This window comes from Oncorhynchus mykiss, chromosome 27 (genome assembly GCF_057628025.1).
Source record: "Oncorhynchus mykiss isolate SJ-2025 chromosome 27, ASM5762802v1, whole genome shotgun sequence".
NCBI classification, from domain to species: domain Eukaryota; kingdom Metazoa; phylum Chordata; class Actinopteri; order Salmoniformes; family Salmonidae; genus Oncorhynchus; species Oncorhynchus mykiss.
Window position 1 is genome coordinate 12,645,001 of NC_143048.1, and position 997,500 is coordinate 13,642,500.

The 997,500-nt window shown below is 43.0% G+C and overlaps 21 protein-coding genes, 1 long non-coding RNA gene and 3 pseudogenes across 51 annotated transcripts in view; 11 read left to right on the top strand and 14 right to left on the bottom strand.

The window, feature by feature from the left end:
* Positions 1 to 48,623: 48,623 nt before the first annotated feature.
* LOC110507545 (limbic system associated membrane protein) lies at positions 48,624 to 515,322 on the top strand. Of its 2 annotated transcripts, XM_021587595.3 has the most exons (8): positions 48,624 to 48,905; positions 366,841 to 366,919; positions 465,813 to 466,045; positions 487,618 to 487,743; positions 500,989 to 501,120; positions 501,275 to 501,395; positions 511,879 to 512,027; positions 512,383 to 515,322. In XM_021587595.3, exons 1-8 carry the CDS (start codon positions 48,842 to 48,844, stop codon positions 512,478 to 512,480), a joined length of 1,002 nt encoding a protein of 333 aa, XP_021443270.1. In that variant the 5' UTR covers positions 48,624 to 48,841; the 3' UTR covers positions 512,481 to 515,322. The 2 variants fall into 2 exon arrangements, with proteins under 2 accessions (XP_021443270.1, XP_021443268.1); XM_021587593.3 differs by lacking the exon at positions 48,624 to 48,905 and having other exon boundaries at positions 366,248 to 366,919.
* Positions 515,323 to 517,022: 1,700 nt separating this feature from the next.
* LOC110507546 (uncharacterized) lies at positions 517,023 to 527,547 on the bottom strand. 3 transcript variants are annotated; one of them, XM_090224484.1, is made up of 5 exons: positions 527,125 to 527,471; positions 522,403 to 522,470; positions 521,840 to 521,930; positions 521,041 to 521,659; positions 517,023 to 517,863 (listed from the first exon to the last, which is right to left on the bottom strand). In XM_090224484.1, the coding sequence occupies exons 1-5, from the start codon at positions 527,152 to 527,154 to the stop codon at positions 517,781 to 517,783; spliced, it is 891 nt and encodes a 296-aa protein (XP_090080610.1). In that variant the 5' UTR covers positions 527,155 to 527,471; the 3' UTR covers positions 517,023 to 517,780. The 3 variants fall into 3 exon arrangements, with proteins under 3 accessions (XP_090080610.1, XP_090080609.1, XP_021443275.3); XM_090224483.1 differs by having other exon boundaries at positions 521,840 to 521,933; XM_021587600.3 differs by lacking the exons at positions 521,840 to 521,930; positions 522,403 to 522,470 and having other exon boundaries at positions 527,125 to 527,547.
* Positions 527,548 to 529,150: 1,603 nt separating this feature from the next.
* On the bottom strand, positions 529,151 to 542,783 carry LOC110507547 (myelin protein zero-like protein 3). The gene is made up of 6 exons (XM_021587601.3): positions 542,331 to 542,783; positions 538,588 to 538,754; positions 536,459 to 536,672; positions 535,777 to 535,933; positions 535,315 to 535,384; positions 529,151 to 529,903 (listed from the first exon to the last, which is right to left on the bottom strand). Exons 1-6 carry the CDS (start codon positions 542,473 to 542,475, stop codon positions 529,823 to 529,825), a joined length of 834 nt encoding a protein of 277 aa, XP_021443276.3. The 5' UTR covers positions 542,476 to 542,783; the 3' UTR covers positions 529,151 to 529,822.
* Positions 542,784 to 550,685: 7,902 nt separating this feature from the next.
* LOC110507548 (myelin protein zero-like protein 2) lies at positions 550,686 to 573,821 on the bottom strand. Its single transcript, XM_036965218.2, has 5 exons — positions 573,587 to 573,821; positions 554,312 to 554,481; positions 553,760 to 553,970; positions 553,228 to 553,396; positions 550,686 to 551,929 (listed from the first exon to the last, which is right to left on the bottom strand). Exons 1-5 carry the CDS (start codon positions 573,639 to 573,641, stop codon positions 551,773 to 551,775), a joined length of 762 nt encoding a protein of 253 aa, XP_036821113.2. The 5' UTR covers positions 573,642 to 573,821; the 3' UTR covers positions 550,686 to 551,772.
* Positions 573,822 to 576,124: 2,303 nt separating this feature from the next.
* cd3e (CD3 epsilon subunit of T-cell receptor complex) lies at positions 576,125 to 580,077 on the top strand. Its single transcript, XM_090224485.1, has 5 exons — positions 576,125 to 576,498; positions 577,413 to 577,625; positions 577,862 to 577,999; positions 578,268 to 578,323; positions 578,674 to 580,077. The coding sequence occupies exons 1-5, from the start codon at positions 576,429 to 576,431 to the stop codon at positions 578,728 to 578,730; spliced, it is 534 nt and encodes a 177-aa protein (XP_090080611.1). The 5' UTR covers positions 576,125 to 576,428; the 3' UTR covers positions 578,731 to 580,077.
* Positions 580,078 to 580,707: 630 nt separating this feature from the next.
* LOC110507549 (uncharacterized) lies at positions 580,708 to 582,379 on the bottom strand. The gene is made up of 2 exons (XR_005040078.2): positions 582,081 to 582,379; positions 580,708 to 581,827 (listed from the first exon to the last, which is right to left on the bottom strand). It is a non-coding gene; the product is annotated as an uncharacterized LOC110507549 (long non-coding RNA).
* An 18,091-nt stretch (positions 582,380 to 600,470) lies between these two features.
* Positions 600,471 to 605,190, bottom strand: LOC110507550 (transmembrane protein 25-like; annotated as a pseudogene). Its single transcript, XR_016492655.1, has 9 exons — positions 605,017 to 605,190; positions 603,323 to 603,420; positions 602,766 to 603,139; positions 602,230 to 602,523; positions 601,948 to 602,061; positions 601,808 to 601,841; positions 601,252 to 601,355; positions 600,983 to 601,063; positions 600,471 to 600,724 (listed from the first exon to the last, which is right to left on the bottom strand). The product of XR_016492655.1 is annotated as a transmembrane protein 25-like (transcript).
* Positions 605,191 to 605,797: 607 nt separating this feature from the next.
* On the bottom strand, positions 605,798 to 661,983 carry LOC110507071 (serine/threonine-protein kinase SIK3 homolog). Of its 2 annotated transcripts, XM_036965866.2 has the most exons (25): positions 661,661 to 661,983; positions 643,799 to 643,915; positions 643,526 to 643,589; positions 643,077 to 643,238; positions 642,819 to 642,943; positions 642,361 to 642,484; positions 640,579 to 640,697; positions 640,315 to 640,425; positions 640,069 to 640,203; positions 636,579 to 636,656; positions 635,789 to 635,898; positions 635,513 to 635,669; positions 635,276 to 635,425; positions 628,467 to 628,540; positions 627,842 to 627,976; positions 626,533 to 626,674; positions 613,386 to 613,505; positions 612,938 to 612,996; positions 612,599 to 612,702; positions 612,075 to 612,417; positions 610,031 to 610,731; positions 609,673 to 609,839; positions 609,267 to 609,396; positions 608,709 to 608,835; positions 605,798 to 608,119 (listed from the first exon to the last, which is right to left on the bottom strand). In XM_036965866.2, the coding sequence occupies exons 1-24, from the start codon at positions 661,943 to 661,945 to the stop codon at positions 608,714 to 608,716; spliced, it is 3,834 nt and encodes a 1,277-aa protein (XP_036821761.2). In that variant the 5' UTR covers positions 661,946 to 661,983; the 3' UTR covers positions 605,798 to 608,119; positions 608,709 to 608,713. The 2 variants fall into 2 exon arrangements, with proteins under 2 accessions (XP_036821761.2, XP_036821764.2); XM_036965869.2 differs by lacking the exon at positions 627,842 to 627,976.
* An 11,126-nt stretch (positions 661,984 to 673,109) lies between these two features.
* On the top strand, positions 673,110 to 695,021 carry LOC110507553 (SID1 transmembrane family member 2). 3 transcript variants are annotated; one of them, XM_021587606.3, is made up of 26 exons: positions 673,124 to 673,906; positions 674,285 to 674,409; positions 677,113 to 677,277; positions 677,624 to 677,669; positions 678,144 to 678,245; positions 679,900 to 679,983; positions 680,127 to 680,292; positions 680,460 to 680,553; positions 680,668 to 680,726; positions 681,691 to 681,738; positions 682,121 to 682,195; positions 682,412 to 682,474; positions 682,884 to 683,002; positions 683,171 to 683,244; positions 683,460 to 683,526; positions 683,731 to 683,804; positions 683,907 to 684,030; positions 687,174 to 687,291; positions 687,542 to 687,678; positions 689,030 to 689,138; positions 689,388 to 689,464; positions 690,049 to 690,095; positions 691,339 to 691,444; positions 692,800 to 692,910; positions 693,371 to 693,484; positions 693,662 to 695,021. In XM_021587606.3, the coding sequence occupies exons 1-26, from the start codon at positions 673,685 to 673,687 to the stop codon at positions 693,722 to 693,724; spliced, it is 2,589 nt and encodes an 862-aa protein (XP_021443281.3). In that variant the 5' UTR covers positions 673,124 to 673,684; the 3' UTR covers positions 693,725 to 695,021. The 3 variants fall into 3 exon arrangements, with proteins under 3 accessions (XP_021443284.3, XP_021443281.3, XP_090080619.1); XM_021587609.3 differs by lacking the exon at positions 682,412 to 682,474 and having other exon boundaries at positions 673,110 to 673,906; XM_090224493.1 differs by lacking the exons at positions 673,124 to 673,906; positions 674,285 to 674,409; positions 677,113 to 677,277; ... (4 more) ...; positions 680,460 to 680,553; positions 680,668 to 680,726 and adding an exon at positions 680,824 to 680,994.
* On the bottom strand, positions 694,902 to 717,102 carry LOC110507552 (uncharacterized). 12 transcript variants are annotated; one of them, XM_090224487.1, is made up of 29 exons: positions 716,863 to 717,095; positions 715,405 to 715,494; positions 715,014 to 715,125; positions 714,133 to 714,364; positions 712,454 to 712,597; positions 712,198 to 712,314; positions 710,540 to 710,617; positions 710,155 to 710,259; positions 707,505 to 709,322; positions 706,220 to 706,273; positions 706,033 to 706,110; positions 705,697 to 705,770; positions 705,018 to 705,458; positions 704,688 to 704,819; positions 704,171 to 704,366; positions 703,863 to 703,946; positions 703,584 to 703,706; positions 703,301 to 703,444; positions 703,124 to 703,207; positions 702,917 to 702,985; positions 702,584 to 702,843; positions 698,456 to 698,620; positions 698,124 to 698,322; positions 697,831 to 697,938; positions 696,853 to 696,967; positions 696,321 to 696,620; positions 696,087 to 696,159; positions 695,866 to 695,988; positions 694,902 to 695,767 (listed from the first exon to the last, which is right to left on the bottom strand). In XM_090224487.1, exons 2-29 carry the CDS (start codon positions 715,487 to 715,489, stop codon positions 695,671 to 695,673), a joined length of 5,610 nt encoding a protein of 1,869 aa, XP_090080613.1. In that variant the 5' UTR covers positions 715,490 to 715,494; positions 716,863 to 717,095; the 3' UTR covers positions 694,902 to 695,670. The 12 variants fall into 12 exon arrangements, with proteins under 12 accessions (XP_090080613.1, XP_090080614.1, XP_090080612.1 ...); XM_090224488.1 differs by having other exon boundaries at positions 698,130 to 698,322; positions 706,220 to 706,276; XM_090224486.1 differs by having other exon boundaries at positions 706,220 to 706,276.
* Positions 717,103 to 734,889: 17,787 nt separating this feature from the next.
* On the top strand, positions 734,890 to 737,421 carry apoa-i-1 (apolipoprotein A-I-1). The gene is given in 4 exon segments (NM_001124247.1): positions 734,890 to 734,915; positions 735,739 to 735,790; positions 735,987 to 736,131; positions 736,472 to 737,421. Coding segments are annotated over 3 exon segments (789 nt in total). The 5' UTR covers positions 734,890 to 734,915; positions 735,739 to 735,747; the 3' UTR covers positions 737,073 to 737,421.
* A 2,747-nt stretch (positions 737,422 to 740,168) lies between these two features.
* LOC110507554 (T-box transcription factor TBX1) lies at positions 740,169 to 744,753 on the top strand. The gene is made up of 6 exons (XM_021587610.3): positions 740,169 to 740,270; positions 740,598 to 740,769; positions 740,965 to 741,120; positions 743,653 to 743,720; positions 744,197 to 744,315; positions 744,500 to 744,753. Exons 1-6 carry the CDS (start codon positions 740,173 to 740,175, stop codon positions 744,652 to 744,654), a joined length of 768 nt encoding a protein of 255 aa, XP_021443285.3. The 5' UTR covers positions 740,169 to 740,172; the 3' UTR covers positions 744,655 to 744,753.
* A 296-nt stretch (positions 744,754 to 745,049) lies between these two features.
* LOC110507072 (beta-secretase 1-like) lies at positions 745,050 to 761,180 on the top strand. Its single transcript, XM_036965555.2, has 9 exons — positions 745,050 to 746,061; positions 750,619 to 750,707; positions 750,987 to 751,203; positions 751,518 to 751,655; positions 753,396 to 753,530; positions 753,869 to 753,970; positions 754,220 to 754,369; positions 754,876 to 755,047; positions 758,523 to 761,180. Exons 1-9 carry the CDS (start codon positions 745,747 to 745,749, stop codon positions 758,765 to 758,767), a joined length of 1,563 nt encoding a protein of 520 aa, XP_036821450.1. The 5' UTR covers positions 745,050 to 745,746; the 3' UTR covers positions 758,768 to 761,180.
* A 3,984-nt stretch (positions 761,181 to 765,164) lies between these two features.
* Positions 765,165 to 786,894, top strand: pcsk7 (proprotein convertase subtilisin/kexin type 7). The gene is made up of 16 exons (XM_021587611.3): positions 765,165 to 765,316; positions 766,569 to 767,042; positions 767,317 to 767,451; positions 767,845 to 768,010; positions 771,929 to 772,019; positions 772,254 to 772,308; positions 773,866 to 774,004; positions 774,091 to 774,191; positions 777,125 to 777,292; positions 778,168 to 778,272; positions 778,464 to 778,566; positions 780,912 to 781,068; positions 783,532 to 783,626; positions 783,751 to 783,844; positions 784,022 to 784,139; positions 784,222 to 786,894. Exons 2-16 carry the CDS (start codon positions 766,629 to 766,631, stop codon positions 784,456 to 784,458), a joined length of 2,178 nt encoding a protein of 725 aa, XP_021443286.3. The 5' UTR covers positions 765,165 to 765,316; positions 766,569 to 766,628; the 3' UTR covers positions 784,459 to 786,894.
* Positions 786,895 to 787,171: 277 nt separating this feature from the next.
* LOC110507556 (transgelin) lies at positions 787,172 to 792,635 on the bottom strand. Of its 2 annotated transcripts, XM_021587612.3 has the most exons (6): positions 792,571 to 792,635; positions 789,723 to 789,765; positions 788,638 to 788,832; positions 788,172 to 788,343; positions 787,908 to 788,010; positions 787,172 to 787,766 (listed from the first exon to the last, which is right to left on the bottom strand). In XM_021587612.3, the coding sequence occupies exons 2-6, from the start codon at positions 789,732 to 789,734 to the stop codon at positions 787,628 to 787,630; spliced, it is 621 nt and encodes a 206-aa protein (XP_021443287.1). In that variant the 5' UTR covers positions 789,735 to 789,765; positions 792,571 to 792,635; the 3' UTR covers positions 787,172 to 787,627. The 2 variants fall into 2 exon arrangements, with proteins under 2 accessions (XP_021443287.1, XP_021443289.1); XM_021587614.3 differs by lacking the exon at positions 789,723 to 789,765.
* A 20,385-nt stretch (positions 792,636 to 813,020) lies between these two features.
* On the bottom strand, positions 813,021 to 816,935 carry ftr86 (finTRIM family, member 86). Of its 3 annotated transcripts, none has more exons than XM_021587616.3 (9): positions 816,340 to 816,924; positions 816,110 to 816,205; positions 815,680 to 815,913; positions 815,409 to 815,568; positions 815,152 to 815,250; positions 815,008 to 815,043; positions 814,375 to 814,440; positions 814,013 to 814,215; positions 813,021 to 813,601 (listed from the first exon to the last, which is right to left on the bottom strand). In XM_021587616.3, the coding sequence occupies exons 1-9, from the start codon at positions 816,847 to 816,849 to the stop codon at positions 813,266 to 813,268; spliced, it is 1,740 nt and encodes a 579-aa protein (XP_021443291.2). In that variant the 5' UTR covers positions 816,850 to 816,924; the 3' UTR covers positions 813,021 to 813,265. The 3 variants fall into 3 exon arrangements, with proteins under 3 accessions (XP_021443291.2, XP_090080621.1, XP_021443292.1); XM_090224495.1 differs by having other exon boundaries at positions 816,084 to 816,205; positions 816,340 to 816,914; XM_021587617.3 differs by lacking the exon at positions 815,008 to 815,043 and having other exon boundaries at positions 816,340 to 816,935.
* A 10,754-nt stretch (positions 816,936 to 827,689) lies between these two features.
* nudt8 (nudix (nucleoside diphosphate linked moiety X)-type motif 8) lies at positions 827,690 to 831,308 on the top strand. 6 transcript variants are annotated; one of them, XM_021587624.3, is made up of 5 exons: positions 827,690 to 828,156; positions 829,007 to 829,906; positions 830,098 to 830,230; positions 830,428 to 830,505; positions 830,624 to 831,308. In XM_021587624.3, exons 2-5 carry the CDS (start codon positions 829,008 to 829,010, stop codon positions 830,807 to 830,809), a joined length of 1,296 nt encoding a protein of 431 aa, XP_021443299.2. In that variant the 5' UTR covers positions 827,690 to 828,156; position 829,007; the 3' UTR covers positions 830,810 to 831,308. The 6 variants fall into 6 exon arrangements, with proteins under 6 accessions (XP_021443299.2, XP_021443295.2, XP_021443297.2 ...); XM_021587620.3 differs by having other exon boundaries at positions 828,110 to 828,603; XM_021587622.3 differs by having other exon boundaries at positions 828,133 to 828,272.
* A 139-nt stretch (positions 831,309 to 831,447) lies between these two features.
* LOC110507558 (membrane frizzled-related protein) lies at positions 831,448 to 840,204 on the bottom strand. Its single transcript, XM_090224497.1, has 13 exons — positions 839,645 to 840,204; positions 839,403 to 839,520; positions 838,906 to 839,037; positions 838,378 to 838,542; positions 837,987 to 838,206; positions 837,499 to 837,629; positions 835,607 to 835,732; positions 835,282 to 835,358; positions 834,981 to 835,129; positions 834,493 to 834,623; positions 834,057 to 834,191; positions 832,325 to 832,452; positions 831,448 to 831,943 (listed from the first exon to the last, which is right to left on the bottom strand). The coding sequence occupies exons 1-13, from the start codon at positions 839,729 to 839,731 to the stop codon at positions 831,719 to 831,721; spliced, it is 1,824 nt and encodes a 607-aa protein (XP_090080623.1). The 5' UTR covers positions 839,732 to 840,204; the 3' UTR covers positions 831,448 to 831,718.
* Positions 840,205 to 840,759: 555 nt separating this feature from the next.
* Positions 840,760 to 851,838, top strand: si:ch1073-280e3.1 (complement factor B/C2-B). The gene is given in 18 exon segments (NM_001124201.1): positions 840,760 to 840,858; positions 842,352 to 842,600; positions 842,744 to 842,929; positions 844,492 to 844,665; positions 844,827 to 844,931; positions 845,057 to 845,190; positions 845,405 to 845,555; positions 845,725 to 845,856; positions 845,962 to 846,066; positions 846,658 to 846,795; positions 846,964 to 847,079; positions 847,198 to 847,327; positions 847,548 to 847,701; positions 847,918 to 847,994; positions 848,565 to 848,671; positions 849,401 to 849,533; positions 849,667 to 849,716; positions 851,509 to 851,838. Coding segments are annotated over 18 exon segments (2,364 nt in total). The 5' UTR covers positions 840,760 to 840,800; the 3' UTR covers positions 851,674 to 851,838.
* Positions 851,839 to 851,945: 107 nt separating this feature from the next.
* LOC110507073 (bifunctional polynucleotide phosphatase/kinase-like) lies at positions 851,946 to 857,110 on the bottom strand (annotated as a pseudogene). The gene is made up of 9 exons (XR_016492419.1): positions 857,038 to 857,110; positions 856,672 to 856,703; positions 856,257 to 856,623; positions 855,796 to 856,062; positions 853,324 to 854,621; positions 853,130 to 853,241; positions 852,943 to 853,030; positions 852,610 to 852,676; positions 851,946 to 852,278 (listed from the first exon to the last, which is right to left on the bottom strand). The product of XR_016492419.1 is annotated as a bifunctional polynucleotide phosphatase/kinase-like (transcript).
* LOC110507560 (TRPM8 channel-associated factor homolog) lies at positions 856,843 to 865,744 on the top strand. Of its 2 annotated transcripts, XM_021587625.3 has the most exons (9): positions 856,843 to 857,199; positions 859,909 to 860,022; positions 860,236 to 860,888; positions 861,165 to 862,156; positions 862,426 to 862,520; positions 862,654 to 862,867; positions 863,838 to 864,074; positions 864,570 to 864,907; positions 865,119 to 865,744. In XM_021587625.3, the coding sequence occupies exons 3-9, from the start codon at positions 860,260 to 860,262 to the stop codon at positions 865,359 to 865,361; spliced, it is 2,748 nt and encodes a 915-aa protein (XP_021443300.2). In that variant the 5' UTR covers positions 856,843 to 857,199; positions 859,909 to 860,022; positions 860,236 to 860,259; the 3' UTR covers positions 865,362 to 865,744. The 2 variants fall into 2 exon arrangements, with proteins under 2 accessions (XP_021443300.2, XP_090080624.1); XM_090224498.1 differs by lacking the exon at positions 856,843 to 857,199 and having other exon boundaries at positions 859,762 to 860,022.
* A 1,876-nt stretch (positions 865,745 to 867,620) lies between these two features.
* LOC110507262 (endonuclease domain-containing 1 protein-like) lies at positions 867,621 to 868,791 on the bottom strand (annotated as a pseudogene).
* A 5,256-nt stretch (positions 868,792 to 874,047) lies between these two features.
* On the bottom strand, positions 874,048 to 942,631 carry LOC110507074 (zinc finger protein neuro-d4-like). The gene is made up of 12 exons (XM_036965272.2): positions 942,585 to 942,631; positions 921,956 to 921,985; positions 920,369 to 920,529; positions 905,455 to 905,562; positions 904,962 to 905,089; positions 894,776 to 894,871; positions 890,983 to 891,061; positions 890,379 to 890,510; positions 879,279 to 879,398; positions 878,989 to 879,101; positions 877,948 to 878,029; positions 874,048 to 877,591 (listed from the first exon to the last, which is right to left on the bottom strand). The coding sequence occupies exons 1-12, from the start codon at positions 942,614 to 942,616 to the stop codon at positions 877,521 to 877,523; spliced, it is 1,152 nt and encodes a 383-aa protein (XP_036821167.2). The 5' UTR covers positions 942,617 to 942,631; the 3' UTR covers positions 874,048 to 877,520.
* Positions 942,632 to 949,259: 6,628 nt separating this feature from the next.
* Positions 949,260 to 960,028, top strand: LOC110507563 (zinc finger FYVE domain-containing protein 1). Its single transcript, XM_021587629.3, has 11 exons — positions 949,260 to 949,461; positions 952,350 to 952,854; positions 953,255 to 953,475; positions 953,699 to 953,805; positions 954,488 to 954,596; positions 954,851 to 954,948; positions 955,192 to 955,309; positions 955,669 to 955,839; positions 956,135 to 956,324; positions 956,817 to 956,915; positions 957,173 to 960,028. Exons 1-11 carry the CDS (start codon positions 949,342 to 949,344, stop codon positions 957,403 to 957,405), a joined length of 1,971 nt encoding a protein of 656 aa, XP_021443304.1. The 5' UTR covers positions 949,260 to 949,341; the 3' UTR covers positions 957,406 to 960,028.
* A 13,749-nt stretch (positions 960,029 to 973,777) lies between these two features.
* LOC110507564 (numb-like protein) overlaps positions 973,778 to 997,500 on the bottom strand; it is a 62,004-nt gene continuing 38,281 nt past the window's right edge. For both annotated transcript variants that reach the window (XM_021587630.3, XM_036964704.2), the window contains exons 2-9: positions 993,505 to 993,655; positions 988,396 to 988,470; positions 984,501 to 984,575; positions 981,194 to 981,334; positions 980,580 to 980,787; positions 979,631 to 979,894; positions 977,659 to 977,838; positions 973,778 to 977,107 (exon numbers count right to left, since the gene is read on the bottom strand). In XM_021587630.3, the coding sequence (XP_021443305.1) occupies positions 976,200 to 977,107; positions 977,659 to 977,838; positions 979,631 to 979,894; positions 980,580 to 980,787; positions 981,194 to 981,334; positions 984,501 to 984,575; positions 988,396 to 988,470; positions 993,505 to 993,630 (1,977 nt within the window). In that variant the 5' untranslated portion in view covers positions 993,631 to 993,655 and the 3' untranslated portion in view covers positions 973,778 to 976,199. The remainder of the gene's footprint in view (positions 977,108 to 977,658; positions 977,839 to 979,630; positions 979,895 to 980,579; positions 980,788 to 981,193; positions 981,335 to 984,500; positions 984,576 to 988,395; positions 988,471 to 993,504; positions 993,656 to 997,500) is intronic.

Below are 997,500 nucleotides of genomic sequence, written 5' to 3' on the forward strand. Positions count from 1 at the left end.
ATTTGTTGATATAAAGTGGAACATACGACAGTCTTTGTGATAGCACTATTATGCATTCTGCTGCATAAACATGAAAGCAGATTATGGGTATTGAGTTTATATGGCGTCTTTCCTGAGAACTGCTTAACATAGAAGACCATACAACCATCATATTTCAAACATAGTGGTTGCAGCATCATTTCAGCCCTGCATAAGTACCATATAAAGTATTCCGATCCCTTGACGTTTTCCACATTTTGTTACCTTACAGCCTTTTTCTAAAATGGTTTAGATGAAATGGTTTACCTCCCCCCTCTACACACAATACCCCATAATGACAAAGCAAAACCAGTTTTGGGATTTGTTTTGCACATTTATAAAATATAAAAAACAGAAATACTGTATTTACATAAGAATTCAGACCCTTTACTATGAGACTCAAAATTGAACTCAGGTGCATCATGTTTCCATTGTTCATCCTTGAGCTGTTTCTTCAACTTGATTGGAGTCCCCCTGTAGAAAATTAAATTGATTGGACACACACCTGTCTATATAAGGTAAGGCCTGTCTATACAAGCCATGGGGTCAAAGGAATTGTCCGTAGAGCTCTGAGACATGATTGTGTTGAGGCACAGATCTGGGGAAGGGTACCAAAAACATTCTACAGCACTGAAGTTCCCCAAGAACACAGTCGCCTCCATCATACTTAAAATTAAGAATTTTAGAACCACCAAGACTCTTCCTAGGGCCAAACTGAGCAATCAGGTTAGAAGGGCATTGGTCAGGGAGATGACCAAGAATCTGATGGTCACTCTGACAGAGCTCCAGAGTTCATTTTTGGAGATGGGTAAACCTTCCAGAAGGACAACTATCTCTGCAGCACTCCACCAATCAGGCATTTATGGTAGAGTGACCAGATGGAAACCACTCCCTAGTAAAAGGCAAATGACAGCCCGCTTGGAGTTTGCCAAAAGGCATCTAAAGACTCTCAGACCATGAGAAACAAGATTCTCTGATGATGAAACCAAGATTGAACTCTTTGGCCTGAATGCAAAGTGTCACATCTGGAGGAAACATGGCACCATGCCTAAGGTGAAGCATGGTGGTGGCAGAATTATGCTGAATTATGCTAGGGAAACTAGTCAGGATCGAGGTAAAGATGAACGGAGAAAAGTACAGAGAGATCCTTGATAAAAACCTGCTCCAGAACACTCAGAACCTCAGACTGGGGCCTTCCAACAGGACAACGACCCTAAGCACACAGCCAGGGCAACGCAGGAGTGGCTTTGGGACAAGTCTCTGAATGTCCTTGAGTGGCCCAGCCAGAGCCCGGGCTTGAACCCGATCGAACATCTCTGGAGAGACCTGAAAATAGCTGTGCAGCAACGCGCCACATCCATTCTGATAGAGCTTGATAGGATCTGCAGAGAAGAATGGGAGAAACTCCCCAAATACAGGTGTGCCAAGCTTGTATCGTCATACCCAAGAAGACTCTGTGCTGTAATCGCTGCCAAAGGTGCTTCAACAAAGTACTGAATAAATGGTCTGAATACTTATGTAAATGTATCATCTCAACGAAAAAAAATCGTACATTTGCAAAAAATCTAAAAACATGTTTTTTCTTTGTCATTATGGGGTATTGTGTGTAGATTGATGAGGGGCCTTATTCTAAAATTGATAAAATTGTAATGTCACAAAATGTGGAAAAAGTCAAGGGGTCTGAAAACTTTCAGAGGAAAACAGTTAAGTTATATAACACCTGAATTAGTTGCCTTTGTATCATCCTTTTGTTTTGCTACATAGTCAGTAAAAATGGCTTTTTTTTATATTATTGCTATCGTTGTAAACATGAATACAGTTGATGTTCATTCCTCCTCCCGGTAGGTCGGGTTTACACAAATCTGTTTAATTGTGGATACCGTAATATTTACATTTTAACATACATCCATCAAAGGAAAAGGTGGACTTGAAACAACTCGTAATGTGTTTCCATACCATCTGTTCAATATTTCCAACAGGAACTCATTACAACCTGAGACCAGGTCATCAGCAGACAAATAGAAACTTGTCACTCATAAATCACAGCAGAACTGGCTTCTGCCCACTTTTCTCTACCACAATTACATATCGACATGTTTCATAATTACTCACAGTATTGACCATTTTGTCACATCAATTTTAGTTCAAGAGACATTTGATCAGTGTATTGTGTTATATTGACTCCCGCTGCGTTAGATTTAACTGTGACTTGACTTTGCAGTAAATCACAGTGCCAGGGTGCCATTAAACCGGCTCAAATGGGTGGCAAACTGTTAACGAGATGAAAGACAGATCTAATCAGAGCTGTGGCTGCCAGTGACAGACTACTACAGTGTCCAGTCACAGGGACCAGGCAGAACAGAGCAGTAACCATCAACACCAACAATAGCTGGAGATTTTTAATCAGCACTTCCCGCTCTTTATGGCGGCAGTTTATTTGGGGTGACAGGTGCTATTCAGTTAACGTGGACGCCATTATGGCGGATGTCGCCGGGCTTACTGCACTCCAGAGGGCACTTAAACGGAAGTCGGAGATAGAACCGCAGTTCATAAAACTCATCATCTGTGGTATTAGTGTCTGTCTGTCTGTCTGTCTGTGTGCGCACGTACGCATGGCCCTGGCTGGCTGGCGCTGGAAGGAATACAATCACACAGACACCATGCACACCTCTTCCACAGGGGCTACTAATGGTACCACTATACACCCCAAAATCTGTCTCCTTCAAACATTGTTTACAGTTTTTCTCAGTCGCTTTGGTGCATTTTTCACATCATCCCTAACGTGCAAAATAATAAGTGCATTTCTCAGAACAATTTGTACAAACTGCAATATACAATAGATATGTTTCTAAAGTTAGTCAGTCACTAAAAATCCATAGTACATCTCTCAAAAGTAAATATTCATGCCAATGATCATGTCAGTGTCATCAGAATGATAAGTCATCAAGTCATTGTTCACGAACAAGGTCGTCAAAATGTTTAGGCATATTGTCAATATAACTGTGTACTTTGACAGTATTACCTGATGTAAACTTAGGCTACAGTTTGAATGACAGTTACTGTATTGAAAATGCACAAGGCTGCACTTCTATGGCATATATCAATTTCAACAGTACTATTTACAGTGCCTTGCGAAAGTATTCGGCCCCCTTGAACTCTGCGACCTTTTGCCACATTTCAGGCTTCAAACAAAGATATAAAACTGTATTTTTTGTGAAGAATCAACAACAAGTGGGACACAATCATGAAGTGGAACGACATTTATTGGATATTTCGAACTTTTTTAACAAATCAAAAACTGAAAAATTGGGCGTGCTAAATTATTCAGCCCCTTTACTTTCAGTGCAGCAAACTCTCTCCAGAAGTTCAGTGAGGATCTCTGAATGATCCAATGTTGACCTAAATGACTAATGATGATAAATACAATCCACCTGTGTGTAATCAAGTCTCCGTATAAATGCACCTGCACTGTGATAGTCTCAGAGGTCCGTTAAAAGCGCAGAGAGCATCATGAAGAACAAGTAACACACCAGGCAGGTCCGAGATACTGTTGTGAAGAAGTTTAAAGCCGGATTTGGATGCAAAAAGATTTCCCAAGCTTTAAACCTCCCAAGGAGCACTGTGCAAGCGATAATATTGAAATGGAAGGAGTATCAGACCACTGCAAATCTACCAAGACCTGGCCGTCCCTCTAAACTTTCAGCTCATACAAGGAGAAGACTGATCAGAGATGCAGCCAAGAGGCCCATGATCACTCTGGATGAACTGCAGAGATCTACAGCTGAGGTGGGAGACTCTGTCCATAGGACAACAATCAGTCGTATATTGCACAAATCTGGCCTTTATGGAAGAGTGGCAAGAAGAAAGCCATTTCTTAAAGATATCCATAAAAAGTGTAGTTTAAAGTTTGCCACAAGCCACCTGGGAGACACACCAAACATGTGGAAGAAGGTGCTCTGGTCAGATGAAACCAAAATTGAACTTTTTGGCAACAATGCCAAACGTTATGTTTGGCGTAAAAGCAACACAGCTGAACACACCATCCCCACTGTCAAACATGGTGGTGGCAGCATCATGGTTTGGGCCTGCTTTTCTTCAGCAGGGACAGGGAAGATGGTTAAAATTGATGGGAAGATGGATGGAGCCAAATACAGGACCATTCTGGAAGAAAACCTGATGGAGTCTGCAAAAGACCTGAGACTGGGACGGAGATTTGTCTTCCAACAAGACAATGATCCAAAATATAAAGCAAAATCTACAATGGAATGGTTCAAAAAGAAACATATCCAGGTGTTAGAATGGCCAAGTCAAAGTCCAGACCTGAATCCAATCGAGAATCTGTGGAAAGAACTGAAAACTGCTGTTCACAAATGCTCTCCATCCAACCTCACTGAGCTCGAGCTGTTTTGCAAGGAGGAATGGGAAAAAATGTCAGTCTCTCGATGTGCAAAACTGATAGAGACATACTCCAAGCGACTTACAGCTGTAATCGCAGCAAAAGGTGGCGCTACAAAGTATTAACTTAAGGGGGCTGAATAATTTTGCACGCCCAATTTTTCAGTTTTTGATTTGTTAAAAAAGTTTGAAATATCCAATAAATGTCGTTCCACTTCATGATTGTGTCCCACTTGTTGTTGATTCTTCACAAAAAATACAGTTTTATATCTTTATGTTTGAAGCCTGAAATGTGGCAAAAGGTCGCAAAGTTCAAGGGGGCCGAATACTTTCGCAAGGCACTGTACATATTACTGTATGTGGGTTATTGATTGAAAGTGACTGGACAAACCAAGGGGCACAAAGGAAAAAAAAACTACATTAGAAAGAAACACAGGAAACCACCCCTAAGGCACAACTTTGCCCACAGCACTGTTGTGCTGTCTCTACACATCCAGACGTTCCTGTCTGTCGGCCCACATATTCTCATCCACATCACACCGGATATTTTCCCTTCCAATGCAATGTGGAAAGAATCTTTTGGAATGCCTTATCCATCCTCTGCAGGCGTCTACTGTGATGTCCTCACATGCTGCATCCATTGCAGCCAGCAGGGTCATCTGTGTGTGTGGGGCTGACGATCGTACACCTTCCACCTCCATGCTGAAAGTAACTCCTCAATTGGGTTAAGGAATGGTGTATAAGGTGGGAGGAATTCTATGAACATCCTCAGGTGGGTCACAAACCATTGCCTTATGATGTTTGATCGATGGAAACTCACATTATCACAAATGACCACATACTTTGGCAAATCCTCTCTAAACAGACCCCTCTCATCATCAGGGATGAGAGCCCCGTAGAGAGTCTCTAAAAAGTTGAGTAGATGCTGGGTGTTGTATGGCCCTATAAGGGGGATATGGGTTAGGACACCATGCTCCGAAATAGCAGCACACATGGTGATATTTCCTCCCCGTTGGCCTTGCAAATCCAGAGTAGCTCTGTGACCGATGATATTCCGACCCCGCCTTCTGCATTTGGTCAGGTTGAAGCCAGCCTCATCCACGTATACAAAGTTGTGAGAGGGTTCACTTGATTCCAACTCCATTATACGCTATATCCCAGAACACACAGTTGAATTTGCTTTGGTAAGGAAGAGTGACATAAAATGTACATATATTGCATGTTCCTTCCACAGCAATGGAAATGTGTGCAGTTTATGCTTTATGTATCACTATAAAATGTTGCTGTAAAGTATTTACATAGATATATGTTTTACCTGTACATATATGTTTTATCTTAGCTCCTTAACTCTGTCCTCATTCCTTTGGAATGGTACACGGTACAGCTGTTTCATACTCATCTGGTTTCTATGCAGCACCCTGTCTATGGTTGAGATGCTAACCGTATGGATGTTTTCAAAGACATCATTGTCTTCTATAATGGTCCTTTGTATTTCCCTGAGTCTCATGGCATTGTTTGCTCGGACCATGGTCCAAATAGCCTCCTCCTGTTGAGGTGTGAAAAGGCGTCCTCTGCCATCGGTTTGAGGTAATCTTGCAGTCCTATGTGGGGAAAAATGCAGTGATGCATCGCACACTTTCACATAGACAAAAACTATGTGAACACACATTTTACTGTAAAACATACAGGTGGATGCATGTAAGGTGCAGTATGTATCTGTATAGAGTATATTTCTGTATGCTGTGAAATACAAGTGGACTACTGTAATATGAAGCATTGTAGGAAGTATACAGTATACTGGTTATATACAGTAACAGTGCACTGTACATTGGTGGACATACCTGTTCTCCCTTCGAAACGTTTGAACAATTGAGGACACGGTTGATCTCCCAATATTCGGCTGCACCCTTCGACCCGCCTCAGCCATTGTAAGGCCATGATTGACAACATGGTCTACAATAGTGGCCCTTATGTCATCAGATATGCGCCTATGTCCTCTTCTGCCTCTTCCTCTGTTTTGCCTTCCACCACGCATCCTTGCTCCTCTTCTTCCTCCTCTTGGCTGTTGACCCTGTTCGTTTCCTGGTCCATCCATTATTGGAAAATTGCAACTCTGTGTTGTGGTCTGTCTATATATGCTTGCCAATTGATTCTTCATGAGATGCACCTTTGAGCAATTTAGACAACTGGTTGATTGTTGGTTGAACTAACACTTTACATTCCTTCCTGAGTGAGGGTCAATTTCCCCTGCACGATTCATCAATTCACATTTTTGTACAAAAGGTCTAATAGAAATGTGTAAAACTATGCTTGACAGTTTATGACAAATAGTTCAACAATTTTGCATGTAATGGCTTATGCAAGGAACTAATGCCTAGATGTTTTGAGGGGTAAGACTATTCAACAGAGAACCATCTACTATATTTTGATCAACATGACATGAGCAATTGATAATGTGGAAAAAAGCTGACACTTGTACATTATCAATTGCAATTTGTTCAAAGGAATAAGAAATTGCTTTAATGATGTGCACAAGTGACTAGATCATTTGGAATTTGTACAAATAGTATCAAGAAGTGCACTTTTGATCTAAGAAATGCACCAAAGCGACTGAGAAAAACTGTTAAAAAAAAGAGTAGCAGCTGCTTTCGCAACAGCGTTTGGGGATCCTAATAAAATTCCCCCCAAAATAAAAATATATATTTTTATGATCAAGTGATTGGCTGAGGTAATTAGTGTGCTTGACATGCTGAAAGTTGAGTCCGGATTGGTCTGACATGTAGCGCGCATCTTCACAATTGTGTGCATACAGTGGGGCAAAAAAGTATTTAGTCAGCCACCAATTGTGCAAGTTCTCCCACTTAAAAATATGAGAGAGGCCTGTAATTTTTATCGTAAGTACACTTCAACTATGACAGACAAAATGAGAAAAAAAATCCAGAAAATCACATTGTAGGATTTTTAATGAATTTATTTGCAAATTATGGTGGAAAATAAGTATTTGGTCACCTACATACAAGCAAGATTTCTGGCTCTCACAGACCTGTAACTTCTTCTTTAAGAGGCTCCTCTGTCCTCCACTCGTTACCTGTATTAATTTCACCTGTTTGAACTTTTTATCAGTATAAAAGACACCTGTCCACAACCTCAAACAGTCACACTCCAAACTCCACTATGGCCAAGACCAAAGAGCTGTCAAAGGACACCAGAAACAAAATTGTAGACCTGCACCAGGCTGGGAAGACTGAATCTGCAATAGGTAAGCAGCTTGGTTTGAAGAAATCAACTGTGGGAGCAATTATTAGGAAATGAAAGACATACAAGACCACTGATAATCTCCCTCGATCTGGGGCTCCACGCAATATCTCAAAATGATCACAAGAACAGTGAGCAAAAGTCTCAGAACCACACGGGGGGACCTAGTGAATGACCTGCAGAGAGCTGGGACCAAAGTAACAAAGCCTACCATCAGTAACACACTACACCGCCAGGGACTCAAATCCTGCAGTACCTGACGTGTCCCCCTGCTTAAGCCAGTACATGTCCAGGCCCATCTGAAGTTTGCTAGAGAGCATTTGGATGATCCAGAAGAAGATTGGGAGAATGTCATATGGTCAGATGAAACCAAAATATAACTTTTTGGTAAAAACTCAACTCGTCGTGTTTGGAGGACAAAGAATGCTGAGTTGCATCCAAAGAACACCATACCTACTGTGAAGCATGGGGGTGGAAACATCATGCTTTGGGGCTGTTTTTCTGCAAAGGGACAAGGACGACTGATCCGTGTAAAGGAAAGAATGAATGGGGCCATGTATCGTGAGATTTTGAGTGAAAACCTCCTTCCATCAGCAAGCGCATTGAAGATGAAACGTGGCTGGGTCTTTCAGCATGACAATGATCCCAAACACATCACCCGGGCAACGAAGGAGTGGCTTCGTAAGAAGCATTTCAAGGTCCTGGAGTGGCCTAGCCAGTCTCCAGATCTCAACCCCATAGAAAATCTTTGGAGGGAGTTGAAAGTCTGTGTTGCCCAGCAACAGCCCCAAAACATCACTGCTCTAGAGGAGATCTGCATGGAGGAATGGGCCGAAATACCAGCAACAGTGTGTGAAAACCTTGTGAAGACTTACAGAAAACGTTTGACCTCTGTCATTGCCAACAAAGGGTATATAACAAAGTATTGAGATAAACTTTTGTTATTGACCAAATACTTATTTTCCACCATAGTTTGCAAATAAATTCATTAAAAATCCTACAATATGATTTTCTGGATTTTTTTTCTTCTAATTTTGTCTGTCATAGCTGAAGTGTACCTATGATGAAAATAGGTACAGGCCTTTCTCATCTTTTTAAGGGGGAGAACTTGCACAATTGGTGACTGACTAAATACGTTTTTGCCCCACTGTATAAACAAAAATGGTTTAACAAATGAGATGCCACTGTCTTTATTTCATCATTAATATCAGACAATCCTCAGTCTGTCAGATTCATCACTAAGAATGTCTTGACAATTCACCATTAATCCCTCAGTACTTGACTAGTGTCTTGATACAGTCATTGCATTCCGTTGTGGATCTGTGCCATGGAATTATTATGTGACCATGTCAGCTTGTGTTAAGTGCAGTCTGGTGTTTTAGGATGTTCTAATGAAATAAATTACCTTGGCATTTGCGAGAGACACTTCATCAATGGGCTTACTGTAATTTGAGAGACATGGTGTGATAAGTAGTTTACTGCCCCCCTTCCTTTCACTGGTTGTCTGGTGGAAAGTATTGGAAGGAAGGAGATGAGAGAACGGTGATTGTGCAACTGCAACATACTATTTATTTTAGACACCAAATCATTCCTCCCATGATGTAGGAGAGAGTGTCTGTTATGAGTGCCTTTCCTCTCTCTCTTTCCCGCTCTCACCTCCCTCCCCCTCCCTCACCTCTCTATCCCTCCTTCTCGCTCTATTTTCTCATTCTCATTCTCATCACAGTCTCATGACAGTTTTTAGTGAGGGTTTTGCTGTCTCTCTGTAGCAGTGATGGTTGGATTTATTGTTGTGGTAGTTGCCCACTCTCCTCTTTCTTTAGTGGATGCTACAGAGTGGGTTTTTATGCTGAGTTTCTCCTCCATCCTCCATGATGCTGAGCGAGTGTTCATTACTCACACAGTGTTGCCCTGAGGACATTTCAGCAATGCTGCTCTCCTCCTCCCAGGAAGCCAGTGCTTTAGCAGTCTTTGGTCTGAAACACTGGCTGGACTGGAGCTGGAGGAGCACCTCCCAGGTATTCCAGGACAATAATCCACTGCTGTTGTCAGACAGATGCCCAAATTACAGATAGGCTAAAGGTGGCCTGGTCTTTTATCTGGACAGTCACAACAGGGACAATTAATATCAGGGACTGTGAGGAATATTAATACTTTAGTTGTGCAGTGTTTAACATTAAATCAGGCTTATTCATTTTTAAGTAGTCATACTAATGTGAGATAGATGTGACATGTGTAATTCCTGCAATCAATATGCAGAAGTCTCTTTCAACTAAAAGTACAGAATTCTAAAGAACTCTAAATGTTTTTTAGAGTTGTATATTTTACTGTTTGTGCTCTATTTTAATACTCTGAGACTGGGTTTATTTCTTCCGGCCTTTTCAAGAATTGTCTGGACTTACTGCAGAATAGAACTCTGACCAACGTAGGACTTTTGTTAAGCACTGTTAACCTCCATTGATGTACTTTTATTTGAGCATTGAAATGACTCCCTGTCTGATACATAGAAAAGGAGATATTTGAGAGCTGTCAATGTGAACTGGGATATTTTCTAGTCATGTGTTTATTGGCGCTTGTGATAGTGAGACTGGGACCAAATCTGCATTGGTCCTATGTGGCCATTCAGGCTTGGCAATTGGACCAGCCTTGCAATGCCAAATGAATCAGGCCTGGCATAGAAACCACTCTTGGCATGGGAAAGTTCCTATCAACCTCCATTCTAAGGGGTGAAATCAACTCATTATTTGTACAGACGACTGCTCAGTTTTAGCAGTGATGGGGAATTAGTTATCCAGAATGTTTACATTAACTTTAAAAAATTTAACAATTATTGTTTATTTATTTTTTGCATGTCTTAGACAGTTTCAAGATACAACACATACAAACATATACAATTCAATACGGGGTAAACAAACAAAATATAAAAACGTTTAAAAAAAAACTCCATATCAATAAAAAATGAACAAAACTGATTAAAGACATACAGTATGTTTCAGTGTTTCCAGAAAATTCAATCCGTCTATTCAAATTTCATTCTCAAAGGCTACCAACCCAGAGCCACATAAGAAAACAGGAAAATGGCAGCGCATGCTAATGCTATCTCCCATCCGTAAGACCCAACATTGTTGTTAAATTAGCTCTTACAAGTGGGAGATGTGACCAATTGACCAGAGTTTTGGGCTTGGCCCCACGCAGTCTGGCAGTGGATCTTTCCAGCTGAGCAATGTCCAACTAAACAGAATCTCCAAAGGATTCAAACCAACTACTTAGAATAGATTTTTGTTTTGCCTACTGTTATTGCTGCCATAGCAATCTGCCTCTCTTGATAAGATAACAAAATGCTAGGTCTACAACTCAGCAGGAGGAGGGATGGGATAACAAGTAGGCTCCTGCCAAGAGTAACATTTCAAATATTAACAACATAAACCCAAAGAGGCTTCACCATTACACAGCTCTAAAACATATGCATATAATTGCCCACCTCAGATTGGGTGCATTTATTACGAGTCACTATCCACAAGCTTAATCTTGAACTTTCGCTCTAGGGTAAAATAAAACCTTTGAGCAAATTTGAAATTAATACAGTTATGGGTGAGCCTCTTAGAAGAGGTACAAATATTGCCCATATCGTGGTCCAATCCCATTCAAACCCTGCACTTTGTCGGTCCTGTTCCCAGGGAGAGAATATGTGTTGTGATAATTGCATTGCTTGCTCTATGACCTGTTAGTTCATACTGTATGCCTTACGAATGGGATCTATAGGCCTAAGGCTGAAACAATAAGAAGACACAGTGGCAGAATAACTTGAACCACACCTTTGTTTCATCACAAAACCAAAGATCAACCTCTGTCCAGTGAAGTCCAAAAAGCATATTGCATTTAACAAACAGTTACATGACCTATAGCATGGCCAAGCAAGTTAATGTTTGTGACATTTTTGGACCACTAAACAACTATTGATTTAGAACCACAGAGAGTTACTGCAAAACGCAAAGAAAACAGGAGCTGCCTCCACTATTCCAGCACCATTTCAACTTCAACATTTCAACATCATCAAATCACCTCTGCTTAGTCTAATACAGTGACAGCTGTAGTCCAATCGGTGTAAGTAAAATATGATGTGGCTGTCCATGGTCCTGATTTCTCTCTCTCTGTGTGTGTGTGAGTGTGTGTGTGTGTGTGTGTGTGTGTGTGTGTGTGTGTGTGTGTGTGTCGACTCCTCCTACTTGTAGAGACACTCCAATGCCATCCTCCTGCCTTTCATGTTGACGAAATGATCTATCAGTCTGTTATACAGTACAGCTTTTATGTTTTGTTGTCCTAGGCTACCTGGCTAAAATGCTTGCTTGCTAGCCTAACTTCCATTCATGGGTAACGTTAGCTACTTAACATTAGCCTTCTACATCTAGCTACATATTGATCTTCCATCCTCTCAGGCCAGGGGCACAATATATGAATTTATGATTGGATAAAAACCGGCATTATTGTCATTGGCCAGTACGGAGAATTAAGTTTAAAAATTGCTCGATGCAATGTGATTTGAGTGAAGCCAAATCCAAACTGGCTTACCTTGACATTTTTGGGGGGATGCATCAGGATCATTCCCAGTTGATTTTTTTGGGAAAGCCTGACTTCCCTTGGCATCCATGAATACAGACCACTTCACAGGTGCACCTTGTGCTGGGACAATAAAAGGCCACTCTGAAATGTGCAGTTCAGTCACAAAACACAATGCCACAGATATCTCAAGTTTTGAGGGAGCGTGCAATTGGAATGCTAACTGCAGGAATGTCCACCAGAGCTGTTTCCAAATCATTTATGTAAATTTAATTTCTCTTCTGCTTCGTATTAGATAATTTGGCAGTATGTCCAACCGACTTTAGAACCGCAGACCACATGTAACCACACCAGCCCAGGACCAGCCTCCACATCTGGCTTCTTCACCTGCAGGATTATCTGGGACCAGCCACCCGGATAGCTGATGAAACTGTGGGTTTGCACAACTGAAGAATTTCTGCACAAACTGTAACCATCTCAGGGAAGCTCAACCGCGTGCTCATCGTCCTCACCAGGATCTTGACCTGACTGCAGTTCGGCGTCGAAACTAACAGTGGGCAAATGCTCACCTTCGATGGCCACTGGAGAAGTGTGCTCTTCGGAAAAATCACAGTTTCAACTGTACAGGGCAGATGGCAGACAAGACATCTTGTCTGCCGAGAGGTTTGCTGATGTCAACGTTGTGAACAGAGTGCCCCATGGTGGCGGCGTTGTTATGGTATGAGGAAGCATAAGCTACGGAGAATGAACACAATTGCATTTTATTGATGGCAATTTGAATGCACAGAGATACCGTGATGAAATTCTGAGGCCCATTGTCATGCCATTCATCCTCCACCATCACCTCATGTTTCAGCATGATAAAGCACGTCCCCATGTCGCAAGGATCTGTACACAATTCCTGGAGGCTGAACATTTTCCAGTTCTTTCATGGCCTGCATACTCACCAGACATGTCACCCATTGAGCAGTTTTGAATGCTCTGGATCGACGTGTACGACAGCGTGTTCCAGTTCCCACCAATATCCAGCAACTTCTCACAGACATTGAAGAGGAGTGGGACAACATTCTACAGGCCACAATCAACAGCCTGATCAACTCTATACGAAGGAGATGTGTCACGCTGCATGAGGCAAATGGTGGTCACACCAGATACTGACTGGTTTTCTGATCCACACCCCTACCTTTTTTTTTAAAGGTATCTGTGGCCAACATATGCATATACGTATTCCCAGTCATGTGAAATCCATAGATTAGGGCCTAATGTCAGCTACAGTAGCTAACATAGCATCCCTCTGTTTGAGCAGTGTGTTTGACAATGCTAAACTAGCTATCTGCATTTGCTAACTAAGTAAGTGAAACTGAAAGTGAAAATAAATCTCTCTCTCTTACTTCTTAATTTTGTAAGAAAATAATTTGTTTGAAACTGTTCACTGTTGTTTTTCTCTCACATTTCATGCACAGCAGTGCTAGCTAACTGTATCTTATGCTTTCAGTACTATATTCATTCTCTGATCCTTTGATTGGGTGGACAACATGTCGTTTCATGCTGCAAGAGCTCTGATAGGTTGGAGGACGTCCTCCGGAAGTTGTCATTATTATTGTGAAAGTCTATGGAAGGGTATGAGAACCATGTGCCTCTTAGGTTTTGTCTTGAAGTCAATGTACCCAGAGGAGAACGGAAGCTAGCTGTCCTCCGGCTACAACATGGTACTACCCTACAGAGTGCTTTTGAGGCTACTGTAGAAGATTGCAAAATAGAATGTTTTAATCAATTATTTGTTGAATTGTTATTATACTTAGTATATTTTTTATCTAAATAGCATAACTTTTTCCCCTTCCTCCTCTGAGGAGCCTCCACTGCTCCACTCGCTTCCAGTCAAAGCTTGAATTCACTGCAAGACCATGTTACTTGCCTACGAAGCAGCAAGATGAACTGAACCTCCCTACTTTCAGGTTACGCTCAAACCCTACACCCCAACCCGAGCACTCTGTTCTGCCACCTCTGGTCACTTGGCCCTCACACCCCAGCTCTTCTCTGTCCTGGCACCCCAATGCTGGAACCAGCTTCCCCCTAAAGCTAGGACAGCAGAGTCCCTGCCCATCTTCCGAAAACATCTGAAAACCTAACTCTTCAAAGATAATCTTAAATAATCCCACAGCATCCCCCCGTTATACTTCAGTATTACCACAATTACATTACACTTGGTGTTAAAATGCAATTATCAAAGGATCTCCTAACTTCAATAATGGTGCATCACTTCTGTATACTTAGGGTATGTAAGACCTTTAAACAGGTTAACATTCGCAAGGCCACAGGGCCAGACGGAATACCAGGAAGCGTACTTGGAGAATGTGGTAACTAGCTGGCATGTGTCCTCACTGACATTTTCAACCTATCTCTGACCCGGTCTGTAATACCAACTTGCTTCAAGCAGACCACCATAGTCATGGTAACCAAGAATGCCAAGGTAACCTGCCTATATGACTATCACCCCGAGGCACTCCCATCTATAGCCATGAAAAGGGTCATCATGGCTCAGATCAACACCCTAAACCCAGACATCCTGGATCCACTCCAATTCGCAAAACCACCCCAACAGATCCAATGACGACGCAATCTCTATTGCACACCACACTGCCCTCATCCACCTGGACAAAAGGAGAATGCTGTTCATTGACTACAGCTCAGCGTAGTCAATGAACCCCTCCAAGCTTGTAACCAAGCTCAGGACTTTGGGACTGAACACTTCCCTCTGCAACTTGATCCCCCCAGGCGGTGAGGGTAGGCAAGAACACATCCGCCTTGCTGACCATCAACACTGGGGCCCCTCTGGGGTGTGTGCTTAGTCCCCTCCTGTACTCCTTGTTCACCAACGACTGCGAGGTCGCACACGACTCCAACACCATCATCAAGTTTGCTGACAACACGACGGTGGTAGGATTGACAACTATCAAATCAAATTGTATTGGTCACATACACATGGTTAGCAGATGTTAATGCGAGTGTAGCGAAATGCTTGTGCTTCTAGTTCCGACCGTGCAGTTATATCTGACAAGTAATCTAACAATTTCACAACAACTACCTTATACACACAAGTGTAAAGGAATGAATAATAATATGTAAATATAAATATATGGATGAGCAATGACAGAGCAGCATAGGCAAGATGCAGTAGATGGTATAGAGTATAGTATATACATATGAGATGAGTAATGTAGGGTATGTAAACATTATATAAAGTGGCATTGTTAAACTATTGTTAGTTATTCAAGTGGCTAGAGATTTAAATCAGTATGTTGGGAGCAGCCACTCAATGTTTGATTTGATTTGATTTGGCTGTTTAACAGTCTGAGGGCCTTGAGATAGAAGCTGTTTTCAGTCTTTCGGTCCCTGCTTTGATGCACCTGTACTGACCTCACCTTCTGGATGATAACGGGGTGAACAGGCAGTGGCTCGGGTGATTGTTGACCTTGATGATCTTTTTGGCCTTCCTGTGACATCGGGTGGTGTAGGTGCCCTGGAGGACAGGTATTTTGCTCCTGGTGATGCATTGTGCAGACCTCACTACCCTCTGGAGAGCCTTATGGTTGTGGGCGGAGCAGTTGCCGTACCAGGCAGTGATACAGCCCGACAGGATGCTCTCGATTGTGCATCTGTAAAAGTCTGTGAGTGTTTTCAATGACAAGCCGAATTTATTCAGCCTCCTGAGGTTGAAGAGGCGCTGCTGCGCCTTCATCACCACTCTGTCTGTGTGGGTGGACCATTTCAGTTTGTCCGTGATGTGTACGCCGAGGAACTGAAAACTTTCAACCTTCTCCACTACTGTCCCGTCGATGTGGATAGGGGGTGCTCCCTCTGCTGTTTCCTGAAGTCCACGATCATTTCCTTTGTTTTGTTGACGTTGAGTGTGAGGTTATTTTCCTGACACCACACTCCGAGGGCCCTCACCTCCTGTAGTCCATCTCGTAATTTTTGGTAATCAAGCCTACCACAATCATCTGCAAACTTGATGATTGAGTGGAGGCTTGCATTGCCACGCATTCATGGGTGAACAGGGAGTACAGGAGAGGGCTGAGAATGCACCCTTGTGGGCCGGCAGCCTTGCGAGGGTTAACACGTTTCAATGTTTTACTCACGTTTTCCGCGGTGAACGAGAGCCAGCAGGTTTTGGTAGTGGGCCGTGTCAGTGGCAGTGTATTGTCCTCAAAGCAAGCAAATAGTTGTTTAGTTTGTCTGGGAGAAAGACGTCAGTGACCGCGACGGCTCTGGTTTTCTTTTTGTAATCCGTGATTGACTGTAGACCCTGCCACATATGATGCAGCCTATAGGGAGGAGGTCATAGACCTGGTGGTGTGATGCCAGGTCAATAACCTCTCCCTCAACATCAGCAAGACAAATGAGCTTATGGACTCATGGACTACAGGAAATGGAGTGGTGAGCACGGGCAGTGGAGTGGCTCAAGAGCTTCAAGGTGTCCGCATCACTAAGGAATTAACATGGTCCACACACACCTGCACAGTTGTGAAGAGGGCAGGACAGTCCCTTTCCCCCTCAGGAGGCTGAAAATATGTGTTAAGGGCCCTCAGGTCCTCAAAATTCCTACAGCTGCACCATTGAGAGCATCTTGACTGGCTGGGCTCCCTGCCATCCAGGCCATCTACACCAGGCGGTGTCAGAGGAAGGCCCCAAAAATTGTCCAAGAATCCAGCTACCATAGACTGCTCTCTGGTAAGCGAAACCAGTCTATAACCAACTGGACCCTGAACAGCTTCTACCCACAAGCAATAAGACGTCTAAACAAGACTGCTAAAAAGCTAATCAAATGGCTACCCGGACTACCTGCAATGACCCTTTTTTGCGTTTAACTCTCTTGCTCTGACTCTGTGCACACACACTGGACTCTACCGACACACTCACCCATACTTACACTGATACCCCAACCCACAGATACACACACACACACACACACACACACACACACACACACACACACACACACACACACACACACACACACTCACACACACACTTTCACATACGCCACTGCTACTGTCTATTATCTACCCTTTAGACTGGACACTTTAACCCTCCCTATACAGTGTGTACAGTTGAAGTCGGAAGTTTACATACACTTAGGTTGGAGTCATTAAAACTCATTTTTCAACCATTCCACAAATTTCTTGTTAACAAACTATAGTTTTGGCAAGTCATTTGGGACATCTACTTTGTGCATGACACAAGTCATTTTTTCAACAATTGTTTACAGACAGATTATTTAACTTATAATTCACTGTATCACAATTCCAGTGGGTCAGATGTTTACATACACTAAGTTGACTGTGCCTTTAAACAGCTTGGAAAAGTCCAGAAAATGATGTCATGGCTTTAGAAGCTTCTGATAGGCTAATTGACATAATTTGAGTCAATTGGAGGTGTACCTGTGGATGTATTTCAAGGCCTACCTTCAAACTCAGTGCCTCTTTGCTTGACATCATGGGAAAAACAAAAGAAATCAGCCGAGACCTCAGAAAAAAAAGTGTAGACCTCCACAAGTCTGGTTCATCCTTGGGAGCAATTTCCAAATGCCTGAAGGTACCACGTTCATCTGTACAAACAATAGTACGCAAGTAAAACACCATGGGACCATGCATCATCATACCGCTCAGGAAGGAGACGTGTTCTGTCTCCTAGAGATGAACGTACATTGGTGCAAAAAGTGCAAATCAATCTCATAACAACAGCAAAGGACCTTGTGAAGATGCTCGGGGAAACCGGTACTAAAGTGTCTATATCCACAGTAAAACGAGTCCTATATCGACCTAACCTGAAAGGCCGCTCAGCAAGGAAGAAGCCACGGCTCCAAAACTGCCATAAAAAAGCCAGACTACGGTTTGCAACTGCACATGGAGACAAAGACCATACTTTTTGGAGAAATGTCCTCTGGTCTGATGAAACAAAAATAGAACTGTTGGGCCGTAATGACCATCGTTATGTTTGGAGGAAAAAGGGGGAGGCTTGCAAGCCGAGGAACACCATTCCAACCGTGAAGGACGAGGGTGGCAGCATCATGTTGTGGGGGTGCTTTGCTGCAGGAGGGACTGGTGCACTTCACAAAATAGATGGCATCATGAGGTAGGAAAATTATGTGGATATATTGAAGCAACATCTCAAGATATCAGTCAGAAAGTTAAAGCTTGGTCGCAAATGGGTCTTCCAAATGGACTTCCAAAGTTGTGGCAAAATGGCTTAAGGACAACAAAGTCAAGGTATTGGAGTGGCCATCACAAAGCCCTGACCTCAATGCTATAGAAAATTTGTGGGCAGAACTGAAAGCGTGTGCGAGCAAGGAGGCCTACAAACCTGACTCAGTTACACCAGCTCTGTCAGGAGGAATGGGCCAAAATTCACCCAACTGATTGTGGGAAGCTTGTGGAAGGCTACCCGAAACATTTGATCCAAGTTAAACAACTTAAAGGCAATGCTACCAAATACTAATTGAGTGTATGTAAACTTCTGACCCACTGGGAATGTGCTGAAAGAAATAAAAGCTGAAATAAATCATTTTCTCTACTATTATTCTGACATTTCACTTTCTTAAAATAAAGTGGTGTCCCTAACTGACCTAAGACGTGGAATTTTTACTATGATTAAATGTCAGGAATTGTGAAAAATTGAGTTTAAATGTATTTGGCTCAGGTGTATGTAAACTTCCGACTTCAACTGTCCATAGCTTCCTCGATTACATCATACCTCTGCACATCGACTCAGTAGTGGTACTCCTTGTATATATCATGTTCTTTCTACTCCTTATTGTTATTCACTGTGCAATTGTTTCCTCATCACTATTTCCTTTTTTTTATTTCATTTTGTATCTTCAACGCTGTATTGTTGGTAAAGGACCCGTAAGTAGTAGTTTCACGTTTAGTCTGCACCTGTTGTTTACGAAGCATGTGATTTGATTCTAAATGCAATACTTCAACAACCCATTGGAAGGCAGAGCATACTTACTGATCCATGCCCCATCCAAACTCCTTGAAGAGCTATTATAAACTATTTCCTCCTCTTCAAAGCTGCTCTTCCAAAATAATAATATATAGTCACTATCCAATATGAGCCGGTTGGACAAAAAAAGCAACTAAATCAAACACATTAAATAATTACAAATTAATATCGATCTGCAATAATTTTGAATAAGTAAGTTAATACACTGTGATACAACAGTGATATTGGTAATTAAAATGGACCCATATGCTTTTTGGATGTTAATGGATTTCTTGGTTTGAATGGTTGTTGCTGATGGATTTAGATTAGCTAAGTACGTACTCTGCAGTTAGTTTGAGTAATGAACTATGTTTGTATATTGGTGCAATGTTCAATTAGCACATTTTAATCACAAAAATCCTCAAGGTGTTGCTCGCCATATACTACAGTATATACTACGTCCTTAGTGTTTTTCTATTTCCCTCCTCCAAAGTAATCCTGTGAGGAATGTTTTGTAACAGAGGCACTAGCTCTGTTGTGTTAAGAGAAATTGAGATTGGTATTAGTGAATTTGCACTTGGAGACAAGCGGTGTGCACTTTTGTGGGGGGGGTATGTGGTAAAAAATATTGGGGTTTAACAACCTTCTCTCCAGAACTTGGATAGCATGAATCAACTAAATGTTTAAACACTACATATTGTCAACCTCCACATTGGGTCATGTCTCTAAAAGGGTTGGTTATAGCTGTGTTTTTATCCTTGATCTCCCTGCTCTCTCCTTCTTTACCCTGCTAGATGTCTTTACAGCCAGGAATGACAATCGTTAGTATATATGTTAAGCTCCTGCCACTGTTGATCACTGCAGAAACCTTTTAACTGTATTAAACTGTCAGAGCAAGGCCATGCTTTATGCCCGGCCTTGGACATACAGCGTTTTACATGAGATGCCATCAATGTGGCCTTATACCGCTGCTATAAATGAGATGCTGATGGGACACTGAATATGGGGCTTTTCTACATTGGCTGGAGAAGACCCATTTTCTGTAGATCTCATAGTGTATCATAGCATCTTTTAAATATATAGCTCAGGATTTACAAGTGAATGACAGACAGACATTCTTGATATTTTCAAAAGGCACAAAATAGTTTTTGCTTATCAATGTTGATCCATAACAACGTTTCTAATGTTGAATGTACTTTCTCAAAACTCCAAAGGCCCTTTTGAATAGCATTTCCATGTATTCCTTTTTCCTGTAGAATAGTTAGGTTTGGGTAAAATATACATTTCTTCCATCCTGAGGACATTGGAGAGCGATGTCTGAATTCAAACAAATGGCAAACTCTTTTTCAGCTGTTCTCCTAAATGCTAATTGCAGTATAACATTAAACATTTCTTGAAAAACATTAGAATAACTTTTCCTTCAATGGACATATTTTGTATTATAATACTGTGTATTACCACATGGGAAGTCAAAATATGCCCAACTCCTAATGCCTTTTTATAGTAATGTAATTGGTGCTATGTTGACAGTGGAACATTGCCATATTCCCAAACCACTACCCAAAAGCGACACACCCAATTGTTATCCATCACATGATCTCAAAGGCAAATGGGTAACCAGGGACAAGGTGAGCCAATCAGAGGGCCTCTGGTTTCAATTTGAATGCCAGTGGTTCTCTCAGGAAAGCACTTGAACATCCATTACATGCCCAAATCCGAATTGATTTCTGCTAGCAGCAGTGGTGTGACTACAGAACACCCAGCACATAATAGCCGGCCCAGAGCTATGGTTTCATTTTTATTTTCCTGCCTGGCTGTCTCGCTGTCTGGGTGTCTACTATTGACCCATTTATGCCTTTCTTATTCATGACTTGGGAAGGCTGACTGTGGAAGTGATTGGTGATGCAGGGGAAAAAGAATTGGCCTCTAAATTAAATGGTCATATACTGTAAGAATGCACTCTCTGAAATCCTTGTTTATATTTTTGTTCACTGCAGTTTTAAAACGGCAAGATATTATCTCTGCCTCATGGTAACATTTGTAGAAATGCAGGACAATTAACTTTTAGAGTTGCACATTTTCCTCTCCACTGCCAAGAAAAATGGTTTGTCCGATTGGTGGGGGGCCTCCCAACCAAATCGTGCTTAGTGCCCCCAAAATGCTAGAAACGAGCCTCCTACTCTTCTTTAACTCAATTTGATCAACTGTTCATTACCTTGTGCCTGCTCTATGAATATGGGTTCTAGCTGCATTCATTCACTGATGTGGTACACTATTCTGTATTGAAAAATCAGTGGAGCAGAATGAGCACTTTGGAATTACTCTTCTTGAACTAACTCTTGCAATTCTCTCTCCCTCTCTGTCTTGTTTCTTCCCCTTAGCCTGGTTGCTTCTCAGTCCAGGCAGGAGAAGAGACGACAAACCCTTATAGTCTAAGAGCATGGTGACAGGAAACACGTTTCTGTGACTTCAATTGAAACAGGGAGCCAAAATGACCGCCTTGTAGCGTTCTCTGTGTATTGGGGCGTTGAATGAGCCTCATCCCTCTGGAGAGCCGTATGAAACGGTCTAACTGTAGGAGCTGCTGCATGCGACCGTTGCTGAGACCAGAGGCGATGTTATGCACAGTGTCCATGTATAATAGGAGAAAAACACTCATTAGTCAAAATGCTCTCCACAGAGTCGGAAATAATCAACAGTGGGGGCCATGTGACCGAGCCCACTGGGCAGCATCACTGAAAATAGACAAAGGAATGTTTTATGGAGGACACAGAATAAGAGTTGCAAATGAAACTGGAGCTCCAACATTCATTAGGCGTTGTCCAGACTTGACAGTTCATGAGCTTTTGTATTATGATCATGCAGTTCTGATCATGAAATTCCGAACACTTCATGCGCCTAGACTTATATTTAAATGTGTCCGCCATGTGCGCATTGTGCCCGGATTCCCTTTTCCCACGCTATATTCAAATGCCAGTATGCATTCTGCAACGCTGGAATAAGCAAAACATGATAACACAACAACAACTTGATGGCAGTAGCGAACTAATGTAGCTAACTAGCCAGCCCACCTCTGTAGCAAGCCAGCAAGCTACCAAGCAAAGCTAAAGGGTTTGCAAACAGGTTACCATAACGTAACTCTAGCCAAACAAAAAAATATAAATATTAGTTAGCTGGCTAGCATTTATGAGGTCGGCAAACATGTTCCTCACACACTAGGAATGTATTTTCTCCGACATTATAATGCAAAGATGCCTCTCACACCCAAAAGACACACGTTTTCTGGAGACTTGTGGGCGGACTCTATGTGCTTTCAGTAGCCTGATTGCATCCAGATTGAGGAGAAATCCGCACAATGCATCCCTTACCCTTCTGAGGTGGTCAGCCAGATCTGAACAGAATCCGACCACAATCCGACTTTTATGCGTCTAGACCGGTCTTTTCAATACGATCTTCGTACTCTGATAGCAGAAGTTGCATGTAAGTGTCAAGTGTAGACACAGCCTTAGTGTTATGCTCCAACTGCTGTGTGTCTCCGAGAGGAAGATGCAAAGGATCCACTTTTCAGGGTCGGCACATATGCTGAATGTATAAGTATGATTCTAGGTCGTGTTTCTCAGGCTGTAAAAGTTCCTAGTTCCTAGTTATTCTAAAGTACATTTGTTTAACCATTTAACCAAGCCTTTTGTGTTTATTGTTAAGGTTGCTATATTAGCAATGCATTTCACAGACATGGTACAATGATGAAGAGGAGGATCTAGAGCTCCATTAGTTAGACAAGAGACTTACAGCCACTGTCAACCCAAAGGCAGCTGAATCTTACTTTTAGGGCATCGAGGTAAAGCATTTTGTTGCCTTTTAAGTCTCAGACTGACAATTAGTAAAGTGATTTAATATTAATTCACAAGCTGTTTAAATTAGGTCATGCACCTTCAATCTGAATCTTTAATTGTAAACAGGAAGTGGACGACTGCCATCTTGAAATGATGAAATATATGTGTTGGATTTTACACAATGATTGAATGCTCCTTTGATAGCGGGTGAAAGATTATGAAATGAAAGAAAGAGTGGGTTTCAAAAGAAAGTAAGCTCCCGCTTGAGGTGGATGATGTGTTGAGAGAGAAAAATAATCATTACATCTGGAGCAACAGAAGTCAGTGAGATAAAAGAGAAGCTGTCTCCTGGCTGTTTTTAAAATGGCAGGCTCATGAAAGCCTTGTCTCTCGAAAAAGACTGGGTACAAAACATGCACAATGACATGCACTTCCTTGACAACAAACAAAACCTTGATTTTTCAGTGAAGGTGTATTATATGTTTTTGATTTGGAAACCTGTGATTGCTTGCAATGCCCAGTGGGGTTTCTAGGTTTTTACTCAGAGTTAGGCAGCCAAACAACGCTCCTGTAATGCAGACATATATTGAGTGTACAAAACATTAGGAACATGACAGACTGACCAGGTGAAAGCTATGATCCCTCATTGATGTCATTTGTTAAATCCACTTCAATCAGTTAAAGAAGGATATTTTAGTCTTGACAATTGAGACATGGATTGTGTATGTGAACCATTCAGAGGGTGAATGGGCAAGAACTCCTTTCAGCGCCATTGTATTATGTATAAAGTCCTGTGTCCTTGATACATGTGCATAAATGGGAAGTAGATTCATAAATGGACAGCAGTTCATCCCGGCGTTGTATTGAAGGCCTACTTGTAGGTCTAAAATCTATTCTAATAGCTATTCAAGATGTCTGTGGGTTTCTGCTCATCTGTGACGTTTGAATACATCACAACTCACAAGTGGTCTACTCTGGCTTGATCTCAGCTAGCTACTGGAGCATATGAGTGCCAAGGAGAGGTGCTTCTTTATACACAGTCTACTCCAGAAGCTTTAAAGCCTAATAATAAATAAATAACTTATTTGAAAAGCAGCGGCTGACCTGTTGAGTCAGTATTGTTTCATATTGCCACGAGTCAGTGTTCCATAATGAGGACTAATAACAAGCCAATACATAGACAAAGGAGTTATTCACAAGCTCTTCTGGCTGTAGAAATTATAATGGTGGAACAAAAGGTGAAATATCTGTCCTTTCTCACACCAGATGAGTTGCAAATGAATTTGAAGGTCATATCACATTCAACTTTAACCAGTTGAATGTGGACACAAATATAATACTTTTTGTTGTAAAATTATTTTGTGAAAGATTTTACTAGAATATGCAAATTTGGCAATATCTAAGTAAATATTTGCATATTTGCACATCGCCCAAATAGCATTTTCTGGAAACTGGATGCCTAAATATATGGTTTCATTTTGTTAAGACCCTCAGGGACCAGACTTGTTCAGAGCAGAGTGTGGATAAGTACTTATTTAATCTTTCTACCTGTAAAACACTAAAGACACTTACAGAAAATGCATTTTTGACAGATTTTTCCAAAGAAAATGTTATCTAGAATAAAAAAGTGTACAATCTACAATTCCCTCTGGCCAAGTCTGGAGAATACAGTATATCTAAGGAAAACCACACAACATTTTGTGACTGCAGATGCTTCTGAAGCGGAGAAATATAATTTGGCGTGTGGGATGAGTGACTTTCGGGAAATGGCAGTTAAAGACAAGTACACTGAATATAGACTACCAAACGCCAAACGCCTATTTAAACCCAATCACCATCTCTTCAAAGTAAGTTACTGAATATAGTTCAGTTTGTAACACTCTCTATGAAATGTTTTTTTTAATGATGTATGATTAAATGTGGTGCGCCATAAAACAATGGATTTATGACCATTTGAATGTGGTTCAAATTCATGACAACTTTATGGCGTTAGTAGGCTATGATAAACATAATAAAAAACAAATGTACATCAAGGTTTACATTCTTATGTTTACTTTTTGATATACTGAATATTAAGGGACCAAAATACCTACAAATCTCAAAATTGATAAGTAGATGCTAAAATATAATTTCAGCCTGTGGTGCCTCGCCTTAACCAGAGAAGTCCTTTCAGTGTAGAGCTGTAGAACATTGTGGAACTTTCAATAAATGCTTTAAAGAGATCAATGGAATGATTGTTGAGAGTTTTCCACTTAATAACTAAATAGATTAACTAAGTTAATCCTCCTCCTGTCCTCCTCCCTCTCTCTCCTCACCCTCCTCTTCCTCCTGTCCTTTTCCCCCTACTCATTTGCTCCTCCTCCCCTCCTCTCCTCCTTACCTCCTCTCCTCCCATCCTTCTGCTTTTCCCCTTCCTCCGCCTATTCCCCCCTGCGCTCCTCCCGTCCTCCTCCTGCTTCCCCCTGCTCCTCCTACTCATGCCCCCCTCCCATTCCTCCTGTCCTCCCCCTACTCCTGCCCCCCTCCCGTTCCTCCTCCTACTCATGCCCCCCTCCCATTCCTCCTGTCCTCTTACTCATGCCCCCCTCCCATTCCTCCTGTCCTCCCCCTACTCCTGCCCCCCTCCCATTCCTCCTCATGCCCCCCCCTCCCATTCCTCCTCATGCCCCCCTCCCATTCCTCCTGTCCTCCTCCTGCCCCCTTCCCATTCCTCCTGCCACTAGATAACAACCACTGGAAGTGATAGGAGCATGTGTGTATGATTTTCCAAATAACAACAAACCTAATAGTGAGTTGATTTCAGTTGATTTGCTCATAAAATTGGCAATTGCACACATGCCCCTATCACTCCAATTGATGTTTAGATAACGGTTTGTAGTGACTGTTTAGAGAAATTCGAGCCAGGGTTAGGATGGCCTTGAAAGGGATTTCAGTGAAAACAAGCCACACAGTCAAGTGGGTCTGGACACGCCATCCGCAACCTGAATTGTTTTGATGATTTAACTATTCCTTACCTAATTCAATATGCTCTTAACCTGTTAGGAGCAGCCAGTGATCGTTATCCCCACCTCCCAGCGTCTAAAAATGAAATACTATATACACATGGTTAGTATTGACTTAGGAGTACTCACACGTTGTAGAATCGGTAAACCTCAAAGTGCCTCTGAGAGGCCCCACACATTATGTTATAAACCTGACTGGAAAATATTGGTTTCCCATTGTGTGGTGAACCAAAGCTAATTACCTTAAGAATAATTGCCATACTTATTCTGGAATTATGATTTATGGAGCGCTCTGCCAATAGATTACCGACAACAACCAAAATTATTCCATTCATCAAGAGAATAACATCATTTACATAAGCTTCCATATTAACAGGCTGTTGTTAAGTCAGCATACTGAGTGAAGGAAGGTCCATACCTGTCCGACATATCAGATAGCCTGAGAATGAACTGCAGGAGAGCGGAGAACAAGTTCAGCCAGGAGATGTTGAAGGTGAACAAATGTGGGGGTGCAGGGGCTGGTAATCATGGCAGAGCATCTGAGGAACACGACAGGCTCCAGAGTAAACCTGGTGACAAGCGCCATCCCCAGTTAGTCCCCATAGACAGCCTGCTAATTAACGCTAGCTCGCGCGTGTGTGTGTTTGTTCGCCATCTCACAGCCTATACATCCACAAATATCCTTTCAGATCTATCCCTTCTCTCATGTACAATGCCATGACCCAAACACATGTATGCTCACACAATCTCCCCTGCGCTCATGGACAAACACACAAAAGCCTCACACATCTGTCACTCTGGGATCTATCACCATCGGTCAGCCTTGACACTGTTGTTTACTGAGAGGAGACCTGAAACAAACCTGCCAGGATCCCAGGGAGGATTTTAACAGCCATCCATTAAAACCAGGAGTCTTCCAGAAGAGGGACACAGGCGATTAGCACGTCAGACGGTGCCCAGGCATGACTGTTGACACTGTCAGAAGAGAGATGCTCAGTGGTGGCGGGTGGCGGGTGGCGTTCCCTCTATGTGTGGTTAAAGCGGGTACGTTTCAGGAAGTCACATTGAGCGCTTGATGTAGGCAGTGACACGTTCGGCCTTCATCAAATATGGGTGACTTGAGGAAGGGGCTGGTGATGTGCTTGTCTGTTATCATTAGTGACTTGACTCTGGTGGCACCTTCTCCCACATACAGAGGGAGAATGACATCTGGCCTGTCTATTTGAGCCTCATTGTGTGTCTGTGATAAACACACAGCTAACATGAACACAACAAATCAACCTTGTCATTGACAGGAGGACCAAGCCCCGGGGCTTGTGTTTACATCCTTACAAACTCAAACACTACATGATCAAAAGAATGTGGACACCTTCTCGTCAAACATCTAAACATTCTAAAATCATGGGCATTAACATGGAGTTGGTCCCCCCCTTTGCTGCTATAACAGCCTCCTTCTGGGAAGACTTTTCACTAGATGTTGGAACATTGCTGCAGGGACTTGCTTCCATTCAGCCACAAGAGCATCAGTGAGATAAGGCACTGACGTAGGGCGATTAGCCCTGGCCTGCAGTCGTTTTTCCAATTCATCACAGATTTGAAAACACAGGATCGTCTAGAATGTCATTGTATGCTGTAGCGTTAAGATTTTCCTTCACTGGAACTAAGGGCCCGGCCCGAATGATGAAAAACAGCCGCATTCCATTAGTCCTCCTTCACCAAACTTTACAATTGGCACTATGCATTGGGGCAGGTAGCATTCTCCTGTCATCCGCCAAACCCAGATTTTTCTATCGGACTGCCAGATGGTGAAGCGTGATTGATCACTCCAGAGAACACGTTTCCACTGCTCTAGAGTCCCATGGCGGCAAGCTTTACACCACTCCAGCCAACTGTAGGCGTTAAGCACTGTGATCTTAGGCTTGTGTGTGGCAAAAATAACCATGGCTAATATCACCGCGGCAGTGTGGGGAGACTGGAGAGACAGTCTTGTGACGGTGGAGAGGTGAAAATCTCCTCTCCCTCTCCCCTCTCTCTGAGCGGCCCATGGTTTATGAGGTGTGACGAGGCAGACTAGGTCAGTATTAGGGTCATTTTCAGCTACTAAGCTACTACATCCCAGGGCCTCAACAGCCATGCAGAGGGTAACTAGTTCAATCATGGGTATATGCTGGCTGCCAGAGTAGCCTCATGCACAAATCAACATGGGCAAGAATGTTGCTCAGGCTATTACAGCCCCACACAACAGTCATAAATTCAACCTGCTTGCTGTGGCATGTTGCAGAGTTAAGCTGTATCATCCAGTCCATGATATACTGCTTCTCTGGCGAATGGCGATGATGCCACTGGTCCAGGCTTAACGCACTGACTGGTTGCACAAGTCCCTGTTTGAAATGTGAGGTGGACTGTGTTTGGGAGTTTATTCAGGGAGTGTCTGAATAATGTGGGTTGATATGTATAATGTGCACAGTGATTGGGCAGTCTTGATGCGTCAATCATGGTTGAATTATAAATAGCCAATGAGATGTTAAACACCAATAGTTCTGGGTAAATTTGTTACATACGATTCAGTCAATGTATGAGTCAATGTATGAGTAATTAAACGACAGGTCTATTGTCTTCCAGCAAAAAGTAATTCAATTGATTGATAATCTTTATCTCTGGCTGTGGAATTTTGTGAAATGTTTCAGTAGTGTGTTATCATAATCTACCTTTACCCCATTTAAGTAGTCCTGTTTGACTTGAGGGATCAGATTTCTTTGGGAAAGGGGAAGCTGAAATACGAAGTAAGGAGCTCGCAGACCAGCTGACTGCACGGATTACACAGATGGCTCGTTGCTCTTGCCATAAAATATCTAATTGAAAATCTTGACTGTTGGGGAGTGTGACACCTTGAGACACAACGGAGCTGTTTGAAATTGGACTGCAGACTTCTGGTGACTGCTTTGTAAGGAAGGATTGGATTCCACTGAAAGGTACACGGAGGACTATACTTAAATAACTCTCAAGGCAGTTGAACAACAGCTTCGCGTCAATGCATTTATAAGGTCTCTCCATTGGAACAGGCAGACACACTTTTATCACAATATTTTTATTTAACTAGGCAATTAAGAACAAATTCTTATTTTCAACGATGGCCTAACTGCCTTGTTCAGGGGCAGATGACAGATTTTGAACTTACCAGCTCAGGGATTTGATCTTGCAACCTTGCTGTTAGTCCAATGCTCTAACCACTAGGCTACCTGCCACCCCATGATATGCCCCGAAAAGGGTACCCGTTGTCACACAGTGATTGTAACATTTTACATAAATGTAAAAACTAGTAAGGAATAATGTTATTGATTACAATATTGTAGCCTTAATAAAATGAATGACAACAATTAACTAAAGTTGCTCATTAATCGTCCTTCCGAGACCCTCTGGTATCCTACGGCCTTACAATAACAGTGCTGACAGTAGTACAGTACTCTCTGTCAAAAACTACCTTTGTGCCTATCAGAATGAGCTGAAGTCCTTTAGGTATCAGTCATAGCACTACCCTGGATGCATCGAGACTAGAATTGTTATTTATTTTTTCCCACATTTATTTGTCTACCAGACAATGTCCCTGTTGTTGTCCCCAGGTTCCCCTTGTGTTCAAAGGAACTCAGACGGAGAGGGTTGAGCAGGTTGTTAACCTGAGAGCCGAGGTCGAAAAAGTCCATCTGAAGTCTGTCTGAGATGAAATGGAACGGAGTAAAATTAGATGGGTTGAGCAAATTCAGCGCAGGAATGAACAAGACAATAGTTTCGGTGAGATTGCCTCTGTGAGACGTCACTAGAACTATTCCAAACTGTGAAACGAGGACCTTTGGAATAATTCTGTTGCGTGTTCACAGAGATTTGAATTGCAGATGACCATTACATGGAAGACTAGTTACTTAACAATTCATCATATATCTACCGCTGCGGAATGAAATGGCACCTCTCCCTATATACTGTAGTCAGATTAAATTCCCGAAACAGATCAATTGGTTGATATGGTTTATTACATTTTACAAGATCAGTAATGAGGCGGTTAAGTTGACTTTTATCTGTCTAAGAGAAACAAAATAATTAAAAGTGACATGCAATCATGTAGATATCACTACAATAACGACAAGTAGCTCTTAGCCAACATGGCATTGTTAATGTCAAATAGTGATATTTAACCATTGTAGTTATGTCACCTGCGTTGACATCACTTATGGTGAGATACTACTTTTGTCAGAATAAAATTGCGATAGACTGTTCAAAGGGAGAGAGTTCGAAGGGAGACACTCCATAGGATTCTATCTTGACAGTTAGCATTGTCAAAGGGTTAAATCATAACAGCTACGGAGAAAAACACAGTTGACCATGTCTGCCCATGGACTTTTAGTCTGCCCACCTCTTCGCCTCTGGACGTGACCTATAGCTATAGTCAATCTGCCCTGGGTCCCACACTATCCATGCCCCTGCAATCCAATCCCAACTTCCCACAGAGGAATCTGAAGTGAAACTTCATTCAGTCAAAAAACAAAATCACAGCTGTTGGCTCACACCGATTGGTCACTTCATCTCCCACATAGCGATCCTCGGCATCCATTTTCTTTCATTGTGTCATTAAATACAATCCACCCTATACCCATTGCTTTTCTCTCTAACATTCCGCTCTCCATACCACTGTTCTTATCCGTATTTTTTTAAACTGCACTGTCGGTTAGGGGCTCGTAAGTGGGCATTTCACTGTAAGGTCTACTACACCTGTTATATTCGGCGCATGTGACTAATAAAATTAGAATTGAACTGTTGGCTCATTTATTTTGCCTTCACTCTCCCTTAGCTAATGTCCTTCGCCTACGTTACCAGTATGTTTTATACTTCAAGGTTCTTTATCACACCTATTCAAAATAACTCAAGTAATGTATGACAATGTATGTCAATTTTCTTTTCATTTCTATTACTCATAGCGTGTGTTGGTGGATGAAATAACACATCCTGAGGCCAGCCAACTCTTAGAGAGGGGAGCTAATTACGGTAGCTTGAGATATAGTGTGTGCGGGTGTGTGCAGGCACACTCCTGTATATGTTTGTGTGTGTGCGCGTGCAGTGCAGTGCGTGTGTGTGTGTGAAACATTATCTCTCCACCATCTCCAAACAACACCTTTTGCTTATTATAATCCTCCTGCCAAGCTGCCCAACTGAGCTCTCTTCAGATAAACAGGGTGGCGACTGGAGAGGCCTGTTCAAGCTCAATGTCTGTGTCACAGAAGCCCACACTCGTATTCTGATGAAGACTTATGCAATGCAAATCATATTCAAATAAGCCCAAAAGTTGGCTATTTCATGTTTGTCTCCCTTTGCTTTTCTATATTTTAATGTTTAATTCATTATGCTTTCATATTTGTCTAATCAAATCCTCTAAGTAAATGACTAAAAACATCCTCAGTGTCCTTGTCCTTCCTAGCGAGAGGAAAGCAATATAGCTATTCGTCAGTCAGAGAGATATTCCACTTATATGATACAAGACAAATGGGCCGTCCAACATTTGTCGGTGTTGTTCACATGTCTAGCCCAGTAAATGCTATGATTCACTGTCTTGCTTTGAATTTGTCTTTCCCTCCAAATTTACGAGAGGAGACTGCATTTCTTTGTAGGCTTTTTCCAAGAAAAACACAGGCACTACATAATATCGCCATCTATACATTTTTCATGAATATGGAATGTATCATCATTTAGATAGAACACGCAATCTGTAAAATTAACTCTCCAAATGTGAGGCTATATTAGTGACGCTTTATGTGTTTATGTCATGGTGTTGGAGTTATGCTCGTTAAATTATGTCTGCAAAACAAGATTATACTGTTTTAGATAAGACTCCCTGTACAAAATGTATCAAGTACAATCTTACAGATCCTGTCTGAGGTTCAGTGTTTTTTCCACTGAGGGGCAGGCACATAGCTCCTGTAAATTGCTCTATTTAACGGCTTTCTCATTTAAATGCACCAGACAGCAAACAGCAGGTTTTCAGAATGGTTTGTTTAGAATCCAGACACACCGAGGTCTTTACTTTTCACTGTAAAAACAACACAGACCACATGGAGGCTTTTTTACCACCACCTTTTCATCAGAAATAGACAACTACTATACTTGTAAAACCTATTTACTTCACATTCTTCTTTTTATTAGACTTCACATTCAGCCCAGTGGAAATGACAGATATACAGAGGGTACACAATTGAAGTTGAGAAGCTTTCCTCCCTGAGGAAAATAATTCTAACTTATATTAACTTCCTAAAGTCTACTTGATTACCTTCAACCCCTGACTGACCTGGGAGAAATCATGTCTTCGATAGAGCTAGAATCCAACTCTGAGGGGAAGATCTCAGTCACAGACACAACCAGTACAGGTACATCTGTCTATCTCTATCTTGTCTGTCAAGTCCACCACATTACAGAGAGCTTAATCTCAGCGTTAGAGAGGTGATTTGGGCCAGGCCAGTGACCCATGTCTTCATTCGTTGGACTGACTTCTATACAGGCCCATTGTGCCTGGCACTTCCAATCAGTAAAACAGCTGTGTGGGACAATCCTATCTCTGGGTTGTATGGGAGCCACTCCAGTGCAATTCATTTCCTGTTTGTGTTCACCTTGTTTCTTTCCTTCGATGGTAATTCCTATATACACTACTACATCCTTGTACCACTTGAAGACAGGATTGTGTAGAGGATATATTTGTGAGATCTTTACATTGCATGAATCCTCGTGTAGGTAACATTATATTCCAATCCGCATCCAACATACAATACATCTCTAAATCAAGAAACAGAAATTGAAAAGATTGGCTTGCTTTCACATCCAGCTGTAGGTCATGATGAGATGTTACCAGAGAAAAGAGACTGAGCAATCAGGGAAAAGGGCCTTGGTCAGGGAGGTGATCAAGAACCCGATGGTCACTCTGGCAGAGCTCCAGAGTTCCTCTGTGGAGATGGGAGAACCTTCCAGAAGGACAACCATCTCTGCAGCACTCCACCAATCAAGCCTTTAGGGTAGAGTGGCCCAACGGAAGCCACTCCTCAGTAAAAGGTATATGAGAAATGAGAAACAAGATTCTCTGGCCTGATGAAACCAAGATTGAACTTGTTGGCCTGAATGCCAAGCGTCAGGTCTGGAAGAAACCTGGCACCATCCCCACTGTGAAGCATGGTGGTGGCAGCATCATGATGTGGGGCTGTTTTTCAGTGGCAAGGGCTGGGAGACTAGTCAGGATCGAGGGACAGATGAACGGAGCAAAGTACAAAGAGATCCTTTATGAAAACCTGCTCCAGAGCGCTCAGGACCTCAGACTGGGGCGAAGGTTCCCCTTCCAACAGGACAACAACCTAAGTGCACAGCCAAGACAATGCAGGAGTGGCTTTGGGAAAAAATCCTTGAGTGGCCCAGCCAGAGCCCGGACTTGAACCCGATCGAACATCTCTGGAGAGACCTGAAAAAAGCTGTTCAGTGCCCCATCTATCCTGACAGAGCTTGAGAAGATCTGCAGAGAGGAATGGGAGAAGATACCCAAATACAGGTGTGCCAAGCTTATAGTGTCATACCCAAGAAGGCTCGAGGCTGTAATTGCTGCCAAAGGTGCTTCAACAAAGTTCCTGAGTAATGGGTCTGAATACTTATGTAAATGTGCTATTTCAGTTTTTAATGTTTAATCAATTTGCAAAACTTCTAAAAACCTGATTTGCGTTGTCATTATGGGGTATTGTCTGTCGATTGATGAGGGGAAAAAACAATTGAATCAATTTTAGAATAACGCTGTAATGTAACAAAATGTGGAAAAAGTCAAAGTGTCTGAATACTTTCCCGAATGCTCTGTATGTCTATGATGGTTAAATACTGAGCACTTCATCTGACTGACAGTAAATAATGGAAGGTCTCTGAGACGTTGTTTTTATGTTAAGACTGTAAAAAGCTGGAATTATAAGCATTGTTATTGACTGACACAGACACAAGTCACAAACATACAATCAATCACTCCTCACAAAAAGATACAATGACACTGAAGGATTTTTCATAAAGTTTTTGTGGATCAAGATGACCAGTTCCAGGAGGTCTGGTTTCTGATTGAAGCCCACCATTGATCAATATACTGTGGCACAGTCAGTGTAATTGTGTTACTCTATATTGGTGCTGCAATGTATTGTGTACAGACAAATACCAGAAGTAATATCTTTTGATGACCAAAGTATAGAGTATGAAATAAAACATTAAAAAATCATCATGGTTGAAATGAGTCTCCCTCTGGGCTTTTTTTTCTTCAAATACCAATGCTTTCTTTGATATGTTGTTCACTGCTGTAGCCAACAGACATTATTTTCTTCATTTCTTTTTTTTGTCTGTTCAAAAATAAGTTGGATCTAAAGATGTAAGTCTGCCTTCTCAGTCTCTGTCTCTCTTGTTCCTCTGCCAGGGCTGAGTGTTCCTCTTCAGGCTGGGCTCCCTAGTTTCCATTTCTTGTTTTTTTTTTATTTGTATGCTTCTCCTGTTGGCCAGCCATGCATTTTCCCTTCTTTGGTCTCATTCGCACATCTGCACAAATGAAATAAGATGAGGTATAGAGTTTCAGTTCTCAGCTGCCAATTCCTGAGATGGAGTCATGTACACAATACGTCACAGATTCCATTTCAAAACCTTTTAGTATTGGGTTTGTGATGTTCCACTGATAGAGAGTGATTGTATTGAGAAAAAATATATATAACATCATGTTAGCTATGCAATGTCAACAAAGTAAAGTGATATGACATAGTTTTTAAATGGTAACCATTCTTATTCCACAGTATATCTTTCAGGAACAGCTACATTTGTATGTGCAACATTTTAGACTGATCCGATGAACCATTGAATTTCTGCTCAAAATGTTGTTTCAAGACTGCTCAAATGTGCCTAATTGGTTTATTAATAGGTTTTCAAGTTCATGACTGTGCACTCTCCTCAAGCAATAGCATGGCATGCTTGCATTGTAATAGCTACTGTAATTTGGACAGTGCAGTTAGATTAACAATAATTTAAGCTTTCTACCAATATCAGATATGTCCTGGGAAATGTTCTTGTTACTTACAACCTCATGCTAATCACATTAGCCTACGTTAGCACAACCGTCCCACGGGGACCGATCCTGTAGAGCAGTGGTTCCCAAACTTTTTATAGTCCCGTACCCCTTCAATATTTCAACCTCCAGCTGCGTACCCCCTCTAGCACCAGGGTCAGCGCACTCTCAAAGGTTGTTTTTTGCCATCATTGTAAGACACTATACGATACATTTATTAAACATAAGAAATAGTGTGAGTTTTTCTCACAACCCGGCTCGTGGGAAGTGACAAAGAGCTTTTATAGGACCAGGGCACAAATGATAATATAGTAATAATCAATAGTTTTTCTCTTTATTTAGCCATCTTACATATAAAACCTTATTTGTTCATCAAAAGGTGTGAATAACTCACCACAGGTTAATGAGAAGGGTGTGCTTGAAAGGATGCACGTAACTCTGCAATGTTGGGTGTATTGGAAAGAGTCTCAGTCTTAAATCATTTTCCACACACAGTCTGTGCCTGTATTTAGTTCATGCTAGTGAGGGCAGAGAATCCACTCTCACATAGGTACGTGGTTGCAAAGGGTATTAGTGTCTTAGCAGTGCGATTTTCCAAGGCAGGATACTCTGAAATCTCTCAGTGGCTTCTAATTAAATTATATTTTCACTGAATCCCTTGTTGCAATTTCAATTAGGCTCTCTTGTTCAGATATTGGAAAGTGGACTGGAGGCAGAGCATGAAAGGGATAACGAATCCAGTTGTTTGTGTCATCCATTTCAGGGTAGTACCTGTGTAATTAAGTACCCAACTCACTCAGGTGCTTCACTATATCACATTTTACATTGTCCGTAAGCTTGAGTTCATTTGCACACAAAAAATCATACAATGATGGATAAACCTGTGTGTTGTCCTTGTTAATGCAAACAGAGAAGTGCTCCAACTTCTTAATCATAGCCTCAATTTGTCTTGCAAATTTAATATAAATCAAATCAAATCAAATTGTATTTGTCACATACACATGGTTAGCAGATGTTAATGCGAGTGTAGCGAAATGCTTGTGCTTCTAGTTCCGACAATGCAGTAATAACCAACAAGTAATCTAGCTAACAATTCCAAAACTACTACCTTATAGACACAAGTGTAAGTGGATAAAGAATATGTACAAGATATATGAATGAGTGATGGTACAGAGCGGCATAGGCAAGATACAGTAGATGGTATTGAGTACAGTATATACATATGAGATGAGTATGTAAACAAAGTGGCATAGTTAAAGTGGCTAGTGATACACGTATTACATAACGATGCAGTAGATGATATAGAGTACAGTATATACATATACATATGAGATGAATAATGTAGGGTATGTAAACATTATATTAGGTAGCATTGTTTAAAGTGGCTAGTGATATATTTTACATCATTTCCCATCAATTCCCATTATTAAAGTGGCTGGAGTTGAGTCAGTGTGTTGGCAGCAGCCACTCAATGTTAGTGGTGGCTGTTTAACAGTCTGATGGCCTTGAGATAGAAGCTGTTTTTCAGGCTCTCGTTCCCAGCTTTGATGCACCTGTACTGACCTCGCCTTCTGGGTGATAGTGGGGTGAACAGGCAGTGGCTCGGGTGGTTGTTGTCCTTGATGATCTTTATGGCCTTCCTGTGACATCGGGTGGTGTAGGTGTCCTGGAGGGCAGGTAGTTTTCCCCCAGTGATGCGTTGTGCAGACCTCACTACCCTCTGGAGAGCCTTACGGTTGTGGGCGGAGCAGTTGCCGTACCAGGCGGTGATACAGCCCGACAGGATGCTCTCGATTGTGCATCTGTAGAAGTTTGTGTGTGCTTTTGGTGACAAGCCGAATTTCTTCAGCCTCCTGAGGTTGAAGAGGCGCTGCTGCGCCTTCTTCACGATGCTGTCTATGTGGGTGGGCCAATTCAGTTGGTCTGTGATGTATACGCCGAGGAACTTAAAACGTACTACCCTCTCCACTACTGTTCCATCAATGTGGATAGGGGGGTGTTCCCTCTGCTGTTTCCTGAAGTCCACAATCATCTCCTTAGTTTTGTTGACGTTGAGTGTGAGGTTATTTTCCTGACACCACACTCCGAGGGCCCTCACCTCCTCCCTGTAGGCCGTCTCGTCGTTGTTGGTAATCAAGCCTACCACTGTTGTGTCGTCCGCAAACTTGATGATTGAGTTGGAGGCGTACGTGGCCACGCAGTCGTGGGTGAACAGGGAGTACAGGAGAGGGCTCAGAACGCACCCTTGTGGGGCCCCAGTGTTGAGGATCAGCGGGGTGGAGATGATGTTGTTGCCTACCCTCACCACCTGGGGGTGGCAGAGTCCAAGTAATCCTAAATTCAGATCATTCAGGCGAGAAAAAGCATCACCCAGATAGGCCAATCGTGTGAGAAACTCGTCATCATGCAAGCGGTCAGACATGTGAAAATTATGGTCAGTGAAGAAAACGTTAAGTTCGTCTCCAAATTTTAAAAAAATGTCAATACGTTGCCCCTTGATAACCAGCGCACTTCTGTATGTTGTAAAAGCGTTACATGGTCGCTGCCCATAATATTGCATGGTGCAGAAAATACACAAGAGTTCAGGGGCCTTGCTTTAACAAAGTTAACCATTTTCACTGTAGTGTCCAAAACATCTTTCAAGCTGTCAGGCATTCCCTTGGCAGCAACAGCCTCTCGATGGATGCTGCAGTGTACCCAAGTGGCGTTGGGGGCAACTGCTTGCACCTGCGTTACCACTCCACTATGTCTCCCTGTCATGGCTTTTGCGCCATAAGTACAGATACCAACACATATTGACCACCAAAGTCCATTCGATGTCACAAAGCTGTCCAGTACTTTAAAAATATCCTGTCCTGTTGTTCTGGTTTCCAGTGGTTTGCAGAAGAGGATGTCTTTCTTAATTGACCCCCCATAAATATAACGGACATATACCAGAAGCTGTGCCAGGCCCGCCACGTCTGTTGACTCATCCAGCTGTAATGCATAGAATTCACTGGCTTGTATGCAAATCAGTAATTGTTTCAAAACATCTCCTGCCATGTCACTGATGCGTCATGCAAAAGTGTTGTTTGATGAAGGCATTGTCTGTGTTGTTTTTTTGGCCTTTTCCCCCAGCATTGTCCTAGCCATATCTGCGGCAGCAGGAAGTCCTCCACCATAGTATGGGGCTTGCCTGTAGAGAGACATCTTGTGCGGAAGGCCGCCTGCAGAAATAATACTTGGATTGCTCCTTATCAACTCTGCCAAAGGCTCCGCTCCCAACAAGTAGAGCAGGGGGGACTGCGAGCATCCTTGTCTTGTGCCACGTCCTAAAGGGAATCTGTCAGAATTCAGACCATTAGTAGTCACCATGGCATTTGGATGAGAAAATAGAGATGAATTAATCAATTGAATAAAGTTTTGGCCTATGTTGAACTTTTCTAAGACTGAGAACAGAAAGGTCCACTCCATCCTGTCGAACGCCTTCTCCGCATCCAGTGAAGCCAACAGGACAGGGGTCTTCTGTGCGTTTACTTGATCAAAAATATTAAAAAATGTTGGTGAATGTTATCAGAAGAGTACCTGTCTCTAATAAATCCAGTTTGGTCCGCTTTTTTTTTTATTTTGGGAAGAAGAGTGTTTAGTCTTTTGACCAGCAATTTGGTAATTATTTTGTAGTCGAAATCCAACAAACAGGATAGAGGGTCCTTGTCTTTTTTGAGCAACACTGTAATGCGGGCTGTGTATGTGAAACAGATGTGAAATGGTTAGCTAGTTAGCAGTGGTGCGCGCTAATAGCGTTTCAATCAGTGACATCACTAGCTCTGAGACCTTGAAGTAGTTGTTCCCCTTGCTCTGCAAGAGCTGTGGCTTTTGTGGCACGATGGGTAACGATGCTTTGAGGGTGGCTGTTGTTGATGTGTGCAGAGGGTTCCTGGCTCAAGCCCAGGTAGGGGCGAGGAGAGGGATGGAAGCTATACTGTTACATACGTACAATCTGGGGAACGTCAGTTTTTGCTAAAATTATCCAGCATAGTCATGAAAATAGGGGTAAGCTGGGGCCAAAAAGCGTTTGTCTGGGCTTGGGGACTTGTTAGGTGGCATGGAGGTAATTGACTCTTGGACCGCCTCGGGAGTGAAAGGGGAGTTGAGATCTTCTTGGTTGGTCTCTGACGGTTTTGGTAGCGAGATCCCTCTAGGAAGGAATGGAGTTCTGCAGCTGTTTGTTTTCTCTCAGAAGAATATAATTTGCAGTAAAAATCATGTAAAAATTTGCAGTAAAAAAATCTAAAATCACACGTGACATCATCATCTGCTGTTCGGATGTCTGCTTTAAAAAAAATTGTTATGCAAGCAATCTGCTAGGCCGATGGTATTTCTGTTTAGAAAAGAAAACTTCACTTTACTCACCCAAGTATAGTCCACGTTTAGTTTGGCTGCTTTAAGTTGACACCAAGAGGCGAACTCTGGGGATTGTTTATGTACTTTTTTTGCAGCGTTCCAGCTCCCTCTCAAGATTTAACCTATGTGCTTCCATAGCTTTTTTCTTAGAGAAAGCATATGCAATTAGATGACCTCTTGGTGTGGCTTTGGCAGCGTCCCACATTGTGGCCGGAGAAACAGGAGAGTCTTTGTTGTCTTGTGTGTAGTTGTCTATCCATGTCGTAACCATTGTATGGAACGCTTTGTTTTTGATAACATGGAGGTGTTGAATTTCCAGCTCTTTGACCTTGGAATGTTTTTACAGAGGTCGAAGTGGAGGTTGACAAAGGCGTTATCTGAAAGTGCAATGGGTCCAATTGTACAAGTGGCAGAATTTATGAAAATCTTTGGGGAAAAAATTTAATCTATACTAGAATAAGTTTTATGGACATTGTAGTAGTATGCATAGTCCATAGATGAGCTATTAGCCTCTCTCCAGATATCTGCCAGTCCCTTAGTAAGAGCGTTCAAAATCTTTGTCAATTCAGGGTTTGTGGTGGGGACTTGAGATGATTTGTCCAGAGTTGAGTTGAGGGTACAATTAAAATCTCCAGCCAGCACTCCAAAGGAAACACAATGCTCATTGAACAGGGTTAGCATTTTCAACTTGAAAGCAGGAGTATCAGTGTTAGGGTCATATATGTTTAAGATAGTAATTGGGGACCCATACACGAACCCAGTTATTAGAATAAGTCTCCCCTCTGGATCAGATATGTTTTTGTCAATTATGAATGGAACATGCTTATGGATAAGTATGGCTGTGCATCTATTGCTTGATTTGAAAGATGAGAAATACACCTGTCCCACCCAAGCTCTGCGGAGTTTGGCAAGTTCGGCATCACAGAGGTGTCTCTCTTGTAATAGTGCAATGTCTGCTTCTTCCTTTTTGAGAGAACATCGTATCCTTTCCCATTTTATTGCATGACCAAGCCCATGGCAGTTCCATGTCAGTAGATTTAAGGTACTAGTCATCGGACGGTAATCAAACTCTAGTGCAAGTCATCTCTAGGTGGATAATGGTTACACCCCGCATTAATCTTAATTAATTAATTAATCTTGTTGTTGATGTCAGTCAAGGCATATTCCAGGGTTGTCACCTTGCCCTCTATCGCACTGAGCTGAGAGTTAATGACATCTAGTTTGATGTTGAGTTTTGTACTTTTGGATCTCGGCTCAGAAAAGATGTCTTCGACAGAGGACGAGGTTGGCAGTTGTTGGGCCTCGGGAAGGGACGGGTCCTCTTGCTCATGGCTAATGGAGCTAGTTTTTTCTGAAGCTACATGTTTCTTTTGAGGCTTTTTCCGCAGCTATCGCTTGAGTCCGGGTAAAAATGTCACATGTAATGTCGCCTTTTGTAACCGCCATGGCATTTCTGACTAAAGCTAATGGGGTTTAACTTGAAGCGGAGAAAAGATTAAGAATTGGAAATGACTTGTGCGGAGCTCTCAGTTCATGTGGCCATCTCATTCAAGGGTCACGTGATCCCGGCAGCAATAAGATTAAAAAAAAAAACATCTGAACAGTCGATGCTATTCTTTGCGTGTATTAGCCAACAGGGAAGAAACCTGTGGGCTTTACAATGGATAGCTGGCTAAACTCACAACTGGACAGGACTTATTCTTCTGTCCCAATTTTAACCTGATTCAAGCAGTACTTCTGATACAATTATCATCTATCATCCTCTGCAGATCAAGACAGGTTCAGGTTAACACTTTCACTCTCTCTCTCTTTCCGACGAGGGGCTGAAGCCCAATCTGGAGGAAACTAAAGTGATCCAGTCCAGTGTCCAACCACTGAGGACAGCGGTAGTCTCAATGCATCCTGGCAATGATGAATTACCTGTCCTAATGCATCCCACTCTCACAGTCAAATGCATCTCCAACTCTACAACCAACCCTAGGATCATGGCTTCAGATAAACATAAATGTTTTCTGTTTCAAAAGCTTTGTCTAATGGCGATGTTAAACATAATTAGCTCAAAAGGATTTCAAAAGCAGGGGAATGAGGGTTTTGACAAAGCTTGGCTTTATGCTACAGACACAGTGTTAGCTACTGTGAAATGATTAGCGAAAAACATGCTGCACAAACATAAACATGACATTGCTATGGTAAAATAGATGGCTGCCTTTTTGCTAGAATGTTGGAATTCAGACTTGAAGAATCTTGGCTAGAGAGAAATGACTAGAGAAAAACATGCTACACATCACACATGACATTGCTATGGTAAAATGGATGGCTGCCTTTTTGCTAGAATGTAGGAATTCACACTCGAAGAATCTTTCACATCTCACATGTAATTGCTACAGCTGCCTTTTTGCTAGTAGCAAGCCCATCCCCATGTCTGTTATGAGTGATGGGTTTTACACTGAGGACATACTGTTGCTTTTGACAAGAGGTTTAGTGTTAAAAGTCACACCCATGAATCTTATGTTTATGTTCCTCTTTCCTCTTACACTGCAAGCACACCTCTTTGAGCAGTGTGCATATGCTCTCTCAATCAGATACAAAGTCGACTAATGAATTGTTAATGAAAGTATATTTCCCAGGCCAGGCATCATTTACAAGACCTGTTCTTTGAATCTGTATTCTGCCTCAAAGAGAAATGTGGCATTTCGTTGGTCATGTATCTTGCACCTTCTTGGCAATATACAGAATTCATAATACAAGAGATATTTTTAGATCCTTGTTTGATATGTGGTTTAGACTGTACTGTCTTATCACCTTGTCATGGTAAACTGGTAGTACTTATGAATCACAAAACTTTACTGTACGTCCCTGTACGTGCCTACCAAACGTTTTTCCATAAATGTGGTAACAACTCCCCTGTCCTCCAACCGTAAGCAGTGAGTTTAGCAGTACTTTGGTTAAATTACTTTCTCTCTAATGACCTGCTTTCCACATCAACTCAGACCGCCACTGTAGCTCAGTGGAAAAGAGCAGATGATTGATTTAGATAAGACACATTGTGCTTCTCCATACTGCCTTATTGCCACAGCAAACACCCTTTGTGTCTTGGAACCACGGTGAATTGGTTACATTTGTGTAGGTTCAGTCACAGCAGAATAACTGTCACTGTCTAACTGTCCCACATCTTCCGGGCTCCAACTGAATTTACAAGCAAACTCTAAATATTGTCTGTATTTACAGTGTACGTCCTTGAGAGTGTATTTCTAAACGTTGAAGTATTGCCACGCCCTGACCGTAGATTGCTTTGTATGTTTCTATTTTTAGTTTGGTCAGGGTGTGATGTGGGTGGGTATTCTATGTTGTATGTCTAGGTGTTGTGTTTCTATGTTTAGGCCTGGTATGGTTCCCAATCAGAGGCAGCTGGTTATCATTGTCTCTGATAAAGGTAAAATAAAAAAATCAGAGACAACGATAACCAGCTGCCTCTGATTGGGAACCATACCAGGCCTAAACATAGAAACGCTGCACCTTGGTCCTCTTCACCTTCTTCAACCCACGACAGTCGTTACAGAACTACCCACCACTACCGGACCAAGCAGTGTGGTAACCAGGAGCAGAGGGTTCTGGTCTCCTGGACATGGGAAGAGATTTTAGACGGTAAGGAACCCTGGGCACAGGCTGGGGAATATCGCCGCCCCAGGGAGGAGCATTTTTGTCATTTAGCAGACGCTTTTATCCAGAGCGACTTATAGGAGAAATTAAGGTTAAATGCCTTGCTTAATGGCGCCATCAACATATTTTTCCCTCAGTTGGCTCTGAGATTCAAACCAGAAACTTTTCGGTCACTGGCCCAATCCTCTTAACCACAAGGCTACCTGCTGCCCTGAAGAACACTGCGATGCAGCGTCTTAGACCGCTGCGGTACTTGGGAGGGCAGATGTCAGAGAGAATTTATAAAGTGAACTTTTGTGAAATGTGGAAAATGAAGCCGAGATCCTCTAGGCCTACTGTTCCTCCCTAAGACCTCATGAGAGGCCATCTTGGCCATGTTCTGTTATGATCTCCACCCGGCACAGCCAGAAGAGGACTGGCCACCCCTCAGAGCCTGGTTTCTCTTTAGGTTTCTTCCTAGCTTTTGGCCTTTCTAGGGAGTTTTTCCTAGCCACCGTGCTTCTACACCTGCATTGCTTGCTGTTTGGGGTTTTAGGCTGGGTTTCTGTACAGCACTTTGAGATATCAGCTGATGTAAGAAGGGCTATATAAATACCTTTGATTTGATGAGAGGAAAACTTTGCAACATTTGAGCATTGATCATTCAAATCACAAGCTAAAGTAAAAAATGTAAAGTAGCACAATATGACTACATAACAATAACGAGGCTATATATACATGGGGTACCGGTACTGAGTCAGTGTGCCGGGGTACAGCTTAGTCGAGGTAGTTTGTACATGTAGGTTGGGGTAAAATGATTCCCTCTATATTTGTTTCAATTGGATAATTGGATGGATTTTGATTTCCTACGGGTACTGTATGTAACACACTAATGAATCACACTACTATTGGGTACTACAGAACAATTTGGATGCCCTGGCCCCTGGGTGCTACGAGCCTGATCCCAGATCTGTTTGTGCTATCATGTCAACTCTTTGCCATGCCAAACATGGGTACCAGTATGATAGCACAAACATATATGGGACCGGGCTAATGGCACTCACAGTATCTATATTGTTCAGTAGTACCTAAAATTAGTGTGATACATTTGGTGTTGTGTACTGCATCCAAACTTAGTATGACAAGGAGTGGCAAGGAGTGGCATGATGTCACAAACAAACAGGTACCCAGGCTAGGATGCCATTTCATGTCAATTCTAACCTAAATATCTGTTTCCTGCAGTATAATTTGATAGCAAACTGTGTAGTTTATGTCAATCAAAGCATCGCAATTCATTATGAATATGACACATTTGTGACAACAATATTGAATGTGAATTGGAGATGGCCCACTAGCATCGACAAATATAATACTGTATATGGTAAAGTGGGAGTTGAGACACTATATAGAGATTGGCAGAGGAAATCTAAATTAGGAATGAATTTAGCTCCAGGCCAAAGGGTTTTTTAATAAAACATACACATTAGAATTGGAAATACCATCGGATATTCACCAAACTGAATTGGGATTAGATGCTCCTGAGAGTCTGTCTCATTTCTTCATCTGTAGTCACCTTAGCTTCTGAATGCTGTTTTCAGTCAAAAGACTATCAGGGGTAAGTATTGTACTGTATGTGTCCTGGCTAAATGTTGTTAATATTCTAATTGTGATCCATAACCTGTCAGAAAGAGTGTTCTGACATGATGGTAATTGGGGGGAACATTTAGTAATGTAGATTTGGACAGAATAACTGGATAGAATCATTTGTTGGCCAATTTAATTCATTCATTGGGGCCTTTCATTCGTTTAGAGTTCATAAAAATGTAGCTGTAGACTCAAAACAAAAGTGTTGTCCAGAAATACCTTCAAGACACACACACACACACACACACACACACACACACACACACACACACACACACATTACTCGAAGATGAATATGTGGGGCGGCCAACCCGAAAGATCTCAGAGAAGCATAGTCAGTGAAAAAGTCTTAAAATAAATGGTCTTTAAGAAAAAAGCCCTTAATCCTCTTTTGAGTGTTCCTTTAGGTAGGCTCACTATGGCCATCGAATTCTAATCTGTACCTTTTGAAGCCAGTTCCACTATTTTTTTTTTTATTCTTCCCCTCTAATCCGGGATTTAGACCTGGGACACCAGGTGTGTACAATTAATTATCAGGTAGAACAGAAAACCAGCTATACTCTGGACCTCCAGGGTAAGATCTGAGTACCCCTGCACTATGAGTGGTCTCCCACAATTCCAAGCACTTTGTTCACACAACCTCAAATAGTTGCCACTCAAATTGCATTTACGTGTTAGTCACACTGAGCATGTCTGTATTGTTGTGAATGAAAGAAATGTGGAGGGACAAAAAAGTTCATAATTGAATTGGGCTCCAGCCATGAAAAATGCAAACCACGATAGGAATATCCGTAGACTCTTTAGGATTTTGTGTCTGACAATTTCAGATGGAGCTAATACTTTTTCAATGGCAGTCATCCATTGACAATGGGATGATTTCCAACAAAAAAACACACAAATGGGTTGTCTTTTGACAGATGCAGCTCGTCTACACTTGTCCATCTGTGTTTATACAGCTCGGTGTGTCCACGGCCTTAGGGGTAATTGTGGTAGGGGATAGCAAATATTGTCCTGCGTTTTTGAGATTGTCCCCATCATGACAGATTATTTTTAGTTCTCAAGGTTTGGGTATTTCGATTACAGTTTTCAAAATTTGCTTTCTTCCAAACAACAGTACATACGATATAAAAAAAACTGTGACAGTAGCTTTTTAAAACTGGCACTATATTAGCCCAAGATGTACTCTTAAGGACCTTACCGTTACTTCTGAATCCTTGAGAGTCTATTGACACACCTGTGTGTGAATCTAAGTAACATAATATAAAAATCCCCATCAAAATTTTAAACTAGAGATATCTGGGGCTTTTCATGGGCTGCGTCTCAATCCACCTTATCCACCTATGTCAGCCTTCTGCATGTGTGGTGGAAGGTGCTGAGCTACAGCGGTGTTTGTCAGACTATGAGACATCCTGAAAATCAGTCTTCTCACGAAAACGTCTGTAGCGTCCGAATGGTTTGGCCTGAAATCGGTAACGCTGATGTGCCAACTTCCTTTCCTAGCGTCCGAACGGTTTGTCCTGAAGTCTGTAACACTGATGTGCCAACTTCTGTCTGTAGCGTCCGAACGGTTTGTCCTGAAGTCTGTAACACTGATGTGCCAACTTCTGTCTGTAGCGTCCGAATGGTTTGTCCTGAAGTCTGTAACACTGATGTGCCAACTTCTGTCTGTAGCGTCTGAACGGTTTGGCCTGAAGTCTGTAACGTTGATGTGCCAACTTCTGTCTGTAGCGTCCGAATGGTTTGGTCTGAAGTCTGTAACGCTGATGTGCCAACTTCTGTCTGTAGCGTCTGAACGGTTTGGCCTGAAGTCTGTAACGTTGATGTGCCAACTTCTGTCTGTAGCGTCTGAACGGTTTGGCCTGAAGTCTGTAACGCTGATGTGCCAACTTCTGTCTGTAGCGTCCGAACAAACTAATATGTCCCCACTGTGGAAAGCGGAGACACTCACGAACAGGATGGTGTTCTGCATTTTGTTCTATGACCCTCACAAATGCCATGGTACTCGTTTGAAGGTAACCATACAAACGAATGGAAGGATGGAGGTAGTTTTGTGCCAACAAAAATGAGGGGTCAAATATGTGTCCCAAAAGATATATGTACTGTATTTCCTGAGCTTTCTTATATTTCCTAGTTAAAGAATAGACACCTTATCCCTTCTAATTTATTTTTTCACTTTCTTTTTTTGCCATTTATAAAAATAAATAAATGTCAATACATTTCTATGGGCTATAGAAGCCCTCAACAGCAAGCTGTGGTGACCTCATGGTTGTTCACTGCGACCTGCATGTCTTCAATTAAATATCCCAATGAAATGACAAAGTCATAGAGAGAGCCTACACATGAGAGGTTTTGTTGAAATAAATCATTTGCACTGACAACTGAGAACATTATGACAACTGACTGCAATCCTTGGCCAGTTGGTCTTACAGTACATGCTGCTCGTAAATACAATCTAATGGGATGGTGTCTAAACTGCAGGGATCTCATTGAGTACTATATCAGACAGTAACTTAAATACTATTCAGCTTTGAATGTGATTGGTGTAGACACAAGGGTTCTCTAGCAGAACATTTCATAATGAAAAGCTTGTGGTTCACATGGTGGTGGAGAACAGGTGGAGAACAAGGGTAATTCAATATTCAATAAGGTGTGTTAAACATCACATCCAGACATCCTCATGAGCCACTTTGTTTTTCTTTTCAATTGTTGAAGCTATAATGTCTTTGGCATTCATACTTAACAAATGACTAAGATCTGAGCATAATTCAATTCAGCAACACCAGTCATGTAGCTCACCAGGGCTTACAAGAGGAGACTGAGCTTTAGAAGCAGGAATACAATGGCATGTTCAGGCAGCATCTGCTTTCATTGCTATCACAATCAAATCTAGTACGATTCAGTAAGAAAAAACAATGCTTTATCACAAAAAATACAGGGTTGCCACACTGAATGAATTTGCAGGTTTTGTCTGTATTAGCCTTGATGTCAGTTGTGGACATGTAAAACAGTAGATGAGAGGACAGTGTTTGGCTGGCAGAGAGAGGAATAGAGTGTCTTTACCAACAGCCCGCACCCACCTTGCCTGCAGACTGAATGAAGCTCTCTTACCACATGTCACTATTAGTATTCCATAGATTTCCATGCTGCTATCTTCAAGAGAGGTCCTCTGCCAAGCCTCACCTCTGGTAGGGACACACCTCATGCGGTACAGAGGACCTTTGTCATTGGTTTACAGAGGGTAGCCAAAGGTTGCACCTCTCTTGAGGACTGCTGCGTGGCTGTGGAGGTGTTGAAGGGTTCATAGTACGTAGCTAGAGAGATCTCTTTCAACCAGCATGGGTTCTGGGACTTTATTTAGGAAATAATGGTATTGTTATCACAGATTGCATATCACATTTAATGAGAGAATCAATCTGGATTAAGTTGCTGAAATAACTGTAATTGTGTGCATTTGTCCTGATTTTTTTATTGGTTTTATAGTAGCCTATGCATCAGAGAGATCTGAAGGTTATGGCTGGAGTAGCTACAGTGGTGTTAACAGGGAATATAGATAATGGAAGCATGTACATGGATATAGACAGTGAGAAACACAATCATTAGAATATGTCAGATGTGAAATAAATGTTTTAGAATGCTATTCTAGATGACAGGCTGTCGATCCATAAAGCTTGCTGAAATATCAATTCCATTGCACAATTAACACAGTTGGAACAAAGGCCGGACGGTTACTCAGCCGTGCAGCGTGAGTCCTTATCCTCATCAATAATCAGAAGACGATGTCCAACTGGTGTTTTTCTAGGTACTTGCTTATCCACTAGGTGGCAGTGACGACCGGGACAGGCACGTGCTGAAGTGATTGCAAAAAGGATGCGTTTAGCGCTCGAGCACTTGAGTTGTAGTTATAGTGCTCTGCAGCATTAGGACACAGCGTTGGTGCTATACGCCCTCTGAGCATAATATCTACCAAAAAACGATACTGCCTGCTCACGAAATTATTGCAAGAGAGGAAAGGTTTTGGAGCTGACTAGGACAACATGAATTCCTTCTGGATATACACAATTTGGATACCAGGGTTCTTTTTCTTCTTTGGATTTCAAGGTACGGGTTGTGTTCTAGTTCATTTTTTATATAATTGTGTTGCTTTAGATTACCAGTCACATTCCTCTTCTCAGTTTGGAGTTACAGAGGAATTATTTGTATGTACCTACGCCTGCCGAGCCGCTGCTTTTGCAGCGTTGATCGGCTGGCTACCTCTGGTGTCTTCTACGACTTATTATTTAGCCCCTATATTTATTACGTTCTTCCTTGCCTATATATTGCTCTTAGATTGACATAACTAGCGTACGGATGCTTTTGCATCTTTGATCGGCTGGCTACCTCTGGTGTCTTCTACGACTTATTTATCCCCTATATTAATGACGTACATCGTTGCCTATCCATTGCTCTTCGATTGACACAACTACTGTATATACGCACACGTATAGAAGTAGGCTTCACTTACACACACGCAGAGGAGAATATATTGAAAAGTACTCTTGGAGATGACACCAACACGATTCAAAGTGTGTGTGGAGGGGGGGGGGGGGGGGGGCGGCATTCAGTGGCGAGAGTTCATAGGACATTGCTATAGCCACCAGTTATTAAATTATTTCTGAAGTGACTTGTCTGTGATGTCCCTGCCGAGTTTGAATCATGTCGCTATATTGTTCTGTGCCCCCCTTTGTGGTTATAGAACGGATGACACTCATCATGTCTGGCTTATTTTAGTAGCTTTCGAAGATGTCACTGCAGCCTACTAAACTTTCTACTTTGTTGGGAGATCTCACTGTAGGATCAGACAGGTAACAAGCTTGGCTAAAGTACCTTATGCCTGATGCCCTCATGGCAGCATCCCACTACTAACACTAATATAGCAAATTTGAGGGTTGGCATGCACAGGATTTGAACCAACTACCTTTTGGTTCTCAGTCCAACCCCTTTTGTATGCGGTTGCCAAGAGGTTCAGTGTTCTTTTGGGTGTTCCTGATGATGACCATGTACCCAAGGACCCCTGTGTGCAGACTTATTCTAATTTGGTAAAGGATTTCCATTGTGACATGACTATTGAAGTAGTTTGTTACTTGTCTGATTCTAAAGGAGTTGTGTGTGCATTTATGGTGAGCTGTGAAATCCAGCACAGTAGTCAATAAACAACTCAATGGGGCTTAATTAGGAAATGGCTTTGAATGAAACCACAACCTCCAGGTCAACAACACTAGGGGCTTCCAGCTCTAACTTATGTTAATGTCTAATATATTCTCTATGAAATGCAATGCATGATTTAGCCTTATCATGACAGCAGAATGTGTGTTATAGACAACTGCCAGGGGATGTCGTATGAGGTCTTCCTAATATACACTAGCAGGGCTTTTTATTTAGGAGCCACAGTGCACCTAGAAAAATGTAAGATTCTAACTTTAATATCTCAAATATTTTTCATTGTGCTCCTATATTTCTTTGTGTGCGACTCCATTTTTCAACTTGTAAAAGTCAGGAGAGCCCTGCCAAGGTCTATTTACATGGAACCACAGCAGGAGAGACACAGCAGCATTTTCACTTTGATCTCCAACAGAACCCTCCCTGTATGCTTAACCAGTCTGGCCATGTCTCACGCCTAGGGGCGGTGTCACAGGTTGGTGGCCTCGACCATGTCTGGTCCTCCTCGCTGGCCCACTTTTCCTCTTCATCTAACTTTAAATTACCCTTGTTGTATTAACATAATGCTCATATGTTAAATGAATTGGTGTAGGCAGGGCAGCATGCTGCTCTAAATGCCCACTGTTAATTTATCTTTAGAGATGGAGCCTCTTCTGAGTGCAGTACAGCCAACATGGTTAACTAGTAATGAAACTGCACCATAGATCACTATTGAAGTCAGGAGAATGTAAAGTATTTAGTATGGCTGCTTCATATTGCACATGTACTGTATTTGCTCTTCATAGAGCACATGTACTGTATTTTCTCTTCATAGAGCACATGTACTGTACTTTCTCTTCATAGAGCACATGTACTGTATTTTCTCTTCATAGAGCACATGTACTGTACTTTCTCTTCATAGAGCACATGTACTGTACTTTCTCTTCATAGAGCACATGTACTGTATTTTCTCTTCATAGAGCACATGTACTGTATTTGCTCTTCATAGAGCACATGTACTGTTTTTGCTCTTCATAGAGCACATGTACTGTATTTTCTCTTCATAGAGCACATGTACTGTATTTGCTCTTCATAGAGCACATGTACTGTATTTTCTCTTCATAGAGTACATGTACTGTATTTGCTCTTCATAGAGTACATGTACTGTATTTGCTCTTCATAGAGCACATGTACTGTATTTTCTCTTCATAGAGCACATGTACTGTATTTTCTCTTCATAGAGCACATGTACTGTATTTGCTCTTCACAGAGCACATGTACTGTATTTTCTCTTCATAGAGCACATGTACTGTATTTTCTCTTCATAGAGCACATGTACTGTATTTGCTCTTCATAGAGCACATGTACTGTATTTTCTCTTCATAGAGCACATGTACTGTACTTTCTCTTAATAGAGCACATGTATTTGCTCTTCATAGAGCACATGTACTGTATTTGTTCCTTATAAAGCACATGTACTGTATTTTCTCTTCATAGAGCACATGTACTGTATTTGCCCTTCATAGAGCACATGTACTGTACTTTCTCTTCATAGAGCACATGTATTTGCTCTTCATAGAGCACATGTACTGTATTTGTTCCTTATAAAGCACATGTACTGTATTTTCTCTTCATAGAGCACATGTACTGTATTTTCTCTTCATAGAGCACATGTACTGTATTTTCTCTTCATAGAGCACATGTACTGTATTTGCTCTTCATAGAGCACATGTACTGTATTTGCTCTTCATAGAGCACATGTACTGTATTTGCTCTTCATAGAGCACATGTACTGTATTTGCTCTTCATAGAGCACATGTACTGTATTTGCTCTTCATAGAGCACATGTACTGTATTTGCTCTTCATAGAGCACATGTACTGTATTTGCTCTTCATAGAGCACATGTACTGTATTTGCTCTTCATAGAGCACATGTACTGTATTTGCTCTTTATAGAGCACATGTACTGTATTTTCTCTTTATAGAGCACATGTACTGTATTTTCTCTTCATAGAGCACATGTACTGTATGTTCTCTTCATAGAGCATATGTACTGTATTTGCTCTTCATAGAGAACATGTACTGTATTTGCTCTTCATAGAGCACATGTACTGTATTTTCTCTTCATAGAGCACATGTACTGTACTTTCTCTTAATAGAGCACATGTATTTGCTCTTCATAGAGCACATGTACTGTATTTGTTCCTTATAAAGCACATGTACTGTATTTTCTCTTCATAGAGCACATGTACTGTATTTGCCCTTCATAGAGCACATGTACTGTCCTTTCTCTTCATAGAGCACATGTATTTGCTCTTCATAGAGCACATGTACTGTATTTGTTCCTTATAAAGCACATGTACTGTATTTTCTCTTCATAGAGCACATGTACTGTATTTTCTCTTCATAGAGCACATGTACTGTATTTTCTCTTCATAGAGCACATGTACTGTATTTGCTCTTCATAGAGCACATGTACTGTATTTGCTCTTCATAGAGCACATGTACTGTATTTGCTCTTCATAGAGCACATGTACTGTATTTGCTCTTCATAGAGCACATGTACTGTATTTGCTCTTCATAGAGCACATGTACTGTATTTGCTCTTCATAGAGCACATGTACTGTATTTGCTCTTCATAGAGCACATGTACTGTATTTGCTCTTTATAGAGCACATGTACTGTATTTGCTCTTTATAGAGCACATGTACTGTATTTTCTCTTCATAGAGCACATGTACTGTATGTTCTCTTCATAGAGCATATGTACTGTATTTGCTCTTCATAGAGAACATGTACTGTATTTGCTCTTCATAGAGCACATGTACTGTATTTCCTCCTTATAGAGCACATGCACTGTTTTTGCTCTTCATAGATCACATGTACTGTATTTCCTCCTTATATAGCACATGTACTGTATTGTTCCCTTACATACTGTATGTTGAAAAAAGACATGACTTTGCAGTTGAAATAAGAGGAAGAAAACAGCAGTCTGGCTTTGTGCCTTCCATTTTCTTTGGTTTTTGGTTCATCCTTTTCTGATGGGAAGAATTAGGAACCTTGAGGTACAGAGTTGTTTAATGGTGTTGATGCTGTTAAACTTTTCTGAGGAAAAATGACTTTTGTCAATTATCCAGAGATGGCATAGCAGATATGGAGTTGGATAACTGTGGATAGAATTTTATTTATTTCCTATTTTTCCGGTAATACAAATAATTGCCTTTCATGTGGTGATCAATTCACACTAGGTTCCTGGGAGGAAAACGATTGTGAAATATGCTTTTTCTAAGGAAAATAGTGACCTCGCCTCGAAACAAGTGAAATTATCCTTCGATAAAGACAGAGTATGCTAGATTCTGTAATCTGGAATGGCTTCTGGGATTAACCCCAATACAGCGTTGGATGGAGAACTCAGAAACATTACCCCATACCCATTAAATAAACCTTCAGAATATCAGGCACACAGGGGGTACACACACATTCAGAAGTGAATTGGAAAGAGAGTTAAACAGTCCGAATAATTAATGCAATCAGAAGATTTGTATTGATGCTCTCTCTCGCCTGGCCTTTCACTGGAGTCTGTGTTGATCTCTCTTTGGGGACTCATGCTTTTCCCCCTCACGAGAGACCACAGACTCCCCCTATTGAAACAGATCCAACTGAATTGACTTGTGTGTTTTTTGGGGGTCTTCCTAAATTCCAACCATGTCTCTCTGTGGTTGGTTGTAGGCAGGATGTGGTGGGGTTCCTCTGAGATGATATGAGCTGGGGAATTATGTAAATACTGTACTGTGGCCACAGGGAGAGAGGGAGGGAGGGAGAGAGGGAAACAGAGACAGGGCTGAGTTGGGTCTGGAATAAAACACAATAGAGCAGAATCGCAGCAATAAACTGTAATTCTTTATACTCCCCCCGCGCCACCTCGATTACGGCTTCTTTAATGTCCGCAACACTCCACTTCTCAGAGCCCCATCCAAGGAAAATTGCAATTATCTCTGTGTACCCTGTACAAGTCTTCTGGTGCCTGTGATCCTCTGGTAGTTTGGGGTGAAACACGGATCGCTAACCATAAACGTGGTCTGTTGGTAAGGCTTCTCTCCTCATCCCTTCAGGTCAATGTGCTCAGTGTGGTTGTTGTTGGTTTTCCAGAGCACAGGCTTGCCTCTATAAGAATATTTTGAAGATACATACACAACGCAGAGGACGAGAGTACTAAAAACAAAATAGAGTATTAATAGTCAATAGAGAATTGTCAATGTAAATAGTTGGTCTTCAGTTCAACAGCTGTTTAGATTCTGTGGAATGTCAGTCCTGAACTCAGAGCTACGTGTGCCACGTTTTCATTGTTCTGTACATTGAGTCTGGAGCAGGATACTTGTTATTTGGCCATTGGCCCAGTTGTACTGCAAGGACATCTGATTGGTTAACCCCAGGCTAGGGTGGGGGATTATAAATAGTATCCTGTTTCTTTGTTCTGTGGAGAAAATCTGAGGGCAGGGAGAATGAACATCAACCATCTACCTCCCAGCATCACGTCTATGATTTGTCCTTTTCAAATAAATCTATTTTTCTCTCCCTGATTTGCTTTTCATTTTTTGTGTTGTTGAAGAATAACATCGACTGCTAACACCTCCATTGAGCAGCTTACGCTAAACTCTCTTCAATACCTCCAGTGGGCACAGGAGAAGAATCTGCTGTATACCTTCTTAGGCTTTATGTCCCCAGACCTGTGTAATATATGATAGGGTTGACTGCATTTAGTTCTCTTACTAACACATTTTATTGTTATCACTTTGCATTTATCTGATATTTCCTTCACAAAGTGAAAGCATGCGTGGCGGATGCAGTGGCGACATGATTTGCAGAGGCCTTTTATAAACTCCACGAGTCCATCTTCTGGCAGTTCGCGTATCTTTGTTGTTGATTCAAGTGATGCATTTCTAATCAACATCCATACAAAATCCCTTTCTAAGTGTAAACTCTAATTAGATTTCAGTATCATCATAACCAATAAGCTTTCAGGAAGACTAGCTGTATCTCTCTACTCTACGGAGTACTCATATTCCAAGTAGAATCACAACAACTATCATGCAGGTTGGAATCCACATACTTTATTCTCTTACAAGAGAAACTGACGTATGCATCACGGCTGAAGTTGGAGAATGGAAAAGCTGTACGAATGTGTAGAGGGCAGACAAAATACAGTATACCCCTATGCAAAAATCAAATCAATTTATCTTCATAATTCAGCAGATCTATACTGTACTACTTATGTTTATAGAAAGTATTCTAATAACTATATGAAGATAAAATGAGGAGACTCTTATTAGTATTATTATTCCTCTGCCTTCCAGTCCCTGACATTATGTTATCTCTGTTTCTGAATCTCATCTTGAAGTCCAACTTCAGAGGTTTTACTTCCTTTCATAGTGATTCAAATCCAGGATCATCTTCTTGCTTGTATAGAAGTAGTGTACCACTGTTGTAATGAAGCAAGCAGTACTCCTTCTGTGCCTGTCTTGAACAAGCCCGTCTGATCCTGATTACTGACCTCTATAACCGGCCTACTCAGCCACCCGTCTGCATTTTTCATCAACCCAATGCTAATTGCAGTTGTTTCCCAGCTGTTTGCTGTCTGGCTGGATTAGGATGTTGTTGGTGTGTGTTACATGCACACGGGCACTTTAGGTTTTATCAGGGGAAAGGACATATGTGACTCGTTTCAGGAAACTATGTCGCAAGTCACGACTTCACAGGAGAGGCGTTTGAAGGTCTATTTAAATGTTTTTATCCCCCCCAAAATTTGGGCAGAAATGCCTTCTTGAACGTTTGAACTTTTTTTCTAAAGAAATAACGTTAGCCATGGAGAACTGAAAATGTGTTGTTACTGCTCTCAATAAAATTGCTGTCCTGAATTTATCAGGCGCTATCGACAAAGTTCAGTGGGAAAAAGTTGTGAAGGACTTCTTTCAGGAGCACGATCGTACCATGCTGGCTCTCTCTGACTCTGAAAATGAATCAGACGATGTGAACCAGAGTGACTTGACACAATGGCCAAGCAAGCTGTACAAACAAAACGGAAACGACACAGGACGTCTTATTTAATAAAAGGGGTTGCAGTCTGCCGTGAAGCGTTCATCCATGTATACGGGTAAGAGTCTAGCTGCCGTTTCAGATATTATACGTTTCTAATTTTGTCAGAAAGTTGTTTTCATTGCAAGTTCATTGCAAGTTAGTTAGCTAGCTGACGTTAGATGGCTGGCTCGCTAGCTAACATTACTTGTATGATCTGTGGAGTAACATTGTCTCAGAAAGCCATTTGCATTGCTAGTTGTAGCCTAATGTTAGCTAGCTAACTAGCTCCCATTGAACCTATTTGGTTAACTTTAGCTAGCTATGACAATCTGTTTGTATTGCTAGTACTCTATAGATTGCGATTATGGTTAATTGTTTAGCTAGCGAGCTATATGTCTAAACAAAAGACTCCACTTCGCCAGATGATTACATGACCCATCAAGTTAACCAGGTGTGTCTGACGGTGATTACGGCTATCTATGGTATAATAATGCTAAAATACTTGTATCTGGAATTTGTCTTTCAGCATCAGTAGAACACACCTGAATCTCCTCCACCAGGCATACAAGGAGAATGGTCTAATGCCTCCCATCAAAAAGAGAGCTGGCCCAAGCAAGCACTTGTTCAACGTGATCAGTCTGTCTACCAGAAGATGGTTGCTGACTGCAAGACCACCTGTCAAGACCTGCAGTTGTCTCTTGGGGCCCCTACTGAACCAGAAACCAAAGACATCAAGATGCATTACAGCTCCTTTATACTGATTAAGGACATACACTTCCGTTCAAAAGTTTGGGGTCACTTAGAAATGTCCTTGTTTTTAAAAGAAAAGCAATTTTTTGGTCCATTAAAATAACATCAAATTGATCAGAAATACAGTGTAGACATTGTTAGTATTGTAAATGACTATTGTAGCTTGAAACAACTGGTTTGTTATGGAATATCTACGTAGGCATACAGAGAGGCCCATTATCAGCATCCATCACTCCTGTGTTCCAATGGCAAGTTGTGTTAGCTAATCCAAGCTTATCATTTTAAAAGGATAATTGATCATTAGAAAACCCTTTTGCAATTATGTTAGCACAGCTGAAAACTGTTGGTCAATTAAAGAAGCAATAAAACTGTCCTTCTTTAGACTAGTTGAGTATCTGGAGCATCAGCACTTGTGCGTTTGATTACAGGCTCAAAATGGCCAGAAACAAAGACCTTTCTTATGAAACTCATCAGTCTATGCTTGTTCTGAGAAATTAAGGCTATTCCATGTGAGAAATTGCCAAGAAACGTAATATCTCGTACAACACTGTGTACTTCTCCCTTCACAGAACAGTGCAAACTGTCTCTAACCAGAAGAGAAAGAGGAGTGGGAGGCCCCAGTGCACAACTGAGCAAGAGGAAGAGGATATTAGAGTGTCAAGTTTCAGAAACAGTCACCTCAAAAGTCCTCAACTGGCAGCTTCATTAAATAGTACCCACAAAACACCAGTCTCAATGTCAACAGTGAAGAGGCGACTCCGGGATGCTGGCCTTCTAGGTGCACTATCCTTCCGACCCTATGCAACCAGGTCCCATCTACTTTTTAACTCGTCGCAAGGCTGGCTTGTTTGGTGTCTGCTGTGAAGGAATACCACAACAAGTCAACTACCTGATTGATGAAGCCATGTCATCCAGCAAAGGCAGGAGCATATTCCTCAACTACATCCACCATTTCTTCACCAACTACGGAGTTGGGGAAACATGTGTGGACCTGAGTTGTGATAACTGCAGTGGCCAGAAAAATAACATGTTTGTGCTCTGGTATTGTGCCTGGTGGACCATGCACAAACTCCACCATGGTCTGGACCTTCACTTCCTGATCACAGGCCGCACCAAGTTTGCCTCCGACTGGTGCTTCGACCTCATCAAGCCTCGCTTCAGAAAGACCAGAGTGAACACTTTGTCTGAGATTGTCAGGTTTGTGAAGGACAGCACTGTGACAGGGGTCAACATCCCACAGCTGGTTGGATTAGGGGATGGTACTGTGCTGGTAGAAAGCTATGGCTGGCAACAACACTTGTCTCTGTACTTCAGGCCGCTGCCACAGGTCAAGCAGTACCAGCACTTCAGGTGAATATAATTTCCATTGTATGAAGTTATTCTTATCTCAACTTGGGAGGTGAATTGATGTCATGCAAGGTTATAATGTATTCTCATTTGTTTTGTTATTTCCTGTTTTAGAGCTTCAATGCTCTGGAGCCTGTTGTTGTTGTCTCCAAGGAGTGTTCAGACTCAGCTGCTGTGTAACACTGACATCCTTCCTCCCATAGATGGTCTGCCTGTACAAGCAGCACCTGGACTGGACACAGCTAGACAAACTTATATTTTTGAGAAGACCAGGGAATTTTGCGACGAAGAGGCTATGGACATCATATGCCCTGCACCAAAGTCAAGGGCAGGTCAGAAACAGGCTCTCCGAATATATATATATATTCCCTTGCCTTGTGTCTGCTTTTATCCAATGTAAAAAATATAAATCACATTTTGCTACATAAGACCGAATCAAGGCGGTCAGTCACATATTTTGGGACATACAGTATGTTTCTGTTTGGTGCCTGGAGTAATATGTACCTAGCCTTTGTTTTCCCAGTCCTCTCTACAACACCTGGCATACATAATTATGTGCTTCAGGTACTCCAGAATAGGCTCGGAAACATAATATTATTATTTTCTCTCGATTTATAAAAAATTATACAAAATGTTAGGGTGTGGTGAACCTTGAAGGAAAGCAATTTGTCTCATGTTCCATTTAATATCCACCGCCATCCTTCTCTGGAATCCAGACCCTTACCTGTTTTCCCAAAGCTCCGTAATTAAGATTGACTTTATAATTGTGAATGGATCTGTTTCAGACCACGATTTCCCTCGTAATAGACTATAAGAAACAACCATTGACTGACAGTGCTGTCTTGGTGAGTGTTCTGTTTCACAATATTTAGACTCTGAGCTTTGGAGAATTGTTATAAACCTACAGCTTTTAGTTTTAGCTCTATTTCCAGTTTTTCCACCAGCCAGACAGCATGTTGGTTTGACATGCGTGGAACAGGGAGTGTTTTCTATTTATTGTTTATCGGGATGCCGAACCTATCCTCCAGAGATTTGAGATTTAATATGAGGAAATTTCACTTTGTAATTTTAATTAGTACATTTTTCGCTTTTGAGTTCAGTCGTAGGAAAACTGGTTGTAAAGCTCTGTTTTCCTCAAACATTATCTTGTTTCCAGTCCGATAATGAATCAACAAATCACAGTGCACTAATGGAATTCGATTACTATTGCTTAGAGGAAAGTGGGACACACAATGACTGCCATTGTAGAGGTACCTGGGCTGTGTGGTAAGCTGGTCCACACATTGAAGTGAGACATTAAAAATGGATCGGTAACGGTTTTCTTCTGGTGAAAGAGAGGCGGACCAAAATGCAGCGTGGTTAGTTTTGTACATCTTCAATCAAGATGAAAGTACAACAATCTACAAAACAAGAAACGTGAAAAAACCGAAACAGTCCTATCTGGTGCCACAAAGACAGGAACAATCACCCACAAAACCCAACACCAAACAGGCTACCTAAATATGGTTCCCAATCCCAACGACTAACACCTGCCTCTGATTGAGAACCAGATCAGGCCAAACATAGAACTAGACAAACTAGACATGTAACATAGAATGCCCACTCAGATCACACCCTGACCAAACAAAACATAATAACATACAAAGCAAACTATGGTCAGGGTGTGATAGGATCTCTGATAAAGAAGTCATGTGACGGCTAAACCTCAGTACCTGTATACATCCAATCATAGAATAAAGTCTGAGTTAAGAAGATATTTATCTCTGCCTGTTTTTTGAGTGTGCCAACTTGTTTACCAGGACTTAGTCCTTTTTGTGAAGTTTTTCTTGCGTAAGCTCTATCACTGGATGATTCTCATTGTTGTTGAGCACCCCTCCTATTTCCCTTGTTTGTTGAAGTTCAGAGGCCTACCTGGACTATAAGAAATGTACAGTTACACACAGAAGAAGATAATTATGTTTGCCAAAATACATCTAGGTACTACACAGCACCTGTAACGGCATCATATATTTTTTTTGCTCAGGTGTCTTAATACTGTATCAATTAATGAAACAATGTTATTTTTCATGGTAATTTACCATCCCATGATCCCTTTGTGATGTCGGCTAATTAACTGAAGATAAATTATTGACAATGTTAAGGAGTGAAGAGAACAGCGGGTTTAGATGTACGGTACGTGTGTTTGTGTTTACCAATCATACGTCAACAGGAATATCTATATATATCCAGAAGGTGTGACTTTAGATATCTACAGTCTTCCAAACAAGGTAGTTTATCAAAGTAGCACAATATGAGGTAACAGAGCAGTATGTCTGAGAAGGATCAAGAATCTGTGAGATGTATTACTGTATAACAAGTGCATAAACACATCTGGTAGAGTACTGTTGTTAGAGCGCTCAAGGACAGACATTCTTCTTCTGATAATACTTATGGGCTGTTCATCTCTCTTTCTTTCTTAATCAGTATGCTGACACGGTGATCCTTTTAAGAACTGCAACGTCAGTCTGTGTCATTGCATTTGGCAGTCTGTTCTTAATTTCTTCATTATGACAGCCACTAGTAACACATTCAAGATGTATTATATTTCCCAGGCATGACTGCTTCGGTCCTGCTCCTGCTCATTCCTACAGGGAGCGAGGAGAGGGAGCAGAGAGCTGGCAGCAGCAACACGGGAGGAATCCTTAATTGGTTTGTGAGGAAATTCTGGGTGAGCTTGGATGACATCGTGCCCAGCATTCCTCCTTCAGGAGCCAAAATGAGCCTGAGAAAGGGAAAGAGAGAGACTTGAAAAGGCATTTGGAACCACATCCAAAATAAAGAAGTAGCCCAGTTTTTCTTCTTCCTCCCCCAGTTATCACAGCAATCTTAATGAGGCTTCCACCCCATGTAGGGTCAGCTGTTACATTCGCTTTCCCTTTCATCCTGTATTTTTGCCACTGCTTTGCAGTGCCTCAATGAGCAATGTGCATCTACTAAGAAAGAACACCTTTGGCGGCTTGAGTACTCCAAGCTCCCGTTCTCAAAATATACAAGCATCTTACCCCAGAGTGGTTGGTGGGGTTTTATTACTAGAGGCACTGACTTTGAAAAATAATTGAAGCCTTGCACTTAGGGTGACGGTATGAAACAAGCATTAAGATTTTAAATATGCTTGCTTCTGAAAGTGTTATTAGCCTTCAAGTTCTTGCCTCCTTTTGTTTACTCAATTTCAAATACATTTTGAAAGGATTGAGGAACAAGGACAGTGGAAGCAAGGATTTGACAGCTAGTAACGTTTTCAGACAGCCATAGTTTCTCTTATGATGTGCTTGGCTTTTACCATGAGCCCTTATGGTTGGGTAAAAGACAAAGCATTGTGCATTAGCGGTCATTCATTTGAGCACCAGCATTGACATTTTTTTTTTGTTGTCAGTTGAAGCATGTTTCTACCATTATTAAAAGGGTAAATTCATACCACATAACAAAAAGCATGTTCTAAAGACTCTCGTGTCTTTGTTATGTATACTGTATGTCCAGAGAAATAGAAAAGACAATCTATCACATTTAATCATGCTATCTTTCCCACATCTACCACTTCGTCTTCTTGCTGGTCAAGCTTGCTTTGGTGATCAAACATGTCTCGCTGATATTGTTTTAAATGAGATTTGCATTTTCGCAGATGCCCCTTACATTTCCAGAAATAATAAACAAATGTGTCACCATGAGCCAGCACGAATTCAGTCTTGAATAATTTACTGACTTGTTTATGGGAAACTCTCAGTAGCAACCCTGGGCTTTGAATTGTTAATCAACATGAGAATCTGAGACTAATGCGACTCCATCATGATCTATAATTAGGATTTTGTCACTTTTAGCAGCCAAATTAGCATCATGTTTTCCCGGGAAGCATTCATTTGACTGTAGAGATTTGAAATTGGTAGATTATCAGATGATGAATATGCCGCAAGCAGCGATGACAGTGAACCAGTCGATATGCTTTAATATGAAGGCCAGCATCGCCGAGTCGCCTCTTCACTGTTGACGTTGAGACTGGGGTTTTGCGGGTACTATTTAATGATGCTGCCAGTTGAGGACTTGTGAGGCGCCTGTTTCTCAAACTAGACACTTTAATGTACCTGTCCTCTTGCTCAGTTGTGCACCGGGGCCTCCCACTCCTCTTTCTCTTCTGGTTAGAGCCCGTTTGCTCTGTTCTGTGAAGGCTACTTCTCGTACACAGCATAGCCTTCATTTCTCAGAACAAGCATAGATTGATGAGTTTCAGAAGAAAGGTCTTTGTTTCTGGCCATTTTGAACCTGTAATCGAACCCACAAATGCTGACGCTCCAGATATTCAACTAGTCTAAAGAAGGCCAGTTTTATTGCTTCGTTAATAAGCACAACAGTTTTCAGCTGTGCTAACATAATTGCAGAAGGGTTTTCTAAATCAAAAACCAGAACATTTCTAAGTGACCCCAAACTTTTGAACGGTAGTGTATATTTGATAGTGATACTTGCAAAATAACTATTGTAGATGAAGCATTTGTTAGCTTGTTTGCTAACGCTCATTGATGAAGAGACATTTTACAGGGTTTTTAAAGTATAATGCATTTGATTTGCGATCATGACACAAACATTATATTAAGGACATTCATAGGAGCCTTAAAATCTCATTCTAATAAGCAACATGTAAATAGCCCCTTTTTTTGTTGACGTTCTATAAGAACTCCCCTGAGTTCTGCCACCAACTTGTGAGCATCGTCCTCGTGCATCAATGTTTGCAAACACAGAAAGGGGCCTATTGCAGGGCTATTTGGTTTAGACTTGCTGTCTCTCTCACACACATTTGTTGATTTGGAGTGAGTGTTTTTGAACCCAGTGTGGCATCCTGGTGCATCCAAAATAAAATCAAAATATTGGAGAGGATACCTCTCATCAATGACGAAAGGTGTTCCGTAGCCCTGTGTCCATCGCATTGACGAGAGCCACACTGGCTTTATGCAAACCCGGAAAGACTACATTCATAGGTGGGTAAAGTGGCCGACCACGCTCTGGGAGGGTGGATTGGGGGAAGGAAGTGAGGGGACTTTGCCAGGCATCGATCACACACACAGCCAAGTGAGACCCCAGAAACAGAAGGAATCTCAATCTGTGGGATGGTGTGTTTGTTTACTTTTACTTCACAAATGTCCTTGGCTCATTCTGGTGCTTGGGGTCCCCTGTAGTGCTGGCATTCTATTGTGTGAAAGCAAAGCAGTTGAGGGCAGAATTCCTTTCACCAGGAGACACACAACACTGTGGCAAAGCTGCACTGTTTTGTCCTTGAACTCCTGCAGTAACTCTTGACACGTTGGCTCGGGTCGGTCCAACTAGGGAGAGGGCCGACCTATGGATGAAGCTTTGTTTATGTTTGGGTCTATGTATAAAAAAAAGTGGAACCACAAATAAACTGTTTGCAGTGGCAGCAACCTCTGAATAGCATAGAGCCACATTCACATAATATTACTAAAAATATTTATATTCATGAAATCACAAGTGCAATATTGCAAAACACAGCTTAGCCTTTTGTTAACTTCTTGGATATAGGGGGCGCTATTTAAATTTTTGGATGAAAAACATTCCCGTTTTAAACAAGATATTTTGTCACGAAAATATATTGTCTGTGAGTGCCACAGAACTGATGTTACAGAAAAAACCCAGATAAAAATCCAATCAGGAAGTGCCGCATTTTTTGAAACCGCCTCATGGCAATGACTCCTTATAATGGCTGTGAAGGAGCAAGGAGTCAGCTTACGTTTTCCACATTTTCCCCAAGGTGTCTGCAGAATTGTGACGTATTTGTAGGCAAATCATTGGAAGATTGACCATAAGAGACTACATCTACCAGGTGGTCGCTTGGTGTCCTCCGTCGCAATTATTGCGTAATCTCCAGCTGCAGTATTTTTCCGTTTGCTTCTGATGAGAAGGCAACTGCCACCACTGATAGATTATCGAATAGATATGTGAAAAACACCTTGAGGATTGATTCTAAACAACGTTTGCCATGTTTCTGTCGATATTATGGAGCTAATTTGGAAAAAAGTTTGGCGTTGTAAGTGACTGCATTTTCCGGTGTTTTTCTTAGCCAAACGTGATGAACAAAACGGAGCTACTTCATCTACACAAATAATATTTTTGGAAAAAATGAACATTTGCTATCTAACTAAGAGTCTCGTCATTGAAAACATCCGAAGTTCTTCAAAGGTAAATTATTTTATTTGAATGCTTTTCTTGTTTTTGTGAAAATGTTGCCTGCTGAATGCTAGGCTTAATGCTATGCTAGGCTATCAATACTCTTACACAAATGCTTGTGTAGCTTTGGTTGAAAAGCATATTTTGAAAATCTGAGATGACAGTGTTGTTAACAAAAGGCTAAGCTTGTGTTTGAATATATTTATTTCATTTCATTTGCGATTTTCATGAATAGGAAACGTTGCGTTATGGTAATGAGCTTGAGGCTATGATTACGCTCAAGGATACGGGATTGCTCGACGCTAGAGGTCAATCCACCTGTCGTCTCAGATTTTGAAAATATGTTTTACAGCGAAAGCAATCCAAGCGTTTGTGTAAGTTAATCGATCGCCCGACAAAACATTATGTACACTTAGCATTAAGTAGCTTGGTCACAAATCAGAAAAGCAATCAAATTAATCGCTAACCTTTGATGATCTTCGGATGTTTTCACTCACGAGACTCCCAGTTACACAATAAATGTTCCTTTTGTTCCATAAAGATTATTTTTATATCCAAAATGTTTGGCGAGTTATGTTCAGAAATCCACAGGAAAGAGCGGTCACGACAACGCAGAAGAAAATTCCAAATAATATCCGTAATGTCCACAGAAACATGTCAAACGTTTTTTATAATCAATCCTCAGGTTGTTTTTAAAATATATAATCGATAATATATCAACTGCAAATGTCTTTATCAGTGGGAGAGGGAAAGGCAATGGCTGTCCGAACTCTGTTGCGCGAGCAAAACTCATGTGACCACCTGATGTGATGTTATCTTTCTGGCTCATTTTTCAAAATAAAAGCCTGAAACTATGTCTGAAGACTGTTGACACCTTGAGGAAGCTATCCCTTTAAATGGCGCAAAGGGAGGCTATGGAACATGGAGTTTTCAAAATAGAAGCCACTTCCTGGTTTGATTTTTCTCAGAGTTTCGCCTGCAATATCAGTTCTGTTATACTCACAGACAATATTTTGACAGTTTTGGAAACTTTAGAGTGTTTTCTATCCTAATCTGTCAATTATATGCATATTCTAGCATCTGGTCCTGAGAAATAGGCTGTTTACTTTGGGAACATTATTTTTCCAAACATAAAAATAGTGCCCCTTAGCTTCAAGAGGTTAAAGTATTCAGACCCTTTGACTTTTTCCACATTTTGTTACAGCCTTGTTCTAAAATGGATTAAATCTCTTTTTTTTACACATCAATAAACACACAATACCCCATAATGACAAAGCAAAAACAGGTTTTTAGAAATATTTCCAAAGTTATTAAAAGTTTAAAAAAATATATGAAATGTTAATGTGATAAGTATTCAAGCCCTTTACTCAGTACTTTGTTGAAGCACCTTTGGCAACGAGTCTTCTTGGGTATGACGCTGCAAGCTTGTCACACCTGTACTTGGGGAGTTTCTCCCATTCTTCTCTGCAGATCCTCTCAAGCTCTGTCAGGTTGGATGGGGAACGTCACTGCACAGCAGTCTCAGGTCTCGCCAGAGATACAGTGCCTTGCGAAAGTATTCGGCCCCCTTGAACCTTGCGACCTTTTGCCACATTTCAGGCTTCAAACATAAAGATATAAAACTGTAATTTTTTGTGACGAATCAACAACAAGTGGGACACAATCATGAAGTGGAATGACATTTATTGGATATTTCAAACTTTTTTAACAAATCAAAAACTGAAAAATTGGGCGTGCAAAATTATTCAGCCCCTTTACTTTCAGTGCAGCAAACTCTCTCCAGAAGTTCAGTGAGGATCTCTGAATGATCCAATGTTGACCTAAATGACTAATGATGATAAATACAATCCACCTGTGTGTAATCAAGTCTCCGTATAAATGCACCTGCACTGTGATAGTCTCAGAGGTTCGTTAAAAGCGCAGAGAGCATCATGAAGAACAAGGAACACACCAGGCAGGCCCGAGATACTGTTGTGAAGAAGTTTAAAGCCGGATTTGGATACAAAAATATTTCCCAAGCTTTAAACATCCCAAGGAGCACTGTGCAAGCGATAATATTGAAATGGAAGGAGTATCAGACCACTGCAAATCTACCAAGGCCTGGCCGTCCCTCTAAACTTTCAGCTCATACAAGGAGAAGACTGATCAGAGATGCAGCCAAGAGGCCCATGATCACTCTGGATGAACTGCAGAGATCTACAGCTGAGGTGGGAGACTCTGTCCATAGGACAACAATCAGTCGCATATTGCACAAATCTGGCCATTATGGAAGAGTGGCAAGAAGAAAGCCATTTCTTAAAGATATCCATAAAAAGTGTCATTTAAAGTTTGCCACAAGCCACCTGGGAGACACACCAAACATGTGGAAGAAGGTGCTCTGGTCAGATGAAACCAAAATTGAACTTTTTGGCAACAATGCAAAACGTTATGTTTGGCGTAAAAGCAACACACCATCCCCACTGTCAAACATGGTGGTGGCAGCATCATGGTTTGGGCCTGCTTTTCTTCAGCAGGGACAGGGAAGATGGTTAAAATTGATGGGAAGATGGATGGAGCCAAATACAGGACCATTCTGGAAGAAAACCTGATGGAGTCTGCAAAAGACCTGAGACTGGGACGGAGATTTGTCTTCCAACAAGACAATGATCCAAAACATAAAGCAAAATCTACAATGGAATGGTTCAAAAATAAACATATCCAGGTGTTAGAATGGCCAAGTCAAAGTCCAGACCTGAATCCAATCGAGAATCTGTGGAAAGAACTGAAAACTGCTGTTCACAAATGCTCTCCATCCAACCTCACTGAGCTTGAGCTGTTTTGCAAGGAGGAATGGGAAAAAATTTCAGTCTCTCGATGTGCAAAACTGAGAGACATACCCCAAGCGACTTACAGCTGTAATCGCAGCAAAAGGTGGCGCTACAAAGTATTAACTTAAGGGGGCTGAATAATTTTGCACGTCCAATTTTTCAGTTTTTGATTTGTTAAAAAAGTTTGAAATATCCAATAAATGTTGTTCCACTTCATGATTGTGTCCCACTTGTTGTTGATTCTTCACAAAAAAATACAGTTTTATATCTTTATGTTTGAAGCCTGAAATGTGGCAAAAGGTCGCAAAGTTCAAGGGGGCTGAATACTTTCGCAAGGCACTGTATTTGATCAAGTCCAGGCTCTGGCTGGGCCACTCAAGGACATTGTCCTGAAGCCACTCCTGCATTGTCTTGGCTGTGTGCTTAGGGTCGTTGTCCTGTTTGAAGGTGAACCTTTGCCCCAGTCTGAGGTCCTGAGTGTTCTGGAGCAGGTTTTCATCAAGGATTTCTCTGTACTTTGCGCCGTTCATATTTCCCTCGATCCTGACTAGTCTCCCAGTCCCTGCCGCTGAAAAACATCCCCACAGCATGATGCTGCCACCACCATGCTTCACAATAGGGATGGTGCCAGGTTTCCTCCAGATGTAACTCTTGGCATTGAGGCCAAAGACTTCAATTTTGGTTTCATCAGACCTGAGAATCTTGTTTCTCATGACTGTCTTGTGCCTTTTACTGAGGTGTGGCTTCCGTATGGCCACTCTACCATAAAGTCAGAGATGGTTGTCAACTGTCAACTGTAGGACCCTTTCTATAGACAGGTGTCGTGACATGACTATCATTAATCTGATGACTGTTATTTATCAAATCAATTAACTACTTTTAATTGTTACTCGATTTAAATTAATCATGTAACAATTTACTCATTAGGAATTTGGGAAAAAAAAGTTGTTTAACAAGTTACTATCTCCTGACTTAAACTCTCAAGATATATAGATATTTCTTCCATCAATAAGTCACTTATTAATCATTACCTCATCAGTCTCATTCTGAATGTTGCATACTCCCTGATATCTGCAAGAACCCTAACCTTATTGATGAATCAGCAATACGCAAATTGGCTTAATTAGTGATTTACTAACTAACTAAATAATAACACAGAATACATAAGCACACACATGCACAGGGTATACGTTATTGATTAGACATAATACAATGTTAAAACAGGTCCCTAGTGGACTAACAACCGAATGCCTGATTGGTTATGAAAGGGAGGGATCAGTACAAAGATAGGGAAATGGAGAGAAAGAGATTTTTATTTAACCTTTATTTAACTAGGCAAGTCAGTTAAGAACAAGTTCTTATTTTCCATGACAGCCTAGTGGGTTAACTGTCTGTTCAGGGGGAGAATGACAGATTTGTACCTTGTCAGCTCGGGGATTTGAACTTGCAACCTTTCAGTTACTAGTGCAACGCTCTAACCACTAGGCTACCCTGCCGCCCCATTTACCCTATCGTTGTTACATTTGGAACCTACGCTCAAAGGAATAATAATACTTTTCACATGAACCACCACTCATTCGGATAAGAAATGCAATATATATATTTATGGGTCTTTCTCTGCTGTCTCTGTTGAAACCAATCGATCCCTTTATGGGGAGTGGCTTGATGTAAGGCTCTGTGACCTCTGGTGGACAACCAATGTGCTTAGTTGTAGAGCTTCTCTGGTAATGACGTATTTGTTAGAGTAGGTACTTCAGATGTACCAGCGGTTGTCTGAGATGGGACGTCTTCCTTCCCCCCTCGTGTCTTTAGTCAAAGTTCTAGGACCCCTTTTACATGCACAGCTGCAGACTGTGAATGTTCTGGTCTAGTCTTTATCTTCTTCACTTATCTTGAGTTTCAGAGTTTCTAACCATTTCAACATGTAGTCACCGCTCCTCACTTTCTGGTCTGGTAGTTTCAACCCTTCGTAATGTCCGGCTCACTGTATGTCTACTTGGTCTAATTTCGTTACCAAGGCTTTTATCCTAGGGTAAAAAGGGGGCATTCCATCACGCCGACACAATCTCTGTGCTCACTTTGGCGTGGTTACTGACTGGGCACAAATTTATATGAAAAACAATTATCTCATTTAGAAGGCTAAAATCACATTGGTATTGTCATAAAAGTATTTCCATGTTTAATCATATATTTCATACAACATTTAGATGTAAAGTTGATACATAGAATGTGTACACTTTCAGAGTTACTTTGTTATGCCATCCTTAATGACATCACAAAATAATAAACAATATGACATGATTATTCTTTAGAACCCCACCGACCATTCTTAACATTTGGATGTCAAGAATAATGTTCCAATGTTTCCCTTTTATTGACGTCAACGTTTTGTGGTAAAGAGTCTGTGGAACAAAGAAGTTTCAGTCTTCCCATACTAGAGAGCAAAAGGGAGAGTTTCTGCAAACTATTTATGACCGGCTGTTAAGTCATAAAACCGTCCCAACTCCCACCTCTCCTCTCCTTGTGGGAGCGAGGGGGGTCTGGCTATCTGTCGGCCATTGCCAAGCTGATTTGACACCTTTGATCCTCACCAAGGAGAGAGAGTCATGAAACAGGTGTGTGTGCCTTTCCAAATCATGTCCAATGAATTTAATTTACCACAAGTGGACTCCAATCAAGTTGTAGAAACATCTCAAGGGTGATAAATGGAAACAGGATGCACCTGAGCTCAATTTCGAATTTCATAGCAAAGGGTCTGTTTTATTTTTTATACATTTGCCAACATGTCGAAAATCCTGTTTTTGCTTTGACATTATGGGGTGTTATGTGTAGATTGATGAGAACATTAAAAAATATATATATTTTAGAATAAGGCTGTAATGTAACAAAATGTGGAGAAGGGGGTCTGATTACTTTCCGAATGCACTGTAGATGACGTTTGGTAAATGTTCTTGAAACATACCATTCAAGAGTTAAGGCCCTTGACATGTAAAGGGTGAATTTCCTTGTCAGTGTCTCGCACTGAAGACCTAGATAATATCCAGTGTTAAGAACATGGTGCCTATTGCTATAACTAACCAGAACAACCACATGGTTATAATGATTCACGTTTTTGGCTTCTACAACAGCGACAGTGGTTTGTTACAGACTTAATAGTATTCCAATCCTTTTAGAAGGGCCTCGCTGGCCGCACCTACTTCGTATCTTTGCCGTGTTGGCTTGCATATGATTTGTATTTACAGTCCAAAGCACATATTGTGGGGCCAATGGCCTTTTAGCTTCCGAAGTGGATGTCTTTAATAATTGTTTTATTGTTCACTTGACCGTTGCCACATTGCTGTCCTGGCGTGATGAATCTGTAAAAGTTGCGGAGCACAGATGATTTGTGCTGTTAGGCAGCTCTCTAGAATATCTGGACAGGCTGATAGCAGGGTATGAAATACGTTTTGGCCCATCCAGCTGTACTTTGCATCTGAATACATGCTAAAGCCGGTGTTGCTACCCTGGGGTGGGTATTGTGGGATTCTGTATTGTTGATTTTTAAACTGCTACTCTATAGTCAATGTTCCTGTATTAAGTGCCTAAATGTCACACTGCCTTTGAGTGTCATTGTACTAAGGAAAAATCAGTAATTGGGATTTTCCAATTACCTATGCAGAAGATAGTGTATAATATGTGCTTCAGTCCCAGGCATGTTTGAGGTAGACAGGAGCATCTGTTGATGCCGAGAAGGAGACTTTTCACTGTGACAGACAGTTGGGTATGGGCCCCCGCTGGGATTGGGGCTCAGGCATTAACCCCCTGTCTCCCTCCCATCCATTGAGGCTGCACGCACACGGGCACACACACAGCTTAGCTGTTAGGCCTTCTGTCAGTAGAGAGGAGGGTCCGATCACTGAGAGCGAGGCAATGATGTGCTGTCAGATAATATACGGGTTTGTTAGCCAGCCTCCTGCAAGACTGCGTGTCACATCATAACAGATGCACGCTGTCAAAGTGCTTAATGATGCCTGCTTTTCCCTTGTCGTTGCATCATGCCGTGCTCTTAATATGCTGTAAATGCACCTGACAACAAACTGACAAACTCTGTTGATTTGGATCTGGGGGTTAGTTGCCACAAACCCCCATGACACAAGGATTTCCTTCACAGCAAACTATGTACATTTAAGTAATTATGGATTTACCCTTGTGCCAATAATATCAAGCAAAAGTGTAGTATTTAATCCAATATTGAAAAGGATTAGAATATAGGCTACTATATAGTTATTTTTTTATATCACTTTCCCAAACCTGTATCAATACATCATAACATTAACTAAAGCTTGTTTTCAGATCTTTGCTATTTTCTCATGAATTCCATTTGACAGTAGCTAGAAAACACTTGGTCAACAAACAGGCTATGCTGCATTGATACTGATCATTTCTTGCAATGTTTATTATATATTTTTACCCCTTTTTCTTCGCAATTGGTAGTTACAATCTTGTATCATCGTTGTAACTCCCCTACAGACTCGGGAGGTCAAGAGCAGTGCATCCTCCGAAACACAACACAACCCAGCCAAGCCAAGCCGCAATGCCCACTTAACCTAATATGTCAGAGGAAACACCGCGCAACCGTGTCAGCATGCACTTGTGCCACCCCGCCACAGAGTTGCTAGTGCCCGATGGGACAAGGACATCCCTGCCGCCCAAACCCTCCCCTAACCCAGACGAAGCCTGGCCAATTGTGTGCCACCCAATGGGTCTGCTGTTCACAGCAGAGCCTAGACTCGAACCCAAAATCTCTAGTGGTACAGCTAGCACGGTGATGCAGTGCCTTAAACCACTGCGCCACTCGGGAGGCCCTATTTATTTTTTTTGCAATGTTAAAAGCTTACAGGAACTGCAGAGAGAATCTCAGACATTTCAAGTGGCATCACATTTCATTGAAGTTGTTGGCTGGGTGGCTCTCTGGCACTTTCAATATCACATTCTTCATGTTTCTCCAAATATATTAAGGATTATATTTCAATGAGACACACAATTCTGGTCACTGGTCTTTTTGAAAGGTGTTAGGGAAAACACATGATTTTCTCAAGCTTAGCAGGCAGTTGGTTGTATCATTACTTAGCACCGTTTTTATATGAACCACTAATATAGTCACCTTAGCTGACATATTAATGATGTTTACTCACGGTAAAATGTTCTATAGAAATGGTCCTCTGTAGCTCAGTTGGTAGAGCAGCATTTCTCAAACTCAATCCTCGGGACCCCAAGGGGTGAATGTTTTTGTTTTTTGCCCTAGCACTACACAGCTGATTCAAATAATCAAAGCTTGATGATGAGTTGGTTATGTGAATCAGCTGTGTAGTGCTAGGGCAAAAACAAAAACGTTCACCCCCTGGGGTCCCGAGGACCGAGCTTGGGAAACACTGTGGTAGAGCATGGTGCTTGCAACCCAAGGATAGTGGGTTCGATTATCAGGACCACCCACATGTAAAATATATGCATGCATGACTGTAAATCGCTTTGGATGAAAGCATCTGCTAAATGGCATATATTATTATATAAGACACTTACGGTGACATTTTACCTACATTAAATGTTGCTATATAATGACATATTACCAGTTTCAGTGTAATTACTGTATCACCACCACTGGTATATTGGAGGGTAAACACCTATATTCACCGCGAAACGGAGAACCAGCGTTTTCCCACCTAATTTGTACCACTACATCACTGATCTCTACATGTAAAACATCTGGAGACTTGCCTTTCAAGTCCTCTGAGATTGACTATCTGTGTAGTTTTCTGTTTTGCTGTGTTAATGTTCTGTTTTCATTCTCTAAATGAGATGAACACGGTCTGAGATCAAAAGTGAGCGGCAATGGATGTCTGCAAATAAACATCAAGATAATCAAGACACTATTTTAAGGCAGACAAAGTTCCTTTTCGATGGAAAAACGAGTTGTTTTGTTCCTAAAAGTTTCACAGGGTTAGTGGTGCTCTTCAGAGGTAATGACTACACACAAACAGACGGTAATAACAACAGATAAACAGACATTAAAGTGATGCTCTTAACTGACTCACATGTGCTATTGAATTGGGGATTTTCATCATGGGACTGTGGCAGACGCCAAACTTTGGGGATGATGTGAAGGGGTGATGACAAAAGCATTTAATAACACTTAAATTACACCTTCATCAGCTTTACAAAAGCCCTCAGATTTCTTATTCTGATATGAGCACTCTAGATGAGAAAGTGACAATGTTGTTTTGTTGTTAAAAATACAGATTGGAGATGTTTGAAACCATTAAACTATGCTCATAGGAGACAAGGTAAAGTTGGTAGACCTACACGCATTCCTAGATTAATAAGTGGCACTGCTTCATCTTATAGTACATTGCAAGTGTCTTCTATCTACAGTATAGTGCTTGTTGTGTGAGATCTGTTCAGATATTCCCCCTGGTTTATCAGAATGTAGTCTCAGATACACACAGGCACAGAAAAGCCGACAAACTGCCTGATATTGCTGCTGTTTGTTCATTATCACAGCCCTGTAACCTTGAGTAAAGCTGTGTAAACTCCAGTGGCCGTCAGTGCCGTTTAAGATGAGGACTATTTTTTTTTTCATGAGCATGGCTTTTTTAATTATTTCACCATAATGGATGACTGTCACTCATATTCCTTTCACCCAGTTCAATGCAACAGCGATAGGTTTAGGCTACAAAATTATTCCTATACCCATCATGAGGTTGCTACAACCTAGCCTATGAAGGAAAGTTTACAACTTAGGTGCACGCAGGTCGAGATAAATATTTTACGTGACAGTGACATATTCATTATCTCCTTGCACACACTTGCCTGCATCTATCATTAGTCCAATAGTTGCAAACGAGAGTTTCTATTGGAACATTTTATTCTATTTGCATCGGTTTAAGAAACGTTTTTCCACAGAATGGGCGGAATGAATACACCTCTGATCACACGTAAACACAGTTCACTTTCATAGCAGCCACGTGTGTATTCCTTCAATGCACATCACATCATCTGTATGCGATCAGGCAAAAAAACTTCCCAAGCCAAACCACATCATAACCACTACGCACAGCCTACATTGTTGTCACCATATTAGCTAAAGTAACGTCAGAGTCAACATAGCTAAGATCACTAACACCTTAGTAAACCTGCTACACTCATGCAATAATGTTAGTGTATAGTCAGTAAGCAGTTTATCACATGCCCCGGTGGCAATAAATTAGTTAAACCAAAAGCTTACCTTGACTTGAAACTCATAACCAGCTAGCTAACATAACATCCCTCTATTTGGGCAGGGTGTTTGAGTAGGCTAAACTAGCTAGCTGCATTTGCTAGCTAAGGGAAACTTTACAAAAAATAACAATCTCTCTCTTGCTTCTCCATTTTGGAAGAAATTAATTTGTTCAAAGCTGTTCAACTATTGTCTTTCTGTCTCTTTGAGTCAACTACTTCCATCACATGTTATGCAATGCAGTGGTAGCTAGCTGTAGCATATGCTTTCAATTCATTCTCTGATCCTTTGATTGGATGGACAACACTACCCTATAGAGTGCTGTTGAGGCTACTATTGCAAAATAGGGTGTTTTAATCAATTATTTGGTGATGTGATTGTATTTAGTTTTATCTAAAAAGGATAACTTTTTAAATGTAAAAAAAAAAATGTTTTTATTACATTTACTAAGGAGGATGCTCCTCCCCTTCCTCCTCTGAGGAGCCTCCACTGGTAAACTCCCTTGAATATTAAAACAGGGGGATGATGTCGATATACTGTATACAGACACAAACAAAGAAATGCCTCTGTAAAAAATGAAGCACTGAGCAGAGGTGAAGAACTTGAAATGGCAAACACATCCTGCTCTGTAAATAATACACAGTGACAGAGCAGTACTGAATACTGCTGAACCACGGTTTTCAGGGAAATACTGTTGTCGATATTGCTTGAATAATGACTGGTAATTATTACAATACATTTGACATATTAATGTTGTATTTATCTAATCCCCTACTTATTGGCTGACAGGAATCATTGGTTCTCAATAGCATAACGTAAAATCACATTGTCAAGTTGAACGGTGGGCCCCTCCTGTTAAATGTCTTTGTCTTCGGGAGAGTGGTTCATTTGTATAATATGCCCATGGTGAAATGAAGATGTTAGGGAATGGAAGTGTTTTGCTGTTGAAATGGCGTATGGTAAGTCAATTTGATGGAGTAGTTGAGATGTGGCATGTGTGGGTGTATGCCTCTGCATACAGATCCTCTCCTCATTCTCTATCCCCAGCTAACTAGCTTAGCGCACAACCTGTAACAGCTGATTGCATTTCAGGGAGTGCTAAATTGCAGGGAGATCCGATAGCTCCAATCAACTGGCTGAAAGAGCCCCCCACACAGTGGCATACTGTGTCAGAGCTCTATGTTGCTGTCAATTAACTGATATTGTGTGGAGGACATATCAAAACTTGTTGGAGTTTGGTGAAACATAGAAAACACTCCATAGTACTAATACAGTATACAAACAGACATAATAAAATAGAATGATTTGCTATAGATATACTGACTGTAATAGTGTTTCCTCAGCTGCAAATGGTATCAGCTGTTTGTCTGTATTCTTCTCTTCGTAAGTGAGAGTCGGCACTTCCTTTCTTCCTTTAAGTGTGTGTCTATGTGGGATTGCAGCCACTGTCCCTATTAGCATAAGAAATTAATGACAGTAAATTTGGAAAACCTGTCTGGATGCTTCCTTAGGAGGCCATTTCCTCAATTTCAAATGTAACGTCCTGTAAACACAACAGCGTCCACAGAGAGAACCCCAAATGTGACTTGTTTCAGGAAACTAGGTAGGCGTCACTACTTCACAGGAGCGCCATTGAATGTAAACTTTACGTTTTGATAAAAAAAAATGGATTGTGTCTTAACCTCTCTGATCTTCCAAACCCGGATCCGGTATCGTGACTACAGCCTCAAGCTCATTACCATAACGCAACGTTAACTATTCATGAAAATCGCAAATGAAATGAAATAAATATGCTAGCTCTCAAGCTTAGCCTTTTGTTAACAACACTGTCATCTCAGATTTTCAAAATATGCTTCTCAACCATTGCAAAACAAGCATTTGTGTAACAGTATTGATGGCTAACGTAGCATTTAGCATTAGCATTCAGCTGGCAACATTTACACAAAAAAACAGAAAAGCATTCAAATAAAATCATTTACCTTTGAAGAACTTCAGATGTTTTCAATGAGGAGACTCTCAGATAGCAAATGTTCAGTTTTTCCTGAAAGATTATTTGTTTAGGACAAATCGCTCCGTTTTCTGCGTCACGTTTAGCTATGAAAAAAACCCTGTATCCAGGATTGTGTAAATCTATCAGCAAGCTCATTAGCATAACACAACGTTAACTATTCATGAAAATCGCAAATGAAATGAAATAAATATGCCATCTCTCAAGCTTAGCCTTTTGTAAACAACACTGTCATCTCAGATTTTCAAAATATGCTTCTCACCCATAGGAAAACAATCATTTGTGTAAAAGTAGCTAGCTAGCGTTAGCATTTAGCGTTAGCATTTAGCGTTAGCATTTAGCGTTAGCATTTAGCGTTAGCATTTAGCGTTAGCATTAGCGTTAGCATCCAGCACGCAACATTAACAAAAACATAAAAGCCTTCAAATAAAATCATTTACCTTTGAAGAACTTCTGATGTTTTCAATGAGGATACTCTCAGTTAGATAGCAGATGCTCAGTTTTTCCAAAAAGATTCCTTGTGTATTAGAAATAGCTCCGTTTTATACATCACATTTGGCTACCAAAAAAAATCCCAAAATTCAGTCCTCAAAACGCGAACTTTTTTCCAAATTAACTCCATAATATCGACTGAAAACATGGCAAACGTTGTTTAGAATCAATCATCAAGGTGTTTTTCACATATCTCTTCATTGATACATCGTTCTTGGACACATGGTTTCTCCCCTATATCAAATGGATAGGTACGAGCAGCTGGCAATTGCGCACCGAATTCCACGCAGGACACCAGGCGGACACTTGGAAAATGTAGTCTCTTATGGTCAATCTTCCAATGATATGCCTACAAATACGTCACAATGCTGCTAAGACCTTGGGCGAACGACAGAAAGTGTAGGCTCATTCCTTGCGCAATCACAGCCATATAAGGAGACAATGGAAAACAGAGCTTCAGAAATTCTGCTAATTCCTGGTTGATGCATCATCTTGGTTTCGCCTGTAGAATGAGTTCTGGGGCACTTACAGACAAAATCTTTGCAGATTCTGAAACTTCAGAGTGTTTTCTTTCCAAAACTGTCAAGAATATGCATAGTCGAGCATCTTTTCGTGACAAAATATCGCGCTTAAAACGGGAACGTTTTTTATCCAAAAATTAAATAGCGCCCCTAGAGATCTAACAGGTTAATAAGCAACTTGTATGCCATCTGTAAATATGAATAAAATTGTTAAATTACGAGCCTAGTTGGTTTAGCCACAGAAAAAGCCAGCAACCTCCCGCAAGCCATGATTGGCTGAGAAAATTAGTGTGCTTGACATGCTGAAAGTTGAGTCCGGATTGGTCTGACATGTAGCACGCATCTGTCAATAATATGAACTGGTCAGAATGTGTAAGTAATCCTTTCTAACAGCTTTTTGAAAGATATCACATAGTAGGAGTATATAAGTGTTGCTCTCCACTTTCTGGAGGACTGAGTTTTGAAATCAGTGGAATTAGAGTGTGATAGCTAAAGAGATGGAGAACATTCTGGCGTTTGATTGCAAATAAGCAGACAGAGTCGAAAAGAGAACACACAGAAGGCTGTGTATAAAACACCTATCTACCGATTACAACTTCAAACTAAAGGCAACCATGGCATCCGTGAGAGAAAGGGAGAAGATATTACACATTTCTAATTCTGTCAGAAAGTAATTTTCATTTCAAGTTAAAGTGTACTGTTAGATAGCTAGCCTTTTATGGAGGTGGTCCCTGTACAGGGACCGCTCAGCGGAAATTTCAGAACGCCACCTATAGTACTTTACTTAGTACTCGTTAAATCTCAAACTTTCATAAAAATACACATGCAAGGTACTGAATTAAAGCTACACTCGTTGTGAATCTAGCCACCAAGTCAGATTTGTAAAATGCTTTTCGGCGAAAGCATGAGAAGCTATTATCTGATAGCATGCACCCCCCAAAATACCAGCACGACTCGTAAACAACAGATTTTGCGGTAGCCGGCGCTACCCAAAACGCAGAAATAAAATATAAAACATTCATTACCTTGGACGAGCTTCTTTGTTGGCACTCCTATATGTCCCATAAACATCAAAATTGGGTATTTTTCCCGATTTAAATCCGTCATTGTATACCCAAAATGTCATTTGCTGAAGGCCAGTCTGATGCTGCAAAAAGTCAATTTACAAGACGCAACGTCACTTTTTAAAATTACAAAAGTCGCCTATAAACTTTTACAAATCACTTCAAACGACGTTTCTAAACCAACTTTAGGTATTAATAAACGTTAATGATGTATCAAATTGATCACGGGGCGATCTGTATTCGATAGCAGCAAGTCTGGAAAACATCGTCCATTTTTTCAGTTTCACAACATACTGTGGTGCGCCTCAAGAAGGGAGGGGTCTATTCGTGTTGTAACCAAGGATAAATGATTCTGATATTGATAGCAATGGTGACATCGTGTGGAAGCTGTAGGCGTTTACAGGGGATTCGCATATATTTTCTCTCGTCTTAAACAATTTATTGAATGGCGGACAAATATATATATATTTTTTTGGTAAACAGTTTTACCTGGGATTTTTACTCCTAAACACGTTTTGTTATAGCCACAGACCCGATTTAACCAGTTTTAGAAACTTCAGAGTGTTTTCTATCCACACATACTTATCATATGCATATACTATATTCCTGGCATGAGTAGCAGGACTTTGAAATGTTGCGCGATTTTTAACAAAAAGCTGCGAAAATTCGCATCATCCATAACAGGCTAGCTAACATTAGCTGGCTGGCTAGGTAGCTAACAATTTCTGTATTTAATGTGTAGTAATATTATTCGTATCTCAGAGCCATTTGCATTGCTAGTTATAGCCTGTTAGCTAGCTAACATTGAACCTGATTGGTTAGTTACCTGCAAATTCATGCAGTGTAGTAACGTTATGAGTTGGGATTATTGGTCATTTTTTAGCTAGCTAGCTAGCTAGCTACAAGTCTAAACAAAAGACACCACTATTTCAATAGAATGTTTGTGATGTCACTGCGACAACTGTCGGTAGATGTACAGTAGCTGGTCAATTCGAATAACTGAAGAATATACGAACCCTCAACACCCGTTGAATATAGCCGGTGTAAGTAAACGTAAGCAAAAAAAGCTGAATTAAATTGAAGGCATCAGCACAGTTGCAGTCACCAACGCTCTGGACAACATAAAAACTGCCTAACTAGCTCTGCTAGGACAAGTAAAATGGTCAGAGTGAGATGTTCTCTCATTTGTGTCTGGAAGTAGCTAGCAAGCTAGCCAACGTTAGCCAGTTAGCTTGGGTGCTTGACTGCAAGGTCAGAACGCTCGGATCAACCCTACTCCTCGGCCCAGAGCATCCAGTGTGTTCTGAGAGCGAAAGTCTCTGAATTTACGAACTGACAATCTGACACCGCACACTCTGGCACTCCAGATTTAATTTACAAACACACAACCGTAGTATAAGACAGCCTTTAGTCTTTAAATATTTGGTTGTTTAATACATAGCCTCACATGTGTATCCTTAAAGAAATAGGTGGGGCTTAAGCTTAAGAGGGTGTGAACGATGCTGAATGGGTGTAGACAAAGAAGAGCTCTCTAGTAGTTACCAAAACATTCAAGGGCATTTTCTCAAAAGTGATTTTTATCAACTTTCAAAGCAGAATTACTTTCCCATTGTTCCTCAACTGTAGTGTATGATATACCATTTTCTAGCTCGGAGTCTACTTTTATTCAATGTAAAAAACACAATAAATATTTTCTACTTAAGACTGAATCGAGCCGGTCGGTCACAAATTAATTTAGACAAATCCAAATAGAACTCTTATATGACTATAGAGATTGTAAAACATTTGTTTTATTAAACAGTACTACCCACAAATAGATAGGGCCAGGAGTTTAGTTTAATCCAGGACTTGATAAGACCAGGGGCTTACTGAATGTAGGACCTGACTAGGAACATTTGATACTTGGGGTCTAGAGTTTTTCCTGGTGTGACCACATTATTCAGGAAAAACCTTTGGCCCAAACTATTTGTAATATCAAGATGTTTAAATACGAGTGGAGATGTACCCTTCTGACTTCTGAGATGTACCCTTCCTACAAATTGTAATCTGTGCCATTGTTTCCCAGGTATCTATAGTAACACTGGCATCAACACCATTGATAATGACTCTTAATATTGTAGCCAGCAAAGGTCTGTTCAGTCATTAGTCATGGTTAGTGCTGGATTTCCATCACTGGTATAATGTAAGATGCTGAGGGATAAAAGGAGCTTTGTAGGAATCTGTATGTGTGGGAGTGAGATGACCTGATGTGCCCTGTGGATTCAGGCTTGGGTGTGGCTTGGTCTGGCGGTAAGATAGCATGATATCACAAATGATTGGTTTAATTGTCCGTGTCTCAACCTTTTAAACTTGACTAAGCTCTGTGTCAGCTCCTCTGTGGAATAAGTTTGCACTGTGTGCTCACTTCATACGACTAAATAATGAAAAGAGGATATATTTCAAGTTAATTTGTTGTTTAGTCAGTAATTTAGCAGAGCAATATGAGGGCCTGATTATTTTACCCAGAAAATTGCCTTTTGTCTTGGATAGGTTCCTTACTGTCACAATCGTGTGCATAGGTGGCAGGGAAGTCAGGCGCAGGATAATTAAACTTGGTCAAATGGAGTAATTTAATAAAACAAAACATACATTTTGATTAAATTTTTTTAATGTGCCTTAATAAGCAACTTGTATGCCATCTGTAAATATGAATACAATTGTTAAATTACGAGCCTAGTTGGTTTAGCCACGGAAAAAGCCAGCAACCTTCCCGCAAGCCAGGATTGGCTGAGGTAATTAGTGTGCTTGACATGCTGAAAGTTGAGTCCGGATTGGTCTGACATGTAACGCGCATCTTCACAATCATGTGCATACAGTGGGGCAAAAAAGTATTTAGTCAGCCACCAATTGTGCAAGTTCTCCCACTTAAAAAGATGAGAGAGGCCTGTAATTTTCATCATAGGTACACTTCAACTATGACAGACAAATTGGGATTTGTGGGATTTTTAATGAATTTATTAGCAAATTATGGTGGAAAATAAGTATTTGGTCAATAACAAAAGTTTATCTCAATACTTTGTTATATACCCTTTGTTGGCAATGACAGAGATCAAACGTTTTCTGTAAGTCTTCACAAGGTTTTCACACACTGTTGCTGGTATTTTGGCCCATTCCTCCATGCAGATCTCCTCTAGAGCAGTGATGTTTTGGGGCTGTTGCTGGGCAACACGGACTTTCAACTCCATCCAAATATTTTCTATGCGGTTGAGACCTGGAGACTGGCTAGGCCACTCCAGGACCTTGAAATGCTTCTTACGAAGTCACTCCTTCGGTGCCCGGGCGGTATGTTTGGGATCATTGTCATGCTGAAAGACCCAGCCACGTTTCGTCTTCAATGCGCTTGCTGATGGAAGGAGGTTTTCACTCAAAATCTCACAATACATGGCCCCATTCATTCTTTCCTTTACACGGATCAGTCGTCCTGGTCCCTTTGCAGAAAACAGCCCCAAAGCATGATGTTTCCACCCCCATGCTTCACAGTAGGTATGGTGTTCTTTGGATGCAACTCAGCATTCTTTGTCCTCCAAACAGGACGAGTTGAGTTTTTACCAAAAAGTTATATTTTGGTTTCATCTGACCATATGACATTCTCCCAGTCTTCTTCTGGATCATCCAAATGCTCTCTAGCAAACTTTAGACGGGCCTGGACATGTACTGGCTTAAGCAGGGGGACACATCTGGCACTGCAGGATTTGAGTCCCTGGCGGCGTAGTGTGTTACTGATGGTAGGCTTTGTTACTTTGGTCCCAGCTCTCTGCAGGTCATTCACTAGGTCCCCCGTGTGGTTCTGGGATTTTTGCTCACCGTTCTTGTGATCCTTTTGACCCCACGTGGTGAGATCTTTTGTGGAGCCCCAGATCGAGGGAGATTATCAGTGGTCTTGTATGTCTTCCATTTCCTAATAATTGCTCCCACAGTTGATTTCTTCAAACCAAGCTGCTTACCTATTGCAGATTTAGTCTTCCCAGCCTGGTGCAGGTCTACAATTTGGTTTCTGGTGTCCTTTGACAGCTCTTTGGTCTTGGCCATAGTGGAGTTTGGAGTGTGACTGTTTGAGGTTGTGGACAGGTGTCTTTTATACTGATAACAAGTTCAAACAGGTGCCACTAATACAGGTAACGAGTGGAGGACAGAGGAGCAACTTAAAGAAGAAGTTACAGGTCTGTGATAGCCAGAAATCTTGCTTGTATACACAACAGGTAGTGAATGGGATTGAAACCAGGTGTGTAGGAAGACAAGACAAAACCAATGGAAAATGACAAATGGATCAATGATGGCTAGAAGACCGGTGACGTCGACCGCCGAGCACCACCCGAACAAGGAGAGGCATCGATTGTGATTGTGCAGTTACAAATTGTAGGTTTATACCACCCATCACATTGTTTTTATTGCAAATTGTTTTACATCACCACTGGGTGCTTGTAGATTCTACCTCTCACATTAAACCAGTCACATTAGGGTCATAAAGGACCATTAATGACACAGGAGCAAGGACCTACTTGTCTCTGCACTACCATCAGAAATAATGAGTGTGCATGTGGAACTCACACACTTAAAGACGGGGTAACAATATTCTCCTCGACTTGCAGTATGTGTGTGTCTGTAAGTGTATGTGTGTTTGTGCCCGCGTACATGCTTGTGTATGTGTTTCCTCTGGCCAGACTGCTCCACTAACGCCTGTGCTGAGTCTCAAACTGTACAGTGCTGGAAGGCAGGACTCCTGACATGGCAGGCCTGATTGCCTTTCTACCCCATCGATCCTCTATTTCTCCTCTCTCTCCATCCCCTACTATTACCTGGTGCTGGGGGAATTAATGGGCCACTATGACATTGTTTGGTTAGAGCCCCAAAGTGTGGCTGTAAGTCCCGCACTGTGACAAATTGACTTCCTGCGGAACCTGTTGTTATGTTACGTATCAACAGACAAAGCTCACAAACACTTTCATCCCACCGCCAGCCTGTCTGTCTGACTGACTCTGTCTGATCACACTGTGGCTTGGTGTTGCACCTGAGTTTGTGAAGCAACAGAGCTGCAGGGTCAGAGGATGTACCCGTGGTGACACAGTACTACTGTGACCTCACAATGACCTTCCTGTCATGCCCTAATGCCAGGATTGTAAACTCGTATTACCATGCTACTGTGACTCAGTGATATTGAATTCAATTCGAAGACATTTATTAGATTGGAAAGATGATGTTTTCCAGACTGTTTGCCAAACTGATGATCAAACCGAGCCAATCTGAGCTGAGCTGTACTGGGCTGGCCTAGTGCTTACGCTTCCACCTTACTTGCTGGAACCATGCTGGAAAGGATAATATGAGAAGAAAATATCCAAGCCAGCACAATATGGTTTGGGTCGGCCCTATAGTGTGAATAAGTCATAGCTTTTCTGCTGTGGTGGTGGAACACAACCTTGGTTCGTCCTCAAGAGGCTAATAGAAGAAATGTTCTTAGATCATATTACCAGGCTAGAAAACAACTTGTCCTCATTGCCAGTATGCTTCAGCTAGGTTTTCATGTTTGTGGCTGTGGCAGCGTATGGTCTCTTGAGATAAGAGTCAATTAACCTGATAGCTGACAACTTAAGGTTTATAATAACAAAGACAGTGTGTCATGGACCACATTGAAAGGTTCTCAAATTGAAGTGACTGTATATTTTCCCATTTATCAAGAGGTTGTGTTTATTTACTTGCTCGGTAATGAAATGTATTGACTTGAATTGGAATTAATTCATTAATATCCATTTAGAATCTCAATATTTCACTTGAAAGTTCATAATGGAAATGTACAAGTTTTCACCCTTATCACCGTTCAGAGCACAATTGAAAGGATTTATGTTCAGCTCAACAAGACGCCTGAGCGTCACTTGACTTCACTAATGTTTCCGATCCAGTGGAATCGATTCTGACGCGGGTTGATTGGCTGCGTTTCACAGGGTCATTCCTATGTCCTGGTGATTTCTGGAGTAAGGCACTGATTAAAAGGGATAGAACTCTTTCATTGAGTCGTGTTTGAGGGTGCAACACGCCACTTAGTTAAGCTACTGATAAACTTGACCGTTTGTTGTGTTTCCGGGTTAAATTGATTTAAATAGTTTTTAAAAAATGTTGTATTGGCAGAGCATATGCCCTTACCTAGGGCTTACGTTTGAATAAATTATGATTTTTTTCAGCCGGATATTTAATAAAGCAATTAGGGTGAGTACCTTGCTCCTGGGCACAACAGCAGGGTTCCACCTGAGCCTGAGATCAGCAGCCTTCTGATCACACACCTTCACACCACTGCTGGCATGACACACTCACACACACTCACAAGCAAATATACAGCTTCTCCAAAACAGCTATGCAACTCCAGTAATGTTGCACATTTTCAGTTCACCTCATACTCACCTTTGAGGGTGACTGACTCACACAACCCACTGTAATTGTTTTTTTGTATGACAATTCAATTGTGTCTATCCTTGTTTTCTGGTGTTGCCAATACTCAATGAACCGGACAAAGGATATCTTGAACCACTGTTAAATGTAATCAAGGCTCAATGGGATATACTGCTGTAATGACAACAGTCATTTCTTTGTTTCCAAAAGTATGCTAATGAATTTCACAGGACTCATGCTAATGATTTAGCAGGGAAATGGTGCTAATAGCTAACACCAGTTGAGACAGTTAACACCCACCTGGGAAAAGCAGCATATCCATTGGAGCTGATCGTGTCTACATTTCCAGATAATTTGTTTTGGGTAATGTTAGTCACATTGGTGCTTTTCTTATATTTTACATTTTAGGAATTAATCCTTCACAGTCCACTGAGAACACGAGGAAAGTTTTAATTTCCCATTTCTAAAAATGTAAATTGCATCTGTGCATTGGAATACTCTCAGATCAGGTTGACTAAAATACAGGTAACTGCCAAAATTAATGGAAACCCCAACATAAAGTGTCTTAGTAGAGCGTTGGGCCCACACGAGTTGGCTTAACAGCCTTAATGTGTCTTGCCATAGATTCCACAAGTGTCTGGAACTCCATGGGAAATTCCATCATTTGGTGTTTTGCTGGTGTAGCAAAACGCTGTATGAGGCGCCACTCTAGAATCTCCCGTAAGTGTTCAATTGGGTTGAGATCTGGTGACACACACACACACACACACACTTTAAAACCTCTATGCTCCTTTGAGACCCTTTGTTTAATGTTTAAAGTCACTGAGATCTCGTCATTCTGGTCATGGTAGAGCTAGGTGATATAACGTTTTTTTTTTTTTATTTTAAACTTATGGGCGATTCACAACATCTCATTTTTAAAAATGTTTTCTCTAAATAAGCTTTGTTGTACAATTTAAAGGTAAAATACACAGCATTCAAACAGTCAGCAATAGTCTAATGAAGTTTTACCCTAGGATAAATATATATATTTTTTTTTATTTCACCTTTATTTAACCAGGTAGGCCAGATGGGAACCAGTTCTCATTTACAACTGTGACTTGGCCAAGATAAAGCAAAGTAGTGCAACACAAACAACACAGTTACACATGGAATAAGTAAACGTACAGTCAATAACACAAAAGAAAAGTCTATATACAGTGTGTGCAAATGAAGATTAGGGAGGTAAGGCAATAAAAGTGCAAGTAGAGATACTGGGGTGCAAAGGAGAAAAATAAAATAATAACAGAATGGGGATGAGGTAGTTTGGGGGCTAATTACAGATGGGCTATGTACAGGTGCTATGATCTGTAAGCTGCTCTGACAGCTGATGCTTGAAGTTAGTGAGTGAGATATGAGTCTCCAAATATAAGTCTTCCACAACCATAAGATCCACTAATGTAATCATTTAATTATTTTATCAAACTAGTTTAACCTGCTTTTTTGCAAAACACATAAAGCAGGGCAGGGTGTCAACCACGCTCCTTGACCACAAACAAAAACTATAACCTTGTGAAAATGTTGCTCCTCTCATTTAGATTGCATGCCATGCTCTAAAGACTTGCCACAGAAGATGTCCCCTCGGAATAGGAAATGATTTGTGACAGACAGCTATGGATTAACGTGTGTTCCGCAGGTGGCCTAACTATATGTTCTATGGCAGGGAGATGAGTCGGCGACCTCTGTCCAAAGTCCTAAAGCTAGCTAGACCCTACTGATTCACACCAGCCTCATGGCAGACCATGTTTCTGTGTGTGGACATGTTTTACAATAGCCCTTTGACAATGTCTACTCCTGTCACCTTTCCTTTCATTTACACCATGTGAACACATGTCAATGTTCCATAGTCCTGTGTGTTGACATGTTTATCATTGCCTCTGTCATCTTTCCTCTCCTGCACAGTGATAACATTGTCTATGTTCCACAGTCATTCATGTCAGTCCAGGTTCATAAGGGTGGTCAGGATTTCTACAGGGTTGTGCTACTGCCTGCTTACACACCAACTCACTCACTCTACCAATGAACCAAGGTCATCTGGCTGGGTGGCCACACTCCTGACTGTGGTTATGTCTATCGATTGTCAGGTATTAGCTTTACTAATGTAGACTAGGAGGTGTACAGAATTCATATTAGGAAATGTTCACCCTTCACCTGTTCAGGAGGAATGAGTGTTCCTAATATGGATTCAGTACAGCTGAGAATCTTAGTAGTGTGAGAATGAGCAAGTATCTTGGCTTCTCCAATCCCCTATGAGTAGTCGTTCTCTGACTGTGTATAATGTAAAGTAATACCTCACGCCGATCACTTCTGACACTTGACGAGACGTATTAGCTGATCCATTGTAAAAATGATATTCCAGAGCAACATGTCTGATGCTCTACATTACGTTTGTAGATCTACATTATTTTTGTAGATATTTTATGCAGTGGCTGTGTGAGAGGTGAAATCCCCCTACAGCACACATATGCCACATGAAATGCCATTTTAATCAGTCAGTCAGTCACACTCACCAACCGCCCTGCCTCTCACTGCTAATAACTAAATGTTATGGAGCTCTACTGAACCACCCCGGCCTATTCTGTAGTGTAACCCACAGTTCAGCTGTGGATGCATTTTGAATGAAGGATTTTCCTAATGGGCTGCTGGATGTGAATATTTCATGGCTGAGTTGGGTGGCCTGGATCTCTGTGTAGTCTGAACCACAGAAAAACATTAGGCCCAAGCCTGAGCAAATGACTGACCAAGATTACAGTAATACCTGTGTGGCTAGAGCTAAATGCATCTACAGTCTAGTCTATAAATCACTATCGAACACCTATTTATAAAGCATTACTCATACTGTAACTGGTTGAAATCGTCTGCAGTACTTGATTCTTTCTCTCACAACAGCATTGTTAATTCCTAGCAGGGGAAAGTTCAGATGGAATAACATAATTATTTTCTTTGTTAATTTCCCATCTCAGTTTTTCTACCAGAGGTACTGCCTCAGACATGAAACAAATTAATTAATAACATAACTTTTTTTTATTGAACCTTTATTTAACTAGGCAAGTAGGTTAAGAACAAGTTCTTATTTACAATGACGACCTACACCGGCCAAACCGGGACGACGCTGGGCCAATTTGAACCAGGGTGTCTGTAGTGACGCCTCTAGCACTGAGATGTTCCTTAGACCGCTGCCGCACTCGGGAGCACATGAGAAAGTTACAGCCATTTTATAATCCAGACATGAAAATAAGTTCTCCCAGTCAAGGCTGACATTAAACCAGCCGATTGTACCACTGTCATACCCCCTCCTCCATCTATAAAGATAAATCTCACTCATCTATTTGTGGAGATTGAAGTGTGGGCTAGGCCTTGTGAACGCTGTGTGGTTGGAATGGTGTTTTGGATAAACTCGGAGCTAGAGATTTATATATACATCAAATCAAATTGTATTTGTCACATGCGCTGAATACAACAGGTGTAGTGCTTTACAGTGTAATTTACAGTGTAATGTAGTACCTTACAGTGTAATGCTTACTTACAAGCCCTTAACCAACAATGCAGTTTTTAGAAAATATCAACAGCAACAAAAACTAAGAGATAAGAAAAACAAATGATTAAAGAGCAGCAATAAATAACAACAGCGGGGCTATATACAGGGTGTACCGGTGTCGAGGTAATTGAGGTAATATATACATGTAGGTAGAGTTATTAAAGTGACTATGCATAGACAGTAACAGAGAGTAGAAGCAGTGTAGATGAGGGGGGGGGGGGGGGGCAATACACATTGTCTGGGTAGCCATTTGATTAGCTGTTCAGGAGTCTTATGGCTTGGGGGTAGAAGCTGTTTAGAAGCCTCTTAGACTTGGCGCTCCGATACCGCTTGCCATGCGGTAGCAGAGAGGACAGTCTATGACTAGGATGGCTGGAGTCTTTGACAATTTTTAGGGCCTTCCTCTGACACCGCCTGGTATAGAGGTCCTGGATGGCAGGAAGCTTGGCCTCAGTGATGTACTGGGCCTTACGCACTACCCTCTGTAGTGCCTTGCAGTCGGAGGTCGAGCAGTTGCCATACCAGGCAGTGATGCAACCCATCAGGATGCTCTCGATGGTGCAGCTGTAAAACCTTTTGAGAATCTGAGGACCCATGACAAATCTTTTCAGTCTCCTGAGGGGGAATAGGTTTTGTCGGGCCCTCTTTACGACTGTCTTGGTGTGCTTGGAACATATTAGTTTGTTAGTGATGTGGATACCAAGGAACTTGAAGCTCTCCACCTGCTCCACAACAGCACGATCAATGAGAATGGGGGCGTGCTTTGTCCTCCTTTTCCTGTAGCCCACAATCATCTCCTTTGTCTTGATCACGTTGAGGGAGAGGTTGTTGTCATTGCACCACACGGTCAATTCTTTGACCTTCTTACTATAAGACTTACTTACTTACTGTCTCATCGTTGTTGGTGAGCAGGCCTACCACTGTTGTGTCATCAACAATGATGATGTTGGAGTCGTGCCTGGCTGTGCAGTCATGAGTGAACAGGGAGTACAGGAGAGGACGGAGCACGCACCCCTGAGGGGCCCCTGTGTTGAGGATCAGCGTGGTGGATGTGTTGTGACCTACCCTCACCACCCAAGGGCGGCCCATCAGGAAGTCCAAGCTCCAGTTGCAGAGGGAGGTATTTAGTCCCAGGGTTCTTAGCTTAGTGATGAGCGCTGAACTGTAGTCAATTAATAGCATTCTGACATAGGTGTTCCTTTTGTCCAGGTGGGAAAGGGCAGTGTGGAGTGCAATAGAGAGAACATCGTCTGTGGATCTGTTGGTGCTGTATGCAAATTGGAGTGGGTCTAGGGTTTCTGGGATAATGGTGTTGATTTGAGCCATGATCAGCCTTTCAAAGCATTTCATGGCTACAGACGTGAGTGCTACGGGTTGGTCATTTAGGCAGGTTGCCTTAGTGTTCATGGGTACAGGGACTATGGTGGTCTGCTTGAAACATGTTTGTATTCCAGACAGACAGGGAGGGGTTGTGAGTGAAGCCACTTACCAGCGTATGCCATCTGGCCCTGCAGCCATGTGAATGTTGACTTGTTTAAAGGTCTTGCTCACATCGGCTGCGTAGAGCGTGATCACTCAGTCATCCGGAACAGCTGATGCTCTCCTGCATGTTTCAGTGTTACATTAAAGCGTCGAAGCGTGCATCAAAGTTATTTAGCTCGTCTGGTAGGCTCGTGTCACTGGGCAGCTCGCAGCTGTGCTTCCCTTTGTAGTCTGTAATAGTTTGCAAGCCCTGCCACCTTCGATGAGCGTTGGAGCCGTTGTAGTATGATTCGATCGTAGTCCTGTATTGATGCTTTGCCTGTTTGATGGTTCGTCTGAGGGCGTAGAGGGATTTCTTATAAGCTTCCAGGTTAGAGTCCTGCTTCTTGAATGCAGCAGCTCTACCCTTTAGCTCAGTGTGAATGTTGACTGTTATCCATGGCTTCTGGTTGGGGTATGTACGTACGATGTCCTCAATGCACTTATTGATAAAGCCAGTGACTGATGTGGTGTGCTCCTCAACGCCATCGGAAGAATCCCGGAACATATTCCAGTTTGTTCTTGATTCTTTCTCTCACAACAGCATTGTTAATGCCTAATACATATAATACACTACAGTTGAGGAACAATGGGAAAGTAATTTTGCTTTGAAAGTTGATAAACAGCTCACTCTGAACATTTTACTTTTCCTAGCAGAGCTGGTTAGGCTGTTTTTAAGTTATACAGAGCGTTGGTAGCTGCAACTGTGCCGCTGGCAACAGTTGAATTACGCTTTTTTGGCAACGTTTACTGACCCTGGCCATATTCAATGGGTGTTGAGGGTTTGTAAATTTGACAGTCATTTTGCGCTCTGGTACTCTCAGACGAGACTGCTCTGAAATCAGAGTAGATAGCCAGAGGGAATTTAACAGCTATGTCTATCGACAGTTGTCGCAGTGACATCTTAAACATTCTATTGAATTGGTTATTTTCATAGTGGAGTCTTTTGTTTAAACATGTAGCTTGCTAGCCAAACAATAAACCATAAGTTAGGCTATAATTAGCTGTGCAAATGGCTCTGATGAATAATATTACGACACAGATCATACAAGTAACGTTAGCCAGCTAGCTAGCAGTACACTGTAACTTGAAATGAAAACGACTTTCTGACAAAATTAGAAACATTTAATATCTGAAAATCTTACATGGATGGACGTTTCTCCCTCTGTGTCACGGATGCCATGGTTGCCCTTAGTTTGAAGATGTAATCTGGAGACAGGTGTTTTATTCAACAGCCTTCTGTGTGTTCTCTATTCGACTCCCTCTGCATATTTGCAATCAAACTGTAACGGTGTTCGTCTATAGGAGGAGAAGAAGCGGACCAAAGCGCAGCGTGGTGGTTACTCATGTTCTTTAATTAATGGAAACTGAACGATACATGAAATAACTTAACTCTACAAAAACAACAAACGGAACGTGAAAACCTATACAGCCTATCCTGTGAAAACAAACACAGTGACAGGAACAATCACCCACAAACAAACAGTGAAACCCAGGCTACCTAAGTATGATTCTCAATCAGAGACAACTAATGACACCTGCCTCTGATTGAGAACCATACTAGGCCGAAAACATAGAACTGACCCAAAACATAGAAAAACGAACATAGACTGCCCACCCAACTCACGCCCTGACCATACTAAATAAATACAAAAAACAAAGGAAATAGAGGTCAGAACGTGACAGTACCCCCCCCCAAAGGTGCGGACTCCGGCCGCAAAACCTTGACCTATAGGGGAGGGTCTGGGTGGGCGTCTGTCCGCGGTGGCGGCTCTGGCGCGGGACGCGGACCCCACTTCGCCATTGTCTTAGTCCGCCGTATTGTCCGCCTCCGTGGCTTACTCCCCATGCCCACCCCTCTCAATGACCCCACTGGACAGAGGGGCTGCTTGGGACAGAGGGGCAGCTCGGGACAGAGGTGAAGCAGCAGCTCGGGACAGAGGGGCAGCTGCTCGGGACAGAGGGGCAGCTGCTCGGGACAGAGGGACAGCTGCTCGGGACAGAGGGACAGCTGCTCGGGACAGAGGGACAGCTGCTCGGGACAGAGGGACAGCTGCTCCGGGCGGAGGGGCTCTAGCGGCCCCTGGCTGACTGGCGGCACTGGCGGCCCCTGGCTGACTGGCGGCACTGGCGGCCCCTGGTTGACTGGCGGCACTGGCGGCCCCTGGCTGACGGGCGGCACTGGCGGCCCCTGGTTGACTGGCGGCACTGGCGGCCCCTGGCTGACGGGCGGCACTGGCGGCCCCTGGCTGACGGGCGGCACTGGCGGCCCCTGGCTGACGGGCGGCATTGGCGGCTCCTGGCAGACGGGCGGCACTGGCGGCGCTGGGCAGACGGGCGGCACTGGCGGCGCTGGGCAGACGGGCGGCACTGGCGGCGCTGGGCAGACGGGCGGCGCTGGCGGCGCTGGGCAGACGGGCGGCGCTGGCGGCGTTGGGCAGACGGGCGGCGCTGGCGGCGCTGGGCAGACGGGCGGCGCTGGGCAGACGGGCGGCGCTGGGCAGACGGGAGGCTCCGGCAGAGGCGCCGGACAGGCGGGAGGCTCCGGCAGAGGCGCCGGACAGGCGGGAGGCTCCGGCAGAGGCGCCGGACAGGCGGGAGGCTCCGGCAGAGGCGCCGGACAGGCGGGAGGCTCCGGCAGAGGCGCCGGACAGGCGGGAGGCTCCGGCAGAGGCGCCGGACAGGCGGGAGGCTCCGGCAGAGGCGCCGGACAGGCGGGAGGCTCCGGCCGAGGCGCCGGACAGGCGGGAGGCTCCGGCAGAGGCGCCGGACAGGCGGGAGGCTCCGGCAGCGGCGCCGGACAGGCGGGAGGCTCCGGCAGAGGCGCCGGACAGGCGGGAGGCTCCGGCAGAGGCGCCGGACAGGCGGGAGGCTCCGGCAGAGGCGCCGGACAGGCGGGAGGCTCCGGCAGAGGCGCCGGACAAGAGGAAGGCTCTGGACGGATGGGCCGGAGAGACAGCCTGGTACGGGGAGCTGCCACCGGAGGGCTGGGGTGTGGAGGTGGTGACGGATAGACCGGGCCGTGCAGGCGCACTGGAGCTCTTGAGCACCGAGCCTGCCCAACCTTACCCGGTTGAATGGTCCCGGTCGCCCTGCCAGTGCGGCGAGGTGGAATAGCCCGCACTGGGCTATGCAGGCGAACCGGGGACACCGTGCGCAAGGCTGGTGCCATGTAAGCCGGCCCAAGGAGACGCACTGGAGACCAGATGCGTAGAGCCGGCTTCATGGCACTTGGCTCGATGCCCACTCTAGCCCGGCCGATACGCGGAGCTGGAATGTACCGCACCGGGCTGTGCACCCGCACTGGGGACACCGTGCGCTCCACAGCATAACACGGTGCCTGCCCGGTCTCTCTAGCCCCCCGGTAACCACAGGAAGTTGGCTCAGGTCTCCTACCTGGCGTAGCCATACTCCCTGTTAGCCCCCCCCCAAGAAATTTTTGGGGCTGACTCCCGGGCTTCCATCCACGACGCCGCGCTGCCTCCTCATACCAGCGCCTCTCCGCTTTCGCCGCCTCCCGTTCTTCCTTGGGGCGGCGATACTCTCCTGGCTGAGCCCAAGGTCCTTTACCGTCTAGTTCGTCCTCCCATGTCCAATCCTCCTCGCGCTGCTCCTGCTGCTGCTTTCTCCTTTGCCCATTACCACACCGCTTGGTCCTGTTGTGGTGGGTGATTCTGTAACGGTGTTCGTCTATAGGAGGAGAAGAAGCGGACCAAAGCGCAGCGTGGTGGTTACTCATGTTCTTTAATTAATGGAAACTGAACGATACATGAAATAACTTAACTCTACAAAAACAACAAACGGAACGTGAAAACCTATACAGCCTATCCTGTGAAAACAAACACAGTGACAGGAACAATCACCCACAAACAAACAGTGAAACCCAGGCTACCTAAGTATGATTCTCAATCAGAGACAACTAATGACACCTGCCTCTGATTGAGAACCATACTAGGCCGAAAACATAGAACTGACCCAAAACATAGAAAAACGAACATAGACTGCCCACCCAACTCACGCCCTGACCATACTAAATAAATACAAAAAACAAAGGAAATAGAGGTCAGAACGTGACACAAACGGCAGAATTTTCTCCATCTCCTTAGTTTACGTACTCTAATTCCACTGATTTCAAAATATGGAGAGCAACACTTTTGCAGTTCTACTACAGTACGTGATATATAAAATAAAAATCTGTGTTAGACAGGATTACCTACACCTATTGACCAGCTCATATTATAAGCCCGCTACATGGGAGACCAATCCAAACTCATCTCTCGACATGTCCGGTCCACCCAATCATGGCTCGCAGGAAAGTTGCTGGCTTTTTCCGTGGCTAAACCAATTAGGCTCGTAATTTAACACTTTATTTCTTATTTACAGATGGCATACACGTTTGTTATTAATAGCTCTTAAGGATCGTACCCTTTTTTTTTCTAAATTTTCGCCTAAAATGGCATACCCAAATCTAACTGCCTGTCGCTCAGGACCTGAAGCAAGGATATGCATGTTCTTGATACCATTTGAAAGGAAACACTTTGAAGTTTGTGGAAATGTGAAATTAATGTAAGATAATTTAACACATTAGATCGGATAAAAGATAATACAAATATAAAAAAATATGACATATTTGAAATGCAAGAGAAAGGCCATACTTTCAGATAAGAGTCTAGTTGTAATTTAGATCTTCGCCACCAGATGGTAGCAGTTTGTGTGCAAAGTTTCAGACTGATCCATTGAATAATTACATTACTGCACAATATGTTGAATCAAGTCTGCCAGGAGTTTGCCCAAATGTGCTGAATTGGTCAGTTGATATATTTTCAGGTACATAACTATAGAGAACATACACAAATGCCATGGTAATAACAAATGTAAGTTTATACACTCCCAGGAATGTCATACATGATGGATCATTAGCCTATACACTAACTTTCACACATCTAGATGGCTGGGTGGGGTGTGTGTGGAGCCAGAGACAGCAGTGGGGTCAAACTGTAGACCCCAGTTCCTACATTTGAACATAAAAATATATTTTTTCAAACAAAACTATGCTACATTTTATCTCAGGGACGAATCAGAGCAAGATTACTGAATGTAAGTACATTATTTACCTTCAGAGATGAATGTATCAAACCAGTTGCCGTGATAAATGTGTTTTGTTGTTGTGCACTCTCCTCAAACAATAGCACAGTATTTTTTCACTGTAATAGCTACTGTTAATTGGACACTGCAGTTAGATTAACAGGAATTTAAGCTTTCTGCCCATGTCTATGTCGCGGGAAGTTAGCTGTTGTATACAACGTCATTCTAGTCACATTAGCGCATGTTAGCAACAACCTCCTGTGAAGTAGTGATGCACAGCATACGACTAGTTTCCTGAAACGAGTCACATATAAATACAAGCTTAGGCCACTCCAATGTTATTGTCTATAAAATAACAGTTAAAAAGTGAAATCACATTTATAGGCCCTAGGTAAAAATACAAATGTGTATGTATTGCTGTGATAAAACTACTCTTTCGTAATGGCAGCTGCTTTGTTTCCACCTATTTTAGAGTTTTGAAAAGCTGTAGTGTAACCTTCTTGGGACTTTGCTTGTTGGCTGAGTTTAAGAGCAACACATTCCAGAGTAAAGTTTCCACCACAAACAGTCTGAGGGGAGATGTTCCCACAAGGCCTAGTACAGAGGGCTGTTTGAGAATAGCCAAGAGGCAACATGACTGTATGCTGGTGTCAGGTTCAGAAAGCACAGCTCTGTATCATCACTCCATCTCCCTTATAAGGCCACCTACCTATTACTAGGAACTCCACTGAATCTTACTAACAGACTAAAACAATGCCTGGTGGGAGATTGATGGTTATTGTCAGCTGCATGGGAAAGAAAAGTAAGTCTTTGCTTTAGAGTTCAATCCGTTTTTGTCTGCGTCATTTAATGTCACCACATGTAATTAGCCCTCTCTTAAAGTAATGTCCATAATTTGTCAGTTGAATTGGTATCCATGTGCACTGACTTAATTAACACACATTTGCATTTTGGCAGAACTTGTCCATACCGCGCACCATGCGTATGCTCCAGGTGTTTCTTGAGTCAAAAGTAATTTGCTCGGTTCTCACTTTAAGCTCAATGTCCATAACGTCTCCAACATTTATTATGTAGATTTAAGTTTAGTCCCCATATGCCGCGCCCATGCTTCCTCTGCCCGTAATATGTTGAAACATTTGAATCCTAAGGAATTTGACCTTCAACAGATTGTGATGCATAATGCATGGCTGAACAACAGAGAAGACATTTAAACAGCTCCAGGTAGACCCTGAGTCACACACTCACAAAACTGCATTTTTAAGCCAACGATTTAAAAGGTCCCAGTATTTTTACTCACTGTTCAATGACCTTTACGAGAACGGCTCCAGGCCGAATTTAGTCATACGTGCAATATGTATCTCTTGACACGCGTGATAATTTGAGGAAGCGTCAAAACCAAATTATAAGAGCAAACCATTATATTTTTGACCTTTGGGCCTTCAAAAAAACAGCATAAGTCAAACAACAAATTGTGCTTTAGTCCCCATCCTTTGTTTTCATGATGGTTACTCTCCCAACTTAGAGTGCAGTACTTTTCCTTAAATGGATGGATTACAAGGGTTTTGGTACCATGGTGAACTGTTAATGCTTTTCAGGAAGTTTTAATTATATAATATGGTTTGTTTTACTCCCCTTGCATGGAAGCAGATTCATGACTAAACAAATAAAATAATTGAAATAGAATGACTTACTGAAATGCATATTGAAGGGTAATGTAAATGCAATCAGGGTCCACCGGTATTGTAAGCCTAAACAGGAACTGTGATGCATCCGAGGCCTAACTTTATTAGAGCACACAATCCCATGACCAGAGGAAAATGTTACTGTGAAAATGAGTTAGAAAATAAATTGATGTATTCTAATGTTCTACACCAAGTTGGGTAAATCCCAGAAGCAACAATCAGTGTTTGAATATGAATTCATAAAGCCCTTTCAGCATGCCCATGTTGTTTGAAGATGATCGCACAGGAACAAATATACTATTTTGTTAGTAGATTCATGTTCTTCCACTAACAATTCTGCAAAGATTTGATGCCTGTGTTTTCAGCCTTTAGTAACTCTGAAGCAGATACCTCTTACTGTACTTGTTGGTCTGACGATGTAACCTGATGCTGTGAACTAATGGAGTCCATTTAGGAAGGAAGTCCTAAAATGGACACCTTATGGTAATTCCATTAATACTTGCAAGGTCAGCACTGAAACCTATACAAATGACTGTAAATGTGAGGGAAAGGTCTTTATTGACTCATAAAAGGCTACTCTTTACTACTCCTTCAGAGTCCATTTCCGTTTTCAAAAACCATTCAATTATCCATTTGTATAGTAAGAGCTTTTAGATTGAATTAGGCTTCGCTGGTGAAACGCAACCCTAAAAACCCTTCAGATCAATTCTAGGTATATGTTATTTTCCCAGTGTATGTAACAGCTGCTGTTCTGTAAATGGCAGCAGTCACTTAATGCATAGTTATGCAAACGTTAATAAATACATGCATAAATGATCGATAGACGTGTAGTGTTTTTTCAGGAAGCCCTGACATCTGTAGCACACAGGACTAATGGCATGCTTGGCAGGTACAGCATCGTGGGGGATAAAGACCCATTAAAGGATGTGGGTAATAATTAGCGTGGTGGAGGCCGGCCTGACCAAAAGCGGGGAACTCTGCCTAAATTATGATTTGTTGTGGCAAAAGTATCATTTGCGTCAGTATTTAGATGTGCTGAAGTTGGCTGCCTGTGCCTACGAGCCGCTTTAAAGGCGCATGATGACTCTGTTAGGAGAGATGATGAGGGGGGCTGCAGCGGTGCAGTATGGGGCCTGGTCGGCCCACACAAGCCAGGCTCCTTCTGACGTTCACTGATTTTGAAGAGGTGAGGAGTCAGGACATCCTTTGCTACTCCCCTTCATTGATGACACACGTGCACACACACAGTTTGTAGTAGTAGGCTCATTATCATGTTAGTTATTTTTCCTCTGTCTGTGAAATATATTTCAGAGAATGTCACTCTCGTGATTTACATCAACGGCACCCAACAGCCTCCTCAGTGCTTACTTTGATCTGACAGGATCTCCTAGTAAAGCGGGAAAGGTTGCTCGTCTGGTAATTTGGGTGACACTCTGTAAATTACATCTGAAGATAAAATCTCTTGCTTGTTGTTGTCAAAGGCGTTTGGACCAGCGTGTGTTACAGAATTCTAATTTCTAACAATATTGTTTGCCTACCTGTAGCCATAGATACCCCTTTGACTCCTCGTATACCAACTAAATATAAAAAAAATTTAAAAATTCATAGCAACGACTATTCTTCTCAGCATATGGGTAGGTTCATTGTTCAGCCCAGTCCTTTTCTCGTGGCCGGTGCAGCAAGCAGCTAATGCAGTAAACCTGAGAACTCACCCATTGATTCCTATCTCATTAGTTTGTGATGGAGGCTGATGTAATTGTGTGGAGTCCCTCTTTAACTGCATTTACGTTTGAAGTGCAGTAAGCAGTGTTTAAGGCAGTGATAGATTTCATCTTTGCAGTTTTCAGATGTTCTGTTGTTCCCTCTCTCTCTCTCTCAGCTTCCTCTGTAGAGAATAGAATAGAGGTGGTGAGTGAGCTTCACATTTCAAATCATCCCAATGGCTCACAATGGCTGATAGAGCTGTGGCATGACGTTTTTAAAGCAAAACAAAGAGACAGGCTTATACTAGGCTCATTGAATAGTGCTGGTGTGACAATAGGTATGGGTGGCCTCATAGCTACAGTGCTGACACATGCCTGGTATTATTTAAACCAAGGCGAGTTCTGGAATATTTTGCTTACGGAGTGTCTGGTGCCCATAAGTAATTTGGTGAATTGTTTGTGTTTTTGTTGTCAGAATAAATTGTCTGTACTATAGTATACTTGAAGAAGAATATTTTATGGTGCATTGTCATTTTCAGATCACATTTCTGCTTTTGAACTATGTATAACTGTCAACGATTAACATCATCTCAATGCCGAGATTTGCCTTTGCTTGAATTGCATAAACATTTAAAAATGAAACTGGAAAAGAGAAAAAAAAGAGTCTCGATAGGATAGGGTATTATCTTGAAATATCCTTGTATTTTCCCCACTGTCATTGGAGCCTGGGGGAGCTGGTGACAATGAGGAAGAAGGCCTACATGTCAAACCTACATTTACCTATACTATAGTAAAAATCTGCCACTTACCTAGGTTTTGTATATGATCCAACATGTTGGGGAGGAGTAGACTTGCACTCAAGCTGCTTCAAACGGAAAACACACACTCATCCCATCCCTACTCCATACACACACACACACACATCTGCCCACTCCCTTTCCTCTTGTTACTGCTATCTAGAATAATTGGGGAACACTTGTGAATGGGAAAGCAGATAAACATTGTTGTTCAATGCTAGCTAATTACTAGTGTTGCCTCAAGACAGAACCCTGGGATGCATTCCTCTCTAATTCCTTCTCAAATTGGCATTGTCTGAATATTGCTTTTTTTTTTAGGAGAAAATACAGTCAAAATTAGAATATGTGTTAGCCTCCATTGCAGAGCATATTGTTGTTAGCCAGGGGAAATGTTCTGCTCCTTCGTCGATGGATAATACAGTGAAACTTTCCATTTCTGGGTCTGTACTGTGTCTTGTTACACTACAGCTATCCATTTGTACAGTAATTGACTCGCTCTCAGTCACTCACTCACCGTTCGTAAGCCCTCATGCATGTGTGCACGCACATAGACACACATCAAGTTTTTGATAGGCTGATCACACTCTCTTACCCCAGCAGGACTGATGTGCCCATGGGGTTCTACTTGTTTCTCGACTGAAGTTACAGTATGTAATGCTAGGAACTATGTAAGTTCAGTGAGAATTGGTTCAATAGTGTTCAGCACAGGGCTCGCATCACAACATGCCATAACTAATTCCAGTATATGTATTCAATCCCTAATTTAAAACATTAAAACAAATGTCTCATTGCATTTAACAACTGATGTTTCGAATGGTTTCTCAACCGCCTCCGGAGGTGGTCATCCGCAGCCAATCACGATCAGACACTTGAACAGAAACCTCCGACCTCACTGTCTGAGCGATTTGAAATAATATGTCATTTTACTGGTGTCGACGGGGTCAGATGGTTTCTCATTCTATTCAGTCCTGTATTGCGGCGACACAGCCCTGTGAGCTTCTGTACAAAAGGCTTTATCAGTAGCTCCTGGCCCAGAGCTCCTCACATTGAGAGGGCAAGTCAGTAAGGTCAGAGGAGTCAAGCAAACTCTGAAGTTAACATGATTACTGGTGACATGGTTAGTAAGGCTGAAATGTTTTCTCCCTGGTCGCATGTTGTTTTGGCCTCTTTTCTCCTGCAAGTGCATCTCCAGTGCTTCTTCCTGGAAGGCCTCATCCAGTTTGTATAGGCTTTGAAATGATATCTTGACTTGGTGTGTTCAGGAATAAACAGAGTTCTCCTTGATTCACGCAAGGTTTTTGTCATTGCCACATCATTTTCACATTGAATTGTGTATAGGTGTCACTTTAATAGAGACATTGCTTATCAGTTGTGGCTTCATGTGCTTCAATTTCACGTAGATATTAGCCTGGTATTTACCTTTGCTTTTATTTAACACATTAGAATAAGTCGCCATGTAATTACTCCAGAAATTGGCCTTGTCAAATGTGATAACAGACCAGACATTTTCCCTAAAAAGCTGTCAAACAAAGATTTTGCCAGCTTCTATGGCACCTCGAAGCGCTATACTGCATGTTTCCTAATTTATTTTGTCAGGGAACTCAGTCGTTCGGTTCTTTCCACTTATCAATCTACAATGTCTGAAATCTTTATCTGAATCTTTGTGTTTGTTTTGTTTTGAAATTTTTGGGAACACCTAGCAAAATATAGGAAAGGTGTGATGACTGGATGCTTGGAAAAAGCTTTCACACGTGTGTGTGTGTGTGGAGAGAATGTATAGCAGTGGCGGTCAATGCCATTGAAGATGAGGGAGGATGATATTTGTGTTGTTGTTGAGCATGGCCTTATTTCTATTACTGCATATTGGGATGACTGTCATTCATATTCCATTCATATACCCATCATGAGGTGGCTACAAGCTAGCCTATGAATGAAAGTTCACAATGTAGGTGCACACCGGTCGAGAGAGAAATTTGAGGTGACAGACAGTGACATATGATATATGTTTACTGTTGGTACATCCAGCATGCATACTGATGTTTCTAAAGGTGCATAATGATGCTGACTTTTCTCCTCATTACACTCTTTATAACCTACCTGCAGCTGTTTGTAGCTGAGTGTTTATATTTCATATGACTACATTTGATCCACCGTTTTTTAATTAGCTTCCTTTTGCAGAGGATATAGAATGATCTGGTTATTAATTAGTTCACTATATGTTTATTTGTAATTGATTCAATTATCTGCTAATGAATGACTGGGCATACAACTAATTCAAATAATAATAGTTTTTCATATCTCTGAATTACTCTCCATTCATTGTACCAGGTGAAATACAAGAGCCTTTTATGGATAATAATTTGGGTACACAACTTCTTTTTTCTTTTTGGCAGCTGTTACAACAGCTTTTGTTTCCGAGGTCACTGAGACGCTACAGCAGGATGTCAATCTCTAGTGACACTGAAGGTGACCATATTCCAGAAAAGGGCCAAATCTCCACATGACCAAAAACAAACTCTTTACAGTAGCTGAATTTGTATTCTGTCAGTGTGAGTTTAAACCATTTTACATAATCCATTATACAGTATGTTGAAATTAAATGAACAGTCGGAAATGCATATTATGGAGAAATCCTGGCAGGAAACAAAATGTACTGTTTATAAAGCATTCCTGGTTGTCCATGTCATTTCAACACTGAAGAAATCTTGGTAGGAAAATATATACTGTTAAAGTAGCCGTGTGGGTTTGTACTGTTTTCATTGTAAAGTTTATCTCCAGAAAATAGCAAGATCTCTGCCTTTCTGTTTATTTGAGTACAGGTCACAGAGCTTTGTACTACTGATGCTGTTACATTACTGGAACGGCTGTTGAATTATTATAACATGCATCCCTATAGTATTTCAGAGTCATGTAAAAAAAAAAAAATCCAGTTGTCTGTGTACAAATTCAATGGAGATTGTAGCAAACACGATCTTTGAACATCCACCAATATTTATTTTCATTTATATTTCACTCCCCACTGTATACCACCTACTCCATATGACAACACTCTATTAAGGTCAGCGATTATATACATTTCACCAATCGGTCTTATGTAGCAACATTTGAAATTGTGTTATTTATATTGGATAAAAGTAGAGACATGGAACTAGTGTCACTCTCTGACCATTATTTGCGTTGTTTGTTTCTATGTTTTGTTTGGTCAGGGTGTGATATGAGTGGGCATTCTATGTTGCATGTCTAGTTAGTCTGTTTCTATGTGTTTTGGCCTGATATGGTTCTCAATCAGTGGCAGGTGTTTGTCGTTGTCTCTGATTGGGAACCATATTTAGGTAGCCTGTTTTGTATTGTGGTTTGTGGGTTATTGTCTATGTTATACGTTAGCACAGTGTTTCGTTAGCAGTCACGGTCGTCTTGTTAGTTTGTTAGTTTGTTAGTTTGTTAGTTTGTTAGTTTGTTAGTTTGTTAGTTTGTTAGTTTGTTAGTTTGTTAGTTTGTTAGTTTGTTAGTTTGTTAGTTTGTTAGTTTGTTAGTTTGTTAGTTTGTTAGTTTGTTAGTTTGTTAGTTTGTTAGTTTGTTAGTTTGTTTTAGTGTACTTCGTGTTTTTTTTCGTCTTGAATTAAAGTATGCATTTACACCACGCTGTGCTTTGGTCTACTCAATACGACGATCGTGACAACTAGAACATTCTATATCATAGACTGCAGTTGAGGAACAATGGGAAAGAAATTCTGCCGTGAAAGTTGATAGCCCCACTTTTGAGAAAATGTCCCTTGAATATTTGGTACACCTACTGGAGAGCTCTTTGTCTACACCCATTCAGCATCGTTCACACCCTCTTAAGCAATCTCTTTAAAGACTTGTGAAGCCATGTGGTAAACACACGCTGTAACAAATGAAATCTAAGTTTATTCCACAGGATACAGAAGGTGTAAACGGTACAGTGAAGTGGTTACTTGCATAGTAGCAATACCAAAAACATAGTGCCCTGAATAAAATATTTTAACATGATTAGATGATGCTTACCCGCCACACTTGTCTAAATTGATGGGTCATGTGAATGAAATGCGATAACCACCCCCCAGCAACATCTAGCTAATTGAACGGGTCACTATTATCTAGACATTTTACACAGGTTCATGAAATACAATAGATGGCCGTAATCACCCTGAGACACACCTGGCTAATTTGATGGTTTGTGTAATAATCAGGCCTGAAGAGGAGTCTTTTGTTTAGACATGTAGCTAGCTAGGTAAACAATGAACCGACATAATCCCAACTCATACTACTACCAATACAAACATTGTTATAGTTGTATTCCAATAATATTACTACACAGATCATACATGTAATGTTAGCGATTGTTTTCCTTCTTTTTTGAGGGGGTAGATCAGCTTTAATATTGCAGATAGATTATAGCTTCCATCAATGTAATTGTCTGCATAATTTCCAATCCCCCACATATTTTTGGGGTTTTATATATATATATTTACACATACACATACCCACTTATATAAATACATATACACATACAGTGGAAGTCGGATGTTTACATACACTTAGGTTGGAGTCATTAACTTCTTGCGTCGAGCAATCCCGTATCCGGGAGCGTAATCATAGCCTCAAGCTCATTACCATAACGCAACGTTAACTATTCATGAAAATCGCAAATGAAATGAAATAAATATATTCACTCACAAGTTTAGCCTTTTGTTAACCTTTCTGATCTCCCCATCCCGGATCCGGGATCGTGAATACAGATTCAAGCTCATTACCATAACGCAACGTTAACTCTTCATGAAAATCGCAAATGAAATGAAATAAATATGCTAGCTCTCAAGCTTAGCCTTTTGTTAACAACACTGTCATCTCAGATTTTCAAAATATGCTTCTCAACCATTGCAAAACAAGCATTTGTGTAACAGTATTGATGGCTAACGTAGCATTTAGCATTAGCATTCAGCTGGCAACATTTACACAAAAAAACAGAAAAGCATTCAAATAAAATCATTTACCTTTGAAGAACTTCAGATGTTTTCAATGAGGAGACTCTCAGATAGCAAATGTTCAGTTTTTCCTGAAAGATTATTTGTTTAGGACAAATCGCTCCGTTTTCTGCGTCACGTTTAGCTATGAAAAAAACCCTGTATCCAGGATTGTGTAAATCTATCAGCAAGCTCATTAGCATAACACAACGTTAACTATTCATGAAAATCGCAAATGAAATGAAATAAATATGCCATCTCTCAAGCTTAGCCTTTTGTAAACAACACTGTCATCTCAGATTTTCAAAATATGCTTCTCAACCATAGGAAAACAATCATTTGTGTAAAAGTAGCTAGCTAGCGTTAGCATTTAGCGTTAGCATTTAGCGTTAGCATTAGCGTTAGCATCCAGCACGCAATATTTCAACAAAAACATAAAAGCCTTCAAATAAAATAATTTACCTTTGAAGAACTTCTGATGTTTTCAATGAGGATACTCTCAGTTAGATAGCAGATGCTCAGTTTTTCCAAAAAGATTCTTTGTGTATTAGAAATAGCTCCGTTTTATACATCACATTTGGGTACCAAAAAAAATCCAAAAATTCAGTCCTCAAAACGCGAACTTTTTTCCAAATTAACTCCATAATATCGACTGAAAACATGGCAAACGTTGTTTAGAATCAATCATCAAGGTGTTTTTCACATATCTCTTCATTGATACATCGTTCTTGGACACATGGTTTCTCCCCTATATCAAATGGAAAAGTACGAGCAGCTGGCAATTGCGCACCGAATTCCACGCAGGACACCAGGCGGACACTTGGAAAATGTAGTCTCTTATGGTCAATCTTCCAATGATATGCCTACAAATACGTCACAATGCTGCTAAGACCTTGGGCGAACGACAGAAAGTGTAGGCTCATTCCTTGCGCAATCACAGCCATATAAGGAGACAATGGAAAACAGAGCTTCAGAAATTCTGCTAATTCCTGGTTGATGCATCATCTTGGTTTCGCCTGTAGAATGAGTTCTGGGGCACTTACAGACAAAATCTTTGCAGATTCTGAAACTTCAGAGTGTTTTCTTTCCAAAACTGTCCAAAAAGAATATGCATAGTCGAGCATCTTTTCGTGACAAAATATCGCGCTTAAAACGGGAACGTTTTTTATCCAAAAATGAAATAGCGCCCCTAGAGATCTAACACTGTCATCTCAGATTTTCAAAATATGCTTTTCAAGCATTTGTGTAATTGATAGCTAGCATAGTATTAAGCCTAGCATTCAGCAGGCAACATTTTCACAAAAACAAGAAAAGCATTCAAATAAAATAATTTACCTTTGAAGAGCTTCGGATGTTTTCAATGAGGAGACTCTCAGTTAGATAGCAAATGTTCATTTTTTCCAAAACTATTATTTGTGTAGGAGAAATCGCTCCATTTTGTTCATCACGTTTGGCTAAGAAAACCCCCCGAAAATTCAGTCATTACAACGCTGAACTGTTTTCCAAATGAACTCCATAATATCGACAGAAACATGGCAAACGTTGTTTAGAATCAATCCTCAAGGTGTTTTTCACATATCTATTCGATGATAAATCATTCGTGGCAGTTGGGTTTCTCCTTGGAAGCAAACGGAAAAATACACGCAGCTGGAGATTACGCAATAATTGCGACGGAGGACACCAAGAGAGCACCTGGTAGATGTAATGTAAAATGGTCTATCTTCCAATGATATGCCTACAAATACGTCACAATGCTGCAGACACCTTGGGGAAACGACAGAAAGTGTAAGCTCATTCCTGTTCCATTCACAGCCATATAAGGAGACATTGGAACACAGCGCCTTCAAAATCTGGGGCACTTCCTGTTTGAAATTTCATCTTGGTTTCGCCTGTAGCATCAGTTCTGTGGCACTCACAGACAATATCTTTGCAGTTTTGGAAACGTCAGAGTGTTTTCTTTCCAAAGCTGTCAATTATATGCATAGTCGAGCATCTTTTCGTGACAAAATATCTTGTTTAAAACCTCTTCATCCTACCCCCTCCTTTTTCGAACATTCTGTTAAAAATCGCGCAACATTTCAGCGTCCTGCTACTCATGCCAGGAATATAGTATATGCATATGATTAGTATGTGTGGATAGAAAACACTCTGAAGTTTCTAAAACTGGTTAAATCACAGCTGTGACTATAACAGAACGTGTGTTTCATCGAAAAGCGCAAGAAAAACTGGTCACTGAAAGCTGAAAAAAGTATCCATGCGCCACTTTCATGTATTGTTTAAAGGACACCAAATGTAATATGGACACGGATGCAATTCCTACAGCTTCCACACGATGTCGCCAAAAACGTCATTTTCATTGACAAAAATCCTTTGAGACGTGACCAATTGATTCCTCATTCCATCCAGCCTACAACAATCGATTTTGGAAGATTGAAAAATGGACATTGTTTTCTTGAGTAGCTGCTATTGAATACAGATCGCCCAGTGATCAATTTGATCGCTTATTAACGTTTACAAATACCTAAAGTTGGGTTACAAAAGTAGTTTGAAGTGTTTTGTCAAAGAATATAGGCAACTTATATAATTTTTAAAAATGACGTTGCGTGTTGGAAGAGAGCTTTTTTCCTGAAGCAGACAGGCTATACAAATTGATATTTTGGGCATACATGGACGAATTTAATCGGGAAAAATATCAATTTGTGATGTTTATGGGACATATAGGAGTGCCAACAAAGAATATCATCAAAGGTAATGAATGTTTTATATTTTATTTCTGCGTTTTTGTGTAGCGCCGGCTACGCTAATTATTTTGTTTACGTCCCCTTCAGGTATATTGGGGTGTTGCATGCTATCAGATAATAGCTTCTCATGCTTTTGCCGAAAAGCATTTTAAAAATCTGACTTGTTGGCTAGATTCACAACGAGTGTAGCTTTAATTCAATACCCTGCATGTGTATTTTAATGAACGTTTGAGTTTTAACGAGTACATTTAGCATTTAGCGTAGCGCATTTGCATTTCCAGGTGCCTAGTTGAGACGTCTGCGTCTCAAGTAGGATCAAGAGGTTAAAACGGGAACGTTTTTCATCCAAAAATTAAAAGAGCGCCCCCTATATCGAAGAAGTTAAAACTTGTTTTTCAACCACTCCACAAATTTCTTGTTAACAAATTAGAGTTTTGGCAAATTTGTTAGGACATCTACTTTGTGCATGACACAAGTAATTTTTTCAACAATTGTTTACAGACAGATTATTTCACTTATAATTTACTGTATCACAATTCCAGTAGGTCAGATGTTTATATACACTAAGTTGACTGTGCCTTTAAAAAGCTCGGAAAATTCCAGAAAAGGATGTTATGGCTTTAGAAGCTTCTGATAGGCTAATTGACATCATTTGAGTCAATTGGAGGTGTACCTGTGGATGTATTTCAAGGCCTACCTTCAAACTCAGTGCCTCTTTGCTTGACATCATAGGAAAATCAAAAGAAATCAGCCAAGACCTCAGAAAAAAAATTGTAGACCTCCACAAGTCTGGTTCATCCTTGGGAGCAATTTCCAAATGCCTGAAGGTTGCATGTTCATCTGAACAAACAATAGTATGCAAGTATAAACACCATAGGACCATGCAGCCGTCATACCACTCAGGAAGGAGACGTGTTCTGTCTCCTAGAGATGAACGTGCTTTGCTGCGAAAAGTGCAAATCAATCCCTGAACAACAGCACAAGACCTTGTGAAGACACTTACAAAAGTGTCAATATCCACAGTAAAACGAGTCCTATATCGACATAACCTGAAAGGCCGCTCAGCAAGCATGACGCTCCAAAACCGCCATAACAAAGCAAGACTACGGTTTGCAACTGCACATGGGGACAAAGATTGTAATTTTTTGAGAAATGTCCTCTGGTCTGATGAATCAAAAATAGAACTGTTTGGCCATAATGACCATTGTTATGTTTGGAGGAAAAAGGTGGAGACTTGCAAGCCGAAGAACACCATCTCAACCGTGAAGCACGGCGGTGGCAGCATCATGTAGTGGGGGTGCTTTGCTGCAGGAGGGACTGGTGTACTTCACAATATAGATGGCATCATGTGGGAGGAACATGGTGTGGATATATTGAAGCAACATCTCAAGACATCAGTCTGGAAGTTAAAGCTTGGTCGCAAATGGTTCATCCAAATGGACAATGACCCCAAGCATACTTCCAAAGTGGTGGCAAAATGGCTTAAGGACAACAAAGTCAAGGTATTGGAGTGGCCATCACAAAGCCCTGACCTCAATCCTATAGAAAATGTGTGGGTAGAACTGAAAAAGCATGTGCGAGCAAGGAGGCCTACAAACCTGACTCAGTTACACTAGCTCTGTCCGGAGGAATGGGCCAAAATTCACCCAACTTATTGTGGGAAGCTTGTGGAAGGCCACCCGAAACATTTGACCAAGTTAAACAATTTAAAGGCTATGCTACTAAATGCTAATTGAGCGTATGTAAACTTCTGACCCATTGGGAATGTGATGAAAGAAATAAAAGCTGTTATTATTCTGACATTTCACATTCTTAAAATAAAGTGGTGATCCTAACTGACCTACGACAGGGAATATTTACTAGGATTAAATGTCAGGAATTGAGTGTAAATGTATTTGGCTAAGATCTATGTAAACTTCCGACTTCAACTGTATTTATTTAATTGCTATTATTATAATTTTTTAAATATATATTGCCCTTTATTATTTCTCGCAAACCCTACCACCCCTCCCCTAATTGAAGTAAATGAAAAAATGACAACATTTAGGCTTCTACTTCCAGTTTATGCATACTATATACATTTTACGGGCACAATCAATTTTACAATCATTATATTTAGTTTGTTTTTAGTCCTGGTCTTCCTCTATTTCTGATGTCCATCCATTCTATTTGCCATATGTTTTTTATGTATTTTTTAACTAAGCTATTTCACAAAAGTTCTGAACCTATATACAATTTACCGCCACAGTATCTTTTACATTCGCTATCTTGTTGTTATTATTCCCGCCCATCAACTCCATTCAACCCCTCCCATCTGTCTCTTAACACCATCCATTATGGATTTCTATTTTCCATATATTTTTCAACTGTGCTGTGATGCTTCACAAAAGTTCTGAACCTTTCTATTCTCATAGTTTCTACAGATCGTAAATTAAAGGTACATTTCTTTTGCTACAAGTATTGTTATATTATTGATCGATTGACTATGACTTTTCAAATCACCCAGTATTGCTATCTGCAGCGTAAGCTGCAGGTAAATGTTTCAATTCTTCAGCCATTCCTGGACCTGTGACCAAAAACGAGCTACGTGTGGACATTACCAAAATAGTTGATCTAATGACTCTGCCTCCTCTCAGCAAAATCTGAAGAGCTGGGAAGGTTGTATCCCAGATATATATAACATTCTATTGGTTGCATTAATTTTGTATAATAATTTAAATTGAAAAATTAGATGTTTTGAATCCGGCATAGTTTTGCGTGTCAATTCATAAACCGACATTTGCTAACTAACATTACACATTAACTTACAATAAAAACAGTTTTCTAACAAAATGTGAAACTTATATCTGAAAATGTAGCTAGACCGTATACATGGATGAACGCTTCACGGCAGACTGGAACCATTTAACTCTGTTTTGTTTGTAGCTACATCATGTTTGGCCAGTGTTGTTTTACGTCTCTCCAGTTCACACTGACCGTGGCGTGTGCAGAAATTAGCCCATCACTTATACCAATCGATCTGTCGATTGCGCCTGCTAAAGTCAGGGCATCAATGTTGTTGAGAAAAGTAGCAAAACCCAACATTATATCGTCAAAAATGGCACCGTGGAAAGGACTGTCAACACATACTGAACAGCTCACGTTATAGACAGAAGCATGCTTCATGGCAGACCAATCCAAACCTCCGGCATGTCCAGCCAATCCCTTATCTCAGCCAATCATGGCTAGCAGGAAGTTTCCTGCCATTTTCCATGGCTTAACCAATTAGGCTTGTAATTTTAACAATTGTATTCATATTTATGGATGGAATACAAGTTTGTTATTAAGGCACTTAAAAGTTCACATGTTCCAGAAGGCATTTCTGCCAAAAATGCATCCCGAGTTGCGCATCAGTCTAAGGCACTGCATCGCAGTGCTTGAGGCGTCACTACAGACCGGGGTTCGATCCCAGGCTGTGCCTCGTGGTTCTCCTGGCCGAGTTTCTTGAAACGAGTCACATTTCTTCATTGGTGTGTTCCCCTAACGATGTGTTCTCTAAGCTCCACAACACGTTGTGAGTAACGATGGGTCATGAGCAGCAGTGACTGTGGCCCAATTCCTGGAAAGTAGAACCTGTCCTCTAACCATCTTGGCCCCACCACTAGCTGTGCGCTAGTGGTGAGCAAGGACATAATTGGATGCTGGGAACTTGGCATTAAGAGAGTGGGGTGATTAAGCTGAATGTGAGACACTGAACAAGTTGTCTGTCCAAAACTGCCTTTGTTCCTCACAGTATGTCCCTGCTGGTTTGGAGACAGGCACACAAACAGACTGCTTGTCATTCCCTAGATCTACAGCCAGTACATTTGTGTAGCAGAGGAGACATGAGGTATTAAAACTAAATGGCTCAGAGAGAATGTGTCTGCTGCCACAGAATGTCTGTTGTCTCCTTGATGAACAGATTAACTTTTAGGTCCACAAAAAGAGATGCGTGTGCAAATATTGAACTGGAAACATTTTCACGCTGGGAGAAATTTTACAGCATGATGTCACAATCAGAGCGATTGGGAACTAGTTCACACTGGATTTTTACATGTCAGCCTGCAGTATTCTCTGGACCTATAGCCAATCAGGTGTCAGACCTGAGCTTTTCAAGGCTGTGAAGCCTTTTATTCCTCCTACACAGTAACCTCAGCAGAAGATAGACATCAACTGAGTCATGGCGCCAATGTAACTAACTGGGTAACCTAAAGGTGTTGTGTTATACATGGCTAGTGTTGAAATTGCTGTTGTTGATAACTGTTTTGACGACTAGAAAAGTCCATTCAAAAGCACCATATTATTGTGAAGGCACAATAATTAGATAGATTAGGGAAAGCATCAAGTAGAATACGTTCATCAATCCACTAGTTCTCTATTTTATTATTTTCATCTATAATAAATGAATTCAATTTGGATAACATAATGCACTGACAGCTCTGCATTGATCAGTCTTTTGTGCTGCCTTCCACAGGCAAACGATTCAATACAGTCTACAAATGTCATCAATGAACATTTGACATCTTGGCCATGTTCTATTATACTCTCCACCCGGCATAGCCAGGAGAGGACTGGCCACCCCTCATAGCCAGGTTCCTCTCTAGGTTTCTTCCTATGTTCCTGCCTTTCTAGGGAGTTTTTCCTAGCCACGGTGCTTCTACAACTGCATTGCTTGCTCTTTGGGGTTTTAGTCTGGGTTTCTGTATGGCACTTTGTGACATCACCTGATGTAAGAAGGGCTTTATAAATACATTTTATTGAACATTAAATAATGTTGGAGCATAATGGCTGCTGGAGCCATATAGGCTTCTTCATCTATTGCCAGGGCTTGGGGGATAATAAAGTTGTTGTTTTTTCCACGAGGAAGCTGCAAAAGGACCAGGAAGTGCCTGTGGAGACTGTGATGTCATTACAGAGTGACAGTCAGGCTTTTTTTGAACGGGGATATGAGGGACCACTGGGCCTGTCCCCAAATGTCCCCAATGCCACCACCTGGGCCCAGGTCTATGTGACAGATGGAGTGACAGATGTCTCTCAGCAGCTCACAGGTGACGGCTAGAAGCCTAATGGGCTCCTCTCCTCCATCCTCCACACAACGTCATTCTGCCGGGGAACACAGACACAGCAATTCAAGGACATGTTGTGCTGTGCACCACGTGTCACTGCCAAGGGTAGGTATTAGGGAATGGGAATGTGTCTAAGATGCATCATTATTACCGTGCATTCTGTCTGTATTCACCCAAGGCAGTGCTTTGATTCCATATTGGCCTCAGTGGTTTGAATGAGAGCATATTTTGGATTTGCCTTTTGACTGATCTTTTTCCATTGAATTGGGAGGTAATAAGATTATTTCCCAATTTGGATAACATAATGCACTGACAGCTCTGCATTGATCAGTCTTTTGTGCTGCCTTCCACAGGCAAACGATTCAATACAGTCTACAAATGTTCACAAAGTGCATAAAACACAAAACCCAATCCCAATGGAAATGAGATGGCTGATTGGCCACTCAGACTGACCTGAATGCTATCACTGTTAGATAACTAATAACTGAACATTTCTGCCCCTCTGTCTTTTCCGTTCCCCTCTTCAACTTGTAATGACACATTCTGATTAGGCGCCATGAACGATTAAACAAAGAAATGGCGATTCTTTTCACTGCATAAAATGGTGCAATTTGTTATTTGTGAAAAAAGGAAGATCAGCTTGTGTTAATAAAGTCCCGATTATTGTTACTCATTACCATTGGATATATGTAATCGTGAGCTCATTAATGTCCCATCAAATTACACAACACGGCTAAATCCTCCACATGGAAAAGGAAAGGTTTCTCGTAAGAGCAGTGCTTTAATTTGATTGTAATGGTTTTAATTGAGAGAATATTAATAACCCCCTTCTACCTCTCTCTGCATCGGGAGGCCAAATTAGAAGTTGTGCTCTTGTTGGAGGAAGTCAAATCTGATTGATTAATTGTTGCAGGCAGTGCTGATGAGCAGGGAGAGAACGGTGCCTGCCTGAGACCCATAGCTAATTTACAAGACTTGGGAAACCCCACTGCTCCCATACTCTCACAATCTGCTGGCTGGGGCTGGGAGGAAGAAGACAATCATTTGTGACAAGCTGTCTTTGGCTTGCAACTGTTTTTTCAGGAGAACGTGGGTGGAACCTACACATGTACATCTCCTTGACGCTCCTGAAGTTAGATGGTTAATTCCCCAACTTGGAGATGTCAGAGCTAGTCTGCATAAAGTTCCGGGATTCTTCCAATGGCATTGAGGAATACAAAACATCCGTCATTGGCTTCGTCAATAAGTGCATTGAGGAAGTCGACCCCACAGTGACCGTACGTACAGTGCCTTACGAAAGTATTTGGCCCCCTTGAACTTTGCGACCTTTTGCCACATTTCAGGCTTCAAACATAAAGATATAAAACTGTATTTTTTACACAATCATGAAGTGGAACGACATTTATTGGATATTTCAAACTTTTTTAACAAATCAAAAACTGAAAAATTGGCCTCTAATTCAAATGTGTAGCCTATATTTAGTGTGTATATTTTGGGATTGCCAAATTAATCGTAACCCGAGAAATCTCATTCTACAGTGCATTCTGAAAGTATTCAGACCCCTTGACTTTTTCCACATCTTGTTACATTACAGCCTTATTCAAAAATGGATAAACAATTTCCCTCATCAGTCTACATACAATACCCCATAATGACAAAGCGTTAACTGTTTTTTAGACATTTTTGCAAATGCATAAAAAAATAAAACAGAAATACCTTATTTACATAAGTATTCAGACCCTTTGCTCTGAGACTCGAAACTGAGCTCAGGAAAATCTTGTTTCCATTGATCTTCCTTGAAATGTGTCTACAACTTAATTGGAGTCCACCTGTGGTAAATTCAGTTGATTGGACATGATTTGGAAAGGCACACACCTGTCTATATAAGGTCCCCCGGTTGACAGTGCATGTCAGAGCAAAAACCAAGCCATGAGGTCGAAGGTATTGTCTGTAAAGATTTGAGACAGGATTGTGTCGAGGCACAGATCTGAGGAGGGGTACCAAAATATTTCTGCAACATTGAAAGTTCATCCGTTCATCTCCTCTGTGTTTCACAAAGACACGGTGGTTGGAACAAAAAATGTGGACTCATCAGACCAAAAGACAGATTTCCACCGGTCTAATGTCCGTTGCTCGTGTTTCTTGGACCAAGCAAGTCTCTTTTTATTATCGGTGTCCTTTAGTAGTGGTTTCTTTGCAGCAATTCAACCGTGAAAGCCTGATTCACGCAGTCTCCTCTGAACAGTTGATGTTGAGATTTCTGTTACTTTAATTTATTTGGGCTGCCATTTCTGAGGCTGGTAACTCCAATGAACTTATCCTCTGCAGCAGAGGGGTATTCCTTTCCTGTGGTGGTCCCCATGAGAGCCAGTTTCATTATAGCGTTTGATGGTTTTTGGGACTGCGTTTGAAATTTCTTGAAAAGTTCCATATTGACTGACCTTCATATCTTTAAGTAATGATGGACTGTCATTTCTCTTTGTTTATTTGAGCTGTTCTTGCCATAGAATGGACTTGGTCTTTTATCAAAGAGGGCTAACTTCTGTATTTCACCCCTACCTTGTCACAACACAACTGATTGGAAGGATCTGTATTGTAATGTACTTCCATCGCCTCTCAAAAATGTAATTATAGCGTTTTATTCTCTCTTGAAATGATTGCCCTTATAAAGAAATGAGTTGATGTGATTTAAGTTGTCTGGCTTTGTAAAGAAGTCGTGTTATTCACCAGCTCCAGAGCCAGGTGGTTTTGAATTCAAGGCTAAATTGTTCCCACACTGAATATTGGTGCGGAACTTCAACCATGCATTTGCTCATGTGACAATTGTTCAGTTTTACATGATCATCACACCAGCATGCTCTTCATTAGTTTCATAAAGAAAGGTGGAGACGTAATCTCTCATTACAGTGCTTCTTAGCCCTTTTCTAATAGAACAGTTTAGATTGACCAAAGATGTCTTTTATAATTGGAAACCCTAGAAGAGCATTATTCCTTACTTTACCATGTCTGGCTAAAGCAACACATTTATTTCTATGCTTGTTTTCATGGGTTTCTAACTTTTGTTAGACTAAAGTGAAGTAATTGACACTAATTAAATCACTATTTTAGTTTACATGCACTGCATCATTCCTGTTGGGATAGTATTTGCCAATGTGGTGTATAAAGAAATCAAGCACTGTTTGCATCAATTATAAGCACGTCATGAAAGCATCTGGTAGACGTTCCCAATCAATACGCTCGATGGAGGTCATTTGTATTTGTATTTAAAGTGCAATCATTGTAACACTAGGGACAGATATTTTTGCACCACTGATTTCAAACTACAGCTCTGCTACTCTTGAACAAGGTTTCAGAAACACTTTTCATGAGTAATCCTTTACATGTTCAAACACATGCTGAAGTGAATGAAGAGTTGCACTCTTCACCTAAAAGGCCAGGGTGCATTTTGGTTTAAAGTACATTTGCAGTTTAATGATTTAATACAATCAAACATTTTTTCCATATAGTATCATAAACCAAAACTCTATTTGTAGATGAGAAAGACACAGATCTCCTTCAGTTTCTATAAACACAAAGATCTAATACAGTATAGGCTATCCAATGTCCATTGAAAAATGCCTGAGAAACTAAGATGGCCTCTGGCTCTAGTGAGCAAAACATAAAAAGATAAAGAAAATCTAACTGTCAGGTAACACAGAAAATACATTAGTTGTATAGTTTGTAGTCCTTTTATAACATCAATTCATGCAAATGTAACTTCGTAGTGGGAGTCAGTATGGTAAATGGCCATCTGACTAGCAAGGGTAGCTCTTTGGATCTTCAGATGAGGATATGGCCGAAATTGCCTCAGGGAAATATTCCTGTGTAGATGTACCAGAAATCTACTCTACCATAAAGAGACATGATGGTAGAATCTATTCAGCCATTAAACCTCCTCTGTGCATGTTCTGTTCAAATGCATTCACATAATGGTTCCTACAAAAACATATTCATGCTTTGTATTTGTTTTTAATGACAGACCCAGCGTTCTCACATACAGTGCATTCGGAAAGTATTCAGACCCCTTGACTTTTTCGAAATGTTGTTACGTTACAGCCTTATTCTAAAACTGATTAAATATATTTTTTCCCTCACAATACCCCATAATGAAAAAGCAAAAACTATTTTTTAGATTTCTTTGCAAATGTATTAAAAATAATAAACGGAAATATTACAAGTATTCAGACCCTTTACTCAGTACTTTTTTGAAGCACCTTTGGCAGCGATTACAGCCTTGAGTCTACTTGGGTATGACGCTACAAGCTTGGCACACCTTTATGTTGGGAGTTTCTCCCATTCTTCTCTGCAGATCCTCTCAAGCCCTGTAAAGTTGGATGGGGAGCTTTGCTGCACAGCTATTTTCAGGTCTCGCCAGAGATGTTCGATCAGGTTCAAGTCTGGGCTCTGGCCGAGCCACTCAAGGACATTCAGAAACATGTCCCAAAGCCACTACTTCATTGTCATGGCTGTGTGTGTTAAGCATCATTGTCCTGTTGGAAGGTGAACCTTCGCCCCAGTCTGAGGTCCTGAGTGCTTCATCAAAGATCTCGATGTACTTTGCTATGTTCTTCTTTCCCTCGATCCTGACTATTCTCCAAGTCCCTGCCACTAAAACACATGGTGCCAGGTCTCCTCCAGACGTGACGCTTGGCATTCAGGCTGAAGAGCTCAATCTTTGTTTCATCAGACCAGGGAATCTTCATCTGAGAGTATATTAGTTGCCTTTCGGCAACTCCAAGCGGGCTATCATGTGCTTTTTACTGAGGAGTGGCTTCAGTCTGGCCACTCTACCATAAAGTCCTGATTGGTGGAGCGCTGCAGAGATGGTTGTCCTTCTGGAAGGTTGTAACCTCTTCAAAGAAAAACTCTGGAGCTCTGTCAGAGTGACCATCGGTTTCTGGGTAACCTCCCTGACCAAAGCCCTTCTCATCCTATTGCTCAGTTTGGCCGGGCGGCCAGCTCTAGGAAGAGTCTTGGTGGTTCCAAACTTCTTCCGTTTAAGAATGATGGAGGCCACTGTGTTCTTGGGGACCTTCAATGCTGCAGAAATGTTTTTGTACCCTTCCCCAGATCTGTGCTTTGACACAATCCTGTCTCGGAGCTCTACGGACAATTCCTTCAACCTCGTGGCTTGGTTTTTGCTCTGACACGTGCACTGTCAACTGTGGGATCTTATATAGACAGTATTTTCAATAGACAGTGTGTCTTTTCAAATCATGTCCAATCAATTGAATTTACCACAGGTATTGTGTGTAGATCAATGATTAATTGTTTTTTTTAATACATTTTAGAATAAGGCTGCAATGTAACAAAATGTGGGAAAAGTTGAGGGTTCTGAATACTTTCCGAATGCACTGTAAAACAGTAGCCCACTATTCCAATCACATTTCTGCTTACTCAAGGTCAGTTTGTTGTTGTACATTCAATTAGAATTTTAAAGCATAATAAAGAATGAATTTGTTTCTGACATTTGATTAAAAAAAACAGTTGCTACTGTAAGCCAGTCAATTTTATATCCAAGCAAGTAGTAATTCAATTAAATGTGTGTGCTAGAGCTGGACGATATGGACAAAATTTTCCCTGCTCTACTATGTACCCATTCTGAAGTGCTGTCCCAGACTTTTCTGTTGAGGTCAAACTTCTTTCAACCCACACGTCTAGTTCTAAAAAAACAGTGTCTCTCCCCCCCCCCCACACACACACACACACACACACACACACATATACAAACACACAGTGGACGGCCCCTGCCCCTCGCGCCTTGACACTGAATGTTTCTTCCCTTCCCAGGACTTGACCTCCTCACAACATGTCCTGTCTCGTAACTGTCGTATTTGTCATCCCACGTTATTTCGTTAAACTCTTGTCTTCTTTTCCCTGTCACTGTCAGTTGAGTAAGCAAAGGATTAAAGCAGGAATTACACAAGGCGTTTGCTTACATTTGTGCATTCAGAGCCTGCTAAAAATAATTGGGTCCTTTCTAATACACATGAATGGGAGCCAAAGTACTCAGCTTGGCTTCTAAGATTCAAATTGGTTTACTGCTGCAAGAATATACCTGCAACGAGATCACCCTGATGTCAACATTACTTTTTCTACGTGATTAGTACATCAAAGAACAGAAGGTGATTAAGTTAGAGAAACAAGTGCTTAAAGCAGTCACATTGTTGAAGTTTTAAATAGATACAGCCCTACTGTATTAATAACTATTGTAGTGGATGAGAATACACTCCGTTTTTAGAAGAATGCATGTATGAAAGGACGACATTTGCCTCATTAAGTTTGCGACACAGAGCAATTAGCAGCAGTGGTGAGAGTACTGTAGGCCCTCTCAGGCGGGGAGTCTGTATAGCTTTCTCTTTGAAAACCTGTTTAAAGCCTACAGAGAGCTCAGAGATCATCTTATTGTGCTCAGCTCCGAAAACCCACTGGATCAGCCTGGAAAATATATTGTGCATTAAATGTTTTTTTTATAGATGAGAATCTTTCTAAATAATTGTGGTCTGTGTTCTGCAGTCTATATTGATTGTCATATTTTACGGGGAAACATTTTTGGAAAAATAAATGTTTGTTTCTGTTTTTTTCGGGGGGGGGTTGCATTTCTCAGATCAAAAGGGACCTCAGTAGCTTGAAGAGGAGTGCTGTAGCTTAGACACAATATTATGAAATGCTTTTTGAAAGGGACTTGTCATTCTCTAGCCATGTGCTGTACTGAGACAAACACCTACCGACTAGAGATGCAAACAGAAGAGCAAAATTAACAGTCGTTTGTAGCTTGGCATTTGCACTTCAGAGGTGTCTGTAGTAAGGACATTACGTCAACAAACAACCCATTGACTTTCCTAATGTACCTTATTCCTCTGTAAGACCTTATACAGAGAGGACTTGTCAGTATCCATAATCAGTTCTTGGAACCAGCCCATGACATCACTCCTCAATATATTATTTATTATACTGTGTATTATATTGTATTTGTTACAATACTATGTTGAACATGGAATCTAGGCTGTGAGGACACAGACCAAGTTGACCAAGAATAGAACTACAGTCAAAACCCCTCCACACTTGCCATACCAAATAGTGACATACTGAAGTGCACTTTCTTCTTTATATGCACCGGTCTCTATGGCAGCAGCTGTGTAGTTTGGAGCCAAGCAATGGCCTCTTTTTCCTAATTACGAGCAGAATTAGGATGTGCTGCTCTCGGCTTTCAAACAGCTCTAGTGTTAAGAAAAACGTTTCTTTCAGATCCGTTGAACTGGATATTAGAGCGTTTTCAATCACCTTTGAGATGTTATTGTTCGTGTGAAATTACACATAATGGTGTTGTGATCAATATCTCTGCACCTTGACTGCACTACTGCTCCGTGCTTAAGTAGACCACTGAGCATTAAGGCTTGTAGTTGTGTGGAGTGGCTTGTCACAAATGCTTGTTGGCACAGTTGCCTGAAAGAGACCAAGTGCAATTAGGGTATAGTCTTGAGAATTGTCGATGTTATCATTATTAGTGCAGGAAAACAGAAACACAGAGGGGTCAATATTGTTTTTTTATTCCACTTTCCTTTACTTCAGAAGATACCTTTTGAAAGCCTCTGTTTCTCCTCACTTCCTTGCTCTTGACCATCTGCTCAGGAGTGAAAATGTCACGATGGCAGGACCAGCAGGGGAGATGCCAGGCGGTCTTTGAGTTTCTGTGTTCTCTGACAGTTCTGTACAGCAGGGGAGCCCTAACAGACAACCTCATATTTACTACAACAACATACAACTCTCATCTTTGTCATATACTGCCAGCTGACTGTTTTTCCAATATAGAAGTAAAGAATATCTGTATGGATGACTGGACTAGTTTTCTTAATAATGAAAAAACAATGCATTGTCCAAGAACTAATGTGTGTTTTAATGAAGGAACTCCCCCATGACAAATACGACTTGAAATAGTGTTCCTAAAGGCAGTGGTGCTATTTTCATAGCATTGGTGCCAGTTTATTCCTGCTTTGTAGGATGAACCATTGTCTCAATAACTGATGGAACGTTGTCTCATAATAAGTCTAATGTTCCTGTTGACAGACTGTTGACATGAGGACTATTTCCAGACTGTCAGGCAAGGCAACGATGTTCAATCCAGAAACAGTAGGGCATACCAGATTTATAATATCTGTTACCCAACCTCTCCTAGTATAGTATGGTAGGGCCTATAGTCTGTCCAGAATGAAAGTATCCAGTATCTGACTAATCTTGCATAAGAAAAGCTATTTGGTTTATTTCAATAAGAAATGGGTGGACATATGTTACTCCAGATCTAGTCCTCCTCTCCTCTTCAAGGGCAGTCATGCTCTAAGTCAGTGGTTCCCATCCAGGGGTACTTGGCCTATCCACAGCAGGTACTTGAAAAGACTCAGGAGTCCACAGGGTTACTGGTAAAATGCACATGAGGGGGTACTTCAGGGGTACTCAGGGCAGAGCAACAATCAGTTGGTGGTACAATAACCCATAAAGGTTGTGAACCACTGCTCTAAGTAAACTTGGGATGGCCACTGCTGCTTCCTGAAGTTAAGAGTGATGTATTTAGGCTGTTATTGGCCCAGTTAAATGATGGAATGCTCTATTCCACCCAGTTCCATCTGAATATCTATTAGCTGAAGTTCAATGAATAACACAGAGGGGTGTTTTTTCATCTCAATAGGTTACATAAGGATTCATCTAGGTGGGTTCACTGAACTTTCAGAACGTTGTATTGGTTCCATACTGCTCTCACACACCAAACATGCCAATATCCATTTATATGAATAGTTATAATAACAGGTTGGGATACTATCTAATGCTAATGGACAGTATTCAATTGCAGGGGAATAATTGTTATACTTTGTTGCGTTAGAGTTGTTTAATTATTGGTATTATAATTGCTGTTTGATGAAAAGCCACTCAGTGGGGCTACTGCAGGAAGCGCTTCACAGCGTCGGGGATTTATAATTCCGCTCAATGGAATAAAAGCGGGAGTTGGTATTTGGGATTGCTCATGGTAAATTTGTGGGGAGAATCAAATCAGATTTATTTGTCACATGCGCTGAATACATCAGGTAGTTATAGTGAAATGCTTGCTTACAAGCCCTGAACCAACAATGCAGTTTTAAGAAAAATACCTTAAAAAAAAGGAAGAGATAAGAATAACATATAATTAAAGAGCAGCAGTAAATAACAATAGCGGGGCTATATACAGGGGGTACCGGTACAGTGTCAATGTGTGGAGGCACCGATGTCGAGGTAATATATACATATAGATAGAGTTATTCAAATTACTATGCATTGATAATAGCAAAGTAGCAGCAGCGTAGAGGGGGAGGGGGGGGGGGGTAACCATTTGATTAGCTGTTCAGGAGGCCTTTTGCTTGGGGATAGAACCTGTTTAGAAGCCTCTTGGACCTAGACTTGGCACTCCGATACCACTTGCTGTGCGGTAGCAGAGAGAAGAGTCTTTGACTAGGGTGGCTGGAAGCTTGGCCCCGGTGATGTATTGGGCCGTAAGCACTACCCTCTGTAGTGCCTTGCAGTCAAAGGCCGAACAGTTGCCATAACAGGCAGTGATGCAACCCGTCAGGATGCTCTCAATGGTGCAGCTGTAACACTTTTTGAGGATCTGAGGACCCATGCCAAGTCTCCTGAGGGGGAATAGGTTTTGTCGTGCCCTCTTCACGACTGTCTTGGTGTGCTTGGAGAAGCCCCTGAATCAGTGTGGAGAGAGAAGGTTAGTCTGAAATGGCACCCTATTCCTGCTTTTTATGAGGGGCCATAAGGGCCTTCTCTAGGTTGGGGGCAGCATTTGGAATTTTGGATGAAAAGCGTGCCCAAATTAAACTGCCTTCGACTCAGGCCCAGAAGACTGGATATGCATATAATTAGTAGATTTGGATAGAAAACACTAAAGTTTGCAAAACTGTTAAAATAATGTCTGTGAGTATAACAGAACGGATTTGTCAGGCGAAAACCTGAGAAAAATCCATTCAGGAAGTAGGATTTTGTTTTGTTTTGTAGTATTCTATTCAATGCCATTACATTACAATGACTTAGGACTCAAATTGCAGTTTCTATTGCCTTCCACTAGATGTCAACAGTCTTTAGAAATTGTTTCAGGCTTGTATTCTGAAAAATGAAGGAGTAAGAGCCGTCTGAATGAGTGGACCCTGCCGTGTCACACAGCTTTTTCATGTGCCCGACCGAGAGAGTGCCTTCCTTGTTTACCTTTTATATTGACGACATTATTGTCCGGTTGAAATATTATCGATTATTTAGGCTAAAAACAACCTGAGGATTGAATATAAACATCGTTTGACATGTTTCTATGAACTTTACGGATACAATTTGGATTATTTTGTCTGCCTATTGTGACTGCGTTTGAGCCTGTGGATTACTGAAGAAAACGTGCGGATATAAAGAGACTTTATCGAACAAAAGGAACATATATTGAATAAATTAATGTATTCTGAGTGCAATCATATGAAGATCATCAAAGGTAAGGGATTAATTGTATCTCTATGTCTGACTTGTGTAACTCTTCTATGTGGCTGGTTACTGTTTGTAATGATTTGTCTGCTGGGCTATGTTCTCAAATAATTGTAAGGTATGCTTTCGCCGTAAAGCATTTTTGAAATCTGGACACTTGGTTTCATAAGAAGTTAATCCTTAAACCTATGTAAAATAGTTGTAGTATTTCTGTATTTGAATTTGGCGCTCTGCAATCTCACTGGATGTTGGCCAGGCTAGCGTCCCACATACCCTAGAGAGGTTTTAAGACAGGCCAGGTCACAAACACACAACATCGTGGCCTCGAAAAAACAAAAACAAAAAGAGATCTAGCAAGCTGCTGCAATCCAACAAGCGCTGTGTGGGATTTATCATGTTAAATGTATCCAAACAATGGGCCAAGTCCTAACTTGAGAACTGCATGTGTAATAAGAACTTTGCATAAATCAGGCGTTGATCTTGTGTTAGGATTGTCCTCAGTGTGCTGTGGATTTAGAGGGTGATAAAGTGTAGGGAAATTTAACAAGACCACCATCTGGATATCAACATGAGGGAACTATTAGCCCTGGTACAGGAGAGTGCCTTATCCATCACTGCCATATGCAGTAGCTTCATCTCTGCACTGCCTGGAACTGACTCTGTGCTTCCAATCAATAGCCCTCCTCCCAATGATGGATACTCCATCACAGCGCTCCCGGACGCTTCATAGATTCACATATTACCTGTCGGTCCACGACCTGCCACTCACGTGTCCGTTTTACTGACAGCTGACTCACAGCTCTCTATCTCTTCATGGAATTGAAGGAGATCTTCCAGTGGAGTTTGTGTGAGTGTGGTGAGATTTAAAATTACAGAGGTGTACTGAAAAGTATTTATGCATGGGCAGGATCTGATTTCACTGTTTCTTCTATTCCAGTAGTTCTTCTCCCTTAGTTGTTTTCTTTTGTAACGACAGTTCTGTCATGTTGATATCCAGATGGTGGTCTTGTCTTGTTAAATTTCCCTCCACTTTATCATCCTCTAAATCCACAGCACACTGAGCACAATCCTAACACAAGATCAACGCCTGATTCATGCAAAGTTCTAATTACACATGCAGTTCTCAAGTTAGGACTTGCCCATTGTTTGGATTCATTAAACATGATAAATCCCACACAGTGCTTGTTGGCTTGCAGCAGCTTGCTAGATCGCTTTTTGTTTTAGTTTTTTCGAGGCCACGACGTTGTGTGTTTGTGACATGGCCTGTTTCCTTACATAACCTGTTTGTGCTCTGAGCTATGCCACACAGTATTCGCTAATTACTGTACGTTTGAAACACACTTCCATCACATCATCGTGACCATGTAATTACATTTGACCTTTGAACTACCTTTGAGCAGGAAATTAGTTTGCATACATACTCATCCATGGTAGTGAATGGAGAGGCAGAATGTGTTGAGGTGCCCATCTCTTCCTCAGTGGTTCACTCCATCAGTCGTATTGATATCAAGGATCGATAAGACTGCTTCAAAACTTGCTTTCCTTGTCCTTCCAAGTACATGAGAAGGACTGTATGTCCTGTTCTGAAATTCAAATGTGTCCTTGTGTGCTAATTTATTTCTGGAACACACTTCTTGATCACATGACCAAGTCCACCCATATGGCAAGGGACTTCCTAATATGGATGTAGTATACCCACCAAGCTGGCTAAGACTTCCTAATATGGATGTTGTATACCCACCAAGCTGGCTAAGACTTCCTAATATGGATGTTGTATACCCACCAAGCTGGCTAAGACTTCCTAATATGGATGTTGTATACCCACCAAGCTGGCTAAGACTTCGTAATATGGATGTTGTATACCCACCAAGCTGGCTAAGACTTCCTAATCTGGATGCTGTATACCCACCAAGCTGGCTAAGACTTCCTAATCTGGATGCTGTATACCCACCAAGCTGGCTAAGACTTCCTAATATGGATGTTCTGTACACGCCAAGCTGGCTAACAGAAGGTCATTCTGAGTTTTAATAGTGTGCATTGTCTCTGGAAAGGAAGGCCACACACTGGCGATCAAAGTTCCTCTTCTCACTAATAGACCACTTTGTAGAAGGGGTTTGCTCTGCTTTGTTGGGCAAGGATAATGGTGTTTGACATAGTGTCTTCCTGTGGCTGCTGTGTCTTCTTTGGTCAGGTGATGCACTTCACAGGAGTTTAGGATTCTGGAAATAATGTCCCGATTTTGAGCTGCAATGACAAAGCCATTAAGCATGCCTGACACAGAACACCTACACTGGGGCTTCGTCTCTGGGAATAGCGGGCCAAAATTAGCATAGTGAATTAATTTAAAGTACAGCTTTAGCCCGTCTCCTCACTCCAAACCTCCAACTTTCTTTCTTTAATATGTCACCTGATTGCAAAATTAGCACGGACCACAAATCCTTACAGGATGATGATTCATCATGGCATCGCTTTCACCCATGATTCTTTCATTTAGGTATATCTTAGCTATATATTGAAGCAGTTTTGTGCATATCCATACGGTATGCTTGAATAACCTCCAAGGTAAACAGAAGTTAATTGCAGTGTGTATAATGTGAGGTACATAATTTATATCGACTATACTATACCTTAGGCCAATACCATATTATGTGTTTGTAATGCTATTATTAGTCTTACTGGTCAGGAATGACCAGTAAGAAGTCTTAATATCCTTTTAGTTATCCATTATTCAAATGTGTGTGTCTGCTATTTAGGTATCGGCATGCAGTATAGTCAGTGTTTTTGTATGTTGTTTAGAATGTACTGTTTGAGTTTAGCGCCAATTGAAAGGGCGTCCAATGAGATTATGAGGGGAGGCAGGTAGCCTACTGGTTAGAGCGTTGGGCCAGTAACCGAAAGGTTGCTGGATCAAATCCCTGAGATGACGAGGTAAAAATCTGTCGTCCTGCCCCTGAACAAGGCAGTTAACCCACTGGTCCCCTGTAGGCAGTCATTATAAATAAGAAAGTGTTCTTAACTGACTTGCCTAGTTCAATTAAAAAAACATCAGACCGTGGAGACTTGATTAGCTTCTGTAACTCTCTCTCACAGGTATAGTAATCAGAACACTGTCTCCCCCAACTAGTGCAATTATATAATTAATATGTACTTTTTGCCCATTTGGATTTTGGCAATGACATGTCCGTACCTCCTATGATATACTGTGTGTTTGTTCATCTTGCAGCCCCACTGCAGTGTTTTATTTCATCCACTGTAGAATTTGAATCCTAAGAAGAACATTAACGTTTCATTTTGAAATATGTTGTTTTTGATGTTAAACTGATAATGAGCACTTTGCAATGCGGATGATCACAATGTTCTTAGTTTTTTTAATCAAATACGTGTTTGTAACACAATATTGTCTTTAATTGGATTATTTGTGTTTTTCTCCCCCTTTCTTCTTAATTACTGTTACTTTGTTATTAACATTCCTTTGGAAAAGGCTGATAGGTACACCCCATAGAAAATTGTTAAAATGAAGAAAAATTATTGAAACTGAAATATCATAAAAGTTTCCACCCCCTTGACTAAATACTTAGTGGAAGCACCTTTGGCAGCCATTACAGCTGTGAATCATTTTCATTAAGATTCTACCAAATTTGCAGTTTGCACAACATATCCATAGTTTTTGTCAAAATTGCTCAGGCTCAGTACATTTTTTGGGGGATCATTAATGGGCAGCGATATTTAGGACTGAGACTAGACCACTCAGGAACACTAAAGACCTCTTGGAAAGCCATGCTGGTGTACCTTTTGCAAACAAATGTGTGTAATTGTCCCGCCAAAAAGAAAACCCAGGGTTAGGTTTTCAGATGACTGTGGGATTTGCCTGAGATTTTCTCCTTTCATAGGATCAAAATAAATAACAAACTCCCCAGTCCCTGACAAGCATACCCATAACATGATGCTGCCACCACAATACATTGCATTCACTTCGTGCTACTGGCCTGTATGAAAGTGAAAAGAAATGAGCCTGTGTTTAAAAAAAAAAACACTCCAAATCATCCATTCTGTTTGAAACAACGCTGTTAAGTAATACTGCAAGACAACACCACAAATAAATGAACTTTTTGGCCTATCTTAAAGACCACAGGGTTGTGTCGAACACAACACAGAGTTAAACCCTTTGTATTTTCAAATATTGTGGTGGCAACATCATGTTATGGGTATACTTGTCATCAGAAGATATTAGCTGTGTTTTGTTTATGGGAACTCAAGGCAAATTAGCCAAAGGGGTAATTTTGGTCAGATGTCTCACATTCTCTTGAGGCCTGTGACCTCATCCATAGATACATTTTTTACCAGGACAGTTCACTGTTCGTCGCATGCCAGCTCGTCTTGCTTAGCTTTTTTTGTTCATAAGAGAGAATAGATACAGTACAATGGTTCTTTCTTTAAAAGTTTTGAGCTTATGCCTCGACCGTTAGTGGTAGATGGTTACAGATTGTGGTAAATTGCGTCATTCTGTCATCACAAATGCCTGTTCTTCCAACATTCCGTCTCCTTCCTAGGGTACTGCATTTCCACCTCTGGGGTGGAGATGGAGAGTGACCGCATTTCAGCCGTGCGTAATTGGCCGACTCCCACCTCGGTAAAGGAGGTGCAGCGGTTTCTAGTGTTTGCCAATTACTACTGGAGGTTTATCTGGGGTTTTGATCAGGTAGCGGCTCCCATTACCTCACTGCTGAAATGGGGACCGGTGCGGCTGCAGTGGTCGGCTGAGGCGACAGGGCCTTTGGTCACCTGAGGGCTCTGTTTACCTCAGCTCCCGTGCTGGCCCATCCGGATCCTTCTTTGGTGTTCATAATGGAGGTGGACGCATCCGAGGCTGGGATAGGAGCCGTGCTCCCTCAGTGCTCGGGTACGCCACCGGAGCTCCGCCCTTCTGCCTTCTTCTCGGGGAAGCTCAGCCCGGCGGAGCGAAACTATGACGTGGGGGACCAGGAGCTTTTGGCTGTCGTCAAGGCTCTGATGGCATGGAGACATGGGCTAGACACCCTTTTCTCATCTGGACTGACTACCGCAACCTGGAGTACATCCGGGCAGCGAGGACAACTGAACCCTCGCCAGGCAAGGTGGGCCATGTTTTTCACTCGTTTTGTTTTCACCCTTTCGTACAGACCAGGTTCCCAGAACGTGAAGGCAGACGCACTGTCCAGGCTGTATGACACAGAGGAGCGGCCCACGGATCCCACCCCCATACTCCCGGCCTCCTGCCTGGTGGCACCGGTAGTGTGGGAGCTGGACGCGGACATTGAGCAGGCGTTACGTGCAGAGCCCGCTCCCCTCCAGTGTCCCACTGGGCGTCTGTATGTTCCGTCTGCTGTCCATGACCGGCTGATCTATTGGGCCCACACGTCACCTTCCTCTGGTCACCCAGGCATCGGTCGGACGGTGCGCTGTCTGAGTGGGAAGTACTGGTGGCCCACTTTGGCTAAGGACATGAGGGCTTATGTTTCCTCTTGCTCGGTGTGTGCACAATTTAAGGCTCCTAGGCACTTGCCCAGAGGTAAGTTACACCCCTTACCCGTTCCACAATGGCCATGGTCGCACCTGTCGATCGATTTCCTGACCGATCTCCCCCATCACAGGGAAACACCATGATCCTGGTTGTTGTGGATCGTTTGTCTAAGTCCTGCCGTCTCCTTCCTCTGCCTGGTTTCCCATACGGCCCTACAGACTGCGGAGGCCTTGTTTACTCACGTCTTCCGGCACTACGGGGTGCCTGAGGATATAGTGTCTGCTCAGGGTCCCCAGTTCACTTCGAGGGTCTGGAGGACTTTCATGAAACGTTTGAGGGTCTCGATCAGCCTTACCTCGGGTTTTCACCCTGACAGTAATGGGCAGGTGGTTAGAGTTAACCAGGATGTGGGTAGGTTTCTGCGGTCTTATTGCCAGGACGGTTAGGGGAGTGGGCGGCATTCGTGCCCTGAGCAGAGATAGCCCAGAACTCACTTCGCCACTCCTCCACTAACCTCTCCCCCTTCCAGTGCGTACTTAGGCCTACAGCTCCATGTCATTTCAATAGCTTAGCTTCTCTGCCCTCTGGTGGTTAAACTAGCACTAACTAACTTTGATGGCAACAATGGCTGACAGTTAAATAACATGCCATAGAATTCTGTGGCACCCCGCAAGCTGTGCTGCAGTACACCACGTCTTTTAAAGGAAGAACCACTGTACATGAGGTCATATGCTTCCAGGGTATTTTCTTGTCTGTGTCTTGCTGCCATTGAAGGAAAGTCATGAACCGATTTAATTGATTTGTTGTGCAAGAGTGAACGTCTTCTAGGATGGGAGTGAACATGACACTGCTGTCTATGGAATTTCTTAAGCCAAGTTCTCCTCCCTCTCCTCTGTTGCCAAGATGAACTCTGTGTCATCCCACTTAAACATTGAAAAAAATAATTGAGTAAGATATGCAAATAAATTCCACCATTATAATCCAATTATATTTTTGTCAATGATGGATTATAAACAAATGTCTCTGGGTGCACTTTGAGATATTAATTTGTGTAATCCTAAAACGAAATTAAGCTTTTTTCAAACATGATCTCATTACAAAGAGGAAGTGAAATGAAAAGTAGTAGGAAAAGGAAAAGCGCTGGGTTAATTTCTCTGTATTGCCTCCAGATAGTATTTGTATGGCAACTGGCAATGGGGTTTTGTCCTATGCACGGAGGACCTCAAAGTTTTTTACAACGCCACACATCCAAAAGACTGCCACAAATGCTATCTCGATCCATTTCGAACCTAACGAATTACCACAAGGGTTTCTCTACTTTTCTCATTTAAACAAGTTGGCTTATAAATGTCAATCAGAATGAAGGAGAAAAGCTTTGACAAATGAGGGACAACTTGATTGTGAGGCTGAAGGATGTAATGAAGGTGTGCATTCATCTATCATCTGAGATAAACTGCAGAGAGACACAATAACAAATGTAACTCCGAACCTGGTGATGGAGTTGTCTAATTTCGTAGGCACATAAATTACCAGGCAGGGGACTTTCACTTTGGAAAGAAGAGTTATTCTAATACCTCACATGGTCTGCTTTGAGTCCAGCGCGGCAGCATATTGACGATCCCAATACACTTTCCACTGGTGTGGGTTTTTAAAAGTAAAGCAGTAGGAGCCCTGGATTTATTCAGACTATTGCTAATACTGCTACCTGTAATGCCGTATAGGATAAGATGAAATTAACATGATTGACCATATGTAGTAGCCTTGTAGGCCTACATACAAGGCTACTACAGTATATCAAAAAATTATAAATAGCTTCAATTTACTTTTTACTCACTAAGTATGTACTGCATAGACACTTCAGTACAGTCTGTGAATGTGTGTACCGGTTCAACAAACTACTATTTGAAAGCCGTCGTTGCCTAAGGGCAGAAGCTAGTTTTCAGAAACAAGTGCTTAGAATTGGAGGGGTATGCAACTGTATATATACATTTTGGGGGGAATAGACTGAAAAGTTGCCCATAGCAAAGCTGTCTCACATCCATCATTTTCATGGCAGTTTGTATCAGATGGGCAATTTGAGAACTTAACTTAACTGAAGTTGCCAAGCCAAACCAAACTTTGCATCATGTTTACCGTCTCTGCAAGTACATTGGAAAGGGTCCAGCAAGTTGTTTACATCTTAGATATCGCTCAAGGCAGGTCATAACTATTGTAGTCAGTGCAACAGGTCTACAAGTTTTTCAGGAACCAGTGTAATGATGACTTTTCTATAGCGTTGAGACAGGACAGTATGTAAATATTCAGACATCTGGTAAATCGGGCACCAGGCATCAGGGTCATGGCCTTATCTATACTTAAAAACTTGATTGACACATTTTTATCAGTGTCCAATAAACTTCACAGTCATCAGCATGTCAACTGAATTGCAACATTTTCAGTGACAGCTGTCGTATCTGCTGATATGTTACTGGGATTCATGTTGGTGAATGCTTTCATTGAGTCTCTGAGTTCATTTTGGGGGAAATACTGTATGTCTGCATTCTCTTATGGTGTTTCTTTATCTCCTAATGTTTTCTCTTATTTGTGTCACGTATACGATTTACACACAGGCAATCCAAATTGCAGCTTGCTGTGGTTCATTTCCACCAAGATGCAACTCAGGTAGCCTACTTTTGGTGTGCATTGTAATGGTTGGAAATTTCACACTTGATATTTTTTTTGTTTGTATTTTTCCTCCAATTTCAATCTCATTGCCTGCAACTCCTGAACGGGCTCGGGAGAGGCGAAGGTGAAGTCATGCATCCATCGAAACATGACCCACCTAGCCGCACACCTAATCTAAGGATTGGACCCTTTTTTTAAATGTTTGCCTAAAATTACATACCCAAATCTAACTGCCTGTATGTAGCTCAGGACCTGAAGCAAGGATATGCTTGATACCATTTGAAAGGAAACACTTTGAGGTTTGTATAAATGTGAAATTAATGTAGGACAATATAATATTAGATCTGGTCAAATATAATAAAAAAAAAGAGAGAAAGTCCATAATGTATTATTCCAGCCCAGGGACAATTTAGATTGTGGCCACTAGATGGCAGCAGTGTATGTGCAATGTTTTAGACCGATCCAACAAACCATTGCATATCTGTTCAAAATGTTGTATCAAGACTGCCCAAATGTGCCTAATTGGTTTATAAATACATTTTCAAGTTCATAATTGTGCACTCTTCGAACAATAGCATGGTATTCTTTCACTTTAATAGCTATGGTAAATTGGACAGTGCGGTTAGATTAACAAGAATGTAAGCTTTCTGTCCATATCAGATATGTCTATGTCCTGGGATTTTTTTGTTGTTGTTACTTACAACCTCATGCTAATCACATTAGCCTACGTTAGCTCAACCGTCCCATGGGGGGGACACCAATCTGTAGAGGTTAACACCCGCCAGCTTAACCCGGAAGCCAGCCGCCGTGTCGGAGGAAACACTGTTCAACTAGCGACCGGGGTCAGCCTGCAGGCACAAGGAATCGCTAGAGAGCAATGAGCCAAGGAAAGCCCCTCCGGCCAACCCCCCCCCCCCCAACCCAGACAACGCTGGGCCAATTGTGCGCTGTCTTATGGGGCGCCTATGGGACTAAAAAAGGCTTCTAAAGATTTTAATTGTCACTGGTGTAGAAAGGAGTAGGCAGGAGGCAGTCACAGGTTAAGAACTACTGCATTTTTTAAAAGTATAATAGATCAAAGCGGGACGAAACCCAACCGCTGTTGTGCTCAAAATATATCTTCCTAAACAAAAAGGCACAGGGCGACTCCAAAGTGCAAAATATAAAGCACTCAGGACATAGTATTCCTCTCAGGAAAACAAGTAACATTTACAGTGACCGACAAAGACAAATGGCAGAGGGAGTATATATACAGTGATAGAGTGGGGATTGAAACCAGGTGTGTGTAATGATGACGAGACAAGTCCGGGGATGATGAGTGAAGGGCGTGTGCCAGCAGTAGGTTCGGCAGCAGCTAGAAGGCCGGCGACCCCCGAACTGGACAGGAGGGAGAGCCAAAGCGAAGGCTAGTGTGACAGTAATTTCCACTTTACACTTTGATTTGTCGTAACAGAAATTGTATGAACCCCTACAAAAATGTCCATTAATTATAATCACATACTAATTCACATTTGCTGTTGCTGCAGAATTATTTTCCTGCTGTTGCAAACTGGCTCAAATTACAATCCTGCATCTGTAGCTGTGTGCAACCTCCACAGGGCTTTTTCTCCTACTTCATTAGTTTTCCCCACATGAAGCGTGGATTAGAGTGGAGTTTGGCTGGCACAGGGGCTGAGGTCCAGACTACAGGTGTGAATACTCTCCTATTTATTTATTTATTTTATTTAACCTTTATTTAACCAGAAGGGCTCATTGACATTTAAAATCTATTTTTCAAGAGCGTCCTGGCCAAGATAGGCAGCACCAAGTCATTACAAAAATTACAGACAAACAACATGAAAAACTACAAGTAATCTAGTAAAAACCATAGAATTCACAAGAGTATAACAAAATCAAAAACAGGTCAGGGAATCAGTCTCAAAATCCTTCATCAGTGATTTAAAAATGCCAATCGGGACAAGTTCTTCCAGTTTAAAAGTATTTTGTAAGGTGTTCCAAGACGATTGCACAGAGTACATAAAAGCCCTTTTACCAAATTCAGTTCGGACATTTGGAACAGTTAACCGGATAAAGTCCTATGGCATGATAAAGAGCCTGTATGGTAAACAGATTACAATAGTCCTATAATGGGCCTGTGCTAATCTCCAGGGGGTAGATGAGTTGTAGTTCCAGCATCAGGCCTGCATGTCAAAACCATGACAAAAGAACCTTTGTGCGGAAGACGACCACACATACAAAATGATCCATAAAGTGCAGTAATTATAGAAGGATCGATAGTGGTGGAATGAATGGTTGTATTTGTTGAAACTGCACTGTCGGTTAGGGGCTCATAACTAAGTACTGTATGGTCTACTACACCTGTTGTATTCGGCGCATGTGACTAATACAATTTGATTTGATTTAATAAAGTCAGTAAAAATAGCGCATTTGCCTGTTGGCAGCACACATTTCATCTAGCATATGCAATACTTTGGTAGACATATTTCAAGGCAATGGGGCTGATGGCAAGAAAATAAGGTTTATTCGAGCATTCCGTAAAAATGTGTATCATTAGTCCACAGGCAAAACAGAGTAGCATGGAAAATATATATTTTTTAAATCGAGAATTTAAAAAATGCTGTTAGTCAACCCAACATCCAGGACTGTTATCAAATTACCAACCTCTCCTGCCTGCAGTCAATGAGCCTGCTTTTAATAGCATTGGTGAAGTTGCTAATAATTTATTCACCAACACTTTTATTAGAGTCCCCGAACAGGCATGCATGAATCAGCAATTATTTAGTTTCCATTTGTCCAACTGATAGTGCTGTCAACACATCTGCAAAAGCCTTTCACTGTTGGGACATCAGTGACGACACATTAACATAACAGATTTGTTTGGCTCCATGTTTTCTTGACTGCCTCATTTCCTCCGGTTCTGGATGAGGCGGCTTCCTTTTGTGTGAGCCTTGAGGTTATTTACTCTTGTGAAATACAAGTCAACCCTTTTAGACAGCCCTCCTGGCTATGGGAGTGTAATCAATAAGGCTATTACACCAGAAAACTGTACAACATTATTAAATTCTCCTGCTCTCTCTGTGTTCTCTCTGGGCCACAAAGCTTTATGTATGGGCTCTGTCCCCTTGCCTTTTCTCCAAAACATGAAATACACACTACCCAGGCTCCCTGATGAACACATCCTGGGTGAACGCTGTTTTGCTCAGCAACTCACTGGGAAGTACAAACGTGTCAGCTGCCAAACTCGGGCTCGCATGGGTGACTGAGCGGGCACCATTCTAGTTGCGCAGTCATGTAAGCCATGTTGTCTTTGGTCCCATGACCCCAGTCAGCCAGGAAACACGCAGATGAACATCTTTACCAGCGCAGGTGTTGATTCCTTTTGAAATCCTATCAAGCTGGTGGTTGTATTTGTCTCCACAATTGCAGATCTTGTCCCAGATTACCCTATTCCTTCATTTGTGGTGTGTGTCCTTCATTGTTATTGCAGAAATTAATGTCTCAGAAATATAGCGATTCACAGGGTTTTTGTGCGCCACTAAATGTCAAAATGGTTTATAAAGAATAGTGTCAAAATGAATGCCGCTAATGTGATCATTCATCTCCCAATACTCCGAGGGCATCAATGTAACACAGATAGAAATGGCAACCCTGATCACAGGCAGACAGATCATATAAATCATATCATACATTTATGATTTCATCTTTCAAATCTACTCTGTACTGGTATGCATTCGGGGAGTTTTTAACCATTCTTTATGATATCTGTAGACTCCGACTGAGCAGCATACCTCCCAACCTTATTAACTAGCCCTGCATTTTCAAATATACAACAATCTGAAGTGTTTGTTGACCTGTATAACAAGCTAAACCATTAGTGTCTGTCAATCAGCAAGTCTTCAGCATGGCCCTGCCCTTCCTGCTGCTTGGACATCCTGCGTGTGTCAGTGGCCATACCAGTAAAAAATATCTGGATTACCACCGAGCATAACCAGAATACGAATGAACCCTGAAAACAGCAGGTCTACAATACTGTACAAGTGTTGCATTATTTAGCATCCCTGTACACCGTTTTCTAGTTTACATTTCACATTTTAGTCATTTAGCAGACGCTCTTATCCTCTTTCTCATTTTTCCAGACAAATAGTTAAGACATACTGTAGTGCAGTAAGCAATAATCGTAGCTTGTGTTGTGTATCATTGAATTATGCTTGACATACTGCAGAGAAGTGATTATTTATCTCAGAGCATTAGTAGCATATACCAGGGAAGGTTCCTCAGGAGGGTTGGCAGAGTCAATCTAGAATATCCAAGTCCGTGTGTTTTCACATCTGCATTAATAAGAGGTAACCATGCTGCTCTACGTCTTCCTTTGTATACAGTACACAAATCCTGGCTTGCTAAGTATTCCCACTCTCTGTGAAGGCAGTTCTGATTTAATGAGACTGGTTGTGTTGTTTGGATAATGGAACTAGGGTAATCTACAGTTACAGTCTAACTCAATTTTTTTAAATTAATGTTTCTTATTTATGCAAACTACTAGGCATCATGAACTTCTAGATGTTCCTTGATGTTGTATCTGGTTTGCTCCTACAGACAGTGAGTCACGTGGCCGTGGCTTGCTGTAAAAAGCAGGCAGATGTTAGAATGGGCAAAACGAGTGACCTAAGTGGCTTTGGGCGTGGTAAGATTGTCGGTGCCAGGCACACCGGTTCCGGTATTTTAGAAACTACCGGCCCCCTGAGCTTTTCAAGCACGAAACTGTCTAGGGTTTACGGAGAAGCAGTCCTTTGGGAGAAAACAGCTCGTTATTGAGAGAGATTGAAGGAGAATGGCAAGAATCATGCAAGCGAACAGACTGGCCACAAATGACGGTTCAGTACAACAGGGGTGTGAAGAACTCGTCGGTCCATGTCACGGATGGGCTATTGCAGCAGACGGCTGGCTACACCAGGTTTCTCTCCTGTCAGCTAAAAACAAGAAGAAGGGACTCCAGTGGGCACTCGATCACCAACACTGGATAATTGAGTGGAAAAACATTGCCTTGTCCGACGAATCCCGGTCCTGTTGCTTTTTTGAAATCTGACACAGCGGTTGCATTAAGTAGAAGTGGATCTAAAATTCCATGCATAACACTTGCATCTTTTAGCAATGTTTATTATGAGTATTTCTGTAATTTGATGTGGCTCTCTGCAAAATCACCGGATGTTTTGGAACTACTGAACGTAACACGCCAATGTAAACTGAGATTTTTGGATATAAATATGAACTTTATCAAACAAAACATACATGTATTGTGTAACATGAAGTCCTATCAGTGTCATCTGATGAAGATCATCAAAGGTTAGTGATTCATTTTATCTCTATTTCTGCTGTTTGTGACTCCTCTCTTTGGCTGGAAAAATGGCTGTGTTTTTCTGTGACTAGGTACTGACCTAACATAATCATTTGGTGTTCTTTCGTCGTAAAGCCTTTTTGAAATGGGAAACTGTGGCTGGATTTACAGCAAGTTTATCTTTAAAATGGTGTGAAATACTTGTATGTTTGCGGAATTATTTATTTTTATTATGGGATTTCTGTTGTTTTGAATTTGGCGCCCTGCACTTTCACTGGCTGTTGTTGAGGTGGGACACTTGCGTCCCGAATATCCCAGAGAGGTTAATTCATCAATCAAGTACAAGGGTGGAGCGAAAACCCACAGACACTCGGCCCTCCGTGGAATGAGCTTGACACGTGCTTTATAACTACTCTCCATTGGTATGCAAGGTGATTCTGGTCGATTTTTTTCATTAAAGGGACACTTCGGGAATTTGACAATGAGACCCTTTATCTACTTGCCTAGAGTCAGATGAACTCTTGGACACCATTTTTATGTCTCTGCATCCAGTATGAAGGAAGTTAGATATAGTTTTGCGAGCCAATGGTAACTAGTGATCGCGCAAGGACTGGAAGTCTATGGTATCTACTAGCATAGACTTCCAGTCATTGTGCTAAAGCTAGTTAGCAACATTATTTAAACTGCACGCACAGACATGAAATTTGTATCCACAAGTTCATTGCCAAAATCCTAAAGTATCCCTTTAAGCCTCTCAAGGTTGACAAATGCTTTTGAAATGTTCTTCTGCTATGTGTTGATCTTTTCTAACACATGGCATGTCCTGTTTTCTCAATATAACCTCAGGGCCAGTTGTTTTCTAAACTCTGTGTTGCTTCACTTCTCTTATTGTCTTGTAAACAATAGATCGTTTTTTTAGGTGTGAATTCTTTGTAGACAGATATGCAGAATGGCTTTTACTGATGGATAAGGTTGTTCATCTAATGTTGACGGAACCAAGCCATTCACATGACTTTAAGCAGTAGATTGGCTTACTTTTTGACCCTCAGGAGTTTATCCAAGTGCATACATATGTAAACAACGAAAGAGCATGCAGAAATCATTAGAGCCACCAGAGATAAGTCGGTGTTTGAAACAGTCAAGTTTTCAAATAACAAAAGCCATGATGGTATCTTACCTTGAAGTGGAATGTGTCTTTGGATATCTTTCACAGTGGGGATCAATGGTTTGGGAAACAAAGGAGAGGGAGAAATGCAGGAGTGTGATAACTTGATTGGTTTCCCTGGTCAATCATATGGCATATGAGAAACACATTTGTTGCATGGAGCGTTTAGTCGTTTTGACGAGCCATGGAATAATTGTCCCCCAGCAGGCCTCGTAAGAGCTTTCCCCATCTCCACATTTGGTATTTTTCTCAATCCGACTGTAAATAGTGCCTGCCCACTCAATACACAATAGCCTCTCCGGCTCAGCTGCGGTGATCTGACATTTACAGAGAGAAAGGAAGCCTGTGTCCATGGATTCCCAGCTTTGTCACTGATCCCTGGAACGACGCTCTGAGGATGCCCTCTTAGAACAATACATAGAAATGTGTAATGATGAAGGGAATGGAGATGGACCGTTCTCTCTTCTCTGCTACTGCCTGGGCTACTGTAGCTCAGGAACTCGAGATATCTCTGAGATTGGCTGCATTCAACAGGGTCTTCTTCTGCCAGAGTCTTACCATAGCCGGCAGACAGGGTAGGGATGTTGGTTTAGACTTGACCACACACACTTGTCAAGTCAGCTCTTTTGGCTTTGACAAGGGATGCTTGGATTCTGAAGCATACTTAGGTCACGTTGGCATTAAGACTGATTCCATTTTGAACTTTGTTGGACATTAAATGGTTCAGTCATAAATAATTTGAATTTAACTGGATTATTCAAATAGTTAGTCAGGCCGACACATTCACGCCAGCCCAGAACCTCAGAATCCGGCTTCTTCACCTGCGGCATCATCTGAGACCAACCACACGGACAGCTGATGAAACTGTGGGTTTGCACAACCAAAGAATTTCTGCACCAACTGTCAGAAACCGTCTCAGAGAAGCTCATCTGCATGCTGGTCGTCCTCACCAGGGTCAAATCAAGTTGCACCGAATACATGTGTAGACCTTACTTACAATGCTGTTCAAGAAATAGAGTTAAAAAAAATATTTACTAAATAAACTGAAGTTGCATTTCTTTTTAAAGTAGCACAATAAAATAACAATAACGAGGCTATATACAGGTGGTACTGGTACCGAGTCAAGCAGCAGTGTAAAAACAAGGGGGGGGGGGGGGTCAATGTAAAAAGCCTGGGTGGCTATTTGATTAATTGTTCAGCAGTCTTATGGCTTGGGGAGAGAAGCTGTTAAGGAGCCTTTTGGACCTAGACTTGCCGTGGGTAGCAGAGTGAACAGTCTATGACTTGGGTGACTGGAGTCTGACAATTCTTTGGGCCATCCTCTGACACCACCTAGTTTATAGGTCCTGGATGGCAGGAAGCTTGGCCCCAGTGACTCACTGGGTAATATGCACTACTCTCTGTAGCGCCTTATGGTTGGATGCCGAGCAGTTGCCTTACCAGGCCGTGATGCAACCGGTCAGGATACTCTCAATGGTGCAGCTGTAGACATTTTTGAGGATCTAGGGACCCATGTCAAATCTTTTCAGTCTCTTTAGGGGGAAAAGGTGTTGTCAAGCCCTCTTCACGACCGTCTTGTTGTGTTTGGACCATGATAGTTTGTTGGTGATGTGGACCCCAAGGAACTTAAAACTGTCGACACGCTCCACTACAGCCCCGTTGATGTGAATGGGGGTGTGTTCGGCCCTCCCTTTCCTGTAGTCCACAATCAGCTCCATGTTGAGGGAGAGGTTGTTGTCCTGGCACCAAACTGCCAGGTCTGTGACCTGCCTATACGCTGTCTCATCGTTGTCGGTGATCAGGCCTACCACTGTTGTGTCGTCAGCAAACTTAACGGCCCAGTACAGCACCGGGTCCAAGCTTCCTACCATCCAGGACCTCTATACCAAGCGTTGTCAGAGGAAGGCCTTAAAAATTGTCAGTCTCCAGCCACCCTAGTCATAGACTGTTCTCTCTGCTACCGCAAGGCAAGCTGTACCAGAGTGCCAAGTCTAGGTCCAAGAGGCTTCTAAACAGCTTCTACCCCAAGCCATATGACTCCTGAACAGCTAATCAAATGGCTACCCAGACTATTTGCATTGCCCCCCCTCCCCTTCTACCTACATGTACGTATTACCTCATTTACCTCAACTAACCTGTACCCCACACATTGACTCTGTACCGTTAACCCCTGTATATAGCCCCGCTATTGTTATTTACTGCTGCTCTTTAATTATTTGTAAGTAAGGACTTGTAAGTAAGCATTTCACTGTTGTATTCAACGCATGTGGCAAATAAAAATGTATTTGAGTCTTGCTTGACCACGCAGTCGTGGGTGAACAGTGAGTACAGCAGGGGACTAAGCACACACTCCTGAGGAACCCCCGTGTTGAGGATCAGCGTGGCAGATGTGATGTTGCTTAACCGTACCACCTGGGGGGCGGCCCGTCAGGAGGTCCAGGATCCAGTGGCAGAGGAAGGTGTTTAGTTGCAGGGTACTTAGCTTAGTGAAGAGCCTTGCTGACACTATGGTATTGAACGCTGAGCTGTAGTCAATGAATAGCATTCTCACATAGGTGTTCCTTTTGTTCAGGTGGGAAAGGGAAGTATGGAGTGCAATTGATATTGTGTCATCTGTGGATCTGTTGAGGAGGTATGCAAATTAGAGTGGGTCTAGGGTTTCTGGGATGATGGTGTTGATGTGAACCATGAGCAGCCTTTCAGTGCATGGCTACCGACATGAGGTCGGTAGTAATTTAGACAGGTTACATTCACTTTCTTGGGCACAGGGACTATGGTGGTCTGCTTGAAACATGTTGGTATTACAGACTCTGTGACTCGGTGAAGACACTTGCCAGTTGTCCGCACATGCTCTGAGTACACGTCCTGATAATCCATCTGGCCCCGTGGCCTTGTGAAAGTTGACCTGTTTAAAGGTCTTGCTCACATCTGTTACGGAGAGATCATTTTATCATGATCATTTTATTTTATAAGCACCCGGGTTAGTGTTCCGCTCCTTGAAAGTGGCAGCTCGTGCCTTTAGCTCAGTGCGGATGTTGCCTGTAATACATGGCTTCTGCTTGGGATATGGACGTACGGTCACTGTGGGGACGACGTCGTCAATGCACTTATTGATGAAGCCAGTGACTGAGATGGTATACTCCTCAATGCCATTGGAAGAATCCTGAAACATATTCCATTCTGTGCTAGCAAAACAGTCCTGTAGTGTAGCATTCGACCACCTGACCACGTCCGTATTGAGCTAGTCACTGGTACTTCCTGCTTTAGTTTTAGCTTGAAGGGAATCAGGAGGATAGAATTATGGTCAGATTTGCCGAATGGAGGGCAAGGGAGAGCTTTGTATGCATCTCTGAGTTTTTTTCCCTCTGGTTGCACATATGAGTTTAAATTTGCCTGCATTAAAGTCCCCGGCCATTAGGAGCACCACTTCTGGATGAGTATTTTCTTGTTTGTTTATGGCCTGATACAGCTCGTTGAGTGCGGTCTTAGTGCCAGCATCGGTTTGTGATTGTAAATAGATGGCTACAGAAAAAATATATGAAAACTCTCTTGGTAGATAGTGTGGTCTACAGCTTATCATGATGTACTCTACCTTTAGACACTACCTCGAGAGGGGGGGCACCATGACCAAGTTTTGGAATTCCTGTTCTAGGATACCACTTCACAATTAATGCATTCTAATACTGTTTCGATTATTAAATGGATTGTGTGAGATTCTGTCTCTGCGTGCAATATGAACGATGTTAGAGGTAGTTTTGCAAGCCAATTCTAACTAGCGCTAGCGCAATGTCTGGAAGTCTACAGGTGCCGCTAGCATACCTCTGACTTCCTTCATACTGCACTCCGAGACATAAAAATGGGATCCATGGTTCAACTGACTCTGGGAAACGGAATTGACAGAATCTCACACATGTTAATTATTAGGATTTCGATAATCAGATGGATTATTTAGCACAAGTTCACTAATCAACAAATTTTACTAGATATGATAATTTGATTTTGACTATAGTTTTGTGTAACGGCAACAACTGATACGTTAAAGAAACATCTGTAGACTGTTTGGTTTTAAATCCACTACCTCCACTGGATAGTGTGGGGTCATCTTATGTCATACTTTGGAGGACCATGGGGACTTGTTTTGACACATTGTAGCAGCCCCTGCTCAACCTTACAGTACTTGTACATCTCAAGTCCTTATACTGTCTATGTCCTTTAATAGTCCATTTATAAATAAGTGTTGCATGATAATGCCTCTGTGAATTGTGGTTCCAGCATGCTCTGCTACGGCAGTTATCGCAGTTGCATCAATCAAAAGTAACACTTCAAACTTCTGAATGTAGCATAAAAGGAGGGAGCGTATGCATAGCTTCAGCTGTTCTAGCATTTAAGAGATGAATGCTGTATATCTGAAATACATTTCTTATGAGTCATGTTTCTCATTGAATTAATTTGATCAGCAAAGGCGTATGCAATGCCATGCAGGTTGTTTCATGTCTTCCATCCCATGGGAGTATTTATACTTCATGTGGTCAGTCCCCTTGGCCTTTTACAGACCCCCACTACATAGTCTCATCGCTGGTAAATAGGGTTCATTAACCTGAATGAAAATGAATAGTGTTTTGGGCCCTGTAAACAAATGTTGTTTCCTCAATCTTTCCTAGCCTTCCAAAGACAAGAAATCACTAACCCGCTGCACTTTTGTAAATTGCTTTCTCCATCTGCAGACCCATTTCCCTATGACAATCAGACCAGTCAGCTCGCCCTATTTACACCAATAGTTAACTAGAAATGTAAAAACAAGTTAGAGCGAATGCAGGGAAGTGAACGTCTGAGATCTGTCTGTCAAATAACCTAGCTGTCTGCCTCGTAATTTCACAGTAATTGAATGTCATTGTTTTGAACAGTTCTCCTCTAATTTCCGTTAGTCCTTTTGAAATACTCTCTTCTCAGTAGAAAATTTCCATTTAAAAGCTCTGCATCACCGTCTGTGATAAACAGTATTTTTAGTATTAGATTATGTCCATGAATAGGCTCACTGTATGAATGGACACATTGACTCAGCCAGCTTGACTCTACCCAATCAATACATCAGTCTCAATATACAGTACCAGTCAAAAGTTTGGACAGACCTACTCATTCAAGGGTTTTTCTTTATTTTTACTATTTTCTACATTGTAGAATAATAGTGAAGATATCAAAAGTATTAAATAACACATATGGAATCATGTAGTAACCATTTTTTTTAACATATCAAAATATATATAATATTTGAGATTATTCACAGTATCCACCCTTTGCCTTCATTACAGCTTTGCATACTCTTGGCATTCTCTCGATCAGCTTCATGAGGAATGCTTTTCCAACAGTCTTGAAGGAGTTCCCACATATGCTGAGCATTTGTTTGCTGCTTTTCCTTTACTCTGCGATCCAACTCATCCCAAACCATCTCAATTGGGTTGAGGTCAGGGGATTGTGGAGGGCAGGTTATCTGATGCAGCACTCCATTTCTCTCCTTGGTCAAATAGCCCTTACACAACCTGGAGGAGTGTTTTTGGTCATTGACTTGTTGAAAAACAAATCATAATCCCAATAAGCGCAAACCAGATGGGATGGCGTATCACTGCAGAATGCTGTGGTAGCCATGCTGGTTAAGTGTGCCTTGAATTCTAAATATATCACTGACAGTGTCACCAGCAAAGCAACTCCCACCATCACCACCTCCTCCATGCTTCTTAGTGAGAACCACACATTTGGAGATCATCCGTTCACCAACTCTGCGTCTCACAAATACACAGCAGTTGGAACCAAAAATCTCAAATTTGGACTCATCGGACTAAAGGACAAATTTCCACTGGTCTAATGTCCATTGCTCGTGTTTCTTGGCCCAAGCAAGTCTCTTCTTATTTTTTGGTCCTTTAGTAGTGGTTAGTGGTTTCTTTGCAGCAAACATGGAGGCCTGATTCACACAGTCTCCTCTGAACAGTTGATGTTGAAATGTGCAGTTAACTCTAAGGAACTTATCCTTTGCATCAGAGATAACTCGGGGTCTGGTTTTCATGTGGTGTTTCATGTGGTTGAGAGTATACCAAGAGTGTGCAAAGGTGTCAAGGCAAAGAGTTGCTACTTTGAAGAATCTCAAATAATAAATATATTTTGATTTGTTGAACCCTTTTTTGGTTACTACATCATTCCATATGTGTTATTTCTTAGTTTTGATTTCTTCAGTATTATTCTACATTGTAAAAAATAGTAAGAATAAGGAAAGAGTAGGTGTGTCCAAACTTTTAACTGGTACTGTACATGTAGAGAGGGCTACATCATAAACTGGAATATTTTAACTGATGATAATTGTTATGATGACTGTCTGCCTGAAACACACAGCAACACGTATGTGTTGTTTTCCTCCATAAAATTGCCTCTATTTTCCCCAGCATCGGGTGTTCAGCACTGCAGTAATCTTGTCACGGCTTTCTTCCTGGGAAGGAGAGGCAGACCAAAACGCAGCGTGGTTATAGTTCATGGTTCTTTAATAAGAAAACTCAAACATGAACAAACTACAAAACAATAAACGTGAAAACCGTAACAGTCTTAACTGGTGCAATAAAACACAAAGACAGGAAACAATCACCCACAAAATACCCAAAGAATATGGCTGCCTAAATATGGTTCCCAATCAGAGACAGCAATAAACACCTGCCTCTGATTGAGAACCAATCTAGGCAACCATAGACTTATCTAGACAACTAAACTGAACACAACCCCATAAATCTTCAAAAAACCCTAGACAAGACAAAACACATAAATCACCCATATCACACCCTGGCCTAACCAAAATAATAAAGAAAACAAAGATAACTAAGGCCAGGGTGTGACAAATCTCTTATTTTGTATTGTCTTGAATTTATTCTAAAAGAGATTGAACTGTTTCTGGGAACACTCAAGCATAATGATCAGCCAGTTTGACCTCATATTCTATGCTGTTGTAATCTAGTTGTTGGCATACAGTATGCTCACTCAAATTGCCTGCCCAATGAAATTAAATACAAATTAAGCAAAAGTGCACAATGCCAAACCACTTATTTACTGACTTACTTCCATCATATCAAAGGAAAACATTACATTCAGTATCACCATTTCAAAACAGGAAAATATATATTCCTTCCTATCGATTTAGAATGTCCGAAATGTTTCAGATAGTCTGAAGTTGGTATATACACTGATTGTACAAAACATTAAAAACACCTGCTATTTCCATGACATAGACTGAGCAGATGAATCCAGGTGAAAGCTATGATCCCTTATTGATGTCACCAGTTAAATCCTCTTCAATATATGTAGATGAAGGGTAGGAGACAGGTTAAATAAGTTTTTTTAAAGCCTTGAGACAATTGAAACATGGAATGTGTATGTGTGCCATTCAGAGGGAGAATGGGCCAGACAAAATATTTAAGTGCCTCTGAACAGTAGGTGCCAGTCGCACCCGTTTGAGTGAGTGTGTCAAGAACTTCCACAGGCAACAGTTTGCAATGTGTATCAAGAAGGTATGTATGAATGTATTAAGGTTCCGACACCTTGTAGAATGCCCTAAAGAATTCAGTCTGTTCTGGACTAAAGGGGGGTCCGACCCGTTGAGTGTATATGGTGTGAGTGTACAAACCATTATGATATTCCTAATATTGAGATGCATACACTTTTTTTCAGCACAGCCTCAATTTGTTGGGGAATGGACTATACGAGATGTCGAATGAATTACACAGGGATGCTGGCCCATGTTGACTCCAATGCTTCCTACAGTTGTATCAAGTTGGCTGGATGTCCTTTGTGTGGTGGACCATTCTAGATACTCATGGGAAACTGTTGAGTGTGAAAAGTCCAGCAGCTTTTCCGTTCTTGACACAAACCAGTGAGCCTGGCATCAACTACCATATGCCATTCAAAGGCACTTACAGTTGAAATCGGTAGTTCACATACACCTTAGCCAAATACTTTAAACTCAGTTTTTCACAATTCCTGACATTTAATCCTAATAAAAATTCCATGTCTTAGGTCAGTTAGGATCACCACTTTATTTTAAGAATGTGAAATATCAGAATAATAGTAGAGAGAATGATTTATTTGAGCATTTATTTATTTCATCACATTCCCAGTGAGTCAGAAGTTTACATACACTCAATTAGTATTTGGTAGTATTGCCTTTAAATTGTTTAACTTGGGTCAAACGTTCCGGGTAGCCTTCCACAAGCTTCCCACAATAAGTTGGGTGAATTTTGGCCCCTTCCTCCTGACAGAGCTGGTGTAACTGAGTCAGGTTTGTAGACCTCCTTGCTCGCACACGCTTTTTCAGTTCTGCCCAAAAATCTTCTATAGGATTGAGGTCAGGGCTTTGTGATGGCCACTCCAATACCTTGACTTTGTCTTTAAGCCATTTTCCCACAACTTTGGAAGTATGCTTGGGGTCATTGTCCATTTGTAAGACCCATTAGCGACCAAGCTTTAACTTCCTGACTGATGTCTTGAGATGTTGCTTCAATATATCCACATAATTTTCCCTTTCATGATGCCATTTTTTTGTGAAGTGCACCAGTCCCTCCTGCAGCAAAGCACCCCCGCAACATGATGCAGCCACCGCCGTGCTTCACGGTTGGAATGGTGTTCTTCGGCTTGCAATCCTTCCCCTTTTTCCTCCAAACATAATGATGGTCATTATGGCCAAACAGTTCTATTTTTGTTTCATCAGACCAGAGGACATTTCTCCAAAAAGTACGATCTTTGTCCCCATGTGCAGTTGCAAACCGTAGTCTGGCTTTTTTTTATGGCGGTTTTGGAGCAGTGGCTTCTTCTTTGCTGAGCAGCCTTTCGGGTTATGTCGATATAGGACTCGTTTTTACTGTGGATATAGACACTTTTGTACCTATTTCCTCCAGCATCTTCACAAGGTCCTTTGCTGTTGTTCTGGGAATGATTTGCACTTTTCGCAACAAAGTGCGTTCATCTCTAGGAGACAGAACGTGTCTCCTTCCTGAGCGGTATGAAGGCTGTGTGGCCCCATGGTGTATATACTTGCGTACTATTGTTTGTACAGATGAACGTGGTACCTTCAGCCGTTTGGAAATTGCTCCCAAGGATGAACCAGACTTGTGGAGTTCTATAAAAAATGTCTGAGGTCTTGGCTGATTTCATTTGATTTTCCCATGATGTCAAGCAAAGGGGCACTGAGTTTGAAGGTATGCCTTGAAATACATCCACAGGTACACCTCCAATTGACTCAAATGATGTTAATTAGCTTATCAGACGCTTCTAATGCCATGACATAATTTTCTGGAATTTTCCAAGCTGTTTAAAGGCACAGTTAACTTAGTCTATGTAAACTTCTGACCCACTGGAATTGTGATACAGTGAAATAATCTGTCTGGAAACGGAAACACTTGTTGGAAAAAAGACTTGTGTCATGCACAAAGTAAATGTCCTAACTGACTTCCCAAAACTAAAGTTTGTTATTAACAAGAATTTTGTGGAGTGGGTGAAAAACCAGTTCTAATTACTCCAACTTAATGAACTCCGACTTCAACTGTAAATATTTTGTCTTGCCCATTCACCCTCTGAATGACACACATATACAAAATCCATGTCTCAATTCACTAAAGGCTTAAAAATGCTTCTTTAACATATATCTCCCCCCTTCATCTAAACTGACTGAAGTGGATTTAACAAGTGAAATCAACAAGAGATTATAGATTTCACCTGAATTCACCTGGTAGGTCGGGGGTGGTCCGTCGGCTGTTTGTTCTCTTGGGTGTACTGCTACATCACTCTCTCATCAATACTTTTCAATCCCGCATTATCATTTGTAGCATGGTCCCGGAGATACATAATAAACGACTCTGCTTTTGTTTGGGTGAATTTATTGTGTTTTCTGATATCAAACTTGAACTTGCTGTGGAACTGTTTTCCTGGTGTGATAGGTGGATAATAAGCCACCAAATGCATCGTTTCCAGGTTGTCAGTGTGGTGGTCTTATTGAAAATCACAGATCTTAATGGAATACTGAAGTGTGAAACACAAATAGAACATTTGAAATAGAAGGGTTTGTTCTGCCACTAGATTTGCATTTGATTTACGAAAGCTTAGTTATATATTTATATCAGGAGAAAGGGATCTGTAGTCATGTTGTGAAAATAATGTGGTTGGGACATCGTCACTCCACTCAATTTGTTCCCCACGACCTCATTTACATTTGGCTCCCCATGATTTGAGTACAGAGCCGGGTTTTAATGCATTACACTGACAGGCTAAAAAAAAACAGGAGCTTGAACAGGAAGAGGAAGACGTTGCCTCATAACAAATATATTAATCAGCACACACTTTGAGGAGGAGCTTGCATTTTGGCGGCGGAACAGTCTCTTTGTGTTGTTGCTCTTTTACATTCGTTCAGGTTTCGGAGGTGTTTCAGGCATCCCAGGTCACTGTCTCCTGTGTCTGTTACTATTAGCAGTCAGAACATCAACCCTGTTTCTGACAATGGATAGATGAACATGGAAGGGAGGGGGGAGAAGAAATGTCCAGGATACCTGCCAGCCAAAGTCATTTGAAATCCAAATGAAGGTCCAAAATAAAGATGCCTTCTGGAAACCATTGATTTCTGCCTAAGATTGTCAAAGAATCAATGCTGGGTTTGAATAATGGAATGGCTTGAAATGGATAGGGGACGCTCCAGCTCTCTTACAAATGTATGTAGATTATGTAGCTCACATATAGAGGCACTCTCTCCTCAAAGGACTCAGCATACATTTTGGAGGAGAGCTTGGTCTATAGCTTGGGTTTAGAGCCTTGTGGATATCTGAACATACAATATTTGGGTTTGAAAGAGGCAATTATTCTATGCTTCCCCTCCTGTTATATTGTGGTTGTTTGGTTTGTATTTTTCATCTCCCTCTGTCTGGTGTATCATCCCTCCACATTTCTATTAGATGTTGGGTAGAATTTTGAACAGTATGTGTTCTTCAAACCTACATGTTATACATGTGTGTGTGTATAATTTGCGTGTTGTTAAACACTTTTGGACGTTGTCCTCTGTAACAGATGCTTGAGGCCAAGGTTCCCAGAAACGTATTGCTTTTAATGGATTAAATTCTGGGCTTTTAGCATTATTCTTGAGATAAAATGGTTCAATACAGGCACATCTAATCTAAATTAGAATAACAGCATTTATACCTGAATCAATTTGTAGAAAGGTTTACGGCCTCCTCTTGGGCTCTCAGGAATTATTAAGCCCCTCCACGCTGCTGTTTTCTTGCAACGCTAAATTGAGGACTATAAATTCATATGGGCTCACTACATTGACAAAAGCATTTTGTAAATGGCTGATGCCTTTGCTCTCCTACTTTGTCTGTGTAAAGGTTACACAGTACAGCAGTGGCACCATTGTGTGTATCGGGCTTACTTTATATTTGGCTGAGTGATTTCAGGTTGTAAGGTTGAGATTTGTTGGGGTGTTGGCAATATCGATGAAATATGAAGTATTTTTTTCTCAACGTGCTTGCCAAACAGATATTGAGAACCACTGTGACATGTATTCTTTAACTTTCACTGAAGCAATGAAGGTTAAAGTTGAATTCAATGGCTCAATGTCACACTGTTTTGTAAGTGTTTGACCTTGAAATATAGGTTTTTGTTGGTCGCTGAATATACATACCATATTTACGAAATGTGTATGCAGGTAAATGTATCTTTTTGAAAAAAAAACTACATTTATATATATTTTTTTATTTTAATAATCTTTTTAATATTTACTCAGTGAATTGCCTTTTAAGGGCACAATTACTAAATGTACCATGTTATTTTCTTGTATATTCTACTTTATGATAGCATTATGATGTATTTTAACATGTTCAACTGAAACAGATTTCAGGTTGATGTTCAGATTACAGTATACCTTTTCCACTTCTGTTAAGTTACAGCCTTATTCTAAAATTGATTAAATCGTTTTTTCCCCCTCATCAGTCTACACACAATATCCCATAATGACAAAGCAAAAACATGTGTTAAAAAACAGAAATATCATATTTACATAAGTATTCAGAACCTTTACTCAGTACTTTGTTGAAGCACCCTTTGCAGTGATTACAGCCTCAAGTCTTTTTGGGTATTAATCTACAAGCTTGGCACATCTGTATTTGGGGAGTTTCTCCCATTCTTCTCTGCAGATCCTCTCAAGCTCTGCCAGGTTGGATTGGGAGCATCGCTGCACAGAAATGTTCAGGTCTCTCCAGAGATGATTGATCAAGTCCTGGCTCTGGCTGGGCCACTCAAGGACATTCAGAGACTTGTCCCGAAGCTACTCCTGCATGGTCTTGGCTATGTGCTTAGGGTCGTTGTCCTGTTGGAAGGTGGACCTTCACCCCAGTCTCAGGTCCCAAGTGCTCTGGAGCAGGTTTTCATCAATGATTTCTCTGTACTTGATGCCGTTCATCTTTCCCTAGATCGTGACTAGCCTCCCAGTCCCTGCCCCTGAAACATTTCCCCAGAGCATGATGCTGCCACCACCATGCTTCAACGTAGGGATGCTGCCAGTTTCCTCTGGATGTGAAGCTTGGCATTCAGCCAACGAGTCCAATCTTGGTTTCATCTGACCAGAAAATATTTAGGTGCTTTTTGGCAAACTCCAAAGGGGGTTGTCATGTACCTTTTACTGAGAAGTGCCTTCCATCTGGCCACTCTACTATAAAGGCCTGATTGGTGAAGTGCTGTAGAGATGGTTGTCCTTCTGGGAGGTTCTACCATCTCCACAGAGGAACTCTGGAGTTCTGTCAGAGTGACCATCGGGTTCTTAGTCACCTCCCTGACCAAGGCCCTTCTCCCCCGATTGCTCAGTTTGCCCGGACTTCAAGCTCTAGGTTGAGTCTTAGTGGTTCCAAACTAATTTTAACAATGATTGAGGCCACTGTGTTCTTAGGGACCTTCAATGCTGCAGACATTTTTTGGTACCCTTCCCCAGATCGTTGCCTCAACACAATCCTGTCTCGGAGCTCTACGGACAGTTCCGTCGACCTCATGGCCTGGTTTTTGACATGCACTGTCAACTGTGGGACCTCATGATCAATCAATTGAATTTACCACAGGTGGACTCCAAGTTGTAGAAGAATCTCAAAAATACTTCACTTATTCATTATGGGGTATTGTGTGTAGATTGATGAGGAAATTATTTTATTTAATACATTTTTGAATAGGGCTGTAACGTAACAACGTGGAAAAAGTCAAGGGGTCAGAATACTTTCGAATGCACTGTAAATCCTTGTTTAAAGGTTTTAGTCCTTATGTAGTACATTGACAACATTTACAGTTCCTCGTGTTTTCACATTGTAAATTAATGCATCGCCTCCAGTGTACCTATAGTGTGACAAGCTGAAAGATTTACTTGATTCACTGTTTCAGTGCAGCATCATTTATGTTTGTCTACCTTGTTCTTGTTCTAGGTAAGTGGGAGAGCTCTTTAAACCTGTGTGTGTGCCAGAGGGGAAACGGAGGAACATTATCCTCCTGGGTGTTCAGGGACTTCAGAAGAGACACAGTAAGACAACAGCTCCTCGCTGTACTCAGCACTCAGCATTACATGATGTTCCTGCTCTTCTGCTTCTCTCTCCTGTATACCTCACACAAAGAGGAACATGTTATTTGAACATTGCATTTGAATCTGTTTAATTAGGACTTTGAGTCACATTGGAATGATTTGGGAAAATCTAACATGCTATTGATAGTCATGCTTGATGGGGTACTAGGGGCGGACACCTAGTTTGAGATCCTATTTTGGTAGATTGATGATATTTTACCTTTGATGATAGATAGGGATAACATTACCTAAAGTACATATACAGTACTATAGTTACTCATGCATAGTATGCATATTATCACTCTGAACTTGTAATTAACTTGAACCAGAAACTTTTACTTTAAACTAGGAACTTTTATTTTGGTCAATGTCCAAGTAATACTCAAGACGATTTTGTGTAGAGGGGCACCTTTCCTTATTCTAGGCACTGTGGTGGTCATAGTATGCACTGGAGCCCAGAGGATTGCTCTATTTTGCTAAGTAGACCTTCTTTAGCGGGATTGCCATGGGCGTCAGACGTCAGGGGTTTGTGTTAAATAAAATGGTTCTAGGCCTTGTCTTTGACTCAGGTGTCCGCTTCTATTATGTCACCCGTACAAGGATGTATGACGTGTGGCTCAGGACGATGAGGCTGGCCTCTTTTCCCCAGGAATATTTGCTAAAAGCAGGTGACACATGGACTTCTGCTAGCCTCTGAGGCACAACAGTGACCGATTGAAGTTAGAGGATGTGACTGAAATGTCAGTTCTGAGATGAAGACATACAGTGGGGAGAACAAGTATTTGATACACTGCCGATTTTGCAGGTTTTCCTACTTACAAAGCATGTAGAGGTCTGTCATTTTTATCATATGTACACTTCAACTGTGAGAGAAGGAATCTAAAACTAAAATCCAGAAAATCACATTGTATGATTTTTAAGTAATTTATTGCAAATTGCATGACATAAGTATTTGATACATCAGAAAAGCAGAACTTAATATTTGGTACAGAAACCTTTGTTTCCAATTACAGAGATCATAAAGTTTCCTGTAGTTCTTGACCAGGTTTGCACACACTGCAGCAGGGATTTTGGCCCACTCCTCCATACAGACCTTCTCCAGATCCTTCAGGTTTCGGGGCTGTCGCTGGGCAATGTGGACTTTTAGCTCCCTCCAAAGATTTTCTATTGGGTTCAGGTCTGAAGACTGGCTAGGCCACTCCAGGACCTTGAGATGCTTCTTACGGAGCCACTCCTTAGTTGCCCTGGCTGTGTGTTTCGGGTCGTTGTCATGCTGGAAGACCCAGCCACGACCCATCTTCAATGCTCTTACTGAGGGAAGGAGGTTGTTGGCCAAGATCTCGCAATACATGGCCCCATCCATCCTCCCCTCAATATGGTGCAGTCGTCCTGTCCCCTTTGCAGAAAAGCATCCCCAAAGAATGATGTTTCCACCTCCATGCTTCACGGTTGGGATGGTGTTCTTGGGGTTGTACTCATCCTTCTTCTTCCTCCAAACACGGCGAGTGGAGTTTAGACCAAAAAGCTCTATTTTTGTCTCATCAGACCACATGACCTTCTCCCATTCCTCCTCTGGATCATCCAGATGGTCATTAGCAAACTTCAGACGGGCCTGGACATGCGCTGGCTTGAGCAGGGGGACCTTGCGTGCGCTGCAGGATTTTAATCCATGAAGATGTAGTGCGTTACTAATGGTTTTCTTTGAGACTGTGGTCCCAGCTCTCTTCAGGTCATTGACCAGGTCCTGCCGTGTAGTTCTGGGCTGATCCCTCACCTTCCTCATGATCATTGATACCCCACGAGGTGAGATCTTGCATGGAGCCCCAGACCAAGGGTGATTGAATAATTGCACCAACAGTTGTTGCCTTCTCACCAAGCTGCTTGCCTATTGTCCTGTAGCTCATCCTAGCCTTGTGCAGGTCTACAATTTTATCCCTGATGTCCTTACACAGCTCTCTGGTCTTGGCCATTTTGGAGAAGTTGGAGTCTGTTTGATTGAGTGTGTGGACTGGTGTATTTTATACAGGTAACGAGTTCAAACAGGTGCAGTTAATACAGGTAATGAGTGGAGAACGGGAGGGCTTCTTAAAGAAAAACGAACAGGTCTGTGAGAGCCGGAATTCTTACTGGTTGGTAGGTGATCAAATACTTATGTCATGCAATAAAATGCAAATTAATAACTTAAAAATCATACAATGTGATTTTCTGGATTTTTGTTTTAGATTCCGTCTCTCACAGTTGAAGTGTACCTACGATAAAAATTACAGACCTCTACATGCTTTGTAAGTAGGAAAACCTGCAAAATTGGCAGTGTATCAAATACTTGTTCTCCTCCACTGTACCTCTTGTGACCGAGAAAGAAAACAGTTGTGAAATGGTGCCTGTAGGTTTTCATTGTAATTTAGGCGTCACCAATATGTAGCCAACAACAGTCATAAAGCTGACATAGGCAATAACTAATACAGTATGTCAGCCAAGGTGACATACAGTACCTTCAGAAAGTATTCACACCCCTTGACTTTTTCCACATTTTGTTGTGTTACAGCCTGAATTTAAAATGGATTAAATTGAGATTTTATGTCACTGGCCTAAACACAATAACCCATCATCTCAAAGTGGAATTGTTATTTTATTGTGTTTTTTTACAAATTAATTAAAGATGAAAAGCTGAAGTGTCCTGAGTCAGTAAGTATTCAACCCTTTGTTATGGCAAGCATAAATAACTATTAGAGTAAAAATGTGCTTAACAAATCATAATAAGTTGCATGGACTCACTTTGTTTGCAATAATAGTGTATAACATGAATTGTTAATGACCACCTCATCTCTGTACCCCACACATACAATTATCTGTAAGGTCCCTCAGTCGAGCAGTCAATTTCAAACACAGATTCAACCACAAAGACCAGGGATGTTTTCCAATGCCTCGCAAAGAAGGCCACCTATTGATAGATGGGTAAAAAATAAAAAGCAGACAGTGAATATCTCTTTGAGCACTATTAATGACACTATAGATGGTGTATCAATACACCCAGTCACTGCAATGATACAGGCATCCTTCCTAACTCAGTTGCTGGAGAGTAAGGAAACCGCTCAGGGAGTTCACCATGAGGCCAATAAAACAGTTAGAGTTTCATGCCTGTGACAGGAGAAAACTGAGGATGGATCAACAACATTATAGTTACTCCACAATACTAAGCTAAATGAACGAGTGAAAATAAGGAAGCCTGTACAGAATATAAATATTCCAAAACATGCATCCTGTTTGCAATAAAGTAAAACTGCAATAAATGTGGCAAAGAAATGATATTTTATGCACTAAATACTAAGCATTATGTTTGGGGCAAATCCAACACAACACATCACTGGTTACCACTCTTCATATTTCCAAGCAGGGTTTAGGCTACTTCATGTTATTGGTATGCTTGTCAAGGACTAGGATAAAAAGTACCGGCAAAATCCTAGAGGAAAACCTGGTACAGTCTGCTTTCCAACACACTAGAAGATGGATTCACCTTTCAGCAGTTCAATAACCTAAAACACAAGGCCAAATATACCCTGGTGTTGCTTACCAAGGCGACTTTGAATGTTCCTGAGTGGCCTAATTACAATATTGACTTAAATTGGCTTGAATATCTATGGCAAGACTTGAAAATGGCTGTGTAGCAAAATATATCCATTTAATCTCACTTTGTAACACAACAAAATGTGGACAAAGTTAATGGGTGTGAATAATGTCTGATGGCCCTGTATAAATGCAATGGTTAAATGTCACTTTTGACATTTTCTAATGACACCATGTTGCACCACGTAAAGATTACACTAAAACTGCAATGCAAGGATGCCTCTGTATGGCCTGTTGTGATGTGTTGTTGTCTGTTGAAACAATCCATGTATTTTGTTTAACCCCCTCCCATGAAGCAGGACCAATTACTATACCTCATTAAATCCTTTAGAAATGACTTAAGCATAAAGCATTAATAAACTAACTGGTACCATGTGACCATCAATCAAATATAATACATTATTGATTTGTTTCATATTCATAAGGATGATGACTATATTTATCACTTTGATCGAAGTTAACTTAAAGTGGTTTTGTCAGGTCAACTGTGGTGGGATGGTCAAGTTATCGTTCCCTTGGGGTGACATCTTCTGTCTGCCAAACAACTTAATTTCACATAGACGTCAGGGTCATTTATATGAAACAAATTTGGAGGAATACAGCAGTTTGCAGTTGCATTACATTCATCCAATGATCCAATGCACCAATTTCACATAGTTGTATTCAGATCTAAAGTAAATAATTGCTACCATCTCATGGACTTTATTGCTAAAAGGACAGGATTCCTGCTGCAAGTATTACACTGCCTATTTTGTCCACGTCAGCGCAGTGTAGTGGACGGAAGATGTCGCCCCAGCTGCTTAATTTACAGTAAGCATGGATGAAGGACTAGATACTTATTCCTCTAAGGTTTTCCTGGCTGGTGTGTTACGGCTCCATGGTTCCCTGTGGCTAGAGTCTCTGAGCCTACTCCTTTTCTTTCTTTCATTCTTTCAAAACTGTGCATTTTAGAGTAGCCTTTTATTGTCACCAGCACAAGGTGCACCTGTGTAATGATCATGCTGTTTAATCAGCTTCTTGATATGCCACAACTGTCAAGTGGATTATTTTGTGGCAATGGAGAAACCAATTTGTGCACACATTTTGAGAGAAATACACTTTTTACACATTTCTGTGATTTCTTTTGCGTTTATATTTTTGTTCAGTATATGCAGTGTGTTGGTTAGGTAACTAAACATGCTCCTGGTTTCCTCTCTGACTAAGTCTGTGTGTTGCAGTCTGCTGTGTGGGAGCTAGCCATCTCATCACACAGTGTGACTGTAAGCCTTGCAGGTGCCCATCAATCTTGGCTGACTGCAGAGCTTGTCCTACTAATCATTCTCTCTCCCTGTGCCTGGTATGACAGTGGGTTATGTGCTGCTGGTGCTAGTCTCCCCCACTCTAGGCTCCCTGACTGGGACTGAGACAACTGTAGTGTACCACCTGAATCAGAGATGAAATAGCCATACCCATCTGTCACTAGCAGCCCCAGCACTCCCCTACACCACCTAGGGGATTGAGAAGACTAGACAGGGTCCTTTGTTCTCCGGAGGGTTGCCCCACTCAGGCTCCATCTGCAGCACTCTACGACCTGGCTCATACAATGATATCATGGGTCTGAGAGGCTAGTTAGCTATAATCCCATGCTGGACAATGGAGCAAGTATTTTACAAAGACGTTCGTGGTCCTCTCTCAGCCATGTCAGGGCAATCAGAGCATGTCTCTCTTCTGTTATCAGCTATGGAGAAGGTGACCAGGTGGATGGTGGACTCAGTGCCTGTAAAACAAGCTACACAACAGTAAATGTGTGTTTGGGCCAGACTTTGATAATCCCTCTGAAAGAGAAAATACAACCCTGTTGGTGTGAGTAAACAGTTTTCTGAGGAGCTGGACTCTAACCCTGATGCTTTACGAAATCCCGCTATGCCCCCGATGAACCATCAAACAGGCAAAGCGTCAATACAGGACTAAGATTGAGTCGTACTACACCGGCTCCGACGCTCGTCGGATGTGGCAGAGCAACATTGAAGCATGCAGGAGAGCACCAGATGTTCTGGACAACTGTGTGATCACACACTCCGTAGTCAATGTGAGTTAAACTTTTAAATAGGTCAACATTCACAAGCAGACAGATTACCAGGACTTGTACTCCGAGCATGCGCTGACCACCTGGCAAGGGTATTCACTAACATTTTCAATCTGTCCCTGACCAAGTCTGTAATACCAACATGTTCCAAGCAGACCACCACAGTCCCTGTGCCCAAAAACACCAAGGTAACCTGCCTAAATGACTACCAACCCGTAGCACTCACGTCTGTAGCGACGAAATGCTTTGAAAGGCTGGTCATGGCTCAAATCAACACCGTTATCCCAGAAACCCTAGACCCACTCCAATTTGCATACCGCTCTAACAGATCCACAGATGATGCAATCTCTATTGCACTCCACATTGCCGTTTCCCACCTGGACGAAAGGAACACCTATGTGAGAATGCTATTAATTAACTACAGCTCAGCATTCAACACCGTTGTGCCCTCAAAGCTTATCATTAAGCTAAGGACCCTGGGAGTAAACACTTCCCTCTGAAACTGGATCTTGGACTTCCTGACGGCCTCCCCCAGGTGGTAAGGGTAGGTAACTACACATCCGCCATGCTGATATTCAACACAGGGGCCCCTCAGGGCAGCATGCTCAGTCCCCTCCTGTACTCCCTGTTCACCGATGACTGCATGGCCAAGCAAGACTCCAACACCATCATTAAGTTTGCCAACGACACAACAGTGGTAGGCCTGATCACCGACAATGATGAGACATCCTATAAGGAGGAGGTCAGAGATCTAGCAGTTTGGTGCAAGGATGACAACCTCTCCCTCAACGTGATCAAGACAAAGGAGATGATTGGGGACTACAGGAAAAGGAGGGCCGAGCACGCCCCCATTCCCATCGACAGGGCTGTAGTGGAGCAGGTTGAGAGCTTCAAGCTCCTTGGTGTCCACATCGCCAATAAACTATCGTAGTCCAAACACACCAAGATAGTCATGAAGATGGTATGACAATGCCTATTCCCCCTCAGGAGACTGAAAAGATTTAGCATGGGTTCCCAGGTCCTCAAAAAGTTATACAGCTGCACCATTGAGAGCATCCTGACTGGTTGCATTTCCACCTGGTATGACAACTGCTCAGCCTTTGACTGCAAGGCACTACTGAGGGTGTTAGGGTAGTGCGTAAAGCCCTGTACATCACTGGGGCCAAGCTTCCAAGTCTTGGTCTAAAAGGCTTCTTAACAGCTTCTACCCCCAAACCATAAGACTTCTGAACAGCTAATCAAATGGCTACCCGGTCTATTTGCATTGACACTCACTGTTTATGATCTATGCATAGTCACTATACCCATACCTACATGTACAAATGACTTCGACTAACCTGTACCCCGGCGCATTGACTCATTAGCAGTACTCCCTGTATATCCTTATTGTTATTTTATTGTGTTCGTTTTTATTTAATTTTTTACTTTAGTTTATTTAGTAAATACTTTCTTAACCCTGTTTCTTGAACTGCATTGTTGGTTAAGGGCTTGTAAGTAAGAATGTTGTATGCGACGCAGGTGACAAATACAATTTAATCTAATTTGATTAGACCAGAGAACAATCCATGCCCCAAAGCCAGAGAAACGTTGTTTCAAGGTGAACTGCTATGTCTATAGCGATTGCTATTCCAAGGTTGATTGTTTTACTTTCTCTAAAGACACGTTGCTTTGTGCGTGTTCTTATCGCTAATTAAATGGATCCCAAGCAACACCAGGTAATTCAATATTTTAAAATGTTATTCCTTGTCAGGTCTACAGAGACACAGAGAGAGAGCTTTGGGCAGTAGTCCTCATTAAAATATCAACAGGAAGGGATATGCTACATGATGTTCAAATCAAACCAGGGGTTCAGGGACAAAGCCATGTGAATACATCTATCATGTAATTGATTATTTTGTTTAGATTACTCCTTATTATATTCATCTCCAATAGGTTGAGATTTTGGTCAAAATTTTATAAACTGGACAAAACTGTACTGCTGAAAATCTGCTTCGATTGATACTTGGCCTTGCATTATTTAAAAGCTCTTTCAATAATTTACCAACTCAGCAAATGATATATGCACTATACACTAACTTACTTATGAGAGGTATCCATTGGATGGCTACCTCAGGATAGATCACCGATGCTGTATTGCAATCGGGTGCAGAAATCAGTGGGCCCTTTACTGTTGTCTGGACCTTGTTGAATATTCATGAGGGTGAGGCAGTCATCCTCGCTGAGCACTAGTATGAATATTCGTGAGGGACATTTTTCACTGTTTCAAATGAAACGATTACATCTTTGAAAATGGGTAACAATTGCATTTTGTCAAGTAGAATTCAGGTTCCCATGTGTCATATTTGGCAACCGATGTCAATTCTTTATGTAAATGAATGCCCTTTTGGTTTAGCTTTTTAGGGCTGTACTTTTGTTTTTGAGAGCATTTATGGCCTTTAAACATTACAACACTGAAAATCAAACATGATACTAACATGAAATCAACTCATGTTTTTCCAAACTACTGTAGCCTGACTACTTAACTATGTGCCACAGTACATTACCAGTGTGTTTGATATTCAGCATTCATAGTTATCCATATTGTTGAAAGGTCAATGTTACTACTGAAATTGCATGGTTACCATGAATGTGAATTCAACATATAGTCGAAGAAAATAACAAATCCCTCTCCCTACACAGTAAAGAGGTTAAGGTTTCCAGCAGAGAACTTATCCCATTCTTCTCACCTACCTACTGAGGTCATATATTTGGTGATATATGAATAATCTTTGCACCAGTAAGGGCCTCGGCAGACTACGATGGGTTTTCACAGTGTCAATGTGGGCGAACACTTCACAATGTAAACTAATGTACTCTTCTGTACTTGCTGCAGGTCAAAGCGACAGCAAAACGTTCACCATCGCACTAATGAGCATGAATGTCCTAATTGACTACTTAGACCTAAGGCCGATTCCACGCCAGCAGGAAAGGAAAATGAAAATAACAATCTCAGATTGTTCTGGCAATTCTCACATATAAACATTTGACATGCTTGATGTTCGACATTCTTAATTGGTATCTTAGTTAGATGTTCGACATTAAAATTGGTATCACAAATGTATTTTGTTTTTAAATCGTGATGAAAGTGGCCATTTTAGTCCCTTTTGAGACCTATATATGCCTCCTCTAAGACCGTATGATCTGTGAACCGTACATGATACAGACAACATCTTGGTGCCATTATACTCCTTATTTTGTGCTCTAACATATGGAGTATGTCTGGATTCTGAAATACAAATGTTGACATACATTTATTCAATGTTAAAAATATTTATATGAATATCTCAATACTATCCTTTTTGATTTAGCTTATTTTTCGACATTGGTTGAAACAATATACTCTTTAAACGCATCACATTTCCAGGGTGGCTCTCTGGTACTTTGAATGATATGACCCATTTTATACATAGACATTGACATATTAACCAACCAGAGCCCTAATTTAGAATTGCACATTCAACAAATCACCTGCAGAGGGAGTTCCCTTTGTAATCAAATGTTCCATTCACTGTCCATTCACTGTGTTGGTAGTTCCTACACATCACCATCTATATTCAAAGAAAACAGGCTTTTTATTGGCTTAGTTTATGAGCAAATGGGCAGCATCATGCTCATTTCAGTCCTCTAGAATGCAAATGTTGTCTTCCTAGTAGGACTCTGAAATAATGTGGTGTGGACATGTGTGCGCATCCGTTTCAGCTTGTTTCGGGAGTCAAGCAAGGGTCAACTCCAAACCACAGGAGTCAGAGTCGACTCCAAAAGTCCTGGAGTGTGCACCACTTGCTTGGAGTGACTGATGGTTTGGCTAGCTAAACTAGCAAGTATGTTACCACGGCAAACACTGTAGCTCTCTAGTGAACTTGCTAGCTACTTCAGTGGATGTTGAACACATTTCTACTGGCAAATGTGTTAAATTATAGCCATGGTATAGAAGGGATAATCAACTCGGGGCTCTATGCGTTCTATTAAAAATAGTACAACTCTGTGGAATGTCTGTTGCCTTCCGCTAGCGCGTCATTGAACACACGTTCCACATTGTGTATTATTTTCCATCTAACGCATAGCCCCTCGTTGATTATAATTTACATAAAGCATTACAAAGCCACATGTGCTCAGTTCTAGTACGATTTTAAGCAGAATATGTCGTTATGCTTCATTTTTAAGAAAATCTTGAAGTGAATGTTTGCTATTAAACCGACAATGTGTGCACTGTTGCTAACAACAGTTGTAAAAATGGCTGTACTATGAACATTGTGTTAAATATGTTGGGTAACATGGGAATTGGGGAGCTTTGGGGAGCTTTGTGGCTGACCTACAGTAGTTAAGCAGGCTTTCTTAGCATGACTTTCTGCCCCTTACAGAGGAATCCTAGCTATTGTATCTTTGTCTAACTCACACATGCCAATGCAGCTTCTACCCCTCAAAGCCATGGCTTTCAAAACTTTTGTATGGTGAGGTGTACACAACACAAGCCAGAGTAAACAACACAGACCTTCCAACCGTCCGTTCGTCTGTGACAAGGTAGCACGTCCGTGAACAAGTCGGGGTTGCGTAGCCGCTGGCAGAAACTGGAGCAGCATCACGACAAAGTGGACTGAGGATGGGGACAGCCAGGAGTCCTCAAACCAGGTAGTCCTCACGCATTGCCCTAGGGCTCAGGTCCTCCTGGAGGGGAGAGAGAGAAAGATGGGAGAATTAGAGGGAACATACATAAGACCACACCGAACACCAGATAAGACAGAATAATTCCACCAGATAAGACAGACTGACCTTAGACCCCCGGCACATAGACTATTGCAGCATAGGAACTGGAGACTGAGATATGGGGGATGGGGGGACACTGTGGTCCCGTCTGACGATACATCCCCCACACGCCCAGATGGATATCAACAGACCACCAACTAACTACCCTGAGACAAGGCAAAGTATAGCCCACAAAGATCTCCCCCACCACACAAGCCCGAGGGCGTACAAAACCAGACAGGGAGATCACGTCAGTGACTCAACCCATTCAAGTCGAGGTAAGTGAAAAAACCACAGGAGTGCCTGGCAAGACGTGATGCACTCCTAGGGACGGCATGGGAGATCACTAGCAAACTAGTGACTCAGCCTCCGTAACAGGGTCAGAGGCAGAGAATCCCAGTGGAGAGAGGGGAGCCGACCTGGCAGAGACAGAAAAGGTGGTTCGTCACTCCAGTGCCTTGCCGTTTACCTTCGCACTCCTGGGTCAGACTACACTCAATTGTAGGACCTACTGAAAAGATGAGTCTTCAGTAAAGATTTAAAGGTTGATGAGTGACTTATCTTTTCTTATCCTATTTCTGATTGCTGATTTGATTATTTTTGGCCCATTATTTAGTATTTTATCCGTGGTTTGTGTCATTTGAATACCACAACACCCCAATGTTAGGTAGCAATAGCCCACAAAAAGAGAATAATACAACAATGAAAACAGCTTGGAGTGGCCTAAATCCATTTTCATATTGCTACCTAAGTCTGTAGAAAACAAATGTAATCTATTTTCCATTTTACAGTACCAGTCAAAAGTTTGGACACACCTACTCATTCAAGGGTTTTTCTTTATTTTTTACTATTTTCTACATTGTAGAATAATAGTGAAAACATCAACAATATGAAATAACACATGTAATCATGTAGTAACCAAAAAGTGTTTAACTAAGATACATATTTTAGATTTTAGATTCTTCAAAGTAGCCAACCTTTGCCTTGATGACAGCTTTGTACACTCTTGGCATTCTCTCAACCAGCTTCACTTGGAATGCTTTTCCTACAGTCTTGAAGGAGTTCCCACATATGCTGAGCACTTATTGGCTGCTTTTCCTTTACTCTGCGGTCCAACTCATCCCAAACAATCTCAATTGGGTTGAAGTTGGGTGATTATGGAGGCCATGTCATCTGAGGCAACACTCCATCACTCTCCTTCTTAGTCATATAGCCCTTACACAGTCTGGATGTATGTTGGGTCATTGTCCTGTTTAAAAACAAATGATAGTCCCACTAAGCACAAACCAGATGGGATGGCGTATCGCTGCAGAATGCTGTGTTAGCCATGCTGATTTAGTGTGCCTTGAATTCTAAATATATCACCGACAGTGTCATCAGCAAAACACCCCCGCACCATTGCTCCTGTTTCTTGGCCCAATCAAGTCTCTTCTTCATATTGGTGTCCTCATGTAGGGGTTTCTTTGCAGCAATTCGACCATGAAGGCCTGATTCACGCAGTCACCTCTGAACAGTTGATGTTGAGCTCTGTGAACTATTTATTTGGGCTGCAATTTCTGAGTCTGATAACTCTAAGGAACTTATCCTCTGCATTAGAGGTAATTCTGGGTCTTGTTTTCCTGTGGTGGTCCTAATGAGAGCCAGTTTCATCATAGTGCTTGATGGTTTTTGCGACTGCACTTGAAGAAACTTTCAAAGTTCTTGACATTTTCAGGATTGACTGACCTTCAAATAGTATACCACCCCTACCATGTCACAGCACAACTGATTGGCTGCAACACATTAAGCAGGAAAGAAATTCCACAAATGAACTTTTAACAAGGCACACCTGTTAATTGAAATGCATTCCAGGTGACTACCTCATGGAGCTGGTTGAGAGAATGCCAAGAGTGTGCAAAGCTGTCATCAAGGCAAATTGTGGCTACTTTGAAGAATCTCAAATATAAAATATATTTTGATTTGTTTAACTTCTTACGGATCATTGGGACACAGAGCGCGAAATTCAAATCGCAGAAATTGTAATATTAAACATTCATGAATATACAAGTGTTAGACATCAGTTAAAAGCTTATCTTCTTGTTAATCCAGCCGCTTTGCCAGATTTCAAAAAGGCTTTACGGTGAAATCACACCATGCGATTATTTGTGGATAGCGCCCACAATAGCATTACATACATTTCCAACCAAGCAGAGGTGTCACGAAAGTCAGAAATAGCAATAAAATAAATAATTTACCTTTGAAGATCTTCATCTGGTTGCAATCACAAGGGTCCCAGCTACATAACAAATGGTCCTTTTGTTCGATAAAAAAAAGTATGTTTCATTGGCGCTCTTGACTCAGTAATCCACCGGTTTCCCTCGTTCAAAAATGCATACAAATGATTCCCATAAGTTACCAATAAACTTCTTCCAAACATATCATACAACATTCCTAATCAATCCTCAGGTACCCTAATATGTAAATAAACAATCAAATGTAAGACAGAGAATACCGGAGACCATTAACGGAGATAAATAACTAAGTGCACGCCCTCACCGGAACGCGCAACGTACACTACAGCCAAAATGGGAGCCACTTAGAAAAACTACAAATTCTAGATAATTTTTCTAAAAACAAGCTTGAAACTCTTTCTAAAGACTGTTGACATCTAGTGGAAGCCCTAGGAACTGCAATCTGGGAGGTCTTCGTTTTATATTCCCATTCGCAACCATTGTAATCAGTGGTGAGCTGGAAAAAAATTCTGGATGGATTGTCCTCGGGTTTTCACCTGCCATATCAGTTCTGTTATACTCACAGACATTATTTTTACAATTTTGGAAACTTTAGAGTGTTTCCGATCCAATACTTCCAATTACATGCATATCCTATCTGGGCCTGAGTAACAGGCAGTTTACTTTGGGTACCTCATTCATCCAAAGTTCCGAATACTGCCCCCTAGCCCGAAGAAGTTAACACTTTTTTGGTTACTGCATGATTCCATGTGTGTTATTTCATAGTTTTGATGTCTCCACTATTATCCTACAAAGTAGAAAATAGTTTAAAAAATTAGTGAATGAGGTGTGTCAATTTTTGACTGGTACTGTATATACTGTAGGTTTTCACTTTTGCAATTTGTGATTTGTAACAAACTGAGGACACAGGCTTACTCAGAGAGAATGCTACCTGGAGTGTGTTTTGGGCCCGTTGACCCCTGCATACAGAACTGTGGACCACATAAACACTTAATTAGGGCCTCCAACTGGAGCTGTGTGTTGTGCGGGACCAGGGAGTGAGGCAGGAAGGAAGCACACAATGTCAAAGGGAACAGTGTTGCTTTGAAAAATGAATAAAGGTGGGTCATTACCACAGCTCCTAAGAGGACTCAGTGGAGGATAAGTGCAGAAAAATAATAAAAACACTTTTCATATTGTGTCTGAGCGATACAGTCTAATTACTGGGTGACATTTACAGTATATACTGTTAGACTGAGAAGATATATTTGACATGATTATGTGACATGTTACCATCCTTCCTTCTCATGTGACATCAATAAACCAGACTGTTTATATATTTCAATTGCTGGGTTTATTGTCCTTGTCAGTTTATGCAGTCATGCCCAAAAGTTTTGAGAATGACACAATTATGAATTTTCACAAAGTCTGCTGCCTCAGTTTCTATGTTGGAGAATTGCATATACTCCAGAATGTTATGAAGAGTGATCAGATGAATGGCAATTAATTGCAAAGTCACTCTTTGCCATTCAAATGAACTGAATCCCAAGAAAACATTTCAACTGCATTTCAGCCCTGCCACAAAAGGACCAGCTGACATCATGTCAGTGATTCTCTCGTTAACACAGGTGTGAGTGTTGACGAGGACAAGGCTGGAGATTAGTCTGTCATGCAGATTGAGTTTGAATAACAGACTGGAAGCTTCAAAAGGAGGGTGGTGCTTGAAATCATTGTTCTTCCTCTGTCAATCATGGTTACCTGCAAGGAAACACGTGCCGTCATCATTGCTTTGCACAAAAAGGGATTCACAGGCAACGATATTGCTGCCAGTAAGATTGCACCTAAATCAACCATTTATCGGATCATCAAGAGCTTCAAGGAGAGCGGTTCAATTGTTGTGAAGAAGGCTTCAGGGCACCCAAGAAACTCCAGCAAGCGCCAGGACCGTCTCCTAAAGTTAATTCAGCTGCAGCATCGGGGCACCACCAGTACAGAGCTTGCTCAGGAATGGCAGCAGGCAAGTGTGAGTGCATCTGCACGCACAGTGAGGCGAAGACTTTTAGAGGATGGCCTGGTGTCAAGAAGGGCAGCAAAGAAGCCAAAACATCAGGGACAGACTGATATTTTGCAACAGGTACTGGGATTGGACTGCTGAGGACTGAGGTAAAGTAATTTCCTCTGATGAATCCCCTTTCCGACTGTATGGGGCATCCGGAAAAAGCTTGAAGACAAGATGAGCGCTAACATCAATCCTGTGTCATGCCGACAGTAAGTCGGTTAGGACATCTACTTTGTGCATGACACAAGTAATTTTTCCAACAATTGTTTCCAGACAGATTATTTCACTTATACTCCCCTGTATCACAATTCCAGTGGGTCAGAAGTTTACATTCACTAAGTTGACTGTGGCTTTAAACAGCTTGGAAAATCCCAGAAAATTATGTCATGGCTTTAGAAGCTTCTGATAGGCTAACTGACATCATTTGAGTCAATTGGAGGTGTAGCTGTGTATGTCTTTCAAGGCTTACCTTCATACTCAGTGCCTCTTTGCTTGACATCATGGAATTATCAAAAGAAATCAGCCAAGACCTCAGAAAAAAATTGTAGACCTACACAAGTCTGGTTCATCCTTGGGAGCAATTTCAAAATGCCTGAAGGTTCCACATTAATCTGTACAAACAATAGTATAAACACCATGAGACCACGCAGCCGTCAAACCGCTCAGGAAGGAGACGCGTTCTGTCTCCTAGAGATGAACGTACTTTGGTGCGATATATGCAAATCAATCCCAGAACACCACAAAGGAGAAGCCACTGCTCCAAAACCGCCATAAAAAAGCCAGACTACGGTTTGCAACTACACATGGGGACAAAGATCATACTTTTTGGAGAAATGTTCCCCTGGTCTGATGAAACAAAAATAGAGCTCTTTGGCCATAGTGACCATTTTTATGTTTGGAGGAAAAAGGGGAAGGCTTGCAAGCCGAAGAACACCATCCCAACCGTGAAGCACGGGGGTGGCAGCATTATTTTGTGGGGCTGCAGGAGGGACTGGTGCACTTCACAATATAGATGGCATCACGAGGGAGAAAAATTATGTGTATATATTGAAGCAACATCTCAAGACATCAGTCAGGAAGTTAAAGCTTGGTCGCAAATGGGTCTTCCAAATGGACAATAACCACAAGCATACTTCCAAAGTTGTGGCAAAAATGGCTTAGGACAACAAAGTCAGTCACAAAGCCCTGACCTCAATCCTATAGAAAATGTGTGGGACTGAAAAAGCTTGTGCGAGCATGGAGGCCTACAAACCTGACTCAGCTACACCAGATCGTCAGGAGGAATGGGCCAAAATTCACCCAACTTTTTATGGGAAGCTTGTGGAAGGCTACCCGGAACGTTTGACCCAAGTTAAACAATCTAAAGGGAATGCTGCCAAATACTATTTGAGTGTATGTAAACTTCTGACCCACTGGGAATGTGATGAAAGAAATAAAACCTGAAGTAAATCAATCTCTCTACCATTATTCTTACATTTCACATTCTTAAAATAAAGTGGTGATCCTAACTGACGTATGACAGGGAATTTTTATTAGGATTAAATGTCAGGAAATGTGAAAAACTGAGTTTAAATGTAGTTGGCTAAGGTGTATGTAAACTTCCGACTTCCGACCATAGGTTAGCTGGGTCTCTGAAAAAAGTCCTGAATATGTAAATCTGTGATTGGATCCAAATCCACTTTGATACTTTTCCATCTTACAATCTCACAAGTCTTACAAGCTCACAATTCTATTTAATCACTATTGCACTTGACTGCTGGTTGAACCCACTTCTACAAGGCGTTGCACTTACTGTGACCACACTGGCCCTTATATCATCAAATGGTGACTGTGACTTCAATTCAACCTGAACTTTAAAAGCCAAACTTGAAATAATATATACAGTACTAGTCAAAAGTTCACACACCTCTCATTCCAGGATTTTTCTCTATTTTTACAATTTTTTTACATTGTAGAATAATAGTGAAGACATTAAAACTATTAAATAACACATATAGAATCATGCAGTAACCAAAAAAAAAAGTGTTAAACTAATCAAGTATATTTTAGGTTTTAGATTTTTCAATGTAGCCACCCTTTGCCATGATGACAGATTTTCACACTCTTGGCATTCTCTAAAAAAACTTAATGCAGTAGTCACCTGGAATGCATTTCAATTAACAGGTATGCCATATTGAAAGTTAATTTATGGAATTTCTTTCCTTACTGTGTTTGAGCCAATCATTTGTAGGGTAGGGGTGGTGTACAGTACAGAATATAGCCCTATTTTGTAAAAGTGCATATTATGACAAGAACAGCTGAAATAAGCAAAGAGAAGCAACATAAAGGTCAGTGGGAAATTTGGAAATGTGGAAAATGTCAAGAACTTTGAAAGTTTCTTCAAGTGCAGTCGCATAAACCATCAAGCACTGTAAGGAGGCGCACAATTGGCCCAGTGTCGTCTGGCTTTCGCCGGGGTAGGCCGTCATAGTAAATAATAATTTGTTATTTAACTGTCTTGCCTAGTTACTAATGGACCTCAATAAGAAGAAGAAACTTGCTTGGGCCAATGGACATCCAAGCCAGCCAAACCCTCCCCTAACACGGACGACGCTGGGCCAATTGTGTGCCACCTCATGGGTCTCATGATCGCTGTAACAAAGCCCGGGATCGAACCCAGATCGGAAGTGACGCCGCTACCACTGAGATGCAGTGACTTATACCGCTACGCCACTCAGGAGGCCCTGAAATTACTTTTTTGAACTAAAGTTAGTTAGCGCAACAATGTAAAAATAACCTGCAATACAAAACAGGATATTTAAATACACCAAGCGTTGTAAATTTGATACAAACATAATATAGTCTAAAAGATTACCAGACAACAACACACAAATATTGTGCAATTCCATTACATGCCTAGAATTTCAAAAGTGCACCAATTTGCTTCTATTTTTATAATTTGATTTCCCTAAGGAGCACGAGCCGATGTGCTTGAACCTCTAGCCAGTAGTACATTACGTGACCGACCACCTCGATTCGATCTTACGTAGCAACAGTTGAAGTAGAGACTCAGAGCCTGAAAATGGTATATCGTACACCGCAGTTTAGTAACAATGGGAATGTAATTCTGCTTTGAAAGTTGATCAACTTGTGACCCCAGTTTTGAGAAAATGGTCCTTGAATATTTTGGTACACCTACTGGAGAGCTCTTCTTTGTCTACACCCATTCAGCATTGTTCACACCCTCTTAAGACTTGGCCCCACCCATCTCTTTAAGGATTGACATGTGAGGCCATGTGCTAAACAGTAGTTTAGTAAACAACCAAAGATTTCAAGACTAAAAGTAGTAGCCTATAATAAAGAAAAACACCAGGTATAAATACACTTTATCTAGTCCTTGGCTTATATCCACTTGTCTAAATTGATGCGTTATGTGAAGGAAATGCTATAACCACCCCCCAGCCACATCTATACTGAACAAAAATACAAACGCAACATGCAATGATTTCAAAGATTTTACTGAGTTACACTACATAGAAGGAAATCAGTCAATTGAAATAAATGAATTAGGCCATAAACTAAAGGACTGTTTTGCAAGCACAGACTGGATGTTCCGGGATTCCTCTGGTGGCCTTGAGGAGTACACCACATCAGTTATTGGCTTCATAAGTAAGTGCATTGATGACGTCGTCCCCACAATGACCGTACGTACATACCCCAACCAGAAGCCATGAATTACAGGCAACATCCGCACTGAGCTAAAGGCATGAGCTGCTGCTTTGAAGGAGTGGGACTCTAACCTAGCAGCTTATAAGAAGTCCCGCTATGCCCTCCGACGGACCATCAAACAGGAAAAGCGTTAATACAGGACTAAGATTGAATCGTACTACACGGGTTATGACGGTCATTGGATGTGGCAGGGCTTGCAAACCATTACAGACTACAAAGGGAAGCACAGCCTCGAGCTGCCCAGTGACACAAGCCTACAAGATGAGCTAAACTCCTTCTATGCTCGCTTCGAGGCAAATAACACTTAAACATGCATGAGAGCACTGTTCTGGAAGAATGTGTGATCACGCTCTGCACAGCCAATGTGAGTAAGACCTTTAACCTCTCTGGGATATGTGGGACGCTAGCTGGTCAAAAGCCAGGGAAAATGCAGAGCGCCAATTTCAAATAAATTACTATAAAAATCAAACTTTCATTAAATCACACATGCAAGATAACAAATTAAAGCTACACTTGTTGTGAATCCAGCCAACATGTCAGATTTCAAAAAGGCTTTTCGGCGAAAGCAAACGATGCTATTATCTGAGGATAGCACCTCCGTAAACAAAGAGAGAGAAGCATATTTCAACCCTGCAGGCGCGACACAAAACGCAGAAATAAAAATATAATTCATGCCTTACCTTTGACGAGCTTATTTTGTTGGCACTCCAATATCTCCCATAAACATCACAAATGGTCCTTTTGTTCGAATCATTCCGTCAATATATATCCAAAATATTCAATCAATTATTAGTTTCCAACTTTTATTTTACCTTTATTTAACCAGGCAAGTCAGTTAAGAACAAATTCTTATTTTCAATGACGGCCTAGGAACAGTGGGTTAACTGCCTGTTCAGGGGCAGAACGACAGATTTGTACCTTGTCAGCTCGGGGGTTTGAACCTGCAACCTTCTGGTTACTAGTCCAACGCTCCAACCACTAGGCTACCCTTGCACAACCTGACTACAAAATATCTCAAAAGTTACCTGTAAACTTTGCCAAAACATTTCAAACTACTTTTGTAATACAACTTTAGGTATTTTTTTACGAAAATAATCGATAAAATTGAAGACGGGATGATCTGTGTTCAATACAGGAGGAAAACAAACTGTAGGATGCCTCTATCTAACAGTACACTTAAAGTTACCCTCATTCAAGTTGGCCGTACTTCTTCATTACACAAAGGAAAAACCTCAACCAATTTCTAAAGACTGGTGACATCCAGTGGAAGCGGTAGGAACTGCAAGAAGGACCATTAGAAATCTGGATTCCCAATAAGACCTGATTTGAAAAGAGAGTGACCTCAAAAAAAGAAATCTGAATCGTTTGTCCTCGGGGTTTCGCCTGCTAAATCAGTTCTGTTATACTCACAGACATGATTCAAACAGTTTTAGAAACTTCAGTGTTTTCTATCCAAATCTACTAATAATATGCATATCTTATCTTCTGGGGATGAGAAGCAGGCAGTTGAATTTGGGCATGCATTTCATCCAGACGTGAAAATACTGCCCCCTGTCACGAAGAAGTTAAACAGGTCAACATTCACAAGGCCGCAGGGCCAGACGGATTACCAGGACGTGTACTGCGTGCATGCGCTGACCAACTGGCAAGTGTCTTCACTGACATTATCAACCTCTCCTTGTCCGAGGCCCTAATACCAACATGGTTTAACAGACCACCATAGTGCCTGTACCCAAGAACACTAAGGTAACTTGCCTAAATGACTACCGACCCGTAGCCCTCACATCTGTAGCCATGAAGTGCTTTGAAAGGCTGGTCATGGCTCACATCAACACCATTATCCCAGAAACCCAAGACCCACTCCAATTTGCATACCGCCCCAACATATCCACAGATGATGCAATCTCTATTGCACTCCACACTGACCCTTTCCCACCGGCATGTCCAGCCCATCCATTATCTCAGACAATCATGGATAGCGGGAAGGTTCCTGGCTTTTTCTGTGGCTTACGGATGGAGAACAAGTTTGTTATTAAGGCACATGAAAGTTCACATGTTCCAGAAGGCATTTCTGCCCAAAAATGCATTTTGATAAAAAATACATGTTTACGTTGAAATGCCTCTCCTGTGAAGTAGTGACGGACGACATGCGCCTAGTTTCCTCAAATTAGTCACCTATTTCTTAGCCTCCTAAACTCTTTGTAGGGATATTAATCTCTAGGGTGACCGTGAACAGTGGTTGGAGCTGGAGCCTAGGCTGGTGTCAACTGTGAGAATTACATCCAAGTCATATTTAACAAAAAGAGAAGTGTGAAGTGCTCATCTCATTAAATTCAGTTTTTCCATAAATCATCCTCGCTAGTGGTGGAATAAGATATAGCGACCCTGCCACCAGAATGATCCGTTTTTGATGTCAAAGGAAGGTACACTGAACTCCAGATTAATGGCAGTGATATCAGCTTTAACTCCCCCTCATTGGGGAACATTGGACGTCCACTTGAAAGTGTTTGTAGCAGAACCACTGCTTCTGTACGTGGCCCTGCTCATGAATTTCTCTGTAATCTAGAGTGAGCTGGTTTATCTGGTGGAGTGATTTAGCGTCATGTGATTTAGATTCACAGTTGGAATCTTTATGTCTCAGATGAGATAAAAATATCCCCTGAGCTACATGTCAGAGAGTGGTACTGTGGCTAATTGTTGATCATGAATAGTGTTTTCCGGTTATCTGCATTAGTAATTATAAGGATTTTCTCAACAAAGTCTTGATAATGATATGGTTGCTAGTCCCTTAAACTATATTGTTCATTGCATACCTCTGTATCATCCCTGACTGTTTGATTATGCTCTCTCTCTCTGCCAACTTGGAATAGGCTAGCCGTCAGTAGTGGAGGAGTGAGAGAGAGACTCTGAGAAATAGGCTACATCATAAGCCTACGGGAGTAAGGCCAATCGTTTTCATTTCATGAAGTTTTTCCATTGAAAACTAGTGGGCAGCTGTAATAAAAATCTAGTTCTGCTCTTTTTAGAGAGATTTGGCACTTTTATTAATTACTTTCATTGATTACCCAGCATCAAGCACTGTAGAGTGGAGTGAGCTAGCATTGAATATGTTGCAATGGATCAGGTGCATGGTCCATAACAAATGATTGAATGAATGCAGTTAGTTTATTTTTCGGACCTTCTATAGAATGGGCCTCATTGGATTACATACAGTTTCATGGTCAATTGCGTAGAGTTCTCCATTAAAAAAAAGTACAATTACTTTCCATGTTCCATGCTGTCAATCAAAAATATTATTACACTTTGATGTTCCTAATAAGGGAACATGGGACATAAGGGAATATGGCATGATACATCTGATGCTACAGTGATGCATGTACTGACCATCCATGAGATCAAAAATGTAGGTGTTTGGAAATTGTATTGTTTACTAACATTGTAGTAAAACAAGCTTATGGGTTTTGATTGAATACAACAGTTATATTCTTCAATATTCAATGGGTATATATCATTAATTTTTAAAGTCCAAAAGTTGATGTGCCAATCCCGGATTGCCCCTTTTTAAATATTTAAATTTGTAAAAATATCTATTAGTTTTAGATGATCCACTATTGTCAACAGGGTAACGATTAATATCAAGCCTATCGTCTGGAGATAAACGATATTTTGCTGTTGTGTATGTAGCCATGTTGCTGTTGTGTGCTTACAAAAATATAACATTGCTATTGTGAAAAATGACTTGTCTTTTGGCTTTGATGGATCATTATTTACAAAGTCACTGGCCGCTTTCCCCCTGGCAAATATCCTTAAGGAGCGTCCTATAGATCACTTTTAACTACTCCCTCCCGTGTAGCCAATAATCCTTCACTGCATGGAGCCCTCTCTCGTTAATAAGTACCTCCAAGGTGGAAGGTGCTTGGTGTACAGGACTGCATCAGTGCAATAATCTAGCAGTAGGACAGGAGTACATTCATATGGGCTTGGTTTGGAACATGAATGAGGTTACAGTTTGATAGGTGCATGCCAATGTAAAGGTCATTCAACATGCTGCTTTGCAAGGTCTTAAAGGCTATTTAATTTAACGAAAATCTACAATTCATAATGTTGTCCCTACCTTGTAATCTCTGAACAAGATTGCATTAACATCTCAGATGGTCACGAGAATACTTAAATATTGTTGGTTTTTGTGTTTTTTGCTGCCAAGTTTGCATTTAGCTACAGGCTCCCATAGTGGCCAGTAAGAGGGTGTGTGTGGCAGTAAGAGGGTGTGTGTGGCAGTAAGAGGGTGTGTGTCCCAGCCTCGCGCTTCAAAATCAAAATGTTCCTTTAGTATTTTTAGCTTTTTTAAAGCTGCTTTAAAGTCAATCACATGAAACTTGCCCAGTACACAAGTCAATGTTGTAACATTTGCAAGTGATTTAAGCTATATAGGCAGATATTCAACAATGGTAGCCACTGGTGTTTTGATATTGACCCTCAAAATCATATTTAGTTACACACTGTAGTATCCCAATGAAATATGAATGCATTGTGTGCGCTCTGTGGCTTTAGCAGCCCACAGCCACTAAAACAGTCTTATTGATATGAATATTGCAGAATCCCAGACTAGATACACCATTTATTGCTTCAGTCAGTATGGGAACTATGCTGCTGTGGCTATAAGGTTACCCTAATGGCCATGGAGAATTAATGTCTCCATATTCAAAGGAAATCTAAAAGAAATCAATGCATTTCAACCGTTAACACCCGAGCCAGCTATTAATCTTCCAGTGCACGTTAAAATGTCTTGAATTTATGCAGACAAGCTGTACCAGATCCAGATGATTGGATTTGACACAAGCTGCAAGGGGAATGGTAGATAAGGGCCATTAAAAGACGTCAACTGCAGCTCTCTGTTGTTCTGTAAAAGAGAGTAATCACCAGGGCTATACAGTATAGTCACATTTCAGTGACTAGCCAAGAGAGAGAGCCATGAGCTACAAGGGACCTCGGTTGGACGCCTGTATCTGAAAGATGTCCACCCAGAATAAAGATGTTGAACAATTCAAATCAGAGGCAAGGTTACATAATTTCATCGGCCTTTGATTACTCTCTTAGCATGCAAGTAATTAACTTTCCAATCATGACTGGTTTATTATTATTTATTTGGCTTTATAAAATCTAATCCTGGCCATAAACTGTTTTACCCATAAACCCGTACATTGGATCACTTGAAGACATGAGCTCGGTGCTTGAAGTAAATCACAAAGCAACATTTTTGTAATCAAATCAAATTGTATTTGTCACATGCGCCGAATACAACAGGTGTAGGTAGACCTTACAGTGAAATGCTTACTTACAAGCCCTTAACCAACAATACCATTTTAAGAAAAATACCTAACCATGAATGTTCTCGGAGATTAAACAGGGTTCAATCTTGTGAGTGCCAAAGGGTTTTCTTCAGTTTGACTTGCATCAGCTTTGCATGAGAAAGGGCAGGTCTTTGGCAGATCTGAGGTGAGTGACGGGAGTTAAAAGGAGTGAAAACCTGAAATGAAACAGCCCAGCAATTATAAATCACAGGTGTGGCTTGTGGGGTGTTATATTGTATACTGTATATGGATATTATCCACCGTTTTTCATACTCTGAATAGCCATATTTCTGAACGGTATTAGACAATCACGATTCAGTCGAAAGCACTACAAGCCCGTCTTGCTATTATTCTTAACTAATGGTCTGGCTTTCTTTTTTCCTGCAGGGAACATAATACATTCAGCCATTAGCTAGTGGAGCACCTGTCATCCAGACCTAGCAAATAGAGCTCTGTAGACTGAGATTGGTATAGGCTGGAGCATACAATTAGGAATTAGAATACTAGAATGGAAAAAGCTCTGTAGACTGAGATTAGTTAAGGCTGGAGCACCTCTTCACATTTTACATCTTTATCAAGTTTCCCCTAAAACACCTCCTGATCTGATCTTCTCCCTTTCCTCCACTCCAGTCCAGTTATCCCCCTCTCACTGTCTCTCCAGAGTGGGCCTTGTAATGCACATTGCAATGTGTCATTTTTCACACAATGCAATGTGTTACACCCTGGGAGATGCAGCATGCCCATCTCCAAAATCTACCATATGTCCCGGCGTGACTTACGCCACGGAGTTGATATTTGCTATGATTCAGGCTGTCCCCAAAATACACATTCTCCCTTAAAGGGAAAACAAAGGTGGATATCTGGTGAACCCAAACTAGGTCACATCTGGTTCTATTCGTTAGATATGACCTGTAGCGATTTTAACATGTAAATATTGGTGGGGGGCCCCAACACAACACTAAACAATACATTAATTGCACTATAACGGTGACAAACTGTGCCCACATAAAGCTGTCTCAACAGCAGAGTCCCAACTCCTTACCACTGCTACACCTGGTTATCAGCGGAGCCTTGTCTGGCAGCGAAACAGTTCATTCAGCCTCATTTACTCCCTTTAAAAAATACATAGGTCATATGGCTGACTTGCTTAAAATGTGGTTCCTTCAGACAATTGAGATGTACAAACTATGGCATAAGTGGACGACGAGCGGATAAGAGGCAATCCATAATTTTGATTAAGACATTAATGAGCGAGTTAGGATGGACGTAGTCAATATAACTATTTGTTCAGTACTTTTGAAATGTACAACGGCAGAATTCAGAACATGGGCCATTCTTACAGTATTCTCCCTGTACACCAAGTCAGAACCGTAGGATAAATAAAGGAGGCATATAAGCATACAATGAAAGCTCTTACAATATTCAATGATGACCTTTCTATAAAACAGGCTACAGGCTACATGTACACCACCAACAACTAACAGCTTACAAAACAACATACTTAGTATTACTTTCTTAGCTACAGTATACATTTCTCCCTGGCATATTACATAATTTATGCAGCCTCATACAAGACCTTTTTGGACTCTTGTTGTGCTGTGCTCACTTGAATAGGATGGTGGCGTGGCGGTCCTTCATGGGCAAATTTTCTCATCAAACTTTGTCATCAAAGTCTGGCAATCTCTGGATTTATGGTGCTTTCAAGACAACTGGGAACTCTGAAAAAACAAGGTTGAATCATGATGAAGTCAGTGATCTTCAGGTCTGAGCTCTAGAAAGAGGCCCGAGTTCCCGACTTGCAATTCTGAGTTGGATGACCGTTCAAAACTTATTTTCCAGTTGTCTTGAATGCACTGTAGTCAGATTTCCCAGTTCAGAGTGTTGAGCACGCTCCGCATTTTCCACTGGCTGCCCTACCACCACAGAAAGCACTGAGCTACAGTAGGCTGAAACGCCTGCATTTTGGAACTGCCTTACTCAAGAAAGCAAAAAAGAGACTAAATGTGAATGCTGCTTTATTAGCTCAATGTTTTTTTTTACATTGTTTGCAAACTGATATGTGAAACGTATTAATGCCAAAATAGCATGCTAAACAGGTGGGACCCAAAACAGCTGGTTCCCCACTTGCCCTGAATGACGGGTCGCCACTGGATATGACACAAGATACAAAGGCATGTGACACTGAAGCATAGTCCCAGGCCATGCATACTGAGCAAGAAATATGGTAGCCTTGGCTGTTGCCATGCAGGCATTATTATTTAACGAAGCTGGTGATCATTGATAGGTTGGATATATTCTCTTTTCACAAATAGTAACCCAAATGTGCTGGGCTTTGCTTATGGGCATCCACCTAGTTTCTGGGCCACTTAACCATGCATGACCCCAAATTAATCTAACTCACATCTGAAGATTTCCCTTTCCGTGTGGGGTGCCATTCTCCTCCTTTGTGTCTTTTTTTGTTGTTGCACAGATCCAAATGACATTTTGTAATTATAAAAGCACATTATTCAAATGTGTTCATAAATATTTATTGTGAGATGCGAGTGAGGGAGCGGTATTCTACTGCACTCCTGCCCCCTTGGTCATAGAAATTATGCAATACAAAATCTGAATAGCAACTATTTTGCAGAGAGTCAGGGAGTTGAGCTGAAAACGGGTCAGAAATGGAGAGGGGCCAGAAGCCAGGGGTTGGTTGTGCTTGAAGCATTGCTGGCCTAAGTCACAAGTGGGCTGGTTCACTAGCCTGCTCAACTCATGGGTGCCATGGCTCCTGGGTTGGAGTCCAGGCCCTCTCTCTCCCTCTCTGTTCTGCTTGATGCCTGTGTTAAAGCTTCTCTTTTGGCCGTCATCAGATCCAGAATATCTGCCGGTCTGGGTGGAGTCACAAGACAGCTTCACCATATGGTATTTTTTGTACTCCCTGTAAGAGAGTGAATTACCACTTCCTCCAGTGGTTAGAAACAGTTTGTGTTTGTTTCTATTGTCTTGGACACTAAAGGCCGTTTTAAATGATATAATCATATGAATTCTCATCCTATACACTGATGTTTGGAGTAGTGTCTGATTGGATCTATTTGTACAGTCACATGATAATAAATAGGTTTTTAGATCATACATCCCATTTGTGACTCGTTTCAGGAAACTAGGCGTATGTTGCGCTTCACTACTTAATAGGAGAGCCATTTGAACGTAACATTTATCAACATGCGTTTTTTTGGCAGAACCTTCTGGAACATGTGCATTGATAACAAACTTGTATGCCATCTATAAATACGAATAAAATTATGAAATTACAAGCGTAGTTGGTTTAGCCACAGAAAAAGCCAGGAACCTTCCCGCTAGCCATGATTGGCTGAGCTAATGGATGGGCTGGACATGCTGAGAGATGAGTTCGGATTAGTCTGCCATGTAGCATGCTTCTGTCTTTAACATGAGTTGCTCAGTATGTGTAGGTAATATTTTTTAATGCTGCTTTTTTGAAAGATATCACAAAGAACTGCAAAAGTGTTGCTAATGCTCTCCACTTTCGGGAGGACTGAGTTTTAAAATCAGTGTAATGCCTAGTGGAAGCAGAGTATGATAGCTAAAGAGATGGAGAAAATTATGGCGTTTGATTGCAAATATGCAGACTGAGTCAATAAGAGAACACACAGAAGGCTGTTGTATAAAACACCTGTCTACAGATTATATCTTCAAACTAAGGCAACCATGGCATCTGTGACAGAGAGGGAGAAGCGTCCATCCATTTATACAGGTAAGATAGTCGAGCTCACTACATTTTCAGATATTACACTCTTTCTAATTTTGTCAGAAAGTTGTTTTCATTTCAAGTTAAAGTGTACTGTTAACTAGCTAGCTAACATTAGCTAGCTGGCTGGCTCACTAGCTAATGTTACTTGTATGATCTTGTATAGTAATATTATTTGTATCTTAGAGCCATTTGCATTGCTAATTATAGCCTAATGCTAGCTAACATTGAACCTGGTCGGTTAGCTTCTTGCAGATTCATGCAGGGTAGTAACGTTATGAGTTGAGATTATGGTTCATTGTTTAGCTAGCTAGCTACATTTCTAAACAAAATACTCCACTATGCAAGTATCCATTTCAATAGAATGTTCATAATTTCACTGCGACAACAGTTGATAGACGTAGGTGGTAAATTCGCTCTGGCTATCTACTCTGATTTCAGAGCACTCTCGTCTGAGTGTAACAGAGCGCAAAATAACTGACGAATTTACGAATGCTCAACACCCGTTGAATATGGCCGGTGTCAGTAAACATTGGCAAAAAAAGTGTAATTAAATTGTTGCCATCAGCACAGTTGCAGTCACCAATGCTCTGGATAACATAAAAACAGCCTAACCAGCTCTGCTAAGGTGAGTAAAATGGTCAGAGTGAGCTGTTCCCTCATTTGTGTCTGGAAGTAGCTAGCAAGCTAGCCAACGTTAGCCAGTTAGCTTGGGTGCTTGACTGCTGTTGTTAGGTCAGAACGCTTGGATCAACCCTACTCCTCGGCCAGCGCGTCCAGTGTGCGCTCTGAACGCTCCGAGATCGAAAGGCTTTGAATTGATGAACGGACAATCTGACAGCGCTGTGAGTTTACGAACGCCCAGACCACACTCTGAGCACACTCTGGCACTCCAGATTGAATTTACGAACACACCCGTAGTATAAACCAGCCTTTGGTTGTTTAATATATGGCCTCACATGTCAATCCTTAAAGAGATGGGTGGGGCTAAGGCTTAATATGGTGTGAACAATGCTGAATGGGTGTAGACAAAGAAGAGCTCTCCAGTAAGTGTACCAAACTATTCAAGGGCCATTTTCTCAAAAGTGAGGTTACAAGTTTATCAACTTTCAAAGCAGAATTACTTTCCCATTGTTCCTCAACTGTACTGTATTATATACATTTTTTTTTAGCTCTTTATCCAATGTGAAAAACACCATTTCAAATTTTGATACATAAGACTGAATCGAGCTGGTTGGTCACATTTGGTGACTGTATAAAACATTATAATCTGAATCAAATAGAGTTTGGTTAATTGACCATTATTTCTTAATACAATGATGGCAAATTGAATAATGATAATAATATATTTCAAGAAAATGGTTCTATTCCATCAAATCCTTACTACTGTTGCCACACTGATTTCAGGCAGAGCTGTCACTGTGTTAATGTGACGAACATACTGTGGGTGTTTGGATAGGGAAGCAGCGTATTGTTTGGGCTCCCATTTCAGTATCCTAACAGCCCTTTAAAAAGTGTTATGACTACTTACCATAAATGTTCACATACAGCAGAAAGTGCTGTTGCATTTGCTGTTCCAAGATGGACCAGTTTTAAAATGAAATGCCATTTAACTTTACCAGTACATCATTTGTGTGCACTCTGAGAAACAGTAGTGATTTAAAAGATAATATTGATCGGTGTCCTTAAGACTCATTATCAATCCGTATTTCAGTTTTCTCCCTTTCCCTATGAGTTTGACACGTTTAGCATTTTAAAAAGTTTTATATTTTTCTGTGCGTGTACCATCCGTGTTCGGGGATAGGTTTCATAGCGTAGACGCCTTGTGAAGCAAACTAAAAAAGTATGAAACAAAATCATGAGGGGCTGATCCCAGTGAGGGGCTTTGCTATTTTGTTCACTTTGCTATTTTGTTAATAACTCAATAGTGACAGGGAAGCTGATGCACTGACACAGGAAACAGGAGGGATCCATAATATTCCCCACCTCAGAGCTCACAGCTCTATCTCTGGCTCAACTCACAGAGCAGTGCAACATGCGCCAGCCAAGCTATTCACCTATGAAGACAGAGTTCTTGGTGCCAGGTTGGCTTCTACCGCCTAACATCCTCTCTATGCCAGCCTGTTATTCATCTTATGGGACAGATTGTTGTTGCATGTGCCATGCCACCCCGGCACCTCCCTTTTAGGGCTTGTGTGGCAATGCCAGCCTGGTTATTTTTCCTTGGGCAGCCCAGCCTGCTCTTGTATGCCAGTTGTGTTGTTCGTCCCCTCTGACAGTGTTCTGTGCGGCTGATAGCTCGCATCTGGCACTGTCAATTGTCCTGCTGCTGGACGTCAGCGTCTCTGCTGTGTGCCAATTAACTCTCCACTCTCTTCACCACAGTCTCATATCCATCCCCCAGAACCACCTGTGACCCTCTGGCAGGCGCCTACCCAACAACAGAGCCACTGGCACTCTTATGATTACTAGAATAGAACATTTCCTAGTTCTACCACTGTCATTGTGCCTGGTGTATTTCGGCCTTGCTCCCAGTCACATGGGAACTAAGAAATACGCAAAAATGCTTAGCAGATAATTGTTATTATAAACTGGGTGGTTTGAGCCCTGAATGCTGATTGGCTGACAGCCGTGGTATATCAGACCGGTATACAACGGGTATGACAACATTTATTTTTATGACTAAGGGCTGTATCCAGGCACTCTGCATTGTGTCGTGCACCAGCCCTTAGCTGTGGTATATTGGCCAAATACCACACCCCCTCGGGGCTTTTTGCTTAATTATAATAAGGCATTTAATTTTTTTGGGAATCATCCCTAAATCTAAAAATAGGCAATGTATAAATCCCCTACTGTCCACAAAATTCTAGTTATGGGGGGGGGGGGGGGGGGGGGGGGGGGGGAATTGTTGGCTGTCCCTGCTCCAAAACTTGTTCTTCATCTTCCAATTTGTTTTCATCACTTTTATTTCCATGACTGATCAAAACGTGTTTTCATGGCTCTCTCTTGTCCCTCTATAGCAGACATATTGTGAACAAAAACAATTCTAAATCAAATTGCAATAAAATCACAGTATCGAATCGCAATAGATATAGAATCGTTAGAATCATGAGAATCGCAATTCAAATCGTATCGGCACCTACAGTAAGTAGGTAATCCCAGCCCTACAAAATACTGTAGTTTAAAACATTGATTCCTCTATCTTTTGCTTCGGCATAACATGTGAACCCTGGGGCTAATATGAGCTATAATTGAACCAAACACAACACAGGAAAGTGTGGCTTCCCTCCCACAATAATTTCCAGCAGCACTTGTATTTATCCAAGGCAGCAGCTACTCTTCCTGGGGTCGGGTAAAATTAAGGCAGTTATATAATTTTTTTAACATTACAATGTAGTGCATATGTTATCATGTGTGTGTATTATCGTTTCTTTGGCATCATTAAACTGAAGACTTCTGTTTAGTTTATCAAATCAATTCGCTGTAATCATTATTACATGATTAACTAATCAGGTAGATGTAATTAACTAGGAAGTCGGGGCACCGATGAAAACATTCAGATTACAAAGTTATAATTTCCCTAATATAACTTTCAGATATTTTAATATCTCATCAATTAGTCTTCTAATTAATTAATTATTCTTTACCACACGTTAGTCTCATTCCAAACGTCGTAAATTGTTGGTTATCTGCACGAACCCCATCTTCACTATGAGTCATCCATATATCAATTGTCTCAATCATTTATTTACTAACTAAATAATCACAGAAATGCACAAACTAACAGACAGTAGATATAGTTACAAGGAAATGATAGCGGAGTTTCCTTAGTGGGATAAACCGGTATCGCGGCTTGGTGGACAAAAGGGAAGGGGAAGTCGACTGAGATAAAAGACACTACAAAGTTGATAATTATAACAATTGAAATGCTAATCCTTTGCACATGAACGCTCTCTCGTTCAGGAATAATTGCAATCCATATATATATTTACGCTCAGTGTGTCTGATCTCTGTTCTCTGTTGGAAAGTTTGTTTCTGTTGGAGAGTTTGTCCGCCCTCTCTCTCTCTCTCTGCCGTGGTTAGAATGGATAGTTCAGAATAACATTCAGCAATGTTTTATAGAATAGATGTTTCGGCGGTTGTCGGGCCTCGCGTTCCCGAGTACATCATTTCTAGCTGCAGACTAGTAATTAGTATCAAAGATGTGTTCTTATTCTGTCAGTTCGATAGTCTCAGAGTTTAACCACATGGTGTGGTTAAGAATTCAGCAATGGGCTCATACCTTAGCCCACTCTATACTGAAAAGTATGGTCTCTACTCAAACCTTAGCCCTCTTGTAATTGAGAGAAGCATGGTCTGAAGATAAATTCCCAAGGTGGGGGTTATATTCGGAAGAGCAGAAAGGGGCTGTCCCACGATGCCAGATCAATGTCTGTGCTCATGGGTCGGGCCTATGATTTCGTTAAACTCCAAAGGGAATTGGAGTTTCCTTCATTAAACAGTTTAAAATCTCATTACATAATTTCACAAGTAGTTTAATCTTTACTCATTCATTTTATACAACAATTAGATGCAAGCCTCACAACTGAGGCTCTTGTATAAACAGGGTTATGATAATGTGGCTGTATTGTCTCTCATGAGTTTCACAAAATTGTACCAAACGGACAGGTTCGTAGCTGGCAACTTCACCGACCTTTTATACATTCTGCAGAACATTAATATTGTTCTGTACTCAAGTTCTGTGAGGTGGAAGAAGTTCCTTTGTTCTCTCTATGAAAACTCACTCTATACTGTCTGGCCATGAGGAAGAATCTCCTCCAGAAATGTATGACCTGCCTAACAGAGCCTGGTGTAGAGGGAAGAGAGAGAGGGGGATGGTGCAGAGAGAGGGGGATAGTGCTCTCTGTACCCAAAGAGGGCAATGTCATGACATTATGCATGTGTCTGTGCTTATGTTTGTGTTGCTTCACAGTCCCCACTGTTCCATAAGGTGTATTTTATGTTTTAAAAATCTGATTCTACTGCTTGCATGAGTTACAGTTGAAGTCGGAAGTTTACATACACCTTAGCCAAATACATTTAAACTCAGTTTTTCACAATTCCTGACATTTAATCCAAATAACAATTCCCTGTTTTAGGATAGCCACTTTATTTTAAGAATGTGAAATGTCAGAATAATAGAAGAAATAATGATTTATTTAAGCTTTTATTTCTTTCATCACATTCCCAATGGGTCAGAAGTTTACATACACTCAATAAGTATTTGGTAGCATTGCCTTTAAATTGTTTAACTTGGGTAAATCTTTTTGGGTAGCCTTCCACAAGCTTCCCACAATAAGTTGAGTGAATTTTGGCCCATTCCTCCTGACAGAGCTGGTGTAACCGAATCAGGTTTGTAGGCCTCCTTCCTCTCACACGCTTTTTCAGTTCTGCCCACAAATGTTCTATGGGATTGAGGTCAGGGCTTTGTGATGGCCACTCCAATACCTTGACTTTGTTGTCCTTAAGCCATCTTGCCACAACTTTGGAAGTATGCTTGGGGTCATTGTCCATTTGGAAGACCCATTTGCGACCAAACTTTAACTTCCTGACTGCTGTCTTGAGATGTTGCTTCAATATATCCACGTAATTTTCCTACCTCATGATGCCATCTATTTTGTGAAGTGCACCAGTCCCTCCTGCAGCAAAGCACCCCCACAACGTGATGCTGCCACCCCTGTGCTTCACGGTTGAGATGGTGTTCTTCGGCTTGCAAGCCTTCCCCTTTTTCCTCCAAACATAACGATGGTCATTATGGCAAACAGTTCTATTTTTGTTTCATCAGACCAGAGGACATTTCTCCAAAAAGTACGGTCTTTGTCCCCATGTGCAGTTGCAAACCGTAGCCTGGCTTTTTTATGGCGGTTTTGGAGCAGTGGCTTTTTCCTTGCTGAGGTTATGTCGATATAGGACTGGTTTTACTGTGGATATAGATACTTTTGTATCTGTTTCCTCCAGCAACTGTCCCAAGGTCCTTTGTGTTGTTCTGGGATTGATTTGCACTTTCCGCACCAGAAGTGTGTTCTTCTCTAGGAGACGGAACGCGTCTCCTTCCTGAGCGGTATGATGGCTGCGTGGTCCCCTGGTGTTTATACTTGCGTACTATTGTTTGTACAGATGAACGTGGTACCTTCAGCCGTTTGGAAATTGCTCCCAAGGATGAACCAGACTTGTGGAGGTCTACAATTTTTTTTCTTAGCTCTTGTCTGATATCTTTTGATTTTCCCATGATGTCAGGTAAAGAGGCACTGAGTTTGAAGGTAGGCCTTGAAATACATCCACAGGTACACCTCCAATTGACTCAAATTATGTCAATTCGCCTATTGGAAGCTTCTAAAGCCATGACATCATTTTCTGGAAATTTTCAAGCTGTTTAAAGGCACAGTCAACTTAGTGTATGTAAGTGTCTGACCCACTGGAATTGTGTACAATGAATTATAAGTTAACTAATCTGTCTGTAAACTATTGTTGAAAAAATTACTTCACAAAGTAGATGTCCCAACCGACTTGCCAAAACTATAGTTTGTTAACAAGAAAATTGTGGAGTGGTTGAAAAACAAGTTTTAATGACTCCAACCTAAGTGTATGTAAACCTCCGACTTCAACTATACCTGATTTGGAATAGAGTTCCATGTAGTCATGGCTCTATGGAGTACTGTGTGCCTCCCATAGTCTGTTCTGGACATGGGGACTGTGAAGAGACTTCTGATGGCATGTCTTGTGGGGTATGCATGGGTGTCTGAGCTGTGTGCTAGTCATTTAAACAGACAGCTCGGTGCTTTCAACGTGTACAAGTAATGATGAATCTCTCCTCTACTTTGAGCCACATGTATATTATTCATGTTTGCTCTCTGTATACATCTAAGGGCCAGCCGTACTGTCCTGTTCTGAGCCAATTGCAATTTTCCTAAATCCCTCTGAGTGGCACCTGACCACATAGTAGTCCAGGTGCAACAAAACTAGAGCCTGTAGGACCTGCCTTGTTGATAATGCAGTTAACAAGATGGAGCAGATCTTTGTTATGGACAGACTTCTCCCCATCTTAGCTACTGTTGTATCAATATATTTTGACCACGACAGTTTTCAATCCAGGGTTACTCCAAGTAGTTTATTCACCTCAATTTGCTCAATTTCCACATTTTTTATTACAATATTTAGTTGAGATTTAGGGTTTAGTGAATGATTTGTCCTAAATACAATGCTTTTAGTTTGTGAAATATTTAGGACTAATTCATTCCTTGCCACCCATTCTGAAACTAACTGCAGCTCTTTGTCAAGTGTTGCAGTCATTTCAGTTGCTGTAGTAGATAACTTGTATAGTGTTGAGTCATCCGAAAACAGACACACTGTCTTTACTCAAAGCCAGTGGCATGTCATTAGTAAAGATTTAAATAAGTAAGGGGCCTGGACAACTGCCCCGTGGAATTCCTGATTCTACCTGGATTATGTTGGAGAGGCTTCCATTAACCTTTTATAACTAGGGGGTAGTATTTTAATTTTTGGATAAAACGGGATATATTTTAAACGGGATATTTTGTCACGACAAGATGCTCGACTATGCATATAATTGACAGCTTTGGATAGAAAACACTCTGACGTTTCCAAAACTGCAAAGATATTGTCTGTGAGTGCAACAGAAATTATGTTACAGGCGAAACCCAGATAAAAATCCAATCAGGAAGTGCAGCATTTTTTTAAACCGCCTCATGCCAATGACTCCTTATATGGCTGTGAATGAGCTACGAATGAGCTTACATTTTCTACGTATTCCCCAAGGTGTCTACAGCATTGTGACGTATTTTTGCGCATTTATGTTGAAGAATAGTCGTAAGGGACCACATTTAGCAAGCGGTCACATGATGGCTCCGGCAGAAAATCTTGCGTAAAGTACACAAGTAGCCATTTTTCCAATCGCTTCTTATGAGAAACCAATTGTCCCGGCGGATATATTATCGAATATATATGTGAGAAACACCTTGAGGATTGATTCTAAACAACGTTTGCCATGTTTCTGTCGATATTATGGAGCTAATTAGTTAGCCTTTTTTCCCAAAATGTAATTGAAGGTGCTCCAATGCTTTTCACTATCATTATTTATATAATTTATCTTTCTTTCATTGTGTATTTTCTTCTTTTTTTATTCACTTTAGTCACATGATTTCTCAATTTGCAGTACATTTGGTTGTGTAGCCAGACTTATTTGCCATTCCTTTTGCCTCATCCCTCTCAACCATACAATTTTTTAAATTCCTCATAAATCCACAAGGATTGAACAGTTTTTACAGTCATTTTCTTAATAGGTGCGTGCTTATTAGTAAGTGGGATAGGCAATTTCATAAATGTGTCAAGTGCTGTGTCTGTTTGCTTCTCATTACACCATGGATCAACAAATATTCTTTACATCAACAACATAGGAATCACTACAAAACCTATTGTATGACCTCTAATAAACTGTATTAGGCCCAGCCTTGGGTACTTTGGTTTTCCTATATATGGCTACTATATTGTGATCACTACATCCGATGGATCTGGATACTGATTTCAAGCACATTTCTGCAGCATTAGTAAAGATGTGACTAACCTGGTAGGTTGACTGATAACCTGAACCAGGTTGCAGGCACTAGTTACAGTTTTAAGATTTTATTGAGTGGGCAGCTTGATGAAAGCAGGTCAATATTTCAATCACCCAAAAATATACCTCCCTTTCAGACGTTATCCATATACTGATTGTTATCACTTGGTGGTCTATAGCAGCTTCCCACCAGAATGGGCTTTAGGTGAGGCAGATGAACCTGTAGCCATATTACTTCAATAGTATTTAAGATGAGATCCTCTCTAATCTTTACAGGGATGTGGTTCTGAATATAAACAGCAACACCTCCACCAATGTCATTTCTGTCTTTTCTGTAGATGTTATAAGCTTGGTATTGCTACCACTGTATATTCAAAGGTATTGTCTAAGGGAGTTTCAGAGATAATGTCATCTGTTACTAGCATGTTATTAAAATCATGATTTTTGTTTCTTAAGCTACGTACATATGTTAACGTGGGCTATTTTGAAAACTTTTCTGGGATGCATGCCTGTTTTCATTGCTTTACTGGGAAGCTTAGCAGAAGCTAAGTGAGCTGCATACAGTGAGCTGCATACAGTGGACTTACTACTAGGGCACACCGCCTCAATGCTAACAGCATAAATTTGATTCATAGACATATGATTGCTGCATACAGTAGCTGTAGGATCAGCAGAGGCATACAGGGCTATTAGAGGGACATAAATTAGGTTACTTACATGGTGTCTACCAAAGCCCTTGGTATAATGTACATTTACTAAAGCATCTAAGCTGGGCTTGGGTCATTGATAAGTCATTATCTCAACGCAGCCTTATAATGCTGTGAAAGGATCTAGGAACCCAAATGATTTGGGTGGATCCCATCTTCCTTAAAAAAATGTGCTTTGTTTCCAAAAGGTGTCGAAATTGTCAACAAAAATTAAACCCATTAAGCTGCAATAATCACATAGCCAGTTGTGAAGAGAAAGAATCCTGCTAAAGCATTCAATGCCACGATTCAGAGAGGGCACAGGGCAGATATGATGGGTCTTTTATTAGTGTCAATCAGCTCATTGAATTCTATTTTCAACTGTTCAAATCAAATTGTATTGGTCACATACGTGTGTTTAGCAGATGCTATTGCGGATGTAGCGAAATGCTTGTTCAGGGCTGCCCTTCATAATGTCATTAAATCCCACATGGACTACGATAGAATCGATGTCCATATCCTGGCGTAGTACATTCGGGAGCAGCTTAGTAAAGTAATTTACTTGAGCTCCGGGATAGGACACCAGGAACAGTCACATTTCTTGCCAAGGAGCTGCCCAATATCACGGATGGCGAGAAGGATGAGGAAATCCGCCCACTCCCACGCTTCACAGTATGGTGCAGGCCTCCGACAGATGGAGAAACCCCGCTCGATCCAGAGCAGGGATGGAAGGTTGCCGACGTCGACTTCGAAATCATAGGGGAATGAGTAGGAGCAGGCTCAGCGGCCGCAGACACAGGGATCCTCAGCGGCGAAGGTACAGGAAGATCACGCTCCAGGGAGGCAAAACTATTCGCTGTTTGTATCTGCTCCAGGCCTCTCGTTGGAGGTGTATGCTGCTTTGAGGCAGGCCGCTGTCTTTGGCTTCCAAGGTTCGTGACATGCGACCATCATTGATTGCCATGCTCCTCTTGCTTTGCTCCTTCGACTCAGATGGGGGAGGAGAGGCATGAAAATGAAAAAGGCAAATGAACGGCCAGTCGGATAACGACAAATGACAAGACGGAGATGCATCCAACATGCGCGAACGCAGTCCAGCCACCGGAAAAGTTTCAGTTTCTTACGTAGGCTGGCTACCTGCTTGATCAAGGAAGCCACCTCAAGCCTATATTCCCCGGCAAGCAAATAATTGCCGCATTGGAATTCTGAGTGGTCCAGTTTGTCCCAAAAACAAAGCGTAGTAGATACAGCGCTGGAACCGTTCATTTACCTCTCCAGACAAAGAGGGCGCCATTGGAAAACTCATCTGGACTAACTTCGTTAGCTTGATGGCTAACATTATTAGCTTAGCTAGGTTAGTAGCTCTTTCAAGCAGACTTTAACCTGTCAGTTAAGCAGGATTCCGGGACAAGAAGTAACGGTCCTAGCTGTTAAAAGCTGACCGCGACGCAGAATACATGCAAATAACGAGTTTGGTATTTATGTTTAACAAAGTTTGGTTATGTTTTATTTAAAATAACAAACCGTTTCCAGTATACAGTGTTCAGCTGCACACTCTGATGACGTCAGATATTCCACCCAATTTCTCAGAAAGAGAACAGCTTTGATCAGGTGAAATTAACACATTTCCTCTGGGAATCAATAACCACTGTTAATCAAATGACAACCCTGGAAAGTAATGGGTTTAGCAGGACTCTGGGGTAAAGGCGAGAGTGCGCTGACGTTAGGTCCTATCCTGATGCCTCCGATAATCTAATCTCTGGAATACCCTGATTTGAACAGTGGTTTCCTGACATTTTCACTGAACATCCTCGGGGGTGCATAGCATTTAGTATGTATTTGGGTTTCATGGGAAATTATAGAAAATTATAATGATCTAAAGCAAAATATCAGATCTGACTCTTATGACCAAAAAAAAGACTAATTTAGTCTAAAAGCTGATCACACTCACTGCTTCCAGAGATCCAAAACTAACAGCAAAGTAAAGCATTTCAGCTAGTTTTTTATCCAGCTCAGTGTCCTTCTAGCATTGCATCAGCTGTGACAGGGCTATAATTGACTATATGAGCAGACTAATCTTCCTGGTATTGTGGCTCTGAGGAAAAGAGAAAGAAAAGCTAGTGGTAGTAATTAATGGAGGGGTTCCAAGCCTGTCTTGGCAGAAAAAAAGCTATTTGAAACACAATTAAAAAGGTAGACAGCGTTGAATGAGTAATATTGGCATCAATAGTAGCCATTGAGTCTTAATCCTGATTACGATGTGGAAACTGTGTTCTGAATGAGTTGCGTTGATCTGGAGATGCTCTGGTGTTCAGGACTAATAATTTCACAGAGACTCAGACTTCGATAATGGTAAAACAGTGGACTGGGCATTGTTCACTAGTGTTAGTCATATGGCCAATAATCATGTTGTATTTTCATTTATAAAATATAGCATTTAGAGGTGCAAAGGAAATCCATTCTTACAATTCAAAAATCTGCTGAAATGTGTGTTTGAGGACATTAGACCAGGAATACTGTTCTTCCTGTACACAGCATCTATAGTGGTACAAATACAGTACCAGTCAAAAGTTTGGACACACCAACTCATTCCAAGATTTTTCTTTATTTTGACTATTTTCTACATTGTAGAATAATGAACTATGACATAACACATATGGAATCATGTAGTGAGCAAAAAAGTGTTAAACAAAACCAAATATACATATTTTTTATGCCTTGTTTTAAAGTTAATTTGGGGAATTTCTTTCCTTCTTAATGCATTTGATCCAATCAGTTGTGTTGTGACAAGGTAGGAGTGGTATACAGAAGATAGCCCTATTTGTTAAAAGACCAAGTCCATACTTTGGCAGTAAAAAGATCAGTAAGCCGGTCAATGACAGTCACTTAGACGCCTCTCTCCCAGTACACTGGATTTCCTCAATTCCCTTACCATCTGGGTCCTTGTGGGGCCTGATCTTTTGAGGGATGTTGTGTCTTTATTCAGTAAGCCAGTCAATGACAGTCACTTAGGCGCCTCTCTCACAGTACACTGGATTTCCTCAATTCCCTTACCATCTGGGTCCTTGTGGGGCCTGATCTTTTGAGGGATGTTGTGTCTTTATTCAGTAAGCCAGTCAATGACAGTCACTTAGACGCCTCTCTCACAGTACACTGGATTTCCTCAATTCCCTTACCATCTGGGTCCTTGTGGGGCCTGATCTTTTGAGGGATGTTGTGTCTTTATTCAGTAAGCCAGTCAATGACAGTCACTTAGACGCCTCTCTCACAGTACACTGGATTTCCTCAATTCCCTTACCATCTGGGTCCTTGTGGGGCCTGATCTTTTGAGGGATGTTGTGTCTTTATTCAGTAAGCCTGTCAATGACAGTCACTTAGACGCCTCTCTCACAGTGCACTGCTTCCTCTGTCTTTTTTAGCAGATTTGGAGTTGAGCGGCCATCAACCATTTTATTTAGCGCTCACAGATGGCTATTTTATTTGTCGCTCTTTGAGGGGGTGTATCACGTTGTTGTTGATCTAAGGGATTGTGTACTGTGCACAGAGCGTGGAAATACAGTCTTAGACAAAACCATCCTTCAGGATATTTCATTGTTTTATCCTTTGATCTGAAAATGGGACTGTGTTTCTCTCTCCAACCAACACGTACAGTACATCAGTGAACCAGTAATGATTATTTAAATAGGTTTAAATTGTTGTGCCCAAATGGAAGTCGTTTTCTGTCCGACTTTTCTTAAAATACGCTTAAAGGGGTTTTCTTTATCACCCTCTGTGACGTGGTTTAATGCTATTTATTTGTGGGATAGGCTTTTGTTGTGGGTGGGAGGAAGAAAGAGAGAGAGAGAGAGAGCGCACAACTGCGCAGTAGTTGAACATAGCCTGTTAAGTTCACAATGGCATGTTTCTCCAGCACTTTGTATCCAGACTAATCGTAGGGATGTCTCTAAAATAGGTTACTAAACCACACTATGCAATTACGTCTGCAGACGTATAGATAGATTAGTGTTTATACCCCTAAGTGGATAAATGCTAGAGGAATTAGCTTGAATAAATCATTTATTTCCCTGCAAACATCATACAGGTAATTCTGTAATTCCACAAGGTCAATCATCACTAAGATTGATGTTAATGTACTGTATCTTCAGACATTGCCAAACATAATTCTCTACTGAACAACACACCTTGCCCCCCAGAAGAGGCTGTATCTGCAGATATTACACTAATTAGATTACTGGAAAAACCTATGATGTATATTAGTTGATATGCTCTGTGCATTCACATTGCCTACAGACCATTATGAATTGCAGTATAGTTTCACCCAGAGAAAGAGTAATAACTTTCCTGTACATTGTTAGGCCTTGGAAAGGTCAGAACATCTCTCTTTCTAGTCCAGTCATAATAGGCGGAAAATCTGGGTGTGTGCCACTGTCCCTAACCAAGTTAATGAATATCCTTTTTTTCCTGTGTTGTACTGGACATCCATGACAATGGATTACGCTACAGTTTCATCAAGCCATCTAATGAATAACAAATCCATCAAGCTATCCGCCATTATACTCATTTTGAAAGCGATTGCACGTCTTTGTTTGGGGGACGTTCCCTCTAATGAATAGCTTACACAATGCACACACCCATCGTGGTGCACCGAGAGGTTGAGTTCCTGTTGTTCCTCTTTAGGAGGAAGAAGCGTGTGTTTTGGGGGATTCGATTTAAGGTGTGTCTGATGTGTCAACTGTTGACGTACCTTTGATTGTGTCTAAGCTCCTTCTAAGGTCTTGGCAGTGTTACAGTCCCACTGCCTGTATTGACAGCAACCCGAGCAGCAGAAGATTATAGGGCCCACATCTCACACTGGGTCTCATTAGGGAGGAGGCGTTCTCCCGGCTTGATGTTTCCTGTCACCGCTGAGCCTGTGTGTCTGTCTCTCTCTCGGCAGGCAGACAGACAGACAGGAAATTAACTAGATAACACTTCCTCTTCCTCAGACTGAGAGAGGGAGAGTTAGAATGTCTCTGAGGGGACCGGGGGAAGCTGATTCTCTAGTTCAGTTCAGCACACTTCAGCACATGCTGTTTCTTCACGTTCTCCTGACAAAGAACGAGAGAGGCTGAATGTCCCTCGTTTAAGAGGAAGGTAAGTCTACAGGCTCCCAATGGTGTGGATAGTCACTGTCTTAACAAGGGGGAACTTCACATTTATACTTGAGATGGATGCACTTAGTTGAACTGAAATAGTGAATGTGACAAATTCTGTGGAAATTAAACACATCCTGATGTGCAATAAAGAAATAACTATTAATTTGTTAAAGGTACCTGAACATGAAGCAGTGACTCCTGTAGCGAGCACAGTCAGAAAGGAAGCAGGTGTTGACCGACTCCCTCATAGTCTTTCATTCTATCAATTAGTGAAAATTAGTGAAAATTCATCCAATACTTTTTTTTGCCTGTACATTACTGAAATAATTTTTTACACGAGCAATTCAAGACACAGCTCAGTTTTATTACACAAATTCCTCTATATCCACCAAGTGTGCAGCAAACATAAACCATTTCGATTACATTGGTTTTGTTAGTACGGTAAGCATAAATGTTAAATGTCTCAAAATGGATTTAACAAAAATCCCAGCACTGGCTAGGTCCTGCATGGGCAGGGTAATATGGCTTTCTCTGTGCTGTTATTCACGTTGTTTTGTTCAACAAAAAGCCATACAAATTGCTGCCAAAATAATTTGGGTAATCTTATTTCACAATGCTAGATAGGCATAGAATTCACAATCCATGTTAATCCATCAGCACCTCTAATACTGCATGAAGAAGTGGCTGTAGCAAAGGGAACGGAATTATAGCAACCTCCTGGAGGTCCAAATGATATTGGTTGTATACAATGTGACACTAAAGAAATGCACAGAGATATTTTCCTGAGTCTCATTTCCATTTTATTGAACAGCAGGTAATGCATGACGTGTTGCCTTAAGAATTAGCATATAAATAACGGCAGTGCTTATCAAGCCTCTTTAAAAAGACCACAGCACAGAGAAAAGAGTTGGCTTTCTATTAATGTAGTGGTTTTCCTTCATTCCCTTACCATCTGGGTCCTTATGGGGCCTGATCTTTTGAGGGATGTTGTGTTGGCGACAGGTGTTGATAGAATCTCTTACCATTGAACTGGGCAGCCAGATCATGCGATTTAATGCACTCAACCCCCACCCTCCTAAATTCAACTAGATTAGCAGAGCTCTACAAAGTTAAGGGGAGAGGCCGAGTGCCAATCACCGGGTCTTTAACTCCCATTTCCCTCCAGTTCACACAGTCCACCCCATCAAAATGATCCGGAACAACGTTATTTACGTTTCCAAAACGGAGAGGGTGAAAAAATGTACCTTGCTTGATAATTATGTGGGACAACAATCCAGTGGTAGACATGTTTCGCTGCTTTCAGCATTAAAGCCCCCATCCAATTGATAGTTGAGTGTATAAACGACATCCCAGTGAATGAACGCTTCCACGGACCGAGGTCCTCAGTGAAACTCACAGGGCTTGCCAGGGCATTGATATGCATACAACAGCCAAGCACAGAGAGATGAGAAAGAAAGATCAAAAGCTTTTCAATAAAGGTGCTCATGTAGATGGATATAATATGACTTATTATTCAGGCAGCAGTTCATCCCATCCAAAGTCACCTCTGGCTCTCCTCTTTCCGATGCTTTTATGAGGAGCACAATTACCCTAATTAAGCATTTACAGATGGATCTGTAAATGCGGTGTGTCAAGGTAGAGTTACTTAGTATGCTATTAGAAAAACTTTTCACTGGGCTAATTGAGTTATGTCGCTGTTATATCTCAAATAGCTAATGCAGTTGTTTTTTTTCAAGCACGTTGGTAATTTGAATGCTGGCGGTTCCTGTTATTAAGATACACCTACAGTTCACAACTGCTACTAATTTGTATAAGAAAAGCAGATCTCAGTGGTTGAGGGCGCTGTACTGCAGCGCCAGCTGTGCCACCAGAGACTCTGGGTTCGCGCCCAGGCTCTGTCTTAACCGGCCGCGACCAGGAGGTCCGTGGGGCGACGCACAATTGGCCTAGCGTCGTCCGGGTTAGGGAGGGTTTGGCCGGTAGGGATATCCTTGTCTCATCGCGCACCAGCGACTCCTGTGGCGGGCCGGGCGCACTGCGCGCTAACCAAGGTTGCCATGTGCACGGTGTTTCCTCCGACACATTGAAGCGGCTGGCTTCCGGGTTGGATGCGCGCTGTGTTAAGAAGCAGTGCGGCTTGGTTGGGTTGTGTATCGGAGGACGCAACCTTCGTCTCTCCCGAGCCCATACGGGAGTTGTAGCGATGAGACAAGATAGTAGCTACTAAACAATTGGATACCACGAAATTGGGGAGAAAAAGGGGTAAAATTCAACAAAAAAAAAGAAAAAAAAGAAAAGCAGGTCTGAATTATAGAGAGGCATTACATTGGCATCATAACCTTGGGAGAGTGAATTGTTGTCTTGTCCCTCCTGAAACACTGCACTGTCATAATATGTTTTTATGCATGCACTCTGATATTCAAATCATATGTATTTTAAAGCGTGCACCAGAATTCTCTTGGTCACACTGAATTCCCCTAATCATTTCCTAGATGTGTACAGTGACTCAATAACCTTGATGCTTTCTGCGCCTCCTCAGTAGAAGTCAGCCAGAAAAAGAGAAGGGAAAGAAGACCTTGTCCTGAATGCTGATCATGATGACCATGCTCTTCATCAAATCATGTTGGAAATCACATCTCAAATCTGCAGGCGTTCTCTCTCATCTGTGAGGACAGTGTGGTGTTAGACAAGGGTGCCCTCTCACTGTTTCTGATTTAATGGAAGATAGTACAAATAATCATCCATGGTCTCTCAGCCCTGGCAGCCCTCAGATGATGACTAATCAACAGCTGCAGCACCTTCGGTCCTACCTCTGATTGTAGCCAACCATGATTCAGGGTTATTCTATTTTATTCTATTGACCGAATGATCACCTCTGTTCAGTTGGCTGGCCTGCACAAAACATATGTTTCCACCATTTGAATTGTTTGGCCCTGCACACATTCCCAGGGCTGTTTGTGTTAATGGTAAAAATCCTCTTTGTTATGACTGAACAGAACCCCATGAAAACATCAACACTAACTAGATTGTCTTCATGCAATGGTTTCACCTACACATAAAATAGTATCTGGCATTGGGCTCACTATAGGAGATTCCATTGTATTTACTAAGTTAGAGAACATGACTTGAGGTCACGTCTGTCCTTTCAAAGTTCTCCAGTATTTCTGTTTTGCTCTATTTTCTTTACGGTTTTTAAAAGAGCCATACTCATTTCTGTTTTAATGATTGCATCCTTCAATTAATTTAATTTCACCTTCAAAAGGTTCACATATAAAACACATATGAAACAAAACCTTGGTTAACTACCCTACCTCAGACATTTTACTGAACGCTTCCTGGGCTGGCCTCATTCCACATGCCAGAAGAAAATATGAATTTATTGTAAAGGGGTACCTAAGTGGGGCTAGTAAATTACGAGTATTGATCATATTGACAGTCGGTTTGGATGTTTGGCTGATACTGTTTAGCAGTCTGGAAAATGTTGTTTCTGTCCCCTGCCTAACCCTTTTGTAACACTCTGTGACAGACTGATCCCCTGGGGACTTGGGTTCATCAATGGCTCCACAGTCAAATAGAATAGAGTGCTTTTGTGGTAATATTGGGCCCCATTATTATCCTACAAGTTCATGCTGGTTTCCAGTTTAAGTCGTTCTACTGACGATCATAATGGACAGTTTAGGCATGGACTTACTCCATCCTGGTGTGGGAGATATGTTAGTCACAGAGATATAAACAGTTTAATGATTATATTGGAATATTTAACAGCTACATGTTCCCTTGCATAGTGCTACTGACATGTTGCCAAGCATCAGTACCACAAATAGCAGGCTGAGAAATAATCCTTTGAAGGTTCTGACCTAATACGGGCAGGAAAATCCACCTAATAAGAGTTATGGTGACGACGATGAATCCTGCCTTATCTTAATAAGAATAAAGAAGCAATTTCTCAAAGTGAAAGTGGCAAAGTCATAATGCATTTCCTTCCCATAATTACCATACAAATATAGACTTCTTCCACACTTCTTTGAGGTGTATAAGGCTTCACATGCTATGTGACCTCCAGATGAAAGAATGTGTTGTCGTTTGAGGTGCAATGTGCTGGACCTAAAATCCATCCAAAACCCAATTTCCCTTACTACAAGGGTGTGCTCAGCTGTGCTGCTACAAACCTTGAGAATAAAGGCTACTTTTTCATTGCATGAAATAGGCCCACATCTTTCGCTCAGAAATATTCCCCTTATGTGTGTTCATTCAACAAAAAAATCTCTGAAATGTCATTGCCCAACTGCATGGGAATATACATTTAAAAAACTATTGGCAGAGTGAATTCGCTGAATTGAATTCAACAGCTGTTCTTTAAAGTGCATCATCCGTCCTGTTTCAAGAGTATTTGGGAAGCTATTTGCCTGCTTTTTCCAAGTGAGTCTAGAGTGGCCAGAAATGTTGATTCCTGGAAGAAAGTCTGCTCTCACATTTTTTTTCTATAAATCTTGTTAAAGATGTTAAGTCACTGGGAGCTACTGTCAGTTCTATTTCTACTGGCCAGAGTTGCCAACATTGAATTATATTGGAAATGTAGGGCTGCACTTCCGTATTTCAAAGACTGTTATTCATATTGGAATCAATTATGGCCAATTGAAGCAGTCAGAGGTCATTATGGGTAACATGACGTTATGGAGCTGCATGGGAAAGACTGCATTACACAGCATATTGTATGTGTGAGTGTGGGTGAGGGATAGGGGGAACTCAAGCCAACCAAGACATAACCTGTAACAAAATATCTGGTTTATTGGCATATCAAACAATGTAGCGAAGCTTTATATATTATTCAATGTCTTTGACCTTACATGTCTTGGTGGAAGTTATCTGGGCTGAATACCGTACCATCTGACCCTAGGAGATTGTCCACTATACCTCCTGAGACTAATACTTGAGGGAATGTTCACAAATCAACCATATTGAATAAGGGTTAGGTCTAATCATCAGCTGAATGCAAAAAACTGATTGTATACAGTGTTTTATTGATTATTTGAATAAAAGCCACGTGAATTCCTATTCAGCATTGCTGGCCCTGCTTTATCCAGACACCCTGTGGATTCTTCATAGATGCATCAACGAGTAACTAGTAACAGAAGCTGACTAACCTCTTGCATCAAGATTCAGGAAAGAAAAACACTCCTTTATCCACGCCATTATACTGAGAACCATTTTATTTTTGCAAACCCTCCCTATATCCCAAAAGACTGCATCCAACCATTTTGTTTTTTACCAACCTGGAAATGCATAACTGTTCTGCCATTCTCTCGCCTAATGCAGCATTGTTAAGTGTACAAGACGCCCAAGAAATCAATCATCAATAAATGTCATAACCTGCAAGTCCCACATGGAGTGAAAAGCACCAGGATGCTTCATCGGATGCTGGGCTTTGAATTTCCTTCTCTACCTCCTACTGTCTTCTACAGAACACTGGATTCTTTAGGAATCCATGTCTCCTATTCAACTGTGAACTAAGAGCACTAAGTGGAAAACTGTACTAGTTCTTTAAGGACAGCAAGATCAAAGTATGTTTAGCACCACGATACTCAAGCCACCTGAAATATCCGACTTTGGCAAAGTTTTCCAATGTGTTGCAATGCTTTGGATAATATTTGTGACAAGAATATCCCTATGAACCGTACTGTTTTACCAGTAGTTATGTAACTTCCATTACCTATAGAATCTTCTGGACAGTGGTGCTGAAGTGCTGAGTACTGAATCTATCTACGGTGCACAATGTCGGACTGGCCTACCATATACAGTTGAAGTCGGAGGTTTACATACACTTAGGGTGGAGTCATTAAAACTTGTTTTTCAACCACTCCACAGATTTCTTGTTAACAAACTATAGTTTTGGCAAGTCGGTTAGTACTTCTACTTTGTGCATGACACAAGTAATTTTTCCAACAATTGTTTACAGACAGATTATTTCCCTTGTACTTCACTGTATCACAATTCGAGTCAGAAGTTTACATACACTAAGTTGACTGTGCCTTTAAACAGCTTGGAAAATTCCAGAAAATGATGTCATGGCTTTAGAAGCTTCATATAGGCTAAATGACATCATTTGAGTCAATTGGAGGTGTACCTGTGGATGTATTTCAAGGCCTACCTTCAAACTCAGTGCCTCTTTGCTTGACATCATGGGAAAATCAAAAGAAATCAAGACCTCAGACAAAAAATTGGAGACCCCCACAATCTGGTTCATCCTTGGGAGCAATTTCCAAACGGCTGAAGGTACTACGTTCACCTGTACAAACAATAGTACGCAAGTATAAACACCATGGGACCACGTAGCCGTCATATCGCTCAGGAAGGAGACGGGTTCTGTGTATTATTGTACTTCCGGCGCCGACAGAGATGGTCGCCTCGCTTCGCGTTTCTAGGAAACTATGCAGTGTTTTGTTTTTTTTACGTGTTATTTCTTGCATTGGTACCCCAGGTCATCTTAGGTTTCATTACATACAGAGAACTACTGAATATAAGAGCAACGTCAACTCACCATCAGTACGACCAGGAATATGACTTTCGCGAAGTGGATCCTTTGTTCTGCCTTCCACCCAGGACAACAGAATGGATCCCAGCCTGCGACCCAAAACAACGACGTCGTAAAAGAGGCAAACGAAGCAGTCTTCTGGTCAGGCTCCGGAGACGGGCACATCGCGCACCACTCCCTAGCATACTACTCGCCAATGTCCAGTCTCTTGACAACAAGGTTGATGAAATCCGAGCAAGGGTAGCATTCCAGAGAGACATCAGAGACTGTAACGTTCTTTGCTTCTCGGAAACATGGCTCATTCGAGAGACGCTAACGGAATCGGTGCAGCCAGCTGGTTTCTTCACGCAACAAACAAACATCTTTCTGGTAAGAAGAGGGGCGGGGGTGTATGCCTTATGATTAACGAGACATGGTGTGATCACAACAACATACAGGAACTCAAGTCCTTCTGTTCACCTGACTTAGAATTCCTCACAATCAAATGTTGACCGCATTATCTACCAAGGGAATTCTCTTCGATTATAATCACAGCCGTATATATTCCCCCCCAAGCAGACACATCGATGGCCCTGAACGAACTTTATTTGACTCTTTGCAAACTGGAAACCACATATCCTGAGGCTGCATTCATTGTAGCTGGGGATTTTAACAAGGCTAATCTGAAAACAAGACTCCCTAAATTGTATCAGCATATCGATTGCGCAACCAAGGCTGGTAAAACCTTGGATCATTGCTATTCTAACTTCCGCGACGCATATAAGGCTCTCCCCCGCCCTCCTTTCGGAAAAGCTGACTACGACTCCATTTTGTTGCTCCCTGCCTACAGACAGAAACTTAAACAAGATGCTCCCACGCTCAGGTCTGTTCAACGCTGGTCCGACCAATCTGATTCCACGCTTCAAGACTGCTTCGATCACGTGGACTGGGATATGGAAGCATTGCTTCCAACAACAACAACATTGACGAATACGCTGATTCAGTGAGCGAGTTCATTAGAAAGTGCATTGACGATGTCATTCCCATAGCAACGATTAAAACATTCCCAAACCAGAAACCGTGGATTGATGGCAGCATTCGCGTGAAACTTAAAGCGCGAACCACTGCTTTTAACCAGGGCAAGGTGACCGGAAACATGACCGAATACAAACAGTGTAGCTATTCCCTGCGCAAGGCAATCAAACAAGCTAAGCGTCAGTATAGAGACAAAGTAGAGTCACAATTAAACGGCTCAGACACAAGAGGTATGTGGCAGGGTCTACAGTCAATCACGGATTACAAAACGAAAACCAGCCCTGTGACGGACCCGGATGTTTTGCACCCAGGCAGACTAAATAACTTATTTGCCCGCTTTGAGGACAATACAGTGCCACTGACACGACCCGCTACCAAAACCTGCGGACTCTCCTTCACTGCAGACGAGGTGAGTAAGACATTTAAACGTGTTAACCCTCGCAAGGCTGCAGGCCCAGACGGCATCCCCAGCCGCGTCCTCAGAGCATGCGCAGACCAGCTGGCTGGTGTGTTTAAGGACATATTCAATCAATCCTTATCCCAGTCTGCTGTTCCCACATGCTTCAAGAGGGCCACAATTGTCCTTGTTCCCAAGAAAGCTAAGGTAACTGAGCTAAACGACTACCGCCCCGTAGCCATATCACCTCCCCCCTTCCTGACACCCTAGACCCACTCCAATTTGCTTACCGCCCAAATAGGTCCACAGACGATGCAATCGCAACCACACTGCACACTGCCCTAACCCATCTGGACAAGAGGAATACCTATGTGAGAATGCTGTTCATCGACTACAGCTCAGCATTTAACACCATAGTACCCTCCAAACTCGTCATCAAGCTCGAGACCCTGGGTCTCGACCCCGCCCTCTGCAACTGGGTACTGGACTTCCTGACGGGCCGCTCCCAGGTGGTGAGGGTAGGTAACAACATCTCCACCCCACTGATCCTCAACACTGGGGCCCCACAAGGGTGCCTTCTGAGCCCTCTCCTGTACTCCCTGTTCACCCACGACTGCGTGGCCATGCACGCCTCCAACTCAATCATCAAGTTTGCGGACGACACTACAGTGGTAGGCTTGATTACCAACAACGACGAGACGGCCTACAGGGAGGAGGTGAGGGCCCTCGGAGTGTGGTGTCAGAAAAATAACCTCACACTCAACGTCAACAAAGCAAAGGAGATGATTGTGGACTTCAGGAAACAGCAGAGGGAGCACCCCCCTATCCACATCGACGGGACAGTAGTGGAGAGGGTAGTAAGTTTTAAGTTCCTCGGCGTACACATCACGGACAAACTGAAATGGTCCACCCACACAGCAGCGCCTCTTCAACCTCAGGTGGCTGAAGAAATTCAGCTTGTCACCAAAAGCACTCACAAACTTCTACAGATGCACAATCGAGAGCATCCTGTCGGGCTGTATCACCGCTTGGTACGGCAACTGCTCCGCCCACAACCGTAAGCCTCTCCAGAGGGTAGTGAGGTCTGCACAACGCATCACCGGGAGCAAACTACCTGCCCTCCAGGACACCTACACCACCCGATGTCACAGGAAGGCCATAAAGATCATCAAGGACAACAACCACCCGAGCCACTGCCTGTTCACCCCGCTATCATCCAGAAGGCGAGGTCAGTACAGGTGCATCAAAGCAGGGACCGAGAGACTGAAAAACAGCTTCTATCTCAAGGCCATCAGACTGTTAAACAGCCACCACTAACATTGAGTGGCTGCTGCCAACACACTGACTTAACTCCAGCCACTTTAATAATGGAAATTGATGTAAAAGTATATCACTAGCCACTTTAAACAATGCTACTTAATATAATGTTTACATACCCTACATTACTCATCTCATATGTATATGTATATACCGTACTCAATATCATCTACTGCATCTTTATGTAGTACATGTATCACTAGCCACTTTAAACTATGCCACTTTGTTTACATACCCTACATTACTCATCTCATATGTGTATACTGTACTCAATACCATCTACTGCATCTTGCCTATGCCGTTCTGTACCATCACTCATTCAAATATCTTTAAGTACATATTCTTTATCCCTTTACACTTGTGTGTATAAGGTAGTAGTTTTGGAATTGTTAGGTTAGATTACTCGTTGGTTATTACTGCATTGTCGGAACTAGAAGCACAAGCATTTCGCTACACTTGCATTAACATCTGCTAACCATGTGTATGTGACAAATAAAATTGATTTGATTTTGAGATTAACGTACTTTGGTGCGAAAAGTGCAAATCAATCCCAGAACAACAGCAAAGGACCTTGTGAAGATGCTGTAGGGAACAGGTACAGAAGTATCTATATCCACAGTAAAACAAGTCCTATATCGACATAACTTGAAAGGCCGCTCAGCAAGGAAGAAGCCACTGCTCCAAAACCGCCATAAAAATCCAGACTACAGTTTGCAACTGCACATGGGGACAAAGATCGTACTTTTTGGAGAAATGTCCTCTGGTCTGATGAAACAAAAATAGAACTGTTTGGCCATAATGACGTGGCAGCATCATGTTGTGGGGGTGCTTTGCTGCAGGAGAGACTGGTGCGCTTCACAAAATAGATGGCATCATGAGGTAGGAAAATTATGTGGATATATTGAAGCAACATCTCAAGATGTCCATCAGGAAGTTAAAGCTTGGTCGCAAATGGGTCTTCCAAATGGACAATGACCCCAAGCATACTTCCAAAGTTGTGGCAAAATTGCTTAAAGACAAGAAAGTCAAGGTATTGGAGTGGCCATCACAAAGCCCTGACCTCAATCCTATAGAAAATGTGTGGGCAGAAATGAAAAAGCGTGTGCGAGCAAGGAGACCTACAAACCTGACTGAGTTACACCAGCTCTGTCAGGAGGAATGGGCCAAAATTCACCCAACTTATTGTGGGAAGCTTGTGGAAGGCTACCTGAAATGTTTGACCCAAGTTAAACAATGCTACGAAGGCAATGCTACCAAACCCTAATTGAGTGTATGTAAACTTCTGACCCACTGAGAAAGAAATAAAGAAATATAAGCTGAAATAAATAATTTTCTCTACTCTTATTCTGACATTTCACATTCTTAAAATAAAGTGGTGATCCTAACTGACCTAAGACAGGGAATTTTTACTTGGATTAAATGTCAGGAATTGTGAAAAACTGAGGTTAAATGCATTTGGCTAAGGTGCATGTAAATTTCTGACTTTGACTGTATCACACACTGCACTCCTTCACACAGATGTGCATGTGCACCCACACAGAAATCTGCATCTACTGAATCATTTATCATGCTTTTTTGTATCAGAAAACTCACATTTTCCCTGTGTGCTTACCACAAGTATGACCTTCTCTTTACTGAAAGGGTGCCAACATTTAAGTACACCAGATGTGTTCTCAGTGGGAACGTCCTCCTCTTCAATCCATAAAAAGTTCCTCTCACTGATTGCCTAAATGTGAGGAGATGGAGCTGTCAAAGTATTACATGAGATAGGGGGATTATGACCAACTGTGATAGATAAGGCAGCGTATTAAGTGATGTATCACTACTGGAATATCAGGGGAAGGTGTCCCTTCCAAAGCACGTGCCGTGTCTGTTGTGGGTTTCGATTCCCATGGGGGACCAGTATTTTAAAAAGTAATGTATCCACTCACTTCTGTAAGTCCTTCTGGATAACAGTGTCTGCAAAAAAAATGTAGAAAGAAAAAAGTGCCAGTTGGATTAATTAAGTATGTCATTGCAGCAAATGTTTTGATGGCACTGTTTTCCCTGAGGACCTCAAAGTCTGTCACATTATCCCAGCTATGAGCAGAAGGACACAAAAGGGTAGTGATCAGTCGCATGATGGTGATGCAGACCTCATAGCAGCTGAAAACAGACATTGTCCTGTTAGCTGTCAAGTGTAGATTCAAAAGATGCTGATCGGACTAAAAGGACCCCTTCAGTGTCACTGATCATGGAGATGCAGGGGATATCGAAAAAAAAAACTATTCTTAGAATGTTGCGTCACTTGCTGGATGCTGGTAAAGGCCTAAACATTCACTAATTACAGGCATTATACATTCAATACAGGGCAGGTTTTTAATGATTTGTTCACCGTTTCCTGATGAATACCCTCAGTCAGTGCTGCAAACTGTTAATTTCACACAGAAATATGTCATCTGGGCTAACTCAGTCAAAACAGACTATATTGAAGCATCAACATTGTTTGCTATCCCTGTTGACATAAGAGGTGCGACCACCTAGGCAAATGCATTAGCAATGAACTTTAAAAAAAATCTGAATTACTTGGCTACTGTAGTAGTTTACACATCAGCAATGCTGATGTAATTTTGTTTTTCCGTATATATATGAATCAGATTTTGTCTTTATAAGACATTCTTTGTCCTGGAAAATTGCAATTCAATTGAATAAGAGGAAGTGAGAGGAAAGAAAATAAAGTCTGACCCTAAAGGCTGGCACCAAGGCTAAGAAACTCCTTCACTGGATAAAGTTTTTTACTTATCTTTCCAGTTGTTATGAAAAGGCATTCAAACATTAACCAATCCACAGTCTGCTCCACCAGCGTTTCTCTCACTTCTCTTAAACTCATATCACATTTATGGAAGGCTTCCAGTGGTGTAAAATACTTAAGTAGTACTTTAAAGTATTTTTACTTCAGTATTTTTTTTTGTATCTGTACTTTACTTTACTTTTTATATTTTGCACAACTTTTACATTTACTTGACTACATTCCTAAAGAAAACAATGTACATTTAATTCCATGCATTTTCCCTACACCCAAAAGTACTTGTACATTTTGAATGCTTAGCAGGACAGGAAAATGGTCCAATTCACACACTTATCAAGAGAACATCCCAGGGTATCTCTACTGGCTCTAATCTGACGGACTGAACCCAAATGATTTGTTTTTAAATTATGTCTGAGTTTTGGAGTGTGCCCGTTAATTAAAAAAATTGACCAATTTCCAATTGATACTTAAGTATAGCAATTACATTTGCTTTTGATACTTAAGTATATTTAAAACCATATACTTTTACTCAAGCAGTATTTTACTGGGTGACTTTCACTTTTACTCAAGTATGACAATTGGGTACCACTGGAGGAGTCCAATTGCACTGAAATGTTTAGATCATTATGTAACTAATTAAGTGTAAAACCTGGTTCAACCAACTCTGTGTGGTAATCAAAACTGATTAGATGTATTGTACATTTTAAACCCTTAGTAGAGTGTTTCCAATAAAATGCCAATGTCCTTTGCCATGCCTTCCCAACAATTACCAAGAGAGTGGATTTAACACAGGCTGATCTCATCCAATTTTCACTTACATAAAGCCTGAACAGAGAATCAATTATTCTCTAATGTTGAGAACAGCATGGTGACAAATGGGCTCCAAATTGGTACACAACTCCTGGACGAACGCTGCCGGTGGAATGGCCTGTAAGTGTATCTAATAAGCGGCACACATCAAGAACACCTGCAACACCAGGCCTTCGTGGCATACTAATGAATCTGCCGCTTCCACACAGAACCGGTTCCCCAGATCTCCAAGTCCAACCGTACAAATGTCAATGGTGGGAAAAAGGTCCTAATCTGCCATCATGTGGTGAAAGGTTTGATCAGTGGAATGGAAAAGCTTTTTGTGGACGAATCGGACTGCATTAACTCTCGGCCTCTTCATCACTCATGCACTAATATGGTTATTCATGAGGGTGGTTTTGAATGAGGCAGCATGGTTCTCTCAGGCTACACAAGACACTGGGAAATACTATTCCACTTGTGGAGTGGATCTTTTTAAAAGATGGAAGTCCCCACAATTAAGGATGGTTGCCTTCATAATTGAGGCACAAAAATGGGGGTGAGACACTACGTGCTTGTGTGTGAGTACGATCTTAGTGAGATCCGGAGAAACTTGTTTGGGAGGCCCAGTCTTAGCAGCAGCAGCCTTTCCAATGCGCCTTTCCAATCTCCCCACAGACTCCCAGAGCTTTTGACTTACACTAACAATACATAGAGCAAACAAAGTCCAATTACTTATTCATCTACAATATTGTGTGTGTGTGTGTGTGTGTGTGTGTGTCCAACTAAAGTTTAATATACCAGAGAGTGCACAGTGCATTTCACGCACGTGTGTGCATATGGGTCACTCTGTCATTCTTCAGCTCTGAGAGCCTATCTGACAGAAGAGATGGGGAGCAAATGGAAATGCATTTATAACCATATGCTCCTTAGATTTTTGTTTTGCTGAGAAACTTTCTCCGACAACAAAAATAAATTCATGTTTAAAAGTGAACAGACCCCTTGACTTTTTTCCACATTTGTTACATTACAGCCTTATTCTAAATTGTTTTTGTTTTTGTATTTGTATTAAATTGTTTTTCCCTCATCAATCTACACACAAAACCACATAATGACCAAACAAAAACATTTTTTGTTGTTGTTGCAAAATCATAAAATAAAAAAAACGGAAATATATTACATTTACATAACTATTCAGACCCTTCCTTACTATTTTGTTGAAGCACCTTTGGCAGTGATTACAGCCTCGAGTCTTCTTGGGTATGACGCTACAAGCTTGGCACACCTGTATTTGGGGATTTTCTCTCATTCTTCTCTGCAGATCCTCTCAAGCTCTGTCAGATTGAATGGGGAGCGTCACTGCATAGCTATTTTCAGGTCTCTCCTGAGATGTTCGATCGGGTTCAAGTCCGGGCTCTGGCTTGGCCATTCAAGGACATTCAGAGACTTGTCCCGAAGCCCCTCCTATGTTGTCTTGGCTGTGTGCATAGGGTCGTTGTCCTGTTGGAAGTTAAACCTTCGCTCCAGTCTGAGGTCCTGAGCGCTCTGGAGCAGGTTTTCATCAAGGATCTCTCTGTACTTTGCTCCGTTCATCTTTCCCTCAAACCTGACCAGTCTCCTTGTCTCTGCCGCTGAAAAACATCCTCACAGCATGATGTTGCCACCACCATGCTTCACTGTAGGGATGGTATTGGCCAGGTAATGAGCAGTGCCTGGTTTCCTCCAGACGTGACACTTGGCATTCAGGCTGAAGAGCTCAATCTTTGTTTCATCAGACCAGGGAATCTTGTAGAAGTCCTTGGAATTTTCGATTGGTCTGATGTACTAAACTGTGATAATGTTGATCAAGCTTGGTATCTTTTGAAAGACATATTTCTGTCTGCACTCGATTCTTTGTCTCCGATGAAAAATTCTAATCAAACAGATGTCAAGGAAATAGATCTCTTCCAAGATCTTAGACCTCATAAGGAAAATGGATCGCTACCTGGCCACCTTGAAAAGGACAAATCTACAACAAGATTGTGATGGTTATATTAATTGTAGATAACAGGAAAGATTTTTTTTAAATGGATAAGGCCAAAATCCCAACATTACATGGATGCTGTTAATGACAGCTTACATTAGCCTCGTAAACTGTGGAACATTTTAAGACATTTTAAGACAATAACTGCCCATAAGGTAAAATCCTATATTATTGGCCTGGATATTGTTGATGTTTTATGTTATGAACAGGCAAAGGTTGCAAATTACTTCAACACATTTTTTTTGCCACTAGAGCCTCATCTCTGGCTATGAGGTTACCGACCTGCTCTGGACACTATGGCCAGTCTTTCATTAACAACTTTTACCATAGCAAAGGTATCACAAACAACTTTTTTGAGCTGGGTTGGTTAACATTCCTGAAAGATTCATAAAAGGTAATGCCTGTGTCACTGCTAAAATGATAACGCATATTGCAAACCTTTCGATTAGTAGTGGTAAATTCCCCAATGATCTCAAAACAGCCAGGGTGGTTCCGCTCCACAATAAGAGCAATAAAACAGATGTTGGAAAGAACAGGCTTGTGTTGATCCTCAGCACCTTATCAAAGTTGTTGAGAGAGTAATTATTCATCAACTTGAGGGATACAGTACCTTGTTCTTTTTAATGAACTCCAATCTGGCTTTAGAACAGATAATTCCACTGATACCGTATCCACCTTTTTTGACCACATCAAGCTGGAAAGTGAGAAGGGGAACTATACAGATATGGTCATGTTAGACTTGCAGGAAGCTGTTGACACTGTGGACTATGATATTGTCCTGCTGAAACTGAAATGCATGAGTCTAAATGATGTAGCATTGAATTGGTTTAGATCTTATCTGACCAACAGAACAGAAGTATGTAATGTTGGTGATGTTCTGTCAGAGGCCCCCAACAAATATCCTGTGGAGTACCGCAGGGATACATTTTAGGGCCTCTCTTATTTCTTATATAAGTCAATGATATACCAGATACAGTAAAGTGCGAACTCCTGCTTTATGCTGATGACTCCAGCCAGGCTGTGTCATTACCGTGACCGGGAGTCCCATAGGGCGGCACAAAGTTGGCCCAGCGTCGTCCGGGTTAGGGGAGGGTTTGGCCGGGGGGTTTTACTTGGCTTATCACACTCTAGCGACTCCTTGCGGTGGGTCGGGTGCCTGCAGGCTGACTTCGGTCGTCAGTTGAACAGTGTTTCTTCCGACACATTGGTGTAGCTGGCGTCCGGGTAAAGCGAGTGGAGGTTAAGAAGCGTGGTTGGCGGGTCATATTTCGGTGGGTGCATGACTCGACCTTCGCCTCTCCCGAGCCCGTTGGCAAGTTGCAGCAATGAGACAAAATTGTCGCTACATTTGGGGAAAACTGAATAGATTTTGTTTAGAACAAAACGTAGATTGCTTAGGGCTGACAAGTTAAAGGTAAACTGTGCAGACAAAGAAATCTAACCTAAGACAAGTGTAATTTATGTTGGCATGTCCCTAGATCAATCCCTTTCTGAAGATCTAATTCCTGCTAAAATCCTTTCTAAAATGGCAAACAAACTCAAATTAGTATTTCATAACAATAGATATTTTAACATCAAAGTTAGGAAACTGCTTGTCTCAACCTTGAGTCAGTGTCATTTTCATTATGCCTGCTCTGCTTGGTATAGTGGGCAATCAAAAAAGCAGAAAAGGGGAATGCAAGTCATGCAAAATAATGTTATCAGGTATATGCTGAATGTCCCCCCCAGGACCACATAGGGGTACAGGAGTTCCGGGAGGTGGGCTTGTTGCCTTTGGAGTCCAGAGTGGATCAACTTAAACTCAATCATATGTTTGACATCTTAATGATTGTGCCCCAGGAAAAACCACGTTGATATGGTCTATGACCAACACAGTTACAAAACCAAAGCTAGTGTTATGTCTTGTAAAATCCCAAGAGTAATCAGTACTGCGAGGAGCGCGTTTTTCTATACAGGCATTTGTCTATGGAATAGCCTCCCCTTGTTGCAATATCACAAACTGAGATGGCTGTTTCACCATTAAGGATTTCAGCTTTAAGGTCTGATATTCAGCCTAAAAAAAATGTGATGGCTGTTTAACTTTTAACCCACAGTTTCATAGGATAAACATATTTAAGTTCTGCTATTTCTCCTTTGACTAGGAAAAGACTGTCTATAATTTCACCAATTTGACAATGCTTGCAATGATTTTTAGCTTTAGTAACCTTGTATACTCGCTGTATAGACTTTAGTGTATGTATAGCCTGACACCTGATCATTAGTGAAGTATTTTACTCCATAACAGCAACCAACTACATCTCAATATACTATAAACATGTTCAAAAGTAGACAAAAGTACTTCAGTCTATGTCAATAAACTGGTTAGATGTTTCATGCTCTGATTTTATGGAGAATTTAGAGGGTCAATGAGGTCCAAAGATGTCCTATGTCATTACTCAATCATGAACTGAAGTCAGACTATCATCACTGAGCAAGACCTATGGTCGTCAGCCCACACTTTGAACAGACCCCTGTTGATTTGTCAACATAACCCTTTGTTTTTCAGGACAAGGAACATAGATCCACATTAAAACCCCTCTTTGTTTTGAAGTTAACTTTGCTATCAGTGTCACATAATCACTAATCTGAAAACCCCTACTTGAGGTGCCCAGAGGAAATAGGCAGTAAATCAGGAAAACAAACAACAGGTTGGATGACTGTTTGATTAAGATAGTTTCCCCCTAGTGTGAGATCTAAGAAGGTCAAGGAGTTGCTTTGCAGTGCTGCTGAGTAGAACCAGAGCAACCGTAGCGTCACAGTTAAAAAGGTTCACAGGAGAGCTCATTATTATGGGGTAAAAAGAGACTAGCAGTGCTGGGATTATCAACCATAGACCCCTATAGATAGATGGGTGGAGCAATGGACAATTGAGGAAAGGTATGGTGAAGACCATATACTGTAGAGACAGTTTGGCTTTGGTACAATCTCAGCAGTGGTCATTAACTATAAACAACAACAAACAGATGATATCATGGCATGACAACAATAGTCATAGGATTTGGCTAAAGCACATACCTACAGATCTGGGACAGAGGTGGCTTTAACAAAATGTGCTGGACTAAAACATTTTTGTTTATAATTTTGTTTATCATTATGAGCCAGAGTCTATGAGCCAGAGTCTAATTACAATCAATTCACATTTAATTTGTGTTTCTGACAATTTACCATGAGAGGAGGAAGAATTAAGTATATTGCATATTATGTTTCATTTAGGGCTGTCACTGACTAAAACAACATATCGGTTGACCAATCAAATGTTTAAACTTATTTTTCCATATATAGACAGACACCCTCTGTGTTTGAAGAAAATCCACTACATATGCACTGAGCTTGCTTAGCACACTGTTTGATGAAATAATTAAGACACACAAATGACTCAGAAATAGCCCGAAGGTCACACTGTGTAAAACCATTTTTACACAGAGTGCCTGTGTGACTGGCGCACATTGTCTCTCTCTCCTCCCTACTGCAGCGAAAAGGCACCACAACACAACAAGTGTTTATCACTCTGTCCATGCTGAAGCTGTTATCGAAACCCCTAATTTGCTTACGGAAGACATCCCCTATTCCCTCAACCCTTGCTCTCTTTATGTGAAACATGTAAGCATCGCATGCATGTGACCAATAGGGCCTGACCTATAGCCTAACATAATCACATCAATAAATTGGTTATAACAAACTCCAAACACAGTAATATCGACAGCAAAATGGATGCGGAGGACATGAAAAGAAACTCGAACCGCCGACTGTTTACTGGTTGCTCAGGAAGGAAAGGGGAAGTCAGATCTGTGAAAGACATTTGACGTACTTGTGGAAACTACTGGAGATCAAGAAAAAGGAGGGCATAGGAGCAAGCGTTGCATGAGTACTATGTGTTAGGCTGATGTTTTGAGTATTCCTATATTTCTGTTATTACGGTGCTATCACTCTGCTATTAGTACACCTGCGTGGGAGTCTCACTGTTGATGGACCAGTCCTGAGTGTGATGGCAACCATGTATTGTGGAAATACGGTTTAGCAAAGGTTTTTAAACCGAAACCTAGTCGTTGTGTCATTTTAAGTTAACATTGGTAGCAAAGGATGGCTAATGACTACAATTATGCCAGCTCGCTACGACGAGAAGAGGTCATATGAAAGTTGGAAATATTTACTTGGAATCTGGACACGTGTTACTAATCTGGACAAGAAAAAGCAAGCATTTTTGGTGGTGTTATCGCTCAAGGGAAAAGCGAGAGATACAGCACTGGAAATATCCGTTGAGGATTTGAAGGATGCCGGTATGGGAACTTTGATCAGAGTGCTGGATACTGTACTTACGAGGCATATTCAAACTTTGACAGTGTTACTAGAGACATTTCGGTTGTAATGACGGACTACATAATTGATTTCGGACAGAGGTACAATAGGATGCGCAACTTACGAGATTATTCTCCCGGATGCAGTGTTAGCCCTTCAAGTTGCTAGATGCTGCCTGTCTGGATGGTAGGGAGACTGCTTGTACTGTGCTGACTTCAGCTTCAATGAAGTTGGTACTAAAACAAATTGGGGGTGAAAAGACGTCTGTCGTGCCAATCACAAGTGAGTGATGCAGCATATTACACTGAGCAGCTGAGAAAATGTGCCGACAAGTCACGTTCTCAAGACAAGCAGACGAGGGTGCCATTGCTCAGCACAAAACCAAAGCCACTGGACAGGTATGGAAGGAGATCAAAATGTGCTATTGGTCAAAGCAGTTACCATTGGGTTAGACTGTCCTCATACAAATTAACAAGATAAACTAACAGAGGAAAATGTAAATACAGAGAGCAGTGTAACATTAAACTGTTTCAAACAAATCTGCTTCCGATACTGAGCTCTTTATAGTCCTTAGGATCTGCTGTGATTGATACTGCATGTACACACACAGTGTGTGGTGCAAAATGTCTTGACAGCTGTGCTTATAAACTAAAAATGAAATACAAAATATGATTGACACACCAAGCAACAGATTTTTCACATTTGGAGATGGGAGAGTCATCTATTCTACCAAGAGAGTCAAGATACCAGCAAAAATAAGTCAGACTAAGTGTCACATTGAAACAGAGGTGGTCCCTGCAGATATCCCCTTACTATTAAGCAAAGCTTACCTCAAGAAGGCTGAGCTGCACTAGACAAAAAGTGACAGGGCAGTGATGTTTAAACAACCAGTGACCTATGAACTTACTACCTCAGGCCACTATTGTGTAAACATTTTAGACAAAGACATCACACAGAGCCCATGAAAAAATGAGATTCTGACGGACACAGAGCACATGGAAATTCTGACAGTCCCAGAGAACATAACCACAGAGGAAAACCACAAACTATTGTTAAAACTTCACAAACAGTTTGGACATGCTACAGTTCTGGGAATAATGATAATGATGATGAGAGTATTTCCATTAAACGGCAGATAGATAACAGTTGTGAGGCATGCCAGAAATAGAGCAAACCTAAGCCCAGACTAGCTGTTGGTTTGCCACTGGCTTCCAACTACAATGAAACAGTGGCTGTAGATCTACATGAGCTAAGACCAAGGGTGTGGTACCTTCACATAATCAACCACTTCACACGCTTGAGGGCTGGAAGCATTGTGAATACAAAAAACACTTCATTCATTCCTGGATAAGTGATATGGCCCGCCCCAGAAATTGTACAGTGACAATGGAGGAGAATTCAATAATAATGAAATAAGAGAAATGGCTGAGAAGTTCAACATGGAAGTCAAAACAACTGCAGCATACAGTCCATGGAGTAATGGACCTCTGGAGAGACATAATCAAACACTCACAGAGATTATGCTGAAAGTGAAGCAAGACAATGGATGTGACAGGAAAACAGCCCTAGATAGGGCTTTGATGGCGAAAAACTCAATGCACAATGTTCATGGCTACAGCCCATACCAACTAGTGTTCGGGCAGAACCCTAATCTTCCCTCAGTACTGGTTGACCAGCCACCAGCACTAGAAGGGACCAGTGTGAGTGCATGGGTGGGACAGCACCTTTCAGCACTACATGCAGTGAGACAAGCGTTCACTGAAGCAGAGTGCTCAGAGAGAATTCACAGGGCTCTGCGTAAACCGCTTCGACCCACCGATGAGAAGTACGAGACTGGAAACAAAGAGGCACCATTGTCAGGGTACATCACTCAAGATTGCTGAATGTAAATAATCAACCAGATGGAGGGACTGTTGCTGAGAATCAGCCTCCTAATGAAAATGTCAAAAAGGACACATTAACAAACACAAACCTACCAGATGTCTAATCGAATGATATGTACACTGAAACTGACACAGGAAATGGAGCAGAGACCTTCAACCATGACACAGGTAATACTGTTCAGTGTTCAAATGAAGAAAACATTCAACAACAGCCACATGTGTTAAGACAACATGGTTGTTCCAATCTGAAAACTGGACAAACTGTTAAATATATGACAGAGACAGTGGTATTCCACACACAGCAACCGTCATTGGACGAGCAGGAAAAGCCGAAGTAAAACAGCAGAACTGGTACAATTTGAAGTACTCGGAACCAGCTACACTTTCTGGTACAACAGGGTCAGTTTGTAGATAATCTCAGAATTGAACCATTGGGAAAACATAATGACATTCAAAATGATGATGTACTTGAAACAAAGGACGTGTTGTTTGACTCAGCTAAACTATATGAGCTCAGTAATTGGAGGAAAAATTGGGTGTTTGAGGAAGTCAAAGACATTGACCAAAAATGTGTCTCAACAAGGTGGGTGTATACCCTTAAAGAATCCTTACCTGGAATAGTGCCAAAAGCACATCTAGTGGCTAGAGGTTTTGAGGAGCTGGCTGCTAAAGAACTCCCAAAAGACTCAATGACATGCACCTCAGAGTCACTCAGATTGCTGCTGACAGTGAACTGCCAGAAGTAATTGAAACTTCATTCCATAGACATCAAATCTGCATTTCTGCAGGGAACAGAGCTGTCAAGGAATATTCACATATGACCTCTGCCTGAAGCTAAGAGCGAAGGAACACTGTGGAAACTAAAAAAGTGTGTGTATGTCCTGGAAGATGCATCACTACTGGTACAACAAATCAAGGCAACAATGCTGAGTACAGGTGGAAAAATGTCACACATGGATCTTGCAGTCTTCTATCGGCTTGATCAAGACAGCAATGTGACTGGAGTACTTTCCTGTCATGTTGATGACTTCATCTGTGGTGGCTCACAGACCTTTGCTTCAACTGTGATTCCACACCTCAAAGCTGTTTTTCCAAGTTGGCCGAAAGGAGCATGATAGTTTTTGTTATGTTGGCATAAAGTTTATTACAGTTGACGGAACAATACTGATGCAACAGGAAAGCCATATCAAGAATCTTCAACCCATCCACATGGATTCTTCAAGAGCCGTATAAGGAATTCCCCTCTGTGTGGAATTGAAGCTGATCAATTGAGGTCAAAGATAGGTCAAATTATATTGCTTGCTAGACAGAGTAGACCTGAGTAGACTTACAAGCGCTTAATCAACAATGCAGTTTTAAGAAAATACCTAAAAAAAAGTAAGAGATAAGAATAACAGATGGCTAAAGATCAGCAGTAAATAACAACACCGGGGGGTATATACAAGGGGTACCGGTACAGAGTCAATGTGCGGTGTCGAGGTAATATGTACATGTAGGTAGAGTTATTAAAGCGACTATGCATAGATAAACAGAGAGTAGCAGCAGCGTTCCAGGGGGGAGGGGGGACAATGCAAATAGTCTGGGTAGCCATTTGATTAGCTGTTCAGGAGTCTTATGGCTTGCGGGTAGAAGCTATTTAGGAGCCTCTTCGACCTAGACAAGGCGCTCCAGTACCGCTTGCCGTGCAGCAGCAGAGAGAACAGTCTATGACTTGGGTGGCCAGAGTCTTGACCATTTTTAGGGCCTCCCTCTGACACTGCCTGGTATAGAGGTGCTGGATGGCAGGAAGCTTGGCCCTGGTGATGTACTGGGCCGTACGCACTACCCTATGTAGTGCCTTGCAGTCGAAGGCCGAACAGTTGCCATACCAGGCAGTGATGCAACCAATCAGGATGCTCTCGAATGTGGAGCTGTAAAACCTTTTGAGGATCTGAAGACCCATGCCAAATCTTTTCAGTTTCCTGAGGGGGAATAGGTTTTGTCGTGCCCTCTTCACGATTGTCTTGGTGTGCTTGGACCATGTTAGTTTGTTGGTGATGTGAACACCAAGGAACTTGAAGCTCTCAACCTGCTCCAATACAGCCCCGTCAATGAGAATGAGGGCGTGCACGGTCTTCGTTCTCCTGTAGTCCACAGTCATCTCCTTTGTCTTGATCACGTTGAGGGAGAGGTTGTTGTCCTTGCACTACATGGTCAGGACTCTGACCTCCTCCCTATAGGCTGTCTCATCGTTTTCGGTGATCAGGCCTGTTCTGTCATCAGCAAACTTAATGATGGTGTTGGAGTCGTGCCTGGCCGTGCAGTCATGAGTGAACAGGGTGTACAGGAGCGGACTGAGCACGCACCCCTAAGGGACCCTCGTGTTGAGGATCAGCATGGCGGATGTGTTGTTACCTACCCTCACCACCTGGGGGCGGCCCGTCAGAAAGTCCAGGATGCAGTTGCAGAGGGAGCTGTTTACTCCCAGGGTCCTTAACTTAGTGATGAGCTTTGAGGTCACTATGGTGTTGAACGCTGAGCTGTAGTCAATGAATAGCATTGTCACATAGGTGTTCCTTTTGTCCAGGTGGGAAAGGGCAGTGTGGAGTGCAATAGAGATTGCATCATCTGTGGATCTGTTGGTGTGGTATGCAAATTGGAATGGGTCTAGGGTTTCTCGGATAATGGTGTTGATGTGAGCCATGACCAGCCTTTCAAAGTATTTCATGGCTACAGACGTCAGTGCTACAGGTCGGTAGTCATTTAGGCAGGTTACCTTAGTGTTCTTGGGCACAGGGACTATGGTGGTCTGCTTGAAAGATGTTGGTACTCAGACAGGGAGAGGTTGAACATGTCAGTGAAAACACTTGCCAGTTGGTCAGAACATGCTCGAAGTACACGTCCTGGTAATCCGTCTGGCCCTGCAGCCTTGTGAATGTTGACCTGTTTAAAGTTCTTACTCACATCGGCTGCAGAGAGTGTGATCGCACAGTCGTCCAGAATAGCTGATGCTCTCATGCATGTTTCAGTGTTACTTGCGGCGAAGCGAGCAGAGACGTTATTTAGCTCATCTGGTAGACGCGTGTTACTGGGCAGCTCTCGGCTGTGCTTCCCTTTGTAGTCTGAAATAGTTTGCAGGCCCTGCCACATCCGATGAACATCAGAGCCGGTGTAGTATGATTCGATCTTAGTCCTGTATTGATGCTTTACCTGTTTGATGGTTCGTCAGAGGGCATAGCGGGATTTCTTATAAGCGTCCGGGTTGGAGTCCCGCTCCTTGAAGCGGCAGCTCTACCCTTTACCTCAGTGTGAATGTTGCCAGTAATCAATGGCTTCTGGTTGGGGATTGTACAGTTGAAGTTGGAAGTTTACATACACCTTAGCCAAATACATTTAAACTCAGTTTTTCACAAATCCTGACATTTAATCCTAGTAAATATTCCCTGTCTTAGGTCAGTTAGGATCACCACTTTATTTTAAGAATGTGGAATGTCAAAATACGAGTAGACAGAATTATTTATTTATTTAATCACATTCCCAGTGGGTCAGTAGTTTACATACACTCAATTAGTATTTGGTAGCATTGTCTTTAAATTGTTTAACTTGGGTCAAACGTTTCAGGTAGCCTTCTACAAGCTTCTCACAATAAGTTGGGTGAATTTTGGCCCATTCCTCCTGACAAGAGCTGTTGAAACTGAGTTAGGTTTGTAGGCCTCCTTGCTCGCACACGCTTATTCAGTTCTGCCCACACATTTTCTATAGGATTGAGGTCAGGGCTTTGTAATGGCCACTCCAATAACTTGACTTTGTTGTCCATAAGCCATTTTGCCACAACTTTGGAAGTAAGCCTTGGGTCATTTTCCATTTGGAAGACCCATTTGCGACCAAGCTTTAACTTCCTGACTGTCGTCTTGAGATGTTGCTTCAATATATCTACATCATTTTCATGCCTCATGATGCCATCTATTTTGTGCACCAGTCCCTCCTGCAGCAAAGCACCCCCACAACATGATGCTGCCACCCATGTGCTTCACGGTTGGGATGGTGTTCTTCAGCTTGCAAGCATCCCCCTTTTTCCTCCAAACATAACGAAGGTCATTATGGCCATTATTTTTGTTTCATCAGACCAGAGGATATTTCTCCAAAAAGTACGATCTTTGTACCCATATGCAATTGCAAACCGTAGCCTGGCTTTTCTATAATGGTTTGGAGCAGTGGCTTCTTCCTTGCCGAGAGGCCTTTCAGGTTATGTCGATATAGGACTTGTTTTACTGTGGATATAGATATTTTTTTAAGTGTTTACTCCAGCATCTTCACAAGGTTCTTTGCTGTTGATCTGGGACTGATTTACACTTTTCGCACCAAAGTACTTTCATCTCTTGAAGACAGAACGTATCTCCCGAGGAGTATGATGGCTGCGTGGTCCCATGGTGTTTATACTTGCGTACTATTGTTTGTACAGATGAACGTGGTACCTTTTGGCATTTAGAAATTGCTCCCAAGGATGAACCAGACTTTTATTGTCCATATAGGATTTTTTTTTCTGAGGTCTTGGCTGATTTCTTTTGACTTTCCCATGATGTCAAGCAAAGAGGCACTGAGTTTGAAGGTAGGCCTTGAAATTGATCCACAGGTACTCCTCCAATTGACTCAAATTATGTAAATTAGCCTATCAGACTCTTCTAAAGCCATGACATATTTTTCTGGAATTTCCCAAGCTGTTTAAAGGCACAGTCAACTTAGTTTACGTCAACTTCTGATCCACTGGAATTGTGATACAGTGAATTATAAGTGAACTAATCTGTCTGTAAACAATTTTTGGAAAAATTACTTGTGTCATGCACAAAGTAGATGTCCTAACTAACTTGCCAAAACTATAGTTTGTTAACAATAAATGTGTGTAGTTGTTGAAAAACAAGTTTTAATGATTCCAGCCTAAGTGTATGTAAACTTCCGACTTCAGCTGTAGGTACAGTCATTGTGGAGATGACGTCCTCGATGATTTTATTGATAAAGCCAGTGACTGATATGGTGTACTTCTCAATGCCATCGGAAGAATCCCGGAACATATTTCAGTCTGTGCTAGCAAAACAGTCCTGCAGCTTAGCATCTGCTTCATCTGACCACTTTTTAATTGACCGTATCACTGGTGCTTCCTGCTTTTATTTTTGCTTCTAAGCAGTTTTCAGGAGGATAGGACTATGGTCAGATTTGCCAAATGGAGGGCGAGGGAGTGCTTTGTACTCGTCTCTGTGTGTGGAGTAAAGGTGGTCTACATTTTATTCCCCTCTACATTAAAGCCCCCGGCTAGTAGGAGCACCGCCTCTGGATGAGCATTTTCCTGTTTGCTTATGGCGGTATACAGCTCATTGAGTGCATTTTAGTGCCAGCATTGGTCTATGGTGGTATGTTGACAACTACAAAAAATACAGATGAAAACTCTCTAGGTAGATAGTGTGGTCTACAGCTTATCATGAGATACTCTACCTCTGGTGAGCAAAACCTTGAGACTTCCTTAGATATCGTGCACCAGCTGTTGTTCACATATATGCATAGACCCTCACCCCGTGTCTTACCAGAGGCTGCTGTTCTGTCCTGACAATAGAGTGTATAACCCGCCAGCTGTATGTTTTTAATGTTGTCGTTCAGCCACAACTCTGTGAAACATAAGATATTACAGTTTTTTAATGTCCCGTTGGTAGGATAAATGTGCTTTCAGTACATCATGTCCCATTAATTTTCCAGCGATTGAACATTGGCTAGCAGCATGGAAGGCAAGGTCAGATTAGCCACTCTTCGCCTGATGCTCACAAGGCACCCTGATCTCTTTCCGCAAAGTCTCCGTTTCCTTCTCCAGCGAATAACGTGGATCTGGGCCTGGTCGGGTGTCTGTATTATATCCCTCCCTTCCGACTTATTGAATAAGAACTCTCTTTCCAGTTTGAGGTGAGCAATCGCAGTTCTGATGTCCAGAAGCTCTTTTTGGTCATAAGAGACGGTAGCAGCAACATTATGTACAAAACAAGTTACGAACAACGCAAAAAAACAAACAAAATAGCATGGTTGGTTAAGAGCCAATATGATGGCAGTCTTCCCTTCCGGCGCCATCACTTTAAAGTGACTCAAAAGTTTCAGCATGTTGGAAAAGATGACTCTCTGAAACTAGTTGTCTTCAGTGATGCTTCCCTAGGGAACCTTAAAGATGGAGGCACACAAGGTGGACATCTAATCGTGTTAATGGGTGAAGAAGGAAGATTCTCACCTATCTGTTGGCAGTCAAAACGGATCAGAAGAGTTGTTCGAAGCACACTTGCAGGGGAAACCCTTGCTCTTGCGGATGGAATTGACAATGCCATCTTTCTGGCAACTCTGTTCTCAGAGCTTATCACTGGTGAGACAAACGGCACATTCTACCTTTAGTTTGTGTCACTGACAACTACTCCTTACTTGACTCTGTCAAGTCAACCAAGTCTGTCACCCAGAAAATACTTTCTTGAGATTAGCAGCATCAAGGAATTTATTCAAGCACAGGGAATCCAGCGGATTCTGTGGTCGGCCACAAAGAAACAGCTGGCTGACTGTCTGACTAAAAATGGAGGATCAGGTCTTGTGCTCCTAAAAAAAAAGAAGGAAAGTAATGGGAAGTGGCAGTTTGAGTCATACAAATAAAGCTTTGTCACACAGCGCATTTGTCATTTTTTTTATGATGTATTTTTGTCTTTAAAGAAGAGTGGGAGTTTCTGTTATTAGTACTCCTGCGTAGGAGTTTCACTGTTGATGGACTTGGCCTGAGTGCAATGGCAACCATGTATTGTGGAAATACCTTTTAGTGAACGTTGAACTGGAACCTAGTCGTTGTGTCATTTTAAGTTAATGTTATGTGTGCCAAACTATTGCCGATATATTACAATATAATTTTTTTCTGACCATTTGGAACAGTGTAAAAAACACTAATAAATAAACAGGTGTACCAGATACATAAAGCCTTTATTACAGCAGACTAAAAACAGTTGCATGCATTCGTGAATTGCTGTTTATTTATTGTTAAGGATAATTATTCAAAGGTTGCTTTGTTATTTCATTTTTAAAATAATGTCTTGATTGCATTTCAAAGCATGAATGTCTCCTATGCTGTGTCATGGCATGAATGAATAATTGATGGATACAGTAGCCTATCGAAATATAGTAAGTAAGTTACGGTATTAAGACTTAACAGGACATTCCCTTAGTCCTACAGCTCGATGGTGGTTATACAAGGCTACTAAACAAAGACCAATAATGATAACGACATGAGTATCATGATGACCATAATAATAATTGTAATAATAACAATAAGAGGGAGATCAATAAAAATGAGGGTATAGGAGCGAGAGCTGCATGCATATTATGTGTGACAAATAGATTACAATATTTTTCTGGCTGTTTGGAACAGTGTGAACACTGAATAAATTATACCAGTCTGTTCTAACATAAACAAATTGGAAAGACTTTGTTACGGCATAGCAAATATTAAAAACAGCCGAATCTGTGAAAATGCCTTATCCAACATTTTACCGTTGCATGTGGCTTGATGCTTACGCATTCAGTGGTCTTTTAAACAAACACTCAAACAGGCCACAGAAGAAAGGTCAGTATAATTTCTGTAGATATGTATGAATAATTTATAAAGCCGGGCACATTTTACAGTTAGGCTACCTAAATAAATTGGGATTTCCGCGCTCCTCAATTTTCTTAGACAATTAGTCTAAGGCAAGGGCTTTTTCCTCGTCTCTGCTGCTCCTGCCCCCACCACATTGTTCTCAATCCCAATGTGATGGTTAACTTTGCTATTATGCACATAGCAACATAGATAAAGGTGCCAATTCTACAGTGCACTGACGATTATGTCACAGAACCGCGGACGGCAACCGTATCCAACGCGGGAGAAAGCGCATTGTTGTAAAGTAATATTATATTTATTAGTCTTGTCCCACTATAGTTTTGGCATGTCGGTTAGGACATCTACTTTGTGCATGACAAGTCATTTTTCCAACAATTGTATACAGACAGATTATTTCACTTATAATTCACTGTATCACAATTCCAGTGGGTCAGAAGTTTACATAACTAAGTTACTATGCCTTTATACAGCCTGGAAAATTCCAAAAAGTAATGTCATGGCTTTAGAAACGTCTGATAGGCTAATTGACATCATTTGAGTCAAATGGAGGTGTACCTGTTCAAGTATTTCAAGGCCTACCTTCAAACTCAGTGCCTCTTTGCTTGGCATCATGGGAAAATCAAAAGAAATCATCCAAGACCTCAGAAGAAAAATGTAGACCGCCACAAGTCTGGCTCATCCTTGGGAGCAATTTCCAAATCGCTGAAGGTACCACGTTCATCTGTACAAACAATAGTACTCAAGTATAAACACCATGGGACCACGCAGCCCTCATACCGCTCAGGAAGGAAACGCGTTCTGTCTCCTAGAGATTAACGTGCTTTGGTGCGAAAAGTGCAAATCAATCCCAGAACAACAGCAAAGGACCTTGTGAAGATGCTGGAGGAAACAGTTACAAAGGTATCTATGTATATCCACAGTGGAACGAGTAATGTATCGACATAACCTGAAAGGCCGCTCAGCAAGGAAGAAGCCACTGCTCCAAAACCGCCATAAAAAAGCCAGACTACGGTTTGCAACTGCACATGGGGACAAAGATCATACTTTTTGGAGAAATGTCCTCTGGTCTGATGAAACAAAATAGAACTGCTCGCCATAATAACCATCGTTATGTTTGGAGGAAAAAGGGGGAGGCTTGCAAGCCGAAGAACACCATCCCAACCGTGAAGCACGGTGGTGGCAGCATCATGTTATTAGGGGTGCTTTGCTGCAGGAGGGACTGGTGCAATTAATAAAATAGATGGCACCATGAGGCAGAAAAATGATGTGCATATGTTGATGTCACGCCCTGATGTCACGGTCGTCCTCCTCTTCATCTGAAGAGGAGAGGCGAAAAGGATCAGAGGACCAATATGCGGCGTGGTAAGTGTCCATGGTAAATCTTTAATCAAGAAAGTACTGAACACTGAAAACTATACCAAAACCAGTAAACAAAATAACAACCGTGAAGCTAATGCGAGCTGCGCTGAAACAAGCCATCAACATAGACAATCACCCACAAACAAACAGTGCAACCCAGGCTACCTAAGTATGATTCTCAATCAGAGACAACTAATGACACCTGCCTCTGATTGAGAACCACACTAGGCCGAAAGATAGAAATGCCCCAAAACATAGAAAAACAAACATAGACTGCCCACCCAACTCACGCCCTGACCATACTAAATAAATACAAAACAAAGGAAATAAAGGTCAGAACGTGACACCTGACCTTAGAGATCCTTATTATTCTCTATGTTTGGTTAGGTTAGGGTGTGACTCGGGTGGGAAAATCTATGTTTTCTATTTCTTTGTGTTTTTGGCTGAGTATGGTTCCCAATCAGAGGCAGCTGTCTGTCGTTGTCTCTGATTGGGGATCATATATACATACGTAGGTTGACATTTTCCTTTTGGGTTTTGGTGGGATCTTTTTTTCAGTATAGTTTATTTTGCCTTACAGAACTGTACACTTTCATTTTTGTCTTTGTTATTTTGCTTTGGTGTCATCAATAAAAAGAACGATGTACGCCTACCACGCTGCACCTTGGTCCGGTCATTCCACAAACGAGAGCCGTAACAGTTGAAGCAACATCTCAAGACGCGGGCAGGAATTTAAAGCTTGGTCACAAATGGTTCTTCCAAATGGACAATGACCCGAATCATACTTCCAAAGGACAACAATGTCAAGGTATTGGAGTGGCCATCACAAAGCCCTAACCTCAATCCTATAGAAGATTTGTGGGCAGAACTGAAAAAGCGTGTGCGAGCAAGGAGGCCTACAAACCTGACTCAGTTAAACCAGCTCTGTCAGGAGGAATGGGCCAAAATTCACCCAACTTATTGTGGGAAGCTTGTGGAAGTCTACTTTGACCCAAGTTAAACAATTTAAAGGCAATGCTACCAAATGCTAATTGAGTTTATGTAAACTGGGAATGTGATGAAAGAAATAAAAGCTGAAAGAAATCATTCTCTCTACTATTATTCTGACATTTCACATTCTTAAAATAAATTGGTGATCCTAACTGACCAAAAACAGAGAATTTTTACTATGATTAAATGTCAGGCATTGTGAAAAACTGAGTTTAACTGTATGAATACCTAACACAGAAAATATTTTGGAGTGCTGAAATAATAATTAAAAATATATTTCTCTAAGAGTAGGAGCATTCTACACCATCTGCAATTATTTTGAGACTGAGAGCAATATTAGTACATCTGAATGAAACTCTGGTATTTACATGGCTCAGGGGTGAACTCAAATGGATGCCACACATTGTTTATCAATCCTTGGGCAACCAGGAGATAATCCAGTAGGTCACATAAATTAATATGCAATATTCACACTATAGGCCTCTTATAAGCCACAATGAGTACAGCTACTACTGCCCGCAATTCAATTCCGTCCGCTTCCAAGAGAAAAATAATCATAAATTATATTACAACAGCCAAGACCATGTAAGTACATCTCACAGATTGACTATCTAGCCTAAAAAGTGTGTAACAGCATTGGAAGAGATAAACATGTTTTTTCCAACAAATAGTGACCTGTAAGAAAGAATTATTGAAAAATGTGTGAAGAAACTAATTCGACAGGATCCCTCCAGCATTGAAACCACTTGGCTATTGAGTCCATTTAGGCGACACAAAGTATTAGGTTTCTGTCTCTTACTAATTTTTATATCACCAGAGAAAACAGATAATTTACAAACGGCTTTATGTCAGAAGGAATAATGGGCGTTAATTTGCTGCCAAAATTAGATCGTTGCATTGTCAGTGTAATAAATTGAGTGTAATTGTTGAGTAGATGGGGTTAGCACCAAGCTCATTGGTTCCCTTTTCAATGTTTTAATGCAGTAAACCATGGCCACACTTTCAGATCTGCTGACACAATTGTGCCCAAAAAGTATGGCATCCTTAAAAAATACAGCTTTGTGAAACGGAAATAATTTCCACAAACAACTCCATTTGGGAGAGACGTATGCCTTGACAGGAGAAGAGAGCCTGTATTTTATGCAGTGGACTGTGAAATGTGGCGGGCTACACAGCCGTATCTAGTGACATGGCTTTTCCTGGGCCAACAAATAGATAGAGTTATTTTAATTACTCAGCTGCAGTGGTGGAAAAAGTACTGCATTTTCATACTTCAGGAAAAGTAGACACCATAATAGAAATTAACTTAAGTAGAAGTGAATGTCACCCAGTAAAATACTACTTGTGTAAAAGTCTAAAGGTATTTGGTTTTAAATATACTTAAGTATTGAAAGTAAATGTAATTGCTAAAATATACTTATGTATCAAAAGTACAAATCATTTCAAATTCCTTATATTAAGCAAACCAGACGGCACCATTTTTTTTCTTTTTTTTGTATTTACGGATAGCCAGAAGCACAGTCTAAAACTCAGACATCATTTACAAACCAAGCATGTGTGTGTTTAGTGAGTCCACCAGATCAGAGGCCGTAGGGATGACCAAGGATGTTCTCTTGATACGTGCGTAAACTGGACCATTTTCCTGTTCTGCTAAGCATTCAAAATGTAACAAGTACTTTTGGGTGTCAGGGAAAATGTATACTTGTCAACTGATTGATCTGTCTGTGCAATTGTCATGCCAGACCCTGACGATGTAGGCTCGTTATACTATCACCTTAACCTAAACTATTCCAGATCCACACCACCCACAGTCCCTGCTGTGCTCCAAAACTCTTTGATGGAACTTAAACTGGAGTACAATGTCATAAATAGTGAAATAGTCCTAATTAGTATCAACATCAATGGGTGTTTCTGTTGATTAACTAAATGATATACGTGGATGATAACTGGCAACAAAGTCAACTTCTAAGTTGTTGCTCAATATTGGACACAGCATTGTCCAATGCTTACATTAATAGACCACCCATACAGTATGCTGATCAAGGTGAAGAATAAAAGAAGGAAGGAACATGTCATGCATTGTATATGAGGAGTATAACTCTGATGTACAGTACCAGTCAAAGGTTTGGACACACCTACTCATTCCAGGGTTTTTATTTATTTTTAATATTTTCTACACTGTAGAATAATAGTGAAGACATCAAAACTATGAAATATATGAAATAACACACATGGAATCATGTAGTAACTAAAAAAGTGTTAAACAAATCAAAATATATTTTATATTTGAGATTCAACAAAGTAGCCACCCTTGGCCTTGATGACAGCTTTGCACACTCTTGGCATTCTCTCAACCTGCTTCATGAGGAATGCTTTTCCAACAATCTTGAAGGAGTTCCCACATATGCTGAGCACTTGTTTTCTGCTTTTCCTTCACTCGGTGGTCCAACTCATCCCAAACCATCTCAATTGGGCTGAGGTCGGGTGATTGTGGAGGCCAGGTCATCTGATGCAGCACTCCATCACTCTCCTTCTTGGTCAAATAGCACTTAAACCTCCTGGAGGTGTGTTGGGTCATTGTCCTGTTGAAAAACAAATTATATCGAATTCTATGATAGAATAGAATTCTATGATAGCCATGCTGGTTAAGTGTGCCTTGAATTCTAGATAAATCACTGACAGTGTCACCAGCAAAGCACCATCACACTACCTCCTCCATGCTTCACAGTTGGAACCACACATGCAGAGATCATCTGTTCACCTACTATGCGTCTCAACAAAATCTAAAATTTGGACTCATCAGACCAAAGGACAGATTTCCACCGGTCTAATGTCCATTGCTCGTGTTTCTTGACTCAAGCAAGTCTCTTCTTATTATTTGTGTCCTTTAGTAGTGGTTTCTTTGTGTAACGGATGTGAAACGGCTAGCTTAGTTAGCGGTGCGCGCTAAGTAGCGTTTCAATCGGTGACGTCACTTGCTCTGAGACCTTAAAGTAGTAGTTCCCCTTGCTCTGCAAGGGCCGTGGCTTTTGTGGAGCGATGGGTAACGATGCTTCGTGGGTGTCAGTTGTTGATGTGTGCAGAAGGTCCCTGGTTTGCGCCCGGGTATGGGCGAGGGGACGGTTTAAATTTATACTGTTACATTGATGCTGTTGACCCGGATAACTGGTTGCTGCAGAAAAGGAGGAAGGTCAAAAGGGGGGTGAGTGTAACGGATGTGAAACGGCTAGCTTAGTTAGCGGTGCGGGCTAAGTAGCGTTTCAATCGGTGACGTCACTTGCTCTGAGACCTTGAAGTAGTAGTTCCCCTTGCTCTGCAAGGGCTGTGGCTTTTGTGGAGCGATGGGTAACGATGCTTCATGGGTGTCAGTTGTTGATGTGTGCAGAAGGTCCCTGGTTCGCGCCCGGGTATGGGCGAGGGGACGGTTTAAATTTATACTGTTACATTTGCAGCAGTCTCATTTGACTGTTGATTTTGAGATTGGTGTCCTTTAGTAGTGGTTTCTTTGACGTAGTCTCATTTGACTGTTGATTTTGAGATTGGTGTCCTTTAGTAGTGGTTTCTTTGACGTAGTCTCATTTGAACTGTTGATTTTGAGATCTGTCTGTTACTTGAAATCTGTGAATCATTGTGTCCAAACTTTTGACTGGTACTGTAATATGAATATCCACTCATGATCACTACTGTACAGTAAGTCCACATCCACATTGGAAATGCCCTGTACCATTGGGTGAGCAAGAACAAAATGTGCTCCCTGCTAGCACAAGGTTGAGTTTCCTTTCTTTTGTGTGATCTGTAACTAGACATCACATTGTTTTCATAGTTCCTTAGCCGTCACACAGAGACTGAGAATAAAGGGATGACAACCTGAGATACAGTAGGCTTGTAGTCATTAACTTGTCACCCCTTACACACTTAACATTGCCAACAGCCATTGCCTTGTGTGGAGTCACTTTGATAAAATCTTGTTATTTTCCTCTCTAACTTGATTTAATTTCCATCCATGTTTCACCCTAATACCACACAACTACAGTTCAGAACACTGTCACAAAAGTCATTATTTTGAATTGACCTTAGGTTGTTTTACAGGTGGGAAAAAAGCACAGCCTCAATTTCTGCTGTGTGCCAAGTCGATTCCGGAAGGTAGAGGTGAAATTGCGGTGTTTATCTCCTCTGTACAGCTCAAGGTTTATCTGCTGCTTTCTGAGAAGTGAAAAGATGGTGAAGGGAAGAGAGAGAATTCACGATCATCGAAGATATTGGTTCTGCTCAGAGGAAGAACTAAGGAAGTTCATTGGCCATCAAACACCACTTCCAGCAGACTGAAAAATCCAAACAGTTTTTTCTAAATGGTCTCCAAAGTCTTAACCATGCTGAACCTTACTTAGCTTCACAGGAGACCTGGCGGGATTGTATGGTATTTGTTCAAATTTGCAAACCTACTGTATATTGGAGATGCAATTTATGTCATTCATCACATAACATATTAAATGTGTTTAGTTCTATCAGAGAACAGAATAGACAACTGTGTTGCAATAACTGGAGTGGCTTTTCTACTCTGAGTATACCAAACATTCGGACAGGGATCATCAACTAGATTCAGTATCAGGCGGATTTCTTTCTGTAGTGAATGGTCGGGAGCCGGAACATAATTACAAATCATTTGTAGACTGCAATTTGACCGCAAGAATCCCAAACGGATATAATATTTGACTAAAACATAATCATTTCAAACCTTGCTTGTATTTGAAAACGATCACGTGTCTCTCTATGATTTGTGGGAATTTCCAAAATTAAAATCACTTAGAGCTGATTTCCTGGTGTTTTTATGATCTTTAATGTCCAAAAAAATAAAATAAATAAGAATAAACGTTTTTCTTATTTGCTCTGAAAACTTAAGGTGCCAAATAAAACTACCCTGCATTAGGAACACCACCCCCCGTTTGCCCTCAGAACAGCCTCAATTAAATGGGGAATGGACTTGACAAGGTTTTGAAATCATTCCATAGGGATGCTGGCCCATGTTGGCTCAAATGCTTCCCACAGTTGTGTCAAGTTGGCTGGATGTCCATTCTTGATAGACACAGGAAACGGTTTATTTTTTAAATTGTGTTGCATTGCATTTATTTATCCCTCGTGAAGATGTTGCCTTGGATTTACTTTAAGCAAGTTTCCTCTCTGTTTTATTTCATCTTCTCCCTGAGCTGGTTTAGTTGAATGGTGTGTAGCCATTATGAAAAAAGTCAAATTTGTATTCCTGTAGCGTTGTAAACGGTAATCAATACTAACATTGGTGTGGTTTAAAAGCCTCTATTTCTCTAGGTTGATCAGCATTAGCTTGTGAAAATGAAACCACTAGGACTGTTCAGTTGGACCCACATAGGGTGAAGTCAATGGCCCATATAATGGTGCTTGTAAAAAACTGATAGTAATGGTGTTTTTTCCAAACTAGTTGGCGTCCCTATGAGTACTCTGTACTGTGAATGCAACAAACACAATCATTACTACCCAACTGCAAGTTAAATGGAAGACATGGGCTAGGAGGGTGATTTGAGTTCTGACTAAAGGATGTTCTATTCTGAGGACACAAACTGCTCTGGCGTTGGTCAGATGAGGGCCAGGTGTAGTGAGAACATGGTTCTAGTTGGATCCCCACTAGGATGAACACAGTCTAATCTACAGCGCTGGAGAAACATTCTCTCTACCTCCTATATAAAGGGAGCTCAATCTGTTTCTCCTTATCACCCCGGGCCGAAAACAATCAATCTATGATCGCTTGGAGCCAAATCGATTTCCAGAAGAACTCTTCAAAAAGCAGAAGTTATTGGCAACTTCCCACTTTAAAAAAATAATTGTATTGGTATTCTTAAAGCTGAAATGTGCATAAGGTGAAACAGTGCCACAGGTCTCCCCAGGCGCATTTGTTGTTGTTTTTGTCATGTTTTCGATGGGGCAGAGGAGCATTGTCCCGACTCCCGCCGAAGTCGGTCCCTTTCCTTGTTCGGGCGGCGTTCGGCGGTCGACGTCACCGGTCTTCTAGCCATCGCCGCTCCACCTTTCATTTTCCATTTGTTTTGTTTTCCCACACACCTGGTTTACATCCCCTCATTACTCTACATGTATATTATCCTCTGTTCCCCTCATGGCTGTGTGTGGTATTGTTCGTTCGTTACGTGTGTGACGCTACAGGCTGGTTTTGCGCCAGGTATTGTTGTAAGCCGCGGTTTTGTTATTTTATACCTATTTGTGTTTTTTCCCTTGGGCCTGTGTGTTGTGATGCAGTTGCGTCCGGCAGTTTTCCTCTGCCTGATTAAAGTGTGCCTGTTCACTCATCTCTGCTCTCCTGCACCTGACTTCCTTCGACCAGTTGCGCACACTCTGACAAAGCATCCTGCATCGTGGGGGGAAAAATCATAGAGTAGCAGAGTATGCACTATCGCGTGTGCAATGATGTACAAATATGTTTGAGGGACAAAAGTAGTGTTCATTGTTTGAGGTAAAATCTTTGTTACAAACGGATGTGGCAGGTTCACCACTACGGATTCCAGCTTCAACCCATGCAACATTTCCTCTCTGAACACTAAGAATAAGGTCTGATTAATTTGAATGAGGATGCATGTTCTGATAGTTACATTTGTATGACACTACCCTTTAGATGCAGTGTTTCAGACTACTGGTTTATGTGGGCTGCTGGTAGATTTGCCAAACATAATTGGGCTTGAGGAGACTGAATCATAACAGGTTGAGCACGGCTGGAACACTGTTGTTTGGCCTTTACTGCTGTAGCTCAGCGACAGCTGATGCCTGGGTTGTGGTTAGAAATGGCTTTATCTGAGTCAGCAGAGAATTATGGCGGTTTTGTGGGTCACAATGCAAAACATTTTAGGAACCACTGGTGTAACTCATTCAGATTGATCACTCAAATAGGGTGATCAAATAGGGTGATTCTATCATCATAGAATTATGGATGGTTAATTATGGTAATTAACCATCCATGCCGCATGTACTAACCACTATTCAATTCGTACTTGTACAGTAGTAGGGGCTCACTGCAGAAGGCCTCTTAGATGGTTGGCATACTCTCTCTCTCTACTTGGGTTTTTCATGTGACGCCACTAAGTAGACCAAAAACCATCAGTGTCACCTAAATGACACATTCAGCTCCACACACTGTTCATTCTTGACTTCATGGAAATAGGTTTTCAGAATTATAGAGTGGATTTCAGAAACAGAAATACAAGTTTTGTGGGAAGAAATGTCTTGACAGTTTGGTGAAACATTTATTCATTTATTCATGAGGAAAGAAAGGACACCTTTTATCATTTTTAGACACAGGGAGAATCTTTGTAGTCACTGAGAATCTTTGTTGTTTCTGCACCTGGCACAGATTATTGCTATGATGACTTGTTTGTCTTTGCTTTTACCATGCGCTCGGGTGAATTACGGCAGGGGTTGTAGGTTACTTGGGTAATGTACTTTCTATTTATTAGTTTTCAGTCCGATACGTTTAAGAAGTCTTTGTTATTAATTTTGGACTAATACATTCAGTCACATCGGGATTGATACTTGCTAGCGTATTGTGAAAACAAGTTCAAGATAATTCAAAGTTACTTGTTAACCTTCAACACAAACAAAAGGTTTATTCAGACTGTTTTATGAATGACATGTGGTCTCATATTGGTGTACTCTACAGCTTTATTTAATCTCAGTCTAATAACATGGCTACCCCAGGGCTCAGTTGGATTAAATCTATTTTGACGTACTCAACGAGCATTTACAGTCCAATTCCACCTGGGGAAAACTACACCGCACAGCCCGCAGCATGTAGTTACACACATATTGTAAATTAATTATATTCAACTAATTTCACATTTTGATGGTGAAAGTGGGTGCATGTTTATCATTGTAATCCTGGCGTCTTATTTTCAGTCTGAAGAGTGTTTCTAAATTGGTGTTCTGAGGGTCTGCTCTTGAATGTACATTTTTAGATTCCTTTTATTCTCCCTCTTTCTCTCTTTTTCTGAAGAAGGTAGCCATTTCCTCTCATTAAAATCAATTAATCTGGAGAAATCAGCTGGGGTGTTTTCCTGTAGTTCAAATGGATGATTTTTTCCATTATTTCCACAATTACGTTAGCAGTTATGAATCATTTATCAATTATACGTACTGTGTGTGTGTGTGTGTGTGTGTTTTTTGTGTGTGTGTGTGTGTGTGTGTGTGTGTGTGTGCGTGTGTGTACTCAGGTGAATGCTTTGACCTTCAGTGTTGTTGTTTGTCAAATATATTTACTTGTAGGAAACGATCATTGAATAAACACTGTGAGATTATTATGCCACGAGCACTTTTCATACGTCTCCCTGTATTCCATTTGGGGCTGGGATTGTAATAGTCAAAATGGCATGACACAAAGGCACATTCTGTGGAGAACACATGAGGAGACAGGATATTACAGCCCCTCAGTTATATTTAATAGATACAGTTATATAATATAAACAGTTATATAATAGATACAGTTCTATTTAATAGATACAGTTATATAATAGATACAATTATATTGAATACATACAGTTATATTTAATAGATACAGTTATATAATAGATACAATTATATTTAATAGATACAGTTATAATTAATAGATACAGTTATATAATAGATACAGTTATATTTAATTGATACAGTGATATAGTAGATACAGTACATTGAGTCCTTAATGCCTTATCTTATGCTGATCCACCCGGTGATGCTGTCAGTGGAAATGTGCCAATCACCTCTCGTTCAGCCTTTGGTCGCTCGTTTGCACAGTGTGATACATGAAGCAAATAGAACGACAAGTTAAACTCTACATCCCTGATGATTGGTTATCAGAAAATGACATGTCTAATGAACAAACACAAAGTGAATTGCCAAATATACATAGAAGAACCCTTCATGTAGACATCAAAGTATTGTGACCAATAGTTTGTAACCAAATGACTGTTGTGAATGCTACAGGAATGGTGCATTGTTGTTAAGTTGAGGCAGAAGACTTTAGACTACTGTCTTGTCAGTTGCGTTAGTGTATAAACCCTCCCAGGCTCCAAGGGGTCCCCTGGGGAAAGCCTTTAGCACAGATACTGCCTCTGAGCAGTGAGTTGGAGATAAACCTACACTGTGGGGCTCACAAATGGATTCGGCAACAATTTTTCAAGAACCCAGGGGCTGTCAGCAATGGTTACTAATGAGTTTGAACTAACATTTATTTCTTCTGTCTTGCGAGTGACAGAAAATTGAACAAGAAAAACCCTCACCAGGCAAAAAAACACATGGTATGTGTACATTTGCAATTGGATTGTCATATTTTTCTCCTTGTTTGGTTGCAGAAAAAAACTCAAACCTTTACAGTATACAGGCCTACACTATCGCTCAACTGAATCAAGAGGAATGAATTTAGTCTCTGTTTTGTCTTTCTTTCTTGCCAGCAAACTGTCTTGGAGGATGGCTGATTAGCCTCTTCCCACAGTTAAAGATTTGGCTTGCTCTAAGGAATATACATTTATTACACATCATTCTTATTTTACCACTCATTTTATGGGGTATATCCATATTTATGTGCACATTATTTATCAACTTTCCACACTCAGTTTCACAAAAATTAATTTGCCAGTGATAAACCACCAAAATAAAAATATAATTAAATTGCCTCTGTCTTGCTATCCCTCTCATATTGTTATCAGTGACTATTATTATAATTATCCCTTTCCAGTAACACAGAGGAGTTTGTGCATTTGACAGCTTGTAGTTAGGGCCAAATATGTGGTCCTGAAACATTGAAGGAGATGCACTGCACATTTCTCAACCTTCGGTTGCTACAATAATTACTTTATTCCAATATACGTATGTGAGTGAAAATCTGGTGAGCCTCAACAATAACAACAATGTTGAATCCTGAAAGGATGCGATGATGCTGATGGTCTTTATGTTCGGGAAATCCAATCCACTTGTTAGTCAGCATGCCATAATCCACCAGCTTGTTGCTCGGCACTGCAGCACAGACAGAAGCCCTTGTGCTTCGAGCTGTATGAGGATTCTTTGCATGAGACCTCACACAAACTTTCATTCACGGTCTGATGAAAGGCTGGCGCACAGCCTAGCTTGCACATTTCTGAACGTGTCATCAAATATGTATATTTCATTACTAAGAGATTTGTTCAGCTGATACTCCTGTCATGGAAAAAGCACATATGATGATTTCAATTTTTGAAACATTTAAAACCACTCGGTCATACACAGGTGCAGTCATCCATTGCAGACACTCAAAACAACTGGTACTGTTTTTTAAAATAAATCCTACCACAATCTGCTCTGACCAGAACAACAGCACCTATTTATAGACAAAAAAACACATTGTTAGTTCATTACTCATGGTTGTGCTTGTAAAATTAGTTGGCGCTTAACCATGGTCACATAAAAAGACAGAATGACTTAGTGTACTTTATACAGGTACTCAAATAACTACTCAATTAATTTTGTATAAGTGTGCAGACATGTGTAAACAATCATTAGTGGGTTTGATTGTCCAGAGATACAACCTCTCTTATCATCACCCAGTGCCTGGGCTTACCTCCGCTGTACCCGCACCCCACCATACCCCTGTCTGCGCATTATGCCCTGAATATATTCTACCATGCCCAGAAATCTGCTCCTTTTATTCTCTATCCCCAACGCTCTAGGCGACCAGTTTTGATAGCCTTTAGCCGCACCCTCATATTACTCCTCCTCTGTTCCGCGGGTGATGTGGAGGTAAACCCAGGCCCTGCATGTCCCCAGGCACCCTCATTTGTTGACTTCTGTGATCGAAAAAGCCTTGGTTTCATGCATGTCAACATCAGAAGCCTCCTCCATAAGTTTGTTTTACTCACTGCTTTAGCACACTGCTAATGTCTGATGTCCTTGCCGTGTCTGAATCCTGGCTCAGGAAGGCCACCAAAAATTCTGAGATTTCCATACCCAACTATAACATTTTCCGTCAAGATAGAACTGCCAAAGGGGGAGGAGTTGCAGTCTACTGCAGAGATAGCCTGCAAAGTAATGTCATACTTTCCAGGTCCATACCCAAACAGTTCGACCTACTAATTTTAAGAATTACTCTCTCCAGAAATAAGTCTCTCACTGTTGCCGCCTGCTACCGACCCCTCTCAGCTCCCAGCTGTGCCCTGGACACCATTTGTGAATTGATCGCCCCCCATCTAGCTTCAGAATTTGTTCTGTTAGGTGACCTAAACTGGGATATGCTTAATACCCCGGCAGTCCTACAATCTAAGCTAGATGCCCTCAATCTCACACAAATCATCAAGGAACCCACCAGGTACAACCCTAAATCTGTAAACAAGGGCACCCTCATAGACGTCATCCTGACCAACTGGCCCTCCAAATACACCTCCACTGTCTTCAACCAGGATCACTGCCTCATTGCCTGTATCCGCTACGTATCCGCAGTCAAACGACCACCCCTCATCACTGTCAAACGCTCCCTAAAACACTTCTGTGAGCAGGCCTTTCTAATTGACCTGGCCCGGGTATCCTGGAAGGAAATTGACCTCATTCCGTCAGTTGAGGATGCCTGGTCATTCTTTAAAAGTAACTTCCTCACCATTTTAGATAAGCATGCTCCGTTCAAAAAATGCAGAACTAAGAACAGATATTGCCCTTGGTTCACTCCAGACCTGACTGCCCTCGACCAGCACAAAAACATCTTGTGGCGGACTGCAATAGCATCGAATAGTCCCCGCGATATGCAACTGTTCAGGGAAGTCAGGAACCAATACACGCAGTCAAAGGCCAGCTTCTTCATGCAGAAATTTGCATCCTGTAGCTCTAACTCCAAAAAGTTCTGGGACACTGTGAAGTCCATGGAGAACAAGAGCACCTCCTCCCAGCTCCCCACTGCACTGAGGCTAGGTAACACGGTCACCACCGATAAATCCATGATTATCAAAAACTTCAACAAGCATTTCTCAACGGCTGGCCATGCCTTCCTCCTGGCTACTCCAACCTCGGCCAACAGCTCCGCCCCCCCGCAGCTACTCACCCAAGCCTCTCCAGGTTCTCCTTTACCCAAATCCAGATAGCAGATGTTCTGAAAGAGCTGCAAAGCCTGGACCCGTACAAATCAGCTGGGCTTGACAATCTGGACCCTCTATTTCTGAAACTATCCGCCATTGTCGCAACCCCTATTACCAGCCTGTTCAACCTCTCTTTCATATCATCTGAGATCCCCAAGGATTGGAAAGATGCCGCAGTCATCCCCCTCTTCAAAGGGGGAGACACCTTGGACCCAAACTGTTACAGACCTATATCCATCCTGCCCTGCCTATCTAAGGTCTTCGAAAGCCAAGTCAACAAACAGGTCACTGACCATCTCGAATCCCACCGTACCTTCTCCGCTGTGCAATCTGGTTTCTGAGCCGGTCACGGGTGCACCCCAGCCACGCTCAAGGTACTAAACGATATCATAAACGCCATCGATAAAAGACAGTACTGTGCAGCCGTCTTCATCGACCTTGCCAAGGCTTTCGACTCTGTCAATCACCATATTCTTATCGGCAGACTCAGTAGCCTCGATTTTTCTGATGACTGCCTTGCCTGGTTCACCAACTACTTTGCAGACAGAGTTCAGTGTGTCAAATCGGAGGGCATGCTGTCCGGTCCTCTGGCAGTCTCTGTGGGGGTGCCACAGGGTTCAATTCTCGGGCCGACTATTTTCTCTGTATATATCAATGATGTTGCTCTTGCTGTGGGTGATTCCCTGATCCACCTCTACGCAGACGACACCATTCTGTATACTTCCGGCACGTCCTTGGACACTGTGCTATCTAACCTCCAAACGAGCTTCAATGCCATACAACACTCCTTCCGTGGCCTCCAACTGCTCCTAAACGCTAGTAAAACCAAATGCATGCTTTTCAACCGTTCGCTGCCTGCACCCGCACGCCCGACTAGCATCACCACCCTGGATGGTTCCGACCTAGAATATGTGGACATCTATAAGTACCTAGGTGTCTGGCTAGACTGTAAACTCTCCTTCCAGACTCATATCAAACATCTCCAATCTAAAATCAAATCTAGAGTCCGCTTCCTATTCCGCAACAAAGCCTCCTTCACTCACGCCGCCAAACTTACCCTAGTAAAACTGACTATCCTACAATCCTACCGATCCTATCCTATCGACTTCGGCGATGTCATCTACAAAATAGCTTCCAACACTCTACTCAGCAAACTGGATGCAGTTTATCACAGTGCCATCCGTTTTGTTACTAAAGCACCTTATACCACCCACCACTGCGACCTGTATGCTCTAGTCGGCTGGCCCTCGCTACATATTCGTCGCCAGACCCACTGGCTCCAGGTCATCTACAAGTCCATGCTAGGTAAAGCTCCGCCTTATCTCAGTTCACTGGTCACGATGGCAACACCCACCCGTAGCACGTGCTCCAGCAGGTGTATCTCACTGATCATCCCTAAAGCCAACAACTCATTTGGCCGCCTTTCGTTCCAGTTCTCTGCTACCTGTGACTGGAACGAATTGCAAAAATCGCTGAAGTTGGAGACTTTTATCTCCCTCACCAATTTCAAACATCTGCTATCTGAGCAGCTATCCGATCGCTGCAGCTGTACATAGTCTATCGGTAAATAGCCCACCCAATTTTACCTACCTCATCCCCATACTGTTTATATTTATTTACTTTTCTGATCTTTTGCACACCAATATCTCCTCCTGTACATGACCATCTGATCATTTATCACTCCAGTGTTAATCTGCAAAATTTGTATTATTCGCCTACCTCCTCATGCCTTTTGCACACAATGTATATAGACTCTCTTTTTTTCCCACTGTGTTATTGACTTGTTAATTGTTTACTCCATGTGTAACTCTGTGTTGTCTGTTCACACTGCTATGCTTTATCTTGGCCAGGTCGCAGTTTTAAAATGAGAACTTGTTCTCAACTAGCCTACCTGGTTAAATAAAGGTGAAATAAAAATAAAAAAATCCAGCTGCTGACTGCTAGTTTGGAATACCTTTTCCATTGAGCATTCTTTAGGTCTTTGGCGTACAAAGTGAGACATATTATTGTGGCCTTTATCAGATATCACAATACATTCAAACCAAAGGCATTGCCTTACTCCCACTTTTGGAATCAATGCAGCATGAAATGAGGTTACGTCTCACTCCATCCCTTCAGGTTTGATGTTTCAGCCATACATCGTGGAACATAAAACCCCTGTGAGGTCTTCTAAGGTGTGACAGAGATGAAACAGGAGGATAGGAGGATAACACAGAAGAGATTACAGCAAATGTGTTGGGCTGCTTCAAAAGGCTGGGCTAAAGCACACTGATGGCTGGTCAGAGAGACATGGGACACTTAAGCCCAGAATTCACAAGTAGTTCTGAAGGAACGTTTCCCTAAATCAGGGGTGGGCATCTCCAGTCCTCGAGGGCCTGTTTTGTTGTTACTCTTTTTCTCCATCTCTAGCAGACACAGCTGATTAATCAAATTGCATTCTAAACTGAAGATCATAATTCGTTGATTATTGGAGTCGGGTGTGTTAGCTGGGGCAAAACTGTGACACCAATCAGGCCCTCAAGGACTGGAATTGCCCACCCCTGCCCTAAACACTGGTCTAAGATTATCTTTAACCGCCGTAGCCCCAAACCTGCCTATTTGTGTAATTATTCTACCAACCAGTCTTTTGAGGGGTTTGCACAGTGGGAATGTGAACATCCTCCAAGTGTTTTTTATTTTATTTAATATTTATTTAACTAGGCAAGTCAGTTAAGAACAAATTCTTATTTATAATGACAGTGGGTTAACTGCCTTGTTCAGGGGCAGAATTACAGATTTTTACCTTGTCAGCTCAGGGATTTGACCCAGGAACCTTTCGGTTACTGGCCCAACACTCTAACCACTAGGAAAAGAGATGAATATAGAGAGGGACCAGCTCTGTTTGACAAGAGTCTCAATCTAGTACAGCACCCTCATGGTCATGAACAAAAGACTTTACACATAGACTGAAATGCTGTCATAGTCTAAATTCAGCAACTGTATACTGAAGGGGTGCCAGCTTGCTGACATAAAATATGTTTGTTCCAAAATACTGTCAGTTGAAAGTTAGCTTTTTTTCTGTATAATTTGGTCAAAATAAGGAAGGAATTTTGGACATGGCTTGTCTAAACGTTAAAGAGAGCATTGTTTTGTAACTCCTTTGTATATGCTTGCACATTTTTTGATTCCCATTGTCTGCCTGTTGTTTGTATTCAAAATGGCGAGCCCTTGTTCATTGGAGTTTGCAGAAAACATAATTTATCAGAAAAGTGTCTCTTAAGGGCTTGTCCCTGGTGCCTGATCCACTAATTCCCTTCCAACATTACCAATGAATTAGGAGTCTAAGAGCTATAAATTGCATACTGATCAGAAAATTGACATCTTTGAACAGTTGACAGCAGGCGTGGGAGCACTTTCACTAATGAGTTATCAAAATAGTTTTCTCCAGCTTCTCTCTAAGATAATCCACTGCTTTTTATCAGTGTTTTATATTTTGTCTTGAATTGTATCAGATAAGACCTCAATTAAACTTTAATGTCATAAGTGGAGGGGGTTGTCCTCACACGGGGCACCGTGTAATGTAGAGGATTGTTCGGCAAAAGCAATACATCTTATAACTACAATTGAGAGGAGTATCACAGTGTTATAATGCTGATGTCGACAACTATAGCAACAGTTTATTCACTATAGCATGCTGTGGGTTTGTGTTCTTGAGTCAATCACTGTCAGAGATGATCATAAGATGTTTTTGACTCACTTCACAGCTATAATAAGAATGAGGATGTAATTCAAGATTGGGTTGTAACCTAAATTATTTTCCAATCGTTTCATTCTGAACAGAACCATTATTTTTTTCATTCCGTTCCACTGTTCCGACCAGCAAAATATAGTTCTGAACCGGTTCGAACCCCAAATAAGTAACAGTTTATATCGTTCCTTCCTATTCATTTTGAAACCTCTGAAACTGATTTTAGTTTTTACATTTAGCTCGACATTAAATTACTTCACCAATCACTGCGGATAGAGCAGCTTGCAATGGAGTGGGGAAAAGCTATAATTGTTTACATGCAAGTATAGGGTGCGAGATGCAACTCAAATTTTGCGGGTGGGGATAAAGCGACAGAGGGTGGTGTAGGAGGCTTGCTTTGACAAGCTGGCCATCTTGTTATGACATTATCTGAATTAGACCCACATAGTTTTTCCATACGTAGGACGGGCTTCAATAGAGGCACTTTTAATATTTTTGAACTTCAGAGAGTTGGTTTATTTTTGGACCAAAAATAGCTAGCTAGCTTGCGAGCTAACGAGCTTGTGTGTGCAGAGCAGAACCAGAATGAAAAATACAAATGTTTTACATTTTTGTAGTTAATATAGCCAATGTGAAACGTGACAACTATATTATCCTCAACTAGCGTTTAGAAAGTTAATCCATTTACTCATTAAAAATCTCTCTCCCTAATTAACGTCAGCAGTAGGCTAGTAGACTACGCTTCGGAAGGGGAGGGGCAGGTAGCCTACATGCACACACATTGGCAAAGATTGTCAGCTGGCAGGCAGACACTGGAATGATATTGAGGGCTTTGCCTTTAAAATAACTGTTCTGTTCCAGAGTAGTATAGATCACATTCGGTCCTGGTTTTGATTAGTTATTTTCCCGGTTTTCGGTTCTGTTCCCTGAACTGGTTCCAACCCCTGTTCAATACGATTCATTATAGCAACAGATTTAAACAAATTACAGCTATTTTGGGAGTTATCCATTTGATTACCATGACATATAAAGACTGGACTGAATAACTCACAGAACAACAAAAAATACCTTGTTTTTTTTTTTTTTCAAACTGATGCATACAGTTGTCAGAGATGTGTCACTCAACCTTTCTTAACCCTGTCTCGCTCTCGCTGAAAAACGTTCACCTTTTCAAGATTTAGCCATTAAGTATGTGTAATTACCTTTGAGAGCAGGAGGTGAACATTCTTTCATCCATGGCAGTTCTGTTGACGTGCTTGACAGCAATTTAATTTTACGATGCTGACCTCATGTCACTCCACCGAAACCGGACTGATGCATGACCCCTTAGTCAAAGAAGTCAGGAGTTTTGTTGGCCAATGAAACGTTGCCAGAGCTTCACTCTAAATGCAAATGGGACTACTAGCCTCTTTTTACGTGGCAGCACTGACCGTTTATGACTGGCAGAAGTAATGTTCTGCTGAAACTGTAGTTTCTCTGGCTAATATCTTCATGTACCCCTTCAATCAAATGTGGTACCGAGCTGTCCGTACTTGCTCTTAAGCTCAACATAGCACCCAATGGATCTCTTTGTTAAATGAATCTGATGGAAACTATTACTTTCAAAACAGATTTGTACATACATTTACATTACACTTTAGTTATGTCTGGCAAACTGAGGTCCGCCTGAATACACTGTCATTTAACGGCTTCTGGTCAATTACTGAGTAAAATTGTAGATTCTAAACATGAATAGGTTTCAGGTTAGGATGACTTTTTAACTCGTAGGATTCATTAGAACAATTGTTTGCGAAGTCATTTCATATATTTTGACGTTGTCGGACTTGACGCTTAGCATCGTTCTTCTATTATCAGGTTTGGCAAAATGACAAGTACAGTCCTTTCAGCTGCATGATACATAGGTATATAAAAGAGAATGTAAAGGCCGATGACATTTTGATTAACAGTGCATGTGGCCTCTCAAGGAAGCTAATGGGTCTGTCTCTAAACTGACAAAGTATCCCTCCCCCTGTAGAGAAAGGCGATTTGGAATATGAACTATGAAATGAATGCTCAGTCTGCTCTTTCTATGAGGTATAATAGGAAGTGTCTGACATTATGTAATATCTGACAAGATTCAAATCAAGTTTAATATGCCAACGCATTTTCACCTCAAGTGTCCTAGGAAAAACATAAAAGTTACTAAAAATACCTTTTTAGTGTCCTAAACAGCAGACTTGTCTTCTTAGCTGTATTTTAACTGTCATACACCAGCCTGGATACATTTCCTCTTCAAATAGGATGTCAACTCAGTTTTGAGATCCTTGTTGCTTTTTGCAATAATAATCAAAAATATTTTTTATTGCACTGAAGGCCAGAAGGTGATTTGACAGATAATTGATGTTCTCTGAGGGAATATAGCTTTATAGACGTTCAACAGTGATATCTGAAACTAATTATGCCACAAATGGAGAGCTGTTGTCAAGGACATATACTGTACTGTATGTGTCACCTTTCACTACCAACTTGTGGAATGTGAAATCGAGAGAAGTGAGAGAGAATTTGTCAAAAGTAATTAGACAGTTTATGGACAGGTGCAAAGCTAATGCATCTCTCATATTGTTCTCCTGTTTAAAATAAATGGAAAACATGATGTTGAACAATTTGGTTCAAATCACACTAATAATGTATGACTGTGTGATCTTCACCACCTAATGCCACTTCCGTTTCTTTGTCTTTTCTTTCAGGTAAGTCAGTGCTGCTAACAACCTTCAAGGAGAAGACAGTGAGGAATGGCTTTTCTGTCGTTTAGGGGCGGAAGCCTCTTTAAAACTCTCAATGGCTTCCTATCCATCAAAAGGTGAACGTTGATAGTGAGTTACTGTCGGTCGTAACATCCTTGCTGAGACACGTTTCCTGATTTGAACCTCCATGCTCCTCTCTGTTAAGATCCACTCTTTCCTGTATGTGTTGCCTGTGGCTACAGTTGTACCTGTGTATCTGCCATCAATAGGGTTGGAGAGCAGATGTAATCACAGCATTATTCCTCCTCTGTGCTGTCACACACCAACACAAAACACCTTGACTTGATTAGCATTATTCACCCCTCAATAGGTTTCTTGTCATTTATTTGTGTTTGCCTGCAGAGGTATGCTTATGCCGATAGCAGCAAGGAGGATGTGAGGGATGTAGGCCCACATCAGGTGTAGTTTCACTTGTTTTTGTGTATATGATGACCCAGTTGTTCATCGGTTGTATGCTCTTTTTATTACCCTCTAGTAGAATTAAGTAAAATAAAAAAATATATGGAACCTTTATTTAACTAGGCAAATCAGTTAAGAACAGATTCTTATTTACAATGGCGGCCTACCAAAAGGCCTCCTGCGGGGAAGAGGGTCTGGGATTTAAATAAATACAATATAACTATAGGACAAAACACACATCACAACAAGAGAGACAACACAACAATACATTAAGAGAAACCTAAGACAACAAAATATCAAGGTGACAACACAGCATGGTAGCAACACAACATAGTAGCAGCACAAGACATGGTACAAACATTATTGGGCACAGACAACAGCACACACAGCAAGAAGGTAGAGACAACAATACATCACACAAAGCAGCCACAGCTGTCAGTAAGTGTCCATGATTGAGTCTTAGAATGAATTAACTGCACTTCTGTTTTCATGTGCTGGTGTTTGATGGCCTTATAGCCCACTCACTGAGACTCCTGTGTGTGTGCGTGCGTGCACGCTATGGCCCCAGAGTAGGATCAATGGCCCCATAGCTCACCCTGTTAACACTGAGCTGTAGTTGCTGTTGGGTTGTAGTCCCTGTGATGCGTTGTGGCTGTAGCAGGGAAGCGTTCCAGCTGACTAACGTAGATAAGCAGTTAGAAACTGACTGCCGCTAGTCTTATCTGTACCCTTGAGGATCGTGTTCATCTTGTGATTTAAACACTTCGGCTATTCTTCTTCTTAGATTTGAACGTGTTGAAGTATCTTCCCCCTCAATCTCCTCTCCTATTAAGCAAATGCAAATTCAATTAAGCACTCTCAATGTTACTCAGTGTGTTAACCAACGGTCAATGAGGGCCTGTACATTTGTCTGTATTATAACAACATTATATGCCATTTACCAGACATTTTTTTCCAAAGTGACTTACAGTCATGTGTGTATACATTTTACGTACTGGTGGTCCTGGGAATCAAACCCACCATCCTGGTGTTACAAGCACCATGCTCTACCGACTGAGCTACAGAGAACCACATCTGTATAAGTAGAACATGGCAAACGCACCATGCATTGGTTATTATTGGTCATGCAGTGGATTGAATATTTCAATGCTCCTCTGTTAGCTTCTGTCTGATTTCCTTGGATTTTCAGCACATAACAATTCCACAAATAGAATAGCTAATAGAATTGCTAAAGCCTGGGAAGGCAGTTGTGCTACCACCACCCCTATAGTTATGATGCGCAGGTCATGAACTGAGCAAACTGTTCTGAATATTGTTAATTCCTCTGAGAAATATAAGGCCTATTACAACCTCATTGCAAGAACCATCGATTAGAAATGCAGGTTTAGTTGCTTAAATCCCATCTGATAAAAAAGGCATGTGCAAAATCGAGTATAATGATTAGCCTCATATACATTGTCTACTGGTATCGTTTTTGGGGAGAAGAAATAGCTGAACAGTATGTAAACAATGTACGAGTTAAGCTTTTCTCTGCATCAGATGCACAATATCAAGGGGTGCATTGCAAATGCCCTTAAGGCTAATGCCATCATACTGTAGGCCAGTGGTTCCCAAAATCCAGTCCTCAAATACCCCCAACAGTACAGTTTTATTATAGCCCTGGACAAACGCACCTGATTCAACTTGTTAACTAATCAGTTGTGTTTGTCCGGGGCTATAACAAAAATGTGTGCTGTTGGGGGTACTCAAGGACTGGAGTTGGGAACCACTGCTGTAGGCCTAATGGCGTTACATGCCATTATCAGCTACAAAATGGGTTCACATGGCTGATATCCTGAAAAAAGTGTGACAATCAAATAAAACTAATTGTAGAACTTATGACTGAACAAACAGGTAATGTTCATTGGAGAATACAATAGAGAAACACAGACAAAGCAGGATTGTGATCTGTGATTAATCAACACCATGACTAGTTCATCTTGAAAAAGTGTACATGTAAGCTAACTCATGGAAAGGTTTGACATTTTAGAAACAAGTAGGCTGTAGTTACTAAAGCAGAATTTCAGAAGAACAAAAAAGTCAATCCCAGAGCTGGCCAACCTCATTCCACCGATCCCGGATCTACTGGGTGAGCAGACTTCTGTTCCAGCCCAGCAATAGTGCACTTGACTATTAACTAATTTGTTGTGATACATTGAATCAGGATTGTTAGTGCAGGGTTGGAACAAACGTGTGCACACCCAGCACTGCCTTGTTCAGGGGCAGAATGACAGATTTTTACCTTATCAGCTCAGGGATTTGATCTAGCAACCTTTTGGTTACTGGCCTAACGCGTTAACCACTAGGCCATAACAACACTGCATATTATATTGCTATATGTCTCTGTCCTCAGTTTTTGTCGCTAAGGACTGGAACTGGAGACTCTTTTCAAAATGTTCTCCGACAAATGTCCCTGCCCTATCCAGAGTAGGCTGCTCTCCCTTCTCTGACTGCTGGAAGTGCTAGCTAATCCTTTCACCCTGTTCCATTGCTCTTAGTTAGCTACAAATGAATTTAGAGTTACAAAGATTGTAACGGTTTTCTTGGTGAGAAGGAGAGTCGGACCAAAATGCAGCGTGTAGATTGCGATCCATGTTTTAATAAACAAACGTAAAACACGAATCAATACAAACACTACAAAATAAAGAACGTAATGAACGTAACGAAAACCTAAACAGCCCTATCTGGTGAAAACACATAGACAGGAACAATCACCCACCAACACACAGTGAAACCCAGGCTACCTAAATATGGTTCCCAATCAGAGACAATGACGAACACCTGCCTCTGATTGAGAACCATATCAGGCCGAACATAGAACTAGACAAACTAGACATGTAACATAGAATGCCCACTCAGATCACACCCTGACCAACCACAACATAGAAATATACAAAGTAAACTATGGTCAGGGTGTGACAAAGATAAATATATCAAGATAACTAACTAGCTAGCTAACTAGCGAACATTACATTAGCAGCTCATTTGAGTTAGCTTGCACACTAAGTATCTGTAGCAAGCTAGCTAGCTAATAATATATTAATTTTGATAATTTTCTCAATATATTTACTTATTTGAATAGGTTCTCCCACTGCCTCAGTTTTCTGTGCCCTTAGAAAAATCAAATAAGGGGCACTTTCCTGAAGTTTCCGGTGGTAGCATAACGCAGCCAACCGTGTGGACGATTGGAGGACTTTCACCAGAGTGACTGGTCTTCCAACATGGCACCTGGTGCGATTGATAGGTGATTTGTGACGCAACTACAAGCCCTCTATGCTCTTCAAGAAGTAATGATATTTCAACCAAATCATTTACATTTATTTAACAATCCCTTGAAAAGGGCACGCAGTTGTCAATGGTTTTTGCAGAGCTGCGGGTCTCCTTGCCCCCCAGTTGGCAAATCGAATACTCAGCACCTTATTGTGACATTTTATTGATCAAGATCTAAGGGCACTGCAGGGACAGAGGTGTTGTTATGACAACCAGCTACATTCAGCTGCACTTTCCAGACGTTCTATCTGAAACATTTACAGCTAAAACCCAACTGAAGTCCCCGAGTTCCACTTGGGGTTTCAGTTTATCTTTCGTATGCGATATAATATGATATCATGGAAGTTCAGACACTTAAGGCTTATTTAATATGGGATGGATTAATATTCATTCCTGTCACGTGTAGCAATGACTGCCGTACAGTATGAATGTGTTTTAAGGGGTATGATTGTGTGAATCCAACCCTACACCCTGTTCAAGGAATCAAGGAATGATGTAGGCCTTTTGAAGCATTACTGTCTGCTGATATGATATCATTCATGCTCGTACAGCTACAGTTATCATTCATAATCTGGTCGTGGTATATTATCTTATCTAGCCACAGTGGACACCCCTGCTGCACTCCATACTCAGCCTGTATGGGTTGCAGTTTGGAGGCATCACATCAAATAGACATTAGAGTGAATGTAGAATGACTGGGGCCCAGTCTAGGGCTCTCTGAGGACTTGTTTATCACACAGGGCTGAGGAGGATCTCATGGCACTCTGGCTTATCATGGCAGAAGGAGAGGAGAGCTGTCACAAAGCCAGAACTGCTAGGCCCAGAGAGCAGAGAGAGAAACGGCAGCTCCGGGTCAGCCTGGCTCCAATGACGGACGCACCTTATCTGCTTTTCCTCAATAGCTACTACATCAGTTTAGACAGCCCTCTGAAAGTACTTCCATTGTTGTCTTCAGATGTAAGGAACAGCCTCTACAGGGGCTTTGTCATAAAATATTCTATAATATTAGCCAGACAGATTCAGCGAAGGGAACACTGAACTCCTCTGGTAAGTGACTTCAATAGGTAGAGGAATTCTTGACATGACAGACAGGAAATGACAACAACATTATTACTGTGTGAGTGTCACATTTTTTTCACTATGAGAAAAACTATTATATTTTGTTTGCAATTGGCAGGAGGATTAGATCAAAAAGCCTTGGAGATGGGATGATACAAACATTATTTTTTTCTCTATTGAAGAGAATAGCTTTCCAAGGCCCTATATATCGGTAAGAGATAAAAATCCATTAATCTCGCTAACAAAGGCAAATAAAGTTTGATGTTTGGGTAGAATTTAGAGCAGTGTTGAATCAGATTATCAGTTAAAGTGTGAAAGTACACATTATCTCTTTGCCCAAAGACAGCCAAGGCTTAATCTCAGATCTGTGAAGCAGGTTTTAAAATTAGGCTATGCTTGTTATGTCTCCCACATCCACCTTTGCATGCTGAGCTTCCCATGGGAAAAGTGGGTCAACAATCTGTCAATCAAGAGCGCTTCTAAAGAAGAGACGCTCACAGCTTTTTGTATCGATGGAGATCTAAGGCAAACGCAGATGTCGTCTGACACCTCCAAATCCAAGGTACACTTGAAGTTGAAAAGAGAGAGATAAGGGTAAAGGTATACAGAACAAAACTTATGAGATAAAAAGTCTAGTGTCAGGAAAAGGTTAATGTCATGCTTTGTTATCTGGCCATCACCAGAAGCAGAATAGAGCTGGTTACACTAGACACACTCTCTGTTCTCCCAGAGTCATCATGTAGTATCATGTTTCACTGCTCCCTTCCACCCAGAGAGGAACATTAGTGTTTGGACAGAAAACTCCCCTAAATCCACCATGATTGCCTTTCTCCAACAGGAAACATGGCTGATGCCAAATCAGTTATACTCCCTCACAGTACCAAACAATACCCTTCCATTATTAACAGGTCTTACGGCTCATGCCCAGAAGTAGATATAAAATCGCATTGTTAGGAGTTCATCCATGAGAATGATTAATAAAACGCTCCAAAAGAAGATGCACATGCTGGAGTTTATGATATCAATATGTGGTCTTTTGCTCAAGGGTACGTGGAATATTTCATATCCAGAAAACTCACAATCTCTCTGCTATATTGAGATTCACGGTAGTTCCAAAGCCACTGTATCCTTCATAATAGTCACTGGTAATGGCTATGACAGTGAGCTGGTCCTCAAAATAGAAGAGCTTGTGATATAATGACTGCTGATGCACAGGTGACATTCTTCTTGTGACTTGATTCCTACAATGCCCTCTAGAACCTGTAATGCAGAATAGCCTCACAGTCAAGCATACATTTCAGCTAGCCAAAATGGAGCCAAGTACAAAAAGTGGAGGTGATAGATAGATTCCTGTAATGGACACTACTAAGTGATGTCAGACCGTTGCAAAGATTTTGGTCGGCTATTGTGGGGCTCCAAGATACAGACGTGTGTGTGTGTGACCTGCCTCACTATAAGATGACTTGTGTGTCTCTTCTCTCTCAATAGGATGTGATTGGTGGGATGGCTGGAAGAGAGGGAACATTTCTCTGACAGTTGAACAGTGAAACCACGGTTTATTAAAGGATTGCCAGTTTGTTTCTTCTGTCTAATACAATGTACCCTCGTATGAGTGAACATGTCTTGAACAGTTGGCACTTGGGCTAGGGCATTGACGTTTTTCTACTTGTGTTCACAATCTGTACGATTAATCAATATGAGATATGCCTTCATTAATGTACAGTGCATTCGGAAAGCATTAAGACCCCTTCACTTTTTCCACGTTTTAATACGTTACAGCCTTAGAAAAAAAGGTTTTTTTTTTTCATCATTTAGCAAAATGTACATTTACATACTTATTCAGAACCTTTACTTTGTTGAAGCACCTTCGGCAGTGTCATGACGTTGGCCTGGGGGTAGGTTTATGACAGTCATAAACACCTCTTCCCCCCTTTTTCCTCTCTCTTCCCTACTGATGTTACATTTGCAAACACCTTGGTTAACATAGAGATTCTGGGAACATCAGAAGGTGGGAGGAAATTAACTATATTCTGGTAATCCGACCAAATTGAACATATGCGGTGGTACTTAATGAATATGATGTCAGTTCGGTTGTCATCTGAGACATTCTCGTCAATGATAAGATCACATAAACTCTACAGTGGAAAGTCTACACATCAGAGTTATCGGATTCACATGGAATTGTTGTTAAATTTAAATGTTTGAATATGAAATTATTCGTGATGGGATGAAATGTGAGATTTGGGTTTTCATAAGGTTAGGGCTATGCTCAATCAGTGGCCCGCCCCTGTGAAGGGACATGGGCTATAAAACTTTTCAAACACGCCCTCCTCTCCCTTCCTATATAAAGCATTGACGATAATGTAACCTCCTGTTCCGAGGATGTGAGGACGACGGTCCGATGTCAGAATGGTTCAGATAATAACTACAGAACAAAGCCAACATCAGTGTGAGCTTTGGTTGCGAATGGTATGAACTTTGAACTCTTATTCACTACAGAAATTATACCTCCTAGCCGTTGAGTTAGCAACAGCAGCTGCAAACGCAGGTTAGGAAGGAACAGACAGAGTATCCCGTCTACCACACAACGACGTTACTGCAACGTATCCAATTTACCAGCAGAGACATTCTTCAAAGGACAAAGGACTCGGTTTGGCAACACGGCCTTCCATCTACCACCAACCTACTGAAGCGCAGCTCAGAGTAAATATTTATTGCATTTTCCTTTTCCAAATGGGCGGTAATATTTATGATAGCACAGCTTCGCACTTTTTTCCTCAGTCTTCCCGCTAGGTCTTTATTAAGAGTATATTCGAAAGATAACAGCTCTATAAATATTATTTCATGGTGCCCCGACTCTCTAGTTAATTACATTTACATGATTAGCTCAATCAGGTAATATTAATTATGGAGAAATTATTTTATTGAATAGCATGTCATATCACTTAATCCGGCATAGCCAAAGACACGACAGCAGCGATTACAGCCTCGAGTCTTCTTGGGTATGACGCTACACGCTTGGAACATCTGTATTTGGGGAGTTTCTCCCACACTTCTCTGCAGATCCTCTCAAGCTCTGTTGGAATGTGAAGCTTTGCCTCAGTCTGAGGTCCTGAGCCATGTTTCACCGTAGGGATGGTGACTGGTTTCTTCCAGACGTGACGCTTCACATTCAGGCCAAAGAGTTCAATCTTGATTTCATCAGACCAGAGAATCTTGTTTCTCTTGGAATGAGAGTCCTTTAGGTGCCTTTTGGCTAACTCCAAGCGGCCTGTCATGTGCCTTTTACTGAGGAGTGGCTTCCATGTGGTCACTTTACCATAACGACCTGATTGGTGGAGTGCTGCAGAAATGGTTGTCCTTCTGGAAGGTTGTCCCATCTCCACAGAGGAACACTGGAGCTCTGTCAGAGTGACCATCGGGTTCTTGGCCCTTCTCACCCGATTGCTCAGTTTGGCTGGGCGGCAAGCTCTAGGAAGATCTTGGTGTTTCCAAATGTATTCCATTTAAGAATGGTGGAGGCCACTGTGTTCCTGGGCACCTTCAATGCTGCAGAAATGTTTTGGTACCCTTTCCCAGGTCTGTGCCTCAAGACAATCCTGTCTCGGAGCTCTACGAACAATTGAATCCATTTTAGAATGGCTCTACGAACAAAATGTAATACCTTTAATATATTTTATTTAATACCTTTTAGAATAAACCTGTAACATAACAACATGTAGAAAAAGTAAAGGGGTCTTAATACTTTCCGAATGCACTGTAAAGCTTCTCTTTACTTTGAGATCAATCATCTTGAAGGTTTATTTCATTTGGAATAATGAAAACCCTTATTAAAACCTTAGAGGGACTTTTCATAATAACCAGTGCATCAGATACCATTAGGGGTCTACAGTAGGAGATGACTGCCAATTTATGGGCTCTTAACAAATTGTGCTATTTTGTGTGTTTTTTTGCGTTATTTGTAACTTATTTTGTACACAATCTTTCTGCCACAGTCTCTTATGACTGAAAAGAGCTTATGGATATCAGGACAGCGATTACTCAACTCGTACTGGACAAAGATTTTTTCTTTAACGAGTCGGACGCAAAATATTTACTTCAGGCAGGTAATCTGCCTATACCATCAGTCCTATTAGCCAACGTACGTACAATCATCGGATAACAAAATAGATTAGCTACGATCACGAATATCCTACCAACAGGACATTAAAAACTGTAATAGCTTATTTTTCCCAGAGTCGTGGCTGAACAACGGCACAGATAAAATACAGCTGGCAGGTTTTACGCTACATCAGCATGATAGAACAGCTGCCTCCGGTAAGACAATGGGTGGTGGTCTATGTATATTTGTAAACAACAGCTGGTGCACAAAATCTAATATTAATGAAGTCTCAAGGTTTTGCTCGCCTGAGGTAGAGTATCTCATGATAAGCTGTAGACCACACTATTTACCAAGAGTGTTTTCATCTATATTTTTCGAAGCTGTCTATTTCCCAACACAGACCGATGCTGGCAATTAGTGTGCACTCAATGAGATGTATAAGGCCATAAGCAAAAACAGAAAACGCACATCCAGAGGCGGCGCTCCTCATGGCCGGGGACTTTAATGCAGGGAAACTTAAATCCGTTTAACCTAATTTCTACCAGCATGTTAAACTCTAGACAACCTTTACTCTACACACAGAGATGCGTACAAAGCTCTCCCTCACCCTCTAGTTCGCAAATCTGACCATAATTATATCCTCCTGATTCCTGCTTACAAGCAAAAACTAAAGCAGGAAGCACCAGTGACTCGGTCAATAAAGAAGTGGTCAGATGATGCAGATGCTAAGCTACAGGACTGTTTTGCTAGCACAGACTGGAATATGTTCCGGGATTCTTCCGATGGCTTGAGAAGTACACCACATCAGTCACTGGCTTCATCAATAAGTGCATCGATGACGTCGTCCCCACAGTGACCATACGTACATACACCAACCAGAAGCCATAGATTACAGGCAAGATCCGCTCTGAGCTAAAGGGTAGAGCTGCTGCTTTCAAGGAGCGGGACTCTAACCCAGACGCTTATAAGATATCCCGCTATGCCCTCCGACGAACCATCAAACAGGCAAAGCAGATTGAATCATACTACACTGGCTCCGACACTCGTCGGATGTGGCAGGGCTTGCAATCTTTTACAGACTACAAAGGGGAGGACAGCCTCGAGCTGCCCAGTGACACGAGCCTACCAGATGAGCTTAATTACTTCTATGCTCACTTCGAGGCAAGCAACACTGAAGCATCCATAAGAGCATCAGCTGTTCCGTAGCCGATGTGAGTAAGACCTTTAAACAGGTCAACGTTCACAAGGCCGCAGGGCCAGACGGATTACCAGGATGTGTACTCCGAGCATCCGATGACCAACTGACAAGTGTCTTCACTGGAATTTTCAACATGTCCCTGACAGATTCTGTAATACCAACATGTTTCAAGCAGACCAGCATAGTCCCTGTGCCCAAGAACACTAAGGTAACCTGCCAAAATGACTACCGACCCGTAGCATTCACGTCTTTGGCCATGAAATGCTTTGAAAGGCTGGTCATGGCACATCAACACCATTATCCCAGAAACCCTAGGTAACAACACATCTGCTACACTGATCTTCACCACAGGGGCCCCTCAAGGGTGCATTCTCAGTCCCCTCCTGTACTCCCTGTTCACCCATGACTGCATGGCCAGGCAAGACTCCAACACCAGGGCATCCCGGGTGGCGCAGTGGTTAAGGGCGCTGTACTGCAGCGGCAGCTGTGCCACCAGAGACTCTGGCTTCGCGCCCAGACTCTGTCGTAACCGGCCACGACCGGGAGGTCCGTGGGGCGACGCACAACTGGCCTAACGTCGTCCGGGTTGGCCGGTAGGGATATCCTTGTCTCATCGCGCACCAGAGACTCCTGTGGCGGGCTGGGCACAGTGCGCGCTAACCAAGGTTGTCAGGTGCATGGTGTTTCCTCCAACACATTGGTGTGGCTGGCTTCCGGGTTGGATGCACTCTGTCTTAAGAAGCGGTAGGCCTGATCACCGACAATGATGAGACAGCTTATAGGGAGGAGAGACCTGGCCATGTGGTTCCAGGATAACAACCTCTCCCTCAACATGATAAAGACAAAGGAGATGATTGTAGTCACTTTAACTCTACTTACATGCACATAATACCTCAATTACCTCAACTAACCTGTGCCCCCCCGCACATTGACTCTGTAGCTATATATAGGGAAATGGAAAGGGAGATACCTAGTCAGTTGTACAACTGAATGCCTTCAACTGAAATGTGTCTTCAGTATTTAACCCAACCCCTCTGAATTAGAGAAGTGCCGGGGGCTGCCTTAATCGACATCCACGTCTTTGGCGCACGGGGAACAGTGGGTTAACTGCCTTGCTCAATAGATCCATATAGCCTCGCTACTATTTATTTTTATTTATCTATTTTTTTTACTTAACACTTATTTTTCTTACAACTGCATTGTTGGTTAGGGCTTGTAAGTTAGCATTGCACAGTAAGGTCTAAACTTGTTGTATTCGGCTCATTATGACAATTTATTTTTTATTTGATTTGTAAGTTACCAAATGACTGTAGAGTGCACAGTCCTTTAAGTCCTAGTGGTAGAACTAGTCTGCAGTAACCCCAGTAACTGTTGAATGTATAATATAGCAGAAACTAGCGTGATTGTTGAAGCAGATTAGTCATACAGCTCCACCAGCCTGTTTTCTGTGTAAATCAGCCCTGCCGGTTGGAGAGCATTTATCCCCTCCTGTTCCGGGTCTGTAATAAGCACAACACATTGTCAATTTCACAGGCGTGACACAGTGCCCTTTGATTAGTGCCTTGGCACACTTTGCATTTGAAGCAGGAATGTCTTTGTTTAATCCCGCTGTTTGAGGGAGTTTATGGGGACTTGTATGATAGAACATGAAATATTAAGCATTGTTTAATCTCTTCTGAGTCTGTTATTTGATAGGAGCTCTATCACTCAGTTGTCATTTCAAGTGTTTGGTCTATAAAATGTTTATAACAATTTTCTATTTAAAACATCACCAAGAATCTGGGCACTACCTTTCAACCTAGAAGAGTTCTATGTTTTTCTTGAAAAACAACCCCAAAAGAGAGATTCTCTACTCCTGTCTCTTTTTCCCCCCAGAAATCCCATTAACGCTGGAAGATAGTGACTTTTGAAGTCCAATAAATAAACCTCACAGAGCACAAATGTGACCCACCATCTCGATTTGGTCTTATGTAGCAACTTTTGAAACTGTGTTTTTTACATCGGATAAGAGAGTAGAGACTCAGAGCTACAAAATGGTATATAATACACTGCAGTTGAAGAACAATGGGAAAGTAATTCAGCTTTGAAAAATGATAAACACTTATCCCCACTTTTGAGAAAATGGCCCTTGAATATTTTGGTACAGCTACTGGAGAGCTCTTTGTCTACACCTATTCAGCATCGTTCACACCCTCTTAAGCCTTAGCCCCACCTATCTCTTTACAATAAGGAACAACTCCAGGTAAAATACACTTCATCTAGTCCTTCGCCTATATCCAAATCTGACTTTGAAAGTGTCCAGATAAAAATATTGTATTAATATTTTATAATTACTACAAAATGCTTACCCAGACTCTTGTATAAATTGATGGGTCATGTGAAATACATGCTATAACCGGTCGGTAGGGATCTCCTTGTCTCATCGCGCACCAGCGACTCCTGTGGCGGGCCGGGCGCAGTGCACGCTAGCCAAGGTTGCCACGTGCACGGTGTAGCCTCCGACACATTGGTGCGGCTGGCTTCCGGGTTGAATGCGCGCTGTGTTAAGAAGCAGTACGGCTGGTTGGGTTGTGTATCGGAGGACGCATGACATTCAGCCTTTGTCTCTCCCGAGCCCGTACGGGAGTTGTAGCAATGAGACAATATAGTAGCTACTACAACAATTGGATACCATGCAATTGGGGAGAAAAACGGGTAAAATTCAAAAAAAAAAAAAAAAAAGTCCAATACAGCAAATGAAAGATAAACATCTTGTTAATCTACCCATCGTGTCCGATTTAAAAAATGCTTTACAGCGAAAGCACAACATATGTTAGGTCATAGCCAAGTCAAAAAAACACAGCCATTTTTCCATCCAAAGATAGGAGTCACAAAAAGCAGAAATATAGATCAAATTAATCACTAACCTTTGATGATCTTCATCAGATGACACTCATAGGACATCATGTTACACAGTACATGTATGTTTTGTTCGATAATGTGCATATTTATTTCCAAAAATCTCAGTTTACATTGACGCGTTACGTGCAATAATGTTTTGATTCCAAAACATAAGGTGATTTTGCAGAAATACTCATAATAAACATTGATAAAAGATACAAGTGTTATTCACCGAATTAAAGATAGACTTCTCCCTAATGCCAGCGCTGTGTCAGATTTCAAAAAAACTTTACGGAAAAAGCATAATCTTAGAACGGCGCTCAGAGCCCAATCCAGCCAGAGAAATATCTGCAATTTTTGAGTCAACAGAAGTTAGAAATAACACTATAAATATTCACTTACCTTTGATGACCTTCATCAGAAGGCACTCCCAGGAGTCCCAGTCTGACAATAAATGACTGATTGGTTCCATAAAGTCCATCATTTATGTCCAAATAGCCACTTGTTGTTAGCGTGTTCAGCCCAGTAATCCATCTTCATGAGGCACGAGCACTTCGTCCAGACAAAAACTCGAAAAGTTCCATTACAGGTCGTAGAAACAAGTCAAACAATGTATGGAATCAATCTTTAGGATGTCTTTAACATAAAACATCAGTAAGCTTCCAACCGGAGAATTCCTATGTCTGAAAAAAAGCACTGGAACAAGAGCTAACTCTGTCGGGAGCGCACGTCACGAGCCTGAGACACTCTCCCAGACCACTGACTCAAACAGGTCTCATGAGCCCCTCCTTTATAGTAGAATCCTCATTCAAGTTTCTAAAGACGGTTGACATCTAGTGGAAGCCGTAGGAAGTGCAACTTGACTCCATAGACACTGTGATTTCGGTAGGCCAAACAAACCTCAGATATCCCACTTCCTGGTGGGATTTTTCTCAGGTTTTTGCATGCCATATGAGTTATGTTATATTCACAGACATCGTTCAAATGGTTTTAGAAACTTCAGAGTGTTTTCTATCCAATACTAATAATAATATGCATATATTAGCATCTGGGACAGAGTAGGAAGCAGTTCACTCTGGGCACGCTATTCATCCAAATGTGAAAATGCTGCCCCCTATCCCAAAATGGCTAACTCATCTCTCGGGATGTTTAACCCATCCATTATCTCAGGAAATCTTGGCCAGCGGGAAACTTCCTGTCTTTTTCTGTGGCTAAACCAACTAGACTGGTAATTTAGCAGGTGTATGCGTATTTACAGATGGAACACACGTTTATTATTAAGGCACATGAAAGTTCACATGTTCCAGATGGCATTTCAGGCAACAAAAAAAACGCATTTTGATTTAAAAAAAATGACTTTCACAAAGCTCTCCTGTGAAGTAGTGACGTGCGACATACGCCTAGCTCAGGGGTGGGCAATTCCAGTCCTCAAGGGTCTGATTGGTGTCACTGTTTTGCCCCAGCCCCAGCTAACACACCTAATCATGATCTTCAGTTTAGAATGCAATTTGATTAATCAGCTGTGTCTGCTAGGCCCTTGAGGACTGGAGATGCCCACCCCTGGTCTAGCTTCTTGAAACGGGTCTCAAATGTTATCTGGATGCAGACCTGGCTTTGAGACTCCAATAAAACCTCACAGAGCACAAATGCTAGCTAGGGCCCTGCCGGTGTCAGAGTAATCACACTGTTCCACTTGTGTGAATATTCTGCAGGTTGTCTGACATAGATTATTAACCAGTCCCTCCAGGATTTGGCTAAAAATAATTGTGATTTCTGCTGTCAAAAATGCTTCATTTTGCGGCAGCTTTTCTGAAATTCTGCAATACATTTATTTTGCGATGTTTTTTTTCACGTTACTTTCATATAAAGCTATATAAAGTCATATGTGCTCAGTTTTAGGATGATTTTAAGCAGAATACATACTACAAAAATGATTAGAAACATCTAAAGTGCTCACTTTTGTTTCTTTTTCTGAACTCACACTCTCTCTCAGAACCCCCCCCCCCCCCCCCCCAAATAGATGCAAAGCTGATCAATCATTTTCAAATTGAGGATCGATATTGTCTTCAAAATACTTGATTGTTCTTTTTTTCTCAAGGGGTCTTGAGGGAGATAAAGAACAGAAACATAAAAATATAGTATTGTGGTTGATATGCACTTTTATAACAGTATTACCATTTCAAAAAAATCCTGAAAGATTATTTGTGATTCGTATTAAGTTTTACAGAGAGTTTAAAACGGCAAAACAGACAAATTGCACTCAGCGCTTTGAGCAGCGCTCTCCATAGTCAGACTGGGGAGAGCAGTGTGTCGACCACCCTACTAAAGCCAAGGTTCTGGAGTAAAAGTTTGAGTGAAACACCACTCAAGTTGATTCTTTCAGCACTTGCCACAGTTTTCCCTGCTACCACTGTTCTGACATTCTCATATGCTTTGCTGATTCGAAGTGACTGCTGATTGTCGACTTTCTCTTGTTTCCAAAAACATTTGGTCATTGTTTTGCACGGTCTTTAGCTGTTATATTTGATGGCAAATGAGATTGATTTATGTTCATTGTACTGCCTGTCAGCCATCAACCATCACCCATCATTTTCGCACTTGAATACGCTGACAGGCCAGGGGGAAAAAACTTTCCATAGTAACAGTGCAGTAATTGGTCAAAATTACGAACCCACTTTTTATTGGACCCTTTTATGCACTAAAGGTGTGGTGATTGGTTAAAATTGTGAGCTCTCGCATAATATGCGCTGATTGGTTGATTTTGCATTGAAATATGCGATCACAGAATCTTGGAGGGACTGATTAACCTAACTTGTGTTCGAAGATGAGACGTTTCTCTGCATTCTGGAAGTGGCTACAGTTTCAGGGTAAAGATAGCCAGTATATTTATTCATTATATTCAAGCAATTGTGCTAAAAAGGGGGTTTCACACACAATATAGATTGTGTATGATGTATGCACCATGCTCAGGATGTTAACGAGAGCACCTGGCAAAAGAAAATGGATGCTCTTCATTATGAATTCCAGTCAGATCGTTGCATGTTTTTCTGTATTGATTGAAATAAGTATGGTAAATCCGATGGTGGTAAAGTGAATAACCTCCATCCTACTTTGGCCCAACCTCATTCCTGCAATGTGTTTAGCATCCCCATCAGAGTGCATGTTGAATTATGTAGGACAGGATTCACTGTTGTCCAGTATTTCATCACACTGATTGTTTAGGGTTAACCCAGCAAGAGGGTGTGTGGGACTCAGTAGGGTAGCTACTTCTTTGTGTTCTTGGCAGGCAAAGAGATCAATCCTCAAAGGTGATTTTCTCCATTGCTTCACAAAAGCGGTCTCCTCACTTCTCCCAATAGCGGTTTTCTCGCTCCCCGCTGATCAGTGTCCTATGAAGGCACTTGAGCGTAGAGATTTGCCATGATGAGTACAATGTTCCCTGGACAACTGCTCTCACAGCATGACACACGTTACATGACACACACGGTATAGTACACCTGAGCTGCTGCTATAACTCAACATCAACAAATCAAAGGAGATGATTGTAGACTTCAGGAAACAGCAGAGGGAGCACCCCCCTATCCACATCTACGGGACAGCAGTTGAGAAGGTGGAAAGTTTTAAGTTCCTCGGCGTAAACATCACGGACAAACTGAAATGGTCCACCCACACAGACATTGTGGTGAAGAAGACACAACAGTACCTCTTCAACCTCAGGAGGCTGAAGAAATTTGACTTGTCACCTAAAACCCTCACAAACTTCTACAGATGCACAATTGAGAGCATCCTGTCAGGCTGTATCACCACCTGGTACGACAACCGCCCACAACAGCAAGGCTCTCCAGAGGGTGGTGCGGTCTGCACAACACATCACCGGGGGCACACTACCTGGCCTCCAGGACACGTACAGATCCCGATGTCACAGAAAGGTCAAAAAGATCATCAAGGACAACAACCACCCGAGTCACTGCCCGTTCACCCTGCTACCATTTAGAAGGTGAGGTGAGGTGCATCAAAACTGGGGCCGAGAGACTGAAAAACATCTTCTATCTCAAGTCCATCAGACTGTTAAACAGCAATCACTAGCACAGTGTGGCTGCTGCCTACATTGAGTCTCGAATTCATTGGCCACTTTAATAAATGGATCACTAGTCACTTTAACAATGCCATTTTAATAATGTTTACATATCTTGCATTACTCATCTCATATGTATATACTGTATTTTATACCATCTATTGCATCTTGCCTATGCTGCTCGGTCATCGTTCATCCATACATTTATATGTACATCTGTGTCATAGCACAGAGCGTCATAGGCAAGATGCAATAGATGGTATAAAATACAGTACATATATTTGTTTTGATGCACCTGACCTCGCCTTGTAAATGGTAGCGGGGTGAACAGGCAGTGGCTCGGGTGGTTGTTGTCCTTGATGATCTCATCCATATATTTATTTGTATATATTCCTATTCCATTCCTTACTTTGATTTGTGTGTATTAGGTAGTTGTTGAGAAATTGTTAGATTACATGTTAGATATTGCTGTACTGTCGTAACTAGAAGCGCAAGCATTTTGCTACAATCGCAATAACCTCTGCTAACCATGTGTATGTGACCAATAAAATTTGATTTGATTTGATTTAACCACCTACTGTATGAGAGTGTACGCTAGTATTTTCACAGGGTTCACATTTGATCGTTCAGAGTGTGTGAGAACTGCTTGATCCAGGTGGCTGTGATTTTTTTCTAATACATCACTCACTTGGATCTCTGCCAGGGGAAATGTGGTTGGCTTTGGTTTTGTTCCCTCTGTAATCTGTAATGATTTATAGCCCTGAATCATATTGAATATTTGAAAATGTGCAAGTTGATTAGAAGTGTTTGTTTGAGACCTAGGTTTTAGCATGTGATGCTTTCCAAACCCACTGAAAGTTGGAGGCTGTGTGTTCCATTGTCTGACAGTAAAAGATTAACTGGTTTGTTTTCCTCTCTGATTGACTTGGGTAGTGTCTGTTTTGTTGGAGAGGTTTTTGATGAGTGTTTGTCCCCAGATTTGATGCAGAAATGGTTCCGAAGTGCTTGTACATACCCTTCAAACTTCAATTGGTATTCTCAATCACGCTAAACCCAAACCGGAATAGTCTATTTGAAGGACATACTCAAGTGGAAAGCCAGCACTCAGTTGAACCATTCCACTGGATGTTGTTCAAGAATCAGATATGTACTCTCTCCTGCTTATTTAGACTGTTAACACTTTTTCCCGTCACTATTTCACAGTCCAGACTGTTTGCCATGATCTGCATATGCAAAACCCACCAGGTTTAGTAAATAGATCACTAACCTCTAACACACATTATTCTGTAGAGTTGACATGGCACCCATAGTCGCAAGTAATGATGGAGAAAAGACAACTCTTCATAGACCTTGAACCTATTGAAGCCTTTGCAGATTGTGTAATTGTGTAATTCTCCTTGATGTGAACCAACTCTGAGGGTTCTGGTGTGACTGGAGAATATCATGATAAATTAACTGGCCAATGATACATCATCATGTTTGATTTGACTCATCCAATGGGAGAGGGGAAAGTCTGAGGTAATATGAGGGATTTGAGCAGAATCAAAATGTAATATGTATAGCCACTTTTGTTAAGGTCATACTGTATAGTGCCTTCAAAAGTATTCAGACCCCTTGACTTTTGTTAGGTTACAGCCTTATTCTAAAATGTATTAAATTGTTTTTGTCCTCATCAATATACAGTGCCTTGCGAAAGTATTCGGCCCCCTTGAACTTTGCGACCTTTTGCCACATTTCAGGCTTCAAACATAAAGATATAAAACTGTATTTTTTTGTGAAGAATCAACAACAAGTGGGACACAATCATGAAGTGGAACGACATTTATTGGATATTTCAAACTTTTTTAACAAATCAAAAACTGGAAAATTGGGCCTGCAAAATTATTCAGCCCCTTTACTTTCAGTGCAGCAAACTCTCTCCGGAAGTTCAGTGAGGATCTCTGAATGATCCAATGTTGACCTAAATGACTAATGATGATAAATACAATCCACCTGTGTGTAATCAAGTCTCCGTATAAATGCACCTGCACTGCGATAGTCTCAGAGGTCCGTTAAAAGCGCAGAGAGCATCATGAAGAACAAGGAACACACCAGGCAGGTCCGAGATACTGTTGTGAAGAAGTTTAAAGCCGGATTTGGATACAAAAATATTTCCCAAGCTTTAAACATCCCAAGGAGCACTGTGCAAGCGATAATATTGAAATGGAAGGAGTATCAGACCACTGCAAATCTACCAAGACCTGGCCGTCCCTCTAAACTTTCAGCTCATACAAGGAGAAGACTGATCAGAGATGCAGCCAAGAGGCCCATGATCACTCTGGATGAACTGCAGAGATCTACAGCTGAGGTGGGAGACTCTGTCCATAGGACAACAATCAGTCGTATATTGCACAAATCTGGCCTTTATGGAAGAGTGGCAAGAAGAAAGCCATTTCTTAAAGATATCCATAAAAAGTGTAGTTTAAAGTTTGCCACAAGCCACCTGGGAGACACACCAAACATGTGGAAGAAGGTGCTCTGGTCAGATGAAACGAAAATTGAACTTTTTGGCAACAATGCAAACGTTATGTTTGGCGTAAAAGCAACACAGCTCATCACCCTGAACACACCATCCCCACTGTCAAACATGGTGGTGGCAGCATCATGGTTTGGGCCTGCTTTTCTTCAGCAGGGACAGGGAAGATGGTTAAAATTGATGGGAAGATGGATGGAGCCAAATACAGGACCATTCTGGAAGAAAACCTGATGGAGTCTGCAAAAGACCTGAGACTGGGACGGAGATTTGTCTTCCAACAAGACAATGATCCAAAACATAAAGCAAAATCTACAATGGAATGGTTCAAAAATAAACATATCCAGGTGTTAGAATGGCCAAGTCAAAGTCCAGACCTGAATCCAATCGAGAATCTGTGGAAAGAACTGAAAACTGCTGTTCACAAATGCTCTCCATCCAACCTCACTGAGCTCGAGCTGTTTTGCAAGGAGGAATGGGAAAAAATGTCAGTCTCTCGATGTGCAAAACTGATAGAGACATACCCCAAGCGACTTACAGCTGTAATCGCAGCAAAAGGTGGCGCTACAAAGTATTAACTTAAGCATAATTTTGCACGGCCAATTTTTCAGTTTTTGATTTGTTAAAAAAGTTTGAAATATCCAATAAATGTCGTTCCACTTCATGATTGTGTCCCACTTGTTGTTGATTCTTCACAAAAAAATACAGTTTTATATCTTTATTTTTGAAGCCTGAAATGTGGCAAAAGGTCGCAAAGTTCAAGGGGGCCGAATACTTTCGCATGGCACTGTACACACATAATACCCCATAATGACAAGCAAAAACAGGTCAAACAAAAGGAAATATCACATTTACATAAGTATTCAGACCCTTTACTCAGTACATTGTTGAAGCACCTTTGGCAGCGATTACAGCCTCGAGTCTTCTTCTTCTTGAGTATGACGCTACAAGCTTGTCACACCTGAATTTGCGGAGTTTCTCCCATTCTTCTCTACAGATCCTCTTATGCAATGTCAGGTTGGATGGGGAGCGTTGCTGCACAGCTATTTTCAGGTCTCTCCAGAGATTTTCGATGGGTTCAAGTCCGGGCTCTGGCTGGCCCACTCAAGAACATTCAGAGACTTGTCCCAAAGCCACTCCTGCATTGTTTTGGCTGTGTGCTTAGGGTTGTTGTTCTGTTGGAAGGTGAACCTTCGCCCCAGTCTGAGGTCCTGAGCGCTCTGGAGCAGGTTTTCATCTGTACTTTGCTCCGTTCATCTTTCCCTCAATCCTGACTAGTCCCCCGTCCAGTGCAACAGGTATACACTGATTGTAGCACTCCATAAGGGACAGTATACTTGTAAATCCTATCAACCGATAGAGATAATTAATCATTTGAATTCTCATTTGTCATAACGCTCCTGTGACGATCTGAAGGATCAGGTTACAGTGGGTCCGCTCTATGGCGGTCATAAAATACGCCCGCCTCTATGCTCTGAAGTGTTTGAGATTGGAATGTAAACTGTGGAACACAGAGAGACCATTGGACTTCAAAATGTTGAATAATGAACCTTTTCACATGTGAGTTCCAAATATCTCTGATGGTCGCCCCCAGCATGAGTTGTTTTATGCACGTGATGTCAGAATGCACTTACTGTTCCAAAATGTGATTATTACGTAACAGGACAGTTAACACGCGCTGCCTGCTAATTATCTATAGGCTATGTTTCAAATAGTCAATTTCAAGTAATTTTTTAACAAGTTATTTTTTCCAATAACAGTTTTAATTGAGGTGTGTTCCACCTCATTAATTCACATAGAAGTAATCCATTTCAGCGTTGCAGACAAGTTCTTCACGCATGTTTGTGCAGATCAAGTATGCATATACAGTGGGGCAAAAAAGTATTTAGTCAGCCACCAATTGTGCAAGTTCTCCCTCTGAAAAAGATGAGAGAGGCTTGTAATTTTCATCATAGGTACACTTCAACTATGACAGACAAAATAAGAAAAATAAATCCAGAAAATCACATTGTAGGATTTTTTTATGAATTTATTTGCAAATTATGGTGGAAAATAAGTATTTGGTCAATAACAAAAGTTTATCTCAATACTTTGTTATATACCCTTTGTTGGCAATGACAGAGGTCAAACGTTTTCTGTAAGTCTTCACAAGGTTTTCACACACTGTTGCTGGTATTTTGGCCCATTCCTCCATGCAGATCTCCTCTAGAGCAGTGATGTTTTGGGGCTGTTGCTGGGCAACACGGACTTTCAACTCCTTCCAAAGATTTTCTATGGGGTTGAGATCTGGAGACTGGCTAGGCCACTCCAGGACCTTGAAATGCTTCTTACGAAGCCACTCCTTTGTTGCCCGGGCGCTGTGTTTGGGATCATTATCATGCTGAAAGACCCAGCCACGTTTCATCTTCAATGCCCTTGCTGATGGAAGGAGGTTTTCACTCAAAATCTCACGATACATGGCTCCATTCATTCTTTCCTTTACACGGATCATTCGTCCTGGTCCCTTGGCAGAAAAACATCCCCAAAGCATGATGTTTCCACCCCCATGCTTCACAGTAGGTATGGTGTTCTTTGGATGCAACTCAGCATTCTTTGTCCTCCAAACACGACGAGTTGAGTTTTTACCAAAAAGTTATATTTTGGTTTCATCTGACCATATGACATTCTCCCAATCTTATTCTGGATCATCCAGATGCTCTCTAGCAAACTTCAGACGGGCCTGGACATGTACTGGCCTAAGCAGGGGGACACGTCTGGCACTGCAGGATTTGAGTCCCTGGCGGCGTAGTGTGTTACTGATGGTAGGCTTTGTTACTTTGGTCCCAGCTCTCTGCAGGTCATGTGTGGTTCTGGGATTTTTGCTCACCGTTCTTGTGATCATTTTTACCCCACGGGGTGAGATCTTGCGTGGAGCCCCAGATCAAGGGAGATTATCAGTGGTCTTGTATGTCTTCCATTTCCTAATAATTGCTCCCACAGTTGATTTCTTCAAATCAAGCTGCTTACCTATTGCAAATTCAGTCTTCCCAGCCTGGTGCAGGTCTACAATTTTGTTTCTGGTGTCCTTTGACAGCTCTTTGGTCTTGGCCATAGTGGAGTTTGGAGTGTGACTGTTTGAGGTTGTGGACAGGTGTATTTTATACTGATAACAAGTTCAAACAGGTGCCATTAATACAGATAACGAGTGGAGGACAGAGGAGCCTCTTAAAGAAGAAGTTACAGGTCTGTGAGAGCCAGAAATCTTGCTTGTTTGTAGGTGACCAAATACTTATTTTCCACCATAATGTGCAAATAAATTCATTAAAAATCCTACAATGTGATTTTCTGAAATGTTTTTATTCTAATTTTGTCTGTCATAGTTGAAGTGTACCTATGATGAACATTACAGGCTCCCTCATCTTTTTATGTGGGAGAACTTGCACAATTGGTGGCTAACTAAATACTTTTTTGTATAGAATTGCAAGAGTTTGAACATTTTATTGATGGTGCACACTTTGCCTTCCTCGTTGTTTTCCTTACACATAATAACTTTGGACGTGTGCGTTCCTATCAAAGTAAGTTATTTATTTTCTGTATATTGTGTTGTTGTTTCTACTGTAGGCACATACAGTATATATGTATGTATATACAGTGGGGAGAACAAATATTTGATACACTGCCAATTTTGCAGGTTTTCCTACTTACAAAGCATGTAGAGGTCTGTAATTTTTATCATAGGTACACTTCAACTGTGAGAGACGGAATCTAAAACAAAAATCCAGAGAATCACATTGTATGATTTTTAAGTAATTAATTTGTATTTTATTGCATGACATAAGCATTTGATACATGAGAAAAGCAGAACTATTTGGTACAGAAACCTTTGTTTGCAATTACAGAGATCATATGTTTCCTATAGTTCTTGACCAGGTTTGCACACACTGCAGCAGGGATTTTGGCCCGCTCCGCCATACAGACCTTCTCCAGATCCTTCACGTTTCGGGGCTGTCGCTGGGCAATACGGACTTTCAGCTCCCTCCAAAGATTTTCTATTGGGTTCAGGTCTGGAGACTGGCTAGGCACTCAAGGACCTTGAGATGCTTCTTACGGAGCCACTCCTTAGTTGCCCTGGCTGTGTGTTTCGGGTCGTTGTCATGCTGGAAGACCCAGCCATGACCCATCTTCAATGCTCTTACTGAGGGAAGGAGGTTGTTGGCCAAGATCTCGCGATACATGGCCCCATCCATCCTCCCCTCAATACGGTGCAGTTGTCCTGTCCCCTTTGCAGAAAAGCATGCCCAGAGAATGATGTTTCCACCTCCATGCTTCACAGTTGGGATGGTGTTCTTGGGGTTGTACTCATCCTTCTTCTTCCTCCAAACACGGCGAGTGGAGTTTAGACCAAAAAGCTCTATTTTTGTCTCATCAGACCACATGACCTTCTCCCATTCCTCCGCTGGATCATCCAGATGGACATTGGCAAACTTCAGACGGGCCTGGACATGCGCTGGCTTGAGCAGGGGGACCTTGTGTGCGCTGCAGGATTTTAATCCATGACGGCGTAGTGTGTTACTAATGGTTTTCTTTGAGACTGTGGTTCCAGCTCTCTTCAGGTCATTGACCAGGTCCTGCCGTGTAGTTCTGGGCTGATCCTTCACCTTCCTCATGATCATTGATGCCCCACGAGGTGAGATCTTGCATAAAGCCGCAGACCGAGGGTGATTGACCATCATCTTGAACTTCTTCCATTTTCTAATAATTGCGCCAACAGTTGTTGCCTTCTCACCAAGCTGCTTGCCTATTGTTCTGTAGCCCATCCTAGCCTTGTGCAGGTCTACAATTTTATCCCTGATGTCCTTCCACAGCTCTCTGGTCTTGGCCATTGTGGAGAGGTTGGAGTCTCTTTGATTGAGTGTGTGGACAGGTGTCTTTTATACAGGTAACGAGTTCAAACAGGTGCAGTTAATACAGGTAATGAGTGGAAAACAGGCGGGCTTCTTAAAGAAAAATTAACAAGTCTGTGAGAGCTGGAAGTCTTACTGGTTGTTAGGTGATCAAATACTTATGTCATGCAATGAAATGCAAATGAATTACTTAATAATCATACAATGTGATTTTCTGGATTTTTGTTTTAGATTCCGTCTCTCACAGTTGAAGTGTACCTATGATATAAAAAAAAAAATGAAAAACTGCAAAATCGGCAGTGTATCAAATACTTGTTCTCCCCACTGTATGTATGGAGCATAATGTATTTACAATTTTACTCACATGTTTTCAATTACTGGTGACAAATAATGCATTTCAATTATTGCATATATTGTAATGGACACCTATGATGTGTGTAAAATACTTTTTTGAAGGTTGTACTGCTTATAATGACCTACGCTATTTGCCAGCTATGTGTGGCGCCATGTTTGTTGACATTATCCAATGCATTCTGGGTGTCACATAATCTGCAGACCAAAGATGTTATATTGAGGTGAAGGAATGATCGTAGACGACACACCAAACTCATCTTGTCTCCTCTTATTGTCTTTGGTTGATGCCAAAAAAACAACCATGGCGGCACGCACAAACTACCCATCGTCAGATTACTTTAGATTTCTAGAAAGTGTTTCACTCAATTATTTAGATCAATGGTGAGCTCATCCGTGATGTGATTAATTATGAATAGTAATTCCTGTTAGCTAATTCATGTTGTACTTTCTGTCAGCCGATAGTTATAAAAATTTGACCGCTTGTGTTATGTCAATCTTGCCTCAGTTAGCGCTACGACAAATGTAGCCTACATTTTTCCGGTTTGGATGATTGTTTTATGCTGTAGCTACTTCTGTGAATGTCTGAACATATGCAATGTTCACAATCTGAACAAATAAACTGCTCACATTCTGGACATACCTTTGTAAGGACTGTGTTTGTGCAAAATGTTCCGGAAAAAAAGTTTGGCCAGATCAAATGCTGATTGTTGCGTCATTTGAACCTGGACGTTCTAAATATGCGTTCTAATTACACCGGATTGATCATACTCTACAGAGACCACTGTAGAATGATCACACCCGTGTGTTGTGTTGGTACGTGTGAAAAGGTTAAACAATATTTATATTTTTGAGAATGTGAGAGTGGTCCGTGGACACTTAAGGGACAGTCATGACGAGTGTGTTTCATTTTGGTGATCTCATGAAGGACAGGAAACAATCATTACTGTGCCTTTGGTTGTGTACACTCATTAATTATGGGGTCTACATCTAAATATTGTGAAACGTATTGTGAATATTGTGAATGAGAGTTGTAGCGATGAGACAAGATAGTAACGACTAACAATTGGATACCACGAAATTGGGGAGAAAAGGGGGTAAAATAAAAAATATATATAAAAAAGACAGGAAACTATTTGTGAAGAGATGTAATGTGATGTTAACCTTCTAAATGAGAAAATATGGGTTTTCGTATAAAGTTAACCAAATCAGTGGCCACACCCACGTGAGCATAGACATTATGTCGGCTCCTGATGAAATTTACATTATAGAACCAGAAAATATAGAACCAGAAAATATGGAGCTGTTGCTACATGTTGGAATGGTTAAGGAATCTACAAACTGAAGTCAAACAACCGTCCCGACATTGAAATGGCTACCACTCTATAGGCCCAGGAGACCAGACAGCGTGTGGTGTTGGCTACACAGCTGAAAATGGTTCAACTCTGAGACTATCGATCACTCCAGAATAAGAGCATATCCTAGACGTAGACTTACTAGTCTGCAGCTGGAAATTACGTAAGTCTAGTACAAGAATACCGACAACCGCAGAAGTATATATTCTGTGCAACGACCATATCCTGACGCATCCATGACAACAGACACTATCCAGAGCCACTGAGAAAGCTACAACCACGAAAGACATTATGACTTCTGAGAAAGTTAACCAGACTCTCTGATGAACTGACTCTCCAGCAGACGGACTTGCGATTCCAACAGAGAAGACTACAACGACAATTGGGCATAAATACAGTATATACATTGCAATTATTTTCAAATGAGCGGCAAAAATGATGTGCAAAGGATTAGCATTTCAATGAATATAATGATCAACTGCGTGTAGTGAATCCATTTTGTCTTCCCCACTCTATCTGTCCCCACCCCTTTCCATTGTCTACCAAGCCGTCATACCGGTTTAGCCGACTAGGGTCTTATCAGTGTTAGTAACCAATAATTATATTGTTTGTTTATGTATTTCTGTGATTTGTTTAGTTAGTTAGTAAATAAATAATTAAGTCAATTTGTATATTGCTGATTCATTATGGAGACTAGGGTTCGTGCAGATATCCAAGGGTTTGCGACATTCAGATATGAGACTGATGAGGTAATAATATATTAATGATGAGAACGACTAATCGATAAGATATAAAAAAAATATCTGAAGAGTCAATTCGGGAACTAGAGACTATAAACATTTTCCCGTGGTGCCCCGACTTCCTAGTTAATTAAAGTTTACATGATTAGTTTAATCACAAAATAATAATTACACATAGAGAATTGATTTGATAAAATAACATTGTTCACATTTAATGATAGTCACAGACATGACACATCCATCTTTGTGCTACTCTTTCAAGGATACACTCCAGGTGAAATGTAATGCAACACCTTTGCTGTTTCCAATGCTTTAGTTGTGAACCTGTTCTTCAATAGGAATAAATGCATATGGAAGCAGTTGGATTGAAACTTGGTTACAGTGCATCTCAAGTTTCAAGATGTATTGTCATGTGCACAAGTACAGTGAATCGTTTTTCTTGCATGCTCTTTCCCAACAATACAGTAATCAATATCTGTAGTAAAAATATTATACTATAAAATAAAGTAAAGTAGAACAAAAAAAACACGAGAAATAGAAATAAGAACATGAGAAAGCAGTGTTGGGAGTAGTGAACTATATATAGTAATAGTTTTTTTATTTATTTATTTCACCTTTATTTAACCAGGTAGGCTAGTTGAGAACAAGTTCTCATTTGCAACTGCGACCTGGCCAAGATAAAGCATAGCAGTATGAGCAGACAACACAGAGTTACACATGGAGTAAACAATTAACAAGTCAATAACACAGTAGAAAACAAAGGGGGAGTCTATATACAATGTGTGCAAAAGGCATGAGGTAGGCGAATAATTACAATTTTGCAGATTAACACTGGAGTGATAAATGATCAGATGGTCATGTACAGGTAGAGATATTGGTGTGCAAAATAGCAGAAAAATAAATAAATAAAAACAGTATGGGGATGAGGTAGGTGAAAATGGGTGGGCTATTTACCAATAGACTATGTACAGCTGCAGCGATCGGTTAGCTGCTCAGATAGCTGATGTTTGAAGTTGGTGAGGGAGATAAGTCTCCAACTTCAGCAACTGGTAATTGAACTACATTTTGCAGTAGCAAATCCCTGCATCGTTGGGAGGGGCTCGTAAGCAAGCATTTCACAATGAAGTGTACGCAAGTTGTATTCGGCGCATGTGACAAATACAATTTTATTTGTTTTGAAGAATCCTTTGTTTCTCCATGAGAGGATCATTTGCAATGTATTTTTCCAGATCACCAATGAGTTTGTTATTAAGGCACATGAAAGTTTACATGTTCAAGAAGGCATTTCCGTCTTATGCCTCACTTGAGAGAGCTTCCTGTTGCACTGAATTGATCTCGAGGTCCATCCCATTATTGATAACATTTCGACCTGGTCAAGCTGCACCCCCTTATCAGATCTTTTCAAGACTTAGACAAGACCTCTCTGCTCCCTAGAGATCCCGATCTTAGATATTTTTTTGTGTCTCTCGGGCTCAGTGGCAATACATCTCTCTCACGCCTAAGGAACTCTACTCTGATTGTAGACAAGAAATGCTAAACAACAGAATCTGACAGAATATTTGCAATCTAAACACATTTGAACACAAAGCAAAAGGGGCTATGATTTATATTTTTGCTCTTTTAGGGTTTCTATCAAAACATAGAGGTATTTCTAGTTTTAGTGTAGCTATTATGCATGGCATAGTGTGATACGGGGATGTGGAATTAGATATACACTGGAACATACTACAATCTTTCTGATAGCAGTATTGTGCATTCTGCTGCATAAACATGAAAGCCGATTATGTGTATTGAGTTCAAATGGCGTCTTTCCCGAGAACTGCTTAACATAGAAGACCATACAACCATCATATTTCAAACATAGTGGTTGCAGCATCATTTCATCCTGCCATAAGTACCATGTAAATGTATTAATATATGTAAGCCCAGTGTGTTTTCTAGTGACCCTTTTATCCTGGCCTGAAATCACAATGACTGATAAACACAACTGCGTCTTCATCTCATTCATATGGATCAGCTAGTTTCAAACAGCTCATTAAAGCTGTCTGTAGACAGAGGGCTACTCTAGTGAGAGCCTCCATGGAAAATGGAATAACTAAAGCAGATATTTACACAGGGATATTGAGACGTTTTCCCACCCCCTCAGACACATTATCAGACATGTGTAAGTAGGTTTTCAATTGAGCCTATCCTGTATAGATGGCATTTGAGTGTGTTTGTGAAATTAGGCTATTTCAACACTATGATGCCAAGAGGAGAGCGAGAATGGCATAGTCCTTTGATTGTTGCACGTGTCCCATTTCACAGAGCAAGTCAGTGCTCCTCAAACGTTGGTCAGTACAATCAAAGGTAAAGAATGGACCGATTCTGAGTATTTTTGAAACTGAGGAGAAAGTACTCTCAATCTTAGAATATATGATATATATTTGATATGACAAGCATGCCGGAGTCGCCTCTTTACTGTTGTATACTGTTGATACTGGTGTTTTGCGGATACTATTTAACGAAGCTGCCAGTTGAGGACTTGTGAGGCATTTGTTTCTCAAACTAGACACTCTAATGTACTTGTCCTCTTTCTCAGTTGTGTACTGGGGCCTCCCACTCCTCTTTCTATTCTAGTTAGAGCCAGTTTACTCTGTTCTGTCAGCGCAGAGCGCTGTTCAATTGTGTTATATTGACTCCTGCTGCGTTGGATTTAACCGTGACTTAATTTTGCAGTAAATCACAGTGGCAGGGTTGCATTGAACAGGCTCCTTCCTATAGGTGGAAAACTATGTTCAACGACTACAGTGTTCAGTCACAGGGACCAGGCAGACCAAGATCCATCAACACCAACAATAGAGTACCACAGTATGAGTCATAATTCCCATAAAACCTAGCGGTCAAACAGGGAAATGGTTCCAATCGTTTTTCCACCATTGATAGAGACGAATATATTGATAAAAGTCACCTTATCCTAGAGTGATTTACACAGCTATCAAAACGTCACACCAGGGTATGACTGCACTAAACACAGCCCTAATTTTAAGTGTTTCCAAAATCCAAATCCCCCATGTGAAAAATGAATGGTGGAAAAACAATTGGAACCATTTCCCTCTTTGACCGCTAGGTTTTATGGGTATTATGACACCTCCACTGTGGGGCTCTATAGCTGGAGAATTTTAATCAGCACTTCCCCCTCTTTATGGTGCTGTTTTATTTGAGGTGACAGGTGCTATTCTGTTCATGTGGGCACCATAATGGCGGCTGTCGCTTTGGTGACTGCACTTCAGAGGTCACTTAAAGGGAAGTCAAAGCTAGAACCGCAGTTCATAAACCTTATCATCTGTGTCAACATTGTGTGTGTGTGTGTGTGTGTGTGTGTGTGTGTGTGTGTGTGTGTGTGTGTGTGTGTGTGTGTGTGTGTGTGCAACAAATGAGATACACAGTCTTATTTCATCATTAATATCAGACAATCCTCAGTCTGTCAGTTTCATCACTGAGAATGTCTCTTGACAATTCACCATTAATCCCTCAGTACTTGACTAGTGTCTTGATACAGTCATTCCATTCCGTTGTGGATTTATGCCATGAAATTATTATGTGACCATGTCAGCTTGTGCTAAGTGCAGTCTGGTGTTTTAGGATGTTCTAATGAAATAAATTACCTTGGCATTTGAGAGAGACACTTCACCAATGGGTTTACTGTAATTTGAGAGACATGGTGTAATAAGTAGTTTATTGCCCCCCTTCCTTTTCACTGTTTGTCTGGTGGAAAGTTCTAGATGGAAGGAGGCGAGAGAATGGTGAGTGTGCAAATGCAACATACTATTTATTTTAGACACCAAATCGTTCCTCCCATGATGTCGGAGAGAGTGTCTGTTATGAATGCCTTTCCTCTCTCTCTCCCCCTCTCTCCCTCCCCTCTCTCTCCCTCCCTCCCCTCCCTCCCCTCTCTCTCCCTCTCTCCCCCTCCCTCCCCTCCCTCCCCTCTCTCTCCCTCCTTCCCTCTATTTCTTTCCTTCCCGCTCTTTTAAAAAAAAGTCTCAGGACAGTTTTTAGTGGGTTTTTCTTTCTCTCTGTGGCATTGTTGGCTGGATTTATTTAGTGGTAGATGTAACTTGCCCACTCTCCTCTCTCTCTTCTCTTTCTTTAGTGGATGCTACAGAGTGGGTTTTTATGCTGAGTTTCTCCTCCATCCTCCATGATGCTGAGCGAGTGTTCATTACTCACACAGTGTTGCCCTGAGGACATTTCAGCAATGCTGCTCTCCTCCTCCCAGGAAGCCAGTGCTTCAGCAGTCTTTGGGTCTGAAACACTGGCTGGACTGGAGCTGGAGGATCCCCTCCCAGGTATTCCAGGACAATAATCCGCTGCTGTTGTCAGACAGATGCCCAGATTACAGATAGGCTAAAGGTGGCCTGGTCTTTTATCTGGACAGTCACAACAGATGCCATTTATATCAGGGACTGTGAGGAATATTGATACTTTAGTTGTGCAGTGTTTAACATTAAATCAGACTTATTCATTTTTCCATTAATGTGAGACAGATGTGAAATGTGCAATGCCTGCAACCAGTGTGCAGAAGTCTCTTTCAATTAAAAGCACAAAATTCATGTTTTTTAGAGCTGTATATTTGACTGTTTGTGCTGTATTTTCATTCTCTGAGACTGGGTTTATTTCTTCAAGCCTTTTCATAAATTGTCTCTGACCAACGTATGGCTTTTGTTAAGCACTATTAACCTATTGCCTTACATATATTTGAGCATTGAAATGGTTTCTTTTTTCAAATAACTTTCCTTGTATCCTAAGAAGAAACTGTGATTACGCCCCCTCTACCATGACTCACTCACTGTCTGATACATAGAAAAGGAGATATTTGAGAGCTGTCAATGTGAACAGGGATATTTTCTAGTCATATGTTTAGTAGCACGTGTGAAATTGAGACTGGGACCAAATCAGCATTGGTCCTGTGAGGCCTTTCAGGCTTGGCAATTGGACAAGCCTTGCTATGCCAAATGAATCAGGTCTGGCATAGAAGCTACGCTTGGCATGAGAAAGTTCCTATCAACCTTCATTCCAAGGAGAGGAATCAACTCAATAGTTTGTACACAGGACTGCTCAGTTTTAGCAGCGATAAGGAATTAGTTATCCAGAATATTTACATCAAGTGTCAATTTGATAAAATGATGTAATGTAATCGTTCATTTGGTGCTGTCTTCATTTTTGAGGGAATCCTGTACGTTGGCCTGCTCCATTCTGGACCATTGAATCTTGGTACACAGGGAACAACATTTTTTTGATCATGACGAAGATGATGATGATTACATGTGTGGTGATATGATTGTGCAATTTATGTCAATGTGTTTGATGGATAATAACGAGCGGATGGGATGGCATTAAATGAGAGACTGCCCTTGCGCCATTGTTGCATGGGGACAGAACAGGTCAAGCTAATCGAAAGGGAAATGTTAAGGGGTGACGAAGCCCCCATTACAGCCCACATGGTCCTGTAATTACAGCTCTGTCATGCCATCTGCCTCCTGCTTTCCCCCATTCATCTTATTTTGTCAATTTACAGATTTTCGTCATACTGTCCTTCTTTCATTCCGTGATTTAATAGCAAATGTCCATGGAAGCTGCTAGCTAAATATGTTAATGAGTGCAAATGAAACCAGTAAATTGCAAAGACAGGCAATCCAGCTCGTGAAGTTATACATATACACTAATGGTCAAAAGTTTTAGAACACCTACTCATTCATGGGTTTTTCTTTATTTTTTTTTTACTATTTTCTACATTGTAGAACAATAGTGAAGACATCAAAACTATGAAAGAACACATATAGAATCATGTAGTAACCCAAAAAAAGTGTTTAACAAATCAAAGTATATTTCAAATAGCCACCTTTGCCTTGATGACAGCTGCGCACAATCTTGGCATTCTCTCAACCAGCTTCATGAGGTCGTCACCTGGAATGCATTTCAATTAACAGGTGTGCCTTCTTAAAAGTTAATTTGTGGAATTTCTTTCCTTCTTAATGCATTCGAGCCAATCAGTTGTGTTGTGACAATTTAGGGGATACAGAAGATAGCCCTATTTGGCCATAATATGTCAAGAACAGCTCAAATAAGCAAAGAGAAACGACAATCCATCATTACTTTCAGACATGAAGATCAGTCAATACAGAATATTTCAAGAACTTTGAAAGTTTCTTCAAGTGCAGTCACAAAAACCATCAGGCAGTATGATGAAACTGGCTCCCATGAGGACCACCACAGGAATGGAAGACCCAGAGCAAAGAAACCACTACTAAAGGACACCAATAATAAGAAGAGACTTGCTTGGGCCAAGAAACATGAGCAATGGACATTAGACCGGTGGTAACTTGTCCTTGTGTCTTTGTGAGACGCGGTGTGGGTGAGCGGATGATCTCCGCATGTGTATTTTCCACCGTAAAGCATGGAGGAGGAGGTCTTATGGTGTGGGGGTGCTTTGCCTGTGACCCTGTCTCTGATTTTGCAGCAATACGCCATGCCATTTGGTTTGGGCTTCGTGGGACTATCATTTGTTTTTCAACAGGCCAATGACCCAACACACCTCCAGGCTAGGTAAGGGCTATTTGACCAAGAAGGAGAGTGATGGGAGTACTGCATCAGATGACCTGGCCTCCACAATCCCCCAACCTCAATCAAATTGAGAGGGTTTGGGATGAGTCGGAACAGGATGAGTTTGTTCTTAACTGACTTACCTTGTTAAATAAAAGGTCATATTTTTTTTTTAAAGGAGCTGGTTGAGAGAATACCAAGAGTGTGCAAGCTGTCATCAAGGCAAAGGGTGGCTATTTGAAGAATCTCAAATATATTTGGATTTGTTTCTGTCACGCTGTTTGTAATAATGATCGGACCAAGGCGCAGCGTGAGTATAGTTCCACATCTTTAATTACAAAGTGAAACTGGAAACAAAATAACAAAACTTACAAAGACCCGTGACAACGTAGTGATCAAACACACTAACACAAACAATATCCCATAACCCACAGGTGGAAAAAATGCTACTTAAGTATGATCCCCAATTAGAGACAACGATAGCCAGCTGCCTCTAATTGGGAATCATACCAAAAACTCCAACATAGAAAAAACAACCTAGAACCCCACATAGAAAATGTAAACTAGACTAACCCCCCTAGTCACGCCCTGACCTACTCTACAATAGAAAATAAAGGCTTTCTATGGTCAGGACGTGACAGTATCACACCTTTTTTGGTTACTACATGATTCCATACTGTATGATTACACTGTATGTGTTCTTTCATAGTTTTGATGTCTTCACTATTATTCTACAATGTAGAAAATAGTAAGATCAAGAAAAACCCTTGAATGAGTAGGTGTTCTAAAATTTTTGACCGTTAGTGTGTAGCTAGGAGCAACCTAATGTCATTTTTGGTGAGTTTGGTCATTTACAAGCGAATGTGAATGAGAGACATTATGCAAATGAACAAAGTTTTGATGCATGCTTGTCCGCTCTGAACCAGCATGTGAGCACGCTGTGTCTGTCTGGAGTCGCTAGGGCAAAGGGCCTGCCTCCTTTGCTTGGAGAAGATGGGGGAGGAGCATGTGGGCAGTGGTTGTAAACATAACTCACCCAATGGGCTTTGACTGCTCAAACCCTGTATAGCTAATATAGCTGGCTATATTATTTCTATGATCATTAGAAACGATTGCCGTGCATCGTTTTAGCAAAAAAATACCTTGTCTTTTCATTTGTAAGCTCATTTACTTGTGTGGTTGCCAGCAAAATAGCTTTGCACATCTGTTGTCATCTGATGATAATGAAGCCAAATGTATTGCACTAATGTATTTTCTAAAAAGGAAAACAATAGTTGCACGTCCCTGATCACTCTATTGAAGCATAAAAAACACTGTTGACTTTCAATGGAAAACGAGACTCCTGTCAATACACAGCTGAAATTAGCTGCTCCCGCTTTCAGTCATTGTGCTATTTACAAACAAACACGTGACTGGCTCAACTATTTTGGGAACTATAGTAAGCTTCATGATGTAAAGGTGAATGTAGAACGTGATCTGCTTTATCTCCTAAGGTACTGCACAAGTTGACTGCAGGTATTTACTTCAAATGTAGCTACAAATACTACAATGTATTGAAAAACATAGTTTCAACGGTATTGACGGTATTGAAAAACCATCCCTTGGCTATTTCCAAATACCCCGGTATACTGTATATACGGTATACCGCCCAAGCCTATTTTTTTATTGTCTTTGATCTCCTCTCTGAAGGGTAGTGAGGGGAAGAGTCTGGGAACAAGCCATGCCTCCATCTTTGTTGGTGTGTGTGGCTCTTCCTGTATTTCAGACACAGTACATCAGACTCTGTGCTCACATGAGCACTTTCACACTGAAATATTGATCTTTCCTAATCATTGAATGTGATTGAATTATTGAACATGGTTGGAGTCTGAATAGTAAAACATTAGTCCGGGGGAAAGATAGGATGGATAAAGCCATCTTTACAATAAAAGCCAGATCTCATGGGAGTCCCAGGAATGAAGCTCACCAAAGTCAAGCCAAAGTTAATGACAGTCGTCACGACTTCAACTTCCAATTACCTCAGTGGCACGAGAAAGCATCACATGACATATTAGTCGGAATGTACTGCGCTGGGAATGGATTACCTTTAATGTTGCTTATGTGGCTGTATATTTGCCAGCAATAGCATATGGTTTGTCTTTTTGATGGATGGCCTTTGTCGTGTTCTGCTCCTGCTCGCTATGTAGCTCAAACTACACAGAGTAGATGCATTCGCTTGGCAAGCACCCACCATACTTAGATCCATAGAGGATAGAAGAATATCTCGAACAGAAAGGCTGAGCTTGTGATGAGAGACCAGCCGTTCATGACAGTTCAGACATGGCCATGACACTCATTGACGGGTACAGTAGGCTTGGCAGCACACTCAGGATCATAGGGCCTCTTGACAGCGCAGACAATGCATAGACGACATGTGTATTGCAATCACACTGGGAGAATGGACATGGATCGAGCAGCCATGGACAACAGACATGACACTTTAAGAACTATCAAGAATGCAGGAGAAGAAAAACACACAGAACAGATGACACAAACATGACTTGTTCACAGGGAGTTTTCTGGATACAAGCAAATCTTTAGCTATATATAAAGAAAAAACGGAAACAGACAATATATTATGAGATTTAAGATACATTGATACATATTAAGAACTTAACGGGAAGCCCAGGATGCTGTGCTGTTGATCCTCTGGGATGTAAAATAATTTCATGTTTTCATTCCCAGGGTTGGTTATGCAACAGTAAAATAGTCTTATCAAAGAAGTCCATCAAGCAGTGTAGAGCAGCTGTTGAGTCACCAAATCCCAGGTACAGGCTGGATGCCCTTATATGTGGTTTATTGCTTTCCATTTCCTGTGCTGCGCCACAATGATAGGAAATGCCACGTCTCCCTGTATATTTTTACAAAAGCTGTCAATATTTTTTTTACATATATCTCCAAAGAATTCAACCTAGATGGGTCACGACGTGTCATGAGACTACTGTCACGATCTCAGTCTTCCAATGTCTATTTGTCAAGCTAGATATTTGTATCAATGGGACACTATAGCCTTGTTCACATAGCCTTAATGCTCAAATCAGTTTTGTTTTTCAAATCCATTTTGGAATACTGACTGTCCAAACAGTGACCAAATCAGATTTGTTGTGTTCAGACATCAGTCATTTGCTGAATACCTACACTACCATTCAAAAGTTTGGGGTTACTTATAAATGTCCTAACATCAATTTGATCAGAAATACAGTGTCGACATTGTTAATGTTGTAAATGACTATTGTAGCTGGAAACGGCAGATGTTTTTTATGGAATATATACATAGGCGTACAGAGGCCCATTATCAGCAACCATCACTCCTGTGTTCCAATGGCACGTTGTGTTACCTAATCCAAGTTTATAATTGTAAAAGGATAATTGATCATTAGAAAACCCTTTCGCAATTATGTTAGCACAGCTGAAAATTGTTGTTCTGATTAAAGAAGCAGTAAAACTGTCCTTCTTTAGACTAGTTGAATATCTGGAGCATCAGCATTTGTGGGTTCGATTACAGGCTCAAAATGGCCAGAAACAAATACTTTTTTCTAGTACTCGTCAGTCTATTCTTGTTCTGAGAAATGAAGGCTATTCCATGTGGGAAATTGCCAAGAAACTGAAGATCTCGTACAACGCTGTACTTCTCCCTTCACAGACCAGCGCAAACTGGCTCTAACCAGAATAGAAAAAGGAGTGGGAGGCCTTGGTGCACAACTGAGCAAGAGGTCAAGTACATTAGAGTGTCTAGTTTTAGAAACTCACAAGTCCTCAACTGGTGGCTTCATTAAATAGAGACATTAAATAGTACCCGCAAAACAGTGAAGAGGCGACTCCGGGATTCTGGCCTTCTAGGCAGAGTTGCAAAGAAAAAGCCATATCTCAGACTGGCCAATAAAAATAAAAGATTAAGATGGGCAAAAGAACACAGAGGACAGAGGAACTCTGCCTAGAAGGCCAGCATCCCGGAGTCGCCTCTTCACTGTTTTGCGGGTACTAAAAATATGCTTTTCTTTCAAAAGCAAGGACATTTCTAAGTGACCCCAAACTTTTGAACGGTAATGTATGTAAGAATGCTGTTCATTGACTCCAGCTCAGCCTTCAACAGCATAGTACCTGAAAAAGAGTGCCACCTACTGGTGGTGGACACCGATAGAGGTGCCGGTTTAGATATAGGTGCAACTTTCCCACCAGTAAGAGGATGGAAATTACCAGTAAGAGACACATTTATTGCCACACTCAAGACATGCACACACAAACACACAGCAAACAGGAAGTGGACTAGGTGGAAGTGAAATTGATAGTGATAGTGGTATTATGGTTAAAGACACACTAAACACCCGTCAGGTAGACCAGAATAATGACTGTCTATGTTAACAGTAACCAAGCTCATCATTAAGCTCGGGGGCCTGGGTCTGAACCCCGCCCTGTGCAGCTGGGTCCTGGACTTCCTGACAGGTGGTGAAGGTAGGCAATAACACCTCCACTACGCTGATCCTCAACACAGGGGCCCCACAAGGGTGCTTGTTCAGCCGCCTCCTGTACTCCCTGTTCACCCAACTCAATCATCAAGTTTGCAGATGACACAACAGATGTAGGCCTGATTACCAGCAAAGACGAGGAAGCCTCCAGGGAGGAGGTGAGGGCCCTGGCGCAGGGATGCCAGGAAATAATCTCTCCCTCAATGTCAACAAAATGAAGGAGCTGATCTTGGACTTCAGGAGACAGCAGAGGGAGCATGCCCCCATCCACATCGACGGGGTCGCAGTGGAGAAGGTGAAAAGCTTCTAGTTCCTTGGCGTACACGTCACTGACGATCTGAAATAGTCCACCCACACAGACAGTGTGATGAAGGCGCAACAGCGCCTCTTCAACCTCAGGAAGCTGAAGAAAGAACCTCAAACTTTTACAGATGCACCATTGACAGGATTCTGTCGGGCTGTATCACCGCCTGGTACGGCAACGGCACAGTCCGTAACCACAGGGCTCTCCAGAGGGTGGTGCGTTCTACCCAACGCATCACTGGGGTACACTGCCTGCCCTCCAGGACATCTACAGCACCAGGTGTCACAGAAGGCAAAAAAGATCATCAAGGACCTCAGCCACCTGAGCCACGGCCTGTTCACCCCACTACCATCCAGAAGGCGAGATCAGTAAAGGAGCATCAAAGCTGGGACTGAGAGACAGAAGAACAGCTTCTATCTCTAGGCAGACTGTTCAACAGTCACCACTAGCCGGCCTCCACCCAATACCCTGCCCTGAACTTTAGTCACTGTCACTAGCCGGCTACCACACGGTTACTCAACCCTGCACCTTAGAGGCTGCTGCCTATAGACATAGACATGGAACAAGGGTCACTTTAATAATGGAACACTGTTTTTCCCACATCATATGCAGATACTGTATTCTAGTCAAGGCCTATAATTTTTAACTATTGCTGTACTTATACTATTCCTTCACATATACTACATATTCTATCCATATACAGCCCATAATGTCTGTACATCCAATCATATATAAACTGAACAAAAATATAAATGCAACAATTTCAAAGATTTTACTGAGTTACAGTTCATATAAGGAAATACATCAGTTGAAATAAATGATTTAGGCCCTAATCTACGGATTTCACATGACTGGGCAGGGGCACAGCCTGGGAGGGCATAGGCCCACTCACTTGAGAGCCAGGCCCACCCACTGGGGATCCAGGCCCAGCCCATCAGAATATTATTACAGACAGAAATACTCAGTTTCAACAGAGGACACATGAATACCTTTAGACAGACAGACAGATGCAAGGCGTTGATTTGAGCATGTGGACTGGAGTCAGGGAGTTGTGTATTCCTCATTCTTGTAGATAACTAATTTCTTGTTGCAGTTTTAAGGTAGCATCATGTTGATGGGGGATTGATCTGTTTTTGTGGTTGTTGTTGACAGCTTAATATTTTACTTGAGATATCTATAGAGACCAACAAACTCTATGAAAACCTGGCTGCTGTATATACACACTGTTTGTCCACATACCCATGGACCCAGAGTCTATAATGTCCTTTATTGTCATTAATTTTTATATTTAGTAGAAATTATGTTGTGTGCAATTAAAGGGGGTGTCCATCTGCTGCTTGCAGCTGTCCAGCTTTTACTGAGTGTTCAGACTCTAGTACGGATCAGGAATGAACTTAACTCTGCTGTTGAGGGACACACACTGAAATCTGTCACCCAAATTTTCATGCCGATTCTGAGTTACTAGTAGATTGTGAATATATCTCATCTCATATCAAGCACATCACGTCACTATTAGAGACTGAGTATGGAGAATGCATTAGTTCTCATGAGTATGCAGCCTATCCTACTCTGTCTAAGATATACTGCATACAACATACTGTATAATAGAATAGAGTCATTGCATGAGAGAATTTGACAAAACAGTGTTGTATTGTGGGGTGATTTCTTATTAGATATACTGATAGATATGAAGAAATCAATGCTGTTCTTTGTGAATCGCCACCCAGCATTTCTCTCCCTGGACAGTACTTAATGAACCATAATGTGACAATGTTTACCCAAAATTCCATCCCTCTGTAGATGTCATAGTCCATGCCTGCATGCCACATCTCGGCTGCTTCCCAAATGGAATCCCATTTCCTATATAGTGCACTGGTCAAAAGTAGTGCACATCATAGGAAAAACCCTATTTCCTGTGTAGTGCACTACTTTTGACCAGTGCACTACATAGGGAATGGGATTCCATGTGGGACAAAGCCCTAGATAAACTAGTGACTTTACCCTAATGGAAATTGTTGAGGTCCTGATTATTGAGTTGATAAACCATGCTCTGATTTAAGGTGAACTTTAGCTCCCTCGCTGAACATTCCACATTCCCAGTGTGTTCCAATGGGTTGAGATGGGAGGCGGAGGACACCTTCTCGTCAATTTCCAACTTCAGCGTCGGTTAATTCACGCTGATCACAACTGCATCATGGAGGGGCCTGTATGGATTAAATGTCATTAGTTAAATGGGATGTGATCGGGATGGATACAGGAAGTAATTGAAATGACACATACGCTGTGCTTTTTTTATCCATCACCGGAGCCATCAGACTGAACCCACTTCTCAGAGCAATATGTCCACGGTCAGCCACAGACCATGTAATATCCCCGCTGTAACGTTACATAGCAGAGACTGAGTACCACTTTGAACGTTAAAAATGTTCATTCTTGTAATGAATGATGAGTAATTGCTACTGCCGTTATGACATTGGTTTATGAAAGTGCTTATTGAAAAGTGGAGGCAACCATAATGTCTGAGCATAGACAGGATAACATTTTCAAATTATTTTGTAAATGCATTAGGATGTGGTATATTTTTATGTTATAGCATGGAGACATATGTATGCGCACACACAGGCACACACACACATTTCAGTGTTATTTCAGACTGATTAGGGGAAATCAGTGTATTTTCCTATTTCCTTTTTTGAAAAGTAAGACAGCACTGCCCTCCAGTGGAACAGACATTGCTGTGCAGAAATCCCATGATTCATTGTACTAGAATTTACACAGAACATCCCTCAATTATACAGTATGCAACTTTTAGTAATGACTTGGGGAGATGTTTAATCTAGATAGATTTATGTATGTACGCTCAAGGGATGTGTCTAGAGCGGGTTCTGAGTCAGTTACCATAATGATAGTGAGTGATACAGCTGATACTTGACCATACTGTTCCCAGGCCGTCATTGAAAATAAGAATTTGTTCTTAACTGACTTGCCTGGTTAAATAAAGGTAAAAAAAAATAAATAAAAAAAAAAAATGTAAAGGAGCACTGTGAAACACTGTAGTGGAAATGTTAGTGAGACAAGAACTATTTGGATTCGATTCATAATTTATCTGATACGGTGTTTGAATTTAGATCTGCAACGTACCGTATGTCCTTGTCTTTATAACTTTAGTGAGGTGAAACGTAACCCTTTGAGCATTTGCCTTACATGAATTTTGAAAGTGTTTTATCAGTTGACACATACTCAAGATAACCAAGGTTATTTTTCCTCTGGCGGGGTTACTATGAAGTTGCTAAGTGACATGGTAAAGTGTGGGTGGATCGGGGAGAATCAAGAACAGTCGAACTCCGCTCAACTGCACGCCAAAACATTTAGTATGCATCAACAAACACAAAGCCTCCCCCCAGCAGTCTCTGTAATAGTGCAGAGTCGCTAAACACCATAATATGATGTTGAACAAATTACCAATATTGGCACATACAAGACTCACTCACTCTGTAATAGGATTACTTGGAAAATATAGGCCGGGATTCAATTCAAGGTGCATTATTAAGCAGTGCACTATAACATACTTACGCTTGAGCTGACATACGCAGTGCGATCTACAGTGGTGGAAAAAGTACCCAATTGTCATACTTGGGTAAAAGTCACCCAGTAAATACTACTTGAGTAAAAGTATTTGGTTTATCAAATAGTATCAAAAGTAAATTGAATTGCTAAAATATACAGTGTACAGTAAATATACAGTAAAATCTGCACACAGTACCCCATATTACTTATGTAAATGTCATATTTCATTTTTTTATTATGAATTAGCAAAAAATGTCTAAAAAACTGTTATGCTTTGTCATTATGGTCTATTGTGTGTAGATTGATGAGAGAAAAAAAGTATTTAATCCATTTTAGAATCAAGTTGTAACGTAACAAAATGTGGAATAAGTGAAGGGGTCTGAATACTTTCCGAATGCACTGTACTTAAGTATCAAAAGTATACATAATTTCACATTCCTTATATTAAGCAAACCAGATGGCATGATATTCTTGTTTTTTTTTATTTAGCCAGTGTACACTCCAACGTCATTTACAAATTAAACATTTGTATTTAGTGAGTCCACCAGATCAGAGGCAGTAGGGATGACTAGGGATGTTCTCTCTTTATGTGTATGAATTGGACAGTTTTCCTTTTCCTGCTAAGCATTTGAAATGTAACAAATACTTTTGGGTGTCAGGGAAAATGTATGGAGTAAAAAGTACATAATAAGTAAAAGTAAAAGTAAAAAATATATATAAATAGTAAAGTAAAGTACAGCTACCCAAAAAAACTACTTAAGTAATACTTAAGTAGATGGAGCTGACAGACATGGCAGCTCTAATTCTAGTTCCTAAGCAACTTTGCAGTATTTTCTGTGTGATTTCTTACATTATTAGCCCAGAACGTTTTTTGTGTTATTGCATACAGCCGGGAAATAATTTTGGGATATCAGAGTGGCGGTAACTCACCAGCATTACGACCAGGTATATGACTTTCCCGAATTGGATCCCAGGGCAATTGAACTTATCCCAGAGGCTGTTCCAAGACGCCACCGGCAGAGAAGAGGTATTCAGAGTGGACTTCTACTCCGACTCAGGAGGTATGCACACCATCCACTGCTTCAGAGTATATTACTCGCTAATGTTCAGTCTCTGGATAAAAAATTAGATGAGCTAAGGCCGAGGATCTCCTTCCAGAGAGACATCAATGACTATAACATACTCTGTTTCACGGAATTATGGCTCTCTTGGGATATACTGTCCCCATACATACAGCCAGATGGGTTCTCAGTTCATCATGCGGACAGGAATAAAGAACTCTCCAGAAAGAAGAAAGGCGGTGGTGTATGTTTTATGATTAACTACTCATTATGTGAATGTCCTTTTTTCCCACCCAACCTAGAATACCTCACAATCAAATGCCTCCCAAAATAATGATCTTCGGTTATAGTCAAAGCCGTGTATATTCCCCCTCAAGCCGATACCACGACGGCCCTCAAGGTACTACACTGGACTTTATGCCAGCTGGAAACCACAAATCCTGACGCCACATTTATTGTAGCTGGGGGTTTTAACAAAGCAAATTTGAGGAAAACACTACCATAGTTCTATCAACACATTGACTGTAGTACTCGCTTAGGAAAAACACTAGAAAACTGCTACTCAACTTTTCGAGATGCCTAACGGTCTTCCGCCGTTCTCCCTTCTGCAAATTAGATCATGACTCCAATTTGCTCCTCCCTTCCTATAGGCAGAAACTCAAACAGGAAGTACCTGTGCTAAGGTCTATTCATCGCTGGTCTGACCAATCGGAATCCATGCTTCAAGATTGTTTTGATCATGCAGACTGGGTTATGTTCTGCGTAGCCTCTGAGAATAATATTGGCATATACACGGACACTGTGACTGAGTTCATCAGGATGTGTATAGGGGAGGTTGTTCCCATGGTGACTATAAAACCTACCCAAACCAGAAACCGTGGATAAATGGCAGCATTCGCCAAAACTGAAAGCGCGAACCACCACTTTTAACCATGGCAAGGTGACTGGGAATATGGTCGAATACAAACAGTGTAGTTTTTCCCCCGTAAGGCAATCAAACAGTACAAACGTCAGTACACAAGACGTATGTGGCAGGGTCTACAGACAATCACGGATTACAAAGGGAAAACCAGCCACGTCACACACAGTGACATCTTGCTCCCAGACAAGCTAAACACCTTCTTCGCCCACTTTGAGGATAACTCAGTGCCACCAAAGCAGCCCGCTCCCAAGGACTGTGGGCTCTCGTTCTCCGTGGCCGACGTGAGTAAGACATTTAAGATGGCAAGGCTGCCAGCCCAGACGGCATCCCTAGCCACATATTCAATCTATCCCTATCCCAGTCTGCTGTCCCCACTTGCTTCAAGATATCCACCATTATTCTTGTACCCAAGAAAGAAAAGATAACTAAACTAAATGACTATCGCCCTGTTGCACTCACTTCTGTCATCATGAATTGCTTTGAGAGGCTAGTTAAGGATCATATCACCTCTACCTTACCTGACACGCTAGACCCACTTCAATTTGCTTACCGCCCCAATAGATCCACAGACGATGCAATCACCATCGCACTGCACACTGCCCTATCCCATCTGCATAAGAGGAATACCTATGTCAGAATGATGTTGATTGACAATAGCTCAGCCTTCAACACTATAGTACCCTCCAAGCTCATCATTAAGCTCGGGCCATGGGTCTGAACCCCACCCTGTGCAACTGCATCCTGGACTTCCTGATAGGCCACCGCCAGGTGGTGATGGTAGGAAACAACACCTCCACTTCTCTCAGCCCCCCTCCTGTACTCCCTGCATGGCCACATGCCTCCAACTCAATCATCAAGTTTGCAGACGTCACAACAGTAGGAGGCCTGATTAACAACAATGATAGTCAGCCTACAGACAGGCGATAAGGGCCCTGGTGGATTGGTGCTAGGAAAAAACCTCTCCCTCAACGTCAACAAAGCAAAGGAGCTGATCGTGGACTTCAGGAAACAGCAGAGGGAGCACGCCCTATCCATATCGATGGGACCACAGCGCAGAAGGTGGAACTCTTCAAGTTTCTTGGCGTACACATTACTGACTATTTGAAATGGTCCACCCACACAGACAGTGTGGTGAAGAAGGCGCAACAGCGCCTCTTCAACCTCAGGAGGCTGAAGAAATTTGTCTTGGCCGCTAAGACCCTCACAAACTTACAGATGCACAATTGAGAGCATCCTGTCAGCTTTATCACCCCCTGGTACGGCAACCGCAGGGCTGTCCAGAGGGTGGTGCAGTCTGACCTAAGGATCACCTGGGGCACACTGCCTGCCTTCCAGGACACCTACAGAACCTGATGTCACAGGAGGGCCAAAAAGATCACCAAGTACATCAACCACCCGAGCCACGGTCTGTTCACCCCGCTATCATCCAGAAAGCGAGGTCAGTACAGGTGCATCAAAGCTGGGACCGAAAGACTGAAAAATAGCTTCTATCTCAAGGTCAACACTCAAGGTCAAATTTAAATCAAATCAAATTGCATTTGTCACATGCGCAGTGAAATGCTTACTTACAAGCCCTTAACCAACAATGCAGTTTTTAGAAAATACCCCCCAAAAAGTAAGAGATAAGATTAAGAAATAATTAAGGAGCAGCAGTAAATAACAATAGGAGACTATATACAGGGGGTACCGGTACAGAGTCAATGTGCGGTGGCACCGGTTTTGAAGTAACTGAGGTAATATGTACATGTAGGTAGAGTTAAAGTGACTATGTATAAATTATAACAGAGAGTAGCAGCAGAGTAGGAGAGGAGGGAGGGGCAATGCAAATAGTCTGGGTAGCTGTTTGATTAACTGTTCAGGAGTCTTATGGCTTGGGGGTAGAAGCTGCTTAGAAGCCTCTTGGACCTAGACTTGGCGCTCCAGTACTGCTTGCCGTGCGGTAGCAGAGAGAACAGTCTATGACTAGGGTGGCTGGAGTCTTTGACAACTTTTATGGCCTTCCTCTGACACCGCCTGGTATAGAGGACCTGGATGGCAGGAAGCCATTGTTAATTTTTAAATAGCCATCACTAGCCGGCTGCCACCCAGTTACTCAACCCTGCACCTTAGAGGCTGCTGCCCTATAAACATAGACATGGAATCACTGGCCATTTTAATAATGGAACACTAGTCACTTTAATAATGTTTACATACTGCTTTACTAATCTAATATGTAGAAACTGTATTCTATTCTACTGTATTTAGTCAATACCACTCCAACATTGCTCGTCCTAATATTTATATATTTCTTAATTTCATTTTATTTTTTGAAGGTGCATTGTTGGCTGTCTAGTGCACTGATCTATAACACGCAGTGGGTTGAATCCTGGCCTTCATGTTCTACAGGAACCAAAGCATCCCAACTCATCATGGTTATTAGACAGTTAGTTCTCTAGCAGTTAGTTACAAATGACAAAAAATGTCATGACCACACTAGTCATTACCAAGTGAAAATAGGTTGTGTTTATGTAGCACCCAATGGAGTTATACATAGCCTATCACATTGCAATGTGAACCTTTGTGGGATGATTTAAACTCACGTACTGTATTGCTATGGCAGCAGGAATTTGGGAGAAAAATAAATGTGTGCGTGCATGTGTGTAGGCAGGCAACAGACAGACCTGGACCCACTGTGTTGGTTTACCTTGCTGCGGCACATCTGAGTTGTGAGTTCGCACACACTCTCCTCATTAGGCCCCCCGTTCATCAGTCTGCTGTGAAATTGCACACGACCAAGGCAGCCTGTGTCTCTCTCATGCCGTTACCGTGGCAACCACAGCCTCATCCAGTAACAGGAAGAAAGGGCCCTCTCAGGATTCACAGGCGGCCTGACGTTGTCGGGAAAAGAAACAGGCTTGCATAGGAAAGAAAGGATTCTTCTCAATTACACGTCCCTTTGTGTTGGAAATGAACAGTAGATGAGAAAAAAAGAGTCACATGCCTTAGAATATACAGTTAGAATATACAGTATTATTGTTGTAATTACTGACAGGAATGATGTGTGACCGCTTGGATAGCTAATAAGAGGTTTATTTATCCTTTGATAAAACCAGATTAGTTTTCATGCGTTTCACTGTATGTGGGTTTCCAACAGTTGTATGGCTCTTGAACAAACCAATTCAATTTTGGGGTTCATTTCGACATTCCTCGCAAGCTGCTTGCCTATGTACGCTGTACCCATTTGACTTATCTCTATTCGAGTAACAGATGTCCCTTCAATACTGCATCTGCACTGACAACTCTTCATTCATTGAATTGGACTCTCTCGTTCTCAAATTGCCCCAATGTGTGAAACTAAATGCAGGTACTGTATGGTACCACAGGAGCGCCAAGGCTCGCTTAGCAGATGGGGAGGCATAGTGTTTTTTTATTAATTCCACTCAGACCGTGCTGGCACTGGCAGCAAACAGTCATTTCAAATATGGCCATCTCTCAAGAAATAGGTTGGCAACATATGTTTTGATATTTGGACGTAGGTGATTGGCCAAGTGATTAAATAATTAAACCAATAAAGCATCTGCAGATGAATCTGTGGATTGACGCAACTACTGCACACACTGAGCTAATTTAATTAAATGTAATTTCGCAACAAACACATGTATGCACGCATGCACACACACACACACACATGCACACTGAGGTGTTAACCGAAGTAGTTCCAACACACCACCCAAGCTGTTCTTCTCACGTCACAAAACCACACCTATCCTTAGAATACATCATAAACATGTTAACCTTTAGTGTGGTTTCCCTTTATCTGTAATTTGTTTTAAATTGGGGCCTAGGGGCTGCCTTTTGCTAACATAAAACACCACTGTCAAGTTAGGCCTATTCTAGAGTATGTTTCATGTGGAAACGTTTCCCTATTAATATCTGTGAGAGGGAGCCACTTATTCGAGTAAGTAAACAGTGTGAAAAAAGGTTGCAGCAGTCAGAACTACCTCTGTAAGAACATATTATATTAAACCATGACTGTATTTCTACTCCACTCTCCACAAAGCTCGATTCCTTGTTGGCTGCAAACGCAAAACATGCTCCTGGAAGCTTATAGCGGCATAATGCACCGTCTCTTTTGCCGAAAGTTAACAAAATTGCTACCTATTTGACAGTTTTCCACTTGGGGTAGGAAAACAATATAATTCTACTACCTCGTTGTATGTGCCACTAATAGGAATCTATTCAAATCAAGGAGGTCCTTTTGTCTGTTACTGCTACTGTTACATTTAAACAACCTTAAGACCGCTTGAAAACAGACTCGAGCGAGTTCCTGGGTTTGTGTTGTCGGAAGTTACAACACTGTAACTGGATCATTCTGGAGATGTCTCAGAGAGCGGTGAGTAGCACAGGTACCAAGTCTGAATGTTCTGGGATTAAAACACACTGTTCAGAGTGTGGAAGGAGAGTGAGAGTGCCTGACACTGACGGACACTGAAACCGTACATGAGGTGGGGGAAAACTGCCAACTCTCTCCGTTTGAATATTATGCAGCCTTGGCCTACCTGCATTTTGGAGGATAGTCTTTTGCTACCTATTTGACAGTAACACTTGACAGATTCAGGTGTTGGCCCCTACAATAGTATATATAAGACAGTCATTCAGAATGAGCTATACTCTTAATTGGACTCAGATCAAGCATCCATCTACAGTGTATCCTTTTCAAAGTGACTTGTATGTTGATTGAGGAGAGAAACTTTCAGAAGCTTTAGAAATTTGAATTGTAAGACTCCTGGCGGCCACCAGATGTCCCTGTTACACTGGACACAGTCACCTTCTGAGCTGCTCGTCTTGTATGAAGCCATGCAATCGAATGATAACAAACCTGGTATGATAACCTGAATGTACTGTTGTAGTCCACTATACATCTGTGTAAAGCTAATTAATCACAAACAACAACTTGACCAAGTAAGGCAGAGAAAATCTGATCATATGTCTAGATTGTACTTTTTAGCATAGTCTTTTCTCTATTCTGATGTTCTAGTGTGGTGTAGTCTTTCCGCAATTCTGATGTTCTAGCGTGGTGTAGTCCTTCTGTCACGTTCGTCGTATGAATCGGACCAAGGCGCAGCGTGGTATAAGTACATTCTTTATTATTATAAGAATGAACACTGAACAAACTAACCAAAATAACAAAACGACACGTGAAGCTATACAAATGAGTGCTGACAGGCAACTACACGTAGACAAGAACCCACAAACACCAAAGGGAAATGGCTACCTAAATATGATCCCCAATCAGAGACAACGATAAACACCTGCCTCTGAATGGGAACCATATCAGGCCACCATAAACATACAAATACCTAGACCTACAAAACTCTAGACATACAAAAACCCCTAGACAATCCAAAACTAGCGTATCCAACCTAGTCACACCCTGACCTAACCTAATATAAAGAAAACAGAGATATCTCAGATCAGGGCGTGACAGTACCCCCCCCCCCCCAAAGGTGCGGACTCCCGGCCGCAAAACCTGAACCTATAGGGGAGGGTCTGGGTGGGCATCTACCCTTGGTGGTGGCTCTAGTTCTGGACACCGCCCCCCTCTTCACGCTGATCCCCCCGCCTTTGTAGAACCGGACCGTGGATCATCGCCGGAGGCTCTGGACTGGGAACCATTGACGGAGGCCCAGGACTGGGGACCGTCACTGGGGATCGCCGCTGGAGGCTCCGGACTGGGGATCGCCGCTGGAGGCCTCGGACTGGGAACCATCTCAGGAGACCCCGGACTGGGGACCGTCGCTGGAGACCCCGGACAGGCGACCGTTGCTGGAGACCCCGGACGGGCGACCGTCGCTGGAGACCCCGGACTGGGGATCGTCGCTGGAGGTTCCGGACTGGGGATCGTCGCTGGGGATCGGCGCTGGAGGCTCCGGACTGGGGATCGTCACTGGGGATCGCCGCTGGAGGCTCTGGACTGGGGATCGCCGCTGGAGGCTCCAAACTGGGGTTCGCCGCTGGAGGCCTCGGACTGGGAACCATCTGGGGATCGGCGCTGGAGGCTCCGGACTGGGGATCGTCACTGGGGATCGCCGCTGGAGGCTCTGGACTGGGGATCGCCGCTGGAGGCTCCGAACTGGGGATCGCCGCTGGAGGCCTCGGACTGGGAACCATCTGGGGATCGTCGCTGGAGGCTCCGGACTGGGGATCGTCACTGGGGATCGCCGCTGGAGGCTCTGGACTGGGGATCGCCGCTGGAGACCCCGGACTGGGGATCGTCGCTGGAGGCCCCGGACTGTGTACCCCCCCCAAAACATTTTTTTATTGGGGCTGCCTCTCGGGCTTCCGTGCTAACTGCGTCCCCTCGTATCGTCGCTGTTCCTCCTGCGCTATCTGCCAATATTTCCTCCCGCGTCCAGGATCCTTTTACTGTCCAAAATCTCGTCCCATGTCCATGATGTCTGCTCCTCCTGAACACGCTGCTTGGTCCCTTTATGGTGGTTTCTTCTGTCACGTTCGTCGTATGAATCGGACCAAGGCGCAGCGTTCTATGCGTACATTCTTTATTATTATAAGAATGAACACTGAACAAACTAACCAAAATAACAAAACGACACGTGAAGCTATGCAAATGAGTGCTGACAGGCAACTACACATAGACAAGAACCCACAAACACCAAAGGGAAATGGCTACCTAAATATGATCCCCAATCAGAGACAACGATAAACAGCTGCCTCTGATTGGGAACCATATCAGGCCACCATAAACATACAAATACCTAGACCTACAATACTCTAGACATACAAAAACCCCTAGACAATCCAAAAACTAGCGTATCCACCCTAGTCACACCCTGACCTAACCAAAATATAAAGAAAACAGAGATATCTCAGGTCAGGGCGTGACACCTTCCTCTATTCTGATGTTCTAGTGTGGTGTAGTCCTTCCTCTATTATGATGTTATATCATGGTGTAGTCCTTCCTCTATTCTGATGTTCTAGCATGGTGTTGTCTTTCCTCTATTCTGATGTTCTAGCATGGTGTAGTCCTTCCTCTATTCTGATGCTCTATCATGCTGTAGTCCTTCCTCTATTCTGATGTTCTAGCGTGGTGTAGTCATTTCTCTATTTTGATGTTCTATCATGGTGTAGTCCTTTCTCTATCATGATGTTATATCATGGTGTAGTCCTTCCTCTATTCTGATGTTCTATCATGGTGTAGTCCTTCCTCTATTCTGATGTTCTAGCGTGGTGTAGTCATTTCTCTATTATGATGTTCTATCATGGTGTAGTCCTTTCTCTATTATGATGTTCTAAGGATGATTCATAAACATTGCTGTTACTTTTAGTTCAGAGAGATTGGACATTAATAGAGAAATATTAAATGAGCTTAACTGATGCCAACCTAATTTGTTCACTGCGAGGATTTACTTTCAAGGTGCACTCCCTACAACAATAAAGAAAGCACCTGGTCAATTCACTGGTGTTATGATTGAAGACCCTTCATTGTTTCAACAAAAAGTCTGTGCATTGCTGTTCCACATGTTGGACCTAGATTTATGCCTGAACAACATACTGAGCTTCTCCATGCTAGTTGCTAGCATTATGCTATCATGTGGAATTCATAAGGCTAAATAATCTCTTGTGGTTATCACATATGCATAGCACGTTGCCTGCTCTGTCAGGCGCTCCGTTTACTGCCGACTGCAAACTATCACCACACAACAGCAATGCAAGCCATTCCAAAAATAGAACTTAAGCTGTATGCTGTTCATTGGGACAAAGCAAATCTGATGAATAGCAGATAGCCGAATTAAACACTGGGCTTATCGCCTCCATATGCTCAGCTTCTCTGTTTAACGTGACATTTTGCAGCTACTTATTACATGACATCCTTGCAAACCACAGGTTTCCAGTTGCCGTTGAAAGAATACCACACAATGGCTGTCTCTCTGGTTTCGGTGCATCTGCTACTTTAGAGAGCAGATGTCAAGGAGTGACTGTAAATTAGTTAAAGTTCGATAAGTGCCACTATCACTAGCATATTTCCAAAATTGGGACAAATAGACAAACTAACGTTACAGTATCACTCAGCTGTAGAGAATTCTTCAAGCTCCCACATACGTCTTGTTGTTTTTCTGTGAACTACTCTGTTGAGACTTAAGTCTGGAGCATGATGACCAGAAAGTAATACTGAATGTTTGTGTTCCAATTTCCATTGTTTTGTATCTATTTTGGACCAAGCTTGAGACTCCTAGCGGGGGTAGAATACACAACATTTTTGGCCAGAATATCAGAGCTGCTCTCACTTGAAATCATAGTTGTGGTCATTAAAACATAGGCACAGAATAGGTAAAAGTAACAGTGAACATACCCACTTCCATATACCCACAGAGATAACTTGGTACTTTTCAACTCACTGCTCATCTTGTTGGCACCAAGTAAAGTTGAAAGGAAGAGGTTTGTGTTTGAAGGCTCAACACATAAAGAGAAATGTCGATCAAGTTGGCTGACTTCATCTTGATGTCAGTTAACCATATGTTAGGTTCAGTGGATGACTAAGTTGAGCTTGACAGGCATGCTCATTGGCATCAGCTATCATGTTTGGACTGGAGAGGTGCTAAAACATCAGAGAACATGAGAGGGTTTTTCCTTAAACTATGATAACAGGTGTTACAGTCCCTGAAAGTCAAGAATGAAAGACCTGACACCCCATTGAAATCAAACTCTCACTGAGTTAACTGAAAAGTACCCAGCTGTTCACTGTATAATATGGTAGTTGAGCTTTCCTTTGGAGTCAGTTGTTCTTGAACCATTTTAGCTTCTGTTTAATTTTAAATTATAAGGTTTCGGTAGCCTCCAGCATTTGTTTGATTGTGAGAAATTAATGTCAGTGAAAAACCGTGTGTGACCTCAGCCATCATATTCAGGATGCAAGGATGCAAATGTATTTTCTGGCACTGGAACAGAAAGAATGTTCCATCATATTAATAGTATGGCTCTGGGCATTTGTAGATAAACCAAAGTTTACCGTTTATTTTGTTAATTTTCACAAATGCTTGAAGTAGAGACCGTATCCTTAGTTTATGAAATTAAGGGGTAATTCTAAAAAATAATCTTTATATCATAATTCTAATCTGTTATTAAGCCTCTTCAAATGTGTCAATCCATCTCTCATAAACTCTGACAAACATGCAAAGTAGCCTAGGTGAGTGTTTAGATTGACCTTAACACACGGACATTTAATCCGTTCTCCTTTTTTTCATCCCCAAACCAAAAGAGAGAGAACTGATCCTAGGTCAATGCCATACAATGCCCAAATCAGTCCATGTTTGGATTTGTGAAATATCCTTCAGCAATGTCATGACAAAGAGCTTAATCCAGCTTAAGTCTAATAATTCATGATTTTATGAGCGTCCTTGTCACACGCTGAAGTGATGATGAGAAAAACTGGAGGACATTCGTAGTTCATGCCTAGATAGCATGAGGGGAAAACAATTACTTGACATTTGATCAAATGGAGGCCAAGGAAGGGTTAAGGAAGTACAAGGCAAGGAAACAACAAGAACCCTTAAGAAACGGTGTGCGGCATCATCCTTCCTGTGTGAGCGCACTCAACAATTGTTTTGCTGCAAAGATTATTTTGGGATTCTTATTCCCTTTGTCTGAAAAGAGCACAATACTGTCGTACAGTAGCAAATTAACCTCCTCATTTTAACCCTCGAGTGGTTACATTGGCAAATTACCAGGAATAAAGATTATTTTATGTGGAACTTTTGGGTTTTTCAGAAGTTACAGTATTTAACAGAAGTTACAGTGTAATTCACGGCAGTCAGTAGGCGTTAAGGGTGTACGGTTCTCAGGGACTCTAACTGTAGACTTCTCCCTCTTCACACAGAGTTTTAATCCGCTGTTGGGTAAATTGACTGAGAGGATCATTTGCCTGCACTATTGACAGATACGTGAACTGCTTGCTCAAACTCTCTCTCCCCTCAGTGGCAGACCAAATGCATTATGCAATTAGTATGTAAAGAAGCCAAATTAGAGGAGTTGTGTGTGTTCCTTTCAAATTATTAGTCAAGATCCACACAGATTCAGTCATCACGGAATATCGATGTTCTGTCTTTTCTCTGTGTTCTCTCTCTTCCTGATCTGCACGTACTGAAGGTGTAGCATTGCTGTATTTTCACAAAAAAGGACTTTGATATTCGCTAATTATAACACCACCACAACTGTATTTTGGTGTGTGAACTATCTTTGCTGAAGTAGCAATTCTTTTTTGGGGGATTATTGCATTTAATTTGCATCATCCTTTTTAAAAGGGAAGATTTACATAATAATTTGCATCATTAAAATTACTTGATAAAAATAGACCTAACTTCTTTATTTAGTGGTGGATGCAGACACTGTCCACTACCAGAAACTACTGGTATTTTTTCAATTGAAAATATGCCATCAAGTTAAGCAGTTTTTTGCAACAGTAACATCCGTATATCTGGTAACATATCCCAGGTTTCATGTTACAGTATCTATCATAGAACCCAGAGGAAGCCTCAAAGAAGCTGTTAAGTAGACCAAACAACAGAAACCAGCCATGCCACTCTCTGTGTCTGCATCTAACACCAGGGGGCAAATTGTTCTCCTCACGGCACTGTGTCAGGTATGGACGCTGTCGATGACTGTCGACTTAACAAGCTGTTCTCTGGACAATCAGTAATAACAGTGCTGGTGCTTCAGGCAGTGCTGCTACATACTGTTTATATTTTCCTCTCCTGGCATATCCTCTCCTTTAAGACTTAAGCATGAACAAGCAATTTGCAGAGGGGTGGACTTATGTTGAAATAAGGCAAGGCTAGCCTCTGGGTACCACCTGTGTACTTGTTGTGTTGTGTGTTCAGGGTTTTTTAAATGGTAGAAGCATACTTTATAGAATAGATTGGGTGAGGGATAATATAGTGCCTTCGGAAAATATTCAGACCCCTTGACTTTTTCCACATTTTGTTACCTTACAGTCTTATTATAAAATGAATTCAATGAAATAAATCCTCAGCAATCTAAAAAACATAAATACCTTATTTACATAAGTATTCAGCCCCTTTGCTATGAAACTCAAAATTGAGCTCAGGTGCATCCTGTTTCCATTGATCATCCTTGAGATGTTTCTACAACTTGATTGGAGTCCACCTGTGGTAAATTCTATTAATTGAACATGATTTGGAAAGGCACACAACTGTCTATATAAAGTCCCACAGTGCATGTCAGAGCAAAATCCAAGCCATGAAGTCGAAGGAATTGCCCGTAGAGCTCCGAGACATGATTGTGTCGAGGCACAGGTCTGGGGAAGGATACCAAAAAAAATGTCTGCACCATTGAAGATCCCCAAGAACCTCCAAATTTCTTAGATGGAAGATGTTTAAAACCACCAAGACTCTTCCTAAACTTGCCGCACGGCCAAACTGAGTAATCGTGGGAGAAGGGTCTTGGTCAGGTAAGTGACCAAGAACCTGCTGGTCACTCTGACAGAGCTCTAGAGTTCCTCTGTGGATATGGGAGAACCTTCCAGAAGGACAACCATCTCTGCAGCACTCCAGCCAATCAGGCATTTATGGTAAAGTGGCTAGATGCAAGCCACTCCTCATTTAAGGGCAGTCATGACTGCCCACTTGGAGTTTGCCAAAAAGGCACCTAAAGACTCTCAGACCATGAGGAACAAGATTGTCTGGTCTGATAAAACCAAGAAAGAACACATCTGGAGGAAACCTGCCACTGTCCCTACGGTAAAGCATGGTGGTGGCAGCATCATGCTGTGGGGATGTTTTTCAGCAGCAGGGACTGGGAGACTAGTCAGGATTGAGGCAAAGATGAAGGGAGCAAATCTCCACAGAGAGATCCTTGATGAAAATCTGCTCCAGAGAGCTCAGGACCTCAAGCTGGGGAAAAGGTTCACCTTCCAACAGGACAAGTACCCTAAGCACACAGCCAAGACAACGCAGGATTGGCTTCTAGACAAGTCTCTGAATGTCCTTAAGTGGCCCAGCCAGAACCCGGACTTGAACCCGATCGAACATCTCTGGAAAGACCTGAAAAAAAGCTGTGCAGCAACACTCCCCATCCAACCTGACAGAGCTTGAGAGGAGAAGAGAGGAGAAACTCCCCAAATACAGGTGTGCCAAGCTTGTAGCGTCATACCCAAAAAGACAATGATGTAATCACTGCCAAAGGTGCTTCTACAAAGTACTGAGTAAAGGGTCTGAATACTTATGTAAATGTGATATTTCTGTTTTTAATTTTTTATGTGTAAAAAAAAGATTTTGTTTTGTCATTATGGGGTATTATGTGTAGATTGATGAGGAAAACAAACGATTTCATACATTTTTGAATAAGGCTGTAACGTGTGGAAAAAGTCAAGGGGTCTGAATACTTTCCGAACGCACTATATACAGTTTAAGGAGGAGTCGAGGAGATGTGTAAAGTTGTGGCTAGAATCTAGCTGCTGGATGAAGCCGCTAGTGACCATGGCTGTGACATTTCAAAAGTTTGGTCACACTTGGAAACCGATTTAATTTCATGTTTTGGAAGACACTTTGTGTGAAGCTGAAGAACTAGGACACCATTATGGTTCTACTTCACAGCTCTGGTCAATCTCCTAGGATCAGGAGAGGGCAGAAATGTGGTATTTTATAGCATTTGAGCTCAGGTTTTCCACTGGTTATTCCTTGGCTTAAGGCCTGGCTCAGGTGGGTGATCCTCAGGAGTCATTTTAGAGTTGGCCGTTTCAGCAGCAGTGTTTGCGATATACAGTATTTCACAGAAGTGAGTACACCCGTCACATTTTTGTAAATATTTGAGTATATCTTTTCAAGTGACAACACTGAAGATATGACACTTTGCCACAATGTAAGGTAGTGAGTGTACAGCTTGTATAACAGTGTAAATTTGCTGTCCCCTCAAAATAACTCAATACACAGCCATTAATGTCTAAACCGCTGGCAACAAAAGTGAGTACACCCTTAAGTGAAAATGTCCAAATTGGGCCCAAAGTGTCAATATTTTGTGTGGCCACCATAATTTTCCAGCACCTCCTTCATCCTCTCGGGCATGGAGTTCACCACAGCTTCACAGGTTGCCACTGGAGTCCTCTTGCACTCCTCCATGACGACATCACAGAGCTGTTGGATGTTAGAGACCTTGCACTCCTCCACCTTCCGTTTGAGGATGACCCACAGATGCTCAATAGGGTTTAGGTCTGGAGACATGCTTGGCCAGTTCATCACCTTTACCCTCAGCTTCTTTAGCAAGGCAGTGGTCGTCTTGGAGGTGTGTTTGGGGTCGTTATCATGTTGGAATACTGCCCTGCGGCCCAGTCTCCGAAGGGAGGGGATCATGCTTTGCTTCAGTATGTCACAGTACATGTTGGCATTCATGGTTCCCTCAATGAACTGTATCTCCCCAGTGCCAGCAGCACTCATGCAGCCCCAGACCATGACACTCCCACCACCATGCTTGTAGGCAAGACACCTTTGTAGGCAAGACACATTTTTCTTTGTACTCCTCACCTGGTTGCCGCCACACACGCGTGACACCATCTGAACCAAATAAGTTTATCTTGGTCTCATCAGACTACAGGACATGGTTCCAGTAATCCATGTCCTTAGTCTGCTTGTCTTCAGCAAAATGTTTGCAGGCTTTCTTGTGCATCATCTTTAGAAGAGGCTACCTTCTGGGACGACAGCCATGCAGACCCATTTGATGCACCGTGCTGCAGTTCAGTTTCAGGGTCTTGGCAGTCCTCTTTGGGCCCAATTTGTACATTTTCACTTAGGGGTGTACTCACTTTTGTTTCCAGCGGTTTAGACATTAATGGCTGTGTGTTGAGTAATTTTGAGGGGAAAGCAAATTTACACTGTTATACAAGCTGTACACTCACTACTTTACATTGTAGCAAAGTGACATTTCTTCAGTGTTGTCACATGAAAAGATATACTCAAATATTTACAAAAATATGAGGGGCGTACTCACTTTTGTGAAATACTTTATATGTTTCAGATACTAGCTATAATTCGCAAGGTTGACTTATTTTTTATTTTTTGTTGAAAGAGGCCAAAGCTAAGGCCCTGATAGGATTGGCCCGTTCAGCCTCTGGTCTGTTATGAGGTGGAGGGGCTGTAGCTGTTGGCAAACATTGGCAGCTGATTGAAACCAGAGAGCAGACTCTCACTCCCTTTCAGTCCTGGCCTCTGTGTTCACTGGTATCCAGAACGGCCAGTACACACACAGATTGGCTACAGAAGAGAGAGATGGTGATGGGGTACAACCGCTGTCGAGGACGCACTACATGCCCTCTCTGTTCTGGCACATCATCTGCCTCTGCCTTTTATGGGGCCTGATAGGAGAGGCAGACTGACCTGGTGCAACCTCCACGCGGGGCTACAAGCGTCCAATTTCTGTCAGCTGTCATTCACCCTCCCCGGGCGAAAAAGCTGCTCATTTCTCAGAGGAAGAACAATCTCTCTTTTCTATCTGGAGCCAATCTCTCTTTTCTTTTTCCTTTCAATTCCCTTTTCGTCATTTGGAATTTCTCTCTCTCAGATGGGAGAGAAATATTCAGGCCATGTTGGCTGGACGTGGAGAAGTAGCTGGAACTTTGATCTGGACTGTCGGACGAGATGGCCTCTGGGTACAAGAGGGCCCTCAAGAGGAAGGGGAGGGCAACAAGCCCTGGATAAGATCACATGGAATGGTTGTTCCGTTAGACATATCAAGGAAATGCATTCTGACAGTTATACAAAGGAAGGGAAGGATAAAAACTAGAGCCACGCACATCACACATCAACAAAAACACAGGGCTGTTGCTTTGATGTATTCTACAGGTAACTGACAAAATAATTATATTGAAAGCAGGTGCATCCACATATGTGGGTTCCTGAGTTAAATAAGCAATTAATATCCCATCATGCTTAGGGTCAAGTATAAAAATGCTAATTTAACCGATCAAGTATAAAAATGCTGGGCAGGCCATTATTTTGGCTGTAATGGCTACAGTATACCCCCATAGGATGACAATGCCCCCATCCACAGGGCACGAGTGGTCACTGAATGGTTTGAGGAACATGAAAACAATGTAAACCATATGCCATGGACGTCTCAGTCACTAGATCTCAACCCATTTGAACACTTATGGGAGACTCTGGAGCGGCACCTGAGGCATCGTTTCCACCACCATCAACAAAACACTAAATTATGGAATATCTTGTGGAAGAATGGTGTCGCATCCTTCCAATAGAGTTCCAGACACTCGTAGAATCAATGCCAAGGTGCTTTGAACCTGTTCTGGCTCATGGTGGTCCAACGCCCTACTAAGACACTTTAAGTTGGCGTTTCCTTTATTTTATTTATTATTATTTTTTATTTGTTTTATTTTGTTGGCGCTCTCTTAGTGGTGCAGCGGTCTAAGGCACTGCAGTCCCTGGTTCGAATCCAGGCTGCATTACTTCCGGCCGAGATTGGGAGTCCCATAGGTCGGCGCACAATTGGCCCAGTGTCGTCCGGGTTTGGCCGGGGAAGGCCGTCATTGTAAATAAGAATTTGTTCTCAACTGACTTGCCTAGTTAGATAAAGGTTAAATAAAAAATAAAACATCATTATTTAAAAACCTGTAGCTACATGGCAAAGCACAATTGAATATTATTGCTTTTCTGGTGTTGCTACAACTGCATCTGACGTAACGTCTGGGCAAAAGATGATGTTGAGATAATTAATACTACTCAATTATGAGTAATTATACATGGACTATATTAAAATAATGTAACGTCAGTAAATAAACACAAAGAATACTGTAAGTTAGATCCTAAAAAATTAAAGGATTTACCAAATCGTAAGAGATAATTTAACCGATTTTCTGAATCGCAGGTAATCTTATGAGTCAACCCTCTTAATAATAAAACATGTATTTTATATAACATGGTACACTGACTTATATAAGAGGGCAGATGTGTTTAGACGTGAATTAGGGATTTGTGCAGATGTTGCTGATTGCAGGTGCTGGGGAATAAGCCCCTGTTCCCTGCAAACTAAGAGCTTTGGACACATGGCCTCATTATAGCAGTGCAAATGCCTTTGGGTGTACATAGACCAAGGATAGGGCCAAGCTTTTAACAAGCTCTGACACCACTTCTCAAATGATGTCCATCATCTAACTGACTCGTCCCTATCGGTTTCTTAACCAAGGGCCTTGATATGGTTAAGAACTGAGGACTTTTCAGACATGAAGGGAAAATAGTGCTAATAGGGTTAGCAGCTCCGTGTCAGAAGACTTGGCTGGTGGTATGGTGGTGGTTATATTTGATCATTTGTTTTATTGATCTATTGTAATAGCTATCAAATACTATTTACCATTTTAATATCTAAAAAAGATACTCACTCAGCTATAGCTAATCAAGCCCGACGTGAAGCTACACAGAAATACATGTTTACTTACTGCAGGTATTTCCTGCTAGTGCACACCTGGTATTGCCTGTTACCCTTTTCGTCCATTCTCCAGCTATCGAAAGAGATCAGCTCCTTCTAACTTTCAGTAATATCACAGCATTTGAGTAGAGCAGCTAGAGCAGTGGTGGCTGGTGGGCGGGCATTTCAGACGGGCTCATTGCAATGGCTCGAATGGAATCAGCGGAATGGTATGTGTTTAATACCGTCCCATTCATTCCATTCCACCCATTACAAGGAGCCCGTCCTCCTCTATCTCTGCCCACCAGCCTCTCTGAGACACACACAGCCAGACTCCGCTCCCTCTTTCTGTTTCTCAGGTGAGGAGTGGATTAGCATCAGTTCCACGTCCTTCATCTCCTCACTCATTAGGCGGAATAAGCGCGAGGCACCTTGGGTCAGAGGCTAGTAAATGAGGACTGGACATCCATCCATTTTTTCCATTTTACTTTTTGTTATTCCAATCACTCTCTTCTGAAAAGATGCATATAGAGCTTGTGTCCACACACTGCCATGTGTAGTATGAACATTCACAACCATTAGTCCATTAGCGATGTTGGATTAGCTATTCCAAGCATTTGTTCAAATTAGCAACATGTTTATTTTGTCATCCTTGTCGATATAAAGATTGCCTAATGAGACTCGATGTGGCATGGATGATTACGGTACTGTATACAGTGCTAGTACCACAGACACTGCACTCGTGTGTGCTGATGCAATGCCCCTCGTTTATTAACAAGGTCAACATACAACGGATGTAATAATTCAATATAAACGGTCTCTTATTAACCCCATGAATTGAATTACCAATGCCAGCCATTCCAAAAAGCCATTTTAATGACAAATCACCTCACAGTGTAATTGATGACTGGACAGCTATTGCCCACTCCTGCCATCTTTAATATTTTGTTAAGGCAATTTAATGTCTGCAGATCTGGCTTTAATATTATTGAAGTTAATGGGCCGTAGGATAAGAACAGCTTGCAATAGTGTACCAACTCTGATATAATTCTGCTCAGTCGCATTCTGTTCTCCTAGCTACCTTTAATAACTTATTTGTGCTGTCAAAGTTGTTTTGTTTTTAGAAATAGACTATCCATTTTGAGTTCTATGTTTGTTATTCAACCAATTCTTTTTAAATCGGGCCTGAAAACGTAGTCACAAGGTGAACACATTTCATGGAGAAGGTTTGTTAATGTTCAAATAACATTTTAATAATAGAAAGATGTAGTCTAGAAACATATTACTTTCTCTGAGTAGATGACAGAGTACGGGTCACCAGAGACGTTGCACAACTGTCAAATCAAATATGATTGAAATAGCAATACATACTGTGTTGTAATGTTTACTGTAACCATAAAAGTACTACAAGTAAGGTATTGTTATATTTTTATATCTCTCTCTTTCGATCTCTCTCTCTATCTCGCTCTCTCTCTGACAATTACTGATATTCCCAATCATGGGTGCTTGATGACTAACAGTCAGCCAGTCTTTTCCAGAGGAAGTGTCAGTACTGTCTGTGAGTCAGAGTAATGCATTTCTCCTTCTGTCATCGGCCTCCCTCTCAGTCCCTCCACTCTGGAATTGATGCTTTCTCCATTAGCGTTTGGGGAGTAGCAGGCCTTAGATCACCAGCCTAGCTCACCAACAGCCAGATAAATCCCCTGAGCATCTCCCTAAAGACTGTCTTTAACACCTTGATGATCCCCCAAGTTCTCCTAAATGGGAGAGGAGTCTGTGAGTGTCCCCTGAATGGCCACCTTTTATTAAATGAAATGGCATAAACGTGGCCGGAGGGGAGGATTAATGCTACCTCGTATCTCCTTCTCTCTGTCTGCGCTCATCTGTTTTGGTCGCTATTGTCTTTATTGAAAGATTGAAACTCAAGAGTGATATTCCTTATTTCAGTCTTCTAGCTAGTGACCCAACCGAATGCAGTCAGACGCAATACAGAGCTGTCAGTTTTCATCAACGTGATGTGAATCCTTCTCTATTTTTTCAAATCGCTTTCTTAAGAAAATGTCATTTATTTTCATTTTATTTTTTGTGTTTAAAATGGAAAGTGAGACTTCAGTGGGTTTTCAGAGAAGGGAGAGTCGATACAGATCCACTGTAAAAAAAAAAAATGGTAGATAGGTCTTAAATTACAATTAATTGTCGCCGATTGTTAGGTACAACCTAAGCACAACTGCTTTGCTTTGGTCCTTGTTAAAAGTGCTCTCTACAGATTTCTCTTGTTTTTTATTTTTCATAGATTAGTTGCAGGCAAAACACAGTTTAATCTCTATGACATTTGTAGCCACATGGCACTCAAAGAGTATAACGGAGGAGCATGTCCTCAGCGAGGAAGGCCCACATTTTCAATGTCTTTTTGAAGGCAGACACGATGGACAACTGAAAATTAAACACCTCTGTCAGGAGGAAGTTGAACTGAGAACAGAACGATCCTAGCCTGCCTCAGATTTCAATCTCTATGCTAATTCTAGCAAGTGAAGATTCATGCAGGATTGTTACCCTAAGTTTGCACACGTAAGTGACATAAATGTGTCTCCAATCACTAGTAACTATGGGAACAAGCTCCATATTAAAGCATAGCTCTCATTCATTTGGAGAAGAAGCCTCTGGTTTTATTGGTATGGAGATGATCTTCCTCAATCTAAGTGTTATTTATTGTTTTGTTTTTTTGGAGGGCTCTGTTTTAGTATGTCGTAATTCACTGGCTCGGCGGGGATACGCTGTATATTGCATGGGCAATGCTTGTTTAAACCATGTGTCAGTAAAATCAAGCCTTAATCTTCATCATCATACTCAGAAGGTTGAGCAGCCCTGGCAGAGTTACCAATATGGTAAGCATGGATGCTGATTGTTCCTGAGGACTTGGGCCTTTTCTTGACATACAGACAGACGGGCAGACAGACAGACAACCAACCAAGAGTTTGAAGACAGAACTTGCCCATGTTGAGAGTATTATATTGTATCATGATTTATTCATTGGAATATTGGAGAGCAGCGTGTATCTGGAGGATACAGGTAACACATGGTGGGGCAGTAACCAGCATGCAGCCATGAGTAGTCTCACCAACAGCATGCATCATACCATATTTGGTTGTACTATTTCATGTGCAATACTACATTGACTGCGTGTGATCAGAGCCATGGAAACGTCACAGACTCATCCCCCATGTGGGTTAAAATCACACTATGGCCACCCATCAAAAATAACCTACATTTACATATGGTTTACATGTGCATTTCACACTATTTTTTTTTATCGTCAATAAACCTATGTAGCTGGAGTTATTGTCATCTTGGCCCATATTTGATACACATTTGGCATTAGAGAAAGTCTCTTAACATAGTGTTCTACAATAGTTAGACCCATTTAAATCCGCTTTGATTTACACGGCTGTATCACTTGGTGAGACAGTGGGGGTTCTGTTTTGAGCTTTATTATGTCAGAGCCAAATCACGCTTATCTACTGGGGATCAATGACTCCTGAGAGAGAGAAAATGTAATATGAAGAGCTGGTTCGCTGTCTAATCTCCTAAACCAACAATTCATTAGAAAATAATGAGGAAAAAAATGCGAACTGCATAAAAATATTATGTTGCATTTCTGACTAATGATTTTGTGAATTCCGTTTGCTTAGAAAAATGTATTTAGTCAACTCGCTACGTTGTGTGCCAACAATAACAATCTTCATGACTTAGAATAGTCTACTGGTGCCCAATATTTCAACCCCTCACCCTGCTATTTTAGATTATTATTACAGTCAAACGCTTACAATTTATTTCTGTTTAAGAGTTAATGTGAATCCCAATGACATGAAGAAATGGGCAACAATGCCCCCCCCCATTTTAGGATTTTGATTAAGGTGTGGGAAATGGGAGGTCTCAAAGGGTAATTACTATGGAGGTGTTGAGTGCAATTCTGTAAAACGCTTTCTCATCGCAGCATTTCTCTGCTGCATTTCCTTTGAGATCTTAGGAGGTGGGAGTCGGGACAGACAGACAGACAGACAGACAGACAGACAGACAGACAGATTAGAATATGGGCTCAGCTCTGCTCCTGCTGAGTCCTGCTTTTAACATCCCAAGTTCAGCTGTGCTCATGAAGCTGTATGTCTCTCTCCACTGGGTTCCGGCACCAGCACAGCACAACCCCATGAAAATGGAACCCTGATTGTCTCACGAATTGACAAAGTACCGTGGCCCGTTTTTGAGCTGCCCCTCTTTCTCGCTTTCTGTCAGAGTGTATCACTCATTCACACCTCCTTCTGTCACATGCGTGAAAGGCTTTCACATGCTGCAATAGAGCCTATACAACCTTGAAGATGACAATCATGGGCTTTAGAGATGTGGAGTCTTGACCTGTATGAATCAGTGTAGAGTTATACTTTTGTTACATGCTGGATCCCTGTATTATTATTGAGAACAGTCATACTGAATTGCCTTTCGATGATACACTATCTCATGTCACTGGGTTACTGTAGGTTTTGAAGGGTTGCATTTTATAGGGTTTTACAAAGTCAGAAACCTATAGTGATGTACTGTTTGTCCAGACGTAGTTTGGCGTGGTTTTGTTGTTTCATCTGCTAAGTGTGAACAGTAGGCCAGTGTTATTACATTCACTACTCCAGGCTTAATGTGGTCAGGTTTTATCGCTGTCTAAAATTGGATTACATTACTGTTTTGATCTTAAATGTCAGTCTACTACTGTTACAACAAAAAGTGCACCTTCCCAATTGTATTGGCATAGAAGGTCATTTTGTTAGTCAAATCAAGATAAGAGGGCAGTGTTGAATGTATCCTCTATTGATGTTACAAAATCTATAGATCGAGATAAGGTGTTTCAGTCAGGGAAGCATGAAATAGAATACCAGGACTTATGTTGCTTCACCTGGACATATTTAGAAAGTCTGATATTTGATATACAAAAAACATCAGGAAAATCTACATATGAGAGGAATTGGGATATTTTTTTTATTTTTTTTTTACCTTTATTTAACCAGGCCAGTTAAGAACAAATTCTTATTTTCAATGACGGCCTGGGAACAGTGGGTTAACTGCCTGTTCAGGGGCAGAACGACAGTACCTTGTCAGCTCGGGGGTTTGAACTCGCAACCTTCCGGTTACTAGTCGGTTACAACACTCTAACACTCTAACCACTAGGCTACCCTGCCTTAAATTAACCCAGTACTATGCATATGCTATGCCCGAACTTGTGTAACGCTGGTCATTTTAAAGCCCCCATGTAGTCTTTTTAATTTTATTTTCAAATCATCACTTTGTCTCATAAATCACTGTGTAATAATTTATTTTCCTGAGCCTTCTTGGGGCTCTGAAATGCTCACTCTGATCGAGTCGGCATTAGGAAACAAAATTGAATATGAAATTAAATATTTACATATACAGCCTGATTGGCTGATATAATTGTCTAGAGCCTGCCCCCTCACCCCTTCAAAAAAACAACAACAAAGGCATATGGTATTCAACCTGTCAGTTGGAGCTGGAGTTGGACCCTGAACGCACTAACTTCCACAGGTGTGGAGGCTACTTTGTTTTGTAATCAATTAATTGCATTTGTTATATCATTGTTGGATTGCTCACCAGAAGATGCAGAACCAGATCAGCCGGTTTGCGTGGTGGACCATCCTGGCCTATACCCTGTCTGCCTACTATTCATTGCAGAATGGCATGATTATCTAAAGAGCAGACTATAGACCTCTGCGTCTGAGGCCAAACACAGTGAGCAATACTAAGTAGACTTAGTATTACTTGCTGTGTTAGGCCTCTGAGACGCAATTGCCCATGGTATAATCTTCAGTATCTTCAAAGTCTATTTCATCATTTAGCAAAATAGACTTTGTGATGATACTCGAGATTAAAACTTACTTACATTTTTCTAATGAGTAAACACTTGCATTCTGTTGTTGAAAGTAAATAAGAAAGCAAACTGCAATGAAAGGTTGTTACAACAAAAAGTGCAGTGGAGTGAGTCGAGAGCTTCAGGTTCCTCGGGGTCCAAATCACTAAGGTCTTAAAATGGTACACACACACAAACTCACACACACATAACATGCACGCACATTCATACTGACTCTACACACACGTACACACAACCTTGATTTACGCTGCTGCTACTCTGTTTATCAAATATCCTGATGCCTAGACACCTTACCCCTATACATATCTCCTGTCTCTCCAGTATCCCTGCACATCGTGTTCTTGTTTATTTAAATTCCTCGTGTGTTTTTGTTCTACCATATGTTATTTTTAGTACTACAGTACATTGATTACGGCATTGTAGGATTTAGAGCTTGCAAGAAAGGCATTTCACTGCACTTGTGCACATGACATTAAATCTGGAAACGTGTTACCGTGCTTCCACATCTGCATTGCTCGCTGTTTGGGGTTTTAAGCTGTGTTTCTGTATAGCACTTTGTGACATCGGCTGATGTAAAAAGGGCTTTATAAATACATTTGATTTTATTTGTAAAAGGTGCTTTTATTCTGATCTTTACAAAATAACAGCAGTTTTAGTGACTGATGGTACTTTTCTAAAATTATTTTCTTACCCAGATAGTAAATTAAACATATATCTGCACCAAACCAAATGACAGAAAGCATTGAGTCTTTACATATGATAAGGACAGACATATACAAGTAATATAATATTAATAAAACAATAACTTTATTGAAAGAATAAGTTTAGGGGAATGCATTGTCTCATTCAAACCTGATAACACAGAACAAGTTACATCACTTGATGTTAAAATGGCACCGGAGAAAAAGGCAGACGTTTTACGTGTCCCCAACCGATTGTGTTTTTATGTTAGTTTATTTGCGTTGTTTATAACACGTCTTTTTACTTATTTTGTACATAATGTTGCTGCTACCGTCTCTTATGACCGAAAATAACTTCTGGACACCAGGACTGCGATTACTCACCACGGACTGGCAGAATCCTTTTTTTCTTCTTTAACGAGTCTGTCGAGCCCGACGCGAACGATATACTGCTTTCTCAGGAACAGGCCCAGATCCTGATTTGCGTGAAGAGGAGGCGGAGAAAAAGGGGCCAAAGGGCGGGCTGCCTTCTGAGAATTTGTAGGTGATGGAATAAACACCCACTTCCTTCCATTCTGCTAGCAAACGTGCAATCTTTGGAGAATGAAATCGATGACCTACGTGCAAGATTAAACTACCAACAGGACATTCAAAACTGTAATATCTTATGCTTCGCGGAGTCGTGGCTGAACGACGACACTATCAACATACAGCTGGCTGGTTATGCGCTGTACTGGCAGGATAGAACAGCGGCGTCTGGTAAGACAAAGGGCGGCGGACTATGTATTTTTGTAAATAACAGCTGGTGCACGATATGTAAGGAAGTCTCGAGCTATTGCTCGCCTGAGGTAGAGTATCTCATGATAAGCTGTAGACAACACTATCTACCTATATTTTCATCTGTATTTTTTTGTAGCTGTTTACATACCACCACAGTCAGAGGCTGTGGGTAGTGCGAACGGCCCATTACATCACTGGGGCCAAGCTTCCTGCCATCTAGGACCTCCATACCAGGCGGTGTCAAAGGAAACCCCTAAAAATTGTCAAAGACTCCAGCCACACTAGTCATAGACTGTTCTCTCTGCTACAGCACGGCAAGCGGTACCAGAGCGCCAAGTCTAGGTCCAAGAGGCTTCTAAACAGCTTCTACCCCCAAGCCATAAGACTCCTGAACACCTAATAAAATGGCTACCCAGACTATTTGCTCTTTACACCGCTGCTACTCTCTGTTGTTATCATCTATGCCTAGTCACTTTAAAACTCTACCTATATGCACAGATTACCTCAACTAACCGGTGCCCCCTCATATTAACTCTGTACCGGTACCCCCCTGTATATAGTCTCGCTATTGTTATTTTACTGCTGCTCTTTAATTACTTGTTACTTTGATTTCATATCCGTATTTTTTGTCAACTGCATTGTTGGTTAGGGGCTCGTAAGTAAGCATTTCACTTTAAGGTCTCCTACACCTGTTGTATTCGGCACATGTGACTAATACAATTTTATTTGATTAGACTATCATAAGCATAACATCATACACAATCGCTTGCCCTTGTATTCAGGTGTCGCACAAGCAAACCACGTCATATTCTCTTTTCTATCTTTCCTGTAACAAAGCCAGCAATTTCTAGAGTCGTCCTCAAGTACATTGAAGTGTCACTCTTTCTGTTCTGACAATCAGCCAAATGTCAGCTTGTTCTTTGATCTGTTTGTGCTACATAGCCAACTCCTATGTTTAACATATCATGACAACTATCATACATTAGGCATTAGCCAGACCAGACTAGAGGGATCTGGGACCAGACTATCGCACCACCAGATTGGTATGTACAGCAGCCACCTCCAGCATAAACCTAGAAGGGTTAAGGGGGAACCAGTCCAGCTGCTTTTCTGCCAGTGGATGTTCATCTATGTGTGTGTGTGTGTGTGTGTGTCTGTCTGTCTCATACTCTTCATCCTGGTCTTCAAGTAGCTTCTCATCAAAAGCATCTTCCTCCAGGAAGTCCATGACCTCATGGTCCTCCTCATCCTGCAGGCCTTTCTCAGCGATGACCCTTTAGCACATCAGAAATGGGATCTTGAATGGAAGGGAATTGTGTAGCTACAAGTTATCAGCCTGTTGGCAAGGTGACAAAGTTCCATTTTATAATCCTAAGGTTTTCACAGTCACATTTGAGAAAATGTAACATAACGTAATATCTGATAGTCTATAACTGAAATAATAATCATAATATAATATTAATAAATAATAATTAGAATATTTATAATAATATTATCATATCTGCCTGTAGCCAAGTCAAACAAGCTAGACCTCCAGCCTGAGCTTTCATAATTCATATGATCTATCATAATGGTTATCATTCATTCTTGCATTCCAGCCAGAAGGCTTACTATTATTTAGGAAGCATATCACAGAAAAACATACATCAAAGATACAGTGGGGAGAACAAGTATTTGATACACTGCCGATTTTGCAGGTTTTCCTACTTACAAAGCATGTAGAGGTCTGTCATTTTTATCTTAGGTACACTTCAACTGTGAGAGATGGAATCTAAAATCCAGAAAATCACATTGTATGATTTTTAAGTAATTCATTTGCATTTTATTGCATGACATAAGTATTTGATACATCAGAAAAGCAGAACTTAATATTTGATACAGAAACCTTTGTTTGCAATTACAGAGATCATAAAGTTTCCTGTAGTTCTTAACCAGGTTTACACACACTGCAGCAGGGATTTTGGCCCACTCCTCCATACAGACCTTCAGGTTTCGGGGTTGTCGCTGGGCAATACGGACTTTCAGCTCCCTCCTAAGATTTTCTATCGGGTTCAGGTCTGGAGACTGGCTAGGCCACTCCAGGACCTTGAGATGCTTCTTGCGGAGCCACTCCTTAGTTGCCCTGGCTGTGTGTTTCGGGTCATTGTCATGCTGGAAGACCCAGCCACGACCCATCTTCAATGCTCTTACTGAGGGAAGGAGGTTGTTGGCCAAGATCTCGCGATACATGGCCCCATCCATCCTCCGCTCAATACGGTGCAGTTGTCCTGTCCCCTTTGCAGAAAAGCATCCCCAGAGAATGATGTTTCCACCTCCATGCTTCACAGTTGGGATGGTGTTCTTGGGGTTGTACTTATCCTTCTTCTTCCTCCAAACACAGCGAGTGGAGTTTAGACCAAAAAGCTATATTTTTGTCTCATCAGACCACATGACCATCTCCCAATCCTCCTCTGGATCATCCAGATGGTAATTGGCAAACTTCAGACGGGCCTGGACATGTGTTGGCTTCAGCAGGGGGACCTTGCGTGCACTGCAGGATTTTAATCCATGACGGCGTAGTGTGTTACTAATGGTTTTCTTTGAGACTGTGGTCCCAGCTCTCTTCAGGTCATTGACCAGGTCCTGCCGTGTAGTTCTGGGCTGATCCCTCACCTTCCTCATGATCATTGATGCCCCACGAGGTGAGATCTTGCATGGAGCCCCAGACCGAGGGTGATTGACCATCATCTTGAACTTCTTCCATTTTCTAATAATTGTATCAACAGTTGTTGCCTTCTCACCAAGCTGCTTGCCTATTGTCCTGTAGCTCATCCTAGCCTTGTGCAGGTCTACAATTTTATCCATGATGTCCTTACACAGCTCTCTGGTCTTGGCCATTTTGGAGAAGTTGGAGTCTGTTTGATTGAGTGTGTGGACAGGTGTCTTTTATACAGGTAACGAGTTCAAACAGGTGCAGTTAATACAGGTATTGAGTTGAGAACAGGAGGGATTCTTAAAGAAAAACTAACAGGTCTGTGATAGCCGGAATTCTTACTGGTGATCAAATACTTATGTCATGCAATAAAATGCAAATGAATTACTTAAAAATCATACAATGTGATTTTCTGGATTTTTTTAGATTCCGTCTCTCACAGTTGAAGTGTACCTATGATAAAAATGACAGACCTCTACACGCTTTGTAAGTTGGAAAAACTACAAAATCGGCAGTGTATCAAATACTTGTTATCTCCACTGTATGTATAACTAACACAAGAAAGTTAATCTGTGTCGTTTAAAGTGGGAGCAAATGAAACAGAATGGGCAGAGCAAGCAAGGAGGTGGGTAAAAGAGAAGCATGAGCTAGCGATATCCTATTGGAGCGTTGTAGCAGGGAATGCCGCCTCTGAAGTGCATGTGAGAACAAACTCAATTCGATCTTGCAATTTTTTAAAACTTTGGCAAAGCGTCAAATCTATAAAACTTAGAATGCAGTGTTCGTAACAGATTGTAGTTTTGGGAACAGAAACCTTTATTGAGATGTTTCATCGATGATAGAATTTGCGGCCCAGTTTCACCTAGTTCCGTCTTCTAACACTACCCGCGACTGGACTTCCTCTCACTGCCATATTTGGTGGTGAAAACATTCTAAATGGATGCTTCAGCTTTATAACCCCTGTGACGTGTCTGGGTTACCCCTTCTGTCTGTGCATACAACTAATGAGATAACTAGTCAGCTAATAATAATAATATTAATAATTATGGATGCACGATATATCGGTGAACATACCGGAATCGCTATTAGCTATTAGCTAAAAAAGCTATTAGCTAAAAATGCCAACATTGCTATCAACCCGATGTCTAGTTTAACGCCAATGTTCAAAACCGATGTCAAAGCTGTCATGCATGCCTAAATAACGTAATAGCATGACGTAATGACGCCACGTAAGATGTTGCGCTACACGTGCAACACAGCATTCCTAACCTAGCCCACAATGTCTGGTGTGTGGATCAAACAGTCATTTGAAAGAGTATTTGCACGTGCAAGCCACTGCAAACAAGCAAACATGGAGCTTGTTTGGTTGTATGAGCTGAGCTGGTTGTATTGGTGCTACCTAGTTACCAAGCTAAAGCTAGCTTGCGACCCCAGAAATTGCAGTCAAACATATAATGCTTTTATTACCAACGGGGTGTTGGTAATAAAAGCATTATATGTTTGACTGCAATTTCTGGGGTCGCAAGCTAGCTTTAGCTTGGTAACTAGGTAGCACCAATACAACCAGCCTGAAAACAATGACCAGTAGAAACTCATTTTCACTATTCTTAGCAATGATTTAGGAATCCTTGTAAGTATTTGCTAGGTAGCCATTTGTTGTTCGCCTATTGAAATTGAACTCCAGTTCATGAAAATAAATAGCTAGCCAGCTACTTAGCCCTGTTGCCCAACGCTAACGTTATAAGCAGCCAGATAGCTTCATCTAGCTAGTGAGGTTCGACCTGACCGGGGTATGTGTTGTGAAGCTAGCCACAATAAGGATTAGGCACAATAGTGGAATTTGCAGTTTGCCTTCAAAATAAAAGTACCTCTTTGAAAGTGATGCAGAAGGTTACAATTGGTGCTATATTTAGACTAGATAATGTTAAACAAGGTTGGAATGTGAAGCAATGAAATGGGATATCAGTCTGTGGTGTACACCCACAGAACACGACTGTGAAGAGTTTATACAAATTAGCATTGTAGCTCTTATTGCGGGACTGTGACTGTGTGAAATCACCTCCCCAGTCAGCCAATTTTGTGTATTGACATTCATATTGCACTGTACAGCTTTACCTAAGGATTGGGGATCAATGAAATGTGGTAACAGTCTACTCAATACCCAAGATATTTCTTCCCAACGGTTTGTGCCCGTAGGTGACGTTGTTGCCGGTAATGTCTGGTGAGGACCTGCCTTACAACAGGCCTGCAAGCCCTCAGTCCAGCCTCTCTCAGCCTATTGCGGACAGTCTGAGCACTGATGGAGTGATTGTGCGTTACTGGTGTAACTCGGGCAGTTGTTGCCATCCTGTACCTAGGTGTGATGTTCGGATGTACCGATCCTGTGCAGGTGTTGTTACACGTGGTCTGCCACTGTGAGGATGATCAGCTGTCTGTCCTGTCTCCCTGTAGCGCTGTCTTAGGCGTATAACAGTACAGACATTGCAATTTTTTGCCCTGGCCACATCTGCAGTCCTCATGCCTCCTTGCAGCATGCCTAAGGCACGTTCACACAGATGAGCAGGGACCCTGGGCGTCTTTCTTTTGGTGTTTTTCAGAGTCAGTAGAAAGGCCTCTTCAGTGTCCTAAGTTTTCATAACTGTGACCTTAATTGCCTACCGTCTGTAAAATGTTAGTGTCTTAACCATTTTTGCTGAGTTTATTTGTATTCATTTGCATCACTGTCAATGCCATACTTTTATTTTGAAACTATTGTGGCTAATCCTTATTGTGGCTAGCTTCACATAGATGGGTCCGACCACCATTAATCAAATAAGAACTGTCTTATAAATTAGGGTTATTTTAGATAATGACACCTAGCTATAGAGTTAGCTAGCTAACTGTAGCTACTGAAACATATGTCATTTTGCTATGTTTTCGGGGAAGAACATTGTTTGCATCCATGAGCTAGCTAACTTTTTTATGACCACCACTGTAGGTGCGCGAGGCAACTTTACTAGCATAGGTACCGATGAATCGTTGTGACATATGAAATATGAGTGATAGTGTAATCAATGTGTAATAACTACTTTAAAAATAAATTCATGCGTTAAATTATTATGTGTTGTGCAGTCATATTCATGTCCTGATTTGTCAACAATCTTATTTGACACGTCAAATAGTGTTATTTGACTTGTATCTTTTTTAACATGCAAAGACCCAAACGGCGTTCCACAGAAATCCTGGTTGAGAATGAAACGACTGAACAAATTAACAATGAAACAGCACAGCACGGCAAGTAAGTGAAAGAAATAGGTTTTGTTTATGTTTTACTGGTAATGGGAACATACGTAAATGCCAACAAAATAACTTTTTGGTCAGTGTGGTGTGTGTGTGTGTGTGTGTGTGTGTGTGTGTGTGTGTGTGTGTGTGTGTGTGTGTATGTAACCTTAACTAGGCAAGTCAGTTAAGAACAAATTCTTATTTACAATGACGGCCTACCCCGGCCAAACCCAGACGATGCAGGGCCAGTTGTGCGCTGCCCTATGGGACTCCCAATTACTCCCAATTATCCCAATTTCCGGTTGTGATACAGCCTGGATTCGAACTAGGGACTGTAGTGACGCCTCTTTCACTGAGATGCAGTGCCTTAGACCGCTGCGTCCATGTGTGTGTGTTAACTTTTTAACTGCACTAGAATGCTTAAAAGGCCTATAAAAATATTTGTCGGTTATCGGTGTCGGTTTATTTGGCATGGACAACATCGGATATCAGTATCGGCCGAAAATGTCATATCGGTGCATCACTAATCATAATAACAACCCTCTCTCTTCTGGCTGCCAGGCTAGTAGCTACTAATCCAATCACAAGCCAATTTGTTTTAAGTCTAACAACTAATGACAAATACTGTCAACAGGCTACTACTATTAGTTACCTCACAGACTTTAATAGCTAGCAATCTAGCTAACATTATCTAAGGAGATGCTATAGTGTCCTGAAAATACGATGACATTGCTAAAGTAGGAAACAATTTTGCCATCATTATCATTGTCAAATATACTTCAGAGGGATGGCAATTGCCATAGCTCTAAAAGTTAGTCAAAAATAGCTAGCTAGCAATGCTAACCGTAGCTAGCTAAAATCCAGTCCTGTCCCTCAATCTTAGCTAGCTAGCCAAAGTTATACTCCATCTAAAGTAGATCTTAAAACATCACAATGTTGACATAAGGTTTTAGAAATGTCATAATTTTCCCAAGTCACTATAATGCGCTTTTGACTAAATCTCCATCAGCAGATGGCGGCTTATTGAATGCCATTGAGCAGCAATTAGAACGTTCATTCAGGCATCAGTCCTCAATTCAATATTCAAAACAATATTGTGATAAAGCATATAACCCATGAATAGCATGTCCTTTACTTATAATAGAAAACTAACTATAGACAGACACTTCATGAATGGTTGCTGCTGCTGACGATTTCAAGTTCCATGCAACGCTTGATGGAGCTGCTGGGAATTATACATGTGTACCTAGCCTTATTTACAATGTAGTCCGGGGCAAAGTGTGCTGTGCTGGAGGTTCGACTGAACTTCTCTGACAGTTGATTATGAAAAAGAAATCAAAGCCAAATCAGACTGATTATTCACTGCTGCATTTGGGCAGCACCAACACCAAAACTAGGACGGGAATATGATAATAAATGAATGTTAATTGGTCTATTATAATCAGATCACCAGGTGACGTTATGTGGCTGGCCAAATTTGCAGCCGAACGAACAGGCTGAAATTCCATTTTGTTCTCTCCAAATAGCTCTTACACAAAAAGGGCATTATCATTTCACAATTTCAGAGTGTTAATTCAACCTGAAATATCTGAAGAAAAACTATGTGTCACACCCTGGTCAAAGTATTTTGTGTTTATCTTTATTTATTTGGTCAGGCCAGGGTGTGGCATGGGTTTTTGTATGTGGTGTGTATTTATGGGGATTGTAGCTAGTGGGGTGTTCTAGCTAAGTCTATGGCTGTCTGAAGTGGTTCTCAATCAGAGGCAGGTGTTTATCGTTGTCTCTGATTGGGAACCATATTTAGGCAGCCATATTCTTTGAGTTTGTCGTGGGTGATTGTCCTTTGTGTCCTTAGTGTTAGTTTGCACCAGTTTAGGCTGTTTCGGTTTTCATTACGTTTATTATTTTGCACTGTTTGTATTTAGATTCGTGTTGCTATAGTCACAATAAACATGGATCGTAATCTACACGCCGCATTTTGGTCCGACTCTCCTTCTCACGAAGAAAACCGTTACAGAATCACCCACCACAAAAGGACCAAGCAGCGTGTCAACAGGCAGGAGCAGCGCGAGGAGACGCGCAATAAGGATTTCTGGACATGGGAGGAAATCCTCGACGGGAGAGGACCCTGGGCTAAACCAGGGGAGTGTAGCCGCCCAAAGGTGCAGCGGGAGAAGAAACAACAGGAGCAGCCCAAAGAGGAGTACAGTATGGAGTATACGACTTGGGAGGAGATCGACAGGTGGGCGGCCGACCCAGGGAGAGTGCCGGAGCCCGCCTGGGATTCGATGGAGCAGTGCGCGGAAGGTTATCAGAGAATGGAGTTGGCGAAGCAGGCACGGCGGCGCGGAAGGAAGCCCGAGAGGCAGCCCCAAAAATTTCTTGGGGGGGGGCTAACAGGGAGTATGGCTATGCCAGGTAGGAGACCTGGGCAGACTCCCTGTGCTTACCGGGGGGCTAGAGAGACCGGACAGGCACCGTGTTATGCAGTGGTGCGCACGGTGTCTCCAGTGCGGGTGCATAGCCCGGTGCGGTATATTCCAGCTCCGCGTGTCGGCCGGGCTAGATTGAGCGTCGAGCCTAATGCCATGAAGCCGGCTCTACGCAGCTGGTCCCCAGTGCGTCTCCTTGGGCCGGCTTACATGGCACCAGCCTTGCGCTCGGTGTCTCCGGTTCGCCTGCATAGCCCAGTGCGGGCTATTCCACCTCGCCGCACTGGCAGGGCGACCGTGAGCATTCAACCAGGTAAGGTTGGGCAGGCTCGGTGCTCAAGAGCTCCAGTGCGCCTGCACGGTCCGGTTTTTCCAGTACCACCTCCACACCCCAGCCCTCCGGTAGCAGCTCCCCGCACCAGGCTTCCTGTGCGTGTCCTCGGCCCAGTACCACCAGTGCCAGCACCACGCATCAGGCCTACAGTGCGCCTCGCCTGTCCAGCGCTGTCGGAGCCCTCCTCCTCTCCAGCGCTGTCGGAGTCTCCCGCCTGTTTAGCGCTGTTAAAGCCTTCCTTCTCTACAGCGCTGCCGGAGTCTCCCGCCTGTTCAGAACTGCCAGTTAGCATAGAACTGCCAGTTAGCATAGAGCTGCCAGTTAGCATAGAGCTGCCAGTTAGCATAGAGCTGCCAGTTAGCATAGAGCTGCCAGTTAGCTTAGAGCTGCCAGTTAGCTTAGAGCTGCCAGTTAGCAAGGAGCTGCCAGTCTGCATGGAGCTGCCAGTCTGCATGGAGCTGCCAGTCTGCATGGAGCTGCCAGTCTGCATAGAGCTGCCAGTCTGCATGGAGCTGCCAGTCTGCAAGGAGCCGCCAGAGCTGCCTGTCTGCAGGATGCCGCCAAAGCTGCCAGTCTGCAAGGAGCCGCCAGAGCTGCCAGTCTGCAAGGAGCCGCCAGAGCTGCCAGTTAGCATGGAGCAGCCAGGGCCGCCAGTCAGCATGGAGCAGCCAGGGCCGCCAGTCAGCATGGAGCAGCCAGGGCCGCCAGTCAGCATGGAGCAGCCAGGGCCGCCAGTCAGCATGGAGCAGCCAGGGCCGCCAGTCAGCATGGAGCAGCCAGTCAGCATGGAGCAGCCAGTCAGCATGGAGCAGCCAGAGCAGCCAGTCAGCATGGAGCAGCCAGAGCTGCCAGTCAGCATGGAGCAGCCAGTCAGCATGGAGCAGCCAGAGCTGCCAGTCAGCATGGAGCAGCCAGTCAGCATGGAGCAGCCAGAGCTACCAGTCATCATGGAGCAGCCAGTCAGCATGGAGCAGCCAGAGCTGCCAGTCGACCAGACTCTTCCAGAGCTGCCAGTCGACCAGACTCTTCCAGAGCTGCCAGTCGACCAGACTCTTCCAGAGCTGCCAGTCGACCAGACTCTTCCAGATCTGCCAGTCGACCAGACTCTTCCAGATCTGCCAGTCGACCAGACTCTTCCAGATCTGCCAGTCGACCAGACTCTTCCAGATCTGCCAGTCGACCAGACTCTTCCAGATCTGCCAGTCGACCAGACTCTTCCAGATCTGCCAGTCGACCAGACTCTTCCAGATCTGCCAGTCGACCAGACTCTTCCAGATCTGCCAGTCAGCCAGGATCTGCCGAAACCACCAGCCAGCCAGGTAGATTCATCAACCTGCCTGAGCTTCCTCTCACTCCTGAGCTTCCTCTCACTCCTGAGCTTCCCCTCAGTCCCGAGCTGCCTCAGTCCCGAGCTGCCCCTCAGTCCCGATCTGCTCCTCAGTCCAGTGGGGTTCTGGGTGAGGACTACTAGGCCATGGTCGGCGGCGAGGGTGGACTATCCAGGGACGCGAGGAGAAGGGACTAAGACATTGATTGAGTGGGGTCCACGTCCCGCGCCGGAGCCGCCACCATGGACAGACGCCCACCCGGACCCTCCCTATTGTTTTGAGGTGCGTTCGGGAGTCCGCACCTTAGGGGGGGGGTTCTGTCACACCCTGGTCAAAGTATTTTGTGTTTATCTTTATTTATTTGGTCAGGCCAGGGTGTGGCATGGGTTTTTGTATGTGGTGTGTATTTATGGGGATTGTAGCTAGTGGGGTGTTCTAGCTAAGTCTATGGCTGTCTGAAGTGGTTCTCAATCAGAGGCAGGTGTTTATCGTTGTCTCTGATTGGGAACCATATTTAGGCAGCCATATTCTTTGAGTTTGTCGTGGGTGATTGTCCTTTGTGTCCTTAGTGTTAGTTTGCACCAGTTTAGGCTGTTTCGGTTTTCATTACGTTTATTATTTTGCACTGTTTGTATTTAGATTCGTGTTGCTATAGTCACAATAAACATGGATCGTAATCTACACGCCGCATTTTGGTCCGACTCTCCTTCTCACGAAGAAAACCGTTACACTATGTATACAGTTGAAGTTTACATACACCTTAGCCAAATACATCTAAACTCAGTTTTTCACAATTCCTGAAATGTAATCCTAGTAAAAATTCCCGGGCTTAGGTCAGTTAGGATCGCCACTTCATTTTAAGAATGTGAAGTGTCAGAATAATAGTTGAGAGAATGATTTATTTCAGCTTTTATTTCTTTCATCACATTCCCAGTGGGTCAGAAGTCTACATACACTCAATTAGTATTTGGTAGCATTGACTTTATATTGTATAACTTGGGTCAAACGTTTCGGGTAGCCTTCCACAAGCTTCCCACAATATGTTGGGTGAATTTTGGTCCATTCCTCCTGACAGAGCTGGTGTAACTGAGTCAGGATGTAGGCCTCCTTGCTCGCACACGCTTTTTCAGTTCTGCCCACAAATTTGCTATAGGATTGAGGTCAGGGCTTTGTGATGGCCATGTCAATACCTTGACTTTGTTGTCCTTACACCATTTTGCGACAACATTGAAAGTATGCTTGGGGTCAGTGTCTATTTGGAAGACCCATTTACGACCAAGCTTTAACATCCTGACTGATGTCTTGAGATGTTGCTTCAATATATCCACATAATTTTCCTAACTCATGATGCCATCTATTTTGTGAAGTGCTCCAGTGCCTCCTGCAGCAAAGCACCCCCACAACATGATGCTGCCACCCCCGTGCTTCATGGTTGGGATGGTGTTCTTCGGCTTGCAAGCCTCCCCCTTTTTCCTCCAAACATAACGATGGTCATTATGGCAAACAGTTCTGTTTCATCAGACCAGAGGACATTTCTCCAAATAGTATGATCTTTGTCCCCATGTGCAGTTGCAAACCATAGTCTGGCTTTTTTATGCCGGTATTGGAGCAGTGGCTTCTTCCTTGCTGAGCGGCCTTAGAGGTTATGTCGATATAGAACTCTTTTTACTGTGAATTTAGGTACTTTTGTAAGTGTTTTCTCCAGCGTCTTCACAATGTCCTTTGCTGTTGTTCTGAGATTGATTTGCACTTTTCGCACCAAAGTACGTTCATCTCTAGGAGACAGAACGTATCTCCTAGCAGAGCCTCATGGTGTTTATACTTGCGTACGAATGTTTGTACAGATGAACGTGGTACCTTCAGACGTTTGGAAATTGCTCTCAAAGATGAACCAGACTTGTGGAGGTCTACAATTTCTTTTCGGAGGTCTTGGCCTATTTCTTTTGATTTTCTCATGATGTCAAGCAAAGAGGCACTGAGTTGACTCAAATTTTCTGGAATTTTCCAAGCCGTTTAAAACCTGCTGTGACTAGGGGGCAGTATTTTCATTTTTGGAGAAAAAAAAACGTTCTCGTAGTAAACGGGATATTTTGTCAGGACAAGATGCTAGAATATGCATATAATTGACAGTTTAGGATAGAAAACACTCTAAAGTTTCCAAAACTGTAAAAAAAGTGTTTCTGTGTGTACAGAACTGATGTTGCAGGCGAAAGCCTGAGAAAAATCCAATCCGGAAGTGCCCCATGTTTTGAAAGCGCTGCGTTCCAATGAGTCCCTATTGAGCAGTGAATGGGCTATCAACCAGATTATTCTTTCTCCGAATTCCCGAAGGTGTCTACAGCATTGTGACGTAGTTTTACGCATTTATGTTGAAGAATACCCGTAAGCGGCTACATTGCGCAAGTGGTCACCTGATGCTGCCAGAGAGATTCTTGCGTAAAATACAGAGGTAGCCATTACTCCAATCGGTCCTACTGAAAAACTAATTGTCCCGATTGATATATTATCGAATAGATATTTAAAAAACACCTTGAGGATTGATTATAAACAACGTTTGCCATGTTTCTGTCGATATTATGGAGCTAATTTGGAATATATTTCGCCGTTTTCGTGACTGCAATTTCCGGGCGATTTCTCAGCCAAACGTGAAGAACAAACGGAGCTATTTTGCCTACAAAAATAATATTTTTGGAAAAAATGAACATTTGCTATCTAACTGAGAGTCTCGTGAGTGAAACCATCCGAAGCTCATCAAAGGTAAACGATTTAATTTGATTGCTTTTCTGATTTCCGTGACCAAGTTGCCTGCTGCCAGCTGGACAAAATGCTATGCTAGGCTATTGATAAACTTACACAAATGCTTGTCTAGCTTTGGCTGTAAAGCATATTTTGAAAATCTGAGATGACAGGGTGATTAACAAAACGCCAAACTGTGTCTCAATATATTTCATTTGTGATTTTCATGAATAGGAATATTTTCTAGGGATATTTATGTCTAATGCTAATTAGTGTCAGGCGATGATTACGCTCCCGCATGCGGGATGGGGAGTCACTAGAGGCTTTAGGCACAGTCCCCTTAGTGTATGTAAACTTCTGACCCACTGGAATTGTGATACAGTGAATGATAAGTGAAATAATCTGTCTGTAAACAATTGTTTGAATAATTACTTTTCATGCACAAAGTAGATGTCCTAACTGACTTGCCAACACTATAGTTTGTTAACAAGAAATTTGTGGAGTGGTTGAAAAATTAGTTTTAATGACTCCAACCTAAGTGTTTGTAAACTTCCGACTTCAACTGTATATGCACTACCATTCAAAAGTTTGGGGTCAACTAGAAATGTCCTTATTTTTTAAAGAAAATGTAAAGAATTGTACATTAAAATAACATCAAATTGATCAGAAATGCAGTGTAGACATTGTTAATGTTGTGACTATTGTACCTGGAAACGGCAGATTTGCTGGCATTCTAGGAAGAGTTCCTCTGTCCAGTGTCTGTGTTCTTTTCCCCATCTTAATCTTTTATTTTTATTGGCCAGCCTGAGATATGGCTTTTTTTCTTCAACTCTGCCTAGAAGGCCAGCATCTTGGAGTTGCCTCTTCACTGTTGACATTGAGTCTGGTGTTTTGCGGGTACTATTTAATGAAGCTGCCAGTTTCTCAAACTTGACACTCTAATGTACTTGTCCTCTTGCTCAGTTGTGCACCGGGACCTCCCACTCCTCTTTCTATTCTGGTTAGAGACAGTTTGTTCTGTTCTATGAAGGGAGTAGTACACAGCGTTGAACGAGATCTTCAGTTTCTTGGCAATTTCTCGCATGGAATAGCCTACATTTCTTAGAACAAGAATAGACTAACAAGAAGAAAGTTATTTGTTTCTAACTATTTTGAGCCTGTAATCAAACCCACAAATGCTGATGCTCCAGATACTCAACTCGTCTTAATCAGAACAGCAGTTTTCAGCTGTGCTAACATAATTGCCAAATGATTTTCTAATGATCAATTAGCCTTTTAAAATGATAAACATGGATTAGCTAACACAGGGTAGCCTAGTGGTTAGAGTGTTGGACTAGTAACCGGAAGGTTGCAAGTTCAAACCCCTGAGCTGACAAGGTACAAATCTGTCGTTTTGCCCCTGAACAGGCAGTTAACCCACTGTTCCTAGGCCGTCATTGAAAATAAGAATTTGTTCTTAACTGACTTGCCTAGTTAAATAAAGGTAAAAAATATATATATATATATTTTTCGATTGGAACACAGGAGTGATGGTTGCTGATAATGAGCCTCTGTATGCCTATGTAGATATTCCATTAAAAATCAGCTGTTTCCAGCTACCATAGTCATTTACAACATTAACAATGTCTACACTGTATTTCTGATCAATTTGATGTTATTTTAATGGACAAAAAAATGTGCTTTTCTTTAAAAAACAAGGACATTTCTAAGTGACCCCAAACCTTTGAACGGTAGGGTATATATATATATCATTTTTAACTGCACTGCCCCTTTAAGCACTATGTAAGAAACAGTCAATATATGGGTAGCATGTACCTGGCTCAGCCTGTAGTATGTCCATGGCTCTCCCACTCCTGGTTAGATCAATAATGCAACAAGAAGGAAATGAATGTGCCAATACCTCACTCACTATGCTTTAGGCCTATGACCTATGCTGGCTAAGCCAAGGCTGCCTGCTATTGCCTACTCACTTTGGAGGCCACATTTAAATTTCATGTAATTGGCCCCATAGCTTGGGTAGGATTAATTTCATTACACAATGTCACTCTAATAAAAGCCTAGTAATGTAAACAGGGCAAATTCACCCTTCAAGGTTTGTAGAGGAATTGCTGAATTAAGCACTGCCCTTTAAATGAGACCACAACAATCAATTTAAGCTGCCTATAAAACAAATCGGTCTAAGCGGAAATACGGCCCAATAACAAGGGACCTTAGATACCAAGGTAACATAAAACATAGTTTAAATACCCAAGGTTAATCAAATGTGTCAGGGTTAGGTCAAACCTTTGAGGGGGATAATTGGGAGCGTGGATTTGTGATAAAGTAGGCTTTTAATCTTTTCCAACTCTTTAATATAATCCAGAAATCCTCATGCGTTTGCAAAGAAGTTTGAGGTGTCTTGGAAATTAAATGCAAATGTTCTCAATTTACAGTGGTGGTCAAGGTCAGTGCTAACTAAATCCCTCAGTGCCGGAGCAGAGGAAAATATTAATGATTTGCGTTTGAAGGGATACTTTCTGCTAATATATATTTAACAGCATATGATGTTATCTAAATGTTTTTGAAACATGTTGGCCATGGAAAACACAACTTACGCTTGTATGCAAAGCATAGGCAATTAGCAAACAAATAAGTGGGTTAAAGACATCCTACCATTTAACCATGCAATTACCATGTAACTGAATTGCAAGGAGCGTAATTATGTATCATTACAATGTACCATAATTACAGGTAAGTAACGTGAGGTCCCTGTTGTTCATATACTGTACATTGAGTAACAATTCACTTTCCTCTAACCACCGAAGGTTGAATTGCTCAAATAAACTCCATCAGTAGGCTCTGCATTTCAGGAATCACAATCACAAGTACCCCTGGTGCACTGTTAACTTATTTTGTTGCCATTGCCCTCATTGGTTTTCATGTGTTTGACACTAGAGCTTGTCCGAATGTGTTGAACACAAGCTTGGTTAGCGACAGTTTAGTTGCCCCAAATTCTGGGGAGGGGCTTAGCTAAGGGTCAGTTGTTCTCAAGCTACTGAACCATTATCACCTGACATTCAATGCATTCCATTACAGTAGAACTCTTTACCACAGGATGTTATGGGGACACAATGAAACCTTAATGGAATCCTATGACATGCACCACGCCGGATAAACGGATTAGTCTTCACATGTATCACCCATCACTCACTGCCGTTGTTCCTAACCCAGCAGGCTGCAGAGCCAATATGACAACATTTCCCAACTTTCCATGAAGAGTGAAATATTTACAATTTTGTCTTCTTGGGGGGAGGCTCTCATGCCCCCTCCTCGCTTGTTCTTTGGGTACCTGATTAGCCAGTAAGGGAGTGTGCCTGCAATAGTATGATAGCATCCGTCTCTCCTTGCATTCCCTGCTTTGAACAAAGGGAGGTTTGGAGTAGAAGAGAGCTGGCTGCTCTCTGTTTGAGACTAGCACTCGGCAGGAAGGGGCTCAGACTGGCAGCTGTCTCCTTTGTCTGCTGCTATCTCCTGTGCAAAAAGATTTACACCCACTGACATCAAATGCAGAACACTATCAGCGAGGAGAAACATCAGGCATTAGGCAAAATATATTCGCTGCCATCAGAATTGGATAGGAGGGTTTTGAGTCCTAAATCTGGGAATAGGATTCAGCTGGGGCTGGGGGAGAGTGGCACCATGGTCTGCCAACCTTTTACTTCAGAATGACCTCACTTCCTCTAAGGACGTCAATTGAGTAGCAGGGAATGATTGGCATTAGAAAGGTAAAGGCATAAAGGGTTGTTTTCCATTATGTGCAGAAAACAAGCTACTGTACCAAAATACCTGTTTAGAAAAAAAAAAAAAAACAAGACTCATTTGGGATGGCTTTTTTCTTTAATTATGTGCCTCTTTCCAAGCAATTTAACTGTTTCAAATTTTGAAGTGCCAGGTTCCACAAAGGATATTCTACGGCATTTAACACGAACAGCCTTTCTTCTTTTTTCTCCACTTCTACTCACTCTCTTCCTCCTCTTGCACTTTTTCTTATCGCCCAAGGATAGACCTCTCTCCTCTTCTCTGTTTTCTCTGAGCTCTCTTCCAGTGTGTTCTATATAGCCTCTCTTCTCTTTCATCTTCCCTTTACACACTGCCTTTTCTCTCTCACACAACATCCTCACATCATTATATGGGATCCAGTGCTAGAGAGCTAGAGTTTCTGCGTCTGTCTAGAGATGATGCTTTTGGGGCTTGTGTCTGTACAATGACTGGGGGGGGGATTGGATGCTACATCCAGGACATTGCTATGATGGGAAAGACTGAATTTTCTCAGAAAGGCCTGGTTAGTTCAGTTGTGTGGCTCAGTGACGTTGGTATGGACTCAACAGTGGCATTAAAGGTTCTGCTTGCTGTATGTATTGCCTAACACACACGTGACCATTAGGGCTGAGAATTGCCAGGGACCTCACGATACGGTATTATCACAATACTTAGGTTCCGACTCGATATGTGTTGCGATTCTCACAATTCTATAAGCATTGTGATTCTCACGATTCTATAAGCATTGTGATTCTCACGATTCTGTATGTATTGCGATTCGACACTGCGATTTCATTGTGATTTGATGTTCCAAAAATATTGCTCACTATATTTCTGCTGCAGAGAGACGAGGGCATTAGAAAACAAGCTTTGATCATTCAAGGAAATAAAAGTACTGAAAACATGTTGGTTCACGATTTCCAAATAATATAGAGAACAGCTATAGGACGAAAAATAGCACAGACAAGCACATCCATAGACACACACATTGCAGAATCCACAGGTTTGTTTCAAATTCACACTCAACCTCGTTCACTTACCAAGCTCAAGAGGAGGATGTAAAAATATCAAAAAGACGATCTACAGTAACAGTGAGACCTATATCTTCAAAGACATGTTAAAGAATCCCTGCTATCTCTCCTCCTGGTGCCCAAGAAGCCAGATGGGGTTTTAATGCTGATGGTGTGTCGTGCAGCACAATAAACAGGACAAGCAAACACAAGCTGAAAAACATCTGGGGAAGTTGGAAAGCAATACCATGGGGAGATACTGACCAACAAACACACAGACATATGGATAGGGCAAGGGCACCGCTGTCCACTAGAGCAAAATAATGATTGATGTCACTGCATGGCGAAAAACAATCTGTGCATCTCAATTCACAGGAGTGCCATGGCCAAATAGCAACTCTGAGATAATTTCATTATCAATGACATTAGAATTATCCAGCCAGCTTTAATTTGAACCACCCCCTCTCTAAGAGACTATTACTGAACATCCATTGCCTTATATTATATTACAGTAGGACGATACCACTGCAATTTTGATACTGCACTTGATATGTTATTGAACAGTTCATCTTGAAAACAGGATTGGCAGTAATGTTTCAGAGCAGCTATGTTTTCACAGGTCAAGAAAGGGTGAGCAGTGTAATGAAATCAAGTTCTGAAAATTGTTAATGTTATTCAGCAACCTGTGACATTGCCGCTAAATACTAGGTTGTTGTCATTTTTATAACACGTAGCGCTATTAAATTCAAGCCCCAAGTGTTAGAGATGTATGTCCATTCATTAGCTACAAGGTTAGAGAACAACAACTCATTGAGCGAGGGGTTTGTAGAGCAGAGGAATGAGCTCCATGCATTGTACATAGTGTTGCTTTATCCCTCTGTTCGCGCTATCTATGGATACATTATAGTCTTTAGACCTAATGAGGATGGGTCCTTTACAGGCATTTCCTGATGATTCAGCTATTGTCAGTTGGAGACAGCACTGGTTGTAGAAAAAATAATTGAATCATTTGTGTTGTGGTGTGGGGCTTAGCACTGGGAGCTCACTGAATTGCAATCCAAAGACCTTTGTGCACTCCAAAATGAAGCTACTGTACAACTCTGATTACAAATAAAGACATGGCGGATAGTGATACTGTATAATGTTCTTTACACTGCAGATATTGTGTTGCACTACTTGATGATACATTGTGAACAAGTATGGGATTAATTCATCTAATTCATTTTAGTATTAATATTGGTTGACATCGGTGAAAACATATTTGATTAAAAGTGTTTACAGCAATTGATCCCAACATTATTTCCATGTGGACAAATGCATCATGTTTGCCCTTTAGCCATAAAAAAAAAAAAGTGATGTTGTTGTGAATGTCTGGTAGGCTATTCACGCATATATTATTGAGTATGCACACTTTTTCCTGTTCTTATTATTTATCTAGCCAGGTTATAGCTTTCCCACACAGCATTAACTATGCTGCTCTCAGTAACCACAAATGGGGCCTGACTTGTTTTTGCCTCTAATCAATCTGCCATTCAATCAGTATATCGACTGGTGTTTGATAGAGTACCACCCAAAGTCCCGATGTGGCTGAACAGTGCTGTAATGCTGATTTGATTACAGAAAGTATATGGAAACTAAAAACAGACAGGTGTAGAGGGGGAAAAAACAGACAGGTGCATAAGGACAATTCGGAGTTGATGGGTTTGACATACAGTACCAGTCAAAAGTTTGGACACACCTACTCATCCCAGGCTTTTTCTTTATGTGAAGACGTCAAAACTATGTAATAAGTTTAAACAAATCAAAATATATTTGAGATTCTTCAAAGTAGCCACCCTTTGTCTTGATGACAGCTTTGCACACTCTTGGCATTCTCTCAACCAGCTTCATGAGGTATTGTAGTCACCTGGAATTAATTGGGGAGTCCCATAGGGCGGTGTACAATTGGCCCAGCGCTGTCCGGGTTTGGCCGGTGTAGGCCGTCATTGTAAATAAAAATGTGTTCTTAACTGACTTGCCTAGTTAAGTAAAGGTTAAATTTAAAAAATATTTTAAAAATCCAGGTGAAGCTGGTTGAGAGAATGCCAAGAGAGTGCAAAGCTGTCATCAAGGCAAAGGGTGGCTACTTTGAAGAATCTCAAATATATTTAGATTTGTTTATGATTCCATATGTGTTATTTCATAGTTTTGATGTCTTCACTATTATTCCACAATGTAGAGAATAGTAAAAATAAAGAAAACCCCTAGAATGAGTAGGTGTGTCCAAACTTTTGACTGGTACTGTATATTACTTAAACAACGGATCTACAAATACGGAGAGGTGAAAGGATGGGAGGAAAACTCTAAATAAATCCTGAAAGACTGAAAACAATGCATTCATTCATTCACATGCATGAGTCCATTTGAAGACTTGGAGAGAGAAAAATCCAAATGAATTGTGTTTCATTGTCATTACTTGAGCCGACCCAAAATGTATTTTTACTAGTCCTATAAAAGTCGCCATATAATCCCTCTTCCTACAATATGTGAGTGTTTGTATTTTACATTGTGCACAAACAAGAATACATGCTTCTTCTGACTGTGGCGCTTCTGACTGTTTAACAGCCAACATGAAAGCAGCCTACTAATGATCTAGCTGTGAGTACAAACGCTCATGTCTGTTTTTGACATTCTGCAGGCAGGCTTGGCATCAGCTGTAAGGCTGAGATTATGCACTGGAACATGGGCTGGCTGTGTTATCATCAGCACTGTATTGTTCCCAGTAAAAGCATATGCATAGTAAAGGAACAGCAAGTCCAGTGGGCACGCTTTAGGGCATACTCTGCATATGCATGTTGTCTTCTCTTCGCTCCACTTTCACAATTCCCAACACCACCCCTCCTCAACTTCCTTCCTTTCGACTAAATGTATAAAAAAAAGAAAAAAAAAGAAAGGAAAGTTGAACGAACGCACTGGTGGCATGTTGCATAAGCATTTCATCTCAGCGGCCTCCTCCTAGAGGTTTTTTCACATAAAAGTGTAAGGCCGACAGAATGTTCAAAGTGTTCAAGATCAAAGGGAGCACTGTTTTTGACTGACTGGGGGATTGGATCAGGGGTTATACTGTGTCAGACCAGATCACATTTTTTGCTCTCTGATTCATTTCTATGGAGTCTTCTGGCCTACAACGCTGGTAGAAAATCACACACTGGTGGCTATTCTAATCAGCTTTGCCTGTGCTCAAAACTTAATTTTCAAATTGATGATAAATGATAAATCAAAGGTTTATTCGATGAATGCGTTGAAAAGAGCCCACGTCCTTGAGGATATACTTATATATTTTACATCCTAGTTGGCCTTGTTAGACAGAGCACAATGGGGAAGTTAAAAATTCAATTAGATTTCATTTGGTTCTCATGGCACTTTTCAAAACCCCCATTTTTACAAGTTTAAAGGGATAGCTCTTATTGTATTGATTGTATTGTATTGATACTGGGTAAGTAATCTATAGTGTGTCAGCCACCAAATATGCTAGACTTATCCACACTTAGAATTAGCTTTTTTTTGTGTAAATCAATGGGAGTGGTGGGACACCTCTAATGCATCCAATAATAAACACTATTTCACTTCAAACCCGGTGAAACGGTCCCTTTAGGCAACACTCAGAGGTACAAAGTCCCTTGAAATGACATTCAAGGAAGTGACTCTGGCATGGGCCGTGCATAAGTTGGTTAGACGGGCAGAGTCATCGTTTTTCTATTTGTTATTGTATAGTCATTAGAACTTAACTTTTGGGATGACCAAGACTTTCAACATAACTGAGCCTTATGGATTGATCCCCACGGTCAAACGATTGTGATGCTATTGAAGAGATTGTTAATGACTGGCTTACAGTAGGCTCTATAGCTTCCCAGAATCCATCAGAGAAGTGCTTCGAGTCATACCCTCGCACACTGCTCTTGCAATATCTGTACACCGTGAGAATATTGCGATAGTGATAGTCACTTCTCGACTTCCTCGACGGCCAGGAGGAAGACGCCACACAGCCACACAGCCAGGGATGGGAAATAATTAGCCACGATTATTCATCTAGTTTCCCCATTGAAGTGTCACTGTCTGATACATCATATCTAGACCACTGAGAGACTGATGTCCCATGGAGCCCTAATCAAGGCAGACTCGTTAAAGATGGAGACTGCGAGGAGTGGGCGTGCGTAGCCGAGTCTGGCTCTGTCAATCAGTACAATCACAACACTGCAAGTTGGAAACTTAGGGATGTCATCATAGGACACCGGTTCATTAGGGATGTCAAATATAGAGATACTGTGTGTCTCAGGAGACAACTGAGCTGTCACTCAGATTCAACCAAGCCACACATTTGTTTCTGGAAGATCTAAACAAATCTGTCGACTTTGAAGCCACTGTGTTGCCTGTCCCATAAGGTCCTTTTTATAGTCCCGTACCCCTTCAAACATTCAACCTCCAGCTGCGTACCCCCTCTAGCACCAGGGTCAGCACACTCTCAAATGTTGTTTTTTGCCATCATTGTAAACCTGCCACACACACACACTATACAATACATTTATTAAACATAAGAATGAGTGTGAGTTTGTCACAACCTGGCTCGTGGGAAGTGACAAAGAGCTCTTATAGGATCAGGGTACAAGTAATAATATAATAATAATCAATAATTTTGCTCTTTATTTAACCATCTTACATATAAAACCTTATTTGTTCATCTAAAATTGTGAATAACTCAGCACAGGTCAATGAGAAGGGTGTGCTTGAAAGGATGCACATAACTCTGCAATGTTGGATTGTTTTGAAGAGAATCTCGGTCTTAAATAATTTTCCACACACAGTCTGTGCCTGTATTTAGTGTTCATGCTAGTGAGGGCCGAGAATCCACTCTCACATACAGTGGGTACGTGGTTGCAAAGGGCATTAGTGTACTAACAGCGCATTTTGCCAAGGCAGGATACTCTGAGCACTGCCCAATCCAGAAATCTGGCAGTGGCTTCTGAATAAATTCAATTTTCACAGAACCGCTTGTTGCAATTTCGATGAGGCCCTCTTGTTCAGATATTGGAAAGTGGACTGGAGGCAGGCCATGAAAGGGATAACGAATCCAGTTGTTTGTGTCATCCATTTCGGGAAAGTACCTGTGTAATTGCGTACCCAACTCACTCAGGTGCTTCGCTATATCACATTTTACATTGTCCGTAAGCTTCAGTTCATTTGCACACAAAAAGAGAAGAGCTCCAACTTCTTAATCATAGCCTCAATTTTGTCCCACACATTGAATATAGTTTCTGAGAGTCCCTGTAATCCTAGATTCAGATCATACAGGGGGAAAAAAACATCACCCAGACAGGCCAGTCGTGTGAGAAACTCATCATCATGCAACCGGTCAGAAAAGTGAAAATTTTGGTCAGTAAAGAAAACTTTAAGTTTGTCTCTCAATTTTTTAAAACGTGTCAATACTTTGCCCCTTGATAACCAGCACACTTCTGTACGTTATGAAAGCGTTACATGGTCGCTGCCCATAACATTGCATAGTGCAGAAAATACACGAGAGTACAGGGACCTTGCTTTAACGAAGTTAACCATTTTCACTGTAGTGTCCAAAATATCTTTCAAGCTGTCCGGCATTCCCTTGGCAGCTAGAGCCTCTCGGTGAATGCTGCAATGTACTCAAGTGTTGTCGGGAACAACTGCTTGCACGCGCGTTACCCTGTCATAGCTTTTGCGCCATCAGTACAGATACCAACATGAGCAGCAGCTACATTTGGCTACATAGACCGTTAGTGGAATTCCCACGAGAGAGTAATGTGGTTAATGTGATTGGATGTTAATTATTTGACTAGGCTACCTGTATTTGACATTGTGTTGTTATTTTGCTGAACACTAGATGGTATAATTTATTTTTGACAGTGAAACGAGGCTACTCATGCGAGAGAAAAAAACTCACCCAAATGTATAGCCCCATTGGAAAGTATAAATGGACTGTTTGAAAATGTGAAAAAATTTAAAATAAAAATGATTTGGCGTACCCCAGTTTGAGAATACCTGCTCTAAGACATCGCTGAGCGGAGGCAAACTAGTTAACGCACTGTCTTGAAATCTAAGGGTCAATTGTCTCTCAGAGGAACCAGCTATCAGTTAGCTGATGGCTCGGAGTATGTTGTGAGCATCAAATTGACTCCCGGAGCATGTTGCTAAACCAATACAAACTAAATGTTTCATACATAGGCAACATTTTCTGTTAATCATCTCTCTATAATCCATTAGGAATGTGTTTATAATGCTGCATTTCATCCCAAAACATTAAGAACACTTCTCTTTCCACGACAGACTGACCAGGTGAATCCAGGTGAAAGCTATGACCCCTTATTGATGTCACTTTTTATATGCACTTCAGTCAGTGTGGATGAAGGGGAGGAGACAGGTTAAATAATGATTTTTAAGCCTTGAGACAATTGAGATATGGATTGTGTATGTGTGCTATTCAGAGGGTGAATGGGCAAGACAAAAAATGTTAGTGCCTTTGAACGGGATAGTAGGGGCCAGGCACACTGGTTTGTGTCAAGAACTGCAACGCTGCTAGATTTTTAACGCTCAACAGTTTCCCGTGTGTATCAAGAATGGTCCACCACCCAAAGGACATCCAGAGAACTTGACACAACTGTGGGAAGCATTGGAATCAACACACTTTTGCCAACTTGTAGAGTCCATGCCCTGGCAAATTGAGGATGTTCTGAAGGCAAAAGGGGGTGCAACTCAATATTACTAAGGTGTTCACAATGTTTGGTATACTCAGTGTACATGCATTCATAAATACATTTGTAAAACACATGTATGCTTTACACACAGGCAGGCACCTGACTCCTTACCATAAATGCATGAATACAAGTCCTTCAAAGAGAGTGCTACTCTGGTAAATCATTTATTGACAGCATGGCTTACACAATTTCTATCATTATCTGATCCAATGAACATGACTAAATGACCTGTTGGACAATTGTCAAATCTGCAGTTTATGGGGCAGTTTATTGGACACACTCACACACACACGCATACACAGACATACACACACTCACACACACACGCATACACAGACATACACACACTCACACACACACGCATACACAGACATACACACACACACACACACACACACATACACAGACATACACACACACATACACAGACACACACACACGCATACACAGACATACACACACTCATACGCAGACACACACACACGCATACACAGACATACACACACTCAAACTAGCATGTCAGGGAAATTACAAGGTCTTTCCTCTACCTGTATACATTTGACATTTTAAGAACATCGTGAGAGACTTTCCCCCCTCAAATACTGTCCTCCAGGGGGTTCCGAAGTGGTGTCCTAAAAAAACGGGAGCACTCTTCAATGCAAGGTGCAGCTCCCCGGGTCATGCTAATATAGAGCTGGCTAATCCAGCGGGGAGAGAAGTGTGGATGTCAATCTGAGCTCTGCGTGTCCCCAGGCCCTTCCAAAGCACAGTTCCGCCACTTTCAAATGCAAAAAGCGTAGTCCTACTGTAGCACTGATGCTGCCTTTTCAGATACTAACTTTTTAAGAGGGGGGGAGAAAGAAGCCCAGAAAGTCTGGCATTCGGCAAACTGGCGATGCACTGACCAGCTGCCAGCCAAGCCTAGATCTCATGGGCGGACATTAATAAATGAGATCCGGCTCTCGAACTCAGAGGTCTGCATGTGAAACCAGAATTGGAGTGTATCAAATGGGAGGGTGGCCAATTGGAAGCATGAAGAGAGTCTGAAATACATGCAAATCTGAAATCAAAGAGTTATCGTCAGAAAGCAATGTTGTTTTTGATCAACAATAGCCAGGGATGTTGCTCCATATTAATTTATTGCTAGCCTAGTTTCATTGCATCTTAACTTTTGACACAGTTCACAAAGCAGGTGCTGCTAAGCTTCATCATATCAAGGCTTCAAGTCATGTACTTGGGGTATGAATGCAGTTTCTACCGTAATATCTCCTCTTATTGTAAGCTGGTTTCAGAGTTTCCCTGGATAATGATATGAGAGATTATAACCAGCCAGGCAAAATCACAAGTAGGCCTACTCTGTCTATCACTACAATCAATACTAGCCCACTTGCACCTAAGCAGTGAGTAAAGTATATTTAAATATATTGAATATAACCATACATTTGTCCAAATTTGCCCTTCCAATTCTCTACTACCATTGTTGAGCATTTGTGGCCTAAAAAGATTCATTGGGAATTTAACCTTTTTTTGCTAATTTAGTTTGTGTGTACTATGTGAAATACAATTGTAATGTTAGACATTGACTAATATTCATGTTATGCACAATTTCTACTGTTATCCCATAAATTAGGGCCGTGAATTCAGAATGAGACAATTACAAATGTATTACATTTTTATTTAGCCGACATACAAACACGCCAGGAGAGGGATTTAGTAAAATAACATTTTAAAGTTAGACACATTGGAACAAGAGGCATATTTATGCCTTTTTTATTTAGTATTTTATTTAACCTTTATTTAACCAGGTAGGCCAGTTGAGAACAAGTTCTCATTTACAACTGCGACCTGGTCAAGATAAAGCAAAGCAGTGCGACAAAAAACACAGAGTTACACATAGGATCAACAAAAGTACAGTCAATAACGCAATAGAAAAATCAATATACAGTGTGTGCAAATGGAGTAAGGAAGTAAGGCAATACATAGGCCATAGTAGCAAAGTAATTACAATTTAGAGAATTAACACTGAATTGCTAGATTTGCAGATGATGTGCAAATCGAAATACTGGTGTGCAAAAGAGCAAAAAAGTAAATAAAAACAATATGGGGATGGGGTAGGTAGTTGGGTGGGCTATTTACAGATGGGCTATGTACAGCTGCAGTGATCGGAATGCTGCTCAGATAGCTGATGCTTAAAGTTAGTGAGGGAGATAAGTCTCAGCTTAAGCTATTTTTGCAATTTGTTCCAATCATTGGCAGCAGAGAACTGGAAGGAAAGGCAGCCAAAGTGGGTGTAGGCTTTGGGGATGACCAGTGAGATATACCTGCTGGAGCGCATGCTACAGGTGTGTGTTGTTATGGTGACCAGTGAGCTGAGATAAGGCGGAGCTTGACCTAGCAAAGACTTATAGATGACCTGGAGCCAGTGAGTTTGGCGACGAATATGTAGCGAGGGCCAGCCGTCGAGAGCATACAGGTCGCAGTGGTGGGTGGTATATGGGGCTTTGGTGATAAAACGGATGGCACTGTGATAGACTGCATCCAGTTTGCTGAGTAGAGTGTTGGAGGCTATTTGGTAAATGACATCGCCGAAGTCAAGGATCGGAAGGATAGTCAGTTTTACGAGGGTATGTTTGGCAGCTTGAGTGAAGGAGGCTTTGTTGCGAAATAAGAAGCCGATTCTAGATTTCATTTTGGATTGGAGATGCTTAGTATGAGTATGGAAGGAGAGTTTACAGTCTAGCCAGACACCCAGGTATTTGTAGTTGTCCACATATTCTAAGTCAGATCCGTCCAGAGTAGTGATGCTAGTCAGGCGGGCAGGTGCGGTCAGCGATTGGTTGAAGAGCATGCATTTAGTTTTGCTAGCGTTTTAAGAGCAATTGGAGGCCACGGAAGGAGTGTTGTATGGCATTGAAGCTCGTTTGGAGGTTAGTTAACCCAGTGTCCAAAGAAGGGCCAGATGTATACAGAATGGTGTCGTCTGCATAGAGCTGGATCAAGGAATCACCCGCAGCAAAAGCGACATCATTGATATATACAGAGGAAAGAGTCGGCCCGAGAATTGAACCCTGTGGTACCCCCATAGAGACTGCCAGAGGTCCGGACAAAAGGCCCTCCGATTTGACACACTGAACTCTATCTGAGATGTAGTTGGTGAACCAGGCGAGGCAGTCATTTGAGAAGAAGCCAAGGCTGTTGAGTCTGCCGATAAGAATACGGTGATTGACATAGTCGAAAGCCTTGGCCAGGTTGATGAAGACGGCTGCACAGTACTGTCTTTTATCGATGGCGGTTGTGATATCGTTTAGTACCTTGAGCATGGCTGAGGTGCACCCGTGACCAGCTCGAAAACCAGATTGCACAGCGGAGAAAGTACGTTGGATTCGGAATGTTCAGTGATCTGTTTGTTAACTTGGCTTTCGAAGACTTTAGAAAAGGCATGGCAGGATGGAAATAGGTCTGTAACAGTTTGGGTCTGGAGTGTCTCCCTCTTTGAAGAGGGGGATGACAGCGGCAGCTTTCCAAACTTTGGGAATCTCGGCCGATACGAAATAGAGGTTGAACAGACTAGTAATAGAGGTTGCAACAATGGTGGCAGATCATTTTAGAAGGATAAGGTCCAGATTTTCTAGCCCAGCTGATTTGCACGGGTCCAGGTTTTGCAACTCTTTCAGAACATCTGCTATCTGGATTTGGGTGAAGGAGAAGATGGGGAGACTTGGGCAAGTAGCTGTGAGGGGTGTGGAGCTGTTGGCCGGAGTTGGGGAAGCCAGGAGGAAAGCATGGTCAGCCGTAGAGAAATGCTTATTGAAATTCTCTATTATCGTGGATTTATCGGTGGTGACAATGTTTCCTAGCCTCAGTGCACTGGGCAGCTGGGAGGAGGTGCTCTTATTCTCCATGGACTTTACAGTGTCCCAGAACATTTTGGAGTTAGAGCTACAGGATGCAAATTTCTGTTTGAAAAAGATAGCCTTTGCTTTCCTAACTGACTGTGGGTATTGGTTCCTGACTTCCCTGAAAAGTTGCATATCGTGGGGACTATTCGATGCTTGTGCAGTACGCCACAGGATGTTTTTGTGCTGGTCAAGGGCAGTCAGGTCTGGAGTGAACCAAGGGCTATATCTGTTCTTAATTATACATTTTTTGAAAGGGGCATGCTTATTTAAGGTGGTGAGGAAATTACTTTTAAAGAACACCCAGGCATTCTCAACTGACGGGATGAGGTCAATATCCTTCCAGGAAGCCCGGCAAGGTCGATTAGAAAGGCCTGCTCGCAGAAGTGTTTTAGGGAGCATTTGACAGTGATGAGGGGTGGTCGTTTGACCGCGGACCCATCGCGGATACAGGCAATGAGGCAGTGATCACTGAGATCCTATTTGAAAACAGCAGAGGTGTATTTGGAAGGAAAGTTTGTCAGGATAATGTCTATGAGGGTGCCCATGTTTACGGATTTAGGGTTGAGATTTAGGGTTGAGATTGAGGGCATCTAGCTTAGATTGTAGGACGGCCGGAGTGTTAAGCATATCCCAGTTTTAGTCACCAAACAGAACGAACTCTGAAGATAGATGGGGGGCAATCAATTCACATATGGTGTCCAGGGCACAACTGGGAGCTGAAGGGGGTCTATAACAGGCGGCAACAGTGAGAGACTTATTTCTGGGGAGATTTTTTTTATTTATTAGAAGCTCGAACTGTTTGGGCATAGACCTAGAGAGTATGTCTTATCTGTGTTCTTTCTCCACTTTCACCCTGCCTGCGTTGGAAGTAGTTGAGGAAATCTGGCCTCACTGGTTAAGTACAGTACAATCTCTGCCCCCATTAAGGTAACTGGATGCATGCTAATTACTCCAAGTGAATTGCACCTCTAGGCAACAGTACAGCTGCATCATGGGCGTCATGGGAAGCCATGTGATACAATAGCATGAGCTGAAACATTTGCTGCTAATGCTCTTTGTGCTTTATTTCCCTTTATTTTTCACTATAAAGAAGAAAAGGACAACATCTGCTTCATCCAGATTTGTATGTATTTTTATTTATTTTTTACCACGATCGGATGATTTGGTTACATTTCAAATTGAGTGAATTACTACCTTATGATTAGCCTTAATGTATTATCATGCCACATTCAGTATTGAGTCTTTAAAAGTCAATGCAATACAAAATGACAAAAAACAATGTTTGTTTTTTAAAGTATGTACTGTACTGAATTGTGTAGCCAAGACACTCTGACAAACCATAACTATGTAAATCTGTCTTCAAAATGTATGGTATGTACAGTTGGGCAAAAAAAGTATTTAGTCAGCCACCAATTGTGCAAGTTCTCCCACTTAAAAAGATGAGAGGCCTGTAATTTTCATCATAGGTATACTTCAACTATGACGGACAAAATGAGAAAAAAAATATATTTGCAAATTATGGTGGAAAATAAGTATTTGGTCACCTACAAACAAGCAAGATTTCTGGCTCTCACAGACCCGTAACTTCTTCTTTAAGAGGCTCCTCTGTCCTCCACACGTTACCTGTATTAATGGCACCTGTTTGAACTTGTTATCAGTATAAAAGACACCTGTCCACAACCTCAAACAGTCACACTCCAAACTTCACTATGGCCAAGACCAAAGAACTGTCAAAGGACACCAGAAACAAAATTGTAGACCTGCACCAGGCTGGGAAGACCGAATCTGCAATAGGTAAGCAGCTTGGTTTGAAGAATCAACTGTGGGAGCAATTATTAGGAAATGGAAGACATACAAGACCACTGATAATCTCCCTCGATCTGGGGCTCCACGCAAGATCTCACCCCGTGGGGTCAAAATTATCACAAGAACGGTGAGCAAAAATCCCAGAACCACACGGGGGGACCTAGTGAATGACCTGAAGAGAGCTGGGACCAAAGTAACAAAGCCTACCATCAGTAACACACTACGCCGCCGGGGACTCAAATCCTGCAGTGCCAGACGTGTCCCCCTGCTTAAGCCAGTACATATCCAGACCCGTCTGAAGTTTGCTAGAGAGCATTTGGATGATCCAGAAGAAGATTGGGAGAATTTCATATGGTCAGATGAAACCAAAATATAACTTTTTGGTAAGAACTCAAATCGTCGTGTTTGGAGGACAAAGAATGCTGAGTTGCATCCAAAGAACACCATACCTACTGTGAAGCATGGGGATGGAAGCACCATGCTTTGGGGCTGTTTTTCTGCAAAGGGACCAGGACGACTGATCCGTGTAAAGGAAAGAATGGATGGGGCCATGTATTATGAGATTTTGAGTGAAAACCTCCTTCCATCAGCAAGGGCATTGAAGATGAAACGTGGCTGGGTCTTTCAGCATGACAATGATCCCAAACACACCGCCCGGGCAATGAAGGAGTGGCTTCGTAAGAAGCATTTCAAGGTCCTGGAGTGGCCTAGCCAATCTCCAGATCTCAACCCCATAGAAAATCTTTGGAGGGAGTTGAAAGTCCGTGTTGCCCAGCAACAGCCCCAAAACATCACTGCTCTAAAGGAGATCTGTATGGAGGAATGGGCCAAAATACCAGCAACAGTGTGTGAAAACCTTGTGAAGACTTACAGAAAACGTTTGACCTCTGTCATTGCCAACAAAGGGTATATAACAAAGTATTGAGATCAACTTTTGTTATTGACCAAATACTTATTTTCCACCATAATTTGCAAATAAATTCATAAAAATCCTACAATGTCATTTTCTGGATTTTTTTTCTTAATTTTGTCTGTCATAGTTGAAGTGTACCTATGATGAAAATTACAGGCCTCTCTCATCTTTTTAAGTGGAAGAATTTGCACAATTGGTGGCTGACTAAATCATTTTTTGTCCCACTGTAGTTGAATGGAGAAATATGGAATTGTGGCCGCTCGTATGACATTAGACAACTTGTTACACTGTTATTCCACAGACACAGCAATAGAACAGTGTCTATTATCAGAACAAGTCCAATGTAATAGCTTCCCAAAGTGCCCCATAGAACACTTAAGTTGTGTTTTACCTGCATAACACAGATCCCAACACAAACAAATATATTCTGCTTTGCAAAGTTCAAGTGGGTTGTTTTGTTACTTCACATGTCTTACCATTTCTGCATACAGTGTCTCATTTAGGAGCACTGAACATTTGTTCACCATTTTGTATGATGGAATCCTAATTAACCGGTGTAGGACATAAAACTTGGAGGAAAAAAAAACATAATTCATACAGTCAAGAAGTACAGTATTGGGCCCTGCAACACATGTGGTGATTATTCATGAAACGCTTTGCATGCTTTGCCTGTATTTGTTGTGCAAGACTGCACTTAAGTTAATGAGATTTCTGCAAAGATTAGCGGGGAGCTTTTGAATATAATAGCCTGGAGCCTCTTCAGTGAAGTTTGGGCAATGTACTCATTATTTTTCAATCTACTCATCCATACTTATAGCGCTGACACTGCTGTGACAATTAAAACATTAGGATGTAGTCCCGCTGTAACCTCATTACCTGCTTTTAAAATGGGATCACTTACAGCATGCTTCATGACAGTGAATTATGACTTAGCCCTATTTCGCACCAGAGCATACCGTATTGATCCTCTGACCTGGAATAATACCACCAATGTACAGGAATATGCCTAGCAGACATTTAAAGCATTTGTACCCACATTTTGAAATGAATCCACCCTGAACTCTAGGTTAGTAACTATTGTACTAGGGATCTCTTTTTGTCCGATTGGCGAGATCATATGACGTTGGAACGTGTGTGTCGGAAAACTTTTCAGTTGGTATTACGATGCGGAAGATGTTGAGTGACTTTGGGGTGGCTTTTTATTGGGACTCTCTCTCTCTCTCTCTTTGTTCATAAACTACATTCTCTCAGGTCATTCTAATTCCTTGGCTTGTTTATGCTCGGTGTTTCATTGACAAAGCATCAAATAAGCAACATCATAAAGCTCAGCTTCCATGTTGGAGGTTCTGTTGGAGGAAATAAGATACTTTGTTAGGGTATATGTACAGTCGTGGCCAAACGTTTTGAGAATGACACAAATGTTCATTTCCACAACGTTTGCTGCTTCTGTGTCTTTAGGTATTTTTTGTCAGATGTTACTATGGAATACTGAAGAATAATTACAAGCATTTCATAAGTGTCAAAGGCTTTCATTGACAATTACATGAAGTTGATGCAAAGAGTCAATATTTGCAGTGTTGAGCCTTCTTTTTCAAGACCTCTGCATTCCGCCCTGGCATGCTGTCAATTAACTTCTGGGCCACATCCTGACTGATGGCAGCCCATTCTTGCATACTCAATGCTTGGAGTTTGTCAGAATTTGTGCATTTTTGTTTGTCCACCCGCCTCTTGAGGAATGACAACAAGTTCTCAATGGGATTAAGGTCTGGGGTGATTCCTGGCTATGGACCCAAAATATCTATGTTTTGTTCCCCGAGCAACTTAGTTATCAGTTTTGCCTTATGGAAAGGAGCTCCATCATGCTGGAAAAGGCATTGTTCGTCACCAAACTGTTCCTGGATGGCTGGGAGAAGTTGCTCTCGAAGGATGTGTTGGTACCATTCTTTATTCATGGCTGTGTTCTTAGGGAAATTGTGAGTGAGCCCACTCCCTTGGCTGAGAAGCAACCCCACACATGAATGGTCTTAGGATGCTTTACTGTTGGCATGACACAGGACTGATGGCAGCGCTCACCTTGTCTTCTCCGAACAAGCTTTTTTCCGGATGCTCCAAACAATCGGAAAGGGGATTCATCAGAGAAAATGACTTTACCCCAGTCCTCAGCAGTCCAATCCCTGTACCTTTTGCAGAATATCAGTTTGTTCCTGATGATTTTCCTGGAGAGAAGTTGCTTCTTTGCTGCCCTTCTTGACACCAGGCCATCCTCCAAAAGTCATTGCCTCACTGTGTGTGCAGATGCACTCACACCTGCCTGCTGCCATTCCTGAGCAAGCTCTGTACTGGTGGTGCCCCTATCCCGCAGCTGAATCAACTTTAGGAGACGGTTCTGGCGCTTGCTGGACTTTCTTGGGTGCCCTGAAGCCTTCTTCACAACAATTGAACCGCCCTCCTTGATGTTCTTGATGATCCGATAAATGGTTGATTTAGGTACAATCTTACTGGCAGCAATATCCTTGCCGGTGAAGCACTTTTTGTGCAAAGCAATGATGATAGCTAGTGTTTCCTTGCAGGTAATCATGGTTGACAGAGGAAGAGCCCCGCCCTCCTTTTGAAGCTTCCAGTCTGTTATTCAAACTCAATCAGCATGACAGAGTGATCTCCAGCCTTGTCCTCGTCAACACTCACACCTGTGTTAAAGAGAGAATCACTGACGTGATGTCAGCTGGTCCTTTTGTGGCAGGGCTGAAATGCTGTGGAAATGTTTTCTTGGGATTCAGATCATTTGCATGGCAAAGAGGGACTTTGCAATTATTTGCAATTCATCTGATCACTCTTCATAACATTCTGGAGTATATGCAAATTGCCATCATACCATCTGAGGTAGCAGACTTTGTGAAAATTATTATTTGTGTAATTCTCAAAACTTTTGGCCACTACTGTACAGTGCTTACGGAAAATATTCAGACCCCTTGACTTTTTCCACATTTTGTTAGGTTACAGCCTTATTCTAAAGTAGATTAAATCGGTTTCCCCAATCAGCAATCTACACACACACACACACACCATACCCCAAAATGACAAAGGCAAAAATAGTTTTTAGAAATGTTTGCTAATTTACTAAATATAAAAAACTGAAATATCACATTTACATAAGTAAGTAGTCAGATAATTTACTCAGTACTTTGTTGAAGCACCTTCGGCAGCAATTACAGCCGTAAGTCTTCTTGACCCCTACCCTATTGAAGCCTTTGCAGATTGTGTAATTCTCCTTGATGTGAACCAACTCTGAGGGTTCTGGTGTGACTGGAGAATATCATGATAAATGGACTGGCCAATGATACATCATGTTTGATTTGACTCATCCAATGGGAGAGCGGAAAGTCTGAGGTAATATGAGGGATTTGACCACAATGAAAATGTAGTATTGCATATTTATAGCCACTTTTATTAAGGACATACTGTATAGTGCCTTTGGAAAGTATTCAGACCCCTGACTTTTGTTAGGTTACAGCCTTATTCTAAAATGTATTAAATTGTTTTTTTCCTCATCAATATACACACACAATACCCCATAATGACAAAGCAAAAACAGGTTAAAAAAAAGGAAATATCACATTTACATAAGTATTCAGACCCTTTACTCAGTACTTTGTTGAAGCACCATTGGCAGCGATTACAGCCTCTAGTCTTCTTGGGTATGACGCTACAAGCTTGGCACACCTGTATTTGGGGAGTTTCTCCCATTCTTCTCTGCAGATCCTCTCAAGCTTTGTCAGGTTGGATGGGGAGTGTTGCTGCACAGCTATTTTCAGGTCTCTCCAGAGATGTTCGATCGGTTTCAAGTCCGGGCTCTGGCTGGGCCACTTAGGGACATTTAGATTCTTCTCCCAAAGCCACTCCTGCGTCGTCTTGGCTATGTGCTTAGGGTCGTTGTCCTTTTGGAAGGTGAACCTTGACCCCAGTCTGAGGTGCTGAGCACTTTGGAACAGGTTTTCATCAAGAATCTCTCTGTATTTTGCTCTGGTCATCTTTGCCTGACTAGTCTCCCAGTCCCTGCCGCTGAAAAACATCCCCACAGCATAATGCTGCCACCATCATACTTCATCGTAGCAATGGTACCAGGTTTCCTCCAGATGTGACGCTTGGCATTCAGGCTAAAGAGTTCAATCATGGTTTCATCAGTCCAGAGAATCTTGTTTCGCATGGTCTGAGAGTCGTTAGGTGCCTTTCGGAAAACTCCAAGTGGGCTGTCATGTGCCTTTTACTGAGGAGTGGCTTCCATCTGGTCACTCTACCTTAAAGGCCTGATTGATGGAGTGCTGCAGAGATGGTTGTCCTTCTGGAAGTTTCTCCCATCTCCACAGCGGAACTCTAGAGCTCTGTCAGAGTGATCATCGGGTCCTTGGTCACCAAGACCCTTCTCCCCCGATTGCCCAGATTGGCTGGGCGGCTAGCTCGAGGACGACTCTTGGTGGTTCCAAACTACTTCCATTTAAGAATGATAGAGACCACTGTTTTCTTGGGGACCTGCAATTTTGCAAAAACATTTTTGGTACCCTTCCCCAGATCTGTCCCTCGACAAAATCTTGTCTCGGAGCTCTACAGACAAGTCATTCGACCTGATGGCTTGTTTTTTTCTCTGACATGCACTGCCAACTGTGGGACCTTATATAGACATGTGTGTGCCTTTGCAAATCACCTGTTTTCCCTTTGTCATTATGGAGTATTGTGTGTAGATTTTTAAAATCCATTTTAGAATAAGTCTGTAACGTAACAAAATGTGTAACAAGTCAAGGTGTCTGAATACTTTCCAAAGGCACTGTACACTTGAAAAAGAAAAGGAGACAGGAGCTCAGATGCAATAATTTAATAACCTAATAACCAACATTTCGACAGTGTAAGATATACAATACCAGTCAAAAGTTTGGACACACCTACACATTCCCGGGTTTTTCTTTATTTTTACCATTTTCTACATTGTAGAATAATAGTAAAGACATCAAAACTATGAAATAACACATATGGAATCATGTAGTAACCAAAAAAAGTGTTAATCAAATCTAAATATATTTTATATTTGAGATTCTTCAAAGTAGCCACCCTTTGCATTGATGACAGCTTTGCACACTCTTGGCATTCTCTCAACCAGCTTCACCTGGAATGCTTTTCCTGCAGTCTTGAAGGAGTTCCCACATATGCTGAGCACTTGTTGGCTGTTTGTATTCACTCTGCGGGCCAACTCATTTTAAACCATCTCAATTGGGTTGAAGTCCGGTGATTGTGGAGGCCAGGTCATCTGATGCAGCCCTCCATCACTCTCCTTGGTCAAATAGCCCTTACACAGCCTGGAGGTGTGTTTTGGTTCATTGTCCTGTTGAAAACAAAATGATAGTCCCACTAAGCGTAAACCAGATGGTATTGCGTATCATTGCAGAATGCTGTGGTAGCCATGCTGGTTAAGTATGCCTTGAATTCTAAGTAAATCACAGACAGTGTCACCAGCAAAGCACCCCCCACACCATCACACCTCCTGCTCCATGCTTCACGGTGGGAACCATGCATGCAGGGAGCACCCATTCATCTACTCTGCGTCTCACAAAGACACAGCGTTTGAAACCAAAAATGTAACATTGGGAAATCTTGGCCCAAGCAAGTCTCTTCTTATTGGTGTCCTTTAGAAGTGGTTTCTTTGCAGCAATTCGGCCATGAAGGCTTGATTCACACAGTCTCCTCAGAACAATGCACCTGAAGAAACTTTCCAAACATGCATTTCAGTTGACTACCTCATGATGCTGGGTGAGAGAATGCCAAGAGTGTGCCAAGCTGTCATCAAGGCAAAGGGTGGCTACTTGGAAGAATATCAAATCTAAAATACATTTATTTGTTTAACACTTTTTTGTTACTACATGATTCCATATGTGTTATTTCAAAGTTTTGATGTGTTCACTATTATTCTACAATGTAGAAAATGGTAAAAATAAAACCCTTGAATGAGTAGGTCTGTCCAAACTTTGGACTGGTACTGTATTTACAATCACATTTTAAGAAGCAGACTAAAGATAATAATTTTAAGCCAAATATTGATGCCATACATTCATACCTTCCTTTCAATTTAGTCTGAGAGCACCTTGGGGAGAACTCTAAAAATCAGTTTAATTGGAAAGTCTTTGTGTTTGCCAAGTGGCATTTGTTTTCCATACAAAGCACTTCCAATGACTTACATTTTTGGGATTGTGTAAAATAACAAGTCATTATTTTGAGGATGGATCACATTTACATACATGCCGTGCCAGGATATCCGAGTCTTTTCATGGTCTTTGTAATGTCTGCCTGATCTTAGTACTTCACAGGGCGTGCTATTAAAGTACCTTGGATAGCAAGGCCATATACCATAGTGAAGTATGTTAGAAAAATATCAGAACTAAAACACAAGATTGTGGTTGGTCAGCGTGAGGTAGAGTTTGTTGAAGTTGTCAAACCACAGAGGGAAATTCACATTGGTCAAAATGTGGAGGAAATCAAGTGACCACATCTCAGTGTAGTTGAATCTTCCTATAGCCTAATCACAGGCGATATAGAAAAACTCCCTCGCCTCTTAACTAACATTGTGAAGTGGAGGAATCGTCAGAAGCAGCTGTGAAGAGTCTAGCGGGGAGACAGGCCTGTGCCCTCCAACATGCCCGCTCCACTGCCTCTTGATTTGTCTCCTGAATAACCAGAGCTGAACCAGAGCTTCAGGTTACCGGCAAGGATGGATTACCATGTCAGAGTCTGACAGACTGTCGAGGTGGAGGAGAAAACAACCCCCCTGGTCCTCGTTAGGGTGATCTGTGTTCCCATGCTCCACCATGCCCCCTGTGACTCCTGCTTCCTCCCCTGGGTATCCACACCCTGACTGGGTGTAGTAGCCAGATGTGGTTTGTCTCCATCTGGTCCATTCCAGAGGGTAAGTGTCCTGAGTTTACAATGAGAGCTGGATGGGTAGCCACGCTTGCAGCATACTGGAGGGTGATATCACATAGATATTTAGAAATGGGAGTGACAGGCAATGAATGAGAACATTTGAATAATGGTAATCTACAGATGAGAGGCAAACGAGAGAGTGAGAGTGGCCATACTATAATTCGGTAGAATTCTTACTTCAGATGCACATGAAACTCACATGCTTGGGTCAGTTATGGGATATTAGAAAAATTCCAGTAATAATGATTTTGCAACTTTCTGATTGTCAGCCTATATCTCTACCCTTAGAACACTATAATATTGTGAAATTCAAGCTATATTCTGAATATATCTTTGAACATTGCATTTTGATATGACTTGAAAAATACAACTTTTGCTGACATGGTTAAGACTGCTAAGAAATTGCTTGTTGCATGGCATTGATGATTATTTTTTGCGTGAAAACAACTTCAATGAATTGTATAACTTTTCAGAATAATTTGATGATAGAGGGGAATTAATAAAATATGAGCGATGTACCAGCGAACCCTTAGTAGAAGAAAAACAACTTTACAAGCAATTAAACTATCAAGAACCTCTTGCGAGATATCTTATCAATTCAAAACTTCAATTTTTCAACTTCAAGCTCTAGGAAGAGTCTTGGTGGTTCCAAACTTTTTCAATTTAAGAATGATGGAGGCCACTGTGTTCTTGGGGACCTTCAATGCGGCAGAAATGTTTTGGTACCCTTCCCCAGACCTGTGCCTCGACACAATCCTGTCTCGGAGCTCTACGGACAATTCCTTCGACCTCATGGCTTGGTTTGTGCTCTGACGTGCACTGTCAACTTTGGGACTTTATATAGACGTGTGTGTGTGCCTTTCCAAATCATGTCCAATCAATTGAATTTACCACAGGTGGGCTCCAATCAAGTTGTAGAAACATCTCAAGGATGATCAATGGAAACAGGATGCACCTGAGCTCAATTTTGAGTCTCGTAGGAAAGGGTCCGAATACTTATGTAAATAAGGTATTTCTGTCTTTTATTCGTAATAAATATGCAACTAAAAAAAAAATGTGTTTTTGCTTTGTCATTATGGGGTATTGTGTGTAGATTGCTGAGGACATTTTTTTATTTTAATCCATTTTACAACATGGGGCGGCAGGGTAGCCTAGTGGTTAGAGCGTTGGACTAGTAACCGGAAGGTTGCGAGTTCAAACCCCCGAGCTGACAAGGTACAAATCTGTCGTTCTGCCCCTGAACAGGCAGTTAACCCACTGTTCCCAAGCCGTCATTGAAAATAAGAATTTGTTCTTAACTGACTTGCCTGGTTAAATAAAGGTAAAAAATAAGGCTGTAAGGTAACAAAATGTCGAAAAAGTCTAGGGTTATGAAAACTTTCCGAGGGCACTGTACATTTAGGAGAAACGAATTACTACATATATGGGGAAATGTGAACGCGCTAAACAATTTATAAGGGTCAGCTTCATCACAGTCTCTACAAGGCCTGACTTTACCTAATATCTGGACTCTTCATCTGTTTTTGTCTCATCTTTCTCTCCTCCTCTTCACACATCGCTCATGTTCTCATTTTCCTCCCGCTCTCATTTGTTCGCCTCCCTCTTATGTTTCTCTCTCTCTGCTCTCTCTCTCTCCTCTCTTCATTCTCACTGATTGCCATCTCTATCCCAGGTTTCAGTGCCTTCTGTTCCTTGTCATTTCATTCCCCTTTTTCACCTGGACTGCACTCTTGTTGTTCTCATTTTGTCCCCTCTCTCCTCTTGTGTTGTGTTTAGGGTTGCAAAGCCACTGGTAATTTAGCAAAGTTACCGGAATCTTCATTAATTTGGGTAATTAACAGGAAATCTATGGTTAATCTAACTTTGGGAATTTATACTTGAAAAACTTTTACAAAATTGTTTAAATGTATAGTATTAATTTATTATGTGTCCATATTGTCCATGAGTTTCTAGGAAATAGACCACATGGGTCAACAGAAAATAGCCTAATTAATGAAAAAAGCATATAAATCAACAATGCCGTTATTTTCAATCAACTCTGCAACTCTTCCAACTGTTGACTTTTTTTTCACAACAAATACATATTGACATATATTTTTTAATACGTTTGTAAAGGATATTTCATGCTGAAACCCTCATATTAAACACAAATGGTATTCACTATGGTTTATATTTAGGAGTTTTTTTTACAGCTTTGTTTTTATTTAACACTTGATAAGGCAACAGATGGCCAGAGATGATTAAGAACATCTGTGACAATCTGAATTACCCAAAAGGGCCACTAGATGTCTTGTGATAGATTACATAAAATCCTTGAAAGATACCAACCTTCTGGTAGTTTACTGGTAATCTTTGAAAGTTTCCAGTAACATACTTTGCAATCCTAGTTGTTATTCACAACCAAACCCGATATAGGTCGGCAGGGCGCCTAGCGGTTAAGGGCATTAGGCCAGTAACTGAAAGGTCGCTGGTTTGAATCACTGAATCGGCAAGTTGGAAAAATCTGCCATTTTGAGCAAGGCACCGTGGATGTTGATTAAGGCAGCCCGCGCACCTCTCTGATTCAGAGGGGTTTAGTTCAATGAGGAAAACACATTTTGGTGGAATCATTCAGTTGTGCAACTGACTAGGTATCCCCTTTCCCTTCCCTACACAGGTTTTTAGGCAGGTGCATCAGTTATTTTTGGAAATGTATTCAGTATGATAGTACACAAACCCCCTTCATTGGCCATGGGTGGAGCTGAGAATAGAATGTAGGATTCAATTGAGGTTGCTTAGTATGTTGTATCATGCTATTTTTATTTTGTCTGTATAATGGCAAGGAAAGCGAAGGGTGGATGTGATTGTAAATAACATGCTTTGAGGTAGGCAGACTCTTGGGTAATTGGAGATGGTGCTGATAAGTGTTCCTAGTTGTGTGATGGAGAGGTCTAAACGTTTCATGTGAGGCCATTTTTATGTAAATTACTTGTTTTAAGCATTCAGACAGTGTATTATTACTCTGAAATTGTCCAGTAATTTATGGTAGATGTAAGGCTAACGTTGTAATGAAATTCTACCCCCATGTCAGTCGTATTAATCAGTATAGCCAGAGGACTTACAGCTCTGACAACTCGTGTCAGGCATCCCCCTACATCTGATGATGCACCTCCACCAAGACAACAAGTAAGTTATATTTGACATTTCTGACAACGGTGGGAGAACTGTGAATACGACTCAAAAAATCATGAATATCCCACATATTTGAGGGTTGGTAGTAGAGCAAAAATAAGAAATTCCATCTCCAATGGGGTAACAAAATGATATTCTAGTTGTTGATGGCTCCCCTTCACCAAATAAAGGAAGATGTGCTTCAGTAAAAAAAAAAAAAGAAGAGACAGAGTGACAAGACTTGTTTCTCATAAGAAAACAAAAAGTACTGTATCTGCACTGAACAGTTCAGTGTTGTTGATCTTTTTCAGTGCTTTTTAGACATACAGTATTTGCATACACAATATCGGTGCTCAAGAAGTATGAGACACCTCTGGGAGTTGTATAAAATGTCCCTAATATAAAAATAGACAAAGGTGTCATTTATATTTGATAACAGGCTGATCCTTATCCCTTTAAAATATGAAAGCCAGTATTTTCACGTCATGTTAATATATTTTCTTTAACAATGTGTAACAGATTTTCATAAAAGCCAAAGCAGTGTTTCACGCAATAGAAAAATGGAAGTAGAAATGTGTGACGTTTGTGATTATTAAAGTGCTGGTTGTAATTTTTTGGAAACGAGAAAGCAAGACTCATCTGGGAGAACTTTTTAAATAGGCCAAGTTTTAGGGTGTCATGAATCCGTGCTGTGATTAGTCTACTCGCGGTTGAATGCTTTTAAGTGTCATTACCTCAAGACAAGGGCTCATGGAGAGTTTTGTTTCTAAAACAGTTACAAAAGATTTGTTGTTCAAAAGTGGCCGTTCTGGGTGAAACTTACTACATAAGGTCTTTGGTTACATTGTATGGTGATCCTGTTTTACCAGTCTGTCATTGTCACATGGCACTGCTTTTGGGGTAATATGATCCTTTCATTACCTAAAATAAAATGTACCATCCTCAAAGATAGAACTACCATTTATGGTGCATGCAATCACCATGAACATAGACATGTTGCATTTTGTGTCATTGTATCGTTATTGACGAAGACCAGGCCAAAAGCTTATCCTGTCTGATACTGAACATGGCAACATAACAAAAAAGCATTCTTCATTAAGTTAAAATGCCTATAGGTCCTCCTTGGGTTTTTTCTTAACCAAAGAGCACCTTTATTCTACAAGGATCCACCGGTATTGTATCCTGTTGCTTTTATTTTTCAAGGTGTTTCATTAGACGGCAATCCTAAAAGTTTTTATTTATTAGAAAGGGTCTATACTATGCCATTTCTGGAGTCAATATTTTATTTAAACATACTTTTGCGGTAGATTTGTAGTATTACACTTCAATATTCTAGCGACCATGTGTTGATAAGCGCAGATATTGACTCAATTGAGTATGCTTTCGTTGATGCAGCTGATGGACCTGCGGTCCAGGTTAAGGGTTCGCCGACCACTTACGGACAAGCTCACTCTCCCTGCCTGTTTCCATTACAATATGGTTTGGTATCACATTTGATTTGAGATGGTGCTCTTCTAATGGCCTGTGTGCTGTGACTGACTTTCTTTGAGCCTTTGTTTTTGTTCTTTCATTTTTTTCGACTTCAAATGAGAGGCTCAGAAATTGGATAGGCACGGTTGTCTCTCTGAAATAAGGGAATAGAGAACACCTAACAATCCTCCCCTGCCTTTCAGCCCGTTAACTTTGTAATTAGTCCTCTGTGAAAACTCTGGAACATTAAATACTATCTCAGAGGATATATTCACATTTGAAAACGGATTTAATTGAGGGCTGACTATGGTTGTATTATGATTTAAGATGGACATTAGAAACGCAGAATTTACACATAAAAGAAAGTCGAGATTGCTTTGATGTTTTAGACTTGACTAACAAGGGAATCCTCCGATAAACATTTGCTATGCTGTTTCAAACAACATTTTGACTGTGTTCTTGTGCTTTATCTGGTCCCGTTTGAACACATTCCAAATGACATGACATTATGCTTTATTAAAAAGAAGGTCATGAAAATATCTCAGCCCAATGGAAATAATGGAATGCTCTTTGGTATTTAACTGGGGCTGATATGGTTCATATTTTAAATCGGATTCATAGACCCAGAACACGGCTAATAGCCACGAATCCAAGGACTACAGAACGTTGTTTGTTCAAAGGCCATCCCATTTTTATTTATCCTTTATTTAACAAGGCAAGTCAGTTAAGAACAAATTCTTATTTACAATGACGCCTCCACCGGCCACGCTGGGCCAATTGTGCGCTGCCCTATGGGACTCCCAATCACTGTCGGTTGTAATATAGCCTGGATTCGAATCAGGGTGTCTGTAGTGATGCCTCAAGCATCACTGCAGACTGCTGCGCAACTCGGGAGCCCATGACTTAACATTAATTATTTCAAACAGACCTAGCTACTGTAAGGATCTGTAGAGCAGTGATGCACCAACATATCTACGCCAGACGACAAGGACAAAGGGACTACACACCAAACCCCATTTTACCGGCCAGAGAGCACAAAGAGAGAGGGCCAGAAGGGTACAAGCAGGCTCCCTTCCGCCTTTGCCTTCTCTCACGCCTCCCATCTACTTCAAAGCTTCTCCTATCAGCAACAAGGGCGGCAGGTTTGAAGCAAATCACACTCAGACTTGAGACAGATTCAGCTGGGTCCCGATAAATACTGAGGATGACTGTGGCTCAGTCAAGGAGCTTCTCCATTGGAAAGCACAAAGTGCCTCAAAAACTCTTATTTTCTCAAGGAAACAATGTAAACAGACTGAAAATGACATGGTTACAAGTGTTGAGATTTGTGTATAATAAGACCTTGTATTTTAGTTATGATACTGTATATTATCCTGACAATTAACAGGTATTACGCTCCAAGGAAATGTATGTTATTTGGTATCTGTAGGACCACACAGTCTTCACACAGACGATGGAATACGTTATGAGCCCTGGAACCTTTCCCTCACCCAAGAGGCCTCAACTCTTCCTGGTTCCAGGACTATAAACTGAATGTATGAACACCACTCCTAGTGTTCAGACTGGCTACCAGCCCTGGAAGCTTAATGAACTACAAAACAATCCATGGATGCCCCACATGGGGACGTTGCGGAACTCTACTTGGACTTCTTAAATATTTTGCTTTGCGTGCATGGAGAGTTCTCTGAAGATTGTTGGTTCCAGACAAATACCCTTAAGAGAGCAATGATGTATATAAAGCCTGGATTGCTAATGCTATGTACTGGCCATTGAGAGGCTTTGAATCCACCGGTCGGCCATATTGGCACTCCCCAGTAGGAGCAGTCCTCCATAGGAATGAATGGCTGTGTAAGGGCTATTTGACCAAGAAGGAGAGTGATTAGGTGCTGCATCAGATGACTTGGCCTTCACAATCATCTGACCTCAACCCAATTGAGATGGTTTAAAATGAGTTGGACCGGAGAGTGAAGGAAAAGCAGCCAACAGGTGCTCGGCATGTGGGAACTTCAAGACTGTGGAAAAGCATTCCAGGTGAAGCTGGTTGAGGGAATGCCAAAAGTGTGCAAAGCTGTCATCGAGGCAAAGGGTGGCTACTTTGTAGAATCTCAAATATAAAATAGATTTTGATTTGTTTAACACTTTTTTGGTTACTACATGATTCCACGTGTTATTTCATAGTTTTGATGTCTTCACTATTATTCTACAATATACAACATAGTTTTAAAAGATAAAGAAAAACCCTGGAAATGAGTAGGTGTGTCTAAACTTTTGACTGGTAGTGTAAATCATTTTAGGAGAGATGTCCAGCTCATTCATCATCTTTTTCCTGATTTGAATGTGGGCGTGTACCTATTACTTTTATTACTAGGTTGTTTGTTTCCTAGAAATACCGGTTTCTGGTTGTTTTAGGACTTGCAAATAATTGTATTGCTTTTAGACAAACTCCCCTTATCCTTTTCCTTCCCTCTTCTTGTCCCGATTCTATACATTTTGCCATCCCAATCTCCATTATTCATTCATGCTGTACATTCACCCCTGGTTATTTCTAAGTAAATCTTCTTTGTTTTTTGAAATAGCTACTGTCGCCAACAATGCATTGCTTTGTAATTTAAATAACTTAATTGCCTTCATGTGACAAAGGTTTTTTATTCATCATTTGTTTGCCAGCGGAAACAAAACGCAAGCTCCTCTCTCCCCTGCCCAAAGCACATAAAATGTAACACTGAACATGATGGTGTCATACAATATTGATGGAAATCCATTTTAAAGCCGGAAATAATGCATCAAGGTGGTGATATGTGAGACAGAGGAATTTTGTTGCTAGTATGATGCTTTCAGACAGCAAAGTGGTCTCAACCCGACAGTGTTGCAATGACTCCAATAAGATTGTGATAAAGTGAGAGCGGGTTTAGGCCCAGCTGTTACAGACCACCACTCTAGGAGATTGCGATCATGTAAGACAGACCACAGAGCTCCTCCTCCCTAAGACTGACAGGGATTTTAGGACAGTGAGACAGCGATTCTGCAAGTTGATTTGAGACTGCTCTGAGACTGATTGTTCGAGGTAAATCGAGAGAGAAAAAAATGGACAGAGTGAGACTGACTCTGTAAGACAGATGCTGTGAGGCTCATGAGGGATAGTGGTTCTTCAAGACGGAGTTGATGTCTGAAAGCCAGCCACTGTAGTTGTAGAAGGTCTGAGACACCTCAGCGTTATGTAACCGTGAGGAAAATATTCTGTGGGACATACGTAGTTGTTCCATGAGACGGCTACAACCCTGTGATTCTACAAGGCGGAGCAGTGGCAACCCTATGAGAGTGCTGAGTGGTAGTTGTAGGACCTGTGAAATAGTAATGATACCACAGTGCAAACTGAGGTGTCCTTGCCCTTGGCTGAGCTCGCATGGTGCAGCTACAGCAGATGGAGGAGCTGCTCTGACTGCGCTGTGCACCCCAGGACTCACCGCTGGCTGGTGTCAGCGCGCCTTGCTCTGGGTCATTATGCATGAGGCCTGAGTAATAACACGGTGATGGATTATAGGTCACCTCCGCTCCCTTCTGACCTTCCCTTCCCGTCCCTCCTTCCATCACGCACCGGTCCATTTCCAACAGGGTGCAGAACAGAAGCACCCAGCTCTGGCTGAGGACAGACAGAGCAATTAGCGCTGTAGGAGGGGCTGCAGGTTCTCCTTAGGTCAAGAGTCACATAATCCATCCAGCTACTCCAGCGGTAAACAATCTATGCGTAAACTATTGGATTAGCATACAGTATTGTAGTTACTACGGGTGTCTGTGCATAGAGGTGGTGTAGATGAAAATGGATCAGTCTAGAGTCTAACATATAGCAAATGGGTGGAAGATAATGCTGTCTCCTCCTAGCATTAGCTGTACCATAAGCTTAGATGTCCTGCTCTATCGTAGGGAACAATAGTAGATTCCACTCTTGGCGTAATGGCTGTATGATAATTGAATGCTATGATAATTCAAATTAATTCAATTTCCTCTTATTAGCTGACACAGTGAAAGGGGGTGTACATTTCTTAAGACTGTGTGTGTACTCATTGGCTATTAGGGAGTTCTCCTCCCTGGTCCCCTCAAATTATTCTGCTGATCTCTCCTTCGCACTGCAACAACATTTGTTGCATGGATTCGATTCAAACGTGAAAAATATAAGTTAAAGCAAACGTTCCATGTGTAAAGAAATCGGTGGGGATGGCAGTTCGTGTTCTGTACTTTTATATGGTATACTAATTAGAACATTTTTAATAATGCAGATTTTGGCTGGGGACCTGGAGATAGGACTTTGGGGCTTCTGTCTCCAGAGATCCCAGGACGTTCAGTCTTTATTAAGGGACTCTATCCATTTATATGGAGAAGCACTGCATAATTCATCTGGGGCTGGAAGAGTCCACTTTCTACTTTCTACTGACTTTCTACTGTTTTCATGAGAATGAGTGCGCATGTTGTTTGCTTTGCTGTGTGATCTGTGTATATACAATGTGCAGTTGTTTGTTGTTATTAATTTACTCCTTTGTTAAATGTGTTGGTGGCCCACGTTACAGTGTGGCTTTAAAGGTCTCCATATTTGTGGTCATAGAGCTGAGAACCAATTCTCATGTGTGGTTTAACCCATCTTTACTGTTCATTCATGGATTAAATCCCCCTTGGCTCTTACTAAACAGCCACTCTAACCATAGTGCTATTTGCTTGATTTTGAGCGTTTAACTCAGCCAGTGTTCCATTTTCACCACGCATATGTAATAATCAATGCATTAGCCCATCAAACTAATGTGTACATCCATTAAAGTGACTTAGTAGCTGAATGGTACAATGTTTCCCTCTCATTAAAATACAACAATTCATAATCTGCATTTTAATGCACTTCTGTCTGGGCACGCATGATGAACATGTTCATCTATAATTCTAATCAGGTGCTAAAAGATCACCCCTAGGACTAGATCCTCAACCAGCCTGTAAACGGGAATGTTGACCAGGAGTTAAGCATCAGAGAATCATTCAAAATGTTTCCCTGGGGCTACATAAGGATTGATACATGATACTACCTAGCCTGATGTTTGTCAGCAAATCCCTACAAGAAGGTATCCTTTTGGAGGACATGCTTGGCCTAAATTCAAATGTACATCCCGAGGGATTTGTTTTCCACCAGATTGACCTTTTGCAGATCAACAATCAAAACAAAAACAAAATAAACCCATTTTCCTGTGAAACCTTCACGTCTCATGCGGTGGTATGTTTTTGTTGTGGTTTCAGAGATTTGCCTTCAAGTCATCCACTATTCCCATGCCCATATAGTGGAAGAGGCCACATAGAAAAGTAAGAACTGAAAGCACCAACAACTCACGAAGCTGAACATTAAATAGAGGCAAAAAACGAAACAAACGGATACATTAAAAGTGGTCAAAACAGTAAAATGAACAATTGTTGTTGATCGAAACGGATATCCAAGCTGCCAAAATAGGGTGTATAAGATATACTGTGAGGTAGATAGTGCAAGGTACAGTGGGTGCTCAGATTTTTATAGCTTGATTTGGTCGCAATGTTTATCTTAATGTCTGTACTGAAACTCGGTGAGTCTAGTGATAGCACACAGTGTCTGCATTGGCTGTTTGTGGCATTGAGTCTAACAAGTAATAGCTATTTGCAGTATACAAAACATAAACAATCAACGAAACCTGTATGATAGTATGTGTACTGTACAGTATGTCAACACCTTCGTCGACACCTCAGTGTTCAGTTGCTTTTCTCCTTGTGCTTTCGCATTCAATACAATATTTTTCTATGGCTCTATCTATTTGGTACGCCTCTATGTGGACAGCCTGTGTGTGAAATGAATAGCAAAAGAATGACCTGAGGGTTGGATATTAACTCTTTGGAGAAGATAATGTTGCTGCTACAGTATGTGAGGCGATCATCTCCGGCGGGATACATAGAGCTAAGACTCTGAGAAAGGTCAAACTCCCACCGTCTCGCCTTCAGAATTACCTTCTCCAACCATCGACCGTAATGTCAGGATCCCCATTTGCATGGAGATTGACCCATATCAGATGTTTTTGATTCCCTTTGATCACAGAATACATTGTTGGAACAGTGATGTAAGAATTCACAAGTCTTTTGGCCTTGTCTTGGAGAATGTTGTGCACTGTGGATTTGGCTCTCGGTTGCATGTGAGTTATCATTTCAGCAATTGTACCATATGCACGATCTAGTCATCTGTATGTTCATATATCAGAGAATGTGGAGTGTTTTCACACCTCAGTCCCTGTTCACCTCACAAACCGTACATAATGTCTGAGGATTTTAACCTTGTGTAAGATTGTAGCATGGATTTTCTGCACGGAATAAAGGGCTTGGAGAAAAACATCTTGTGTGAAAACAAAAATGAAAGCATATGCTTATTACTGTAGCATTCACTTCTGAGTTGTGTTTTCGCATTGTGATCAACTTTATGAAGGTAAATATCTTTGGCCACCTAGCTACAGTTGAAGTCAGAAGATTACATACGCCTTAGCCAAATACATTTAACCTCTGTTTTTCACAATTCCTGACATTTAATCGGAGTAGAAATTCCCTGTTTTACGTCAGTTAGGATCACCACTTCATTTTAAGAATGTGAAATGTCAGAATAATAGAGAAAATTATTTATTTCAGATTTTATTTCTTTCATCACATTCCCAGTAGGTCAGAAGTTTACATACACTCAATTAGTATTTGGTAGCATTGCCTTTAAATTGTTTAACTTGGGTCAAACGTTTTGGGTGGCCTTCCACAAGCTTCCCACAATAAGATGGGTGAATTTTGGCCCATTCCTCCTGACAGAGCTGGTGTAACTGAGTCAGGTTTACAGGCCTCCTTGCTCGCACACGCTTTTTCAGTTCTGCCCACACATTTTCTATAGGATTGAGGTCAGGGCTTTGTGATGGCCATGTCAATACCTTGACTTTGTTGTCTTTAAGCCATTTTGCCACAACTTTGGAAGTATGCTTGGGGCCATTGTCCATTTGGAAGACCCATTTGCGACCAAGCTTTAACTTCCTGACTGATGTCTTGAGATGTTGCTTCAAAATATCCACAATTTTCCTAACTCATGATGCCATCTATTTTGTAAAGTGCACCAATCCCTCCTGCAGCAAAGTACCCCCATAACATGATGCTGCCACCCCCGTGCTTCACGGTCGGATGGTGTTCTTCGGCTTGAAAGTCTCCCCCTTTTTCCTCCAAACACAACAATGGCCAAACAGTTCTATTTTTGTTTCATCAGACCAGAGGACATTTCTCCAAAAAGTACGATCCTTGTCCCCATGTGCAGTTGCAAACCATAGTCTAGCTTTTTTATGGCGGTTTTGGAGCAGTGGCTTCTTCATTGTTGAGCGGCCTTTGAGGTTATGTCGATATAGGACTTGTTTTACTGTGGATATAGATACTTTTGTACCTGTTTCCTCCAGCATCTTCACAAGGTCCTTTGCTGTTGTTCTGGGATTGATTTCCACTTTTTGCACCAAAGTACATTCATCTCTCGGAGACAGAACGCTTCTCCTTCCTGAGCGATATGACGGCTGCGTGGTCCCATGGTGTTTATACTTGCGTACTATTGTTTGTACAGATGAACATGGTACCTTCAGCGATTTGGAAATTGCTCCCAAGGATGATCCAGACTTGTGGAGGTCTACCATTTTTTTCTGAGGTGATTTCTTTTGATTTTTCCATGATGTCAAGCAAAGAGGCACTGAGTTTGAAGGTAGGCCTTGAAATAGATCCACAGATACAGCTCCAATTGACTCAAATGATGTCAATTAGCCTATCAGAAGCTTCTAAAGCCATGACATCATTTTCTGGAATTTTCCAAGCTGTTTAATGGCACAGTCAACTTAGTGTATGTAAACATCTGACCCACTGGAATTGTAAAACAGTGAATTATAAGTGACTTTGTCTGTAAACATATGTTGGAAAAATGACTTGTGTCATGCACAAAGTAGATGTCCTAACCGACTTGCCAAAACTATAGTTTGTTGACAAGAAATTTGTGGAGTGGTTGAAAAAAAATAGTTTTAATGACTCCAACCTATGTGTATGTAAAATTCTGACTTCAACTGTATGTCGACCAAGTTGTTTTTTTTGTTGTTGTTTATTCCATGTGTGACGCAATCTATTTGTGGTGGAACAATGATAGCTTTTGCCAAGCCAAATATTTAAGGAATGTCTGTTACCAGAGAACACATTGGTGTGACTGATGTTTTGGATCCAAACACTGCACACACAATATGATTATTTAGTTTATCTGGCTTGGCTTGTAATCAATCTATATGGCTGGGAATGAAAACAAACTTGCTCGCCGTGCGTTTGAATATCAGTTTGGACATTATCAGCACTGACGTCAGCATAAAGATCTCATGACTCACTGGACAGAATTTGATGACAGAGGAAACGTCACCAAATAGGCAGAGATTTACACTAACAGCAAACCACACTTTTGCTGATTTCCAAATGTATTCCTAGCCCATACTTCCTACGCATTCCTGTAGATCTGAAACAATTGGATAGGTGTAAATAATGTGCCAAAAAATCCCACCCATCATTTTACACCTGATCCTGAACCTGATCAATCTGATACTTTCAGCAATATCCTACGGTAGTGCCAAGGTAGTTGATTTGGAATTCAGTACTAGTTGAGGCCCTGACAAGGTTTCTCCCTCATCAGAAACCCTAAAAGGAGGTCAATCACCACTTTGAGAACAACATTGCCATTCTCTTTTGTCTTTGCTGCCAGCTTTAGTTTTGCTGACACACGGCTCATCAGGCCAAGGTGTAATTCAATGTGTTCCTCCTGTGATATATTGCTGAGTGCGGGTACCGTATCCTTTTTCCTGCATATCATGCATTTCGCTGCCAGGAGCTCGGGTATGACGGGAATGTCAAGGTAAATTATGCATCCACTCTTTTTTCCCCACAAAGAGAATGGAATTAATCAGAACACACTGTAGGTGGGCGTGTTTGTTAATGTTCCCTTTTCCCTTTTGACACGGGCCATAGTATGTTAGTTAATAGCGTGATCTCATGGGTGAGAATGCCTCATTGATCACCCAAATTTTAGTAATAGTCATAGAACCATTGGTTTTCATAACCAGGTTACCCTACACAGTTCATGAAGAATCATGCCTGGCAGAGTTCAATAATGATGAACCCTTTTTTACCTGAAATTGCTTCTCCAATATTTATGAGTTTGTGATTTTGGAGAGGGGGATTGTTTAATGAGGGAATAACAGACACTCTTTGGTCAGCTTGGCAGGCTTTAAATGGGCCTCAATCAGGCATATTGTCACGTTCTGACCTTAGTTCCTTTGTTTTGTCTTTGTTTTAGTATGGTCAGGGCGTGAGTTGGGGTGGGACAGTTCTTTTTTTTCTATGATTTGGGATTTCTGTGTTTGGCCTGGTATGGTTCTCAATCAGAGGCAGCTGTCAATTGTTGTCCCTGATTGAGAACCATACCTTGGTAGCCTGTTTTCACCTTTGAGTTGTGGGTGATTATTTTCTGTTTTGTGCTATCACCGTACAGGACTGTTTCGTTTCGTTCGTTGTCGCTTTATTGTTTTGTTCTTTAGTGTTCTGAGTTATAATAAATATCATGAACACTTACCACGCTGCGCATTGGTCCTCCGATGCTTCCTACTACTCCTCCTCCTCGTCGTCAGGAGGAAGACAACCGTTAAAAATATTGGTGCACCTCATTTCAGGTTCTACATTTGAATCTCATTCAATGTTCTCTCAATACAGTTCACTCACTCAGTGTTCTCTCACTACATTCTCCTCTTAGGCAATAACAGTTTGGTCAAAGACAGAGGAACAACTTTCTCCAGACATGTGGAGCAAATTGCAATAGTCATGACAAATCTTCACAATGCTGCATGTTATGAGTAAGCATAAATATGCTAAATAGGTGAGTAGGATTACGGTTGTTTTTCTCTAAAATGCTATCCTTCATGCATGTGGACTTATAACTATTCATACTTGTTACGACTTCTACAAATGGTCCGGTGGAGGAGTCAAACGCAGAGAGCAGGTAATATCGTACGTGAATCTATTTATTCCAACGACAGCGGAGACATGGACATGCCAACACTAGGGCGTAAGAAACCACCCGTCCAAAATACACAGGACTAAAACTGTCCGGAAAATAATGAGAATACACTTATACACCAACACCAAAATAACAGAGAACAAGCCCGCACAAATACCCAGCGGGCCTAGTGCCCTTAAATAGCCTACAAACAAACACTACCTCAAAACAGGTGTACCCAATTAAACCCAATAAACAGAAACAAACGGAAAGGGAGTCGATGGTAGCTAATAGGCCGGCGAAGACGAGCGCCGAGCGCCGCCCGAACAGAAAGAGGCACCATCTTCGGCGAGATCCGTGACAATACTGTACCTTTAACATCCAAATTCACTAGCTAGTACTATTAATACTGTGTTACCATGTGACTTGCATAACACAGCATGTAGTTCCCAACATGCAACAGGGTTTTCCAGTGTTTCAAAATACCCCTCTGGTATCCCCTGAGCTTGGAGCTGCCCAATAGCAGGGTACTAGGTCTGTCAGGCTTCTTTCCGTCAGCAGTGTACAGTATGTGGGGAAGAGCGGGGTGGGCTGAGTGGGTTTCTCTAGTCTAGTGTGTGGACGAGGGAAGGGTGATCGGACAGGAGCAGTGGAGTATCACTGACCATTTGTTCAGGCTCGGCAATAGGTGAACAGTAATCATATCATATGTTGACGGTATGGTGGGTAAATAAGGAGGAAAGAAAGGGAGGAGGGGCGTTTTCTCTCCCTGTCTTCTCTGTGTTCTTGGTGCTCAGTCACGTAACTGTACTGCAGTAGGATAATGCGAATGCAGTAGGATAATGTACAGACTGAGGGAGGAAGAGAGAGGGGGTGTAGCTCTAAATGATCTTGGCCATGTATCAGTGGAAAGCCTATGACAATGAGCATAATGTTTAAATGGTATATTTAGGACCAGGTTAAGTTAAGTTAAATGTTTTGCACTGGTACAAAATATGTATCAATCATTTTCCGAGGAGTACAAGAGCAAAGCTAGAACATGAAAGTCAGTGAGTGAATCACAAAGATTATTGTCACTTTAATGTTTCATTAATTATCTTAATATTAATGTGTTATTGATCTACTTTAATGTTGTATCCTTATTCACATGCTTAATTAATCTGGCCCAGCATTTGAATAGAAGAGTTTATCCATACTTAAAATCAATGGGCCTTAGTATGCATAGAGCTTGGCAGTGTGCAAACTATTATGTCTCTAAAATGGCAAAAACTTCTCAGTTACTTTTCAAAATGGAAGATGGAGTTTGACATTTTGTTCTAAGGAGCATGAGGATGATCCACAGCGGAAAGCATTTTAGTGCTCCCTCTAATGCACTAATATTAGCACTTCCATGAACTGTCCCATATTAATTATGCTCAAATGCTCCAATCTCTCACAGATGCAGTTCCATTCTGGACTAATCTCACACTGAAGCCTCATTGCACCATGCTGCTGATGATAAAACTGAGAAGCCAAGTGTGTTTTAGTGCCATACTTTACAATTTATTTGAACCACAGACGGTTCCTGTAGGCCAGGGTTCCCCAATCGGTGGCCTGCAGGCTGAAATTGGCCCGCAGGCTAAATTTGGCCCGCGTGTGATTTTATTTGGCCCCCCATGTTCTGAGTAATTTTTTATTGCATTTTTTTTTAAGTTGGACATAAAATACTGTAAAAACACCAGCAAATCAGCTTCAATTGATTTTAATTTGGGAAATCTGTTTGGGCTTCTTGTGGTCAATTTGCAGTCTACAAATGATTTATAATTACGTTCCGGCTCCCTGACCATCCGCTCAAGAAGAAAAAAAAATTGTCAGACAGCTGAATCTAGTTGATGATCCCTGCTGTAGGCTACATTGGCAGTCAACAAAGGATTACATTTGATCATTAATCATAATAACAAATAGTGGTGTTTATTCAGGATATAAACCCAGGTTCAATGTCGCAGATGAAGACGCCATGCGGTGAATGCTGATGCTTTTGACTCTTTTTCCCACTGTGATCAATTGTGCAATACTGTATGATTTCACTTAACAATTAATTAAACTGTGGAGTGATTGAACATAAGGACACAGCCTATTAAATCTGTTTCCTGATTAGCAAGAAAGAAGAAAAAAAAAAACTTATTGGTTGGCACATTGGGGTTGGCACATTTACATTTCTGATGAAGTTGAAGGCATGCCCTTGCATCTCTTGCCCTTGCTCCAGTGACAGCCAAAGTGATTATAATTACCATCCTTGTCAAAATCAAAGCCAATGTGTCTAGACACAGTTTTATGATGACAGATTGGGCATGACCCTATAAACAATAAACAACTCTACCCATCAGCTCTTTCATCTTAAGTGACTTTATCCAAGCTAAATGTGATGAGCGTATTCACTGTTCACTGTTGAATATGTTCCTGTAGCCTTTTAAGAAATATATTAGCTTACAAAATAGAACACGTAAATAATATTTTGAGACAACAAAAAATCTAACATAAGCTACATCAAGTCCTTACAGTGAAATGCTTACTTTACAAGCCCTTAATGCTTTAAAGAAGTTTAAGAAGAAAAAAAAGTGTTAAGTAAAAAAAACAGATAAGTAAAAAATAGAAAAGAAAAGTAACAAATCATTAAACAGAGGCAGTAAAAAGCAACTGTGAAGCTACTGTATAAACAGGGGGTACTGGTATAGAGTCAATGTGCGGGGGCACCGGTTAGTCGAGGTAATTAAGGTAATAAGTACATGTAGGTAGAGTTAAAGTGACTATGCATAGATAATAAACAGAGAGTAGCAGCAGCGTAAAAGAGGGGTCTGGGTAGCCCTTTGATTAGCTGTTTAGGAGTCTTATGGCTTGGGGGGGGGGGTAGAAGATGTTAAGAAGCCGTTTGGCATTCAGACCCCTATATGGCACAGTTCTGTTGGTGTCAGCAGTAGGATGGTAACCTCCAGAGGTGAATTGAGGTGACATTAGACAAGCAAGGATGTTGTGCACCTTGTCACCTTACCTTACCTGGCTATACTGCATACCGCTCGACAAGGTCTTCAGTGTTGAGCAATTAAGCTCCATAGCTGGGCTATACTGGTGGCCCTACAGTCATCTTGAAATACCTGAAATAGGCTATATGGGATCATAGAAATAGAATGACAGAATTATAATAGAATTATCATTCTATTTCTATGTATGAGGGAAAGCCAGCACAATGCATTCAATACTGTGGGTTTTTACAGCTGAAAAGCCTGCCGCACACATTTTATATATATATATATATATATATATATATATATATATATATTATATCAACCAATTAAAATGTGAACCTGTAAGCCCATAAATATGATTTAATTAACTAAATGTTCCTTCTAATTTATTTGGGTTACGTCATGACCATGTTGGCATGTAGTCTTAACTGTGGACCTAGAACAACAAGCGAGGCATTTACTTAGACACATAGCCAATGACTTTCCTCTCCTCTCAGCTGCCGACCGCAGTTGTGTCTAGTAGAAAGGGACCTCAGCTGGTGCTGTTGTCGTGACAACCAAAAAAGGCGCATCAGACTCTCGTGAAGGGGGCAGCAGTGCGATGTATAAGCGGGGGTGGGGTAATCGGGTAGAGAGAGCTCTAGAGTGAGAGGCGCTGGTGACTGGAGAGGACTGAATTTCCTCCCCACCTCTAAAGAACTCTGCTGCCTGTCTATCGCAGCCTTTACGCGGGAGCTGAAAGCACAGTGGAATACAGGGCTTTCAGAGAGGGTTTACGGAATATATGTTTTCCTACAAGCCATTTTGCTTTCGTTGTTTCAACGCGTATTTATCTTCCTCAACATCATAGAAACCCCTGGTCACACTTTGTCGTGGAGTAGGTTATTGCCAAGGGTCGGAGCGCCACTTCAATTCCCTTTTATAAGTCCAAACACTTTCTCTGGGATCTCTGCGCGCCCAGTTCGAAATGCTGGTCGGAAGGAGACCGTGTTGGAGGCAATTGCAGGCTTCTTTTTTCAGACTCCTGTGTCTTATTCCTACAGGGTTCCCCGTCCGAAGTGTGGATATGCAGCGAGCGACCGACAACATTACTATCCGCCAGGGTGATACAGCGGTTATCAGGTAAGGTCCCTGTCCAACTTTCCATTCATCCGCAGCCTCCAAGTCATGCTGAGTTTTGTATGCAAAGCATAGAACCAGCATGGAATGAAATGATCAATGATACAATTGACACATTCGCTAATGTGTAGGCTACTGATTGATGCCCAATGTTCTCATTTAAAATATTGAAATGTCACATGGGGTGTTTTACATTAAATAGGACATCAACTAAGTTAAATACTCATCAGTAGGGTATGATAAATGTAGTGATAAAAATATGCATATTTTTTGAAAGTGTGGATTTCAAGATACTTATTTTCATTTTGATCTGATATGCGATTTGATGTTGCTCCGTAGCCTGGTTTATTATGTAGGCTATGCCACAGTCACATTAATTAACATCCCCAAACTGCAAAATAATGATGTAGCCTAATTTAAACGACATTGCCCTGGTATTTATTGGAAATCACTGAAAACGTTAAGTGTGTCATAGAATTGCCCCAAAATGATGTCCGGGAAGCGGCAGATTATAGGAGGCTACTCTTTTCAATGGGGGAGAGTACAGGCAAGTGCTGCGTGGGGTAGCCTACAATACATAACGATGCAGTTTGATTTCCGAATTGCACAACAGCCCATATTACCCGGTTATGAAAAATAAGTCCAAAGCGCTTCACTGTGAATGAAATCCATATTTTCTTTGTGCCAATTACGTCGGGAGTAGATTTAGCCTTATACTTAATCACCTCCCAGACAATGCAAGCTGTCAATTTAAGGCTATTATGTTATTGTTGGACACAGATGTCATTAGTCACGTGGTCACAGCCATGTGTTTTTGGACTGGCAGGTCAGTGAGGGGCTATGATTACCCCTCCCCCTCCCCAAAACTAATTATGCAGGACACAACAACAATATTTCTCTCTTTAACTCACTCTCCCTCACACACACCTGCTGATTTTTTTTTACCGCTGAATTGAAAAGTATGCTCATGTAGAGTTTATTTGTGGCACAGCCTACATGGTTAAGAATGAACCATAATGACTGAAATGTCTGAAAACATAGCTAGGAATTTTGCTTTATTGATGTTATGTATGATATTTTTCTTTTTGTGTAATGTTAAATGAGAGCAATCTGATCTTAATAAAGCAATGTTAGGTTTTATACCCATTGTGAGGTGCATGCATTGCACCAGACAGAGACAAAGAGAGTATTGTTTTATATTCGCTGACTGCAGTAGATGGGTTGTCTATGGAGTTTGGGAATCATTGACCCAGACACGCCCCTACTGGGCTGTATTGCCTTACAGTGCCTCTGCATGCCAAGCTGTAATATATATATCAACACACATACTACATGACCAAAAGTATGTGGACACCTGCTCGTCAAACATCTAATTCCAAAACCATTACCATTAATATGGAGTTGGTCCCCCCTTTGCTGCTATAACAGGCTCCACTCTTCTGGGAAGGCTTTCCGCTAGATGTTGGAACATTGCTGCGAGGACTTGCTTCCATTCAGCCACAAGAGAATTAGTGAGGTCGGGCACTGATGTTGGGCGATTAGGCCTGTCTCGCAGTCAGGGTTGAGGTCAGGGCTCTGTGCAGGCCAGTCAAGTTCTTCCATACCAAACTCAGACTCTTTCTGTATGTACCTTTCTGTGTGCACAAGGGCATTGTCATGCTGAAACAGAAAAGGGCCTTTCCCAAACTGTTGTCACAAAGTTGGATGCACAGAATTGTCTAGAATGTCATTGTATGCTGTAGAGTTAAGATTTCCCTTCACTGGAACTAAGGAGCCCGAACCTCCTCCACCAAACTTTACAGATGGCACTATGAATTGGGACAGGAAGCGTTCTCCTGGCATCTACCAAACCCAGATTCGTCCGTCGGACTGCCAGATGGTGAAGCGTGATTCATCACTCCAGAAAACGCGTTTCCACTACTCCAGAGTCCAATGTCAGCAAGCTTTATAACACTCCAGCCGACGCTTGGCATTGCGCATGGTGATCTTACAATTGTATGCGGCTGCTCGGCCATGGAAACCTTTTTCAGGAAGCTTCCGATGAACAGTTCACGTTGCTCAGTTTGGAATGCGTTAGTGAGTGTTGCAAACGAGGAAAGACCATTTTTACGCGCTACCTGCTTCAGCACTCGGTGGTCCCGTTCTGTGAGCCTTTATGGCCTACCACCTCGCGGCTGAGTCGGTGTTGCTCCTCGACGTTTCCACTTCACACTAACAGCATTTAAAGTTGACCGGGGCAGCTGTCGCAGGGCAGAAATTTGACGGGAGGGTGGCATCCTATGATAGTACCACGTTGAAAGTCACTGAGCTCTTCTGTAATGCCATTTTACTGCCAGTGTTTGTCTATTGTATGGCTGTGTGCTCAATTCTATACACCTGTATAAAATGTGGCTGGAAGCCAAATCCACTAATTTGAAGGCGTGTCCACATACTTTTGTAAGTATATTGTATCAATTCACTGTAAATGTTCTCCTACATAAGACTGTATCGGAGCACACCATCATGTTCTAATGGCAAATCACATTCAGATATTATATTGAAGACATGAATTCAATAATTATCTAGCGTCTTTAGACCTGAACATTTATATCACACTACCATTTAATTAATTGTCGCACTTGTCGTCTGTAAGGAGTGAGGGATTGTACAGATTAACGTCATCATCTGACGCAACATAAGACCTGTTGAAAGTTACAAAAAGAGTGACCAACATTTAACTTTCAGTTTAGAGAACGGTATACTTGATCCTCTCATGGTGATGCAGTAGTGCAGCAATGGGAATATCTAAAAACCTGTGGTAGCCTATATTGTTAACCTGTAGGTCAAAAGGTGTGCTGATCACTCTGGTGTTGTCACAGCCAGGCCCAGCAGGTTTAGGAGCTATAATCCACTTACTGGATTTCCTCTCACTAATCACTTCCATCAATTCAATTACTTGATCATCAAGTCAATCAAATTCCAACGTGGTTACTTTTAAAGGCTCACCAATTGATATCCATTTAAAAATCCAGTCAATCAGTTTACTCAGTGCATTCATTTCCTTCAATTAAGAGTGAGTTTAGCCGTCACCTGGCCTGTACAGTAATATATGTTCTACTCAGTGCCTAGTTGTTTCCTTCCATACAGTGTCACTCAGTGAGCCTAATATTAAAACATGATCCCTGAAGTTGCATTCGTGAACATAAGTTGACTTTTTAACAGTTAACTCAGTCAATGACTACACAACAAACTGCAGTTGTGTGCCCAGTAGCCCGACCGAACAACATGCATTTTTCACTCCCCAGTTTCAACAGACAAATCGGATAAAAAAATATGTATAAAAGAACAAGGGCCACTGAGAGAACTTTCAGGGGGGGCCCCAGGGTAGTCATTTGTTGCATGAGAAAGTGTAGCCAATGTGATTCCATAAGCTGGTTTTGCTGTGCTGTTGGGATATCCGTGGCCTAGAGAAATAATATAGCCTTGACTCCATTACCGATGCCTGCGGCTTAGTTATGACATTACAGGCATAGGTGGAGCTGAACCCGTAAAGAAACAATTTTTGTTACACAGTAGCTGTGGTGTACTAGTAACAATGTTCCTAAGATGACAAAGAAAAAGGGCCTTATAACACATGCAAGTAAAGTTACCAAAATAATTGTCCTTTTTCAGCATCAACACTTTGATATTGATTAAAATAAAGGATTTGTAAAGGTTATTTTAACCTCATTTGCTTGGCTAGTTAATCTGTTAAACCCTAAGATTGTTTAAGTCAGTCTCGTATACAAGAGATGAGATTCACATGACATGAATGCGTTAGTACAGCAGTCTATGTTGACGCATTCTTTAGATTAAGTACTGTAGAAGTCCACTGTGGCTTAGAATCATGCAGATTACGTTTTATTGACGTCTTTGGCTGACATTTGACTTAATACCAGTTGAACATTTTCTTCTCTGCGTGCTTCAACTAAATTCAGATCCCAAACGTCTTGTTACATCCCCAAACATTTAGATTGCAGTGAAAGTGTCCCACATACTGAACTACTTCGAGATTGATACCACCTCAACAACCCAAATGAATCCTTCTCAGTCACAGAGTATCACGGCTGGATCTCAAAGTTATTTTGTATCCCTTTGCAGCATTTCTGTGTCACAATGCTTTACTTTTTAATTGCTTTTTCACTAGTTGGCAGTCCATGGCCTGCAGGGTGCGTTCTGATGTGGGAGAAGCGCAGATAATTGACAATTGCTTATTAAAGCATTAATGACACAGACACTGGGATTGCTCTCCTCCGGGTCAATTATCATTGATTTGACAATATCCGCTCCCTTTCGTGGTATTTGGGTGGAGATCATTGCGGGCTTGTGTTTTGCCCTTAGGCCCGGATGTCAGACACCCGAATATCCCTTTTCAATTAAAGTATGAAAGGCTCAGTGCGTTTGAAACCTGCTAGGTTCAGATATCAAGACCTGTGAAACAGGTTCTCATAGAGATGTAGCGACATAGCAGGCCCTGTGTAGCATTTTAAAGCTACAATTTGGGATCTGGGAATCCTTATAATGGTCATTTCAATTATTCATATGTACATATAAAAAGGTTACATTTCACCAGCCTCATCCCTCAGTTGTATACCAAAATGTGGCGGGCTGGCTGTTTTGTTCTTTTTAGAATCCCAAACAATAGCTTTAATATGGCCCCGTATGCATCGGATCAGGATCAGACTGGAATACATTGTGGTTTGATGGCTAATGTGGCCTTGAAAGGATGGTGCAATGTTATCTAGGGAATTACTATCTCCTTATAGTTCAGCTCACGTTTGAAGGAAATCTCATTTTATTTGACATTTTCCTGTAACATTTGTTGTCAAAACAAGATTTTTCTTCTCTGCTGTATAGTTGTACAGAAGTTGACATACACTTAGGTTGGAGTCATTAAATATCATTTAAAAAATTGATTTAGTTTTGGCCAATCAGTTAGGACATCTACTTTGTGCATGACACAAGTAATTTTTCCAACAATTGTTTACAGACAGATTATTTCACTTATAATTCACTGTATCACAATTCCAGTGGGTCAGAAGTTTACATACACTAAGTTGACTGTGCCTTTAAACAACTTGGAAAAATCCAGAAAATTATTTCATGGCTTTAGAAGATACTGATAGGCTAATTGACATCATTTGAGTCAATTGGAGGTGTACCTGTGGATGTATTTCAAGACCTACCTTCAGACTCAGTGCCTCTTTGCTTGACATCATGGGAAAATTAAAAGAAATCAGCCAAGACCTCAGAAAAAAATCCTATATCGACATAACCTGAAACGCCACTCAGCAATGAAGATGACGCCGACAAAAACAACAAACACTACAAACAAACCGTGAAGCTAAAGGCAATGTGCCCTAAACAAAGTCAACTTCCCACAAAGAAAGGAGGGAAAACGGGCTACCTAAGTATGGTTCCCAATCAGAGACAACGATAGATAGCTGTCCCTGATTGAGAACCATACCCGGCCAAAACATAGAAATACAAAAATCATAGATAACAAAACATAGAATGCCCACCCCAAATCACACCCTGACCAAACCAAATAGAGACATAAAAAGGCTCTAAGGTCAGGCCGTGACAGGAAGGGAATATTTACTCTGATTAAATGTCAGGAATTGTGAAAAATGTAGTTTAAATGTATTTGGCTAAGGTGTATGTAAACTTCCAACTTCTTCAACTGTAAGTGTGTCAGTGTCTGGAATATGGTCTATCTACAGTATGTCAGACATTCCATCTTTTGAGGATGAAACCAGATAAATGATGCCTACTCAATACTGGTTCCATGTAATTTGGGGCATAGTTTCAAGTGTATGGAAGGATGGAACACTTTTCAGCTCATTTAATAGTATTTGTTTTCAAGGCTACTGAAACACACCCAAACCTCTCCAGTATAAGTGTTGGAATGTCGTCAATTCTCATTATAATGAGCAGGCCGTTTTATTTTAAGTTTATCTACTTTTTGGTTTGTGGTGGGATTTACAAAGAGATTGCCTCTGAGTGTTGAAGGATTTTACAACAGAGAATTATTCAAGTGTTGATTACAATACTAGCTGCTATTGATCCCAGCAGAAAATGAATGGCTTCGCTAACTGTTGACTCACAGATCCCGATCCAAATCCAAACCTCACAGTTAAGAGATTATGACCATTTGCATAATTCCACTACCGAAAATGCATTTTCATTGTTCTCTTTAAGAACTGCACATTGATAATTTACTGTAAATACCAGACTGATTATCCTGTCTGTTCTCTGTGTGGGTCACTTTTCACACATTTTGTCAAGTCCAAAAGATCCACTAAATCTATTAGAGTAATGTGGTTGTGTTATTATGACCATATAAATCACCCATTACCTCTAACAATTGCCACGTCATTGACTCCAAACATGGATTTTCAATTTGGAAGAGCAGTTATTGATAAGTAGTTCGTTAGCATACTCAGAAGGAGGGCACTTACTGTAAGTGTTCGTCTCCAGTACTGTAATGTTCATAGGGGCTTAACACTCTACCAGGAATCCTTGGCAAGTAACCCACAGAGGACATCACTGCGTGCCATAGATGGGATAGATGATAGAAAATAAACAAAATCTGAACACATTTACATAATTCAGTTATGAGACATGAATGGCTCTTGTGTCCTGATTTGAAAAATGTGAATTCAATGACTTTGAATAGGTGAAATGGTTTTTGTGTTCCTGTTATTTCAAGATCCTATTGTAGAAATATTTATCTTAAATAACAAATGGGGGTCAAGTTAAACTTTTTTGGTACTATTAGTAATGTTTTGCAACTATTACTATGATTATACATGCCGCAACCATATCACAAGCATTGTCACATTTTAAATAGGAAAAAACATTGGCTGGAACATAAGGAGAGAAACCGTGCTACACAATTTCACATGTCCCCCCCCCCCCCGAAGGACCGCTATCTCTCAACAAGTCATCCGACTGAGTGCAGGTTTTTTACAGTTTAGAGCCTCCCAAGGGCTTTTAGCATCTCTCACAGTGCTGTCCAGTGCTGCTCTGATGGGGTAGTGACCTGATTCAAAGCCGGGGAGACCAGGGACAGACAGCATTAGTACAATCACCACATAATCCTCTCTGCTTCTGCCCTGGCAGAGCCAGGATTTTCAAATCAATTTCATTTTCACCCATGATGCGGTTACAGTTTGAAAAGATGTGCGGCTGCCAGCTTCGTCATTATCTCCCTGTCCCATTTTGTTTTGAGGTTGAAGGGAGGGGTAGCGTAGTGGGGGATGGGGGTGTTTGGTTGGACATCTCCCCAATTTGAAGTTTCGCCGACAGTTGAGACATTTCTGCGTCATTGAGATTGAACCATCTGAGAGCCTTCTGTTTGTGTCACATGCTGAACTGGAGTTGAAGCGGTCGAAGGCTGTGCACGTTGTGTAGTTGTTATTGTGAAGATGACATTATTTTTGACTAGGCTGGCCGATCTTCGTGTTGGTGCTCTCACCTGGATAGATGTCTACTCTAAAGGCATTTTAGAGGTTACTGGGGCAGTTTTTTGCTTGACAGTTAGGCATTTATTTGGCTCAGGCCTAGTTTGTTTTCTCTGTCCTCAAACTTTCTCTCAGCTTCCCAGAATTCCCTGAGCTCCCTTCAGCCTGGTGATGTGTCAAAATCACTGTGCATATTAACATATCTATCAGGTTTTTATATCGTCATACCGTCCTTCTCTCATCCCAGGATTTACGGTATTACCGGCTTAGTACACAAGGGGGTGCCAAAAAAAGCCTGAAAAATCCCATTGAGTGTCGATTATGAGAAAGCTATCAGAATTAGCACATGTAATAGCGAATTTCCATGGAGTTTGCTAGCTAAATATGCTAACAAGCGCAAATGAAAATAAATGAATTGCAAAGACAGGAAATCAAGCTCCTAAAGTTATGCATATATAGGTAGTAGCTAACCAATATAATTTTTGGGGAGTTTGGACATTTACAAGCGAATGTGAGCTAGGGACGTTGTGCAAATGAAGAAAGTTTTGACACATGCTTGTCTGAAGGAAGAACAGTACTGGCTCTGAAGCAGCATGTGTACAGACTGTGTCTGTCTGGAGTTGCTAGGAAAACGGGCCTGCCTGTTCTGCTTGGAGAAAATGGGGGAGGAGCTGAAGGGCCGAGAACATTAAGGAGAAAAAACGCAACAAAATCAAGCAGTGGCAGCTGTACAAATAACTCATCCAAAGGGCTTTGACTTCTCAAACAGAGCAGAAAGTAAACGCCTTGTCACCTTATTGGTTCAGCCACTTGCTTAGATAACTAGAAAGTTAAACTTAGGGGTCACGTTAATGCAGAAATCTGTGTTTTTCACACAGGATTTTTATTTTGAGAATGCATAAATCTCTTGCTGCGTTTTGTAAGAGCAGATCTAAAATGCTTCTTGTAATTTCTGCTCAACATCAGTCAAATGTTGTGCTTCTGTTGCACTCCTCCACTCGGATAAGAATTCATGAACGGGCATTCCATGAAAAGACGGCGCTCTTACTGGTGTGTAGCTACTTTTCTCCGGGTACTTTTCTGGGTGTAGCCAGCCTACTTTTCTCAGGTAAAAATGAAATATTAACTTTAAACAAAACATTAGGAAATGTAGCCGGCTACATTCTTTCTATGCTAAACATTAGAAATATGATGGCCATGCATTGTTTTTGCAAAAAAAAGACCTTGCTTTTCATTGTAAGCTAATTTATTCGTGTGGCTGCCAGCCAAATAGTGATGCACTTCTGTTGTCATCTGATGAAAATTAAGCTATTTTCTGCCGAATGTGTTGCACTCATGAATTATCTGTAAAGGAAAACAATAGTTGCACATCCCTGATCTTTCTATTTGAGTTTTTTTTTAAACACAATTGACTCTCAATATAAAACGCGACCCCTGTCAATACAAAGCTGGACCTGCTCCCGCTTTCTCCCATTGTGCCATTTACAAACAAATACGTGACTGACTCAACTGTTCTGGGGAACTATAGTAAGCTTCATGATGTAAAACAATGTGACAGGTGAAATGAAGAACGTGATCTGCTTTATCTCCTAAGGTACTGCACAAGTTGACTGCAGTAGCTACAAATATTACAATTTATTGAAAAACTTTAAAGAAATGGTTTCAACGGTATTTACGGTATTGAAAAACCATTCCTTGGCTATTTCAAAATTGCCCGGTATACAGTATACCGGCCAAGCCTAATCTCTATCATTACACCAGCATCCAACCTCCTGAACAGTCCAGAAAGAAGGCAACCTGCAAGTGTTTGTGATCACACCAATTACTCTAACAGTACACAATACAAAATGGTTAGCTTTGTTCAAATATCATTTCATTAGGGATGTGCATCTTTCCTTTCATGAATGATTCGATACGTATTTAGATGCATGGGCACCAATCCGATACAGAAACGATATATTTTGAGTTTGAAACGATTCGGTGCCATTTGGTTTGATTAGGGGAACGAATTGATGCGGTGACCTTTTTTGTTGTTGCATGAACACATTCATTTTCCATTTTAAATTCATATCTGCAGCTGATAGGAGCTCAGGAGCTGAGCCTCTTTGAGCTGGATCTGTCTGAGATGAGTGGCTCTCTGGTAGTGTGTGTGTGTGTGTGTGTGTGTGTGTGTGTGTGTGTGTGTGTGTGTGTGTGTGTGTGTGTGTGTGTGTGTGTGTGAGGGGTGTCAATGGTGTGTATAGGCACCTGAGCTGAGCCATTGGGCAAACTGTGCCTCTACAGTACCACCCCACTATCAGATTAGGGGTGGGAAGAAATGTATGCTTTTTGTCACTCCACCATTTATCTGAAATCTAGTAGTACAATGTCAATATTTACATTTAGAAATGTTTATCCCCGTCTTGAAAGCGAATGGTTTAGACCGTTTGGAATTTCACGAAGAGGTTCTCTACCAAAACTATTTCTTATGGTGAACTTGAATCTAAATCAAATCTGAATGATTGAAAACCGCAATCAGCAGTTGGATGTGAGTTGCGTCCACTCTTGTAGGCTATTGTGAAAGCCATTTTACAAGCATCTGAATGCTGAAGGTGCCAGATGAACAAATAGCCTATTAGAACAGGAATCGGCCTACCTCTCGTTGGCGCAAGAAGCTGTGTCTCGTGCACTCTGCACGACCCATTTACATTGTGACATATTTCATTACGCCGTACGTCAACTTCATGCAAGCTCGTTCCGCTACTGGATGTACAGTACAGAATAGCGTTTCACAACGTAAGACAAAATGGAGGAGAGCCTAGTCTCTCGTCAGAGATCGCATTTACAAAATATGACCTTTTCATTCGTTGTTTCTGTTGATAATAAAACATGTTTTGTTTAGTTATTTTTTCCTCAACTTGTTTGTATAACTTTCTAGCAAGTCAAGCTGTATTACAGAGCAGCTAGCTAGCTAAAAGCTTTGCTTTGGCTGTACTGTAGCTAGCGACCTCCACCTAATAATTATTATCAAAAACAAACATCATTACCATCACAATCCAACTAAAACAGGAGGCAACAGTCAAAGTATAATTGGCTTAACAACCAATGTGTATTTTTTTTTTACATACTTGTACTATTAAAATAGCACTTACTTAATGGGTAATTGTTTGCAAGTGGCTAGCTATCCCATAAACCCATCTTCGAAAACCACATTTTCATCTTCTGTGGTTTGGTAACTTTTTTTTCTTTGATGGACTCTGACTGGAGAGTTTGGAAGACGTTCAAAGTATCCGGCGTCCAGCCCACACCAGAGCCTTCTTACTGTAAGGGGGTGTTGGGTTTCCACTCCGTTGTGGATGGTCCCCATTCAAATGAATGACATCCGATGCAATGTAACAGAGTGCTTATGATGAGGCAGTCATACTCGGTTACATGCATCAAGTTTGATAGGCTACTGAACTGAAGGAGAGGACACATCAATTCAGTCACAACAGATAAGAGGTATTTTCAGAATAAAACAATATGAGTAAAAAACTTAAGTGGATCAGCGATTCCTAACGTTTAAATTGGTATTCTGACCGATGCATGCATGCTAAATTTGGATCAGTTTGGTCTCCCACAGACCGATGCACTCATATCTTAATCATTTTAACCAGGCACTGATCCGTATCGGTGAATCATTACATCCCTACAATGAATTTATCGTCTTAATTATGTTACCCATGTTGGTACAGGGGATTTGTCATTGTATTATTTTCTTAAAGAATCAGTTCACATTAGATGTATTTAATCCTTTGTACAGCATATGTAATTTGTCTGTCAGTGTCCACTGGTAAAGAGCTGTTTCGACTCCACACATGCAGCAGGCTTTCGCTCTTAGTCACTCACGTAGTTTACTTTACTAAGGATTTTGGTCGAGAAGTGGGTTGTCCCAATTTTACAATCATTCAAAGTCGATGTTAACCAATAGAGACTATAGTCTGATCAGGAATCCACTCAATTGTGGGAGAAGACAAAAACATTTTTTTTTTAAAGCCATTCAGAAGGCAACTAAAATTATTGAAGAGGAGTTTCTTTCTGTAGAGAATTTGTAGTTTAAAGATCCTAAACACTGAGAGGGTTTTGTTCTTTACAGAGGATCCGATAGTATCAAAGTAAAGAATCAGATTCATATCTGATAGCACCCTTGGTATTATTTTTGGTTACCATTGGTTACAGGGCAGGTGTATTTAGTATACATCCATTTAGATTCAAAGCAGATTGAAGCGTTACATAGAGGGAATGTTCTCATAAGTGACTTATTGTTTACTTCATATTTGTCACGTCTGCTCCCGCTCTCCCCCCTCCCCGGGCACTTGAGGGCGCCAGGCTGCCCTGCATCACGCACTCCTATCATCCATTACGCACACCTGCCTTGCCTCGTCATGCGCATCAGCAATATTGGACTGACCTGGACTCACTCATCACCTGTTATTACTCCCCCTATATTTCTCAGTCCCCCAGCTCTGTATTGATTGTTTTTTGCCTGTGTTATCTGTTTGCTGATGTTGTTACTGTCTCGTTCCATGTCCGTTCTATATGAAATGTTTTACTCCCCGTACCTGCTTCGTCTCTCCAGCGTCATCACGTGACAGAATACAGAAGCCAACATACGAAGCATCGGGGAGTACTGGCGTTCCTGTTGGTATGGTGGCATCGGCTCTGGGTCGCCATCGATGGAACCGGGGGTGCCTAGCCAGCTCGTCGGGCTTCCACGCCCTAGCTAGCTCGAGAGGTTTCCTTGCCCCGGTTGGCTCGGTTGGCGCCCATCCCACGTCGGGCCTCAGCCGGATCGTCAGTTCTTGTTCGCCCAGCCGGTCCAGGAGTTTTTTTGTTTGTTTTTTGTCGGGGTGGATTACATCGCCAATGGAACCAGGGATGCCTAAGCCAGCCTGTCGGGCTTTCGTTCCCTGGCTGGCTCGAGAGGTTTCCTTGCCTCGGCGGCTTCCCATCCCACGCCACACTCCACCAGATCTCCGGGATCCTTCTCTGCAGCGGGATCGACAGGCATCTTGCCTCAGCCGGATTTTCGGGCTTCCATGCCTCAGCCGGCTCGCCAGGCTCTCACGCTCCTGCCGGTTCGTTGGACACCCCAACTGGCTTGCCCAGCGCCCACTTACAGTTAAAGTGGGTGAATTGTTACATAGGAATTATAAACACAGGAGATACATTTATGAGGACAAAAGCACCTCACTAGCCTCAAAATGCAAATTTTTCAAATCAAATTTTATTAGTCACATGTGCCGAATACAACAGGTACTTACAGTGAAATGCTTACTTACGAGCCCATTACGAACAGTGCAGTTTCAAAAAATACGGATAAGAATAAGAGATAAAAGTAACATGTAATTAAAAAACTTCTTGATACTACCCATCCCGCATGCGGGAGCATAACGTAGCCTCAAACTAATTAGCATAACGCAGCAGATATAAATCTCCCTAGAAAATGTTCCTATTCATGAAAATCACAAATGAAATATATTGAGACACAGCTTAGCCTTTTGTTAATCACACTGTCATCTCAGATTTTTAAAATGTGCTTTACGGCCAACGCTAGACAAGCATTTGTGTAAGTTTATCATGGCCTAATGCTATGGCTAGCCTCTGCTAGCATCAGGCAACATTTTCACGAAAATAAGAAAAGCAATCAAATTAAATCATTTACTTTTGAAGAACTTCGGATGTTTTCACTCAGGAGACTCCCAGTTAGATAGCAAATGTTCCTTTTTTCCAAAAATATTATTTTTGTAGGCCGAAATAGCTCCCGTTCGTCACGTTTGGCTGAGAAATCGACACTACAACGCCAAACTTTTTCCCAAATTAGCCCCATAATATCGACAGAAACATGGCAAACGTTGTTTAGAATCAATCCTCAAGGTGTTTTTCACATAACAATTCGATAATATATCCATCGGGGCAATTGGTTTCTCATAAGAAGCGATTGGAAAAATGGCTACTTGTGTACTTTACGCAAGATTTTCTGCGGGAGCCACCATGTGACCACTTGCTAAATGTGGTCCCTTACGGCTAATCTTCAACATAAATGCGTAAAAAGACATCAGTTCTGTTGCACTCACAGACAATATCTTTGCAGTTTTGGAAACGTCAGAGTGTTTTCTATCCAAAGCTGTCAATTATATGCATAGTCGAGCATCTTGTCGTGACAAAATATCCCGAACGTTTTTTATCCAAAAATGAAAATACTGCCCCCTAGTTATAAAATGTTATTAAAGAGCAGCATTAAAAAATAACAATATATACAGGGGGGTGCCGGTACAGAGTCAATGTGCGGGGGCACCGGTTATTTGAGGTAGTATGTACATGTCGATAGAGTTAATTAAAGTGACTATGCATAGATGACAACAGAGAATGGCAGTGGTGTGGAGAGGGGGGGGGGGGGGGGGGGCAATGCAAATAATCTGGGTAGCCATTTGACTAGATGTTCAGGAGTCTTATGGCTTGGGGGTAGCTGTTTAGAAGCCTCTTGGACCTAGACTTGGCGCTCCGGTACCGCTTGCCTTGTGGTAGCAGAGAGAACAGTATGACTAGGGTGGCTGGAGTGTTTGACAATATTTAGGGCCTTCCTCTGACACCGCATGGTATAGAGGTTCTGGATGGCAGGAAGCTTGGCCCCAGTGATGTACTGGGCCGTTCGCACTGCCCTCTATAGTGCCTTGTGGTAGGTGGCCGAGCAGTTGCTATATCAGGCAGTGATACAACCAGTCAGGATGCTCTCAATGGTGCAGCTGTAGAACCTTTTGAGGATCTGAGGACCCATGACAAATCTTTTCAGTCTCCTGAGGGGGAATAGCTTTTGTCGTGCCCGCTTCACAACTGTCATGGTGTGCTTGGACCATGTTAGTTTGTTGGTGATGTGGACACCAAGGAACTTGAAGCTGTCAACCTGCTCCACTACAGCCCTGTCGATAAGAATGGGGGCGTGCACAATCATCTCCTTTGTCTTGATCACATTGAGGGAGAGGTTGTTGTCCTTGCACCACATGGCCAGGTCTCTGACCTCCTCCCTATAAGCTGTCTTGTTGTTGTCGGTGATCAGGCCTACCACTGATGTGTCATTGGCAAATTGAATGATGGTGTTGGAGTCATGCATGGCCGTGCAGTCATGAGTGAACAGGGAGTACAGGAGGTGCATGCTCAGCCCCCTCCTGTACTCCCTGTTCACTCATGACTGCACGGCCATGCATGACTCGGACCCCTGTGTTGAGGATCAGCGTGGCGGATGTGTTGTTACCTACCCTTACCACCTGGGGGCAGCCCGTCAGGAAGTGCAAGATCCAGTTGCAGAGGGAGGTGTTTGAATATCTTTAAAAGTATAAGCATCAAGGGCTAAGCTCATACACATTTATGACAAGATAAACATCTAACCGAAAGTATGTGCGGCTGTTGTTGGCACTAACCTGGTCTTAGCCCTAGGTTTCTATTATAAAAATATGTAGTGAATCTGCATCTAGCGGTGGATAACCATTGCTAGAAGTAGGACTGTTGTAAACTGGCAGTCATAGCAAGTAGCCTGATTAAGACTGAAGGATTGCTGGATACAGTCAAGGTGGAGAAGTTAGTGTCGCAGAGCATGTTTGCTGGTCCTTCCCAAGAGAGAGGTTTGAACCTATAAATAAAAATGACTGCCTATGTCTGTCTAACCATTGATTCACATCAAAATTTGACACTCAGTTTGCTAGTGACCTCCTTGAGAAGCTATTTTCTGTGCCCAGAAAGATGTCTTCAGAGCAATGCTGTCTTGCCTAGATGCCCTGTGTTTCTCTTGCCATGCCTCAGCCCTCTAAAATACCCTGCTGGTGGCAGTACCCCACACCACAGGTGACATCACAGAATGTTGACTTGCACAAGAGGTATGACTGATTTAACATCACCCTGTGTTCAAAGCCACTTAAGCCTCATTGACTAAAGAACGCTGGAGTTCTCTTGGTTCACATGCTGCTTGTATTTGATGGATTCTCGCCCCAAAGGACTTTGGGTAGCATTTGTCTCTGTCAATTCGCCCGTAAAACGCAGGAGCTAAGAAATATTGCAGGTTTGATAACCATGGACCTTTAATTCATACAAGGTATCTATCTGAAAGCACATTAGGTCAAGTGTTCTCGACGCTGGGAAGCTCCCTGAGATCTGATTAAAAGATGATAAGTTGGTTCCATTACTATATGGATGTTCATATGCTCCAATGTGTTCAGGTGCTTTGTCTTGTGCTATTGGGGGGGAAACAAACTGTGCCTTCTTCTGTGCCTTCTATGGAAGTATTGAACCTAATCAGTAGTTTTTTACAAGGATAAACTATGTTCTTTTACAGTGACAGTCTCTACTCTGACTTCACCACAGATCACAATGTTTGTTTTCCTATTACTTCTGTCATTACTTCGATGACACGGACTGCAAATGGAAATGACTGAAGCTTGTGCTAAATATTGTGCATTATAACAAATATCTGCATTATATCATGTCTGCAGTGAGTGGATGTTGGTGCCACTAGGCCCCAGGGAGTCCAGAGACCTCTGTCTTTAGCTCAGTGGTCCAATTTAGTTGTCTGCACTTTCGGTGTACACTGTTCTTCAGCGCCATTTTAGAGGATTAATCACTTCAGTTCAGCTCACTTCAGTGTATTTACTTGGCCAGCTCCCGTACTCCTTTACACTAGGGTATTTCAAAGGCCACGGAGAGGACAGAACAAGTCCCCTACTTCAATCAAATAGTGAGAGGGCCGTAGAAAAGAGCTCCTTTGATAGCTCTTTTGTTATGGCCTAAGTATTTACGGCCCTATGTGCTATTTTATGTAACGGGGTTTGCAGAGATTGTGTGAGGCTGAGAAAATGTTTGCACAGTGTGACAAATCGCATCCCGATTGGTGAAGATTGTGAAATAAAAATGATGAAAAGTACAAGATGCTCTTTCATTGCTTGGGTACATAAAGTCTAGGAAGTATCATTTCAAGTTGTTTTCCTATTTTAACACTCCCTTTTTAAAATGCAGAGTTATGATGATTTCACCTCACCATCTCATAGTTGCTATCAAATGAAATGTGACAGTATGTTAAAATACAGTGACAGTCATATACTGCAACCATGTGGGAACAGTCTCACAGGTCAATCAAACCTATTTTAGTGATGTTGGTAACATATGCACAGACAGCCTCAACACAGTCTCACTGTCTGATCTGAGATGATGATGATGATGATGATGATGATGATCAGCACTTTCATTTCCAACAAACCATTTTGGAGGGATTAGCCTTGAAGGGACATCAGTGCGGGGGAGGTGAAGGGGGGAGGTTGTTGGGGAGCTGTCAAGCCAAGCTCTTTCCTTTTATGGCTGCAGTCCTAGACCCAGATTATCACTAATCTCATTTTCTTTCATTTGACCTCAGTCCAGGGTCAAATGTAGCTAGCGGTTAGCCTGCGAACATCCTCACAATCGGTCAGAACTATGAAGAGTCAGGAAAAGGAGCTGTTTTGTGGTTGTAAGTAAAACAGAGGCTTGGAGGGGTTTTGTTGCCAGAGTGCGTCCATCATGCATGTATTAACTCGTGATTAGCAGGTCGATAGTAAATAGTCTCTTGGACCTGCATAGCTTCACTGATTTCCAGCTGGTAATGATGTCTTAACATCCGACTATGTGATGAAAGGTAGGATTTCATCTAAGGCCCCAGGAGACAGATGCTATTTCACAGAATGTTTTGGGTGGAATTCTCTGGTTGGTTCCAGTTGTCTACTATCACTGATACAATACCTTCGAGTGGGGACTCTTCACAGCCTTAGAAAATCAAACATTTTGTTTCATGGGAATAACAAAGTACTCCTGTGTAAATCTCTCCGAACATAATAAACCACGTTAGCTAGTACGTATGCATCATACTACAGCCTGAGTAGGTAGCCAGCTTTAGTGTTTCATGTCTAGCCTTAGATTGATTCATAATTCATCCTTAATGGATTTAGCTCCTAATTCAGAGAGAGAGAGCTCTTCCAACTGAATTTAACTTATCTTATTTAAGTAAAGCCTATGGGTTGTTTATCCGGATCAAGCCCTACTTTTTAAATAAAAATAACTTGTCTTAGAGGTGTTTGTTTTTCACTTGCACAAGACATTGCAAGTCTGCCAAACATAAAACAACATTTCCTGTCTCCGCTCTTATCTCTAATTTCAGTCTTCTAATCCACCATATGGAGCTCGCTGAATTGAGTGATAAACGTTCTGCTTGTATGCTTTGGAAGGAGACGGAGGGAGAGATCACAGGATACGCAAAACAAAACCAAATCAACAGTGGAACAAACAGGGGAAAACCTGAGGGACATTGTTGAGATGTGGCTTCTGCTTCTAAAGTATCGCACAAGGGTTGACTAATAGGCGTGTACAAAACTATCTCGCAGAAGCCACGCCGAGTTTGTAGTTGTGTTTGTGTTGGTACTAGTAGTAGTAGCTGTGTGTGTGTGCAATGTGTGTGTGTTATGGGACACTATTAAACACCGTGTTCTCTGTTTTTGAGTCACTGTCTCAACAACCGTTGACTACAATTGAAAATCCCATCAGGGATGGTGAAGAACAAATGATGGAGGAAAACATTTGCTGCACAGAAACTAAAAATAGCTTAAGCTCTAACTCACAATGAATAGAAAGTTTCCATTGCCAAATGTGAAGAGCGCCTCTTCCAGGTGCAGTGCGGACATATTGAACATATGTGGAACTATTAATACAAATGATTATTTCATGACATTGTGTTTGTATACAGTGATTTTATATCCTATAATAAATAAAACAATTCAAAAGATATAAATATAGCCGATTCACCCTTTTGGACTACAAACAAACCACTTTGCAATATGATCCAGCTTCACATCACATCTAGATCATATTGAATCCCCAAAAATTGCTGGGATGATGTTGACGAGAGGAAATATTGATTGCCTCGCTGAAAATGTCACTCTGTTCTCCAGGCCGTGCATTCTGCAGATGTGCCGTTGGTGTTCTGTTTCACACTCTCTCTCCTCTCATTTCCCACTGTCAGATTCTCTTCTTCTACCCTCCTCTTTTCTCTGGAGAGCCCCCTGCTTCTCCCTAATTGACTGTTATTGCCAGCCTTCCAAACCAACTCTTCAAGGGCAGACCAGGGAGAGGAAGGCCCTCCTTAAGCTCTCAAATGGCTCCAATTGTACATCCATGAATGGAATCTGTACAAGAGTCCATAATTGTAATCAGTCTCAAAAGCAGCCATATCTAAAGCAGGATATGTGCCTCAGCCACCCTACTGCTAAACAGAATGGGAGCTGTCCAATTAAGCCACTTCAGCCTTGCAAAACAAAATGGCAGGCTGGCAAACGCTTAACCAGTAATTTATGGGGATGGACTAGTGCACCAACACACATGGAAAGACAGCTCTTTGGGTCTGTTATTATATGCTAGTGTTACTGGTAATTTTCTAGCATTATCATACTGCAATTTCCTCCATTTCTGAGATGATAATGTTTGCGAAGAGTCTTTGAAGTTATAACAGCCATTTTGGAACTCATAGTCACCCTCTTCGTCCGTAGTTATGAAGAAGCGATGTGGAAGAAAATGGATAAAATCCTGATAACAGGTGGATGGCTAACTTCTGGCTACAAGTTTAAGAGGGTTACTCAGTACTGTATGTCTTATGTTAGGAAAAAAAGCAATTATTTTAAGAAGTGGTAAAAAAACAAGCAACTACTGTATATCCAGATTCCTTCTTAAGTTAAACAAAGCTTTTAGGTAGGATCTATTGTTATACTGTACTCTCCTTAGTTTATGCTTCTACAAGGATGCACTACTCACTTGGTTCTCCAAATGCACTCTCAGGAAATAACTGCCAGGTTTCAGAAACCTATTTAAATGCCCATTTCCCCTGTTTATTCATGGCTTGCTCATAGGCAGCTTATGAGGAGCTGTGGCCTCTATGTCAATCTCCCTAATCTATTTAAGCACTATACACATAATGTTGTATGCATTTCTTTAGCAATGTGACCACCTATGGGTTTGAAGTGTGTGCCTCTTCAGATTTCCACCCGGATGGCCTAAACCGAGGGATTTGGTCAGCAGAACCAATGTGTCCAAGATGGAATTGAACCAAGGCGGCGTGACTGGAAATCTATCTGTGGTTTTGAAAACATCTAGGTCACGTAGACGAGTATCCAGTTATCTGGACTATCATGCATAATGGGTATAGATAACCCGCTGATTAGGCCCAAAGTAGCCGGAGATTAAAGCAGATCAATCCAAATCAGCTGGAAAATTGGCATACTCCAATGGTGAAGTGACAACAACAAAAAAGCATGGGGCTGACCATAGATTTGACCATAGATTTGATTAGCCAAATGCCTCCTGCTGCAATAATAACACCCCAACCCAGAGATGAACCTGCAGAGGATGCCAGGACATAAATCTGTGTTTCTGGGATGATGCCTTCCCTGAGTTGTATCCGTGTGTGTTTGAAGTACACTTCCCTTACAGGCTCTAGAATGGGCAAAACTGTGAAGGGTATTGTTCTTTAAAATAAATCCCCATTTTATTCCTTGCAGCTTTCAACCTTAATATGTTTGGCGGTGTGTTTTGTGGTGATATACAGTTGTAATTTAGCCAAAGCTTCAACAGCGTTGGAGAAGAGAACAACAGGCCCCTGCACTATGGGAACAACCGCGTCACAGCACTGGGAGGTTCAGCAGTCAGTCGACTGACTTCATACACCCACCCACGTGTGTGCGTAATCGAGAGGGAACGGGGAGAGAATAGTGTGAAAAGTGCCCAGTGCTTTGGTTAAGGTTGGTAAAAGGCTTTGACTCCTATGCTGTGTATAATAGAGGGAGGAAGAGAATGCTGATTCTGCTGTAACCCAGTGGTGCAGCAACCCTGGCCTGGCATTTTGCTGACCTACATGTTAGAACATATTGGACTGTGTTTATAATATTGTGTCTCTTCCTTTCTCACTGTGTGTGTGTGTGTGTGTGTGTGTGTGTGTGTGTGTGTGTGTGTGTGTGTGTGTGTGTGTGTGTGTGTGTGTGTGTGTGTGTGTCATTTTGTATTCATGTGGTTGTGTGGCTATAGTTCTATAGTATGTGGTTCCCATGATATTTCTGTTTAGTGTGCTTGTCACTGTATGCACCATGAAACCTGAGACTTGGAATGAATTATGTTGTCAACTGCCTTTTTGATTTATCCCAATTACTGTAGGAATGCAGTGCTCGGTTCAGTTTGAGTGGAACAATGGGTTTGTTTACGCTATGGATCTTCAGCGCTAAAGTTTGGGTGGATAGCAGTCATTAATCTAGGTCCACTAAATCCAGTCCACAAAGACACCAGTGGCGCTGTGGAAATAGATCATAGAGAGCGTGGTGTTACTGCTGCTGTGAAAAGTCATTACGACTGGCCTAGATATTCACGTTTTCACCCCTCTCCTCCCCCTTCACCAAGTACCACACACAGCACCCGATTTACACTGTACCATCGTTTCATCTGTTAATGCCACGATAAATGAGCACTTCCTTTGCATTTTATATTGTACGTAATGAAACGGTAATGGGACGGGCGGTGTAAAAATTATCTGTGGTACAGTAGTTCCTCGGGTTGTGAAATATGTTGTTTATCTACATAATTGCCTTGGCACGCTGTGGAGATATCGGCTGAAACACACATTACTAGTGAGAAAGTGCTGAAGCAGGAGATGGCGAGATGCAGTAACTGCCTCCTAGTTCCAGGTCTATGATGAGGGGAGAGGCAGGCAAGCTGTGTCAAAACACCACTAGTGACTATTATCAGGATGACAGCTGAAGCACACCGACTCCCTCTCCTCTGCTCCGCCAGGTTATCCCTTCCCCAAAGGAGAGAGAGAACGTTCAGCCATCTTCGCTTATCCTCCCTCAGAATCCCTCTGCCTACGTTACAAACCTGACTATAACTAAGCCTAGGGTAAAGTTTGAATTATAAACGGATTAGCCTCTGCGGCGACAAATTAAAAGCGAGTGCGAGGCAGGATAGCTGCAAAGGCGCAGAACTGTGCTCAAGGTACGGTATGATTAAAAAACATTAGCTTTGTCTTCCCAACATAGACTTCAGTGAGAAGGATCCAGTCTGTTCTCATCGGGACATCGTCGTAGGCTAATGAGGATTCTGGGGGGTTGCAGGCTGCAGCAGAAGAGCTGTCAGCGCCCACCAGCTATGAAACGTCTAAAATATGTAGCGTTGAAAGATTACGCTGAGATCATATTTATTTGATATTCTGTTAAAGATGCACTAAGAAGGGTTCAGATAACATAACTGCATTTCCTGTGTGAAGCATGCGTGTTAAGTCTTCTGATTCCACTGACCAATTATAAAAGGCCCTGAGAGGAAGGACTAATTGACACAAAGAGATATTAGGATGTGTTTGTCCCATATTTGTTTGACAAAAATGCAACATGTTTGTCAGTCATATCATTTCCACTTCAATTTGCATGTAATCACAATGAGTGAAAACCACATAAGATATCGGGCACTTTCCTGAGTTGGAGAATGTATGGCCATTATGTTCATATTGAACCAGCTTGTTATAATAACACCCACCTACGGTAATTGCAGCACCATACTGCCAACATCTCCAGAACCACAGTGGGCTTGCTAGAATTGACTTGAAATCATATTGCATCCTTTTGTACTTAAACAATTGAAATGAAGAACAAGGACAAAAATGTGAAAATGCTAAATGTGTCCTTAGCTGAACTGAGACCAAACCGTCATCATTTTGTATGTTTTTTTTTATGGCACCTATTCTGCTTTATAACAACTATAATTCCCCATGGAGTGTCAGCCCAATTAGCATCCGCCATCCATTGTAAATACACAGCTTTTCCCTTTCATTCTCTGCCTGTCTTACATGATCCCTTTGATTGACTTTGGTGGCCCGCTGGCTCGTCTCCAACAGAAACACAATTTTAAATGTACATGACACAAAGGGGTATTTTTTAAAAGCAATGTTTACAGGAAAAGGAAGGGGAAAAAACACTTTAAAGAATGGCCCCTCAATGCATTTAGCATTGAGAAAGCATGGAATAATTAGTTGTTGCTGTGTAGTACAGAAGAAAAGTAAGAATACAGAAACATTTTTTAAACCGTAGCCTTATCAGGGTCAGAAAACTGACATGGTTCCCAACTAGGTCTTTCTAGATCCCTGATTGGCCTTCTCTTGTATATGCAGTGCATAATGAACACGAATGACCTCTATGACTCTAGCCCTGACTACTGTCTTTTAGTTAAGAATGAGAATTGAATGCTTGTATTGGTACATTTTATGTCGGCATTTGGATGAGTATATGTTAAAATTGTACAGGCATCCATTAGTCTTCCTTTTCAGACTGACGCAAGCAGCTTTGGGGCTAATAACATGTCCAACATCAATTGACTGGACTTGGTACTATCCATTACTTCTACTAAACTGAAAGAGGCACAAACTGTACAGCCTGAGTGATCTTTCCCGGGACCCAACTCTGTTTGCTATGAGTAATCAGTTCAAAACACAACAATAATTAACACAAAACAGTGGATTTGCCCAGGTACACCCATTTTGACCGCCCCTACTGTAGCCACTGGGCTCATAGTGCTCATGCAGAGGATAAGGATACATACTGTAAATGTGTTTGGAGGTTAAGGGCTTCGTTCTTCCTCTCAGGAGAGAGTTCTGCCACCTCCAAAAGAGTATATGTCTTTTTGTAAGAACTTTACCAATTCATATTTTCAGTGACAGGACATTTTCTGCATTAAAAAAATGAAATTCAGGGATTCTTAATCATTTCTCCAATTCTGTTGTAACAGAAGCTAACCGTTAAGTATGTCTGCTGTATCTCAGTTTAGTCTTTTCACAAGTAGGCTGTTTTAGCATATGGCAGCACTGTATATTCTGGCAGCACTGTAACTCATCAGGGATGAGTTGAATTACTTTGGTGGACAAGGTGTGTTAGAGGAACCTAATAAGCACGTTCAATCCTTTGAATGGGTGTATTTAGTTGAGAGATGATTAAGTATTACCTGCTCTGACTCACAGCGTCATTATGGTAGTCATGTACTAGAATGATTCTATCATTGTAATGAAACGTCTCATTATGGCGACCTCTCCTCGATATGATCTATATTCCTGGATAAATTGGTATTCTCTCCATTCTCTGATTACCTCCTGGTCTTAGAAGAGTAGGACTTCTCAGACGATGACAATGTTGGTTATCACTGTCGCAGTTACAGACGGTCTCCACATAAAGCCACGTCCATTGTGTGAGTTTGAATCTTGTGACCTCTCCCCAGTTTTCCTGTCTTCGGTCTAGTATTGCTTTTATGTACAGAAGGGAAATGTGAACGTATTGATTTCACTTTTATTGCCTCATAACAGGGGCTCCTAGAATGTTGTGTATTTGTTTTTCACTAATGCTCAGTCAAGCTGTGGCCAGTGTTACTATTAACCCTATAGGTGCTGATACACTCAGACGTCTAAAGGGGGGAGACAGGTCATATATAGTGGGTAGACGGGTCATATGTAGTGGGGAGACAGGTCATGTTTCCAATTCCAGCCATCTCAGTGGTGTTCGAGAGAGAAAATATCTACATAGTGATGCTGTGTTTGTTTACATCTCTCTCTCTCTCTCTCTCTTTAGCTCTCTCAATCCTTCTCTGATGAATTAAAAGCCCAGTATATCCAGCTTTTTGAATGAAATAACTAATAAACAGATTTTCATCAATTCTAAACAAACTCTAGAGAATAACATAGAGATGCAAAGAAGGGAGAGGTGGGATAAAAAGGTCTGTGTCTTTGCACATGCCATACTGATGTTCTGAGCCCTCTTCATACATCTATATAGTGCTAATGGGGCCCAGACAAAGAGTTCCCTCACAGGAAAAATACAGTGATTCAATTCATTTTTTTTATTTGCACAGTCCTTTAGTTTAAGGGCCATTCATGATGTTTTAAATAGTTGTCCGATCTAAAGTACGGTGCACATTTTAGGACACCCTCAGCCACAGTGTCAAATGTAGTGGGATTCGTCAGTGTTAGTCTGGATGATAGTCATGTATTATGTATGATAGTCAGGGGGGGCATTCATTATAGCTACATTCATGTCAGAAATAGGCCATGTTTATGCCGATATCATAACTCCTTTATATACACTGCCCCTCAAACGCGGTGACACCACCCGCCCCCTCATTTAGATTTATAAGAGGGACTGAAGGGAATAGGATTATGACTATATATCACACGGCATTTCATGCTATTCCATGACAAAAATATATGTCATAATCAATGACAAAAAAGCTTGCGACAAAGGCTTGCATATGAAATCGAACACAGATCATTTTTAATGGGGTGTTGAGGGAATATAGAAGTACTGGAATAATGTACAGCCTGCATTAGAATAAAGTACAGCCTCACTAGAATAAAGTACAGCCCACGTTAGAGTAAAGTACAGCCCTCACTAGAATAAGTACAGCCCACACTAGAATAAAGTACAGCCCTCACTAGAATAAAGTACAGCCCACGTTAGAGTAAAGTACAGCCCTCACTAGAATAAAGTACTGCCCACACTAGAATAAAGTACAGCCCTCACTAGAATAAAGTACAGCCCTCACTAGAATAAAGTACAGCCCTCACTAGAATAAAGTACAGCCCTCACTAGAATAAAGTACAGCCCTCACTAGAATAAAGTACAGCCCACTTTAGAGTAAAGTACATCCCTCACTAGAATAAAGTACTGCCCACACTAGAATAAAGTACAGCCCTCACTAGAATAAAGTACAGCCCTCACTAGAATAAAGTACAGCCCTCACTAGAATAAAGTACAGCCCTCACTAGAATAAAGTACAGCCCTCACTAGAATAAAGTATAGCCCACACTAGAATAAAGTACAGCCCACACTAGAATAAAGTACAGCCCATACTAGAATAAAGTACAGCCCTCACTAGAATAAAGTACAGCCCTCACTAGAATAAAGTACAGCCCTAACTAGAATAAAGTACAGCTCTCACTAGAATAAAGTACAGCCCACACTAGAATAAAGTACAGCTCTCACTAGAATAAAGTACAGCCCACACTAGAATAAAGTACAGCCCACACTAGAATAAAGTACAGCCCTCACTAGAATAAAGTACAGCTCTCACTAGAATAAAGTACAGCCCACACTAGAATAAAGTACAGCCCTCACTAGAATAAAATACAGCCCACGTTAGAGTAAAGTACAGCCCACACTAGAATAAAATACAGCCCACGTTAGAGTAAAGTACAGCCCTCACTAGAATAAAATACAGCCCACGTTAGAGTAAAGTACAGCCCACACTAGAATAAAGTACAGCCCTCACTAGAATAAAATACAGCCCTCACTAGAATAAAGTACAGCCCACACTAGAATAAAGTACAGCCCTCACTAGAATAAAGTACAGCCCACACTAGAATAAAATACAGCCCTCACTAGAATAAAGTACAGCCCACACTAGAATAAAGTACAGCCCTCACTAGAATAAAGTACAGCCCACACTAGAATAAAGTACAGCCCACACTAGAATAAAATACAGCCCTCACTAGAATAAAGTACAGCCCACACTAGAATAAAGTACAGCCCACACTAGAATAAAATACAGCCCTCACTAGAATAAAGTACAGCCCACACTAGAATAAAGTACAGCCCACACTAGAATAAAGTACAGCCCACACTAGAATAAAGTATAGCCCACACTAGAATAAAGTACAGCCTACACTAGAATAAAGTACAGCCCTCACTAGAATAAAATACAGCCCTCACTAGAATAAAATACAGCCCTCACTAGAATAAAGTACAGCCCTCACTAGAATAAAGTACAGCCCTCACTAGAATAAAGTACAGCCCTCACTAGAATAAAGTACAGCCCTCACTAGAATAAAGTACAGCCTACACTAGAATAAAGTACAGCCCTCACTAGAATAAAATACAGCCCTCACTAGAATAAAATACAGCCCTCACTAGAATAAAGTACAGCCCTCACTAGAATAAAGTACAGCCCTCACTAGAATAAAGTACAGCCCTCACTAGAATAAAATACAGCCCTCACTAGAATAAAGTACAGCCCTCACTAGAATAAAGTACAGCCCTCACTAGAATAAAATACAGCCCACGTTAGAGTAAAGTACAGCCCTCACTAGAATAAAGTACAGCCCACACTAGAATAAAGTACAGCCCACACTAGAATAAAGTACAGCCCTCACTAGAATAAAATACAGCCCTCACTAGAATAAAGTACAGCCCACACTAGAATAAAGTACAGCCCTCACTAGAATAAAGTACAGCCCACACTAGAATAAAGTACAGCCCTCACTAGAATAAAATACAGCCCACACTAGAATAAAGTACAGCCCGCACAACGGAAAGCTCCAACACTTACCCTTCATTGACTAGTGTTTGCTAGCGAAGTCCACCACATCCTTGTAAACTACCTACACATATACTTTCATAACAGATCTAATGATGATGTAAATCCAGAGATTCTTCAGAGACTGGGAGACAGGTTTCCCAATTAGCTGTGCTTAGAAAAACCACTCTCTACACTCTATGCATTACATTGTCACGCAGCAGCGAGCCATGAGTCAGAGAAGGGAGAGATTTGCTGTGGCAGCTCTTCCGAGTCGAGAGGCCAATGAACATGTGTGTCGTGCACCACTTGAAGTGCAAAAGGCAAGAGAACCAGGACACCTTCATGAGAGGGGGAAGGGTAATAATTATTATGCACACGTTATACTGGATTACCCTCTCCAAGAGGGGATAATCATCCCTCCCCTCCAAGAGAGGTTCATCATACTCCCCCCCCCTTTGTCTGTAATTGGGCCACTCCTTCTCACATCTTGTCCGGAGAGAATACCCACAATCTGTGCTCACGAGCTATTTGGGCCCAATTTGCATTATGCACACACACTTAACACGTCATTTGTAGCAATTTGTTACCTGTTTATATGTAAATCACTATTCCAATTAGAGGAAAGTAGCGTGCTTGTGCAAGCTGTCAATACCGGCAGGAGTCCTGAGGGGACGGACTCAAGTTATGTCTTCATCCTGCCAATAGACACATCATGTTATGCTACACAGTATATTCTGCTGGTGTTGAGCTGGTGGACGAGTATAGAGAGACACAGCATCCAGCTAGTTGACACTTGGTATTGGAGACAGCATAGAAGGCGAAAGTGGCACTCATTGAAGACAAACGTTTTGTCTCTTTCATTTTTCTGTCCCAATTGGATACATAGACACAATTACAGTCTACTTTTACAAATCCTTAATACCATACGGCCAGATATCATGGAAGGCAGCAATTATGCATTTCTGCAGATTATCCCTGACATACAGTAATTCTTTTGGGTCATTATCAGGACTGACGGGAGTTTTCAGTGATCAATCTTAACCACCCTCTTTAATTTCCCACGGTCAGCGCCTCCATCCGGCTTGCCCTTGTCGCTTGACTGCACCAGCCAATTACAAAACGTAACTATGTCAGCTTATTACACGACAGGCTGGGGCCCGTATTGACACTCTCGGATTCGCTGGAGCCTCCAACCTCAGGCACAATTAATTACAACCATGCTCTTCTTAAGTGTGTGAAAGAGTAGAAATATACCTGTTGTTGTTTTTTTCTACATTTCTCGTGTCGACTATGTAAATTAATTTATCTCCTGTCGGAAACACAAGCTGGTGGCACTCAGGGTAGAACAGAACAAGCGAACTGGTGGATTTCAGAAGACAAGACCCTTATGTTGAGAGACGTACAGATCGTTAACCCGCAGGCAAACCATTCTAGCAAAATAGGACACCCCTCTGAGAGAGAGAGAGTCCTGGAAACACAATCATGAGGATATTATTGATCAAATGGTGTCTGTGACATGCACTACAGCTCGGCTGGTGGGGTCATCTGCCTAGCTGGTGGACTAGGTCAACACATTGGCTGACCTTATTACAGATGTAGGATCGTAATTTGATTTACATTTGGTCATTTAGCAGACACTCTTATCCAGAGAAAAGCAGGAAATGCATTTTTAAAAAGGCTTCTAAAGTTAGTCATTTCCACTCTGAAACTTCCGACATGATTTTCCCTAAAAATGTGTCAACTCCAACAAGAATGTCCATTAATTACAGTGCATTCGGAAAGTATTTAGACCCCTTGACTTTTTCCACATTTTGTTACGTTGCAGCCTTATATTAAAATTGATTCAGTAAAACATTTTCTTCATCAATCTACACACAATACCCGATAATGAGAAAGCAAAGGCCTCCCGGGTGGCGCAGTGGTTAAGCTGCAGTGCCAGCTGTGCCACCAGAGACTCCAGGCTCTGTCGTAACCGGCCACGACCGGGAGGTCTGTGGGGCGATGCACAATTGGCCTAGCGTCATCCAGGTTAGGGAGGGGCACCAGCAACTCCTGTGGCGGGCCGTGCGCAGTGCGTGCTAACTAAGGTGCACGGTGTTTCCTCTGACACATTGTTGCGGCTGGCTTCCGGGTTGGATGTGTGCTGTGTTAAGAAGCAGTGGTGTATTGGAGTGACTTTCAACCTTTGTCTCTCCCGAGCCCATATGGGAGTTGTAGCGATGAGACAAGATAGTCTCATCAAAATGAGAAACAGGTTCATTTTTTATTGCAAATTTATACAAAATAGCATCACAACTCTGGACGGCTCTGCCTTAGAATATGTGGACAATTACAAATACCTAGGTGTCTGGTTAGACTGTAAACTCTCCTTCCAGACTCACATTAAGCATCTCTAATCCAAAATTAAATCTAGAATTGGCTTCCTATTTTGCAACAAAGCATCATTCACTCATGCTGCCAAACATACCCTCGTAAAACTAACCATCCTACCGATCCTTGACTTCGGCTATGTCATTTACAAAATAGCCTCCAACTCAGCAAATTGGATGCAGTCTATCACAGTGCCATCCATTTTGTCACCAAAGCCCCATATATTACCCACCACTGCGACCTGTATGCTCTCGTTGGCTGGCTGGCTCCAGGTCATCTATAAGTCTTTGCTAGGTAAAGCCCCGCCTTATCTCAGCTCACTGGTCACCATAGCAGCACCCACTCGTAGCATGCACTCCAGCAGGTATATTTCACTGGTCACCCCCAAAGCCTATTCCTACTTTTGCCACCTTTCCTTCCAGTTCTCTGTTGCCAATGACTGGAACCAATTGCAAAAATCACTGAAGCTGGAGACTCATGTCTCCCTCACTAACTTTAAACATCAGCTGTCAGAGCAGCTCACAGATCATCTGTAAATAGCCCATCCAACTACCTCCTCCCCATATTGTTTTTTTGTTTTTTTTGCTCCTTTGCACCCCAGTATCTCAAATCAAATCAAATCAAATGTATTTATATAGCCCTTCGTACATCAGCTGATATCTCAAAGTGCTGTATAGAAACCCAGCCTAAAACCCCAAACAGCAAGCAATGCAGGTGTAGAAGCACAGTGGCTAGGAAAAACTACTTAGAAAGGCCAAAACCTAGGAAGAAACCTAGAGAGGAACCAGGCTATGTGGGGTGGCCAGTCCTCTTCTGGCTGTGCCGGGTGGAGATTATAACAGAACATGGCCAAGATGTTCAAATGTTCATAAATGACCAGCATGGTCGAATAATAATAAGGCAGAACAATTGAAACTGGAGCAGCAGCACGGCCAGGTGGACTGGGGACAGCAAGGAGTCATGTCAGGTAGTCCTGGGGCATGGTCCTAGGGCTCAGGTCCTCCGAGAGAGAGAAAGAAAGAGAGAAGGAAAGAATTAGAGAACGCACACTTAGATTCACACAGGACACCGAATAGGACAGGAGAAGTACTCCAGATATAACAAACCGATCCTAGCCCCCCGACACATAAACTACTGCAGCATAAATACTGGAGGCTGAGACTCTATCTCTACTTGCACATTCATCTTCTGCACATCTATCACTCCAGTGTTTAATTGCTAAATTGTAATTACTTCGCCACTACGGCCTATTTATTGCCTTACCGCCCTAATCTTACCTCATTTGCTCACACTGTATATAGATTTTTTTCTATTGTGTTATTGACTGTACGTTTGTTTACTCTGTGTTGTTGTTTGTGTCGCACTGCTTTGCTTTATCTTGGCCAAGTAGCAGTTGTAAATGAGAACTTGTTCTCAACTGGCCTACCTGGTTAAATAAAGGTGAAATAAAAAAATATTTAAAAAATCAGTGGGCTAATGGTATGCACTTACTTAGGGCAATCATTTGACACACATTGTTATGCATACTTTTAATGATGTCGTGTTACAATCTTGGTCACTTTTTCATATTTTTCCTTCTTTGGTGTCATTATTCCATCCTGAATGAGATAGCATTGGGGACCAATTTGTCCAGGTCATTTTGTCGACCAAAAGAGGAGTGGAGTCCTCCTGTCATCCTCTTTTCTGCAAACGTTTCCTTTCTTGGAAAAGAAGTCGAATCGGAAAGACGGCCTGTCTTTAACAGCTAGGGAAGCAGCCCTGAATAAAAGGAAGTGAACGAAGTGTGGCTGGCTCGGAGAGGAAGCCTTTAGATGCGGACAGATACCGCAGCTCGCTCCCCACAGTGGAACGTTTATCCAGTGACCTCCAAGAAGTTCTCGCAGACAAGTGGCACAATGGATGCTGCCGGATGGAATTGCTTGTAGCTACACAATGTGTCACACATTATATTATTATTCTATTATTCTTCCTTAAAAAGAACACCCTTAGTTTGGTACTGTTTTCGAAATGCAGTGGTGGACAATGAGGAACATCATGAGAAAAGACTCCTCAAGGACAAACTTGACATGGTCTCCTGCTTTGGCTACACAACTACACATGTATCGCAAGTAATGACGTCCCCGGTGAGATGGTTATGCAGGATCGGGTGTTATGTAGCCTACAGTGCATTTCCAACTTTCCCACAGGTCTGAAATGGCCTGGCCTTGTCGCTGAACTAGACAGCTATCTCAATTAATGTGGGTAAACATTCTTCCCTCTCTCTGTGTCTTCTGTGGCCCCTCCTGAGAGCTTCGTCTCCCTCGCCCGCCTGGCCCTGTGTGACAGACCATGAGGGATGGCGCTGCACGGCCACTATGACAGAGGGAAAGAAATGGCCTTATTAGGCCCATTAAGGACGAGGCTAAGTGGAGCCACGCTGTCTGACTGGGCAGGAACCAAGTCATTAAACCCAGTTGTCAGAACAATTAAATAAGAGGACATATCGATGAGGGAAAATTTGGGTTGGCCGTCTCTGTCTGACATAAGAAATACCCACTGCTTTTTTGTCTCGTCATCAGCCTGAGGAGAACTGATAGCTTTCTATGTTGTACATTTTCAATAAAATGATCATACTGGGAAACTGTCGATGACTTTGGACATTTTCCACATTGCACATGCATGACATTTACCAACACTTTAAACTTCAATAAGTGTTCACCACCTTCCTATGGATGTTGCACAAACAGAGGTTTTGAAATACCAGTTTACCAGTTAAAGTATTGTGAGTAACAGTCTTTCTGGGCGCAGCAGCAGTCTAAGGCACAGCATCTCAGTGCAGAGGTGTTACTACAGACCCTGGTTCAATTCCAGGCTGTATCACAACCGGCCTTGATTGAGAGTCCCATAGGGTGGTGCACAATTGGCCTAGCATCGTCCGGGTTAGGGTTTGGCCGGGGTAGGCCGTCATTGTAAATAAGAAGTGACTTGCCAACTAAATAAAAGTCAAATAAATTAAACATTCAATTGCATCTAAACACGGATGTAGTCACTTTGAGCTTTCGCTCTAAAGGGAATAACTGCTACAATTTAGCTATATGGACTTTGTGTCATTCTAAGTTGACCTCTTTCATGTCTGTCCATACCAAGCTGCAGATCCCAGATCCCATACTCCTACTGGCATCCTTTTTCCTCTTTAGTATGTTGAGATCTCTATTCCCAGCAGTCAGATTGTAGTCACCACTCAAAGCACTGAGTAAAATAAAGCAAAACATATCAATATCGCCTCTAAAAATAGCTACATGTCTGCTGATGTGTGTGTGTGTGTGTGTGTGTGTGTGTGTGTGTGTGTGTGTGTGTGTGTGTGTGTGTATAACTGGAGTACTTTAAGAGGTATGCAATTATAACCTTTTAAGATACATTTCACAGAGTGTGAAGTTTGATCTTCTGTCGTGTAATCAGTGCCGACATGATTATAGGATGGAGGACCCAACGTTAGATTCTCAGAGAAGAGACTGCAATGTAGCTATTAGGAAGGCTTGACTGCGGATGAGTTAGTGAATTAATTTATTCATTTGCAAGGAATGAAGGGAATGTGTCTGCACAAATAGGAATGGCTTCAGCTCATTGGTAGGAACGTGAATGGCTCTAGAGGCACAAAGCCCGCACTGTTGTGGAATTCGCTGTGGAATGACAGATATGACAGCTCTGCTTCTAGCTCCTAAGCAACTTTGCAGTATTTCGTTTTTTTGTGTATTATTTCTTACATTATTAGCCCAGAACTATTTTTGTTACTACATACATAGTCCGACTCAGGACTAGAAGACTAGAACAGTGTAGTTATTCCCTCAAACAGGCAGAATGTCACTACAGAGACAAAGTGGAGTAAATTTAACGGCTCAGACACGTGGCAAAGAGAAAACCAGCCACGTCACGGACACCGACGTCTTGCTTCCGGACAAGCTAAACACCTTCTTCGCCCTCTTTGAGGATAACACAGTGCCACTGACGTGGCCCACTACCACAGCAGTGAGATCGGACAAAAACATTGACTGTTACTACAATGGCCATAAGGTTAACCCTTTCAGACTTGCCTAGTGCTCCATAATGAAAGGGGTAACCAACTTCACATTTATAGACACAAGAGTTTATGTAAAGAGATCTGAATATCTGCAGCACTCTTTAATGCACGTTTTACACCTTGGGTCCCAAGTAACAGAGCTGCGTGCTCATGCTCAGCTTAGGTGTGCACAGGAAGGTTAAGTAGCCTTGAGGCACTTTCAGTATCTGACTGGTTAGCTGAGATTCACTGAAGATGTTTCATAAGAGTGCATGGAGTGTAGCTCTACTATTACCTGCTTTCAGAGCAGTTCTTTAAAAACATGCTAATGATTTAATGGATGTTCCAGGGAAAGGAATTGTTGACCGATCCTTCAATTGCTTCTCCGACATGAATATGGCACCCAAGAAGATTGTACCACTCTCCATGGAGGGATTTACTCAATACGAATGTATAGTTAAATTCAAGATGATACAGAGGATATTTTATTTTATGGCTGCAACACATCATTCTTCGTATTCAGTAACAATAGCTTCCTTTGAGGGATGTTGCAGTCAGAAAGACGAGCCTAATATACAGTGCACTCAGAAAGTATTCAGACACCTTGACTTTTTCCACATTTTGTTATGTTACAGCCTTATTCTAAAATTTATTAAATAGTTTTTTTCCCTCATCAATATACACACATTACCTCATGATGACAAAGAAAAAATGGTTTTCAGAATGTTTGCAAATGTATTAAAAACTGATATCACATTTACAAAAGTATTCAGACCCTTTACTCAATAGTTTGTTGAAGCACCTTTGGCAGTGATTACAACCTCGATTCTTGGGTATGATGCTACAAGCTTGGCACACCTGTATTTGGGGAGTTTCTCCCATTTTTCTCTGCATATCCTCTCAAGCTCTGTCAGGTTGGATGGGGAGCGTTGCTGCACAGATATTTTCAGGTCTCTCCAGAGATGTTCGATCGGGCTCTGGCTAGACCACTCACTCAAGGACATTCAAATACTTGTCCCGAAGCCACTCCTGCGTTGTCTTGGCTGTGTGCTTGGGGTTGTTGTCCTGTTGGAAGGTGAATCTTCATCCCAGTCTGAGGTCCTGCGTGCTCTGGAGCAGGTTTTCATCAAAGATCTCTCAATACTTTCATCTTTCCCTTGATCCTGACTAGTCTCCCAGTCCCTGCTGCTGAAAAACATCCCCACAGCATGATGCCGCCACCACCATGCTTCGCCGTAGGGATGGTACCAGGTTATAGGGCAGTGCCATTCACAAAATTTTGTCAGCCAGTGATTTTCAAGCAAATAACAGTCCGTCTCACGTTAATTGACCGTTAATTAACACATTTAGCATCTCCTGGCTTCCACACATAGCCTACAAGCCACTGATGCAGACCTTTGGAACATCTACATAGCCTACACCATCATAATAAATCCATTATTTATTTTAGACAGGTCTAAAGAAGTATGATGTGAGAAAATGTAGTCTATTTCAAAAGAAGCGAATAACATGATCTGAGTTGACCTTAGGCAGGGTAGCCTAGTGGTTAGAGCATTGGACTAGTAACCGAAAGGTTGCAAGTTCAAATCCCCGTGCTGACAAGGTACAAAATCTGTCGTTCTGCCCCTGAACAGGCAGTTAACCCACTGTTCCTAGGCCTTCATTGAAAATAAGAATTTGTTCTTAACTGACTTGCCTAGTAAAAATAAAGGTAAAATAAAATTTAAAAAATTATCAGCGCTGCAATGCGCACATGCCAGTAGGCTATAAGCGGTAATGTTCCATTAGTTGGAAAACACCATTATCAAAAGTGACCGCAAATGCAATTATGCATGTAATGCTTCAATTATAAAGGTGCTTTTTTTGTGGTGAAAATGATCTTCCCCAAACTTGAAACTTACCCGCTGCTTAAGTATGCCAGTTAGGCTCCAAACCCATTGTAAAGCAGATTAATGTGCTTCATTTTAAGAAGTTATTTCACCACTTTAGTTGTGATACAAACCTTATCGAAACATATAGGCCTATGGGCTAGGCTACATGGGGTGTGCACCTATGATTTGAAAAGGTTTCTATGCTGAGCATCATTCACAAGTGATAATATATCATTCAAGTGATGGGCTAATATTGTCACCCATCAGACTATTCTTAATTTAATCTTGTCTTTACATATACTAAATAATAAATGTGTGAAATTTGTTTTGATTTAGAATGGACAATTTTCCCGTGGTTCATTTTCACGCCAGCCAGGTAAGCTGTTGTAAAGAACAGTAATGTGCTTAATATTAGGAAAGTTGAGAAATAAATATAGGAGTATTAATTTAGTAGGCCTAGCCTATAGAAATCTGATGGGATCCTTCTGTTTTTAAAAGAGGACATCACTCTGTTATGTCACACAACTGCAGAGCCTATAGAAATGTTGCTCAACATGAGCTCATGGGCTCTCATGAAGTGTTTGATTAGATTTTCGATTACATTTGCATTGATGTCAGAGTGATTGGAGGGACAATAGATTGCTGAGTACCAGGCAGTTAGCAAGTTTTGTAGGCTACTAATGACCATGAGCAGCATCAGAGCTTGGAGAAGCCTAATTACCGTGACTAAACGGTCACATTGGGAATTTGACTGCCTTCGTGACTCTTGATCGGCAGTGTGGCGGTATTACTGTCACTGCAACAGCCCTATGCTTGGCATTCAGGCCAAAGAGTTCAATCTTGGTTTCATCAGACCAGAGAATCTTGTTTCTCATGGTCTGAGAGTATTAGGTGCCTTTTGGCAAACTTTAAGCGGGCTGTCATGTGTATTTTACTGAGGAATGGCTTCCGTCTGGCCACTCTTCCATAAAGGCCTGATTGGTGGAGTGCTGCAGAGATGGTTGTCCTTATGGAAGGTTCTCCCATCTCCACAGAGGAACTCTGGAGATCTGTTAGGGTGACCATCGGGTTGTTGGTCACCTCTTTCTCCCCCCAATTGCTCAGTTTGGCCAGGCTGCCAGCTCTAGGAAGAGTCTTCTTGGTTCCAAACTTCTTCCATTTAAGAATTATGGAGGCCACTGTGTACCCTTCCCCAGATCTGTGCCTCGACACAATCCTGTCTCAGAGCTTTATGGACAATTCCTTCGACCTCGTGGCTTGGTTTTTGCTGTGGGACTTTATATAGACAGGGGAGTGCCTTTCTAAATCATGTCCAATCAATTGAATTTATCACAGGTGGACTCCAATCAAGTTATAGAAACATCTCAAGGATGATCAATGGAACAGGATGCACCTGAGCTCAATTCCGAGTCTCATTTCTGTTTTTTATTTTGAATACTTTGGCAAACATTTCTGAAAACCCGCTTTCACGTTGTCATTATGGGGTATTGTGTGTAGATTGAGAAGGGTTAGGGTTAGGGTTAGTATTTAAGACATCAGAATAAGGCTGTAACGTAACAAAATGTGGAAAAAGTCAAGGGGCCTGAATAGTTTCCAAATGCACTGTAGGTTCAACAGGGATTCACGGTCAGTCACACAGTGACTGTATTTATGGTTGTGTAGGCGCCTCTAACCATCTTTTCTGTAATATCAGTCAATCTTACAGAAATGTTTCCGGCAAGTTGTCTTTCTATTGAGAAAATGTTCAGGACCTCAATGCCAGATACTATTATACATTAACCATTATGTTCTTCTACCTGTATGGTTTTTAAATCTGACGTTTGATGACACTGTTTAAACACACGTTCACATCAATAACCCCACTATTCCAAACTCAGATGCAAACTCTGGTTGAGTATTTCGATTTTCTCAGATAATCACAAATGTTCCCCTACAGACGGATGCCATTTGATTATAATGTATCTATACCTATGTGCTCTCGTGTTGATGTCCATTGGATATTATTGCCTTATCATTTGCCGTTATTGATCCATAGCTTACAGGGGGCAAATTCATTCAAGCAGTTTGTGGTTCTTCCCAGGAATAATTGTGTGAGCTCAGCAAAGTGTGAGGTTTAACTGTAATTGCAATAGTAACACAGCTGCTCACCTCTGTGTTAGAAAACCAAGGTGTGAATGTGAGAATTTCAGTCATGGCTGCTATATACTGGGGGTAGAAGAGGAGATAGACAGGTAGCTGATGTGTTGGTGGTGGAGAATGTTAGAGGGCAACAACACAATCAAAACAGCCATTCAAAAACCCCTATGCTGTTTTACTGTTAATGTAGCTGTCAAACTTCAGCATGACAGCTCACCACTAAATATAATATGCAGCTATATCGTTTTCAACAACACATTGGCCCAGTATACAGAATATACATTTGTTATGGTTCTGCATTGGCCAACACGCTGGGAATATACCGTAGGTAGATATATGCACAGACAGATTGATGTTAAGTGATGTTGAAATCAGGGAACAAGTTGGCACATTTTCTTGGGACCTCATCGCAGGCGGATAAAATAATATTCTGCTTTGCAATAATCACAGCCATTTCAGCATGAAAACCCTCCACCTGAGAATGGCCTTGTATGTGAAGAATAAAAATAAAACACCTATGTCCTTGAAGGACAGTTTGTTTACCAACCCCAGCTACCTGGATAATAGCTTGGGTGCTATGCAGGCATAGCAGCAGGTCGAACCATGAAAAAGCAGCACCAACTCAACTTCTTGTAATGTTAGCGACATACTGTAATAGAACCAGTGGTTATTGATTACTAAGCAGAGTTCAAAATATTTTGAGTGTCAAAAGAATCCAAATAATGTCATTGAAATGTAGAGGCTGTGGGTTAGTGCACGATTTGGTTTTGTTATAAGAAAACAACAGACTGGTCTCATAGACTAGAAGTTACATATTAAACGTACATCCAGGACAGTCCAATTAGTATGATATGTTACGTCTGGTATGGTGACATAAGATATAGCGCAAATGTCTAGCAACCCAAATGTTGCATGTTTGAATATCATCATGGACAACTTTAGCATTTTAGTTAATTAGCAACTTTGCAACTACTTACAACTTTGTAGCTTCAATGCAACTGCTTAGCATGTTAGCTAATCCTTTTCCCAACCCTAACCCTTTAACCTAACCCCTAAACTTAACCCTAACCCTGAACCCTAATTCTAACCCCTAGCCTAGCTAATGTTAGCCACTTAGAAAATGTTAGCCACAACAAATTGGAACTTGTAACATATCATACAATTAGCAAATGCATAGCATATTGTATATTTTGCATGTTCATAAGATAATGTACGAATTGCAATTCATAACATGTAATACGAATTGTAAATCGTAACATATCAAATGAAATGTATGATGGACATCCACAAATTGATACATACCATATGAAACATATCATACTAAATGGAGTGCCTCAGATTTATGTATAGATTAATATGAAATGCTCTAAAACCACATTGGAAAATAAACGAGGTCAATATGTTGAGATGTTTGTTATATTTTAGTAAAATATATGTTTATAATTTGATGAAAAAAAGGATTTAATTTATCTGGGAGCACAGAATCTGAGGTTCTTTTATATTGGTGCGGTCTTGTTCAGTTACTCCTCCAAATCTACAGAGCCTTCAGAGAGTGTTCACACCCCTTGACTCTTTCCACGTTTTGTTGTGTTACAGCCTGCATTGAAATGTGTCACTGGCCTAAACACATTACCCCATAATGTCAAAATGGAATTATGTTTGTCGAAATGTTTACAAATGAATTAAAAAATGAAAAGTTGAATCATCTTGAGTCAATAAGTATTCAAATCTTTTGTTATGGCAAACCTAAGTGAGTTCAGGTGTAAAAATGTGCTTAACAAGTCACATAATAAGTTGCATGGACTCATTCTGTGTGCAATAATATTGTTTAACATGAATGTTGAATGACTACCTCATCTCTGTAGCCCACACATACAATTATGTTCAAGGTCCTTTAGTCGAGCAGTGAATTTCAAAAACAGATTCAACCAAAGACCAGGGATGTTTTCCAATGCCTCGCAAAGAAGGGCACCTATTGGGAGATGGGTTTAAAAAAAAGCAGACATTGAATATCCCTTTGAGCATGGTGAACTTATTAATTACACTTTGGATGATGTATCAATACACCCAGTCACTACAAAGATAAAGGCGTCCTTCCTAACTCAGTTGCCAGAGTTAGGAAGGATTTCACCATCAGGGATTTCACCATGAGGCCAATGGCGACTTTAAAACAGTTTTAATGGCTGTGATAGGAGAAAACTGAGGATGGATCAACAACATTGTAGTTACTCCACAACACTAACCTAATTGACAGAGTGAAAATAATGAAGCCTGTACAGAATACAAATATTCCAAAACATGCATCCAGTTTGCAACAAGGCACAAAGTAATACTGCTTAAAATGTGGCAAAGCAAATCCCGTTTTTGTTTTGAATACAAAGTGTTATGTTTGGGGCAAATCCAATACAACACATTACTGACTACCACTCTCCATATTTTCAAGCATAGTGGTGGCTGCATCATGTTATGGGTATGCTTGTAATCATTATTAAGGACTAGGGAGTTTTTCAGGATAAAAATAAACAGACAAAATCCTAGAGGAAAACCTGGTTCAGTCTGCTTTCCACCATACACTGGGAGATGAATTCACCTTTCAGCAGGACAATAACCCAAAACAAAAGGCCAAATCTACACTGGAGTTGCTTACTAAAAAGACAATGAATGTTCCTGAGTGGCTGCGTTACAGTTTTGACCAAAATCTACTTGAAAATCTATGGCAAGACCGGAAAATTGTTGTCTTGCAATGATCAACAACCAATTTGACAGAGCTTGAATAATTTTGAAAAGAATCAAGTGCAAATGTTGCACAATCCAGGTTTGAAAAGCTCTTAGAGACTTACCTAAAAAAGACTCAACTGTAACCCCTGCCAAATGTGCTTCTACAAAGTATTAACTTAGGGGTGTTGTAGAATAATAGTGAAGACAAAAACTATGAAATAACACATATGGTAGTAACCAGAAAAGTGTTTAACAAATCAAATATATTTGATATTTGAGATTCTTATCCACCCTTTGCCTTGATGACAACTTTGCACACTCTTGACATTCCCTCAACCAGCTTCATTCACCTGGAATGCATTTCAATTAAGATTTGTTAAAAGATCATTTGTGGAATTGGTTTCCTTCTAAATCCATTTTATCCAATCAGTTGTGTTGTGACGGGTGGTATACAGAATATAGCCCTATTTGATAAAATACCAAATCCATATTATGGCAACAACAGCTCAAATAAGCAAAGAGAAATAACCGTCCATCATTCATTTAAGGGTTAGGGTTAGAAGGTCATTTTAAAAAAGACCGGTGGAAAAATGTCCTTGGTCTGATGAGTCCAAATGTGAGATTATTGGTTCCAACCACTGTGTCATTGTGAGACGCAGATTAGGTGATCGGATGATCTCCGCACGTGTGGTTCCCACCGTGAAGCATGGAGGTGGAGGTATGATGGTGTGGGGTTGCTTTGCTGGTGACACTATCTGGGATTTATTTAGTATTCAAGACACACTTAACCAGCATGACTACTACAGCATTCTGCAGCGATACGCCATCCCATCTGGTTTGCACTTAGTGGGACTATCATCAACAGGACAATGACCCAACACACCTCCAGGCTGTGTAAGGGCTATTTGACCAAGAAGTAGGGAAATGGAGTGCTGCATCAGATGACCTGGCCTCCACAATCACCCGACTTCAACCCAAATTAGATGGTTTGGGATAAATTGGACCGCAGAGTGAAGGAAAAGCAGCCAACAAGTGCTCAGCATATGTGGAAACTCCTTCAAGACTGTTGGAAAAGCATTCCAGACGAAGCTGGTTAAGAGAATGCCAAGAGTGTACAAAGCTGTCAAGGCAAAGGACGGCTACTTTGAAGAATCTCAAATCTCAAATCTATTTTGATTTGTTTTACACTTTTTTGGTTACTACATGATTTCATATGTGTTATTTCATCGTTTTGATGACTGTTATTCTACTAGCAAAATGCTTGAATGAGAAAGTGTGTCCAAACTTTTGAATGGTACTGTAAATAAATGAAATGTTTCTGTATTTTATATTCAATGAATTGCTAAAATGTCTAAAAACATGTTTTCGCTTTGTCATTATGGGGTATTGGTTGTGGATGGGTGTGAAAAAAATACATGTAATCCATTTTGAATTCAGGCTGTTACACAACAAAATGTGGAATAAGTCAAGGGGTGGGAATACTTTCTGAAGGCAACTGTATAGTAAATTGTATCAATTGGCAAGGTGAAAAACAATTATCCTCAGAGATATTCCAGTCTCCCTTTTACACTTTCGTAGTCGACTGTTCATATTTCATTCTATGCAGCAGGTTCTAATAAGGTCTTGTTTTTCCAGCTCTTCCCTGGATTCTTCAGGTGGAAAAGATTCAAACCATCTCAAGGATGAATCACTGTTTCCTTCTTTCATCACACAAGTCATTGATGCCGAGCGCTAGAAAAACAATGCTAAGGCCTAAGAAGATGGAAGCGCTGTAGCTGCTCATCACACTCCCATTGTTCAAAGTGTGTATAATTCCCTTTTCAAACAGTAGGCAATGAGAAAAAGAAAACAGCTTTGCTTATCTCAATTCTCGACACATAGGCAGATCACTTACACTGGAGAAACGGATCCCCTCCCCTCGTTATTTTGCTATTGTTTGCGTTACAATGTTTTCCGTCTCAAATTATTCCTTGTTTATCTTAAGTGCTAAATTGATAGCTCTTATGAGATTGTGGAGGGAGAGGGAAATACAGCCCGATGCTAATTGTTCTCTTCTTAAGCAGCTGTAGTTTAACAAACCTCCAAAGTGCTTTGTAATGAGATGCATGGCAAAGGAGAACGATGTAATTCCGTCGAGTCTCGTTTATTATTTGTGCTTTTTATCGAAGGATTATCACGCGTTAGGATGAATATACTCCTAACTCACTGCTGTGATTGTCAATCAATATAATCTTCAGTGGTCTCTGTAAACATTTCTTGTATCAGATGACATGGACAACAGAAAATGGTGGGGTATTGATGGTTATGATAGCCATTGTAAAAGACAAGGCAAACAGAGATTCCGGTATACAACTAACATATCTAATAATATGATAGGAATTTGAGTTCACAATGGAAAGAGACTGTAGCAGGACTTTGGAACGGTAAATCTAGATTCACCTTATGAATTTGCAAAATATACAATATGCTATGCATTTGCTAATTGTATGATATGTTACAACTTCCAATTTGTGGTTGATGTCTTGAGGACCTGGAACAATTACAGACACCAGAAAGCAAACTATGTGCATTTCTTAAAGTTACTGTAGGTCATATCTCGCCTGTTCCCCAGTCAAGGCAGCAGTTAATTGTTTGAGATGACACTATGGATAGAGAAAGACACACGGATATTTTTGTACTTTTAGCCAGTCGTTGAAATCGATTGTTCTGCTTTGCTAATTCCCTAAGGAGCCATTTGCGCTGCCTCTTTGCTCTCGGCTCCAAACCAATCGCTGATGAACTGTTCTCAGTGCCCTGAGTTTGATCATTGTCAAACAGCCAGAAATGTACAGCGGCTAATAGCCAAGGAGGTCCTGAGGTGAATATAATATATTCGCTGTGTGCTTGTGAGACAGAGTGGATAGGCCTATGAATTTCAATATATGTGTACTGCTTGTGCACATTGCACATGCCATCAAGCGTGTGTGCGTATTCAATAACATTACGTAAAGTGCCTCGTGGGTAATTCTAAATTAGAACATTAAAACTGTCAGCCGGGCTCAGCGGCCTGTGCTTTTTTGCTCCTGGGGGGCTTTTTGAGGCATTTGATCTCCTGATGGTTGGTGGGAGACGAGCGCTCAGCCCTCCCTTTCACTAATGATCATGAAGGGTCCTCACACACAGGGATTAAGGTGTTTAGCCTGGTCAAGACAGGCAAACACCCTCCTACTCAGCATGGAGGAGATCACCCTGAGTGGGAGAAAAAAAATGGAAAGAGGGAGAGGTGGGATAGAGCGATAGGAAGGAAGATAGAGAAAAGGGAGGAAGACTAGCTTCCTTGTATGTAACACATGTCAGAGAGTCGGTCAGGCGAGGGTGTGCATTATGCATGCAATATGCTTTTCTGTAGTCATTGATTATGTCAGTGGAGCACTTCCTGTGTGAGTGATGCAGAGGTGGTGTGTGTGTGTGTGTGTGTGTGTGTGTGTGTGTGTGTGTGTGTGTGTGTGTGTGTGTGTGTGTGTGTGGTGTGTGTCTGTGTGAGCGGTGAGCACAGCTCCTGTGGTGGGGTTTGTGTTCCTCTGTGAAATTTCAATTAGTAATAACTTTATTGCTCATAGCTCCCTTGAGACGGTAATCAATCTCTGTCTTCAATAAAGACAGGCCTGTTTGTCAAGGAGCTTTGCACCCTCTGGGTTTGGTGGATGCCCAGGTGATGGACTTCACTATTACCCTACCAAAGATGGTGGGCTGATACATCAAAATCCATAATCCTTTTATTTAATCATTTATTTTTTGTCCTTGAAGGTCCAACATTGAAATAGAGAGACACAGAGTGAAAGCCTCAGTGTTTACAGGATTCAAACCCTGAAGTACTCATCATGTTGGATTCAGTCAGTCTGCTTTTTGTAACAGTGAAAATGATTATGTGAGCATGGCTTTTGACTGGATTTTACATTTCAGGTTGAGTGGTTCAATGCAGTTCGCTACAGTTGATCTAATCCACAGCTAAAAGGTCGGCACACCTGACTGGAAAACGCATGCCATTTAAATTGTTTCTGTATGAAGGAACATTTGTATCCTCGAACTCTTAACCTTTCGAGAACACGTTACTGTAACAATTATCATAACGGCCTCCATAATACATGAATTATGGAGCGTCTCCATTTAACCCAGCATATACTTTACATATAAATCCATAACATAATCAAAAGGCATTCTCTTTATACAATCTAATAATCCATTTCTACTTTTTTAAAGGGGCTTATTGTAGAACAGAATGTACTGGGGCTCAGCGTTGACCTGTCTTTCAAAATGGAGGACACACACACACCATCCTCATCTGGTCTTGTCTAGTCAGGCCACATGTTTACTTAAATACCCTGTGCTCCGTCCTCCACTGACACACCTCTGTTTTGTTTGTTGGTGCGCGCGTGTGTGTACATGAGCGAGAGAGAGAGGAACATAGAGAGAGTAATACGAGAGAGAGAGAGAGAGAGAGACAGATACAGGGAGTAGGCGGGGCGGGTTGTTTACAGGTTTGCCCAGGCGTTGTGGGTGTCAGAGGCTCAGTTCAGCCCTCTATGTCCCATGTAAAGACACACAGTGACACCCTGGTCTTCTCTGCACTGCCCTTTGACAAAGGTAAACAGTGCAGAGGCCCCGTGCATTGATCTCCTTGTCTCTCATTGAGAGTACGGCATCACACAACAGCATTCTATTTGTGGAACTGTCCGCGCCTCAGGTTGGGCGAGGAACATAAGTCATTTACAGGAGATTTTATCTGCTCAACCATAGAGTTCTCTGAAATGACTAAGAATAGCATTCACTTGGGTCAGTGTTAATGGATGAGCTCTCAGGTATGGTGACAGCAATACCAATTATCTTCCGACTTCAACAGCCGCCAAATCAAACAATGAGAAATTGTAAACAGGGGAGGCTGGATAACGGTAATCCACCCCAGTAAGAAAATAAAGAGAAAGTAAAGGATATTAAGCATGTCAGAATGCCTTTGCTCACATTTCCTCTCCTCTTAACCCAGGGATAGGGTGGAATGTAAAACAGGCCCCAACACTTTCTCTGTGTTTGTGTGTGTGTGTGGCATTTCAGGGACTCTGGATGCTCTATTGACTGTTGGAAGAGGGTTATGTTTTATAAAACAGAGGGGAGGATTATTAGTGTCAGAGGGGTTGGGTGATCCTGCTGTCAGTGTAGTTCCTCTCCTTCCTGTCCTCTTCTGTCCTCTCCTCTCCTACCACTCCCTCATTTTACTCCACTCTCCATCCTACACTCTCCCTCTCTTCCTCTCCTCCTTCTCTTCTACTTTTCACACCCCCTCTTTCCCAATCCCACCCTCCGCTTCCTCCTCTCGTTTCTCTATGGGGTAAGACTGTAGATAAGCCCGGGGTAGCTGATAGGACCAGTGCGTGGGACCGTCGATTATAGAGTCCACAGAGGGATGGGTAGGGAGCATCAGCAGGAAGGACCTGAGCACTGAGGTAAGCGGTCTACTGCAATGCCTGAACCACTACTTCCTTTGCTACCCAAAGAGAGAAAAATCCCCTGATACTAACATCTGGCCTGCAGGCGATTATTGGCGAACACACCGTACTATTCCGTTGTCCCCATCAGAACACTTCCAAACATGGTGTTTCCTGGTATTTCCCCCGCCCCTGCGTGAGGTTTGATTTCACTGGAAAGGTTTAACCATGATGGTAAAGCGCAGGGTAGCTATTTTAGGGTTCATCGTCAATGTATTGATTTCTTCATATTTTTCTCTCCAATGACGTGGAGTCGAGTTGTCAGACTGGTTGATTGGAGAGAGTTGGGGAGTATGTGGGGGGTGCAGCGGCGGGGTGGTTGATGTTTGAGAACAGCGCATCATTATTCCATGTAGCATAAAAGTGGAACATGTGGCAGTTCAGATCCCTGATTGTCATAAGCTTACAGGATACCACATTGCAAGTCTGATTTAGAGTGGCATCTAGAAAGTGAAACTCTGGCTTCTTGCGGGTTGTCAATGTTCTCGCTTCATCTGCACCCGTATTCACTGAGAGAGAGGAGAATGCTGTCTCCGAGATGAACACTGTCAGATTGCCTGCAGATTTAAACAGCTTTCCAATCCCGAGGTAGAATTGAAACAATATGATGGTCAAATGGTAGGTTAGTGGGGTGTCCTGTGAAGACATAACTAATCGAACAAGATCGTAAAAAATCATATGGAATATAATCACATGTCCTCTCCAGCCAGTAAAAACCCACATATGATGTGTATTAATGCCTGAAACGATCTACAATTTAAATCGTGTGCCAAGTAGATGTTCAACTTAATGAAAGACAAGGAAGATAGCAATTGACAGTGCAGAGACTGAAGCCAAACTATTAGAAGCTAATTTAACACACAAATAAAGAGCATTATTCAAACAATCTCTCAATTTTATTGGCAAACATTACAGTAGGCATGGATCCATACTGGAACTGTGCTGTGCTACATAGCAGGACTGCTTTCGAAGTGTGCCAGTAGTTTTTGTGTAATTTTTGAAGGAATTGTCTTCCGAGCTGTAACTCACAAACAAAGGATATGCCTGGGGACCTTTCATTCTGGCTGCAATATGCAGGGTTCTAAATGGAATTAACCCTGCAGGAATATCAGACATAATTAAATGTCTGGTGTGCTTATTCCTTCTCCCCACAATGCTCATTAACCTTAGGCATTCAATATGTCAGCCAAACTAACCTTTTCATACGTCCGTCTTTTGGAAATGTTTACTCACACTGAAAGAGCTCAACCAGCCCTGGCGTAATAATTTATGCACCAACAGACCTGTTTTTTGGGTGGACGGTGTTTTAACATGTTCTGGTGAGAGTAATTTATTGTAAATGCAGAGCCCGCTCACACGGATGACCTTATGAAAACAACACGGTCTATTACCTCCCGTTGGGCCGTGAGCTTTAGTTATGCCTGCATGCATGTTGACACCCCTGTGTTATGGTTGTATGTTGCATTGTGCATTCTAATGTGGTTTGAGCTGACAATCCCTTTTTAAGGTGAGTTTCCTTGATATGAAGTGAAAAGAATATTAGTGTCATGAATGACACTTTAAATATTACCGCTGTTTAAGCATACACAGTAAATGTTCTTAAAAGTATTCAATTACTCCTTTTTTCATTACCGCAATGTTATTTTCATTCTTCACTAATGTAATGAAACTACTACTAATAAAAAGACAAACTAACTATTAAAAAGCCACTCTACCTGAGTTTAGATGAATTCCGACTCACTGTTCATCATTAAAAAAAAACAATAAATTATCACCACAATACCCCCTCTCTCTTGTTAAGTGTAATTCACTAATGTTTTAATGTAAACAGGCCATAGACCTGTCACAGCTAGAGTTGAAGTCAGAAGTTTACATACACCTCAGACAACTACATTCAAACTCAGTTTTTCACCATTCCTAACATGTAATCCCAGTAAAAATGCCCTGTTTTAGGTCAGTTAAAATCGCCACTTTATTTTAAGAATGTGAAATGTCAGAATAATAGTAGAGAGAATGATTTATTTCAGCTTTTATTTCTTTCATCACATGCAGTGTTCTAAATGGATCAGAAGTTTACATACACTCAATTAGTATTTGGTAACATTGTCTTTAAATTGTTTAACTTGGGTCAAACATTTTGGGTAGCCTTCCACAAGCTTCCCACAATAAGTTGGGTGAATTTTGACATATTCCTCCTGACAGAGCTGGTGTAACTGAGTCAGGTTTGTTGGCCTCCTTGCTCGCACACGTTTTTTAAATTCTGCCCACAGATTTTCTATGGGATTGAGGTCAGGGCATTCCAATACCTTGACTTTGTTGTCCTTAAGCCATTTTGCCACAACTTTGGAAGTATGCTTGGGGTCATTGTCCATTTGGAAGAACCATTTGCGACCAAGCTTTAACTTCCTGACTGATGTCTTGAGATGTTGCTTCAATATATCCGCATAATTTTCCTATCTCATGATGCCATCTATTTTGTGAAGTGCACCAGTCCCTCCTGCAGCAAAGCACACCCACAACATGATGCTGCCACCCCCGTGCTTCACGGTTGGGATGGTGTTCTTCGGCTTGCAAGCATCCCCATTTTTCCTCCAAACATAACGATGGTCATTATGGACAAACAGTTCTATTTTTAATTCATCAGACCAGAGGACATTTCTCCAAAAAGTACGGTCTTTGTCCCCATGTGCAGTTGAAAACCGTAGTCTGGATTTTTTATGGCGGTTTTGTAGCAGTGGATTCTTCCTTGTTGAGTGGGCTTTCAAGTTATGTTGATATTGGTTTTTACTGTGGATATAGATACTTTTGTACCTGTTTCCTACAGCATATTCACATGGTCCTTTGCTATTGTTCTGGGATTGATATTTTCTACCAGATATCTGGTATCTTTAGGTGTTTGGAAATTGCTCCCAAGGATGAACCAGACTTGTGGAGGTGTAAAAAAAAAAAAAGATTTATTTTGATTTTCCCATGATGTCAAGCAAAGATGCACTGAGTTTGAAGGTAGGGCTTGAAATACATCCACAGGTACACCTCCAATTGACTCAAAGTATGTCAATTAGCCTATCAGATGCTTCTGAAGCCATGACATCATTTTCTGGAATATTCCAAGCTGTTTAAAGGCACAGTCAACTTAGTGTATGTAAACTTCTGACCCACTGGAATTGTGATACAGTGAATTATAAGTGAAATAATCTGTCTGTAAACAATTGTTGTAAAAATTACTTGTGTCATGCACAAAGTAGACGTCCTAACCGACTTGCCAAAACTATAATTTGTTAACAAGACATTTGTGTAGTGGTTGAAAAACTAGTTTTAATGACTCCAATGTAAGTGTATGTAAACTTCTGACTTCAACTGTACCTGTTGGGCCGTGCTTCTGGCATCTTCTTCTAGGTAACTAGCCACAAGTAGAGCTATATGATGTGGTTATTCGATTGGGAGTAAGCATTTTAGTCATTAATTTAAGAACTCTGGGCTGTTTATGATGGCGTTATAACTCACAAATAGTGACTAATGGTCGTTGAGGCAGAGTGCACCCCGGATCTGCCGGTCGTCTCTGACCTTGCCCAAGGATACCTACCGCTCCTGAGGCTTTTAGCCTCCCAATCAATACTCTGCCATTTACCTTGAGACAGGCTCCATGTAGCACAGTAGCATGACAAGTATGTCCAATGAAACAGATTTCACCTCGCAGATACCAGGAAATCAGCGACAGAGAATCACTGCTGGGCCCTGAAGATGAGATGTGAATGAGTGAAAGGTTAAAGCTATTGACGAAAGCATTCAGGAAATGTGAGCTATACCACAGAGAAGTCATCTGTCGGCTGGGGCTGTTCATCATATTGTGGTGTCGTGGCCCTAGGAAATAAGTCTCTTATCATGGTTAATATTCCTTATCTTTTTGTTAGGGGTGCGCACATTCACACCATTTAATTCACCAGGGTCCTCCTGATGATGTCACTAGGGTAACTGATATAGCAGCTGATGACTGGGAGGTGTGTGTGTCTGTCTTTTTGTCTGTGTGTTTTTACGCACCTCTGTGTAAACTAATATTGTGTTGCGCTCCAAAACATTGCATGCTGTCGTCCAGGGGTACTCAACTACTATTTGAGAAGGTCTAAATTTCCTAGGTGGCGAAAGCCTGGATGGATATGATAATTTATTGGAGCTGTGGGACAGAGTAGTAACAAACCTAGTCGTCTACGACTTAGGAAACATGTTGTTATATAAAATCTACATCAATACATGAAATGAGAGAATAAGAATGTGAATTCATTGCAGCTTCTTTATTTTGAATGTTAACATGTGCATCATTGCATCAACATTGCCGAAGAACAAAAGTGGTTGCATAATTGTCTATACAAAACGTGCACTGTGAACCATTACAGTAGGAACTCAGGAATGACATGTTTTTTTTTTTTATAAAATAAAGTGCATGTTTTCTGGAGAACAAAGGAGAGTTGAACCAAAATAATCATCTGAATGCACAGAAAGTCACTGTGGGCCATACAATATTAATGTATAAGTCACTGTGGGCCATACAATATTAATGTATAAGTCACTCTAGGCCTTGCCCTTGCATCAATTAAATAAATGTTTTGACACTTTTTGGCACCTGCCAATGAATTGAACTTTGGCACAAATGGTGTGAGAGCAACGCTGAGACACTGGTGCAAGTGTTCAATGGAAAGCTCCAATTTCTTCTGGAAAGCCCGGACTGCTGTTATCATATCACACACTGTGTTGTCCCACCCCTGCAGCTTAACACACAGTCGATTAAGGTGTGATGTAATGTTTGTCAAAAACGCAACTGTTTCCATCTTCTCCTCATCTTCCAAAAACTCTGAAAACCGAGTTGCCTTGTCACTCTTTTGCTCTGATAAGAAAGCTTTGATTCTCTCCAGAATGGCCCAGAAGTGTTCCAAAACCCCGCCTTTGCTGAGCCATCTGACATTGTTGTGCAGTCGTAAGTCATCAAAACAGGCATTGGCCTCTATCAGAAAGCCTTGTAGCAGGCGGTGTTGTAGGGATGATGTTGCTCTCAACAAGATCAGTTTCATCATCGTCATGACCTCAGAATACTATTTTCCCAGACTGATGGACGATGCAGTGATATGTCAGGTCAGGGTGGTCCTCTTTCAAACGTGCAACCAGTCCCCTCCCTCTTCCTATCATGGCTGGAGTTCCATCTTCTTAGCATCCCTTTTAATGGTCTCATGGATATCCTCTCTTCATGTGTGCACTTCTAGATTTGTTAAGCCTAACAGCTCCTCACAGAAGTCCTTCTTTGTTTCATTATACAATCTGACAAACACCCGAAGCTGGGCATTATCCGTGTTATCTGTGATTCATCCACAGATAATGAAATGCGTGAATGACCTCATCAAGTTAAATCTTCAGATAATATTTCAGTTCTCCTCATTGCTGTGGGATCGGACGTCTTTTTATTTACCTTCAAGCGAGGTGTCAACAACTTCACACATGCATTCTTTCACCGTCTCAGCGTCAGAAAATGTTGTTCGACTGTCAGGGAATTGACAATGACTTTGGTGGACCTCTCATATTGGGATTTGAGTTGGTTCATCTTGTTTGTTCTCCCCTCCGTGTTCAGGTGATACGTCTGATCGAAATTGCTATGCTTCGTGTCATAATGGAGTTTAACATTGGCACTTTTCACGAGGGCTACGGACTCGCTGCATATCAGACACATTGATTTTGTGCTAGTTGCGAGGAGAATTAATATATACTTATCTGTTCACTCGTCTATGAATATACGGTTTTCAGCGTCCATTTTGTTCCTTTCAAGCCATAATAAAAAAGATACTGCCAACTAAGCTCATATCTGTGATATTAACAGTTGAACTACAGTTTAATCTTTCTGTTTCTTTCTGCCTGCTTATCCCACTGTATTTGCAGATATTTGCAATGATGTGATTGGGTAAGACACGGCCTCTTGTATTTGCGTATAATCATGCAATTGGATTAGACAGGGCACTAGTAGAGGTGGGCGTTGCTTCGAGAGAGAAAGAGAGGTTGCTGAGTTAGAGAGGCCGCTGTGTCAGGTTGATTTTTGAAAGCTGTCTAAAAATAATTGATTGACTTTAATATAACAAAATGTGATGTTGTCCGGTCTGTATTGACATGTCTCTGGGTCCGGACACGGACTGCGGTCCGCCTGTTGAGTTTGGCTGCTGTCGTCCAAGCCATTGGAAGGACTTATACTTATCCAGCCACATGTGACCCCGAAATGAACTCTGGGAAATCATCAAGGACTTCAATCATGCTGGCTTGAGGTTTCTGTGTTTTCATGCACCTTTGTGAAAAAGTGTCAAATACTGGGATAAACTGCTGCTCTATCCACACGCTACAGGCCACCGCTGTGGCCCTCTCAATGCATTTCAAATTGTAGCCCGACAGCACTCTTGTCGTTGGTTTTTGATTGTGGAGAGGCTCTTCTTCGTCGTGTTTCCATAATATGCCTACACAATACAAAAAATAAGGAACAATGGCCATTCAACCCCTCTTTTGAGCCCATTTGTACCGTGAGACAATCATAAGCAATATGTTTGAATGTAATTGCTAACAGCCTCTGCTCTGTCATACAGAAAACACTCAAGTCTAAGGGCGTAGGAATACAGTCCATTATCCCTAAAAGCCACAGCTACGTCATATCGACCCACTGAAAACTGTCCAAGCAGTCATCCTATCTGATATTTTAATTTGCAAAAATTATACAAAAATGTCTAGTCTAACAATGTCTCTTCTGTCTTTTCTCTGTTTATATTCTTGGCTGTTCGCCTTGTGTCCATCCGTGGTCATGTAACTCCACCCACCTCTGATTAAACCAATCACAGGTAAGGAAACCCCACTCAGCTATCACATAGTCGAGTTGCATGTGTCAATGAACATTCAAGCTAGATACATCACCAGGCTTATTTCCACTGTATTTATACACAGCGGTTTAATTTCATACTAATGTGTCCTAATCTATTGTCACACCCTTAGATCACATTTCCTATTGGGAGATTTAAGTGTTCTCAACGAGACAGATTACAGACATTTCTCTGATGAAAAAATAATTGTAGCTTCCATCTGTCCAAAATTCCACTTGGTGTATATCTAAATTGAGACCAGGGGAGATTTGAAAGCACGGCGAAAAGTTATCCTATGGTATGTGTCAAACTATTCCAAGGTGCTCCTCTGAATTGCAAGTGATTGATACGTATTGAAATGACCTTGCTAACCCAAACATAGATTGAGAGTTGTGGAACTTTTTGCACAACCTTGCTATTGTGCTTTCCTCTTGCTTGTCTTAGCAAGCAGGATGGAGCTTCACTGAGTCATAAGGTACAGTATTCTCATTAGCAACCAAACACCTGATATAGCCCCTGGCTCTTAGCCATCCTTTCCAAGGATTGCATTAACACTAGTCTGCACAGGGACAATTTACCATGATTATCATCATGATTTGCACATTACTTACAGACATTTTTTTCCTCTTGAGGTCAACCTTGTGGGTATTTGCATCAGATAAATCTTCTTGACACACCCATCCCGGTAGCGGGATCATTTTCATCAACACCCATTGAATTGCATTGCGCCAAATTCAAATTAAATTACTAAACATATTTAATTTTCATGAAATCACGAGTGCAACATAGCAAAACACAGCTTAGCTTGTTGTTAATCCACCTGGCGTGTCAGATTTCAATTCCAGCTTTTCGGCGAAAGCATAACAAGCGTTTATGTAAGAACATCTCTTCCAGTAGACAAAATATTACAAACACCTAGCAGCCAAGTAGATTGGTCACGAAAGTCAGAAAAGCAATAAATTAAATCGCTTACCTTTGATGATCTTTGGATGTTTTCACTCACGAGACTCCCAGTTACACAATAAATGTTCCTTTTGTTCCATAAAGATGATTTTTATATCCAAAATACCTCCATTTGTTTGGCGCGTTATATATTCAGAAATCCACAGGCTCGAGCGGTCACGACATTGCAGACGAAAATTCCAAATAGTATCCGTAATGTCCATAGAAACATGTCAAACGTTTTTTATAATCAATCCTCAGGTTGTTTTTAAAATATATAATCGATAATATATCAACCGGGACTGTCACTTTTTCAATAGGAGAGGGAGAGACAATGGCTGCCCCACTCTGTTGCGCAAGCAAAACTCATGCGAACACCCAGCTATCCACTGATGAGATGTTATCTTTCTCGCTCATTTTTCAAAATAAAAGCCTGAAACTATGTCTAAAGACTGTTGACACCTTGAGGAAGTGATAGGAAAAGGAATCTGGTTGATATCCCTTTAACTGGAGCGAAGGCAGGCTATGGAACATGGAGCTTTCAAAATAGAAGCCACTTCCTGGTTTGATTTTCCTCAGGATTTCGCCTGCAATATCAGTTCTGTTATACTCACAGACAATATTTTGACAGTTTTGGAAACGTTAGAGTGTTTTCTATCCTAACCTGACAATTATATGCATATTCTCATTTCTGGGCCTGAGAAATAGGCCGTTTCAAATGGGTACGTTTTTTAGCCAAAAACGATAATCCTGCACCCTACACTCAACAGGATAACTGATGAGAGTAGGACCTCTCTTTCACATGGCTGTGAAACAATGGCCAATTGATTGTGTTTCTACCAAATCAGTGCATTTGTAGCAGGATAACAGCCAGACAAACTGCATCTATTTTAATAGGGAGCCATTCTTTTTGTGAATTACCACAGGACTACTGTAGCAGCTTCCCCTTCAATGAATGATTAAGATAAATATCTTATCAAAGAGATATGCCTAGGTTTTGAAAATTGCAATAATATAATATGTACTCCCGAAGTCTTCACTTGAACGTTAGGGCAAAATGTACATTTCCGTCAAAATAGACATAGCCAAACAATAACTGGTAATGCTGCATAGTTTTTGAAACGTCTTGAACTCACCTTTCTGGTAATAATAGTTATAAATTGCTGAGGTGTGCTCACTTTTGAGGACACAAGCTAAAGTACAGTGCATTCAGAAACTATTCAGACCCTTTACTCAGTACTTTGTTGAAGCACCTTTGAGTCTTCTTGGGTAGGACGCTACAAGCTTGGCACATCTGTGTTTGGGGAGTTTCTCCCATTCTTCTCTGTAGACCCTCGAGCTCTGTCAGGTTGGATCGGGAGCGTCGCTGCACAGCTATTTTCAGGTCTCTCCAGAGATGTTAGATTGGGTTCAAGTCCGGTCTCTGGCTGGGCCACTCAAGGACATTCAGAGACTTGTTTCCGAAGCCACTCCTGCGTTGTCTTGGCTGTGGGCTTAGGGTCGTTGTCCTGTTGAAAGGTGAACCTTCGCCCCAGTCTGAGGTCCAGAGCGCTCTGGAGCAGGTTTTCATCAAGGATCTGTCTGTACAGGCCTTTTGAGTGGTGCTTCAGACCTGGGTTTGATCTCAGGATGTGTCACAGCAGGCCGTGACTGGGAGACCCATGAGGTGGCGCACAATTGGCCCAGTGTCATCCGGCTTAGTGGAGGGGATGGCCTGCCGGGATTTCCTTGTCCCATTGCGCTCAAGTGACTCCTTGTGGTGACACGTTGGTGCGGCTGGCTTCCCGGTTAAACGAGCGGTGTGTCAAGAAGCAGCGCGGTTTGTCAGGGTCATGTTTCGGAGGACACATGGCTTTCGACCTTCGCCTCTCCCGAATCCGTAGGGGAGTTGCAGCGATGTGACAAGACTGTAACTACCAATTGGATATCATGAAATTGGGCAGAAAAAGGGGTAAAAGTACAAAATAAAATATAAATATTTTTAAAAGGATCTGTCTGTACTGCTCTGTTCATATTTCCTCAGATTCTGACTAGTCTCCCAGTCCCTGCCACTGAAAAACATCACCACAGCATGATGCTACCACCACCATGCTTCACCGTGGGGATGGTGCCAGGTTTCCTCCAGACGTGACACTTGGCATTCAGGCCCAAGTGTTCAATCTTGGTTTCATCAGACCAGAGAATCTTGTTTCTCATGGTCTGAGATACCTTTAGATGCCTTATGGCAAACTCCAAGCGGGCTGTGATGTGCCTTTAATTGAGGCTTTGCTTCCGTCTGGCCACTCTACCATAAAGGCCTGATTGGTGGTGTGCTGCAGAGATGGTTGTCCTTCTGGAAGGTTCTCCCATCTCCACAGTGGAACTGGAGCTCTGTCAGAGTGACCATTGGGTTCTTGGTCACCTCCGTGACCAAGGCCCTCTTTGTGGTTCCAAAATTCTTCCATTTAATAATAATGAAGGCCACTGTGTTATTGGGGACTTTCAATGCTGCAGAAATGTTTTGGTACCCTTCCCCAGATCATTGCCTCAAAACAATCCTGTCTTGGAGCTCTATGGACAATTCCTTCGAGCTCATGCCTTGGTTTTTGCTCTGACATGCACTGTCAACTGTGGGACATTATATAGACAGGTGTGTACCTTTCCAAATAATGTCCAGTTAATTGAATTTACAACAGGTGGACCCCAATCAAGTTGTAGAAACATCTCAAGAATGATCAATGGAAACACCTGAGCTCAATTTTGAGACCCATAGCAAAGGGTCTGAATACGTATGTAAATAAGGTATTTATGTTTTAATTTTTAAGACATTTACAAATCATTATGAGGTATTGTGTGGAGATTGATGAGGAAAAATGTAGTTTAATCAATTTTAGAATAAGTCGTCAACGTAACAAAATGTAGAGAGAGTCATGGGGTCTGAATACTTCAGAATGCACTGTACAAATATTATGAAAAATCATGTGGGGCAGTAGGGCTTGAAACTATTGAAATGCTTTCTAAATAATCAAATAATAAATGACGTACTATACGATTTCACCTTTCTTATAACTATAAAATAAAAATGATCATACTTAATGACAATACAATATTGATACCACTTCATGTAACTGACGACAGAGACTTTTCTGCCAAATGTCCACTGAGCAATGCAGAGACACCATTCAAATGTGTGCTGACTCATTACAACATCAGCTTTACGCACCAAGTGATTTCGTATTACTGTCACCAGGAGAAAGTGGTCTTGTTTCAATGCTACACAATAATTTTGTATTTTTTCCTATTGATAGCTATACATCAATCTGAGAACATCACAGCGAGATGAATTGTTGCCTCCGCTAGGCTCTCTCGTTTCATTTAAGCAATTGCAAGCTCAGCTACGATGTCCAAAGGCACAGGAAATCGTTCCTTTGTCTGGATAGGCCAGAAAATGTGATGTCTTTCCCTATGCAAATATACGATTTCCTGTGTCTGTAAACCTCACAGCTGCACTTTCAATAGTGCATATGATTCAGAACAACCAGTGGTTTTAGGGAGTGTCAAGCAATTGATGTTGCGCTGTACACAGAAATATTGATTGAAACCTGTCCAGAACCTTTCTAATTCCCCTATTCCTCCACCTCAATATTAATCACAGTGCAGTTATTATTTTCCATGTTATAGCCTAAGTTGTGTAATTTAAATAAAATGAGAGAGGAAGAGGCAAACTTTAGGCTACTTGGTTCATTTGCGCTGGAAATGAAACATGCGCATCACGGTTATTTTTTCCTGCCCCCTTCTCTCTCCCTGCCTGGTGCGTATTCATTACGCCAATTCTGTTGCAAAACATTTGTTAAACAGAAGCAAACGGAACGAAACTGGGAGGGACATTTGTCCAATAGAAACTCTTGTTTTAGTTGCAAATGTTCAGTTTTGAAACTGTTTGGACTAATGATTACACCCCTGCTCTTTCTCTTTGCTAATGATGGAAATGTGTGTTCATGTCTTCAGTCTGTTTCATTAAGAATAACCTAGCCTATTAATTGATGATAGGCCCTGCTTTACTGAAGTTGCGAGACAATGCATGCCAATAAATTGCAAGATACAGCATTCCATTGCGAGATACAGATTTTGATTGCAAATTATCTTAGTGCACTGTTATGTCTATACTGTGCCCCTCCCCCCTCTCTCTCTGTCCCTGGCTAGCTCACTATGAAAAATGCTAGTGTTTGTGTTTTCGGAAGTACGGCAACTAATCAGTCTCCTCTGTTTCAAAAATACTGAATCTTAGGAATCTTGACACTTAGAAACGGGAGTCAACACCGGGAGTCAACGTGCAAGTTGAGCTGAGGAATCAATTATGTTGACTCTCCACCACTACATCATCATCGTTAACAGTTGGGAAAATGACAGCAGCAAAGTCTAGTTTTTCAAAACATTGATAAGTTAAATGAGGAGGAAATGCACACTGCTTCATGGAATTTAGGTAAATGAATGGTAGTACAGGTGCAATGCTTAACCATCTGAATGGATGCACTGTGAGACAAAAATCATTGCTGCATTTTATGAATCTTATTTTTAATGGAAAAAACGAAAAATGTCCATTTAATGTCCATTAAAAAATAAAAAATAAATCAATTTGTCACATCACTACTCTAAACGCTTTGCATGTATCTCTGTTCAGTTATTCAAATGCAGCTGGTTATTGTAACGGCTTTCATCAGAAGAAGAGGAATCGTCAGACCAAAATGCAGCGGGATACGTGTTCATCTTTATTATAAGGAACTGAACACTGAATACAAAAATAACAAAAGGAAAACCCGAAACAGTCCTGCAAGGTGAAACAAACACTAAACAGAAACACAACTACCCACACCTAAAAGTGGAAAAACAGGCTACCTAAGTGTGATTCCCAATCAGAGACAACGATAGACAGCTGTCCCTGATTGAGAACCATACCCGGCCGAAACATAGCAATACCAAAATCTAGACATACAAACATAGAATGCCCACCCAAATCACACCCTGACCAAACAAAAATAGAAACATACAAAGCAATCTATGGTCAAGGCGTGACAGTACCCCTCCCCCCCAAAGGTGCGGACTCCGGCCGCAAAACCTGAACCTATAGGGGAGAGTCTGGGTGGGCATTACTCCGCGGTGGCGGCTCTGGTGAGGGACGTGGACCCCACTCCACTTCTGGCTTGGCCCACTTCGGTAATGCATGTAGAGCGGGAACTCTCACCGCCGACCTCGGACTGGAGGACGCCACTGGACTGATGGTCGTGTCTGGAGTGAGTGGCACCTCTGGATTGAAGGGTGCCTCTAGCGCCTCTGGACTGAAGAGCACCTCTGGACTGAAGAGCGCCTCTGGACGGAAGAGCGCCTCTGGACGGAAGAGCGCCTCTGGACGGAAGAGCGCCTCTGGACTGAAGAGCAGCTCCGGACAGGAGGGAGACTCTGGCAGCTCTGGACAGGAGGGAGGGTCTGGCAGCTCTGGACAGGAGGGAGGGTCTGGCAGCTCTGGCAGCTCCAGACAGGAGGGAGATTCTGGCAGCTCCAGACAGGAGGGAGATTCTGGCAGCTCCAGACAGGAGGGAGATTCTGGCAGCTCCATGAGTCCAACACTTTTTGCTCACAGTTACCCCGTTGCTTGGTCCGTTTGTGGTGGGTAGTTCTATAACGGCTTTCATCGGAAGAAGAGGAATCGTCAGACCAAAATGCAGCGGGATACGTGTTCATCTTTATTATAAGGAACTGAACACTGAATACAAAAATAACAAAAGGAAAACCCGAAACAGTCCTGCAAGGTGAAACAAACACTAAACAGAAACACAACTACCCACACCTAAAAGTGGAAAAACAGGCTACCTAAGTGTGATTCCCAATCAGAGACAACGATAGACAGCTGTCCCTGATTGAGAACCAAAGCAATCTACGGTCAGGGCGTGACAGTCATGTTGAACATTCGCTCATACATTTTAAATGTGGCACTTCACCTTGCTTAACTGCATGTTTTGCCTTCATATTTGTTTTGCTCATAAATCATCATTGCTTCTTCCAGTGGTCTACCACTGTGCTTTCAGCTTTAATTGCTGTTATCATCAATGCCAAAATACTACTGTATATTTACAGTGCATTTCATTTCTCTGACCCCCCTCTGACCCCCCTCTGTTGCACCCTTGCATGCTCCCTGTGTGCTCCGGTCCCACTGTATGAGTGTGTTCTGGGGAAAATGGAAACGCCATGTTGGATGAGGAGGCTGTTCTGCTCATTTAGATAAGGGAGCGGCTTACGCGGGACATGAAAAAGGTTATATGGCGGGACCAGTGTATCAAACTCCCCGGCTGCTTTAGTACACCTCGCCCATGGATTTAGTGGTATTTCTGGGAGACTTCTGTGGGAAACTGGGAGTAATCCTATTTGTAAACATCACAGGTATATAGCTTGAACCGCAGTCAGCCAAAGCGAACAAGTCTTGGGAATGTGTGAAGAACACACAGCCCTCAGGTTCTCTGTGATATTGCCTCACCTGGACAGAGTTGCTATACTTTTCCTTCATTCAAATTGCACCTGGGAAACACAAAATATACGTGACGTTATTTTTTTACATTTATTTTTACCCCTTTTTCTCCCCAATTTCGTGGTATCCAATTGTTAGTTGCTACTATCTTGTCTCATCGCTACAACTCCCGCACGGGCTCGGGAGAGACGAAGGTCGAAAGTTATGCGTCCTCCGATACACAACCCAACCAAGCCGCACTGCTTCTTAACACAGCGCGCATCCAACCCGGAAGCCAGCCGCATCAATGTGTCGGAGGAAACACTGTGCACCTGGCAATCTTGGTTAGCGCGCACTGCGCCCAGCCCGCCACAGGAGTCGCTGGTGCGCGAAGAGACAAGGATATCCCTACCGGCCAAACCCTCCCTAACCCGGACGACGCTAGGCCAATTGTGCATCGCCCCACGGACCTCCCGGTCGCAGCCGGTTACGACAGAGCCTGGGCGCGAAGCCAGAGTCTCTGGTGGCACAGCTGGCCACCCAGGAGGCCTATATACGTGACTTTCTATCCCTAAACCTAAGTCAAATGCAAACATTTCATCTGCCTTCTAAAGTGCACTGTTCTAACTTTCTAATAGGGTAGATACATTTTTTTCACCCATCATACTACATACATGTAATAAAACAACAATCATATCTGCTATATAAACGCCCAATGAAACGGAAAAGAGTCGCTAGGATTTACTATGGGGTGGTATCATACTGTACACCTTAGAATGAACTGTCATGAAACTAACAAAGACGAGATATCTGTATGCATCTCCTGTAGTGACAGTGTCACGCTCTGACCTTAGATATCTCTGTTTTCTTTATTTTTTGGTTAGGTCAGGGTGTGACGAGGGTGGGTATGCTAGTGTTTGTATTGTCTAGGGTTTTTGTATGTCTAGGGGTTTTTGTAGGTCTAGGGGTTTTTGTAGGTCTAGGTAATATGTATGTCAATGGTGGCCTGATATGGTTCCCAATCAGAGGCAGCTGTTTGTCGTTGTCTCTGATTGGGGATCATATTTAGGTAGCCATTTTCCCTTTTGTGTTTGTGGGTCCTTGGTCCGATCATGACGACGAACGTAACACAGAGGAATCTACAGTGGGGTCGGAAATGATTGACACCCTTGATAAAGATGAGCAAAAATGACTGTATGAAATAAATAATCAAAAACGTAGCTATATTGGTGGGGGTAAAAATTATGATTGGAGAAACAATTGGGAGGGATCTTATGCCATTCCTCTATATAGAATCTTTCCAGACAATGTTCCCTCTAAACTGTGCACGGGCGCGCAGCTCCCTGCAACTGCCACGCAGAATAAATATCAGTGCGCGCAGAGAAGCATTGAACTTCACTCAAGTTTTCCCCGTTAGTTAACATTATTAACGTTCCACTTTAATGTGGGAATTGCGATCGAATCAATGCAATATTAGCCACTTTCAATACAACATACCGAAACATCAAACTATGCACGATTTATTATGCAAAACTAACTATGCAAGAGATTTGATGTATATGCAGAACACATCTGAGTAGGATTTTATTGCATTGACACGCAGGACCCTTACTCTACACAGACTGGTGCGCCATAACCAATCAGAGCTGCAGTAGGCCTACTGTATATGCAAATAGACCATTGCCATATATCAATCGGTGCCATTCACTTTGAATTGGACTGTGTATACAGCATCAGCGGTTGTGGGTAGATGCGCATGTTTTGAGATCAAAGTGAGAGCTACATGTAGCAACATTTGTTCATATCCTTTGCTAGTTAGTGAGGTATTAGCCCTAAAGGCTGAACTATAGAACAGCTATTTCCATGTTAAAATGTTATGGGATGCATTTTCTCCATTGTTTTTGATGATGGTAAGCCACTCCGGTAGGCCTACATTATGATCAAATAGCCGCAGTGTCCTAATTGACTACTGTTAAGACTAACCTGAAGCAGGCCTCGGTTTCACAGTAAATGCGAGCCGGAAGTTGCACAGAATTTGCACACAGCAAATGCCGTTGACCTTAACAAGTGCCCCAGCACCAGTGGAAGCACCACCATATTTTACAGTTATGAGTTACTTTTCTGCATGTCTCTCTCTTTCTCTCACTCTATTTCTCTCTCTCTCATTCTTTCTGTCTCTCTCTTTCTTTCTCCCTCTCTCACTCTTTCTGTCTGTCTCTGTCTCCACCCTCCACCAAGTCAGCTCATATACATACCCTGGTGGAGTAGACGACTGGTAATCCTCCTGATGTCTCATCTAAAAGCTCCCTCTTTCTTTCTCGTTTTCTTATGTCCACTCAACCAATTAATCATCTCTCTCTGCCTCTTTCTTTCCCTTGTTCTCTCTCTCTCTTGTTTTTGTTCCCGTTTACTCTCTCTCGCCCCCTCACTCTCTCTTACTTCCTTTTCTCTGTCTCACACATCTGGACCTTCTCTTTCTTTCCCTTGGTGGATCAGGTGTGCTGGCTGACCATGTGAACCCTATTCGTGCTCCCCTCTGTTTGGTCACAATGGTGCATCTCACGTTGCTTCAAAACAGCACGGGGCTTAGAAAGTCCCAGGTACTGTTTTCCCCTGAATCTTCCGTAATAAAATCAAGTCGTGAAGGTTGAATATTGAATCTAATTTGGACATTTATATTCCACTATATTTTGCTCAGGTTGACCCCAACTCTCGCACCTCATCACCCCACACCCCTCATGGAAATGATTTTCGTGACACAAGGGATGGTCATTCTCTTACTCATTACTCCCATTTAATGATCAAATCGTATTAAAATATATATCAAGGGATTTTCACTGCAATTGTGGTCCTGAATGCTTGGTCTCTCCTGAGGAACAGATCTAATCATTAAGAAACATATCGGAGCCACTTACAGACTTAACCAAAGACGCTTTTGAAGGAGCAGCTATATTTTTACTTATTCATTTGACTTTATGGAAGAAAAATGTATTGTGCTGTGAAAATGACTAGAGATTAGAACTGATTAAAGAGGGTAATCAGTTAACATAAGCTTCATCCAGTTCAACATTCCTCCTAATTACAACCAGTCAACTGGAGCGCAGCCTCGTTTCTCCTAAGCTCACATTTGGGTTTCTTTCAGCATTTCCTTATGCCTTAAACTTGCATATCAATATGATATGTAAACTACTTTCACGGGGGACAGATGGAATGAATTATTTTATTTTCTTTCTGATGAGGCTATATAAACGTCTCTTCATGCCAATTATTTACGACCGGGAGACATGGTAATGGCGAGTTTTTCTCCGGGATAAAAACTGTGGGTCACTTAGAAACCTGTTGTCATCTTCGTAGCGTTCCCATTTTCATTTCATGTTCAAAAAGTTGTTTAAAAGTTTGAAATAGCCTACCTGATTGAATCTCTGTGTTTGAGTTAAGCTAGTAAAGAACAAGACAGAGTACAGATGTGCAAAGTACAATCCGTGTTTTTTCTTCATATAGCTGCTCTGGATCAAAGTGTAACACGCAATAACCCCTAGAGGACACATTTATGGTGTACAAACATGACTGATTTATTGTCGTTGTTATTCCTGGATCTTCAGACCATTAATTATTGATTGAATATTATCATATAGACCTACTATATCTTGTGGAAGAAGAAGAATTATGTATATCAAGGGATAAGACAACCACATTCCACACAAGTCACAAAGTAAGGCCTGAATTTGACATCTCCCTTTCCTAGTTGAAGTACTGAGGAAGCCTACATGAATAATGCAAAAGTGAAAAGTATGGTAGAGAGGTGAGAAGGGTCTGAACCTGTGTACAGATATGGTGGTGAATGGAATGCATCTCTGTTTTTCCCCTTAAGATACCCTCAGTCATTCCACTACATTCAGGAACACACAATGGCGAAACCCTGGAGGCAGACACAAGGTGCCGGATGATGTTATCGCCAGCAGCTCCTAAGAGAAATGTACAGTGAAGGACTTAGGCTATGAGTTTGAAGTATCCATGCAGTTAAAGTGGTTAAGTACTTCAGTCACCATTCAGGTGTCAAGGCTCTGTGCCGGGCATATCTGATCCCTGTTGACGGATGTGTTTCTGTTCCAAGGAGAGGTGACAATTACCTTGACAAAGGATGGTCAAGCGCAAAGTAATGATCCACATTTTTCACAGTAGGTAATAGAGGGGGAAAATGTAGGCAAAAAGCCATTATGGTGTAGGAGTGGCTATGTGTGGGGTGGGGGGCGGGGTAATTTAGATGCAACCAATAAATACACAAAGTCCATGAATACGTTTAGCACTCCTAAAATACATTTTAGAAAATAGATACTTACATTTTGCTCCTCCATGACTGGCAGAGTGACTATTATTTGACAGGTTGGAAATTCTAAAAGATTGTCCGGCCCTGCAGGGGACAAGCTGGCCCAGCATGTTTCTAGTTAATAGATGTCAACAATGCCTCACTATTGATTCTCCAAGGGACCTACAGTACAGCTACTGCCTCTGGCTCTGCTGTGCTGTTCCCACACATAGCCACAACATCAAGTTGGGTCTGCAGTAGGTCTAGAGCAAGGTTTTAATGGCATGTCTTTTTTTTTGGGGGGGGGGGGGGGTCATAGACCAAGATTTTACTTTCCTGACAAAGTAATGCGTCATATTTCCTACCTATGCCCCATTTGTTTGCTATGCTCACAGTAAGATTTTTAAAATGTTGTGTTCATTGGACATGATCCATTTAAACCATGTTATCTAGCAAAGTAATTCCAAAAATCTATTCTACACTGTGTGTTTCATAGTAGACTGGTTGAAGTGTTTAATTGAGAGTGGGTAAATAGCTAAAATTGCCATTAGCCCCTGCTGTAACTAGCAGCCTGTGAAATGGACTGTATTTCACGGCATTTCCACTAAGCGACGTGAAGGAAATAATATTGAGCCTTTTTCACTGAGTCAAAAACGTTTGAAATTTCATAATTTCTCCTGCCACTTAAATTTCTTCATGGCTCAACAACTTTGATCACGAAGAAGCCAGATCAGGTGCAGTGTTGCCACGTGCCAACGGGAAAGCTTTTTTGTCCTTGGCTTGGTGTTTCAAGCTTTCAAATGATGGGACTAAATGCAACAAAAATCAAACTCTTGGGGATAGGCGCCAATGAATAACACTAGGCCCCGCTCAGTGCTCTGAATAACTAAAAGTTCATTAAGGAAGTAGACTGGGGACAGATGGAACTCCAGTTTGTCTGTTTTGGCTTATAATGAGGTTGTACTATAGGGGAGCTTAGCTGCAGATTTCTCCCAAACTTCAGGGTTTTGGGGGCTCCTCTCTGCTTTCCAGACTGAAGCAGGGTTTTTTTTGTTCCTGCTGGTGTTAAATGATTATGGGTTTTAAAATTCTAGAAAAAAATAAAGGCTTATTCCTACTTTGTCTGTTTACCTGCATTTAGCAATGAACAGCAAGCTAATTAAACAGGATCCGTCTTGCTTTTAGAGCGGAGTGTGTACTTACAAATCCATTGTTGGGAGGAAAAATACCTTATTGTCAGAGAGCAATATAAATTGCCATAGTATGCAGTGTTTCCATAGCAACAAACCAATTTCACTATTCATAGCAAAGAATAATGTTGTGAATGTGTTGTTAGTGTCAGGTCTTATCATATTTTCCTGAATGGCTTTTCATACAAGTTTCATAAATCCCCATAGCGAGCAGAATTCTGATGAATAGTCAAAAAAAAAGAAGTCACCATAATAACAAGTATAACATAAATAATGAACTGTTTTACCCCTCTTAATAAAACCTCCTGGCTGTACTAGTTTGCATGTTTTACCAGTCTGTTTCTCGTCAATGTCCTTTGAACAGGAACACATTGTTACAATTAACTTCTCTTTGCCACACAGGTACATTTTACTCATGTTAATGTGAGGACTTAATTTATGAAGACATCTCTTTAAACAAATATATATATTTAACCTTTATTTGACTAGGCAAGACAGTTAAGAACAAATTCCTATTTACAATGACGGCCTACCCCGGCCAAACCCTAACCTGGACGACGCTGGGCCAATTGTGCGCCGCCCTATGGGACTCCCAATCACGGCCGGTTGTGATACAGCCTGGAATCAAACCAAATCAAATCAAATCAAATCAAATTTTATTTGTCACATACACATGGTTAGCAGATGTTAATGCGAGTGTAGCGAAATGCTTGTGCTTCTAGTTCCGACAATGCAGTAATAACAAGTAATCTAACTAACAATTCCAAAACTACTGTCTTGTACACAGTGTAAGGGGATAAAGAATATGTACATAAGGATATATGAATGAGTGATGGTACAGAGCAGCATAGGCAAGATACAGTAGATGGTATCGGGTACAGTATGTACAATGAGATGAGTATGTAAACAAAGTGGCATAGTATAGTATAAAGTGGCTAGTGATACATGTATTACATAAGGATACCGTCGATGATATAGAGTACAGTATATACGTATGCGTATGAGATGAATAATGTAGGGTAAGTAACATTTATATAAGGTAGCATTGTTTAAAGTGGCTAGTGATATATTTACATCATTTCCCATCAATTCCCATTATTAAAGTGGCTGGAGTTGAGTCAGTGTCAGTGTGTTGGCAGCAGCCACTCAGTGTTAGTGGTGGCTGTTTAACAGTCTGATGGCCTTGAGATAGAAGCTGTTTTTCAGTCTCTCGGTCCCAGCTTTGATGCACCTGTACTGACCTCGCCTTCTGGATGATAGCGGGGTGAACAGGCAGTGGCTCGGGTGGTTGATGTCCTTGATGATCTTTATGGCCTTCCTGTGACATCGGGTGGTGTAGGTGTCCTGGAGGGCAGGTAGTTTGCCCCCGGTGATGCGTTGTGCAGACCTCACTACCCTCTGGAGAGCCTTACGGTTGAGGGCGGTGCAGTTGCCATACCAGGCGGTGATACAGCCCGCCAGGATGCTCTCGATTGTGCATCTGTAGAAGTTTGTGAGTGCTTTTGGTGACAAGCCGAATTTCTTCAGCCTCCTGAGGTTGAAGAGGCGCTGCTGCGCCTTCTTCACGATGCTGACTGTGTGAGTGGACCAATTCAGTTTGTCTGTGATGTGTATGCCGAGGAACTTAAAACTTGCTACCCTCTCCACTACTGTTCCATCGATGTGGATAGGGGGGTGTTCCCTCTGCTGTTTCCTGAAGTCCACAATCATCTCCTTAGTTTTGTTGACGTTGAGTGTGAGGTTGTTTTCCTGACACCACACTCCGAGGGCCCTCACCTCCTCCCTGTAGGCCGTCTCATCGTTGTTGGTAATCAAGCCTACCACTGTTGTGTCGTCCGCAAACTTGATGATTGAGTTGGAGGCGTGCGTGGCCACGCAGTCGTGGGTGAACAGGGAGTACAGGAGAGGGCTCAGAACGCAACCTTGTGGGGCCCCAGTGTTGAGGATCAGCGGGGAGGAGATGTTGTTGCCTACCCTCACCACCTGGGGGCGGCCCGTCAGGAAGTCCAGTACCCAGTTGCACAGGGCGGGGTCGAGACCCAGGGTCTCGAGCTTGATGACGAGCTTGGAGGGTACTATGGTGTTGAATGCCGAGCTGTAGTCGATGAACAGCATTCTCACATAGGTATTCCTCTTGTCCAGATGGGTTAGGGCAGTGTGCAGTGTGGTTGAGATTGCATCGTCTGTGGACCTATTTGGGCGGTAAGCAAATTGGAGTGGGTCTAGGGTGTCAGGTAGGGTGGAGGTGATATGGTCCTTGACTAGTCTCTCAAAGCACTTCATGATGACGGATGTGAGTGCTACGGGGCGGTAGTCATTTAGCTCAGTTACCTTAGCTTTCTTGGGAACAGGAACAATGGTGGCCCTCTTGAAGCATGTGGGAACAGCAGACTGGTATAGGGATTGATTGAATATGTCCGTAAACACACCGGCCAGCTGGTCTGCGCATGCTCTGAGGGCGCGGCTGGGGATGCCATCTGGGCCTGCAGCCTTGCGAGGGTTAACACGTTTAAATGTCTTACTCACCTCGGCTGCAGTGAAGGAGAGACCGCATGTTTTCGTTGCAGGCCGTGTCAGTGGCACTGTATTGTCCTCAAAGCGGGCAAAAAAGTTATTTAGTCTGCCTGGGAGCAAGACATCCTGGTCCGTGACTGGGCTGGGTTTCTTCCTGTAGTCCGTGATTGACTGTAGACCCTGCCACATGCCTCTTGTGTCTGAGCCGTTGAATTGAGATTCTACTTTGTCTCTGTACTGGCGCTTAGCTTGTTTGATAGCCTTGCGGAGGGAATAGCTGCACTGTTTGTATTCGGTCATGTTACCAGACACCTTGCCCTGATTAAAAGCAGTGGTTCGCGCTTTCAGTTTCACACGAATGCTGCCATCAATCCACGGTTTCTGGTTAGGGAATGTTTTAATCGTTGCTATGGGAACGACATCTTCAACGCACGTTCTAATGAACTCGCACACCGAATCAGCGTATTCGTCAATGTTGTTATCTGACGCAATACGAAACATCTCCCAGTCCACGTGATGGAAGCAGTCTTGGAGTGTGGAGTCAGCTTGGTTGGACCAGCGTTGGACAGACCTCAGCGTGGGAGCCTCTTGTTTTAGTTTCTGTCTGTAGGCAGGGATCAACAAAATGGAGTCGTGGTCAGCTTTTCCGAAAGGGGGGCGGGGCAGGGCCTTATATGCGTCGCGGAAGTTAGAGTAACAATGGTCCAAGGTCTTTCCTCCCCTGGTTGCGCAATCGATATGCTGATAAAATTTGGGGAGTCTTGTTTTCAGATTAGCCTTGTTAAAATCCCCAGCTACAATGAATGCAGCCTCCGGGTAAATTTTTCCAGTTTGCAGAGAGTTAAATAAAGTTTGTTCAGAGCCATCGATGTGTCTGCTTGGGGGGGGATATATACGGCTGTGATTATAATCGAAGAGAATTCTCTTGGTAGATAATGCGGTCTACATTTGATTGTGAGGAATTCTAAATCAGGTGAACAGAAGGATTTGAGTTCCTGTATGTTTCTTTCGTCGCACCATGTCACGTTAGTCATAAGGCATACGCCCCCGCCCCTCTTTTTACCAGAAATATGTTTTTTCCTGTCTGCGCGATGCGTGGAGAAACCTGTTGGCTGCACCGCTTCGGATTGCGTCTCTCCAGTAAGCCACGTTTCCGTGAAGCAAAGAACGTTACAGTCTCTGATGTCCCTCTGGAATGCTACCCTTGCTCGGATTTCATCAACCTTGTTGTCAAGAGACTGGACATTGGCAAGAAGAATGCTAGGGAGTGGTGCGCGCTGTGCCCGTCTCCGGAGTCTGACCAGAAGACCGCCTCGTTTCCCTCTCTTTCGGAGTCGTTTTTTTGGGTCGCTGCATAGGATCCACTCCGTTGTCCTGTTTGTAAGGCAGAACACAGGATCCGCGTCGCGAAAAACATATTCTTGGTCGTACTGATGGTGAGTTGATGCTGATCTTATATTCAGTAGTTCTTCTCGACTGTATGTAATGAAACCTAAGATGACCTGGGGTACTAATGTAAGAAATAACACGTAAAAAAACAAAAAACTGCATAGTTTCCTAGGAACGCGAAGCGAGGCGGCCATCTCTGTCGGCGCCGGAAGCTTGGAGGGGTCTGTAGTGACGCCTCAGACCGCCTCAGTGACGTCTGTAGTGACACCTTAGACCGCTGTGCCACTCGGGAGTCCCTAATCAATATTGTGCCTTGATCAAAATGGGTGGCCTATTGTCTGCAAAGGTTTCGACGTCAGTCAGTAAAATAATGCTGGTAAACTGACTTGGAAGGCTGAGAATGAGGATGAATCCATCTCAAATCAAATTTTATTTGTCACATGCTTACCAGCAATGCAGTTCAAGAAATAGAGTTAAGAAAATATTTATTAAATAAACTAAAGTAGCATTTTTTATATCAAGTAACACAAGGAAATAACAATACTGAGGCTATATACAGGGGGGTACTGGTACCGAGTCAATGTGCGGCGGTACAGGTTAGTCAAGGTCATTTGTACATGTAGGTAGGAGTAAAGTGACTATGCATAGATAATAAACAGCGAGTAGCAGCAGTGTAAAAACAAATGGGGGTCAATGTAAATTGTCCGGGTGGCCATTTGATTAATTGTTCAGTAGTCTTATGGCTTGGGGGTATAAGCTGTTAAGGAACCTTTTGGACCTAGACTTGGAGCTCCGGTAGTGCTTGCCGTGCGGTAGCAGAGAGAACAGTCTATGACTTGGGTGACCGGAGTCTTTGAGAATTTTTTGGGCCTTCCTCTGACACCACCTAGTATATAGGTCTTGGATGGCAGGAAGCTTGGCCCCAGTGATGTACTGGGCCGTATGCACTGACCTATGTTGCGCCTTACTGTCGGATGCCGAGCAGTTGCCATACCAGTTGATGATGCAACCAGTCAGGATGCTCTCTTACCATATGTGAGAATCCCTAACTAAAGGATGAGGGTTGAAAATGTTTTGTGGATATTGAACTTGATTGACAGTAAACCTTACACTTGGCTTCATCCACTCTTCTAGCAGGCATGTCACGGATGTTCATATGGCCAAGCCTGGTCGTCTGCTGTTTGTGCTCGAGAAAACTTAATGTCATACATGTTTGGCATGACAACAAACCCGACAGAACTTGGCTAAAGCACAATCAGATGTGTGTGAACAGGCTACATATGTCCTGATCTCACATGTCTTTTCCTAGAGACTATCTACTTCCTTTCCAATAGATGTCACCTTCGATACATATGAACTGCGTAGAACTGATCCAGTTCCAGGAAACCCAGTGACTTAACACTTCGGTCACTTCATTTGTGTGTTTTAAATGGTCAGGAGGTTGACTGTTAGAGTGCTGCATGTGCTCGTAAATGCAGCAGGGCAATTGGTGCCTGCTGGCATTTTCTTGTCTGTCAGGGAGCCACCAGACAACCAGCCAGCCCTGGGTAATTATCTGCAGTCTTTCTGCCCGGAGTAGCAGGGAATCAAACTCTGGGAACTGCTAGTACTCTGTGGTAATGTTTCCACACACACACACACACACACACACACACACACACACACACACACACACACACACACACACACACACACACACACACACACACACACATAGGTACACACACTGATACTCTCCCCACGTCCACACTTCCACTCAGTGTTGACTATTACTGTGAGATTGATGTGCGGTGCCCGTGAACAGGGCCGGTCAGTCCTTGACTGTACAGAGTAGCAAAGAAACACATAACAGAGAACTCTAATAGAGAGGGGCAGTTTGGATCAGGGGCGCAACTTTGGTTTTAGAAGTGAAGGGGGACTAACTTAAAAATTAAAAAAATTCATAACATTTAAACGGTCTGATAAACAATCTGTATAGCCTGCCAGATCGCACCATTTATCGGATCATCAAGAACTTCAAGGAGAGCAGTTCAATTGTTGTGAAGAATGCTTCAGGGCGCCCAAGAAAGTCCAGCAAGCGCCAGGACCGTCTCCTAAAGTTGAATCAGCTGTGGGATCGGGGCACCACCAGTACAGAGCTTGCTCAGGAATGGCAGCAGGCAGGTGTGAGTGCATCTGCACGCACAGTGAGGCAAAGACTTTTGGAGGATGGCCTGGTGTCAAGAAGAGCAGCAAAGAAGCCACTTCTCTCCAGGAAAAACATCAGGGACAGACTTATATTCTGCAAAAGGTACAGGGATTGGACTGCTGAGGACTGGGGTAAAGTCATTTTCTATGATGAATCCGCTTTCCGATTGTTTGGGGCATCCGGAAAAAAGCTTGTCCGGAGAAGACAAGGTGAGCGCTACCATCAGTCCTGTGTCATGCCAACAGTAAAGCATCCTGAGACCATTCATGTGTGGGGTTGCTTCTCAGCCAAGGGAGTGGGCTCACTCACAATCTTTCCTAAGAATACAGCCATGAATAAAGAATGGTACCAACACATCCTCCAAGAGCAACTTCTCTCAACCATCCAGGAACAGTTTGGTGACGAACAATGCCTTTTCCAGCATGATGGAGCTCCTTGCCATAAGGCAAAACTGATAACTAAGTTGCTCGGGGAACAAAACATAGATTTTTCGGGTCCATGGCCAGGAAATTCCCCAGACCTTAATCCCATTGAGAACTTGTTGTCAATCCTCAAGAGACAAACAAAAACCCACAAATTCTGACAAACTCCAAGTATTGACTATGCATGAATGGTTTGCCATGTGGCCCAGAAGTAAATTGACAGCATGCCAGGGTGGATTGCAGAGGTCTTGAAAAATAAATGTCGACACTGCAAATATTGACTCTTTGCATCAACTTCATGTAATTGTCAATAAAAGCCTATGACACTTATGAAATGCTTGTAATTATACTTCAGTATTCCATAGTAGCATCTGACAAAAATATCTAAAGGCACCGAAGCAGCAAACTTTGTGGAAATTAATATTTGTGTCATTCTCAAAACTTTTGGCCACGACTGTATGATCTACTTTACTATAGCCGTGTGATGTTGAAGCATTTCAACGCAGCTAGGATCTTACAATACTGTACCTAATGACATTGTATGATTTACATTTACCATCTCAAACCATGAAATTAGTTTGAATAGAAATGTGTTATTTGTTAGTGAAGGGAGGAGTGGCATGATGTTGTTTCTGAAGATTTGAAGGATATGGATGGAGAGTTTGCTGCTGGGCATGTTTAACATTCTCGCTGTTTTTTTGCCTCCTGAGAGGTGCATTTCAATAGAATGGGTCATTTTACACATTGATGCAGTGAGTAGGCTAGTCTGTAGTCTGCTGAAACGAGTCCATGTCATCCTTTTCTCTCACATTAAATTCACGAAAGCAAGAATTACTTAGCTAGCTGTGACTGAAAGCAGAGTAAATTTGTACCATCAGAAAAAAAGTGAAAAAAGCTGATGTTAGCGGGAGGGAGGTTTTAATATCAATGCTTGCCAATTTGATTACAGAACTCAATCAATCAGCCCAGTTTTATTATGTATATCACAGTCTGTCACAGAGCACTTTGCAAGTTGTATTAGATTGTAGTGAGAGGGTGGCAGCAAAGCATTCATTATGGACCATGGTGCCGGAACTTGGGAGAGAAATGGAAAGCTATTCAATTGGAGTTAATTAAAGCCATTTTAGTAATTTGCAGTTGTGGGTGGATAAGTGCAAACCTAAAAGTAGTTAATACTGCACGTAAACACACACACACACACACACACACACACACACAAACAATACACTGATTTCACAGCTGGATTCTGACCTGAGAACTTTGAGACAATTACAGTCCAAGACTCAAATAATAATTATATCCCTGCTGAATGTCATGCATTTAGCATATTTTGCGATACATTTGTCCTTCAATCATATGACCAGCACAATACAATGGTACACAATTGCTGAGCTGGATCCACCCAGGACAACCGAGCAGCTGTGTGTGCCCACACAGAAATCAATTTTCCAGCTATTAGGCTCCCACCCAGTCAGCTGCATTTTGTTGTTGATCATGAGGACTTGATGCACCTCCACTAATTAAAACTAACACACAATGCAAGATTCTACCCTCTGCATGCCCTTAAATGGCAGCTAATGACTTAGGGTATTTTCACATTTGGTCCCTTTCAGACAACGTGTGTGAACAGTGCAGTTCGCTGATTTTTTTGTGCAATGTGAACACTCCATATCAAGAGTTGGTCTGAGTTTGGTTCGCTTGAATTCTGTGGTCCGGTTCCCTTTTTTAGGACAATGTAAACGCAAAGCTCCTCAGGCTCGCCTCTCATTATTCCCTCCCCACACACTAGACTACTGCAACACTGTTTCCCCTGCCATAACCCCTCACACTAGACTACTACAACACTGTTTCCCCTGCCATAACCCCTCACACTAGACTACTACAACACTGTTTCCCCTGACATAAACCCCTCACACTAGACTACTGCAACACTGTTTCCCCTGACATAACCCCTCACACTAGACTACTGCCACACTGTTTCCCCTGACATAACCCCTCACACTAGACTACTGCAACACTGTTTCCCCTGACATAACCCCTCACACTAGACTACTGCAATACTGCTTCCCCTGACATAACCCCTCACACTAGACTACTGCAACACTGTTTCCCCTGACATAACCCCTCACACTAGACTACTGCAACACTGTTTCCCCTGACATAACCCCTCACACTAGACTACTGCCACACTGTTTCCCCTGACATAAGCCCTCACACTAGACTACTACAACCCTGACATAACCCCTCACACTAGACTACTACCACACTGTTTCCCCTGACATAACCCCTCACACTAGACTACTGTAACACCGTTAGCCCTGACATAAGCCCTCACACTAGATTACTGCTTCCCCTGACATAACCCCTCACACTAGACTACTGCAACACTGATTCCCCTGCCATAACCCCTCACACTAGACTACTACAACACTGTTTCCCCTGCCATAACCCCTCACACTAGACTACTACAAAACTGTTTCCCCTGACATAACCCCTCACACTAGACTACTGTAACACTGTTCCCCTGACATAACCCCTCACACTAGACTACTGCTTCCCCTGACATAACTCCTCAAACTAGACTACTGCAACACTGTTTCCCCTGCCATAACCCCTCACACTAGACTACTGCAACACTGTTTCCCCTGACATAACCCCTCACACTAGACTACTGCAACACTGTTTCCCCTGCCATAACCCCTCACACTAGACTACTGCAATACTGTTTCCCCTGACATAACCCCTCACACTAGACTACTGCAACACTGTTTCCCCTGCCATAACCCCTCACACTAGACTACTGCAACACTGCTTCCCCTGACATAACCCCTCACACTAGACTACTGACATAACCCCTCACACTAGACTACTGACATAACCCCTCACACTAGACTACTGACATAACCCCTCACACTAGACTACTACAACACTGTTTCCCCTGCCATAACCCCTCACACTAGACTACTGACATAACCCCTCACACTAGACTACTGCAACACTGTTTCCCCTGACATAACCCCTCACACTAGACTACTGCAACACTGTTTCCCCTGACATAACCCCTCACACTAGACTACTGCAACACTGTTTCCCCTGCTATAACCCCTCACACTAGACTACTACAACACTGTTTCCCCTGACATAAGCCAATCACACTAGACTACTACAACACTGTTTCCCCTGCCATAAGCCCCTCACACTAGACTACTACAACACTGTTTCCCCTGACATAAACCCCTCACACTAGACTACTACAACACTGTTTCCCCTGCCATAACCCCTCACACTAGACTACCACAACACTGTTTCCCCTGACATAACCCCTCACACCAGACTACTGCAATACTGTTTCCCCTGCCATAAGCCCTCACACTAGACTACTGCAACACTGTTTCCCCTGCCATAAGCCCCTCACACTAGACTACTACAACGCTGTTTCCCCTCACATAACCCCTCACACTAGACTACTGCAACACTGTTTCCCCTGACATCACCCCTCACACTAGATTACTACAACACTGTTTCCCCTGCCATAACCCCTCACACTAGACTACTACAACACTGTTTCCCCTGCCATAACCCCTCACACTAGACTACTACAACACTGTTTCCCCTGCCATAACCCCTCACACTAGACTACTACAACACTATTTCCCCTGACATAACCCCTCACACTAGACTACTGCAACACTGTTTCCCCTGCCATAAGCCCTCACACTAGACTACTGCAACACTGTTTCCCCTGACATAAGCCCTCACACTAGACTACTACAACCCTGACATAACCCCTCACACTAGACTACTACAACACTGTTTCCCCTGACATAACCCCTTACTCTAGACTACTGTAACACCGTTTCCCCTGACATAAGCCCTCACACTAGACTACTGCTTCCCCTGACATAACCCCTCACACTAGACTACTGCAACACTGTTTCCCCTGCCATAACCCCTCACACTAGACTACTACAACACTGTTTCCCCTGCCATAACCCCTCACACTAGACTACTGCAACACTGTTTCCCCTGCCATAACCCCTCACACTAGACTACTGTAACACTGTTCCCCTGACAGAACCCCTCACACTAGACTACTGCTTCCCCTGACATAACCCCTCAAACTAGACTACTGCAACACTGTTTCCCCTGACATAACCCCTCACACTAGACTACTGCAACACTGTTTCCCCTGCCATAAGCCCCTCACACTAGACTACTACAACGCTGTTTCCCCTCACATAACCCCTCACACTAGACTACTGCAACACTGTTTCCCCTGACATCACCCCTCACACTAGATTACTACAACACTGTTTCCCCTGCCATAACCCCTCACACTAGACTACTACAACACTGTTTCCCCTGCCATAACCCCTCACACTAGACTACTACAACACTGTTTCCCCTGCCATAACCCCTCACACTAGACTACTACAACACTATTTCCCCTGACATAACCCCTCACACTAGACTACTGCAACACTGTTTCCCCTGACATAAGCCCTCACACTAGACTACTACAACCCTGACATAACCCCTCACACTAGACTACTACAACACTGTTTCCCCTGACATAACCCCTTACTCTAGACTACTGTAACACCGTTTCCCCTGACATAAGCCCTCACACTAGACTACTGCTTCCCCTGACATAACCCCTCACACTAGACTACTGCAACACTGTTTCCCCTGCCATAACCCCTCACACTAGACTACTACAACACTGTTTCCCCTGCCATAACCCCTCACACTAGACTACTACAACACTGTTTCCCCTGCCATAACCCCTCACACTAGACTACTGTAACACTGTTCCCCTGACATAACCCCTCACACTAGACTACTGTAACACTGTTCCCCTGACAGAACCCCTCACACTAGACTACTGCTTCCCCTGACATAACCCCTCAAACTAGACTACTGCAACACTGTTTCCCCTGACATAACCCCTCACACTAGACTACTGCAACACTGTTTCCCCTGCCATAACCCCTCACACTAGACTACTGCAACACAGTTTCCCCTGACATAACCCCTCACACTAGACTACTGCAATACTGTTTCCCCTGCCATAACCCCTCACACTAGACTACTGCAACACTGCTTCCCCTGACATAACCCCTCACACTAGACTACTGACATAACCCCTCACACTAGACTACTGACATAACCCCTCACACTAGACTACTGACATAACCCCTCACACTAGACTACTACAACACTGTTTCCCCTGCCATAACCCCTCACACTAGACTACTGACATAACCCCTCACACTAGACTACTGCAACACTGTTTCCCCTGCCATAACCCCTCACACTAGACTACTGCAACACTGTTTCCCCTGCTATAACCCCTCACACTAGACTACTACAACACTGTTTCCCCTGCTATAACCCCTCACACTAGACTAGTACAACACTGTTTCCCCTGACATAACCCCTCACACTAGACTACTACAACACTGTTTCCCGTGCTATAACCCCTCACACTAGACTACTACAACACTGTTTCCCCTGCTATAAGCCCTCACACTAGACTACTGCAATACTGTTTCCCCTGACATAAACCCTCACATTGGTGCCACAAAAGAGAGAAGACAATGATGCGCAGGTTTGCGGGAAAAAATTGTGCTGTTTTTGGATATTGATTAGCGATTGTCAAGGACGCACAGAAATTCCAAAATGTGTGGTTTTTAGTTCAGATTATTTGTTTGCAATATGTGATCTATAGGCTAAGAGAGCTTCATAAGCTGTTTATTGATTGTGGGGTTTGAATAGTGTGAGAAAATACACTATATATACAAAGTATGTAGACACCCCTTCAAATTAGTGGATGTGGCTATTTCAGTCCATTGCTGACAGGTGTATAAAATTGAGCACACAGCCATGCATTCTCCATAGCCAAACATTGGCAGTAGAATGGCCTTACTGAAGAGCTCAGTGCCTTTCAACGTGGCACTGTCATAGGATGTCACCTTTCCAACAAGTCAGTTCGTCAGATTTCTGCCCTACTAGAGCTGCCCCGGTCAACTGTAAGTGTTGTTATTATGAAGTAGAACCGTCTAAGAGCAACAACGGCTCAGCTGCGAAGTGGTAGGCCACACAAGCTCCCAGAACAGGACCACAGGTGCTGTCCTCGGTTGCAAAACTCACTACCAAGATCCAAACTTCCTCTGGAAACAATGTCTGTACAAGAACTGTTAGTCGGGAGCTTCACGAAATGGGTTTCCATGGCTGAGCAGCCGCACACAAGCCTAAGATCATCATGCGCAATGCCAAGCACCGGCTGGAGTGGTGTAAAGCTCGCCGCCATTGGACTCTGGAGCACTGAAGTGATGAATCACGCTTCACCATCTGCCAGGAGAATCCGACCTGCCCCAATGCATAGTGCCAGGCGAGCCAGGCCTAATCACCCAACATCAGTTCCCAACCTCACTAATGCTCTTGTGGCTGAATGGAAGAATGTCCCCGCAGTAATGTTCCAACATCTAGTGGAAAGCCTTTCCCTGAAGACTGGAGGCTGTTATAGCATCAAAGGGGGGACCAACTCAATATTAATGCCCATGATTTTGGAATGAGATGTTCGACGAGTAGGTGTCCACATACTTTTGGTCATGTAGTGTATAGTTGTTAAGAATCACATGGGGTACAACGTCTATTGTAGCTCTTAAAGGGGCAGTAGCCTAACTTAGGTGTACCATTCTCAATTGCAGCATTATTTGTTATGCAGTTATTCTATTGCAATTTCTCTGTTACCAATCAAATGTACATATTAATAGTATCTTCTGATTGCAATTATTAAGTCTCAGATTTGAACTACATGCAATCTATTAGCTTCCACAATGTAAGTAGGAATATCGAGCTGTCTGACAACACATTCTTATTGAATGGCTTGTCATTTTGTAAAAACCCAGAGTTCATGTTGGAAAATATATATATATTTTAACTAGGCAAGTCAGTTAAGAACAAATTCTTATTTTCAATGACGGCCTAGGTTAACTGCCTTGTTCAGGGGCAGAACAACCACTTTTTACCTTGTCAGCTGGGGGATTCAATCTTGCCACGATTCAGTTACTAGTCCAACACTCTAACCACTAGGCTACCTGCCACCCCTCTTGGTTCCTTTCTAAACATAACAATGTGAATGCAAAGAAGACTCGGACCACAAAATAGTTGGAAGTAAACTGGCAAAAGATTTTAGTCCTCATTCAAAGGCCAGGGCAGTGTGAATACAAAGACAACTGAATTCTTTTGTTTGTTTTTTACCCCAGAGTTCACTTTAAAGAACTTGGCGGGCCACGGCCTGGCTTTGCATTGCTACCTCACTTTATTGGATCGAGCTGCTTCCCATTGTGTAGCAGCGGCTCCTCTTCCTTGCTAACGTCATTTAGCCGCCGGCAATCTCATTAGCTTGAGTGTATCAATGGGTGTCCGTGACTGTGTCCTCAGGTGGCTGTTGTTTGGAGGCTGAGCGAGCTTGTTGATAAAGGGACATAATATTGAAAAATCATAGTTTCATATGCTGTTTCCCCCCAGTGCTTGAATTGTGACGGTTAACACTGGTACAAAATACCAGCAACTCAAATGTTACATTTTTTGAGTACCACAACCTTTTTTGGCACTAAAATATGAAAGTTATGATTCCTCCATTTGGTATGGGCCACAGTGGAGAGTTGACGTTCTTGTAGTTAGCATGCCGTCTGGAAACATTTCACTGGGGAGACCCACAGTAGTGTCAACATAGAGGGATCAGAGCCCCAACAGTGGATCTAAAGTGATCCGTCTTATCTGAAGGGGATGGGCAGCGACAGCCAGAGAATTTTATTAGTCTCTCCCTCCACCGGTCTGCTTTGTGTAGATGGCAAACCACATCAACTGGCCTGTTGCCAGAGGTAACAAATAATTTTGTAACCAAAAGAAAAGTGAGGAAAAGATTTCCACCAAGATTAAATAAAATAAAATAATAAAAAAAATTGTGGGTAAGAGACGTTTACAACAAGCTGACAAATACCCTGTAGTTTGGTGGCTTTGTTCATTTTCGTGTTTCCTGTCTTGTGAATGCGGGGCCTGTTATTGGTGGGAGGGACGGCTGGCTGCCAAAGCCTGTCAGGACCCTGGCAGAGTGATATTTTAAATTCTTCACATTTTGCGAATTGAGCTCCTTTATCCGACATGTAATGGTCATTTGGTCACTTGACAGGCGTATGAGAGGGTAGAAGTTCACTCCAGTGCTTGATTCCCATATGCCCCCTATGAAAGTTCACGACACTTGCTTTGTGGCTAAAGGAATGATGTGGAAGCTGTTTGACTGCGAGAAATGAATTGTTTTGACGTTTTGAGGGTGGGTGGCACGCGCCTGACAGAAGCTGCAATGCCAGCAGGCCCAGATAATTGAAACACTTGCCTGCATTGGAGGAATGCGAGGGCCCTTGCAGTTTGTCTGTGTGGCATATGTTTATACAGTTTTGATGTACATTTGTGATCTTTGCTGGGTACTGAATACAGCTTGTAATAATGAATACCAGCTTATAATGAGACCATTCCACATCTTGTCAGGCATTTCCCTGCTGTGGTATAATGTAGCTCATTGATTGCAGGAGGTTGCTTCAGATCAGACTCGGTAATAGGCAGCTGTCTGGAACCCAAAGACAAAAATGGACCATTAGATTGTTGGGGGAACACTTTATGACATTGACCATAAACATTTATCTGTTGACCAAATAAGTCAAGTTTGTCCTATACTTTCACAGTTATTTGTACTAGAGCAAGCAACGTCAAGGAGAATACTCATTTGTCATGGCCACATACTTTTACCACAGCTGCTATTACTTTAACCTTTACCTCAGGGGTTGTCCCACGTTTTGCTGAGTGTCTAGCTAACATAATTATTCGGCAACACTGCAGGGTCTACATGAGCTCAATTGATTGCTCTTTTACTGCTTTGGTGCCACAAGTCATCCCCATCACTTCCAAGCCATCTGTAACAGGGGGCTTTTAAAACATCTATTTGCTATCTCTCAGACAGAGGAAAAAGGAGTAGCCGAGCAGCTAATGAAGCAGTAATTATGTTCAATGTGCAAGTGCTATTAAACTCATACAGTATAAATGACTAGCATGTTCTTATCCATTTCATCCTCTGCCCTGAGCAGCAAAACAGGGAGATAAAATGATCTAGCTGGATAGGTAGCATGTCAACAGTAAGGTGACCTGTGGAAATTGTGCGGTTTGTGTCTTACATCTACACTTACAGTGTAACAAGCTTCAGTCCATTCATATGGTAGCTATATATTTTGTAGAGAGGGGCGTGGTGAGACAAGATCTGTAGCCTCTCAAAACTTCTGGTTTTCCCAGTAAATTATCAAACGGAGATGAAACATGCCACGAGAGCTTCCTGCCTTGGAAATGTGCTTCACACAGCGTTGAGTGGATTGCATGATATTGGAGATCCATTTTAAGTGTCAGCAACCCCCCCTCCCCATCTCTCTCTCTCTCTCTCTCTCTCTCTCTCTCTCTCTCTCTTTCGCACCCTCACTGGCCTGGGAACTCCAGCTGATCTTTAAGTTGCTGTATGTGCTCAAAGAGAACTAGCAACCTACGAAACTGTCAAGTGATTTGCCTTGGATGGCACGTTCTCTCAGTGGGCTACCGCCATTTCCTCCAGGTCGTCTCCTGGGGACACCCTGCCCCTGCATGCACCTCTGCCAAAAGCTGCATCTGTGTGTGACTCTGCTGATCTGTGCTCAATCACTGCTTTTTATTTGTGTGCCTTGCTGAGTTATTGAAATACTTTTATTGTGTGCGTGCGTGTGCGCTTATATGTGCGTGGATGCGTCAGTCTGTGCGCGTGCCCGTTTTCTTGCTTGCTTCATTGCACGTGTGTGTGCATGCTTGCGGATCTGCCCATTGCTATATGGCTACCTGCCCAAACTCTATTGCTGTTCTATTTCGGCTAGAGCGGGGACGACAGAGTTAAGTTATACCGTCTGTCAGTGAGTGTTTTGATGAATAATAGAAGTGTCTTAGTGCTGTGGTGAATGAGAAATGTGTTTGGGTCAGTGTTGCTGTGCTGAGGGTGAGGTGTGTTTCCTGTCAGTAGCTGTACTGATGGCACTGTTTGTGCCAGTGCTATTCCGGCGCTAGTCTGAAGTTCTGGAGAGGCTGCTTTCAGCACAGACTCTCTGCTTTGAGACACATTGCCGCATATTCAGACGTGTGTGTTTGTGTGTGTGTGTGTGTGTGTAGTGAGGGGTTAGGTGTGCGTTGGGGGAAGAGGTGTGAAATTGAACAGATGTTTCCCCTCCACCACCTGACATCCACTCCCATCCTCCCATTACATCATAATGCTTAGCTACTGCTGTGGTTTCATGGGCCAGCAACTGCAGGCAGGAAGTTATGGGAGTCTGTTGGAGTCTTGTGGGGCTCGCTCCTGGTGTTCTGGACTTCATTTATTTGTGTAATTAAACCAGTAAAGCGTTGAGCGCTCCACAGAACCAAAGTCCCTCTGCGGTATGAGGTAGGTTCTCATTTCGATGAAAGAAAGCAACACATTTTGATCTTGAGTGCCACTTTTTATGGAGAGTGCTACTGCACTGCATTTTTGTTTTCATTAATGTCAGTTTGGAAAATCATCAAAGGTGATTTTCTTCTTGCTCTCTTCTTCCCAGCTCTTTTTCATCCCACCCCAAATGCCTTTCTCTCCATCATGTCACCTGTGTGCTTTTGTTTATCATTCAGGACTTCCAGGGAAACTCTACTCTCAAAGGCGAGGTTTAGACACCTTTGTTTTGTCTCTCACTGTCAGTCTGCTAAGGATAGTTCACTCATTTGAATCCTCGTGAATAGATACCAAAGTCACATTCTTCTCGCTCGTATTGCTTCTGTAGCTCATATGAAAGGGTGCCTGTGACCACCTGCCATCCTCTCAACTGTCAATAAAGGAAGAGGAACACTCAAATCCCTAATGAGATTAGAATGGGCAGATGCCAGCCCTAGGAAGCTGGGCTGGATTGATATGGATGAGCTACAGAGGCAAGCACTTTGTTGCCCGTCCTCTGTGGTTGTCGATGTGATCATGACCAGAGTACGTTACTGCACTGTAAACAGAGAGCCATACCAGAACACAGCCGAACCACACAGTGATTATAATATTTAATAGTGTTCAACAGGAAAGCCGTCCAGTGTACGTTACGCAGCCGCATCAGTCTGCGGCTGCAGTCTACATGTTTTGAATGTGCCTGTCTCTCTCATTGTGAAGCTGAGCAGCTCCCCACACAGGGGTGCCTTGTCTGGCCTTACAACGCCCAGTGCACTGGAGCTAATTCAACATTTAACTGACTGCTGTTTTCCCCCCTATCACTGGGAGGAGGCCGCTCACTGCCAATACGAAAGATTATCAAGACGTGTTCTTTCTCCTTGCATTTGGCGAGCGGCGGGCTGCCATACCCAAAGCAGAGGATGCTAATGCTAATTGTGAGTCATCTGCAGTTCTCATTTGCACCAGCCCCAAGGACATGTGAGAGATTGGCCCTGAAAAAGCGTCTCCCCTTGTCATCCCTGCGCAGAGTGATAACACTTCAGCCCCATTTCTCACCAGCCTCTTTTCACTGGCAAACATTAAGTTGTTTTACCTGCAGCGTCGTTTTCTTCTCGGCAGTGAAAGAGAAATGATACACAGGCCGCGACAAAATGAAAGGCATCTCTCACGCCCCATGACTGACAGCAACAAACCCATTTAAATGCATTGAAAGTATGCACAGCGATTGTGGTCGCTTCGAATCCATTGGTTTCTTTCTCCACGTAGGAGTTACCGCGTCGGATACACAAAGAGAGACAGTGTTTTGAACCAACCAGGATTTCATGCTTGGAAGCTGGTCGCCTTCTCTGTTAATGCTTTAATCTGTGCAAAATAACTAAATGAAATCCCGCTGTCTTCCTGCATTGTTTGCTTTAAAAGTGGCAGCAAACAACAACCTCTGATGCAGTTCAAGTACAGTCTGGCCAGAAGGATGTTGGGGGGGGGCTGTAAATTCAGAAAAGGCTTCTGAGTTATTCATGTTGTTGTCTGAGTGGGTGGGATTCTTCTATTTTAACAGTGGCTTCCCCTTAAGTCAAATCTAATGTGGATTTTGGATGGCCCGTGGTGAGGGAAGACATAGATAGCACTGCTGTGTTTTCAGAGTCCAGAGGGTACATCTGTACGATAATAACAACCATGAGGAGGGAGAGGAAGGGATTCACTCACTACTGTAAGTCGCTCTGGATAAGAGCGTCTGGCAAATTACTAAAATGTAAATGGAAGGATGAGTCAAGAAGACAAGATGGCTTTATCAAGCCAGCAGAGAACATTAAGCTTTATCGTGAGACATCTGGGGCTGTTAAAGAATGTAACGTACATACATTAAGTAAATTAACTTTGAGGCCAGTCTGGGCTATGAACAATGTGTTAACAATCCTAGTTATAGCAAGTGTTTGGATAGTAGCTTCTCAGTGATAATGAACATTAGATGTGCCCATCTTCGCCAGTCATGTTTTCAGTCAGTCGTCCAGCCTGTACTGTATGTAGGTGATTGTACTTCTACTTTGTGATTGGCTCAGAGCATTTAACTTGATTAATCAACACTTTAGCCTAAACTCAGTGGCAGTGGTAATGAAAATACTGTAACCTTTAGAAGGTTCCTAAGCACCCAGACTCAGAAGCACCTAGCTATCCACATGGTAGTGGCAATACAGTATATTACCAGATTGAGACACGCATACCAGAATAGACCAGAATAATTTGCTATATTGGTCTGTAATTACATTTGAAGTGTAATAATTTCATATTAGTCATAGCTCATACATGTAGTATGAGAAGTAGAGGAATGAGCTGTTTTATATCAGCTCTATAAACTGTGGTTGCCAGGTGTGAATGAGGGAGTCTTGCAAGAGGTTTTAGGGAAGTGGGTGAGGATGTGAAGTCCATCAAAAGCCTTACCCAGAATGCAAAGAGAAGTACACTGAAGTCTTTCTCAGACTGTAACTGAAGCGGCTAAATATAACACAATTACAGTTAGACATTTTGGTTCTACTTGTTGGAAAAACACTAAATAAGCAAGTATAGGGCAACCATCACATTTGTATGTAAATAATTCTCCCTCTGTCTTTGTCACGAGATTAGTGACAACCCCATTGCTCTGGGAAGCTTCTAGGAAGTGTCCTTGGGCACGCCTGGGGCCCTTTCATTCATTCTGGAGACCTACACCACTTAATTCCTCTCGTACATGCTGAATAACATCAGTGTAAACATGCTTGCTTCTCCTCCCGCATCTTGCAAGGCAAAGGGATGCCTTTTGAACTCAGAGATGCTGAGATGAGCCTCAACGTGATAAAAACCTGATGAGTTTTGTGGTTTTTTTGCCATTTGATTTGTGGCCAAGGAATATGGCATGCAAATCCTTGTGAATGACATCATGGCACTGTAGAACATTCATATTATTACCTTAATTGGGAGTTTTCACAAAATGTTCTAAGATAATTAGATTGTAAATGTAATGTTATTAACAAAGCCACACCTAATTCTTGTATTTCCTTTCCTCACTAAAATATCTTGTTTCGCAAACTTACACCAACTCATCGCTTGCTGAATTATCATTTTCCAAGCCATTCCCTATCCAACTCCTGCATGAGGGCCACATAAAGCGTGGCAGGTGGTTAGACTGTTGGGCCAATATCCGAAAGGTCGCTGATTGGAATACCTGAGCCGACAAGGTGGAAAATCTGCCGGCACTGTACTACTATGGAGGCACTGTACTACTATGGAGGCACTGTACTACTATGGAGGCGCTGTACTACTATGGAGGTAATGTACTACTATGGAGGCACTGTACTACTATGGAGGCGCTGTACTACTATGGAGGCACTGTACTACTATGGAGGCACTGTACTACTATGGAAGCGCTGTACTACTATGGAGGCACTGTACTACTATGGAAGCGCTGTACTACTATGGAGGCACTGTACTACTATGGAAGCGCTGTACTACTATGGAGGCACTGTACTACTATGGAGGCACTGTACTACTATGGAGGCGCTGTACTACTATGGAGGCACTGTACTACTATGGAGGCACTGTACTACTATGGAGGCACTGTACTACTATGGAGGCACTGTACTACTATGGAGGCACTGTACTACTATGGAGGCGCTGTACTACTATGGAGGCACTGTACCACTATGGAGGCACTATACTACTATGGAGGCACTGCACTACTATGGAAGCGCTGTACTACTATGGAGGCACTGTACTACTATGGAGGTGCTGTACTACTATGGAGGTGCTGTACTACTATGGAGGCGCTGTACTACTATGGAGGTGCTGTACTACTATGGAGGCGCTGTACTACTATGGAGGTGCTGTACTACTATGGAGGTGCTGTACTACTATGGAGGCGCTGTACTACTATGGAGGTGCTGTACTACTATGGAGGTGCTGTACTACTATGGAGGCGCTGTACTACTATGGAGGTGCTGTACTACTATGGAGGCGCTGTACTACTATGGAGGCGCTGTACTACTATGGAGGTGCTGTACTACTATGGAGGCGCTGTACTACTATGGAGGTGCTGTACTACTATGGAGGCGCTGTACTACTATGGAGGCACTGTACTACTATGGCTGACCCTGTAAAACAGCACAATTCACTGCACCTATCCGGTGTATGTGACAATACAACATATTTATCTATTTACATTTTTGTGGTGTATCTCTCTCAGGCTTTCCACCTGGCAAACGGTCTCCACGATGGCTTTATCAAACATGGCTACGCCGCTGGATGCTTCATTAGCCTGTGGCCTAAATGCTGAAGCCGTCCAGCTGCCACCGCGATCCAGGCTAGTAGGCTGGGTAATCAGCTCTGGACGCTCTGCCTCGCCTTAGAGGACGCAGCCACTCGCTGCCTGGCGCCTCATACACAACAGTCTCCCATTAATAATGTAGCAAGAGAGAAGGGCTGACAGAAACCTTTGCAGCCTCTCAAACTAGTTCAAACGCAAGCGCCGGCAACACGGGGAATAGGTGCCGGTGTCAGTCACCTCAGAGAAGGCTCACTGGGATAATTGCTAGCCTCTCCTCCTCTCTCCTGGTAGAAAACATTGCTATTTGTAATTACTTTGGAAACAAGTAAAGTTAAAGGGGGGGGGGGGGGGGGGGTGGCGAGGCCCCCCCTGGAGGATTAGGTGTCGCGTTGATGATAAGTCCAATTCCCACTGTTCTTAGTGAGAAGATTGGGCTGATCAGCCCAGTGCCTGAGATCCCTGCTACTGACTTCAATGCACCTTGCCAGGGGTCTCCATTCAAAGCCCCAGCACCGAAGTGCAAACTGACATCTAAAGTAACCATTCATCGATTTAGGCACAGCACCTCGAAAATAATGGATTCTTATATCTCTTAGATACTGATCGGCGAGTGGCAACTTTGGGCTGTATTGATGTTGGAAATGGGGCTATATTTATTCATAGTTTTCTTATCACCTAAAGTGAATGGGGGAACAAGGCAGAGGTACAGAGGTACTTACCAGTGGCAGTTTAAGGATGAGAATCTAGGCTCATAGACATGCTGCTTTGAAATGTAGTCAGCAGCAATGAAGAGATCTAATATTCCAGCCAGGACTGAACTGATCCCAAGACTGCTGACCGTAGCTGCTAGAGGAGTCAACAGGGGGCGGGTTCCAAATGAGAGGTGATTTGTCATATTTAGATCATTGTTACTCTCCACCCCACCACACAGCCTCCAGGTTCTCAGCTGCACCTGGAATATGAACCATTATGGCCCACTGGTTGTTAACTTTTTTGGAGATCCGTTCAACATGACTGTATGCAAATTTCGCAGGAGTCGGACATTTTCCATAGGAGATCCAGACTAATTTTCAAAATAAAATGTTGACCATAAGGGGGTTAACATAATATCAGAATTCTTAAACACGGTATCTCCCATTCATTTTGGCAGGGAGTTATGTCCGTTTTGCTGTGTGGACAGTGTGCCAGCTATTATTGTCCATTCTTAATATAAGATTCATCAAACGCTGCTTATCTCGCTCTGAAAAAGTAGAGAGAACAAAAGAGTTAGAAGTCACCGGTTCTAGGAGTTTCTAAAAGAACAATATTTTAACCTGTGAAGTCCTTGTCTCTCTGCCACAGTTTCCCCTCCTGTTGACACATAAAGCACGGTACTGTCATGGTGATTAACGGCTCTCTTTGCGCTGGACTCGGCGGTAGAAGTGTTTTAAATTGCGCTCCCGAATCCATCATAGAGCTGTTTGAGAGTTCTCTGAACCCCAAGTTCACCTTCAAACTACTGTCCCTCACATCACCCTCCCACACTGTCCCTCAGAGGATCAGAACACACCCCCACAGCTGCTCCTGTACACACTGAAACCACCAGCACACACACACACACACACACACACACACACACACACATGAACGAAGGAAAGCACGTACGTACGCGCACACACACATCATCAGAACGGTCACAGGTCCTACACACACAGTCCCTCTCATCACCAACCCATGTCATGACTATTACACAGTAATTTTTCGATCCCACTCTCACGTCTCCCACCCACCCACACACACACACACACACACACACACACACACACACACACACACACACCAGCTCTCTAATACAATGTCTCTCAAATTACACAGGCTACACAAAGAACTGGCACTTACATGATTCACCAGAAATGTGTATTTCAGGACTTTATATTGTATCTGTGCTGAGATATATTTTTCTGTCTACCACTCATGATTGAAAAAAGTGAAATTAAGCAGAATCTTTGTGGTCAAACCTCAGGGGTATTCCAAACCAAAATAGCTAGATAAAATAAAATATCACATTGTCTACGGGGAGGGAAATTATAGATTGGTGCCGTTAGCATCAAAACTGTGAAATAAAACACATGGAATCATGTAGTTACCAAAAAAGTGTTAAACAATTCAAAATAGATTTGAGATTTTAGATTCTTCAAAGTTGCCAACCTTTGCCTTGATGACAGCTTTGCACACTCTTGGTATCCTCTCAACCAGCTTTATGAGGAATGCTTTTCCAATAGTCTTGAAGGAGTTCCCACATATGCTGAGCACTTGTTGGCTGCTTTTCCTTCACTCTACGGTCCAACTCATCCCAAACCATCTCAATTGGGTTGAGGTCGGATGAATGTGGAGGCCAGGTCATCTGATACAGCATCCATCACTCTCCTTCTTGGTCAAATAGCCCTTACACATCCTGGAGGTGTGTGCTGGGTCATTGTCCTGTTGAGAAACAAATGATAGTCCCACTAAGCACAAACCAGATGGGATGGTGTATCGCTTCAGAATGCTGTGGTAGCAATAATGGTTAAGTGTGCCTTGAATTCTAAATAAATCAGACAGTGTCACCAGCAAAGCACCTCCACAACATCACACCTCCTCCTCCATGCAGAGATCATACGTTCACCTACTCTGCGTCTCACAAAGACACAGCGGTTGGAACCAAAACATCTCTAATTTGGACTCATCAGACCAAAGGACAGATTTTCACCGGTCTAATGTCCATTGCTCGCGTTGCTTAGCCCAAGCAAGTATCTTATTATTATTTGTGTCCTTTACTAGTGGTTTCTTTGCAGCAATGAAGGCCTGATTCATGCAATCTCCTCTGAACAGTTGATGTTGAAATGTGTCTGTTACTGAACTCTGTGAAGCATTTATTTGTGCTGCAATTTCTGAGGCTGGTAACTCTAATGAACGTATCCTCTGCAGCAGAGGTAACTCTGGGTCATCCTTTCCTGTGGCGATCTTCATGAGAGCCATTTTCATCATAGCGCTTGATGGGTTTTGCGACTGCACTTGAAGAAACTTCCAAAGTTCTTGACATTTTCCACATGGACTGACATTCATGTCTTAAAGTAATGATGGACTGTCGTTTCTCTTTGCTTATTTGAGCTGTTCTTGCCATAATATGGACTTGGTCTTTTACCAAATAGGGCTATCTTCTGTGTACCACCCTTACAACACAACTGATTGACTCAAACGCATTACAGTTTTTTTACAATCACTTTGGCACTAATTTCAGAACATAGTGGTCATTTTTCAAAACTCTAGACACAAATACAGGCTGTCCAATGTTCAAAACATTGCATTATGAATTCATATCTTTAAAGAAACCTTACACTTGCAGAATCATTGGTTCAAATAACTCATTTATCATGTAATACCATAGTAACATTCATTTAGATCACCCACACACAAGATACCGATAGTTTCACTGTGTAGTTGTTCGTACAATCATTAAATATTGTAGTACAAAATATGTGATACATGTTTCAATATGCTACTACATGTAAATACATCACTGTAAAAGGACTAGTAGAGAGAATATTACAGACACTGGAATCATTGAACAAAATCTGAAATGTATTGATAAAATATTACAAAATCACAACATAGGTTTCTTGGAATCAAATCAAAACTAAGCTACCAAAAAAGAAAAAAACTACAGTAAAACATCAACTGCAGTGTTCCTCACCTGGCTTACTGTAAAAAGCCAAACAAAGGGTTGATTACTGTACTTCTTTATTTCCCGCAACCCTGTCTTGTGGATTTGGCCATAGGTTCTCATCCACAGCAATGGATGTTATCATTAGCAAACATCTTGGGAAGAATCTTCGGGAATGGCGAATCCAGGCCTGACACTAGTCTGCCTTGATGTCATTGCATGCACCATCCATGGCCTGGAGAAGGGCGGCTTGTTCGTGAGGGCGCCTATATCATATACCTTCCACCTCCATGTGGAGAAAAATTCCTCAATCGGGTTAAGGACAGGAGAGTATGGGGGTAAGTACAGGGTGGTAAAACTGTGGTTGGGCCTGAAACCATGCTTGCACCATTTGAGCATGGTGGAGCCTGACATTATCCCACACAATTACATAGGTCATGCCATCAGCTCTACAGACCTGATTTAGCTCATCAAGGAAAGTTACATTCGAACAGCGAATCATGTGGCTGCCTGCAACTCAATATATAGAGTATATAGAGTAGAGAGCTTTAGATGTTGTTCGACCAAACATTAGAACAGGCAAGATGAGTAATCTAAGCCAGTTTGACCGTGGTCTGATTGTTGATGCCACACATGGTGATTCCAGCATCTCAGAAACAGCTGCCCTCCTGGGATTTTAACGCACTACAATCTCTAGAGTTTACAGAGAATGGTGCGATTAACAAAACACACTCAGTGAGCGGCATTTCTGTGGGCAAAAACACAGGTCAGAGGAGAATGTCCAGACTCATTCAAGCTAACAGAAAGGCCACACATGCTCAAATAACAGCTGTTTAAAACAGTGGTGTGCAGAAGGGCATCTCTTACTGTAACGCACAACACCATGAATAATTCAGGCTGTTGTGGAGGCAAAAGGGGGTCCTACCCAGTACTCGGTAGGTGTACCTAATAAAGTGTACAATAATGTCAAATCTGAAAACATGGTCTGGAAAAGTGGTACATGGAACCATGGAAACAGTGTCTGATAAAGAATGATGATGAAATATTACATCCATAGATAATATATTCCAATTGGTTCGGTAATTGGTGTCAGTGGATCTCGTTATCCTGAAACTTTCATGATCTAAACATGGAATATAGTTAGATCATTGTAATTAAATGAATAGACAGTCATCTCAGATGTAATGTGTGAATTGCATTTTGAAATGGTAATACTTTGATGTTAAGTTGTGTTATTTTGAACAGGTGATTTTAGTTCAATGAACTGATATTAGCTTTATGTGTATTGTATCCAAGCAATTGGAAAAAGTGTTAGAGTTTTGAAAAATGTGCATTTTGATCATCGGTTGTGAGGTTTGTGTCTCGAGTTTTGAAAAATGACATCAAGGTTCCGAAATTAGTGCCAAAGTGATTATAAAAAAACTGTAAGAAGGAAAGATATTCCAAAAATGTACTTTTAACAAGGCACACCTGTTAATTGAAATGCCTTCCAGGGGACTAGCTCATGAAGCTAGTTGAGAGAATGCCAAGAGTGTGCAAAGCTGTCGTCAAGGCAAAGGGTGGCTACTTTGAAGAATCTCAAATATAATATATGTTTAACACTTTCTTGGTTACTACATGATTCCATATGTGTTATTTCATAGTTTTGATATCTTCACTATTATTCTACAATGTAGAAAATACTAAAAATAAAGAATGAGTAGGTGTGTCCAAACTTACTGATTTACAAATGTTTCAGGGTTTTCACACTCTGCACTTTAGATACCTTTAAAAGGTGAGGACCTTCATGGGTTATGAAAGAAGAATTCACTACAAAACAGTTCTGAGATCTGGGATGGGAAAACATTGATGCTCAATATTTCAGAAGTGTGCTTTGCGCAGATAGGTCACGAGTGTAAACGAGGCCTACTTTTAGCATAATAACAGACAATCCTTCAACTCATCAACCCAACACTGTAATATCTTGCTGATGTTGTCAATTCTTCATATTCTCAAACTGCATTTTCTGCTAACATGATTATTCCCCAATCTCAAATTCAGTGAAATTCCACTCTTGCGGGAGATCATGTGTATGCTATTATTAATATACATTGGTTTAAAAAGTTGCTGTAAATGATCTTTCAGATATGGTTTAGACACATGTCTGATACAATCTGTTACCGTAGAAACAATCTCAACCTGTTCTGGATGTAAAAACAGTTACCCAAAACACCAGCGGCCTGTCTCAATTGATAACTGTGTTTGTTCCGGTCCTGGTTCACCTTGTTGTTAATTCATATGGTGTAATGGTGTCTGCAAGAAACCTCTTGGTTGTGTCTGTAATGTATGGTCCATCTCTACACCCCTCCACTCCAGAGCCAGAGCTAGCGAGACAATAGTGGGCGAATCCTCATTCTTCCCCCTCCAAGTGCGTTTAGGTTTAAGGATTCTTTCCTGAGTGAACAAGGTTCTTATAAGAGGCGACAGGAGCATGTGGCCAGCGTAAAGCGATTACCAGTTTCCCCCGTCACTTTAAAGTGATATGCCGCATGTTCCAAAGTCAATTCCCAGCTACCTGTGACAGCAAGAAATTGGCAACGCTGAGGCCCACAAAATGGGTTTTTCACTTGAAATGAGCGAGTGCTTCAACGCCAGCTGTCAACTGAAATAAAAATCAGCAACTTCAGAGTAATTTAAGTGGTTGCTCTCTCAGTAATCATCTGGGTGACTGGTAGGTTTGTCTTGAGGCAATCTGTTGTAGTGTGTTGGGTGGCATCTGTCCTGAGAAACTCACTTCCTCCTTGTCTAACTTGGAATATTTGCAGGAAGACAGATTTACACCCAGGAAAATTTTACTGCGAGCGTCGACACCTTTGTGATTAATTATCAGCCTGATAAAATTGCATTTATTCCGTTGTGTGTATTATTTTGTGGCAGCCATGCATTTCACGGCGTTATTAATATTCCTTGTGCTTTCCACTCTTTCATAGTGAGAGAAAGCATGAATTCAAGCACGGAAAACCACTTCTTCTTGCAGTCACACACCAGGACCGTCTTGGCGTTATCTCATGGAACAGTGCCACACCACCCCTTCCATTGCCCTCCTCAGACAGAAAGCAATTAATGGAATATCTGTAAGCTTGTATATACCGTGGCTGAAATAGTGTGGGTATATAATGTACAGCTGGATGGATCATTCATTTTCCAACCACGCTCATTATTTCTCCCAATCTATCCACCTTTCAGATATGGAGATGAGGCATTTTGAGGGATGCCAGATGTGTCCTTTAAACATCGACTGTAGAGCACACTTTTATCCAGACCATAGCCAGGCTTTCGCTTACGACAAATTTAGCTCCGGTTTCTCCACTTTTTCATACCAGCCATCTTTCTTTGTTCACCTCAGTCTGTCAGGGCTGCGATGTGTGACTCACAGTAATGTCGTACTTTACAAATAATCACTTTAACTGACCATGTTTAGTTTTTTACGTACCTGACATATTGTTTCATGTTTTTCAGTTAAAGATATAGCCTGTAAAAAAAAACTGAAATGCTTTGAATATGGAAAGTGTATAATCATAGCACTTATAACTTAATCATAAAGTAACATCAATAACACAGGATGTAGAACTCTGCATAAACCATGTAACCATTAGGCTAATGTACGCATGTTAAATTAGTTCATGCATGCACACACAATTATGGAGATATTGGGAGCACTATAACATTTAATGTATTAATAATTCTTTACTTATTAATCAAGGTAGCTCTCTGCCTTGGACCTAAAGACCACTGCATTAACACAAATAAATAACACAACACTGTTGTCGGGCAGAACAGACTACTGTGTCTTGTTGCAATTGTCTACATAGGTAACAAACAATCCAACCTTGTACTGCATGTTTTACTGCTGGTGTCAAGACTGTGTACAGTAAGGACATTTATCACAAATGAAACTTAGTGGACCTTCAAACTTGAGAACTGTTGTACACTTCTCTTGGGCTTTGATTGGCCAGCGCCAGGACTGGCTGGCTGAGAGTAGAGAGAAACCTTAGCCATTGTCCGGACTGGGAGGAGAATAGCCTTTTATTTGGATAACACTCGATGTGGGGTATTTCCACTTGTGGACCAAGATGAGGGAATGAATAAAACACCCACTTTAGTTTTTTTTTTTTTTACAGCTGACACAGACTGACCAAACAGCAACCCCAAGGTTGAAGGAAACGGTCGCTTTAGATATTAAAGGTGCACTATGCTGGAATCGCTCCGCCATTTCCTGGTTGTTAAAATTCTAATAGTTCGCCTAATTTCAGTTTACGTGACTAAACAAGCAAGTATAGTGTAGAGAATCATTGTACCATCTAAACCGCTGTGAAATATATTTTCCATAACCAAAATATTGTATTTTCAGCTGTTTGAAGTCGGTGTACAAAACCAAAAGCAAAAGATGCAAGAACGAAGCTCAAGAATGGGAAGCATAGAAATAGCGCACACAGAACAGATCTACCGCTTCTTAGACGTGCTTTCAATGAGAATGACAGATCTATCACTAGCATGTCTGGGAATTGGGTTGGATCGCCCAAAAAGTTACATAATACAGCTTTAAGATACATTTTTATCTTGCATAAGCCTATCAATTCATCTTGGAGTGTATTCATAAAAACCTCAGGTGCACCTCACAACCTCTTCAGAGCGCTCAGAATGTGGAGAAGATGGCCATTGTAGTTGCCAACCTCTCAACTTTCCAGACAAGTAATACTGTAAGTAAGCAATTTCAACAGTACCACTCATACCAAGACTTGAGTGGTCTTCTTATTCAAGATGACAGGTGCCTTGTCAAGTCTTGGTAATTAGAGGCCTCTGTGCCAGGGCAATCTAACCTTTAGCCCTCCCTCAAAGCCACAAGCAGCAGAGAGAGTGCTACTGCAAAGGCCTCATAGGGACCTGTGCTAATGGAGCCACAGCCAGTGATATGTAGAGTGAATACTAATCATTCACAGTAGCATACTCCAATACCCTTGCTGTCCAGAAGCCTTACCTCCTTTGCTGTTACATTCTCTTCCTCAGAGTACAGTATTAACATGTCCTCAATTGTTTTTCCCTATGGATCATACCGAGGGCGTTTTACAGCAAATTATTTTCTAATGTATATAATGCTTTATTTACGGTGAGGGAAGAGGTTACTCATCTCAGGTTTATCCTCTGTTATGGAGGCACAATGTGCAGAGAGCGCATCTCAGGAGGTTTAATCGAAGCAGGATGCCCTTGCCTTACATCCCCTTGACTAGGATTCTCAGAGGTATCATCTATCTCACAGTTGTTATACTCAAGCAATCTTTTCTCACCTCCACAACTGGTTTTGCAAGACAGATAAACCAGCAGTCACTGTACTATGAGGATGCATCTCAAAATAATAATCTCCTAGTTGACTGATTATTCAGACAGTGATGTATGTGAACCAGGAGAGCAAGAAAAGGTGCATGATGGGGAAATGTTCCAATGTTTTGTGGCTATTTAAAGGCTTTGTTGTGGGAAAATGCCCAAAGACAAAGGAGAGGGTCTCAATCTTTCCAGATGCATTTATGTCACAAGCACACAGCTTCTTCCTCTGGGGGCTGTTCTGAGTGAATCATGTTGAACAGAAAGCGCTAAGTGTTCTGGGAAAAAGTAATTCAAAGGAGGCACCAAAAGGTGAAAGGAGCATCCTCAGGTAACCAGCAGCCTCCAATCTTTTTGTTCCTTTTTTCTCTCCACATTTCTCCCTTTTCTTCAGTGTACAACATGTGTGTTCTGTTGCCACTGTGGGTTTTATTTCCTTGTACAGTTAGTTATGTTTGTTGTATTTGTAGCATCTAGGATAGATTGATTTCCCGCAGGTTTCACCCTATGGGCTAGATTCGGATCCAGGGGGCATTGGGTCCCCCCCCCCCCCCCCCTAATGATATCAATTCCTTTTAAGTCTATAAATAAAAGGAGACTTTTTCTCACCCTCATCATCTTTCTTTTAAATGCATCATTACACTCGGTGGATTTCATAAGCAACCTTCAAAAACATCACACTTTCCTTTTGAATCAAAGCAATTAATGTGACCCTCACAATAAAACACAATTTTACAAGAACAATAATGATTTGTGTTTCAACCCACTTTGCTTAATTTAGTCGTCTGCATCGATTCAACAGTATGCCAGTAGTTCCTAGCGTCGGTAATATTAACAGAATTTTCTTAATGGCAGACATGTGAAATGAATTAGTAGGTTGATTATTATGTACACTATACACAAACATGGCTAATTAATCACCTGCTTGTTTATGAACGTGTGAAATCATTAGTCCTCTAAAGACGTTTTTATCTGGCATCCGATGTGGTGCCGTCTGCTCTGTTCTTTTACCTACCAAGGGCTTTTCTATTCCTCCTCGGTTTTAAGCGAATGCACTGTTCCCTCTAAGCCATGTCCTTGGAGAATACCGACCACCTTCCCGGAAATACACTTAACCTGCTCCCCAGAACGTATCTGGGGCGAGGAAATGCTGTAAGGGGAAAAGATATGACCTGGTTTTGCCTTTTTCCTCTGTGTGCCACGTGCAAACAGAAAGACTTGTTAAAGGAACAGCCCCCCTCACAAACTAAAGTAGAAAGGTAGTTAGCCCATGACCTGCCGACATAATTCTCCATTCTTTTAATCAAAACAGTGTTACGGGGGGTATGGTCAGGTTTATTGATTGCGAGAGAGAGAGCAGGTGTGATTATGTAAGTGAGCTGGTTGTTTTTTCAGTGTTTTTCGTATCCTGCCTGTAGTGCAGCTGTGCCTCCCAGCACCCCCTCACACCCCCTCAGCATGGTTCAGTTCTGCTGGGGGAAGTATGTAGTACAGGGGGAGTAGCTGTCTGCCAGAGCGTGGCACCTCTCCCCTCTCATTAGAGTCTCCCACTCTGCATCTGCTGCCTGTACTGGGAGCTGTGGACTTCCCCCACAGCGAACCCTGCAGCATGGCCGCGGCCCAGCTCAGCTCAGTAGCACAGGCATCCGTCAAACCCACCAGACCCCTGTCATCCTGCCTGCCTCACCACCTGCCTGCTGCTCGCCAAAACAGGGGTTGCTTAGAGACAGGGAGGGAGGGAGGGAGGCAGGAGCCACATGCCTTCTAGGCCAGCAGCTTATTAGTTTGAACAGGAAAAAGGTTTGGCTGGCGCCCTGCATGCAGTGGCCAGGGAGCGTTGGGGGCCTGCGGAGGGTTTGTGAAGCGCGATGAGGAAACTACTGTGCTCCTGCTGTAGTTCTGCTCACCTGACGGGGAGTCCAGGGTGTTTCTGATTGGAGGGCAGAGGGTTAGAACGGGTTCCTATTGGCTGATAAAGGCGTTGGAAAAAGCTTTATTTAAGAGACATGTACAGTATCTCAGATGTCATGAAGTGATGTCATGGCTATTGGGTATTATTAGGGTTATTTGTGCAGTTTGTTTTGGAATGGGTTATATTCCAAAAAAAGCGTCTCAGAGTAGCAGTGTTGGTCTAGGATCAGGTCCCTTCTGACAAAACTGGTCCTAGATCAGCATCCTTACTCTGAGACGTTTTACAAATACGGGCCGTTATTAAGATGGTGACCCTCCCCGATTGCTGATAAACCACCTCTCCTACAATAGGAAAGGCCACAGTAGTGACTACTGCATGTGAGAATCTCTCAGGGTCATTGTGAAACAACTTCTGCTCCCCGACTAATTCACTTTCTGTTTTGAATACACCCGATATACTGTGTCGAGCGGCTGAGTTTTCAATTTGCATTTCTGGCGTATGTCTGCCATGTTATATTATGCATGATATCCATTCTCATCGATTCAGACGTCCCCTTACATTTATTCATTAAGCAGGCGCTCTAACACACAGTCGTAGACGTCATACCTATACACGGCGTAATGCTCTGACAGCATGCAACAAGCCGAGGTAAACAAGAGGATACCGATGTCCTTTTGAATCAAGAGGAGAACCATCACTGTTCACCTACATATAGCTGTGGTCCTCTGTAGCTCAGTTGGTAGAGCATGGTGCTCTACCAACTGAGGATAGTGGGTTTGATTCCTGGGGCCACCCATATGAAAAAATGTATGCACGCATGACTGTAAGTCGCTTTGGATAAAAACATTTGCTTAATGGCATATATTATACATTTATCAGAAGAGAGAGCAAAGCAGGAAGAACTGGAGAGATAGGAACGAGCTTAAAGGGATATTGTCAGATCTACTTCCCCAGAGTCAGATGAACTTGTGCGTGTAGTTTGAAGAAAGTTGCTAACTAACGCTTACGCAGTTGCTAACTAGCGTTAGAGCAATGACTGGAAGTCTCTGGGTATCTGCTAGCATGTTCTCAGCTATCCCTCAGAGATGCCTCAGATTAGGAGGAGTAATTTTCATTCCAATAATTCATATTTTGTTTATCTTTGGTCACTACATATAGACTGCCTATATACAATAGACCTACATAGATTTGAATATTAATTTCACGCGGTTCTGACGCATAATTCTTTTCAAATCGACCTGATTCGTAACTTGGTTAATTTCCTCTCTCTTTTCTCCTTCCAGGTGTTACGTGGATGATAAGGTGTCCAAAGTTGCCTGGCTCAACCGATCCAACATCATCTTCGCTGGGGAGGACAAGTGGTCGCTGGACCCGCGTGTGGACCTGGTGAACAAGGGCCAGCTGGAGTACAGCCTTCGCATCCAGAAAGTGGATGTGTACGACGAGGGCTCCTACACATGCTCCATCCAGACCAAACAGCAGTCCAAGACCTCTAATGTCCATCTCATTGTCCAAGGTAGGCACTAGCACAATTAACCAATCAATCAACCAACCAATCAATCAACCAATCAATCAATCCAAAAAGTGTATTTTACAGTAAAAGTTTACAGTAACCTGGCCATTGTTAGGTTCGGAATAAACAGAGTAAAAACTGAAACGGACGACTCGAAAAAGCTTTAACCAAGTTTACTCACTGTGTCATACAGCTGCAAAGACAACATACAAGCCACACAAGTCCATCTTTCTACCTTCAGGCCCCTGTAGCCCCCCTCCCAGTAGTGTCTTCTCTTTTCACCTGTTCCACATTCCACATCCCTTCCACATCCCTTCCACATCCCTTCCACATCCCTCATGGTCCTGGTTCCTCAGAAACGGGTCTACCTTATCAAGAACTGAAATTAGACTGTCGCCCGTTGCCTCCCTCCTTAGGAACATTCATATTCAACAGTAGCATATTTGAACAGAAATGACCTTTCTGCACTTCCCCTTTTCTCACTCAGTAACTTTCCATATCACTAAGTGACTTTCCACCCAACTAGTTCCTCTTGACCCTTTCTTGACCCCTAACATGTGCATTCCTTATGCATGTAAAGTAATCAATACGTTCTAGTATGGTAACCATGTGCATGGCTGCTTGTCTCAAGACTGACAGCCCACCATCGTCCTCCGTCAACCAGCAGCCCACCTATAGGTCTCTGTAATCTCATTGTCTTCCATATTATCTGGACAGCTGACAGGGAGTTCTCTTTAGCTGTCAAGAACTCCTTATCAACTGTCCACACAGTATGCCCGGCAGAATGTAGATCTGAGGCCCTCACTGTGAGGTCTTGTTTCTTGCCGTTTCCCCTGAAGCAATTTCCAGTAGTTCTTTATCTTTATCTTGGTACACTTGCGCTGCACATCAAACCTGAAGCTGAAATTCAAGTTAACCCATTAACGTTGATTAGTATGTGCTATAATGTGTTTGTTTGTGCAATAATAGTTTGTGCATTAATAGTTTGTGCATTAATTGTGTCTATTTTTTGTCTTAACATCCCCATTGATGGCAGCACCACCCCCTATTGGAAATTCATCTCAGACAAATAGTGATTAGGGATGGAAATTATCCTAAAATAGCATTTTACCACACAAAAGCTACAGGAGAACGCCGTCACATAGCGATTAACTGGTCTATTAATAGCACTAAAAGTTCAATACATGAATTGATGCTTGTGCCGTGTTCTAAGTGGATCTGTGCCAGCAAATTCTTCCCTGTTACCAGAATCCCATTGGGTTCTATTAGACACTGCTTGATCATTGGTATTTCTCATATAGTCTTCCTGTGTTTCCATTTATCTGCACATATTTCATGACTTTGACATTTAGAGCTAAACATTGATTCTACATTGTATTTCGTTCTTCTTTACTTTTTTCTCTCCAATAGTCCTACTGTAGACTTCAACTGTTATGTGGATATGGGCTGACATTAGCCTGGTCCCAGATCTGTTTATGCTGTCTTGCCAACTCCCATGGTGATTTTTATAACAATGTGACAGCTTACTTCTTCCTATGTGAAGCATTTAATTAATTTCCTCTCCCCCCCATGCTGAAACTATGGCTTCATATTGAAAGCCCATATCACATCCCACTGTGTTAGTAATAGTAGAATTCAGATTGGCGATAGGAGAAAGTCACACCGTCATCACATCATTCAATTATCCAACACCCATTTACTGCTGAATCCCAACATTTTTTTGCACATAGCTTAAGGGGGAATGTCTGCCTGGATGAAGTGGGTGTGGTTTCCCTTCCAACGACACAAACAAGAAAATCCAAAAGCTGAGTAAAAAAAAAGTGGTATGAAACGGTATGAACATTTCTCCAACCGCAGCAGCAACGCCGCCTCTGCCTGCTAGTTAGCTATCAGAGACCATGCTCATGTCACCGCAGCTGACACAATGTCTGCAAGCAGGGACACCAGTGTAATTGGAAAACAAATGATCAGACAAAGTACATTTTCTGTGAATAATAAAGCCATGGATTTGCAGCACGCTTCTAGGCATCGGTGCTTTAAAGACAGGGTCATTGCACATGATATGAATCATAATATGGCGATTTTCCCAACCCTTTCGCTTTTGATTTTGAGGCAACCCGAGCTAGCCGTTGACGTGGAGCCATTGAAAATCTGTGTGACTAGGATACCCCGACACCATTGGTTGACTTTGGTGTTTGCTGAGCATATGACAGTGTGTCAAGAGCAATTTGTGCATTAGTGTATGCTGGTCATGTGCCAAATGTTTGAGACCATTGAAATCTGTCAATAAAATAGATCCCGTGATGCCTCCTATTGCAGCAGGCAGCAGTAATCTGTTTTTTTGTGCAGCAAACAGCACTGCTTTGTCAGCATTTTTTTTTTTTTATCAGAATTGATTTTGGTCGCTTATAAATTAATGTCAGCATTTTTCATTCTTTGTTAAGAAATCAAAATCATTTAAATTAGAGTGCCGAGCAGCAACGCGGGGTCTTAGCAGACAAGCACACAGATCCACCGTGCAGTGAGTAGAGATACTACTATAAACTCCTACTTGTTTACCGAATAAGTCCGATCCGAGATTTTAACTACTTTGTGTTTGCTTTAGCGTCGCCGTATGTATATCCGTATGTATATCCGTATGTATATCCGTCAGCAACCTTCACCTGGGTTTCCTCAGCTGTCTTTCAATGCATGAGGTTTGGCTATTTAGTTCATGATTAGGATGAAGTCCACATGCCACATTTTGAGTCAATCAAAGTGGCAGTTAATGAAAGGAATTCTTTCTTTCTTTTTTTCTTTCCCCTTTATTTAACCAGGTAGGCCAGTTGAGAACAAGTTCTCATTTACAACTGCGACCGGAATTGATTGACATTCAATTTATTTGGTCATACAAATAGCTGTCGAGCTAATTCCAATTTCGTGTTCATAGCGATAGATAAGTGTAGTTTCACCTCAATCATCGTCATAGAGGATCTCCATAGTGATTCCTTTATCTCCGATCAATACAGAGGTGATCCACAATGGCTTTGTCCACATTTAGCCCTGAATCACAATGGTGTGGTATTTAACGGGGTGAACCGAGGCACTTACTAAGGAGATGGTGAAGGCAGTGTGCCACTCTAAAGAGCGGGTGGGGGGTGTAAAGCAGTTCTACTTTGAAGTCTGCACAAGGAGGAGGAACTGACCTTTACCAATTATCATGGGACAGTCGGAACCTTTTAGTGGTCCTTCAGGAAGCCATCTCCCCCACCCACCTTTCCTTGCTGAAAGGCTCCTTATTGCCAAGGCCATTGTCAGACATATTGTGTTACTAGTCTGTCTTTTTGGTGGCGGCTTTAACACTTCCGCTACCAAGTGGATCGGTGGCTGTTCCCCGCCGCCAGTCCACCCCCCTGGAGAAGAATGGCTGTCTTCTCCTTGCCCATTATTTCAGCGACTGTATGGGAGGAAGAGAACGCGACACACTACACAACTGCAGATATTGTCTGTCGCCTTTGAACCCCTTAACGAAACGGACTCCTTGATGTTTTAATGAAAGAAACTATTTAGTATTCCGTTTCTCTTTGGCTGACTTGGCTGAAATCAAGGGGGAAAAAGGCATCTCCTTTAATCTTTTTTATGCTCGGTAGAAGAGGCACCTCATGCATTTAAATGGGGCCATCCCGCGGACACACGTGACTTCAGACACATCAATAGGGCTTCAGGTGTAGGGCTGCCATGTTTCAGAGGATAAGTACAGGCCCGTCCCATCATTCCTGGAGAGCCTCTCCTTTTTCCACTTTTCAAGACTGTAATATAGATGGCCAACCTCTTTAGATGTTATGTATGGAAAATGGAGTGCTGTCCTGGCCACATGCTCTCTGTCTCACCTGGCAACTGGTCTAACAATATCCTCTCCCCAGCTATGCTTTAATAGGGTCCTTTCACCTATGTCAGGCTGTCTCGGCCCTACAACAGTCCTCAGGTCAGCAGTATGCTCATTTTGGGCACTCTGCCACTCAACACAGGTCGTTCACACTGTTAGGGCCTTGCTCTCACTCTTATCGTCAACTGTGAAAGAGCTGGCCAATGGTCCAATTTCAGGACTGAAAAGACTTAGACCCCAGAACTGTGAATGTCTTGTCCTATCAATCATTCACTCCTACAACCCAATAGTAGCTTTTGTTGAAGGGATCGGTGCTATTGTTGGATTAGTTGACTGATTCTGCTCATTCAGACACACATCTCCCTTCAGCCCATCATATGCACTTTGAGGTTATTTTTGTATAATCAAAAGATCTATATTATTAATATTATTACCACTACAGACAATTCACTTTATTTGAAATGAACAAAATAATGATTATCCTATGAGAGCTTAAAGGCGTTGTGCAGTCAAAAACACACACACACACATATTCAGTGGCAAGAGAAAAGTATGTGAGCCCTTTGGAAATACCTGTATTTCTGCATAAATTGGTCAGAAAATTTGATCTGATCTTCATCTAGGTCTCAACAACAGACAAGCACAGTCTGCTTAAGCTAATAACACACAAACAATTATGTTTTCATGTCTTTATTGAACACACCGTGTAAACATTCACAATGCAGGGTGGGAAAAGTATGTGAACCCTTGGATTTAATAACTGGTTGACCCTCCTTTGGCAGCAATAACCTTAACCAAACGTTTTCTGTAGTTGTGGATCAGACCTGCACAACGGTCAGGAGGAAATTTGGACCCTTCCGCTTTACAAAACTGTTTCAGTTCAGCAATATTCTTGGGATGTCTGGTGTGAACTGCTCTCTTGAGGTCATGTCACAGCATCTCAACCCAGTTGAGGTCAGGACTCTGACCGGGCTACTCCAGAAGGTTTATTTTCTTCTGTTGAAACCATTCTGTTGTTGATTTACTTCTGTGTTTTGGGTCGTTGTCCTGTTGCATCACCAAACTTCTGTTGAGCTTCAATTGGCGGACAGATAACCTAACATTCTCCTGCAAAATGTCTTGATAAACTTGGGAATTCATTTTTCCGCCGATGATAGCAACCTGTCCAGGCCCTGAGGTAGCAAAGCAGCCTCAAACCATGATGCTCCCTCCTCCATACTTTACAGTTGGGATGAGGTTTTGATGTTGGTATGCTGTGCCATTTTTTCTCCACAAATAGTGTTGTGTGTTCCTTCCAAACACCTCAACTGTAGTTTCATCTTTCCACTGAATAATTTTCCAATAGCGCTGTGGTGTCCTCCCATGAACATCATTCATGTTTAGTGTTTTACGTATCATAGACTCGTCAACAGAGACGTTAGCATGTTCCAGAGATTTCTGTAAATCTTTCGCTGACACTCTAGGATTCGTCTGGACCTCATTGAGCTTTCTGCTCTGTGATCTTTGCTGGATGGCCACTCCTAGGGAAAGGAGCAACAGGGCTGAACTTTCTCCATTTATAGACAATTTGTCTTACCATGGACTGATGAACATCAAGGCTTTTAGAGATACTTGGTAACCCTTTCCAGCTTTATGCAAGTCAACAATTCTTAATCTTAGGTCTTCTGAGATCTCTTTTGTTCAAGGCATGGTTCACATCAGGCAATGCTTCTTTTGAATAGCAAACTCACATTTTGTGGGTGTTTTTACAGGGCAGGGCAGCTCTAACCAACATCTCCAATCTCGTCTCATTGTTTGGACTCCAGGTTAGTTGAGTCCTGACTCCAATTAGCTTTTGGAGAAGTCATTAGCCTAGGGGTTCACATAGTTTTTCCTAACCTACACTGTGAATGTTTAAATGATGTATTCAATATAGACAAGAAAAATACAATCATTTGTATGTTATTAGTTTAAGCACACTATGTTTGTCTATTGTTGAGACTTAGATGAAGATCAGACCAAGTTTGATGACCAATCCAGGTAATTCCAAAGGGTTCACATACTTTTTTTTTGCCACTGTATGTACAGTTGAAGTCGGAAGTTTACGTACACCTTAGCCAAATACATTTAAACTCAGTTTTTCACAATTCCTGACATTTAATCCTAGTAAATATTCCCTGTCTTAGGTCAGTTAGGATCACCAGTTTATTTTAAGAATGTGAAATGTCAGAATAATAGTAGAGAGAATGATTTATTTCAGCTTTTATTTATTTCATCACATTCCCAGTGGTTCAGATGTTTACATACACTCAATTAGTATTTGGTAGCATTGCCTTTAAATTGGTTAACTTGGGTCAAACGTTTTGGGTAGCCTTCCACAAGCTTCCCACAATAAATTGGGTGAATTTTGGCCCATTCCTCCTGACAGAGCTGGTGTAACGGAGTCAGGTTTGTAGGCCTCCTTGCACGCACACACTTTTTCATTTCTGCCCACACATTTTCTATGGGATTGAGGTCAGTCCTTTGTGATGGCCACTCCAATACCTTGACTTTGTTGTCCTTAAGCCATTTTGCCACAACTTTGGAAGTATGCTTGGGGTCATTGTCCATTAGGAAGACCCATTTGCGACCAAGCTTTAACTTTCTGACTGATGTCTTGAGGTGTTGCTTCAATGATACCATCTATTTTGTGAAGGGCACCAGTCCCTCCTGCAGCAAAGCACCCCCACAACATGATGCTGCCACCCCCGTGCTTCACGGTTGGGATGGTGTTCTTCGGCTTGCAAGCCTCACCCTTTTTCCTCCAAACATAACTATGGTCATTATGGCCAAACAGTTCTATTTTTGTTTCATCAGACCAGAGGACATTTCCCCAAAAAGTACAATCTTTGTCCCCTGCACCTGGGTGGTTTTGGAGCAGTGGCTTCTTCCTTGCTGAGCGGCCTTTCAGGTTATGTCGATATAGGACTCGATTTACTGTGGATATAGATACTTTTGGATCTGTTTCCTCCAGCATCTTCACAAGGCCCTTTGCTGTTGTTCTGGGATTGATTTGCACTTTTCACACCAAAGTACGTTCATCTCTAGGAGACAGAACGCGTCTCCTTCCTGAGCAGTATGACGGCTGCATGGTCCCATGGTGTTTATACTTGCATACTATTGTTTGTACAGATGAACGTGGTACCTTCAGGCGTTTAGAAATTGCACCCAAGGATGAACCAGACTTGTGGAGGTCTCCAATTTTTTTGCAGGTCTTGGCTGATTTCTTTTGATTTTCCCATGATGTCATGCAAAGAGGCACTGAGTTTGAAGGTAGGACTTGAAATACATCCACAGGTACACCTCCAATTGACTCAAATGATGTCAATTAGCCTATCAGAAGCTTCTAAAGCCATGGCATAATTTTCTGGAATTGTCCAAGCTGTTTAAAGGCACAGTCAACTTAGTGTATGTAAACTTCTGACCCACTGGAATTGTGATACAGTGAAATAATCTGTCTGTAAACAATTGTTGGAAAAACTGTATACAGTACCTGTAAAAAGTTTGGACACACCTTCTCATTCAAGGGTTTTTCTATACTTTTACTATTTTTTACATTGCAGAATAATGGTGGTCATCAAAACTATGAAATACCACACATATATATATATATATATATATATATATATATATATATATATATATACAGTGCCTTGCGAAAGTATTCGGCACCCTTGAACTTTGCGACCTTTTGCCACATTTCAGGCTTCAAACATAAAGATAGAAAACTGTATTTTTTTGTGAAGAATCAACAACAAGTAGGACACAATCATGAAGTGGAACGACATTTATTGGATATTTCAAACTTTTTTAACAAATCAAAAACTGAAAAATTGGGCGTGCAAAATTATTCAGCCCCCTTAAGTTAATACTTTGTAGCGCCACCTTTTGCTGCGATTACAGCTGTAAGTCGCTTGGGGTATGTCTCTATCAGTTTTGCACATCGAGAGACTGCCATTTTTTCCCATTCCTCCTTGCAAAACAGCTCAAGCTCAGTGAGGTTGGATGGAGAGCATTTGTGAACAGCAGTTTTCAGTTCTTTCCACAGATTCTCGATTGGATTCAGGTCTGGACTTTGACTTGGCCATTCTAACACCTGGATATGTTTATTTTTGAACCATTCCATTGTAGATTTTGCTTTATGTTTTGGATCATTGTCTTGTTGGAAGACAAATCTCCGTCCCAGTCTCAGGTCTTTTGCAGACTCCATCAGGTTTTCTTCCAGAATGGTCCTGTATTTGGCTCCATCCATCTTCCCATCAATTTTAACCATCTTCCCTGTCCCTGCTGAAGAAAAGCAGGCCCAAACCATGATGCTGCCACCACCATGTTTGACAGTGGGGATGGTGTGTTCAGGGTGATGAGCTGTGTTGCTTTTACGCCAAACATAACGTTTTGCATTGTTGCCAAAAAGTGCAATTTTGGTTTCATCTGACCAGAGCACCTTCTTCCACATGTTTGGTGTGTCTCCCAGGTGGCTTGTGGCAAACTTTAAACAACACTTTTTATGGATATCTTTAAGAAATGGCTTTCTTCTTGCCACTCTTCCATAAAGGCCAGATTTGTGCAATATACGACTGATTGTTGTCCTATGGACAGAGTCTCCCACCTCAGCTGTAGATCTCTGCAGTTCATGCAGAGTGATCATGGGCCTCTTGGCTGCATCTCTGATCAGTCTTCTCCTTGTATGAGCTGAAAGTTTAGAGGGACGGCCCGGTCTTGGTAAATTTGCATTGGTCTGATACTCCTTCCATTTCAATATTATCGCTTGCACAGTGCTCCTTGGGATGTTTAAAGTTTGGGAAATGTTTTTGTATCCAAATCCGGCTTTAAACTTCTTCACAACAGTATCTCGGACCTGCCTGGTGTGTTCCTTGTTCTTCATGATGCTCTCTGCGCTTTTAACGGACCTCTGAGACTATCACAGTGCAGGTGCATTTATACGGAGACTTGATTACACACAGGTGGATTGTATTTATCATCATTAGTCATTTAGGTCAACATTGGATCATTCGGAGATCCTCACTGAACTTCTGGAGAGAGTTTGCTGCACTGAAAGTAAAGGGGTTGAATAATTTTGCACGCCCAATTTTTCAGTTTTTGATTTGTTAAAAAAGTTTGAAATATCCAATAAATGTCGTTCCACTTCATGATTGTGTCCCACTTGTTGTTGATTCTTCACAAAAAAATACAGTTTTATATCTTTATGTTTGAAGCCTGAAATGTGGCAAAAGGTCGCAAAGTTCAAGGGGGCCGAATACTTTTGCAAGGCACTGTATATATATATCCACACTATGAGGTTTGAATAATACTGTGAAATTGTGAAAATTATAATAATGCCCTTTTAGTTTAAGAGCTGTTTAAAAAAACTGCCTGACATTTCAGTTTCTGTATCACCAGGCGGTTAATTGGTAAATAGAGCAATAAGAGAGGGAAAGGGGAAACCTCATCAGTTGTACAACTGAATGCCTTCAACGGAAATGTGTCTTCCGCATTTAACCCAACACGAGAGTTCCAAACCTCTCTGCCAATAACAGCTAGTTTTCAGTTTTTCCCTCCCTACTCAGACCACTCCCAGTCCTAGCAAAATTATTGCTTGAGAAATTGCTCTTTGCTACGAAGCTATTTAGTTTATTTTTTAACAATTTTCATTGAAAACAATCACACTGAAGGTACTTCATTGTTATGATTTGATATTGAGATAAAAACAGATGCATTAGATTTTTAACATCCATTGGTGGTTACGTGCCAAGCATAGTTGTCACTCCGAAATAGGGTAGCACCTGTCATTAAGGATGTTGTTTTGTTGACAGCACAAAATGTTGAATAGATCACCTTTTTTTTAACTTCACTTTGTTTTGACATTCACTTTTGCACTCATAACCACACACACAAAATGGGGTTAAGTGACGAATGCTAATGATCAGTTATGAAAGCTTATAGTTTGAACATTTTTATTGCACTAATGCTGAAGGATAATAATTTGATCTATCTTTTGTTGCGGAGAATGCTCATGCACTTGTACAATGCAAACTTGTACTGTGTTTGAGTTTTAAAAAGGCTTCTAAAGTTTGTCATTTCCACTTTAAAATTTCAGACTTGATTTGCCCTAACTGAAAATGTATCAACCCCCCCCCCCCCCCCCCAAAAAAAAATCCCTTAATTAAAATCCACATAATAATTCACATTTCCTGTTGCTGCACTTTTATTTCCTGCTGTAGCAAACTGGCTCAAATTAAGATCCTACAGCTGTAGATTATTATCAGAAAATAGCCTGTTGACTAGCATCCAACGCATATCTAAATATAGTAGAAAAGAGAGCTTAGACTCAGCAATGGCACCTGTTATTAGTTTGTGTTTCATTGGCATGTTAGGCGTTTTCTAATAAATGTGTTAGTTGACTGCACAGACTAAAATAGTTCTACGTTCTCCAGCTGTCTAGAGGGCCATTTTGTTTGGCCATAAAACTGATATAGCATTTCCACACTAAGTCCTCAAGACGTGTGTTCACTATACATTCCCCTATTATATCCTGTAGGCTACAGTACACTTCTTTGGCTGCTCTGAACACTGAGTCTGACACATTAACACAATGTGTCGAGTGTATATCTACAAACTCCTTCTGGAATATACATTGAGTGTACAAAACATTAGGACATGGTCTTTCCATGACATAGACTGGCCAGGTGAATCCAGGTGAAAGCTATTATCCCTTATTCAATCCACTTCAGTCAGTGTAGATGAAGGGCAGGAGACAGGTTAAAGAAGGATTTTTAAGCCTCAAGTCAATTATGACTGATTATGATTGTGTATGTGTGCCATTCAGAGAGTGAATGGGCAAGACAAAAGATTTACAGTAAGTGCCTTTGAACGGGGTGCGGTAGTAGGTGCCAGGCGCACCGGTTTGAGTGTGTGAAGAACTGCAAGGCTGCCAGGTTTTTCACGCTCAACAGTTCCCTGAGTGTATCAAGAATGGTCCACCCTCCAAAGGACATCCCGCCAACATGACACAATGTTTGTAAGCATTGAAGTCAACATGGGCCAGCATCCCCGTGGAACGCTTTCGACACCTTGTAGAGTCCATGCCCCGACGAATTGAGACCGTTCTGGGGGTGGGGGTGGGGGGGGGGGGGGGACAACTCAATATTAGAGAGAGAAAATGCATGTTAAAGGTTTTCCAGAAGTTGTTGTTCTGCCAATATTGTAGACATTTGAGATAATATGTTGTTACTTTAGGTTTTATGAGAAATGTTACAGAGAATTCAGTAATGATTATGAGTCATTAGAGGCCTCAGTCTCTCTCTTTCTCCATCTCTCTCCCACTCCCTTTCTCTCTGTAGATATAGACAATCATCATTGTACTTGGTTATTCTGCCATTAGGTGCAGTATGTTAGGAAACTGTCTCTGCATTTATGATATTACAGTCTTTTATGGTTTATACATAGATGTGTGAGTGCTGTTGTTAACAACACACAACTAGCTATAATTACAATACTATACCTCAACAGATGATGTACAATTATTAAATGGAGAGGCTTTCAATGTATTGGTTAGTTATTAAGTGTACTGGTACATATTGTGTCCGTGCTTGTTATTTCTTCTTTCAGCTGAAAAGCTATTCAAGTGCACCACTTGGCAGTGGTGTAAAGTACTTAAGTAAAAAATACTTTAAAGTACTACTTACGTCATTTTTTGGGGTATATTTACTTTACTATTTATATTTTTGCCAACTTTTCCTTTTACTTCACTACATTCCCAAAGAAAATAATGTACTTTTTACTCCATACATTTTCCCTGACACCCAAAAGTACTAGTTACTTGTTGACAGGAAAATGGTTGAATTCACACACGTATCAAGAGAACATCCCTGGTCATCCCTTGTTCTTCTGATCTGGTGGACTCACTTAGCACAAATGCTTTGTTTGTAAATTATGTTGGAGTGTTGGAGTGTGCCCCTGGTTATCTGTCAATAAAAAAGATTGTGCCGTCTGGTTTGCTTACAATAAGGAACTTGAAATGGTTTATACTTTTTCTTTTACTTTTGATACTTAAGGACATTTTATCAATTCCATTTACTTTAGATACTTAAGTATATTTAAAACCAAATACTTTTATACTTATACTCAAGTAGTATTTTAACGGGTGACTTTCACTTTTACTTGAGTCATTTTCTATTAAGGTATCTTTACTTTTACTCAAGTATGAAAATTAAGTACTTTTTCCGCCACTGCCACTTGGTAAGTACATGTATGTATGCCTAAGGCATTACAGAGAGGAGTAGGCTAATCCATCCTTACTGAAGGCAGTCGACCAAAACAGCAGACAGATTTGACACTGGGAGGTTTTCAGATACAGTGAGATATCTCCCTGGTCTCCCCACTACCACAGCTGTTCAGTACTAGCAGTCAGAGTATATGAAGCTCAAGCCAGGCTAATAGCCTGGATAGAAACATCAGTCACTCAGTCAATGCCATTGGGTCTGGTTGATTCTTGTTCAGATTGCTTCTCGTTACATCAAGTTGAAATGGAAATAGAAGAGAACCGCATACTAACCAAGAACTGCATTGTTCTTGTTTGATAATCAAGTGCAACTTGGAGTCTGGTGGTCCAATCAGTCCTACTTTAACAGTGTTTATGTAGTCTTTCTGTACAGATTGCTGCCATAGCTTTCTCATTTCTTATTCAGAGAATTGGAACATCCATTTTGCTATTTTATTTGACCACACAGTAAAAAAAATACATGTTTTTGCTGTTATGTAAATATAACAATGTACGTTGGCATGAAATAAAACATGTTTTAAACTCACCGGTGGTCTCTTACCAGATGTAAGCACAAACCAAACACAACAACAAAACTGTTTGATAGGCATGTGATATTCAGTTGAACCTAAGGCAAAGGAAAGGAATGCTTACATTGATAACATTGTTGCACGGGTTCCTTAGTGTAATCCCATAAATCCAAAAATGGATGTAGCAACTACAGATTGCCCTTTTTAAATCTATCTAAAGTGTGCAAGTTTGAGCATGTGTCCATTAGCATGAATTAAATTGAGCAATTAAAGCCTGAACTTTTATTCCAATAGGCTGGGATCCGCACTATGCAGCTGTTGCAAGAGCTCATTTTTCACTGGTCACTGGTTTCAAAAACAATGATTGTTAGGCCGTTTAAACTTCCTCAATTCAACCATTATTGGGTTCAAATACACATGTAGATTTGTGAACAGCCATCCACAACAACCACAATCTGTAAGGCACAAATAGCTAAATGAGAGAGCAGAAGTGTGATTCACATCAATGCGCTATTTAGATATCAATAATAAGTGATATCCGTAATGCCATAGACGACACCACTGCTGTCATCCTTACCTCCCAAGCGTTCAAATTGGATAATCTTTGGATGCCGGCAGCAGTCGCACCATTGGAAGACATAGCTTGGACTGTAGCCTACAAAAGCCTATTCCTGCTCTTTTCCTGAGATCCATCAAACACATTTGGTGTGTCATCATAGTGGTCTCTGACTTGTGGTCAGACTCGCTCAGGTGGAACAAACTTAAACTTGCGCCTTTTTTCAATGCTGATTTGAATGTCATTGAGAAAACAGAAGTGTCAAATATTATTTTACGCAAACATCCTTTCTGAATTTAAAAGTAATCCTCAAAGTAATCATCTAGTTTTTCAAACATTAATGTAATCTGATTACAATTTTGCAGGTAACGTAACAGATTACAGTTGCAGGTTTTTTTTGTAATCCGTTACTCCCCAACCCTAGCTATCAATCAGACTAAATTGAATAAAGTACCTTGATCCCGTTGCTTGTTTAATCCAAATGACTGTAAAGTACAGGGTTTCAAAGGGCTTGTCTCTGGAGAGACAAGTTAATAGTCTTTCCCTCCCATCCCAGCCTGCACTTTACCTAATCCAACATTATTACACAGAACGGAGAGCAATCAAGGGAAATTGATTACCTGCTCTGATTGCTGGTTTGACTGCCAGAATCTGCGTTCTTGGTGCTTTTAGCTATAGAAATGTTTTGCCAAAGGGGCAGGTGAGCATGGCTTCAATCAGGACATGGGGCTAGATTCAATCAGATTCCTGCTAGCCGACACACTGCAGTGCTGTTTTTATGACAGTTTTATAGGTGGAACTGCGTTAGAGCTGTGAAATCCACAAACGGGTGCAGGCATTATAGCCTACCTATTGTGGCTATTTCATTGGCTGCACAGATTTGCATTGGTAAGAAATCGAACACTGGAATGTGTGATGTAATCTACATCTCAATTAGGCTGATAGAATTCCTCATTATTTTATTTAATGATTTTCAGTTTGAGGGTATTTATTTATGTATAGCCTACACTTTCTCGTTCTTAACTTCTAACGCGAGTGGGATGGTTGTGGCTTCGTGGCAATGACCACACGAGTGTCCACTCATAGACGTGAGAGCTCCAACGAAGCGTTGTCCACTCACAGATGTGAGAGCTCCAACGGGTTAGTGCTGAACTGATTGAATCTAAACCATGGTTTGTTATAGGAATCTATAACACAGTTTATCTATAGTTTTCACTTGAGGGGGGTTGGATGGAGGATTGTTTGTGAGCGTGGCCATTTACGATAATTTGTCAGTTCACATTGACCAATAAGATTACATGATGATTAGCTTATATTTATAGCCTCAATTGAACTTGGATTGCACTTGAGTTTGTAAGGTGTCCTCCTATTCTTATTGGCATATTTTCCATAGGTTATTAATTAAGACAATTGATCCGAATAGTCAATGCTAACTGTAGCTGTTTGCTAGTTCTAGGGAAATAGCTGTCCTGCTCCAGAAATACACTACATATACAAAAGTATGTGGACACCCCTTCAAATTACTGGATTAATTTATTTCAGCCAAACCCATTGCTGACAGGTGTACAAAATCGAGCACACAGCCATGCAATCTCCATAGACAAACATTGGCAGTAGAATGGCCTTACTGAAGAGCCTTTCAATGTGACTTTCAATGTGGCACTGTCATAGGATGCCACCTTTCCAACAAGTCAATTCGTCAAATTTCTGCCCTGCTAGTGCAGCCCCGGGCAACTGTAAGTGCTGTTATTGTGAAGTGGAAACGTCTAGGAGCAAGAATGGCTCAGCCGTGAAGTGGTAGGCCACACAAGCTCACAGAACGTGACCTCTGAGTGCTGAAGCACGTAGCGCATAAAAATTGTCTGTCCTCGGTTGCATCACTCACTATCGAGTACCAAACTGCCTCTGGAGGAACATCAGAACATGAACTGTTTATCGGGAGCTTCATGAAATTGGTTTCCATGTCTGAGCAGCCCCACACAAGCCTAAGATCACCAGGGGTAATGTCAAGCGCCAGCTGGAGTGGTGTAAAGCTCACTACCATTGGAGCACTGGAAACGGGTTCTTTGGAGTCATGAATCACGCTTCACCATCTGGAAGTCCAACGGATGAATCTGGGTTTGGCGGATGCCAGGAGAACGCTACCTGCCCCAATGCATAGTGCCAACCGTCAAGTTTTGTGGAGGAGGATTAATGGTCTGGGGCTGTTTATCATGGTTCGGACTGGGCCCTTAGTTACAGTGAAGGGAAATCTTAAAGTTACAGCATACAATGACATTCTAGACGATTCTGTGCTTCCAACATTGTGGCAACCGTTTGGGGAAGGCCCATTCCTATTTCAGCATGACAATGCCCCCGTGCACAAAATGGTTTGTCGAGATCGGAAATGGTTTGTCGAGATTGGTGTAGAAGAACTTGACTGGCCTGCACAGAGCTCTGCCCTCAACCCCATTGAACACCTTAGGGATGAATTCGAACTCCGACTGCGAGCCAGTCCTAATCGCCCAACATCAGTGTCCGAGCTCACTCATGCTCATGTGGCTGAATGGAAGCAAGTCCACGCAGCAATGTTCCAACATCTAATGGAAAGCCTTCCCAGAAGAACAGAGGCTGTTTTAGCAGCAAAGGGGGGACCAACTCCATGTTAATGCTCATGATTGTGGAACAAGATATTCAACGAGCAAGTGTCCACATACTTTTGGTCATGTATTGTAACTTTTTAAGTCATACAGATAAGGGATGAACAAAAGCACTGCTTTACAGAAAGTTCCATGAGTTTGCTGGAGGACTGAGAGCTCAAGAGAGCAGGAAGGAGTGTTAAACCCAAGTTCCTCTAAAAAGGAAAGGTCACCACCAAGAATTTCTCCTCCAGCCAGCTGTTGTCATCTCCTCTCTTTGTTTTCTTATCATCTCATTCCGTTTTATAAGGTATTAAATCATGATATGTGTTGAATACAAATTGAATCTGGGGGTTTTGGCACGCCGTCCTGAACGATGCGGATGATCGCCAAGGATAAAAGTACACATTGCCTTGAACTGGCAGTACATTTATTCAAGTTTACTTGAGATAAGAATTATAGCTTGTAGAATTTGTAAAGAGCAACAATTTTTCACGAGTTGAAGTCCTGCTCATTGGGCGCCAATGCATTTCTCTCTGCTGGGGCTTCGGTTGGCTTGTTAGAAATAATGCCGCTACCTTTTCCCTTCCCATTGTTTTCTCCTTTCAACACAAACACCAATTATTTGTTTGTATGATTTACGAGTCTCTGCCCTTGTGGAAACCTCTCCGCCCTCCACTGGAACATCTCTAAAGGAAAAAAGTTACATTTGAATTAATCGGGGATTTGTCCTCAAGAAGACCTTTATCTGGCCAGCAGGAAGTGCCTCCAAATGTCTCTCCACATCCACTCAAAGCCTTGATCAAAAGTGCCTCCAATGGGTATCAGTCCATTTGACGTCCTCGCTCCCCTTTGAAGGTTCAGAGAGAGCTTTAGTTTAGATCATGGAGTGCTGCTGGCGATGATTATGTTGGTGGAGCAGCTACGAGCAGCAGCTCCAGCGGTTCTGCCAGAAGTGCACAATGAAAGGGGCCGAGGCACCCACTGCTCGGTGGCTCTGTGCACCGCAGTATCCGGTTAAAAGTGTGCCATCTCTTTCAGCTCCACAGTGGCAGCCGCTGCAGAAAAAAAACGCACCCCGAGGTCTCTGATCAGACATGTTGGCGTCGCGTTCTTGTTTGTTATTATGAGGAAACTGGCAAACTCCAGAGTTTGTTCATATTTAGTGAAATACTGATTTGTCATAGTGGTAACTCACATTGACACCATGAAGAATTCAAAGGGGCTAGGATCAATGAGTCATAGGCTTATGAGCATTGAAAATGTAAGCGTATGCTTACAAAAACAGACAAACTAACGATGAATCAGATCACAAGGCTCTACTTCCCTGCAACAATATTTTTCTATTGACAGAATCTGTTAGGAGGATTTTTTTAAATGAACAGTTTGGTTAATTGTGTCTGTTCTTTTTACTTTTCAATGCTGCCTTACTCAAGCAGACTCACAATGACAGTGTTCAAGAGCATACTCATGTTTGTATGTGTCATGTCCTCTGGGCTTTTGAAAGAGGAGTGTAGGCTTTATGCATAAACACTTTGACCGCAAAAGTCCCAATCCTGAAGACGCCCACTAAATTGATGGTTGCCTCTCCTTTAAAGACCTTGAATGGACAAGATTGCCTGGCTGTCATTCTCACTGTTTCCGCAGTAACAGATTGCCTCTTTGGGTCAAGGTTTGGGGAGGCACCCAGCCGCCAGTCATGAGCTTGTTTGAGGTGATTTTATTACATTTCAGAGGTGTCACAACATTCAGGAGGTTGTTCTGTGTCATCTGAAAGGTTCCCGGTTGAATGACCTTTTTGCACATCGAGGAAAGTAATTGGCAGCTAGTGCTAAAAGCAGAACTCAGTGCTGCGAGCGCTTTCCGCTGATTATGCTTTAATGATTCAAATTACGGAAACATAATTGCCTCGACAACACTTGGGCCTGTAACATCAGCGGTCCAAATGTCATGTCTGAACGTGGTAGGATGCCGTGGGTGGAGAGACAGAAGGAGCGATCCGCAGAGGTCAGTTGGTATGGTAGTAGAGTCATTCAAAGAGCTCTGAATTACTGGTGTTCAAGGAAATATAAACATCTCTGTTTTAACCGGTTGTAACGTTATACCTCACTGTGATTTGTTATTGATTTGACTATGGAGTACGTCCAAGTGTGGTGCTCTACTTGATAGCAGACTAACCCAGACTAACCCAAAGGCTGTTTCGACTGATCGTATACGAAAAGGACTTTCACAAAAAAAACTGCTACTAGGAAAAATAACCGATAGAAGGATATTAGTTTGTAGGAAGGTCAACGTTCCTGGCATGATGCGCCTGTATTTACATGAATAGCAAGTATACTGAACAAAAATATAAACACAACATGCAAAGATTTTACTGAGTTACAGTTCATATAAGGAAATCAGTCAATTGAAATACATGCATTAGGCCCTAATCTATGGATTTCCCATGACTGGGAATACAGATATGCATCTGTTAAAATGAATAGACCTCATAATAGGCCAATTGTGTTCGTTGTCCATAGCTTATGCCTGCCCATACCATAACCCCACCGCCACCATGTTCACAACTTTGCCATCAGTAAACCGCTCACCCACACAATGCCATGCACGTGGCATGCAGTTGTGAGGCCGGCTGTACCTACTGCCAAATTCTCTAAAATGACTTTGTAGGCGACTTATGGTAGAGAAATGAACATGACATTATCTGGCAACAGCTCTGGTGGACATTCCTGCAGTCAGCTTGCCAATTGCACGCTCCCTCAAAACTTGAGACATCTGTGGTTGTGTGGCAAAACTGCACACTTTAGAGTTGCCCTTTATTGTTCCCAGCACAAGGTGCACCGGTGTAATGATTATGCTGTTTAATCAGCTTCTTGATATGCCACACCTGGATTATCTTGGCAAAGGAGAAATGCTCACTAACAGGGATGTAAACAAATTTGTTCCCAAATTTTTTGAGAAATAAGCTTTTTGTGTGTATGGAACATTTATTGAATCTTTTAATTCAGCCCGTGAAACATGGGACCGACACTTTACATGTTGCATTTATATTTTTGTTCAATGTTAGTTTGAGACATTATACAATGCAGGTGTGAGACATTTTTGGCTGGGAATACCTGTTGTTGTCATCCTCTCTCTTTCAACTGGAAGGCTCATTTCATGCATAGTACCTTGAAATGGTTGTACGTGCGTGCATGCATGTGCCAGGCAGAGTGCGATAGTGAGAATCTTAATCGGCTACCAAGCTAATTCTGTTCTATTTTCTGTGTGTGTGTCTCTCTCTCTCTCTCTGTCCACCATTTTCAGCTAAAGATGAGTCATAGCTAGATTAAAAGACTGTGGCTTGAAAGTAAACACATTGATCAGGACATCTGTGACACTGGCGGTACGGCTGGGTTTCTTTACACTTCTCTGAGGTTAACCATTCTGGGACTTTGATCATCGCTACCTCCCTGGGTGGTTTGGCTCGTCAGGAATCCAGGAAAAGCCTGAAGCTGACTGTCAGGTTATATTATCACATGGATTTGTGATACAACAAGCTTCTTCTAATTATGTTGTAGTTTCTCATGCTTCCAAGGCTTTGAAGTTGTATTATCAAAGTTGAAGCATAGGTCAATGTATTTGCGTGATACGTTTGCATTTGCGTGATGCATCTGTTTTCCACTTTTTCTAGGATCACTTGGTCTTTGGGATATAATAAGCTGACACAAAATGTGACTATGTTGACGAGGTTGGAAAGAAAAAATATTTACAATCATTTGAAGAAATTTGAAAATGCTCAAATAAAAAAATGTGGGAAAGAAATGTTAAAAGGTGATACTACTTTTCTCAGCCTGTAGATGAAATCATTGGTGTGTTTCTTGAAAGGCAAAATAAATGTTTTGGCAGAAGCTAAAGCTACGATTTGATCCCATTTAACCAGGAACAGCAAATTATTTCTCTAGGCTTCGTGTGTCAGATCGACCTCACACAATCCCTTGTACGTCGCTTTAGAATCCTGGGCAGCCAGGGAAAGAGTTTTTCAAAGAACTGCCCCTTTCAAATATTGTTCCTTGAAGGCTGACCCATGACTAAGATTGCAATCCTTGCTGGGAGCTATAGCCACTATGTTGAAATGGTTTAGAGTTTAGACTCTTTATTCATTTGACTCATGAACCGCCTCGACTATTTCTGTTTAGAACGTGACAGGGTCATCTGTCTGGGAGCTGTTGTTTTCTCTCAAACTAATTTTTATTTGTGCGACTGGCCTGGTTTGGATTAATGCTCGGGTTCTCATTCAGCCAATCAGACCGTTGATATTTCCAGCCCGCTTCTTTGAGAAAAAGCTATTGGATTCCCTGTCACTTCAATCCTTCCCTTATCGAAAAGCACATCTTCACTTTCTGTGGTCATTTGACTCATGCAATAACTCTGTATGGCTTCATTTAATGTTGTTTGGCAATAAAATAGCTATGTTGTCAGATGTCATTAAAGGGACAGGCTGTACTGGCCAAAGAGAGGGAATCTAGAGAAGAGTATAAAGCATCAGCTAAGGGACGTTGCATGGTCAGTATCAGTATAAAAACAGACCTTTTGGGGGGGAAATCCAGAGGCACACTGATGTATTGATTATTCTTCTGTCATATTTGACAACAAATAGAACATGTTTTCCATGTTGTCAAGTATCAAACTGCATGGCAACTACAAGTTTGACTCACCTTGACGACAACACGTCTTATTTTAGGTGACATGGGAATGCGATAGAACATATATATTATACCTGAGAGTGGTATATGGACATATGCAGTATATGTGCATTTGTAAGCGTTGAGCTACTTGTTCAACTTCTACAATGAAATGCTTCTGTATGACTCTCTGTGTACTTTGGCCCCATTCATCATTTACAAGTCATTGATCAATAGTTTCTAGCAAAGATATGCGTATACAACACCTCGCCTCCATCCACCCACAGTTTTGAAATTCACAATGATGTCTGTATGCCCTCTCTGTGCACTCAGATTGATTACAATTGAATTGCTGACCAATGAGAAAATGGAGTGCACCTCGCTTTCTTAATTTGTCAGAGCAGTTTTATCTGAGTAATACGTTCCCTGTTTTATTTGTTTAGGTGCGGAGTAAATCAGAATTGAGAGGTAGAAGGCCGATTAAACATTACATTCAGATGACAAACGTTCGGCTTTCTTTGAACATCAGTCAAAGTCATGCACCTAGCGTTTCAGTTAATTGAATCTTTTGGTGGGTAATGGATTGGGTTGAGGTACAGAAACTCTTTTCCATTTGAAGTTGCTTCTCGACTTCCCTTGTCTTGTTGAATTAACATTGCAATACTTTTGAATTCAAACTTTTGCATTCAACTATACTTAAAAAATGGACATATAGCCTCTTCCACAGCGACAAGTGTATTGTAAAGAATTATGTTCACGCCACAGCCGTTTGCGTAATGTTGTTGATAATTGCTCATGTCTACATTTGACATGTAGACACAATTTAGTAGTATGTGAGTATTTCATAAACCATATACTTCATTCAATGTAATACTACACTGTGGTTCCTATTCTTGCCTTCGAAAGGAAGACTCGAGCCCTACCAATGAAAATGCTTCTACTGATATTAGAAAAATGCATGTCTGTTTTTACAGCCACTATATCTGCTTTAGATGAAATGCTACTCTCTCCATGTTTTTACTATTACATTAATAAACAATGACCAACGGCACTTTCTCTTGCAGTTCCGGCAAACATTTACAAAGTTTCGGAAGACATCACTGTGAACGAAGGCAGCAATGTGACATTGAGTTGTCTAGCCAATGGGAGGCCAGATCCATCAATCACCTGGCGACTGCTCAATCCATCAGGTAAGAGCCAATAAGCACCCAGCAGCATCTGACTCTTATCAAAGGCCAGCATTTTGTCATTGTTGCTTATCACCGTATATCTGTGTTCTCAGACATGAAGGGGAGGGATGGGGTTAAGAGTTGGGCGAGGGTTCCTGTGTTCAAAATGAAACGGGGTATTCGTCCTTGTTTCTCCGTGTTTTAGGATTATTCTATGTGCAATCCTCCAGTCAATTCTTTAGGTTACGTTTATTTCAGGTATACCGGATGCTTATTATTTCTGAGAGAGATAGAGGGAGAGCGAAAGGAAGAAAGAGAAAGATAGTAGACTTGAAGAGAGGGAGAGTAATGATGTCCCGTTGCTTAATGTTGTTGTCTCCCTGTGGATGTGGTCAACACGGTTCGTTTGCCTCGTTCCCCAAAGATAGTGATCATCTCATTGAGTTGTGCATGCCTGAAGAACACCTGTACATTCCTGAGACACACCTGCAGCTTCTCGCACTCCCCTTTCATTCAAACACAGAACTGGATGATTTGACAATGCAATTTCTTTCGAGTGAAAGCCCTCTAACGGATTGCAATAATGAAACCAATATGTTGTTGTGGTTGCTCTAAATCGAACCATTACAGCCAATTATCCCAGGAATTTTATTTTCCAATACTCCATTTTGAAATGTTAATGTTTTGCTATCAAACTGCAGCTCAAACCTTTGTAGTGCATACATTTTTTCAAACTTTTAGTGTAGCAATGTATAGCCATTGATTATTTAAGAAGATAACTTATAAATGCCTAATGAGCTGAGGTTAACCGTTGGACCCTTTTAGAACCCCAAAATATAAGCTTGTCTTTCTCCATTGTTTGTCAACAAGGTATTTTGTAAGCAAACACTTTATAGCTTCAAAGCCTGGTTAAAGCTATCATTTTGATCTCGTTTGACGGCTCTGTCTATGATTTTGATAGTGGTTACAAGCAGATCATTATTTTTAGCGTTGGAATGTTTGCGTCTAATAAAAAAGCAGACGCAATGGAAAAGTAGAAAAACACGCAGTCCCCACTTTTCCATCAGAGTCAAGATTGATGTTATTCTTTCAGACTTGTCAGATTGACAGAGGAGTGTGTAACGGTCTGAGTGAAGTGGGTGAGGAGTCAGGCGCAGGAAGCAGAGAGTTCAGGGGAGTGCTATTTTAATGCACTGAATAAACGCTGAACATAAGCCAACCCTCACAAAAACACAGGGCGTACCGAACAAACAAATGCCCCAAACAGGGGGACTTAAACTGTCCAGGGAAAACCCACAAAATGGGAAACCACAAAACCCAATAGACGTGCACACAAGTACACCAAACAGACGATCACAATAATTAATCCCGCACAAGGAACCCTGCGGGCCGGCTGACTAATAAAGCCTACTACCTAACTCAAAACAGGTGCACACAATCAACACATAAGGAGGGGGAGGAAATAATCAGTAGCAGCTAGTAGGCCGGCGACGACGACCGCCGAGCGCCACCCGAACGGGAAGGGGAGTGTCCTTCGGTCGGAGTCGTGACAGTACCCCCCCCTTGACGCGTGGCTCCCGCAGCGCGCCGACACCGGCCTCGAGGTCGACCCGGAGGACGAGGCGCAGGGCGATCCGGATGGAGGCGATGGAAATCCCTCAACATTGACGGATCCAAAATGTCCCTGGTGGGTACCCAGCACCTCTCCTCCGGACCGTACCCCTCCCAGTCCACGAGGTACTGCAGGCCCCTCACCCGGCGTCTCGAGTCCAGAATGGCCCGTATCGTATACGCCGGGGACCCCTCGATGTCCAGAGGGGGAGGAGGGACCTCCAGCACCTCACCGTCCTGTAGGGGACCAGCTACCACCGGCCTGAGGAGAGACACATGAAACGAGGGGTTAATACGATAATAGGAAGGGAGTTGTAATCGATAACACACCTCGTTTATTCTCCTCAGGACTTTGAACGGCCCTACACACTGCGGCCCAAGCTTCCGGCAGGGCACGCGGAGGGGTAGGTTTCGGGTCGAGAGCCAGACCCTGTCCCCTGGTACAAACACGGGGGCCTCACTGCGGTGGCGGTCAGCACTCCTTTTCTGCCGTCCACTAGCCTGTTGAAGGGATTCCTGGACGGCCCTCCAGGTTTCTTTGGAGCGCTGCACCCATTCCTCCACCGCAGGAGCCTCGGTCTGGCTCGGATGCCACGGTGCCAGGACCGGCTGGTACCCCAACACACACTGAAAGGGGGACACATTAGTAGAGGAGTGGCGTAATGAGTTCTGGGCCATTTCCGCCCAGGGGATGTATCTCGCCCACTCCCCTGGCCGGTCCTGGCAGTACGACCGCAGAAACCTACCCACCTCCTGGTTTACTCTCTCCACCTGCCCATTACTTTCAGGGTGATAACCGGAGGTCAGGCTGACCGAGATCCCCAGACGCTCCATGAACGCCCTCCATACTCGGGACGTGAACTGGGGACCCCGATCAGAAACGATGTCCTCCGGCACCCCGTAGTGCCGGAAGACATGGGTGAATAATGCCTCCGCAGTCTGTAGGGCTGTTGGGATACCGGGCAACGGGAGGAGACGGCAGGACTTAGAGAACCGATCCACAATCACCAGAACCGTGGTGTTGCCCTGAGACAGGGGAAGGTCGGTCAGGAAATCTACGGATAGATGTGACCATGGCCGTTGTGGAACGGGGAGGGGTTGTAACTTCCCTCTAGGAAGGTGCCTAGGAGCCTTACTCTGGGCGCATACCGAACAGGAGGAGACATAAACCTTAACGTCCCTAGCCAAGGTAGGCCACCAATACCTCCCCCGAAGGCTCCCTACTGTCCTCCTCACCCCAGGGTGACCCGAGGAGGGTAGGACGTGAGCCCACCGAATCAGTTGGTCCCGAACACCAAGCGGCACGTACCTCCGCCCCGCCGGACACTGAGGAGGCGCTGGTTCAGCCCGTAACGCCCGCTCGATGTCCGAGTCCACCTCCCACACCACCGGTGCCATCAGCTTTGAGGCCGGAAGGATGGGAGTAGGTTCGGTGGACCTATCCTCCGTGTCGTAAAAGCGGGACAGTGCGTCCGCCTTCACGTTCTGGGAGCCTGGTCTATATGATAAAGTGAACCGGAATCGGGTGAAGAACATGGCCCACCTTGCCTGCCGCGGGTTCAGTCTCCTAGCTGCCCGAATATACTCCAGATTTTGGTGGTCGGTCCAGATGAGAAAGGGGTGCTTAGCCCCCTCAAGCCAGTGTCTCCACACCTTCAGAGCCCTGACCACCGCTAACAACTCCCGGTCCCCCACATCATAGTTACGCTCCGCTGGGCTGAGCTTACTCGAGAAGAAAGCGCAGGGGCGGAGTTTTGGTGGCGTACCCGAGCGCTGTGATAGCACGGCACCCACCCCAGCCTCGGACGCGTCCACCTCCACTATGAATGCTAGAGAGGGGTCCGGATGCGCCAACACAGGTGCATCCGTGAACAGCACCTTCAACCTGTTGAAAGCTCTGTCCGCCTCTGCTGACCACTGCAACCGCACCGGGCCCCCCTTTAGCAGTGAGGTAATTGGAGCCGCTACCTGGCCAAAACCCCGGATAAACCTCCGGTAGTAGTTGGAAAAACCCAAAAACCGCTGCACCTCTTTTACCGTGGTTGGAGTCGGCCAATTACGCACGGCCTTACTGCGGTCACCCTCCATCTCCACCCCCGAGGTGGAAATGCGATAACCCAGAAAGGAGACGGCTCGTTTGGAGAACACACACTTCTCAGCCTTGACGTAGAGGTCATGCTCCAGCAGTCTACCAAGCACCTTGCGTACCAGAGACACATGCGCGGCGTGAGTGGCTGAGTAGATCAGAATGTCATCGATATAAACAACCACTCCCTGCCCGTGCAGGTCCCTGAGAATATCGTCTACAAAGGATTGAAAAATGGCTGGAGCATTTTTTAACCCATACGGCATGACGCAGTACTCATAGTGGCCCGATGTGGTACTAAATGCGGTTTTCCACTCGTCTCCCTTCCGAATACGCACCAGGCTATACGCGCTCCTGAGATCCAATTTTGTGAAGAACTGCGCTCCCTGAAAGGATTCCACTGCCGTAGCAATGAGAGGTAGTGGGTAGCTGAACCCCACTGTGATGGCATTTAGACCTCTATAATCAATACAAGGACGCAAACCTCCCTCCTTTTTCTTCACAAAAAAGAAACTCGAGGAGACGGGTGAAATGGAGGACCGAATGTACCCCTGTCCCAGAGACTCCGTGATATATGTCTCCATAGCCAACGTCTCCTCTTGGGACAATGGGTACACGTGACTCTTGGGAAGCGCAGCGTTTACCTGGAGATCTATCGCACAATCTCTTCCCGGTCGATGTGGTGGTAATTTAGTCGCCTTCTTTTTACTAAAAGCGATTGCCAAATCGGCATACTCGGGGGGAATGCACACTGTGGGACCCTGATCTGGACTTTCCACCGAGGTGGCACCGACGGAAACTCCCAGACACCTTCCAGAACACTCCTCTGACCACCCCTTGAGAACCCCCTGTCTCCACAAAATTTTAGGATTGTGCCGGGCCAGCCAGGGAATCCCCAACACCACTGGAAACGCAGGCGAATCAATAATATAGAGACTGATACGCTCCCTATGGTTCCCCTGCGTTACCATGTCCAGTGGGATTGTGGTCTCCCTGACCACCCCTGACCCTAATGGCCGGCTATCTAGGGAGTGCACGGGAAAGGGAGAATCTATCGGCACAAGCGGAACACCTAATTTAATAGCTAGTCCGCGATCCATAAAGTTCCCAGCTGCGCCTGAATCGACTAGCGCCCTATGCTGGGAAGAGGGGAAAAATTTAAGGAAAAAAATCAAGACAAACATGTGACCAACAGGGGGTTCTGGGTGAGTTTGGTGCTGACTCACCTGGGGTGATCGAGAAATGTTCCGCCTACCATCTCGACTCCCAGACGGACCCCCCCAGCACCGATCGGCCGTGTGTCCTCTCCGACCACAGTTGGTGCAGAGGGAGCCTCCTCCTCCGGTACCCCTCGGCAAAGCCCCTCCCAACTCCATCGTAACAGGAGTGGAGGTGCTGGGTGGTGGAACACACAGGACCCTCTCCGAACGCCCGCGGGCAGCCAGCAGATTGTCCAGTCGGATGGACATGTCAATTAGCTCATCCAAGGAAAGAGCGGTGTCCCGACACGCTAGCTCCCTGCGGACGTCCTCCCGGAGACTACACCTGTAGTGGTCGATAAGGGCCCTGTCGTTCCACCCGGATCCTGCTGCCAAGGTACGGAACTCCAACGCGTAATCCTGGGCGCTCCTTTTCTCCTGCCGGAGATGGAATAGTCGTTCTCCCGCCGCTCGGCCATCTGGAGGATGGTCAAACACGGCGCGGAAACGGCGAGAAAACTCGGGGTAGTGCTCCTTCGCTGAGTCTGGGCCGTTCCAAACTGCATTTGCCCACTCCAGAGCACGACCCGTGAGGCAGGAGATGAGGACATTCACCCTCTCCGCTCCCGAGGGAGTAGGTCTGACGGTGGCCAGGTACAGTTCTAGCTGGAGTAAGAACCCCTGGCACCCTGCTGCCGCTCCATCATAGACCCTTGGAAGCGTAAGACGGAGGGTGCTGGAGTCGGGAGATGGGGAGTCCTGAGGAGGGGGGGCCGAAGGTGGAGAGAGGGGGGCCGAAGGTGGAGAGAGGAGACCGCTTCTCTCCCATCGGTCCATTCTCTCCATCACCAGATCCATCGCCGTTCCGATCCGATGGAGAACGGTGGTGTGATGTAGAACCCTCTCTTCCATCGATGGGAGGGGAGTGGCTGTTGCTCCTGCTGACTCCATTCCAGGCGGTGCGGGATTCTGTAACGGTCTGAGTGAAGTGGGTGAGGAGTCAGGCGCAGGAAGCAGAGAGTTCAGGGGAGTGCTATTTTAATGCACTGAATAAACGCTGAACATAAGCCAACCCTCACAAAAACACAGGGCGTACCGAACAAACAAATGCCCCAAACAGGGGGACTTAAACTGTCCAGGGAAAACCCACAAAATGGGAAACCACAAAACCCAATAGACGTGCACACAAGTACACCAAACAGACGATCACAATAATTAATCCCGCACAAGGAACCCTGCGGGCCGGCTGACTAATAAAGCCTACTACCTAACTCAAAACAGGTGCACACAATCAACACATAAGGAGGGGGAGGAAATAATCAGTAGCAGCTAGTAGGCCGGCGACGACGACCGCCGAGCGCCACCCGAACGGGAAGGGGAGTGTCCTTCGGTCGGAGTCGTGACAGAGTGCCTCTTCATTATTCTAGCAGAGTATAACAGAGAGCACAATTGAAACGTAACATGACTTAAAATGATGTATTGGATGAAAGAACTGTCATTTTCTATTTCAGCTCTCCCTGCATGGTCTGGGATCGCCACTATTCGCTTCCCAGAGTTACAGACAGAAACCATGACATTAGTCTGTTGTCTCCCTCCCAAATTCTAGCCCCTATTTTCCTTCCTGAAAAGATGCAGATACAGGGAAAATGCAGGCTTAGCAAAAGTATGTGCTATTTATTCAGATATTTTAGAGATTTCCACGTTGTACACACATTGGGATTGGAAGTAAGAAAGTGTCAGCTATTGCATTTTATGCCAATAGTTGTATTCATTGAGGACGTGGGATGTTGTTGTCCCTGATATTGACTGGGACGCAGAACATTGCCGGGCTTACTGTGTGTGGGGATGTGATCAATAGAGCAAGGCGTACAGCGTCCGTTCTCTCTGGGCCTGTGCTCTGCCTCAGTGTGTCTCCACCCCACCCAATGTTTATTTCTGAAGTGTATCTGTAAAGGTCAGAGGCGGGGGGCGGAGGGCACCACACTGAGAATGCTGCGAAGAAAGTGGAACTCTTGGTAAAGCAAGGAATCTTTCAGTGCACGCTTCCCAGGCCACCAAAATGGAAGTCAGACAAGTATGAAATATACATGCCCTTTGGTGCTCTTCATATTACACGCTTTAGGCTATGGGAAGCCACTCACAGACATCAGTGGTACATGGCTTTTTGAGGGAAAAAGCTATGTTTTTGAGGGGTATGTTTAAGTATGCGAATAAGAGATCTCATTAAATGTGTGATCACTCACATCATTGGATAATTCAAGAGCTGAGCGCAGTTAATTCATGTTAAATTATGCATTTGATGTTCCCGCCCCTGGTATAATGCCTTTTGGCACTCATTTAATGCTGCAGGGGTATAGCCAGGATCAACCTCCGCTCTACTGATGAGAACTCACACACCTGGACAAGCAGGGATGATGGCTCGCCCCTCCCAACATCCAGACTTATTCTTGCACATTAATTATTCTTGCAAATCCCTTTACATCTTGTGGTGTACTTTGTTGAGAAAAAAATGTACTTGATACGATTGGGATGTGTTGTTGTCTCACCTAGCTATCTTAAGATGAATGCACTAATTTCATGTCACTCTTGATAAGAGTGTCTGCTAAATGACTAGAATGTCAAATGTACTGCACATTAGTAGACATCTAGTCAAACCAATTAACCATTATGCTCAGACAGGGATGTTAAAATCAGACTAGATTCAAATGTATTCTAAAACAACATCCTAGCTGTTAAATAAGGGTGTTCTCCCCATACTACTCTGAAACCAGCCATGCTCCAGGGTGGACTAGCCATAGGGCAAATACCAGATGGGCTGGTCCATCTTTAACACAGTGTGCTGTATTAATAGTTGCTGTTTTTTAACAAGATTATAATTATTTGGATAATCATGTGAGACTCGGGCCGGTGTGGCGGCCTTGAGGGAAACAATGGGCCGGGTGTTAGAGATGCCCGGATCTATTTCTGGTCAAAGTCTGTCCCTGCCATTCTCTGTACTATGAGTGACTTGGACTAGGTCTCAACAATACACCACTCATCCCTGTCCAGCACTGCTCAGCGTGCTACACACTCCAGTCCCCACCTCTGTCAGCCCTGAGATTAAAGTAGAGAACTTCCCAGAACTAGCCACACAATCCCAAGGTCCCTGACTTGCATGTTCATGGAGGGCTCACTGCTCCTCTGTGCTCAGTGCAGGAAACAGGCAGTGCCTTGCTGACATTCTCCAGGCTGTCCCTGAGAAGGCTGTGAACTGTGAGATGTGACAGGCCCTTGTCAGGGTGGCTCAGGTTCAGCCCTGGCAGCGGGTGTGACACATGTAGAGGGCTGCTCGTGGGAGGGGATTAAGTGCTCTCCCCAGGGATCAGAGACAGAGAGAGAGCGCCTCATCTGGCACTGCAGCTGATCCCGGACCTGTCCACTGTCACTGAAGGTTTATCCCGTCCACACACACACACACACACCATTAGCACCACCCAGCCACACTCAGTAAAAAGAGGCACACTTGTTGTTGTGTGACTCTCTCCCATCATCACTCTCAGCTCCCCCCCAGGCCTTTGTGACCACAATGTGGTGCATCATGGGATGTGCTAAGGGTGATGTGACCTGAGTGTCCTTGGTCAACACAAAGAGCGTGTCCCAAGGCCACCCTATTTGACCAATCCATAAAGACTCAGGAAATTAGAAGCCATGCTGGAATAATGTGTAGTCTATGATTCAATAAAATAGATTTGTTTATCTGATGCGCTGGTCAGCGTGATACGGCAAGCCTGCACTAATGGGAATGATATCTGTAAAATAGTTTTGAGCTTTTAGGTTTTTATCTAAGAGTGGTCTTTCACTGAGGTGAAAATGTTTCCCTAAAGACCTCCGTATATGTAAGCATGTGGTTGTTTTCATTTAGGTTGGCCCTCTAACTGCTGATGTGACCAACATAATGATCGAGATGGGGTGGTGCTTCAGCTCAGTCACTTGTTCATTATCTTCCCACTAAGAGTCTTAAAGAACAGGCTGGGGTAATTATGTATTGACCCCTCATCATCGAAATCAGACAATGGCCCGACAAAAAGATTGACTCCATGGGTTTGGGAAAGATAAAGCCGAGCGTTTGCCATTTGACAACACTTGGAAAGTAGCGGCGACAAAAGAAAATAAATGTTGCAGAGCCATTTTGGACCCTTCTCCCCAAGTTCTCCTCAAATCAACTGCTTAGCATAAATTACTATTCACAAAATAAATCTAACATTTCGCATAGTGGTAAATGATGCTCATGAATAATGCATGGTCATGCAAATGAGCATTTCGTTGCCAACTGCAGTTGCGCTGCAACCTGATGCTGAGTCTCTCCTCACTGGTGGTTTGTGCTTTGCTCACTATAGTGTCTCAAATCTTCCTTCTAATTCCCTTATGACAGGTCTGTCCAAAACACTGGCTCGCCAACAGACGCTCGCACACACACACACACACAAACACACACACAGTTGAACTACCCTGTTCAAGGGAACATGTCATCAGAAGTATAAGGGCTCTTTTGGCTAGGTGGGCATTCCGTGCTGCAGTACGAGGCTCAAACGTGAGTGGAATTTCTGTGATTCCATGCTAATGTGACCAGGATTAGAGTTGACCTACCCAGTCCCATCTGATTCATTCTGAGAGGAGTTATATGCTGCTGCAGGCTCTCAGCTCCCTCCTGGCAGGGGACTCTGTGTGTGTGTGTGTGTCTGGGGGAGTGGTTGGGAGGTGGTAGTGGATTGGGGGACACAGGAGGTTGGTGGCACCTTAATTGGGGAGGATGGCTCATAGTAATGGCTTGAACGGAATAAACGGAATGGTCTCAAACACATGGATGTGTTTGAATCCGTTCCGGTAATGCCATTCCAGTCATTATTATGAGCTGTCTTCCCCTCAGTAACCCTCTGTGGTTGGAAGCTCCCTCCTTCTCTGTTGTGCCTTCACCATAATGTCGTTGCTTTCCCAAGAATTGAAGGCATTTCAATTGTTGAGACAATCCCAATACGGTTCAATGCAAGTAACCTTTCACCACACATTTATGAGTGTGAGGCTCACGGACCACTGCACTGTTATGTTGCTCCCCAATCCTGGTGCTAGATAGCTCTAGGGTCGTACGCCTCTTATTCGGGACTAGAATTTGTTGGAAGATAATTATATGCCTTGTCTTTCATTGTTGCTGGTGCACAGGCAACATGATAAATTCAAAGCATGGCACAAGCAAAATTGAGCTTTTCATCAAAGTTGAATTTTAAGTGCCATTTTCGTAGAGAGGTTTTTCAGTTCCGTTTTCATAATAAACACCGTTCATCATAAATGGGGGAGAGTCATGAAGTGGAAATGGTTTATTTAATTGTCATAGCTTGTCATGCGTTTGCGGCTTAGCAAGATAGATCGGGGCTGATCGAAAGTACATCCGGGCACAAAGCAAGTTCGAGACGTGCGGTGCTGAATGTCTTGGACCTTAAACGTTTTGCCTGTATTCACAATAAGCAGAAGTGAAGGGGGATGTTTAGCAATGCTAGGCAGAGCTAGCTGCTCAACGGGATGGTCTTGGACACCTCTCCTAGGGGTCTGTCTGCATCAAGGCAACATCATTGGCTTTGTTTTTAACTGAGTGAGCCCAGGACTTTAGGGGTAGAATGGTAGATAACACCTATTCATGTCTTAAACTTGTATACCCAGTCAGAACAGGATACAGGCATAGACGCACACTCTCTCGCACACGCACACCTGTCTTCCGTTTTCTACAGTTCACACACAGCCACGAACAAAAGCATACACACCCACGCAAACTATCGATGTCTGTGATTTGGGATTCCTCTCTTTCTTTCCCACTCGAGCTGATTTATTGCTCCGACATTCTAAGATGATTATGTGAAATAAGAAATGTGCACTCCATGCTCTCCCACCTCATTGGGCTTCTCGCTCACTCACTGGATTAGCATAGAGTTGTATGGCTGTGCCATCATGGGATTTTGAATGTGCTCCAAATCAATCACTTTTCCATTCCCCATGGGGCCCATGGAAAGCAGTGACATATGCCTGCTGAATCCACACAGAGATAGAATAGCTATAGAAACAGGTTCTTTCCTGGTGAAGGTAAGCCTACTTCTCATCGTTACTTTGTTTCGGAGAGTTAATACTTGAAGTGTATGTAAAGAGGTTCATGTTTATCAAGAGGCTGCTCAAGCCTCCTGGGCGACATTTTTTTATCCAATAGAGTAATGAATTAAACAAAAACAATCGGGTCATATTCATAACACAGTTGTTTCTGGACCCTGCTGTGTTATTTACTTAATATTTCCAGTTCGCTTGTAGTAAATACGTTTCATTATTCTAATCATTTTGGTCACACTTTATTTGGATAGCCTGTAGATCTGTAGATGGAAATCTGCTTGCTAAGGTTACAGTCAGGGTTAGGTTTAGAATAAGGGTAAGGGTTAAGGTTAGGGTTGAGGTTAGAGCTTGGGTAAGGGTTAGTAGATAGTATACATTTTACTGATAGTCCATCTGTAGTTGCTCTACAGACTATCTAAACAAAGTGTTACCTAGATAGATTCTGTGAGTAAGCTACAGTATTGTAGATTGTAGCCAAGCCATCTTCTTCTTCTTCTTCTCTCTCTCTCTATCCTCTCAAGAAATATATATTCAGGTGAAGTCCAACTGCCTTAACGATAAAACGATCAAGCAGCCACAATACATTTCCATGGCAACTGATTTCAAATCCTACTTCTCCAATCATGGCATCCTTTGTCCGCGATGAGCGTGTTTGACATGGCTGCTGTGGTCATGCTAGGAGGACCCTTTGATCTGATTTCTCTTTTCATAAGCATTGAACTACACAAGACAATAATACCAACCAGAGAAACAGAGGCGTAGCCGTAGAGATCCTTCTAAATGACCAATAAATGATCAGTGTTCTAGTTCTATGGGTGTAGCAGAGAAAGAGCTTGATACATTGGGCATGCAGCTGTGAATGCTGCTGCGTTGCAGTTCGAGACTTGAAGTTGAGGTTGTTAGGTATGTTTACTGAGACCACATTTCGGATTTAGCCACCAACAAATCTAGGAGAATAACTTGAGTCTCTAATTGGAGAAATGTGATATGTCAATTGTTGTCTTTTTGTTGTGTTATTTAAGACAAGGTAGGTGTGTGTTGTTAGGTTCTAAATAAACAGAGTTAAAACTCACGGACGATTAGTGAAGCTCAAACCAGGTTTATTCACCCAGTGGGTCACACAGCTGCATAAAGACCAAAACATATTTACACCAGCACTTGTATTTAAACCTTTGTCCTATGCGGAGTCTCCTCCTTTCACATCTGGACAGCCAATGCATCTCTGTTGCTAGACAGGACTTTAGTGATGCCTGTTCTTTCTCGTGCCATCTGACCTGACCTCGGCCCAAATTCCTCACTCCTCCCCAACTCACGGCTGTCCTGTTGACTTGTATCAAGTTTCCATAGGATACCTGATGTCTAACAATAACATGTTCTGGCAGAATGTAAACGTTCTGCATTCCCCTCTCTCCCTCGGTGACATGGATGAGAATATTTCATCTTTTTACGTTTAGAAGTCAGAACCCATCAGTGTTCACAAAGCAAATAAATTGTTTTGGAACAGCCTTCCACATTCAAGTTCCAGAGTTGTTACTTAATTTCACAGGGTAGAAGACCTTGCTCCCTGAGTGTCAGCTCAGTTGAGGCGTGCCCATTGTTTTATTTAGTCGGGTTCGGTGGCATTTGGAGGTTTAGCTGGGGGTTTTTTTCAGACACTGTCTCTGTCTTCTACACATTTGAGGGGGTTGGGAAAAACATGTTGGTTATAAGGTTAAATATGTCTCAGGAGTCTTCATGCATTCACTGCAGGCTATTGTTCCTGTCAATCAATATCCATTTAGCAATGCCAAGAGAAATGTTGATACAGTACATTTGTGAACAGCTTTAGTCAATGTTACCCCGTGGTACCTTCGTCAATGCTATCCCATGGCACTGTATGTAGCAATTGGACCGGTATCTAATCACTCCAAGACAGCACTGCGGAGTCAGCTTCTTATCCACAAGCTTGGCATTCTCCTCATCCTGATCACACCTAGATCTGTCCATATTCTGAGTAGATAGGCTAAACGAGAGAAACTCGGGAGACATACGTGACTAATTAAGGGAACTGCTGTCTCAGGTTTGTCTATTTGATGCTCCATTTGATACAAACATTTGGTCCGACATTACTCCGGCTCATTGGAAGTATCAGAGATGCATTGAACAGTGTTCTGCTTTACCTGGAAGCTATTCTGTTCTCCCTTTGTCCTCCATTCACCCTCTCTCTCTCTCTCTCTCTCTCTCTCTCTCTGTGTCTCCCCACAGCCGATTCTCTAGATGGGGAGGAGTACCTGGATATATCGGGGATCATGAGGAACCAGGCGGGCCGCTACGAATGCAAAGCCAGCAATGACGTGGCCACACCGGATGTCAAATACGTCAATGTTGTCGTCAACTGTAGGTTCATTTTGGGGGGTGACTCCTGTTTCTCCTGGCCTTACATTTTTTTTTTTACAACACCCAGTTGCTTGTCTTTCATTACTTGATGATTGGTTTTATGCAGAGAGGGAAATAATATAACCAAGATGAACTATTGTGATTGGATCCTCAGATCCTCCCGCCATCAAGAATGCCAAGAGCTCTGAAACCCAGGTGGGCCGAATGGGGGTTCTTCAGTGTGACGCGGCCGCAGTGCCCAAACCAGAGTTTGAGTGGTACAGAGATGACAAGAGGTAAGCATTATGATGTTGTTTAGTACATATCCTTTCGTCCTAATGGGGGAAGAACCTGCTCTATCATCAAAGGAGGCTGGTGGGAGAAGCTATAGGAGGATGAGCACATTGTTATGGCTGGAATGGAATAAATGGAATGGTATCAAACATATGGAAACCACGTTTGACTCCGTTCCATTTATTCCATTCCAGCCATTACAATGAACACGTACTTCTATAGCTCCTCCCACCAGACTCCTCTGCCTATCATGTGAAAATGTAAAAGTTGTCTAGGGAACCATTTTCGCACCTGTGACAGAGAGGACACTTTCATAGAGGAGAACTGTAGGTGGACATTTGTATGTGATCATATTCCAACTAAGCAATGACAGCCATGTTCCTTTCTCTTAGCACTAGTCGTGTAATAACCTCTGAGATTGCTTCACTGTAACATATTCAGTGGCTATGCAAAGCAGAAAAGTAATTTATGGTGATATTCATGAAAATAAAATAACACACACTAAACAGTCTTTGTAAGCTCTAAGTCAAGTCGATGATTTTGATTTAAAAAAAATTGTAAACTGAGGAGCAAAAGTAGTCTAGATACTAGAATTGATGATGGTTCAGATATTTCAAATGTTCAGTAGCATGATCTGATAACAACGGATCAGAGGTGATTTGGTCAAGTGTGAAACGCTCTATCTGGAAAGTGATCCTTGATTACGATACGGATTTGGAAATCTTTAACACAACTATTGGGGGGGCAGGTATCCTAGTGGTTAGAGCATTGGACTAGTAACCGAGAGGTTGCAAGATCAAATCCCTGAGCTGACAAGGTAAAAATCTGTTGTTCTGCCCCTGAACAAGGCAGTTAACCCACTGTTCCTTGGCCGTCATTGAAAATAAGAATTTGTTCTTAACTGACTACCCTGGTGAAATAAAAAAAAGAAAAATTAATTATCATCCCAATTTTTTTTTTTACAAATGCAGAACATACATTTACTGCACAGTTTTATCAGACACCCCCGAAGACGAATCCTGTGTAGGTCTTACGCCTGTTATCAATGTCAATTTTTTATTTATTTAATAAATCATTTTGGCTGTAACCCTCCAAATTGTCATTCATTCATACATTTTATTAATTTTCATATGTACTAGGAGACTAAGTGTTTTATTTCTTGGGCTTCAGGAATGTGACTGAAAAAGTGCCCAGGTCTTGAAAACTAACAAATTAAACTGATTGAAAGTATTAGGAGTATATCGGCAAACAAAGGCCGCGGTCAAGGCTACGACAGCGCCAGTGCAATGTGTGGCGCTTACTCAGGTGTTCAAAAGCGCGTATCAGACCCGAGAGCCTTAGGTAGTTCTTTATGATTTTTAGTTTAGAAAACCATCTCTCCGTAGAAGTGACAGTTACAGGGATGGATAAAAATAGCTTGATTGCCGTAGCAACATCAGGGAAACTGGACAGAAGCCGGGAGTGGTGCTTCAAATGCATCAGTTCAGCAACATCTTTAATTCAGCCTCTCATTCGCCTTAATTCCCGGCCTCAACACCTTACGGAAAGAGATTAACTATAAAGGAAGCTCTGGGGGCAGGTTGTCTGGATGCTGGACAGCTAAAACATTGGTAGATGCGAACAGGTTATCATATTTAGCAGACAACAGTTCTTGAATTTTAGTTCATACTGGTGAACTGTCGTTTGAGTTGTGTGGTTGCAATATCAACAGTCCCTTATCTCTGGTATATGTATATTGGCATTCATCATTCAAGACTAAATTGTGTGCAGTGCGATGGACACCTGCTCTTTCATTGACATAGACTGACCAGGTGGAAGCTATGATACCTTATTGATATCACTTGTTAAATCTACTTCAATCAGTGTAGATGAAGGGGAGACAGGTTAAAGAATGATTTTTAAGCCTTGAGACAATTGATACATGGATTGTGCATGTGGGTGAATGTTGAAGACAAAAGATTTAAGTGCCTTTGAAAGGGGTGTGGTAGTAGGTGCCAGGCTCATCGGTTCGTGTCCAGAACTGCAATGCTGCTGGGCTTTTCATGCCCAACAGTTTCCCATGTGTATCAAGAATGGTACACCACCCAAAGGACATCCAGCCAGCTTGACACAACTGTGGGAAGCATTGGAGTCTCGACCCCGCCCTGTGCAACTGGGTCCTGGACTTTCTGACGGGCCGCCCCCAGGTGGTGAAGGTAGGAAACAACATCTCCACCCCGCTGATCCTCAACACTGGGGCCCCACAAGGGTGTGTCCTCAGCCCTCTCCTGTACTCCCTTTTCACCCATGACTGCGTGGCCATGCACGCTTCCAACTCAATCATCAAGATTGCAGATGACACTACAGTGGTAGGCTAGTTTACCAACAACAACGAGACGGTAAGGGCCCTCGGAGTATGCTGTCAGGAAAATAACCTCTCACTTAACGTCAACAAAACAAAGGAGATGATCGTGGACTTCAGGACCCCCCCCATTCCACATCGACAGGACAGTAGTGGAGAATGTGGAAAGTTTTAAGTTCCTCATCACGTACACATCACGGACAAACTGAAATGGTCCACCCGCACAGACAGCGTGGTGAAGAACAGGAGGCCACCTCAGGAGGCTGAAGAAATTTGGCTCGTCATCTAAAACACTCACAAACTTTTCCAGATGCACAATCGAGAGCATCCTGTTGGGATGTATCACCGCCCTCAACCGCAAGACTCTCCAGAGGGTAGTGCAGTCTGCACAACACATCACCGGGGGCAAACTGCCTGCCCTCCAGGACACCTACAGCACCCGATGTCACAGGAAGGTCAAAAAGATCATTAAGGAGAACAACCACCCAAGCCACTGCTTGTTCACCCCACTATCATCCAGAAGGCGAGGTCAGTACAGGTGCATCAAAGCTGGGACCGAGAGACTGAAAAACAGCTTCTATCTCAAGGCCATCAGATTGTTAAACAGCCATCACTAACATAGAGAGGCTGCTGCCAACATACAGACTCGAAATCTCTGGCCACTTAAATGAACAGACTTAATAAAGGTACCACTAGTCACTTTAAATAACGCCACTTTAATAATGTTTACATATCCTACATTACTCATCTCATGTATATACTGTATTCTATACCATCTACTGCATCTTGCCTATGCCGCACAGCCATCGCTCATCCATATATTTATATGTACATATTCTTATTCATCCCTTTACATTTGTGTGTGTTTGTGTGTGTAAGGTAGTTGTTGTGAATTTGTCAGATTACTTGTTAGATTTTACTGCATAGTCGGAACTAGAAGCACAAGCATTTCGCTACACTTGCATTAACATCTTGCTAACCATGTGTATGTGACCAATAAAATTTGATTTGATTTGAGTCTACATGGGCCAGCATCCCTGTGGAACGCTTTTGACATCTTGTAGAGTCAATGACCCAACAAACTGAGCCTGTACCGAGGGAGTAAAGGGTTTGCAACTCAATATTAGGAAGGTGTTCTTCATGTTTTGTGCACTTTGTCTTTCCTGAGACATTGTGCATTATACACTATCTGGAGTGGCAATACTCAGTATAGAACACAGTCGGGCCATAACATGGACCTACAGGCCATGGTGAAAACACACGAGACACTCAAGTTGGATATACAGTGCCTTGCGAAAGTATTCTGCCCCCTTGAACTTTGCGACCTTTTGCCACATTTCAGGCTTCAAACATAAAGATATAAAACTGTATTTTTTTGTGAAGAATCAACAACAAGTGGGACACAATCATGAAGTGGAACGACATTTATTGGATATTTCAAACTTTTTTAACAAATCAAAAACTGAAAAATTGGGCGTGCAAAATTATTCAGCCCCTTTACTTTCAGTGCAGCAAACTCTCTCCAGAAGTTCAGTGAGGATCTCTGAATGATCCAATGTTGACCTAAATGACTAATGATGATAAATACAATCCACCTGTGTGTAATCAAGTCTCCGTATAAATGCACCTGCACTGTGATAGTCTCAGAGGTCCGTTAAAAGCGCAGAGAGCATCATGAAGAACAAGGAACACACCAGGCAGGTCCGAGATACTGTTGTGAAGAAGTTTAAAGCCGGATTTGGATACAAAAAGATTTCCCAAGCTTTAAACATCCCAAGGAGCAAGCGATAATATTGAAATGGAAGGGGTTTCAGACCACTGCAAATCTACCAAGACCTGGCCATCCCTCTAAACTTTCAGCTCATACAAGGAGAAGACTGATCAGAGATGCAGCCAAGAGGCCCATGATCACTCTGGATGAACTGCAGAGATCTACAGCTGAGGTGGGAGACTCTGTCCATAGGACAACAATCAGTCGTATATTGCACAAATCTGGCCTTTATGGAAGAGTGGCAAGAAGAAAGCAATTTCTTAAAGATATCCATAAAAGGTGTTGTTTAAAGTTTGCCACAAGCCACCTGGGAGACACACCAAACATGTGGAAGAAGGTGCTCTGGTCAGATGAAACCAAAATTGAACTTTTTGGCAACAATGCAAAACGTTATGTTTGGCGTAAAAGCAACATAGCTGAACACACCATCCCCACTGTCAAACATGGTGGTGGCAGCATCATGGTTTGGGCCTGCTTTTCTTCAGCAGGGACAGGGAAGATGGTTAAAATTGATGGGAAGATGGATGGAGCCAAATACAGGACCATTCTGGAAAAAAACCTGATGGAGCCTGCAAAAGTCCTGAGACTGGGATGGAGATTTGTCTTCCAATAAGACAATGATCCAAAACATAAAGCAAAATCTACAATGGAATGGTTCAAAAAGAAACATATCCAGGTGTTAGAATGGCCAAGTCAAAGTCCAGACCTGAATCCAATCGAGAATCTATGGAAAGAACTGAAAACTGCTGTTCACAAATGCTCTCCATCCAACCTCACTGAGCTCGAGCTGTTTTGCAAGGAGGAATGGGAAAAAAATTCAGTCTCTCGATGTGCAAAACTGATAGCGACATACCCCAAGCGACTTGCAGCTGTAATCGCAGCAAAAGGTGGCGCTACAAAGTATTAACTTAAGGGGGCTGAATAATTTTGCACGCCCAATTTTTCAGTTTTTGATTTGTTAAAAAAGTTTGAAATATCCAATAAATGTCGTTCCACTTCATGATTGTGTCCCACTTGTTGTCGATTCTTCACAAAAAAATACAGTTTTATATCTTTATGTTTGAAGCCTGAAATGTGGCAAAAGGTCGCAAAGTTCAAGGGGGCCGAATACTTTCGCAAGGCACTGTAATTTGATTTAGGCCTAATTTAATTTTCCTTGAATATTGCAGCCCATTTGTGTAGGCTATTTGCCAGACAAAACCCGCTGAGTTCAACAAAAAATAGTAGCTGAAATTATCCTCAAACCGACAACGTTTTCCCCCATTGTTAGGCTATTTGATGTGTAATTTTGATTAAAAGTTTATAAATAGCACCTAGATCGCACCTAACTCGCAGCTATAGATAATAGACTGCATAATGAAACAATTGTTTTGAGGGGGGACTTATAAGGTCCCTCAAGGTCCTAAACTATATCTTAACCGCCATCGATAAGAAACATTACTGTGCAGCCGTATTCATTGATCTGGCCAAGGCTTTCAACTCTGTCAATCACCACATCCTCATCGGCAGACTCGACAGCCTTGGTTTCTCAAATGATTGCCTTGCCTGGTTCACCAACTACTTCTCTGATAGAGTTCAGTGTGTCAAATTGGAGGGTCTGCTGTCCGGACCTCTGGCAGTCTCTATGGGGGTGCCACAGGGTTCAATTCTTGGACCGATTCTCTTCTATGTATACATCAATGATGTCGCTCTTGCTGCTGGTGAGTCTCTGATCCACCTCTACGCAGACGACACCATTCTGTATACTTCTGGCCCTTCTTTGGACACTGTGTTAACAACCCTCCAGGCAAGCTTTAATGCCATACAACTCTCCTTCTGTGGCCTCCAATTGTTCTTAAATACAAGTAAAACTAAATGCATGCTCTTCAACCGATCGCTGCCTGCACCTGCCCGCCTGACTTAGAATACGTGGACAACTACAAATACCTAGGTGTCTGGTTAGACTGTAAAATCTCCTTCCAGACCCACGTCAAACATCTCCAATCCAAAGTTAAATCTAGAATTGGCTTCCTATTTCGCAACAAAGCATCCTTCACTCATGCTGCCAAACATACCCTTGTAAAACTGACCATCCCACCAATCCTCGACTTTGGCGATGTCATTTACAAAATAGCCTCCAATACCCTACTCAACAAATTGGATGCAGTCTATCACAGTGCAATCCGTTTTGTCCCCAAAGCCCCATATACTACCCACCATTGCGACCTGTACGCTCTCGTTGGCTGGCCCTTGCTTCATACTCGTCGCCAAACCCACTGGCTCCATGTCATCTACAAGACCCTGCTAGGTAAAGTCCCCCCTTATCTCAGCTCGCTGGTCACCATAGCATCACCCACCTGTAGTACGCGCTCCAGCAGGTATATCTCTCTGGTCACCCCCAAAACCAACTCTCCTTCCAGTTCTCTGCTGCCAATGACTGGAACAAACTACAAACATCTCTGAAACTGGAAACACTTATCCCCCTCACTAGCTTTAAGCACCAACTGTCAGAGCAGCTCACAAATTACTGCACCTGTACATAGCCCACCTATAATTTAGCCCAAACAACTACCTCTTTCCCTACTGTATTTATTTTGGTTGTTTGCACCCCATTATTTTTATTTCTACTTTGCACATTCTTCCACTGCAAATCTACCATTCCAGTGTTTTACTTGCTATATTGTATTTACTTTGCCACCAGGCCTTTTTTTTGCCTTTACCTCCCTTATCTCACCTCATTTGCTCACATCGTATATAGACTTGTTTATACTGTATTATTGACTGTATGTTTGTTTTACTCCATGTGTCGTTGTATGTGTCAAACTGCTTTGCTTTATCTTGGCCAGGTCGCAATTGTAAATGAGAACTTGTTCTCAACTTGCCTACCTGGTTAAATAAAGGTGAAATAAATAAAAAAAATAATGCATTATTTGGCATTAATAGACTGGTTTTACGCACAACTTTTTATACAGGCTGGAAGAGAGAGCGATGACGGCTTAGTTCAGGTAGGTTCAGGTAGCCTGTCCAGGACAGCTGAATATTCGACAACAAAAAAATCAGTTGGTGTTCTGTTGTATCGAATATGTATTTGACAATCTGCTTTGTTGGAATTTCCAACTTTAATTACTGAACAAGTAATTACATTATACCACAAGCCAGCAGTCTAAATGGCAGCATTGTGACACCGTGTATCGCTTCGTGAAATGTTAGGCTTAACCTGAGAAAATGACGACCAAACAGGGCTTCCAATAAACATTTATCTATTAGCTCAAGCAAAGCCATGCCCTGGCACCATAGAAGCCTGCCGTCGGTTCGATAGGCATGCAGCCGCATAGACATGTTGCAATTTCAGCGCCATGGACAGCGAACGGTTGTCTACTTTGTGAGTGGCTGTCTGGCTGACATTCGATTATTACAAAGCCAACAACCTACACATCTCAAGGAACCATGGAACCTTGTGGGTTACAATCTTGCTGTAGTTGTTTTGTTCCCCTGAACTCCTGGCTTGGTTATTTCTTGAGATAAATCCACATCTCATGCCATCTGTTTTTGTGGATCCAGCGATATGCCACAATCCAAAATGAAAGATAAGCACCGTATAATTTCCAGATTTGCTGTGCTTATCTTTTCATTTAGGGTTGAGTAATATAGCTGGATCTACACAGTCAATGGCATGGGATGTGGACTCGTGTTGACATTTGAGGTCAGAAAACATCTGTCACACTCTGAATTGAAACTCTGAAATCCCTTTAAGTTCCCTTCCTTACCTCTGCATGATGTACAGTGTTATTATTTTATCTCCTTCAACAACTTGCTTAATGTAATACAATACCATCATATCAAATCATGCTCGGCCGGCTGATTTTATGTCTTGTCTTTAACCATGAAGTTAACGTACCTTATCAAGCATATTTACTTCCACATTGCAAGAGGCTTGTTCCCCAACTTGTTTCCTGTAATTTCCTTTAACCTTACCAGCACTGACCTTGTCACGACTGCCCACGACTGCTGTTATATTTGAACTACTTTACCACTGAAATCTCCACACCATCTCCCAGTGGCATCTGATGTATAGGAATCCTGTAGTGCTTATTGATAGTGTAGCAATTAGTGTTTCCCAAGACTGACCCGCTCCTCCTAATCTTCTACTGGGAATTCTGAGGCTCATTACTGTTGTTGCTGCTTGGTCCTTTGATCTGGAACCTCCCGGTCCTCTATTAGTCTCTAGTTTCTGATTACATCCCACGTCTTGGCACCTGCCCTGAGAGGGGGGTAGTACAGTATAGCCTGGTTAACACTGACTGAACACTGCACTCGCTCATTGTGAACTGAAACGATGGTGATCGTGGAGTTCAGTCGGGTTTAACCAGGCTAGTTACAGTAGGTTGGTTCTTGTTCAGTCTCCTGTGGTGTTCAGAGGCTGATATTCCGACAGTGTTGAATAATGGACAGCGTTTTTGTTTCTCCCCATTGACATGAGTTGCTGTCACAACCACTTCAGAACACTTTTCATTTTCCCTGCCACCTACAAAGCTCGACACGTCTTGTTGATTTCCTTTATCAACAGCCTGTAGACATCCTACTTCTGTCACTCACCGTTTCCTGTAATAGCCTACTTTAGATGCACCCACATGCCAACTGGAGAGTCGAGGAATGAGATGTGTCTGCCTGATTGTTTGACACATTCCCGTTCAAACCAGTCACCCTCTCTGTGCCCTCTGCCCCATTTCAATACTGGAATCAAATCTGTCCTTCTGTTAAAGAATGGCTGTGACTTCTTAAAGTTAATATGTCATTTAAAAGACGTGTGCTGCCATCTGCCAGTGGAAGATGATGGTGCAATGAACTAGGTATTATTTGGATCCATTCACTGGATGCTTCAGACTTCACACAATTGCTTATGTCCAGACCAGGAAATGTTGTATTCCCGACTGCTCAACCTTGTACATGTAACTCTGTCTTCCTCCATTTAGTATGATATGTTACAAATTCCAATTAGTTGTGGCTAACGTTGGCTAGGTGGCTAACGTTGGCTAGGTGGCTAACGTTCGCTAAGCTAGGTGTTAAGCTTAGGGTGTAAATGTAGGAGTTAGGTTAGGGTGAGTTAACATGCTATGTAGTTGCAAAGTACCTAAAAAGTAGTAAGTAATTGCATAGTTGCTGAAGTTGTCCGTGATGAGCTTCGAACACGCAACCTTTGGATTGCTAGACATTTGCATTATATGCCCACCCATCCACCCCAAACAACCCCCTACCCTCCCTAATTTTGTTTTTGCCTCAGCTAACTTTCTGTCTTAGAGAACCATACCATGCTGTGCTGCTAGAACCACACCCAATCATCTAACAGCATGCATGTGTTCTGAAATCCCATAGTGCCTTTAGTGTCAAGGGAGTCACCTGGCCCAGGTTTGATATTTTGGTCTAATACCATTTTCCATGACATGAGCCACATTTCTTCATTGGCCTTATCATCACTGTTGGTGTCAACAATCCCACTGAGGTTTTGTAGTCCCTCCATACTCCACCCAATGTGTCCCACTAAAGTTTTGTAGTCCCTCCATACTCCACCCAATGTGTCCCACTAGGAGGATCTCAGCACTTCTTCAACTTCCTGCTTCCCCGCCACCAGATTATGCTGTCTCATGATGTGCAATCGCTTTGCTTTTCATGCTAATGTTTTATACTACCGTGTGTCAGCACAAAACCAAACCCACTGCCCAGGTTGGGTTAGTTTCCTTAAGTCAGTCTCAGCTGTCCTAGCACCTTAGAGGTCTGATTAATTTCCTTAAGTCAGTCTCAGCTATCCTAGCACCTTCGTTCCACAGGGATGCTGGCCCATGACTCCAATGTTTCCCACAATTGTGTCAAGTTGGCTGGAAGTCCTTTGGGTGGTGGACCATTCTTGATACACACGGGAAACTTGAGGTTGAAAAACTCAGCAGCGTTGCAGTTCTGGACACAAACCGGTGTGCCTGGCACCTACTACCATATCCTGTTCAAAGGCACTTAAATCTTTTGTCTTGCCCATTCACCTTCTTAAACCTGTCTCCTCCCCTTCATCTATGCTGATTGAAGTGGATTTAACAAGTGACATCAGTAAGGGATCATAGCTTTCACCTGGATTCACCTGGTCAGTCTATGTCATGTTGTGTGTACTCGGTGTCAATAGACTCTATGATAAGGCAAACCAATGTTATCATAATTCATTATTTGTATGTAAATGTAGGAGAGGAACTGTGTGAATATTGAATTTCATATTCACTTTTCTTTTGAAACGAGCTGACTAGTACTGTACAGTATGTATTCTAAAGACAAAAGTGGCAGACTAATCAGATGTCCTGAGTCTTATGCATATTGTGTTATAATGCCTAACGTGATGTGCCGTCTTGTCCAGGCTATCCAACGCCCAGGGAATCAGCATCCAGATCGTAGGGACCACAACTGTCCTGATGATCTCCAACGTTACAGAAGAGGACTATGGAAACTACACATGTGTTGCAACCAACAAACTCGGGATCCAAAATGCTAGTCTCTTCCTCTATAGTAAGTGACTTTGGAATAATATGCAGTCCCCCAAATATCTTAAGAAAATGTTTCTGAAATTAGACACATTATACAATGTTACAAATTCTAGGCCCATTCCGTTTCAGATGTGGGACTAGAAAAGGGTGTAATACATGGTCTAACCACCAGATGTCACTCACTGCACACAAATCAATTCCTGTAGGGTCATAGCAGCAGTACCATTACTCAGAGAGGCATAGCAATGTATACATTTACACATTATTATATCACATAGAAGTGACATATATTGAATGAAACATCAACAAAATTAATATGTTAGTTTTTAACTTGTCTTCCTCTGAATCTTTCTCTCTCCTTCTCCCTCTCCCTCCAGGACCTGGGACGGGTCGAGACATCAACGGCGCCGCCTGCCTATCCCAGTCACTGTGGCTCCTCCTGGCCTCCATCACCTGCCTTCTCTTCAAGTGTTAATAGCACCACCAACCTACCATTGTTATTACCTACCCGGTTATTACATTGAGACTGTTTGCATAACGTAACAAAAATCCTGATGTGCTTCGACGCACCAAACTAGATAATAAGAAGATAGAATGGGCTTATTAATAAGTTTTAGTAACAAAAAAATATGAAATGGAGAAAATGGAACAAAGTGTTTTTTTTGTTTTTTTTTAAAGAAACAGTTATTACCATTTGAAGATGCTGAAGTCTTGCTTTTCTGCTGTCATTACTCTTGTTTCAGTTGGGGGGGGGATTGGGTGTGGTCCATTTGTATTTTGTCCCCATGAATACGTAAGTCTAAACTCCCAAATGGCAGGGATTTCAGGTCAAGTACAACAATCATGGATATCTATGAGAAGCACTGAGACATTCAAGTTACTGTTACTTTCCTAATGTAATTTTACTGTATTGTTAGACTAAAAGGTCATTGTAACCAGTGCATCATCACACAATAATACGCCAATATATGTCCAAGAATTGACATTTAGAAAAATACAAAACAGTAGATTTGAAAGTGTTTATAATACGCATTATGTCCAAGCCAACGTACTCCAGTCAACATTACAGAAAAACAGTAGAACATGTTATATTTGGTATACTTCATTTCAAGAGTATTGGGATCATAAGCCGGGAGCAAACAGCCTCAGCTACGTTAGATACAGGGCTAGTTGTCTCTATATTAACTGCCTGATTTTTGGACCCATCAAAGGAGAAACACAGTAACTGTGGACTAGCATGGTTTGCATCAGTGCAAACCTTGATAGAAACGCTTGAAATGTGAAATCGTCTTTATGTCGAAAAGGAAGACCTACTTTCTTGACCTTCATCAAACAAAACATGCGTAATATTGATGCGTTACTGTATATAACTTCTTCTTTTTTTTTAAGTGTCGCTATATGATAAAAATAACTTGTTTCACCACTGTAACAAGAAAAATAGTAATTATTGTTACAGTGTATGTTGCTTGTATGATTACAAACCAATTACATGCTGTTCAGTTTCTCTATGGCAAACTGTATTTACCTTCAGAAATGGCCTGCCATATTAGCTTTTATGGTGTCGACTTTCTCCAATAAATGTTGAGCTACCACAGTTATACTGCTGGAATATGGATAGAAATGTATGACATGAATGGTGTGCTTTTCTTTTCTGTATGTGTCTTTTCATAATAACATATGGAAATTCATAATTTATGGATTTATTTTCAATAATTTCCGTTAATGGTGTATATACTTGAATCCAATGTCCTTATATATAAAGACACATTTAATATGTCCACATTTCTTAATAAGTCAGTCATTTGTTGATAATTAACTTGTAGGGTTCCATGGCAACAGCGCTTTGCACCATACAAGTAAAACCACTAGAGAACAATGTTTTTAAAAGGGTTTAATAAGGTCAAGTTTGTGCATTTATTGTACCTTTCCAATTACAACATTGTTTTAGTTTTTCTTTGAGTTGGGTACATAGATGTGTTTGGTTTCTAAAATGAAAGCTCACGGAGAGTGACCATGAGCTGAATGCCAAAATGAATTGACGAACAACAAAGGCCAACAAAAACAGATCGGTCTCATGACGACATTGTCTACCGCTGTCTGTCAAGTCCGTGTGTTCACAAAACCAACCTGTAATGTAAGCAATGCTCTCTGAAATCTCATCATCTTTAAAAACCTCCACTGTATTCATACTGCTTTGGAACCATGGTAGTTGTCCATCTAAGCAGTCAGAGTTCTTTGCTAGAAAACAGACTTGCTGTATGTTAGCCTTAGTGCTATACTGAAAATCTATCTGTGTCTCATCTCTGTATTTTCAATTACCCATAAAACAATGGACGCTAGGCCTACTGTACATCATCCTGCCTATGGACGATAGTTTATTAACACTCCAATAAAGGGGTATGTATTATAATTTAATGGGAAGTGTTTTTACATGTCTGAATGGGAAGGCATGTGGACTATAGCACCGTACTGTATATGTCTACCCGTCAAAGCTAAAGCACTGGGGGAAAGCAGTGGGCGGTCTTGCAGTGATTGACAGTCTCCTCAGCCAGTGAGCCATCAGATGTTGAGCTGAAGTCTTTCCCAAGATGAGGGGTCTCACCTGACTGCGCTATACCCTGCCTATGAATACAGCCCCTGATCCCTTATGACTGATACCTGGGGAACTGAAGGGGACTGATATGTCTACCTAGATTCTTTCTAATAATAAACATTGCATCCCATCGCTGTATAAAATTGGCTTGTGTGTCTGCACACACTGTTGAGTTACTTTGGCTTGTTTTAAGCCATTGAAAGAGATACATGCGGCATGAATTAGCAGTCATTTACATTGGCCACATGTTTATCCATCCCACCAAGCTATGGTTACATGTGTAACCCACCATCGTATGATTTACCTCGCCTGTATATAAACTGTTTTTAGAATATATTTAAGCTGAGTCTATCCCTAAATTCACTTTGTTGATAATACTCCACTGTAGGACACAGAGGAATGTCACATTTGTACTTCCCTTTGTCACAAGAATGAAATTCCTAGACAATTATACAATCATCACACAGCAATGTCCCTGTTTTCTATTTGCTTTGATTAATGGTAACGTTATTGCGATTGATTTCTAAAAATGGTATGTAAAGGTATACAAGAAAATGTTTTTGACGCAAAATAAAGTTGTTTGAATTCAGTGTTCTGTATTTGAATGTGGATTGAGATGTCGATGAGTAATCTTTTTGGAGAACGCTTGAAACACAGTATCTTCCTGGTACAATTGTGTTTATCACCATGTAACATGCAAATAAAATAATATACGTATTGTTAATTCTCATTGGAAGATTTGTGTCCTATACTATATATTTCTGGAGTGCTTGACAAATTATAATCTGTTTTGGAAAATGAGATGGGTCTCTGTGACACTTTCTAGCCAGTTAACGCTGGACCTTGGAAATTGACACTGACAAATCTATCTGAACAGTGTGATCCCTGGAAGGAGAACTCTTGCCAGTAGGTACAGGCATTTGCATTGTCTGACTCAAATGATAAGCTTTATAGAAGGAAAGGGCCATTGTTATGGACACCGATGAACTCCTGAAATGGATGGAGTCAATTGATTTGCTATGAGCCTTGTAGCGTTTTTATCTAACCTTTAAACCAGTAGGCCCCATTGAGATAAAGACTCAAGGAAAAGACATGCTCTGGCATCAGAGGACTCAGGAAGGGGTGGGTGTAATTACGGTAGCTTTTTAAATGTAGTGCTAGGTTGGGGTCAATTCCAATTGAATTTGAAAATCCAATTCAATTCTTGAATTCACTCATGAAGTGGAGAATTTATGTTGAATTAAATTCTAATTAGAAAAATCTTCAAGTTTTGGAATTTAATTAGAATTCCATTGTTTGTATATAAGAAATTAACTGTAAGATTTGTTTTGAATAATTTCAACCTGTATTCCAGCAGAGCTAGGCTGCCTGAACAGTGATATAATAAGCCTGAACAGTGATATAATAAGCCTGAACAGTGATATAATGAGCCTGAACAGTGATATAATAAGCCTGAACAGTGATATAATAAGCCTGAACAGTGATCTAATAAGCCTGAACGCCTGAGGAATTTGAATTGGAATTTGTGGAATTTATCTAACATTGGAATTCAGAGGAATTTAATTATCTCTGAATTCAAAGACTGACCTAGAATTTGAATGAAACTATGTGGGAATTTACAGGGAGAGAGAATTTAATTAAAATTGAATTTGTGGAATTGACCCCAACCCTGGACAACACATGTAGGTTACCAGTCTATCCTCCAAGATAAATCTTTCTGGTGATTATGAAACCCTAGCTGATCCCTCAACACAGACCTGACCAACTGGAAGTTGTGCCAAATACTGGGAGTATTAAAATGGGTGTATCTCATTTTTTTTTTAAAGTGAGCTAACCACCATGATGTTTTTACTGTCAGGTCAATGGTGCTCGATTCAATCCGTAGTGCTGAAGATCTGCGTTGTAGTTTGATTGATATTTAAAGGCAATGTTCCTGCGTTAACGAAGACTACATTCACTGTAAACACTCCATATGTCGGCTCTAATCGGTAATAACCTTTACATTTCAAGTGCTCTATAGCGCTGAACCTCAGATTGAGTCAACACCCAAAAGTATAGCATTTGTTACTAATAATCTAATAGCTGGGTATCGTTTCATGCCAGGAATTCAATATGTAGTGCTGAAGAGCTGCCATACAGCACAACAGAAATGTAAAGCCATTGTTCCAGAGTGGACTGCATTCACAGTAAACGCTGCATTGGTAGACTCAATCAGAAATGACCTTTGAATTTCAATCGCGCTATCGTGCTGAGCAATACGAATTTGAATCGTGCACCGAGCCCTAAACTGCAGGTGCCACTACGCTCCACTAGATGTCTCTAGATCTCATTAATAATAATACAATTATACTCCAATTCAGTCTTTATGTGAAAGTGGCTTCATTAGCAAATGTTTTGTTTGGCAGGTGAAATATATTCCACAACTTTATGATGGTAATTGGCACATTGCTTTATTTTGAAAACAGACATTGAAATCATTTTTTTTTTTCTCACAATTTATCTCCTTAGATTCAAACTGGACATTGCACTCACTGGAACATAGGAAACGTTTTTTAGTTTTGTTTGTTTGATTTTCTTTTTAACATCAGTGCAAGAGTAATTCCAATTCATATCAAACCGTCATAACAACACCAAGGACATCAAAAAGAAGCCACATTTTCTTTTGTATTGTGACTGTGAAAAGTTCCTCTTAGCAGAAGAGTTCCCATGCAAGTTGTTAGATGGTTCATGCTAATCATGTAATTTGGAAGGGGGATTTTAGTTGTGGGGTCAACAACATGTCATAGTACTCATTGTTTTCCATAAAGTCGTGAAAATCATGTCAGACTTGTTAGTTTTATAAGTGCGGAAGGAGAAGGACCTGTTACTCAAAGAACGTAAACCAAGCTTGATCAACTCAAGCAGAATATGAAAATGTCCTGTCCCGCTTTGTAGGGTTTTGAAACTCAGTTCAAAATGTGGATAGGTCCAACCATCGAATCAATAATGTAAGATACAGAACATACCCAAATCATACCACTTATAGCTTGAACCAAAAAACGCATGTTGGAAACTCTCCCAACGTAAGAAAATCATCGCCACACAAAAAATGACAAACAAATAAAAATGGACTGCCTTCACATTCAGAAGGAGAAGAGTCACCCTTTAAATTCATTTGTAATCATAGTATTTTTTTCTCTATGTTAAACTTTCGCTTGGTCCTCCTTGGACTTCTCCTGGACTGCCTCTGCTGGAGCCTCAGCTGGTTGGGATTCTTCGGCACCATCTGAAAGAAGAAGGAAGGAAGGAAGGAAGGAAGGAAGGAAGGAAGGAAGGAAGGAAGGAAGGAAGGAAGGAAGGAAGGAAGGAAGGAAGGAAGGAAAGAAAGAAAGAAAGAAAGAAAGAAAGAAAGAAAGAAAGAAAGAAAGAAAGAAAGAAAGAAAGAAAGAAAGAAAGAAAGAAAGAAAGAAAGAAAGAAAGAAAGAAAGAAAGAAAGAAAGAAGGAAGGAAGGAAGGAAGGAAGGAAGGAAGGAAGGAAGGAATGAAGGAAGGAAGGAAGGAAGGAAGGAAGGAAGGAAGGAAGGAAGGAAGGAAGGAAGGAAGGAAGGAAGGAAGGAAAGAAAGAAAGAAAGAAAGAAAGAAAGAAAGAAAGAAAGAAAGAAAGAAAGAAAGAAAGAAAGAAAGAAAGAAAGAAAGAAAGAAAGAAAGAAGGAAGGAAGGAAGGAAGGAAGGAAGGGAAGAGGAGGGGGAAAGAGAGAGAAAGAGAGAGAGTAGCAACAGTTCATTCCTCTCAGAACCTGCTAGATGGGATTCTCAAATCCAAGACTAAATCTAAAGAAATCTCCTGTTTTTTGGTACAGCTGGCCTACATTTACACCAATATCTAAGTTTTTTATTTTTTATTTTGTTACAATTGTACTATTTTATTGCAATTGTACTATAAAGTCAGATTTTTAACCCTGTGAGACCTAAGCATAGATCCAAATCAGATTTTAACCCTGTGAGACCTAAGCATAGATCCAAATCAGATTTTAACCCTGTGAGACCTAAGCATAGATCCAAATCTGATTTTTTTTTACCCTTCAGAAATACTTAAATACTTAAGATAATGAAAATAATCTGTTATTGGAATTTGAAGTTTGTAGAAAGAAATTCTGAAAACGTTGCAAAAATGCAACATTGGGCTTCAAATGGCAGCAAAAATGTGTGGTAAGAAAACGGAAATGACATGAAAATCACATCAAAATGGATAAAAAAACATTTACATGTGATGGAAAATATTGTCTAATGGTACATACATTTGAAATTAAGTCATATTTTGTCTGAAATAGGCAAATTGATCGACTTGACCAATTAAAATGTTTGTATTTTGCTATCAAACAGAATAAAGCATTTGTGGTTTTTTTATGTGTATGGATAAGATATTTGGTTGTCCTTTTTGGGTTGTTTTGGAGAGATAATCTATCTTACTTCTTTACCAGAAAATGGCGCTATTCTTTTAATGTATATTCATTTTTCTTCTTTTGATGTGTCGAAGGGACATCAAAGTTACTCTTGCAGTATTAAGTTGTCCATATTACTTGCAGAATGTGGAAGGGAAACAATGTCTCACTTTGGCAACCCTTCAAACCTAATGTTGCATTTTTGCAGCACTTACAAAACTACCTCTAGCTCAAAAAGTGTTTTTCTTGATATATTCTTTTCTACATAATCACTACATCTTAGAGAAGACAGGAAAAATATTGCAAGTCGTGTACTTGCATGGATGGCCTACAACATTTGCTTGTGTAGGGGACCAGTGTGGTCTCAGACGAGTGGACCGTTTTCTAGTGTTTCAGAGGCTACTGACGCCACAATAACCATACCAACGCACAACAAATACTACTAAGAGATACAGTACATACTTTGTAGTGCAATTGCTTTGTTGAGGACCTGTACAGGATGCAATTTAGGAAATGTATTTTTGCAACATTGGGTCTCACAGGGTTCAGGCATATTTTCCCTATGAGTTGTTAGTATGACATGTAGATGTCCTTTCCTATCAAAGCTATTTTCCTAATTTCCTGGAGGAAATGATGTCATCATGACTGCATTGACTTTAATCATCAGCATGACATCATCTTTGCTAGTCATCCACTGGGAATCAGAGATGGCGCTAGACTTGCGTGTATGTGACTCATGATAGATGACTCACACAGCACTTGGCTTTCTACGGGCAATCAATGGGCAGGTTTCAGGTAAGGGAGTGGTAACCACGCAATCACTGTGAAAATATTGACCTTTCAACCCATCCTAGAAGATGAGCTCATTTATTATTTATCCCGATTTCTCTCTCTGGGGATCAGTAAAGTTGATTTCAGTCATTCAGTAACTCATAAAAGTCTCCATCAATAATATTCCTGTGAAAGGTCTTCCAACAACACTGTCTTGTGTTTCATTGTGTATAGACCCTGAATATACCGGACAGATCATATAAACACCTCCACTGCTACATATTGAATATGAAAAAACGTTGTTTTTGTCCATATTGTTGAGCACCCCTCCTTTTCTTTGTTTGCTGAAGGACCACCTGAACTCCACTCTACTATATCCTTTATATTGGACTTTATGACCTAAATATATATTTTTAATTTACCTTTATTTAACCAGGCAAGTCAGTCAAGAACAACTTATTTTCAATGACGGCCTAGGAACAGAACGACAGATTTGTACCTTGTCAGCTCGGGGGTCTGAACTTGCAACCTTCCGGTTACAAGTCCAACCCTCTAACCACTAGGCTACCCTGCCGCCCCAATATGACTTAAACTAGTGCCTCATTTGATGGTTAGCCATTCCAGGTCATGCATGTCTTCACGGTCTGCTGGTTTCTGTCTTAATTGACCAGTTTGAGTCATTTATCATTCGGTAAGTCTGAAAACCATGGCCAGGTATCCCGGGTCTACACCAGTAGCCAAGTATGTGTAACTATGACAACCTGCAGACAGTGCAGCCCCTATGACCTAGTTAATCCCAGTCCTGTCTAAGCTTCTGTCCCAAATGGCACCTTGTACCCTGTAAAGTGCACAAATTTTAACCAGGGCCCATAGGGTAGTGCACTATGTAGGGAATAGGGTGCCACTTAGGACAAAGACACTGATCCTCCTGTAGAGGATTCTGCACATATTCCATTCGGTAGGCTACATCATACAGTCTGGGAGTTCGAGGACTGGAACAAGATAACCTACTGAGCCTTTGCCCTTTTCTCTCATACTCAAGCAATCAAAGATCATGTAAAAAGATTATGAGTAACAGCTTGACATTATGTCATTTTGTAAATTTGACTCACAGACAATTGTATTCTTAATAATAAACGTACTATACAAGCTATTGTGTAGCCTATTTTGTTTGTGTTATGTTTGTAGCCTATTTCTAAGCTCATCTACGTGGATGGGCATCTCAGAGACTGGGTTACAATAAGGCCTACCTTTTTTGTCTTGTGTTTGGTGAGGCTCCTCCTTATCAGCCGTCTCACTGACAGGAGCAGCAGGCACGTCGGCTTGTTTGGACTCCTCCTGGGCAGCACCACCCTCCACACTCTTTTCAGCACAATCAGTAGAGGGGTTTTGGGCAGAAACCGGAACCTCATTGCTGTCCACCTCTTTGGGCTTCTCCTTGGTGTCGCCGGGCTCCGCCTTGGCCTCCTCTTTGGAAGGCTCTGAAGGCGCCGCGGTGGGAGAAGCTGCTGCTGCGGCTACGGGAGAGGTGGCGACAGGGGCAGGAGAGTTTGCTGCCTTTTCTGAGATGGGGCTTTTGGCTTGGCTCGTCTCCTCCTCTTTAATCCCAGGGGGGGCTTTTTCCTCGGCAGCCTGCTCAGCCGCAGTGGGGACGTCCTCCTTCTCCTCTTCTCCATCTGCCATCTCCTTCGTCTCCTCCTCTGGGACAGCTGGACTGGCCTCCTCATCCTCCTCTCCATCTTTCATTTTTTTCCGGAGTATGTGTCCACGGAAGCTGGCCTGGATTTTGGTGGCCGCCTTGTGGGCTTTGTCCTCTGGTTTCTTCTCATCCTGCTTGATTTCCTGGTCAGCCTCTTCATTCTTCTCAACCTTGGGAAAGAGACAGGATGTCAAGAAGTCATGAGCATATTAGAGGACAACAAACCACCAAGGACTTACTATTGACATTTTGTGTCTGCCCTAAAATGAAGCAATATTATTGTTATCTAACCAACAAGAATTTCAATTGCCGCTTCAAAGAAACAAACAGGTGACCTTCCGGTGACCTACCAAGCTCTTAGAAAGCTGCTTCATCCCATCCTCGTGGCTAAATGTGAACGGTCTCCAATGAAGTGGTATCAGAGGCCCATACTCAACGGGCCTGCTAGATAGTGAGTGACAGTAACTGTTATATGAAGCCCTTTTCTATCAACATCCAACCAATAGCGTCTCTTATTGTGGCAGATGAACAGATAGCATTCCACTGTGGTGAACGCCATTGGATGTCATTCACATACAATCCCAATGGTTCTGAAGAAGAACACTTCCAAAAGGCATCTCCAACAACATATCCCACCAACATACCCATCACCCACAATAGACACGAGATTATATGCAGAATCAAGGGAAATGCATAAAAGGTGGATTGTTCAAGGCAGAAGAAGGTACAGTCCGAGCAGGCGGTGAGAGTGGGATGTGGATCTGAGCACGGTTGTTCAGGTTTGGGTGTAAGAAGTTGGTGGCCATGGCTGGAGCAGAATTTAGGAAGAGATGAGGAATGGGAGTGGGATGAGGAATGGGAGTGGGATAGGTGGGATAGGTGTTGGAGCCTGTACAGAGCGTCAAGATGTTACCTTTGATATCTGGATCCATAGTTGGAGTGGTCCATCAAATAGAGGGCTGTGTTATGATTCTTATAAATCTAATGAAAAAGAAATGAAGTGAAATAAGGAAAAAAATAAACAATGACGTTGAAATTGACAAAGCAAACAAAAATTATCAATGCATTCAAAATGAATAAATAAATAAACAGATTGTATTGATTTGAATTATGCATTTATCTCGCACAGACAAACTACGTTCATCTGAAAATAATAGTGTGAACCAATGTAAAGGAAACATAACTGGCAGTGTGGACTAAACCAAATCAACGAGACTGCGATTCGAAATCTATGATGTAGCTAAGAGTGTTACATGCTTTGTCTTTCACGATGATGTTTCCCCGAGGGATTCTTGCTTCTTGTTACAAATACGCTACATTTTTGGTCTCATTGCATAACAAGCCAAAGAGTGCTGCATGTGGAGCAGTCACATCTTGACGATTCATCTCATTTCCAATTAGTATTTGTTTTGCCATGTTTTTAGATACTGTAATCGGTTACTATCACTACTATCATCAATAACATAGTCATAATAACATCAGAAATGGCGTACAGCATTGTTTAATTACTAGATCCCTGAAAGCTGCTTTGTGGGTCCATCTTTGGTTGCTACCTCGTCAAGATGCACAGCCATCCTCCCCCTGAACAATCAAACGTTACCTTGACAACCAGAGTGCTACATGCAACTCATCACTCAGTGCCCTGTCTGCTGTTTTAGACCAGTGGTTCCCAACCAGGGGTACTAGGACCCGTAGTCGCACTTGGCCTTTCCACAGAGGGTACTTGAGAAGACTCATGAGACAATAGGCCTACTGTTAAAATGCACATGAGTGGGTACTTCAGGTGCACTCTGGGCAAAACAAAATTCTGTTGGTGGTATGGTAACCAAAAAAGGGTGAAAACTACTGGTTTAGGCTATGAAAGACAATATGTCACTATGATTCACATTACACCTGACCCCCTGGGGAAGCAGCCAATAGGAAACCATAAATCAGGTTACTAATCAGAGTAGCAGGGAGGAGCTGGCTGTTCCATCGGTCAGGGCGTTTGTTCAGGGTGTGTGTGTGTGTCTGTGTGTGTGTGCATGCATGTGTGCGTGTGTGCGTGCCTGCGTGCGTACGTGTGTGTGGAGAAAGATGTCTTAATCACCTGCTACCAATAAATATATAATGTTTTTAAATCCATGACTATGTATTAGTTTGGAATAATTTAGTGAAGTAATGTGCTAATGGAACAGTGAGATTTGATAGACTGTTAGAGTAGGCACACCCTCACAGCCGTAATGGTATCTTTAATATGTATGATCTCATGCCAAATATGTATGATCTCATGCCAAATTTTGGTCTAAGCACTTGCTCAAATAGAATGACTTATGGCGATTGAGAAGGGCGGCAGGTAGCATAGAGGTTAAGAGCGTTGGGCCAGTAACCAAAAGGTTGCTGATTTGAATCCCTGAGCTGACTAGGTTAACAATCTGTCGATGTGCCCTTGAACAAGCCACTTGACCCTAGTTGCTCTGAATAAGAGCATCTCCTAAAAATGGCGAACAATTTTGAATTCACAGAACAATCTAAGATGCCCCCCCAAAAATGTGGGTCCCAGGTGGCTCATTTGGTAGAGCATGGTGCTTGCAACACCAGGGTTGTGGGTTTAATTCCCACAGAGGACCAGTAAGGAAAATGTATGCACTCACTAATGTATGTCGCTCTGGATAAGTGCATCAGCTAAACTTCAATTGTAAACTGTTTGGGGAATATGAGAAATGACATTATTTTGGTATTAAGGGAAGATATTTCATTGTCCATTTGGGGATAATAGGTGGGTTTTTTGTTTGTTCGTTCAGATAAACGTATTGAGACCAGCTATAATTTTTCAAATAGGAGAATAGAACTCATTACACTGATTTTACCACACTCAACCTATTTATATTGTTCGTTCAACCCACCAAACAATCAATTTGTATAGTCTACTAGCCATGTTATAAGGTGGCTTCCCAGACATATGAATGGTAGAATGTCCAAAGCAATATATTTACATGTTAATGTCTGACGTTAACCAATGTACCTACAACAATATAGAACATCATTTTGAGAGCCATATCAAACTGATTTAATCTGACATTAGGAAATGTCTTCCAATCAGATGTCAGGGGAAAGTTCAATATAGACAGTGCCAATGGTATTTTCCTACAAACCTACAGTATATCCCTTTTAAACCTCAATCATTGAAGATCTAAAAATAATTGAATAATCAATCGATGTTAAAAAGCATCCGCATGTCAATTGACACCTGGACTCCTGAGACGGCTTCAGACAACTGTATTCAAACAACAATCAGATTCCTTAATGTCACTCAGTGCATGATCTTTCCACTCATCAAATGAGCATCTCTCAAAACTGTCTCTCAGGAACACTAGTTGCATTTGCCCTTTTAGATAGCCGATTGCCTGTAGATGATACACCACCAATGAAAGCCAGGCTTAGGTATCTGAAAGACAACTGTACATCTCGGGCCCCAGCCACTGTCCTTGGGTGGGCAACCCTGTGTGAACCACACCCCACAGTGGGTTTATGGATGGATCTTTCAACGGTAGCCAGCCAGCCACCCCCCCCCCCCCCCCGTCAGACCGCTGTCTCAGTTTGGAAACCATCAGGGACTTTGTCACAGGAGGGAAATGAGACTGCTGCTTGCACAATATGCACACAGCCGGTATTTGTATCCTCTTTTAATTCTTATTCGCTCAAGCAGACGCTCCCTAGCTCCTCTGCATAGGTGAACGCAGCATGCTGACTCAAAGACAGCCCTTATCTCAGGAAACCAACGCTAATGATCTGTATGTGTGTTTGAATTGAATCAGTGTGTGTAATAAAAAGATAGCTTGGCTCTCACAGTGTAACTTACACATGACCACTGAAACCAGACAGGGATAAGTCTGCCAAGAAATATATGGTGTCTGTCGCAATATGTCCAGTAAATGTATACCCTTGAATAAATCTCATCTTGATAGAAATATGTCTGGTTTTCTAGTGGATGGGAATGCAACTGAATCTCCCCCATTCTCCCTGAGCTGCTACTACCCACTCACACAGCACCACACCCTTTCATCCAGCTGTCTCTTCTCCTCTCCCTCCTCTTGCAGGAGAGAGGGGGGGGGGGGTTCAGGTGGAGGAGAATACATTCAACCTACCCGCACAGCCCCATGCCTCTCCGACACACGCCTTATTCCCAGGACGGTGAATTAATGAGCGGTGTTGTACATGTTTTCGATGGCCCCAAGAATGATGTTCGCAACCAGATAATATTCAGCCATAATAGCCCTCATTTAATTAAATAGGCTGCTCTCTCTCGTTTGAACAAAGGCTCCACAATCACGGCTGGTCTACAGTGTGCGCTGGTGGCTCTGTTGAAAAACCTAGGTTGCTGCTACTGCTGTATGGGTGTGTAGCTCTCTGTGCTTTTAACATCTAGCTGAGAGCAATCTCTTGTTGCACCATATGCTGTCTAAATCCAGAGACTTCATTCATTCATTAGCCAGTCCTCTAAAGCAGAAAGCAGAGTCTAAGGGCTGGATGCTGCATGGGAGGCGGTTATCCCTGTGGTGAGAGTAGGTTACGATTCAGATAACAGCATTGTGTGGAGATAGGGTTTAATGCAGTATTAAAGCTGCGTGAGAGAGAGAGGGATGCCTCACCCACTTCAGTGCAATGTGCAGCCTGGCTGAGCTAAAATGACTCATACATGCTGACATTTAAGCAGCAATCAGGTGTTGATGGAATCCAGTGCTTTATGAAGCCGATAAAATCCTGATCACTCTAGATAGCTTCTGCAGATAGATAGCTCTGCGCTAACAAAAAAATACCTTCTGGTAGCTACTTACATCAAGGTACTATCTCATAATGTACAACTCCAAGACCCACCCGTAGATTCGAAACCACCTTCCTTTTCTGAGAAAGTATTCTCTGCTATGTATTCATCTGTTTTTCTCACAACTATGCACCCATAAACATGTGTAGACCTAATTGACAATATACATTTTTAACCCCCGAACCGTGCTAATCCCTTTAAGATCCTAATTTCCTACTGAAATCCCCGGAGACACCGTGGCCAGAGGAGTTGGGTCTTAGTCAGTGGAGCCTTACCCCACCCTTTTTCCTCTGCAAACATGCTTCTCTGTCCTCTTGTTTCTTAGAGATAACACCAAAATATGATTTTTTAGTAGTACATCAATTAAGAGCAGCCTTGAGGTAATTAAGACAGTATTGTGCTCAATGGAGGAAGTATCCATAGTCTTCATGTATCCCCTGATTACAGTACAAAGAAGTCAAGGCAATCACAGAAGGCAGCAAACAGGTGCATCAAGTGTCTATCAATACATCTCTCAGTGTTTAAAGTAGTGGATCGATAATAGTATAAAAGTCCTCAGCATCATGTTACAGGCTTATCTTACTGCTTTTACAGCATGAGGTCTGGAAGCATTGTGGCCACTACACTCATTCAAACATAATTACATTAACAAGGCGTGTCCGTTTTTCATCTGAGACATCACTGAAGTCACAGTGAGCCAAGAAGACAAGACAATGAGATAAGCATATCCTCAATTCAGTTACTGAAGTAGTTAGTCCAAACGTTGAACAATTTAGACACATTTTGAAACTGACAGATATGAATGAGAGAATCTGTAAAGAAAGCAGTTACCGGTTTTGTTCTTCTTATGCAGCACAGCATACTTGTAATATCCTTTCTCTCTTTTCCCTTCTTTCCTTCCTTTTTGCCTTACACTTCTCTCTCACTCCCTCGCTCTCGCGCTCTTGCACACGCTCACTGGCTGTATCAACAGCTGAGTCGCCTAATGCTTTTACTCATCACAATTTGCACACACACTCACTGTCTGCCTGCTCGCGCCTCTCTCTGACTTGCTGGCTAACAATGACTACAAGCCCACCCTTTAAAACCCCTCCTTCCCCTCCCTCTCTTCATGCTGACACCCCCTCCTTCTCGCTCTGTGATGAACCTATCCCCCTCTTCTACCTCCCCCTCTCTCCTCCACAGGCGACCGGCATGCAGCTTTGCACTAGCGAGAGCTACAACCCCACCCTATACACGTCTCCAAGTATGAATGATTAAATACATACAATCTGTCAACAGACAATTCCCATTCTTTGGCTTTTTCTCCCTTTTTTGAGTCCCTCCTTACACTGGGACCGTGGTCCTGTTGAATAGCTTTAATATTAAAGAAGAGATTTTCCTGCTTAAATCCCACTCAGTCAGTGCTGTTAGTAAGGATCAATAAATAAACCAAGCTCCAGTCTAAATTACCAATGCCAATTCCCTGTTCTGGCAGAGACACCTGCATGTTGCTGCCAATGAGGATGTGTGAAACAGAGTGCTAATGCTTACACATGTCAATTTCTCTTCAGTGCTCTGTTCACATGGAAACAGTACCAGCTCTCACAGTGCTGTGGCCATGGAGGAGAGGAGGAAGGCCGGGTGTGGCAGTAGCCAGGCTCCATTCCCTCCTCTCAGCCCAAATTTGCGCAGAATCTGTTGCGATGACCAGGCACAACGCATGCTGTGATGAAGCCCCCACACCCTCTTTGACCAGAGAGAGAGGGGGGAGCAGATTCCAGACACACGAAGACAGGATCCAGGGGGCTCTACTCTGTCCTCACATGTGCTTCAGGATAATGCCACATCCCCTCCTCACAGGGAAATCATTACAATATTCTACTGAATGACCATCCACCACTTTGGCCTGCATGCCAGCCAGCCAGCCACTCCAATCTATTATTATTATTTGGACTGAATCAATCAAATGTATTTATAAGGCCCTTTTTACATCAGCAGATATCACAAAGTGCTTACACAAAAACCCAGCCTAAAACCCCAAACAGCAATCAATGCAGATGGAGAAGCATAGGGGCTACGAAAAACTCCATAGAAAGTCAGGAACCTAGGAAGAAACCTAGAGAGGAACCAGGCTCTGAGGGGTGGCCAGTCCTCTTCTGGCTGTGCCAGGTGGAGATCATGAGGCCAGACTGTTCTTCAAGATGTTCAAACTGTAATATTACAGTTACACTCAATATCATAAACCCAGTGGTCCTTCTAGATGTATATGGAATCACTGAATCCAACACATGCTATTGGTTATTATACTGAACAAAAATATAAACGCAACATGAAACAATTTCAAAGATTTTACTGAATTACAGTTCATATAAGGAAATTAGTCAATTTAAATAAATTCACTCTGCCCTAATCTTTGGATTTCTCATGACTAGGCAGGGGTGCATCCATGGGTGGGCCTTGGAGGGCATAGGCCCACCAACTTGGCAGCCAGGCCTTTTATTGTTCACAGCACGAGGTGCACCTGTGTCATGATCATGCTGTTTAATCAGCTTCTTGATATGCCACACCTGTCAGGTGGATGGATTATCTTGGCAAAGGAGATATGCTTACTAACAGGGATGTAAACAAATTTGGGCACAACATTTTTGAGAAATAAGCTTTTTGTGCTTATGGAACACTTCTGGGATCTTGTATTTCAGCTCATTAAACATGGGACCAACACTTTAAATGTTGCGTTTATATTTATGTTCAGTGTAGTTCACACCAGCAACATGGATGGGGATTTCAAACAACATGGGTGCACGTTTTTAAGTTGAAAATGTGCTGTAGTTCAATTTACATGGTATATGGACTAACCATTTAACCAACAGACAAGAACATTTATGTATTTTATTAAGCAGAATTTTACATTTTGCACATACATGCATTCAACAACATTCACTACACTGTACATCCAAATTCTAACATGTAAATCAAATCCTGTAAATTCATTCAACCTCAGAATGTGAGGTCATAATATGTCCACTCCTGAATGTAGTCATATGAATGGGTTCATATGTGACACTAACTCTAAAGACATGTTTAAAATAATATTAATTGGACTCAATGAAGCAGATGTAGCCACAGGTAAAGATTGTCTACAATTCTAGCAATAGATTCCAAGAAGACCGATAGTTCAAAAAAACTCTCATAATAGCTGTACAAAAACAATTATTCAAAATTTCCAAAGTTATAAAGCAGACAATAACTTAATAATATATGCATCTCCTTCAAAATAAGAAAATCCATCCAGAAATGTTTAGAGTATAGTGCTAAACGTATGTGTGTGTGTGTCTGGCACAGGACTCACATTTATCCCACCAGCGGAATCAGCTGTGGACAAGCCATGAGAGAAGGGAGGTGTGTGTGAGAGACTGCCCCTTCCACAGAGCCAAATCCAGGAATCTTGGCATTTTTAACAGTTTAAGGGAGAATTCCGTTCAACCCCTCCCATTGGCAAGGCATGGAGGGGGCAGCTGTTCTTACAGACCACCGCCACCAGGGATCTCTAGCACTGAGACTCGGCCATGGTCTCTCCCTGAACCGGAGGCCTCTCTTTGTGGACGTAGTAATCCTCATAGTCGGAATCCTAGAGACAGGAAGTGGGGTAACAGATACATATTTCAGCGACATCTCAAATTGCCAGACATAAACCACATTTAGAGTATGCTATAATGGCGCAGGAGGAGATGGCTGCCGTTTTACGGTCCCCTAACCAATTGTGCTATTGTGTGTTTTTTTGTGCGTTATTTGTAACTTATTTTGTACATAATGTTTCTGCCACCGTCTCCTATGACCTCAATTAGCTTCTAGATATGAGGAGAGCGATTACTCACCCCGTACTGGAAGAATACTTTTTTTTCTGTAACGAGTCGGACGCAAAGAATTTACTCCAGACAAGGCCCTCATCCCCATTATTTGCAGGAGAAAGAGACTGAGATATCGGGGACGTAGGTCTGGGTGCCTTCTAAGGATCCGACGGCGAGTAATCTGCCTTTACCATCGATCATATTACCCAACGTACAATCACTGGATAATAAAATAGATGAACTACAAGCACGTACTGTGCTTTGTTGCATTACAACCTGTAATTTAAACTGATTTTCATTTGGATTTCATGTAATGGACTACACAAAATAGTCCAAATTGGTGAAGTGAAATGAAGGGGGAAAAATACAAATGGAAAAGTGGTTTGTGCATATGTATTCACCCCTTTGCTATGATGCCCCTAAAAAATATCTGGTGCAACCAATTACCTTCAAAAGTCACATAATTAGTTCAATAAAGTCCACATGTATGCAATCGAAGTGTCACATGATCTCAGTATATATACACCTGTTCTGAAAGGCCCCAGAGTCTGCAACACCACTAAGCAAGGGGCACCACCAAGCAAGCAGCACCATGAAAACCAATGAGCTCGCCAAACAGGTCAGAGACAAAGTTGTGGAGAAGTACAGATCAGGGTTGGGTTATAAAAAAATATCTGAAACTTTTAACATCCCACGGAGCACAATTAAGTCCATTATTAGAAAATGGAAAGAATATGGCACCACAACAAACCTGCCAAGAGAGGGCCGCCCACCAAAACTCACAAACCAGGCAAGGAGGGCATTAATCAGAGAGGCAACAAAGAGACCAAAGATAACCCTGAAGGAGCTGCAAAGCCCCACAGCGGCGATTGGAGTATCTGTCCATAGTACCACTTTAAGCTGTACACTCCACAGAACTGGGCTTTACAGAAGAGTGGCCAGAAAAAAAGCCACTGCTTAAAGAAAAAAATAAGCAAACACGTTTGGTGTTCACCAAAAGGCATGTGGAAGACTCCCCAAACATATGGAAGGTACTCTTGTCAGATGAGACTAAAATTGAGCAACACCTCTCATCACCCGAAGAATACCATCCATGTGGGGATGTTTTTCCATAATTCTATCCTCCTGATTCAGGAGCAGGAGGCACCAGTGACTCAGTCAGTAAAAACAAGTGGTCAGATGAAGCAGATGCTAAGCTGCAGGACTGTTTTGCTAGCACAGACTGGAGTATGTTCTGGTATTCTTCAGATGGCTTTGAGGAGTACACCACATCAGTCACTGGCTTCATCAATAAGTGCACCGATCACGTCCCCCCCGCAGTGACTGTACGTACATACTACACGTTGACCGATTAATCGGAATGGCCGATTAATTAGGGCAGATTTAAAGTCTGTATTTTTGGACGCCGATTTTGCAGATTAAAATATATATATATATATATATATATATATATATATATATATATATATATATATATATATATATATATATATATATATATATATATATATATATATATATATATATATAGTGTTAAGAACACATTCTTATTTTCAATGACTGCCTAGGAACGGTGGGTTATCTGCCTTGTTCAGGGGCAGAACGACAGATTTTTACCTTGTCAGCTCAGGGATTCAATCTTACGGTTAACTAGTCCAACGCTCTACCCACCTGCCTCACGAGGAGCCTGCCTGTTACGCAAATGCAGTAAGAAGCCAAGGTAAGTAAGTTGCTAGGTAGCATTAAACTTATCTTGTAAAAAACAATCAATCAATCATAAATCACTAGTTAAACTAGTAATATCATCAACCATGTGTAGTTATCTAGCGTGTCCTGCGTTGCATATAATCGATGTGGTGCGCATTCTCGAAAAAGGACTGTCGTTGCTCAAACGTGTACCTAACCATAAACATCAATGCCTTTCTTAAAATCAATACACAGAAGTATATATTTTGAAACCTGCATATTTAGCTAAAAGAAAGGTTAGCAGGCAATATTAACCAGGTGAAATTGTGTCACTTCTCTTGCGTTCATTGCACGCAGTCAGGGTATATGCAACAGTTTGGGTCGCCTGGCTCATTGCGAACTAATTTGACAGAATTTTACGTAATTATTACATAACATTGAAGGTTGTGTAATGTAACAGCAATATTTAGACTTAGGAATGGCATCCGTTAGATAAAATACGGAACGGTTCCGTATTTCACTGAAAGAATAAACATTTTGTTTTCAAAATGACCGTTTCCCGATTCGACCACATTAATGACCTAAGGCTCGTGTTTCTGTGTGTTATCATGTTATAATTAAGTCTATGATTTGATAGAGCAGTCTGACTGGTCGATGGTTGGCACCAGCAGGCTCGTAAGCATTCATTCAAACAGCACTTTCGTGCGTTTTGCCAGCAGCTCTTCACAATTATTCAAGCATTGCGCTGTTTATGACTTCAAGCCTATCAACTCCCGAGATTAGGCTGGTGTAACCTATATGATATGGCTAGCTAGTTAGCGGGGTGCGTGGTAATAGCTTTTCAAACGTCACTCGCTCTGAGACTTGGAGTAGTTGTTCCCCTTGCTCTGCATGGGTAACGCTGCTTCGAGGGTGGCTGTTGTCGATGTGTTCCTGGTTCGAGCCCAGGTAGCGGCGAGGAGAGGGATGGAAGCTGTACTGTTACACTGGCAATACTAAAGTGCCTATAAGAACATCCAATAGTCAAAGGTTAATGAAATACAAATGGTATAGAGAGAAATAGTCCTATAATTCCTATAATAACTACAGCCTAAAACTTATTACCTGGGAATATTGAAGACTCATGTTAAAAGGAACCACCAGCTTTCATATGTTCTCATGTTCTGAGCAAGGAACTTAAACGTTAGCTTTCTTACATGACACATATTGCACTTTTACCTTTTTCTCCAACACTTTGTTTTTGCATTATTGTTTGTTTGTTTGTTGTTTCATTATTTATTTGAGGCTAAATTTATTTTATTGATGTATTATATTAGTTCAAACAAGTGTTCATTCAGTATTGTTGTAATTGTCATTATTAGAAATACATTTTTTTATAAATCGGCCGGTTAATCGGTATTGGCTTTTTTTTGGTCCTCCAATAATCGATATAGGTGTTGAAAAATCATGGGTCGGTCGACCTCTAGTACATACCCCCACCAGAAGCCATTGATTACATGCAACATCCGCACTGAGCTAAAGGGTAGAGCTGCCGATTTCAAGGAGCGGAACTCTAACCCAGATGCTTATAAGAACTCCCACTATGCCCTCCGACAAACCATCAAACAGGCAAAGTGTCAATACAGGACTAAGATTGAATTGTACTACACCGGCTCTGACGCTCGTTGGATGTGGCAGGGCTTGCAAACTATTACAGACTACAAAGGGAAGCCCTGCCGCGAGCTGCCCAGTGACATGAGCCTACCCGACGAGATAAATGACTTCTATGCTTGCTTCGAGGAAAGTAACACTGAAACACGCATGAGATCATCATCTGTTCCGGACGACTGTGTGATCACGCTCTCCGTAGCAGATGTGAGTAAGACATTTAAACAGGTCAACATTCACAAGACCGCAATACCTGACGGATTACCAGGATGTGTACTCTGAGCATACGCTGACCAACTGGCAAGTGCCTTCACTGACATTTTCAACCTGTCTGACTGAGTCGATAATACCAACATGTTTCAAGCAGGCCACCATAGTCCCTGTGCCCAAGAACACAAAGGTAACCTGCCTAAATGACTACTGACCAGTAGCACTAATGTCTGTAACACGAAGTGCTTTGAAAGGCTGGTCATGGCTCACATCAACACCATTATCCCAGAAACCCTAGACCCACTTCAATTTGCGTACCGCCCCAACAGATGATGCAATCTCTATTGCACTCCACACTGCCCTTTCCCACCTGGACAAAAGGAACACCTATGTGAGAATGCATTCAACACCATAGTGCTCATCACTACGCTAAGGACCCTGGGACTAAACACCTCCCTCTGCAACTGGATCCTGGACTTCCTGACGGGCCGCCCCCAGGTGGTAAGGGTAGGTAACAACACAGTCGCCACGCTGATCCTCAACACGGGGGCCCCTCAAGGGTGAATGCTCAGTCCCCTCCTGTACTCCCTGTTCACTCATGACTGCATGGCCAGGCACAACTCCAACACCATCATTTAGTTTGCCGATGACACAACAGTGGTAGGCCTGATCACCGACAACGATGAGACATCCTATAGGGAGGAGGTCAGAGACCTGGCCATGTGGTGCCAGGACAACAACCTATCCTTCAACATGATCAAGACAAAGGAGATGATTGTGGATTACAGGAAAAGGAGGACTGAGCACGCCCTCATTCTCATCAACGGGGCTGTCGTGGAGCAGGTTGAGAGCTTCAAGTTCCTTGGTGATGTGGACACCAACAAACTATCATGGTCCAAGCACACCAAGACAGTCGTGAAGAGGGCACGACAAAGCCTATTCCCCTCAGGACAAAAAAGATTTGGCATGGGTCCTGAGATCCTCAAAAGGATATTATACAGCTATACCTTTTGACAGTACTGGTTGCTTCACTGCTTAGTATGGGAAGTGCTCGGACACCGACCGCCAGGCACTACAGAGGGTAGTGCGTACGGCCCAGTACATCACCGGGGCCAAGCTTCCTTCCATCCAAGACCTCTATACAAGGCGGTGTCTGTCAAAGACTCCAGCCACCCTAATCATAGACTGTTCTCTCTGCTACCTCATGGCAAGCGGTACCGGAGCGCAAAGTCGAGGTCCAAAAGACTTCTTAACAGCTTCTACCCCCTAGTAATTAGACTCCTGAACAGCTAATCAAATGGCTACCCAGACTATTTGCATTACCCCCCTTTTTTACATTGCTGCTACTCTCTGTTTATTATCTATGCATAGTCACTTTAACTCTACCTACATGCACATATTACCTCAATTACCTTGACTAACTGTTGCTTCGCTATTGTTATTTTACTGCTGCTCTTTAATTATATATGTTACTGTTATTTTTTCCTTAACACTTATTTTTTCTTAAAACTACATTGTTGGTTAAGGGCTTGTAAGTAAGCATTTCACTGTTGAATTCGGCGCATGTGAGAAATTCAACTTCAAATCAAATTGTTCGGGGAGACATGTGCCCCTAACTAATTCATAAGCAAAAAGAAACATGCCATACCAGCAAATATACGTGGCAGCATGTCATGTTTTTCTCCTTGCTGTGGATCTGCTTGAAGCCAGGCTCCTCTCTGTCAAAAAGATGGTAGAGTTCAAATTGGTCAAATCACAAAACAGTCAGCATTAGCAATTTGCTATATCGGCTCAAGGCCGTTTCTCAATTGATCTTTCCTTGATTCCTCGCGTCATCTCTGCTCGGCTTCTATTCAATCGTATTGGAGGAGAAGGTCCACTGTCCCTCCCCTTGGACCCTCTTCTCCAATGCATTTTGAGAAGGAGGCGAGGAGAGAGGACAAAATGAATCAAGGAAAGATTAATTGAGAAAAAGCCATAGTGTCCACTCAGCAAGTCAGCGATGGGGGCTCTCTTTACCAAAACCATATCACTTCTTTAAAAACATATGTCCATATGTCTAGGAGGCCATGAAGAACTGGTGCACTGATTGAGGAGTAAATCTACTCACCCAGGTGTGACCTCAATAGGGGAGTGGTAACCCTGGGTCTGGCTCTTGTCCCTCGGAGGGCAGCACATGCGACCCAGCAGAGCCAGCGTGATGATGGTGGAAGGAAGCAGTATGAAGGCTAAAAGCACCGCCACATCTGAGAAGTGAACCGCGAGCACTGTGGAGAGGAGAGGGTTCATCATAACCACATACACACTCAGTGTAAGTGGAGACGGTAAAGATTCGTTAATCCCTTTAGTTACGAGATCCGCCTTGTATGACCTCAGCACAGACGTACTAAAAACGTAGTTTAGCATGCCTTTGTGTGCAATTGCTTTAATAAACCTGTAAAATAAATCTGCATCCTGTCCTCAAAAACTTCTAAAAGATGGATTGTTTTAGCTTTGTGGAAAATGTGACAGTGTAGCGCACACGTACTGAAATCTATAAGTATTCGAAAAGGCATCAATAAATGTGACCGACCATACCAGTATTGAACATGAGGTAGGTTTTACTGCCCAATGAGAAGTAAATCTCCCCAGTGCCACAATTCCCACACAGTCATGTTCTACACATCATCATTCCTAAGGTCAACAGGTCAACAGGGTGAACCCACAATCACCTTTACTAACAAATCTTAAACTCCTGCCTCTCAATTATGGGACAAATTCTGAATATACATTCCTCTGAGGAATTGCCTCACCTTCGGGCGTCACGGTGAGGACGGTCTGTGAGGTGGGGAATCCGTGGACGTCGGGGGGGTTCCTGACGGAGCAGGTGTAGGTGCCGTTGTCGCTGAGGGAGGCGTTGAGGAGCTGGATGGAGGCCTCGCCCCGGGCCGGGCTACCTAGCCACTTCACACGCCCATTAAACTGGCCATCCCGCGGAGGGAACACCAGAGAGGAGAAGTGGAAGAACTGGGGAACAAAGAGAAGAGGAGAGATTGGGATGACTCTGGGCATAGGGTTAGTACAGTGTTACTCAGACCTTGGCAACAACAGAGCCACTTAACAAGACACAGACAACAGACATACAGCATCAATCACACTAACCATTACCGCATTTCGAAAAGTAGCGGGGGTAGAAGGCTGGGAATGGTTTCAAAAAGCTAAAATAGGGCTTTACTCAGACGGCAACACACCGACAAATAGACAATAAGAAGTGTCAAAGAGACACATTGAAGAAAACTAATTACACATAGTGAATAAACGGCACAGGAAAATGTACAAAGACCAACACACGGCAGGGCTGTTAACAATCAATGGTGCTTAGCAGTTATATTTGTTTTATTTAGCTCTTTATGGGCTGGGCTCTCCAGGACGCACTTCAGTTCAGACAGCCATAGAGCTGAGACTGACAGCACACTAAACCCAATCACTGCACCCAGTCAACCCAGAAAGATACTTAGGCCTACCTCAGACAGGTTACAACTAGCCAAGTACCTCTGAAACATTCAGAGCCAGACCCAGATTAAAGCTAGTCCTGGACTAAAACTCACTTTCAATGTAGAATCATCATTGAATGATTTTCAATCCAGGACTAATTTGGGTCCGGGAAACCGTCTCTCGGGGCGCAAATGTTAGGGTCTGTGGTTCAAAGCTTTGTGGTTACCGTAACGGTAGTGACTCACCGAATAAAAACCTGATGGATCATGGCCATCAAAATGGATATTGAATTGATTTGCTCATGTCTTATACAAGACATTGATTGACTGGAGGTGTTCATTCAGTGTCATTCAGAGGAATTTAATCACAAGCCATCCAAGTCCTTCCTTGCTATCCGTTGCTATGGATATGTGATTTAATCGTTGGACATTTTGAGCTGCCTTTTCAACCCTGGAAATTCATTCTCATCAAGATATTGATAATTATGCAGGGAGACTGAAGCACACCACCAATTCATAGTTCTCAAGCATTGGCTGATAAATTATATTTCTGATTGAGTTTTCAAATACTTATTCACAGTGCCTTTTGATATACGATTGTGGCAATAAATGTGTCCAAATCTGCTAATGAAATTGGATGGAAATAAATGTACTATGAGAGACAAATTCACTCTCTAGCTCGGTTGTGTTGGCTAGCTCTGTTGTGTTGGCTAGCTCTGTTGTGTTGGCTAGCTCTGTTGGGCTATGCGGCAAAAAGTTCCACGTTTCCTTATCCATCTATAGTTGCACAAAACAAACTTTTTCGAGTAAATAAGGAATTTAAACCAACAACCATGTTATGCTTATACAGCCGACACACCTAGGATGAAGAGTTTGTGTTGGGTGACGTAACAGCCCACACTATCTGCTGACACTGACACAGCAGTAGGCCTGACTACTACATCTTAATGACTAAACCAACAGCTCCTATCACCTCATCAAGGGAGCCGCAGCACATTAGCTCTGAGTGCTCCTATAGGATATGATATGCCAACAACTACATAGCGTATACATTATCGGCCCTCGAAATGGAATTAAAAACTTACGCGGTCAGCTGCTAAGAGTATCGACAAGGAAATTGGATCTAGGGGAGCTTTGGTGTCGGAGACCTAACCGCAACTTAACATACATTTACCACATCACCAAGATGTAGAAGAGTGATCCTGATTCCTGCCCCTAACTGCCTGGGGTTTCTGAGTCATATTTCCAGGGGTTAAGTGTATCATAGAAATTGAATTACTCTAACGGGCATCACAATTCAAGTCAATGTATTGGGATGGGAGGGCCGGCGGCAGCCATATTAAGTGTACCCATGCCAGGCTGTAAAAGCACAGTAATTCTTCATTCAATGTGCGCTTTATTATCAATCAACTCAATATACTGATTCATTTTCTATGGTGGATATTTACCGCCTGCGGAGGGCCTCCGCTCTGAGGCCTGTAGGACCAGTCCACTGACATACGGCTGGTGGCTCGGCTGGTAGAGGTGAAGGTGCAAGTCAGGGTGACGGCATCACCCCTCACAGAATGGACCTCCGCAGGGGAGCTCACTGTTATGCCTGACACAGGGCACAGCACTGAGGGAGACAGCAGGGCAGGGAGGGTGAGGTGGTCAGATGATAGATAGAAGATAGAAGATAGATTCAGGAGGAGGAATTGTACAGAATTTTGAGTGAAATCCAGTTGGGAACAAAATACATTGTGATAGTCAAAAGATGAATAATTTGGAAGAAAGGTAGTTCATATAAATAAAACAAAAATAAACAGAATAAAGCTAAATGTCTCATTTTACAATGTCAAAGGTACCCCTAAAGGCCCACATTGTTGACCCAGTATTAATCCAGTACCCAGGTGGCAACATTAAAACATCTGTACACTGCCTGCCATTAATTGGAATTACACAATCTAATGCATTTTCCATGGGAGACATTGTTTGCCTGGCATCATCTGACAACAAGACTACCAGACGACTCAAGAATAGCTGTAGCAGTAAGTGTCCTAGTTCTCTCTCTCTTTCCTTGTTATCTTTTCATTGACATTGAGAGTCTGGCATTGGCAACATACAGACATAACAACCACAAGCATTCCAAGCAATTAATCAAAATCTCAACCATTTAATAGCTGTTCTGCCTACGAAACAAGCACTGCACACACGTTGTATAATGTGTAGAAATTGAGGAAGAGCTGATTTTCTAACGATTTCCATAACAAGTGTATGTACAAGTGGCACTTGTAAAATAGTCCTTTACCACTTCCTGGATTGGCAAGCAAACAACAATCTGTTGATCTTTCCATCAACTACTAGCAAACATGGCAATAACAACACAGCCTAGAGTAGTAGTAGTAATAGTATTCCTTGTGATGAGCGTCACCAATGCAGACATTGTGCAATATAAAAATAAATACATTTAAATACAAAAGATTTAAATAATGTGTGTTATATTTCAAAACAGGGCCACCCCCAAAGATCCAATACTGTATTTTCCATGTTAATTCCAACCCACACAGGGAAATGCAACTGTATCATTTAACATACAGCACACTGTAGGTCTGCATGTGATTCACATTTCAACAGTACATAACAATTCTTCTGCCTTGGGGCAAGTAGATACAGTTGAAGTCAGAAGATTACGTACAATTAAATTGGAGTCATTAAAACTCGTTTTTCAACCACTCCACAAATGTCTTGTTAACGAACTAGAGTTTTGGCAAGTCAGTTAGGACATCTACTTTGTGAATGACACATGGAATTTTCCAACAATTGTTCACAGACAGGTTATTTCACTGTATCACAATTCCAGTGGGTCAGAAGATTACATACACTAAGTTGACTGTGCCTTTAAACAGCTTGGACAATTCCAAAAAATGATGTCATGGCTTTAGAAGCTTCCGTTAGGCCAATTGACATAATTTGAGTCAATTGGAGGTGCAACTGTGGATGTATTTCAAGGCCTACCTTCAAACTCACTGCCTCTTTGCTTGACATCATGGGAAAATCAAAAGAAATCAGGCAAGACCTCAGAAAAGAAATTGGAGATCTCCACAAGTCTGGTTCATCCTTGGGAGCAATTTCCAAATGCCTGAAGGTACCACGTTCATCTGTACAAACAATAGTACGCAAGTATAAACACCATGGGACCACGCAGCCGTCATACTGCTCAGGAAGGAGACGCGTTCTGTCTCCTAGAGATGAACGTACTTTGGTGCGAAAAGTGAAAATCAATCCCAGAACAACAGCACAGGACATTGTGAAGATGTTGGAGGAAACAGGTACAAAAGTATCTATATCCACAGTAAAAGGAGTCCTATATCGACATAACCTGAAAGGCCGCTCATCAAGGAAGAAGCCAGTGCTCCAAAACCGCCATAAAAAAGCCAGACTACAGTTTGCAGCTGCACATGGGGAGAAAGATCGTACTTTTTGGAGAAATGTCCTCTGGTCTGATGAAACAAAAATAGAACTGTTTGGCCACAATGACCATAGTTATGTTTGGAGGAAAAAGGGGGAGGCTTGCAAGCCGAAGAACACCATCTCAACCCGTGAAGCAGCATCATGTTGTGGGGGTGCTTTGTTGCAGGAGGCACTGGTGTACTTCACAAAATAGATGGCATCATGAGATAGGAAAATTATGTGGATATGTTGAAGCAACATCTCAAGACATCAGTCAGGAAGTTAAAGCTTGGTCGCAAATGGGTCTTCCAAATGGACAATGACCCCAAGCATACTTCCAAAGTTGTGGCAAAATGGCTTAAGGACAACAAAGTCAAGGTATTGGAGTGGCCATCACAAAGCCCTGACCTCAAACCTATAGAGAATTTGTGTGCAGAACTGAAAAAGTGTGTGCGAGCAAGGAGGCCTACAAACCTGACTCCGTTCCACCAGCTCTGTCAGGAGGAATGGGCCAAAATTCACCCAACTTATTGTGGGAAGCTTGTGGAAGGCCACCCGAAACATTTGACCCAAGTTAAACAATTTAAAGGCAATGCTACCAAATACTAATTGTGTGTATGTAAACTTCTGACCCACTGGGAATGTGCTGAAAGAAATAAAAGCAGAAATAAATAATTCTCTCTACAATTATTCTGACATTTCACATTCTTAAATAAAGTGGTGATTCTAACTGCCCTAAAACAGGGAATTTTTACTAGGATTAAATGTCAGGAATTGTGAAAAACTGAGTTTAAATGTATTTGGCTAAGGTGTATGTAAACTTCCAACTTCAACTGTAAGCCTTTGGACACTGTCCCCACAGAGACAAGTGAAGGTCACATCCAAAGCAGACTTTTTTTTTTTTAACTATGGACACAGAGACAGTCTGAGTACTGTGATCTACATAGGATTAATATGCAGAAATCCTGCGCTATTTAAAAATGCCTCATTGTAAAGTGGACTGAAAATGAACAAACTAATCTCATAAACAAGGTAGAATTTATTTTTTAAATAATAAATAATATTTCAAGTTGAAGAGCCTTTCGAGTAGCAGATGCTTGATAGCTGTTAACATTTAAACTGTTGATGGGAAAGTTGGCAACCCATTGGCATTTATCCACATATGTCTCAAACATACAGGAAATGACTCCTCCTACTGTTCAACCAGTAAATATGCGAATAGGAATTGTTATATAAATGTGATCAATGTCAATAGACCTCACCCAAGAGTCATATTCACAGTTATAGATCATGGATGCTTTGCATTGGACGCAGGCCACTTTAAGCTCAATAACAAAACGTGAGGGAGATTGAAAACAAGGAAAAAGGTCAACGCCATGGGTCTCATGAATTTCACATGACAGGGTACTGCATTCCTGTTGTAAGGAGCATAGGCCTCCGGCGCAATTTGGTTTGTTGTGAACATGCAGTATAATTATTTGGTAGCGGCTATTCACAAATGGATACATAGTAGCCTAATCAAAATGTTGTATACATTATGTTAAATGTGAAGGTAAAAATGTGGCTTATTATAATAATTCTAACAATAATTCACAATGAATGAGTCTGTATGATAAAAAAGGTAGGCCTATACAATTATACAGGGTACAAATTCAGGATTCTATAAAAATAAACGAATGTTTGTGTTTAATTTGTTTGTGTCGCAAATTCGGCGATCTGTGACATTGAAAACGAGCTCGACAAATGAGAGGGCTGTACTCACCAAAACAAACCATTAAATACAGCAACAATACAATGTTCAAACGTATACTCATATGTTGTTGCCGAACCATTTCAGTAAAATGAGGTAGGGAATTAAAATAAATTGTATTCCAGGGACTCGTCGTCCATGTTTTTTTGTAACTCATTTGCTCCGCTGTGCCTGTCCAGTGCCCACTAACTGACAAACAGGTGTTTCAGGAAGTATGACAGACACTGCGCAGCCTGGCCAAAGAAGAACTAGGAAGCGAGACACCTCACTCGCTGTTTGTTCACCCGTTTTTTCAATGAATTTAGTAGACCAGACCCAGCTGCTATTTCATTGCTGTCTATGGGAGACACACCCAGTTAAGTACCGGAACTTGCTTTTTTTCCAATGGTAAACGGCCTGAGTGAACTATCTTAATGTATTAACCATCTTTGGCCTGGCATCACAGATTCTTAGCGCGTTTTTTACGTTCGTTCAGCAAAACTTCTGTTGCACTGACAAGAATGAGGAGGAGGAGCTTGAGAGAGCAAAAGAAGAGTCTCATCTTTTGCACTTACCTGAGTAGGCCTGCATGATTTTTACGTTGGCAATGTGCTTGTCTTTATGTCTTTGTAGTAGCAACATCACCCAATTGGAAAGCATTTTTTTCACTCCCGAATGTAAATTAAACCTCTTTAAATGCCACTCATCACCTTATGTGACATTGTGTGTCTAATCATCCTTTCTCATCAGCCAAACATCCCTCTCTGTAAACTTCTGGCTACCCTGTGGGAACGGCCAGCTATTCCTAGAGTACAATACCCCTGTCCCAGAGCCACAGTCTTTAACTTTGTAATTATCCTTAATGGGTGGGATATTTGTCTCTCTCTTCCACAGTTTACCCCTGTGTACACGCCTACGTTAGAGAGCCCTTTGAAGTTATTTATGTATTAATTTAACTCTGATACCATTACGTCCATAGTGAACCACTATCCATCCCGGGGGCATGCACCTCCTACACCGACAAGAGAAATACATCACAATCAGATTTCTACATGGACAGAGTTTCAGGGATGTACTTTTAGTTGCAAATGTGAAGGACTCTGGCCTCTGGGTATTACCTGAGTGTGTTTCCAACAGTGCCGCTTTGTATTTTTGTAAAGTGTATGCATAGAGATGCCTCTGTTTGGTACAGTGGTGTGCATTTCAGCTCTACCTTCCCAGTGAAAATGAATGGACCCTCACTTCTCACTGTCTCCATGGTGGCACGGGCAACAGAGGACTTATTCTTCAGATGTCAACATGTGGGAAACTAATAAAAGGAGTTCAGTTACAACATCCAGACTGTGCATCTGATTATCCAGGTGTATGTGATTGTGCAGTGCTTTGATGAAAAGTACATGGCCCTCCTCCCACCTTTTGATAATGGACATTATCTCTTCATGTGTACAGAAGCCTGAGAGGTATACATACAAACTGGAGCTGTCAAAATTGTCAAAGCAACGAATGGCAGACTCAATCAACATCTGTCGGAATTCACACTGTGGACAATACACCCAAGGAACATAGTGTTGACTCTCCTCTTGAAAAATGATGGAATCCTATTTTACTCATGTCTCTTCCCAGCATAATGTAGTTAGAGTGCACGCTCTCGCCAGGGGACGCTGTAAGTCGTCAGTCAAGTCTTCAGTTCAGCTGTGCTGTTACATTCCCATGGTGAAATGTGTATTATTGCTGCTGGTGCTACCTGCCAAGCCCAGCCCATTTGTGGCAAAGGGCACCAATAGGGTGATGTGTCACGCTGGCATGAAGGATCGGGAGACAGGCGCAGGAATGCGTAATAGGGTTTTTTATTAAGCCCAAATTAAGGCGTGCCGTGTAAAGGCACAGGGACGAAGACCAAACAAACATGTAACATAACACAGGGTAGAAACCCAAACCAAAATAGCGAGGAGTACATCGAATAAATAACACGCACACAATGATTAACACACGGGAAGAGACCCATAATCATCTGCGCAATCCACAAGGGCACGAACGCCCAAAACACACAGCACAGGTACTCACACACACCAACGGACATAGTAACAATAATCGACAGGACAATGGTAAACCAAGGACACACTTATACAATTACTAATCCCTGGCAATAGGGGCCAGGTGTGCGTAATGAAAGTTCCGGAGCGAACTGTGACATGATATTTTTACGAAATACTGTCTGTGCCTGGTACAATCCATCATTGGGTGTGGAATGATCTGTGGAAGAGAATTTTACTGTCTCTTTGTTTGTCTGTCTAACTGTCCCCTCATTCATTTTAACCAAGCCGTGTTATATTAGTCATGTCTTGAGTAGTTCAGTAGGTGTGAGGGAGGATTAAAGGACTCACAACACAGAGAGGTCTTAATCACAAATCTAGGTTTACATGATTATATACTTCAACACAAATGTTGATGAAAATGTCATTAAGTTTAACAGATACCATACAGTTAATGTATCTTGTATTTATGTAATTACATAGTAAGTAGTAACTGATATGACAGCCAGAATTTGAATGGTTTTCTAACATTCCAATTCGATCATTCTTCCATTATGCTTATCTACACTGAACAAAAATATAAACACAACATGTAAAGTATTGGTCTCATGTTTCATGAGCTGAAATAAAAGATCCCAGAAATTTTCCATACACCAAAAGCTTATTTCTTTCACATTTTGTGCACAAATTTATTTTAGGTCCATGTTAGTGAGCATTTCTAATTTTCCAAGATAATCTATCCACCTGACAGGTGTGGCATATCAAGAAGCTGATTAAACAGCATGATCATTACACAGGTGCACCTTGTGCTGGGGACAATAAAAGGCCCCTCTAATGTGCAGTTTTGTCACACAACACAATTCCACAGATGTCTCAAGTGTTGAGGGAGCCTGCAATTGGCATTCTGACTACAGGATTGTCCACTAGAGCTGTTGCCAGACAATTTAATGTCAATTTCTCGACCCTAAGCTGCTTCCAACATCGTTTTAGAGAATTTGGCAGCACTTCCAACCGGCCCCACAACCTCAGACCATGTTTATGATGTCACTTTGACAAGGGGTTTGCGGACGTCATCGTTGTGAACATTGTGCCCCATGGTGGCGTTTGGGTTATGGTATAGGCATAAGCTACTGACAACGAACACAATAACATTTTATCGATGGCAATGTGAATGCACAGAAATACCATGATGAGATCCTTAGGCCCATTGTAAGGCCCATTTCTTTTAAGGTATCTGTGACCAACAGATGTATACAGTTGAGGACGGAAGTTTACATACACTTAGGTTAGAGTCATTAAAACTAGTTTTTCAACCACTTCACAAATTTCTTGTTAACAAACTAGAGTTTTGGCAAGTCGGTTAGGACATCTACTTTGTGCATGACACAAGTCATTTTTCCAACAACTATTTACAGAAATATTATTTCACTTATAATTCACTGAATCACAATTCCAGTGGGTCAGAAGTTTACATACACTAAGTTGACTGTGCATTTCAACAACTTGGAAAATTCCAGAAAATAATGTCATGGCTTTAGAAGCTTCTATTAGGCTAGTTGACATCATTTGAGTCAATTGGAGGTGTACCTGTGGATGTATTTCAAGGACCTTGTGAAGATGCTGGAGGAAACGGGTACAAAAGTATCTATTTCCACAGTAAAACGAGTCCTATATCGACATAACCTGAAAGGCCGCTCAGCAAGGAAGACGCCACTGCTCCAAATTCACCATAAAAAAAAGCCAGACTGCAGTTTGCAACTGCACATGGGGACAAATATCGTACTTTTTGGAGAAATGTCCTCTGGTCTGATGAAACAAAAATAGAACTGTTTGGTCATAATGACCATCTTCATGTTTGGAGGAAAAAGGGGGAGAACACCATCCTAACTGTGAAGCACAGGGGTAGCAGCATCATGTTGTGGGGGTGCTTTTCTGCAGGAGGGACTGGTGCACTTCACAAAATAGATGGCATCATGAGATAGGAAAATTATGTGGATATATTGAAGCAACATCTCAAGTCATCAGGACATGGACAAGTTAAAGATTGCTCGCAAATGGGTCTTCCAAATGGACAATGACCCCAAGCATACTTCCAAAGTTGTGGCAAAATGGCTTAAGGCCAACAATGTCAAGGTATTGGAGTGGCCATCACAAAGCCCTGACCTCATCCTATAGAAAATTTGTGGGCAGAACTGAAAATGGGCAGAACTGAAAATGCGTGCGCAAGCAAGGAGGCCTACAAACCTGACTCCATTACACCAGCTCTGTCAGGAGGAATGGGCCAAAATTCACCCAACTTATTGTGGGAAGCTTGTGGAAGGCTACCCGAAACGTTTGACCCAAGTTAAACAATTTAAAGGCAATGCTACCAAATACTAATTGAGTGTATGTAAACTTCTGTCCCAATGAGAATGTGATGAACGAAAAAAAAGCTGAAATAAATCATTCTCTCTACTATTCTAACATTTCACATTCTTAAAATAAAGTGGTGATTCTAACTGATCTAAGACAGGGAATTTTTACTAGAATTAAATGTCAGGAATTGTGAAAACCTGATTTTAAATGTATTTGGCTAAGGTGTATGTAAACGTCTGACTTCAACTGTATCTGTATTCCCAGTCATGTGAAATCCATAGATTAGGGCCTAAGGAATTTATTTCAATTGACTGATTTCCTCATATGTACTGTATCTCAGTAAAATCTTTGAAATTGTTGCATGTTGCGTTTAGATTTTTGTTCTGTATAGTTACTATGTTTATCTGAGTAATAACATTTTGGAGATAACAAAGTAGTTACTCAGTTACTACAAGCCATAAAGACAACTAAACTGTTACCCAAACAATGTATTGGTTGAAACCAATATATTGGTTAAGATGCCAATGTATTGGTTGAGATAATAATAATCGTTTTAACAGAAAATTGCAGCAATCATGTCATGACATTGAATCAATTCTTCATAACCATTGAATAGTCTTTTGACCCAAGATCACTTTTTTTCTCCAAGACTTTTTGAGGAGAAAACCTGTTTATTTATAGAGATGATTAAGTGATCAAATCAGGAATGAATTTAGCGTTGAGTGGATAATCACCTGGAACCTGGTGATACTGGAGAGAGCCCAGATTACACCAGTGTTGCCTTTCATTCAACAGAGCTGCCATTCTTAACTACAGAATGCAACAACAGATCCAATTATCTTGGATCATTAGACTCCCTTCTAGGGTATTATCCCCCGAGTCTGTCGCTCCCTCCCTCCCTCCTCTCTCCCTTCTCTCCGTGCTCTGTCAGTCAGTAACCAAAGCCGCACCAGAGGGGATAGACTTTGATCAATACACAACACACACACACTCTCCGACATTCACATGCAAACACTCTAATCCTACAAGCACACACACGAACACAACTCGCAGATGCATGGACAAGCGTACTTCGTGATTACAGCTCAAACAATGCATTGCACTAGGGCAACAGTTACAGCTAAGCACACATCAGTTGATAGACCACTAGAGACAACAAGTGATAGATAACGATGCATTCCTGATGCGATAGTATGTACATGCTATTTGTCTATCTACTATGTATGTGATGTCAGCAATCATCAATTTAACAGCTATAGTTGCCGAAGTTCAAATTTCAGCAGAGACGCATCATCACGCTTCAAGACCAGCAATAATTCAGTAAAATGTCATTTTTATTATAAATCAAACAGTAACATTAACGTGGAGTTTTTTAAACAACAGGATAAAATACTTTTGCATGTTTAAAATTCAGAGACATAAAAAAAAACTATTTCTCAGTTTAACAAAACAAAAAAAATACATAAAAGAGTGGTACAGTAAAATGTAATAAATAAAAAAGTCTCAAGGACAATTTTGGAATTGAAGGGTTTTCAGATCTGACTGCATGCGACTCTTTTCAACTCCCACGCACCCTGGCAAGCATTGATGACATTTCATCTTGGTTCTAAGACTGTAATATAAGAACATTTGAAGATTCTTTCTGTCGACGATTGGACCATGGCTGTTTGCCACTCAGTTTCACTGGCTGTGAAGGCAGTACAGTAGATACCTAAGATGCTGGTAGGTAAAAAAAAAAAAAAAAAACTACTATTCTTGCTCTAATACTCTTTTCACAATACTAAGGCAAACCGAACCGAACCGCCCAGCTGTACTGGCTGGGGCTGATTGCGCATCTATAGTTGCGGGAACTGTGCTGAAAAGGACAATGTGAAAAGAAAATATCTGTACAGTACAGTTCAGGTCAGCCCTATAGTGAATCATAAGAATCAACCTCATTGGTCCTTATTGGCCAGATCAATGAATGTCCACGGCATCTACCTAATCCACCAATTGACAGACACACACAATCACCATCAGGCTATCTCAGGCAGTGTCAGGTTGTCAGTCTGTAGACATCGAGATCTCTATGCCTCATTGGGCAGTGCAGCACTAATAGCTTGACTTACAGTGGTTACTGTAGCTCTAGGATCCATTGACAGAGCAGAAAACACCAAAGAAGGACCATTCTTGTGTACAGTATGGATATGTTCAACAACAGAGACAGGTGCCTTAGCTCTATGGGTACTTGTTATTTTCCGTAGAAATGTAACACTATTCAAATCAGTCCAACATTCTTGATGTGATACATTCTCTTTGGTACAGCGCATTGTGAGATCCCAGTTTTTTCTTTCTGCAGCTCCACTCAACTCATTCAGGTAGCAGTGTTCTGTCCCTTTCCCTGTCCTTATGCCCTGCATTGGGACATACTTGTCTGCTATGCTGCCTGGTGCTTCCTATTTCCCCTCTCAAACTTCATCATCATCTTTATCCAATAGGATTGTCAGATGTATTCTTGTTTTAGACTCTTCAAACTCTTCTTCAAACACAGCTTGAGATAAAATACTTTAAAGGCATTCCATTCATATTCTCCTCTCCTGTTATGTCATCCCGGCTTCCATGCTTAGCAGCAGGTGCGGTTGAAGAAATCACAGGTCACCTGGATTCACCTGGTCAGTCTGTCATGGAAAGAGCAAGTGCTCCTAATGTTTTGTACACTCAGTGTGTGTGTGTATATATATATATATATATATATATATATATATATATATATATATATACTGTATATATATATACAGTAGGCTATTAAATAAACTTTCCAGTGGCACACTGACTCACCCAAAGATAAAGACAGGCTACTCACCTCTGCTGGCCGACGTGTTCGTCGTGGCAATAGTCTATCTCAAGATTAGCTCCTTTGAAAAACAGTGCTGATGTTCGCAGTTGTTGAGAAATGTTTTTCCATTGGTTCTATAGACAGTTTAGTGTTCTCTTTTCAGCAGTAGGCATTTGCTTTACAAACTGTCATTTCTTATCCCTTCGATTGCATTTAGAAATATAATATAATCCATATATAATATAATCCATAGATGGCAGTTCCCATTCAAATCAGGACTGGCAGCCATTGCTAGCGTACCCATGAATTTAACAGTCAAATTGCCAGGGTAAGAGGTTCCAAAACCCTTCTATGGATTGTATTTCTATGTCCACAACGCAACAAGCTGTATATTTGACGCACATGGAGGCTGGAGGCATACCGGTAACTGACAATATAAAGGAAACACTTGAGTAATGAGGGACACAAAGTATATGTTATGGTCTGCGATGCATATTCCTGGCATGGTTCAGGTCCACTTGTAGAATCTAGGCCTTTTAAGACACTTTATGTTGGCTTTAGTTTAGGAGTTATCTGTATGTGCTTGTGATAAAACTTAATCCACAGCTATTATGAATCAGCTGGCATCATTTTTTATGGATATATACAAAGAAATGTAAATTGAAAAAAGGTAAAACGAAATGAAGTGCAGCAAGTCTGCTGTCTTTTCAGCTTCAGTTTGAAGTGAGTGTGTTAGCTGTGTTGTTGGCTAGCTCCTCTGAACAAAAGTTCCCTGACAAGAGAGCACATTTTCTATGCCAGGCGAAATCGGGTCTCATTAGCTCACTGTTATGGATGTCTCCAAACAAATGTCACTAGAAAACAGCTTAAACAAATGCAAATGCATACTGTTTCTATTCTGGCTGCACTGTTTGACGTGACTGTAAATTAGCTGTAGTTTAGAAGAAACGACTGGGTCGCGTCCATAGATACAGAACAAAAAGACTGAACGACTGGATCCGTCTCTGAGAAACCAAACCAATAGAACGAACGACCAGCCAACTTGGGTAGCAACCCTAGATTTGTGTCAGGACTATATCTTGTGGAAGGATGAAATAGTATGAATAAATTCATCAAAATAACATTTTCAATGTAAATATGTCAATCATATGTTAAGTATGTTGGTAACCCGTTGTATAAAAATAATATTTATGACTTTAATATATACATTACCATATACAGATTCTTCGAAGTAGCCACCCTTTGCCTTGATGACAGCTTTGTACACTCTTGGCTTTCTCTCAACCAGCTTCATGAGGAAGGCTTTTCAACAGTCTTGAAGGAGTTCTCACATATGCTGAGCACTTTTTTGGCAGCTTTTCCTTCACTCCGCAGTCCAACTCATCCCAAACCAACCCTTGAATGAGTAAATGTGTCCAAACGTCTGACTGGTACTGTATATATATATACACTACCGCTCAAACGTTTGGGGTCACTTAGAAATGTCTTTGTTTTTGAAACAAAAGCACATTTTTTGTCCATTAAAATAACATCAAATTGATCAGAAATATAGTGTAGACATTGTTAATGTTGTAAATGACTATTGTAGCTGGAAATGGCAGATTTTTTATGGAATATCTACATAGGCGTACAGAGGCCCATTATCAGCAACAATCACTTCTGTGTTCCAATGGCACGTTATGTTAGCTAATCCAAGTTTATAATTTTAAAAGGCTAATTGATCATTAGAAAACCCTTTTGCAATTATGTTAGCACAGCTCAAAACTGTTGTTATGATTAAAGAAGCAATAAAACTGGCCTTCTTTAGACAAGCTGACAAGTTGAGTATCTGGAGCATCAGCATTTGTGGGTTGGATTACAGGCTCGTGTCATTGGAACACAGGAGTGATGGTTGCTGATAATGGGCCTCTGTACGCCTATGTAGATATTCCATAAAAAATCTACTGTTTCCAGCTACAATAGTCATTTACAACATTAACAACGTCTACACTATATTTCTGATCAATTTGATGTTATTTTAATGAACAAAAAATGTGCTTTTCTTTCAAAAACAAGGACATTTCTAAGTGACCCCAAACTTTTGAGCTGTAGTGTATATAAACTGTATATATTCTATCCAACCACAGGAGCCCACTCTCAATTTTTAAAATACACCACAGAGCATGTAGCCACGGAAGATCAATAGTTTAAAAAACAACAACTGTGGATTAAGTTTTACCACAAGCACATAGAGGTAAAGCCTAAAATAAAGCCAACATTCACTGTCCCCATCTCAGTCAGAGTCATCGCCTCCGCCGTAGTCAGAGCTCCTGTCGTCTTCCTCAGAGGAACTGGGGTCCTTGGTGCTGGCCTCCGAGATCATACCGTCCGAGCTGTCAACCTCTAGCACGTCATCGTCCACATACAGGTGGATGGCCCGTGCAGGGTGGCTAAGACACACACACACACACACGCACACACGCACACACACACACATACACACACACACAATCACAAACATACACACACGCAGACAAAGCCGCAGTCAGAGGCCAACGACGGGAAAGGTTGAGCAGGAATTGGCCTTTTAGATGAGGGGAAAATAACAACTTTTCAAGCGAAGCCATCTTGGAACACCATGTTTGCTCTGGATTAATCAATTGGTCTGGATTTTGTTGTTTGAAAAAAAAAAATCCTTCCATGTAGAGTTGGCTTTTGTTGGTGAGATTCGAAGGGCAATTTCTTTTGCATATGTGGTTACACATGACATTAATTACATGTAAACCTAAAGAAGCACCCAATGCACAGAGATCAGAAAACCCAACAGAATGCGAGGCAAAGTAGTCCCTTCACCCACAGACCATAGATTTGGAACCCTACTGATATATTGTGTATGCCATAGACACCAAATCAAATAGAAAGTGACCACTGTCTAAAACAGAGACATCGGGTGTCAACTATCTAAAGGTTTAAAAAAAACTGCAATACAGTGACAGTCATAGTGAAATAGTCCATTTTTTGAAATTTTTATGCATTTGAAAATAATGAACTTTATGTTGAGTCTAATATTTTATAAATGTCTGTTTCAAACAAGTGCCTTGGGTCTTGCAGTGAATATTGACATTATTTTGAGTATTTCTGCAGTAGTTGAACATTTTTACTGATTAAAAAAAACAACATCTGCTTAGAAATACAAAATCACTTCAGAACAAAACAAAATAATATCATTGATCAGCAGTAAACCGAGACGGAAATGTAAAGACATCTTGTTGTGGATTTGTGGTTGAAAGGAATTGAACCAGATGAGAGAGAGACTGCTGGCACCTATACAACCATGGGCATTGGCTTACTAAGTGCTATGCAATTGGAAATTGATTGGGCAGATGTTAGAGTTTGAAACTGGTTAGTAGACAATAACAATAGAAACACTGTACAGGAAATACAGATAAATATGAATGCAGGCATACTGTCTTTCCAGAAAGGTGCATGGCGGTAAGATACAGGATCCAGCAGATGGATCATCTATCATCTATTCTAAGGCACTTTTAGCAAGTCTGCTCTTTGTAAAAATTTCTGCCCAATTATAGGTCCAGGTTTTGGTTCCAAAGCTAGGTTCAGAGGAGAGTGTCCAAGCAGACAAAGCATTTGACTGAGCACAGTCCCAGAGGTGAGCACCGCACAGCCCAGAGTGGGGAGACCGGGTGGAGAGATCCCACTCTCTCTTGCTCCTTCTCTCTCTCTGTCTTACCACACGGTAGGGTCCTTTCTCTGTCTGCGAGGTAGTTCCTCCGCCCCCTCTTCCTCCCGTCTCTTCTCGCGACATCGTCTTATTGACATGATGATGACGAGGAAGATGACCATCAGCACGATGGCGCCCCCGATGGCTGCAGCAAGCATGATCATCTCAGAGAAGGAGGCTATAAAGGGAAAAGGGGTTAATGAAATAGACAAAGAGGTAACTGTCACTTTATCTATTCAAACAAGACTAGATGGCTGGTTCCCAGGGGAGGTACATGATGATGATTTTATGGGATGTGTTAGGATTCTTTTAAATGCATCAACAGTATACATAGTATCCCACTACAGTAGCAATGTCGGCTAGTACCTCTTGTGGCTGTGAGAAAGGAGCTGCTGGATGGAAATGACAAATGGGTCAGATTGGTTTTGTAAAGATTGCTGGGAGGTTTTCACAGCGCGAGGCCAAAGATTGGACAGCAGACACGGCTACAGTATATTTTAACCCAGCACCCTTGAACGCTTCACAGTAGACAGACACTAACCTGTGGTGACCACGGTCAGTTTCACCTCCCCCGCGTTGCCATGGACGTCCGGAGGGTTCTTCACCTGGCAGCTGAACGTCCCATTGTAAGTGAACTTGACCTTACGTACCACGATGGTGGCGTCCCGCCCCATGATGTCACCTGCCCATATCGCCCGCTTATGGAAACGCCCATCCGGGGGAGGGTAAGGCCTCTCATGGTAATAGAACACCTGACATAGATTGGCACAATGCTTAATGAGATCACATTGCACCTCATTAGCGGGTAGTTAATTGCATCTAATTGACTTAATTGTCACCTCTGATTGACTTTCTCCAACAATAGCATTTCCGAAACAAGGTCATTTTTCTAAACTTTTCAGACAGATTTCAAAATGACGCTGACAAGGAGGTTGATGGTTGACTCAGAAGTCCTTGACAAACTACAGAATACAGACTATAAACACACACACACACACACACACACACACACACACACGCACACATACACACGGTTTCTGAACTACATCTCGAGGATGCCCAGAGGGTTCCACAATTAGCCAGGCTGACTCACTGACTCCTCCCGGCCAGGTCCGAAGGGTCGGAAGCTCCATGAGACCGTGAGCGTTGCTGGGGTGATGGGCGAGCTGCTCTGGAAGGTACATTTCAGCCACACATCTGTACCGTTCACTGCCTCCACCTCCCCCGACGTTTCCACCCTCAGCCCACTGACCGGTAACAAGCCTGAAGCCACAGGAACACAGCACAGCACAGCACAGTAGTTATGCAACAGAAACTCTGCTAAACATACATACAACATCGATACTGTATGTTATCGATGTTTGTGTACAAACAGACCCCCACAGAAACACATTACAGAGAAAATGCTGGAAAATGAAAAAATTGGCTGCATTTTCCCTGCTCCAGATAATGGATTGAGTGACACCCACAGAATGGAGTCTGCAGTTTGGTCTACACACACACACACACACACACACACACACACACACACACACACACACACACACACACACACACAGAGAGACACACACACACACACACACACACACACAGAGACACACACACACACACAGACACACACACACAGACACACACACACATAGACACACACACACACAGACACACAGACACACAGACACACACACACACACACACACACACACACACACACACACACACACACACACACACACACACACACACACACACACACACACACACACAGAGAGACACACACAGAGAGACACACACACACACACAGACACACACACACACTCTTAATCACTCCCCAGTTCCTGTTTCACGACAAACAACATTACATCAGTGCTCGGCTGATTATTTCTGTTTTCCTCTGATATTACATTGGTTTTAAATCGCTTTGGTGCCATTTTCACAAGTATGTGTTACATTTTCACAAGTATGTGTTACATTTTCACAACTCTTAGTACAAAAAAAGATCATCAAAAAGGCAGTTGCTTCAAAACTATAAGCACATTTTTAATTGACTAAGTGCAACACACAAAATCAATCATACTTTTCCACCCAACGTAATCAGTGTATCATTTAGAAATACAGTTCACACCGCAATGCAAAATTCACATTACTTTTGACATGATTGTCTTCTCATTTGTTCAAATACATTTAGAGTTACTTAATCAAATCAAATCAAATTGTATTTGTCACATGCGTGGTAGACAACGGGTTACAGTTAAATGCTTACTTTCGGGGCCTTTTCCAACAATGCAGAGTTAAAGACCAGATAGAACAGTGAATAAAAAATAGAAATAGTAACACAAGGAATAAATAAATACACAGTGAACAACGAATAAAAATAACGAATTCACAATAACATGGCTCTAAACATTTTAGGGAGTCTAAAATAATAGGTCTCTATACAGGGAGTAGCGCAATGCGTCGATGTGCAGGGGTAGGAAGTAATTGAGGTAGCAATTTACTGTTCATATAGCCAGGGCTAAAGTGACTAGTTACCAGGATAGATAATAGACAGTAGCAGTGTGAAAATGTGTGTGTGTGTGTGTATGGGTGTGGAGTCAGTATGCATGTGTGTGCATGGTATGAGTGAGCGGGCGGCAGGGTAGCCTAGTGGTTAGAGCATTGGACTAGTAACTGAAAGGTTGCAAGTTCATATTCCTGAGCTGTTGTTCTGTCCCTGAACAGGCAGTTAACCCATTGTTCCTAGGCTGTCATTGAAAATAAGAATTTGTTCTTAACTGACTTGCCTAGTTAAATAAAGTGTGTGTGTTGGGGTGTCAGTGTACTCTAAGTGTGTGTGAGTGTGTGCATAGAGTGAGTGCAAGAGAGTTAGTGCAAAAAAAAGGGTCAATGCAGGTAGCCATTTGATTAGCTATTTAGCAGTTTTAAATATAAGGCTTGGGGTAGAAGCTGTTTAGGGTCTTGTTGGTTCCAGACTTGGTGCTTTGGTACAGCTTGCTGTGAGGTACAAGAGAGAACAATTTTGACAATTTTGTGTGATGTACTGGACCCTCAGTAGCGCCTTGCGGTCAGATGCCAAGCACTTGCTATATCAAATGGTAATGCAGCCAGTCAAAATGCTCTCGATGGTGCAGCTGTAGAACTTTTTGATGAACTGAGGGCCCGTGCCAAATCTTTTCAGCCTCCTGAGGGGGGAAGAAGCATCGTAGTGCCTTCTTCACGACTGTGTTGGTCTGTTTGGACCATGACAGATCCTTAGTCATGTGGACACAGAGGAACTTGAAGGTCTTGACCCGCTCCACTACAGCCCAATCGATGTGAATGAGGGCATGCTCGGCCCTCCGTTTCCTGTAGTCCACTATCAGCTCCTTTGTCTTACTGACGTTGAGGGAGAATGGGTTAAACCAGGGTCCCAGAGTGTTTCTTGGTAGTCTTAAAAAAAACTACTTTGAAACAAAGGTATACACCTTGTGGTTATGGGCTTTAAAAAAACAAGACACCTGTACCATGTCAGATATTGAAATGTATTCAATTTTGAGTTTGCATCACAATATTACACTTTATATACATCACAGAGGACTGAATTATAACAAAACTGTTTGACATAGAAACACCAGATTTTCAGTGTTTAAAAAAAAGACATGTTTATTAATTATGAAATTATGAAAAATATTAGTAACATTCCACCCATGATGCCACTAGGTCATTTGACTACAGTAAAGGTGTGATCTACACACAATATCCCATAATGTCAAAGTGGAATTTTGTTTGTACAAATGTATTGAAATTAATAAAAAAATTAAAAGCTGACATTTCTTGAGTAAATAATGATTAAACCCCTTTGTTACAGCAGCCTAAATAAGGTGAATAAGACTGCTCTTTGTCTTTGTAGGGCAGTTCAGGTGAATGCCCTGCCCTTGCCTTTAGTCTGCCTCCTGTCCCTCCTATCGCCATGGAAACGCCTTCCTGAAACAATGACACTATACTTTGCTTAAACCTGTTCTGCCTTAAAGATTAGTGGTTGACCTTTTGATTAGTTGTCCTTAAAGACTAGAATGTTCCCATGTGGTTAGCCAAAAAGATTACGAGATAGTAACCCTGAATGACGAATGTGTGAACTATCAAACAGATGTCACATTTCTTGTTTTCTGCTTGTAGCAGGGCACGTTTAAAGGAATCATTTTCTCTTACTTACAGTGCATTCGGAAAGTACTCAAACCCCTTCCCTTTTTTCCACATTTTGTTACTTTACAGCCTTATTCTAAATTGGATTAACTCAAAAATGTTCCTCATCAATCTACACACAATACCCCATAATGACAAAGTGAAAACAGGGTTTTAGACATTTTTGCAAATGTATTACAAATAAAAAACACAAATACCTTATTATTTACATGAGTATTCAGACTCTTTGCTATGAGACTCGAAAGTTGAGCTCAGGTGCATCCTGTTTCCATTGACCATCCTTGAGATGTTTCTACAACTTGATTGGAATCCACCTGTGGTAAATTCAATTGATTGGACATGATTTTGAAAGGCACACACAGGATTGTGTCGAGGCACAGATCTGGGGAAGGGTACCAAAACTTTTCTGCAGCTTTGAAGGTCCCCAAGAACACAGTGTCCTCCATCATTCTTAAATGGAAGACATTTGGAACCACCAATACTTTTCCTAGAGCTGGCCGCCTGGGGGAGAAGGGCCTTGGTCAGGGACGTGACCAAGAACCCAATGGTCACACTGACAGAGCTCCAGTTCCTCTGTGGAGATGGTAAAAAAATTCCAGAAGGACAACTATCTCTGCAGCACTCCACTAATCAGGCCTTTATGGTAGAGTGGCCAACGGAAGCCACTCCTCAATTAAAGGCACATGACAGTCCACTTGGAGTTTGCAAAAAGGCACCTAAAGGACTCTCAGATCAAAATAAACAATATTCTCTGGTCTGATGAAACCAAGATTGGCCTGAATGCCAAGCATCACATCTGGAGGAAACCTGGCATCATCCCTACGGCAGCATCATGCTGTGGGGATGTTTTTCAGTGGCAGGGACTGGGAGACTAGTCAGGATCGAGGGAAAGATGAATGGAGCAGGTACAGCGAAGGTTCACCTTCCAACAGGACATCCACCCTAAGAACACAGCTAAGACAACACAGGAGTGGCTTTGGGTCTCTGAATGTCCTTGAGTGGCCCAGCCAGAGCCCGGACTTGAACCCGATCGAACATCTCTGGAAAGACCTGAAAATAGCTGTGCAGCAACGCTCCCCATTCAAATTGACAGAGAAGAATGGGAGAAACTCCCCAAATACAGGTGTGCCAAGCTTGTAGCGTCATACACAAGAAGACTTAAGGCTGTAATTACTGCCAAAGGTGCTTCAACAAAGTACAGGGTAGGCTCTGAATACTCATGTTTGTGATATTTAAATGTTTTTGTTTTAATACATTCATGTATTATGCATTCATGCATTCAATGTCATTATGTGGTATTGTGTGTAGATTGATGATGAAAAAAAACAGTTTAATCCACTTTAGAATACAGTTGAAATGTAACGAAGTGTGGAAAAAGTAAAGAGGTCTGAATACTTTCCGAATGCACTGTAAATGTTACATGATTTCATGACAAGTGTTTCTGCAGTAATCCAAGTCAAGGTGTCCTTGGATGAATGTTAGCTAGATGCATAACCAGCATTGTTAAAATAACTCTTTAATGAAATCTGACCATAGCTGTTCACATCCTAAAAGAAGAATATGTTCAATCGTAGTCCATGAAGCGGTATTAGGATTATGTGCACAACTGTATGGATGCAACAAAAGGTAAATATACAGGGGCATCCCGGGTGGCGCAGTGGTAAAGGGCGCTGTACTGCAGCGCCAGCTGTGCCATCAGAGTTCCTGGGTTCGCGCCCAGGCTCTGTCGAAACCGGCCGTGACCGGGAGGTCCGTGGGGCGACGCACAATTGGCCTAGCGTCGCCCGGGTTAGGGAGGGCTTGGTCGGTAGGGTTGTCCTTGTCTCATCGCGCACCAGCAACTCCTGTGGCGGGCTGGGCGCAGTGTGCGCTAACCAAGGTGGCCAGGTGCACGGTGTTTCCTCCGGCGCATTGGTGCGGCTGGCTTCCGGGTTGGATGCGTGCTGTGTTAAGAAGCAGTGCGGCTTGGTTGGGTTGTGTATCGGAGGACGCATGACTTTCAACCTTCGTCTCTCCCGAGCCCGTACGGGAGTTGTAGCGATGAGACTACAACAATTGGATACCACGAAATTGGGGAGAAAAAGGGGTAAATTTTTTTTTTTAAATACAGTAAATATATATGAATAATTTTGCAGTTTTTCAGTTTTTCAGTTTTTGATTTGTTAAAATCAAAATAAAATCCAATAAATGTCGTTCCACTTCATGATTGTGTCCCACTTGTTGTTGATTCTTCACAAAAAAATACAGTTTTATATATTTATGTTTGAAGCCTGAAATGTGGCAAAAGGTGCCAAACGTGATGTTTTTCCATTCATTTAATTAGTTGAATTTTATTACAGGACACCTATGTTGTAATTGGTTGGTTGGTTGTGGAAGATGTCTCCAAACAAAATGAATACACAATAAAAGGTTTTGAATATAAGACTTGCTGCGTTACGGGTGTTACCAGTTTGGAGTTTTGTACTAAGAGTTTTGAAAATTCCCCACATACTTGTGAAAATAGCACCAAAGTGATTGAAAAAAACTGTACTAAACGATCTTGTCCCCAATTAAATCATAAGCCCTGCTTATTCTGTCCAGGTGTCATCCGAGTTAAGATTGCCCTGTTTGCTTTGTGTTCTGAGTGAGTGTGTGTTCCAGGTAGAACCCTTTAGGAGCCATGTAGAACCCCCTGTGGAAAGTGTTCTACATGGACCCCGAAAGGGTTCTACCTGGAACCAAAAAAGGTTCTTCAAAGGGTTCTCCTATGGGGACAACCAAATAACCCTTTTAGGTTCTAGATTGCACCTTTTTTTCTAAGAGTGTATGTTTACCCATTTTTACTGAACAAAAATATAAATGCAACATGCAACAATTTAAAAGATTTTACTGAGTTACAGTTCATATGAGGAAATCAGTCAATTGAAATAAACTAATTAGGCCCTAATCTATGGATGTCACATGACTGGGAATACAGATATGCATCTGTTGGTCACAGATACCTTAAAAAAAAGGACCTCACAATGGGCCTCAGGATCTCATAACGGTAGTTTTCTACATTCAAATTGTCATCGATAAAATACAATTGTGTTTGTTGTCCATAGTTAACAGTATGACTACCCATACCATAACCCCATCACCACCATGTGGCACCTGTTCACAACGCTGACATCAGCAAACCACTCGCCCACACAATGCCATACACATGGTCTGCGGTTCTGAGGCCGGTTGGATGTACTGCCAAACTCTCTTAAATGACGTTGGAGGCGACTTATGGTAAAGAAATTATCATTAAATTATTAGGCAACAGCTCTGGTGGACATTCCTGCAGTCAGCATGCGAATTGCAAGCTCCCTAAAAACTTGAGACATTCGTGGCATTGTGTTGTGCGACAAAACTGCACATTTTAGACTGGCCTTTTATTGTCCCCAGCACAAGGTGCAGCTGTGTAACGATCATGCTGTTTAATCAGCTTCTTGATATGCCAAACCTCTCAGGTGGCTTCACCTACCTGCAGTGAAGCCACTCAACATTACATTACATTACATTCAGTCATCTAACCGTCTCCCGTCCAGAGCGACTCACAGTAGCAACCAGGATCAAGCGCCCAACCCAAGGGCACGTCGACAGATCTCCCACCAAGTCAAGACGGGGAACCGAACAAGTGACGTATCGGCCACCGGCCCAAGCTCCCAACCGCCAGGCCACCAACCATCCAAGATCCCCCCCCCCCTCCCCCCCATGCCACCGTCCTCCAAAAACCAACAGCAACCAACAACCAACAAAATTAACAAGATAGAAAAAAAGAAAAACAAAGTAAAACAACAACAGAAAACAACAATGCAAAAACAAAACACATCAAGGCCAACAAAAATCAAAACAGCAAGGTCAAGTGTGTATGTTTCAGTGCATGTGTGGCACTTTTTACATGTGTGTATGTGTCGGTGTGTGTATGTGTCGGTGTGTGCACACGTGTGCGTTTGAGTGTGAGTAAAAGCATGAGTATGCGTGTACAAGCAGCTGGCGACATCGGCCTCATGCAGACAGACATTGGACATAACAACGTTGCCCCTCGGTGTCATTCAAACATACTTTTTGTTTGTTTATTTGGACTTTTTTTGTTTTATCTTTGACCGTCGTTCTATGCCCCGCCCAGCAACTCCTCTCTGGATGGATTATCTTGGCAAAGGAGAAATGATCACTAACAGGGATGTAAACACACTTGTGCAAAACATTTGAGAAAAACAAGCTTTTTGTGCGTATGGAACATTTCTGGGATATTTTATTTCAGCTCACAAAACATGGGACCAACACTTTGCTTGACCAACACTTTATATTTTTGTTCAGTGTAATTGGAAGTAGTGTTCTGTCATTGAAATGGATGGGGGGAAAAAACACATTTTATAGAAAGTGCAATACCTCTTTTTAACAGGGTAGGCAACAGGGGTGTTGTCCAACCCAATGACCAAGCAGAACATGACCTAGTCCTTTAAACCTCTGGGAAGATATGATCGGAAGTACATGGTTGTATTCATTAGGGCACACTGTAGCAAAACGTTTTGCAACAGAAAACAAAATTGAACAGGTACAGGTAGTCAGTCACCTTCCCGCTTCAATTTGTTTTCTTCTGTTTGGTGCTAATGAATATGACCCAGGGTCTATAAGGTCCTTTAGGGGCAAACACATGCACTTGAACCAGCTACATGTGATCTTCACTTTAACTGGGTAACTACTGTATATGGCTGGCAACCAAATACAGTCATAATACTAATGGCTCTGATCTCGCCTCAACATGCATGCATCCCTCCCGCACTGAGAGGGCCTATGGGTCCATATAGACTGGATGCTTGTTTAACTAATGCGTTCACTCATGTAGCTGGGAAAACAGCTGCTGGGCTCAGCTCCCCAGGAACCTATCTCATCCTTATCAGCAGCCCAGAGGGCTTCCTGTAGGCCACATTACTAGTAACCAGCCCCACTGTACATTAGACAGAGAGGGCCCTCTCTCTTCACCCCCACCAGAGGAGTTCCCCCTGGCCCTAATGTGTTTTAAATTGACCAAAATCATTGGGGGGGGGGGAGTTTAGTTGGCTGTTTTGTCTTTGGGGTGGGGGGCGGGGGGGTTTGGTAGAGGCAGACTGATTGGGGCAGCAGGTAACCTAGTGGTTAGAGCGTTGGACTTCTAACTGAAAGCTTGCAAGATTGAATCGCTGAGTAAAAATATGTTGTTCTGCCCCTGAGCAAGGCAGTTAACCCACTGTTCCTAGGCTGCCATTGAAAATAAGAATTTGTTCTTAACTGACTTGCCTAGTTAAATAAAGATTACATTTAAAAATAATAATAATAATAAATTGGGCCTGCCTTGAGAAACAGGGCAAAATTCTCAGGGATGGGAAAAATGCCTGTATTTAGGAGATCTGAGCTGGCTAGCTAGGCCTCTATCAGTCCCAGTTAATGACTGTGGTCGGCAGAAGGAGGATGAGGAAGAGGCTCAGACCTGGGCCAATCAGTCTGTCTGTCCACAGCAGACTCCACACTGGCTTTGTTGTGAGCCAGGCATCACCCCAATACATTTATCCTCCACCAGGAAACTGGAGCAGAGGGGGGGGGTTGGAGAGCGGAATGCGAGGGGGAGGTGGACTAAATTGGCTCTCACATGGTACTTATTTACAGTAGGTTCCTCCAAACTCAAGTATGTTAGGGAATCATCTTAAACATCACACTATTAGCCGCACATCATTTGAATTTGTGTACAAATGTTTAATCATTTTCCTTTCATTTATTAGAAGCATAAATAGCACTTATTTCTCTGGCATTAAATAATTGGCCCTGATTTAATTCGGAGATGACGCCTTCTGCTAATGCAGTGGCTTTTTGATTCCAGTGTTACTGATGAACAATTACTTCTCAGGATTTCTGAATCTAACTTGGGTTTTAATAGAGATTTTAAAAAAGCTTGTAAAGTGTGTCCCAATTACTTTAATAGCATATCATATGTTATTATATTATATTTAATGAGGAATTAGTGACAGTTACAATTACAAAAAGGCACATTACTCAAATGAAAGCAATTGTTGATGTTATAAGCTGCACATCTAGCACATTCGGTTCCTTGGAAGTTGTGGGAACGTAAGGTTTTGGTTTCTCATTGGTTCTGGGAATGAAGCCATAAGTTTCCTGGCTGGTGAAACTGAATGTTTTTTCCACGTTCTGAGAACAGAAGGGAAAATTCCACCTGTTCAGGGAACATTTTTATATTGAAGGGAGGTTCTGACAACATTTTACTATGGTTCCCTGAAAGGTTTCCTAGGAGGTTTTAATAAATTATAGGTTAGTTGAAGGTAATTAAATACTGTTCTGAGAACACACTGCTAGCTTAGTTTGTGTTAACTGCTTAACGCCAAGCACAGATAGGACACTAGGAAATTCATTTCCTTAAGCATTAATCATGCAAACACATTTATTTTTTTATGGTGGCACAGCATCCGTGAGTTTCAAACCTGTTCTGTATCCATGAAACAGTCCACTGCGCCACCAGGATGGAGCTAGCATGCCATGAAGTGCGGCAAGTAGCCTAGTGGTTAAGAGTGTTGGGCCAAAGGTTGACTAAGTGAAAAACCTGTTGGTGTGCCCTTGAGCAAGGCACTTAACCCTAATTGATCTGGATAAGAGTGTCTGCTAAATGCCCAAAACATTTTTTTGTATATTTTTTTCTACTATTTTTTTTTTTGCGGGTACTATTGAATGAAGCTGCCAGTTGAGGGCTTGCACTTGTGCAAATCTAACGAGTTGTTTTTACGTAATGTACAAGGAATGGTTGCCTCTTTCATAAACGGTGGGATTTACATTGGATCTGGAAGAACAATGTAAGGCAAATCAACCAATCGGCACGGCTCTCCCCTCGGACTCACTTATTTCCAAGGTCGTGTCTGAGTTGCTTTTTCTTCCCACTTCATGACCAGACTCCTAGTCCGTCAGGAGGAAACCTGACTCTCTTACAGGTTTGGAGGAAGATACACTTGGGCCGGGTCTCCTACACACAACAACACAAAGCCTAAAAAGACTACAAAGACTCTCTTCTCTCCTTTGTGGTCAGAGATTTCACAAGCCCAGGTTACATTTACAAGAGCTCTTTCATATTGGGAGAGTAGAGCTGAGTTCAGGTATCAACCTGTATTCTCAGGCCAGGGCTACAGAGAGAGGGGCAGGGCCAGGGGTGTTGAGTGTTCCAGTGGTGCCGTGCAAAATATATGGTGGGATAGCTCCCCCTTGCACAGTAGGCTACATACTATCACTATCACTATCTCTCTCTGTCACTCTGTCTCTCTCCCTCAATCCCTCCCACATAGAGCTGTGGCGGTCATACCATTTTGCCAGCCATCAATTTAATAGACACCATCCCAATAAATCCATTCTTTATTTTACGTAGGTAAAAAAAAAAAAAACATGATGATATGAAGAACATGTATTTCAGAAGAACAGAATATGTAGGCCTACTGTGTGTTAGTTATCTGGCTATGCTCCATACCATGGGCTCTGTAGGCTTGTTCATTTAGCAGACAAGATATGCTTAGAAGTCCCGTGCCATCATTTTTATATGACTTTATAGTACGAACAAAATAAATGAACTTAGCTGAATAAAATAGAAAGGATTTTTTTACCATTACAAAGCAAGTACGCAGATGAAGTGTCTATGTTGAGCGTAAAAGTGATCATTTGAAACAGGTCCTAAGTGGAAATTTAGAGTTATTTGGCAACGTTAGTTGTGAATGATACAAACATTAGAATGTCCTAGAAATCAAAACCTATATGGGATGCATGATGCCACTATAGACTATTGATGATTTAAGAAAGTAGCAAAATAAGTATGCGCTCTGTTCCTTGCTCCAGGCTGCACAGCTGTTCTCTCATCAAGTGATCATATTTTCAGACTATTCTCAATTGAATCTTGTCTTTCGATTTAGCAAAAACACATGTCATCTGTATGCACTCAAATAGCGAATGGAGGCCTCACGCTTTCCCTCCAGTCCGTTTTGTAGGATACTTGGGTTTTATAGAGGATCGTGTGCTTAAGATGAGTAACTGAGAAATAAAAACAAGAACACTTATTTCACTCCATTCATCAAACACTGTTTGAGGAGCATGCTCTCGCTGCCCGACAGGTGATATTCCGCCCAAACTCTGTATGCCATGGACTCTCCAACCTTGTTCCTGCAACGACCCAGTGCTTCATTTGGAAAGCAAGTCAAATCTGTTTGGGAACATCGATAGTAACATGTTTTCGCAGCAAAACATATTTCACTAAACTGTTGACAGCCCGCCTGCGTGCTCGAAGGAAGGAATAAAGGAGAGGGAAGAGGAGATGGAAATGCATGGTGGTGAGATATTCTATATAGCTCAAGGTAATATGTCACTCAATGAATTATGAAAATATTTTTTTAAATGCCCTATTACTAGGCTATTCAAAATCAAATACAATACAACTCACTATAATTGTAGGTTAACTGTAAACCGCCCTGCACAATCAATGAACCATCAACATCACCCAGGGCTATACGTTCTCTCCCAGACTCGTGGATAGACATTTTGGAGCATACTGTAGCATAAGGTAACCAGTCCATCCAGTATGCATAATAATACAGTCCACACTCAAAGGTTAGACCAATTATGTACCAACGACATCTTAAATCAGTTTTATGTTTTACTGACATGCGTAACATGCGGTAGGCTATGTTTGTATAACGACATAACCATCATTTTAATTCAGTTTTTTTTCCCGGGTTTACATAAGAATAAGCTCTAATATGCATATGGGGGTTTTGAATTAATCACCAACTTAAAAAGCGATGTCCGTTTCTTTGTTGGGCTTTGAAATAACATCCACAACCACCATGTTTTGCACTGTCTCAACCTGCTGTTGATCTTCTTTCTTCAAATTGATCATCACAGTGAGGTGAGTTTTAAAAGTAGGATGGTCCTACTGTTTTGATGATAAGTGTGTGATGTGATTTTCCATTGCATTTGCATTGATGTCCGAGTGGTTAGAGGGACAATAGAGTCCTGAGTACCGGGCCATTAGGACCTGATGGTAGTTAGCATTACGGTGACTCAACGGTCACATGGGATTTCATTGCGGTCATGATTCATGACTGCCGGTGTGGCGGTAATACGGTCCCGACAACAGCCCTAGAGGGAGTCCCACTCTTTTCCACCCCCTTCTCTCTCTATCTCTCAACTTCCCCCTCTCTACCTTTATTTCTGAATTTAGGGGTGAACTGACAGACGAGAATGAATCTTGTAGTATTGGCTAGGAGAAGTCTGTTTACGATAAGAAAGGATAAACGTTTAATCCATCAAACCTGCTCTCCCTCAACGCTGACTCAAGACGTTCTCCACAGATTGTTGATTTGGATTCATTATTTTAAGTGGGCCTAGGTCCAACCCAACACAATCACTACCGCCCACACCAATAACGCTCTAATGCGCGGAAGAAGACTTTTCCACGCACCATATTTAAATTACAGGTAGACATTTTGTTTAGTTCCATAGCGCCTTAGAGGTGGAGGATGACTTTGGAGCAGATAATTGAATGGATCAATTCATTTGAATATGTAAGTTTGTCACAGGGACTCCATAAAACATTTGACATAATACATGCAGTCTCTCACAGCGACAATTCTCTCATGCTCTGACATGTAAAGGCCTTCATCAACGTTCGTCACTTGGCTATTTAGCTGGTTCTATTTAGCTGGTTCTTGACTAATTTCCTGCTGGCTCTAATGACGTCAGATGAGCAGTCTGAAGTTACTGGAACTGATTTATTTTTCCTGAGGAAACCCACTAGAGTTAACTGGAAGTTCTTTCGTTTACATTATTGACAAATCGTTTGGAGAACAATAGAACAGGCCCCACAACAACTTTGTCATGCACAGGGAAGTACATATGAAATCAAACCATTGTTTCAGCTTAGGGCCAAAACCGTTCTCATGAAAATAATCAGGAGTTTTAAGAGTGGCTTTGCATTGAAAGCCCGGGAAAGCAGGTCCATCCATTGACTTTATGAGGCTAGCTTATAGGGTGCAACTTGAGATAGTCACTTGGTCTATCAACTGTGCCCCTGGGCTGCCCATTCACTTTCTGCATAAAAGGTGTGTTGACTGTTTAGCATGTCAAAAACACACAGATTTCCTTAGTGATATTGACCATGTACTAATACCAGAGGGGGTCAGTAGTGGAACAGAAGCAACCTTTCTCTATTATGGCTAATTAGATGTTATCAACTATGCCAAACTGCCACCCAAATATCTGGAGGTTAGATAACCAGCACAGGCAATTCACTATTGATCTGAACTCACGTGTCTGTGTGTCTAGATGGTAAACCTGAATTTCAAAACAAGCTGACACATGCATGGTTGTGTGCCTGTGAGCTCTCATGGTCACAGGCACACAAGGCTGGTTGATAGGAAAGGATAGAAAGGTATAGTGTAGGTATATACTTATAAAAGGAAACTCAGTCATGGTAAGAAAGAACATTTATCACCAATGGCAGAATATCACATAATGGTTAAGAGAGTATTGGGACGGCTTCCAGTTCATGTTTTGGCTAAAGAGGGGAAACGGGGATATTTACAATATCGAAACAACGTTTCTCTTTGGCCCAGAGTAGTCCAAAAGAGCCTAGAGAAGGGGTAGGAAACCCTGGTCCTGGAGGGCCGCAGGCACTTGATGTTTTTGATTTAACCGACCTGGAAGACCAGGTGTGTTGAATTTAGACAATCACTGAACTGATCAATTAGCTCAGTTGGTCAGGTGTGGTGTCTAGTTGGGACAAAATCCTATTATATCTGCGGCACTCCATGAATAGGGTTGCCTGCGAGCTCCTCTTTATTGGTCTAAAATAAGATTTTGCCTCGACAGTTGTGCTGCTACAGCCTAGGCTCCTATAGTGTAGAGGACAGGCATGAGATTGATTCTTAGCCTAAATGCAATAGATTTGAAAAATGCTACATGAATGTGAACATTTGAAAGAGTGAGAGTTTATACAGTTGCGTGAGTGATGCTCAAAAGTGTCAACAGTTTGTTGTCAGTAAATTGCTCAACAACAATATCAACAAGGCAGGTCCGTCAGGCTCTAGTTTTGTCGCAGCTGGACTACTGCCTACATGGTCAAGTGCTGCAAAGAGGGACTTAGGAAAATTACAACTGGTCCAGAACTGGCTGGCCCTTAAATGGACACATACAGCTAACATTAATAATATGCATGTCAATCTCTAACGGCTCAAAGTAGAGGATAGATTGACCTCATCACCTCTTGTTTTTGTAAGAAGTATTGACATGTTGAATGCACTGTGCTAGCACACAGCTCGAACACCCATGCATCAACCGATCTCTGCCCGCACCCTCCCGGCAGACTAGCATCACTACTCTGGACGGTTCTGACTTAGAATATCAGGACAACTATAAATACCTAGGTATCTGGCTAGACTGTAAACTCCTTCCAGACTCACATTAAGCATCTCCAATCCAAAGTTAAATCTAGAATCAGATTCCTATTTCTCAACAAAGCCTCCTTCACTCATGCTGCCAAACTTACCCTTGTAAAACTGATTGTCCTACTGATCCTTGACTTCGGCGATGTCATTTACAAATTAGCCTCCAACACTCTACTCAGCAAATTGGATGCAGTCTATCACAGTGCCATCCGTTTTGTCACCAAAGCCCCATATACAGTCGTGGCCAAAAGTTTTTAGAATGACACAAATACTAATTTTCACAAAGTCTGCTGCCTCAGTTTGACTGGTGGCAATTTGCATATACTCCAGAATGTTATGAAGAGTGATCAGATGAATTGCATTTAATTGCAAAGTCCCTCTTTGCCATGCAAATTAACTGAATCCCCCAAAAACATTTCCAATGCATTTCAGCCCTGCCACAAAAGAAACAGCTGACATCATGTCAGTGATTCTCTCGTTAACACAGGTGTGAGTGTTGATGAAGACAAGGCTGGAGATCACTCTGTCATGCTGATTGAGTTCAAATAACAGACTGGAAGCTTCAAAAGGAGGGTGGTGCTTGGAATACATTTTCTTCCTCTGTCAACCATGGTTACCTGCAAGGAAACACGTGCCGTCATCATTGCTTTGCACAAAAAGGGCTTCACAGGCAAGCATATTGCTGCTAGTAAGATTGCACCTAAATCAACCATTTATCAGATCATCAAGAACTTCAAGGAGAGTGGTTCAATTGTTGTGAAGAAGGCTTCAGGGCGCCCAAGAAAGTCCAGCAAGCGCCAGGACCGTCTCCTAAAGTTGATTCAGCTGCAGTATCGGGGCACCACCAGTACAGAGCTTGCTCAGGAATGGCAGCAGACAGGTGTGAGTGCATCTGCACACACAGTGAGGCAAAGACTTTTGGAGGATGGCCTGGTGTCAAGAAGGGCAGCAAAGAAGCCACTTCTCTGCAGGAAAAACATCAGGGACAGACTGATATTCTGCTAAAGGTACAGGGATTGGACTGCTGAGGACTGAAGTAAAGTAATTTTCTCTGATGCATCCCCTTTCCGATTGTTTGGGACATCTGGAAAAACGCTTGTTCGGAGAAGACAAGGTGAGCACTGCCATCAGTCCTGTGTCATGCCAACAGTAAAGCATCCTAAGACCATTCATGTGTGGGGTAGCTTCTCAACCAAGGGAGTGGGCTCACTCACAATTTTGCCTAAGAACACAGCCATGAATAAAGAATGGTACCAACACATTATCAGAGAGGAACTTCTCCCAACCATCCAGGAACAGTTTGGTGACGAACAATGCCTTTTCCAGCATGATGGAGCACCTTGCCATAAGGCAAAAGTGATAACTAAGTGGCTCAGGGAACAAAACATTGATACTTTGGGTCCATGGCCAGGAAACTCCCCAGACCTTAATCCCATTGAGAACTTGTGGTCAATCCTCAAGAGGCGGGTGGACAAACAAAACCCCACAAATTCTGACAAACTCCAAGCATTTACTATGCAAGAATGGGCTGCCATTAGTCAGGATGTGGCCCAGAAGTTAATCAATGGCATGCCAGGGGGGAAAAAAAATAATATCTAAAGACACTGAAGCAGCAACCTTTGTGAAAATTAATATTTGTGTCATTCTCAAAACTTTTGGCCACGACTGTACTACCCACCACTTCGACCTGTATGCTCTTGTTGGCTGCTCCTCGCTACATATTCGTCACCAAACCCACTGGCGACTTATAGTGTCATCTATATCTTTGCTAGGTATAGCCTTATCTCAGCTCACTGGTCACCATAGCAACACCCACCCGTAGCACCACGCTCCAGCAGGTATATTTCACTGGTCATCCCCAAAGCCAACACCTCCTTTGGACGTCTTTCGTTTCAGTTCTCTGCTACCAATGACTGGAACGAATTGCAAAAATCACTGAAGTTGGAGACTTATATCTCCATCACTAACTTTAAGTGTCAGCTGTCAGAGCAGCTTACCGATCACTGCAGCTGTACACAGCCTATCTGTAAATAGCCCATCCAACCAACTACCTACCTCATCCCCATATTTGTTTTTCTGCTCTTTTGCACACCAGTATTTCTACTTGCGCATCCTCATCTGCACATATATCACTCCAGTGTAAATTGCTAAATTGCAAGTACTTTGCCGCTATTGGCCTATTTATTGCCTTACCGTCTTACTTCATTTGCACACACTGTATACACATTTTTCATTTGTTTTATTGACTGTATGTTTGTTTATCCCATGTGTAACTCTGTGTCGTTGTTTTTGTCGCACTGCTTTGCTTTATACTGGCTAGTTCGTAGCTGTAAATGAGAACTTGTTCTCAACTGGCCTACCTGGTTAAATAAAGGTGAAATTTAAAAAAAATACATGAAAAAATACCACCAGAGGTCTCTTCACAGTCCACAAGTCCAGAACAGACTATGGGAGGCGCACAGTACTACATAGAGCGATGACTAAATGGATCTATATTCCACATCAAGTAACTCACGCAAGCAGTAGAATCAGATTTTTTAAAACAGATAAAAAATACACCTTATGGAACAGCGAGGACAGTGAAAAGTCACACACACAGGTACAAACACCCAACAACAAACACATATAACATCAGTGGTGGGCCGTCAGGGCCAGCAAGGCCTTCTCTGCTGGCCTAAACATCATCAGAATATAATTTTTTTTTAAATATATTTTCCCACAAATATGTATTAAATTATTCCCCAGAGTAAGAGTTATACTCTTCATTTCATTTCCTCTTGGTTGCACTGCTTCCAGCCCCAGGTTGAGATTTGGAGGGCTGGTCTTTATGTTAGATCTTTTATCCAATCATATTCAGCCATCATGTGTTGCCAGGGGTCTAAAATCTGCCCTCAGGCCTTCAGAATCAACAGTACGGGCACTTGTAGCTTAAAGTGAATGGAAATTAAAATGTTGTGTCAACCAAACAGCTTTAGAGTTGGCTATTGTACGCCTGCTGGCTGGCTCCAGTGTTACACAGGAGCCAGCTAGCAGGCGTAGTGTGTGCGTGATTGGATTACCAATATTGAGAGGCAGGTCCTATATGGGCAGGTCTATGCAGAATCTCAGATCTAGGAAACTGAATTTGATAAACAAATTAATTTGTACTCTTCCCTTGCAATTCTCTGAATAAAAATGTAAATTTCAAGGTGACGCAACGCCTGGTTATACTGCGTTTCTGTCTAAATGTATAGTGTCTAGAGCCATGGCACCATAATGATGGTAATAAGAGGTGGATTAATTCGGGTGGAACTGTGTAGGACTTCACTGAAGGCCCAGGCCCCAGGCCCACGGCACGCCACTGTATAACATACACACTATACACACACACACGTACACCTGTACTGTGTGTAGTAGTAGAGGGGTGGCCGGAGAGCACACACTTAATGTATTGTGATATCTGTTGTAAAATGTGTTTTAATGTTTAAAATTTGAGTTATAATGTATATTACTGTCTTAATTTTTTCTGGGCCCCATGAAGAGTAGCTGCTGCCTTGGCCGCAGCTAATGGGGATCCATAATAAATACAAATACAAAATAGTGGCAATCTTTATTTGCACAATTAGTCAGGCACTCTGTCAATATGAAGGAATTATTGCTCGGCACATGATGTCAATGTAAACCTAAGCAGTTTGTGCTCAAATTTTTTATTTTAAACATTAAAACACATTTTACAACAGATATCACAATACATTAAGTGTGTGCTCTCCGGCCACCCCTCTACTACTACACACAGTCCAGGTGTACGTGTGTGTGTGTATAGTGTGTATGTTATACAGTGGCGTGCCGTGGGCCTGGGGCCTGGGCCTTCAGTGAAGTCCTACACAGTCCCACCCGAATTAATCCACCTATGCATATAATCCATTTATAGCATACAGTTGGACACTTCTAGAGATTAAGTCAAGGTTAAATAGGCCTACTGTTCTCCAGAGGAATATCAATGATGCCCACCAGTGCATGAAACTAAAAACGTGTCAATTAGGCTCCGTTGTATACATGTTAACTTAATAGCCAATAATGTGAACTATTTGCAGTGTCATCTGTTTATAACATATCCACTGAGGGTCTTTGTATGTGCCAAGATAGTAGCTCATATGATACACTAGCGACATCCTTTGGCTTGTTGACGGGAAACAGGTGGACCTTCCTATCCGGCGGTCAACTTCTCGAGAACCCTTGGCTTGCACGCATGATCAAAATAAGGAAAGTAATTATGTTGCATGAAGCTTCAAAACAATGCGTCTTTTCCTCAATACCGACAAATAATGTAAAGTCATTAAGGGGCTATAAGCAAGTTGCATTTTTTAATCACGTAGGAACGCTCAGGCGACCAACCCTATACGGTAGCAACGCATGGAGCCAAATTCCCACTTTCCTTTGACGCACATCGGACACTTGCGTCAGGTTGGAGACTTCCGGTATTCATAATGTTTTCACCACTTCAGTGCTCTAATGCATAGAACAGCTTCTCCAACATCTCACGATAGCATCGTAATGATGTGTCGAGTGAAGGATGGAGGAGAAACATTACTGACACGAAATAACCTAACCATATGATCTAAACTACTATAACCAGAGATTAATAATACCCACAATTACTATTCTCTTGGACTAGTTTCCATTGTTTGGATTAATTCAAAATTAGTAGAGCATGAATCAAAACAACTTCGCACACTCACCTGAAGCTGCCAGTCCGGACAAGAGGACGAGGAGATAAAAATGGTTTACGCTCATTGGAAAAGGTGTCCGGAGTCGACCAAATTGCCTAGACCCTTGTGGTGTCCCCACCAACCCACTGAATAAAATCAAAATGGACTGGACACGTCGATGCTATAAACTCGCTGAACTCTTCTGGACCTGGAGTTTAGACTGTCTGTAACCCCAATCTTATCCGCACTGACTGGCGGTCTCAGATGATGTGGGACACGTCTCAACTCGATCCTGCCCTCGTCATTTTGACGGTCTCCCACCTTTTTCGAGCGGAGTAACAAACCTTCACTCTATTCTTATCTAATTTTCACTTGCTGAAGTTTGACGAAGAAAACCATTTTTATATTATTTTCCAACCTGTTGAGCCACCAAACTTTTCAGATTTTACTGCCATTCCATTACTTTTTTCTTTTTTTTGTCAGTGGCAAATTTATATCCAGACTAAGATGGTGCCCCCAACATAAATGTAAACAGTGAAATTAAAACACATCAGCGTACAACTTTTTTAAGGATTCATAAAATGACATGTTGATGCTGTAGTCTATACCTGAGGCAACGAGTTATGCCATATTTGGCACAACACCAAAGGCTGTTTATATCCCCCTATTGTATGTTTATGCCTATAACATAATTTGCAAAGCATTTTTAAGCCTAGTGCTTATGAAGAATAATATTATTTTAAGCCTTTATGTATAGTTATGTGTTGTGAGACCAATGTTTGTTTTTATTGAGCCTTTGTAAACCAATGGGGCCAGTTTCCCTCAATTTTGTTGGTGTGGCCACTGGCTTTATGTCAGTTCAAAGTTGTGATAACAGGGGGCACAAACGAGCTATATTCTCTGGTCCTTATCATCAAGGTTCCACACAAAGTACCACTGATGCGCTCATCCAAACCTGTCAAATATACACAAACATCGCGTTTCATATTATTAATTTCAAATGAGAGACTTTAGTTCAAACAATTTATTGTAATAGACGAAACATAGGCTTACAGCAACACAATAAGAAACAACGTGACAAAATCATTCAGTCATATCTACAAGTCAAAACCATTGTGTGTGTGGTATTGTAAAAATAATTTAGGTACTGGCCTATGTATTGTCTTTAAAAAGCAATTATGTGGGATGGAAACAAAGCCCCAAAAGGTACATTTAGGGGTAACTAATACGGTATAGACCCAGAGGCGGTAGAGAAAGCAAGACACCCCACTCTGGGGGCGGCGCCACTCTGGTCTACTTATTTCCCCCTGTGGGTGGGAAGAGCGGGGAGAGACAATAATAGACCAGAGCCATTGGTCTCACATGGGAACGCCAACTTACACAGACAGGAACCTTTACCATTTTTTCCAATGGTAAACTGCCTGAGTAAGACATCTTCATTCATCCACCATTTTTGATAGGCTTACAGTATAACCACACTCTAAAAATAGAAGGTTTCTGGAGTATCCTTTAGGGGTTCTTCAAATTGAAACTGGGTGGGAACCCCTTAAGTTCTTCAAAGAACCCCTTTTAACGGATCCTCAAATAACCTTTTGAAGAACCTTTTGGGGTTCATTTTTGAACTACCCCCCTCCCCAATTATTATTAATTATTATTATAATACGCATAACAATAATACAATATTTTAGTTGTCAGTGTTTATTAGGATTTTAGTGGCAAAGCAGAATTTAAAAAATCTAAATATGAGGCAAACTCCCAGCAGAGCCCCAAGTCCAATGTGTATATCCTTTGTCCTGTTGATGTTAATGTGTTGATGTTCTCCGTATTCATAGACCGAATGATTTTGCAGTGCATGGTGATCGAACAGGTTTCCTGATATATTCATCAGAGGTGTAGGGAGGGTGAAGTCTGTGAATCCCAAAAATAGTAGTTATACAGATGATTAACAAAACATGCATACGACACTATTTTTTACCTTGGTTTTTGTGGTAAATATGAATGAAAAAAACTGTTTTGATAATGGTATTCATGCACATACCTTGTCCATAATGTAGAAGCCTATGATATTTTCATTGAAGAAGTAAGGGAGGAGGATGATCTGCATAACATACCAATACCTATTGACATACCTTTGTATGCCTCCTCATCTGTATACCTGCAGACACAGACACAAAAGTAAACAGTTTAGTCACATGCACCCAAAACATCTAGCATTCAACCTATTCTTATAGTTTACATATTCTTACCTCTTTGTTGATTGATATCCATTGAATTGTGTTCATTTTCTGTTTTAGAAAGTTATGAAAAGATAGATAGTATCATTATAAAACAACATCAATTTAGATCATACAAGGGACAAACCTTAAATTAAGGAGATCTTTACATTTTTAAGTTGCACCTGCCTGCACCTGCTGTCCTTTCAAATCCAAATGTTTCAGTTGGGCAGTTAGGTTCCTGCAAGAACCCCCCACCAACTAAGGAGGTTCCTCAATGAACCCCACCTCCTATGGGGTTCTTGGACGAAACCTTTCTGGGCAATATTCAGTGCCAATAACACTAAGGTTCTTCAAAGAACTTTGACGATCTTAGAAGAACCCTTCTTTAACCCCTAATTTCTAGAGTGCACATAACAATTGCACACAAGCATTCACTTCCTGTTGTAAAAGGGGAGAAGAGAGAGAGAGCGTAAGAGAGAGAGTGCGAGAGAGCTCTTTGGATGACTTTTGTTGACTTGCCGTAACTTTCTGTCTCCTCTATAATTTTCCTGAGTCTAGTTTTGTTCTGTTTCAGATACAATCCTAGCAAGCTAGAATTTAAGTTTTTGACTGCTGAAAATCAAGATAATCGAAGGTCTGTCTGAGAAGTAGAGAAAATGAACAGAGCTGGCGTTTATGGCGGGCTTGTCTTCCTCCTCCTCATCATGACTACTGTGGAGGGTAAAGGTAATGTAAAAAATGTCCCTGTCTTTTACTCTACGACATTTACTATTTTCTTATCAATTACAGACTCAAAACATTGCTGAATTGTATAAAAATGTACCCTAAGATAAGATAATTTTGCATACTATTTTTATTGTGTTGGTGAATATACCATTATGTGTTTAATCAGACATTAAATGCTTAATTGACAATACCGTACTGTTTATTTACATATATTTTCCGAAATATAATACACAGAGTGGACAAACATTATGAAAACCTGTTCTTTACAAAGACTTAGAATGACCAAGTGAATCCAGGTGAAACCTATGATCTCTTATTGATGTCACTTGTTAATTCCACTTCAATCAGTGTAGATGAAGGGGAGGAGACACGTTAAAGAAGGATTTTTAAGCCTTGAGACAAGTGAGACATGGATTGTGTATGTGTGCCATTTAGAGGGTGAATGGACAAGACCAAAAATGTAAGTGCCGTTAAACGGGGTACGGTAGTAGGTGCCAGGCGAACCGGTTTGGGGCAAGAACTGCAATGCTGCTGGGTTTTTCATGCTCAACAGTTTCCTGTGTGTATCAAGAATGGTCCAGCACCCAAACGATATCCAGAGAACTTGACACAACTGTGGGAAGCATTGAAGTAAACATTGGCCAGCATCCCTGTGGAACGCTTTCAACACCTTGTAGAGTCTAAGCCCTGATTACTTGAGGCTGTTCTGAGGGAAAGGGGGGGGGGGGCAACTCAATAGTAGGAAGGTGTTCTTAATGTTTTGTACACTCAGTGTATAATATAAAAGCTAGTAATTTGAATATTATTTGAAAAAAAAAGTTTAATACTCAAATGACCTATGGGCTGGATTGGACGACCTCGCCGTATGTTTGTCACCCCTGCGCTAAAGCATCTGTTGTGTTTTCTTTATTTAGGATATGTGTCATTCTGGAGAACTAAAGTCACAATGACCTGTCCTGGTATAGGAGAATGGTTTGACGGCACTACCAAAATGGACAAGAACAGTCAAAATATTGAAGAGAATTATGATGAAAGCAAGAAAAGAGTTTACCACTGTGAATATCAGTATGATCCTCAGGTTGGTCCTGAAAAAACAGCAACCTATCAGTTTTACTTTAAAGGAAAGGGTGAGTAAAAGTGTCCTAAAGACATCATTATGTTTAGTATAACTGTGTGCGGAGCCCCAGATTCAGCACTAATCTCTGTATCTCTGGTTATTGGCAAATGATTTACTGGACCTTTCAAATCAAATCTTTCCCTCTCCCTGAATGCACCCCAACCTCTTTTCTCCATCCCATTTGAGCGGTCGTTTCAACACATTATTTCCACCCCTATGCCTATCTGTGTGTTGTTGGTGTTACAGTGTGTAAGGACTGCTATGAGCTGAATCCGCCTCTGGTTGCCGGGGCCATCATTGGGGACCTGCTGGTGACAGGAGGGGTCATCCTCATTGTGTATCTCAGGGCTCGGAAGAAGTCTGGACCTGCTGCACCCCAAAAACGTAACACTGTTACCATCTGACTATGCATCCGCCAACAGTGGCACTTGGTGATAAGGAAGGCTCTTGACTATTTAATTTGACCATACCCAGGAGTACTCAACAACAAAGTATTCAGAGATCATAAAAATCTAAATTCCCTGTGACATAGTACACATAGGGTATCGACCATGTGTTATAAACGTTAAGTATAGTGAATTGTTTATTTATTCAATATTTGTGTTTGTTTATTTATGAATTGATACTAACTTATATTTGGTTTTCCCCCTAGCCACTTCCCGCTCAGCAGGTCGTGGCCCACCAGTGGTGCCAAGTCCTGACTATGAGGTAGGCTGTCTACCACTACCTCTTGTCTAGCGCTCCGTCTGTATTTTTTGCTTTTATTCCATCCGTATCTCCTACCTATCCTTCATTCCACATCTCCTGGTTAGCTAAAGTCTGTCAGTATTTTAGGGAGATGATCTAGGCTAGCTATTCACAATACTTCCGGTGGAGATGCATTAAAAAAATAGCGGTGTTGCAATGGAAACTGATCTGTGAGTCTGACTTAAACTGATCTGTGAGTCTGACTTAAACTGATCTGTGAGTCTGACTTAAACTGATCTGTGAGTCTGACTTCATTAACAACACCAAACAGCTACATCAGTCACCTAAAGCCTTTCTTTTCCCCCTGACAGCCCCTTAGTCTGGCAACCCGCAGCAGAGATATCTACGCTACCCACAGGACTGGGTAGACTGTTCTCTCACCAGACCACACCTGTTCTCTAGGACTCCTCTGATGCCCCGGACCAGCAGACCTCAGCTCACCCTGCCATCAAAGAGTAGGGGAGAAGGCTCTGTAGTGCTTAGCTTAGACTTAAATTGGCTTTTTATTTTAGCATGATGTGTAAAATGTGTGATATTATGATTTAGTTAAAACTGTAGTTTAGAATTACTGTAACTAGTGATAATAGTGATCAACGTAGTGTTGCTCTGGAAAATAGAGATATAAAGATAGGGAGATCTTTGTAAAGACTTTTAGATGTTAGCTGTGCTGAAAACAACAAGTACGTAGCTGTGTTGATCAACTGTTGTAAAATGGTATTAATGTTTGCAGGTGCCAGCCAAGTTGTTCCTCTTCACAATGTTATTGCTGCCTGTCTATACACTGAGTGTACAAAACATTAGGAACGCCTTCCTAAAATTGAGTTGCACCTCCTTTTGCCCTCATAACAGCTTCAATTCATTGAGGCTTGGACTCTACAAGATGTTGAAATAGTTCCACAGGGATGCTGGCCCATGTAGACTCCAATGCTTCCCACAGTTCTGTCAAGTTGGCGGGATGTCCTTTGGGTGGTGGACCATTCATGATACCCACAGGAAACTGTTGAGCGTGAAAAACCCAGCAGTGTTACAGTTCTTGACATACTCAAACCGGTGCTCCTGGCACCTATTACCATTACCCATTCAAAGGCCCTTCAATATTTTGTCTTGCCCATTCACCCTCTGAATGGCACAGATACACAATCCATGACTCAATCCATGTCAAGGCTTAAAAATCCTTCTTTAACCTGTCTTCCTTCTTCTACACTGATTGAAGTGGATCACTCAAGTGACTTCAGTAAGGGATCATAGCTTTCACCTGGATTCACCTGGTCAGTCTGTTTTGTGCACCCAGTGTATTAGCACATGTACGTTATATTTTGCATTGATTCTATCTACTTCACTGTGAGCCACTGGGACACAAAGGAAATGTTTGTTTTATGAAGTGTAGTGCCATGCGACTAAAGAGTCTAGCTAGTTTGTGGTTCTCTATCTTCAGTGTCAGCTCTCATGGTCTAAGACACAGATGCCTGCACCCCTTACGCTTACAGTAAACGATGGTGGATGATTGGCCAGGTCTCTCTGTTGCTAATCATGATGATCTCACCGGAAACATTTCACATATGACTGTAGACAGACTACTTACCCGCATCAGTGGAAAGAAAATGTATTTTTTGCCTTACTCAAACTTTCTATAGCCAGAATGAAGTGGAAATCATGTATATTTGATGTATATATATTTTTTCTCTTTTGACAAGAATAAAGCCCTTCTTAGAACATTCAGGTGTGGGTGTCTACAGTTGTTTCCCACAGTTTTGTATCAATGAGTGACTAGATCCTGTAGATCAATCCGGCCCTGAACTTACACAGCTGATTCAGCTAATTATGGTCCAGAGTGAAGACCATGAACATGGAGCGTGCACACCTGGAACACTGAAGTGAATGGTATCTGTTAGACCTGATCAACAGTGGTTCTTCTGGGAAATTTGAGTCTTGTTTGATAAATGTGTATGTTTGCAAGTTTGGTTGATTGGTTTGTGTGTGTGTGTGTGTGTGTGTGTGTTTGTGTGTGAGGGGGTGATGTGAGCTTGGATGTGTGGGGGTTGGTTGTGTACACTGTGAGCTCTGTGTTGTTTGAGCTCTTCCGTTTGATCTCCTCTCGAAGCTCCGTTAGGAAACCGCACTTTGTAGACTAGCAGCAGTAAACCCCCATAACTACACTCGAAAAGCATTGCATGTATCATCCGCTCTGTTCCATTAGAATATCTGACACATTCGGGCTTCCGGTAGAGCAAACCCTCCACTAAAGTTGCTCTATGTGGAAAGTCTGATAGAACAAAATGACTTTGACTCACTTGGTGATCTGCTAAAACGTAGGATGAAACCAGAAATAACAGAACACAATCAGGGAACATATAAAAGTAAATGATTTATTGTTACAATTGCAGTCGTTATTTTGTGACCAACTTTCCATTTCATTATTTCTTTATTTTCGGTTTTATTTCACCAGGTTAGTCTCATTGAGATTAAAAACCTATTTTCCAAGAGAGACCTGGCCAAAATAGTTGCTTCAGACACAATTACAACATGAAACACAAAGCACGACAATTGAAATGAATTTGGTGAGGTGTGTTGCATCTAGGAGTCAAAACATTGACAGCCACCCACTTTATTGTCCACCATAGATTTGACCTGATCTTTAAACTAATTCAAAAACACGAGCTCCTGCAACTTCCTGTCCTTCTGTAGCTTGTAGCAAGTGGAAGGGCCAGAGAAATAGAATGCTTTTTTTACCCAGCTCTGTCCGGGCACAGTCAACAAGATACCGTCCTCTGAGCGGAGCTGATAGGTGTAATTTGTCTGCTGGGCAATGTAGGTACACAGGCAAAAGGGAAGCTGTCTCAGTATGGCCTTATCGATGAAGACGTACCAATGACTATGTCTCCAAAGAGCCAAGAAAGGCCCGCTCCCTCTCATGCAGAGGGTACAGTGATGAGCGAGAGCTTTGGAGTTCAAAACTAACCGTCGTACACCTTAATTCTTCAAACATTATCTGTACACAGGTTGAAAAAAAATTATATGCTCGGATTATAAAAGCAAATCAAAAATTGTGTTACTACATGGAATAACAAAACAGCCTAAAAAAAATTTATTTTATTTTTTTAAATACGTGGAAAATGTATGTATGTCCATAAACAATTTCTCTACAATATAAATAAATAAATAGAATTCAACAAACGTGTGATATATGGTTCCAGAAGGAAATCTTAGTTCATGCAAAACAGTAGCGCAAACTTAACAAAGCAACTGAGCAAACAGGCAATGTATGTACATCCGAATGGCATTAACTTGTACAGTCAATGGTTCTGTACATCAAATTGACAGTTGAGAGACTTGTCATGGACATTGTGGACCTGATTTCTCAATGCTTTACAACTATTATTCTGAGGGGTGGTAAAAGTAATGTAGCACTGAGCATATTTTATGGTTCTCATCTCCTTTCCGGCAGAGTGCTGTATTCAGATCTGTCTGTAAGAAAGAAAGAAAGAAAGGACAGACATTACATGATTGGTTATGGTCTTCATGTGCATTATTTTTGCATGTTTACTGTAAAACATTTCATTTTTATGAATAGCTAAATCAGAAGTGTTCACTTCTGAGTATTCAAAAATCAATGCACAATATACAAAGAAAACAACAAAGTGGGTCGGGGCTCGTCAGGTACCATTCAAATTCAAGTTGACATACTCCTATGTTTTTTCTCTTTTGTGTGGTCACTCACTTTTCTTGCCGGCGGTTAGAGTTGCTTTGGGCTGTGAGGCGATGCAGTAAACAGCTACTCCAATCAGGCAGTGGCCACCAGGACTCCCACAACCATCCCTACAGCCGTAGCTGTATCCAGTTTAATGCATTTATCACAGGCTGGGGACACACACAAACACGCCATACATACACACAATGCACGCACAATCCCTTACACACATGTACATTATAATGACGTGTATTATAATGGCATACACACAAACAAATATTGAGTTCTTAAAAAATTATTGTGCCATATCATTGTACATTGAGGGACAGACAACAGCACAGACAACAGCACAGACAACAGCACAAAGACATGAAGGTAGAGACAACAATACATCACACAAAGCAGGCCCATCTGTCAGTAAGAGAGCCCATGATTGAGTCTTTGAATTAAGAGATTGAGATAAAAACTGTCCAGTTTGAGTGTTTGTTGCAGTTCGTTCCAGTCGCTAGCTGCAGCAAACTGAAAAGACGAGCGACCCAGCGATGTGTGTGCTTTGGGGACCTTTAACAGAATGTGACTGTTATGGTGAGTGAATGAGGACCCAAAAGCGAACTAACTTAAACAGAGCTTCTTTAATAACCAAACATAGGTAGGCTCAGATAGACCGGCAGATTCCGACAGGACAGGACAAGGTTACAGCAAACATGACGATAGTCTGGCTCAGGCATGAAACACAACAAACAAGAATCCGACAAGGACAGGAACAGAAACAGAGAGAGATATAGGGACCTAATCAGAGGGAAAAAGGGAACAGGTGGGAAACGGGGTGAATGGGTAGTTAGAGGAGACAAGGAACAGCTGGGGGAAAGCGGGGGAGAAAAGGTAACCTAACAACGACCAGCAGAGGGAGACAGGGTGAAGGGAAAGGACAGAGACAAGACACAACATGACAGTACATGACAGTACCCCCCCACTCACCGAGCGCCTCCTGGCGCACTCGAGGAGGAAACCTGGCGGCAACGGAGGAAATCCTCGATCAGCGCACGGTCCAGCACGTCCCGAGAGGGAACCCAACTCCTCTCCTCAGGACCGTACCCCTCCCAATCTACGAGGTACTGGTGACCACGGCCCCGAGGACGCATGTCCAAAATTCTACGGACCCTGTAGATGGGTGCGCCCTCGACAAGGATGGGGGGGGGGGGGAAGACGAGCGGGGGCGCGAAGGACGGGCTTGATGCAGGAGACATGGAAGACCGGGTGGACGCGACGAAGGTATCGCGGAAGAAGAAGTCGAACTGCGACAGGATTAATGACCCGAGAAATACGGAACGGACCAATGAACCGCGGGGTCAACTTGCGAGAAGCCGTCTTAAGGGGAAGGTTCTGAGTGGAGAGCCAAACTCTCTGACCGCGACAATATCTAGGACTCTTAGTTCTACGCTTATTAGCAGCCCTCACAGTCTGCGTCCTATAACGGCAAAGTGCAGACCTGACCCTCTTCCAGGTGCGCTCGCAACGTTGGACAAAAGCCTGAGCGGAGGGGACGCTGGACTCGGCGAACTGAGATGAGAACAGCGGAGGCTGGTACCCGAGGCTACTCTGAAAAGGAGATAGCCCGGTCGCAGACGAAGGAAGCGAGTTGTGGGCGTATTCTGCCCAGGGGAGCTGTTCTGACCAAGACGCAGGGTTACGAAAAGAAAGACTGCGTAAGATGCGACCAATAGTCTGATTGGCCCGTTCTGCTTGACCGTTAGACTGGGGGTGAAAGCCGGAAGAGAGACTGACGGAAGCCCCAATCAAACGGCAAAACTCCCTCCAAAATTGAGACGTGAATTGCGGACCTCTGTCCGAAACGACGTCTGACGGAAGGCCATGAATTCTGAAAACATTCTCGATGATGATTTGTGCCGTCTCTTTAGCAGAAGGAAGCTTAGCAAGGGGAATGAAATGAGCCGCCTTAGAGAACCTATCGACAACCGTAAGAATAACAGTCTTCCCCGCTGACGAAGGCAGTCCGGTGACAAAATCTAAGGCGATGTGAGACCACGGTCGAGAGGGAATAGGAAGCGGCCTGAGACGGCCGGCAGGAGGAGAGTTACCGGACTTAGTCTGCGCGCAGACCGAACAAGCAGCCACGAAACGACGCGTGTCATGCTCCCGGGTGGGCCACCAAAAACGCTGGCGAATGGAAGCAAGCGTACCCCGAACGCCAGGGTGGCCGGCTAACTTGGCAGAGTGAGCCCACTGAAGAACGGCCAGACGAGTAGGAACGGGAACGAAAAGAAGGTTCCTAGGACAAGCGCGCGGCGACGGAGTGTGAGTGAGCGCTTGTTTTACCTGCCTCTCAATTCCCCAGACAGTCAACCCGACAACACGCCCCTCAGGGAGAATCCCCTCGGGGTCAGTGGAGGCTACTGAAGAACTGAAGAGACGAGACAAAGCATCAGGCTTGGTGTTCTTAGAGCCCGGACGATAAGAAATCACGAACTCGAAACGAGCGAAAAACAGCGCCCAACGCGCCTGACGCGCATTAAGTCGTTTGGCAGAACGGATGTACTCAAGGTTCCTATGGTCAGTCCAAACGACAAAAGGAACGGTCGCCCCCTCCAACCACTGTCGCCATTCGCCTAGGGCTAACCGGATGGCGAGCAGTTCGCGGTTACCCACATCATAGTTACGTTCCGACGGCGACAGGCGATGAGAAAAATACGCGCATGGGTGGACCTTGTCGTCAGAGAGGGAGCGCTGAGAAAGGATGGCTCCCACGCCCACCTCTGACGCGTCAACCTCGACAACGAACTGTCTAGAGACGTCAGGTGTAACAAGGATAGGAGCGGATGTAAAACGATTCTTGAGGAGATCAAAAGCTCCCTGGGCGGAAACGGACCACTTAAAGCACGTCTTGACAGAAGTAAGGGCTGTGAGAGGAGCTGCCACCTGACCGAAATTACGGATGAAACGACGATAGAAGTTCGCGAAGCCGAGAAAGCGCTGCAGCTCGACGCGTGACTTAGGGACGGGCCAATCAATGACAGCTTGGACCTTAGCGGGATCCATCTTAATGCCTTCAGCGGAAATAACAGAACCGAGAAATGTGACGGAGGAGGCATGAAAAGTGCACTTCTCAGCCTTCACAAAAAGACAATTCTCTAAAAGGCGCTGGAGGACACGTCGAACGTGCTGAACATGAATCTGGAGTGACGGTGAAAAAATCAGGATATCGTCAAGGTAAACGAAAACAAAGATGTTCAGCATGTCTCTCAGGACATCATTGACTAATGCCTGAAAGACAGCTGGAGCGTTAGCGAGGCCGAAAGGAAGAACCCGGTATTCAAAGTGCCCTAACGGAGTGTTAAACGCCGTCTTCCACTCGTCCCCCTCCCTGATGCGCACGAGATGGTAAGCGTTACGAAGGTCCAACTTAGTGAAAAACCTGGCTCCCTGCAGGATCTCGAAGGCTGAAGACATAAGAGGAAGCGGATAACGATTCTTCACTGTTATGTCATTCAGCCCTCGATAATCTATGCAGGGGCGCAGAGACCCGTCCTTCTTCTTGACAAAAAAAACCCCCGCTCCGGCGGGAGAGGAGGAGGGGACTATGGTACCGGCGTCAAGAGCTACAGACAAATAATCTTCGAGAGCCTTACGTTCGGGAGCCGACAGAGAGTATAGTCTACCCCGGGGGGGGGGTGGTTCCCGGAAGGAGATCAATACTACAATCATACGACCGGTGTGGAGGAAGAGAGGTGGCCCTGGACCGACTGAACACCGTGCGCAGATCGTGATATTCCTCCGGCACCCCTGTCAAATCACCAGGCTCCTCCTGTGAAGAAGAGACAGAGGAAACAGGAGGGATAGCAGACATTAAACATTTCACATGACAAGAGACGTTCCAGGAGAGGATAGAATTACTAGACCAATTAATGGAAGGATTATGACAAACTAGCCAGGGATGGCCCAAAACAACAGGTGTAAAAGGTGAACGAAAAATTAAAAAAGAAATGGTTTCACTATGATTACCAGAAACAGTGAGGGTTAAAGGTAGCGTCTCACGCTGAATCCTGGGGAGAGGACTACCATCCAGGGCGAACAAGGCCGTGGGCTCCTTTAACTGTCTGAGAGGAATGTCATGTTCCCGAGCCCAGGTCTCGTCCATAAAACAGCCCTCCGCCCCAGAGTCTATTAAGGCACTGCAGGAAGCTGACGAACCGGTCCAGCGTAGATGGACCGACAAGGTAGTGCAGGATCTTGAAGGAGAGACAGGAGTAGTAGCGCTCACCAGTAGCCCTCCGCTTACTGACGAGCTCTGGCCTTTTACTGGACATGAAGTGACAAAATGACCAGCGGAACCGCAATAGAGACAGAGGCGGTTGGTGATTCTCCGTTCCCTCTCCTTAGTCGAGATGCGGATACCTCCCAGCTGCATGGGCTCAGCACCCGAGCCGGCAGAGGAAGATGGTAGTGATGCGGAGAGGGAGGCGACGGAGAGCGCGAGCTCCTTTCCACGAGCTCGGTGACGAAGATCAACCCGTCGCTCAATGCGAATAGCGAGTTCAATCAAGGAATCCACGCTGGAAGGAACCTCCCGGGAGAGAATCTCATCCTTTACCTCTGCGCGGAAACCCTCCAGAAGACGAGCGAGCAAGGCCGGCTCGTTCCAGCCACTGGAGACAGCAAGAGTGCGAAACTCAATAGAGTAGTCTGTTATGGATCGATTGCCTTGACATAGGGAAGACAGGGCCCTGGAAGCCTCCTCCCCAAAAACAGATCGATCAAAAACCCGTATCATCTCCTCCTTAAAGTCTTGATACTGGTTAGTACACTCAGCCCTTGCCTCCCAGATTGCCGTGCCCCACTCACGAGCCCGTCCAATAAGGAGAGATATGACGTAGGCGACACGAGCAGTGCTCCTGGAGTAAGTGTTGGGCTGGAGAGAAAACACAATATCACACTGGGTGAGGAACGAGCGGCATTCAGTGGGCTCCCCAGAGTAACACGGCGGGTTATTGATTCTGGGCTCCGGAGATTCGAAAGCCCTGGAAGTGGCCGGTGGATCGAGGCGGAGATGGTGAACCTGTTCTGTGAGGTTGGAGACTTGGGTGGCCAGGGTCTCAACGGCATGTCGAGCAGCAGATACTTCCTGCTCGTGTCTGCCTAGCATCGCTCCCTGGATCCCGACGGCTGAGTGGAGAGGATCCGAAGTCGCTGGGTCCATTCTTGGTCGGATTCTTCTGTTATGGTGAGTGAATGAGGACCCAAAAGCGAACTAACTTAAACAGAGCTTCTTTAATAACCAAACATAGGTAGGCTCAGATAGACCGGCAGATTCCGACAGGACAGGACAAGGTTACAGCAAACATGACGATAGTCTGGCTCAGGCATGAAACACAACAAACAAGAATCCGACAAGGACAGGAACAGAAACAGAGAGAGATATAGGGACCTAATCAGAGGGAAAAAGGGAACAGGTGGGAAACGGGGTGAATGGGTAGTTAGAGGAGACAAGGAACAGCTGGGGGAAAGCGGGGGAGAAAAGGTAACCTAACAACGACCAGCAGAGGGAGACAGGGTGAAGGGAAAGGACAGAGACAAGACACAACATGACAGTACATGACAGTGACTGGCAGAACGGGTGTGTATGTGGAGAATGAGGGCAGCAGTAGATATCTCAGATACGGGGGAGTGTTGGACGAGCAAGGAGGCATGGCTGAGTCAAATCGGAATCCTGACTTAATGAAGTGGTCAGGATTGAAGAGCTCATCCATGTGTTTCTTGTCAGTAACAACCACATCATCAACATTAAGGGACATGGGCAGCTGTGAGGAGGAGGGTTTATTCTCCAAGTCTTTAACCGTTTTTCAGAACTTTTTGGGGTTTTACCCACAGAGTGAGAACTTCTCCCTAAAGTAACTAACCTTGGCCTTCCGGATAGCCTGAGTGCACTTATTTCTCATTTGCCTGAACAAGAGCCAGTCAGCCTGAGAATGTGTGTGCCGAGCCATTCACCAAATGCAATTCTTGAGGTGGAGTAACTCTGCAAGATCAATGTCGAAACAGAGGCTGAACCTGATTCTATACCATTTTACAGAGGCCAGTTCATGAAGGCTTGCTCATTTTTTAGCAAGCGTCGTTTCACTGAGAAGCCATTACGAAACACGGGCTGTAAAAAAGTGATCACTAAGGTCATTACAGAAAACACCAGACTGATACCTATCAGGATTATTTGTGAGGATAACATCAAGAAGATTAGCCTTTTCTGGGTGTTTGTGGAATTGGTAATAATCTGATAAAGGTTTAGGGAGTCCCATTGCTTTAGGACTTGGTCAGGTGGTTTAAGCATGTCCCTGTTTAGGTTACCTAGCAGGACAAATTCAGACTTAGTGTAAGGGGCCAGGAGAGCGCTTAGGGCAGGTAGGGTACAGGCCGGTGATGATGGAGGACGATAGCACCCAGCAACAGTCAACAAAGAGCTATTTGAAAGTTTAATACTTAAAACCAACCAATCAAATTGTTCAGGGACCAACTTGGTAGAGACAACCGAGCATTGAAGGTGATCCTTGGTAAAGATTGCCACTCCCCCACCTTTTAGAAGATCTGTCTTGCCGAAAAAGGTTATAACCAGAAAGGTTAACATCAGTATTCAAAACACTCTTTCTTAACCACGTCTCAGTAATGACCAACACATCTGGATTGGAGCTGTGAACCCACACTTTCAATTGATCCATTTTAGGTAATAAGCTTCTAGTGTGAACATGCAGAAAACCCAGGCTTTTGCGAGAGCAGAAATCAGTGAAGCAGATATCAGAGCACAAATAGGAATTGGGGCTAGCAACAGTAGATGGGCCAGGGAGTACATCCACATTTCCAGATATCATCAACAGTAATACAATCAAGGCATAGGACAGGGAGAGCTCTGCAGTGTTGATTTATGAAATCTGAATGTGCATCAGATGGCAACAAGATCATATTGTAGCAATTTCATCAGGTAACATGAATACAAAGCCGTGAGAGGTGGTTAGAATATGATGGGAGGCCAAAAGTCTGTCTAACCAATAGAGAGAAAATCCCCAGCTACAATAAATTACATTGCCACTGTAGTTTCTATATAACTAGATACACATCTAGCGCCATGTCTCCCCCTGTACCAGACAGGGGGAGACAACCAGGGCAGATGGTGAACAGATCGCCAGGTGGAATCCAAGCAGCAGGCAATGGGAGTAGGTGTCACACCCACATGGGAGAAGCTTTTATTTCTGGAGGCAGATCTCTTGTAGAAAATGCCAGTCTCTGAACAGCAGGAGGGGGCTTCAAGGACCTCTATGCCAGGTGGTGTCAGAGGAATGCCCCAAAACTTCTCCAAGACTCCAGCCACCCAAGTCATAGACTGTTCTCTCTGCTACCGCACTGCAAGCGGTACCGATGCACCAAGTCTGGAAGCAACAGGATCCTGAACAGTTTTTACCCCCAAGCCAAAAGACCTCTAAATACACTGAACAAAAATATAAAAGCCACATGTAAAGTGTTGGTCCCATGTTTCATGAGCTGAAATAAAAGATCCTTGAAATGTTCCATTCACACAAAAAGCATATTTCTCTCAAATTTTGTGTACAAATTAGTTTACATCCCTGTAAATGAGCATTTCTCCTTAGCCGAGATAACCCATCCACCTGACAGGTGTGGTATATCAAGAAGCTGATTCAACAGCATGATCGTTACCTAGGTGCACCATGCGCTGAGGACAATAAAAGGCCATACTAAAATGTGCAGTTTGTTTCATAACACAATTCCACAGATGTCTCAAGTTTTGAGGGAGCTTTTCTGACTGCAGGAATGTCCACCAGAGCTGTTGCCAGATTTTTTCTACCATAAGCCACCTCCTTTTAGAGAATTTGGCAGTACGTCGAACCGGCCTCACAACCGCAGACCATGTGTATGGCGTCGTGTGAGTGAGTGGTTCGACTTAAACTTCAATTTTGCATAATAGTAAAACAAAAAAATACATATATTTTTACTGAATTGAGGCCTGAAATGTTACAAGAAATAACACCACTCAAAGATGTTGATTTATCTTTATTTTGTGTCTCCTACAAACCTTTTCAATTGTAAATACATCTCTCATGTCAGTGATGAAAACTTGTGTTTCTATCAATTTCAATTTAATCCACCAGAAAATACAGAAAAAAATAATACAACAAATATTGTGGTTAAACTCAAATATACTTATTATTTTATTATTTTATTATTTTATTGAAAAAAAGAAGGTATAATCTTCGTAAATTATATCATAAATAGGACAGGTGGAATTGTCACACATGCAGCTAACAAAAACATATGGAAATGTCTGCTCTACCCAAAATTACAACCAACTAATTGCAGCATTACCGCAAAAATGAAAGAGGAAAGTGGAAAAGTAAGGAACTTGTCTGTCGGCCCTGCATTAAAGACCAAAATTGGTTAAAGAAAATTGTGATAAATAAAGAGGTATACCAGTTTCATTAAGGACCATAAACATTGACAGCTGTGCCATATAGATCGCAAAATAGTTGGGAAGAGATTTGTTTTGACGTACCGATTCCATGGCACATGGTTTATGAACTGATACGGAAAACGACGCCAGATTCAAAACTTAGAATTGTTCAATTTAAATTATTTACTAAATTCTTGCAACCAATAGAATGTTATATATATGGGGATACAGCAGTCATTCCAGCTCTGCAGATTTTGCTGCGAAGAGACAGAATCATTAGACCATTTGTTTTGGTACTGTCCATATGTAGCTTGTTTTTGGTCACAGGTCCAGGAATGGCTGAAGAATTGCTATATTTACCTTGAGTTAACCCTGCAGATCGCACTACTGGGTGATCTGAAAAGTCATAGTCAATCGACCTATAATATAATAATAATTTTAGCAAAAACAAAAAATGTAATGTACAATCTGTAGAAACAATGAGAACAGAAATGTTCAGAACTTTTGTGAAACATCACAGCACAGATGACAAATATATGGCAAATAGAAAGAGAGATAGTTAAGAGATAGATGGGAGGGGTTGAATGGAGCTGAAGGTTGGGACTAATAGCAACCAATAACAAGATAACTCATGTAAAAGATAGTGTCTGTAAAACATAAATAGGTTAAGAACGTTTGTCAAAGAGCACAGTTTGAAAGATACAGCAAATATAATTCAAACTGGATGGACATTAGAAATAATGAGAGATGTAGAGAATGGACACAGAGTAAAAACAAACAAAATAGAACAATTGTAAAATGAACTGTGTCCATAAAATGTATATACAGTGCCTTGCGAAAGTATTCGGCCCCCTTGAACTTTGCGACCTTTTGCCACATTTCAGGCTTCAAACATAAAGATTTAAAACTGTATTTTTTTTGTGAAGAATCAACAACAAGTGGGACACAATCATGAAGTGGAAAGACATTTATTGGATATTTCAAACTTTTTTAACAAATCAAAAACTGAAAAATTGGGCGTTCAAAATTATTCAGCCCCTTTACTTTCAGTGCAGCAAACTCTCTCCAGAAGTTCAGTGAGGATCTCTGAATGATCCAATGTTGACCTAAATGACTAATGATGATAAATACAATCCACCTGTGTGTAATCAAGTCTCCGTATAAATGCACCTGCACTGTGATAGTCTCAGAGGTTCGTTAAAAGTGCAGAGAGCATCATGAAGAACAAGGAACACACCAGGCAGGTCCGAGATACTGTTGTGAAGAAGTTTAAAGCCGGATTTGGATACAAAAAGATTTCCCAAGCTTTAAACATCCCAAGGAGCCCTGTGCAAGCGATAATATTGAAATGGAAGGAGTATCAGACCACTGCAAATCTACCAAGACCTGGCCGTCCCTCTAAACTTTCAGCTCATACAAGGAGAAGACTGATCAGAGATGCAGCCAAGAGGCCCATGATCACTCTGGATGAACTGCAGAGATCTACAGCTGAGCTGGGAGACTCTGTCCATAGGACAACAATCAGTCGTATATTGCACAAATCTGGCATTTATGGAAGAGTGGCAAGAAGAAAGACATTTCTTAAAGATATCCATAAAAAGTGTTGTTTAAAGTTTGCCACAAGCCACCTGGGAGACACACCAAACATGTGGAAGAAGGTGCTCTGGTCAGATGAAACCAAAATTGAACTTTTTGGCAACAATGCAAAACGTTATGTTTGGCGTAAAAGCAACATAGCTGAACACACCATCCCCACTGTCAAACATGGTGGTGGCAGCATCATGGTTTGGGCCTGCTTTTCTTCAGCAGGGACAGGGAAGATGGTTAAAATTGATGGGAAGATGGATGGAGCCAAATACAGGACCATTCTGGAAGAAAACCTGATGGAGTCTGCAAAAGACCTGAGACTGGGACGGAGATTTGTCTTCCAACAAGACAATGATCCAAAACATAAAGCAAAATCTACAATGGAATGGTTCAAAAATAAACATATCCAGGTGTTAGAATGGCCAAGTCAAAGTCCAGACCTGAATCCAATCGAGAATCTGTGGAAAGAACTGAAAACTGCTGTTCACAAATGCTCTCCATCCATCCTCACTGAGCTCGAGCTGTTTTGCAAGGAGGAATGGGAAAAAATGTCAGTCTCTCGATGTGCAAAACTGATAGAGACATACCCCAAGCGACTTACAGCTGTAATCGCAGCGAAAGGTGGCGGTACAAAGTATTAACTTAAGGGGGCTGAATAATTTTGCACGCCCAATTTTTCAGTTTTTGATTTGTTAAAAAAGTTTGAAATATCCAATAAATGTCATTCCACTTCATGATTGTGTCCCACTTGTTGTTGATTCTTCACAAAAAAATACAGTTTTATATCTTTATGTTTGAAGCCTGAAATATGGCAAAAGGTCGCAAAGTTCAAGGGGGCCGAATACTTTCGCAAGGCACTGTAGTATGTATCATTTGTAAGTAGAAGCCTAAGCGTTGTTGTTCACTAGTTTACTCCAATTAGGAGAGGAATGGTAGGGTTAGAAAGGAATAAAGGAAAATGTATATTTATATATTTTATATATATATTTTATATATATATATATATATATATATATATATATATATATATATATATATATATATATATATATATATATATATATATATATATATATATGTATGTACAGTTGTCGGAAGTTTACATACACCTTAGCCAAAATAAAAAGCCTCAATTTTTCACAATTCCTGAAATTTAATCCTAGTAAAAAATACCCCGTCTTAGGTCAGTTAGGATCACCATTTTATTTGAAGAATGTGAAATGTCAGAATAATAGTAGAGAGAAGGACTTATTTCAGCTTTTATTTCTTTCATCACATTCCCAGTGGGTCAGAAGTTTACATACACTCAATTAGTATTTGGTAGCATTGCTTTTAAATGGTTTAACTTGGGACAAACGTTTCGGGTAGCCTTCCACAAGCTTCCCACAATAAGTTCGGTGAATTTTGGCCCTGACAGAGCTGGTGTAACAGTCAGGTTTGTAGGCCTCCTTGCTCGCACACACTTTTTCAGTTCTGCCCACAAATTTTCTATATGATTGAGGTCAGGGCTTTGTGATGGCCACTCCAATACCTTGACTTTAATGTCCTTATGGCATAGCAGTCAGACGTCCTTAGCCAGAAGCTAACCAGAAGCTAGCCAGTTTACTGGCTAACGTTAGTATTCAGCTAACCACGATTTGTGATCATCAGCTATCCTTTAGCTCGAAAAGCTATCGCCAGTTTTGTACAACGCGACTCAGACCAGAACATACCGTACTAATTTTTCTCTCCATATCCCCGGATTTCAACCGCAAGCTCTGGACATTTACACATGGATCTCGCAGCTAGCTAGCTGCTATCTGTGTGACTATTGGCTTACGTCGATCCCGGAGCAAACATCAATTGTTCCGGAGGTAGCCAGCTGAAGAGTTCCATCAGCCACTCCTGGGCTACAATCACTTATCCGGACCCATTTTATTGTTGATGCCTTGGACCCTTTCTTTCTAAAATTATCTGCCGAAATTGTTGCAACCCCTATTACTAGCTTGTTCAACCTCTCTTTCGTGTCGTCTGAGATTCCCAAAGATTGGAAAGCAGCTGCGGTCATCCCCCTCTTCAAAGGGGAGGACACTCTTGACCCAAACTGCTACAGACCTATATCTATCCTACTCTGCCTTTCTAAGGTCTTCGAAAGCCAAGTCAACAAACAGATCACCGACCATTTCGAATCCCACCATACGTTCTCCGCTATGCAATCTGGTTTCAGAGCTGGTCATGGGTGCACCTCAGCCACGCTCAAGGTCCTAAACGATATCCAAACCGCCATCGATAAGAAACAATACTGTGCAGCCGTATTCATTGACCTGGCCAAGACTTTCGACTCTGTCAATCACCACATCCTCATCGGCAGACTCGATAGCCTTGGTTTCTCAAATGATTGCTTCGCCTGGTTCACCAACTACTTCTCTGATAGAGTTCAGTGTTCCAAATCGGAGGGCCTGTTGTCCGGGCCTCTGGCAGTCTCTATGAGGGTGCCACAGGGTTCAATTCTTGGACCGACTCTGTTCTCTGTATACATCAATGATGTCGCTCTTGCTGCTGGTGAGTCTCTGATCCACCTCTACGCAGACGACACCATTCTGTATACTTCTTGCCCTTCTTTGGACACTGTGTTAACAACCCTCCATGCAAGCTTCAATGCCATACAACTCTCCTTCCGTGGCGTCCAATTGCTCTTAAATACAAGTAAAACTAAATGCATGCTCTTCAACCGATCCCTGCTTGCACCTCCCCACACGTCCAACATCACTACTCTGGAAGGTTCTGACTTAAAATATGTGGACAACTACCTAGGTGTGTGGTTAGACTGTAAACTCTCCTTCCAGACTCACATCAAATATTTCCAATCCAAAGTTAAATCTAGAATTGGCTTCCTATTTCGCAACAAAGAATCCTTCACTCATGCTGCCAAACATACCCTTGTAAAACTGACCATCCTACCGATCCTCGACTTCGGCGATGTCACTTACAAAATAGCCTCCAATACCCTACTCAATAAATTGGATGCAGTCTAACACAGTGCCATCCCTTTTGTCACCAAAGCACCATATACTACCCACCACTTCGACCTGTACGCTCTCGTTGGCTGGCCCTCGCTTCATACTCGTCGCCAAACCCACTGGCTCCAGGTCATCTACCAGACCCTGCTAGGTAAAGTCCCCCCTTATCTCAGCTTGCTGGTCACCATAGCAGCACCCACCTGTAGCACGCGCTCCAGCAGGTATATCTCTCTGGTCACCCCCAAAACCAATTCTTCCTTTGGTGGCCTCTCCTTACAGTTCTCTGCTGCCAATGACTGGAACAAACTACAAAAATCTCTAAAACTGGAAACACTTATCTCCCTCACTAGCTGTCAGAGCAGTTTACAGATTACTGCACCTGTACATAGCCCATCTATAATTTAGCCCAAATAACTACCTCTCCCCCTACTGTATTTATTTATTTAGCGCTTTTGCACCCCATTATTTCTAGACCCATTTGGGACCAAGCTTTAACTGATGTCTTGAGATGTTGCTTCAATATATCCACATACTTTTCCTAAGTCATGATGCCATCTATTTTGTGAAGTGCACCAGTCTCTCCTGCAGCAAAGCACCCCCGCAACATGATGCTGCTACCCCCGTGCTTCACGGTTGGTATGGGGGTTTTCGGCTTGCAAGCCTCCCCCTTTTTCCTCCAAACATAAACGATGGTCATTATGGCCAAACAGTTCTATGGCGGTTTTGGAGCAGTCGCTTATTCCTTGCTGAGCGGCCTTTCTGGTTACGTCGATATAGGACTCGCTTTACTGTGGATATCGATACTTTTGTACCTGTTTCCTCCAGCATCTTCACAAGGTCATTTGCTGTTGTTCTGGAATTGATTTGCACTTTTCACACTGAAGTACATGCATCTCTAGGAGACAGAACGTGTCTCCTTCCTGAGCGGTATGCTGCGTGATCCCATGGTGTTTATACTTGCATACTATTGTTTGTACAGATGAACGTGGTACCTCCAGGCGTTTGGAAATTGTTCCCAAGGATGAACCAGACTTGTGGAGGTCTCCAATTTGTTTTCTGAGGTCTTGGCTGATATCTTTTGATTTTCCCATGATGTCAAGCAAAGAGGCACTGAGTTTGAAGGTGGGCCTTGAAAAACATCCACAGGTACACCTCCAATTGACTCAAATGATGTCAGTTAGCCTAACGGAAGCTTCTATAGTCATGAAATCATTTTCTGGAATTGTCCAAGCTGTTTAAAGGCACAGTCAACTTAGTGTATGTAAACTTCTGACCCACTGGAATTGTGATACAGTGAATTAAAAGTGAAATAATCAGTCTGTAAACAATTGTTGGAAAAATGACTTGTGTCACGCACAGTAGATGTCCTAACCGACTTGCCAAAACTATAGTTTGTTAACAAGAAATTTGTGGAGGAGTTGAAAAACGAGTTAATGACTCCAACCTAAGTGTATGTAAACTTCCGAATTCAACTATATACATACACATACATATATATGTGTGTGTGTATCTACACATACATAAATCTATACATACACACATACATATATGTGTGTATATATATATTTGCCAAAAAATATATGGGGGATTGGAAGTGATGCAGACAATTACAATGATGGAAGCTACAATCTATCTGCAATATTAAACCCGATCTACCCCACCAAAACTGTTTTAAAAATGTAAAACAAATAAAAGGGTCTTTAGAATAGGGGATCAAAAACCTAAAACTTACCCTTTCCTTGTCGGTTTTCAAAAAGTCTTCAAAATGTCACCTTCTCATGGGGTGTGTCTGTCTCTATGTCTATGAGGTAGTGTGTATGATTATCTTGCATTAACACCAGTGCTGTGTCTGTCCCTATTTAATACCTCAGCAACATGAGACCGTGTTGAGTTATGGGTGACGCCACAGATCAACTTCAACATGCTGCTTTGGCAAGTACTATCACTTTTGAAACAACAATGTCCCAATGTTTAATACCAAGAAGAAGAATTACATATGGGCCTACAGTAAATTGCAAAAAATAATGTAAGAGTAGTGGTTTTAGTATGTAGTATGATTTTACGATGTAGTAAAACATGATTATAATAATCACACATCTTTAAGTTTAGTTCCAATAATTCTGTTGAAAACCTAAAATCCCTACTGCTCTGCAGAGTGCAGAGGAGCCATGTGAGGAAGACAAAGAGACAACAGCTTCCTGCTTGGCAACGGTAGACCACAACACCCTGTAACCTACAACTGGCACCTGGAACAGTTACACTCTCACCCAGGCACTAAGACACAATGCCTCAAACAGTACCACCCCTATGCCTCAAACAGTACCACCCCTATGCCTCAAACACTACCACCCCTATGCCTAAAACACTACCACCCCTATGCCTCAAACACTACCACCCCTATGCCTCAAACACTACCACCCCTATGCCTCAAACACTACCACCCCTATGCTCGACACAAATAACAATGCACTAACCACAAGACAGAAAACACTTTTCTTAGAAAAATGTTGATTTTGGCCAGTCTTATTACACACAATCACATATACCCAGACAGCAGTGTCAGAACCATAAAAGATAGAGCAGAATCAATTCCCTACCATCAGTGTCAAATGAACACAATCTGAGATATAATTGTCATATGTGAATGTCATCACAATTTCCATTAGACTTAAGGCTGCATTTCCTCCCACTGGCTCAGCACACTGATATGGGCTAACACTAGCTCCATTACAGCAGAATCAGTGAAGGCCAGCCCTGCACTGTCCCCTGATGATGCCCAGTCCTGACCTGCAAAGCACAGCTGACCTATGACAGCATTAATATGACAAGAAGACAGACCATCATATGTAAATCAATAGACAGTTGGTTTCTTAAGTCTCCAACCTGGGTATTTGACAGGGTACGATTAGTGCCCCCTGCTGGTTAAATAAAAGCAAAAGCAGAATTGACTGTCCAGTCATATTAATCTTAATTAGATGTATTTTATACACATATACATATAAATACAAATGTACATGTACACGTTATATACTTTTAGAGAAATATCTATTGTTTATGTATATATCCATAGAAAAATATCAGTTCACAAATTGTCTTGGACATTCTTATGTGATATACAAAGAACATGAAGCATTCTGTAATGCAACAGGAGTTTATGGTTATGGTATGTGATCAACAGACTGTAGTATATGGAGATTTGGTATTTGGTATTTTATTAGGATCCCCATTAGCTGTTGCAAAAGCAGCAGCTACTCTTCCTGGGGTCCACACAAAACATGAAACATAATACAGAACATCAATAGACAAGAACAGCTCAAGGACAGAACTACATACATTTTTTTTAAAGGCACACATAGCCTACATATCAATGCATACACACAAACTATCTAGGTCAAATAGGGGAGAGGTGTTGTGCCGTGAGGTGTTGCTTTATCGTTTTTTTGAAACCATGTTTGCTTTTTATTTGAGCAATATGAGATGGAAGGAAGTTCCATCCAATAAGGGCTCTGTATAATACTGTACGTTTTCTTGAATTTGTTCTGGATTTGGGGACTGTGATAAGACCCCTGGTGGCATGTCTGGTGGGTAAGTATGTGTCAGAGCTGTGTGTAAGTTGACTATGCAAACATTTTGGGATTTTCAACACATTGTTTCTTATAAAAAGAAGAGGTGATGTCAGTCTCTCCTCAACTCTTAGCCAAGAGAGACTGGCATGCATAGTATTTATATCAGCCCTCTGATTACAGTGAAGAGCAAGACGTGCCGCTCTGTTCTGGGCCAGCTGCAGCTTAACTAGGTCTTTCCTTGCAGCAATTCAACCACACGACCGGACAATAATCAAGATAAGACTAAACTAGAGCCTGCAGAACTTGCTTTTTGGAGTGTGTGTCAAAGCAGAGCATCTCTTTATTACGGCCAGACTTCTCCCCATCTTTACAACCATTGAATCTATATGTTTTGACCACAACAGTTTACTATCTAAAGTAACATTAAGTAATTTAGTCTTCTCAACTTGTTCAACAGGCAAACCATTCATTACCAGATTCAGCTGAGGTCTAGCAAGGAACGATTTGTACCAAATACAATCGTTTTAGTTCCGTTTTAGAGACGTTCAGGACCAGAGATGTGGTAGTTGTCAGTCAGTGTAAACCATCTAAAACACTGGTACAGTATCCTTCCCACACTGAGCATCAGTTTAGGTGTTTAGAGCCAACTAAAACACTGTTACAGTATACTTCCCACACTGCTGAGCATCAGTTTAGGTGTTTAGAGCCACAGTATACTTCCCACACTGAGCATCAGTTTAGGTTTTTAGAGCCACAGTATACTTCCCACACTGAGCATCAGTTTAGGTGTTTAGAGCCACAGTATACTTCCCACACTGAGCATCAGTTTAGGTGTTTAGAGCCACAGTATACTTCCCACATGGAGCATCAGTTTAGGTGTTTAGAGCCACAGTATACTTCCCACACTGAGCATCAGTTTAGGTGTTTAGAGCCACAGTATACTTCCCACACTGAGCATCAGTTTAGGTGTTTAGAGCCACAGTATACTTCCCACATGGAGCATCAGTTTAGGTGTTTAGAGCCACAGTATACTTCCCACATGGAGCATCAGTTTAGGTGTTTAGAGCCACAGTATACTTCCCACATGGAGCATCAGTTTAGGTGTTTAGAGCCACAGTATACTTCCCACATGGAGCATCAGTTTAGGTGTTTAGAGCCACAGTATACTTCCCACACTGAGCATCAGTTTAGGTGTTTAGAGCCACAGTATACTTCCCACATGGAGCATCAGTTTAGGTGTTTAGAGCCACAGTATACTTCCCACATGGAGCATCAGTTTAGGTGTTTAGAGCCACAGTATACTTCCCACATGGAGCATCAGTTTAGGTGTTTAGAGCCACAGTATACTTCCCACACTGAGCATCAGTTTAGGTGTTTAGAGCCACAGTATACTTCCCACACTGAGCATCAGTTTAGGTGTTTAGAGCCACAGTATACTTCCCACATGGAGCATCAGTTTAGGTGTTTAGAGCCACAGTATACTTCCCACATGGAGCATCAGTTTAGGTGTTTAGAGCCATCTAAATGCGTTAACTTGATTCTACAACTGCACCTTTTGATGATTCAGTTCATGGCAGTCAGAGTTATTAGCCTGGTCCCAGATCTGCTCATGACATATTGTCACACCAAACAGAGAGACAGCACAAACAGATATAGGACCAGGCTACAGATTTATTCCAGTCAGCTTGAAATACACTAAACAATTAACATAGGACCTGATATTCTGGGTTTCTGATTTTAACTGAATCAAGTTGGAATGTGATTACCTGCTGTAATAGGTTCATCTGGATAAACCCAGAGTGAGATAGCTACCTATCGTATCTCCCTGATCGGTTTCTCTTGCTGGTCTCCGCCTGTAATCATCTCAGCATCTCTATTGGTCCTTTTTGAAGATGAGATTGGCTGACAGGCAATTGTTCACAGGTTCTTATTGGCCGGTTGAACTGTGGTTTGACCACCCAGTGGTGGGACTGTGGCATAGTAGTCAGAGATCTCATCACTGCTCTTGCTGTTTACCTTATTAGATGTCGCCCACCATGGAGTACCGGGCAAAGCCTGGAGGGGGTGTCAACAACAAACTTTATAACAATGTACAGACGGACATATGTGGTGCACGGTATATACACACAAACAATAGTTACACACACACACACACACACACACACACACACACACACCCCCACCCACCCACCCACCCACCCACCCACCCTTTGTAACAGCCTGAAAATATGTAACATTACATTAGTGTGGAGTGGGCCAACTAATTTCCATTCAACAGGTAAGCTAACCCTAAACTTCTGAACCCCGTCTTACCCCTCACAGCATAGGCAGCAGACAGATCCTCCTCTTCCTAGCTCATATTTTCCCCAAGGTGGTGTTTGGCGGCCTCTCGTGCTACAGAGTGATGAGGAGGTAGAATGACAGATGGGATGGAGTCATGGAAAAGACCACCGGGACAGGTGCCAATGCCCAGGGCACCAACATGGCCACTCTGTTTCCTGTTTTGGAATTGCTTTGCACCATTGATGAGACTTCTACCTCGGTTCTAATGAGGTATCTGTCTCTCAGCAGTAGTGTCTTACCTTTACGCAGGGTGCTGAGGTCCTTGAGTTGCATGTTGGAAGGTAGAGACATGTTCTCTCTGGGTAGGTATATCTTGTCTACCTTCATAGTAGGTGATTCGACACTGAAACAAGAATCATGGGGTGTATTCATTAGTGCACACCGTCGCAAACCAAAGCAATGAAAATCAGTCTCTTCTTGGATAAGTTCAGGTATGCCCCTCCCCGTTTTGGCCTGTGTGCTTCCGTTTGTTTCCTAGTGAATACATATACATACATGTAAAGTATATTATTATACAGACACTTGCCTTATATACTGTACTGTAAATACAAACAGAGGAGCATGCTCATGCATAAATATATACCATTTAATACAATACGTAGGTATTACATCTTAGTCATTTTACCAGACGCTCTTATCCAGAGCAACTTACAGTAGTGGTGAATGCAGACATTTTCATACTCCCTCCCACTTTACCTTTTTTTTTCATATTCAAAGAAAGACACATTTTAAACCCACACCTACGCTGACAATTGACACAAACAACAGATAAACTGGCCAAATAATGTACGTTACCATTTTTTCGCCATTATAATCTCGACTGGCTCATCTGAAAAAGGACAGGCACAGACATTTTTCAGAGACTTAAAGTACCTCCTTCATTGAATCATGAAAATACAACAGTTCCTCCCACCCTCCTTGCTCCCCTGTCTCACCGATGACGGTCTTGCCCTTGTGCAGAAGACAGAGGATGAGAAGGGTAATGAAGCCCACTGCGCCCCCTGTCAGGATGCCCAGCACCGGCACCTCCACCCTGGACTGGAGGAACACTGGAGAATACAGATACAGGACTGTAGTAGAAAAAGGGGCTTTTCACACTATTGAGTGGAACCGAGCTGGGCCAAACCAAGCTATGCTCAGGTGGCCTGGTTACGCGTCCACCCTTTGCAAGACAGTCTGGTTTGGTACCATAGTGAGAAAAGGGTAAAAGTGATAACGACCTGCCAGAGCTAGGTTGCTCTGAGCTGCAACGACACTGTTACTGGTGTTCACAGAGACGTTCCCTGATAGACTGCTCAGGGTGACCTGCAGCGTGTGATTGGTCAGCCATGGGTAGCTCCGCGAGTCCAGGATGAGGAAGTCCGATGTGTTGGCCACCAGCTGGCCAGACTGGTCCACCCAGGTGATGTGGGCAGGAGGGTTGGACCGTACCAAGGCAAAGAGGACCAGGGAGAGGCCAGGGTCTGAGGTTTCAGTGTAGTGAGCGTTTACACGCAGAATCTCCAGCAGGACTGGGATAGAAAAGGTATGGGAACATAACAAATAGAGGGAAACTGAGCATCACATCAGTTCAATATTACTGGGTCTAAATAACCTACAGTGGTGGGATCATATTGGATATTGATATTCAATGAGAAGATCTGAGTAGGCAGAAGGACTGGGGTTAATACTGTATTTGGTTATGACACCTTAACAGCCACAAGATATAACCATATAAACACATTCCCCACAACACATCAGTAGATCATTCAACGAGCCTCTTGTCACTGCACCTTGAGGGTGACGGTGGAGTTGTAGCTCTCTCCACTGCGAGGGCTGGAGGCGGCACACACCAGCTCTGTATCCCACTTCCTGGCTCTCAGAGAGAAGGTGCTGTTGCTGAGAAGGTGCTCTTGGAGTCCGATTTGAGCAGCCCAGACTCCTCCACTGATGTCATCACCAGGCGCCCAGGTGTCCGTTTGTCTGCCGGCTGTCTCTGTCGCTTCCCGTTGAGATACCACGTCAGCAGGGGCGGGGCATTAGGATTCCAACCCTCTGACTGGCAGTTGAACTTGTAGGTGACATTCTCTTTCAGTGTTAGTGCAGCCTGATGCCGTCCATCAATCTTGGGGTCATGTTCGATCGCACCTGGATGTAGAGAAGTTTATATGTTCAAAATATGTGCACTTGAACCCCAGTGTCCATTTAAATGTACTTTTCATCTGTTTCTCATGAGAATCTTTATCCTTAATCAATATATTGTAACTCATAAAGTACTGAGTAGTATACTGTGTGGTGGTATATTTTCCATGATCCAGTCTTGTTACTGACCTGTCCATGCGCTAGCCAAAGTGTGTAGCAGCAGGACAGTGGTGCCTGGCCCTTGCATCAGACACTCCATGCTCGTCCACAGGACCACCAACACCCAGCTGCTAAGACAGAGTCAGACAGACGGACGGACGGGACAGGACAGGACAGTGATTGCTCTCCAGTGACTGAATAGAGGGATTACACAGACAAGAGAATGACAAGAAAAACAGAGGTGGACAAACAGACAGAAACAAGACAGGGAGAGAGTGCGAGAGAGCGAACACTGACATGTAAGAATTACATTAGCCCTAGAAAGAAAGACAAGAAAACACTGACAGAAGGAAAGAAACTGGAACGAAGACAGTAAAAACACACCGGAATAAAGAGGATAGATCCCTACGAGAGACAAAGAGAATGTGGTGAACACAAGTTGAGACAGATAAACAACTAATGTGAACAGAATGTCAACAGAGGAGCAGTAGCTTCTTGGACAATCCATTAAAAAATACAAAGGAACAGCCAATCAGAGAGGATACAACAGTCTATGAAAGACACAGAAATAGCCTAAGTGCATTTCAAATTATTTTTTTACATTTGAGTAATTTAGCAGACACTCTTATCCAGAGCAACGTACAGTAGTGAGATCATACATTTCCATACTTTTTTCGTTTTTGGTCCCCTGTGGGAATCGAACCCACAACAATGGCGTTGCAAGTGTCATGCTCTCCCAACTGAGCCACATGGGACCATAGGCATATAAAGACACAATGAACAGTGACGAGGAGAGGTAGAGCAAGAGTTGATTATGCTCCTCACAAATAGACCCTGAATCCAAAGTATTCAATAATTTGCTGGCTGTCCAAATTTGATTTGTGAGGAGCTGCAGTGTAAATTCTGAGTAGGTCTCTATCAGTAGATTAAAAACACAGGCCTGTTTAAAATAAGTCCGGGATTTCACGCCACACATATGCAAATGAATGTGTGAAAAGGCACCAGAAATGACAAAACGCCTGATACTATTAATCCCGGATGGTCATAGTCACATGATCAATGTGTCACTGCCTTCCACTAAAGCAGGAATGTAAGCATGACATTAACATATAAAGCTGACGGCATGAGAATAGTATTCCCCAAATCAACAATTGTGCAATCAGTCTAGTAAATAGAGGAGTGGAAGCTTGTCATCATAACAAGCACAGGCACGATGGATTGAAGGGAGTAACGGACAAGAGTGGGCTAGACTCTGCACAACACACTTAATCTGCTGTGCAGGGATGCATGCAGTGTCTCAAAACACACCCACCCAAACACATACACAGCAATGCACACAGCAGTCTTTCAAACTCAGATACACCAACAAACAACACATAACAGTCCTAATCTTTCTTCCCCCATTCCTCCCTCTCTCTCGTTAGTGTTACCTTGGCACAGTCGATAGAAAGGCGGTGGGATGATTCAGCCTGTCGGTCCTCCATGCATGCTGGGTAGGGTAGTAGAGGAGAGGAGACGATAGGCAGCCCCCCCCCACCCCCACCCCCCCGGCTCACTCAACTACACACACACACACACACGAGATCCTCCGACTGCAGCGAGAAGCATTTAGTGGCTGACGCAGGCAGTCATGCTGTCGCCACACAGATAACAAGGGGAGAGGGGGAGCGAGAGGAAATAGGGACAAGCTACGCAATGCATCCGTCATTTAATGAGCCACTAACCATGTATTCCAAGGTGGGCGAGATGGCTGGAAGGAGAGTGATGAGGGGGCAAGGTGTCAGTCTTAAGGCACAGGGACTAAATGTATCCATAATTCTTGTCCATCTTCCAATCGCAGCATCCCTGCCTGCCCCTCCTCTATTATAATACTACAGGGCTCCCATAGATCTGTGCTCAGCTACCGTTGCCTGAAAAGCAACTGCAGTGCAGCTCTACAGACAGACCAAAGAAGATGATCACAGAGCACTGCAGCACCGAGGTAGAGGGATGTAGATCAATAGCTTACCCAAATGATCCCCATTCATCCCTACAGTGCTCCTGTGTCAGTGGCAAAGAGGTCCTTTCCTTAAATCTGACAAATACAACTAGTGGAGTTATTCTTCTCACCCATGAGGATTTCAGGTTTGTGCCCAATGTATCACATACTGTCAAATCTGGAGTATATGTCAGGGTTGATCATTTTTAAATGCAGTCAATTGAGGAAGTAAACTGAAATTCCAATTCCAGTGGGAATGTCTGTTTACTTTCTGAATTGACTTTATTGAACTGGAATCGAAAGCAACCCTGTTACAATAGTGCATAAAGATGTTTGCCGTCGGTGTACATGTTTGACCATCATTAAGTCTTCTCCTCAACTGCATTACAATAACTTCTATCTTTTGTATCGAGTCAATCAGTATGACATTCAGACTGGCAAAAGACAAGCATTAATACAAGCAAACTTTCCACACAGGTGGTATACAGATTCCTTAAACGCATCGAACATCACCCAAACACATTGTCTTTTTAAATTATTTATTTATATATATTTATTTAATTCATCTCAGTTTGGTTGGAATTCTATTTAATCATTGTTGCACTTTAGTATTTTTGTACTAAAAAAAAAATATTAAAAAAATGAAAGGATAGAAAAAGAGAACATAGGATACAGGTGCCGAGCAGAGACCTGGTTTACAGACGATGAGGGGGAAGTCAGACAGAAACAGATAAGGAAGAAGAAAACGAGGAGGTGGTCCCTCATCAGCAACACACACACACAGTCCCTCGCTGGACCATGATGCACTGGGAGTCCTTGCGGACAAGGGGGAGGATAGGTGGGCGGATCATTCTCCCAAACCCTACGCTCACTATCTGAACTGTACATACTGCGTTGGGGTCAAAACTCAAGACCGCTCAGCATATGGTCAGTTCCTAATTTCTCTCCTTCTGAAGCGATGGAGGACTGAATCCAGTATTGGGGCTGGAGTAGGTCTCACTTGCTGATCATGTGACAAAGGGAGGGAATGAGAGAGCGAGAAAGAGATAGAAAAGGGAGGCAGCACATGTGCAGAGTAGTAGTCTCCTCCTGGAGATGTGGCCGTAGCGGGGCCAGAGTCGGGAGGAGAAGCTATGTCCATTGTGTGTCGGCCAATAAGGGGGGCGATGAGGTCGGAGACGGAGGGTACCACTGCAGATTGGGGGAGCGAGAGGAGAAGGGTTCTTTCTCTCTCCACCTCTAAATGTCTTATGATGATGATGGGGATGATATGTCAGCTATATTACAGTTCCCCTCCATTTCATTTACTGCACTCCCAGCACCGAACCACCCTACAACCCCTTGCCTGCAAAATCTACCCCTAAAAAGCAGAGAACGATAACAATGGCAACGGCATCAATGATTGAAATGATAAAAAGTAACACAAATAATCACTCTCCTCTTCAAGTGTCTCGATAATAAAACAATAAGAACAATATTTTTTTATGACAATGAAGGAGACTTCTCCCTGTACTCTTTTGGCTAAAAATCTCAATATTCCCCCCAAAATAAAAAAATAAAAGAAATTTGACATCTGAAGACATCCAAAAATACAAAATAATGACAATATAAAAATGCCTCCCCAACACCTCCCCCCAAAAATATGATACAGAAATTGCAATCTATACATGGTGTCGCTGTACAGAGGAGGAAGGGGAAGAATGTCAGTTAAAACTACCCACAATGCCACACTGTCACAAGAGGGGGCAGGGGAGTGATGGGGAGTGGAAAAAGAGGGAGGAAGGATGGAATGAAGAACAGGGGGGGGAGAAGGGCATAAAACATGAGAGAACAGGGAGAAAAGGAAGAACAGTGAGAAAAGGAACAGGCAGTATGAGAGGGTGAACAGGGAGAAGAATAAAAGATAGCATTGAACTGAAAGTGCAGAATTACGTAAGTAATCAAAACTAAAATGTTGTCCTCCTTGCAACACAGAACATTTTTTTTTCTTTAATAATAATTGTCATTATAATCATAATAACAATAAAACTTATTTTACAGTAAACAGTAATAACAATAATAGTAACAATAATGATCATAACTTCTAGATGAACATTAGCCGTAAAAATTAATTTTAAAAACAATTAAGAAAAAGAACGACAGAACAGGAAAATAAAATGTAAAAATGAGAGCTGGTTGTGCTGTGCAATCCTTGATGTCACTGAGCTCCATTGTTTGTTTTTTTAGCACCCCTGAGCCTGAACCAAACCCATCCCCGCAAGCCCAACGTAATGGGTCATTCTGAGAGAGAGCCTCATAGGATCTGAGATCACAGTCCGCTCCGGAATGGTCCACCGGAATACAGCGGAGGGGAGAGGGAGGAGCGGACAGAACCTCACAGGAATCCCCACGCACAGACTTGGTGTGAATACTTTGGGTTTGTGGCTGAGTGTTTGCACGTGTATGTTTATGTGATCTATATATTTTGCCTGTATGACTGCCTGGGACATTGAGGTGCATGAGTATGTTGCTATGGCAACAGTTGGGGGAGGGGGACAACAAGGGGTAGGAAGGAAGAAGTGAATGGGGGTGGCAGAGCCCAATCTATCCAATCGGATGGAAGAGCAGAAATGGAGAGAGCCAATGATGGCAATGCTTGCTAGATGGCTGTGCAGAACAGAATGCTGGCATTGGACCCACTCCCCTCACCCAGCCAATCCCCTCCCACCCACCCCGGACTGCAGCCTGCAGGTAGCCTGCCTTCCCCCAGGACTGACAGAGAGTGCCCCCTCCAGACAGACAATGGCGGTTTGGCGTGATGCTGCTCAACACAGGTGGCTGATGTGGACCTTTATACACAGGACACGCTCCTAGGAGAGAGAGAACACAGAGGGACAGAGTTAACGCTAGGGGTGAATCCCAATTGTCTTTCCCTCATCTTGCCCTCATCTCAAAACACATTGAAAGAGCAGATCTGAGGTTCCTCCCCACGGTCCTTCTCCTCCAGTGCACTTAGAGAAGGCGGTGAAAGAGGATGTGAGGAACCAAGTTAATACTATTGAGATTCACCCTCGATATCCCCTAGCTAGGAGCACTAACAGTTCAAGTACTGTGCTTTATCATGTTCACCTCTTGACCAACAAAGTCGGTACTGTGAATGAGAATCAGGCCAAAAATGACCTGCCTGGCAAAATTAAGGTTTAACTAACTGACAGTTGATCTAAGAACAGCATTAACAAACAGTGACAACAGTATGGACAACCATTGACATGAGTCTGGCTACAGACATTCACTCACTGTAGACGGAGTGTAGCGCAACAGAGTCATACTGTAAGATTGTCCAAAATGGCTCTCTATTCCCTATATAGTGCACTACTGGTCAAAGGCCCTGGTCAGACGTAGTGCACTACACAAGGAATAGGGCACCATTTGGGACGCAGATTAAGTGCATGTGCATACCCGTGCTAGACCCCGGCCTGCTCCATGCTGTACTGCAGGTCTGGGGGTTTGTAGCTGTGAAGGATGTTGCTGGTGCAGGACGACGGGTAGCAGGCTCCAGCGTGGAGCTCTCCCTCCACGTCACATACTGCCAGGAGAAAACACACATACACACACACAGCCTGTCAGAATTAAGAACTCCTCCTTGTTCAAGGTAGGTATTTGGTGGGTATTGTGAATGCATGAGCATGACCGTGGCTCAGTTGGGCGGCAGGTAGCCTAGCGGTTAGGACGTTGGGCCAATAACCAAAAGGCCACTGGTTCGAATAACCGAGCCATCAAGGTGAAAATCTGTCGGTGTGCCCTTATGCAAGGCACTTAACCCTAATTTGCTTCAGGGGCGGCGTATTACTATGGCTGACCCTGTAAGTTGTTTTGGATAGAAGCATCTACTAAAATGACACATATTACACTATACATTAGTCATGTGATAGAAATTATTTTAAAGAGTTCACATTTGACCGAGTCTGCCATGTTTCACTCACTTTAACCCATTTGGTGTGTGTATGTGACACTGACCCGACTCTTCCCGCTGGTGGAGCTGCTGGCTTCCTGTCAGAGGTGATTGGTTGAGGATGTCAGACATGCGGGCGGAGCTCAGAGCCTTGCCAGCCAATAGGCTCATCCCAGTCATGGGCTCGGCCTGGTCCTGAGAAGGTACAGAAAGACACGTTAAGTACATAAATGCACGCAATGTTCAATTCCAAATCAACCCCTAGTCCCTACCCCTAGGCATGCCATACAGATCTGAAAAGATAGGTATGAGCAACACGGTGCATCGTGCCCTCTGATAGGCTAGGTAAATTAAGACCTATCCATTGAAACTATCCAATCGTTTGAGATCTACATAAGAGGCTGAGAAATTCTGTACATTCTATTTCTATGGTCCCAAACAGAGCACATTATGACACCGTGAGAAACTCACATAGGCGTCGTCGCTGGTCTGGATGGTGTGGTGGCGCTGTAGCTGGCCCCGGGGCCGATAGCCGTCCCCCTGGGGGACCCTGGTGGAGTAGCCCACTCCATTATGGTCAGGCACGCCCTGCTCCATAACCTGCTGCCCCTGGGTCCTGCAGTCAACATGCTCATTGTCTGGAAGGGGGGGAGAGGAGGAGGCAGGGATTACTGAAGTTAACAATGTAGACTGTAGCTTGTGCAACCGAAGCAGGAGAATGTGTAAAACACATGCAAATATTAACAATCAGTGACGTGAAAGCTGTTTGAGACTACAGAAATAGAATGACTAGGTTCTACGTCTGTGGTTGAGCCTGCTTGGCCATTACCTCTGGTCGTGGTGGTGCTTCTGATGTAGCTGTGTCTGTGTGTGGGGGAGTTGTAGGGGGGCGTCCCTCCCCGGGGGGGGCCCAGTAGGTCATGGCCGTCCCCACAGCCTTGGGCCTTGGCCAGGAGGCCCTCATGGTAGCCGGGCGGCAGGTCATCCTCCTCCATGCTCTCAGAGTGGGGTAGGCTGGGGGGCTGGACGTCTAGGGGCATGATCTGGAGGAGGTGTTGGTAGGGGCTCCCCGGCTCCAGAGACTCCCCTTGGCCGAGCTGGCGCAGCAGCATCTCCCCGTAGTCCTGGGGCACATTGGGGGGTGTGGGGGGTGCCGGTCGAGGGCTCTGCCTCTTCAGTAAGGAGGCCAGGTCCTGGGGGGGCAGGCGGGGGTCGGCGTGGCCCGTCAGGGAGTGGCGGGGGGAGAGGAGACCCTGTAGGGTGGGGGTGACGTGCTGCTGGGGCCGGTACTCCAGGGGGGTGGGGGAGAGGAGAGCCTGCTGCAGGGCAGAGGGGCTCCCGTAGCCTCCGCCTCCGGCCCCACCGACCACCCCACCCTGGTAGGCCTCCATCCCTGGCACCTTAAGGGAGGTCCCCTGGAGGTAGGGGTTGTAGCCACCCACCACCCCCGAGGCCCGAGATCCCTCACTGAACAGATGGGGGTTGTTGAAGGCGGCCTGGTCGTATGTGTTGAACCGTCCGAGGCTGCGACTGGGGAGTTAGGGACCCAGGGATGAGAGGGAGAATAGTCAGCTAATGCCATTTGCAACCAAATGTACCGTCCAACACAAACTCCAGCAAATACTGAGAGTGTTCTTCGAGGAAAAAAACGAAATACACCATTGAGATAGTATTCTGGATTAAGGAAGTATATAAGAAAAACATGACAGTTATTATTATTAGTAGTATAAAACTGAAAGGAGTTATTTATGAACAATATGAGAGGAGTATGTCACAAAACACAAATATGTCTACCTGATACAGTGACAATACAGTTCGACATGTTCTTCTACACTTAACTGCAACACTGTGGTTGCAACCCCGCTATTATGGGTCAAAATCAGCACAGAAACCCGTACGGTTTTAAAGGTCACAAGTCCACTGAGGGGTGTGCAAGCCGTAAAATACACACAAATGCTGTAGCTTTTCCAGAGGAAATGACAAGAAAATCAAAGGATGATGTAACTGCCAAGCTTGGCTAAATACAACACAGACTGGGTAGGTACAGAGCTGCCTATAGCTCCTACAGTATGGTGACACTACTGCCGTTAGCAGTCATCCCACCACCTACGTCCATTTTAGTCAGCCAATCTCAGTGGAGGATTCAGGTGGTGACGTCTTCTTCTTCAGCCAAGTACGTTGTTTTGGGTTATCAATAAACTTTAGTAACAACGGTATTTCTCAATGTAAAAACCCACAAGGATGTGTCTGAAGTCCACTAGCCTATCAGGTGTAAGACTCTGTGTGTCACTAAATGGCAGGGGTGTCTAAAGAATTTTCCCTGCGGGCCGCATTCAGTCTTCCCCGAGGTCCCAAGGGCCACACCTAACGTTGGTTATATTTCCTCACAGGCAAAATGTGCAAAACATAACATAAGCATCTATCCATCGCTTTTGGGATTTTCTATGATCCCCGACTGTCTAGATTGTTTTCAAAAGGACAGGATTGAATGAGCTGATGGGCCCATATGTTTGACACCCCTGTTATATAGAGTACTTTGATCAGGGCACATGGTCTAAAATGGTTCACCATATAGGGAATAGGGTGCCACGGGCAACACAGTTTATAAAACTCTACGATGAGTGAGTTTTTGGCTTCAGGAACATGGTTTCCTAGGGTTGACTGAGGTATGAGAGACTGAAATCTACAATAACTGTGAACATTATGAAAACGAAAAATAAAAAGGTGGGGAGAAAAATGAAATGGAAGAATTCGCAAAGAAAGTCCAAAACACAGAATTGAAGAACATGAAAGTTGAAGAAAAGTGCTGGCAGAAAAAGATGTGCAAAGGCATGCCAGTTCAGGCACAAAGTGAGCAGAGGTGTGAGGGTCACCTGTGGGTCTCGGCGTTGTCTGCACTCAGCTGCTTCCCCAGGACCCGGTGGGCGCACGGCGTGGAAAGGAAGGCATGCTGCTGGCGCTGTTGGGCCCCGCCCCCTCCCAGCTCCACCTCCTGCACCTGGATAGTCACTTGCTGCTGGGGCATGGGGACGCCCCCCCCACGGGAGGAGGAGCAGGGCTGCTGCTGGGGCATGGGTACACCCCCGCCACGGGAGGAGGAGCAGGGCTGCTGCTGCGGAGGCAGGGTGACGGGGCGCAGGCCGCAAGGGGGAGGACTCCCGCTGGAGGGCTGATAGAGGGCGGGGCCGTGCTGGTACTGAACCGCTGATGGCACACCTGTGGGAAGGAGGGAGAGATCAGTCAGTCAGAAGAGAGCTACTGTACCTACAAACTGGCAATTTCAACAATCACTTCGTCCTAATAAGGGATCATTAACAATTGAGTCATATTGACCTTTATCGTCCTTTAGTCTAATAAAGAAAGACAAGTAAGGCTAAGGGGTGGAGTTAGAACTCACCATGGCCCTGCATCATCGCTGTTGGAGGGGGACTCTGATTGGTCTGTCTGAACAAGTGGTTGCTGGCATGTGTAGGCGGTGGGCTGGAGGGCTGGATACGCAACCTGAGGGAAGGGAGAGAACAGACAGGGATGTAAATAACACTCATTAATAGAGCGGCACAAAAAGCCTGGCTTGTTGGTGGAGCTTCTCTGAGCTGCACTACATGTGTTTAGCAGACAATTGCCATTGAGTGTGTGATTTTGAACCAAGGTGTCTAAAAATAAATGTATTGTTTTTAGTCACTAATGATTATCATTAGTCTCTCGCTCAGAGTTGTTGTGTGTGTGGTGTTCTCACCTCTGGAGCTGGTGGGTAAGGTGACTGGGCTGGCACTCTCCGTGTCCCAAAGACAGGGCCTGCAGAAGGGGGAGAAAGATTCAGACAATGGAAAAACTATTTAGGAACACATCATGGCACGTGTTTACTGTATTTGTGTCACATCGACCAGCCTTTCATGGTGTCTTTCAAAATCAAATCATCAAATCAAATATATTTATATAGCCCTTCGTACATCAGCTGATATCTCAAAGTGCTGTACAGAAACCCAGCCTAAAACCCCAAACAGCAAGCTTTCAGAGAGAGAAGAGATGGGGACAGAAATGTCAAGGCTAGTGTCATGGTGACTTGCATCTGCTAGTGTAGAAAACGCTGCTCCCGCTGATACAAACCATGCAGTGCGCGTGTCGTTCTCTGTGTGTGTGTGTGTGCGTGCGTGTGTGTCCATGACGGTGTGTGTCACAGTGACCTGTATCTGCTGGTGTAGAATCTGCTGCTCCTGCTGGTACAGGAAATGCTGTTGTTGTGTGTGCTCAAGCAGCCTCTCGTCCTGGGGGCAAGCGTACATCTTCTGCAGCTGCTCACACTCCTGGTACACATACGCGCACAAACACACAAACATATTGTCGTTAGAGACCACACAAAGAAAGACGGTGGCACCCGGAATATAAGGAATAGCATTATTTGCTGTCACGTTCACTCAGAATAGCCCCATCCAATGACAATAGAATGCAACGATAAACGAGACTCAAATCAATCCAAGTTCAGATCCAAAAGGCTTCTTAACAGGTTTTACCTCCAAAGCCATAAGACCGCTGACCAGCTAATCAAATGGCGACCCGGACTACTTGCATTGAACCCCCCCCGTTTAGGCTGCTGCTACTCACTGTTTATCATCTATGCATAGTCCCTTTTCCCCTACCTACATGTACAGTTGAAGTCGGAAGTTTGCATGCACTTAGGTTGGAGTCATTAAAACTCGTTTTTCAACTCCTCCACAAATTTCTTGTTAACAAACTATAGTTTTGGCAAGTCGGTTAGGACATCTGCTTTGTGCATGACACGTAATTTTTCCTACAATTGTTAACAGACAGATGATTTCACTTATAATTCACTGTATCACAATTCCAGTGGGTCAGACGATTACATTCACTAAGTTGACTGTGCCTTTAAACAGCTTGGACAATTCCAGAAAATGATTTCATGGCTTTAGAAGCTTCCGTTAGGCTAACTGACATCATTTGAGTCAATTGGAGGTGTACCTGTGGATGTATTTCAAGACCTACCTTCAAACTCAGTGCCTCTTTGCTTGACATCATGGGAAAATCAAAAGAAATCAGCCAAGACCTCAGAAAAGAAAAATTGCAGACCTCCACAAGTCTGGTTCATCCTTGGGAGCAATTTCCAAATGCCTGAAGGTACCAAGTACATCTGTACAAACAATAGTGTGCCAGTATAAACACCATGGGACCATCATGTCGCCAAGGAAGGAGAAGCATTCTGTCTCCTACAGATGAACATACTTTGGTGCCAAAAGTGCAAATCAATCCCAGAACAACAGCAAAGGACCTTGTGAAGATGCTGGAGGAAACATGTACAAAAGTATCTATATCCACAGTAAAACTAGTCCAATATCGACATAAACTGAAAGGCCGCTCAGCAAGGAAGAAACCACTGCCCCAAAACCTCCATTAAAAAAAAAACAGAATACGATTTGCAACTGCACATGGGGACAAAGATCGTACTTTTTGGAGAAATGTCCTCTGTTCTGATGAAACAGAAATATAACTGTTTGGCCATAATGACCATCGTTATGTTTGGAGGAAAAAGGGGGAGGCTTGCAAGCCATAGAAGACCATCCCAACCGTGATGCACGGGGGTGGCAGCATCATGTTGTGGGGGTGATTTGCTGCAGGATGGACTGGTGTACTTCACAAAATAGATAGCATCATGAGGTAGGGAAATTATGTGGATATACTGAAGCAACATCTCAAGAAATCAGTCAGGAAGTTAAAGCTTGGTCGCAAATGGGTCTTCCAAATGGAAAATGACCCCCATGCATACTTCCAAAGTTGTGGCAAAATGGCTTAAGGACAACAAAGTCAAGGTATTGGAGTGGCAATCACAAAGCCCTGACCTCGATCCTATAGGAAATTTGTGGGCAGAACTGAAAAAGCATGTGCAAGCAAGGAGGCCAACAAATCTGCCTCTGTTACACCAGCTCTGTCAGGAAGAATGGGCCAAATTTTGTGGGAAGCTTGTGGAAGGCTACCCGAAACATTTGACCCAAATTAATCCATTTAAAAGGCAATGCTACCAAATACTAATTGAGTGTATGTAAACATCTGACTCACTGGGAATGTGATGAAAGAAATAAAAAACTGTAATAAATCATTCTCTCTACTATTATTGTGACATTTAACATTCTTAAATGAAGTGGTGATCCTAACGGACCCAAAACAGGGAATTTTTACTCGGATTAAATGTGAAAAACTGTGTTTAAATGTATTTGGCTAAGGTGTATGTAAACTTCCGACTTCAACTTTACATATTACCGCAAAGAATCTGTACCCCCCACACAATTGACTTGGTACCCCGTATATAGCCTCGTTACTGTTATTTTATTGTTGCTCTTTTACTTTAGTTTATTTAGTAAATATTTTCTTAACCAACAATGCAGTATTAAGAAAAATAAGAGTTAAAGGGCTTGTAAGTAAGCATTTTACGGTAAGGTCTACACCCGTTGTATTTGTCGCATGTGGCAAATAAGATTTGATGTCAAAATACCATTTCCTTCTTATGTACATTTGATGGACAATAAAGCTTTTTGAATTAAATTGAATACATTTCAGAGTCCATGAGGTTTGTATATAAGGCATGTTGTCCTTCCTTACACTTCTAAAATCTCTGTTGACTCCATAATACAGACCGGTTCTGAAGTTGTCAAATGTTTATTTTCGCTATTGCTTTGTTGTGCACTGTTACAATGACCTTGGAGATCCCTCCGCCACCTCTCATCCCAGCCTTGACATTAAACTGATATCTAGCCTGGTCCCAGATCTGCTTGTGCTATCCTTTCGGCATGACAAAGAGTTGACATGACAGCACAAACAGATCTGGCACAAGGATAGCTGAAGTGGTTTTGGGTGCCGAGATAACTCTAGCTCTGACCGAGGGCAGAGGTGCCGTCAACATCAACAGCAGCTTGTTTTGTGTTGACTCACTCCCGTAACCCAGCAGCCTAGTGTTTACTCCGACCACGTCACCATTGAATCTTGAGTCTATGGGATTACTCCTAATTACCACTAGTTACATCAGTACCCGTGGCCAATCCCAATATCCCCTTCAACCTGCCTTTAAACCCTCTATACCCATCCTACCCTGACCAGGGACCTCTAACCTCTTGATACCCCCCTCGGTGCCCCCACCTTGGATCTACAGTACCAGTCAAAAGTTCGGACACACCTACTCATTCCAGGGTTTGTCTTTATTTGTACTATTGTAGAATAATCGTGAAGACATTACAACTTTGAAATAACATGTATGGAATCACGTAGTAACCCAAAAACTGTTAAATCAAAATCTATTTTATAATTGAGATTTTTCAAAGCAGCCACCCTTTGCCTTGACAGCTTTGTACTGTCTTAGCATTCTCTCAACCAGCTTCATGAGGTTGTCACCTGCAATGCATTTCAATTAGCAGGTGTGCCTTCTTAAAAGTTCATTTGTGGAATTACTTTCCTTCTTAATGCGTTTGAGACAATCAGCTGTGTTGTGACAAGGTAGGGGTGGTATACAGAAAATAGCCCTATTTGGTAAAATACCAAGTCCATATTATGGAAAGAACAGCTCAAATAAGCTAAGAGAAATGACAGTCCATCATTACTTTAAGACATGAAGGTCAGTCAATGCGGAACATCAAGAACTTTGAAAGTTTCTTCAAGTGCAGTTGCAAAAACCATCAAACTCTATGATGAAACTGGCTCTCATGAGGACCGACACAAGAATGGAAGACCCAGAGATAGCTCTGCTGCAGTGGATAAGTTCATTATATAAAACTGCACCTCAGATGGCAGCCCAAATAAATGCTTCACAGAGTGCAAGTAACATACACATCTCAACGTCAACTGTTAAGATGACAATCAGGCCTTCATGGTCGAATTGCTGCAACAAAAAAAACACTACTAAAAGGACACCAATAAGAAGAAGAGACTTGCTTGGGCCAAGAAACGAGCAATGACATTAGACCGGTGGAAATCTGTCCTTTGGTCTGATGAGTCCAAATGAGAGAGATTTTTGGATCCAAACGCCGTGTCTTTGTGAGACGCAGTAGGTGAACGGATGATCTCTGCATGTGTGGTTCCCACCGTAAAGCATGGAGGAGGTGTGATGGTGTGGGGGTGCTTTGCTGGTGACACTGTCTGTGATTTATTTAGAATTCAAGGAATACTTAACCAGCACGGCTACCACAGCATTCTGCAGCGATATGCCATCCCATCTGGTTTGCGCTTATTGGGACTAAAATTTGTCTTTCAACAGGACAATGATCCAATACACCTCCAAGCTCAGAGCTATTTGACGAAGAAGGAGAGTGATGGAGGACTTAATCAGATGACCTGGCCTCCACAATCACATGACCTCAACCCAATTAAGATGGTTTGGGATGAGTTGGACCGCAAAGTGAAGGAAAAGCAGCCAACAAGTGCTCAGCATATGTGGGAACTACTTCAAGACTGTTGGAAAAGCATTCCAGGTGAAGTTGGTTGAGAGAATGCCAAGAGTGTACAAAGCTGTCATCATGGACAAGGGTGGCTACTTTGAAGAATCTTCAATATATTTTGATTCATTTAACACTTTTCTGGTCACTACATGATTCAATTAGTGTTATTTAATAGTTGAGATGTCTTCACTATTATTCCACAATGTAGAAAATAGTAATACATTTTTTTTTTAAACCCTTGAATGAATAGGTGTGTCTAAACTTTTGACTGGTACTGTATGACAAAGCAACTCTTTGGCTAAAGCAATTCAGTGTCTCAATCCAACGCTGCACAATCAGTCCTTAAAATGTGTATGGAATCCAACTAATTGAAGGTTAAGTGGGAGTAAGTGGATGAGATCAATGGAAACTTGTTCACACTTCTACAGCATGGACATTTCTGTAGGCTGCTGCCTGCACGCTTAGGTGCAGAAGGAAGATAAAAAGGAGACAGAAGCGTACGGGGTAAGGCAGGACAATGCTTAGGAACTGCAGGCATTACCCAAATAAGTATTGTAGACCGCAGATCAACGCAAAAAAATACAAGCTCGTCTTTACATATTTCAATATAGTTCAGCCAGCCCTGGAGTTGTGCAGGTGAGAAAATGTAGGGGGAAAAATTGACAAAAAAAAAGATGGAAAAATGAAGCCGGAAAAGTGGGCCGATGACTTGTTCTTTACATGGAAAAATATTGAATGAAAAGCAGAAAATTAAAAATGTCTGGTTTCTGGGAAAACTAAAATGGTATGGTTTCTGGAAAAAAAAGATGGATGGGAGAGAGGGATCTTTAAGTAAACAGACTAAACAAGAACCAAAATGCGTTTTAGTGTCTGCACCCTCTCTCTACACTGGTTATACCCCGTACCTACCTGTTCCATTGTAAGGCAGGACCCGCAGGATCAGGTGGGTAGGGTAAATAAGGACCAGCACGGATGTGACAGAATGAGAAGAGGCATTTAAATCGATGGGATCTCAATGAAGAGCCAGTCCATGTTTCACACCACCTGGACCCTCCAGGGGTCCAAGTCAAGCACTTGGAAAGCTATCTAGCTGCGTGTGTACGCAAGTGGTTGTATTGTGACAAAGGCATTAATTGAATCACGGTAAGACCCGCTCTTTTCCCTGAATGCATTCATAAAAGACTTTCCAGTGACGCCAGACTGTTTGGTATGACGATAGAGGACGTCAGGGGCCAGGCATTAAACACCAGTACAACACCAGGTGGAGATGTTCACACTGAATCTATGTCGTCTAAAGAGGCTGAGGATCTAAATCTAACACAGCACGCCTGTCCTTTCACTGTGTAGGAAAACAAACTAAGAGGAAGTACATGGAAAGTGAGTGGATGACGTCAAGGGAGGCTTGTGTGGCATTCACACTTGAGCCCCAGGGGTTGTGGGCAGTCCAGGCACCAATGTTGGATGCATGCATGCTTAGGAGCAGCAGGTAGATACATTGGCGCAGGTACGGGGTAAGGCAGGGCTATGCTCGTGAAAGAAGAACACATTAAATGGGGGTGTATAGAACCAGGTGGGGGTTTATAGTACTAGGTTTGGGCGTATACACCAGGTGGGGGTAGGGTTGTGGTGCTCATGACATTTTGTCAGCCAGTGATAGTCATGTAAGTATACTGTCGGTCTCAGGTAATTGAACGTAATTAACAAACATGTTTAGCATCTCCTGGCTTCCACGCATAACCTATAAGCCACTGATGCAGACCTTTGGAACATCTACAAGTCTAATAAATCCATGTAATATAGCCTACACCATCACAATAAATCCACGTTAGGTGTGATACAAACATTAGGCTATATGTTCTGATTTTTAACACATTCTAAGGCTCCATAATGCGACACATTTTGTTTTAAGTCACATGAAACGCTTGAGCTCTGCAGTTTCTTGTGCAGGCTGCACACACTTCATCAATCGCTCATTCACAATCGCTCATTCACAATTTGACAAGCACTTGACAATATTCTCACCCATCAGACTACTCAATGTAATCTGGTCTTTACATATAGCCTACTAATATATTCAATTTGCCATATATTTTTAAACTGTGCTGTTTCACAAAAGTCCTGAACATTTCTATTCACATAGGTTGACCCACTTTAAATTAAAGATAAACATTTTTACCAAAAGTATTATTATATAATTGATCGATTGACTATGACTTTTCAAATCACCCAGTAGTGCTACCTGCACAGTTAGCTCCAGGTAAATATGCAATTCTTCAGCCATTCCTGGACCTGCGACCAAAAACAAGCTACATATGGACAATACCAAAACAAATGATCCTGTCTCTTCACAGCAAAATCTGCAGAGCTGGGATGGTTGTATCCCCCATACACACTATCGTTCAAAAGTTTGGGGTCACTTAGAAATGTCCTTGTTTTCGAAAGAAACCACATTTTCTTGTCCATTAAAATAACATTGATCTGAAATACAGTGTAGACATTGTTAATGTAGAAAATTACTATTGTAGCTGAAAACGGCAGATTCTTAAAAGAATATCTACATAGGTGTACAGAGGCCCATTATCAGCAAATCACGTGTTCCAATGGCACATCGTGTTAGCTAATCCAAGATTATCATTTTAAATAGGCTAATTGATAATTAGAAAACTATTTTGCAAGTATGTTGAAAACTGTTGTCTGTTTAAAGAAGCAATAAAACTGTTGAGTATCTGGTGCATCATCATTTGTGGGTTTGATTACAGGCTCAAAATGGCTAGAAACAAATACTTTCTTTGGAAACTAGTCAGTTTATTCTTGTTTTGAGAAATGAAGGCTACTCCATGCGAGAAATTGACAAGAAACTGAAGATCTCGTACAACGGTGTGTACTATTCCCTTCACAGAACAGCACAAACTGGCTCTAACCAGAATATAAAGAGGAGTGGGTGGCACCGGTGCACAACTGAGCAAGAAGTACATTAGTGTGTCTAGTTCGAGAAACAGACGCCTCACAAGTCCTCAACTGGCAGCTTCATTAAATAGTACCCGACAAAACATCAGTCCCAACGTCAACAGTGAAGATGTGACTCCGGGATGCTGGCCTTCTAGGCACAGTTACAAAGAAAAAGCCATATCTCAGACTGGCCAATCAAAATTAAAGATTAAGACGGGCAAAAGAACACAGACACTGGACAGAGGAACTCTGCATAGAAGGCCAGCATCCCGGAGTCTCCTCTTCACAGTTGACAATGAGACTGGTGTTTTGCCACTCAAGTCTCAATGTCCTTGAGTGGCACAGCCAGAGCCCGGACTTGAACATGATCTAACATCTTTGGAGAAACCTGAAAATAGCTGTGCAGCCAATCAAACCTGACAGAGCTTGAGAGGATCTGCAGAGAAATGGAGAAACACCCCAAATACAAGTGTGCCAAGCTTGTAGCGTCACACCCAAGAAGACTCGAGGCTGTAATCGCTGCCCAAGTTGCTTCAACAAAGTACTGAGTAAAGGGTCTGAATACTTATGTAAATATGATATTTCAGTTTTCATTTTTTAATAAAAATTACAAAAATATTAAAACCCTGTTTTTGATTTGTCATTATGGGGTTTTGTGTGTCGGTTGATAAGATAAAAAAAAACTAACATAAGAAAATGTGGGAAAAATAAAGGGGTCTGAATACTTTCCGAATGCACTGTAAATTCCAATCGTACTTTGTCAAAAGCCTTTTCAAAGGCAGCTATAAATATCAGGCCTGGTTTCCCAGATTTTTCATAGTGTTTTATTGTGTCTACTAATTATATTATCTTCAATGTCCATGTAAAGTCCATGTAAATCACCTGTCTGATTAGGATTAATAATGTCTGACAATACCTTTTAAATTCTATGCACAATGCTAGAATTTTTGCATCACAACACTGAAGTGTAAGGAATTTTTTTTTTAAATGGACTGGATCTTTGTACTTACCACTTGGATTCTGTTTCAGTAATAAGGAAAATCAGACTTTCTTGTTGAGTATCTGATAATCTACTATTTTTACAAGAGTGGTTAAAAAACATGCTAATAACGGTGCTCTGAGTATATCAAAAAAGGTTTGGTATACCTCCACCTGGAGTTTTCCTCAGACTTAAAGGCTTTAAAAAGACTTAAAGGTTCCTCCTCTGTAATTTGGCCTTCACATGAGCCTTTCGGTAATTAAAGTTAATTTAGTTCATTTTACATTATTAATAGAAAGAAAAAAAATACATACAATTAACTTAACGTTGGTTAGTGGAGACAGAGGAGACATACGAAAACATACTTTAAAAGGACTTGGCTTCCTCTCAAAATATTGTTTGGTGAAGTTTCAGTAAATTATTTTTGGTAGCATTTCTATGTTGAAGATTAAATAAACAATTTGGGGCATTTTTCCAATATTACATCCAGGTCGCTTTATTTTTTATAATATATTACACTCGATTTTTCTTGAATAAGTTCTTCAATTTCTTTTTGCTCTCACTTATTCTGTGCCTATGTTACAGTTTTTATTGCTATCTGTCTGTATTGTTAGTCCTACTTCCTTTGTTACAATGGGCTCTTTTTACCTAAATTGCTTTGTTTTAGAGATGAGTACTGAATTGTATGGCCTCTAAAGGCACATTTAAAAGTGTCCCATACACTAAGGGGATCTGCTTTACCCACAGTGCCTTGCGAAAGTATTCGGCCCCCTTGAACTTTGCGACCTTTTGCCACATTTCAGGCTTCAAACATAAAGATATAAAACTGTATTTTTTTGTGAAGAATCAACAACAAGTGGGACACAATCATGAAGTGGAACGACATTTATTGGATATTTCAAACTTTTTTAACAAATCAAAAACTGAAAAATTGGGCGTACAAAATTATTCAGCCCCCTTAAGTTAATACTTTGTAGCGCCACCTTTTGCTGCGATTACAGCTGTAAGTCACTTGGGGTATGTCTATCAGTTTTGCACATCGAGAGACTGACATTTTTTCCCATTCCTCCTTGCAAAACAGCTCGAGCTCAGTGAGGTTGGACAGATTCTCGATTGGATTCCGGTCTGGACTTTGACTTGGCCATTCTAACACCTGGATATGTTTCTTTTTGAACCATTCCATTGTAGATTTTGCTTTATGTTTTGGATCATTGTCTTGTTGGAAGACAAATCTCCGTCCCAGTCTTAGGTCTTTTGCAGACTCCATCAGGTTTTCTTCCAGAATGGTCCTGTATTTGGCTCCATCCATCTTCCCATCAATTTTAACCATCTTCCCTGTCCCTGCTGAAGAAAAGCAGGCCCAAACCATGATGCTGCCACCACCATGTTTGACAGTGGGGATGGTGTGTTCAGGGTGCATTGTTGCCAAAAAGTTCAATTTTGGTTTCATCTGACCAGAGCACCTTCTTCCACATGTTTGGTGTGTCTCCCAGGTGGCTTGTGGCAAACTTTAAACAACACTTTTTATGGATATCTTTAAGAAATGGCTTTCTTCTTGCCACTCTTCCATAAAGGCCAGATTTGTGCAATATACGACTGATTGTTGTCCTATGGACAGAGTCTCCCACCTCAGCTGTATATCTCTGCAGTTCATCCAGAGTGATCATGGGCCTCTTGGCTGCATCTCTGATCAGTCTTCTCCTTGTATGAGCTGAAGGTTTAGAGGGACGGCCAGGTCTTGGTAGATTTGCAGTGGTCTGATACTCCTTCCATTTCAATATTATCGCTTGCACAGGGCTCCTTGGGATGTTTAAAGCTTGGGAAATCTTTTTGTATCCAAATCCGGCTTTAAACTTCTTCACAACAGTATCTCGGACCTGCCTGGTGTGTTCCTTGTTCTTCATGATGCTCTCTGCGCTTTTAACGGACCTCTGAGACTATCACAGTGCAGGTGCATTTATACGGAGACTTGATTACACACAGGTGGATTGTATTTATCATCATTAGTCATTTAGGTCAACATTGGATCATTCAGAGATCCTCACTGAACTTCTGGAGAGAGTTTGCTGCACTGAAAGTAAAGGGGCTGAATAATTTTGCACGCCCAATTTTTCAGTTTTTGATTTGTTAAAAAAGTTTGAAATATCCAATAAATGTCGTTCCACTTCATGATTGTGTCCCACTTGTTGTTGATTCTTCACAAAAAAATACAGTTTTATATCTTTATGTTTGAAGCCTGAAATGTGGCAAAAGGTCGCAAAGTTCAAGGGGGCCGAATACTTTCGCACGGCACTGTATGTTATTTTGGAAAAAGTCAGTTCTAAATGATTCTGTCTTAGCTAAAAAATAAAGTTATCATCCAATAGGCTTTGATTAAATTTCCAATATTCTAGACCACGTGGGAATTCTGTACGAGTAATGTATTCTGCATTCGGTCCCCTCTCAACACTTTAAAAAAACCTTGGGTGCCAGCGAGAATGACATAAGAAAGTAGTCAAGACAACTAGCTTGATTGAGCCTCCGCCATGTATAACTCACTAGGTCAGGATATTTAAGCCTCCATATTTCCACTAGTTTCAATATATCAATGACATATGTGATTTCCTTAAGTGCATGAGGGTGGTAGTTTGTAGCGTGATTTCCTTAAGTGCACGAGGGTGGTAGTTTGTAGCGTGATTTCCTTAAGTGCATGAGGGTGGTAGTTTGTAGTGTGATTTCCTTAAGTGCATGAGGGTGGTAGTTTGTAGCGTGATTTCCTTAAGTGCATGAGGGTGGTAGTTTGTAGCGTGATTTCCTTAAGTGCATGAGGGTGGTAGTTTGTAGCGTGATTTCCTTAAGTGCATGAGGGTGGTAGTTTGTAGTGTGATTTCCTTAAGTGCATGAGGGTGGTAGTTTGTAGCGTGATTTCCTTTAAGATCCCGTTTATAATTTACCACCATTGTATTGCTTGTAGGTTTGATAAATGATTATATATATTTTTAAAGAAGCATGGATCATCATTATTTGGACCGTATATATTAATGAGCCAAATCTGTTTATGGTCCCATTTATGGTCCTACCTTGAGGATCTGTTTGGACAATTTGCAGATTCAGATCAAAATGATTGTTTATTAAGATCATCAACCCTTTAGAGTTTCTTTGCCCATGGAAGAAATATACCCCCCCCCCCCCCAAATTGCTGAATGAGTTTCCTGTTAATACATATTATATTACTTTTCTTTTATCCAGGTAAATACTGCCAGTCTTTTCTTATTATCTGCTAAGACATTACAATTAGAATGACTTATTTCCCCATTTACCATAATGAGATACAAGTTGCAATTCAATTTATCCTAATATATGTTTGTCAACTTACCATTAAAAAGTACCATAGTGACTGAGTGTCCATATAGCTGTACCATGATATCTGCACTGCTATTAAGTTAACCCCCAATTGTTCTCCACTTTTCCACCCTTTCCTCCACAAACAACCACAAGCTCAGATGTTGTTCCAGTTGCTCCATCCTCGAGCCCAACTCAAGAAAGGACTTGATGTGCAAATGCAAATACAGTTGCAGCTGTTTGAGAAGGCATGCAAAAAATGGGGAGATTTGATTAACCAATGTCAAGTCCTAGCTGATGGAGAAATTCTTTGTATATAATATGCTCACCCATCAGAGAGCAGGGTCGGTGCCGCTTTAGCTGGTCTCCGACCGTATTCATCTTTCTGATTTGGCTGCGTATAGGCTAGTTACAATAGGCACTTAAAACAGATAAGAACTCCTCCTTAGTGTATGGGTCACTCAGGTGGATGTCTAGGATATAGGGTTGGGGACCGTCTCATCATGATTGGCCAACAAATCAATAACCTAGATTTATACATTTGTTTTAAAATGTATATCCCATATCTGCACAAGATTGAAAGCTCTCTCTCACAACCCCTGCTCGCAGACACACATGGGCTCTGGGATTTACAACCATTTTCCTCTCACTCACTTAACACTTTTCCCAAACACAACCCCCCCCCTTCCATCACAATACACCTGCACATACCCACATACTGTGCCTTCTATGTCCTCTGTGTTTTATCTCTACCATGTTGATTGAGTACTTTTGTGTTTCCAGTTCCTTATTTTTGAAGATGTACTATTTAGCTAATTATCCTTTCGTCTAATGCTGTCTTATCTATTTATAAAATACTATGAATAGAAAGTCGAATACTAATTATTTTACAACGTTCCCTACCATCTTGAATGGTATAGTGTAGTTGTGGTTTATTTCTTTATCAATTGTTGTATTTTATTGCTTTCCTATATATGTGATATATTTTGTTACTACAATCCCTACCACGGATAGTATTGGGTGTTCCATTGTTCAACTCCTCTACGGGAACGTTGTAATATTTAGTTACCGTCTTCGTGTCTCAGAACAATTGGTTATCAATACAGTTGATCGACTACAAGGGCTACATGTTTCCCTTTTAATCTATTCTCCTTGAAGGGGATGGGTGCAGAACTTTGCGCCGCGCTGCAATTTTCTTTGGGAACTGATCATTCATGCCTATTCTCGTGCCAGCGAGTGTGTAGAATGACTTTTGATTTAGAATAGCCCACAAAAAGAAAACTTGTCATCTGTAGCCTGCGCTTGAACAGCGAATGGAGGTTACATGCGGATACGTTTTTAATATGCTAGCATAGGCAGTTCTTCCATAAGGCTAGTGGAAGCTAAGATTTCCCTAAAGTACATTTTATTAAATTGCCACAAATATATTGCCAAATTAGCCTATTCCTGTCTATACAGAAAGAAATAACATAATTCAAAATACAGTTGCATGGCCTATAGAAATGCTGTGCAACAAGCCTAGTTACCTTGACAAAACGGTCACGTGGAATTTGACTGTGGTAATACATACGGTCACCGTAACAGCCCTAGGTGTAGGTTTACAACACCAGGTGGGGGTGTACAGAGCCAGGTGGGGGTGTATAGTACCTGTTTGAGCTGCCTGATGAGGCTGCTGTTCTCCAGGTGGGCCTTAAAGGCCTGGATTGTGGTGGCCCCATCGGAGAAGCGCCTCACGGGGGAGAAACGCTCCATGGGCAAGTGCAGGGTGTTACAGTCCTTGTAGCTGGACCTGGGGAGGTGCGCAGAGCCGCACACATACAGACACACCGATCCAGATGCATAGACAGGAGCCAGATATAGATAGAAATGGATACGCAGGTGAGGTCGCAGAAATGGATACAGAGGTGAAGTCGCACACAGACACAGTCATACACAGATGGAAATATAAAATAAAAATCATTTACATGAGCTAGTCTGGTCTCTCTGCATCCGAATGCCACTGTAAACACAGAGCTGATCCTAGAGCCGTGAACACAGGATACACAGCAGGAATGCACCACTGTGTCATCATACCCAATCCAAACGTGTAGACCTGATCGACAGGATCATTTGGAGAATCCCATACCTGGCTGTAACATCTAAGCGTCCTTCAGCTGCAGTCAAAAAACCGAAACATCTTATTTTTTTCTATATCGAGAATAGCAAGCTAGAGAAATCAGAGAATAGCTAGGCTAACTTAAACTGGCTGTAGAATGAATCGTTTGGAATAATAAAGATGTTTCTCAGAAACAGAGTTGAACGTGTTCAATCAGTATCAGAAGACCAGCGGCCGGCCATATGTATCAAGCGTCTCAGAGTAGGAGTGCTGATTTAGGATCAGTTTTGCAGTTTAGATCACAATGAATGAAATCAGATGGAGAGCTGATCCTAGATCAGCACTCCTACTCTGAGACGCTTGATACATAGACAGACCTCATCCAATGAGACGGCAGCTTCTCCACAACACAGACTGTCCAATGGCTGACCTGCAGGTCAGGAGGAGATCTCAGAGCCCGGCGCAAGGCTCTGATAACGGTTCTGTTACCTAGCCTACCCCTGGATTACTAGAAGTCCTCATGTCGTATGCTCCAAGCTGGTGACTGTGATAGTGTAACCGGCACGGTGCACTGGTGTCCCTGCTCCTGTGTGCTGGCTGGGGACCATGCATAACCCCCCCCGGTGTGGACTTTTGCCTCATTATAAAGTGAGAATATTTGTCTCTGTGAATGTCCCTAAAAGTTCCCATGCCCCTATCCCTGCCTCGCTGAATGATGGGGTCCATGCATAGTGAAGGGGGTGTATGTGTGTCTGTGCATCTTAGTGCTCGTGTCCCTCTATTACTGTCCCTGTGTGCTGGGGCCCATGCATGCCCCCCCTGGCCTGGGGTGTCTGTCAGCCTCAGTGTGGGGACCCTCACCGGCAGTGTTGCTCCGGGACCCACCCCCTCTGCCGGGAGCCCTGGGGTCTCTGCGAGTCTGCCAGTGGCTCAGCGCCGTGCGCTGTGCTCATGAGCGCGTGCGTCGTGTGCCGCTTGGAGCGGTTCGCCAAGTACCTGGGCCGCGGGGAGGGAGACAGGAAGCAGCACTGGTCAGCTCTCTGTCCTCATTGGCCCTTGCGTGGGGAAGGGGCAAAACCACCCTCCCCTTCCTTCAGGCAGGACGAATCACATATCAGATAACTCCCACAACCCCCCGTTCCAATTTGAGGATTGGATTGTTTGAGCAAGCTTAGTGTAAGCGAAGCCGTGGCGAGATAATTTGGCGGCATAACTTGAAATGAGAGAGAGACATATTTTAAGAGGATATTTAGAGAGGTAGATTTGGTAGAAGTTGGAGAAGAGTTGATTGATTGCCTAATGAAAGCCAGTTGCGTGATGGAGAAGGGGGGGGGGGAGACACCGGAACAACAGTGGCCCAGTCCCCCGGTGGCAGAAAGCAGTGCTGCAGCCTACTTGCACCTCGACTCCCAGTAACCCAGGAACACTAGCGCTTCTACAGTCACGCCTCAAAGCCCCCCGGCCCCTGTGCCCCTCCCAGACTTACCTCTGCACCGCCTCCTGGTCGGGTTCCCCGTCAGAACCCTCCTCATCCACCGGAGCCACAGCCGGGATTGGGTGCTGCGAGAGGGAGGGACAGCGTGAACGGGAGGAGATGGAGAGAACACGATGAGGGAAAAAAAATGTTGGACAGCGAAACTCTGAAAACAGGTGGGTGATGTATAAAACCACTGTCAACTCAGTAGACAGAGTAGGTACATTGGCACTGACAGAACATGGCATCGTAGATTGGACTAAAAAAAACTATGCTCTTAACATACTTGCATTCAAATTTAGGGTATTTCAATTACCTTCAAAGACATTTGGAAGAACATATTTTGATATTTTTAATTTGAAAAAACAAGTAGTTGAATATTGGAATGTTTTTGGAAATACACTGGGAAGGTACTGGCATGTATTTAAAAATACTCAAATACACAGTGTAAATACAAATAAATACTCCCATGCATTTGAACCAAGTATTTGAAATAATGGATTTGTAAATAATAGGACATTTGAAAATACGTCAAAAACGTCCAATGTACAGTACCAGCCAAACGTTTGGACACACCTTGTCATTCAAGGGTTTTTCTTTATTTTTACTATTTTCTACATTGTAGGATAATAGTGAAGACATCAAAACTATTAAATAACACATACAGAATCATGTAGTAACCAAAAAAATGTTAAACAAATCAAAATATATTTTATATTTCTTCAAATTATCCACCCTTTGCATTGATGACAGCTTTGCACACTCATGACATTCTCTCAAACAGCTCCACCTGGAATGATTTTCCAACAGTCTTGAAGGGGTTCCCACATATGCTGAACACTTGTTGGCTGCTTTTCCTTCACTCTGCGGTCCAACTCATCCCAAACCATCTATATTGGAGTGAGGTCAGGTGATTTTAATTGTCTCTGGCCCCCTCCCAGTTAGGGGGAGTGATGAGCTCTACAGTGGAGTCTCAACTCAATCGCTGGTTGAAAACAGTTTTCTGCCCCTACCAAAAGGTAGAATTTGTAGATAATTGGCCCTCTTTCTGGGACTCACCCACAAACGGGACCAAGCCTGGCCTGCTGAGCAGTGACGGACTTCACCCTAGCTGAAGGGGTGCTCTCATCTTATCTACGAATGTAGACAGGGCTCTAACTCCACTAGCTCCACAATGAGATAAGGTGCAGGCCAGGCAGCAGGCTGCTAGCCAGCCTGCCAGCTTAGTGGAGTCTGCCGCTAGCAGAGTCAGTGTAGTCAGCTCAGCTATCCCCATTGAGACTGTGTCTGTGCCTCAATCTAGGTTGGGCAAAACTTTAGCAATCTCACTGGAATAAAGACCTCCTCCATTCCTGTCATTATTGAAAGAGATTGTGATATCGCACACCTCAAAATAGGGCTACTTAATGTTAGATCCCTCACTTCCAAGGCAGTTATAGTCAATGAACTAATCACTGATCATAATCTTGATGTGACTGGCCTGACTGAAACATGGCTTAAGCCTGATCAATTTACTGTGTTAAATGAGGCCTCTCCTCCTGGTTACACTAGTGACCATATCGCCCGTGCATCCCGCAAAGGCAGAGGTGTTGATAACATTTACGATAGTAAATTTCAATTTATTAAAAAAAACCTGTTTTCGTCTTTTGAGCTTCTAGTCATGAAATCTATGCAGCCTAATCAATCACTTTTTATAGCTACTGTTTACAGGCCTCCTGGGCCGTATACAGCGTTCCTGTGGCAGATAATATTCACATTTTTGGTGACTTTAATATTCAAGGGGCCTCCCGGTTGGCGCAGTGGATAAGGGCGCTGTGCTGCAGCACCAGCTGTGCCACCAGAGACTCTGGGTTCGCGCCCAGGCTCTGTCGTAACCGGCCGCGATCGGGAGGTCCGTGGGGCAACGCACAACTGGCCTAGCGTCGTCCGGGTTAGGGAGGGGTTGGCCGGTAGGGATATCCTTGTCTCATCGCGCACCAGCAACTCCTGTGGCGGGCTGGGCGGAGTGCGCGCTAGCTAAGGTTGCCAGGTGCACAGTGTTTCCTCCGACATATTGGTGCGGCTGGCTTCCGGGTTGGATGCGCGCTGTGTTAAGAAGCAGTGCGGCTTGGTTGGGTTGTGTATCGGAGGATGCATGACTTTCAACCTTCGTCTCTCCCGAGCCCGTACGGGAGTTGTAGCAATGAAACAAGATAGTAGATACTAAACAATTGGGGAGAAAACAGGGTAAAAATTTTAAATTAAAAAAGACTAATATTCACATGGAAAAGTCCACAGAGCCACTCCAAAAGGCTTTCGGAGCCATCATCGACTCAGTGGGTTTTGTCCAACATGTCTCCGGACCTACTCACTGTTGTCATGACGTTGGCCTGGGGGTAGGTTTATGACAGTCATAAATACCTCTTCCCCTTTTTTTCCTCTCTCTGACCTACTGGTGTTACATTTGCAAACACCCTGGTTAACATAGAGATTCTGGGAACATCAGAAGGTGGGGGGAAATAAACTATATTCTGGTAATCCGACCAATTGAACATATGCGGTGGTACTTAATGAATATGATGTCAGTTCGGTTGTCATTTGAGACATTCTCGTCAATGATAAGATGACAAACTCTACAGTGGAAAGTCTACACATCAGAGTTATCGGATTCACATGGAATTGTTGTTCAATTTAAATGTTTGAATATGAAATTATTCGTGATGGGATGAAATATGATTTTAGAGTATCTTGTCAACCACACAACAACGTTACTACAACGTATCCAATTAACCAGCAGAGACATTCTTCAAAGGACAAAGGACTCGGTTGGGCAGCACGGCCTTCCATCTACCACCAACCTACCGAAGCGCAGCTCAGAGTAAATATTTATTGCATTTTCCTTTTCCAAATGGGTGGTCATTTAGAATGCATAAGATACTGTATTTACGATAGCACAGCTTCGCCCCTTGTTCCTCAATCTTCCCGCTCTTTCACTCAAACTCAGACCCTTTTCTTTTGTGTCACAAGCTGTCATGTCTGTTCCGCCCGCTAGAGACGTTTTTCTTTATGACGTAATTTGTAATCAAGTTATGATTAATTATGTGTATGTGTAATTCTGTGTGATTAGTTAGGTATTTAGTAAATAAATAATGAATCCAAAATGTGTATTGCTGATTCAACTTGTTAGCCAGGGTTTGTGAAGATAACCAAGAATTTACAACTTTCAGATGAGACTGAATTAAGGTGACGATAAATATTGACTGCTATTGATGTAAAATATTACTAGGTCTTTAAGAGTTTACTGGAAGAGCTGCTTCCTGTGCTTGGCCCTCCTATGTTGAACATAATAAACGGCTCCCTATCCACCGGATGTGTACCAAACTCACTAAAATCGGCAGTAATAAATCCTCTCCTGAAAAAGCCAAACCTTGACCCAGAAAATATAAAAAACTAAAAACCAGCCTATATCGAATCTCCCATTCCTCTCAAAAATGTTAGAAAAGGCTGTTGTGCAGCATTCTCACTGCCTTCCTGAAGACAAACAATGTATACAAAACGGTTCAGTCTGGTTCTAGACGCCATCATAGCACTGAGACCGCACTTGTGAAGGTGGTAAAGGACCTTTTAATGGCTTCCGACTGAGGATCTGCATCTGTCCTCGTGCTCATAGACCTTAGTGCTGCTTTTGATACCATCGATCATAACATTCTTTTGGAGAGATTGGAAACTCAAATTGGTCAGCACGGACAAGTTCTGGCCTGGTTTAGATCTTATCTGTCGGAAAGATGTCAGTTTGTCTCTGTGGATGGTTTGTCCTCTGACAAATCAACTGTACATTTCGGTGTTCCTCAAGGCTCCGTTTTAGGACCACTATTGTTTTCACTATATATTTTACCTCTTGCTGATCTCATTCGGAAACGTAATGTTAACTTTCACTGCTATACGAACGACACACAGCTGTACATTGATGAAACATGGTGAAGCCCCAAAATTGCCCTCCCTGGAAGTTTGTGCTTCAGACATAAGGAAGTGAATGGTGGCAAATGTTCTACTTTTAAACTTGGACAAAACAGAGATGTTAGTTCTAGGTCCCAAAAAAACAAAGTGATCTTTTGTTGAATCTGACAATTAATCTTGATGGTTGTACAGTTGTCTCAAATAGAACTGTGAAGGACCTTGGCGTTACTCTGGACCCTGATCTCTCTTTTGATGAACAAATCAAGACTGTTTCAAGGACAGCTTTTTCCATCTACGTAACATTGCAAAAATCAGAAACTTTGTCCAAAAATGCAGAAAAACGTATCTGTGCTTTTGTCACTTCTAGGTTAGACTACTGCAATGCTCTACTTTCCGGCTACCCGAATAAAGCACTAAAACTTAAATTAGTGATAAACACGGCTGCAAGAATCTTGACTAGAACCAAAGAATTTGATCATATTATTCCAGTGCTAGCCTCTCTACACTGGCTTCCTGATAAGGCTGGGACTGATTTCAAGGTTTTACTGCTAACCTACAAAGCATTACATGGGCTTGCTCCTACCCATCTTTCCGATTTGCTCCTGCCGTACATACCTACACTTACGCTATGGTCACAAGACGCAGGCCTCGTTACTGTCCCTAGAATTTCTAAGCAAACAGCTGGAGGCAGGGCTTTCTCCTATAGAGCTCAATTTTTATGGAATCGTCTGCCTATCCATGGGAGAGACGCAGACTCGGTCTCAACCTTTAAGTCTTTATTGAAGACTCATCTCTTCAGTAGGTCCTATGAATGAGTCTAGTCTGGCCCAGGAGTGTGAAGGTGAATGGAAAGGCACTGGAGCAACGAACCGCCCTTGGTGTCTCTGTCTGGCCGGTTCCCCTCTCTCCACTGGGATTCTCTGCCTCAAACCCTATTACAGGGGTTGGGTCACTGGCTTACTGGTGCCCTTCCATGCCGTCCCTAGGAGGGGTGCATCACCTGAGTGGGTTGAGTCACTGACGTGATCTTCCTGTCGGGGTTAGCGCCCCCCCTCGGGTTCGTGCCGTGGGGGAGATCTTCTTGGGCTATACTCGGCCTTGTCTCAGGATAGTAAGTTTGTGGTTGAAGATATCCCTCTAGTGGTATGGGGGCTGTGCTTTGGCAAAGTGGGTGGGGTTATATCCTGCCTGTTTGGCCCTGTCTGGGGGGATCGTCAGGCGGGGCCACAGTGTCTCCCGACCCCTCCCGTCTCAGCCTCCAGTATTTATGCTGCAATAGTTTGTGTTTCGGGGGCTAGGGTCAGTTTGTTATATCTGGAGTATTTCTCCTGTTTTATCCGGTGTCCTGTGTGAATTTAAGTATGCTTTCTCTAATTATCTCTCGCTCTCTGAGGATCTGAGCCCTACGACCATGCCTCAGGACGACCTGGTCTGATGACTCCTTGCTGTCCCCAGTCCACCTGGTCGTACTGCTGCTCCAGTTTTAACTGTTCTGCCTGCAGCTATGGAACCCTGACCTGTTCACTAGACTCTCTAGGTTTCTTCCTTGGTTCCGGCCTTTCTAGGTAGTTTTTCCTAGCCACCGTGCTTCTACACCTGCATTGCTTGCTGTTTGGGGTTTTAGGCTGGGTTCTGTACAGCACTTTGTGACATCAGCTGATGTAAGAAGGGCTTTATAAATACATTTGATTGATTGTGGAGGCCAGATCATCTGATGCAGCACTCCATCACTCTCCTTCTTGGTCAAATAGCCCTTACACAGCCTGGAGGTGTGTTGGGTCATTGTCCTGATGAAAAACAAATGATCGTCCAACTAAGCGCAAACCAGATGTGATGGCGTATCGCTGCAGAATTCTGTGGTAGCTATGCTGGTTAAGTGTGCCTTGAATTCTAAATAAAATCACTGACAGTGTCACCAACAAGTACCCCAACACCATCACACCACCTACTCGATGCTTCACGGTGGGAATCAAACCATGCGGTGTTCATCTATTCACCTACTCTCCTTCTCACAAAGGCATGGTAGTTGTAACCAAAAATCACACATTTAGACTCATTAAACCAAAGCACAGATTTCCACAGGTTCTTGGCAGAAGCAAGTCTCTTATTCTTATTGGTGTCCTTTAGTAGTGGTTTCTTCGTAGTAATTCGATCATGAAGGCCTGATTCACACAGTCTCCTTTGAACAGTTGGATGTTGAGATGTGTCTGTTACTTGAACTCTGTGAAGCATTTCTGAGGCTGGTAAATCTAAGGAACTTATCCACTTAGGTAACTCTGGGTCTTCCATTCCTGTGGCGGTCCTATTGAGAGCCAGTTTCATCATAGCGCTTGATGGTTTTTGCGACTGTACTTGAATAAACTTTCAAAGTTCTTGAAATGTTCCGCATTGACTGACCTTCATGTCTTAAAGACATTAAGAAGGAAAGAAAACCCACAAATGAATTAACACAGTTAATTGAAATGCATTACAGGTGAGATTGAGGCTGGTTGAGAGGATACCAAGAGTGTGCAAAGCTGTCATCAAGGCAAAGGGTGGCTACTTTGAATAATCTAAAATATAACATATTTTGAATTGTTTAACGCTTTTTTGGTTACTACATGATTCCATGTGTTTTATTTCACAGTTTTGATGTGTTCACTATTATTCTACAAAGTAGAAAATAGTAAAAATAAAGAAAAACCCTGGAATGAGTAGGTGTGTCCCAAACTTATGACTGGTACTGTAAATAGTTGATTCCGGCTATATTATTTATTTATATTTACATTATACATAGAAAATAAGTATTAAATAACAAATAATCAAATACACATATATTTGAATGAAGTTCTGGCTCTTAAACACAAACACACATTGGGGATTGGGGGGGAGGGGCAGGGACTCACAGGGTTGGCAACCAGAGGGGACTGTCCACGTGGCCTCTTCAGTAGCTGGGCGTGCAGCTGGATGTTGGCCCCGCCGTCTGAGGCCCTACGGCCCAGAGGTCCCATGCCATTCAGCAGCTGCAGGGTGGGGGGCTGCAGCAGGGACTGCTCCTGGAGGGACAGAGAGGGAGAGGTGTCAGGAGTATGTAACTATACTCTGTCATACCAAACACACACACATCCCTTCCGATCCCTCACCTTGTATTCCAGCTGCTGTGTGGGCTGCAGGTGTGGGTTCTGGATGGGCATCAGTGTGTGCATGTGGCCCATGGTGGGGGGCATGGGGAAGGGGGGCTGCGGGGCCACACGGGGGAACCCAGGGGGCAGCTTCTGCAGATCCTCCTGCATCTCCGTCCTGATAGAGAAGAACACCGTCAGTAAGGAGATGCAAGCACACACAGATGGCAAGACAGAGACAGCCAAACAGCCAGGGAGACAGACAAAACGGACGGACAGACAAGGTGTATACAGTACCTGGGGTCTGGGACGCCCACAGTGTGACGCCTCATGGACAGGTAGCGAGCCATGGCCTCTGGAGACGGCTCCTCCGCGTCATCACTGTCCAGGGCCATGTTTCCGTCCGGCTACACAGCAAACGACAAACAATATCTGTATGTGTAAAAATGCATTTGTTTCTACATTTGTGTATGTGGTATGTGTATGCCTGTGTGTCTGGGTTATTCAGAGTTGGATATATATGAATCACAGGGATATATTAGTGTAGGATCTTACAAAACAATTGCTGTGCTGCCTAGATACAATGTTCCCAAAATAAAAAGTCCCAGTGCAGTTTAATATACTTCCACACTATGAGATTGGAATAATACTGTGAAATTGTGAAAATTATGATAATGCCCTTTAAGTGTAAGAGCTGTTTGGAAAAAAAGCTTGAAATTTCAGTGTGTTTTTGTGGGATAGAGTCCTGGCCTGCCTGGTAAATTTGTTAATAGACCAATCAGAAAAAGAGCTCCAAACCTCTCTGCCAATAGCTAGTTTTCCCCTCCCCAATCAGACCACAGTCCAAGCAAAATTCTTGCTTGAGAAATTGCTCAAAATGGCTATTTTTGATTGTTTTTGTGGCTATTTTAAATTGAAAACAAATCACAGTGAGGTACTTAATTGTTACCCAGAATGGCATTGAACCTTAAAGAAGTGTGCTAGGAGGCTAAGCTTAAAGTGATCATAGCAAACAGGCCACCATGTCAGTGTCACTAGACCAGCTGCATTGCAGGATTGTGTAATGGATGTGGGTGGACTCACTAACCTCAACGATCTGGTTCTCTGGATTGATCAGCTGGACGTGTGGGACATTCATGCTAACAGGATTACCCTGCTGATCCGTCTGCAGGAAAAAGACATGCACGCACACACACACACACACACACACACACACACACGTGAGGTTACTCAAGGATTGAACTGATTGGCTCGCAATCTGCTCTGGCCTGCTGCTAAGTGGATGTGTGTCACTCAGTTCACCTCAACATAACAGATGGAAATGAGGATTGTCACTCACAGGCATCCTTCTTTCAAAACTTGCCTTTTTACAATAATATGCCAATTAGCAGACGCTTTTCTCCAAAGCCACACACAGAGCCTTCAGAAAGTATTCGCACCCCTCGACTTTTTACTAATTTTGTTGTGTTACAGTCTGAATTAAAAATGTATTATTGAGATTTCTTGCCACTGGCCCACCCTATAATGTCAAAGTAGAATTATGTTTGACATTTTTACAAATTAATAAAAAATGAAAAGACGAAATGCATTGAGTCAATAAGTATTCAACACGTTTTTTTATGACAAGCCTAAATAAGTTCAGGAGTAAAAATGTGCTTAACAAGTCACAAGGACTCAATCTGTGTGCAATAATAGTGTTTAGCATTATCTTTGAACAAATACTTCATCTCTGTACCCAACATATACAATTATCTGTAAGGTCCCTCAGTCGAGCAGTGAATGTCAAACACAGATTCAAACACAAAGACCAGGGTGGTTTTCCAATGATACGCAAAGGGCACTTATTGGCAGACATTGGATATCACTGTGAGCATGGTGAAGCTATTAATTACACTTTAAATGGTGTATCAATACACACAGTCACTAAAGATACAGGCATCCTTCCCAACTCAGTTGTTGGAGAGGTAGGAAACCGCTCAGGGATTTAACATGAGGCCAATGAAGACTTTAAAACAGTAACTGAGTTTAATGGCTGTGATAGGAGAAAACTGAGGATGGATCAACAACATTGTAGTTACTCCATACAACTAACCTAATTGACAGAGTGAAAAGAAGGAAGCCTGTACAGAATACAAATATTCCAAAACATGCATCCTGTCTGCAACAAGGCACTAAAGTAATACTGCTTAAAATGTGGCAAAGCAATTCACTTTTTGTTCTGAATACAAAGTGTTGTATTGGATTTGCCCCAAACATATTAGTGAGTACCACTCCACATATTTTCAGGCATAGTGGTGGCTGCATTATATTGTGGATATGCTTGTTATCGTTAAGGACTGGGGAGTTTTTCAGGATAAATAAGAAACCGAATGGAACTAAGCACATGCAAAATCCTAGAGGACAAACTGGTTGTCTGCTTTCCACCAGACACTGAGAGATGAATTCCCCTTTCAGCAGCACAATAACCTAAAACACAAAGCCAAATATACACTGGAGTTTTTTTTACCAAGAAGACAGTGAATGTGGCCGAGTTACAGTTAGATTTCAAGCAGATTTAAGTTATGGCAATACCTGAAAATGGTTGTCTAGCAATGATCAACAGCTTGAAGAATTAAAAAAATGTATATATTACAGCTATATTCACTATCCAGGTGTGGAAAGCTCTTAGTGACTTTCCCAGAAAGACTCTCAGCTGTAATCGCTGCTAAATGTGATTCTAACTCAGGGTTTTGAGCACATATCTAATCAAGATATATTAGCATTTTCTTATGTTTTTCTTATTTTTTACACATTTTATAATTTCCTTCCACTTTGACCGAGTATTGTGTGTAAATTGTTGACAAAAAAAAAATGATGTAAATTAAATCAATTTTAATCCCACTTTGTAACACAGTAAAATGTGGAAAAAGTCAAGGGGTGTGAATACTTTCTGAAGGCACTTGCATGCTTTCATACATTTTATATAGGGGTGGACCCAGGAATTGAATCCACTATCCTGGCCTTTCAAGTGTCATGCTCTACCAACTGAGCTACAGAGGACCACTAAAGTACTAAAGTTAGTCCCTCCAGGATTCCATTTTTATATTTTTTTTTATTCAACAATTGTCCGCATATTATGCGAGGGCATGACAATTTGACCAATCACTGCACTATTTCCACATAAAACAGTCAAATCATCACAATATTTTAGCATAAAACTGACCACCATAGTACAAAAATAGGCCTTGCATTTTCAACCAATCACCACATAATATGGTTCAATCAAGCAATGCGTCAAAAAAAACATTTCCCATTGTCAGTGCATTTTTGCTCTAAATTGGACAAAATCATTGCATATTGCCATGCAAAATGTCAGAATGGCCAACGGCAAAATCAAGCATTTTTGACTGCAAATATTTTGGACAGCAAAAAAAATACCCTCAAAATCTTGGAGTGACAGTAACGTACTAATCACTAAAACATTAAATACGAAAAGGCACTAATCTCTCACATGGGTTAAACAAGTGTGAGCTCTGAATTCAGTGTATTTAGTAGTCACGTTCGCTTCTTTCTGTCTTTTAAAGGTTGACAAGGGAGTGAAAATTAATTCCTGTCCAGTCTTGTCAATTTTTCCCTATACTGTTCTGATCCCGCAACAGTTCTATAACCCCGGAACTTTCCTGTCCCGCCCTGATAAAAATCACTAATTTTTAAGTGCAGAAATAAGAAATAACTTCCTCCCGTTTTCTGCTTGTCTGTCTGTCCCCGCGCCGCTCTGCGTATGAGTAGCCATAGCAACTGCTCCGTTTGGCTTTTGCTCAGCGCTCACGAGACAGTTGCCTGCACACACAGCTGATAATAACAACCACATTACGAGGTTTTGGCAATGAAGGCAGCCCTTCTACTTACCCAGAGTCGGATGAATTCATAGATCTGGCCTTTGGGCCACAATTTCGAAACCTTTGCTCCAAACCAGATTAAATGGCCGGAGGTCTTTTGCGCACATATCTGCCACCCTATCGGCAATACTACTCTTCACCTCAGACGGCACGGGTTTAGTTAAATATTTAAACAATTGGGCTTGACCGGTAACGTTGTTGGTAGTAGAGCAGCTATGCCACTTGTCCCACTCTCCAGGTTGGTATTTGATTAAACCGCAGCATTTTTTTTCTTCTCAAGCCGTCTACTCAGTTTGTTCGTCATCAAAGACAACAATCCAACTTAGTTAAAACATCGCTATATAATGGTCAGTGATGGGTCCTTGGCTGCAACGAGACATTGCAATTCCTCTCTTGGAAGGCTTCCCCATTCACTGACGTACGTTGGCATCTGAGGTAAAGTAGTGACTGGCAGAGGATAGTGGAGCAAGGAGCGAGAGTGAGCCGATGCAAAGTGGAGAAAGGAAATAACCATTTATTTATTTTGTATTTTTATTAAGTAAACTAAATATTAGGCCGGTTTGCTCCACACATGACATATTTCTACCCCCCCCCCCAAATAAAGAAACCTAATTTAACCATGATATGGTATCTGTTTCATATAATCTTAGTAACCAATCAGATTCCTTAGAATCTGTAGATCTGAGGGGCAAAGGTTACCTGTACAGCGTTGAGAGGGTAGACAATGGGGCGGGGCGTTGGCGGGGCCATGCGCAGGGTCTTGTGTTTCTTCAGGCGGTCAGAGAGCAGGCTGTAGATGGCGCTGTAGTGATCGTACGCATCAGTGTGCAGAGACTGGAGAGACGGGGTGAAACAAGCCAAGACAGAGGTAAGCCAATGGCATTTCATATGCACTACAGCGTTTGTCCACTGTAACAATGTGTCTAATGTGTGTGTTGGTCCCACCTGGAGCGTGCGCTCGCGGTCCAGTCCCATCTCAGACATGGCCATCAGCACCTGCTCGTTAATGAGCTCTGTCTCCCGCTCAGACTTCACCTGCTCACATTCCACGATCAACTGAGAGAGAAAGAGAGCGAGCGAGAGAGAACGAGTGAGAGAGACAGGGAGAGAAAATCCATTAAAACGCTGGGTCCATTATTCATGGAGACCAGAGATGTCTTGCCAGATCATCCAAAAGCTGCTCGATGGACCAAGAGTTTGGGAACTCACCCTCTCAAACTCTGGGTCAGGGTCTCCCTGCTTCATCCACTTGTTCTTACAGATCTGCTCCATGGAGAGGCGTCTACTGGGCTCCAGCACCAGCATGTGTCGGATCAGGTACTCACAGTCTGTCAGACAGAACACAAGGGCAGAAGCAACACTGATGCTAGTGACATACTTCATAGCAGCCAGTCAGACCCCGTAGAAGACACCATTGTTTCACCTTACAAGGTACAGTGCCTTGCGAAAGTATTCGGCCCCCTTGAACTTTGCAACCTTTTGCCACATTTCAGGCCTCAAACATAAAGATATAAAACTGTATCTTTTTGTGAAGAATCAACAACAAGTGGGACACAATCATGAAGTGGAACGACATTTATTGGATATTTCAAACTTTTTTAACAAATCAAAAACTGAAAAATTGGGCGTGCAAAATTATTCAGCCCCCTTAAGTTAATACTTTGTAGCGCCACCTTTTGCTGCGATTACAGCTGTAAATCGCTTGGGGTATGTCTCTATCAGTTTTGCACATCGAGAGACTGACATTTTTTCCCATTCCTCCTTGCAAAACAGCTCGAGCTCAGTGAGGTTGGATGGAGAGCATTTGTGAACAGCAGTTTTCAGTTCTTTCTACAGATTCTCGATTGGATTCAGGTCTGGACTTTGACTTGGCCATTCTAACACCTGGATATGTTTATTTTTGAACCATTCCATTGTAGATTTTGCTTTATGTTTTGGATCATTGTCTTGTTGGAAGACAAATCTCCGTCCCAGTCTCAGGTCTTTTGCAGACTCCATCAGGTTTTCTTCCAGAATGGTCCTGTATTTGGCTCCATCCATCTTCCCATCAATTTTAACCATCTTCCCTGTCCCTGCTGAAGAAAAGCAGGCCCAAACCATGATGCTGCCACCAAAAAGTTCAATTTTGGTTTCATCTGACCAGAGCACCTTCTTCCACATGTTTGGTGTGTCTCCCAGGTGGCTTGTGGCAAACTTTAAACAACACTTTTTATGGATATCTTTAAGAAATGGCTTTCTTCTTGCCACTCTTCCATAAAGGACAGATTTGTGCAATATACGATTGTTGTCCTATGGACAGAGTCTCCCACCTCAGCTGTAGATCTCTGCAGTTCATCCAGAGTGATCATGGGCCTCTTGGCTGCATCTCTGATCAGTCTTCTCCTTGTATGAGCTGAAAGTTTAGAGGGACAGCCAGGTCTTGGTAGATTTGCAGTGGTCTGATACTCCTTCCATTTCAATATTATCGCTTGCACAGTGCTCCTTGGGATGGTTAAAGCTTGGGAAATATTTTTGTATCCAAATCCGGCTTTAAACTTCTTCACAGCAGTATCTCGGACCTGCCTGGTGTGTTCCTTGTTCTTCATGCGTTTTTGACGGACCTCTGAGACTATCACAGTGCAGGTGCATTTATACGGAGACTTGATTACACACAGGTGGATTGTATTTATCATCATTAGTCATTTAGGTCAACATTGGATCATTCAGAGATCCTTACTGAACTTCTGGAGAGAGTTTGCTGCACTGAAAGTAAAGGGGCTGAATAATTTTGCACGCCCAATTTTTCAGTTTTTGATTTGTTAAAAAAGTTTGAAATATCCAATAAATGTCGTTCCACTTCATGATTGTGTCCCACTTGTTGTTGATTCTTCACAAAAAAATACAGTTTTATATATTTATGTTTGAAGCCTGAAATGTGTCAAAAGGTCGCAAAGTTCAAGGGGGGCGAATACTTTCGCAAGGCACTGTATTAGTACTGGCATCAGGTCTCACCTGTGGACATGAAGAAGGGGATGCGGAACTTCCCACTCAGAACCCGGGCCCTCAGGTTCTGAAGGGTGCTGCCATCAAAAGGCAAGGCACCGCACACCAGAACATACAGCACCACACCCAAACTCTACACAGAGAGAGAGATAGAGGGAGAGTGAAAGAAAGGGGGGAAAAGAAGGATGAGAAGTAATCCTCATAGGTGAGATTCTCCACCCTTTCTCAAAAGTGGGCACATGCACACTCCCCTGTCATTGATTTGAAAGCACTGGATTGGGGTGTAAGTATTTGGCTGGAGGGTCAGTCCACCACTGTTAAATCCATGCTGGGAAGTGTGCAAGACAAATGCACACGTTAAGAAAAGGGCGGAGAATTGGGACGTAGCCATGGTCCACGATATGCTATGACAGGCAGCTGTGGTTGTTCCTTATAGGAACTAGGATTGCTAAGACTAGGTTACTGACCCAGATATCCACTTTGGGTCCGTCGTACTCCTTCCCTTCGAAGAGCTCTGGGGCTGCATAGGGAGGACTTCCACACCAGGTCTTTAGCAGCTGGCCTCGGGAGAACAGGTTACTGAAGCCAAAATCTACCACGGACAGAGGAGGAGCAGGAAAGTACAGAAAGGGGGGGGGGGGGGGGCAGGGAAAATCAACCTGGTCACTCCTAAAAATCCAGTGGAAAAAATACACACACTCGAACACACACACACTGTACTATACCTGCAATCTTGATGTTGAGGTTGTGGTCCAGGAGCAGGTTTTCGGCCTTCAGGTCTCGGTGGACGATGTTGCGGCAGTGGCAGAAGTGGACGGCCGCCACGATCTGCTTGAACTTCCGCCGCGCGTCCTTCTCCGCCATCCTGCCGTGGGCCACCAGGTGGTCTGAACACAGACAGGTCAGAGGTCAAAGTTCGAATTCAGTTCATTTTCCTTTGAAAGGAGGAGGTTTGCTTTGCCTTTCCCCGAGCTCCACCACTTCACATCATAAATCAACACTGAAACAATGACGACGTCAAACCCAGGATCACAGAGAAACAGATCGTCACTAGTCAGAGCCATTGACATAGGTAGCAAAGCCATACAATTGGACGCAGGAGGAGAGGTCAAATGTGACAATGTGAGCATACAAAAAAAGACACTAGCTCACTACAAAAGAGACAGAAACTTACCGAAAATCTCCCCACCACTGGCATACTCTGTTACTAGGTAGATCATCTTCTCATTCTCCATCACCTGATGACACGGACAGACATTTGCATTGACAATATAACCGCTGCAGTCAACAATACTAAACACAAGGTATCAGCGGTGTGGATCCGGTGAAAGACACTGATCTTGGGTCAGATTTGCTTTGTCCATACAAATGGTAAAGGTTGTGGTTGGGGGAGGGGATGCTGACCCTAGATCTGCAAACTCCACCCCGGAGCTGTGGATCTACTGACCTGGTAGAGACGAATGATGTGGGGGTGCCTCAGCATCTTCATGATCTGCACCTCCCTGAAGATCTTCTTCAGGTTTTCATCATCCAGCTGGGTCTTGTCCACTATTTTGATGGCCACCTGAACAGAGACAGAAAGCCAATGGAGTGGGGGTAGGACAAGATATTCATTGAACCATTTCAAGTGAACCAAAACCATTTGAGCGAAATGATTCATCAACGAGTGACCATACTCGACTCAACAACAGGAGGTCAAAGTCAGAGCACTGATCAGGGACAAAGTGGCACCATTTTCCCTATTTACCCCACTCATTTTGTTCAGGGCTCAAAGGACTCTAGTCAAAGGTCACTGTCTTGGTAAAAGGGTGCAATTTGAAACTCAGACAGATTGTCAGATATGAACAATCAGTTACTTCCTTTGGCTTAGATAAAGAACCACTTGGACACCAAGACTGGGACATAGAAAGCCAAGATTCCTACCCATCTCACACCATCCGCAAAAGCCAGGATCCTAAGAATTAGCCTAAATGGTTCATCATATAATACATGGGTTTTATAAATAGCTTAGCGCTCGTCAAAGACCCAAAGAGGGCACGCTCCTACAACCAAGCTGAACCCGGCAGCTAATCAGACATAGAGAGACAATGCCTCAGATGTCAGTGACCTTAGGGCGGGGGATCATTTACATAACGCCACTAAAATACCAAGTCCATGTATATAATCCAGGGGTGCAAAACTCAATTCCTTTAGTGCTTCAGTGCCTTCAGAAAGTATTCACACCCCTTAACTTTTTCCACATTTTGTCATGTTACAGCCTGAATTTAAAATGAACTAAATAAGCCCATAATGTCAAAGTGGAAATATATTTTTCTAAATTCATTAAAAATGAAAAGCTGAAATGCATAGAGTCGATAAGTAGTCAACCCCGTTGTTATGACAAGTCTAAATAAGTTCAGGAGTAAACATGTTCTTAACAAGTCACATAATAAGTTGCATGAACTCACTGTGTGTGCAATACTAGTGTTAACATGATTTTTGAATGACTACCTCATCTCTGTATCCCGCACATAAAATTATTTGTTAGGTCCCTCAGTCGTGCAGTGAATTTCAAACACAGATTCAACCACAAAGACCAGGGAGGTTTTCCAATGCCTTGGGTAGATGGGTAAAATTGAAGGGGAAAAAAACAGACGTTGAATATCCCTTTAAGCATGGTGAACTTATTAATTACACTCTGGATGGTGTATCAACTTAGTTGACGGAGAGGAAACCGCTCAGGGATTTCACCATGAGGTCAATGGTGACTTTAAAACAGTTCCGAGTTGAATGGCTGTGATAGTTTTCTCCTGAGGGTGGATCCACATTGTAGTTACTCCACAATACTAACCTAACTGACAGAGTGAAAAGAAGGAAGCCTGTACAGAACAAAAATATTCCAAAACATTCATCCTGTTTGCAACAAGGCACTACCAATTACCCCACCGAAGACATTCTTTTAAAAAGTATACTTAGTCATAACAGACTTTAAATGGACAAATAAATGTCATAGAATAAAAATACAAGACCTGTTCCTGAGTCTGAGTCTGGTTTTAACCTTCCAGACTTGGAATTGTATCAACTTCCCACCTAGGGATTTTACTTGCAACATATAGTTAAATACACTGAAGAGGAACAATGGGTACATATTGAAGATGAGCATGCTCATCCTCAGAATTTTTTTTTACGTGTCTAATTTTAAGGACAAAGCTAAGAACAAATTCACAGTTAAAAACATCATAACCATATGGAAGAAACCAATATCAGTCCCTAAAAAAAACAACCCTATGGAACAATATTTGGATAGCTTTTCAGAGTTCACAGATAAATTGGTCTGCATGGAAAACTATAGACATAGAAACCGTCAATTAATTGGTAATAGGAAATAATTGTATTTCCATGACAGAATTAAAAAGCAATTGTGGACTGACCAATGTAGATATTTTCAAGTACATGCAACTTCAAAGTTTAATATCAAGAAATTTCTATTTTAAATATTTTGGACAACAGAATCATCTTGAGGGAACCTTTTTTTGAGTCAGAAAATGATGTTCATATGATAGGTAAGACATACAAAACCTTGCAGAGAGCCTATCCAACTGACAATCTCTTAGGAAAAAAAAGGAGTTGACACATTTATCCAATAAACCCTTTATCCCGTAACGTTATCAAGTGAATTAAGAAGGAATATCAACGATTTAACTTCTTTGACTGCTATGAGTAAGCAATAAGGCCTGAGGAGGTGTGGTCTATGCCAATATAGCACAGTTAGAGCTGTTCTTAGGACATAGCCCTTAGCCGTGGTACTGTATATTGGCCATTTACCACAAACCCGAGTTGCCTTATTGCTATTATAAACTGGTTACCAACTTAATTAGAACAATCAATAGTAATTTTTTTTCATTTTGGTACATGTCTGATATACATAACATGGCTTTCAAACAATCAGCATTCAGGGCTCAAACCACCCAGTTTATAATTGTTAATAAATCCTGTTTGCCCATGTATAGATAAATATGACAGGGGAGTCTGATTGATGTAAATTGGACAGAGGATCTCAATCTCTGTGCAAGAAACACTTTGACGAACTTAAATGTTAGGCTATTTTCTGGCAATTGTGCCATTATCATGTGACAGATGTTAAGACATCAAACGTAAAGACTAAAAACCGTTATAAATGGCCTATTTGCCAAATTGATTTATTTCAAAAGGCATAGGCTACTGACTAGAATCCGGGTTTATAATTGTAATTCTATTTTGCCATGGTTTGCTGAGCTAGATGCAAGTAGCCTACAGCCAGATAGGCCAACATCTAATTTCAGGGAAAAGTCCACAATGAAACTGACATTAATAAAATGTGGAGAATGAGCTGTGACAGTGATCACAATTGATAACTTCCTATTTAAATGAACTAAACAAGGCCATTAATAATTGCATAATAACACAAGGCTTCAACAACAAACTGAGTTATAGGCTATTTCATCCGTTTACCGGCTCCAGGTAGGCTACACAAGTGCCACAAAATTATATTATATTATATCAAATGGTAGGTTACAGTAGCCTATAATGGAATATACATTCATGGCCAATATGCAAATTTAGCCTCAAAACATTTAATGTCATTTTCATTGTCCACTTTTTCCCACAACACAAGCAGGCGATGGAGTTGAACAACATCCATCTCAAATGTCCACTGGCGCAGCGCTCCAAACCCTAGAAATGAGCATGAGTAAAACCCTTCGCTTGATACGGTTATCCATAAGAAAAGTAGACATTAGAAAGCAGTTTATTTTAAACCACCTCTGAGCGAACTGATCTAAAGAGCTTGTGCGCCTAAAATCATTTTCCAATTCTTTGTCGCCGTTACATAAGTTCTACCGAGGTAATATGTTTTATGGAAAAAGGGTGTCTCCATAATGACCAGTCTAAATAGCCTACCTGCAACTGGTATAAAAAAAAAAAGTTGTCACGACGTGTGCGCTTGCTGCTCGGTCTCCGTGACTCAGCTGCAGCACTCTCTCAACGCACACACACCGCTCCGGCCCTCCTCCTCCTCTCCACCACTCACTCACTCACTCACAGCCTGATAGTCAGCAGCAGCAGGTCACTGTGAAATATATATATTTCTAAAAGAAATACATTGGTGGCAATGGTGCAATTTAGAAGTAGCCCAAAAACCCAACACCCAGGACATCGTTTTCAAAGTAGCCCAATTTGGCTGGAAAACCGAGAACATGGCAACACTGATAACCCATGGCTTCTTGGAATGCTATAAAATCATACAATTAAGGGCGGAGTTACAAAATTGGCTGTCAGAAGTATTACAATGTAAATGTGCTTCTAATACGTCTTTCTGCATATTTCAAGACATGGCACATGAGGGTGCAGTGAGATACCCTATGGGTTTGGACAATACTTTTCTCTTAAATCATCTTGAAAAAACGTGTACCTAAAAAATGGACATCAACAAATTCGCCATCATTAACACAAAGGAAAGGTCAAATGCTTTATTATCTAAATGTTGAAGGTGCATGGGCTACAGACAGAAACAAAATGGTGCGGTTTGAGGTCATGTGACAGAGTGATACTGGCGCTGGAGATGGTGGTGTGAGCAGGTGGTTCTGGGCAGGGGTTATGTTGTGGATGTTTGTGTGCTGTATGTTGTTGTTTGTATGTGTATGCTTTGTATTGCAAAAAAATATATAATAATCTTACCAAAAAAAGTAATACTGCAAAAAATGTGGCAAAGCAATTCATTTTTTTGTCCTGAATATAAAGTGTAATGTTTGGAGCAAATTCAATATAACACATTAGGGAGTACCACTCCCTATTTACAAGCATAGTGGTGGCTGCACCATGTTAAGGATATGGTTGTAATCACTAAGGACTGGGGAGTTTTTCAGGATGAAAAAAACTAAACAGAATGGAGCTAAGCACAGGCAAAATCAGAGAAAACCCTGGTTCAGTCTGCTTTCAACCAGACACTGGTAGATGAATTCACCTTTCAGCAGGACACTAACTTTAAACACAAGGACAAATCTACACTGGAGTTGCTTACCAAGAAGACAGTGAAGGTTCCTGAGTTTACATACACTATAGTTTTGGCAAGTCCGTTAGGACAACTACTTTGTGCATGACACGAGTCATTTTTCCAACAATTGTTTACAGACAGATTATTTCACTGTATCACAATTCCAGTGGGTCAGAAGTTTACATACACTAAGTTGACTGTGCCTTTGAACAGCTTGAAAAAAATTCTGAAAATTCTGTGTTTAGAAGCTTCTGTTAGGCTAATTGACATCATTTGAGTCATTTGAGGTGTACCTGTGGATGTATTTCAAGGCCTACCTTCAAAAACAGTGATTCTTTGCTTGACATCATGGGAAAATCAAAAGAAATCAGCCAAGAATTCAGAAAAACAATTGTCAACCTCCATAAATCTGGTTCATCCTTAGGAACAATTTCCAAATGCCTGAAGGTACCACGTTCCTCTGTTCAAACAATAGTACATATGTATAAACACCATGGGACCATGCAGCCGTCATACCACTCAGGAAGGAGATGCAATCTGTCTCCTAGAGATGAACGTACTTTGGTGCGAAATGTTCAAATCAATCCCAGAACAACCGCAAAGGACCTTGTGAAGATGCTGGGGGATACAGGTACAAAAGTATCTATATCCACAGTTAAACAAGTCCTATATCGACATAAGACTGAAAGGCCGCTCAGCAAGAAAGAAGCCACTGCTCCAAAACCACCATAAAAAAGCCACACTGCGGTTTGCAGCTGCATATGGGGACAAAGATCATACTTTTTGGAGAAATGCCCTTTGGTGTGATGAAACAAAAATAGAACTGTTATCATTATGTTTGGATGAAAAAGGGGAAGGCTTGCAACCCGAAGAACACCATCCCAACCGTGAAGCACAGGGGTGGCAGCATCATGTTGTGGGGGTGTTTTGTTGCAGGAGGGACTGGCGCACTTCACAAAATAGACGGCATAACGAGGCATGAAAATTATGTGGATATATTGAAGCAACATCTCAAGACATCAGCCAGGAAGTTAAAGCTTTGTCGCAAATGGGTCTTCCAAATGGACAATGACCCCAAGCATACTTCCAAAGTTGTGGCAAAATGGCTTAAGGACAAAGTCAAGGTATTGTAGTGGCCATCACAAAGCTCTGACCTCGATCCTATAGAAAATTTGTGGGCAGAAATGAAAAAGCATGTGTGAGCAAGGAGGCCTACAAGCCTAACTCAGTTACACCAGCTCTGTCAGGAGGAATGGGCCAAAATTCACCCAACTTATTGTGGGAAGCTTGTGGAAGGCTACCCGAAACATTTGACCCAAGTTAAACAACTTAAAGGCAATGCTAACAAATATTAATTGAGTGTATGTAAACTTCTGAACCACTGGGAATGTGATGAAAGAAATGAAAGCTGAAATAAATCACTCTACTATTATTCTGACATTTCACATTCTTAAAATAAAAAGTGGTGATCCTAACTGATCTAAGACAGGGAAGTTTTAAAAGTCAGGAATTGTGAAAAACTGAGTTTAAATGTATTTGGCTAAGGTGTATGTAAACTTCCGACTTCAATTGTGTGTGTGTGTGTGTGTGTGTGTGTGTGTGTGTGTGTGTGTGTGTGTGTGTGTGTGTGTGTGTGTGTGTGTGTGTATATATATACACACACACACACACACACACACACAATACTGTTCAAAAGTTTGGGGTCACTTACACATTTCCTTGTTTTTGAAAGAAAACCTATTTTTTTGTCCATTAAAATAACATCAAATTAATCAGAAATACAGTGTCAACATTGTTAATGTTGTAAATGACTATTGACTACATAGGCGTACAGAGACCCATTATCAGCAACCATCACTCCTGTGTTCCAATGGCAAGTTGTGTTAGCTAATCCAATGATCATTACAAAACCCTTTTGTACGTATGTTAGCACAACTGTTGTTCTGATTAAAGAAGCAATAAAACTGTCCTTCTTTAGACTAGTTGAGTATCTGGAGCGTCAGCATTTGTGGGTTCGATTACAGGCTCAAAATGGCCAGAAACAAATAACTTTCCTTAGAAACTAGTCAGTCTATTCTTGTTCTCAGAAATGAAGGCTATTCCATGTGAGAAATTAATAAGAAACTGAAGATCTCGTACAATGCTGTGTACTACTCCCTTCACAGAACAGCACAAACTTGCACTAACCAGAATAGAAAGAGGAGAGGGAGGCCCCCTTGTACAACTGAGCAAGAGGACAAGTACATTAGTGTCTAGTTTGAGAAACAGACACCTCACAAGACCTCAACTGGCAGCTTCATTAAATAGTACCCGCAAAACACCAGTCTCAACGTCAACAGTGAAGATGTGACTCCAAGATGTTAGCCTTCTAGGCAGAGTTGCGAAGAAAAAGCCATATCTCAGACTGGCCAATAAAAATAAAATATTAAGATGTGGAAAAGAACAGACACTGGACAGAGGAATCCTGCCTAGAAGGCCAGCATCCCAGAGTCGCCTCTTCACTGTTGATGTTGAGACTCGTGTTTTGCGGGTACCATATAAAAAAATCTTGATCGGAGCACATCCAATTTGTTATCCAATGATTTCCCGTTGGCTAATAGGACTGATGGTAGAGAGGGATTACACACACGCCGTCGGATCCTTACAAGGCACCCCGACCTACGTCCCTGATATCTCGGTCTCTTCTTCATGCAAATGACTGGGATTTGGGCCTTGTTGGGTGTCTGAAGTAAATCCTTTGCGTCCGACTCTTTAAAGTGAGTAATCGCTGCCCTGATATCCATAAGCACTTTTTGGTCATAAGAGACGGGGGCAGAAACATTATGTACAAAATAAGTTAAAAATAACGAGAGAAAAAAAACACTAAATAGAAAAACGGCAGCCATCTCCTCCGGCCCCATGGAATCTATGACAAGACTTGAAAACGGTTGTCTATGAATGATCAACAATCAACTTGACAGAGCTTGTAGAATTTTGAAAATAATATCAGGCAAATATTGAACATTCCAGGTGTGCAAAGCTGTTAGACTTACCCAGAAAGACTCACACCTGTAATTGACGCCAACGGTGATTCTAACATGTATTGACCCAGGGGTGTGAATTAGAGGTCGACCTATTAATTAGGGCCGATTTAAAGTTTTCCTAACAATCACTAATCAGCATTTTTGGACGCCGATTATAGACGATTATATTGCAATCCACGAGGAGACTGCGTGGCAGGCTGCCCACCCCAAGTTACGCGATTGCAGGCAGCAAGGAGCCATGGTAAGTTGCTAGCTAGCATTAAACTTATCTTATAAAAAAAACTATCAATCTTAACATAATCACTAGTTAACTGCACATGGTTGATGATATTACTAGTTTAACTAGCTTGTCCTGCGTTGCATATAATCAATGCGGTGCCTGAAATTGTGTCACTTCTCTTGCGTTCAGTGTAAGCAGTCAGGGTATATGCAGCAGTTTGGGTCACCTAGCTCGTTGCGAACTGTGTGACCATTTCTTCCTAACAAAGACCGTAAATAATTTGCCAGAATTTTACATAATTATGACATAACATTGAAGGTTGTGCAATGTAACAGCAATATTTAGAGACTTAGGGTTTGCCACCCGTTCGATAAAATATGGAACAGTTACGTATTTCACTGAAAGAATTAATGTTTTCGAAATGACGTTTTCTGGATTTGACCATATTAATGTCCCAAGGCTCGTATTTCTGTGTTTATTATAGTATAATTAAGTCTATAATTTGATATTTGATAGAGCAGTCTGACTGAGCGGTGGTAGGCAGCAGCAGGCTCGTAAGCATTCATTCAAACAGCACTTTCCTCCGTTTGCCAGCAGCTTTTCGCAATGCTTGAAGCACAGCTCTGTTTATGTGTTCAAGCCTATCATCTCCCGAGATTAGGCTGGCAATACTATAGTGCCTATAAGAACATCCAATAGTCAAAGGTCTGTGAAATACAAATCGTATAGAGAGAAATAGTCCTATAATTCCTATAATAACAACAACCTAAAACTTATTACCTGGGAATATTGAAGACTCATGTTAAAAGGAACCACCAGCTGTTCTCATGTTCTGAGCAAGGAATTTAAACGCTAGCTTTTTTTTTTTACATGGCACATATTGCTTTCTTCTCCAACACTGTGTTTTTGCATTATTTAAACCAAATTGAACATGTTCATTATTTATTTGAGACTAAATAGATTTTATTTATGTGTTATATTAAAATAAAAAAAGTGTTCATTTAGTATTGTTGTAATTGAGAGATATATATATATATATATATATATATATTCATTTATAATGACAATTACGGCCGATTAATCGTTATCGGCTTTTTTTTTGGTCCTCCAATAATCGGTATCGGAGTTGAAAAATCATAAATCGGTCGACCTCTAGTGTGAATACTTATGTAAATTCATTTTCAAGAAATTAGCAAGAAATTCTAAAAACATGTTTTCACTGTCATTATAGGCTATTATGAGTAGATGGCGGAGAATAGTTTTTTTAATCCATTTTGAATTCAGGCTGTAACACAACAACATGTGTAAAAAGTCAAGGGGTGGGAATACTTTCTGAAGGCTCTGTGTTTGCTTGTTTTTCTTATTTCCTTTTGTGTCTAATTAAGGTCTAGACAACCAGGTGAGGGGTTCCTAACTAATCAATTACCTTAATTGATTAATCAAGTACAAGGGAGGTGCGAAAACTCGCAAACGCACGACCTTCCAGGAATTGAGTTTGACACCATGCTGATCTAACCAATTCTGGCGGTGCTTTCTTTTACCAATAACTGTGACGTGTCAGCTCGACGTCAGGTTTTAGGCTAATGAATAAATGAGTGTAATGAGTGTAATGGGGTGATCGGTTTAGAATGAGACGATAACCTGCTCTTACACAAGCCTAAACCTCCTTGTGAGCTGGCTTCGCGTTCTGGGAATACTAGTTATTTCTGAAGCTACTCTTCCCCCTCTCTGTTCTTGGCCGAGATAATAGAATGGGACCATATGAAAGCAAGCTGCGGCCCATTTCCGGCTAGCGGACAGGAAAAGGAAGAGCCAGGCACATGGTGTTCTAGCATTGAACCCTGTGTGTGTGTGTGGTGGGTCCATCTTTCTCACTAGGCCTGTGTGCATGTCCATCTCTGTGGTATTTTAAGCCTCATTGGGCTATTATTGCTCTGGCAGTCATCCAGCTGTGTTGATGTAAACTCCCCCCCTCACATCGTGGGTACGATGGCCAACATCTGGAACAGGGAGACACTTTAAAAACACACACTACGTATTATACAGTAAAAACAGAAAGGCCCAAATGAGGGAGGAAGGTCATGAGGCCTTGTGAGTTCACACTCCCGGTCTCACGCCACAAACCCAAATTCTTTGGGAACATCAAGTCCCTCTCCATGCAAATGGACTGAAAATAAGGAAATCGGGTGCGAAATCAAAACTGGAAGAGAGAGCTATGCTGGCCTATAAAAGCTGGTGCCAGCATCATGTTTGATAGAACATCATTTGGCCTGATAAGCTGAGCACACAGAGGAGTTTGGACAAGCTACCCGAATGACTAGCACAAGTCATTTCCTCACACACACAATTCAAATGGCCAGTTGTAGTTGGAACTATTGGCTGGTTTTATAATGTACAGTTATAGTTACAGTAATCTACTTGGAGGGGTGACGTGTCTGGCCTGCATTACTTTGGAATTTTCCATTGAAAGACATGGATACAGAGTCAGTTAAGCTGAAGTGTCATATAGCCCCCCGCGATCACACGACTGTTGACCTAACCATAGCACCGCGCCACTGCTGATACTTAGCAACCAGGAACAGACAAGTGGCCTACAACATGAACAGGAGAGATAGATAGGCCTCCAACACAAGCAGACCAGTAAACTGACATTATTTGGGGCAAGGCACTCTAAACAACACGACTGTGCTGCTGACAATTACATCGAAAAGGAATGCGGACAAGAGGACTTTTCAAGTTTGGTATGACGACTTTGCCGTCATTAAATTCCTTTTATGTTTTACAGAACAGTGTATGACTGCGGAGAGCTCAGAGAGGCAAATATGTGAAGAAAAAGAAAAAAAACGCAATCTGGAAATCGAAGATGGAATAAAAATGATGGCTCAAAGAGTCTAATAAAAGTTAAGAACAAAACAAGGAGTTTAACACAAACCAAATGAAACACATTGGTGATGGTGTCATGTGTGGATGTAGCCTAACCTCTGACAATATCACGTGGGATACCAGTAAGTTGTATAACAGGTGAGAGCTTTTTAAAAAAAGACACAGCCATAAAGACACCATCTCAGCCGTCTGCAATGAGGATAGTCAAAGTTGAATCTTTACTGCCTTAGTCAGTCAGGCCCAAAGCCACTTGGCTCAGGAGCAATGCTAACCAACAGAGACCAGGGCTGTGTCCTCATCTGAGAGGAGACTAGACCAAGAGCCCCCCAACAAGACACACTCAAACATACTCTTACATAGAAACATAGCCTACACACACACACACACACACACACACACAGTGCATCTAAACATATAACAGTCAGTATGAGTCAGCATGAGTGGGATTGTGGATAGGGTTGGTTTGGGTGCACAGAGTGCTAACAAGCATGTGCATGTGAGTGACCGTGAAGCATGCACGTGGCTGTATTCTGCTGTGCGTGAGCAAGAGATGATCAGTGTGACATTGTTCTAGTATGGGGAGGCGGGGGGGGGGACACACACACTTGCCAACACTGAGATCAAAAACATTCACATTTCCACCAGTTAAAGATGGTCGAAATGACATCATCATCACAACGTCATCTCTATCAGCTTAGCCCGCTGGGTTCCCTGTTGTAGAGGGTTGACCTTCTACTCCAATCAAGCGAGGTCCTCACCCCTGCTTCTCATCATCTGGGGACACACAGGGTGAAAGTTCAACGCTGCAAGGTTACCAGTAATAAGAGACTATTTTTTAACCTTTATTTAACTAGGCAAGTCAGTTGAGACCAAATTCTTATTTACAATGGCAGTCTAGGAACACTGGGTTAACTGCCTTGTTCAGGGGCAGAACGGCAGATTTTTATCTCGTCAGCTCAGGGATTCGTTCCAGCAACCTTTCGGTTGCCCTAACCACTAGGCTACCTGCCACCCCGTGCTAGCTAACAACAAAATGGTCTCCCTGCCCTTCAACCACACAGCGGAGCCACAGGCTTTACACACTCCCCCAGGGAGAGCGAAAGACAATGTTCTGTGTGTGTGTGTGTGTGTGTCACGCATGTGGGTGACTCAGCTAAGTCATGAGTCTACGTTCAGAATTCCTGTATGTGTCTGTACTGTAGAGCGAGTGTGTGTACCAAATTATGGGCCTATTCATGTAGGTGCGGATCAGGAGTGCACGTGCTATTTTAACTGTGAATAGGTCTCATTCATCAATGAGGCAGCCAATACCCTAAATGGACAATGGGGAAAATCAAGAAGACGTAGTCGTTCTAAAAAACCAAAGCAAACAAACAAAACCGGGATGAGCAAAGAGGCATAAAACACAGAGGATAATCTGTATGATAAAAATGGGTCGTTCCAGTCCTGGATGCTGATTGGCTGAGTTCGTGATCCAGTCGTGTGTATCATCATGATATAGCCTATTCACAATACCACAGTCTCTAGTGCCTTATTGCTATAATGTCCACAGTTATGTGGGTGGTTTAGTCCATCTGACAGTTTTTCTGTAGACAGAGTTTGCGTTGGATCTTGATATCAACCAATGACTGGGGCCCCCTTGCAGCAGCTGAGCTCCATACATGGAGGGGGTCAAGTCTCCGTAGTCCTCCATCTCTCACCAACACATGGCCAATGTCTCTATGGATACCAACAAGATTCCAATGGAATTACCATTCCCGGGGCACCTGACATTGATAACTCACTAAAGTTAAGTCACTCCAATGTGTAAGTCTCTGTGAAAGACGCATCATGTCGTCAATGTTGCCAACTGACTCTTGAGGGGGACTGGCCGGACTGGCACACGCAGGAAGGTGATGCCGTGGGGCTATTTGTCAAGGGGCTAAATATAGCTGATGATACAGTGTTGTAAGGCATGGATCAAAACCATACAGTCAGTAAGACCTGAATGTAGGTGAAAGTTTCCATTATGGGGATGCTTACTGAGGAACCTTTCTGTGGTAAAAGGGGGTGAGTTTGGACAATGGTATCAGACCTAGGTGGCAAAGGCTCGGATGGATATCGTCAATTATCGGCATACTAACAAACCCCCACCTCGTAACAAGTGACCCCAAACTGTTCACAGCTCTGTTGTTGGCGGAGAGAAAGTGTTGCAGTTTTAAAGCTAATTTCCCACAATTCTAAACATTTTGCATGGGCCAGAGATTTTTTCTGATTCAAGCTAATTTCCTGCAATTAAAAAAAAAAAATCCATGTCTTATGTGTGTTTCATATGATACCAGGGTTCAAAAGCTGACCTAGTTTTACTCTGGAGCCGTGGTCCGTATTAACCCCGTTCTGGGTCTGGACCGCCAGTTGAGTATGGCTGGTCTACTGTATGTGAGTGAGTATGTTTTGTCACCATAATCTAGCTAAGCTACTACCAAACAGCCTAAACATAGATACACTAGAGTATTCAGACCCCTAGACTTTTTCAACGTTGTTACTTTACCGCCTTATTCTAAAATAATTATGACATAAAATCCATTATGACAAAGCAAAAACAGGTTTGTAGAAAAAAAACTGAAATATCACATAAGTATTCAAACCCTTTAACTCAGTAATTTGTTGAAGCAGCAATGGGAGTGATTACAGCCGAGTCTTCTAGGGTATGACGCTAAAAGCATGGGGCGGCAGGTAGCCTAGTGGTTAGAGCATTGGGCCAGTAACCTAAAGGTTGCTAGATCAAGGACGTTCAGAGACTTATCCCGAAGCCTAAATGTTGTCTTGGCTGTGTGTTAGCGTCGTTGTCCTGTTGGAAGGTGAACCTTTGCCCCAGTCAGCTAGTCTCCCAGTCCCTGCCACTGAAAAATGCTTCTCAGGGTCTGAGTCTTTAGGTGCCTTTTGGCAAACTCCAAGCGGGCTGTCATGTGCCTTTTACTGAAGAGTGGCTTCCGTCTGGCCACTCTACCATAAAGGTGCGATTGGTAGAGTGCTGCAGAGATGTCAGAGTGACCTTCTCCCCCAATTGCTCTGTTTGGCCGGGCAGCCAGCTTTAGGAAGAGTCTTGGTGGTTCCAAACTTCAACCATTTAAGAATGAAGGAGGGCACTGTGTTCTTGGGGCAGACATTTTTTGGTACCCTTCCCCAGATCTGTGCCTCGATACAATCTTGTCTCGGAGCTCTACGGACAATTCCTTCAACCTCATGGCTTGGTATTTGCTCTGACATCCACTGTCAACTTTCTGACGTTATATCATCAGTTGTGTGCCTTTCCAAATCATGTCCAATCAATTGAATTTTTCCACAGGTATCAAGTTGTAGAAACATCAAGGATGATCAACAGAAGCAGGATGCACATGAACTCAATTCCGAGTCTCATAGCAAAGGGTCTGAATAATTATACTTTATGTTTTAGTTTTTTTTAATAGATATGGCAAATTTCTAAAAACCTGTTTTTTCTTTGTCATTATGGGGTATTGTTTGTAGATTGAAGAGGACATTTATATTTTTTTGATCCATTTTATAATAAGGCTGTAAGGCAACAAAATGTAGAAAAAGTCAAGGGGTCTGAATACTTTCCGAATGCACTGGAAGTAGTATGAAATTGTCTGTCAAAAACTACTGGTTTTGGATTTTTTTTTTAAATGACATGAGTTAGACCTAGGACAGATTCCACTAGGGCTAGTACTGAACGCACCAACAAGAACATGAGAAGATGGGCGTACAGAATCAGATTCTGTGCATAACCCAATAACTATGGGACATGAAGGTAGGTCAAGCAGCAACACCACAATTGTCAAATTATTAATGCAAATGAAATCACCGCATGACACGTGCATTAGGCCCGTTATCTAACATTGCCTGGCCATCGCGGCTGCTGCTCCTCCTCGATGCAAATCTAAGCTGAGGCGGCGGCGATAGGGGGAGAAGTAGTCTGGATAGATGCAGTATAACATGAGGAGACGGTGCGATGCACCGCAGACAAGCCAGAGCACGCCGGCTGCCTTCTTTAGCCATACCTGTCTGACTGTAGTGGAGCCAAGAGGAGGTGCCCCGTCTTCTGATGAGGAGGGAGCTAGTCAGCTGGGAGACACATTTAGGTTTAGAAACACTTTTTTTATTCAGGTGTGTGTTTTGTTGTTGACCCTAGTACCGAGCCTGTTAGGTCTGCCCTAACGGCTCTAAGACAGTTCCTCTTCCATAGCTGTGACGCTTGGCTCAGTCTAACACCACGGCTCCACAAACCCCTTCTCCCTAACTGGCTTTGCGGACCGAAGCATTGAGCTATAGCTCCTGTCTTTCACACCAGTGATTAGGCATGACTAATGCTGGTGGAAAAGGTGTGCAGTGCGAAGATCTGTCCAAATATACTGAATTTGCTCACTTCTACGTCGGCTAACTGACTGCTAGGGAGGGTGTCATGTCAATACATGTGAGCAAAATGAATAGATCGGCTACTGTTTGAATTCAGAAGAAATGTTGTTGATGTAGCTAGAAGCGGCAACTTTGTTTATTATTCCGTTATGATGCAATTTCTTTTAAATCGGGACATCAGTAGCTCTTCGGTTGCATAATGTGCCCTTTTTGGGACTTTGAATTTCATAAACACGACCAGAAATATCAGTGTTTATAATCTTGAGTTGGTGAGACGGCAGCACCAAGGCACTGGTTTCATATGTTTGAGCATCTTTAAAAAAAGAAAAACATTATCTAGTCCCATTTAAATTGTACATATACACCAGGTGAACCTGAAGCATGTCATGGTTCATAAGATGCAATTGGAGGGGTAAAAAATAGATTGGAAAAAAATAAGGTTTTGGGTGGTGGTACATTTAATGCCAAACCCAAAACAATCATACTTGGAGCAGCTACTTACACAGAAACCACACTGGCCACTAAATAAATGTACACATACAGGTTATTCAATAATTTCACCCCCACCATTCACGCTCGTGAATGAGCGTCTGCGTGGCCAAGCGCTAAAATAGAACTTGGTTCTATTTGAGACACTCCACAAGCTGCAAGTCCCCTCCTTATTGGATATGGGGGAAATACAAACCCATGTGGGTGCTTGAAAGACAAACGACGAGAGATTAGTTAAGGAAAACCTAGTTTGTTTTTAGTTGGTTTCCCTTAATCGTTGGAGTAGAGTAACACCCAATTTTGTACGACTCCGAGTCAAAATTCTACAAAGAACCGGCTAAAAAGAGGACCATATGCATGTCAGGGAAAATAACAACCCAATGTTCATCAACCAGGAAAAACTAGCTAGCAACAGTTAGCTAGCCAAATGCCCAGTCATGTGTTGACCTGCCCCTGTGATTCAGCATGGCCTATTTAATTATACATGTATTAAATGAGAGAAATCAAATGTAATTTTTCACAATGACCTCTGCCTAGAAAGGGTCATTTTCAAATTGCACTAATGCAATCCATTCTACCAATCCAGTAGAATGCAAAATATCAGGGCCTGTGTGGAGTCCCCCTTTGCAAAAGAATCACTCAACAAAAAGCGTGGCCTAATAATGGAGAGATTGTAGTTTTTAGTGGTTAGTGTTTTATCAATGAATCGTTAAGTAACTTTGAAGCACTAATATGTGGTTCCCTATAAATACATTTTCACAAGTTCTGTGGCTTAGCCTAAGCTGCTTAGGCCACAGCCTAATGTTTTTGATAATGTCCCATGTCACCATGTGAGCTAATCTATCAGAATAGTCAGCCTCCTTCACACAACACACATGGAAGTAGTCACATGTTCTCGGTCTTCTACACACACATTACAATCGTGATGTCCTTACAGGTAAGCCTTCTGTTTATCCCTCTCTGATGACTGGCCTCAGTTCGATTCCATGAGCGTGTTGCAGATCCAGTCTTATTACTAGGAGATATGTCAGCTTAGTGGCACTGGCACAGGCTTAAAAGTATGGCCAGAGTGGGTAGGCTATCAATTGGCCCGCTCTACTCCTTGGCCACCCAAGTCGTTATTGAGAGAAAAACATTGAAAGGGAAAGGGGGATACCTAGTCAGTTGTACAACTGAATGCATTCAACTGAAAGGTGTCTTCCGCATTTAACCCAAACCCCTCTGAATCAGAGAGGTGCGGGGGGGAGGATGCAACCACTTCTCAATAAGATACCTGGGAAAATAAAATGGAATGGTAATTTGTGTAAAGGCAAAATGTGGATTAAAAAAAGTAGTTTACTGTTCATGCTAAGGTCTCTCAACTATAAGGATGAGAAATGATATGTAGGTAAAAGTTGCGACTACTATGATTGTTTTTTTGTTTCAATATTGAAAAACAAGTGTCAAGTGGACAGTGACTATCCACCAGCAATGCGTCTGCCTACAGACGCCCACACTATGCAACAGCATAAGCACACTCAAAGGGATATCAATAAGCTATGACATATCGGAGGCTGCAAATTTTCCCATAGCCTCTGCCTATACTCAAATGGAGATGTCACATAACCAGGCTAAAACTAAAATACCAGCCCCTGAAAATACCACTAAATCAAATAAATACACCGTGAGAAAATGAAAAACATTAGCTTTTTCAGTGAGAAAATACGTTGTAAGTGAACAAATCTTTAGGGATGAGATATGGCCAGCCAGTAATATGTTTACTGCCTGTCAAGCAGGTTTGTTATTTTAGTTAACTACCAAGCCAACTTAACTAACTTTCCAAAGGCGCATTCACTTCAAAATATCCCAAATATATATATCTAGTTGCTTGCAAATGATACGTGTAAACTACTGATGACATGATGCTTGTGATTCTACCTAGCTAATACATAATGCCAAAAATAGCTGGTTAGTTAACGAACGCAGTCCACGCTCGAAGCGCCCCTCTACTCTCTTTCATCCCAGCGGTACCCTCATCTCCGTAGACAAGTCACCACCGCTGCCCTTGTTACATTAGAACTGGTTCTATCAGGTGAAAAACTACAAGGCGAATGATTGCTTATGATGCCCCATGTTTACACCCCCGCACTGCGACCAAAAGCGGTCTAGCCGTTATAACGTTACTCGCTCTCAGCCCGAAGGCCCAATCTTCAGCCTGGATGAGAGTGACAGCGATAACAGTCAAATTAGTACAAATTGTTGACAACCTGGAATTGATCTCCTTCAAAAGCCTTGTATTAATCATCCTACCTTTGCTTTGGTGATGATGTGTGTTGCTAATTTAACAACGGCGAAATTTCCCTTGCCGATGGTCCGCTCGATTTCGTAGTAGCCCACTCGGGCTAGGGGGGGCCTGCCGGACGAGGGGTGGCCGGGGTTGGTGATGCACCCCGCGGCCGGTCGATTGGAGTGGCTGATCCCAGAGGATGGCTGTGCTCGGTTCTGGGTGCCCATGCCTGCGTGGGCCGGTCGGGTAGAGTGCGTAATCCCGGCCGCGGCGGACCCAGCTGCACCTCCGCTTGACACCGCCGCCATCTTCTCGCCTCTCTGCGGGAACAACAACCAGCCTTGCGCAGCGCGCATCGCGAGCACGCCCCCACCCTGCGTCATATTACGTACATAGCCCCTCCGCAGCGCCCTCTCTAGGTTGTAACTATAGCAACTATCAGCGTAACAATGACTTCATCCACAGAAACGGTTGTCTTGGCGACAGAACTGCGCATTATGCACTAGTACAAGTCTGTGTGTGTTTATAACCGGGAAGACAGGCGGTGCAGTTTCACACGTCTGTCGAGTGTAACATCACATGGTTGGATGGATTCAACCTCTCGACTTCAACTCATTCTAATGGACACTGAAAATACTTTATTGTCTGCAAAATAACACTCAATACACTTATGATGTTCTGTTCGTTTACACCTGGAGGGTCATAACATTTCTTACCTTAACCCTAACCACATTGGTAACCCTAATGCCGAACTCTAACATTAAATTAAGACCATGAACTTATACGATATAGCCAAATTTGACTTTGCAGCTGGCCCATCTAGTGGAAATAGTTCAGTTTCGCCTCCAGGTCAATAAACATAAACACACACGTACACTTTTCTGCAGTAACTCTCCTGCACTGACTCTATGCACACACACACACACACACACACACACACACACACACACACACACACACACACACACACACACACACACACAAACACACACACACACACACACACACTACATACACACGCCCACACACACATAACATGCACACACAAACAAACACACACTTTCACACTCACCACATACCCTGCTAATGTCTATTATCCTGTTGCCTAATCACTTTACCCCTACCTATGTACATAGCTACCTCAATTACCTCGTACCCCTGCACATCAATTCAGTACTGTAACTCCAGTTCTAGACCTCAGATGAATCTGGTAATGAATGGTGTGGCTGTTGAACAAGTTTAGGATAATACATTACTTGGCATTACCTTAGATTGTACTCTGCCATGGTCAACACATATAGATTCAAATGGTTGTAAAGATGGGGAGAGGTCTGTCCATAGTAAATAGATGCTCTGCTTTTTTGACACCACACTCCAAAAAGCAAGTTCTGCAGTCTCTAGTTTTGGTCTTATCTTGATTATTGTCCAGTCGTGTGGTCGAATGCTGCAAGGAAAGACCTAGTTAAGATGCAGCTGGCCCAGAACAGAGCGGCACGTCTTGCTCTTCACTATAATAAGAGGGCTGATATAAATACTATGCATGCCAGTCTCTCTTGGCTAAGAGTTGAGGAGAGACTGACTGCATCACAAACATTAATGTGTTGAAAATCCCAAATTGTTTGCATAGTCAACTTACACACAGCTCTGACACACACACTTACCCCACTAGACAAGCCACCAGGGGTCTTATCACAGTCCCCAAATCAAGAACAAATTCAAGAAAGCATACAGTATTATATAGAGCCATTATTGCATGGAACTCCATTCCATCTCATATTGCTCAAATAAACAACAAACCTGGTTTTTTTTAAAAACAGATAAACGGCACAACGCCTCTCCTCTATTTGATCTCGATAGTTTGTTGGTATGTATTGATATGCAGGCTATAGAAGAGTAACTGCTGCTTTTGCAACAGCTAATGGGGATCCTAATAAAATACAAAATACTCCCTGTATATAGCCATGTTATTTTTTACTTGTTATTGCTATTCGTTATTCACTGTAGATTTATTCCTCATATCACTATTTCTATTTTTTATTTTTATTTTTTTAATCTTCATCATTAATTCTGCATTTTTGGAAAAGAACCCATATGTAAACATTTCACTGTTAGTCTACATCGATTCTTTACAAAGCCTGTGATATGATCATGACATGGCAGTTCAGTTGGAAACAGTGCCTCTGCTGGTGGAAGACCCATCCTGCATCCAGGCAAGGCTTAATTTCTTTCAGGAAAGGCCTGTGTACACAGGCTTCAGTCATGTGTCGCATGAACAGAGTTCCAATAATTACAGGATTAGTTCCAGGATTATGGGAATAATATGAAGGACCTGTGACTTTTCTTGTTCCTGTGATAGTGTAAATGAGTTAGGTTAAATGATTTACCCTGGACACAGAATATGTCTATTAATCTAAATTAAATTAATGTGAGTTGCATTATGGTTTAAATAATAGTTTATATAGTCCCCCTGGGATGGTTAGTGGAGAGGTAAACAAGACAGTCACTGGGATTGACTGAATGTACTTTCTTCTTCTTCGTGTGGCTTTCCGGCAGACTAGACGCTGTGTTGTGTTTTGCTGCCTATAGCAGGTCGGAGTGCGAAATGCACAATTTGGTCACCCAGAAAATAGGGGAATGGGAAAAACTTAAAACTTAACTTTGCACCAACATCTAACATCTAACCCACCACCCCATCCCACTACCTGGCCCTAAACGATCCTACACCAGGGCATCTGCCTGTGAGGATGGAACCCCTTCTCTCAAAATGTTGGAGGACTCTACCATATCTCTCGCCGCAGGTAGGAAGGATCACTACATCCTGGACTAGCTCAACTTCAGAGAACTCACCACGGCCAACTGACTCCATTTCGAGATAATCAAGGTTCTCAAGAGAGCAGGAAGACCTATAAATAAGATGCAATTATTATTATTTTTTACCTTTATTTAACTAGGCAAGTCAGTTGAGAACAAATTCTTATTTTCAATGACGGCCTAGGAACACTGAACTGCCTGTTCAGAACGACAGATTTGTACCTTGTCAGCTCAGGGGTTTGAACTTGCAACCTTCCGGTTACTAGTCCAACGCTCTAACCACTAGGCTACCTTTGACCTTGTTAGCAAGCAGGTATTTGTGTAGTAATAACCATACCTTTTCACAACAGACAGAATTGACAAAGTCAACATTCAAATGCAGAAGTGTTGTTTTTCATTATGACAATTGTTCATCTCTTGTGACACCTATGGGTGCGTTCGTAAATTCAGTGACAGAGAACGCTCAAGTAACTGGCTAATGTTAGCTAGCTTGCTAGCTACTGTCAAAAAAATGAGAGAACACCATTTTACTTGCCCTAGCAGAGCTGGTTTGGCTGTTTTCATTGTTATCCAGAGTGGTGACTGTAACTGTGCTGCTGGCAACAATTTAATTAAGCTTTTTTGCTTATGTTTACAGACAGCGGGCAAATTCAACGGGTGTTGAGAGTTTGTAAATTAATCAGTTATTCACTTAGACGAGAGCTCTCTGAAATCGGAGTAGATAGCCAGAGTGAATTTACGAACGCGCCCCTAGAGCTCGCTATAGTCTTTGATGTATTCCATCTGCAACGCGCATGTGTACCCAGTCAAACCTTACTTTCTTGAGATACTTTCGCTTTGTCCAGTTGACTCTCCAGTAGGAAAAATGTGTTTCTCCTTACTCCCTCAGAACAATAATATATCTAATACGTGCTTTATTTCAAAGGGTATGTTGTATCTATTCCTTATGTCAGAATTTACTGGAGTACATTAGGTTATATGCTCCAGATCAAAACTCCAAACCTACAACCTAATTTTGACCAAAATGAACTAGAGAGATCACTGCTTCCAAAGTTTTATTTTTCCAAGCTATACAGAGGGTGCTCTAGCAAACAAATAGCAGAGACCTAAGGACACCATTCCAACCTGGAACTGAGCTCCCAGGCTTGAATGGGCAGACCAGATACAAATTAGCACTGAGGTGTGAAGTAAAAGGGCTGTTGGCCCAACAAGTGTCAGGAGTCTTTGAAGCATCCTCTGAAGACCCCTCCTGCTGTTCAAAGACCATTCACTGGCATTTTCTACAAGATATCTCTTCCTCCAGAAATAAAAGCTTCTCCCAAGTGGGTGTGACACACACCTACTCCCGTTGCCTGCTGCACTGCTGCTTGGATTCCACCTGGCGATCTGTTCACCGTCTGCCCTGGTTGTCTCCCCCTGTCTGGTACAGGTACCTCCACCACACTCACCCCTCTCTCCCGAGCTTTCGCTCACCTCCAGCACACACGCACTGTTGGGGCGAGTGACTCTGAACTTACAATGGCTAGCCCCAAGTCGTTATATATTTTATTATTTTCTTGTGCATCTTGCTATTTTGCTATTTGCCTCATGACTCCTGTATACTTTGTTGACTACAAACTTTCTTTAACCCACTGTGGGACAGACTGTTTGTTCCCACACTCAGGACTCTGACTCTCTATTGGTTAGACAGACTTTTGGCCTCACATCCTATTCTAACCACCTCTCGCCGGCTTTGTATTCATGTTACCTGATGAAATTGCTGTACAATATGATCTTGTTGCCATCTGATGCACATTCAGATGTCATAAATCGTCACTGCAGAGCTCTCCCTGTCCTATGCTGTGCCCTGATTGTATTACTGTTGATGATATCTGGAAATGTGGATGTACTCCCTGGCCCATCTACTGTTGCTAGCCCCAATTCTGACTTGTGCTCTAATATCTGCTTCACTGATTTATGCTCTCGTAAAAGCCTGGTTTTTCTGCATGTTTACACTAGAAGCTTATTACCTAAAATGGATCAGTTGAAAGTGTGGGTTCATAACTCCAATCCAGATGTGTTGGTCATTACTGAGACGTGGTTAAGGAAGAGTGTTTTGAATACTGATGTTATCCTTTCTGGTTATAAGCCTTTTCGGCAAGACAGATCTTCTAAAAGGTGGTGGAGTGGCAATCTTTACCAAGGATCACCTTCAGTGCTTGGTTGTCTCCACCAAGTCTGTCCTCAAACAATTTGATTTGCTGGTTTTAAGCATTCAAATTCCAAATAGCTCTTTGTTGACTGTTGCTGGGTGCTATCGTCCTCCATCAGCACTGGCCTGTACCCTACCTGCCCTAAGCTCACTCCTGGCCCCTTACACTAAGTCTGAATTTGTCCTGCTAGGTGACCTAAACTGGGACATGCTTAAACCACCTGACCAAGTCCTAAAGCAATGGGACTCCCTAAATCTTTCTCAGATTATCACCAATCCCACAAGGTATATGACTCCAAAGGCTATTCTCCTCGATGTTATCCTCACAAATAATCCTGATAGGTATCAGTCTGATGTTTTCCGTAATGACCTTAGTGATCACTGTTTTACAGTCTGTGTTCGTAATGGCTGCTCAGTGAAACGACCTGTCCTGATTTGTCATAGACGCTTGCAAAAACATTTGAATGAGGAAGCCTTCCTTCATGAACTGGCCTCTGTAAAATGGTATAAAATCAGCTTGATCCTCTCTGTCGAAGACGCTTGGACCTTCTTTTTTATATTTTCAGTGGTATTGTTAACAAACACGCCCCCATAAAGAAAATGAGAATTAAAAACAGGTTCAGCCCCTGGTTCGACTGTGATCTTGCAGAGTTACTCCACCTCAAGAATTGCATTTGGCGAAAGGCTTGGCACAAGCATACTTAGGCTGACTGGCTATCGTTCAGGCAAATGAGAAATAAGTGCACTCAGGCTATCCTGAAGGCCAAAGTTAGTTACTTTAAGGAGCAGTTCTCTCTAACCCCAAGAAGTTCTGGAAAACAATTAAAGACCTGGAGAATAAACCCTCCTCCTCACAGCTGCCCATGTCCCTTAATGTTGATGATGTGGTTTTTACTGACAAGAAGCACATGGCTGAGCTATTTAATCACCACTTCATTAAGTCAGGATTCCTATTTGACTCAGCCATGCCTCCTTGCCCGTATTTCCTCATCTCCCACCCCTTCTAATGCAACTATCCCTGATGCTTCTCCCTCTTTTTCTCCTGCCCTGCTACAAGGTTTCTCCCTTTGGGCAGTCACTGAGTCCAAGGTGCTAAAGGAGCTCCTGAAACTTGGCCCCAAAAAACCATCTGGGTCAGATGGTTTAGACCCTTTCTTCATTAAGTTTGCTGCCCCTATCATCGCCAAGCCTATCTCCAACCTTTGTAACCTGTCTGTCCTTTCTGGGGAGGTTCCCATTGCTTGGAAGGCAGCCACAGTTAATCCTTTATTTAAAGGGAGAGATCAAGCTGATCCTAACTGTTATAGGCCTATTTCTATCTTGCCCTGTTTATCAAAAGTGTTGGAAAAACTTGTCAATAATCAACTGACTGGCTTTCTTGATGTTTATAGTATTCTCTAAGGTATGCAATCTGGTTTCCGCTCAGGTTATGGATGTGTGACTGCAACCTTAAAGGTCTTCAATGATGTCACCATTGCTCTTGATTTTAAGCAATATTGTGCTACTATTTTTATTGACCTGGCCAAAGCTTTTGATACAGCAGACCATTCCATTCTTGTGGGCCGACTAAGGCGTATTGCTGTCTCTGAGGAGTCTTTGGCCTGGTTTGCTAACTACCTCTCTCAGAGTGCAGTGTATAAAGTCAGAAAATCTGCTGTCTCGGCCACTGCCTGTCACCAAGGGAGTACCCCAAGGATCAATTCTAGGTCCCACGCTCTTCTCAATTTACAACAACGCTCAGGCAGTAGGAAGCTCTCTCATCCATTTATATGCAGATGATACAGTCTTATACTCAGCTGGCCCCTCCCCGGATTTTGTGTTAAATGCTCTACAACAAAGCTTCCTTAGTGTCAAACAAGCTTTCTCTACCCTTAACCTTGTTCTGAACACCTCCAAAACAAAGGTCATGCGGTTTGGTAAGAAGAATGCCCCTCTTCCCACAGGTATTATTACTACCTCTGAGGGTTTTGTGCTTGAGGTAGTCACTGCATACAAGTACTTGGGAGTATGGCTAGACAGAGCACTGTCCTTCTCTCAGCACATATCAAAATTGCAGGCTAGAGTTAAATCTAGACTTGGTTTCCTCTATCGTAATCGCTCCTCTTTCACCCCAGCTGCCAAACTAACCCTGATTCAGATGACCCATCCTACCCATGCTAGATTACGGAGACATCATTTATAGATCGGCAGGTTAGGGTTCTCTCGAGCGGCTAGATGTTCTTTACCATTCAGCCATCAGATTTGCCACCAATACTCCTTATAGGACACATCACTGCACTCTATACTCTTCTGTTAACTGGTCATCTCTGTATACCCGTCACAAGACCCACTGGTTGATGCTTATTTATAAAACCCTCTTAGGCCTCACTCCCCCCCCTATCTGCGATATCTACTGCAGCCCTCATTCTCCACATAGGTCCATCATCCACTCCTTGGGCTACAATATCTATTTTGCCAATTGGCCTGACCCATTTTACTACACGAAACCCAGCTAATTCATCACGACTGGACTACCAACGCAATCTGCCCAAGGGTTCTTTTTGCAACAGGCCCTTCCTTTGCGACGTCTCCTGAATGACCATCTGCTAGCCTGCTATCCGCGGCCCTCTAGCTGTCTAGAGCATATTGGACTGTTAGCTGAATAGGTCCATCGGACAATTTCTTGGGCCACTACACCTATTTTGCCAATTGGACTGGGTACCTTTACTACACGGAACCCTACTAATCCATCACGGCTGGTCTGCCGATGGATCTGCACGAGGAGTCTACAACAGACTTCTTCTGTCGCAACGTACCTCTAAGGCCCTTCTGCTAGCTTGCTAGCCCCAGCCCGCTAGCTGTCTAAATCGCTGTGTCTCCAGACAGCTTAACTACTCACTGGACCCCTATGATGACTTGGCAACGAATGCCTCTCCCTAATGTCAATATGCCTTCTCCATTGCTATTCTGGTTAGTGATTGTCTTATTTCACTGTAGAGCCTCTAGCCCTGCTCAATATGCCTTAGCTAACCCTTCAGTTCCACCTTCCACACATGCGGTGACATCACTTGGTTTAAATGATGTTTCTCGAGACAATATCTCTCTCATCGTCACTCTATGCCTAGGTTTACCTCCACTGTATTCACATCCTACCATACTTTTGTCTGTACATTATGCCTTGAATCTATTGTATCGCGCCCAGAAACGTGCTCCTTTTACTCTCTGTACCGAACGTACCAGACGACCAGTTCTTATAGCCTTTAGCCATACCCTTATCCTACTCCTCCTCTGTTCCTCTGGTGATGTAGAGGTTAATCCAGGCCCAGCAGTGCCTAGCTCCACTCCCATTCCCCAGGCGCTCTCATTTGTTGACTTCTGTAACTGTAAAAGCCTTGGTTTCATGCATGTTAACATTAAAAGCCTCCTCCCCAAGTTTGTTTTATTCACTGCCTTAGTACACTCTGCCAACCAGGATGTCCTAGCCGTGTCTGAATCCTGGCTTAGGAAGACCACCAAAAACCTTGAAATTTCCATCCCTAACTATAACATTTTCCGACAAGATAGAATTGCCAAAGGGGGCGGAGTGGCAATCTACTGCAGAGATAGCCTGCAGAGTTCTGTCATACTATTCAGGTCTGTGCCCAAACAATTCGAGCTTCTACTTCTAAAAATCCGCCTTTCCAGAAACAAGTCTCTCACCGTTGCCGCTTGCTATAGACCACCTTCTTCCCCCAGTTGTGCCCCGGACACCATATGTGAATTGATTGCTCCCCATCTATCTTCAGAGCTCGTGCTGCTAGGTGACCTAAACTGGGACATGCTTAACACCCTGGCCATCCAACAATCTAAGCTTGATGCCCTCAATCGCACACAAAGGATCAATGAACCTACCAGGTACATCCCCAAATCTGTAAACACGGGCACCCTCATAGATATCATCCTAAACAACTTGCCCTCCAAATACACCACTGCTGTCTTCAACCAAGATCTCAGCGATCACTGCCTCATTGCCTGCATCCGTAATGGGTCTGCGGTCAAATGACCACCCCTCATCACTGTCAAACGTTCCCTGAAACACTTCAGCGAGCAGGCCTTTCTAATCAACCTGACGCGGGTATCCTGGAAGGATATTGACCTCATCCCGTCAGTAGAGGATGCTTGGTTATTCTTTAAAAGTGCCTTCCTCACCATCTAAAATAAGCATGCCCCATTCAAAAAATGTAGAACCAGGAACGGATAGAGCCCTTGGTTCACTCCAGACCTGACTGCCCTTGACCAGCACAAAAACATCATGTGGCGTACTGCATTAGCATCAAATAACCCCCATGATATGCAACTTTTCAGGGAAGTTAGGAACCAATATACACAGGCAGTTAGGAAAGCTAACTAGCTTTTTCAAACAGAAATATGCATCCTGTAGCACAAACTCAAAAAAGTTCTGGGACACTGTAAAGTCCATGGAGAATAAGAGCACCTCCTCCCAGCTGCCCACTGCACTGAGACTAGGATACACTGTCACCACCGATAAATCCACGATAATTGAGAATTTCAATAAGCATTTTTCTACGGCAGGCCATGCTTTCCACCTGGCTACCCCTACCCCGGTCAACTGCCCTGCACCCCCCACAGCAACTCACCCAAGCCTCCCACATTTCTCCTTCACCCAAATCCAGATAGCTGATGTTCTTAAAGTGCTGCAAAATCTGTACCCCTACAAATCACAAATCAGCCGGGCTAGACAATCTGGACCCTCTCTTTCTAAAATTATCTGCCGAAATTGTTGCAACCCCTATTACTAGCCAGCCTCTCTTTCATATTGTCTGAGATCCCCAAAGATTGGAAAGCTGCCACAGTCATCCCCCTCTTCAAAGGGGGAGACACTCTCGACCCAAACTGCTACAGACCTACAGTATATCACAAAAGTGAATACACCCCTCACATTTTTGTAAATATTTGAGTATATCTTTTCATGTGACAACACTGAAGAAATGACACTTTGCTACAATGTAAAGTAGTGAGTGTACAGCTTGTATAACAGTGTACATTTGCTGTCCCCTCAAAATAACTCAACACACAGCCATTAATGTCTAAACCGCTGGCAAAAAAAGTGAGTACACCCCTAAGTGAAAATGTCCAAATTTTGGATGGATTTCTGTTGTCCGGACCTCTGGCAGTCTCTATGGGGGTGTCACACGGTTCAATTCTCGGGCTGACTCTCTTCCCTGTATACATCAATGATGTCACTCTTGCTGCTGGTGATTCTCTGATCCACATCTACGCAGACAACACCATTCTGTATACTTCTGGCCCTTCTTTGGACACTGTGTTAACAACCCTCCAGACGAGCTTCAATGCCATACAACTCTCCTTCTGTGGCCTCCAACTGCTCTTAAATGCAAGTAAGACTAAGTGCATGCTCTATAACCGATCGCTGCCTGCACCTGCCCGCCCATCCAGCATCACTACTCTGGACCGTTCTGACCTAGAATATGTGGACAACTACAATCGCTGGAGACTTATCTCCTTCACTAACTTAAAGCACCAGCTGTCAGAGCAGCTCACAGATCATTGCACCTGTACATAGCCCACCTGTAAATAGCCATCTGTAAATAGCCCATTCAACTACCTCATCCCCATACTCTATTTAGTTATTTAGCTCCTTTGCACCCCAGTATCTCTACTTGCATATTCATCTTCTGCACATCTATCACTCCAGTGTTTAATTGCTACATCGTAATTACCTCGCCACTATGGCCTATTTTATTGCCTTTACCCCCATTATCTTACCTCATTTGCACACACTGTATATATACTTTTTTCCTACTGTATTATTGACGGTATGTTTGTTTATTCCATGTGTAACTCAGTGTTGTTGAATGTGTCAAACTGCTTTGCTTTATCTTGGCCAGGTCGCAGTTGTAATTGAGAACTTGTTCTCAACTGGTCTACCTGGTTAAATAAAGGTGAAATTTAAACAAAAATTAAAAATACAACACCCATTCTGCCAGTCACATTCTGTTAAAGGTCCCCAAAGCGCACACATCCATATTTTCAGTTCGCTGCAGCTAGCAACTAGAACGAGCTGCAACAAACACTCAAACTGGACAGTTTTATCTCAATCTCCTCATTCAGAGACTCAATCATGGACACTCTTACTGACAGTTGTGGCTGCTTTGTATGATGCATTGTTGTCTCTACCTTCTTGACCTTTGTGCTGTTGACTTTGGCCAATAATGTTTGTACCATGTTTTTGTGCTGCTACCATGTTGTGTTGCTGCCTTGTTATGTTGTTGTCTTAGGTCTGTCTTTATGTAGTGTTGTGATGTGTGTTTTGTCCTACATGTATATTGTATTTATTTTTTTAATCCCAGACACCGTCCCCGCAGGAGGCCTTTTGGTAGGCCGTAATTGTAAATAAGAATTTGTTAGTTAAATAATAAATTAATTAATATGCATTATATTTCTATGCTTGGGACGTAAATAATGACCTCATTACGCCGTTCTTGGTTTGTTTTCTGCGTGCGGAGGGAGGGAGTGGGTGACACAGATTTAACCCCTCAAGCGTGGTCAGTCGATTCAACAGATGCAAACAACGTTCACTTTACGATACTCGAAATAATCAACACTATACAGGCATATGTCAACCTAAATGATAAAATGCGGATGACATTAGCTGTAAAAAAACGCGGACATTAAATCATTCGGGATCTAGCTAGCGAGTAGTAGCTGTGTTGTTATTGTCTAGCTAACGTTAGTTTACGTCGCAGTACCGAGGAGTGGTTAGCTTGCCAGCTGGTGATGGTGAAACAGGAGGAGCGTTGTGAATGTAATACATTAATCATTAGCAAGCAAATGTAGCTAGCTGGCTAGATTACCTCACTAGCAAGTCGTTCGCAATCAACTGTTCTGTTGTTGTGAATGATACATTACAACTGAGCTCTAGTCTAGTTAGCTAACGTTAGGTAGGTTTGCCATTCATTGCTATTATTATCATCCAACGTGTCAGTAAGTGCATTTAGGTCGTTTTGATCAGCTAGCACAGCTATTGTTGACAAATCGCAAGGAAATGGTTTTGAGGAGCTGTTGTAAATTTGGCCCCGTTTCAGTCTTGTTCCGGCTTGGTTATTTGGCCCTGTTGTTGTTATGTGTGACCCACTTGCGGTGCGCACGGGCAGAAACTAAAACGGTGGTCCAAAAGGATGCAGAGTTTGATGTTACCTACAACGATACAGTTACGAGTGACAACCAAACCATCTACGCCTTCAATCACACCGTCTCCCGAAACAAGGTGAGTACATAGTTCAAGTCACAAATCCCACTTTGTTCTTCGAACCTGCTTTTCACAGACCTCCACGTTCTGGCGTTAGTTGCTGCCTATTGCTAACACACCTGTTTCAACTAATCATGTTAGTACTGGGCTGGAATTAAACCTGCGCATTCCGTCCCCAGTACTAGGATTGAAGAACACTGAACAGCTGTCTTGCTATGAGTAGCCTAATTTGGTTTTATGGTAAAATAAGATTGCAAAAGTGATCAATACAAAACTTGAGTGTGCAGGTTTATGCTTGTGATGGATGGGTGTGTGTATGTATGTATGTACTGTCGTTTTACTTAGATTCCGTGAGTTTCTCTAAACCTCTCGCCCTCTCTCTCCCTGCCCTGGCAGACGGAGGGGGTCCGTGTGACTGTGGATGTACTGTCGGAGGGGGCAGAGAGCAGTCCCATCCTGTTTGTGGTCAGACAGAAGCAGGCCGTGCTGTCCTTCCAGGTCCCCCTCATACTGCGTGGACTGTGAGTAGCCTACCCTACTGGCACACCTGGGGGCGTGTTCAGTAGGACACAATGTTGTGGAACGTTCGGACAGAAGCAATGTGTTATGTAGAAAAAACATGCATCGTTGACATGTAGAATAAGGACTCAAGTCGGCTCTATACAGGACATTTCTATCTACAACGTTGTGCCCTACTGAATGCAACCCTGACACATCCTGGTCCTGTCCCTGTATTATGTCGCCACAATTTATTATGTCAATATACAGCTGGCCATATTCATCTAGAGTGGAAGGGAAGCGCGATACTTGGTTGTGCTTTGGTATTAAATTGTTCAGTCAAAGAAAACAACTGAAGTTGTGTAGCCTAGATGTTGTAGAGGTTTTGTTTCTCCTTGGGTCTGTTTTTGCTGTGTTTCTCTTCATTATGTGGGCTAGATATTGGCTTAGTCGCGGGTGAAGATACAATGAGCTCCAAAAGTATTGGGACAGTGACACATTTTTTTGTTTGTTTTGGCTCTGTACTCCAGCACTTTGGATTTGAACTGATACGTGAAGTTCAGACTGTCAGCTTTCATTTGAGTGTATTTTCATCCATATGAGGTGAACCGTTTAGAAAAATGACAGCACTTTTTGTACATAGTCCCCACATTTTAAGTATTGGGATAAATTCACTTATGTCTATTAAAGTAGTCAAAAGTTCAGTATTTGGTCCCATTTTCCTAGCACGCAATGATTACATCCAGCTTGTGACTCTACAAACTTGTTGGAAGCATTTGCAGTTTGTTTTGGTTTCAGATTATTTTGTGCCCAATAGAAATTAATGGTAAATAATGTATTGTGGCATTTTGGAGTCAGTTTTATTGTAAATAAGAATATAATATGTTTCTAAACACTACATTAGTGTGGCTGATACCATGATTACGGATAATCTTGAATGAATTGTGAATAATGATGAGTGAGAAAGTTACAGATGCACAAATATCATACCCCCCCCCCCAAAAAAAATGCTAACCTCCCCTGTTATTATAATGAATGAGAGGTTATCATGTCTTGGGAGTATGGTATTTGTGTGTCTCACTCATCAGTATTCACGATTCATTCAGGTTAATCCGTAATCATAGTCGCATTCACATTAATGTAGAAGTGTTTAAAAACATATTCTATTCTTAAAAGTGACTCCAAAATGACAGTACATTATTAACATTCATTTCTATTGGGAAGAAAATAATCTGAAACACAACCAACACAAACCGCAAGCTTGATGCAATCATTGTATGCTCGGAATATGGGACCAAATACTGAACTTTTGACTACTTTAATACATTAGTGAATTTGTACCAATACCTTTGGTCCCCTCAAATGGGGAGAGAGACTATGTACAAAAAGTGCCATCATTTCTAAACGGTTCACCCAATATGGATGAAAATACCCTACAATTAAAGCTGACAGTCTGCACTTTAACCTCATAGTCAATGTATAATTTCCCTCATTGCTGGAGTACTGAGCCAAAACAAAAAAGTGTCACTGTCCATAAACGTTTGGAGCTCACTGTATTATACACAGTACAGAGAGATGTGCAGTAGAAGTACTGAATGGGTTAACTGAAGGGAGTGACGGCAGGGCAATAAGACATGAAAAGAAAACAGCAAATCCTGTTTTGGCCAGTAACCGAAAGGTTGCTGTTTGAATCCCTGAGCCAAAGATGGAAAATCTACCATTCTTCCCTTGAGCAAGGCAATTAGCCCTAATTGCTCCAGAGTTGCTGTCAATAATGGCTGATCCCTGGCCGTGACCCCACTCTCCGAGGGTGTCTCAATGGGATATGCAAAAAACACTTTTCCACTTCACACCTGTACAGGGTACCCACTTGTACATACAGTCAAATAGGACTATATAAGCACTCCCTAATTATTATATGATATAGCCTAGGTCTAAGTGTTTAGCCTGCATGCAGAACCTACCTGTTGGATCATTGTATAATTTGTTATATTATACAGTAGCCCAGGGTTTTTCCAAACTCGGTCTTCTGGACCCCAAGTGGTGCACATTTTGTTTTTGTTTTTTAAACAAACCGTGCACCCCTTGGGGTCGCGAGGACCGTGTTTGGGGAACGCTACAGTAGTCTGTCTTTCATGGCGTAACATAATCCACGGACTTGCGCAATACCAGAACACCTGTGTCAGGTGGTAAAGCCATCTAGTTGAGAGTGAGTCATCGTTGAACCTTGAGCTTTCACTTCCACATAAACATAAAGCATAGGCCTAATTTCCCATAGACAATAGCTATAATTACAGTACTAGGTTGTTGTTTTGGGAAGTTGTTGGTTCTTCTGTCATTAACACCATTTTTTTGTGGGACTGTAGTTGACACAATTCAACAGGCCAATTCAGTCCCTTTTTTAGCAGTGGCTCTTCTTATCCTCCTGTTCTTATCATTTACCGCCATAGGAACTGTTATGAGCGGGCTGCAATGGTCATGGTTGTTTAGTTCAGCCTAAAAATGGCTTATGAAATGGCACCCTACATTCCTCATGGACCCTGATCAAAAGTGGTGCAATTTTGGACGTGACCCTAGTCTAATATAAGCCTTTTCTGTTCTATGAGCCCAAGTATGTGATCATGATTTGTATATTGAGCTACTCTCTTGGCCAGGTCTCCCTTATAAAAGACCTCAATGAAAATGAATGGAGAAGTGATATCTCTTTGCCCCCGCCCCCGCCACAGGTACCAGAGGAAGTACCCCTATGCCCATGTGGGCCGAACGCTTTGCCAACCCCCCACCCGCACCCTCTCCGAGACCCAGTACTTCTTTGTGGACGTGTCCACCCTGTCCAGCTTGGGCACCCACTACCAGCTAAGGATCAGCCGCGTGGACAGCTTCACCCTGCAGTGAGTCATCTTCATCAGGGATCATTAGCTTCATGCTAGCTAGCCGAGCGAATACATGATATCTGGTTGTAGAGCTTACATGCCTCCCACAGCAGTACGTATTCAATATTCTTGAGTCATCATATTTTATATCACTATTATGCAACTGTGTAGAGCTGGTCTAATTTGCATTGAATGCGGCCTTTTTGCATACACACACTTGTGACTGCCTATCTATACAGCAAGCCAAGAGACACCCTGTGTAGCAGCATCACTCATAGAGTAGAGATGGCGTACTGTATATGTGACCTGACTGGCTAATATGGCTGTTGTATTTGTTGAGTGTTTCTCGTTTTCCTCATTACAGTACAGACAAAAAGTTCAGCTTCACTGCCTCACCATCCCAACCCCAGGTAAGAAACATAGCCACTCACACCGATGCACACTTGCGTACATACGCCCATAGCATATTTCCCGTGAAACCCTTATACTGCACGTGACCATGAGATGTGTGCGTGGGTGGAGAAGACGGTTGGGTACTACCTCTTTACTGTGCCTAAGTCTAAAGGCCAAGAAGGGGATTGATATTAAAAAACAAATGTGTGTGCCTGATCTGTTGAGCTGTTCCGTGACAGAGATGGAAAGAGACACTAGAAAATGTATATTGTTACTTCATACATTTTGTGTGTGCACATGTTGTGCGTTTGTATTCGAAGCAAGATTTGCCCTTTCAAAACGGTAGATCTATCAACATAATAGAATAGTATTGTTAGGAAGATTGTTTTATTTTTTTATATATTTTTCTTTCACTCGGCTGATTTAGGACTTCATTCCAATATATATGTGAACCTTTAAAAAAAAATTCTAACTCTGTTTTTCTCTCTCAGTACTTCAAATATGTGTTCCCTGACGGAGTGGACACGGCCATCGTCAAGGTCAACTCTGAGATGACCTTCCCGTGCTCTGTCATGTCCATCCAGGACATCCAGGTAAACTAACTTGACCAAACCTGTTCATTAGGCACCAGAGGTGGGACCAAGTCACAAGGTCCGAGTCCCAAGTAGAACGGGTCAAGTCTCAAGTCAAGTCTCAAGTCAAGTCCCAAGTCGTGCATTCTAAGATCAAGTCATACGTTTTCAAGTCTCAAGTCAAGTTTAAAAAAAATCTATACATGCAACGACTTGTTCAGCTACATATATGTGTATATTTATTGAGGCTACCAGACAGCCCTTTTCATTATTTTGTCTACGACACATTTTAAGAATCCCATGTCATTGCAAAATAGAGACCTTGTAGCAGTCGTGAGGGCATGCCATCAGCAGAAGGCAAGGCAGGTTGACGTGCTCAGAGTGTACATTTATTCACAGGTCTTGGTGATCCTGTGGTGAAAGTGCCATATCATACAAAATATACAAGTAGATTGACCAAATGTACACGGGCAATAGTCCAAAAGAAATAGCCTCTGTGTCAGGCTTAACCTGTCCTATCTGAATGGACACAGGTAGAGGGCAAGACTGTACAGCCTCCCCTTGAGAAACCAAGTCGATTCTGTCTATCAGGAGCTCAAACAGATAGGCCTGCATAAATAATACAAGCACTTGGCCCCCAGGACCATACAATTACCCAATTACAACCAATAAACTGGTTCTACAATGTAAAAGGCCATTTCCACATCGCTACATTTCTCTTACTCAGAGTTAATGATTATGAATGATATTTCAACACTATGCATACATGGAACAGTCATTTGATCTTATTCAACGTTCTGACTCCAAAGCCTATTTTATGAGGCCTTGCACGCTCCTATTATGTACAACCAGAATGACCGAGACTAATGGTGCTTTCAAGACAACTGGGAACTCCAAAAAATCTGAGGTCAAATCATGACATCAGTGAAAGAAAAAGAAGAAAGAAAGAAAAAAATTCAAGTCATCAGTCTCAAGTTAAAAGTCGAGTCCCGAGTCTTGAGGCTCCAAGTCAAGTCTCAAGTTATTTTATTTTATATAGCGTCTCAAGTCATGTGACTTTGAGTTCACAACTCTGTTCGACACCAATCGGAAGTTAGCAAACTGAAACGGGGGAGAGACTGTTCAGAAACGCTAAAATAAACAGTTGCTTAAGTTTTCTGTTGCAAAACATTTTGCTATGGTGTACCCTAATGAATACGGCCATGACCTTACATCAACCTGCATCCACTGACCTCACATGACATCACTGAACTGTGGTTCCCTCAGCCTGTCTCCAATGGCTAGCCTCTGACTCACCACACAAGGGCTGTGTTGAGTTCATTCTGAGCACCCCAGCAACCACTAGACAGCTGTGAATGAACTTGGGAAATGCACAGGATTTACCCTAAAGCAGCTTAAAGCTGTGAAAGAGAGGCGTTACTAAAACGCTATGTAAAGCTCTGTCTGGTGTGTAATAGCTCACATTGGGGGTGTCCCTGAAATGTCGGCCAATATAGAAATCTCCATTCCACACACTTGATGGGGAGTGCAGAGGTGCCTGTTGCCGTGGAAACCACATTAGCCGTGACTGCACCTGTTCTCTGCTCAGACAGACAGACAGGCAGACACACACACACACATACAGACAGACACTCGTTCCTCTCTGATTGCTAAATGCTGTGTTCTACCTTATCAGTGCCCAGTGTATGACTTGGATAACAACGTGGCCTTCATTGGAATGTATCAAACCATGACCAAGACAGCTGCCATCACTGTCCAGGTAGAATACACACACACACACACACACACACACACTGGAGAGATCAGGTAATTGATCAATAAATAAATGTTTACAACTCACTTGCCACAATGGGCAACCATTTAATCTACTTTCCCTCTCCCCTTTTCTCTTGTGGCTCTCAGAGGAAGGACTTCCCCAGTAACAGTTTCTATGTGGTGGTGGTGGTGAAGACGGAGGACGAGGCATGTGGGGGTCCCCTGCGCTTCTACCCCCTCCGTCCAGATGAACTCATTGATGCCGGCAACCGCAGTAAAACTCTGGACGTGGTCGTCTCGCCCGCCATCAGCTGTGAGTCACTCAGCCAGGCGGGCCAAACAGTACATCATTCCCAATGTAGCAGAGAGAAGTGTTCATGTCTCTCTCTCTTTCCCTTTCTGTTTCTCTCTAACATCTCTTCCTCTCTCCTTCCTTTCTCCCTCTTCCCCCTCTCTCTACACCCCCTCTCGCCGTCTCAGCGGATGTGTACGTGATGGGCATGCTGTTCTGCCTGGGCATCTTCCTCTCCTTCTACCTGCTCACCTTCCTGGTGGCCTGTGTGGAGAACAAGAGGTCTGTCGATCGCTTCACTGTCATATACAGTAAGTACATTATTTCATACACTGTCATATAGAAGCTTTGGAACTCAAGTGTCTCTCTTTCTCTCTGGGTCTTTTCTCTGGTCAGGATGCACAGGAGGAGGGAGGGGCTTCTGAACCCAGCGGACATGTCGCCCGCGGAGACAGGTATCCCAGCAACCCACCACAACGGCACACTCCGTTGTATTTTTTTTTCCAGAGAGGTGTACAGTGAAGAGAACTAACGGTGTATTTAAGATTTAAAACGAGTTTAAGATGGATGCGAACCATTAACAGTTGCCCCATGGGATGAAGGATTACTGATCTATTTCTCTAGGTATTTCTCTAGGTTTCTATGTCTTTGTGTGTTGAATTTGTCTCGCTTTCTCCTCATGCTTTTTCCCCATGCTACTCTTTGGCTCAGCCTCTCTACTGGGTAAGAATGGAGTTGGAGTTGTGAGATAATGCCTGTGTCTGAGCTTCTCTCACAATGTCACACTACTTATTACCCTTCGTGCACGCTATATTAATAGTTACACCCATCTCACAGTCAATATCACCAGTATGATCTGGGTGGATGAGGAAATCATCAACATGCATGTCTAATAAATGACCTTCACCACGTTTGGGTGTCAATTTGAAATCGGGAAGTGATTTAAATTTAAAATATGGAAAAACATTTGAAATCAATGTATTCTCCTTCACAGTTTTATTGAGGAGTCATTGAAAATAGAACCCCCCCCTTTTCAATTATTGTATTGGAATTTCAGTTCACTTCCTGAGTTGCCTGCATTGTCCAGTCACAAAAACACTTGTCATGGTGGGGGATGACTAATATGATTCAACCATGGCCATGGTCATGATATTATGGTTACGGTGGTTTGGTTCCAATGGGAGTTTGACTGAAATGGACTTATTTTTCTCCCGTTGGACTCACACCCAAGGGTACTGATTAGCACCCGTGCATTAACCCTTGCCTCACTTTCAACATTGTCTCTGAGCCCACAGGGCATGGTGTGTCCTCTCTGACTAACCATTCATCTAGATGCCGTGGTTGTGTGTAGACTACTAACTCATATTGTTGCATGTGTTTGGTGTGTGTTTGTGACACGATCTCTACCTGTTACCACAGGAAAGCCAGGTGTGACTCCAGTCTCCCCCTATGAATACGGCTCCTTTGGTGAGTGTGTGTGTGTGCTCATTTACATTACAAGTGTGACAATGTTTTGAAAGGTTTTGAGTTAAATATTGACAATCAATGTAGCTAGCTGGGTAAGACAGGGCTTTCACTGTTCCAGTTCTGCCGTGTGTCTCGTTGTTTTTCTTTCTGTACATGAGTCTCCTCGTGAATGTGCACTCCTTCACTACTTCCCACAATTCTAAAAGCATTGGACTGGGGGAGTCATGGACTAGTTGCACTTTCCACCATATTTCTTTTACCAGTCATTTCCTTTAAATCAGCGTTGGGAAGTGAACACTTTGGGAGGAAGGAGAGAGAGTTGGGACACAGCCAAAGTGAATACTTACACCACTTCAAGCCCTCTTTAATGTTGTTTCTACAGCGGACAACGCCAGCACGTTGAGCTCAGAGGCCATCACAGACAGCATAGCATCAGATGCCAACTACGGATACATGGGTATGGAGCAAGATGACCAAATACAGACGCATAATTAGACACACACACTCTAATACTGTACACACACAGATGTGCAAATACACACAATGGGGTCCACATGGCACAACATCTGTCTTCAAGTAATGTTGCACAGCATTTCACCACCAAACTGGCTCTTGATTGGAGGGCTGCGGAGTGCTCTTGTTTCTTATTGGTTTATCTGTGTTTGTTTATCAGGACAGGAGACTTTGAAACGCAGACCATTCCTAACTGCCATCCACCACGTAGCCATCTGCATTGGTGACACTCACTGCCTTAATCAGCCAGCCAATCGCACCCCTTCACTGTATCAATCAGCACCATGTCAATCAATTTGGAATGTGTTCAAGATCTATCCGCCTTTTGATGTAATTTAATGCTCTGATGACCACAGACGGCGACCAAAACGATCACATATGGTCAACAATCATGTTTGACTGTACGCAGAGATAAAGATGGAATGTCGAGAACAATTTCAATGATACATTTTGTGATTATCAGGAATGCGTCTTTGGCCAGAACCACCAATCTATTGAATACGTCCCAAATCATATTTAAAAAAATCCAAGCTGTAAAACCAACAAAAACAAATCAAATCTAAAAATATAACCCTCAGTCACTGACATACTGTAAAGGTAGTTGCTATTCTCTCTGTCTCCTCCTCTCTCAGAGCGTTCGTTGGAGAGCGTTACGGGTCGTAGTCGACAGGAGTCTCTGAGCTCAATAGAGGAGGATGACTATGACACGTTGGCCGACATCGACTCGGACAAGAACATCGTCCGCACCAAGGTCTGGCCCATCCCTCCTCCATCCCTCCCCCCTCTACCTCTCATCCATCCCTTCCCCCTCTACTGCTCCTCCCCTGTGCATCACTCAATATTATCCTTATCCTCTGTTGTTTTTGTTGAGTTTTTCCCCTCCCAATGAAACTCTTTGTGGTCGCTTGTCCTTTTGCAGAAGTACCTGTGTGTGTCGGACCTCGCTCGCAAGGACAAGAGGGTTCTGAGTAAAAAGTACCAGATCTACTTCTGGTGAGTGGGACGGAGAGTTGGCTCAGAATCTGTACATCAATGCTGGGGGCTATAACCCTCTGGCACCCTCCACTCTATCAGTACTTTAGTCAAATGCATGATAACAATTGCTTCTTTGGATAAAGGGTGTGGGTTTGTTTTGTATCAGTCAGATTGTACAGTAATCATACAACTGTCAGTGTCATGGCAGTTAATGTCAGTGTTCCTCTCCTCAGGAATATTGCCACTATAGGTGTGTTCTATGCCCTCCCTGTCATCCAGCTGGTCATCACTTATCAAACGGTACTGTGTGCTACCCTCACTCACGCTCACAACTGCGGATTTACTACATTATTACAGAGTTATAGCTACATTATTACAGAGTTACAACGAGTGCATTTGTAGTGTGTAAAGGAATTGGCTTCGAGTGAGTAGATATGACTAAAATCCACACGTGATGGGTGGGTGGGTAGTGTGTTGTTGTTGACATGTTCCTCTCTCCTCCAGGTTGTCAACGTGACAGGAAATCAGGACATCTGCTACTACAACTTCCTGTGTGCACACCCCCTGGGGAATCTGAGGTGTGTGTGTGTGTGTAATAAGGGGAAACACCTATGGCTGGGTATGACTTGGGTATGACTTGTGTCATCCATGACAATCATTCTCTACCCTCTGGTGTGCAGTGCCTTCAACAACATACTGAGTAACCTTGGTTACGTGATGCTGGGCCTCCTCTTTCTGCTCATCGTGCTGCAGAGAGACATCATCCACAGCAGAGCGCTGGACCGCCACGACCTCAACGCACTGGTGAGAGATCAAACTGAGATGGTGCTTTTGTTTTTAAATTTTTTTTTTTGGGGGGGGGGGGGTATTTTGTAGTTTTTTTGGGATGACAGGACTTAGAACTTAGAACTTATGGTGGCAATAATCCTAGTTTTGTTTTTATTGACAGGTGTAGATTAGAGTATGTGATGTGTAGAAAGATGACAGGGATGAAGTACAGAGTGTGAGTGGCGGAACTGGGGGATCAAACCGCTACCTCCAGGGGAAATATGTGTTCCATATAAACTTTCCAAACGGCGACAAAACTACAGTTGAAGTCGGCAGTTCACATACACTTAGGTTGGAGTCATTAAAACTCATTTTTCAACCACTCCACAAATTTCTTGTTAACAAACTATAGTTTTGGCAAGTGGGTTAGGACATCTGCTTTGTGCATGACACAAGTCATTTTTCCAACAATTGTTTACAGACAGATTACTTGACTTATAATTCACTATCACAATTCCAGTGGGTCAGAAGTTTACATACACTAAGTTGACTGTGCCTTTAAACAGCTTGGAAAATTCCATAAAATGTCATGGCTTTAGAAGCTTCTGATAGTCTAATTGACATAAGTTGAGTCAATTGGAGGTGTACCTGTGGATGTATTTCAAGATCTACCTTCAAACTCAGTGCCTCTTTGCTTGACATCATGGGAAAATCTAAAGAAATCAGCCAAGACCTCAGTCTGGTTCATCCTTGGGAGCAATTTCCAAACGCCTGAAGGTACCATGTTCATCTGTACAAACAATAGTATGCAAGTATAAACACCATGGGAGCACGCAGCAAATCAATCCCAGAACAACAGCAAAGGACCTTGTAAAAATGCTGGAGGAAACGGGTACAAAAGTATCTATATCCACAGTAAAACGAGTCCTATATCGATATAATCTGAAAGGCCGCTCAGCAAGGAAGAAGCCACGGCTTCAAAACCGCCATAAAAATGCCAGACTACAGTTGCAACTGCACATGTGGACAAAGATCGTACTTTTTGGAGAAATGTCCTCTGGTCTGATGAAACGAAAATAGAACTGTTTGGCCATAATGACCATCGTTATGTTTGGAGGAAAAAGGGGGAGGCTTGCAAGCCGAAGAACACTATCCCAAACGTGAAGCACGAGGGTGGAAGTATCATGTTGTGGCGGTGCTTTGCTGCAGGGGGGACTGGTGCACTTCACAAAATAGATGGCCTCATGAGGAAGGAAAATTGTGTGGATATATGGAAGCAAAAAAAAATCAGTCAGGAAGTTAAAGCTTGGTCGCAAATGGGTCTTCCAAATGGACAGTGACCCCAAGCATACTTCCAAAGTTGTGGCAAAATGGCTTAAGGACAACAAAGTCAAGGTATTGGAGTGGCCATCACAAAGCCCTGACCTCAATCCTATAGAAAATGTGTGGGCACAACTGAAAAAGCGTGTGCGAGCAAGGAGGCCAACAAACATGACTCAGTTACACCAGCTCTGTCACGAGGAATGGGCCAACATTCACCCAACTTATTGTGGGAAGCTTGTGGAAGGCTGCCCGAAACGTTTGAACCAAGTTAAACAATTTAAAGGCAATGCTACCAAATAATAATTGTGTATGTAAACTTCTGACCCACTGGGAATGTGATGAAATGAATAAAAGCTGAAATAAATCATTCTCTACTATTATTCTGACATTTCACATTCTTAAAATAAAGTGGTGATCCTAACTGACCTAAGACAGGGAACTTTTACTAGAATTAAATGTTAGGAATTGTGAAAAACTGAGTTTAAATGTATTTGGCTAAGGTGTATGTAAACTTCCGACTTCCAAAAAATATCTTATTCTGGTGACATGATGATCGATGCTTGGCTGCCATTTGACAAATAATCACTCTTTTGTCCATAAAATCTCATGTAGGCTATGCCCGCACTGTATCTGCAAGCTGTTGGCTACAGCACTCGTGCCAAGACCGGAGTGGGCACATTCGATATATAACGCAAAAAATCTCTGACTTTTATTTTTTAATTTCACCTTTATTTAACCAGGTAGGCAAGTTGAGAACAAGTTCTCATTTACAATTGCGACCTGGCCAAGATAAAGCAAAGCAGTTCGACACATACAACGACACAGAGTTACACATGGAGTAAAACAAACATACAGTCAATAATACAGTATAAACAAGTCTATATACGATGTGAGCAAATGAGGTGAGAAGGGAGGTAAAGGCAAAAAAAAAGGCCATGGTGGCAAAGTAAATGCAATATAGAAAGTAAAACACTGGAATGGTAGATTTGCAGTGGAAGAATGTGCAAAGTAGAAATAAAAATAATGGGGTGCGAAGGGGCAAAAATAAATAAATAAATGAAATGCAGTAGGGAAAGAGGTAGTTGTTTGGGCTAAATTATAGGTGGGCTATGTACAGGTGCAGTAATCTGTGAGCTGCTCTGACAGTTGGTGCTTAAAGCCAGTGAGGGAGATAAGTGTTTCCAGTTTCAGAGATTTTTGTAGTTCGTTCCAGTCATTGGCAGCAGAGAACTGGAAGGAGAGGCGGCCAAAGAAAATTGGTTTTGGGGGTGACTAGAGAGATATACCTGCTGGAGCGCGTGCTACAGGTGGGAGATGCTATGGTGACCAGCGAGCTGAGATAAGGGGGATAAGGACATGACCATTAGTAGGGTTGAAAATGCAATGGAAAGTCATTTTAACTTGTATTTTTTATTCCGAACATGGGAATTTAACTGCAAAAGTTATTTTTATGTGTATTACATTATCAAAGAAAAAAAGAATGTCCACAACTCTGGTATGCTCCTAGGGTGAGTTAATCAGACGCGGTATAAAGACAAAGTTTCCATCCGAGTTGGATCTTTGTCAGGTCATAACACCACTGTGAAGCACACCTACTTAAATAACCTCTAGAGGCATGAACATTGGATGTGAATATTTTTCTCTTTTCGCTACATTTTCATACAAAGCCTTTTATATCCACAAGTCAATTTGATGGAAACCCATCTCTGGTGGGAAAATGCACATATTGAATATTTGCATGAACATTCTTGAATATTTGCATGAAAATCTGTCGCCAATTGGATGGGAACCTAGCTAGTGACAATTCATTTATATAATTTGTATGCCTCTGTCTCTCCCTCTCTGCCGGTCTCCAGGAGTGTGGCATCCCTAAGCACTTTGGGCTGTTCTACGCCATGGGCACAGCTCTGATGATGGAGGGACTGCTGAGTGCCTGCTACCACGTTTGCCCCAACTACACCAACTTCCAGTTCGGTGAGACTAATGTAGTGGTTGGCTAATTGGGAGATCCTGAAGACACTAACACATATCCTCAATAGATGGGTTTCTCAATCAGTCCCAGATCGGTTCATATTGTCATGCCAACTGTATTGCTCTGACTGCAGGATGGCACAAACAGATCTGGGATTCTGGCTACTTCCCAATAACTTTACTGGAAGATATTTTGTACTGTAAGAAATGGCATTAATGTCACCCTTTCTTTCTCGATCTCCCTGTCGGTCAGACACCTCCTTCATGTATATGATCGCTGGGCTGTGTGTGTTAAAACTATACCAGAAGAGACACCCAGATATCAATGCCAGCGCTTACACTGCCTACGCCTGTCTGGCTGCTGTCATCTTCTTCTCTGTCCTAGGAGTGGTGAGTGACTAGGGACATACTCACCACACAGAGACCAAGACAGAAACACAACAAACACCCAGCAGTAGACTCTGACGTACACAACCTATAGGGGGGGTTGCACCAACATGGATTAACTCTTAAACTGGGCTAAATCAAGGTTTATCTATTAATCTTGTTGCACCCAATTTTAAACTTAGTTTTAAATTGTTCCTAGTTAAATTAAATCCTTCCTCTAATCTAAATGTAGTTTAAACCTTGATTAGGTTTAAGTCTAGTCACTTTAAACCTAGATTAATTTTAAGTCTGTTGCTCAATGAATTAAAAAAAATAACATTTTGATTGGAGATTAATTCTAAACTGCAACGGTAACATTGTAGTGAAGTAGCATTAAAGGCATTGATATTTAAGTTATTTATGCTTACAAAATATTGGTGGGTCAAGTTGTCTGTCGTCATCATAGGGGTGAAGGAGAGGGGCAAACTGTTGGGGAATCATCTCCTACATCTTCTGGGTGGTAGGATCCATTTCCATGGACGGAGGCCCGGCTCCGGTCTGAAATAGCCCCGCTTCTCCTCTGCGGCATCCTTTTTGGCTTTTGGTTTTAAGTTTTTTTTTCCAGCGCGCTTTTTATCTGATTTGGGTCACTCTTTAATCCATGTCGATCCATTACTTTTGTCGCACGAAATGGCCCAGGTGCCTTCCTCCTTTTTGACATTTGTGTTGTCTGTCTTTGTATCCTCCAGTACTTTACTAAATTCCTCCATCAGCCCCGAAAACATTATTTTTTTTCATAAGCGGAGAAAATGTATCATCTTTGACGTGCCATGATCAGGTGGCTAGCGGACAAATAATAAATGGCTAAATAACGTTAAGTAATAGCAATAATAAATAATATTGTATGCTAACTAGCTTGGTTTATAAACTAGCTAGATACAGTAGCTAACGTTAGCTAACAAATTAATTTTCTGTCTAGTACTGGCAAATAACAGATTTTATTTCAAATCAGCCAACCCATGAGAACCTTTCACGATGGAGTTGCAGTAGTTCCATTGTTATTATTTTATAACAGAAACTTTGTGGCCTCATTTGACAAGTAGGCTAGCTACTTCATTTCAACTCTCGAAATACCTCATATATTGGTGTAACATGTCACTAATCATAATCATAGTTTAAAACCGTTAATTATAGATTTACTGATCCAGATAAAAAATTAAGTGGTACAACACATCTCTGAGTTAATTATAAACCTAGATTAGCTCTAATCCTAGATTAATTTAAACCATGTTGGTGCAACCCACCCATAGAATCATCATTCAGCAAGTGTAACATTCCTGATGGGTGTGTGTCTACCTGTGTGTGTTGTGTCCAGGTGTTTGGGAAGGGCAACATGGTGTTCTGGATCATCTTCTCTGTCCTCCACATCCTGGCCACCATGCTGCTCAGCACCCAGCTCTACTACATGGGTCGCTGGAGACTGGGTAAAGAGTCAATCAATCAATCACATTTATTTGTTATTTTTAAAAGCCCTTTTTTTATGTTGGCAGTTGTCACAAAGTCCTTTACAGATACCAACCCAAAAGCCCAAGAGCAAGCAAGGAAAAACAACCTAGAAGGAAGAAACCTAGGAGTAAGGGCTAGGAACAGGCCTGGGGTCAGGGTTAGCTTTTACCTTGTAATGTTACAGGGGCTATGGACGTGTCAGTCTATTCTATTTGTCTGTGTTTCAGATTCTGGCATCCTGCGCAGGATTGTGTATGTGATCTACACTGACTGTATCCGCCAGTGCAGTGGCCCCATGTATATTGTGAGTATACATCAGGGGAGAACTACTGCCCACTTATTGAAACCACGAAGGTTCAAGGCTGACCGCAGTACTGCAGGCATTGTTTGCATAAACAGGATCCCCCAATATAGTGAATGGAAAAATATCAATCTTTGTGTAAAAAAACAAAAAAAAATGTTTAGAAGGCAATCATGGTTGCAATAATTGCTTCTAATACATCCGATGTACAGTATGTCCAGCCTGCAGTACCCCGGTCGGCCTTCCACTTGATTTACTCAAATTGAGGGGGCAGTACTGAGTTAGGCTGCAATGTCACTTCATAAAGCTCAAATTGCGTATTTTGTGTCTCCAAGACACACCATCTTAACAGCCTTCATTTGGCTTCAATACGCTATTGAGTCTTCACAGAAGTGAATGATTATACGTGATCGATGGCTTTGTCCATTTATATAATATATATATATATATATATATATATATATATACACAGTAAATGGTAGACTATACATACACATACTGTATGGAGACTCACTCTAATGTCGCGAAAGATTCATAAATCCACAAGTAAATGTTTCTCTCTCTCTCTCTCTCTCTCTCTCTGTTAGGACCGAATGGTTCTGCTAGTGATGGGAAACATAGTGAACTGGTCTCTGTGAGTATTTCCTTCACTCACCATCTTATTCAGACTGGACTGCCTTTACTGCAGTGTTCTATATATGTGATATCTTAATTTGATCACTTGTCGTAGAGCATTTTCCTGCGCGGCATGAAATGCTAATTGTAGTGTATTAGGGTTTAAAAGGGTTTTAAAGTTTGTAATTTGTCGTGGAAATTTCCTCTATTTACCAAATCATGGGAGCAAACCACACACACAAGTCAGAGTTAGTTATAAAAGTCCATCTTTAATTATATGAGCTCTATCACAACCCTGTGACTCTCAGATCGATTCAGTGTCTAACCATGAATTCTCTGAGAGCCCCTTCCACATTTCAAATGAGGTCCTTTATAGTAAAGACACACACACAGGATAAGACAGCATAGACATAATAAATCGTTCAGCTTTGTCTCCTTACTCAAACCCCAGAACCATAAACCAACCCTCCATATCAACAGGCATATATCAAATTGTCATTTAGATGCAACCAACTCTAAATACAACCTCCTGGACAAGCTCACAGAGAGGAGGGTGAGGCTATAGGTTAAGATAGAAACAACATAAGAGGGAGCATAGAATGATTCCAGACACTGCAACCTTCCTTTCCCCACTATGGTGAAAGATATGTTGTGTGAAAGATATGTTTACACATGATGACACTTTGACCTCTCCCCTCTCAGCGGCCCAGGCAACTTAGTTTTGACATAGAACAGATAACTGCAACCTCACCACAGAATTACACAAAAAATACCATTCTGATGAGAATTAACTTACACCCATTTGATAAATATAAAACATCTTACATATGTTACCAACAAATTCTGATTATCCCACGACAAATTTCCATTTTAAAATATCAGACTTGATTTGCCCTAACGAAAAATGTATCAACCCATTTAATCTACGTAATAATGACAATTTCCTGTTGCCGTAGGATTTGTTTTCCTGCTGTGAGAAATGTGGTCAAATTAAGATGGCAGATCTGTACATTGTTTGACATCATCATGCAGTGTTTTTTTTTTTTTTATATATTTTTTTACCAAAGGTCTTTCACAACTACTTTAAGTGATTAATGTAAATCCCTTTCTGTCAATGTGATTTTATTGCGACCCACTCAGCCTGATGAGGCAAGGTATCCATTTAGTTTGTAGAATAGTCATTACTCACCCACAACCATGGGTGGAGAGTAGAGTAGACATCTCATCACTGACATTGTGTGGTTGTTGTTCGGTCTTTCCAGGGCTGCCTATGGGCTACTAAAGACACCCAATGACTTTGCCTCTTACCTGCTGGCCATCGCCATCTGCAACCTGCTACTCTACTTTGCCTTCTACATCATCATGAAGGTAGGCGTGTGTGTGTGTTTGTTCACTTTCTATAGACAAATCTCACTCAAAAAGTCATTAACTCTCTAGAGTCTAAACCCTGTCTAAGCTGGGGGAGGGAGTCTAAGCTAAATATGGAATTGTTTTAAGATGGTCATAACAAGAATCATTTAGCTATTTGATTTTGATCTTTAAGACCACGGATAGTCCCCCAAAAAATCGAAAGGAAGTTTGTTCTGAAGTGTCTGTCCTATATCTGAGAGATATAAGATCAGGAAGCTATATATATTTTTTTAAAGGCATGTATTTATCTGCATATTTTAGGCACTAAACTATCCCGATACTGTATATACTTCCATTATTGTTTTTTAACTGGTACCAGGGACCTTCAAGCTGTCTTGTGAGGCTTGTGGGCACCCTAGAGCAAAACGGAGAACACCATTGTGTTCGTGAGAGTTTAGTCTATAGAGTAGTCAATACGTTCAGACGCCACATACTTTTTTGCCACATTTCACCGCGATATTGGCAGATGTGGTGGCAGATGTGGTGGATTGAGATGCAGTCCATGCAAAGAAAATTATATCTTGATCTTAAACAGATTATGTTAATTATATTTCCGTGGGGGCACGGTTAATGGTTAAAAAATAGATAATAAATCGTATTTTAAATCCACTACAAAATAAAGATCTGTCAATCCGTGTGATTCGTAGGCAGACAAGAAGCCCTTCTCTGCAGTTCCAACACCCTCGGAATAGCTCCCAACTTCCTCCATCTCCTCATCAAAGAGCCACTGCTCGTCACTCCTCCCACACCAAAGCCTTAGTCGTCTCGTGTTCAGGGTCTCTCTCACTGTCACTCTGTAAAAGAGAAAACCGCGCCTCACCACCCTGTACAAGTCGATCAAACTGCTCTCCTCCTGCTCAGGCAGGTGCTGGCTGTTCTCAAGGAACATGGCCATGAGTCTGAGCTGGTTTTGTCCAGTACTGCTCGTACTCCCACAGACCCAGGCTGCCCGCTTCCACTTGTGCTGTCCATGATGCCATCCATGGTACACCCTGGACAAATCGCTGGATGTAGTCGCTGATGCATTTCTCAGTAATGAATCTTTCAAAAGCAGGAGCAATTGTGATATCATCATAGTCAAATGTCAATGTATTTGTATGATTTAGAATCACCATGGAAATTAAAGGATTGGAAATCATGAATGACTTTAACTCTTAGCAACAGACATTCTAAATTCAAACATTCTACCAAATGTGCTTTGTTTGATTGTTGCCATATTCTAACAGTTTTGGATATAGAAAGTGCACATCTGACACAAACGACGTAGAACATGTTCCGCGTGTACAATCACAGATGATGTTGTGTGTGTGTAGCTCCGCAGTGGTGAGAGGATCCAGTGCATGGCCATGGTGTGTATCCTCTTCACGGCCGTGGTGTGGGGCTTCGCTCTCTTCTTCTTCTTCCAGGGCCTCAGTACCTGGCAGGTCAGCACAACACACACACAATGACCTTACAGATCAGTGGCTTCCACCACACGTCAGCCTTACACACCCCCATGACAGGGTGTTTTCAGACCTCCTCGGGGGACCCCCCCAGCTGTTCCATGTATTCAAACTGTTCCTGAGCTAACACACCTGATTCAACTAGTCCATCAAGCCCTTGTCTGTGTAGGTAAGTTGATTCAGGTATGCTAGTCCATCAAGCCCTTGTCTGTGTAGGTAAGTTGATTCAGGTATGCTAGTTCAGGTCTAGAATAAAATAGTGAAAGTTCTAGGGGTTTCCGACGAGACGTTTGGCAACTCCTGCCCCAATGGGATTCATGGTATCTGTAGTACCACATTGAAAACATCACATGCTCACACACCACATGCCATGGTCACATAACCCCAACATTCTCATGTCACTTTGGCGCTGACTGCTTTGTCCCCTCTCCCCCTGCCGTAGAAAACCCCTGCCGAGTCCCGGGAACACAATCGTGATTGCATCGTGCTCTCCTTCTTCGACGACCACGACATCTGGCACTTCCTGTCCTCCATTGCCATGTTTGGTTCCTTCCTGGTGAGTGTGTATGTGTGCGCACACCTCTGGGGAGGGGAATACAGATTTCACACCGTGGACATGGTTACTGCACACGTCATAAGTGGCTGAGCTTTGATGAAGACCCCATTCCTGACCCATACATACCCAGATAGTAACATCTTATATAGTGACTGACTCCTCTGCTTTCTCTGCCAGGTTCTCCTCACCATGGACGATGACTTGGACGACGTCCAGAGAGACAAGATTTTCGTCTTCTGAGAAAGCTACTCTCTGGCTCCGCCTTAACATTTATTGCTGGCCAGTAGTGACACATTGGCAACTGAGACACCCAATGGCATGTCTCCCTGACTGCAGGCGAGCTGGGCATCTCTCAGCCAATCAAAGAGCTGGGGAAGGACGGTGCGCCCTCCCCGGAGTTGGAATCTGTATGGACACTTGGCGTGCCAATCAATGAGTCTGGTTCACCAGGACATGCTGACATTTCTCCTTACTGCCATCCAATACTACTGTGGTCGTTGTGTTTTCTTATTGCTGATAACGGTTTGAATTTAATTTATATTGCATCATTATTCACCTGCAACTCCATCAATGCATTTAAACGTGTATAGTGTGTGTGCCTGTGTATATATGATTGAGCATAAGTGTGTGTGTGTGTGTGTGTGTGTGTGTGTGTGTGTGTGTGTGTGTGTGGGAGGGGAGTGAGAACACTCCATGTCCAGTCTGTCTGTGGCCTTTAATGTTCTGATCATGCGCGTGGTTTGTATTTCTATGGCTGTCTGATACTGGATGGATCTGTCCCAGAGAGAGATCAACGATTGTATTTTAAATACTAACTACGTCCGGGGCGGCAGCGTAGCCTAGTGGTTAGAGCGTTGGACTAGTAACCGGAAGGTTGCAAGTTCAAACCCCCGAGCTGACAAGGTACAGTGTCGTTCTGCCCCTGAACAGGCAGTTAACCCACTGTTCCTAGGCCGTCATTGAAAATAAGAATTAGTTCTTAACTGACTTGCCTAGTTAAATAAAGGTAACATTTAAAAAATAAAACTAACTACGTCCTTAGCTGGTGAGAAAAATAGATTTTGCACTGTAGGATAAGAACTTGGGACTATGTGACTACTGAATAAAATTTGTGTCCACGATGATAAAGGTGTAGTCTTCGCATTAGTACAATCTGTCTCTAGGTTTTGCATTTTAAGTAACTGACAAGCAGGATGAAGAGGAAATCCAGACCTAAGGTCCTGGGTTGTGTTCATTAGGCACCGAAACGTAAGGTAACTGACAATCATGAAGGGACTACCTGAACTTGTCCAAGAAATTCTCATTTAAGTTGCAACACTTTCTGTTGGGTGTCCCAATGAATACAACGCTGGTGATCACTTTTTAATGTAGACAAATGAAATACTGAAACACGAAAAAGAATGAAAGTTTGGCATTATGAATATACACCACTTTACATTTATTAAAACATTTCTTATAAAAAAATATGGTAAAAATTTCACATCTATCTGCACAGTAAAACACTGGAAGAGTCCCTCTTACCAGAATTTCATAAAGACTGCGAATCCCTCACAAGTCATTGTCTTGTCCTTGTAGTGGTTATTATGGTATGGCTTGAACTTCTCACACAGCGGAATGAGTGACGCGTCTCTTATACAACCTGATACCATGACAATGATCTTATGTCAGCTATCAACAGTATCTCACTCCAACCTCGAGATGTCTCTCTTAATAAAGTGAAGCACCTATTGTATATGTCACAACTATGCAATCTGCCTTTGAAACATTTAAATAGCCAGAGGCCCAAAAATTAGGAAACAAACTGGTTTGTTGACTACGGGGCTATTGTCTCCATAATCCCAAACTATTCACCCTTGCATGCCAATGGAATAAAATTAGTCCACTGAAACACAATTACAGCTAAAGCGGAGTTCACTAGAGGAGTCTTAAAAATGTTTCTTACAGTAATCTGATATGTAAACCTGGTTGTAGAGGAATCCTAGCTCTGGTCCAGGGTGTTCCTTTGGTCCACACATAGTCGAGGGGGTTCCTCTAGTAACGCCCTGGACCAGAGCTAGAGGGATCCCTGCATTACTCCCAAGTTAATTTTAAAAACCCACCCCTGTCCTTAGCCCGTTTTCAGTAACAGTACATCTTTATCTGCTTGTGTTGATCCTTGCTCCGTATGTAACTCCACCCACCCCCCTTTAGTAATGGTACACTTTAATCTGGTTGTTGTCATCCAGGCTCAGCTGGACCAGTCCACTCATAGTTGGGGGGGTCCGATAACGCGTGAACAGAGGTCTGATGAAAACCTGTTAAGGACATTTACAAGACTGAACCAAGCTCCATTATAAAGTTGTGCAATGTGGTAATGTGTGAGCATTTTTACAGAAGGATACACACTGGGGTCTTTCCTGCGTGTCTCCAGCCATCTCTTGTTGCCGTCGATCAGACCCTGTAGCCTCTGGCCATCCATCTCCACCGACTTAGGCTGCATGGAGGACAGACTACGAGCCTGCTCGCTAACACAAACACACATGTCTTTAGCACCTTCCTTCAACAAGACAGACTACTGTGAAAGGGATGAGTGACAGTTATAACAAATAATTTCCCTATTTACCTTGCAGGACTGTACTCTGAATAAAGCGTATGCGTCCTCAAGGAACTGGTGGCTATGGACTCAATAGGAGCCCCTATGGAAGAAGGGACAAAGAGAAGTGAAGTCTTGTTAAACCAATAAACTAACTCCTCACCCTACCTGAAACTACACAGAACAGAGTTCTTCAGTCCACAGAACTAAATAGAACGCGTATTTAATAACATATGATATTGAATCTCTTTGGCTGAGATGTACCAGGGAAGAGCTTGGCCCAGCGGCTGTTGAGCAGGTCCTCAGAACCCCGTGGCTGGATGGTGGTGCTGTGAGGGGCCCACGCCCAGGAGGGCCCAGACAGAGGCATGGAGAGCTGTGAAAGAGGCATTGAGGTGGGGGTTCGGGTCTGGCAGAGGGGCAGGGGTAGGGGGAGAGGTTGGTAAGGGGTCTGGCGTTGGGTCAGGGAGCCCAGGGCCCCCAGGACTGTGCTGAGCTGGCCAGAGATGTGCTGGAGCGACTCGGCTAAGTGCTGCACCTTAGCCGGCACTGTGGGATCCTCACCTGGAGAGGAGAGATAGAGAGGGAAAGACAAAGGGAGAGAGAGCGCAAGAGAGAAAGGGAGGCAATGTCAGAACACATGAAGAACAAGGGATGAGCTGTGAAAGAGAGGAAGGAGTGGGTGAAAGGGGGGGGAAAGGAGGAATAATAAAGAGGGAGAGAGAGTATGATAATAATTTGGCAGAGGAGGAGTACAGGCCTGCTATGAATACTCCAGTATGTCTGTCTCTCTCACCAGGGCCATCAAGGCCATTGCTGACGCTGCTCATTTCCGATTCAGTCACATCAAAGGCCACCTTCCTATCAGTCACCAGTCTGTCCTGGTCATCATAGTAGTGATGAGGGGAGACCTGGGCAAGATAAAGCAAGAGAAAAAACAAACTCCATACTTTTGTACTTGCCATTAACTCTAACACACGTTTTCTCTTACTATCATTGACTTCGCTGAAAGTTTAACTTACAATGACTGTGGTATGGGATTGTCTTACCTAACTACCGTAAGTTGAATGCACTGACTAAGTTTCTCTGGATAGGAGTGTCTGCTAAATGACCAAAATGTTACGTAAAAATGTAAACGCGTACATACAGTGAGCGTTACAAAACATTAGGAACACCGTCCTAATATTGAGTTGCACCACCTTTTGCACTCAGAATAGCAGGGCATGGACTCTACAAGGTGCTGAAACCGTTTCCCAGGGATGTTGGCCCATGTTGACTTCTGTCATGTTGGCGGGATGTCCTTTCGGTGGTGGACCATTCTTGATACACACAGTAAATTGTTGAGCGCGAAAAATCCAGCAGCGTTGCAGTTCTTGGCACACTCAAACCGGTGCGCCCGGCCCTTACTACCACACCCTGTTCAAAGGCACCGAAATATTTTGCCTTGCCCAGCAACCGCGTGTATGACACATACACAATCCATGTCTCAATTGTCTAAAGGCTTAAAAATCCTTCTTTAAACTGTCTCCTCCCCTTCATCTACACAGATTACAGAGGATTTAACAAGTGACATCAATAAGGGATCTTAGCTTTCACCTGGATTCACTTGGTCAGTCTGTGTCATGGAAAGAGCAGGTGTTCTTAATATTTTGTCCGTTCAGTGTACAGTGTGTTTATTAGCTATTCCAGTATGCCTAACGTTATGGGCATGGTATGTAGTACAGGGGGCAGGATATGTGGTATATAAAGGTGTTATGGTGTACTACTAAGGCACCTCTTCAGCTACGGAGCTCTCTAGCTGTTGCAGTCTCTCCTCCTTCCTGCGTAGCAGCGAGTTCCCCCTCTTCACAGTCACCCTCAACTCCTCCACGTCACTGGCCTCCTGAGGAAGAACAGAGGAAACGAAAGAGAGAGACAGAGAGTGGGGGAAAGAGAGAGAGAAAGATGATCCAGGGACAGTTACATACGGAGGTCATGTATACTCTCTCACTTCATGAATGTTCGACACAAGGGCACTAGGGCCGGGTGTAGGAGTCTATAAGGGATAAGGAAGGGAGTCACACTTACACGCACCTGCTGCAGGTTCCTGTACATCTCCTGTGTGGCCTGGGCGTGGCTGGTGGTGTTGGGGTACTGAGAGGAGCTGGACTGGGCCTGAGCTGCCTGCAGTGCTGCCTGTCTCTCACTCAGACGACCACTCTCCCTCTCCAGGAAGCGCCGGGCTTTCTGCAGGGACAGCCCTTCAGAGGAGATATACTGACGCAAGCTGGGAGAGGGAAGAGAGAGAGGCACACACACACACATAGAAGTTAGTCAGGATTGAAGGGTGCAACATGTATGCTCTCTCACACACACACACACACACACACACACACACACACACACACACACACACATACTCATCCAAGACAGGAGGTTCTTTCAGATCTTCCACATGCAGCACTTTCTCCCGTCCAGCAGTAGAGGGCGGTGCCTCGCTATCCTTCTCCTCCTTCCTCGCCGCCTCCTCCTCTGTTCTGTCCAGTCTAGTAGTAGGCCTCTTGATCTCACTCTGCTCCAAATCACTGCAATAAAATCACATGTTAGTAACTGAAATAGTACTGGCATTGGAATAACATTGAACCTTCAGTATGACTAAGGTGACCTGCCTAAATGACTACAGACTCGTAGCAAACACATCTGTAGCCATGAAGTGCTTCGAAAAGGATGGTCATGGCTCACATCAACACCATTGTCCCAGAAACCCTAGACCCACTCCAATTTGCATACCGCCCTAACAGATCCACAGATGATGCAATCTCTATTGCACTCCACACTGCCCTTTCCCACCTGGACAAAAGGAACACCTATGTGAGAATGCTGTTCATTGACTACAGCTCAGCGTTCAACACCATAGTGACCTCAAAGCTCATCAATAAGCTAAGGACCCTGGGACTAGAGGTCGACCGATTATGATTTTATGATACAGATTATTAGAGGACCAAAAAAAGCAAATACCGATTAAATCGGGGAGATTTATTTATATATATATTTGTAATAATGATAATTACAACAATACTGAATTAACATTTTTATTTTAACTTAATATAATACATAAATAAAATCTATTTAGTCTCAAATAAATAATGAAACATGCTCAATTGTGGTTTAAATAATGCAAAAACACAGTGTTGGAGAAGAAAGTAAAAGTGCAATATGTGTCATGTAAAAAAGCTAATGTTTAAGTTCCTTCCTCAGAACATGCGAAAGCTGGTGGTTCAATATTCCCAGTTCTTCAATATTCCCAGATAAGAAATTTTAGGTTGTAGTTATACACTTAAAATTATTTCACTTAAAATTCCCTGTATCACAATTCCAGTGGGTCAGAAGTTTACATGCACGAACTTGACTGTGCCTTTAAACAGCTTGGAAAATTATAGAAAACGATGACATGGAATTAGAAGCTTCTGATAGGCTAATTGACATCATCTGAGTCAATTGGAGGTGTACCTGTGGATGTATTTCAAGGCCTACCTTCAAACTCAGTGTCTCTTTGCTTGAAATAATGGGAAAATCAAAAGAAAACAGCCAAGACTTCAGAAAAAAACGATAGACCTCCACAAGTCTGGTTCATCCTTGGAAGCAATTTCCGAACACCTGAACGTACCACATTAATCTGTACAAACAATAGTACACAAGTATAAACACCATGGGACCACGCAGCCGCCATACAGCTCAGGAAGGAGACGCGTTCTGTCTCCTAGAGATGAACGTACTTTGGTGCTAAAAGTGAAAATCAATCCCAAAACAACAGCAAAGGACATTGTGAAGATGCTGGACGAAACAGGTACAAAAGTATCTATATCCACAGTAAAACAAGTCCTATATCGACATAACCTGAAAGGCAGCTCAGCAAGGAAGAAGCCACTGCTCCAAAACCGCCATAAAAAAGCCAGACTAAGTTTTGCAACTGCAAATGGAGACAAAGATTGTACTTTTTGGAGAAATGTCCTCTGGTCTGATGAAACAAAAATAGAACTGTTTGGCCATAATGACCATCGTTATGTTTGGAGGAAAAAGGGGGAGGCTTGCAAGCCGAGGGAACTCAACCGCGAAGCACGGGGGTGGCAGCATCATGTTGTGAGGGTGCTTTGCTGCAAAAGGGACTGGTGCACTTCACAAAATAGATGGCCTCATGAGGAAAGAAAATTATGTGGATATATTGAAGCAACATCTCAAGACATCAGTCAGGAAGTTAAAGGTTGGTCGCACATGGGTCTTCCAAATGGACAGTGATCCCAAGCATACTTTCAAAGTTGTGGCAAAATGGCTTAAGGACAACAAAGTCAAGATATTGGAGTGGCCATCACAAAGCCCTAACCTCAATTCTATAGAAAAGTTGTGGGCAGAACTAAAAAAAAAGCGTGTGCGAGCAAGGAGGCCTACAAACCTGACTCAGTTACATCAGCTCTGTCAGGAGGAATGGGCCAACATTCACCCAACTTATTGTGGGAAGCTTGTCGAAGGTTACCCAAAACATTTGACCCAAGTTAAACAATTTAAAGGCAATGCTACCAATTACTAATTGAGTGTATGTAAACTTCTGACCCAACGGGAATGTGATGAAATAAATAATTCTCTCAACTATTATTCTGACATTTCACATTTCACATTCTTAAAATAAAGTAGTCATCCTAACTGACACAAGGTAGGGAATTTTTACTAGGATTAAATGTCAGAATTTAAACTGAGTTTAAATGTATTTGGCTAAGGTGTATGTAAACTTCCGACTTCAACTGTACATTCGTGCAACGATTGTGCTTTTGTTAAATCATCACCGATTTGGCGAAGTAGGCTGTGATTTGATGATGAATTAACAGGCACCGCATTGATTATATGCAATGCAGGACAAGCTAGTTAACCTAGTAATATCATCAACCATGTGTAGTTAACTAGTGATTATGTGAAGATTGATTGTTTTTTTATAAGATAAGTTTAATGCTAGCTAGCAACTGACCTTGGCTCCTTGCTGCACTTGCGTAGCAGGTGGTCAGCCTGCCACGCAGTTTCCTTGTGGAATGCAATGTAATCGATAATCAGCGTCCAAAAATGCAGATTACCGATTGTTATGAAAACTTGAAATTGGCCGACCTCTTCCTGGGACTAAACACCTCCCTCTGCAACTGGATCCTGGAATTCCTGACGGGCCACCCCCAGGTGGAAAGGGTAGGTAACAACACCCACCACACTGATCCTCAACACAGGGGCCCCTCAGGGGTGTGTGCTCAGTCCCCTCCTGTACTCCCTGTTCACTCATGACTGCACGGCCAGGCATGACACCAACACCATCATTAAGTTTGCCAATGACACAACAGTGGTAGGCCTGATCACCGACAATGACGAGACAGTCTATAGGGAGGAGGTCAGAGACCTGGCCATGTGGTGCAAGGACAACAACCTCTCCCTCAACATGATCAAGACAAAGGAGATGATTGTGGACTACAGAAAAAGGAGGACCGAGCACGCCCCCATTCTCATCGACGGGGCTGTCGTGGAGCAGGTTGAGAGCTTCAAGTTCCTTGGTGTCCACATCACCAACAAACTAACATGGTCCAAGCACACCAAGACACTTGTGAAGAGGGCACTACAAAACCTCAGTAGACTGAAAAGATTTGGCATGGGTCCTCAGATCCTCAAAAGGTTTACAGCTGCACCATCGAGAGCATCCTGACGAGTTGCATCACTGCCTGGTATGGCAACTGCTCGGCCTCCGACCGAAAGCCAGAGGGTAGTGTGATCAGACCAGTACAGCACTGGGGCCAAGCTTCCTGCCATCCAGGACCTCTATACCAGGCAGTGTCAGAGGAAGGCCCTAAAAAGTGTCAAAGACTCCAGCCACCCTAGTTATAGACTGTTCTCTCTGCAACCGCACTGCAAGCGGTACCGGAGCGCCAAGTCTAAGTCCGAGAGGCTTCTACACAGCTTCTACCCCCAAGTCATAAGACTCCTGAACATCTAATCAAATGGCTACTCAGACTATTTGCATTGCACCCCCTCACCCCCTCTTTTACGCCGCTGCTACTCTGTTATTATCTATGCATAGTCAATTTAATAACTCTACCTACATGTGCGTATTACCTCAATTACCTTGACTAACCGGTGCGCCCGCACATTGACTCTGTACCGGTACCCCCTGTATATAGTCTCTCTATTGTTATTTTACTGCTGCTCTTTAATTACTTGTTCCTTTTATTTCTTATTTTTATTCATATTTTTTTAACTGCATTGTTGGTTAAGGGCTTGTAAGTAAGCATTTCACTGAAAGGTCTACACCTGTTGTATTCAGGGCATGTGACTAATGCAATTTGACTTGATGACTAGATCAACCGCTTGACAAATAGCTCAGTCGTCTGGCAAGCTAGACATGAAGTCTCCCACTAAGTCTGAAAGACATGCTACTGTCAGTTGCAAGTTGACAATAAAACAGGAGTGAACGGAGGTTGACCCGAACTAACAGGCCAGGTGTGTGTGTGTGTGTGTGTGTGTACCTGACTCTGCGGCACAGCCGATCACAGCGCTCCTGCAGCAGCTCCACCTTGCTCTCTAGCCGGTCCCGCTCCTCCTTCATCCTCCTGCTCTCCTCCTTCGCTTTGTCCCTCTCCTCCCTAATTGTCTCCAACTCGTCTCTCACTTTGGTCCTCTCCTCCCTCGCTCTCTCCGCCTCCTGCCTCGCCCTGTCCCTCTGTCCTTCCACCCGCTCCAGATCCTCTCTCAGTCCATCTCTCTCCTGCATGACTCCAGGCAGAGCCTAAAAACATCACAGGCTTAAAATCTACAGCATGACGAAGACAGAGGTGGTGACGATGATGATGAATCCTCACCTCTATTCCTCTGTCTATCTCATCCTCTTCATCCCCAAGCTGCTGCCGCCTCTTCTTCAAATTCACTGCCTGAAAGGTGCATCTCCTTTAATCAACAGCGCCCAACCACACACATACAGTTCATTCCATTCCATAGCCTAGGCCATCCCTACGTCTTCCAGGTAGTCATGAATACACATATCAGTGCAACAGTGATTGATTGACTACCTGGGTCTTCAGTATTGCCTCCTGGGTCTTCAGTTCTCTGGCTCTCAGCTCCAGCTTGTCCCCCAGCTCCTGAATCCCTGCCTCCTAAGGGATGACATAGGTGTTTGGAGATGATACACGGTGTGTGTGTGTGTGTGTGTGTGTTCGTGCCGCACGTGTGTGTCTCTCTGTCCTCACCTTGCGTGTGTGCGTCTGGCGGGTCTTGGAGAGCTGGGAGTCTAGCTGTGTACGGAGTCTCTCCAGCTGGGCGCTGTGGGTGGCCAGCAGGCGATCTCTCTCCTCCTGCAGGGCACACAGCAACTGCTCCCTTTGGACAGCCTCCTGGAGGACAAACGCACAAACATGCAGACACATCCAGACGCACAGACACACACACAAACAGACACACACAGACACAAATAGATAATGAGTTAGCAGCAGGCCTGTTACAAGAAGCTGTGACCCTTGAACTGTGTCTCACCTGGTCCAGATAATTGTCTCTGATTGAGTTGAGTTCTCTGCGGTGGTCGTCTTTGAGCTGTTCCAGCTTCCTGCCGTGGTCACGCTGCACTTCCTCCCTCACTTCCTGGAGCACGTCTCCCAACTGGACCAAGACAGTGAGTGGGAGGGATACATAATGTCACAACACTTCATAGGGTTTAGACTGACACTGTTATGGTAATATGTCGTCAGTGAGATGAGGGGCTAAAAGTTTGTGTACCAAAGGTGGGAAGTAGTGTGTGTGTGTGTTCTCTATCACCTCTTTTTGGTACTCTGCTAGATGTTGCTCTGGGCTACGAGGGCTCTTCAACTCCCTCTGCCTCTCACTGGCACTGCTTCTCCCCTAAGACAACAACACACTGTCTTCAACCATCATCAGTGTGACACACACCACACTATCCTAGACTCCCTCCACGCATTCCCCACACAAAACCCAAACACATGAGTCCAGACAGTACACATTCAGTTGTTTCAAGTTCACGTGTGTATTGGAAGGCCCCTCTCCTATACCTCCACCCCTCCCTTCCCCGACCCCCACCGCCACTCTCCCACCTCCCCTTCCCCCACCTCCTGTTTGAGGGAGTCGAGTTGCTCCTCCCGCTCCCCAAGCAGTCTCCGCTTCTCTGCATGTAGCTCCTCCTCTGACTCCTCCCTCAGTCGCTCTAGGTCCCGCCTCCTCTGGGCCTCTATCCTTTCTCGCTCCGCCTCTCTCTCCGCCTCCAGGGTGGCACGCAGCTGCCTCAGCATCGCCTCGCCCTCCTCCCTGATAAAAACAACAAACACACGCGAACGTAGCAAGCACGCACACACAATCATTTCCTAGCTCAAATATATTTTGGTCTTGTTTTTCTCCAGTGGCCAAGCGGTATGGTATACCTATTGTATGTGCAGTAAGAATGTATTGCCTTAGCACAGAATAGTTATGTGAAGTAGTGTCATTTTCATACGGCTATGGTCGCTGGGCGTGTGATCTAAGGGTCACTGGAGCACTCCAGGGCGATTGCTGTCGTGTGAATAAGTGTGTGTGTGTGTGCGTGTGTGTGTGCTTAAGCAGATGGATGAATTGAAGAGAGAGATGAGTCACCTGACGTTGCGTTGCTGGTTCTCTCTCTCCCTCCGGGCCATCTCCCTCAGCTCCAGTAGCCTGCTTTCAGACTCCACACTCAGCCTGCTCTCCTCTTCCCTCCCCTTACTCTGGAGCCTCTCCCTCAGGCTCCTGGAAGACCGGTCAGGACCAGAACACACAAACAGCAGCGGGTGAGATAAGCAGCACTGTCACACAGCACTAAGCATCAACACTGAGTCATATCCTCTCACAGGGAGCATCACAGCTCACAAATACTACTATAAAAGTGGACATTAGTGGAGAATGAGGGAGGTTGACCACTCCGTGGCCTGCTGCTTGGATGCCTACCTGACCCTCTCTTCGCTCTCCTCCCTCAGCCTCTGTTCCTCCTCTTCCTCCTCCCGCCTCAGCTCCTCCTGAAGTAGGCGCACCTTCTCCTGCCTCTCCCGCAGCGCACGCTCCTTCTCCTCCTCTATCTCCCTCCCAGTCTCCCTCCTCTCCTTCTCCCTCTCCTCCTCCTGGGCCCATCTGCTGTCCTCCCCCGGTCTGGGGGCTTCCTCCTTGTAGTGGGTGTGGGGGCTCCCAACTAGGCGGCCTCTGGAGGTGTCAGGACGCTTGACCCCCTGGACCCCCGGCACACCTAGGCTGGCACTGGTGCTGACCCCCTCGGCCCGCGGCCGGGGCTCCGGCTCAGAATGGGAGGACCCTGTGTTTTGTTGGGATTCACTGGACTGGCTGGGGTGCCTGTCCTCCATTGCTGGATCCTCCCTGCCTGCAGCTTGAAGACGCCTGCAGAGTGGGGGCCGGGGAGGGGGGGGGGGGGGGTGGAGAGAGAAAGAGACAGCGAGGGAGGGAAGTCAGATAAATGATTTGGCTCAGCTCTAGACTGCAGATCTGTGCGAGAGACATACTACTGCAGCAGTGACAGTGACAATACGCTTGTATCACAATGTGTGTTTCAAATTCAGAGAGGACATTCCACTGAAGTATGGGCATTTATCAGAATCAGAAAGTCTTGTCTGCCAACCTCTCTGCAGCTTCTGCCCTCTTCCTCCGTTCCTTCTCCTCTGCCGCACTGACTTTCACTTTGCCCTCTTCATCCTGCGGAATATTTTTTTTTTTAGATGAATAGCAAATGCTAACATCTAACTCCACGTGGCATGATGTGAGTGTTACTCTCAAAATAAAACAACGGTACAAACTGTGCCTACAGACTCTACAGAGAACCCCTGTGACTGAGAACATCCAAGTGAGGAAAGAGACTGTAGCTGAGGAGGAAGGAGGTGAAGAGGAGAGCCAGGGTGAAGAGGGGCGAGCGAGGGAGAAAAAGAAAAGAAAGGAAGAGGAGGAGAAAGTGTGGTACCTGGAAGAGTGGACTAACAGCAGGGGAGAGATCCTTCAGGTCCAGGACTTTCTCTGACAACTTGGAGCCAAAACCAGACTAAAGGGAAAATGGAACAGAACACTGTTAGTGTTTACTAAACACACCCCTTGATAATATCTGTTTAAATGTTACATTACAAAGCATGTTGTCAAGCCATAGAAAGTACCCTGAGGTCCTTGGTGAAGGAGGAGGCCACCTCCATGTGCTCGCTGGCCTCGGACTGCTGATGTAAACACACACTCAGTCACCGACAGGAAGCATAGTGCCACCGTATCACCTCGACCAGACCAGACCAGACCAGACCAGACATGGATGTATGCTGCCATTCTCAGCAATACACACCCAGTCACACAGGAGGACACACAGCAACTATGAAGGCTCTCGTAGTAGGGCAAAACAAGTACAGCAGCAAAGGGACAATACACTAGCCAACAGCACAGAGCAGCCATCCCATGGCTTGATGAGCAAAGCTTGGGAAGACAAGCGTCAAAGAGTCAGACAAAATGCCCATACCACGCAAACACATGGCTGGTCAAGCAGGTAGTAGAGACAGAGAAACAAAGGCTACAGTACTGCAAGTTTGGAATGAGAGGACAGGGCTGCCTTGGGGGCTGTCTGAGAGGGTAGGCGTGCCTTGGGTGCTGTCTGAGAGGGTGGGGCTGCCTTGGGGGCTGTCATAGGGGGTGGGGCTGCCAGAGAGGGTTGGGGGCTGGATGAAAGGATTAGAGTGCCTTGGTGGTAGACTTAGAGGATGGGGCCCCAAAGTGGGCTGTTTGAGACGATAGGGCTTGCTAGGGGGCTGACAGAGGATGGGGCTGCCTTGGGTATGGCTGAGAGGATAGGGCTGCCTAGAGGTTTGTCTGAGAGGATAGGGCTGCCTAGAGGTTTGTGTGAGAGGATATGGCTGCCTAGAGGTTTGTGTGAGAGGGTAGGGCTGACTAGAGGTTTGTCTGAGAGGGTAGGGCTGACTAGAGGTTTGTCTGAGAGGGTAGGGCTGACTAGAGGTTTGTCTGAGATGATATGGCTGCCTAGAGGTTTGTGTGAGAGGATAGGGCTGCCTTTGGGGCTGGAGAAGAGGATGGGACTGTCTATGGGGCTGCCTGACAGGTGGGGCTGCAGTGCTCAGCTCTGGAGGAAGAGGGATGGAGGAAAAACTGGCAACAAGGGGACCAGAATATTCCAATCCAGTCCTCAGGGGCTGAAGTGTTAGAAGCCCAATGGCTGGAGGTTTACTGGACTGGCAAAAATGTGTGTAAAGACCAAAGACACCAATGTGATGTGCGAGGGAGACCATGGGGGGCTAGATTCATCAGGGTTGGGACTTGGGACACACACAGCCCCTCAGGGAGTGGATTGGTGTCTCCTTTGACTGAGAGAGGGGCGAGGTGCATGCAGAGGGGGAGCACACAGGGCAGGGGCCACGACATGGTCAAAGCACACCAAACCCCTACCTCTGCTGGTAGAGGGCTTTGTTTGGGCACATTCTTCTTCTTCCCCACATACACCTCCATGTTGTCACTTCGTTTAAGGTCCGCTATCTTCTTCTTCTGCCCCAGTGACCTAACTTGGACCGTTTGTGGTTCAAATCTCTCGATTACTTTGTCTGAGCTTGTGGATGTTTTGGGTTTCGGTGAGGCTTGCACTTCTTCCACCACCTCATCACTGTCTTCTTCAAGTTTGTCTCTTTCCTTTTCTTTTCGTTCGCTTTTGATGCACCCCTCCACCTCCTCCTCACTGCTCTCCACTCCTTCACTAGCTCGTTTTTCACTCGGTGAGCATCTCTCCAAGACTTTGTCACTTTCCTCCACTTCCTCGCCTTTCACACACCTCTCCAACACCTCACTCTCACCCTCCTCTTTACCCTCTTCTTCCACCTCTTCCTCACTTTTCACACACCTCTCTACCACCTCACTCTCACCCTCCTCTTCCACATCTTCCTCACACATCTCTACCAGCTCACTCTCACCCTCCTCTTCTTCACTTTTCACACATCTCTCTACCACCTCACTCTCACCCTCCTCGTCCACCTCTTCTTCACTTTTCACACATCTCTCTACCACCTCACTCTCACCCTCCTCTTCTTCACTTTTCACACACCTCTCTACCACCTCACTCTCACCCTCCTCGTCCACCTCTTCTTCACTTTTCACACATCTCTCTACCACCCCACTCTCACCCTCCTCTTCTTCACTTTTCACACATCTCTCTACCACCCCACTCTCACCCTCCTCTTCTTCACTTTTCACACATCTCTCTACCACCCCACTCTCACCCTCCTCTTCTTCACTTTTCACACATCTCTCTACCACCCCACTCTCACCCTCCTCTTCTTCACTTTTCACACATCTCTCTACCACCTCACTCTCACCCTCCTCAGCCTCCTCTTTGCCTTCCTCCTCTTTCAACCACCTCTCAAACACTTCATCCCTATCCTCATCTCCCTTTGCCTCATCGTCCTCCTCTTTCTTCTCCTCTACACCGTCTCTGACAGTCTCTTCCTTCCTTTCCACATGCTTGCTTTTCAAATCTCTCTCACCCACTATCTCACTTTCCTCTTCATCGCCTCCTTCCATCTCTTTCAAATATCTCTCTACTGCCTCATCACTCTTTTCCTCCTGTTCCCCCTCTTTTTCCTCTCCTTCTTCCTCACTTGTATTGCGTCTGTCAACTCCCTCATCACTCTCTTCTGCTTTTTGTTCTCCCTCACTTTTAACGCCACTCTCAACCAGCTCATTTCTTTCCTCTACCTGTTTATCAAGTTCTTCATTTTTAACACATTGCTCTACTACCTCATCCCTCTCTTCTTGCTCTCCAAGATATCTCTCTATCTTTTCATCACTTCCTTGTTCTTCCTCCTTTGTATTGACTTTTTCCACACTTTTCTCAACTACGTCACCAGTCCCCTCTTCCTCCCCTTCCTCAGTTTTTACACACCTCTTTATGACCTCATCACTTTGCTCCTCTGCCTCCTCCAACTTTTCTACACACTCTACCTCCTCAGTGACCTCAGCCTCAACGTCCTTGCCCTCCTCCTCCTCCTCTCCTTTCTTCTTCTCACTCGCTTGTCCCTCTTCTCCCTGGTTCTCCTCTTCACCTCCTTCCTCCTCAACCACACTCTCTCCATCCTCTCCCCACCCCTCCTCATAATCTTCCTCCTCCTCCTCTCCACTGTCTCTAGTTTTAGCATGCTGGGGGTCTGGAGTAGGGGGGCAGTCCCTGCTGCCTCCGCATGGTGGACAGGAGGGGAGGTGGCGTCCACGAAGGGAGTCCTTGGTTGGAAGAGGAGGATGGTGGCACCCGGAGAGAAAGAGAGGGAAGGCGTGCATAGACAAACACAAAAAGAAAGTAGGGGGACAAAATATTGTGACAAGGAGAAGACACAGGGACCTGAGCAGCATGCAAACCACTCACGCATTCCATAGGTAGAGGTAATCGAAAGAGAACAGTCATCTCAACAACAACAAACAACACAGAGAAGTGTGACAAAATCAGAGGAAGTACACAGTTAAACACACACACACACACACACACACACACACACACACACACACACAGAAAGAACTAAGACTAAAGGGGAGGGGTGATCAAATGAACGACTCAGAAGGCAAAGCAATAACAGTGACAGTATGAGGACAAGAGGACCAACAGAAAGAAACAGTGGCAGCCGTGACCATAGCACAGCTCCCACTGACACAGCAGCTACACAACCAGGAAGAGATCGAGACAAGAACCGAAACACGTGTTTAGAGTCACACATACACACTTATGAGAGTTGATAAATGACAAAGATTTTATGTCTCAATGAATGAACAGGCCTACTTCGTTTCCCAATGATAGCTTACACTTTCCATCCCTCAAGCGTTGTTTTTGGTTCAAGGCAATCAATCTAGTACACAAGAGCAGTTCTATCTAGGTCTGCATCTTGTGATCTGATAGCATAGTCATGAGTTTGAGACGGTTCAATATATCTAAGTGTGTAGTTTAATCTACTAGAAAGTCCTACAACGGACATACACGGCAGGATTGACAGTGGGATGAAAAGAGAGAAAGAGACAGCGAGAGACATAATAGATTGAGCCACATCAGTAGTGTTGATGTTACCTGTTGAGGGGGGGGCTCAGGGCTGTGCTCTCCAGACAGGGCCAGGTCCCGTAGCTCTGCTTCTGTCCTCTCCTCTGGTGGGGCCACTCCACTGGCCTCGCTGTCCTGTTAGAAACACAACACACACAGAGAGGTTTTCTAATGTAATAATGACACGGACTTGTCTGCACTGGTATCACTGATGGAGTTGAAAGTAGGTGAAAAGTCCTAAGGGGGTTATGCTGTAAAATAGACATTTTCAGGGAAATGGTTCACAGTTGAAGGTGAGTGGTAGGTGTGCTATGTAATGTTATGAGCATGGTATGTGTTCTGTTATAAGTGTGGAATGACCCCTATTTGATGTTCTTGCGCTGTGTTGTTGTGCATGGTGAAGAAGGGGGTGTACCTCATACTGCAGCCCTCCTCCCAACGCATCCAAGTCCAGGTGCAAGTTCTGTAACAGTCTGGCCGAGCCAAGAGGACTCTGCAAACAGCATCACAGTAATACATCTAACTTACAGCGGCTTGCAAAAGTATTCACCCCCCTCGGCATTTTTCCTATAACCTCGAATTAAATTTTTGTGGGGGGTTTGTATCATTTGATTTATACAACATGCAAAATATTTTTTCTTGTGAAACAAACAAGAAATAAGACAAGAAAACAGAAAACTTCAGCGTGCATAACTATTCACGCCCCCCAAAAACAATAGTTTTTCAGCAATTACAGCTGCAAGTCTCTTGGGGTCTGTCTCTATAAGCTTGGCACATCTAGCCACTGGGATTTTGCCCATTCTTCAAGGCAAAACTGCTCCAGTTTGATGGGTTCCGCTGGTGTCCTGCAATCTTTAAGTCATACCACAGATTCTGAATTGGACTGAGGTCTGGGCTTTGACTAGGCCATTCCAAGACATTTAAATGTTTCCCCTTAAACCACTCGAGTGTTGCTTTATCAGTATCCTTAGGGTCATTGTCCTGCTGGAACCTCCGTCCCAGTCTCAAATCTCTGGAAGACTGCAACAGGTTTCCCTGTGGGGATGGTGTTCTCGGGTTGATGAGAGATGTTGGGTTTGCACCAGACATTTTTCCTTGATGGCCAAAATGCTACATTTTAGTCTCATCTGACCAAAGTACCTTCTTCCATATGTTTGGGGAGTCTCCCACAAGCCTTTTGGCGAACACCAAACTTGTTTGCTTATTTTTTATTTAAGCAATGGCTTTTTTTCTGGCCAGTCTTCCGTAAAGCCCAGGTCTGTGGAGTGTAAGGCTTAAAGTGGTCCTATGGACAGATACTCCAATCTCCACTGTGGAGCTTTGCAGCTCCTTCAGGGTTATCTTTGGTATCTTTGTTGCCTCACTGACTAATGCCCTCCTTGCCTGGTCCGTGAGTTTTGGTGGGTGGTCCTCTCTTGGCAGGTTTGTTGTGTTGCCATATTCTTTCCATTTTTGAATAATGGATTTAATGGTACTCCGTGGGAGTTTCTTATATTTTTTTATAACCCAACCCTGATCTGTACTTCTCAAGAACTTTGTCCCTAACCTGTTTGGCGAGCTCCTTGGTCTACATGGTGCCGCTTGCTTGGTGGGGCACCTTGCTTAGTGGTATTGCAGACTCTGGGGCCTTTCAGAACATGTGTATATATATTGAGATCATGTGACACTTAGATTGCACACATGTGGACTTTATTTAACTAATTATGGGACTTCTGAAGGTAATTGGTTGCACCAGATATTATTTAGGGGCTTCATAGCAAAGGGGGTGAATACATATGCACGCACCACTTTTCCGTATTTATTTATTTAAAAATAATAATAATTATCAAGTAATTTTTTTCATTTCACTTCACCAATTTGGACTATTTTGTGTATGTCCATTACAAGAAATCCAAATAAAAATATGTTTAAATTACAGGTTGTAATGCAACAAAATAGGAAAAACGCCAAGGGGGATGACTACTTTTGCAAGGCACTGTATACTCCACAAATGAAACACTTTTGTTCTCCAAACATTCTGCTTCACAGTGCCCTGAAAGGGCTGGTATGCACATTGCCAGTTGAAAGACGTACCGGCTGCTCATCCTCTGAGATGTTACCCTCATCATCCTCGAACCCAGGTAGAGAGAAAGACACGCGCTCCTCCTGTCGCCCTCCCAGTAGGCTGGACCCCAGGCTTGAGAGAGGACCCTTGGGGGAGGGAGGGAGGAAGTGAAGGAGGAGAGAAAGAGATAGGTAAAAGGTTAAGGACTCTGAACAGCACACTATAAGCATAAAGGTAATACAGTACATAACTATCATGATTTTTCGTCAAGGTGAAAGCTCTTACCCCAAGCGGACTCTTCAGGGACTCCAGCCCTCCAGAGCTGCCCAGGGACCCCCTCAAGGCTGCGCCATCAAGACCCCGTAGAGGAGCAAGGCTCCCCAGGCTCCCCAATGGGGCCTGCAGAGGCCCAAGGGCCAAGCTCAACGGCTGAGAGAGACAGAGAGAGACACACGTGAACAAATCTGTTGTATGGAGAGGGGTCAGGTTCATAGTAATCATCATGATATTCAAGGATCATGGAGTCAAATTTGGTATACTGCTCCCATCATTCACCTGCTTCGACCAATCCTTCTATGACTACAACAGGTCCTTTACGCTCTGAGCCTGTTTTACTATTGCCTGTCTGTAATCTGTGGTCCTACCTGCCGACTCCCTGCACTGCCCTGCCCTGCAGGATCAGCCATGCTCTCTCTCATCCCCTGTCTCTCGGCTGAGAGGTAGGGGGGCATGGGCCTCGGGGAGAGACAGAGAGGGGCCAGGTAGGTGACGAGGTCCTGCTCACTGTCCCTGGCATCAAGTAAGTGAACTCCTGGGATGAACTTTCCCTTCTGCTTGGCTTGGCTTTCTATTCCCTCATATGTTTCGGTCATCACTGCCCCAGGTGTAGAATGACCACATGAAGGCAATTGGGGTTCAATAGCCTTTCCTTCCTCTACCTCCACTTCCAAACAGACCACCTTGTCACTGAAATCACTACTGCTATCCCTGTCCACTTCTGCTGCCTCCCTCCATTCCACCACCTCCTCAGTGACAAAGCCCTCTGCTCCCCCCTCGATACTACCATGACTAACTGCATCAGCTTGGCTCTGTGTGTCATCAGTGGGCCCTAGGCCAAACCCCACTGCCCTGTCCCATTCCTCATCATATGGGCCTAGCCCCCAAGTCAGTTCGAACCCCCTGCCAGGGGTGTTGGGAGGGTGTGAGGAGGCAGGTGGAGGCTGAGTCTCTGGGACTGGGTCAGAGAAAGCTCTAGAGAAGCCAGGAGAAAGGCCCAGGATCTCTTGGGCATCCGCTAGGGCCTTACTGCAGCGGACAGACCCACCCAGTGGGGAGAGAGGAGATACAGCCCAGGTGAGAGGAGGGAGGGTGGACAGGTGGGATAGTGGAGCCAAGCTGGGGGGTGCTGTATTAGAGAGGGCGTTCAGGGGGGAGAGAGGGGGCTGGGTGGGTGCAGAGGGTCCCTGTAATCCGAGAGTGGCCTTCCCTGTTTCTGTCTGGCTCTCCTTCAATGCAGGACTTTCCCCTTTGTTTACAGACTGAAAGGATACACATAGCAAATGGAGAATGACTTAGGACAATGACTTGTTTACAACTCTATTATCACTACGACAATCCCTATATCGGTATAACTGTATCACTTAGCAACTTAGGGCCATGAAGCAACCAAGCATGAGTATGTGACTGTCGTGTTGATGACCAAGACAATAATATAATAATATATTGGTTCAGCCAAGCCACTCTAAAGGCCTCATCTTTGTACTTTGTTTCCTTTCTACAATATACAGTATTTTCTGCTACGCCTCAGTGACTATGTGGAAGAGCCATGCTTCTTTGACATTATTTAGAGTTGAAGTTATTTCCAGACCAATACATCTACACACAACAGCAGTGCAGAGTTCTGAGACATCTGCGAGTCACTTCATGCGCTTGGTGTATTTCAGAACATAACAACGCCCACTCACTCCTGGTGGCTTCAGGAGCTCTTGGTCTTTCGCCTTCTTCTTTGGCTCCTTCTTGTCTTTTTTCTTCTTCTCCTTCTTCTTAGCGGCGGTGGTGAGGGGCCCGTGGGGCTGGGTGCCGGCTCGTTCGCGCTCCTGTTTTACCAGGCTGCGGTATTGCTCGTCACACGGGTGGTCCCAGGTGGACTGGCCCGAGGAGAAGTTGAAGTAGTACACGTCCCCCGACACGTCCTGACTGCGAGAGGAGGGAGAGGAGGGGGTCACTTCAGCACCTCAGAACCCAGAGAAGGGAGAAGAGACCAGTGAACGTTAAAATAACAGTGGGACTAATAGGTGGGATTTGAGAAACCACTTACTGAACTAGGCCAGCTAGGAAGGATCTAGAGTAAGAAAGAAGTTTTCCTCTAAAGAGGTAGATTGTAGGTGTATATGGTGTCTGGGAATACTGGGCAGTCTACCACTGTTGATACACTGCTAGGGGCCAGAGATGGAGTCAATGTCAGGTGTCTTCAAACTCAGATCACAGTAAAAAGACTGTGAATCGAGACCCCGACCAAGACACAACTGATCCATGCAAGAGAAAGGTGAGATTGTGACTAGTCAGTATGACCAAATCTGTGTTATTTTTGCTTAATGAATCACCATCAAAAAAGTATTGTTAAAAATAAAATAAAAAGTACTGTTTTACAGCAATTAATTGGGGTAACACAAAAAGCATCCCCCTCTACAAATATGTTGACCATCCATACACAAATTCACCACACAGGTGAGAATATTTGTGTTCGGTTTCAAATTCACTTGGTCGGTAACAGTGGATGTTACCGACCGACGCCACCAGGTTCAGACTCCATTTCTGGTATAGTGGCAGACGCCTGCCTGCTTACCAGGGTTTCCATTCGGGAGGCAGTGGGGCAACAATGCCCTCCCTGGCCAGCCATAGGAGCTCCGGCTCCTGATTGGGATCAATGCCAATCTCTCGTGCGTACTCGTGGATCTCTGACAGGGGAGGGGAAGAAAGCAGTGAGGAAAATATCCAGCTAACATTACATGACCTCTCACACAACCAAAATAAGTTAGTGAATGTGTCATGAAGCACAGCATGTCTATGTAAAACAGAGCATTACTTGGTTTTGAGATGTGCCTATGTGTTTGATGCCCACTACAATAGTTTGCGCCATGCTTGTGTAGTTCTGTTTCAGCAATGCGGTGTACAGTCTATTGATCTGTTAACTAGAAAGGGAGCCATACTGCCCCTTCTGTATCATTCCTCTCTACCTTGTTGGGAGGGGATATAGTTCTCATCGTAGTCCTCTTCCAGGATCAGCTGGTCTCCAATCTGTAGAGCAGCAGCTGCTGTCATGGTTACTAAAGTGGGGAATAGTCATGTTGTAGATGCTATTTTAACATTTTAGCTCGGTTGAATTGCATTTGCAAGTAGCGCATGCATCACTACAAACCAAATCCCATATGGGACCTCTATTTGTGTACAGTCCTATTGGCAGTGGTGGGAAAAGCACCCAATTGTCATACTTGAGTAAAAGTAGAGATACCTTAATAGAAAATCACTAAAGTAAAAGTCACCCAGTAAAATACTACTTGAGTAAAAGTATAAAGGTACTTGGTTTTAAATATACTCTTAAGGATCGGACCCTTTCAATTTTCGTCTAAAATTACATACCCAAATCTAACTGCCTGTAGCTCATTTACAAATGAAGCATTTGTTTAATGAGTCTGCCAGATCAGAGGGTGACCAGGGATCTTGATAAGTGTGTGAATTTGGCCATTTTCCAGTCCTGCTAAGCATTCTTTAGGAATGTAGTGAAGTAAAGGTTGTCAAAAATATAAATAGTAAAGTACAGATTACCCAAAAAACTACCCAAGTAGTTGGAGGGCCAGTAGGGGGCACACTCTGGTCTAAAAATGCCCCAGGGTAGTGATTGGGGACATTGCCCTGTGTAAGGTGCCGTTTTTCGGATGGGACGTTAAACGGGTGTCCTGACTCTCTGTGGTCACTGAAGATCCCATGGCACTTATCGTAAGCGTAGGGGTGTTAACCCCGGTGTCCTGGCTAAATTCCCAATCTGGCAACCTAATCACACCCCCTCTCCACTGTAACTATTCCCCAGGTCGTTGCTGTAAATGAGAATGTGTTCTCAGGCAACTTACTTGGTAAAATAAGGGCTTACATTTTTATATATATATATATTTAAAACTAAATATAAGTACTTTACACCAGTGCCTATGTGGGTCTATGCTATTATCGGGTTTTGCAAACTCTATCCACGTAACGTTAACGTTAGCTATAATAGTTGGGTAGCTAGCTAGCTAAGTGTATCTAGTCACAATGAAGAACCCTTTACCACAGTTAAAAGGGGAAACCTTTTCAATATAAAACTACACGGGGTAGCGGGAGTTAACATGAATTAGTTAACTTAGCGAGTTAAAACGACAGTATAGTAGTTTTAACTTTGCTTTTTAGCTAGCTAGTACGTTAATGTAGTTGGCTAACGTCAGTTTAGCTACCTAACGAGCTAGTTAGCTACATTAGCTAGTTGGCCGTTTAAATTAGAATAACTAGCTAGATAGCTGGCTAACGTTACATTCCCTGACAGATCAAGGCAGGGTGGTGTCATCTCAGAGGAAAACGTTAGCTAGTTGTTACTGTAGTTAGCTATCGTTAGCATATTAGCTAGCTAGAAACTTAAACTTGGACAAACAAATTATACGATTTACCTTTCTAACTACAAGTTCTTCTCTTGTCCCAGTAAGGGTAAGATCAATCAAGTGCGATTATAATCGACATTTTCCCTTACAAATGAGCATAACAGTTGCACTGGGTCTGCTACCTAAACAACCACAACATATCAAAACAGAATCCGCTGATGGAGCTTCCAGGGACGCTTTATTCAGTATCTGGTTCTAACCCTAGCAACCACATAGACTGCTTCTTCTTCTTCTTCTTCAATGAGGATTAACGGCGGTTGGCATCCAACATATGTTGCATTACCGCTACCTACTACACTGGAGTATAAAATTAAATCAAATCCAATTGTATTTGTCACATGCGCCGAATATACAACAGGTGTAAACCTTACAGTGAAATGCTTACTTACAAACTTACAAGAGTTATTAAAGTGAGTATGTGTAGATAATAACAGAGTGGTGGTGGTGGGGGGGGGGGGGGGGGTGTATCCATTTGATTAGCTGTTCAGGAGTCTTATTGCTTGGGGATAGAAGCTGTTTAGAAGCCTCTTGGACCTAGACATGGCGCTCCGGTACCGCTTGTCGTGTGGTAGCAGAGAGAACAGTCTATGACTAGGGTGGCTGGAGTCGTTGACAATTTTTAGGGCCTTCCTATGACACCGCCTGGTATAGAGGTCCTGAATGGCAGGAAGCTTGGCTCCGGTGATGTACTGGGCCGTACGCACTACCCTCTGTAGTGGGTTTCGGTCGGAGGCCGAACAGTTGCCATACCAGACAGTGTTGCAACCCATCAGGATGCTCTCGATGGTGCAGCTGTAAAACATTATGAGGATCTGAGGACTCATGCTAAATAATTTCAGTCTCCTGAGAGGGAATAGGTTTTGTCGTGCCCTCTTCACTACTGTATTGGTGTGCTTGGACCATGTTAGTTTGTTGGTGATGTGGACGCCAAGGAACTTGAAGCTCTCAACCTGCTCCACGACAGCCCTGTCGATGAGAATGGGGGCGTGCTCGGTCCTCCTTTTCCTGTAGTCCACAATCATCTCCTTTGTCTTGATAACATTGAGGATAGGTTGTTGTCCTTGCACCACACAGTCAGGTCTCTGACCTCCTCCCTATAGGCTGTCTCATCGTTGTTGGTGATCAGGCCTACTACCACTGTTGTGTCATCAGTAAACTTAATGATGGTGTTGGAGTCGTGCCTGGCCTTGTAGTCATGAGTGAACAGGGAGTACAGGAGGGGACTGAGCAAGCACCCCTGAGGGGCCTTCCTGTTGAGGATCGGTGTGGCGGTTGTGTTGTTACCTCCGCTTACCACCTGGGGGCGGCCCGTCAGGAAGTACAGGATCCAGTTGCAGAGGGAGGTGTTTAAATCCCAGGGTTAGTGATGAGTCCTTAGCTTGGTGATGAGCTTTGAGGGCACTATGGTGTTGAACGCTGCTGAGCTGTAGTCAATGAATAGCATTCTCACATAGGTGTTCCTATTGTCCAGGTGTGAAAGGGCAGTGTGGAGTGCAATAGAGATTGCATCATCTGTGCATCTGTTGGTGCGGTATGTATTTCCCTTATACTTTGCTAAAATATATATATATATATATATATATATATATATATATATATAGAAAGTGTATATATATACAGTGCCTTGCGAAAGTATTCGGCCCCCTTGAACTTTGCGACCTTTTGCCACATTTCAGGCTTCAAACATAAAGATATAAAACTGTATTTTTTTGTGAAGAATCAACAACAAGTGGGACACAATCATGAAGTGGAACGACATTTATTGGATATTTCAAACTTTTTTAACAAATCAAAAACTGAAAAATTGGGCGTGCAAAATTATTCAGCCCCCTTAAGTTAATACTTTGTAGCGCCACCTTTTGCTGCGATTAAAGCTGTAAGTCGCTTGGGGTATGTCTCTATCAGTTTTGCACATCGAGAGACTGACATTTTTTTTCCTCCTTGCAAAACAGCTCGAGCTCAGTGAGGTTGGATGGAGAGCATTTGTGAACATCAGTTTTCAGTTCTTTCCACAGATTCTCGATTGGATTCAGGTCTGGACTTTGACTTGGCCATTCTAACACCTGGATATGTTTATTTTTGAACCATTCCATTGTAGATTTTGCTTTATGTTTTGGATCATTGTCTTGTTGGAAGACAAATCTCCGTCCCAGTCTCAGGTCTTTTGCAGACTCCATCAGGTTTTCTTCCAGAATGGTCCTGTATTTGGCTCCATCCATCTTCCCATCAATTTTAACCATCTTCCCTGTCCCTGCTGAAGAAAAGCAGGCCCAAACCATGATGCTGCCACCACCATGTTTGACAGTGGGGATGGTGTGTTCAGCTGTGTTGCTTTTACGCCAAACATAACGTTTTGCATTGTTGCCAAAAAGTTCAATTTTGGTTTCATCTGACCAGAGCACCTTCTTCCACATGTTTGGTGTGTCTCCCAGGTGGCTTGTGGCAAACTTTAAACTACACTTTTTATGGATATCTTTAAGAAATGTCTTTCTTCTTGCCACTCTTCCATAAAGGCCAGATTTGTGCAATATACGACTGATTGTTGTCCTATGGACAGAGTCTCCCACCTCAGCTGTAGATCTCTGCAGTTCATCCAGAGTGATCATGGGCCTCTTGGCTGCATCTCTGATCAGTCTTCTCCTTGTATGAGCTGAAAGTCACTCAGAAATATCGCAGTACTAGTAGATTGGACAACTGTGATGCAGAGGACACCTCTCATTGGACCTAATCCCCGCCCCTCAAATTATTTACAGTACTGTAATTTATTAACTAGTACAGTATAATCCCATTAGCAGGTAATCTTATAGTGTAATATGCTAGTGCTTTCATATTTCCACATTCTCATTGGAAACATGAATGCATTTGGCCGAAAATGTAATAAAACATGAATAAACGTAGAAAAACACATGTAACCACAATCTATTGGTCAGTCCATGTAACAAATGATTGGTCGGATTTCTGCAATGTAACCAATCACATCAGGGGTTTTTGTATTACCACTGTGATTGGTCCCTGAGCCCATAGTAGGCCATTCGAAAATTTATTTTCTCTTTCTGTAAAACCCAACCTTTATCCAAGTGTTAGTTCAATTCATGCACCTTGGTTAGAGAGTGAGGTAGTGGCAGTGTTTCTCTCTTAAACACAGGTCAGATTAGTTACAATTGAAGACTCTATTTTGCATGCAATTAATACATTAATTGCAGTGCCACTTCCACATGACATCAACAACAGTGCAACAACAATAGGAGCCTTCCAGTATGAGGAGGTGTCAAACAGTTGTCATAAAACGTCTTCTAAATTATGTGGTTCCTTGACGAATGCATCCTGCTTTGTTGTGGGCAAAGTGATGTTTTCGACAGCAACCAAAAGGTATATGCACTCAGTTTAGCCTCCATTAATTTGTCACCAAAATGATGCCTTTTTTTTTACAGTATATTCTACATTGCAACACTATAGATTGGTTTGTTTTTTCTGAATCCATGAATTGGGGCTTCCTTTTCAATAATAACAATAATATAGTTTTAAAGTATCATCTGATTTCAAAAACATTGTCACAATATCTACTGAAAAAAACAGCATAGACCAGGCAATGCTGTTCCAACCAACTTGACCAGCATCAGACCAGCACTGACCAGCATGGACAAGCTTGAAATGTATGCTGGTCTATGTAGTTTTTCTTTTGCAGGGTATTGCTACATGCAGTATGTTTGGCCCCTAATTCAACACATGCATTTTCCATAAGGTGGCAGCAAATCAATCAGAGAAGTCCTCTGCTTTCGCCGCTGAGCGAAATCATTGCGAAAGCATATTCATTGGCTTTGCTCCTAATGAAAATCTGAGAGATGCTCCTGTGTCATCATCACTTTCCATCAATGCCTTGTTTCTCTGGAAAAAAAAACACCCACCGGCCATTTCTACCGTGAGACCCTCCTAAAATTACAGAAGACAAATCAATGAGCTAATTGTTTATAGGCCTTGTTTGTCACGGATCCCCCGGTACTGCTGCTCATTCTGTTCACCAGTTCCGGAGGTCTACGTCGCCGGCTTTCTAGGCTTCACTGAACGGGATTCATTATCACCAACCCCGGGCTGTCTTGTCTGATTACACACACCTGGTTCCCATTTCCCCTGATAAGTATGTTATATATGTGTCCTCTGTTGTCTTTGTCAGTTATTGTTCCCATGTCCGTTGGTCATGTGAGAGCCTATGCGTTGGTGCAGCTGTTATGCTGCGTGCCATATATATTGTGTATTACGGGTATCGTCCCGTGTCGTTTAACAAGGTTTACTCTTGCTCTTTTGTTTGGGTACAGCCCAGTGTTTTTGTATATGTATTTGTTTTGGGTGTATTAAAAACCCATATTGTGTATTCCTGCGCCTGTCTCCATATCCTTTATACCAGCGTGACATTGTATGTCAAGGCAGCCGAGAATTTAGGCATGAATGCCAATCAGATTTTCAGAACTATTATGATTGTGTAGCTGTCTTTGAACATGTCCTCCAGGAACTTGAACGTGAGATGTTATCTACACAGTAGCCTAATCTACACAGTAATTCAATTCTTGGCTTTGCAGTCCTCTGTTGCTATGAGAAATAGATAAAGATCTTGAAATAGCCTAGATCACTCTGATGGAATGAAAGCCTCACACCCAGTTGGCATGACTGGTTCAGTTTGTGTGGTAGATGTTTATTTGTTTAATGCCTGTAAAATAAAAAAAAGTGTGTTAATGTTAACCCTCCACGGGTATTTTCAGCATATCCCTGATCTAGTATCGGTCAAATCTGAAGGTCAATGACTGATGGTCAATGTCACGGTTGTGTAAGATCTGTGGCAAAGTTTGCCGAATTGTTTCCAAAATGGAGAGATGGCATCCACACTCTTAGAAAAAAAGGTTCCCAACGGGTTCTGTAGCTTTCCCCATAGTAGAACCATTTTGGGTTCCATGTAGAACTCTCTGTAAAAAAAAACAAAGGGTTCTACATGGAACCCAAAAGGGTTCTTCAAAGGATTCTCCTGGTTCTAGATAGCAAAAAAAAATGGAACAGTATATGAATTTTGCATTGCTGTATTTTGGCCCCTGAATTGGACACGGCTTTATCTTTATTTTCTGTACTAAGTATTGTGTAGGTGGTTTGGTCGAGGTCCTAGGTGAATGCCCCCTAATTCCCGGCAGTGATAGGCACTAGTACACAAACACGGGCCTTGGAAATGTAATAACAACATCTACACAGCTAAATAAACAGCATCTCTGGCGTATACATTTGAGTTCTTGTATCTCGAGTACTCAGACTTCAAGAAATGGAAAAAATCAGATTGATTTAAAAAAGTAATGCGTAGATTAAAATCAAATGTGTGGGTCACGTGCCAAATACAACAGACTTTACAGCTTACTTACGAGCCCATTCCCAACAATGCAGAGTTAAAAAAGTAAGACAATTTTTTGCACAAAAAAAAAGGAAATAGTAACACAAAATTAAAATAAGGAAGCTATATACAAAGGAGTACCGGTACTGAGTCAATGTGCAGGGGTATGAGGTAGTTCAGGTCATTGAGGGAATACAGTGTGTACATGTAGATATGGGTAAAAATGATTAGGCAACCAGGGTAGCAGCAGCAGCTTATGTGAAGAGTGTGAAAGTGTCTCGATGTCTGAGTATGTGTCTGGCATAAATACGCATGTGTGTGTTGCGTGTGTATGTTGGAGTGTCAGTGTAGTACGTGTGGGTTGAGTCTAGTGATTGTGCATAGAATTAGTGCAAGAGTGTTGTTAAGAAAGGTTTCAAAAAAATTGCAAGAAGGACGATTTTGTGTTGCTTAACGGCATCTGAAGGAGATAATAGTTGGACCCACTGATTCACAACCATATATTCCACACAAAGAAGATATCAGTTGAGGATGCAGAGAACTCCACTGTGAGTTGTTGGAACCGAGGTTGCTCTGGTCGTGTCCTTATTTACATTATTTACACTTCACAGATATGTGTTACCAAATGCTGGCCTGGTTCAGTCTTCCTACAGTGGCTTGTGAAAGTATTCACCCCCCTTGGCATTTTTCCTATTTTGTTGCCTTACAACCTGGAATTAAAATTGATTTTTGGGCGATTTGTATCATTTGATTTACACGACATGCCTACCACTTTTTTTTAAATTGTGAAACAAATAAGAAATAAGACAAAACAAAAGCATGCAGAACTATTCACCCCCCCACCCAAAGTCAATACTTTGTAGAGCCACCTTTTACAGCTACAAGTCTTTGGGGAATGTCTCTATCAGCTTGGCACATCACATTTTGCAAAAGGCAAAACTGCTCGAGCTCCTTCAAATTGGATTGTTTCCTCTGGTGTCCTGCGATCTTTAAGTCATACCACAGATTCTCAATTGGATTGAAGTCTGGGCTTTGACTAGGCCATTCCAATACATTTATATGTATCCCCTTAAAACACTCAAGTGTTGCTTTAGCAGTATGCTTAGGATCATTGTCCTGCTGGAAGGTGAACCTCTGTCCCAGTCTCAAATCTCTGGAAGACAAACAGTTTCCCTCAAGAATTTCCCTGTAATTAGCGCCATCCATCATTCCTTCAATTCTGACCAGTTTCCCAGTCCCTGTCGATGAAAAACATCCACACAGCATGATGCTGCCACCTCCATGCTTCACCGTGGAGATCGTATTCTTGGGGTGATGAGAGGTGCTGGGTTTGCGCCAGACATAGCGTTTTCCTTGATGGCCAAAAAACTCAATTTTAATCTCATCTGACCAGAGTACTTTCTTCCATATTTTTGAGGAGTCTCTCACATGCCTTTTGGCGAACACCAAAAGTGTTTTCTTTAAGCAATAGCTTATTTCTTGCCACTCTTCTGTAAAGCCCAGCTCTGTGGAGTGTACGGCTGAAAGTGGTCCTGTGGACAGATACTCCACTCTCCATCGGGGAGCTTTGCAGCGCCTTCAAGGTTATTTTTGGTCTCTTTGTTGCCTCTCTGATAAATGCCCTCCTTGCCTGGTCTTTGAGTTTTGGTGGGCGGCCCTATCTTGGCAGGTTTTTTGTGGTGCCATATTCTTTCCATTTTTTAATAATGGATTTAATGGTGCTCCGTGAGATGTTCACAGTTTCTGATATTTTTCTATAACCCAACCCTGATTTGTACTTCTCAAGAACTTTGTCCCTAACCTGTTTGGATAGCTCCTTGGTTCTTCATGGTGCCGCTTCCTTGGTGGTGCCCCTTTCTTAGTGGTGTTGCAGACTCTGAGGCCTTTCAGAACAGGTATACTGAGGTATACAGAACAGTATATACTGAGATCATGTGACACTTAGATTGCACACATGTGGACTTCATTTAGCTAATGATGTGACTTCTAAAGGTAATTGGTTGCACCAGATCTTATTTAGGATCTTCGTAGCAAAGGGGGTGAATACATATGCAATCACCACTTTTCTGGTTTACATTTTTTTTAAACATTTTTAAACAAGGCATTTTTTCATTTCACTTCCCCAATTTGGACTATTTTGTGTATGTCTGTTACATGAAATCCAAATAAAAATCTATTTAAATTACAGGTTGTAATGGAACAAAATAGGAAAAACACCAAGGGGATCAATACTTTTGCAAGGCACTGTATGTGACCGTATCTCATCCTAAAGTCTCCTTATCGCCAACACCCATCTGGGCAAAAACTGGTTGAATCAACGTTATTTCCACGTCATTTCCACCCCAAAATTCAATGTGATGACGTTAAATCAAAGTGGAAAACTGACGTATGGGAATTTTGTATTTTTTTTCACCCAACTTTTAACCCAAATTCAATGACATGGTGACTTTTTTTTGTTTATTTCACGTTGACAACTCAACCAAATGTAAATCAAAACTAGATGTTGAACTGACTTCTGTTCCCAGTGGGGATCCTACCATTCAAGAGGTTATTCAAGTGCAGGGTGAATACAACTTCTCTTGCTTTGCTTCTGTTATCTCTACATGTTGATAAACTTATAGGGAAAAGGGGAATTCAAATCTCTTCTGAAGTCGAAGACGTCACCTGGTCTCCAACAGATGCGTGGTTGCAATGCTACTTGTCACAGTGGAGATCAATCAGTAAAAAGTGAGGGAGGGGGTCACCATTCAGCCATATGTTCGGTTTTAGTGGGAAAACCTTCCCTGCTGGTTCTGAGCAATGCTCAATCACAGGGACAGCTGGATGGAGCAGATCAAACAACTTGACCTTCGAACTCAGGCCAACATCTGATGAAGTGGTGATTGGCTAACTAAATATTTATAGCTTATGGCAATTTTACCCCATGTGCTGTAGTACAACAGTGGAAATACCCCTGACAGTGTTACCCTGTCATTTGTCACTGTACTTATAGTTGCTCTTACAGATGTCCCTTTTAATAGAATGTAATAATTATATTCAACTATCTTGTTCTAAGCCTGCTATCATAAATTACCTAGCTGAATAATTGTGGCAGTAAATGCAGAGGTTCTTAGATAAAGTCGTTATGGCCCTGTAATCTCGACGGCAACCTCTGTCAGGATAAATGTGGTGCAATGATAGCAGTTTCAAAGGTTGTTAAGATAACGCTCATTCAATGAACATCCATGCCTTGTTTATCTGGCCCGCACAGCTTATACAGAGTAGAATGTTTGCTGTGATAGTCTACCATCAATGCCAATAAAAGGTTGGTCCTCATGCTCAGCTAAAGCCAGTTTGGTGCCCTGGAATAGTGAACTGACTGTGGGCTTCTGCAGACCACTAGTACAAGTTCAAAGTTGATTTGTCGTACGCACAGGATACACATACTGTAGTATGCACACAGTCCAATGAAACGCTTACTTGCAGGTTCCCGCTCGATAATGCGACAACAATAAGAAATAGTAAAAAATCTGAATAAAAAACTCTAAACTAAATGAGCTCGGTAGAAATACAGGAGCAAACAAAGTAATAATTCACGCAAAAATAGACATTAAAAAAGTCAAGTCAAGTGGGAAGATGTTCACCCTACCCACCGTCTCCATCTTACATCTAATACAAAGCCAGTTTAGTTTGCATTGTTGTCCATAGGCATATGAAGCAGCATAAGATCTGTGTTACGTGAATGGATTTAAAAAAAGAGGTGTGATGGGTTAGTCTTATAAAGCTAAATGTATAAAAAAACATACATCACTGATATATGACCATGCAATACTTGTTGTACTTCTGACTGAGTGATGATGAAAGGAATGCCTCGGCTATTCGTAGTTATTGCAAGAGATTCTAAAGGGGTTAGGTTTGTATAGGCTGAGATCTTTTATTTTTTACATTTATTTTACTAGGCAAGTCAGTTAAGAACAAATTCTTATTTTCAATGACGGCCTAGGAACAGTGCCTGTTCAGGGGCAGAACGACAGATTTGTACCTTGTCAGCTTGGGGGTTTGAACTTGCAACTAGTCCAACGCTCTAACCACTAGGCTACCCTGCCGCCCTCGGGGTTAGGTTTGTATAGGCTGAGATTCTAGGGGTTAGGTTTGTATAGGCTGAGATTCTAGGGGTTAGGTTTGTATAGGCTGAGATTCTAGATTATTAGGTTTGTATAGGCTGAGATTCTAGGGGTTAGGTTTGTATAGGCTGAGGTTCTAGGGGTTAGGTTTGTATAGGCTGAGGTTATGAACGGTTAGGTTTGTATAGGCTGAGATTCTAAACGGTTAGGTTTGTATAGGCTGAGGTTATAAACGGTTAGGTTTGTATAGGCTGAGGTTATAAACGGTTAGGTTTGTATAGGCTGAGGTTATAAACGGTTAGGTTTGTATAGGCTGAGGTTATAAACTGTTAGGTTTGTATAGGCTGAGGTTATAAACGGTTAGGTATCTCACTGATCATCCCTAAAGCCAACACCTCATTTGGCCGCCTTTCGTTCCAGTTCTCTGCTGCCTGTGACTGGAACGAATTGCAAAAATCGCTGAAGTTGGAGACTTTTATCTACCTCACCAACTTCAAACATCTGCTATCTGAGCAGCTAACCGATCGCTGCAGCTGTACATAGTCTATCGGTAAATAGCCCACCCATTTTTACCTACCTCATCCCCATACTGTTTTTATTTATTTATTTTTCTGCTCTTTTGCACACCAGTATCTCTACCTGCACATGACCATCTGATCATTTATCACTCCAGTGTTAATTTGCAAAATTGTAATTATTCGCCTACCTCCTCATGACTTTTGCACACAATGTATATAGACTCTCCTTTTTTCTACTGTGTTATTGACTTGTTAATTGTTTACTCCATGTGTAACTCTGTGTTGTCTGTTCACACTGCTATGCTTTATCTTGGCCAGGTCGCAGTTGCAAATGAGAACTTGTTCTCAACTAGCCTACCTGGTTAAATAAAGGTGAAATAAAATAAAATAAAAAAATAGGCTGAGGTTATAAACGGTTAGGTTTGTATAGGCTACTAAGGATCCCACTGGGCACAGAAGTCAGTTCAATGTCTATTTTTATATACATTTAGTTATGTTGTCAGCTAATTTGAATTCAATGTGAAATCAACAAAAAATGTCACCATGACATTTGATTTAGGTTAAACATTGGGTGAAAAAAAGATGAAATTCCCTTACATTGATGACTACAAATCCAACCAGTTTCCCACATTGAATCAATGTCATCAAATAGATTTTTGGGGTTGAAATTATATGCAAACAACGTTCATTCAACCAGTTTTTGGGCAGTGGAAAGATTTTGATACTAATATTGTTATTTCCTATTTTATTTCATCTCATATCAGGTAACAAATGGTAAAACAGTCCAAGGCCAGTTTCCTAGGTGGAGTCATGCAGGCTGGGTCAGGTGACAAGACAGAAGACAGGCCCCATCAGCCACCCTGTCTTCAACCGCACCATAAAGCTCAATGGGGTTTCAGTGAACAACAGGGGGGAGTGACCCAGGAAGAATAGATTCAACGAGGGAGAAGTGGGGGTAAAAGAGGACACGGGGAATGAGCGTGAAAATAAGCATGAGAAAAGAAGAAGTGCGAACAGGAAATAGGGCATCTGAATAGGCTGAGAAAGAATGGATGTTCAGTAGAATAACCATACAGAGGTTGGAAAGGAAACACATTCAAATATACCACAGGAGCTGTGTGATACAGATCGTGATATGAGCCATTACATGCAGAAGAAAGTCATCTCACTGATTTTGTGGGGCACAATGGGTGCTGAGAGCCACCATTGTCAAAGGAGGTGTAATTCCATGCAACTCAACAATTACAATGTGTTGAAGTTATGGCTGTCAGAGTTAATCAAATAACACTAGTTCATTTTAATGCAAAACTATTTTTATTTATTGGGATTAATCCTATTGTCTGAAAGCGTTCAAAATGCACTGAAAATATCCAAAGTACATCTATAACAATCAGAACAGGGTGATGTCAAAACAAGAGGACATTGAGGTTAAAGAAATTATACGTTTGTCAATGTACCTAATTTTTACAACCGTTACTTTGGACAAAACCAAGGCGTCAATATTCTTGTAGTGCTTTTTGTATTAAAAAAATCATAAATTAAAGTTCAATTTGAGCAAATTCCGAATTTGCGATTAATCATGATGAATCACAGCAAATCCAGCGATTAACTCAATACATTTGTTCAAATAATTTGACAGCCCTGGTTGAAATACATTGCATGTTGCACGAGAAGCTGTGCTGTAGTCGCCATCTCTCTATCAAGTTCTAAATTGTTTTGAAGGAAATAGTGGGATGAAATCCCACTGGGCACAGACGTCAGTTCAATGTCTAGTTTTGATTGACATTTGGATGAGTTGTCAACTAACGTGTATTGAATGTGAAATCAACAGAACAATTGTCATTGGATTTAGGTTAAGTGTTGGGTGAAATAAGGCAGAAATGCCCTTATGTTGATGACTTTTGGCAAATCTAATCAGTTTTCCACATTGATTCAACCTGTTTTTTTCCCCAGTGGTATTTTATTATTAATTACAGTGCCTTGCGAAAGTATTTGGCCCCCTTGAACTTTGCGACCTTTTGCCACATTTCAGGCTTCAAACATAAAGATATAAAACTGTATTTTTTTGTGAATAATCAACAACAAGTGGGACACAATCATGAAGTGGAACGACATTTATTGGATATTTCAAACTTTTTTAACAAATCAAAAACTGAAAAATTGGGCGTTCAAAATTATTCAGCCCCTTTACTTTCAGTGCAGCAAACTCTCTCCAGAAGTTCAGTGAGGATCTCTGAATGATCCAATGTTGACCTAAATGACTAATGATGATAAATACAATCCACCTGTGTGTAATCAAGTCTCCGTATAAATGCACCTGCACTGTGATAGTCTCAGAGGTCCGTTAAAAGCGCAGAGAGCATCATGAAGAACAAGGAACACACCAGGCAGGTCCGAGATGCTGTTGTGAAGACGTTTAAAGCCGGATTTGGATACAAAAATATTTCCCAAGCTTTAAACATCCCAAGGAGCACTGTGCAAGTGATAATATTGAAATGGAAGGAGTATCAGACCACTGCAAATCTACCAAGACCTGGCCGTCCCTCTAAACTTTCAGCTCATACAAGGAGAAGACTGATCAGAGATGCAGCCAAGAGGCCCATGATCACTCTGGATGAACTGCAGAGATCTACAGCTGAGGTAGGAGACTCTGTCCATAGGACAACAATCAGTCGTATATTGCACAAATCTGGCCTTTATGGAAGAGTGGCAAGAAGAAAGCCATTTCTTAAAGATATCCATAAAAAGTGTCGTTTAAAGTTTGCCACAAGCCACCTGGGAGACACACCAAACATGTGGAAGAAGGTGCTCTGGTCAGATGAAACCAAAATTGAACTTTTTGGCAACAATGCAAAACGTTATGTTTGGCGTAAAAGCAACACAGCTGAACACACCATCCCCACTGTCAAACATGGTGGTGGCAGCATCATGGTTTGGGCCTGCTTTTCTTCAGCAGGGACAGGGAAGATGGTTAAAATTGATGGGAAGATGGATGGAGCCAAATACAGGACCATTCTGGAAGAAAACCTGATGGAGTCTGCAAAAGACCTGAGACTGGGACGGAGATTTGTCTTCCAACAAGACAATGATCCAAAACATAAAGCAAAATCTACAATGGAATGGTTCAAAAAGAAACATATCCAGGTGTTAGAATGGCCAAGTCAAAGTCCAGACCTGAATCCAATCGAGAATCTGTGGAAAGAACTGAAAACTGCTGTTCACAAATGCTCTCCATCCAACCTCACTGAGCTCGAGCTGTTTTGCAAGGAGGAATGGGAAAACATTTCAGTCTCTCGATGTGCAAAACTGATAGAGACATACCCCAAGCGACTTACAGCTGTAATCGCAGCAAAAGGTGGCGCTACAAAGTATTAACTTAAGGGGGCTGAATAATTTTGCACGCCCAATTTTTCAGTTTTTGATTTGTTAAAAAAGTTTGAAATATCGAATAAATGTCGTTCCACTTCATGATTGTGCCCCACTTGTTGTTGATTCTTCACAAAAAAATACAGTTTTATATCTTTATGTTTGAAGCCTGAAATGTGGCAAAAGGTCGCAAAGTTCAAGGGGGCCGAATACTTTCGCAAGGCACTGTATACTTAATTCCTAAGTAGGAACGCTGAACTATTTTACAGTTCTTGCACACATGTCCAATGACTGCTCTGGACCTTCCCAGATAGCAGCCACCTATTGGAACTGTAATGTTAGCTACCCAATGTAACCCTCAGCTGTGTCATTATAATATACAGTTGCTGACTGCTCTAGTCTAGACAAAGTGCATTACAGCACATTTATCCTGTTTTACATACTTGACCATTCTGGGAAAAGAGAGATATGGATGAAATGTATTTCCTCAGCACACTGATTTGGCATTCAACAAATGACTATCAATCTTGGTGTATTCATCTGAGAAGTACATACAGAGCATTCGGAAAGTATTCAGAGCCCTTGACTTTTTCCACATTTTTTTACGTTACAGCCTTATTCTAAAATTGATTAAATAGTTTTTTCCCCTCATATATTATACACAATAGCCCATAATGACAAAGCAAAAAACAGATGTAGAAATGTTTGCACATTTATTGAAAAGAAAAAACGGAAATATCACATTTACATAAGTTTTCAAGTTTTTTGGCAGCGATTACAGCTTCGAGTCTTCTTGGGTATGATGCTACAAGCACATCTGTATTCGGGGAGTTTCTCCCATTCTTTTCTGTAGAGCCTCTCAAGCTCTGTCAGGTTGGATGCGGAGCGTCGCTGCACAGCTATTTTCAGGTCTCTCCAGAGATGTTCGATCGGGTTCAAGTCCGGGCTCTGGCTGGGCCACTCAAGGACATTCAGAGACTTGTCCCGAAGCCACTCCTGTGTTGTCTTGGCTGTGTGCTTAGGGTCATTGTCCTGTTGAAAAGTGAACCTTCGCCCCAGTCTGAGGTCCTGAGCGCTCTGGAGCTGGTTTTCATTAAGGATCTCTCTGTACTTTGTTCCGTTCGTCTGTCCCTCAATCCCGACTAGTCTCCCAGTCCTTGCCGCTGAAAAACATCCCCACAGCATGATGCTGTCACCACCATGCTTCACAGTAGGGATGGTGCCAGGTTTCTTCCAGACGGGACGCTTGGCATTCAGGCCAAAGAGTTCAATCTTTGTTTCATCAGACCAGAGAATCTTGTTTCTCATGGTCTGAGAGTCCTTTAGGGGCCTTTTGACAAACTCCAAGCGGACTGTTGTGTCTTTTACTGAGGAATGGCTTCCGTCTGACCACCATAAAGGCCTGATTGGTGGAGTGCTGCAGAGATGGGAGAACATTCCAGAAAGACAACCATCTCCACAGAGGAACTCTTGAGCTCTGTCAGAGTGACCATCGGGTTCATGGTCACCTCTCTGACCAAGACCCTTCTCCCCCGATTGCTCAGTTTGGGCGGGCGGTCAGCTCTAGGAAGAATCTTGGTGGTTCCAAATTTCTTCTATTTAAGTATGATGGAGACCACTGTGTTCTTGGGGAACTTCAATGTTGTAGACATTTTTTGGTACATTTTTCTTATGTAAATAAGATATTTCTGTTTTACATTTTTATAAATTAGCAACGAAAAAAAACGTTTTCACTTTGTCATTATGGTGTATTGTGTGTAGATTGATGAGTTTTTTTATTTTTATTTAATACATTTTAGAATTAGTTTGTAATGTAACAAAATGTGGAAAAAATCTAGGGGTCTGAATACTTTCTGAATGCACTGTATACAACGGCAGTCAAATTGTTTTAGAATTTATATTCTTCATTAACTGTTTTCATACCACAGAACGCTCAAATTTCAGCTAGAACTCAAGCCCAGGGGTCTGCATGGTTGTCCCACTAATAAATGAACAAGTTCTATGGAGCTCACTAATCCAGTGTGGAAAACTTGAAGTTCAAATCAATTTAAAAATGTTTAATTTTATTTCACTAAGCAAGTCAGTTAAGAACAAATTCTTATTTACAATGACGGCCTACCCCAGATGACAGTGAGCCAATTGTGTGTCCCCTATGGTACTCCCAATCACTGCCGGTTGTGAACCAGGGTCTGTAGTGACGCCTCTAGCACTGAGATGCAGTGCCTTAGACAGCGGCACCACTTTAGAGACCCGTTTTTTTATTACCTGTATTTAACTCGGCAAGTCAGTTAAGAACAAACTCTTATTTACAATGACAGCCTAGGAACAGTGGGTTAACTGCCTTGTTCAGGGGCAGAAGGACGGATTTTTACCTTGCCAGCTAGAGGATTCGATCCAGCAACCTTTCGGTTATAGGCACAACACTCTAACCACTAGGCTACCTGTGACCAAGTGTATTGGTTACATTCGCAGGCTACCTGTGACCAAGTGTAGACTTTACAGTGAAATGCTTACTTATGAGCCCATTCCCAACAATGCAGAGTTAATAAAGTAAGACAAATGTTTGCTAAGAAAAAAGGAAATAGTAACACAATAAAAACAATAACGAGGCCATATACAAGTTTGCGTACAATATATCAATGGATATCTGATGACACACAAACACTACGATGACACACTCAATCCTCTATCCACAAAGAAATTCCAATTCCTCCGATTGACATGAAGCCATAGTGACAAAGTCCGTCGATGACGGAACAAGTCACAGCTCAACACTGAACCTTTAACCTATTAATCACCATGGAACATGCAGTCTCTCTATCTCGCTCTCGCTCTCGCTCTCTCTCTCTCTCTCTCTCTCTCTCTCTCTCTCTCTCTCTCTCAGTCTCTCTTTCTCGCTCTCTCTCTCTCACACACACACACACACACACACACACACACACACACACACACACACACACACACACACACACACACACACACACACACACACAACTGGCAATACTTTTAATGGAGTGATATAGAAACACTGTGTTCCAATGGAACTTACAACATACTCTATGACACTGGGGTTTATGGCCCTGGACCTGATGCCCTCTCTGTGTGTCTTATCAGTGATCTCGATCAAGACAGCAAACGCTGTCCAACCCCCACACAGGCTCCAACGCAACAGTCAACACACAAGAGAAGGAGTCAGAATGGATAGCAGAATGTCATTAGGTTGATTGCATTCAACTAACTCTCTTCTCTTTGACAAGGTTGCCAAAGTTCTACCAGATTTAAATAACTGGTACCTTAAAAAAAATGAAGAAAGCGATACATGTACACTCTGACGTACTGTAGATCTCCACAAATCAAACCATGGAGGCAACCAATAGTGATAATGCAGTATTTTAAACCTTTCAGTATTTAAAACTAGACAACTCTCACTTATCTCTTTAAAATCTTATTATATATTAGTATGTTTATTTTTGCTTTATTTCAGTGTTGAATCAGGGACAAATCTCATGTGTCCCTCATTTGGTCCCTTATTTCCGTTTGGTAACCCTAACCCCTCCAATAATGTATAATCCATTCTATCTTTAGTGAACAATGCAGTGAACAAATGAACAAGATAGCTTGAGGCTAATTAAGTTTAGTTAAAAAAAACAGCACACATAGAACTTGAAAAAGCCATACATGCACATGAATAAAATCATGGAGGACAACACACAATAAAGTCTGGGACTTATTTCCATTGTGCTCCTCTTGAGACATCCAGGGTGTATCACACCCGGCCGCGATTGGGAGTCCCACAGGGCGGCACACGGTTTGGCCGGGGTTTGGCCGTTATTGCAAATAAGAATTTGTTCTTAACTGGCTTGCCTAAAATACAAATGGAAGACAAGATGGCTAGACAAGTTCCAACGCGGTCGAACACGGCATGACACAAAGAAGAAGAACATCTATCTCATCATTGCAGTTACACCGTAGGGTACAGATGTTCCTCCTTGAATGGTGAATGTTCTTTGGTAGCATCAAGATGCTAACGCATCCTCAGGGTGCTCCTGTCACCTCTCTCTCCCATGCTGTCTGGCCCGTCTCCCTGGCTCCTGCTCAGTATGTCTGGCCCTTTCATGTCTCACAGTAATGCCACAGGAGATAGCAGCTCAGGTCGACCAACAGGACCAGGCAAGAATGGCCATTGTCCCAAGCAGGCCAAATGAGGCCAAATGTCCCAAGCAATCATGGAGCACATGGTGGTTGTTTTGTGTGTGAAAGTTTTACCATCACACAAGGTGATTGAGTTGAATCTGGCATTGGGAGCACAGCCAGTGGAGATTGTAATTACTCACCTGAAAATTAAACCATATCCCAATTAGAATAGATAGCCATTTAGAAAGACACAAGAACATTTGATTATCCAAGATAATGCACACACAGACAAGTGTGTGTGCGTACGAGTGTGTGTGTGTGTGTGTGTGTGTGCGCGCGTACACTAGCGTGGGAGTGTTTGTCCACAGCATTTCACTTTGCTGACTCCCCTTGAATGCACTCAGCAGGTGACCATTGTACCCGGCTCCTCCCTGTGAGACGGTGTGGGGGTGAGGTCCACCTCCACGGAGGCACACAACCTCTCACACCTCTCCCCCCTCCTGCTGCTCCAGCCCTATAAAAAAACAGAGCTGGCTCTCCTGTTCCCCAGTCTCATAACGACCAATCACCCACCAGGTAAGAGAACAGACTGGGAGAGCTAAGGGCTGGGGCTAGAGGCCAAAGACTTGGTCTGCATACGCAGAGGACTGAGGAACTAGGAGAGGGAAATGCAGACTAGAATTTTTCAGGAAACTTTTTTTGTCTGTTGTTTGGAACGCTTATTACGACTTTGATATGAACTGTTACAAATACATTAGGCAGCAGTTATCGCTTTAGCAATACTTTCAGACAGTTTACTATAATTTACTAGAGAAATGGAAGGGAACAATAGAGAAATAATGTTATTAAATGTCCTAGAAAAAAATATGTCGCTAATTCTCTTCCTATGCCAATAGCTTTCTGGAATTACTCTCAACAACTGTTTAAGTGTAACCTCTGTCCGGGCCACAGTGATCCAGTGATGTGTCTGTCTTAGTGCAGGGATTGGGGATTAGGTGGTAGGAGTTGAGGGTTAATCTCTTTGTAGGAACAGTATAACTCTATCCAGCTCTGTGTAATCTGACCAGATTAGAGGTCCTTTTAATAGGCTGACATATGGCATGGGGTGAACTGATTGAGGGCAGCCTGGAGTTGCATGTCTTTGTGGGTTGCTCCTTGTGATTCTCCAAATAACTGGAGAATGACTTTGAATTATTGGCTTGTTTGGTTTTGGTGACATTTAAAGTTTAATTTATAGTGTTTTGCAATTAGTCATTTGTTGCACTGTTCAAATATTGTTAGCTCTAAATGTATTTTTAACCATTCAATCTTGACTTCCCATGGTTCACTGTTTCAATTGCGAATATTGGAATTCTTGTCGGGCTCATTGCTCACCATCCGTTCTCTTCTTTCCTCTCAGACCTCCATCATGAAATTCCTGGCTCTCGCACTAACCATCCTGCTGGCCGCAGGTTAGTATCCCAGCCTTGTCATAGTGCCGCCGAATTGATCATGTAGTAATGACATTTTAATGCATCGTGTGTGTGTGTGTACCATGCTCTGGTATATTGAACAATTCAAAATGAAATCTTACTCAATTATTTTAAAGTGCTGGGCCATTCACCACTGTTTCCCAACCAATGCCTGACCCTCTCTCTCCTCTCCCAGGTACCCAGGCTTTTCCTATGCAGGCTGATGCTCCCTCTCAGCTGGAGCATGTGAAGGCAGCCTTGAGCATGTACATAGCTCAGGTGAAGTTGACTGCACAGAGGTCCATTGACCTTCTGGATGACACAGAGTACAAAGAGTACAAGTAAGGACATGTTTCATTTAGTCTTCTCTATCTTCTCTTTCCTTCTTCACTCACTCACTCACTCACTCACTCACTCACTCACTCACTCCATTCAAATTTAAAAAGTTCAATTCAATGGTGCCCAACCTCCACAGATAACTAAACCAATATCTCTCTCCCACCCTCTCTCTCTCTCTCCCTCTCTCTCCCTCCCTCTCCCTCTCTCTATCTCTCTCTCTCCCACCCTCCCTCTCCCTCTCCCTCTTCTCTCTCCCTTTCTCTCTCTCTCTCTCTCTCTCTCTCTCTCTCTCTCTCTCTCTCCCTCTCTCCCTCTCTCTTCTCTTCTTGGTGTTCCTCTCAGGATGCAGCTGACCCAGAGCCTTGACAACCTCCAGCAGTATGCTGATGCCACCTCCCAGTCCCTGGCCCCCTACAGCGAAGCCTTCGGCACCCAGTTGACTGACGCCACCGCCGCTGTGCGCGCTGAGGTCATGAAGGACGTGGAGGAGCTGCGCTCCCAGCTGGAGCCCAAGCGCGCCGAACTCAAGGAAGTCCTGGACAAGCACATAGATGAGTACCGCAAGAAGCTGGAGCCCCTGATCAAGGAGCACATCGAACTGCGCCGCACCGAGATGGAGGCCTTCAGGGCTAAGATGGAGCCCATTGTGGAGGAGTTGCGCGCCAAGGTGGCCATCAACGTGGAGGAGACCAAGACCAAGCTCATGCCCATTGTGGAGATTGTCCGTGCCAAGCTGACCGAGCGTCTGGAGGAGCTGAGGACCCTGGCCGCCCCCTACGCTGAGGAGTACAAGGAGCAGATGATCAAGGCTGTTGGAGAGGTGCGTGAGAAGGTGTCTCCCCTGTCTGAGGACTTCAAGGGCCAGGTGGGCCCCGCAGCCGAACAGGCCAAGCAGAAGCTCCTGGCTTTCTACGAGACCATCAGCCAGGCCATGAAGGCATAAACACGCTCTCAGCCGGACCCTCCCTCCCTTCCCGTCTCACTCACACTGACTCACACACCATACGTACCACGCCAATGCCAAACTGATGCACTTCTGCAGCGGCATGGCAGGACTCTTGCTCTCTCTAACGCACCACCATATGCGCTCAAGCACACGCAAGCGCAGACACTAACGCACTATTGCTTACATTCAGTTTTGAGTTGTGTTCAGGGCCTGTGTGCACAATCCTGGGCCTGCATAATGTTGACTGTACTATGAACATCAAGTGTGAATATTCTAGTGTTGCTGCTTGTTCAAGATAGCTGTGTGCTTCAAAACAGCTCAATAAACATCATACTGTTTCATACTATTTCATTCTCTGAGTTTGACTTCTTTGGATTGTATATTGTTTAGAACAAGCTTTTACATGTGGCTCTCACAACTAACATGCGCTCTGTGACAAAATAGCCATGTTGGGTTTATGTATGAACGTCTCGTATCACACACTTCTGTGTTCTAAAACGATATGCGTTCTATGATTTTTCTATTTTCTATGATCGCAACATGATCAAAATGAAGTGATGCAACTATTGCATGTAATGAAATGAACGAACGTCTCTTACACGGATATCACGTCACTGTAACAGTATTGGTTTAAAAGAACGGTTCATCTGAAAGTTCGATTTTTTTTAACGAATGGACTTTTCTAATAATTTTCTCTGAAAACCAGCGACCATTCATGGAGATCATGGGAGTTCATGTGAGTCGTGGTGTTAATAGCCATAGAGGGTTGATGAATGGGTTAATAAGGAGGAGGTGTCAGTGTGTTGGCAGGCTGTGACCCGTAGAGTTTCATTAGAGACGGTGTTAGATGGATGGGGTGCTACTCAGCACCTCTCAGGCTGAGCCCCATCATCACCCTCCCATCACAGAGTACACACACACACACACACACACACTGGAGCATTGGGAGGGGGTATGACTGTGGAGAAAAATAAAATACTTATTGAGTTTACACTTGACTTCTACGGTTGACTATCAGTCATGCCATCTAAACATAAGTTGGTTCTTTATAGAGTAGACTTCTTCCACCAATACCAACTTCTGTCCCCTCGCATGTAACAATCCTTGATAATAAGCAAGAGGGTAGGAATGGGCCTTCAACGGCTGAGTTGGTAGAGTATGGTGCTTCTAACATCAGGATTGTGGGTGCTGTTATCTGCACCGACAGTATTATCAAATAATATCTGCTGCTATCTACTGCTAAGTTGTAATAGTTTGATAATAAACCTATGTGAATTCTACTATAAACTTTTATTTGCTGCTATCTACTGCTAAGTTGTAATAGTTTGATAATAAACCTATGTGAATTCTACTATAAACTTTTATTTGCTGCTATCTACTGCTAAGTTGTAATAGTTTGATAATAAACCTACATGAATTCTAATGTAAACTTTTATTTGCTGCTATCTTTTTATTTTTTATTTTTTTATTTTACCTTTATTTAACCAGGCAAGTCAGTTAAGAACAAATTCTTATTTTCAATGACGGCCTGGGAACAGTGGGTTAACTGCCTGTTCAGGGGCAGAACGACAGATTTGTACCTTGTCAGCTCGGGGGTTTGAACTCGCAACCTTCCGGTTACTAGTCCAACACTCTAACCACTAGGCTACCCTGCTCAGTTGTAATAGTTTTGATAATAAACCTGTACTAACTGGACTATAAACTTGTATCCACTGCTATTTGGTTTTTGGTTTGTTTTTAAATGTGTTTTGCAACGTGATTCTTACTGTTTTCGTGGTTTGTCTTAACTGTTCTTTTTGTTGTTGTTAATGACTGAGTTCGCTTCCCCAGGCCACCCATAGGAAAAATATATACGCGCATGACTGTAGGTTGCTTTGGATAAAAGCATCTTTTACATGTTATTATATTATTCCTATGGATACGGCACGTATAAGAATTCCTCCCAGACCAGACACGGTGAAGCTCTTTTGGTGACCATCTCAAGGCAACTTTAGATTAGAGTTGAAGATAGCAATTAGCGTGGTGTTGAAGAGATTTTTTTTTTTGAATCAATAGCAGCAGCGGCTCTCTGTCGGATGTCTGTCCTCACTCAATAACGGAGGACAACTAGTGTAATTAATGACCCACTTCTAAACAGTGAAGTGCATCTCAATGAAAATAACACTTTGTGCATCCTATCATGGTATAAAACTGTAAAGAATTGTCTGAAAGCCGTAGTAAATGTTTTCATTCCTCCTCTGTCACATCTCATGTGCATGTATCTATGTATATGTGCAGAGTGTGTGTTTTATCCCTCTCAGTGTGTGTGCGTGTGTGTGTCCTTGTCTGTGCGAGTATGTTAATATTGCATGTCAGTGGGCTTTATTACAGTGTAATGGATGAGGTGGGATCGAGGGTCCCTTGAGTGTCCCAGCCTGTATAAAGCCTGCTTGGTGTTCCAGTCCTCTGTGTCCCAGACCCAGTCAGTGGTACCCTCAACCACACAGACACTCTGCTTCTCCAAGGACAGCTAACGGTCTGAGACTAAAGCAGGGGATTTGATGTGGTCACAGTTCTACTCTAAACTGGACATCAGACTGGTCAGTGAACAGTGGAACAGAAGACCAATTGATGGAAATTGAAAGTGGAGAAATCTGAAGCGTTTCCCCACCACTGAAGATTCTGACTGCAACACAAACAGTATGGATGGTACTGGAGCTTCACTGCGTTAGTTTGAATTCATTGGTTCCTACCTGACTTTCCTTGGGAAATCCTGTTTTTCATGTGTTTTTTCCTCCTCTCCTCTCCAGTTCCCCAGCTGTCTCACAGGTGTGCCCTCACGCTGCCCTGCTGTGCAGAAGCTGGTGGGGCCACCTGTGCCAAAGCCCCCCAGGTCACGGGGGTCACAGTTCAGCTGGAGATGCACACGCTGTGGCAGCAGTTTGACCAGCTGGGCACAGAGATGATCGTCACCAAGGCTGGGAGGTAGGAACATGCTAACACAAATGGACACACACACACACGTAAACACACACACATAAACACACACACTCACTGTGGTTGAACTAATCACATATCACTGTGTTGCTGCTGAGTCATGCATGGTCCTTGTAGGAGGATGTTCCCTACCTTCCAGGTGAGTATCTCAGGGATGGACCCTGCAGCGGAGTATGTGCTGCTCATGGACTTCATCCCTGTGGATGACAAGAGATACAGGTGAGTTTTCTCCATAGACTTACATAGAATGTGATTTATAGGCTCTGTGGTTTTACCCACACTCTGCCAGCATAAGAGATCTACACATAATAGTGTTTGTGTGGAATCATCATATGGTTTATTGTGGTTATGGTGTACAGTACATACCCTGGCAGCCTCTTCTTGATTGTACCACATAATATGTACCAGATAATGCACAAAATCTTAATCAGCGCCAATGGAGAATGTATTGAGTAGAACTTTCAGCCTGATGTAACAGAACTTTCAATAGTGGAGTGACACAACTTGCAACCAATGTATATAGTATCTTTGCTCTCCTGTATGTAGATATGCGTTCCACAGCTCCTCGTGGCTGGTGGCAGGCCGGGCCGACGTGGCGGCCCCGGGGAGGATGCACTTCCACCCTGACTCCCCCGCCAGAGGCTCCCAGTGGATGAAACAGATGGTCTCCTTCGACGCACTCAAACTGACCAACAACCTGCTGGATGACAATGGACATGTAAGACAAGCACACACACATACACACACACACCGACCAGTCCAGACGCAGACACACACACACACCGACCAGTCCAGACACACACATCTTTACAATCAGTACTTCCTCGTGTTCTTTATACATTCTTTGTATTTCTGAGTCTTTGTGCCTGTGTGTGGATGTAATGTGCATTGTGATTGTTTGTCAAACACCCAGATGATCTTGAACTCCATGCATCGTTACCAGCCTCGATTCCATGTGGTGTATGTGGACCCACGGCGGGATAGCCAGCTTCATGCCCACCGCAACTTCTGCACCTTCTCCTTCCCGGAAACACGCTTCATAGCCGTCACTGCCTACCAGAACCACAGGGTAATGTAATGACTATGTTATAACTGTCACTACATATGATGTTGCAGAGACAAAATAGTCCAGTCTTGAATTAATTATGTCTATTGGAGATTCACCCTACATGCTGACTTGAAATTGATGACAGATAATGTTCTCTCTCTCTCTCTCTCTCTTTCTCTCTCTCTCTCTTTACCTAGGAAAGGGCAAAAAATACCCCATATTAATATATGTAGCCTTAGAAATAAAGTTAAAATGTGAAATGCTTGATAGAGTATGTGATGTAAACAGAGAGGTCTACTTTCATGGGGACCTGAATATTGACAGATTTTCATCAAGGGGAAGATTCTCACTGTAACCAGTAACTGTAATCTGGTTCAGGTTATTAATCAACCTACCAGGTTGTTTACAAACACTGCAGGAACTATATCATCCACATGTATCGATCACATTTTTACTAACACTGTAGAACTTTGTTCTAATGCTGGATCCGTGCCCATTGGATAAAGTGATCACAATACAGTGGCTATATCCATTAAAGCCAAAGCAGCTGGGCCTAAAATATTGTGTAAGAGATCCTACAAACGATTTAGCTGACTCTTATGTGGATGATGTTAAAAATATTTGTTGGTCTGATGTGATAAATAAGGAGCATCCAGACGCTGCACTTGATGAATTTATGAAATTGCTCCTTACAATTATTGATAAAAGTCCACTTGTTAAGAAGCTGTTAGAGCTGTTAAGGCTTCATGGATTGACGAGGAATTTAAAAACTGTATGGTTGAAATAGATGGGGCAAAAGGAGTGGCTAATAAGTCTGGCTGACTTACTGCAAATTGAGAAATTGTATGACTAAAGTTAACAAAAAGAAGAAGAAACAGTGTTATGAAGCCAAGATCAATGATATAAAGATGATCACATTACTTTAAATGAAATTATGGGCAGAAAGACAAATTCAACTCCATCTTTCATCTAATCAGATGCCTTATTCATCACAAAACCATTTGGTGTTGCCAATTACTTTACTGATTACTTAATTGGTGAAGTGGGCAACCTTAGGCAGGAAATGCCAACAACAAACAGTGAGACAATTGTATTCATGCATAAAAAAATGAATAATGAAAGAAAAGCATTATACGTTTGTATTTGGTAAAGTTTGTGTGGGAGAGGTGGGGAAATGATTGTTATCGATCAATAATGTCAAACCTCCTATCTGTCATATATTTAATCTGAGCCTAGCGGAAAGTGTTTGTCCTCAGGCCTGGAGGGATGCCAAAGTCATTCCGCTACCAAAGAATGGACCTTCACTGTTTCTAACAGCCAACCTATCAGCTTGCTGCCAGCTCTTAGTAAACTGTAGGAAAAAACTGTGTTTGACCAAATACAATGCTTTTCTCTGTAAACAAATTAACAACAGACTTTCAGCATATCGTGGATTCAGAGCTATCTAACCAGAACACAGTGGGTTTTCTTTAATGGAAGCTTCTCTAATGTTAAACAGTGTTGTAAAATGTAAATTGACCTAACACTGGCATTTAACAAAGCCTGTATGATGATTCCTCCTGTACGTGTCAGCAAACCCCAGCTAGAGAAATCTCTGCAAACCTAAACAAAGAGTTACAGTCAGTTTTAGAATGGGTGGCCAGTAATAAACTGGTCCTGAACATCTCTAAAACTAAGAGCATTCTATTTGGTACATGTATATCATTCCCTGTTCTAAACCTCAGCTGAATCTGAATGGCATGGCTGTTTAGCAAGTTGAGTAGGCTAAATTACTTAGTGTTTGTTACCTTAGATTGATTCAATGGTTGTAAAGATGGGAAGTGTCTGTCCGTGATAAAGAGATGCTCAGCTTTTTGGAGACCACACTCCTGCAGACTCCAGTTGAATCTTATCTTGATTATTGTCCAGTCATATGGTCAAGTGTCGCAAAGAAGGATCTTGTTAAGCTGCAGCTGGCCCAGAACAGAGCGGCACGTTTTGCTCTTCATTGTAATCAGAGGGCTAATATCAATACTATTGCATGATAGTCTCTTTTGGCTAAGAGTTGAGGAAAGACTGACTGCATCACTTCTAGTTTTTATAAGAAATAATGTATTGGAAATTCCAAGCTGTTTTCATAGTCAACTTATATACAGCACCGACACACAAAATTACACCACCAGACATGCCACCAGGGGTCTTTTCACTGTCCCCAGGTCCAGAACAAATTCAAGGAAACGTACGGTATTATAAAGAGCCATGATTGCATGGAACTCCCTCCCATCTCATGTAGCGCAAGTGAACAGCAAACCTGGTTTCAAAACGCGAATAAAGCAACACCTCGCGGCAAAACGACTGCCTCCCATGGGACCTACTTTTTGTGTGTATGTGCTGAAATGTATGTGTAACTGATAAACACACACACACTACATGTTAATGTTTTTAAATGTATGTACATTTTAAAGTATTTTGTCTATAATGTCTTTTTCATTGTGTGTCAGACCCCAATGAGACTAGCTGTCGCCATTGACGAGGGATCCTGTTCAAATCCAAAAATCTCTCTCTCTCTCTCAGATCACCCAGTTGAAGATAGCCAGTAACCCGTTTGCCAAGGGCTTCCGAACTACTGATCCTGACGCCTGGTAAAATAAATAAACATGTTCTTTGTTCGTTAGTGTCTAAAATGTCAGAATGATTTTGGTGATACGTTGAACACAAACGTCAAAGAACAACAACCACATTCAGACATTGAGGACTGATTGTTGGATTCAGGGGGTTTCCCTCCTACAGTTAATATCAAATCTAGATTGTTCCACGAAAACGCTCAACTAAATAATAACTGCACCATTGTACATCCTTATCGCTCTCTCCCTTATCACCTGATATTCAGGTTAAGGATCAATCGCAATATGACACCTGAACTTTGACTCTGGCCTCTACATATGACAACACAGCAGACACTCAATTAGGCTTGATAAAGTAAGCCATTGGTTATTAAAGCCAAGCGTACCATGATCGGATAAAAGGTGACTAATGGTGGTAACCTGTTTTGAACCTGTTGCAATTCTGCCTAACACTCCTTTGATTGTAATGTGACTGTGTGTTGTTGTGTGTTCAGGGTGGGCAGTGCCAGGCCCCTGCGTCACTCTCTGCCCACCTGGCAGCCACAGGAGGGCAGCCACGAGCCTGACAGTATGTCGGGAGAGCAGCGACCACAGAACCTAAAGAGTCTATCAAGTGAGAGACTGAGACCCAGGAATGAAATACTGAGTTTTTTTAAGGCAATATACAGCCCTTAATACGTCACTGTCACTCCACAATGTGAACTAATCTTGGTCAGAGAAATGATATTTTACATAGGTGCTCTTGGTTTCCTCCTCTGTAGGATTAGAGGATTAAAACATTGCCTCTCTATCAACAGCGCATCGTGAACTAGGCCACCACTGCAGGGAAGACATCAACTGTACCAGTGAGAGAAAGGATGTGGAGAATAATATTTTCCCACCTTTGACTTTCATCCCCCTTCCCACTCTCTGGGAATGTCCAGGCATTTCAGAGAGACTGAACCTGGGATGAGAGGAGGGAATGTCTTACATAGTTCCATTGCTAAAGATCTTCCTACAGTAGCCCACATTCTCCTTCAATATGTGAATATCTCTCTTCATTATTTCTCAAAGGAACCAAGTGAAAATGTTCTATTATGAGCTCAATCATTTAGCCTATTTTCTTTGATTGTTTCATCTTGGGCTGGTGATTTTAGATATGACTTTTTACACAAAGCACACAAGGCAATATAGGGGAATTAATTGTTTAAAGTGGAAAATATTGTTATTCAAATTATGTCAATAAAGACCAATTTAAAATAATTTGCTCTTTTGCTTTATGATTTAATATAAGCTATTTTTATTAAAGGCTATTTGTTCTGTTATGCCAATGATTACATAGAAAAACTACTATACCCACAATGCCCTGTGCGCTCCTATTTCCCGACTGAGGTTGCGCTTGCAAGGAGATGCTCCGCTCAATTACAAGATGATGCAGGATTGATGGAGGAAGCGGGTGAATGCGGGAAGGTAGCGGAGAGAATGCACAGAGGAGTGATGCGGATTATGTTGGTCTATTTGACTGGGATTTTTGGTCGTGTGACAGAACGATGATCGGACGGGTGACGGGACGGGCCTCTAGATTGTTGATATTGGGACTACAGCCCTTTTTGGACAATCTCTAATTCAGGCGTTCTCTGTTTTCTTTTATTATCGCCCTATTTGCGCAGTTGTTGATTTTATTATACTGAATTGGATTGTTTTGTCGACAACTATAGACTATTGGCACATGGATATTTCTATCGTTTATCAAAGATTTTGTAAATTATTGTTATTTTTCTTATAAGGTGTGGACAAGGTATATGGTCGCGGCAGCAAAGCGCTCGTTACGACAGCATCTGTACACGGACAGATCTTCAAATCAAGGGAACTCCGCTGTATTTTAATAAAGATGTCAACATTATTGCATTATGGCTGCAACTATATTGTTTTGCAGCATCAGCGTTTGATCTTGGTGCTATAAACAACAACTCTGCAGCATTTCTAATGATGCCAAACCGAAAGGAGACGGTCGAGCGCGCAAATTAAGTGTCCTAAAATATAAAGCCTAAAATAACATTTGAAAATGGATGCACTTTGTCCTCGCTGGATGGTATTTTTATGGACGATTGTCGCCCTGTTTGTGGGTGTCAGCTTCGGCACCAACGAGGCTGAAGTTGAACCAAACACCTCTGGTCCACTGACTCTCCACTTCCCACTGCGGCAGGGCCCTCTCTCCGAAACCCAACCCCCGCACGTGGCCCCGCAACGCTCCTCGAGGGCTGCGCGAAGGCGCAGAGGGGTCAGGGGCATCAATTTCGTGGACATGATCGACAACCTACGTGGGAAATCTGGACAGGGCTACTACGTGGAGATGGCAGTGGGTTCACCGCCACAGAAGGTGACTGACTGACGCTCTCACTCTCTCTCTGTCTCTCTCTCTCTCTCTCTCTCTCTCTCTTATTGAGACGCCCATTCCGTTGACCCTGTATGACGTTTTGCGCACCTGTGTCCTATATCCTCTGCATTGTGGCACGTCAAACCTACCCTATCAAACTTTTGATTAGTGGAATCAGGTGATGAGTAGTAGGGAAAAAACATGTACACCTGTTTGTTAAGAAACACTGGCCTTCCTAAACCTTGGTAACCTGGCCTTTAAAATGACAGAGGGTGAAGAAGGAGAAGGACAATAATAAATGTGTGTGTCTGTGCCTGTGTTTGCATGTGAGAGAAGGAGAGAGAAAGAAGGAGAGAATGAAGCCTTTAATTCTGCAGAGAGTGAGAGAGAGGGGGGGGGGGATAATTCCCAGTGTGATGCAGCTAAGCAGCTGCAGGGTACAGACTGGCACACCACAGGGATTACTGTGTGACAGAGCCAATGTTATACCCTACCTAGGACACTCTCATTATGCCACTAGGAGGATAAACCATCACTGGCTTCCATCCACTCACTAACATTTAGAGACATTGATACAAATACAACCATAGAGATGAATCCAGTGTTAATAACTATTTATGCAACACACTAAAATACACTCAAAGGGATACCATTACCATACTGCTTTGTTACAGTAATACAAACCAAACAAAGTTCCACAAAGGCCTACTGTATAGACTACTAAACTCAGCAAAAAAATAAACATCCCCTTTTCAGGACCCTGTCTTTCAAAGATAATTTGTAAAAAACCAAATAACTTCTTTATAAAGGGTTTAAACACAGTTTCCCATGCTTGTTCAATGAACCATGAACAATTCATGAACATGCCCCTGTGGAACGGATTTCAAGACACTAACAGCTTATAGACGGTAGGCAATTAAGGTCACAGTTATGAAAACTTGGGACACTAAAGAGGCCTTTCTACTGACTCTGAAATACACCAAACGAAAGATGCCCAGGGTCCCTGCTCATTTGCATGAGGACTGCAATTGTGGCCAAGGCAAAAATTGCAATGTCCGAACTGTGAGATACCTAAGACAGAGCTACAGGGCGGACAGCTGATCGTCCTCGAAGTGGCAGACCACGTGTAACAACACCTGCACAGGGATCGATACATCCGAACATCACACCTGCGGGACAGGTACAGGATGGCAACAACAACTGCAAAAACTAGTTACACCAGGAACGCACAATCCCTCCATCAGTGCTCAGACTGTCTGCAACAGGCTGAGAGAGCCTGGACTCAGGGCTTTTAGGCCTGTTGTAAGGCAGGTCCTCACAAACCCACCGTCGCTGGACCAGACAGGACTGTAAAAAGTGCTCTTCACTAACGTGAGTCGCGGTTTTGCCTCACCAGGGGTGATGGTTGTATTCGCGTTTATCGTTGAAGGAATGAGAGTTACACCGAGGCCTGCACTCTGGAGCGGGATCAATTTGGAGGTGGAGGGTCCGTCATGGTCTGGGGCGGTGTGTTACAGCATCATCGGACTGAGCTTATTGTCACTGCAGGCAATCTCAACGCTGTGTATTACAGGGAAGACATCCTCCTCCCTCATGTGGTACCCTTCCTGCAGGCTCATCCTGACATGACCCTCCAGCATGACAATGCCACCAGCCATACTGTTCGTTCTGCGCATGATTTCCTGCAAGACAGGAATGTCAGTGTTCTGCCATGGCCAGCGAAGAGCCTAGATCTCAATCCCATTGAGCACGTCTGGGACCTGTTGGATCGGAGGGTGAGGGATAGTGCCATTCCCCCCAGAAATGTCTGGGAACTTGCAGGTGCCTTGGTGGAAGAGCGGAGTAACATATCACATATCATAAGAACGGGCAAATCTGGTGCAGTCCATGAGGAGGAGATGCACTGCAGTACTTAATGCAGCTGGTGACCACACCAGATACGGACTGTTACTTTTGATTTTGACCCCCCCTTTGTTCAGGGACACATTATTCAATTTCTGTTAGTCAAATGTCTGTGTAACTTGTTCAGTTTATGTCTCAGTTGTTGAATCTAGTTATGTTCATACAAATATTTACACATGTTAAGTTTGCTGAAAAGAAACACAGTTGACGGTGAGAGGACGTTTCTTTTTTTGCTGAGTTTATAAGACTTAAATGTGTGACTGTTAAATCAACTTCAAGATGTAAACCAGGGGCTGTATGTATCAATCATCACAGAGTAGAAGTGCTGATCTAGGATCAGGTCCCCCCTGTAATCTTATTCATGATCTAAAAGGCTCAACTGATCCTAAATCAGCACTCCTCTGAGATGCTTCATGCATACAGTCCCTAAAATAATAGATGAGGTTTGCAACAGGGATTCTAGGCTTCTGCCAGCTAGAGGAAGTTTAGAAGGGTCGTAGCAAGAGTGAAGTGTGTGTGTGTGTGTCAGGATGCAGCCGCGGGCCAGGCGTCTCGGGTGGTGTGTCTGAAGGGAAGCAGGATGCGGGCAGGACAAATCAATTGTGAGCCGTCAGCGTATTCCTCACCAAAATACACCCGCTACACTACAATCAGAGAGAGAAAGGGAAGAGAGCGGGCCAAGAGGCTGACTGAGGGAGAGTTTATGCAGGTTAAAGTTAAATCACTCTTCATAGTACTACCTCATAATGCTAAGGTGATTCTTTATTTATTTCAATATCATTTAACATGCAAATGGATCCACACAGACTGTTATGCACAATCTCCCTAGGAACCCTCTTTAATTTACATTTGATATGGGTTTCCCCCACAATTAACTGCAATGTATCTGTGTTTGTATGGCTTAGTGTTTTGATGTGATGTGTGTACATTGTAGAACATCATTTCAGCTGCTGGAAACCCAGGGAATGGATGGTAAAGGGACATGCTCCTCTAAGCAATGTTTAGAAAACTGAAGCTCATTTGCTGTATTTCTACAAAATGTAAAAATTCTAAAATGCATTTGGAGCACAGCAAAAACAAGCTTACATGACTCCAGACATGATCAGTTTGTTGCTGTAGCTTCATTCACCTCAGTCAATAGGGGACTGAACATTCTAGAAACCAGTGGAGGCTGCTGAGGGGAGGACGGCTCATTTTAATGGCTGGAATGGAGCAAATGGAATGGCATCAAACACATGGAAACGTGTTGGATGTATTCGATGCCATTCCACCAATTCCGCTGAAGGCATTACCACGAGCCTGTTCTCCCCAATTAAGGTGCCACCAGCCTCCTGTGCTACAAACACGTCATACAAGAATTAGCTGCTACTCACTAGCTCAGCACCGGGATTAAAACTCTAGTTTAGTTTCATGTCAAGTCAAACAGTTACCTAGCCAAAGCAATCTACTGCATCCATCTGTACCTCTCCACTGTTTTGAGAAAGAGTGGCGCTGTTCCCTGCAGCTGCGTGATGCTCTCTCCATAAAGCCAGCCAGCCATCCATACAAACAGCCTTCCCCCCTGCTCCCAGGTGTCTGCATGGTCCTAAAGTCAGCCAGGCAGTTCCGGAAAAATGCATTTGCCTTCTAATCGGGATTTAAATGATTTTAGTAGCCTATTTTAAATTGTTTGTGTTGTAGGGTAGGGCGACTGCCATACCCAATTAACACTTCTATGATAGAGGGTAAGAAGACGACATGGATATGTTATGGAACAGCAGGGTGCATGTGATGAGTGTATCTCAAGTGACATGTTTCTGTTAGTGGGAGTGTGTGTGTGTGTGCATGTGGCATTTGTGTGGAGAGTGTGTGTGGGACCGGGTGAGAGACTAAGGCAGGCTGGGGGTTCTTCCATGCACACAGTCCTTCAGGCTCTTGGCTCTGCCACTGAGAAGAAGACCTTTCCTGGGTTATGTCCCAAATGGCACCCTATTCCCTACATAGTGCATTACTTGGGCTCTGGTCAAAAGTAGTGCACTATATAGGGAATAGGGTGCCAGTTGAGGATGCATCCCTGGATATTTCTGGAGCAGATCTATTATTGATCAGGGTCCTGCTGGTCACCAGAGAGACAACATGGCTGCCAGTCTGATTGACTGACTGCGCAAAATGTGATACTCACACTGAAAGGAGAGGGAAGGTGGGAGACAGAGAGACAGAGAGAGAGAGAGAGAGGGCAATCCGAGAACAGCCTAGGGGTTGGATGCAGAGGGAAAGGAAAAGAGAAGGACATTTGGAGCAAAAGAAACCAATACATAGCAACTGCCAGTTGCAAATGAGCTTCAACTGCCAGTACCACAATGCCAGGAGGTGAGGGAGAGAGAAAGTGACTCCAAATGGCTGAAATGAAGAAGTGCTTTTAGCAGCAGCTGCAGGGAATCATTTTATGAATAGGCATGGTTGTCTCCAAGGTAACCGGAATAATGTCCTTATCATCAGTGTATTTCAATGTATTCTGTCGTTTAACACTGGAAGACTCGATAACGCACACACACACACACACACACACACACCTACATACACCACATATAGCTACCACATAATATAGGCCTAGCATTGGAAAAATGCCCAGTGAATATGTAATGACAACTATGTTGTGTTTGTGTGTTTGGGAATCAGTTGAATATTCTGGTGGACACAGGCAGCAGTAACTTTGCAGTCGGGGCAGCTGCTCACCCTTTCCTCTGCAGATACTACCATCGCTCACTGTGAGTACCATGGGATCTTATTACAATACACTGAAAGTGCTCTTTCTTGAAAACTTTACTGCTGACATGGGCAATGCTTTGGGACCCTATCAACAGTGGCTGGATGGGCAAAATACTAAAATATGTTTTTTGAGTAAACTATCCCTTTAAATATAATATTAAATATGAATCCCATTGAAGAGTGAATCTCAGTGGGATCTCTCCCTTTTAGATGACTCTGCACATACTTCCCTTGGTGGGCTTATACAGTAAGCCCCTTTTCTCTGCTGCTGTTCATAGGTCTAACTCCTACCGCGACCTTGGGCGCAGTGTCTACGTACCCTACACCCAGGGCCGCTGGGAGGGTGAGCTGGGCACTGACCTGGTGTCTGTGCCACACGGCCCCAACGCCTCGCTCCGTGCCAACATCGCTGCCATTACCCAGTCGGACCGCTTCTTCATCAACGGATCCAACTGGGAGGGCATTCTGGGCCTGGCCTACGCCGAGATCGCCCGGGTGAGAGGAGGGGAGAGAGAAGGAGGGAATGGGAAATGGTCTGGGTAGAAAACACATGGGTGAGAGGGGGGAAGAGGGAGATGAAAAGGGAGGGTGAGAGTGATCAGCTAGAGGGTCACTGGTGAGGGTAGAGAGACAGCACTATTCAGTAATGTGAAAAATGCACAGTGGAGATACAATATCAGTTTAGGCTTGTTGTCAACAAGATGGCTAAAATGACCACAGGATTGTTTTAGATGTTTTCCCCCTCACTTTAATGTAGTTATCCTTTTCCCATTTTTAAATATTTTAACCCCCGCCCCCTTTCTGTTTAGCCTGATGAGATGCTGGAGCCTTTCTTTGACTCGCTGGTGCGGCAGACCCCCGTGCCTAACCTGTTCTCCCTGCAGATGTGTGGTGCAGGGTTCACCCAGAACTACAGCCTGGGCAGTGCTACCGTGGGTGGCAGCATGGTGAGATGAGAGAGATAGAGCAAGATAAATAGACATAGAGTAGATAGGAAAAGACACAGACACATTTTCTGTTTTAGGGAAATACACAGAAGCGGTGTATTGTGTTAGTGTAACCAAGAGAGTTATAAACTCAGCAAAAAAAAAAAAACATCCCCTTTTCAGGACCCTGTCTTTCAAAGATAATTCATAAAAATCCAAATAACTTCACAGGTATTCATTGTAAAGGGTTTAAACACTGTTTCCCATGCTTGTTCAATGAACCATAAACAATTAATGAACGTGCACCTATGGAACGGTCGTTAAGACACTAACAGCTTACAGACGGTAGGCAATTATGGTCACAGCTATGAAAACTTAGGACACTAAAGAGGCCTTTCTACTGACTTTGAAAAACACCAAAATAAAGATGCCCAGGGTCCCTGCTCATCTGTATGAATGTGTCTTAGGCATGCTGCAAGGAGGCATGAGGACTGCAGATGTGGCCAGGGCAATAAATTGCAATGTCCATACTGTGAGACGCCTAAGACAGCGCTACAGGGAGACAGGACGGACAGCTGATCGTCCTCGCAGTGGCAGACCACGTGTAACAACACCTGCACAGGATTGGTACATCCGAACATCACACCCGTGGGACAGGTACAGGATGGCAGCAACAACTGCCCGAGTTACACCAGGAACGCACAATCCCTCCATCAGTGCTCAGACTGAGAGAGGCTGGACTGAGGGCTTGCAGACCTGTTGTAAGGCAGGTCCTCACCAGACATCACCGGCAACAACGTCACTTATGGACACAAACCCACCGTTGCTGGACCAGACAGGACTGTAAAAAGTGCTCTTCACTGACGAGTCGCAGTTTTTTCTCACCAGGGGTGATGGCCGGATTCACGTCTATCGTCGAAGGAATGAGCGTTACACCAAGGCCTGTACTCTGGAGCGGGATCGAGGGTCCGTCATGGTCTGGGGTGGTGTGTCACAGCATCATCGGACTGAGCTTGTTGTCATTGCAGGCAATCTCAAAGCTGTGCGTTACAAGGAAGACATCCTCCTCCCTCATGTGGTACTCTTCCTGCAGGCTCATCCTGACATGACCCTCCAGCATAACAATGCCACCAGCCATACTGCTCATTCTGTGTGTGATTTCCTGCAAGACATGAATGTCAGTGTTCTGCCATGGCCAGCGAAGAGCCTGGATCTCAATCCCATTGAGCACACCTGGGACCTGTTGGATCGGAGGGTGAGGGATAGGGCATTCCCCCCAGAAATGCCCAGGAACTTGCAAGTGCCTTGGTGGAAGAGTGGGGTAACATCTCACAGTAAGAACGGGCAAATCTAGTGCAGTCCATGAGGAGGAGATGCACTGCAGTACTTAATGCAGCTGGTGGCCACACTAGATACTGACTGTTACTTTTGATTTTGAACCCCCCTTTGTTCATGGACACATTATTCAATTTCTGTTCATCACATGTCTGTGGAACTTGTTCAGTTTATGTCTCAGTTGTTGAATCTTGTTATGTTCATACAAATATTTACACATGTTAAGTTTGCTGAAAATAAACCCAGTTGACAGTGAGAGGACGTTTCTTTTTTTTGCTGAGTTTATATAGAGATGGTATGTGCCAGGTAGGTACTGTATGTCGGTATTGTTTAGTTATAATCTGTATTGCAAAGGCAATATGAGATAGAAAGTGTGTTGAGAATTTGGACCCATCCTATGATACTGTCTGATTTCCGTTTCCTTAGATCATCGGTGGAGTGGATTCTTCTCTCTATGTTGGAGACCTGTGGTACACCCCGATCCGCCGGGAGTGGTATTATGAGGTCATCATTGTGCGCATTGAGGTCAATGGTCAGGATCTCAACATGGACTGCAAGGAGGTACTGGAGCTAACGGTTTTGCTGATAACATTTTGTTTTTCTGATGATCCTTCAATCAATATTTTCCTCTCTATTTCATTACATTTTTCTCTTTAATATAATAATATAATATATGCCATTAGGCAGATGCTTTTATCCAAAACGACGTATGTGTGCAGTCATGTGTGCGTACATTTTAAGTATGAGTGGTCCCTTCTCTTTTTCTCTTTAGTTTGCTCCTGTATTCTCTTTATTTAACCCTGAATATCTGTCTGTTTACCTTTTATCACTAATACTGGTGCGGTAAGTGACAGTGAATAAATAATGACAATTTGTTTCCTCTCTTGTGGTTCTATCAGTACAACTATGATAAGAGCATTGTGGACAGTGGCACCACTAACCTCCGGCTCCCTCGCAAAGTGTTCCAGGCAGCCGTGAAGGCCATCGAGGCTGCCTCGTCTGTGAGTTCCTCCTCATACCTTTTCTCCTCTCTCTCACACTCCCCCTCTCTGTTGTTTTGTTCTTTCTCATCTTTCTAGCTGCCAGTTTCAGCTAGTGTCATGTGATATCCCCTTTCACAGGTCTAATGTCTGTAATACTTTCATGGCTATCAACTTTCTCTAGTTTCTAGTTTCTGCTGTTGCTAAATATTCTTTCTATCCCTCTCTCCCAACACACACACACACACAAACCCCATGTCTCCCTATCAGACAGAGCAGTTTCCTTCTGGGTTCTGGTTGGGGGAGCAGCTGGTGTGCTGGCAGGCTGGCTCCACCCCGTGGCACATCTTCCCTGTCATCTCGCTCTACCTCATGAGTGAGAACCGCAACCAGTCCTTCCGCATCTCCATTCTCCCACAGGTAACAGTGTCTGTCTGTGTACTTACCTTCAATTCATCAATTCAATGAGCTAGTGATGATCCTCTCTTAAACTCCTTTCACTGTTCATTCAATTTAGATGTGTTGAGAACGTCAGAGAGTATTTGATGTATGTTATTCCTATGAGAGAGACTGGACCTTGGAGATAGAGGTGATTAGTGGAATCCCTGTTTCAATGGAAATGAGATAGAAGTGGAGAGCAGCTTGTATTGGGACAGTAGAGGCAGCCAGCTCTGGCTTTGAACCTTCGACTAGCAACAGTTGACATTGATAATATGCTTCTATAAAAATGTGAAAGAAGTGAGTAAATTCCTCACTCATGCGTGGACTGGTTAATTCATGCTTACACCAAACCCAGACTGCATAGACAAGCACAAAACAGTGCAGTGAGCTTATTAGCCTATTGCTGTATTTCTCCTGGTTTATACTTAACATACATTGTAGGTGTTCTCTACTGACTGTCCTCTGTTTCTTTGTGCCCCCTGCAGCAGTACCTGCGGCCCGTGGAGGACGTGGCCTCGGCCCAGGAGGACTGCTATAAGTTTGCCGTGTCCCAGTCCAGCACGGGCACCGTCATGGGCGCCGTCATCATGGAGGGCTTCTATGTGGTGTTCGACCGCCAGAGGAAACGCATCGGATTTGCCGTCAGTACCTGCCATGGTGAGGGGGGATGGAGGGAGTATGAGAAGGAGGGAGAGAGGGAGATGGTATATACTGTATATATATATATATATATACAGTGCCTTGCGAAAGTATTCGGCCCCCTTGAACTTTGCCACATTTCAGGCTTCAAACATTTTTTTGTGAAGAATCAACAACAAGTGGGACACAATCATGAAGTGGAACGACATTTATTGGATATTTCAAACTTTTTTAACAAATCAAAAACTGAAAAATTGGGCGTGCAAAATTATTCAGCCCCTTTACTTTCAGTGCAGCAAACTCTCTCCAGAAGTTCAGTGAGGATCTCTGAATGATCCAATGTTGACCTAAATGACTAATGATGATAAATACAATCCACCTGTGTGTAATCAAGTCTCCGTATAAATGCACCTGCACTGTGATAGTCTCAGAGGTCCGTTAAAAGCGCAGAGAGCATCATGAAGAACAAGGAACACACCAGGCAGGTCCGAGATACTGTTGTGAATAAGTTTAAAGCCAGATTTGGATACAAAAATATTTCCCAAGCTTTAAACATCCCAAGGAGCACTGTGCAAGCGATAATATTGAAATGGAAGGAGTATCAGACCACTGCAAATCTACCAAGACCTGGCCGTCCCTCTAAACTTTCAGCTCATACAAGGAGAAGACTGATCAGAGATGCAGCCAAGAGGCCCATGATCACTCTGGATGAACTGCAGAGATCTACAGCTGAGGTGGGAGACTCTGTCCATAGGACAACAATCAGTCGTATATTGCACAAATCTGGCCTTTATGGAAGAGTGGCAAGAAGAAAGCCATTTCTTAAAGATATCCATAAAAAGTGTCGTTTAAAGTTTGCCACAAGCCACCTGGGAGACACACCAAACATGTGGAAGAAGGTGCTCTGGTCAGATGAAACCAAAATTGAACTTTTTGGCAACAATGCAAAACGTTATGTTTGGCGTAAAAGCAACACAGCTCATCACCCTGAACACACCATTCCCACTGTCAAACATGGTGGTGGCAGCATCATGGTTTGGGCCTGCTTTTCTTCAGCAGGGACAGGGAAGATGGTTAAAATTGATGGGAAGATGGATGGAGCCAAATACAGGACCATTCTGGAAGAAAACCTGATGGAGTCTGCAAAAGACCTGAGACTGGGACGGAGATTTGTCTTCCAACAAGACAATGATCCAAAACATAAAGCAAAATCTACAATGGAATGGTTCAAAAAGAAACATATCCAGGTGTTAGAATGGCCAAGTCAAAGTCCAGACCTGAATCCAATCGAGAATCTGTGGAAAGAACTGAAAACTGCTGTTCACAAATGCTCTCCATCCAACCTCACTGAGCTCGAGCTGTTTTGCAAGGAGGAATGGGAAAAAATGTCAGTCTCTCGATGTGCAAAACTGATAGAGACATACCCCAAGCGACTTACAGCTGTAATCGCAGCAAAAGGTGGCGCTACAAAGTATTAACTTAAGGGGGCTGAATAATTTTGCACGCCCAATTTTTCAGTTTTTGATTTGTTAAAAAAGTTTGAAATATCCAATAAATGTCGTTCCACTTCATGATTGTGTCCCACTTGTTGTTGATTCTTCACAAAAAAAATACAGTTTTATATCTTTATGTTTGAAGCCTGAAATGTGGCAAAAGGTCGCAAAGTTCAAGGGGGCCGAATACTTTCGCAATGCACTGTATATCCCTCATCGACAGCCCCGTCGATGAGAATGGTCCTTCTTTTCCACAATAATCTCCTTAGTCTTGGTTACGTTGAGGGATAGGTTGTTATTCTGGCACCACCCGGCTAGGTAGCTGACCTCCTCCCTATAGGCTGTCTCGTTGTTGTCGGTGATCAGGCCTACCTACCACTGTTGTGTCGTCTGCAAACTTAATGATGGTGTTGGAGTCGTGCCTGGCCATGCAGTCGTGGGTGAACAGGGAGTACAGGAGGGGACTGAGCACGCACCCCTGGGGAGCTCCTGTGTTGAGGATCAGCGTGGCAGATGTGTTGCTACATACCCTTACCACATGGGGGCGGCTTGTCAGGAAGTCCAGGATCCAGTTGCAGAGGAAGGTGTTTAGTCCCAGGATCCTAAGCTTAGTGATGAGCTTAAGGGTACTATGGTTTTGAACGCTGAGGTGTAGTCAACGAATAGCATTCTCACATAGGTGTTCCAGATGGGAAAGGGCAGTGTGGAGTGCAATAGAGAGTGCAATCAGAATGAGTTTTTCCCCACAAAAGGGCTTTATTACAGACAGAAATACTACTCAGTTTCATCAGCTGTCCAGGTGGCTGGTCTCAGACGATCCCGCAGGTGAAGAAGCCGGAGGTGGAGGTCCTGGGCTGTCCTAGTTACACATGGTCTGCGGTTGTGAGCAGTGGTGTAAAGTAAATAAATATACTTTTAAGTACTTTACTATTTTTTTACAACTTTTACCTTTACTCTACTATATTCCCAAAGACACCAAAAAGTACTCGTTACATTTGGAATGTTTAGCAGGACAGGAATATGGTCTAATTCACGCACTTATCAAGAGAACATCCCTGGTCATCCCTTCTGCCTCTGATCTGTCAGACTCACTAAACATAAATGCTTTGTTTGTAAATTACGTCTGAGCGTTGAACTGTGTACCTGGCTATCCGTAAATTTAAAAAGGTTTCTTGAATATAAGACATTTAAAATTATTTATACTTTTACTTTTGAGACTTAAGTACATGTAAAACCAAATACTTTTAGGCTGCTACTCAAGTATTATTTTACTGGGTGACTTTCATTTTTACTTGAGTAATTTTCTTTTAAGGTATCTTTACTTTTACTTATTAAGTATCAAAATTGGGTACTTTTCCACCGCTGGTTGTGAGGCCAGTTGAACGTACTGCCAAATTCTCTAAAATGACATTGGAGGCGGCTTATGGTAGAGAAATAAACATTAAATGATCTAGCAACATCTCTGGTGGACATTCCTGCAGTCAGCATGCCAATTACATGCTCCCTCAAAACTTGAGACATCTATGTCATTGTGTTTTGTGACAAAACTGCACATTTTATAGTGGCCTTTTATTGTCCCCAGCACACGTGCACCTGTGTAATGATCATGCTGTTTAATCAGCTTCTTGATATGCCACACCTGTCAGGTGGATGGACTATCTTGGAAAAGGATAAATTCTCACTAACAGGGATGTAAACAAATTTGTGCACAAAATTGGAGAGAAATAAACTTTTTGTGCGTATGGAAAATTCCTGGGATCTTTTATTTCAGAGCATGAAACATGGGTCCAACACTTTACAAAACATTATGAACACCTGCTCTTTCTATGACATAGACTGACCAGGTGAATCCAGATGAAAGCTATGATCCCTTATTGATGTCACTTTTTAAATCCACTTCGATCAGTGTAGATGAAGTGGAGGAGACAGATTAAAGATGGATTTATGTGTGTGCGTGCCTGTATGTATGTTCCTGATCCATGTGTATTTCTATGCCACAGTGCACGATGAGTTCCGTACGGCCTCCGTCGAGGGGCCTTTCCACGGCGTGGATCTGGAGGACTGCGGCTACAACATCCCGCAGACGGACGAGTCCACCCTGATGACCATTGCCTACATCATGGCAGGCATCTGTGCCCTCTTCATGCTGCCACTGTGCCTCATGCTGTGCCAGTGGCGCTTCTCCCGCTGTCTCCGCCCATCTGGAGCTGGGGACTTCGCTGATAATATCTCACTCCTCAAATGATAGAAAGGCATGGAAATACAGTACACAGGAGAGGCAAGCCTACCAGGAATGGAGATGGAGGCTTTTCTAATGGTTATTGAGGACGCATCAGCCTCATTAAGTAATGCAGAAACAGATTAACATGTAGGATGGTGTTAGTTGTGGCTTGGGAGGGTAGCACAATGACCAAACAAGCCCATGGCCACTTACTTTGGATTCATCAAAGGTGGATATACCAGCAAGCTGGGTTAAATGGCTTCCTGGACTCAGTGGACAACTTTATTGATAGAAGGGCATGATATAAATATACAGTATTTATAGATGTGTGTGAGTGTTCGTGATTGTATGAGGTGTGTGTATATGTATGTATGTATGTATGAACAGCACCAGTCAAAAGTTTGGACACACCTACACATTCAAGGGTTTTTCTTTATTTGTACTATTTTCTACATTGTAGAATAATAGTGAAGACATCAAAACAATTAAATAACACATGGAATCATGTAGTAACCAAAAAAGTGTTGAACAAATCAAAATATATTTTAAATTCTTCAAAGTAGCCAACCTTTGCCTTCATGAAAGCTTTGCACACTCTTGGCATTCTCTCAACCAGTTTCACCTGGAACGATTTTCCAACAGTCTTGAAGGAGTTCCCACATTTGCTGAGCACTTGTTGGCTGCTTTTCCTTTACTCTGCAGTCCTCAATTGGGATGAGGTCAGGTGATTGTGGAGGCCAACTCATCTGATGTAGCACTCCATCGCTCTCCTTCTTGGTCAAATAGCCCTTACACAGCCTGGAGGTGTGTTGGGTCATTGTCCTGTTGAAAAACAAATGATAGTCCCACTAAGCGCAAACCAGATGGGATGGCATATCGCTGCAGAATGTTGTGGTAGCCATGCTGGTTAAGTGTGACTTGAATTCTAAATAAATCTCAGACAGTGTCACCAGCAAAGCACCCCCACACCATCAGACCTCCTCCTCCATGCTTCACGGTGTGAACCACACATAAAGAGATCATCCGTTCACCTACTCTGTCTCACAAAGACACGCCTGCTGGAACCAAAAATCTCAAATTTGCACTTATCAGACCAAAGGACAGATTTCCACCGGTCTACTGTCCATTGCTCGTGTTTTGATTCACGCAGTCTCCTCTGAACAGTTGACGTTGAGATGTGTCTGTTACTTGAACTCTGTGAAGCATTTATTTGGGCTGCAATTTCTGAGGCTAGTAACTCTAATGAACTTATCCTTTGCAGCAGAAGTAACTCTGGGTCTTCCTTTCCTGTGGTGGCCCTCATGAGAGCCAGTTTCATCATAGCGTTTGATGGTTTTTGCGACTGCACTTGAAGAAACTTTCAAAATTCTTGACATTTTCCGGATTGACTGACCATCATGTCTTAAAGTAATGATGGACTGTCATTTCTCTTTGCTTATTTGAGCTGTTCTTGTCATTATATGGACTTGGTCTTTTACCAAATAGGGCTATCTTCTGTATACCACCCCTACATTGTTACAACACAACTGATTGGCTCAAACGCATTAAGGAATTCAATTCCACAAACTTTTAACAAGGCACACCTGTTAATTGAAATGCATTCCAGGTGACTACCTGAGCATGCCAAGAGTGTGCAAAGCTGTCAAGGCAAAGGGTGGCTACTTTTAAGAGTCTCAAATATAAAATATATTTTGATTTAACACTTTTTTGTTACTACATGATTTCATATGTGTTATTTCATAGTTTTGATGTCTTCACTATTGTACAATGTAGAAAATAGTAAAAATTCTGAAAAACCCTTGAATCAGGTGTGTCCAAACTTGGCGGGTACTGTGTGTTAATTGATCACATATACACGAGGTGATCTAGAATTTAAGGATGGACCTAAATGAATATATTTGATTTTACATCAACAGTACCAGCTAAGCAACGCTAATCATAAGTGCTAATTGGGTGAACTTTTCAAGAGTGTAAAATTAGCACTCAAATATCAGATGCAGTGAAATTGATGGTGAAGCCATGTTACTTGGTGTACATTAAAAAGCTTAGATTATGTATTTAATACAGTTAATATCAGATATGACACTTTTATAAGTTGGTACCTCACTGCTTGTGAATGTACTAATTCACACAGAAAGAGACGCACAGACACACACAATCATTCTCCCACACATACAGAGGTCTTCAAAACCTCCAAACAGCTTGATCTCAGCCAACCCTTTAACAGCTCACATACAAAAACTCATTAATGTGCCCCAGTCAACTGCACTATCCCCATGGTGTGCTTGAATATAAATCGTTGTGTGATGATTTTATGTAAATGAAACACAATTTCGCAATTACAGACAGATTCTTCTTTCATAGACCTGCTGTAAATAAATAGACGCACCTGACACAGCACTGACTACCAATAAATAAAGTAACAAATATAATTTAATCTGTGTCATGACATGAGTTCCCCTTCTTTAATGAGTGGGATACAGACATCTGGACCTATAATGTCACTATCAGCTTCTTGCAGGGCAGGCGGCGTTCCTGGTAGAAAGCCAGACACGATCCCCAGGGTGGTACACAGGACTCTCACTGCAGCGGCGGTCTGCCTGCTCCTTTTGACGCGCTGGAGTCTCACGTGAGCGTCGCTCCACATGCTGCGAGCCTGAACCACTCATCAACCGTAGGAGTGTCGCTCTGACCCGGGGTCCATGGAGCCAGGGCCAGCTGAAAACCCAGAACACACACTGGGAAATACCTGGATGTCCAACGACAGCTGTGTGTGCCCAGGTCAGCAGCCGATCCCTTATCCCTGTGGGAACATAGATGAGCTCGGGAGGACAGTTAGTGGGTGAGGGCTCCCTCTCCAGAGCCTGGCAAATGTCCATATCTACGTCCCAGACCACAGGGGATACGACTCGGGAGGATGGGATTATAGGCTGGTAAGGATGACGAATGGTTCCTTGGCGCCCTCCAGCCAGTGTCTTCATTCCTCTAATGCCAACTTCACCGCCAGGAGCTCTCGATCACCAACATCCTAATTCCTCTCTGCAGGGGACAGTTTCTTAGAGTAATATGCACATGGATACAATTTATGTGGATTACCCTGTCGTTGAGAGAACTGCCCCCACGCTCACCTCTGAAGCGTCCACCTCCACCACTAAGGAGATAGTGGGATCTGGGTGTTTGCGCAATGGGGCGGATGTGAAACGTCCCTTGAGTAGATGGAAGGGGACCACCCTTGAGGTGAGAGGGGTGGCGACGGAGCTGAAGTTCCTGATGAAACAGTGGTAGAAGTTGGCAAACCCCAAAAACCGTTGTAACCCCTTTATGGTGGTTGGGACTGTCAGTGATCTGACCACATCTGCCTTCATGTCGTCCATCCTCAATCCCCGCAGGCTGATTTGGTAGCCTAAGGAGACCGCCTTCTGATGAAATTGGCACTTCTCAGTCTTGACGAACAGTTGGTTAGCCAGGAGGCGTTCCAGGACTGCTCGGACGTGAGTGATGTGATCCTCCAGGGTAGCCGAGTAGACCAGGAAGTCATCGATATACATGACCACCTGGCGTCCGAGCAGGTCCCTGAACACCTTGTTAACGAATGCCTAGAACACTGACGGAGCATTGCTAAACCAAATGGCAACACCAAGTACTCGTAGTGACCAGACATCATGCTGAACGCAGTCTTCCATTCATCCCCCTCCTGGATGCAGATGAGATTGTATGCACTCCGCAGGTCCAGTTTGGTAAAGAACCGGGCCCCGCGGTGCTGTTCTATAGCTACCGGCACCAACGGGAGAGGGTAATGGTACTTTGTGGAAATTTCATTGAGTCCTCTAATCCTGCTTGGCCACGAATAAGAAACTTGCAGACGCAGGAGAAGTGGACATGCTCCATGGCCTGGGTCTCAGCCACCGACAGACGGTAGATGCGTCTGCGCGGAGGCATAGCCCCTGCCAGCAGGTCGATGGCACAGTCCAAGGGGCGATGAGGAGGAAGACAAGTGGCGCGGGTCTTGGAGAATACCTCCCGCAAGACCTGGTAAACCTCCAGGGATGTTGGGCTGAAGGGCAACCATAGGACCCTCAACCAACGTGGAACCACAGGGGATGGGGAAGCGAAGCAGGTCCTCCAGCATTCAGGTGACCAGTCTGTGATTCTCATCCTCGACCATGAGATAGTGGGGCTATGGCGTTGGAGCCAAGCCAGGCCAAGGATGATCTTGTGAACTGGTGATGTTCTCCTGATGAATGGACTCCACGGTGAGGGTGAGTGGTTGGGTGATTGTTCAGGACCCTAATGGCCGACTATTGAAGGCTTGAACTAGGAAAGGATCGCGGGTATGTTATGTTAAGAGTGGCAGCAAGGGTCTGGTCAATAAAGTTCCCCGCGGCACCAGAATCCACTAACGCTGTAGACACAGTACGTGAGGAGCAGTCAACTAGGGTGATGATGCCAAAAAGAGCATAGCAGAAAGTGATGATGAAATACTCACTCCTGCCCCAGGAGGTGGAAGATCACGTGACTGTCCCTCTGCTCGTGGATCCCGAATTGGGGAGTGCCGGACAATGCTGGAGCCCTCCTTGACCACAATACAGACAGAGCCCCAGCTGTGTTGCTCCACCGCAGGGAGGTGTGTGACCCCTTACCTCCACGGGTTCAGGCTCTGATCGAGTGTTCACTGAGGGATGGAGAGAAGCGATGAGAGTACCGAAGCTCCTGAATTAGGTTATTCAGACAGCCGGCCATCGCAACGAGTGCGTCCAAGGAGAGGATGTTGTCTCGACAGGCCAGTTCCGTCTGGACCTCCTCACACAGACCCCTTCTGAATAGCGTATGAAGCGCCGGCTTATTCCATCCACTGGATGCGGCTACTGTCCGGAAGGTGAGCGTGTACTCAGCAGCCGTCTGGACCCCCAGTCGTAATTGAAGTAAGCGCTCACCCCCTTCTCTGCCCTCCGGAGAGAGCCATGAACCCCTCATTTGAATCTAGCTCCTCTCCCCCAAACAGTCGTTTCCCATTCCAACACCCACCTAGTCAGCAGAGAAATAACTGTGGCAATCTTGGACCTCTCGGTGGTGGTGCTCCCATCTGGTGTGTAAATTATAGGGAGCACTGAAGAAGGAAGCCACAACTTTTACATGGGGTACTGTCATATTTATCCAGGAGGGACAAATGGGCATTGCTGACCTGAGAGGGTTGCTGAATGGGCTCTCTCAACTGGTTGTAGAGTATCCTCCGCTAGTTGAGGACAACGCCTTCCGGGCATGTTCGAGAAGTTGCACTCTGAAGAGCCTCTTCCATAGCCGTCCCCAGTTGTGCCAGCTGGTTATGGCGTTGACGTAGAAAGTATCCCTGCTCGTCGACTGTCTGGGAGATATTCTGTTTTCCTGCTGCTTCCATTGTTGGGGTCAGAATTCTGTAACGTATACGCTGGGAGTCGGAAGAAAGTGGTGAGTTTAATAATAAATGGAACATTAAACAATATCACAAGTCGCATAAACAATACTGACTGGAGAAAGAACCTAAGGTAGTGCCAGATATAGGGGAGGTAATAAGTGAGGTGATGGAGTCCAGGTGTGCCTGATGATGATGGGCAGGTGCGTGTAATGATTGATGCCAGGTGTGCATAATGATCCCAAAACCAGTGGTTAGTATACCTGCAAAGTCGAACGGACGTGACAGTTACATTTTATGTAGGTTGGAAACACTCAAGGCCTCTAAGTGAAAGACCAAATACTGCAGTATCATGATTAGAATAACTTAAGTTATATTTTTCAAGATGGGAAGCTATTGTGGTGATCCGCAATATGTGTTAGCCTAGTAGGTGGTTGTGTTGTACTTACCAGTACCCAGTGTTCGCGGGGTCCGACATGCCAATCAACCTGCTATCTGCCAATCACGGGAATGCCTGGAATGTTCTGATGCCGGGCATCCTGGCGGTTAGCGGAGGGGGTTTGGGCAGGGGGATGGAGCATTGGAAGTTAAGACCAGGTTTAGCCTTTGTTCTCTTAAATCTGGCCTTCACAAGAGAAGGTCACGGTTGGCTTGTGGGTTATCTTTCATTTATTTGGCGTGGGCTACGGCCAAACAGTAGCCTGTGTAAAGTTGGGTTAATAAACCGTCAATTCGTAAACTCAATCCTCTGTCTAGACAATTGTTCCTTCATGATCTAGTCAGGTCATTACAATATAATTAATTTAAAAGTAAAAAAAAAGTTTAAGTAACGTTAGCAACATTCCTAGAGGTTATGATTATCTAGCTGTGAGAGATCTGTAAACGGTTATTATATTTCACCTTACTTTTTACCTGGGTCCCAGTATGTTTAGCTAACATTCCACTGCTTGTACTCCGTGTCATGAGCCAAAGATGTTTAGCATGTCAAGGAATGCAATGACGGCTAAACATACTGGTACACATAATAAGACTAGATCTCCCCCAAGTGGAGAAACAAATTATAGACGGCCAAGTTGTTGCGGAAGTGACAACATTTCGGAAAACGACAGATGACAGCGAAATAGCTATCGTAAATGAAATTGTTGTCCACAAATAAACTGTACAATAAAGACGTCGACGAAAAGGTAAAATACATAAATCAGTATGAAATTTAGCCATGTTATTATACTATACTTGCGTGTTGTGGGCTAGCTCTAGCTACAACATCCGCATGTCAAATGAGCCATACTGTCCGTTTATAGCTCACTAACTAACGTTAGTAATGATCAGATTCACCAACGACTTATCTGGCTATTTACATAGCTAACTAGCTGTTGAATAAAAACAGTACAGTAAACTGCGTTTCAGTCGCTGTCGTGTTATGAAACGAGCTTCCAAATTGCTTTACTGTAGCTAGGACAGTAACGTTAGCTAACTACAGTACTATAGCTAGCTAGCCTACGTATTCTGTACACTCTTGAAACAAGCAATAATGGGGTTTTACATCGGTGTATGATATCTAGCCATCTTACTAGCTGCTATGTCAAGTTGATTCCATGTATTTTGTAATTGGGATGTAGGAGGCTGAGTAAGCTAGTTAGTTTGGTAGAAGTAGGCCTAACACATAAATGACATGGTTAACGTTAGCTAACAAACATGTTTTTCTTAATTTGTGAATATCTGTCAACATTGATATCCATACTCAATTAATTTACTACTGAATAACTGGTTGAACTGGTCAAACGACCCAGAAGTGACAACCCAAGTCTTTCCCTTTGTTGATGTAGCCTAGCTTATTCTGCTTTGTAGCTAAATTCGCCTATCTTAATTTACAAGCTTGACAGATTGTGTACAAGTGGATTGAAATTACCTCTGTCCACACCCAGTAAAAAACACAATGTGTGGGAATTCGTGACACAAGTCGGTTGTCTTAGTCGGGTTATAGTCCTATTCTTTCCTAACAGAGAAAAAGGGCTTGTCAATACTCTGCAAAATATGGGTTGGCTTTGGCATTTTGTAGAACTTGAGTTGATTCATATGCTACATGGCGTTGTCCTTGTATTCTGTGGTTAGACTAGCCTATAATTAGCAGGATCATAGTGTCACATGGATATGGTACAACATGTACCTGCCGCCTCTCCAGTGTTAGTGTCATTAACAGCACAATGTTATATAGGGCTGGTGCAGTGATTGGCTGGAGGTCTGATATGAACAGTGTGCCAATGAAGGGTGTGTACCAATGTGTTACTTTGAGGGCTGTTGAATATGAGAACTGGGCTGTTGTTGTGAAATATCGCTACTGCTTTTTGAATACCACACTGCAGTGGAGCCATCTCTCTCTCTTCTGTGTGTTCAGCTACCTTCCCTACTCTTCCTCACCACACTGTGTCTCCTCAGGCTGCCGGTCCTAATGTGGAGGCGGAGCAGAACTTGCGTTGAGCACCTGCCTGTGTTGCCATGGGTTTATCCCCCTTGTTCCTGCTCCTCCTGGGCCTGACCCCTATGCTCCGTCTGACTGTTCATACCCTCCACACGTCCGCCCCTCCCGCGGCTCCTCCACCCTCCTGTGGGCCGGGCCAGTCATGGGCTGTCCGGTTGCACACAGACTCAGAGCTGCTGGAGGCTGACGGCTCCACCCTGCACGAGCTGGCCAGCATGGTGGCTGAGCAGGCTGGCCTGGAGAACAGGGGCCAGATAGGGCAGCTGGAGGGCCACTACCTGCTCTGTGCCGGCCCCGAGGAGGAGGGCAGAGCGGGGGACGTGCTGGCAGCCCACCCTCATGTGCTCTGGCACTCCCAGGAGCAGGTCCTCAGCCGCTCCAAGAGGGCAATGGCCTTCAACGACCCCAGATACCCCTTACAGTGGCACCTGGTGAGAATTGGGCCTAATTTGTCTTCTTTTATTTCCTCTTCAGAACTGTTTCATAGATAAGCAACATTTAGATCTACTTACGGCACACTTATAGCCTATAGAAGATTCAGATCTGTAAGAATGAACAGTGCTTTTTGAACTGAGTCACCTGTATGCCACATTTATTTTCATTCCTAATTTGCAAACAATGTCTTGGACTCGAACCATTGTCACTTCCCCGCTCTTCTCCTCCTCCATCCACGCTTTCTTCCTCCTCCTCTCCACCTACCCGCAGCACAACGATGTCAGGGAGGGCATGGACATCAATGTGACTGGTGTATGGGAGCGCAACATCACAGGGACAGGGGTGACAGTGGTGGTCGTGGATGATGGGGTTCAACACACCCTCCAGGACATTCAGCCAAACTATGTGAGTTTCATGCTGGCCACGTCTAGGCCTATTTCCTTTTTAGCTTTTTGCTGTTAAAAAGCATAAGATGACGCACACCTCAAAATCTTTTGTAGAGGTTCTGACTAACGGAGAGTAAACTATAAAAAGAAAGTAAGTAGCACACTCTAATTATGCTCCCAAATATTTCATGGGTATCGAAACCAACGTTCCGGCACGCAGTGCCTTCTTCAGTGTTAGGGTTCAGTGCCCTGAAAAAAGCACTGTGCCAGAAACGTTGGTTGCGATACCCATAAAATATTTGGGAGTATAATTAGTGACTTTCTTTCTATCATGTCATCATCTAGTATGTTATTTTCCAAATTCACATTCTCACAAATACAAATGTTGTTGTGCTTCATTCTGTCCCTTTAGAGTCCAGAGGGCAGTTATGACTTGAACTCCAACGACCCGGACCCCATGCCCCACCCGGACGCCCTCAGTGACAACCACCACGGCACGCGCTGCGCCGGGGAGATCGCCGCCGTCTCCAACAACAGCTTCTGTGCTGTGGGCGTGGCCTATGGCAGTAAAGTGGCAGGTACGTTGTGTGTTTGGAAAGCTTGGTTATGGTGACTGGCAGAAGTTTTTCCAGGGTTGTGTTCATTAGTGCACACCGTAGCAAATAGTTTTGCACGGAAAATGAACATTTGTGTTGCTTATTGGACAAGATCGTGTAATTCCTCCCTGTTTGTCTGTTTTCTTTAGTTTTGTGCCTAGAGGGGAATTCAGACCCAAGTTACGCTCACATAAATGGAACTCTATTAACTTTTTATGCACTTTTCTCTCAATGAGTATTCTGATCTTGAACTTGGGCATCAGGAAACGCATGTGACAGCCAGCTAAAGGTTTGGGGTGGATATCATAGAAATTGAGGTGGCAGAGGTGTACGCCGTATTCTGACCGTGACTTAATTCCCTCATAACGCACCACCTTAACGCGCAAGGAAGCCATGAATAAGGTCGAGCACCTGTCTGTTCAAAGTGGAATAACATCTACTATTTCCGATAGAAATAACACCCTTCTCCATGCATGGTAATGTAGAAGTTGATAAGAGCTAGGTAAATGAGTAATCTGTTTGGAGAAGGGGATTGTAATTTCAAATAGCAATTGTTTTAGAGTATTTTTCCTTATGATCTCTAGAGACGAATGTGAAACCAATCATGGAATATAGCAAAATAATATCAACATGACATGTATTTCGGGCCTTTTTACAGTGCATTCAGAAAGTATTCAGACCCCTTGACTTTTCCCACATTGTTACGTTACAGCCTTATTCTAAAATGAAGTAAATCGTTTTTTTCCCTTATCAATCTACACACTACCCCATAATGACAAAGCAAACACAGGTTTTTTAGAAATGTTTGCTAATAAAAAATTTAAAAATACTGAAATAACCTTTACATAAGTATTCAGACCCTTTACTCAGTACTTTGTTGAAGCACCTTTGGCAGCGATTACAGCCTCAAGTCTTCTTGGGTATGACACTACAAGCTTGGCACACCTGTATTTAGGGAGTTTCTCCCATTCCTCTCTGCAGATCCTCTAAAGCTCTGTCAGGTTGGATGGGGAGAGTTGCTGCACAGCTATTTGCAGGTTTCCAGAGATGTTCAATTGGGTTCAAGTCCGGGCTCAGGCTGGGCCACTCAAGGACATTCAGAGAATTGTCCCAACTCCTGCGTTGTCTTGGCTGTGTGCTTAGTGTCATTGTCCTGTTGGAAGGTGAACCTTTGCAACAGTCTGAGGTCCTGAGTTCTCTGGAGCAAGTTTTCATCAAGGATCCCTCAGTATTTTGCACAGTTCATATTTCCCTCAATCCTGACTAGTCTCCCAGTCCCTGCCTCTGAAAAACATCCACACAGCATGTTGCTGCCACCACCTTCCTTCACCGTAGGGATGGTGCCAGATTTCCTCCAGACATGCCGCTTAGTATTCAGGCCAAAGAGTTCAGTCTTGGTTTCATCAGACGAGAATCTTGTTTCTCATGGTCTGAGAGTAATTTAGGTGTCTTTTGGTAAACTCCAAGTGGGCTGTCGTGCCTTTTTAATGAAGAATGGCTTCTGTCTGGCCACTCTACCATAAAGGCCTGATTGGTGGACTGCTGCAGAGATGGTTGTCCTTCTGGATGGTTCTCCCATCTCCACAGAGGAACTCTGGAACTCTGTCAGAGTGACCAAGGCCCTTCTTCCCCGATTGCTCAGTTTGGCTGGGCGGCCAGCTCAAGGAAGAGTCTTGGTGGTTCCAAACTTCTTCCATTTAAGAATGATGGAGGACACTGTGTTTTGGTACCCTTTCCCAGATCTGTGCCTCGACAGAATCCTGTCTCAGAGCTCTACAGACAATTCCTTCAACCTCATGGCTTGTTTTTTGCTCTGACATGCACTGTCAACTGTGGGACCTTATTTTGACCGGTGTGTGCCTTTCCAAATCATGTCCAATCAATTGAATTTACCACAGGTGGACTCCAGTCAAGTTATAGAAACATCTCAAGGATGATCAATGGAAACAGGATGCACCTGAGCTCAGTTTCGAGTCTCGTAGCAAAGGGTCTGAATACCTATGTAAATAAGGTATTTTTTAAATATATTTTTGTATAAATTTGCAACAATTTCTAAAACCCTGTTTTGCTTTGTCATTATGGGGTGTGTAGTAGATGAAGATTTTATTTTATTTAACTCATTTTAGAATAAGGCTGTAACGTAACAAAATGTGCTAAAAGTCAAGGGGTCTGAATACTTTCCGAATGCACTGTATACAGTAAAGGAATGAAATGGAGACCGAAGCTATAGGCTTCTGTATCACCAAACCTACTGAGTTGATGTACTCTATGCGGTCTAGAATGTTTTCATTATAAGCACAGGTTTTTAATTTATTTGTATCACGCTAAATATTAGCCACTATCGGTAGCCACCGTCAGTAATTCCCACATACATTTTATAACAGTCACTTTAGTGTCAGTTTTCTTCAATTTGTAGCTTACATTTAGCATAATTTCGTTCCGTTTACCTTTCTTTCCTCTGTCATGTCCGTGTAGTTGTTTCTGAGGATTGCTAGCAAGTGTGGAACATATTAGGCTAACGTTGTGCAATAATTTGGGACATGTTAGCCTATTTCAGGGTTTCCCAAACTCGGTCTTCGGGACAAGGGGTGTACGTTTTGGTTTTTGCCTAGCGCTACACAGCTGATTAAGATTATCAAAGCTTGGGCCTCCCGGGTGGCGCAGTGGTTAAGGGCGCTGTACTGCAGTGCCAGCTGTGCCATCAGAGTCCCTGGGTTCGTGCCCAGGCTCTGTCGTAACCGGCCGCGACCGGGAGGTCCGTGGGGCGACGCACAATTGGCCTAGCGTCGTCCGGGTTAGGGAGGGCTTGGTCAGTAGGGATGTCCTTGTCTCATCGCGCACCAGCGACTCCTGTGGCGGGCCGGGCGCAGTGCGCGCTAGCCAAGGTTGCCAGGTGCTTCCGGGTTGGATGTGCGCTGTGTTAAGAAGCAGTGCGACTGGAACCCAACCAGTCGCACTGCTTCTTAACACAGCGCGCATCCAACCCGGAAGCCACCGTGCACCTGGCAACCTTGGCAAGCGCGCACTGCGCCCGGCCCGCCACAGGAGCCGCTGTGTATCGGAGGACGCATGACTTTCAACCTTCGTCTCTCCCGAGCAAAACAACAAAAAAAGATAATCAAAGCTTGCTCATTCGTTCATTATTTGAATCAGCTGTGTAGTGCTAGGTCAGAAACGCTAGGTGAGCCCCGAGTTTGTGAATCGTTATGGAACTCATATCACAGCCTGGTGCACAGTTCACGACAACTGGATCGTTATCGTACAGTTCCATGATCAGTAGCCTATTCTGCACTTTTCTCACCTTCCAATATTTTATGGATTGCACAATTCAGTATGGCAACTTTCAGGATGACTCAAACCACTGTATTTTTCATTCATCAATATATTTTGTGCGTAAAGGGCTCCAGACCATGATTTTTAAATACTTTCCTAACCCTAAATTATCTACAAGATTAGAGTATTTTAAAATCAACCATTTGTTGTGGAATCTGAGACAAATATGCATATATTTAGATGTCTGTCTTTTATCTATCCCTAGTATTCTGAACCCATTTTCTCTATATATTATATTGTCAATCAAGAATTCGAATTTTAAACGGATAAATGTACTGAAAACTCCATGAGGAAATCTGTTGGCCAGCAAGTGGGAGTGTTTTCAGCAGTTTAATTAAATCTATTCAGTGCACATAATATGCCTCTCCCAAAGAGCTCGTTGCGCACCTGCATAAGGTAAGTCTGAATACCACATACTGAGACGTGCTGAAATCCAAATGTGTAGGAATGGCATACATTTCCTAAGTCTGATTCATGCCCCTCGTGAATAAAGGGTGGTCTGGTCAGGTGCTATGAGATTCTTATGTTTTTGAAGTCTTTTCTTCACGTCATGTTTTATCTGTTCAGGTATCAGAGTCCTGGATGGGCCGCTCACAGACAGTATGGAGGCGGTGGCTTTCAACAAGCACTACCAGATCAACGACGTCTACAGCTGCAGGTACAACAGTGTACAGCTCAGCCTCACAGGACTCTGAACATGCTTGGGTTGCTTATAATCTCAGCGTAAAGCAAACTACTAAGCGTAATATACAGCCAACCACCGCTCTAAGCATAGTTATGAAGATATGCCCTTCTCGCTCTAGCCCCCCCCCCCCCCTGCTTCTCTTTAGCGGCTGTAGGAAAAATGTGTCTGACTCAACTGTTCTCTCCTCTTCCCTTTCCTCCTCCTTAGTTGGGGTCCTGATGATGATGGCCGCACTGTTGATGGACCACACCCCTTGGGCAAGGTTGGTTTGGATACAACACACGTTACTACACACAACCCATTTCTAACACATATTGCCAGTCCTGGTCTCTTTATAGAAATGCATTATGAGAATGCATTTTTTTGCGCCACTCTTCTGTTCCAGCAGAGGGCAGTATACTGTTGCACTCTACAGGGCACAGTTTGTGAGTGTCTTATGAGACCAAAAAAAGAGAGAGAGAGAACGTCTCTCACACGTACACACACACACACATTCTGAATTGAGACAGAGTGTCTGGCTTTTTCTGGTCATGTTCGTTGCCTACGTGTTCCCCACTCTCTGAATGGCTTTGGCAGGCACTGTGGAAGTGAATCAGAACCTCCAAATCCCCTCAGCCAGTCCTCATTGTCTAATAGAAATTCATGCTAGCTGTAGCATCCAGCTTTTCACAAACCTAAGAATGGAGGTATACACACATAGTGATCATATAGTTATAGGATTATAGTGACATACACTGAGTATACCAAATATTAGAAACACCTTCCTATTATTGAGTTGCACCCCCCTTTTGCCATCAGAACAGCCTCGTTGGGGTATGGACTCTACAAGATGTCGAAAGCATTCCACAGGGACGCTGGCCCATGTTGACTCCAATGCTTCCCACAGTTGTGTCAAGTTGGCTGGATGTCCTTTGGTTGGTGGAAAGAGGGGTACTTTTTACCCCTCTTTCTCTCCAATTTCGTAATATCCAATTGGTAGTTAGTCTTATCCCATTGCTGCAATTCTCGTACGGATAGGCGAAGATTGTGAGCCACGCATCCTCCGAAACACGTTCCTGCCAAGCCGCACTGCTTCTTGACACACTGCTCACCTAACCTGGAAGCCAGCCTCACCAATTTGTCAGAGGAAACACTAACTGGCGACCGTGTCATCATGCAATGCACCTGGCCCGCCACAGGAGTCGCTAGAGCACGATGGGACAAGGGCATCCCTGCCGGCCAAACCCTCCAACCCAGACGGCGCTGGGCCATTTGTGCGCCACCTCATGGGTCTCCCGGTCGCGGTCAGCTGTGACACAGCCCGGGATCAAACCCGGGTCTGTAGTGACACCTCTAGCACTGTGAGGAGGCCCGGTGGACCATTTTTGATACACACAGGAAACGGTTGAGTGTGAAAACCCCCAGCAGCGTTGCAAATCTTGACATAAACTAGTGCACCTGGCACCTACTACCGTACCCCGTTCAAAAGCACATACATATTTTGTCTTACCCATTCACGCCCTGAATGGCACAAATGCACGATCAATAACTCAAGGCTTAAAAGGTCTCCCCTTCATCTACACTGATATGAAGTGGATTTAACAAGTGACAGCAGTAAGGGATCATAGCTTTCACCTGGTCAGTCTATATAATGGAAAGCATGTGTTTTGTATACTCAATATTGAATATTCAGGTATGACTAGGCCTGAGAATGCTGCTCACCGATGAGGACCCTTGTTAACCATTTTAAAATGTTACTATATACTCTGATTGGCTTAATAAAGTCTACAAGAAGTTACTAGGCGTGACTGAAGCGAATGTTTCCTTGTTTTGCATGTAGGCGGCGCTGCAGCACGGCGTGATTGCTGGCAGAAGGGGCTTCGGCAGTATCTTTGTCGTCGCCAGTGGCAACGGAGGCCAGTACGAGGACAACTGCAACTACGATGGCTATGCTAACTCAATCTACACTGTTACCATTGGTAAGTGAATAGGAGCAATGTTGCCTGTCTGTGTGTGTGTGTGGTGGTGAGTGTTTTCTAATTGTGTGTGTGTGTGTGTCTCGTAGGAGCAGTAAATGAGGAAGGGAAGATGCCCTTCTATGCTGAGGAGTGTGCCTCCATGTTGGCTGTCACCTTCAGCAGTGGGGGCAGAACGCTACGCAGTATTGTGAGTCTGTACTAGTAGCAAACACACACATCATTTAGGGCGTTATCACACAGTTCTGAGTTGTAGTTCGAATCAGAGTTCCATTATATGTTGTATTTCTTTCCTTTTGGTCCGTTTGGTTTTACATCGCCAAATGTCAAGACGAATAACCTGTGTGTCCCAAACTTCATATTACTTTCGCTTTGGTCTTCCATCAACATGCGGGACTAAACAGCGCAATAGTCACTAACTATATTCCATAGCCTATATCCCCGGGTATAGCCCCCTCCCCTCTCCCCTAATCCGCATCAGATGCAATCATAAATGTGCTGCTACTCACAGAATGTTTCAGAGGTGCCAAGTTGAGGTACTGCGTGCATTTCATCAAATGCTCTCAGTCAAACAGCCAATAATACTGCACACCTCTGGTTCTTTTCCTGTGTTTGGTCCGGACTGCATTCTCACCTGCAGTGAACTGCACCACGGTACCAATGGGATCCCCCTTCCAAAGACTGGTTGTGCCTTGCCCCTTAAGACATAGATTGATGTGAAAGTTAGACAGTGGGATATTGACAGATGATACTGTACTGTGCCATCAGACATCTTTGAATGAAGCAGAGAGGACACATTGATGGCTAGTGAGCTAAAGGAAAACCGCCTAAAAACTGTATTTTGGGTGCTTAGTCCATTGTTGATATAGTCCCAGAACGCTTTGCATGTCAGCAATCAAGTTTTCAAGATATATAACTTTCAAAGTACAGAAATGCCGTCAGTATGCTGCATTTTGCATCATGTGATGCTGCGTTTTGAGCGAGAGCAAAGGAGAGAGTTTTTAGGAAGCTAGAGAGGAGATCTGTAAGGCAAAACTCTGTTTGCTGCTGTTTGTTGCCATCTCCTGGGTAACATGGTTTGGCCGGGTGATGTAAGCCCCGGGTAAAAACCATCAAACTCTCAACTGGCATCCGTGACTTCCTGAAAAGCCAAATCCACCACTTAACACCAGGCCAAGTGGTTTTAGGGATAGGCTCTAGCTCTTCTACCCTGTCGCACGGGTGCTCTGCACATTGTGTGTGTATCCCACACGGCACCCTATTCCCTATATAGTACACTGCTTTTGACCAGTAGTGCGCTATATACGCAACAGTGTGGCATTTGGGATACAGACACTGTATCCACCCGACTGCCACTAGCTGCCATGTGCTATTCTGCAGTGCCACCACTGCTATGCACCATTCCCTCATCACATTCACAACACATGGGATACCATTTGATGTTGAGCAGTGCTGCAGTCTGTGAGCTCGCTTTTCCGCTCTGTGCTGTCATGGCTTTGCTTTAAATAAGAGAAGGCATTCTAGCTGACCATATGTCTGTGGATTCTTCCTCCGTCCCTTTCCCTCCACAGCAGAGAGGCCGCATGTCGTGTTCCCGTCAGACTCTCTCCTCTCGGTGTCCGACCAGGCCCGTCGTCACCTATGATCAAACACCCTTAGCTGTCTGTCTGGGTCACCAACGCTCCAGAGAGGTCCCTTACTCCTCTGGAAGACGGGCTGTTTAGACGGCACTGTTAGGATCTGTACTGCAATTCTGCGTCCCAAGTGGCTCCCGATTTGTTTTCCTTTTTTATAGTACATTATATATTTTATATTAATTTGACAGGGAGTCGATGCTGAGACCAAGGTCTCTTTTTCCAGATGAGGCCTGTATAGCACCACCATGCACAATACAATAAACACATTCAACTACACATTCATATACACATTACCGTACACGAAAAGCCAAACACAATCATAAGAAACAGACACAATCTTCAGTGAAAAGGTCCCCTAACAATCTGAAATGCCCTAGAGGCACACATTCCTCCATTTTGAAAGTGTATTGTAGATCGTTCCACCCGTAAGGTGCTAAACAACTCAGTAGAGATGGAAGGGATGTCCAGAGTTGGCCATCCCTGAGCCCGGGTCCGGTAGCTCGTACGTAGGTTAACAATGAGACAAGGTATGGCGGAAGTTTATGCAGACGAGAAGAGAGCAATGCATTGATCTTCAAAGAGGGCCAGGTTACTTTCTGATACAAAATGAAATGATGTGTACTGAACCTATTGCCCATAATAAAGTGCATAGCGCTATGATAAACTACATCCAATGGCTTCAATACAGTGGCAGCTGCATTCATATAAATGTGTATGCAGGTCATTTGAATGAAGCCATTGGATGTAGTTTATCATAGCGCTATGCACTTTATTATGGGCAATAGGTTCAGTACACCTCATACCATACCATTGTCATGCATTTTATGCTCATAAGCTAGTACATATGCAAAAATACACCCTATACTCTAACCCAAAAGTACACACATCACAGAGCTCATATGTTATTCTCTCTTTGTTTATGTCAGATATTGAGCCCATGACTGTCCGGGGTATTTCCCGCTCAAGTCCAATAGGGAATAGGCTCTCGTTTGGGACTCAACCATAGTAATTTCTCTCCATTTGGAAGGGCTATGGGATCTATACTAGTATGCAGGTCTGAAATGCTTGAGCGTGTCAGTGATCATTCAGTAAGGCTGAAACGGTGACTATAGAGCCGGTAGAAATGCATGTGAAGCGAGAAAATGGCATCTTTATCTGTTACCCCCTTCCCCTGGGCAGATATGTTTATCAGTGACTTCCATCAGCAGCCTTTTTCTCCCTGCTGTCTCCCTGTCCCTGTAGTCCTATCAATCTCTCTCCCTCCTTCACCACTTCCTGTCTGTCTGTTTTAGCACTTCTCTCTCCTTGTCCTCCACCTTAATTCCCTCCATCTCCAACTCTCTCCATGTTTTATTTTCCTCCCTAGTCATCGCATAGCTCCTTACCACTGGCTGTTTGCAATAGTGTGAGAGTGTTTTGTCTGCATACATGTTTATGACTAATCTGTCTGTGTGTGTGTGTGTGTGTGTGTGTGTGTACTGTGTAGGTGACGTCAGACTGGTCACTGCAGCAGGGCACGGGCTGTACTGACGGGCACACGGGCACCTCGGCGGCGGCACCCCTGGCGGCTGGCATGGTGGCTCTGATGCTGCAGGTCCGGCCCTGTCTCACCTGGAGAGACGTGCAGCACATCATCACCTACACAGCCACACAGGTACAATACACATGACAACAGTGACATCATCACCTACACAGCCACACAGGTACAATCTACATGACAACAGTGACATCATCACCTACACAGCCACACAGGTACAATCTACATGACGACAGAGTGACATCATCACCTACACAGCCACACAGGTACAATGTACATGACAACAGTGACATCATCACCTACACAGCCACAAAGGTACAATCTACATGACAACAGAGTGACATCATCACCTACACAGCCACACAGGTACAATCTACATGACAACAGAGTGACATCATCACCTACACAGCCACACAGGTACAATCTACATGACAACAGAGTGACATCATCACCTACACAGCCACACAGGTACAATCTACATGACAACAGAGTGACATCACCCCCTACACAGCCACACAGGTACAATCTACATGACAACAGAGTGACATCATCACCTACACAGCCACACAGGTACAATCTACATGACAACACCACCTACATGCACACTTCACAGTCATGTAGACATACAGTGAGCTCTAAAAGTATTGGGACATTGACATACTAACCTCTCCCCGTTTTTTGGCCGCATTTTTGGGGGCTATGATATATTGTCCCAATACTTTTGGTCCCCTAAAATGGTAGTATTATGTCCAAACAGTGCTCTGGTTTCTAAACGGTTCACCTGATATGGATGAAAATGCCCTCCAATGAAAGCTGACAGTCTGGTATCATTTCAAATCCAGAGTGCTGGAGTACAGAGCCAAAATAACAAAACAGTCACTGACCCAATACAATTGTGGACCTCACTGTATGACCCCCCTTTATGTACTGTAGAATTCATCACTGCTACACAAGCACATACAGTTCCTAATTGTGTGTGTGTGTGTCTGTAGTATGATGTGCAAGGGGATTGGAAAATCAATGGAGCGGGCTTCCACCACAGTCACCAGCACGGCTTCGGCCTGCTCAACGCCTGGCGGCTGGTCAACGCTGCCAAGGTACCTCTCCACCTCACCCACTCCCTTCCTAATGTCTCAGCAGCACACTAATGTCAAGCTTTACCAACTACACTACTGACACCGTTAGGAGTGGTAGGGATTTTCTTTCAGCTAAGTCAATGTTCTGCTCATTTAAAATAGACTGAGGGTATACGTGAAAGTTTTTTGTTTTGTGCGTGTGTATTAATCAGGTGTGGGAGATGGTGCCGTTCCTAGTGTCCTATCAGAGCCCAGTGCTGAAGGAGGAGGAGCTTATCCCAGCCTATCCAGATCAACTCAACCTAACCTGGAACGGTTGGTAACGTTTGTGTGTGTGAGAATGAGCAAGCAAGCGAGTCTGAATATTTGCTGTTTCTCTTCTCTCTGCCAGTGCTCTCCAGAGAGCCCCTCCCAACAGGCAATCAGCAGTCTGCCCTTATTAGGCAATGTTCTTCAGAGTCTCTCTGTCACTGGGTACACTGACTGAACTATGGAGGAGAGAACACATCCCTACGTTCCCTCTCTCTCCCTCTCTGACACACACACACACACACACACACACAGTGTCACAGCAGAGATGTCTGTATTCCTCCTCCCTCCCTCTCTCTTCTTCCCTCCTAGTCCAGCGTATGCAGCCTGTGTGTTGCCTTTTCGGTGGTCAGAAGCAGAGCCAGAAGCACTGCGTTTCGTTTCCCTGCTGCAGCACAGCCGTGTGTGTGTGTGTGTGTGTGTGTCCAGTCTCACGTGACTAGGGTTCCTAAGGACAAAGCAGAGGAGGAGTTGTTGACAAAGGCTAAATGTTTTAGTCCAAGTGAGACATGCGTTTTGAATGAATGAAATTCGAGATATAAATCGACTTTGTATTTATACATGGAAATGATATTTCCGTTCATTAAAAAGTAAGCTAGTTTTGGTTATTCCCAACGATACATGAAGCAGGTTGTTATGTTAAACTACTCTATCACTAGGCTATTTGTTGTCCTTGTTGCTATGTGTTTTGGCCGGTCCATTAGCTTAAGGTCCAGTGGTTAGTGTGATCGCTATTTTCTTCCCATGTGAAAAGGGAAGACTAGAGTGTTCAGTCCCAAACGTTGGATTCCCAAAAGATAGGCACGTGTTGTTGTTGTTGTTGTTGAAAAGCCGCTGTTAAAAACGTCTTAAGATGTTTGTCAGGAGAGGAATGTACGGGGTGCATGCCAGGCCAGCGTTGATTAAAACCTCTGCCATTCAAACTGCATCCCAAATTGCACTCTGTTCTTATAGTGCACGAAGTCTGACCCGGGCTCATAAGGCTCTGATCAAAAGTCATGCAAATATCTAGGGAAAAGGGTACCACTTGGGATGTAGCTACAATCTCTGGCTAATTAATCTTCCCGTGTGTCGGAGAGGGAGAGAACAGTAGAAGCGAAGCATAGCCGTTGTGTTGATTTAGCTTCATTGAGTTGATTATGCAGACCTCCATATTGGTGAAAAATATTCTATCATTTCAGAGCTTGGAGCATTTGGGTTGCAACAAGTTTGTGCATCATTTAATATGAAACGTGTATGAAAAGGCAGTAACACACTCTTAAAACACACCAGTCGTGATTATGTGGATGAGGAGTGAGATTCTCATTAAAAGTCACTGTCTGTGTGGGAGGGTCTCTGAGGAACTCTTACCAGTCCTGTATGTTTGGAAGATGATTGGACTCCAGGAAGAGTGCATACTTTCTCCCCTCCCTCCCTCCATCCATCCTGCTCTACCCCTATACACTCTGCCCCTCTCGCTGCACCCCTTCACCACCAGTCTCTCTTCCTCCACACCTTTGTATATCCCTCCCTCTAGCTCTCCTTCCTTGGCCTGGGGAAGTGTTTTTCCCTAGATGGTAATGGAGCATTAAGGCCCATTAGAAAACATGGGGTGAGGAAATGCCAGTGAATTACAGTACGCTGCTGCTGCAGGTCAGGAATCCAGAGTGAAACGGAGGCTCCGCTGTGAGGGACTTACAAGTCTGTCTGCTCCTTGCATGTTCTACGACTGAGACATATTGTATTCCTCTGGGGGGGGCGTGAACATTTTACTCTACTTGTGAGTACCAGATGTCCTCACAAGAATTGGCTGTAGAATATCGACAACAGAGCCATTGCACAGTGGATGGTGCAGTAACAATGTTAAAGGCTTCTGGGGAAGATTTGGGTGTAAAAGGAGACCGCTCAGACAGCAGTCAAGTTACGAAAATGTATTTGAATGTCCCAACAGGCATCTGATACAATTGCTAAAACAATATATAGTCATTCTGAATGAAGAAGACATGCATCATTACAGACACTGGGTAATATGAGACTGATGACACTTTCAACAACTTTCAATTAAACATGAGGACAGTGATACATGATCTTGAACAGAGGCGAAAACAAGATTGCAGGTGTCTGGGACAGACGCATATACAAAGATCTTATGGGGAAATACAGTTTCACACTAAATGGAATGGCCTTAGATGGCCTTTAATTAAGATTGGACCTATGGGCAACCAGGGTAAAGGTCAATCACGTGTGGCCACAGCCGACCCTTCACTGTTTATATGTAGTTTTCATTGGCTCCTCTGCTCTTCCCCTCACTCTGCCGTTCCTATAGAAAGACATATTCATTCATTAGGATCTCTGTGCTCCTCTCACCCCAGTCACTGCAGCTGACCTCAGGCAGTCCGGGATGCAGACCTTGGAGCACGTGTCTGTCACCTTGACGATGGTCCATTCTCGCCGTGGCAACGTGGAGATTGTACTACTCTGCCCCAGTGGCATGACCTCACTCATCGGGGCGCGCCGTACTCTGGACATGTGAGTTAGCGCACGCACACAAATCAAATGAAAAGCTTATTAGTCGTGTACATAGATTTGGATAATGTTATAGCAGGTGCAGCGAAATGGTTGTTTCTAGCTCCAACAGTGCAGTAATAACTAGGGATGCACGATATATCGGTGAACATATCGGAATCGGCCGATATTAGCTAAAAATGCCAACATCGGCCTGATGTCTAGTTTTACGCCGATGTGAAAGACCGATGTCAAAGCTGACGTGCATACCTATATAACGGAGGTACATGACGTCATGACGCCACGTAACACTTAGCGCTACATGTGCTACAGCATTCCTAACCTAGCCCACAATGTCTGCTGTGTGGATGGAGCAGTCAACAAGTCGAGCAGTCATTTGAAAGAGTAAGACATTTTCAGTGTGACAACTCGAAGGCGAAATCCATTAAAGCCAAGATAATGGAATTCATTGCTCTTGACAATCAACCGTTTTCTGTCGTGGGTGATGTTGGCTTTCGCCGACTGGTCGGTCACCAGTACACACTACCTAGTACTCTCTTTTTCAGATGTTTCCCTACTGGAGTTAAACGGTAATAGTGTCACTGCTAAATAAAAAAAATAAAAAATGCTATTAGCTTTACGACTGTCATTTGGACCAGCGACATGAGTCTGACAGCACAGTGGGTCGTCAAGGATTTTGTACTGAGGAAGTCGTATTGCATGTTCATGAATGTGCTGGTTGTCATGCCGCTCCTGCCATTTCAATGGCATTTGACAACATGTTTGAAACATGAACACACTAGCTAGTTCCATTTGAACAACTGACTGGAGTGTGTGTGTGTAACCTTTTTTTTATTTAACTAAGCAAGTCAGTTAAGAACAAATTCTTATATACAATGACGGGCAAACCCGGACGACGCTGGGCCAATTGTGTGCAGCCCTATGGGACTCCCAATCATGGCCGGATGTGATACAGCCTGGATTCGAACCAGGGACAGTAGTGACACCTCTTGCACTGAGATGCAGTGCCTTAGACCGCTGCGTCCATGTGTGTGTGTTAACTATTTAACTGCACTAGAATGCTTAAAAGGCCGCCAATTTTTTTTCTATAAGTTTTTAGCAAGGAAAATATCGGTATCGGCCAAAAATGTAATATCAGTGCATCACTAGTAAATGCAGTGCACACAGACACTATATATTCAAAAGTATGTGTGGGCACACCTTCAAAGTAGTAGATTATACTATTTCAGCCACACCCATTGCTGACAGGTGTATTCAATCAAGCACACAGCCATGCAATCTCCATAGACGAACATTGGCAGTAGAATGGCCTTACTGAAGAGCTCAGTGACATTCAACGTGGACCTTTCCAACAAATATCTGCCTTGCTAGAGCTGCCCCGGTCAACTGTAAGTGCTGTCATTGGGAAGTGGAAACGTCTAGGAGCAACAACGGGTCGACCGCGAAGTGGTAGACCATACAAGCTCAGAATGGGACTGCCGAGTACTGAAGCGCGTAGCTCATAAAAATCAACTGTCCTTGGTTGCAATACTGACTACTGAGTTCCAAACTGCCTCTGGAAGCAACGTCAGCACAATAATTGTTAGTTGGGAGCTTCATGAAATGGGTTTCCATGGCCGAGCAGCCGCACACAATCCTAAGATCACCATGCACAATGCCAAGCGTTGGCTGGAGTGGTGTAAAGCTCGCCGCCATTGGACTCAGAAGCAGTGGAAACACTTTTTCTGGAGTGATGAATCACACTTCACCATCTGGCAGTCCGATGGGCAAATCTGGGGTTGGCGGATGCCAGGAGAACACTACCTGCCCAAATGCATATAGCTAACTGTAAAGTTTGGTGGAGGAGGAATAATGTGCTGGGTCTGTTTTCATGGTTCAGGCTAGGCCCCTTAGTTCCAGTGAAGGGAAATCTTAATGCTACAGCATACAATGACATTCTAGATGATTCGGTGCTTCCAACTTTGTGGCAACAGTTTGGGGAAGGTCCTTTCATGTTTCAGCATCACAATGCCAATGTGCACAAAGTGAGGGCCATACAGAAATGGTTTGTCGAGATCGGTGTGGAAGAACTTGACTGGCCTGCACAGAGCTCTGACCTCAACCTCATCGAACACCCTTGGGATGAATTGTAACATCGATTGCGAGCCAGGCTTAATAGACCAACATCAGTGCCCGACCTCACTAATGCTCTTGTGGCTGAATGGAAGCAAGTCCCCACAGCGATGTCCCTTCCAACATCTAGTGGAAAGCCTTCCCAGAAAAGTAGAGGCTGTTATAGCAGCAAAGGGGGAACCAACTCCATATTAATGGCCATGAATTTGGAGTGAGATGTTCAACGATGTTCAACTTTTGGTCATGTAGTGCATGTACACACTGATTTTAGTTTGACATTCTATTTACTTACTCGGGAAAAAAATGGCACAAAATATGACATCCTTGCCTCTGTCCTTTTGTGTGTTACTCCAGGGATACCTCTGGTTACTCAGACTGGACGTTCTCCACTGTGCGCTGCTGGGGGGAGAGAGCCGAGGGCCAGTACAGGCTGCAAGTCTCTGACCACAGTAAGGACCAGTCTTTGTCTCTCTGTCGTTCACCTGTCTGCCACTGGCTACAGTATGAGCTCTCTGTTGCTCAGTCATCATCCCCCCCCCCCTCTCTGTCTTTGTCCCTTTCTTTGTTTTTTAGAAGACCCTGTGTTGACCCTGGGCTCTCTAAAGCACTGGAAGCTCACTCTGTACGGCTCCTCTCTGTCCTTCGAAGAGGTCAAGGAGAGACAGAGGTCAGGAGACACATCACTGTTAAAACAGCAGCCTGCATTGATATAAATAGAAAATATGTCTAATTATATTTGTTATGCGTTTTTGGGTGCTCTATTTTTAAAGGGAAGGGATGTTTAGTCATTGGTGCTCCCTTAGTGGATGTGAGCATTGATTTGGTTGTGTGTTTTGATTGACAGTGTAGTGGAGGAGGCTATGGGGGGGCAGTATCTGGACAGCAGTTTCTCCCTGCCCTGTCCTGCAGGCATGGACATCCCCTCTGAGACGGTCAGCCCGTTCACCTCCAAGAGCCTCAAGGTATGTTACACACACTCACACAAAATAAATATGCCTCATTTTGTCATTTCCTCCCCTCACCCATCACCATGTCTCTGTGTAGTCTCTGCTACTGCTGGGCTGCTTCGCACTCTTCTGGTCCTTGTACTACACCCTGGAGGTGACCCTGGCCAACCTGGACTTTAGGGGACTGTGTCGGCGGGGCAGGGGGACGCGGGGCTCCCGCGGGGGCCGGGGGAGAGGCACTGGAACTCTGGGGGACAGCTCTGAGCTGGAGATGCAGAGTGTGTTGGACTCAGAGTACAAGGTGCCCTTCATCACTGGCGACACTGCCACATAACACTGGAGAAAACCTCTGTCCTTTCTCCTTACGACATCCCACCCGCTGCTCAACAGTCTGGGCCTGGCACCAGTGGGGCCAACTGAACTGGAGACTGAACTATGTGGGCTGGAACTGTGTGCTCACTGGCCAACCCATTGCTCCCCAAGCCTGTGGCCTTTTATCAGTGTTGCAGTGCCCCATGTGTGTGAATAAGTGTACTGCGGTGGAGCAACCTAAACCCCCTGAATCTCTCAGGACCCTCCGGTCTCACCTAGCAGTGCTATAGAGGTGGTAGTTTGACTTGGTCTTTGGGTTGGAGTATATATCACTAGTTTGGTTCAGTCCCATACCTGGGTCTTTTAGTGTGGGACTAGGTGTGCCGGACAACCAGACAGAGCATCACTCCCAGGGCGGTTTCCTGGACAACCAGACAGAGCATCACTCCCGGGGCGGTTTCCTGGACAACCAGACAGAGCATCACTCCCGGGGCGGTTTCCTGGACAACCAGAAAGAGCATCACTCCCGGGCTGGTTTCCTGGACAACGATTAAGGCTAATCTTGGTCAGGATTAGGTTTAGTCTGGGTTTATGGCAAACTTCTAAAGTTTATTAGGTGTGTACCATGGGAAGGCATTACAATGCTGTGTGTGTGTGAATGAGTTTTAAAATGTAAATGGTGTTTGGTTTTGAGGATGTGTGTGAGTGCTCTTGCTTATGGTTTAAGTTATTTTTTTAAATTAAAGGTGTTACTTTTATAAAAATGTTGCATTGTAATTTCAGAAAATGTCCATAATACACTGTGTACAAAACAAACACCTTCCTATTATTGAGTTGCACCCTCCCTTTTGCCCTCAGAACAGCCTCATTTTGTCGGGGCATGGACTCTACAAGGTGTCAAGCATTCCACAGGGATGATGGCCCATGTTGATGCCAATTATTCCCACAGTTGTCAAGTTGACTGGATGTCCTTTGGGTTGTAGAACAAGTTGCTTTCGGTTTTGATCCACCAGCTTCAAACAGCTGTAAAATAATGTATTTTTTGCAACGATTGAGATGGTACAATGGTTCCCAACATTATTCAATGCTTGTTTTTGCACATAAATTGAGCGAACAGTGTAGAATTTGAGCAGCTAGGAAATAAGCAATTTCCACTAGATAAGTCAGAACAGCTTTCCTATTTTAACAGATGCCGTTCTGGTGGGAGATTATCACAGGTACGATAATATTGTGAAACACTATTAGCGACAGATATTTGATGGACATTTTCTGAAATTACAATACAAAAAATAAATCCTCTGTGTAGAAACTTTAAAGCTACAATATATAACTATTTGGGTGAACTGACCAAATTCACATAGAAATGTGAGATATTTAATTCCTATTGAAAGCAGTATAAGAAGCAGTAGATCTGTTCTATGTGTGCTATTTCTATGCTTCCCATTCTGAAGTTTTGTTTTTGCTTCTTTTGCTTTTGGTTTTGGACACCAACTTCAAACAGCTGAAAATACAATATTTTTGGTTATGGAAAATATATTTCACAACGACTTAGATGGTACAATGATTCTCTACACAATGGCGGTTTTGTCACAAACTGAAATTAGGGGGACTATTTTAGCAAACAGGAAATGGTGGAGCGATTTCTGCATAGTGCACCTTTTTAACTTAATTATTTTGTAAACAGACCTCCCGTTTGGGCGTGGTGGTTTTGGAATGTTATTTTGTGCAGACTATATACATTTTTCTGGTACTTGAGCTTGATTTGGAGGTTGAAGATTTGGAGGTTGAAGATTTGGAGGTTGTTTTAATTTTTTTTGTATCAACTGTAATATGTTACAATCAACAATATTTCGGAGTTTGATTTTTTTTAATGAACTGAAACAAAGATTTTGTGTTTACTGGACTAAACTGGAAGCCTGTTCCAGTCACAGCTTGACTGAGTAAAATGAATTGGAGTTTCAGGCTGGATCATTCCCATCATTTCCCTTCCAATCATACTAGAGGAATTTAGGACGAAGTCAGTGCTATCGTAGGCGTGTTTTGGACTTCTAACCCCTTTTTTAAACATTGTCTGACCTACAACAGCTGGGTTGTTGCATTAGTCTGTGTGATTAACGGGGGTTGAGGTAGAGTGGTGTTTGAGACACGGGCGGATCCCGAAAAAATTTTATTCTCACAAAAAACGTGTGAGCGACAATCTATTAAAAGCTGACCCTAGTCGTTAGAAGGCAAGAGGTTCTTCTACATAGATCTTTGGAAATCCCAGGACATAGTCTTATACTGTAATAAGCTCATATAGTTTGTCACAAACTCTAAACTTGTCACTGACTAATTGGATATTCATTTCCCACTGAGCAAACAATTTCTGTACTTACAGCATTCTTATTCATTTATGCATTTTTTGCTTAACGATCCTTATTTGTGCATTGACATTTGTCAATAAAACTCATGGATGCAAGTATTTATGTCAAATAGTTTTTTCCACTTGGAAGCCCTGGTTGTCCTGAAAAGACACTGGTAAAACACTTCAATGTGAGGCTAAATATGAGGGCAGAGCAAGCAGTAAAATTCAGTTTTCACTGTAGGAGGCCTAGGACAAATGGAGTCAATAAGACTATGTACAAAAATATGGGTCTGTTAGAGGTCATAGCAGCTGTCCGGGAACGGTACACACAGTATTGCACTGTTAACTTAAAGTCATCCATGACACAATGAAGACACAATGAACTTCAACCTAATATCCTTCCTTTTTATTTGGTATTTTTCAAATTATCTCTCAATGTTTCTACATTTGGATAGAATGTCCTTGTTCTAAGAAGACAGGTTAGTTGCTTCAGTGCCTTCTCTAAGATTAAAATATCAGTCTCATGTAAACATGAGAATTGCATTTGAGGATGAGTGATTGACAGCTGTATATGCATGTTGTCCCTTTCACCTTAAGCCTCACCTTTCACATATGGCATTTGTAGTGTAGATTTGGGTTGTAAGATTGGGTTGGTCATAGTGTGTGTGTGTGTGTGATACTAGTGAGACTGTTCCTACTACACTGGGATAAGGTTGAGTTGGGGCATTAAGACAATCTGTTGGGCCTGTCGTAGCTGCAGTGAGAGGGCGAAGGGGGGTTGAGAGGGCAGTGCAGGGTGTGGCGGAGAAGGGAGGGGAAAGGACAAGAGTCAGTGGTTTGGTATTTATTATTGAATCTGTCGGGTGGCCCCGTACGACATGCCAGTTTGGCTGGCCCCTTTGTTAGAGCCCATCTGCAGGCCAATTACACCCTTCCCCGCCTTCAGCTGGTCGTCTGTGAACTCCCTCCGGTTCTCCTGGGCTTTCCTGCAAGGGCACATGGACGATGAACTCAAAAACACACACTGGCACAGCACAATACACACTCCAGCTTTAAAACAGCCACAGCACACTGGCTGAATACACGAGCAATGCAACATCAGCATTCTTCACATTCTTCTAACTCACTTGAAGAACCAGTTGGGGTCGCCGTGGTAGTTGCCGTCATCCTTGGTGACAGCCACACTGCCAAGGGACATCAGTGTCCTCTGGACTGCAGCTAAATCCTTCCCTGTCACCACAAAATCACAGCAGGGTTTATAAGTCGCCACACCATAGCTACACCGTTGTATGTGCCCACCACTACATCTGCTGTTATCTGTGGCATATTGAATGCCCTGTGTTGTCATTGTGATTGTTTGATGATCTGCCAGATGGACATGCTTTGCGAACCTTCCCAGAGGTCCACGGTCTGGAACATGTCGGTCTTGATGACACCGAAGCTCTCGGCAGCAGTTAGGAACTGTGAGATCTGCTCCATCTGTTTGAAGGCCATGCTTGAGCTGGCTATCTTCTTGATGGGCTTGTTGTCCTTATGCAGGCTGTTAATGAGCTCACTCAGGACCTGGGGAATAGGAACATAAAGACAAGAGTAAGTTGGCAGAAAATAACCACCTGTACCGTCATATACACTCTTGTGGGGTCCCCCAAGGTTCGATACTTGGCCCATTGTTGTTTTAAATTGTATATGATCATCTGATTTCCAAAGTGTTTGTTTCTCCGTTCTCTACACAAATCTTTAGATTGAATAAAGATGGTCCAAATAAATGGAATTGAATAAATAATTGAATTCTGAATACTGTTAAGTTAAAATGTATGTTTCAGTCTGAGGGGTCTTAAGCATTAGGTTGGTACTCACACATCCGTCCTTGAGCCAGTCCTGGAAGCCCAGTTTGCCAGCCTCAGGCTTCCCAACTCCAGATCCACACTGGGCCACAATCCACTGCACCAAAAGCTCCTCCACCTCAGCGTCGTACTTCTTGTCAATCTTGTCCTGCACCACACGGCTCATGCCATAAGATGGACCTTTGTTGGCCATGCCTACCTGAGGTCCCTTTCCCACCGAAAGGGAGATAAGGATTGAGGGAAAGATGGAGTGGAGTAGAACAGATATTAAATAGAGGAAATATGGATATTTATTTGAGGAAAGGAAGTTGTTATATGATAGGATTCCCCAACTGGTGTTTTCTGACCATTTTTTTCAGTTACTTTTTCTGCATTTTCTGAGCATTTTTTGTTATTAGTTTATTGTTGGACATAAGACTAAAAAAAGTTATTTTAATTTTGTTCCTGATTATTCCCACGAATAGAGAGATATAAAGTATGTAATTGTATACAAATGTAAAGCAAGCTTTAAAATGATTATGTTTTAGTAAAATCATATCTGTTTGGGCTTCTTGCGGTCAATTTGAGGTTTACAGATTATTTATTATTATTTATCAGTACACCTCCATTTGCATGTCACTTGTGCTATAATCTGCTATCATGACTAATACAAAGGGACTCATTTCTCCATTGGCCCTTGACTGAAACGGAGATTACCTTAGTTGCAAGTCAAGCCATTTCCAACAGCTCTGTGGATATATGCAGATTCGCATGCGGACACATTAAGACATTGGACAAATGGCACATTCACTCACAAATACGCCTGCGAACACTTACACACATGTAGATATCATGCATTTATAAAGGCGTGTATTTGAGCCGCTCCCTCCCAAAGATGATTGTCTCCGAATGCACACCAGTTCAGCCATCTGCATTAATTACAGAACTAAATATCAGGAGCCAAAGTGCTGTACAATGGGAGCCCTAGAATCAGCAGAATCACTCTCTTTTTGTGTCTCTCTGCCTCTCTCAAACACACTAGGCGCCACCAACACCGTTGCTTGCAAAACTGTTGCTTTTGGGCCAAGCGCAAAGCCCATATCAATGCACACTTATCACCTTGTTTGCCATCTTGATGTCAGGGTACCACGACTTGTTGTGCCTGGGGGTTGAAGGTCAAATGTTAAATGTTACCACCTGGAGTTTATCTTCATCCTGATTGGAGGTCATGCTCGGTCCTTCCCCAGACTGCTGTTGATGGGCTAGCCAATGGCAATCGTAAGATCTGGCCACTTCATGTGTCTCAAGGAGCCAGTTGCCTTATCTACACAAAATAGTTCCAAAGGGATTCTTCGGCTGTCCCCATAGGGGAACCCTTTTTGGTTCCATGTAGAACTCTGTGGAAAGCGTTCTACATTGAACCCAAATGGGTTCTACCAAAATGGTTCTCCTATACAGTAGATACAGCCGAAGAACCCCTTTAGATTCTAGATAGCAGCTTTTTGTCTAGGTGTGTATTTGCATAGTTTTAGTTGGACCCAACTACTCACACGCCACCACAAGGTCAGCATGGACCCTTCCATACCTAGTATTTGAATGATGACCTGTAGCAAGCTCAAAAATCCTTACTAGCAGCAACACAAGCAACAAATGGAAGACAATATTTATTCTTCAATCTTCATGCTTATTCTTTCTTGTGTTTCTACAAAAAGATTAATTTGAAACTCAGCTCCCATTTTTTTCTCTCCAAGAGTTCCTGAATCGTTATGTGCCTACACTTCCTCATTCCCATATTGACTCATCAGTTTAAGTCAGGCAACACTTAAGAGAAAATGTATCGATCAGCTGCCATTAACCTAGTTTTCTGAGCCAGCAGTCATTTGTTGAACATTGTATCTGTGTCACCACATTGTGTTGGATTGGCAGCCATCAACACACAGCCCTGGACTGTCTGGCACTGGGCCCAGTCAAACATTAGTGCTGCTCCATCATGCAAAGAAGTAGACCGAGGCACAGTCCTTCTAGACACTATCTGCCAACAATTCAGTCACACAAATATGAAGCCTTCAGAATACAGAAACAAGACAGGAGGTTCTTTAGTGTTTCAAGCTGCTCAGTTGTTTCATGGAACCAGTTGTTTTATGGAACCTTATTGACAGACTACTGTAGTTCACAGTTGATGAGATGAACTCTCGACCATAAAGACAAGAAACTTGCCTAATATGCCCCACATCCTCCTCAGTAGGACCACAATAAGCTCCCAACCTCACCCTAACACACACTCAGTCAAACCCTTGCACAGTGCATAATTATAGAAACATTACAGAGGAATGTGAGGAATGTCGGGCTGCTAGCCATGTCATTACTTTTTCACTCCAGTTGGTCTAGACCTATGCTTCATAAACAAGCATTTTGACCAACAGAAATTAGACTGACGTTCCTCCAATGTGGAAAGCCCCTTTCTTCTCTGTGCTACTGGCAGTACAGGTCACAACCCCCCACAGAGGTGAAATGGATGGCCTGAGAGGTCAGTTCACATGGGACGGGACCCTGGTTCCATTATGGTGTTTATGTGTGCTTAGGGACCTACTCTACTGTTAGGTTTGGCATCAAGCCAAGTCTCTGACATCTCCAGTCCAGAACAGTATGTCAGGCTGGTCTGTTGGTTGATGTATGTATGTATGTGTGTGTGTGTGTGGTGGGGGGTCTGTATGTATGTATGTATGTGTGTGTGTGTGTGTGTGAATTACATAGCTATGTTTCTATTTTGACCTGATCATAGTGAGTTCTACATTTGGTAAGACATGTAGACTATGTGTTTGGAGTATTGTCATTCAGTCTCTGAACTACATGTTGCTTCTCAACTACTGGTACTACAGTATGAAAGTGTCCACTTATCCTAATGAAAATGATCCTAATGACATCACCATCCATCTCTCCTTTCATGTCTGTTTTTACTTCTGTGTTTCTGTCTCGCCATGGTAACACAGCTGGCTGTCTCACCATAAAGCAGTTTGAAAGCTGTGGTCTGTGAACTGTGGCTAAAACCATGACGTACTGCCAGCGGCGCTGCAGTGCCACTGAAACGGAGCTCGAGATAAGACTATCTCCTGCTTCTGGTCAGCTATCCTCTGGGACTTTACTCCTGCTAGGCATACTGTACTGTAGATAACTCCACAGCTACTGAAGCTGCTGCTGTAGTTCTCCAGTGTTATCTCTCTGCCTCTCAAAAACACACACTTCCGCTCACCCACAGAAAACATTAGGCTGAGAAACGGTATTGATTAATCCCATACGATCAATGAAAGCCGCTGTGTTACTTGTTTGCATCTTTGTCTGTGTGCGCGTGTTTTTCTTCTTTGGAAAGTGCGTCTGCCGTGGGCTTGTGTTGGCTATTGAATTCCTAGCCAAAGCTAACGTATGGCACTCAGTCATTTGCAAGTGAAAACAGAGCTATGCAAGTGTGTCTCTTACAAGAGGAGCTGCTGCGCTGCCTATCCCAGATCTCTTTCTATGACCAAACTGGTCAAACTTTTTCTCTGTTGCCTTGACATCTTTGTGACTGATTTGGATGGTTATTCTACAGTAGAAACACGCTAGCTCATATCAGAACTACATATCCCATCCGTCTAGCACCTGGTATCCCATTGAGCAAGAAACCATCCCACATAGATCAGTAGTGTTTGTGCGTCTATTCACTCTCAGTCACACACAGGATGGAGTATGAGACATACAGTATGGATGATTAGTGAAACAATGAAAACATGGTTAGAGAAACACAATGCTCTGACAAGGTTACTTTTCTCAACGTCTTAACCGATGACAGCTGACAGACATCCATATGCGTCCTCTAGCTCTGTACACTCAGGATACCATCACAGGACTGACAGACAGACAGACAACGCTCTCAGCAAGGTGCTCTTCTGACTGGAACCCAAAAGCAGCAACAGTAAAGAGATATACTCACTGTGTTAAAGTATGAAGCGAAGAGTCTTTCTTCTGTACAAGCGCTGGGTCAGGAGGTGTGTGTGTGACTGAGTGTTTGTATACTTCTAGCTCCAGCAAAGTCCTCCCTCGGAAAAGTGCTGGCTTAAAAGGACCAGACAAGCTGAAATGACTTCACTTCTCGTAAGCCTTGTTTACACCTTGTGCTAACATGTGAGTTTCATGAGCTCATCAATATGATCCAACCACGATCTGATCAAGGTTTGTCACATCTACACATTGTATTAAAATGTGTCTCCTATCTGTCCACTGTGTCCGTTTTGTGACTATATTAGTTGGTGGCTCCCTGTATGCAAATTATTTGACAAATGATTTCAAAATAATATGATTTTATTTATTTTAAGACCATTACGGAAGCCATGAGTAAATGGTGCTACCTGTCAATGACGGTATAATGATGAGTTAAATGCTTTGACCACTCAGATCTGTTTCCACTTGATTGATATCCAGACATGATGCATGTCTGACTACTTCCTAAAGTGGTCAGGAAGATCTGATCACTATCAGATCACAATGTGTCTTTTAATCTACACCTATCAAAACATTTGGGCACAATCGGAATGTGGACAAGAGCAGGACTCAGGGCGCATGTTAGCACCATGTATAAACATGGATTTAGCTAAGAATGAGAGAGAGTAAATAGGAAACCACAGCCTTAAAAGGGCATGGGCTTTCTGTCTACTCTCCTTCCATCCCTCCCTCCTTTTGTCTAGTGCTTTCCCTCTCTCCTCCCCTGTCTTTCTAGACTTTTCTATTTTTTTCTTGTCTGTTAAAAAAAGTGCATCCTTATTTGGGAAGGCCTGTTCAGTGCGAGGGGAGCTCTGCCAGGAGGCTCTGGTTTGGTCAGCAGGAATACTCCAAATACTTCACCACACCACTCCATCAGCAGAGAGAGAGAGGCGCTGCCTGGGAAGAGAGAAAACGAGAGGATGGAAAGGGAGGCTTGAGCTAGAGTAGGAGGAGGTGATGAATAGAGGTGGTCGTTAAGGGCCCATCAGGATATCAGGCCCATGGATAGTGGCACAGATTGTTTCAACAGACCACATCTGTTCTTTCCCCCCTTCATATTTCCGAAAGTCTGTTATTGATGTCAGAAATTTGATGGGGGGGGGGGGGGGGTGACCTCAGAGATGGGAGGGCCGTGCGAGAGGAGGAGGAGTAGTAAAGGGAGGAGGAGGTGAGGGAATCTGAGGTTGAGAGAGATAAATGAGTGAAGACGAGTCATCTCACCATCAGAGCACAGCAGACCTTTTATGTCCAGGATGCTCCTCAACTGGCCTGCTGAGTTGTGTTTGGGCAAACGTGTGTGTGTGTGTGTGTGTGGTGAGAGAAATGGGGGTGGGGAAGAGAGGATGTGTGGATGTCATAGTTAGTAACACATTCCCTTCTTATTACCAACACTCCTTCTCTTGCCAGACCCCAGTAGTGTAAACTCACTTTGCCTCACACCCAATGTCAACCGTTGTTTCCTACATTAAGTCAGTTGTTGTCGCTTCTGTCCCACTGTGTCTCCTCCCATCTCACCAAGGTATCACAAGCCCCTTTTAAACCTGGTGCTAATGTAACAGTATAACTTTAGACCGTCCCCTCGCCCATAGCCGGGCGCGAACTAGGGACCTTCTGCACACATCAACAGTCACCCTCGAAGCATCGTTACCCATCGCTCCACAAAAGCCGCGGCCCTTGCAGAGCAAGGGAACTACTACTTCAAGGTCTCAGAGCAAGTGACGTCACTGATTGAAACGCTATTTAGCGCCCACGCTAACTAAGCTAGCCGTTTCACATCCGTTACACTCACCCCCCTTTTGACCTTCCTCCTTTTTCCGCAGCAACCAGTAATCCGGGTCAACAGCATCAATGTCACAGTATACTTTTTAGACCGTCCCCTCGCCCATACCCGGGCGCGAACTAGGGACCTTCTGCACACATCAACAGTCACCCTCGAAGCATCGTTACCCATCGCGCCACAAAAGCCGCGGCCCTTGCAGAGCAAGGGGAACTACTACTTCAAGGTCTCAGAGCAAGTGACGTCACTGATTGAAACGCTATTTAGCGCCCACGCTAACTAAACTAGCCGTTTCACATCTGTTACACTCACCCCCCTTTTGACCTTCCTCCTTTTTTCGCAGCAACCAGTAATCCGGGTCAACAGCATCAATGTAACAGTACAAATTTAGACCGTCCCCTCGCCCATACCCGGGCGCGAACCAGGGACCTTCTGCACACATCAACAACTGACGCCTACGAAGCGTCGTTACCCATCGCTCCACAAAAGCCGCGGCCCTTGCAGAGCAAGGGGAACTACTACTTCAAGGTCTCAGAGCAAGTGACGTCACTGATTGAAACGCTATTTAGCGCCCACGCTAACTAAGCTAGCCGTTTCACATCCGTTACACTAACATGCACCCTTTGTTCTTATCTTGTCTACATTCTGAATGTGCACACATTTTTGGAGAGGTGTAGAAGATTAAACGATACCTTGTGATCTGATTGTGATCGGATCTTCCTGACCACTTCTGGAAGTTGTCAGGCACGCACATAGTGTCTGGAATCTGGAAATCAATCAAGTGGAATATTTCCAGAAAGATCACCAGTCTCAGTAACCAGACTTAGTAAAACACAAAGGCCTTCAGGTATGTAAGTAAGCTTCGGACAAATTTAAATTTTCAAATGTATTTATTTATAAACGCTCTTTTTACATCAGCAGTTGTCACAAGGTGCTTATACAGATACAAAGCTGAGCCCCCAAAGAGCAAGCAGTGCAGGTGTAGAAGAACGGTGGCTAGGAAAAAACTCCCTAGGAAGAAACCTAGAGAGGAACCAGGCTCCGAGGGGTGGCCAGTCCTCTTCTGGCTGTGCCGGGTAGAAATTCTAAGATTGCATGGCCATTAAGGCCAGATAGTTCTTCAAGATGTTCGAGACAGATGGGAGAATTAGAGGAAGCATGTAAGTTCGCATAGGACACCAGATAAGACAGTAGAGTTACACCAGATAGGACAGACTGACCCTAGCCCCCCCGGCACATAGACAATTGCAGCATAGATACTGGGGGGGGGGGGGGGGGGGGGGTCAGAGGACACTGTGGCCCCGTTCTACAATACCCCTGGGCATTACAATACCCCTGGACAGGGCAAACCAGGCATTACAATACCCCTGGACAGGGCAAACCAGGCAGGATAGATATAACCCCACCCACTTTGCCAAAGTCAGAATGCCAGAATGGCGCATATAGACAGAATGGCCCATATGGCAGTAGAGGCAGTTTAAATGTACAACCCCATGGACAGGATGTTAGTCTCGACCAGGGATCAAACCCCCAATCTTCCTGGGCGGTAACTAACCACAAGTCCAATGATAGTTACATATAAATACTTGGTTATTGCATAGTGAAAAGTACTGTAAAACCTCAAAATGTGTGAGACGCATTACCTCTGCACTCTCTCTATGCACTCTCTCTATGTGAAGCAGTGCCGCAACGCGTTATATTTTAGCGCGAATGCTGCAGTAGAAACTAAACTCCTTCGTCCCTGCGCGCCCACGTCAAACCGCAACCGCTGACGAGTTTTGCTTGACTAAAAGACACGCAGCCTTTCTATGAAACCAGTGTTCTTACGGTTGTCATCGCCTTCTGAATGGTGAATTTACAGGGGAGGGGGTGCCTTAGCATATGATACTATACACTATGGATCTATTGCCATTCAATCGTCATCAATACATTTATTGAAACAAGACGAACCTGTAACAGTATGCATATTATCATGTCAAAGCAACACCCTCTCATTCCCTTTAAATCACAGTCCCCTGGAATGATCGCCATGCCTCTGTTAAAACCCTCACGCTCTTAGACTTTAATCTGATGTGTGTATGAGCGTGTGCATGTGTGTGGATGTTCGGCATTTGTGTATGCATACGTGTGCGTAGGGTCGTACGTCAGAGTGAGTTTATAAGAGTGGAGGAGTTTGCTTACATCCAGCCCCTCGCTGGTTTATAATAAATTAGGATAAGCAGTGAAAGAAGACATGTGTTTACAGGGTTACACAATGCCGCCAGAGGACATGTACAGTATGTCATCCAATATCCCCCATAATCTCTCTAGCTCAACATCTCTCATTGCTGTTTTCCATTTCAGGAAATACAGTATTTGGGGTTTCAATGTGCCCTCTAGTGGGCAAAACGAGTCAACAGAGTGTTATGTATCTGCGATGGCTACTAGCATTAAAGTGGGGCCTATTCAATCAAAGCTGGTTTCTGTGTTTGTCTGACATTCTTTTATACACTGCATGAATGAGCATTTTGATTATTTTTGGTGAATAAAACAGTGTTAAATATGTTTAGGTTTACATTATTTTAGATTCTATGATATACTTATTTTAACCAACTCAGTGGCCTTGTGGTTAGTGTCTGCCCTGAGATTGGAAGGTTGGAGGTTTGATACCCGGTTTGAGTCATACCAAAAACTCTAAAAATGGTACCCGATGCCTTTCTGCTTGGCTCTCAGCATTAAGGAGATGGTTTGTTGGTAAGGCCCAGCGATAGTCTAGTGTCCTATCCAGGGGGTATACTTGTACATCAAGCTGCCTCACGCTACAGAATCAAGAGATAGGGTTCCTGCCCTATGGAGCATTCTGACTCAGGCAACGCTTACTTACTTATACCGTATCTGATTTAATAGGGCCCAAGACGTTTCATCACACTTCGGTTCAAGCATACATTACCTTTACAAGTCAAGTGTTCTTGTTCGACAATGCACCACTGATTGAATCCTGGCCCAAGTTACAATAGAGTTGAAATTGTTTTCAATTATTATGATTTGTTTATGTCCTGTTTTGTAGCCGACTTTATCACACATGATTTGTGTATGTAATCGCCTCACATACCCGAGTTTGGTACCAATGAACACTTTGATTATAAATTGTTGTTTTGATTTGTTTTTTGAGAAAAATTAAAATGGTTCTACTTACATGTTGCGGTCCCTTTCACCAATATCTATGTTCAATGCATTCCTCTTTTCAACCAGTTTATTGTAATACTCTCATGATGTCATGGGTCTCATCTGGGCTCTTGGTGGAATCCACAACAGATCTGTAAAAGTCCTTCAGGCAGGTAGCCTAGTGGCTAGAGTGTCGGGCCAGTAACTGCAAGGTTGCTAGATCAAATCCCCGAGCTGACAAGGTAATAATCTGTTGTTCTGTGCCTGAACAAGGCAGTTAACCCAATGTTCCTAGGCTGTCATTGTAAATAAGAAGTTGTTCTTAACTGACCTGCCTAGTTAAATATTTTTTTACAAATAAAAGCATGGTAGAGGCAACAACATCAAAATCATAGTCGCTCTCCTCGCTGGCAATAGTGAAGATCCCAGTCTGAGATCTTCCAGTAGCTCCACAATGCTCATGAGGCAGTGAGTGGGCTGTGTAACCCTGCAAGGGGCCCTTACCAGGTACGGACAGCCAGGCCAGCTGACCCTGGGACTTGCATAGGGCAGAGAGGTCATAACATTATATTATCTTCTATTACACATGGAATACGTAAGAGGTATGAGCTGCATTATAATCCTAACCTGGTGGATCTGTCTTGACTCGGGCTGAACTGTCAACATCCACAGGGCGGCGACAGAGTCCATCAGGCAGAACTTGGTGAATAAACTATAGTCGTTCCATGGAGGCAATGTGGTTTTATTTTTTATCCAACCACATCTTTTCATTCAGACATTTGTTCTTTATTTGATCAAGTTGAATAAATATTTGTACAATAAAATGTTGCATTATTATTATAACTATTGTATGCCCAGCCTGACTTTCTCTCTCTCGGAGGACCTGAGCCCTAGGACCATGCCTCAGGACTACCTGACATGATGACTCCTTGCTGTCCCCAGTCCACCTGGCCGTGCTGCTGCTCCAGTTTCAACTGTTCTGCCTGTGATTATTATTATTTGACCATGCTGGTCATTTATGAACATCTTGGCCATGTTCTGTTATAATCTCCACCCGGCACAGCCAGAAGAGGACTGGCCACCCCACATAGCCTGGTTCCTCTCCAGGTTTCTTCCTAGGTTTTGGCCTTTCTATGGAGTTTTTCCTAGCCACCGTGCTTCTACACCTGCATTACTTGCTGTTTGGGGTTTTAGGGTGGGTTTCTGTACAGCACTTTGAGATATCAGCTGATGTATGAAGGGCTATATAAATACATTTGATTTGATGGTCCCCAAGGTACTGTTCCACCGCTGCTGCTGTAGCGATTCTAGCAAACAGTGACAGTGCAACTCCTCTTGCAGATCTTTTGGTAGGGATTGCCTACGTATCCCATTGTTGTAGGCAGACCTGCAAACCACTGCGACAATGACAGTTAACCCTTTCGCTGGAGGGATTGAAACAGGTTTCCCCTACGTGGGCACACCACTCCAATGGCCCCGAAGAGACCATCCCACCACTGCCACCAGTGTAGCGATTTTAGCAAATAGCAATAGTGCAACAATTCTTGCGGATCTTTCAGCCCATAGGCATACCTGCTACCCACAATTGGAGCAGTGGCGGTAGCTATTCAAATAGTGTAGAAACGGGTTGCTGACTAATTGTACGCACGTTGGCTAACTGTAGGGCGAAGCAGTTACCTTACTTACATTTAATTAGAAACCGCACCACTCTTTGCTAGTAAACACGACGCTATATCACACAAAAAAATGCACCATCAAAAACATGTTGGGGTGTTCTATGATGTCTGGAGAGTTTGTCCCCACACTTCACTATAGCAAGTCGCTCACGTGAGCACACCTCTCAAATGGCCCCTAATAGACTAAAACCTCGCTGCCACTCAGGTAGCGATTTTAGCGAACACCAATAGTGCAACTCCACTTGCGGATCTCAAACCTGGGTATCCCAGTACCGGGGGATTGTAACTGGCCTTCCAATCAAGTTATTGTTATGTAGCCTACTTTACATTATTTGATGTTTGTAATCATAACGGTGGAATCCACAACACATTTGTTAAACTCCTCCGGAGAAATGGGAGAAGCAACAAACATAACAATCCTACTCACCTTCACTCTTACCCGTGCCAATGGTGAAGATCACAGGCTCAAACGTTCCAATGATGTTGAAATTGCAAGAACATAATTGATTCAAGTTGTTCCAATGAAGCTCAGTAATAATCCACCAGAGAGACTGACAAGTCAGCTGAATATTAGCTTGCCCAGTGAGGTTGAATTCAGATTTCACAACTTCTCCGCTTTCCTCGGTGTTCTAGGCAGGATGCGACAATGCTACTGCAATGTGGGCCATTTGCTCTGATCTGATCAGATCTATTTCAATGGGTCTTCGTCAATGAGTTTCAATTTCAAGACTTTAATATTAACAAAATAATAGATAAGATAACGATAGATAAGTGTTTAGTCAATTGTAAATTATGATACCAAGTCCTATAGGCCATTAATCAAGAGAAACTGCTAATTTGGCGAGCAGTAAATACATACAATTCCCTAAATCAGAGAGAAACCTCCAAAAACATAGGCTTATCACGGTCAGGCAGATAAAGCCATATTCTTTACTCAAGTAGACTACTGCCAATCTTAAAGGGTCTCGAACCATTTCCGCAGCAGCAGAGCGCTGTCCACCAATGATTTGACACGTGTCGAACTATAGCACACCTCACACAGTTGATACCAATTGTATTGGTATTGTAGCCTATGCAAATATATTTTCCCTTTCTCTGAGCGAGACCTGAGCTTTTCCCCTCATGTAAATCCTATACACATAATTAAAATGTAGTCATACAAAAGTATTTTTAAGAGCGAGACCTGCGCTTTGCCCGAGAGCTTTGCCACCTTTTCCCCCATGTAGGCCTACAATGTAATTAGGTGAATAGAATTTACATCACGTGTCTTGTTACATACTTAACTTGCCAACGTAAGTTATTGACTATAATCATTATCCTACTGTTTTGATTAGAACTTGAAGCAAAGACCCATTGCCTGAGCCAGCCTACTCTGATCTGACTTTTGCGCGCCACAACCATTTAGCTGTCCAATGAAAGCGTAATGCGTCTGTGTTGTCAAAATAGAGGTGGTTTTCGATCAGAATTCCCTTCTGCAGATGAACGAAAGCGGTCTCATCTAAATTTGATCTCGATTTGTTGTATTAAATAAATGGATTGGTGGTCTTCAGCGACCCATATTTAACAGGTTTCCCATTCATACATAAAAAAGTTATTGACTTGCGAACTACAGATAAGAATTTTCAAGACAAAGACCAAAAGCACACAATGCAATGTGAAAAAACGACCGAAAATACAAGATAGGCTCATTTAATATCCAAACAGGGATCCGTATGTAGACCTATAATTCCCACATTTTCTGAAATTATTCTATTAAATCGCATGACTTTCCCAGTCTGAAATGCACATCTAAAAATGCCAAGATATTGCAGCAATTCCATGACTCGTCGGAACCCTGATTCAATTCTAAATAATTACGCTAACTACAACTAAATACAAGCCAATCATAATAACACTAGCCTAAGGCTCATTATCATCAACTTGTATACCTATTTGGTTGTAGGTCCATTATTATTCATTAACTCAGCATTCATTTAGAGATTAATTAATTAATTTAGAACCTATGGAAAGACCACACCTTTGAGGGGCTATTTCAAAAAACAATAAACAGCACACGATGGCACGTGTCTTGCTTCATGTAACAAACCAGCTTTTATTTTGTTCAAAGCAATACTATTTCAAAGGCAGACTGTCTGAATTTCACTGTACATGGAATATTATTGGTTACAATGGTGCACAGACACACACACACACAATATACACACTTGGAACATTGTAGTTGCATTTTTTATTTGTAGAATTGCATTTGAGTTTAGATGTCGATCGATGTTTGAATATCTGCTTCCATAATTTCATCACATTTGTATTGTCATGCTCAGTATGCCAGTGAGTTGATCTGTTACAAAGTATGTGTATGTGTCTGCATGTATGTACAGTGAGGGGAAAAAAGTACAGTGGGGCAAAAAAGTATTTAGTCAGCCACCAATTGTGCAAGTTCTCCCACTTAAAAAGATGAGAGAGGACTGTAATTTTCATCATAGGTACACTTCAACTATGACAGACAAAATTAGAAAAACATCCAGAAAATCACATTGTAGGATTTTTAATGAATTTATTTGCAAATTATGGTGGAAAATAAGTATTTGGTCAATAACAAAAGTTTACCTCAATACTTTGTTATATACCCTTTGTTGGCAATGACAGAGGTCAAACGTTTTCTGTAAGTCTTCACAAGGTTTTCACACACTTTGCTGGTATTTTCCCCCATTCCTCCATGCAGATCTCCTCTAGAGCAGTGATGTTTTGGGGCTGTTGCTGGGCAACACAGACTTTCAACTCCCTCCAAAGATTTTCTATGGGGTTGAGATCTGGAGACTGGCTAGGCCACTCCAGGACCTTGAAATGCTTCTTACGAAGCCACTCCTTCGTTGCCCGGGCGGTGTGTTTGGGATCATTGTCATGCTGAAAGACCCAGCCACGTTTCATCTTCAATGCCCTTTCTGATGGAAGGAGGTTTTCACTCAAAATCTCACGATACATGGCCCCATTAATTCTTTCCTTTACACGGATCATCGTCCTGGTCCCTTTGCAGAAAAACAGCCCCAATGCATGATGTTTCCAACCCCATGCTTCACAGTAGGTATGGTGTTCATTGGATGCAACTCAGCATTCCTTGTCCTCCAAACACGACAAGTTGAGTTTTTACCAAAAAGTTCTATTTTGGTTTCATCTGACCATATGACATTCTCCCAATCTTCTTCTGGATCATCCAAATGCTCTCTAGCAAACTTCAGATGGGCCTGGACATGTACTGGCTTAAGCAGCGGGACACGTCTGGCACTGCAGGATTTGAGTCCCTGGCGGCGTAGTGTGTTACTGATGGTAGGCTTTGTTACTTTGGTCCTAGCTCTCTGCAGGTCATTCACTAGGTCTCCCCGTGTGGTTCTGGGATTTTTGCTCACCGTTCTTGTGATCATTTTGACCCCACGGGGTGAGATCTTGCGTGGAGCCCCAGATCGAGGGAGATTATCAGTGGTCTTGTATGTCTTCCATTTCCTAATAATTGCTCCCACAGTTGATTTCTTCAAACAAGCTGCTTACCTATTGCAGATTCAGTCTTCCCAGCCTGGTGCAGGTCTACAATTTTGTTTCTGGTGTCCTTTGACAGCTCTTTGGTCTTGGCCATAGTAGAGTTTGGAGTGTGACTGTTTGAGGTTGTGGACAGGTGTCTTTTATACTGATAACAAGTTCAAACAGGTGCCATTAATACAGGTAACGAGTGGAGGACAGAGGAGCCTCTTAAAGAAGAAGTTACAGGTCTGTGAGAGCCAGAAATCTTGCTTGTTTGTAGGTGACCAAATACTTATTTTCCACCATAATTTGCAAATAAATTCATAAAAAATCCTACAATGTGATTTCTCATTTTGTCTGTCATAGTTGAAGTGTACCTATGATGATAATTACAGGCCTCTCTCATATTGTTAAGTGGGAGAACTTGCACAATTGGTGGCCGACTAAATACTTGCAGACAATCTTTTAATACAGGATGTGGAAGGAATCATAAATATGTTAATACTTATTTTCTATAACTTTGTTTGAAATCTATTTATTGTTTTAACAGCAAGTAAAATATGCCCTTTCTGTTTTATAGAAATACAAGGTATTTAATGTGAATGATTTTATGCTTAGTGCTAATGCTTTTTAACACTGTTTATTTTTTAAATGTTTTCTAAAAAGACATTTGAAGTATATTTCTTTTTAAAATGGTCTAGGGGGAAGTGTAAGAATATTTCGAAGATAAATACACAGCGCAGAGGACTAATGGTCAAGAGGGAATTAACGATCAATGGAAATAGTGTTTTTTATGTAGTAGGGAATTAATGATCAATGGGTCAGAGACATGGGAGGAATTTGTCTCGGCATTGAGCCTGAAACAGGATACTTGTTATTTGGTTTTATTGCAAGGAATTCTAATTGGTCAACCACAGGCTAGGGTTCGGTTATTAAACTACATTCTGTCTCTTTGTTCTGTGGAGAGAATTACTGTGGACAGGGGATAATGAACATCTACCTCAGCATAACATCCATGATTTGTCCTCGTTAAATAAACCTATTTTTCTCCCCCTGATTTGCTTTGTGGTCTGTGTTACTGAAGAGGAACATCAACTGCTAACACCTCCAAACTACTCATTGTTGAATTTGCAATTTCCAACTTGTTGTCTAATGTTTATGTTCAATGGCCGATGAGTACTGATACGTTTTATCTATCATTTCTCTTCATAATTTCTCTTCACATGACAAGGATTGAAAAGGATTTGCCAGTAGATTGTTGACTTGATTCATGATGATGACTGCTTGCTTGACATGATCATTCCAATCAAAGCTACTGTAGATATGACGTGATTTTAAGTAATTTTATCTGTGGCCAATGACCTTGAGCCTTCTTGGATGGGCACTTCTAATGTAACTCTATGGTAGCATCCAAGGGGCTTGAATTTTCGAGCTCTCCCCATAGATTTTGCAGTGATGTAGTGTCCCCATGAGTGACAGAACACTGAGCCAATCACGGCGTAACTAGAGAACATTACCAACCCCTTCACTCTGTATTTTCCGCTGGCTGCCCCACCACCACAGAAAGCACTGAGCTGCAGTAGGCTGAAACACTTGCATTTTGGAGCTGCCTTACTCAAGAAAGCAAAAAAGAGATCATATTTGTATGCAGCTTTATTAACTCAATGATTTTTATTTTACATTGTTTGCGAACTGATATGTGACACCTATTAATGCCAAAATAACATGCAAGGTGGGGCTTTACCCTGAATGACGGGTTGCCATTGATGCTGCCCTGTTCCGGGCCAAGTGTAATTTTCCCAAGTCCCTCGTTGTGGCACCTGACCACAGTGTTAATGCTGATGGCTAAACTCCACTGCTCTTTACACCCCTAGCCTGTACATTCCTGACAACGTGTTGAGCATAACTGTATGGTACAGATGTCAGATTATAGCAACATGTTGAAAAATATTATCAGATTACATCTGTGACCAACAGATGCATATTTGCATTCCCAGTCATGTGAAATCCATAGATTAGTTCAATTTGATTCATTAATTACATTTGATTGATCTCCTGATATGAACTGTAACTCAATAAAATCTTTGAAATGGTTGTATGTTGCGTTTATATTTTTGTTCAGTATACACACAGTATATGTGAATATAAATGTTGCATTGTACGCATGTATGTTGATGACAGAAATATATGACACATAAATAATGGTCAAGGACCAGTGAACTGGTTGTGCTACATACAATATGTAGCTAGTACATAGCATTTAAGTAATGTGTTGCTGAAAGGGACATAAGAAAAGCTGTAAAGATATTCATGTCACTATTGCCGAGCCAAATACACATTGTATTACACTTGTGCACCTCTATTGTTTTGATTCATGCAAATTATATTATCTCGTCCATAACTCCTCCCTGGATTTTCTGGCACATTATCTCTTGGGTCACTGAGGTCACTGAGGTCAAATCTGTCTCATGTGGAGTCTGATGGCCACAGAGACAGATACTGATAGAGTTACATAGATACAGTATTAATGCAGATGGCTTAAATTCACTGCTCTGTACACCCCTAGCCTGTACATCCCTGACAACATGCTGAGCTGTATGGTACAGAGCTCAGAAAATAGCAACAAGTTGAAAAATATGATCAGATTACATAAAGTGGTGTCAAATTAATCCATTTCACTCAAGAGGACAATGTACGCTTTCAATGTGTAACGATTTAGTTGAGTGAATTCATAGCAATACAAAGGCAAGTTGAGTTGTCTGTTTGCGTTTATTTGTCACTTTAGTGACAGACTTTAGATTTTTTTCGCCTCAAAAATGCTAATTTGGCATTTATCTTTATTGTGCAGAGGCTGTACTTTCACCCCACTCATCTCAGTACATGACATGTTTGTCTCTATTTGTGGACCCTTAGGATCATTAAGTAATGTTAGTATTAGTATGAATACAGTAATGCAATAACACAGAGAGATATAAAAGATATACACAGACCAAGTACTTGTTGTATAATCATGGCTTATAAAAATTTCAATAATCTAACACATGCAAATGTATTTTTCCCATCACGGCATACATCACCTGTTAACTTGATTGGGTAAGAAGTTGTTACACCAAAGTTGTTGGGGGGATGGTCAAGGCTGGGGGGAGCCTAGTTCTGGTCCTGGAAAGATGAATGTAGTTCTGATTGACATTCACTGGAGGAGCTGGCCCCTGGTCACATTCTCATCCCAGAGCCTCAAGACCAGCTCCAGGTTCCCTTCCTGAAGCAGGACTGGGCAAAGGAGTTAAAGACAGGGCGAAGGTGGTGGGGTGTGGTAGCCTCAGTAGCTTCAGCTCAGACTTAGTCAGTGGAGCAGAGCAGAAAGCCGGTAAAGGTGTTGTAGTGGCTCTGTTCGTCGCACAGGAAGCATCCGATGGGCAGGGTGACGGACAACTTGTCCCCGGCCTGCAGCTGGGGACCCAGCAACCACAGCAGTACGGTAGCTGTAGGAGAAGAGAGCATGTTAGTTACAGTGATGGAGAGAGTAAGCACACAGTTACACCACAGTATGCATTCTCCCATATACTGTACACACACCTGCCGCGACACACTATCTTAGACAAATGGTACGTGCAGAGAGAATCAACACCACTCACAACCGAACAGACTGTATTTGAATGGGGAAAGTATAAACATTAGAGCCATGGAATAGTCGTTGTAACTTGAATCTCTCATAGAGTACCTGATCTAGCAGCATGTTCCAGTGATATGTTAAATTGTTTCACCTTACAAAAAGCAGCAGGACTGCTGCCTTCCAGGACAGGATTGGTGCACCCCCTTGGCTACAGTTGGCACTATGCATGACAATGCCCCTGTGCAAAAGCTTAACTCCTCTGTCCTCATTCAACCACTGTGGAGCCTAAATCTGCAGTATGCCTGTTAATAGGAAATCATTTTGCAGCTTGGGGATGGCAATCGATGTTCACAGATAGCGGGATGGGATGGCTAGACTGTCACCAGGAAAGGAACTCGGCCTATAAACCCCACCTCCCACTCTGTCCTCTGTGGACTGGGCAGCGACAGGCTTTGTGTCCTGGATATGTGGGACAGGTATTGTCTGTCACCCGGACCATGTAGTTCCCATTGAACTGCAACAACACTTTACCTGTGTTTTCAGGTGTCAGACAGCTCCCACCTGCTCATTGTGTATTTTAATGGGAGATGGTGAGAGTGTCAGGTAGTCGTCAGGGGACCCTTTCCTGATGCAACGGGCGATAGGCGTTTGTGTTGGATTTGCGCTGATCAGCAAGAGTTTTTTTTTTTTTTTTAACCTTTATTTAACTAGGCAAGTCAGTTAAGAACAAATTCTTATTTTCAATGACGGCCTAGGAACAGTGGGTTAACTGCCTGTTCAGGGGCAGAACGACAGATTTGTACCTTGTCAGCTCGGGGGTTTGAACGTGCAACTTTCCGGTTACTAGTCCAACACTCTAACCACTAGGCTACCCTGCCGCCCCAGTGAACAGTGAACTCATTCCCAGCATAATATATTGGGAAGGGAGGGCAGGGGGAGTAGGTTGTCAGGGTGTTTGGTGTTAAAGTACACTATATATACAAAAGTAAGTGGACACCTCTTCAAATTAGTGGATTTGGCTAGTTCAGGGACACCCATTGCTGACAGGTGTACAAAATTGAGCACACAGCCATGAAATCTCCATAGACAAACATTGGCAGTAGAATGGCCTTACTGAAGAGCTCAGTAACTTTCAACGTGGCACCGTCATAGAATGCCACCTTTCCAACAAGTCCGTTTGTAAAAGTCCTGCCCTGCTAGAGCTGCCCCGGTCAACTGTTAGTGCTGGTATTGTGAAGTGGAAACATCTAGGAGCAACAACGGCTCAGCCGCAAAGTTGTAGCCCACACAAGATCATAGAATGGGACTGGCGAGTGCTGAAGCGCGTAAAAATAGTCTGTCCTTGGTTGCAACACTCACTACCGAGTTCCAAACCGCCTCTGGAAGCAAAGTCAGAACAATAACTGTTCATTGGGAGCATCATGAAATGGGTTTCCATGGCAGAGCAGTTGCACACAAGCCCAAGATCACCATGTGCAATGCCAGTCGTCGGCTGGAGTGGTGTAAAGCTCTCCTCCATTAGATTCTGGAGTGGTGGAAACGTGTTCTCTGGAGTGATATATCACGCTTCACCATCTGGCAGTCCAACGGACGCTACCTGCCCCAATGCATAGTGCCAACTGTAAAGTTTGGTGGAGGAGGAATAATGGTCTGGGGCTGTTCTTCATGGTTAGGGCTAGGCCCCTTAGTTCCAGTGAAGGGACATCTTAACACTATAGCATACAGTGACATTCTAGATGATTCTGTGCTTCAGTCTTTGTGTCAACAGTTTGGGGAAGGCCCTTTCTTTCTTTCTACTACTACTCTGAATGGCCAGACACTCTACAGTGTAGTCTACACTGATGCACTCTTTTTCCACCATACACGTATCCAACATCTAGATCAGAAAGAGAGGGAGAAAGAGCAAAGTTGTGAAACGTGTGATTTGATGTAAAACATAATACTAACTATTCCATCAAATCTACTGCACAATCCTCTCAGAAGTTCTATGTGGTGAGATTGTCAAAACACGTGAGTGATTACATGTATGTAAATGTAACTCTAAGCAACAAACTAGATAATAAAGTAAGTGGTGGAGAAGAGAAAATAATTGGTTACATCTTCCAGTAGGTATAGTTAGGAATGGATTGGCATGTCTTCAACACTGTACAGTGCCTTGCGAAAGTATTCGGCCCCCTTGAACTTTGCGACCTTTTGCCACATTTCAGGCTTCAAACATAAAGATATAAAACTGTATTTTTTTGTGAAGAATCAACAACAAGTGGGACACAATCATGAATTGGAACGACATTTATTGGATATTTCAAACCTTTTTAACAAATCAAAAACTGAAAAATTGGGCGTGCAAAATTATTCAGCCGCCTTAAGTTAATACTTTGTAGCGCCACCTTTTGCTGCGATTACAGCTGTAAGTCGCTTGGGGTATGTCTCTATCAGTTTTGCACATCGAGAGACTGACATTTTTTCCCATTCCTCCTTGCAAAACAGCTCGAGCTCAGTGAGGTTGGATGGAGAGCATTTGTGAACAGCAGTTTTCAGTTCTTTCCACAGATTCTCGATTGGATTCAGGTCTGGACTTTGACTTGGCCATTCTAACACCTGGATATGTTTATTTTTGAACCATTCCATTGTAGATTTTGCTTTATGTTTTGGATCATTGTCTTGTTGGAAGACAAAATCTCCGTCCCAGTCTCAGGTCTTTTGCAGACTCCATCAGGTTTTCTTCCAGAATGGTCCTGTATTTGGCTCCATCCATCTTCCCATCAATTTTAACCATCTTCCCTGTCCCTGCTGAAGAAAAGCAGGCCCAAACCATGATGCTGCCACCACCATGTTTGACAGTGGGGATGGTGTGTTCAGCTGTGTTGCTTTTACGCCAAACATAACGTTTTGCATTGTTGCCAAAAAGTTCAATTTTGGTTTCATCTGACCAGAGCACCTTCTTCCACGTTTGGTGTGTCTCCCAGGTGGCTTGTGGCAAACTTTAAACAACACTTTTTATGGATATCTTTAAGAAATGGCTTTCTTCTTGCCACTCTTCCATAAAGGCCAGATTTGTGCAATATACAACTGATTGTTGTCCTATGGACAGTCTCCCACCTCAGCTGTAGATCTCTGCAGTTCATCCAGAGTGATCATGGGCCTCTTGGCTGCATCTCTGATCAGTCTTCTCCTTGTATGAGCTGAAAGTTTAGAGGGACGGCCAGGTCTTGGTAGATTTGCAGTGGTCTGATACTCCTTCCATTTCAATATTATCGCTTGCACAGTGCTCCTTGGGATGTTTAAAGCTTGGGAAATCTTTTTGTATCCAAATCCGGCTTTAAACTTCTTCACAACACTATCTCGGACCTGCCTGGTGTGTTCCTTGTTCTTCATGATGCTCTCTGCGCTTTTAACGGACCTCTGAGACTATCACAGAGCAGGTGCATTTATACGGAGACTTGATTACACACAAGTGGATTGTATTTATCATCATTAGTCATTTAGGTCAACATTGGATCATTCAGAGATCCTCACTGAACTTCTGGAGAGAGTTTGCTGCACTGAAAGTAAAGGGGCTGAATAATTTTGCACGCCCAATTTTTCAGTTTTTGATTTGTTAAAAAAGTTTGAAATATCCAATAAATGTCGTTCCACTTCATGATTGTGTCCCACTTGTTGTTGATTCTTCACAAAAAGAGTTTTATATCTTTATGTTTGAAGCCTGAAATGTGGCAAAAGGTCGCAAAGTTCAAGGGGGCCGAATACTTTCGCAAGGCACTGTATGTGTGACTTCCCCCAAAAGTTACAATTTGCATGTCTTGTTTCCTTAAAATGCATGCAACTGTATTCATCCTTGCCAATTATGGTGCAGCATTTAATAATATATTTAATAATATATAAGGACGATGATAGTCTCTTCCAAACAGTTATGTATCAATACAGATTTAGACAAAGATTTCTAAATATGTAGTGCATTCGGTAAGTATTCAGACCCCTTGACTTTTTCCAAATTTTGTTACGATACAGCCGTATTCTAAAATTGATTGAAACATTTTTTTTACTCTTCAATCTACACAGAATACCCCATAATGACAAAGCAAAAAGAGGATTAGAAATTCCTGCAAATTTATACAAAGTAAAAACAGAAATATCTTATTTACATAAGTATTCAGATCCTTTGCTACGAGACTCAAAATTGAGCTCCGGCGCATCCTGTTTCCTCCATTGATCAATCCTGCGATGTTTCTACAACTTGATTGGAGTCCACCTGTGGTAAATAATTTGGAAAGGCACACACCTGTCTAAATAAGGTTCCACATTTGACAGTGCATGTCAGAGCAAAAACCAAGCCAAGAGGTTGAAGGAATTGTCCCTAGAGCTCTGAGACAGAATTGTTTTCGAGGCACAGATCTGGGGAAGGGTACAAAAACATTTCTGCAGCATTGAAGGTCCCCAAGAACAAAGTGGCCTCCATCATTCTTAAAATGGAAAAGTTTGGAATCACCAAGACTCTTCCTAGAGCTGGCCGCCCGGCCAAACTGAGAAATCGGGGGAGAAGGGCCTTGGTCAGGGAGGTGACCAAGAACCCGATGGTCACTCAGACAGAGCTCTAGAGTTCCTCTGTGGAGATGGGAGAACCTTCCAGAAGGACAACCATCTCTGCAGCACTCCACCAATCAGGCATTTATGGTTGAGTGGCCAAGACGGAAGCCACTCCTCAGTAAAAGGCACATGACAGCCCGCTTGGAGTTTGCCAAAAGGCACCTAAAGGCTCTCAGACCATGAGAAACACGATTCTGGGTCTGATGAAACCAAGATTGAACTCTTTGGCCTGAATCCCGAGCATCACGTCTGGAGGAAACCTGGCACCATCCCTACAGTGAAGCATGGTGGTGGCAGCATCATGCTGAGGGGATGTTTTTCAGCGGCAGGACTGGGAGTAGTCAGGAGAAGGATCGATGAACGGCACAAAGTGCAGAGAGATCCTTGATGACAACCTGCTCTAGAGTGCTCAGGACCTCAGACTGGGGCGAAGGTTCACCTTCCAGCAGGACAACAACCCTAAGCACACATCTAAGACAATGCAGGAGTGGCTTCGGGACAAGTCTTTGAATGTCCTTGAGTGGCCCAGCCAGAGCCCGGACTTGAATCCAATCGAACATCTCTGGAGAGACCTGAGAATAGCTGTGCAGCGACGCTCTCCATCCAATCTGACAGAGCTAGAGGATCGGCAGAGAAGATTGGGAGAAATTCCCCAAATACCAAGCTTATAGCGTCATACCCAAGAAGCCTCAAGACTGTAATCGCTGCCAAAGGTGCCTCAACAAAGTAAAATACTGAGTAAAGTGTCTGAATACTTACAGTACCAGTGCAAAGCTGTCAGTGTAAGCTCATATACTACCCACCATTGCGACCTGTACGCTCTCGTTGGCTGGCCCTCGCTTCATACTCGTCGCCAAACCCACTGGCTCCATGTCATCTACAAGACCCTGCTAGGTAAAGTCCCCCCTTATCTCAGCTCGCTGGTCACCATAGCATCTCCCACCTGTAGCACACGCTCCAGCAGGTATATCTCTCTAGTCACCCCCAAAACCAATTCTTTCTTTGGCCGCCTCTCTTTCCAGTTCTCTGCTGCCAATGACTGGAACGAACTACAAAAATCTCTGAAACTGGAAACACTTATCTCCCTCACTAGCTTTAAGCACCAACTGTCAGAGCAGCTCACAGATTACTGCACCTGTACATAGCCCACCTATAATTTAGCCCAAACAACTACCTCTTTCCCAACTGTATTTAATTTATTTATTTATTTTTGCTCCTTTGCACCCCATTATTTTTATTTCTACTTTGCACATTCTTCCATTGCAAAACTACCATTCCAGTGTTTTATTTGCTATATTGTATTTACCTTGCCACCATGGACTTTTTTGCCTTTACCTCCCTTCTCACCTCATTTTCTCACATTGTATATAGACTTGTTTATACTGTATTATTGACTGTATGTTTGTTTTACTCCATGTGTAACTCTGTGTCGTTGTATCTGTCGAACTGCTTTGCTTTATCTTGGCCAGGTCGCAATTGTAAATGAGAACTTGTTCTCAACTTGCCTACCTGGTTAAATAAAGGTAAAATAAAATTAAATAAATAAAAGGCAAACCAGGGCTATTTTGAAGAACCTCAAATATAAAATATATTTTGATTTGTTTAACACTATTTTGGTTACTACATGATTCCATAGGTGTTATTTCATAGTTTTGATGTCTTCACTATTATTCTAAAATGTAGAAAATAGTAAAAATGAAGAAAAACCCTTGAATGAGTAGGTGTGTCCAAATTGCCACAGTTAATGTGACATTTTTATTTTTAATAAATTAGCAAAAAATGTCTAAACCTGTTTTTGCTTAGTCATTATGGGGTATTGTGTATAGATTGAGGAAAAAACGTAATCAATTTTAGAATAAGGCTGTAACGTAACAAAATGTGGAAAAAGTCAATGGGTCTTAATAGTTTCAGAATGCAGTGTAAGCTCAAAAGATCATTGTCATGACAGTGCATTATGGGCTGGTGGGCCAAATCTTATCTCAAACCAGGAGAAAAAAAGAACAGTGGGCAAATGAGTGACAGGTATTCCAGTGTTGCTCTTCCTATGTGGAAAGCTACTACTGGCATTTTGAAAACAATTCAAATTCGCCTGAATCAACTTTGTTTATGCTTATTTTTTATTTATTTATCATGCATTTGAATATAATTCTCACAATCCAAAAAGGCACATGACAATAGGACAGCAGCTGAGATATGGCTGGAACAAGCCATCAGCAAATCAGCATCTACTACTGGAACTTTCCTATCAGTTCTATAAACTGTTCTTAAGCACTGAGCACTGTATTGTCATTGCTGACTTCCTTCTCATGGTTTCCAGAATGGACCTGAACGACCAGATGCCAGCCTAGTCCAGTTGACATAGAGTCACAGACGCCCCGACCCCTGACCAGAAGCGGAACCCGGGATAGAGGGGGCCAGTAAAGTCTGTCTGGAGGGAGTGGATGAGATGGGCCTGGTTGTTGGAGATCCTGTAGAAGGCCAGTACTCCTTCATGTTGGTCCAGGTACACCCCCAGCCTGCGAGCCTTGGTTGAACTTAGCTGGGTCTCCTTCCCAGCATGCCACATGGAGAAGCCCGTCCCAGACCAGTTCAGGCTCCAAGACTGCTCGTTGTATCCCAGCCTGCTGCTGTCGTCAGCCTCCTTCCTGCCCAAGTCTCTGTAGGCCACGCCGATAGTGATCTGAGTGACAAACAATAAAAAAGTAAAATAGTCATAGCCAAAATAGTGAAAACTAGTCAATTGATGATAGATTCAAATCAAGGGCACCTCTCAAGTACATAACATAAGTTGATGTGATCTTAATGACGACCATAGAAATATAATTCGATTGAGTGTGTACCAGTAGAGGCTGCTGAAGGGAGGACGGCTCATAATAATGTCTGGAATGGAGTGAATGTCATGGTATCAAACACGTGGTTTCCATGTGGTTGATAACATTCCATCGACTCCATTCCAGACATTATTATGAGCCGTCCTCCCCTCAGCAGCCTCCACTGGTGTGTACGCATGAGTTTTCGAGTCAAGCGTGGTCGTAGCCTGGGACACTGGGCCCCTTCCAGTAATTCTATTTCTATGCCAGTAATAATACACCTTCTGGCCCGTCCACTCTGTCTCCCAGTAGTAAGGGCTTCCAGCCAGGGGCTCCCTGCACAGTATCTGTCTCCAGTAGATGAAACGGTCGGGGTGCTCCGGCTGGTTCTGCTTCTCTGCTTTCAGAGTGGCTTTACGATCCCCATCACCCAGTTTCAGGTGGCGGTACGCAGTGTTGGGGTCGAATGTCGGATTTAAGCAAACTACATGGAGAAATACAGGAAAGACTGGTGATGCTATTGTCTTCCTTTGTAGTCCACACTCACTTTTTTTGTCTGAAGATCTGAAGACGCTTCAATGGTGAATTTGGCTACATTTCTATAACTATTTAAAGGGTGGAAAGCAGTAAAAGGGGTACTCACATTTGAGCATTTCTTCTCTGGTTTTTGGCTCTGGGTTTGCCAAACCAACAGTGGTCACCTGGTTCACTAAAAGTGAGAGAAAATAAAAATGTTTAATGTCAACATTTTATTTGCATTTTAATGAAAACTTTGGAAGTACACTGTTGATGTCACCTCATTCACTAAAGAAAAGCAATAGAGGTGAGAAAAAGCTGTTTTTATGGTTATAATCAAACTTGAACTTTTTTCAGAATACTCAATGCATTTATTTACCTTGAGGTCTAGGTGGAGGTAGCCAACTAAACTCAACGATTAATGATCAAGTTGAGTATGGGTGGACTGGAGCTCCGTCACATACATTTTAAAAATAAATGTATAGCGCACAATGTGTGTAATTGCGGGCTATTCTCTGGGAGCTGAAATCAATCTTTTTTTTAAATATAAAACATCTATATGTGACGTTGGAGCTCCAGTCCGCCGACACTAGTCGCCGCTCAACTCCGTGGAGTTGAATCGGCTAGGTGCAGGTAGAGGTGAAGGGTTTAATGTTATTTCACATACTAAAATGCAATAAGGGGAAAGCATCTTTAGTCTGTTATTAAAGGTTGATGTACTTGATAATCTTCTCATACAAAGACTGAATGAAAAATGTACCCGTGTTCAGTCGAGGGTTTGATGGCACCTCGGGAACTGCAGAGAGATGAACACAAATAAAAAAAGACTAACATTCTGATAGGAAATGGCAGCTGCACCTTTCTGTGTTTTCTTTTTTTTAAAACATGACTTGTAGATGCTTACCTGTGTTTTGTGTAGCCACCTGATTGTTGTCTGTAGATGCTCCGTTCCCTGCAGCTTGACCACTGAACAACTGAGATGGACTAAGAGTGGCATCATTCACTACAAGCAAGAAACAGTTTCAGTAATATTGAGAAGCATATATTGCTCAACCTTTGAGCATTCTCAACAGAACCAACACGATCAAAAGGGAAAATAGGAAAACAGGTCCTAATTTCCCTGTATATGTTTCAGGCCATTGAAAACGCCCATGGACTCACCAGTTCGGAAGAGCTTGGCCATGCTGGATTTACAGAGATCCTTTAGTCCATCTCTTAGCTCTTCCATCACGGTTTGAATCTCAGACACAAGGGCCTCCTCACCCAGCCCTAACCCCTCTCTGCCCCCATTCTGTGTGAGGGGCTCCAGGGTGAAGAAATTCTGTGAAGGATGATAGATTAAGACAATAACACCTGGTGGTGAGGATGGTCATTGGCACTTGTCTGAATTAAACTGTCATCATCTCAATCCCATTATCTTGTCCCCTTGGACCTTTAAGAAGCAGATGTGATCCTGCATGCTGGCCAGTCTGCTGAGTTCCTGGTCTTTCCTGCGGAGCTGGGCCAGCTCCTGCTCCAGTTTGTGGATGTGGCCCTCAGACCGGCTGCCCATGGAGGCCTCATAGGTACAAAGCAGCTCCCCGACCTGGGTACTCATCAGCTCCACACTCTTCACCAGCTCAGAGAAGAGCTCTACACCCTCCTTTTGTAGGGCATGGACTGAGCTCTGAGAAGAGAGGGGACACAGACATTGAGAGAAGCAATGCAAAAATGGAGGGATGAATAGAGGGGGAGAGACGAGGAAGAAGTGAAAGAGGGGACAGAGTGTTATGAAACTGTGACTAACTACTAGGCTCTGACAACAAATGTTGTAACCACAACATATTTTACTCATACTGTCATTGATGAGGGGTTTCCTTTACTTTGTGGAGCTGGGCAGCTTGTGGGAACTCCTTGAGCTCCTTCTCCATCTCTTGGATCCTCCTCTGTGTCTCGGCCTGCATCGGAACTAGCTCCCTCTGCACATAGGGACACAGTATACAGAAACACCGGATTCTCTCAAGCACCCAGTATTTTCTCAAATTCAGATGATGCCGTTATGTTCAAATAAAATAGTTGTGGCAACAGACAAAACACAGTCATGGTTCTTTACCTGTCTCTCCTTCCTCTCCTGTTCTGGTTTAACCACACGGTGGCCCTTGTGTCCATGACGACAACACTCGTCACACACACATTCCTTATCGTCATGGCAGTAGAGCTCTAGGGGCCGCTGGTGTTGAGGGCAAAGCCTGTGGCTGACGACTGGCAGCTGGGGGTACATCCCCCCTTGGCGAAGGCCTGTGTCCGCACACACCTCCAGGTAGACAGGCATGGATGGTGGGGCAGACGAGATGGAGAGGTAGGGATGCTCCTGGATGCCCTTTCTTCTCAGTTTCTCCATGGCCTCCACTAGCACTGTGCTCTTGGCCAGAGAGGGCCGTGGGGTGAAGACCTGTCTACACTGGGGGCAGTTACACTGACCCTTGGCCTCATTCCGGTCCCAGTGCCCCTGGATGCAGGGCAGGCAGTACGTGTGACCACAGGGCAACGTGGCAGGGTCACGTAGCGTCTCCAGACAGACAGAGCACACAAACTCCTCCTCAGGCCATGCGGCAGTGGCCATGGTGGTGAGAAATGTAGGTCCTGGAGATAGAGTGGACCACAGTCATTCTAAGTAAGACTGACAATGCTTCCCAAATGTCACAGCATGCTGGTTAAAACCGAAATGGGCTGGGCTTGGGAAAGGCAGGAAAAACAGGTAAGACCGGAAAGGAGTTTCCAAAACATTCTGACTGATGTAAGGGTTTGGCCGGGGTAGGCCGCCATTGTAAATAAGAATTTGTTCTTAATTGACTTGCCAAGCAAAAATAAAAGTTCTATTCAAAAGGCACTCGCACATCTGAGCAATCTTATTTGCAGGTGCATGGCAACAGTTGAACAAGATGAAGGATCAAGGAAACCGCACAGTGCTCTTGATAGTATCACTGATATTTAATTAGCTTACATATCGGCCTCATACGTAAGCTTATTAAATATCAGTGATACTATCAAGAGCACTGTGCGGTTTCCTTTTTCCTTCAATAAAGGTTCAATAAAAATTAATGTAAAAAAATGTCACAGTCACATTGATGAGGCAAAAACACTGTAGTTGCAGGCCCGCCTCAGTTGTCTACATTTTTTAAATAATCTCAAGGAGGTAGACCAACAGGTTTTTCACCTTCTCCAAGAAGGAACCACATTTTCACCTTCTCTGTGGATATAAATAGCCTAGTTCTTGTTAAAAAAAATACACTGCCTTTTCTTTTGGGGTTTTTCTATAGGCCACCAAGTGCTAACAGTCAGTATCTAAATAATACAGTATGTGTGAAATGCTTGATAGTGTATGTGATGTAAACAGAGATCTACTTTCTTGGGGACCTGAATATTGACTGGTTTTCTGTCAATATTTTTATAATCTGATCCTAGAGGAAAGTCTGCTCAAGAGGAAGTTTCTCACTGTAACCAGTGCCTGTAATCTGGTTCAGGTTATTAATCAACCTACCAGGCTGTTTACAAACACTACAGGAACTATATCATCCACATGTATCGATCACATTTTAACTAATACTGTAGAACTTTGTTCTAATGCTGGATCCGTGCCCATTGGATAAAGTGATCACAATACAGTGGCTATATCCATTAAAGCCAAAGTTCCAAAAGCTGGGCCTAAAGTAGTGTATGAGATCATACAAAATTTATTTTGATTTAGCTGACTCTTACGTGGATGATGTTAAAAATATTTGTTGGTCTGATGTGATAAATAAGGAGCATCCAGACGCTGCACTTGATGAATTTATGAAATTGCTTCTTCCAATTATTGATAAACATGCACCTGTTAAGAAACTGACTGTTAGAACTGTTAAGGCTCCATGGATTGATGAGCAATTGAAAAACTGTATGGTTGAAAGAGATGGTGCAAAAAGAGTGGCTAATAAGTCTGGCTGCACCTCTGACTGGCTAATTTACCGCAAATTGAGAAATTATATGACTAAACTCAACAAAAAGAAGAAACTGTATTATGAAGCCAAGATCAATTATATAATGATTATCACATTTTTTTTCTTGTAGAGTACATTAAATGAAATTATGGGCAGAAAGACAAATTCAACTCCATCTTTCATCAAATCAGATGCCTTGACCGAATACAAACAGTGCAGCTATTCCCTCCGCAAGGCTATCAAACAAGCTAAGCGTCAGTACAGAGACAAAGTAGAATCTCAATTCAACGGCTCAGACACAAGAGGCATGTGGCAGGGTCTACAGTCAATCACGGACTACAGGAAGAAATCCAGCCCAGTCACGGACCAGGATGTCCTGCTCCCAGGCAGACTAAATAACTTTTTTGCCCGCTTTGAGGACAATACAGTGCCACTGACACGGCCTGCAACGAAAACTTGCGGTCTCTCCTTCACTGCAGCCGAGGTGAGTAAGACATTTAAACGTGTTAACCCTCGCAAGGCTGCAGGCCCAGACGGCATCCCCAGCCGCGCCCTCAGAGCATGCGCAGACCAGCTGGCCGGTGTGTTTACGGACATATTCAATCAATCCCTATACCAGTCTGCTGTTCCCACATGCTTCAAGAGGGCCACCATTGTTCCTGTTCCCAAGAAAGCTAAGGTAACTGAGCTAAACGACTACCGCCCCGTAGCACTCACTTCCGTCATCATGAAGTGCTTTGAGAGACTAGTCAAGGACCATATCACCTCCACCCTACCTGACACCCTAGACCCACTCCAATTTGCTTACCGCCCAAATAGGTCCACAGACGATGCAATCTCAACCACACTGCACACTGCCCTAACCCATCTGGACAAGAGGAATACCTATGTGAGAATGCTGTTCATTGACTACAGTTCGGCATTCAACACCATAGTACCCTCCAAGCTCGTCATCAAGCTCGAGACCCTGGGTCTCGACCCCGCCCTGTGCAACTGGGTACTGGACTTCCTGACGGGCCGCCCCCAGGTGGTGAGGGTAGGCAACAACATCTCCTCCCCACTGATCCTCAACACTGGGGCCCCACAAGGGTGCGTTCTGAGCCCTCTCCTGTACTCCCTGTTCACCCACGACTGCGTGGCCACGCACGCCTCCAACTCAATCATCAAGTTTGCGGACGACACAACAGTGGTAGGCTTGATTACCAACAACGACGAGACGGCCTACAGGGAGGAGGTTAGGGCCCTCGGAGTGTGGTGTCAGGAAAATAACCTCACACTCAACGTCAACAAAACTAAGGAGATGATTGTGGACTTCAGGAAACAGCAGAGGGAACACCCCCCTATCCACATCGATGGAACAGTAGTGGAGAGGGTAGCAAGTTTTAAGTTCCTCGGCATACACATCACAGACAAACTGAATTGGTCCACTCACACAGACAGCATTGTGAAGAAGGCAACCTCAGGAGGCTGAAGAAATTTGGCTTGTCACCAAAAGCACTCACAAACTTCTACAGATGCACAATCGAGAGCATCCTGGCGGGCTGTATCACCGCCTGGTACGGCAACTGCTCCGCCCTCAACCGTAAGGCTCTCCAGAGGGTAGTGAGGTCTGCACAACGCATCACCGGGGGCAAACTACCTGCCCTCCAGGACACATACACCACCCGATGTCACAGGAAGGCCATAAAGATCATCAAGGACATCAACCACCCGAGCCACTGCCTGTTCACCCCGCTATCATCCAGAAGGCGAGGTCAGTACAGGTGCATCAAAGCTGGGACCGAGAGACTGAAAAACAGCTTCTATCTCAAGGCTATCAGACTGTTAAACAGCCACCACTAACATTGAGTGGCTGCTGCCAACACACTGACACTGACTCAACTCCAGCCACTTTAATAATGGGAATTGATGGGAAATGATGTAAATATATCACTAGCCACTTTAACCAATGCTACCTTATATAATGTTACTCACCCTACATTATTCATCTCATAGGCATACGTATATACTGTACTCTATATCATCGACTGTATCCTTATGTAATACATGTATCACTAGCCACTTTAACTATGCCACTTTGTTTACATACTCATCTCATATGTATATACTGTACTCGATACAATCTACTGTATCTGCCTATGCTGCTCTGTACCATCACTCATTCATATATCCTTATGTACATATTCTTTATCCCCTCACATTGTGTACAAGACAGTAGTTTTGGAATTGTTAGTTAGATTACTTGTTGGTTATTACTGCATTGTCGGAACTAGAAGCACAAGCATTTCGCTACACTCGCATTAACATCTGCTAACCATGTGTATGTGACAAATAAAATTTGATTTGATTTGATTTGATTTATTCATCACAAAACCATTGGATATTGCCAATTATTTTAATTATTGCTTCATTGGCAAAGTGAGCAAACTCAGGCATGAAATGCCAACAACGAACAGTGAGACATCGTATTCATGCATAAAAAAATGAAATAATAAAAGAAAAGCATTGGGTGTTGTAAAGTTAGTGTGGGAGAAGTGGAAAAAATATTGTTATCTATCAATAACCATAAACCGATTGAAACGCTATTAGCGCACACCACCGCTAACTAGCTAGCCATTTCACATCGGTTACACTGGCCCAGAACAGAGCGGCACGTCTTGCTCTTCATTGTAATCAGATGGCTGATATAAATACTATGCATGCCAGTCTCTCTTGATTAAGAGTTGAGGGGAGACTGACTGCATCACTTCAAGTCTTTATAGAGAAACATTAAATCAGTTGAAAATCCCAAATGGTTTGCATAGTCAACTTACACATAGCTCTGACACACACACTTACCCCACCAGACATGCCACCAGGAGTCTTTTCACAGTCCCGAAATCCAGAACAAATTAAATAAAGCGTACAGTACCATATAGAGCCATCATTGCATGGAACTCCGTTCCATCTCATATTGCTCAAGTGAACAGCAAACCTGGTTTCAAAAAACAGATAAAGCAACACCTCACGGCACAACACCTCTCCCCTATTTGACCTATATAGTTTGTGTGTATGTATTGATATGTAGGCTATGTGTGCCTTTTGTCATTTTTTAAAATTGATGTAGTTCTGTCCTTGAGCTGTTGTCTATTAATGTTCTGTATTATATCATGTCAGGAAAAACATCAGGAAACCAGGAAGAAACCTAGAGAGGAACCAGGCTATGAGGGGTGGCCAGTCGTCTTCTGGCTGTGCCGGATGGAGATTAAGAGAACATGGCCAAGATGTTCAAATGTTCATAGGTGACCAGCAGGGTTAAATAATAATAATCACAGTGGCTGTCGAGGGTGCAACAGATCAGCACCTCAGGAGTAAATGTCAGTTGGCTTTTCATAGTCGATCACTCAGAGTATCTCTACTGCTCCTGCTGTCTCTAGAGAGTTGAAAACAGCAGGTGTGGGACAGGTAGTACGTCCGGTGAACAGGTCAGGATTCCATAGCTGCAGGCAGAACAGTTGAAACTGGAGCAGCAGAACGGCCAGGTGGACTGGGGACAGCAAGGAGTCATCAGGCCAGATAGTCCTGAGGCATGGTCCTAGGGCTCGGGTCCTCCGAGAGAAAGAAAGAAAGAGAGCTAAAGAAAGAAAGAAAGAAAGAAAGAAAGAAAGAAAGAAAGAAAGAAAGAAAGAAAGAAAGAAAGAAAGAAAGAAAGAAAGAAAGAAAGAAAGAAAGAAAGAAAGAAAGAAAGAGAGAAAGAGAGAGAGAGAGTTAGAGAGAGCATACTTAAATTCACACAGGACACTGGATAAGACAGGATAAATACTCCAGATATAACAGACTGGCCCTAGCCCCCCGACAAATAAACTTCTGCAGCATAAATACTGGAGGCTGAGACAGGAGTGATCCGGAGACACTGTGGCCCCATCCGACGATACCCCCGGACAGGGCCAAACAGGCTGTTAGGATCAGCTTGATCTTGAGTTAAAAGGCCAGAGATAGACTTGGTGATGATAGGGGCAGCAACCTTAAAGAAGAAAGGGTCTAAGCCATCTGACCCAGATGTTTTTTGGGGCCAAGTTTCAGGAGCTCCTTTAGCACCTTGGACTCAGTGACTGCCCAAAGGGAGAAACCTTGTAGTGGGGCAGGGGAAAAAGAGGGAGAAGCATCAGGGATAGTTGCATTAGAAGGGGTGAGGAAATGTTGGACGGGCAAGGAGGCATGGCTGAGTCAAATAGGAATCCTGACTAAATTAAGTGGTGATTAAAGAGCTCAGCCATGTGCTTCTTGTCAGTATCAACCACATCATCAACTTTAAGGGACGGGCAGCTGTGAGGAGGAGGGTTAATTCTCCAGGTCTTTAAACATTTTCCAGAACTTCTTGGGGTTATACCCACAGAGAGAGAACTGCTCTTGAAAGTAACCAACTTTGGCCTTCCTGATAGCTTGAGTGCACTTATTTCTCATTTGCCTGAATGAGATCCTGTCAACCTGAGAATGTGTGTGCTGAGCCTTTCGACAAATGCAATCCATGAGGTGAAGTAACTCTGCAAGATCACGGTCGAACCAGGGGCTGAACCTGTTTTTAATTATCATTTTCTTTACGGGGGCATGTTTGTTAACAATACCACTGAAAATATATTTTTTAAGTGTCTTCGACAGGGATCAAGCTGATTTTTTACCATTTTACATAGGCAAGGTCAAGAAGGAAGGCTTGCTCATTCAAGTTTTTTAGCAAGCGTCTATGACAAATCAGGACAGGTCGTTTCACTGAGCAGCCATTACGAACACAAGCTGAAAACAGTGATCACTAAGGTCATTACAGAAAACACCAGACTGATACCTGATACCTACCTATTATTTGTGAGGATAACATCAAGAAGAGTAGCCTTCTCTGGGTGTTTGGAGTCATACCTTGCGGGATTGGTAATAATCTGAGAAAGATTTAGGGAGTCCCATTGCTTTAGGACTTGGTCAGGTGGTTTAAGCATGTCCCAGTTTAGGTCAACTAGCAGGACAAATTCAGACTTAGTGTAAGGGGCCAGGGGTGAGCTTAGGGTAGGTAGGGTACAAGCCGGTGCTGATGGAGGACGATAGCATCCAGCAACAGTCAACAAAGAGCTATTTGAAAGTTTAACACTTAAAACTAGCAAATCAAATTGTTTGGGGACAGACTTGGTGGACACAACCGAGCACTGAAGGTGATCCTTGGTAAAGATTGCCACTCCTCCACCATTGGAAAATCTGTCTTGCCTAAAAAGGTTATAACCAGAAAGGTTAACATCAGTATTCAAAACACTCTTTCTTAACCACGTCTCAGTAATGACCAACACATCTGGATTGGAGCTGTGAACCCACACTTTCAATTGATCCATTTTAGGTAATAAGCTTCTAGTGTTCACATGCAGAAAACCCAGGCTTTTACGAGAGCATAAATCAGTGAAGCAGATAGAGCACAAGTCAGAATTGGGGCTAGCAACAGTAGATGGGCCAGGGAGTACATCCACATTTCCAGATATCATCAACAGTAATACAATCAGGGCACAGCATAGGACAGGGAGAGCTCTGCAGTGCGAATTTATGACATCTGAATGTGCATCAGATGGCAACAAGATCATATTGTACAGCAATTTCATCAGGTAACATGAATACAAAGCCGGCGAGAGGTGGTTAGAATGGGATGGGAGGCCAAAAGTCTGTGTAACCAATAGAGTCAGAGTCCCGAGTGTGGGAACAAACATAAGTCTGTCCCACGGTAGGGTAAAGAAAGTTCGTAGTCAACAAAGCATGCAGGAGTCATGAGGCAAATAGCAAGATGTCCAAGACTTAAAAAAAATATATAGAACAACTCGGGGCTAGCCTTTTGTAGGTTAGTTCAGAGTCACTCGCCCTGTGTGCTGTAGGAGTGCGAAAGCTCGGGGGGGGGGGGGGGGATCCAAGCAGCAGTGTAGCAGATTACTTGCATAAAATGCCGGTGGTAGGCCCTGAACAGCAGGAGGTGGCTTCAAGGACTCTGGATTTGGGTGGGGTAGCCTACCATTTGTTGGGCTCAAAGGCTTCGTAACATCTTGCTTCACATGTCAGTGCTAATTTAAGTTGTATCTCTTAGTCCTAGCAAGCTTGGTAGCCTTAGCATTCAGTCCTTATAAAGTCAAATGTATCATTGTAATGTATTTTTCTTCTTGGCTTTTGAAAGTAAAAAAATAGCTTCAGACTAAGCATTACTCACTCAGTTCCAGGTTGGATGGTGTTTTGTTTGTTTGTTTGCTGTATAGGAAGTAAGTGGGCTGGGGTAAATAGATATTGGGGAAATTGTTAATTTTATTATAGGCAGAGCAGTGGTCACAAATGTGACACATCTTTTTTTACATACAGTACACACACACATCCAAAGGTATGTGGACACCTGATCGTAGAACATCTCATTCCAAAATCATAGGCATTAATATGGAGTTGGTCCCCCCTTTGCTGCTATAACAACCTCCACTCTTCTGGGAAGGCTTTCCGCTAGATGTTGGAACATCTCAACAAACCATTTATGTATGAACCTCGCTTGGTGCACGGGAGCCTTGCCAATGACGAAACAAGAAAGGGCCTTAGATTCGTCCGTCAGACTGCTAGATGGTGAAGCATGATTCATCACTCCAGAGAATGCATTTGCTCTGCTCCAGAGTCCAATGGCGGAGAGATTTACACCACTTCAGAAGGGGCACGGTGATATTAGGCTTGTGTGCGGCTGCTCGGCCATGGAAAGCAATTTCACGAAGTTCCCAACGAACAGTTTTTGTGCCGATGTTGCTTCCAGTGCCCGTTTGGAACTCTGTATTAAGTGTTGAAACTGATGACAGGCGATTTTTGCGCGCTTCAGCACTTGGCAGTCCCGTTCTGTGAGCTTGTGTGGCCTACCACTTCGCGGCTGAGCCGTTAAGGCGCCAAGAGGTTTCCACTTCAAAATACCAGCACTTACAGTTGACCGGGGCAGCTCTAGCAGGGCAGAAATTTTACGAACTGACTATGACGGTGCCACATTGAAAGTCACTGAGCTCTTCAGTAAGGCCATTCTACTGCCAATGTTTGTCTATGGCGATTGCATGGCTGTGTGCTCGTTTGCATACACCTGTCAGCAACGGGTATGTCCACATATACAAATACACATATCTGAGACTGGCCTTCTAGGCAGAGTTCCTCTGTCCAGTGTCTGTGTTATTTTGCCCATCTTAATCTTTTCATTGGCCAGTCTGAGACATGGCTTTTTCTTTGCATCTCTGCCTAGAAGGCCAGCATCCTGGAGTCGCCTCTTCACTGTTGACATTGAGGCTGGTGTTTTGCGGGTATGATTTAATGAAGCTGCCAGTTGAAGACTTGTGAGGCATCTGTTTCTCAAACTAGACACTAATGTACTCCCACTCTTTCTATTCTGGTTAGCCAGTTTGCGCTGTTCTGTGAAGGGAGTAGTACACAGCATGGTACGAGATCTTCAGTTTCTTGGCAATTTCTTTCATGGAATAGCCATCATTTCTCAGAACAAGAAAAGACTGACGAGTTTCCGAAGAAAGTTATTTGTTTCTGGCCATTTTGAGCCTGTAATCGAACCCACAGATGCTAATGCTCCAGATACTCAACTAGTCTAAAGGCCAGTTTTATTGCTTCTTTAATCAGAACAACAGATTTCACCTGTGCTAACATAATTGTAAAAGGGTTTTCTAATGATCAATTAAACTTCTAAAATTATAAACTTGGATTAGCTAACACAATGTGCCATTGGAACACAGGAGAGATGGTTGCTGATAACGGGCCTCTGTACACTCATGTAGACGTTTCATTAAAAATCTGCCGTTTTCAGCTACGTAGTCATTTACAACATTATCAATGTCTACACTATATTTCTGAACAATATGATGTTATTTTAATGGACAAAAATGGGATTTTCTTTAAAAATCAAGGACATTTCTAATTGACCCAAAACTTTTGAATGGTAGTATATAGTAGTAGTATATAATATATATAACACACACACACACAAAACGTCCTCTCACTGTCAACTGCGTTTATTTTCAGCAAACTTAAGATTCAACAACTGAGACAAACTGAACAAGTTCCACAGACATGTGACTAACAGAAATGGAATAATGTGTCCCTGAACAAAGGGGGTTGGTCAAAATCCAAAGTAACAGTCAGTATTAAGTACACCAGCTGCATTAAGTACTGCAGTGCATCTCCTCCTCATGGACTTTTTTGCCAGTTTTGCCAGTTCTTGCTGTGAAATGTTACCCCACTCTTCCACCAAGGCACCTGCAAGTTCTCAGACATTTCTGGGGGAATGGGGGGAGTGGTCCTAGCCCTCCCCCTCCGATCCAACAGGTCCCAGACATGCTCAATGGGATTGAGATCCGGGCTCTTCGCTGGCCATGGCAGAACACTGACATTCCTGTCTTGCAGGAAATCACGCACAGAAAGAGCAGTATGGCTGGTGGCATTGTCATGCTGGAGGGTCATGTCAGGATGAGCCTGCAGGAAGGGTACCACATGAGGGAGGAGGAGGTCTTCCCTGTAACGCACAGCGTTGAAATTGCCTGCAATGACAACAAGCTCAGTTCGATGATGCTGTGACACACAGCCCCAGACCATGACAGACCCTCCACCTCGATCCCGCTCCAGAGTACAGGCCTCGGTGTATCCGACCGTCACCCCTGGTGAGACAAATCTGCGACTCGTCAGTGAAGAGCACTTTTTGCCAGGCCTGTCTGGTCCAGCGACGGTGGGTTTGTGCCCATAGGTGACGTTGTTGCCAGTGATGCCTGGTGAGGACCTGCCTTACAACAGGCCTACAAGCCCTCAGTCCAGCCTCTCTCAGCCTATTGCGGATAGTCTGAGCACTGATGGAGGGATTGGGCATTCCTGGTGTAACTCGGGCAGTTGTTGTTGCCATCCTGTACCTGTCCCGTAGTTGTGATGTTCAGATGTACCGATCCTGTGCAGGTGTTGTTACACGTGGTCTGCCACTGCGAGGATGATCAGCTGTCCGCCCTGTCTCCTTTTAGCGCTGTCTTAGGCGTCTCGCAGTACGGACATTGCAATTTATTGCCCTGGCCACATCTGCAGTCCTCATGCTTCCTTGCAGCATGCCTAAGGCAAGTTCACGCAGATGAGCAGGGCATCTTTCTTTTGGTGTTTTTCAGTGTCCTTTAGTGTCCTAAGTTTTCATAACTGTGACCTTAATTGCCTACCGTCTGTAAGCTGTTAGTGTCTTAACGACCGTTCCACAGTTGCATATTCATTAATTGTTTATGGTTCAATGAACACGCATGGGAAACAGTGTTTAAACCCTTTACAATGAAGATCTGTTTAGTTATTTTGATTTTTACAAGTCATCTTTGAAACCCAGGGTCCTGAAAACGGGACTTTCTTTTTTTGCTGAGTTTATATATATCAAAACAAAAAGGATTACATGCCAAGGTTATGGCATACTATTTGCCTTGTGGCAAGGTTGGGGAACATTTGGGAACAAAAGGGTTAAGAGTTCATGGAAAACATGGTCAACATTTTTTTTATACAGAAATTCTGTTACCAAAATTTGCATCTGCCCAGTTCTTCCAGTAAATGTTGTTTTGTAAAATATTCAGTGTAAATTGTTCAAAGTAGTCATTGTGCTTAGTTATGCTTTGTTAAACTTTAAAAGGCAATGATTTTTGAATGTCATACATTAAGTGAAAAAATCTGAGTCTCCTAGAAATTCTGTCACCGTGGAATTGCCCTGCTTCAATTAAGAAATGAGTCTAGTCCTAGCTATTTTCTTTTGAAAATCTTAACGTCATACGATTATGTTTAGTTAATGGTTTGACAGGCCTTATATTATTTGTGGTATGGCAACTCTAAATGGTTGATAACGTTTCACCTTGTACGGGCAAGTGATTGACATGAAGCTTTTCCAGCGACATATTGGGTACTAGCGCAGTAGCTAGCTGTCAATGTTCAAGGTCAGTTTTCTACCGCTATGTAATATTTATTTGAGTTGTTTAGGGAGGTGCACCGGGGGTTTCATTAACCTCCGTTTCTTACCGGACCGGGAATAAGATTGGGATCCTTGTGATATGTGATTTACTTAATTTGTTCGTACTAGTTGCATGCGAAAACTTGCTAGCAAAATGTATGACAGCTTGGGAACATTGCCTCACTAGCTAAAACAACGGCAACGTTAGCTGTAGACAGCTAGACCCGAACTGGATTTGTTTGACAACTTTGATAATAGCTAACGTTACCTTTAAGCCCTTTTTAAAGTAGCTGACTTGTAAGAAACTTAACTAGCTAACTAACGTAACCTTGAATAGCGTTGGTTATAAAACTAACGTTAGCTAGCCATTTGCATTGTGCTAGCAGCTAACATTAGCAGAGAGCAACTTGAACCTTCAGCGTTGTTGCACAATGTTAGCTACAAAATGTGCAATCTTAAATGACCTATGTTACGCTTTTTTTCGTTTCTTCTTTGTATTGCAGTTGTCTTGAATGACTGTTCTCAAACCTCACCTCGGGGACCACCAGACAAGTCACAATTATATTGTAGCCCCGAAGTAACGTTAGCACACCTGATTCCCTTAAGTTAATTAAGGTTATGATTCATTTGCAATTTGAATCAGGTGTGGAAATTCATGAGCTGCGGGAGATCCCCGAGGAGCGGTTTGAGAACCACTGCTGCAGTGAAGACAACCTATTTCTTTGCACTGTACTCATGTCAAAATAGGCTTATTTTTTAAATGTATTAACATAACCATTGAGCCTTGTTTAGTGGAGCAATGGAAATGATTATTTTGTCTCGTCTCTGTTTTCTAGAATGTTCAGGAGTCCACAGATTCTGGCCTTGACATGCCCTGTCAGGACCCACAGACCCCTGCAGCTGTCTGGCAGAGACCCCAACATTCCTGCCCTACCTGAGCATGCCTGTCAGAGGTGGCCTGGACCCAAAACAGGGAGAAGTCTCTGTCAGGGGGATGGAGGGGAGGAGGCAGTATCCCTCTCTTCAGCCATTTCTTCACAACTTATTAGCAGAGGCACCTCCTGTTGTGGGAGTTGTCTCCTAAATGCTGCACCTCAACACCCCTTACAAAAAGCCACCCCTCCCAACCGTCCTCAATTGTCTCAGGACTCTAGCTTTGTTTCTTTGAAACGTACACCACGACTGCCGGTGCTTGTAGCATGTGACCCTTGGAAAACCACTTTATTGGAACATTTGGGCAATTCTAAAGTCCCTGAATGTTTTAGTGACCTCAAGTGCCCTCTACAAAGGAGGCAAACTGACAATGGTAGCCAATGTTTATCTGCAGAGGAGAAGGTGAACGTCACATTCAGTGTTAAAAGTAATAGTTACAGTCCTGTTCAAAGTGGCAAGGACATTTTTCACAGACTGCTTGCGTCCACACCCAAACTGTGGACTGTGGATCCCCAGAGAAGCCTTTCACTCCAGAGCCGCGGCCTGCACCAGGCAACTGCCTCCTGCCCAGTGGGTGCTCTGAGGGAGTGCCTTTCATTGGTGAACGAGGCGCGTTGCCGTCAGAGCCTGGGGCCTAACGTGGCTCTTTATGAGAAGGACGTCTGGGGGAAGAGGGGGTCCAGTGAGGCCCAGGGGAAGTGGGCATCCGTGCTGGTCTCTCTTTGCTCCGTGGAGGGAGAGCCCGCCTTCCTCTTCACCCTCAGATCCACAGCTCTGAAGGGCAGACACAAGGGTGATGTCAGGTAACCACAGACTCCTGCACCATTCCCACTGCTTTGGGGTATTTAATGTTTGACGTATGATGTCATTTGACAGAACTTAATTACTCTGAAATTGACAACTTTATTAGTGTGGTTGGACAATATTGTCATGTAAATGAATGTATGAAGTAATACATAAGGCTGGAAATTGACAGTGCTGTGTGAATGTCCAGTTTTGCAGGGGGCAAGCGTGACCCCTCGGACAAGGACGTTGTGGACACCGCCCTGCGAGAAGCTGGTGAGGAACTGGGCGTCACTGTGGCAACAAACCAAGTTTGGGGCGTGCTGAAACCACTCAGGGATATGGTGAGGACCTTAACCCTACCCATAATCCTCCATGATCCCCAACCCTTTCTGTGTGATGCACTGACAGTTAGTAGCTCCCCTCTGCTCTACACCATTTGAGATGGGGTAGTATTCTTTCAGTGAAACATTTCTTAATGTCTTCACTATGTAAATTGTTTATCTGCTGCTTTTTCTAATCATGGCACATTTTCTCTCAGTCTGGAATGATGATAGCCCCTGTACTGGCCAACCTCGGGCCCCTGGAGGCGCTGTCGTTCAAGCCAAATCCTGCCGAGGTACAGTTACAATCACTCTTTTTTTCAAATGTTACAATCATTCTTTTTCCCCCTTTGGGCTGAAATAACACTTACCGCCTAATGTGGAGTTAAAATTACATTTACCTTTGTCTCTCAGGTAGAAGAGATCTTCACCCTGTCGGTCTCCCACGTATGCAGCCCACAGAATCGAGGATACACCAACTTCCGTACCGGTGAGCGATATGGATACACCTTGCCTGTGATCCGCAACGGGAAGCACCGCGTGTGGGGACTCACTGCCGTAGCCCTCGAACACACGCTCAAACTCATCATGCCACCATGACAACCAATCATGCCAGCCATCAATACTGTTTTTTTTGTTGTAAAGTATTTGTGATTATAGAATAATTGATTATTTGTTTCATATGTGAAATCAATCATTGGGGGTTATAGATCAATTGATGACTTCTTATAGTCAATGTATCCCTTATAACCAACAGTACATGTCAGAAGTGATATATTGAATATATGAGATATCAGGTAGGGTCATGTAAGGAACAATCACCTTCCATGCCAAAGCCACTGGATTGTAATATCACTGTATTTTATAATACTGACATAATAACCTGCAGTACTCCCTAGAAAGGTCAAATCTTGACAGTTCAGTCATTCACTAACCTTATGAAAGCAACGCACAATGTTTCGGGTGTGTCAGAAAATGTTTTCTGATTCTATCCTTCTTTAAATGTTATTTCCATAGGCTTCTGGACAAGATCAATCATTTTCATGACATGCAGACCGAAATAAATATATTGCAACAAATGTGCATTTGATGTACAACATGCAAGTATTGTCTCTGGTTGTTGAAAAGGAAAACATAATTCAGTCAAATTCATTATACAGAAAATGCATGGTCCAATCACACACATTTGCAAAACATCAAGCTACAGTATGTCAAATTCCACAATGTTTTTGTTAATATGTACATTTATTTTCTATTCCCACTTAAACTCCAACCAGTTCTGTTCCATACATCCATACATACATTATGCTGTACAAAGCTAGCACCATATTGAGTCTGCAGAGTGCAACATTGTGATTCTTTATTGTATGTCTCTGAGGTTCCTTGAAAAGATTGGAGCTTTGATGGTATTCTTAAGATTTCTTCTAGTCAGTCCTGTGTTGGATTCCTCTCATTACTATGGTTGTACTGTAGCACATTCAGGGGGGCAAGTGCTAAGCTACAGAGGCATCAGGGACTGGAGCACTCCATAGGGTCTTGGGAGTCAGGCAGCAGGTGGCAGTTGAAGGGCCAACTGAAGGTAAATACATCCAGGGCCTGAATACACTGCTGCTCTGCCCAGGAGCACACTGACCGGCAGGGCTGCAGCACCCCACCCTGAGGGCTGCAGTGGGGCATGAACATCCCACACACCAGCCGGCGCAGAGGCTGGAAACACGCCAGCTCCGTCAGCACCTAGTAATAACCACAAACCACAGAGGAGAGTGGCTGTACGGTATCTAGTTCCATCAGAATCAAACACTTAAGGGAGGTCCTGCACATCCCATTTATGGTATTCTTCAGTGTGTAGTTGATTTATTGTGGTAGAAACAAGTGTAATGGCTGGGATGGAGTGAATGGTATCAAACACATGAAAACCATGTGTTTGATACCATTCCATTACGGACATTATTATGAGTCGTCCTCCCCTCAGCAGCCTCTACCGCTATGCACCTATATTATGTTACAAATAATGTTCAAGTTAACTGAAAACCCATTAAATAAAATATCAATTTCATGTGAAATTGCTATTGTTCGATGTGGTTGTGTGTTGACAGGCCAGGTGTGCGGTCTCACCATGTACTGGCGGAGCAGCGTGGCTGCCTCTCTCTGGTCAGCAATGGACAGCCAGATGTTAGGGAAGGAGGTGAGGTTGTAGCTCAGGCCCTGGCACATTTCCACCTTGATGGGCTCACAGGACGAGCCTGGGGGAGAGGCATGGAGAGACGGATCCAGAAAAGGCTACTAGTCTGTCATAATGGAGTCATTCTCTTGAAGGCTTAGCAGTTGTGTTACAAATAAACTCAGCAAAAAAAGAAACGTCCTCTCATTGTCAACTGTGTTTATTTTCAGCAAACTTAACATGTGTAAATATTTGTGTGAACATAAGATTCAACAACAGACATAAACTGAACAAGTTTCACAGACATGTGACTAACAAAAATGGGATAATGTGTCCCTGAACAAAGGGGGGGTCAAAATCAAAAGTAACAGTCAGTATCTGGTGTGGCCACCAGCTGCATTAAGTACTGCAGTGCATCTCCACATGGACTGCACCAGATTTGCCAGTTCTTACTGTGAGATGTTACCCCACTCTTCCACCAAGGGACCTGTAAGTTCCCAAACATTTCTGGGGGGAATGGCCCAATCCCTCACCCTCCGATCCAACAGGTCCCAGACATGCTCAATGGGATTGAGATCCGGGCTCTTCGCTGGCTATGTCAGAACACTGACATTCCTGTCTTGCAGGAAATCATGCACAGAACGAGTAGTACGGCTGGTGGCATTGTCATGCTGGAGGGTCATGTCAGGATGAGCCTGCAGGAAGGGTACCACATGAGTTAGGAGGATGTCTTCCCTGTTACGCACAGCGTTGAGATTGCCAGCAATGACAACAAGCTCAGTCCGATGATGCTGTGACACACCGCCCCAGACCATGACGAACCCTCCACCTCCAAATCGATCCTGCTCCAGAGTACAGGCCTCGGTGTAACGCTCATTCCTTTGACGATAAACGAGAATCCGACCATCACCCCTGGTGAGACAAAACCGTGACTTATCAGTGAAGAGCACTTTTTTCCAGTCCTGTCTGGTCCAGCGACGGTGGGTTTGTGCCCATAGGCGACGTTGTTGCCAGTGATGTCTGGTGAGGACCTGCCTTACAACAGGCCTACAAGCCCTCAGTCCAGTCTCTCTCAGCCTATTGCGGACAGTCTGAGCACTGATGGAGGGATTGTGCGTTCCTGGTATAACTCGGCAGTTGTTGTTGCCATTGTGTACTTGTCCCGCAGGTGTGATGTTTGGATGTACCGATCCTGTGCAGGTGTTGTTACACGTGGTCTGCCACTGCGAGGACGACCGTCTTGTCTCCTTGTAGCGCTGTTTTAGGCGTCTTACAGTACGGACATTGCGATTTTTGCCCTGGCCACCTCTGCATTCCTCATGCCTCCTTGCAGCATGCCTAAGGCACGTTCACACAGATGAGCTGGGACCCTGAGCATCTTTCTTTTGGTGTTTTTCAGTCAGTAAAAAGGCCTCTTTAGTGTCCTAAGTTTTCATAACTGTGACCTTAATTGCCTACCGTCTGTAAGCTGTTAGTGTCTTAACAACCGTTCCACAGTTGCATATTCATTAATTGTTTATGGTTCAATGAACAAGCATGGGAAACAGTGTTTAAACCCTTTACAATGATGATCTATGAAGTTATTTGGATTTTTACAAATTATCTTTGAAAGACAGGGTCCTGAAAAGGGACGTTTCTTTTTTTGCTGAGTTTATATGATGTGTGTGTTGTGTATTGATGGCTCACTGAAAGGGGGATAGGTTGAGTTGTCACAGTCGTGCTCATCTGTCCCATCTGCACAGTCAGTCCAGCCATCACACAGCCACTCCTGGTGCAGGCACTCCCCACTGCTGCAGGCAAACTGAGGAGGACTGCATGTTCCTGTCACAAACAAGGAAACGGGTGATCCACTCCTCATATTTCCAGCGCAAATCCCTTAAACCACTGTTAGATGTTTTAATAAATTGGCTTATTTTCTACATTAGAAGAGCCATAATAGACTAGATACAGGGATACCGATCTGGGTCGTGTTCAGTAAGAAGGAAACATTTTGAAACAGAGTGAAACGGGGAGGTACTACCTGAATGGAACCTTGTTTGTTGTTGCTAAACTTTTTGCTACAGTCTTTCCTACTGAACACTACTCTTCTGTGTATGGGGGGGGGGGGGGGGGGGGGACTCACTCTCGGAAAGGGAGATGGCCTGGTAGGAAGCGTTGAAGCCACTGTCTGCTACACCCTCGTCAGCCACAAACACCACGGTTATCTGGGGCCCAGAGGAGGTCAGCTCAGGAGGCAGGCTAGTGCCACAATACCTGGGACAGGATAGAGAAGGAACGCTAGAGCTGGCTGTGGTACAGTAACAGTGTTACAGGCTGTGGCACAGTAGGGTACAATTAGCCTGGTTCCAGATCTGTTTGTGACCATCTTCTGTTTTGCAACCATAGGAGTCCCCACCACAGGCTACTACAGTACACCTTCTTATCAATTAAGAGTGCTGTTACTGTTTTGAATGTTTTATGGTACACATATAGTGTCATACTTGCTTGATTTCAGAAAATGTCATTTGACTGGATGTACTTGCTTTGAACAATCCCTTTTCAACCCTTCTGAGCTCATTTATAGGTAGTGTATGAAAGAACACATTGTGAAGCTGACATAACAGATTTTACCGTCCGAGTACTCTGCCGGTCCCGCTGTCAGCACTATCATGCACCTCCACATAGTCAAACTCACACACGTCCTGGGTCTCCAGACTGAAGTTGAGGAAACTCAGCCTGATCACATGACCCTCCTCAACAGAGATCCGCCATGTGCACAACTGACGGAGAAATAAGAGTAAATTAAACATCATATACCATGGTAGGATTTCATGAAGTCTATTCTGGGTTTATGGCTGGGTACGTCAATTAGATACGATGCACGTTAGTGATTTTGGTGATTTGCTAGATCAGGAGTAGGTAGGTACAGTACCTGTTGATGAGGGTAAGGTTTTGAGTGGTTTGGAGTTGCCAGGTAGCCGTAGGGTCCAGTCTTTTGGCCCCCACACTCTGTTCAACAACATAGCAAAAAATGAGGATAATTTGTTTTGCATAGATAAGCAAACAATTGCCCTTTTACTATAATTGATTACCAGGCTTCCTCACGACTTTGTCCACGTGATGAACGAGACTTAGACGAATGACAGTGCGAGTCTACCATTTTACATAACAGCCTTATTTTGCTTGTAGCTGCTGTGTTAATGCAGGTAAGTCACTCTGACGCTGAGTGTGTACTGTGCTGCACACCCTGTTCTTACCTTTGTGCTTGTGGCTGCAGTTGGCCTCATCAGAGAGGTCATGACAGTGGGGCTGACCGTCACACACTGACACAGGCAGGACGCAGCGCCCGTGGTCACACATAAACTCCTCCCTGGAGCAGCTCTCTGAGAACAGACGCACACACACACACACACACACACACACACGTTGCTGATGTTACGTGTTCATGCACTGTGAACATACAGTGCCTTGCGAAAGTATTCGGCCCCCTTGAACTTTGCGACCTTTTGCCACATTTCAGGCTTCAAACATAAAGATATAAAACTGTATTTTTTTGTGAAGAATCAACAACAAGTGGGACACAATCATGAAGTGGAACGACATTTATTGGATATTTCAAACTTTTTTAACAAATCAAAAACTGAAAAATTGGGCGTGCAAAATTATTCAGCCCCCTTAAGTTAATACTTTGTAGCGCCACCTTTTGCTGCGATTACAGCTGTAAGTCGCTTGGGGTATGTCTCTATCAGTTTTGCACATCGAGAGACTGAAATTTTTTCCCATTCCTCCTTGCAAAACAGCTCGAGCTCAGTGAGGTTGGATGGAGAGCATTTGTGAACAGCAGTTTTCAGTTCTTTCCACAGATTCTCGATTGGATTCAGGTCTGGACTTTGACTTGGCCATTCTAACATCTGGATATGTTTATTTTTGAACCATTCCATTGTAGATTTTGCTTTATGTTTTGCATCATTGTCTTGTTGGAAGACAAATCTCCGTCCCAGTCTCAGGTCTTTTGCAGACTCCATCAGGTTTTCTTCCAGAATGGTCCTGTATTTGGCTCCATCCATCTTCCCATCAATTTTAACCATCTTCCCTGTCCCTGCTGAAGAAAAGCAGGCCCAAACCATGATGCTGCCACCACCATGTTTGACAGTGGGGATGGTGTGTTCAGCTGTGTTGCTTTTACACCAAACATAACGTTTTGCATTGTTGCCAAAAAGTTCAATTTTGGTTTCATCTGACCAGAGCACCTTCTTCCACATGTTTGGTGTGTCTCCCAGGTGGCTTGTGGCAAACTTTAAACAACACTTTTTATGGATATCTTTAAGAAATGGCTTTCTTCTTGCCACTCTTCCATAAAGGCCAGATTTGTGCAATATACGACTGATTGTTGTCCTATGGACAGAGTCTCCCACCTCAGCTGTAGATCTCTGCAGTTCATCCAGAGTGATCATGGGCCTCTTGGCTGCATCTCTGATCAGTCTTCTCCTTGTATGAGCTGAAAGTTTAGAGGGACGGCCAGGTCTTGGTAGATTTGCAGTGGTCTGATACTCCTTCCATTTCAATATTATCGCTTGCACAGTGCTCCTTGGGATGTTTAAAGCTTGGGAAATCTTTTTGTATCCAAATCCGGCTTTAAACTTCTTCACAACAGTATCTCGGACCTGCCTGGTGTGTTCCTTGTTCTTCATGATGCTCTCTGCGCTTTTAACGGACCTCTGAGACTATCACAGTGCAGGTGCATTTATACGGAGACTTGATTACACACAGGTGGATTGTATTTATCATCATTAGTCATTTAGGTCAACATTGGATCATTCAGAGATCCTCACTGAACTTCTGGAGAGAGTTTGCTGCACTGAAAGTAAAGGGGCTGAATAATTTTGCACGCCCAATTTTTCAGTTTTTGATTTGTTAAAAAAGTTTGAAATATCCAATAAATGTCGTTCCACTTCATGACTGTGTCCCACTTGTTGTTGATTCGTCACAAAAAAATACAGTTTTATATCTTTATGTTTGAAGCCTGAAATGTAGCAAAAGGTCGCAAAGTTCAAGGGGGCCGAATACTTTCGCAATGCACTGTATATGTTTCCTAAGGCAAAGATCAGTTCAGTGTACCTGTTGATTCTACCTCTGACCCAGTACTCACTCTGTTCAGGTGTGATGGCGTGGTACTGGGCGGTGAAGCCTCTGCCTCCAATGCTCCCGTCAGAACGAAAGGTCACCCACACAGTGCTGCTGTTGGTGTTTACAGTAGGGGGTGCCACGTTGCCACAGAACCTAGGGTGGAGAGAAACGTTCACTTTGAAAATGTCTGCCCCAAAAGGCAACCATAATGTATCGTTATTCTTCACCTAAAATCCCTGAACAACAGAAATGCAAAACAAAACGTCTGGGGCATAAAGCAGAAAGAGTTGCTACCTATACAGAACTTGTATGCCACCTAGCTGCCACAGTGTGACATGAAGAGGATGCTTTTTCAAGAGGCTGCCATGCACTAGGTTCAGAAGCATGTAAAACGTGTCCATAGTCACTATATGTTACATCCCCTTCAGTATAGGTTCATCTGATCCTAGATCTGTGATTAGAGGCATCTTCTACCTCGAAACAGGTTTAGACACAGTGCGTTTGACCCACCTGGTGACAACAGAAGGTTGCTCCGTCTCCTCCTGAAGCTCCAGCCAGTCAAAGAGGCAGGGGGACGGTCCTTCTATGGTCAGAGAGGACACATGGATCTGGACCAGGGATGGGGGGCGCGCCCGTATCACCCAGACACAGAGAGAGTCTGGGGGATACAACCCAGGGTGGTTGGGGGAGCTAAAGCTACCCTCTGAGTCTGTCAATACGCCCCCACATCCTGAGACAGACAGACAGACAGTGAGAAAAGTACAGGGTAGTGTATCACAGTATTATTACTGTGTTGTACGTACACTATTTGTAGGTAAGTACGCATCTGTAAGGTACAATCATTGGAATATAATTACTTAGTATTTTTCTATGGATACAACTGTAGTAGATAAATACCCACTAGTTTCAGGGGTAGGGTATCTGGCTGGCACTGGGGCCACTGTACTGTCCCTCTGACTGTGGTTGGTGGGGGTTGTGGGTAGACCATGAGGCAATCCATCTCCAGTCAACAAGTCCAGGGGATTGGTCGACACCACTTCCCCATCCACACTCTGCCCCTTTAGTTCTGTGGTGTGAAGAACCCAGTGAGAGAGAGAGTAAGAGGACATTAGTGAATGACACAAGTTCATAGGTACTGTTCTGCTATTCCATGCTCAAGGAACCATATAGTGTATGAATTGGCAATGTTAGTTTAAATAAGGACATTGTGTCCATAATTATGTAGGTGTCTATGACGTTGATATTTTTTTAAATTAGGGTTCTTCCTGCTTTGTTTGAGAGATGAGTGAAATGTATGTACACCATGCTCTGTAATCAGTTCCTTTTGAGGATCAGAGGTCCCACTGTTCCACCCATAGAATTACATCGATTTACAGTATCTGTGTGGTCCCACTCCTCCCACTGTCCCCATCCCCGTCCCATCCCTCACGTGTGAAGATGAGCACCAGTGCCAGGACCAGGGCTGCTACCAGGAGCACAGCAGCAGCAGAGACTGCCAGGGCCCCCCAGCTAGACCACGAACCTCGCAGACGCATCACACACACACTGAACACACCTCGGCCTGGGACACATACACACGTACGCATGCACACACACACGCAAACCAACACACACACACACACACACACACACACACACACACACACACACACACACACACACACACACACACACACACACACACACACACACACACACACACAGGGAGGAAGATGGGAGAAAAGACATGGGTGGTTGAGGAAACTTGAAGTTGTTGTATCATTCCTGTCCCTCAGAGAATTCTTGTTTCCACTTTCCTATTGTGGAAGACAACAACTAGGTCAAATTGAATAGGTCTTGGCATCTGGAAACAACCAATCCTATTGCATATCCAACTCCGGTGTTATATGATGTTATGGAACGGGGTAACTAGGTTGTCAGACTCACTGTTTGCTGCTTGGTTCTTTACTGGTTCTGGGGACATGACAGTACTGGCAGAACTGAATCCTTCCACTTTCTCCTCACGCTCACCCTCAAGCTCAAACGCGGGGTTGCAGAAAACGTTCTGGGAAAAGAAAAGACAATTGGTATAACATGGAACACCAAGTAACTTCCCACCATGAAATACAAGGTTGACATAAAAATTGAAACCAGAATTCCAGGCCCACACAAGCTGTCGCTGTCCTCACTTTGTAAATGTCAGAGGATTCTGAGTAAACAGATACTTCGGTGAGGTCTGTCATCTTCGGTTCAGTTTCAGTCTTCCAGGGAAACATTGAAAATCCACATCCTAAAACCCACTCGACCCACAACGTAGTCTTGTGTTGTTGTTAAGAGCACAGCAACAACAGGTGTGTTGGAATGTGAAAGGCGAAAAGGTCATGTTTCAGCAGGAAATCTCAATGTGACAGATAAAAGAGGCCTGTATCTTTCCAGAGTGATTGATTCATCATTTTGTTACGAATGCCCCCCAAATATATTTATATATCTATATAAATCCACAATGTAAAAAATCCCACAAGAACAAAATATTTAGTCCACCAATTTGAGGTTTAAAATCCAGTGAAAGTCCCCCCGGTGTTTATAGTTCGGTTCTCCTTTCATCACTTTATTAAGTCATGGCGTGTCTGTGTGTGTGAGGTAGGTAGATGTGTAGTCTGTTCTTGTTTTGTTGAGGGTGAGTAATTTGTTATAAAAGACGCCTAGAACTTCCTTCACAGTGTTCCACAAAGCCGAGTCAGCTGAGAGGACTGAGCTCTGGGGCAGGAGGGGGGTTGGGTGGAGTGGGGTGTGGGGGGCGCTCAGAGTAAATTCTCTATAATACGCATAATGATCACCTAATCTCCTAAAACGTTTCTCACACACTACACACACACAAACAATGGCAAGCAAAAACTGTGTCATTTACAAATCATACAGTGTATTGGCAACATGGCCCTAACTTGGAGTGAAGTTGGAACCCTGTAGTGGAACTGGGTTAAAAGGATTTGATCTCAGATTTAAGTTTCTGTTTCTCATTTCTGATTCTCACTGATGGTCATCCCCTTTATTACTGACTCAGTAGATGATGCAACAATTTCTAAATATTACAGGCTATTTTAGTCTCAAAGTAAGATATTATAGTTCAAATAAAGATACCAACACATGGATAATAGTGTTTTATGAATCCTAAATGTAAAGTGAAATCACCCAGTTCTGGGAAAACGTGACACAATCCATGCTTTTGTGTTTGCTGTGGTTCGTTAATGGATAGTCACTCATCAAACAAGAGAACTACATCGTTTGTAGACATATATTTTAAGTCAGACACCAACAGAGACGGAAAGGAGTAAGCACATACTTGTCATGCATGCTGTCACTCTGTTGTTGTGTGCGGCCTTCTCCTTCAGCTCTGTCAAAGAGGGTGAGTACTGAGATGGTCAGGGAGATGCACAAGTCAGAAGTTACCGTAACCAACAACACCGTTCACGATCTCTCAGTAATGTGTTTGTATCTCAGTAAAATGTTGAATTTCCGTCAGACATGTGTCTGTATGTCAGTCATGTCTGTATTTCAGTAATGTGTCTGTATTTCAGTCATATGTACATATGTATTTCAGAAATGTGTGTGGGTCGTTCCACCAACAAGGAGCCTTTTTAGAAGTGTAACTTTGTTAAAAAACAAAACAAATTAAAACACGTTTGATTACAACTATTTTTAACATTCTGACATAAAAAATCCCATCTGAAGATGTTAAATTAATAAAATCATAATAGTAAGTGCCTATTAAGTGCCAAATAAAGTTGACCGTTACAGGGTTGGCGATTTCATCATAAAACAGTCCTGGGGCGGCAGGGTAGCCTAGTGGTTAGAGCGTTGGACTAGTAACCGGAAGGTTGCGAGTTCAAACCCCCGAGCTGACAAGGTACAAATCTGTCGTTCTGCCCCTGAACAGGCAGTTAACCCACTGTTCCTAGGCCGTCATTGAAAATAAGAATTTGTTCTTAACTAAATAAAGGTAAAATAAATCAATAAAAATCCCCTCGTGACAATGGGAAAGGAAGCTTGTTGTGTGCAACAGAACGCAAGCTTCACAAAAAAAAATAAAAAATGGCTCAACAATATCTAGCCTATCTATGGGTAACAGGGTAGATGTGTTGTGCTCGATCCACTCAGCTTTCCGCCACAAAACACCAGAGAATTTCCAGAAAGAAACCAGCTCACCTGCTTTTACATGATTTGACTATTATATGTTTAATGTTTCACCATACGTCACAGGGTTGACCTTAAAATGAAGGACAGATGTAAAGGATTCACGGAGGGACATGTCAAAATGGCATATTATCAAGTCTTTATTCATATAATAAATCTGACTTAGTGAATTCTCCATGTGGTCTATATTAAATCACACTTCATTTAATATAACAGGCTTTTACAATTCAATATTGGTGCACAATTTCTACTTAAAACATCAAAGTGACTGTATTTCAGTAATATGTGACTGTATTTCAGTAATGTGGCTGCATTTCAGTAATGTGCCTGTATTTCAGTAATTTGTGACTGAATTTCAGTTATATGTCTGTATTTCAGTATTATGTCTGTATGTCAGGAATACTTCTGCATTTCAGTATTATGTCTGCATTTCAGTATTATGTCTGCATTTCAGGAATATGTCTGTATTTCAGTATTATGTCTGCATTTCAGGAATATGTCTGTATTTCAGTATTATGTCTGCATTTCAGGAATATGTCTGCATTTCAGTATTATGTCTGCATTTCAGGAATATGTCTGTATTTCAGTATTATGTCTGCATTTCAGGAATATGTCTGCATTTCAGGAATATGTCTGTATTTCAGTATTATGTCTGCATTTCAGGAATATGTCTGGATTTCAGTCATATGTCTGCCTGTATTTCAGTGTGGATGCAGGGGGAAGAATACGGGGACTATGAGGATGAACAGCCCCAGAACTGTTCCATCGCTGAGAAGATCAGAGGCGGCAACGTGTCCTACTCTCAGGCAGGTACCGAGGGCAGCGTGCTGACCTATCACTGTAAGGCAGGACACTACCCGTACCCCGTCAGCCAACGGGTGTGCAGCGCCGATGGGGAGTGGTCCTCCATGAGACTGGCCGATGGCAGACGAGTGTCGCGAGCCTCCTGTAAAGGTAGTGTTTCCGGGGATACAGAAGGAGGAAGGTGATGAGTTAGTATCTGATAAACTACTGCTGTATTCTCCTCTGTCTCTCCATCTCTTTCTCTCACACAATGTGTTTCTCCCCCTCTCTCGCTCTCTCTTTCTCTCTCACAGAGATAATGTGTCCAGGCCAGCTCCAATTGGACCATGGTGAGTTCTGGCCCAGGGAACAGTGGTTGAAGCCAGGGGAGAGCCAGAGTTTCTCCTGCCACAGTGGCTTCAGCCTGTCTGGGTCGGCTCAGAGGAACTGCACCTCTCTAGGAGACTGGACAGGCACCATCCCAGTGTGTGATAGCCAAGGTGAGAAGCACTCACCCTTGTACAACATGCCAGGTAAAGTAAGCTTCAGCATGTGTTGCTCCGTACGGTGCACAATATATTAAGTGGTAGAACGAGGATTCATATCAGAAGTAAAACATTAAGGTAGAGGTAATATTTGGTGCAAAGAACTTGTGTGCAAAAAAATCTCAGTATTGATTCATAAAACTGTGCCAAAGAGAGTGGACTTTACCTTAGCTAAGTTCAGACAGGAAACGCCACGTATTCGTTTAACCATTTATTAGAAGATTACAATACATGTACAATAGTCTTGGCATTAGGCCCTGCTCCTTCTGGGTAGCTCACTGCCAGAGCATAAATCATGTAAGATATATTAATAACAGGCAGTGAACAATGTACCTATACCGATCCCCCTGACCGAAACAAAAGCAGAGCCTCAACAGGTGGAGGCTGGGGTGCGAAAGCAGAAAGCACACACGCATGGCGAGTAGTGCATGTTACAGCATGCTAGATCGAATCCCCGAGCTGACTAGGTAAACATCTGTCGTTCTGCCCTTGAACAAGGCAGTTAACCCACTCTTCCTAGGCCGTTATTGTAAGTAAGAATTTGTTCTTAACTGACTTGACTAGTTAAATAAAGGTTAAATGAATAAAAAAAAAAATGTGCATGTCACCAAAAACAGAAGCGCATAGAGAATTTTTGTGCAAACCTGGTATACTAAATAGACCGCCATATTAAGATAGTGTGATTCATCTAATTGGTTCAATATCAGCCGAGGCTATCAGCTGATTCAACACTCAGATTTCCTGTATGAAACTGCTGGGCATGATGTACTAATCACTATATACCCTGTGGCCGGACGTAAACGATCCTGACTAAGCACTACCACTCTATTGACATAAACACATCCTTTACACTGAAGACATAGGGTGCATCCCAAATGCCACCTTATTCTCTTTATAGTGCACTACTTTTGACCAGGGCCCCTTGCACTATTTAGGGAATAGGCTGCCATTTTGGACTCTGTCATAGTGGTAAAGTTGTAACTACCGTTGATATTGATATTGTGTGCATTCAGGCCAATGCCCACTCTTACAGAGGTCTGGTTGGTGTGAGAGGGCATTTATTAGTTGAGAGCTGGCTGCACCAATTGTGTTCAAGTGCATACAGGCGTGCATAGAGCCCCACTTACTTCGGTATGATACTTAGATATAAGAAGCTTTTTGAATTGACAGGTACAGAGATGAATGGCGCTTTTCATATTATGCATTATATGGCGCTTTATATGGTGCTATTCATATTATGCATTATAACCCTCTGCATATGCTTTTTGCAGTACTATATAATATAATAATATATGCCATTTAGCAGGCCTTTATGGAAAGCAACTTACATTACAGTGAGGACAAGCATTTTAGTACACCGACACGTGACCCCTGCGGGACTTGATCCCACAACCTTAGCGTTTCTTGTTCCATGATTTACCACCGGATCAGTCAAATAAAGGTGTTTGGATCTTATTATTTAAGTTAGTCTTGATTAGTGCATGTGTCATGGCTCATACAAAATCTTCTCATTTCAGCTGATGACTGTAAGAACCCAGGTGTGCCCCCGGGTGCCCTGAGGTCCGAGGGCCGCTTCCGGAAAGGGGAGAAGGTCCAGTACCGCTGCCAGATGGGTCTGGACCTGTTGGGCTCAGCCGAGAGGGTCTGTCTGGAGTCCAGGGAGTGGAGCGGCTCAGAGACACGATGCCAGAGTCAGTGCCTTGACTGGACCAGGCTACGCTAGACTAATACATTTCTGCAACATTATGGCCATACCTACATGCTACCTTTTTCTATGTACACTTCAATCCAATGTTATTTACAGAGTCAAAGTTCTGCATATGCTAATATGCTATTATCTGTCTCAAAACAGCCCAGTATGCCTTTGACTCCCCCAGTGCAGTGGCAGAGGCTATGGGAGGCTCTCTGTCTGGAGTCATGGATGTTCTGTCACCTGAGTTCATAAAGAAAAACAAAGGTGATCCATTATAGTGTGTACGTGCTTGCATTTGTGAGTATGCTGTTTCTGTGTATACTCGGTGTGTCATATGTGTTACTTTAAGCTGAGATCATTACACCCCCTATCTTGTCCCTGCGTTCCAGGAGTCACCTTTGGTAGGACCCTGCGGGTGGCTGATGGTCGTATGAACGTGTTCATCCTGATGGATACCTCAGGCAGCATCTCCAAGACCCACTTTAACCTGGCCAGGGGCGCCATTGCTGACCTCATACGCAAGGTCTTACTTTAATTTATGTCCCCACAAACATTGAGGATGCAGATTAAGCCTAGTCCTAGACTGAAAAAGCACTTTCAATGGAGATTCATTTCTGTGCCTGCAAAATCAGCCCTGAGAATCCTCAGAACTTAAAAAACTTCTCACAGATGGTAAACAACACACTATTCTATGGTAAGCCGCTGAAAGAAGTCTAAATAACAGGTTTCTCTCTCAGCTCGACAGCTACGAGATTGAGCTGAATTTCCAGGTGATCTCCTACGCCAGCCAGGCCAAAGATATTGTGGACATTGTGTCCAGCAATGATGAGCATGTCAGGAGCAACGTAAGGAGTGTCCTAAAGAGACTGGCAGCGTTTGATCACCGAAGTATGTCAGCACCTCTCCCTTTCTGCACTTTGTGAAGCTATGACACTGTACAGGAAAATATATACTTTAGCAGTTGACAATTGTTGAGGTGTGCGTGACTGATTAGCATACATGACTGATTAGCGTAGAGTGCCTGATGTGGTTTGATACAATTACCTGTCACCTACAGGCCACGGGAACAAGACTGGCACCAACCTGTACGCTGCTCTGTATCGTGTGTATGAACGCATGGCCATCCTGAGAGAGAGGAACGAGACCCGATTCAGTGAGACGCAGAACGTCATCCTCATTGAAACAGATGGTACATTGTAGGGAGGGTTCAACCTACTCAAGGACTTTTTCAATAGAATGTTCATTGTGTAGGGAGAGGAGAGAGGCATCCATGTGTATTCTCTCTGCCCCGTAGGGTACTCCAACACAGGGGGTAGTCCCCTGGCTGTCCTGGCTAAGATCCGCTCCCTGCTTGGATACAGCACCTCGGCTCTCGACCACACCGAAGACAAGCTGCTAGGTCAGTTACACAGGGAGCCACACTGAAGACAAGCTGCTAGGTCAGTTACACAGGGAGCCACACTGAAGACAAGCTGCTAGGTCAGTTACACAGGGAGCCACACTGAAGATAAGCTGCTAGGTCAGTTACACAGGGAGCCACACTGAAGACAAGCTGCTAGGTCAGTTACACAGGGAGCCACACTGAAGACAAGCTGCTAGGTCAGTTACACAGTGAGCCACACTGAAGACAAGCTGCTAGGTCAGTTACACAGGGAGCCACACTGAAGACAAGCTGCTAGGTCAGTTACACAGTGAGCCACACTGAAGACAAGCTGCTAGGTCAGTTACACAGGGAGCCACACTGAAGATAAGCTGCTAGGTCAGTTACACAGGGAGCCACACTGAAGACAAGCTGCTAAGTCAGTTACACAGGGAGCCACACTGAAGACAAGCTGCTAGGTCAGTTACACAGGGAGCCACACTGAAGACAAGTTGCTAGGTCAGTTGCACAGGGAGCCACACTGACAACCGTACAGCTCTATGATGCTTCACTCAAGACTTTATAAATATCTACTCAGATTGTGTGTGTGTGTGTGTGTATTTTACGCAGATGTCTACGTGTTTGGTGTTGGGGACAACGTGAATAAGAACGAGCTGAATCTGATTGCCTCTAGAAAGAGACATGAGAAGCACCTGTTCATTCTGAAAGACTACAAACAGCTGGGAGAAGTGTTCAACAGCATGATCAGTGGGTTGTCATGGCGTCATCATTAGATTTAGATGCAACAAATGCATTTGATAATTTCCTGGTACAAATTCTGTATCAAAGTCGTTGTATGTAGTATGTTTAGCAATAGAATGTCGGAACCATGCAGAATGAAGTCAAATGCAATAGTGAGGATGCATTTATTTCTAGGTGATAAAAGTGTGACCATGTGTGGGGTGGCACAGGAAGATGTGTCAGAGAATCAGGAGGTGTTTGGGCCCACCAAGAAAGCCTATACCAGGCCGTGGCATGTCAATGTCATCACAGTAAGCCTCATTTAACAGAACATAGAAGACTGTACACAATACACACTATCAAAGACAACTCAATACAGTACCAAGGAAGGTACAGTAAACCCAATCTACTCTATTCATCCCTCTACAGACTGGCGTTAAGTCTGAGACCTGCCAGGGATCCATCGTGACCCAGAACTGGATCCTGACCGCAGCTCACTGCTTTTCTGCCATCAGATTTGAGGGGAAAGTGGACCAAGAGAAAGTGACTGTGAAGCATGGTCAGTAGCCTACCTAATTTGCACATAGGTCTCTGCATTGACCTCAAAATGTTCATGGGTCATTTGGCAGTGTGTCGTCTGCCCATTTAGAAATACCAATCTATAACGCGGGTGATAAATAGCAGAGACTACTGATGATTAAATAGGTGATGTCTATTCTACCTTTCATCCCCAAGTAACGCTTACTAGTAAGGATCAACCTCATGCCAATGTCCCCCAGGTTATGGAGGAAATAAGGCAGCAAAGGTGCTGTTGGTGATCTCGCACCCACAGTACAACGTTAACGGACTCAGCCACAAGAAGGTGAAAGAGTTCTATGACTACGACATTGCTCTGGTCAAGGTTGAAACAATCAAGCTGTCATGGACGGCGAGGTGGGTTTGAGCAGCAACACTAGCTCATGAAATCATTCCCTTGTAAATGGTTCTCATTCCAAACCACCACGATTCCATCTACTTGGTCAAATCATTCACCAGCAATGACATTGTTACAATATTAACATATGAGTACTTTATTTCACTCTATTCTTGTGTAACTACATGACTTCCTGTACCTCCCTGAGTTGTTTATCTGGTATGTGTTCTCTACAGGCCCATCTGCTTGCCGTGTACCAAGCCTGCCAACCGAGCCATGAAGATGAGTCCCAACTCCACCTGTGAACGACACGGTAAGATGATTACTACTCCTCCTGAACAAGCAGAGTGCAATCCTTCTTTTTTTTTTTTAGCTTGACAAGCCCAACTCACTGGCCAGTTTATTAGGTACACCACCCAGTTCATGAAAATGGATGACTCAGACAGTGAGTCACGAGGCAGACTGGCATCCAGTTACTGTTTGAATGGATGTTAGAATGGGCAAAACAAGTGACCTAAGTGACTGAGCGTGGTGTGATCGTTGGTGCCTTTATTTTTATTTAACAGGCAGTCAATTAAGAACATATTCTTATTTATAATGACGGCCTACCGGGGAACAGTGGGTTAACTGCCTTGTTTAGGGGTAGAATGACAGATTTTTTACTTTGTCAGCTCGGGGATTCTGAACCAGCAACCTTTCGGTTACTGGCCCAGCTCTCTAACCACTAGGCTACCTGCCACCCCTGGTGAGCCACATCCAGTACCAAACAAAACCATCCAGTCAGTGGCAGTCCTGTGGGCGAGAACAGCTCATTAATGAGAGGTGGAATAAAATATACATTGGTGAGTGTATAATAACCGGTTAATGGAGCGTGTGTCTGCAGAGAAAGCCCTGCTACCCATGGAGGAGACCAGAGCCTACTTCATCAACAAGGGGGCTTCAGTCAAGGATGCAAAACGCAAGCAAACACACATTCATACAGGGAGTAAGGTTAGTGGTACTCAACAACCAAACACACATTCATACAGGGTTTAAGGTTAGTGGTACTCAACAACCAAACACACATTCATACAGGGAGTAAGGTTAGTGGTACTCAACAACCAAACACACATTCATACAGGAAGTAAGGTTAGTGGTACTCAACAACCAAACACACATTCATACAGGGTTTAAGGTTAGTGGTACTCAACAACCAAACACACATTCATACAGGAAGTAAGGTTAGTGGTACTCAACAACCAAACACACATTCATACAGGGTTTAAGGTTAGTGGTACTCAACAACCAAACACACATTCATACAGGAAGTAAGGTTAGTGGTACTCAACAACCAAACACACATTCATACAGGGTTTAAGGTTAGTGGTACTCAACAACCAAACACACATTCATACAGGAAGTAAGGTTAGTGGTACTCAACAACCAAACACACATTCATACAGGGAGTAAGGTTACTGGTGCTCAACAACCAAACACACATTCAGAAAGGTCATAGGTCAAATCCACAGGCCTTCTACAATATAATCTCTATCGTTGGCTCTGCATTTACTACCATTCGTGTATGAGGAGTGAAGTTCTACAAATGTACTTTGTGAATAAGAGTTTGTCTGCATGTATGCCTGCAAATTATGTCTAATTGATGTGCATGTTTGTGAAGGGTGTCGTATGAAGGGCGCGGTGTTAATTGGTAGAACCATTGTTTGATGTTCCTATTTGCAGAGGCCTGACTGTATTAAACAGGCTGAGAACACACTTCTAACTCCTCACGATGCAACTCTGAATGAATACGTGCCAGACAGGTTTCTGTGCTCGGGCGGATCTGCCGATCATATAGATGCAGTAACTTGCAAAGGTATGTTTGTAGGATTAGACAGCATGGGAAGTCACACTATACAACTCGGGAACACATACATTAATTAATATACAAATAATAGGATAAACCTTTGTTATTCTCATGTGTGATATGATCCAACTTTTCCTGACAGGTGACTCTGGAGGCGCTCTGTTCCTTCTTAACAGACTGCGGTATTTTCAAGTGAGAAACACCCCTTCCACTAAATCTTCTCCATGATAAGCATACTTCATACTAGCATATAGAACTACGTACCAGTATCTGGTGTTTGGTTCATTAGGCCAAGCTAAGTGTACTTTTTGTATGACTCTATTCAATGACCAGGCATATACAGTTGAAGTTGACATACACTTAGGTTGGAGTCATTAAAACTCGTTTTTCAAACACTCCACAAATTTCTTGCTAACAAACTATAGTTCTGGCAAGTCGGTTAGGACATCTACTTTGTGCATGACACAAGTCCTTTTTCCAACAATTGTTTACAGATTATTTCACTTATAATTCGTTGTATAACAATTCCAGTGGGTCAGAAGTTTACATGCACGAAGTTGACTGTGCCTTTAAACAGCTTGGAAAATTCCAGAAAATGATGTCATGGCTTTAGAAGCTTCTGATAGGCTAATTGACATCATTTGAGTCAATTGGAGGTGTACCTGTGGATGTATTTCAAGGCCTACCTTCAAACTCAGTGCCTCTTTGTTTGACATCATGGGAGAATCAAAAAATATCTGCCCCCAAAAAATTGTAGACCTCCACAAGTCTGGCTCATCCTTGGGAGAAATGTCCAAACGCCTGAAGATACCACGTTCATCTGTACAAACAATTGTACGCAAGTATAAACACCATGGGACCATGCAGCAGTCATACCGCTCAGGAAGGAGACACGTTCTGTCTCCTAGATATGAACGTACTTGGTGCGAAAAGTGCAAATCAATCTTCACAAGGTGAAGATGCTGGAGGAAACAGGTACAAAAGTATCTATATCCACAGTAAAAGGAGTCCTATATCGACATAACCTGAAAGGCCACTCATCAAGGAAGATCCAGTGCTCCAAAACCGCCATAAAAAAGCCAGACTACGGTTTGCAACTTCACATGGGGACAAAGATCTTACTTTTTGGAGAAATGTCTTCTGATCTGATGAAACAAAAACAGAACTGTTTGGCCATAATGACCATCGTTATGTTTGGAGGAAAAAGTGGGAGGCTTGCAAGCCGAAGAACACCATCGCAACCATGAAGCACAGGGGGTGGCAGCATCATGTTGTGGGGGTGCTTTGCTGCAGGGGGGACTGGTGCACTTCACAAAATAGATGGCACCATGAGGATGGAAAATGATGTGGATATATTAAAGCAACATCTCAAGACATCAGTCAGGAAGTTAAAGCTTGGTTACAAATGGGTCTTCCAAATGGACAATGTCCCCAAGCATACTTCCAAAGTTGTGGCAAAATGACTTAAGGACAACAAAGTCAAGGTATTGGAGTGGTCATCACAAAGCCCTGACCTCAATCATATAGAAAATGGGCAGAATTGAAAAAGCATGTGCAAGCAAGGAGGCCTACAAACCTGACTCAGTTACACCAGCTCTGTCAGGAGGAATGGGCCAAAATTAACCTAACTTACTGTGGGAAGCTTGTGGGAGGCTCCCTGAAACGTTTGACCCAAGTTAAACAATTTAAAGGCAATGCTACCAAATACTAATTGAGTGTATGTAAACTTCTGAGCCACTGGGAATATGATTAAAGAAATAAAAGCCTAAATAAATCATTCTCGCTACTATTATTCTGACATGTCACCTTCTTAAAATAAAGTGGTGATCCTAACTGACCTGAGACAGGGAATTTTTAATATAATTAAATGTCAGGAAATGTGAAAAGCTGAGTTTAAATGTATTTGGCTAAGGTGTACATAAACTTCCTACTTCAACTGTAGGAATTAATCCACACCCGCGGTTCTATTCCATCTATCCTGCAGGTGGGAGTAGTGAGCTGGGGCACCAAGAACGTGTGTGAGCCACAAGACAGTAGTGACAGGCCCCCTCCTGATGCAAGGGACTTCCACATTAGTGTCTTCCATTTGCTGCCATGGTTAAAACAGCACCTGGGGACGGAGCTGGAGTTTCTACCTATGGACGACTGAGTTTCAACTTGGATTCTCACAAAAAGCTTAAAATATTGATTTAGTAGTGCCAATATAGGAAGGTGGCTTAATAGCAGATAAAGATGCCTTTCCGTTTCCCTACTTTACAGAATAGGACCCATTGTAAAATGAATCAAATTAATAACAATCTATTAAAATATAAAATGAATTAAACATTGCTCATGGTTTTTTACTTTTTAGGCTTTCTGGAAACAAGTACTGTATATCTGACAAGAAAATATGACACTCAAGCAAATCAAACAAAAATGCTGTCTGCTGTGGTTACATTTAGTTAAAACATCTGTACCTTCAAATGTATGTAGTGTAATAACAGTGATTTGTTGATTAGCAGCAGGTAACTAAATAGTTTGTCTACATACAGCCACAGGGTACAACGGCTAGATTATTTTCCTGAAATTACTCTGCACCAATAACATTCTGACAAATCTTAGATTAGAATAGCGTTTGAATGCCAGCCACCCAATCAGCCTTCAGAGAACTGCCTGAAGAGGGCCTCTTATTGATTGTCTGTAAAGGTTGGGACAAAATTAACTTGCAGGATTTCTGAAAAACCTTCCGATAGACTGGGCGCCACAAACGTCTTCCTGTGTGGAGAGAAAAAGTCTGTTCAGAGTGGGCAAATACCTTCGGACATGCATTTATTTTACATGACATATGTATATGCTGCGTTTATACAGGCAACCCAATTCTGATATTTTTCTACTAATTGGTCTTTTGACCAATCAGATCAGCCCTTTTGCTAATTATTGGGCAAAAGATCAGAATTGGGCTGGCTGTGTAAACCATAAAATTCATAAAGACATATTTGGTATATTAGTGTGCTCTGATCTTTTCAACCCAATGTGGAGGCCAGTGAATCCCTACTTTGAGAATGTGATGCTGTGAAGTCACTTGATAATATCCAATGTCACTTACTTGTGACTGTGGAAGATCATGCCATTGACTTTGAGGTGCTTAGCGGTGAGGGGGCCATCTCACGGAACTGTAAAGCACAGGAAGAGCCCAATAATGAACAACACTATGCATCAGGGCAGCACCTCAGAGCCTATATTGAACTGGGTGTCTCCCATGGCCTGTACTTTATAAGGTTTAAGAAGTGGACATTGAACCAGATGGTTGTAGTTTAAGTTCCAGATTGGGCTATACTGTGTGGGCGATCAGGTCCCAAGTTCACATTACCTTCTACTCTACTAGAATGAATCATGTGTAGTCTGGTATACGCAGTTCCGTAGATAGAGAGAGACCTACTCTGTTGTTGTGCTTGGCCTGCTCCAGGGAGGCAGAGAAGTTGAAGCAGCAACAGGACACGCCCAAACTCTGGCTGACGGCATCATACCTGGAGGGTTAGGTTCATGGATGTAGCAGATTTACCACCATCTGCTATGTACGTGGTTTAGGTTGTTCATGAATTACAAACCAAAAGTGCTCCACACACTAGTAGGAGCACAGAGGCAGGTGTTATTGGTGTTATCCTCCACCACGCTGCGGCCCTCCATCAGAGCCCGCTCACAGACCGATACAGAGCTCCGCTACGAGCCCAGGATGTCCTGACAAACACATGTCAGGTCAGTGTGTGTAGATGGGTGTGTGTGGGTGTTAAGAGATCCAACAGCGCACTGATCCACTCACCCTGTTCACGTGCACGTGATCTTTGGGGACGATGTGTGTGTGGAAAAAGGTTGATTTCCCGGCTAGATAAAAAAAAAGGCAGATAGTTGTCAGTAAAAAGTGAGGAAGAGAAAGAAAAAGGAATACACGTCCACTTGCCAGCAGGGAAACCCACGGCAACGATGACTTCCTGCTTGGTGGAGGTGATGTAGGCACTGGGCAGGTCATACAGACGGGCGTTGGAGTCACGTTTCCTCTGGAGAGAGAGACTCATACAGAGGCTTAACAAGTTCCAGATACGTATTCTGTGCAGACAGAATACCACTGATATTCACCAGGTTACTCACAGGATCAAATGGAGGAAGACTGAAGGGGGCGCTCTTCCAGCACCAGGAAGAACTCTGGAGTTTGGAACTGCAGCTCAAGATTCAGAGCAAACTAGTCGAGAGAGACAATCAGGCACTATTAAGATGTGCAATGCATGCCTGTACAACACCGGGTCATAAAGTGTATCTACAACATAGCGAGAATCACCTTTCATACAGTCAGTGGACACAGAACACTTTGTCTGCTGATTTGTCGCCATTGATTTTTATCATATTCAAATTCCTGGAAGCATATGGACAAATTAAAGTACTTTTCTATCCTAATATTTCTATTGTATTCTAATCTGATATTTCTATTCTATTCCATTTATTTCCCGCACCATACGCTTGTTGAAGTATGAAAATGTACCCACTCATTACTGTAAGTTGCTCTGGATAAGAGAGTCTGATGAATGACTAAAAGGTAGAGTAAATGTTGAAGCAGTGACTGGTCTATGTCATGACTCACCAGGGTAATGTGGTCTAAGTGGATGACAAGCACAACTCGACAGTGCCAAAGGGAGTTGGTATTGTGAACCTTTTGCGACACACCCGTGTTGGGGTCTTTTGTAGAAGGATACAATCATAGCCTCCCTTTAATCCCTATTCACAATGTCTGATATGAGGCATGTTTTCTGGTCTCACCTTCTCACAAAGGTGCTCCCACATCCCCATCACTGACTTCCTGTACATCCCAGAACCAGACACCACAAAGACATGAGACACACACTGTTTGAGGTGTCAACATCTGAATTACACATGATAAAACACGGACAAACACATAAATACAACACAGTGTATCTGCTTCCAAGCTTCATTTTTGTGTTTAAATGTTTCTTGACTAACCTGTACGGGGAACTGTAATGTCTTCAGAATGGTCTCCACTTTAGACTTGAAATCCTCAGGTTTCAGTTTCCCCATAGAGATACCCATCTGAATGGTGACGAACACAACCTGGGAGAGGCAACAGGGACATTGTTAGCTATTCATCTAGACACAAATGACCATTAAAAGGATGCATAACACCATGCCCAAACTGGACGCGTGTGTACATCCGCGTGCACAAACGTGCGCAAATTGATTTTGTCCCCCAACACCAAATGCGATCACGACACACAGGTTGAAATTTCAAAACAAACTCAGAACCAAGCATTAAACATTGATGGCAATTTAGCTAGCTTGCTTGCAGTTGCTAGCTAATTTGTCCTGGGATATAAACGTTGAGTTGTTATTTTACCTGAAATGCACAAGGTCCTCAACTCTGACAATTAATCGACACATAAAAAGGTCAACCGTATCGTTTCTAGTCATCTCTCCTCCTTCCAGGCCTTTTCTTCTTTGGACTTTATATGGCGATTGGCATCAAACTTTCATAATAAGGTGTATTACTACAACCGGCTGACCGACCTCAGTTCATCTTTCAATCACCCACGTGGGTATAACCAATGAGGAGATGGCACGTGGGTATCTGCTTCTATAAACCAATGAGGATATAGGAGAGGCAGGACTTGCACCGCGTTCAGCGTCATAAATAGAACTGACTTCTATTTTAGTGCTTGGCAACGCAGACGCTCGTTGGCGCGCACGAGCAGTATGGGTGCAATGATTGAATAACATGTATGTGTACATTTATTTTGCAACGCGAGCGGTATGGTCAGCATGTAAGAAGCAGGTCTCATAAAACAGCTTTGCAGTGTCCGTGCTTGACAATACATTTATGTTTGCCACTACCTTGTAGCCTTTATTTAATAAGCTGGCCTGTCTGGGCTGGATCTCAGGAAAGAGAATCATGTGAAGGAGATAAGAGAACAAATAAAGGGAAGGGAAAGTCAAGAGATGAAGAAGAGGGATGAGGAGAGAGCGATAGACCAAGCAAAGGGAGAGGAGGTCGTATGCAAAGCCAGGACTTGACAGAACAGAAGAATGTCTGGGCCAAGAAGAAAGATGGGTCGACTTTAAAAATAAATTACTAAAAGTAAATGTGTTTGTACTGCTTGGTCCAAAGTGCTCAAATGTAGGCCTACAAAATGTAATCATTGGATGGACAATAAATAAAGCATCTCATTCAAACATAACAAAGATTAATTGGCTTGAATCAACTATTTAGTTGTACAGAGTTACCTCTAACCTTGGTGCTTCCAGTGATGCCAGCAGCTGTGTAGAGCATGAGGTTTCCAATCTGTTGCCAGTGGCTTTGAGAACATGCTGAGGCTGATGCTTGCTGCTGGAAACCATCTCTGATGGCCCCTGAAGCCCTCACTGATATCTCTTGGAGCTGTCAGAGCTTCTCCTCAGCAAGCTTCTCAGCCTCATCCTCGCCCCCACTGTCTGAGCCCTCAGTCCTCCGACGCTTCTCCCGCGGGTCCTTCTAGGAACTGCGTGGCCTCTTGGATGCCTGCATCAAAAACAAAAATGCAATCATGGTATGGTCAAATAAAACTTAAAGTAAATTGAGGTTGGCATTGTGAAAACATGGTGTATTTTGAACAGTTGAAGTGATACGTTCAGTCCTCTTGGTTACTCAAAATATTGCTAGACAAATTAAAATGCATGCCATTTTCTCCTTTAAAGATAAACGTGTTCTCATACCTTCTCGGGAGAGGAAGCAAAAAAGTATTGGATACTGCGTTTGAGACCTGTGCTCTGAAACTCTGTTGTTCATTCCTCCTTTTGTCTTATCCAACACTTTTAACCTTTCTACAGCCTTCCCCTTCTGGGCAGGGGATGAGGAGGTTTCGTTGGAAGTAGAGAACTACACTCTGAAGGGGTGGCTCTGGTTGACCAGGTAGAGGGTGCTGTCATGGGTCAGTCGGCCAGACTGGCCTCTACCAAGACTCTCGCTGCCCAAGGAAGGAGTTTGGACCAAGCCGAAGAGGAAAACTATTGTTACTTTGACAGCAATTACAGACAGGTTAAGCAGTAGTGTTGAGTGTTTAACTAAGATTAGAGTGTTGGCCTCATCAACAGGCACAATGTAATAATTTCATACCTGTGTTACAAGTACCTCCTTGTCTGCATAACAGGCCACCAGCTTCGCTAGAAGGAATATGAAACATTTTATATAGTTATGCAGTTTAGATAGCCGGCTTGAGTAATCCCACTAGACACCCATTTAAAATGATGCGACAGAAATATGCATCCCAATAATCTGTCCTTTCTCCTGAAGCCTACACTCATTCACTACTCTTCTCACATTTAAAAGCTTTGCATTGGTGTAAGCAAGGGCTAGAGGAAGTTTCCATATACCATTCCTTTAAAAATCCATGAAGGAAAGTGAACAAGTGCGCACTCCTTGGGAGGAAATAGAAATAATCCGAACATAGCCATTGATACCTATTGGTATCTAACGTTAACTAGCTAGTCCTTTTACCCTGGTTTCGGGAGCACTTCTTGTCAACAACTCCAGTCTCTGGACCACGACCTAGGATCACGGCTCGGGCCATCGGCTAGTGGGACACAAACTCCGGATGCACTGACTACTGTGCACTGCTGCATCTGCAAAGACAAGAGACAGTAGTGAACAACAAATAACGTAAGGGTGTCCGTAACATGTAATTTTAAAATGGCTGTAACGTGAATTAACCATGCCAAATTTGACTGAAGTCAAGAGCGATTATAACTAATGTAGCGTTATAAATTAAACGCTAGCTACTAGCTAGCCATGTATGCATGTAGTCATGCATGGGCCAAAGCCAAGCTTTGCGTGGTGAATACATCCACATCGGTCATTCAAAAGTGTACTCGTTATTTTCAGTACACAACTACACAAGAGGAAGTATGGAATATTGTAGAGAAATAAGCAGAACACTTTAAAAGGTTGTGACAAAAACACTTTCGTTTAGAAACATCCTTCTCATATATGGTTCCGAACCTAGTGGGCTTGTTTTTCCCATGTTTTATCACTGCCATCATACCCTCTATTCGTTTTCCTCAATAAGACTGCTCGCATGGGTGGAGTCAGTCTCAGAAGTGCTATTAGAATACCTGCCTGCCGAAAAACCGGTTTGTCGAAACAGACATCTGACTAGCCGAGGTTTACCCAATTCAAAGACGCTAACTGCTTTAGCACATATTGACATAGTATCTTCTAATCGGGACTGCTTTAGCACATATTGACATAGTGTCTTCTGTTGAACAAAGGGTACATTAAATTACTGCACTCCTTAATATGGTTAGTGTTCCCACAAGGCCCTATCTCCATGTTACATCGCTTGTTTACAGAAGACATAGGCTGCCATCTGTGCTAATTAGCTATCTAGCTCGCTCTGAACACCTGTGCATAAATCAAGCGAAACTTGGGAGGAAGTGTAGTTTGACAATTAGAGGCACACAGCTCGCAGATCTGTGCAACACTTACTGTAGGAGTTTATCTTTTTTTTCATTAACTGCTGAAAACCCTAACGTTACATGCGGAGAAGGGTTTTCAAGAGATAGTTCAGGTTAATGGAGTTCGTTTGGCAATTCCATACTAATGGAATTAAAATGATACTCCGATTTTCACTTTATGTATAAAAAAAAAAGTTTAACAAACCACACAATTATATGCACAGTGAGTACTTTGAACAATTTCCACCAAATATTTGACAAAAAAAAAAAAAAAAAATACAGGAAGAAATGTGCAGATACAAAGCTTACATCTGCAGTTTTTCCAGTAAAGGTGTTTTGTTTGTTAAAAGTACTCATTGTGCATGGAGTTGTATGTTTTGTTAAAACTTACTCAACCCCAATAAGTATGAGGGTAGAGGGTAGTGAGGTCTGCACAACGCATCACCGGGGGCAAACTACCTGCCCTCCAGGACACCTACACCACCCGATGTTACAGGAAGGCCATAAAGATCATCAAGGACATCAACCACCCGAGCCACTGCCTGTTCACCCCGCTATCATCCAGAAGGCGAGGTCAGTACAGGTGCATCAAAGCTGGGACCGAGAGTGGGACCGACTGAAAAACAGCTTCTATCTCAAGGCCATCAGACTGTTAAACAGCCACCACTAACATTGAGTGGCTGCTGCCAACACACTGACACTGTCACTGACTCAACTCCAGCCACTTTAATAATGGGAATTGATGGGAAATGATGTAAATATATCACTAGCCACTTTAAACAATGCTACCTTATATAATGTTACTTACCCTACATTATTCATCTCGTATGCATACGTATATACTGTACTCTATATCATCAACTGCATCCTTATGTAATACATGTATCACTAGCCACTTTAACTATGCCACTTTGTTTACATACTCACCTCATGTATATACTGTACTCGATACCATCTACTGTATCTGCCTATGCTGCTCTGTACCATCACTCATTCATATATCCTTATGTACATATTCTTTATCCCCTTACACTGTGTATAAGACAGTAGTTTTGGAATTGTTAGTTAGATTACTTGTTGGTTATTACTGCATTGTCGGAACTAGATGCACAAGCATTTCGCTACACTCGCATTAACATGCTAACCATGTGTATGTGACAAATAAAATTTGATTTGATTTGACAATAGGAAAAAAATCTATGTACAGCGTGTGCAAATGAGGTAAGATTAGGGAGGTAAGGCAATAAATAGGCCGAAGTGGCGAAGTAATTACAATTTAGAAAATAAACACTGGAGTGATAGATGTGCAGAGGATGAATGTGCAAGTAGAAATACTTGGGTGCAAAGGAGCAAAAATAAATAATTAACAATATGGGGATGAGGTAGTTGGCTGGGCTATTTACAGATGGGCTATGTACAGGTGCAGTGATCTGTGAGCTGCTCTGATAGTTGATGCTTAAAGTTAGTGAGGGAGAAGGGGCAGGGCAGGGCAATGCATCAGAGATTAAAAATACATACTGGAAATACAAGCCGACAGAGCCAAACCGGTGCCCCAAAAAGTCAGGTTAATAATACTTTCCTATGGACATCTTATCTTCACTTCCTATCATCAAAAGGACCAACACCACGGACATCTGGGAAAGTCAGTTTAAATATCATTGTATTCATCATTCTGGCTTCTTTTTTAGGGCGACTTAGTTTCAGTCTGATGTATTAGGCAACCCTTCTGGTAATTGGCTGACTCCACCCATGTGAGCACACTGTATTCATACAGACTCACTGTTGACAGATGCCTGCCTTTCCCCTGCCCTGTCTGCTCAGGTCACAGTGGCCAGTCATTGGCCACACACATGACCCTCCCTGCTCCTTTAACTTGTTTTGCTGATGTGATGATCTCTTTCTTCCCTTCATTCAGACTGTGCCCCAGGTTTGCTCAGTAGAATGTAACACAGCTTGCTGCTCTGCTTGCTCTGAACTCCATTTTTGGCTTGACACTGATCTTCAGCTGTTGGTTTTCCTTTGTTTCTAGGTAGGTTTTACAGATGCCGTTGTTTGTTCTGAACTATTTATGATGCTTTTGTTGTAGAGATTACCGCAGAGTAAAATTTTATTTTATTTTTATTTTATTTCCTAGCAACAGTTTGAAAAGAGTTGTACATGGACTGGATTGTCAACCTCCAGTACTTATACTGTTTTAAACATATCTGTCATTTAAAATCCTTTTTTTCTCCACCACCAATAGGATCGTCAGCCCACAGACTAAGCCATGACCCAAAGCAGCATGTTACGTGAGGAGGCCTACACTGCCGTGATGAGGGGGGTCAAGGAGCTGGACCTCAACGGGCCAAACATACCCAGCGACTTAGTACTGATCGGCGACCAAGCCTTCCCACTGGCCATGAACGCCTGTGGCCAGGTCCTGATGGCTGCCTCATTCTACGGCCGAGGCCGGGTGGTGGTGCTGGGTCACGAGGGTTACCTCACTGCATTTCCTGCCCTGGTGGAGAATGCGCTGACCTGGCTGACAGGCTCGTCCTGTGACAGCACGACCGTGGGCGTCCACCAGAGCTGTAAGGCCGTGGCCGACAATCTGAGCTACTCCAGCCTCCAACCCAAGGTAGGGGGCTTCTGCGAGGGCCTGGGAGTGTATGTGACAGATGCGTACTGCGTGGGCCCAGAGGTGAAGGAGCTGGTAGAGTTCCTGAAGGCGGGAGGTGGGCTGCTGATGGCTGGCCAGGCGTGTAGCTGGGCCGAGGGACCCAAACAGAACACCCTGCTGGGTTTCCCTGGGAACAAGGTGTCCAGCGTGGCTGGCATCTACTTCTCGGAGCACCCTGGGGAGCTGGGTACTCTCCCTGTGCCTCCACAGATCCCTTCCAGCTGGCTGGCTATGGCGTAAGTATTTGGCACTTCATAGAGAGAAGAGAAAAAGGCGGTGGCATATTAATATAGAGATAATGTAGTAAAACGGAAATGTATACATGGTGGTATTTTCTGCCTCAAATCACCACCTCCTATAACCAGGTGTAAAAAACAAAACAAGAAAGCGGAGTTTATTTAACTCCAGAAATCACCTGGTTAAATACATGTTTAATCAATTGTTTATTTGAGCTATTTTTATGTCTTAAGTTGTCAAATCATACCTACACTTTCACTCTCTTCTTTCCCTAGGATGAGCATGGACTTCAAGGATGACCTGGAGTTCCTGCTGGAGGGCGTGACTGAGTTTGATATCCAGGGCGGGGCTATTTGCTCAGAGGTGCTGGTACACGGCCCTCTGGCATTCCCCATTGGCACCACAAAGGACGGCAGGGCCTTTCTGGCCGGGGCATACTACGGTCAGGGCCGAGTCATCGTGGTCACCCACGAGGGATACTTGGGCCGAGAGCAGATGTCCCCCTTCATGCTCAATGCCGTGCGCTGGTTAGATCAGGGTCGTAACGCCTTGGTAGGTGTCTTGCCCCAGCTCGGCGCCGCCCACACCCTGCTGAGCAAGTCTGGCCTCCGCTGTGAGAAGAGCGGCTTCAGGAAGGAGCTCAGCGTCTATGTCTGCACCTCCTACAGCGACGCCCAGGCCGACGAAATCCAGGACTTTGTGGCCGAGGGCGGGGGCCTACTGATCGGGGGCCACGCCTGGTACTGGGCCCAGGCCAACCCGGGCCACAAAGCCATGACAGGGTACGCAGGCAACCGCATCCTCAACAAGATGGGCCTCAGCCTGTTGGGGAACACTCTGGATGCAGGCTGCTACAAGGCCCCAGTCCCGGGTCAGACCTGCTCTGAGGGCTTCCACTTCCGCCACCTGCTACGCCGCTTTGCCGGTCACGTGACCCAGGGCGAGGCGCTGACGGAGCATGAGGAGGCCGGTCTGAAGAAGCTCGGCGGCGACTGTGCCAATTACCTGCACATGCGGGCGCACGATTGTGCCTCGTACACCTCGGTGGTGGCCATGCTCACTGACGTGCTGAAGGAGGCGGGCATCCCCCAGGTGTGCCACAGCTGTCCGGTGATAAGCGCCAAGGACCACCTGCTGCTCAGTGTAGGCGCGGAGGTGTACAAGGTGTGCCAGGACCCAGACGCCCTACTGCCTTACCTGATCAAGGACCAGCCCATGATGCCTGCCTTGTCCAATGCCAGGGTTAGGATCAACTGTAATACAGCAGGTTAGTTGTCTCTCATTCTCTCTTATGGGACATGAGCTCTAAAATGGAGGATCATGGGTCTAATGGAGATGGTTTAGTCTTGGGAACCAATATGAAACACACCAGGAGTAATGGCTTAGCTAAAACGGGTGCGAAAAAATACTTTTCACAATAGCTACTCTGCTTATATGCAAGTTCATTGGTTAGCGTGGTAATACGTGTTTCTAACCTTACTCTCACTATTGTATTCTGTTGTGTTTGAATATAACCACTACTGAACATTGTCTTAGGCGGAGAGGAGTGGCTCAGCACTGGTCTGTTCCTTTCCCCTGGGATGAGGACGTACATGGCCATGCCACCACAAATCGTCAACCAGGGCTGGAAGGTATCCAATACTGCTATTTGTTTTGTCTTATAATTATAAATTCTATTGAATCAAATAATGTTTCATTTGTTTTGAGATCAAGCCCTCAAGAACTGTGAATTGATTGATTGACTGATGCCCCTGTTACCATCAGGTCCAGATAGGCTGTCAGACTGACAACATTGGGAATTCGAACGAGCTGAAGCGAGCGCCAGTGGTTCATGAGCGCTTCCCCATAGACTCAGAGATGATGCAGGTGTGGAACCTGTGGGGCGGTCTCCTCTATCTCATCGCCCCTCCTAAGACTCAGGTGGAGGGGGTGGAGGTCATTATTCAGGGGGCTGTGCCGGCCCCCTACTACAAGACTGGTAAGTGGGTGGGAGAGGTGGGAGTCTATGATGCATTTTACACTTTGGTCTTATAATGCATCCAAGTGATGTATTATAAGGGTGTTACAAATATGAGTTGATATAACCCATGAGTTGTTATGATCACTTATAGCAAGTGTTATAATGCACTATAAGTGTGCCATTTATTATATGTGTGTGCCTCATAGAAAGTTTCACAGAGAGTGTATTTCAATGAGACTAACGTGGATAAATACCAGGTGAATAAAAGATACATACACCATAAAGAGAACAAAGTCCATTACTCCATCCAGCCCCCTCATTTACTCATTTACAATATATCTGTCTGGGAACCTTTTCACTTCATCCAGGCAGAATATTTCATATCTTTTAACCTCTTTTTGTACCCAATTTCTTGTAAATGAATCAAATCTTTATTCATTTCTCGGAGTTGTATTCATGTATTCTGATCTGCTATTCATGTATTCCTAATACATAATTGAGTTGCTTCCTGCTCGCTGTTGCCATTTAGAATGTACAATGATGAAGGCTGCCACAGATTAAAAGGGGAAATGACACAGCCTTTGTTCTGTATGAAACATCTGTAGAATACAGAGATGAACTAAGCTGAGAACAGCTATGCTCTCAGATAGACTGTCATTGCAGCTGTGTTACTAAAACTGAAGCTGAATCCCTGCTGTTATGAGAATGGATTTGCAATGTGCTACTCATCATTGTGGGAAATCACACTGTCCCAAAGATGTGTCTGGTAATAGTCATCATGAAGGCCATTTAATGTATGTTGATCACCTATGCTAGGCTTATCTGTTACCTCTAATTGGCATACCAAGCTGAAATGAGATTGATTGACTGATCATGAAGACACACACAGCACCTCACTAAACCTCACTCATAACACCTCATTAAAATGATCAATTCTGTCAAATGATCCTGTATTTTCCTCCAACCCTTGCCTCTCTCCTGTCTCTAGGGGTGACCACGCCTGCAGACTGGGCAGTTCTGCGGACTGCCCCGTCCCCCTGGGCAGAGATGGAGTTTGAGAACATCATCCTGACCGTCCACTCCGACGTGGTCCGAGGTCTGGATCGGCCTGACCTGGTGGCAGCTCTCTGGGATGACATCATGAGGGGAATAGCTGACCTGGCTGCCGTCCCCGCCAAGTTCCCACGCAAGGAGCGCTTCGTGGCCGACGTCCAGATTTCCCATGGTCAGCGTCTGTCCCTCTTATTTCTTAGCATGGACAAACAGTCTTGACTGGAATTGACTATGGTAGGGAACCAGGGATTGTGTCATTGCTGGATATGAACAGGAAAAAGAGAGATTATCTGAAAAGACATATCCCCCCAAAAAATGTATATGTATTTTGAGTCAGGTAGGACAGTACCTATACAGTTTCTAAGTGAGTAAGTTGTTGTGCTGTAGAAAATGTGTTGTACGCAAGTAACCTACACTCTTAGGAGAAAAAAATATTTATTTGGCTGTCCCCATAGGGTTCCAGGTAGAACCCTTTTTGCTTCCATGTAGAACCCTTTCCACAGAGCTACGTGGAACCAAAAAGTATTCTCCCATGGGGACAGACACAGAACCCGTTTGGAACCCTTATTTTAAAGAGTGTATAGCAGTGGGCTGCACAACCTCTGCCCTGTTAGTATCCAGACATTAATTAGACCATCTCCTTCCTCTCTCCCTTCCCCCCCTACAGGTTTCATGCATGCAGGCTACCCTATCATGATACAATCCTCCTCCGCCCCAAACCTGGTGAACCCTGTGGCAGCCCGCAGCTCGGGCCTGTGGGGAGCCATCCACGAGCTGGGTCACAACCAGCAGAGAGGAGTCTGGGAGTTCCCCTCGCACACCACTGAGTGCACGTGTAACCTGTGGTCAGTGTACGTGCACGAGGAGGTGTTGGGGGTGAAACGGGATCAGGCCCACCCCAACATGGCGCTGGCCAACCGACAGAGCCGTGCCGAGGGGTACGCTAAAGGGGGCAGGAATCTGGCCAGCTGGGACATGTGGGTGGCACTGGAGACCTACATGCAGGTGACATGAGATTGTAGTGACGTATACTGTATAGTACGCCCTGCTGCAGAGTATGTTGTGTACAAACCCTACAATTAGTGCTTGTGAAAAGGCATGTGTAGTTAGACAGGAAAGCATAGATGCAACAGTAAAACATCTAAAAAATGTTTTTACTTTATCTAGGGTTGAGTTTGTGTAAACAGTTTCTCTTCGTTGTCCTCCTTCCCACCAGCTCCAGGACCAGTTTGGCTGGGACGCCTTCAAGAAGGTGTTTGCTGCCTACCATACCATGCAGAACGTGCCCAAAGACAACCAGGGAAAGATGAACCTGTATGCTGAGACCTTCTCCCTGGCGGTCGAGAGGAACCTGGCTCCTTTCTTCAAGGCCTGGGGCTGGCCCATTGAGCCCGCTACAGAGGAAAAGCTCTCTAACATGCCGGTGTGGAGCGACCACCCTATGGCCCAGTATGGCTGACCTATAGGGGAGGTCACACCCTTAAATTGGGGGTCAGAGGTCACAGGTCAGGGATTGCTGGTGAAGGGTAGGTACCGTCTGGTGACGGGTTAAGGTAAAGGAGTGTTGATTAGGACTTTGCTGGCCTGGTGTAGAAATGCTACTGCAACAATCATGGTTGCGTCTACTGTGCAAAGAAATAAATAATTATAACGGTTTTTGAAGTCATCACAAAGGGCTGGCTGAGGAGATTGGGTCTATTGTTGGCTATAAATGCAATTGTATATTCTAGTGCACTTCAGAAGAGTCCGCGCAAGTGCCTTATTCATCATAAGTCGGATGTTTTACAGGGTCTATTTCATTCCAAATGTAGTTATGTGCCCAATAAAGCACCTTATTCTGAAGTCGCATATGTTTTTGATACTGTATACAAAGCTATATAAGTGTACCACCTGTTACTTAATTTGTATTATTATATTATTCTCACTTATTCCTAGAAAGCACATGCAGTGTGGAGAACAAGTATTTGATACACTGCCGATTTTGCAGGTTTTCCTACTTACAAAGCATGTAGAGGTCTGTCATTTTTATCATAGGTGCACTTCAACTGTGAGAGACGGAATCTAAAACAAAAATCCAGAAAATTACATTGTATGATTTTTAAGTAATTCATTTGCATTTTATTGCATGACATAAGTATTTGATCACCTACCAACCAGTAAGAATTCCGGCTCTCACAGACCTGTTAGTTGTTGTTCTTTAAGAAGCCTGTTCTCCACTCATTACCTGTATTAACTGCACCTGTTTGAACTCCTACATGTATAAAAGACACCTGTACACACACTCAATCAAACAGACTCCAACCTCTCCACAATGGCCAAGACCAGAGAGCTGTGTAAGGACATCAAGGTTACAATTGTAGACCTGGACAAGGCTGGGATGGGCTACAGGACAATAGGCAAGCAGCTTGGTGAGAAGGCAGCAACTGTTGGCGCAATTATTAGAAAATGGAAGAAGTTCAAGATGACGGTCAATCACCCTCGGTCTGGGGCTCCATGCAAGATCTCACCTCGTGGGGCATCAATGATCACAAGGAAGGTGAGGGATCAGCCCAGAACTACACGGCAGGACCTGATCAATGACCTGAAGAGAGCTGGGACCACAGTCTCAAAGAAAACCATTAGTAACACACTACGCCGTCATGGATTAAAATCCTGCGCTGCTCAAGCGCTGCTCAAGCCAGCGCATGTCCAGGCCCGTCTGAAGTTTGCCAATGACCATCTGGATGATCCAGAGGAGGAATGGGAGAAGGTCATGTGGTCTGATGAGACAAAAATAGAGCTTTTTGGTCTAAACTCCACTCGTGGTGTTTGGAGGAAGATGAAGGATGAGTACAACCCCAAGAACACCATCCCAACCGTGAAGCATGGAGGTGGAAACATCATTCTTTGGGGATGCTTTTCTGCAAAGGGGACAGGACGACTGCACCGTATTGAGGGGAGGATGGATGGGGCCATGTATCGCGAGATCTTGGCCAACCAACTCCTTCCCTCAGTAAGAGCATTGAAGATGGGTCGTGGCTGGGTCTTCCAGCATGACAACGAGCCGAAACACACAGCCAGGGCAACTAAGGAGTGGCTCCGTAAGAATCATCTCAAGGTCCTGGAGTGGCCTAGCCAGTCTCCAGACCTGAACCCAATAGAAAATCTTTGGAGGGAGCTGAAAGTCCGTATTGCCCAGCGACAGCCCCGAAACCTGAAGGATCTGGAAAAGGACTGTATGGAGGAGTGGGCCAAAATCCCTGCTGCAGTGTGTGCAAACCTGGTCAAGAACTACAGGAAACGTATGATCTCTGTAATTGCAAACAAAGGTTTCTGTACCAAATATTAAGTTCTGCTTTTCTGATGTATCATATACTTATGTCATGCAATAAAATGCAAATTAATTACTTAAAAATCATACAATGTGATTTTCTGGATTTTTGTTTTAGATTCCGTCTCTCACAGTTGAAGTGTACCTATGATAAAAATTACAGACCTCTACATGCTTTGTAAGTAGGAAAACCTGCAAAATCGGCAGTGTATCAAATACTTGTTCTCCCCACTGTATAAAGAATAATAAATCTCTCCAAACATAGTTCTTTATTCATTCACTGTAGTTCATAATTACATTTTCACAGTAGGAAGCAGTACCTGGCTGAAGGACTGGTACTGGTATGTGAAGTAGTTTTAGCTCACTTCGCCACTGTCAAATCATGAATAGAAACGCATGAGTGGGATACTACTTCTCCGTCACTGCTTGGCAGTTGTTGTGAAACAAGTCCCCTGTTTAGAGTACTGCTGTAGGAAACCGTTCAGCTCCAGCAGTGAGCGCTGGTCCACTCAGTTCTGCTCAGTGTTGAGGGTGGTGGCACCACCGCTATGGACAGGCTCACCGTTGTTGTCCACACAGCAGTAGGCGTTCCTGATGTACTCTGGGATGTTGACGCGTCGGATGTTGTCATTGACAATCCAGTTGTCTGTGGAGGGGATGGCGCCCACCAGCACGTAGGCCTGGGCGCACTGGGCCTTGAACAGGTCTGTGAGCTGGGACTCGTGGCGGGCCCAGGCGTTCTGGTTGAGCTTGGGGTTCTGGGGCACCACGTTGGTCAGGGTGAAGGTGGCGTTACGACTGGGGGGAAAAAGGAAGTGGGTGACCGTGTGAGATTAAGAAGAGAGGAAAAAGGAGAGATAGATTGTAGGTTCAAGCAATTTGTCAGAGTGGGTGTAGTCCTCGTTGAGCGCCTTTCCAGGTAAACCCCAGGGTGATCTTTCCCCAGCCAGTACCCATCCTTCATCTCTCCACCCCACGGGCTGGGATTGAAAATAAACTGCTGTTACAACCCAACGTTTTAGATCAATTCAAACAGAAAATATCATTTGTCTTGAAACATTTTTAGGCATCTCAGTTTTTCAATGTTTTTTCCCCCAATTTATTTAGGCAACAATCTGCCTCTGTATCGTACAACACAGGACACAACAAATATGATGATCTAGAGCCTTTTTCAATTTGTGTCACCAACATAGAGTTATTGATGTGAGTTGTTGAGGAGACCGTCCTATGGCATGTCTGTTTCTAGCCACAGACACATCTGCCCTGTTCTCATGACCCACCTGTGGCTCCACAAACCAGCGTTTCTCCCTGCCTCCTCCGTTGCTGGGCTGGAAGCGGTAGGCTGAATACACAGCAATGCGGTGGTTGGTGTCGTACAGCGTGGCAAAGTGGTACCTGTTGTAGAAGCGCTGGCACAGGCGGGCAGCACCGGGGGAGTCAGTGCCCCAGCCTAGTACCTTCCCTGGTAAAAATACTCCACACACTCTGGGATGTCCTCGAAGTTGGCCATCACATCCCCCTCAACAAGGGACAGGGTTCCAGCCAGGAATACAGACAGGGCTATTGGGATCGGCATCATTGGATGGAATGTTCCTACTTCCTAGTTGATTGCTTTCTCCTCGTGTTCTCTGGTCACGACTAGCTGTCTTCCCACTCACCTGTCCTGCACCAAGCTATGCCTCTGAAGCAGAGCCCAATGGTTGAACCCCTATAGCCTCTTTAACCAGCAGGTCACAGTGTCTGGGTAGATCCAAATGTACATGGTTCTCTCAGGTGGTGTTACATAGACCAGCTGTTCTGCTTTTGATGAAACCAAGATTGAACACTTTGGCCTGAATGCCAAGCGTTACATCTGGAGGAAACCTGGCACCATCCCTACGGTGAAGCATGGTGGTGGCAGGGTCATGCTATGGGGATGTTTTACAGTGGCAGGGACTAGAAGAATAGCCAGGATCGAGGCAAATATGAACAGAGCGAAGTACAGAGAGATCCTTGATGAAAACCTGCTCCAAAGACCTTAGGACCTTAGACTGGGGCGAAGGTTCACCTTCCAACAGGACAACAACACTAAGCACACAGCCAAGACAACACAGGAGTGGCTTCGGGGCAAGTCTCTGAATGTCCTTGAGTGGCCCAGCAAGAGCCTGGACTTGAACCTGATCTAACATCTCTGGAGAGATCTGAAAATAGCTGTGCAGCAACACTCCCCATCCAACCTGACAGAGCTTGAGAGGATCTGCAGAGAGGAATGGGAGTAACTCCCAAAATACTAGTGTGCCAAGCTTGCAGCATCATGCCGAAGAAAACTCGAGCCTATAATCACTGCCAAAGGTGCTTTAACAAAGTACTGTGTAAAGGGTCTGAATACCTACCTGTATGTAAATGTGATATTTCCGTTTTTCTTTGTATACATTTGCAAACATTTTGAAAAACCTGTTTCTGCTTTGTCGTTATGGGGTATTGTGTAGATTGATGAGGAAAAAAATCTCATTTAATACATTTTAGAATAAGGCTGTAACGTAATCATGTGGAAAAAGTCAAGGGGTCTGAATACTTTCTGAATGCACTGTATGTAAAGTCTAGTAAATGTGTGGTCAGTGCAGATAGTTCTGGTAACATTAATTGACATTTTAGTTGACATTTTTAAATCCGAAAAATGATAGAGCAATGTGCAGTACCAGTCAAAAGTGTGCAAACACCTACCTATTTTTTATTATTTTCTTCATTGTAGAATAATAGTGAAGAAACATATGGAATCATGTAGTAACCCAAAAAGTGTTAAACAAATAAAAATAGACTTTATATTTGAGATTCTTCAAAGTAGCCTTGATTGCCTTGATGACAGCTTTGCACACTCGTGGCATTCTCTCAACCAGCTTCACCTGGAAGGCTTTTCCAACAGTCTTGAAGGAGTTCCCACATAAGCTGAGCACTTGTTGGCAACTTTTCCTTCACTCTGAATTCCAACTCATCCCAAACCATCTCAATTGGGTTGAGGTCGAGTGATTGTGGAGGCAAGATAATCTGATGCAGCACTCCATCACTCTCCTTCTTGATCAAATAGCTCTTACACAGCCTGGAGGTTTGTTGGTTCATTGTCCTGTTGAAAAACAAATGATAGTCCCACTAAGAGCAACCAGATGGGATGGCGTATCGCCGCAGAATGCTCTAGTCGCCATACTGCTTAAGTGTGCCTTGGATTCTAAATAAATCACAATGTCACCAGCAAAGCACCCTCACACCTCCTCCATGCTTCACGGTGGGAACCACACATGCGGAGATCATCATTTCACCTACTCTGCGTCTTGCAAAGACACAGTACCAAAAATCTCACATTTGGACTCATCAGACCAAAGGACAGATTTCCACCGGTCTAATGTCCATTGCTCGTGTTTCTTGGCCCAAGCAAGTCTCTTCTTCTTATTGATGTCCTTTAGTAGTGGTTTCTTTGAAGAAATTCAACCATGAAGGCCATACATTTAGCAAGTCAGTTAAGAACAAATTCTTATTTACAATGACGGCCTACACGGGCCAAACCCAGATGATGCTGGGCCAATTGTACGCCACCCTATGGGACTCCCAATCACAGCCAGTTGTGATACAGACTGTAATCGAAACAGGGTGCCTGTAGTGACACCTCTAGCGCTGAGATGAAGTGCCTTAGATTGCTGCGCCACTCGGAAGCCCCACAAGATGTTGAGATGTGTCTGTCACTTGAACTCTGTGAAGCATTTATTATGGCTGCAATTTCTGAGGCTGGTAACTCTAATGAACTTATCCTCTGCAGCAGAGGTTACTCTGGGTCTTCCTTTCCTGTGGTGGTCCTCATGAAAGACAGTTTCATCATAGCACTTGATGGTTTTTGCGACTGCACTTGAAGAAACTTTAAAAGTTCTTGACATTTTCGGTATTGACTGACCTTCATCTCTTAAAGTAATGATGGACTGTCGTTTCTCTTTGCTTATTCGAGCTGTTCTTGCCATAATATGGACTTGGTCTTTTACCAAATAGAGTTATCTTCTGTATACCACACCTACCTTGTCACAACACAACTGGTTGGCATACCTGTTAATTGAAATGCATTCCAGGTGACTACCTCATGAAGCTGGTTGAAAGAATGCCAAGAGTGTGCGAAACTGTCATCAAGGCAAAGGGTGGCTACTTTGAAGAATCTCAAATATAAAATATATTTAGAATTTTGGTTAGTACATGATTCCATACGTGTTATTTCATAGTTTTGATGTCTTCACTATTATTCTACCATGTAGAAATTAGTAAAAATAAAGAAAAACCCTTGAATGAGTAGGTGTGTCCAAACTTTTGACTGGTACTGTACATTTTTATGTTCAAACTTCTAAATGACACACACATTTCTCCTTCACATGTCAATCTTATGGTAGAGCTTCTATGAATCATAGTTGGTGTAGTCAAAGTCAGTGGCTAAGTCTTGGTTGTATAACTCGTTTCGTGTTGGTTTCCCAGGCAAGAGTAAACCTGGCTCGATTCCTGGTCTGGTCTCACCCTCTTGGCACACGCATTCGCCCAGAAACCCTAAGAGGCATGAGGGGAAAATACTGCCGATCAGATTACAGATATCAAAAGTGTGAAACAAGAGATTTAACCAGGCATGGTTTTTCCACAACAATAGGCCTATGAGGAGACTTACATCAAGTAAATAATTTGACTATAACCTTGTTCATTCAGATCTACAGTATACAGTACAGTCTTAGATTTCTCATGTATAGTAAGTACTTTGCTTTGGCCTCGCACTCTCATCTTTCATATCAATCATTCACACCATGTTGCATTCAAAGTGGTAGCTGGCTGTCAAATTGTGTTGCCCCATTCACACCGACACAGTAAATTGTAATGTTGGTTGGTGCTGCTCTTAAAGTCTGCCACTAGATGTCAGGTTTGTATCAGGTGTTTGGGATGTAAACAGGGAGGCCTGGCTACTGTATATGTCCCATGATCCTCATGGAACAACATTCCAGAATGCAGGCAGTAGCAGTACCAATTTTTACCCAGTATACATTTATCCAGTAGACATTGTTGTACAATTGAAATGCGCTACATCTCAAAATGTAGAATTATTGTCTCGAGAATTGGTTTTCCGGGAAGGCAAGAGCACGGAACACACAGGCTGATTTTTTTCCAGGCATTCATTTGCGGCTATTAAACATGAGTGACACGTGAACACAATTAAGTGAAATAATGACAACTGTTTCTAAGGCCCAGTCATTCATTTGTCAAGGCTGCATTACTGGATGTGAATAGACGTTCCTGGACTTACAGGCACACGTGCCTACATTGACATTAATCCTGGTCACTCAATTGATTGGCCCATTTGTTTTTAATTGCTTGTTACTAATCACATGGATTATGGGTAAATAATGCTTATGGATCAGACAGGTTGTTACTTTAATAGTTGTCTGTCTGGATGCCAATGGTGTGTTCAGAAGTGCTGCTTTCCTAGTTAGTTGCAAGCCGTTGTTGTGTATACTGTGTAGTAAAATGTGTGTATAGTTTTAAGTGTGTAGCATGTGAGTGATGCAGTACTGGCCCACTGACTGTATCTGAACTGTGCTTAGTGTTCTAAATCTTGAGCCCTTTCCACAAATTGTCTATCTACCTTTCTGGTAGGCTACTGCTGGACCGACAGTGGACTATAGCTGGACTGAGGAAATCATTCAGAGCACAGTCTAAGGTCCTAATGGCCCAATGACTTGAGGAGACAAAAGGTCAGACTGCATCCCAGGCTATTCTTTAAGCCTTAGACTAGACTAGACTAGACTAGACTAGACAGACTCACTCACTCACTCACTCACTCACTCAAATAGGTAGCCTACATTTAGGTACCCCCATCACCCAATCACTCCCTTCATTTCTCAACATCAATTAATTTAAGATGTATTCATACATTTCCAATATATTTATGTATGAGTCCTCCCTCCCTCCCACTGTAATCCATCAATGTTCCATCATCCATCATGCAAACAGCCCTAGAGTTACCATGGCAACCAACATGGGCCCAGCTATGCGCAGCTCTTCTCTGGTTGGCTGGCACAGAGGCAGTCTGAGCCTGTCTGGTAGATGTGGTAATTGGCTGGGAGTCTCACCCCCCCCCCCATCCACTTCACATACAGATACACACAAACACAAAACACGCATACAGTACTATAAACACACCAACACAATCCACATAAGCTTCACAGACATCCTTGGAAATGGAAGAGGGAGACAAGGGGTCAGAATAACGTGGGCAGGAAGAGAGGTGGGAGTAGACTAGTAGTAGTCTCTTGTTTGTTGGATGGCTGGGGGGGGGGGGGGGGGGGGGGATATACAGAATTTGGGATAAGGTGGAAGTGGGAATTTTGCCAAGAAATGGATGGAAGAATATATATATTTTAAAATATAAATTTTCCCCAAGAAAAAAAGGTGTGCACTAGCGATGATTCTGGCTTCTGGAAGGTGAAGAATGTAATTCAGGATTTGTTCAGCCAGGTCTCTCCAGGACTACAGTATGATAGATGCCTATTCTCCAATCTATCCCATACAAACATTCTAGCTCAAAGAGAACCTGTTTACTTTCAAGCCATACGAGGTTCAAGTAATGCAATCATACTGTGGTAGATCATTATATTTTTGGGAGAAAAGTGCCCACCTGGGTATATGGATCCAAGCTCCAAACCATCTATTGTAAATAGCGTATTTATGATACTTAAAACATAATGGATGAATTTTCAGCTTTTCACATTTTCTTCAGAAATACACAAACATTGCTAAATTGGTGGGTGTTCAGAAGCTCCACACAGACACACACCACAGCAGACGGTTTCAGGAGTTACAACTTTTAATAATGATTGTTTGTAAATGAAAAAAGGAGTCAGGAGAGAAAAATTTGGGAAAATTGGGTGCCTGGAGAAAGACAAGATGAATTTACAGTGAATGAATGACAGCTATGCAGTTGCAGTCAATATTTCAAAGCGTTCCCAGGTAGGTAGGAGACAGCAGAGAAGGACAAAACAACCCACGTGTCCAGGAAGATTTGATCTCCATCAGGGTAAATACGAACAAATTCATTTTATCCAGTGTTTCTTTTTTTCCAACAGACAGTTACAAGAAAGGAAAATGTGCACACACTCACACAGGAATTTATTATTTGGGGAATAAGAAGTGCAAGCAAGATCACAGCACGACAATTTACAAGAGGGCCAAAATCCTGCTTCGTTTGAGGACTGGCCAATATTCTTCTTTCCCTTCTGATCCTACCCCCAGTCTAAAGATGGGGGGCGAGGTCAAAGGTCATATCTGAGCTTGAGTCACTCCTCTTTCCGCAACTGCATCTTTTCAGACAGTACAATCAATGTAGTTTGACCACCACATCCTCATAAGTGCCAGGAATAAATTCAGAAGGCTTATCAGTAAACACTTTCAGATCAGCTCACCTCACTCACACAGAATCACAAGTCATCATCCGGCTATTACCTCAGTACTGGCTCTGAACACAACTCTGATTGGATATTGGTGGGACACTTAAAAGGATGAAAGAGTAATGTGGTGAAGGTTTTCACATTGTCTTTTGAAGAGCCTGTCCATTAAAAGGTGAAGAGCTGAATTATTGAACGATTCACCGCTAGGACACAATCTATTATGACACATTGCACTTATCACAATCAAGGGGCCCAAAATTCAGTAGAATAACATTCTGTCACTTTGGCCCGATACCAGATCTGTTCTCCAAGGGTCATTGTCATGCAACAGCACAAACAGATCTGGGATCAGGCTACTGCCACTCGGGACCAACGACGGTAGCGAGTACTGTGGCTTCTGCAGTACCCATTCTAGCGGAGTACACTAGTGTTGACTGTGTCATGGAGAGGAAGTTTGAAAAATAATAACCGTCTTTTCACTGTGTTTGTTTGTTTTTCGAGGACCTCATTATGAGTTTAAAGAGACTGTGTTCATCCCAAATGGGACCCTATTCCCTATGTGAATACTTTTCACCAGAGCCCTATGGCCACTGTAGTGCACCATAAAGAGGAAAGGGTGTCATTTGGAACGGAACCACTGACAGACAGTCCGCCTGAGTGTCTCTCCCTCTCTCTCACACACATAGCCACACACACGTACACACACATGCCAAACAAACAAACACACTGTGCAAAATGTTTGAAGTAGAAAAACACAGACCTAAACAAATAAGAGAACATTACTGAGAGAGAAGAGGTGAAAACATCCCTAGTTATTCGAGAAAAATAAATAAAGTAGATATCAAAATATGAAATCAAGAGAATTTCTGGTATCACACATGCCTAAATGATGGTACATACATTTTGGGTAGCACAGGTAGTAACATTTCCCCCCAATATGGCTGTGTGTGTTGGATCATACCATAGTAGAATATAAACACATACATTTGAGGAGTAGAGACATTACAAATATGGAGGCAAATAGGACAACCACTTTTAAGTGCATTTAAATAGACACAAATTGTATTTTTGAGTTCCTATTTCGATGTGCACTGAGAGACGGTGAATTATGAAATGGCAATTAGTCTTTATGATAAACAGAGAGTGACAATCTATTTACAGCAAAATGTCTCCCAACTTAAAGCTCTAGGAAGAGTAGGAGGGATCATTGGACCAATCAAAGTTGCAGCCTCATACAATAGTCCAGTCAGATAGGCCACTAGGGGAGGGACTTTGGGTTGAAAAAAGACTCGTCTCAGTGCAAGCGCACAAACTCACATGCTGGCGTCCCAGTTAGTAGAAGTCCTTGCTTTTAGCTTACTCTTTGAAAGCACATTATATTACAAGTTCCTAGCACACAAAGCAGTCTTGCAGATAGTAAAGAGCTCAATTCTACTAGTTTTGATGACTTTTCACAAAAATGAGTTATCCTTTGAGAAAAAACAAGGGCTCGGAAGAGAGAAACGGCGCAAGCTGGCTTGAATTCGTTTGGTCCAACAGAAACATAATACAGTAAGTCATGGTGGTGTTTCTAGGAATCAGAATCATCAGAAGCCCCTCCCCTTCCTGCTCCCTGACCCTGCCATAGGTCCTGCCTAGCACCTGGTTGGCTACGGTTGGCTCTCATTTCCACGCAGTTTTAGGAGGGCACATTTGCCCTCACTCACACACGCATACACACGCACATATACAGATGGACACACACACACACAACTTTACCCAAATGGGTCACAAACACATTATTGCGAATTAAGTGTGCTTTCTTAAATACATTTTATCCTTAAAATATCTTTAAAAACTATAATGTTAACACCATGCAAATAAAGTACCAAATAAAATGTAAAAAAAAACATTTGGGCCCTGTATTTTTGACAAGGCCAGACAATAAAACCTGCATTGTCCACACTTAAAACATACCTACATTCTTGCTAAACACACAGACAAAATACACCAAGCTCCGCCAAAGTCCTAGCAGTCTCATGTTGGCTTTTTCAGTTGTTGTTTTGAAGGAAATGAAGGTAACCAGAGGTTCATAGTTGAGGAAAACCTTTGCTCTAATTCATTATTTTTTTGGACACAAAATTTGATCTAAGTGGCTGATGACAGAGTGACGACCTCTCCACTCTCTCTCCTCTGCAAATGTCATAAAGCCACAACAGCTCTGCACTTTCAAAGGCCTTGAGTGGCGGCTCCATGTTGGAGGAAGGGGGCGGGGCTGCAGCTGCTTTAAACCTAACGAGGATTCTGGTCGTCACTACGGCCTGCTTCTCCCTCTGTGTACTCTGCTGCCAGGGTCACAGACGAGTGTATGGGAGTGTATGGGAGTATAGGGCCACAGTGGCAGCTGATGCTCGTTAGGGCTCCTCTAAGGACCCTTCACAGGGGAGAGCATGCCTCTTGAGTGCCCTTGTGGGCTACTGATAAACAGCTCTTTGGAGGCAGACGGTGGAGGGACAGCAAGCCCCGGGGGGCAGCCCAGTTAGGCTATTGATGATCAGATGCTCCCCGCTGAGGCTGCTGGGATAGAAGGTGGTTCCTGATGGGCCAGAGGTGCCAGAGGTGGAGGGGACTCCAGGGGCAGGTGGCTGGGCCTCAGCAGGGGCAGACTGGGGGAGACCTGGATGGAGCATGGTGCACCCTGGGATGTAGGTACTTCCATTGACGTTAAAACAGCTGGGGCTGGGAGACCTGATGACTGGAGAGGTGGACAGACGTCTGCTGTCGTTTCATAGAGGAGGAAAAACTGCAGGGCGTTGGGGGTGTCTTCTCAGATTGGAGTTGGTCCAGTTGTTATGTTTAGGGCGGGGGGGGGGGGGGGGGGGGGTAACGTGGTAGATTAGGTCAGGGTGATGTAGGCCGAGGCCTTCTCTTTCAGCTGTCGCAGACACAGATGGCAACTCCAGCTCCCTGGAAGATCAACAGTTCACAAGTTCACTGGTTATTGGAAAGCCTAGGGATTAACCCTTGCAGAATAAATGACCACTGTAAACTGAATACTGATTGCGAGTGCATCACCACATACTGTGGTCAGGTAGTGTGATAGATTTGCAATCTCTTAGCCATGTCAACTTGACTTACGGATGACACAAGCATGCAGCACATGGCCTTTCCCCTTATAATGCATCTACTGTATAAGTGACATTATGAACCCAGCCATTGCATGGTCATCAACTACCGACAATATGCCGGCCTAGGTATACTATACAGTATTCTATAGGACTACACTAGGCCTATATCCTCCACATATCCTGTAGTGTACCTACCCTCTGGGGGCTCCGCCATAGGGGGGCTCAGGCAGTACATATGGTAGCCTCTGTCACAGTCATCACAGAATAGTAACTGATCCTGGAACAAGGAAACACACAAACACAAATAATGTTATGACATTATCAATCAAATATAGGACATACTACACATAACTCACACAGGCCCAGATTTGCTACGCGTTTGTACTCGGTGCAAAGATTGCACCCATTTTTTTGCGTGTTATTAACCTTTACTAAGGAGGAGGAGAGTCCAGGCGAGTGTGTGTTGGTCCCATGTTTCATGAGCTGAAATAAAAGATCCCAGAAATGTTCCATACGCACGGAAAGCTTATTTCTCTCAAATGTTGTGCACAAATTGGTTTACATCCCTGTTAGTGAGCATTTCACCTTTGCCAAGAAGCTGATTAAACAGCATGATCATTACACAGGTGCACCTTGTGCTGGGGGCGATAAAACTTGGCATACTGACTGCAGGAATGTCCACCAGAGCTGTTGCCAGAAATGTTTTACTTCCCTACCATAGGGAAGAATTTGTTAGTACGTCCAACCGGACTCACCACCGCAGACCACGTGCATGGCGTCATGTTGGTGAGCGGTTTGCTGGTGTCAACGTTGTGAACAGAGTTCCCCATGGTGGCGGTGGGGTTATGGTATGGGCAGGCATAAGCTACGAACACAATTGCATTTTATTGACGGCAATTTGAATGCACAGAGATACTGTGATGAGGAAACATTCCACAGGTCACAATCAACAGCCTGATCAACTCTATGCAAAGGAGATGTGTCGTGCTGCATGAGGCAAATGGTGATTTTCTGATCCATGTGCCTACTTTTTAAAAATGTTCGGTGACCAACAGTCATGTGACATCCATAGATTAGGGTCTAATGAATTTATTTAAATTGACTGATTTCCTTATATGAACTGTAACTCAGTAAAATCTTTGAAATTGTTGCATGTTGCATTTATATATATTTTCAGTATAGATGTTTTGGGAGTGTGAAGGGGTGTGTGTGTGTGTGCGTGCGTGTGGTGCTCACGTCATTCTCGGAGGTGCCACACAAGCTGCAGGACTTGCACTCGATACACTGCCAGCGGTAGGTCCGTACGGCTGCCGTCATGTTGACTGTGAACTGCAGGCAGGACGGGTGGCCTGGGGACACAGAGAGGGACATACACACTCTTCATGTTACACTTCGTCACCATCGCTGTCGTTGTCATCAAGTTGGGCTTGTTTCCACTACACCCACACATAATAACATCTGTGTCATAATGACACATTTAACACCAACTAAAACCGGTGTCCATAGGAGTGTCTGTCTGTCCGTACCTGAGCGTCCACAGTCGGCACAGGAGATGAGGTCCTCGGGACAGCCAGTCTTCTTGGAGCCGCCCAGGCAGAAGTCACAGTAGCCGTTAGGGATGACCGACCCATCTGCAGCTTTCTTAGCTGCAATCACACAGGTGGAAAGGTTACATACGATAGAGCTCTTTCTCTAACAAACGCTCTCCTACAGAAAAGCTGCATATTACTCTTATATTCTATGCTCTAGAATATAAGAGTAATCCAGCATTTGAATGAAGCTCCATTGAGCACAGACTCTATGGCTGTGGTCTGTGGTTACTGATGACCTGCTACTGAGGCTGGTGTAGAGCTGAGGACTCAACAGGCTTAGGACTAGACTGACGTAGGAGGAACATCGCAGGTTTGGAGAGGGAAAGAGGAAGAGAGAGAGAGAGAGAGAGAGACAGGGTGAGAGAGAGACAGGGTGAGAGAGAGACAGGGTGAGAGAGAGAGAGTAAGCAGAAACGAGTGAAAGCGGCAGAGACAGGAAACATAGAGTGAGACAGAGAATATGAGACTTCCAGCCAACCAGACTGCAGAGCGTCCCAGCTGGATAAAACCCCTCCTCCATATGTTGGTTTTGGTAAAGCAAGCAGCAGGCCAGCTGAAGCCGGGGACTCGCCAGCTCGTGCTCAACCAGGGAAGGGAGGAGTAAGACGGGAAGGGAACTCCACTGGGAGGCCCAGGGGTCTGTTAAATATTGTCAAAGGAACAGTGGGGGGCTGGGACAGACTTGCTGTGCATCAAGCGGCAGGTGCGCGGCGGGAAGCCATTTTAGAATAACCATTAATGGAGAGGAACGTCCCCCTGCATGCATCCTCTCTGTCTCACTGACTGCAGTCGATTGCATAATAACTTTAATAGCTCTGATCACGTAACCAGGACAGTGTATTTGTATGTGTCCTTTATTTCTGTATTAAGATGCAATGGACAGGAACATCACAATGACTCACCATCGTGCCATGTAAGACAGAAGAAGACAAACAGACAACAGTATACAGTAGACTAGACAAGCACACACAGGAATTCATTCCGAATACGCAAACACACACACAAACACACACACAAACACACAAACACACACACACACACACACAAACACACACACAAACACACACAGAGAATTCAGCAGCAGTCGGCATGGTGGAGTAATCAGTGGCTGTCTGGTGTGTGATTTGGAGAGCCAGGGCCCTCTCCAGCGAGGTTATTAATCTAGCCCAGGGTGGATTGTGGCTGGGGGAGGGTGGGGGGTGAGTAGGCGGGGGTGGAGCAGGGCGGAGGGGGGGGGGGGGATTGGGTTTTCTACTCCACAGGGTTGGTCAATAAACCCCAGAGGGGAAAAAAAACAGCTCTGATCAGGATGAGAAGAGAGGGGGGAGGAGAAAAGAGCAGAGGAGCTGTCCGTGGTACCAGCACAGCAGCCAGCCAGGCAGCTCTGTACTTTATTGTATAATGAGGGGCAGTAATGTACAGTGGAGTGGTACATTACGTACATTCAGAGGACTGTGGAAAGCATACCACTATCCCCACCTTCGTCTACAACACCTGCCACTTGGGCACTGAGCTATGTATGGACTATATACAACAGGTACATATAGTATGCATGTACAGTACAAGCATTAAAAACAAGGCAAAATAGGTTTATTAATGAAATACGTCACTTTGAGTAACGTTTTTCCTTTTTAAGCCTCTGGCCTTGTGAAAAAAACACACAGCCCTTCTTTATGTGTATTTTATTTCAACAGACTGCTGCTGACTGTGCTTTACCACAGTCCCTGGGGAGCAAAGCTGTATATGCACACACAATTACATACAACTATATGCCAAACGGCACATACTACAAACAGTGTTGCTCTGGGGCTCTGTGGACCGTGAGGCTGCGAGGACCCCTGAGAGTGAATCAGCAGGCCCTGACACATCTGTGTGTGAGAGTGCTGCCCGCTGGCCTGCCTGCTCAGAAAGGAAAGCCCATCGATGATTAATTGCCTGTGGCCATGCTTAAAGACTGAGACGCTAACCTGAGGTGGTACATCCTTAAGACAGACAGAGAGAAAAGAGAGATAGGGGGTGAAAGAGAAAGAGAAGGTGGAAGGGAGAGCGAGATAGCAAAGCGAGTGGCAGAGAGAGACATAGAGACATACAGACCAAACCAGACAGAGAGACACAGAAAACTGGCAGACAGGCAGACAGAGACAAAGAACATGCGCGAGAGAGGTAGATAAAAATGATCACAAGTAGCACGTTCCTGAGGTTGTCAAGGGTGATACACACCTCCCTCCCTCCATCTCAACTCCAGCTCCACCTTTCCTGTAACACCCCGCCAATTACTGGGAGAATACAGGCAGAACAGCACACTTCACAGCTTTTAAGTGTGTCTCGGGGACCCACTGGGAATTAGGGGAGAGAGATGAATCCTCAAATACCCCCCTCATATCTCCCCACTCCCTTTCGTTCCCTTCTCTCGCTTTCTCTCCCCCTAACTCTCTCCCCTCTCTTCGTCTACCTCTCTCTCGCTCTCTCAGTATAATCCTCTCTACCTCTCTTCCTCTCTCCTCCGCCTCTCTCCATCCCCCTCTCTCTTCCTCTTTTCTGATCTCTCTCTCTCTCTCTCTCCTTTTTCTCTCCAACTCACTCTCCCTTTCTCACTCCCTCATTCTCAATACAGCCTGCTCCTGGAGTTTCCACAATCTCATTCCAGCACAATCCCTGGCCCTAAGAGCCATACCGCACTGGCTGGTCGATAAAGTGGCCACAGCCTTATCGAATTAACACTTCCGCCGGAATACCCACAAGCACCTGTTGCCTGGTCTCACTTTCTCTATGCTTCTCACTCTCCTCCACACTTTCATTCCTCCTTCTGCTCTCTCACCCATGTCTCTTCACTCTGTTTTCTGAGCACAAACCTATTCACACAGGTCCAAGCATGCAGTACAATGAGCTTAAACTCATACACCGGGCCAACAATTAGATAGCTTATTTAGCTTAGTTAGTGTGGTTTTGCACCTGACAACAAAACAGGGTTTCACTAAAGCAATCCTACTAGTCTAGTGTTAACCAGTGATGATGCTGTCTATGATGTCACTGTGAACAAACCAGACCAACAGAGACACAGATCAGCTCCTAGCCTCACCTACACACCAACACACTGCCGTCCCCACAACACAAAACACATTGCAGCATGGCAGGGGAGCAACTGGAACAGAAGAGGAGAGAGGAAGAGGAGAGAGGAAGAGCAGAACAAAAAGAGGAGAGGGAAGTGAAGAAGTGGCTGCTGCTGTGTCAGAGCGTCAGTGTGAAAACACACACTCTGCACTCCTGTCGCCAGGCTGCTTAATGAGGGGAGCGCCACATCTAGACACACACACATACAGATACACACTGATATAATGTATACACACACTCACACACACAGATACAAATACACACTTATATAATGTATACATACACTCACATTCACAGACAATACACGCACACATGCGCAAACACGCGCACAAGCACACACCGGAACATGTGCAAGTACACACTGAGACAAACGCACGCACGCACACACACACACGCACGCACGCACACACACACACACACACACAGATTTATAGCCAGCATATCTTTGCATCATAACTTTTAAAGGCTCGTTCCACTCCCAACCCCCACCCTCTCACTTTAGCGTGACGAATGAGAGTCCCTCTGCCCCCAATCCAGCCTTCAGTATCAGCTTTCATCCAATGCATACACACACTAGGGCTGTGACGGTCATGGAATTTTGGGTGACATTTTGGATGACAGTTATTGTTTTCTCACACATTTTCTCCTCTCCTCTGCTATACCCTATGAATGTCCCACCTACTTACTGGTGCAAGTCCCGTACTGTTTTTGATTGGGCTTATATATCATCAAATTCCTGAAAAACGGGGTCATTTTAAGATATATTTGTATTCATCGATAAAGGTAAAAAGAATGTAAAAGCAACCGAGAACCTTCATGAAAGGCATCAGGTAAAAGTGAATTAATCCACGAATAAGAATATAATTCTACGGTGCATTCGGAAAGTATTCAGACCCCTTGACTTTTTCCACATTTTGTTACGCTACAGCCTTATTCTAAAATGGATTCAATTGTTTGTTTTTTCATCAATCTACACACCATAATGACAAAGCAAAAACTGTTTTTTTAGAAACGTTTGCAAATTTATATAAAAAAGAAAACCCTGAAATATCACGTTCACATAAAATTCAGACCCTTTACTCAGTACTTTGTTGAAGCACCTTTGGAAGCGATTAAAGCCTTGAGTCTTCTTGGGTATGAAGCTACAAGCTTGACCACGTTTTCATGAATTTAATGATATAATGGGGGAGGAAGGTATTGCCTAGGCAACTGAAGATTTGTTTGCTACAACACGTTGCTTATTTCAGCAAGGAGCAACAAAGTGTCATCATGTTGTAGTCCATGTTACAGCAGAAACAGACAACCGCACGAATGTCCAGTCTTCAGACAGCTGTTCGTTACACCCCCCCCCCAAAAAAAAATGTTATGACGGTTATTTTATTTTCATGACAATCTTCATCCATAACCGTGGAGCTAACACACACACACACACACACACACACACACACACACACACACACACACACACACACACTGACACACACACACACACACACACACACTGACACACACACACACACACACACACACACACACACACACACACACACACACACACACACACACACACACACACACACACACACACACACACACACACACACACACACACACACACACACACACACAGCACAAATGCACAGAGAGACAATGGATTCAGTATTATGCAGGGAGAGTGACTGTGAGTCAGTCAGACGAAAAGTGTCAGTCACAGATGAGAAATCTCATGAGGTACCTTTCTTCTCTCACCCTGGCTGTGCTTCTCTCTTTCACAGAGGAAATTTGATTTTACTTCTGCAATCCGTCTATTGTCACACAAATACCTACACCATCTGTCCCCACCTCCTTCTTCAATTCTCCATCTCCCCCTCTTTATCGCTCTTTTAAACGCACACACACACGCATATACGCACGCGCACGCACCAGCAAGACGCAATGCAATAACATGCTCGTTTCTCTTCCCTGTCCAGTCAGCAGGTTGCGTAAGTCCCAGTGCATTGTGGGTCTGAAACAGAATGACATTGCAAAGCGAGAGGACGGTGGAGATTTTGGTGCATAATAAAACTTGATCTATGGCTGCAGTGTAATCACACTGACCTGCACACTATGTCAGCCTCTGTGGCAGCATAAGAGGCTGCCTCTGTCTGTAGCAGATACACATACATAAACAGTACATACACACGTATTGGTATATATACACATACATACGTATGCATATACACACATACAGTGGGGCAAAAAAGTATTTAGTCAAAGTATTTAGCCAAATACTTATTTTCCACCATAATTTGCAAATAAATTCATTAAAAATCCTACAATGTGATTTTCTGGATTTTTTTCTCTCTCATTCTGTCTGTCATAGTTGAAGTGTACCTATGATGAGAATTGCAGGCCTCTCATCTTTTTAAGTGGGAGAACTTGCACAATTGGTGGCTGACTAAATACTTCTTTGCCCCACTGTATATATTCACACACACACACACACACACACACACACACACACACACACACACACACACACACACACACACACACACACACACACACACACACACACACACACACACACACACACACACACACACCATGTCACCGTGTGTGTCTGTGTGTGTCTGTATGTGTCTGCGTGTGTCTGTGTGTGTCTAAGCTCTAACAGACAGACAGATAGGTTTTCATGAGCAGGATGGGGTTATACTAAGATGGCCAAATGACTGAGGATCCAATCCTAACCCGGCAAGCCTCTCCTCTGTTAATACAGAATACCAAATGAGGCAGTGCAATATCAGCCTGCCTTCTCCCTGTCTGGGGTAATATATATGATACATCATAAAGAGAATTCTTTACTTTTACTCTCCTTCCTTCACTCTGTCTCTCCTTTCTGTTGCCTTTAATGAACTCCTCTGCTCCCTCCGTTTCAACCCCTCCAATGCCAAACTCCACTCCCCCCTCCCTCCTCAATGTACATAACAACATACTCTTTAGGAGGGATCCCAGCCTGTCACTATAGCAACCGGATTGCTAGGCAACAGCCGTTTCTCTTCCTGCTTTGTTGTGGCAGAGGAGGCAGTGGAGTGGCGGGGTGGCAGGCAGCGTGAGCTGGTCTGGCTATGCAGGAAGCTACTCTACCGGCACTGGCACCAGCAGCACAGGCATGTGGAAAGTTCAGGAAGAAACCAGACCAAAATAACAGCTAAAGGTGATGGTCGGGGTTGAATAATTAACTTGGTAAGTCCAGAAAGGTCTTCCCTCTAATAAGAGACATTCCTTACCATGGTGGGGCAAACTGGTAGACAAAGTCCCAGCCCCGGTTACAGCAAGCAAGGGACTGACTACACCGAAATAGATCTCCGTTTGAGCTGGACTATAGAATCTAAAGTCAAGTAAACTCATAGGGGGATTTTCCCAGACACAGATTAAGTCTAGTCCTGGAATAAAAGGAAAACTCAATAGTGAATCTACATTGAAAATACTTTTTTTTGTCAGGCTTAATCTTTGTGGGGGAAACCACCCCATAAAGCGGTTGTCATTTGGACCATGTTTAGCTTTATAGTATATGGTTAGGTACAGTATACATGTTCTGTGTTTGTAGTGGTGTGGTGAGCTGATCATGTAGTGTGTGTTGCATGTTCAGGGTCCATTGGTCGTGGCTGTACTGCCTCGCCCCCACCACCCCGGTCCTCTCTCTCTCTCTCTCTCTCTCTCTCTCTGAACCCAGCCTGTGTCTCCACTCAGTCTCCAGTATAGGCTACTTACTGTGCTCTGCACCTGTCTGCTACAGTACAGACAGAATGACTAGTCAGGACAAACTCATTTTCACCATTTCACCAATACCAGCAAAATCACATAAATCAAATAAATCATAGCACGTTTTAGGGGTTCATTCAGTTGTTTTTACCTGATTAAGTTGACTCATGTCGAAAAAAATAACGTTCAAAGTGGAATTTATATTCCTAAAACATACATATATTTTTTTTATATAGCCGAGTGTCAAAACACCGTTTTTAAATGTCCAAATAAATTCATAATCAATATTCTGAAATAAGTTGTGATATGTTGAAAACTAATACATACAATTACTCCCTATACACACGTGTCACACTTGTGTTCAGATGACTTGTATTTTGCTAAAGTAGTACCTTGAAAGCTGCTCACGCATCAATTTTACCAAGCAGTCATTCCAGATTGAAATTGATTAGCTTGTTCTACTGTAATCAATAGCGTGCATAGATGAATCACTCACGTTAATATTGTATGGAAATCAATGGAACTGGGGACAATTCACTGCCATTTGCGCTCTTCTAAAATACAAACCACAACGAACTTGGGTATACTAGATATACTTGTCGATATCAACTCCTCTCCTTGTGAATTTCACAACTGCGTTCTAAACCCTGCGACAGACAGGTGAGTATGATCAAATCAACCGGACCAAACCAAAGATATGAATCTGTTTAAAGCAATCGAATTAGGCTCATCTTGATGACTATAAACTTGTACATTAACATCACCAATCTGAGGTAAAAAATAAAAAAAAATCACTGAATTGTATGAGGTGAAAATGCGAGCTTGTGTAAGGAAGTAACACAAACTGTCCACATTAGCGTATTATAAAATAATGTCATATTTCAAAAATAATTAAACAAGTCAATTTTGGATGATAGTACATGTTGCCCACTCACAAAATATTTCAACAATTACATACAATTGAACTGGGCGCTCTAGACTAGAGCCTCTATAGTGTCTGTGCAGCTGTCTGAACATTCCCAGTCCCTACCATGACACAGGCCCTCCACTGTCACCAGACCCTCATTAAAAGACCACCCTCTCTCTCTCTTACTGCAGGACTTTCATCACATGTGAACCTGCTGGAACAGAACCAACTACCACTCCACAGATATCATTCCACATATAGTATCCTACCCCACAGACAGGGAGAGAAAGAGAGAACAGAGACAGCCAGGACGCCATTTTAGGTTTGATACATAATTCATTTTGTCCTTATAGCTGATCACAAGGATTCCTTCTCACAGTGGCAGAGCAAGGTGAGCGAAGCCATTTTGTGAGTGAGGTGAAAGTGGGGAGAAAAATGTGAAAATAAATAAATATAGAAGAAGAACAACAGGGACGAAAGGACGCTGACCTTCAAACGGCTCAATTACATGTTACCCCCCTCCACCCCTCCATCCCCCCCCTCCTGCTCTCACTCCTCCGACCGTCTGTCCGTCCAGATAAACCAGACTCGGAACTCTGATTTGGGGAGAGGACGTAACAAGAACTGGCTTGACTCTTTCTGCTCACAAAACCAATTTTCAGGTGCACACCAGAGGGCCGCCCTCTAAAGTAAACACCCCTCCCTCCTCCCCATCTCATCAATGCCCAAAACCGGCCCCCACCACCCCTGCCTCTCTCACTTTATGAAGAAGAAGAAGAAACTGAGAGGCAGCCATGAATTTTAATGTTGCAGTTCATTTTAACAATCGGCTTCCACTCCTGCAACGGAAATAAATACAGAAAAAAATGAAGAAAATGATAAGCGATGGATAAGTCATAAGACAAAAGCAGAGAGAGGGAGTTGAGGAGAGAAAGAAATGGAGAGAGAGATTCAGAGAGAAGCGGGAAAGGAAAGAATGAAAGCCTGGTAAACTGGCGATGAAGAGTGAGGGAGAGAATGAGAGGGGGAATGAGAGGGGGAATGTGTGTGTGAGAATCTCATCTCCTAGTGGAATAATCTGTCATTTATCAAACTGATGGAAAAGGGAGAAAGAGAGAGAATGAATGGGGGGTAAAAGAATGAAATGAAAGAGAAGAACGAGACTTTGGATTTCAGCGATCTTCCACTCTCGGTTTCTGCATTTTGAAACGTATATGTCTTAAACTTGATTTCTGACCTGCAAAACATTTTGGGACTATGTCAACAATGGACCAATGAAACAAATGCCAAAAGATAGTTTTTGGATGGAGTTTTCCTTTAAATGTGCCTTGTGGAGTGGACCAGGCTTACAGACTCTAGTCTAGACATATTTTAGGAAGAATATTACATGAATAATGTATGGACCAGTTTCATTATAACCATTCATATTAATATCATTATTATATATGGTGTAATATAAAAGAAGGGGTGCATCTGCAACCCCAAGATAGAAACACGCACTCACACACACACACACTAGGCTTCTATTTGCATTTCACAAGAGAATTTAGTTTTGTGGATGTATGTATTGATGTGTGTTTGTGTGTGTGTGCGCGCGTGTGTGTGTGTGTGTGCGTGTGTGTGTGTGTGTGTGTGTGTGTGTGTGTGTGTGTGTGTGTGTGTGTGTGTGTGTATAGCAGTAGGAGAAGAGAGGAGGGTATTAAACCTCTCAAATGCAGTCATTCTCTTCTTTTTCACCCTGCAGAGCCCTAAAACTGCAGCGCACACACACACACACACACACACACACACACACACACACACACACACACACACACAAACACAAACACACACACAAACACACACACAAAGACACACACACACACAGAGGCATCAGCACCAGGACAGGCCAAGACAGGCCAATTTAAAACAGAGCTCAGCCAATTAAGTCTAGGAGGTAAATGGGTATTTTTCTACAAGGACATTGATGTGGACTACAGCTGTGTTTCTGTCTGCATCCCAAATGACACCCTATTCCCTACAAAGTGCCATTTGGGATGCAACCTCTCTCAGTGTAAATTACCAGCTCGGACATGGAATGTGCTAGGGGAGAGAGGGGGACAAAAAAAGATCCCCACTCCCGCCACCCTTCCTCTCAGTGTCCCTGCTCAGCCAATTAACACCGTCCAACTCAGGGCCAGGCTAATCAAACAGCATTACAGAAAGCCATGCAGGCAGACAAACATAAACGCTACTAGATTGTACATCAGCGTGTACATCACACGCTGTGTGCCGCAAATGACATGTGCAAGTTGCTGTGTAGTAACATTCTGTAGGATACTGCGTCTAGCTTGGGTTGCTCTGACGTGACATGCGAGTGGAGGGTACATGGCATAGTGTAGCAGCCAGCCTCAGGGTAGAGCCCGCTGTAACACATGACATGGTGTAGCAGCCAGCCTCAGGGTAGAGCCCGCTGTAACACATGACATGGTGTAGCAGCCAGCCTCAGGGTAGAGCCCGCTGTAACACATGACATGGTGTAGCAGCCAGCCTCAGGGTAGAGCCCGCTGTAACACATGACATGGTGTAGCAGCCAGCCTCAGGGTAGAGCCCGCTGTAACACATGACATAGTGTAGCAGCCAGCCTCAGGGTAGAGCCCGCTGTAACACATGACATAGTGTAGCAGCCAGCCTCAGGGTAGAGCGTAGAGCCCGCTGTAACACATGACATAGTGCACCAGCCAGCCTCAGGGTAGAGCGTAGAGCCCGCTGTAACACATGACATAGTGTAGCAGCCAGCCTCAGGGTAGAGCGTAGAGCCCGCTGTAACACAAGACATAGTGCAGCAGCCAGCCTCAGGGTAGAGCCCGCTGTAACACATGACATAGTGCAGCAGCCAGCCTCAGGGTAGAGCGTAGAGCCCGCTGTAACACATGACATAGTGCAGCAGCCAGCCTCAGGGTAGAGCGTAGAACCCGCTGTAACACATGACATAGTGCAGCAGCCAGCCTCAGGGTAGAGCCCGCTGTAACACATGACATAGTGCAGCAGCCAGCCTCAGGGTAGAACCCGCTGTAACACATGACATAGTGTAGCAGCCAGCCTCAGGGTAGAGCCCGCTGTAACACATGACATAGTGCAGCAGCCAGCCTCAGGGTAGAGCCCGCTGTAACACATGACATAGTGTAGCAGCCAGCCTCAGGGTAGAGCGTAGAGCCCGCTGTAACACATGACATAGTGCAGCAGCCAGCCTCAGGGTAGAGCGTAGAGCCCGCTGTAACACATGGACTCACGCTTGTGGTTGTTCTTGCGCTGGAAGGGCAAGGTGTGTCGCTCAGAGTCCTCCTCTCCCTCCTCGTCCGCTAGGTGTGTGTGAGTGTAGTGGTAGCTCAGGCCCGGGCGGTTTTTATAGCGCTTCCCACAGACTGGAACACACACACACACACACACACACACACACACACACACACACACACACACACACACACACACACACAAAGTCAAGAGACAGAACTAAATGTAGCCCAATTATCATAACATATCTATACATCTATCTATACATTGTGCTCCACTGAAAATAGATACACTCACAATGAATGAATGCTGTATCCATCGCGAGCTAATGCAATGTCACCGTTTCAGTTGGAATATTGCTCTATAGTGTTCCGTTAGTGCTTGTTGCTCTAGCAGACTCATTCCCACTAGAGGAGTTGTCCCCATAACATTGGCAGTGAGAGAATTGCTTTCTTTGTGCAGAGTGGAGACAGCAGCCATATGCTTGCCAGCGTAGTTTAGCTTACAGTAAGAATGTTGTCTATGGCTCTTAGACATGGTGTGTGTGTGTGTGTGTGTGTGTGTGTGTGTGTGTGTGTGTGTGTGCACGTGTGTGATACTCACTGTCACAGACGTACGGCTTGTCCCTGTCCTCAATGGTGCTGGGTTCTTGTCTCTTCCTCATACCCCCTACACCACAGGCCTGCAGCGAGAACACAGACGGGTGAACGGAGTTCACACTCTATACACACACACACACACACACACACACACACACACACACACACACACACACACACACACACACACACACACACATACACACACACTCACACTCCTACACACCATAATCATCTGCTACTTTAACAGGTGCCCCCCTCTCTCTAATCACCCTTTCCTCAGACAGGCGGGGTTGATGACACCTAACAGGGAACTTCAAGCTCCAATGAACAACATGACTGTTTGGATGACAGATACAGCGTTACAGCCTGCGGCGAGGCTTCACACAAGATGGAGAGAGAGAAGCCTTTCTCGTCTAATAAGAGTTATTTAAAATGCATCCATGTATACAATCTGATAACTCACTGCTTATCCAAGTACTGTGTACTGCATCTAATGCCCACATGTTTGTACTGTATCTAATGCCCGCACAATTCATACATTACTAACACACTTACAAAAATGACTTGTTTCCACCCTCCATCCCAAAATGTATGAATTGAGTATAGTGAACTGAGATATGAGTTGGTATCTATTTTATCTTTAAAGCTGAGAGGGAAAAGAATGTCTCCTTAGTACTCAGAGCACGGCTGCTACTGTACCGCTGACAGGCTGAGAGAAGAGGAGCGGGCAGGAGAGAGGAGAGGGGAGCCGAAAGGAGAGGAGAGCCAGAGCAGAGGAGAGGAGAGACAGCCAGAGCAGAGGAGAGGAGAGCCAGCCAGAGCAGAGGAGAGGAGAGCCAGCCAGCCAGAGCATAGGAGAGGAGAGCCAGCCAGCCAGAGCAGAGGAGAGGAGAGGAGAGCCACCCAGCCAGAACAGAGGAGAGGAGAGGAGAGGAGAGCCAGCCAGAGCAGAGGAGAGGAGAGCCAGCCAGAGGAGAGGAGAGAAGAGCAGAGGAGAGGAGAGCCAGCCAGAGCAGAGGAGAGGAGAGCCAGCCAGCCAGAGCAGAGGAGAGGGGAGGAGAGCCAGCCAGCCAGAGCAGAGGAGAGGAGAGCCAGCCAGAGCAGAGGAGAGGAGAGCTAGCCAGAGGAGAGGAGAGCCAGAGCAGAGGAGAGGAGAGCCAGCCAGCGCAGAGGAGAGCCAGCCAGAGCAGAGGAGAGCCAGCCAGCCAGCAGAGGAGAGGAGAGCAAGCCAGAGCAGAGGAGAGGCTAGAATGGACTAAGAAGCTGCCGATGCTTCCCCTCGCCCTCTCAGTACAGCAGGAGGAGAGAGAGAGGGCTTCCACAAGGAATTGATAGCACTACTTGAGAGGCTGGAGTTTGCATAACTTGCAGTGGGTCCTATGTACTAGACAAGAGAGTCAGCTAGCTCTCAGAAATGTTAAGGGAACTGGATAGAGGGAGGGAACCTGTGACTGTCCCATTCAGGGAGATGGATCATTTCACTGGCTGTTTTAGCTCCATTTGATTTGATTTGATTGGATTAATCTCTCTTTTAGTCATCGTTTGGACTAATCTTCCACGAGTCCTGAAACATTCAAATACACATTTATAATACGATGACATTTTCACATACAGTTGAAGTTGGAAGTTTACGTACACCTTAGCCAAATGTATTTAAACTCAGTTTTTCACAATTCCTGACATTTAATCCTAAAAATTCCCTGTCTTACATCAGTTAGGATCACCACTTAATTTTAAGAATGTGAAATGTCAGAATAATAGTAGAGAAAATGATTTATTTCAGCTTTTATTTCTTTCATCATATTCCTAGTGGGTCAGAAGTTTACATGCACTCAATTAGTATTTAGTAGCATGACCTTTAAATTGTTTAACTTGGGTCAAACGTTTCAGGTAGCCTTCCACAAGCTTCCCACGATAAATTGGATGAATGTTGGCCCATTCCTCCTGACAGAGCTGGTGTAACTGAGTCAGGTATGTAGGCCTCCTTGCTCAGACACGCTTTTTCAGTTCTGCCCACAAATGTTCTATAGGATTGAGGTCAGGGCTTTGTGATGGCCACTCCAATACCTTGACTTTGTTGTCCTTAAGCCATTTTGCCACAACTTTGGAAGTATGCTTGGGGGTCATTGTCAATTTGGAAGAACCATTTGCGACCAAGCTTTAACTTCCTGACTGATGTCTTGACATGTTGCTTCAATATATCCACATAAATTTCCTACCTCATGAAGCTATCTATTTTGTGAAGTGCACCAGTCCCTCCTGCAGCAAAGCACCCCCACAACATGATGCTGCCACCGCCGTGCTTCACGGTTGGGATGGTGTTCTTCGGCTTGCAAGCCTCCCCCTTTTTCCTCCAAACATAACGATGGTCATTATGGCCAAACAGTTCTATTTTTGTTTCATCAGACCAGAGGACATTTCTCCAAAAAGTAAGATCTTTGTCCCCATGTGAAGTTGCAAACCGTAGTCTGTCTTTTTTATGGCGGTTTTGGAGCAGTGGCTTCTTCCTTGCTGAGCGGCCTTTCAGGTTATGTCGATATAAAACTCGTTTTACTGTGGATATAGATACTTTTGTACCTGTTTCCTCCAGCATCTTCACAAGGTCCTTTGCTGTTGTTCTGGGATTGATTTGCACTTTTTGCACCAAAGTACGTTCATCTCTAGGAGACAGAACGCGTCTCCTTCCTGAGCGGTATGACGGCTGCGTGGTCCCATGGTGTTTATACTTGCATACTATTGTTTGTACAGATGAACGTGGTACCGTCAGGCATTTGGAAATTGCTCCCAAGGATGAACCAGACTTATGGAGGTCTTGGCTGATTTCTTTTGATTTTCTTATTATGTCAAGCAAAGAGGCACTGAGTTTGAAGGTAGATCTTGAAATACATCCACAGGTCCACCTCCAATTGACTCAAATGATGACAATTAGACTATCAGAAGCTTCTAAAGCCATGGCATCATTTTCTGGAATTTTCCAAGCTGTTTAAAGGCACAGTTAACTTAGTGTATGCAAACTTCTGACCCACTGGAATTGTGATACAGTGAATTATAAGTGAAATCATCTGTCTGTAAACAATTGTTGGAAAAATTACGTGTCATGCACAAAGTAGATGTCCTAACCGACTTGCCAGAACTATAGTTTGTTAACAAGAAATGTGTGGAGTTGTTGAAAGACAATGTTTTAATGAATCCAACCTAAGTGTATGTAAACGTCCGACTTCAACTGTAGGTGGTGGACTATCTATTTCTAGTATTTACTGAATGTCTGTCTCTTACCAACTGAATACTGTTGTGAATGGAGTTTGGCCATTTTAAATGGTGCATATTATGAAATAAAATAAGCATGTTTATTTCAATTATCTTGTTGATTGATGACCAACCAACAGCATTGAGCATGACTACAACAGAATAACCATATCTCCACCTTAAAACAATCCTTCAATTGTATTTCTACAAGTTACGTATCTTGATAGATAACACTTTGTTAACGGGAAGTTGAAACAGAAAAGAGAGGATGTGTGAAATTAAAGTAACATTTCAAACACAGTAACATTTCAAATAGACCGGATGAGTGAAATTATAACCTGAGTGAAATGTGAGAAGGAAGTTGAGTTGGACCAGTTTTGGTATCCACAAGGATACGCCCTGTACATTCAATGAAACTGCAAGCTGAAGTATCAGATCTGAACTCGTAGCACTTGTGTATTTGCGAGAGGACAATGTTGCCCTTTGCAGTGCCATCAATACAGGGACAGTAGGTGTCTGTATGTTCCTGTGCGTCTCCCTCGTCTTACCCGTCCTTCGCGGTTCTTGCGGTTCTTGCGTTTGGGGACGTCCTCTTCCATCTCCTCCGCTTCCAGTTCATGGGGGAAATCACCGACCAGCAGCTTCTGGAGCAGCAAAGACACCAGAACATCAGAGGAGATATCAGCAAGGAGGGGCTCCAGGAAGTGCTGAAGCTCCAGAATAAACCTAGCACCCCATTAGCACCCACGATAAAGAATGCCCAGCTACCCCAGTGAGATCCTGCTGCTGCAACTGGATAACTGTACAATACAACAGGGACTAGGTCACACATGGGATACAGACAAATAGAGAGATACAGAGAGAGAGAGAGAGAGAGAGAGACATGCAGGATTCTGCAAAAACATCCTCCCTGTATAACTTAAATCACAAAATAAAGCATGCGGATGTCACACCCTGACCATAGTTTACTTTGTATGTTTCTATGTTTTGGTTGGTCAGGGTGTGATCTGAGTGGGCATTCTATGTTACATGTCTAGTTTGTCCAGTTCTATGTTCGGCCTGATATGGTTCTCAATCAGAGGCAGGTGTTCGTCATTGTCTCTGATTGGGAACCATATTTAGGTAGCCTGGGTTTCACTGTGTGTTTGTGGGTGATTGTTCCTGTCTATGTGTTTTCACCAGATAGGCTGTTTAGGTTTTCGTTACGTTCATTACGTCCTTTATTTTGTAGTGTTTGTATTGATTCGTGTTTTACGTTTGTTTATTAAAACATGGATCGCAATCGACACGCTGCATTTTGGTCCGACTCTCCTTCTCATACAGAAAACCGTTACAGCGGAGCACAATCAGGCCGATTCCCGCTAATTATCCAAATCCAGAAAAGAGACGAAATTCTACAGCCACCTAAAAGGGAGACATTCCAAAACCTTCCCTAACAAAGCCATCACCTACAGAGAGATTAACCTGGAGAAGAGTCCCCTTAAGCAAGCTGGTCCTGGGGCTCTGTTCACAAACACAAACACACCCCACAGAGCCCCAGGACAGCAACAGCAACACAATTAGACCCAACCAAATCAACAAACACAAATTGGAAAGAATTAACAAAAAAACAGAGCAAACTAGAATGCTATTTGGCACTAAACAGAGAGTACACATTGGCAGAATACCTGACCACTGTGACTGACCCAAAATGAAGGAAAGCTTTGACTATGTACAGACTCAGTGAGCATAGCCTTGCCATTAAGAAAGGCCGCCGTAGGCAGACCTGGCTCTCAAGAGAAGACAGGCTATGTGCACACTGCCCACAAAATGAAGTGGAAACTGAGCTGCACTTCCTAACTTCCTGCCCAATGTATGACCATATTAGAGACACATATTTCCCTCAGATTACACAGATCCACAAAGAATCGAATTTCGATAAACTCCCATATCTACTGGGTGAAATACCAGAGTGTGCCATCACAGCAGCAAGATTTGTGACCTGTTGCCACAAGAAAAGGGCAACCAGTGAAGAACAAACACCATTGTAAATACAACCCATATTTATGTAAATTGATTTTCCCTTTTGTACTTTAACCCTTTGCACATCGTTACAACACTGTACATATACATAATATGACATTTGTAATGTCTCTATTCCTTTGAAACGTTTGTGAGTGTAATGTTTACTGTTCATTTTAGATTGTTTAGTTAAATGTTGTTTATTATTTATTTTGCTTGCTTTGGCAATGTTAACATATGTTTCCCATGCCAATAAAACCCTTTGGATTGAATTGACAGAGACAAAGAGACAGACAGAGAGAGATGAAATAAGCCCAAAAGACAATCATTCCATTAGACCAGTAAGGGTGGCCTTCCCTTATTTTAACACAAACATACCCCCTGTTACAACTGCTAGTGACCAGGAGAACGCTGTGCTGTTATTCATTCACTCCTAAAACGTAGGAGTGAAAGAAACACTTCCTCTCATCGGCAAAACAAGTAGCAACATATTCCGCAAATAAAAAGTACAACACATGGGTCTGTGAAAGAGAGGTGACAAAAACACAAGTGTCACAAGAGGCAAAATAACAAACTCTTAAAAGGAGCATATGGAGAGAAGCTGTAATGGAGGAGGAAACCAAAGCCCTCCTCTGTTAGCTTCCTGCTGGATACGGCAACTAGGCGAGGCCCAGGTTCAGAGGCCTACCCACAGTGGAGCCCTGGGCCTGCTGCGTGGGCCATTTATTGAAGTGCTAATTGGCTAATTGTCGACCTTAGGGAAGGAAGACTGTCACGTCTGGAGCAGGTGGGGTAGGGACTGGAGACAGAGCTCACAGAGAGGAGATGACAGCTCATCCGGAAGAGGAAGCAGGCAGGCACACACACACACACACACACAGAGAAACACACATTCAATACATACACACACACAAAGACATTCACACATACAGTACACACACCAACAGACACTGATGCTCGCTCAAATACACACACACACACATACATACACACACACATCAATGCTCTCTCTCTCCCTCCCTCCAAAACACACACTTTCTCTGGGGAGGAGGAGAGGAACTGTGCCAGTGGGGGTGTGTCATAGCTGCAGGGGATGTGTCACTGCCAACCAGAGTCGCTGATACTACACACAGGGCCGTGAGAGGGAGGCAGAGAGAGAGAGAGAGAAAGGCATCGAGAGAGAGAACCAGAGAGGGAGAGAGAGCTAGAGAGAGAGAACCAGAGAGAGCGAGAGAGACAGAGGGAGAGAGAAAGGCATCGAGAGAGTGGGAGAAAGGAATCGAGAGAGTGGGAGAGAGAGAACCAGAGAGGGAGAGAGAGACAGAGGGAGAGAGAGTGAACCAGAGGGGGAGAGAGAACTAGAGAGAGAACCAGAGAGAGCGAGAGAGACAGAGGGAGAGAGAGTGAACCAGAGGGGAGAGAGAACTAGAAAGAGAAACAGAGAGAGCAAGAGAGACAGAGGGAGAGAGAGTGAACCAGAGGGTGAGAGAGAACTAGAGAAGGAGAGAGAAGAGTAGAGAGTGAGGGAGAGAGAGAAGCAAAGAGAGAGAGAAAGAGAACCATAGTGGGAGAGAGAGAACCAGAGAGGGAGAGAGAGAACCAGAGAGGGAGAGAGAGAACCAGAGAGGGAGAGAGAGAATCAGAGAGCTAGAGAGAGTGAATCAGAGAGGGAGAGAGAGAACCAGAGAGGGAGAGAGAGAACCAGAGAGGGAGAGAGAGAACCAGAGAGGGAGAGAGAGAACCAGAGAGGAAGAGAGAGAACCATAGTGGGCGATAGAGAACCATAGTGGGAGAGAGAACCACAGAGCTAGAGAGAGAGAACCAGAGAGGGAGAGAGAACCAGAGAGGGAGAGAGAGAACCAGAGAGCTAGAGAGAGAGAACCAGAGAGCTAGAGAGAGAGAACCAGAGAGGGAGAGAGAGAACCAGAGAGTTAGAGAGAACCAGAGAGCTAGAGAGAGAACCAGAGAGGGAGAGAGAGAACCAGAGAGGGAGAGAGAGAACCAGAGAGCTAGAGAGAGAACCAGAGAGGGAGAGAGAGAACCAGAGGGAGAGAGAGAACCAGAGAGGGAGAGAGAGAACCAGAGAGGGAGAGAGAGAACCAGAGAGCTAGAGAGAGAACCAGAGAGGGAGAGAGAGAACCAGAGAGGGAGAGAGAGAACCATAGTGGGCGAGAGAGAACCATAGTGGGAGAGAGAGAACCAGAGAGCTAGAGAGAGAGAACCAGAGAGGGAGAGAGAGAACCAGACAGGGAGAGAGAGAATCAGAGAGGGAGAGAGAGAACAAGAGAGGGAGAGAGAGAGAACCAGAGGGAGAGAGAGAACCAGAGAGGGAGATAGAGAACCAGAGAGGGAGAGAGAGAACCAGAGAGGGAGAGAGAGAACCAGAGAGTTAGAGAGAGAACCAGAGAGAGAGAGAGAGAGAACCAGAGAGGGAGAGAGAGAACCAGAAAGGGAGAGAGAGAACCAGAAAGGGAGAGAGAGAACCAGAGAGGGAGAGAGAGAACCAGAGAGGGAGAAAGAGAACCAGAGAGCTAGAGAGAGAATCAGAGAGGGAGAGAGAGAACCAGAGAGGGAGAGAGAGAACCAGAGAACCAGAGAGAGAACCAGAGAGGGAGAGAGAGAACCAGAAAGGGAGAGAGAGAACCAGAGAGCTAGAGAGAGAGAACCAGAGAGGGAGAGATAGAACCAGAGAACTAGAGAGAGAGAGAACATGAGAGGGAGAGAGAGAAGCAGAGAGGGAGAGAGAGAACCAGAGAGGGAGATAGAGAACCAGAGAGGGAGAGAGAGAACCAGAGAGCTAGAGAGAGAACCAGAGAGAGAGAGAGAGAGAACCAGAGAGGGAGAGAGAGAACCAGAGGGGAAGAGAGAGAACCATAGTGGGCGATAGAGAACCATAGTGGGAGAGAGAACCACAGAGCTAGAGAGAGAGAACCAGAGAGCTAGAGAGAGAGAACCAGAGAGGGAGAGAGAGAACCAGAGAGCTAGAGAGAACCAGAGAGCTAGAGAGAGAACCAGAGAGGGAGAGAGAGAACCAGAGAGGGAGAGAGAGAACCAGAGAGCTAGAGAGAGAACCAGAGAGGGAGAGAGAGAACCAGAGGGAGAGAGAGAACCAGAGAGGGAGAGAGAGAACCAGAGAGGGAGAGAGAGAACCAGAGAGCTAGAGAGAGAACCAGAGAGGGAGAGAGAGAACCAGAGAGGGAGAGAGAGAACCATAGTGGGCGAGAGAGAACCATAGTGGGAGAGAGAGAACCAGAGAGCTAGAGAGAGAGAACCAGAGAGGGAGAGAGAGAACCAGACAGGGAGAGAGAGAATCAGAGAGGGAGAGAGAGAACAAGAGAGGGAGAGAGAGAGAACCAGAGGGAGAGAGAGAACCAGAGAGGGAGATAGAGAACCAGAGAGGGAGAGAGAGAACCAGAGAGGGAGAGAGAGAACCAGAGAGTTAGAGAGAGAACCAGAGAGAGAGAGAGAGAGAACCAGAGAGGGAGAGAGAGAACCAGAAAGGGAGAGAGAGAACCAGAAAGGGAGAGAGAGAACCATAGTGGGCGAGAGAGAACCATAGTGGGAGAGAGAGAACCAGAGAGCTAGAGAGAGAGAACCAGAGAGGGAGAGAGAGAACCAGACAGGGAGAGAGAGAATCAGAGAGGGAGAGAGAGAACAAGAGAGGGAGAGAGAGAGAACCAGAGGGAGAGAAAGAACCAGAGAGGGAGAGAGAGAACCAGAGAGTTAGAGAGAGAACCAGAGAGAGAGAGAGAGAGAGAACCAGAGAGGGAGAGAGAGAACCAGAAAGGGAGAGAGAGAACCAGAAAGGGAGAGAGAGAACCAGAGAGGGAGAGAGAGAACCAGAGAGGGAGAGAGAGAACCAGAGAGCTAGAGAGAGAATCAGAGAGGGAGAGAGAGAACCAGAGAGGGAGAGAGAGAACCAGAGAACCAGAGAGAGAACCAGAGAGGGAGAGAGAGAACAAGAGAGGGAGAGAGAGAGAACCAGAGGGAGAGAAAGAACCAGAGAGGGAGAGAGAGAACCAGAGAGTTAGAGAGAGAACCAGAGAGAGAGAGAGAGAGAACCAGAGAGGGAGAGAGAGAACCAGAAAGGGAGAGAGAGAACCAGAAAGGGAGAGAGAGAACCAGAGAGGGAGAGAGAGAACCAGAGAGGGAGAGAGAGAACCAGAGAGCTAGAGAGAGAATCAGAGAGGGAGAGAGAGAACCAGAGAGGGAGAGAGAGAACCAGAGAACCAGAGAGAGAACCAGAGAGGGAGAGAGAGAACCAGAAAGGGAGAGAGAGAACCAGAGAGCTAGAGAGAGAGAACCAGAGAGGGAGAGAGAGAACCAGAGAACTAGAGAGAGAGAGAACATGAGAGGGAGAGAGAGAAGCAGAGAGGGAGAGAGAGAACCAGAGAGGGAGATAGAGAACCAGAGAGGGAGAGAGAGAACCAGAGAGCTAGAGAGAGAACCAGAGAGAGAGAGAGAGAGAACCAGAGAGGGAGAGAGAGAACCAGAGAGGAAGAGAGAGAACCATAGTGGGCGATAGAGAACCATAGTGGGAGAGAGAACCACAGAGCTAGAGAGAGAGAACTAGAGAGGGAGAGAGAGAAGCAGAGAGGGAGAGAGAGAGAACCAGAGAGGGAGAGAGAGAACCAGAAAGGGCGAGAGAGAACCAGAGAGGGAGAGAGAGAACCAGAAAGGGCGAGAGAGAACCAGAGAGCTAGAGAGAGAACCAGAAAGGGAGAGAGAGAGAACCAGAGAGGGAGAGAGAGAACCAGAAAGGGAGAGAGAGAACCAGAGAGCTAGAGAGAGAACAGGAGAGGGAGAGAGAGAACCAGAGAGGGAGCGAGAGAACCAGAGAGGGGAGAGATAACCAGAGAGGGAGAGAACCAGAGAGGGAGAGAACCAGAGAGGGAGAGAGAGAACCAGAGAAGGAGAGAGAGAACCAGAGAGCTAGAGAGAACCAGAGAGGGAGAGAACCAGAGAGGGAGAGAGAGAACCAGAGAGGGAGAGAGAGAACCAGAGAGGGAGAGAGAGAACCAGAGAGCTAGAGAGAGAACCAGAGAGGGAGAGAGAGAACCAGAGGGAGAGAGAGAACCAGAGAGGGAGAGAGAGAACCAGAGAGGGAGAGAGAGAACCAGAGAGCTAGAGAGAGAACCAGAGAGCTAGAGAGAGAACCAGAGAGGGAGAGAGAGAACCAGAGAGGGAGAGAGAGAACCAGAGAGGGGGAGAGATAACCAGAGAGGGAGAGAACCAGAGAGGGAGAGAGAGAACCAGAGAGGGAGAGAGAGAACCAGAGAGCTAGAGAAAGAGCCAGACAGCTAGAGAGAGAACCAGAGAGTTAGAGAGGGAAAGAGAGAACCAGAGAGAGAGAGAGAGAACCATAGTGGGCGAGAGAGAACCATAGTGGGAGAGAGAGAACCAGAGAGCTAGAGAGAGAGAACCAGAGAGGGAGAGAGAGAACCAGAGAGGGAGAGAACCAGAGAGGGAGAGAGAGAACCAGAGAGGGAGAGAGAGTACCAGAGAGCTAGAGAGAGAACCAGAGAGCTAGAGAAAGAACCAGAGAGGGAGAGAGAGAACCAGAGAGGGAGAGAGAGAACCAGGGAGGGGGAGAGATAACCAGAGAGGGAGAGAACCAGAGAGGGAGAGAGAGAACCAGAGAGGGAGAGAGAGAACCAGAGAGCTAGAGAGAGAACCAGAGAGCTAGAGAGAGAACCAGAGAGGGAGAGAGAGAACCAGAGAGGGAGAGAGAGAACCAGGGAGGGGGAGAGATAACCAGAGAGGGAGAGAACCAGAGAGGGAGAGAGAGAACCAGAGAGGGAGAGAGAGAACCAGAGAGCTAGAGAGAGAACCAGAGAGCTAGAGAGAGAACCAGAGAGCTAGAGAGAGAACCAGAGAGGGAAATAGAGAACCAGAGAGAGAGAGAGAGAACCAGAGAGCTAGAGAGAGAACCAGAGAGGGAGAGAGAGAACCAGAGAGGGATAGAGAGAACCAGAGAGGGAGAGAGAGAACCAGAGAGGGAGAGAGAGAGAGCCAGAGAGAGAGAGAGAGAACCAGAGAGGGAGAGAGAGAATCAGAGAGCTAGAGATTGTGAATCAGAGAGGGAGAGAGAGAACCAGAGAGGGAGAGAGAGAACCAGAGAGGGAGAGAGAGAACCAGAGAGGGAGAGAGAGAACCAGAGAGGAAGAGAGAGAACCATAGTGGGCGATAGAGAACCATAGTGGGAGAGAGAACCACAGAGCTAGAGAGAGAGAACCAGAGAGGGAGAGAGAACCAGAGAGGGAGAGAGAGAACCAGAGAGCTAGAGAGAGAGAACCAGAGAGCTAGAGAGAGAACCAGAGAGGGACAGAGAGAACCATAGTGGGAGAGAGAGAACCAGAGAGGGAGAGAGAGAACCAGTGAGGGAGAGAGAGAACCAGAGAGCTAGAGAGAGAGAACCAGAGAGCTAGAGAGAGAGAACCAGAGAGGGAGAGAGACAACCAGACAGGGAGAGAGAGAACCAGAGAGGGAGAGAGAGAACCAGAAAGGGAGAGAGAGAGAACCAGAGAGGGAGAGAGAGAACCAGAGAGGGAGAGACAGAACCAGAGAGAGAACCAGAGAGGGAGAGAGATAACCAGAGAGCTAGAGAGAGAGAACAAGAGAGGGAGAGAGAGAACCAGAGAGGGAGAGAGAGAACCAGAGAGGGAGAGAGAGAGAACCAGAGAGGGAGCTAGAGAACCAGAGAGGGAGAGAGAGAACCAGAGAGGAAGAGAGAGAACCAGAGGGAGAGAGAGAGAACCAGAGAGGGAGAGAGAGAACCAGAGAGGGAGAGAGAGAGAACCAGAGAGAGAGATAGAGAACCAGAGAGGGAGAGAGAGAGAACCAGAGAGAGAGATTGAGAACCAGAGAGGGAGAGAGAGAGAACCAGAGAGAGAGATAGAGAAGCAGAGAGGGAGAGAGAGAACCAGAGAGGGAGAGAGAGAGAACCAGAGAGAGAGATAGAGAACCAGAGAGGGAGAGAGAGAGAACCAGAGAGAGAGATAGAGAACCAGAGAGGGAGAGAGAGAACCAGAGAGGAAGAGAGAGAACCAGAGAGGGCGATAGAGAACCATAGTGGGAGAGAGAACCACAGAGCTAGAGAGAGAGAACCAGAGAGGGAGAGAGAACCAGAGAGGGAGAGAGAGAACCAGAGAGCTAGAGAGAGAGAACCAGAGAGCTAGAGAGAGAGAACCAGAGAGGGAGAGAGACAACCAGAAAGGGAGAGAGAGAACCATAGTGGGAGAGAGATAACCAGAGAGGGAGAGAGAGAACCAGTGAGGGAGAGAGAGAACCAGAGAAGGAGAGAGAGAACCAGAGAGGGAGAGAGAGAACCAGAGAGGGAGAGAGAGAACCAGAGAGGAAGAGAGAGAACCATAGTGGGCGATAGAGAACCATAGTGGGAGAGAGAACCACAGAGCTAGAGAGAGAGAACCAGAGAGGGAGAGAGAACCAGAGAGGGAGAGAGAGAACCAGAGAGCTAGAGAGAGAGAACCAGAGAGCTAGAGAGAGAACCAGAGAGGGACAGAGAGAACCATAGTGGGAGAGAGAGAACCAGAGAGGGAGAGAGAGAACCAGTGAGGGAGAGAGAGAACCAGAGAGCTAGAGAGAGAGAACCAGAGAGCTAGAGAGAGAGAACCAGAGAGGGAGAGAGACAACCAGACAGGGAGAGAGAGAACCAGAGAGGGAGAGAGAGAACCAGAAAGGGAGAGAGAGAGAACCAGAGAGGGAGAGAGAGAACCAGAGAGGGAGAGACAGAACCAGAGAGGGAGAGAGAGAGAACCAGAGAGGGAGCTAGAGAACCAGAGAGGGAGAGAGAGAACCAGAGAGGAAGAGAGAGAACCAGAGGGAGAGAGAGAGAACCAGAGAGGGAGAGAGAGAACCAGAGAGGGAGAGAGAGAGAACCAGAGAGAGAGATAGAGAACCAGAGAGGGAGAGAGAGAACCAGAGAGAGAGATAGAGAACCAGAGAGGGAGAGAGAGAGAACCAGAGAGAGAGATAGAGAACCAGAGAGGGAGAGAGAGAACCAGAGAGGGAGAGAGAGAGAACCAGAGAGAGAGATAGAGAACCAGAGAGGGAGAGAGAGAACCAGAGAGGAAGAGAGAGAACCAGAGAGGGCGATAGAGAACCATAGTGGGAGAGAGAACCACAGAGCTAGAGAGAGAGAACCAGAGAGGGAGAGAGAACCAGAGAGGGAGAGAGAGAACCAGAGAGCTAGAGAGAGAGAACCAGAGAGCTAGAGAGAGAGAACCAGAGAGGGAGAGAGACAACCAGAAAGGGAGAGAGAGAGAACCAGAGAGGGAGAGAGAGAACCATAGTGGGAGAGAGATAACCAGAGAGGGAGAGAGAGAACCAGTGAGGGAGAGAGAGAACCAGAGAGCTAGAGAGAGAGAACCAGAGAGCTAGAGAGAGAGAACCAGAGAGGGAGAGAGACAACCAGAAAGGGAGAGAGAGAGAACCATAGAGGGAGAGAGAGAACCAGAGAGGGAGAGACAGAACCAGAGAGAGAACCAGAGAGCTAGAGAGAGAACCAGAGAGGGAGAGAGAGAACCAGAGAGGGAGAGAGAGAACCAGAGAGGGAGAGAGAGAACCAGAGAGGGAGAGAGGAGAATGAAGAAACTACACAGCAACTCCAAGGTGAAGACGTAGAGGAATGGGTCAGAGGGCTCCAAGAGAGCATGACAAAGGGAAACTAGAACTTGCGTACTGCCACCATGAGTGATTCTAAGCTACTCTTACCTGGCACTCGCTCATAGGTTCCTCTTCCTTGGTCTCCACCTTCTTGTCCAGAGTCTCTCCACTGAGCAGTGATTCCAACACCGGCCCCTCCGGCAAGCCCCCTTCCTTCTTCAGAGACGCCTCGTAGTCTGAACACACACACACCATACCGTACGTTACAGTAACACTTCCCTGCTACTACATGTTAGAATTGATTCCCAGCTACCCCTTTGCCCTGACAGACTAACACAAATACAACTACAGTACACCACAGGAGGCTGCTGAGGGGAGGACGGCTCATAATAATGTCTAGAACGGAATGAATGGAATGGCATCAAACACCTGGAAACCATGGAAACCATGTTTCTGACGTATTTGTTACCATTCCACTTTTTCCACTGAAGCCATTACCAGGAGCCCGTTCTCCACATTTAAAAAGCCACCAGCCTCCTGTGGTTTTTCTCCGTCATTCTACGGCCTCCTCATCCTCCTTTCCAGATCTCTTGTCTCGTACCGATCTTAAACTCAATGGGTCCGAGGCGCGGGTCCTCCAGAATGTTTAGCCGTCTCTTCTTGCGCCAGCAGCGCGCAGGGTAAGTATACAACTGTCCTGGGGCCAAACCTGGGGGCCAAACAAAGAACAATGCAACAAGTCGTGAAAAACTGCTAAAGCAGACTAAACTATAATGAAGGGGTTAAGGTGATGATGTTATCCACTTTAAATAGAAGGGACATGTTCGTTTTTTGTGCAAACAGAAATTCCAAGCTTTTATGGTCTCTGTACTTGACAAACCTATACCTCCATAAGTCTCTGTGCTTGACAAACCTGTACCTCCATCAGTCTCTGTGCTTGACAAACCTATACCTCCATCTGTCTCTGTGCTTGACAAACCAATACCTCCATCAGTCTCTGTGCTTGACAAACATATACCTCCATCAGTGTCTGTGCTTGACAAACCTATACCTCCATCGGTCTCTGTGCTTGACAAACCTGTACCTCCATCAGTCTCTGTGCTTGACAAACCTGTATCTCCATCAGTCTCTGTGCTTGATAAACCTGTACCTCCATCAATCTCTGTGCTTGACAAACCTGTACCTCAATCAGTCTCTGTGCTTGACAAACCTGTACCTCAAACAGTCTCTGTGCTTGACAAACCTATACCTCCATCAGTCTCTGTGCTTGACAAACCTATACCCCCATCAGTCTCTGTGCTTGACAGACCTATACCTCCATCAGTCTCTGTGCTTGACAAACCTATACCTCCATCAGTCTCTGTGCTTGACAAACATATACCTCCATCAGTCTCTGTGCTTGACAAACCTATAACCCCATCAGTCTCTGTGCTTGACAGACCTATACCTCCATCAGTCTCTGTGCTTGACAAACCTATACCTCCATCAGTCTCTGTGCTTGACAAACATATACCTCCATCAGTCTCTGTGCTTGACAAACCTATACCTCCATCGGTCTCTGTGCTTGACAAACCTATACCTCCATCAGTCTCTGTGCTTGACAAACATATACCTCCATCGGTCTCTGTGCTTGACGAACCTATACCTCCATCGGTCTCTGTGCTTGACAAACCTATACCTCCATCAGTCTCTGTGCTTGACAAACATATACCTCCATCGGTCTCTGTGCTTGACGAACCTATACCTCCATCAGTCTCTGTGCTTGACAAACCTATACCTCCATCAGTCTCTGTGCTTGACAAACATATACCTCCATCAGTCTCTGTGCTTGACAAACCTATAACCCCATCAGTCTCTGTGCTTGACAGACCTATACCTCCATCAGTCTCTGTGCTTGACAAACCTATACCTCCATCAGTCTCTGTGCTTGACAAACATATACCTCCATCAGTCTCTGTGCTTGACAAACCTATACCTCCATCGGTCTCTGTGCTTGACAAACCTATACCTCCATCAGTCTCTGTGCTTGACAAACATATACCTCCATCGGTCTCTGTGCTTGACGAACCTATACCTCCATCGGTCTCTGTGCTTGACAAACCTATACCTCCATCAGTTGCTGTGCTTGACAAACCTATACCTCCATCGGTCTCTGTGCTTGACAAACCTATACCTCCATCGGCCTCTGTGCTTGACAAACCTATACCTCCATCAGTCTCTGTGCTTGACAAACATATACCCCCATCAGTCATTTATGTTAGTAAAAACAACACTGTCACTCATACACATTCAAAACACACAAACAAAAAACTCTAAACTCTGTACACACATTCTGTACACTGATACTACATATAGGTGTGAGAGAGGGGGAGAGAGAAATATAGAGAGGGAGGAGAGGGGAGAGAGAAAGAGAGAGGTAGGCGAGGGGAGAGAGAAGGATAGAGTGAGGGAGGAGAGGGGATAAAGAAGGATAGAGTGAGGGAGGAGAGGGGAGAAAGAAGGATAGAGTGAGGGAGGAGAGGGGAGAGAGGAGGATAGAGTGAGGGGAGGAGAGGGAGAGAGAAAGATAGAGAGGAAGGAGAGGGGAGAGATAAGGATAGAGTGAGGGAGGAGAGAGGAGAGAGGAGGAATAGAGTGAGGGAGGAGAGGAGGATAGAGTGCGGGAGGAGAGGGGAGAGAGAATGATAGAGTGAGGGAGGAGAGGGGAGAGATAAGGATAGAGTGAGGGAGGAGAGGGGAGAGTGAAAGATAGAGAGGAAGGAGAGGGGAGAGAGAAGGAAAGAGTGAGGGATGAGAGGGGAGAGATAAGGATAGAGTGAGGGAGGAGAGGGGAGAGAGGAGGATAGAGTGAGGGAGGAGAGGTGAGAGATAAGGATAGAGTGAGGGAGGAAAGGGGAGAGAGGAAGAGAGAGGTAGGCGAGGGGAGAGAGAAAGATGAGGAGGAGAGAAGAAATATAGAGTGTGGGAGGAGAAGGGAGAGAAGAGAGGAGGAGAGAGAGAGGGGGGAGAGAGGAGGAGGGAGTGGGAGGAGAGAGAAGGATAGAGTGAGGGAGGAGAGGGGAGAGAGAGGATAGAGTGAGAGAGGAAGAGGGAGTTGAGTGAGGGAGGAGAGGGAGAGAGGAGAGGGGAGGAGGAGAGTAGAGAGAGTGAGGAGGAGGGAGAGAAAAGGAGAGGAGAGATGGATAGAGTGAGGGAGGAGAGGGGAGAGAGAGAGAGGAGGGAGAGGAGGAAGGAGGAGAGGGGAGAGAAGGAGAGAGTGAGGGAGGAGAGGGGAGAGAGAAGGATAGAGTGTGGGAGGAGAGGGAGAGAGAAGATAGAGAGGATGGAGAGGGGAGAGAGAAAGAGAGAGAGGGAGGAGAGGGGAGAGAGAAGGATAGAGTGAGGGAGAGAGGGGAGGGAGAAGGATAGAGTTGGAGGAGAGGGGAGAGAGAAAGATAGAGAGGAAGGAGAGGGGGAGAGAGAAAGATAGAGAGGAAGGAGAGGGAGAGAGAAGGATAGAGTGAGGGAGGAGAGGGGGAGAGATAAGGATAGAGTGAGGGAGGAGAGGGAGAGAGGAGGATAGAGTGAGGGAGAAAGGGAGAGAGGAAGAGAGAGGAGGCGAGGGAGAGAGAAAGATGAGGAGGAGAGAGAGAGATAGAGTGTGGGAGGAGAGGGAGAGAGAAAGAGAGAGGGAGGAGAGGGAGAGAGAAGAGAGGGAGGAGTGGGGAGAGAGAGAGAAGGATAGAGTGAGGGAGGAGAGGGAGAGAGGAGGATAGAGTGAGGAAGGAGAGGGGAGAAGAAGGCAGACAGCCAGGGAGGAGTGGGGAGAGATAAGGATAGAGTGAGGGAGGAGAGGGGAGAGATAAGGATAGAGTGAGGGATGAGAGGGAGAGAGGAGGATAGAGTGAGGGAGGAGAGGGGGAGAGAGAAAGATGGAGAGGAGAGAAAGAAATATTGAGTGAGGGAGGAGAGGGGAGAGAAAGAGAGAGGGAGGAGAGGGGAGAGAGAAAGAGAGAGGGAGGAGAGGGAGAGAGCGAGAAGGATAGAGTGAGGGAGGAGAGGGAGAGAGGAGGATAGAGTGAGGGAGGAGAGGGAGAGAGAAAGATAGAGAGGAAGGAGAGGGAGAGAGAAGGATAGGTGTGAGAGAGGAGAGGGAGAGAGGAGGATAGTGAGGGAGGGAGAGAGAAAGAGAGCGGGAGGAGAGGGAGAGAGGAGGATAGAGTGAGGGAGGAGGGAGAGAGAGAGATAGAGAGGAAGGAGAGGGAGAGAGAAGGATAGGTGTGAGAGAGGAGAGGGAGAGAGAAAGAGAGAGGGAGGGAGGAGAGGGAGAGAAACAGAGAGGAAGGAGAGGGGAGAGAGAAGGATAGAGTGAGGGAGGAGAGGGAAAGATAAGGATAGAGTGAGGGAGGAGAGGGAGAGAGGAGGGTAGAGTGAGGGAGGAGAGGTGAGAGATAAGGATAGAGTGAGGGAGGAAAGGGAGAGAGGAAGAGAGAGGTAGGCGAGGGAGAGAGAAAGATGAGGAGGAGAGAAAAAAATATAGAGTGTGGGAGGAGAGGGAGAGAGAAAGAGAGAGGGAGGAGAGGGAGAGAGAAAGAGAGAGGGAGGAGTGGGGAGAGAGAGAGAGAAGGATAGAGTGAGGGAGGAGAGGGAGAGAGGAGGATAGAGTGAGGAGGAGAGGGGATAGAGAAGGATAGAGTGAGGGAGGAGAGGGAGAGATAAGGATAGAGTGAGGGAGGAGAGGGAGAGAGGAGGATAGAGTGAGGGAGGAGAGGGAGAGAGGAGGATAGAGTGAGGGAGGAGAGGGAGAGAGAAGAGTAGAAGAAGGAAGGAGAGGGAGAGAGAAGGACAGAGTGAGGGGAGGAGAGGGAGAGATAAGGATAGAGTGAGGGAGGAGAGGGAGAGATAAGGATAGAGTGAGGGATGAGAGGGAGAGAGGAGGATAGAGTGAGGGAGGAGAGGTGAGAGATGAGGATAGAGTGAGGGAGGAAAGGGGAGAGAGGAAGAGAGAGGGTAGGCGAGGGGAGAGAGAAAGATGAGGAGGAGAGAAAAAAATATAGAGTGTGGGAGGAGAGGGGAGAGAGAAAGAGAGAGGGAGGAGAGGGAGAGAGAAAGAGAGAGGGAGGAGTGGGGAGAGAGAGAGAAGGATAGAGTGAGGGGAGGAGAGGGAGAGAGGAGGATAGAGTGAGGGAGGAGAGGGGATAGAAGGATAGAGTGAGGGAGGAGAGGGAGAGATAAGGATAGAGTGAGGAGAGGGAGAGAGAAAGAGAGAGGGAGGAGAGGGGAGAGAGCGAGAAGGATAGAGTGAGGGAGGAGAGGGGAGAGAGGAAGGACAGAGAGTGAGGGAGGAGAGGGAGAGAGAAAGATAGAGAGAGGAAGGAGAGGGAGAGAGAAGGATAGGTGTGAGAGAGGAGAGGGGAGAGAGGAGGATAGTGAGGGAGGGGAGAGAAAGAGAGCGGGAGGAGAGGGAGAGAGGAGGATAGAGTGAGGGAGGAGAGGGAGAGAGAAAATAGAGAGGAAGGAGAGGGGAGAGAGAAGGATAGGTGTGAGAGAGGAGAGGGAGAGAGAAAGAGAGAGGGAAGGTGGAGAGGGAGAGAGGAGGAGAGTGAGGGAAGGAGAGGGGAGAGAGAAGGATAGAGTGAGGGAGGAGAGGGAGAGAGAAAGATAGAGAGGAAGGAGAGGGAGAGAGAAGGACAGAGTGAGGGAGGAGAGGGGAGAGATAAAGGATAGAGTGAGGGAGGAGAGGGAGAGATAAGGATAGAGGGAGGAGTGGGGAGAGAGAGAGAAGGATAGAGTGAGGGAGGGAGAGGGAGAGAGGAGGATAGAGTGAGGGAGGAGAGGGTATAGAGAAGGATAGAGTGAGGGAGGAGAGGGAGAGATAAGGATAGAGTGAGGGAGGAGAGGGGAGAGAGGAGGATAGAGTGAGGGAGGAGAGGGAGAGAGGAGGAGAGAGCGAGGGAGGAGAGGGAGAGAGAAAGATAGAGAGGAAGGAGAGGGAGAGAGAAGGACAGAGTGAGGGAGGAGGGGAGAGATAAGGAGTGAGGAGGAGAGGGGAGAGATAAGGATAGAGTGAGGGATGAGAGGGAGAGAGGAGGATAGAGTGAGGGAGGAGAGGGAGAGATAAGGATAGAGTGAGGGAGGGAGAGGGAGAGAGAAAGAGAGAGGTAGGCGAGGGGAGAGAGAAAGATGGAGAGGAGAGAAAGAAATATTGAGTGAGGGAGGAGAGGGGAGAGAGAAAGAGAGAGAGGGAGGAGAGGGAGAGAGAAAGATAGAGAGGAAGGAGAGGGGAGAGAAAGAGAGAGGGAGGAGAGGGGAGAGAGAAAGAGAGAGAGGGAGGAGTGGGGAGAGAGAGAGAAGGATAGAGTGAGGGAGGAGAGGGAGAGAGGAGGATAGAGTGAGGGAGGAGGTGGGAGAGAGAAGGATAGAGTGAGGGAGGAGAGGGGAGAGATAAGGATAGAGTGAGGGAGGAGAGGGGAGAGAGGAGGATAGAGTGAGGGAGGAGAGGGAGAGAGAAAGATAGAGAGGAAGGAGAGGGAGAGAGAAGGACAGAGTGAGGGAGGAGAGGGAGAGATAGGGATAGAGTGAGGGAGGAGAGGGAGAGATAAGGATAGAGTGAGGGATGAGAGGGAGAGAGGAGGATAGAGTGAGGGAGGAGAGGGGAGAGATAAGGATAGAGTGAGGGAGGAGTGGGGAGAGAGAGAGAAAGAGAGAGGTAGGCGAGGGGAGAGAGAAAGATGGAGAGGAGAGAAAGAAATATTGAGTGAGGGAGGAGAGGGGAGAGAGAAAGAGAGAGGGAGGAGAGGGAGAGAGCGAGAAGGATAGAGTGAGGGAGGAGAGGGAGAGAGGAGGATAGAGTGAGGGAGGAGAGGGGAGAGAGAAAGTTAGAGACGAAGGAGAGGGGAGAGAGAAGGATAGGTGTGAGAGAGGAGAGGGAGAGAGAAAGAGAGAGGGAGGAGAGGGAGAGAGAGGAGGATAGAGTGAGGGAGGAGAGGGGGAGAGAGAAGGATAGAGTGAGGGAGGAGGGAGAGAGAGAGAGAGTGAGGGAGGAGAGGGAGAGAAAGATAGAGAGGAAGGAGAGGGAGAGAGAAGGATAGAGTGAGGGAGAGAGGGAGAGAGGAGAGTAGAGTGAGGGGAGAGGGGAGGGGACAAGGGAGGAGAGGGAGAAAAAGGACGTAGTGAGGGAGGAGAGGGGAGAGAGAAGGATAGAGTGAGGGAGGAGCGGGGAGAGAGAAAGATAGAGAGGAAGGAGAGGGAGAGAGAAAGATAGAGAGGAAGGAGAGGGGAGAGAGAAGGATAGAGTGAGGGAGGAGAGGGAGAGATAAGGATAGAGTGAGGGAGGAGGGAGAGAGGAGGATAGAGTGAGGGAGAAAGGGGAGAGAGGAAGAGAGAGGTAGGCGAGGGAGAGAGAAAGATGAGGAGGAGAGAAAGAAATATAGAGTGTGGGAGGAGAGGGAGAGAGAAAGAGAGAGGGAGGAGAGGGAGAGAGAAAGAGAGAGGGAGGAGTGGGGAGAGAGAGAGAGAAGGATAGAGTGAGGGAGGAGAGGGAGAGAGGAGGATAGAGTGAGGGAGGAGAGGGAGAGAGAAGGATAGAGTGAGGGAGGAGAGGGAGAGATAAGGATAGAGTGAGGGAGGAGAGGGAGAGAGGAGGATAGAGTGAGGGAGGAGAGGGAGAGAGAAAGATAGATAGATGAGGGAGGGAGAGAGAGAGAGATGGGTAGGAGGAGAGGGAGAGAGAGAGAGAGGGAGGGAGGAGGGAAGGGAGAGGAGTGAGGGATGAGGGAGAGAGGAGGAGCAGGCCAGGAGGGAGGGGAACTGAGGCAGGGATCCAGTGAGGAGGAGGAGAGAGGAGAGGAGAGGGGAGAGAGAAGAGAGGGGAGGAGAGGGGAGAGAGCGAGAGCTATAGAGTGAGGAAGGAGAGGGGAGAGAGGAGGATAGAGTGAGGGAGGAGAGGGGAGAGAGAAAGATAGAGAGGAAGGAGAGGGGAGAGAGAAGGATAGGTGTGAGAGAGGAGAGGGGAGAGAGGAGGATAGTGAGGGAGGGGAGAGAGAGAAAGAGAGCGGGAGGAGAGGGAGAGAGGAGGATAGAGTGAGGGAGGAGAGGGAGAGAGAAAGATAGAGAGGAAGGAGAGGGGAGAGAGAAGGATAGGTGTGAGAGAGGAGAGGGAGAAGAAGAAAGAGAGAGGAGGAGAGGGGAGAGAGGAGGATAGAGTGAGGGAGGAGAGGGAGAGAAGGAGGAGCCAGGGAGGAGAGGGAGAGAGAAAGATAGAGAGGAAGGAGAGGGAGAGAGAAGGATAGAGTGAGGGAGGAGAGGGAAAGATAAGGATAGAGTGAGGGAGGAGAGGGGAGAGAGGAGGATAGAGTGAGGGAGGAGAGGTGAGAGATAAGGATAGAGTGAGGGATGAGAGGGAGAGAGAGGAGGATAGAGTGAGGGAGGAGAGGGGAGAGAGAAAGATGGAGAGGAGAGAAAGAAATATTGAGTGAGGGAGGAGAGGGGAGAGAGAAAGAGAGAGGGAGGAGAGGGAGAGAGAAAGAGAGAGGGAGGAGAGGGAGAGAGCGAGAAAGGATAGAGTGAGGGAGGAGAGGGGAGAGAGGAGGATAGAGTGAGGGAGGAGAGGGAGAGAGAAAGATAGAGAGGAAGGAGAGGGGAGAGAGAAGGATAGGTGTGAGAGAGGAGAGGGGAAGAGAGGAGGATAGTGAGGGAGGGGAGAGAGAGAAAGAGAGCGGGAGGAGAGGGGAGAGAGGGAGGATAGAGTGAGGGAGGCCAGAGGGAGTAGAGAAAGATAGAGAGGAAGGAGAGGGAGAGAGAAGGATAGGTGTGAGAGAGGAGAGGGAGAGAGAAAGAGAGAGGGAGGAGAGGGGAGAGAGGAGGATAGAGTGAGGGAGGAGAGGGAGAGAGAAGGATAGAGTGAGGGAGGAGAGGGGAGAGAGAAAGATAGAGAGGAAGGAGAGGGAGAGAGAAGGATAGAGTGAGGGAGGAGAGGGAAAGATAAGGATAGAGTGAGGAGGAGAGGGGAGAGAGGAGGATAGAGTGAGGGAGGAGAGGTGAGAGATAAGGATAGAGTGAGGGAGGAAAGGGAGAGAGGAAGAGAGAGGTAGGCGAGGGGAGAGAGAAAGATGAGGAGGAGAGAAAAAAATATAGAGTGTGGGAGGAGAGGGAGAGAGAAGAGAGAGGGAGGAGAGGGAGAGAGAAAGAGAGAGGGAGGAGTGGGAGAGAGAGAGAAGGATAGAGTGAGGGAGGAGAGGGGAGAGAGGAGGATAGAGTGAGGGAGGAGAGGGGATAGAGAAGGATAGAGTGAGGGAGGAGAGGGAGAGATAAGGATAGAGTGAGGGAGGAGAGGGGAGAGAGGAGGATAGAGTGAGGGAGGAGAGGGAGAGAGGAGGATAGAGTGAGGGAGGAGAGGGGAGAGAGAAAGATAGAGAGGAAGGAGAGGGAGAGAAAGGACAGAGTGAGGGAGGAGAGGGGAGAGATAAGGATAGAGTGAGGGAGGAGAGGGAGAGATAAGAATAGAGTGTGTGGATGAGGGAGAGAGGAGGATAGAGTGAGGGAGGAGAGGGAGAGATAAGGATAGAGTGAGGGAGGAGAGGGGAGAGAGAGAAAGAGAGAGGTAGGCGAGGGAGAGAGAAAGATGGAGAGGAGAGAAAGAAATATTGAGTGAGGGAGGAGAGGGGAGAGAGAAAGAGAGAGGGAGGAGAGGGAGAGAGAAAGATAGAGAGGAAGGAGAGGGAGAGAGAAGGACAGAGTGAGGGAGGAGAGGGAGAGATAGAGTGAGGGAGGAGAGGGAGAGATAAGGATAGAGTGAGGGATGAGAGGGGAGAGAGGAGGATAGAGTGAGGGAGGAGAGGGGAGAGATAAGGATAGAGTGAGGGAGGAGAGGGGAGAGAGAAAGAGAGAGAGGAGGCGAGGGAGAGAGAAAGATGGGAGAGGAGAGAAAGAAATATTGAGTGAGGGAGGAGAGGGGAGAGAGAAAGAGAGAGGGAGGAGAGGGGAGAGAGAAAGAGAGAGGGAGGAGAGGGAGAGAGCGAGAAGGATAGAGTGAGGGAGGAGAGGGAGAGAGGGAGGATAGAGTGCAGGGAGGAGAGGGGAGAGAGAAAGATAGAGAGAGGAAGGAGAGGGAGAGAGAAGGATAGGTGTGAGAGAGGAGAGGGAGAGAGGAGGATAGTGAGGGAGGGAGAGAGAAAGAGAGCGGGAGGAGAGGGGAGAGAGGAGGATAGAGTGAGGGAGGAGAGGGGAGAGAGAGAGATAGAGAGGAAGGAGAGGGAGAGAGAAAGGATAGGTGTGAGAGAGGAGAGGGGGAGAGAGAGAAAAGAGAGAGGGAGGAGAGGGGGAGAGAGGAGGATAGAGTGAGGAGGAGAGGGAGAGAGAAGGATAGAGTGAGGGAGGAGGAGGGAGAGAGAAGGATAGAGTGAGGGAGGAGAGGGGGAGAGAGAAAGATAGAGAGGAAGGAGAGGGGAGAGAGAAGGATAGAGTGAGGGAGAGAGGGAGAGAGGAGGATAGAGTGAGGGGGAGAGGGGAGGGGACAAGGAGGAGAGGGAGAAAGAAGGATGTAGTGAGGGAGGAGAGGGAGAGAGAAGGATAGAGTGAGGGAGGAGCGGGGAGAGAGAAAGATAGAGAGGAAGGAGAGGGGAGAGAGAAAGGATAGAGTGAGGGAGGAGAGGGAGAGATAATGCTAGAGTGAGGGAGGAGAGGGGAGAGGTAAGGATAGAGTGAGGGATGAGAGGGGAGAGAGGAGGATAGAGTGAGGGAGGAGAGGGGAGAGATAAGGATAGAGTGAGGGAGGAGAGGGGAGAGAGAAAGAGAGAGAGGTAGGCGAGGGGAGAGAGAAAGATGGAGAGGAGAGAAAGAAATATAGAGTGAGGGAGGAGAGGGGAGAGAGAAAGAGAGAGGGAGGAGAGGGGAGAGAGAAAGCGAGAGGGAAGGAGAGGGAGAGAGCGAGAGGGATAGAGTGAGGGAGGAGAGTGGGAGAGAGGAGGATAGAGTGAGGGAGGAGAGGGAGAGAGAAAGATGGAGAGGAAGGAGAGGGGGAGAGAGAAGGATAGGTGTGAGAGAGGAGAGGAGAGAGATGAGGATAGTGAGGGAGGGAGAGAGAAAGAGAGAGGGGAGGAGAGGGGAGAGAGGAGGATAGAGTGAGGGAGGAGAGGGGAGAGAGAAAGAGAGGTAGGCGAGGAGAGAGAGAAGGATAGAGTGAGGGAGGAGAGGGGATAAAGAAGGATAGAGTGAGGGAGGAGAGGGGAGAAAGAAGGATAGAGTGAGGGAGGAGAGGGAGAGAGGAGGATAGAGTGAGGGAGGAGATGGAGAGAGAAAGATAGAGTGAGGGAGGAGAGGGGAGAGAGGAGGATAGAGTTAGGGAGGAGAGGGAGAGAGGAGGAAGAGAGTGAGGGAGGGAGAGAGGGAGAGAGAAAGATAGAGAGGAAGGAGAGGGGAGAGAGAAGGATAGAGTGAGGGGGAGCGGGGAGAGATAAGGATAGAGTGAAGGAGGAGAGGGAGAGAGAAAGATGGAGAGGAGAGAAAGAAATATAGAGTGAGGGAGGAGAGGGAGAGAGAAAGAGAGAGGGAGGAGAGGGAGAGAGAAAGAGAGAGGGAGGAGAGGGGAGAGAGCGAGAAGGATAGAGTGAGGGAGGAGAGGGTAGAGAGGAGGATAATAGCTAGGTAGGGAGAGGGGAGAGAGAAAGATAGAGAGGTAAGGAGAGGGGAGTGCTAGAGAGAAGGATAGAGTGAGGGAGCAGAGGGGATAAAGAAGGATAGAGTGAGGGAGGAGAGGGGAGAAAGAAGGATAGAGTGAGGGAGGAGAGGGGAGAGAGGAGGATAGAGTGAGGGAGGAGAGGGGAGAGAGAAAGATAGAGAGGAAGGAGAGGGGAGAGATAAGGATAGAGTGAGGGAGGAGAGGGGAGAGATAAGGAGAGACTAGGAGGAGAGGGAGAGAGGAGGATAATGAGGGAGGAGAGGTGAGAGATAAGGATAGAGTGAGGGAGGAAAGGGAGAGAGGAAGAGAGAGGTAGGCGAGGGAGAGAGAAAGATGAGGAGGAGAGAAAGAAATATAGAGTGTGGGAGGAGAGGGGAGAGAAAGAGAGAGGGAGGAGAGGGAGAGAGAGAGAAGGATAGAGTGAGGGAGGAGAGGGAGAGAGAGAGAAGGATAGAGTGAGGGAGGAGAGAGGGGAGAGATGAGGATAGAGTGAGGGAGGAGAGGGGGAGAGAGAAGGATAGAGTGAGGGAGGAGAGGGGAGAGATAAGGATAGAGTGAGGAGGAGAGGGGAGAGAGGAGGAGAGCGAGGGAGGAGAGGGAGAGAGAAAGATAGAGAGGAAGGAGAGGGAGAGAGAAGGATAGAGTGAGGGAGGAGCGGGGAGAGATAAGGATAGAGTGAGGGAGGAGAGGGAGAGAGAAAGAGAGAGGGAGGAGAGGGAGAGAGAAAGAGAGAGGGAGGAGAGGGAGAGAGCGAGAAGGATAGAGTGAGGGAGGAGAGGGTAGAGAGGAGGATAGAGTGAGGGAGGAGAGGGGAGAGAGAAAGATAGAGAGGAAGGAGAGGGGAGGGCTAGAGAGAAGGATAGAGTGAGGGAGCAGAGGGGATAAAGAAGGATAGAGTGAGGGAGGAGAGGGGAGAAATAAGGATAGAGTGAGGGAGGAGAGGGAGAGATAAGGATAGAGTGAGGGATGAGAGGGAGAGAGGAGGATAGAGTGAGGGAGGAGAGGGAGAGATAAGGATAGAGTGAGGGAGGAGAGGGAGAGAGAAAGAGAGAGGTAGGCGAGGGGAGAGAGAAAGATGGAGAGGAGAGAAAGAAATATTGAGTGAGGGAGGAGAGGGGAGAGAGAAAGAGAGAGGGAGGAGAGGGAGAGAAAGAGAGGGAGGAGAGGGAGAGAGCGAGAAGGATAGAGTGAGGGAGGAGAGGGAGAGGAGGATAGAGTGAGGGAGGAGAGGGAGAGAGAAAGATAGAGAGGAAGGAGAGGGGAGAGAGAAGGATAGGTGTGAGAGAGGAGAGGGAGAGAGGAGGATAGTGAGGGAGGGGAGAGAGAAAGAGAGCGGGAGGAGAGGGAGAGAGGAGGATAGAGTGAGGAAGGAGAGGGGAGAGAGAAAGATAGAGAGGAAGGAGAGGGGAGAGAGAAGGATAGGTGTGGAGAGGAGAGGGGAGAGAGAGAGAGGGAGGAGAGGGAGAGAGGAGGATAGAGTGAGGGAGGAGAGGGGAGAGAGAAGGATAGAGTGAGGGAGGAGGAGGGAGAGAGAAGGATAGAGTGAGGGAGGAGAGGGAGAGAGAAAGATAGAGAGGAAGGAGAGGGAGATAGAGGAGGATAGAGTGAGGGAGGAGAGGTGAGAGATAAGGATAGAGTGAGGGAGGAAAGGGAGAGAGGAAGAGAGAGGTAGGCGAGGGGAGAGAGAAAGATGGAGAGGAGAGAAAGAAATATAGAGTGTGGGAGAGGGAGAGAGAAGAGAGAGGGAGGAGAGGAGAGAGAGAAGAGAGAGGGAGGAGTGGGGAGAGAGAGAGAAGGATAGAGTGAGAGGGAGGAGAGGGAGAGAGGAGGATAGAGTGAGGGAGGAGAGGGAGAGAGAAGGATAGAGTGAGGGAGGAGAGGGGAGAGATAAGGATAGAGTGAGAGAGGAGAGGGAGAGAGAAGGATAGAGTGAGGGAGGAGAGGGGAAAGATAAGGATAGAGTGAGGGATGAGAGGGAGAGAGGAGGATAGAGTGAGGGAGGAGAGGGAGAGATAAGGATAGAGTGAGGGAGGAGAGGGGAGAGAGAAAGAAAGTAGAGGGAGGCGAGGGGAGAGAGAAAGATGGAGAGGAGAGATAGAAGTATAGAGTGAGGGGAGGAGAGGGAGAGAGAAAGAGAGAGGGAGGAGAGGGAGAGAAAGAGAGAGGGAGGAGAGGGAGAGAGAGATGGGTAGAGGAGAGAAAGAAATATAGAGTGAGGGAGGAGAGGGAGAGAGAAAGAGAGAGGGAGGAGGGGAGAGAAAGAGAGAGGGAGGAGAGGGGAGAGAGCAAGAGGGATAGAGTGAGGAAGAGAGGGAGAGAGGAGGATAGCGTGAGGGAGGAGAGGGAGAGAGAGAAAGATAGAGAGGAAGGAGAGGGAGAGAGAAGGATAGGTGTGAGAAAGGAGAGGGGAGAGAGGAGGATAGTGAGGGAGTGGAGAGAGAAAGAGAGAGGGAGGAGAGGGGAGAGAGGAGGATAGAGTGAGGAGAAAAGGGGAGAGAGAAAGATAGAGAGGAAGGAGAGGGAGAGAGAAGGATAGGTGTGAGAGAGGAGAGGGAGAGAGAAAGAGAGAGGAGGAGAGGGGAGAGAGGAGGATAGAGTGAGGAGCAGAGGGGAGAGAGAAGGATAGAGTGAGGCAGGAGAGGGAGAGAGGAGGATAGAGTGAGGGGGGAGAGGGAGGGACAAGGGAGGAGAGGGAGAAAGAAGGATGTAGTGAGGGAGGAGAGGGAGAGAGAAAGAGAGAGGTAGGCGAGGGGAGAGAGAAAGATGAGAGGAGAGAAAGAAATATAGAGTGAAGGAGGAGATGGAGAGAGAAGGATAGAGTGAGGAGGAGAGGGAGAGAGAAAGAAAGAGGGAGGGAGAGGGAGAGAGAGAGAAGGATAGTGAGGGAGGGGAGGGAAGAGAGAAAGAGAGAGGGAGGAGAGGGAGAGATAAGGAGAGAGGGAGGAGAGGGAGAGAGAGAAGGATAGAGTGAGGGAGGAGAGGGGAGAGAGGAGGATAGAGTGAGGGAGGAGAGGGGAGAGATAAGGATAGAGTGAGGGAGGAGAGGGGAGAGAGAAAGAGAGAGGTAGGCGAGGGGAGAGAGAAAGATGAGGAGGAGAGAAAGAAATATAGAGTGAGGGAGAAGGATATAGTGAGGGAGGAGAGGGGAGAGAGAAAGATAGAGAGGAAGGAGAGGGGAGAGAGAAGGGATAGGTGTGAGAGGAGAGGGGAGAGAGAAGGATAGAGTGAGGGAGGAGAGGGGAGAGAGAAAGAGAGAGGTAGGCGAGGGAGAAAGAAGGATAGAGTGAGGGAGGAGAGGGGAGAAAGAAGGATAGAGTGAGGGAGGAGAGGTGAGAGAGGAGGATAGAGTGAGGGAGGAGAGGGGAGACAGAGGGATAGAGTGAGGGAGGAGAGGGGAGAAAGAATGATAGAGTGAGGGAGGAGAGGGGAGGGGACAAAGAAGGATATAGTGAGGGAGGAGAGGGGAGAAAGAAGGATGTAGTGAGGGAGGAGAGGGAGAGAGAAAGATAGAGAGAGAGGAGAGGGAGAGAGAACGATAGAGAGAGGGAGAAGAGGGGATAGAGAACAATAGAGAGAGGGAGAAGAGGGGAGAGAGAACGATAGAGAGAGGGAGAAGATGGGAGAACAACACAGAGGACACAGGGCTGCTGAGAGCAGAGGAGAACTGAACTCAGAACGCCTGGAGGCTGTGTTCCAGACCTCCCTACCCCAGGCCTCATACCTCTTCATGCTGCCTCTTACCCTGTGTTTTGTTACAGGGCTTCATGCATTGGAACACACTCTAACATGCTGTCCACGAACACACACACGCACATGCACGCAGCCTAGACCTCACACACGCACAAGGACAGACACACACCTGGGCCGCGGTGGTTCTTCTCCATCCAGATGTAGCAGTTGCTCTGTGCCACGCCGGTCTGGGAGTCCAGGAAGGGCAGGCGCATGGAGCGCTCAGCACACAGGCGGGCATTGTAGCTGCGGCAGTGCTCGATGGCCTCTCTGTAGAACTCCTCGCCCAGACTGGCACAGACAGGATCAGGTGGCACACAACGGGCACAGGGAGGAAAGAGAGAGACACAGAGCCCTGTTAACCTAGGTCATTTCACTTCAGGACCCACACGTCGACATTGCATTATCCACACTCTACAGTGAGAACGTGAAGATGGAGAATCTGTTTTTCCAAAGTACAGTATCATTCTTCTGTCTCTCTCTGGGTCTGGCCGTGGGTTTCTCAGAAGACCTGGGCTGTGTGGTGCCAGGGCACGTAGAGACTCATCAGAAGGTCCTGGGCTGTGTGGTGCCAGGGCACGTAGAGACTCATCAGAAGGTCCTGGGCTGTGTGGTGCCAGGGCACGTAGAGACTCATCAGAAGGTCCTGGGCTGTGTGGTGCCAGGGCACGTAGAGACTCATCAGAAGGTCCTGGGCTGTGTGGTGCCAGGGCACGTAGAGACTCATCAGAAGGTCCCGGGCTGTGTGGTGCCAGGGCACGTAGAGACTCATCAGAAGGTCCTGGGCTGTGTGGTGCCAGGGCACGTAGAGACTCATCAGAAGGTCCTGGGCTGTGTGGTGCCAGGGCACGTAGAGACTCATCAGAAGGTCCTGGGCTGTGTGGTGCCAGGGCACGTAGAGACTCATCAGAAGGTCCTGGGCTGTGTGGTGCCAGGGCACGTAGAGACTCATCAGAAGGTCCTAGGCTGTGTGGTGCCAGGGCACGTAGAGACTCATCAGAAGGTCCTGGGCTGTGTGGTGCCAGGGCACGTAGAGACTCATCAGAAGGTCCTGGGCTGTGTGGTGCCAGGGCACGTAGAGACTCATCAGAAGGACCTGGGCTGTGTGGTGCCAGGACACATAGAGACTCATCAGAAGGACCTGGACTGTCTGGTGCCAGGGCACGTAGAGACTCATCAGAAGGTCCTGGGCCGTGTGGTGCCAGGGCACGTAGAGACTCATCAGAAGGTCCTGGGCTGTGTGGTGCCAGGGCACGTAGAGACTCATCAGAAGGACCTGGGCTGTGTGGTGCCAGGACACATAGAGACTCATCAGAAGGACCTGGACTGTCTGGTGCCAGGGCACATAGAGACTCATCGGAAGTGGAACGCACAAACAGTGCATGTAGTGAGTGACACATGAAAGGTGAGACACAGTGCTCTGAATGTGTGAACGGAGCGAGGAAATCAGCGTCGCCGAATGAGGTAGAATAGAACTGTTCACTGCTAGACAACATAATGTCAGTGGTGTGTGTGTGTGTTGTACATGTGGGCACTTGATGGTAAATATGTGTGTGTATCTGTAGTGTAAGTGAATGCAAGTCTATGTAGTACATGTGAACGCGGGTAACTGTGTATCCTGTAGAGTTTATTTAGTCTGTTATCTTGTGCAACCATCTCCTCCCCTGCCCCTCCTCCCCCCCCTTCTCCCTCCGCCTCCTCCCCTACTCCTCCTTACCTGTTCTTAATGACGGTTCCTCCAGACTGCCTGTGAACACAAAGATAGAGGGGCACTGTGAGTCACTGCCTTCCTCCTCTCCTTCTCTCCTTCCCTCCTCTCCTTCGCTCCTGTACATCACCGATGTTATTCCTGGTGCTTCTCTAACACAGTCACAACACCAAGGTTGAAAGCCATGGCAGACATTCAGTATATTGTTCATTCAGTGCATAGTATATAGGATCACAACCATACAACATACAGTATATAGGATCACAACCATAAAACATACAGTATATAGGATCACAACCATACAACATACAGTATATAGGATCACAACCATACAACATACAGTATATAGGATCACAACCATACAACATACAGTATATAGGATCACAACCATAAAACACACAGTATATAGGATCACAACCATACAACATACAGTATGTAGGAGCACAACCATACAACATACAGTATATAGGAGCACAACCATACAACATACAGTATATAGGAGCACAACCATACAACATACAGTATATAGGATCACAACCATACAACATACAGTATATATGAGCACAACCATACAACATACAGTATATAGGATCACAACCATACATTATATAGGATCACAACCACACAACATACAGTATATATGATCACAACCACACAACATACAGTATATAGGATCACAACCATAAAACATACAGTATATAGGATGACAACCACACAACATACAGTATATAGGATCACAACCATACAACATACAGTATATAGGATCACAACCATACAACATACAGTATATAGGATCACAACCATACAACATACAGTATATAGGATGACAACCACACAACATACAGTATATAGGATCACAACCATACAACATACAGTATATAGGATCACAACCATACAACATACAGTATATAGGATCACAACCATACAACATACAGTATATAGGATCACAACAATACAACATACAGTATATAGGATCATGACCATACAACATACAGTATATAGGATCACAACAATACAACATACAGTATATAGGAACACAACCACACAACATACAGTATATAGGATCACAACCCTACAACCAACATACAGTATGTAGGATCACAACCATACAACATACAGTATATAGGATCACAACCATACAACATACAGTATATAGGATCACAACCATACAAGACACAGTATATAGGATCACAACCATACAAGACACAGTATATAGGATCACAACCATACAAGACACAGTATATAGGATCACAACCATACAACATACAGTATATAGGATCACAACCGTACAACATACAGTATATAGGATCACAACCATACAAGACACAGTATATAGGATCACAACCATACAACATACAGTATATAGGATCACAACCATATAACATACAGTATATAGGATCACAACCATATAACATACAGTATATAGGATCACAACCATATAACATACAGTATATAGGATCACAACCATACAACATACAGTATATAGGATCACAACCGTACAACCAACATACAGTATATAGGATCACAACCATACAACATACAGTATATAGGATCACAACCATACATTATATAGGATCACAACCACACAACATACAGTATATAGGATCACAACCATACAACATACAGTATATAGGATCACAACCATACAACATACATTATATAGGAGCACAACCGTACAACATACAGTATATAGGATCACAACAATACAACATACAGTATATAGGATCACAACCATACAACCAACATACAGTATATAGGATCACAACCATACAACATACAGTATATAGGATCACAACCATACAACATACAGTATATAGGATCACAACCATACAACATACAGTATATAGGATCACAACCATATAACCAACATACAGTATATAGGATCACAACCATACAACATACAGTATATAGGATCACAACCATACAACCAACATACAGTATATAGGATCACAACCATACAACATACAGTATATAGGATCACAACCATACAACATACAGTATATAGGATCACAACCGTACAACATACAGTATATAGGATCACAACCATATAACATACAGTATATAGGATCACAACCATACAACACACAGTATATAGGATCACAACCATACAACATACAGTATATAGGATCACAACCGTACAACCAACATACAGTATATAGGATCACAACCATACAACATACAGTATATAGGATCACAACCATACAACATACAGTATATAGGATCACAACCGTACAACATACAGTATATAGGATCACAACCATACAACATACAGTATATAGGATCACAACCATACAACATACAGTATATAGGATCACAACCGTACAACCAACATACAGTATATAGGATCACAACCATACAACATACAGTATATAGGATCACAACCATACAACATACAGTATATAGGATCACAACCATACAACATACAGTATATAGGATCACAACCGTACAACCAACATACAGTATATAGGATCACAACCACACAACATACAGTATATAGGATCACAACCATACAACCAACATACAGTATATAGGATCACAACCATACAACACACAGTATATAGGATCACAACCATACAACACACAGTATATAGGATCACAACCGTACAACCAACATACAGTATATAGGATCACAACTACACAACATACAGTATATAGGATCACAACCATACAACATACAGTATATAGGATCACAACCATACAACATACAGTATATAGGATCACAACCATACAACATACAGTATATAGGATCACAACCGTACAACATACAGTATATAGGATCACAACCATACAACATACAGTATATAGGATCACAACCATACAACATACAGTATATAGGATCACAACCATACAACATACAGTATATAGGATCACAACCGTACAACATACAGTATATAGGATCACAACCGTACAACATACAGTATATAGGATCACAACCATACAACATACAGTATATAGGATCACAACCGTACAACCAACATACAGTATATAGGATCACAACCATACAACATACAGCATATAGGATCACAACCATACAACATACAGTATATAGGATCACAACCATACAACATACAGTATATAGGATCACAACCATACAACATACAGTATATAGGATCACAACCGTACAACCAACATACAGTATATAGGATCACAACCATACAACCAACATACAGTATATAGGATCACAACCATACAACACACAGTATATAGGATCACAACCATACAACCAACATACAGTATGTAGGATCACAACCATACAACATACAGTATATAGGCTAACAACCATACAACATACAGTATATAGGATCACAACCATATAACCAACATACAGTATATAGGATCACAACCATACAACATACAGTATATAGGATCACAACCATACAACCAACATACAGTATGTAGGATCACAACCATACAACATACAGTATATAGGATCACAACCATAGAGCATACAGTATATAGGATCACAACCATATAACCAACATACAGTATATAGGATCACAACCATACAACATACAGTATATAGGATCACAACCATACAACCAACATACAGTATGTAGGATCACAACCATACAACATACAGTATATAGGATCACAACCATACAACCAACATACAGTATGTAGGATCACAACCATACAACATACAGTATATAGGATCACAACCATAGAGCATACAGTATATAGGATCACAACCATACAACACACAGTATATAGGAACACAACCATACAACATACAGTATATAGGAGCACAACCATACAACAAACAGTATATAGGATCACAACCATACAACATACAGTATATAGGATCACAACCATACAACATACAGTATATAGGATCACAACCACACAACATACAGTATATAGGATCACAACCATACAACATACAGTATATAGGATCGCAACCATACAACATACAGTATATAGGATCGCAACCATGCAACATACAGTATATAGGATCACAACCACACAACATACAGTATATAGGATCACAATCATACAACATACAGTATATAGGATAACAACCATACAACCAACATACAGTATATAGGATCACAACCATACAACACACAGTATATAGGAACACAACCATACAACACACAGTATATAGGAACACAACCATACAACATACAGTATATAGGATCACAACCATACAACCAACATACAGTATATAGGATCACAACCATACAACATACAGTATATAGGATCACAACCATACAACATGCAGTATATAGGATCACAACCATACAACATACAGTATATAGGATCACAACAATACAACATACAGTATATAGGATCACAACCATACAACATACATTATATAGGATCACAACCATACAACATACAGTATATAGGATCACAACAATACAACATACAGTATATAGGATCACAACCATACAAGACACAGTATATAGGATCACAACCGTACAACCAACATACAGTATATAGGATCACAACCATAGAACATACAGTATATAGGATCACAACCATACAACACACAGTATATAGGAACACAACCATACAACATACAGTATATAGGAACACAACCATACAACATACAGTATATAGGATCACAACCATAGAACATACAGTATATAGGATCACAACCATACAACCAACATACAGTATGTAGGATCACAACCATACAACATACAGTATATAGGATCACAACCATAGAACATACAGTATATAGGATCACAACCATACAACACACAGTATATAGGAACACAACCATACAACATACAGTATATAGGAGCACAACCATACAACAAACAGTATATAGGATCACAACCATACAACATACAGTATATAGGAACACAACCATACAACACACAGTATATAGGAACACAACCATACAACAAACAGTATATAGGAGCACAACCATACAACACACAGTATATAGGAACACAACCATACAACACACAGTATATAGGAGCACAACCATACAACAAACAGTATATAGGATCACAACCATAGAACACACAGTATATAGGATCACAACCATACAACATACAGTATATAGGATCACAACCATAGAACATACAGTATATAGGATCACAACCATACAACACACAGTATATAGGAACACAACCATACAACATACAGTATATAGGATCACAACCATTCAACATACAGTATATAGGATCACAACCACACAACATACAGTATATAGGATCACAATCATACAACATACAGTATATAGGATCACAACCATACAACCAACATACAGTATATAGGATCACAACCATACAACATACAGTATATAGGATCACAACCATACAACATACAGTATATAGGATCACAACCATACAACATACAGTATATAGGATCACAACCATACAACATACAGTATATAGGATCACAACCATACAACATACAGTATATAGGATCACAACCATACAACATACAGTATATAGGATCACAACCATACAACATACAGTATATAGGATCACAAACATACAACACACAGTATATAGGATCACAACCACACAACCAACATACAGTATATAGGATCACAACCATACAACATACAGTATATAGGATCACAACCATACAACATACAGTATATAGGATCACAACCATACAACATACAGTATATAGGATCACAATCATACAACATAGTGTATATAGGATCACAACCATACAACATACAGTATATAGGATCACAACCCTACAACCAACATATGATATATAGGATCACAACCATACAAGACACAGTATATAGGATCACAACCCTACAACCAACATATGGTATATAGGATCACAACCATACAACACACAGTATATAGGATCACAACCGTACAACCAACATACAGTATGTAGGATCACAACCATAGAACACACAGTATATAGGATCACAACCATACAACATACAGTACGTAGGATCACAACCATACAACACACAGTATATAGGATCACAATCATACAACATACAGTACGTAGGATCACAACCATACAACATACAGTATATAGGATCACAACCACACAACATACAGTATATAGGATGACAACCATACAACATACAGTATATAGGATCACAACCATACAACATACAGTATATAGGATCACAACCATACAACATACAGTATATAGGATCACAATCATACAACATAGTGTATATAGGATCACAACCATACAACACACAGTATATAGGATCACAATCATACAACATACAGTATATAGGATCACAACCATACAACCAACATACAGTACGTAGGATCACAACCATACAACACACAGTATATAGGATCACAACCATACAACCAACATACAGTATATAGGATCACAACCATACAACATACAGTATGTAGGATCACAACCACACAACATACAGTATATAGGATCACAACCATACAACATACAGTATATAGGATCACAACCATACAACATACAGTATGTAGGATCACAACCATACAACATACATTATATAGGATCACAACCGTAAAACCAACATACAGTATGTAGGATCACAACCATACAACACACAGTATATAGGATCACATCCATACAACATACAGTATATAGGATCACAACCATACAACATACAGTATATAGGATCACAACCATACAACATACAGTATATAGGATCACAACCATACAACCAACATACAGTATATAGAATCACAACCATACAACATACAGTATATAGGATCACAACCATACAACATACAGTATATAAGATCACAACCATACAACCAACATACATTATATAGGATCACAACCATACAACATACAGTATATAGGATCACAACCATACAACATACAGTATATAGGATCACAACCATACAACCAACATACAGTATATAGGATCACAACCATACAACACACAGTATATAGGATCACAACCATACAACCAACATACAGTATATAGGATCACAACCATACAACATACAGTATATAGGATCACAACCATACAACATACAGTATATAGGATCACAACTACACAACATACAGTATATAGGATCACAACCATACAACATACAGTATATAGGATCACAACCATATAACATACAGTATATAGGATCACAACCATATAACCAACATACAGTATATAGGATCACAACCATACAACATACATTATATAGGATCACAACCATACAACACACAGTATATAGGATCACAACCATACAACACACAGTATATAGGATCACAACCATACAACATACAGTATATAGGATCACAACCATACAACACATAGTATATAGGATCACAACCATACAAGACACAGTATATAGGATCACAACCATACAACCAACATACAGTATGTAGGATCACAACAATACAACACACAGTATATAGGATCACAACCATACAACATACAGTATATAGGATCACAACCATACAACATACAGTATATAGGATCACAACCATACAACATACAGTATATAGGATCACAACCATACAACATACAGTATATAGGAGCACAACCATACAACATACAGTATATAGGAGCACAACCATACAACATACAGTATATAGGAGCACAACCATACAACATACAGTATATAGGATCACAACCATACAACATACTGCTGTACAGTACATGCGTGTGTCATCCATACTATACCGCTGTACAGTACATACGTGTGTCATCCATACAGAATACTGCTTTACAGTACATATGCGTGTCATCCATACAGTATACTGCTGTACAGTACATACGTGTGTCATCCATACAGTATACTGCTGTACAGTACATACGTGTGTCATCCATACAGTATACTGTTGTACAGTACATACGTGTGTCATCCATACAGTATACTGCTGTACAGTACATATGTGTGTCATCCATACAGTATACTGCTGTACAGTACATTTGTGTGTAATCCATACAGTATACTGCTGTACAGTACATATGTGTGTCATCCATACAGTATACTGCTGTACAGTACATATGTGTGTAATCCATACAGTATACTGCTGTACAGTACATACGTGTGTAATCCATACAGTATACTGCTGTACAGTACATACGTGTGTCATCCATACAGTAGTATATAGGAAATATAGCACAAATTCCAGTGTAACAGACAAGACAGAATATTGGGACTGGCTACACCTCACACTCCATACTATACCATCAGACCCAACCTCTGCACTGGGGATTAGAGATGTTCTGGCTGGGCATTAAAAGGGATATGTTGTGACCCCCTTCCCTCCCTGGCAGTCCAACCTATGGTCACTCACTAGCGTTTCCTATGGGATGAGAGGAGGCCTGGATACCAGAGGACCAAATGTAACACACAGCAGGGAGCGACTGGAACAAGACTAAGGGACTTAGACTATGTCCCAATCTGCACCATGTTGCCTAATAGTGCACTGCTTTTGACCAGGGCACTATATAGGGGATAGTCTGCCATTTGGGATGAAGCTTAGCCATGGTGGTAGCAGGGAAATCAGTTCAACTGAGGCTGAGTGGTGCTGGGTGGGGGGTAGTGGATGATGTGGTTGTGTATGGAAGTGGGATATTCTTCACGTACTGTTCCACTGTCCTGTTGGCGTTCCACAGCAGAGCTTCGATGACGGTGGAAACATCAGGGTAATCACTAGATATGTGTCATTCTTCAAGATGACAACACAGACATAATGTTTCCCATCAATCTTCCTGTTTAGACAAAAACCCATGGATACGCTGGCCGGGGAGAACGCACACGTCCCCACAAATAAATACCCCTAAATGCAAAAGAGGCAGAAGGACACACGGGCACGCCGCGTGCACACATACACACGCAAAGCTATGCACCCAGCTTTTAAAATATTAAGCGTGCGGTGTGGAAATAGGCTTGATCTGAAAGGCTGCACTAGTCCTGCTAGGACAGGAACGGGCTGCAACGGGGTAAGAGGAGAGAAAACATTCAATATGCAAAGCAGCTATAACCCCGGAGGTTCCACCCTCTCCCTCCTCCTCTCCCTGCGCCCCTCTCTTCTCTGCACCCTTGCCCCCCCCCACACACACTCCCCAATTCATCCCTTCCCCCACCCTGTCACCCTGGCGCTGCCATTCGAGCTATCGGAATAAGTCGGCCCTTTCAACAAGAAGTTGACAGCTGTAGAAAATGGCTGCTTTCAGTTTGGTCGCTTCTGCCTGCAATCTCATTACATTACGCCGCGGCTGTTTGCCCTTGAAGGTTTAAAAAAAAAAAAAACTATTTGGGGTTAGTGGAAGCTAGGCTGGAAGAGCTGAATATATATACCACATCACCAGGGAAACCAGGCAGAGACAGACATGACCAAGCTTCTCTATTCTGTCCACTGTCAGCATCCAGAGAGTCCTTCTACCAGTGGCCTACTACAACATGGAGGAGCTGAGGGCCTGTACTGGTGGTCTGGCCTGCTTTCAGCTCCGGGGGCTTAGCAGGGACTCTGTGAGGCAGGCTGAAGTGGACAGGAAAGGCACGGCTATGTTTCACCGAGGGGGGAAATAATTGATCAACTCTATGGCCACAAGCATGGAGGAGGAAGCTGTTTCAGCAACGTAACTCTATGGCCAGTGTAGTTCTAAACAAGCGGAGCACAGCGCTGCTAGATAGGGTGGACCCGTGTGAGATGACCATCCATCAGCAGCCCTACACAATCAGAACTCTGGATGCAGCCGGAAACAAAACCGTACTAAACCACACAGATAGTACACAAGGATAGACACGTTAGCAGGTTTCAGACCAGTCACTGATCCAGACACAGACACAAAAACACACAAAGAAGGAGAAGCATCTCGACACCAGGCAAACAGAGGGGAGCGATTGGTCCAAACAAAAAGCAGAGCAGAGAAAGGAGCATATGGCTGGGAGCAAACACACACACACACACATACAGACACACACACACACACACACACACACACACACACACATAGACACACACACATAGACACACACACACACACACGCACACACAGACAGACACACACAGACACACACACACACACACAGACAGGCAAACATACAACCCTCCAAGATAGCACAACCCCCCCACCGTAACGCCCTCTATAACCCAGTTTCTAAGGCATTGGAAGCAAGAGCAATAAACTGCAGTCCACAGAATGACACACCTACACACAGTACATGCTACGAACACAATTTACAAACTACAATACCCAGAACTCCAACCCCTGACCACTCTCCAATTAGCCTCAATTAGCAGTGGCTTGAATGAAAGAGAAACAGAGGGCTCCACCTAGAGGGAAAGTCAGGTCATTGGAAAATGAAACCTCACCATGTAAAATATGAACCAGTCATAAAAACCAAGCTACAATTACAAAATGGCAATTAGGAAAAGGGATGACTTCCTAATGGTGATTTCTAACTTGGTGATGTACGCATAATGACGCTGCAAGAGAAATGGCATGGCGTTGAGCTGATGGATTATCAAGGAAGGATGATTTCACATCACGTAGGCCTACAGGAGACAGCTACGTACACAAAAGCACTCTCTCTATCATAAGGTTTGAACCAATATGTTCAACACACACATATGGGGGATGTGTGTGTGTGTGTGTGTGTGTGTGTGTGTGTAGATGGCCAGGTGTGCAGACCTGTGTGTGTGTGTTTGTGTGTGAAGGCAGCAGTGTGGTGAACAGCCTGTAGACTAGCCTTCGGACCATGGTCATAGGCCTTCAGTACTGATGCTTTACTGCTCTGGTCCACACAGCACAGCAGTGTGAGGCAGGCTCTGCCTTGCCTGGTGGAGGAAAGGCAATCTGTGCACCCATCCCCCCACACCCAGTCTGCAGATTACACTATGCAATATCACCCTTACCCATTCCACCTCCTCCATCTCTCCCCCCCCCCCCCTCTCTTTCACAGTACCCAGAGAAATGATTTATCTCTGTTTCTACCCCTCTACAGATGTGACTGCCTTTTCTTGGTCTCTCAGTACTCTCAGTAATGTTTGCTGTGCTGCTGAGGACTAGGAGGTGTAAAGCTATAGGCCTGGTGTAGTGAGCAGATCAGCCCAGAACTGAACAGCAGACACCAAACCCAGCCGCTGCCTCACACGCCCAGCCAGACCCTGAAAATGAGGGCCGACATGTACGAGCTGCAGAAAATACATACTTAGCAGTATTATCAAACCATGTGAGGGCAAGAGTTGAATGTACATTACAGGAAGGAGATTAATTCCATCCAAACATAATCAACTGTAGCCTGTATGCATTGCGTCCACCCAAACTCACTCTCCAACTGTTGACAGTGGATATACTTTGTGCATAATAAAAACAACGTACACAGACAAGCACAACGACCTGTCACTTTGGGGGACGGCTTCGACGTCGCTATGTAGCATGAAACCTAGGCCTTTTTCATGGCTAGGATGACCATCGGTGACAATGCTGTGATGGCGTGTGTGTGTGTGTGTGTGTGTGTGTGTGTGTGTGTGTGTGTCTATGTATGTACAGTGGGGCAAAAAAGTATTTAGTCAGCCACCAATTGTGCAAGTTCTCCCACTTAAAAAGATGAGAGAGGCCTGTACATTTTCATCATAGGTACACTTCAACCATGGCAGACAAAATGAGAAGAAAAAAAATTCAGAAAATCACATTATAGGATTTTTAATGATTTTTTTTGCAAATTATGGTGGAAAATGAGTATTTGGTCAATAACAAAAGTTTATCTTAATACTTTGTTTTATACCCTTTGTTGGCAATGACAAAGGTCAAACGTTTTCTGTAAGTCTTCACAAGGTTTTCACACACTGTTTCTGGTATTTTGGCCCATTCCTCCATGCAGATCTCCTCTAGAGCAGTGATGTTTTGGGGCTGTTGCTGGGCAACACGGACTTTCAACTCCCTCCAAATATTTTCTATGGGGTTGAGATCTGGAGACTGGCTAGGCCACTCCAGGACCTTGAAATGCTTCTTACAAAGCCACTCCTTCGTTGCCCGGGTGGTGTGTTTGGGATCATTGTCATGCTGAAAGACCCAGCCACGTTTCATCTTCAATGCCCTTGCTGAAGGAGCGAGGTTTTCACTCAAAATCTCACGATACATGGCTTCATTCATTCTTTCCTTTACACGGATCAGTCGTCCTGGTCCCTTTACAGAAAAACAGCTCCAAAGCATGATGTTTCCACCCCCATGCTTCACAGTAGGTATGGTGTTCTTTGGATGCAACTCAGCATTCTTTGTCCTCCAAACACGACAAGTTGAGTTTTTACCAAAAAGTTATATTTTGGTTTCATCTGACCATATGACATGTGTGTGCCTCTCTCATCTTTTTAAGTGGGAGAACTTGCACAATTGGTGGCTGACTAAATACTTTTTTGCCCCACTGTATGTATGTATGTATGTATGCATGTACAGTGCCTTGCGAAAGTATTCGGCCCCCTTGAACTTTGCGACCTTTTGCCACATTTCAGGCTTCAAACATAAAGATATAAAACTGTATTTTTTTGTGAAGAATCAACAACAAGTGGGACACAATCATGAAGTGGAACGACATTTATTGGATATTTCAAACTTTTTTAACAAATCAAAAACTGAAAAATTGGGCGTGCAAAATTATTCAGCCCCCTTAAGTTAATACTTTGTAGCGCCACCTTTTGCTGCAATTACAGCTGTAAGTCGCTTGGGGTATGTCTCTATCAGTTTTGCACATCGAGAGACTGACATTTTTTTTCCCATTCCTCCTTGCAAAACAGCTCGAGCTCAGTGAGGTTGGATGGAGAGCATTTGTGAACAGCAGTTTTCAGTTCTTTCCACAGATTCTCGATTGGATTCAGGTCTGGACTTTGACTTGGCCATTCTAACACCTGGATATGTTTATTTTTGAACCATTCCATTGTAGATTTTGCTTTATGTTTTGGATCATTGTCTTGTTGGAAGACAAATCTCCGTCCCAGTCTCAGGTTTTTTGCAGACTCCATCAGGTTTTCTTCCAGAATGGTCCTGTATTTGGCTCCATCCATCTTCCCATCAATTTTAACCATCTTCCCTGTCCCTGCTGAAGAAAAGCAGGCCCAAACCATGATGCTGCCACCACCATGTTTGACAGTGGGGATGGTGTGTTCAGCTGTGTTGCTTTTACGCCAAACATAATGTTTTGCATTGTTGCCAAAAAGTTCAATTTTGGTTTCATCTGACCAGAGCACCTTCTTCCACATGTTTGGTGTGTCTCCCAGGTGGCTTGTGGCAAACTTTAAACGACACTTTTTATGGATATCTTTAAGAAATGGCTTTCTTCTTGCCACTCTTCCATAAAGGCCAGATTTGTGCAATATACGACTGATTGTTGTCCTATGGACAGAGTCTCCCACCTCAGCTGTAGATCTCTGCAGTTCATCCAGAGTGATCATGGGCCTCTTGGCTGCATCTCTGATCAGTCTTCTCCTTGTATGAGCTGAAAGTTTAGAGGGACGGCCAGGTCTTGGTAGATTTGCAGTGGTCTGATACTCCTTCCATTTCAATATTATCGCTTGCACAGTGCTCCTTGGGATGTTTAAAACTTGGGAAATCTTTTTGTATCCAAATCCGACTTTAAACTTATTCACAACAGTATCTCGGACCTGCCTGGTGTGTTCCTTGTTCTTCATGATGCTCTCTGCGCTTATAACGGACCTCTGAGACTATCACAGTGCAGGTGCATTTATACGGAGACTTGATTACACACAGGTGGATTGTATTTATCATCATTAGTCATTTAGGTCAACATTGGATCATTCAGAGATCCTCACTAAACTTCTGGAGAGAGTTTGCTGCACTGAAAGTAAAGGGGCTGAATAATTTTGCACGCCCAATTTTTCAGTTTTTGATTTGTTAAAACAGTTTGAAATATCCAATAAATGTCGTTCCACTTCATGATTGTGTCCCACTTGTTGTTGATTCTTCACAAAAAAATACAGTTTTATATCTTTATGTTTGAAGCCTGAAATGTGGCAAAAGGTCGCAAAGTTCAAGGGGGCCGAATACTTTCGCAAGGCACTGTATGTTAGACTAGCTGTTAGACTAGCATCTGCCAGTCTAACAGCTGGAACACATTGGGCTGTTGAGGGGGCTGTGGCGTTGTTCACCAGGAGCTGTCACACAAACACACACACACCCAGCAGGCCTGGACACACTACCATACACACACACACACACACACCCAGGCCTGGACGCACTACCACACACACACACATACACACACACACACACACACACACACACACACACACACACACACACACACACACACACACACACACACACACACACACACACACACACACAGTGCTGATGTTAAGCTGATGCTGACACATCAACAGACAGCAACACAGACAGCTGCACCACTGTAGGACTATCGACCAGCTCATCTGTTAAAGTACCATGTCCCTGAGACAAATACAGCTTGGCATAGTGTGTGTGTAGGGCTGGGAGTCACCAGAGACCTCACCATGCAATACTATCACCATACTTAGGTGCCAATACCATATGTATTGCCATTCTCACCATTCTATATGTATTGTGATTCTCACCATTCTATATGTATTGCCATTCTCACCATTCTATATGTATTGTGATTCTCACCATTCTATATGTATTGCCATTCTCACCATTCTATATGTATTGCCATTCTCACCATTCTATATGTATTGCCATTCTCACCATTCTATATGTATTGCCATTCTCACCATTCTATATGTATTGCCATTCTCACCATTCTATATGTATTGCCATTCTCACCATTCTATATGTATTGCCATTCTCACCATTCTATATGTATTGCCATTCTCACCATTCTATATGTATTGCCATTCTCACCATTCTATATGTATTGCCATTCTCACCATTCTATATGTATTGCCATTCTCACCATTCTATATGTATTGCCATTCTCACCATTCTATATGTATTGTGATTCGATGCTGTGATTTTATTGCGATTCGATGTTCTAAACATATTATTCACCAGTCTTCTGCAGAGGGACGAGAGAGAGGCATGAGAAAACAACGTTTGATCAGTCATGTTAATAAAAGTGCTGAAAACAAATAGTCTCCCTATTTAAAAAGAAGATGGAGAACAAGCTGTGAGTTTTGGTGCAGGAAGAGCCAAGCAGCGCAAAAATAACATTGTGGAATGTAACTGTGTAACTGCATCGATTTTCCCGCCCATCACTGTGTGTGTGTGTGTGTGTGTGTGTGCGTGTGTGCGTGTGTGCGTGTGTGTGTGTGTGCGTGTGTGTGTGTGTGCGTGTGTGCGTGTGTGTGTGTGTGCGAGTGTGTGTGTGCGTGCAGATGTGTGTGGAGAGAGAGAATGCATCTGTACAGCAGGTGTGTCCATGTATCTATAGGTCTGTGTTTGGTATGTTTTGTATTCATCTGCATGTTACCGTAACTACCTTGTTGCCATGTTACAGGCCTCTGGTTTTGCATAAAGTGAAATATCTGTGTGTCTGTCTATGTGAGTGTATTCTACAGGACAGTGTTTCCCAACTCCAGTCCCCCAGTACCCACAACAGTACACATTTTGCACCGTAGCCCTGGACAAGCACATCTGATTCAACTTGTCAACTAATCATCAAGCCCTCAGTGAGTTGAATCAGGTTTGTTTGTCCAGGGCTTAGTTTAGTTCATTCATTCGACCATTTGAAGAAAAAAAACAAGCACGCGTAAAACTTGAAAAAGCCGTAGGATAACACACACTAAAGTCTGGGACTTATTTCCATTGTGGTCCTCTTGAAACAAGATGGCTAGGCCAGATCTACAACAAAGGCGTGTCCTGTTAGGGGTAGTCAAGGACTGGAGTCGGACAACACTGCTACAGCTGGGTGTTGCTGATGCTGTGAGTCTGTTTATGCACAATACATATTCCTTGTGTGTCTGTATATTGTGTGTCTGTGCGTTCGTGTCTGGAGCTTGTGTGTGTAAAGCATGTGTTTGTGTATTCTGCGTGTATGTGTTTGTATATTCTGTGTGTTTGTGTTTGTATATTCTGTGTGTTTGTGTTTGTATATTCTGTGTATTTGTGTTTGTATATTCTGTGTATTTGTCTTTGTATATTCTGTGTATATGTACCGTGAGTCGGAGTGTGCATTTCGGGCAGTACATCAGGGCATGGCAATCCAGCCACCGTGGCTGAACACTGGTCCTTCAGGTGAGATTTATTGACTCTGCACTTTTGCTGTTATTACGTGGATGGATCCTTCCTCCCTTCTCGCTCTCTCTCCTCTCCCTCTCGTTCTCTCTCCAACATTATTAACGTGCTGCATGAGGAAATACTAATTTGCTTCACATGACTCCACCCACCAGTTTCTAGCAGAGATCCATACCAGTGGCCAGAGACAACGGAACTACAGGAATTACCTCAGAGGAAATAGTGTTCTGTAGAATGGGACTACTGCATAATGTACAGAATTCTGTCTGTCTGTCTGTCTGTCTGTCTGTCTGTCTGTCTGTCTGTCTGTCTGTCTGTCTGTCTGTCTGTCTGTCTGTCTGTCTGTCTGTCTGCCTGCCTGCCTGCCTGCCTGCCTGCCTGTCTGTCTGCCTGCCTGCCTGCCTGCCTGTCTATCTGTCTGTCTGTCTATCTGTCTGTCTGTCTGTCGGTCTGTGAGAATAAGAGTGTAGTGATGACCAGAGACTGGGATTAGAGGAATGTTTCGGGAGAGGACAAGCAGGAATACTTTGAGATTATTGTAGGACTGTTAAGGATGCCCGTAGAAGTAGATTGTTATGCCATGTGGACGTCACAGGAGGTTGCTGGCACCTTAATTGCGGAGGATGGGCTTGTGGTAATGGCTGGAGCGGAATCTTTGGAATGGAATGAAATACATTAAACACGTGGTTTCCATGGTTTCCATGCGCTTGATGCCATTCCATTTGCCCTGTTCCGGACATTATTATGAGCCGTCCTCCCCTCAGCAGCCTCCACTGGTGGATGTCCACAACACTCGCTTTACCACTGATCAAAATGTCTACAAACACTAGTGACATGATTTCTTCCACTGGGGTTTCTTCCCCGTGATGTATAAGGAGGGACCTTCTCTCTGTGCCATGCAAATGTGCAATGCAATTCAAGCATGTTTATTGCTGCCGCCTATTCTGTGCAGTCAGTTGCATTGCATGCACTGCACCAAGCCCATCTTCTGTCAGCGGATACCTTGCATCGCCCTGTTCGTTCCATCCCTACCTGCCATGGTCACAGTCTCAGTCAATGACAATAAAGCAAAGGTACCATGTTTATAACCCCAAAGCATTTTTTGCACACAAAACAAAAATTGCCAAAAGGCATCCATCCAAATACATGCATGTTTGGAATGACGTCCTCGCTCTCCTCTCTTCTTCATTCAACCCTTTCATTACCCTTCATTACCCTCATTATTACACGTCTGTCTTCCTTTCAGTCAGCCTGAATCGGACTATTTTAGGGGATCTTCTGAATGTTCCCAGTCACACAGCTAGATCCATGTCCCGACCGTCCCCCCACAGTCGTATGCCTTATCCAAATGACCCTACTACTCCAGCACCAGTCAAACTATGTTGGACAACATGGCTGATGACTCATAGCCCTCTCATTGCTGTGCATGGCATACTGGAACTACTTCCTGTGTCTTTCTTGCACATCCAATGGAGGTTTCCTAAGTGAAATATTCTAATAGCCTCCTTGGCCACTACTGTAAAGGGCCGTTGTAGTTCCTATTCTCCCTGTCCTGAACTACAACTTGACTACAGCTGGTGACCATATTGGATCCCAAAGCACAGGGAAGTGACTGACAGTCGGTTAGGTAGCAATGGAGAAATAGGTCATAGAGCTAAAAATACGTATCTGTGTCCCTCTCTAGTCTTCCCATGAAGACAAAGAGAAGAACGTCTATGTGGGAAAAAGGGGGACTGATGGCAATAAACCAGAAAAGAAATTCCCAAACAAAAAGAGAGGGAGAGAGCGAGAGGAGTGAGAGAGAGAGGAGAGAGAGAGAGAGAGAAGAGAGAAGAGAGCGAGAGAGAGAGAGAGAGAGAGAGAGAGAGAGAGAGAGAGAGAGAGAGAGAGAGAGAGAGAGAGAGAGGGAGAGGATGCTCAGGCTCCAGTGAACTCAGCAGGCCTGGCTGTTCCTTTAAACAGTGCCTGAGCACAGAATTATGTGGAATTAATTTCCCTCGATTCAGTCAGGCACGGCAGAATAAGAATAACTATCACAACAGTCAGTCAGCATATGGCCTCCTTCTCCAAGTAGACTGACAGAATGAAAGGTTGGGGGGGGGGGGCAGACAATGGAGGAAGAGAGAAAGAGTTAAAAACAAAGAGACATGATATGGGCAAGGGGTAGGTGTGAGGATGGATGGCAAGAGAATGAACGGAGAGAGGGACCCCTAAAGAACTGAGAATTTAGCTGTGAGTCAGGGATGGCAATATGAGGGAAGCAAGGGGTGGGTGACAGAGAGAGAGAAACAGAGCAAGCGAAAGAGAGAGAGAGAGAAGAAGAGTAGCAGAGAGATTAAAGGAGGACTATTGGAGAGGTTAGGGGAATGCCCAGTAGATTGATGGTTCCCAGAGGATGTGCTTACACACACTGAACTCTTTGAACCTCTGAGATGCATTGGACAACATTTGAGTAGTGAGCTCCGAAAACTCTAAATCAGTGTTGTCCTCAATAACTAGTGCATTCAGTAGGCTAGATACCATTATATAAGCAGCGGAGCAGTGGTAGAGGGTATTAACTAGACCCTTACTGAGAAACATTCAAGTCAGAATTAATCAGTTCCTAGTCCATTGATGGCTCCTATCCCATGCCATTCCCTTTGCTCACCCTCATTCCTATTTTTCAGGCAAATAAGTCAAACGAATCCCCTTGAAATGGCCTTGCAAAGGCCTCTGGGAGTGTCTATGTCCCCACTTGTTCCCAGTAATTGAGCAGCCAGAGACCAAAAGAAAGGAACTCAGCCGCGCGCGCATCACTGGGAGAGCAGATATGCGCGGGGTTGCTAAAACACTGCCATGACATGGAACTCACAACTAATAACTGATAAATGACCAAATGGGTGGTAGGCTACTGTTGGTTCGCCTAAACAGTGTGTGACTGTGTGAATTCTGTCTGCTTTCAGGACAAGATCCAAATAGTCGTCTTAAAATGTATTTAAAAACAGCAACAGCAAAAGCAACAAATGCATTTAAAATGTTCTAGTTACTCTCGTTAACAATGGGGCAGCCTAAACGGAGAATATTATAATGAGAAAATGAGCGGCATAGCTCAGGCCTCCAGCACCATCTTTCACCTCAGGTTCCTGTGCTGTTCACGATCAGTATCGGTAGGCAATAGGCTGATTTAATACGTTTTAAGAGGTGCAGTTTTGCCTTACTAAAACTCACACACGAATTTACCATTTTATTTACGCATATATGAATAACCCAACATTTTAGACTAGTTGGCCATATCCTATGGCAACAAATAGCCTAACTTGTGTCAGTTTCCCCAATAATTAGAATGCCATCACTGTCGCGCATCGACGGAATCAAATAAATGATGTTGAAGACAAAAACATTAATTAAAGCAGTTCACTGTTGCTTGTAACGGGCTATTCGTATACTTAAGGTAATGAATGGGTTGTCATGAATTATATGAAATGTCGCCTGTCTGGATTTCAGATAGCGCTGACTGCACAGCATCGACTGCATCTCAACTACATTCCCGCTCAGGTACCATCCGATGTGTTCCGCGCTACAGTAAGCTACCACGTTCTTTGTTAGACAGGCTGCAAATGCCTAAATTTATCCAAACAACACTCCAAAAATACATATTCGAGAGTCGATTTATTATGTTTTCAATTATTTATAATCGAAAAGGTGTCAACTGCATCTCACCAAGCGGACAGACGCACAGCCACCTTTTGGAAACGAGCCCAGGCTGAATTCCGCACGTTGAAATGTTATTGTGTAAATTCTGCACAAAGGAATCGAATGGAAACTTGATGGAATGTTCACCGTTCAACGCGACTGGTAGAGATGACACTAGTCTAATAAAAGCAACCACTCCTGGCACATAAGTTAACCATTTTATATGATGCAAGCTTACACAATATTGTATCAGGTGTTTGCAGATAGGAACGCGTGTCTTGTTGGAGCGAAGATGCGCTGCCTGTAAACACTGCTGCCATTATAATCGTAAGCACGTAGGCTATTTTGCCAAGAGGTCTGTCGCCAAGAAAATGATGTCCAAAGGGCATTAGGTTTCAGCCGACATAGGCTCCCACCAGCTTTGTTTTACCTACCTGTTTACAGCCTAACGCAATAATGTGAACAGGTATCAAGCACAACCTTTTCAAAAAAACACTGCCACTCGCTATTTTTCGCTATTGTAAGCGCTACCTGACCAGCCAAGCAAGTTGGCTGCGATCTTGTCTATTGACTAGGGACACCGGGTCATAAATTGTACCTCAACATTCCACCATAGCGTCCTCATGTAATTACTGGCTCAGTGAAATTGTTTCTAGGCATGCATAGGCAGCTCTACATTTTGGAACATAACCCGGCTTGCTAAAACATAAAGCTGTTTCATATATACCTTTCCATCGCTATTACACTCCATATAAATATTTGTAAATTGCTATATAATAGCGATGTAGCCTATAGGAACGATACTTCTTTCGGATGCATAAAATTGTCAACGATTACCTAGGCTACATGGACTGACAGCATCCACAAATGTATCCCTAAAAATGTCAAAGATAAAATGTATGCACTTACGATTTCAGGGGGTTCTGTACCACTGTGGCCATTTTGATATAGTATGATAGATACAATGTAACACTGCAGATCCCGGTATTGCACATGTAATATACCAGCAATTTCAATTTCATTCATTCTCTGGGGCTGCGGCTGGAGCTGCCAGCCAATAGGAGCGAGAACGCTCAGTGACAGGTCTGGGGAAATGTAGTTTTTGCACATGTCACTATGTAACATGCTGGGAGTCAATGCACTACAACTACCAGTATGTATCGCGGTCAACTGTATAACGGTCCCGCCTTGGACTTCTATGGGTAAGCCAAACCGTCTACTGTAATGTCAAGGTTGGTGTGCTACTGGACTGTCAGTCTGTAGCTGCCATTCTAATTGATGCATTGTTTCCTTGTCTTGCAGATATAGAAATACATTTTAAGGGCGAGGCTGTATGCGCACCATCTCTCAGAGAGGATGCCACAAGGAGTTCTGTTCAGTTTCAACATAATAATAGCACATTTTTGAAATAATGTTTCAAATATAAGATGCTAAATGGTAGATTTATGTTTCACCAACATCAGAATTGCACCCTGTCTTGGACAGTGCCCAGGTTGGAATGTAAGGTGAATTACATATGACTTTTTTTTTGTCATTTTTATGTCATAAATCAATTGTGCAAGATTCTACTACATAGAGTTTACTGTTCGTGCTGGACTCATTTCCAACATTAACATCAGTGATAACCTTCACACCCCAAATGTTCCAAGAATTTGAATCCAATATCATTTTGAGATCTACTTTTGGACAGCTTTCGAATACACTAAAGGGTATTTTACTTAATCCTGTTAGACTGAATTTAGCAAGAGAGAGAAAGGGGGAGGGTGTTCTGGAAGAGGGATAACTAAGATGTGTTGATAGGCCAATTGATAATGATATAATCTATTCTAGGTGAGCCGATGCTGAAGAGGTTTAATAATTGATCGTTTTGGGAGACAGTGGAGTAGGGAAGATAATTGATTATTTTAGGAGTTGCCTCATCTGTTGAACCAAGACAGTGGGCACAGCAGTGATGGAATTTCTCTCCATTTCAGTTTAGCAGCAGTGGCGCCACTGAAGCCACTCTGTGATGTGATATTTATACAGTTGAAGTCAGAAGTTTACATACACTTAGGTTGGAGTCATTAAAACTTGTTTTTCAACAACGCCACAAATTTCTTGTTAACAAACTATAGTTTTGGCAAGTCGGTTAGGACATCCACTTTGTGCATGACACAAGTGATTTAACCAACAATTGTTTACAGACAGATTATTTCACTTACAATTCACTGTATCACAATTCCAGTGGGTCAGAAGTTACACTAAGTTGACTGCCTTTAAACAGCTTGGAAAATTCCAGAAAATGATGCCATGGATTTAGAAGCTCCTGGTAGGCTAATTGACATAGTTTGAGTCAATTGGAGGTGTACCTGTGGATGCATTTCAAGGCCAACCTTCAAACGCAGTGCCTCTTTGCATGACATCATGGGAAAATCAAAAGAAATCAGCCAAGACCTCCACAAGTCTGGTTCATCCTTGGGAGCAATTTCCAAACGCCTGAAGGTACCACATTTATCTGTACAAACAATAGTGCGCACGTATAAACACCATGGGACCATGTAGCCGCTCAGGAAGGAGACGCGTTCTGTCTCCTAGAGATGAACGTACTTTGGTGTGAAAAGTGCAAATCAAATCATAAAGGACCTTGTGAAGATGCTGGAGGAAACAGGTACAAAAGTATCTATATCCACAGTAAAATTAGTCCTATATCGACATCCTCTGAAAGGCCGCTCAGCAAGGAAGAAGCCACTGCTCCAAAAACAGCCGTTAAAAAAGCCAGACTACGGTTTGCAACTGCACATGGGGACAAAGATCATACTTTTTGGAGAAATATCCTCTGGTCTGATGAAAGAAAAATAGAACCGTTTGGCCATAACGACCATCGTTATGTTTGGAGGAAAAAGGGGGATGTTTGCAAGCCAAAGAACACCATCCCAACCGTGAAGCACGAGTGTGGCAGCATCATGCTGTGGGGGTGCTTTGCTGCAGGAGGGACTGGTGCACTTCACAAAATAGATGGCTTCATGAGGTAGGAAAATTATGTGGATATATTGAAGCAACATCTCAAGACATCAGTCAGGAATTAAAGCTTGGTCGCAAATGGGTCTTCCAAATGGACAATGACCCCAAGCATACTTCCAAAGTTGTGGCAAAATGGCTTAAGGACAACAAAGTCAAGGTATTGGAGTGGCCATCACAAAGCCCTGACTTCAATCCTATAGAAAATTTGTGGGCAGAACTGAAAAAGTGTGTGCGAGCAAGAAGGCCTACAAACCTGACTCAGTTACACCAGCTCTCTGGAGGAATGGGTCATAATTCACCCAACGTATTGTGGGAAGCTTGTGGAAGGCTACCTGAAACGTTTGACCCAAGTTAAACAATTTAAAGCCAATGCTGCCAAATACTAATTGAGTGTATGTACATTTCTGACCCACTGGGAATGTGAATGAAAGAAATAAAAGCTGTAATAAATCATTCTCTATTATTCTGACATTTCACATTCTTAAAATAAAGTGGTGATCCTAACTGACATAAGACAGGGAATTTTTACTAGAATTAAAAGTCAGGAATTGTGAAAAACTGAGTTTAAATGTACTTGGCTAAGGTGTATGTAAACTTACGACTTCAACTGTACATCTCTGTTAACAAATATTTAATGAACATTAGCAAGTTCAGTCTATGGAAGGACTATTCCAATAAATATACCCAGGCACAAAACGTTCTGAATTTACTGTGGAGTGCATGTCATACCGAGAAAAAGAGCATTAACTGCACATTCGGTCAAAAATGTGTTACTGGCATTTTTGATACATTCAACACATGCTTTATCACGTGGAAAAATATCTTGCCTCCATTGTGTTGTGTTATGGAGAAAATGGGAGGTCATTTTTACAGTAACTGCAAAAAAAGTTACAGTGAAACCAAGAACAAAGGCAGTAACTGCAATCACTAACGTCAGTCACTGCTTTTTACCTTGGTGAAACCAAGCTTTGGGCTACAGTGTCTACGGTTTACCTTGGTGAAACCAAGCTTTGGGCTACAGTGTCTACGGTTTACCTTGGTTTTATTGCTTGCTCTTTGCTGATACAAGTATCAAACTACACTACATGACCAAAAATATGTGGACACCTGCTCGTCGAACATCTCATTCTAAAATCATGGGCATTAACATGGAGTTGGTCCCCCCTTCGCTGCTTTAACAGCCTCCACTCTTCTGGGAAGGTTTTCCACTAGATGTTGCGACATTGCTGCAGGGACTTACTTCCATTCAGGCACAAGATCGTTATTGAGGTCAGGCACTGATGTTGGGCGATTAGGCCTGGCTTTCAGTCAGAGTTCCAATTCATCCCAAAGGTGTTCGATGGGGTTGATGTCACGATTCTGTGCAGGCCAGTCAAGTTCCTCCACACTGATTTAGACAAACCATTTCTGTATGGAACTCACTTTGTGCACAGTGGCATTGGAATGCTGAAACATGAAAGGGCCTTCCCCAAACTGTTACCACAAGTTGGAAGCGCAGAATCGTCTAGAATGTTATTGTATGCTGTAGCATTAAGATTTCGCTTCACTGGAACTAAGGGGCCTAGCCAGAACCATGAAAGACCATTATTCCTCTTCCACCAAACTTTACAGTTGGTACTATGCATTCGGGCAGGTAGCGTTCTCCTGGCATCTGCTTAACTCAGATTCGTTCATCGGACTGCCAGAGGGTGAAGTGTGATTCATCACTCCATAGAACATGTTCACTGCTCCAGTGTCCAATGGCGGTGAGCTTTACACCACTCCAACCGTCACTTGGCTTTGCGCATGTTGATGTTTGGCTTGTGTGCGGCCATGGAAACCCATTTGTTGAAGCTCCCAACAAACAGTTATTGTGCTGATGTTGCTTCCAGAGGCAGTTTGGAACTCGGCAGTGAGTGTTGCAACTGAAGACAGGCGATTTGTACGGGCTTCAGCATTCGGCGATCAAGTTCTTTTAGCTTGTGTGGACTACCACTTCGCAGACCCGTTGTTGCTCCTAAACGTTTCCACTTCACAATAACAGCACTTACAGTTGCCCGGGGTCAGCTCTAGCAGGTCAGAAATTTGACGGACTGACTTGTTGGAAAGGTGGCATCCTATGACAGGGCCATGTTGAAAGTCACTGTGCTCTTCAGTAAGGCCATTCTACTGCCAATGTTTGTCTATGGAGATTGCATGGCTGCATGCTCAACTTGTGTTAAACTTAACTTCTGAACACCTCCAAATCAAAGGTCATGTGGTTTGATAAGAAGAATGCCCCTCTCCTACCTCTGAGGGTTTAGAGCTTGAGGTCGTCACCTCATACAAGTACTTGGGAGTATGGCTAGACGGTACACTGTCCTTCTCTCAGCACATATCAAAACTGCAGGCTAAAGTTTAAATCTAGAATTGGTTTCCTCTATCGTAATCACTCCTCTTTCACCCAAGCTGCCAAAATAACCATGATTCAGATGACCATCCTACCCATGCTAGATTACGGAGACATAATTTATAGATCGTCAGGTAAGGGTGCTCTCGAGCGGCTAGATGTTCTTTATCATTCGGCCATCAGATTTTCCACCAATGCTCCTAATAGGACACATCACTGCACTCTATAATTCTCTGTAAACTGGGCATCTCTCTATACCCGTCGCAAGACCCACTGGTTGATGCTTATTTATAAAACCCTCTTAGGCCTCACTCCCCCCTATCTGCGATATCTACTGTAGCCCTCATCCTCCACATACAACACCCATTCTGCCAGTCACATTCTGTTAAAGGTCCCCAAAGCACACACATCCCTGGGTCGATCGCCTTTTCAGTTTGCTGCAGCTAGCGACTGGAACAAGCTGCAACAAACACTCACACTGGGCAGTTTTATCTCAATCTCTTCATTCAAAGACTCAATCATGGACACTTTTACTGACAGTTGTGGCTGCTTTGCGTGATGTATTGTTGTCTCTACCTTCTTATCCTTTGTGCTGTTGTCTCTGCCCAATAATGTTTCTACCATGTTTTGTGCTGCTACCATGTTCTGCTGCTGCCATGTTGTGTTGCTACCATGTTGTTGTCATGTTGTGTTGCTGCCACTCTGTTGTCGTCTTGGGCCTCTCTTTATGTAGTGTTGTGTTGTCTCTCTTGTCGTAATATGTGTTTTGTTCTATAATTGTATTTAATTTATTTGTATTTTTAATCCCAGCCCCTGTCCCCGTAGGAGGCCTTTTGCATTTTGGTAGGCCATCATTGTAAATAAGAATTTGTTCTTAACTGACTTGCCTAGTTAAATAAAGATGAAATAAAACAAGTATATATATGAAAAAATGTATACATCTGTCAGCAACGGGTCTGGCTGAAATAGGCAGGGGGGTGTCCACATACTTTTGTATGGAAACATATCCCAGTGGGTGTACCAAGCAACAAGGCAGCAACTACCATTTTGGGTCAAAGGTCATGTCAGAAGTCAGGGTCAATATGAATAAAAAAATCCTTGATAGTGAGATAACAGATAAGACATTTCTACTGAACTCATTTGGTTGGACAATTAAAAAAAAGGTATTGCCATTTTTCTCAGTTCCACTCAATTAGCAGTTACTGCTCGTTTGCTTGGTGGGGCATTGCCTGGAAACCCAAAGTTGAATTGCCTTGAATTCTACATCGGGCAGACATGAGCGTTTGAGTCAGGAAAGTTTCCTCTCACGACCTCAACAAGCCAGAATGTTGATTAAAATTATATTTTAACATACTTTGCCGATTGTCTGTGCGGCTGGTCCTTTTGGCGGTAGGAATGTGAGACAATATATCCACAAGTTAAATTAAATCTCATTTTCAAAGCACTGGTAGTTTGTTCAGATTTCCATCACCTGAAGCAGGTAAGCTAACATATGGATTTGTTTTAAGATTGTTATAACAAGGAACATTTAGCTATTTGATTTAGAATTTTAGGACCCCTTTAGTTATCAAAAAATATGTACAAAAAATATTCGAGGAAACAAATGTTTGTCTTGAAGTGTCTTTCTTATATCTCAGAGATATAAGATCAATAAAATATTTGTAATTATATATATATTGACATATACAATACTAATATTCATTTTTTAAACTGGTACCGGGCTACCTTCAGATGAGTCTTTTGAGCGTCCTAGAGCAAACCCGACATGTAGGCTACTCTACTTTCCACAAAGGGGTCATAATAGTTATGGGTTATAACCGTTTGAACGCTCCAGATGTTTTCGTGAGAAGACCGATTTTCGGGAAGTCTCATGGTCTGACAAACACTGCTGTAGCTCTGCCACCTTTCACCGCAGATAAGGAAGGCTGACATCAGCGGACGCAGTATATTGAGACGCAGCCCATGCAAAAAAACAACAACAGATATCTCTAGATTAAACCGACGGATTCGTATGGGGATTTTGTATTATTCTATTTCGACTCTAAACGGTCCAGCATTTAATTGTGTGTGCTCTCTTCCTTCGCGTTCAGTGGTTTTCACTAATCGTGTCAACTTGCATATTCACCACAAGATGGTGCTGCTGCTCAGCATACGACAGAACGCTCCTCACGTAACTACGTAGTCTTTTCCGTGCTCTGTTGCTGATGGCTCCTCCCTCGCCAATCCACGCGTTGTATTGTTGTTGTCCGGAGTGGGGGAAGTTTCTGCTACGGTCAGGCCAGGGATGGTTTAATAACAATGTCCGAAGTACTAATGAAAGAAATGGAGGAGGTATCGCTTTGTCACATGAAAACAACAGAAGAACACTCGGAAAATGGTCGGAGTTTTCTTTTGGTTGACGAACAAGAAAACCTACAGGTAACGACGTCGATTTGCTAGCACGCAACAAACGTTAACTGGCTAGGCAGAATGAAAACAAAGCCCATCTGGTTGACCAAAGGGTAACATTAGCCAGTTGTAATGTTTGTGTTAATAAAGTTAAAATATGTCACGTTGCCATCCCGTCTTGCACAACTAACAGCCAACTACGGTGTTAGTTAGCTATCGTTACTCATTATTTTGACATGGGCCTCGTCTAACCTAAGCTAACATTACGACGGGTAATGTTAGCCATTGAACAGTACTGGTAGGCTATTCTTGTTTTGTAGCAAATTCGTCGAAATGGTCGACGCGCAGTTCACTTGAAAGGAACTTTAGCCATGTAAGTATGACTAGCTAGTCAATGTTAACGTTAAAGATGGTTCGTTTTCAAAAGGGCAGGAGTATTATACCTTGATGTCTGTTACATAGATAATTATAGAGGCCTCTAGTGGCCAAAGGGCCGTTTTAACATGGGCAGCGCCATTGTGGGATTCCGCCATTTTAAAGTAGTCAACTGGGTGGGGATTTCCTATGGGTTGTAGCCTCAATGGCGCTTCCCATACTATCACAGACACTATAATGGCACATATATAAATATTAGTCCTCTATCTAAGTCTATGGTATGTCAGTATGCCTGGTATTGTTTGTTTCCTTTCAGGAAAGTCCCTAATGAATCAGGCTGTGCAAACGCACCACACTCTAGCTGCTTTTAGCAATGATTGTGTATTTACATACAAGTTGATCCCAGTTATATTGGGTTGCACAAAAACAGCCCGCAGGAATTCCGGAAATTAAATACAATTCAATTTTGATTTACTGCACCGGTGGTTAGGATGGTTGGTCACTACGACTGGGGGGGGGGGGGGGGGGGTATTTGAGACAAAATATCGAAATTATCGTTTTGACTAGAGGTATGCAGAGAGGAAGTGGGTCATCAACAGACCCACATTTGTAAAGCCTGTTTAATAATGTGATCCTTTAGATATTCTGTATCTCATTCCCACCACCATAATCACAAACCATCCTGCCCACCAGCACCATTGAAATGGAATTGTATATAACTTCTGGCTTCCTGTGTACTGTTTTTGTGCAACCCAATACAATTGGGAGCAACACTAGTGTTTTGCTAAAAGCAGCAAGCCACACGCAAGTCTAGACTGAAGCTAATTAACTGTCTTGTAGAATTGAGCCTAGCTCTCTGGAGCCCAAGAGGCTGTGGCTAGCTACCCAGTCCTTGAGTTCACAATTGAACATCAGGACCACACCTGGATCAATGAACTACAATTCCGACACTCTTGTTTTATAACATTTAGAAACATGAATAATCATTGCTTGCAACATAGTTTTGGAAACCGTTGGAACGTTCACATCAAGGTCTTTCAAATACAAAATATACACATATTGTATGCAGTTTATCAACGTTGCATCCTGTTTGCACCCGACATAATTATCAAAAGCACAGACATAATTATCAAAAGCACAGACATAATTATCAAAAGCACAGCCGTCAGCCACCAGTCGAGGTACTAAACTTCCGTCCCAGTTCTGCTCCATTGGGGTCGTTGGAAGCTGAATATGGAGGGCAGGAAGTGTAGTCTCGGTTGGCAGCAGTGTTCTCACAAATACATCTTCATGCTTTTTTGTACATAGTATAGAGCACATACACTGAGTGTTCAAAATGTTAGGAACACCTGCTCTTTCCATTACAGACTGACCAGGTGAGTCCAGTTGAACGCTATGATCCCTTATTCATGTCACTTATTAAATCCACTGGTTAAAGAAGGATTTTTAAGCCTCGAGACAATTGAGACATGGGTTGCGTAGGTGTGCAATTCAGTGTGAATCAAATCACATTTTATTTGTATTAAATATTTAAAAAGAAAATGACCTTTTTATTAATGTGTACATTTCAAATTCATATGATCCTACATTTTTTGATTCTCTGAACAGCATATTGTTAGAGTTAACTGAATTCCATCTGGTTAATGGGACAGACATGAATGGTATTTTGGACACGTGGGAAATATCTAATAAGAACAACTACAATCCACACTCTCCAGCATATACTCTCTGATTACAACCCCATTAATGCCTGGCGAGCACATAATCCTTAAGCGAAAGAGTACACTTTCTACTCAAACAGGCATAAATAATTTTCGCTGGGTTGGGGTTATCTTTGTATGCATTTCTTTGATAGTTTTTTGCAACTTTCCTAAAACGTCATACAGTTAGTATCTTGTGTATTAGAATTTTAAAAACTCTCGCTTATATGAATGTTAAGTTCTAATTTCAAATGTTTCAAAAACTGGAGCGCATGCGAAGCGTATTTGCATTTAAACAGGTGATTTGGGTATCGTCGGGACATTTTCTCCGCAGGGCTAAAGGTGACATGCAATGGCTCAATGTAATGCAATGCAATTTGAGTCACGAATAAGGGTAAGGTTGAGCCTTGTGGCTACTAATCACTATAGTCAGCGTAATGTCGCCTTCTTTCATAACATAATTGTTAGGCCAAATGGTAATGTAGGAGCCATTTTGTCCTATTTATGTGGGTTTCTTACCCTGCTCACCATTAACACATTCAAACTAAAAATATGCACCTACGGTAATAACATCTGCATGTTTTTTCTCCATACCTCTGTGCATCCATACTTCCTGGTCACCTGTGTGCCTATACATTTGACCCATGACCCAAGTTGATATAGTGCCCCCTAGTGTTCACATTAAATTGAATAAATATAGACAAACTATATACACAACACAACAACTACATAAGCCAAAATTGCTCCTACAGGTAAAGTAATTTGGCATGTATCTGCCAACATAACATCTTACAGCTGCCTATAACATAGTTTGATCTCCCATCCTCTCCAACATTAACCCAGGTCCATGATGAGGCTCAGTTCCTGGAGAGGCTGGGCTGCGGGGACATGCTGGGTGTCAAGGTCCTCTCCATCTTTGGCAACACGGGCGACGGAAAGTCCCACACCCTCAACCACATCCTGTTTGGCGGTGATACTGTGTTCTACACCTCCAAGTCCCCCAGCTCCTGCACGGTGGGCGTGTGGGCCGCCTTTGACCCCGGGCTGGGCCTTGTGGCTTTGGACACAGAGGGCCTGCTGGGGGCGGCGGCCAACCAGAACCAGCGCATGCGTCTGCTGCTGAAGGTGCTGGCCGTATCGGACGTGGTGGTGTACCGCACGCGGGCAGAAAGGCTGCACAACGACATGTTCCAGTTCCTAAGCAGCGCCTCAGGGGCCTACCTGAAGCACTTCACCCCCGAGCTGCGCGCCCTCTCCAGCCGCTGTGGCATGGACGTTCCCCTCTCCTCCCTGGGGCCCGCGGTCATTGTGTTCCAGGAGACCACCCACACCCAGCTACTGGGCCATGGTATGTACAGGAGAGGCCCAGTCACTAACATGCACCACATGCAATCATCTGTTTCTGTGCATGCATTACACAACATTTTGCTCCTGAGTTGTTAGGCAACACATTGTGGTATGGTTGGGGTATGCTGTCATGTTGTTGCAGACTCATCTGCCCAAAGTAATAGCCCCTTAGGGATAAATAACATCCATTTTTATTATTGAAATTAACAACAACACACCAACATTTTCTTATGTACGGTCAGAATCATACTTAACCGTCACACTGTCTGAGACACATCCACAGATACAGATTCCCCAGCTACTTCAGTCACACCCACACCCACACATACTACACCATTTACACAGCAGTCAGGTGGGTGGGTGAACTCAACCCATGACGATGTCCTACTTTGTCCCCACAGAGCGAACAGATGTCCCTGGCTATGCAGACACTCAGCTCCAGAGGCGCTTCCATGACCTGGGCCTGGGTACAGAGGCCTTCAGCTCAGTGCAGTACGTGGGCACACAGACCATCACTCCACCGACCAACTACTCTCTGCTCCTGGAGGCTGTACGCCAGCAAGTCAGGAACACTGCCACCCGATCGCCCCGCCAACCGGCCATCGTCTTCAGTGCCTTGCAGGTCTGTGTGTGTTGATATCTCTTTGCATTGTTGCATAATTCATTTGTTTGATAGACAGGTAATGCCAGTACTAGTGAATTTTTATGGGAATTGGGTGCTTGTCTGGGTAAATAGGCCTTTCCAAAACCCACTGATTGTTTGTTTTTGACCTCATGACTCTGCTTGGCTCCTCCCTTTCCACCCCTTGGTTTCCTCATCTCTCTCCTTCTCCCCTCCTCTCCAGGCCCTGAGTGACAGGTTCTGTGGGGAGATCTTTGACGACAAGATACCCCTCTACTCCTTCTTCCCTGACGAATACTTCACCTGCTCTTCAGTCTGCCTCAGCTGCAAGTAAGTGACTTACCTGCATCTGCTGCATGTATCTGCCCAGAGTAACTCTTATCACATGAATCAAAAGTAAATGGAGAGGGACTAACCTGAAATTGTCCAATAGAAGCTCTCGTTTTCGTTGCAAACCATTTTCCACTGCAGAACGTTTTGATACAGTGTGCACTAATGAATGGTGTATTCACATGCTGCACGCGAGAAAATAGTGCTAGGATATGTGTCCCTCCCAGATGGGTTGCCACAAAGGAAGCATAAAAGTCGGTTTGTCATATGGATATCATACCCCTCTATGGGTATTCATTCTGTACAGTAGAGTGTCTTCTTTCACTTGTGAAATTTGAGCTAGATTAGAAACCAACTATTTTCCCTAAACACACGGATTGGTGTTCATATCCAGAAATAGGTATTGGTTTAACAGGCTCTCGCTGCTTGAGTATAAAGCCTTGTTTGTCCCTGTTATAAATGTGTTATGATGCACGTCTAACGTGTTAAGCCGCTAGGAGAGAAGAAGAAGTGCCTTTTGGCCATCCACCAACATGGGAGCGTTAGTCACAGATGTTCAGCCAAATATTTTCTGTACACCTTCACGTTTTACACAAGTAACTTGGGTGTTAGGTTTGTGATGGATGGATTCAACCGTCCTTCTGATTTGTATAGGGGTTTTCCCTGTTCTCTTTCCCCTCAGTATCCGCTGTAAGAACGGGATGAACCATCTCAGAGACAGGGTCCCTCACCTGGCAGACGGACTGTGTCAGTACGCTCACCAGTACAACAACAAGGTCCTCATCTGCAAGGTCCTCATCTCCATTTCACATATGGTCTATGTCTGTGATGGGACACGAGAGAGAAATTACGTTCAGTTGAAAGCAATAAAGACTTATTAATGTGATCTGAAAAGAAAGTTGACAGTAGTGTTCTTCTATATACGATATAGGCTTGAATCCTGTGGAGATGGTGTTGAACAGTTTTGTAGTACAAGCGAAATGCATGAACCTAGCCGTAATCATATGTTGTGTGCTCTCTCCCTGATCTGGTCCTACCCACGCAGAGGTGCTATGAGGGGGGCAGGGAGGTTATTGTCATCCCTAAAACCTCAGCCTCCACAGACAACCCCTGGTTTGGGCTGGCGAAGTACGCCTGGTCTGGGTGAGTTGCCGACGTAATCTGGACTCTTTGCAGACACTGAGACACACACATATTAACTTTTACAATGGCATTAAAGATGTCCCTTTCAACCAGGGCTCTCGAATCCATTCAATGAAGTACCACTCATACACAGATATACACACACGTCCAAACACGGAATCCACTCTGCCATCGAAGCCAATTCACTATATATTTCTTCCCCCTCTCATCCTTTCCCCCACCACGGTGCCCCTGTCCTGCCAGGTATGTCCTGGAGTGTGGCAGCTGTGGCATCATCTACCGCAGCCGGCAGTACTGGTTGGGCAACCAGGACCCAGAGAGCGGCGTGGTGCGGCCCGAGGTCAAACACGTCTGGGACGGGGTGAGCAGAGCTTCCTAGTCCAACACACTCTTCGTTGTACTGATGGGCACAACATGCAAACCGTCACTCAAGCTCAATTGAAGTATCAGTGAGAATATTTAGAGGAATTTGAGACAGCAGGTTGTAATATATGCGCAAAGTCTCTGGAATATATTTAACTTTCAAAGTATGTCACCTGTCAAAGGTTAATAAAGATGACGTTACTTTCACTGGCAACGTCAACTCTGCACACTGTACTTCAATGAGTCACGGTCATCATCAGTTATGAATGGATGAACACGTACTGCCAACATGGATATCAAATGCATTCAAAGATGGCCTCCTTCTGACCGTTGCTCTCCCTGTCTTTGTGTGTCCAGTCTGAGGCCTTCCTGACAGACCACCAGAATGCGGCCCAGAGGATGCTGGATGGGATGAACTTTGTGATCCAGTCTGTGTCTGAGTACAGCACGGGCCCCACCAAGGCTGTCACGTCCTGGCTCACTGACCAGGTGGCCCCGCTCTATTGGAGACCCAACACAGACATCACCGTGAGTCATCACAGCATCATCGAACCAGCAACACGGCATCTAGACCAGCAACACACTCACAGGCTTTTTGAACAGATAGCAGAGCCCTAAGAATTGCTGTTTTTATTGAGGCAATAGACCCAGTGCAGCGTTAGTTCTAAACCCAATATATCATTATAGTGAATGAAATCAATACTCGGCTGTAATTCTCAAAGGTGGCACTGAACAGAGTTGTTTGGTATGGTTGTGAGTGTATAGTTCTGACTACGGGCTCTTGACATTCTAATCATTATTGTGCTCTGTGCCTGTCCCCCAGATGTGTCACTGCTGTAAGAAGCCCTTTGAGGAGGCAGAGAGGAAGCACCACTGTCGTTCGTGTGGCGAGGGCTTCTGCCAGGCCTGCTCCACCCGCAGGATGCCCGTACCCGAGAGGGGCTGGGGAAGCACCCCCGTCCGGGTCTGTGACGCCTGCCACCGCCAGGGAGGGACCGACACCACCAACCAGGGTCAGGATGCCAGTTAATGTTACCTCCCCCAAAGTCTGATTTAGGATCAGTGTTTGGTCATGGATGTTAATGGACAAGCTGATGTTACCTCCTCCTTAGTCTGATTCAGGATCAGTTTTTAGTCAAATGTATTTTTTATTTTTTTTTGTAATGAATGAATGAGGGTTGCATCCCAAATGGCACCCAGTTCCTTTCATACTGCACTACGTTTGACCAGGGTGGGCCGTTCTGGGTCGGACAACGCTTACTTGCCAAAGACTTACCTACTTACTTGACTTACTTAGACTCTGGACAAAAGTAGTACTAACAAAGGGAATAGGGTTCAGTTTGGGAGACAACCGAGGTGTTTGATGTGAATAGTAAGTGTTCATTCACGTCTCCCTCGAGAAAGAGACGACTCATCTCAAGGGACTTCCTGGTTGACTAGAGGTTCAAAGAAAATGTATTCCAGTGGTCCTGATGGCTCTGTTGGTCCCTCTCTGTGTCCTGTAGTGGCTGTGTTGGAGCCGCGGGGGCTGATGGCCCGCAGGGTGACAGAGGTGGCCCAGTCTACTCTAGACATGGTCACCACTGCAGTGGACTACCCTCTGTGTGAGTACGGCTAGAGTCATGTTGGGGCCAGCGTCGTGTTTAAGAAATGCATCACAAATAAAGCTAGCTAGTACACATGTCTCTGTGTATTCACAAAAACACTTGGAAACCATAGACATTTTACAGCATATGCAGATAGTAATCTACAAGTTACAGCATTTTAATATTATATTCACAAAGATTACAGTCTTTATCCTCTGCTCTGACTCAACGGCAACTACTTTATAAAGAGAGCTATTTATTTCTCCATGTTCCAGGCTTTGTGAAAGGAGTGGCCCGGCCTGACTACTGGGTCCCCGACCTCCAGATTGTGCAGTGCCACAGGTGCAGCAAAGCCTTCACCCCCAGTATGTCCAAGCACCACTGCCGGGCGTGTGGCCAGGGTGTCTGCAGCGGTTGCTCCTCCAAGAGCCGCCCCGTGCCCTCCCGTGGCTGGGACCACCCTGTCCGCGTCTGTGACGTCTGCGCCATTCGCAAGGGCAGCCTGTGAGGTCAGGGCAGAGACCTGGGACACCATTCTGCCGGGCATCTGAAATCTAGTCGGATGCCACGGCACACTACATGTTGCTTATCTTTGTTTCCCTGTGCACTGTGAGCCACTGACCTTTTAAGAGAGAAATCCAGATGAGCCCTGTCCTATGGGGAAGGCACTCGACTGATGTCCTAGAGTGGCACTCGACTGATGTCCTGGAGTAGCACTCTAAACATGAGACTGCCTCATCTGATATCGACGGCCTAAAACCAGGAACAAGAACTGGACTAGCGGGACAAGAACTGGACTTCTGAAAACTGGAATGCCAAGACAGTTGTAATTGACTGAGTGTAGAAGACTGAGAGAACCCCAATCCCCTCTAACCCAAACTACCCACTGCCGGCACTGAAAGACATTGGCGCAACAACTTTTCTGTTAGTGATAAGGCACAAGAGGCAGTCTTAAGTATGTTAATTTAGGCTCTGCTTATCTTAAAAGGGGGGCACCTTAGGGATCCATTGATGTTTGAAACAAGCACATCATTTTGAATGAATACTGAGGGTTTGGTTGGTGATAAGGCACAAGAGGCAGTCTTAATATCATTCTTATCTGTTGGGAATGGCTGAACATTCATGAGTTAGGTTAGATTTTAATTCAGGTGTGGGTTGTAGTGGCCAGCCAAGCCTTTGCAACAGACAATGCCAAGGAGTAACAGCCGTGTAACCACGGTAACCCGACAAAGAGGAGACACAGGAAATGACATCGCAACATGATCTTCCTCCCTGATGCGATCTCAGGCAGTGCGTGCCATGGTTTGAGTCAGGAAAATTAATAAAGATGTCCCATACAGACATTCCAGTTTACATTAGTACCCTCTTTCACACTGTCGTGCTGATCCCATCTGTCTCCTGGCTCGTATTTTCCTTTGACATTGTCCTTTCCAGCATGGTTCCAGCAACTCGGGTGGATTGTTAACCAGGTCAGTGCTGTACTCGGCTCACTAGTGTGAAAGCGGTATAGTATGTTAATTTAGGCTCTGCTTATCTTAAAAGGGTGGCACCCTAGGGATCCATTGATGTTTGAAACAAGCACATCATTTGAATGAATACTGAGGGTTTAGTTAGTGATAAGGCACAAGAGGCAGTGGTGTATCATGAATACAGTCACAGGTAAATGGCGTTGTTCGGCCCAACAGAGTCAACCCATTTGCCTGTGACTATTCATGATGCAGCACTGCCTTGCATGCCTTATTGCTTTTAGAAATGTGTTACCAACATATTAAAATAACAATGACTCACATATTTACATTAACTTTATTTTGATAAGTGAATATATATAAAATGTCTTTCTTCCACCAGAAGATATAGTGCGGACAGAAATCTGCTTGGTTCTTTCGGTCATGTTGCTACAGATGCGAACCAGTCGTTAATGGTTTTCTTTTGCGTAGTTGCTATGCAAAAGACCGGTCGTCTGTTCTGCTAAACAAAATGGTTGCTATGCAGGCTGGATAACGTTCGTGTCCATAGCTAGCCAACTTAAGTTCGGTCACGTCAAACATTGAACCTGGAATGACAGTACACTAGCTGCATTTTCGTTTGTTTGAGCTGTTTTCTATTGGCATTTACTTGGATTTGTCCATGATAATGACGTTGATTTGTGATTTTTGCATTGGTCTGAAAAAGTGATCTCGTCTAGGCACCTTTCACTCTATGTATGGTACTACAGAGATGGAAATTTAAGAGTTAAACATTGTTTCCAAGGTTTGTCAGGCAAGGTTAATATTAACCCATGCTATATCTAAATAAATTCTAGTCTGGAAGCAAGTTGAGATAAAGACGAGATGATTCTGACAGCAACATGAACATGTCATGATGGACTGTTAGCGGGGATCCTGGAGCCAAACGACCAGTTTTATGATAGTGTTATTTTTTTGGAAGAAATCTAATTGATTCGCTTGCTGATGAAAAGCACAGATTATTTGTAATCTCATCTATCCAGTGTCCATTGATGTGGGATTTTCATTTCTCCATCAGACATTATCTTTACAAAGTACTGGATCCTATAATACTGGCCTTCTATATAGTTATAACCAATTGTTGTTTTATTCCATGTGTGTATACTATCAGATTCTGTGTATATGACTATCTTGATTTTTTTTCTTCTTTTAATCAGACTTGTCTGAATTTTTAATAACTTAAGCTATCCCACTGGGCACACACTGGTTGAATCAACGTTGTTTCAACTTCATTTGTCAACCTATTTTGGCGTGGATAACACATTTGGATTTGCAAAAAGTCAACCAGTACTGTTTTCATCTCATTTTAACCAGCGTTGTAAACATTGAAATTTGGGTAAATTTGTACAATGACTTAACCTGACTAACAGGATGTTACATCAATCTAATTTCAACCTAATCATCAGAACTATGTATATGTTGAAATTGCATTTTAAATTCCACATCCTGTATTCAATATACAGTATATTGGGGTGGTTGAAATTGTTGAATTTCACATGATTCATATGACATTTTATTTGACCTTGTTTCAATGTTGATACTAAAATGGTATGTTTGAATCAATGTCATTGTGTCAACGTCATGCCAACAACGTAAATAAAGAGGTAAATTAAAATACAATTCAAATAGTGTGTGACCAGTGGGATGTATTTTTTTCTCTCCCAATTAGGTAAATGTAATCTCATACTGCATATAGAATATGTGAATAATATACATATAGCTACATCATTCGTTTTTCCTACACCTTTCTCGAATGTCACTGCTAATGTACATTCAGACGACACCACAAGTAGCAGAGCTAGTAAGTAGGAGGATAGGCAGGCAGACACCAACAGTACTGTCTCTAGAAAGCAGCCTGGCAGAGAGGTTGTCTCCATTGGGTACATATAGGCCATTAGCCCTGCCATTTCTCAAACCTCCATCTGGTTTTATCCAACCTCGACCTTCTTCAGAAACGTCAGGTCAAGCTAGAAAGAATTGAGTTGCATAAGAACTGATGTGACGTAAAAAAAACTCAGCCACAGTGGAGCGAAGGTATAAGTACTGACCTGGGAACATAGGTGGGAGGTTCTGTTGACGGAGTGCCCTGGACCATCACTCTATTTTATTCCACAGATTGGCTAGTTCCTGAAAGACCCAAGGTCATGTGAAGGTGATTGTTCTGTTTTTCTGTGTAGGTTTCTCAGAGAAAACAGGGTGGTAAAATCAGACTAAGAGCCATGAAATGACAACCATTTCCTTGAATCATACCAATTACAGTATATAAATGGATTTGGCCCAATTCCATGAGGAGTTTCATGCCCCTCGTGGAAAACATGCCTCCTTCACAGAAGGAACACATTATTACCCACAATTCCCATGTAATGCTGAGACATCAACAGGAAATGAGCTATAGATTGATTTTGAATATAAAGTAGCTTACAGATAGGTATACAGTGCCTTCAGTCAGTATTCAGAACTCTTGACTTTTTCCAAATTTTGTTACATTACAGCCTTATTCTAAAATGGATTAAATAATGGTTTCCCCTCATCAATCTACACATAATACCCTATAATGACAAAGCGAAAACAGGTTTTTACATTTTTTAGCACATTTATTAAAAATATACAACAGAAATACCTTATTTACATAAGTATTCAGCCCCTTTGCTATGAGACTCGTTTTTACAACTTGATTGGAGTCCACCTGTGGTAAATTCAATTGATTGACATGATTTTGGAAGGCACACACCTGTCTCTATTAAGGTCCCACAGTTGACAGTGCATGTCAGAGCAAAAACAAAGCCATGAAGTCGAAGAAATTGTCTGTAGAGTGCCGAGACAGGATTGTGTCGAGGCACAGATCTGGAGAACGGTACCAAAAAATGTCGGCAGCATTGAAGGTCCTCAAGAACAGTGGCCTCCATCATTCTTAAATGGAAGAAATTTGGAACCACCAAGACTCTTCTTAGAGCTGGCCGCCCGGCCAAACTGAGCAATCGGGGGAGAAGAAGGTCAGGGAGGTGACAAGAACCCGATGGTCACTCTGACGGAGCTCCAGAGTTCCTCTATGGAGATGGGAGAACCTTCCAGAAGGACAACCATCTCTGCTGCACTCCACCAATCAGGCCTTTTTGGTAGAGTGGCCAGACGGGAGTCACTCCTCAGTAAAATAAAGATAACAGGCCACTTTGAGTTTTCCAAAAGGCACGTAAAGACCCTCAGACCATGAGAAACAAGATTATCTGGTCTGATGAAACCAAGATTGAACTCTTTGGCCTGAATGGCAAGTGTCACGTCTGGGGGAAACCTGGCACCATTCCTATGGTGAAGCATGGTGGTGGCTGCATCATGCCGGGGGGGATGTTTTTCAGCGGCAGGGACTGGGAGACTAGTCGGGATCAAGGCAAAGATGAACGGCGCAAAGTACAGAGAGATCCTTGATGAAAACCTTCTCCAGAGCGCTCAGGACGTAAGACTGGGGCGAGGGTTCACTTTCCAACAGGAGAATGACCCTAAGCACACAGCCAAGACAACGCAGGAGTGGATTTGGGATAAGTCTCTGCATGTCCTTGAGTGTCCCAGCCAGAGCCCGGACTTGAACCAGATCAAACATTTCTGGAGAGACCTGAATAGCTGTGCAGCAACACTCCCCATCCAACCTGACAGAGCTTAAGAGGATCTGCAGAGAAGAATGGGAGAAACTCCCCAAATACAGGTTTGCCAAGCTTGTAGCTTCATACCCAAGAAGACTCAATGCAGTAATCTCTGCCAAAGGTTCTTCAACAAAGTACTGAGTCGAAGGTTTGAATACTTATGCAAATGTGATATTTCTAAAAACCTGTTTTTGCTTTGTCATTATGGGGTATTTTGTGGAGATTGATGAGGGGGAATACTTTTTTTAATACATTTTAGAGTAAGGTTGTAGTGTAACAAAATGTCTCATAGGTTTAGCAGTTTAGCAATTGGAATTGAAGTCAGTCAATTCAGAAAGCAAACTGAAATTCCAATTCAATAATTGAAAAATAGTCTAATATTTCCAATGACTTCTCGATAAACTAAAATGGAGAACCTACTGTATAAAAAGTTTTTTTACATGAATTAAAATCACTTCCTGAATTCACTGACCCCTGAATTGTAGCGCACTGTAAACAGAGGAAAGTCAAAAGTACAGCACCTGATCACCTACTGTATATCCATTATGGTCTGGATTAAGATAAAATACTGGATTAAATGAACCTGAACCAGCATAAAGGTTGAACTTTATCTTGATGTGTGGTTCTGTTCTACTAATCCATTTGTGGCATTGTGATTAGTAGGAGGGTTCTAAGGCTACGTTTACACAGGCAGCTCAATTCTTTCCACTAATTAATCTTTTGACCAATCATATCAGAACTTCTCACAGATCTTTTTCAACACTGATCTGATTGGTCAAAATATCAATTAGTAAAAAAAAAATCAGCATTGGGCTGCCTGTGTGAATGCAGCCACAGTGAACTGCCCCCAGAACACCACCCAACCATTAAATTCATGACATAGCACACTGAAAGCACGGTCCACTGTGATTTGTGAGTTCTGGAGCATAATGGAGAGGTTATGGGGCCTATATTATATAATTACAGGAGAGAAATTAAATGCGTAGTGTAGTCATGCACACAAAAACACACACAGTGCTACAATTCCTACTCCAACTACTTCAGTTGTGTTGACATGAAACAGAGTCAACCTGCTGAAGGATATGGGACAAAATATTCTTATGTTAGATGATGCTCCTACAATGACTAATGTAAAATGGATCAGTTGTATAATGCGCAATAATCCTTTCTTGCCACTAGGTGGAGGTACATCAATAGCAATGTCTTTCCCTGCCTGCAGCATCAATACGCATTGGCTGACAAAGTGTCAGTGATTGGACAGGGATTTCTTAACCACTATGGCCTACATAACTACTGATATCATTGAACCATGGTAGGTTTTGACAGAAATGGTTAATTCAATTTAATCTGGTCTGTTTTGAATGATGACCGTTTGATGTACATACCAACATTTATCCATGTTGACTTACTGTAATACATGAATCACATGTAGAAGCAGGCAACATGAGATGAGGATGGCAGACGGCAGATTAAACACACTAGTGATGACCCTTACTGCATCACATACTGTACCAGGAGCTTTGAACAATTGCATAATATCTTGCATCTGTTGTGTACACAGATTCGGACTGCGATGAAGATGGTGAAAAATCAAAGCATTACGTTTCAAAGGTAATAGGCAACTGTTCCAACTATGTACAGTACCAGCCCAAAGTTTGCACATACCTACTCATTCAAGGGTTTTAGTTTGTTTTGACTATTTTCTACATTGTAGAATAATAGTGAAGACATTACAACTATGAAATAACGCATATGGAATCATGTAGTGACCAAAAAAGTGTTAAACCTCTTGAAGCTAGGGGGCACTATTTTTATGTTTGGAAAAATAATGTTCCCAAAATAAACGGCCTATTTCTCAGGACCATATGCTAGAATATGCATATAATTGACAGATTATGATAGAAAACACTCTAAAGTTTCCAAAACTGTCAAAATATTGTCTGTGAGTATAACAGAACTGATATTGCAGGCGAAACCCTGAGAAAAATCAAACCAGGAAGTGGCTTCTATTTTGAAAACTCCATATTCCATAGCCTCATATTGCTCCATTTAAAGGGATATCAACCAGATTCCTTTTCCTAAAGGTGTCAACAGTCTTCAGACATAGTTTCAGGCATTTATTTTGAAAAATTAGCCAGAACGATAACATCGCGTCAAGTGGAGTTTTGCTCACGCAACTGAATTTGGACAGCTATTGTTTTTCCCTCTCCTACTGTGAAAGACATTTGCGGTTGATATATTATCGATTATATTGTGGATATTATGGATATTATTTGGAATTTTCGTCTGCGTTGTCGTGACCGCTCTTTCCTGTGGATTTCTGAACATAACGCAACAAACAAGCGGAGGTATTTGGATATAAAAAATAATCTTTATGGAACAAAAGGAACATTTGTTGTGTAACTGGGAGTCTCGTGAGTGAAAACATCCGAAGATCATCAAAGGTAAACGATTAATTTGATTGCTTTTCTGATTTTCGTGACCTAGCTACTTAATGCTTAGTGTACAAAATGTTTTGTTATGCTATTGATAAACTTACATAAACGCTTGGATTGCTTTCGCTGTAAAGCATAATTTCAAAATCTGAGACAACAGGTGGATTAACAAAAGGCTAAACTGTGTTTTGCAATATTGCACTTGTGATTTCATGAATATTAATATTTTTTAGTAATATTATTTGACTGTGGCGCCATGCTATTCAGCGGTTGCTGATGACAATTATCCCGCTTAAGGGATGGGTATCGTCAAGAAGTTAAACAAATCAAAATGTAGCCACCATTTGCCTTGATGACAGCTTTGCACACTCTTGGTATTCTCTCAACCAGCTTCACCTGGATTTCTTTTCCAAAAGTCTTGAGGGAGTTCCCACATATGATGAGCACTTTCTTCACGCTGCGGTCCAACTCATCCCAAACCATCTCAATTGGGTTGAGGTCGAGTGATTGTGGAGGCCAGGTCATCTGATGCAGCACTCCATCACTCTCCTTCTTGATCAAATAGCCCTTACACAGCCTGGAGGTGTGTTGGGTCATTGTCTTGTTGAAAAACAGATGATAGTCCCACTAAACTCAAACCAGATGGGATCGCTGCAGAATGCTGTGGTAGCCATGCTGGTTATAAAATGTATTTGGATTTGTTTAACACTTTTTTTGGTTACTACATGATTCCATATGTGTTATTTTATAGTTTTGATGTCTTCACTATTATTCTACAATGTAGAAAATAGTAAAAAATTACGAAAAAGGCTTGAATGATTAGGTGTGTCCAAACTTTTGACTGGTACTGTGTGTCTCCATCTTATTCCCAATTATGGTCGTAATCAATAGTCCCCTATTGGAACAGGTACATATAGGTTAGTTGTATGCATATTGTCATGTACACATACTGTAGACTACCCACATTGGTCTATGGGTAGTCTATGTGGGCATCATGCCCTCCCTGGGACACCCTGGCAGCTATCAGGCTTGTTATTTATGAATGACAGCTGCTGGCAGGGGTCGGTAGGAGCTGGCAGGGGATGAAGTGGCGCCAGTGCAGTTGGGCAGTGCCAGGGCACCAGTCAGAGCTCCAGGGCTGGACACAGTGGTGGGGAAAAGAGTGGGAGGGGTGAGGAAAAAGCATTGAGTATCCAACCAGTCAGGCCTCACAGGCAACAATATCAACCAACCTTCTAGAATGGTGGAGGCTTTGTGTGTGTGTGTGCGTGGGTGGGTGGGTGCGTGCACATGAAAGCATGCGTTTGCATGGTTGTGTGTGCATTTACATGCATGTGCAAGCATGCGTGCGTTTAGATACACTACATAACCAAAACTATGTGGACACCTGCTCATTGAACATCACATTCCAAAATCATGTATATTAATATGGAGTTGGTTCCCATTTGGTGCTATAAAAGCCTCTACTCTTCTGGGAAGGCTTTCCACTAGATGTTGGAACATTGCTGCGGGGACTTGCCTCCATTCAGCCACAGGAGCATTAGTGAGGTCAGGCACTGATGTTGGTCGATTGGGCCTGGCTCGCAGTCAGCGTTCCAATTCACCCCAAAGGTGTTCGATGGGGTTAAGGTCAGGGCTCTGTGCAGGCCAGTCAAGTTCTTCCACACCGATCTCAACAAACCATTTCTGTATGGACCTCACTTTGTGCACGGGGGCATTGTCATGCTGAAACAGGAAAGGGCCTTCCCCAAACTGTTGCCACAAAGTTGGAAGCACAGATTAATCTAGAATGTCATTGTCTGCTGTAGCATTAAGATTTCCCTTCACTGGAACTAAGGGGCCTAGCCCGAACCAGGAAAAACAGCCCCAGACCATTTTTCCTCCTTCACCAAACTTTACAGTTGGCACTATGCATTCGGGCAGTTAGTGTTTTCCTGGCATCCGCCAAACCCAGATTCGTCTGTCGAACTGCTAGATGGTGAAACGTGATTCATCACAGCAGAGAACATGTTTCCACTGCGCCAGAGTTCAATGGCGGTGAGCTGTACACAACTCCAGCCGAAGCTTGGCATTGCGCATGGTAATCTTAGGCTTGTGTGTGGCTGCTCGGACATGAAAATCAAATCAAACCAAATCAAATTTATTTATATAGCCCTTCGTACATCAGCTGATATCTCAAAGTGCTGTACAGAAACCCAGCCTAAAACCCCAAACAGCAAGCAATGCAGGTGTAGAAGCACAGTGGCTAGGAAAAACTCCCTAGAAAGGCCAAAACCTAGGAAGAAACCTAGAGAGGAACCAGGCTATGTGGGGTGGCCAGTCTTCTTCTGGCTGTGCCGAGTGGAGATTATAACAGAACATGGCCAAGATGTTCAAATGTTCATAAATGACCAGCATGGTCGAATAATAATAGGGCAGAACTGTTGAAACTGGAGCAGCAGCACGGTCAGGTGGACTGGGGACAGCAAGGAGTCATCATGTCAGGTAGTCCTGGGGCATGGTCCTAGGGCTCAGGTCAGTTGAAACTGGAGCAGCAGCACGGCCAGGTGGTCTGGGGACAGCAAGGAGTCATCATGTCAGGTAGTCCTAGGGCATGGTCCTAGGGCTCAGATCCTCCGAGAGAGAGAAAGAAAGAGAGAAGGAGAGAATTAGAGGACGCACACTTAGATTCACACATGACACCGAATAGGACAGGAGAAGTACTCCAGATATAACAAACTGACCCCAGCCCCCCGACTACTACTGCAGCATAAATACTGGAGGCTGAGACAGGAGGGGTCAGGAGACACTGTGGCCCCATCCGAGGACACCCCCAGACAGGGCCAAACAGGAAGGATATAACCCCACCCACTTTGCCAAAGCACCGCCCCCACACCACTAGAGGGATATCTTCAACCACCAACTTACCATCCTGAGACAAGGCTGAGTATAGCCCACAAAGATCTCCGCCATGGCACAACCCAAGGGGGGGCGCCAACCCAGACAGGATGACCACATCAGTGAATCAACCCACTCAGGTGACGCACCCCTTCCAGGGACGGCATGAAAACCCATTTCATGAAGCTCCCGACTAACAGTTCTTGTCCTGACATTGCTTCTAGAGGCAGTTTGGAACTCAGCAGTGTCGTGTCATTGGCTATGCCGGATTAATTGCTAAGACATGCTATTCTATAAAATAATTGATCCGTAATTAATATCACCTGATTGAGCTAATCATGTAAATGTAAATAACTAGAGAGTCGGGCACCACAAAATAATATTTATAGAGCTGTTATCTTCCGAATAAACTCTTAAAGACCTAGTAATATTTTACATCAACAGCAGTCAATATTAATCGTCACCTTAATTCAGTCTCATCTGAAAGTTGTAAATTCTTGGTTATCTGCAAGAACCCTGGCTAACAAGTTGAATCAGCAATACAAAATTGGGTTTAATTATTTATTTACTAAATACCTAACTAATCACACAGAATTACATATACAAAGAATGAATTATACCTGGATAATTCTTTAGCGGGCAGAACAGATATGACAGCTTGTTACACAAAGGAAAAGGGGCTGGGTTGAGTAAAAGAACGGGAAGACAGGAACAAAGGCGAAGCTGTGCTATCGTAAATACAGTATCTTATGCATTCTAAATTACCGCCCATTTGGAAAAGGAAAATGCAATAAATATTTACTCTGAGCTGCGCTTCAGTAGGTTGGTGGTAGATGGAAGGCCGAGTTGCCAAACCGAGTCCTCTGTCCTTTGAAGAATGTCTCTGGTGGTCAACTTGGACAAGTTGTAGTAACGTCGTTGTGTGGTAGATGGGATACTCTGTCTGTTCCTTCCTAACCTGTGTTTTCAGCTGCGGTCGCTAACTCAACGGCTAGGAGGTATCACTTCTGTCGTGAATAAGAGTTCAAAGTTCATACCATTCGCAACCAAAGCTCATGCTGATGTTGGCTTCGTTCTGTAGTTTTATCTGAACCATTCTGACATAGGTTCGTCATCCTCATATCCTCGGAACAGGTAGTTGTCGTCAAGGGCTTATATAGGAAGGGAGAGGAGCATGTGTTTGAAAAGTTTTATAGCCCTTGTCCCTTCACAGGGGAGGGCCACTGATTGAGCAGCCCTATCTTATGAAAATCCAAATATCACATTTCATCCCATCACAAATAATTTCATATTCAAACATTTAAATTGAACAACAATTCCATGTGAATCTGATAACTGATGTATAGACTTTCCACTGTAGAGTTTATGTCATCTTATCATTGATGAGAATGTCTCAGATGACAACCGAACTGACATCATATTCATTAAGTACCACCACATATGTTCAATTGTTCGGATTACCAGAATATAGTTCATTTCCCCCCACATTCTGACGTTCCCAGAATCTCTATGTTAACCAAGGGTTTTGCAAATGTAACCTTAGTAGGGTAGAGAGAGGAAAAGGGGGGGAAGAGGTATTTATGACTATCATAAACCAACCCCCCAGGCCAACGTCATGACAGCAGTGAGTGTTGCAACCGAGGACAGATGATTTGTATGCGCTTCAGCAGTCGGCGGCCCCATTCTGTGAGCTTATGTGGCTTACCACTTCGCGGCTGAGCCATTGTTGCTCCTAAACGTTTCCACTTCCCAATAACAGCACTTACAGTTGACCGGAGCAGCTCTAGCAGGGCAGAAATCTGACAAACTGACTTGTTGGAAAGGTGGTGTCCTATGATGGTGCCACGTTGAAAGTTACTGAGCCCTTCTGTAAGGCCCCTCTACTGTCAATGTTGTCTTTGGAGATTGCATGGCTGTGTGCTCGATTTTATACACCAGTCAGCAACAGGTGTGGCTGAAATAGCTGAATGCACTAATTTGAAGGGATGTCCACACACTTTTGTATATACATTTGGGAAAGTATTACTTTTTCCACATTTTTCCACACTTTTTTCCACATTTTGTTACATTACAGCCTTATTACAGCCTTATTCGCCCTCATCAATCTACACACAATATCCCACAATGACAAAGTAAAAACAGGTTTTTAGAAATTCGGAAATATTACATTTACATAGGTATTCAAACATTCTACTCAGTACTTTGTTGAAGCACAATATATTATTGAGTCTTTTTGGGTATGATGCTACAAGCTTGGTACACCTGTATTTGGGGATTTTCTCCCATTCTTCTCTGCAGATCCTCTCAAGCGCTGTCAGGTTGGATGGGGAGTGTTGCTGCACAGCTATTCAGGTCTCTCCACATATGTTTGACCGGGTTCAAGTCCGGGCTCTTGTAAGTATTTAGACCCTTTGCTATGAGACTAGACATTTAGCTCAGGTGCATCCTGTTTCCATTGATCATCCTTGAGATGTATCTACAACTTGATTGGAGTCCACCTGTGGTAAATTCAAATGATTGGACATGATTCGGAATATATAAGGTCCCACAGTTGACAGTGCATATAAGAGCAAAAGCCCAGTCGTGAGGGGAAGGAATTGTCCGTAGAGCTCTGAGACAGGATTGTGTCGAGATCTAGGGAAGGGTACCAAAAACTCTGCAGCATTGAAGGTCCCCAAGAATACAGTGGCCTCCATCATTATTAAATGGAAGAGGTATGGAACCACCAAGACTCTTCCTAGAGCTGGCCACCCGGCCAAACTGAGCAATCGGGGGAGAAAGGCCTTGGTCAGGGAGGTGAACAAGAACCCGATGGTCACTCTGACAGAGCTCCAGAGTTTCTCTGTGGAGATGGTAGAACCTTCCAGAAGGACAACCATCTCTGCAGCACTCCACCAATCAGGCCTTTATGGTAGAGTGGCCAGACGGAAGCCACTCCTCAGTAAAAAGGCATGATATGACAGCCCGCTTGGGGTTTGCCAAAAGAAACAAGATTCTCTGGTCTGATGAAACCAAGATTGAACTCTTTGGCCGAAATGCCAAGCATCACTTCTGGAGGAAACCTGGCACCATTCCTACTTTGAAACATGGTGGTGGCAGCATCATGTTGTGGGGATGTTTTTGTTTTTCAGCGAAAGGGAGAGACCTGAAAATAGCTATGCAGCGATGCTCCTCATCCAACCTGACAGAGCTTGAGAGGATCTGCAGAGACGAATGGGACACTCCCCAAGTACAGGTGTGCTTATAGAATCATACCCAAGAAGACTCAAGGCTGTAATCGCTGCCAAAGGTGCTTCAACAAAGTACTGAGTAAAGGGTCTGAATACTTATGTAAATGTGATATTTCTGGTTTTTTACATTTTTATACACCGTTCAAAAGTTTGGGGTCACTTTGAAATTTCCTTGTTTTGAAAGAAAAACACATTTCTTCGTCCATTAAAATAACATCATATTGATCAGAAATACCATGTAGACATTGTTAATGTTGTAAATGACTATTGTAGCAGAAAATGGCAGATTTTTTTATGGAATATCTACATTATCAGCAACCATCGCTCCTTTGTTCCAATGGAGCGTTGTGTTAGCTAATCCAAGCTTATCATTTTAAAAGGCTAATTGATCATTAGAAAAACCCTTTGCAATTATGTTAGCACAGCTGAAAACTGTTCTGATTAAAGAAGCAATAAAACTGTCCTTCGTAAGACTAGTTGAGTATCTGGAGCATCATCACGTGTGGGTTCGATTACAGGCTTAAAATGGCCAGAAACAAATAATTTTCTTCTGAAACTCATCAGTCTACTCTTGTTCTGAGAAATGAAGGCTATTCCATACGAGAAATTGCCAAGAAACTAGATTAGAAAGAGGAGTGGGAGGCCCCGGTGCACAACTGAGGACAAGTACATTAGAGTGTCTAGTTTGAGAAACAGACGCCTCACAAGTACTCAACTGGCAGCTTGATTAAATAGTACCCACAAAACGGCAGTCTCAACGTCAACAGTGAAGAGGATGCTCCGGGATGCTGGCCTTCTAGGCAGAGTTTCAAAGAAAAAGCCATATCTCAGACTGGCCAATAAAAGATAATAGACACTGGACAGAGGAGCTCTGCCTAGAAGGCCAGCATCCCAGAGTCGCCTCTTCACTGTTGACGTTGAGACTGGCGTTTTGCAGGTACTATTTAATGAAACTGCCAGTTGAGGACTTGTGAGGCGTCTGTTCCTCAAACTAGACACTAATGTACTTGTCCTCTTGCTCAGTTGTGCACTGGGGCCTCCCACTCCTCTTTCTATTCTGGTTAGAGACAGTTTGCACTGTTCTGTGAAGGGAGTAGTACACAGCGTTGTACAAGATCTTCAGTTTCTTGGCAATTTCTCACATTTCTCAGAACAAGAATAGGCTGACAAGTTTCAGAAGAAAGTTTTTTGCTTCTGACCATTTTGAGCCTGTAATCGAACCCACAAATGCTAACACAACATGCCACTGGAACACAGGAGTGATGGTTGCTGATAAATGGCCCCTGTACGCCTATGTAGATATTCCATAAAAAATCTGCCGTTTCCAGCTACAATAGTCATTTACAACATTAACAATGTATACACTGTATTTCTGATCAATTTGATGTTAGTTTAAAGGACAAAATATGTACTTTTCTTTCAAAAACAAGGACATTTCTATGTAACCCCAAACTTTTGAACGGTAGTATGTGTATATTTGCAAAAATTTCTAAAAACCTGTTTTTGCTTTGTCATTATCGGGTATTGTGTGTAGATTGATGAGGGGGGGGGGGGGGGGGGGGACTATTTAATCCATTTTAGAATAAGGCTGTAACGTAACAAAATGTGGAAAACGTCAAGGGGTCTGAATACCTTCGGAGTGTGTGTGTGTGCCTGTGTGTTTTGACATTTTGAGGTTGCTTGGAGTCAATGAGGCTTCAAACCACAATTTTTATACTGAAGATAAAAGATTCTTTAAGAAACATAATAAATATTAAAATACACTTTTCATCTGTTCAAATGACCTCGTTGAGTGACTGTGTGTGTGATTAGCAGCCTGCGACAGGGAAGAGAACAATGGACTCTGAACTGATCAAGGTCTAAACGTATGAAATCAATCGACCTAATCACCTCCCTCACCTCAAGGACTTTAAAGGTCACGTGCGAGTGCTTACATTTCACATCCATAGCAATTCCCAACGTTATTCTAACGGTGGCAAAGCAACATTTAACAGATGTGAAGTGGAAACAGATGTGCCACAGTATCCATACACCAATCTTAAAACACTAGAAACAAATAGCAGTGAATGTATTATCTGCCCATTCCAATATCTGGGTTAGCGCTATTACACAAACACAGTTACTGATTACCATTCTGATATCACATGCTGCCGTCATACACTTACCAGCACTGTGTGACGCACCAGATTGAAAGCAGATAAACATTTGTGTTGTTTTTTGTGGAGTTGATATAAAGAATGACTTTAGGTGATTATGCACCCAGATCATACATTGAATTGGGGTAAAGTAGCAGCAGTAATACACAATAAAATTCTCCTCTGATATGCTTTATGAATATGGGCCCTGCAGTTAAGCATGTCCTTAATAGAAACAGTGAGAAGTCTTAGATGACAGCTTCTCCTCAGGCCAGACAGACACCACTAGGATTTGGCCTACGTGAGCACATTAGTCTGCTTTTTTATTTCCAACAACATTCTTTCCCTATGGCAGTTTCATTTATATATGTACTGAGCTTTTTCTGCCTACTCTGGCAGTGTTGGGATGTTTATAAATTACCCTTTCACTGCTGTGTCCATGGCAACCCATTTCCCTTGCACTGTTCTGTAGTAGTGGGGCCTGTCCTCATTCTAACTCTGTCTTTGTTGTGTTTCCTGTTGTCCCGATTCTTCCTCAGCGCTGCAGTAAGCAGTAGCGGAAAGACAATGACGAGAGAGTTACTACTAAAATGACTCAAGTGTTCTGTGGCTGTCCTCTTTTTCATGGCCCTTGGGGAAGAAAAGGGGCCTTGTCTGGTCGCATTAGAGGCCTGAGCTTTTGTCAAGACACCAGAGAAAGTACTGTGAACAGCGGTAGAGTTGGCAAGCGTAGTCAATGCCTACAATGAGAGAGAATTCTTCAACGCTTCACACCATGACTTTCAGGGCATACAGTAGGTTTGAGATATAAAATACAGCTATGGAGAAAATTCACTGAATTGAATGACTGGTGCTGTTCAACTATTGACCATCTTTAAAAGTAGACTATATACATGAGGCTTTTTTATGCCAATGGTACACGCATCCCCGTTGGCACAGGGTGCAGATACATTTGATCTACTAGTACTGGTGAAGATAAGGATAAGACAGGTACATGACCTCCATTGGGAGAAAGGGAGGGCGAGAATGATACAGAATGCAAACATGCAGACACCAACACAAGTTTAATATTATATTATTTATTTATCTTTGTACAATGTAATTACAATACAAATATGTAGGTTTAAATACAAAATTCTGTAAATAAAGAATAAAAATAAACTCCACTAGTTTGTTATCACTACACTGTGGTTTACAATCAAGTTTAAGAGGTAATTTAGTTCTTATTTTGAACATAATTAACCTACAGTTTAATTTAAAGGGCGTGCAAACAAGGGTAATTTAACTAAATAAAAACAGCAATTTCATGAATGACTATGTCTTTTCTCTTAAAAGACGGGGAGAGAATTCATTTAGAAAATCTATTTGTCTAAACGAGCAAAAGCATGGCTCCTCACTACTGCTTTATATCTTTGGGAAAGCAAATGGATGTCAGTCAGTATTGTGCCACGTGAAAATGGCAAAGCCTGATTGGCCGAGTCCTAAGGAGTTAATGACCAGGAGAGCGGGATGGATGGAGCCTGTTTGTCGAGTTGTGATGTCGATTCAATAACACTGGTCCCCTGGGTTCCACTCCGTCTCACTCCCCATACACTCCTGTTGTTTGGGGCAGGATCGTACATAAAGCATTATAATGGCAAATAGCACAAAGCATCCCATCGAAGCACATGCGTTTGCCCCGTCTTGACTTGCCATTGGAAGTCCTGCCAAATGGGCTAAAATTCCGATATGGGATTGTAGCTATAGTATACTGCACATTTACTGTCTTTGTGTGTTTCAACTAAAGTCACGGAAGGAAATGCTTGCCTCTTTTGAGAATGTGATCAAACAGTAAAGTCTTGTGTCTATGGAGCTCTAAATGCATGGTGAGTATCATTCTAACAGAAGTACCTTTGTTTGGGAGTAGTGAAAGGAGATTAAAGAAATGAAACAACCAGTCTGTTTAACGTAACATTTTTCTTCTTTCGTCTTTTCTCAGTTCATCACAGTCCTTCAATAGTCCACTTCCTCGTCTCATTCTCGTAAGTATGCCCTCCATCTCTCCGTCTACCTTTCACCTTCCCCTTTTCTTTCCCTCTTCCCCGACTATCCGTATCACTTTCATGTCTTTGTTTTCCCTCTACAAAGATGGATGCCTTCCTCAGTCTGTTTAAAGTGGTAAATGACTCATCACTTCCTCTAGGCATCTTTACTCAGCCTGGTAGAGCACACAGCAGGTGCCATAACGTCTTCCTGTCACAATGGCCTCAGGACAAGAGCCTGGATCCAGAAGCCTCTGCAAACTGACTGTAGTCCCACTATGTCAGAAGTGCAGCTTGACCCAGCCTACTGGGCACACTGGTTGAATCAACGTTGTATCCACGTCATTTCAATTAAATGAAGTTGAACCATCGTTGAATTGACGGCTGTGCCCAGTGGGAGGCACTACTTTTGACCAAGGCCCTATGTAGAAATAGGGTGCTATTTCAAACCCAGTCCCAGCGACAAAACAACATCATAAGTTCCTCTCAAATAAAGCTATCCCGACCTCGCCATCTTTATCTTACGAAGTGCTCAAGCTCTTCCCTCCCGCCTCTCTTGAACATCAGGCTCAACATTCCCAAATAGACCCTTGTAGTGTTGACTGAATAAACTCGTACTGGGGGTGACTACTACTCTGTTTCAGAATATAACGAGAGTCAACCAACCACGTTGGAATCTGGACCATTTGAACCCTTTCCAGAATGTTCTAGGGTTCTAGTGTGTCTGTCGTGCAGGTGGAGTGGCACTGGGACAGAGGTGTGTTAGGTCACCATGGTGATTTAGCTAACAGTGACTCATTTGGGTTGAATAGCAAATTAATACGTGGATTGGTAAGAAATAGAGGGTGAAAAAAGCATGCTATTTACACTCATTTCCAGCCTCTGGTTTCATGACTCACTCCCTCTCTTTGCTCCCTCCGCTGCCAGTTACAGTTGCTAGTTATTTCCCTCCTCTTTCCAGTTCCACACGAAATAAATACAGGGAGAAACAACCTTTGAACACTGATGAAGAAAAATAAAATGATGTAAAACTAAAACGGTTAAAATCTAAGTAAAAATAATAAATAAAACAATTTTGGCCGTCAAACTGTCACTCTTATTGGTCGACGCCTCCTTTGGGGTCTCTACCGTCGAGTCGTGTCATTGGCTAGTCAACCAGGGCCTTTGCTGTGCTTGGGTAACATCAGCGTAATTTCTCTGTGTCTCATCTCAGTGTTCTGTGATGTGTCCATATTCTCTGGCTCCTCCATAGATCCCCACGCAGAACATGATTGCTAGAAATCCCATGGAATGTATCGCGAGGAGCTCCATACACAGTCATCATGTGTTCAGACCCAATTTACATCCCTAGGGTCTCAACAAAGGAGGAGAAAATTAAGAGGGGGGTAGCGAAAGCATTTAGGGCAGGGGGCTGGGGGCTGAGTGGAGTGGTTCAGTCTGGTTGGGGGTCTGCATCATCATAGTCTATGCAGTGGCCTGACCTGGGTTAATACCGAGTTTAAGCTCGATCTCAAAGGTCTTTTGCAAGTCATTGGAGAAAGGGTTGGGCGCCGCCTTGGGTTGCGATTTGGTCTCCAGCGCAGCCCACTTTGCCTCGAAGCGATCAACCTCCTGGGCATTGGCTGGTGGCGGGTTGGCCAGCTGTGCGCTCTCCGGTGGCCAGCTGCTGCTACTGCCACCGTTGCTGCTAGTGCCGTTCTGCGTGATGGTGGCGAGGGAGGAGGTGGGAATGTTGTGGGGGAGGCCGTTGACGGTGGGATGAGCTCCAAAAGGTGGCATAGGGAACCCGCCCGGCTGGCCGGAGAAAGAGTGGCGATGCCCGCCACTGAGCGTGCCCATTTTAGGCCCTGAGCCCATGCCCATGGAAGGCCCGCCGGTAGAGCCGCCTGCCGTGCAGAAAACATTAGCCACCATCTGGGAAGGCGTGATGCCCACCACAGGCACACTGGCGTTGGAGTACGCCATGCTGTTGGCCAGGGCGGGCATGTAGGCCTGCATGGGTACAAACGCTGGCTGCATGGGTGGCTGGGTATACATGCCCACGGGCGCGGGAGTGGCATCAAACGCCAAGGGAAAGGACTGCATGGAAGTGGGCAGGGAGCCAGGTACCCCTGGCATGGTTGCCCCTGGCATGGATGCCCCCATTAAGGGCACACATGACATAGGTGTGCTTGACATGGGTGGCCCTGGAATGGCAGGGGTGGGCTGGATAGGTGGTGGGGGCAGGTTGGGGGTCTGTTGCTGGGCTTTGACGGCCTGGGCCACCTCCTCCAGCCAGCGCTCAGCCTCGGAGGGCGTCCTCCTGTGCCCACTGTGGACCACCGGTGGAGGGGACTGGACCGGGGGCTCTGCCTGCACCCAGGAGGACGTGGCTGTGGAAGAGAAGCAGAGCACCACACGTCAATCACATGCTACATCAACCCCGCTGCTGGATCTCTCTACAGCTTTACCATGACAAGCACAGAAGACACACACACTCCCTATTCGGCAGCCTTTTCTGATTAGGGCCGGGATTCAATGCAAGGCGTGCCATATATACAACAAACCTTTAAAGGGTTGAGCCGACATGCACAACATTTGCCATGAATGTGACCTCCACAAACATTGGGTAAAAGGCCTTTAAAAATCTCCATTGACGGCTGTATAGTGACCTGCACTGTAGCACATCACAGACTGAATCCCGGCCTAGAGATAACTGACACTTCGCAGGCAATTCAGCCTTACAAGCATTAGAAACAATAGAGCATTAGAAACATTACAAATACAAACACAATACAAACGCATTACAAACACAATACAAATACATTACAAACGCAATGCAAATACATTACAAACGCAATACAAAGTTGGAGTTGAGCTGTACACTACATGTTAAGCCAGACTAGAGCTCATAGAGAGAATGATAAGGTAATCAATGAGTTACCTTGCAGGGGGGCAGGGGGAGGGGGGATGGCTGGGGGCACAGTGCAGGCTGGCAGGCCGTTGGGGGTGGGGTTGGAGAAGAGTTCCTCAGAGGGCCTGGTGAAAGAATGGTTGATCTGGCTGCACAGAGCGTTGATGCTGCTGTCTGCCTCGCCACACACGGACAGATCCATCTCTGGGACTACAGAGGGGGAGAAGGGTTGAGGATTGGCTTTCCTTTGGATGATTTGATGGCAAGATTAAAGTCTTGGGCCAAAAATACACTTATATAATGATATAAGATTAAAGTACATGACACTGGATGTTAACATTTCTAAGCCTTTTATTGAAAAGTAATCTGTTCCCATGGTCCTATGAGGTCTTCATCATCTTTTGTACTTCAAAGTCAGAAAATAAAAGTTCCTCTGTAACACACCCGACCAGTCTGTTATTCATGCATGAGATTTTCTATAGCCTAAATCCTTAGTGTAGAAAACAGAGAAAACCTCTCAACCTATAGCAAGTAGATAAAAATAGCTCAAAATGTGTGTAATTCCCCTATCAGTGACCTGTCCCTGACAGAGAGAGAGCAAAGCCTGTGGAGAGCAGAGAGAGCCGTGGGGCCAATCAGAACCAGAGGGGTCACTGGTGGATGTAATCCCTATGGAGCTGCTGCTGCATCGTCTCTCTGTTGGGTCCTATTAATTAGGGCACACCGTAGCAAAACCTTTTGCAACGAAAACGAAAATGGGCATTTCTTATTGGACAAGTTTAAGTAGTCACACCCTGTTTCAGTCTGTTTTCTTCTGTTTGGTGCCTAATGAATATGACCTTGCTTAGAAGAACGACTCCCGGTGCAGATGTAGAGTGTCTTTCTGTCTGGAGAGCCCTGCTGCTTTGTTCATGACTGCCTTGTAATGTCTCTTTCTGAACATTTCATTTGCCCATAGGGTTCAGAGAGGACGGGAGCAGCTGTGGGGTTTCTCTGTGTAGTAGTGTAGTGTTAGTGTGCATGCATGTGTGCATCCGTGTGTGTGTGTGTGTGAATGTGTACTACAATCTCTGGGTCTATGGCTGTGAGAGGGGCTGGCTGGGGGCTGTCTCTGTGGACATGACATCTTTAAGGGGATGTGGAGGGACTGGTCTAGTGGAGACTGCTCATAGACACATTGTTCACAGAGAGAGCTGTGGAATTAGCTGTTACTGTGTGTGTGTGGGTGTGTGTACATGTGTCCTGTGCTTGCGTGTGTTCATTCTCGTGTGGCTTCTATTGCTAGCTAAGTGCGTGTGTGGGTGTCTTCTATGCATGCGTGGGATTCAAATAGGTACAGATCCTATACGAAAGAGAGAGTCTCTGTACACTATGCCACTGCTACTGCTGCATACATGAATGTAAATAGATGTCAGGCACAATTGTGCTGCAACCTTCAGAAATGTGTGTTTATTAATTATTAAAAGCCACGGCCTGCCACCATCAGCTTCATAATAACTATAATCAACAGAACTGAGTGGTTTAATCTACCTTACTACTGCAGGAACAAAGCCGTGCTGGGAATCCTAATTATCATACTTATAACCATTACATGGACTCAGCAATCAGCCACAGCAATTAACAACATCCTTAATAACACACTAATGATCAACTCCACTGCTATTATGACCCCAATCAATCTCTGGCTTCACTTGTTCCTGGTCAAATACTACTTTGGTGTAATAATAAATACGTTGTCATAAGGGTCCAGAGTTTTTTCTGACCCATGATCTGACCAGGAAAAAGCCCTGAATTGGCCTTGGTCATATCATGAAGGTAGGAAAACTCCAGGCTCTGGTTGACATTAGCCTTGATTTCCAGGCTTCCTCCGAGTGATGAACACAACATGGAAGGATGGCATTGCAGGACTATGTTGTCCTATACTGGTGAGGCTAACCACTCTTTGTCCTTGGTCATAGAATGCAGAGACTTAGCTAAGCTAACATAAACAGGTGAGGCTAACCTGGGTTCTTGCTTTGGAAGTCGGCGGTCTTGCGCTGCAGGTTGGAAGGCAGGTCGTTGAGGCGCAGCGAGAGCTGCCTCTTGAACGGCGAGTTCTTCCCGCTGAGGGCCGGGAAGCCCCGGAAGGAGCCCTGACGCACCAGTTGCTCAATGGGCGCGTGGCGCCGCGGGATGGCATGCTCCACCCCCTGCCCCACAGGCGAGGCCGAGCCCTCAGGGGGTGAGGAGGTGCCAGGGGGGATGGCTGGGATGGTACACGGGGGCTCTGGAGACAGACAGAGTACAATGGTCAATGTTGGACTACAATGACCAGGGTAAATGTTGGTCTATAATGACCAGGGTTAATCTTGGACTACAATGACCGGGGTAAATGTTGGACTATAATGACCAGGGTTAATCTTGGACTACAATGACCAGGGTAAATGTTGGACTACAATGACCCGGGTTAATCTTGGACTACAATGACCAGGGTAAATGTTGGACTACAATGACCAGGGTTAATGTTGGACTACAGTGACCCGGGTTAATGTTGGACTATAATGACCCGGGTTAATCTTGGACTACAATGACCAGGGTAAATGTTGGACTACAATGACCAGGGTTAATGTTGGACTACAATGACCAGGGTTAATGTTGGACTATAATGACCCGGGTTAATGTTGGACTACAATGACCAGGGTAAATGTTGGACTACAACCAGTAACCACTACAGCCAATAACACTGATAAGGGTTACTACTAGCCAACATACAGTAGATGTGTTGTTACACTTCAGAGTGATTGAGGAGAACAACAATCATCGACAGTGAGTGAACCCTCCTGTTCCTGTTAGCTCTATAACACAGGCCACATTTGACTTTCCAGGAACTTTCCAGTGATACATTAGAATGTGAGAGACAGGTGTGACTGTCTGTGTGTTTGTGCTGCTCTCCGTCTCCTGATGAGTCATACCTTTCTTCTTGTCCTGCAGCTGCTTCGTGATGTCATCGCGCTCGCCCCCCTGCTGGCTGGACGACGTCATGCGGAACGAGCCCTCGCGCACGAAGGAGGTGCGGCTGGCGTCGAACGAGGCTGTGACGCCGCACTCTTTCTCGCGCCGCTGCTTCCTCTCCAGACAGGCGGCGAAGGCACAGCCCACGGCGTGGCTCATACGCTCTCCCTGGTGACCGCAACACACCCGGTCAACACCCCTCCTCAACACCCCTGTGTGTGTATGTGGGCGCATGCATGTTTGCATGTGTGTAAAACTCTATTATATGTGAATGGCCACTAATACTGAAACATACACATTGACAAATCTGAATATAGCCTAAAGCCAGTCAATTTCCATACTGGAAAATGCTTTATCAAACCAAAGCCATGTCTTTGAGCAATGACTATAAAAGTGGTTATCACCCTGTAGGAAATATGTCTCAGAGTGCCAGGAGGTCACAGTGGATAGGGCTAAAAGAAGCAATTGAGATGGAGATAACCCTAGAGTAATCCTAATCTTAATCCCTGGGTGAGCGATATGGGGATTGGACTAGTCGCTGGGCCTGGGCCCACTCACACACACACACCCTCACCGAGTCCTTCAGGGCCATGAAGCAGTGGCAGATCCAGCGGCGTGTGGTGCCGTCACGGCAGATGTAGGAGAAAGCCTTGTCATAATTGCGGTCGGGCGCGCAGAAGGACACCTTCTCAATGGTCTGGTCTACGATGAGGTCCTAAAGACAAAGACATTACATTGTAGAGAAGGCTGATTTTGCCACGTCATAAATGAAACGTATCACACATAACATGTTAGCCTATAGAGAATGCATATGATTAAAACACACATACTAAAATATCAAATGTCATTATTTGGTGAGGAAAGATAATCTGCCGAAAATCAACCTTTGTTACTCTCAAGCACTAGATCTTGTTCACAGCTCTACAAATCATGAGGTAAAACATGATGCAAAACATGATGTAAACATGATGTAAAACATGATGTAAACATGATGTAAACATGATGTAAAACACGATGTAAACATGATCTAAAACATGATGTAAAACACGATGTAAACATGATGTAAAACATGATGTAAAACATGATGTAAACATGATCTAAAACATTATGTAAAACACGATGTAAACATGATCTAAAACAGGATGTAAAACATGATGTAAGACATGTAAAATATGATGTAAACATGATGTAAAATATGATGTAAGACATGATGTAAAACATGATGCAAACATGATGTAACATGATGTAAAATATGATGTTAGACATGACGTAAAATATGATGTAAGACATTATGTAAACATGATGTAAGACATTATGTAAAATATGATGTAAAACATTATGCAAACATGATGTAAGACATGATGTAAAATATGATGTAAAACATTATGCAAACATGATGTAAGACATGACGTAAAATATGATGTAAAACATTATGCAAATATGATGTTAGACATGACGTAAAATATGATGTAAGACATGACGTAAAATATGATGTAAGACATGACGTAAAATATGATGTAAGACATTATGTCAATTATGATGTAAGATATGATATAAAACATGATGTAAAACATGATGCAAACATGATGTAAACATGATGTAAAATATGATGTAAGACATGACGTAAAATATGATGTAAGACATTATGTAAATTATGATGTAAGATATGATATAAAACATGATGTAAAACATGATGCAAACATGATGTAAACATGATGTAAAATATGATGTAAGACATGACGTAAAATATGATGTAAGACATTATGTAAAACATGATGTAAAACATGATGTAAGACATGATATAAAATATGATGTAAGACATGACGTAAAATATGATGTAAGACATTATGTAAAATATGATGTAAAACATGATGTAAACATGATGTAAGACATTGTTTTTCTCTTGTTCCAGAATCTGTATCAGGCTCATTCAGGAGTTTCGGCTGGTGACCATAGGGAACTATCAGGTGAGGAAGGCCCCCCCCCCCCCCCCCCCATGCCACTAGTGGCCCCTGGGCTCCCGACACCCTTTGAGTCAGAGTGGAAGGAGTGGGAAACAAGAGATGAAAGGTAAACGGGGCTCACACTCATCTAGGGACTTCCTTCCACTCTTCATCTGGGAATAGGAAGAGAGGGATGAATGAAGCGGGCAAGCAATAAATAACAGTCTATTCATTCAGAGCCAATTAGTAGATGAAGAAAGGCTGGTGGTGGAAGTGAACGTCTGGTTATGTGTGTGTGCGAGCGCTGGAGTGGGTTTCCTCTGGGTGGGTGGAGGTGAGGGGGATAGCACTGTGGGATCACTCATAGGCATGTCACTGAAAAACTGAAAGGGGGCACAGTGCTGAGTCATGTCACATGGGTCAGATACAGAGGCGGAGGGAGAGGGGGCTTTCTTTCTCTGTGGCGGTGGTGTTCTTTAACGCTGACTTTAAGTGGACCGGGAGAGGGAGGGAGGGGAGGGTCTTTAGGAGACTGTGCTGACTCAGTGAGGTAGGGGGTTACAATAAAGAGGGGAGGTAGAGGGATGCTGAGGGGGGATGGGGGGTCCATTTGTCTACTGCCACACAGGAAACAAAAAAGACTGCTTAATGGGACTGTTTCTCCCCCCTTTTTTTTCTCTGGCCTGACAAGAAACGTGGGTAATTGCACTCGCAATAGGGGCCCCTGGAGGCCAGACAGTCCTGTACTGAGGTGTGCATGTGTGTTTCTTTGTGTGTGTGTCAAATCAAATGTTATGTGTGTGTGTGTGCTGTGTCTCCCTCCCCAAAGCCCCCTTTGACATCCAAGTATATAAAAGCATCGGACTGGTGAAAACGTTGGCTGGAGGAAGTTCCTTGCCCCAATCCATTCCTTTTAAATCCATGAGGGAGAGTGCACAAGAGAGAACGGAGAGAAGGAGGAAGAACAGAACTGGAATTTACAGTCAGGCTCTGTCTGAGGCCAAAGTACGAATTTGATGTCAAATTCAAGTCATGCTGTCAATATATTTACATTTTAAATGTCAAGTGTGAAAACTCAGCAGTCCGGCCTAAAGTAAGTCTAATCTGGCCAGCGAGGATAAACACAGTCATCGGGACAGGCACGAGGTATGGTCCTTGTGCTCTGAGTGTGAAGAGTGACATCATCAATCTCAGCCCAGACTGAGAATGGCAGGTGACCTGGGAAAGTGCTGGGGTAGAGAGAGACCTGCAGTGTGGGTAACGAGAGGGGGGAGAGTAGCAGCCGAAAGGGTGGTGAAGGTGAAGGGTAGAGGGGGGAGAGTAAAAGACGAACGGGGAGTAGGGGGAGGGTAGAGGGGGAGAGGAAAAGACGAACAGGGGAGTAGGGGGAGGGTAGAGGGGGAGAGTAAAAGACGAACGGGGGAGTAGGGGGAGGGTAGAGGGGGAGTGCCAGCTTCTCTCCTGCTGAGCAGTTTTCTTTCTTTGTCTTTCCAACACACTTTACCTACTACAGATGTAGGATCTTAATTTGAGGCAGTTTGCTACGGCATAAAAATGATCCTGCAGCAACCAGAAATGGGAATTATTATGTGGATTATTGTTATGGAAATGTTTGTAGGAGTTGAAAGATTTCCATGTGGACATTACAAACTTCAGAAGCCTTTTTAAACTTCAAATGCACTACACATTTCAAATGTCCAGCATTGCAGGAAAGTTATCCTGCATCAGAGTGATCAAATTATGATCCTACATCTGTACACTTGCTCTGTCATACGAACTCTGGACTTACTGAGATAGAGACCACCAGCAGGGGTATCTATGGTCCCAGGCTGCTGTTTCATGTTTAGTCACTGTTGACATCTGGAAGCAGACTTTGTATGTTTGTATGTATGATTAGCACACACTTTTATGCAAACAGCCCTGCAGGCACACTCTTACCTTGGTTTTGTCATCCACCACTCTGAGACCGTCTGCTGAAACCCACAGCACTGCTTTCACTGTCTTCTTGCCACTCTGTGGAGAGAGACCAAGATAGGGAGAGAGAGAGAAAGTGAGAGAGGGAAAGAGAGATAGGGAAAGAGATAGGGAGAGAGAGAGAGTGAGAGAAAAGAGAGGAAAAAATAGGTTTTCTGCAGTATTATAAATGTAAGAGTTATAAACTTCCTCAATAATTGGATTTATACCAAAACATCGCACAGCTGATCATATTTCCACCCTACACCCCCTGATAGATAAACATCTCCACCACAATAAGACAAAAATGTATGCTTGCTTTATTGACTTCCAAAAAGCATTTGATTCTATTTTGGCATACAGGACTGTTCTAAAAGTTAATGAAAGTGGTGTAGGGGGTAACATATAACATAATTCAATTGCTATACGAGTATTATCAAAATGAGCAAGAAAAAAATACAATTCTTTAACCAGGTACGAGGCCTTCAACAGGGTTGCAATGTCAGCCCCGCGTTCCTCAATATTTACATCAAAGAATTGGCCAATATTATAGAAAAATCCTCAGCCTCTGGTCTAAATCTCCACAATTCAGAGGTTAAATGCCTGGTATTCGCAGATGACCTGTGGCTGCTGTCACCCACAGCACATGACCTACAGCAGAGCCTGGACCTGCTAGAGCAGTACTGCCAAACCTGGGCCCTAATTATTTTCCAGAGAAGATCCAGATCTCAGGGAATAAGACCAAAGTTTTCAATTGGTAGAAAATACAGAGTACTGCACACACTACAATTACTTAGGTTTAAAAATAAGCTCAACTGGACACCTAAATGAGACAGTAAATGAACTGAGAGAGAAAGTACACAGGGCATTCTACGCCATTAAAAAAAAAACCTATTGAAATACCAATTCACATTTGTCTAAAACAAATTGAATGTCTCATTGCACTTAATGGCAGCGAGGTGTGGGGTCCACTTGCAAAACAAGATTTCACCCAATGGAACAAACACTGCATGCATAGTTCTTTAAGATTCTCTTACATGTCCAGAGGAAAACTACAAACAACGCATGCAGGGCAGAATTAGGCCAATATCCACTGAATAATAAAAACTAAAAAATAGCAATTACGTTTTGGAAACATCTAAAATACAGTGACCCCCTCACATATTATTACCAGACTCTGCAATGCCAAGAGTCCTGGGGCTGAGTTCACAAACCTGTTCTACTAACACACTGACGCCTCAGGACCAGAACATCCAATCAATCAGAATAAATCAAATTACAACACAGTCTAAACAAGACTACATGACCTATTGGGAAACACAAGCACAAAGCAAAATGCTGTGCTATCTGACCCTAAATCAATAGTACACCATGACAAACTATTTGGCCATGGTTACTGATCAAAACCATAGAAAAACCTTGACAAAGTACAGGCTTAGTAAGCGCGGCCTTGCCATTGAGGAGGGTAGACACAGGAAAACCTGGCTCCCCATAGAGGAAAGGCTGTGCAACCACTGCACCCCAGCAGAACTCGAGACAGAGCGGCATTTCCTGACAAAATGTACAAAATAAAGTGTAAAACAATTACAGTGTCATTTAACCAAATGTGAAACCCTTATTTAAGGTTTCAATGACCTCTCTGATGAGGACAGGCTACCAGTCCGGTTGGGCGAGGACACAGAGAACTGTGGGTGAACAGCGCACTACACTGCTGCTTGCCATAAGATGAGGCACAGTGTCTGACAGACCAACCAACCTGCACATGTCCTCTATGCCATTGTTATTGTTATTGTTGTTACTGATTGTCCGGTTAACAATCTTAATTATTATTATTTTGATTGTGTTAATATAAAAAATTAATGAATCACTTCATTTCCAAAGTACGCTTTGGCAATATGTACATTGTTACATCATAACAATAAAGTAATTCAAATTTAATTGTATTGGGAGGGAGGGATTGAGGGAGGGGGAGAGCGAGAGAGAGCGAGAGCGAGGGAGAGAGAGAGCACCACTCTCATCCAACACACTCACACCACAGGGCCATTCTATCACTCTGGCCTGGCATCATCAATTGTGAATTTATCTGACTGATGCTGCAGGACCGGTGCAGTCAGATCACCAGAGGCCTAAAACATATGGCTGTATAGTGGATCTAAGGGTTTTCATTGTCCTCAAGTGGCAATAGTGGAATGCATGTCCCAGTTGTTCTGTTTCTCTGTAGGAGGCAGTAGATAAAGAGAAATAGAGGCGGGTATCCTACTGAGGGAAGCCAGCTGGCTGTCTCACTTCACAAGCCTCTCTATCTATTCAGCAGGGGGCACCAGAACAAGGCCAGGCTAAAAATACCATCAAAATATGAGGGTAGCTGGGAGAGCAGTATTCCTGCTGAGGGGCTGAGATTTGTGTGTGTGTGTGTGTGTGTGCGTGCGTGCGTGTGTGCGTGCGTGTTTGCGTGCGTGCGAGAGAAGGAGAAAGAGCGAGATGAGGGAGACTGAGAGCGCTGCAGGAAATGACTTTGAAAAGCGTGGCAAACCGATGAAGCGTCAGTATTTTGCATAATCCCAAAGAGAAAGCGCGAGGGGAGAGTGGGAGAGGGGAAGGAAGAGTTGAGGCAGTGAGAGAGCTGAACTAGAGGAGAGGTGGAGGAGCACGATGTGAAGCATAGAGGAGCGTGTGAAAAACAAGGTAAAGCGATGGAGAGGTAGTGGGAGAGGAAGAGGAGGAGAGCCTCCGAGAGAAGCTACGAGTTGCTCCCTGACTACCAGCCAGAATCACAGCCAATCACTATACTGCAGATTGGAGAGAGAAAGAGAAATAGCAGGAGAGAGAGGGAACTGAGTGTGTTTATAGGCAAAAGAAAAGTGACAAAGGAGATGACAGGGGTGCAGCAGACTTGCTGATGAAGGCTAAAGGATAGAAGAGATACACACACGCTAGAGTGCACACACACACACACACACACACAACTACCCTGCTGAGCAGTGGACAAAGCCCATGAAAGACGATGAGAAAAAAAGGGTCAGGCTGGGAAAACAAACAAAACAGTGAAACACCGGAGCCATCCAGGCTTCTCCATGGGTCTAGGCCTGCTCTCCCAACTCCTTCCCCACAGACAGAGCCCCGAGGTCGGGAGAGCCTGGGAGCTGACAGGGGGGTGTCCCCTACTTCCTGACCCCACTCTGACTGCATGCCACCCTATCCCCAAGACCCTGTCTAGTATACCAGGCTTCTCAGCAGCACTGGCCCGGGCAGTAGCACATGCTATGGTCGCTTTCTCGCTGTTTGCAGCTTGTGCTTGTGTGACCCGGCCTGTTCTGTGTCACACTGTTCGCACGGCCTGGGCGACTCTGCCTTCCCAGAGGGCCGAGTGGCGGGCGGCTGTTCTAAAGCTGTGGTACGGGGATGGTCAGGTCTGAGTAGCTGAGCTCATTACTGAGACTAAGGAGGGCTCAGCCCCACCAGGAGAAGGAGCAAGGGGCTTAGATTAGGAATTAAATGCAGATGCTTGGGGTAAGATTGGGCTGAGCTTAAAGACAAAATAGAGGTAGGTAGAGGGCAGAAGAGGAGAGGAGATATGGATCTGGGGATAAGATGTAAGAGGTGAGTAAGGAGAAAAAAGGGAATTGGAAGGAAAAAATCTAAACGGGTGAAAAAAGCTGAAAAAATCTCAAGAGGGAGCAGGAGACTGCAGTGGTATCGGTGCGTGTGTGCGTGTTGAACTACTGCATACGTGCACGGTGCAGGATATCTTATAATGAGTTGATAACTCCACCAGGATAAGAATACCTGCCTATACAACAAAACATGGCTGCCTACGTAAACAGAAATACAACAATACAACAGAGGGACCTGAAGGGGTTTAGAGTGGAGGGATACTTACAATTTTGAGCTTTTTGACAGCCTCCTCACACACATGCATCCCTCTGGATTCCTCCACCTCCACTAGACCCAGGTACTACAGAGAGAGAGAGAGGGATAGAAACAACAACAGAAAGAGAGAGAAAATGTTAAAACCGAGAGGGAGACGCAAAGGCTATTATGAAGATTCATACAAACTGCGTGAACACACAAATATGCCCAAGTAACCTATGCAATCTATTTAATACCCTCTGCATTCACATTATCACAAAATAGTGTAAGTCCTTCCATTCCAAAGTGAGCTACCAGACCGTGTTAGTTGCCAATAATGAGGATGAATGAGGGAGGATAAGAGACCTTTTACGGGATTAGATTTCCTGTCCCACAGAGTTCCCTGTGGCGCATCGGAGGCCCTTGGAGAGACAATTAGGTTGCCAGAGCTTTTTTTTGTAAAATACAAACCCATTCCTCTGAGCCAAGCCAGCAGAGTGAAAAACATACAGAAAAGCTGTCTCAAATACAGTTTGAAAGTGAGTCTTTATTTAGCCCATTTAGAGTTGTGTGGCTGAGTGAAAGTGGACAGAGAAAATGAGAGAGAGAGAGAGAGAGAGAGAGAGAGAGAGAGAGAGAGAGAGAGAGAGAGAGAGAGAGAGAGAGAGAGAGAGAGAGAGAGAGACAGGCAATGTTCTCTCAAAATTGTTTCATCACTGAGCAAATTTCAGTTCTGCTGAGCTCAAATTTGAACATTGTGCAACTTTGTGCAACTTCCGGCGTGCTTTTGCTGTGAACACTGAGGCTCTACCCACTTTAAGTTAGTTTTAACAGTGGTCAAGTAAGCTTCTGTGGCTCTCATAATGTAGGCCTAACAATGGAGAAAACGCATACAATAACATTTTAACATGGAAATAGCTGTTCTACATTCAGCCTACAGTAGCAGCCAATGAGTGGTGTTCAATGTAGGCCTACATTACATAAAGCTTTTGAAAAAAACATGCAGGGCTTGACATGAACCTGTTTATCAACGTGTCCTTCAGACAAGGAGGTGACTGAACATGTTGTTGTGTTGTTTGATGCAAGAAACCACTTTACAAAATAAAACCAGCATTACTCCCATACCATTATTACCGAGAATTAGACAAATGATGCTACCCTCTGCCTATTGCCTACTTAGGCTTGAATAAGCTTTCTCAAAATACAACACTGCCATTTTAGACCCAAAAAAAGCTGTCTAGAAATACACACGTTTTGTGTTCTTGTAGGAAGCAATCACTCCCCCATTGCTGACTACAAAGGATCTATAACTGGGGTAATAACTCACTAACTAGCAAAGGATATGAACAAATGTACACATGTAGCTCTCACTTTGATCTCAAAACAAGCGCATCTACCCACAACCGCTGATGCTGTAAACACAGTCCAGTTCAAAGTGAATGGCACAAATCCATATATGGCAATGGTCTATTTGCATATACAGTAGGCTACTGCAGCTTTGATTGGATATGGCGCACCGGTCTGTGTAGAGTACGGGCTGAGTAGTGGTGTCATTGCAATAGAATCCTACTCTGATGTGTTCTGACTACAACAAAATATCTTATATAGTTAATTTTGCATACTAAGTATTGCATAGTTTGTTTTGTTTCGGTATGTTGCATTGAAAGTGGCTAATATTTTGTTGATTCGATCACAATTCCCACAGTAAAGGGAACCGTTGATAGTGTTAACTGACGGGGAAAACTCTAGAAAGCTGAGTGAAGTTCAATCTTGTGCTTCTCTGCGCAGGCTGATATTTATTCTGTGCAGCAGTCCAGGGGTGCTGCGTACCCACGCGCAGTTTAGAGGGAACATTGGCGAGAGGGAGATAGAGAGAGAAATAAAGGGAGCGAGAAAGAGAGAGAGAGAGAAACAGAGAGAGACACCTTGTGTAGACTTTGGCCTGCCTACAAACACTGCTGCTATGTGCTCCAAACAACTGCTGCTATGCTCTTGAGGCAAGATGGCACCGACAGACATGGTCGCCTTGTTCTATAAACATTTCGCTACCGTACGCGACCAATAAACTTGAATTTGTATAGACCTTTTTAACAGCTTTTTGAAGAGGTCCCAAAGAACTTCCGATGCGTTTGTAAACAACCGCTGTTCCATCACGGCTGTAAACAGCTAGCTAGCTAAGCTAGTGTACTTAGTATACTTCAGGGGTAGACCGCGAGCTAACAGAAGCTCGCCAAGCAATTATGAAAGTACCTGCATTTTTTTCATTTGTTCCATTACAAACTGTCATAAACATAAAGCTCCCGGCTACTATCCAATCAAAGCCACATTCACATTTCCCCACCCTAATATCTGCCAATGAATTTCCAGCAATATTTACCAACTGTCTGTTTTGTGTGCGTGTTTGTTTATCACTCCATGTAGCCAGTTAGCGATGCTAATGATAACCATCTTGTGGGTAGACAGACAGACTCCCCAATAACCTTCTCAATTAAATGGTAACTGCAAAGTAGGCTTACCTGACAGAATTACAGTACCAGTCAAATGTTTGGACACCTACTCATTCAAGGGTTTTTCTTTATTTTTACTTTTTTCTACATTGTAGAATAATAGTGAAGACATCAAAACTATGAAATAACACATATGGAATCATGTAGTAACCAAAAAAGTGTTAAACAAATCAAAATATATTTTATATTTAAGATTCTTCAAAGTAGCCACCCTCTGCTTTGATGACAGCTTTGCACACTCTTGGCATTCTCTCAACCAGCTTCACCTGGATGAGAGAGTACAGAATGAAGATAGGCTAAAACTGCTTTTCCAATAGAACTCCCTGATCACACTAGTAGGTGATGTCATGGCGACAATGGCTAGCTAAGCTCTTGCATAGAAACAGGTCATCGGGTCAAACGGTCGTCTCACGCCGAACTGCGCATGTGCAGGCTGTGAAACGGAAGGCACTCATTTGATATAAAGTGGTTTATTGACCAAAATGAAAACGTGTCAGTTTGTCAATCACGAGGTTGGAGTAATAACATGTTCAACTACTTAAGACATTGTCTCGAATGTAGGTTGTGCCTTTAGATGTTGAGAAAATTAACAAATAAGGAAGCACTTCTCTCATTTACTTCTCAAACTCCAAACCTTGGCCTGGTCTGTTTGATCTATTTCGCAAGCTTTCCTGTAAGTCTTACGAAGTTGCGCCTTTGGGTTTAGAAACTCTGTGCCAACACATTCCTCTCTTGCTAGATGCACAATTAAAAAGGAATTACACTCAAAAATCTTTGTTTACCTAAAAAAAATGTAATCTGATGTGATTTAAGCATTGATTTAAGCATGGACTCAGAAGATCAATTTTCGTTGTTTCTCTATGAATAATTGTACTTTTGAGAGTAAAAAAGTTTAAAAAAATTCTACACCAGGAAAAATAAACCAGCAAAAACAGAATTCAGGAAAATAGAAAATATCATTTTGATAATGTATATTAATGACTATTTTACCAGCTATAATGACATCTATTGTACACTAAGGACAGAGGGATGAGTTGCAGGGTAGAGTAGAAGAGAAGAATGTGCCTATTTAAATGCTATAAAAAATAGTAGCTTGCAATATTTTTTTAAAGTATCTCTCATGCTAGACAAAAGTTGGAGACCCCTGGTCTAGTGGTTTTCTCAAGGTTACAATTAGCATTTTGACCATAGTATTTGCATGTGGGATGGCCCTGGCAACCAGTGTTTCATCTAGTTTTTTAAATTAATGTTTATAGATTTCCCAAAGAAGCATCGCAGCGGGCTGCATTTCCTGCATGGATAGTAATGCTAGCAGCAGGAGGTGGTGGCACTGGGATTATGTGCAGCACACAGGCAAGATGTTTATCAAGTTAACCATCTATTCCAGGTAACGTCAGATAGCTAGCTAGCTTGCTACATATAAATAGGAGAGACAGACATCCAATATATATATATTTTTTTATGACACAAACGTTAGCTTGATCTGCTAAAAACAACAACATTAGCTACCTAGCTAGTAGCTAAGCTCGTTAGCTAATGAACAGATTTCCAGTCCCAAAGAGAGAACTATGACAATACAAAAACACAATTCCAACGAAATATCAAATGTTATACGACTTGAGAATAATGAAACAAGTCCTAGTCTAATTTCTATGTATCCTAACCTCAGATTCAGAGACCTGTGAAATCTGCTCAACCCTGTCTATGGATGAAGGTCCCAAAGAAAGTCACAGGTCCTGGAGAAACTGAAGGGTATATCTCCAATGGGCTTCGGAAAGTATTCGCACCCCTTGAGTTTTTCCACATTTTGTTACGTTACAACCTCATTCTAAAATGGATTAAATCGTTTTCCCCCCCTCATCAATCTACACACAATACCCCATAAAGACAAAGCAAAAACAGGTTTTTAGATTTTTTTTGCCAGACCCTTTACTCAGTACTTTGTTGAAGCACCTTTGGCAGTGATTACAAAATCAAGTCTTCTTGGATATGACGATACAAGCTTGGCAGAGTTGGGGAGTTTCTCCTATGCTTCTCTGCAGATCCACTCAAGGACATTCAGAGGCTTGTCCCGAAGCCACTCCTGAGTTGACTTGGCTGTGTGCTTAAGGCCGTTGTCCTGTAGGAAGGTGAACCTTCACCCCAGTCTGAGGACCTGAGCACTATGGATGAGGTTTTCATCAAGGATCTCTCTGTACTTTGCTCCGTTCATCTTTGCCTCAATCCTAAGTAGTCTCCCAGTCCCTGCCACTGAAAAACATCCCCACAGCATGATATTGCCACCACCATGCTTCACCATAGGAATGGTGGCAGGTTTCCTCCAGGCATGACGTATGGCATTCAGACCAAAGGGTTCAACTTGGTTTCATCAGACCAGAGAATATTGTTTCTCGTGGTCTGGATAAGAGTTAGGATAAGAGTAAAAGTCAGAACTAAGTTAGATCTAAGGCTAGAGTTAGGCAAGTTTTGTAAGACGAAATATAACTTCCTTCCCTGTTGTCCCAGATAGTATGCCAATTGAATCTTATACCTCAATATTTTGAACCAAAAGATTAAGAGTGATAAGAGTTAGGTTGAGGTTTAGTTAAGAGTCAGCTTAAGATCAGGTCCCAGGACAGGGGTCTCAGTCTTACCCTGACAGGGAAGTTGCATTTGCCCTTGCGCACGGCCTCCTCGTCTGCCTGCCACTGGTGGGGTCTACTGGCCTCCGGCACGTAGGTGGGCTTCTTCCTGCGCAGGCTCTGACGCAGCTTATTCATCTCCGGGGTCTGGGGCTCCCTGTTGCTATGGAGACAAAGACATACAAGGGGGCGAGGTCAGTATGTGTTAAGGGTGCACTCTTGACAGCGAAGGGGCGGGAGGGTGTTATCATAGAGGTGAAACGACAATGACAAGAAATGGCACCTCTGCTCTGAAAGCGAGAGAGACAACTATGGTGGCCCAGAGGGGCAAACTCCATTTTAAAGAAATCAAGTGTAGACAACACTGTAACATGTGGAACATTTTAAGTTCCTTGGTGTACACATCATAGACAAACTGAAATGGTCCACCCACACAGTGTGGTGAAGAAGGCGCAACAGCGCCTCTTCAACCTCAGGAGGCTGAAGAAATTTGGCTTATCACCCAAAACATTGGCAAATGTTTACAGATGCACAATCGAGAGCATCCTGTCGGGCTGTATTACAACTGCACCGCCCTCAACCGCAAGGCTCTCCGTAGGGTGTTGCAGTCTTTACAACGCATCACCGGGGGCAAACTACCTGCCCTCCATGACAGCTACAGAACCCGATGTCACAGGAAGGCCAAAAAGATCATCAAGGACAACAACCACCCGAGCCACTGCCTGTTCATGCTGCTATCATCCAGAAGGTCGAGGTCAGTACAGGTGCATCAAAACTAGGACAGAGAGACTGAAAAACAGCTTCTATCTCAAGGCCATCAGACTGCTAAACAGCAATCACTAATTCAGAGGCTGCTGCCTACATTGAGACCCAATCACTGGCCACTTTAATAAATGGATCACTAGTCACTTTAAACAATGGCACTTAATAATGTTTACATATCTTACATTACTCATATCACTTGTTTATACTGTATTTTATACCATCTACTGCACCTTGCCTATGTCGCTCGGCCATCGCTCATCCATATACTTATATGTACATATTCTCATTCCCCCATTAGATTTGTGTGTATTAGGTAGTTGTTTGGGAATTGTTAGATTACTTGTTAGATATTACTGCACTGTCGGAACTAGAAGCACAAGCATTTCACTACACTCATTTCGCTGCTAACTATGTGTATGTGACCAATAGAATTTGATTTGATGATTTGAAATGAATGACAGTAGTGTTTTACACACCCACCACAACCTAGTAATTGAATCCATATTATCATCATTAAATATCTATACAGAGCTCTCTCGATTAGATGTGTTTAATCACATTTCCATCAATGTTTAGAGTCAAAAGGCTTACAGGTAGATTAGTTCACAAACCCCAGACGGTCCTTTCATCCTGTGGGCTTTGAACATTGGAATTATTGCCGGATGTGTAAAAAACACAAACACAAACACAAACACACACACACACACACACACACACACACACACACACACACACACACACACACACAAAATTAGGTCATTCAGCCAGAATACCTGTTTTGCATTGGTAATTTCAACGTCTTCATAATGAAACATGACACCATCAAAACAAGTCTTGTTTAAAAATGCTAATGAGTCATTTTTTGTGGGAGTCAGTTTCTCACTCTGCGAGTATGAACACTGAACTAGAAAAAAAGAACCATCTCAGAATATCGCACGGCCTGTTTAAAGCGGAACAGACAAATGATCTTACCATCTTGGGCATCTCAGATCTTGGGCATCTCAGCGATCACGCCCCAAGCTTCGGCATTCCTTTCTCCTGGCTTTCACTAAGTATTTGTCTAGTTGGTGTGTTGAAGTGTTCCCAAAAGTTTGATCAGAAAGTATAATCAGCTGATCTAGATCTGTCAGCCCTGTAGAACTGTTCTCCTCCCTTAAAACACACAGGCCAAGGTTTATTTACTGACTCAAACACACTGCTATTAGATACGTCTGGGACACACACATACACACAGCTCTGTCACCTTACGGGATGGGTAGCAGGTGTGAGGCATGGCACGGCTTAAGTGAAAGTGTGTGTAAAATTGGGTGTGTGTACAGGCACATTGGGATCTGTTTACGGGGTACACGGGTGTCTTTACTCATGGCTGGCATGGCTGGCATGTGGCTTCTGCCAAGAGTGGCATATCCCTCAGAGGCCGGGAGGGGTGTTTCTGGGCAGCATGCCGGCAGCATGGCACCTGGCCGGCACCCCCTCTGGAGCAGGTGCAGGGGGGCGGCTGGCGTCAGATGGCCCCCCAGGGAAGGAGCAGTGGAGTGGGCTTAGCACCCTGCCACAGGCCCCGGGACATGGGGGACCAGTCCTGCACAGGGAGGGTCCAGGGCTGGGGGAGGCAGGGCAGGGAGGGGCCAAGGCTCTGAGTGTTGTGCTCCAGTTTCAGGGCTGATCTAATCGACTTGCTATGAGGTCATGTGACCTAACGGCTGAGCTCCTGCCAAGGAGGCCGCAGAGGGACAGAGGGGAGGGAAACGAGAAGTATGGAGAGAGAGAGAAATAGATAGAGGGAGAGACGGTAACAGAGAAGGAGGGGAATGAGAGAGTGGGAGGGAATGTGTCAGAAAAGGAGAGGAAAAGAGAAGTGGAATAAAAGATGAAGACGGGGCAGAGGGAGGGAGGGAGGAGACTTTGAAATCTCAATCTGATCTGATTGAGGTCACAGTGTTGGTGCTTGCTTCTCTCTGCCAGGGTATCAACCCCCTGCACCCAGCGCCCTGCCACTCACCCCAGTCAGTACAGACGCGGCATTCAGAGAGCGGCACACTGGCACTGACAACACTTCATCCACTTTTACACCCCAACATCCTAGACCACTGTAGCTTTACAAAACATGCATCTCCACGGCTGAGTACAGACAGTACGACACACAGACACTGACACAGACACAGACATGCACTTAGGCCCAAGTCTCATCCAACGCCTTCCTGCAATGAGAACCAGCTGGAGTTCACAGTTCAACACAACAACAAAAAGTAAAAAAGAGGGAGAAAGGAGAGCGTATCCCAGTCTACAAATCACTCACATAAATAAGACACACATGCATATTAATTGCACACAAAATACACACACACACACACACACATATTTGTTTTACTATCTTAGTGGGGACCAAACAATTGATTCCCATTCAAAATCCTATTTTCCCTAACCCATAAACCTTAACCTAACCCCAAACCCTTAACCTAACTTCTAACCCTAGCCCCTAAGTCTAAAATAACCTTTTTCATTGTGGGACCCGGCGAAATGTCCCCTGAATTTTCCTTTTGAGGATAAACACACACACTCACACACACACACACACACACACACACACACACACACACACACACACACACACACACACACACACACACACACACACACACACACACACACACACACACACACACACACACACACAGTATGGGTCTATGCCAAGTTTCAACTACGAACAAAAAGTTGCACCTCGCCCAATATTTTCATTTGAAAACAAAATTCAAATTCAAATTCAAGCTGCTTTATTGGCATGAAAAACATTGTGTCAATATTGCCAAAGCAACAATGTATACAATATACATTGTAACAAAATTATAAATTATAGCAAATAATAATATAAAATGGTAGTAAATAATAATACAAAAATAAATACAATAAAATGGTAACAGTCAATAGTAGAAATGTAATAAATATAAAATAAAATTATGGAAAATGAAACTATAACTAACTTATAACTAAATAACGGTCATCTTCTTCTTTATATCAGTACTACAACTACAATCATCATTACTACGACTACTACTACCATCACTAAACTGTTATCACTACCATTACCACCCATATTTGGGATGATAAACATTAATAATTATAGTAATCACAATAATAGTAATAATAAGTAAGTTACTGTTTACTATGCAGATGTTATTATTCAGTGTCCCTCAGGCTATGGCAGGAAAATACATATTTGGCTGCAAGAGGAGCCATTGCTCC

Excerpts from the sequence above, each read along its gene's own strand:
- ftr86 (XM_021587616.3), bottom strand. The coding sequence starts at position 816,849 with ATGGCCACTGCCGCATGGCCTGAGGAGGAGTTTGTGTGCTCTGTCTGT. Across the intron at positions 815,044-815,151 it reads GGTGGCTACACAAAACACAG|TTCCCGAGGTGCCATCAAAC; the intron begins GTAAGCATCTAC and ends ATCTCTCTGCAG. Across the intron at positions 814,216-814,374 it reads CAGAGAAGAAATGCTCAAAT|TTTGCTTAAATCCGACATTC; the intron begins GTGAGTACCCCT and ends TTCTCCATGTAG.
- LOC110507554 (XM_021587610.3), top strand. The coding sequence starts at position 740,173 with ATGTTCCCTACCTTCCAGGTGAGTATCTCAGGGATGGACCCTGCAGCG. Across the intron at positions 743,721-744,196 it reads ACTACTGATCCTGACGCCTG|GGTGGGCAGTGCCAGGCCCC; the intron begins GTAAAATAAATA and ends TTGTGTGTTCAG. Across the intron at positions 744,316-744,499 it reads GAACCTAAAGAGTCTATCAA|CGCATCGTGAACTAGGCCAC; the intron begins GTGAGAGACTGA and ends CTCTATCAACAG.
- LOC110507553 (XM_021587606.3), top strand. The coding sequence starts at position 673,685 with ATGGTTTTGAGGAGCTGTTGTAAATTTGGCCCCGTTTCAGTCTTGTTC. Across the intron at positions 674,410-677,112 it reads CCCCTCATACTGCGTGGACT|GTACCAGAGGAAGTACCCCT; the intron begins GTGAGTAGCCTA and ends CCCCCGCCACAG. Across the intron at positions 683,003-683,170 it reads AGAACATCGTCCGCACCAAG|AAGTACCTGTGTGTGTCGGA; the intron begins GTCTGGCCCATC and ends GTCCTTTTGCAG.
- LOC110507560 (XM_021587625.3), top strand. The coding sequence starts at position 860,260 with ATGACCCAAAGCAGCATGTTACGTGAGGAGGCCTACACTGCCGTGATG. Across the intron at positions 862,868-863,837 it reads GGCCCCCTACTACAAGACTG|GGGTGACCACGCCTGCAGAC; the intron begins GTAAGTGGGTGG and ends TCCTGTCTCTAG. Across the intron at positions 864,075-864,569 it reads CGACGTCCAGATTTCCCATG|GTTTCATGCATGCAGGCTAC; the intron begins GTCAGCGTCTGT and ends CCCCCCCTACAG.
- LOC110507546 (XM_090224483.1), bottom strand. The coding sequence starts at position 527,154 with ATGCTGTGCTGCATAAGAAGAACAAAACCG. Across the intron at positions 521,934-522,402 it reads TATGGATCCAGATATCAAAG|CAGGCCCGTTGAGTATGGGC; the intron begins GTAACATCTTGA and ends CTCACTATCTAG. Across the intron at positions 517,864-521,040 it reads CCAAACACAAGACAAAAAAG|ATGGTGCCGAAGAATCCCAA; the intron begins GTAGGCCTTATT and ends TTCTTCTTTCAG.
- LOC110507548 (XM_036965218.2), bottom strand. The coding sequence starts at position 573,641 with ATGAGCGTAAACCATTTTTATCTCCTCGTCCTCTTGTCCGGACTGGCA. Across the intron at positions 553,397-553,759 it reads ACTGACCGTGGTCACCACAG|CCTCCTTCTCTGAGATGATC; the intron begins GTTAGTGTCTGT and ends TTCCCTTTATAG. Across the intron at positions 551,930-553,227 it reads AGAAAGGACCCTACCGTGTG|CCACCCTGCACGGGCCATCC; the intron begins GTAAGACAGAGA and ends TGTGTGTCTTAG.
- LOC110507556 (XM_021587612.3), bottom strand. Across the intron at positions 788,344-788,637 it reads ACTGGCTCAAGGACGGATGT|GTCCTGAGTGAGCTCATTAA; the intron begins GTGAGTACCAAC and ends CCTATTCCCCAG. Across the intron at positions 787,767-787,907 it reads GACCCCAACTGGTTCTTCAA|GAAAGCCCAGGAGAACCGGA; the intron begins GTGAGTTAGAAG and ends GTGCCCTTGCAG.
- LOC110507552 (XM_090224486.1), bottom strand. The coding sequence starts at position 715,489 with ATGACAGCAGCTGCTGCTCTACAGATTGGAGACCAGCTGATCCTGGAA. Across the intron at positions 697,939-698,123 it reads GGAACCTGCAGCAGGTGCGT|GAGGCCAGTGACGTGGAGGA; the intron begins GTAAGTGTGACT and ends GTTCTTCCTCAG. Across the intron at positions 696,621-696,852 it reads CAATGGCCTTGATGGCCCTG|GTGAGGATCCCACAGTGCCG; the intron begins GTGAGAGAGACA and ends TCTCCTCTCCAG.
- nudt8 (XM_090224496.1), top strand. The coding sequence starts at position 828,789 with ATGATTCATTTGCAATTTGAATCAGGTGTGGAAATTCATGAGCTGCGG. Across the intron at positions 829,907-830,097 it reads AGACACAAGGGTGATGTCAG|TTTTGCAGGGGGCAAGCGTG; the intron begins GTAACCACAGAC and ends GTGAATGTCCAG. Across the intron at positions 830,231-830,427 it reads TGAAACCACTCAGGGATATG|TCTGGAATGATGATAGCCCC; the intron begins GTGAGGACCTTA and ends ATTTTCTCTCAG.
- LOC110507072 (XM_036965555.2), top strand. The coding sequence starts at position 745,747 with ATGGATGCACTTTGTCCTCGCTGGATGGTATTTTTATGGACGATTGTC. Across the intron at positions 746,062-750,618 it reads TGGGTTCACCGCCACAGAAG|TTGAATATTCTGGTGGACAC; the intron begins GTGACTGACTGA and ends TTTGGGAATCAG. Across the intron at positions 750,708-750,986 it reads AGATACTACCATCGCTCACT|GTCTAACTCCTACCGCGACC; the intron begins GTGAGTACCATG and ends TGCTGTTCATAG.
- LOC110507547 (XM_021587601.3), bottom strand. The coding sequence starts at position 542,475 with ATGAGTTACAAAAAAACATGGACGACGAGTCCCTGGAATACAATTTAT. Across the intron at positions 538,755-542,330 it reads GTATTTAATGGTTTGTTTTG|TGCTGTGCCCTGTGTCAGGC; the intron begins GTGAGTACAGCC and ends TGTCTCCCTCAG. Across the intron at positions 535,385-535,776 it reads CCTATTGAGGTCACACCTGG|AGAGGAGCCTGGCTTCAAGC; the intron begins GTGAGTAGATTT and ends TCTTTTTGACAG.
- LOC110507545 (XM_021587593.3), top strand. The coding sequence starts at position 366,765 with ATGCTGGTCGGAAGGAGACCGTGTTGGAGGCAATTGCAGGCTTCTTTT. Across the intron at positions 487,744-500,988 it reads GCGACTGCTCAATCCATCAG|CCGATTCTCTAGATGGGGAG; the intron begins GTAAGAGCCAAT and ends GTCTCCCCACAG. Across the intron at positions 501,396-511,878 it reads TGGTACAGAGATGACAAGAG|GCTATCCAACGCCCAGGGAA; the intron begins GTAAGCATTATG and ends CGTCTTGTCCAG.
- LOC110507071 (XM_036965866.2), bottom strand. The coding sequence starts at position 661,945 with ATGGCGGCGGTGTCAAGCGGAGGTGCAGCTGGGTCCGCCGCGGCCGGG. Across the intron at positions 609,397-609,672 it reads AGACCAGCGACGACGCCTAT|GACCAGGCCGAGCCCATGAC; the intron begins GTGAGTTTCTCA and ends GTACCTTCTCAG. Across the intron at positions 608,836-609,266 it reads CCACCAGCGGGAAGAGTCGG|TATGTGACGTGGAGGGAGAG; the intron begins GTCAGTGTCACA and ends TTCTCCTGGCAG.
- LOC110507074 (XM_036965272.2), bottom strand. The coding sequence starts at position 942,616 with ATGGCCACAGTGGTACAGAACCCCCTGAAATC. Across the intron at positions 890,511-890,982 it reads CAAGCCGTACGTCTGTGACA|TCTGTGGGAAGCGCTATAAA; the intron begins GTGAGTATCACA and ends TGTGTGTTCCAG. Across the intron at positions 878,030-878,988 it reads GTGGCACCTCCGAGAATGAC|GATCAGTTACTATTCTGTGA; the intron begins GTGAGCACCACA and ends TCCTTGTTCCAG.
- cd3e (XM_090224485.1), top strand. The coding sequence starts at position 576,429 with ATGAACAGAGCTGGCGTTTATGGCGGGCTTGTCTTCCTCCTCCTCATC. Across the intron at positions 578,000-578,267 it reads ACCTGCTGCACCCCAAAAAC|CCACTTCCCGCTCAGCAGGT; the intron begins GTAACACTGTTA and ends TTTTCCCCCTAG. Across the intron at positions 578,324-578,673 it reads TGCCAAGTCCTGACTATGAG|CCCCTTAGTCTGGCAACCCG; the intron begins GTAGGCTGTCTA and ends TCCCCCTGACAG.
- LOC110507563 (XM_021587629.3), top strand. The coding sequence starts at position 949,342 with ATGTCCGAAGTACTAATGAAAGAAATGGAGGAGGTATCGCTTTGTCAC. Across the intron at positions 953,806-954,487 it reads TCAGTCTGCCTCAGCTGCAA|TATCCGCTGTAAGAACGGGA; the intron begins GTAAGTGACTTA and ends CTTTCCCCTCAG. Across the intron at positions 954,949-955,191 it reads GCGAAGTACGCCTGGTCTGG|GTATGTCCTGGAGTGTGGCA; the intron begins GTGAGTTGCCGA and ends CTGTCCTGCCAG.
- LOC110507558 (XM_090224497.1), bottom strand. The coding sequence starts at position 839,731 with ATGTTTCCCTGGAAGACTGAAACTGAACCGAAGATGACAGACCTCACC. Across the intron at positions 834,624-834,980 it reads ACCGGCAGAGTACTCGGACG|GTATTGTGGCACTAGCCTGC; the intron begins GTAAAATCTGTT and ends ATCCTGTCCCAG. Across the intron at positions 831,944-832,324 it reads CGCTGCTCCGCCAGTACATG|GTGCTGACGGAGCTGGCGTG; the intron begins GTGAGACCGCAC and ends GGTTATTACTAG.
- pcsk7 (XM_021587611.3), top strand. The coding sequence starts at position 766,629 with ATGGGTTTATCCCCCTTGTTCCTGCTCCTCCTGGGCCTGACCCCTATG. Across the intron at positions 774,192-777,124 it reads GCAGAACGCTACGCAGTATT|GTGACGTCAGACTGGTCACT; the intron begins GTGAGTCTGTAC and ends TGTACTGTGTAG. Across the intron at positions 777,293-778,167 it reads TCACCTACACAGCCACACAG|TATGATGTGCAAGGGGATTG; the intron begins GTACAATACACA and ends GTGTGTCTGTAG.